Source organism: Pleurodeles waltl, chromosome 2_2, assembly GCF_031143425.1.
Source record: "Pleurodeles waltl isolate 20211129_DDA chromosome 2_2, aPleWal1.hap1.20221129, whole genome shotgun sequence".
Classification (NCBI taxonomy): Eukaryota; Metazoa; Chordata; class Amphibia; order Caudata; family Salamandridae; genus Pleurodeles; species Pleurodeles waltl.
The window spans coordinates 677,704,504-678,857,936 of NC_090439.1; the positions used below are offsets into that span (position 1 = coordinate 677,704,504).

The 1,153,433-nt window shown below is 44.3% G+C and overlaps 1 protein-coding gene and 1 long non-coding RNA gene across 5 annotated transcripts; one reads left to right on the forward strand and one right to left on the reverse strand.

Moving 5' to 3' along the window:
* Nucleotides 1-455: 455 nt before the first annotated feature.
* On the reverse strand, nucleotides 456-199,725 carry LOC138273819 (uncharacterized). Its single transcript, XR_011200296.1, has 4 exons — nucleotides 199,595-199,725; nucleotides 194,521-194,659; nucleotides 131,112-131,268; nucleotides 456-1,549 (listed from the first exon to the last, which is right to left on the reverse strand). It is a non-coding gene; the product is annotated as an uncharacterized lncRNA (long non-coding RNA).
* A 187,251-nt stretch (nucleotides 199,726-386,976) lies between these two features.
* Nucleotides 386,977-939,206, forward strand: CHD7 (chromodomain helicase DNA binding protein 7). 4 transcript variants are annotated; one of them, XM_069220233.1, is made up of 39 exons: nucleotides 386,977-387,434; nucleotides 456,508-458,302; nucleotides 578,918-579,378; nucleotides 701,796-701,931; nucleotides 752,384-752,521; nucleotides 770,435-770,500; nucleotides 790,911-790,963; nucleotides 792,340-792,454; nucleotides 812,154-812,237; nucleotides 822,453-822,590; nucleotides 822,688-822,809; nucleotides 823,087-823,330; nucleotides 845,312-845,488; nucleotides 846,906-847,049; nucleotides 847,386-847,641; nucleotides 885,165-885,375; nucleotides 885,980-886,175; nucleotides 890,704-890,871; nucleotides 891,167-891,346; nucleotides 891,981-892,091; nucleotides 892,227-892,432; nucleotides 893,834-894,033; nucleotides 895,567-895,726; nucleotides 898,097-898,186; nucleotides 898,779-898,882; nucleotides 900,967-901,096; nucleotides 901,191-901,263; nucleotides 901,894-901,951; nucleotides 902,609-902,837; nucleotides 902,961-903,169; nucleotides 903,759-904,439; nucleotides 912,155-912,315; nucleotides 912,534-912,761; nucleotides 916,327-916,770; nucleotides 922,143-922,364; nucleotides 922,574-922,717; nucleotides 923,264-923,404; nucleotides 931,479-931,583; nucleotides 937,409-939,206. In XM_069220233.1, exons 2-39 carry the CDS (start codon nucleotides 456,677-456,679, stop codon nucleotides 938,294-938,296), a joined length of 9,099 nt encoding a protein of 3,032 aa, XP_069076334.1. In that variant the 5' UTR covers nucleotides 386,977-387,434; nucleotides 456,508-456,676; the 3' UTR covers nucleotides 938,297-939,206. The 4 variants fall into 4 exon arrangements, with proteins under 4 accessions (XP_069076334.1, XP_069076335.1, XP_069076336.1 ...); XM_069220234.1 differs by having other exon boundaries at nucleotides 912,158-912,315; XM_069220235.1 differs by lacking the exon at nucleotides 922,574-922,717.
* The last annotated feature ends 214,227 nt before the right edge of the window (nucleotides 939,207-1,153,433 follow it).

The window sequence follows — 1,153,433 nt, forward strand, 5'->3', positions numbered from 1 at the left end:
CACCGAGAGCTTCTGAAACTGAGGATGTGACCTGAGACCAGAGTACCCAGGATGAGATGGACGCAAAAGAGACAAGGAGGAAGATGAAGCAGACCCATTTTCTCAAGTCCAGAAACCACCTTGATCCAGGGGAGGGTTGGGGATTACCAGGTGGGTGTTAGGTTGGTGATGGGCTACCTTATCATTCGATCTTGCATATTTAAAGGAGGTGGCCTCTGAAAGGAGAGAACTGAGGTGGACAGAGCTGTGGAAAAAAGGCATAGAACAAGAAAGGTCACTCAAAAGAAAAGAAAAAAAACTTTAATCCAGCAACAAAATTATAAAAGAGTGAAATAAACCACCCAATCCAAATTTGTTTTCCTTCTTGTTGTTTTTATTATTATAGTTTTGTTATTCCTCCTTTCTCACTTGAACCAGATAACTAACTTTCTGTAACAAGACACTATTTTAAAACATAAACAAAAATGGTACAACAAAAAAGTCGAGAAGAAATTAACAAAAGGCAGAAAAAAGGGAAATGTTTTTTTAAATGATTCCTGCTGATTTTACTCCATCCTGTTTTCTTATTTTGGCAGCAAGAGCTTCAGGAGTCAAATCAGCTGGGAACACCATAAGTGCCTCATTCTTTTTGCTAGACTGACAAAAACGAATTCTGTCATTGTACATTCTCACCAAAGAAAATCTTAATTTCATTATCATGGATCAATACAGTTTCATCAATGTTGAACATTATTTCTCTGATCTCACTGAGTGTGAACCCATAGCCAGCACTCAAGAGTGGCTTTAAAACTTCATTTGCTTTTTCAAAGAGTGCAAAGTTAACCGAAGGCTGACAGTTACATTTCTGCTAAGAACTTATTGTACCTTCATATTTTCAAATGTATGCACGCATGCAGTTCGGGTGAGCATACAAATCCACTGCAAATACATTCACGTCAGTGCTTAGATCAGCTACTTGGGTGAAAACATCATCTTAGAAAAAACTAGCTGCAGATAAAAACATGTTTGCCCTTTGACACTCACATACTCTTATTTTTTGTCAATCCTTTTGGCCCTTGTTCTGGCTAAACCACAGATAACACAATGAAGATCCTCTGCTTTCAGATCAGTTGTTGGAGGTGGACGAGGGGTAGCCATCGATCTAAGTGGATGGACACTGGATTTGGTTGTTGTTGCTTTCTCAGAAGACTCAGATTCTTATTGTGATTCAATGGTTACTGCTATTTTTGGACAATTGTTTTCCAGGTTTTTTCCATTGTGTACAACTTGTAGCACTTGTTGGTACAATGATAAAATATTTGATCCTCTTCAACCCTCAGTTTAAATTCTTTTGTGAACTTCGTCTTCCCATATTTCTGCAGAATCTCAAACTCTTCTGTCCAGATGCAGTTGATGTTAGCTTTTCTTTCGGATTAGTTTGGCATATGACACATTTTTCTTTGTTGAAGGAGTCCTCAGATTTTGTAGTTAGCAATATCCTGTCAGAGGGTTAAGACCCTCTGCTACCACCTGCTTCGCTCATGTTTACGAATTTGAATCAACGGAAAACCTAAAACAAAAACAATGTTAAAATGAGTTACCTATATGATGGCTAAATAAATCCGTTATAGAGCTGCCATTTTGGAAAATTGCAGAGTTATTTTCTGTCTCTATGAGGCTACTTGACCCCCAACACCTATGTTTTGATACTAAAATGAAGTAGATAGGTCTCATGGTTGCTGAAATATTACATCATCACTGCGACACATCTTCCATTTTTAAAAATGTAGCCCAGAAAAAATCTGCCTGGATTAGCAATGTTTACCCAAGCTAAATTACTTCTCTAATGATACAAAAACACAAATAAAAAATTAAAATCCACGGACAACAATTATGTACAGAGTTATATCAATGGGCCAGGACTAACAGGTTTTAGAATCCTATAACCACTGTACTCCTGAAAATTACAAATTCTGTCTTCTTGGGAAAGAACCCTAATAAAGAAAATAAGAATACACCAAGACGCTACCAATTTGGAAGTGAACGTTTCCACCCACGACTCACAACCATATATCATTTGTATCATTTCAAGCGACACAGATTGAAACTAGATTATTAGAACAGCAAATAGGCCTTTACTCCTTTATTGTTTTCAGCCTGTCCGGCCATAACAATTACAAAATTACAGATTAAAACACTGTAATTTAAAATTAGTGATAGGATATACAATATATCAAATAACATCTATGGTTAATCGTAGTTCACTTATATTCAGACAGACATTGCGACACCATGAACAAATGAAGCTATTGCAGAGTATGGCCACTTATACTCATAACCTTCCCTTATCACTCATAAGACTATTAAGCTAGTGGCTCTAATTATCCTAAAGCTTACGTTAGTGGCTCTAATTATCCTAAAGCAAATACTTAATCTACCTAATCTACATGGGCCCAGTCTGCAAGAGTCACTTTGTTGATAGTGAACAGAAGTGACCCCATCTATCACCTAGCTATGGTATGTCTATCCAACTGTTCTAATAATCTGTGATCTCAATAAACTAAAAGTGATAAAAACTATACAAAATTTAAGGCTCTTATTTTCCATGCTTCATAAATATATGCTGAGACAGCCAACACAATATCTTTGTCATCACTGTGCATACACAGGGCTTCAGCTTCCTTACAAATCCTGACACCATACTTTCTAAAAATGTGGACGTAATAACAGACGGTGCAAAGAAATTGTAAAGTGGAATAGTAAAAGAAAGTGTACAAGTGTTTCTCGGCCCCCCAATATGCCATGTGTTAGTCACTGAGGTCACTGGTAACGTCCCCAATGCGAAATTTGAGGTAGAGGGATTGTTTGTCCACCGGGTACATTGTGTCGATAAAAGTAGCCGGTTTGCATTCTGGGTTAAAGGATAGGTAATGTCTTAACAATGGACCAGATGAATTGAAGAGCCTCTGCGTTTTGTGGACCCAATAGGCCCTTATTACTGCAGAAAGGCTGTCTGTCCTAATATTTCCTGGATGTACCTAAAAATCTTCTAGGTCCAGGGCAGCCAATGTCGTTGCAACGTGATTAAACCAAGGAAACTTTTGAAAGTTTTGAAGTCTCATGAGGTCTGTCAGCGCATCTTTATATGGTGTTAGATCCTCCTTGGACCAAACACGGAACCAGTATCTTATTGGTGCCAGAGCTGCGAGGTCTTCGATTTTCACCATTTGTAAGTCTATTCTAATGGCATCCATTGGGGTGCCACAGCCTTGGCGAAGTAGGCGACGAATAAAATGTTTTTCAGTTATTTGTGTGTCTGGGATCTTTTTAAAGCCCCAGATTTCCGCGCCATACAATGCTGCAGCCCTCGCTTTCATTTTATATGCTAATATTGCATGTGTTGCAGAGTGGTTCCCTACGGCTTTGGCAAATCTTGATACAGCTCCAGCTTGTTGTATTAAGGTGACATTGTTTTTATGTGCCTGGGGGTTTCAGTTCATTTTATCGTCTACCCGACAGCCCAGATAATCGTAGGTTGTGGCACGATCCAGAAGCCTGTTCTTAACCTTGAAAGTTGCCTGCAGTTTCCATTTTTGATTAAGAATCATGTACTTTGTTTTGTGTACGTTTATCATCAGATACTTTGAAGCACAGAAGTCCTCTAAGCCCTGTATTAAATGATGCATTGCTACCTCAGTTCAGCTAGTAGCACAGCATCATCTGCAAAGAGCAATATTGGTATATTATAGGTTGCAAGTTTAGAACATCTACATTTAAATTCTTCAGTTTTTGGGCCACCTCTTTTATGTAACAAATAACAGTGAGGCGAGAACACACCCTTGTTTGACCCCTCGTTGGATTGGTATCGCCTCTGTAAACTAATTTTGCGTACTATATCTAACCCTTGTAGAATTTCCAGTATGTAGTAGAATTAACAACCTTAAGATTTTTCTTGGGATGCCCATCTCTGCCAAGAGGTGCCATAGTTCCGGGCGGTCCACACTGTCAAATGCAGTCTGAAGGTTGCAAATACCAAATACAACTGTGTATTCTTTAGAGAGACATATTTGGAACAAATCAAGGTAATTCTAACAAGTTGGTCCACTGTGCTTTGGCCTCTCCTGAACCCTGCTTGATATGATGATAGTAAATCTCCTTCTTCTAGCCAAAGCACTATACGTGATTGCAGCAGATTGCCAAAGATGTTTCCACCGCTGTTGGGAAGAGAAATAGGCCTGAAATTGCGTGGGTTATCTTGTGGACCCTTTTTGTGAATTGGAACTATTATTGATTTTGTCCAAGATGACGGAATTTCCTTGAGACGCTAGACGGCATTATATATTCGGGTTAAAACAGGTAGCAATATTGCTAGATGGCTGCGATAAGTGTCTGAAGATATTCTGTCTGGACCAGCTGCCTTACCTGGTTTTTATGAAAGAATGGCTTTCTTGACTCCCTTTTTGTTAAATTCGAACTCTAGCATGTTGACGCAAGACATAGCATAGGTCAAATGTACAAGCTTAGTCTGAGGGTTATTAATACAAACTGACTGATCGAATAAATACTTTGTGGAAACTTTGGGCCATTGGGCCATTGTCTCATAGTTGTTTGGCAGCTTCATTGTCCGGTTAATGCTGGGTCTGCTTACTGCCAGCCTTTGTTTATGCCCTATTGGGTCCATAATAAATTCTGATGGTAAATTATTGTCTCCTTGATGTTGGCCTGTGGAGCGATCTTTTGAATCCATAAAGGCTTCCATTGATTCTGTGTCATCACCTTGATACAAAGCTGTAAAGTGGTCAACCCATTGCTGTGGGTTGATATTCAGTTTCAAGTTTTTTGTTGGCCCGTCGCATCCCCTCCTGATTATTTCCCAAAATTTTCTCTGGTTTTCGGTCGAGATTGCATCTAAAAATTCTTCCCAGAGCTTATGAGGGAAGTTCTTCTTTTTATATTTTAATAGTTTCTTGTATTGAGACCTATAGGCTAAGAATTGTTGCTCATTTCTCTTGCTCGTGTGTCGATTCTGCAAAGCCTGTGAAAGGGACTTTTAAAATTTTAGGCATTCGCCTTCGAACCACCCTTGATTTGCCAGTGGGATGTTTCTGTCTATCTTAACTCTTTACTTTGACATTAGTTCCTGGAGATCATTGAATTTTTACAGCCAAAAAGGTGCATCGTCACCTGGCAGGTCTAAGATTGTAGTGTACAATACATACCAGGATTGTTGGGCGATTTCTGTAATCAGCTGAAACGGTTTTCAGATGATCTGTACCTGGGTGCATATTCCTAATAGTAATGATCGTGGTCACTTTCAATCCTGGCCTCAACTTTCATGTCCCTGATGTAATGCCAGGCTTCGATGTTAATTGCTATGTAATCAATGGTACTTTGCCTCCTACCAACTTGAAACGTGGAATTCAGGGCTTTGTCTGAGTTAGTTCTTCCATTTTGAGTACACATTCCGCATTCAAAAATTAGCTCTCCCTTTTTTGAGCTTCGGCCTCGCTCTATGGGGGGATTTGGAATATTCCAAGCATTATCTTCTTCAACAGTCAACTCGTTCCCTATTATGGGATGTGGATTGGTGTTAAGGTCACCACATATTAACAGAACATTACTGCAAGCCTGAGATAAGCGCCCTACTCTAGCTCCAAAGGGTCATTCTACCTGGGCTTCTGCTCTTCTACTTAAGATGTACTCTTTTAATGGTTGCACTCCTGGCTTAACTTGAGCCCAGCTGGAGGGAGGAAAGTAAACAATCACTAGTTCGAGTGACCATGTTTGCTATTGATAGAGCATACATGTTGTTACTTAAAATGGTATGGGTTACTGCAAAGTTTTCAAGTAATGATGTTTTAACCCAGATTGTCAGGCCCCCTACTGGCTTGCATTTGCAAAATTTCAAAGCCAGTATATGGTAGGAGCAATAACCATCTAAATCAGTGGTTCCCAACCTGTGATCCGGGGAACCCTGGGGGTCCGCGAAGCCTCATCAGGGGGTCCGTGACAGCTGAGAAAATTAAATCATATTAACAGATTGGGTCCCCAGCTTTCGGAAATGACTCAGTGGGGGGATCCCGGGATTCCAATAATGATTCAGTGGGGGTCCCTGAGTTCCAGTACTGATAAAGTGGGGGTCCCCAGAAGTTAAAAGGTTGGGAACCACTGATCTAAATCAGTGACATTTACAGACCAAGTTTCCTGGAAACAACTGACATCTTGTTGTTTAATGAATTCTGACCAGTCCTTGTCCTCCGTTTTAGATTTTAGACCCGCGATATTCCAACTTAGAATTTTTAATGGCTGTTTTATATTTCCTTTTGTTATCGCAGGGTACATTATTTGCTACCCACTACGCTGTTTTTGTTTAACCAGTAAGATTTGGGCTTGCGTCTCAGCTGTTTGGCGAGCACTCTTTATTTGCATAGTTTCTAACAGGCAAAACCTCATCTTCCTCAAGTCTGGCTGTTGGGGGAGTGGACGGAAAGAGTTGATTGCCCCCTGCAAAACTGAGCCAGGTGGTTCCTTGATCTCATTATTACTCCACAAGTTTTGAAAATGTCTTCTTTTGACGAATATGGGAGGGTACGTTTCATTTTGCGGGGTACATATTGTTATTCCCCATGTCTACAACGTGATGGAATGACTTAGGATCTCATTTACTATCCTTGCAGAGCTCCAAACTGTTTCAGTATATTCTCCATAGATCGACCCTATCCTTTGTATGAATCTAACTGAGAGTAGATCTCTGGTTGATACGTTATGCAGACCCGGCAATGAGTTTACGAGGTGTATGATGTTACTCTTGTTTAGTATGTCGTGGCTCCCTCTCGAAGAGTACTCTGGGCAGAACATGATCGTTGCTTCCTGTTCGTTGCTTCTGCCAGAGTTCATCACTACACTCTCACGCCTTTCTTGAGACTGACTTCTTTAGGGCCAAGGATCGTCTTGAAGTTTGTTTTTGGTGTCAAATGCAGGCCTCAATGAAACCGGCCATGCCCTCTCATCCGCCTGCTGGGGGGATCTTGCCTGGCTGATATGTTCATCGCGCAAGTCCTTGTGATGATGGTTTATTAAGGCAGGAGCCTTGAATGTAAAATCATTTTTGTCGTTGCCCCCCTGAATAATTGTGTTTGCACTTGTCTCTCTATTCACAGGTTCGATGTGCTTTGGTTTTAGTTCCCCCAAGTTAGTTTTATAATTGCGAAATGATGTACACTTGAGGCTGGTGAGCACTTTTTGCTGTTGCAATTCGCTGCCCTTCCACCTTTCACACGCATCATGTACTTGGGCTAACTGGTCTGTTTTAGTGTCGATCTCTTCTTCGAGGGAGATAGCTCTTGAATAGCATAATGTCTAATTTGGCATCTTTGATTCCTGTGTTGTGTTCCCTATTCCGTTAATCGGTTCCTCACTTACCCTGTTAACCACTGTTTCCGTAGACTGGCCAATTTCCATCCCCTTCCTTGTTAAGTTCTCATGGTTGGGTTCTAGGCCTCTCCTATATCCAGTAGGAACATGGTTAATGTGGGAATGCAGGGTGCAACCTTTGTCACACAATAGAACTGGGTTTTTGTTAAAAAAAATCATCATTCTTGTCAGGCGTTGGTCCTGGAGACTCTATCAGTATACAATGCCCCTCGTTCATTTAGCAAGCGACATTTTTCTTTTGGGGTTGTGTTGTGTTTTGGTTGTGCACCTTTAACTGCCCAGTTACAGATTTCTGATCTTTTACAATCTGCCTTGTTTTGTACCACTTAACATTTTTCCCCTTGTTTTTGGCCTTACTCTTTGGTTGCCACATTATTCCCTGGGACTTCCTCCCTGCGACAATAGGAGTATCAGTTACCGCAGTAGGTATTCCACTTGGTTCTTCTGCAATACCATCTGAATATCCTCCAGTTTCCAGACTGTGTGCAGGGTCCGCAAATTGTGGGGATTGACTGGGTCTACTTGGTAATTTTATGAGCTCAGGGCCTGCGATGGGAATGTTTTTAAGGCTATTTGTTGCTGTCCTCAATGATGTGTTGATTACCTTTGGGACTTCCATTAATTTCTCTATCAATGGACCACATAATTGCTTTTCTCCCGATTCGGCCGTAGTCTGTTGTCTTAAATTTTCCCTTACGGCACCTTCTACCAAGACCATTTAGAGATCTATGGCCTTTATAGAGACTGTAAATTGCCTTGTCAGTTCGAGTTGCACATCAAGTATTTTGGACTGGGTCATGAGCGCTACTGCTATTGAATCTAGTGTTACACACATGGTCTTCATTATACTAAGTATTGGTTGGTCCAGTGTGAGATCTTTTTCGTACTCCATTGAGCTTTGAGCCTGGGCCATCAGGAATTGCGTGTCTTGACCTTCAGATTCTCTCCCGCCCTTAGCCTTGTCGCCCCTTCATGTGTTTACATCCAGGAAGTTCAGGTCATCAGATGTTATGCTATCCAATTGGGGGTTGATATTACAAATGGAGTTACCAAAGGAGAAATTGACGTGAGGAGAAATCCTGGCTGGGTGATCCTGGGTACAGTGTGACCAGCCTCTCTTGTCGAGCCAGTACAAAGTTATCCATTCCACTCATAGATGAAGGAGAAGAATGGGTCTGGGTTGGTCTTATAATTTGTGTAATTGGTGAGCGAGTTGACTTGGATCTCTTCCCAACTACATTATGGAATTTTGCCATCTCTAAATGGATACTTTCTGGTTTTGTTTGAGTTGCCTGGACTGTCTGAGGTAAAGTCTCAGATCCATGAGGACCTTGTAGATCTTGTGGCCCTGTGTATTCATGAAGGCGCTCTCGGTCTGCCCCTGGCTCTTCTTTACTTCTCCAGATGTACTCCCCTCAAAGTGTTGTTCACCCTGTAATGGCAGAGAGAGACATTCTCTGTCAGGGAGAAGGCCCTTACTTAGGTAACTGCACTGTGGTTTAAGTGGTGGGGATAAATCTGGCTGCCGCCACCCTGCACTTGCTCCGAGTCGACATGTGGCTTGGATTGCAATGTCTGTTTCTGTTCAGCCGTCACGTTCAAGTAGTTGTAGTAATTAATTAGTAATTAGTTATGGTATTTGCCTAGGGTATCTGTTTATCAGTTAGAGAAGAAGAGGCCCTTGGGCCCTGATTGAGAACTGCCTGATCATGGTTCCTGAGGCTCTTGATTCTCTCCTGTTCCAGTCGTACCCTTGTTCCCCATACTTGTCTCCTTGTTGCACTTATGGAGTCGCCCAGGCTTGCGTCTCTTCCATCTGTATCACTCTTCAGTGCTTTTATGCTCCTAGTGCTGTCTGTTTTCCCCTGCTCTTCTTCGGTGAACAGGGTGTTGCAATTGCCCTGAGGGCCGGTGGTAGGAACATTAAAGGAGCTGGAAGTCAGACCAGTATCCCAGGTCTCACCCTTGTCCATTTTACACTGGCTTCCGGGTATGAGGCCCCTCACATTGGGGTCTATTCGCTCTGCAAAGCCTGGGGTTGTTATCATGTTTCCAGCGTCCACCTCCAGCCCCTCCACCTCCTCAAGACCCCTGGAAACCTGGTCAATTTGCAACTGTCCTGTAACATGTTCCTGTTCTTGTTCGTGTTCTTGTGCTTGCGCCGCCTTGTCTCACCTTGATCTCCCCTAGTTCCATACATCCCAGGAGGTTGAGTTTATTACTTTAGCTGAGTAGCCCTAGGAATGTCTGATGCGGGTCGGCAGTGGGCAGACCAACAAGACACAGCAAGCCGCACCAACCTAACGGCAGCTGCTTCCGCCGTGCCCCGCAATCTGAGGCTCTGAGCCTGCCTGCCAGCAGTCGACCATTGGCTCCGACCAGCTCCAAGTTAAACTCTCAACGATCTCACCAGCAGCCGGTGGTCTCTCAGCGTTCAGTTAACTGGTTGATTATCCGGGGCAACCACGACTTGTCCCGCACCTCCGGTGCGTTCTCCTCTGGGCCTCTAGTCCTTGTGACCCCCAGGCCAGATGTCGGCCCCACGCCAAGGAGGGGTCAACACCAACTGCAGAGGGGGTAGAAGGGGTATGCAGCACTATGAGGGTGAAGGGGGGCAAGGCAGACAAGGCGGGGGCAGAGTAAAGCAGCTTACCCGCTCTCAGCTTTCCTCCTCTGGTGGCGTCATCTGGCTGGCTCACTCACTGGTAGTTGCACAGCCTCCTCCGGTGGTCGGGTCAGGTTGGCTTTGGGTCGTGGGTCGCAGCCGCACTTGGTCGTGCCGAAGCACCAGCACGCCAGGTGCCGGCAGCAGTACAAGCCGGCACCGATGAGGCAGTGCGTTGATGGTGTGGTACCACAGCCTTGCGCCCAGCTTCTTCCTCTCACCCTTCGGCTCCTCCTGCAGCAGAGTTACGTTGCAGCGTCACATCAGTGTCAACAAATAGGAGAAATTAATTGTCGCCACAGATTAGAATGGTGTTTATCTGCAAATGTCTTACAGTTCACCTGAAAAAAACACGGAAATGCACGACGGAGAGAAAGCTGAATACGCCCTTCTTTGCTTCCAGAATTACTTCATGTGATACCATCAGGGTCAACAGTCGTATGACAGCACCACTTTGATGTATTTGGGGATTAAAGTGGAAGTACTGTCACATCCTACAGTGTCATCTGGGGGATGCACTCATGACGTTTCTTCCACTGCCACGGTCATTTTGGCAGTTTGGTGAAATTACATCACTTGATTCACATGTACTAATTCAGAAAGGATTTAAATATATTAATTATTTTAAGATTGTCAGAAATTTAATTTTTCCTTTAGCTAAAAGTTTCTTTTGCCACCCTACATTTCTGAACCATTTTAGAAAAGGAAGTCAAAACAAAACTACATTGTATACCAAAGCATAAGTATTTTAGGAACATTTTATTTCTTCTAGCTAAGAATGCTTTGGTATTAGGTGACTTCATTCTTCATTTAGATGATCTATCAGACCCTATCTTGGTGGACTTTACCAGCTATATGCAGAGCTTGGATTGGCATTTTGGAGATATTGCTCCTTCGCACACGGCTGGCCATATGTTGGATGCCATTTTTACAAGATCAGGATTGATCTCTAGGAATGGCAATAGGGAGGTAGACTGGTCAGACCACCTTTTATTATCTTTTACGCTTTCTCGGTTGCCTCCTATACCTAAACTCCCTCCTAGCATTGCCCAAAAAAGACAGTGGCATAAAATCAATAAGTTTAATTTTCCTCAGGCCCTGAAAGTGGGCTGGGCCCAGGCTAAGCTAGTGGGAGGCTAGTGGGAGGCTCTCACCTTGAGATTTTTGACCAGGGTTTGAAAAGGGCCATTGATGCGCTTGCACCACTAGCCGTGATAACTCCTAAAGTCCGACGTGTTCAGTCGGCACCTTGGTACTCGGAGGAGTTGAAAGATCTGCAAAGAACTTATCGCAGGCAGAAGCGTAAATGGCTACTGAATAAAACCCATTTAGAAAGAGGAAAACTTAGGGAAGCCCGGGGGAAGTATAAAGTGGCCATTAAGCTAGCGAAAACTTAGCATTTTTCTAAAGTAATCAGAGGAGCTTTGAACTCGTCTAGGAACTGTTTAACACAGTTCGTGCCTTGACATCTTCTTCGTCAGTAGTTTCGCCGTTAGAAAATTCCCCTCAATTCTGTCAATCTGTGGCAGATTTTTTAAATAATAAAATTACCAATTTGATTTAGAGGGCAAAGCTTCTTCGTGTTATGTAGAACCAGTGTACGCACTGGACAGCTTTCAATCTCTCTCTGCCAACACAGTCTGTGATCTTCTCATGGCATCAACATCAGGCGCACCTACGGATCTCTGTCCACCTCGCATCTTAAAGTTAGCTCCTCAGCTGGTGGCCGCGGCCTTAGAGCCAGTGTTTGCAGAGATTCTTCAGGAAGGGATTTTCCCGGCAGTTTGGAAGCAGGCCACAGTGATTCATCTCACTAAAAAACCGGGAAAAGATGCTGCGGACCTTACAAATCTTCGCCCGATTTCATCACTGGCGTGTTTGGCCAAAATGTTAGAAAAACATCTAAATTATGAGTTATCTGTTTTCCGTCAAGATAATGGCAAACTGAATCCATCTCAGCATGGCTTTCGTGGTGCTCATAGCACGGAAACAGCACTAATTTCTACTTCTGACATTATTCGTCGTGGAGGCAATCTGGGAGAAGGTACGATTCTGGTTCTGCTAGATTTGTCAGCAGCTTTTGACACTATCTCTCCTACCATTCTGCTCAATCGTCTGTCCCAGGTTGGAGTGAGAGGCAAGGCTTGGCAGCTACTTAGCTCCTTTCTCACGGATAGAACTATCACGGTGGCCTTTGGTGACCACCGGGCTTTCCCTTTCCATCTTCCGTGTGGAGTTCCACAGGGGTCTTCCCTCAGTCCGACACTTTTCAATTTATACATGGCGCCTCTGGCGAACCTGGTACATTCATTTGGCTTCCAGATTATCTCCTATGCAGATGATACGCAGGTGATTGTGCCCGTTTCTCGTAACTGGGAGGAAACAAAGGAGAATTTTCAATGCTGCATGACAGCAATTAACAATTGGATGGCCACTAATTGGCTTAAACTTAACGGGGACAAGACAGTGATTATGTGCTTTGGGTGTAACAACTCTCCTTGGGACACTAGTTGGTGGCCCCCGGCGTGTGGGGGTTGCCCGTCACCTGTGCCCGCCGCAAAAAATGTAGGCATCATTTTTGATGACACACTCTCCTTTAAGTTACAGATTAATCATATAGTCAAGGTCTGTTTTTGGATACTAAAAACACTTAAGAAAATTTTACATCTTTTAGAGGATGATTTAAGGCGGCCGGTGGTGCTGGCGTTAGTCACTTCTAGACTTGACTATTGTAATTCATTGCTCCTTAATGCGAACAAATCTTCTCTAGACAAATTACAGTCAATTCAGAACGCGGCTGCACGCTTAACCTTGAATCTCCCTCAGTCTACATCAGCCAGCAGATGTGTATCATCTCTACACTGGCTTCCGATTAAGAAGAGAATTATCTTTAAAACACTCTGTCTTACTCACAAAGCATTACAGTCGGAGGGTTGTGACTATTTGAAGTCTACTCTGCATCTTTATCAACCGTCGAGATATCTGAGATCTTCTTCCAAATTTATGATCAAGGTGCCTCGTTGCAACAAGGCCAGATGGGGAGACCGGGCCTTTACGGTGGAACCGGCCAGGCTCTGGAATGGCCTGCCCCTCTCGCTCCGTCAAATGTCGATTCATCTTTCTTTTAGGAAAAGCCTTAAAACCTGCCTTTTTGCAAATTAGACTCTTTTGGGGTAGCTTGTGCTCTCTTCCCTGTGTCTCTGGTTTGACTAGTTCTTCGATGCTTTTGCCGGAATGCGCTCTATAAATAAACCAATACAATACAATACAATACAATACAGTTTACCCCTGGAGATAGAATGAAACCCGTGCTCCAGGCTGCCCCAAAAACTACAGTGTTGCAGTTAGCAACAGCATAATTCCTTATACTGCTGTTCTAGGATTCTTTCATGTTACCGATCTGCACAGACCTAAAAATTTATTCTAGCCGATTAGATATGTGAGCATCCCCATTCCCCAAAATGATTTCACTTGCTCCTTTTCACCATAATACCTATTTCAGACAACCTTACTCAAACCCATACATTCTTGGTGCATCCCAGGCACGACTGTCACTTCTTGATAGATCATATACAGCACTGCAGCACCCCAGAGACATCAAGCCTTTATCCTAAACTAGGGTGAGAATCTTTGTACCTCGGTTAAGTTGTACAGCACTCTATTACATAGGTGGTTCAGACACACTTCATACATACATTAATAAAGAATAGGACAATCTGTTGCTTTATTGAAATAACATTGACCCCCTGTTGTGTCTCACTGTATGAATGTGTGGAATCCGTTTGACATTCACCTTTAATATCTCTACTTAAAGTGCCTTCCTCTCTGTTCTCTTGCATCTGCTCAGCTTTATGTCAACTTATTTTTGGATTAAATTAATGGAATCCGATAGTCCAGAAATCTAGTCTGCACTATCATTCAAACAGGTCACAGGCGCAAGACAGACTATCAGGAAGAATGAACGTCATTCAGGTTGTGTGTTCCTTCCTGGCATATAAAACAGACATGGCTGTACTTATCACATTCTAAGCAGTAGCAAATCTGCTCCTACGTAATCATTAATTCTACCTACCTATTTTTCCAAACTCATGAAAACTGCTGAACCTCACTTAATCCAAAATTAAGACTCAATAATGATCTTCATTCGACAGTAGTCCAGTCATGTCAAACTTTCACTGAATAAACAACTGGATTGATTAAAACATCCTCTGTTTAACACAGTTAGCCTTCAAGGAGACAGGTCCATCCTACATAGTGGGCCATCCTGTTTACAATCCAGAATCTACCACTATCAACTGATCTGGTGCGCATTAGGCACATCCCTGGGGTTGTATGGCAAGCTATCAAGTTTTAAACATTGTGCTAAAAATATTGTAGCCCAAGTTTTGACAACAAAATAATTGTGGAGGTTAGTATATTTTGGCAACTATTATTTGCTCTTTTGAACACCACATCTCCTTCCCTTCATGATAAATATATCACCAATGGACATATATTTGGAATTACATTTATTTAATCAAACACCTGAAGCCACCACTGCCTACCTAAATGACATCACCCTTGCTTGGGTTGGTGATGAACTGAGGGAAGCCTTAGTGACTCCCAACAGTAAGGCTGACATTATCAGGGTGATAAAAAGCTTCCATGGGCAGAAAGCCCCCATGTCAGATGGGGTTAGGTGGAATTTTATTAAAATTATAAAGATCTACAGGTTTCCCATCTCTTACAAGTTTACAATGAGGCCCTTGAAATGGGCCAATTATCCAGTCCTCCAGTGAAGCAGTAATCAATGGCTCCTTAAGCCGGTAAGGATGATCCTACGTGTCAGTCACAGTTACTCTATAGGGATAACAGCATTTTGGCTAAAATCCGGGAGGGGATGGGTCCTGGCGTCTGCCAGCACTGTACCGCTGTACAGGACACCAATGCGCCATATTACACATCGTAATACGGCAGGCGGAGTCCTGCTAGCATGGCGGTGCTGGCATTGGAAACGCCTCTCTTCCTCCGTCAGCCAGGCCGATGGGGTTGGATTTCCGCCCGTAAACTAGCAGAAATCCAAAGCACCTCCAAATATGGCGGTCTTCAGACCGCCAACACTGGCAGTCTGTTGGCGGCAGCGGCTTCGGCGGTCTTGCAAAAAGACCACCAAAGTCGTAATGAGGGCCGATTATTTCATTGTTTCACAAGCCTCAAATCTACTTTTTGTACTACACAGGGAGTCCTGATCCGATTCCCAGCCAATGGATATTTTAAGGCTTCTAACACCAACGCTTAATTATATTCACACCTAAATGTGTTGTTTGTAATTTGGCAAAAATGTATAAAATGTTGTAGTTTGGATAGTATACTACTGAAGTTTCATTGGCAGCATATTTTCTAGTTCACTTCCTGATCACTTACTAGCACTCCTCACGAGCAATGCGCTGCTTCAAAGATCTTTATATTGTGGAACATCTTATTATTTACCAGTTATGTAATACATTGTCCATTTTCTAAAGACCATTCCTTGCATATGTAGTTTCATTTCATTAGGCGGAGGAAAAGAACACCTTTTTCAACCTCTTTCCCCATTGTAAATATCCCCTGCAAAGGTTCACCTGACAGAATCACCTGGTGTTTATAAATGTATTGAATTCCCAGATTCTGAGGAATACTGGGATACCCCATTATGATAGTAGTTCATTTGTAAATATATTTTAGAATGTATTGGCTTGGGTAGGTTTGTTACAAGCCTTGTTCTGCTGTTAAATGCGGCCCCCCTGGGCAAAGTGGGAGTAAGTAACACCCTTTCGCAAAGCAACTCAATTAGTATGGGCACTCATTAAGGATGCCCACTCTCTCCCTTCCTTTTTGCCTAAAATGTTTGGCCTGCAAATTCACAGTATATCATTTACTTAGAGTGATATATTTTCCATCCAGGAAGATGTTGCTCTTGCTTTATGCAGCTGACATACTTGTTTTGAATAAAAATCTTAATGACAATGTGACCCCATTGCTGTGAGAGAATATTAGGTTTGGAGGCTACTCCAGGCTCACAATTAACTGGGATAAAACATGACCTTTTTTTCTTACTTTGTGTACTGATAAACGTGTCCTAGAATGTACCTTAAAGTGGTATGCTACATCGGTCAAATAACTAGATATAATGGTTCATCTTGTCATGGATGTGTTCTTTCAGGATAACTGTGGCCTAGTGTTGGACAAATTAAAATCTCAAATTGAGAAATGGATTACGCTGCCATCATCAGGATTGCAGTTATAAAAATGGTACTCTTACCTACATTTCTCTACTTATTTATGAACATTCTAGTCCCCCTGAACTCATAATTTGTTAATAACTTTCAGTCCTTCCTCACTACACTAATATTGAATGGGAAACGTCAACCTCTTTGAGGCCAGATGTCTGTTATTGCACAATTTCCTTTCACTGGAAAAGTTATTTTTTGTATACCAGATTTTGGGCCCCCCACCTGTGGTACAAAGTATCTGCTGTTGACCTGTCTAATGCTGTTTTTAAACATGGATAGCAGACAGACTACTTGCCAAACAATGAAGACCTAGTGTTATGTTTACAATGACTAAACTCCATGATCACCTCAGCACTTGGTGACCTGCCACCGTTTTAGCCCATTTAAGTTAGGCCAGAATGTTTCACGGTACAAGGATCATGTCGACCCAGTACAAAATCGAACATTTGTGGCAGAAGATTTATGAGGACCCAATCAAGTAAGCCTATTTGTGACATCTTAGGAAATATATACCCATTAATTAGGCTGGCAAAAATAACTTCTATGCAGAAAACAATCTTATGCAGAAAGTAAGCACCAAGTATTATTCAAATCTCTTGAATCCCTTGCCTCTCCTGTAGCATCATCTGCTTTAGTTGAGTAGCTGGTCAGCTTTGTCCATAACGACGTTTAGAAAATGTGAGACAAGATATTATTAGCAGCAGTTTAAAAGCCTGTGTCATCAAAATATATGTTTGTGCTCTAGTTCTGTTCTCACATTTGAAAAAAAATAATGTCCTCTTGTTATTTTGAGAAAAGTCTAGAAGCAAAATTGACTGGGTCACTTTCTGATGTAAGTTGCTCTTTCAGATAAGCAAACTTGCAAGCCATCTTCTTTGCAGGTACTGAACAGCTCTTTTAGCTTTGGTTTAATTCTGTCAGACTTACATCTGACTTGTCAAGTCTCCATTAAAAATATTGTAGGCCAGATGATGCAGCCAACATCTGCTCAATACTCTGGTTGCCATGCCGAAAAGGATGTTGGAAAAACTGGTACTATGCTCTTGCAGTAATTTGCAATACACTGTTAGATCCTTTTCAGGCTGGACTTTGTCCAGGATATAGAACTAATGCTGTAGTGACTTTGGTAATGGGTTAAAGGAGAATAGTTCAGTGGTATCAGAGCCATGATATTGTAAAATATGTCAGCAGCCTTTAAAAATGTTGATTGTCATATGATCACTGGTTTCACAGTCTGAGAATAAAATGTACCCTAAAAAGAACTGAGCCCTTGTTGGATAGATTCGGGTACTTCAACTTGGCACCCTCACCTCATCCCAAAGGCCCATCAATTGGGCATGCCACAAGTGTCTTCTCTGTATCCTCTGATGTTCAGCCTGCACATTTTCTTGTGGGTTAGCCTTGTCCTTCTACATTTATGTATATGATACTCTGATTCTGTTGAGCAGGAGGGGAGACGTGACACAAATTGTGGCATGCTCCTATGGGCACTGGACGTTGTTAATTAGTGGAGGAGTACAAACTATCTGAAGATAAATTCGCTGAAGTCAGATTTTCCTAAAGGCTCTGTTTTTTCTTGGGATTCCAGCTTTCATTCTTCACCTTCATACTCGTACCCCACCCCTTTTGGGGTGGTCGGAAGGGTTTGGAACATTCCTGATATAAAGAAGTGCTTGGAACATTCTGGGAGCCTGTTCCCTCACACCAACAAGAGATCGGACTTCCCCCTTGCAGCTGATCCTGTGCCATAAAGCCAGTGTTTAATTAGAGCTGGTGGCACCAGGTGTGGCCCACGGCACCTATTTTTTCTCATCAAACTCAGATTCAGAGCAAGAGAGAGGAAAACTCAACAAGCATTTGCAATGGAATGGGTCTCGCATTTGCTTGAGTTAGAGCTATTAGCATTGTAAATTCCTAACTAGACTTTTCTTGCCACATAAACTGACAATAAAAAGTAAAACAGGTGACAGAAGCGAGCTGATTCAAAGCACCACAGCCGCCATGAGCATGAGAGTTATTAGCTCGTGCGTGAATGTCTAGAAAGGATTGCGGCTGGGATGAAAAGCAAACCGAAACCGAAAACTGCTGTAACAGGAGGAAACATGATGTAGTGCGATGGCCAACAAAAATGTTCACTTAGTTAAAATGCCTGGGGAGGGAACTAAGCACACAAAGGAGGGACATTTCACAAAATGCACCAATAAAAATGCAGCATTTAAGACAAGCACAACAGAGAATGAATAGCAAGAGCGGGCGTGGTTAAAAGCCCACAGAGGGATTACAACAGTATAGAGCGCTTGCATGCTCGACCCTAAAAAGGAGTGGGATTATTGAAAAGAGCAATCAAAGCTTGTGACATAAGAAGAAGCTATTCAACTTTTAAGTTCACCTGTTAGGCCAAAAAGGCCAGTTTTCAGCAGGGGTTCTCACCAGAAGCTCTTTGCAATTCCGCCTCCACCAAAAAGAAAATGACAATTAAATAATAATTTTTATGATGCCTTTTGTTTTAATGTATTTTAAGAATGCCCAAACCCTAATGTTTCTCTTGTTCCTTTGGGATTATTGGGGGTGGGGTTGCTGATATAATATGGTTTGAGTGTCACATACTAATTCAGATAGTGATGAAAAGGAGCACAATCCTATAACTAGACATACTTAGAATTAGTTTGAAAGAAACCGTAAGGTAAACGTTATGACACTCCTGAATAAACTTTAATAGGTCACTATACGAGTTTAATTCCTAAACATTCTCATGTAGCTATACAGAATTGCCACACGTATTTGAGAGTTACATATTTTCCTAGTTTCAAATTCGTGAATAGATGGCAAATTGACCTGAGAATGAGAGGCAGGTTGTATACTGCTGCCCTATCACATTTTCAGTTCGTGGATGGCAGCTTGGTCACAGCTTACACTGTTCAAGCTGTAGGGGTAGGGAACTCACTCACCCAGCGAGATTGTGCTTTGTAGGAAAGAAAAAGAAAAAGTAGTCCAGAAGCTATGTGGAAAACGAGGAGCCTTGTATGTTTTCATTAGTTGGCCGGTGCGCTTGAAGAGGGCTAAACACCCGAAAAGGCATGACATATGCATGCCTTTCACAAATGAAATCAAGTGAATTTTAAAAGGCAAGCCCAAGAACCAACAAAACTGATGGGTGTGCAATGAGCGTGGTTAAAAGCCCACAGAGAGATTACAACAGGGGACAGAGTGCTTGCGTGCTTGACCCTAAAAAGGGGAAAGAAAGAGGAAAAGAAAGACAGAAAATGGGAGAAAGCAGAAATGAAAAGAACCTTCAACAGTGAGATAAAGGGGTAGAGAGTACCTGGTGGTGGATGAAACAGGCCTAAGGTGGAATAGAGACTACACAGCCTTGATATTTGGCACCACTGCCATTGGACAGTAACGGCCACGGGCCTTTGAGCAAACCTTTGCTTTGGTCCCAGCACTTATTACTGTACAAATTAAGCACAGCCAAAATGACACTTTGCCTCAAATATTGTCCCAAATTTAGCACTGCCTCTATCTGTTTTACTACACAGGGACCAAAATATCTCCTTTCTGTCTAACCTCTGCAGCCCGTATCTTACACTCCACAGTATTTTTACTAGCAAGTCCTCCTTTTCCTTCAAGAACTGTCTGCCTGGGGCATGGCTTGGCGGCAGCCAAGATGGCCACACTGTAGGAGAGCTCCGGTCACCACACATAATTAACCCCCATATCCGTACATTATCCGACAACATTGGAACTAAAGAACCTGCCCTATAGCAGAAATGACACCCCAGTAAACTCTACGGGTGCGGGGTCCTGCTTGCTGGCTAGCTGCTTGGCGTGGTGGCTGTGGCAAAGGAGCGGGCCGAGCGGCAGGCCAGAGAGAGAGATGGTTGCTGGCGCCCGTGGTAGAGAAGTGCTGGCGAGCCGCGGACCCGCAGGAGGAAGGCCGGGAGGCAGCAATTGGCGTCGACCCGGAGTGCGTGACAAGTGAGGAGTGGGGGCCTGGGAGTGCATGACTAGGCCCGAGCCATGTCAGCGGAAGCCGGTGAGGGGCTGCTAGGTGTGGGCCGCTGGAAGAAGACTGGGAGGCGGCCGTTGTTGTTGGCCCGGAGCTTGCTGCCCGGTCAGGAGTGGGGGCCTGGGAGCACGTCGCTCGGCTCTCGAGCTGCGTTAGTGGTGGCAGGTGAGGGGAGGGGTACACTTGCAGCCAAAAAAGGGCCCGACGACCGATGAGAGAGGTAAGCCCAGACTTTACACTGCAAGTTCTACGTCAGAGACCGAGTTTTGATGAGGTAAAGAAGGCCCTGAGAGCAAAAGACTTCAAATACATGATGCTCTTCCCAGCCAGACTAAGGGTTGTTATGGAGGGAAAATCTTAGTTCTTCGTTATGCCGGCGGAGGCCTGGGACTTGATCGAAGGCTGGTGCAAGGGCGGTAAGCGTACTCTGAGAAGCGTGACGTCAGCCAGAACATCGGACCAACAATCTAGGGTCGTGAAGGTACAATCCGTACCATACGCATCCGACCTGAACACCGCTGAGGATCAGGAGAACCGTCGAGTTGGACACCGGGAAACAGAGATGATCCGGCATACACTGAGTTACGACAATCGGGGGCCAAAGAGTGACTATACACTGAAGAAAAGGCAGATGGTTTTGAAACATAATTAGTTCGGGGTGGCGGTATGCAATGAAGGAGGATTGCCAGGGGACAGATATCCTACTATGAGTAAAATAGTGATTATTTGGTAGTCAGGTGGAGCCGATGTTTGGATACTAGGGATGGGCAAGGGGTGTAGGGCTCGTGCATCCACTTTCTAAACGCTGACTGGTGACGCCAGCCAGTCCTTTACTAGTTTGATTGTTCTAGGGCGACAGGCGCTCTGTAAGTTGGGGAGGTCGGCAAGTTTGGGTCCACAATGCAGGGTAGCAGGGTTGGGGGTGTGTGATTGTTCTAGGGCGACAGGCGCTCTGTAAGTTGGGGAGTTGGGCAAGTTTGGGTCCACAATGCAGGGTAGCAGGGTTGGGGGGATGTTGGGGTGGGTTGTCCAGGGTCAGTTCCCGTCCTATTAGAGGCCTATGGTATTAGCTCAGCAACAAGACACTTACACGACATGTCACAACAGACTAAAACAGAGGTCAAGATTATGACCTGGAATGTCAATGGCCTTAGCAATAAAATTAAGCGCACTGTAATCTTACAATACATCCGGCAGCATGCACCGGACATTATCCTGCTTCAGGAAACTCATTTGAAAGGGAACAGATATAAGCAATTAGATCGAATGGGCTACTCCCTGATTGCACATGTGGGTTATACAACTAGTTTGAGGAGGGTTGGAATATTGGTCAGCAAAAAGGTGGCATATACTCCGGGAGACACGCGTGCAGACCCCTTAGGTAGGTTCGTACTGCAGGCAGGTACCTGGGAGGGTCAAACGATAAACATCTGCTCACTTTACGTGCCTACCAGGTTGCAAGGGGACACGTTCCGAGAGTTGGGAGGGGAGCTACTAGGCCTGCCCAGAGGCATCCTGATCCTAGGTGGAGATATGAATGATATCATGGATGTGAGGAGGGACAGGCTGTCTGGGCCTAGGGAGGTGGGGGAGTGAGTGTTCATGGAGGCGTTGGGCCTGGTGGACCTCTGGAGGGAGCATAACCCGGAGGAACCAATATACGTACTTTTCCACAGCACACAACAGTTTTTCACGTGTAGACTACATCTTTATACTCTATTCCCAGGTGGGGCAGTTCTGTGGGGCAACTCATCTTGCAAGGGGGGTCTTGGATCACCAGTGACGGTGGTACTCAGGGGTCCGAATACGGGACGGGGGCTGCCTCCAAGGTTTGACCCTTGGGATTTCCTAGATCTGTAATTCAGGGATAAGGTGAGAGAACAGACCATTCTGTACTTCCAAGAAAACAATGGGTCTGTGGCATCACCAGTCACCCTGTGAGAATCGTACAAAGCAGTGATCTGGGGCCAGGTGCAGGCGCTGATAGGCAGAATGAAAAAGAAAGGACAGATCAAAGTAAAGGGTCTGGAAGCAGAGATCAGGGCATTTGAGATGGCAGCTGTGCAGGCCGGTCGGCCACGTCTCAAACAATGTCACCAACTTAGACTTCACCAACAAGAGTTGAGGGATTTGGCAGACGGCAATGCAAGGGCACATGCGCTTGCAATTCAGCAATGGCTCTACAATGTGGGAGATCAGGCCAACAAATTAGTAGGCTGGCTTGAAAGGAGAGACGGGGGAGGAACTGGGTTGCGACAGTCCGAGATGCAGAGGGGCAGGAGTGCAAGACCAGTGGGGACATCGCTGAGGCCTTTGCGGACTATTACAAGCGGCTGTTTGAGTCCAGGGTCGAGTACACCGGGGTGGAATGTGCGGAGCTCCTGAGGGATGTGTCTCTGCGGACCCCCACCACTGAGAACCGCGATGAGCTGGAGAAAGAGCTGGAGGAGGAAGAGGTTGGTCAGGCCCTTCGAGACTTACAATCCGGAAAGGCCGCCATGCCCAATGGTATCCTGGTCGAGCTGTATAAATGTACAGTTAAAGAGGCGGCAAAGTATATGCTGCAAATGTTCAGGACATCAAGGATAGAAGGGATCCTACCATTGGATCAGAGAATAGCCACTATAGTGGTAATCCCAAAGAAAGGGAAAGACCCCAAGGCCTGCGGTTCATACAGGCCCATCTCGTGGTTAAATGTGGAGGTTAAGGTCTTGGCAAAGATCCTAGCCAACAGGCTGCGGAAGGTGATTAAAAAACTGATTCACCCAGATCAAGCAGAGTTTATTCCCCAGCAGGGGACTAGACTCAACCTCATTTGCCTGTACAGGGTCCCGCACATGACCAGTGAAGCAGACCATGAGAATTAGGTAGTGCTGGCGTTGAATGCCAGAATGGCGTTTGACAATATAGAATGGGCATTATTCGCAGCCCTGAACAGGATGGGATTCGGCCCTGGATTTTGCGAATGGGTGCGGCTCCTATACCGGTCCCCCCTGGCAAGAGTGCGGGTGAAACGGATAATATCTCGCCCGTTTGTGCTCAGCAGGGGGACGAGACAGGGATGCCCCTTGTCCACTATGATATTCACACTGGCGCTAGAACAGCTAGTGGCATGGGTACGGCAAGACCCTTTGGTATGTGGGATTATAGGCAAGGGGGGATGGCAGAAGCGATTCTCTTTGTACGCAGACGATATTCTGCTCTATACTGCGAGACCGAGAGTGACGGTGGACAGGCTGCTTCATATCTTCAAAATATTTAGTAGTTACTCGGGATACCAAATTAACTGGGACAAATATTTGGTTTACCCACTCACGGGGGGTGCCCTGGAGCTGCCTACGCAGTGTGTCACCCCAGTGGCAATGGAAGGGTTTTGTTACCTAGGTATTTATGTCACACAAAATGTGCCCAGGTTCGTGGAGGAAAACCTGCCAGTGCAGCAGAGGCGCCTCCAGGCGGATGTCTTGCATTGGAGGGGGCTCCCAGTCTCTCTGATGGGACGTGCTATGCTTTTCAAGATGATGGCCCTACTGTGGCTTCTGTATTGCCTGCAAAATACCCCATATGAAGTGCCACCCGGAATGTTTCAAAATATTAACAGTGAATTGAGGAAGCTGCTGTGGGACAAGGGTAGCTTGTGTACCTCCTTGACTAAACTCCAGAGGGGAGTGTTCAAGGGAGGCCTGGCGGTCCCGGATTTACATAAGTATTATTGGGCAGCACAATTGTGCATAGTCAATGACTGGGTGTTTGTGGCAGGAGAGGACCTGGCATTTTGGGTAGATAAAGAGGCAATGGGACCTCAGGGCTTCAATACGCTCCTATATGGGGGCGAGCGGGTGAGCACCTTGAGTGGGAGCATGAGGTGGGATAGTTGGAATGCTGTAGGCTGCTACAACTTGGCCACGCACTACACAGACACATAGTAGGGGGAGAGCAGCTACCAGAGTCATCGCCCCTGGAAGATAGATTACTGACAGAGCCTTTGACGAGTAAGGCTATCTCCCTGATATACAAGAAGATCATGAACAACTCTGTTTACCCTCTGAAGACTTTGCGGGCCGCATGGGAAAATGATCTAGGCACGCTCGAGGATGAGGACTGGGTGGAGGTGGTACAGAGCCCCAGGAAGGTGGCTATAGGGGCCCGTTTCTGTCTCATACACTTGAGGGTTCTACACAGAGCATATTACTCCAGAACATTATTGCATAAGATGGGTCTCACTGACTCCGACAGATGTTCCAGGGTTCTTACTTCCACACCCTGTGGGGATGTCCAGTGATTCAGGAGTAAAGGAAAAGGGTAATGGGTACGGTATTTGGGCTGCACATAACCCTAGAAGCGAAATGCTTGCTACTGGGCATTACGGGTGATGAGGGGTGGCCCAGACACGTGAAGACTTGGCTACAGTTGGTGGCTGGAGTGGCCAAGTGAAATATTGCACTGGGATGTGGACGAGGGACCCTCCGCGAATTGCAGACTGGGAGAGGGAGAGAGTTAGACTGTTGCTAAAGAGCGGAACAATTGATATACAAAAGAAGGGGAATGGTGAAGAAATATGAAAAATATGGTCAAAATGGGAGGCATATAGAGACACAGTTGAATAGCTAGGAAGGAGGGATTACCTTCTGGGCTCTCAGGGGGAGGGGAGGCAAGAGGGACTGGGCAAGGCACAAGAGATGATTTAAGATCAGTGGTCGTGTAATATTGGTCGATGGCCGGATGCTATTGTGTACCTTGTCTGAGCTACTATGCCTATGTAACTGATATGGGTTCCATTGTATGCTGAGCTTTGTTTACAATAAAAAGAGTATAAAAAAAAAACTGTCTGCCTAAAGCTGCACCATATTAGACCTCAGCATAGAAACCGGAGTTCTGTAGGTTCATATCACAAATTTTTGCTAACAGCTTCAAATATGTCTCCTTTCCTTGTCGTTCTGGAAACCTGGCCTTTTACAGGAACGGCCCCCCATCTCCTCATTAAGTTCTATGATGTGTACAATGAATTAATAATATGCCCAAACCTCTCTTGTCTTTGCCTCTTAAGCCAAGAATTGGTGCTTGTATTTTCTCGAGAGTCCACTGTGCTGTGAAGGACCTGCATCAGCTCTGTCTTCTGCAGCTGCTTGCTCTCCACCTGCTGAGAGCCTGAGTGAGGCACCACGAAGTGCATGCTGCTCTGTTTCACATACTGTAATGCGTGTGGTTCAGTGTCATATGTATTTGGCTTTTCATGATTGCTTACTACCAGTTTGGCACAAACCGGTGTAGTGCTTGAGCAAGCCATCATGTTTAAGATTCTATGTGCACCAGCAGTGAGCCAGTGAACATTGGAATTTGATGCATTTTGTGTTTCTTTTACTTATTTTGGCTTTTTGGGGAGGGAAGGTGTTGGTGGGTTTGGTCAGTCCGTGATTATGATGAGTGGTTATCAGGTCTTTTCTCTAGATCCTAGGGCACTCAGTGATTATAGTATAAGGACCGCTGGTTGCCACTGGTGTCCTACGGTCTTAATATTACGGCACTCTAGTAAAGCACTCCACTGATGCTCATCATTCTCTAGTGGTACCCTGGGTGAGCATTCAAGACTCACTTTAGGATGCAGTGGCAGGTTTGGAACACGGATACCATATGACACAGTAAGCTTACACTATAAAATTAATGTTTATTCAGAACTACCACTTATAAAATGAATAGGTCTTTATTTGCGTATAGGAAATATGGAGCCGTTAGAATAAGACACACAACTAAAAACCCAAAGGTCTTAGCAACCATTTAGGGTGAGATTCAGCCCAGAACGTTATTCTAGTGCTTAGAGCTTTGAACTGTGTGTGTTTGATTTAACAGTAAAAGTGTCACAATACTATGTACTGTGCTGAGACAATCCAAAAAGAACAGATGGTGGACGGAGTGATGAACAATGCAAACATTCACCCCCAGTCACGAAGATCTGGGTTTAATCAATTGTTTTGCCCGCAACACCACTCCAGTTTGGACCTAGCCATAGCAAATCAGTGTTGACCGTGCTTCCCATGGGAACAGTCCAGCACAACAGATAAGCCAGGTCCTCCCTGGACTGGAAACAAGCATCCTGGGACCGGTTTCGGGGTACAACTACCATGATGCCTTGTTATTGTTTCTGGAAAACAATTTAAAAATGTAATATTGGTTATTCTCTCTTTTATTCCATGTATGCACATATGTTACAGTGTTATGCATTTGTCAATCTCCATTTTATGCTATGCATTAAATGTCATCATTTTATTTAATATGTTGTCGCTTTATTGTTATTTCATTGAATTGATGTGATTGGTTTCACAAATCACAGTATGCTGACTTAAAGGTTTTCCTTATTTATGTTGTATGCTGAATATAAGTTGTAATGATATTAAATGCACTTTGCAATGTGTACATGATGACTAATGCTATAAATCCCTACTAAGTTGTAAAGCAGTCTGAATTTTAGTTTGCTAGGCCTTGGAATGGTCTACTTCTCATTTCTCCTCCTTACTGCGTTGGTTTGAATGTGTAGTATATTTTATGTACACTTCCAAATGAATCTGTTTCTATTCAGAACTTCGCTTCGCCTGCTTTTTTTAAAAGTTTGTATGTGTGTAATTTTAACTGTTTGTGTAGTCACCCAAAAGCCACTGTGAAAGGTCTAAACATACTATTAATTATCTCACAGGTTGCTTCATATTTCATTCAAAACTCATATGATGTATAATCCTTTTTACATTTTGGTTTTTATGTAATCCATATTAGGTCCAACACCCTAAGTACATGATCAACCATCTGCCACTGAGGATACCTCCTCTGCAGACCAGGATCAAGCCTTTACAGATGACTCCACTCCTGCAAGCCTGGATGACGAGGAGTTGCCTGGTCCAACTGGTCTGTCTAGGCAGACAGCTCCATTGAGTCTCACTCAGCCCACACCTACAGCTCCTATCCCAGCTGGTACCACACCTTAGCCTATGGATACATCAACTTCCTGTGTCCAAAGGACATCACTCCAATCTTGTGCCCCCTCCTCCCCAGTCCTGGCTGCTGTTGAGCCATCACCACCTCCAGTTCAGCAGGGCCAAGTGGGATGGGGCACACTGGCTCAAAGGCACAGGGTAGCAGGGCTTAGGGTTCATAGGAGGGAATCTGGGGCCAGCAACGTGAGTCCACTAGGTTCACTGACACCCAGGCCACCATTAACCCAGTCTTGGGATCCCTACATCAGTCCCAAGACATGGTGGCCCAGGTCCGTACAGCGCTCTGGGGCATGAAGCAGATGCAGAAGGAGCACAATGAAGTGATGCAGAATGTAAACTCTAATTAGAGCTCCATGACTAGGGTGATGTTTGACATTTACCACCATATGTGCAGGTCTTTCCTATCAACATATACCCCTTTCTGTGGCCCTACAATATCTGGGCCCACTACACTTGCCTCAGTCACAGAAAGGGAGGCCCGCCACAAGGAGAAACACCTGCAACCACCTCAGTCCTACAACGGTGGATCCCATCCCAGGACAGGGCGTTAATCCAGACCATCAGAAGAAGATAGCAAGACCTCCACCACCACCACCAACAACAGAGACGCTGAACCTAATTTCCTCCAGTGTGTGACTGCCATTCACTATGTGGACTATTTTCTGGACAAATTTACATTTTCTATGCTAGTTGTATTTTGTGCCATGGAGTTTGAACAGTTTTGGCTCTACAATAATTCTTTCCTTCATCGTGATTGAGTGGTTGATCTACTTTCTGCCTTTGAAATTTTTGTTATCATCCTGTTTCAGTTTATATCTGTGAAATACATTTAAAACCAACAAAGTCAAAGACTGGTGTTGTATTTCTTATACTAAATTTTAATATTTTTCTTTCCATTATTAATTTTTCAAATGTAAACAATGAAAAATAAAGTTTCTAAAAAAGGAAATTCGTTTAGGTAATCATCCTCATATTTACAAAAAATTAAAAAATACAGCACATCTAAAAGTCATATTTTCATACAATTGTAATGAAGATTTGTTTGTCAAACTTTCAGAACCCAAACACTCTGTGACTTTTTATATTTACAGTTCCAGACCTCGACACCATGGAAGATATAATTCAAAAATCAGATTCAGTAGACAAACTATTCTTGATTCATGTCATCAGCTGGAGCCAGACCTCCTGCCTCAGCATAGGAATCCAACATCAATAATACCAGTAGTCAAAATCATTGCAGTACTACATACTGTGGCCACAGGATCATTCCAGTGCACTGTGACCATATTTGGTGGAATACTGCAAAACGTTCGTCTAAAATGATGAGACACATCAACAGCTTCATACACTTAACACAAAATGAGGATTTTGCTAATTTGAAGGGAGATTAGTGTTCTTTGGGTCAACTTACACATGTTCAGAACAATTTAAGAAACATGTTTTGGCTTGGTGGAAAAATGAGGACACATTTACTAAGAACAATCAAAGATAAACAATGTAAATGAACACAGCAGTTAATGTGTCAAAACTTTGATCAGCAAACATCTTTGCCCTGGAATTTCCTTAACTTTCTATTCCACAAAAATGTACAGCACAGACGTATTTACTGATTATATCAAATGTGTTTTGACATCTGATGTAACTGATAAACTTACAGACATGTGAAGAAGTTGTAAATAACATCTTGAGATACGCCAATTCCTTTCTCATCCTCATTATCATCGTCATTTGGTATTTCAACCTCCTCACCCAGTGTCTCATAATGGTCTCCATCCTCTGAAAGTATGGGATGTTCCATTGCAGGGCATTGTTGTGTAATATGCAGCAGGCCATGATGATCTTGCACACCTTATTGAATGAGTGGAGGAGGGCTCCACCTGCCGTATTCAGACATCTAAATCTGGCCTTTAGGAGCCCAAAAGCCTGCTCCATTGGTGTCTGTGTTTTCCCATAGGCCTCATTGAAGTGGACTTCCCTTGACGTTATATTCCTCAGCAGTGCTAACAACCAGTATCGGTTAGGATAACCTGAGTCTCCTATATTAGTTAAAAGAAATAAAATGAGCTAAAATATATAATCCCATTGTAGATCCATAAACTAGAATTTAGCCAAATAATTATATTGACAGATTGTACTTACCAACAAGCCAGGCCCTGCCAGGTCCAAGTTGTGACATTTGCATGGGTATGCTACTGTTCCATAGTACAAAGGAATCATATGTTGATCCTGGGAAATGTGCATACACGCTTGTGATGTACAAATCAGGTAAGCAGACAACTAGCACATTGATTGAATGGAAGTTCTTCCGACTGTTGTAGACCTGTTCTCTTGTTGTGTGGTGGCAGTAAGGCACTATGGGGGTCATTCCGACCCCGGCGGGCGGCGGGCAACGCCCGCCGGGCGGAGACCGCCAAAAGACCGTACTGCGGTCAAATGACCGCGGCGGTCATTCAGACTTTCCCGCTGGGCGGGCGGGCGACCGCCAAAAGGCCGTCCGCCCGCCCAGCGGGAAAGCCCCAGCAACGATGAAGCCGGCTCCGAATGGAGCCGGCGGAGTTGCTGGTGTGCGACGGGTGCAGTGGCACCCGTCGCGATTTTCAGTGTCTGCTTAGTGCCAGTGGCATGGGCACTGCAGGGGCCCCCAGGGGCCCCACGACACCCGTTCCCGCCAGCCTCTTCCTGGCGGTGTAAACCGCCAGGAACAGGCTGGCGGGAAGGGGGTCGGAATCCCCATGGCGGCGCTGCTTGCAGCGCCGCCGTGGAGGATTCCCTGGGGCAGGGGAAAACCAGCGGGAAACCGCCGGTTTCCCTTTTCTGACCGCGGCTTTACCGCCGCGGTCAGAATTGCCCCAGAAGCACCGCCAGCCTGTTGGCGGTGCTTCCTCCGTCCCCGGCCCTGGCGGTCCATGACCGCCAGGGTCGGAATGACCCCCTATGTGTGCCATCAATTGCTCCAGCTATATGTGGTATGCCACCCAAAGGATAAAAATCTCACTTCACATGTGGCAAAATCTTCATTTTGTGGAAACTGGATGAAGCTGTTGATGTGTCTTATAATTGAAGAAAGAACTTCTTGTAGCACACCACTGAAAGTTGGCACAGTGTACTGGAATAATCCTGTAGCCACAAAATGAAGTACTGCCATGATTTTGACTATTGGTGTCACTCATGTAGAATTCTATTGTGAGGCAGAAATGTTGGCTCTTGATGATGACATAAATCAAGAATAGTATGCCAATTCAATCTGAATGTTTTGATAATATCATATTTTTTCATTGTGGTAAGGTCTGGAAATGGTCTAAAGACTTGAGGCTTTCGTCTTCTACCTCTCGCTGGGTTTATATGTCTGCATTTAGAAAGAAAACAAAATATTACTTTAACTGTGCAAGCATTTCTTTGATATTCAACACAAATCTGATGTCTTTGTAAAATTCAATACGTTTTTGTAACATATCTGTACACAACATTTTTTAGTGATGTTGGAAAATAATATGACTATTTTTGATGTCTGTTAATTTTAAAAAAATGTGTAAATAATACATATTAAATGTATTATTTACACATTTATTTCTCAAAAATCTGCAGCGGAAGTATAAACTAAACCACACAACTATCACATTTAAACACAGTAACACACTCTATAATAATATTTTAATTTAACAAAAATGAGTAACATTTACATTTTGTTTATGTAAACAAACTAGCCACCATTATCAGTGGTGGTGATGCACTTAACATAAAAAAATACACTGTTTCAGAATATAAAACGGTGGCGACCTGATATGCCGTCATGACATTTGCAAACATTTGGCCATTGGTGGAATTTGACTTCGTAGTGGGTGTACACTCCACGACGGACACAGCCAACGTGTGTGATAGTGACATACTCCAACCAATGGATGTGTCCATCTCCACTGACGACCAAGTACAATGTGTACACGTACGCAGCATTTGTAAAAAAAAAAAAAAAACTAACATGCCTCTTAACACTGCAGCCAACACTACCTCTTCCACTTTTGTTGCTATTTGGATACTCTGGCAGCCACAATGCCGGGAAGAGCATGTGACAGGGCCCCTAACTTCTCAACTGAGCACCTGGACTTGTTGGCCACTGAGGTCCTGTACAGCCAGCTGTATGGCTCACCAGAGGAACAGGTACATGTTTGAAATAAAATGCAATTCTCACTATATTGTTTTTTATTGAAACACAGGCAAGAACGTCGTTTTAAGTAACAGAATGAAGTGTAGTGAATGGAGTGAAGTCAACTTAGTACTGGAGGTGTGAACAAAATGATGTTTCTGAATACTTTTGAATGTCAGCAAATTTGAATGAAAATTTACCTTGAAGATGGATGTAACTCTTCATTTCAGTTTACTCACATATAAAAGTGTTGCATTTATGAACTGCATGACCCTTACTCCCAGTGGCCAGTAGACACTGTGCCGTAAGAATCAGTGAAAAATAAAGCCATATGTTGAAATAAAAGAAATGTGAATTGCGGACAAATATTAATGCTATGAACTTGTCTGCAAAAATATTTTCTACCCTTTTAATTTTTCACATTTTCAATATAATGAGTGTCTATTTGTGTCATACATGTAACAGTACCACATATGGCAAAAGATATGTCCTGTGCTGCAAGTACATATGTCACAGGCTCTCAGTCACCCATACAAATATATACCATTCCTGCACGGACATGTTCTTACATCACCAAAGACCGCGCTATCACTGACAGACATGGCAGACCTTTCATAGTGCCCTTAGTCATAGCATATGTTTCTAACCACAGTATCTGGCTCTATGGACATTTGGCATTATGGCAATGCAGCTGGGAGTGGGAGCGTGTAGTAACAATGCACAAGTTGCTTAGCCTTCATTAGCTAACAATTATTTGCTAGCTAATCAGAAGTAGCTCTCCCTACATGAAATGTTTCAAGACCCCTGGCAAAGATGATCTTAGGGGCCTGGATTTGTAAAATAAGGATGTGAAACGTGACAAGAATACTCAACAGGCCACTGCAAATTTCTAGTTACAAGCTAAAACAATTGTTTAGAAAAAAAGCTGTACTAACATTAGAAATGCCTGCGATATATGCATCAAAAATGTGTTATATCAATAGAAAAAAAACAACAGCTGACAAAACTATTTTTTCTTTCTTTTTTCGTAACCATACAGGTCAACGCCAATCAGAAAATGACCATACGGAAGGCCATTGCAAAGAAGGTGCTGACCCTGGGCGTATACAAGCTGTGCAGCATTCACTGCAGAAAGAGGTGGGAGGACCTACGATGCTGGTCAAAGAAGTCATCAGAAGTCCAGCTCGGCCTGTACTCCCATTGTGGGAAGAGTGTGCACTGCACACTGACTCCCCTACTGTCCTGCATACTTGCGGTGGCCTATCCCAAGCTTCATGGACAGTTGAGAGCCCAACAGCAGATCAAGGGGGCAAGTTATTTTTTGAGTATTTATTGTTAGATAACTTGTTTGTTTACAGCAACAAATTATGGCATTAGCATACATGTTGACACACGTCCAACGCACAAGAAGAGTTCTTAAAGATTTTGCACAAGGTGTATGATGATGTGATTTTTCTATTGATTTATACTACCAAAGGACTGTTTTGAGCAGACACATGCCTGCCTAAGAAAACAATGTACCTGCATTTTGTCTGTTATGAGAGACAGTTGTATCAAACAAGAAACAATTCATGATTGTGTCCGTTTTGATGTTCCATCACAGTTGTGGGGAGGTTATATTGGCCCTATTACAGGTGACATAGCATACAATATACGTATGATACCATGGATGTTCCAAACTTCACATTGGTGAATCGGTATAATAAACAAACAATATGAGCATGTAATCCAAAATGACTAGGAACATGAGAACAATGAGAACATTCTTTAGCAAAAACATGTAAAAAATATGTTTTCACTTCAAAATTCAAGTCCGATCATGTTTACAGTTGCAGATTGGCATGAAGCCTTACTCCTTCACAAATGTGCATGTAAGCCCGTCTGTTTTTAGAAACATGAATTTGCTAGGCAAACATTATTAAATGAACCAGACAGAAATGTGTACACAATAGCAACAGAGTAGCACATACCCAAAAACAACATTTTTATGTCCTTTGTTATGTCCAGATGATAAATCAATGTTGAAAAAAGAGTTATTGAAAGGGACTTTGCAGATGGATAGTGTACATGGTACAAAGGTTTCTTGCTGCATATTTATTTTTGTAACATGAGTTCACTATTCAAAATAACTAATCTGTACCATTCAGAGGTGTTAAACAATTCCAGGAGAAATGTGATATTTAGAAGAAATGATCAAAAATGAAATGGGAGCAATGATGGTAAATTACACAACTGTGAACAAATGGGTCCTTAAGATGTTCCCTACATGCGTGGTGTAATAGTAAAGTCTACTTTAGAATGCCTTAAAGCAGGTGAAATATGAAAATTAGGGATTGTTTTGTTAAAAAATGTAATGATTTATTTATTTTTTTACAGATCTACTAGAAATGTCGTATCTATCTTTTCAGTGTTTCCAGGAGCAGATGAAGGGGATACTAGCCACAAAGACGGAGAAGCAGTTGGGCACTGTTTGTCGGGTTGTGAGACCTCCGACACCGATGGACACAGTGGCATGGAGGGTGAACGGACTGGAATGGAGGCCACCAGTTCATCATCTTTGGAGGCCTCCATAAGCGACCAGTCCCTAGTGGTGATGGACCCTACAGGACCTTTACCATCTGCATCCTTGTCCACCTCCCAGATTTCTATCTCCACCCTCCCTCTTGCTCCCCCCTTTAGTTAGACAAACACACCCTCCTTAATAAGGCTGGTGTCTCCTTTGCCTCAGGCACCTCCCCCCACCCTTGTCCCCCAGTTGTGCTCAGTGAAGAAGCTTTTGATCTGCTACACATAATTTCTGTAGGCCAGACAGCGATCGTGAATGGAATCCAGGGCCTTAGTTGCCAAATCCAACAAATGGTTGCATTTGTGGATGCCATTCATAGTTCATTGCCTGGTATGCAGAGATCGCTTGCGAAATTAGCCTCTGCACTGACCGCAGCCCCCTAGCCAGTCCATCCTTGTGCCTCTAATCTGGTCCCTTCCTCAACCCAAATCCTAACTTCCACCCAGTCCCAGGTGCACTCACTTCTTTGCACACATCCACTCCAACAGACACAAGCAGCATACCCACACCCACACATAACCACAAAGAAACACAAACATACACCCCTTGAAGATACATAGACTACTGACACTACACCCACTACACCTACAGGTACCACAACTACCACCATATCTACCACCACACCACAAGAACTACTACCACAACACCCACCACCACAGACACCACCATACAAACAACACCAGCACACTCACAGTCACCACAATGACCAGCACACCCACAATCACCACCACACCCACATGCACCACAATCACAACATCCTCCTGAATAGCACACTTATTCAAACAGGCTCACACAAATGCACACCTACACGTAAAACAATACCCACCAAACACAAACGCACACACTCACCCTGACACCAAACACTTTCCAAGAAACACACACCTAAACATACACCAGACATACATGCACCTGCAAAACATACAGCCACATGCATCACAACCACACCAACTACATCAAAAGCACACTCAACCAGACACACAAAAGAAAACACATAACAACACCCACCAAACGCACACACCCGAACATCAAACACCTTCCAAGAAACACACAGCCAAACATACACCAGACCTACATGCACCTGCAAAACATGCAGACACACACACTTCACCCACTCCAGCTCCCTTTACCTCCCAATCCTAATGCTCTCCCACCCTTCTACCCCTTCTCCTCCACCCAATTTTACTTGTTAGCTGTCCCTGACCCCTGTGAATCCCAAAACCATCCCTCCCAAGAAGGACTCTGGAGGTGCCTGCTCTGTGCCCAGTAGATGCCTCTTCCTGAGGAGGTTGTCCCTTGGCAGTATAATTAGGAGGGAAGTTCTTGGGCAAAAGCCCAAACACTGATGCAGTGCATCCTGTGTTATTGGACATTTATGTTTTATTTATTCTGAGATTTTTTGAAAGACAGATCTCATTTAAAAATAAAATCAATATTTTCACAAAGTTTGTCCTGACGTTATTTTTTAATTAAAAGTAATTGACTGATGACAATGTTATTTATGAAATTGTGACTAAGATGAACTTAATTTTTATACAGTATATGTCAGTGAACAAAATAGGTTTGATTTCTGACATTTTTGTATAGTGCATACATTAGTGATGAACATTTGTAACTGATATGGTAATTTTGGTGCAAGTATTCATCATAATAATGGACCCTTACACCAAAATTAAATATGTTAAAAAAAAATTAACTTGTTAATACTGGTGTGTTTATTTTAAAATGATAAATGTTAATAATAAACACATCTGCATTACACATAAAAATACTTATAGAGTTAAATGAAATTTAATGATGTATAGAAAATGCATGAGACAAGGGAAAATTTGAAATTAATACATATATTAAATGTTTTAAGTTTCTCCTAAACCCATTTGTTGCATTTTGGGGTGCATTTACTACAATTTAGTAGAATGAATATGTATCTGATTTGATAGTTAAGGGAAAATGATTAAACACACCTGTATGGACACATTTTGAATTTGGGATTAATGTGACTTTTTGTGTACGTGTACGTTAGCATGAAGGCAGTTTGGACCAACTTGGTAAATATAAATAATATATACAAATGTGTTTCTTTAAATTTCTTAAACTACTAAATTACATCCATATGCATTTGGACATTACTATGCTATTGCTTGTAAGTATTTATAAAAAAATGCATGAATACAAAGCTAATGTACACAGACAATTCCAAAAGTAACAGGTAAAAAAAAGTCAATTACCTTTGGTACTGGCGATGACAGGGTTGATTTGTGTCGTGGTCAAGTAGCAGGAGCAAAGAAAGGACTTGTATGATCGGGTTCATGGTGGCAAGGGTGAAAAGTAGAAAAAAGGTACATTTTGACATTATGGGGGTCATTCTGACCCCGGCCGGCGGCAGAAGCCGCCGGCCTGGCTGGAACCGCCAGAATACCGCTGCGCGGTCAAAAGACCGCCGCGGGTATTCTGGGTTTCCCGCTGGGCTGGCGGGCGACCGCCAGAAGGCCGCCCGCCAGCCCAGCGGGAAACACCCTTCCATGAGGATGCCGGCTCCGAATGGAGCCGGCGGAGTGGAAGGGGTGCGACGGGTGCAGTTGCACCCATCGCGATTTTCAGTGTCTGCATGGCAGACACTGAAAATCTTCGTGGGGCCCTGTTACGGGGGCCCCTGCAGTGCCCATGCCATTGGCATGGGCACTGCAGGGGCCCCCAGGGGCCCCACGACACCCCATACCGCCAATCTGTTCCTGGCGGCCAAAACCGCCAGGAACAGGATGGCGGTATGGGGGTCGGAATCCCCATGGCGGCGCAGCAAGCTGCGCCGCCATGGAGGATTCCCCAGGGCAGCGGGAAACCAGCGGTACACCGCCGGTTTTCCGTTTCTGACCGCGGCTGTACTGCCGCGGTCAGAATGCCCATGGGAGCACCGCCAGCCTGTTGGCGGTGCTCCCGCGGTCGCTGGCCCTGGCGGATTTTACCGCCAGGGTCAGAATGACCCCCTATATGCCTTCGAATCCACCAACTCAGGTGTGGAGGTTTAGCTGCCACAGTAACACCGGCGAGAAGGCACTTTATGATTGGCCCAGCTGTAAAACTGGCTGTGGTCCTGCCTTCAGGCGATTATGCCTATGGTGCTGTCGATGCAGGTGTAAAATTCTGGCAGTGATGGCGGTTCGCTGACAGACTTTCGTCCATGGGCCTGTCAGCATCTAAATAAAGCAGGCAGACTGTTTAGTCAGTGGACAGATTATCCAATGGAAAAATGACAGCAGGACCAGATCCGCCAAGATGTAGATCAGGCCCTTAAACCTTTTAATCTATATATTCTTTCAAATGTGTGACTGAAACTTCTAAAGATGACAAGAGCAACTGAAACACATATGCATGTAAAATAGCAGAAAATCACTGGATTATTGGCTACATAAGCATGGCTAACACATCAAAGAAATCAATTCAATTTGGCTATTTCGGCCAATTTAGACTGTTACTATTCTGTAGATGTATGTGCCTTCAACCTTTAGCAAGTATGTAGCATAGTTACCACCAGTAAGATGAACATGTGTGTAAAATTTCAAACCACCATAAACCCTCATCTAAATGTCTTGAAAGTGAATTGCTGCACTGGGAATTGTGGTCCACAACTGATGTTCTAGTTGCAATCCCCAGTTCTTGTTGAGACTCTGTGGTGACACTGTACAGTGTCTCATATTTGCAAAATATGAGAGTACCACATCAGTACCACAGCAGTGGCACTATCCTGGGAGTGTTAGATTGCATACTGGTGATGTCCTTGAGGTTAGTGTCATACAGATGGGGCAGTTATTAGCCTGGTATCCTTCAATTATTTGTGAGCAATCCTTCCTGTGCATATGGTTGTTGAAAGAGCTGGAGAGCATGCAGCCATTTTCGCTATGTTTAATTTGTCTTTCTTGCTGTATACTCATACACTATTTCTTGAAAAGTGTGTGTATGTCTGTGTGTGGTGTGTTGTTTATGTGCATGAGATGGTTGTTTATCACTTTTCCAAGCCTTCTACTGTAGGTTTTAGGGCCCTTTTTGGAGCCCCCTAGACATTATTACAGTTTTTGTTTACATTTACATTTTGTGCTATGTGGGGCCTGCTGGTAGCATATAGGCTATGAATTGCATTTGTTATGTATCACATTCACTACCAGTCTGTCTTATTGTTTCTTCTTGCCTCAGTGTACACAAGATGTTGTTTAGAGAAAGTTCAGTTTTTCCTTTATCATGGATGTCCTGATTCCAAACCTCTCAACTAAGGGCCTTATTATCACATTGGCTGTCCTAGGACTGCCGATGCCACGGTGCCGGTTGGAACACCACACTCTAGGTGGTCCGACAGCCACATTACAACCCTGGCGATCAGACCAATAAAGGCACTGCCGTCCCAGCCAGAAACATAGTTCCCGATGGGCTGATGGTGGTCGGAGTTGTGGTAGCTACAACACCGCTGAGTTGAGCGCTGTCGCGCTGATCATGAGTCCAGTTTCTGCCAGCCTTTTCATGGTGGGGACCCTCCCATGAAAAGGCCTGCAGAAACAGTGCAGGGGGCCACAGATTTGCCCCTGCACTGCCCACGACCAGCTTTCCAGACAGTACGCATTCCGTGGGTGCTGGTGTGCTACAGTGTTGGCCTCAGCTCCCTTAAGTGAGCCCAGACCAATACCATGGCACTGTTCCCGCCGGGCTGACTGGCGGGAATGTCGTAATACGATTACCAACCTCTTCAATATTACAATGAAAATAAAGCTTCTAGTTTTATTGACAGATTATACATTTTCTGGAGTCAAACTTTAGACTACAACAAGCAATAATATCCTGTCAGGACCACATTTATGTATTTCTTTAATATTTTTAATTATTAACCTGAACAATTTTTGCTCAGTAAAGGCAACTGGCAGAGATTGATAAACGTTTCACATGTATAACAGCATAATATCAGCAGATGATTTAACTTAGTAAAAGGTAGCATTGCGGAGTTAATAACAGCAGTAGCTCCCGACCATGCTTCTTCCAGCTCCCTCCTTTACCCCCTCCTCTCAGCCCTCTACCCGATAAGCTCCCCAGCCACCCCATATCTTGTTCTATTTTTGGGGACATCCCCTACTTTGGTAAACTACACTCGCCACTCCTCGGCACCAATCCAGATAAGTCTTCCAGTCTTCCACCCGGGGAGAGACTCCCAACCCCTAGGCTCTTGCTGTATTGCATTGGGCCACAACTGCCGCTGTTGTAAGCCAGAGCTGTTGCCAGACCTCTTCTCCAGTTATATTTACAGATTTGCCCCTACACTGCCCACGACCAGCTTTGTAGACAGTGCGCATTCCGTGGGTGCTGGTGTGCTGCGGTATTGGCCTCAGCTCCCTTAAGGGAGTAAAGACCAATACCGTAGAACTGTTCCCGCCGGGCTGCCTGGCGGGAATGTCGTAATACAATGTTTCTGCAGTCAGCCCGGTGGGAACATCATAATACGACGGGGGTGAGGCAGCCGGGTTGACGGCCGCCTTCTTCCCGCAAGTTTGACGGTCGGCTCGTCTGACTGCAAAACTCATAATGAGCCCCTTAGGTTCAAGATGGCACCCACAAAACTGGACAATGAGATGTCTCACACCTCCAGAAAGAGCACCAGCACTGCAATGTCTTGTATCAAAGTCTCTTCGTTTTTTTACCCAGAGGTGTAATGCAGTGTATCTGGTGCACCCTCTTCAGGACAACCATACATTTCAAGCACTCTTAAGATTCAATGTACTATCATCAAAGTCATGGTCCACCAGAGAGAAAACCCTTATTTCTCAGTGATGTGCAATTATGCTGATAGAATTGTCCTAGCGAACAGAACAGGAACAAGACTCTGATAAGCCTGAGGAAGCAGCACAGCAGGAAGTTGTGCTTACTTCATTATTGACATTGGGGGTCATTCTAACTCTGGCGGGCGGCGGAGGCCGCCCGCCAGAGTTCCCCCGACAGAACCCCGCTCCGCGTTCAGAAGACCGCCGCGGTGATTCTGTGTTTCCCGCTGGGCTGGCGGGCGACCGCCAGAAGGCCGCCCGCCAGCCCAGCGGGAAACCCCTTCCCACGAGGAAGCCGGCTCCGAATGGAGCCGGCGGAGTCGGAAGGTGCGACGGGTGCAGTTGCACCCGTCGCGAATTTCAGTGTCTGCTAAGCAGACACTGAAATTCTTTATGGGGCCCTCTTACGGCACAGGACGGCGGTATGGGGTGTCGGAATCCCCATGGCGGCGCAGCAAGCGGCGCCTCCATGGAGGATTCCTGAGGGCAGCGGAAAACCGGCGGGAGACCGCCGGTTTTCCTGTTCTGACCGCGGCCAAACCGCCGCGGTCAGAATGCCCTGCGGGGCACCGCCAGCCTGTTGGCAGTGCTCCTGCGGACCCCGGCGGTCCTTGACTGCCGGGGTCGGAATGACCCCCATTGTCTTGTTTTTTTGAACATTTTCTCCAGAAAAGCGGGCCAACTCTCACTGTTTCTTCAAGCCCTCCTTCAAGTGAAGGCAACAAGGAGTGGACCTCCAAGTGCTGCTAAGTTAGACAACAAAGGAAATCTTGCAGAAAGTATACTTGGCAGTGAGGAAATAGAATTTGTCATTGTTCATGTTGAGAGTGTCTCTGAGGAAGGCCGCATTACTTCTCTTCAGTCTGCTGCACTACCACCACCTGCCTCTATCTTCTTGAGTTCGAAAGTAGTAGCAGCCACTGCCCACCTTTAATCCTAGCCCACCTTATGGCTGGTGGGTCTGGCTCCACAAAGTGTTCTAGGTTTGGCGCCATAAAAAAGGCTGCATCTCTGGTTTGGAATTTTGTCAACACTAGGAAAAAACAGGAACACATTATAGACTGCACAGTTTCCCAGGCTGAAGTGTTTCGGGGATGCTGGGCACACATTCTGGCACTGGGAGCACATTGCCTCATTTGAGAGCCAAACATGCATTCAAATGGCACATCACCAAGGAAGGACTGCTGCCGTACAGTTCCAGAATCTGAACTAGCCAAATGAGATGATGATGGTGGTAGTGATGGTGATGAATTCCCCATCAGGAATCTGTGTCTAACACAAGAAAAAAATAATACTACATTTATACTAAAGCACTTTAACCTCATTCGTCTTAGAAGCCAAATCAGGTAGTCCTGTAAAAAAAACTGAAAATACAAAGCAGCATCAGAGCTTTGTTCAACATGGAAATGTGCCACTGAAAGCACAGACTGGACTGTTTATGCAAGGGCAACCTAGCCAGAATGTCGGTGCTTGACTTCCTGTTTTCTTTCGTAGAAGGGTTCCCGGAATTTGTAGTGACCAGATGTCCAAATTGGAAGGTTCCAAGATGGACCTATTTTACAAATGTCACTATGCCACAGCTACACAGGCGAATGCAGGGGTTGGTTGCTGAAGCAGTGAAGTGGGCGCTGTGCACACTGTCCGTCTCACAACAGGCATGTGAAACAGTGATCAACAAATATACTACCTGTGCATTCAAGAGTGCATAGTACCCAAGGAAGAAAGCACACACAGATACCAACTTATTGGAACAATTCAATGCCTAAGTCTATGGCTGGCTTGAATCCATTGATGTCAGGATTGCATTAACTGCCGCTAGCAAAGGCAGTACCATTGTCCATACAATGTCATATGGTAGGTACTCCTTAGTACTCCATTTTATCCATTTCATCAGTCTGATTGTTCAAGATTTCCTCAAAAAAGGAAAAACAGCCCATGCCATACAAGTCATGTGTCATAGGATTTGCACATAAATTTGCTATTCTTTTGAAGCCCTAAAGCAGTTGAGGGGTGTTTCGTGCCCCAATAAAGACCAAATACTTTCCTTCCTAAAGGAGGTTTTGACCTGTTTGACCTCTTCCTTATATATGCTGCAACATTTCTTTAGTAGTGCAAGTCTTTCAATGATACAACACAAAGGAAGTGCATCTGCCAAAGGCAGACTTAACTGCTACTGGGTCTATTCAGCATCAAAATGCTTTCACCCTTCAAGGTTTTGACACAGGCAGTGAATAGGGAATATTTTACCATGAGTAAAGCCATTCTACTGTAGAACGTGATGCAGATTTAGTTGTGCAAAGTTACACAACCTCTTCAAGATTACAACGAAAATAAAGCTTCTGGTTTTATTGACAGATTACACCTTTATCTAGAGTCAAATATTAGACTAAAATAAGCAATAATATACTGTCAGGACCAATTTATTTTTTTAAAAATCTTTTTATTAATCAACATAAACAATTGTTGCTCAATAAAGACAATTGGCAGAGATTGATTCAATGTTTCACAGGTATAAAAGCATAACAGCAGCAGATGATTTAATTTAGTAAAGGGTAGCATTGTGGAGTTAAAAAGAGCAGTGCAAGTCCCAGGAAGTATCTCCCCACCATGCTTACAGTTCTAGTTCCCTCCTTTTCCCCCCTCCTCTTAGCCCTCTACCCTATAAGCTTCCCAGCCACCCCATATCTTGTTCCATTATTGGGGACATTCCCCACTCTCTCCACCCCTCAGCACCAATCCTGATCAGTCTTCCAGTCTTCCAGTCTTCCACCCAGGGAGAGACCCCCAATCTCTGGGCTCTTGCTATATTGCATTTGGCTACTACTGCTGCTGTTGCGAGCCAGAGCTGTTGCCAGACCTCTTCTCCAGTTATATTTAAGAGGAGCAGCTTAGGGTCCAAGGGGACCTCTTGTTCAAGCACCTGGGACATAACCCTGAGCATTCCCTCCCAAAAGCGTTGTATCTTGGGGCAGGCCCACAATATATGGAAGAATGTTCCCTCCTGCCCACATCGCCGCAAACAGAGTGAAGATTCACCCCTGCCCATCATGTGCATTAGCACCATAGATAGTAGGCTCTGTGCAATATGTGCAATTGGATTAATCTGAAGTTAGATCATATTGCCACCTCCCTAGGGCTCCTCTTCGCCTCTACCCAGTCATCATCTATTACCCCTGTATCATTCTGCCAGGCCATACGTAGGGCGGCCAGCAGATCCAGGGAGTTATTCATCAACTTCTTATATGTCACTGAAATTGCCTCATTTTCAAGCAGAGCCAAAAAAAGGCAGTCTTCCAGTGGGGCTGCTTCCGGTAGCTGATCACCTTCCACAAAATGGCAGTGTATAGTGTGCCCCAGTTGCATATATCTATAACTCTTGGTTACTGTCATTTTGTATTCTTGACAAAGATCATCAAATATCACCAGTGCATGCTCCCTCCAAACATCCCCCAAGTAATCAATTTCCAGAAGGACCCACTTCCTGAATCCTTTCAGAGCACTAATCTTGTGAAGGAGATCACTGTGCCACAAAGAAGTGTGAGCAGTCAGGATAGCTCCCCATCCCAGGTATCTTATTGCCTCTTTCCACGCCCACACCCCAGTGCCTGTGTGTACAGTATATAGCGCAGCTTCATAGCCTCTGCTACCCATTGCATCTCTATCCACTCGGAACACTGGCTCCATTCGGTCAGTGAAGGCCGTCATTAACAGTCACGAGCTGTGACACCCAGTAGAACTGGAGAATATCCAGGCTGGCCATGCCCACCTCATATACCACTCATTGCAATTTACACAATGTTATGCGAGAATTACCTCCACCCCACAGCAAAAACCTGACATCTTGCTCAGTGCATCTAAATATCTCCAGTGAAACCCCGTAGGAAGTGTTCTGGAGTACATATAGTAGCCTTAGTAGTGTCATTATAATATACAGGGCAGCCATTCCCATAAGGGAAAGAGGGAGGGTCCTCCAATGATCTACGTCTCTATGTAGTGTGCTCAAATGTGGGAGAATGTTTACCCTCATAAATTGGTCTGGGTCTCAAGTAAAATAAATATCCAGGTACATAAATCCATCTTGGACTATCAGTGCAGCACAGTCTTGAGACAGCATAGGGGGAGCCCACACCAGCGGAAAGACCAGAGACTTAGCCCAATTCTTTTGGTATGCTGATGTGGAACATCTGCAATATCTGATCAATGGACCAATTCTGATTGGTGACATAGAGCAGGATGTCTTCCACACAAAGTGAAATTTGTTTGTCCCCCGCCACCTGGGTCTGGATGCCCCATATCAAGGGGTCCCGATAGACCCATGCTGCCAGAGGCTTGAGCACCAGAGCGAGCAACATGGGGGACAGTGGACACCCCCTGTGCAGAATGAAAGCCATGGAGATTGTCATATTTACAATTGCTCCTGGTACAGAAGCAGGACCCAGCCACAGAATTGTGGACCAATGCCAAACCTCTCAAGGGTGGCAAAGATATAGGGGCATTCAACACTGCCAAAGGCTATTTTGGCATCCAGTGAAAGGAGTGCTGTCTGTTGCACATCTGGCAAGTGCGTCATGTGTAATACCCCATACAGATGTCCGAAATTGAGGCACATACTTCGGAGCAGCATGAAGCTGGATTGGTCCGGATATATTAGATTAGAAATCACTGTCTGCAAGCTAGTTGCTAAGCCCTTCGCCACATACCTTGGCCTCCATATTTAACAGGGAGGTGGGCCTGTAGGCGCCACACTCCATCAGGGGCATACCTTTCTTCTTTATTATCATTATGGTCACGGCCCTCTGGGCTGCTGGCAGCCTCCCCTCCTTTCTCGCTTCCTGAAACATGGCCAGCATGTTTTTTGCCACTTTATCTATCATACATTTAAAGAGCTCTGCCGGTAGGCCATTAGGTCCCACTGCCTTACCTGAATGGAGGCTCCTTACCACGTGGGCAACTTCTTCCTCTGTCAGACCAGCCTCCAGGGCTTCCCTGTCCTTGTCCGATAATCATGACACCTGAATATCATTCACGAAGTCCACACAATCTACCTCTGCCTCCTCGCTCTCTGTAACGAAGATCCCCTCATAATGGTCTGTGAAGGCCTCCTCAATCTCATAATTGAATACTCACTTTAGTGCATCAGCATCCACTGTCTCCCTGACCCAAGACTGCTCCCGTTCTCGCTTATTGAGCCACGCCTGCAATTTGTTAGCTTTGTCCCCCACATCATAAAGTCTTTGTTGGGTTGCTAATGCTTGAGCCCAAGCCTGATGTTTTGTCAACTCTTGTGGTTCTTGCCGTTTAAGTTGTAGCTGATATTGGAGGTCAGACCCCTCCTCCCCTGTTGTTGAGAGCCTGGTCTCTAATGCGTCAGTGTCTTGTTCAAACTTGTCACACTGTAGTTGGCTTTCCTTCTTTTTCCCCCCATTAAGTCCTGTGCATGTCCCCGAATTTCTGTTTTAAAGGCCTCCCACAAGGCACACGCTGTGTCTACTGAACCCATGTTATCTTGGAAATATTGATCCACCCTCTCTCACTTTCAGTCTCTGAAAGTTTTATCTCGCAGATGCCATGGGTCTAGTCTAGTGGATAACGTGTGCACTTAAGCTGGGCCCAATAATATCAGAAATTACAAATCAGAAATCCTTTGTGGTCTATGGAATGTGCCCCAGAACTCCCCGATGTGGGTCTGCAAGGTGAGTAGGTAGTCTAAGCAAGAATAACTGCTGTGTGCCACTGAATAATACGTATATTTTCTTGCTGCAGGATTGTGTTCCCGCCATACATCCACCAAACCTAGTCCACCCGGAAAGGCCTGTAGCGACTCAGGGTCAACCTGGGGCTTGGCTTGTTATTCCCTATCCACATCAGGGCCCGCTACCGAGCTCAAATATCCTCCAAATGTGAGGAGCTCGGGCGGCATTTCCAATATTAAGTTTCCTATGTCCACCAGAGCCGGTGCCTGCAGCTTCAGCGGTACACACACAGAGCAAACATTCAGTGCGTGGCCCTCCTAAACCACTGATATCCCCACATATCAGCTGTATGCGCCAGCAGGGAATATCAGAACCTGTCATTGGACTTATATTGGCTCCCCTTCAGGTGCGTCTCCTGTAATAGGACCACGTCTGGAGAATGCCTGGGTAGACATTACAAGACTATGGTGCACTTGATTTTGCTACCTAGCCATTGACATTCCATGTCAACACATTTAGAGATTGGACCTTTGCTTTCACCATCGAGTAACAGATATACTTGTTGAAGGACCCATACCAGCACAATGTTTCGCCTCTCCCTTCCCTGCCAGTGGAACCCTCACCATCCCATATAGCAACGAAGCTGTTCAATGTCCTGAGCAAAGATAAACGATTACTGCAGACAAACAAACTGCCAACAATTGTCCCCAACTAACGAACTCCCCCCACTGTGCTACCCTGCAAAAGAGGCTTAGAGATGCCCACCCCACCAACCTGCAGAGTGTTTGTCACCCGGAACAATGCCTAAAGTCTCATGGGTGGACAAGCACGACCTCAACTAGCCTGCTACACAGACTGAAAATAGACAGGTGCTGCAAATCCCCATGTTACCTATTGTCCCTGGATTGCCCCTCACCTAAACCAGACATCTATATCATACATCACCTCCCGCACCCGATGAATATGCCTGTACACTTCTTATCCCTCACTCCTCACAAGGGGGGAACAATTTCAGGTTCGTGTTGTCCAATTAACCATGGCCTGCAGTTGTATGGTGGTCACTGGCATCTCCCAATTCACCATATCACAGAGTTTGGGGGCTATGGCTGTGGTGCTTGTTCCAAGTGCTGACCATGGTCCAGACTGTTCGGAGCATCACCTCCTTTGTCATGTCCTGGATGTCTCTCTGTCTCCTCACACCTTGCCCCGCAACCTAGGGTGTGCCATCCATCTAGCCACTCCCAAGCTTCCTCCGGTGTGTTGTAGTGCTGTGTCTTACCTTCCTCAATCACCCTTGAGCGCGCGGGGAAGAGTTCACACTCAAGGGGTGCTGTTTTTACTTCCTGGAAATTGCGTTGTTGCATCTGCACCTGAAGTGTGAAGCCCAGAAAGAACCGGTTTATAGCGTTCTCAAACTGAAGGTCACCTCAGAACTGGGCTGCCTGCAAGATCTCATCCCTATCTCAAAAGTTGAAGACCCTCGCAATTAGAGTTCTGGGAGGGGCCCCTGGTTGTGGCAGGGGGATCGGTGCCCTATGAACCCGTTTTATTGTAAAAATTTGGAGCGTCTCTTAGGGCAAAGCAGCTTGGTAATAAGGTCTTCTAGAAAAAGTTCATCACGCAGTCCGTCAGCACCTTCCGGCACCCCCACCACTCTAATATTGTTCCTCCTAGCTCTCCCCTCCTGGTCTTCAAGGCGGGCTATTATCTTCTCATTTTCTTTAGTGAGGATTTGCACTTGACTCTCTAATCTTTTGGAAGTGGACTGCAAAAGACCAATGTCCGACTCTGCAACGGTGACCTTTTGCATGACTTTCTTGGGAGGAGGAGCGTGACATCTACCATCACAGCATCTAACTTTAGTTCTAGTGAACCTTTGAGGTCCTAAATGGCCACTTTCATCGCTCCCAAGGATGGCTCAGCTGGGGCATTTTGTTCCTCCCATGGGCCCCTCTTTGCATCCTCTCCTTCCACTGCCTCCTGTGTTGGCTTTGGGACAGCATATCTATCCATTTTGTTTGCTTGTGGAGGTGGATGTCCTTTGGTTCTCACCATGTCTCAGGGACCGGGGGAGGGGCCACCGGGCTCTCAAGCTCACCTGCCACTGCCCTTAATACCTGCCCCCTCCCAGCCCCTACAGTCAGTCAGTAGTTTCAGTCCTCCCAGAGCCCGACTACAGTTTTCAGTTCCATGCTTGGGCCCTGACCCGACTATGGCATTTCTCCCCCTGTGTTGCAGCCTCCAGAGCGCAAGTGCACCTGCAGTGCTCCATATGATCACTTTCTATGCCATTCTCTGGCTGTAGCACTGCAAGTATACTGTGAGGTATGGGTCTTGTCTTCCAGGCCCAATCGCATGCCTAGGAAGTAGAGATCCGTAGGCCCAGCCGGCAGGTAGCACCTGCACTAGGTTTCCAGGAGGGGCAGGGCAAGAGTCAATCCAGGCTGTCCACGAGAGAGTAATAGCTGGGATCCACTCACCACATGAAGCACCTCTGGAGCAGATATTCTCTGTGCCTCAGGCATGTTCTCCCCGGGCTGTTCAATACAGTCTGTCCTCTCACTTGTCAGACCCCCATGGTTGCTGTCAATCTTCCATTAATGGCCCACATTGCACCGCTCGCTGTCGTTGGGCAGTCTCACTGTGGTGCCACTGCTCGCTGCTCAGCCAGGTCCCCCCACAAACTCATGCTGGGGAATCCAGGGCCTGGTACATACAGCTGTACCCCTCCCAGGCCCCGCATATATGGGAAAAGGAGGGGTGCAGCTCAGCCCCGCTTCATACTGGGGGGCTCCGAGAGTCCCCAGAGCAGTTTCCACCCATGTCCGCTGACGCCTGCCCCTCCATTCTCTACTCAGCCGACACTCAGGTAGGGCAGGCAAGGTCAGCGAGAGGCTCTCCTTGCCATCATCAGTCTCGGATTCCTTCAGGCAGCCATCTTCTTAGGCCCAGGCGTGCTTTCCATCAAGTATGCCTCTGCGTGGAGGAGGTGGCATTCCTGCCGGTCACTGGGCTCACTGTTAGGTCCCTGGCCACTCGAACAGTGCAGATTTTACTGGTTCAGGCTCCAGTGTCAGATTTTTAGACTGATGCGTGGGGGTTTGTTTTAGAAGTTACAGAGTTCTTTCAAGGTGCGGCCATCTCGGCTGGCACTTAACCAGGCTCCTCACCTGTACCTCATTTATGCCACTGTTCTAGATCTAGGGTACACACGTGTTTCTTAGTTTTATTCTTCTTTCAGTGCAGGGTCATTCTACGTATAGGACTTGGATCGTCAAGAGAGCATCTACCCATGAAAATGCAATGCTTCAACATGTAAGACAAAGAAAAAATGAAGTGTTCTCCTTACAACCTATGCAGGGCACAGTGGTGGCTCCAGCAGCAACAGTGATGTCACTAAGACAACGGGCATTGGTGTTTCAGCAAATCATCTTTTCAAGCTTCAGACTCTAGTAGATAACACCTCCAACATCAGTAGAAATACTCTGTTTTGCCTTTGCATTTAGATGTTGCATGTTGTATATCAAACTCCCTGTTACAGGAACACCAACAGGAGAAATATCAACTATGGCAATAGAGAAAATTCTGTATGAGTACTTGATTAACCAATGTTTCAAATGGATGATGAATCATTGATGTATTGCCATGGGAATTAAATAGTAGGCACAATGTAGCAGGCTAGCAATACTAAAACTACTGTGCCCTGCTGATGAAATATCCTCTGAATATGTTTTCAGTGCAACTGAAGCAATTGTCACTGTCAGGATTAGTCTGTCTCTTCAGAGTGCAGATAGAGTTTCTATTATCCGAATTAACAAGAATGTCATCCCCGAAGATCTTAATACACAACCAGAAATATTAGAGAAAGAGGTAAGGGATTCTTCTCAACCCATCTTTCAGACGCAGCCTCTGATGAAAATAAAACCTACATTGTGCACTAACACATTGGCTGATGTAAAAAGTAAAACAAAAGGGTAAAACAAAAGAACTTTAACTTAACTGACCTCTTGTTGCAAACATATCACCCTGGTAAACTGAACAAATGGACTAGTGGGCTCTATGTGAAGGCATACAAACAGACACTTAAAGATGCAGTCATTTTGTAAAAAATCTATCTTCAGAGCAACTAGAGACTTCGCCATGAACATCCTATGTAATGGAGGCTGCCCCTTCCCTAGATATCTACATGATATCCTAACCTCAATTGCCATGCATGGCTGTCAATTTTAAGGGCTGAGAGGGCTACACTGCTTCTGTGACTCCTAAAGAAAAAAAAGAGGCTCACCTGTCAGTAATGGAAACGTGATTTTAAATTATGTTTAATTGTAATCGGCCAGAATTGTATGCCAGTGTTTGCTCTGCTTTCCTTGTTCAATCTTCTGAGACCCACATTTAACTTACTTTTCAGCATTTATTCTTCTCATTTAGCAGTAGTTTGGTAAAAAATCCAGATCTCCACCCTGACCAGGTTTAACTTCCAAGGCCCCATCTGTTATCCGCTGCCTACGGTTTAACCGAAGAGAGACATCACCCTCTTATTTCAAGAAGAACATCTGAGTCAAAGGAGGTTACCATTCTGACATCTTCAAATATGACAGAATAGATTTGACCAAGGTAGTAGAAGTGCCAGTTCCCTGTACATACAATGAACAGGTAAAGATAGATGCAGTATGAACCAAGCTTCCGTGACATACATTGAAGATGTGCTGAATGTGAAATAGTTCTGCAGATGCCAGTGCAGGTTATATCCAAAGTAGACCACTGGTGGAGGAGGGTCTATGGGTCAACCATAGGACAATATAACATTTAGTTTACACAGTACGCCAGTCCAATGACCAAGGTTTCTATGGAGCAGTAAGTGTTGCTGTGCATAGGAGATAAGTATGCATGTCTTGTTTACCAATGTCACTAATTTAGGAAACTATTCTGGTATCAAATTGGTCCCTGCAATAATGGATAAAAGAAGTGTAGCATGGTGAATATTGGATGGTGCCTTTTGACTTTTGCCTGTTTTGCTTTATATATAAAAATAGAGATGGTGCTAAGCAGTAGCCAATGATGTTGCATATGTTTATTATCTATTTTCTGACATTTTAGAAATAGTACCTTTCACTGGCTGAATGGTTTCATCCCACAAGTATTATTTGTTTCTTGTTTGTTGCTCAAGGACAGTTAGGTTTATTAAGAAGATTACCCAGCTTCTGAACGTGGACATACATTTTGTAAGAGCAGTTGGATTCTTATGCCAGTAAATAATCACATTGGCCAAACAGAAACATCTTTGAAGCTGTCACTTTTGCTATTTTTAATCTATGACACTTACTCTGCAGTTATGGGTTCTCGAGGTACAGCAGTTTTCCTGTGATATCTGTCTGGGGATGAAAAAAGAGGCTGTACAGACACTGCTGTGACCCCACAGACAAGGGAGACCCAAGACCTTCATAGGTCCCACAGCAGAAATCTAAAGGGCATGCGTTACAACTGCAGCCACATATCCCTGTTTAAGGAGTGCGGAGCAGCCGAAATCATGGAAGTGCGGGGACAGGCCAAGGCAGCAGACATGTTTCGCCTGCGTCAGTCCTCCGCCTGGAATCTGCACTAGTCACAGTCGGAATTTATGAGTGCAGCAGCATAAAAGATGCACTCAGGAATCCGTCATTGCCTTTAAATCTTGATTATACACTAGTACTTACCTTGTTTTATGACAGTCATGCTTCTGCTACTTATTCCACGATGGTTGCATTGCTGCTTCTTCCAACGACCACTGGAGTAGATGATTCTGCTTCTTCAATTGCTGCTCCTGCTTTTGTAGATTACTTGGTGTTAATTCTGTTTGGGGAGTAATCTTCTTCCTTGACGCCATGCAGACAAAAAAGGGTATCAAAAAGGGTTTGCCATCAGCTGACTGTTCTTCTAAATAGGTAAGGTGCATGCATACAAGTATTTCTGAGCATAGATTCACCGTCCTCTGTTAGGACTCCATCAACTTAATGGATGGTGAAATGCAGTTCTGGAAACATTACTCAATAACTTTTCCCAGGGATTTAGTTTTGCGAGACATCGAGTGAATGATGAAATTCTGATCTATATGATCCATATGTAGGTTTCCTCAACCCCTGTTTCTATCAGTGTTTATGTAACTATAGAGCTGTTCTAGTTGTAGGGATATTCAATATCTTCATTACTCAGTATCCTGTATTTGTTTTTTCGTTTTCTTGGGACTTACATTGCACACAGTGAGTTCCAGCCACTACATACAAAATGGAAAAGTGGAAGGTATTTGGTAAGAACTAACACCAGTTTATAAGCTGTGTTTAGTCTTGTTCATGTTTAAGAGGTGAAGGTTGTAAAAAGTTCATTATATTCCACAACGGTTCTAGAACACTGGAGGAACCTGTAGTTCAGAGAATTGATCCAGGCACCTTGAAAGGATCCTTGGATGCCATATTTTGTGTTTTCCCCACCGCCTCTTTCCCCTGAGTGCTGTTATCACCTGAGTTCTATTCATCTCTCAGTTGGCAGCAGGGCTTTAGGTGGCATAGGGAATCAGCTTTGGATATTCATGTCTCGCTCTCACAAGATTGCACAGCCAGCTACTAGACTGGTTATGCTCAGATGTCACAGAATTACAGGCCCAAGTTTAACATTCTTGTCTGAGCGAGATGGAATCCCTGAACCCTTCCTTGGTAGAAGCAATTGCTGTATTAGTATCCCTACAGATTGAAACCGAGGATTTACGAAAGGTAGTACAACAGTCTCAAATCAAAATACATCGGCTTGCACAACAGTTAGACGATTCACAAGGTAGTTCAGGAGGAACAGGTGCCAGACCTACAAATACGACTTGTTGGGAAAGCTCAAACCAAGTTTATTCTGAAACCCCCTACTTTGTTTATTTTGATACGCAGACATTAGACATTGATAGAGGTGCAACAAGTGGGGAAGGAGTTTCTAACCCAATAATTCTGGTTCTTGCACCATCAAGTGTCTCATTAGCCTTCGTGAAAGGTAATATAGTGAATATTCTAAGTTTGCTACCTTTTTAAATCAATGCCAGTTGCATTTCATGTGCAAACCAGCTTACTTTATGAATGGTAGTGGTTTATTGGAGATTCTAAAACAAGGTGAAAGCTTCAACAACAGAAAAACCATAAGTTCATGATGTAGAAGGGGAAAGTTGATCCAAAGGAAATCTTGAAGACATTATCCAGGTTCAGGGTGGGATTGGGGTCCTTGGTTTGGCAAATTCTGCTTTTCTTTTCTCTAAGTCAGAGAGGATGGTGCCACTGACAACCCTCGAAACAAAGTAATGCCCTCTAAGTATAAGGGTTATAATCCATAGACAAACAAGTATCATCATTTTCAGTATATTTCTCCTCCTATTGAGTACTAAGCAAGGTTCTCAGGTTGCAGTCCCACTTGAACCCTGAAATGGATTCCCATCACCCAGGGGAAGGATAGGTACTCACTTAGTGGAACTCTCCTTTGGCCCTATTTCCCTCGTCTTCAAGTCATGAATTTCGTGGTGCATGTGAGTTAATCCAAATCACCACGGGGTGGAGTTTTATCACATATAAGTCTTCTGATGTTTCCAAAATCATCCACGGTAAAGTACTGACACTTATAAGATTGCCAAATATACTGAAATCAGCCATGATAAGATATCAGCACATAAAACAGTGCCAAATATGTCCCAGAGTGACGCCTGCGCAGAGCATAGGGTAAACATATAGCAATTACATACACTAGTTAGAAGGCTATCCCTTGTCTGGCCCCTTGGTACTCACCTGGGAAGCCACAGCTCTCCTGAACTGTGCCGGGGTCATCAAACTCGGTCGGTGGCGACCACCAGGCCTCAGTCCAGGTACCTTCATCAATGTCCTCGCTTGGAGTCTCCCTGCTGCCTCAGTCTTCTCCTCCCCCTTGCTCTGCGTCTCCCTGCTGCCTTGCGTCACCTACTTGTCTGCGCTCCAAGTCTCTCTCCTTCTTCACTTCTCCTCCTCGCTCCATGCCTTTTCCTCACTGTTGTAATACTAGATAGATAGAACGCTAGATAGTTATAGAATTTAGAATGTAGAATTCTGTGTGGGAGATCGAGGTCAGTTGGGAGAGGAGGCTTTGCTGATCGGACGCTGTCGGTGAGCCTTTATTATTGATGCTTCTTGAAATAAAAGAAACACAAAGAACATCTGCAAGTGTGTACATCTTTGATCACAATAATTTGGCGACGAGTGTTGTTTAGGCTCATCGAATATTCTATATTGTGGATCCGGTGGAGGAAAGTTTTGGCAACTGTTACCATGGCGTTTTTATCTTCAAAGTACTCACCGCTTTTCAAAAAGGTACTGTAGCCGTGGGATTCGGGATTTCCTCATTCCTCATAAATTTATCGCCGCTCCAAGCACTCATTAACGAAGTGTACTAGTTTCCTAGCAACGGTTGCTAGTCATGCTGGAGTACTGCTTGTGTATTGTATTGTGCCCAATCTCCAATGAAAACAGATATAACGTGGTGACATAAACAACAGCCATTTTGGATTGGGCAAATTGAGTGAAACAAGGGCAAATTCCTAATAAAAGTACTCATCAACGGCGGCCATTTTGTATGTCGATTTGGATATACATTGCTTTCAATTGACCAAGGAGTATACAGTAGCCATTTTAATTTTGCAGGAGAGTTTCAGATTCTTGAAGAACGTTTTGGACACTGTGGAATACATATATATATATAAAAATATATATATATATATATATTAATAAATATTTAAAGGGATAAATAAACTATGGCTCATAATAATTTTATTAACCAACCTGCGTTGTTTTTAAATAATCCTGGCAAACCTGTAATGAAATGGAGAAATTGTAATAGAGCATTTGAAAATTACTTGGTGGCTATTGATGGAAAAAAAATTGATCCAGAACGGAAAAAAGCATTGATGTTTGGCCTATTAGGCAATACAGGTCAAGAAATCTTTGATAATCTACCGGAGTATGAATCGCCTCTGGACAATTTATTCCATTGAACGAGTATGAGGAAGCAGTTAAACGTATAGAAAAACAATTCACAGAGGAGCCCAATGTAATGGTGGAGAGGCACAGTTTCTTCAAACGGAAGCAAATGGAGAATGAAAGCGTAGAGGAGTACATCGCTTCTTTAAGAGTCTTAGCTTTTTCATGCGAATTTAATGAGATGACAGATACCTATATTCGAGATCAATTTGTATTTCAATGTTATTAAAAAAAAATACAAGAAAGGTTGTTGGCATGCAGAAATCCAACATTACAAGAGGTTGTTGACATAGCCAAAGGAATTGAGAGATCGCTACTGTCCACTAAAGCTTTAACATCTGTAGATGTTTCTAATGCAGATGTATATATGGTACAGGATCAAAAGACTAAAGACACTAAAGACAAAGATAGCAAGTACTACGGAAGCAAAAGTATACAATGTTACAGATGTGGGTCAAAATCACATTTGGGTAATAATCCCAAATGTCCAGCGTTAGGAAAAAAATGTATTAAATGTAAAAAAGTCGGTCATTTTGCTGTTGTATGTAGAAGTACAAAAGAGGGCAATCAAATTAGAATTAACACAGTTGATAATTTTGATGAAGAAATGTGTGCAAGTATTGTCCTAACTGTAGAAGATGATGGTTGTAGGAAAATGATGAACAGATATAAAGCACCACTTGGTTGTGTTAGTATTGGAGGGAAAGAATTGGAGGTCATGGCAGATTCTGGTTCTCCCATTACTATATTAGATAAGGACAAATTTGAGAAAGTTTGGAAAAACATGAAATTAGAAAAGAGTGATGTAAACCCAAAGGCGTTTGGAGAATTTGATATTAACATGGTGGGATATTTTTGTGACACTTTGAAATTTAAAAGTCGCAGCATCGATACTAAGATATATGTTGCTGAAAATGGCAGGAATATTGTTGGTTGGCAAGATTTGGGTAGACTGGGAATAATTTTGAAACCAGGATCAACTAATCCAATCATTCTAGGTGATATACCATGTTCAGATGTCGATAGCATTGAGGATACTGATATGTATTTGACTCTTGAAAAGGTGTTGACTGATAATCAGGATGTTTTTGCGAATCGTATTGGATGGGTGAAGGGATTTGAACACGAAATTAAGTTGAAAGCAACAGCTACACCTGTCATTCATAAAGTGTGTCCTGTTCCACTGTCTGTTAGAAAGGAGTTAAAAGATTTATTAAAGAAATTGTGTGATGAAGGTGTGATTGAACGCACAGATTCTTCTGAGTGGGTGTCGGCTATTGTAGTTACAAAAAAGAAAACTGGTGATATACGGTTATGTGCTGACTTGAGGTCCTTGAACAGGAATATTGTAGTAGATTGTCACCCATTGCCCAGGATACAAGAAATTCTAGCAGCTACTAATGGTTCAAGATATTTTTCGTTGATTGACCTTAAGTCAGCATATCATCAAGTCAAATTGTGTGAATCATCAAAAGATTATACCACTTTTGTAACACCATTTGGAGCGTACAGATATGTACGCTTACCTTTTGGACTTGCATCAGCTGCTAGTGTATTTCAAAAGCTGATGGATTTTCTTTTTCAAGATATGGATGGTATTGAGAAATTTCAGGATGATATTTTGGTGCATGCGAAAACATCTTCTGAACACAATGTCATTTTGAATAAAGTGTTAAGTATTTTAAGAGAAAGAGGGATGACAGTGAGTAGATCGAAATGTAAGTTCTTGTGTACAGAAATAGAGTATTTGGGACACACTTTATCGGCTGATGGTATAAAACCAAAGGAGGATTTACTTAAAGCAATTCGTGAAGTTCCCAGACCTAGGGATAAGGAAACTCTTAAATCTTTTCTTGGGTTAAGTGAGTACTATTCTAGGTTCATTATGGATTATGCTGGCATAGTTGAACCTCTTAGAAAACTGCTAAGAAAGAAAGTAAAATTTGAATGGTCACATGAGCAAGAAACTGCATTTATAAAGGTAACAAATGCCATATTGAAAGCACCAGCTTTGCAACCTTATGATACTAAAGGACGCAACAGAATCACGGTTGATGCTAGTGCAACAGGTATAGGAGCTGTGTTTACTCAGATAGTGTCTGGAAAGGAAGTTACAGTAGCTTTTGTTTCTAGAATGCTTCGGAAATCGGAATGTTTTTACAGTACCATCGAAAGAGAGGCATTGGCTTGTGTTTGGGCCGTGGAGAAATTGAAGACATATCTTTGGGGCAAGGAGTTTGAGTTAGTAACTGATCATAAACCACTGGTATACATGATGGATGGGAGGAGTAATACGAAGGCATCTTCTAGGTTGATCAGATTATTATCTAAGTTACAAGAATATAACTTTGTGATAAAACACATTTCTGGTGGTCTGAATAGACGTGCTGATTGTCTATCCAGGTTACCTTTGGAAGATGATGATCACAGAACATTTTTGGATGATGAATGTATAGTGGCATATATGGATGTTGTAGAACATTGTGATGGTGCGATTTCTGCTGAGGAGTGGTGCAAAGCTTCTGAAAGTGATTCAGTATTACAACAAGTAATGAAATATGTCACTGAAGGGTGGCCTCCTAGCAGAAATGTAGGTAACGTTTTAAAGAATTTTTCACAAGTAGCTGATGAATTGAGTATTGAATGTGGAATTTTAATGAGACATGATTTGTATGTTCCACCACAAGCTTTAAAGAAAAGGTTGATTGAATTGGCCCATAAAGGACATCCTGGTACTAGTCTCACAAAGAAAGCTTTAAGATCATATTATTGGTGGCCTGGGCTGGACAATGATGTTAATATGTATCTAGATAACTGTGTGGAATTTATTAGATCTGACAAACATTGGAAACTGAGCAAAAAGGAGTTACAACCTGTTTTGATACCTGATGCACCATGGGAGAAAATAGCTATAGATATTTCAGGACCATTTACTTTACTTGAATCAGATATGCGTTACTTAATTGTCATCACAGATTATTACTCTAAATGGATTCACTGGGAATTTTTAAGTAATGTTAGTACTGAAACGGTTATTGAATTTTTAAGAAAAATATTTGCAATTGAAGGTTTACCCAGAATTTTGGTATCTGACAATGGTACACAATTAACTTCACAGAAAATGTGTGAGTTTTTGGAATGTCATGGTATTCGACAAGAAAAAAGTCCTCTTTACAATCCTTCATCGAATGGTCAAGTGGAACGCATGACTAGATTTATGAAAGAAGGTATTCAATTAGCATTAGCATCCAAATTAGATGTATATGAATTTTTACGGGAGAAAGTGTATGGGTATAATTGTACTACGAATTCTAAAACTGGATTTTCACCTTTCCTTTTGATGAGAGGCAGTAAGGAGAAAACTTTACTCACTCCTAAATTTGGCAAGGTTGTGAATAATGGTAATATGGTCAAAATTGTGGATGATAATGAACTTCAAGTTAAACAAAAAATTATCGACAAACAAGTAAAAACTAAACATTATTATGATAAAATAAATAGAGTGAGATCTGGAGTATTCAACGTAGGTGATTGGGTTCTTGTAAGAAAACCCTATAAAGTACATAAAGGGGAGTCGGTATACTCTGCTCCAGTGCAAGTTTTGAAAGTATCTAATGGTTCTGTTCTTTTGAAAGATAAGGGTTGGTGGAGTAAAAATGCAGTGATCTTATTAAAACCACATCAAGAGAGCATTTTGAAAAATGTAGGAAACAGAGTTGATGTTCATTTGGAAAATAGGGATTATTATGATTTTGGAGATTTAACTAGTGATGGAATGGAGGGAAAATCCAATTGCAGAATTGATGGAAACAATAGTAGGATTAATAGTAGTATTTGTGACAATGAAATGCATAATTTAGAAATGGCACAGAGAGTTACAGAGAATGAATTAACTGATGTAACTGATGTTAATTTGAGAACTAGAAGGAAAAGACAAGTTCCAAATAAGTTTTCTGAATTTGTAATGTATTAATGTTTATATGATGCAGTAATTTATTATCATTACTTATCTATTATTATTATTTTTTTATTTATTTTTTTTTGTTTAGGAAAAAAAGAGATGTTGTAATACTAGATAGATAGAACGCTAGATAGTTATAGAATTTAGAATGTAGAATTCTGTGTGGGAGATCGAGGTCAGTTGGGAGAGGAGGCTTTGCTGATCGGACGCTGTCGGTGAGCCTTTATTATTGATGCTTCTTGAAATAAAAGAAATACAAAGAACATCTGCAGGTGTGTACATCTTTGATCACAACACTCACCCCGTGTTTCTCCTCTGTTTTGGTCCTCCTCGCTGCCCTCCACTTCACTGCTTCCAATCTGTTCCTTCTCTCTTTTCCTCAGCGTCTCTCTGTTGCCTTTCATCTCCTGGGCCCACATTCCTCCTCTTCGTATTGGCTTCAGTATCTCATCTATTTCTCCTTTTCTCCCCTCCCCTTCCTGTTCATCTACTTTTTGTCTTTCGTGTTTTCACACAGGGCGACCTGAGACTGGAATGTCTGGTCTCTTCTCAATTAAGTGAATAGCAGCGGCCCCAGCTCTTTCACAGTTTTCTTATCTTGGGGAAACTGTGGCTAAATGGTCAATACTACTGGCGGAAAGGGATAGTTAAATATCATATAATTTATGTGGCATTTAAAACTGAGCTGAGGAAATTGATATAGACACCGAACCACTGATTTTGAAACAGGGGAGTAAGGATCTCTCGCTTCTTTGACCACATTTATTAGACTTGTAGCTGGATTGGGATGGCCTAAGGGGAAGAGAGCTTCTCTGTTTTATAGGCTTTTATGACATGATCTGAAGGGTTTACTGGTTTAGGTAGTAGATCCGCCAGATGACTGGAACAACCTTATTGACCTGGTTGTCAGTTTGGATCGCAGACTGGTAAAAAGGAAATCTGATTGTGAACCCAGAATATTCACAGCCCGAGAGAAACAGATTGATAGCAAGGTGGTAGATGGGACATAACTCATGCAGACAGATGTAATCTGTGGTCCTATTTCCAAGGACGAAAGACAAAGGTGTAGAGATAAGAATCTTTGCTTATATTGTGGGAGGTCTCGACATTTCCATATAGATTGCACTAGTAAACCCATGGTGAGGTCTAGGATCGCAACTACATCCCTTAAAAAGGCAGGAAACGCTTAAGCCTGGTGACCGTAGAAACCAAATTATAGGGTAGTTTGGATACAAAATTATTTTCGAATTTAGGCAATACTAGCTGTGAACTCTCCATCAAACATTTCCATGTATCTGTATGCCCAAAATGGGATCAGAGCACTAGTATTACCATAGACTTATTGGTTGATTCTGGAGCAACTGGTTACTTTATGGATTAATCTTTGGCCAAGGAGTTGGGTATCCCCATTGTGCCTAGAAACAAGGTTGAGAACATCTGCACAATAGATGGCAGAGAGATTTTGTTGGGGCCCGTAGTCTTTTTAGACTATTCTATTGACGTTTATAATAACTGATTGTCATCAGGAGTCCATTTGCTGTGATATAAAAGCTGCCCCTCGGTTTTGACCTATTTTGGGAGTAGTTTTTGTTATGCCAACATAATTCATTCATTGACACAGCTTCTGGGACAGTAGCCTTTCCATCTCTCCACTGTCAACAAAATTATTTTCAGAAGACTCATTTAAATCAGGAACATGCATAATGCACTCTTGGAGGGAGCAACTCAAATATTCCTATGAAATACCATAGTTGCATAGCTGTTTTGATAAAAAAGAAAGCAAACATTTTACCCCCCTCACAGACCCTTTGACTGCAGGATTGATCTTCAACCTTGGGCTACGTTACCATACAGTAGGATTTATGCTCTTACAGAGCGGTAAAATCTTCATTTAAGAGAATATGTGTACAGACTCTTGGAAATTAGGTTCATCTGCTCTTTCCCATTTTCTTGTGTCTTCTTGTTTATTTTTTGGCCCTGAAAAAGGGAGAAGACCACTGAACGCGCAACAACTATAGAACCCATAATTGTGTTACTTTTAAAAAACAGGTACTCTCTACCTCTGATTTAATCTCTGTTAAATCAAGTGAAGAAGGCTGCTGCCTTTAGTAAATTAGATCTTAGATTAGCTTACCACTTGGTGCGGGTTCGAGAACGCTATGAACGGAAGACTGTGTTCGGTACCAAGTTTGGTCTCTATGAATATCTGGTAATGCCCTTCAGGCTTTGTAGTTCACCTGCTGTGTTCCTATACTTCATAAATTAGGTATTACATATACTAATTGTTTCTAGTTTCTCAGAAGAACATGTTCAACACGTTGAAAAAATGTTCAGAAAGTTGAGCGAACATCAGTTGTTTTTCAAAATTGTAGAAATGCATTGGTCATGTCAAAGGATTTGTATATCTGGGTTCTGTCATCTCTTCAAAAGGTATTTAAATTGTTTTAAAGAAGGATAAGGCTATAAAGGTTTGGAAGTCTCCCCAGTCTGTGAGGCTTTGCTAACTTCTATCAGTGTTTCATAAATTAATTTCCTGCTTTGGTCTCTCCCATTAAAAGACTTCTGAAAAAGGGGTACATTTCCAGTTGGCTGTGGAAGCAGAAACAGCTTTCCAGGACCTAAAAGAAAGAATTGTTACAGCCCCAATTCTCAGGCTTCCAGATTAGACACAGCCCTTTGTAGTGGAGGTGGATGCATCTCAAACTGCAATGGGGAGTTTTATCACAACACCATCAGGTCACTGGGCAACTGCATCCTGTTGCTTACTACTCATGTAAACCTATTCCTCATGAAGTTAACTATACTGTGGCAAATAGGGTACTTTTGGCTATCAAATTTGTTTCCAAAGATGACGTCATTATTTTTTTGGGGGGCAACATACTTACTAATCATCTCAGTCTACAATTCTTCATCTGCCAGGACCTTGTCTGCATGACAATTAGGATGGACACCGTTTTTTCTGATTATGATTTTGTTATCACTTTTCAACCTGGGAAGAAAACTGGTAAGGCAGACACCCTCTCTGGCATGGTCATGAACCATGTCAGCAATTTAATAATCCCCCACATATAATACAGGCCAACATGGTAGCAGAGATTATAACAACCCCAGACTTTTTTACCTTAGTTCAACAAGAAGACAACACAAAGGAAGGGAAAAAGGTTCTAGAGCAACATGACAGTGTAGAAAGGGATCTGTTACATTACATAAAAGGGGATCTTGCCTACTTTTAGCCTACAAGAACGAGCTCTTGATTGGAGCCATTCAAGCAAGTAAAGCTGGTCATCCAGGAGAAAAGAGAAACCTCAACCTGTTATGGAGACATCTGGTGGCCCACTATGGTAAAGGATTCTTAAAGGTATGTGGCAACCTGTGCCAAATGTGCTAAGGGAAAGGTTGCACACCCTGCTCCTACAGGATTAGTTATGCCTATTCCTGTACCTCCACAACATTGGCATAAGGTGTCATTGGATTTCATTGTTGTACTACCACCCACACCAGAAGGAGTTAATACAGTTCTGCTGGCTGTTGATCACTTGACTAAGGTGGTGCATTTTACTCCTTTGGAAGGTCTCCCTACAGCTAAAAGGTTAGTTGAGGGCCTGGTTCAGTTACATGGGGTGCCTTCTGTGCTTATTTCTGACCATGGTTCACAGTTCATCTCTTATTTTTTGTAGAACCTTGTGTGATCTCATGGGTATTGAAGTGAAGCTTTCATCCAGCCATCACCCACAAACTGAAAAAGTGAACCGGTTTTTTAAACAGTTTGTCAGGTGCCAAACCTTAAAAGACAGTTCCAATCAAAGAAATCCGTTTGGACATCTGTGCATCTAATATAATAATTCCACAAACACATTTCTGGGTTTTCCTCTTTTTTCTGTACCTTTGTTTTTCACCCAAATATGGTGAATAGTGAAAAACAAACTCCCCATATTGTACCTGCTGTATATAATTTCCAAGGACACATTGTTAAAGTATAGAAGGCAGCTTAAGAAAACATACAACAAACAAAACAAATATTTAAGAAGTATGAACACCATAAAAGTATATTCAGTTGGGGATCAGGTGTGCTTATCTGTGAAACATGTATGTCTTAAGGGGCTAAATAAATTTCAGCCTAAATTTGTTGGGCCCTTCAAGATTTGCAAAATAATCAATCCTATACCCCTTAAATTAGAACTCCCTACCACTTTACAAATACACCCAGTTGTTCATGTGTTTTTTATTAAAATTGTGACAGATGGCACATGTTTGAATACTCTACCACCGCATAGGAAGGTTGTGGATAAACCAGAATATGAAGTGAGATCAATTTAGGATCGAAAAGGAATGAGAGAACACATCTTCTACTTTATTAATTCAAAGGGTTTGTTCCAAAGAGTAGACCCTGTCAGCCTCTAGGACATCTGCGTGCACCCCGCTTGGTTAGAACATTTCAAATGCAATATCCAGCCAAACCTAAGCCAGTGTAAAGGGACTTGGGAGAGGTGTAGTGTCACAGCTGCAGTCGTACGGTCCAGTTCAGGGTGTGGGATGCAGCTGAAAATCTGGAAGTTAGGGGAGAGGCTAAGGCAGGGAATGCAATCTAGTCTTTCCACCCTTCCCCTGCATCAGTCCTTCTCCAAGAACCCGCACTAATTGCAGTTGAGATTCACAAGTGTTGCAGCATACAAGCTGAACTCAGGAACCTGTCATTGTCTGTAATTCTTCATTATACACTGATACTTTGTTTCACAATGGTCGTGCTTCTGTTGGTTACTCCACAATGGTCATTGTTAGACCTGTCAGCCTTAGGGTGGTCTTTGCTCAAACCTTTTGCCTTTTTCCCTCCAATTTTTGCTGAAATTAATTTTTGTTTCCATGAGGACTCTGTGCTCTTTACCACTGCTAACCAGTGCTAAAGTGCTTCTGCTCACTTCCCTAAACATGGTTTGGTTGGCCCATACCTAACTGGCATATTTAATTTACTTCTAAGTCCCTTGTAGAGTGGTAAACCATATACCGAGGACCCACAAATAAAATTCTCTGAGTGGGCCTGCAGCACTTATTGTGCCACCCACTTAAGTAGCACCCTAAAACATGCCCAAGGCCTGCCATTGCAGCCTGAGTCCACTTTTAAACTACCATGTTGACTTGGCATTTAAATCCCCCTTGCCAAGCCTTAAATTCCCCTTTAATTACATATAAGTAACCCCTTAGGTAGTCGCTTGGTACATAGGGCAGGGTGCCGTGTAACTAAATGGTTGAACATGTACATTTAAATTTTATATGTCCTAGTGGTGAAAAAAGCCTATTTGTTTTTCACTACTGTGAGGCCTACCCCTCCCATATAATAACATTGGGGATTCCTTATTACAGTTATTAAGCTGTGATTACTAATTAGGAGCAGGTAGATATGTCATGATTTGTACTTATGAAATTGTAATGATAAACCCTCTTTAATAGTAAAGTCAGATTTCTCATTACACTTTTGAATTGGCTACTTTTAGAAAGCTTGCATTTTTTTTTACCTTAGCCCTTTGTGTCTGTAGCCTGTCTTGGGTCACACGACTGGGTGTAGCTGACAGACTTTGTGAATTCATCCCATGCAGCCACACAATAGAGGGATTGGATCTGCCTCAACAGGCCATCTACATGCAGGATCGGGGTGGGGGGCAGAGCTGTGCACAGCCCCACTTACACCTGAATAGCCTGGGTTCTGCCTTCACTCAAAGGGCCAAACAACCCTGTATTGTCACTGCAGCCAGCTTGGGGCCAGGGCAGGGGTGTCAGGAAATTCCATACACTTCAAAGACCCTTTCCAAAAGCTTCTCCTGCCTTCCATAATAAGGGCACCACAGTATAAACATATGACCTTCAGAGCCACTCTTCAGGTCACTACTGCACCTGTGTAAGGACTCTTAGAGGAAGACCTGCTGCTGTAGCCTGCTGTGCACTCTGCCTGACTGTTGCTGTACCTGGAAGGACTGCTTTGCTGCCTGGAGCTGACTTTGCACCCTTAGAGGCCAAGCCTGCTGTTGAGCTCTGCATCTTCACCTGCACCCAGGACTATCAAAAGTGACTCCAAGGACTAGTTTGCTGCCTTCTTGTTCAGAAAATCAGGGACATAAAAGACTCCCACCATCTTGAACCTTACCTGGCCTTAGCCTGAGTGAGCCTTTAATCCCCAAGAGGTGTCCCATCAGTCCTAAATCCATGGCTGTGATGCTAAAGTTGTCCAGATGTCCAAAAACCAAAACTGAGGACTTAACACATTTTGGCCCAAAAGTTCTCTCAGAACAGGAGGAGACCAGGACCATCCTGCTTGCATAACCGCTCAAGGTGCATAACCAGTTAGATTGACTTTACGGCTTCTGCCGATACATTCTTCTGCGCAGCAGCAAATTCTTTTTCAGCAGACCTTCACTAAAAGGGGTATCCAACCTCATGAAACTGTCTTTGGCTACAGTCCTATGCCTAGTCCCGCTGGAGATTTTTGACTTCCATGTTGACGACTAAGTTTGAAAATAGAAACCTTCACTACAGTTTTGACCCAAGGCCATCTGACAATGACGCTCCCTCCTCAGACACCTCCTGCAGGCTTGCCCCTCTGAACACTACTATCTCAGACACGTTTTCTAACAATTTCTTTTAAATCTGAAGGTAAGCGCTGACTGGGCCCAATCGCCTTCTTGTATTAGGACCATGCTCCATTGTAGTCAGCCATAATTTGTGACTTTGAACCAGTCTCATGTGACTAGATGGCTGCAGTTGGTGCCTTGATCTTTTAAGCGCTAGTATTTACTAAAAACATTTAGAAAATTCACAACTCTATTTCTAGTGATTGGAGTTTTGTTGTTTTGGTGTCAAATAATTTATTAAAATGTAATCTATTTGTCTAAATTGGTTTAGGATTTTTCTTGTGCTGTGTTTTCACTTTATTACTGTTTGTGTGCTGCATAATTACTTTACACATTGCTTCTAAGTTAAGTCGGACAGCTTTGTGTGCTGAGCTACCCAGGGTTAAGCACAGGTTAATTTAGTGACTTTTTGTAGTTCACGCTGCAAGGGTTTTGGCTGTTGCTTGACCAGGACTCACATCCCAGTCAAACAATAACCCATTTACTAACAGTCATGCTGCTTCTTCCCACAAATGCTGAAGTGGATATCTCTGCTTCTTCAATTGGTGCTCCTACGTTTATTGAATACTTGCTATTATTTCTGTTTGTGGAGTATTCTTCTTCCTTGGTGCCTCAGTAGATAAAAATAAGTACCAAAAAGTGTTAACCAACAGCTGACTTCTCTTCTAATTTGGTACGGTGCAAGCATATAAAAATGTCTGGACATATACTCAACATCCAGTGTTGAGGCTCCATGAACGTAATAGATGAGGATATGTGCATTTTGCAAAGGAAAAGAAAGACTGTTAGTTGAAGTTATCCCAACTAAAGCATAGTGATTGTGAGTACAAGACTATTGGGCCTGATTACAATCTTGGCGGATAGAATACTCCATCACAAACATGACGGCTATTCTGTTTGCCGTATTATGATCTCCATAGGATATAAAGGGCTCATAATCCGGCAGAGGGGATATCCATCACATTTTTGACAGAATAACCCCATCTGCTAAAATAGTAATCAGGCCCTATTGTTTGTTTGTTCGCTCTAAAGACTTTTTGGTGCTCCTGGGAACATCACTCAATCACTTTTCTTAAGGATTTTGTTTTGTGAGACATTAAAGGAATGATGTAATTCCAGTCTTTATATAGGTTTCCTTAACACCTGTCTTTTTTGGTGTTTAGGTATCTATTGGGTAATATGGGGGTATTGTGGGGATATTCAGTTTCTTCATTTACTCAGTATCCTGTGTTTATTTTAATGTTTTCAGGATTTACACTGCATATGCAGCGTTCTAGTCACTAAATACAAAGTGAAAAGTGGAAGGAATTAGGTAGTAATGTACACTTACCAGTTTATAAGTTATGTTTTGTGTTGTCCATGTTTAAGAGGTGACGGTTCTAAAAAGTTCATTCTTGTAGATGCACAATGATACTAAAACACTGGCTGAATCTGTAGTGCTGAAAATTGATGCAGTCACATTGAAAGGAAACTAAAAAGCCATCTTTTGTGTTTTCTCCACTTCCCCTTTCCCCTGGGTGCTTTTATAGCCCTGGAGTTCTATCCATGTCATAGGTGGTTAAAGGGCTTCAGGTGGTGTAGGAAATCAGCTTCTGGTATTCATGTCTTGCTACCACAAGATTGCACAGCAGCTACTGAACTGGTTGTACCTAGATGTCACAGCATGTGAGCTGTCTTTTTCCAACACAAATCACAGTGTACACCTTCAATGCCCAGGTGAAGCATCCGCCAATGCTGATCACACAGATGAGCACTGGAGGAGGATTGATAAATTGAGGAAATCTTTATTCATCATATCGTTCTTGCTACAGGACCTCAGCCCATACGTATGAAGCATTTGCAAATTGGTAATCATTTGCAAACTGGGTATCAATTGCAAAAAAGCAATTTTCTTATGTTCAAAAGGCATTTGCATCAATTATTTTTTGCGATGCAATGTTTTTGTGATTCTATATTTTTGCGGCTAACATTAGTGAGTCACTTTCAACTATCCTGTTTTAGTGTTTTGCTATATTTATGTTCAAGCCATTTGCGAATTCCGAAAAGTTGCAAAATAACCACTTTACAACTCAGTGGTAACTATGTGAAAACTATTAAAAAAACAGACCCAGAATGCATCTGCAGCTTCAACAATAGAAGCTTTATATGTGATGGCAAGAAAAATGGATATAGTGGCTGGTTTACAGAGGAGTAGGAGGAAACAGAGAGGGTTTTTAGACTCAGAATAACTATTTTCCAACACAAATCCATAAAAAGTAGCCCTGTAATTTGGAGCTCATAGCTGATTTAAAGCCACAGCTTGAGAGTAAAACTCTACAAAGTATTTCACTTCCCACCCATGTGCAAGTTTCATGTTCTTTTCACCTATTAGCCTCAGGTAGCTACCAAGGTGTAATATCTGCAGCTAGTGGGCTTTTACAAAGTGCCCTAGCTAGGTTTTTCTTGCATTTATGGATGCAATGTTAATACAAATAAATACTCAGATTTATTTTCCTCACAATGCACAGGAATTACAAAATACAAAATTAGAGTTTTATAGGATTGCCAATGTTCAACATGGATAATGGCTGTACAGATGTTGCACCTGCCTACCTCCCCACCATCTGATATTGAGTATGTATTTCACAACCCTAAAAATACTCCTTAAACATACCAGCGGTGTTTGATGCAAAAACGTTATTACCAATATTGCATCACATTTTCCATGGAGTACTCATGATTCTTCCATTTTTAGACATAATGGAATTTATACAAGGCTACAAGGAGGAGATTGTGAGCAAAGATATTTATTGGGGAATTTTTGTTTAAGTAATTGTAACTATTTCCAACATATTATCTGAGTATTGTTTATTAATATGCTATTTGTTGTTGTAAGTGACCGTGCTTATGCACTAAGCTCCTGGGTGATGACTCCATATCTGTCCCTTTCTATACGAAGTGAGCGCTCTTACATTGTTGCCATGGAAGAACAAGAGGCATAACTGAACATACCTTTGAACTTCTAATCCATATCCAAGGAAAGAAATCATTCACAGTTATTAATGTTTCAAATGTAAAACGAAAGGTATAGCAATTGTGTTAGGAAAAAAACTGTCAACTTTAATAGAAATGTTTAAGCCTTGCGTTTTCAAAGTTAGATGTTGTAGTTCCTGTTGTAGGTCCTACGTTCCCCCCAATCCCTCTGGGACTCCTGCTTCTGCACAGACACATACTGTCTGTTGTAGAAATACAACACTGACACTGGACTGATCCTCACTTTTGCTTGCTCCTACTTGTGTGCCACTTGCAATTTGTGATGTTTGCAATGTTTCCACAGGATCAGTAACTTGAATGAGGCCTCAAGCTACATTTCCACTGTAGTGCCTCATTTCAACTTGCAACCTCACAGTGCGGCATGACAGTGTGGATGTGACATGTGCAACGCAATTTATTGGCCTACTTAAATGATCAATACATGCAACATAATGATGTTTCCTACGTCTTTGACTCATTTTATGTTAATGGAATTCTAATCATACACTCCCCATTATATCAGCAAACTATCAGATTTTGCATCCATGGAATTCTGAGTTTCAGCAAGAGGATTTGTAGTGTTTTGTACACTAGAGGTAAAGCTTTTCTCCATGGTTACCAATTTCTGATTGACAAGTTTTATTTGTTTTTGTTGCAGGTGATGAACCTTCACTATTTATGCCGTCAGTCCAATAAAGATTTGCACATTTTCTGCACTATTCAAATTACCCAAATGTTGGTTGTATTCAGTGTGAACAACATGGTGAGTGCAAGCTCCAAATCTTCCCCGCAGTTCTCTTGGCATCACTACAGGTTCCTCGGTAACAGTCTGTGTGCCTCTTTTAACACTTTCAAATTACTGTCTACAAAATGTAACTCAAGGACTCATAGTTTCAGCATAAAATGTTGTGTCTTGGCTGTGAAACTCAATTGGATCATCAACAAGCATTTGAGATTCATTATGGCCTTCTGAAACATCTCTTCTTTGAGCAGGGATATCTGTTTGAAAATACATTAAAAATGTGTTGGTTTGTTGGCAAAAATAAATATTTTCACCTAATGCTCATTCGTTTTAACTACATCTCTCATAATGCACTATGAAAGTAAACTTAACTTATATTGTAATCTACTTTACTAAATACCTTAACTGTGTAGAGACACTAGAACCCTGAAAGTTGTCTAAATGTCTTTTTCACAAAGCCCAAAATAAAAGTAAACATATATATGCTTCAGATCCCTTAGTACAGTTACCTTGAGAGGTTCTTGGAATGTCAGATGTATCAATTGAAGATTCAGGCTCCAGAGATGTTTGAACCAGTTCTTCAATTGCAGTTGGTGAGGTAGGCAGTGGGGGGACCTCCTCTGGTTGCTCTGGCCTCACGTAGCTGGATTTCCACTTTCTCTTTTGTCATGGATCCGAGATCACACCATCGCTTTCTTATTTCTTTTAATGGATCTCTGTGTTCTTCCAACAGAATTGATTGTCTCCTGCATTCTTTCCCAAGTTTTTTTTCTTTTGAGATTCAGGCACTGTAAGAGATGTTTTACCAAATTGTTCATAATGGTGCCCAACACACTTCTTGGTTAATACTTCCGGTACTTTTTTGGAAAATTTCAGTTGCACTGGCTTGTGATTTTTATAATTTGGATGGGTTGCTAGCACAAATTCAGGATCATTTCAGTTGGATACTCAGCTCAATCTCCTGCATGAATATTCTGCAGTTTTCAACTGAGCAACACTGGTTGTGAGGCCATCTGTCAGTGCCAAAAAGTGACATTTGCTAATTGCAAGCTGATTCACAAATTGCAAAATGCAAGTACCTAAATAGGGTACAGAATGAATAACGAATCGTAAAAAGAGACATGTATACTTCCGTAGATACCAAATAGCGATTCCCAAATTGTAATTCGCAAGCGACTGCAAATTGGAATTGCTGTATGGATGATTGCATATGTCATATCTTTAATTAATCTCTGTGCCTCCAACTTTCTAAGGTCTGGTGAAACTCTGTGTCTTCCAATAACTGAAACACAATTACTCTTTATGAAATATATCCGAAGAGTATTCACGGTTATTGTGCATTGCTCATTACAGACAACTACCTTCTGTGTTACATGAACATGCTCTGTGATTCAAATTATTTTCAAGGTGACATGTTCGTATACTGCAACACAAAAAATGCACATTAGTATTGTAGGTTTATCTGACAACAAAAAATCACCTACCTATCTTACGACAATACCTTAATACCATACGTGAATCAATAGAAAAGTTTACCAAAGTGTATGCCAAACTGATAATCCCTTACATTAATTTCATTAAAATAACAAGATACAAATGTGTGTTTAATAATCCTCAAGGAATGACTCCTGAAAATAGTATTTAAAAGCAAAGTCTAAATACTTAAATACATATGTTTTCTTAGATTATTTCTCTATATTCATTGAGTAATTTGTTAACATCCAAGAATAACAACAGTCTTCAAAGTTTCAAAATTCTGTCAACAAGGTCCCTACTCTAACAATTGTGTATCTTGTTTGCATACCAAAGATGATCTGGTACATGAGGAACTTATACTCAATGAGTTAAAAATGGTCACCACCATTTGAAGTCTTGTGAGAGCCCTGTGGTTTCATGGGACAGGACGTTTTGCTTGACTAAACTCATCAGTCTTGCATAGCACAACATTTGGGAACTCAAAGTCTCTTTTCAGGCAGTACGCCCACTCTGCACATACTATCTGCCTTTTTTGCCTGTGAAGGTGCGCAATGTCAGGCAGTTCCACGCATGTCTAGCACATGGAGGTAAATGCTTGCCACAGATCATGGCAAAGGGACACCACTGTGGAATGGAACAAGTGATTTCAAATAATGACTAATCAGTAGTGGAAACAGAAAATGATTATTGTTGTATGAGGGTCTTAGTTAAATATCTTTTTTTATGTATTTCATTGATACAGGCACACATTGTCCTGTGGAGGTATATAACTGACAAATATTGTATGTTGAGATTACATCGTAGTTCCTATTTTTCTCACCTAGGTCCTTTTGCAAAGTGATGGACTCCATACTTCTGCTTTATGGTTTGTCATGTTCTCACTAGAAATGGTAAGTTAGAGCATGTACCATTTTGGTGGCAATAGGCTTTTACTCTTATATTAAACTACATTCTCCCTATTTTGTATTTTTGCTTCTGTAACACTCTTCAGCTTGGTTATCCGTAAGCTAATGAGAGAGTTGTGGCCAACTGCAGGATCAGGTGAGAATTAGATGTTTCAATTGCCTTACTTGCCATCTGCCATCCATGACAGATGAGGCCAGCCTTTATTGTTGTCTGACACTCATTCCACTCTCTCAATTATTTTCCTAATCCTCTTTGCCATCAATTGGACCTATCCTAAATCTGCATCCAGATTGTGAGATTTAGGATGCTGTAATCTATGTCCACCATCAACAGATCGCATAGTAGGTGGGCAGATATGGTGTAAGCAAGATAAATCTGTTCAGGAATAGGATAAACTGCAAAATCACTTGGATCATGGACTGCTTCAGGTCAGATGTCCCACGAAGGGACATGAAAATCTTGAGGTTTAGGGTAGGCATTCTGAATTTTTCTTTCTCTATGCTACTCATCAAAAAGAATTAGTTAAAGTTCTAAATGTTTGACTTTATGAATGCTAAAACCTTCCTGTAATACATTTTGCCCACACCTAGGTTATATAACTCATATTGAATACGACTCTTCCTACTATTTGGACCAGCTTTTTTAGATGAAAAATATAAGAAGCTTGATATCAGTTAAGGCCAATGACTTATTCGTGAATCAGAATACTGTCGAAAATATTGGCTGTTGTTTTGAATTTGCCACTGATTTTGTCTTCTTTCATGTAAATGCATAATCATTTTGCTGATTGACTTTGTCAAAAACGACCTAATTTCAGGCTGTTGCTGTGGTAATCTGCATTTGCTTAAAGAGAGAAAAAGGCAAACATTGATGGGTACTGTCCCCACTCACCATTTCCATATTATACCAGGGTGAGAGTTAATGCCTTGGCAGTATAATAACCCTTACTCTTCTCATCTTCCTGAATATAGCCCATTGGGCGGAACACTGAGAACACTGAGAGGACGCCGGCGTGGTTGGATTTCCTATTCCAGTCACACAAAGTGTGTCATTGGGGAGACCCAGGAAGGGAGTTTATTTAAAGAGCAGGGTTAGACAATGGGTATTCTTCTGTTACGGGGTTTGTTGCTTCTACATGGAATTTCCTGAATGCTTAACAGTATCTTGGTGTGGATTGATCCGTGGTCACTTCTGGATGGACCTGCAAGGGATACAGTTTACCCTAGTTGCTAAGCAGTCCCTCTAGAGTGGTTGGGTTGGTATCACTGATGGGGGATTCCATGTAGCATACTTTGAGAGATTCAATGAATAAACATACTTTGCACCATATGGCAGTCTCAATTATAGGACAGAGTAGGGTTCTTTTTAGAGTATGTGTGCTTTCTCAAATACCTCATGCTTAGGTATAGTCAGATTTGTTGCATGTCTTTGAGACGCATGTGTCTCTTCCAACACCTCCGTTTTAAAACAAAGTATAACCAGAATCCTTTCACCCTTTCAAAGGGCGCCAGCAAGAACCTGGTGCAAATCAGTATAGTTGGTGGAAGAAGTGCTATATAAAGGCTAAAATACAATACAATATTATAGCAAACAACTCATTGAGAGCAGCTTACTGGTCCTCCCAGGAAATGCTTTAGGGCCTTCAATGGAATGGCAAAGCCGGAATACAACTACACACCCTCACTGCTTCAGCTCCATTTTATCAAATTAGAATACAGGGCTAGTGATGTCAGAGGAAGGGCCTGAATCTCCTGTGAAAATAGGCCTCCCTCTGACAGAGAGTAAACATACTTTCAGCCAGAGCAAGATATCCCACCTTTGTGTTTAATGAATGCCCAGGTCTGTGCTTGCTTATTCAGTTAATTAATCATCTATATTTCTTCTCTGGCCTTTGGGTATCCCGCTATAGCTTTTGTTCTCTTTATTCCTGCTATGTGACACCTGTATGTAATATTAATTGTGTAAAAATTGCATCCTTAGGTTATTCATAGAATATCTGTTATCAAGATTTACTTCAAACAATACTTTTGTTCTCGAGTGCAAAGTAATGCTGCTTTTTTGCATGATTACTCCCAAATATTTTGAATAATGCTTCTACTTTTCTAAGTTTATAAGTCGCCCTAAGGCAGGCCTGCTGCACCTGAAAGGCAAGGTACATTATATTAAAAAGGTAAACATGTATTCTATTAACTTTGCACGGCCTGACAGTAAAAAGCCTGCATTGTTTTTGCTGTGGAAAGGGTAATAGCCCGATTGTCGAGTTTGGAGTTGCACGCTGACAACTCAGCCGTGCTGACTTCCAAATGAGACTACTAAATAGGGTCCTTAATGATATCAAATGAAGCATTACATTAAACCCGACTTGTTACTCAAGTCAAAAATAATGTAACTTTTATACAAATGGCAACTTTAGAAATTTGCCACATTGTTGCCCCAAATTTCCAGTAGCTATTTCTAGTTACACACAAGCTGTTGTCCTACAGACATCCTTCTGTCCTCCTGGGGAGAGATGAGAATCACTCTCAGGAAGAGGAACCAAGGACCTGCTGATGGAAGAGGTGTGACCTACTCCTGGCAGGATGGCCAGGCTGGGTGTGAGTCCAAAAGGCGAGCTACAAAGGGAAAGCCACTTTTGAAGGACAAATGGTGTTCACACACGAGAGGGGATGCTCTTTTGTTTTAGCAGACAGGATGCCATTGTGGGCAGAGTAAGAGAAGCCATGATAATCCATTTATTCAGAGAGTGGTAGCTGCCAGCTAGCCACACCCCTGGGTTGGACTAGGGAGCTTCCCACACTAAGATAAGGGTTCTGCCATGTTGGAAGAGGACAGAATATTGCATCCTGAGCTAGATAGATGCTGCACTTAACAGGAAGTCATATTCAGGTGGATGGGGGCCTATTTGCCCATTGGCTAGTTAGTTGCCACGTTCCCCTAGATTTGTAATGGACATAAAAGTGGCATCCTAGGCTCCAAGACCTCAGATCAAGTCTGCACTGGAGAGAAGATTGAAGAAGGACTGCCCTGGTATTCCTCGGAACTGGCAAAAAGAGGTTGCACCAAAGGCTGGGCTACACCTGCTTTATCTTGGGCTAGCAAAGAACGGACTATGGCTGTGGTGACCCTCTCTAGAAAAAGTCATCCTTGAGCCCCAGAAAGAGAAGGTGCCTCCAAGAGTCAATTGTCTGACTCCCTGTTACTGCTGCACAGTCATAAAATCTGAGGCGCCTGCTCTGTTGAGAGCCCAACACCAAAAAGCCTGGTTGCTGCTGGACACCAAGGTGCAACCTGGGAGACTGAGTCCCGACCCTCAAAAGTTGCACCCAAGTCTGCTGGACCTAGGAGAGTCACCTGAAAAAACAACAGATGATGGACAGAATGCAGAACAAATCAAACATTCACCCCCAGTCACAGACCTGGGTTTAATCCATCAGTTTTTTTGCTTGCCATGCCATTCCAGTTTAGACCCAGCCATATGCAAATCAGTCTTGACCCTGTTAAATAGTGGTAAAACTATGCTCATTCACTAACTACCTCTTATTTACTGATGAATATATTCCATATTCACATCTCACTGTGCAGTATTGCATTTACAGCAGTGCAACATTTCATCTTGCAATAGAAATATCAACAATTGGACAATTGGCAGAGCATGACTTCTTTGGCGTTTGAAAAAGCCCAGGTTTCATCCTTTTCCTAGAGCTGAACTCTGCAGTCCCTCTGTTGTCCTTCTTGGCTGATGGTTTGAGCGGATCACCCTTCTAGGTGACAATGAGCGGAAATTTGTCATTGTGGTCTAGGTGGCAAGAACAATATCACACAACAATCTCCTTGACTACACGAACTATCTTGTCCTAAATGCTTGCAATCTCTGGCAAGATCTCAGCACAAATGTAATACCACGGAGTGGCAGGATCTACAGAAGATTTCTAGGGGAGATGACTATGCCCCTTGCACCATCTCTGGCTGCACCATTGAGCACATCGACCCCTTATAGTTGAATAGTATACCCTGACGTTTTAAGTGCGTCTGTAAGAGATAAGCCAATAGTAGAATCAGGCACTGACACATGATTAGGAAGTTGTCTAGAGAGTTGATTCTCTGTATCCTGCTTGCATAAAGAAAGACAGCTCAGTCCGATACACCAAGCAATTAATCAAAGGCTGAATGAAAAGCAACATCTTCCCATATTGGATCTCAGTAAATAAGGATTGCAACAAAAGATTGGAGCCATAAAATATGTCTCTTTGAGATACAGTTTTATAAAATGTTTCAATGTATGCAGGGTCAAGACTGGGCTTACACTTCTATATTTTTTTTTACCATAGATGAAGATCATTCTTCCATATTTGCTGCAGCAAAATCTTTTGGAAAAGTCATGTCCTACCAGAGAAATCTCTTTTATCAGGAAACAAGATACCAAATGTTTTGCATACTACACAGGAAGATGCTTGGCCTGTGTTCAAAGAAGCCCCATGACAGATGAATCCATACATTTTCAGCATATCCTTTTGAGAGAAATGTTCATGCAATGAATATAAACGGATATCCAGTATAAACAGAATTTATCTTGATATTTTGAGATATTTCTGGCCTCTAAAACTACCTTTTTATGCCATGGACCGAAAACCCCAGTAAGATTTTATTATCATATCACAGTCTTGATATAGTCCATTGAGGACCAACACATGTTGGCTGTTTTGTTTTTACCAGGCTGTTCACTGCTTTCACCGCTGGCTCTCCAAGAATACAAAATATTCAGCTCTTCTCAACTATAGATGACTATGGACATTCGCCTAATTATTATTATTTTACGACTCTGTCTTTTGTGTCCTCCAAATATTTGTTTTATATTCTCTGAACAGAAAGTCTAGATGGCATATCTAAACAGTCTGCATACCCATTGGTTCGAGGTAACACTTTCCCATCCACTGACAACACATTAGTCTTCTTGCCAACCTTCACTCTGAAAAGAATGCCCAAGATCAATATTTCTAGACAAGAATTCGGATTTAGAAGTACATTGTGTGCCTCTTCTCTGCTTGATTCTCTCATACTGAATAAGACTCAGATGTGTGGTGATTGAAAGACTTAACATCAGCCATGCAAGGATAAAAAAGCAAATATTGGTATGTCCCAGTTTTCCACTAAAATGTACTTATCTTTTGTAGTTCTATGACTTCTAGAGATTCACTTGATTGGAAATTGGGCATTGTTAAGTGTGGTGAAGGCCTAAAAATATTTTAGCAAACGCTCCAGCAAAAGACCTACAAAGGGCCTCCCTTTAAAGATACTACTGTGGTCTTACGATGTCAAATCTGTAACTTTTGGGCCCATGAGCATGGATTGTATGTTTAGCATGCGAATAGCATATTGAACACAACCTCTCATACAATAGCTGTCTCTGGTGTGGAAGGGTTCACTTGAGGGTGTCTATAACATGAACAGGTTGGTCACCATTGTCTAAGACTCTGTTTTAACAGTATTCAATATCTTTACTAAATCTCTCACTCAGGTCCTTGCCCAAGTGTAGGAGAACAGCCACACTCTTTTGGTCAAATTCAGATGCGAGGCAAATTTTATAGTGTTTGTGTCACCCTGCTTTCCTCAACATTTTAGTCCATTTTTTGATGGGTCTCCTTAAATAGTGCCTAAGTGTAGCCACACAGTCAATAGGCACCAATGCCACTTGGATGGCAAAGATCACCAGGATATTAGCTTGGGACTAAGAGGAAATAAAGTTAGAGCTTGATTGGACAGGCTTTACAAAGCTTGAAGTGAAGCATCATCACCCAGGATCAGGTCCTACACTTGAGCCAATAATCTTTAAAGGATAACAGTATCTATACCAGCATCCTCACAAAATAGAATAGAGCATTGTCAGTGCTCACAGAACCAGATCAGTCAAGCTTTGACTATGACCATGGCAGAGGGGTGCAGAGACAACATGAAACGCCTCCTACATCTCATCAAAAATGCACAAAGAATCCAAAGGAATTGCTTGATGCCAAAAAGGGATTTGACAGGCTCCGTTGACTTTTCCAAGATAGCACGCTAAAAGCTTTTGGAAGGCCCCAATTTCAGAGGGTGGGAACCCCACAATTATAACAAGCCTTCTGTCTCGATTAGAGTGAAGAACTCATCAAACCATGTACAGTAGAGAGAGGCACCAGAAAATTTAGCTTTCTTCCCTTTTTTCTTTATTAGTGAAATCTTAAGAAGAAAGAATCCACATAAACTCAAACATTACCGGAGTAAAAGTAGGTGGAGAATCCCATGAACTGCTCCTGTAGATGGATGACATTATAACCACACTGATGGACCTTCAGATCTATGCTAGCACCTGTGGAAAAACTCATGTGCTATGACCCTGTCACCAGGCAGGTCGCTCCCCCCATCTGCCACGCAGCCCCCTGTGGGTTGAACCTCCGTTGCCGCTTTTGCCGCTTGACTACTCGCTCCCTTTTTCTGTACCCCTGCGCTTGGCTTCTGTGCCACTTTGTTTTTTCATTCTGTGCCCCTGTGTTTTGCTTTCTGTACCCCTGTGCTCTGTTGTCCCTCTCCCGCCGTCTTTTCCCGCCGTTTTTTCCCCGGGTTTTTCCCTCGCCGCTGAGCCCCTGCTGCCCCGCCCCCTTCACTCCCATTGGCCGCCTGCTCCAACCTCCCAGCTGCTCCTCCCTCCCTCTACCCTCATATGAAGGCTGCGAAGCGGTGGTAGAGAGCGACCTTTGACCCTGACACCAGGCAGGTCGCTCCCCCCATCTGCCACGCAGCCCCCTTTGGGTAGAACCTCCGTTGCCGCTTTTGCCGCCTGACTACTCGCTCCCTTTTTTCTGTACCCCTGCGCTTGGCTTCTGTGCCACTTTGTTTTTTCATTCTGTGCCCCTGTGTTTTGCTTTCTGTACCCCTATGCTCTGTTGTCCCTCTCCCGCCGTCTTTTCCCGCCGTTTTTTCCCCGGGTTTTTCCCTCGCCGCTGAGCCCTTGCTGCCCCTCCCCCTTCACTCCCATTGGCCGCCTGCTCCCACCTCCCAGCTGCTCCTCCCTCCCTCTGCCCTCATATGGAGGCCGCGAAGCGGGCGTGCAGCGGACGCGCCGCTGGCGCGCCAAAGGTGCGCCTAAGGCAAGCCCGTCTGCGCCTGGACCGCACCCAGCACCAGAACCCCTGGAACCCGCACCCCCCGCAACGCCAGACTGCACTACAATGCAAGCACCCTCCACGCACTCAACACCAGACAAGACCACCCCTGCTACCGGGCCACCCCGAAACGCACCCAGGGGCCTTTCACCTGCCGGAACTGCAGATTCACCAGCATCCAACCCTCCACACCACCAGCCAGAGAACCCAACCACCTCCGCTGCATCCTCCTCAACACCCGCTCCGCTCGCAAGCACGCCATCGAACTTTGGGACCTCCTAGACTCCACCGCCCCCGACGTCGCCTTCCTGACGGAGACCTGGCTGAACGCCACCTCAGCACCAGACATCGCCATAGCCATCCCACAGCGCTACAAGATCTCCCGCAGAGACCGCACCAACAGAGTGGGAGGAGGAATCGCCATCATCCACAAAGACTCCATCAAAATCTCAACGAACACCAATGACACCCTCACCACTGCCGAGCACATGCCCTTCCAGATCCACACCGACCCCAAAACCACCCTCAGAGGAACTCTCATCTACAGACCTCCCGGACCCCGCCCACAGTTCAGGGACACCATCACCGACCTCATCAGCACCCACGCCCTCCATCCTCCTCGGGGACCTGAACTTCCACCTCGAGAACAACAACGACGCCAACTCCACCGCCCTGATCGACAACCTCGCCAAACTTGGACTCAAACAGCCAGTAACGACACCCACTCACGCCGCTGGACACACGCTCGACCCCATCTTCTCCGCAAGCCCCCACGTCTCCTTCAACCACACAACCGAACCACACTGGACCAACCACAGATGCGTCCACTTCACCTTCAGAAAACCCACCACACACCACCGCACCCAACATCTACCACGCCGCTGCTGGGGCAAGGTCACCGAGGACCAACTGACTACCGCCCTCGCCCTGAGACCACCCACCGACCCCACCGACCCAGACACCGCCGCGACCAACCTCACAAAGTGGATCAACGACTGCGCCAACACCCTCGCCCCTCTCAAGACTTCTACAACCAACCACACCAACAAGAAAGCCGCCTGGTTCACCGAGGACCTCCGGATCTCCAAGCACACCTGTCGGAAGCTGGAGAAGAAATGGCTCCACGACCGAACACCAGACAACCACACAGCCCTCAAGAGCGCCACCCGCAGACATCACCAACTCATCAGGACCGCCAAGAAGACCGCCTTCAAGGACCGCCTAGACAACAACGCACCCAACACCAAAGAGCTCTTCAGCATCGTGAAAGAACTCTCCAACCCCAGCTCCATCACCAACAACATCCCGCCATCTCAAGACCTGTGCGACTCCCTGGCCACCTTCTTCCACCGCAAGATCATCGACATCCACAACAGCTTCAACCCCGACCCCCCGCACCCACCACCGAGTCCACCACCCCTGCGACTACCACTCGCACCAGTCGCCTGACCGTCTGGTCCAACATCAGCGACGAAGACACCATCAAAACCATGAACTCCATCCACTCCGGATCCCCATCGGACCCCTGCCCTCACCACGTCTTCAACAAAGCCAGCGCAGCTATCGCGCCCCACCTCCGGAAAACAATCAACTGTTCCTTCGAGACAGCAACCTTCCCTGAAAGCGACACGAGAAAAACCGTTACCCAGGCCCTCATCACCAAAAGGCTCGACTACGAGAATGCCCTCTACTCAGGAACTACAAACAAGCTCCTGAGACGACTCCAACGCATCCAGAACGCCTCGGCTCGACTCATCCTCGATGTCCCCCGCCGCAGCAACATCACACTCCACCTGAGAGGCCTGCACTGGCTCCCCGTCAACAAAAGGATCACCTTCAAGCTCCTGATCCACGCACACAAAGCACTGCACAACACCGTACCCACCTACCTCAACAACCGACTCAGCTTCCACACCCCCATCCGAAGCCTCCGCTCAGCCAACCTCGCACTCGCCACAGTCCCCCGCATCCGAAAAACCACCGGCGGTGGCAGATCCTTCTCCTACCTCGCCGCCAAGACCTGGAACACTCTCCCCACCATCCTACGACAGACCCAGGACCTGCTGGCCTTCAGAAGACTCCTCAAGACCTGGCTCTTCGACCAGTAGCACCCCCCCTCCCCAGCATCTTGAGACCCTCGCGGGTATGTAGCGCGCTTTACAAATGCATTGATTGATTGATTGTGTTATGGGACAGTCTTAGGGTTTAACCTCAACTTCTCAAATTGCCACTTCAGTCTCTACAGCAAAAGTAGATCTGCAGAGCTGATTCCATTGGGCATGAGTCAATATACCATATTTGGGAGTGCTGCTGGTACCTTCTGGCAAGCGGACCTTGCAGATTAAGTATAATTTGCTTATGCATACAGCTGAGTGAGAGATGAAGTTGTGACATGTGGGGGTGGGGGATTCTTGCAGCAGTAAAGATAATCACTCCTTTCAGGTTACTGTACCTCTTCCAGAGAGTTGCATCTGTAGATGTTGCGGGTGGTCCTGCACAAGCTCCAGGCAAAGGTAGACAACTTTGCATGGGTCGGGAAACTTATGTTGCCTTGCCAACAGTTGGATTCTAAAGATCTCCAGAGATGGTGGTCTGGGCCCACCAGATATAGCTTTGTACTACCAATGAGTTGAACTCCACTACATGTATAGTGGAAGTGAAAAGAATAAGAGGAGCACTGATGCTAATTGGACAGAGAGTTGTATGGTCCCATTTGGGGAGGGAGGGATCCCATGATCCAAAAAGAAAAATAGATCATTGGGACTGTACTCTAACCCAATAACTAGGCCCACCTTGACTATGTAGGATGAAATGGGTGTCAAGTGAGGCCTCACGATGTTCCCTCAGCATTTAAACCCATTCTTTGAATCCTAACATCATCCTAGCTGTGACGGATGAGTAGTTCACCAAACAGTGATCCGGAGAAAGGAGAAGAATTGCATAGTTCTTCGATATGGAAGAGATAAAGGTCCTCATTATGACCCTGGCAGTCTAATGACCGCCAGGGTTTCGGTGGCAGGCGGACCGCCGCCAATGCAGCGGTGTGAGCACCATATTATGACTATGGCAGTAGCGCCATGGTCGGGCCCCCAGCACTGCCAGATTTCGACTACATATCACCCTGGCGATGCTGGCAGTCCTAATCTGCTAGGGCAGCGCTGCTCTGGGGATTACGACCCCCTTCTCTGCCAGCAGTTTCATGGCGGTAGCACTGCCATGAAAGGCTGGTGGAGACGCGGTGCAGGGGGCCCAGGGGAGCCCCTGCACTGCCAATGCACTTGGCATGGCCAGTGCAAAGGGCACCCTGGCTAGCCCCATCGCAATGTTCACTGTATGCTTTGCTGGTGCACCCTACGCACTACAGCATTGCTGCCGGCTGTATTACAAGCCGGAGACAATGCTGTAGGCAGCAAACACGGAATGGCCCGGCAGGGAGGCTACCACACTAGCTGCAACCTACCCATCAGAACTTCGTCAGACAGGCTTTTCCGTCCGCCAAAGTCTTAATCAGGGCCAAAGCCTTTTGAAAATGTTAAGAGTAATATTTGTCTTGCCAGAGGGAGAACACTTGCACTTGGTAAACAAAGTAACTGTTCTAGGGAGATCTTACATTGGTAATGGGAATATTACTTACCTTTTGATATAGTCCCTAACAGCAAGCTCATCACATCTGCATGAAGAATACTTGATTGAGTACTGCTGAATATTATTTTAAAAAATCGGAGCTCTCTTTATAGCACTAAGGACATATTTTAACCAAAATTCCAGGTTTGAAAATTCTCACCCTTGATGTGCTAGAGAAATATCTGATACTGTGAAGAAAATCACCTATGTGACCAAGGTTAAAAAGCAACTTTACAGGTGGGATGTATTCACAGTAAAAGATGTGATATTATGACAGCTTACATGGGAGGTCAAGACTCTAAAATGTCATCTGAGTGCCAGGGATACATTACAAGTATGCCTTTGCCAGCTGCCACAGCTGTGCAAAATACAGTGTCATCTTTAAATAAGATGCCTACCATTGACAAATTCAGTGGGCCTAACGTTGGTTTCAGCCTTTAGGCCTAGTTAATGCTTTTTTCGTTTTATCACAGGTTTAGCAAAACATTAAGAAGCCTAGAGGGTCGTCAAAAATATAAATAAATAGACTTGGCTAAAGGCAAAAATGTTTTGGTCTCAGAAAACATACATGGACATAGTAGTCCCTAGAACTGAAATGAACTATTTTGTGTGTGGATGTGCTCCTTTTGAAAAAGCAGAATGCCATCACTCACAGTGAAGCTAGACAGTGGCTCAAGTGGGCTGAACCATTGTCCCATGCTGTATCCCTTAGTGGAGATTAGAAGAATGTGAAGGACACAACAACATGCAAATTGATAAAGAAGGAAGGTTGAAAATCCCTATGCGATATTCGAAACAAGTTTTGTTTTTATCCAATAAGGATATGTCCCATATTATCACCACAACATGAAAACATACATTTGCAAAATTGAATAGAAGCATCAAACTCACACACGTAACCTGTCGGAGTACATAAAACCCGTAAAACCAAGGGGTTCAAAACAGTTTCAACATAAAACTGATAGCAAATTCTGTGGTTATGTGCATATGATCAATGTCTCATTTACACTGAAAGGAGCCACTGAGTTCTAAAATCCTGTTCATAAGATCCTTCTAAGTGTACGTTATGGGGGGCAATATGGGGTCAGCTCTATATTCTATACCGGACCTACAGATTCCCAGCCGCCTATTTGATTCTGGCGCTGCCTGCAGGCTTTCTTTGCACATTATTCAGGAAAATGTATAATCGCCAGTTGCGTTCCTAAAGGACATTAGCACCTCGTCCCGGTTCTGTTTCATCTCCCTGCTGCACATGCTCCCTTGTCTTTACAGTGGAGAACACCTCTCTTTCTAAGTTTGCCCCATACACCATACGTCTAACCCAGTGCTTAAAACCACACTCTCTGGGGATTTGTAGACCTTGTGTTAAGCATCGTTTAGCTAATACCATAGCAAAATCAACGAAAGTCTTCCCCTCCTTCTTCTTTATGGCTCGGGCATTAGTCCTAATAGGCAGACCTTAGGTTTCAACATTGCAGTTCTCTCCTGCATCTGTTCCAGAGCTCCAGTGATTGTCCCTTAGTAATCTTAATTGATTGTCCATGTCCAAAGCATCTGAAAGACATCAGCTCCCTCCTTTCATCATTTAGCCCGATCAGGTGAAATAGAGGTACATTTCGTCTAACGCTTCGGGGTCAAGTATGTTCTACAAAGGAAATTTAATTGCTGCATTTTAGGCATATCCTCAAGTAAGATGCCAAGCAGTGGCAAAGTCAATAAGCCTAACGATGGATGGATTTTGTAAAATGTTATGGTTGGGTAAGCTGGCAGGCCCTCACCAATATAAATAAATAAAAACTGGCTAAATGCAAGCCTTTTTTTTCTGGCCTCAGAAAACATACATTGCCATGGAAGTCCCTAGGACTGACGGGAACTACTTTGTGTGTGGCCTATGGCCACAGGCCTCACCCTGCGGCCAACCCTCAAAAACACACGGCCTCCAGCCACGGTGACGGGGATGGGTGGATATGAGCCTTCCGCTGGGGGTTGGGTGCAGTCATGGCCATAGGCGCAGAGTAGGCCTAGGTATTTTACTGAAAAAATGAAGGTTAAAATGACATTATAGTTAGGTGAAAATGTCAGTTAAAACATTACATTTTAAACTAAAAAAAACATTGAAATGCACCAGTTATAGTTGTCCTCTCCAAGCCCTACTTATGGCCACACATATTACGTCACTCATGACGTTCTATGACATCATTGATAACATCAATTCAACATTTGAAATGACATCATTGGTGACAACACTGTGCCTGGCATAGAGCTGCAATGTGGGCTGTACATCTTTTGTGTGTAAGCAAGTGTGCACTGCTGCTGTCACTTTGATACGTCTTCTAAGTGTGAGTGAAACATATGCTCTTCCTGCCCTGCTGATTGTCCTCTGTTGCGTTAAAAAGGCTGACTTGTGGTTTGCTTTCACCCCCTTGGGAGGGATTTCTTTCCTATCTTCTTCCATATCGCTAACTTCACCAGTACTACAACATGCCCATACTATGGGGTATAGAGCCTTACTAACTACCCATACCAACTACTTCTTAGGGTACAAGCCATTAGAGCATAATGATATTTGATTGTGTGCATATTATCCTATAATATGTTGCTCAGAACAGAGCATTTTCGATCACAGAACCCTTTAGGCGTTTTGTATATAATAAAATATAATAAAAGTAGCAATCCACTAACAGTTTTTATGCTGCAATACGAAGTTGCTCCACCATATTGGTTGCAAACGCACCTTGCCCAGCATGAGGGTACTAAAAGCCTAAACACAGCATTGAGTTATTAAGTGCTCTCATCCAGCAATGTAAGCATCCTCACCTAGCAACATCCTACCATGCAATTCTCACTAGGCAATCATAGTATCCAGGTACAGAAGACTATATAAAGTCTTCTCAGCTAGTGACAGGACAAGGATTATCTGCATGCCTAGAAGCCATGCCATCCAAAGATATTTTTGTTAATAACCAAATTCATGTAGGTTGTAATAAGGTATTCAGAGTGATTTTATATAGTTTGGCAGATCTCAGAATTGAAGTACGATAGAATTTTTCTAGTAATTTATGCAAGATAATGTTTAGTATTTTCATTATTTTTACTCTAATATTATTCACCTTTGCTAGTGACTATTATTGCCATGATTATTGTAATCCACATAGGCTACAACAGGATAGGGTGCAATAAATCTCCATGATCATAAACGTCCATTAAAAGCACAACACGGTAGCTTACTGAAAGGACCAGTGCTTGAAATGGAAAAATTAAAGTGCAGGTACTCTGTGCCAGAGTATCTGCTTGTTTCCGAGAAGTGCCGGTACTCTCCAATTGAAAGTATTACGTTTTTCTTGAGATGTGCCGGTACTCTCCCTCTCAAAATAAAAAAGTGCCGGTACTCGGTACCGCACAGTACCGGCCCATTTAAAGCACTGGAGGACCACGTACAGTTGTCAACATCGGATAGAACTTGATAACATTTTGTATTGATTTGTTCACATATAGTTTCTGCGTGACTTCAGTGTTTCCTTGTTTTGCTTGCATATATCCTTCAAAGATCCACAAAAAGCTAACATGTGATGTGTACATTTACAACAAACCGACTGAAAAATACAAACTTAGCCCAAGCGTTTGTAGAACGTGTGTGATAGTGCAGACACCCTGGCGTAAGCACACACACACAAAGGTATCGCAGAGATGTGTCAGGGAGGCAGACCTTGAGATTAGGACCCACAAAGGGTAGCTGAGCTTGAGGTAGACAGAATTTATCCTTAATTTAAACAGCTGTCATTCTAAACATTGCAATTAAGAACAGTGAGTTTTGTTTTAATGCATATTTCCACATAATTTTTGGTAACAGTTTAAAAAACATAAATATAATTTTTCACTCTCATTCGTGCAGATTATTAGGCTTCCCTCAGAAATGTTACGTAATTTCCCGCAGAAATTTAAATTTAAAAGGTATTTCCATAGATTTTCACGAATTTGGATAGTCTCGGCATAAGACTCACTAGATGATGCTTTCTAGAATTGTGTGCAGTCCCTTTGTATCCCAATCTCAACCCCTGCCTTGCCCCTCAGCTAACAGTCACCTGATGATTATGAAGCCCTTTTGTCCCTACCCCGAAGGCTGCATAAAAAGCAGTTGCACTGTTTTAAGATCTCTGAAAGCAGACTGCTTATTGACACCACTTTGCTTCTACCTTATTTATTATGTTACAGATGAACCCAGTTTACATTGAAAAAATAAGCAGTAGGACCCACCTGCAGAGCTAAGAGCTGCCTTTTCCACACTCTGCCAGGGGTGTGGAAAATGCCTGGAGTCGATAGTGTCACGGTAGCGGCATTGTGAATGTTTGGGATTATAGCATGATAGAGTCTCTTACGTTTTTGACTAATATGTGCTCTTGCTGTTTACTTTAGAAGAGTATGGTTAAGACCTGGGTTACCTCCCCAAGGTTTAAGGAATGTCACCAGCTGCTACTTCTTCGCTGTACTTCTTTGAAAGCAGCGCATGAGCCAACAAGAGCTCTCTGTGGGGAGGTGTAACATTAGAGCAGTGTATACAGGCCTACCTGGCCCTTCTAAATTGTTTCCCTTCAGTTGACCGTGAACGAGATCCTTGTTGACTTTTTTCAGCATCCGCTCAATTACCGAGTACCTTTATTTGATTAGCTGAGAAATGCAGCTAGAAATTACGAAGTGATAATAATTGCAATTATGTTTACACAGAGCCTCTTACTGTTAGAAAATACAAAATAAAATGGGCAATAGTAAGAAAGGTGCAATTCCCTGCTACTGTACACATTTCTGCTTTGCAGCCGGGCACACACAGAAATGTCACTCAGATGTTGAATTTGATCACTCTAATGCTGCAATGTGACTCAGGGACCTGACTAGCAGGCTGTGCTCCGGAGAAGAGCTGACCGGGAAAATGAAAAGTCAATCTATTTAGGCTCATCACTGTAGGTGAGAATGTGAATTCATATACATATATGCCTCAAGAATTGCATATACACTAAGAAAATGCAAGTCTATGTATGTACCTTAGTGTGTACTGATACATTTCATTATTTAATTGATGTATCTTTTTTTGGTACCTGCAGGAAGCCCATTGAGGGCGTATCTTTATTGCACATTTACAAGCATTTTAAGCGAATTTCTAGTCATCCTATGTTGTACACTGCATAGTTTAGCTGAACGCTCCTAGTAAGCCTACCCTCGTTCTGAAGTTGGAATAACAATGCGAAGATTTCAGAAAGTAGACTCAGCTCTTGGCGGGAAACATGTATCATCTCAGGGTCTTCTCACATTATTTCCACGAAAAGAGCCTTGCACCTGCTTATTAGTGCCTATCTGTAGGTTTCTGTTTATCAAGTATTCCTGCATCAATTCAATTTTATTTAGAAAACATAACACCTAAATGTAGGGATTTTAGCATTAGATGTTCTAACTGATTTGAGGTGAAGCTCTGGCCAATTGAAACTGCAATTACCTTGCTTATTTGGAATGCCTGGCACCTATTTTTGTATGAAACACGTTAGAATTGTATGCGTGTCTGTTTTCTTCTACAGTAGTTCTGGCAATGTAGTCTTATATTTAAAAAACATCTTGTGTTGAAGACCAGCAGGTTGAGAAATGTGTCAATGAAGGCTTAAAAAAAAAAAATTTAGGTGAAGGGTGAAATAAAATGAAAAAGTAACATATGACTGAAACACTCTTTTGGAGCCTTTTCAAAGCAATACTTTGTTGCAAAAAATATGTGACGATTTTATTTCGATAGTATGAATACATTTCTTCCTAGCAACAGTTGTTAGCTTCCAGGTAATACAAAAGGATGGACGGAGTGTTGAAACTTTTCAAACACTCACCCCCAGTCACAGATCTGGGTTTAATACATCGTTCTTTTGCTCATAATGCCACCCCAGTTTGGACCCAGCCATATGCAAATCAGTCCTGATCCTGTTCCTCATGGGAACAGTCCAGCCCGAACTGCTAAGTCAGGTCCTCCCTGGACCGGAAACAAGCATTCTAGGACCGGTTTCAGGGTATCACCCTTCATCAGCTAGGCTAGCTTGAATCCAGTGGCAGAGTGAGCAAGGGACCCACATCTGGGCATACCCTTCCCACTTAGGGCAACTTTAGCAATACAAAAGGATGATGGACAGAGTGTTGAAACTTTTCAAACACTCACCCCCGTCACAGATCTGGGTTTAATCCATCGTTCTTTGGCTCACCATGCCACCCCAGTTTGGACCCAGCCATATGCAAATCAGTCTTGATCCTGTTCCTCATGGGAACAGTCCAGCCCGAACTGCCAAGCCAGGTCCTCCCTGGACCAGAAACAAGCATCCTAGGACCGGTTTCAGGGTATCACCCTTCATCAGCTAGGCTAGCTTGAATCCAGTGGCACAGTGAGCAAGTGACCCACGTCTGGGCATACCCTTCCCACTTAGGGCAACTTTAGCAATACAAAAGGATGAAGGACGGAGTGTTGAAACTTTTCAAACACTCACCCACAGTCACAGATCTGGGTTTAATCCATCATTCTTTTGCTCACCATGCCACCCTAGTTTGGACCCAGCCATATGCAAATCAGTCTTGATCCTGTTCCTCAAGGGAACAGTCCAGCCCGAACTGCCAAGCCAGGTCCTCCCTGGACCAGAAACAAGCATCCTAGGACCGGTTTCAAGGTATCACCCTTCATCAGCTAGGCTATCTTGAATCCAGTGGCACAGTGAGCAAGGGACCCACGTCTGGGCCTACCCTTCCCACTTAGGGCAACTTTAGCAATATAAAAGGATGATGGACGGAGTGTTGATGGCTTCCAGGTGCCATCCTAGAATATTTTTTTTCCCCAGTACAGAATCCTGAAAACTGTTCTTATGCTTTCCTAGAGACAGGCAAGTCTTTTATTTAACAAACAATAAGAAAACTCTCTTCCCATAGATCTCTAGAGAGACCATTTCGATTTTTGCTCCGGCCGTCTCTATCTAGTTAGTTATTTTTTTAGATTGTTTTTATTAAAATTTTCAAACACATATAAACACAGTTGCCAGTGTTACATGAGCAACCAAAAGTCACCATCACAGACATTTCAGCCATAGCATATGAGACTGAATGACTCCCTCTGGTCAATTGTGCATTGAATTCCTAATCATCAAACCTTATCTGATGGCCAATACCACAGGCCTCTAATAATAGCACTTTAATTAGGTCTGTTATTAGGAGGATTCATGATTTTTGTAAGAATCTCCCCCAGGTTGCTAAATCCTCTGAGACTTAATCGTCTGTCCGGGTAACCTCCACGTAATGTTCATCTGCAAGTGCCCATTCTAATAAGTACTTTTCTTCCCTTTTACTTCCTGGGCCCTAGACACCACCCAGTGTATGGCAATCTGTCATCTTGCTAATACTTTCCCTAATACCATCATGCAAGTTTCCATTTTTACCCATTTCTGTTGTGGCACTATACCTAATAAGCACAGTGTGATAGGTCCTTCCTGCTCCAGCAAACCTTTTGTGGAAGGGTTTGCACCACCTATCCCCAAAAACGCACAATCGGAGGCAGGACCAGGTCATGAGCACAAATTCTGCAGGAGATATTCCACATCTATTGCATACATTGTACAGTAGATGTGAGCTTTTTAGGTGCCGCATGTGTCACATATGTCCTATGAAGATAATGAATCCCTGTCAGCTTAAATCTTGCATAAGGGGTAGACCTGCTTTAGCCACTCACATGCCTTCTTCCACTCTGCACTAGTTACTATGTTTGGGCAGTCAGCACTCTAGTGATCTCTAGCTCTGTCCGTCTTACCCTCCCTTATCAGTCACCAGGCTACTTGCAGGTATGTTGTTAATCATCTGCAACCTACTAGATCTAACATCTGTTGCATGACCTCATTTTCTTTTGGTTCATCAGCGAATGTACTCCAAAGGCCTTGAGCAGTGTGTGTCAATCTAGCATAATATAGGAACTGTCCGAGTCCCACCCTAAACTGCTCCTGTGCTTGTATATATGATAAAAATCTCCTATTGGTGCAAGAGGTAGTGACAAAGTGCTGATCGCAGCGTAACCCTCAGGGGGCTAGAACCTCTTTAATCGGAACCTCATTCAACAACTAGAAAGGCAGGAGGGCGGAAAGCCTGCCCAAACCTCCCCTTTTGTTGAGCCTTGCCTTTAATCATAGGACCTCTGAACTTGCCTCTAGATAAAAAAATAGAAACAGCCCCAATAGATTTCCCCATCTCCCTGCTTGCAGATTTAATTAATTTGGTGCATAGGCAAGGAAAGGCTCCCAGATCTTAACCCACCTCTCTGATCTGTTTCCACAGTCCAACCTACCCATACTCCTCCCACAGTTAATCCACCCCCTAACTATGGGAGGGGAGTTTATTAACCACTTACAAAAATTTCTCTGCGTGCAAAAAGTAACAGAGCCTTCCGATTCCCCATCTCTGCCATATTGTGAGCATGACTGGCCTGACTTAGACCATCCCTGACACAAAGTTAGCCACCTCTGGTATAATAATGGTCATGAATGAAGTATTGTGATCACGCTGGCCATTATGGTATCCAGCTTTGCCATGGTGGTGTCTCTGATATAATGGTGAACATTATTAACATCCTTGGCATTATGGTGAGCGTCCTTGGCAGGTGATGGTAAACACTGGACTGAATCAGATTCTGTTCATGTGAAGAATTTGTAAATGTGACTATGGGGGTCATTCCGACCCTGGCGGTCCATGACCGCCAGGGCGGAGGGCAGCGGAAGTACCGCCAACAGGCTGGCGGTGCTTCCTGGGCTATTCTGACCGCGGCGGTAAAGCCGCGGTCAGAAAAGGGGAACCAGCGGTTTCCCGCCGGTTTTCCCCTGGCCCAGGGAATCCTCAAGCAGCGCCGCCACGGGGATTCCGACCCCCTTCCCGCCAGCCTGTTTCTGGCGGTCTTCACCGCCAGAATCAGGATGGCGGGAACGGGTGTTGTGGGGCCCCTGGGGGCCCCTGCACTGCCCATGCCAGTGGCATGGACAGTGCAGGGGCCCCCTCACAGGGCCCCATACAGATTTTCACTTAGCAGACAGTGAAAATCGCGACGGGTGCCACTGCACCCGTCGCACCCCTGCAACTCCGCCGGCTCCATTCGGAGCCGGCTTCCTCGTTGCAGGGGCTTTCCCGCTGGGCCGGCGGACGATCTTTTGGCGGTCGCCCGCCGGCCCAGCGGGAAAGTTGGAATGACCGCTGCGGTCTTTTGACCGCGGGGCGGTCATTCGGCGGCAACCGCATGGCAGGCAGCAACCGCCGCCCGCCGTGGTCAGAATGACCGCCTATGTGAGGAAAATGACAAGCTGATGTTTGGAAACAATGTATTTATCAAAAAGGAAAAGCACTATTTTGAAGACAATAATTATGTTTCTTTCAGAAAATAAATTTGGAAAATTGAGTTTGTTTGTCTAAAATTGAAGAAGGGTTTGTTAGAAAGATATGTTTGTTTTTGGAAACTGATATACTGGTTAAGATTAAGATCGAATGCTTGCATTTTCAAAACACATTTAAAGCTGATGGCTGAATGGCAATTTAAGCTGAGCTAGGAAGACCTATTGCTGTGGTTATTAACTCTTTGCCAAATGCCCCATGCTGCTTTGCCTGTTATTTCATTAGTCACATGGAGACATTCTGTATTTATAATGCCTTTCCTGACATTTCTGCTGGAATCCCCACCTGAATTGTTTGGGTATTCACTAATGTGTTGTTAATGGATGCAGTCAATATTGTACAGTGATAACATTTGTTAATAGTTTACAATGCTTTTCCTTGAGCAAAAGTAGCTCTCATTATAGAAAAGGTTGAAATCTCCTGTTCTGTAGGCTGCCGCATGTTCAGCACTCTACAATGGATAGACAGGAAGGCTAACATGTATTCCATAGCCTTTATTGATACAGAAAAGGCTTTTAACTCAGTTTCCTGAGAATATATGTTTCAGGTGGTAGGGAATTATAATTTTGGTCAGTATACTATGAGCTGGATACATGCTGGATATATGCTGTACTATCCCTGGTGTCAAGAGTCAGAACTGGAGTAATAATAAATGATAATGGACCTTAAGCCGTGGGTAAAGACAGGTCTGTTTACTGTCACTGTTGTTGTTTACTACAATCATGTAACCACTTGCAAATGTTATGAGGAATGATTTGGATGACTGGAGTGTTGACATAGGAGACAGGAGACACAAAGCATATAGTATTGTTATATGCATACAATGCTCTAGTGTTTTTGAAAGATGTATATAGGACTGTCCTATACATATTTAAGTTGTTAGATGAGTTTAACATGGTCTGTGGTTTGAAAAATAAGCGGTCAAAATCAAGTGTATTCCCTCTAGGATCACTTTCCAATCCGCAAAACAATTTTTTGTTGTAGCTGGGGCTGGAGTGGCAACCTAGAGTACTGAAATAGGTTTTGCACTTTGGGTCATTATTTCGTTTGGCTCCAGCAACCCACTTGGGGCAAAATGAAAAAATTGCAGGACCACCACAACCAGCATGCACTGCTCACTTGAGAGGCCCACGGGGGCGGACTAGTATTTAAATAGACTAATCAGGTGCCTGTAATTAGACAAGCTGAAACCATGCCGGTCTTTGCAGTAAGAAAGAGATGCCTGGAACACCTCCAGCACTGGCTGCACCTACGAGGGTGAAACACTTTTATATTTTTCTCTGCTGAAGAAAGGATTGACCTTGAAACATGTGTCCAGAGATGATTTTATAACTTAAGGCCTGGAATAATGAAACTGCTTAAAGAATTCACTGTGAGTTGCTGGCTTTGCTTTTTCTTCCCGTTTATATTAACCTGTTGGGAGTGCGCTTTCACATGAGGACAACTTCGTTTTTGATATATATCTATATATACACATATATATGCCTTGATCAATATATCAGATACTCAACAAGATGATGGTTGACTTATTGTTATTGAGGGTGGGGACTTGGCATATAATCAAATTAAACTCCCATAAACTCCCTTACGATAAGGAGTACTAGCTCTATCTGGTGTTACACACCCTGCACTTACCTCAGTGGCTGAATCAGATGGCTATATGAGAATAATTGCTGTTAGCAGGTTGTTACGCAAATTACATGCTGAACCAATTGTTTATGTCTCCACATGGGACGGGTCCGGGAATATTACATATGATCTCCCTGATTTGGAACTAGGTGATAGGCAGGATCATAAAGAATGCCCCTTTTATGACTGACTTTGAAATTTGGGGCTACTCTGCCTTCTCTAAACTAAAGTAGGAGGCTGAATTGCAAGGTTAGATAAGGGGAGATGGGCGGACACTAGAGGGTGTATATGTGAATGACACTTTTCTAACTTTTGGCAATGCCAAAACAAGCATAAGCAAAGCCAGTAGGTATCGCCTATGTGGGATATATTGGCTTTGTTTGAGCGGTGTGAAGCAGATGGAGTGGCATGACGTAATACAGAGTGGCATTGTGTAGCATGGAGTGGAGTGGCATTGTGTGATGAAGAGGAGAGGAGATGTGGAGTGGAGTGACATTATGTGAAGTGGAATGGTAATTTGTGGCATGGAGTAGAGTGGAGTGGCATTGAGTGGAGTGGAGTCGCATTCAGTGCAGTGGATAGACACTGAGTGGAGCGGCGCTGGGTGGAATGGAGCAAAGTGCAGTAGCAATCCGCAAAGTGCTTCAATGTCTTGTTAGGGGTAGTAAGTGCTACATAAATACAATTACAATTGAGTGGACTGGAGTTGAGTGAACTGGCATTGAGTGGCGTGAAGTGAAGTGGAATTGAAAGGAGTGGAATGGTTAGCCTTGCTTGGTGTGGAGTGGCTTTGTATTGAGTGGAGTGGCACTGTGAAGAGTGGAGTGCAAAGGCGTGTGGCGTGGAGTGGCATCGTGTGGAATAGAGTTGTATTGTGTGTCATGGAGTGGATTAAGATTAAGTGGCGCAGACTGGTATTGTGTGGCGTGGAGTGGCATTGTGTGGCATGGAGTGACATTGATGTGGTACAGAGTGGCATTGTAGCAATGAAATGGAGTGGAGTGGCACTTGGTGTAGTGGAGTGGCATTAAGTGGAGTGGCATCCTGTGAAGTGGAGTGAAGTGGAATTGTGTGGCATTGAGTGGCATTGTGTGGTGTAGAGTGGATGGGAACTATGTGGCATCAAGTGGAGTGGAGGACCATTGGGTAGAGGGACACTGAGTGGAATGAAGAGTAATGGAGTGACATGCCACAAAGTGCTTCAATGCCTTGTCACAAGTAGTAAGCTCTACATAAATACAATTACAATTGAGTGGACTGGAGCTGAGTAAACTGGCATTGAGTGGGGTGCAGTGAAGTGTAACTGAATGGAGTGGCATGGAGTATCATTGTTTGGCTTGGAATGGCTTTGTATGGAGTGGAGTGGCACTGTGAAGAGTGGAGTGCACAGGCACTGTCTGGTGTGGAGTGGAGTGCAGTGGTATTTTCTGTCATGGAGTGGATTGAGATTAAATGGAATGGAGTGGCATTGTGTGGTGTAGAGTGGAGTGACACTGTGTGGTGTGGAGTCACCTTGATGTGGCACAGAGTGGCACTGTGTGGTGTGTAGTGGAATGGAGTGGTATTGTGTGGAGTGGGGTGAAGAAGCACTGAAAGGGAGTGGAGTGGCACTGGCTGGAGTGGGGTGGCACTGTGTGAAATGAATGGAGTGGCACTTTGTGGCATCAAGTGGAGTGAAGGGCCACTGATTACAGTGGCATTGGTTGAAGGGGTACTGAGTGGAATGGAGAGGAGTGGCATGCTACAAAGTGCTTCAATGCCTTGTCAGGAGTAATAAATGCTACACAAATACAATTACAATTGAGTTACTGGAGTTGGGTGAACTGGCAGAGTGGAATGAAGTGAAGTCAAATTGAATGGAGTGGAATGAAGTAGCATTATTTGGCGTGGAGTGGCGTTGTATGGAGTGGCGTGGCACTGTGAAGAGTGGAGTGCAAAGGCATTATGTTGCGTGAAGTGGCATTGTGTGGCATGGAAAGCAGTGGCGGCTCACGGGAGGGTAAAGGGGTGGAGCGGTGCACGGCGGGGGGTGATGACAAAATATATATATGTATTTTTTTTTTTTTAAACATGCTGCGCCGCTATGATCCGGTCCTCGGTCCTCGACTGCAGGCACAGGCTACCAGCCTTTCTTGTATCCAGTCCTAATGCAGTTTTCATGTGGCTGGCAGCATGAAAGCAGCGTTAGGATTGGACAGAGTACCGAGCAAGGGCGCTCCTAGGCGCAGTGAGTCTCTGCCTGCTGGCTCCAACCTGGCAATCCAGTGCCAGGTGCGAGAGAACCTAGTGTGCATATGTGTTTTACTGGCCCAAGTCAGCCAGTCGACACACATGCGCAATGAAGGGGAGTGCACACTCCCCCTCCATCTCTGTCATCACCTGTGAGCCCACCCCTTTTACAAGAAAACAATAATAAACATAGTTTATTATCATTTCCTTGTAAAGGTTTTGCAGCTGCTGCTGCTGGTGGGGTGGGGGGGGGGGGGTGACACTCCTCTGCCATAGCCACCCCTGGTGGAAAGGAGTTATATTGTATGTCATGGAGTGGATTGAGATTAAGTGGAGCAGTGTGGTATTGTGTGTTGTGGAATGGAGTGGCACTGTGTGGAGTGGAGTGGCATTGATGTGGCACTGAGTGGCATTGTATGGTGTGGACTGAAGTGGCATTGTGTGGAATGGAGTGGAGTAGCACTTAAAGGGGGTGGAGTGATACTGTGTGGCATTAAGTGGAGTGGCAATGTGTGATATGGAGTGGCATTGTGCAGCCTTCAGTGGCATTGAGTAGAGTGAAGTGGCATTGTGTACGTGAAGTGGACTGGCATTGTGTGGAGTGGAGTGGCATTGCGTGGAGTGGAACAGTATTGAGTGGAGTGATATTGTGTGTAGAAGAGTGGCATTGTGTGAAGTGGAGGATAGTGGCACTGTGTGGAGCACAGTGGAGTGGCATTTAGTGGAGTGACAGTGAGTGGAGTATCATTGTGTGGAGCAGAGTGGTGTTGTGTGGAATGGAGTGGAGGGACATTGTGTGGAGTGCCATTGTGGGTCATGGAGTGGCATGGTGCACAGTGGCACTGTGTGGCATGGAGCGGCATGGCATTGGATAGCATAGAGTGGAGCGGCATTGTGTGGCATGGAGCAGAAGGACATTTGTGTGGAGTGGCACTGGGTGTAGAGTGAAGTGGCATTGTGTGGTGTAGAGTGGCACAGTGTGACTTGGAGAGACACTATGTGGCACGGAGTGGCATAATGTGGAGTGGAGTGTCACTGTGTGTTGTGAAATTGAGTGGAGTAGCATTGTGCGGCATGGATTGGAGTGGCATTGTGTGGTTTGGAGTGGAGTGGCATTGTGTGGAGTGGCATTGTGTGACATGGAGTGGCATTATGTGAAGTGAAGATGTGCGGCATTATGTGGAGTGGAGTGGCATTGTATGGATTGGACTGGCATTGTGTGGCATGGAGTGGAGTGGCATTGTGTAGCATGGTGTGGAAGAAGTGGATTATGTCAGGAGAGTGGAGTGGCATTGTGTTACATGGATTGAAGTATAGTGGCATTGGGTTTCTATGGAACTTGTACAGCAGCGGGTGGAATATCCGCCACGTTTTTGATGGATTATCCCATCTGCCAAGGTTGTAATCATGCCCTATGCATAGTGGAGTGGTGTGGTATGGAGTGGAGAGGCATTGTCTGGAGCAGAGTTGTATTGGATGGTGTAAAGTCGCATTGTGCAGCGTAGACTCGCATGGTGTGGAGTTGACTGACATTGTATGGTGTGGAGTAGTGAGGCATTGCGTGGCTTGGAACAGAGTGGCATTGTGTGGTGTGGCACTGTGTGGCATGGAGTGGAGCAACATTGGCCCTCATTATGACCCTGGCGGACGGTGGTATTTTGGAGAATGGGAACTGCCAACAGGCTGACGGTACTCTTCCCCAAAATATAACATTGGCGGTTTGGCTCAAGCCAAACCGCCAATGTACCACTCCGTCCGCCTGGGTGTTAACAGCCACCGCACTGGAGACTTCTGTCCCCAGCAAGGCGGCCGTCACTGTCCCACCCGCGGAATTATGATCTCGCCTACCGCCATGGTTTTCGTGGCTTCCTTACCATCACGAAAACCATGGCAATAGGCACTATCAGTGACAGGGAATTCCTTCCCTGTCACTGATAGGGGTCTCGTCCATCCCCCTACCCAGAGTCCTCCCCCACCCTTACCCTCCTACTCTAAATCCCCCCACGACAGACACGCACATGCACGCACCATCATACACACGCATACACACCCTCATACCCACATTCACCCACGCATGCATACATCCATTCACACACACATTCACACACACGTACATACATACAAGCACCCACGCATTCACACAACATACACGCACACTGACAACCAACAATTCATGCACACACGCATTCCACACGCCACACACCCGCATGCACGCATGCATGCAGACACATTCACCCACACCCCACAAACACACAACACCCCCACCCCCCCAACCCCTGTCAGAGCGGCCGACTTACCTGATTCCAGGGGGTCCTCCGGCAGAAGACGGGACGGGCGTTGCTGCCAGCAGCAGCGTCGGCCAGCAGAACACTGCCAGGCCGTATCATGTGTCATGATACAGTGTGCGGCGGTCTACTGGTGTGGCGCTGCTGCTGACAGCAGCGCCATCTTACCTCCTTCTGGAGGAATTCCAGCTACGGTCATAATATGGCGGGCGGTAGGTAGCCGTGGCAATGGTGTTTTGGCAGCCGTCGCCACGGCAGTAGGTGGTCAATACCGCTGCTGACATAATGAGGGCCATTGTGTGGCATGGGTTGGAGTGGCATTGTATGATACGGAAAGTTGCCAGTGTTGCCACTGAATTTCTCTTTCGCTGTTCAAAGCCTCATCCTATATAAATGCAATTATAATGCAATATGTTACCAATTATCTCAACCTACAATCTATGTAAACATCTGATGCCTTTGCTCCAAATCAGGAGTTTGTTAGTATGTACAAAACTTCAGCAAGAACTAGTTTGTTTACCATTAAATGTGTTTTAGACCAGGAGTGACTAGTGGGCGAGGGAGCAATGTATATCGCTTCATTGGGGATAAAGTAGATTGAGCCAGGTGGCGGCAGTGTTGTGGAGCTACAAATATTAAAAGCCTTTTCCAAACAGGAGTAGCAGATGTGCACAGTACTCAATCATGATAGCGAACGATAATAACAATCACCTTGTTATAAGAAGAGGCGAACAAAACAGACTATGGGATATTTAAATCATGGAAATTTCTGAGTTGATAATTAGGGAGTTCTATGATGACTCACTCAGATGTTTGGGTGGTAGAGTAGGAGAGAAAGAAGCAAGATGGGGAAGGGGTGGATGTGAAGGATAGAAGCACCCGGGACAAGGGTATGTGAAGGGAAGAAGAAATAGTACCTTAACTGCAGTGGATGGACACTAATTAAGATGAAATAATCTGTGCTTGGTCCACGCACCACAGACAGAACAGCAAGTGACACCTGGCATGCGCTGGCCTATAAGGAGGCAGCAAAGAAGACTGACAATAATGCCAATGAATGGTAAGCAACAGGCTGGCTCCAAGGCCTTCATAGTAAGCAATATTTCTTGCAGCAACAGTGCAGGCGCCGTCACCAGGCGAGATATAACCAGACTCCCTATAGGGCCTTTAAATTCCTATTTTGCACTGATGTGACAATATCAAGACTTCTTGCTAAAAGTGAGTGTCCATAGCCTTCTGCGGACTTTTTTGTTGATCCCAGCATATTTCATAAAAGTCTATGTTAGATAGTGTTTAACACTACTGAGAAGTCTAGTAAAACCGTCACTATTACCTGCAAAGCAGCACAGTCTATCTGTGGCAGTTATTACCACCATCTCTGTATTATTCAACTGTGCACAGAAACTGCTAGCTTCTATCTGATCCTGTAGTTCAATAGAAACTCTATTTTAAACATGTTTGCCAATGTCTGACTGCTGGCTGATGGGCATACCATTGTTGAGTTCACCTGGGTTAACCAATGCTTTTTAACTATGGAGTGCAAACATTCTATTTGAAGGGAACTGGATTGAGCCAGATTTCAGTGAAGTATTTAATAAGACACAAGTGTCTTTGGCAATTGACACTGAGATTTTTACAATGTTTGCAGGGATCCTTTCCTGTGATGAGCCACATGGCTGGCTTGAATACACCAATTGAAGTAAATATAGACCACTATGGAAAATAATAACCTTGAATCAAACAGTAATCTGTTATTTAAGCCAATAAAGACTACTAAAGTGAATATTAACCTTGAACTTGTTGGTTTTACCAAATGCTCCTGAAATGAAGTAAGAAATTACGTGATTGCAGGTCATTTCTAATATGTTTTATGTTTATTCTGCCTCACCCAGAGCTTCATGTGTTCCGCCTGCTTTCCTCCCCAGAACCTTCCGTACGTTCCTTATAGAACGCTGCCCCATGATGTCACAGCATTCAAGCGTATTATTAGGTAAGAAGGAACTGATTGTGTAACAAAATGCAAATACCACAGCTAGTAATTGTACCCAGTACAAGACGAAGAACAAAACAATGTGAAAACCCCATGAAGAGGCTGTCATGAATTGAGCAACAGAGACCATGCACGTACGATTATACTTAAATTTAATGAAGACAGAGAAATGTGACTGGCTGAGTAGAAATACAGCAACTACTGCCGTCCTCTTCCTTTAAACCTCATCTACATTGCACATTCCACATTTCCTTCACAGAACGAGACCTAAAACATCTTCCCTCATATATATCACAACATAATCTACCTTGCACCCTACCTCAAACTAAACCCACAACAAAAGATTTATTGGCTGCAGAGAAACATCATACATAGAAGGAAAATCTATACTCAGATGCCAGAAATGGCAGACATCACTTCAAAGTTGACATCCTTCCACACCAGATCCTAGGTGCAACTTTAACATAGTCATGTAGCTTCACTGATGGTTTCCTTTCCCTTGGTGTTCTTAACACTCTATTATCACATAACTGAGCACCCTCAGAAGAATCAATACCCCCAGAAATGAGACCCTGTCTTAACGTACCGTAAAAAGACCCTAGTCTTTGAAGCAACAATTTCTCTTTATTCCATCAATTGCCATCCTCAAGCATGACAACACAATCTCTGACCTGAACTACTTTTTGAGGGAGAGAAAACTTGGAATGACCTCTTGCTGTAATACGGGGTAGTTGAATCCTGACCCCCAGCTCCTGTTTTAACAGAGATTGAATGTATACCCTTACACCCTTACACCCTGAGACACTTGCATACTTCATTTGTCCCTCCTCACGTTTATGCTTCACTGAGGACAGTTCTTTTTCAGACACACAAATCACCCATCCATGGTTACACCAATTTAGTAGCAGGCACCTGACCTTTCAAAAGACAAAAAGGCAAGAGTCCAGTATTGGGGGGTGGGACATTAGTTGTGTGGCCTGCACAAGTAATGGGTCCACCCTAGACTACCACTGGGAACTAAACACCCCATTGTAACATTTGACTTTCATAAGGTTGTGTTGCAGAGCAGTCCAGGGCTTACTCGAAGGAGGTTGTGTGGGCTAGTAACCCCCATTCACAAGCACACAAGAATAAAACTCAATAAATGAGTGTCCAGTCTGTGCGTTTTCTTTTGATAAAGTAAAAGTACATTTATTACACACACACTACTCAATACTATGCAACCATTTACAAATACCCACAGGTTTTGGATGACATTGCCTAATCATTTTTGCCTCTCTCAAGGGGAGCTACAAACCCACAACCTACATGGCAGAACATTCGCTTGTAGTCTAATGCAATACTTGTTTGACACTTGGGAGTGAGAACACCTTATACTGGCAATAAAGTACATCTACTTTGATCACTGGTGGCTGTCAGACTCATTACTCAAATAAGCATCAACATAGAACATGTCTAAGCAGGCTGGAGTGGTTGGCATTGCTAGGATTACTTTGAGCATGATCTACGCAGTCAAGGTCCATCATAAACCACATTGAATTATTCAACACAAAAATGATGCACAGTTGACAGAGATCCAAAAGGACATCGCTTGGTTGTTAATCAGAATGTGTAATACCATCTTTTATCCCTAGATGGTGTCTTTACATTTTAAAACACATTTAGCATAACATGCTACCATTTTAGCTATATTCCTTAAAGGACTGCAATACTGTAAAAAAACACCTGTAATTACAGCTTTTCACACCTAGAGGATGTTCACAAGTGTAACAATTGTGTTGTTATCACCATTAAAGCCCCAAGGACTGCAACTATGATCTTCACCCCTAGATGGCGCAGTTCCACCACTCCAAAACAAACTTTCCAGCAGGACTAGGCTTCGAAACCTGTTAAAACTCTTGAGGGGTTATCAGATACAAGTCCCCTCAAACTGAGGGTAAGGACATTGGGTACCTCCTTGTGGTGAGGCTGGGCTCCTCCTGTAGCCCCCACCGCAGTTTCTGATCCTTTTGGTGGTGACCCCGCTCTCCTGGGATCACCACCATACCACAAACTAGCAATTTTACTGCAGGAGTGCATTATGGGGCTCTCCTTGTGAAGTGTGCATATTTAATTAGCAGCTTTCCTGCTCAGCCGAGGAGAGCGGCGTCACGTTTGCTTCTATATGCGGCCTACCGCCACGTTCTGCTCTCATCTGGGGGTGTCTTGTCCCACCTGGACACCCCCACACCAGGTATCACCCATTGGGGAGCACCGCAGAAAACCCACCCCTGGCTGCTCCTGCTGGCTACCCATGCGGCCAGCACGCTCCAATGCTGCTGTGGGAGTCAACACTCTGGTGCAGAGCTGGCAGACCGTGAGGAGACAGTCATGCAGCGGAGGTGCTCCGGCATTCCCCTGCTTCTTCTCTTTAGTCTGCCTGCTCCCCATTCTTATGGGCTGTCTGCTCCCCATTCTTATGGGCTGCGTGATGAGGCCCAGGATGCAGTCCAGGGCCTATCACTGCCTCTTTGGGGGCCAGGGATGGGGGTCTGAGGCACCTCTCTGCATCGTCATGGGGGTGCAATAGCATCCCGACTTTGCTTTGGGGCTTTGGCTCTGCCCACACTTTCATAGGGAGTGCAGGATCTTGGGCCCCTTCACCACTGCGGCAGGGGTGCGCAACGCGCCTCCCCCACCTTTTTTCACAAGTGGGATGGTCTCTACAGAGCCCTGTGATGAGGTCTGGGGCCCCTTCTTTGCACCGGTAGGAGTGCAACAGCACTCTTCCGCAATCCTCTTTTTCTTAGGGGCAGCCCCTGGCCCACCCCGGCGGCACAGAGCAGCAGCGTAGCTCCACGCGCTTCGCCACTCACTCCAGAAAGGTCAAAGGTCACAGACCTTCTGGCAGCCATAACTCAGGCCCCTGTGGGTCTTTTCGAACGATCTTGGTGTCATTCCGCTCCTGGTGGCGAGCCATTGACACTAGGAGCTCTTTCTTCAGGCCTCCTGGCCTAGAAGGTTCCCATCTTGATTAAAGGGCCAGTCCCACTGACTCCCTGCACCTGGAAAGAGCCATGGCAGTCAGTCAAACATCTTTATTCGGCATGTACTGCCATAAAAGCACAAATAAGAAATACACAATAAATATGGACCAAAAACTAAAACAACATCTAAAATATAAACAGCCCAAAATTTAGGCCCCATTTACAGAAACAACACCCAATACCATTTCGTTATACAAAGCGCAAATCTAATAAAATTCTGAATCGCACAACATATTTCAACTGAAGCAAGATTCTGTGAGAATTCCATAGCAGCTTGATAATTATTACGACCAGAACCATGCAGGAAAGGAATTAAAAATGCTCTTCTTGGATATTCATATAAAGAGAAAAACAAGGTAGAGCAACTTGGGCTTTGTTTCGTGGAATGATTACAATGACACAGGTGGAGCTCATGTACCCAGCTTCCTTGAATACGAAATGCAAGGTTAAAATGTATCAAATTTAGCCTAAAATATGATAACAATACACAGTGATTTATATTTGTAAACCAAAGCAAATAAGGCTCCATGTAATTTGTTGGTACAATCGGTATATACGACTCCACCTTTTTTATTTTAAAATACTTTGCACTCTCATAGACTTGAAAATTCTGTGTAGTGCTTTTCTACCAGTGTTTTAGCATTGCGTTGCATTCGCCCTGGTTCTGAAAATATTTGGGTGAGTCCGACCTCAACCAAAAGAGATTTCACATAAGTGAACCATGTAATATTCCCCATATTTTGTAAGGCTAGACTATCCAAAATACATTCTGCATCATAATTCCCTTCAGAGTTCAACCAACATTTAACCCAGAATAAAAGAGGGTCGATTTTAATCTGGTCCTCCACAAAGGTTATAGGTCCAACTCCTCATGTGAGATAAAATTAGCAGTGTTTTTGGGATCAGCCAGCAGGCAGCACATAAAACCATTTTTAACTCGCTGCAGGGACTATACATTCTGAAAACCCCAAACACCAGCCCCATATATGGTTGCAGAAATGCATTTTGCTTTAAACAATATGAGCATTTCTGACAGGGGATTATGTTTTAATTTTCTTGCAAAATGAAAAATTGCCTCAGAATTCCTCGTCATCTGCTGGGATTTCATTGTGATGTGGTCTTTCCAGGAAATGTTGGAACTAAAAGTAATATCTAATTAGTTAAAAACTTTTGTTCTTTGCAAAGCAGTTCTCCCCATCATATGCGTCATTGTTTTTATGTTTTTTGGACCACAGGACATAAATGAAGATTTGTCTTGGTTTACCTAATGAAGGAGCTTTATCAAGATAAGGAGGTCAGATTCAAAATCCATGGCCTCTATTATGGTCCATAATTTATCCCTATTTACAAGGTCAAAAGCACTTGATAAATTTATGAAAGCCAAAGAGATAGACCCTTCTTTAGCATGTATATACTAGCTAGATATGAGGTACAAATTTAGGGTTTGTTCAATAGTTCAGGTACCTGGCACCGACCCCTGGCCTAAATCCAAACTGGATCAGTGATAGAAGCTTTTGTTCCTTTGTCCAGGTTTGTAAGCGGCCCAGGCGGTTCAGTGGTAGAGTTCTCATCTGCCATGCGGAAAGCCTAAGTTTGTTTCCCAGCCAATGTGGCTAAATATTTGTCATGAGAACACATATCTTGTCCAAAAACAAAATGTCATCCTGGAAATCCCTGACGTTCCCTAAATAAAGGTCCACAACATGTTGAAAAACCAAAGAGACAAAGGCCAAACCAAACCACAAAACCCTAAATCTGTATGTTCCTTCAGGATTGATACATGATGTTAATTGCCGTGACTCAAGGTACAAAACAATTTCATGATATGCTGATGTCATATGCAAGTTTGTGAAAACTTTGACACCCTTGAGTGAGGAAAGCATTTCCTTAATGTTAGCTAAAGGACGGCTGTCTACCTAAATCCTGTCATTCAGATCTCTCAAATCGATGCACATTCTTAAACACCTACTGGCTTCTCTCACCAACACAATCTGGGATACTCACTCTGAACTCTCAATTGGTTTCATAATACCTTGGACACAAGAGTTTTCAACTCCTTCCTTAGTTCATCCCACAAAGATAGGGGAAAACACCACTGTGCTTTGTGTAGAACCGGAATTGCACCTAACTTCCTGATAATCTGATGAGTGAAACCCTTGAGCTTTCCTAACTTCAGGAAAAGCATACACTCAGAGACAGTGATCAGTGGCACACACCATCATACACTCTTTTCTCAACATAACTTGATTGTGGCAGTTAGGTTCCAAGACAATTCGTAGACTTCTTTGCTTCAGTAACCCTAAAAGACATAACCGACCCTTGGAAACATAATTGGTACCCTGGGCTTTGTTACCTCAGATGCACAAAGTGACATCAAATTCACCCAACACATCTATGGATTTACCACCATAGGCAACATGACGTGCACATGACTTACTCAGAATTTTGTTGCCAATTTTTTCCCATTATCAGAGTCCTATATGGGTGAAAAAGAATCCCAAATCAGCCATCATGGTAACTGGTATCCCTAACACATCAATTTGAAAATAGAGTCTATTAATGATACATGAACCAACATCATTATTTACACATTCCCGTTTAACAGTATCCACCTCCAGCCATAGAAACATACTATTCTCTTCTGAATCAAATTTCAAATCACTGCCCAGTGCCATTTCAACCGAATTAACATTATTTTTGTCATGTTTAGATCTACATACTTTGCCAAAATATCCCATTTTCACATTTGGCGTTAGCTTTGTCAGAAGCCGGACAACTTGAAGCTTTACTCAAATGATTCCTGCTATCACACCTGTAACTTTCAAGATTTTTCTGTTTAACATAATTTTTCTTTCCTTTTTTTTTTGGTATGTCAAGCCGCTGCAAAGCATGTACCTGTATACTTTCATTTGTTGCATATACGCAGTTGTAGATTCTGTGCTACTAGCTGTTTCAATAGCTTTATTCAAAGCCAAGTTCTCTGTGGATAACAACTTCTCTTGAATCTTCTTATTATTTGTTTTCTCCACTACTTGATCTCATATAATTTCTTACTCACATGTTTTATACTCACATAAAGCTGCTAAGAACACACAATAGGCTCACCAGGTAACTGAAGCCTCATATGCATTTTTTGCCTTTCAATTATATTTTTTTTCTTTTTCTTAAAATGCTTACTTAGCGTTTTAATAGCTATAGCATATTCATCAAGAGCATCGCCTTCACCTATCAAATCACTCCATAGAATTAAAAAACATAGTACAATGCCACCACAGCTTTATGTGACTGACCCAGAGCATCGAGAGAATTCAAAAGCCCAATATGAAGGTACACTTGGTGCACTATTCCAGGTTATGGAACAGGTTCTGGACTTCGTATTACCATGAAGATGCCAAGACCTCTGCACACACGCTAGATTGATGTGATGCTAGGGCCAAAATAAAAGTCAAGATACCTGTTTCACATGGAATCAGGCACTCACAGCAGGAGTGCATGTCCGTTCACGTAGCAGGAGACATTCCTGTCCCAACATTCACGAGCAATGAATAATTATTTTCTCATAGCTGGAACCTTCTTAAGGGGATACTGATACTGACTTTCATGAGTATAAGTGAAGGGTGTCACCGGGAATATAGGAGTAATCTTTATCCAGGCATTCTTCTGACTTCTGGAAGGCAATGGAGAGGAAGGCATCTGACACAGCAGGGCTACAAAGACCAACTGAAGAGGCATGAAGGGAGGAGCACTGGATTAACTAATGCCATGAAGAGTAGATGAATCTTTAAAGGAATCACAAAGAACAGCACAAGATGAGCACCTTTCAGCACAAACCGGTATTGAGGGTAAATGATAGATCAGCAACAAAGATTGTTCCCAAGTTAAAGGCTTTATCCACAAGAAGTGGAGGACACATCAATTTCTTTAACAAGATAATGGGAACGGGTAGTGTTGGCCTGAACCTGGAGCAGGGTTTCAGTTTTATCATCGGAGAGGCAGAGCCAATAATTTAAATTCAAATGGTGAACCAGAGAAAGGCAATGAGACAGGTTTTGAACGTTGCCAGGTTCATTATCAAGCCAGAGGTGGAACTACATGTCATTTGCTTATGTGTTGTAACCTATCTTGGAAGAGTCTAGGATGGACTTGGAGACAAGCAGGATGGTGCTCATTTAATGTTCTATGCTCTATAAAGGATTGGGCAGGGTTTAACCTAATGGCACTAGTTTTGAAGACACAACACAAACCATGGAACTTCCGTTCCTCTAATGTGGGCATAAGTTCTCTCAGCTAGCACTAAACGAGGAAGGGTGTTGAAGTCAGCTGAGACATCCAATAGGATAAATGAGGACGGAAGCTCCTGATAGCAGTAGTGGAGTTGTTTTTTGCATGATATTTAGACGAGTGATCTCTGTACTGCGATGTGGTCTGAAACTCACAATGGTGGCCATTTGTCTCCAGGCGGGCTGACAAGTGATGAGTGATGATTGTTGCAGGCATCTTGTTGTATTCTCTATTCCCTTACTTCATACATATTTCTTTTTGTTATATGTTTATATTTAGTAAGTATATACTACAGTAGGGTATAAATGAAGAACTTTATGCTCTTGTGTTCTTGGGGCAGACTGCGTGTGTGTATTTGAGAAATGGAACACCGAGGAGGAGGTCGACAGTAGGAAGTTGATGCCAAAGGATGTGGATGCTTGCCTGGCAAGCTCGCCTCATTGTTTATACTCTTGAAATAAAGAATCCAAATACGTACGAGTTATTTCCACTACAAAGCAACTCAACATATTTGGTGAAAAAAGATTGGGATTTATTCAAGGTGTCTGAATCTCATCTGTATTTCGCTCTTGTCACACATCAGTTCAGCTCGCAGCTTGCGATTGTGAGTTGTGCTCAAAGAGACGTTTTAGTCGGAGAGCTGTCGGAGGTTGGAAGTTCTACTGTTCCTGAGTGGTATTGGAGCAGACGGACACAAGCAGGCCTCTTAGCAACACCCAAGGCACTATACCGTTGACGCAAAGGCCTCCAGGCATCAGGCAAGCACTATTAAGACACATAACGCATGACGCATTACACATCTTTACCACAAAAGGTAGGAGGGAGATGGGTCTGTAGCTGAAAATGTGATCTGGTCCGCAGTGGGTTTCTTTTTAATAGGGGTGGGGGTTGCATTTTGAGGCCCAGAGAAATGACATCAATGGAGAAGGAGAAAAATAGTAAGCTGACGGTGATTGTTTTGCCAGCTGTGAGGCCTAGTTTGATGATTTTGGCACTGCAAATACCCAAAAAAGAGATTTTTTGAAAAAAGGTCAGGATATTGCTTATTTCAGAGACTGGTTCTAGCTCAGAGATCAAGGATGCACAGCAGAGTAAGAGAGCGAGGACAGATTATTTATGCTGATCGTGTCAGTTTGGTTGCTAAAGGAGAACAGGAGGTTGTCACAAAGGTTATTTGAGGAGACTGGTGGGCTAAATGGCAGTCTGGGAGGCACCATTTCCTTATTGATGCTAAACAGTTCTTTGGTTGAATATGATCAATCCTTAATGTGTGATTGAAAGTAATTCTTCTTTGCTCTACCCCATTTGTATCCTCTGGGGTGTTGAGGCAGGTTGTGAGATAAGAAGGTAATTTAGTTTTATGCCAAATGGAGATCGTTCAATGCCAAATGTGTATCATTCAATTAAATTAGGTCTCAGTGTAATAATTACACTGCCATTTCAAATGTATATCTCATCAACCTAGTGATCAAAGTTTGGGTTAGAGATGTCACTTAATAGCCTTCCTCAGGATAATGAAGCTTTTTAAACTCTAAATTTATATGTACTTAAAAGTCAAATGTGCTCCTCTCTGAAGCGTATTTTCAATGTATTTCCGTGAATCCCGTGCTTAATTAATTTGAGTCTTATTCCGTATGTCTGGTCTATGTACCCAAAGTCATGTTACTGGTGATCATTCCTGACTCGGGAAAGCTCTAATTTGCCCTTTTCCTTATAAATCAAACCAAATCATAACAGGAGTAAAGGTCGAATTCCTGTTTTGTATAGTACATTTCCATATCCCATTCAGTAGTTTGGATTTTGATTGCACTTATCTTGTGTACAAGATCTTGATTATCCTTGTCTAGCCAAAAAAACAGAAAATCATTAATACGTGGTTAAACCGCATGTGGTGCCTATTCTGCTAACACTATAATTCTGACTAAGTTATATCATAGCTTTCAGATCTGTGAATCTGTTTAGCTACACCCTGCTTGTTCCTGAAAACACTTTGCTCCTTTTCAAACTCTGCTTTGGTCCTGAACCAGCAAGTTCTTGAAATGCTAAATGTCCTGGATTCTCCCTGTCAGTTGTTTTTTCCTGTGTTAGCTGTGCTTAGATTGCCAGTAGCAAGCCTACCACCTATATTGGAATTATATCACTTTATACATGACTTTAGCTTAAGAGTTTGCTGCATATTTCTGTATCTGTGTTATTTTACTTCTGCCTGTAACATTTCGGAAGCTGTCTGTGACTGAATTTCCTGACTTCTAAACACAATTCCATGGCAGAGCACTGAAGTAGAATCTCCAAACAGGGCAAATTTTGCAAATTTGTAACATTGGTCAAAGGTTAGCGAGTTTGTTGAGCAAAAACAATACTTAAAAGAGAACCTCATACTTTGCAGCTATCCAAGTGAAAGTGATTAGATGAGCCCAAAAAGCAGCACACAACAATCATAGAGAAGTCATACCGGAACTTTGTATTTGGAAAGGTCTGCAAGGCCTCTTTCCATTACTATCTCTATAACCCATCAAATATGTACAAATATTGTCAGACACTGGAGAACTGTGCGCTCTCACCATTTATATTCTCAGTTTTTTGTCCTCTAAAAAGCCTTTCATTACAGAAAGGCTTGGCTTTTACATTTTGGATTACTTCTGTAGCAATTGTCCAAACTGTTGGGTGAGTATCCATTGTGTTTGTGTTATTTATGTGAATGCACATTTGCATCTAAGGAAATCGTGTGCACACAATGTAGCTGCAACATTCAGTAACGTACTGTATCGGGGAGATCTGGATTTGAATTAATGTACCGAAAAATAACATTTTGAGGTGAACATTAAATATCAATGTAGGGCACAACTGTAATTATTTCCAACATGATCTTATTGGGGGTTAAAATATGTAGGGTATGTTTCATAAAACTCAGTGAAAATGGATATTACCATGGAAAACCTGATCACAATTTCCCCATCACACATTGACCTTTCTAAAAAATGTTCAGTCATTTGAAACTAATCACTGAAAAACTGAAGTTCTAGAATCCGTTCAATCACAGCGAAACGCAAAGATATGACGCCAAGCATATGGCACCGCCACAGGATACTGACACCTCAAGCAGCAAGAATATAGCTTTTGAAGTTGGGTGTTGGTATTCCCTGATAATACTACCATTGCTGGAATGCAGCAAGGACGGATGATTCATAAAAGTGCTTGGTGAGAAAATGTGTAAAGGAAATTATATGATGCTAGTTAGATGGCATGTTGACCTTGTACAAGTGAGAAGTGACAACATTGATGCATAGAGGCAGCAAATATATAACAGATGATTTAATGAATTAATATACATATATTTCTGTCTGGAACATTAACAATATGTGTCTCATGTGCTGTCATCATAATAGTGGACTCCGTACAGGGGCTAATAAAGCTGTGATTCACATTAGGGCTAGATCATGAAATAATATATGCTTCCTTAATATGATCTCTGATGTATTCCTTGAACTAACCTTTCCAATATCTCATACAGCAACGGTAATAATATATGTTTCCAACCAAGATGGCAGATGCTATGTATAAAAAGACTTCAGTATTTTCCCGGTCCAAGGTGGTGGCGACCTTCACAAGTGATTTTACACCTTGAATGAGTGCAATCATGAACTGGTTAGTGGTGGCCATTTTTTAACCTTTAGTAAAGTAAAATGCTTACCATGAGGATCCTTGCTTCCCATTCACTGCTTTCCACCTGCTTGCATCTCACTCTGCCTAACGGCAGTTTCTTCTCTGATCATTGATGGGTCAGTGTCCCCCATGTTCTTAACATCAGAGTTTTGAGTATTTTGACTGATTACAGCTTTCGCTCAGAATCTATATGGTCCTTTCCTTAAGGGTGGTATTTTGTTTCTGAGTATTAGAACAATTCTGCTTGAGTTAAACTATAATAATGGGATGTGACATTAATAACCCTTTTCTGCTGAAAGGCTTTGAACCACGATATTGGTTGTGTCTGTACAGCCGTTCTGCAAGGTGAATTCAACATCCTTTTTTGCTATCACGTAGCTTAGGTGGCGTATGCATAGATGTGGCAGGCATATTACACTGACACTATAGAAGGGGTTAAAATCCATACCAGATCTAGATGAGGGTGCTACAAAGAATGTGTGTCCATTCCCAATCCCCTTTCCTGCTATGTCTTCATGTGTCTTATATTGGCCCCTCAGAAATCAAGGTGAGTAAGATAGAGTAGCATCAAAGTCCTGACACACCAAGAGTGAAACTGTGAATCTGACAGATCGGGAAGCCCACACTGGCTCTCTGCTAGGGTGTCATAGGACCTATTGTTAACACCTTAATTAAAATAAAATGATTAGCAACTAACACCCTACAAAAACATACAGCAGAAATTCAAACCTTACATCAGAAACTAACAGATGTTTCTAATTGATTAGATCAGTTACAAGCAGTTAACAATCCAACAACCTGATCCTAGCTGAGCATAACATGGTACTTTGTAAGCTGAGGAATCTCTTTACCAAAGAGTCTCCAGGGCGCTCAAAACCCACTCTTGCAAAAAGGCAAAGGCAGATCTAAAAGCTATAAATGGAGGGGAGGGGAAGCACAGGGCCACTTACCGGGCTAGTCTAAGAAAAGCAAAGGCAGCTTGTGGAGATGGTATCTGCCTGACCTATTGAGTGCTGCTATAGCAAATGATCAAAAGAAATTCTGGTCCCTGGTGCGCATGAATGATGGGAGGCCAGGTAATCCCACAGAAACATCCGTCTTATCCTGAGACTGGGCTGCCCATTTTTGGAGCTTGTACTCCCCTACTACTGTACTTGAGGTTTGCCCTGTATGCTGGAGTTCTCCTAAAGTAAAGAACGAGAACCCCCCACTTCAGTAGTCTTCAGCCTTGAGAAAATGGAGCACGCTGTGGCCTTATTCAAGCCAGGGAAAGCACTGGGCCTTCATAAAATACCTGCAGATGTCTTTAAATCAGATCTTAAGGTATGGGTTAAGTATATCAATGAGGTCTCAAAGGCTATCTCGTTGGAGGGGGCAATCCCTCCATCATGGAAGGGGGTGGAGATCATACCAATTTTCAAAAGGAGTTTAACAGCAAGCACTCCAAATACTGCCCTCTCAGCTTGATAGACAACCTGCAAAACATTTTTTACAAGCAAGCGTTAGAATGATTTTTGGATCGATACAAGGAAAATCATATTCTTTCAGGTCTGCAGGCAGGATTTAGGCATAAGATTAGTGCCTTCGACCAAGCCTTCCAGTTTCTTTAGGGAAAATGGAAGATGTGGACCTGTCTAAAGGTGACCTCTATGTAGTATTTATCAATCTCTGTGCCGCATTTGACCTGATGCCTGGAGGGGAGTTATGGGAGGTGCTCCTGAGGATGGGGATCCCCCTAATCTTTTTCATTTGATGCAGCTGCTTCATTATGGGAATTTTGACAAAGTCAGGTGTGGCACGAATGAGAACTAGCCAAGGCCTTTCCTGTAACTCAGGGTGTGCGCCATGGCTGTGTGCTTGCCCCTACCCTCTTCCTCCTGTACATAAACAACTGTATTGCCTATTTATTGAATTGTGTCAATGATTCATCTAGCCTGGTGGGAGAAAAAACATACCAGCACTCCTCTTTGCGGATGACAGGTTGTTGCTGTCCAAAAATAGGAGGGGCCTACAAAACTTGTTGATAGTTTCAGCCAGTTTTGTATAGACTTTAGCCTTGAAATTAACATGTCCAAGACCAAATATATGATTTACACCAAGAGATCATCAATAATCATCGTCTGGCTTTGTGGTGTCGCCTACCCATGGCACTCTTCGAACTAGGTAGGGCTGAGTGTGCAATAGCGGCGGGCCCTCTGTTCTGCCATTTGTTCAGTGCACCACCTTGTTCAATAGATGACCATGGTCTTCCTTCATTTCCTGCCTCAATGAGGGGACACCTTTGAACACCATCACATATAGGGTTGCTTGGGGTGTAATTTGCAATGTTGGAGGTTTTGGGCATTCTGAGGGACAATTGCAGAATTGCCTGATGGACCACACATTGTCAGCATTCGTGCCTGGGCTGGCCTCCCTCTCACTAGATGGTCTTTGAGAGTCATGGTTCATTTCCCCACTAGTTGGATGGTAGGACCTCCTCAATGCCAATTTAGCAGGCTCCCCAAAAGGATGTGTCCCGCTTCGTGGCAGTACATTTGGGGCACATTCTGCCACAGCAATCTCACTTAGAGGTTGTGACCCTCCTGGAGGTAAAATGATTGAGTGAATGTCCGCCAGTTTGCAGCAGGTCAGTATGCCTCCCCTCCCCAAGAGCCAAATTCCAATTAAACAGAGTTTCTTAAATTTTTTCCAGACGTGTTAATACAGGACTCAGAGCAGCTGAGAGAGATGTGAGAACACCCCTGGTGATCTCTTCAACCATCATAGCATTTTGCTCCTCACCAAGCAGTAAGTTAGACTTGACTGTAGGTTCTCCTGAACTATGCAGATCCCTTGGTAATCCCTGGCATGTTCCTTTAGCCTTTGACCCCACCTCTGCTCTTTTCCCTTTTCCTCCTACGATCTTCGTTTCTTCCCCGTACCTAAGTTTTGAACTGAAGTTTGTGATCCTTCCACCTGGTTGTCCTGGCTTAACAGGGAGATAGTATCTCGAACTTCAGATGATGACATAGCAGCCTGATCCTTAACAGGTGGGCCAATACAGGTCAATATGTCAATGGTTGGCTCTAACGGAACACATATAACCGGTGGTGATGACAGAGATATGCGCTTTTCAGCGAGTTAAATTAATTTACTTATATCACCCCCTGTCTGCTGTAGAAGACGGCCCAGGTTTGTACCTGATGTGGAGGTGGGGGGAACAGGGAGGTTGTTTTGTGATTTCCCATGGCTATGCCACTGACTAATATCCCCCAGTAAATGCCTTGAACCTAGGTGTTAATGGAGCAGTGTAGGCTTCGCTGCTGGACTTGCAGTGTGACTAAGTGATGCAGGTAAGGCAAGTAAAGCAAGATGCGGGTAGTAAGCCACCTGTGTTAGCGTGCCCAAGACCTGGCCCCAATCAGGAACAGCAGCAAACAAGCAACCAAGGGGCTGGTAGTGTCTATTAGACTATTGTCAGTCTGTTAGAGTTTCTGCATGCAGTGGCAGATATGATATGTATTTGTGAGAAATAAAAGCAAAGCAGCATCAAACAACAGCAGACACTTACCTCCTCACCCGATATCATCGATCTTGGTGATGGCCACCACCTCCACCTATGGAAAAGCAATGCAGAGTAGACTGTAGAGATTCCTGTTGAGACACCTGTATAGGACCCGTACAGACTCTCTGCTCAGGATTACTCCGAAGTACTCCAGGTGGCTGTAGTCCCAAAGCATTTGTAGTAGGATGCGCTTCACCACAGCATCACCTCAGCGTCACTGAGGGTTTTCATCTTTGGTGAGGGGTGCCTCCAGGGGAGTTTGAGAGTTAGAAATCTGGCACCAGTTGACCCCCCGCACCTCCCCGTGGCAGTCCTCAGCCTCATCTGGCTGTAGAGAAAACTGCCCGCTGCCCTGTCCCAACACCATAGTTACCCGGCTCCCAGTGTGACTTGAGCACAGTAGCAGTGGCAGCGGAGATCGAGGACTGTAAGCTGCTAGGTGAGGCCTGAAAGTAGGAGCCTGGCATGACTAGCATAGCAGAAGCAAGAGCCCGAACAGTCTCCTACCACAGCGTAGATGTTGGAGCAGTGAACACACTTTCTTACATAACATGGTGTTGGAGCAGAGAGGCTACCGACTACAGCAGCGGATCTATTGTGAGCCTCCATGGACCTTCCAGAGAGCTCCGCATCTGGTCATCCTGGCGTGTGACATGTGGGCAGGCATGAGTATGGCAGCAGGGGAGGAGGAGAAGAACCAGCTGTCACCAAGAGAGCCAGGGCGAGAGGGGTTATTAAGGTGGGACCTGAAACACTGAAAAGAGTCCTGATGTTCGATTATTTGGGCATCAGGCTAGACAATACTGGATCCTAAGACCCGCAGATCACAAAGGCTATCCTTATTGTGAAGCATCGTCCTGGAGCCATATGCAAATTTGCCAAAAAAGCAGATTGGTCCCCTGTACGTCCAGCAATTTAAATTTATGAGGCCCAGGCTAGGGGGGCTGCGCTGTATGGAGTGGAATTATGGAGCCATTGCAACATCAGTGCCTTTTGTACGGTATAAAATAGTTTTATTAGAGGCCTCTTGGGCTTAGGGAATGGCGCGCCACTGCTGCCGCTTCGCTTGGATCGGGGGATCCATGAGATATCAGTAATGACAGCGTTAACACTACTATTTTTCTGGATTCGAAATTTGGAGTACCTATGAATTGCGCCACCTTAGGAAGGGCTTGATGGATGTCATTATGGCTAAAGAGGCAGGGAAAGTGAGATGACTAGCGTCCTTCAAAAATCCTGGTGTGATCTGGGACTAGGGAAATTCTGCAGCGAGCCCCAATCTATTTGTCGAGCAGATGCCCCTAAAGTTAAAACAATGGTCCAGGAGAAAGCTACCAGCAACAGGGTTCACTCAAATTCACAAGGTAGCTTAACAAGTGCTTTCCTCCTTCATAAATCTGTAAGCAAGACTGAGGAATTCCTGGTCTTTACCAGCCCGGCACATGCCCAGTCGCTGTATCTCCAATTTAGGTATGGGATACTTACAGTAGCAGCTTTCGCCAGCAATTGGGGGAAGACAAAATCTTTGCTATAATTGTAGAAATGCACTAGAAAGCAATGAGCATTTATTGTTTTTTTGCCCTCTTTATGCCAAACCTAGACACAAATGGATTGTTCCCCTATGCAGATCCCTCAGTTTATAAATTCAAGGAGAGGTATATAGAATATGCAAAAGCGATACCTCCTCGATTGTAGTTGCAGCTGTTTCCAAATTCCTGTACACAGCTTGATCCATTAGTCTTGAAGCACTAGGCCTTCTACAAAAGCCATGCTTCAGATGATTTTCTGTATGACCGTGTTTTAGGTTACTATACTCGTCTAATGAAATGCTGCACACGTTTTTTATAGATATTTATTGTTGTTTTAAAATGTTTTAAAGCTGTATTACGTTATAAATGTTTTATTGGTGTAAACTTCAACTAATGTTTCGAAATACCAACAAACAAAACTATTACCAGATGAAAACAATCAATCTGTATCATGGTAAGGGATGTCTGCCTCTGCATCACTAGGTACCTTTCAAGTACCTAAAACAAAACCTTTCGTTACACCATTGGTGTTATATCCCCCTCATACACCAACTGCATCTTCTCATCATTTGTCTGGAGATTCTCAAAAACTAGGATAATTTATAACTTAGAATAGTTTTAGCAATTCCCATACAATACTTTGCATTGCTAGTTTCCATTTGAAATCCGGGTCCAAATTTGTGTGTAGCACATGTGTAGTAGTAGGCAGGACTCTTTGTGAGTCTAATTACTGAAGCCAGTGGGACCCCTTTTTGAATGGCCCTGGGTTAGTGCTGGACAAGCTCGAGGGTGAGGGGCCTGACAGAGGAATTGTACTCCCTGTATTGCTGGGGCCAGAGGATGAAGATCCAGACACTGAAGTGAGGAGAATGAAGACAGGGCTGTCTTTAGAAATTAAACAAGGACATTTCTTAGACAGGGACTTCTAGTTACTTTTACATGAGCACTCGGTTGATAGTAGGGGGTGTGGTGTTGGACTGCTGTTTCTGTTGTGCAAGGTGAGGAAGTTTCTAGGTCAGACCTGCTCCATTATTTAGCCTTGATTACTGCTTCAGAGAGGCTGATGACAGCTAGGTGCAGAAATCTCACATTTCCCTGTTTGGAGACAGCCCCAATGCTACCTGCCGTGAGAGACACCACTTATACAAAGGATGTGTCTGGGGAGCAGAGCAGCTCCAAAAGGTCACTTGAAAAAGAACAACCCCAAATGGATTCTGAAGTTTGAAAAAGCATATCCACGTCCCCATCTAGAAAATGTGTATAAAATTATGCCCAATCCACCTGGCTTTGGTCCAGTTCCAAATCATTTATGACTATGGAAAGGAGTGCTCCAGAGAGTGCTTGAAGGACTGCAGTGTGCTTTGTCTGTCCGGCAGCCAGTTTCCCGGTCGCAAGGGGTCATCACCTGAATTCTGCACTTTCTTTTGGAAGTGCTGATTATCTCCCTAGTGGTTAAAGGTCTGCCTGCCTGCTAATAGAGGGAAGGAGTCTGCATAACCCTGCAAGAAGAGAGACTGTCCAGGAGGAAAGGACCACTGTGTTCCTAGTAAGAGGGACACCCCAAGAAAGGTGACTGGCTGAGAGCAAAGCCTGGAGCAAGCCGAGCTGCAGAGGGTCCCCCAGTCTCTCAGAAGACCCTGTGGTGAACCGTAAAAAGCCTGGGTCAAAGCACTGACCTGGTCAGAGCTGCAATTATTGTGGTAAATGTGTTGACCCAGTCTAGGCTGCTACTACTTTGGTAATCATGTCAATCCGATCGGGGCTGCAATTGCCTTTGTGAATGCATCAGTACAGTCAGGGCTGGAATTGCCCAGGTGATTGTATCAACTCAGCTGGGACCTGTACCTGTACTGGGAATGACCAACAGCCCAAGCGCAGTGGCATCCATCTCACGGCTGGACATGGCCACAGCATCTAGACCCACACTTGCGCAGAAGCATAAGAGCTGCAGACTGACGCTGGACTGAATCCAGGGAGCCACATGAGAAGAGATGCTAGCTGCATCCAGCCTCCTTGGCAACTTCTGAGGACTCCTTCCAAGTACCGTGAACCTCTGATTGCAAGGGAAGGCTCAGACACGATATCTGCACTAGTCAAGCAAAGGAGTCTCAGATACACTTCCTACCCACTACACCAACATGGGTAAGAACATGTGAAATGCATGAACTGACTTCACATTTGAATTATGGGGCACTAGAATCTGCTCTTGAGTCTCATTCTTACTTCTTCCATAAATACTGCGGGCACAAACTCATCAAAGGTCACCTGAGTGGGAGACAGCAAGAGGGGGAATATGCAGGTGTAGCACCACAAAGGAGAATTGATCAATGACCTGTATGCTCTATTTAACTGTGTAATATTTATTACAGATTTTTTTATCCTAAAAGGACAGGACCTGGGGTAGACATTGACATTATTGTGTCTGCTGACTGATTGTGAGTTCCTAGCTCATGTCCCCACACTAACTCCCTGAGAAGCCTGTGACCGCTTGCCCTTGCTACCCTGACAGGTACGTGAGAAAAGGGCTGGATTTGGCCCAGTTTGCAGAGCCACTGTAGTACAGATCCCAGGGCACCAGTGACAAACGACCTCAACCACTACTACTGGGGCCTAGTAGCCAGTGTATGCAATCTGCCCCAGCGCATGGGGTCTGACACCTTATATGTCTGTGTGTATGTGAGTAATTGTATGGCTGTATGAAGCTTAGCGTGCATCGCATGTAGGGGGTTTGCAGTGCACAGAGTGTAAGAGGGGGTGCGAAATGGCATGCATACGCCAAGAGCAGAGGATTGCCTTACGGAGGGTAAAGATGCTGGGATGAGCTTTTGAGGGAGCGTTGGGGTTGCAAGGGGAGTGAGGAGGTGCAGGTGGTTGCAGGTGCTTCATACAGCACTCAATTTTGAGGACTGTGATTTATTTGTCATTGCAGGTAGGAATATAATGGCAAATGTTACACAAATAAGGTAGAAACAAAGAACCTGCAAGAGCGACATAAGAGACTGAAAGTCCATAGTTTGGGCAGAAAGAGTTAGGATATAGAATGAACATTAGGCAGGATTTGCATTTGGCAACCCCGCACTCGACTGTGCCAATTGTGTAACAAACTAAGTCGTATAGCCAGCCAGGGCGTAGCTTGGTCAGTAAGAATGGGGGAGTTGGAGGGGAGCTTCAGATTTTCTGACAATCAGGCTGGCATATACTGTTTAAATGCATTATACGACAAGAAGGGTGCATGGGAGGGGTATAAGGGGCAGTGGGAAGAGAGGTGAATGATGATTAGTACGGTACTAAGTGAGGGAAAACAATATTTTGTAAAATTGACAATTTGTTTGACGACTTTAAAAACTGGGAGGGAGAGTGCATGTGCGCGTGTTTTTGTCTGAATTTATGTGAAAATTCCTGGTAAAATCCGGCAGACATTTAAAGCATCTGGGCACAACTATTTATTGGAAAATTAATTTAGTATGGGGTGAAGCACCCCTTAGAAGCTACGCCCCTGCCTGTAGCACTTGGAAGGGAGCTGGGGTGAGGACGTCCAGGAGGTTGCCTTGTGGGATAGCATGATTGCTCATGGGGCTTGGTAAGCAGTAGCCCTGTATGAGGTGATATGATGGAGATGGGCTGATGGGCTGTAGGACGCTCGTGGCCTGCTCTGCGTCTCAGTGAAAGGTATGTAATCAGAATATAAAACGGAGATGGGAACCTGCGCAGTAATATGTCAGTGCACCACGCACTTTTTCTTTGCATTTTAAAGGCAACGGGCAGTATCCTGTACTATGGAATATCATTTCTGAAAAATAATAGCTAACATCCATAAATTGCGGTATTAAGATCCGCTTTGGAAAATGAGTTGGAGCGCTTAGAAACCTATATTTAGAAAGAGATCAATAACAGCAGAAATACAAGTTATGGAGGTAGATTTGCATTTATCAGAATATATTTTCTGCATTGATCCGCTACCTGAGGACCAGCCTTTCTACTTCAGCGTCAATAAATTACAACCTACTGTCATCTTTTCCCTCACACCCCTAGGACTGTGAAGAAAAAAAACTGCTGCTTTAAAAGAAAAGTGCTGACCCTGCAAAGAGCAGACAGTAAATAACGAGAGGTGGCAGAAGCCACCAAATGCTGCTATTAGATTTGTAGGGGAGGGGGCGGGTGAACGGCTGCCTCGCCACACACACTAGACTGCTTGGAACCAGCATTCACTCAAAACGCTGCTATGTCAGAAAACAACGGCCAATGCACACCAAATGAAAAACTGAAAATAAAATTATACTTTAATGAAATTATTATACAGAGTTTCGTTTACTAGGGCATCATTCCCTATACAAAGGGAAAACAAAAAATATATTTTTTTGTTTCCCTAAATAGGAAGAAACGAACTGGGTAATAGTGCAGATTTCACTCCCTGGCTGCTGATTTTGTGCTTTCTGTCAGTAGCGTATTAATGCTGCCAGGCAGGGCTTTAAGTGGGCCGGGATCCTGCGGTGCTGAGCACCGGGAGTTATTAAAAGCAGGTGCTGAGACGGGTCCCTATGAGGCTCTCCATTTTTGCCCTCACCCTCAGGGTGAAAATATACAGCAGTGTCAACCTTCACTGCTTTTGAAGTAACTTCAGAGAGACTCAGTTCTTTCATAGCCTCATCTTTTCAGCACTGAAGCATTTCTAACATTATATATAATAATGAAGCCATTGTTTTTGCTTATATATTTTATGCAACTAACAACCATTGACAAAGCCAATAGTCCTGGCGTGTTGTAGTGTAATGTTACTTGGTGAATTATCTATCGGAATGGAATGACAGAAAGAAGCAGCAAAATACCAGTTGGGTAGCAGACTTGGCACAGATTATTATTTTACGTTTTTAAACCAAGCCCTTAATTACATCAGCCACGCCACTTTGAGAGACCCCCAGTTTCTTCATCCCACTTAAAGCCCTGCCTCCATGGGCCCCAGTGCAAGCAAGGGCAGTGCTGTAAATGGACAGGTACTGCCCGGCACCGAGTACCTGCACTTCTTGCATTTGAAAGTGAGAGTACCTGCACTTCTTAGCACTAAGGCAATACAATTAATGGGAGAGTACCATCCCTTATAAGGCGCAAGCAGGTACTCTAAATCGTGAGTACCTTATATATTTCCACTTAAAGGACTGAACAAGGGAAAAAAACATGACCACCCATTCACCCGTTGAGAACAAAACGAAAGCCACATTTTGGGCGTAGAGGCCTCTCACAGCAATCAGCTCCGTTGTACTGTAGCTGCGACCCTGCCATCTGCTTTTGACAAGATTTGCTGAAGTCGAAAGAAACCTACTTAATAACAAAGTGTTGAATATGAATGTTTCTAGCGCATGTGACTGGATCTCACGCCAAAGGTCTGTATTACAGAAATTTTGCATAAGTGAAACAAGCAGTCATATATATTTGCACGGTTGATGTTTGAGTAATGGGATGGGGAAGAAAATGTATCTGCACCAGTACAAACAGGGCACAAACATATTTCACATTACATTGTTTGTATTTGCATAACAAGAAGGGGAGAAAATATATTTCCTTCCCCTTTGCAAAGGATGTGTTTGCTCCATTTTTTGGGCCAGGCGCCTATCTGATACAAAATCAGTTACCTCTGTTTTTTTAGAAAGTCTCAAGTAATGGGAATCCTTTTTAATGAATGTCATATGTGTTTCACTATCCGTTTCCATCACTTTTGCCCTGGTGCAGTTCTCTTTCGGTAATATAGACTTTAGCAAATTGTGCTCGTCCCATTTCATACTAGGAGACGTGGTAAAAATGGTGCAAATGCATTTGTCGTGTGCAGTGTTTGCGTAATGTAGACGCTGGTGTCTCTTCAAATGGTCCATTTTGAACACCACTGGTTCTGCTCATAAAATAAAGACATTTAGCCCTACTGACAAAAGGACTTTGTTAGTATGCAATAAATCAGTACTTAGTTTCTGCTAAATCGTTGCTATTCGAGTAAAAGCTTATTTTTAACCCCTTTGAGCTGTCCGGATTGCCACTCAGCCAGCACAAAGATGCCATAAAAGCCTAGGCTTTAACAATACTTGTGTCATTTATCCTGCTACATAAACCATCATTGTGTGTCTCTTCCTTGAGAGAGCCAGCCCATGGCTTGTTGTGTGAACGAGGGGCGAGAAATGATCACGTGCATTGATGTCCCTTCATACAGAAGCATATATGGCAACATTTTAGAAGAGAAAATTTGGAAATTTCTAGAAAAATATAGGACGAATCTATTTCCCCCATTGACTTCTATTGGGGCCTGAATTAGGTTACTGTTATAGATGGGATTTGCAAGTCTGCTACTGCAGGATCGGATATTAGATAAACAAATGTATGTATTTTTCTATACCTGTAAAGCGCACGGAGAAAGAGTTATGGCAGGCAGAGAGAGCGTGATACAAGTGCTGTGCACTGGCCTGCAGGAGCAGGTTCCTGGCAGTGCATACTCCGTGTTACACAAGACCAGGCCCTGTCAGCTGAAGCCCGCAGAGGAATCGGGTTTTTATGTGTAGGAATCGGGAGGTGGGAGACTAGCCTTGAAACTGGTAGTCTCCCGCCTGAATCGGGAGGGTTTGCATGTATGCAGATGGGAAAATATCCTGGAGGCTGTAATGGTGTTCATGGACACACTGGCACGTAAAGTTAACAGTCTGTCCACCCCAGTAAAGAAGAAAACTAAAGAGTCTGTCTCTAGTCATTGCCTTCCTCTACTCAGAGCTCCTTGAGTGGAAAAGTGAACCCTTGGAATTCTGGGCTTATGTCCAGTCCTTAGCACAGCTGAATTGTCTAAGTGTCCAAAAAGTTCAAAGTTTACACCAATCTGTACGGCCCTAGTCGCAGTGAAGTGAATTTTCCTTTTGGTTGGTCACAGCTCCATGGTAGTCATTTTGTTTTGGAGATAAACAGAGATCCTTCTCTCAGAATAAATAACAGAATAAGCTGTAGAAGGGAGCCCAGTATTTCTATGAGGGTGTGTGCTCCAGCCAAAATGTCAAGGCTGCTGTCTTAGTCCAAGTGTTGCTTTCCAGACAGGCCACACCTCCAGGCAGGGCACACCATCACCTGTTGGAACTGGTTCCGATTCAATCACCTGAAATAAAAGTTATTTTCTTGGATGATGACTCAATGCCTGAAAATGAACTTTGCTTTATAAAGATCTATAGTGGGGTGCTAGATTCTAAAAGCTTAATGCAGAAGGACATGCAAGGAAATGGGGAAACAGCTAACTCTGGCTATCACTAACGTTGTGAATCACTGTACAACTGCAGGGGCTACATATACATGGGACGACTTCAACATGAGCATACCACCTCAAACCTACATAGTACATGCAAGGAGCTTCAAGCACACACCAAACACATTCGGGTGAATGAGGGAGTCGAGCCATAACATACTACATAGACTTATCAAGGAGAGCCAGTAGGCAGTCTCCCCACTGAGATTCACATAAAATGACGGGCCTTTACCCAGCTACTAGAATCAGCTGCCACCAACCATTAGTAGTGTAATAATAGATTGGTCATCGGTCAGGTAGTTGCACTTTGACAGTCTAACACTTGGTTGGTCAGCAAAATGCCATATATACATAAATCACTGGTCATGAGACTTCATTACAAGAGGTTCTTGTACCACAAAGCATCCAGTGTATCCCAGAATGATAAGATGAGGATTCGTTTGTCAGGTGGGCACTGCTGTAATGGACATTTGGTACTCAAAACCAGAGTTACTTGTGGAAAAGAGAGAAATAAACACAGCATAGAAACAATATATGGCAAACAACTTGGTTTGGAGCATTTTTCTAAACTCTGAAAGAGGACTGACTTTGCAAGGATAGAGGGAGAGAACTCCACGGCAATCTGCATAACAGAACAAGCTATTTCACTAACACACTCCTTGCAGGTTAATGGGATTTGAAGAAGTGCGCAATTTGTTGATCTTAGAAGAAGGGTCATTTATACCACATAAATGTGGCACCAATTAAATTGGGGGATTCCTTGTACATAGCTTTTTGAACAAGGCTGATATCTTTGAATTGCAGTATGTAAAGTACTTCTGGATGCCTGTCGAAGCCTTGCTACTGCATTCTACGCATGCTGACACTCTTGAGAGAGGGTGCTTTTAGATGCTCCTATGTTTATGATGCTCCCAACGTAAATTCTAGATTGCATTATTGCATTGTCTACATTACAACGGAGATGGATGTTCACAAAAGGCAAGATACAGACGAGGATTCTAAGATAGGTCAAGCAGGAGCTGCCTACGGCAGGAATCAAAGGAATGCTTGTAGTCAGGTACAAAACCCAGATTGCATATTGGTTTAGATATAACAGAGTGATCTCCCAAGGGTGCTGGCCAGTCAGTAGAAGCCCAGATAAGAGTAATCAGCCAAAAAAGACCGCTTTTTTAGGGGGCAGTAGGATATGGAAAGATGCCGACATCCATGATTTCACAGCTAGTTTGGCTGAGTGATTTGCTATAGTGTGGGGCATTCCTTTTTCAGTGAGGCTGAGCATGATCTGTGAAACGTCTGTGTGTGTATATAAAAACCCAATCCCAGAGAACGCAGAAGGCTTCCTAAAGGTTGCAGATAAATATTAAATATGAGTGGGGAGTGTATTTTACCAGTGGGGAACCCCCACTTCAGCCCTTGACAGACTGTTCTGTCTGTCACGAGAGAACAAAACGAAACCAATGCCTTTTTCGGGGAACACAGGTTGCACAGCCTTTTCATGTGGAGGGGGTGATTAATGGTGTTGAACGCCACTTACAGACAGGGCCAGCTCTAGGGGGGTATGACCGGTGCAATAGCACCGGGTGTTGACTTCAGGTGTGGGTGCTGTGCTTGCAAGTATATTGTGATTTTAAAAGCACCTGCTGCCAGCGTTCCTAACCTCCAGCTGTTTTCAGGCAACGATAAGAATTCAAGATAACTCCGTGATTAATGTTCTTTCTGTAGAGAGATCTTTCTGTCTAGTGGAAGTTTTGACACGTGGTAAGGTAACGCAGAGAGTTAATAGGCCTGCTGCATAGAAGGTATAACTTAATTTGCTTAATTTGTGCTTGTTGTTTCCGGTGCTGAGCACTGGCACTTATTTGTGAGGGCTGGGGTTTACTCTTCTGCCTCAAGCATTTGCTGCGAGCAAAAGACACATATGAAAAAGATAGAAGAAGGAAAAACTAAAAAGCGTCAGAAAGGGAGAAAGTAGAACGTTGCAGGATGCAGTTACAGCAGCCTCGTGTCTAAGAGAAGGGCTTTGAGCACTGGCACCTCTTTATTTACAAATTAAGCACTGGTATAACCTACAGATCACAAAGTACTTATAATGTAAATAGGCCAGTGGGTTACTGCTTTTGTCAGAGATATTCTTTTATTACCCTACACTGGTATGAGTGATGCTATAAAACTAATGAAATGCATCTGAGAGAGAGTGGTTAGGGAGAGCTCAGTGGCTCAGTTAAAGGGTGGTAGTGAGGGAATCCATGGTGGAGGTGCTCAGTGGAGGGGGTCGGCAACTATCATTGTTGCACCAGACGCCATTGGCGCTAAAGGTGGCCCTGCTTACAGATCAAGTTAGGTCAGGGCCTGACTCCAACATCATCTATGTAACAACACATATCTTCAACAGACTAGTTAAATAACTGTCGTATACTAACAACCAAATATCACAAAGCATCACAAAACATTTCACTTTTACTTCATAACACGGATTTAACAGATCAGCGTTTGAAGCGGGGATGGTTCATGCTTTCAATTACTTTTCAGGCTGGAGGCTCTAACCAAACTCATGTTTGTTCGTGAACAAATCACCCCCAGTACAATGCTTCGAGATTCACAGAAAGCCGATTTTCACTGGTTTGTAAGTCACAGAATTTGGGGCCTGAGGTACAAGTCCATTTTGCTGTCGCAAAGCCAGATTTGCTAAATCATAGGGTTTGCAACTGCAAAATGACTTTTTTAAATTTATTAAACCCATTTTGTCATTTCGTATCATGTTTGCAAAATAGATTTAGAAAGTACATTAACAATTGCTATTTGGAAGGGAAATGTTTAAGGTGTTCTTTCCAATTCGCGATCCATTGTGGTATGTGTCATTGTTTTTCAGTCGCTATTTAGGTGCAAAACATTAAAAAGTTACAGACTTCAGAGTTTTGGTGGTAACACGTTTTGGGCTTCCAGGTCCCTTTCTCTTTGTGAATATGGAACATAGGTTTGTTGGGGAGTGGGCAGTGTTCTAGTGTACCACTGTCAACTCTCAAATTAAAACAAATAAATGACTTTTTTTTAAATGTTGCTCTGTTTCCTTTAAGGAAAACGAACAGAATAAACAAAGGTTACTTTACTAAACTGCAGTCACATACATGGTGGCCTGCTGACCCCAGCAAGCCACGATTGCTGTGATGGTATCCAATTGTAGTGAGTCCTAATTTGTGACTTACCTCAAAAATATTGTTAAGGAAGGTCACATTGAGACTCACTACAATGTGGAATTTTGTGACCTGACCTTTTAGTACATAGGTGGTACGCAAAATTCTTTCCTATTCACTAAAAGTCTGTGCACAATTTGTAACTACTTTTTGTGAATGGAAATTTCGTACAACAGGCCATAGGCTTTTTCCAGCTGCAGATAATGGACTCTCATCTGAGAGCTGACTTTCTGGTTCTCTGCAACGTACCACTGAGGTCTTGACCTCATTAGTCAGGGTCGGTTCAACAACAGGCTGCAGATGTTTTTACAGTTGCAAGTCCGAATGGTGCATAGGCTACCTTGGGGCACAGTAGTAAGCCCTTCACTAATACTCATGGATAACTGTAAATCTTACTAGCTTTTGCACTTTCACAGGAATTCTGAGATTTTCTGCAAAGCCTGCATGATCTAGGAACATATTGGGAGTAATGCAAAAAATTCACAGTATAAATTTTGTCCACGCAAGTTTGAGTATTAACAAAGGATTTAGGGCCAGATGTAGCAAAATTTTGCGAGTCGCAAATGGCCCGATTCGCAATTTGCGACCCTGCAAAATCGGAAATGGGATGCAAAAATCAAATTTTCGACTCGCAAAATGCGATGCGAGCCGTTACCGACTCGCAAAATTTGCGACCCCATTTTGCCAACCGCAAATAGGAAGTCGCAATTTGCGAGTCGCAAACCATATGCAATAGCAACTCGCAAATTGCGACTGGTCGCACAAAGCCCAGTTTGCACTTCCAATTTACCACTAACTCAGAGCAGGTGGTAACCATTAGCAAAGTATAAAAGGAGACCCAGAAGGCATCTGGGTTACTCAATGTGGCGGAGATATACCTGATAGCAGTGAGGAGGAGAGCCAACGCCACACAGCAGAGGAGGAGGAGGAGCCAGAGACAGGATAAGATATACAGAACCAGGCAGACACTCTTCCAGCAAACTGAGGAGGAAATTTATGACAAATATAGACTTAGCAGCACAGCTATACTAGATTTAATAGATTTACTCAAACCACAGCTAGAACGCCAGACTGTGCACGGCTGCGCCATCCCTACGCATGTGCAAGTGCTATGTTCACTGCACCTCTTGGCCTCGGGTAGCTATCAGGGGGTCATTGCTGTGGCAGGTGGGGTATCCCAAAGAGCACTATCACGGTTCTTTAGGGCATTCCTAGACGCCTTACTCACACACATGTCCACATGTCCTGATACATATACCTACCCAGGAATGAGGCAGAAATCAACACCACCAAGTTGGATTTCTACCGGATTGCCAACTTTCCCCATGTCATAGGGTGTGTAGACGGGACACATATACAAATATGCCCTCCTGCAAACTTGCAATATCTGTTCCGCAATAGGAAGTGTACCCACTCACTCAATATTCAGGTGGTATGTGACGCTCATTATATCATCACTGACATGGTTGCCAAATTTCCAGGCAGTACTCATGACTCCTACATTTTTAGGCACAGTGGGATACACCAACGACTGGAACATGGGGAGTTTGGAGATGGATACCTCCTAGGTAGAGCTGAATACACCTTGAAGACATGCACACAGGTCAATGTGCAAACCACCCATGCCTTGCTAACATTGTACGTTTTGTGCCAAACAGGTGACAGTGCATATGCACTACGTCCATGGATACTGACTCCGTACTTAACACCCAGCAATGATTGCGAGAGGCGATACAACAGTGCACATAAGAGGACCAGGAACATGATAGAACGAACCTTCGGACTGCTGAAAGCAAGGTTCAGATGCCTCCACCGAAGTGGAGGTGCCCTCCAGTATACCCCAATAACGGCTTTCAAAATAGTTGTTGCATGCGCTATCCTGCACAACGTTGCCATCCGACGTGGGCTACCTCTCACCCCTGAAGACCCTGATTCTGAGGATGAAGAGCAAGAGCAACCACATCGCCATCATGGGGATAGGAGCATCACAAATCAAGGCAGACTGAGACGGGAACACATTGCAAACCAATACTTTGGAAGGTAAGTGCCAACTTTTACCATACTCACAAATATAACAAAGAGTCCATGTGTTAAGTGGAAAGATTAAGTGATTTAATAAGTGCAAATAACAACACTATATACAATAGAAACAGTTCAGGGGCTTCAATAGTCCACCTGGCATGGGACACATTGACGTCATGTGCCCCAACCCCAAGGACAGTGTTGAGCTCACACCCTACGGCGGGGTCGGCCAGCCTGGCTGGTACTAGGGGGGTCAGCAGTGCTCTGCCTTGTGCTTTCACTACGTAGCACTCTGGTGTCACTGGCAGAGACACTGCTGACAGTGGAGCCCTCCTCACTGTCCTGTGGCGTGTCGCCTGTGCCCCTGGCCACCTGCCGTGCCTCCATGAGGTCCATTGCATGGCTGACACAGCCCAGTCCCCGTGCCACATCACCCGCAAAGTGGCCCATGTCCACCTGGAGGCTGACTGTGCGCCTAGACAGCCCAGTTGTGTTGACAGCCAGCCTAACTATAGAGGAGGCCATCCTATCCAGGCGTTGCAGCAGCTGGCGGTCCCTGCGCCGTGCACTGTCACTCTGCGTTAGCAGTCCTGCCACTAGTTGGCGCATAGACAGTGTCAGGTCACCCGTGTTGTTACCAATCACCTGCAATTCCGAATGTACACACTGTCAGTGTCTACTATCTGTTATCAACTTCCTAATAAACAATTGCCTATGAACTGCCTACTTGACTACATTGCCCATAATGCATCATTCTGGTGTTTGCTACTCTGAACTGGAGCTATCTTGGTTGTGCATGCCCCTGTGTACAAGGTGGGTGGCGGTATGGCATTAATGAGGGTACATGCATGTCACATGGTACTCACCGGTTGATGGTCCTCGCTCAGAGGTGTCCAGATCTCCCATCCTGCTTACAGCCTCAGGCTCTAGGGTCTCTTCTACCCTTTCCTCCAGGGGTGTGGGTGGTGGTACCGTCGATGGTCCCCCTCTAGTGCCTCTCATCTCCCGGAGCCACTCTGCCACCCTCTCCTTGGTCCGGGAGCGCAGGTCATACCACCTTTTCTTCAGTTCTTCCACACTCCGGTGGCTGACCCCCAGGGAGTTTACCTTGTCCTGGATCTCCTGCCAAATTATTTTCTTCTCTGTGCCTGGCACGGTGAGGGCTGCCCTGCCAAACAGCTCGTCATGGTGCTGACAGCACTCATCAGTCAGCACCTCCAACTCCTTTTCAGCAAACTTTAGCTTCCTTTTCATAGGATTGTCAGCCATGGTTGCAGGAGCTCTGTTTATTTGCTGTGCTGAGTTTAAATGGGTGTGGTCCTCCCTCCTCCCAGGTGTATTTGTAAACTTCCTGGCTGTGATGTCATCATCATGTGCCAGGAAGTGTTTTCCTGAGTGTTCTGAGTAGTTTTCCAGAGTGTTCTGCAGCACCTGCTTTCAATTTTCAGCACAGTCGCAATTTGCGAGTTCGTTTTTTGCGCGGTCGCAAAAAGCGACCTCGAAGACAGCGGACTCGCTATCTGCGGTGCGACTCCGTGTGCGAGTTGCAAATTGTCCTCGCACTTTCTACCTGCATTGCAGTTAGCGACTCGCAAATTGCGAGTTGCAAATACTCGCAATTTGCGAGTCGCAATTTTTAACCTACCTACATCTGGCCCTAGTGCGGTCAAAAACACTCTTTTCTGCCATACTAACTGGTTGCTGTGGCAATGGCACATCTTGTGCTTCCTGAAACACACACCTACATAATATCCTCAGCCGCTCAACCTTAGCTGTGGGGCTGGAGGGGTGAATGGAGGAAGGCAGTCCAACCACAGTCAGTTACTCATTGTTCCTTCATGCCTCCTGCAATATCCCATCCTCTGTCTGGGAGGATTAATACTAATTGGGAGATGTGGATATTTACTTAATTTGTGCATTTTTATTTCTTTTTTTTGTCCCATTATGCCTTTCAACACAAAAGCATTACAGACAAAATGACCAACCAGTGACAGACGTAACAGGGAAGACTCTCAGTCAAATAAAGAACGGTCTCACTCAAAAAGTGAGTTCTAAAGCCTAATTTAGGAAAACCATGAAGGTTTATTACACAATTTGAAAAAGCAAAATACAATAATAATATTATAGAATCTCATTTAAATGCATGGAATCACTGCCATGAAGGCTCTTAGTAATGGGAATAATACAGAATACTAGGCAAAATCATTAGCAGGCCAAGGCTCATACGTACATCAAAATCAGTGCAAAGATTTGAGCACCCCTAAATTGAAGGGTTTTATAGCCAAATTTCTGTAGAGGAACATTAGAACTGCAAACTCATCTTCAGGTGAGCAAAGAAATACATTTTTGACAAATCAAATTACAGGGTTTATAAACTGTCACATATCCCTGCCAGCTTAGCACTAACCCACTACCCGAGTACTTATTCAGAGGGGCTGAAATAATATTATCGGATGTATCAGAACAAACTAGTTAATAAACAAAAGTGAATCATTACCAATGCAATACCGCATGCAAGCAGAAGGTCATTCAGAAACAGTATCAAACTAAAGGCCATCCAGTAGGCTTTCTTTGAGTACAGTGTCATTCATAAATAAATCCACATCGTGCTTCATCACATACAGCAGAATGTAAACAGGAATCATAAACATGAAGAAGCATCCATTTTTGACAAGATGGTATTATGCCTAATTAAGGCCTGTTTTACTTAGACCAAGAAAACACACTCTAGCCAGCCTTAGCAAATTTGTTTCAACAGTATTAGTTTCAGGTCTGTATACACATTTAAATTTAAGTGTAGATTAATAATGTACATTTTGAATAAAACACATAAATGCATTGTCACTACCCAGTCATTGGTCACCATCTTAGGACAATATGCAGAAAAGCAGTGCTCCACTGTGATAATTATCAAACCTACTCTATACCGATGGTACACTACCCATAAACTAACTTAAACCACTTTTAATAAAACATAAACTCACAAAACTCTGGGACATTGGTTGCGGCACCTAACATTTCACCAGCCACTTACCTCCAGTTTCAAGACTTCGTTGCTTTGACGCAAAAGCTCTGTTGGCCATTGTTTGTCCCTTCTTTCTACTTCAAAGGACATACGCATGAAAAGTCAGGAGGAAGGGTTTCTATCCTGGCTTTGATGAAGGAGGTCTGCAGCCCGGTTTTGGATACAGCTGTCAGAGTGAAAACAATGATTCACTACTTTGATAAATACAGAATAATTGCAAGTATCAATTTCAGGATCAATCTGTAAAATTCTAGGAAACTCATATATATATATATATATATGTGTGTATATATATTATATATATATATGTATAGGTATATATATATATATATATATATATGCACATATATATATATATATATTGTGGGAACATTGTTATTATGGATACTGATCAATACATTAAGGAAGTTCGGACACAGCTACAAATTCATGGACATTATGAGAGACTCAGTGTGAATCCTATCAATGTTCATCAAAGAAGTTATCATGAAATGCTGAAAGATTGGCTAAATCAGGGGTTGAATGAAAATGATGAATATGCATATTTGAAAGTGGACTTTTCAAGAACTCCTCGCATTTATTTTCTACCAAAGATCCACAAAGAAAAATGTCATCCCCCTGGGCAGTCTATCGTTAATATGATAGGCTCCCTTTTAAAAAATACTTCCAGTTATCTAGATCTATATTTATGCCCTTATGTCACAGAACTCCCATCATAATTAGGTGACATCACAGATTTTCTTTCTAAAATCAATAACATTCCTTGGCAAAGTAGCTACCTTTTAGTGACTATGGATGTCACATCTTTATATACGTCCATTAAGCACCAATTTGGCACAGAAGCTTGCAGATATGTTTTTAAGAGTGTGCTCCACAGAATGTGCACAGCACACTGAGATGTTAATGACCATGTTATCATTTTGTCTGACAGATAACATCTTTTCGTTTAACAATGAGTACTAACTCCAAAAACAAGGCACAGCTCTGGGGGCTTCATTTGCACCCACTTACACCAACCTTTATATAGGGTGGGGGGAAAAGGAGGTAGCATGGTCAGATGAATTTAGTGTATACATGGAGAAAGTGGTGCTATGGGTGAAATTTATTCATGTCTTCTTACTTATATGGGACAGGCAAGAGAGTTTACTAAAAGAATATATCAATAAATTGAACAGAAACAGCTTTAACATACATCTTGTAGCAACTCAAAGTACAGTTCTTGGATGTTCTGCTTGAAGTGAAAAATGAAGAACTAGAAACATGTATTTTCCGTAAACCAACAGCCTGCAATTAGATTCTGCACAGTGTTAGAAATTGGGTCTTTATTTGTCAGTCGGTTTGCACCCTGTCCAAGTAGGGACCCTCACTCTAGTCAGGATAAGGGAGATACCCAGTTCAGATAACCCCTGCCCACCCCCTTGGTAGCTTGGCAGTCAGGCTTATCTCAGAAGCAATGTGTAAAGCATTTGCAAATAACACACAGTAACACAGTGAAAACACTACAAAAGGACACCACACCAGTTTCAGAAAAATAGCCAATATTTATCTATGTAAAACAAGACCAAAACTAGAAAAATCCATCATACAGTGCTAAAAATATGAATTCTGTAAGATTTAACTTAAAATTACAGTTCCTTGAAGTCTATAGCTCCACCTGGAGCTATCATGGCGTCGTGATCAACAAAATCAACTGTTCAGGCCAGCCGCAGCATCGCGGGCCAGCTATGGTGTCAGGAAGACCCGCAAACAGTACCTTTGGATTTGCAGGGCACCGTGATCCTTGCGGTGAGCCCCGGAGAGCAGCATCGCTGGCGTTGCGGTGCCGGTTCCAGAGTCAGTGCGGGGGTCATCGGGCCCTTGAAGTCACACACATTGCGGATCGAACTCTGTGCTGATGAAGTCAGGAGCGCTGGTGTGGATGGCGTTGGGGCTGCGGTGCGAAGCGGGACAATACAACGTGCAGTGCCCACAGGTCACGGTGCAGGCAGCGGCTCAATGATGTGTCAGGTGGCGTGGGTGAGACTAGGGCTGCGGTGTGAAGCGGGGCGGTGCGACATGCGGTGTCACCAGGTCACGGTGCAGGCAGTGGCAGCGGCATTGCTGAAGCGTTGTTGGTAGGCCCAGGCTGGAGGTGCGGGACGGGACAGTGCTTCGTGGCCCCAGACACACACTAGGTGGTTGGAGACTGCATTGTGTGAGGGCAGGCACAGTCCTTTCAAGTGTAAGTGACCCCTCCTCCCTCCACTCTAGCTCAGATGGCTCATCAGGATATGCAGGCTACACCCCAGCTCCCATCGTCTCACTGTAGGGAGGTGAGGTGTAAACAGCCCAATTGTCAAACTAACCCTGACGTGCCATCTCCCTGCTCCCATTCCCGGCGAAGGTCATCGAGAAAATCGTCAACTAACAGCTCACCCGGTACCTCAAAGACAACAACATCCTCGACCCCTCCCAGTCCGGCTTCAGACGAAACCACAGCACCGAGACCGCCCTCCTCGCTGCCACAGACGACATCAGAAGCCATCTCAACAATGGAGAAACATCAGCCCTCATCCTCCTAGACCTGTCGGCCGCCTTCAACACTGTCTGCCACCACACCCTGAAAATCCGCCTCCTCGAAGCAGGGATCCAAGACCAGGCCCTCGAATGGACCACATCCTTCCTCTCCGGCAGAACCCAGAGAGTCCGCCTCCCCCCGTTCCAATCCAAAGCCTCCAACATCATCTGCAGCATACCCTAGGGCTCATCCCTCAGCCTGATGCTGTTCAACATCTACATGGCCCCCCTCGCTCAAGTGGCCCATCAACACAACCTCAACATCATCTCCTACGCCGACGACACCCAACTCATCCTCTCCCTCACCAAGGACCCACACACCGCCTAAACCAACCTCCATGAGGGCTTGAAAGCCGGCGCCGACTGGATGAGAAGCAGCCGGCGGAAACTAAACTCGGACAAAACAGAGGTTCTCATCCTTGGGCCCACCCCCTCCGCTTGGGACGACTCGTGGTGTTCCCCACTGACACCAACCGACCACGCACGAAACCTCGGCTTCTTCCTCGACTCATCCCTCTCCATTTCAAAACAAGTCAACGCCGTCTCCTCTTCCTGCTACAACACCCTCCGCATGCTTCGCAGAATCTACACATGGATCCCAACAAGAAAAACAGTTACTCAGGCCCTCGTCAGCAGCAGGCTCAACTACGGCAACGTACTCTACGCAGGCATCCCGTCCAAACACCTGCAACGCCTCCAATGCATCCAAAACGCCTCCGCCCGACTCATCCTCAACATCCCTCGCCACAGCCACATCACCCCCCCACCTAAGAGACCTTCACTGGCTCCCCGTCGACAAGAGGATCGCCTTCAAGCTCCTCACCCACAAAGCACTTCACAACACCGGACCAACCTACCTGAACAGCAGACTCAGCTTCTACACCCCCAGCCGGCAACTCCGCTCCGCCAACCTCGCCCTGGCCTCCATCCCCCGCATACGGCGCAGCTCCTCCGGCGGCAGATCTTTCTCTTACCTCACCGCCAAAACCTGGAACACCCTCCCGTATGACCTAAGACAGACCCAGGACTTGCACACCTTCAGAAGACACCTCAAGACCTGGCTATTCGAGCAGTAGCATCCCACCCTCCCCCCAGTGCCTTGAAACCCTCACAGGTAAGTAGTGCGCTTTAGAAATAGATTGATTGATTGATTGATTGACGGGGAATCCACAAACAGGCTGAGTCACAGAATGGCTTAAGCAAGAAAATGCCTACTTTCTAAAAGTGTCATTTTCAAACTCACAATCTTAAAACCAACTGCACTAAAAGATGTTTTTTAAAACTGTGAGTTCAGAGACCCCACAATTCATATTTCTATCTGCCCTCAAAAGGAATCTGCGCTTTAAAGTTATTTAAAGGCAGCCCCCATGTTAACCTATGACGGAGATAGGCCTTGCAACAGTGAGAACCAAATTTGGCAGTATTTCACTGTTAGGACATGTAAAACACACAGGTATATGTCCTACCTTTCAAATACACTGCACCCTGCCCATGGGGCTACATAGGGCCTACCTTAGGGGTGCCTTACATGTACCAAAAGGGAAGGTTTGGGCCTGGCAAGTGGGTACACTTGCCAGGTCGAATTGGCAGTTTAAAACTGCACACACAGGCACTGCAGTGGCAGATCCGAGCCATGTTTACAGGGATACTAATGTGGGTGGCAAACCAGTGCTGAAGGCCCACTAGTAGCATTTGATTTACCGCCCTGGGCACTGCTAGTGCACTGTACTACGGACTTACTAGTAAATCAAATATGCCAATCATGGATAAACCAATCATCAATACAATTTACTTAAGGAGCACTTGCACTTTAGCACTGGTAAAGTGTGCAGAAACAATAAACCAGCAAAAACAGAGTCCAGTATACCATAAAAACAGGAGGTCAGAAGGCAAAAATACAGGGGGAGACCTGCCAAAAAGCTGCCAGTCTAACACACAGCAATTGTGGGCATCCTAGGGCTCTAAAATGGAGCATCGCCTATGGTAAATTTTTGCGATCTTGCAGGATTTGCTCAAGTGATTTGGTATTTGAAGAGGAAATATCTGTGATGATAGTGCGATTTTATGAAAGAGGATATCCACAAAAGGTCTTATGAAAGGGTTAAAAGTAAGAAAAGAGAGGATCTGGTCTATAAAAATCACCTCCATAGGGAACAGTAAAGTGTGCAATCTTCTCTGCTTAGATTCTTTCTGGAATTTAACTAACAACATTGTCAACATCAGGGCAGTGCGCGCTCTACGGGCGACTAGAATGCAAAAAGCTAACAATTTCAAGCTAACATAATGTATGCATTGTGCTTATATGATGTTGTTTAACCTTTTGCATTGCAGAGTTTAATCCTGAAGACTTATGTTCAGCATGCATATAAATACTGTTCACATGTAATGTACTGCTGCAAGCTTTCAGACTGTGTCAGGGTGTGGTCCCCTTCCAGGGCCTTCTAGAAGCTTTCCCTGCAGCATGCCTTGGTGTGGTTGGTGGGCTGGGCTCAGACTCTATAAAAGGGAGCCAGCCCAGCTCCACGTGCTCACTATTGAGAGGTCCCGGTGCAGAGCAGCAGCAACTTTGTGAGCTCCTGTTCCGGAGGCCTACTTTGATCTTCCAGGCCTTTGCCCTTCATTTACATTGGTGATCCTTGATCAGGGTGGTAAGACGGAGGTCGGGCTGGGCCCCCGATCCCGTTTTTGAAAGCATCTGAGTTCTTGGGCCTAATTTTCATGTTGAGAGATTTTACCTTGTGTGTGTGTATGAGCTTTGGGTTTTTCTGGCATTTACATGTTAATATTCGAATTGGCAAGATGCGCGATTCGTTCCTCGTGCTTTAACCCTTGATATTCATTGTGCGCTACCATTTCTTGGCAGTTACATGGTGGCATTCGAATCGGCAAGACGCGCAATTCGTTCCTCGTGCTTTAACCCTTGATATTCACTGTGCGCTACCATTTCTTGGCAGTTACATGGTGGCATTCGAATCAGCAAGACGCTCGATTCTTTTCTTGTGTGTAATTCATGTTATTCATTGTACGCAACCATTTCCTGACATTCATATGGTGACATTCGAATCAGCAAGAGGCGCGATTCTTTTCCGGTGCCTAGATTCATGTTATTCCTTGTACGCTACCATTTCTTGTCATTCATAAGGTAGTCTTCGAATCGGCAAGTCGCGCGATTCCTTTTCTTGTGTTTAATTCATGATATTCAGTGTGCGCCACCATTCCTTGGCATTCACATGGTGGGCTTCGAATCGGCAAGACACGCAATTCATTTCTTGTGTCTAATTCATGATATTCATTGTATGTTACCATTTCATGACATTTATTGGCTGACATTCGAATCGGCAGAACGCGTGATTCATTACTTGTGTTGAATTGATGCTATTCAGCGAGCGTTACCATTTCATGGCATTTACTTGGGGGTGCTCGAATCGGCAATACGCGCGATTAATTTCTTGTGTTTAAAATCACGGTGTTCATTATGCGCTACCACTTCATGGCATTTACTTGGTGGCTTTTGAGTCGGCAAGACGCGTGATTTATTTCTCGAGTCTAACTTATGTTATTCATGGTGCACAATCATTCCATGGTATTTACAACCTTTGTGAAAATCTGCAAAGTGTGCAATTCATGTTCCGGCAATTTTAAGAAAACAAAAATGCTAGAGTTCTAGATGTGATGTTGTATGTACATAATAAGTTCCTCAAACACGATTCATATGATGGTTTAGAAATCATTCAGATTATTTCCTGGTCCTCATGCAAAAGATAATACTTGAATTTGAAAGTTGCATTTAACCTTTCTTGATTCCCTCACAGGTATCCAGTCATCTTGAAGCCTAGTTATTTAAGTCTATGCTTAGGTTGTCCATGTTTTCAGAATGACAATGCTTAGAGTCATAGCCTAGTACTGATTAATATAATATAATCTTGATATTGTGTGTTTTAACCTTTTTGCTTCCTACAGGTCTCCTTCCCAGCTGTTCCCTTCCTAATCCCCTTTTCCCCACTTGGACTCTCTTAGACCCTGTGACAATTCTAATCAGAGTATTGGAGCTGTCTTGTGGTGGAAGTGTTGGGAACGTGCACAGACCCCGATGATCTGGTGACTCTGACAAACATAAAGCACTCAGAACTATTCTTACTCAGAAATGGCATGTTTTACAACAAGATGAGCATATTAGTCCAAGGATTGGCCTGCACCCCCAGATTACATTTCGAAAATATAGATCATTGGGGGATATACTAATTAAAAGTTTGTTTATGGAAAAGGACAAAACAAACTGGTTGACGAAAAAAGAGTATAGGCTTTTGGTGATGTGGCCATTTTAAAGCATGTAAGTATGCAGTGAACAAGCAGTTTTTTGAGACATTTGAAGGGAGATTGTGCCTAATTACAGAAAGGATCTCCTGTGAAACTAAATTTGCAGTGTAGTTGTCAGAAGAAGTATGATGGAAGTACCATTCACAAACTTAAAAATCGATTCTTGCAATTTCTTAGAGCCACCAAAAATCAAGATAGATCATACCCAATGGCTAAATACTTTTGGGAACAGAGAGACCATGGGACACAATCGCATTGCGGAACTGCATGTGCATATACAGGGAAGGTAATGGGACTCCGCTGATACTGGATCAGGTTGGGGCGACCAGATAAGAAGTTTTTTATTTGGAAGTCTCCTAATCCATCCAAGATCAGTTCCACTTTGAATATTTTGCTTCCTCTGTCCCTGATTTGATGCTAAATCTGCTCTCTATCTGATCCTCCTCAGTATGTATATCCTCTGTGTCACATTGTAAAATATGAAAGTAAGGGATATTATTCTGTTGCTACTAAATGCGTACTAAAATGTTTAGGTGAGACAGGGTAGATGTCATTGACATAATGAGGCATTTTATGTTATGCACTCATCTATGTGTTGACTTACTTGCACTCTGGAGGTGGTATTTTATAACACGTTGTCTTTGGGTATCATCACCCCCATATCATAACCAATAGCCTAATATTCTATAACCTAACATCATATTTAATGGGAAGTGTGGCAATGACTGAGAGACATAATAGTATCTGTTAGACTGTGGATGTGGATATGGGGATCTACATTGCACAGTATTGGACATTCGAGATATGAGGTGATAGGATATCGGATATGGGCCATCTAGTGATATTGATAATTTGCACAGCATTACAATTTGCACATTGAGATGTATATTGCACAGCATTTGGTACTTTAAATATCATGGAACAAGGTAGGGATATGTGCCATCTAGAAGCACTGACGATTTGCACAGTATTACATTTTGCACAGCATGTGTTATTTTGATATTGGTATTGGACAGGTGCCATTTAGAGATATTGATTATTTACAGAGCATCATATCACTTAAATATCACTGAAATGTCACTTAAATATCCAGTATTGGATACATGCCAGTTAATATTGGTATTGGACAGGTGCTATTTAGAGATGTTGATTATTTGCACTGTAGTATATTTTGCACAGCATGTGTCACTTTAATACCCATTGTAGGACATGTGGCAGCTAAGAGATATTGACAATCTGCATATCAATACAATTTTGCACAGCATATGTCACTTTAACTGTTGCCGATAGGGTACTTGTATACGTTGTACCACACATGCTAGATGGCATGTACTTTAATATCCAGTATAGGATATGTGTCAGCTAAGGGATAGTAACAATTTCTATAGCAATACAATTCTACACAACATATGTCACTTTATTATCTGCCAATAGGGTATCTGCACAAATTGTACAACACATGCCATTTTATTTTAAAAGGGCCATTAGGGTGCCTTCAGTTGTAACATCTATTGATATTATTTATTTATATAAATGAAAATCAGTGAGATGCATTGATTTATTATTATATGAGTGGACAAGCGAGATGGATGTATGCTTTACAACAGAATGTGCAATTTTGTGGAACACTGTTGTACATAGTGATGGCGCTCACATCAGTGTGTAACACCAGTGTGTCACATGTTATTTATTCATTGAGCATGATCACATCATGAGAAGAAAAGGCACTGCTTGAAAAAGGAAAATCAGTTTTAAGAATTAATAAGCAGGATGGTAATCTGCTCTGAATAGATGATATATGTTTATGATAGACTGTGCACTTTATGAAATATTTTTAATTTAGAGATGATACTCATATTAAAGGGCAACCAATGATCTATTTATTTATATATTGAGTTTGACCAGATTGGATGAGAGGAAAAATTAGTTTTTGAGAAATGTAGATCGATTTTATGTAATGTATAGGGTAGTTTCTGGAAAGTAAATACAGGGAGTGCAGAATTATTAGGCAAGTTGTATTTTTGAGGATTAATTTTATTATTGAACAACAACCATGTTCTCAATGAACCCAAAAAACTCATTAATATCAATTAATAGCTGAATATTTTTGGAAGTAGTTTTTAGTTTGTTTTTAGTTTTAGCTATGTTAGGGGGATATCTGTGTGTGCAGGTGACTATTACTGTGCATAATTATTAGGCAACTTAACAAAAAAAAATATATACCCATTTCAATTATTTATTATTACCAGTGAAACCAATATAACATCTCAACATTCACAAATATACATTTCTGACATTCAAAAACAAAACAAAAACAAATCAGTGACCAATATAGCCACCTTTCTTTGCAAGGACACTCAAAAGCCTGCCATCCATGGATTCTGTCAGTGTTTTGATCTGTTCACCATCAACATTGCGTGCAGCAGCAACCAAAGCCTCCCAGACACTGTTCAGAGAGGTGTACTGTTTTCCCTCCTTGTAAATCTCACATTTGATGATGGACCACAGGTTCTCAATGGGGTTCAGATCAGGTGAACAAGGAGGCCATGTCATTATATTTCCTTCTTTTGTACCCTTTCTTGCCAGCCACGCTGTGGAGTACTTGGACGCGTGTGATGGAGCATTGTCCTGCATGAAAATCATGTTTTTCTTGAAGGATGCAGACTTCTTCCTGTACCACTGCTTGAAGAAGGTGTCTTCCAGGAACTGGCAGTAGGACTGGGAGTTGAGCTTGACTCCATCCTCAACCCGAAAAGGCCCCACAAGCTCATCTTTGATGATACCAGCCCAAACCAGTACTCCACCTCCACCTTGCTGGCGTCTGAGTCGGACTGGAGCTCTCTGCCCTTTACCAATCCAGCCACGGGCCCATCCATCTGGCCCATCAAGACTCACTCTCATTTCATCAGTCCATAAAACCTTAGAAAAATCAGTCTTGAGATATTTCTTGGCCCAGTCTTGACGTTTCAGCTTGTGTGTCTTGTTCAGTGGTGGTCGTCTTTCAGCCTTTCTTACCTTGGCCATGTCTCTGAGTATTGCACACCTTGTGCTTTTGGGCACTCCAGTGATGTTGCAGCTCTGAAATATGGCCAAACTGGTGGCAAGTGGCAAGTGGCATCGTGGCAGCTGCACGCTTGACTTTTCTCAGTTCATGGGCAGTTATTTTGCGCCTTGGTTTTTCCACACGCTTCTTGCGACCCTGTTGACTATTTTGAATGAAACGCTTGATTGTTCGATGATCACGCTTCAGAAGCTTTGCAATTTAAAGAGTGCTGCATCCCTCTGCATGATATCTCACTATTTTTGACTTTTCTGAGCCTGTCAAGTCCTTCTTTTGACCCATTTTGCCAAAGGAAAGGAAGTTGCCTAATAATTATGCACACCTGATATAGGGTGTTGATGTCATTAGACCACACCCCTTCTCATTACAGAGATGCACATCACCTAATATGCTTAATTGGTAGTAGGCTTTCGAGCCTATACAGCTTGGAGTAAGACAACATGCATAAAGAGGATGATGTGGTCAAAATACTCATTTGCCTAATAATTCTGCACTCCCTGTACAATGGTACACAGGTTAGGCTATGGGGGCTGTGAAAAGAAATGATGGATAACATGCTTAAATGGTGGTGCATTTCTTGTGGGGGAATATATATATATATATATATATATATATATATAGTTAGAGGAGCGTTACAGTAACTATAACTCACGCCCCCACCATGCACAGTATTCTCATCAATAATTTGATTGCAAATGTTGCAGTGATAATATCAATGATGCCATAGAAGATGTCATGAATGATGTAATATGTGGGGTAATTAGCTGTGCATGACGAGGGTGCAAGTTATAGTTACATTGAGGCACAAGGTATAGTTAGTTACTTGAAATAACTATAACTGCTGAATTTCTATGGTTTTTTGTACCTGTAAATTAAGAACCTAACTATAGCATCCCTCTAACCTTTATTTTTTTCAGTGAATTTGTAAGGTTTTAAAAAAAGAATATATTTCCTAACTATAACATCTATGTAACCTTTGGTGTTTTCAGTAAATTTCTAATTTTTTTTTAATGTTAAGTAATATTAAATTACCTTACGTTCATCCAGTCCTCCCCATGCACGGCCAGCCGCAGGGCCTGCAGCCAACCCCGTGTAGGCATCCAACCCCATGCCACGCACGGCCTTCAGCCATGCACAGCAGGTCTTGGCCTTAGGGTCTGGCCTGTGGCCAAGCCCTGCAGCCAAACTGCCTAGGTATCCAAACCTGTGCTACACATGGCCTACAGTCGAGCATGCCGGGGGTTGGGTGCAGGGCCTATCCTGCGGCCAACTCCACTAGGAATCAAACCCCACACGTCGCAGGGCCTTTGGCCAAACTGACAGGGCTTCTAGTTTATTTTTAACATTTACATACACATAGCCGGTCATGACCGCCAGGGCCGGGGACCGCGGGAGCACCGCCAACAGGCTGGCGGTGCTCCCAAGGGCATTCTGACCGCGGCGGTACAGCCGCGGTCAAAAACGGAAAACCGGCGGTGTACCGCCGGTTTTCCGCTGCCATGGGGATTCCGACCCCCATATCGCCATCCTGTTCCTGGCGGTTTTGGCCGCCAGGAACAGGATGGCGGTATGGGGTGTCGTGGGGCCCTGCAGGGCAATGGCATGGGCACTGCAGGGGCCCCCGTAACAGGGCCCTACCATGATTTTCAGTGTCTGCCATGCAGACACTGAAAATCGCGATGGGTGCAACTGCACCTGCCGCACCCCTTCCACTCCGCCGGCTCCATTCGGAGCCGGCATCCTTGTGGAAGGGTGTTTCCCGCTGGGCTGGCGGGCGGCCTTCTGGCGGTCGCCCGCCAGCCCAGCGGGAAACCCAGAATACCCGCGGCGGTCTTGTGACCGCGCAGCGGTATTCTGGCGGCTCCCGCCGGCCCTGCGGATACCGCGGCCGGCGGGAGTCAGAATGACCCCCATAGTAGTTAAAAGGGAGATCGACGCGGGGAAACTCACTTGTCATACAGTCACTACAGAAGATATTTCACTCTGAAAGAGCAACAATGCATTCAACTACATCAAAGATTTCAGATAATTTTTCAATCTCTGAAAAATAAAAAATTTCCATAAATTCTAGTATTTTCTCACTTTATTTTTACAGTCAAAAGTTCAGTCTGTTTTTATTTTTCGATTGCTACTAATCAATCGATATGAAAAACTCCTTCCTGCTATAGACCCCCAAAGCAAATTTACAATTCTCAGTGAAAACTATTGTTTTTGGCTATGTTAAAAGAATCTGCTGGAAATCGCTGGAAAAGGTACTAATTTAGCCTATTTTTTTAAATTCTCAGACATGCACTCACTCACTTTGATAAACTTATGATTTCATTTTACACCCCACCAATTTTAAACTTCACCAGCCTCCACTGCCACTTAGGCTGATGACTCCATGGTATCTTACTGCATGGTAAGGGGAATAAGTCAATAAGCCTTTTACTGCCACATTGTTCCCGTTGTCAATTACAGAAAGTTCTGATTTATATGTCCAAACACTGTTAGTGACAGGATGAGCTCATATCAGACCTATTCACATCTATTAATAATGCAGATACAACCAGATCCAAATCTTATTTCCTCAAACGACTTACATACATGTCACAAATGCTAAGACTAGGTAGAGACATGCAGCCTTGGAGAACACTGTTTGCCTCTAGAGATGATCCAATTTCCCATGAGTAAACTTTTCTCAAAGTCACTCTACAAAAGCAATATCTGCATCTGGATGTCCATACCGACTGTGCCTTGCTCTGCTTACAATACTAATAAAAAAGTCTATTCAGTAGAACCCTAAATCAATACTTATTCAAACTGAACCAACCACTTCTTAAGTTCCACCCCAATGAACTACACGTTTTCACCTTTCCATCACCAATGCAATGGAGTACCTAGCCCTCCAAATCCTCAGTCTCCCTCACTCATTTAAAGATGGGCTGACATTAGGGGTTTCATCAATAGAGCCCCCAATGGCCATGGTTCCTTTGTGAAGCAGATGAAAAAATGCAGCTTTATCAGATGGAGGCACTGCTGAGATTGACAGGGACAACTGCAGTGAGGTGGGTGGTGAGCGATCCCTGCACCTCACGATGTATCACCCTGAACGGACTAGTTTCCCAGTCAACATCTGTTTTGATCCACCACACATCAACACAGGTCAGTTGCTCTGAACTCTATATAATGAACTAAAGAAGGGGCCATTGGGTGTATGACGTCTTGTGAATTTGTACTAAACGTTTTATGAAAATGATTACAAGTTTTGCAAATACTCAAAGGTCCCTTACTCAATTGTTCCCTGGTTTTAGAGTATTGAAAGTTATTAGTGAAAGTCAAGACCTTATGTCCTAGATTACACTTTCCCACATTCTTTTTCGCACCTAGGTCTCAAAATTTGGAATACTCTTCCGGAAGTTCTAAGGAACTTTAAGTCATTACTGACCTTTCACAGACGTCTCAAGCCCTGGTTATTCTAAATTATTTGACTTGTACACCCTACCTGCAGCCACCTTGCTCTGGAAAACCCTTCTGGGTAGCTGTGTGCACTACAAAACTCATAATAATAATATTATTAATAATAATAGGGTCCCAGGTTTCTCTTCCCTGAAGTAAAATGGGTCCTAAATATAGCAAATTATACAAAGAGTGACTGTCTCCCAAGAAGGGGACACCTGCACATCCTACGTTGACTAAAGTAGGGATGTCTACAAATATCTGGATTTAGCGCTGCCAGGAATGGACCAATAAAAATAAAAGAAAAATATTTTTCTGCTGGCTTACCTAGGAGCGTGCATGGCTATGAAGACATCAGTGAGACCAGCCTTTTTGGGAGGCCTTCAAGAAGTGGGATTTGTATGCTAGGACACACAGACACACCTGAATTTGGAACTCCCTCAGGTATTGTGATGCAGCATAGAGAGCCGCTGCGGGGTAGATTGCTGAGCCGTGTGGCTGCTGTGGAGCCTCCAGCTACAGCATAGGGAAAGAGACCACCGGGAGGGACTACCAGGGCTTGCTGAAAATAGGCTGCAGAGACCACCTGAGCAGTGTTTGATCGTGCCTCATGGCCAGTGTGTTTAGAGGGTCAGCGGTCCAGGGGCTCCACAAAAGAGCAGCCAGTAAGTGCACTAGACACATACAGCCCACGTGGTGCACAAAGACAGCCATCGTTAGGCTGGTGCAGCTTGAGCCCTTGGTGGAGCTATTGCTTTTACTGCCTGTCTTCTCCTGCTTGCAGATTGTTGCCTTATCAGCAGTGGTCCTGCTGATCCAGAGTAAGAGAAGGGTGGACTGCGGTACATGGACCAGAGGAGCAGGGAGGCTACCACACTAGCTTTCAGTTGCCCCCATTATTGCCTAGTGGTGAGTGCCTGGGTGAGTGCTGCGAGGCTGGTACAGGGGGCTAGGATGCCACCACGGTCTGCTGCAATAATGCTCCTGCCACGACAGCACTGTGGTAGCAGAGTTTTGAGGGCTTTGGCTGTGTTTTTTTGGAACTGTGGAGTCCATCGGTCTCGGTGGGTGGGCTGTTGCTGCCGCCAGCCTGTGTGGCCTGATGCAGATGCCTTACCAATTGTGCCTGTTGACAGAGGGCATGCAGGAGCATACGCTGCCCTACTCCCCTCACTTGACTTGGTTACAGCCTTTCTGCTGCCATTAATGTCGGCCCCACTATGTATCTCTAGGGAGGGGTGGAAAGCTACAGACATTTCAGCTTGGAAGAGAAATGTTGGGGAACAATTTGCTATTTATAAATTCAGCTGTCTAGACCCCTAATCTAACCTTTTGTCTGTATTACTTCATTTCTAACGTTTGGCAACTTGTGCCATGTCGCTCAAGGGCTCACATTTGAAGCAGGAAAGAGTAAGTAGGAGCTGGTATCCCCTCACGTCCACGAGACAGGCCATTTATGATTTAAGGCCACCATGGTGGTTTAGTGGAAGGCCTAGAGGACTAGCAGTGTGTAACTAAACAGTTTCCTGCAGCAAAGGAAGGAAAGACTAGTCATCAGATATGTCTGTAAATGCAAGCATAGACCTGGAGGTTTTAGGAACGTATGGATTTAGCAGGATAGTTTGGTTTATATGAAGGATCCTCCACTCCAAGATTATCATCTTCAACATTTTTACAAGGAATAACATTGAATCATTTTTTTAATTCAAGCTTCTTCACAGAAAGTACAGCCTGTGCATTTTTGCAGGTTCAAGAAAATCTAGCTGAAATGGCATCGGGCAACGATATGCAGAGTGAAAACGAAGTAACCTCTCCATCTTTACTAACAGTAGGAGAAATATAGATCCGACAACATAATCCGCTCTATGAGAGTTAACCCTGCAGATGCAGGGGACTTCAAAAGGCATTTTAGAAACGTTTAGTTGTGCTGAATAAAAATCAACAGTCCTATATTTCCTTATTGCTAAATATAAATGTGGGATTTTAAAAAGGGAATATTTGCCTACCGACTCTTATAAGACCAGTAAATGAGCCTCCAGATATCACACAAGTGGAAGAGCAAAGATTTAAAAAAATAGATATCAATATAGCTCAAGAGGTAGCTTCTGAATATTGAAGGGGATACCTCCTACCAGCCTATGTTGGTTAGATGTAGAGTCTATAATGGTGGATATAAAAATTTCGCGTCTAATATTAGATGCTAGTTAGGGAAAAAAGGTATGGAATTACAGCAAGGGAGGCAAAGAAGAGTAAAGAAAAAGAACCTCTTCAGAGATGTGAGGTAAGGGCTATGAAAATAAAGGAGACACATGAACCAAATCCAGAGCATTTTAGGAATGGGATTTATTCAAAAGATGTGCTTCTGTATAAGTGGATGGCAAAATTCTGGGTGCTTCAAAATTATCCAATAAAAAGAATAAGCCACAAAGTACAATTCAAGCAGCCCAGAAGAAAATAAATCAAGGTCAGTAATCCTAGTCGGAACTGGAGAAAGAAACCAAATATTTGAATTATTCAAAGTTGACTCTGTAGATTCAGGAGGACCATCGTCACTACGCCTTGCTGTTTGACATTCTCCATAAATGTAAAAAAAGGAAGGAAACTGCAACCCCTAAATAGAGCAAAGATCCTTTTCCTGTTCAATCAAATCCCTCAATTATCAGACCTTGGGTTTACCGATCTAAAATCTATGGGGTTTCTGATAAATAATGATTGAAGAGAATTAAACACAGTTGATTTTATCTCAGTTTTGACAGCTAATATGATTTGCAAAGCAGAAGGGAACCTGAATTCTTTAGAGATATCAGGGTCATTAAGTTTGGTAACAAAATTACAAAGTGGTCAGCCACCAGGGGCATTGAGTTGTCATGGTGGGTTGGAGGATAATCAAGTGTGTTTTAACCAACAGCAGAACGCTTCTCATAATCATCTTATGAATGTGAGTCTCTGAGTGCCCAGTCATTTTAACATATCTAGAGAGAATTTGAGGATTGTGGTTACCAATGAGAATCATAAAATTGAGGGTTGGTCTAGTTTCCTAAATGTAAGCAGTCATTTCTCCGCGCTTAGCAAAGATGCTGAAACTGTTCCCTGGACATCCATGGCTTTTATGCACAGAATTCTGCATTCCCAAAGAATATACAATTCTGCAGTTGGAATATTCATGCTTACAATCAGTGTGAAAAGTCAAGTAACCTAAAACTTCTCTTAGAAGATCCCCACATTTTCCTTCTGCAGGAAACCTGGCTCTGAGAGATTCCAAATGTAAATGATTTGTGTCAATAGGTATAACAGGTCATGCAAGGGGTGACAGTGAGCGGGGCTCTCTTAACATTGGTCTCCAGCAGAATTATAAGAAGTGCAAGAAGGATAGAAACTATAAACTCATGGGCACACATTTCAGTGGCTAAAATTCAGGTTGAACAAAAGTAAAAGGATATCTTAAACTTACTTAATTTCTATTTGCATAAGGAGACTAAGACTAACTTCTCTCAATTACTGGAAAGTTTGGAAGCAAAGCTGTTATTGATTTCTGCAGGATTAAGTGGGGGTTTGTAATTATAGCAGTTACCTTCAATAACAAAATGTACAATATTAGACTAGATGATTTATTTCATAATATATTGGAAATGTATAATATTCCGGAAATAATTTTTCCACTGGGTCTACAGGAAGTGATTCAAATGTTATTGGTGACTGGAGTAACAGGAGTGGCCTATTAAGTCGGAATGGTCACTGAAACCTTGATAACCTGGCAGGTGCCAATTTTAGGTTTGGCTGTCAGTCTCACCCAATATATTATGTTTTCGTCCCCGCAACAAGTTTGGGTTGTTAAAGGATTATAGGATATTGCACCATGAAGAGTCTTACAGGCTTACAGGGGTTTTAAATATAAAGGGAAGAAGTCTTAATTGAAAAAGTTTTACCTCTAGTTATGGACTTTCCTCATAGACTAAGCAAGTGGCTTCGTTCAAAGCAGCTGCAGGTGCTTACTTAATTTCAAATTATATTCTCACCTGGTGTTAACTTTAGTGCTTCACCTAATCACAAAGATTGGTTTACATCCTAAATGGACTGCATGCTTACATGCCTTCATACATTTTTAATTGAAGAGGGTAATATTAGGTATAATTATAAAAGAAAACAATCCAGAGGCTGGTTTGATGAAGAATGTAAGAAGTGTAAAGAAAGGATATGCCAATTGAAGGGGACTGACATCAAAGTCAAACGGTTGCAAAGACAACATAAGACAAGTGATTAAAAATATGAACGCAAGCTTTTACCATAAAGAATGGAGTAAAATGCTGGCTGGAGGTTATACAGGCCAGAGATCAGAAACTATTTTGGGGGTAGGTGAATAATATTGCTAACACACACTGTGTGTCCCCCATGTATATGAGTACTGAAGAAGATTAAGTGTTACATGTGAACACAATTTAAGGCCCGCCCTCTGCAAATGACCAGAGATATGCTTATATCCCTGATATATAGACTCCTGAGATATTCTCTAAAGACCAGATTAAGAATACGATAGTCACATCTAAATTGAGAAGGGCAGCAGTTAAAGATAACATCCCAGGAATTGTACTAAAAACTAATACTGATTGGTGGGCAGAAAATCCGAAGTATTTGTATCAATGTATATCAGAAATGGGAATCATCCCAGAATCCAGGTGGGGGGTCTGTGCTAAAATCATTATTAATGAAACGAGACAGTATAATACCAGAAACATGTATGCTAATTAGTCTTGTGGATGCATCAGCAAAAATATTTTCCTAAATATTTCTTAAAAGGCTTGAATAGTGGATCCTAGGAAAATAAACTCCTACATATGGAACAAGGTGGGTTCCAGGTCAGACACGCCACAATGGACCATTGTTTTGCCCTATGAGAATTAATTAAAAAATCCAGAGTTATAAATCAAGGACTGTGCAGTTTTTTGTGGACTTTGATACAATGGATAGCAGGATATTATGGGATAAATTGTGTACCTGGAGTACCCAAGAGACGTGTTGTCCCTGATCCAGACACTACATACATCAAGTTGGACCCACGTGGACATGCAACAGTTGGGTAGACTACCTAAAAGATTCAAAAATAAAAATAACCTTTGTCAAGGCTGTTTGTTAGCCCCAATCCTTTTCAGTCTCTATGCAGCAGATCTCCCTTCATGTCTTAATGAAACAAATTCTTCTTCCTAAAAAAAAAAAAGCTATTTATATTTCCTGTTTGATGTATGTGGATGACCTCATTATCTTAGATTATACTCCGAGAGGTCTCCATAAGAGACTGGATATGCTATCAGCATACTGTGGATTAAACCACCTGAGGATTAATTTCAATTGGTATATTCATACTACGACACAGAAGAAGTTATGTTCTATAAGTATTTGAGGCTGCACTTCAATGCCAAATTGAACAGGAACGAACATCTGCAGGATATAAGATCTAGCATCTTATTACATGTGGGGTCCCTGGTGAAGTTTAAAGGTATGTTTGGGGGACTGTCATTCACACCACTTTTAAAGGCCTTTTGCACAAAATACTTTCTCAGGCACTTTAAGGTTCTGAAATATTATGTATAAATAAAGAGGATATTTTAGACTCACTGGAAAATATGTGTATTTTTAAAGAGTTGTAAACCTCCCAAAAGGGTCTATGATTCAGAGTATTACACATGAAGTAAAGATGATCTCTTCGGCATATATGACAAAAATATGTTTTTTAAACATTTAAATAACCTTAATCATTTAGATAGCCCTGAAAGGATAGCACAGGTATGAAGCCCAACGGAGTGAGCTAAAATGGGCTAAGGCTCTCAGCAGAAATGTACATATCCTCAAAGATCATATTTTATCCTCTGAGGTTTTTGGTATTTGGGAGCCCTTCCAACAAAAGCCACTCCGGGAATCTGCATGGGTTTTGATCTACTGGAAAGATAAGGCGTACTTATCTCAAAAACTCTCAATCCAAATGACAATATCTTCATTGGGTAGCTCAGATATATACCCATATCTTTATTATCTACTGAATTCTTTACTTTGTTTAGAAATGCTAAAAATTAGAATAGGCCTTAATCCCTTCAAGGCTATCCCTATTTTGACTGAAAACATTAGGGAAAACAAAGAAAATGCAATATTATGCATGTACTGATGGCTGCCTACTTCTTTTAACTAAGCGCCAAAAACTCTTCAGACCATTAGTTTTAAAATATTGTGCATTGTCTCGTTTTCTTGCAATTGATGTTTTAGTGAGTGTTCAGCTCTTAGATGTAATTGTGAGTTTGGGGCATTTTTTACGGTTGTTGAGAAAAAAGGATTGTCATTAATTTATAAAGGGATTTTATTGTTTTGCTCTTTCTTAAAGTGATGTTTCCTGAAGAAATTGTGGGTTTGAGCTGCATTCTATGTTCTAAGAAAAACCTGGACAAGTCTGAACTAAATCCCACAAGAAGCTAAATGGATATTTCAATGTATGAGATTTACAAATGTGATGTTGATTTGCACTGATTGTACAAATGTACAAATAAACTTACATTTAAATCTGAAATCCAAAAAGTGTGAGCGAAGTGAAAGGGCATATGATGTCATTGTAGCAGGAAGCCAGACAGATTGTGAAGGAGAAACACATGAAGAGGTGATGGCAAGAACAGACAGTAGAAGTAGAAGGAATGCACTCCTTCCAAGCTCTGGCGCCAGAGGAGGAGGAAGAGGAAGATGAGATTTTAGAAGAAGTATTGTGCAAGAGACCTCCCCCATATTTTCTGAAACAGAAGTTACACCAAATTGCAATGGGGAAAAGGTTATCTAGGTGGACGGAGAACTATCAAGCCAGAACTTAGTCCATAAATGGATAAACAAAAGAAGAGCTGGAATGAGATACCGTCTAACATATTAAGCAATATAGACAATGTGGAAGAAATATGCAAGGAATTAGACAAGAGGGATGTGAATGCGGTATTAAAGCAGATGCTAAACCATGCATTGGAATATAAAATCAGGGCAAGTGAAATGATAAACAAGTATGACTCAAAGGGTAAGGAACTCCCTAAGTGGCCAGACACAGGCAACAAAGATATGTCATAAAGCCAGGCAGTGGCATACAACCAAAGGGAGGAGAAGGACCACATAATGAAAATAGGACATTATGCATTCAAATGCAAAGGAGTAGGAGAAAGGTTATGGAATGCAGAACAGGTGAAGACAATGGACCAGAAGGGAGAGGATGTGTTGGTCTCTGGTGATCTTCCTCCTCTGGAGGAGGAGGACTTGGACCATGAGATGCCCTTCTAGGAGGTACCAGAAACAACAGGAAAGCAGAATTTGGGCATATCTCCTGGAGCAGGAGAGATTTGATACTATTTACAAAATAATTCCCAAACATTAAGGAAAGTCTGGAAGACTGGTATCTAGGGCAGATCAGCTCTTGTTCTCTGGTGACTTATGTGGAAGGATTTGGATACAATGCTTTCCATAATGATTCCTTGGGAAGTCTGGATACCTTTAAAGAACTCCATAGGTTGGCCCCAAGAAGAGCCAGAAAGGAACATAGGCTGAGTACTGGGAGGAAGAAACGAGGAAGTTAGTTCTGAAAGTTTTACAGGCATTAGAATATCTGATAACCTGACAAAGGACGGACTAGACTAAGATTGCACAAAATCAGCAATAAACAACTGAGTCAGTACATGACTACTATGAAAAGACACTAAAGAATTTCAAGACTTCTAATGGAATGGATATGAGCCAAGGAGGTGTGACATCTGCAATTATTTGTGAAGGAGCTAAGCCCGAAATGCGCACACATTTAGAAATAGTTGACACCTGTTGGGTAGCAGAAGCACTAGAAAAAATGCTGAACACCAAAACTAAACTGATGATGCAACAAATATATGCACAAAGAGGAAAAGGCATGGGTAGATGTTGAAGAAAGAGAGATATAAACATTAGCTGAATCTCCTATGGCCAACTAGGACACATAAGGAACAATTGTCCAAATTTGGCAAATAATCTTCTAATTGCTTCACATGTGGTCAGAGCGGTCATTACAAGAATGTCTGTCTGAATGTGGGACAAAAACAAAATGCATTTGGAAAGGCAACGAAGGAAAGCAATAGGGTTGGTCTCACCGCATCACAAGCGCAATTCCACTATCCCACACCCACCGCCCAGAATGTGTTTGATCACTATATACGAGGGAAAGAAGGGCCGCAAGGAAATTAATAGGAATGCCCCAGAAAAAGGGTGGAGCTAACTGCACCATTATTGGAGTTAGAACAATAGGGTCCATTTGTTAAGGGGCCCATAAAAGGGAAGGAAATAACATTTCTTGTGGAGACTAGTGCGATGCACTCCTCCATTTGTAACAAACGCACAACTTGCCTCCCTCAGTGAAAACTGTGATCACTGTGTGGATTGCAAAGTTGGTGCTAAGGTTAATGGGAAAAGACTCCAGTTCAACAAGCTTTCTTTGCTTCATAAACATAAAGTTTGTTTATTTTACTATTTCTGTCCTTCTGCAGTCTATATGTCTATAGCCATCAGGGCAATGGTCCACTGGTATGTGCCGACCACATCTCTTCACTCTGCTTCTCATAACCTAGTGGTGGTCCCCCAATTTCAGAAAGCGAGATGAGGAGGTAGATCCTTCTTAGTGGCTACTGGTAAGCTATGGCATACTCTTCCTCGCTACCTTACCAGCCTGAAAAGTCATGTGGCTTTCAGTAAAGCCCTTAAAACTTTGCTCTTCACCTTATAAGCTTCTTAGACTTACTGGGAGCCCCTAGAGTGACAGTCGTTCCCTGTCACCCGGTTTAGCATTGTTTTCAGCACCTTGACACTTTCAGGTAATTGTGCACTTTTTATAAATCTATTTAATTAATTCATTCATTGACTTATCCTCTTTCTTGATCTTCACTTGTCCTCTCTCTTGGTCTTTACTTTGACAATTCTTCTTTGCTGCTCCCTTTAGGTGCTCCCTCCAGGAGGACCAGATATCTCAGACAAAATAAAGAAGTGTCAGGTAAGTATTTATTCCTTTTCTAGTTGTCTTACTATGTGTTTTACTTTTTACTATTTTCTTCATGGTAACTTCTCTAGTTATGTCTTTGTTTTCTTTTCTCACTTTTTCTTCTCTTGCATTTCTTATTCTCTGTAAACTTTCCCTGAAGTCTCAAACACGCTTCCTTGTATCTGCTTCTATGAGCCGTTGATATTCTTATTTAGCAAGCGAAAACAAAAGATTATATGACCCATGTTGCAAATGGCCATTTTTGCAGAGTTATCGCCCAACTTTTTGCCTTCATCCTACTATTTGTTCTGACCTGTTTCTGTTGGCTTTAGGACTCTGGACAATTTACCACTGCTGACCAGTGCTAAAGTGCAAGTGCTCTCTGTCTAAAATGGTATTCGTAGTTGGTTTATCTATGATTGGTCTATTTGATTTACTAGGAAGCTCCTAGAATTGTGCACCATGTGTGCCCAAGGCGTGCAAATCAAATGATACTAGTGGGCCTGCAGCACTGATTGTGCCACTCACAGGAGTAGCCCTGTAAACACATCTCTGACCTGCCACTGCAGTGTGTGTGCAGTTTTAATTGCCAGTTTGACCTGGCAAGTGCACCTACTTCTCAGGCCCAAACATTCCCTTTTACTACATGTAAGTCACCCCTAAGGTAGGCCCAATACAGCCCCAATGGGCAGGATGCAGTGTATTAAAAGGTAGGACATGTACTAGTGCGTTTTACATGTCCTGATAGTGAAATACTGCTAAATTTGTTTTTCACTATTGCAAGGCATATCTCTCCCATAGGTTAACATGGCAATTGCATTGAAATATCTTTTAAGTGTAATTTCCCTGTGGGAGCAGTTTGGGGTCTCTGAACTCGCAATTTAAAAATACATCTGTAGATGAAGTTGTTTTATAAATTGTAAGTTTGAAAATGCCATTTTAGAAATAGGGAATTTTCTTGCTTAACCATTCTGTTCCTCTGCCTGGCTGTGGAATACACCTCTGGGTCTGGATGACCCTAAACTGTCACGCAAAGGGAGCTAAGGTGTTCCCAGCATATCCTGATGGGTCTTCCTGGGATAGAGTGGAAGGAGAAGCTGACACTTGCATCTCAATGAGGTTGTGCCTGTCCTTACACAAAGCAGTCTCCAACCCCCTGGTCTGTGCCCGAGACCAGGGCAGGAAAGGCAGGGTCTTGTGCACTTCAAAGACTTTCCTTTGAAGTTGCTACTTCAAAGGTAGAAATGAGTAAAGGTATTGGGCCTCTGAGACCACAACTTCAAAACACTTCTGCCAGGAAGAAGAGCTGATTGTTGTAGGAGGAGCTGCCATTCTGCCTGTTGCTTTGTTGTGCTGGCATGCTGCTTGCTGCTTCTGTCCTGGGACTGAAAGGACTGGACTTTGCTTTCTACATCCTGCTTTCCAAGGCTCTCCCAGGTCTTGAACTGAGCCTTCCTCCAGTTAGTAGTTTCAGGGACATCAAAGACTTCATCTGCGAGTGCCTGGACTCTTCTGCTGACAGTCCTGACTTGCCAAGTGCCTGTCCCTGGGCCCTTGGAAATGGAAACTGGTGTCCTGAGGAAGAAAATCCACACATCAGATCACTGCGGCTGAAAATTGACGCATCGCCTGGCTTGCGGCAGAAGAATCGACACAGTGTCTGTCTTGTGGTGAGGGATAAACGCAGCACCTGTAGGACTGGTGCAGCAACTGTTCCACCGCGGCTCTATCATCACAGTGTGTCTGGATTTTCCCACATATCGTCCCTGGGCATCATTTTTAGATCAACCCTGCACTGCAGCAAGTACTGGAAACCAACGCATCCCCGCCCACCCATGGATTCACAGGTAAGCAGGACTCTCCTTCTTGTCACCAGCCTTGTCCCCGCCTTGTCACAACCTGCTATGTATCTAATGAGTAAACTAATGTCATATAGTTTGGGACCCATTTCTGGCCAAAATGTGTATCCCTGCATGCAGGATGTGTCTCACTAGATGTGAGACAAGCATTGGATAGATTGGGTTGTAACTATATGATTTCGGCACTGGCATGATTCAGCATCCCACAGGATTATATCAAATGGGCCTCAGTATTATACAGCGATTCAATGGCAAGGGCCAAAGCAGGGTCACATATCTCAAATTCCTATAGAGTAACGCATGAGACAAAGCAGAGCTTCCCTCTATCGCCACTAGTATTTGTGCTGGTGATGAACCCCTGGCACAACACATTCCTCAGAGTTCTGAAGAGTGGGGTATACGATTGGAACGTGAGCTGCACTCCTCTCTATGCATGCGGAAAACATGACAATATAGTATCGGGATCCCCGACTCGGTTCGTTAAATGTTCCTCGACTGCTTGCTAACTTCAGGGCCTTGTGTGGACTTCTCATTAATATTGAGAAATACTGTGCATTCTATTTCAATGCGCATGCTGAAGGCCCGGTGCCCATCTTTGATGGATTGCCAATACCACTTGCCACCCATACCTTCAGATACCTAGGCATCCACATTTACCACAAACAGGATGTACTACAAGGTAACCTTTGCAGACAATAAATACTCTTATGACACAGATAGCTTTTTGTACCACGCTAACGTTGTCGGTCGCTGGCTGCCTTTCTCTAGCCAAAATGGTAATGCTACCTAAACTATTATATCATTTTGTCAATTTACCGGTGACAGTACCGGCGGGTATGTTACAAACACTGAACACTATGCTAGGTGCGCTGGCATGGGTAAGGCCCGCAGACGGGTGAGTCTTAATAAATTGCAGCTCCCATCATCTAGAGAGGGGTTGGGGGCCCCAGAATTTAAATCATATTGTATAGTCGGGCAGTTGCAATGGCTGGCATACAGGCTGGCTGGTCACAACCTGTCTGAAATTGGTTATTTACCGACCCAGATTGAGAAGGGACAATTGCACAAACTGTTATGTCCCGGAACAATAATACCTAAGGATTGTCCCCCTCTTCTACAGGTAGCCTTAGCATATTCGAAACTGGTGCTGACACATACTGTGCATACTACACCATATGTGCCAAACATCCCTCTCTGTGGCCTCCCAATGCCCTCTGGGACACTACTGCCATGGACACAAGAAGGGGTGTCAACTGTGGTCTCCCTGTTTCAAGAACATACATTATTATCAAACACTAACTTTGTGCACCAGAATGACCTTCCTGACTCATTTTTCCTAAATCACGCTAGTATACTCAAATATTTAAGACAGCATTGGGCCTCTGATTGCATTGAACCAGCTACTCATGAATTAATTGAATCAATTCACGTTATGGGGAATGGCAGGCACATGGTGCGATGGCTCTAGCGTGGTATTTGTGCACACTTGGGACCAATGTTAATTGCCTTAAACCATACGTGGTAAACTGACCTAATTTATGAAATATCGGAAAGGGAATAGGAGCACATACTTGAATATCCAAAACAGGTCTCACAAAATTGTAGATTTAAACTAATACAGTTTTTAATCCTCCACAGAGCATATCTGACACCTCTTAAAATTACAAAAATATACCAAATGTTCCCTTTAATTGCCCTCACTGTCAGGGACAGATTTCCTGCACATTTTATGGACCTTTGTCCACTTGGCTGGGTACTAGTCTGATATAGCCAAGATCTTGACGCAAACTACAGGGATAGATGAATGGAACACACCGGCGCCGTGCCTCTTGGGGTTGGCACCCCAGGCCCAAGATTCCAGGGTAATACAGTGGTTCGCCAACCTAGTACTCTTATTGGCAAAGGTCTTGCTTACATGACAGTGGAAAGCGCTGCTGGCCCCGACACTGGTCAGATGGTATAACGAGATTGTCACAAAGGCCCTCATTATACTAATGAGACTACTGGATTTTGAGCGGCAGAATCGCCCACGGTGTGGGAGACTGAGTCTGACCCACTGCAGGTGACACCTGTCGCTCCAATCTGGGTTTTGCTCCGGCCAACTAGCAGTGCCTCATCTCCACCCAAGGGCAGGGATGACTGGGAAGCCGAGCGCATGACATAATTTGTTTCTCAGGGAAGCCGTGGTCACTCAGGTCGCATCCGTTTCTTTCAGTTACCTTAGTCTCATTTATAAAATCACAAACAGAGGCAGTGTATGTTTCAATAATGATTTTAATAAAACAACTGCATCTCAGATAGCAAAGTATGAGCTGCAATAACCAGGACGACACAGCATGAAAGTATTAAAATTGTGAATAGGAGAGTGAAGCATAGAAATAACGCTATCATATTGTCACTACGGTTGATAGACTAACTCCTATCTAGGCTATGATAGAGCACAGCATGTTAAGCTCTAATTCTGCCCTGGGAAGACATCATCCCCCATACCTGAGCAAAGGCCTGCGATCTGCGTTAGCATCTGTAGGAAAGCATTCGGCAATCAGCATACAGTCGTGGTTCTCTGACTGGAATCTCCCTCTAACGTGTAAGGGACAAGGAAGTATTTTGATAACAACACAGCTGATGTTCTGAGAAAATGTCCCTACGTAAGGAAGTGTGTTTTCTAAGAATGTTGGAGACTAAACTTCTACCACGTTCCCCAGCAATGTACCGTGCTGTAGTCTTGGAAGAAGCACAGAGTGAGCAAGAGTGTCTTGTTTGAAAACGAGTGCTGGCCTAGGCAAAAACAGTTAGATAAACAGAAAATACAACAAGACCGTAAAAGTGGCTATTGTAACAATAAAAAAAGCCAAATAAAATATATCTAGGTTAGCGTGCACAGCGGCTTGGCCTAGTGTGTTAAAATAACGTGCATGGAGCTATAGCAAAAATGGCTACACCACACCCTCCCCTTGTCAGTTGAAGGTGGTTCAAAGCCTAATAGCATATAAAATGGCCACTAAAAGCTCAACCTAAGATATGCATGTGAAAATTAACGTCAATTATGACAAGTCGAAGGGACACATGGGTATATAAAAGGGCAATTTAAAACGTAGACATGTGGCATAAAAGACCAAAATTTCAAGAGTCAAAGCTATTTTTGAAGAGTTCCAATCGATTCTGGGACTATAGAGGACAGGAAATCTTCCACTTCGGAAGGTGTTAAAGTTGAAAAGGCATCGCCAGGAAGGATCAAGGAGCAGTCGTGTTCCATAGCCTCAGAATCAGCCAAGGCAGCATTCCGTGGTGTGCCCAGTGATGAGTTAAGAGCCACATCCTCCAGAAAGGGCAACTCGTGAGTAGCTTCTCATAGCAGACGCAACCTCAACACGCATGTCTGGTAATGAGCCCTCAACGAGAACATCAACAGATCAGCATCCAATGAAAGCAAGCTCTGCATAGAAAGATAAACTTCCAGTGCATATTCGAAAGAGCACCAGAGGCACCAAAACACTGGCTGCACACAATGCAAAACCAGTCTGAGTGACAGAGACCAGCCACACTCCAATTGCTCCAGGAGTGTTGCTCCAAAATACTGCATCATGCATTCACAACACAGCTGCGCTGATGGGAGCGCTTTCATTCCTCCTTGTTGCAGCGGGACAGCCATTGCGCATAAAAAATAGCAATAGCAAAATGCCAGCTAATAAAGCCAAAGTTATTGGAAATACCCCGAAAATACTAGGGAAAATTGAGTGGATGGCCGATGGTATTAAAGCGAATATGGAGGAGAACGTATGAATGGAACCAGAACCAACAGCCTTAAAGAAATGTGCAATTCCAGTTGTACTGGACTCATTAAATATCCATCCCACGAGTTCACCAAAGTGTCTCGGAAAGTTTGTACTTAAAAGGGACTGTATTTCTGCTGACGACCTTGCCACCCGAAGTGCATAGGTCTTGCGTGCAGATGTAAGAGCCACATGTTTTTGAAACAATAAAGCCTTGAGTCTGCTCACATTGTCAAAATTCACATTCGAAGTAGCAATGTGAGGCCAAATGTCAGCTACCTCTTTTATCTTAGTGGGGGAGGAAAGTACGTTCCCCCAAGCATGTAACGATCTTAGAATCTTAGAGACTGAAACAGCATAAACTATTCCGGCTCGCATCCCACAACAGTCTTCACCGTTGAGGAGGACATAGCTGACATTTGAAAGCACCTGGAACGTAGGCCTAATCAAGGGGACTGGAACTCCCTTCAGATAACAAGCCAAGTTCGCTGCAGACACGTTACACGCCCCATGCAAGGACAGCTGTTTACAAACCATCGAATGGCTGACTGAAGTCTCACATTCACTACCGCTAAGAAAGACTTCTTTCATGCCACTGAGACATTTGTATGAGAAGGGAAGCTCCCACACCTCATGGATGTAACTATCTCCCAGCCTTTCAGACAGGAGGTGAATTGAAGTGTAGAAACAGGCAGATTAATGACACCGTGTATTAGCCACTCAGCAGATGGTATTTCAGCCACAGTAAAAGGCAACTTTTCAAATTTCTCGATGTTTAGCATGACATAAGTCGCTTCTTTCTTTGCCATTAGTTGTTGTTGTCGCGTTAAATTTAAGGAAGAAAATATTTCCCTCGCGCTGACATGTTGCGAGGGAACGGGACCCGCCTTCAGTGTTTGAAGTGTCCAACACAACTGCATAATGGACCTTAGCTGACTTTGTCCATGGTGTAAAGAAGACATATCTGTTTGTATAATGTCTATAGCAGAAGAGACAATGTTATTTAATGTGTATATCCGGTTGGACAGGGTATTAATCCCATTATCCACAACAGCTAATGCCTTTTTTTGATTTTCCTGGTCTATTTGCCTTAACCGGGCAGCTGCTTCTTGTTGGGAAAGCTTTCAAATTTAATTAAATATTTCATATAAGAAACGCTTTCTGCAGTGTTTTCTGGGGCCTAACAGGAAATCCTGTAAGTCAGTATTATTAGACAGGAGACTGAGGTGTCCTCTAACTGCATCTAGTGAGGAAGTTCTTAACCATTGTTGGCATAATTTCCCTTCACTATATGTTGTAACTATACCAGCATGTTTGGATGATATATAGCGAGTGTCCGGCCTATTAGTTCTTAAACCCCCTGAGGAGTTGATAAAACGTTGGTGACGCCCATTGGTATCTACTGGCCACAATAATCACCCGCCAGGATGTCTCAGTGAAACATTAAATGTACCATTCTGGACCCATTCGTATAGCTGATCTTCAGTTGCATTTGTATATTTTTGCCATTTGTAAAATTTTGCAGGGGCAGGTATACTGGGCGTGTTTAATTCTTTGATTTTTGCTAAGCCTAGACAACTTGTTTATTGTACTGTTTTATTTCAGAATATCATTTGTACAGGTATTGTCGCGTAGGCTCTCATTATTGTAATGAGACTACTGGGTTTTGAGCAGCAAGATTGTCCACGGTGTGGGAGACTGAGTCTGACCCACTGTGGGTGACACCTGTCGCTCCAAATCCGGGTTTTGCTCCGGCTAACTAGCAGTGCCTCATCTCTACCAAAGGCTAGTGATGATTGGGCAGCCGAGCGCATGACATATTAGACTTCTCAGGGAAGTCGTGGTCACTCAGGTTGCATCCGGTTCTCTCATTCACAATTCAGTCTCATATATAAATGACAAACAGAAGCAGTATATGTTTCAATGATTGATTTAATAAAACAACTGCATCTTAGATAGCAAAGTGTGAGCTGCAGTAACCAGGACGACAGAACATGACAGTATTAAAATGGTGACGAGAAGAGTGAAGCATAAGAATAACGCTATCATATTGTCACTATAATCAATGGATTATTTCCTATCTAAGTCATAATTTGAGCACAGCATGTTAAGCTCTAATTCTGCCTTTCAAGGCCTGTAGTCTGCATTAGCATCTGTAATGAAGCATTCAGCAATCAGCATACAGTCGTGGTTCCCTGGCTGGAATCTCCCTCTTAATGTGTAATGGGACTAGGAAGTGTTTTTATAACAACACAGCTAATGTTCTTAGAAAATGTCCCCACGTGAGGATGTGTATTTTCTACATATTTTGGAGACTAAACTTCTACCACGTTCACAGGCAATGTACCAAACTGTAGCCTTGAATGAAGCACAAAGTGCTCAAGAATGTCTTGTTTGAGAACACAGTGCTAGGCTAAGCAAAACAGTTAGATAGATGAAAAATAAAACAAGACCGTAAATTGGTTATTGTAAAAATAACAATGCGAAGCCGAATAAAATATATCTAGGTTAAAGTGCACAGCGGCCTAGTGTGTTAAAATAACGTGCATGGAGCTATAACTAAAATGGCTACACAACAGTATTAGGCATGCTAAGAATAAAGCTTCCTTCCCCCTTATTTGCCAATGTCTAGTTCTCCACACACTTTTTAAGTCAATCGACTTCAGCCAATATTCATAGCCTTCTATAGTCAACCGGGAAACAAAGGATTCTGAATATATAAATTTCATATTCGTCAATAATATGTGTATGTTTTTAGTAGGTGGCAATTTAAAATAATACGACTCAGCATTTTTAACATCATGCCCAGAAAAATATGTAAACTTTTCAGAATAAGTTTTGGAACTCCCTTGTGGTGGAGTCGGACAGTGTTCCCATTGTGTATAATTAAAAACAGTTCTGGGGCTGCTTGCTCTGTGTATGAAATGGTGGCCATAATAATTATAGCAAAACATCTCACCATAATTTTCTTTAGATTGATAAACATCTTCGTTTTCGAATACAGTATAATACTGCAACTTGGTCAACATAGAGTCAACTGTTTTCACATCCTAATCATCAGAAACAATGCCTGGAATTATTGTATAATTACTGGAAAGTTTGAACGGTATTTGAATAACCTCCGTGGGACCGTATATATCAAATGTTACTCTGGCCCAAACAATCCCATCAGGAATTGGTATTGCGGAAACGTTCACAAAAGACAAGTCTCTTCAGACCTTGTGTGATGAAAAATGTGGTTTTAGGACCTCATCCACCAATTCAATTGTCGATTTTTCAGGAAGAAAATGACCATGTATTAACAAAAAGAAAGTGATGACAAAACCAATCCAAAGTAGGAAAGCTAGTAAAGTCAAGGAAAGCCACAGATAGTTCAATGGAAAAATAAAGTATGTTATTTTAAGCCAGTTCATTAGCTTACGTGTATTTGACAGTTCAGGTGTTGAAGAGGCAAATGAGTTTGAGACGTCATCATTGATGTCAGAAAAATATCCAGAAGCAGTTCGTGCAAAAGCTGGAGCTGTGTTAGTTGGTGGAGTTGGTGTTTCTCGTGGGGGCACAGAAGAAATAGCACCATCCGTTTGTGTTGAAGCTGTATCGAATCGATCAACTGTCTCTGTATTATTTGATGTTAGTGGAACCATTGAACGATCATTTTACACCCTCCCCAAGCTCGGAGAGGTGTCAGTGTTGCTGCTTACAACTTGAAGAGGAACTTATTAACCAGTAGTGAGAGTGATTCAGGAACTACTGGCTGTTCCTCTTGGTCTGCTGTGCAGGATCGGCCACATGGTGTAGTTTGACATTGTCAATGGAGACAAAACGATTTTCTTTGGCACCTGCCAACGGCGGTAGAATTACATTTCTGGTGCAGTGTATCCCCAAGACTGGGACTGGTGCTCGATAAGAAGGACCAAATTCCTTTTTCACAGTGACCTTTTCACGTACTAGATCCCCGTCTCTAGGAATCCAGCTGGTAGATGTTACTGGTACATCCTTAATTCCCACGGAGACAGTACTGGCAGAAGAATTGTTGTCATGGAACTGTTGTAATTCCTGTAAGACAGTGACACGCTCATTTATGTCAAAAGGTGTATCTGCTGCCTCCATGCCAGGACCATCAAGATCTGGAACATACATTTGAGTTCCGAATGGGCACTCATATGAAGGACGACCCCCCCAGGGACCATCGAGGCAGATTGTTAAGTGCTCTCTGAACTCCATACAGGTGATTAAGCCAACTACAACACAAATACCTAAGACTCTGGCTGTTAATGATTGCTTTAAATCACTGTTTAATCGCTCCACGACACTATTTCACTTGGGATGAAATGGAGACGAGTACTGAAGTTGGACCCCCAATGAAGAAATGGCGTCCCTGAATGCCCTTGAGGCGAAAGCAGGACCCTGGTCCGAGTGGAAAGCCACAACTGCATATGTACCGATAAAGACTTGCAAATCTTTAATAACAGTCTGAGCGTCAGCCGAGCGTTGATTCCACACCCATAAAAATCTGGAGCAAGAGTCAGCAGCGGCCAAAATATACTTGTATTCACTATCCGGTGTTAGAGGACCGCAATGGTCCAATTACATTGTAAGGGTTTATTTGAAATCAAGAGGGGTGTCTGCGGCGGGCGTTTGGCAGTTGAAACTTTAATTTGTTAGCTGATGTCACAACAAAGGACATACTGCTTGGTCTCTTTATAGAGGCCTGGCCACTAATAGCGGGCTTGTAAAATTGAGATTGTAGCTGCCACACCAGCATGGGCAGATGCCACCCCTTCATGCGCTGATTTTATCAATTGGGGTCTTATATCCCTGTTGGGAATATCTTGCACCCCTACGCCTGGTTTCTTAACTTCAGCATTCAGGAAACCTCCCATTCGGTAGGAATATTTGTCAGGAAATGCTTTTGGATAGGGTGTACCATCAGCCGTAGCTTTCACAGCAGCCCATATGTCTGCGTCTGGTTTTGAACTCAAACGAGTAACTGCAGCAACAGCAGCCATGGCCACAGCTGACTTTGCGGCTTCATCAGCCAGTGTATTCCCAGCAACGTGTATTCCAACACGCTGATGTCCAAGTGTGTTTACAACATGGACATTTGGTAGCGTTTCTTTTAGATCTGCTACTTTCCCCCACAGAAGTCTGTGTTTAATGGTGTTGCTTTAGAATCTCTGAACCCATTCTGGCGCCAGTAATGCAGGTATTCATTGAAGGACTGGACACAATAGTACGAATCACAAACAATCAGCGTTGGCTGTGCAGGATCCGTATGTTCCAGTGCCATCAATAGAGCTTTTAGCTCTGCCAATTGTGCTGTGCAATCCCCTAGGGTTTACGTGAATGTGTGTAGGGGACAAAATGTATTGTCCTCCATATAGCCGCTTACGACTGTGCAAGAAGCAGAATATTGGTGCTTTGTGCCAATTGCAGGTTGTACAGAGCCATCGGTGTACATGACTCTATGATATTGTTTGATAGGTAGTGTGTTTGCTGGAACTGGGTATTCTAGTTCGTACTACAAAAATTCTTGAGTTTGTAATTTTGGGTAAAAAATGTAGTCTACATCAGTGGCTGTCAAAGACGTGGCCCATTGTATACAACGTGGATGTAATGGTTTTGCGTTTGGAATACTGGCTTTTGTGACAGCCTCTAGGGCTGGGATTGGGGAAACAACAATTATGCGTTTGCCCTGGGCTAGAGGTCTTTCGTTAATGACAGCCACCTGTACAGCAGTGAGAATTTTTGAGCGATGTTCTGCTGCTGAGTATAAATGTGATTTGTATGCAATCGGGACTGTATCACCTTCATTAAATGTCACATAGGTGAAACCGATGGCACCAGCAATTACTCTGATGACCAGATGTGTTTTGTTGTCCCTTGTGTGTAGATGTTGTGCTGCAAGCATGTCTGTCTGCAGAGCTCTAAGAATGCATGTATGTCCAATTGTCCATAATTTACTTGAAAAATCAGGACTTATCAAGTCATATAAAAGTTTTATGCGTGAAGCATAATCTGGAATGTAAGTTCTGCCAAAATTTCGAAAACCCAATAGAGAATGGAGTTTTTTTATAGTGTTTGGAGGTTGTAGTTGTGCGCATTTTTCTAAGAATTGTGGGGAATTGTGGGGCTAGGCTTCACTTGATAGCTCATATCCCAGGAACAGGACGCTAAGGAAGGCAATTTTTGTTTTTTAAAAGTTGAATTTGTAGCCAAATTCAGCAAATCCAACAATAGTGCGGGCTACCCGTCTTAAATGTTGTAGTAATTCATCATCCGTAAGAAAAATATCCTTTACATAGGACAATGCTTCAGGGTCAATCTCATGCACAATTGCAGTGACACAGGCTGCAAACAGTCCTGGGCTGTTCTTATACCCCTGAGGTAAACGACAGAATGCTTTCTGTGAGCCTAGTGCACTGAAACTTGTTAAGTCTCTACTCTTAGGCACTAAGGGGGTTATTCTAACTTTGGAGGAGGTGTTACGAGTCCATTATATCCTATGGAACTCGTAATACGGCTGGTGGTATATCCGTCACTTTACCCTCACTTTTGGGACGGATTAACACTCCTCCAAAGTTAGAATAACCCCCTATATTCTTGCAGAAGAAACCATTGGAAATGTCCATTGTTGTTTTGTATTTTTTAGGCACTATATTGTTCATCAGTGCTGTGCTATGTGAGTTTTGTAGAGCATATGTGCGTGTATGACTGTTTAAGTGTCTGTAGTCTAAGACTATTCTGTATGAATGGTCTGGTTTAGCTTCTGGGAATAAAGGATTTTTCATTGGGGATACACAGGGTTCAATTACGCACTGGTACTCTAAATGTGTGAGTATTTCCCTCACAGGTGCTTTAGCATCATGTTTTATTGGATACTGAGGTTGTGGTTGGGGTTGGTTTTTAACAGGAATTACATGGTAGGGGGATTCTTTATCCCATCCTACGTGATTGCGATATAATGCAGGTACCTGTGCCAAAGCCCAATCAATGGCATAAGATACAGCGAGTTCCTCCGGAACAAGGGGCGAGAAAGAAGGTTTTATAACATCTTCTCCATAAGGGCAGGTACGGACAAATTCAGGTGGCCAATCCTGTTTGGCCAACAAAACATCATATATGTCTACTACGCAATCCCAAAAGATTGCGTCTATTATGCGTTCAATGTCTCCTTCTAACTGTAGCGTTACTTTATACACCCTATCAGGCGTGGAGACACGCATGTCTGCAGTTTCCACTTGTAGAAAGTCATCAGTTGCTTTCACCTCCAGATGCTCTAGAAGACTACGGTGAACTATGGTGACATCTGCTGCTCTGTCTAGTAGTGCTAACGCCCACTTCCTGTTCTTCAAGAGGACCCTCTTCCTGAGTGGCATGTTGAACTGCGACTGCTGCTACTTTTTTTCATTTTGAATTGGGGTTTTTGTTGGGCAGGTTTCTCTTCCTTTTTAACAGAAACCTCCGATGAACGTTGTGATTCCTGTCTCGGTTTCACATACTCTGTTCTTCGCTCTGATCGCCCACCTCTCTCATTTCGCTTTTCCGATGAGTCCTAAAAGGAACGAGATTGGCGTGTATCAGTATATTGATATCTATCTGTGGGGTCTCCATACGTGGAGATTCTTCCCTCTCTTTTTTAGGAGTTTGTTGTTTTTCATCCTAGCGTTTCTGATTACCATCAGGAGCTTGCTTCGATAATCTTAGGCAGCTCGCATTCCTGTTTCTGTTGAGGAATGTCACAGAGCCGCATGCGCACTGCTAGTGCGGCCACTTCCCCTTAAGATTACTTAAAATAATTGAGGATACTGTGTCAAAATTGCCCATTAGTTGCATCCCCAAGTCCAGGGCCGGGGCAGCCTCGTATTCATCTTGGATTTGCTTCAACACTTCCGGCAAATTGGCAAGTGTTGGTGTACTGTGGGTGGTTGTATAGAGCGCAGCAAATACCGTGCCCCAGGTATTACAGTTATCCACTGTAGGGACCATCCCAAATGGGAAGCACATCGTTAGAATTCTATGTTTATCCTGAGGTCCGGTATGGGGAAATACTGCTTCCAGCGCATTTATTTCTTGTGCTAACCAAAACGGAATTTCCTCTTGTTTGGCGGGTACTTTACCCATGATCGAATGTACAGTCGCAGGGTTTATGCCTGGCGTCACTGCACGTGGTTGTGCTGGCGCAGCACGTGCTGGGTTTGTATTTAATGTTTGCATCACAGACTGTACTAATCATCTATATGTCGCTGTTAATTCAGTATATAAGCAGCGAACCTCAGCTACTGCTAAAGTCGCTACTGCAGGGTGTGGTGTATAGGTGGCCAATAAAGGCCAGGTAGGACCATCATTACTTAGAGGACCTAACCTTACTGGTAGTATTGTGTGGAGTAGGGTGCCATCAAGCCAATTATTATGTTCTTGATAAGATAATGGTATTTCTAAATATGCATATGCCCTGTATTGTCCAGGTACGTTTGCAAGTGTATAATGATGAAATGTGTTTGTGTTCCCGTCAACTGCTGGAAATGTGACCCAAGAATAGAAAAGTTCTGTTCTGTAAGCTGGATGGGCATCCACCACAAATGTGACTGGACCCCCCTGGGCCGTTAGGCCATTTGCAAATAAATGTGTAGTCAGAGGTTGTCTCATATTGACTGCTATTGCTACCTGGTGCAGATTTGCCATGCTAGATAGAAGATATGTTCAGAGAAGGCACACCAAATAGGGTTTTTCCTTTTAAAGTTCAAGCTTGAACAACCTCCAGACTCAGATAGGATAGCCTACGTAGCTGGGGTGGAAATCCTCAGTACAACGGACGTCTCCGTATACGGTACCTCGGTACCAATATATATAATGAGACAGAGATACTCTGGAGGACCCGAAAAAAAGAGCCTGACCAAATGTTGGCGGCGCCATGTCACGCAGTCTAATGAGACTACTGGATTTTGAGCTGCAGAATCGCCCACGGTGTGGGAGACTGAGTCTGACCCACTGCAGGTGACACCAGTCGCTCCAATCCGGGTTTCCGCCGCCACTGCCGGCATGGCGGGCCAAACCGCCTTGATCGTAATGAGGGCCTTAGTCTTTAGTCTTAATATTTGCGGAGCTTGCAATAGACCAAGCACTTGGGGGCTATAGTGCATCGGTGATGAGGTCATATACCCTCTCTGCATCCAGAGCTGTTTGTAATCATGCACAACACCAAACCCATGGGAATAAGTATAAATTGTCACATTTACAATTTGTGCTCGACAGCGTGCTAATAAAGAGTCTTATATTACTTTTCCACTTGTGCACCCAGCATGTGCAGGCTTTGTCTCTTAAGCATGATGTACAAACATCACATTAGAACAATGTTGCAAAGATTATTCTGTGATGTCTAAATAAGGTTTTGTGCACACTTCTGACACCTGCATACAATCATAATCTTCTAAATCCTCTTGCTGGGAAGATAATGGCAACAAGTAGCAACATTCAAAACTCTGCAACATTTTACAAATATAGTGGGAGTAGCAAGCAAGGTAATTTCATGATGTGTTTACAATGGGCATCTGTTAAATCATGTATTTTATACAGTGTTAACAAAATCTCAACTGAATAGGGTACATACGAAATTCATGGGATGCCACAACACAAAGTATCAGACTGCTCCACAGCCACCACGGCAGCAGCAACAACTCTCAAGTCCCCAGGGGGTTGTCACTACAGGATTGAAGGTAGCTAAAAAAAAGAAGCTGGGCACTGTCAATCTCGATAGCTGTGTGCCAGCGCAGACAAAAAGCACCCAGCCATCCACCCTTTTTAGTACAATACAAGAAGAAATGTTTATTGTAATCTAGCATGCAAAGGGCTGGATAAGAACACAAATCATGTTTGAGCTCCATGAAAGACGTTTGACAATCCTCCGACCAAGGCACTGGACAATTTAAATCCTTGTGAAGGGCTTGAGAGGAAATAGACAGTGACTTGGTATACCCTTGTCGGATTTTCTGCCAGCAAAACACCATATTTTTTTAATAGTATTTTATTGATGCTACTGATGCATACAGGACATAATAAAGCCATATTACCCTCCCTACTCTACCCACCTCCCTCTGTCAAAAAACACAATATTTTTTTAAGTAAAATAAAAATAATATTGATTGGGTTTATGCAATGATATTGTGAAAATGCAGTCCAAAGATCTATGACAGTGAAGAATTTTGCCATGAAAATGATAAAGAACATACTCAAAGTAGGATCTGGGACAATGCGGAGACTGGGTAGACTATGGCCCTAATTCTGAGTCTGACGGGCGGCGGAGGCCGCCCGCCAGACTTCCCCCCTCCGAAATACCGCTCCGCGGTCGAAAGACCGCGGAGGGTATTCCGAGTTTTCCCCTGGGCTGGCGGGCGGTCTTCGCAAGACCGCCCGCCAGCCCAGGGGAAAACTCCCTTCCCACGATGACGCCGGCTCGTAATAGAGCCGGCGGAGTGGGAAGGTGCGACGGGTGCAGTTGCACCCGTCGCGTATTTCAGTGTCTGCTTTGCAGACACTGAAATACTTTTAGGGGCCCTCTTACGGGGGCCCCTGCCGTGCCCATGCCATAGGCATGGGCACGGCAGGGGCCCCCAGGGGCCCCGCGACTCCCCCTCCCGCCATCCGGTTCCCGGCGGGAGAACCGCCAGGAACTGGATGGCGGGAGGGGGAGTCGGAATCCTCCATGGCTGCGGAGCGCGCTCCGCAGCCATGGAGGATTCCTACGAGCGGCGGAAAGTCAGCGGGAGACCGCTGGCTTTCCGCGTCTGACCGCGGCTAAACCGCCGCGGTCAGAATGCTCGTAGGAGCACCGCCAGCCTGTTGGCGGTGCTCCCGTGGTCGGTGGCCCTGGCGGCCACCGACCGCCAGGGTCGGAATGACCCGCTATATCATTAATTGCTTTCAATCTTAGACCATCCTCCAAGATACCCCATCACCCCAGCACAAATCGAGAAAGGGGTTGTTGCATGGGCTTGATTCTACTTTTCTAATAATATCCTGCCTATATAAGTCTTGCATAAGGTGCTAAATTCCTGCCTCAGCTTCTTGTGACAATCTTGTAGAATCTGTGGCAATCTTGCACCCTCTTTCAACCTTATGTGTACCAGCTAGGCACTGTGCGTCTTTCCTGTTTCTCCATCCTTCACTTCCCACAGCTCAGTCAACAATGTGTTGTGCAAATCTTCAGGTATCTCATTTAATTCTGGGGAGGTCACTCTCTGCATCATCATAAAAGTTATCGCCTTAAAATATGCACCAGGATCCTTTGTCTAAAATAAAACACCATCAGGAATACAATATACAACACAATTCATTTTCCAGAACAAATCACTCCCCAACAACTTCACAGATATAACACGCCAAAAATTCATGTTGTTCTGTGGTGGAACCTATCCTTGCTGGGACAGGGTTTTAGATGGGATGAGTGGTGGCAGAATTTGAAATGCCTACTGATTGTACTGATTTTCAAGAGAGGGGTGGGTGGGGTACTCTTGTATGTCTTATAGTAGATATGCTGCTTCAGTATCAATCGAACGGTCCATATGGTACCCATTCACTCTCCTCTAGACAAAGGGCCCTTCCTGATCTACTGCGAGCATAGCAGTCTGCAAGTAGTCACATTTCTCTGGCATCCCTATGGGACATAGCTTCGGCCCTTTTGGCTGCCTGATGTAGCACTGAAATGGAGAAAAGCATTGTTTAACACCAACATTACTTGGGCTGCAGATATCATGGCAGAAAGAGGAGGGGGAACTGTCAGATAAAATGGAGTTGGCACTACAGTCGGGGAACTGGTACGGCAGTTGGGAGAGCTGATGGGGCAGGTTGGTTCTGAGAGACTGCCCCCAGAGCATTGCCCCGTTTGTGTTCCAGGCACTTGTTCCTCCAGAGCCCTGACTTCTTGCACCTGAAACCAGGGTATTTTGGCTTTCTCCATTCCAGCGTGCTCTTCTTCCACTCCTTCCTCAACCACAACGGCTGCTTGCCCCTTCTTTCATTTCCAATCAAGGTATTTACTCCAATACCATTCACATGCCAACATGTCCTCTATCGTTTTAGCTTGCCAATACATAAAACAGTTTGCACCTGAGGGCTAATATCAGGCTGCAGCCCCATCACAAATGTTAATACCAGTGCAGGAATTTCTCTCTGAGCTTCATCTGCTATTACACTGTGCTGCTTAAACACTTGCAATAATCTTTCATAATCAGCACTGCACACTTTCATCTTTATTCCGAGTAGTTTGCATAATTTTTTACCTATGTACTAAGCACCCTGTCCATCAAGTACTGCATCACATCTGTGTACTTCCATTACAAATGATTTGGACTTTGGACCCACACGCTGATGTTCTGCATCTGACTACTTCACTGACCCCTTCCAGGTCTCCCATAAATCTTTCAGACTCATTTCGCGATTTGCAAAATACTCACAAAATCAGCTAAGGAGCGCGATGACCGCAATATTTAGCATTTTGGTTGGAAAAAAAAGGTCTGCCGCCAGACAGTAAAAAAATGGTGACCTCTTATTGCCTGTATGCACAGACGTCACTGTGTGGCACCGTACAGCCATAATCGTTGCTTCATCCTGCCGCATAAGGAATTACAGAAGCGAATGTATGATCCTGTCTGCGGTAACTGCGGGACATCACATGCAGAGCTTGCATTTTCTGACACATGGATGCGGAACTGCGCACGCCTCACAGAACAAAAGGGTCCAGCTACAGCACTGCTCGGTGCACAAAAAATGGTTGTTTGAAATTTAGCAGACAGAGCATATCACTTATTTTTCCATCACATATTTAAAAAAGAAAGAGGTTAATTGCACAAAAATAGTTATTGATGGCTGCATCTCTCAACTGTCTCTCTAACATGGAGGTAATTTTTACACTAGGGTCCATAAATGTAATGAGGGAAAGCAAGGGGGGGGGCCCTCTCTTATTGCACTTGTAAAGTTATTGATGCCATTTAGATATGTGTGACTATGGATAAATCTGAGTGTGGGTGGTGGGAGGTACCCACAGGAATGGTTCACTTCCCCACCTGGGGAAAACAATGCTGTTGAAAGAAAGATAAAAAAAAGAAAGGAGTGTTTCACTGGCAAACTCTGTAAAGTGGCGCTAATGTGTTTGGGTGTGAATAAAACCAATCTGGCCACTTTTAGGCCCCTTTCTCTTGTTTTAGTGACTTATTTATTAAGAACATTTTTCGTTCTTCCTGTTATTTTTCTCTGTCCCGAGGCTGCACTTTGGAAAGGAAAAATGTACGGAAAAGAAGACATTTTCAGCAATGTTTTTTTTCATTTTTGGATACATTTCGCAGGGGAACCATTGAAGGAGAAGAGAGGAAAATGAGGGTAAGAGCCGTTTCTTGAAGTCACGGTTTTCAGCAGGTGAGGAGACGCAAGATAGAGGCAATGAGGAGAAAGAGAGAGAGAGCTGCCAGCGCCCTCAGTGCCCAAACAAAATATGAGTACAATTTCATCAAGGTCCCTCAAAATATTATAACTAGGCTGCTTAAAAAGACTGCATATACAAACGTAATGCCTTAGCAGGGACTTATAACATGCACATTGAAACAAAAGCCTGGCGATGTCAAACATTTTTAGGTCTGATTTTAAAAGTGACGTGTAAGAAGTGGAATTGCTGTCTTTGAGGTTGGCCGAGCTGTTGGTTAAAAGCTTCAGAATGGATTTTTCTTTCTTCACTGTATTCCATAAACAACACTTTCCATTTTTATCTGATTTTAGTGGGTGGTGCTGGTGTAAAATAAATCAGTGACCTTTTGAAAGCTTTTACAGTCTTCATTACAGCTGTTTCTTAAAATCGACCAAGGCATTGAAAATGCTACAAATGAACAGCATAAATCAAAAATCTTAAAAATGTTATTTTAAAAGACACTTTTTTTTTCAGACGGGGACTGTGTTCAGAAAAATACGTATTTCAAATCATTAAAAGGAGATAATACACCTTTTTATTTTCATCCTTTTGTCCATGTGTGTAGCTGCGAAGTGGCAGATGCCACGTGCTTTTTGGACATGTTTGTATTTGACACTCATTTGTGACAGCTTCAGATACTTCTATTTTTTTACATTTGAAATTTGCATTTTGAGGACTTGTGTATCTATTTTTACAGTAATAAGCACAGGCTTAAAAATACCAGTATGCCATATGTTGCTTGCAGAAAAGAATCTCAGCCTGGTTGAAGGTGTCACACTTGACCTGCGTCACAGCAACACAGCCTCCCTATTGTACATCATCACGTGCAACCATTTTAATCAGCCTGTGACGCAAAATTGCACATTGTCCTCTGATGCAAGAAATCTAGTCGTCATGTCATGCACAGCGACCAGTGGCACCTGATGCTGCCGTGCGGCATATATCCCACTGCACCCCTGAGGAACATTTCTCAGTGCCCCCTACAGTAAATGCTCTGCTGAGATGCATCACTAGTGCCCATTGCTTTGCGTGCATGTGTGTTTTTATGTTAGCTGGGATTCATTTAAATGGATTGTGTTGGCCTCTGTGCATGTGTTAAGATCTATCTGTGCATTTGTACCCGTTTGTTGTGTACCTTTTCACACATGTTTCATACATGAGTCAAACCTACTCGCTTTGTCAATGACTGTTTCGCTAAGCAATGATGATTGATGTTCCTCAACCATCTGGTTACTTCTGGAGCTAGCCTAGGGACAAAACTGCTCATGTGGCAATAAAAGCTGTTTCATCATGGCCCTTTTCAACTTTTTGAGGTACGCCATTTATTTAGACCATCATCAAGTCCACTTAGAGTGCTTCATGTGTTCCTTGATACACAGCAGTTGTAGATTCCTGTTGTCGCAGGTATTATCATACAAGTAAGTAATAAAGATCTTTATTCGATTAGTGAAAATAATGTTGGATTTTTTCTCTCTTGCAGGGTCATCGCCAATCTTTTTGCCTCCTTCCTCCTATTATTTCTGACCTGTTGTTGTTGGCATTAGGACTCTGGGCACTTTATCACTGCTAACTAGTGGCAAAGTGCATACGCTCTGCGTAAATTGTCTTGTTAATTGGTTTAATCATGATTTGCATATTTGATTTACTGGTAAGTCCCTAGTGAGGTGCACTAGAGGTACCCAGGGCCTGTAAATCAAATGCTTCTAGTGGGCCTGCAGCACTGGTTGTGCCGCCCACATGAGTAGCCCTGTAAACATGGCTCAGACCTGCCATTTCAGTGTCTGTGTGTGCAGTTTTAGACTGCCAATTAGACTTGGCAAATGTACCCCTTCCCTTTTTATACACGTAAGGCACCCCTAAGGTAGGCCCTAGGTAGCCCCATGGGCAGGGTGCAGTGTATGTAAAAGGTAGACCATGTACTTATGTGTTTTATGTGTCCTGACAGTGAAATACTGCCAAATTCGTTTTTCACTGTTGCAAGGCATATCTCTCTCATATGTTAACATGGGGGCTGCCTTCACAAATCTTCAGTTGCCTCAGAGCCGTTGATCAGTGGAGGACCTGGAGCCATCTCAAACTAAATACCTTCAAAACAGAAATACTCATATGTGGTGACTGGAAAAGTTATGACCCTCTGTGCGTCTGGCCTGACGATCTCGGACTACCTCCTCAATTATCCAAGTAAGTTAAAAACCATGGAATCACCATGGATTCCAAGTTAACTATGAATGCCCAAGTGGACAAATTAGCACGAACAAGCTTCATCACCTTAAAGACTTTACGACGCATCTTCCCCCACCTCGGATTTCCACACAAGGTGCAAGCTACTATCTTGCTTGTACTATCCAAACTGGATTATGCCAATGGCTTCTACCATGGATCATCTCTATCTATTATGAAAAAACTACAACGTATCCAGAACTCCGCAGCCAGGCTACTATTACATGTAAAGCCGCAAGCCCGGGGGCGGAGCTTGCCGAGCCGAAAGACGGCCGCGCAGTTGCAGAGCTTTGCCGGCTACCCAAAGATCCTTCAAAATCCTGTGGGCCACGCCTGATCCCTCGGTCTCCCTGGGGGAGCGGCCGATGCCCAGACTGCAGGGGAGAAGATTCGTCTGTCGGAGGGCTCCGGTGAGACCCTGTTAGGCGCCAGGCCGCGAGGAAATTCTGGGCGTGCGGGCCGGGGCCGGATGACCGGGCCTAGAGATGGCATGACGGCGCTGGCGCCCGCTTGCAGATGCGCGGCGGGATAGTTACTGCGGCGCGTTGTTGTGGGCCCGGCTTCGCACAGAGCAGGAGTGGGGGCGCACCTGGGGACGGCCCTGGTCGGCGCGGTGGAACTGACGAGGTCCCCGAGCGGTGCTGGTGGCACACATCGGCGCTCCTCTTTCGAGTCAACGGCGCAGTGGAGCGGACGAGCGGCGTAAAGGCCTGGAGGTGAGACAGGAGTGGGTGCGCACCTGGGGACGGCCCTGGTCGGCGCGGTGGAACTGACGAGGTCCCCGAGCGGTGCTGGTGGCACACATCGGCGCTCCTCTTTCGAGTCAACGGCGCAGTGGAGCGGACGAGCGGCGTAAAGGCCTGGAGGTGAGACTAAGCGGCAAAGCGGAGAGTAGCTTGGAAACCTATCGCTCTCTCAGCCAGCAGGGCCGGACTGGACTGCCCGGAGCGAGCATGGCTGCAATACGACCAATGGTGACACCATAGAGCTAACCAGCATTATTTAGTGCGCGTACACAAAATTAATGAAGGAGGGCCCCTGGGTGTGCTGATTCCGGCGCGCTAGCTGTTACCGGACAGTGGGCGGGTCGGGTCGACTTTGGAGAACAGCGGGAAGGCACCGGCTGAAGCGCGTCTTGGATGAGCTGATCCAGTACTGGACCTCGGATCGGTGGTGTTGACCCTGTGGAGGGGCCCTCAGCGGTGCGAGATCACGGTGCCTCTAATACCAGAACTTACAGCAAGTAAATTAGCTGGGAACGAGAGGTGGACCGCGTGGAAAGGACACTAATTCTTGTCACCATGGGAAAACATGAAAAAGCTCAGCCTAAACCACATTTTGAGTGACGTAAAACTATGAGTCAGACAGGGGAATGCGCAGAAGCTGAATCGGAGAGGTCCCCAGACGTCCCAGCTCATGAGGAGCAAGACCTACGACACATTCTAACGGCTATGCAACAAAGTCTAACCCAAATAGACGGTAAAATCGACTCTCTATCATATCGTGTGGACAGAATGTCGGAAAGACTAGATAAGCAGACGGAGCGTTTGGACCAGGTGGAGAAGCGTGTATCGGCAGTGGAGGATGGACAAACTGCACTAGCATCCAGACAACGAAAAGTGAACACGGAGCTGGGTACCCTTAAACATAAAATGGACGATCCCGCTTTCGAAGAAACAACCTTCATATTGTGCGATTAGCGGAGTCTACATCGGTCGCAAACATGGAGAACTTTGTCGAGAGCCTGTTGATACAACTGCTGGGGCGGGACACCTTCTCAGCGTTCTTCGTGGTGGAACGAGCACATAGGTCGCTGGCGGTCCAGCCTCCGCCTGGGGCTCCACCTCGCCCGGTGATAGCGAGACTGTTGAACTATAGGGACCGTGATGCTGCATTGAAGCGGGCACGTGAGTTGAAAACATTGCGATATGAGGGTATGACCCTCTCATTGTACCCTGACTTCACATTGCAGGTGCAGGAAGCGAGGAAGCAATTCCTGCTGGGGGAGAAACAGCTAAGAGCACTGCAACTAGATTACAGAATGTTATACCCAGCCAAACTGAGAGTAGATGTAGATGGAAATACAATATTCTTTACTGATCATAAAAAATTGTAACAATTTGTGAACCGTAAGCTAGCAGATAAAAGAAACGCTCCGGGGGACGAGCCGGCGAACGATTAATCAAAGTGCAGATTTTAGTCGTAAAAGTTCTCCTGTAGAAATTTGTTCAGAACACTAACTTTGCGAAAGATGTGTACATTATAGACGTAAATCAGTGTCATGTGGTTATCACCCATAATGAGAAGTCTTGAGGTCTTCTGGGGCTGGAGGTAAACCATCCGTGTTAGGCACACTGGACGCGACATGCCCCGAGATGTAGGGATGGTCCGTCGGAAATATATATTGGTAGCCAATATAACAAAACTATTGTTAAGGCGAAACAACATCCGCCTTCATGTGTGTTCCACTTATAGCGATGTTGGGGTTAGTATTTAGTGGGGCAGTTAGCGGGAGGATTTTGAAAGTTACAAATAGATGGGCAGGTTGGGGTTTGGCCTATTGTGGGAGGGGCGTGAGTGGAAGGGAAGAAGTTGCAGTAACAGTATGGTTGAAATGTTGCATAAGATGAAGCAGACAAAATGCAGACGAGTACTATGCACAATCGGATTTAGAAAATCAACTCCAGAGCGTACAACTACTGACACACAAAAAGGTCACCACAGACTTAGGTTAGTCACCTGGAATGTGAGGGGACTTAATGATACACGCAAAACCCTGGGTGTGGTGGCATATTTACTCCGATATAAGATCCATATTGCTGTATTGCAAGAGACACATTTGGCCCCACATAGTCCTATGCTCACCCCTCGCAGAATGAAGGGGCAGTTCTTGGCTGCAGGTTACACAACTCACTCTAGGGGCGTCTTGTTGTGGGCCTCCTGGACATCTGCCATTGAGTTTGAGAGTGCGGAGATTGACTCCGGAGGGCGATATGTGGTGGCAAAATGTAAGGGCAGGGCTTTAATTTTTATACTAATAGGAATATATGGACTGAATTACGACGACCCCCAGTTTTATAGAGATCTAGCAGCGCGGACAATGAAATGGAGAGACCTTCCACAACTTTGGTGTGGAGACTTTAATTGCACGCTGTCTCCTGCATTAGATAGATCGGGGGTAGGACCAGGGGCCCGGCTGCTGCAGCGCGCGCAATACTAGACATAATGGTAGTCTTGGGTCTGGTGGATATCTGGAGAGATAGGCACCCAGAAAAGGGTGGTTACACTCATTACTCATCAGCACATGACTTATATACACGCATAGATCTCTGGCTGGTCTCCCACAGTTTATCACATAGAGAGACGCCCGAAGCGCTTTGGCCTCGAACTTATTCGGATCATTCACCGGTCCCGATATTGCTGACAGTGGGTCATATTCCACAGCCACCGTTCTCCTGGAGATTCCTACCATACTCGCTGACAGACACCGTGTTTAGGGAGGAACTGGCCAATGCAATAAAGGAATTTTTCCAACTAAACAAAGGATCAGTTGCCCGAGTAGGTACAGTCGGGCAGACATTCAAGGTGTACATAAGAGGGATTACCATGTCCAAACATGCGGGGGTACTCCAATCGATACGAGGGCAACTACAATTACTTGAAGGGGAACTATCCCAGTTAGAACAAGAACACCGTGACACTACAGATACACGTACATTGGGTCATATTTGTGCCAAGGTGCAAGAATTTCAAGAGACAGCCCTATCGGAAGTTCGTCATATGGGGAAGTATGCTGTGGCCCGGGTGTACGGGGAGAGGGACCGACCTGGCAAAGTCTTAGCAAATTTAATCCGCCCCAGTCGTAGCACCAATCTAATTAACAAAACGATAGCAGCAGATGGTAGCATACTCAATGACCCCGAGGATATAGCGGCTAGATTTCGTGAATATTACCAAACACTTTACACTACAAGAGGAAACCCTGAACGTAACGCTATTAAAGAATATCTCACTCACATAGTATTACCGAAATGACAGAGAGGCTCTGGGGGTACCATTTACGCTGGGTGAGATAGCAAAAGCGCTGGGAAGCATGGCTGAAGGTAAAGCCCCAGGCCCTGATGGCCTGACTTTGTATTTCTACAAAGCATACCAAACACTATTACTCCAGCACCTAAAAGAGGTGTTTGAGGAGATGGTTGCGGGTGGTTACATGCCTCCATCGATGCGGGAAGCCATGATAATCACACTGCTTAAGCCAGGGAAACCACAAGAACAATGCTCCTCCTACAGGCCGCTATCATTGTTGAAAGTAGATGTCAAAATATACGCTAAAATCTTAGCGGAACGACTGGTCAAGGTGCTGCCCCTACTAGTAAAACCTGAACAGGCAGGATTTGTCCCCGGCCGTAATCTAACCATGAACCTACGCACATTATTCGGCACTATACAGAACATTAATCCCGATATACAAGCAGTGGCGGTCTTTTTAGAAGTGGAAAAAGCGTTTGACTCAGTGGAGTGGGACTTCTTATGGGCAGCACTGCGACGGTTCGGAGTGGGGGACATTTTTTTACACCTGATAACCACATTGTACAGGAAACCCTGGGCCAGGGTTCGGGTCAACGGTATGGTGACGGAGGCATTGGACATCCCCAGAGGCACTAGACAGGGATGCTCGCTTTCCCCCCTATTGTATGCGTTGGCGGCGGAACCTCTGGCTTGCGCCCTGAGGGAATATCATGGACATCGTGGTCTTAATTTCAAGCATTACAAAGTAGTAATCTCGGCATATGAAGACGATACTTTGCTGTATATCAAAGATCCAAAATGTAATGCTGCACCGATGCTCCAAGAAATAGTGAGATATGGAGCACTGTCCGGCCTTAAAGTCAATTGGGGTAAATCTTTAATGTTTCGCTGACTCCCTCCATGGTACAGACGGAGGTGGGTTTCCCGCTATGATTGGAGATTGGGTCAGTTAGGTATCTTAAGGTGCACACTGATCCCAACACTATTGTGATGGATAATTATGACACAGCGATAACTAAATTGGCAACAGATATTGAGAAATGGATACGACTCCCACTATCGTTGCTTGGTCGGGTAGCGTTGATGAAAATGGTGGTATTGCCGCGCTTTCTCTTCCTGTTCCAGAATATTCTGATGGTGCTGCCTAAGAAATATTTCGCCACATTAAGATCACTCCTAATAAAACTAGCCTGGGCAGGCAAACAGCCCCGAGTGTAATGGCGTGTGCTAACCTTACCATATGAACTCGGCGGACTGGGAACCCCGGATTTGGAGGCCTATAGCGTGGCAGCTCGAGCTGCAGAGTCGCAGACTTGGCTTCACGGACCAGAAAATACCCCATTTCTTAGGATAGAAAGAGAGCTGGCGTCGCCGGCCCCATTGCAGGGAAGACTATACCAGACCCTGAGCAGGCAATATAAAAAATTAGCCTCTCTGGACTCAGTGACAAAGGCATGGCAAGAGATTATGGACAAACAGAAATTGGCTTTGCTATACTCCCCACATGTGCCAATATATTGCTGTACTTGGTTTCCACTTTGGCGCGACAGTAAACTGATATGCGCCCTAAGCGAACTAGGCATTAACACATTAGGGGACTTATTTGAAAACAACAGAATGAAAAGTTGGGAAAAAGTGAGCAATGAAACGGTTGAGACTACTCCCCTGCACCGGTTCCAGTATCACAGGGCACGACATGCACTGGCTCAGTTACTGGGCGATGACATGCAAGAACCCCCCAAGATCACATCACTCTCTGTGATCCTGCAGGGGAGTTGTACGAGACGCTTGGTGTCCCGCCTATATGCATCGATACAGGAATCGAGAGCTCATGAGCTCTCAAAGGCCCATGTGGAGTGGCAAAAAGATCTGGGTGTACTGATCACAGACGCACAATGGCGTTACTGCTGCACTAAAACACGCTCTGTCTCTCTAAATGGCAGACATCGACTCATCCACTTCAAATTCCTCAACAGAATATATTACACCCCACTCCGACTACACAGATATGGTTTGCGTGAAAATTCGAACTGCCCTAGATGTGGAATGGAGCGAGCCGATTTCCTAAATATGGCATGGGCGTGTGAGAATATACAAATCTTTTGGAGAGCAGTATTTAAAGAACTAGAGGCTATAACTGGGGAACCAATAGACGCTGGACCATTCTTAGCACTAGTGGGGTGGGATGACCACTTACCAAAATCTATTTGCAAATTGGTGGCTGTGGGTCTGTTGCTAGCTAAGCGTAGGATCGCCATGCAATGGGACCGTAGACCGATCCCTAAAGTGGATGAATGGCATAGAGATATGACTTATTGTAACAGGCAAACAGACACTTACAGTGAGTTACTCCCTCCTACAAATAAACCAGCAAAATTCTGGAAAATATACAAACAATACCTTATAGGGAAAGAAACAAGAGAACCAGAGGGTGAGATAACTGTTTAATAAACAAAGCATGATCACTGTTATGTGTAAAAGTCAAGACTACCAATTGTTTATAGACATAATTGAAAGACTCTGTACTGATAAAATCTGGAAGGTGAAAATACCCACTAGAAATGACGCAATATGACATTTGAATTGTATGAGTCTGCAAATGCATGATCTTATTGTACTGCTTCACTTGTTTGTATAAAAGCATCAATAAAAGGTAAAAAAAAAAAAAAAACGCAAGCCCACATCTCCCCTGCCTTGAGAGCACTACACTGGTTACCCGTTGTCAGAAGATGCACTTTCAAGCTGCTTTGTATCACCCACAAAGCTATACATGGAACAGGACCGCTGTTTATCAGAAACAAAATAACCAAATACCTCCAACAAAGAAACCTCTGCTCAAGATTGGCACCCCGCCTTAGAACACCACCATATGAGAAAAAGACTATAGGTGGTACATCCTTCTCCGTTCAAGCAGCCAAACTATGGAATTCATTACCCCCAACTATAAGAGCCATAGATAACTTTCTTGTCTTCAGAAAACTACTCAAGAGTTGGCTCTTTCCTTCATAACCACCATATTCAAACAACTATGGACTGCATATGCCTATGTTGATAAATATTTATTCTGATATTGTGTCTATTTCTAGTTATGTATAGTTCTTTAGAAAATATCTATCACTACTATGTCATAACAATAAAATACACACACACTCTTTAAACCTGTTTGACTAAGTATATTTACCCGTGGTTCTAATTATGTATTGTATGTACATATATGTGTGTGCATATGTGTGTGTGTATGTGTGTATGTATATATATATATATATATATATATATATATATATATATATATATATATGTGTGTATATGTAGTTTCTGTGCTTGGCATGTTCGTGGGTCATTGCATGGCTCCTGGGTGGGTTGTTGTACTAGATATCTATGAATCCCTGCTCTCATCTTATCACACTTATCTACCCATCATCATATGTCATGTCTCTATCAAACTATCCTCCATTCCCACTCTGACTCATCCCAACTCCTTCCTACTACTTCCATCCCCTATATAACTCTGCCTAAGCTCTTCCCCCCGCTTCCACATCTAACTCACCAAACCTCACTCTACTACCATGACCTCCCACACAACCTTACTAAATTCTCCCTCATTTATCTCACCCTGCTACTATGATCTCCCTAACCCTTCCACAGACTCTTCCCTCCTCCATCCCCCTTTACTCATCCCAAGCCTTTGGGTTGAGTAAATGAGGGATATACTCCCAATTAACACTTCTGGATTTCTTTCCTCCTCCACCCCTCCATTACTCCAGTCAATCTAACTAACAAACTCTCATATCCGCGGCTCAAATTAACTCATAATAATACTAAAACTGTACTCATATTTCCCGATACTAATCCATCACTAATTCTTGTTGGGTTCCAGAGTAGCGTTCTACTCGCCAAAAAGCGCTTCAACGCCTCATCAGGGGTAGTAAGCGCTATATAAATACTATTACAATACAATACAATCTCCCATCAGAGTAACAGGCTCTACTTACGAGAAGGTGGGTCCAAACTCAACCAGTAACCACAGAAGACTACTACATTCTCCAATCACATTACATGAAGACCAGGGTCGGACTGGGACAGAAAATAGGCCAGGGCACCAAAACAAATGTGGCCCCCATTTGTGCATCAGATAGCTAAAAAAGTGGCACAGCATATAGGGCCGTTTTGAACTTGTATAAGTGTTTTTTTTGTAACATATACATTCAGTTATGTTTGCTACTGTTGTGTAGCCATTTTAGTTATAGCTTCAACACATTATTTTAGCAAACTAGGCCTGCCGCTTTGCACTTTAACCCATATATATATTATACAGCTTTGTTTATTATTTTAACAATAGCCACATTTGCGGTCTTGTTTTATTTTCTTTGTCTAGCTGTTCTTTGCCTAGGCGAAGCACTGCGTTCTTAAACAAGACATTTCTTTCACTCTCTGCTTTTCTCAAGGCTGCAGTAAGATAGGTTGCCGGCAAAAGTGGTAATGCTTTGTCACTAGTGTTCACAGAAACATACACACTCTTATGTAGGGATCCTTTCTTGGAACATCAGCTGTTTTATTATAAAATCACTACTTTGACCCATGAAAGTTAGAGGAAGATTCCAGCCAGATGACCACGACTGTATACCGATTGCTGAGTGCTTCGCTGCAGCTGCTTATGTAGAATCCAGGCCTCTTGCTCAGGTAAGAGGGATGATGTCTTCCAATGGGAACCTGTAGAGCAGAACTAGAGCTTAACATGCTGTGCTCTACAATAGCCTAGGTAGGAATTATTCTAATAATTATAGTCACAATATGGCAATGTTATTTTTATGTTTTACTCTCCTTGTCACAATTTTAATCCTGTCATGCTTCATCGTCCTAGTTATTGCAGTATATGCTTTATTATCTAAGATGCAGTTACTTCAATAAAACCTTATTGATATATATTCTGCCTCTGATTTTCCTTGTATATGTGAGACAATGTAACTGAGAGAAACGGATGCGATCTGAGTGACCACGATTTCCCTTAGGAATCAATTGTGTCATGCGCTCGGCTGCCCAATCATCCCTGCTCTTGGGTGGAGATAAGGCACTGCTAGTTAGCCGGAGAAAAACCCGGATTAGGCCACAGGTGTCACATGTAGTGGGATTAGACCTAGTCCTCCACAGCGCAAGTTATTCTGCCGCCCAAATCCAGTAGTATCATTAGGATAATGAGAGCATATGCGACACTACAAGCAATGTTTGTGCTAATATCAGTCAAATCAACAGTAAATACCTGCCCTCAGCCCATGAAACAGGCCCACAAACCTCCATAAACCAGCCCACACACTATCTTATCAGACCAGTCCCTCAGGGACTGCATGATTGCCCTATAGGCCATTCCGCCCCTAATGGATACTGATATTGTGTCAAACAACTTGATAGTTTAGGAGCACAGACCATTCGTCCTGTACCACTAGTGAGAAAAAAAGTCTAAAGCTTCCTAAAGTCTGTTAAGCACCTTGTAAATGTGTTTGCATATGTAACATTTTTATGTGTTGTGTGTTTTAGTCCATGTCTGTAGTTCACTGGGTGGTAACTGGGTGTTGAATGTTTTTTATGTTCTTTAAGCTTCTTGCATACAGCATACAAGGGTGGACCCATGGCACTTATCCTGTCCCTTGAGCAGATCCTGGGGTGCACGTTTGATACCCTGTTGCAATTTCTGGTGTTTTTCTCTTATTATATTCACTTTTGTGTGACCTCTGCCGAATATCTCACAGAGAACTAAACAAGAATTCTAATACACAAAATAAAACATCAACAATACAGTGAAGATGCAAATTTAAAAAACAAATAAAATCACTTAACTCTCCTTGGAGCCACCAAAGCCTTGTTATACTAGAAGTCAAATAAAGAAGTGGGTTTACTTGTGAATTTTAACAAGTAAGAGGTCAGGTGAGGAAGAAGTGGAAGGGTAATTTAGGGTCATCGCAGGGCAGCTGCAGGAAAACCCTGAGTTTGGCTTTTGCACCTGGTGGGAATATCAAAACGTGGTGTCCCATAGCAGATATACTGGGGCTTGGAACTGCTAGCACCAAGTCAGCACAATGACAAAGAAAACAGGATGACTAGCAAACCTGTGCTATTGTGCGTGACTTAACCCATGGTACAGAATGTTACCACAAAGAAGAATATAGCAAACACACACTCTCAGACACCTTAAATGTGCTTATTTCAAAGTGAAATACACTGTTAAAGGAATGATTCGAACCAAAATAAAGTGCCACAATAATGCCACAAATGTTCCATTTTTGAGCCACAAAATTTCCATTTTTGTGGCACTAAATTTGCAACTCTGTGCCTCAATATCCTGGGGGGGTGGGTCTGTTTGGGCGCTATAATAGAAAACAATGCATCCAAATCTGTCCACAATAATTTTGACAACTTTTGTATCCTTTCTACTTTCATGTAACACCTTTTGGAGCCTTCCTGCAAACTTGGAAAGTTCTTAGCAAATGACCACAAATCATACCTGGTCCAAGGTAGATGAATGAACCGGTAGTCTGTCTTGCCCCAGCACCTCTCTCAATGGGCATGCCATTGTAAATGAATTTCTAGAATGCCATCTGCAGTCTCTGCCACTTGTTTCCTTGGTGGCTCCTTACACCACTCTCTTGTCAAACCTTCTACATTCTCCAACTTTCATATCTTTTCCAGCAATTACTCAAATGGACTGGCCTATTAGTGTTTTGTGCAAATCCACTCCTAGCTGCCAAGCTGTCATAACAAGGTGATAATACGCTATTCACGCTTGACAGCTAGACTGTACTACATCTAAAGAAGATCATCTCCACTTAATACTTCCCATGATAGCCCTATCTTTGTCAAGTTAACATAGTATTCCAATTGTTTATTCTGTTCCCTCTGAAATTTGTCTAGCACCCTTTTTAGTGCTTAAGGTGGTGGTGGCAATTAAATATTCAACTGATCTTCAACAATACCATCCTCCTCTTCCTCTGGTCCCCCAGGTGTTGAGCGCACCATCAAAGAGGGGCATCGACCGGTCTCGTCCATAAAACCCTTACGCCAATACTTTTTCCCTTTCTGCAGAGCTTCTTTTTTCATACCAGCCAACACCTTCCACACCTGCCCCTTTACCTTACTTTCATTGGCTTTATCGGTCCCTCACTGTTCCCATTCACCCAGCGCCTAAACATGTGCTGGTTGAGGTGGCTTCTTCCATTCATTCATAAATCCCCACAAATACTGAAAACATTTAATTTCAATTGACCCATTCTCAGGAAATTGCAATTTTGTGTCCTTCCTAATGAGGTCATGCCGTTCTTATATCCAAAAACAAGTATATGTAACAACCTTTATCACCATTTCACATGCTGCTGTTCCTGGGGGTCTGGAGGCTGTGTCTCATCTAACCTGCCTTTACTGCTATTTCTACCAATGACTTAGGGTGGGTATCCTAACACTCACACACCTGGAGAACTGTTTCTCTTAAAACATTTCCACATTTGCAACCTCAAAGGGAGAAGCCTGGCACAGTTCATCTATTTCATCTGCCTGTGATATTACCTGGGTACTGGTAAGGTTCTCAATCACACCTATCTATAACCTCTAATAAACTTTCACATCCTAAAGGACCAACTCTTTCAGCAGACTCACTCACACATCTGGAGGGGAGCAGGCACTCCTCTGAAGGAAAACACATACCCCTTTCCTTCACCAGTCTGCCCTTTATCATTCACTCGATAGTGATCTGTAAGGGATTAAAACATGGTACGCCTTTAGCCCTTCACAGGTGACCTGACTGCACTCTATCTATTTCCTGATTAACCTTTTACTCTCTGTCGCCCTCCTTACACTGCTAGTCACTCTCAAAGAACTACTAGGATTATGCTTGTGCCACTTAGCAATGCAGCCAAATCAGACTCGGATTAGTACGGGACTACCCTGTTTAGCATGCCTTCTGTGTCTTCTGGGTTTACAGAGACTTGGTTGCCATGGATCTCCCGAATAACCAATAAGTGTAGAAGGCACGCCGACATTTCTGCACCAGAACTGTGAACATCAGAACCGTAAATAAAATTTGTAAGGATTGTTTTTTGGGACTGAAGTTTTATTCAGCTGTATGACATGGAAGATCTGGGAGCTCAAGTAAAACGTCAGACAAAAAACTCCCAGCACAGGTAGGCATTCTGGCAACGTATGTTCGCTCAACGATTTGGTTTTCAGGCATGGCAATCAGATGTGAATTCATTACACGTGTAAAAATGTCTTCCCCCTACATCAGTGGCCTCCAAACTTTTTAATGCCACGCCCCCCAATTGAACAATAAAATCATTGGGCCCCCCACCGAATTTTTCACAATTAATTTAGGAAGATGGCAATGTTTAAATATGTCTAGACCTATTTAAACATTGCAGTTAAGAACCGTTACCTTTTTAAAAATGCAATAACGTGCTTCTGCTTAAAACAAAGGCCTGTTATCTGTATAATGTTGCTTTTGGCCAGAGTCTGGCGCCCCTCCTGTGATCAATTGAGGCCCCCCCTATGGGGGCCTGCCCCCCAGTTTGAAGACCTCTGCCCTACATTGATAACATTTTGTTAAAAATTTGGCTCTTCCCACTGCATCTGCATTCATGAGTGTTACTTGAAACTTTAGAAAGAGAACATCATATCTCACTCACTAGTCTTCCCATGCCATCCAGAACAGAGCTCTGAAAAATACCTATAATTATTAGTCATTGAAGCACATTTGTGCATTAGTGCTGTGGCAATGTGTTCACGTGACACAAGCAAAATTGAATCTCTCTAGTTTTTAAGTATGAATCTAGGTACCCACATATACACTCAACTTGTATAATACTTAGTCAGGAATGAGAAACAACTCTGTCGACTTGTGTTCTTATTTCCATTCATCCTGCAGGGATTTCCACTGTAGTACTTACGGCTGTGTTTATATATTGTGCATTATTGGTTCAACAGTGTATAAGAGCTTTACTAGGGGGCGTGTCCAAGATGGCGGAGCGCTAGGACGTGTCCGTGTGCGCTCCACCGCCTCGATCCTGCAAAGTGCCCTGCGGCCCGTGGGGGGGAAGCCTGGAGGCTCCCCCCGCATTGTGAGGCCCCCTCGGGTGTTTGTCTCGCTCGGCTGGGCTTGAGTGGTGCTGCTCCCGCGAGGAGAGCCGGGCTCGGCCCCGGAATCGGGGCGGGCCGCGGAGCGGCACGGGAGGCGGCCTGGGCCGCGAGACGGGCCTCTTTTCGGCGGTCCTTCAAGGCGTGGCGCCGAGGACTGAGGGTCCCCCTGGGCCCCACAGCAGCTTGATAGCGCTGCGGGACCCGGTGCCTGGATAGCTGGGCACCCTGGGGAGAGAGGAGCTCCCTTGTGCTCGGCCGGCCCGGGAGGAGTAAACGGGGCCTCCTCGCCCTGATGCTCTGGACTGGAGCAGTTTGCAGTGCAAGGCCCAGGAGAAGGTAGGGGCCTAGAAGATTGGCCTCCGGTTATTTTATCCCACCATCTGATCTTTTTATCTGTGTGGTCCTGCAGTCTTTTGGAAGGGTGCTGGAGCGGTCTACTGCCGGGGGTGGCTCGAGCTTCGGCGCAGTCCTGGATGGGGCGGCATACCTTGACAAGACCCGGACCGAATCCCTGGAGGCGCCACAGGATTGAACGGGCGAGGCGTGATCGGGCCGGCACGCCATGGTGACATCAAAATCCAAGCGCTCAGTGAGGGATATGCTGGCAGGGACGCCCCTGACATCTGGGACTGTGGCGAAGGACCTACCTGAGATGAGGGCCCTGGAGAGTCGGGTGGAGACGGACCCAGAGGAGAATTCTCCTGTTACGAAGGGCTTTCTGTCCTCCCTGTTTGAATCGCTCCGGGGAGATATTCAAGAGCTGCGTAGGGACATTTCACAGGAGGTGAAGGAGTTGAGGGAAGAGGTTACTTCCTTGGGTGAACGTGTATCGCTGCTAGAAGACAACGAGATCCCTTGCAGTGAAGAGGTGGCGGGCCTGCAACAGGAGGTAGTCCGCCTTCGTGAGCAGCAGGACCTCCTCCAGATGGCAGTTGAGGTCTTGGAAAATCGCTCGAGGTGACAAAATATTCGTATCAGAGGGGCCCCGGTAGGCGCTGAAAAAGAGGACATTGGGGGCTACGTGGTGGACTTGTTTCGCTCCTTGCTTGGCACGGAAGAGACACGGGAGGTAGTCCTGGACCGGGTACATCGAGTTAGGCGCGCCGGAGGTCCTGGAAACCGCCCCCCTGACATTTTAGCATGTCTCCACAATTTTGTTCTTAAAGAAAAGATTTTACAGCGGGCCCGCAGCCTCCAGACTGTTCTCTTTCGAGGGCATGAACTCCAGCTATTTCATGACCTATGTGTGCGGACTTTGCAGAGGCGGAGGGACTTCAGGCCGATCACGGATCACTTGAGAGCGCACAATGTGTCCTATTCCTGGGGCCATCCTTTCCGCTTGGTCTTCCGTTGGGAGGAGCAGCTCCGGCAGGTGAAATCCATTTTGGAGGCTAGCCGCGTCCTGGGTCTGGAGGACATAGGCCCGGAGGCGAGCGAGGGGGCGGTTCTGCAGGCGGGGGGACCCCCTCATTGGCGGAGAAAAGAGAAGAAAAGGAAGCTGCAGGGCCCAACGGCCTCGGAGCTGCGGTTCGAGAGAGAGGCCGCTTTGAACAATGTGGCCGCCGGAACTTCGGCCTAGAGTGGACACCCGGGGGCGCCCGGGATTGCTTTTGGCCGCATTGATAACAATATGCTGATTGTCGAAGTGGGTCGGGGCGGCGGGACAGCAGACCTGTTCACCTGATCTGGTTGGATATACTGCCCTGTGGAGTCTGCACCTCGCGAGTATGGACGACCGAGGACTTTTGTGTTCTCTGCACCTGTTGTGCTTATTAGTTGTCTGTTGTTGGGTTTCCCTGCGATGCTGGCTTCTTGTGGAGATATCTTCGGGTTTGGGTGCTCTAGATGGCCTAGATATAAATGTGGGTGGTAGTCCTCTGTTGTGTCCCTGCTTCCTTTGCTTGCTCCCCTCTGTATAGGCTATGGTCATTAAATGTTTAAGCTTAAATGTCAGGGGGCTCAATAACCCTACCAAGAGGCTAGCTATCCTTTCAGCTTTAGAGAGATCGGGGAGTCATATATGCCTTTTGCAGGAAACGCACCTTGTCTCTACAGATACATACCGTATGCGCTCTAAGTGGTTCCCCAGGCAGTTCTGGTCCTCGCTACCGTCCAAGCATGCAGGGGTGGCGATACTTCTAGCACGTTCATTTCAGGGGGAAGTGATATCACAATTGTACGAGGTCCCAGGGAGGCTTTTGGCCATGAGGCTTAGACTGGGTTTTTTTTCCTTCACAATCGCTTCCCTTTATGCACCTTGCTCCCAACAAGAAACCTTCCTGAGACAGTCTCTGACTCTGCTGCTTCAGTCCCCTTTTGGTGCTTTACTGCTGGGGGGCGATTTTAACTTGGTGATGGATGGGGACCTGGATCGCTCAGGTCATCGATATGGGCAGACGGGGTCCTTTTCGGACGTAGGGCGGCAGTGGTTGAGTGAGTGTGGTCTGGTGGATGTATGAAGGAATGCGCACCCCTCGTTGTGGGACTACTCCTTTTACTCATCAGCAACCAAAACATACGCTAGGTTGGACCTTTTTCTGGCATCCCAGGAGCTTCTCCCTAGGGTTAGAGACTCGACGATTGAGCCGCGGGCCCTGTTGGATCATGCCCCAGTCACAGTTGAAATCCACATGGACATGGAGAGGGTTGGTACATCGGGATGGTGATTTAGGGACTCGATGCTGCAGAACGCTGCAACGGTAGAGGTGATTCGAAAGGCAATAACAGACTACCTTAGCTTTAATGATGATGGGATAATAAGCATTGCAACACTGTGGGAGGCACTGAAAGCTGTTTTGAGGGGTGAGGTAATGTCCCTTTCTTCTAGGGACAACAACGCAAGGCGTCGACTTAAGGGGGACCTGGAGCAGCGGGTGAGGGTTTTAGAGCGCTCACATAAACACACTGATGCTCCTAGAATATGGAGAGAGCTCGAGAGGGTCCGTAAGCAGCTGAGGAGGCTGGACTGGGACAGGGCAAAGTACGCGGTGGTCCGTCTCAAACATAAGTATTATGTAGGAAGCAACAAATGCGGGAAGTTATTGGCACATAGGTTGAGAGCGCAGCGTGCAGCATCAATGATAAAAATGGTGCGCTCCCCCTCTGGAGCAGTTGCACACACGAATGACCAAATAGCGCAGGCTTTTGCGGAATTCTATCGGAATCTATATAGGGCTGATGAGCCCGCTGCCTCAGCTCCAGAATCCTTCTTAGAGGACATAGCAATCACCCCCTTATCTTTGAGAGAGGCAACCGCGTTAGATTTGCCTATAAGGGCAGAGGAGGTTATATCAGCGATCGCCCGGCTGCAGACTGGGAAGTCGCCTGGCCCCGATGGTTTCTCTGCGCTTTTTTATAAATCTTTCTGCGCAGAACTTGTTCCCATTCTGGTGCAACTCTTTAACTCTTTTCGTCAAACGGGCGCTCTTGCGCCTAGTATGCTAGACGCTACCATTGTGGTTATCCCGAGACCGGGGAAAGACCCGGAGGAATGTGCCTCATATAGGCCGATCTCCCTCCTGAATATTGACGCTAAACTATTCACTGGCATTTTGGCACATCGTCTCAACTATTATATGCCGGGGCTGGTGGACCCCGATCAATCGGGATTTATACTGCATAGACAATGTAGCGATAATGTCAAGCGACTGCTTCACCTCTTGGATAAAACCGAACGTTCTCGTATGGCGGCGCTCTTCCTACTTATCGACGCTGAAAAAGCGTTCGATAGGGTTCATTGGCCATACTTGTTTAAAGTGCTTGAGCGCTTCGGACTGGGATCGGGCTTCATGGCATGGATTCGCTGCATTTATCAAGCGCCTCGGGCGGCAGTTCGAGTTAATGGGACACTCTCTTTGCCGTTCGCCGTCCAAAGAGGGACTAGGCAGGGGTGTCCGCTTTTGCCCCTCCTTTTTTGCGCTCTATATGGAGCCTATGGCGCAGAGGCTCCGGGATAGCCCTCGGATCATGGGCGTGAAGTTTGGGGGAGATGAACATCTCATATCCCTATATGCGGACAACGTCATCCTTACTCTGGCGGAGCCTATGACCTCACTACCGGCACTAATGGGTGTTTTAGAGGAATTTGGACGGGTCTCGGGATTTCGTATGAACATGCTTAAATCGCAGGTGATGGGCAAGTTTATTAGTTTGGAGCATGAACGGGACCTGAAGGCTCGATTCCACTTCACATGGACCTCCTCGGGGCTACCATACTTGGGGATCGAGCTGGGCTCCACAGTCACCCGTACTGCGACGTTGAACTATACGAAACTAGCCCGGGAGGTAAAGCGCGACTGAGAAACATGGGGGAAACTTAAATTGTCCTGGTTGGGCAGAGTCGCGGCAGCGAAGATGACCGTCCTACCGCATATACTCTACTTGTTTCAAACGCTCCCGTTGGAGCCTCCGCCGCGGACGATAGCGACCCTCCAAACAGCGGTTCTAAGATTTATATGAGAGGGGAAGGCGGCGCGGTTATCGCGGCAGGTCTTGTATCGCCCTAAGCGGGAGGGGGGGTTGGCTGTCCCCTGTCTCCTCCGATACTTCCAAGCAGCACAGCTGCGTTTCCTCCTGGAATGGAGTCGACCGACTTCTGAGAAGCATTGGTGTTTTATGGACCAGGCTGTGGCTGGGTCCCATATATGAAAGGAACCCTGGCTTAAGCGCCGGCACAGGGCGCAGGGATTGTACGTGTTGCCGGTCACGGAGGTTTCGGTGAGAGTTTGGGATCGAGTGGCCGACAGGGTGGGTTTGACGACTTTCCAGTCCCCAATGACTCCTCTGGGCGCGAACCCCGCTTTTGGCCCGGGCTTACAGTCTGAAGCATTACGTCGGTGGTACGAGGGGGGCTGCAAAAGGGTGGGATATTTATTGGATGAACAGGGGGTTATCCCCTTTGACCGGTTGAGGGATCTATATGGCCTAACCGAGGCCGACAGGATGATGTACTATCAAATAAGACACTGGGCCTTGCTTCCAGCCAATAGGATATTAATAGATAGACCGTTAACACCGTTTGAAAAATGGATTTTAATGAAAAAGGGCGATAGGCGGGTGGTTTCTGAGCTTTATGTTCTTTTACGGGGAGGCCCGCTCAACCAAGACCAAGGGGCAATTAAGGTGGGAAAAGGAACTAGAGAGGGAGTTATCGGAAGATGAATGGGAGAGTGTCTTTTATAGGGTGCATCACACAGCTTATAATTCAGCAGGTACAGAGACAGCCTACAAGGTGGCCTCCTCCTGGTATTACACCCCAAATAGGATCCATGCTTGGGATCGTGACAAATCTAATCTTTGCTGGAGGGGCTGCAAGGGGGGGGGCTCCCTTGAGCATTTATTATGGCATTGTTCTAAACTACACCTGTATTGGAAGGACATAATAGACACTGTGGACAAAGCCTTTGACACTCAGATCCCTAGATTTCCTGCCTATGTTCTACTGGGCCTTCCCAATCCCCTCACTTTTCCTCTTAGATCATTGAAGGGCCGGCAGATGGCTTTAGCTTTGAATGCAGCAGTACACCTGTTGTTATCCACGTGGGGGACAGAGCGGATCCCGACGACAGTATCGTGGCTGCATAAGCTCTTGTTTATCCTCGTCATGGAAAAGCTTACCCTGACTTCTCAGCAGCGGAGTGGGGACTTTAAAGAACTTTGGCAATCATTTTTATGTATCCTGTCCGGGGTGTTTCCAGAGCTGACATGCCCATCTTATCTGAGGGTTTTGAATTTGAACTGACTGTAGGAGATTGCACCTGCAAGGAGATGTATATATAGGATTAGATTTATATAGTATAAGAGCCTGAGATTGTTTGATCACCGTATTGTTAGCCAGAAGTGAGGAAACGTAGTTGTTTTAAATCTTTAATGTTTTTTTTTTTTTTTTACTGTTTCGCATGAAGTAAGCTGAAATGAGCCTTTTGGCAATATTGAGAAGTATTGTATATGCGATGTTCTATAATTGAAACTAATAAACAGATTTGATCCATAAGAGCTTTACTAAGTTTGCAACTGAGGCTACCAATGCCTAGCAGACATAGTATGCAGTGTAAATACCGGAGGACAATGAAAGGCTTGAGCCCATCAGGGTAGATTTGAATTCTTAGTTCAGAGGTTACCCACAGTTCTCTGCAGCAGAAGCATTACCCCCACTGAGCTGTCTTAGGGCCTCTGTGAAGAAAATAGAGTTGAAAATGTATTTTTTAGTCCGAGCAAGTAGTGTCATATATAGCAGATCAGTGCTCAAGGTGTCCAGGCAAGATCTGAGGATGGTTTATGTGCACTACAGACAAGTTTCAGAGGTCCTCAGAATATGGATTCCAGCTCTACTGATGTGTGCTGCTGTCTAAGATAGCTCAGCCCTAATCTGGCTTTCCAATGAGTTGCCAGAACGCATGCACCCCACGCTCCTGAAATGTGCAACTATCTAAGACTGCCCAAACCTGGTTCTTAAAGGGTCTCCAGGACACAGGTACCCCGAGCTTTCCAGAGGCGTTCTGCTGTCTGAGACCTCCCTCTCTTAGCCTGTGGTGCTCATTTACAAAATGACTCACAACCTCAATCATGCCTGCATTTACTTACTTGTGAATAACTTTGCTTCACACCTGTTGTGGGAGCAGTGCCTTTTGTTGTGTTTACGTCTGGGCCAGGCTTGTTAACTCTTTGGTGTGTATGCTACAATCACCAGGTCCGAAGCTGCCCGTGAGAAGTCTGCGGCGTACTGAAATAAACCAACACATAGATTAATACATGCACACACAAACATACACATGTACATGTTTGCATGCATGTACATAAATATCCACATAAATACATATACCTTCTTTTGGAAGTCGTAGGGACTTGAAGTCTGCTGTTGCTAGCCTATAGTACGAGTTCATCCTAGAAGGGGGGATAAGCCATTGTGTCAGAGGGTTGTTGTCCTTGTGCCAATCAGGGGCATCCAAAATGGATCATACTTCGCTTTTGTAAATAATATTCACAGCCAAGCTTTGAGTGTACATCAGAAAACACTTGCACCAACATTTGCTGAATCTCATGGAAATTTTCAAAGCACCATCTGCAATGCGGCTGATAAACGACGCGCTGCCAGCATTGTGGCTGAAATTGACACTCCATCTTCATCGCGGCTGGGAAATCGAGGTATTGTGGCTGGAGAAACGACGTGCAACACCCATTTGCGGCTGCTAATAACGCAACCCCCAGACAGCACGTTTTTTAACACCGTGCGGCTGCATTTCTCACGCATTGTCCCTGGGTGTCAAAATCATCCCGACCCTGTGTGGATCTGCGGTGCCCCGCCCGGAAATCGAAGCATCGCTCTCTTGCGAGGGAGAAAAACAACACATCGCCGACCCGACCGGAGAAGAAACGACACACGACCTCACTTGTGAGTAATAAATCGACGCATCGCTGACGCTCGCCCATGCGGCTTTATTTTTGACACAAACCAGGTAAAATTAACAATTCCATTGTTTTCTATGGAGTAAGGCTCTTATTCTTTTGAAAATTCATATCTTGACTTGTGTATGCTGGATTTTTGTTGTTTTGGTCTTGTTTGATTTAGATAAATATTACCTATTGTTCTAAACTGGTGTGATGTCCATTTTATAGTGTTTTCACTGTATTACTGTGTGTATTGGTACAAATACTTTACACATTGCCTGCCTGCTCGTGCCAAGCTTCCAAGGGGGTGAGTGGTAATTAACCAGGTGTGTTTCTCCTTTGCCTTGACTAGAGTGAGGGTCCTTGCTTGGACAGAGGGTAACTTGACTGCCAACCAAAGACCCCATTTCTAACAATGTCTATCTCCCAGTAGTGTATCCGTTCACAGCAATAAATCACCCATTACAAACGGTACATGCATGGTATAACTAAAGAAATGTGCCACACACCACTGGCCAATGTAAGAATTTAGTCCAGCATTGCAGGCCCTAACAAACTTCGTACCATGAACACTTCTTGACATCTAATAATGGCAATCAAATATAGTCCCTTAATCGCCCCATAACACAATAACCCCACCTCAAAGAAGCGGGCAAACTTGTGCAGTGGCCCCACCCTCCCCACTCCGGACACGGGCACTTGGAGCAGGAGGAAGCGGGCCACATGGGGGAGTTAGGCAGCACTTCCCCCATCCTTCTTGCAGTTCCTTTGCCTAGACCTTCACAGTGAGCACGACAGCTCTCCCCAGCTTTACTCCTGCCGCCGGCCCCACTCACAGACAGCAGCCATCTTCGCAGGGGTTGCAATGGCATCCCCCAGCTTCTTCTGTTCTTTGTGGGGCCCTGGTATGGGGTCAGGGGCCCCTCATCCACCTTCATGGGGAGTGCGACGGCGCTTTCCATCTTTTCTTCGTGGCTGCGGCGCACCCACTTCTGCACAGGGAGCGTGACGGCACTCCCCAGCTTGTCTTTGGCCGCACAGGGCCCCAGGCTGGGGTCCGGGACCCCTTCACCATTGCAGCGGGGTACGCAACAGCGACCCCCCTTTTTTTCACAAGCAGGACTGTCTCCGCAGGGCCCCGGGATGGGGTCTGGGGCTACTACCTTTCCATCGGGAGGAGTGCGACAGCACTTCCCCACACTCCTATTTTTCTTGGGGTCAGTCCCTGGGCCCTGGCTCAACTCGGGGGCACAGACTGGAGCAGCGGCAGAGCCCCACGTGCTTTGCCGCCTGCTCCAGAAAGGTCAAAGGTCACAGACCTTCTGGCAGCCATAACTCTGGCCCCCGTGGGCCATTTTGGACGATCTTGGTGTCATTTAGCTCCTGGTGGCGAGCCCTTGCCAAAAGAACCCCTTCAGGCCTCCTGGCCTAGAAGGTTCCCAACTTGGTTAGGGAGACAGTCCCACTGACTCCCTGCACCAGCCTTCCTTCTGGGTGCCTTCTTTCCTTCTGGGCAGCACGCTCTCCTTGTGCCAGGGCCCAGTCTGTCCATCAACTGATCATCACAGGGTTTAAGGGGGACAGCTTACCTGGCCCTGGCATGTGCCTCTCTAGGTGTGAAGTCATTCAAGGGCATTTTCTTTGCCCCAGTGGGCAGTCAGGGGATTCATCTTTCTAGTTGTCCATGACGGCCATCTTCAGTCTCAGTGTCCTGCAGGCAAGCACAGCCAAGAGAGCAAGCCCCCTCCTGTGCACGAACTTTTAAGTGGGGATGGAAGATCAATCACAGCTTCCCCACTTGACCAAATTGCATGATCCTATCCAAAGGTTTTATTTAACTATGCCTGCTTTTTCTTCATTTTCGCATGTGAGAGCACCTTGAAATACATGCGTTCAGTATGTGTCCTGTACAAAACCTTCTCTTTTGTTTAATTTAATAGACTTTAATGTTGTTTGAAGTATAATAACAACTTTGGCCACCCAGAAGGTGCACATGACAAATGACTTGCCTCTTGGCTCACTAATGGCACTGTTGTCAGGGCAGTGGGAGACATGAATGTTGCTCAGTTTATGTTTGAAAACTATCACTTTTAATAAATGCCTCTTAATGCAGGGATATAATCTGATGTACTAATGTGAAACTCTTCTTCTTGTTAATGAGATGTAATCTTTTTAATTTTTATTAGAATCATAGTTGTACATGCTTGTTGCACAATATGTAAATAAATGCTTGGCCATTTAAAAGCTTTCTTAAGTGTAATGCTTTGTCATGTAAACAGCAGCCAAGTACTGCTGTTCACAAGGGGGCCATGTGTGAAGGTCAGGAGGGCCACAAGTGGCCCTAGGCCATACTTTTAGTAACCCTGGTTTAAAGTGTGATAGGGAGGTGGATGTGTAACACAGAAGATATCCTGTACAACTCACCTTTAGTGATGCTAATGAAGAAGATTATAAACACCTGCAGTGAAACGGCCCTTCGCCAACAGGGGCCCATTCATCAAGCCTCTACTACAGCCTTTTGACCAGGCATTAACCAGACTGAGTTACTGGCAAGCCCTCCCATGGTCATGAATAAAGGGTATGTTCTATCGCTCACAAGTTTGGTGCCAGTATAGTTTGGAGGAGGTCATTCACACTACAAATCCTGTCTTGCACACTGGATTCAAGTGTAAAATTCGTTTTGAATCTCATAATATTTTACTATGTGGAATGAAAAAAACACACAAACTAAACAACGTAAAGGAACTGTACAAAATGATAACATAGGGATGCTTTACTATAAAAACTGACTTTTCGTCTGTCCTACTAAATTTTACGTTATCCAAAGCAGTGGTTCCCAACCTTTTGACTTCTGTGGACCCCCCACTTTATCATTACTGGAACCCGTGGACCCCCCCAAAGAATCATTATTGGAACCTGGGGACCCCCCTACAGAGTAATTATGGATGCCAGGTACCTTGACCTAAACCTTGTTGATGATTTGAACTAAAAAACAGTACACAAAAATACAGAAACAAGTATTTCATCAAACACATACACAAGTGATAACACTTTTCATGTAATTTGCAAACAAATAAAATAACAGAAATAAATATTTTAAGTTTAATAGGAAGATTGGAGCTTTTGTAGATTTAATTGAAGCCACACATCATCCTTACTATTTTCTGTTTGACGCACCTTCACTGCTCCCACAAAGTAATCCGAGGATACTAATTTAATTTGTAGCCTTCAATTTCAAATTTCATGGCATTTACAGTATGCTTTCAAATTTTCAATTGCATGTTTAGCCACTTTACTTAGATACACTTTTTTAATCTGTTAATATTAGTTAATTTTCTAAGCAGTCACGGACCCCCTGAGGAGGCTTGGCTGACCTCCATGGTACTCCGGACCACAGGATAGGAACCACTGATACATATATTTCTGGGAAATTGAATGCTATAGCTGCATTTCAACAAAAAAATAGCCTTCCTTACAGCTCTGACATATAGGTAGGGCACTGGAATTATGCACCTGTGCAGTCATGTTTGTTGCATAATTACGAATTTGCCCCATTTGTCACATAATCCATCATCTGCAGCATAATCTGCAGATTGTAGCCAAAAAATGATTCTAATTCAAATGGTTCAAAAGTTACTATAAATGCAGCAACATGTGTTGCTGCACTGTGGAAGGCCCTTTGCAAAGGTTGAATGGTTACCTTTCTGTCGCTTACAGCTACATTTGTGTGTTAAATTGGTACTAATGTAATGCAATCCATACCCAGTGATAACAAGCGTAAAAATGGCAAAATAATGAAGTAATGCTATCACTAAATGTGATGTATCATGCTGCATAGTTTGCTTTTCCTTGCAGCATAACTTGGTCCTCCCCTCCTGCATAATTGCACTGGCCCTCTATAGCGAGCGTTTATAAAGAGAGAAGATGTGGCTTAACAGTCAGTGATGCCGAACTTTAAATGGGGATCGAAGTTCGAGTCTCAGCGTTAACGCAACCTCCTGTCGTTCTTGGGACAGCACTTAAACGCCCCCAACCCCCCATCCCTCGCGTATAAAATATAGGAGGGAAATGTGACCTTGCGTAATGCAACTGGTGCTGATGTAAAGCGCTCTAATACCTTAGGGTCGAGCTCGCGATATATAAAACAGCAGAAAAACCGTATGTTGGGTAAATAAAGGGAGGGGGTTGTTTACATTCTCGAACGTCGTCGAGAGAAATCTTGAGTTCTCTACGTCACTCCGATGCTTTCCCCGGTATTCGCTTGTGATACCTGAAGCCAGGGAGCATCGGTAAGAATCTGACGCTGGCCAGCTCTGCTCTGCTCTCCCTGTTCCAGCTCCTTCCGCCTGTCAATGAGTCTCAACGTGTTAACTCCTGCAGCCGTCGTCTTTCCTCCCGGCCTGCGCATTCGCCCTTCCACGAATCCACTCCCAAGGATCCTGGGCCAGCACTAATGACCTCACTACTGAGGCCAAATGAACTAATCTCAAACTGCGGCTGCACGAGCTGCACTCAAGCAAACCCCGAGGCCTAACTGCAGGAAGATACTATTTCATATTTCATTAAAGGGGCTCTTCCAAAGTGTTACATATTTACAAAGAGAAGGGCAATTCATTTTAGGGCTAACAAAAACCAGCAAAGAAGTGTTTCTTAGAACAATATTACTGGAATGTTTACTAAAGAACGTGCAATTTAAACGTTGGTTCACTTCATATGTCACCTTAAAGATGTCATAGTTCCACTCAGCTGTTTTTTTATAATTGACAGCCAGAAGGGTAGAAGCGCGGAGGCTGCGTTAATGCCGTAATTATGAAACACGAATCAATAGGAAGATGTTGCGTCTGCCCCACCATGGAATAAACATTTATAGCTCCTGTCCTGGTTCCAAGACAGCGAATTTACACGACTGTCTCTGTAAAAGCAGCATATTGACGGTAATCTTCATATGTAACCCTCATTAATATTATCTGTATGTGCAGTAGACTTGCAGTAAAATGTATCGGGTGTGATTCACAAACTGCATTTTGTAGTACATAAAGTAGTACTACAGGGCATTACTCAGGTACTACAGAGGGCTATTCACTAAGTTACTAAAGAAACCTTCACCCCAACCGTTTCTGTGTGAATCACTCTGAACACCTGGGAATACATTTGTGTGTTAAATGTATTGTATCTCATCCCTGGAGTAAGTGTAGCACCACGCATGGCCTTTCGCAGGTTTTGCAGCTCACTCCCACAGAAAACTATTATAGGCTTGGACTTAATATAACACCCCATAAGAGACAACATTGAATACATCAAATTATGTTGACTTTTAAATTACATATAGTTAAAATGGTTTTAGTGTTACAGAGTTAAATCAAATTAAAAACTATATATTTTATCATCTTAAAAATGAACAATTAATTTGTTTGTTAAAAAATCAACTAAATTACACTTTTTATAAAAATGTAAACATATCTAAAATTAATACAACTATTAATTAAATGTACTAAATATTATTTAATAATACATTGCTAGTAAGACTGAGTTTTCAAAATTGTTGATAAATAAATAAATAATATGTAAGAATTAAATTAGTATATTTTGAATGTCTAGTAAACATTTAATTTGATGAGTTAATGTCCTGTAACATGTTTATTTTTTAACTCTGGGTTAATAATTATTGTAGCTCAATTCACATTTATATTTTACATTAGTATGTATATATTTTTTAATTTGATAAACTTTAATATTTGTCCCTATACTTTCCCATAGGGTGATTTTGCCCTGTGATGGAGATCTATGTCTATGGGTGGAAAGTTACTCGTAGTAACTTTCCACTCATAGTGGAAAGTTACTCGTAGTAACTTTCCACTCATAAGTCCTGTCTTAGACGTGTCCAAAACCTGAACTGAGGGGTTTGAGACATGTATATGTGTACTTAGGCATAAATCTAAACTCGGAATTGGTGAATACTGAAAAAATGTAGACATAACCCTTAAGTACAATTTGTATTTGAATGAATGCACACATGTAAAATTACTTTTGTGAATAGGGCCCATAGAAATCTTTAAAGTGCATCAGCTTTAATTCAAGCTTATTTGCAATATCAGTAACATCAAAAGACATGCCTTTTACCTAATGCTCAATGTATATGTGAACTTGTCATACTTCTACAGTGGGATGAGGCCAATGAAAGTGCAGTTGGGAAAATAAAACTGAAGGTACTCACTACCCTAGAGAATTTGTTTTCTAATGAAAAATTGTGGTAGTCTCCCTCTAAAGTAAATGCAAGTTCTCAGTATCTTAGAGTGTCTACCCACTTAACGCATTGGGAACAGGTAAATATTTTGGAAAGTCGAAACATAAGAATCTGTTGAGAGTTGATAGCAACACTGCATAATTCTTAAGTAGGGTGGCCACCTTACTCCATGTCATCAGGAGTCAATGTTTCCAGTATGTTAATTTGACAAGCTGATGCATCTGGGTGCTGTAGTTTTGGTTTAGTTTAATTGAAAAAGTTGCTGCTGAAAACTGAAAAGGGGCAACATGGTGTACTGACAACAGGGTCAACCTTTGGTGCACCATCACACTGGGCCTAACAACAATTGACACCTCATAAGAACCAAAGCCCAGCCCTCTGAAGCTCCACTGCTTACAGGCCATTTCTCTCAGTGGTCCAGGAACAATTTTCAGAGTGGCAGTGCTGTCATTAATGTTACATCACTGAAGTCATAAAGATTGTGAAATGTCCAAGGGTCACAGAAAAAAACAGTTGTGGTGAAGTTCAGTGCCCATTCAGCAGGAAAGCAGTAAGGGTGTAGTTTGTAGATGGTGATGCATTTTGGATCGCTGTTGAGATAGCACACTGTCATTTACAGGCAGCACATTTTCTGTTAAAATGGCCACTGAATTTGCATAGACATGCAGTTTTACTGGTAAAACTACATAGCGCACAAATAATGTGTGAAAGTCGGGTGTCAGTGAATATTTATCATTTGCATGAAGTAAAGCTTCTAACTTGTTTTGATCCTCTTAAAATCTTTTGTTTCCCTCTTCAGGATTACAAAAAATGTGCTTCATTTGTGCATTCCTAATTGCTGACATATTTTAAAATATGTGTAGATTTAATTCACAGGTTTTTAAATGTTGCGTATTAGGAAAATAATTGACATCCTTCAGCCCTTCCTTTCACTTCCTGCACCTCAGCAATATTGTCACATAGGTCATTTTTACAAAACCTTCACACTTTACAGTCTGAGAAATAAAAGTAAACAAAAGTTTCCATAAATCAGGGATCTGTCAGAATACATAGCCTGACATTCAACCTTTGCCTTTGAATATACAGGAAATGTGGCATGACAAAAACAAAATCTAAAGGCACCTTTATTGGTCATGGACCTTCTGAACTCCAACATTGTTATTTTTGGGGGTGCTGCAGTACCCCTGAAGCTCTACTTCCAACGCCCATGCTTTCTCCTAGTGCTTGCAGATAGCTTCTTTTCTTTTAATGGGAGCATTACAACACTCATCAGCAATTGGGAAGGTTTGGGTCTACCTTCCAGCACAGTCCAATTGCAGGACATGAGGGCGTGGGAGGAGATCACAACGTGGTCCAGCCTGTCTGATGCACCACGTAGATTAGACTGCCAGTTGTAGGACCCCCTTGCCTGATGTGATAGAGATTGGGTTTGGAGATGGCCCCTTATCACTTTGAGGCCACCATGTTGTGAGATGTTTCGTCCTGACATCAGCTTGATTAATTACCTTTTGCTATCTTTTCCACTCTCTATTGGTCTCATCTTGGATGTCATGCTGTTAAGAAGAATGGCTCTCACTGGTTTTCTTGGTTCTTGCTTTCGTTTTTTTTTTTTCATGGGTAGATTGTCTAACTTTTTGCATGGTTTTGTTCATGTGATGATTGTTGCTTTAAAGTCATGTAGTTGTGTAAAATGTTATTATGTATCTTACACCTATCATATATCTTACACCGTGCCGCTGTTCTTTAAAGGTTCTTGTATGCAGTAGTGACAGTTCTTATGTGAAGCAACCAGTTGGAGTCTTTTTTCTTTTTCATGCTATATAAAATCATATAAATAAATATTCTTGGATTGCTACCATTGAACTAATTGGCTTAAGATATATGATGATAACGATGTGTAGGCCAAAAACCCAGGACTGGAAAATGTGTCAGAATATATTGAGTGATGTGGCCACGTGGAGTAAGGTTGCAACCATACCCTAACTTTAAAGAACCAAACAGCCATTTTTAGCTCTTGTCTCTTATTGGTAATGAGGCAGAGCGATCCAAGGTTGACTCAAGAAAGTGGAGTTGGTTTAGACACCCAGAGCACAGGAAATATATTAGAATTAACGATAAGGCTACCCTTCATGAAGTTCTTAACTTTGTGACACAAAAAGTACATTAATACACAAAAGGTAAGATACTGTACATGAAATAATGATAGATAAGTAAGATCATAACGCTCTAGCTCCTTGGTAGCTGGAGATCTGATACCATATCTATCACTGTGTACACGCCAAGTTCTATATTTTCGGATAACATTGATGTCAATATTAGCCTTTTGGCTTCGCAATCGCCAGCTCCACCTCATGAGCGTGGAACCCAGCTTTAGGGTAAATGGTGACTGGTTTCAATCATGATGAATACACATTTAAGGCTCAGGTCTTCAGATATTGCACCAGTTTTTCCCCAACACCGTACAACCAAATCAGTAGTCAGTTTAACCGTCTCATAAAAGATACTCTTCAAAGGCATAATAGCCTCCAATACTACTCTTCAAGTAGAGTTTTAGGTGCCGGTGTAGGACGAGTTATGATGTTTTGGTGCCCCTGCCACAGATATCCTCTTGACCCAAAGAATTAACCAAATTAACTGTGGACCCCACCCCCACAAAGCACGAAGTTTCCACGGAGATCATTGTCAATTAAAATAGATACTTATTAGGGGGCAGCTTCTGGTGCTGGTGTTGAGGAACAGTGCTACCCAGTAGGTCAGTCATTAGGGGACTAAATATGGTTCTGGTGCTAATTAACCAGAATCCGTGCAGTAGATTATACATTACTTTGAAGGCTCTATGTCTAAGATAACAGCACTCGTGGATGGATTTTGACAGTTCATAGCATGCCAAAATGAGACCCCAGGCAAAGATTTTGACAACCTCTCTTTGCTATGACAAAATAGAAGACAAAGGACTGCTGATTCGAATGTGAACATGAACATAAGCACTTGATGGATTTCAGTGTGGTCAATGGATCAGGATGCATTGTGACCCCCTACAGCTATCTCGCCAACTCTCCAAGCCAAGGGCTAGAGATGATGTGTTCAGCAAGGCTCAAGGAAGCAACTGGAAGGCACACAAAGGCTTTCTTACAGCACAGACAGGTTCAAGAACAAAGCAGGCTCACCAGTTAATTTGGTAAGCGGCAACTCTTTAGGCGGGTTTCTCTCCTCATAGGGCTGTCATAACCATTTTAATCAAAAGGCAGTTCAGACTTGTCCACAGTCTGATAGGAAGACAGCAGCCAGGCAAGACTTTACCTCTGTATCACACTCCTCAATTAGACTGGTGTGCAGCTCTGTCCATGGTTAATTTGAAATCTTGGAATTGGGTACTAGTTGAACTGGCTTGTTGATATAGAAAAAGCTGGTCACTCAACTTGCTTTCTGTATTTGAATTCTTAAGGAGTCCTCCAAACACTGGCGTCATGGACAACACGAGTCTCTCCTGGGCTTGCTGTAATGAGCGCAGATGGATTGTGTATTGGATCCTAGACAGCATGCCTCACAGGACATGTCGAGGAGGTATGAAGAGGGGGTGAATTTGACAGCATTACGGATGGGACGGTGTGGCAACTTCAATGGCTAAAGGCCTGAAACACCCACCCACAGAACAAGGTACTAGGTGTGTGCAGGAAAGGAAAGCAAAATTGCAGTATCCCAGCCAGCAGAGTACTGAGCCGCATCACACAAAGTCCTCCAGAATTTTAGCTCGCAACATAATACATGTGGAGTCAAAATGCACTCCTCCATGTTCTCTTTTAATTGTGCACACCAAACTCACATTCCATGGACATATATGCAAATACACCCTCAATCCATGGTACACTCATTTAGAGGTAAAAGACCTGGGTTAGGAGAGAATGGATGAACCTTGCACAATTGGGAAGTAATATGCATCTGAATTTAAAGGCAACAGGTAAAAAGGCCTGTCCCTTCACTACTGATTATGCTGACACTAATTTAGTGCCACAAAGCCCAGGTAGAGTATTTAGTAGTCACTCGCTCATTGAGGGCCACACTTTGGTGCAGTTTTTGGTGCACAGCTGTGAGTTTTTAGTTTACTAAACATGGAGAACCCTCAGTGTGATTGCATGATTGTTGAACTCACTGATGGGAAAAACTTCAGTAGTGCAACACAGGGCAGGGCCGTACAGGTCTCTAGGGCCGTTCTGAGTTCTCATAGATCTGTAGCATTTGCCTACCCGCCATAGTGAGGAGAATGGTTAAATACTGTGGAGCATGCCAGAATGTGATACAACCAACAATCTGGTTGCCCTACATCAAGTGTGGCTAGTTCATCTTGTCCTTTTATTTCTTTGCATTGGGGTTTGCTACTGTTTTCATTGTCAAACAATGCTAGCCACATTCCTTACCCAAAACAAAAACAACGAAAACATGTTAATGCTGCATCAAAGCCTTCCAACTGCCCCCACTTTGAAAGCTGTGTAAGAGGACAAAGCTTGTGAGGGTGCTGGTTTTGGGGTAAATAAAGGAATGTGAAGTTGATTAATTAAATGCAGTCCTTTGGAACATGAAGCTGTTCTGGCTGGTGTCTGAGACTCTCTTGACTGCAGCTCACGTGCCCCTTTGTGCGGAAGAATCCTAAAGGGCTGTCTATTTTAGCGATGCATAAGTTGCCCCTGCCTGACGACAGGGAGCGAGGTTACAGGCCTTCCCTTGTGGGCCTCATTTTCTCCCATTTTAGTTACAAATTGATCTGTATCTTACTGCGAGCCTCTAGTCATCACTATTGTGTTATGACATGGTTTGTTACAGTTTATATAGCTCAAGATGCAACATGTCTAATAGTACCTTGGCACTATTTGGAGTCTAAAATCTGGTTACAGCTTCTCTGCAAAGGAGAACACCCAATGTCAAAGGAAGACAATTTATAGGATAGGAGAAAGGGTCACTGGGGCACTCTGATTACTCATCCATGCCAAAGACCCTACATTTGCCACTGCCAAGTGTGTATTCCTTCTAGAGCATAGCAGCTGTGCCATGGCAACGTCTTTCAGAGGTGCCAACACCAGCAGTATGAGCTTTGGTTCAGATAAGTTGGTTTAGAAGCCTGCCCCCTGTAGGGATTTAGTACACCCTTACTGAGTAAATGAAGGTCATCCTGCAGACTGTAGGTCTCAGTGATATTGAAAACACAGATGTAAGCATGATTTGTGCTTATCAGGTGTCATGTAATGTTTCATCCTATGCTTAATTTAGTGTGAGAAGACTGAATCACCTTTTAAGGCAAGGGCTGACGCTACCCCTACTGCTCATAGATAAGATCCTTCAAATTTCAACACACCATCTTGAGTCAGCGGGTTGATATTTAAAGGAGTGTCTAAAGATATTGTAGGACAGAGTCATAAAAGAAGGACTTGAAGAGGGAAATCCCTATCTAAGCAACCATTTACTCTTAGTCATTCTCAGCCACCGCCAGACTCATTCGGGACCTCCCTCGCCGAGAACACATCTCCCAACATCTGGGGACCTTCCACTGGCTACCAGTCGAGAAGCAAATCATCTTCAAGCTTCTCACCCACACGTACAAGTCCATACACAATGCAGGACCAGGCTACCTGAACCACCGCGTCTCCTTCCACACCCCCGCCAGATCCCTCCGCTCATCCCAGATAGCCCTGGCCACTGTCCCTCGTATCCGGAAAACCACCGCCAGAGGACGATCCTTCATCTACACAGCAGCAAAGGGCTGGAACAACCTCTCCCTGCACCTCAAACAAAGCCCATCGCTCACCATCTTCAGGAAGAACCTCAAGACGTGGCTCTTCAGATGAGGCCCCTCCCCCCCAGCGCCTTGAGACCTTCACGGGTGAGTAGCCTTAGAAATATTGATTGATTGATTGATTGAGTCAGGGTGATGAGTTTGAAGGGACTGGATCTACTTTGACATGTCCCTTATCTTTTTCTCTAGGAAACTCCAAGGTCCTCTTAGGAAAACAAAGAAGGAGGAGGTTAGGAAAAAGTCGTTGAAAACTTTTGGGTTTTAGAAGCTGAGACAAATAACCCATATCTTTCCCCTGGCTAGTGGGAAGCCTGCCATCTCTAATTGGCAGCAGTTAGTTTAAACCAAAAGGAAATCCACTTCACTTATTTTGTCACTGTTGGAAATGGCCCTTCTTATGAGGTCATCCCCAAACTTTTTGCCTCCCTCCTCCTATTTCTGCTACATTTTTACTATTGTTAGCCTTTGCACTCTATAATTACCTCTGCTAACCAGTGCTAAAGTGCTTGTGCTCTGTCCGTAAAACATGGTTTAATTCATTTAAATCCAATTGGCATATTTAATTTACTTGTATGTCCTTTGTAGAGTGGTATACACTATACCCAGGGCCTGTAAATTGAATGCTACCTGGGGCCTGCAACACTTATTGTGCCACCCACTTAAGTACCACCTTAAAACATGTCCCAGGCCTGTCATTGCAATCTGAATGCAGTCCCTTGCCAAGCCTTAAACTATCCATTTATTATATATAGGTCTCCCCTAAGGTAGGCCCTAGATGGCCCATAGGGCAGGGTGTAGTTAAAAGGTAGGACATGTACTTTTAAGTTTTACATGTGCTAGTAGTGAAAAACTCCCAAATTAGTTTTTCACTACTGTGACGTCTACCCTTCCCATGGGATAACATTGGGGATTCCTTGTTACATTTAATAAGTTGTAATTCCTAAATTAGAGGAGGTAGATATTAGGGATGGGTTGTGAACTCTGCTCAGCTCGCAGAGATTTTCCAACTCTGTAAATTCTGAAAAACTCTGCATAGTGGAGTTTTTTCCTCGCTCGCTAACATTAAGTTTGCGAGCGAGGAAAATCTTACTCCACACCACCCTCCAGCGAGATTTCTCAACAAGGGCAGTCGAGGATGGTCGCTACTGCTCGTGTTAAGAAACCTGCCATTCGCATTAGGGAGCTGCCTCTCGAGTAAAAAATCTACTCGAGCTGCAGAAAAGAGGCAGTGCCCTCTGTGCTGCACGTGGTGTTGTTTGTGCTGATTTTACAGCGCAGAACAAACACCCAGTGCAAAAAATCTGCATGAATGGCGCAACCTAATACACTCCGCAGCTTCACGGAAATCAGCATAGCGCAGCAGAGTTTTTTGGTCACTTCGCAGAGTCCTGGGTAGCGGAACTCTACCCAGGCCTAGTAGAAATGTCATGTTTGGTGCCTATGAACTTGAAATGATAAACCTTTTCAAATGGTAAAAGGCCAATTTATCATTACAAGTTTGAAAATGCCACTTTTAGTAAGTTGGCATTTTCCTGTCCTTAGCTCTCTCTACCTGCAGGCTGACTAAGGTCACATGACTGGGTGTAACTGCCATTTAGAACTTTGTGAATTCCTCCCAGACTGTCAAACAATAGTGAAATTAGCAGAGCTGGAATTGGCCATTAACTGACTTGATTGAGGGGGTAGGGGAAAAGCGAAGCACAGCCTTACTTGCACATGAATAGTCTGTATCCTGTCTCTTCACACTAGGTCTAACTATTCTGTATTGTCAGTGCAGCCAGCTTGGAGTCAGGAAACTCCCAAAATTTCAAAGAACCTGTCCAGAAAGTTCTCCCACCTTCTAGGAGCAGGGCACCAGGCTCTCAGACCCGCTTTTCAGTTCACTACTGGCCCTGCGGAAGGACTCTCAGAGGACTGCATGCTGCTGTAATCTGCTGTGCACTCTACCAGACTGCTGCTGTATCTGGAAGGACTGGTGTGCTGCCTGGAGCCTGCCTTGTACCCTCAGAGGTCAGCCCTGCTTTTGAGCCCTGTATCTACAACTGGAGCCAGGACTGTCAAAAGTGACTTCAAGAGTTAGTGTTCTGGCCTCCTGTTGAGAGCCACAGTGACATAACAGGTTCCTACCATCTTGATCCTGCACCTGGAACCAGCATGTGTGAGTCCTCAACTCCCAAGAGGTCCCCATACACACATGGCCCCTTGGTTGTGGTGCTAAAGGTGACCAAATGTCTGTGGTTGGTGCTTTTATATTTTAGGCACTGTTTTGAAACCTAAACTTTAAAAATTCATAACTCTGGTTGTACTGATTGGATTTTTGTTGTTTTGGCGTCAAATAATTTATTTAAATTTACTCTAAATTGGTTTGGGATTTTTCTAGTGTTGTGCTTTCACTTTATTTTGTGTGCTGCATAAATACTTTACACATTTCCTGTATGTTGCCTATAAGTTAAGCCTGACTGCTTTTTGTGCGAAGCTACCTAGGGTTAGGCACAGGTTAATTTAGTGACTTTCGGTGGTTCACCCTGCAAGGGATTGTGGCGCACACCCCAGTCAACCAGCAACCCTATAACCCAACCCAATTTCTCACAGTCACCCTTTCTACAAGACTGGAAACCTGGTAGACTGGTGATTAAAATCTTCACAAAGCACAATGAAGGAAGATTTGACATTGGTTCTAGAGAACACCCACAATTCACATATGAAGAAGCAGTCAAGTTAGCCTCAACCTATCAGTAAACAGATATAGAAAAGCTTTTCTTCTGGAGCATCTACTAATATGAGAGTATATGTGTCCAGCGGAGCTAGTAGCCAAAAACTGTGAACTCTGGAAGGGTTGGTGGATAATTCATACTTTCAGACTTGGTGCCTGTACATAAGTACACTTGGGAAAGAGGGACCTATAACACCGGTTACTTGAATCCACAGGGATATTACGTCATATTACATCACCCAGGTACAGTTTGATGTACGCAGCCAGACACATATTATGACTGTTGCTTTTTGCATAATTTATCAAAACCAGTTGTCCGTGATATTGATATTCCTTGTTTTCTACCCAAAACCTTCCAAACAATGGTTAAAAAAGCGCCATTCACCCAAGAACCTGAGAGTGTTGGTCAAGTTGGATGTAGGGTAAAGAAAACTCAACACAAAATAGAAAAGAGAGATAGTAAATTAGTTCCAGTCTCGAAGCAAACAACAACACAGAAATAAATTGAGCTCGGATGATGAAATCTTTTTTTCAGGAATCCCAGAAGAAATATTCCACATTCCAATGTGCGTTATTGAGGGGTTGAGAACATGAAGATAACTTGCTGATTCCTGCCTGTCCCTAGTTCCAAAGAGATATGCAATTTCTGTATAGACTGGTTCGTCAAACCAGTCAGAAACAATTCTTGGTGCCTCAAATGTGTGGGTCACCAGTTCTTCACACGGCTCAGTAATCTTACCAGAGATCATCAGGGCCCCGAAAAGACCCAACAAATCATCTTACATGTTTTTTTTTTGGCCAAGATTTTACGCAGAGTCCATTAAATATAGTCAGCATTCCCCTCTTTGTCAAGTGAAGAGTTCTCCAGCTGTATGGAAATTACCCTTACAACCATTACCAGTCATAAAGACTCTGCTCTTGTGGTTAGACATGGACATCACTGACCCATTGAACCCCTCTGGAAGGGGCTAAAACACATATTGGTATTTGTGGATTATGGCAAGGAGTATATGGGGGCTTTCAAAATGTGTAGTATTGCTGATACCTACTTTGCTGATTATTTTTTTCCTTTATTTCCAGGGTCAGATTACCATCTTAAAAAAAAAACATTCTTTGTAATTTTTTCCAAGATGAGCATTTTTAAACTGTCAAGAACAGTCAGTGCTCGGGTTGTAGCATTGCAATTATCACCAGTAGAACCACATTCCAAGCATGCGCCTTAAAGGTTTTCATCACATAATAGATTTACCAGAGGTAAAAATCCATTAGTAATTACAAGTTTTCATTACTAATTAAACTAGATCTGTGAGCTAAAAATCTACAGTCGACTCCAGAATCTCGATGATTACCTGGTCGTCTAATCATCTGTAGTATTTTACACCTGGTTACCCCCTCCACCCCAGTGTCCTCGTCCGAAGATGAATCTACTGTGTTGGTAAGTTTGTCAAGCAGGTGGGCCGAGAGTCTTATCTTGTTGGGCGCTTTATCGTCTGAGCGAGCCCAACGCATGTATTGCTCTTCTGCTGCTCTCCATTCCAGGAGGTCCAGCACCCATTGATCTATCAATGGGTCTCTGGTAACCCATCCACCCAATTGCTATCCTGCATCTTGCTGTGAGTAAAGCCAGCAGCGCAAGCCCTTGAGGGATTTTACGACCTCTGGGCTTCCTCACTACTCCCAGGAGTCCGGCTGAGGCTGTAAAGAGTATCTCCATCCCTGTGGCCTCTTGTGTTAGTGGTATCACCTGTACCCAAAAATTGTGTATCATGGTACATTCCCAGGCTAAGTGTAGGAAGGTGGCATCTGTGGTCCCACAGAGGGGGTACTTAGCCTCTCTAGAGGGATCTATTTTGTTTAGCTTTTGTGGTGTTATGTACGTGCAGTGAAGAAAATTAAAGTGCATCAATTTACATCTACTGTTGCAGGAGATCAAACTGACTTGTTGGGTGGCCCTGTCCCAGTCAGCATTCTCAAACCGAACCCCCAGTTCTCTCTCTCATGCACCCCGCACCAGCACAGGCCACTGTTTCCTGTCCTCCTGAAGTGCCCTATGAAACAATGTAATTTGATGTCTCCCCTCCCCCCATGTCAGCAAGCCTTTAAGGCCCCCCAATGATCGGGAACTTCCGGAAAAGTCACCCAGAATTCCTGTGCCACTCTATCAAGTCAGGCATGATGAAAAAATTGACCAGGGCCCACCTCAAATGCTTCCTGGGCCTCTCAAAAAGGATATAAACCTTGACCCGGGTTATAGATCTCTCAGTAGCTGATATCCCCCTGCCCTCCATGGACATGTCGACATCTATCGCCCTAAAGGCTTCTAAGTCCCACAGTCGTAGTTCCCTAGAGAATGGAGCCATCCCACTGACCTTCCTTACCACCTTTTCCCAGAGCCCGGCCGTGTGCCTAACCAAGTAAGTGAGGGGCTGCTTCAACCATTCTCCCTGCATTAACATTCTGGGCATTGTGTCGCCCCCATACTGAGTACCAAGTAGTCTCTTCTCCCAATTATTAGTATCGGTTAGCTACCATACAGCATGTTGCAAATGGGTTTAATAGTAGTAGAGTTGCATATCTGGTATAGCAAGGCCCCCTTCCTCCAGATCCCTTCTAGGGATATCTAGTGCCACCCTGGCACATTTACATGCCCATATCAGGGACACCATTAGGGTGTAAAACCATCGAAAGAATTGGGCTTTAAGAAGCAATAGGGAGTTTTGAACCAAATATAAGCACTGTGGCGGGAAGACCATCTTTGTTATCACCACTCTACCTATCATGGACAGCGGGAGTTTGTTCCAAAAATCTACAGAGCTTGTGAGTCCCAGCAGCACTCTATTCACATTTCTTACATTATGTTCTGCCTCAGATCACCAGATAATAAAACTCTCCTGTCTCCCAGGTGAGCCCAACTACCAGCAGTTTGGCCTGAAGTCGCGCCGCCAATGCTCCCATTGGAAACAGTACAGATTTGTGTTAATTTATGTAAAGGCCGGAGACCTCCCCAAACATGGGCAGTAGCTGTAGCAGGCATGGAGTCGACTCCGTTGGGGAGCGAGCATACACCATATCGTCATCTGCATATAATGATACTATATGCATGCTTCCCCCCACTGAAATCCCCCAGGGTTCCAAGTCTCTGTGCAGTAGTATGGCAAGGGGCTCAATGGCAAGAGCAAGTAGGAGGGGCGAAAAGGGGCAGCCCTGTCAAGTCCCCCTACCAATCACCCATGGCTCAGAGAGGTCCCCTCCAACTTTCACCCTTATGATGGGTTCCGCATATAGTAACTTTATCCATGCACGGAAATCAGGACCCAATTCTGTTCTTTTTAACACATCTAGGAGGTATTTCCGCTCTACCATATCAAATGTTTTTTCCAGATCTAAGGAGGCCAGTGCCAGTTCTTCCTCACAGCTGACAATTTCATGTATAACATGTGTCAACCTGGCAGATTATGGGTGGTACTATGGGCTGACATAAAGAAGCACTGGTCCACATGCACCAGATCTCGGACCACTGTCTGCAACGTAGTGGCCAGGATTTTGCACAGAATGTTTAGATCTGAATTGAGCATGGTGAGGGGTTGCGAAGAGGAGGAATCCGCTGGGTCCCTTCACGGTTTAAGGCATACCATTCCTTCGGACATAGTCTTAGGTAACCATCCTTTCTCCTGAGCCTCCAGAAAAACCTCCAGTAAACGTTCCTTGAATGGTACAGAGTAGGTCTGGAAAAACTCTATTGGAAAACTATTCACCCCGGAGCCTTGGACCTATAAAGTGCCTTTATAGTGGTTCCCAGGTCATCTACGGTTATGTCCTCCTCCAGGTCCTGCGCCTGTTGTGGTGTTATTCGGGGAAGACCTAGGCCAGCTAGAAACCTTTCCCCCTCCCCTCAGCATCTACAGGGCTAGTGCAGTATACTTTTTTTAAGTGCTCCAGGATGGTAGCTAAGATATTCTGTCACCTAGTCTGAGGTTCACCTTGTGTATGATTTATATGTAGTATGGGTGGTATCTCTGTTTCACGTTTAAGAGCCTAAGCCAGGAGTTTACCCAATTCATCCCCTACTCTATACAAGAGTTGAAGATATTTTTTCAGTCCTGCCTTATCTAAGGCATTCTATGTGTTAATCAGGTCCCTGCTTACTCTCAGCATTTAGGCCCGCACTTCAGCTGATTATGCCTCCCCACTCTTAGGGTCTGTAAGTCTCTTCTCTTGCCCCTTAAGTTCCTCTATCAGTCTCCGTCTCACCCCATAAACTGTGCCCATAAATTCTCGCCTCTTCACCTCCTTGAGGGCCTCCCACTCCACCGCTCTGTTGTCCATGGTACCCCGATTCTCAACTGTGTAATTTTGAAAGGATGTCCCTAGGCTTCCCTGACAGGCAACATCAGTCAGTAGGTCTGTAGGCATCCTCCAGGACCTGTGTCTCCTGGATAGTGCACCCCACTGGAGCGTCATCAATACTGGGGCATGGTCTGATATAAACCTTCCCAGGTGCATTACTCCTACCAATCTAGTGTGGTCTGTGCCCCCCACCAGGAACCTGACCAGACGGCTATAGGTGTTGTGTGTCAGTAAGTGGCATATGTGTTCTTGGTGACCCTGGTGTAGAGTCTGCCAACCATCCTATGGGCCCAGGTTGGTCATTACTGCCTTTAGTGTCCCCAGAATCAGCTGTTTAGTGCCCATCCTGGGAGGATATTGATCTTCCCCTTTCAAAATATGATTTCCCGGCCATCTAGAGTATCCTGTAGTAATAGATAGTGTCCCCCCACTTCTGCCTCGCTGTAACTGTGCTGGAAGGGAACCCCTGGGGCAATCCACACCATAACCCCCCAGCGTAAGATGAGTAAGAGTCTACCCTGACCCCGCCATTTCTTGGCTAGCTTTTGCTTCTCAGAGCCCATAAGGTGCGTTTCTTATATACAGGCTATTTGGATGTTGTGTTGTTGCTGGTATGAGTGGACCCTGTATCTCTTTGTGTAATCTCAGAGACCACTAACATTCCAGGTCATGATTTTGTAGAGGTTGGCTATGTAAGTGGTGTATGCCAGATGGGGAGTCCTCCCCACAGCCATCCTGGTTAATCCTCTGAGACTGCCCCCACTCAACCGGAGTACCAATATGCCCACCACTGCCCGACACTGAGAAAACAAACCAAAGGCGCCTAACAATGGAGTCACATATTAAATGATCAAACAAAACACCTCCCACCCCGGGTGTACAGCAAACAAACCAAACATCATGCTGCAAATCCAATACCGTTCCTGCTGCCAGGACTTGCAGCCTACCACTTCCTACCACTGCTGTGGAACAAAGTCCATCCCCTGACTTTCTCAGCATAGTGCCCCAACCCCTCATAACGTCACGCAATATCACATTTAGTTCCATTACTGGGATCTCTTTTTCAGGCAACAGAGCCAGTCCACAACGGTGGACTCCGCGAGTACTCCACTTCATCCATCTCCTCTTCCGGACCTCCATCCGAGGCCAGTGCCATGATGCCGTAAGCCCGAACGGGGCATAGCTTCTATGTTTCCAGGAGGCACGGTCAGGAACACCGCAGTCTGGGTCTACCAAGCCCATAATTGCCCCTGGACACCTTGCCCCTGGACACCTTGTCCTAAATCTCCAGCTACCTCCAGACGTCCTACGGGCAGTCAAAAAGGTGTGATGCGCCCCAAAACCACACTTAACTGGAAAGGGTACAACAACAAATAGCAGAGGCCCTTTGCACACAACTTAGCCTTGACATCCAAGAATGATTTGCGAGCACCCTGCACTTTCGTGGTATAGTCTGGATATCTTATGATTCTCAAATTGCAATGCGTCAGTTTTCCCTAGCTGTGCACAGAATGCAGTCTCTATCCTTGTAATTCAGCATTTGGGCTATGATGGGCACGGTGCACCCTCTCCACCGCAAACATAGGGGAGAGTCCAGTTGGCTTCAAGATTTCACAGATCCGTGTCTCTACAAATTGCTTGGTAGCCCCCTTCTCCGCTCTCTCTGGGAATCCAATAAGTTGCAAGTTGTTGCGGTGTGATCTGCCCTCCACGTCCTCTAGGGAATCAGAGTGGGAAGACACCTCCACCACCTTCTTATGCAGGTAGGCCACCTCAGATTTTAGTTACCCCCATGGACTCCTTCACCACTCGCACCTTGTCTGACACCTTCTGAAGGTCCGCCTGCAGCATGGTGACCTCAATGGCCACAGTGTAAATCTTGGTTTCCATTGTAGTTCTAGTACCCTGGATCTCTGCAAGCAAGTCCGCCCATGAGGGCTCTTTCTCCACAGCCCCAGGATCTCAGTCTCCCTTACCTGTGGTCTGGCGCGTACGGCGTTGGGTGGACGTTGTCAGGGTCGTGTATTGCTCCCTGGTGTTCCCCTGTTGTGGCCCCCCTTGGTGGCTCTTCCCCCTTTCTCAGCCGAGAAGGGGGCCCAGGAGGAAGAACTCCACTCATGAAGGAATGAGGTAAACTCTACACAGGCATCCCGCCGTGAATCTCGGGAGTGGATCCAGCAGCCCAACTCTTTCTAGTCCCGGGCGACTCCGAAGGCATGGCCCGGCACAGAGGTCTATGCCAGTCCAGCAGTGCCCAGAAGTCCGCACGAGCCTGCACCCCACTGATCCACTCCAGCAACCCACAGTTGAGGCCTAGAACTGTGCCCTCATCCCGTCTTCCAAGCTCTGGGCCATTAAGCGCCGCAATCTGGCCCAGCGTCGTGCAACCCTCACATGAATCAATGTGGCCCATCTGCGCCCTTCCTCTATCTGGGTAATCCATGGTGGACTGGGACTCAGATGCCTCCAACAATGTCTGCAGGGCCCCACCACCACAGGCAAGTCGGGGAGCCAACATGCCACAGGGAAACAGCCAGTTATCTCAGCATCCCATACTGGCAGATGAAAAGTGTGTGCATCCGAAGTGAGGATCTGTGCTCTCTCTTCCAAGTTTACGGAGACCGGGCCACCCCTACTCGGCGCTAGCAGGCCCCCGCAAAATGCGCCTGCTCTCCTCGTCACCTTTGTGGCCCCCACCTCCTCTCTGCCAGGGGACTGCCGGCTCTACTCTGGTTCGTCGGCACAGTTAAAATCCAAGCCCGGACCTGTGCGGCTGGCTGCGGCAATCAGGCCACACCCCAGCAGAGCGCCCATCTCCTCCATACGGATCCAGGGGGGAGAACCTCAATGTTGGTTCACTCAGCGCCGGGTCCCTCCTCACCAGCAGTCAGGGCCACACTCATCCAGCAGCTCTTCCAGGTCAATTGACCCGCCAACAGCCAAGGCACAAGTTGATGGGTCCGGAGAGCAGGCTGCTGCTGCACACCAGGCCCTCTCCGCCTCTGGCCCCTCCCAGCCCTGGGCACTGGTCAAGGACGAAGACAGGCTCAGGGGTCAATAGTGAGTAATGTTAGCCCAAGTATGGGGGCTTTAACTTCAATGGGGCATCGAGATTCCGCAGGGGGCACCAGGAGCCTCCTAGGCGCACATCCTGACAGCCATCTTGCATGGCCACGCCCCCCCAGATTTCCATCTTAGATTGTAACTGATCAGGGCACTAACCTTTAGTAACTAATAATAAAACAACTGTGCCAGCTCCTTCAGATCACGCACATCAGGACCTGTGTATACCATCCGCAGACCAGGCCAAGAAGCCAGTTGAATGGTACAATCAAGCCATTCAAAGCATGTTGCAGAAAACCATGGAAAGAAGCCCCAGACACCACTTAAATAGTCTCAATTGATAGTGTATGTGTTATCCCCACAGGATAGTCTCCACTCCATTAAAGAGATAGTTGTGAACAATTTACAGAGAGCAAAAGCTCAAGAGAAACAATAGAACAAATGAACTTGGAAACATCACCTCACACTGCAGTATAATTTGCTAGATTTACCACCTACCCCTAACAGCAAGCTCCTAGCACAGTGACATGAACAATAAACAGTGATGGAGTCAGTCAGACCAGTTCAATACAACCAATATCTGCGAGCATGTTTCTAGTTCAATGGAATGGACCATATAAAGTGATGGAGTGAGTCAGACGCGTTGGATACAAATTTCACAACCTGACAGAAAAACACTGGTTCAGGTATATCAAATCAGCCTCTTTAATCAAAGAAGACAGATTCCACATTTCTTTTGTTAATTACAAATCCTTCTCATCAAGGTCACAAAGGGATATTATCAGTGCATTCTAAAGGGTCTTGGCAGGTGTAGGTAAACGAATTGCCTAGAAAGGAATACAATTCTGACTGTATTAATGGGATAGGTAGGAAGAACTCTTCTGGTAGAACACAAAATCAAGTGCTCCCCATATATGGCAATACAAGTTAAATTTTATAGGATACCAGAGACCATAAAACAGACAGTGATGCAAGAACTTTTGTCCATGCCGACATCTGACATCATTACACCTTTCAATAGTAGATTTGTACATTGGTACTTTAAAGTCGATAAGATTTTGTTTAAACCTCAGACAGGTGAATAAAGCCTCCACCTTCCACGCATATTCAATACCGAGGGGAGACAAAGAACATGAGATGTGAGATACATCAGTACCAATGATCTCACAAAAGGGTACTGACAGTTCTTTCTGTATATCTGAGGACGGTACTTACAGTCATTCCATATAATGTCTTCTGGCTAGGCAGAAACTGAGGTTTTTAGGGCATGCTTTTGGTTCTGGCATTCATTTCCTTCAAATTATGAAAGTTGACATACCCTCACTTGCCACTAAGGAAGAATTCTTGGCTTTCCTGGTATGTATTGATTATCATTGCCCGTTAAAGCCCTCTTTTTTCCTTACTAGCCTGCTGCTAAAAAACAATTATTAGCCGAAAACTCTTTCCACAGAAGGTGCCCATGCTACCCTCTGGAGGGAGTGCCTGGCCATCAAAGGGATGTTGAGCTTTAGGATACTACTTTACTGTTTATACAGACAATGCCCCTTGACAGTGGTTCGCTGTCCATAAAAATGCAAACCAGAGGGCTCGCCAGTGGTTTCTTGCTCTCCAGCTATTTTATTTTTATTTTTGGTAGCACATAGGGCCGGTCCCCTCTGAATAAAACTACTTTCCTTACCAGAACACCAGCTTCCACTCTCACAAAACGCCAGAGGTCAATGAGGGTTGTGTATCACACTGAGCCTATCACCAAAGAAGGTTGAGAGCACACTGCCTCGTATACCAGCACACAGTTCACCAAGATGTATTGTGGAAAATACAGTACATTATAACATTCACTTTAGTTGAAAGTCTTTAGTGTTCACCATTGTTGGTGTAACCAGTGCTGTGTATCTCTAGACACGTGTTTCAGGATATTTGTACTTCTTCAATAGAGAGTAACAATTTCAATTGCGAGTGCAGGCAGTGCTGCCCGCAGTCTTCTCAGTTTTCTTTACTAGTCCCAGAGCACAGGTGCATCTTAAGAAGCCAGTCACAAAAGGGGAAAGGGAGAACACTGCCTGGCATACCAGCACACAATACACCTATTTGTTTTATGGGAAATGCAGTGCATAATAACACTCACTTTAGTTGAAAGTCTTTAGTATTCACTATTGTTGGTGCAACCAGTGCTGTGTATTTCTAGACATGTGCTTCAGAATATTTGTCCTTATTCAGTAGAGAGCAACAGCTTCAGTTATGGGATGCTGGCAATGCTCCTCGCAAACTACTTATGTTTTGGTACCGTTCTCAGAGAGCAGATGCGTCCCAGAGCGTGTCAGCTTAACAACTCAACTAGCAGCCACTCATTAAGGGGAAGGGAACACACTGCCTGGCATACCAGCAAACAATGCACCCAGATGTATTGTGGGAAATGTAGTGTATGATAGCAGTCACTTTGGTTGAAAGTCTTTGGTATTCACTATTGTTGGTGCAGCCAGTGCTGTACATTTGTATTCAAGTGTTTCAGGATATTTTCCTTCTACAGAAAAGAGTGACAGCTTCAATTTCAGGGTGCTGGCAATGCTGCTCGCAGCCTTCTTAGGCTTCTGGACCACTTCCAGAGAGCAGGTGTATCCCAGAGCTCATCAACTCTATACATCAAGAAGGAGCCAATCATAAAAGGGGAGTAAGGATCATGCTTTCTGGCATTCCAGCACACAGTTTCCCAAATGCATTGTGGTAAGTGCAGTGTATAACACTCACTTTGTTGGAAATATTTAATTTTCTCAATATTTTCTCACAGAATCTCCCCTGGGATAGTGCTAGAATAATAATGCAGCCGGACCATATCCTGGAGATCTGTGATGTTGCAAATGATCATCAAGTAAGAAGCTTTCTTAATAATTTGGTAGAATTACTGACCCAGAGCTTCGGAACATAAACCAATCTATGAAACCCTGTAGACTGTTACCATATCATTGAGAAGGACTATTGACTTAGCCTGGACATTTGGCGATCTGTCAAGGTTTATTACTATCCTAGTGAAGGAGAGAAGTTCTTATGCTTCCGGTGGAGTAAATGTACTTACCAGTGAAACTGGCAGGGGTTTGGTTTTATTGTGACCGTCAGCCTCAAACAGTGTATATATTTCGAACCCCTTTCTAATCCTTTGATGTTTTAATTAGTTTACACTATTTTACTCTTGCTTAAGGCTTTGTAGGTGGTTGTGTGCTCTTGTTCTCATCTTGTGTTTCCTATACCCGTAATCACCGAACTTTAGTTGCAGGTTTCATAACTCTTGTTTCGCACAACCATGTGTGAATTACTGACTCAGTATAGACCCATTTCTTTATATTTTGGGATTTGTAAAGATGTTTATGTCATTATAAATTCATGACTACCAGAATGTAAACTAAAACCTGGACCAACTACTATGTGGTTATGATTGATGTGTATTGCACCTTTGGCTTTGTTAGTAGTATGTAGTCTGCATCACAGTCTTCACGTTCTCAGTGGTACCCTTACTGATGTGTGGTAAGGTCATGTATGAATGTTTTCCCTTATGATCTGCCATTAGTAGATCTAACTTGTGTTCCTAAAAGACAACTCAATGATGTTGCTCCCCACGGTACCTGATGGCGAGTAGCATGTTATTTTGGAACCCAAGGTTCTTGGTTAATCCAGTGGTTTTAAAATTGAATAAAAGGAGTTAGAACACCATTGCTAGTAGAAAGATTGTTGGTTGATGCTGCTGATTTCTAAAGTGTGCTGATATTTTGGGAAAAATTAGCAGATTTTTTTTGTTCTAAGGGCAAGTGGTGTATATAGAGCGAAAGAAGGCTGAAGACAAACAATTTAAATAGAAAAGGGAAAGGTGGATATTCAATAGAGAGAAGCCGAGTTAATTTTTAAACAAGATCTTAAGAAGGAGCCACAGTCTTTCACGCAGGAAGGTGCTTTATATTTATATTGTCTTTGATGATTCAATTAGTGGACTAGCTCTTTTCCCCTCTTTCATACTCTGTTTCTATGTCCTTGAAGTCTTCCAATTTTAGAATTTGTGTGTGTCATCTACGTAAATGGAAGAAGTAAGTTGGAAGCTATCAACTTCAGCAATGGTGTCATGTAAACGTTGCAGATAACAAGAAATCCAAGCAATATTGAGTCCCTCAATACTGATTACTTAGAGTCTGAGAGTTATGGTTTAATGATCAACTAAATTGAAAGCTGCTGAAAGATACCAAAGTAGTAATGCAGAAACACTGTTTGTGTCAACTGTGTTTTTTAGGCTGGTACATATTGTGATTAGAGCCAATTCCATGCCTGTTTCTGAGAGAAATCCTGTTTGGTAGTCTGAAAGTAAATAGGTTTCTTCTATGAACTAAGATATCAGGTAAAATTCTAGTCTTTCCAATAAATGGCCAAGGAAGGGTCCAGGATCCCACATTTAAGGCAGTGTTAGACGGAGGGAGAGGTTGAGCATTGCTGTTGAAAGCCCATTCATTTTTCTTAGGACTTTGGCTTGTGAACAAACATCGACATCATAGTTTCAGAAGGCGGTCCTTATTGGGGATTTAATGGACAAAGCTTGTCAGTCTCCAGTCTCAAAGCAGCATATCCTAAGCTGCAAGTACATTAAGTCTGACACTTATCTACCAGTGTCGCTGGATGCAAACCTCTTCCCATTTCACTCCAGGAATCCTGAAAAACAAAACTCAATAACACTAAGCAGTCCATCTGAATGACTAGTGTTGGGATAGGAGCGTTCCCTGAACACCTTAGAGACATGTGCTCCTGTCCCAAGTGCCCAACTGCATGCAAAACTGGTATCCTGGCTTATATGTTTTAGCCTTGGTGCTACTCCAAACTAGCCTAAGTGCAGAGGCCTAGGTCTGCCAATAAGCATGTAAGGTCCATGACCAGTCCTATGACCCGGAGAGGGCACCAAATTTCCCCTCAAAATGTCAAGGGTGGATCATGTAAAGTGGTGGTGAAGTGTCAGTCTGAGCGTGGTCTACTGAGCCCATTCAAGTGACGTTTAGCTGTGATGGGAACCCACACACTTTGCCCGGCATAGAGAGAGTGTGTGTGTGTTTGTGTCAGTCTCTGTGGTCAGTGGGATCCATTATGAATGTCTCTGGTTTAGCCTTGTGCAAAGTGAATTCTGAAGGCAGCTTACCCAGAAAGTGGAAGTGTATTGTCTGCATCTCGGTGACTTAAGGATAGAGAGCAAGACACTGAAGTTGGAAGGATGGAGACAGGATTCCCTTTAGAAAATTCATGCAGGCCTTGTTAGCAAAGGATTTCTGGTTAGTTCTTCCGGAGCACTAATACTTTGTAGAAGGTAGGAGGGAGGATGGGACCCAGTTTTTATTGTTCAAGGTGAGGACATTTTTAGACTGTGTCAACCATTTTGTCTGTCTCTGATTACTGCTTCAGGAAGGATGATGGCATCCAGGTGTAGAGAGGTAAGACTTCACTGTGTCTGTGTTGTGGATACTCCTGTTTGGAGCCATCCCCATTAATGCCTGCTGTGAGAGACATCACTTTGCAAGGTGGCTGTGTCTAGAGAAGCAGCCTATAAATTATGTTTTAAAGGCAGCTAGTCCAAATTGGTTCTGAAGCATGAAAGTTTACCCACATCCTCTGTCCGGAAAATGTGTATAAAGGTGAGATCAAACCACCTCGCTTTGTTCCAGTCCTAAGTTCTTCCTGACCAACAAATGAAGTGTTCCAAATAGTACTGAAAGGGCTACTGTGTGACCATTGCTGGTGTCAGTCTGACAGCCAGTCTCCCAGAGGTGAGGGGACATCACTTGAATTCAACACTTTCTTCTGGAAGAGCTGAGTGTCAAAACTTTCTTCTGGAAGAGGTGAGTATCAGTCTGAGAGCATAGAAGCTTTCCTAACGAGACAGGGAATGGATGAGCTTGACCATTCATGTGAGAGGACCAGCACCCAGTGGAAGCTGACAGTTGCGAAAGAGCAATTGTGCCGAGTGGGCAATGCTGTGAAGGAGTCTCCTGGTCTCTCTGCACAGTTCTTGGGGAGCTGTGAGACTGTACCAGAACCTGTCTTTCTTTGCTGGCCTGCAGCCTACTGCGGGTCAAGTGGCTGGTGCTGTCCTTGGACTAAGCTGCTGATTTATCTTTTGCTTAACTCTCCTGTCTTGAGACATAGCCCAGTGTTGTTGATTCTCCTAATTACTTTCTTCTCGGGTATACATGCCTTTCTGTGGGCATAATGGGTTTTCTGAGTTTTTGAACAGTACCCAATCCTCTCTTGCTCCCACTACCAAGCAGTACTTGTAGAGCACAGCTTATTACTGGTGGGGTCTCAAGACATTGTTGTGGGCATGCTGATCACTCAAATTATATTGAGCTCCATCCTAAACTGCTTCAGTGATGCAGCCTGTCTGAGGTTGAGTGGGAGAGTATTCCATGTCCGGGCTGCGAGGTAGGAGAAGGATCTGCTTCCGGCAATGCTTTTCCTGATTCTGGGAATGGCAGCGAGAGCAAGATGAGAGGATTGGAGTTGTCTGGCAAGGGGTGTAGTAGGTCAGGTGTTGGTTGAGGTAGTCAGGTCCGATGTTATGTAGTGCCTTGTAGGTGGTGAGTCAGTAGCTTGAAGGTGATGCATTTGTTGATTGGGAGCCAGTGGAGGTCTCTGAGGTGGGCGGAGATGTGGCTGTGGTGGGGGATGTCCAGAATTAATCTGGCTGCTGCATGCTGGATTCTCTGTAGCCTTGCTTGTAGCTTCTTTGTGATGCCAGTGTAGAGTGTGTTGCCGTAGTCCAATTTGCTGCTGACCAGAGCATGGATGATCGTCCTTCTAGTCTCGGTGGGGATCCACTTGAAGATCCTCTGAAGAAGATACAGGGTGTGGAAGCAGGTTGATGAGACCGCGTTGGAGTCCAGGATGATGCCCAGGTTGCATGCGTGGGCGGTGGTGGAATTTCCTAGGTGGTTGACCACCAGGAGGCGTCCCAGGTGGAGGGGGTGGAGCTGAATACGAGGATCTCTGTCTTGTCCGAGTTGAGCCTGAGGCAGATGGCTTCCATCCAAGTGGCGACTGCACTCATACAGTTGTGGAAGTTTTTCTTGGCTGTTGATAAGTTTGTCGGTCAGCGAGAGGATCAGTTGGGTATCATCAGCATAGGAGGCAATGTTTAGTCCATGCTGCCTGACAATTTTGGCGAGCGGGCCATGTAGATATTGAAGAGGGTCAGGCTTAGTGAAGTTCCCTGGAGTTCTCCACAGCAGGTTTCTTTGGGCATCCAAGTGTACGGTCGGAGTATGACACACTGGGGTCTTCTGGACAGGAAAGAACAAATCCATTCAAGTGCTTTGCTTTGCCGTGGATGCCGGCGTTGTGGAGACTGAAGCAAAGGGTAGAGTGGGAGACTGTGTCGAACGCGGCAGAGAGGTCGAGAAGGATGAGGGCAGCTGTGTCACCATGGTTCATTATGGCGCAGATCTAGTCTTTGGCTGCGAGGAGGGCTGCAAGGTTCTCTGGTTGCTCCTGAAACCGGACTGTGAGGGGTCTACAGCTGCACCAACCCTCTATGATCCCGTGTTGGATTTGGAAGAAGACCACATTGTCTTCTCCAGCTATAAGTTGTTGGGCAGTTCAGAGTAGACAGTGTCTGTTTAGTGGTAATTAGAGGGATGGGGAATGATTCAGACCAGTAACCATAGGGACTGGGTGTTAGAAATGGGGTTTCTGGTTGCCCAGGATATGCACCTAAGTCAGGCAGAACCCACCACTCTAGTCAGGGCACGTAAGTTACACACCAAAGATAATGTGTGCTCACCCCCTGGTAGCTTGGTGCAGAGCAGTCAGGCTTATCCCCAGAGGCAATGTGTAAAGCAGTTGCACAACACACTCACACCAGTAACACAATGGCTACACCACAAAAGAGACTCCACACAGGATTATATGAAAATGCATATATTGTATTTAGAAGAATGTGCCCACTTTGGCTAGAATAAGTTATGCACTGCACATTAGGCCTATGAATTGTGTCTAATTGAAAATGGGTTTTGAAAAACATTTTAAGAAGGCTAACATGAATATCATGGATAAGTTAAATAGAAGTGAAGTAAAATGAAACTTACATTGAATGTAGTGTATTTAAAGAAATGTGCCCACTGGGGAATGAATAACATGGTTAACGTAATGTACTTTTAATTATTGATGTATGTTTGGTAGGTAAATTATGTAAAAACCAGAAATGAATTTGAACATCTGGCGTTCGATATTGCGAAGAATCAGCAGTACCTATGTTTTGAGTACAGGCTAAGATGGCCGCCGTTCAGGTACTGGCGGTAATGGTAAACTGTTTGTATTCTGTTTTTGTTTATATTGTTTACACCGAGTTTTCAATAAGAGAGGAAAGTGTATGAACCAATGTTTACCTGTGTTCAAGGAGTCTGGGTCTCCGAAACGCGTTGAGTTTGTGCCATACCATTGCACAATGAAGTGAAGTTTGATATTTGGAAGTGGAGTGGTCTCAGCTGCTTTTTCTGGTGGACACTCAGATACGAGTGAACACTTAACGGAAGCGTTTTTGAGAGGATGTTATATTGTATATGCAACTTGGACTAAAATGACAGAAATCATAAATACTGTGCATCTTATGTAATTACTGACATAGTACTGATTATCCTGACTTTGCAGGTATTCAGAAAGGCATATAACAAATCCTCAGGGCATGAAATGCAACAGTAAAACATGTAAATTATTAAGTGTCACCATAAGAACATGGACCCACAGGGATACTCTTCTAGTTATCCTGTAGAATGCATTGGCTTATGAGAAACACATGAATCATTATATGAATGCCAGTACGGTAATGTTGATTAGAGACACACATGAATGATCATAGAACCATAGGGCATGGCATACCTGCACTCCTCTTATACGTTATACAGGCAAGTCCTGGAAACCTGGTGAATACAATTGTATATAGAAAACAATGTAGGGTGCAGGACCATCACTACGCCTACTACATGGAGTGTGGTAATCCGCTGGGGGACACCATTTAAAGGACAACGATCCGGGACATTTCTAGGCACGGGAGCAGGGGAAAGCAGAGCTCCAAGAATCGGTCCTAGTGAGTGATTGGGTTGTCCTGCACTGAGCAACCCTCAACACGAGCACACAAGGCCTCCTTTGGCCTCTCTCAGCCGTGCACATGGAAAATCAACCCTCCGGCACGGGCGATGCCTCCAACAAGCAGTGGACATTCCTGCTGGGGCAGTTAGTGCTCCAGACCTCAGGAACAGTGCTGTCCTCTCTCGGCCACGCATGGTCCAGGTGGCACTGTGGCACTCTCCTCTCTCGGCCTGACACAGTCCAGATGGCGCTATGGCACTCTCTGCATGGAAAATGAGATGGGGCCGGGGTCTCCTGACACACCTTCAAGCTGAATGGCAGAAATCAACAAGCAGCCGCCACTGTGGTCTTTGTAAGCAAAAGCTCTCAATGCACGCTGTTTGGTACCATAAAGCAGCACCCATCCCACCCTGAGAGGAAATAAAATACCTCACTATGCGCTAGTGAAGTGAGAATATAAAGCGCTCACCATGCGCTAATCTCAAGAAGCCAGAGAGCAGAAAACATCACTCCCCACTCGCTGGGGACACTTGAGGGACACTTGAGGGGCACAAAGGGGCAGGCCAGCACAATGAAGTAAGTGGGCTATATGGCAGTTTTCTCCTGGCAGCCCAGCAGTGCCTAGTGAAACCAAAGTTAGGGAGCAGCAGGGCAACAAGCAGAAAAGCAACCTAGTGAGTCCTGTAGGCTACCCAGCAAATAGCCAGCAGTAGAGCAACAGCAGAAGAGCAGTCCAGGTGAATCCTTTGAGTAGTGCAGCAGTCCTTCTGACAGAGGTTCAGCCCCAGTTCCAAAAGTGCTCTACAACATGGGGTCAGGGCCCCTGCACTTATACTAAAAAATGTCGTTGATGTATGGGGTGACTTCAAAGGAACCCTTTCAAGTGTAACACAAACCCCTTTCAACCCAGCCCTGGCTCCAGACTTCAGTATGGGGTAAATCAGGCCATTGTGTGAGGGTAGGACACAACCTATTGACATGTAAGTTGTGAACGATCTCTTCCTCTCCTAGCCCAGGAAGACTATCATTATGCAGATGAATGAACATGTATCTGTCACAACAAGCCCTTCTTGTGTGGTGGTTGTCTGAAAAGTATGTGTAAAGTGTAACTGTCACTCAGCTCTAGATGTGGATAGGAGTCAGGCTGCAAAGCATATAGAGTTTTAAGCACAGATAACTGCCCAGTTTCTAAGAGTGGCATTTCTAAAATAGCAATGTCAAATCCAACTACACCACTAAACAGGATTTCTCACTACCATTCCAAACATACCAAAAATTGGGGTTAGTTGTGCATGCTCATTCCATGCATTCAATCCAGTTTCTTTGTGGTGCATTGTTGACATAGATGTGATTATTAGAGGGGGCTATGTGAGACACAATTGCTAGCTGGAATTATTAATAGATATTGTTATGGTTTCCAAACAGCTTTAAGGCAGAAAAGTGTGAGAATTTTAGAGCAACTAAAGAAAAAGGGATGAAAGGTCGATTTTTCATGCAGGATTTTAAGGGATTTAACAGGTGGAGAATTTCTGCATGCAATTTGTGGATGTAAACCTGTTGAAAGAAATAGTTTCAAATATACTTCTCACTGTAAAAAGGAAGCACAGTGTGACAAATAAGAGCCTCTTTTTATAACCCACTACACCATCTTCAATACTATAAATTAGTCTTACAGTTTATGCACCATAAACAATATCTATTGTAAAACAATATGTTATGTAAACACCTTAAAAATATAACAAGGCAATTGATACGGACACATTGTGGTAACCATTCGTATATTCAGTGTATGTTTTTCACCCATTCAATGTCTGGTTTGGGAGTTGCTGTCCCCTTCATCCGCCTGAAGAGCACCTCCACAGAACAGATGCCATGTCCAGCAGAATAGATGCATTTGGGGTCACCATCTCCTTCCAATAACAGTAATGGAATGAGTTCCAGAAAAGGGGGATTCGTAATACAAAACAGAAATTTCATTTTAATGACATTATACGTTCAAGTGTTTGTATTTGTTCTATATGCTATAAAGAATAAGAACACGCTTGTATTCAATGTAACCGATACTATAAAACAATCAAAAGTTTTTGAAAGTTTCATGCACTACACGTATATGTGACATTGAATGCATCCTGTTCTAATGATGTGGTTATGGTGTATTTTTTAAGCAAAATCTAAAACTATAGTAAGACAAAATTATATGTTACGTTATTCAGTGCTTTCCTCTGCATATAATACCCCTTTAGAAGATGGCTTAGCAGCTGATTAAGAACAATCATTGTCTGTAGCACAGCTCCTTCGCACTGTAGACTTACTACCTCTTGTGGTGAAATCATGCTAAGGCCCCACTTGACCCTCAGTAGCAACATTTCGAGGTTGTGTATTTTCTAGGGCATTGTGACCTGAACAAGGCTACGGACGATAGTGCCATTATAGTGAGACAGCTCCACCTGAAGAATTGCAGTACAGCTAAATAAAGGAGTAGTGGCATGTGCAAGGCAATTCACAGACCTGCTATGAGAATTTAAGCGTCATAGATACATATGATGCCTAGGCCTCTGCATTATGGATTCCTCTTGAATAAAGCTACAGAGATTGTTTTCATGTCCCCTCATTATTTCTCATTTTTCTCCATTTGATGCATTGTTCTCATCTATTTTTTGAAATTTTAGGTGAATAGATTGCTTTGTGCCAGGTAAGTCTAGAAACATCACTAGTGTCATAAAGAAAAGCCAGACATGCAGACAGAGTAATGCGAGTGTCACACTTGAAAGTCTACCTACTGTCTACCTACTGTACTATCCAGTACAGTTGTGTCAAGAAACATTCCCATAGAATATTAACGAAGTCACATCTCATTGGCCCCATCTCTGACAGTCACAGTGATCTAGTAGTTTGGCCCTGTATAACTTCTGGGAGGACCAATGCTAGTCATTCAAGACTTTGAAGTACAAGATTTTGAGCTAGGATTGCCCAACTACCGTGTCATCACCAGTCCTCCCTTTTCAGTATGATCTGCCAGTGCTGTCATAGAGCATTCTGAAGGCTTGGAGAACAGTTTAGGAGTGATAACTACATGTAAGCCTAAAATAAGTGCATGATAGTGACCCTCCAATTTGAGATATTGCATAATGGGACAGGTCTGTGGCAGCACTGGGTTGGAACCAAGATGGCTTTGTATGCTGTGCAGGAGTTGACAATACTGCCCGCCCAGAACAGGACCTGGACAACACAAATTCAGTCTGCAAAGCCTGAAAAGATTTGGGTGATACATCAATGAATGTGTGTTGCAATGAGTACACTCCGTTTCTCAACCAGTTATTGTAGTCATCACATGGCCATCTAGCTAGACACCCAGTTGTTCCAAACAAGTGTCAATTGGTGCAGTAAGGGATGTATTTTTAGTTGTGTACACTTGTTCAGATGCTAAACATTGGCTCTTTTGATTGTGTTTAGGACACTGGCAACTTTTAGTATCTGAAGATCAGGAAGTGTATTTAGGGCAGTGGAGCAAAGCCCTCTCAGTAGCTACTGATGTCGAAGGGTCTTGTGTGTGTAGTAAGAAATAGGAGATATGTGACAGGTTGTGGGCCAGATAAGATTTTCATGTGACATAGCCAAAGACCTCAAGCTATAATTTGGGCCCATAGCTTTTGCTATAGCAAGCTGAGTTTCATGCCAGAGCATGACCAAATGTCTGAGTCAGTTTGTGGAAAACACAGTTTATGTATCAGGAACGGTGACATCCCAAAAATGTAATTGTACCTAGGTGTCACTGTTATTTCGAATCGTTGTTGTACCCTACCCTACATCAATACATTGATATGAGTCCATCTTGCAAAGTCATTCTTAGTTTCGGTTGTCAGTTGTGTGAGATTGTGTTCCACATTCGCTCTAATCCTTTTTTGAGGCGGATGGTTAGGCATTTGAGATCTCTGGGGACCTACTGCATAGCACAGTTGCCAAGGCTGACATTATTGTGGCACCTGATATCGGTACAGACTCAGACTTTCCCCACCTTATCTTGCTATTTGAAAATTTGGAAAATGATCACATCAAGGACATCACAGTGGGTGTTGAGGATTCAGGTCTAGTGAGTGTAAGTAATATGTCATCTGCATATAGAAATGCCTTGACCTGCTGTGATATCATGTGCACCATGTATGTCACTTGATTGGTATTTCACAGCTAATAATGCTTCCAAAATACGAAGGAACAGAAGGGGTGACCTGGAGAGTTTCACATTCTGTTTTAATTTTCCTAGAACAAAAAGCCATGTCATTAAGGCTGGCAATTATGTAGTCCTACACCCAACATACGGAGCAATTAATTTGTGTCTAAATCCAGCTCTTTCTTAACAGTCTTAAAAACCTATCCTAATTTTACGTACGCCAAGGCGTTCCTGGCATCCATGAGTAGTCCATCCTAACTATGTAATCCCGTCTCTTTCAAAAGGTTTTTGTTAACTGTACAAACTACCAGAATACCTAGCTTGTGTTGCAGAAGAGGGGTCCACTCACATTCCAGTTTGCCCCTGTGCCCGTCACGGGTGCAAGTGGTATAAGGTTGATAGATGGAAATGCCCTTCCTACTGTGACACTGGGTTTCTGTTTCACAGGACATGTTTTTGCACAGCAGTCCCTATCATAGAGTTTATTTTTGGAGACAAGAAAACGTTTTAGACACAAAAGAATACACTACTAATGTTCTCTTACGCCTTCTGAATTAGAACTGTTTATTATTCAATGAATATATGCAAAATGGTAGAAAATATTCATTTATTGACAAAAAGCCAATAGCTACAATGAGAAATATTTACTAAACCGTATGTCAGCAAGACACCTAATATTATGTACCTTATTCTAACTTACTACAAGTTGTTAGAATAATCATATCAACATTCTGCCTAGATAATAAAAATATTTATCAAACGTGCGCTGAAATGTAACATAGCTCTAGGTTTTTGGGCAGCTACAGAGAGTCTCGCGCAGGACTCCAGCACATCATGTTCTTCATGTCTCAGGATCTGTTAGTAATCAATAGGTTATGCAGAGAATGGAACTTGCTGTGGGAAAAGAACCACTTGAATCCTGTGAGACTGTGGCCAACCGGCCTATGGTGTCTGGGGCGCGAGGACTGCTAGCCTGGAATGTCAATATGGTGGGGTTTCCAGGTCATGATTGGCAACAGTGATGTATGAATTGTTCACTTCTCTTGGGAAGGTGCCTTCTCATATTGCGTTGTTCCATCACTGTCGCTATAGATCGTTCACTGAATTACCAGTCTTTCATATTTCTTGTTTTGCTCTTTGGTTTGTTTCCCTCTGTTTATTGACCTGTTGCCTGAACTTTGACTCTCTTCTGGATGCCTGCTTGGCTGCTTGCTGTGTTTTGTCCCTTGCTTCCTCCTTCTTCCTATTTTGCAGGATTGCTTTCAACCTGCAGTTCATCATTTCCGATATCGGCTTCCCCTCACATTAGCTTAGGTTCATTCTTTCCCACCACTCTGAAGCCAGTCAACATAAAAACAACAAAAAAACATTGCATTGCTTCTGACTGTGAACTCTAGTGATTGCTTGTTTGTTTCTTGCATTTGTAGAACACCTTGAAGTTAGCCTATAAGCACACTGCAGTAAGTCCCCTGAACTTTGAAAGTCATATACCAGACAGGACCGTGGTGCTGTGGCTGTCTCCGTTCTTTCTCATGCCCCCTTTCCTCTAGCATTTAGGTCTGCCTACTCCTGTACAGATACTGCTACGCCTTCGGGAGTAAAGCAGATTGACGGCACTCTGCCACTCAACCCCTACAAATCTTGAGAGTTTGCACACCATAATATTTTTTTGCCATACGTTCTGACCCCAATCTGCTGCAGGATATGGCGCATGTCTTTAACGACATTCAGGAGGACTTAAAAAACACTCGTAGAGAACAAGCCTGTTTGCTTAATTGTTTAAATCAAATACCTCGTGCTCCAGGAGACTTAAGTAATCCAGCTCCCAGTACTTCCAGTTCCCGTTCAAGTCCAGGTTGGCTGCAGTAGCCATCAGCACAAGGCCTGTTAATAGGGCACCACTTGAGAAGCTCACAGATGATTCAGGTTTTTCAGTCTTTTCTGCTCAGTGCAGTTTTCATTTTTTAGCGCCACCTTTTTAGCGCCACAGTTTTTCTCTGATATTGATAAGTTTGCATTTATTTTGTCATACTTGTCCAAGGGCTATCTCCTTTGGCTATGCCCATAGTATCAAATAAAAGTCCTTGGCTTCAACGATATATAACCTTTTTAGAACAGGTTAAAGCAGTATTTGATCAGCTACAGATTATGCGAGCAGCACGCTCTGGCTTATTAACATTATGGCAAGGTGGTAAAGAAATTATTGCTTACATTAGGTAATACACACACTTAAAGTCAGACGCGGCATGGATTGATGAGGCTTTGTCTGGTACATTCTACCACGCATTGCAAGAGGAACTTAAAGATGCTCTTTCACTGGTGGCTAATCAACCCATTGCATCTAACGAATTGATCAATGTAGTACTTCAGATATATATGCAGCAAAAAACAGTGTGCAGAAAGACGCAGGAACGTGTGATGATGGATTCCAACTACTCCAACGGACATCTCACAAAGATACACCTTCCGAAGAGCCCATGCAAACTGGGGTTTGCGCAGATCTTTGTCCCAAGATGAAAAGATCAAAAAGGGAAGAACAGTGTATGTACTAACTGCACAAAATGTCCTCAACTGGAGGCAACCGAAAACCCATGATCTTAATTACCAGATCAAGGCTGGGTTATTCATAGTTACAAGGGTCTGCGGAGAATAAAGCCCACTTTTTTTAAAAGTCAGGCTAGCTGCTCATTCTCATCTCCTTGAATGTAAGGCATTTCTAGACTCTGGAAGCTGCGTTATGGACGTTCAAGTTACAGAACAACATGATATTCTTAAAAGATGAGAGGTCAAGGCTGCACTTTTTTGACCTCTGGCTCCATGTACAAATATACTTTAAAGCTGGTATTGGCTACCAAATTAGGACACTGTGAAATAATTAGTTCAGATTTGGCACTCCTAATTGTCCACTTTGTCTTTGGAGCTTCTTGGTTATGCCAATATAACCCAGTAATGGATTGGAAATCTTCTAAAATGCAGTTCACCACAGAAGCTGGCAAGAAACTTTGCTTTGCAACAGATTTGTCCACACACATACATCCCTTATCGGGTTTCTCCATTTTGAATACTGATGAACTGGAGAGTCCTATTCCGTAAGCTTCTGTATAATGCAAGAATGTCTTCAGTGAAAAAATAGCTGATTCCTTCGCTCCACATAGGGAATATGATTGTGCAATATGATTGGTTCCAAATGACAAATTCTCACATGGCCCAGTGTATGAGTTGCCTGTGAAAGAAGACGAACATTAAAAAATATATTGATGAGACTTAAGCTAAAGGCTTTGATAGACAATCCACATCCCCGGCAGGGGCACCCATCTTTACCTGTAAATCATATGGGGACCTGAGAGTGTGTATTATTGAGAACTGAAAACCGGCACGGTAAAGATTCAATACCCTTTGCCATTAATTCCTTTACTTTTAGAGCACGTCCACAATTCCAAAATTTCATCAAGTTACATTTCAGACAAACTTACATTTTAGTCTGAATAAAAGCTGGTGAAAAACCTGTTTTAATACAAGGTCTTGTTACTTTGAATTTTTTATCATGCCTTTTGGCCCATGCAATGTACCAGCCACCTTTCAACACTTGGTGAATGATGAATTTAGACACATTTTGGACACATCTGTCATTATTTATCTTGATGAGTTTTTGATTTTTTTTGCAATACTTCAAAACTTACCAACAATTCAGAACCTATCAACAAGATGTGAAAGAGGTCCTAAGGTGCTTAAGAACTCAGTCCTTATATATAGGTTTGTAAATGCATAATTGAAGTGCAGTCTGTGTCATACCTGTAGTTCATCTTATCTCATCAAGGAACTAGTATGGATCCACAGAATGTGTCCGCAGTAACAGAATGGTCCATACCCCACTAAAAAGGATAAACTCACTAAAAAGGATAAACTGTGATTTTTATTATTTGCCAACTTTCATCAACATTTTGTCAACCCTGTCTCCATGTTGTTGTTACCCACCGTTCAATTCCCGCTGAAGTGTATTCTTTTTCATTGGGGTTCAGCTTAACAAGAAGCCTTTAAACTTTTAAAGACCACATTCTCTTCAGCTCCTATTCTTAGACAAAAGGATCAACAGTTGTGTTTGTTTGTAGAAACGGAAGCATTGTTTTTGCCCTGGAAGCTTTATTTCTCATAGAGATCGTTTGACGAATGCTGTGCATTTAGTAGTTTTCTTCTCATGTCTGCTAACCGCCACTGAGCAGAGCTACACTATATATGACAAGGAACTACTAGTAGTTAAAGAAACCTTTACTCACCGGGCTTCACCATCTGTGTATAGAAGGATCATAAAAAAGAGGGATTTCTTAAATCCTCGATACAAACTAACGTTTGGCGTACAAATTGTATGTTGTTCTTCTCAAGGGTATAGACCAGGAAAAAGGCATGGAAACATTTACCCATTTTCTTGGCAATTGAAAGCTGAAATACTCAAATGAAGGCTTCTTATATTTTGGCTGGGCAGATTGTCAATATATCAGACTTTGAGAGTTTTTGTCCTGTTTAAAATCTGAGCTGTCTTCCTGGGATCAACAACAGCAAATGCAGGAGGAACCTCTTGTTCACGTCACTAAGGAAAGATTGCTATTTCATAAAATTAAACAGTTTGTTCCTTTCTCACAATTGCAGGGTAAAGGGCTCATCTAGTCACAATACACTCCCATTGTGTGGCATCCCAGGGAAACGGAAACTTATGATTTGGTGGTTAAACATTTTTGGTGTTCATGATTAGTAGCGATGTCAGAAAATATGTGAAACAAATTTCTGCTTGTGCCCAGGCGAAATCCTCTTATCAAAAGCCTTCAGGCCCCCTGGTGCCTTTACCCTTTCTCTGAAAAGCTGTGGAAGGAAAGGTTCATGAATTTTATTATTGAGCTTCCTTTGTTAAAGAAAAACACATAGTGCTAATAGTAGTGGATTACTTCACTAAATGTGCTCACTTTAATCCATCGCGTAAACTACCTACTGCCCCATAGTTAAGCATGATTTTTTTGAAGGAGTCAAATGATATGGATTCTCTTAGATAATCACTGAAAGTGAACCCCAGTTCATCTCTAAGTTTTGGAGCACACTAATTCATAATTTGGGTAGAGTGAGAAATTGATTTGTTGATTAGGAGGGCGTGAACCCATCGTAAGCAACTATCACAATTCTTGTTAGGGTGAACCACAAAAGTCAGTAAATTAACCTGTCCTAAACTCTCTGGTAGCATGGCACAAAACAAGTTTGGCAGAACTTAAAGGCTATGTGTAAAGTACTTATGTGGCACACAAACAATAATAAAGTGAAAACACAACACAAGAAAAATCTCACACCAATTTAGAAACATAGAGCAAAATTTAATAACTCATTTGACAGCAAAACAACAAAATTCCAATTAGTAGCCAGGAGGTATGCAATTTCAAAAGCACTTAAAAGCACATAGCTCGAATCTTGGTTATCTGGCTGTGCAAGTCCGGGCAAGAGTTACAAGTTCAGTCCGATGCGATGAAGCACAGTCCCGATACAGGGATTAACTTCCCGAAGAAAAAGTTACATTTTGAAAGTCCGGTTCTAAGACTCTAGTTTGTGGTAAAGGAAGCCGCAAGGAGCAGGGAGGGCTTCGGAGATGGTTGTCTCTGTAGAGCAAAGAGCAGGCCGGGCTTCATGGACGATCGTTGCTGAAGCGCAAAGATCCTGTCGTTCCTCATGGACAATAGTTGTTGGAGATTTCTAGGGGCAGCCCCCACGGGCTGTTGATGCTGTACCGCGAAGTGCAGGTCGCATGTTGGCTGGCATTTTTGGTGTTTGCTGTAATGCAAAGAGCCGTGGTCACTGGAGCTTTGCATTGCAAGAAGGCATGGGTGGCAAGATCTTGGCATAAACAGGCCTGTTCATGGTCGTGATAAGCCCAAAACTTCTGAATTTCTCTTTTTCTTCTAGGAGGAGCTCAACTGAAGCCACATCAAGAGTCCAGGACCTGAGAGGCACCTCTTGGGAATCAGCAGAGGCCACCAGGGTTTAGACAGGTCCAGTTACAGGCACAGGCAGATCTAGTGACTGTAACTGGACCTGCCTCTGGACCCTCTGGAGCTTGTTGTGTCCCTGTAGCACAGAACAGGAGGTCAGGTAGCTGACCCTTGGAGTCACTTCAGCATGGGATGAAGAGTGCAGGTCCAGTCTTCCTTCTCAGAGAGTAGGCAGGCCTCAAGCAGCAGGGTAGTCCTTCTGTAGTATCCACAGGTCCAGGAGCATACTGAAAAGTGGGTCAGAGAGACCTATTTTTATACCTGGTGCCCCCATTGCAGTAGAATATACATCTGAAGCTATGTCACCCACAGAAGTGCCTGGAGTTTTCTGTCCTTCTGCCCAGATTCCAGTCTGTCTGCAGACACAATAGGCTAGGGTGAAGTTCTTTGTGTGTGAGCTGAGGCAGTGTCTTTGAAATGCAAGTAGCAATGTGCACAGCTCCATCCCCCATCCTGAATTGGATGACCCAGGGAACAGGCTGCAGGGACCAAATGGCTACGACAAGAAAATGCCCACTTTCTAAAAGTAGCATTTTCGGAATGAGGACTTAAAATCAGAATTTACCATTGAAGAGGATTTGGAAATCCAATTCACTAGACATCAAACATGAATTTCTACCTGGTCCTAAACAAAAGGTATCTCTTGTTAAATTTAATGAGGTAACCCAGTGTTATCCTGTGGAAGAGGTAGGCCTCACAGTAGTGAAAAACACATTTGTGAATTTTTCACTACTAGGACATGTCAAAATTAGAAGTACGTATCCAACTTTCTAATGACTATGCACCCTGCCCTGTGGGCTGTCTAAGGCCTACCTTAGGGGTGACTTATTATTATAAAAAAGGGGTTTTAGACTCAGCAAGGGGGTTATTTTGACAAGTTGAATTGTCAATTTGAAACTACTCACAGGCTGCAGTGGGAGACCTGAACATGTTCAAAAAGGCTACTTAAGTGGCTGCATGCCCACTAGTAGCATTTACTTTACAGACCCCTGGTAAATAAATTACCGTTTTAATGGGACTTCCGAGTAAATTAAATGTGCTATTTGAGTGTAATCCAAATTTACCATGAATAGAAGAGCGAGCATAAGCACTTTAGCACTGGCTAGCAGTGATAAAGGGCACAGAGTCCTAAAAGGCAACAAAACAGATTCAGGAAACAAGAAGGGTGAAAACAAAAGGTTTGGTGGTGACTCTGTAAAGAGGGCCAAGTCCAACAGGTACCGTCAATTTTAAGTCTACTAATCACCAATGAAAAGATATCTTAGGTGTTAGACCATAAACTAAGAATAATAGCGGGTTTTTGTGGTTACCATTAGCAGATTTGCCTACAATAATTCCCTACATTCATATTTAGGATATTCTCCCCTTTTCTCTTCCTTTGGTTTTTCACCTACAACTTATCCCTGAGATAGCACTGTTTAACTCAGTTCCATCAATTACAGCCCCCCTATCCTCAGTTACATCCATACGTCAGCACTGCATTGAATTTACAGTAATCTAAAGCTGATTACAAGTGGTTTGCTGACCATCATCAGCAAAATTCTCCCAGTTACAAGAAAGAAGATTTGATTTGGTTGTCAGCTAGCATCCTGATATTATCTAGTTTCCATCCCAAATTTGCACCAATTTGCACCAATACTTGTGATTTCTTTTCTGGTGTAAGATTTGTTGGGACAAATTGCAGTGTGTTTAGATCTTCCCAAGATGTAGCAGATACATCTAGTCTGGCACATATCTATGGTTAAACTTACTACATATAAAGCTCTGCCCCCACTTCAGTTGTCAATAATGGATCCTTAGAGGCTGATGTTGAAGCCACAATTGATTCTACTCAAAGGGCATTTGAAATATCTGCCTGCTTCAATGGATTATGGAGCAGCAGAATGCTCTAGGGAACCTGCCACAATTGTTCATGTGCCTAGATTGGTAGCTTCATTTCATTAAAGGTTCCCTATCAACTCAGCACCAAGAGCCAAAGGGGGAGTGCGGTAAGGAGGGGGTTCTGTCAGGAATCAACAGGACATGCACTGACTGTGACTTTCTGTGGGAAGGAGACAAACAGAAGCTACACTAGAATCCCTGTGAGAATGTGGTCAACCATCCTGTGGTGGCTGGGGCGCCAGGGCTGCAGGTCTGGACGGTCAAGCGGTGGTGCCTCCAGGTCACGAGTGGCAACAGTGCTTTATAAACTATTCACTTCTGTTGGGAGAGTGCCTGGGAACGTCTCTTGTTGGTTCTGTTCCCTTGGTTTACTGCCCTTTTCCCTCAACCTAGACTTGCTTCTGGATTACAGTTTGGCTTGGCTTGCTGTGTTTTGTCTCTTGCTTCCCCTTACCTGTTTTTCAAGATTACTGTCAAACTGGAGTTCACCATTTCTGATGCTGGCTTCCTCCACCTTCCACAACCCAGTAACAACAACGAAAACCATCTTTATTATTGCATTGCTTCTGACTGTGAACTGTAGCAATTGTTTGTTTAGCACATTTATATTAAACATTTGATGGTAGCCATAAGAACACTGATATGGGTCCCCTGAGCTTTGAGAGACATATACCAGGTGAGACTGGCACTCAGGCTGTTTTTTTTCACTACTCCCATCCCTCTCCCCTCCAGATTTAGGTTCTGCTATCCGTGCCTATGCACGTACGGGCAGTGCTATCACTTAGGGAGTGGGGCGGATTTACATCAGGTTCTACCACTCAAGCCCTCCAAACCCTGACATGATTCTGTGCTGCATAAGTCCAAAAAGATTTGTCTCCACATAGATTTTTAAGATGTTTATTTAGCTTCATCTCTTAAAATGTTATTATAATTGGCTAAATATAATTTGTTACACGCCAGAATGGCTTACAAGAAAAACATTAAGAACTGTTTATGTTATGTTGGGAAACTTCAAAAGTATTTGAATCAGGCCATGGATTACTTCAAGTATGACAAAAATAATTGTTTTCATTATCAAGCAGAGAACTGCTTGTCAAGGCCGTACACCTACAAACAGTAAATAGAGAGAAAACACATTGATAGAGAGAAATTCTGTTGCATGATACACTTATACATTTTGAAACGTTAATAAACATTTTCATTGCAAAGTAGATGAACACATATCTGAAGAGAGTCACTCTAAAGGATGATTTCTAAAAAGGTAGATCAAGTAGATATGAAAAGTCGACACCTGGGTTCAGTTAAATCTTCTCACTCTCGAATAATATAGATGGTTCTGAATCTGAGCCATCATTTTCCTGTCAAAACATTTTCTATGTACTCGATGGTGTCTTGCAATTCCCTCCACATAACTCAGGAGCATCACGTACTAAGTAAAGTTGCATTACCTTGCTAAAAATTATTTTTCTTCATTCATTCCAGATTTGAATGAAAAATAATGGAGGAAGGTACATTCCAGAGAACAAGCAAACTGTTGTTTTAAATATTGTTACAAAATGTGTTTCTCCAACGTAAGGAAAGTTTAGTAGCTTTTACATTTTTTTCTGTAAAAATTTGCTGGAGGTTCCATTTCTGTTCAGATAGAAGGAATAGAGACTACTTTGCATGGGAGCCCAAATGCACAGATTTGTCAAGGAAATGGCAAATCTCTCATTGGGAATGATTTGCCGTTGGAGAATCCTCTTTCATAATTATATCTAGAGTAGGATTTTCCTTTATTGATACACTCTAAATAGGGCCCTAAGTGCTGGAATCCTGACGTGCTGGAGAGTGAGCAAGGCACTCTAAAATTTCTGTGTGCACCTTAAGTGGGTAGACTTGTGTTTAAATCCTATATTGCATACATCATCAAACGCCAGAGTAGCAATCATTCTGTTTGAAACAACTTATTAATTTCTGAGGTGCTTGAACGTTTAAAAAGACATTAGGGTGGTTGAAAGGTTAAAAAGACACATTATCCCCACATAATGAATGTTAATCATGACAGTTCTTTGACAGGGGAGAGACAACATTTAGATTGCATAACTGTTGTTCCTATGACATTTTCCACATGACTCCCTTCTACCAAAATCACCACCCTTTCTAGCATTACCTACAGTACTGTGGGTGTAACCGTTTTAGTTTGTGGGCTTTCCTATATACCCCCGAGTCCTCAGTCACATCTATGCTGTCCCTGTGCCTTTCAGATATGCATTATATGCTAGTATTTCATGGGTCCAGGTGAAGGGTGATTGCCCCTGACGAAGTATGTGAAAGCCCTGGGTAAATATTTAGTACAGTTGTAATATAGATGCAGGCACTAAGGAAACATCACACCTGACATGCAAAAAGAGGGTTGTTATGTAAGACTCTGGTAGAGTGCCACTAGTGTGAATGACTGGATTATAATCCAGGAACCCAGTGCTATGACATAGCTGCAATTGTTAACAAAAGCTGCTACTCACTGTTGCTACTTCATAAGGAATTTCAGGCTGCTCTGGCTGGGCTCACAAAGAGCATGTCAGCAGCGCTGGAAACCACAGAGCACAGCTTCTGGAGGAGAGGGCACATAGTGTGGTGGGGTGGTTAGCAGGAGGCCATGTATTGATTTTTTTAAAAACAATTTGAACATGAAAGAGAAGCCATATTATATATGGGTCACCTATTACTCCTCTGCCCTTCTGTAGCTTTTGAAAGCATGGGGGCTGATGATGTTGGGGACCATACGTAGCATAACATTATAGATGGTTAAAAAGTGAATTACCTGAATTTTTGTTTCACCCCAGGGATATGTGTGACATCATAGACAACTCGCTCCTGTTGTCTATTTAATGTCACTTAGAACTCCTTGTTGAAAAACATTCCTGTAATTCATCATTACTCATCTACATTCCCATACTGTATGTATTTACTTTGGCCTTTAGCTTATGCAGAGTTCTGAGTGCCCTGCTATGCCCAGCTGTCATTCAGAGGCATAACACAAGGCTCCACATCCCTGTGGTTCAGGAGGAGGGACGGAAGGTGGCGGACTGCTGGTCCCATCACCTGTTTTCCTGCTAATTGCATTTATTCTAAAGAAATAACTTCACACTCTCTTCAATATTTCTAAATGAAAATCGGCCTCAGCGAGGACTCCCTGTACTTCACAGGAGGGCCCTCCAAGGTTTCATTAGGCCCCTGCTACGGCTTTGTTTATGCTAGGGAGCCTGCTTGAAAGTAAATCATATTGCTAGTTGCATGAACGTCTTATTATCTTTCACCCTCCAAATGTGTCTGTTCATTCTACTGATTCTCGCACAGGGGGAAGGGTACCCTTGGTTTATGCATTGTCGATTGTAGATTGTAGGTCACCTTTCTGATGTAAGAAATTAAAGATGCTCATTTGCCCTAGGAGTTACCTCGCATCTCCAATCTGATCAAACCATCTACAACATAGAAAGGAATGGCTCTAATAGAATCTGGGTATCTGCTTGTATAAAATAGACAGAAATTAAAATGAACGGTTCATGAATGAAAACTTACAACAGTTTGAGGAGACAGTTGGGCATCTTCCCAAAATCAGTGTTTCCTGTGACTATGAAAGATCTGTGAATTTTACATGCAATACATGTGTCAACTAGGCATTATGGATACTTTATAACTCGCTCACCTCCTTTGGTACTTCTTCTCTGCACAGCCTGAAACATAATTTCGGATAATGTTGTTGAATCCCCATGTTTAAGGTCAGACAGTCACCTAAAAAAGGTAAGGTTCAACATCATAGAAACACAAACGCATATAGGGTATTCAAACATCACTCAGAAGAAATGATGCATGTTGCGTTTGTGCCAGGAAGATGGAAAAGTTTGTTTGCACATCACCATTTCATCCATGTCCTCATGTCACTCCTCTCTTGAGGTGAGTGCACCTCCCCAAACAGGTACTAAGGGCCCCATTATGAGTGTGGCAGTCTGAGGACCACCACACCCACGTTGACGGTCGGACCACTGCACTCTGGGTGGTCCGACCACCAAATTTCAACCCTGGTGGCCAGACCCACCAAGGGACCACCATCCCCACCAGGAACATGGTTCCCGACGGCATGATGGCAGTCAGAGTTGTACTCTGCCAGGGTGGCGTGGAACTCAGTACCGCCTGGCTGATTACAACTCCCCTCTCTGCTGGCCTTTTCATGGCAGTTTCACTGACATGGAAAGGCTGGTGGTGAGCGTGTGCTGGGGGCAACAGGGGGGCATGGGTAGTGCAGGGGCCCCTTGCCCAGCACCATCGGAATGCGCCCTGTCTGCAAGGCAGACAGTGTGCATCCCAGCCCCTCTGTGCTATGTGATAGCACTTCTCCTTTAAGGGTGCCGAGTGCTATTTCATAGCACTGCTCCTGCTCGTCTGACCGGCGGGAATGCTCTATTGCAATGTTCCCGCCAATCAGAACAGCGGGTACATTGTAATAGGTCGGGGGGATGCCAAAGCCATGCCGGCTGGTGTCCTTCACGTGGCTTTGCCGGTCCCATGGTGGGACTGCCAAAGTCGAAATGAGGTCCTAAGTGTCCTACTTCTCTTTCTATGAAAATGAAGCCTTCCTCCCACAGTTATACATTCAAAAATAAAGAGCCCACCCACCAAGAAAAAAAATCTAGTTTCTCTGTTTTTTGGGGAGGAATTACTGATCCAGGTGGCAGGGGCTATGAATGGTTATGTTAGTTTAAACTTACTTTTATTTTTCACTTTTTTAATAGGTTTTATCAGCCAACAGCAAATGAGGATGATAAGCACTTCTCAGTTCCTTGGGGCTGGAATTGATATGATGACTGGGTCAAATAATGTTTGCCTTCCACTACCAGCACTTCAGATACAGGGCAGGCCTTTAGTTGCTGTTTTGAATTCCAGGAGCGTTGTACAGCAAGAGAGATTCTGGAATTGGTTCTCCTGTTTTGTCTCCTGGCCTTTTTATGAGAGTGGCAGACAAAGAATTGCTGCAGCTAGAGAGGATTTGGGAGTCCACCGCTCACCGAATGTCTAATAGAATATCGGACGACAGACATCAAAACACAGAAATATAGAGTCAAAAATATTGATTACAAAAAGATTCTCTACATATACTTATAATGGTAACTACAAAAATATCAGAAAAAATATTGTTTACACTAATATTGTTAAAAAAATACCAAATATTGTTTTTCGTTATATATTGTTATACATAATATAAAATAGTACATCATAAATATTTTAGCATATAACATTTAAAGAATGTAAATTAAATAATTAAAAATTATATTTAAAAATATATATAAATATAGACTCATATAAAACACATATATAGGGTTTATATGCACACATATATAACACTAATAATAAAAATAGATATTATAATTTATATTAAATTGTTTGACTTATTTTTGTAATTTATGACTCACAAATACATGAATATATAAATATACATCCATTTAAATATGTTTAAATAAAACCTAAAATATTTAAACAACTACAAAATATAAAAATAAATTAGCAAATTAATTAAATATAAAAAACTATAAGATTATAAAATAATAAAAATGGTAAAAAAATTACAAATATCTATATATGAGCAAATAATATAAAATTAAACAAATAATTATATATATGTTTATATATCTATTTATAACTGTGTGTGTGTGTGTATATATATGTATATAAACACATATATATATATATATATATATATATATATATATATATATGTACATAATATATAATATTAAAAATAGATATTTAAGTCATAAGATAATAGATACACTTTTCCCACTCCAGTCTGTTCTGTGAAACAGTAGGGAAAGCACTGGACTTCGGAGGAGTAAAAATTTACTTTTCCCACTCTAGTCTGTGCAACAGTAGAAAAAGCGTTGACTTCAGAGAAGTAACATTCACTAGTACCATTCCAGTCCATGCAAAAGTGGAGAAAGTTTTGGACTTCAGAAGGTTAAATTTACTATTCCGACTCCAGTCGGTGCAACAGTAGGGAAAGTGTGAGTAAAATTTGCCATTCCCACTCCAGTCTGTACAGCAGTAGGGAAAGCATTGGAATTCAGAGGGGTAAAACGTACTATTCCCATTCAAGTCTGTGTAACAGTAAGGAAAGCAATGGACTTACTTCAGAGGGGTAAAATGTACTATTCCCATTCCAGTCTGTGCAACAGTAGAGAAAGTGTTGGACTTTAGATGGGTTAAGTTTACTATTCTCACTCTAGTTTGTGCAACAGTAGGGAAAGCACTGGACTTTGGAGAGGGTTAAATTTACTATTTCCGCCCCTGTCTATGCAACAATAGGAAAAGCGTTGGACTTTGGAGGGGTTAAATGTACTATCCCCACTCCAGACTGTGCAACAGTAGGGAAAGTGTTGGACTACAGAGGCATAATATTTTCTATTCCCACTCCAGTCTGTGCAGCAGTAAAGGACTTCACTTCAACCACATAACATATTTTAATAACTCTATTGGTTGACCAGAAATATAAAAATCATATTAGGAAAATTATATATATAAAAATAAAAAAACAATCAAACAATTTACATGGTTATTACAAATGTAATAATTAATTATGAATTTTAAAATGTTATTACTTTATTATTTTAATGAGTTCCCACCCTATACTCCCATAAACCTAGCAACCCACAATGAAAATATAATTAAAATAAATAAGTAGAAAAGAATTGACATATTTAATAATCAAGTAATTATGAATAATGAATTATTAATTATTACGTAAATACCTTCCCACTTTATGCCTCTACAAACACAACAGACTGCCCCTAATATATAACTTAGAAAATATGATTATTACATCATTTACACAATTAATAATCAATACAATAATAAATAATACAATAATAAATAAGTGTTCATTATTACATATTTAGATTCCCATCCTATACTCCTACAAACCCAAAAACCTGCACTTAAGATATCATTTAAAATATAATTATTACACAATTTTCATAATTAACAATCAACTAAATAATTAATGATACATTAATAATTAATTGTTAATCAATGATGACTTAATTAGCTTCCCACCGCAAATCCCTATAAACCCAGCAACCCACAACTAGTATATAACTAAAAAATATAACTACACAACTCAATTAAATAATTAATAATAAATTCAGAATTGATTGCTAATTTATTATACTTAATGAACTTCCACTGTGTACCCCTACAAACCTCACAACCTGCTAGGACACAATACATTACTATTAGCAATTAAATTAAAAATTATACATCACTTAAAATTACAAACTATGGGCCTGATTACAACCTTGGCGGAGGAAGGGGATTACTCCATCACGAACATGTCAGTTATCTTGTTTGCCATATTATTATAAATTCCATTATAGCCTATGGAACATGTAATATGACAGACAGGATATCTGTCACATTTGTGATGGAGTAATCCCCTCTGCCAATGTTGTAATCAGGCCCTATATTAAAAAATATTGTCAAGAATTATACAAACAATATTTAACAAATAAAATTAATATATCAACTAAAACATAAAGATTATTAAAAAACAATATTTTTACAATTATATTATTGAAAATGATATTAGTAACACAGATATTCCTAAAAACTATATTACTTATCTAAAAAAATGTATGTTCTTGTCAGCAATATTTCTGCATCACAATATCTTTTTCTGATATTTTTGTATCTCGATATTTAAAACTCAGTATTTTGTCCAAATACCAGGCTCACCATCAGGCCACTGTGGTTACCTAGTGTGAGTAGCTTTGAAGTGCTGATATAGGTATTGTAGGTTCTGAGGCCACTTTATTGAAGTAGGAGGGGACACAGATATTGCTGTACATAGAGAAGAATCATGCTCTTGTGTCTCAGCATGTGTCTTTAGAATGAGTCTTCTGAAGAAAAACAGAAGGGAAGTACCTGTTTTTGAGCCTTCTAAACACATTTGGGACTCAGCTATTAAGCAGATTGTGGATTAGGCAGTAGCCAAGACTCTGGCAGGTAAAAGATAAAAAGAGAAGACGCATCCTCACAAAAGGAAGGATTCTTGTTCATCCTATTCCTCCTCTCCAGAAGAAGTAGGTTCTTCTAACGGAGGGAAATATGTACACACTGAGGAGATTAATCAAATTCTTATGCATATGAAAGATAACTTGAGGTTTCTTCCAACAGAGATAAAAAAGGATTAATCTCTTTCCTCAGTTTATGAAATCATTAGGGCCTTCTGCCTTTGCATTTGATGTTTTGAGCTCTGATTCTAAGAGAATGGTGACATCTGGATCATTTATCCTTCCCAAAATTTATGAAACAGATATATGTCTCGCAAGTCTCAGAGGACATGCTACCACACGCAATAAAGGTGGGCTTACATTGGTTACTCTCTCTGAGAAGAAGTCTGTAAATTCAGAGAATTGTGTGTCCACAGGTGTAGTGGACTAGAGGACAGAGACATATTGTGTAAGACCTCGTTCAGGAGGCCACGGAGCAGGCAGGGGTTACTGAGCCACAACCACGGGGTTCAAGGCTTTTTACCACTGCCGTCCCAGGGCCTGTCCTACCATGTTTCTCAAACTTGGCCACATTCAACCATTTCCGCACTTGACTCTCAGTGGTAGCGAGGGCGAGCAGTCACATTCTTCTCAAGAAGGTTAGTGTGGAGGTACTCAAGCTCTGAAATCAAACCCATCCGCCCAGCAGGGCAATAAGATCAGTGTCCAGCCCTGTGCTTCTCTTTCTGTAAAAGCAACTACTTTATTACATAGAAAACATAGAGTTCTACTACACTTATAGTAATGCAAGGATACCAGATTTACAGATGTGATCGGGCATAACAGTGAACATACCACAAACTCGTTTTCAAGGGGTAAAAGGCCGCTTTAATAGAACAGGTCTGGCAAAAACATAACCTTGGCATAAAGCCTACAAAACTACGAAATCCTCACTAATGCATCAATTTCCTCCTATCCCGTCCCCCTCCCTCTAAATAACCCTTCATACTACCCCTTATCCCGTCCCCACCTTGACCTGACCTACCCCTTACCCATCCCTTCTAAAATTACCCTTGCCTGTGAAAACTCCCTGTCCTCTCATCTTTAGATTGATCCCCTTCCCCACCCGAAATGCTTTCATTGACCAAAACCCCCGCAGCCAGACCTGACTATTAGCGGCAAAAATAATAAACACCCCCCATCAATCATCAATTACCCTGAAACCAACAACAGACCTGCCCTTGTAAAGTAATCACTTGACCATGAACCAACCAGAAAAAACCCACAGAGAACTTAGCGAGTTAAAAAACCCTAACCCCCCTAACCCCAATAGGCGAAAACATGACCAAAAGGAAAAAACACCCACGTGCTCGGGAAGGCGGGAGGGCACGAAGACAACACGCCTACTGGGTGTGACAACAGCCAAAGAGGCCGCCCACACCCTTCCCCTGCCTTTTATCCCCGTGCTTACTCCCCGCCCCATCCGGCACCTAGACCAATTGCTAAACTCAGGATGTGGATTGTACCACTGACGCCGGATAAGCCCGGGGGGAGACCGGGCAAGCCCTCTGCTACCGCCAAACCCCCATCGGGCATAACAGTGAACATACCACAAACTTGTTTTCAAGGGGTAAAAGGCAGCTTTAATAGAACAGGTCTGGCAAAAACATAACCTTGGCATAAAGGCTCACAAAACTACGAAATCCTCACTAATACATACATTTCCTCCTATCCCCTCCCCCTCCCTCTAAATAACCCTTCAGTACTACCCCTTATCCCATCCCCACCTTGACCTGACCTACCCATTACCCATCCCTTCTAAAATTACTCTTGCCTGTGAAAACTCCCTGTCCTCTCATCTTTAGATCGATCCCCTTCCCCACCCGAAATGCTTTTATTGACCAAAACCCCCGCCACACAGAAAAACCTGATAGGCGTTTTCCTGCCCCACCCAACCCCTTCTACCTATCCCAGAGTTTCTCCCCCAACAATTCAGCAATAACCAAGCGCAGCTCCAACAAATAATGTTTGTTGCCCAGAAAAGATGAATGAACACCATCCTGCCAGAACAATTCTACCTCCGAGCCAATAATATTGTCATGACTTAAAACTGAAAAACCATGCATTCTACAAAAATTCTTAATTTCCCTATTCACTTTCCTGCGCTGCTTTTCAATACCCTTAAAGGAATTAGCCCCCCTCCAAACCCTCCTAGGTACTAAACTAGTCCAAACAATATGAGTCCCCGACCACATCTCTTTAATCCTTAACAAGTCCATTTTCATCGTCTTCAATAAACCAATACCCGAAAGCGCAACTAAGTCATTCTCCCCTAAATGAAGAATCAATAAATCAGGGCAAACCCCTTGCCGCAACCTCTGAGAAAGGACATACAATAACTCTCCCCACCTCATCCCACTCTTACCCACGCAACTAACTTTAATCTTTGTACCATCCAAACACAATTGGCGACCAAAATGCCTCGTAGCTGCCTGTTTTTCGGCCCAGCGAACAAAGGAATGCCCGACAATCCAAACCGCACAAGCTCCATCCGGGCCCCCAACACAACCTATAAAGAAAAAGATGTTAGATATTGACATAACAGCTTGCCCATCGTCCCAACCGAAAACCCGAAAGCCAACAGCAGAGTACAAGAAGGAAAAGGAAAATGAGGTGAAAGAAAAATAGAAGATAGAATAAAAGAGCCAGCATAAAAGCAATTTAAGGAAAAAACCCAATTAATTAAACAGCCTAACGTAACGATGAAAACACTGTGATCTCCACCTACCCAAATCCTGAATTACCTGATCGCTCTTCCCCAACCTTCTCGCCTCTGTCGCAGCACTGATTCTAAAAGAATGAGTCCCATAACAGCTTGGATCTAACCCTAACCTCCTAAGGGACATTTTCAAAACAGCCAAGACCTGGGATGCTGTTAAATAAGAGCCATCCTGATGCAAAAATACCAACCCTGCCGACTCCGGCAATTTACCTGAAAAAACCCTCCAAAGCCCAACAGGACAATCTCGTAAACCTGTGCATTGTAAAACCACCTCCTGACCCCTACCCAACTGATCCACCTTTGATTTACCCAACCATATAACAATGTCCCCACCTCTTACCTGTACATCCGAACAAGATAAGCCCTCTTTCCCCCTCAACCCTAACAGCTCTGAAACGCGAAATGCCCCATGGAATAGCCAAGCCATACATAACGAGAACAAACAAATTTCCCAATCCGAAAAACAAACCTCCTCCAAAACCTGCAAAATGGCCCGTAAAAGCTGTGATGTAATCGGACGCCTTCCTTCCCATCTTGCGCCCCCTGACCTAGCCCATCCTGCTAAAATCTTTCTACAAATTTCCCCTTCAACTGGATCATACCCCCAAAAATACTTACCATAAAATGAAATCCCTGACAACTTACCCGCAATCGTAACCTCAGACAGACCTTTATCAATGAGGTGCATAATAAAACGAACTACCTCATCCCTTCTTCTAGAAATGACATCATTGCCCCCAACCATTTTTACAGCACCTGCATTTAAGAACTCCAACCAGGCCTGAAAATAACTCTTCCTCGTTGACGGAGCTATAGACTGCTGTACCAGCTCCAACATCCTCAATCTCCTATCTCCCACAACTCCCCCGGTACTGCAGTCTTCTGAAAATCCGCTCCCGGTGCCAGACCACAGAACCTCTGCCACTGAAAACGAGATAGGGCGTCAGCAATATCATTATTAATGCCTGGAATATACTTCGCCTTAAACATGACATTGAACTTCAAACAATGCAACAGGAAAATGCGCAATAACTTCAGCACTCTCTCATCTTTTGCTTTTTGTGAATTAACCAAAGCCACCACAGTTTGGTTATCCACATGAAAAAACACATTCTGGTCGGCCAAATAAGGGCCCCAAACAATCATTGCAACCACCAACGGAAAAAACTCTAGAAACGCAATACTATGATTTGCCTCTTTCCAACCAGCTGGCCAAGCTTCCGCCATCCAATGTCCATCCCAAAACAGCCCGAAACCATTAGCTCCAGACGCATCGGAAAATATCTGCACCTGCCAAAACCAATCCGCATCCTCCACCAACATTGAAACACCATTAAACTCTTGTAAAAAAACAATCCACATTTTCAAATCCTCCCGGACGTGTGCCTTGACCCGAATATGATGATGCGGCAAAAACTCACCCCGCATCGCAAAACCAAGCCTCCTACAGAAAGCTGTTCCCACTCTCACGACTTTACAAGCAAAATTCAAATGGCCAAGTAAAGCCTGAACCTGCAACAATTCCAACTTGGTTTTCCTGACAGCCTACTCCAACATGGAAATTAACTGCTGCACCTTTTCCTGAGGTAACCTCACCTCCATTTTCACCGAGTCAAGCTCAATGCCTAAAAAGCTAAGACATGTCGATGGACCTTCCGTCTTCTCCTTCGCCAGTGGAACACCAAACTCAGACATCAACTTCTCAAACTCAGACAGAGACTTGCCACATGTACCTGACCGTGCCCTTCCAACAAAGAAAAAATCATCTAAATAATGTGTCACCAACCTGGAGCACTTTTGAGACTAAAAACACCACTGCAAAAATGTACTAAACATCTCAAATAATGAACAAGAAACCGAACAACCCATTGGCAGCATCCGATCCACATATATCGCGCCCTCAAACTGAATGCCCAACAGAGAAAAATGCTTTGTATGCACGGGCAGTAGTCGAAAAGCCGACTGAATGTCTGACTTGGCCATTTCCGCACCCTGACCACATCTCCTCACCAATGCAATAGCTTCATCCACGGACGCATAATGCACTGCTGTGTCCTCAACTGCAATGAAATCATTAACCGAACAGCCCGCCGGCCAAGACAGGTGATGGATCAGACGAAATTCGCCAGCCTGCTTCTTAGGTACTACCCCCAGAGGTGAAATCGTCAAATTAGGCAACGGCCACTCCAAAAAGGGGCATACAATTCTACGCCAAATCGAATTCTTTCTTCAATTTAGCCTTGACCACCTCCGGATGAATTCTCGCAGACTTCAAATTGTTAGCCCATCTGCTCACTCTGGGACCTTGATAACAGAAACGAAAACCATCCATGAAACCATAAAGCAAAATCTTCGCTTCTTCAACATGAGGATAAAATTGTAACCAATGTGAAATGACCTCCCATTTAATAGGTGGAGGGCCCTTTTTCAGCAACATGTTGCATCTGACCCCTAACCCTCTCCCCACCTCTTGACTGCTGACCTTGCCAACCCCACTGTATCCCTCCGAAGCACTGATATGCTGGGTGCCTGCCACCGCAATGGGAGCAATCGTGCCTAAATCTGCATGGCTGCCTGTTACACACTCCACTGTTGAATGACCAACAAGACCCATTCCCCTGGAACTGACCTTGCTGTCCAAACCCCACCCCAGAATGGGTGGGACGCCCTTGAAAGTGCTTGTACTGCACAGGCAACCCACTAGCCGTATGCGTAGTAGGAGCATACCTGGCCGTTCGTAACCATTGCATCCAAAGCTCGTTGTCTATTTCACCCCAAACCTTAGATGGATTCATAGCTTTCCGAGCACGAAATTCTTCGTCGTAACGAAACCAACCAAAACCACCATAATCCATTTGTGCCCGACGCACCACATCCATGTACTTAAACAAGGCCACACAAGAATCCGAATGACGCTTGCAGTAAACACTAGCAGAAATCAAAAAGGCTGACGCCCAGTTCTCAATGTTTGTAGGCACCCTAGGCCTCCTTGCTAACTCCCATTCCTCCTCTTTTGACCCCTCTTTCGCCTGCACTTCTCTGTGCAACAATTTAAATACGTCCACAAATTCACCCTTCCAAATCTTCTCCTTTAGACTTTGAGTGAGATGCGCCCCCAAAGGCATCGCCACTCCCATATAAGGCAACTTCTTACCTTTAGATGCAGCCCCTGAGCCTACCACACCTACACTCTTGGAAGAATCCTTTACTTCAATGGCCTCATCCACCTTATGGGTCCCCCCAGAAACTATATCCAAACCCACCTCCAACTTACCTGCGCCAGTTCCAGAATCGGAATCAACTTGAATCGATACATCGACCCCACCCTTTCTTGATAATAACCCCCAGATCCGGTCCCACAATTCGCACCAGAACCAACCCCAACCTGCCTTCCAAAACCAAAATTTGCCAAACCCAACTCCTCACCTCTGGGCAAATTGCCGACAGCCACGTCCCGATGACGATTCCCAGAGCGATCACCCCGGACCACCTCTGGGACTGATTGGGTTGCCCTCTTGGCAACACTCTTCACTGCTGGCATAACTTGTTCCTCCACGTCTTCCTCGCAGTCCAACCATTCTTCCTCTGTGCTCTCAAACCTTGCACTAGCGCCCCGGCTAGTGAAAGGCTGCTCCTCCAAAACCGAGCCCGCACTGTGACCCAGTGATCCAGACAAAACCGATTCCCTCGCTGTCGGGTAAACTGCTCCGGACTTTACCCTCCCTTCACGTCGGTGTCCTAAAGGTGCCCCGACCTTAACCGACACACTCTGACCACCAGCAGGCCGCCCAGCCTCCCGATGCACCTTCACCTCACTCAGCCCGCCCGAAAACCGAGGAGCGTCACACCCAGAATTGCCTTCATCTAGACCTGCTAGCAAAAAATCCATTAAAACTTGAGCCCGACCTATAGAGCCATCTCCACTTGTCTGCCCACAAACCATACCCCTAATAACCAAACCAGATTGATCTACAAACTCCACCTGTTCACCCACCTTGAAAACAGATTGGGACCCAAAGTTCCCATCTCGCACCTCCTGACACACATCACTATCCAAACTATGCATCCCTCGTACACACCTACTCACCTTTCCACTAAGCTGCCCAAAAGACAGCAAATAATTATCACCTTCCACCAATCTGCGTTTGTCTTGTGACTCCGTCTCCTCATCTGAAATAACAATAACATCTTCCCCTACATGTGCACTGCGCGCGGCCATCTTGGCCGACGCGCCTAACTGTCTTTCCTCTAAAGTCCTTGTCAGAGGAAATACTTTCTCCGAGGTCGCCGCCATTTTAAAGGCGCCTCCTAACGTCCCTTCCTCCAAAATGGGCGAATTAAGCTCAGCTCCGCTTTCCCGCGGCGATTGAGCTTGTTTTGAGAAAAGCCTACCTCTCGCTACACCCCGCACATGCGCTTCCACACGTCGCGTCCCCTGTTGCTGCACAACCGCCACTGCACCACGATGGCCCGCCCCTCTCCCTCCCGCGGCCACTCTCCTAGCTAAGGAGACCCCAGAATGTCGCGAACAGCGCCCGGCACCCCGTCCTCGCACTACAATGGGCTCATTCAAACCTGAAGCCTGGGGCAGAACCTCCTGCAATAATTCAGGTGAGCGCGTCACCTTGCGACCTTCCGCACTTTTATTTTTAATTTTTTTAAACTTTTTCTGAGGCGATGAGCACGCGATCACCACGGCCATCACACCTCCTGAGGAGAGTCTTTTTGGCCTCCTCAAACCAACCCAAGCCTCCTCAGGAACTCCCTCCTTGATAAGGTCTTCCCTGCCCTCATCCTGTAAGACCTTAAGCGCCTGCACTACTTTATTTGGCTCCATAGGTAACCTGAATTACCTAACACAATACTATAAATCAAGAAAAACTCCTCCCAACAACCACAAGAAACGCCTACCGCAAAGCCTAAGACACGCCTCAAACACCAAATTTCTAACCTTTGAACACGAAGACAACACGCCTACTGGGTGTGACAACGGCCAAAGAGGCCGCCCACACCCTGCCCCTGCCTTTTATCCCCGTGCTTACTCCCCGCCCCATCCGGCACCTAGACCAATTGCTAAACTCGGGGTGTAGATTGTACCACTGATGCCCGATAAGCCCGGGGGGAGACCGGGCAAGCCCTCTGCTCCCCCCAAGCCCCCAGTCCTTATGATTGCGGAATCCTTTCCCAGCTACCTCAGCTACTCCTTCTCCTATCCCTCGTGCATCCCCCATCTTTCTTTGGGTTCCCCTCCCAGGTCCAGAGTTTCATGTATTGCCTATGGGTGTATTCTATGTTCCTCCTTCCCCCATTTGGTCTTAGCGCTCAGTCTAGGCCTTTTTAGTTTTTCATCCAGTTTGTAGGCACTTTGCCAGGCTGTGTTTGGCCCTTCCATGGAAGTGGGACCTCACTGTTAACAGGGAGCTTCTAGGAGGTGGTAAATGGCAGTCTTCAAGGGAGATGGGCAGCAGCATGCTGCTCAGAGGGTCATGGAAGGAGCAGAGGCTTCTGTCGGAGACCCCTTTTGGTAGGCTTGTGATAGAACTCTGCTCACAAGGCGACTTACTCTAGCACTTCTTCTTGAGCTTGATGACAACACACTTGCAGGTGAATATTCTTCGGCATGGCAGTCACTGGAAGCTATCTTCAGCATGTAGAACTTCAAGGTGATGACCTTGATTCTTCATGAGGCACCCCATGGGCACCGTTAAGATAACTTGGTGTTTAGGACTGGTCCCAAACAAACGGCACACTTTGGCAGTGCCGTGATCACACAGTCCACTTGGAGGGCACATGGGCCACCAGCAGGCACTTATTCCTGCTTCAGTCACGCCTACTACTTGGGCACAGCTCCAGGTGCTGTGGTAGCTTTGTCAGGGATAAATGATGACGATTGCACTACCTGGTCCCGAACAGCCACAATTCCTTTGGTGCAGCTGCTTAGTGAGTTTCTGTTGAATGGAGCCTATGCCAGGGTCAATAGTGGTGGCCCCTTCCATGGTCAGCTCCTTCCTTCCTTTGCTCACAGGCAGGATGTCTTGGCACACAGGTGATGCCAGTAATGTCTTCTATAGATCTGACTCCATGCAATGTTCCCTTGCCTCTGGGGAATTGGTTGTCAGTGCAACACCAACACTTGGCTACTTAGTAATCCCTGCAGAGTACCCCCTCCTTAGTAAAGGAGACTGCAATGAACATCATGGGTTATGGACTCCCATCTTTATACCACTTTTGCAGATGGAGGATGTGTATTCCAGTTCTTTTACCTTGGAAGTAGTTTGAGTCGGTTCCCTTGTCACATGTCCTTGCCAGTCCACCTTCCAGACCTTGCCTTTGTCTGCAGTGATGCACTGCCCAGCAGTCTTGAGATGAAGTGCCCACCACAGACCTACAAAGAGGTGTGAATAGTCTGTACCCAACTATTTACGACCGAACCTTACAGAGAACAGAAAGGGAGGCACCAATCTGTGCCCCTGCTAAGGACTCCTTTGCCTAACAGCAGATACTGCAAGCCTCACCCTGGACCCCTTGCCATCTACTTAACGGCTGCTGCAGTCAGAGTCATTTAAAGTATCAAAAAGGGTCCTAGCACTTCTTTTTTCGAAAATAATCTTTTTTTTTGTCATACTGCATACATAATATCATAATATGCACATTTATTTCAATGTCATCAAGCAAACTAACTTCTCCTTAGCCTTCTAACTGAGACAGCATTTTAAAATTGTCCTGTGCTCATTTACACTTTCGTTCCATACATCAGAGGCTTAAGCATATCCTTGATTCACAGTCAGTGTCATTATGTTACAATTTCAAAATATACAAAGACTTAACATCACCATATACATTTCGGTAGGATTATGATGGAATAAGTATAACAGTGAGAACAAAAAGGAAAGAAAAGAACAACGCATTGACAAAAACTCTGATTTAGGCATAATATCTAAGTAATTTAATCTGCCTCCACCGATGGAGTATTCCTCACTGGTCTACCAGCATTGTATGTCTTTCAATCCCCTTCCCTCCAATGTAAGCTTTAAAGGGTACAGCCATCAACATCTAAAGATGAATCCCCTGAGGAACTTGGGTTGCGTATGCCAGATTCATAGATTACTGGGGAATATTGCCTTGGCCTAGGCCTACGTTCCCTTGACTTTTAAAATAAGTGCAGCAGGACGACCACGGGCCAGATGCACAAAGGGTTTTTTTGAGGTCACAAAAAGCCTGATTCGCAGATTTGGGCCGTTTGTGACTGCAAAATGTTTATTTCAATGCATGAAGTGCGTGTTTAGGGCATCCCTTCCAAATACTGATGTACAATTCTGTATATCAATGCAACAGAATTCTGGTCACAAAGCATTAGTACTTTACCACCAATTCAAAAGTGGTGGTAACACATTTGCAAATGGGAAAAGGTCCCCTTACCCTATGAGAATGTAAAAAATATATTTTTAAAGCAGGCAGTGGCCCTGTGAACCACTGCCTGCTCTTAAAAAAAGAAACATAAACATTTGATTTTCTATTTCTAAATGCATTACATTTTCTTTTAAGAAAAACGGGCTGCATTTATATAAAAAAAAAGATTGCTTTATTAAAAAGCAATCAGAGACATGGTCATCTGCTGACCCCAGCAGGCTACCATCCCTCTGACGGCTGTCATTCCTAATTGGTTGCAAATTGCGACCTATCCCATAATATTCATGAGGTAGGTTGATATGCAACCCACTAAAAATAACTAATTTAAAAAATACATCCATTAGGAATAGCGATTTCCTAGTTGCAATTCGGAGATAATCACAATTACAAATTGCAGTTCATAATAATAGTCCCTTTGGCTCCAAATCCTCTCAAACGTCATAATTATATCCCTTACCATTGCTGTTAGCATTTCCATTTTGTAAATTGCCCATACCTTGGATCACAATACCACTAACAGGGGTGTTGGTGTGGATTTCCAAAACTGAGTAATAGTTACACTCACTACCTGCTATAAGTAGATGTATAAAAAGCTTTACTATCGGAGCAGACAACGGATATTCCAATTCCTCTTCCATATCACCCAATACCAACACCAACATCCTGAGTGCCAGGCCTGTGATGTCTTTGATTTTATCAACTATATACTTCCAAATTATTTGGATCAGATATCAGCTCCACCACATTTGAAGCATTGTATCCATGTCCTTCTGGCAAAATACCATCTCATTAAAATCTTGGGCCAAATGTACAAAGCATTTTTCTAGTCGCAAACGGGCAGATTAACAAAGTATTTGTGAAAACCCTGCAGAATTAGATCAGTAGTGGTAGTGCGTTGTAATAGGCCTGTAGGGTGTTTGATGGATTTATCCAATTCCTTTGCTGCGCCATTTTGACTAACTTCACCAATAATTTGTCTGCCTTATCCTCCTTTTCTTAGTATTTTTGTTTTCCTTTTAGGAATTGACGTGTTGTTTACCCTATTAAAATGTGTTCCAAATCAATCCAGGCTTTTTGTAGGGCTTCATAGACTTTTTTGGATCACAATTAATCATGATTTTTCTTTAATGTGGCAATCTCTGGGACCTATTTCTAAGGAAGAAACTTGTTGTGTAAGTTATGAGCTTTCCCCTTATTACACAGCTTATCAGTAAAGAAGCAGAAAATGTGTACTTGTCTCAGAAATAATACTCAGTTGCTTTTTTAATAGCCTCTCTAATGGTTCCTAAAAACCACCTCCTTCATTTGCCATAATTTTGGCACCTGGGCACAGCGATTAACTCTCTGGAACTGTTGGGACACTGGGAGTGGTCTAAAAGAACTTGCATTTCTGTTTGACTGCTGGAAAACAACCACACATGTGCTCCCTGGGTGAAGAACATATCAATCCTGGAATGTGACTTAGGATCATTAGAAAAGAAGGTGTAGTCTCTGTCCTCATCATGATGTTCTCTCCAAATGTTGACTAAAATCAGGGTATGAAAATCTTTGGCAAGAGGGGTCCGCCCCTTTATAATGTAATGTGTCCAGATATGGTTCTATCAGAATACCCTCTGTTAACAGTGCTATGTTTCCCATAAGTTCCTGAAAATATTCATTCTTGTTAACAGCTAGGGCTTATACGCATACTAATGTTACCTCTACCACCTCCAATAGTCCCTTCAAGATCAGCATTTAGCCTTCATTTTCTTTGTATGTAGATTTGGTGTGAAAACGAACACATTTCTGAAATATTATTACAACACCTTTTGCTTTTTTCTTGCCAGGAGTGTGGTATTGGAGGGGTGGTATGCCAGGCATGTCAGCCTTTGACCATCCTTTTCTATTAGATGACTTTCCTGTAAAAAATACACTGCAATCTATGTATAATTAAAACATTTCAACATAGAATTTAGTTTTAATGGTGTTATCATGGTAAAGGGAGTCATGGAAACATGTCAGTGGCATTACTTGGGAGTCTTACTAATGTTTCCCATTCTATTTTGGGCCAATCTATCTCCTGGTGGAAGTCGTAGGTCATGTATCACCTTGATGGTGCAACATTCCTAGAACATTTTATCACTTTCGAAACAAAGCGCAAAATCCACACATAGAAATTAACCAATAAAATCTGACAAGCATACATGGCAACTATATGAGTGTGTTCATGCACCACTCATTTTGGGGCTCACTCCAAAAAAACACCTCAGGAAGCATCCAGATTCTGTGCACCAGCACTATGATGCCTACTTTGTTAGCTCGTTTTAGCAAAATCCTTATACCCTCCCGAGTTGTGCTCCGCCTGAAGTGCAGAAACATAAGGCGTGCAGAGCAAACGGAAATGCAAACAAACTTGGGTATGTCATCGATTCGTGTGTTGTGGCCCATTTTCTCTTCGAGTGGCTAACATGAGCGTCATTTAGCGGTCCCCGCAATTCGCAGCTGTGACCCCTGGCTTTTCTTTTGTGACCACTGGCACTGTCTCTGAGACCCCTGGGTTCCGCCAGACTCGCCATCGCTTGCCTTGAGCATTCCCTCCAGGGCTGTCATTCTGTGCGAGCACAGGTCATGGAGGGTTCACGCACCCTGGTGATTACAGTGCCATTGGTTCCAGTAAACTGGCTGCCCTGGTGGCAGGACGTCTGGTTGTGCCTCGAAACATTCAGGTGATTTTTTAGAATGTATTACTTTTTTATAAATGAATATTTATCTGAGCGTGATGTTTCCCAGTCGATTCCACACACCACCGAGCAGTGGCGGGCAATTGATAGCCCATCCTGTCTGAAGCTCCCCGGTTTTCCTCGCAGAACACACAGGGCTGCCTTCCGTATTGGGCCTTTCCTGGTGTTTTTCGCAAGAGGCCTGCTCCGACTTAGCTCCTGCCCCCTCAGTCGAAAGTAGGGCCCTGCTTTGCTTTCCATTCAGTCCTGTGCCCCCTTTTATCCCTCTTTTAAACTCCTGTCAGCCTCATGAGAACGTAGACGAAACAGCAATTAAAGTTAAGGGGCGCACAAGTTACCCTGGCAGACGTGAACACAAAGACATCTCAGGTAAAGGGAAGAGTGGGGCTCTGGGTGACCTTAGGTGACAGGGAAAAAAAGGGACATTATAAATCTGCAACTGTGGAACCTCAACTACATAAAACGCCGCTACAAGAGTTTAGCTCACTGTCTTAAGCCATCTTGGTTGGGCAATGGTCCTGCTGAAGAGAACTGATGGTAATACCTTTTTGTCAATTGTTAGCAGACGCTGACACAGAATTATTGTACACCAAGGAAACACTTCTTAACTGGCAAATAAGGATTATGATTCTTGCCATAACGTGAAAATGTATGCCAAGGAAAGATGGTGCCCACACTAGGTTTATTACCACTGGCCCTGACATCAGAGTAGTAATGGCTCTGAAACATGGAATATGGTTTCTCTTTTTTGTCAACACAGAATGTTGGCATGTATGTACCCTGTTGCTGGATGTGGGCTTCACATGTGACTCTTCTGGCTTGCTCGTCCACTCTTTGGTGTGTTCTGAATTGTGGAATGTGCGGCTGTGTATGCTGCCTAAAACATGTACTTACAAGTGTAGTTAATTACCTATTGTAGGATACGTACTGATATCAAAGCATTGTTGACAATGCATAAATTAGCCAATTAAAATTATAACGATTTTGCTAAGACATTCATACTCATTGCGGCAGAAATAAATTACAAAAGTGAAGGCACAGTCCCAATATAATATAACATAATTGGTAACAAGAGCAGACACTATTTGGCTGAACATATAAACACTGCTAACAGATACTGTTGCTGCTCTTTGGAATAACAAAGATGACAATTGTAGATAGAGACTAATTCATTGAAGTTGCAGGAGCATTGTAAGACACGTCTATGGTATTTCTGTAGAAAATGTAGCATTAGTGTAGGCAAATGCAAATGCTGCCTCATTAGATAACAGCATTGTTGACAGGTGCAGCCAAAGGCCATTCATGAGAAGCTTGGATACCACCTGTTTATTAAAAGCACAGGCTTTCAGAAGCATACACGATTGTAAACCCTCAAGGAAGTAAAGCACACAGAGACAAAGGGATGGTGTCTGCTTGTTAGAAATTAGGTTTCTGTTTGGCTAGGGTATGTACCTTGGTCAAGCAGAATTCACCCACTCTAGTCAGGGCAAGTCAGAAACACAACTTAGGTTAACCTGTGCTCACCCTCTGGTAGCTTGGCACCATGCAGGCAGGCTAAACATAGAAGGCAGTGTGTAAAGTACCTTTGCTATTTACCCCCACAGTGACCCCACAAAAATGACTCCACACGGTTGTAGAAAAATACACAGAATTTTTATATTTTGAGTATGTGCAAAAGTAACAGCTTTCTGTTCAGCAATAATCGTTCATGTATGATTGGAGGGAATCAATCTGGCAGTATTCCAAGAAAGTACAGTTGTAAATCAGGTGAAAGCAACAGTCACCTGTTTACTAGTAATCAGGTAACCCTCAGAGAATTGTGATAATAATTAAAAAATAGCAGTGCCCTAGGATGAGCACCGTGGTGAGGTCGCACCGGTACATGGTTGGGTAGTAAATTGTTGGGACGCTTCTGCCTGGGGTAATATGGTAATTCTCTTGGGCACTCTCTCCGCCCTCAAGCGTACAAAGGAGATATGCCCCTGGAGCACAATGTGGCTTCCTCACCACTGCAGGGGAAGAGCCACGGGGTGAGGGCGTAGTTGAAGATGGTGCGGGGCTCGGTAGTAGCTGCGAGCCCCTTGGCTGTCTCCATAAGCAGGTGAGGACTGCAGGGGGAGTGGCGCCAGCGGAGACTTGGAGGCGCTTTGCCTCGGTGTGTTCTGGTAATCTCCGGTCGCGCTCTTGACCTTCGGAGTGGCTCTACTCCAGGAGTGACTTAGATGTAAGCAAAAGGGGAGTGTAAGACTTGGCAAGGGGGTTTGAGTGGCAAGTTGGGGTGGGAGTGTGACTGCACGTGCAGGCACTGCAGTGGCAGGCCTGAGACAGTTTTACAGGGCTACTTAGGTGGGTGGCACAATCAGTGCTGCAGGCCCACTAGTAACATTTAATTTACAGGCCCTAAGGATATGATTTACCACTCTACAAGGGACTTACAGGTAAATTAAATAGGCCAATTGTGAGTATACCAATGTTACCATGTTTGTAGGGGAGAAGCACATGCACTTTAGCACTGATTAGCAGTGGTAAAGTGCTCAGAGTCCTAATTCCAATCAAAAGTTACAGCAACAGAAGGGAAAAGCAAACAGTCTGGGGTAAGACCACCCTAAGAATCCTAGGCGTAACACTGCTACATATATATAAACAGCAGTTGCTGCAGTCTACTTTTAAATCCCATGCCTCAACATTTTCTGCATTTTAGCACATACATGATGCTCAATGTAGAGTTGCTGGTACATAGATTTTGATAGCTACTGATCTGCTGAGGAATATCCATTTGGTTCCAGTCACTGTTCAAAATGTGTTTCTAATGCCAAATGTTTTTGTTTGTGTCTGGTGGTGTTTATTGTTTTCAAGTTGCTGTTTTAATTTAGAAAGCTGAACTTGTCTCATTTTCTGCTAGCCATTAAACATTTGCAACAGGTATTATGTATCACCTCTCTATCCATTGCCATTATTTACTCACCAGTTTTTGTTGTCTCCAAACTTACCATTACAATTTTCCAGTACAATTCCGCCCTTGTGAATTATGGCCATCCAGTGTCCAGCCTGTTCATATTGTCAAACTTTACATGATCATCAAATCTACCCTTCCTTACTGGAGAGCAGGTCTGAAAAGCACTACCTCTGTTGCTAAGTGCTTGTGCTTTGAATGGTTAAGGAAGGAGAAATAAGTAATTGGACACAGGAAGAGCAAGTACAATGCATAGAGGTGAGAAAGGGAGATGAGGAAGGTCACAAAGGGAGGAGGAGTGGGTGAAGGGATCCAGAGAAAGAGGCAGAAAAGATGGCAGAAGAGAAACTGTGTGCACAAAAGAGAAAGAATGATGGTGAAAATGATTAAAAATCATAGGCAATGAGGATAGAAAGTGATGGGAGCAATGGCATAGATACCGGGAGAAAAAAGGAAGAAGTTGAAGATAAAAACAAGAGTGATAGTAAGAAGGAGAGAGAAAAAGAAAGAAAAGTTGAGAGGGGAAGCTATAAAGGTGTTATGGTTAGGGAAAGGAGGCAAGGATTCAGAAAATGGATGAAAGCTCAAACAAGCATTTGCAATGGAATGGGTCTTGCATTTGCTCGCGCTAGAGCTATTAGCGTTGTAAACTCCTAACAGGGCTTTTCTTGCCGCATAAACTAATTATGAAAAGTAAAACAGCTTCACATATGTGAGCCGATGGTTGCGATGAGTGTGAAGGAGACACAGAAAAGGAAACAGAGGTTCACTGACAGTGAAATTTATCAGCAAAAGTGCAATTATCCATGTTACCGACAAAAGTGCAATTTTCCATGTAACCTGCAAAAGTGCAATTCTACATGTAACCTGCAAAAGTGCAATTATCCATGTAACAGGGTCGATGTCATGCAAAGCGCTAGACTTCTGCCCAGCCAGATCACATTGTGCAGGAATTGGAAAGATAAAGTAGTCCAGAAACCAGTTGAAAACACAGAGCCTCATATGTTTTCAGTAGTTTACCAGTGCGCTCGAGGAGGGCTTAACACCGGAAATACGTATGCATGCTTTTCACAAATGGAATCAATTGATTTTTAAAAGGCAAAGCCCATAAACTAATGAAAGTGACAGGCGTGACATGGGCAAGGTAAGATGCCCACAGAGAGATTACAACATGGTCCAGAGCACTTGCGCGCTCGTCCCTAAAAAGGCATGATCGGAAAAGGAGATGAGGACATTGGTATATGATGAAACAGGCACTGTATAATGCACCATATCCCACATTTTGTCAGAAATGTTTTTGGCGAGAACTCTCCTTTTGTTCCCCCTGTAGTTGTTGGGATAGCTCACTGTACTCACTCAGCACAGAATGGTGGCTGTTATGCCATCATTTGCCAGAGCTGCTTTTGGTTCCCAGTCCAGCCTTGACTGGCCTCAGAGGTGGAACATTCAGTGCGAAGAGCACAGGTGTAGCTTCTCCTATTGGACATGGTACCACTCTCCATTTTTGTATGTTTTTTAAAATAAAAATGGACCTTCACTGGCAGCTAGAGTAATAATGTAGGTTGTGCATGTGCTTGTGGGTAAGAGTGTGACCATGAGAGCAAAATCTTGTGTATGTGTGGACATTATTTTGTGTGTGTCAGCATATGTGTGTATGGATGAGACTCACCCACAGATAGTGAGTGAGCATGAGTGTGGGAGTAAAAAAGAGGGTGAGTATGAATGAATCAGAGTAAGAATGGGTGAGAGTGAGTACAAATGAGTGAAAATAAGAGAGTGCAAGAAAGTGAGAATGAATGAGTGCAAATGAGTGAGTGTCAATGAGTTAGAATGAGTGTGAGCGAGTGAATGTAAATGAGGCTGGGAAAGTAATGTTATTCTTGGATTAGCCCAGGGATACTCATGAAATTCTTGGCTTAGATAGGCACCCATGGCAAAATACTAGTGCCAGTGTAGTGAAAGCAATTCTGATCACTACAGACACCTTTGACAAAATACTTGTTCTGGCATGCTAGAATTAAATCTTGGCATAATTGGTCCATGGTGAAATACTAGTAACATACTAGAAGTAATTCTTGGCATATGGAGCACCCTCAGCAAAATCCCGGTGCTGGCATATTTTAGGAATAATATTGACATAAGGGGAAGCTATGCCAAATGCGGGTGATGGCATATTAGGGATAGTATGTGGCATATGGGAGGACAACAGTGGTATATGGAACTGGGCAACCATGATAAATGCTCGTTCTGACATGCTAGAGATAATTTTTAACATATGGGGGCCCCAAATAGGGTCGATTGGCTTGGCACAGTATGAAAAGACATGAATATTTAATAAGAGCCCAGAGTCAATGACTTTTAAGCTAATCTATGTAAACAAAATGTGATTTACAATGCACTATTTGACTCAATATTTAAAAACATTTTCTCAGTTTTGAAACACCTCTGGACACTCCGAAGAGGAGGTCTGGCTCGTTTGCTGCCCTTGTTACAATTCAGAACACTTTTGAAAATCAAGTCAGCACCATATTATAGGTGGTATCTAAAACAGACATTTGTTTGTGTTGTATGTTTCAAATAATGATGCAGTTATGGAATGTCAGTGATGTAAAGTATTGTGTTGTCCTCAGGATTAAGGTTGCATGACATCACCTCCAGGGAAGATTCAGGTTCAAAGGTTATATGTCACTTCCTGTGATGTCATTAAGGTCAAAGGGTGTGTGATGTCACTTCCACTACCTCTGGCATTTTGGTAAATCAACATTCATGGCGGCTAATTGCTTTGGTTTAACTGACGCCATATGGTGTGTAGCTGTTTACGTATGCGCTAAATCAGCCATCTTGTGTCCTTTTCCTTAGCACTTTTCTTAACTGTGTCTGTTTACAGCTTCTTAGTATTGATTATGAGAATAGATTCTGTTTCCTTTATGGTATATGCAACCTGTTTCTTGTTTTTAGAAGAAACCAGTATTCTAAAGAGATAGCCCATCATTAGGGTAGATTATTGTCTCGTAGTCTGTGATTTGTTTAAATTCCCTCAATATTGCCAGTGTACAGGCACAAATATCTTGGAAAATGAGAACGTTATCCCCCTGATAGAGGCCTTTCTTCTGTTTTCTTGACATCAACAACATTTCTTCCTTGAGCTGTAAGAAATGTTTTCTTGTAAGACCATCAAGGACTAGGTTTTTACAAGTTTAGAAGTCGGACTACATTCTATGTGTTCAATCAAGTGTGATTTTCTTTGATTCAGGAACTCTCAGGATCATTCTAAGTAGGTTTTTGGACTTGGGGTTCAAATTCACTATCCAGGATGGTGGGTGATAGGCATCTTATCCAGAGATTGTTCTGGCAAGAGCGATTTTCTCAGTTGCCTACTTATATAATCAAGGTCTGTTGTGTCCTCTCCACCATAGTGACTCTTTAAGAGAACATCTCCTGTTCATGTTCCCTGTCTACATACCGCTTTTCAGTTGATCATTTTCCAGCTTCTGGACAAGATGGTCTAAATTGCCGGTTGATTTATTAATGTTCTGTCTTAAAGCCGACATTTCCTTCTTAAATTCTTGCAGCAAATCACAGAAAGCTGGACTGCGTGGGAGGCACCATTTGTGACTTGTTTGATTGTTGATGGCCTATCTGATTTGTGCGCCAGAAGTACCTCTTTTATTTTGACCCCTTTAGATGCTTTTGTTTTGGCAGTCACTGTGGCATAGGAATAAAATTCATCCTAGTGTGCAGGAATCTTCCTTCCCCAGTTCATCTTTATGGATTCCGAGTTACCATACCTAAGATGCCCAGCAATTTGATTCAGAGCATGAATTTCTGAGGGTGACTCAAGTTTGTTTAGGAAGATTCGATACTTTTTTTCATGTTGCTGCATTAGCCAATAAAGGGCCCCTCCAGGCTTTGCACTACGATTATGAGGGTCCACTTCCAGGGATAGCAACATGAACAAACTGCTCTGAATATGGTATGAGTCTTATTGGGGCTAGTCTGTCTCTAGATGTAATTTATAATATCCCTGCTCTCTCCAGCATGATGTGTAATGGGCATTAACCAGATCATTAGATAGTTGGTGGGGTTCAAGCGATTTAGTTATCATGGCAAAATGTGCAGCCTTGGTTCTTCTTGAGATCTGTATATTCTCACAGATGAGGCTCATCAGTGTGTGTTCGAGTCAACCAGGAACAATGTTCAGCTGGAGTTCGCCGAATGCTCATTTTCAAAATGTGCTCCTATTCGGTAGCAACTGCCTCTTCCCCCTCCGACCCGCAGTCTGGATTTGCTATTCTGCCCACGTGAGCCAGTCTGCCATCTTGGAAATGAGGATTCTCGGGCAGGTCATGGTGGCAACTTTTCCTAGCCATGCTCCATCCCCCAGTGCTCCCCGACCCCCAGAATCCTGTCAATTCTAAAGAAAGCCTGTCTCCTATTTCTTCATTGTAGTGTCTGATGTTCCCCTCTCCCATTTAGGAGATGCCAGATATACACATATTCCTCTTGGCTAAAGAAATCTCCTTTCCATTTTCTACTCTGGAATAAGCTGTGAGCTTTCAAAATGGAACCCGTGGGATGCAAATGTTCAGGATTCCATGTTTATCGTGAGCAGCAGATCTTTAGATGTATGGACCTATACTGTGTAATCTAGTCTCAGTGGTTTCACAAGAGCATTTCACACTTCCTGGTGACCCTTTTTAATTTCTTAGCTGTTTTCCTTATGTTTTAAGATATTGTAAGACAGACGGTTGAATAGATCTATTTTTTATTTTACGATCACTTAGGAAACCTGGCTGGTGAGTAAAGACTCTAATAATTGCACCGCCTGGTGTTTCTTGGCGAATTGTGTAGTAGAGAGGGCTAATTATCTTTCCGTTCTTTCTGTTTTTTAGTATGAGGCTCAGAAAGACTGTAGGATTTTTGGTTTTCGGACCCAGCGCTTTCTTTTTTTCCAAACAATTGAAACGCTACAAGTCGGTGGCATTTTTGATAAGTTTTTAACTTCATATATTGTTTCTTTTAATCACTTTGTGACTTCACTTGGAATGAGGTGTTCTTTGTTTGGTTGTGGTGGTGTTATGTCATTTTTTATCACTGTACCTTGTGTTTTTAGTTGTGGTGCCAATTTGGTCATGGTAACAATTTCATGATTTTGGCACTGTAATTAGTTTGTGTGATGGTAACTAGGATGGTATATAGTGACTGTCATTTTTTGACTTAGGAATTAGATGTTCATTTCTATAACATATTTCCTTGAGTAGTTCTGGGGATAGTAGTGTGTTTTGGTTTGTGGCCAGCAATGTAAGTACTCGTCCATTGGCTATATGCTTTTTCTTAAACAATAATTTTCCATGCTGGTACTGTGCCTTCATTATAATTATTATATTTTTTATATTTTTCAGATGCTTGTTCTTGTGCTCTAATTTTGTTTGTCCTGATGATGACCCAATAAATTGCATGAGTCAAAACGCCATTGACGCAACATTGCCGATTTGGGATAAAACATTGACTGTATGAGGTTCTGTTATTTGTTTTAATTGATTTTGAGGCCCTTTGCCTGTGTTTTTTTTGTTTACACTGTATATTGTCCTTATATCTTTGTTTAGTGTTATATGTGGAGCCATTATTGTTTGTTTGAATATTAGGCTATGAAAAGAATCACTATTTAATAATAATCTTAACTTCTTTGCAGAATCCAGTGTTGGGCACCTTTTCTTAATTTCTTTTTTTTTCGTGTTAATTTATTTTATATATGAAGATTACCTCTTGGAACCATTGTGGTTTCTATATAGTGTGCAATTATACGGCATACTCATTTCCACTAGTTTGTTTGAACTAAAAACTCACGTTACAGGAGGATGTAGAGTGAAAGTGCAAACTGTTTTGTTTCATTTGCAGAACATAATGAAACGTGCTGTAAACCACTGTTGACATGGCTACATACATCAAATCATTTTTCCAGATGGGAGAGACCAAGACTTGGAAATCTGTTGGCTTGTTTGAAAATGCCAGGACCACTCGCCTGATAAAAGTATTTAATAGCATAATTCCTAAAGCAATGCTGGTGATGAATATCTTAGTACTGCAGTTTTCTGTATTGGTGGTTCTATTTTCTTCCAGGGGGGGAACACGACGTGCGAAGTGGAGATGTTGCAAAGAACAGCAGCTGTTAGCAATCCGGACAGTGTGTCGATCCAGTTTTATGGAAGAGTAAACTGCGCTCACTCTATCACAGTCAGGCATGTGGTAAGGGGAGAGGTTTAACAGGGTCACAGGGCAGCACAATGTACTCTGTGCCTTATAGTGGGGTTTTAAAGGATAGAAAGTAGCTTGTTTGCAACTGGAATCATCAATAGAGTTCCACAGTTCTACATCTGAGGTTCTTCAAGTATGTCATAACTACGCCAGGGGCCAATAAACATCAGTTCACTTATTGTGTCGTGCCCAGGTGTGCTCACTGTGCTGAGTCAGATATTTTGTGTAAAACAGATTAACGTAAACAAAAAATAACAAGAAAAATATTGTCTATAGGACAAGGAAAACATCTATCCTTTCTAATCAGAAATTCCTAATTTATCTGATAAATTAGTTAGGATACAGACAGATGGTATAGATATATCAATTGGTAGCATAATCATTCTATTTATAAGGTACATTTGCACTCCTACACTGATGCCAATACGTTCGCAACAGTTTTATGAATAGATCTAGCCACAGGAAGCATGGATGCGGGAGCTATATCTTAAGCCTTACTGCTCACCTCCATGTTATCCCATGTCACCTCCATGTTATCCCATATCCTCCCTTCCTCTGTTATTGTGACCAATCCCTCCCCGACCCCCTTATCCTAGCCCTGTTATTCTCCAATTTCTGTGCCCCATTGGCCGCAGGACGTAGTGGAGCGTATGTGTTACTGGCTGAATAAATAAAACCGATTTGAACCATACATTTTACTGCTAAAAGTTACATTACAGTCCTATACACTAGTTTAGTTTTCATTAGCGGAAATTCACCTGATTGACTTGGCATTTTGGTTTGGCCTATATCTTTTAACCCCTTCCTGCCTCTGGAGGCCGGGAGACGTACGACAACACAGTGGGTTTGTGCGTAGGATAGCTCCTGGTCGCAATGGCACCCACCCACAGGGGAAGAACTGGTGCTCCCCGTGGCCGCCCATCTAAGCCTCACCCACCAGGGATGGCAGCAGAAGCGCTTCTGCTGCCACTCGCCCACCCCCCCCCTTCACGGCATCTGATGACATCAGGGCGCACACTAAGAGGAGAAAGGTGAGTTTTTCTATCCCCCGAAGTTTCATTGGAGCATTCCTGCTGCACGATCGTGCATGGGGCAGCGATCGTGCAGCAGGAATGCCCACTAGACACCAGGGATTTTTGTTTGTGTGCATCTGCGGTTTGGGGAGCGCCCTCTTGGGCAAGGGTCGCTCCCCTTTAAGGGGTGACTATTTTGCCTGTTTCTGCTCCCCTTGGGGGTAGATAGGCCTTATGCTTTTAGGCTTATCTGCCCCCAAGAGGAGCAGAAGCCACTAGACACCACAGATGTTTTATTGAATATGTTGTTGTTGGGAGATCAGACTCTTGGGTAAGGGTCTTTTCCCTTTACGGAGTGACTATTTTGGCTGTTTCTGCCCCCTTGGAGACAGAGCGCCCTTATGCTTTTAGGCCCACTTGCCCCAAATGGGGGCAGAAGCCTCTAGACACCAGGGATGTTTTATTGAATATGTTATTGTTGTTGTGGGGAGCGTTCCCTTTGGCAAGGGTCGCTCCCCTTTAGGCAGTGAATATTTTGGTTATTATTACCCCCTCTTGAGCAAATCATCCTTATGGTTTTAGACCCATCTACCCCCAAGGAGGGCAGAAGCCACAAAACACCATGGATGTTTTATTTAATATTTTGTTGTTGTTGTTTAAGGAGCAGCACCTTCAAAAAGGGTCGCTCTCCTTTAGGGAGTGATTATTTTGGCCATTTCTGCACCCCTTGGGGGCATATCAACTATATGGTTTTATGCCCATCTGCCCCCAAGGGGGCAGAAGGCACTAGACACCTCGGATTTTAATTTTCAACAACATTGTTGTTGTGGGGAGTGGCCCCATAGGCAAGGGTTGCTCCCCTTTTAGAGGTGACTGTTTTGGTCAAATTTTTAGGCCCATCTGCGCCCAGGCTTGGTTGGCGGTGTGTGTGAACTGGCACATTATTTGTGATCGTAATGTTTTATTTCTCCTTTTTATTCTAGTGTAAAGCTTTTGATTCCTTCGTGGATTTGGCACTGGTATATCTGCAGTTTGCGTACTTGTGTTCGGTAAGAAAAACTTTTTTGCACTGTTTACTCCAAATGAGTACCATTTCCATACATGAATGAGCTGTTTGTAAATGGTGTAATAATAGCAGTATATTTAGCTTATGTTTTATTGTGTGTGAAATTCTCCTTGGATTTGTGCATGATGTGTATTGTGTTATCTCACATGTAATTTTATTTAGTTTTTCTTTTTAGAGGGATATTGTTGGTGTTTGCTGTGTCTATTTAGAGTAGGTGTTGGTGAGTCTTGCTGTCTCTGGCAAGTGAGTGGTATCATCTTTGAGTATACAGGTCTTTGTGACAAAACCACACTTGTTCTATTACCTATTTTACACAGTGTTGGTTGTAGTAAGGATTATGGCTAGCTGCAGGACTACTGCTCAACAGGTTGTTGGTATGCTTTTTGATTCCTCCTCTGACCATGATTATGAGACTGACTCTGCATCTGAAGCAGAGGAGTAAGTGCAATATTCTGGCAGTGAATTTTCTGTCTGAGAGGAATCATCTGATGATGAAGCCACTGTCAGTGTGGAGGAAGTGCCTTTTTTAGAGGAGGACACTGATATGCTGATAGTGCAGCAAGAGGCATCTGGATTGCAGTCTGGAGTTGAATGGCTTCCCATTTGAAGAGCTAAGTTCTGGGTTGCCCAAAACATGGTGCAGTTGGTGTTGCCTGCCCTTACTGCTTTCGCAGGGTGTAGAGTGAATACTGAAAACTTTTTACCTATACATTTCTTTCAGTTGTTTATGTACAATGTATTTTTAGATGATATTGTTGAACAGTCTAATTTGTATGCTGAACAGTATTTGAGGGACAACAATGCCAGACGTAAGTCCCACTCTAGAGCTACCCAGTGGACGCCCACAAATCTAGAGTTGAAGAAGTTTTTGGGTTTAACTTTGTTGATGGGCTTGATAAGGAAGCTGTCTCTGTCTTCATATTGGTCTTCTAGGCCCTTGATGCCAACGGCCATATTTCTTGCAATCATGAGTTGTGATTGGTATTTGCTTCTGCTTCAGATACTACATTTTGTTGATAATGCTTCAGCGTTGCCACAAGATCACCTTGATGGTGACCGTCTTTTTAAGATTCAGCCTGTCCTTGATCACTTTGTAGATCGATTTTCAGATACCTATGTTCCAGGAAAATAAATAGCTTGATTGAGTCTTTGGTCCTGTTAAAGGGCAGTTAGGTTTTTATGCAGTACATTCCTAGCAAGAGGGCACATTATTATGGAATTAAGATGCATATGCTGCCTGAGAGTAGCACATGATATGTCCATAATTTCTGGGTGTACAGTGGTAGGGATTTGATTATTGACCACCCTGGATGTCCATCCAGTTAGTGATAAATTTGTGTGGAAACTTGATAGGGGACTTTTTAACAAAGGTCAACATTTATAGGTAGATAACTTCTACACTGGTGTAAGGTTGTTCAGGGAATTGTTCAAAGTGGACACTGTTGCTTGTGGCACAGTCCGCTCTAATCGTAAAGGTTATCCAAGGGAGCTTGTTTGCAAAAAACTTGAGAAGGGATAGTGCAGTGCCTTGCACAAAAAAATTGAGAAGGGATAGTGCAGTGCCTTGCACAGTGATGAACTGCTAGCTGAGAAATTTGCAGACAATGGGATGTCTACATGCTGACTACCATCTATGGTGAACGTACTTCACCTGTGACTGTTTGGGTCAGGTTGCTGAAGTACGCAAACCTGTGTGCATTTTAAACTACAATAAGCAGATGGTGTAGATAGAGCAGATCAGAGGTTGGAACCTTACTCTGTTGTTTGTAAGGCTTATATTTGGTGTAAGACATTGGCTATCCATTTGTTTAATCTTGCAAACTTCAATGCTTTTGCTGCCTTCAAGGATTGTTCTCCAGAGTCAAAGAAGCCATTTTTAAGTTTCAACAGTCTGTGGTAGGCAGCCTTGTTGTAGTGGAACAGATAAGTGTTCCTAGAGCTGGAGTGGTGGAGGATGTGACTAGATTGAAAGAGCACCACTTTGCTGTATACTTTAATCGTACGCCCCCAAAAAAACAATCCCTTTAAGAGATGTAGAGTCTGTATGAGAAGAGGCATGTGGAAGGAGAGTCATATGCTGTACTCCAAGTACCCTTCTAAACCTGGGCTGTGCGTGCCCGCATGTTTTAGATTGTATCACACGCAACGGAGTCTTTGGAAGCAACTGTGAGTGTAAAAGTGAACTGCCTGGTCTATATTGTTTTATATTTTTTGTTCAGTTTCACAGTTGGCATGACTTTGATGTATTTGATTAGAGCTGTGGTGTTTGTAGTTTTGTATTTACTTGCAAATGGTTTTTGTTTCCTTTTTTGAAAAAAAGAAAATCGGATGCCGCTGTGCGTGGACTGGCAGTTGGCTGGCAGTGTGCGTTGGCTTGTGCTTGGCTAGCCATGTGTATGGACTAGCACTTGGCTGGTGGTGTGTGTGAGTTGGTGCTTGGCTGGCGGTATGTCAGTAGTGACTTGCTGCTGGTCGCTACACACTCTGCTAGCCAAACACCAGTTCACACATTCTATCAGCACCCAGCTGGTATGATTGCTGTGTGGGTCATGTGAATGCATGAAAGTGATGGGCCCTTGAATGGTGCTGTCTTTGATGTGAGTGTTGTAATGTGTTTAGCCTGCGGCTGACGGTGTGAATGGTCTTGTCTATTTCACATATGAAAGGTGTGTGAATGGACTGTAAAGTGGTTGGTGCCTTAATACATATTTACAGCTCACAAGCTGTGAGTCATTGGTTGACTTTTTTAACCTTTTAATTATTAACAGTGTATTACATTTTTGTGAAATCTCTTGTTAATAAAAAATGTATATAATGGACCATCACCTCGTGCTATATCCAACTAGTATGTGTGTACTTGAGAAATAGATGGTTGTGTAGTAGTAATTGTCTATTCTGTCTTTCTCTGCAAGGGTGTGCACTGTCTCTGCATTGTCTGTTGTTGTGAGTGTTGTAATGTGATGGGCCCGCTGGTGGTGGTGTGAATGGTCTTGTGTGCGTCACGTATGAAAGGTGTGTGAATGGACTGTAAAGCGGTTGGTGCCTTGACACAGATTTACAGCTCACAAGCGGTGAGTCATTGGTTCAGTTTTTTAACCTTTCAATTTGTAACAGTGTAATTTATTTTTGTGAACTCTCTTGTTTATAACATATTATATATACTGAACCATCACTCACCCTGGTGCCAAATCTAACCAGTATGTGTGTGTAATTCAGTGCTTAATTTGTAAATAAAAAGGTGCCGGTGCCCAAAGTCTACCTCTTAAACACACGGCTGCGCAATTAAATGTGTGAACAGGGAATACTGAGGTAGCTTAATCCTGAAGCCATCTCGGGCCTCTTCAATCCATATAAAGCCACTCGCTGTCCCTTCAGCTCACACCTGTAGCTTTCTGCTTTCTCTCATTGTGATGCTTTTTAGTTTTTTTTTTTTCTCCGTCTTTCCCAAATGTGTATTTTGCTCCCAGCAATTGCTTGAGGCAGAAGACTAAGCGCCGGCCCACAAAAATAAGTGCCGGTGCTCAGCCCCGGAAACAACAAGCACAAATTAAGCACTGGTGTACTTGAGGAATAGATGGTTGTGCAGTAATATTTGTCTTTTCGGTCTTTCTCTGCCATAGTGTATATTGTCTCTAGGGAAAATCTAAAAACTCTAGATATGTTTGTAAACTAGACACCCAGGGGAGTACAGGGTGGTGTGCCTCCTGTGCATCCCAACACGTTTTTGTACCCACAATGCCCAGCAAACCTCAAATTAAATAACAACTTTTCCTTGCATTTCTGTGCCATATTGTTCTAGAAACGGAAATCAACTACACATTTCCTACCACCCAGCATTCCCTTAGGTCTCAAAATAAAAATGATACCTCACTTGTGTGGGTGCCTAAAGCAAAATCAGCTTAAATAAAATAAAACAACAGTCCTTTTGAACCTGCTTTGGTTCCCCCTCAATCTCTACACATTTTTGGCCCTTCCCTGTCACTGGCACTTGGCCCACCCACACAAGTGAAGTATCATTTTTATCAGGAGATAGAGGGGAACGCTGAGTGGTAGGAAATTTGTGGCTCTCCTCAGATTCCAGAACTTTCCATCACAGAAATGTGAGGAAAATGTGTTGTTTTGACAAAGTTTGAGGTTTGCAAGGGATTCTGGGTAACAGAACCTGGCGAGAGCCACACACGTCACTCCATCCTGGATTTTCCTAGGTGTCTAGTTTTCATAAATGTACAGGTTTGCTAAGTTTCCCTAGGTGCTGGCTCAGCTAGGGCCAAAAATCCACAGCAAGGTACATTGCAAAAAAAAGGGCCACTTTTCATTGTAAAATGCGATGTGTCCACATTGTGTTTTCACCTGTTTCCTGTTGTGGGGTCTAGGCCTACCCACACAAGTGAGGTACCATTTTTATCAGGAGACTTGAGGGAGCATAGAATAGTAGAACATTTGTTATTACCAATCAGATATCGCTGCATTTGTGCATTTGAAATGTAAACAAGTACATAGGAAGATGTCATTTTTAAAAATATCCTCCAAATCATTCGCTAGTACAGGTACCCACAAATTCAGAAATGTAGAAATAACCACCACTATAAAACTCTATATCTTGTGTCCATTACAGAAATACATACGTTTTTTCCTTAATACCCATTTTTCACTCTGCCTATTTTGTTTTATGGATTGGTCTATACTTCTTACTCAATGAAAATCCATTGTCTGGTGCAGCTCAGTTATTTGATCTGGGTACCTTAGGTTCTGGGAGAACCTACAAATCCTATACAGGGAGTGCAGAATTATTAGGCAAATGAGTATTTTGACCACATCATCCTCTTTATGCATGTTGTCTTACTCCAAGCTGTATATGCTCGAAAGGCTACTACCAATTAAGCATATTAGGTGATGTGCATCTCTGTAATGAGAAGGGGTGTGGTCTAATGACATCAACACCCTATATCAGGTGTGCATAATTATTAGGCAACTTCCTTTCCTTTGGCAAAATGGGTCAAAAGAAGGACTTGACAGGCTCAGAAAAGTCAAAAATAGTGAGATATCTTGCAGAGGGATGCAGCACTCTTAAAATTGCAAAGCTTCTGAAGCGTGATCATCGAACAATCAAGCGTTTCATTCAAAATAGTCAACAGGGTCGCAAGAAGCGTGTGGAAAAACCAAGGCGCAAAATAACTGCCCATGAACTGAGAAAAGTCAAGCGTGCAGCTGCCACGATGCCACTTGCCACCAGTTTGGCCATATTTCAGAGCTGCAACATCACAGGAGTGCCCAAAAGCACAAGGTGTGCAATACTCAGAGACATGGCCAAGGTAAGAAAGGCTGAAAGACGACCACCACTGAACAAGACACACAAGCTGAAACGTCAAGACTGGGCCAAGAAATATCTCAAGACTGATTTTTCTAAGGTTTTATTGACTGATGAAATGAGAGTGAGTCTTGATGGGCCAGATGGATGGGCCCGTGGCTGGATTGGTAAAGGGCAGAGAGCTCCAGTCCGACTCAGATGCCAGCAAGGTGGAGGTGGAGTACTGGTTTGGGCTGGTATCATCAAAGATGAGCTTGTGGGGCCTTTTCAGGTTGAGGATGGAGTCAAGCTCAACTCCCAGTCCTACTGTCAGTTCCTGGAAGACACCTTCTTCAAGCAGTGGTACAGGAAGAAGTCTGCATCCTTCAAGAAAAACATGGTTTTCATGCAGGACAATGCTCCATCACACGCGTCCAAGTACTCCACAGCGTGGCTGGCAAGAAAGGGTATAAAAGAAGGAAATCTAATGACATGGCCTCCTTGTTCACCTGATCTGAACCCCATTGAGAACCTGTGGTCCATCATCAAATGTGAGATTTACAAGGAGGGAAAACAGTACACCTCTCTGAACAGTGTCTGGGAGGCTGTGGTTGCTGCTGCACGCAATGTTGATGGTGAACAGATCAAAACACTGACAGAATCCATGGATGGCAGGCTTTTGAGTGTCCTTGCAAAGAAAGGTGGCTATATTGGTCACTGATTTGTTTTTGTTTTGTTTTTGAATGTCAGAAATGTATATTTGTGAATGTTGAGATGTTATATTGGTTTCACTGGTAATAATAAATAATTGAAATGGGTATATATTTTTTTTTGTTAAGTTGCCTAATAATTATGCACAGTAATAGTCACCTGCACACACAGATATCCCCCTAACATAGCTAAAACTAAAAACAAACTAAAAACTACTTCCAAAAATATTCAGCTTTGATATTAATGAGTTTTTTGGGTTCATTGAGAACATGGTTGTTGTTCAATAATAAAATTAATCCTCAAAAATACAACTTGCCTAATAATTCTGCACTCCCTGTATACCCCCACAACCAGAGGGTTCTAGCGGACGTAATGGTATTTTGCGTTTGTCAATCTGCCATTGTGACAAAAAATTACACATGAAAATGTTGTCACAATTGCCCATTTATTTCCTACTAATTTTCAATATTTCTTCATTTCAACAGATATTTTTCTTTCGAAAACCAGAGGGATCTGCATATATGACCCCTTGCTGAATTCAGAATGTTGTCTAGTTTTCAGAAATATATAGCTGTTCTGGAACACCCATGGGTTTCAGACTGCTTTCCACCACAAACTAAAAATAAGTTAAAAGTACAAAAATAGGGAAGTTGGGCTACCTCTTAGAAAAGTGCCAAAACTGTGGCACAGAATTAGGTTTTTTGATTCAGCTGTGCATGTCCCTGAAAGCTGGGAAGATGGTGACTTTAGTACAGCAAACCATTTGTGGATTCCATTTTTAGGGAAAAAACAGACTTTTATTTGAAACACTTTACCCCTATTTAAAAAAAACCCTCAAACTTTTGCTATATTTTACTGATTTTCTCAGTCCCCTCCAGGGTAGGTGACAAACCCTGGGTACTTTTAGATTCCCCAGAATGTTGGTAAAAAAGGACGCAAATTTGGGGTGGGTAACTTATCTGGAAACAAATTATGGAGCCCTAAACACAAACCTACCAAAAAAACCTAAGAAGGGCTCAGCACTTGGGGGAAAAGGCCTTAGGAGCAAAGGGGTCAGCTATAAAAAAAAACACTTACAATATGATTTGAAATAAAAGCGCTAGATTTGTAGATCAGCTGAAAGTTGCAGTGATGTACAATTGTTTGCTGTGTTCATGAACTACCTATCAGTTTCATAGGAGTTGAATATCTTTATCCCCCCTAAATGTATTCATTACTATTTCCTAGGTGACAGACAACTCTATCTTTCCTGTTTTACTGAGTTAAAAAATATGAACTATATTTCTGCATCTACCCATATCCTATCCATGTGTGCATGGGTGGTGCACAAACTGATATTCAACTCATTGCAGTTCTGGGTTTGACCAAGCACAGTTCTAAATCAGCGAACCTGCTTCCTTGTTTCGTCTGCACTGGATGACCAAACAGGCCTGATAAACATACTAACGGGGTGACTTCACTTGAGCAGGCTGTCACCGCCCAGCTCATTTTCACTACATCTTCCCAGTAGAGTGTCACTACTGAGCAGTAGATCTTCTGTAAAAATGCAGCCTCTGCGTCAGAACCTCCGGGGTATGTCCCTGAACCAGAGCTGTATATCTTGGGCAATTTGTGAAGAGGTAGAAAGGTTTGGTGTGGAAACTTAAATTGCAGCAAATTCAAGTGTGCATTTCTGGACACCTTAGCCAGATAAGTTGCGGTCTTAGTCCATTCCTCTTCCTCTCATTTTTTACCAGCTTTCATTCCCCATTTTTCCATAATCATGATTAAAGTTTGGTATTTAACGTGTGATAGCAGTTTATGTACTATCAAAACAGCCATGTTAGCTGAATAATAACAGGGCAACCAGAATTCTATCAGTATTGGCTGAGCTGTACCCATCTACCATGTTAATGTGGCATCCCTAGTTAACTAGGATTTAAATTGACCAACGGGTATAATGTAATCTATTCTAACAACTACAAAGGTTTTCAAGAACCCATTACTAAACATATGATTCATCGTTTGAAAGCCGTCGTTTGACCATATTTCCTTATTAACTATTAAGGCCACTTTCACAAATGCATGCAGGCACCATAGAGGCAAGGGCTAGGAGGTATAATGAGACTCCCCCTTCTCCTTTTAAACCTATTGAGATACTTCCAACAGTGTGCAGAAAGCACAGAATTATCCTTTTTTGAGGAGTGTGCGCCATAATGTTCCCCGGTGTACTTCAGCATTTAGATATTCAAATTCTTTTACTGGATCTAGAGCTGACCACTTAGCTATTTGTTGCAATGGAGTGGCTAGGTAATACAGTTCATAGTCTGGTGCTCTCAGCCCTTCATTCTTCAGTGACAGGTACATTTTATCAAGCAGTACTCTGTGCCTACTATCATTTTAAGTCAATCCTGCTGGTAATTTATCCAGTTCAATAAACAAATATCTAGGTAATTTAACTGGCAAATTAATTTAATAATATAGCAGGTTAGGCGGTATGACCATTTTTAATATGCCAATTTTGCCCATAATTTATCCATTTCATTGGATCATTGTTTGCTGTGTCCAAGACTTAGTCTAAAGTTGAATGCATGGGAAGAGACAAGTGTTCTCCCAATTCATTCTTAGGATTGATACTTTGCCATAGTTGTTTCATATAGGCGTAGCCTTGAGAGCAGGGATCTCCATACTAGAGTGGCACAAATACAATAAAATGTCACCTGCACACAGAGATACCACATCCAGTGTCCCAATACAGTTGATTCGCTATTCATCACCTAACATGGCATGCCAGGCTTGCTATTGCTAATCCAAACAGGACCTGTGACAGAGACTATCCCTATATTGTCCATCTCTCTAGGTTTCAGATTTCAGACTAAACAATAACACTCTGATCTGTTGGAGCTAAAGATGTGCATAGATGTAGGTATCTACTTCAGGAACATATCTGAGGACCAAAGTTCATAATTTCCAATACAGGACAAAATTGTCCCTACCTAAGACATCCATTTCTTTCTATATCTAAAGACACTACAGCCTGTATTCAGTCTAGTTCCATGTGACATGCCATCAGGTGGAACAAAATGTCTACGATTGGACATGGAGACATACCTGGGACAAAACCAATTTGATCAGATTGGAGCAACAGCTTTAGTACTTATAATATTCTATTAGCTATTGTTTTACTTAAGGTTTTTTAGTGCAGATTAAGGAAAGAGGGTTGATGGTAAGATCCCCACTCCCATCTGTCCTTCCCAGCCTAAACCAACACCACTATGATTGCTTCAATTGTTGTTTGTGGGTGCATAGCAGCGTGTCTTGTCACATTGTCAAGGCCCAGCAGCTTAGAGCATGCTTGAGAACCGAAAGCATCATAATATTCAGTGGTTATTACTTTCATGGTATGTGACATAGATCTACCTTTGTGTGCACTGCAGACATGCAAGCACAGTAATCCGAACTCATTAGCATTGTCTTCACTCACGGAAAAGAAAGGATGGCAGTGCTCCCAGAATGTCAACACTCGTTGGTGAAAGGATTTGTGTCTCTGGAAGATGCTCTATGCATAAGCACCTTACAACAAGACTAAACTTCTTAGGAATCCAACAAACTCCCATGATGTTTTGAAATAGCAGTGACCGTTTTGAAAATATTGAGTCTAAGATTTCTCGTGGTTCAGATCATCCTCGCTAGGAAATAAAGTTCCTTTATTGTTGCAGCCTGGATTTTGTTGCCAGATTTTATGATGGAGTTTTCTTCTGAAATCATGTTTTCAAGTCGGAGATGAAAAATGAGATGTAGTCTAAGGAATTTAACTGCAATTTAAAAACAGACTTGAATAGTTTAAAATATCGTAGCAGTGATACACTTGTAGGAGTTTAAACTTTGTTTTGTTGCACTTTAATATTAAGGTAAAAAAGGAACTTCAAGGACCCTCATTATCTTAGAATACTTTTGATAATGTCACCATGTGTGTATACTGGCATATGTTCAGAGAAAAAATCACAAATATCACAGTGAATTATATCGTACTATGAATATGTATCTTGCCGTTAAAAAAAATTATATGAAATATATAGTTGAAACAGAGTATATACTCACACAACAGAAAGTAGTATCCTTATCACAAAAGGGCATGAGATTATGATAAAACTTAAGTATCAAATTTATTTAAAATCTGTTTGAGTCTGAGGTATAGTGAATCTGTGGTTTTCTATCATTTGCTACAGCTATGGTAGAGGACTTCATACACGCATCATATAATAAAGATATAAATCTTGTGTTTAGCCCCTACAAGCCAGCAGACATCAGCACTAAGCAGAGTGATGAGTTAGAGTGATGCTATCCAGTGTTTTTCTCTCTTATCACATCCCCCTTCCCCATGTCTACTGCAAACCAGCATACCACTATTGTGTATGGTTGGCTATGGATAACGAGAAGTGTAGAAAAGGACATCATTCGAATTAGATCCAGAAACCAGGTTGGGGCATTCTGACATTCATTGCCTCCCTAATCTGTTGAGCTTTGTTAGATCTGGCATCATTGGATTGGTTTCCCCTGACATTTTGGGCTCTGACCCCCTGTTTTATGACTTCATTTTTGCTGGCTTTTAGGAGCCTGGGCACTTTACCACTGCTGACTAATGCTAAAGTGCAGGTACTCTGTACTCTAAACCATGGTAACATAGGCTTTACCGCAACTGGCATATTTAATTTACATGTTATACCCTAGTAAAGTGCACTACGTGTACCCAGGGCCTGTAATTAAAAGCTGCTAGTGGCCCTGCAGTACTGATTGTGCCACCCACTACAGTATCCCTGTAAACATGTCTTAGGTCTGCCACTGCAGAGCCTGTGTGTGCAGTTCTAAACTGCCATTTTGACTGGGCAAGTGCTCAAATTTGCCAACACCAGATCTTCCTATTTATTACATATATCTTACCCCTAAGGTAGGCCCTAGTGAGCCCCAAGGCAAGGGTGCAGTGTATTGAAAAAGTTGAACTTGTACTTTTAAGTTTAACATGTCCAGGTAGTGAAAACTGTTACATTTGTTTTTCACTTCTGCAAGGCCTGTCTCTCCCGTAGGTTAACATTGGGGTTACCTTGAAGCATCCTTTAAGTGTAACTTTCAATTGGGAGAAAATAGATATATGGATTTTGGTGTCTCTGGACTCACAATTTAAAATCCCAACCTATGGTGAAGTCAGATTTTAAATTGTAAGTCTGAAAATGCCACTTTTAGAAAATTTGCATTTTCTTACTTTAACCATTCTGTGCCTCTGCCTGTCTCTGAATACACACCTGGCGTATATTACACGTGGGCTTTGTGCATTCCCTCTAGACAGTAACACACAAAGGGAGCTTGAGTGTGACATTTACATCCTGATGGCCCATCACCAGGCTGATGGGTCTTCCTGGGCTGGATGGGAGGGAGGAGCCGACACCTACACTGGAATAGGGCTGTGCCTCCCCTCACACAAAGGGTTGTATAACCCCCATAGAGCATCTAGAGCCAGGAAAGGAACTGAAGGAACCTTGTGATCTTCAAAAGCATCTTTTGAAGTCTCCCCCCACTTCAAAGACACATTCTGGTATAAATACTGGACCCCGAACCCCACCAAATCAGTTCACTTTTGGGTCCTGAGGAGACTCTGTCAAGAAGAGGAGCTGTGCTGCAAGGAGGGACTGCCAGTTTGCTACTTGCTTTGCTGTGTTGGCCTGCTGATTGTTGTGCTGCCAGGAGGGACTGCCACTTTGCTACTTGCTTTGCTGTGTTAGCCTGCTCCCTGCTTATTAATGTGCTACCAGGAGGGATTACCACTCTGCAGCTTGCTGTGCTGTGCTGGCCTGCTGCCTGCTAAGTCTGGCAGTGAGGAAAGATTGAAACTGCCATCTGCAACCTTTTTGCTACCCAAGAACTCCAAGGGCTTGTTGGCTTGCCCTCTGTTGTCGAAGTCTCAGGGCCATCAAAAACTTTTGTTTTCACTAGATCAAGCCCTATGCTCTGCAAAGTTCCAGCATTTGCTGTTTGACCTCCAAATGCTACAACTCGCACTCTGCACTGATCATAATTGCCCACTCTGTGTGTGAGCTGAAGCCACAGCGCTGAGGGAAGTCTTCGTGTGCGGACCCAAGCATTGCCATGACAACCAGGTTTGCACTCCGGGATGGAGTGTCTGCTGAAGCTGCTCTCAGGAGAGCACTGCCAGCTGTGAGTGAGATCGCTGCATCGGAACCCCACGTCCCGCTTGGGACACAAGGCTTGTCTGCCTTCGGTCCATCAGCCTGTCCCACTGCCACTAGGCCACCTTTCAGCTTAGGTAGATTACCGTGGGTGCCAGCCTTGACCCAGGAAACCAACACTTTAGTTGCCTTAGCCGTAGCTCAGGTACGGTGAGATTGTGTGGTCCTTGATGTCGTTTGGTGTGTCACGACCAACAGGGAGGTCCTTTTGAAACACCATTTCCCTTACTTGCAATCCCCCACTGGGGCAGTCCCATTTCCTCATCCCCCTGACAGAAACTGATGTATTTGAACTAGAATTACCAGAATAACTTTAAGAGAAGCACATGTGTTCTAAAGCACAACGATTGCATACCTGCTTAAATTATGTATCACTTGAGAAATATTGACTGGATTTTTGTTGTTTTGGTCTTATTTTAACCAGATAAAGATTATTTTCCTGCGCTGGTGTGGAGTCCTTTTGTGGTGTTTTCACTGTGTCATTGTAATAAAGGGCCTCATTATGAGTTTGACAGATGGAAAAGTCCATCCGCCAAACTCCCGACAGGATGGCCACTGCCTTCGTGGCGACCACCCTCCCCGACCTATTAGGAATTTCCTGTTAGGTCGGCCGGCTGAAACCTTGGTTTCTGTCCTCCGGCCTAGTGGGAAACAGGCTACAGCATTGTCTCTGGGTCGTAATTGATCTGGCGGTAATGCTGTAGCCCACAGGGTACATTGCACAGCAGACAGTGAACATTGCGAGAGTGCTAGACAGGGGGACCCCTGCACTGCTCATGCCAAGGGCATGGGCAATGCAGGGGCCCCCCTGTGGCCCCTTGCACCCATTCTCTGCTAGCCTTTTCATGGTGGTCAAACCACCATGAAAAGGCTGGCTGGGAACAAGGTCGTAATCCACAGGGCAGCGCTGCATGCAGCTCTGCCCTGGCGAATTACGATCTCCACCACCGCCACACCATCGGGATCATGGATCCTGGTGGTGCTGGTAGAACCCTGGCAATCTGACCGCCAGGGTTTTTATGTGGCAGTCGACCACCACAGCAGCAGCGGTCCTGACCACCATCGTGAGGCTGGCGGTCCAAGGACTGCCAGCCTTGTAATGAGACCCTAAGTGTTGCACAAATACTTTACACATTGCCTCTTAAGTTACACCTGTTGGCTCTGTGCCAAGCTACCAGAGGGTGAGCACAGGTTAATTTAGGGAGTGTAACTGGCTTACCCTGACTAGGATTGTGGCCCCTACTTAGACAGGGTACATACCTCTGCTAACTAGAGACTCAATTTCTAACTCACTTTAATTGACAATTCCAATTGATCAGCTTGCCCTTCTGAGATTGATTTCAACTCTGATGCGCATAATTAAATTGCTGTGATTAATAAGGTGGAGCCCATGGCTGAAATAATTGATTTCTAGAAGTGTTAATTAGATTTCCTCTATCGCCAACCAATACCGTTGACTCACGTAACTGTGATTATTGTATTGAGAATAGAAAGGTATTGGGATCTGACAGAGTTTGGCACCGATATTCCACATACACAACCAGGATCAATAATGTCTATTTCAAAATGTCTAGAATACAGTTCATGTACTGGAGAATAGACAAGTATTCAAGTACCTTCAAGATTAAGGGCCTGATTTAGATTTCAATGGACGGTTTACCCCGTCACAACTGCAACAGATCTCCCATCCTCTGAAAAATAAATCCCACAGGAAATAATGGGATTTATATTTCAGCAGATAGGATATCCGTCACCCTTGTGACGGAGTGACCTATCCACCGAAATCTAAATCAGGCCCTAAATTCCGTCCATACACCCCAATTGTTCAATTAGTTTTTCATTACTTCAGTTGACGTAATGAAAGATTACTTCTATTGGCACTTGTCAAGTTTGGCAATGGGAGGAATGATTAGTCTAAATTTGCATCGTTAACATAGTTGAAATCCCCACTACCCAACACCACTGCAACTTTCTGAGCAAGGCTAGAAGGGCTCTTTTATGCTGAAAATCTACTGGTCTCACATGAGACACACATATTTTCAGGGCCACTGGAATTATGTGATTGTGCGGTCATTGCATTTTTCCCATAATTATGGTTTTGGCGCATTTGTCATATAATCCATCACTTGCTGCCTAATCTGCAGATTTTAACAAAAAGAAAAAAATGTGTCTAGCTCAAAAGGTACTTAAAAAACACAGCAGCACATGTTGCTGCACAGTGGAACGCCCTTTGCAAAGTTTGACTGGCCCCTTTCTGTTGTTTATTGCAGTTTGTAGGTGTTAGAATGGTACAAGCGAGGTGCAACCTATGCCCAGATGGTGTTAACAAGTATACAAATGTCGAAATAATGACAACTTATTTTCACAAAATGTGGTGCATTATGCCGCATGATTTGCCTTTTCTTGCCACACAATTTGGTCAACAGTGCCACAAGATTTGGCCCTCTCCTGTTGCATAATTCCATTGGCCCTGTTTGTACTTAACAGGGAAAGTGGAGGCCCTCTAACAGTCAATGTCTAGTAATATATCCTCCCACTCTTTCAGTCTCTTCCTCCTTTATCTCCAGTAGTACTTCCAGACTCAATTAGAGGAGAACTCCCTGTTTGAAAGTGAAGTACCTTATAGCAAACAACTGTCTTTTCCTATTTTTTCTATACCTTCTTTCTTTACTCACATTAAGGCAAATCTGTTGTAGAAGTAATATTTGCACTCCCATTCTCTTCAGATGGGCTAGGACCTTATACTTCTTTGTGCCATTCCCTTAATATTCCATGCCATAAATGAGTAATATTTAACATCTCAATACTGTTTTGTGCAAAATCCCTAGTCATTTATACAATACAATTTGAACTCTCCTATGACTATTTAGATAATTACCTGTCTGTTTTCCATTTTAGGATACACAACTATAATCTGTGCTCTAAGCCTTTCACATATCTAAATTAAATCCACTCATCAGGATAAATTAGGTCTCAAAAGAAAAACCCCTCTGTAATCATGCAGTTTCTAACATTAGAGATAATTATTTCCAATGACCATAGGTCTTGGGATAGCTCAACCACTAGGGACTAGGTGATGCCTTCCAACTGTCTTCCTTGGTGATAAAAGATGGGGGTACATAGTAGGACTGCCAAAGATACTTTTACCAATTATCTCAATGAGAAAATATATGAGCGATGCAAAGAAACAATCACCAATGGGGTCGGGCGGTTGGTGGAGGGGGTTGGTCACGGAATATGTTTAGCCAACCCCCAAAAAACTAATTTTCTGCCCCAGTAATCATCCAAGTCAGTTTAACTTGTGTCTTTCGGCAGGATACTGAAGCCACAGAGTCTCAGGATTGACAGTCCACCCCATCTTCTTTCAGGATCTCCTGTTAAAACAGATCTTGGTACAATAAGTTACAATATCATATCAGAGGTCATAGTGTCACCGCTGGGCCCATCTGGAGATGGAGCTCGAGATCATCTCTGTTCTCTTTATTTATCGATCGACTGCTCCATAATTCATTGCCATTTAAAGCCATTGCCATTAAGTGCTTCTATTGCTGATACCAGTAACGGCTCGAGGCGCATGGCAGGGGCTTGAAGCGGGGGTGAAGAAAAATGAATCTTTTTTTTTTTTTAAACTTACCTGAATGCCCCGCCGCCGCCACCATCACAGCGCAGCTCCTCTTTCCATTGCTGCAAGCACAGGCTCCCAGCCTGCCGTGCGGCCAATCTGAACGCTGCTGTCATGCTGCTGGCAGCATGACAGCATCGTTCGGATTGGTCAGAGTGCCCAGCCAGGGCACTCCTAGGCAGACTGAGTCTGCCTGCTCTCTCCAACCCGGTACTGCGTTGCCAGCTTGGACAGAGCTTAGTGCGCATGTACGTTTGGCCGGCCTGAGACAGCGGGCCAAACATACATGGGTATTGTGCTTGTCAGGGCCCGTGGCCACGCCCCTTCTACACTACAAAGACAATAAACATAGTTTATTGTCTTTGTAGTGTAGCAGTTTGGCAACTGCTGCTGCTGGTGAGCCCAAACGGAGGAGCCACCCCTGGCTGATACTACTGTAGTCCTGTATACCATTTTCTGCATGTTACAGGTCTGCCTGTTCTTAGACCTTTTCTTGGTCGAAGCCTAGGGCCACATGTACGTACCTTTTTTCTTGTTGAAAACATGCCATTTGCAACAAGAAAAAAGCATTTTGCGATGTACAGACCCTATTTTGCGATTCGGTAATCTATTTACCAAATCGCAAAAAGAGTTTGCGAGTTGCAATTAGGAAGGGGCATTCCCTTCCTAATTGCGAGTTGCAGTGCGATGTCTGATTGTTTTGTGACCGTCACAGAACAATTGCAGTTAGCACCAATTTCAAATTGGTGCTAACCCATTCGCAAACGGGTTGGGGTCCCTCATTAAACTTGGGATGCATAAAAAAAAATGCTTTATTTCAAAGCAGTCACAGACATGGTGGTCTGCTGTCCTCAGCAGGCCACCATCCCTGTAAGTGCTGCCATTCCCAATAGGGTCGCAAATTGCGACCTACCTCATGAATGTTTATGAGGTAGGCCATTTGCAACCCCATTGGGAATCACAAACAGTGTCATCGACACTGTTGTACATCAGGTTTTGCGACTCGCAAATTGCGAGTCGCTAAGAATCACAATTTGCGGGTCGCAAAACCTGATATTTGTACATGTAACCCTAAGTCTTCATTTGTCACGGTGGTGTCGCTGCAGCAGGTCTGTACTGTTTAACCAGTGTTACTGTCCATTCCATGCTACACACACATTTCTGAAAAAATTGAACTAACCATTCAGCAGAAGAATAACAACATATATTTGGACTTTAGCTATTAAAGCCATTTTTAACTTTGTGGAAAATTTCTCTGTTGAACAGTCAGGGAGGATATGTATATTATCTCATCACACGTATATGGCTCATCTCATTTAGCTATCTGTTGTTACAGTCAGTTCACTAATTTAGCAAGTTGTGTGGTCGTAGCACAGCGTTGTGTGCCTTTTAAGTGAAAATAACCTTTGTTAGAAATGGGATCTTTGGTTGACAGTCAGGTTACCCCCACTCTGGTCAGGGAAAGAGAGAATCACCCTCAGCTAACCCCTGCTTACCCCCTTGGTAGTTTGGCAGAGCAGTAGGCTTAACTTCAGAGTGCTAGGTGTAAAGTATTTGTACCAACACAGACAGTAACTTAATGAAAACACTACCAAATGACACAACACCAGTTTAGAAAAATAGGAAATATTTATCTAAACGAAACAAGACCAAAACAACAAAAATCCGACATCCACAAGTCAAGTTATGAATTTTTAAAGATGAAACTCAAAAATAGTGCTTAGAAACACAAAATGCTTCGATGAGGTGTTAACACGGCGTTGTGACATGGTCGTTCCCAACAAGCCAACACCAGCGGCGCCAGACACAGAGTCGCGTAGACCCCCAAGTACAGTACCTTTGGTGAAGAGTGAAAACAAGTCGATGCGCGAAGTCGGGGATCGCGGCGTCTGTGCGAAACATTGAATCCATGCATTTCGAGCGGCATCGGTCACGACGTGTTGCGGCAACTTCCACGGAGTCGCGGACTTCGGTGGGGCTGCAGCGTTGTCAGGCCTGCAAAGGTCGTCGCGTTTCAGTGAAGATCATGGAGTCGGGTGCAGGCGGCGTCACCGGATTCAGCAGCGGCGCGGTCCGAAGTAGTCCGAAGTCGATTTCCTTGGATTTCCACCAGCTTTCCTTTCAAGGGCCCACGGACTGGATAGAGCACCACTTGTCAGAGCAGGAGTCTCTCCAGAGACTCCAGGTGCTGGCAGATAGAAGTCTTTGCTGTCCCTGAGACTTCAAACAACAGGAGGCAAGCTCTAAATCAAGCCCTTGGAGATTTCTTCACAAGATGGAAGGCACACAATATCTAGTCTTCACCCTCTTACTCTGGCAGAAGCAGCAACTGCAGGATAGCTCCACAAAGCACAGTCACAGGCAGGGCAACACTTCTCAGCTCTTCAGCTCTTCTCCAGGCAGAGGTTCCTCTTGTTTCCAGAAGTGTTCTAAAGTCTGTGGTTTTGGGTACCCTTCTTATACCCAATTTCTCCTTGGAAGTAGGCCTATTTCAAAGTAAAGTCTCTTTTGAGTGTGAAATCCTGCCTTTTCCAGGCCAGGCCCCAGACACTCACCAGGTGGTCGGAGGTAGCATTGTGTGAGGACAGGCATAGCCCTTTCAGGTGTAAGTGACCACTTCTCCCCTCCCTCCTAGCACAGATGGCTCATCAGGAATTGCAGACTACACCTCAGCTCCCTTTGTGTCACTGTCTAATGTGAGGTGAAACCAGCCCAACTGTCAAACTGACCCAGACAGGGAATCCACAAACAGGCAGAGTCACAGAAACGGTATAAGCAAGCAAATGCTCACTTTCTAAAAGTGGCATTTTCAAACACACAATCTCGAAATCAACTTTACTAAAATATTTATTTTTAAATTGTGAGCTCAGAGACCCCAAACTCCACATGTCCATCCGCTCCCAAAGGGAATCTACACTTTAATCAGATTTAAAGGTAGCCCCCATATTAACCTATGAGAGGGACTGGCCTTGCAACAGTGAAAAACGAATTTAGCAATATTTCACTGTAAGGACATATAAAACACATTACTATGGGGGTCATTCTGACCCCGGCGGTCATGAACCGCCGGGGCCAGGGTTGGCGGGAGCACCGCCAACAGGCTGGCAGTGCCCCGCAGGGCATTCTGACCGCGGCGCTTTGGCCGCGGTCAGAAGAGGAAAACCGGCAGTCTCCCGCCGGTTTTCCGCTGCCCATAAGAATCCTCCATGGCGGCGCAGCTTGCTGCGCCGCCATGGGGATTCTGACACCCCATACCGCCATCCTGTTCCTGGCGGCTCTGCTGCCAGGAACAGGATGGCGGTATGGGGTGTCGTGGGGCTCCTGGGGGCCCCTGCAGTGCCCATGCCAATGGCATGGGCACTGCAGGGGCCCCCGTAAGAGGGCCCCACTTTGTATTTCAGTGTCTGCTTTGCAGACACTGAAATACGTGACGGGTGCAACAGCACCCGTCGCACCTTCCCACTCCGCCGGCTCCATTCAGAGCCGGCGTCCTCGTGGGAAGGTTGATTTTCGCTGGGCTGGCAGGCGGCCTTTTGGCGGTCGCCCGCCAGCCCAGTGGAAATCCCAGAATCACCGCAGCGGTCTGACGACCGCGGTGCGGTGTTCTGGTGGGGGTACTTTGGCGGGCGGCCTCCGCCGCCCGCCAAGGTAAGAATCAGGCCCTATATGTCCTACCTTAACCATACACTGCACCCTGCCCTTGGGGCTACTTAGGGCCTACCTTAGGGGTGTCTGACATGTAAGAAAAGGGAAGGTTTAGGCCTGGCAAGTGGGTACACTTGCCAAGTCGAATTTACAGTTAAAACTGCACACACAGACACTGCAATGGCAGGTCTGAGACATGATTACAGAGCTACTTATGTGGGTGGCACCACCAGTGCTGCAGGCCCACTAGTAGCATTTGATTTACAGGCCCTGGCACCTCCAGTGCACTTTACTAGGGACTTACTAGTAAATAAAATATGACAGTCATGGATAAACCAATCAACAATACAATTTACACAGAGAGCATATGCACTTTAGCACTGGTTAGCAGTGGTAAAGTGCTCAGAGTTCAAAATCCAACAGCAACAGGTCAGAAAAAATAGGAGGCAGGAGGCAAAAAGAATGGGAATGACCCTGCATAAGCAAAAAAGTCCAACAACCTTGATGGTCCATATGACGCTACTATTTTGCTCAGCTGCTCTTCCAGATATAGCTCAATGCTCAGACCTACTGTTCGAATACAAATATTGCTTCTCCTCTTCTGCTAACCATGTCAGTATTCTTAGACCTTTCTGTGCAATTGTGGAGATCTCCAGACAAAGGGAGTAGCAAGCTTTTCAATTTAGGCTTCCACATCTCAGACTGTTAATTATGCTCACTCTAAAACATGTGCACAATTGTTCAATATAGTTTCCTTTGATTGCTTTTGATTTGATTGTTACGTCTCAGATCTAATATATTGCATAAGCCTAGCATGTGACAGTAACAAAGTGTACATTTCTTGTACTGAGAGAATGCAACCCTTTATAATCCATCCCTTTACTCAGGGGCAACTTTGAAAAGCATAAACATGCAACGAGGATGCTACACACCAGTCTTACGTGTGCAGTGCCTAGATTTTCAGTTCTGTTCTATGGGCGTAGGACTAATCCTTCTCTGTTGCGTTCAGAGTTTCCTGCCTCTTCGTCTGTCCCTTTTCATTATATATCTAATTATTCCATCAAAGAGCCTGTCAGGCATACTCTTCATACTCTTCAAACATATACATTACCTTTGTAATAGATAGATAGATAGATAGATAGATAGATAGATAGATAGATAGATAGATAGATAGATAGATAGATAGATAGCACTAGGTAAGTCGATAGTGGTGGAAAAGACAGCTTCTCCTCATCGAGTGCAAGCAGCCAGTGAGTGAAGCTGATGCAGACACCTATCCTCTTCATTCCTGAGCTATCGAATGCAGAAACTGTTTGCTTTATTTCTATTTTTTCTACATTTATTATTAGGTGGGGGTGCTATTCACTTGCTCAGAGGGCATATGGTTCTGAAATGTTCATAATGCGTCCACAAAAGGTTTGTGGCTGCCTATGACATATCTTCTGATTCGTGGAGTGCAAATCTTTACTCTGAGAGGATGTTTGAGATGCATGGAATGCCTTCACCACTCTCAAGCAGAGGCGTATGTCAAATGCTCGCACCACATGTCCATGGCATTGGTCACTAAGTAAATGTTCCTTACATGAAATGTTATGGGTATGAGGAATGCAACTCAAAGGTTTAAAGCACACTCCTATCTGAAAAGGTGGAGAGTCCAGATAACCTTTCCACAAGAGATGCTTATCACAAAGACAGAATGAAAGAGGCTCAGAAAGAGCTGGAGGGGTCAATTACTCACATGGCCTAGTTTTGATATTCTAGAGGAGCAATAATATGGATATGCCTGGGTGTCCTCCCTAGCAGACACTGAAGGCAGATAGATACATTTTGGTCGAAGATAGATTAGATGGAGAGAGAGCTCAACATACTTGCTCCGTGCACAAAGCAATCCCCATTTCTCGATAAATGAATGCAGCAGAAATCAGGCGGGGGAGAAGGGGAGATTTCGATTGAGTGTTGGCCACTTGCTTGGATAGGTCGTGTACAACGCTGCCGAAATCCCAAGGCGAGGGCACATAGAATTGGTTGACAGTTGTGGGGTAGGTGTCATTAGTGAACTGTTGTGGAGTGAGATATGGCACTGATTACCAACGCTAATCTACCACCCTCCTGACTGAAGGGAAAGTGACACAGAAACTGCTAACTACTGCTTTTGCTCTGACCTCAGGGGAAAATTGGGTGAGGGAGAAGAGAGAGCGAGAGAAACTCTGGAGTTGTTTCCACTGGTCTGTTCTAATATCGGTGCACTTCCAGTCTCCTCACCACTGGGCTTTCCTATGGCTTCTCACGAGTGCAACTCTGAAATAAAACAGAGAAAACATAGACAAAGATAGATAAAGTAGTGCGACTATTATTCAAACTTGTTTACAAATTACTTGGTAATAATAAATGCGTACTTGATGCTCTAAAAACAGGGCAGTTGACGACCCGGAGAGTTCCAGACACTTTCTACAGACTTGAGAGCACAGCAGTTGACCGACGTGCAGAACGCCAAAAGACTTGGAGGAGCAAACAGGCAAATTGGAAGGCAAGGGGATCGCAAAACAACAGCAAAAGAGGCAGGGATCAGGGAGAGGGCATAGCAACTCGACCAACGTGAAAACGGACGCTAATAGTGAACAAACTTCTCTGCAACGGGAAGCAGCTTGTTACATCCAACTGGCTGTATGTAACCTAACCCAGACGTGCTGACCCTGTTCTCCTCTTAGTCACCCACCTGCCTCTAACCTGACTCCTCCCTCTGTTTCTGCTTATCGAGGCTCATCAGGGCCAGTCTCGCCTTCTCTCCACTACATACGCTCAATTCTAAAGTTCATTTCTCTGCTGTCTGCTGCTGTTTACTTAGCCCTGTCTTTTTTTTACCCGTCTTAGTTTTAGCTTCCTGATATTAGACACATGATGAGCACTGAGCCGTATAGCAGAGAGCATTCCTTCAGTTCTCTCGTTCATAGTCTTCATGTCAGATGATAGAAAAATGAGTTCTGAAACCTGCGGAAGGCCACTAGGCATGGGGAATACGTTAGTAGGCTACAGTCTGACTGCAACCAGTCTGTTGCTGCAAATCACTGTGCTAACCACAAGCTGCTAACTATGTGGCGCTTACAGGCAGGATCATTGGAAGAAGGGCATTTGGAGATATGATTAGGCATGAAATTCAAAACTACTTTACTAAGAATCAGTAGATGACATCAAAGTGGTAAACTTTCAAAGTAGTGATCTGGGGTTACTATCGGGACATCTCACGTGGTAAAGAAGGTATTAGAAGTGGAAATAACTGATCTTGAAATTGATGGGAGAGATCTAGAAAAGAAATCCCCACAACACTACACAAAATGTTATTCCAAGGGAGAGAGAAGTATACCACTCTAATAGAAAGGATAAGATGCCTGAGCTATAGGGAATATCTAACTAGAGGAAATGCTGAAAGAGACAAAACAGGGAGACCTCTAGCATAGCTCATTTAAATCTGACACAAGGGGATCAATGATCATGGCTAGGCATGGGGAGTGAGGGGCATTATCCACTCATAAGAAGTGATAAATAAGGTATTTACAAATATCACTCACATATGTCTAAGAAGGGCACTGATGGTAGAAGGGAAGAACTGTAGATTTACTTAAAACTGGTGAATATTAGAACACTAACCACAGCTCAAAGAGAGGAGCTCAAGGCCTTGATATTGGTTCCAGAAATCAAAAGGGCGGTATTTGAATTAGTGAATGAGAAAACACCAGTTACAGATGGCTTAAGGTCCGAATTCTATTCAAAACACACATGCATCTTATTACCAATGCAAACTGACCTGTTGAGAGTATACCTCGGTACTTGGACATAATTTTGGATTAAAAATATTGGGCTGCAGAAATATCGGAAAATAAATAGTATGATACACAGATATCGTGATGTACAAATATTGTTGACAAGAATCTTTTTTTAGGTAAGTAATATCGTTTTGAATAAAACTGATGTCTTTAATATTGTTCTCAATAATATAGTGGAAAAAATGTCGTATTTTAATTATTTGGATGTATTTCAGTCGATATATTAATTTTATGTGTACTATTGTTTATATAAAGGTTATTTTTTTTAATATAGTTCATAATTTTAGGTGATTTCGAATTTTTTATTTAAGTTTTATAGAAATCTATAGAGTCTGAGCAGGTTATTGGGTTTATAGGGGATAGGGTTGGAAGTAAATTAGGTTAAAATTAATTAACAGTTAATTATTAATTGTTACTATATTATTTAATTGATTTCAATTTGTAATTTATGGAGTACTCATTTATTTTACTTATATTTTAGTTGTAGACTGCTAGGTTTGTAGCAGTCCAGAGTGAGAAGTTATGTAACATTTAATTAATGATGTAATAATATCTTTAAAATAATGATTTAATTATTGTTAACTATGGAAAGTATGGGTGGCCAAGCAAGAAGGCTGGCGGGACGCGCTCTCAGTGAGCTCCCGCTATCCCGGCCTAATCCTGCATTTATTCTAGGGTGCCTGCGGTCACTGGTTCCCTACCCCCCCCCACGGGATGGGAAGGTGCCTGAACCTTGTAGACACCCTCAGTGCCTATTTTGGGGGTTCTTGCCCACTACTCTGGGGCCGAGCGGATCGGATGGAGAGAGCCGGACCGCAAGAGGAGAGAGCGAGCGCGCGGCTGCCCCATCGGGCGTGCTGCGGTCGGGCTGGCATAGCGGGTGGGTTGTCGGCCCCCCGGTGAAGGGATTGCGGACCTGCAGGCGTGATTGAATCACGGTTCTGCGGCGTGGGTGGATCCAATCCCCAAGGTGGTGCAGCCCAGCACTGGAGTGGGCCTGTGCGCTTGAGCGCCTGTGGAGGGCCCTGGCTGGATCCGCCTGTCAGCTCCGGTGGACAGTGAGGAGCGATGGCCTGGTGACAAGCATTGGATCGGCTGCGTGGGGGCAGGCAGTGAAGGAGCAGCTGGAAGCTGCTGGACAGTCTGTGGTGCTGCCTGTACGTTTGGGCTGTGGACATCTGGGCGGTGGCTCAGCTGGGTAATGAAGCATTCGTAGCCCAGTTGTGGGCCTGTCCGGTACGGCAGTTTTGGACTTGCTGCTTGGGTCTCCGGCAGGAGAATGGACATACTGACCCCGGGGCTGCTTGTCTGCGATAAAAGCGCCACTCGGTTGGCGCTGTGCACAGCCTAGCGACAACTCTTGCCATTCTTAGTGGTGTTGCGTCTGTCAGGTAATTCTGCTCCCTATCTGGGTTACTTGTGGTACGGACGCCGCATGGTCCCCTGCCGGCTGCGGTATGGGACGGCACCAACAGTCGGCGGCATTGCAGGGGAATACCACTGAACAATACACCACGCCGGTGCCTCTGCTGCAGCGCAAGACACGATCTGAGGGGCCCGAGGATGCTCAGAGTGCGCCTGGGACCACTGGTGAGCCTTCGCGGGCAGAACTTCTCGCAACTATACAGGGCTCCAGGGTGGCCCTCGAGGGGAAAATAGAGATGGTAGCGGTGGAGGTCAATCTCCTGCAGGCGGATCTCAGGAAGGTCTCTGAGAAGGTCAAGGTAGCGGAGGGTTCCCTAGTGAGCTGCAGACCGAGGTGGGCTCTCTGCGCAAACAGATGGTGCAGGTTAATTCCACGGTCGGAAGGTTGGAAGCCAGATTGGAGGATGCAGAGGGCAAGTCACGTCGGTACATGTTGCTGTACCCAGCACGCTTAAGGGTGATATCTAGGGGGAAATCCCACTTTTTCGATTGACTGCAGGAGGTTTGGAGATGGCTGGAGATGTGGGACAAAGCTGCTCTTGGTAGGCCGGTTCATTGTCTTTCAGGTGCGGCTACCCCGGATTGGAGAATTCTCAGGGAGAGACAGCTGAAGGGCACCACAGACCAGGCAGTGGACATTGTTGCTTCCACCAGAGTTGAGATTCAATAAGATGGGACAATGGCTGTGGGAACTCCTGATCTGTCTGATGTATCGATGGGAACAATGGTTCTCGGTGCAGAGATGTTCCCTGTAGACACTTGACTTGCTTTCTCATTTCGGAAAGCCGATGCCATGTTCCATTGATGGGGGGGCCTGGACTGCCTGTTGGGGGTGCTGCAGTAAGGGGGGCACTATTAAAATTTGAATTTGCATATAAGTTGTACACTGGGCGGACAAGCCGTTTACTGCTTTCTATTAGTAGGTACTCAAATACAAGACTATCATGGTCAGGGTGGGGTGTGGTTACTCCACAGTTTTGATAGGACCTAGTAGCTGGGGAGTTGGGGATTAGGCTGTTGTCCTGGCAGCAAACACAAATATGGATCTACAGTATGGTTTGATGTGTTTGATTTACTATTCATCCGGGGTGGGTAATCGAGAGTTGGGTTGTTTGGTTGGTCAGGTGTGCAAACGTTTGCAGTTTACAATAGCAGTGCATGTGTGTGCAGGAGACGGAATGGGCTCTCACTCTACTTTATCTCTCTGGTAGGGAGGAGAGGGGTAGAGGGCAAGTGGGACGGAAGGTGAAAACTTTGTTGGTATGGGACGGCAGATTAATATACTGACGTGGAACATAAGGGGGCTGTAGAATTACACTACACGGTATAGGGTGCATTCCTTTTTGAAGAATCATAAGGTTCACATTGCCTGCCTCCAGGAAATGCATGTGACTGAGGAGGAAACTCAGAAGTTAGAAAAGAAATGGCAGGGTCAGATGTTGTCCTCGTCCTTCTTCTCTTACGCGAGAGGTGTGACAATATGGATCGCCCATGTGGTCCCCTTCACTCATGAATACAGTGAGGTAGATGTTGAGGGGAGATATGTGCTTGTGCGAGGCACTTTAAATGGGGAGCCCCTCACCATATTGAATAGTAATGCACCTAATGTGGATGATCACTCGTTTTATGGCGGTATCCCTGAGATTATAGGGGATGGGATGGATGCGTCTCTAATATGGGCTGGCGATTATAACTGTATCTTGGATGGCAAAAAGGATCGTCTCCCGCCTAGATTGGGGACCAAACCACTGATGACGAGATCCCTCATGAAGTTAATGCACAATTTAGGGCTATGGGATGCATGGAGGGTACTACATCCAGATAGCAGGGAGTCTACATGTCATTCTAAGAAGCACAACACACATAGTCGGCTGGATCAGTTTCTCTTGGGTGGCCTGAACACCTGACAGATTTTGGGCGTTAGTCATCTGGATATACACCTGTGTTGATGCAGCTGCGGTGGGGACCCGATAATACTGAGCTAACACGTAATTGGAGGATGCCTGTGGGTTTTCTGAATGTTGCTGGTTGTCGTGATAATGTGGCGGTGGCTGTCAAGGACTATTTGGACTTAAAGTGGTCCACTACGGATTCTAGAGGTACGGAATGGGAAGCACTGAAGGCGGTTGTGAGAGGGGTGTGCATTCCTACCGCATGTGGGGTGTGTAAACAAATGGAGCAAGAACTTACTGCGTGGGAGGACAAGTTGGTGGATTTGCAGTGTCAGACAGCACTTACAAGGGAGTCTGAAGGGAACAGCTCCGGCTGTACAAGATGGTGAACAACTGCTGGGACACATTAAGCAAGGTAACACTTCGAGCTTATAGACAGCGCTTGCATAGGGAGGGGGACAAATCAGGCAAATTATTGGCATGGATCCTAAAATGAGAAGTGGAGAATCCCCCAATATTGTATATTAGGAATGCCAAAGATGAGACGATTACCAAGTGCAAGGATATACTTAAGGTATTGTGGAGCATCTGCAGCGAGTATCGCAAGCTGGTGCGGTAAACCTAGATGATGAGTTGGCGGGGTTTCTACAGCTAATGCGGCTTCCATGCTTGGAACCGGAGTGTAGGGAGGTTCTTGAGAATGAAATAACAGTTGAGGAAGTGAGCGAGGCGGTGGAGGCAATGATGAAATCTAGGTCGCCGGGGGTTGACGGGTTCCTGATTGAGCTATATCAAGCGTTTCCCTTACTCCTGCGGGAATAATTGTTGGTGGTGTTTAAAGAGGCGCAACACCGTGGAATCCTACAGGAAACCATGTTCCAAGGCATTGTCTGTTTGATGCTTAAACTTGGGGGGGATCCTGGTGATCCCTCCTCTTACCGCCCGCTTACTATGTTGAATAGTAATGTGAAGATCCTTTGCAAAATATTGGCCCCTAGGCTTCGAGGAGTGATTCGGAGGTTGGTGCATGAAGATCAATGTGGCTTTGTTCCGGGTCGTAGCACGACCTATAACTTACATCGCTTGTCACGTACTGCATGAGACTGTGGGTGGGGAAGATGAACTAGCCCTAGTGTCATTGGACCTGGAGAAGGCCTTCAACACGGTGGAATGGGGCTAACTACTAGCGGTGCGGCAGGGTATGGGGTTTGGCCCACAATTTTAGTTGTGGGTGAAGCTGCTATATACTGCACCCTTCGCAGGTGTTCGAGTGGGGGAAGAGCTCTCAGAAGCGTGGGAGATGGGCAGGGGAACTAGACAGGGCTGTCTGCTTTCTCCGCTTCTCTTTGCCTTGGCTGTGGAGCCATTGGTGATTTGGATTCGAGAATAGCTGGAACCTTGGGGTATCTGGGTGGGGCAAACCACACATATTTTCTCTTTATATACAGATGATGCGCTGGTGTATCTTCGTGAACCCGGTGTTTCTGTGCCTGCGTTGTTGCAAATGTTGGAGGCTTTTGGAGCTGTGTCCGGTCTTCAAGTGAATAGGAAGAAGTCACTCCTGTTCCCATTGGGTTCTCTTGGTGGTGCCCCCCAGGAGGGGCTACCGAGGATGGGGATTCGATGGGAACTTGAAAGCTTTAGATATTTGGGTATTTAGGTAACTCACACTGTGGCAGCCCATGAAAAGCATAATGTGGAACAAGTGGTGTCCGATCTTGAGCGTTCTGTACTGTTTTGGAATAGACTACCTCTCTCAGTAATGGGAAGGGCGGCTGTAACCAAGATGGTATTTTTACAAAGGTGTTTTTATCTGGTTCAGAACTCACTTTTCCCACTGCCTGCTCGACTTTTTAATCTACTGGACAGCTTGCTGATTTTGTTGGTATGGGCTGGGTGGTGTAGCAGGGTGGCATTGTCGATGCTGCAGAGGGAGTTTGAAGAGGGAGGATTGGCAATCCCTAACATTAGCTATTATTACTATGTGGGGCACCTACAGCATGCTGCAAAGTGGATGACTGAATCGAACAACTGGGAGAAGAGGCTGTTTGTATGATTGTTGGGTGGGAAGACGCTGGTGAATCTACTGATGTCGGGCAGCCGGTCTGAGTCAGACGTACCATATCTGGTTAGAACCACTGCCTGGCTATGGGAGCAGGCGGTCAAGAAAGTTCTCAAACATGCCCCGTTTCCTTGAGAAGTAAAGATCTGGGACTTTGCCCCCTGCAGGGATATGGATACCTTAATGTCAATGGAAGGCTGGAGTCTGGGAGGATGTGAAGTGGTGGGAGACTTATACCCCAATGGAGAGTTTATCTCATTCCCGGATGCTCGGGATGCGTTCGGACTGGCCCAGGTCAGTTCTTGCACTATGCCAAAATGGAGAGTGTGGTTAGGGAGATCTGGTGTGGGTTTCCGCTGGCCCCTCAGGCATTATCGGTGTTGAATGGACTATTGAATTGGGGTGAGGAGACTCATCTAATCACTCGGTTTTATAAGGCCCATCGGGAGGATCAACCAGGTCCTAAAAGTGTTGCACACAGGGCATGGGAGCGTGAATTTGGAGACTCTATGGAGGATGTGGATTGGAAAATGGCGTTATCGCTGGTGCGTACGGTGTCCTGTAACAACAGGTTAAAACTATTACACTTCAGCTTTGCGCACAGAACATACATCACACCTGACCGGCTCAATAAGATTGACCCAGCAAGGGGAGCGAGTTGTCCTAGATGTAGCCTGTTGGATGCGTCCTTTCTCCATTTGGCCTGGTCCTGTCAGATGGTGCACCAATACTGGTGGGAGGTAGTTGGTGGAGTAGAGGAGGTAACAGGACTGGGGCTAGAAGTATTGCCTCTGACATGGCTTCTAGGAGTGGTGAGAAGGCCGTGGGGTAGGAATATCCCTTACAAACTCACACAATTAGCCTTGGTGTTGGCCAAATGCAGGGTGGCCATTAGTTGAATGAGCTCCCGGTGCCCTTCCGTCTCTTGCTGAATTCGAGATTTGATGGAATGGGGTGCTGCTGAAGAACAACATATGCGCATGACATGGAGAGGGGAGGGGGCACTTACAGACTTGATTGCATGGGGGACATTACTGGATCGGTTCACTGGTGTGGAAGAGTTAAGTACAGAGGGGAGCACAGATGAGGATGACTGATTAAGTGCTCCTTGTTTTGATTAAAGGAGCGACGACCAATTGTAGTGAGGTTGCATCTACGTGATTCTTAAGAGATGTAAGACGTGGTCTCAGGTAGATCCTTCTTGGGTGGGCAGGTGGAGTGTACTTTCTACTGCAGTGGGTGTTATAAATTCTTATTCCAGACTACGTGCCTACCTCGTCCTATAGGAATGTGATCAAAAAGAACAAAAAAAGAAGATTCTGTAATCTTTTGCACTGATACGAACTGCACTGTTATGTTTTTGATGGTTATGTTTCTTAAACTCAATGAAAACAGAGTTATAAAAAAAAACTGTAAAATATGGAATACTGAATTATCATAGTAATATTTTAGGGGTATAGCGTGGGAGGTTAATAATTGAATTACAAACATTTATTGATCGATAATTATTTTAATAAATAGCAATTATGTAAAATGATTAATGTTGTTAATTGTTTTATTACACATGTACATATTTATGGTAATTAAAAAAAGTTATATTAAAAGTGTCTTTTTTACATTCATGGTGTTATTTATATGTAATGTGTTTGAAGTGAAATGTCACCCCTTTGAAATCCAATGCTTTGGCTACTTTTGCACAGTTGGAGTGGGAATAGTAAATTTGACCTTTCTGAAGTTCAACAATTTTCCCACTGTTGCGCTGATTGGATTAGAAATAGTAAATTTCATCCCTCCAAAATCCATCATTTTCTCTACCGTTGCACAGACTGGAGTGGGAATAGTAAATTTCCCCCCTCTGAAATCCAACGCTTTCCATACGGTAGCATTATGAAAAATACTTATTTTATATTATAATAAATGTAATGCTATTTTTAATTAATTACTACAAATAGGTATAGATCTGTGGTTCCCAATCTGTGGGCTGTGACTCCCCGGGCGCCGTCCAAACTAGCCAGGGTCGCCGCACACAATTTAAGAACCAATGTACTAATCCAATTCAAGTTGAGCAGTTAGTTGGTTGTTTATTTCAGAAGGGTGCTATTTGACTGCTTGTCACTGTCTTTTGAAAGCCACATTTGGGTCATGTATGTGCAGCCTACATGTATTCCTTCATGTGGCATTACAGCTAAGTGTTTTGTACATCTATCGGCAACCGTACAGAAAGAATCAGTTTTTAAAAAGGCCTTTTCTTACAATGAATGATAATCATAAAGCTCCATGGTGGGGCGCAGACCAAGAACTAGCATTCAGTGACACTTTTGATGGAAGTTAAACAGAGCCCGAGAACAGCTTAGACTCTTAGCCTGAGTGTAAGCCTGACATGGATGTAGCCAAAAGTGACATAGATTATGTCCTGTTACATTTTGCTTTAGTATTTTTATTATGATTTACCCCTGCTGAAAAAGTGAAATCACTTCAAGTTGCTCTGAATTTTCCTTGTACAACTGCAAGCTCATTCATATGTACTTTAGTTTACCAGAGATTGTGAATCTGAACAATATAATTGCCTGCTATTTATACGGAAAGCCTGAGACGGCGAACAGAAGACCGCCATTGGCGGTGAACAGAAACCCACCATATAATGATTAAAAAATCAGAAACCGACAAAAATCTGACAGCCACCAGTCACCCCCAGGACCTTGTCGGTGGAAATGCTGGACCTCCCACCCCGCCACCGCCGAGCACACAAACACCCCACCCTCCAAATAATGAAGCACAAATCACAGCGGCGGTCAGTGGAAGGCGAACGACCATTGGCGGTACAGAGCGACACAGGCGGCAAGTGGATCCAACAGCAAGAAATGCATACATTGGCAAGTTTGAAACCCACACAACTCACACACATCCACAACACTATAAAACACTCCAAGACCCACCCCACAATCCTTTGCAACAAAATTAGGCCAGCTAATACAGAGAACTCCAGAAGCAGACACCGAACACCACAATCCACGATACATACACCCAACCACACAAGAGCACCCTCACCTAGATCCACACAAGACACCATTCACAACACTCACCATGGCACCCCCCAAACACCCACGCTTCACAGAAAGGGAGCTAAGGACCATGGTGGACGAGATCCTGAAGGTCGAGCCACAATTATTCGGGGCACTGGTCCAGCACACACCCATCGCCAGGAAAATGAAGCTATGGCAGACAATAGTCAATAATGTTGATGCAGTGGGACACCATCCACGCACCAGGGACGACATCCACAAGAGATGGAACGACCTGCGTGGGAAGGTCAGGTCCATGGCATCCAGGCACTACATTGCAGTCCAGAAGACCGCAATGTATGAAACCTGCACAAAACTGCCCAATCCTTTGCACCCCATCTGATCATGCTAATGTAACAGACATGTCCTTTCCTCCCAACATGCACCACCACCCTGCCACCCTGACCTGACGGACAGGACAGGGAGTGGCAGTGCCCCACAGGGAGACAGAGGCTCCTCCCAGGACACTGGGGATGGAACCCTGGACACAGACAATCACCCTGGCCCCTCACACAGTCCTGGACTGTCACCATCAAGGAGCCCCACCCAGTATACCACTGACACCCCTACCACCCAGCCAACAACATCAGCCCAGGGCAACCGTCCCCACACCTGTGTATCCAGGCCACAGACTGGTGGAACACAAGTACAGAGGCCACAGTCACCCCCTACCAACAGGCAGGAAGACGATGGCCCCAGTACAAGTGGTACCGCCAGACCTGTGCAGGGGACAAGCCCAGTGAGAGGGCATCAGTGGCCCAGGGGGGAGGCCACAGGATGGATTCTGCAGCCCAGGATGTGATCTCTGAGGTCCTGGGAGCATATCACTATACCCAGGACAGATTGGCCCACATAGTATCCACCTTGAAGCAGAGTCAAAGGATGCAGCTAGCACACCACCAAGAGGCCATGCAGCAGTGGAAACTGCACAATGCCACAATGGCCAGCATAGCAGGTGCTCTGCTGCACCTTGTCCCAACACAGCCTGAGGCCCACACAGACCAGGAAGCCCCTACTACAGCCCAGGATACAGACCGGACAACAACAGCATCAGCAGCAACTGCATATGTACCACCCTCTCAGGACACACAGGGGACATCCATCTCAACCTGTACCGGCCAACACCAGTTGCCCAAATGGACCCTCAGGCCCAGATATGGCACAGGAACACCTGCCAAGACCAAGGCCCCCTCAAAGAAGTGACTCTGGCAAGAACTGTCCTCCAAGTGTCCCACTGAATCAACGACCAAACCGTTTGAAAACTACAACAAACTCTTTCAAGCACTGATGGACCTACCACTACTGCCAGAATGCTGCGACCATGTTGCCATATTGTACAACCACCAGTAGCCCACTCCCATCACTGTAATCTGCACAATTTAATACCTGCATTAAATAAAACACCTTTTCACCTGTTACAATGTCCCCTGTCATTAAGTTTAAACAAAGTGAAGTATGGATGCAACTGTATGATAACTCTTTTATTGTTATCTGAGTAGCAGGAAATGCACCACACGCATTGCATGTTGTTGTGCCTACAGATGTGTTGAACTATCATACTATATTGTAATCTGTCCTATGCAGATCTGGTCACAGTGGCAATGAGTATTGACCCAACACCCCCCTAGATGACAAGGCACACTGACAGTATGATACACAGACAGCAATCTCATCCAATTGTCCCATAAAGTTACTGGAAGCAGAGTTGTATCATTTGGCTCTTGGTATTTACATCTTCCCCCTCCTCATCATCACCATCACTCTCATCTCCTCTCTGAGTAAGCTGGTCTGGATATACAGCATCCTCCTCCTCCAAGAGGGGGATAGAATTTCTCACAGCCACGTTGTGCAGCATGCAGCAGGCCACCACTATTCTACACACCTTTTCAGGCCCATAGCCCAGGGAACCGTCAGAGATATGTAGGCAACGAAATCTAGCCTTCAGGAGACCTATTGTGCGCTCTATCACCCTCCTAGTACGTCCATGGGCCTAATTGTAATTCCTCTCTGCATCTGTTCCAGGATTCCTCACTGGTGTCAGGAGCCAAAGCAAGTTGGGATAGCCAGAATCACCTAGAAGAAGGTGCAAAACAGGACTGTCATTGACAACCCTTAGAGGCAGATAGTCTGGCTGCCTGCTATGTGGCAATAAGTGTCAGAAACACCTACCTATGATCCACCCTCTGTCCACTTGTAGTTGTTCCATCTTGTGTGGTACACTACTGTTCCTCAGCACAAAGGAATCATGGACTAAACCAGGGAACATGGCATTCAGATTTGAGATGTAGTGGTCTGCAGTACACACCAACTGAATGTTCATGGAATGAAAGTTCTTCCTGTTTCTGTACACCTGTTCACTGACTTTTGGGGGGGATGATAGCTATGTGGGTGCCATCGATGGCACCTAGCACATGGGGTATGTTGGCAAAGGCATATAAGTCAGACTTGATGGCAGGGAGGTCAGCACTTTGGGGAAACCTCACATAGGACTGTAGGTGTCATACAAATGCATTTAGGAATCTTGACAATATAATGCTAAGCATTGGCTGTGAAAAACCTGCACCCATGCCCACTGTCACTTGAAATGAGCATGTGGCCAGGAAATGGAGTGCAGAGAGCACCTGCACTTCAGTGGGGATGGCATGCTGATTCTGATTTGCCGGTCTCAGTGCTGGATCCAGTAATGTACAAAGTTCATGAATAGTTGCACGACTGAGTCTGTAATTGATAATGATGTGACACTCCACCATGGTCCTCAAATCAACAAGTGGTCTGTACACCGATGGGGCCTTCCTCGCCACAAGGGTCTGTTCCTAGGAGGAGTTGAAAACACTTGTGAGGAACACACATACATCTGCACACATTGTTTTTCATTCAGCACTGCTGGCATGATTGTCGACGACACAAATGCTTAGTGTGTGTGACATTACAGCAACATGACCACAATGATATATCAGGACTGGTCAGGTGAGGTAATGTATATTTTTACATGCCTATGGGTGTTTAGGGGACAATAGGGCCTGCATTGTGCTGATGAGGGTTTTACAACTGCGTAGTTAGGGCCAAAATATCTGCCCCCTGTAATCCAGAAATGTTGTGGTGGAAGTGACCTCATACCGCTAGCGGTTGACGTAATAGCGTAAGGCGGTGTTTACTGCTGTGCGCAAATTCATTGGTTAACATGGTTGTCAATGGGCATTCTTAGCGTATCATGATCACCGCCGGCGGTGACGGTGAACACCGCTACGGTGCGTACACAAACTCATCACCCCAACTTCACTTGACTCCCTGATCTCGTGCATGCAGGTACTTCACTGAGTGTACTGCTGTATCCTGCCTCTGGTCATGGAAATGGCACATGTTGCAGGGGAAAGGGCCCCGGCCTTCGCCAATGAGGAATTGGAGAAGCTCGTGGACGGGGTCCTGCCCCTGTACGCCAAGCTCTACGGTCAGCCAGAGGTACAGGTGAGTAGGAGGATTGGGGTTCATGGTTGTGTGTAATGGTGGTTGTTGCCTGCATTCATGTGTGCACTTGTGGCACTGTATGGTCCAGGGTTCCTGACAAGCTGCGTGTATGTGTGCTGTTAGGCTGTTTTAAATGTCCATCCCATAATAGACGTATAGCCAGCTGTATATGATTGGCCAGTGTCTGACCTCAGTGTTACTTTTCTGTGTGTCCCTTATAGGTAAGTGCCCAACAGAAGAGGGGACTTTGGCATGCCATCGCCAAGGAAGTGCGGACCTTGGGGGTCTACAACCGTGGGAGGACCTGCGGCGTTGGGCGAGGAAGATCTGCGAGGCCCAGCTGGGGAAGTCCTCCCAACGAGGAAGGGGTCCCCGTCGGGCACTGACCCCCTTATGCAACGCATCCTGAAGGTGGCGTACCCGGACCTGGATGGGCGCTTGAAGGCTGCACAGCAGTCACAAGGGGGTGAGTACATATATAATATTTTGGCCCCTTGATGGATGTGTGTGTGTGCATTCATATTTATGCTGTCTAGTGGCAGGGACTATGACTGATGTCCATCTACATAATGGCCCCTTTGGGGAGTAGGGGTGTTTGGGTCAAGTCTGCAGTATGTCAGGTCCTTAAGTTAGTTGGGGAATGGCTGTAGAGCAGGGTTCTGGCCACTAGTCAGGGGCATAGCCATGTGTATAGCGGTAGGTGCTGCCTGGTGGAAGGTTTTCTGGGTGGGTGTATGTGTGAACCACTAATGTACCTCCATTCAGCTATTTGCAAGTGTCTCTCCTGTTTTGTCTCCCCATCCCTGTTCTCTTGTGTTGTCTGTGTACATCATCATTATCTGGCTAGGGTGCTGAGGCACCGGCGACTGGGGAAGCAGCGGCCCATGGATCCTCGGAGGCAGAGTCATCCGACGCCAAAGGGAACAGTGGGTTGAAGGGCAAGGGGAGTACCACGGGGAGGCAACTACCACTGGAGGTAGTGACTCCGATACCTCCTCCGATGGGAGCTCCCTGGCGGTGGCAGACCCTAGTGGGCCCACCCCTACTGTGTCACCTTCGGCCACCCCCATACCATCACCGCCCTCCCAGTTGCTCCCCACCGAGTTGCCCGTGCCCACTCACCCAGAGGGGTGGGTGTCTCCTTCACCCCAGGCACCTCCTCCCCTGCCCCAGTCAGCCCTGGTGCCCTGACGGAAGAGGCTATTGACCTCCTGAGAACCATCTCTGTAGGGCAGACAACCATTATCAATACCATCTAGGGGCTAGCATCAGAGGTGCAGCAGACCAATGCCTATCTGGATGGCATTCACGGTGCTGTGTCTGTCCTACAGAGGTCTTTTCAGGCTCTGGCCTCCTCTTGGACGGCAGCCAGTGTCCCTGGTCATACTGTTCCCCCTCCAACCACCTCTACCCCTTCCAGCACCCCACTCTCTTTACCCGTCCAAAGCACAAATTCTGACACGCAGGCACACACCTCAACACACAAGAAGCACACTTCAAAACACAAGCACCACACCTCCCACCACAAGCATACACACAGCCAACATACACATGCACACACACCAACATACACTTCCCCCAGTGTGTTCACCTCTTCCGCCTCCCTGTCTGTCCCCTGTACATGTACACCCACAGGCACTGCACCCTCATTCAATGTTGCTGACACTGTTCCTGCAGTCACTACAATAACACACGTCCATTCATACACCCCTGATACCACACCTGCACTCATCACAATTACTTTAGTTGACACATGCAGCACACTCACCAGACTTGCAGACACCCAGACAACATCCATTTACACTGGCAGCCTGTCTTGTCCCACTGTGTCCACCCCCCCTCCTCCCAAGACACTCAAACACACCAAAACACACACCCATCACACATCCACCACACCTCAGCATACTGTCCAGTCACCTGCAGCCACGTCACGCACACCTACACCTGTCACCACCACTCCCTCTACCTCCACTCTCACGCCCTCATCCAGGTCCACCCCAATTGCACCTAAGAAACTTTTCCTATCCCGTGTTGACCTATTTCAACCCACTAGCCCACCCCGTCTCATGACTAAATGTGCTCACCTCCTTGCCTTTTCCACTCCTTCCACGTCACAGCCCGCCCCTGTCTGCCCTTCCTATTCCCATGCCCCTTCCCCAGAGAGGAAGAAGCCCCGTGCTGAACCAGGTCCATCTGCCACCCCCGGTCCAAGTCCACTCTCCCACCTTCCAAGGGCAAACCCAAACCCCCTCCACCTTCCGAACTGAAATCTAAGCCCCCCAGTCGTAAATCCCCATCCCCACCACCTCCTGCCCCTGTTCCCTGAGGTGCCTGGATGCCCCATTGTTGCCCCTATGAGGTGGAGTACCGTTGCACTTGTGGGGGTCAAGTTGGGGCCATTGTGGCCCATCGAACTTCTTGCACTATGGTCTGGCCATTGGCCTTCCATGCATTTCTGTGCTCAGTGAGCAGAATAAAGGTTAATGTGTGGTCTGTGTTGTTTGAGGCACACTCTGGAAAACAGAGCAATAGAACATTTGTGTTCGAACCCGATTTGAAGAATCTTTTATTGTGGAAAAATAACCATTTATGCTCTCTTACACCTTATTAATATTATTCTAACCTCCGTGTGTATTTGTTGTTAAAGGGAGATTGCTGTGCTGCAAGGGCTCATAAGACTCGCCTTGTTCAGGGAAACTTCTACTGCCATATCTCTTAGCCTGCTGTATTGTTATTGCCTTGTTGTGACCCACACAAGCTCATCCCTTGTGTATAGTCCAACTGTGGTCTCACAAAAGCCGAGGATTGATCATCTCTACAGGTAATGCACGTCATATGGAAAAGCAAAGATATTGCTTATGCTCTTTATCAGGATAGTTTGGGATTATATGCCAGCATGATTGTTGGAAAATCTGAAGCTCACCCCCCTAGTCTTACTGACCAAGCTACACCACTGCTTTTACTGTTACCAGTATTGCAGGTCTGTAGTATTGTACTTTGGGAAAGCTGCATGTGAGGGCAGAGATTAACATTAATTTGCAGGTAAGCCCCTGCGTTAGGTGTGATCCTTGGCAGGTATGATCCTGGGCAGGTGTGTGAGCAATGACTGCGCGTGTTCAGGAGAGATCTGTGCACCTTTAACTCTTACCAGAAAAGGCATGTTACACCCACTGTGTCCTGCAGCGTGGGCCAGGATTTCAAGGGGAGTAACTTTACTTAGCAACATATGCTTTCATTTTCAGTGATGGCAGGGACAGAGGTTGTGTGTCATAATTTCTGGTGACATTGTCATTATTCTTGGTGACAATTGTTTTCAGCTGGCAAACCTGCCTTTTTTTGACAAAGAATGCTTGCAGGCTTCTGCTCACTCTGCAGTCTCCAGACACCCTTGTTTAACCTGACTTGCCTGGGCATAGAAAAATTAAAGTACCCCCTAAGCCGGGCCTACACTCTCCACAAGCAGAAAAAAAGTAACATAAAAGGGAGCCACAGCCAACGGCCAATAGGTCATGGGAGCCGCAGGTCAAAAATGATTTGAACCACTGTTATAGATATATGTAGATATGAATGTAAAATATATTTAATTTGCATTATATTAAAATTATGTAATAAAATCTTTAACATTTACTACTTTAAACTCTATTTATATTAAAAAGTTAATATTTGTGCCTATTTTTTGACAATTTTTGAGTCAACAATATTTTGTTTCCTATTTTTTTGTACTTACCATTATGAGTATAGGATCACAATATTATAGTACACAATATTTATTTTCCTATATTTTTGACAATTATACTCCTTGCGATATTGTCCCAGTGATGCGCATACCACAAGACACAACCAGAAAAGCATTGATAGTTTCACTCCATAAGGCAGATGTGATACATTAGATAAATCATCTTATCACCCCAAGTGCTAGCTGGCCACCTTCTCCATCTGCTCCCAGCAACTGCCTACTCAGGCGAAAATTAATTCATAGTGGAACAAAGCCCTTAGCCAAATATATGGAGGCTGTTTCAGGTGCTGGAAGCAACTCCAGAAAGTGGCTTCTTACCCATTGTGGTGGCCACAGACATGGAGAAGGCTTTTGATATGTTGCAGTAAAATTATTGTTCTGATTGATACTTCCAACTGCAGACCATTCACTTTAAGAAAATCCTTATGCCTTATTTGGAACAAAAAGACTGTTATACTGAAATAAGTATTTTCTTATCATTCTCTATTTTTGGGACTTTTGATTCCTTAATTGGTAGTTACTAAATCAAAGATAGTATAGTTTTCCTTGGTGGTAGAGAGCGTTCTTGAAAAGAAGTCAACGGAATGCATCTCTTTGGTCACTGGATGAGAGAGGCAAAGACCTTTTTCTGTTTCAATTCCATCTATTCTTTGAATAAGAATCTCTTCTAAGTTCCAAAATGCTAATCTCGTAGGTAACTTCTATTTCCCTGCAAGGTAGACGAATCAAAGACCCCTCTTTCACTCCCACAGTTTTGTTGGTAGGCCTCAATTTCAAGAATCAGTTCCATCAATACTTTAGTTACGGCGAGTAGATTTACCAGAAATTACAGAGCGACTTTCAGTTCTTCCCTAAAACCATTGTAGAATATTGCTGCGGCAGCTTCATCAGTCTCCACTTGCTCACCGATTAAATTGTATCTTGAGTTCCTTGCTTCAATGTCAGCAGATGCACCTGAGTAGACTGCAGCATCTGGTTCCCCTGAAAGGATACTGATGAATTGTTGATGAAAGTTTGAATATTGTCTTGAGCTATCTCCTTTAATTAGGGTCCCAGGCTAATGCATCTTGAGTCAAGTGGGAAAGGCCTTCCTAGACTTACCCTGGTGAAGCTTGTGAATTGTGAAGCTGCATCTTACACTTCCCTCTATTCTGTCTTCTCCATGTTTAGTGTTATGAGCCTCTTCTGCCCTACCCCACCTTGTGACCTGCAGTTCCTCAAATCCCCCACCCATTGGAGTCTGTGCTTGGATGGGAACATTTTTGTGAAAATGAGAGACCAAACGTGAAGCATGAACAACGAACAACTGAAGCTGGTTCCTAGATATTGTGAGAAACCTCATACCGCTTACAGGCAATTAAATTGTGCAAGTGCCCTCAGCACCAGTGTGCGTCTAAGATGGTCTCTACCTTGTGAGTCTAGGATGGTCTCTGTCTCATTTTATGAAGGAGACAATGGAAGACGGGCCAATAGAAGGTGCAACATGCGAGCTTCATGATTCAGCTCTGCTGTCCCAGCCACTCTAGGCCTCTCCACAAGACATATACTTCTGGGACATTATGGACAGACATGCTATACAGGAACTCACCTATGCAATGACAGACATCTGACAACATCAGTTGTGACTCTTTCATTTGCCGTTATAGTTCGTACCCAGCTTATTCTGTACTCTTACCTTTAATGATTTTCTACCTTCCATTTCCTCAGTTCCTGTATGACTTCGGTTGTTGGATTTCCTGTTAACTGTTGTGCTTTCTCCCTTCCCCTTTGTCTCAAAGGCTCCTCCAAGGCTTCCGAAGCTGCAATTATTCTTCCATCCCAGTTTGGTTCCTGAGTGGGACTCTCAATATGTTGGGGATGAATCACATTCTGACTGACTGCCAGCACCGGGTAAGTCCTAAGATTCTGCAGCCTATTTTTGTATCATTGTTTCACCATTGTGTGACTCCGTCTTGTACCTCTGTTCTCTAACCAGTAAGTGAAGACGCACCACCCCTTGCTTCTCTTCAGAGATGCTGTACTTTAATCAATCAAGTCAAGATTTTCAAACCACTGACCTACAGGAATGTGTCTCTCTTTCTCTCTCTCCTCACTCCCTTTTTCCCTAAAGTAGTGTCCTTTTTGACAACCCTTGAAATATTTTCCAAGGGGGTGAGTTGAACCATTGGGAAAGGAGTGATTTACCTCAAACACTATAGGGGTCACTATGACCCCCAGAGCTCGGTGTAATAGTGGCCGTACCGCACTATTATGACATTGGAGGTTTGGCCAAAGCGAAACCGCCAATTTAACACACCGACTGCCACAGCGGTAACAACCGCCGGGCTGAAGACTACAGTCACCAGCCTGGCAGCCGTCACTAGGCTGCCCATGGCATTATGACCCCCCCACCGCCATGGTTTCTGTGGCTTCTGTACCGCCACGAAAACCATGGCAGTAGGCATTATCAGTGACAGAGGATTCCTTCCCTTGCACTAATAGGGGTCTCCCTGCCCCCCTCCCCAGAGTCCTTTCTCCACCTTCCCCCTCCCCCTCCCGATCCCCGACATACACACACCTACACGCACATACATACACACTCATACACACATGCATACTGGTGGTGGCCTACCCCAAATTTGATGGGCATTTGAGGAGAGCACAGCAGGTACGAGGGGGTTTAGTCCTGGGCAGATTCATACCTGTTAAATTGACATGTTGATATGTTAGATGCAGCCATCTCCCACCGAATATTGGAGATGGCCAGTCTGCAATACAAAGATGAGATATGGGTTGTGTAGGCATGGTAGCTGGTGCAAGGTGATGTGCCTTGACTCTTGTGACCAGGGAAGCAGAGTACAGGCCGCTAACAATATACTCTGTTGAGCAGGCACATGGCTGAGTACAGTGGTCAATCATCATATGTTGTTTCGTGTTGTGGTTGTCATTTGTACCCAACAGTCTACTTGTCTTCTGTGTGTCATACCCAACATCAAACAACATGAGGTAATAGATCACTGTACTCAGCCATGTGTCTGGTCAAGGGAGTATATTTGCATCCATACCCAACAGGCCACTTGTTTTCAGTGTGTCAAGAGTGCTGGTGCCACACTACTGTCTCTTCTGTGGCGGTAGCCATCATACATGTGACACAGCAGACATTGTCCTTTGTGTGCCTCCATGTTAGAGTGTGTACCTTGCACTTTTGTAGTAACATTTTCACTACTGTTTCGTACGTGATCTACATGTCTTCATGGGGTGATGTCTTATCGATCATATATGTGTGTATGCCAAAAGCTCTTATTAAATAGTTTCATATGATGGGTATGCAGTTCATGTGCTACCACACACAGAAGTGGGTCAACATTGTTTGTTAGGTCACACATACCCTAACCCATTACTCCATATAATTTATCTTGAACAATTGGAAAAGAAATGAAAGACACGACATGTAGACCTCCAGTACTTAATTGCTCACAGTGTGCATTTCCATGCCATTGATGTTGAATCATTTGGCTAAGTGCTTTGCACATGTCCGTTGTTGAAGGTTCATTACCTGACTGTTGACATGCATCAGGGAGTGACATGCAGAAATGCTGGAATAATATGTGTGTGTGTGTACACTCAGTAATCCAATGGAATCTGTGTTTGGATTCCCATTGAGAAAAATGTTAAAATATTTGGATTTTGGAAATTCCATGAGCCACAACAACATTCTATGGACTATTGCCTTTTAGTAATGCAATATTAGAAGGGTGTTCTAAGCAGGACCAATCAAAACGGGTGATTTCCCTAGGCCTAGCTGATTCATTGTGCTGTGGATATTTGTCGAAAAATCTCCCAGACATTTTGACCAGATTGTCTCCAGTGTACGTTTCCAGGCAAGATGTGTTATCTAGCAAAACAACAGTTGTGCAACTTCCAAAACACTATTTTGACAATGTACATATTGTGAAATTACAATTGGTGACTTTTTACAGTATGGCATGGGTGTTTCCATGTCATCTTCTTTGTGCTTTGTTCTTACTGCAACATGGCTGGATTATTTGCCCATCATTTCATCCTGATGTGGTATTCTGTATATGAATATTTGCTGATTGCAGGACCTTGTGTTGAATCTGTGGGAATGTCCTCAGCATTTCTATTATATTTGATGCCAACAGGTTATTGAGGGGTGCTACAAGAGCCAAACCATTCAAGGTGACAAGGTCTCTTACTTGATTCATGGGTATTGTGATTGGACAACTTCACTCATGTAACTGTAGTTGTTTGTGATACTGATTTTCCTGTGTGCAAATGTTTACAGTTCATGTAACTTGCATGCATGTGGTGTTGCAAATGTAGGAGGCAATTTGAATGACCTTGTGGCTGTCTGCTACTGTACATTATGGCAATGGTTTGTGATTAAAGCTGTGTGATCAAGTGTATCTGGCACATGGACTGACCCTATTTGTCATTTCAGCATCATCACAGGCAAGAAGAGGAGAGAGGGCCAACATCACGAGACATCCGACACGGAGGGACCCTGTGACTCAGTGGTTGAGGGGAGTGGCACATAGGAGACCGGCTCTACATCATCTTCTTTGGAGTTGACCTCCAGTGGACACTTCCTAGTGGTGGCGTACACTCAGGACCTGCACCCCCAGTTCCATCTCCACCTAAGTTCCTTTTAAGGTGTGCACATCTGCGGCCGTGCCTCTGCATTAACTTCTGCGCACTTAATTTTCAGACGTGCACAGGATCCTAAAATACAATAATGCCTGTACGAAAGGCAAAAAAAAAAGGCAGGCACAGTAAGTGCCTTGCATTCTCACCAGTGTCCTGCCTGAAAGGAGTGATGCTCTTTTCCTCCCTACACCATTTCCACGTATGACTTATGAAGGGTGGGAGGAATGGGCATGCAAGGGTTAAAGCATAGTGCTGAATGCAGGAGCAGCTCGAGGCACGTGGTGAGGGCAGGGCGGCGTGGGGGGAAAATTATTAATAAAAAAAAAGTACCTGAATCCGCCGCCACCCTGCACCTCCTCTTTCCTTCGCTGTAGGCACAGGCTCCCAGGCTCACAGGCTCCCAGCCCTGCGACCAATCTGAACACTGCTGTCATGCTGCTGGCAGCATGGCAGCAGTGTTCGGATTGGTCAGAGCGGCCAGCCAGGGTGCTCCCAGGCAGACTGGGAGAGTCTGCCTGCTGTCTCTACCCCAGCACTGCGGTGCCAGGTGTGACAGAGCTTAGTGCGCATGTATGTTTGGCTGGCCTGAAATGACCGGCCAAACATACATGAGCACTGAGGGGGAGTGATGAGCACTCACAGCCTGTGCCCCCCCTTCTACAATATAACGATAATAAACAGGGTTTATTATCGTTGTAGAAGGTTGGCGGCTGCTGCTGCTGGAGGGGGGCACACGTCTCCGCCCTAACGGAGGAGCTGCACCTGGTTGAAAGGAGGGACTGAATGGGACTGATGCAGCTGCTGGCAGGATGCCACTTTCTACCATATAGCACAGCTTAAAATGTATCTGGAGACAAAGAGGTGTGAGAAGGCACCTTTGTTTACAATGTAACTTGTTATAAGGTGTTGCAGCACAGAGGGTGTTTGGCTGAATGGGGGCTTTAGAAATGCATTTTTGTCCTTGAAATGCTAACAAACAATTGCTGGGAGGAGACCGTGAACCCAGAGGGGAGCAAAAACAAGGCATGTTATAAGTCCATGTAGCCGGGTGTCGGAACCCCCGGCTACATGCGATGACAATCCCCAGCCCGGCCAGTGCCCGAGGGTCCCGCTGAGGAGGAAATTACGGAGGCAGGAAACCCGGATATCCGGGTTTCCAAAGAGGAGAAAAGAGAAGAAGGACAACGCGCGCGGCGCGCGAAGGAGGAAGCAGTCGAGGAGGAAGACGCCAGTGGAGGAAGGAAACGCAACGGGAGACGACGGAGACACAGGAGGAGGAGAGGACGCCGGCAAAGGCATTCCAGACGTCAGGGGAACAGAACCCAACAACGAAGAACTCTTGGACCCCAGAGGCGATACTACGGAGGGGCAAGGAGGCTCCAAAAGGCAGAAGCTCTGCCACGTCCCTGGAGGGGTGTGGCTCCAGCAGATACGGTCCTGCCTGAAAAATAGAATAAGTGCTTTAGTGGGAAGGGAGGAGGGTGGAGAGTGCGAGCAGAGGGAGGTAGGGAAGGGATACCTAGGAAAAAAAATGCCTGAAAGGGGGGAGCACTAATCACATAACACGAAGTGAAGGTAACTATATCATTGAGAGAAAGAAGTTTTGATTTCCACCGAGGTGCAAACGGGACGGGACCCTGTCATACTATACCTATTCCTTTTTCTCTTCGGGCTAGAGCCCTACACCAGACCATCACCACTCACACTATCTCTCTCTCTCTCTCTCTCTCTCTCTCTCTCTCTCTCTCTCTCTCTCTCTCTCTCTCTCTCTCTCTCTCTCTCTCTCTCTGTCTCTGTCTCTCTACACCCTCTCCCCTCACTAAAATCATCCAAAACCCACCCAGACTTGCGACTTACCTACCTTTCTTTCCTTTTCCTTTCTTTCCTTTTCCGGTAGACCTGACGACACCACCGCCGGGAGAATAATCACCAACCACCGGGAACCTTGGGAAAGAAGAGAAAGAAGAGGTCACCAACGCATAAGGATAAAAGACAGAGACTGTTACGAAGGCACCTGTATAAAATAAAACCACTTATATTCAATCACCAACCTGAGTTGTCTCATTAATCCCTATCGCTACACCCACTGCCACAGTCCATCATTTGTCCTTTGACAAATATGTCATTTATTGTTGGCCAGGTGCTCAGAGTGTTTTGGCAAAAAAAGAGACAGTGACAGACAATCAGCATTTCCTGTTCAAGATAACTTTATATACCTTTCTCTGAAAACACGAGGTTGCTGAATGAGGGCCAGGTCCATGACTGTGTCCCGCTCCTATTTAGCACCTGAATGCAGTGCTGCATTCATCTGAGCAGGGTTTAAAGTGGACAGGGTCGGTCTGGTTCTCACACCTGTTAGCAATTAAAAACATACATTGAAATGGGTACCTATATTCATGTCCTTAACCTTAATGCCAAAACAACTGATTGATTTTTAAACAACAAATGTAAACAACATTGAAGTAATCCATGTTGTCCATTTATTTTCTGATTATATTTCACGGTTAACACTTTTAGGGAATGCACCATTAAGTAAGCTATTTCCAGGATGCTGTGTTTCTATATATTTTTAGTGTAACTTATTACTTTTCTATAATGCATACTTTGATTTACATCGACTCCAGATCTTTATAACCCAATTGCTTAGTCCTTAAGGGTGAAGGCATTGTCAGTTTCTTTCTCTGAGTGCTTGTCAGTGGGTTAAAAAGGTGTTCAGAACACTTGATCATCCCATCCTTGGCCTCTCTGCGGAGCACACACATCAACGGTCATGCATTCCAATTGTGATTCTGTGCAAAATGTTTGTGAAGAAGGTACGCTGTTGCCCAAATATTGAGAAACTCTTGCACAAATGTGGATCGGTGAAGTCTAACATAATTTGAACAGGGAAAATTCTGCACATTCATAATTCTGCAGCTCAGAATGGGGGAAACATGGGATATTATAGCATTGTCCCAAATATGCGCTGCAAAACTGGGAAGGTAGTTTCTCTCCCAGTAATTATTGCACCATTGATATCTGTATTTTCCAAGTGCTGTATTTCTTATTAAATTGACAGGCAACTCAAAATGTGGCCCTACAAGTTTGGAAATGAACTCCCAAAAAATTTAAATAGTCTGGCATTGTTCACAGAAAGCACACAATTTATTTTCATTGAGAGTGTACTGTGTGTCCAAAGGCTTAGGACTTGGACTATGGATCACCAGGCTCAAGGAGCAGTGTCATGTCTCACATGTCGTCCTGCCAACTCTAGAGCAAGTCTCTTCATTTCCTTACTCATTTGATAAATTGGTAATAATGAGTTAGCACTCCCAGACCACAAAGTTGTATCTTAACCATGGCAGATAACAGTATCACAATTCTTTCCAATTTATTTAGCCAGAGTATTTTCAAGCCACTTGTTTCAATTGACAATATCCTTCATTTTAAGAAGTCCAAAAATGACATCAGCTATTTCTAACAGACTGACAATAATATTTGTTTTTCAGTTTAGATACTTAATTTGCAGTTCTAGCCATTTAAAGGATTTATCAACACAATTTTGACTTCAGAAATTGTTTAATTAAGGGAGACATGACATTTCTGTGACCAGCTGCCAATTTATGAAAATGTATCTCTAATCCTGCTTCCACAAGGTAATTCTTTCCTGTGTTATGTTATGTTAAAAGAATATGCTTAGCACGGAATTGTCAATAGTATGGCCTTAGAGTGCTGTGTTAAAACATTGCCATCATTTTAAAGTGTTAGTCCAAGCCCTCAGCCTTCTTACTTGCTATGTTATTATCTAAGCACTTCACTAAGGGCATGATGCACAAATTCCTTTAATCTATCACCCTAAGAAGGTTACACAGCAAAGCTGCCTAGATTTGATGCACAATGCTCACAATGTAGGCTATATCAAAAAGGCTTTCTTGACTCTACTGTGTTTGTTTGTGTTCAGCATCTTTCGTACTTCCCTGACTTTTAGCAAGCCATAGAGGACAATTTTTCCATTTGGTAACTGAGCTAGTGCTAAGTGTCAAAATAACGTCCTATTTATTGGGTTGGGCGCTCAAAAGCAGCCAGAGAATCAGAAAAGCTGGCAATGTGGAAAGATGTTTTGCTTGTTTTGGTGATGCATAAAGATATTAATGTACAAAAAAATATGCGTTTTGACATTTTTTAGAGAAAGCACCTTACAATTTCACTATTTAAACAAAACATGGAAATGTTTAGTAGGACCACTTCTATCTTGCTGTCAAGCCTACAGCTAGCTTAGTGAAATAAATTTTGCACATGACCAGGGGAATCGTGCACATAGAGGGTCTCTTGCTGCACAGGGACACATTTAGTTAGAGAGAACATTGTTGCTCCCCACCGAGTTTGGCCTGGCCCGCTTCCCCAAGAGGGTAGCCATCTCCTTCGCGCGAGGCACCTCACCCCCTGCCCCTGTTACCCCTGCTGCACTGACTGAGGAGGCTATTGACCTCCTGAGGATCATCTCTGTGGGTCAGACTGCCATTCTAAATGCCATCCAGGTGCAGGGCATCAAGCTGCAACAGATAGTTGTGTACCTGGAAGGCATTCACAGCGCTATGTCTGCCCTACAGAAATCTTGTCAGGCTCTGGCCTCCTTCCTCACTACAGCCTTCCACTCCCATAATCCTCCCCCGCCACCTTCCTCTTCCCCATACCTGTCCAAAACACACTGATACATGCACATGCACACACCTCAACATCCACAAGCAGCACACTTAAATACAAACACCACAAGTTCAGTTCAAATGTATTGTGTAGTTACTAAAAGCCATTACAAAGAGCAGTTTTCTAATTCAAATAAAATAATCAAAGTGATATGTGCTGATAACCAATATTCACAAACAATACATAATAAACACCTGCTGTTGGTAGAATACAGTCAATAGCTAAAACAATTCAAGTACAGCTTGCAGCGAGTAATAGACTATGGCCCTCATTCTGACCCTGGCGGTCGGTGATAAAGGGGCGGCCAACCCGCCAACAGGCCAGCGGTCCAAAATATGCAATTCTGACCCTGGCGGGAACCGCCAACACAGCCCACCGCATTAACACTCCGACCGCCACGGCGGAACAAACAAACAGCGTGGCGGTCACCGCCAACAGCCAGGCGGCAGACAATGTACCGCCCACACTATCACGACCCACCAATCCGCCACCTTTTCCGGGGCGGGAGCACCGCCGATAAAAACACGGCGGAAACAGACTACGAACGGGAAAACGCTCACCTCTACGCACTCCACGCGAGATTCCGGCAGTATGGAACCCGAGTTACAGGTCATCCCCGCACTCCTATACCTACTCCTGTACCAGGAGCAAGCCCGGCGGCACGGAAGACATCGGTGAGTACTGCACCTACGACACAGGGGAGGGAAAAGATTACCGGCACACACCCACCCACCCACACCCACTACAACACACACATCAATGCATTCCCACAGATCACTGTCACAACCCACAAACCCCCCCCTCCGAAATAATGCAAAGACCAAAAGAAGAGATCTTAAACGGGCAGATATATTGAAAAATGGACAGCAGTAATCCTAATAAATAAATAAACTATGTACAAAATATATACATCTACTATATGTAGTCCAACCACTGTCCATGGACCACAGGGGTCCTGAGCAAAGGGGCAAGGCCCAGTCCCACGACAAGAACTCCACGGAGAGAACACTGCAGGGGCATCAGAAAGAAAAAAGGACAGGCACCTCAGGGGGAAGGGAAGGGGGGGCACCTCAGCCACTTGAGTACACGACACCAGATCCACGAGGGGATTCCATGACCACTGGCCCATCCTGGGGAGTGCAAAGCCACAGTCCATACAGTCCATACAGTGGGTGGCCTGCCCACTGGGCCATCCTGGGGAGTGCAAAGCCACAGTCCATACAGTCCATACAGTGGGTGGCCTGCCCACTGGGCCATCCTGGGGAGTGCAAAGCCACAGTCCAAACAGTCCATAACAGACTCCACTGCCCCTGGAGGAGGCATGTTGGCCAGAGGACATCCTGCAGCCCTGCCCGAGACAGATCCTGCCCTGCCACGTCTGCCAAAGGGCCAGCGGTTCTTGCCTTGAAGGGCCCAGTTCAGCGGTTCTTGCCTTGAAGGGCCCAGTTCAGCGGTTCTTGCCTTGAAGGGCCCAGTTCAGCGGTTCTTGGCTTGAAGGGCCCAGTTCAGCGGTTCTTGAGACGGCGGTCCCCAGCGGAGCGGTGCTGGAGACGGCAGGGGCCCAGTTCAGCGGTTCTTGCCTTGAAGGGCCCAGTTCAGCGGTTCTTGCCTTGAAGGGCCCAGTTCAGCGGTTCTTGAGACGGCGGTCCCCAGCGGAGCGGTGCTGGAGACGGCGGGGCCCAGTTCAGCGGTTCTTGCCTTGAAGGGCCCAGTTCAGCGGTTCTTGCCTTGAAGGGCCCAGTTCAGCGGTTCTTGAGACGGCAGTCCCCAGCGGAGCGGTGCTGGAGACGGCGGGGCCCAGTTCAGCGGTTCTTGCCTTGAAGGGCCCAGTTCAGCGGTTCTTGGCTTGAAGGGCCCAGTTCAGCGGTTCTTGAGACGGCGGTCCCCAGCGGAGCGGTGCTGGAGACGGCGGGGCCCAGTTCAGCGGTTCTTGCCTTGAAGGGCCCAGTTCAGCGGTTCTTGAGACGGCGGTCCCCAGCGGAGCGGTGCTGGAGACGGCGGCCATTCTATGGCCAACTGCTCATTGCCTGGTGGTGCCCTCCTGGGCAGCGGGGATGGTGCTCCCTCAATGCCCACCTGGGCTGTGGGTGGTGGGGCCCTCCTGGCCAGCTGGGCTGTGTCCTCCCTGGGCAGCGGCTATGGGGGTGGTGGGCTCTCCCTGGGCAGCTGTGCCGGTTCCTCCCTGGGCAGCGGCTATGGGGGTGGTGGGCTCTCCCTGGGCAGCTGTGACGGTTCCTCCCTGGGCAGCGGCTATGGGGGTTGTGGGCTCCTCCTGGGCAGCTGTGACGGGTCCTCCATGGGCAGCAGGCCTGCCGCCTGACTTCTCCGCCTTGCTGCCCTTGCCCTCCTTAGTCGGGAGTCTGTGGCCCTTTCCTCCCTTTGGAGCTGTGGCTGTTGACGGTGGCTGGCTAGTGTCCTGGGGGGATTTAGAACCCGGGCTCCTGCGGCGGCCCTTCCGCCTTCTGCTCCTCTTCCCAGGGGGTGGGCTGGCTGTCCCCTTGCTGCTGGGCGAAGATCCAGACCTGCGGGCTGGTGGGCTCCAATACCCCTGCACCCTTGTCAAGGGGGCTGCAGGGCTGGTGGTGGCTGAGGTGCTCTTCTTACCCCGACGAGAAGGAGGGGGGGGCTCAGGGTCAGGAAAGAAGGTAGCAGTAGAGAGATAGATTTTCTTGGGACAATGGAGAGTGGTAGGTACAGTGGGTATGGGAGTGGAGGGAGAGGATGTGGTTGTAGGCGAAACAAGTTTGCTGTCTTTGGGTGCAGGTGCAGGAGCGGGAGGCTGTCGTGAGGTGGATGGCTGTTGGGTGGGTGGGTGGCTGCGTTTGTGCGGTGTGGAAGAGGGGGTGACAGACACAGTGGGAGAGGACACAGGGGACGTGTAAATGGCAGTGGGGGTGGTGACTGCACATGTGCGGACTGTACTGGAGGGTGTGCTGGTGATGGAAACACTGGCTGATGGTGAGGTGAATGAAGGTGTGAGTGTAGACGTCACAGGGAGGGAGGAGGGAGACGAGGAGGTGGGGGTCACAGAGGTGGTAGTGACTGTTGGCATGTCTGCATCAGAATGTTGCTTGTGTGAATGTCTGCGTGATCTGTGGTGCTTATGTTTGGATGAGCTGCTCTTGGGTGTTGAGATGTGTGCAGGCTGGTCTGATGGTGTGGGTGGGACAGGCAGAGGAACAGGGGACTGGGAGGAGGGAGTTAGTAGAGGGAGGCAGGAGACAGGGACAATGGCTGCCGTCAGTGCTGAGGCCAGAGCCTGGAACGATCGCTGATGGGCAGCCTGACCCGAATGAATGCCCTCCAGGTACGCATTGCTGCGATGAACCTCCCTCTCCACCCCCTGGATGGCATTCAAAAGGGTAGTCTGCCCAACAATGAGCGTTCGGAGGAGGTCAATGACCTCCTCACTGAGGGCAGCGGGGGTAACAGGGGCAGGGCCTGAGGTGCCTGGGGCGAAGGAGATGCCCGGCTTCCTGGCAGAGCGGGCACGGGGCGAACGCTGAGGGGCTGCTGGGAGGGCGGAGATGGTGCGCTGGGTGGCGGCTGTACCTGTAATGGCGGGGGGCACGGATGTTGCCCCCCCGCAAGGGAGCTCCCTTCCGAGGACGTGTCCGTGTCGCTGCAGGGTCCAGTCGTCCCCGTTGTGGAGCTCCCCTCGCCCTCCGTCTCACTGGTCCAGTCAGACTCTGTGGCATGGCCCTCCTGGGCCATGTGAGATGCAGCTCCCTCCTGCCCCGATGCCACTTCTCCTCCGCCTGATGATGCTGATGCACACAAGCACAGAAAGACAAACAAAAAGGGGGGGGGAGAGAGAAATAAAGAGATTTTGAGTACATGGATCACCGGTACAGTTAGCGGACATGACAGACACAGATGCCCCCTGCACTAAGTTGCGCACTTGGGGTCCGCTACGCATTCCGTGGAACATGCCCTACACGCCTAGAGTTGACAACTGCACCCATGGATGACACGGCCCAGGGATGGCTGTACTGGCACACTACTGAGGGTGGTGGCTGGGGACACAGGGGCTTACGGGGGTGCCCAGCCTACAGATATCGCCCTGGCCTAGGGGGACCCACAGCCCTCCTCCCCCACCCAGACACCTCCACTGCGCGACAACAGAGTAGATTATGCTTGTACTCACCCCCTTGTGTCTGCTGTGCTGCCCTCACGCGCCCATCCAAATCAGGGTAGGCCACCGCCAGGATCCGGAACATCAGGGGGGTCAGTTGACGGCAGGCACCCCGCCTTCGTTGGGAGGCCATCCCCAGCAGAGACTCGGCGGTCTTCTTGGTCCCGCGGCGGATGTCCTCCCACCTCTTGCGGCAGTGGGTGCCCCGTCGATGGTGGACCCCCAGGGTCCGGACTTCCTTGGCGATGGCACGCCAAATCCTGATCTTCTCATGGGCGCGGACCTATGTGACACGTACAGGGAGGGAGAAATACCACGTTCAAGTTTGTCTGCATTTTCGTTGCCAGTGGCCCAACGCCCCCCATCCCCGCCATGCCCCCCGCCAGGCCCAACATGCCCCCCATCCCCGCCAGGCCCCCCGCCATGCCCGCCGCCAGGCCCAACATGCCCCCCATACCCGCCAGGCCCCCCGCCATGCCCGCCGCCAGGCCCAACATGCCCCCCATCCCCGCCAGGCCCCCCGCCATGCCCGCCGCCAGGCCCAACATGCCCCCCATCCCCGCCAGGCCCCCTGCCATGCCCCCCGCCAGGCCCAACATGCCCCCCATCCCCGCCAGGCCCCCCGCCAGGCCCCCAAGCCAGCCAGTGGCCCCAAATCCATATTGAATTAAACTCACTTGTTGGTCTGGAGGACCGTAGAGTAGCGCATACTGGGGGAGGACCCCATCCACAAGTTTCTCCAACTCTTCTCCAGTGAAGGCAGGGGCCCTTTCCCCAGGCGCAGCAGCCATTGTCCCTTCCAGACCGAGGTCACAGCAACACTTGCAGTATAGGTCCTCTCCTGTGAAAGTTCAAGTCGCGAGTGAATAAGTAGATACAAAATGGCGGTCACGCCCGTGGCGGTGCGTACCGCGGCGGTGCGTACCGCGGCGGTGCGTACCGCCACCGCCGGCGCCCTTCGCCATTGGCTCCTGAAACCCATAGGCTTCAATGTTAACCAATGCGGCTTTGCGCCGCGGTCTTCGACCGCCGACCGCCGCGGTGTGCCACGCAAAGCGCATTGACCTCACATCCCATGTCACACTTCACAGGTCAGGCAGCCGCCATTTCGAGGGTCCACATGGCTCAATTTCAACTGCGTCACACAGGCCTAGGCCTTGCATAGCCACTCATACACGCCATTCACTGCATAGAGAATCGTTTACTGTGCAAGCTGTGAGTACGTACCTGTGGGTTGCTTGACTGTGTGCTCCATGTTGTCCTTCCTAGGCACCGTCCGCTGGGTTTGGCGAGGAGACGGATGAATCCTCCCGTGTACAGGCCGCTGGTGGACCTGTCGACAATGGAAGCACGCCACATTATCCTGACCTACCGGCTTGACCGTGCCACTATACATGAACTGTGTGCCCAGCTGGAGCCCGACCTGATGTCCCCCATCCGCCAACCGACAGGGATTCCCCCTGTGGTGCAGGTCCTGTCAGTACTCCATTTCTTGGCAAGTGGGTCATTTCAGACAACAGTGGGAATTGCTTCTGGGATGTCTCAGCCCATGTTTTCGAAGGTGTTATCCAGAGTGTTGTCTGCCCTGATGAAATACATGAGGAGCTACATCCTTTTCCCTGAGGTGGGCGAATTGGCTACAGTGAAGGGTGATTTCTATGCCCTTGGACATATTCCCAACGTCATTGGTGCCATTGATGGGACCCATGTGGCTTTGGTTCCCCCAAGAGACAGGGAGCAGGTGTACAGGAACAGAAAAAGTTACCATTCCATGAACATCCAGGTGGTGTGTTTGGCTGACCAGTACATCTTGCATGTAAATGCCAAATTCCCTGGGTCAGTGCATGACGCCTACATCCTAAGGAATAGCAGCATCCCTTACGTGATGGAACAGCTAGAGAGACACCGTGTATGGCTATTGGGGGACTCTGGGTACCCCAACCTGTCGTGGCTACTGACCCCAGTAAGGAATCCCCGGACCAGGGCAGAGGAACGGTACAATGAGGCCCATGGGCGTACTAGGAGGTTGATCGAACGCACCTTCGGCCTCCTAAAGGCCAGGTTTCGGTGCCTGCATATGACAGGTGGATCCCTAATGTACTCACCTAAGAAGGTGTGTCACATCATCGTGGCCTGCTGCATGCTTCACAACCTGGCTTTGCGCCGCCAGGTGCCTTTCCTGCAGGAGGATGGTCGAGACGGTGGTGTTGTGGCAGCTGTGGAACCTGTGGAGAGTGAAGAGGAGGAAGACGACGGGGATGAAACAGACAACAGGGACAGAATCATTGAACAGTACTTCCAATAGGACACAGGTAAAAATTCAAACATAATTTAGTAAATGTAAACTACTCTCCTGCATCTCTGCTGCCTGTCTATTTGCACCAGTGTATGATGACTGAGTTGTGGCTTTTCCCTCCCTATTTCAGATCTGGGGTCCCCACTACGAGTCCTGTGCTTCGTTTCCCCATGGACTACAGCTTTGTGGCAGCTGTTTGTTGACTTCACTATGTACAAGGACATATTTGCACTGTCATGTCAATTACAATATTTTGAAATCACAGCCAGACTCCAGATAGTTTTGTGCAAAATAGGTGTTTATTTCAGTGCTCAAAATGGGATGGGTGGTTTCAAGTGGGTGGGGGGTATGGTGAAGGAATGTCCATGGCAGAGTCCAGAGTAACAGTCACACAGGTGCATTGTCCATAGGCCTGTGGAGAGATGGAGCATGGGCAGTTCAAGGATGGACAGGGTGACAATGTGGGACAGTGGGATGACATCAGGTGGTATCCTTTGCTGGCGGGGGTCTTGACATCCTACTCTGTCTTCTTGCGAGATCTCAGGGCCCTCTTGCGGGGTGGTTCTTCTCCTGCAGGAGGTGGGGGTCTGGTGGGCTGCTGTTGTGCGGGGGCCTCCTGACCACCAGCGCCGGCGGAGGTGGTTGGCTGTTCTTGGTCCAGGCTAGTGGCAGGGGCCCTTTGTTGTTGTTGAGTGTCCGTCCTGGTGTTGATGAGTTCCTGCAGCAGCCCTACCATGGTAACCAGGGTGGAGGTGAGGGCTCTGATGTCCTCCCTGTACCCCCGATAGTGTTCCTCCTGCAGTACCTGGATCTCCTGGAACCTGGCCAGTACCGTCGCCATCGTCTCCTGGGAGCGGTTGTATGCTCCCATGATGGTGGTGAGGGCCTCGTGGAGAGTGGGTTCCCTGGGCCCGTCCCCCCCCTGTCGCACAGCTGCCCTCCGAGTTGCCCTGTTTCCCTGGGCCTCTGCCCCCTGGCTGGTGTGCCCACTACCACTGCCCCCAGGTCCCTGTTGTTGTTGGGGTGGTGGGTTATCCTGGGTGCCCTGTAGTGGTAGACACACCGCAGATTGACGCGCCCTGGAGACAGAGGCATGGGCCCGCTGGGTGGGAGCTGTGCTGGTGTTCCCAGAGGGGTTTGGGTCTGTAGTGGCCTGTGGCTGTCTGAGGGGAACCGACTGTCCAGAGGTCCCCGATGGTCCGGGCTGGTCATCAGTGTCCAGGTCGACAGAGCTGCTGTCATCGCTGACGGCCTCTTGGGTGGGGGGTGTGGAGAATTCTGGGTCCTCCGTGGCGGTGTGTTGGCGGTCGGGTCCTGCAGGGGTATAGAGGTATGGTTATAGTTTCAATGTGTGCCATATGGGTGTATCTGTGGGTTCCCGTGTCCCCAAGTGCTGGCATTCGTGTGTGGGGGCTTTGGTGAGGGTGGATTGTGGGGGGGATGTGTATATGCATTGGGCATGCTTTGGTGATGGGTGTCCATGCTTAGTGGACGCATGCAGGCCTAGGTTTTGGGATGTGTGGGTTGTGATGGTGAGACATTGGCAGGGAATAGGTGTGCTGGGGGTGGGGGTGAGGATGGTGGTGGGGGTGAGGATGGTGGTGGGGGTGAGGGTGGGGGTGAGGATGGGGGTGGGGGTGAGGGTGGGGTTCGAGGATGGGGGTGAGGGTTGGGGTATGATTTGGCATGCAGGTGGGGGGGGAAGCAGTATTGAAGCTTCAACTTACCAGAATCCATTCCTCCGCCGACTCCTGCGAGGCTGTCAGGATGCAGGATGTTCAAGACTTCCTCCTCCCATGTTGTAAATTGTGGGGGTTGAGGTGGGGGTCCTCCCCCAGTCTTCTGCACGGCGATGTTGTGCCTGGATACCATGGAACGCACCTTCCCCCGTAGGTCGTTCCATTGCTTCCTGATGTCTTCCCGATTTCTGGGGTGCTGTCCCACAGCGTTGACCCTGTCGACAATCCTCTGCCATAGCTCCGTCCTCCGGGCAATGCTGGTGTATTGGACCTGTGTGCCGAAGAGCTGGGGCTCTACCCGAACGATTTCCTCCACCATAACCCTGAGTTCTTCGTCTGAGAAGCGGGGGTGTCTTTGGGGTGCCATGGAGTGGTGTGTATGATGTGTGGGGTGGAGTATGTGTAGTTAAGTGTGTTGAGTGTGGTGGTGTGTGTTGTTTTGTGTGTGGATATTGTGTGGGTGATGGTGTAGTGTGCCTCTGTGTGATGGTGTTCTGTGATCGCTGCTGTGTCTCTCAGTGCTTCTTTTTGGATTTTGGTCGAAGGGGTTTGTGGGTGATGTGGGTGTGTGTTTTATATTGTATTGTGTGTGTGGGAGTGGTGTGTGTATGTGTATCAGGTGTGTGGAATTCAAATCGTCCAATGTGGCTGAGTTTTGTTCGTTTGTGTGTATTCTGACCGCGGCGGGGTGTACCGCCAATGGAAAACCGCGTTTGAAAGACCGCCGCGTGGATTCGTGGGTCGTAATGGCATGGGCGTATTTCTGTTGGCGTGACGGTGGAGGTTTGGTCACCTCCACTTTTCCGCCGACCGCTGGTCTGGCGGGCTGTTGTGGCTGTCGGATTTTCGGAGGTTTGGCTGCTGCGGGTCAGAATGACCGTGGCGGATTACCGCGACCGCGGCAGAATTATGGAGGATTTCTGACCGGCGGTAGGCACCTTTTACCGCCGAGGTCAGAATGACCACCTATATATCCATTAAAATAAGAGTAATAAAGATTGTGTCAGTTACCAGTAAACCAGTTCCTAGTAAAACAACAAATATGTTTGCATTGCCATCGTAGGGGCAGACCGTCCTATTGACGGCTCAGTGTAACAGTCTCCTGTTCAAGCAGACGTGCTTTACAGTTGTTGAATAACTCCTACAAATCAGCTAAAATAATCAGCTAAAATGTTCAAAAGTGCAAGTGGACAGTGCTGAAGAAGATGTTTTAATTAGAAATTATTAATGATTGTTTACGTATGTTTAATAATTACTTATGTAGAAAACTGAATAACATACAAAAATAAATGTGCACGTTTGAAATTGTGACCTTGAAGTATGGCCACCAGTGTTCACAAAATGTACTAAATAATTATTAATACTTATGAAATATTGAAAATGTATTAGATTAATGTAGTAATATGGCATATTAATGGTTATGAAGTATGTTTTATCTTATTAATTGTAGGCCGTAACCCCACGAGTGTCTTGGCCTAGTTTGCCAGGCCTCATGCAGAAGCTGTATTTCTTAGCATTTAGTAAAAAATGTTGACAGAGTGAACTAACTGTGAAATGCTCATTGTGTTAAAATGCTTAGCAGAAGCTTTCCATGAGAACTGACTAACAGGAAACAGTGTCCTTAAAATGTATCAAGACGTGTGTAATGTGTACTAGAGGCTCTTTCCCAGGACGCGAACAATGAAGATACTGACTGGAGAAGAAGATGCAACAAATTCGATACCTGACGAACCGGATGATGAGAACATCGTAAAGCAGACCAATCAATGACGTGTGAAGTGTGAAATAGTAGAACTGATAGATTTTGTATAGAACTCCCACTGGACAGAGTAAAAATATACGATTAATTGACCAATTGGGATATAGGGGATAGTTTGGGTGACTTTGACATAACAACATGACAGAGGAGACCAGATTCAGATTAGATTTATGCAGATTGCGAGACCAGATTTTACCCCGTTATCAGATGCGATATTGACTGAAGAAGAGATTGGAGATTCTGTCATTGGGCTCATACTCTCTGAATGAGAGCCTAATGTTTTGCTGATCGATTGATGACCTGAGGACAAAGACTGATTCTGCTTGCTGACTCAATCCGTGGATAGGTAGAGATGACAATGTGACTGAATTGCAATTTATGCCTTTTCTTTCTAGATACCAACTGCGCTGTCTTAATAGTTTTCCTTAGGTAGATGTTTTCCAAATTTGTGTTCTAAATTGTTTTGCGTGAAGGCCCACATGCTGATGTGAATCTGGGTTAGTTGAGGCTATTCACATGACGACTGACAATTTGCAGGGACAAATGGTTGACAAATTATTTTGCTAAACTCTATTGATCTTGCAGTATTATTGAAATTTAGTTTACTAATGATTTGTGCTGATGCTTTAGAATGCATTGTGATTCAAGCTTTGATCAGATTATGTTTCTTGCGTCTTTTGGTTAACAAATTGTATTAATTGCGTTCAATTTGATTTTGAGATTAATCTACATGACTTTAGCATTGTTAATGTAAGGGAAATAAACTTTCTTAACATTTATTAAAGGTGTGGTTATTCATGGCTGAAAAGTCAAGGTGTGTGCAATTTACTGACTCCATTGATTATGGATTTGACTAATGATTATTGTTTATTGTGTATTGATTAGTGTTTATGTTCTGGAGCTATGGTAAGAACATCCTGAACGAGTCAAAAAGTTAATCGACCTATACGCGTCCCCTTGTAAGTTTACTTATTAAGGTTCAATGCGCTAACAACAGTGTACAGTTACAATAACATATGTTCTGTGAAAGGCTGAGCTGGCTTTGCAATTATCAAATACTATGACAGTGCTTAGTATCAAATGGGAGACCCCCATAGCTTAGATGACATAATTTGTTATTCTGGCCTGGCCTTGAGTGCGACTAGGTATTTCTGCAGCCAACTGATTAAGCAGCTGTCTAAGTATTTTAACAAAATTAGTGCATCTAGCCAGTGCTCAGGGAACCCTGTTCTTAAAGCAGATGGAAGATACGTCCTGACGTACGCACCCCAGTGGCCAGAAAGACTGGTTTAAAAAAGAGTCTCCTTTTGTAGTCAAGGGCTGGGTAACTGTATAGCAAATGTAACCATGATTTGTGCTTATAATTGCATTGCCTGCAGTCTATTTTATCTCTTAAACCTGCCCAGGCTGGATTAAAATCTCTTATTAGGAGCACTAATAATCTCATATAAAGGATCTGCCTTCATGTTTCAGCATTTATAACTTCCACAAAATAGAGTTGAGGTTTCCCCATCAGATAGGAGTGGTTGAAAGGCTGAAATAATACCCAATTATCTCGCATTAGTAGGTCTTGTTCCCAGGAGGGCATTAATTGGTTGTTAATTGCCCTTCTCCAAGCAGAATGTGGGATTGCACCATCGCAGAGGGCTGCTTGTTCTATCTGTAGGATACAGATCGCAGCTCTTAATTGGTTGGACTAGGGATTACCAGGAGATTCGAAAATACATTTTAAAAAACTCTTTAAGGAATTCATTTGGATTGTCCTGATTCTGATGTAGAATTTCAGCAGGGAAGTTTTACATTCTAGTGTTTGGCATACAGCCCCAGTTGTAGCCTTAATTTTGAGCTGCGTGCATATTTTGGTTGTTGAAATTGTTTTTGTTTGCTGTGCTGTGAATTTGTTATAAAGTTGATTCCAGTGCCCCTGGGTATGCGTGATGACCATACTGTACTGCTGAAAGTAAAGTCGCCTTCATTACTCTTAGAATAGGGACCCCCGATGCACTACTCAGCAAGCAATTCAGTTGGCCAATACCTTATGTGATTACAGTAGCTTTATTTTTTAGTTTTCTTATATGTGCCACTGCTGTACCATTTTCACTAAACCACACACCCAGGTAGTTGTAGTTTCTGCTTGTGATAATTATCTTGCTGACCATGTGCCATGTCTCTGTCTTCTTGTACTGGTATCTTCCAAAAATCAAGACGTCTGTTTTGTCCTGATTAACCTGAAATTGATTTGCCTCATTAAATCTGTTCAGGGCCCATTGCATTCCTGATTTTGTGTGGTCCATGAGCACAATATTTTCTGCATATTGCATAATTTGCAGCTTGATGTTTCCTAACTTGGGAAACACAAGAAAGCTGGAGTGCAGTGATTTTTGTAAATCAGCCATGTAAAGGTTAAACAGCAGAGGGGTCAAAATGCAGCCCTGCTTTAGACCATGATTTGTGTAGATAGATTTTACATGTAACCTTGCAGGGGCTGTTTTTTACCGAACCCATGTCTCCGTAGCTATAACAAATACTGCTTTTAAGAGGATAGGGACTATGCTCCATGCCTCTTGTTTCCACCAAAGCGTTGCCTGGTCCACCCTGTCAAAAGCTGCACTATCATCTATGAAGCAGCAGAAGAGAGGCAGCCCACTCTTTTGTAGAACTTGATATCTGAGGAAGGATAATGCTAGAATGTTATCTACTGTTGATGCCCCCACTTGAAATCCTGATTGAAAGAATGGCAAAATGTTCTCTGATTACCCAAGCTTCCAACTGCTCCAGCAGGGTTCGAGCATAAACGTTTGCTTCTACATCCAGTAATGGTATCAGATGGTAATTTGTGGCTATTGTCTGATCTCCCTTTTTAAATATGGGACATAGGATGGACCCTCTCCAGGCGTTTGGGATGGAAGCGGTTCGAAAGGCAAAACTGAAAAGCAGAGTCAACAGACTGGCCCAGCTGGAGTGAGCACATTTAAATAGGCTTGCTGAAAGGCCCTTAGGGCCCGGCGCCCCATCAACTTTCAAACGTCTGAGACCATCCTTAGGCTTACTGTGTTTTCTGTGTCGCAATGATTCGTCCCTGGGCTGTGGTGCCGATCACACATTTTATTGTCTGAAATCCGCAGCCAGGTCTCTACTATCCCAGGCTTGAAATCTGAGATGGAGCGAGGCTTCCAATCTTTTGCCATGTCCTAGTTAGTTGTTGAAAAAGTGGCTGTCTAGTCCACATAAAGCTCTGAGGCGTGGGATACCCATGCTGCTTCAGAGACTCAATTTTTCCAAGTCATGTTGCCATTTTTTTATTTATTGACATAGGCCCTCATTCTGACCCTGGCGGTCTTTGACCGCCAGGGCGGAGGACCGCGGGAGCACCGCCGACAAGCCGGCGGTGCTCCAATGGGGATTCCGACCGCGGCGGTAAAGCCGCGGTCGGACCGGCACCACTGGCGGGGTCCCGCCAGTGTACCGCGGCCCCATTGAATCCTCCGCGGCGGCGCAGCTTGCTGCACCGCCGCGGGGATTCCGACCCCCCCTACCGCCATCCAGATCCCGGCGGTCGGACCGCCGAGATCCGGATGGCGGTAGGGGGGGTCGCGGGGCCCCTGGGGGCCCCTGCAGTGCCCATGCCACTGGCATGGGCATTGCAGGGGCCCCCGTAAGAGGGCCCCTACATGTATTTCACTGTCTGCTGGGCAGACAGTGAAATACGCGACGGGTGCAACTGCACCCGTCGCACAGCTTCCACTCCGCCGGCTCGATTCCGAGCCGGCTTCATCGTGGAAGCCTCTTTCCCGCTGGGCTGGCTGGCGGTCTGAAGGAGACCGCCCGCCAGCCCAGCGGGAAAGTCAGAATTACCGCCGCGGTCTTTCGACCGCGGAACGGTAACCTGACGGCGGGACTTTGGCGGGCGGCCTCCGCCGCCCGCCAAGGTCAGAATGAGGGCCATAGTCCCAAAAGTATGCTTGGTTGGGATTTTTGAACAACTGGAAGACGGTGGCCTATTCTTTTCGATTCTGTTGCTTTTGATGTTCCCAAATCTTTTTTTGTAGGTTATTCTAGTCAGTTTCAATGCTGTAGCTGTTTGTTCTAATGCGCCCTCTGAGCTTTGCAGAAAGCTCTTTTTGCAGAGATGAACTGCTGTTCTCTTAACCTGGCCATCAGATGGATTCTTAGATCTTCCATATATTTTTCCATCCCAGTAGTGTTGGTTCTGATTGAGCTGGATTTAGTGTGGGCTTAAAGATATCTAGTCAAGAACTAACTATTGATGTTCGTTCCGGGCACCACTTTATTTTTCTTACTAAGCTCACTGACTCCTCACCTGATGAGTTGCCGACCTGTTTACTTTTATCCGAAGGGTGTGTGTTAGAAATGGGGTCCCTAATTGACAGTGGTTTGCACCCAGTCCAAGTAGAGACTCTCACTCTAGTCAGGGTAAGGGAGCCACACAGCTAAGATAACCCCAGCTCACCCCCTTGGTAGCTTGGCATGAGAAGCCAGGCTTATCTCAGAGGCAATGTGTAAAGTATTTGCACAAACACACACACACACATGCACAGTAACACAGTGAAAACACTACAAAAGGACTCCACACCAGTTCAGACAAATAGCCAATATTTATCTGAAAAAAATCAAGACCAAAATAACAAAAAATCCAAAATACACAAGCAAAGATATAACTTTTAAAAAGTTGCAAAGAGTCTTAATCCAGAGGATTGAATGGTTGTCTCTTTTTAACACACAGTACCTTGGATGCATCAAAAACAAAGGCGATGCGGGCCGCAGAGGAGGTGAAGTGCCGGAAAACAAAGCAATGCTTTGGTTTCTTACTGCCCAGGAGAGATGATGCGTCGGTTCCTTACTGACAGGGGAGGTAATGCATTGATTCTCTACTTGCAGGGAAGATGATGTGTTGGTTCCTTACTGGCAGGGAAGGTGATGCATTGGTTCCTTACTGACAGGGGAGGTGATGCATCAGTTCTCTTACCACAGGAAAGAGGATGCATTGGTTTCCAGTCACGCAGCCCCGGTTCTTTGCTGCGGTGCAGGGTTGATGCAAAAATTATGCCCAGGGATGATGCCTGGGAAAATCCAGACGCACTGTGATGACAGAGTCACAGTAGAACAGGCACTGCGTCGTTCTTAAAGGCGCTGCGTTGATCCTTCCACTGCAAGGCAGGTGCTGTGTCGATTCCTCAGCTGCAAGGCAGGCGCTGTGTCGATTCTTCTGCCACAAGCCAGGGGATGCATCGATTTTCAGCTGCGGCAATCTGATGCATGGATTTTCTTCCTCAGGACACCAGTTTTCACTTCCAAGGGCTGAGAGACTGGATTTGACACCACTTGGCAAGTCAGCAGAAGAGTCCAGGCTCTGATAGGTGAAGTCTTTGATGTCCCTGAGACTTCTTAACAGGAGGTAAGCTCAATTCAAGCCCTTGGAGAACCTTGGAAAGCAGGAGGTAGAACCCAAAGTCCAGTCCTTTCACTCCCAACACAGAATCAGCAGGCCAGCGCAACAAAGTAACAGACAGAGTGGCAGTTCTTCCTACAGCATCCAGCTCTTCTTCCTGAAAGAATGTTTTCAGTGCAGAAGTGTTCTGAAGTAGTGGTCTCAGTGGCTCAATACCTATTCTCTCTTCTGCCTTTGAAGTAGGCAAACTTCAAAGGAAAGTCTTTGTAGTGCACAAGACCCTGCCTTTCCTGCCCTGGCTCCAGACACACTCCAGGGGGTTGGACACTGCTTTTGTAAGGATAGGTACAGCCCTATTCAGGTGAAAGTGTCAGCTCCTCCCTCCTCTCAAGCCCAGGAAAACACATCAGGGTATGCAGGGCACACCTGAACTCCCTTTATGTGACTGTCTAGAATGAATTCACAAACAGCCCAACTTTCATCCTGACTCAGGCGTGTATTCCACAGCAAGGCAGAGGCACAGGATAGTTAAGCAAGAAAATGCCCACTTTCTAAAAGTGTCTCACTTAAGAATGCTCCTAGAGGAATTGTTTAGATGTAGTTTGTGTACATATGATCCAGTCTTCAGTTAATGTATAAGATAACTCTGTACTATTCAAATGCCCATGTTCTTTGTTTTACATTGGTAAAACAACTTAGGAGGTCAGAAAACGGATTATTCAACATCAATCATGAATAAGGTGTAATGTCGTGACTGCTCCCATTGTTGAACATTACAATCTTATGAAAGTGTCCCAACCCGAACGCTTCTTACCACTGTAATCTGCCAGTCTCTGGGCACCACCAGGTTTCTTGCTTGTTCTGGATTGACCAAGGTAAGGGCGACTCTTTGCAGTAGCCACAGTGCTGCTGATAATAGAACACCAAGCAGGCCTTAACCTACAGAAGGAGTCCCAGAGGAAAAAAAAAAAAACTTTGGAAAAACCTCAGATCAAGGAACTCCTGAAAAAGATATAAAGAAAAAAAAAAGTGAGGCACAAAAAGTCTGGAACGAAAACTGCAGACAGGGAAAAGCAGGTAAAATCCAAAATCACAGGATATAGGAGCTAGAAGCACAACCAGAACGGAAGTGTTTGCAACGCAAGGAACAGAAGACCAACTTTGCTTATATACTGACAAACAGGAAGTGACATGCAGGAAGTAATGAAGACACCATCTTGGACTGGGAAAAGCCACATTAAAGTAAATGGAAAAATAGCCATAGTATAAAAAGTAGTATGCAGGGAAGGAAACACTGACTCCTGGGAAAGAGAAAATGTGGCCAAGAAGAAACAAAAAAGAAAAAGAGAAAAAAGAAGAAAATAAGAAAAACAGTAAAAAACAGGTAAGTAAAACTAGGGGGTTAAAAGGTGGGCATAGCGTGAAACAGAGCCCAAAGGGAAAGTTTCAGGTCGTGCTGTGGCACAAAAAACAGGTTGCAACCCGAAAAGCGTCCCGCTGCAGAAACGCCCATCCGTGGCACGGACCGCTGATCTGACTGCGGGCCGCAAGTGGGATCCCGCCGGTCTTCGCACCATGACAGTAGGTCCCCTCCCCAAAGCCACAGGTTTGTCTGGAAAATGCTGAAAAAATGTGCGGACCAAGTGAGGAGCAGGGACTGAGGAAGCATCCTCCCAAGAACAATCACTAATGGGGTATCCCTTCCAGCGAATCAAGAATTGGAAACGATTCCGAAAAAAGGCAAGAATTGCATATCCCTTGTACTTCGTACTCAGGATGGCCATCAACCAAAAGAGGAGGAGGACAGTGGGCATTTCTCTTGTAGGGATCAGGAATAAAAGGTTTGAGTTGAGATACATGAAAAACAGGATGACCTTCCAAGACAGAGGTAGACGAAATGGAACTGAGACTGGGTTTAATACATGCAATATTCTAAATGGGCCATAGTAACAGTGTTTGAATTTATTGTGGGACAGGCAAAAAGGCAAAAACTTAGAAGAAAGTCAGACCTTGTTCCCAGGCTGGTAAGATGGTGCAGGACTACGCCGAGTATCAGCTACCTTCTTCATGTAACGTTTTGTAGCTAAGAGATTGGTACGTAGCAGGTTCTGAACCTGACAGAGATTTCGAACAACTGAGGTAACTGCAGGAACAGAGGAAACCTTATTAGTGGCGATAGGAAAAGCAGTAGGGTGGAAACCATAAGTACAAAAAAAAGGTGTGAAGTTTGTAGCACTATGGACTGTATTATCATAGGAAAATTCAGCCAATGGTAGATATGAAGACCAATTACTTTGAGTTGCATTATAAAAGCAGCGTAGATATTGTTGTAATCCGTGATTTAGGCTTTCAGTTTGACCATTGGTCTGAGGATGGAACCCGGACAATAGAGCCTCCTCAATATGTAAAAACTTACAAAGTTTTCTCCAAAAACGGGACACATATTGAGGTCCTCGATCGCAAATGATTACTTGAGGGAGGCCATGCAGTCGAAATATATCTCGTAGAAATGTGTGACTCAGTTCCTGAGCGGTGGGTAATTTCATTAGGACAGAAAAATGAGCCATCTTAGTAAAATAGTCAACCGTTACCATGATGACCTGATAACACGCAGAGGATGGCAATGAACATATAAAATCTGTGGTCAACTTATGCCATTGAATGGATGGCACAGACAAGGGCATCAATAAACCTGCTGGCTTAGTCTGAGGTGTCTTAGTTTGAGGCACATATTGGGCAAGATCTTACATATGTTTCAGCATCAGATTTCAACGTGGGCCACTAAAAGGAGCGGAGGAGCAGTTCCTGTGTGTTCCTAATTCTACGATGTCCAGCAATAGGGGAGTCGTGACACATTTGCATGGCTTCAGTTTGCACCTTCATCGTAGGCAGAAATAAGGTGTTTTTATGATAGTAATACTCCTGATGCTTCTGTAAGTGGGAACTTAAAGCGTTCCATTCTTCTATGGGTAAATTTTGATACTCTGCTTTCACACAGTCGAGAAAGGATTGAACGACTCCCACTATTCGACATGGCTCTATGATGTGTGGATAAGTAGTATTTGTGCTCTCCGGATATCGGCGAGATAAAGCATATGCTTCAACATTTTGTGTTACTACAAATTCGTATTGGCTAAAAAAGAAAGCCCTTTTGGCTTGCCGACTATTCCGGCATTGAATTCTGCAGAGGCATTGCAGATTGCGGTGCTCTGTTCTAACTTCAAACGTCCCCTGTGAACCCATTAGAAAATGTCTCCATTCCTTGGAGGCAGCTTTTAATGCTAGTAATTCTCTCTCCAACATGGAATAGTTTTGTTCTGCATCTGACAACACATGGGATAGGTAAAAGACAGGATGTTTGAGGCCATCATCGTCTTGTCTTTGTAGTAACACAGCTCCAATAGCTCTATCTGATGCATCTGTGACCACTATAAATGTCTTTGTAGTGTCAGGGTGATGCAATATCAGAGCTTGTGTAAAGGCACGTTTTAGATTCTGAAAGGCTTTTTCTGCTTCTTATGTCCAAATGAAACCCTTCTTTAGACTTTCTTTTTTGATGGTCTGGGTTATCTGACCTTGTAGTTGGGCAAAGTCCTTTATAAATTGTCTGTAGAAATTGGATAAGGGGTGCGACGGGTGCAGTGGCACCCGTCGCGATTTTCACTGTCTGCACAGCAGACAGTGAAAATCTTTGTGGGGCCCTATTAGGGGGCCCCTGCACTGCCCATGCCAGTGGCATGGGCAGTGCAGGGGCCCCCAGGGGCCCCACGGCACCCATTCCCGCCATCCTGGTTCTGGCGGTGGACACCGCCAGAAACAGGCTGGCGGGAAGGGGGTCGGAATCCCCATGGCGGTGCTGCAAGCAGCGCCGCCATGGCGTGTTCCCTGGGCCAGCGGGAAACCGGCGGGAAACCGCCGGCTCCCCTTTTCCGACTGCGGCGTCAGAATCGCCCAGGAAGCACTGCAAGCCTGTTGGCGGTGCTTCCGCCGCACTCCGCCATGGCGGTCATGGACCGCCAAGGTCAGAATGACCCCCTTAATGTGATGTATTCCACATAAAGGGTTATGTATCTTAACCTCCTTTCATGGTTCTATGCCTGGAATTGTGGATGCCGAATCAATATCTAGCAGTTTTATTAGAGAGGGTATGGCTCCTTTCAGGGTTTCCTATTGTGTCCTTTTGTTTCTTATGCATGGTATGAGGGCTGTGAGTCCCTTTATCTGTACTTTAATTTCTGACATTAAATTGTATTGGTTGTTGTGTTGCTGGCTAATAATGCCCTGAGAATAATTGGTTGTTTCAATCTTTCCTTTCTGTTCTATGGATAAGTTAGGCTTTGGGGCTACCATCAGCAGCGTTGTGAACGTGTATTTAGTGTTGGAGAGCATTTAGATGGGCCATTGATACATTTAAAGATGGCTGCCACAGTTATTGCAGTGGTCATGTGACATGTTGCTACTAGAATGCTCTGCAATAGGGAGACCGATAGCGTGTGTATCTTACTAACATGGACTGAGCAGATGGCATAGGATGGATATTTATGTATTAAGTCACTCAGGTCCACAATAGTAAATTTACCGTAATTACAACTGTCTCTAAACTCTGGGTTTTAGTTAAGCATTTTTACCATTTTGAGATGGGTGCCATAGTCACTGGAATGATCACATGACCTGTCACTTCCTTATTTTAACACGGTGGGAAGACCGACAATGTCCGACTCGCATGGGTTGAGCAGATGCGGATGGAGACAGATGCTAGCAGTCCCATATTTAGAACGTGTGAATACGCTGCAATGAAGACAGCGTTTTTCTAGAGCTTGTGTTTTTATGGCAGTTAAGCAATTTTAATATTTTATTATTTGTGGATTTGTTTACTTTGGCTTGTAGGTTGAAGTCCCCTTGTGTGTTGCCACAGAGTCTATTTTTGCAACCTGTTGCAAGTAGTGGAATGTAGCTATTCTGGTTGGAAGCCTGGCACAGTGTATTATATGGTGCACGTTTTCTATGTTTTTAAGGTACTTTTTGAACTTTCTTCGTCATGTAGGTGGTAGTTTATACTAGTATACTAGTATCTACACCTGTTTGTGGTGTTTTCTTAGGTTCAACAGCCGGTACACATGGTTTGATTTGGCAGACTGCATGTACTATTTTATAATTAATGTTCCTTATGTGTAGGTAGTATTTTACAACACTGAGTCCTGATGAAGGTCTGATGGACCTCTGACTGCCACCACAGACCAAAACATCAACATTACTTTCTCATTTGACAAGCTGAATGTAAAGAGCATGATATTGCTTTACCTGGGACGGAAAATCAGGCAATTATTGTGTAAGGCTATGTAAGGAGGAGGGTTATAACCCTTTCCTGGATCTTCTGTTGGGATTCAATCTTGTGATCTGGGGGGGTTATATACAGTGTTGTTGTTTATGAGATGGGCATTTGTTTTATTGGTTCTACATTTTTTTACTTCCTGAATCCTACTGATTAATATATTTGATTTAACCAGTACAGAGTTGTCTTATTCATTATTTGAAGACTGGATCATATGTACACAAACTATATTTAAACAGTTCCTCAGGATGCATTTTTATTGAGACATTGTCTGAACCCAGTTCCTATGGGAATACTGGGTTGCCCCTAAATGTGTTCATTCATTTTCTAAAAGTGGCATTTTCAAACATACAATTTATAACCCCCAAACTCCAAACCTCTACCTGCTCCGATTTGGAAATTACACTTAAAATATATTTCAAGGAAATCCCTATGTTAACCTATGGGAGAGATAGGTCTTGCAATAGTGAAAACCAAATTGAGCAGTATTTCACTATCAGGTCATGTAAAACACACCAGTGCATGTCCTACCTTTTAAATACATTGCACCCTGCCCATGTGGCTGCCTAGAGCCTTCCTTAGGGGTGACTTACATGTAGTAAAAGGGAAGGGTTGGGACTGACCCGTGGGTACACTTGGCAGGTCGAAATGACAGTTCCAAACGACCCACACAGATACTGCAGTGGCAGGTGTGAGACATGTTTACAGGGTAACTCATGTGGGAGGCACAATCAGTGCTGCAGGCCCACTAGTAGTATTTGATTTACAGGCCACAGGAACTTCTAGTGCACTTTACTAGAGACTTACCAGTAAATCAGATATGCCAATTATGGATGAGCCAATTACCAATCTAATTTAGACACAGAGCACTTGCTCTTTAGCACTAGTCAGCAGTGGTAAAGTGCCCAGAGCCCTAAAGCCAGCAAAAACAAAGTTCAGCACAGGATCAAAGCAAGAGGTCAGAAGCCAAAAAGACAGGGAAACCATACAAAGAGCTGACAGGTCTAAGAGCGTGGGATTAATTTCTATGTGCACTTCAATGGATTATGATTGCTTTCTGTTCTGCCTGTAATATTAAAGTTTTTAAACTGGGCAGCCAGACCCTTGGATAGGCATATATAATCAATGTTCGACAAGCCTTTACAGGTTGAAGGATATACCCGATCCTTCTCTTTCATCTCAGTCTCCATTTGGGCCAAGGTCAGATTGTTAGTGGACAAAAAGTCCTTTATGTTGGTCCTTGCTCACGACTAAGAGGTGCATTCGGGTGATGCTCCCAGCCCTCTGATATTAAAGTCTCCGGCAAATATGACTTCATGACTTGGAAAATTCAGGAGAAGCGATTCAAGGCTATCATGCAAACTACTAGCTGTCTCTGCTATTGTTTTCCTTGGTCCATTGAGAAAGCTATTCTCCAATATCAGACCCTTCTCTTCCTGATTCATTTTTAGGCCCCGAATGAGGATTGCTTGGGCCGCTCTGCAGGTAAGATCCAATGATACGTCCTCTAATTTAATTGCATGCTTAATAAAGATGCACAAGCCCCCAACGGATGCCCAAGAGACTGGTGCAAATTGCTGATACGAAAAACTCATAGCACACATAAACACAAACACCACAAGCACAGAAACACTTAGCAGTCACTCACCCCACTCACAACCACCACCACATCCACAATACCTGAGACCCCACTCCAACACACACAGAAACAACCACCACATCCACCATACCCTCAGGCACCACCCCAACACCCACAATCACAGCCCCAACATCCACCATACCCCAGGTACCACACCGACACCCACACACCACATCGACCATAACTTCAGACACCACCCCCACCCACACATACACATCCACTACTCACACTATACCCATCACATCCACATCATAGCCCACTAAGAGATGAAAATGCCCACACTCACACATGCAACAGACACCAACTGAACACAAACATACTAATAAACACACATACCAGCACCAACAACACTCAAAGCCACACCTGACACAGGCCCTTCCTCAACATCCCAACCACCAAACGCTCCCTTACACCCTCCCCATTTTCCCAAAGAAACGTTTATGTTTGCCCTTGCCCTTACTCCTGTGGAACCTAACCCCCCCAAGGCAAAAAGGACCCCAACCACACCCCAACCCATCCCTTCCACGTCCAAAACCTACCATGTGGCACCTGCCCCTCCGACCCTGCCATACTGCACCCAAACCCAAGAAGAATCTGACCCCACCCAAAGTGAAGCCTCGCCCCTTCCAAGACCAAACCCACTCATCCTAAACCCGACCCCACCCATGGGTGATCATTGAGGTGCCTGGAATGCCAACTAAATACCCCTTCCTGTGGAGGTTTCTGTTTCAGTGATCTGTGAGGCAGGTTGTGGGGTATAGCAGTGTGCTCAGCACACCATTCACCAAGGACTTGCCATTGGCCTATTCTCCATTTTTGAACGCCTGTAAATAAAGTTCATTTGTTTGTGCTGCTTTACATTGGTCCTGCCATTACTTTTCTACCTTTTTGATGTTCATGATTAATATGTGAGGTATGACTACACTTGTGTTTGTTAATTGATTATCCATCTGCTGAGGTTGGTAATATCTAACTTTGGAACCAGTGCTAGAGTCACCCAGGACAAAGGGGAATGTTCTGTGGATGGATATGTGGGATGTGATCCAATTGGGTTGGTATTGCATTGGGTGTCATTTCATATGGTAAGTATTTCTTATCGGCTTGGCCACTGTCAACATCTATTTGGGTTATATTTCTCCCTCTGATGTAGACTGAACATTTGTTTAATGTGTGCAAGCTGGAGTTTTGTTTGTCCACACATGGAGGGTGTTCAGTTGTGCTACCTTCCTTGAATGTATGGACGTGTCCATTGTAATGTTTGTACTTTACACCTACTTTATCTAAATGTGTGACCTACGCTGCACACACACGAGGTTTTGTAGGGTGTGGCGGTGCAGTAACTGTGACCTGGCCAACGGGGCACCATGGATCTGTGCAGGGACATATGCTGTGTACAACTCCGAACTGGCATGCCGGAAATATATTTGGGTCACGGAGCACAGCCCACATACCAGGTCAATGCCGGCCTGTTCAATTGCTGGTGAATTGGATAAAATGGGTAGGTATTTGATTTACCATTGATTGCGTCCACAACAACATTGCTTTTGTGCACCATCAAGCAGCACAAGCATTGGCAGGACATGTAGGATCGGGTCCATGGCGGCACAGTGTGTGAAGCTGCCTACAGGTGAGTTTCGGCTTTATATCCCTTCGTTTCTGCCAGCTCAAATGTGGTGGTTGGCCTGCCACAGTCACATCAGTGAGAAGCAACACTGTGATTGGCACAGCAGTTACACTGGCGTTGCGCCCTCCAATAGACGCATTGACCTATCTCGCCAACTCTGTGGTCTAGTTTTGCTGGCGGTGTGGGTGGGACAGCAGTGGTCTTTCATCAATGTAACCGCATGTATCGTAATACGTGGTGGGACTGCCGCCATGGCAGTCCTCAGACCGTCAAACTCGGAATTAGGCCCTTATTATTTGAGCTATTAATAAATACTCTTATCCAGATGGGCGCAAGGAGAAAAGGTATGTTGCAGCTAAATATGCATACAGTTGTGAAATTCAAATATTTTAATAAATATTAAAGGGAATTAATTAAACTCAAGTGTGTAAAGGAGATACTTTTATCCTTTTCAACAGACATCCCCAAATCAAATTTTTCTTTTTATCCCAACATATATGTTGAAAACCGAAAAACTAAAATGTTACTGTTACTCAATCTATCATTATTGTTTTGAATATATGATCATTTGAAAAAAATCAGAAACATTCTGGGAGGCCAGTGGGTCAATATTAAATCTTAATGTTGGGCTTTGACTGCGGGAAATTGCAGATATATAAAGACATTGGATCTCTTGACTACATTTGCTGGTTACCTTCCAGGAATTGTTTGAATTAAAAATAGTAACCTAGGGAGGAGGAACGTTTTCATAAAATTGATACAGCCAATTCGAGAAAAGTGTAATTCATTCCACTTTCTGCAGTTCTTTTGTGGGCATTTGAATTTCCAAGTTTCGAAAAGCCAGAGTGCTAGAATCATCTGTGTTTGAATAATTGTAGATAAAAATGTTTGTTTTGTTGCCATTCACTTTTTCTTGCCAAAAAGGTAAAAACAAATGTGTGTTTTCCCATGTGCCTTTTTTACCCTTGCAGTAACACTTAAATAAGAAGGTATTGTAACTGGCATGTAAAGGAAGTGTTTGGTGTTAAACGAGCCATATAAAAACTGGATCCCTTGGTTCCCACTAATAACTGCAGCTTATATGTCAGTAAAAAATAAAACGGATACTATCTGGAATTGCTGTTGCTAGTCCCTTGAGAGGTGTTAGTTTAATTATGTATATATACATCACCATTTATGACAACTGTAGCAGTACAAATGTATTGCAAGTTTCAATCCACTGTCAAACTGTTAGAAAGTGTCTAGAAGAGACACACACTCCCCGTGTTAACTTGTTGCTACAGACAATGGGCATTCGCCGTGCTTGTTCGCCCGTTTGTACCACTGAGTTATCACACTTATCATTAACACGTGAAGTGCAGGTCTGTGGAATGTTTCTTACAGTTGGAATATTTTGACAGGTTACATGTACATGCTGATGCTGCACCAGCCCCGCTGTGCTCACTTCGCTGATTATTCATTGTGGATTTGGATCCATCCTAATAAATTTACAGGTACGCCTAAGTTTTTAAGGGAGGGTTTGAAGGTCATGCACCTTCTCAACTTCAACAACAGCACGCAAGTTATCAGAGTACACGTTTACCCAAAGCGGTATATTGGTACAATTGACAAATAATGGATGGATACTTATTGATACTGCTTTCTCCAACCTTGAAAGAATCTGAGTGGACTCACTACGATTTGCTGACACCCAAAAGCCTTCGTACCCCCACCAAAGGAATTATCTCTGTTGCTATATGGAAACCATTAGTGGGCAAGAGCCAAACCCAATTTGTTATTGTCCTCAGGTGCAGTAGTTAGTTGATACCAGAGTTTATTAGGTCTATGTTCACAGCGCAGCTCTTACCAGGTTCTTCTCACATGTTGAACTCCTTGAGTACAACATTCGATTGTGGAGGTGTGTGCTTGGTGTGAAGAGGAGCGCTTGCTGTACCACTATTTGCTCATAAGGTGTTTCCCGTTAACTAACATGGCAGCTGTGTTCCAACATAATGATGTGGTGGAAGTCTATACACAAATGAGGGGCTTTTCCTTACCTAACATGGATGCTGCTTTCAAATGTAATGACACAGCGATGTACACAAGGAGAACCCTAAGATAATGCAGCACCACATCACAAGCGTCAGATGATGTCGCTGGAGCCAGGGTAGAGTTTGCTCAGACGTTTCCTGTGTTCTTTGTACAGCAGGCGGAGTGGCGTGCCCCTGCTCACATTGTGTAAACCGGAGCATGTAAGGCTACAAGAGCAGGGCAGTCCAGACCCGTTGTCACCACCAAAGATCCGGGAGTCCTGTAGAAGAACCTGAATGCCATTTTCTCCTCCTCCTAGCATCATGGAAATTTGCTGCTCCTGTTTATCCACTTCGGGTTTTGACAGCGGGACCTTTAAAGCAGGTCCCACTGTCAAAATTCAGTGATGAAATGCCTTAGCAAGCACAGAGCTGCTGTCAAAGCAGCTCCGTGCATGCTGCAGCTATGGCACTGCGGGGGAAGCCTTTAGGCCCGTAAGGGCTATGTATTAAAAATATATATATTTAAGTGTGGGGACCACATGGGTAGGCCTGGAGGGCTCCCTCGCGGTCCCACATAACCCGTGCCTGATGTCATCAGTGATGTCACTGACCATGTCATGAGTGATATAATGTATGAGGTAATAAGCAGTGCATTACGGGAGCGCCAGTTATAGTTAGCTCAGGTAAGTATAACTGCTGAATTTCTACAGTTTTGTTTGAGTAAATTCAGAACCTAACTATAACATCCATGTAACCTTTGGTTTTATATATACACAGGTATTTAACTTGTTTTTAGTCGATCTTAGCAGACTGAGGGGCTCAAAATGTTCAACTAAGTGTGGTCAATGCAGATATTTCAATTTTCAGATTTGTTGAAATATTTTTAACACAACGTCAACACTCCCTCAAAGTTTCATGATACATGCAACAATGCCAAATGGATGCTTTGGTGTGCTTGACCGCGAGAAGAGAGTCATCAGCAAATAGAAATATCATGTGTTCATCATTCCCAAATCTTATCCTGTGTTTTTCTTCATGTGCCCTAATTTTTGCAGCCAAAGGTTTAACAGACAAAGCAAGTAGGATTTGGGAGAATGGGCAGCTTTGCCTGGTCGACTTCTCCCAGTGAACATTATCCATTGTCTTCTCATTAATTCGAATGGATGCTTTGGGTGATTTATAATTGCCTAAACTCCACCCTCTCAGATGAGATCCCAGGCACACCATCCTCATAGTTGACTTAGAAAGTCCCGGCTAACCCTTAAAAATATGTTCTTTGTGTCTAACGCCACACAGAGGAACAGCCCTACCTTTCCTATCGACTTTTTCTATGTGATAAATAATATGCATTATATTCTTATGGGCTTGTTTGTGCATAAGAAAGCCTGCTTGGTCTGGTTGTATTATGTATGGCATTATCTTTTCCAGTCCTAAGGGAATCACCTTAGCAAAGTGTTTCATCTCCATTTTTAGGCTTTAGCTCTTGTGCCTTGCTTGCAAAGTCTCTTTTTAAAAGGGCCTTAGAGCCTTAGAACCTGCCCATTACTTACCTTTACTTACCATTGGTTGGCTCCCATGTCACTCTCATTTCCTTTCTTCATTTTGGTCAGTGCCTCCTACTGCCTCTTGCCTGAGACATGCCACAAAGGTTTTACCTTGAAGAGTGCATATCCTTTGGGCCAGAATCTTGTCAGAATTATTCCTCTTTTCCTAAAACCGCTGTTTGAGCTCCAGTGATACTATTTTAGTATTGTTTGTACATAGCACATGAGTTGCCTCCTCAGCTTAGTAATCTGCCTCTATCTCTTACTATCCCTCTTTTTGTCCTGGCCTAGTTCACTAGTTCCTTTAGCAACTGGCCCTCTGCCAATGTTCGCTCCCTCTTGGCTCTTGCAGCCACTGCCATACATGTCCCTTGGACCCAGGAAGGTATCCCATGGTATGTTAGCTGTGAAGTTGTCTGCAATAGCTTCTAATATCTCCTTATGTAGAGTATCACTTTGAAGCCAGACTGTAGTATTCGTATACATGGGGTTTGTTCCTGTATGTTTCCCGCTATTCCATTTCACTGTGGTCTGACATTGAAATGTCTATTTGCTGCCCCATAAATACATAATGTACACAAGATTTTATGCACATGGGAGGAAAAGGAATAGTCAAATTCTAGGTGAAGGGCTTGCTACAAAAATGTATTTGAGTTCTTGCCCACGGCTTTCAGGCTCGAGGTAGAGGGGCTTCATCAATCCATCAAACAGTCCCAAATCAGGGTGAAGTCCCCTCCCACCATCACTTTTCTTGTCAGATCTGGACCTATGTCAATGAATAGGTCAGCTAGAAATGTATCCTGCGCTGTATTGGGTAAATTTAGGATCACTAACAATAGCTGCCTACCCTTAGTTTCCATATTTAATAGTACAAATCCCCCTTCTCTATTCCACTTGATTCTCATAATTGTAACATATTTTGTCTTTAATCATAATGGTAACTTCATTTGGTTTTGCTAGAACCGCAATGGGTAGGCTTTGTTTCGCATACAGAATGTGACTGCTCTAATCAAGCATATTTCTTCAACGAATATCAGTTCACATTTACAGTAACTCCAATATGCTGACATTTGTTTGGCAACTTAATTCCTGTCACATTTAATGGTACTAGCCTGGTGCCAGTAGAAAAACTGAAGGGCACTGCTAAAAGAGCATCTAAAAAGATCATATTGAAAGACAACCAAATTAGCCCAGAGTGAAAATGTTCATCTCACCTCACCCTCCCCTCCTCCCCCCGGATCCCCAACAGAACAACACTGTGGTCCAAATACCCAACCTGTTTTGGGGCTTCCTGGGGCACCTATAAGTTAGGGATATAATACCTGACTGTTGCTTGATGGAACCATGACACCCAGAGGAAATAAATCCTATAATTCAATCAATCAATCAAACGGGATTTGTAGAGTGGGGCTAATCACATGCGAAGGTATCAAAGCACCTAAATAAGTGCAATGGGGCTCAGTTGAACAGCCAGGTTTTTAGTCCTTTCCTGAATTCCAGAAGAGAGGATAAAGTCCGTAGGTGAAGGGGGGTTGTTCCAGAATTTTGCTGCAAGGTAGGAGAAAGTGTGTCCTCGACTGTTGGTTTGGGAGATGCGGAGGGCGTGTGCAAGGGAGAGCGAAGCAGAGCACAGGTGTCTAGAGGGTTGGTGGAAAGTCATGCTGTGGTTGGTGTATGTTGGCTGTGAAGGGCCTAGTGGGTGGAAATCAGCATTTCAAATTAACATATCTTATGAAAAGGGAGCCAGTGGAGCTTCTTGAGGCAGGGGTGGTGTGAGTCTGGTTGGGGAGGTCGAATATGAGTCTGAATGCTGTATTCTGTATGGTCTGTATTCTCTTCAGGAGGTGTGTGATGATTCCTATGTAGAGTGTATTGCCAAAGTCCAGTCAGCTGGTGACTAGGGCTTGAGTGACGATTCGGCTGGTGTTGATGGGGAGCAATTTTGAAGATCTTACAAAGCATGCGAAGAGAGAGGAAGCCAGCAGAGGAGATTGCATTGATCTGGTTTTTCTTTTTTTGATAAAGAGATTTTATTAATTTTGGCATAAAACAGTGATGTATACAGTTCAACATGATGCCATGGTCAAACCCTAGGTCCCTGCCACATTTTATTACTAAATATTACTCACAATCAAACGCTTAAAAGCCCGCTACACCCTCCCACTTCCCCCATATCTTATTGTGTTTGTGTAAACAACCTCTGGCCTCATACACAAGTCTCTCTCGCTGCGCACGCCAATCCACTCCCCGTCTCCACTTAGTCAGTGTCGGAGCAACTCTGGCCTTCCAATCTGCCATTATATCTCTTTTGGCCACTAGACAAACCACCCCCAAGAAGGACCGATCTGCTCTTCGTAGCCCTGTGGGAGACCATGACCCCCAGAAGGAGGGGCAGTGGCAACCTCTCTACCTCCTCCTGTAGGACCCCGGAGATCTCTTGCACCACCGTTTCCCAATAGGCCGCTATAGTCGGGTATGCCCATACCATGTGGAAGAAATCAGCTGTGTGACACCTGCAGCGGGGGCATTCCGCTGTGGGACGGAGGCCCGCTTTATGTAATATGGCGGGTGTGAGGTATGCGGCATGTAGGAAATAGGATTGTATTAACCGGAGGCGTGTGGTCATTGTTAGGGAGCGTGGGGCCATTAGTGCTTCTCTCCAGTCCGTTTCCTCCATGGGTCCCACCCAACTTTCCCACCTCTGGCGAAGCTCTCTCAGGGGACCCCCAGCGGCGGTGATTAGGGTGCGATAAATCTGAGAAACCCCTCCCTTGCCCAGGTCTCCCATCAGTGCCTTAGCTTCCATGGGGCTATGCTCGGGTATGGTGTCTCCTGTCTGTAAGTGAACTAGTAGGGCATGGCGTAACTGGAGATATTGATGGAACTGTGTCTTGTTTAAGGAATATTGTTTCTGGAGGTCTTGAAAAGACCGTATGTGTGACCCTCTCCAGATATCCCCAGTGTGGAGATCCCTATGTTGTCCCATTTCTGAAAGCCCTCCAGACCTGCCACTTGTACCAGCTGCCTTCCATGCCATAGCGGGGTTTGTTGGGTTAGACGTCCCCACCACCCCGTCACTTTCTGGGCTGTACGCCAACCCAGAAGCACCACTTTGGTCACATCTGGGGTCTCTCGGGGGATCGGGCTCCCGTATAGTGTGTCAAATATCCGTGGGTAGCCCATTATCTGTAATTCTAGTTGGTATGCGGGGTCTGTCCATCCACCTCCCACCCAGTCATTGATTACAAGTGTGTGCATCGCTAGATAATAGTATTGAATTTTCGACATGCCCAAGCCACCTTCATATACATCCCTCTGACAGGTTTTTAGCGACAATCTTGTGCGGGAGCCGCTCCATATGAATTGGCGTGCTAAAGAGTCCATCTCCCTGAACCATCTCGCAGGGACGGGATGTGGAAAGTTCTGCAGGAGGCATAAGAGCCTGGGGAGGATCATCATCTTGTACAGCGCTATTCTGCGAAGTAGATTCGGGGGGAGGGCCTTCCAGCGCAGGAGGTCGGATTTGATTTTCCTTGTAAGCGGCGTGACATTAAGTTCCCACGCTAATTCGGGCAGAAGTGAGATATGTATCCCAAGGTATTTGAAGCTGTTTTTCCGTACGGGGATGTTCCGTTGCCAATCTACAGTATACAGTCGCTTGAGCGATCTAGGGGAATCAATAAAGATTTGGCTGGGTTCAAGGTCAGTCCTGAGGCTTCTGCGAAAAGTCTCAGGATCTCTAGGACGCGGGGGCCGCTTTTGGATGGGTTGGAGATATACAGGAGCACGTCGTCTGCGTATAAAGCCACCCGGTCTTCCGAGCCAGAGGGCCAGCGCCAGCCCTCGATCAGCGGATCATTTCTCAGTAGTATCGCCAGAGGTTCTATTACTAGTGCAAAGAGCAGGGGGGATAGCGGGCATCCCTGTCGAGTCCCACGGCCAATGGGGATTGGGTCAGAGACTACTCCGTTCACCCGGATTCGGGCAGTCGGGTTAGAGTATAGGAGTTTCACTAAACCTCGGAATTTAGGTCCGAGCCCGTTCTTATATAGGACCTGTTCGAGGTAGGACCAATCTACTGTGTCAAAGGCCTTTTCGAAATCGAGTAAAAGTAGTGCCAAGTGCGTGTGTGATAACGTTTTGTGGTGTGCCAAAGCAAGGTGTAACCGTCTGATGCAGTGCCTTGTGCTACGAGTAGGCATGAAACCACATTGGTCAGGGTGTACCAGTGTGGGCATTACCTCCTTCAGTCTAGAGGCAAGGATCGATGAGAGCACCTTGACTTCAACATTTAGGAGCGAGATAGGCCGGTACGCTGAACAGTGTCGTGATGGGGGTTGGGTTTTGGGGATCACCACAATAGTCGCTTGGTCAATCTCAGCTGGAAAGCGGCCTTGATTCTCCGCTTCATCGTACATGCTAAGCACGTGGGGACCCAGAATGTTGCTGCATTTACTATATAATTCCGCTGGAAAGCCGTCAGGGTCGGGGGTTTTGCCTGATGCCAGGCCAGATATTGCACTGCAGACCTCTACGAGGCCAATGGCCTCCTCCAGTCTGTCTCTCGCCTCTGGGGATATCCCAGGAAGGGTAATATCATTTAGTAGGGGGGACTCTCTCTCAATATCAGGGCGTGGGTGCCTGGCATATAGACGGGTGTAGTAGGAGGCAAAACTATGTGCGATTTCCACTGATGTTTTGACAAGGGTGCCCGAGTCTTCTAAGATCTCAGGTATAATTCTGTTAGCCATGGGGCGGGTGGCCAGCCAATGCAGCAGCTTCCCGTTTTTATCCCCCCATCCATAGATTCGGGCTGCTGAGGCTCTCCACATGTGTTTGGCCGACTCTAGCATTATGTGTTTGATATCTTCTCTTCCCCTGGTCAGTTGCCTCATAGTCGAGGCCGATGCCAAGTTTACGTGTTGGCATTCGAGTCTTAGGGCCTTGCTCTCCAGTTCAGCGATTTGGGAGTTTTGGTCCCGTTCACGGGACCGAAGAATGCTTTTGGCGTGCCCTCTAATAGTGGCTTTGCAGGCAGCCCATAGTATTCCCGGGGACCGAACCGAGCCCTCGTTTAACTCGAAATATTGACCGAGGTGCATCCTGATCTCTTGGGTGTATTCTTTATCTTGTAAGTGCCACGCGTTCAGGCGCCACATAGGCCGTCTGGTAGGATCTGCTCCACCCAGTCGGATTCGTATTGGTGCGTGGTCGGAGACCCCCCGTGGGAGAATCTCCGCCCCTGCGACTTTTAAGAAGTCTAGGGCGGGCATGAACACCATGTCTATTCTGGACTGCGTCTGGTGGGCTGCCGAAGTATGTGTGTATTGGCGCTCTCTGGGGTGCCAGGTGCGCCACACCTCACACAAGCCGAGGCTCTCCGCCCAGTTACTTAGGGCTGAGGCCCGCTTGGATCTATTCATAGTAGTTTCCCCAGAAATGTCCAGCTTTGGGTCAAGAACTGAGTTGAAGTCGCCTCCCAGTAGGGTGGTTCCTTGGGGGTAGTCCTGAGGTCACTTTGTGGAGCGTAAGTAGGAAGGTGTCCAGATTTACCGGGGGCGCATAGGCGCACACTAAGTTTAGCGTTTGCCCCTGAAGAGTCCCTGTGACTACTATGAATCTACCTTGTGAGTCAGACTGCGTGGCTGTGATCACCATGGGTAGAGATCGATGGAGCAGGATAGCCACTCCTCTAGAGCCTCTGGAAAACCCTGCATGGTATACCCTATCGTATCCTCCCCGCGCAAGCATAGGGCATCTGGACCCGAGGAGATGGGTCTCCTGCAGGAGAACTGCTGAGGGGGAGTATCTGCGGAGGGTGTTAAATACTGCTGATCTTTTGATCTTGTCTAATAGGCCGTTTACATTCCAGGAGAGGACCTGGGTTACTGAGGACCAAGCGTGAGGTGTGCCGATGTTGAACCTGTTTGGGTGTGTGGGTGCAAGCCCAGGGATGACCATTTCAAACGTGTCAGCGAAATTTTAAAATTACAAACCAGGCTAACTAACTTGTCGCCTCTTAAACCTAATTCAAACTCCCCCCCCTTAAACTCCCCCCCTCCCCATACTCCCACCCCGGAAGCATCTGTCGCCCATGTACCCAACCAAAACCAGACAGCCAGTAGAGCTGTCATTGGGGTGGAGTGGTGGACCCCTCCTTTCACTCGGATCAGTTGCAGTTAACGGTCACAAATCAAGCATTCAACACAATACTGTAGGAAGTCTCTGGGGCCGTCAATGTTAGTCCCATCAGGAGCCGCTCGAGCAGACCAAGCGCGGCCAGAATCCCCCCACGTCTCGCGCAGGGGCCTCACACATCCTGTCAGCCGAGCACCGGAGATTGACTCAAGCGCCCATCTTCCGCAGAATGGGACGGCGTCCGGGGCCTCGGGAGAGCCTCAGTGCTCGTCTCGGTATGAGGATTAGGGTCCCGGGCCGTTTCATCCTCTGCAGGGGTGTTCAAGTCTTTCTGTCTGCCTCTCTGGGATCTGGTGCGTCTCCGGCTCCTCCGGGGCCCCTCCGATGATGAGGGTTCGACACTTGGGATTCTTCCAGTGGTTTTAGGGGGACCCCTTCGGGCTCCGATGCCCTCCTCCGTCAGCCAGTCCCAAGCCTCTTCAGGTGATTCAAAAAAGTAGGTTTTCCCCGCCATGAGGACTTTGAGGCGTGCGGGGAAAAGGAGCATGTACGAGAGTTGCATTGCCCTAAGTTTTTGTTTAACATGTTCGTATGACCTACGGCGGGTTTGGACTTCTCTGGTGTAGTCCGGGAAAATTAGGATTTTGTGGTTTTCCCATTGCATATCATCTAGCCGCCTCGCTTCCCTGAGGATGTTGTCTCTGTCCTTAAAGTTAAGGAATCGTGCGATCATCGGGTGCTTCGGGCCTCCCGGAGGGGGGCGAGGTGCGAGCGCCCTGTGGGCTCGTTCAATTGCAAACAAGGGCGATAGGGATTGGTCCGGCATCCAAGATTTGATCCACTTCTCCAGGAATTCGGCGGCCTTGTCATCCTCTATGCCCTCTGGGAAACCTATGAAGCGTAGGTCATTGCGTCTTGCCCGGGTTTCCGCATCTTCTGCACGGCGGTGAAGCTCGCTGGTTCGGGATTGTAGTTGGGCCACTGTGGTTTTGAGGTCCGACAGATCGCTTTCGGTTTGAGAAACACGGGTTTCCACCTCCGTAATTCGGGTCACTGCGTTTCTAAGGTCTTGTCTAATGAGGCCCATGTCCACTCGCACCTCTCCAATTTTAGTCTCCACGGCCATCTGCGATGATTGAATAGCTTGGAGAATGGCGCTCACCCCGTCCGGAGCCGGGCCCCCACCATCCGCTTCTCCCCCTCCCCGTTGGCCCGTCGTAGTCGTGAACTGGTCGATTTTTTGTTGGGAGGGCGGAGGTTGTTTGTTCGTTTTATCTTTTCCCATCGTGGCACTTGAGGCGGGGGTCAGGTGTGTCACACCCTCTTTAGTGCGGTTTCAAGACTGAGAAATCAGTGTGTTGTCAAGTGCCCTGGACCGTGGGGGCTCGCTGTGTCTGTCCGTGCAAGGACGGCAGGAGCTCACTGTCCCAGGGGCAGTCTATAGTCTCATTTACTCTTTTCCGGGCCCTGCGTTGGTACCGTTGGCTCCTCTCTGTCAGATCCCTTTCTTGCTCCCTCCTCCGAGGTGGGGGGGACCCGTCCAAGATCTAAACCCAGGCCTCTCCACCTTCAGGACCCTGCACCCCATCCGTAGGCCCCGCACCGTCTCGACTGGGCCCCCAATCCCTCGAGCCGCTCCGATCAAGGCCAACCATGTACGACCTGGGACCCAGGATTTCAAATTGCCCCAAGGTGCTGTCCTCCACTGCTCAGCTCGCAGTCCGCCCCCAGCTTCTGCCGCGAGCCAGCGCGCGCTCCGTCCGTGCGAGGACCAGAGGGAAGCCGGAACTAGGCCAACAGGCCCTCGGGCCTCCTCTTGCTATTGCAGAAATGGGTGGGGGGGTCGCCACCCTTTGTCGTCCCCCTCAACCCCTTCCAGGTCTCCGGATCGCGTCTTTGCCCCCCTGGGGCACCACCCGGTCTTCCAGTCGGGTCTCGATCCTCCGCACGGCTCCAGGCCTTGTTTCTCGCCAGGGGTGACCGCGGGGGAAGGGGCCCCTGCCGCGGCCTCCGCTCGGTACTGCAAGCCGGTCGGGCGGGCGGGGGGGTCTCTCAGCTCCCCGGGTCGCACCCGCGCCCCCGCACGCCGGGACGGCACCGCTCACCTGGTGTCTTCCTCCCCGTTGAGGGGACTCGCCAGCACTTCGGTGGCAGGGATCCACCACCGGGGCGACCCAGGTCTCTACGGGTGTCCCGCTGCCACTTCAATTTGCAGCGCTCGCCTCCGGCGGGGCCATCGAGCCAGTCTCAGCCCCGCCGGGTGCATCCCACAGCGGCTGCCATCTTTACCTCTCTTTCATGGGATCGGCCGGACCGCCGTACGAAGGCGGGACGCAGGCTCTCCGCCAGTTTGCCCCAGCTGACTCCTCGCTGGGCCCCCGGGACGCCGGGGACTCTGAAATAGTGCTTTTTTGCTCCTTTGGACCGCAGTAGTTAAGGGCGGATGACGGAGGGGTCCAGAGCACTCTCAGAGTGCGACCGCCATCTTGACGCCCGAAGCCACGCCTGATCTGGTTTTTCATGGTGAGTTTGCTGTCTAGGCTGATGCCAAGGTTGCGAACGTGGTCTGTCATAGTGGGTGGGAGTTCTAGCTCAAAAGGCCACCAGGAGTGATTCTACGGGGAGGTGTTCTTCCCGAAGATCAACACTTCTGTTTTGTCTGTGTTGAGTTTAAGGCAGTTTATTTTCATTCAGCCGGTGATGCCTGTCATGCACCTGTAGAAGTTGGCCCTTGGGGTGGAGGGGTCTTCTGATAGTGAGAGATGAGCTAGGTGTTATCTGCATAGGATATGATGTTCATTCCATGAGTTCTGATGATGTTGACCAAGTGGGTCATATAGATGTTGAACAGTGTAGGACTGAGGAACGAGCCTTGGGGATGCCGCAGATGAAAGATCACAGGTCCGAGATGACAGGTAGTAGGTGGATTCTCTAGGTTCTACTGGTGAGGAAGGCAGTGATCCCTTTGAGGGTGCCTCCTTGGGTTGCAATGTGGTGAAGCCCTTTGATAAAGGTGTGGTTGGGTATGGTGTTGATTGCCACTGAGAGGTCAAGGAGGATCAGGTCCGCCGTTTCTCCCCAGTCAAGAAGGATTCTGATGTCATCAGTGGCAACGATCAGAGCAGTTTCGGTGCTGTGGTTGGTGCAGAATACAGATTGGGAGGAATCAAGATGATTTTTGTTCTCCAGGTGTTCCGTCAGTTGGTGGTTCATTGTCTTTTTGAGGACTTTGGTGGGTAAGTGGAGCAGATAGATGGGGCAGTAGTTCTTGAGTTTGCTGGGGTTTTTGGCTGGTTGCTTGAGAAGAGGTTTGACTTCTGTGTGTTTCCATTCTTTGCGGAAGGTGGCCGTGGTTATGGATGACTTGAAAATGGTGGTGAGCTCATCACTGATCATCTTGCTCCTGAGGTTGAAAATGTGGTGGGGATAGGTGTCCGTGGGTGCTCCTGAGTGAGCAGAGTTCATGATGGCTGTGGTGTTTTGTATGGTGAGCTGGTCCCTAGCAGTAAGCAGATGGTCGGAGTCTGCATTGGCGTTTGCATCCGGAGCAAAGAAGGTGAGGATGTGGTTTGAAATTTTTGTAGATGGTGGAGATCTTGTCGTGGATGAAGTCGGCCATTGTGTTGCAGAGTTCCTGAGAAGGGGTGATGATGTTTTCAGAGGCTGAGGGGTTGGAAAACTCTCTAATGAGTTTGAATTGTTTTTACTGTGGCTAGAGCAGACTTCGATGCGGTCGGCTATGGCACTCTTCTTCGTCTCTTTCAGTAGTTGGTGGTATTGTTTGAGGTATGACTGAAGGTGGCTTGGCTGTGGGCTCCTTGCTGAGGCGTCATTTCCTTTCTAGTCACTTAAAATTGTGGTTCTTGGTTCTCAGATCTGTGATGTACCAAATGGCCTGCTTGGTGGGTCTCTTGAGTTTGGAAGGCTTGAGAGAGTGCGACTGTCGGTGCAACTGGTGACCCAGGCAGAGAAGTTCTTGACTACCCGTTCTAGGTTGGTTGCAGTGTCAGGATGGGAGGTGTTGAGGGCGTCGGTCCACTAGCTCTCTGATACTTTGTTCCAGCTGCAGTGTCAGGTGTTGGGTGGCTTGGTGAAGGTGCTGGGAGATGCTGTGATGGAGAAGTGGAGGATGGCATGGTCCATACATGTGAATTCAGTCACATGGCAATAATTGACTCTGTCGCTGGCCGTGAAGATGGGGTTGAGCGTGTGCCCTGCATAGCGTGTTTGGTCACTGACTAGTTGGGTGAGGCCATGTTGTTCATGCTTTCGAGAAGGTTGGCGGTGTTGGTACCTTTAAGGTCACTAAGGTGAAAATTGAGGTCTCCAAGGAAGATGTAGTGTTTGAAGTCTATGGCGAGTGGGGTGATGAATTCCGGGATGTAATCACAGAAACTGATGTGTGGTACTGGAGGTCTGTAGGTGAGGGTGCCTCTGATGGTGGTTTTGCTGTCTTTCCGGAGTTGGAAATTGAGGTGTCCCATGACCAGGGTGGTGTTGTCTGTGGGGCTGGTGCAGTGGATGATTTCTTTGTCACTGATGGTGATTCCACCTCAGTGTTTGTTAATACGGCCCCGGTATGCTATCTTGTAGCCAACAGGAGTAGCAGTGGCAATTTTGGGTGCGGATGCAGGGTTCAGCCAGGTTTGGGGAGGAAGATGAGGTTGGGGATGAGGGAGGTGATGGTTTCCCAGATCTCTGTGGCATGCTTGTGGAGTGAAAGTGTTTTTATCAGGATGCAGTGGAGTTGTTCTGAAGCAGTTGTGGTCGGCTTGGTGGTGGTGGTGGTTGTGGATGTAGGAGCTTCGAGGTTGCAGGAGAGTAGACAGTGCCGGCAGGTAAAAGATCCTATTGTGTCTCGAGGTGAAGTACGGCAGCAGTTGTTGTTGTGGGGTCTGGGGTCGGGGGCTCGGATTTCTTGTAGGTGGATCTTTGGGTGGTGGGAGAGCCAGGGTTCCTGGCGCTGGGCACGGTCTAGGCATCAATGAGTTCAAATGGTCTTGCTTTGGTGCGCTGCTGGCGCGACCACACTGCAACCTCCATTAAGTAGGTCCTGGGAGGAGGCAGTGGAAGGCGGTGGGTGGGACTAACGTGAGGTGGTAAGCGGGATGAAAAATGACAGGAAAAACTAACGAGTGGTGGGGGCAGAGCCGGCGGTGAACAGGCAGAGAAAGCAGAGGCAACAACAGTCAACAATAAAGACAACAGTGAATGAGGAGACCAACAGAGGACCAAGCAGTATTACCAGTAACAACAACCAAACAGCAGCAGTAAAATGAAAAGAAAACAAAGGACTACAAGTGGGGAAAAACAGTACAACATAGAAGCAGTACAATTCAACACGAAATAAGCAAGATGCAAATTCATAAATTAACAGAGGAAAGCAAGCGAGGCAGAAGCAGCAGGGGGAGCTGGCACAAAGGACCTGCCGCCTATAATTCCTACATACGTATTACTCCTCTTTTTCCTAGAACCATTCAACTGGAAAATCTCCTATTAAATGTGGTGACAGGACTCAGATGCAAACCAGGTCTCTTTGATATTGATTAGTGTTATGGCTCATGTTCCTTTGCATTGCAATCAGCCAAGGACAAGCCTTATTCTTAAACCAGGAATTTCATTTCTGATATGGGTACTTTTCTAATATGGGTGCACCTATAATTTAGTGTGCCTCTAATCCATTGTGCCCATGGAGCGCTCATTCATCAGTTTGCTTGTTTATCTCTCGATCCCTTTAAATTTCCGTTCTCTGCCTGTTTGTTTCTCCACAGCTTTCCTGTATTCCAGGATGAGTCATTTCTTTCCTCCTCTGGGAGATTCAGCAGGTGCTTTTTTCGTCAGGCATGTCAGCGTGATTTTATATGTTTTCATTCTTTTTAATGCCCCTCTGGAATAGCCAACTATATACTACTCGTGCTTACTCAACTCGGCTATTTATTACATTTCAAAACATTTGCCTTTTCAATAACATTGCATTTGACAGATCCTGTAATAGTGTAACATCACTGTCATTTTAATGAGTAGGTTCCTCTTCCAGTGCTTGTTCCTTTTAGAGGGAACGATGTCACCTTCGACAGCACATCCCTTCAATGCTCCAAGATTGCAGTAGCTCTTCCCCCCACCCTGAGAGTATCCTCATTTCTACCAAAAAGGAAGGATCTTCCTTCAAGTTTTATTAAACAGTTCCTATGAGCATGCAACCATTTCCTTCTTCCTGCCCCGCCAGGTTTTAGATCCTGAAGTTGTGTATCCTCAAGCAATTTTCGTGGTCCTCACATGTTTCAAGAAGTTTATTTTGCACATCTGGTGTTCCAAGGGATGTGGTAATTACTTGATCCATATCTGCTGCGCTTGTAGCTGGCTTCTGCCATTTTTTCAGGTTGGCATTTATGTCCAGCTTTGTCTCAGAAATGTTATGACAGCTCCTCTGCCAGTTTTGCCAGGCCTTCCGACAGGTCTGTATCAAAATTAAATTTAAGGTCAGCTAGGCGTGCTTTTAAGTTTAAGGTCACCAAGTCTTGGTTTTAGACCCTCCTTGGTATGTGTCTGGCCCCGCTTTCCTACCATGCCTACATTTGCCACTGTACTGAACTGTTTATGCTGCATGTATTGTGTGAGTACACTCTGATGAGTCCTACACTGGAACTGTAGCACATACCTCCAAGTCTCCTCAGTTAGCCCCTGCTAAGTGCGCTGTTCCTCGCCACTGCCATGTACTTCTTAATCAACAGTCGATCAACCTGTTTGAGATCAGCATTCCATAGATTCTTCTGTGAGGACTAGTCACTCATAGGAAGTTACTCTTCTTTTCACTTATTGACCACTTGAAGTGTGTGCTCCACTTCTCTTTTACAATTGCCATCTGCAGTGCAGTCCCTTCCTTCATTAACCCTGGAGATGTGCTCTAACCTCTTCTTTTATGTGGGGGTTACCCCACTGCACTAGTCGATGGTAGGCTTGCAGGAGATAGTTCGTGCTTATCTTGGGTCAGACCTCAGTCTCGATTCTTAGTCTCGTACTAGCAGCTGCCCTTGTTGCAAAATTAACCCAACTTTCTTTGAAAAAGCACTGCCAAAGAAGATGTGTTCTTGTCCTTCTCCACCGGCTCTGGTTATATGTGGCTGCTGTGACTCCGATCCCATCCTCAACTTCATTCGATGAGCAGATTGTGACCCATCCCTGCTTTCTCTTCAGTAGTAAGTGCTGCTTCCCTCATTGTTCCACTGTTTTCAATGTGGTTGTATCTTCCCCGTGCGGCTAGAATCTTGTGTCTCCCAGGCCAGCACCAACTATTTATTGTCCATCTTCTCCCTCAGTGTGGCACTTTGTATTTCCCTGCTTCCAACTGACGGGCTGCGACTGCTTTTTCTCTATCACTCCAGGAGCACCCCTTCTCACTGGCACTGCTCGTTCATCCCCGCCACTCACCTCCTCAGGTGCCACACTCTTCCTTTTTCCGGCATCCAGACAGGCAAAGTTTGCACGGTCTACACGCCTCGACCATGCTGACCAGACTCTCTGAGATGCCCCACTACCTTCCCTTGTCCCGCTATTGGCAGGCAGGACCTTTGTGGGCAACGCTGTGTGTCTAGGCTGAATGTGTCTCTAGGGTTGAGTGGGAGTTGTTAATCTGTTGGAGTTTTACCCAGAAATCCCAGATTAATCGGTTTACCCATTTTGTTGAAAGGATCGGGTCGCATATGACTTTTTGTTATTTGAATATTTAATTTTGACACGTTAGTAAACTTCATTGATATTGTAATGGTTTTAATTGAACTTTTAATAAAATGTAAAATCTCAAGCTGAGCTTGTGCCTCCTCCCCCCAATTCATTGTTCGGTTTTGTGCTTTCCTTTGAACGTTTTCCCCCACGTTTATTAATGAATTCCCTTTTTCCTTTCTCTCTTCCGTTCCATAATTGTGTTTTTATTAAGCCCTCGTAAAACTTATTTTTATTTTCTAGATATGTTTTTTTATGGATTCGTCTTTTGCATGCAAAAGCCACAATTGTGAATTAAGGTATTTTAAACCAAATATTCCTGTTTAGATTCAGGCCACTTTTTCAATAATAAGCGTACCTCAGATATTGAACTGGATATGTTTTTCTGTTGCCCGAAGTTCTAGTGCTTAAGTTGATCAAGTTCTTTATATTGTTTATCCACATACCTTAATTTAAACTACCTGGACTTGACTGAGGTCCTTAGATTCACGATTGCTCTTTTTGTGTAGTGGCCAGATAGTTGCTCATTTTGAAGGAAAGACGGAGGCTGCTACGGCTGGATTGCTCTGTTTGACACACACACATGCATTTTTGCTTCAAGAATGGCAATGGTGTCATGGCAAACAGTGACATCAATTGAATATGAGGTCTCTTTTTGGCTCCACCAGTGCCTAATTTGAGCCAGTTGTTTCCAGTGCTCTGCACATGCATTTAATCGTCAGCACCGGCATTTATGAAGTTTGCTACACATGACACACTTTGCCTAGTTTAAAGATACACACCACAAGAGTTGTGTATTGATTCAATACACAATAATAATGACTAATACCTGCAACCCAAGCCTTTTTAGGTCGAGCGCGCTAGCGCTCTGATGTGTTGTAATCTGTCTGTGGGATTTTAACCGCGTCCACCGCCTGCCTATCACTATCACTCGTTCATGGGCTTGTTTATAGCTTTGGGGGCCTGGAATATTCAGAAGTATTACACTTTTAGGAGTGTGATGGGTAGTAGTTGTTTTGGTACTATCATTAGCAGTGCTGCTAGGGGCAATGGGTAGTTCAAGCTGAAGTGGCCTCCTGACGAGGGCCTTGTCACCTACATTTTTACAAATTAAGCACTGGGGTCCACCAAACCCTAATAGGGAGAGACACGTCCTCGCCTACTATTAGGAAATAGAAGTGTAGGTTGGAGATGCCACACAATACTGTAATACATCTCCTGGTGAACAATCCACCAATATGGGATAAACTGGCTCGTCTGGCCCTGGTGTTGCCAGATTTGGAATTGGATTTATATAGCCCCCACCAAAACAAATGGCGCTGTCACCAGCTCTCTACCTCTTCCTTTCAGTTCAACAAACCCTATCCCCTCGAGGGATGCCATGCCGGGCCCCTCTTAGGTTAAGATAGCCAACAATGCAACACAGGCATATGGTTACATCACACCACAAAGGGCCCTGGGAAGTGAAGCAAAAATCACTTGCTGATATGTTACAAGTACAGGACATCCCCACATCATATGAAAGAAGTCATCCTTCCTCTCCAGACAATGGAAGCACTTGGGCTCAGGTAGCTTGTTTGCCTGCCACTGTCTTAGGAGTAATATAAGTTACATTTAAGTATGTGAGCTAGATAAGTGAGAACAGTGAGGAAATAACTATCACCCATGGGTACATGCATGCATCTCTCCGGTCCGCATTATCTAGCGGCTCCAACCACTCCTCCCAGTTGGCTCTTAAATTTGAAAGGAAGTCAAGGGAATTAATAACCAAGGGCCAGATATATGAAAGCATTTTGCATTCGCAAACGGTGTGAATGCCCGTTTGCGAATGCAAAATGCCATTTCAGAATGTATGAAATACATTCTGAACGCAATTTTAAGGAATCGTTAAATTAGCGATTCCTTAAAATTGCGACCCTGTTTAGAGAGTCGCAAATTGCGACTCTCTAAATTAGAAATCGCAAATAAGGATTCCTTATTTGCGATTCCTTAGCACATGTATGAAGCAATTCCTAAAGGCGATTTTGGCATTTAGGAATCACTAATTACCACTAAGTTAAACTTGGTGGTAACCATGTGCAAAATTTAAAAATGCATTTAAAATGCATTTTTAAATTGTACGTGTAAAGCACACTTGCCCTTTTGGCATGTGTGCACCTTACATGTCCCCAAAAAAATGTAGGGGTTCAGCAGAGGGGGCCTCAGTCCCCCAGCACCCTGGGGTTTTTCATTTCCAAAATAGCGATTTCTGGTTCAGAAATCACAATTTTGGAAATGCAAAAAATTTGCAGATATGGGTCAACAGACCCATAGGTGGGAATGGGGCTGGTATCGCAATTTGCGAATCGGTAATAGCATTTGCGATTTTTAAGAAATCGCTATTACCGATTCGCAAATGTGATACATGACACTTTGCGAGTCGGAAATAGCGATTTCTTAAAAATGACCTTGATGATACATCTGGCCCCAAATTCACACCGTAGGAAGGTTTGAACCTTAGCAAACAATTTCCTAAAGCTAGTTTGAGGGATTGGAAGGGGAAAGTTCTGGAGAACATATGACTAGGAGGGATTTAGCCCAGTTAAGAATAAGGTCGGTTGTCTCCCTATAAAATGGCAGCATTTTAATGAGATGAGCCCCGATGAGGGAGAGTTGAAAGAGGGGCAGAAGGGTGTCACCTGTGCTGTGAGCAATCATGTCCTCCATTGTCACTCCGCAAACAAATCCCCAAACCTGAGTATCGCATCTTACCCAACCTGCACTGCCAGGGTCTCCATTCCTCTTGAACTGGGTCTTAAATAACTTGACAACCAAAGCTACAGAAAAACGTGACTGTGTGTCGGTGGCAAATACTTCAAAGATATGATTTTGAGGCACTCAAAAGTAATTCATTTTGGGCTTCATAATTTTCTGACTTTAACAAAAAAAATGTTTCCAGCTTACATGGATCAAATGTGAGTAAATGTATTGCACTAGGGATGCAGTGCCATGTCATGGAGTTTGTGAAAATGTGCAGGTCACTTTCAGCTACTGACTGATGTATGGAGACATTTAAGACGACTGCAATGTTCTTCCCTTGTGGAATGGCTTTATCTCCAGAACGAAACAAAAAAGTTAAATGCCTATATCTATTAAAAAAATGGTGGAAATAATTATCCTTTCTCTGTCACGTTTTTGTCCCTCATGATTTTTTTGTGTTAATATTCAAACAGATTCATGTTCAAATCACAGACATTTTTATCCAAGCAGCAGGTATTCAACTGAGGCACTCAAACTTAGAAGATCCCCAAACATGTTACATCTCTGTATTGTTCCTTGTCATGAATCCTAAAGTAACTTACAAACAGGCATGTGGAAAATAATTGTGAAATGAACGCTATTGCTCTACAAAGATATTTCATAATGGAAAGAGGTGCTTGAAGAGGGAGGGCCTATATTATGAACACCAGTTGAAGCTGAACATTAAGACAAGTCTCAGAACATGAGTTAGATTTGCCAAATAAGTTAAGCACACATATTATTCCAAAAAGTGTGTACTGAAAGGCTTGTTTTCAGCTTAGGGCAACATTGTGTATATTTTACACAATCTAATTTACTCTTTTAGACAGGTAGGGCAGGGATAATGAAGTGGTATTACCGTGGTGCATTTAAGATAACATTATTAATTGTTGGTGAGTAACATTTTGAATAGGATCTGCTCAGCTGCTATTTGGCTAGGTTTGCACTTTACAAATAACATAATCACGCATCGTAGTTTTACTTGTTAAGAAATGTGCATTTTTATATCATTGAAATATTGGTTGTATGCGCGTAGAAATGTTACAGTGGAAAAGTAGCTAGACCACGATGCCACTAAATGTGCTGCAGAGTTTGCCTTCAGCCACACATAATGCTCCATAATTTGTCGTTATTGCCGTATAATTATTTAATTCCATGCTGCCCTTCTCCCACCTTAATGCTGGTGGTAAAAGGATGGAAATCCTACCAGGGGTAACTGAAAGTCGAACTCCCTCTTTTCTAGAATACCATTAAATACAGCAGTATTGCCTTGCTTTATTGTCAATTGCCAGTGCTTAATATGTAAAATAATAAGTGCTGGGGCCCAGGCTCTTGCTCATAAGCCCTCAGCCAGCACTATTGAATGTTGGCCTGCTGTACAACATGGCCGCATAGTTTTGATTCCACCTCATGCCTCTTAAATCCACCACTAGAAACTAACTGCCCCTTTATCTCATTGTCTTTTGGTTTTCAGCTTTTCTCTTCATCCTTCTTTTCCCTTTGTGTATTTTTCACTCTGTTGCTCAGGGGCAAAGTATGATGAGACAAAATAATTACTGGTCCCCAAAAATGAGTGGCAGTGGACCTGCCAACCACAAGCTCAATTTAAGCACTGTCAATCCTGCTACAAGACATTATCAATGTATTTCACAGATTTTGAATGAGAATTTGAGATCAGAGAGAAACAAGATATACTGTGAGAGTCACTTGATTTATTTGGATAAATAATTGCTAAGTTAGCTTTACTCACAGAAGAAATCTAGAAATGAAAGCCAAATTAAAATTGTAGATGCCTTGGGGTTCTTGCTTTTGTTTTTATTGTTTTAGTGAAAGGTAAATTGACAATCATACTGTATTCCTGGAGGGTCCATTCAGTCAGTGGTGAAGAATTTGGTAAGCAAATCTGTAATTAATCAATCCTCTCAGGCTGTTCTGCTATAACAAACCATGAAAGATATTCCACATCCCTCACAAGCCCTAGAATTTCCTCAGAAGGTATCCCGGAACACACATTCCATCCTCCACAGAGCCTCCTTAACCCCAGTCCAACTCAATTGATATTTTCCAGATGCGCACCTGTGATGCTACCATTGACACTCAGCCACCACCATTTGCATCGCATTGCATGCACTGTTCATACTTGGCCCTTTCTATGTACCTGTCTCAGAAACATGAGACTCTATGAGAAATCACGGAACTGCCTCGCATCTATACATGGGAGGCCTGTGCCCTGGGCATTTTCAAGCATAGAAACGCCTCAACGATTGGACAAGCGTCGCCAGTCTTGCCCTCTTACTAGCAAAGCAAACCTTGACTATGCACTGTAGGGTGCTGATAACACCACCAGTTGTGGCATGGCAGGGGGCCATGAATAAATAGGGAAGGGACGAGGGTGACATCCTTTGTTAGGAGGAGACCCGGTGTCTTTGCAAATTCCCCCTCTCTGCTGCCTGGGACATCCTCTTGGAACAGTTCAAGCAATGCACCCAGGCCACTACCTCGACCACATGACCATGACCACGCAAGGGCCCAGCTCACATACTTTGCTGCACCAATGTACACCCAGCCAAACTATGACCTGATTGCCTTACTAACCCTCCGGTATTCTGTATCTCCTTTTCTATGCGGGGACACCCTCATCTCTGTATATGTCAGCCTTGAGTCCAGGCTTCTTTTCCCTGGTACACCCCCGTGCGATTGGCCCCTCCTCTAGGCCTCCCCAAGTTCTCCCCAAATTTAAAGGCAGTGACCGCTCACAGGAGGACAATCCTAACCATGCCTAGCCAAGCCTAGCTTTCTGTGATAAAGTTTAACCCTTGATCTCCTCTTTATAACCCCCTTCTTTTAACCCAGACCATCAACTTGTTAAAAGCTAAAAGAAACAAATCCTAGCTCCAGGGTGTTATGAGTAGGATATGAAGGCAGGAGGGTGATATGAAACTGGGATAAGGAAGGCTAAGATTTGGAGCAATAGCCCCATTACTAAGTAATCTGTGCATTACCTCCTCATCCTTTTCCGTGTACTAGTCCTTACTTTGTGAGGCTATAATTAAGCTAATTATCAAAGAACACCAAACTAAAGCTGAGAGATTGTGAAGTTATTTATTTATACGGGAATTAATGATCTGCAATTGTTAGAATATTGTCACAGGAATTGGCTCACCTCCAGCTTAACACATCCAAACTATAATGATTAGCAAAGGAATAATAATCATTTCACGTAGGAGACTTCCACTCTCTCTGATCAGGGGGCCTTTACCCCTTTAGTTGAACTTTACAAATGATAGCGAAGGTCTCGGCTAAACCACACATCCAATGTAAATGTGTCATTAATCAAAGAAAAGAAAACAGACTTACAGAGTAAATAGGTGCTTACACAGATCACACTTTCACTACCAAAAAAGTGCTAATAAAGTGTACCATTTTGACCACGTTGTCCCTGTTTTCCATTACTTCTAACTCTGGCTGCAACAGAGTCCTTTCACCTTCCTATACATCCTTCTCCTCTTAGTTTACTCCTCTGACTCATCAAGCTGTCAGCCATCTTCACCTCATGGCCTGGAAGTTTAAAGAGTAGGTTTCCAATTACAGCAGGGATGCTCTAGAGAGGTATTTTGAATCTATCCAGAAATCCCAGAAAACATTCTATAATGGCATGCTATATAACACATAGCACTATTTAAAAATGGTATAAAAATTCATAAAAATAAATGACACTCAGATCCCAAAAATATTTAAATCCATTCTTAATTTTTAATTTTCTTAGAAATTGACTTTCAAAAGGTTTAGATTTTTCCACTTTAAAAGGTCAGTGGGCAGCTATCAAGGGTGCTCCGGATATATTTATGGTGTGCTCCAGACCACTCTGTAGACCTTGAATTTCTGTTAGAGGTATTTTGCCTACTGTAATTTAGGACTGACACATGGGTGGTCATTATGACATTGGCAGTGACAGTTAAAGTGGCAGTAATACAGCCAACAGGCTGGCAGTAATTACCTTCAAATTAAGACCATGGCGGTGAGAACTCCCATAGACAGCCAATGTACCACACCATCTGCCATGGCTGTAGCCACCAACAGCCAGGCGGAAGACAAGGTACTGCCCACTATATCATGACACTGCGATCCGCCACGATTTCCAGGGCGGTACCAACGCTATCAAAAGCCTAGCAGAAACACATCACAGAAGACAAAAGACTCGCCATCAGAGACACAGAGAAGAGCAACGCTGCCATGGAACCGGAATAGCAAGTCTTCCCTGTCCTCTTCAGACCATGCTCCACCTGGAACACCAACGCCGATGAAGACGACAACAGTGAGTACAACTGCCTAGCACACAAGGGAGGGAGAAAATGGAGACTGACACACACATGCACAACACACACCATTCACACACGCACCATACACACAACCAGCTACAGGCATAATAATGCAAGGACTATAGTAAGGCAGTACTGAGAAGGTATTGAATGGGAACAGCCACCCAATGAACCAATTGGATAACAAAGAGATATGTACAATTGTCCAGAAAGGGCCAATGCCCAGTCCAAAGTACAAAGGGCCCACATGGCCACAGGGCACAGTCCAACGCCCAACTAGTTTCCTGACAACATCCGCACAGAACTGTGCAGGGGCATCATTTTGGACGTGGGCAGGCACCTCAGGGGGTAGTGGGTGGGGGGCACCTTGGCTGAAGCCACGAACTTGCCCACTGGTTCTGGAGGGGGCTCCATGACCATTATCCTTTGCTGGGGAGTGCAAGGTCACAGTCTCTCAGGTGGGGTACTTGCCCAGTGGTTCTGGAGGGGGCTTCGTACCCATTACTCATTGCTGGGGAGTACAAGGTCACAGTCTCTCAGGTGGGGTACTTGCCCACTGGTTCTGGAGGGGGCTCCATGCCCATTATCCTTTGCTGGGGTGTGCAAGGTCACAGTCTCTCAGGTGGGGTATTTGCCCACTGGTTCTGAAGGGGGCTCCATGACCATTATCCTTTGCTGGGGAGTGCAGGGTCACAGTCTCTAAGGTGGGGTACTTGCCCACTGGTTCTGGAAGGGGCTCCATGCCCATTACTCATTGCTGCGGAGTGCAAGGTCACAGTCTCTCAGGTGGTGTACTTGTCCACTGGTTCTGGAGGTGGCACCTTGGCCTTTACTCATTGCTGGGGAGTGCAAGGTCACAGTCTCTGAGTCGGTGGACTTGCCAACTGGTTCTGGAGGGGGCTCCATGCCCATTATCCTTTACTGGGGAGTGCAAGGTCACAGTCTCTCAGGTGGGGTACCTGCCCACTGGTTCTTGAGGGGGATCCATGCCCATTATCCTTTGCTGGGGAGTCAAGGTCACAGTCTCTCAGGTGGCGTACTTGCCCACTGGTTCTGGAGGGGGCTCCTTGTACAGCAGTCCCTGGAGGGTGGCCTACATGCCCTCTGCTGGAGGTGAGGGCTGTTGTGTCTGAGCAGGGGATGAGGGCACTGTGCCCTCTGGTGGTGGTGGTGTTGGTACCCTGCCAGCCTCTGCAGGAGGTGAGGGCTGCTGTGTCTCAGCAGGGGAAGGGGCTTCCTGGGCAGCCTCTGTTGGAGGCGAGGGCTGCTGTGTCTCAGATGGAGATGAGGGCTTCTTCCCTTTCCTGGCAGGAGTTGAGGGCTTCTACTCTTTCTTGGCAGGAGGTGAGGGCTTCTTCCCCTTCCTGGCTGGTAGAGTGGGATCCATCCCCTTCCTGGCTGGTGGAGTGGGATTCTTCCCCTTCCTGGATGGTGGAGTGGGATCCTTCACTGTCTTGCCTCCACGACTAGGAGGTGCCTCCACTGCCCCCATGGACTGTTTGGTTGAGGGGCTGGGTCGTTGGGACCCTGCTCTTACGGGAAGGAAGGGGAGGGGGAGGGAAGAGGTCAAGTTGGGCAAGGAAAAGCTTCTTAGGGATGGTGGGGTGGGATGATGGAGGAGGAATGAGAGTGGAGGTTGAGGGAGTGGCTGTTGGAGGAGTAAGTCTGCTGGACTTGTGTGCAGGTGCATGGGCAGTGTGCTGGTGTGAGGTGGATGGCTGTTGGGTGTCTGAGTGACTCCGTTTGTGTCCTTTAGGAGGAGGGACAGACAGGGTGGGAGAGGACACAGGGAACGTATGGATGGATGTTGTGGAGGTGTCTGCTAGTGAGGTGTGTGTGCTACTTGGTGTGGTGATGCTGGTGTTGGATGTTGAAGCAGTGCATGCAGGTGTTAGTGTGGACGTGACTGTGAGGGAGGTGGAGGAGGAGAAATGGGAGAGAGTGAAGGCAGTGGATGTGGTTGTGTGTGCAACTGTCTCGTATTTGCGTGAGTGCTTGTAGACTGAAGTGTGGTGCCTGTGTTTGACTGTGCCACTCTTGTGCGATGTCTTGTGTGCATGCTCGTCTGTATGTGTGCATGGGATGGGTTGGGGCTGAGGAGACTGGGACTAGGAAGTGGCAATTGGAGGGGGACGGTAGGAACAGGGACAATGGGTGCCATCACAGAGGAGGCCAAAGCCCGAATCGATCTCTGTTGGGCCGCCAGTCCACCGTGGATGCCCTCCAGGAATGCATAGCATTGCTGCATCTGGGATGCCAGCCCCTGGATGGCATTTACAATGGTTGACTGCCCTACAGAGATGGATCTCAGGAAGTCAATAGCCTCCTCACTCAGGGAAGCAGGGCTGACTGGGGCAGGGACTGAGGTGCCCTGGGCGAAGGAGATGCCCACCCTCCTGGGTGAGCGGGCACGGGCAAATTACTGAGGGGCTACTGCGAGGGCAGTGTTGGTACTGGGGTGGTGGCTGTACCTGCAGCTGTGGTGGTCACAGAGGTGTCCGCCACCACCAGGGAGCTTCCATCGTAGGAGGTATCTGAGTCAGTGTTGTCACATCCTGTCTCTGCCGTGGTGCTCCCCTCGCCCTCTGTCCCACTGGTTCCCTCGGCGACGGTGGACTCTGCCTCCTGGGTCCTGTGTGATGCAGCTCCCTCTGTCACCGGTGCCCCTGCTCCTCTGCCAGATGATGCTAATGCACACATGGACAGGATGACAGAAGGAGAACGGGGGAGGGAGAGAAAGGGAGCACTGGGTCAATTACAGCACCAACACCACAGTTGGCATACACAGTACCATCACACACAGGGATCAGTATTGAGCACTATGCATTGCACTAGCATTCAATTGGCTAGATGCCACAGCAAGATGACGGCCAACCACCGCCAACTGCACCCCTCCTGGGACCCACTAAGCCCTGTCTGACATGGAATGAAACCTAGCTAGGTTACCTGGATTTGCTATACACCCATTACCCTTGATCTGGATCACGCAGCAATGTCTGACCTGTCATTAAGGGGCACCCGCTAACTCACAACCACCACCCGGATCCCATCCCAACTACCAATTATTGTTGTAATTTCCACTGTACTCACCCCCTTGTGGCTGCTGTGATGCCCTCAAGTGCCCATCCAGCTCGGGGTAAGCCACTGCCAGTATGCAGCCTATCAGGGGGGTCAGATTCCCACGGGCACCCCTTCCTCGTAAGGAGGCCATCCCCAGCTGGGCCTCTGCGGTCTTCCGTGCCCAGCGTCTCAGGTCCTCCCACCTTTTATGACAGTGGGTGCTCTGCCTGCTGTAGACCCCCAGGGTCCGCACCTCCTTGGCGATGGCATGCCACAATCCCTTCTTTTGATTTCTGACCTGCAGAGGTGATACAGACGGGAGGACACCATTACACATAAAATCCAGCCTGTCACACATATGGCCCACCAATCCCGTTTCCATCTCTATTGGCACACACATCGCCCGGCGCCCACCATGTACACCATCACCAGACCAGACATTCCCCCACTATGACACTATGCTTGCACACACATCTCCATGCATCCTTCCCACATGCATCATGCCTAAGGTCTGTTCAGCTGTTGGTCTAGAGGCTCATACAGCTGTTCATACTGGGGTAGGACCCCATCCACCAGTCGCTCCAACTCCTCCGAAGTGAAGGCAGGTGCCCTTTCTCCGGTCAGTAGGTTCCAGACACAGGTCACAGAAGCACACGCAATGTAGGTGCTGCCCTGTGGAAAGTCAGGAAACAAGTGAGGATTTGGATAGAAAATGGCGGTCACGTCCGCCACAGTGTCCACCGTCACCTCCGGCGCTGATCCCCATTGGCCATTGTACTCCATAGAGACCCATATTAGCCAATGAGGAATTGCACAGCGGTGCAAAACAGCCTTCTGCCACGACACCCAATGCCGATTGAATTACCTGACTTCCACTTGTCCCAAGAAACAGGACAGGCGGTCGCCATTTCATGGTGGTGGACAACGATCAGAGTATCCATAACTGCGTCATTGCTCTGTCATCCCACTGGTATCCCTCCTCTTGTGCAAGTGCTACCAGTGCTCTATTTCCTGGGAACTGGTTCTTTCCAAGTGATAGTGGGCTTGGCTGCAGGAATGCCACAGCCAATATTCTCAAATGTTCTGGCAAGGGTATGGTCTGCCTTGGTGAAACACATGTGCAGCTACATTGCTTTCCCCCAGGTGGAAGATTTGGCCACTGTGAAGGCAGGATTCCATGCAATGGGGCATATCCCCAATATTATTGGGGCTATTGACTGTACACATATTGCGTTTGTCCCCCCCACTGCCAGAATGAACAGGTGTTCAGGAATCAGAAGAGTTTCCACTCAATGAATGTGTAAATGGTGTGCCTGGTGGACCAGTACATCTCCCACGTCACTGCCAAGTATTCTGAGTCTGTGCATGCCGCCCATGTCCTGAGGAATAACAGCATCCCAAATGTGATGGCCAAACTACAGAGACACAGAGTGTGGCTAATAGGTGAGCCAGAGTCCCCACTCACTGTATGTCAGTGTATGCCTTCAGGTGTTCTCCCCATAGCATTGTGGCGGGCTAATGTTTGTCCCTCCATACTTGCAGGTGACTCTGGCTACCCAAACCTATCATGGCTCCTGACCCCTGTGAGGAATGCCAGGACAGGGGCTGAGATACGTTATAATGAGGCACATGGGCAAACCAGAAGAATAATCTAAAGGACCTTTGGCCTCATGAAGGCCAGGTTCAGGTGCCTCCATCTGACAGGTGGATCCCTGTGCTACTCACCCAGAAAGTCTGCCAGATATTAGTGGCATGCTGCATGTTGCACAACCTGGCCCGCAGACGACATGTGCCTTTTCTGCAGGAGGAGGAGACTAGAGATGCCCCTGTGGCAGCAGTGGACGCTGAGGACAGTGAGGATGAGGAAGCAGAGGATGAGGATGTGGACAACAGGACATCAGTTATATGTCAATACCTCCAATGACACACAGGTGAGACAGTGGAACTGATCATTGCTCTGACTAGTGATTTCATCTGTGTGAGTGTAGCATGATGGCATTCACTTCCTTTGCATCTTAACTTACTGTCACCTATGGCTCGTCATTTTACAGATGTTGGTGATATGACAACAGTGTCCTGATGTGATAACTACAGACAGTTACAGGTCATTAATTGTATGCTATCACAGTGTTCAGATCATTTGCACTAGATGTGACTGTTCCCCTAAATGCATATTCTCAACATATAAAATACTATCAGTCAAGTTGTGTTCAAGGGTGTTTATTGTAGTGCTATAAAATCAAGGGAAAAGTGCAATGGAATGGGTTGATAGTAGAGGAAAGTCCAGGGTATTGCTCCAGTCTGTTTGTAGCACAGGTCCAGTGTCCAAGGGGCCATAGGAAGGGGAGAAAAGGCAGTTCAAAGTGGACAAGATGACAGGGTGAGACACAAGGGGGACAATCAGGAGAATCTCATTTCCTGGCAGTGGTCTTAGTCTTGGCAAGTGTCTCTGGCTTCTGTCTGGGTCTCAGTGAATGTTTATGGGGTGGTTCACCTTCTGCAGGGGGAGGGGTACTGGTGGCTTTTGGGTCGTGTGGCGGGCCTCCTGTCCACTAGCTGCAGCAGAAGTGGAGGACTGGTCAATAGACTGGCTAGTGGTAGGGGCCCGCTGCTATGCAGTTCCCTGGGCCTGTCCTCCCCCTGGCACACAGCAGTCCTCCCAGTGTCCATGTACCACTGTGCCTATGTGCCCCTGAACAGTGTGCCCACTCACCCTAGATCTCTGATTGTCTTGGGGGGTGAGGTGTGGACTGGGGTCCCTGTACAGGTGGGCACACTGCTGATTGACTTGTCCTAGGGACAGAGCTGTGGGGATGGATGCTGGGTGGGTGCTGTGGTGTTGGATACTGATGGGGGAGGCTCTGTGGTGGACTGGGAGTGGGCTGGGGTGACCGACTGTCCAGTGGTCCCTGATGGGCCAGGTTGTTGATCCAGATCCTGAAGTCCAGAGTTACTGTCATCACTGGGGGCATCTTCTGTTGGGGGACTGGATAGTCGTCGCACCTCCTCTCCACTGACATTGGCTGGGGCACCTGCGGGGGTGTAAGTGATGTATTATGCTTCATGCCTGTGACATATTTAACGTCCCTAGCTTCCCCTTTATCGTTGCTCTTCTCCTGCCACCTTTGATTGTGTATGGTGATGTATTGTGGGATTGTTAGTTCCCCTATACTGTGCATGCTTTGGTGATGGGTATCCAAGCTGGGCTCGGAGGGCTGTCCATGCGTTGGTATAGCATACTGTGCTTGGCATTGGGGTTAGTCAGATGTGTAGGTGTAGTGTGTGGGATGGTGTGGAATGATGGGAGTGAGGGTGAAGATATGAGGTGGCATGCAGGTATGGGGCTTAATAAGTAGTAAATATTGACTCACCAGTGTCCAGTCCTCCGGCAACTCCAGTGAGTCCCTCAGGATGCAGTAATGCCAGGACTTGCTCCTCCCATGCTGTGAGCTGTGGGGGAGGAGGTGGGGGCCCACCTCCAGTCCTCTAGATGGTGAGCTGGTGCCTTGCTGCCACAGAACATACCTTCCCCCGTACATTGTTCCACCTCATCCTTGTGTCTTCCCTTGTTCTTGGATGCTGTCCCACGGCGTTCACCCTGTCCACGATTCTCCGCCATAGCTCCATCTTCCTGGCAATGGATATTTGCTGTACCTGTGCTCCAAACAGATGTGGCTCTACCCTGACTATTTGCTCCACCATGACCCACAACTCCTCATCTGTGAAACTGGGGTGCCTTTGTGGGGACATGGGTGTTGTGTGGTGTTTGTAAGTGTGTGGGTATTGGGTACTGTGGTTGGGTGTGCGTAGTGGGGTGTGTGAGTCTAGTTGTCGCAGTGGTCTTGATGTCCGTCTGGTGGCAATAATTTGTATTCATAAAGGTTTCTGGGTGATGTGGGTGTGTGTTTTATAGTGCTGTGGGTGGGTGGGTGTGGGGTGTGTATGAGTGTCAGGTGTGTATATTTGGTATTGGCCAATGTTGTGTAGTTTAGTATTTTGGTGGCCATTCTAAGCGCGCTGGTGTGTACTGCCAATGGTTTACCGCTATTGAATGTCCGCCGTGGTGATTCGTGGGTCATGATGTAGTGGGCGTGGTTTGTTGGCGTAACGGTATGGGTGTTGGTACCAACAGTTTAACATTGACCTTTGGACTGGAGGATTTGTGCATGTGGCAGTATTCTGTTGGATTGGTGTGTGTGTCATAATATGGCGAACGGATATCCGCCACCGCTGCAGTATGTTGCCAGCCGTCACCGTGGCTGTAAGCGTGATTTACTGCCAATGTCTTGATGAGGGCAATAGAATATTAACGTAGCCATTGAGGTTTTATTTGCCTTCATAGAACCCCAAATGGCATAAGTAAGAAATTAGAAGAATTTCAACATTTTGTATTATTTAAATAAATGGATAAGACTTTATGAATCTCCAGATAATACTAAGAACCTTCCCTACATTCAGGATCAAAAAGGGTGAAATTCTCTCTTTAGACCAATGAAACAGATATGAAACAGTCCAGATGAACCCAGGTCCAGGTTGTATCATTACCTTGTCTCGGAATAACATAAATATAGAGGAGAAATTACAAAGGATCCCACTTCACCTAATCTTTGGGACAAAATGATGGCAAGTGCAACCTTTTCTGAAAGGCAATATAAATCAGAGTAGCCATGAGATTAAAAGGAGGTTCATGCAAACCTTCTAGAAGAGTAAGTAAATCCCAAAAAGGGATTAAAGTACAAATTATAAGTGCTTTATTCTGGAAGCTGAGACTTAAAGGAGAATTTCAGTCAGAAATCACCAAAATTCTCTGAAACCACCTAAATGCTGCCCACTAACCTTTTATGGTGGAAAATGTTAAACCTTTTTGTAAGTCCATCCTTAAGAATATCCAGAATTAAGAATGGCTCACATTTTGGGGATATAAATGGCTTTCATTTTTACACCATTTTTTAATTAGCTCAACGTTTTACAGAGCATGCCATTGTAGAACTTTTGGTGGATTTCTGGATAGCTAAAACTACCTCTCTAGAGCATCCTTGCTGTAATTGGAAACCTACCCATTCACAGATCTGGGTTTAAGTCATCAATTCTTTTGCTCGTCATCTCACCCCAGTTTGGACCCAGCTATGTGCATATCAGTCTTGACCCTGTTCCCATAGGAACAGTCCAGCCTGAACTGCCAGGCCAGGTCCTCTGTGGACCAGAAACAAGCATCCTAGGATCGGTTTCAGGGTATCACCCTTCATCAGCCAGGTTAGCTTAAATCCAGTGGCACAGTGAGCCCGGGACCCACGTCTGGGCATGCCCCACGAAATTAGGGTGACAAAAGAAAACAAATACAAATGGTGGATGGAATGCGTAACCAATCAAACATTCACCCCCATTCACAGATTTGGGTTTAATCCATCAATTATTTTGCTCACCATCCCACTTCATTTTGGACCTAGCCATGTGCAAATGGGTCTTGAATCTGTTCTCATAGGGATAGTCCAGCCAGAACTGCCAGGCCAGTTTCTCCCTGGACCGGAAAACAAGCATCCTAGGACTGATTTCAGGGTATCACCCTTCATCAGCCAGGTTAGCTTGAATCTAGTGGCATAGTGAGCCTGGGACCCATGTCTGGGCATACCCGGCGCACTTAGGGCGACAAAAGCATACACAAGTGGTGGACGGAATGCGTAACCAATCAAACATTCACCCCCAGTCACAGATTTGCGTTTAATCCATCAATTATTTTGCTCACCATTCACCCCTAGTTAGGCCCAGCCATGTGCAAATCAGTCTTGACCCTGTTCTCATAGGAACAGTCCAGCCCAAACTGTCAGGCCAGGTCCTCCATGGACAGGAAAACAAGCATCCTTGGACCGACTTCAGGGTATCACCCTTCATCAGCCAGGCTAGCTTAAATCCAGTGCCAAAGTGAGCCTGGGACCCACATCTGGGCATACCTGGTGCACTTTGGGTGACAAAAGCAAACAAACACAAATGGTGGATGGAATGCAGAACCAAACATTCACCTCAGTCACAGATCTGGGTTTCATCTATCAAATCTTTTGCTCACCATGCCACCCTAGTTAGGACCCAGCGATGTGCAAATCACTTTTGACCCTGTTCTCATAGGAACAGTCCAGCCCGAACTGCCAGGCCAGGTCCTCCCCAGAGAGGAAAACAAGCATCCTGGGACCGGCTTCAGGGTATCACCCTTCATCAGCCAGGTTAGCTTGAATCCAGTGCCATAGTGAGCCTGGGACCCACGTCTGGGCATACCTGCTGCACTTAGGGTGACAAAAGCAAACAAACACAAATGGTGGATGGGATGCAGAACCAAACATTCACCCCAGTCACAGATCTGGGTTTCATCTATCAAATCTTTTGCTCACCATGCCACCCTAGTTAGGACCCAGCGATGTGCAAATCACTTTTGACCCTGTTCCCATAGAAACAGTCCAGCCCGAACTGCCAGGCCAGGTCCTCACCGGAGCGGAAAACAAGCATCCTGGGACCGGGTTTAGGGTATCACCCATCATCAGCCAGGATAGCTCGAATCCAGTGGCATAGTGAGCCCGGGACCCATGTCTTAGCATACTTGGCGCGCTTAGGTCGACAGAAGCAAACAAACATCAATGATTGATGGAATGCGGAACCAATCAAACATTCACCCCAGTCACAGATCTAGGTTTAATCCATCCTTCTTTTTCTCACCATGCTACCCCAGTTTGGACCCAGCCATATGCAAATAAGTCTGAACTGCCAAGCCAGGTCCTCCCTGAATGGAAACATGCATCCTGGGACCAGTTTCCATGTATCACCCTTCATCAGCAAGGCGAGCTTGAATCCAGTGGCATAGTGAGCCCTATACCCACATCTGGGCATACCCGGTGTACTTAGGGTGACAAAAGCAAACAAACACAAATGATGGACGGAATGCGGAGCGTGTCAAACCTTCACCCCCAGTCACAGATCTGGGTTTAATCCATTGTTCTTCTGCTCACCATGCCACCCCAGTTTGTGCCAGGCTCACTGTGCCACTGGATTCAAGCTAGCCTGGCTAATGGAAGGTGATACCCTGAAATTGGTCCCATTATACTTTTTTCCGGTCCAGGGACCTGGCCTGGCAGTTCGGGCTGGACTGTGCCCATGGGGAACAGGGTCAAGACTGATTTGCATATGGCTGGGTCCAAACTGGGGTGGCATGGTGAGCCAAATAATTGATGAATTAATCCCAGATCTGTGACTGGGAGTGAATGTTTGATTGGTTCTGCATTCCGTCCATCGTTTGTGTTTGTGTGCATAATGTTACGATGGCTGACAGCTTGATGAGACAGACGAGGAAACTAAAAGAGGAGAAGGAGCTCTAGGTAGATGAAAAGCCAAATCTAGAAGCAATGGAAAACATGTACTACGTGACCAGAAAGAGCCACCCGGATCACAGTTGCCTACTGTTTCGAAATCTTCCTAAGTACCCTGAGGGTGAGGGGAATAGGATGGAAGTAGCACAGGAGACACAGAGGCCTTGACAGGGACAGAGCATCAACTTCTAATGCTTCTTGATACCATTTCTTTGAGCAGAATTGGAACTGAGAGCAGTTTCCTTGGATGCAAACACATCCAGCCAAGGGAGCCTACTGTATGATAAAATTGTATATTAACAATTAAACTTAACTTTGAGAAAAGAGGTAACCTGTTCCTTAAGGTGGCAAAACAAGTTTATATTCTAGATAGAGACAGTGTTGTAATGAGGAGGGGTAAAATGTGGCATAAGAAAGGGAAGCCAGGAAAAAAGCACTCTTACATGTTATATTCATTGAGTAACCTATTTCAGTGAGAAAGAACTCATAAAGTAAGGACCGGTATGAGGAAGATGAACAAGGAGATAATCCTTTTTCCTTCCCCAAGCTAGGATGAAAATAATACTAAAAAACACATCACAAAGGCTTGAAACCAGGTTGTGTCATTGCGATGCAGCAACTGATGTCATTACTAATTGGTGGGTTTGTCAGTAAAGGGTGTATTTTACATCTTTGTTTGTGTTATTTAATAGCAAGGTTGTTTCACAATCTGCTCTAAATATTTTCCCAGTTCTAAGGTTCTATGCCCCTTGAATGCTGACACGGGATTGCCAAACTAGACAGAAGCTCTCACCTTGCTTTGTTTGGTAACCCAGGAACTACCTGGCCGTAGTGTGGCAAACGTCAAACGCCACTGTATGATGGGCAAATGGAATACAGGGGAATGTGTGACTGACTTCAGGAACATATAGGCTTAAGATATTAGTACAATAATTGGGAATAGTCCAGAGATGGGTTACTGAAGAAAGCTGTCACAACCCTTATGCAATTCAGCCACTCACCATCTGCCACACCTCAACTGTATTTACCATACAGTTGTAAGCCATTGATTCATCGTGTAATGTATCAATGAACATGTTAAACATATGTTTGCCTGTACCAATACAGTAGTCACAACTTTAGAAACATGCCGAAACTGTCATTGTTTGCTAGACCAAGTATTTATGCAGAAAAGAAGTACTGTAAAATGGTAATGAAAGTGTTGTCAAAAAGTGTGTTTTTGAGTCTTCATATATGAAATGTACTGACCTGCAATAAGTTTCAACTGTATTTAATGTTTGATTTATGCCGCCTCTGCCAAAGAAACATGCCACAATTATTAAAATGATAGTCTTTTTATATTAAGACACTTTCAATTATTAAATGTTTTCAAGTTCTCCCTTACAACATTCCCTATGATACTTATGGAGGAAGTCCCAAAACAGAAAGATTATTTTATACCTCCAATTTACTTAAAAACTTTTTCTAACCCTTTAATTTAATTTCCTAAACATGCTGTCTAAAAACTGTGTTTAATACATAGAATTTTATTCACATAATTAAAAAGATACTCAATCATTGAAAAGAAATGGTAAATGTTCAGTTTCCCTGTCACATGTATTAGATAGACCTGCCTCTCGGTGCCCAAAATGGTGCGTAAGAATTTAAGACTCTGTAGTGACAGAAAGTTTTGATTGCACCAAGGATACAACGTCAACTGGTGATTAACTCTAGATTTACAGATCCATTTATTCTGTTGAGTTATTTGACCATACTCATTTTAGCATCTATCACTTGTCACGTGATGATATATAATATTCCTTAAACATTAGTTTAAGCCCTGCTCATAAGAAATGAATCTGTGTATACACTTCTAGCATTCATTACATACTTTTCTACATTCCAACCGTTCCAATGTTATATTCATAAGGTATAGCTTTAATTGTACATTAAATATCTGTTTATTCCAGTTCAATATTTGACTTTATATTTTTGCATATCACATTTCTGAATAAACCATTGGGGGTCGTTCTAATACATGGGTACTCACAAACCTTTTCTCGGGGGCCAAAATTGCAGTATGGTTTGCGGCCGAGGGCCGCACTGAAGTGACAGCGGGGGCGCGGCTTAGAGGGGGAACAACCACACCCCAGTAAGACACACAGCGCCATCTGCTCTCACCCTTACCCCAGTAACATACACAGCGCCATCTGCTCTCACCCCTACCCCAGTAACACACACAGCGCCATCTGCTCTCACCCCTACCCCAGTAACACACACACAGCGCACACACACAGCGCAATCTGCTCTCACCCCTACCCCAGTAACACACACCCAGCGCACACACACAGCGCAATCTGCTCTCACCCCTACCCCAGTAACACACACACAGCGCACACACACAGCGCCATCTGCTCTCACCCCTACCCCAGTAACACACACAGCGCCATCTGCTCTCACCCCTACCCCAGTAACACACAGCGCCATCTGCTCTCACCCCTACCCCAGTAACACACACACAGCGCACACACACAGCGCAATCTGCTCTCACCCCTACCCCAGTAACACACACGCAGCGCACACACACAGCGCAATCTGCTCTCGCCCCTACCCCAGTAACACACACACAGCGCACACACACAGCGCCATCTGCTCTCACCCCTACCCCAGTAACACACACAGCGCCATCTGCTCTCACCCCTACCCCAGTAACACACACACACACAGAGCGCACACACACAGCGCAATCTACTCTCACCCCTACCCCAGTAACACACACACTACATTAAAAACAAATAAATAAATAACCAAAGAGCCTTACCTGACTCAAAGCACTGTAAAGATGCCACAAATGTAGAACGGCAGGCAGGCAGGCAGGCGGGCAGCAGATGTGGAGCCGGTGACAGGAAGCAGACGACAAAGCCCCGTAAAAGTTAGCTGCAAGCGCTGACTTTTATGGGGCTTTGGCTTCCAGGATCGTCACGGAAACGCCAAAAATAATGGCCGCCGTACGTAAACATAGAGGAGGGCCGCGGGAGCATGCGCAAAGAAGCCACTGTCGCGCATGCTCCCGCGGCCCTCTTCTATGTTTACATACTGCGGCCATTATCATATGGCGTTTGTTGTACGTTCCCGTGGGCCGCCAAGGTAGGTCCGTGGGGCCGCTGGCGGCCTGCGGGCCGTACTTTGAGTAACGTCGTTCTAATACAATGCCTGTATTTTAAAATGCTCTTATATCTTTCAAAGGCTCTGTTTTCTAGACCCAATTCTAGTTGTAGTATGAATGTTGGACATCCACTTGGTATACCCATTCGCTTTTTGCAGATTGCTCCTTCTATACAGTGGAGATGTAGTTCTTTGTTTTCCTTAGGCATTTTTCCTCCACATACAGGATACTGATACTTTGTATTTGATAACTTCTCTTTGGCATCTATATGGATTTACAAGCAAGTTTATAATCTCATTTGTGTAATGCTCTTGCTGTTGTGAATGTGCACGTGCCTGTATTTACTACATGCTGTTTAAAATTGAGATTCTATGAAAATGTAAGGCCCAAATATGTGAAATTATAGATCGCTAAAAATGACAGATCCAATTTCCATTCAAATTCTAATGTTTAAGTAATTATCTAGACAATATTTGGAGAAAGCATCTAGTGATTTCTACAAGCTTCTTGACGTCATATCTAGGAGTGCGTTATTGTCCGCATACAAAAATACTTTGTGGTCTCCATTTCTGGAGGACAAGATCTTTCTGGTTGACAGTGTACTAGGGCATCGTATATATATATATATATATATATATATATATATATATATATATATATATATATATATATATATAGATAGAAAACAGTAACGAGGCTGCAGTGCACCCTTATGTCAGGTCATATGGAGTCTGCACTATTTTTGTAACTGTACCATTTTTATTCAGTTGAATTGATGTCCACGCTCCAGTATACAGTTATATTAATAACTTTAGTAAGCCCTTCGAAATTCCTCAGGCTTCCATTTTTCTCCATAATCTGCTTCTATCTATATAGTGAACAGGGGTAGTTAGATCAATGCAGCATATAGCCAACCTCCTTTGTGTTTTATATTTTTTCCAACAAGAAGTTGAAGCACTGCGCATCCATCCAATGTGGAATGATTAGGTCTAAATCCTGGTTGGCTAAATGGAAAAGTACCCTTCATTTTCTACCCAATTTTCGAAGTGTTGCAGCAGATGTTTTCTAAATTTTTTGCACAGTATTTCCATTAGGGCAACCATACTATTATGTCCTGTTTTTTTTATCCAATGGTATTTGGAGCCTGCCCTTCCAAGTATCTTGAATTTTTCCTTGCTCAATTACTGTCTCATATAATGGATTGTGTAATGTAGACCAGGATTTGGCCATTTGTTTCATGATATCTCCAGCCAAGCCATCTCACACCTAAAGAGGTGACAGCTTTAACCTTTATATATGTTGCTATATATCCTTCATGGTTAGAGCTTGAATTTCATTTTCTCCATCATGGTTGAAGCGTGAATTTTATTTGACCTGATTTGCGAAATAAAAGTTGTTGCTCTGTCTACATCAAATCTAAGCACTGACAAACGAAATGTGTAGTTTAGCAAATGTTGTTGTATGCAAATATCAAGCCAAGGAATCTTTATGTCTGAGAAAACAAGTTTGTTCAGGAAACAGTTTAGGCCTTATTTAGGGTTTGGCGGATGAGGCACTCCATTACAAAGGTGAAAGCTATCCCGTCTGCCATATTACAAGAGGCAAAGGATATAATGCACTTGTAATACAGCAGACCAGATATCCAACATGTTTGCAACAGAGTATCCCATCTGTCAAACTCTAAATCGGGCACTTAATCTCCAAATCCACAGCTGGGAACTAACATGCACATGTTTTTAAACAGATAGTCTCACTAGAAGATGGGTCAAAGTGCCCTGTTAGTCAACATCCAGAGATTCTTTATATTGAGTCCTCTTTACACCCTCAGAAAAGTGATTTTTTTCCCATACAAACATACATCTGGAATCAGGGCTAGTATTCATAATGCAAGAAAATATTTTTAACAAGTGCTTATGGAAAATCCAAGAGAGCATTTTCAATTGTCATCAAAAACCCTTAAAACGTCAAGGAATGACAAGAGTTGTTTAGTGAATCACTGTGAATCGGACCACATCTACCCACCTCACAGCTAAGGATGAAGACACATGGTGCTTAGAAGGTTGAAAACTCAGGCATTTTTATCAAAAGGGCCAGGTTGTCTTTTGCACTAATGACTGTACCTCTGAAGACTGCATTCCGCAGTTGGTGATCTTGTGCACCGTGGTATGACTTAGAATTTGCACTGTGTTCTGGGGGCATTGTGCTCTCCTGGGTAGGGGAATGGAGAGAAAGTCCTGGTCATAGTGTTTTATACGTCGTATCTCTTCACTTCGGTACATTTTCACTAGGGGTGTAAAAAACATCCCCACAGCCCTCGCAGTGCGAGGGGGCACCCAGTCTTTCTCTACTTGAAGCAATATAGCAATATGTAATACATATAATTTACAAATAATTGAAAAATATATACCAAGAAAAGCACAGCACTGAAAAACGAATATGACCAGTTTTACTGAAATATTTACAACTGCTTCGTGTATGTTTTTTAAACCAAAGTAAAGCCTATGTGTTACATAAAAACATTCTGTGAATTCAGTATTTAAATAACCACATTACATTGCAGGATACTAAAGCAGAGATATCAAACTCTCTCTTGTCAGATGTATCTTGTTTTCTAAACCTGACTGCTGTTATTTTGCTTTTCCCATAATAGACAGGACTACAGGTACAAGAATGCAATGCATTAACTACTCTTAGCTGAAATGGAAAAATATGAGGTCAATGTGTAATGTCTAATTCATAATTTAATGTACACATATGGCGTATGGAAGCCTTTTCCTTCATTGTTTCCCCAAAGGACATTTGTGTTTTCCTATTGGTGGCTTCCATAGCAGGAATGTACAGCAGCATTAGTTATTTTAGTTTCCAAAATAAAATCCTTTCTTTGTGTATAGCAAGGCAGTCAGAGATATGAAGGTAATGTCTAATGGGCTGCGAGAATGGGAACCAAGCACATGATTTTATTGGACAGGTGATGATAGTGGAAGACAGCCGTAAGAAAATTATTGCTGAACGGGGACTCATGCTATTGTGAGAGGTTCAAATGAAGTCAATTTGTATTACTAGGTACATTTCCTGACACAGTTAGTGTAAGCTACCTGCAAAGGGTTCTTGAATGTGCCTTGGAGAAAATTCCTGCTATGTGTGCATAATAACTATCTGCTTGAGTCATAGACAAAGTTTTTCCCAAGGTGTCACTAAGGATGTCACATGAGGCCTGAAAATGTCACGTCTTAGCTGCAGTAAACAATAAAATGTCACATATAAGCTGCCTTTTTAATTGTGTGAATAAAACTCTAATTAAATTTGTGTGAATAATATGATTTATTAAACTCCGAGTTTTTTGGTAGCCCTGTTTGACATAGCTAAATGTAGGCATGACGTCCCCTGAATATGCAACACACTAAGGGGAGCTCCGTAGGGACATGTGATTTATTTTAATCCAAGGAACTGCGTTGAAAAAGTAAAAGTATGTCTTACACCTAATATAAACACCTCAACAAGTAATTTAAATTTGTTACCAGGGCCATTGGAATTGTATAGCATGGAAGAACCGCCATGTCTTGCACTGAATGGGAACACCTCAACAAGTAATTTAAATATGTAACGAGGGCCATTGGAATTATGAAGCATGGATTGACCAAATTATGCTGCAGAGTTGACTAAATTACGTGGCAAGAGAAGGCGAATTATGTGACATAATGTGTCATATTTTGTGATAGTATTACTTCATAATTTGTCATTTGTTAACAAGTTAACACTGCCTGGGCAAAAGGTTGACCTACTAGTTTAACATACAAATACAGTAAAAAGCAACATAACGGTGGCTGGTCAGCCTTTGCATAGGGCCTTCTACTGCACTGCAACACGTCCCTTAGATTTTAGTAACTTACAATCTGTTTGAGTTCAAAACAAATCTTACTTTGCTAAAATATGTAGCTTATGCAACTGATGATGAGTTGTGTAGGACAGTGGTTCCTAACATGTGGTACGGGGCCCCCTGGGTGTATGCGAAGCCTCCTCAGGGGGTCCGCGACTGCATAAAAAAATGTAATAATTTTAACTGATTAAGTCCCCAGCTTTGAGTAAGGACTCAGTGGGGGTCCCTGCATTCCAATAATGATTCAGTGGGGGTCCCCGGGTTCCAGTATTGATAAAGTGGGGGGTCCACAGAAGTAAAAAGGTTGGGAACCAACGATGTAGAAAATGCAAATTAATGTGGAAAACGACAGAGCCTCAGAATTGCAGAATTCCAGTGGCTCTATTACCCAAAACAGCAACTACCCATATAACCCATGCCTGCGTGGGCCATTACATACATCTGCATTATGTTTTCCATGCATTGTATTATGTGTGATGTTTATAATACCACTAGCCGGACTGTCATTGGTGTCCCTAGAAGTGAACTTCAAGGGGAGGTGCACACATTAAGTCACAGATAAACTGGTGCCACACCTGGGCACTCAGAATAAGGCCTCACATGGAAAGGGGAACTGTCAGTCTCATAGAATGGGAGCTCCGCAAATGTATTGTGGGGGGGCATCATCATTCCTCGCAGGGGGCTCGTTATGGTTTTGTTATGCCACTGGTTTCCATGGATGTATGTGTAGGTAATATAAAGTGTCTAGATTGAGTACAGTAAGCCAGGGAAGCACCTTCATGGTAGGAACAGATGGGGATGCATGGATGAAACATGTTACCTATTTATATATGACAGCTGAAGTCTAAACTAGTACAATGGTAAAGAAGGGTCCAACGCTGTGCGCCATTCTAACGTTGATACATTTGTATACATGCTTTAAAAGAATTGAGGAAAGAAAAATAGGGTATGCAAAATAAATGTGCTTCTATATAGTAAAGTCTCCTCTCCTTATATTCGTAGTAAATAAATCGGAGGTGACAGTAGAAATGACAGATCGTTGAATGTAAATGCTAGCGCTCAAGTTCACCATAAGATTGTCTCTTTATTGAGCATCAGAATAGAAATGATCGAAGCGGGGCTTGTGAGTAATAATAGTTATACGTGAATTCAAATAGAAAGTAATTTTCATTCTTTTAACTGTGAGAATTAGCGTTGGCTTTCATTGAAACTATTATTTAAACTAAACCTCCAGTTAAAAATGCGTGGAACTGGACCGCGATTTCAGAGGGTCACCGCCTGAAATCGTTATTCGATTTGAAATGGACGTCAGACTCTTGAAATGTGAATTCGTATGAGGGCTGTAAAAAAAATGGAAAGGCAGGCTGCAGTAAGAATGGTTTTCTGTGCATCAATATAGTAACTCCCCTATATTCGGAGGGACTTTGTGAATAGTTTGGAGGGGAGCAAGGCAGGCTCCCTAATAAGGCATGGACGCCCATTTTGCATAAGGCGCCCCTCTGTGTGTGGTGTCCGATCAGAGGGGTGGTCGTCCTCCTGTTGACGCCCGTCTAGGTATACAGCACTACAAAGGTGGCCGACTACAAATATATGGGAGGAGAGTAATTTACTGTTAGAGCCGCAGCTCCTCCATCTCGCGAAGCCCTAATGACACGCTCTGGGAGCACGCGCGGGGAGGGCTCTGACAACATGGAGAAGGTGCGCACAAGTCAGAGGATGTGAAACGTGCGAGGACAAGACAGGCCGAGCTTGTTGTCTTTCCCCTTCTCCTTCCCCACAGCCCCCTCGACCCCCGCACTGGCGGGGAGAGAGGATGGAGGAAGAAACAGCCTTTAGAGGGAGGAAAAAAACTTGTGCATGAATGAGTGTCCCCCTGCTCCCCTCCCCCAGCCGCCCGGATTCTTGCATAAATTATGCCAGTTGTCCGGGTGACGTCAGGGCGGAGGGAGGAAGGAGAGGCGGGTGGGGTGAGCAGAAGCCGGAGGGGTGAGACGCGCGGGCACGCGTGCCTGGCCTGGGTGTCCTCCACAACGTGTGCGCGCGCGGCCCCCGGGGGAGCCCAGGCGTGCGAGAGCGCGCGCGGCCGCGAGCCAGAGCGCGAGAGTGCTGCGCGAGGGCTCTGCCTCTCTCTGGTGCCGGACGCGCTCGTGCTCGGGAACTATCGGATTAAACTTGGAGCGAGTGAGGTTACACAAAGGGGCCGGGCGGGCAGCAGGCACCGGCACCCGAGCGCGCACACCGGCACCGCAGCGCACAGAGGGGGGGCATTAGCCCGGGGACACGAGGGGCTGGAGCCCCGCGGCGAACAGGAACATGGAGCGCCGCGGAGGCGGCACGGGAGCCGCGACAGCAGGAAGTGAGCGCTCGGGCAGGATCCGTCGCACCGAGCCACACAGACACTGACCGGCGCCTGGTGAGTGCTGGGAGGCCCCACGAGGCTCGGGGAGACGGATGGCAGGTTCGGGGGGATCCAAGGAGACCAGCCCGACAGCGAGAGAGTTGTCAGGGGCGCTAAGGCACACCCCGGGGTCAAGGGGTGTCACAGGGGCACGAGCCGTGGCAGAGCGGACACCTCGCGGGTGGCACCGCCTGGAGCTGCCATTGCTCTCCCCCGTGACCCACTTGAGCCCTCGTGAATAATCCATCGGCCGTGTCTGCGCTCGGGTTACCCTCCTGGAGGGAGGCGGACCCGGGGTGAGGGCTGCCGGTGCACCTACACATCCGGTGTTGCGGGCCCCACGCGCTGCCCTTGTTGTTTTGTTAAATCCTAGAAGCAACCGAAAGTTGTGCTTGAGGGCCGCGGGCTGGGACGGGGACCCCGAGAGCCTGGCTGGGGCTCCCCACGAGGTCTCTGTTGTTGTGGAACAAGTTGAGCAAAGTGTGCGTCCTTGAGGGTGGAGGAGTGGGGGTGCTGCTGGAAGTTTAAAGGGACGAGGAGCCCTGCTAAATATCGGGTGGTTTTCCGTAGGGCTGAGGGTCTCTCTCTACCCGTAGCTTCACAGAACGAGCGGCTGTGCTCCACGACGAGTTTCTTACGAATGGTGGCCCCGTCTTGAGGTGATTGGGGCCCTTCTTCCACCGGGGGGGGGGGGGGGGGGGGTCAACCCACGTTCACCATTCAGGTGATTTCAGGCCATTAGTCACCTCTTCCTTAGTTTAAGTGGGGGAGGGGTTTGCTATCCTATGTGCGTTGATTGATCTGCCCTGTCCATCCGCTGCTCCCCCAGGGCAGGTACTAGCCGAGTGGCAGGAGCTACGGGCAGTAGCGATCGTATGAGAGGGGTAACAAACACCTTGCTAAGCGGATCCTCTTGCTAATCATGTCATGTTGGCCGCTTTCCTTGAACTGCTTCTCGCGAATCTCCCAAAGCAAGTGTTTATAACAATAGACAAAGGCAGAAATAAGCACGCAGCACTTGGCTTCTACCTTTTCCCAGTCGGACGCTTCTAAAAATAAAACAGTATATTTTCCTTCAGGGCTGACTCCACTGCGAGGTGACGGTCGTTATTTATTTAAAGTGGCTACCCAGAAGGAGCACTTTCAGATCGGTAATAGGACGATTTACTTTTTCGTTGGAGAAACCCATATATGTGTGTCGTATAGCTGAATATTGCCTGCCTCTAGACGGGAGGGGGGTCTCCGTTCAGCAGGGTCTCACTATATATCTTACTCACATATCTCCATCTCTCGCTCTGTACATCTGTGTGAAAACGTAAGATATAGCCACACAGGAAGCCAAAGGAAAATTCGCCTTTCTGATGTCTTGCTGTGTCTGAACGAGGGTATGTGTTTATTTCCTTGTACAACAGAAACTCTCAAACCCATAACCTAAAATGGCAGCTCTAATTTGACTGTGGCCCATTCATTGACGGCGATCACACAGGGCCTGGGGCACGCTGCTAGGTTCCGCAGTGAAAAGAAACTTTCAGGCCGTCCGCTGCCTGTATGATTGACGGATTTTCCTGTGTTTTCATTGGTAACAGCCCCTCGTGCTCTGGTAACGTGGCAATGGAAGCCACAGCCGTTCTGACATCTAAGCACGTCCAGGGGTAGATCGGTGTTGACGTACATTACTCTACTTGCGCTGCAGTCCCATCTTTGTTTTTTTTCTCCCTGAATACTGCATTTGTGCTTACAATGGGTAGGTTTATCATTAGTTTCAGTAAAACAATGCAGCTTCTCTACATTTACTCGACCATTGCCATTGGTACTGTTAATTTAAACAAGATATTAAATTGAATAGGAAAAAAATATTTAATTTGTCATGATTTGAAACCTCGTGTACGTGTTCTTGTTGTTTTGATAGTATACGTTAATTGATGGATGCAGGGGCACTGATTTTCAGAAGTAGCTGAAAAAATAATGTCTTTCAGCTGTGACACAGTTTAAATTTGACCAGTCAGGCCTGTATTATGCTTTTGTGTACTGGTGAATTACATTGATATCTGTGAAGCACTCTTTGATTTAAATATCCCCTTTCACCAAACCTAGCAACTTTGTATCTGTTTTCAGAAGATTGTAGATGATGAACACAGTTATATTTTCTTTTGTTGAGTAATGTACTGCACAATAACTAATTTCATATCCGAAATGCTTCACATCTGTTCATGGCACTATACATACAACATACTTTGATCAATATTTTTGCATCTAGTAGTGACATGAAAATGTTTCTCTAAGGTGCTGGAACACATCCTGCCTAGTTTACAAAGGCAACAGGTTTTCAAGGAGTGTATTGATTTCTATGCCTATTCCCAGTGGAATAAGTTTGGCTGCCCGTCTCCATTTATCAGTTAGTAGATGATTCAGAAGTCTTTTCCTTTGCACGTTACAAGAATTGGCATCCAGTTGCATTAATGGGTTTTTATGTTACGTTATGAGGGTAGCTTGAATTTAAGTACTGCTGGAAGCCCTGATGCATGTTTGTTGTTTTGCTTTCATATTGTCGGTGTTTGTTCTTCATTGGTCCAAAAGCATCGAAGGAATAGCCAAGATGATGTGTGCAACGTAGAGCATTGGGCTCTAGTTGTCACAGAGGTTTAAATAGTCTGTAGTTTTGGTAGTTCGCTGTATCTGTCGATACCCTCCATTGTCTAGTAAGTGGAGAACGTTTTCCTTATTGATGGTCGGGTAACTGTAAGTCTTGTCCCTCTAGCTGGGGTTGACGGAAAACACTTTTTGTTAATCGTAAATCTACAAGCTGTAGAAAGGTTCCTTCAGTATGTACCAGTTAATGAATGACCAGTAACGCCCTCTGGACATGTAATATTTTCATAGATGTTCCTACAGAAAAGCCACAAGAGCATGTTCAACTGAAATGTGCATTAGTTCATTTTAGTTTTTTTTTCCCCGCGATAAAAAAAATCCTATTGTAGTTTCCTACACATTATGATTTTTAGGGTTAATTAAACTTGGGCAACCCACTTTATCAAACCTTTCTCTATTGTAGATTTTGAGGCTGCCACGGTTCGGTTGTCGAAGCAAAAACCTACTAAATACCAGCAGAATTAGGACAGAGTGTTATATTTATATGTCATGATACCCTGCCATTGACGCTGGCGATTCTCCCGGGACACAAGTTGCGTTGGTGTGCATCTTGCTCTGTCAAGTTAGCATCTTGGTAATTAGGTCCGCAGATACCTTATGTGAATTGTACTTGAAATGAGTTTGGCAAAACGGGATAAGAATCCCGCCTACAGTGATGATGTGCTTCCTAGAACTCTGGTGGTTACAAAGGTGCATAAGTATTTTTGTATGCCTCTGGGTCTGTATGTTCTTGTACTGTTTGAATTCTCTGCGTTAAACCTTTGCACAGACGCACTGTTTATTCGTTCATATTTCTTATGAACGAGGGTAAGCAGTGGCCAGCAAAAATTGTACTCACTGAGAACTGGTTTCGTAGAGGTTATTAAATAGAAATGAAATGCAAGATTTGAGCACAAGAGACAGGAAGTGTAGTGTGGTGGTGGAATTGAAAGTTGACATTGGTCAGCACTGGCGGGCTCCTAACGACAGTTTAGTCAGCAGTCTTCAGCTGTTTTATAATACTTAATTATGGCATTAATATTGCTTGCTTCATCTGTTTGGGAATAGAAGGGGTGAGATTCAGATTAATCTGAATGGTTTTTGGATAACGAATTCCAGAAACAAACACAGTTTGAATATAAAAATAACCAGAAAGGTGAAACAAATACCGGAGATAAACCAAGCAGTAATCATTCTCCTACACATCGCTCTAAGAAAGCAGGCAATCGGTTTGCAGCTGTTTAGAACCATATCTTCTAGTCTCTAATGAAAAAGTACATCTATATTGTGACGAACATAGTACCTGGACGTTGCCCTCTCTGTTATTCGGATGAATTGCATTATTAAATGAAAAGGCGAAACTCAACCACCAAACACTAATCAACCAATTGCAGCCACAAATGTAGTACTGTACGTAGTGTTGACGTTCGTATAACACATTGTCTGGTAACACTCCTGAGATTCTGCCCTGCATTTTGTGGCTAAATTACATAACAAAAACCAGCTCAGATGATTAACTTTTTTAGTATTTAGGGAAGGGATTAGCCTGGTTAGATGGCAGAACTTAGTAGATACTCTGCAGCTACTATTTCCTAAGCTGTTCATTAATTGCTGGTCTTTCTGGGCCAGGGTTTAAATGTCCTTGTTCACCTTCTTTGGTCATGTTTTCAGTGCTGTTTTTTGTGTGTTGAAACGGGGCCATTTTATTCCTTAAACACGTAAAGATTAGAAGTTTTTTAAAGTTTTGTGTGTGTGTGTGTTTTTTTTAATTTTTTTTAATCAAGTGGCAACATTCAGTGTTTGGGTCCCTTTGAGTAATTAATTGGTATAAACTGTGACACCTGCAGCACTAAATATTTTCCTGTCATGCACCACTGATTTCATTAATTGGAAGTCTTGCTATATACATTTGTACCGTCCAAGATACTTATTTATTTTCCTGTATTTTCATACTGATTTCTCTGCTGCTTTAATGTGTGTTCGGAGGAGCCAAATACTCTTTTTTCTTTTTTTTTTTTTCTTTCTTTTTTTTTCTTTTTTCAGAGGATATCCTTTATAAACAGTTCCAGGGGGAGATGACTTAGAAGGGTGATGTGGCATCGAAGTTATTGGGAAACTGCTATGGAAAAATGAATTGTTTAACAATGACGAGCAAGCCCTGTGCTTAGCTGTTTCAACAAAAGCCTGTTGGCCTATCTGGTTCATATAGTTAGACAATAATAGCTGTATTTGTTGGGCACAATCAAATAATCCAAAATACATTAACAAGGTTCACTCCTTTTTATTGGAAATGTAGGTATTTACTGTATACACAGTATTTTCTCTCTCATTAACTTTATACATAGTCATTACCAAGGACGGCAATTAACAAAATATGGCTAACTCCGTGTCATTCTTTTGTTGTGGAGCCAGCTTGAGAACTTTCAGCCTACACATGTTTCGAATCAGTTTACCATTTTGTTTCAGCCCTGAAGAAGCAGCAAACTGATTTATATTTGGGAATTCTATTCCTGGGGCTGAACTAAACCATTGATTTTAAAAATACCTAAACATCATAACATAGACTCTTACTGGTGCACAGCATTCATTGTCAATAACACACATTTTACAGCCACTTTGCCTAAAAACTATTTTCTACACAGATTAAAATTTAGTTACCGTAACCATACCCTAAGAACATTTTAAGCCCCACAACATAAGTACAGAGACTATTAAACGGTGGTTGACACAGCTCTCGCTGGTGATTACACTGACCTAGTTATCCATGTCTTTCTAATATTAAACAGAAAGGTTTCCTAATGAGCTTTAGTTCATATGCTATCTGTGGACAGTTTCTACTATGTAAATTACAAACTTTTTTCCCACAGTACTCCGAATCAATGAGAAACAACGCATTCCATATAAATACTGAGCTCAAAATTTGGATTTCCAAGTATTTCCACAAAAATGTTATTTCTCGCGTTTACCTCATAGTAAGATGAAGTGAGCATGGATCAAAAACAGATTATAGGTTATGCTCAAGACATGTAAACAAATGTGACCTGAAAACTGATGTATATAAATTTATTAGTATCTTAAAACTGAAAGTTGTTTTGCGACAGAACGTCTAATTAAAGTCAAGTCTACTCCTAACCTTTCCCACATAACCATTCAGGACTTGTGTGAAAAACTACTACTAATAAGTATATCCGAACCTACTACCCCAGATATGGAAAACTTGTTTCAGAAAATGTGAATTGTTGAAGATAGAGAACAGTCAGTCTAAAAATCCAATTTTTGTCTTGGCTTTGCTCAAAGACAATGTCATAGATGTGTTCTTTGACTTAATGTTGTATTAAATTGATTGCATGTCACACACAATACTAGGGACAATAAGCTCACAATAAACCAGAAAAAATCACTTTTTGTTGAAGGATGATGTCAATATATTTATACGTCAGGTTGACAAAGGGGAAATGTGGTTGTATTGAATTTTAGAGATTATGAAGCTCTTAAATGTCTGTAAACACTAACTATAAGAAATGTGAAGGGATCAAGTATAGTACTATTGAATTACAGGCATCCACTCCTTTGAAGAAAATAAATATTAGAATCTGGGATTTCTAGAATTAGAAGAACTACAGTACCTGGATAATAAAAAGTCCAATACACCCATCATCTATTTTCTACCTAAACTGCACAATGGGGCAATAAACCACGTTCCCAGTCCATGATATCTGGCATGAGATTAGTGACAGAAGGTTGATCAGTATTTGGCCCCATTGGTGACTAATCTAGCATTGATCCTGAAAGACACAGTACTTTTACTACAAAAAGTACAAGGCGTTCCTTAGGATAGAGATTTTTTTTTTTAATCAATGGTTTAGTTCAATACCAGGACTAAAATTCCTAAACATAACTTAGTTTACCATTTTGTTTCAGCCCTGAAGAAGCGGCAAACTTTGCTGCGAAACACATGTTGCCTGAAAATGGTCAAGTTAGCTTCCCAAAAAAGTGACACTGAGTTAGCCATATTTTCTTAATTGCTGCCTTTGTTAATGACTAATTATATATATATATATATATATATATATATATTAATAAAATACAGTGTACACAGTATAGACCTACATTTACAATAGAAGCTGTGAACCTTTTTGATGTATTTTGGATTATTTGAATGCACCAAACAAATAGTTATTCCCTGTGTGAAAGATGACCTTCTGGGAAGACGTATCAAACATTTAGTCTGTGCAGTAGTCTTAGCATCACAGTACCACCTACTGTCTGTTTCCCGCTAATGATTGTGCCCATTAACCATTCTTGTATGTGAAAGAAGCTTTTTAAACACAAAAATAGGGCTTTTTCCAATGTATTTTGTTTCCCATTAAAACATGGCTACTTTTTATTGGTAGAATAAAATATGCAATTTCTTTTCTTATTTCTAAAATAGTTAGCACTCCGACTTTCTCGCCCCACAAATCATGCTTATTTTTGTTTTTTATTTTTTTAGTTCTATATGTGAAACAAATGAGTTACAAATTTGGGTTACAACTTGTGTTTGAGAGCAGAGATGTTTTACCTCGGTATGCACAGTATGTCTATTCACTGTGTTCTTAGAACTTAGTTTGGAATCTTTGGCGGTTAATTGGAGGATCCTGAGCAGCTGGCAGTGTTGTTGTTGGTTGGTGTTTCAGTGTTGGCATAACACTGATTTTATTTTGAGTTATTTTGCCTTGTACCTTTTTATGTTACAAGATTGGTGGTTTCTTCTTCTTTCCTTTTGTTTCTTTTCTTTGTACCAGTTACAACTCTTACTGGTGTTGTCGTCTTTTGTGAATTGTGATACAGGATACTAGTGTCACTCTTGGTGATCCGGGCTAGAGGGTATATGTATCCTTTTTTCAGTGATAAAGCGTGAACAGTGAGTTAGGGCCACATGTACAAATATTTGGAATTGCGATTGCCTAATTGCAAAATTCCATGCGAATCGTAATTCCAAATGTTAGAAACTGCATTGAGTTTCTTTTGCGATTCCCGAGGTGGGAGGGGTCGCAAACAGACCCACCCCATTAATATTAATGGGGTAGGTTGCAATTTGCGAACCAAGGGAAATCACAAAAATCGCAGGGATGGTGGTCTGCTGGTGTTCGCAAACCACCATGGTGGTGATCACTTTTAAATAAAGCAGTGCTTTTTATTTTTATTTAATAAATAGACGCAGCCCTTTTTCCTTAAAGGAAAATGGGCTGTGGAAAGAAAAGAGGGGGGGGGGGGGGGAAGAAGAATTTCAGTTTCATTTTTGAAGAATAGGCAGTGGGACCACTGCCTGCTCTTAAAAAAAAAAAAAAAAAAAAAAAAAAAAAAAAAAAAACGTTTTTGCATGCATTCACAACCCTTCCCCTTTGCTACTGGGCTAGCATCGATTTGAAATTGATGCTAACTGCAATTGTTTTGTGACTGCATTCACGGTCTGAAAACAATCGTACATACCATTTTTATTTGGTATTAGGAAGGGATGCCCTTAACACTCCCTACCTCCAAATTGCAAAACCCAGATTGCGATTTAGTAACAAGTTACCGAATTGCAGGTTGGGCTATGTACATCCCAAAAAGCATTTTTCTAGTGGCAAACGGGACAATTCTGCCAATAGGCCCATTTGCGACCAGAAAAAAGCTTTGTACATATAGCTCTTTAGTCCGTTGAGGTGAAATTGGGGCACTGAACTCGACCACTTTTTCCTTTTTGTTTTCTGTCTTCGCCTTCCAACTTGTCTTGGTGCCAAATGTCTTCACAGTTACTCGTTTGCTCTGCCTCAACCATTTTGCCCTACTGGTGGTGAACCATGTATGAAATGGGTAGAATAGAAGTACTACTTTCTTAATTACCTAGTGACGATTGATGAGGATGGGAAAATGTCAGCTGATCAAAAGAAAATTATATATATTTTTATATTCAAAAGGACTAAAAGACTATGAGCATATGTTAAAGATGAGGAGGGGGCACCGTGTATAAGAATGCTATTAGTGATTTCAATAGTTACTTTGCTCCCAATGTGTGTCAGTATTATTAGGTATACATTTTTCCAAAAGAAGTTTAACGGGGCATAATTCTAAAGTATGTAGGAAGAAACAATGATAGAAACCACAATTAAATGTACTGAAGATGGCAGGTTGACTGAGGAGAACAATCCGATACATAATATTACTGATTGCCAAGAGTCTTTTATAATAAACGTAAGTGGGCAAGATTTAAAAGGAAGAAAACACTGTACCGCATGTATTGGAGGAGTCATTGGCATGTATGCCGATTCTGAATCTCCATATACTGTTTTTTTAATGGAGAAGCTTGGCACAACTTGTTAAAAAAGAAGTTGGGTGAAGGGGTAAAATAAACCGAAATCCCTGAAAGTTACTAAGGGGGAGAGAATAGAGTTGCTGGGTATAGAACATTTATTGTTTTAAGGTTCTTGAATCTGAAAACCAAACTGTAGAAGTTATACATCAGTAAGAAAGGCCCCCTCAGTGCTCGTATGCATGACCTGGGAAACTTGCATATGGTGTTGATCCCAAACTTATCCTGATCCAGTTATGATTGTGGATGAGAGTGAATGTACAGGTAACATTATGCTTAATTTCCTAACGTCTTCAGTGGTCAGATTGGTAACTTAATTGATTTTCAACACGTTTTGAAGTGCAATTTCAAAGACTCACAAAGTAAGGAATATTCCTGTTCTCTTGAAGGAGGAAGTTAAGAAAGAACTGGAAACATTAGTCTTCTGAGTGGATATTTTCTGTGTTAGTAGCAAGGTATAGTAATGGTAAGAAGAATTTGCATAGATTTATGCCATTTGAGTAACAACATTGTGGTTGATCAAATTATTTCTTTCAAAAAATTCAGAAATATTAGCTTTCAACATTAGATCTGTCAGTAGCTTACCACCAAATTTCACTGCTTGAAGGAAGCAAACAGTACACCACTTTTATCATCCCTGTAGGATGTTACTAGTATGAGGATTTCATTCCGATTAGCATCACCGGCCACCGTTTTTCTAAGATTGCTATACCAGTTAAGAAAAATGAAAAATGGCAACAGTTTTCAAGATGACATCGTCATTTTTTTAAAGAATAAGGAGTAACATGATATCTCATAGAAGGTATTGAACAAGGAGCTAACAGTTGAATATTCAAAACATAAACTTGCTGTGCAGTCTGTTACTTATTTGGTACATGTGCTGTATAAGTAGGGTATTAAGCCCAAACCTTCCTTGGTGGAAACTATACTCAAAGCCCTTGCACACTTGAATAAAGATGCAATACAGTCTTTTTTAGTTTATCTGGCTATGATGCCAAATATGTAAAAAAAAAAAAAGTTTGCACCTTTTTAATCTAATATTAAACAAATAATAAAGAACAAATCTAAATTTGTTTAGAGTAAGAAATATGGGAACATTTTATGATTGTGACTAGAAAACTAATGCCCCAACTTTGAATAGTTTTGATCCTGGGTTGTTGAGAATTGTAACAGATGCCAGTAATAAGGCTTAGGTGGTGTCCTAAAGCAGAAGATCAGGGATGAGAAGGAAATCACCATAGTGTTTGCCTAATATGCCCTGACCCTGGCTGAGTAGAAGTACTCTGAAATTAAGCAAGAGACTTCAGCTTTTATGTGGGCACTGGGACATTTCAGGCCAATCTTAAGGGGTAAACAACGTGCACTACATCGGACCACAAACTTTTGGTGAAAATTCTAACCACTGAGGGTATGATTAAGGCCTCGACACGAATTGCTAGAATGTCCTTGAGGTTGCAAGAATTAATTGTGTATAATATGTTCTAGGAAGGAAGAATGTGACGCAGACTTTTATTTTTTATCTAGAATGCCTTCAGACATTACAGAAACCATGGAGAATGATTGGGAATACTTTAATATTGCTTTAATACATACTCAGTGTATGCCTGCTATTAATGATAAAAAATGTGAAGAAGACTATATGAAAGATTACATTTTGCGTAAGATTATCCTTCATGTGTTATATAGTTGGCCGAATCTGTGTGCGCTGAGACCCACCATGAAATGTTTGAAGTTGGAAATTGACAGTGAATGGGTTTTGACTGAAATGAGGGTATAAGGTGGTACCCCATATATCTTAAATTAACATGATTGATGTGTCATGAAGGACATTATGGTATTAAGACAAAACAAGATTTTAAGAAATGGTTTTGGTGGCCTGGGGATGCATGTGAATATAGAGTTGTTAGTAAGGATATGTACGGTTTGTGCCAATGGTGATAAATCCTTGGCTACCTTGACCGAATGTGTGTGAACCAATGGCTCCTAAGAAATTGTGGGATACTGCAGTATTCGACATTTTGGGTACAGCAGGATCTCAATCCAAGTAAATCATTGCACTCACAGATGCTTTTTTTCAAAATGGCCTGTGGTCAAAGTAGTTAGTAAAATTGATATTGATACTTTTGTAAACTTCATAAACCGTGTTTGGCAATGAGGGGATAATTGCACGTGTCATAAATGATACTTGGGTAAAGTTTAGCATTATTAGTAGGGATTGAACACAATACCACATCTCTCAATAATCCCAGTTGAAATGACATGATAGAGCAATTTAATTGGAGTTCAAAGTTGCCTTTCATCTTGCTAATAGTGATGAGAATTGGGAACAAGTGCAACAAAAACAGTGTGGACTTAAAGGACTTTGGTCAGTAGTGTCCTAAGTGTTACCCCATATGAAGTTATGCATGGTTGACATGTGAGATCTGCAAGTCATTCTGATTGGTTGGTGGACTTAATAGTAAGGTATCTGTGGACATGGTATGAAAAAGTTTATTAATGCTCCCAACAATATAAGGAGCAGTGCAATTCTTGGAGAGGCTCTGCATCAGTGACTGCCGGTAGGAATGTGAGTAAAATTAAAGAAACAGTCGAAGGGACATTGAGGAAAGTCAGTACTGCTCCTATAAACATTATCTAAACCCTTTGTTATGCTGTTTCAGCTAAGTGATGGAAAGGTGTGCAATCTGAAAACAACAACCTTAAAAGATGACACTAATGTGTATAAGAGGAGCAGTACTAATAGGAAGTATGTGGAGTGGGATGAACTGGAGAAAAGTGAACTGCAGATACATCTAAGGAATGAGGAAGTTATTGAGGAATCGGGTGGGGATGCTAAGATGTGTGATGAACGAACAAGACCCCTTTATAGGGGATAACGTAAATGAGGCAGGTAACAACAAAAGACTGAAGTGTGAACCAATTTAGCTTGCTGATTATATATGTGAATAAGGGAGAGGTGTTTGTTCTGAAATGTTAGTTTGCGCCCAAACTTTTGTTTGTTTTGGGTCCACACCTATCCATTGTTACTTGTATTCTTGTACTGTATGTTGTAATGCTATTACACTGAGTATATTATTGTTTCTAATGTATGCATTTTTGTATTGTTTTTAATTTGTAAAAGAGAGATGTTTTAGTTTTAACTGAGTATGTATAATATGTGTGTTCTTTTTCTATTGTTCGTGGGCCTGCTTGTTGCAGTTACTATTAGGAGTGGTGATCACTTGTTAGCAGATTCTGCATGTGTTTGACATGAATGCAGCTGGTATTTTGTAAGTATATTGCTAGGAGACCTTACAGATAACAGACATGTAAGTGCCTTTGTTCAGTGACAGTACTTTTAATAACTGAACGCCTTTGGTTATACTATGGGACGAAATACAAGAAACATAACTTTTCTCAGAAGTGGGTATTATTACACTTCACAAACATCAACCGTATTTTTTCTTATGATTAGACTAACTAAATGGTATTTTGTTACTTACTGTAACTTCATGAAATATTTTGTATGTCATTTCTTGCTTTTCTATTTCATGTTGGTAGACTTGCAGTGCCTAAGTCTTTACATACAACTTTTTGTTCACAATAGGATGCTTTGGATAACGTTGTTTACTTTTCACAAGCATATACGTTTTCTTTTGTTTCTTTTTGTTTGTGTACTGAGTGACCAACATTTTTTCGGCTATGTGTAGTATGTATGCAGGAGCTCTAGAGGGGGTTTATTTTTTTTAATTTTTTATTTTCCCCATTTTGGGCACCAATTTGTTTTTTCTTTTTTTACCTTTAGTATAACTTGAGTTATTGCTACAGTATACACATAATGCAAACTATATTTTTGATTCTGATTGATCTGGGATTAATCGTCTTAGAATATTGGAACATCGTACATAAAGAGGTTGAGTATATCTATTGTGCTGGAAACAGTTGTTACTACAAAACATTGAGTAATCAGCTGATGATGGTGTCACGTGTTGTCTCGCTCTTTGTTTATACTGGTATCATTTCTGGTTTGCCTATAAGGTTTGATTCCTCTCCAGGTAAGTTTTAAATGGCAGCCAAGATGGGGCTACATTTATATGATCTACCAAAAAAGGATTGCTGATCAAATTTTTCCACAGCACGTATATTCCAGGTCTTACTCCACCACATAATACAGGAGGGGCGATTTGGTGGCTTCAGACCTGTGCTGGTGCCTCTCTGTCTGCCAGTAGTAAGTGCAAAATGAATTTGCCTGTTAGTATATTCTCAATAACAAAACAATTCTCTTCTTCGTCACCCAGTAGTTCTGTCAGCAGTTGCAAAGCCAGAGTAGTTTCCACTATGTGTCTGATGTGAGATTCCTTCCGTCCAATACGTCTAGGCATGTGCACAGAACCACCACATGTAGAAAACCGTTCCTATCCTCGCTATTCTTCCAGCATGCATCATGGCTGACAAATACAGCATGTAATCAAATCTGGGACACATAGCGCCTTGTTAATAATTAATACACATTGAAGACTGCATATTAATGAAGTAGCTGCCCTCTGCCAAATTCGACCGCAGGTCTCTCTCTTCAAATCCACCACCACCCTGCCTAAAATCTGTCACACACTGGAGGGGTGTACTTATATTCAGCCGTAGATGTTACATTGGCTATCAACCGCTGAATCAGCGTTATCCCTTTTTTGTTTGCTCGTTTGTAAACCGTTTCTAGAGGGTTTTTTCTCTGCCCAGGAACTCACCTAGTTTAGGAGTTGTTAGTTGGGCGTTATCTTTCCCTGCTCAAGCCTATGCTAGCTTGTATGTTGTCCCTGGTATTAAGCCCGCATTTGAAAAAGAACTCTCCAGTTAAGGTGGATTGTTTTTGTTCCAACCTCTAAATCATGGGGACAGGAATTCTCTATGAGAAATCGGGGTTATGTACTGTTGGTGGCACTGGCGAGGGAAACGTTGTAGAGCCGTCTTTGTGTGTGTTGCCTAGCAATATAAAGATTCAATCTAAGTGATCCCATCCTTGGTCTTGCCCTATGTGATAACCATAATATGTTTTTTTAAATGAACTGGGGGAGAGATGCTGCTAAAATTTGGTCCATTCTTTTGTTCCCCCAGGTTATGGTTTTAATCCAGTGCAGGGCAAACGCGGGTTGCTTGGATATAAACCCTGATGTTTGGAAATGTCAGCCTATTTCCGAGGTGCTCTGAATTAGTGTGGCCATTTATACTTTTTTATGTTTGGGAGGTGGGGGGACGGCTCCATCCTTCCATCCAAAGGATGTTAATTTCTTCTGCATTGTCTGTGGGTACCACATGAACCCCAAATGGTAGAGTTTGTATAACTGACATGGCAGAAAACTAATCTTTTACACATTATCCTACTGAACCAAGATATTTTTGAGTTTGCCCCGCTAGTAAAGGGCCTTTATATAGAACCTACAACAGTGGAAGGATAGTACTCTGATATGCGCTATATTGTATGGTAAATTAATACCTAAGTTTCCAGTGGGTCCCTATGTCCAAGCGAAGCCATTGTTCTTCAGTGCTTGTGGGCTACTGGTCATTTAACTGCAATCACCATTCCATATAATTTTATTTAATTGTTTTTAAAAAACTATTAAATGCATAGTTCTCTGACCCTTCCACGAGGGTAACCACCACACTGTTATCTCTGGCATGACCATCCTGTACCAATCCAGACTGTTAAGGGGAAATACAATCAAGCCACACTGTATACAAGGGTGTAAATTGTATCGAAATTTTCACATCTGTATTTAAGAGGACAGTGGGACTGTATGAGGAGCAACCTAAAGGTTACTTCAGGTTCCACCATTAAGGTGGATTACTATTTCAACATTGTATCTGTGAATCTTCCACGTCCCTCATTTTTGGTGTGTGGTTCTTGTTTCTTATTAGCTTGAACTTGTAGGCCAACAGTCTTTCCACTTTATCTCCCTTTTCGTGATGATTATTTTATGAATACGTTTCTTGGTGGCAACGTATATCAATTGCTGTCCCAGCTCGCCCCTCACTGTGCTCATCTCTATACATTCTTAGTGAGTTCTCACTTTTATGTATGACTGTTAAACGTTTTAAATCTGTATCAAGTTTCTGCTTTCTTATTCATTCTATATCGTTGTATTGAGATTAACTACTGTTATGACTGCCTTTATTGCATCCTAGGCTGCATCCCAACGCACGTCTCATCATTTTTGTGAACATCATGCTCTATGCCTCCCTAATGTTTTCCTTCACCACTGGGTCCATTAAAGCCAACTTGTTGGCCAGTCATGGATTGTGTAACGGTGTCTTTGGTACAAATGAGTGAACGGTCGGCCATAATGCTGCATGATCTGATACGATTTTAGGTTTTATTTCTGTCAACATGATTTATGGCAGTCTCTTGGAGTTAGAAAGACGTCAGTGTGGGTGTACGACATGTACATTGGAGTAGAATGTATGGTCTTGATTTTCAAGGTGCTGCTGCCTCCATACATCTCCCGGGTCTAGATAAAATAATGTCTTGCATTAGAGAAACTGGAGCCTTTGGGCGTGTGGGTATTATTTGCGATGTTTCTTCTGCTGGCTGAAGGACCCCTTTGAAATCCCCACCTATAACTACACAGCCTTTAGAAAGATGGCTACTATGAGTAGAGGATTAACATAAAATTATTTTGTGTGTGTGTATATGTGTGTGTATATATATATATATATATATGTGTGTGTGTATGTATATAATCACACACGTTTTTGGCAACCTAACATTCCACAGAGACCAATACATCTGCCCTTTTAAGCTGTACATTTCTAGTCCTATTCATATGCTAGCCCCCACCTCCTCAATATTGCCATCGTTTTTACCTTCGTGTAAATTGTGGCATGTAACTGAGACAGGGGCGAATAAGACCACAGTCGTGGCACATTACAAATCAACAGATTGATTCAGGGAGTTAAGGTGTGGACATACAGGGTGATTATTGATATTATATTCATTTACCTATCCTTACCAACTTTTTAACTTCTGGAGCCCACTGAACCAGTCATGATACACCAGTGTTTTTGACTGCCAAAGCTACTGGTTCCATACATGTTTTACTCTGTCACGTTTAATCATACTTGAATGTCTGTTGTTGCATATCTCTGCCTGCTTCGAGAATAGGGTAACTAAACATAAACGCAGCATAACAGATCGTGGTATAAGAATCTCCAATATATAATACAGCAATAACATAGCTGTCAGGAATATCTGGTTCAGAACGTCCTGCAGTGTTTCGAGGGGCTGACTATGGTATAGGGCACTGAGATCCCACTGGCTTCTTTGGAACCAAAGGTGAACAGACCATCCCCCCCCAACAATAAGAGCCATTGTTGAATTAAGAACTTGCCGGAAATGAAGTCGCTGACAGTGTGTGCATTTGAGAAGAAGAATGTAAGCCTGAAAGACTTCTTGTTCATTGGATAGGTACATCAGCATGGGTGCGCTGACTTTAAACTCTGCATTGTGAGCTGAATCCTCTTCCGATGTTGCCAATCTATTATTGTGCAGCTGTCACATTCTTTTTATGCCTTTATGGGCTTTATCTGTTTTTGGGGAGCGTCTGTTTCCTTTGGCATCCCTCCTTCCCATAGAGGTGAGTTCTTGATGTGTGTGGCTTCTCTGCTATCATAGAGGCCCAGGGTATCTCTTGCCTCTGTCACCTTCCGTTCCCACAAGCTTTGTGCCCTTAAATGTGAAGTATAAACAGAATGGGGAAACCCCGCCTCTTGGTGATGCCCCCTCATTTCAGGACGGTAGTAATATCTTTGAAATCCTTTCATTTCCCCCAAAGTAGACTGCTTGATACAAAGGATGGCCTTTTAGTTCTCTCCTGGGCAGCTGCCAGAATAGTTTCTTTATTTTTAAAGTCATGTACCTTAGTTAACACCTCCAATGTTAGATTTCTCTTTTGCTGCAACACGGAAAACACTTTGAACATAATCGAGATGTATGTCCTCTGGGCCTGCCTTTAGGAATAAATGGTTTTTGAGATCCTTGTTGGCCACCTCAGTAGTGATTTCTCTGATGTGAACATTGTTCCTCTTTGAATATACATCACTCTTTTCGTCGGTTGGGTCTCTAGAATATTCAAATTCTATGTGAGTCTTTACTGCTTGTATGGAGTTCCAATGCTGTTTTCCTCCTGATCAAGATTCCATTCTTTGGTGAGATCAGATTCTGACATGGTCCTGTTACTATCCTAATGCAGAGATAATATCTCCTTATGGAATTCTGTTAAGATTACCTGGATATCTCCTTTAGTGGCTGACACGGAAGAGTAGAGTCAGCCCCACCTCAATGAATAATGGTCTTCTCGACTGTGTTTATATCTGATCTTTGGGAGTATAGCATATCCATATTGAGATCTGCTTGACTGTCCTAGTTTTGCTAGCTGCCACCTTTTACAGTATTAATCTGACCTCCATATGACGTGTTCAGCAGGATGAGGTGCTTGAGGTTTGTTTAGTGAGATAAGCTTTGTAGAAACTTCTTGTCCTGACAGCACTGTCCTCCAGGTTCAGCAATTTCTCATGCCTTATCTGTTCCTGATCACCTTACCATGTCGTGGCTGGGCCCTCCCAGTGTGCATCGAAGTGTTAACTTCTGAGTAGTTATTAGTTTCTGAAGGCACGCCTAAGGGGAAATTGAATGCTGGATAATTAAACCAGGTCCCCATTCCCTCTGACAAAATACCCCCAACACACCACACCACTCTGCCATGAGACAGTCAGGTTGATCCTTTTACTTTTCCGAAGAGAGAGTCCCTCTAAATTGTAATCTCAGCATCACTCCATGCTGCCGCTTCAGAAGCACCTGCCCCTGCTATGCTTATGCTTATGGTTGAAGATTGTGAACTCGTGCTGGGGGTATTCTTCAGAGCCCACCCACCTTTAGGTTTCTTACTGAGTCCTTTGTGAACAGTTACTTAGAGATGTGCCTCGTTTATCGATCACACATTCAGAAAGCGTTGTCTGGGCAGTGAAACAGACAGATTAAAATAGATGATCAGATTGGAAGAGAAAAGAATGTGCTATTTCTCTCTTTGACCTTATTGGAAATGTCGGGTTGCAATGATTTGATAGTTATGTGCAACCAAGATTGCTGCAGCCAAACGCAGACATAAAAATGTGTGAAAAAGGCTTTCATTGCTAGAAAGTACATTTAAACACACCTTTTCGTGCTCTAACCTTCAGCCAGTCTATAGCAAAGCAATTTGACTACATAATGCATGTTCTGCAGTTTCCAGTGCAAACTGGAGTTATTGGGGGGGTCCCAGTTTAATTTATAATTTAATTGGCCGGTATGAGGAATGTGTCTCAGATACTGTTGGCGGGTAGATTGCAAACTAGTAATTTGTAATGAAAACTCGAAGAATTGGAATTCAGTCGTCAAGTGCTTTATTCAGAATTCTGAAAGCGGTTTTCACAAGTTGTCATGATGTAATAATTATCTGATGTAGAGTTTGACAATTGTGTGTTTTTGGTAAATCCCGTTTACTCTGCACTATCCTGCATTAAAGCCCAGTTCTCCTGATTGATTCCTGAAAATACAAGTTGATTAGATTTACAAAATGTACATGCAGATTTTCAGGTAAATGGTATGAGCTGAGTAAATCGTATAAATTGAAAACAAATGCATGGTTAGATTCTCTCGCGCTCCTTCCACTGCACCCCTTTTTAGAGGTGGGAGCCTTCCATCTCACCCTTGCAAAGGAGTGACCTGCTTTTGCAGGTTGTTATCCTACACTTAGAGACCCCAGGTACTCCAGTAAGCGTGTCGAATTTTTTTCAGTATAAAGTCTGCTTCACAGCTGTAAAAGGTGAAATGTCAGAATTTTTTTTTGTTTTTGGGTACACCTTAAAACTTTGGTGTACAAAATTGTTTTGTTGCCCTCCCTTTTTAGGTCTCGCCTAGGCAGCGCTTGTTCTGTTTCTTTGAGACGTGATGTATTTAGGCTGACATTTGGCACGCCCCTGTATTTCCAATGGTTCTTTCATGTGTTTCAAAACGTCTTGGTTTTGTGTGGAGAATACTTTACATGTGTCCTGCCTTTTGAGGTGTTGGTCATGCCTACGGGTACTTCGCCTGTTATATGTATTCTTTTGTTCTTGCCGATTAGGATACTTTGGTTGGACATTTTTTCTTCTTGTTTTTGTGAAACCAACTTGTTTAATCTGATGCACTTAATTTGATTGTATTTGCATTTCTGTTAGAAATATGTCCCAAATGGTATTTTCTATATAATGTTATGTTTGTGTTGTATTTTGTTATTGTTTGCCTTGTTGTGCGTTTTTTTTTCTCTTGATCTTTGGATTGAAATGTGCCTAATTATATTTAGCCACTATTAGCGTTTTGCTGTGTTTTGAGTGCTACAAGTGATTTCAAAAAGTGTATTTATTATTTATTTTTATTGAAATGCGTTTAATCGAATACTTTTTTTTTTTGTTTTTGTTTAAATCCGACCGGAATTCCCCTTTTGGTAATACTAATCCCTCTCCAACCCCCCCTCAGTGTGAAGTCCCCTGCTCCCCCCCAATCCCTATGGCAGGGATACTTAGCCGGTGTTATCAACGAGCAATTTAATTAACAGGCGTTACACTGGCTTTAAAAATCAAATTTTATTTGTTATTGCCTCTTCTGTAAATATATGCTGATGAGCGCTTGTAGTCGTTCTTTTGTGAAATGCCCCGGGGAGCAGCCATTGCATTTAATGCCAGTACCAGTACATCGGTTTCCTTTAAAAAAGCGCAGTCTTGTTAACATGAAAGTACGGGTCATGACCTGAAGTTGCCCCCATCTTTGACGTGCATGCACGCACAAACTGCATGACAGGGAGCCCCTTTTTTAGGTTGAGTGTATAAGCGCTTTCCGACCTGTTATCTATCTGTGGGCGTTTAACCACACCCATCACTTTAAATTGTTCTTTGGCTTGCCTTGCTGCGTTGGTTCTGAGTTGCTGCTGAGGAGAGACTGCGCTGGTACACTGATGTGTACATGGTGCAGTGCTGATGCAGAGATGGTGCTGTTAGTCTAATGCGAAAAGTTTGTTTCTGAAAAAAGGTTTTTATTTGGTGTGTATATAACTGTAGATCTTTTATTAATCTCTCCTTATTGAAATTATGACTATCATTCAGGCCAGCTTAACATCCTTATTACACTATGACTGCTTGAACACTCTCGATATGTTTGGGTGATCCTTCTAGTTTATTTCTGTTGTAACTCCTCCATGGCTGTTTTGTGTCTTTTGTTTTTTGGTTGAGCCCGCATATCACTTGTGTGACGCTGTAGTAGTTAGAAAAGGACTCGGAGCCCCGCCCATGTCACGTCAGTGTCTTTCATTGGTTCGTGGGCTTGCCTTTTAAAATGTGCTTGCTTTCATTAGTGGAAGGCATGCATATGTTATGCCTTTTCCGGTGCTTAGTCCTCCTCGAGCGCAGCGACCAAGTACTGAAAACATACGAGGCCCGCTGTTTTCTGTCCAGTTTCTGGACTAATTTTTTTCTTTTTTTGCAGCGTGATCTCGCTTGTTTAGCAGCACGATTGAGCCCCCCCCCCCCTCATTTAATGAGGCATGAAAAGTCTGGTTGGGAGTTTACTACTGCTAATAGCTCTAACTCGAAGAAATGCGAGACCTGTTGCATTGCAAATGCTTGTTGGGAATTGTTAGCCAGCCAGCAACTCTGATGGTGGGGTGGTGAAAGTGGTATCCTAGTGGAATAAGCATGGTAGATTTAAATGAGGATGCTAAATGGCATCATTTTCTTCTTCCCTTTTTTTTTGCTGCAGATAGAGGAAATAAAATGGAAGTGCTTTAGTTATATGCAGGGCCACTGGAATTAGTGGCAGGAAAAGACCAAATTATGATGCACGGTTGACCAATTTATGTGGCAAGAGAATTCCAGTTATGAATTTACAACACCAATAGCTCTAACTCAAGCATTTGCGAGACCTATTGCATTGCAGATGCTTGTTTTTATTCCTTTTCTCTACTTCGCTTGGCTACCTAAGCAGCTGTGAAAATGGGAATTGTAATCTTGTTTTGCCTTACGACTAAATGTGTTGAACAGGAGGCAGATTGAGAACTTTTCTCACGTTATCTGAGGACTTTGTTGCCGAAGGGGAAGGTTTCTACAGACAACAGATTGAGCTAAAGCGAAGAATCATTTCAGGCAGCTCTGTTGATTTGAAGCATACCTTGATTTTTACGTGGGCTCCTGGGCTCCACTTCCTGTTCAACTCTGCCACACAGTATCCTCTTTTTAAGGAAGGAGTTAGATTTGTAACTGATAAAAGTAAATGAGGGGAATAAAAAGTTTTCTAGATATCACATCAAGAATGTTCAATTAAGGACACGAAAGCGAGAATTATGCTTCTCTTTCATTACTAATAAAACCGCAGGCAATCAAAAAGGTTTAAACCACAAAACAAATTTTCCCAAGATCCCCAGTAGTCCATATTCCATCCAGTCATATGTCTGATACATGTATATAGGTCTCTGAAAGCATAGTCATTACCAGGAATGATAATCCACCTTCGCCATCTGAAAACTCCTGAAGTTCTTAACTCAACTCCTTCTTAAAACCTACAAAGGCCCATGTTTTGTGGGAACCTGAAGTCCCATTTTCTGCATTCATAAATCCAATAAATAAAATCAAAACCCATATTTCAATTTTGTTCATATCCGCGTTCCAAAAAAGATATCACACTGAACTAGTAAGCAACAGATACAGGCAAGTCGATCCTCAAAAACACCCATCAAGCTTTCTATAGATTCAGGTTAATGCAGCCACGATTTAGTTTTTAACAGTGGAGTTTTCTCCTAAGTTGGTACAGCAACCAATCATGGTGAAGTGCAGGTGCTATGTTTCATGTATTAGTTTTACAATGCAGCCTTGCGCTGCAGAATGTGACGTGTACGGTTCGAGAACGGAGGATCTCTGCAGTTGCGGAGAGTCTCACTCCCGGTCGGATTGGAACTAAATGTATCTACCTACCTGCATGTTTTCTGAGGATTATTTCACTGGCGACAAGTGGGGATGACCGGTAGGAGAGACGTTTCCTTTGTTGCTGGGATTCGGGCACTTCGACACACGCCGGCTTTCCGACGCTCAGGGAGCTTTTTTATCTGTCCAGTGTTGTGGCGTCCGGCTTGAAGATACAGAGGAGCTCAACCCTGGGAAGTCTGGAAAGAAGGCTTGGAAGCTTATGTTTTGGCTGTGGGTGGTGATATCTTTACAGCATCTAGGAAATTGGCCATGCACGGACATTGTTTAGGAGCCTGGGGAATGCGTATATTAAAGCATTTGCCTGATCCAGACGATGAGGAAGATCAAGACATTGAGTACGAAATTGCGATGGAACAATTGGATGCAAACTTTGGTTAAAAAAAAAAAAAGAAATAATAACGTGGTAGTGGAACGATTTAAAATTCTGGGAAGGTGTCAGTTACCAGGTGATTTGGTAGAAAGTTAAGTTGCCAGTTTAAGAGCTTTGGCATTTTCTTGTGACTATAAAAATGTCCAAGATGAAATGTTAAGATACCAGTTGGTTTTAACAAGACCAGAAGACACAAGAGAAGTTATTGAATACGGAGGAGTTGACTCTACAGAAGGCAATAGACATAATAAAAAGGGTGGAAATAACAAATTATGGTTTAAAAAAACTGTCAACCTCAACTGGAACAGTGAATTCTGTCAATGTAGATAGTTCTAAACTTAAGAAGATGGACCCACCCAGCACTTTAGCGAAATCTGAAGGAAAAAATGATGACTTAGTTTGTTTTAAGTTTGGACTAAGGGGGCACATTGCGAGTCATACATGTTGTCATGCAATTGGTCAAGTTTGCAGAAGATGTAAATCTAAGGGACATTTTGCTAGGGTATGCAAGGGAAGACAGATGGCTGTAAAGAAGGGTAAAGGAGCTATCAGCTCAGTTGGGTGTGACAACGACGATGGGTTTCAACAATTTATATTACAAGTTGTGGCTGTTGGAAGTGTAAGTGCCTGTGGACCCTACTGTGCCATCAATATGGATGGGTTTGAGATGAAGGTGATGACTGATTTAGGGTCAGGGGCACGATGCACGCTGATTGGGAAGGAGAACTTGTCAAAATTTCCAGAGCATATCATCAAACCTCTGGATGTGCGTTTAGTGGCATATGGGAACAAGCCCATAGAACTAGTAGGATACATGGAGGCCAGGTTAGAGTTTCAAGGAGTGGCTGTATCTTCTAAGGCATGGGTACTCGCAAACATTTTCCCAGGGGCCAAAAAGTTTGGTCTGTGACGTACCTGGGGGCCGCATTGACGCCAGGGCGGTGGCGGTCGGGTGGGGTGACTAGGGGGATTGGTGGCAAGGTAGGCGTAGAGGAAGCAAAGGATATACATCTAGTGGGTGAAATAAACAATGGTAAACCAGAAAACCTGGAATTAATCCCGGTTTACCCACTTTTCCAAATTTTGTGATCCTAGGCAATCGTTTAGAGTCACTTTCCCTCCTTTTTCTGCATTATCACATTTAAGATGACCTCGAAATACATGATTCATGGTGTGCGCTGCACAAAACCTGCTTCTATGTTTGATTTAATAAACTATAATATTGTTTATATATGATAGGAACCCAGGTCACCCATAAAGTGCACATACCAAGTGACTGGCCTCTTTAATTTACTACTGGTGGTGTTCTCAGGGTAAGGGAAATAATTAATGTTTCCAAATTTATGTTTGAAAACTATCACTTAAAATTAATACAGCTCAATGCACTGATAAAATAAATTGTACTGAGGCGAAAAGGTTCTGCATGTTAACTAAATACACTTAATACATTTTGAAGATACTGTCTTAGTTTTACACTTATGCTGCAAGATGTCTTTAAAAATGAAGGCGTTTCTAAAGTTAAGGGCAGGAGTCCCTAGTTACTTCCTTTCTTTAACACCAGTTAAGTTTGAAATAAATTATTGTGTGTGTATTTAATATTTTTGTTAGTGCAGAGTCGAGCAAACAGCTGCCCAGTGCTCCAGTTGCTCGAAGGGCCCCATTTAGAGGTCAGAGGGGCCACATGAGGCCCGCGGGCCGTACTTTGAGTATCCCTGTTCTAAGGTGTATTTTGTGGAAGAAGGTACCAGTCTTCTAGGTTGGCCAGAGCAAAAAGACCTTCGTAGTAGACTAGATCCAAATCATCCTGATCAAGTACTGGGTGCGGGTACTAACGTGAGCAATGTGCAGAATGTCAATTTTGTAGAGGAGTTCAAGTGTTCAGGAAGTGGTTAGGAAGACTGAAGGGATTCATGTACAAAATCATTTTGAAGCAAAATGCTGTTCCAAAAGCTCATAAGCCACCTTCCGTTCCAATGGTGTTGAGGGAACGGCTGCGTCAAGAGTTAACAAGGTTATGCGAGCAGGATGTGATTGAAGAGATTGAGGCGTCAGAATGGTTGGCTCCGGTGGTGATTGCAAAGAAGAGTAATGGGGATATACGATTATGTATGGACCTTTGATATTTGAACGCGGCAATCTGGGTGGATAGACATCCTTTGCCAACTATTGGAGAAATGTTGTCTACAGTGAAGGGGCTAGTGTATTTTCCACATTAGATTTGTCATCTGCATACCACTGGATAATGTTGCATCCAGAGTCTTGTGCGCTGACGTCTTTGATCACACCGGAGGAAGCTTTCAGATTTAAGCGCATGCCTTTCGGTCTGGCGTCGGCGTCTGCTGTTTTTCAAAGGGCCATGTATCATTTGTTGAAAGATATTCTACACGTCACGTATTTTCAGGATGACATTTTGACGTTTGGGAGTAATCAAGCTGAGCATGATCGTACGATGACAGTTCTTGGTGTTTTGAGAGAGTGATTTGACTATCAGGCTGGAGAAGTGCAAGATGAGTGTATCTGGTTTAGAATAATTGGGTCATTGGATAAACCAGGAGGTTATTTCCTGAAAATCTAATTTTGTGGCAGCGATTGAAAATGCTCATTCTCCAGTCAACAGGGACCAACTTAGATCGTTTTTGGGTGAAGCGGAGTACTATTCAAAGTTCATTCCAATATTTGTGGATAAAACTAAGCACATGAGAAAGTTTATTATGCTTAAAAGAATGTTTTGTGTGGTGCGATGAGTGTGAATAAGAGTTTGAGATGTTGAAGAAACAAATAGCTTCTGCACCTGCTCTCAAACCTTTTGACACGAGATCGTACCATCATCAACACCGATGCTAGCTCTGTAAGTCTTCGTGCAGTGTTGTTGCAAATCAGAGAAGGTAAAGCGGTAACTATTGCTTCTGCCTCCAGACCTTTGAAAGAAGCAGAGAAAAATTATTCAACTATTGAAAAAGAAGCTCTGGCGTGTTGGTGAGGTGTGAACAACTTTCAGAAGTACATGTGGGGAATGATATTTATAATAACGGATTACTGACCATTGGTTGAAGTGTTTTCAACTAAGGGTGCTGGTAGGGCTACTCCTAGGATTGCTCGATGGGTGGCAAGAATGTTAGAGTAGAATTATGTGGAGTATGTACCAGGAAAGATGAATGTGTTGGCGGATTGTTTGTCTAGACTGCTCGTTAAGAATGAAGTGAAAGAATTTGAAGAACCGGAGGAGTTTATAGCTGCTGTTGAAATTGATGTGGGAAGTTTAACGGAGGGTAGGATTTCTCATGATGAGTGGGTATATGAAGTGCAAAGGGATGTTGTTTTGCAGGAAGTAATGAAATACATTTGAAACGGTTGGCCACCAAAGGGAGGTGCTTCCACTGAAGCTGAATGTTTCCGACAGGTGAATATATAGAATTATTTGTGGAAGGGAGTGTAGTATTGAGAGGAGAACTTTTAGTTGCTCCTGTTTTGCGTGAACATGTGTTGAAGCTTACTCACGAGGGACTTTTGGGAATAAGTGCGACTAAGAGGCGCATTAGATCAGAATACTGGTGGCCTGGCATAGATAGAGATGTGGAACATATCAGGGAATGTGTTTTGTGTGTGTGGAGTGATAAGTCTCAAAAAGTGGTTTAAAAAAAAAAAAAACTCTCCCAGTAGAATCAGATAAGTCAAATGGTCCTTGGAAGAAAATAGCCATTGACATCATGGGTCCGTTTTATGTTATGGGAAAAGTTCCTAAGTATGCTTTGGTAGTGGTGGATTATTTTTCTTGGTGGCCTGTAGTAAGATTTGTCGAGAATGTCAATGCCTCATCTGTGGTAGAATTTTTGATGGATTTGTTTGATTTGGAAGGAGTACCTGAAACAGTCACACCTGACAACAGTGTGCAGTTTGTGTCAAGTGTAATGAGAGATTTTTTGAAGAGTTAGGACATTGAACATACAAGGGCGTCAGTTTATTATCCCCAAAGCAATGGGCTGGTGGAGAGGTGGAACAGAACTTTGAAGGATGGGATGCAATTAGCAGTAAGTAATGGAATAAATTGGCGAAAGGCAGTAAAAGATCTGATTTGGTCGTACCGTACAACCCCGCATAGTGTGACTGGAAAATCTTCCTTTGCGATTATGAGAGTAATGAAGCATAGAGCTTTATTTTCCAAAGGTGTTGAAAGGAATAAGTTAGTAAAAGATCTAGGTGCAAGCTGCAAAGGGGAAATAAAGTTTTTTTGTGCCACTGTGCAGTTGGGGACCTTCCTTGGTCCCACTGGTACGTTTTACAAGGGACTTATCTGTTTGCCAGGGATGTGCCAATTGTGGAACAAAAGTACATTTTTAAGTGAAAGAACAATGGTGCTGGGGCCTGGTTAGCAGGGTCCCAGCACACTTCTCAGTCAAGTCAGCATCAATATCAGACAAAAAGTGGGGGGTAACTGCAACAGGGAGCCATTTTCCTACACCCAGTGTACATCTGTTGGTGGCATATAGTGCTGCAGATTCACATGCACCCTTCCTCCTCCCCGGAAGCCTGTAGTCGTTAAAGTTTAACATTTGTACATATGTGTATGTTTACATTTGCATGGACATCTCTTTGTATTCTTATACTCTATCACTCCTTCCTTCACCCTTATGCTGGAAAACAATCTAACAATGGAGTCGATGCCTAAGCGCACTGTAACCGAGAGGAGGAGTCACTCGATCCTGTGACTCTGAAAATACTTCTTAGAAGAAAAACAGCTTGTAACACTCCAAGCCCAACAATAGATGTTGGAAGAGCTTTGCATAGCATGTGAATCTGCAGCACTACATGCCACGAACAGATGTACACTGGGTAAGTGACATTTTCCATATCGGACCACTAGCCAATTTCCAATTCATCCTCTGCCTATGAGCAAGAATCAGGGCCAGGTTCAGAACACTATCTGTAGCCTTCTCAGGCCGCAGTACTCGTGAAGACACAGGAGGCACACCTGAAGGACTCATTTCTGATCACTGGCCTGATGAACCACCTGTAGGGCCAATGCCTAATATGGGGGCAAGAAGGGGGAAGACTGCACCATATGGAAAAAGCTGGCATTCTCAGTAGCACATCGCAAGCACACTGATGTCGTTCTGAGGATTAAGGTGAGCCTGATTTAAATAATAAAACTGGATAAGCTTAAAGCAAGCACTCAAGATCCCATTCCCAGTGCGCCCGTAGCTCTGCAAGGTATAACTGATTCTCCTGCAGGAAGGGCCTATACAGCAGGGTGACCGCCTTCCTTTCTTCATCGCAGGTCAGATGAAGGCAAAGACATTTGTGCTCTGGTGGTTCCACCGATCCTGAACTCCATCACTCAGGCATCCGACACACTAGCGCGCCGTGAAACAAGGAATGCTCTGCTGGGATGTTGTAAGACTCTCGGAAGGTAAAGAAGTGATGGAATTCACCCCTCCCCCTCACAATAAGATCACCCAGCACCGCAACCTCTGCCGTTGTCTAGTGGTGGAGACCAGACCTGTCCCCTTGTTGCACCCAGTGTTGGGCCACCAGGAGTGGGAGTTTGCATGCATAGGATGGTAAGGTATGTGTCCTCCTAAAGGCCCTGGCCCAAACATAGCATGCTGTAATAATAAGCATGCTCATTTTCGGCACAATAGAGGGTAGGGAAGCTCTTAACAAAATACTGATGAGTAACTTCTTAGTCAGGGAACCACTCTCTCAGGTACCCACAGCGTTGCATAGATGGAACTGCTAGTGAGCCACCCATTGCAACTGCTCTGCTATATAATACAATTTAAGAACAGGGGCTGCTAAACTGCCCTCCACCACCACCGTTGGGTGTAACTTCCGAAGTACACACATTATTAAGACAGAAAGACACTTGAGTTCTCAGAAGAACTTCCGGGGAAGCTCAAGCAGAAGTACAGCAAAGAAAAAACGGAGGCATGGCAGGACAAACATCTTAGATAATGCTACCCTGCCACTAAAGGGAAGCAGCAGCATTGTCCAAAACCCCACTGTTCGCCGTAATCCAGCAAGTGTGCTGCCATAGTTGCAGTTGAACGGTAAATCTGGTGACAATAGATGAAGAACCTCAGGTATCCGACAGTGTGATTTTTCCACCTAATCGCTGGGGCTGCAAGTGGGGGGGGGAGGGACTGTACTCCGCCATCTCCCCCGTTAGTGAATACACACAAGACTTAATCTAGTTAACCTCCAGCCCGAGTGGTGGTGAAACTCCAATGCTTCCGCCCCCTGTAATTCAGTATCCTCCCCCCTAAGAGTAGCATATCATTAGCATATGAAGATAGGAGCGTAGATTCATCAGCAAGGATGCAGCCCACAGTAGTGACTGTCTAAACCAACAGTATGAGAAAACTGCACCATTGCCAGAGCAAATATTAAGGGGGATAGGGGACAACCCTGGCAGCTGCTGTGTTCCACTGCAAAAACTTCCCATATCAGAGAGCCGGTGCAGGTTCTAGCAAGTGGGTGACTGTAAAGGAGCTTTGTCCATCTGACGAAGGTAAGGCCCAAGCCCATGCCAAACACAGTACCATATTAAAAACTTCCACTGGAGCGAGTCATAGGCCTTTCTAATTTCAGCCGAGAGGACCAATGCCCTCTACAGCAGATTCTCACATTGGTACAAAGTGAGGAGCATCTGACTAATATTAGTACCACATGTGGGGATGAAGCCTGTCTGATCAGCATGTACCACAGAGCACAAATGGGGAAGAAATTGGGTGGCCAATATCTTGCTCAGAATTTTCTATTTTTTTTTTAAGCAGAGAGTGGGTGGTAAGAATCAAGGAAGAGCGGGTCATTTTTCTTTGGGAGTGACACAATAGCAGCCTCACGCAGAGACTAAGGAAGCTAACCCCGCCAACGCGTCATTAAAGAGGGTATCAAGTTTGGTGACAGACTGGAGCATATGCTGCACTGAACTCCACAGGTAGACTATTGAGGCCTGGCACCTTCCCCCAGCCATTCCCTCATTGGCACCCTAGACTTTGTTTTTTTTATATCCACCCCCAGCTGATCTGCCACCTCAGGACTAAGAGCAACTGTCAAGCAATTTTCAATATAATCCAACATGTCTGCATCACCACACCTGGGATCTGCTGAGTAAAACTCATTGTAGCGGTGCCAAAACGCCTCCCCAATCTCATTCTGAGTGAAGACTTACCCCCTGCAATCCCCCACCCCCTACCCCCCAAACTGGAGTTCCTGCCAACTCATGCAGGAGTTCATCAACCTCCACATCCTAACTCTGAACCTCTGCGCATTTGGGACCGTACCCCCACTCTATTACAGATACAATAACCCCTAAGCACCTTTTTCATAGCTTCCCGGTCAACTCCCGCCGACTAGGCAGAGCCTGCATTGTCTAGCCAGAAACTTGTGATATGTTCACCCAGTATCACCCAGAAGGACCGAGCCTTTAACATTGCCTGTTCTAATGGCCAGGTTGGGTCCGTTGTTCTAGCGGAGGACCATCGAAAGGTGTACAAGATGGGGCAATGATCAGAGTAAGTCTTCAGCAACTATTCGGTTTCCACTACCCTGCCATAAAACACCTGACAGGAGTATTGTTGGTCAAGCTGGACTTCGAGGCTGTGTAAACCTGACCTGTAGGAGTATACATGAGAGCATAGGTTGCATCTTCTCCAATAATCTCTGAAGTCAAAATGGACCACCCACTAGAGCGCAAAATCCACTAGTTTAGTCTCTCATGCACTGTGCAGGGGGGATGTGATCTATCTAAAATGGCATCTATCACACAATTAAAGCACACCCCACCCCATCCCCAAACCATCCTTCAGTAAGGCAAAATGATCAACAAAAGAGGAGTCAACCAGACAGGAACACCGATTTATCAACATTTGGTGTGCAGATAGTTAATAACACCACATCCCTAACATCCATTCGACTCAATACCAGTACATCGCGATCCTCCGGGTCAACGTCTGTGCTATGTAACTGAAAAGGGACCAGGGTCTGACCCAAATAAGACCACCATGCAAGAGTCAAACGTAGTGGTGATATTTTGGCCGTGCCAGCGCCCCAGTGGGGGTCCAGATTTCAGATTCCACAAGCAATTTGACCCTCCCCTTCCGTTTCAAATAAGTGATGATGTTTTACCGCTTAGTAGGTGAGGAGGGGCCCGGCACATTCCATGTGAGCACCTAAACCTGTGGTTGGTAACCCACCAGTCAGAGGGATAACCACCCCACTAAGGCCCAGAACCACAGATACCATCTTCTGCTCATCACGCCAACAATGAGTTCCACTGCTGACATACCACCTGCAAAAAATAAAAAGATATAAAACAACAAACAATAAAAAAAAAAATAAAAAAAAAAAAAGAAAATCAACCAGACCTCCTCCCCTAGGACTGAGATACACAGCCAACATATCCAAACCCCCAGCACGCAAGGCTCACCAAGGAGCCAAAGACTAACAAGTTCCAAAACAACGGGCAACAAGTTCCAAGACAGAGGAAGGCTACCAGAAAGGGGGCTGCTAGCTAAAGGAGAAGGAAACAGCACTTTGGCAAATCAAAAAACAAAGGAATGCATGCTGCCAGATCCTCCCCCTCTATCTGCATCCCCCACTCCCCAAAGTCGCTCTACTCTTCTGAAACCCCTTCACCCCTGTTCTCCTCACATCTGGATTACACACAGGAGGAATGAACCACCCAAGCAATCCACACACCGACACAGCAGTAATAACAAACCGGAAGAATAACCAGATAATATGAGATAACATTGCCAGTACAAACAGCATTAAACAATGTCATCCAGCATCCCTAGTGTGACTCCCGGCAAGGTATTCTCAAGTCCTGGAATAACTGAGTCACTAGACTCTGAGGCAAAGTTACAGGGAAGGAAGTGATTTTCAGTGATGCAGCAGTCTATACGGCCTCAGTTGCTCTAACGCCACCTGCAAGACCGTAGGTCGGGACATCCTTCTATGCCCAGATTGTTGGCGATGTGGGTGCAGAAGCCGTTTCAACTCCGGCATCTCAGTGTCCGTTGTACCCTCACCATATAGTTCAATCGTATCCCAGGCCGCAGACAGGTAAGAAGAGAAGTGCACTTTGTCTTCAGCTTAAACTTGAAGTCTGGCTGAAAAAAGCTGAGATTAAATCACTCCCCGGTTGCGTATCTCCCTCTTTACTGCTAGAAACGAAAGCCTCCAAATATGGACTTGGAGAGTAAAATCAACGTACAGTGACACGTTTGCATTTTCCACAGCAAACAGACCATGTGCCTGTTGCAGAAAGTGATCACTATAACAAAAATGCAAAAGGCGTGCTACCATCGGATGTGGCGGGCCTCAGGGAGAGGCATCTGGGCTGGCACTCTGTGTGAACGCTTCAATGTGAAGAATTTGGAAAGGCCCTCTGGGGCCTCCACCTCCTGCAACCAGTCCTCAAGATACACCAGCAGTGATTTCCCCTTCAACTCTCTTGGATAGCCAACAATATGGACATCTCTGCACAGTGCTCTCCAGTAAATGGACCCCCTCTGAATGCTTCCGCAAATCTTCACGGATGAGACCCAGTTCCACTGATAGCAAATCAATTTTGGCTTCTATTGATAGCAAATCAATTTTGGCTTCCATTGATAGCAAATCAATTTTGCCTTCCAAGCGCTTGCCAGAAGAGTCCATGGCGGCCGAGAGTGCCTCGAACTTGCTGTCCATAAAAGTCTGATCCTCGGTCCCAGTGCCTGGCTTGATTCTCCCTTCTGGGGTGTGCTGGTGGCTGCAACCTCTCTGGATGTTTTTGTATGCTTCATGATGGTCCCAGCAAAGCAGAAGGGAGACCTAACACCACAATTTATGACCGACTGTGTGGAGGTCCGGGTAGATGTCTTTCAGGAAAGAGCTCAACAACCCTCCGACTGTAGTCAAGCCCAATGTCGCACAGAAGATTGCAGGGTTACACGTCGGAAGTGTAAGCAGATCTCCCAGGTCAGCAGAATACTGCTCCGGACTGGAGATTAGCCATCTCACGAGCAGAGGGCCAGAGGTTCCACCACAAACACAAAGATTATAAATGTCACTGTGGGGCTTCCGAAGGAGGCAGGTGGAGTCTCGTGGCTCTCCCGTGCCAGCAGGATCATGTGCAGCAATCTGGAGTGGCTGGGCGATTGCAGGTGGCAGAGAGCTCAAGCCGTCCGTGTCCTCAGGCCATGGAGGTTGGCTCTGCCACCTAAGATGTCAGAGACTTTCCTTTTGTAGTGCACCTGGCTTGATCCTAAATTATAGGGGCAAGTCGGGAGTACTCCAAGTTTATTTCTGAAATCGGGAGTAATACAGGATTTCCACAAGCTTAAGTCACACTACTAATAGCAAAATCGTTGATAATCAGTATCATAGGTTTTTAGTGTTTGTATGGTATTTATACCACTGTCAGACCTTAAACTCTCTTCTTAGCAGTCAAGTAACTGGCTATCCCGTTCATGTATGTTTTGAATAAATTATAGGGTGTCTCGTGTCGAAAGTTTGGCTTCACGTGTGAGGTTCCGAGAGAGTGTTTAAGTTGTACTGGGGTGAACATGTAGCTGTGCTTAGTCTGTACTAAAAAAGAACAAGCAGTAAGAGGCTTTTATGAATGAACATATGTTCAGAAGTGTAGGGTCCATCTTTGGTAGTAAAAGTGATGTTGGATTTGTAAGAATCTTGTCCCTGTGCCGTTGATTTTGCTGGATGAGCATCCGTAGAGGTTTGAATGAAATACACCATGTCATAGGCAACTAGTGGAGAATTTGCAGGGTGGGGAGATGGGGTTATGGATGCAGTGATGTAAAAGTTGTCTGTTAGCTGCTTTCTGAAGTCAGTGGAATTTGTGCTGTCGGACAACCTGTTTATGTAGTTTAGTTAGGACAGGACCAGTGGGATGGTGGTTTGCGCAGTCTGTGGGGAAAATGTGGCTCAGCGTACCATGATGAAGGAAAGGGGATTTGGTCACCTGATTGAGTGGGGTCAAGAAAGAAAGACATCAGCCAGATGTTGGTTGTTCCAGGGGCATGACATTTGGTTCCTGGTTCCATGTGTAAGGATCTCGTTTTTTTTTTTTTTTTTTTTTTTTTTGCTGAAAGTGGTTGTGAAGCATCCACTAGCACAAGGCAAGGGAGTTGAGTTGTGTGGGGGTTTCACCTTGAAGATCAGGGTAACTGCATAGTTGTATAAGTAATGATGAAGGATTTGTGGTGCTCCAGGAGAGGACCGAGTTAAACAGGATAGGCTTGATGATGGAACCTTGTGGAATGCAAGTGTTTAAGAATAAAATGTCAGATGTGAAAGACAGAATGTGAACAGTTCCGAGGCTGACATACAATCAAGGGTGGTAATGAGTTCCAAGGTCTCAAAATCTCTGTAATAAGGTAAAAGAGTATACTGATACAAATGCAGAAACAAGGTACAGTAGAGATGGGCAATATCTATGTTAATATGTCAATGCGGCCTCAACGTCGTCCTAGTTAAGGATTAAGGTGGATTCTATACCTGTGCCTGAAGCCGTCTAAGGATCCGTTTCCTCAAAGAAGGTGACACTTGAGGGCAGGCTTATCTTTTGATGAGTTTGACCAGGAAGGGTCAATTGAAAATAGATCAGAAGCTGGAAGTATCTGCTGGGTCGAATCCTAATTCCTTCAGGATTTGTTTGGTGTGCGAGTATGTGTCCACAGGAAAACTGCTGAGGTGAAGAGAAGGAATGTTCATGAAGACTCTTGGGACTTGAAAGCTCAAGGGTCTGTTGGCAAGCATGCAGTGCCATTTACTTTCAGTCTAGAAAACAGTCTTTGGTCCGGGTTGGAATTATGCTAAACCATGAATGCATTGGGATGGCGGGGGGGGGGGGCATTTGAGGGAGGGGGTATCTTTACAATGCAGGTATTGGGTAATTGTTAAAGATTTTTGGCTTTGGAGATAAAGTGAGTTGCAATTGTGTCCTAGAACTCTGGCAAGTAAATGATGACAATGGTTGTTTAATAGTTGTTCATGACATACATTGTTGTTTTGATGAGGATTGTCTTCACACAATTGTACATTAAACAAGATTCCCCTCCGGATAAACACAAATGTTACATACTTTCCGGCAGTCAAGGAGGAAATGAGACAAGTGAATCTGGAGGTAGCGGCAAGTTGGTTGCTTGAGAAGATTTTGACCTCCGAAACCTAGGAAATTAAATTTGAATCCTTAGGTAGACTCATCGGAAATGCCTCCTGCTCAGAAAAGGTACTGTGTGCTTGGTCTGGGAGCAAGTCATGATTTTAAAATGGAGGATTTTAATAAGTTTATAAATTCAGTGATTTATTAATCAGTGGATGATGGAATGCACTTTCCGTGTGTCCTACTGAAAAGTGGCAATCTCCCAATAATTTATCTTTAAAGAAGTTTAAGTAATATGAGCATTACTGCCCTGGAGATATCACAACTGTTTTTTTTTTTTTTTTTTAAATGTGTGGGAGACGAAACCATTTGTGTATTCCTTTAAGAATGTGGCTTTTAATAAATATATCCACGAATACGCCAACGTATACATATGCAGAATCTGCTGTACACAGATAGGCCTTTTATGAGAGATTGATACGATAATGGGTCTGTTAATACGATCAGCAGACTTTCAGATTTTAAATCTACCAATTGATGTCTTAATTGTTCTCATGAGTTCTTGTTTTGCTTTTGAAAAAGTGTTTTTTTTTTTTGTTTTTTTTTTAAGCTTTTATGTTGTTGTTTAGCTAATTGTTATTATTAATTGTGAGGTATGTTTTCATTCGCTTATGATATTTGGATGCTGAGCACAAAAGAAGATATATGATTATTTATATAGGTTACATTAAAGTTGTGTATATTTCTCAATCCTTGTGGTAACCATTTTTGATGAGTAAGTGGCTTTGGATGTAGCTTGTATGTGTGGCAAGATCTGAACATTGTAACTTTCATGTTTTTCCTGAAGGGAATGTTGTTGAATTTACTGCTTAGTAGTACCTTGTCCCCTTGGCTTGTGGGGGTCCTTCTTTTTTAGAGGATTGTGACTAACTTGAGCAGATGGTCTTTTGTCACTGTTTACCAGTCATCAGAGGGTGCGAACAAACAGATGTAGAAATGTGTTGTCACCATAGAGTTACCATGAAATTAGCAATCAGTAATTGAAGGTAGAGGTCTAGTTTTGTTCATGGTCTGATGAGGGTGTTGTAGCTAAACATGAATTGAAGGTTGAGCTAGAAACTGCTACAGTGATGGATTCTGGGAGGTGTGTGTGTTGTGTGTGAGAGAGTTCAGGGATCTAGACTACAGCTGTTTGGGTTTGTTGACCCTATTGGAAATGTCCACATAGCGTAGCGGGTGGAACTTCAAACGGATGGGTTATTGGAGGAAAGTCTGTAGCTGAGCATAAACAATAGCGTAGAAGGTGAGCTTTGCGCAGTGTGTATAAAAAATGATCATGGGTAAGAATTGCTTTTAACAAAAAAAAAGATTTTTCCTCTATCCATCTTAATATATTGGTTTCTAATCAAGATTTCCCTGCCTGCTGAGGTGGCTACTATAGATAGCATGATGGTTGCATCTTCAGCTAGTCTGTTTCACTTATGAAGACGTCTAGCCTGGAGTCACTGACAAGCTTGTAGATGTTCAGACAGTTATGAAGATTTTTTTTTTTTTTTTCTTGAGGTTGCAAGACGTAATTTCTAAATGATATTGTGTATGTTCTGTTAGATGGGCAGATGGAGCCACTTTTTTTTAACCTGTGTTGGCCCCAAGTTGCATAGAACTTGAAATGGCAATTCAGCATGAAGGCTAACATTTTATGTAAATTGCATGTTTGGAGCTTTTGCCTCTACAAAATGGTGGCTAGACTGGATTATTTAATGATATAGCAATTTCTAATTTAGTAGCAACTAATAATTGAGCAGTGACTGTCTTGATGATAGATTTAAGAGAGCAAATCTTGTTGAGAGTTTAAATTCCCCAGAACAGTCCTTAGTTTCTGTATTGTGGCAAAACATCTTTAATGTGTAAAAACATGTCTAAATAAATAACTCGGCAACTCAGCAGTTTTAAAACATTATTGTAGTCTTTCTGCAATTCCCCCAGGGGGATAGTTTCAGAACATGCATGCCAATATTCCTAGGCTTGATAATACCATATTAACAGACCTTGTATTCATTCTCTTATTTATACTCCTAAAGATGTCCTCACCACCCTAGTCCATATGTTATTTTTTCAAATTGCCTTGGTTTCCCTATTCAGTACTGCTTCCAAGGCTCACTTGAAATGTAGCTTTAAGGGACATTGGGCCTGATTATGACCTTGGCGGATGGGATACTCCGTCACAAACATGACTGATATCCTGCTCGCTGTTTTACAAGTTACATAGGATATAATGGAACTTGTAAAATGGCGGGCGGGATATGCTAAGTAAAGCAGCTCCCTGCTTGTGGGAGCATTGCTGGCTCCTGCAGGATGTGGGAAGCCAGCTAGGACCTCGGGCGGTCTTGAGGCTTCCCTGCCCTTTTTTGTGTGTTTGTGTGTGTCTCTCACACTATAATGGGATGGAAGAGAGAGAGATTGTCTTTGCAATGGTCTCTCCATGCAATGACTTCAAAGCGTCAAACTAGCAAGATGTTTGGTATGAATGTTATAATAACGTTTGGACTCGGAACAGAGTCACTTCTGGCCTAATGGTCACGGTAGTGTGCTGTCACACAGAAGGCTGAAGGTTCAAATCCTAGTATCACTTGGGAGTGTTTGTTTATTTAGTAGTATTTTGACTGTTAAACCTTCCTAGTGATTGAACATTCATGTTTCTTTCCAGTCACATGCCTGACAGACCTGACATAAAAACTCAAACCCATGGAGAACTTTATGAAACCCGTTTTTCTCCAGTGCCAGTTTTGCCCGGCGGTCTCAACATTTTTTGTCTGTTCACAAACCTTGTGGGACAGAGTGACAGATGTTTTGCTGGCTGTCCCTGAGGATATATATAAAAGATCCAGTCTGGCATGTCCACGACCTCATGAGTAGAGTAGTCTGCACCAGCATGGTGTTCTGGCACTATGCCTGCAGTCACTCCGTGGTCTTCTCTTTAGACGTCCAGCAGTCACTAATGGAAATGCTGTTGGCTGGCTTAATTATTTTGGGATGAAGGGTGTTTCAGCCCTCCAGGAAATTTAAAGAGGGCAAGGCCAAAGCTTGCCCTGAGGGCCTAGCTCAGCCAACTCTGCAGTTCTCCTAACCATGCCCTTTGTGAGTATTTGTCAGGCATATGTACACAGACTTTTCAGGCTCCAGGTCATGAAATCAAAGAGAACAAAGGGCCGTCTAAAGGATCCTTCCTGAAGAAGGAACATTATTGAATTTCTGACGTGCTGGAAAATGGACCACATGGGACACTTTCATCAATGACTGCCCTTCACACTCTTTGATTTTGTGACCAGGGGCCGGAAAACTCACATTATTTAAAAAAAAGTGCTCAAAATATTAATATTCTCCACTTATTGGCACATTGATACTTGAGTGGTATTTGTTGAGCTTGCTTGCTTACATATTTGAGAAGGGATATTTCTTAAAAGCCGTAGGCAGACTTGCTGCCACAGGGCGAAACACGTGTTGGTTATGTGTTCATAAACACTGATCACAAGAAATATACTTTCCAAAAATAGCCAAATCTTATATGGATTATTTTATTGACTTTTTCATGAAGTTTGTCAGAATTACCCTAATGACTTTCATCTTTGGCAAACCTAAACCAAGAAATAATGGAATCAGTCTTGAAATCGGAGTCAATTATACTTGATTTTTAAATGTATTTGTAGATGGTTTATCTCATTTATTGAAACCTACTAGAACTTTACATTATGGTCTTTACCCTCCACTCCTCTCCCCCTCCACCAGTCACCATTGCAAAACCACCTTAGTTTTCCCTTGGTGGTGCATGATCACCCAGTAGAAGGTCAGGGGTCACCTTTCACCTCTTCAGATGGATGAGCATCACATCAGAATAATAGGTGCTCCAGATTTTTGAGTGCTGCTATTCCCTACCCTTTCTGTCCCTTCCACCGGCTGTCACCCTCATCGCAAAACCTTGTGGAGGACTACTTTTCCATACTGCGCAAAGAAGTTCAAGCTCCCTTGGCTAAGGGAACAGTAGAGATGGTAGACTGTCAGCACTTTGAGTTCGCAATGCTCCCCTTTGGCCTTACCTTTGCACCTCCAGGTGTTTATAAAGGTGATGGTGGTGGTTGCAGCACTTTTGTGTAGGTTTGTTAATATAGGTCTTGCCATACCTTGACGACTGGCTACTGAAGACTGGCTCGCCTCAAGCAGTCCTTCTCCACCTCCAGGCCAATCTGTTCACATAGTTTGGTTTCTCCTTCAGTATCCCCAAGTCACAACTGACTCCTTCACAGCAGCTCTCCTTCTTTGGAGACATCCTGGATACTGTGCTTTTTCAAGCTATTCTCTCCACCTCAATGACTCCAAGGATATTCAGGGACTGATGTTTCAACCCCTTGACCTGGGTTTCAGTGAGAGCGGCTCTGAAACTTTTGGGCCTGTTGACATCCTGCTTGTGGACCATGCCAGGTGGCACATGCATGCACTGCAGTGGCATCTGAAGTCTCCGTGGGCAGCCTGTTGGGCTTATGTGTAGGAGACAGCAAAACATCTGCAGTAGTGGCTGCTCAATTGTTTTTTGGATCAGCGGCAGACCTTTCTTCCTATCCCACCCATAACTGACAATTGCAACGGATGCATTGTTGCTGGTTTGGGGAGGTTTTCTCAGAGAAGTGGAGATCAAAGGACTTTCTCCTTCATATTAGCTTGCTGGAGCTTAGAGTAATTCTCGTGGCACTAAAGGGTGGTCCTCTCCAGGATCCAGAAGGAACAGGTGCAGTGTCTCAGACATTACGACTGCCATGTGATATTGCAGCAAACTGGTCTGTGGGGTTGTGGGTAATGTGCCAGGATTTCTGCACCTCTGGTAATGGTGAATGCTCAAAACAGCTCCATGATCACATAACACCCGGGTGAACAAACTTAACTGCTGGTGCTGTGCAGATGTCGAATTGCAGTTACACTCTGAGGTGGCACAGGGCATCTTTCAGCAATTGCCACAATCCTGGCCGGAAACCGCAGTGTCCAGACTTTTGCGCACTGGAGTTTCCAAGGCACTGCTCTCTGGTAGACTCCTGCTGCTGCATTGGGGTTTGGCATTCCTGTACACATATATCCACCCCTCCCTCACCATCTGAGTGCTTATACAGATCAGGAAAGACCCGGCGAGTCCATTTTTTTTGCTGCCCACCATGCAACCTCAGTTTGGACCCAGCTGAATGCAAACCAGCCTCTACCCTGCGGCTAATGGTAACAGTCTAGCATGAACTGTTAAGGTAGGCCCTCCCTGAACCTGTATACAAACAACCTAGGACTGTATTTTTTGCTCTGATAAACACTCATCTGCCAGGTATAGCTTGGGTCCAGTGACCCAGTTAGCACTGGACCCACTTCTGGGGATACCCGTCGAACCTAAACCTCAGGTGCAACAACCACAAGGTGATGGATGAAATGCTAGGACGAAACCTGTCCTGGCTCATTTGTTCTCGTTCAGGGTGGACCTGGCTTGACAATTTGGGCTGGACTGTTACAACTGGAGCAGGGTCAAGACTGATTTCCGTATAGCTGGGTCCAAAAAAGAGGTGGCATGTTTTGCAAAACAATAGACTGGGATGTGGCCCCAAGTAATTACTAGTGGCTGACATGTATTCAAGCATTCCATCTATCAATTTTTTTTTGTACTTCTGGATGTTAATCCTAGCAGGCATTGGTTTACTGAGGTACACAATTTCAGGGCAGTCAACCGAGCCAGTACATCAACCACTACCAGCCAGTAGTTTGACAGTCTGCTGCATGACCAGGTCATACGAAGGAATAATGCTAACCCATCCCCACATTTGGGCATGTTGCTGGACGTGCTGATAAAATTAATTGTAGTCCAGGGGTCTTCATACTGGGGTGCCGGCCCCCTTAGGGTGACCTCAAGTGATCACGGGGGGGTCGGTTGGTGGGTGCCAGGCTCTGGCCAAAAGTAAGATTATGCAGAGAAGTGCTTTTTTTCAAGAAGGAAAGTGTTTGTTGCACTGATGAAAAGATAACAGAACTTAACTGCAGTATTTAAATATGTCTGGACTTATTGAAACATTGTCAACTTAATAGAATAGTTGTGAAAAATTGAGGGGGGCGATTATTACAGAGGGGGGGCATCATTAACAAGTTTGAAAACCACTGGTGTAGTCTCTGTGGTGTAAGATGGATGCGATGCAAAGTGCTAACCAGCCTTTGCAATGCAAAACCCAAAGCCAGCAACATAGACCCCACACACACACACAGCCCTTATGTGACTCCCTTTCCAACCACTTCCTCCACAAAATCCTGGACATCCACAACAGCTTCATACCACACACACACACACACACCACACATACCCCTCACTCACCCAACCCCCACTCAGGACCCCCCCCCCCCACCACACTCTCCACAAGGACCCCCACCACACACAAAGAAACCGAAAAAAACATGAACTCCATCCACTCCGGTTCCCCCTCCGACCCTTGTCCACACCGCATCTACAACAAAGCAAGCCCTGCCATCGCCCCCATACTCAACAACATAATCAACTCCTCTTTCGACCCCGCCACCTACCCAGACCCCTGGAAGCACGTGGATATCACCGCTCTCCTAAAAAAATAAAATAAAAAAATAAAAAAGCCGACCCAGAGATCCTCTCCAACTACCGACCCATCTCCCTCCTCCCTTTCCCCATCAAGGTTGCAGAGAAATTAGTCAACACCCGCCTATCCCACTTCCTCGAAGCAAACAACACTCTTGACCCCTCACAATCTGGGTTCCGCAAGAACCACAGCACAGAAACCGCCCTCATCGCATGCACTGACGATATCAGGACCAAAGGCGAGACCGCCGCACTCATCCTCCTAGACCTCTCAGCAGCCTTTGACACGTCTGCCACCGCACACGCCTCCACAACATAGGAATTCGCCGCAAAGCCTTAGACTGGCTCACCTCCTTCCTCACCGACCGGACCCAGAGAGTCTGCCTTCCGCCCTTCCACTCCAACACTACCAAGATCACCTGTGGAGTCCCCCCCAGGGTCCTCCCTCAGCCCCACACTCTTCAACATCTACATGATCCCCCTAGCCAACATCCTCCCGAGCACACAGAATCACTATCCTCTCCTATGCAGATGACACCAAACTCATCCTCTCCCTCACCCGCAACCCCACCACCGCCAAAACCAACCTACATGCCGCTCTCCTCGACACCGCCAACTGGATGACCACTAACAACCTCAAGCTCCACTCAAACAAAACCGAGATCATCATCTTCTGCCCCAACAAAACCACATGGGACGACTCCTGGTGGCCCACCGCCCTAGGCCCCGCACCCACCCCTGCATCCCACGCATGCAACCTCGGCATCATCCTTGACCCCTCCCTCTCCATGACACAGCAAATCAATGCTCTAACCTCCTCCTGCTTCCACAAACTCTGCACTCTAAAAAAAAAAAAAAAAAAAAAAAAAAAAAAAAAATCCTTCAAATGGATTCCCCCAGAAACCAGAAAGACAGTCACCCACGCACTCATCAGCAGCAGACTGGACTACGATAACTCCTTCTATGCCGACACCACACTCAAACGCAAACTCCAGAGAATCCAGAACACAGCCGCACGCCTCGTCCTTGGTCTTCCCCGCCACGAACGAATCTGACAACACCTCAAATCCCTTCACTGGCTCTCCATAGACCAGAGAATCACATTCAAGATCCTCATCCATGCACACAAATCCATCCACAACACCGGCCCAACCTACCTCAATGAAAGAGTTAACTTCCACACGCAACCTCCGTTCGGCCGACCTCGCCCTAGCCACAGTCCCCTGCATCCAATGCACCACCACAGGAGGCAGGTCTTTCTCCTACCTCGCCCCCAAAACCTGGAACTCCCTCCCCACCGACCTTCGCAAGACCAAAGACCTACTGGTCTTCAGAAAGAACCTCAAGACATGGTTGTTCGATCAGTGACCCTCCCTGCCCCCGCCTCCATGTTCCCCCCCTCCCCCAGCACCTTGAGGCCCTCACAGGTGAGTAGCGCGCTCTACACATTTTTTGATTGATTGAATGCAACGGGTCTCGAGTTTGCTCAAGTTAGAGCTATTCATGTTTCAAACTCCTAACCAGACTTTTCTTGCCACATAAACTTAAAAGTAAGACAGTTTCACATAGGCAAGCCTATGGCCACCATGAAGCGTGATGGAGACACACAAAAGGAAACAGAAGTTTGCTCACAGTGAAATGTAACCAGCAAAAGTGCAGTTAGCCATGTAACCAGCAAAAGTGCAGTTAGCCATGTAACCAGCAAAAGTGCAGTTAGCCATGTAACCAGCAAAAGTGCAGTTAGCCATGTAACAAGATGTTATGCAAAGTGCACGACTACTGTCCAGTGAGATCGCGCTGCCTGTGAAATAAAGAGAAAGTAGTCCAGATACCATACGGAAAACATGGAGCCTCGTATGTTTTCAGTAGTTGTCCGGTGAGCTCGAAGGGATAAACACCGGAAAAGGCATGACACATGCATGCCTTTCTCTAATGAAATGAAGCAAATTCTAAAAGGCAAGCCCACAAACCAACCAAACTGATGGGCGTGGTTAAAAGCACATAGAGAGATTACACCAGGAACAGAGCGCTTTGCGCTCAACCCTAAAAATGAGTTAACTTGGACCTTTCATTACTAACCACAGTTTGGACCAGAACACAGACCTTATTCTACTCAATCAGTCAAGGGCTCCCGAAGGTCAGCCTTTCACAGGCCTCTCTCCCTCAGGCTTTTACTGTTTGTCCTTTTTTGAGGCAGCTTAGAGACAGATCATCATGTCTCTAGTTGACCCTGCCTCTAATAATAACTCTTGCATTTGGGATGTCACTGGCACCCATGGAAAGCCATTCCAGATCTCCCTAGCTGTTTTTGACATTTTAGCGAACTGCAGAAACTGTCCTGATGCCAGCTAAGACCTGTTGAGCCTCCTTAAATGTAAGGAATGCCTACCCAGGGTAAAGATCTCCTGCTACAAACCCCCTTATTGCCATTGCCTCACATTCATAAACCACTGCATCATTAGAAGCGGCTGCAACCACCAAATAATCAACTGTTTTGCAAAAGTCTATCTGCTGAACTATGAACCGCCATCCATCTGGTACATGCATGCCGTGCATTAGGAGAATTGGAAGTTCACCCTTCTCCACTGTGCCGGCCAGCAAATTTCTGGTAGATAGCAATTGACAATTGGGGTGTCCAAATATTCTTCAACTTTTACTCTGAGTTGAAGAATAAGCCATGTGAGAAGTTTCAATCGAGATCAGTGTGCTTATCATGGATGATACAATACACTTGTCTTTAGCACTGTAGAATACGGAAAGTGTCAGTGTTGTGGGTTACTAGAACAAGTGTTACTGAAGATAAGTAACATTTGTGCTGTCCATTCTGGGATGTTGCAGACTGCAAATTTAGTGTACTTCACCAATTGCTGTACTGTTATCACCATCACTTTTCTTAGAACATGTGTAGTATCTTGTACCACAAGGCTTCTGCTCAGGTCAGTTCAACAAAAAGTGGAATAAATTATAAGGACATATGTCCTTCAGATTCCTTTTGGTGCGCTTGAATTGATGCGACTTTGACCTACTCAAAAAAAGTTGTTTCTAGGTGACTCGTGTTAAATTTTGCTTTCCCTTTATGGTGTTGGTGTCCAACTTAACTTGAAGGATAAGATGGGTCCACGCAGCACGGTATGTAGATTCGGTTCATGCCCCACTACTAGGCAAGGAGTGCTTTTTTTTTTTTTGCTTATCAGCCCCCTCCAACACCACCCCCTCAAAATGTTATCATTCTGCAGAAGTGTTCGGGCAACGGAGCTTGATTGACTTGTACAGCTCAAGCATCACCCAGAACAGAATGTCAATTAAATTCATTGTGCCAGCATTTAAACATAATTGACGTTCATTTTACGAGAGTAGTGATGGTTTTGTCATTCTTGTGTGTACGTAAACATGGGATCTTTACTCAGTTGAGAAAAGGACAGATAAGGGGCATGAATACATAGTCACCAATTGCAAAATGGGTGGTGAGGTAACAAGTTGAGGCTTATCCGTCGTGATTTCTTGAGCTTAGCAAGGCCATTTCTTATTTTGATGTAATACAAATTTAAAAGTATTTTTACAAGCACTGCTGGGGCATCACTTTGAACTCGTCCCCATTTCATGTCCAGATACTTTTATTGTGTAGTGTGCAGAGTTTCATGGACATGTCACTTTCTTGGCCATCTTTGCATTGTTTGAGACCATCTTTGTGCTCACTTTCCAAAAAAGTTGTTTGCATTTCTTCTCATCATGCTGGTTGGGAGGCTGTGGCACCTGAAAATATATCAAAGTATACTGTGACAGCCAGAAGTAGCTGAAACTGGTTTTAGAGCAGCCCTGAGACAAGGCTCTATACAAAGATGCTTGCTCTCACCACCTCTAGTGGCCTCATGGTCATGTGTTAACGTTAGAGGAATTCTCTTCTAGCAACCTGAAAGTAGCTGCATACACTAATGACTTTCTGGTTTACTCAGAGGACACAGAATTGTAATCTTTGAAGACCACAAAACAGTAAAATTATATGCTGAGGTGTCTGGATACTCTGGGAGAGGTGTTCCCATTGAAAATGCTATGCTACTCATGGATGTTGGGTTAAATCTGAAATGGCAGAATCAACAAATTAAATATCTTGGAATCTATTTTTGTAGTACTTTTGAGCAGTGATTCTTCAGCTATGGTCCTGGGACCCTCTGGGGTTTGTGAGGTCTACCCCGGGGGACAGAAGCTGCTTAGAAAATTAAACTATATTAACAGAGTAATAAAGTGTATGTACGTAAACAAGCAAATTGTACAATTAAATTGTAAAGCCTTTTGTAAATGTAAAGGAATTGTTAATTGGAGGCTACAAGTTAGGTTAGTATCCTTTGATTTTGTGGGAGCAGTGCAAGTGTGTCAAGCAGAATATAGTATGGATTGTGAGTGGCCTTAGTTTGAGTTTAGAAAAGCTGCAATCTTCCTATATTTTTTTTTTTAATATATGTTGGCAAATTGAATAAGAACTTTAATTTCTGTATTTGTTTAATTGCTTGTTTCTATATTTGTTTTGTCTTTTGTAGTTTAAATCTTATGCTTCTGCTGGGGTCCTAGGTTTTCAGTAGCAAGTCACTGGGGGGTCCCCCGAATCTAATATTGATTCAGTGGGGTTCCTCAGGTTCCAGTAACAACTAGGTGGAGGTCTACAGAAGTCAAAAGGTTAAGAACCACTGATGTAGAGGAATCAAAGCAACATTGGAAAAAAAACTCCGCACCTAAAATTAAGGATATGCTTGAAACATGGGGTGTGTGGACTGGAGGGATGGTAACTGGACAGTAGAATGGAGCCCTGCAGCCCCAGTAAAAATCCTATGAAAGCCTGTGCAGCTGCTGCTCCTAAAGCTACCAGATTGCTGAATGCTTTTCTCCCCTGACCTAGGTGCTCCAATCCTGGTACTCAAAGGCTTGACTGCTGCCCGACCACCAATAGAACCAACCTGTGGCGCCTGCCACAATGTAGAGACTAGGAACAATTTTTTTATGTGGTACAGACTCGCTAGAACCGGGCTGCTCCCCAGGCAAGTGTCCCTTCTGGTACCCTTGTCATAAGCACCGATTGGGATGTGGGGGTTGCCAGCGTGGATGTTTTGATGGTGCTTTTGTGCCGGAGTGAGCCGCCCCCATGATCTGAGAGCTGAAGCCCAGGCCTGTGTGCTGGTAAGTGGACCTGCAATTGTGAGCAAGTTCGGCAGGTGGTGGTGAGATCCCCAACGTGACTCCCTCCTTCCTGGAGGGGAGAAGGGGAGCACATTGATAGGGACTTAGTGTGGAGAAGAACCACACAGCCAGCTTATGGCTGCAGAAGCTTTGAAGGAGGATTGTCTTTCCACAGTAGTTACTACTCCTGGTGACAAAACTTTGGAGCACCAGGGATGGGTGGGTATGGGAGATGGTTGTCAGGGCATGCCCCCTGAATATGAAGTGAGTTCCAGGGACAGTGACTGATCTGGTATGTAGCCTGGCAGAGCCCGATCTCTGTGCCTAATATAGTTTCACCTTGGTGCCACAAACAAGAAACTGATGGAATCCTGTGTGACAAGATTTCTTATTCTAGCGTGCCTCACTGGACATTGATGGGCCTCTGGCTTTGCCCGCTGTATGCCTGGAAAGGTGACTGCGGGGTAGCTGAATGAGGCCTCACTGCCCTTTAAAGATCCAGATTGGGGAAAATTCTGCTTGTGCTGGCCAGTCCTGTGTGGGTGCTCAAAGTGCAAGGGAACAGCTGGGACTCACCCAGTGATGTTTTCGGAGTGTATATTTGGGTCTGCATGTGTTATGATAAAGCACTCATGCCACCACAGGGCAACAACACCATGCAATATACTACTTATCTGATAGAGACTTATAGCTGCAGATTCTTCACCTTTGAATGCTCTCCAGATGTCAGACTGGATCTGGAAGATTTTTGTGAGCATACCACTGCACACCAGGTGGCGTCTATCTGCTCTGTGTCTGCCTCAGTCGTCCGCACCGGAAATGTTGCAGGGGCTACATAGGAGCCACCTGGGTGCACCCACATCATTTCTTTTCTTTCCAGATCAGGCAGTGTTGATCTGAAGAGCGTTATCATTCAGTCAACTTTTGAGTGGCTTTTTTTCAACTTTGAGTCTTTTTGAGAGATTACTGTCCTGGTGTGTCGAGGATGTCTTCTAGGCAGACATGGTTTAAACCCTGTCGATCCTGTCATCGGGTGATGTCTGTGACTGATCCGCACCTTGTGTGTCTTTGGTGTTTGGAGCACAGACTGCCATGAAGTCCTGCGCCGAATGCTGTGCCATGTGTCCAAAGGCTTTGAAGGAGCGGTCCTTAAAGCTGATGGCTGCCCAGCACACGACCTGGCACAAATAGAGGTCTCATTTGAGAGGAAGGTCCCAGAACCAGCCTCAGAATGTGAATTTGTCATCGTGACACTTTTGTGTCCACAGGATGATTTGGGTAAGTCCAGGCATAAGAATTATTCCAAGAAGTCAAAGTGCTCTTCAGCTTCTCATCGTTCGTCGGCCAACTATATAATGATGGAGTGTCGACCCTCTCGGCCTCGTACTGAGGAACATGTGCCTGGGCTGACTTTGTGCCTCCTAGAGTTTCAGGGAGCTGGAGTGACCCCTGCCTAACTCTGAGAATCTTATGAGGCCTTGAGCCTGACCTTGCTGGGGCACTGTCAGGCCTAGTGGGGGTTGAAGGGATCTCCTTTGGGTTCTGAACTGATGGCTCCGGCCCCTGCACAAAGGGGCTCCCAGGGATCCAGTCCTGAATCTGGACCAGTGACAATTGTACAACCTCGACTTCGCCACTACCTAACACCATGGCGCCACTCCCTGGCGCCATCCTCGCCCATGGGTGATGCCATCCCCATTGTAATACCTGACTCTGTCGGCAGGAGCCTTGCCTCCTCATTGGGATCCTGAGCCCAATTCCTATGGGTTTAGCTTGGAGGATGAATGGGAGGGGTTGCTGGACCCTTTAGAATACTAGGGTGAGGCCAGCGAACGGGACACTTCTTCGGATACTGCCATGCTTTCTTCCCCTATGGTGGTGAAGGAGGAGGGTGCTTCTTACGCTGTGGTAGTGAGGACGTCTGCAGAGTTCCAGGACCTTTAACTGCCCTTGGTTGCCGTCAAGACTAATCTCTCGACAGGTGCTGCAACCAGAAGTTTCAGAACCCGTACTGCTGTTAAGTGATGCCCTCACTGACATCTTCCTGGGTACCTGATTCAAACCTAACTTTCTTCCACCTGCCTTGCATTGCGGTCTGTGAACACTGCATGCCTTTTGGGCCATTATTCACAGATGCTGTTGGATACATCTGTGCAACTAGGTCCCAGAGGATGCCCGGGCTGTTAACTCTCAGGCTGTTGCCGATGGGTGCGACCCGGCAAAGTCTACAATTCATTGCGGACTTGACATGATCGACTTGCTAGGTAGAGTGGTTTCTTTGACAGTGGCCCCGAGGAGCCATTCTTCGCTGATGATGATTGGCTTTTTAGGGGATGTTCATGTTTCTTTGATGCACATGCCCTTTGATGGAACCCGTCTCTTCTGAGACCAGGCAGAGTCGGCGCTCAAGTGCTTCAAGGATTCTCAGACCAAGGCCAGGTCCCTGGGCCAAGCAGTGGCCCTTTGTCCCACTCAGTCTGTCTTTCGCCCCCTTCGGGGCTACGGAAGGGGTCTCCACCTGTGCCCATTCCTGGTCGGCCTCCTTGATGTGCACACTGGCCAGCCTCTATATGGCTGAGGGCTTGGGACCTACCAAGTTCGAGGGTTAGGTGGCCAGATGTCTGGTTACTCCTCACCCCCCCCCCCTCCCCCCAAAACACCACCAGGACCGGTTGGCAGCAGGATTCATCTTTCTCCCCACTATGCAAACTGATTTCTGGGGGAAGGGACTCCCTCTTTTAGGTCCTTAGTTTTGACACACGAGTAGTCTGTGTTCTTCATTGCTCTGTGCTTCTGCTCTGGAAAGTTGTGAAAATAAACTGGCGTCAGCACACTTGTATGGCGCCTATGTAGGACCTGCAAAGTCTTTGCCGAGCCGACGTGCAGGGGTACTTCTCATGAATCTTTCGGATCCAGTCTGACACCTGGTGAGTATTCAAAGGCAAGGGATCTGCAGCTAGATATAGTCTCTATCAGGTGAGACGTTACTGAAGTTAAGTAACTTGTCCTACAGGCTCTTAATCAAAGAACAATACAACAAGTTGAGTCACAGAAGATGCCGGGGGCGGGAGGAGGGGGGTTCATCCTTTGAGGAACCCTCTAGGACATGGGTACTCACAAACTTTTTCTCGGGGGGCCAAAATTGCAGTATGGTTTGCGGCCGAGGGCCGCACTGAAGTGACAGCGGGGGGGGGGCTTAGAGGGGAACAACCACCCCGCCCCCTTTATCAAAACATTGTAACACACACAGCGCCATCTGCACACAGCGCCATCTGCGCTCACCCCTACCCCAGTAACACACACTGCGCCATCTGCTCTCACCCCTACCCCAGTAACACACACAGCGCCATCTGCTCTCACCCCTACCCCAGTAACACACACACATCGCGCACACACAGCGCCATCTGCTCTCACCCCTACCCCAGTAACACACACAGCGCCATCTGCACACAGCGCCATCAGCACTCACCCCTACCCCAGTAACACACACATCGCCATCTGCACACAGCGCCATCAGCACTCACCCCTACCCCAGTAACACACACAGCGCCATCTGCACACAGCGCCATCAGCACTCTCCCCTACCCCAGTAACCCACACAGCGCCATCTGCACACAGCGCCATCAGCACTCACCCCTACCCCAGTAACCCACACAGCGCCATCTGCACACAGCACCATCTGCTCTCACCCCTACCCCAGTAACACACACACAGCGCACACACACAGCGCCATCTGCTCTCACCCCTACCCCAGTAACACACAGCGCCATCTGCTCTCACCCCTACCCCAGTAACACACACAGCGCCATCTGCACACAGCGCCATCAGCACTCTCCCCTACCCCAGTAACACACACAGCGCCATCTGCTCTCACCCCTACCCCAGTTTTACTGTAGCATCGTCCTTGCTAAACCTCTGGCATGCAGAGAAGAATCAGCAAGTAGAAACATTTATGATACCTGTCTGCAGTCAAAGCCCTTCTATTTCTTTCAGTAGAGGGGTGGGACAGACATTTCTACACCTTGGAGAAAAGGCTAAGGCCCAGACTTATTAAGCTTTGCATTGAAGTAAGTAAATTGATGCAAAGTGATGCGTTGATGCCTACTTTCAGAGGCAAACGCCAAGCTATGCTAGAAAGGTGGCACTTTCTCGGTGTATAAAAAAATCTTTGCTCTGAATTGCCAAAGCAGTTCACACAGCACAAACACCCATCAATAGGTTTTGATGCAACGCCCAATCTAATAAGAGTTTAAGACTGGGCTCTGTATTTAAAAAAATACACCTCCTTAAAGCAGCTGTTAACAACGTGAAACATTTTTATTTTCAAAGAAAAACTGAATCATTGCATTTGTGCTGAAATGCACAGCACGCATCACACGTTTCGGGTACTTATGAAATGTGTCTAGGCATAGGAAATGGTACAGGAAGGGCATGCTTCTAGTACAAATCGTATGCTAGTCTGTGCCCACTCACCTCTGTACCAGTGGCGTAGCGTGGGTTGTCAGCACCCGGGGCAAGGCAAGTAATTTGCGCCCCCTAAGAGCTGCGAGTGCGGGGCAAGTAATTTGCGCCCCCCAGATGTTGCGCACTGTGCGGCCGGCCCCCCCTGCACCCACCACGCTACACCACTGCTCTGTACCATTGTGTAATGCTGTGTGTTGCTCAAGGCAGCTTAAACAGAGCACCAGAGCAGCGGAGGAAAGAGCAACAGGCCAATCTTAGTCGATGAGGCCTAGAGGTGTGTTTCCCATTGTACAATGCAGCGCACCACCGTAGATTTGGTTAGCGAACTGCGCTACATGACAAATGTGTAAATCTTCCCCCATGTGTTTCATAGATGATGAGAATATGACTGCATTGATCTGATGCCCACTCAAACCATTTTGATCTTTTGCAGCCTCAAGCTCAACTCAATAGTTGTTTTTATAGGTCCCAACAAATTGGTCCGGTTGAAAAGCTTTTATGGGCCAAAGTTCCTCTAGTCACGGCTCGCGGGCCGCCATGGTAGGTCCGTGGGGCCGCTGGCCGTACTTTGAGTAACGTCGCTCTAGGACATAACTGTTTATAGTGAGCCATGGATCTCAAGCAGCTCGGGAGCAGACCAGGAGGATTTTGTAGAGCATGGGGTTGGGGGGTGGGGGGGAATGGGTGGTCCCAAACAGGCACACAAAATACACCTTCAGCAGCACAGGGGCGGCTGGGTGCAGTGTGCATACAAAGCGTCGGGTTTGTGATTTAAATCAATGGAGGAACCCTGGGGGTCACTCTGGCAATGCAGGCAGGGCACAGGGGGCCTTTTCGGGGCAGCCATCGACTGGGCAAAGATAAGGGCCGCTTGCTGGTCACTCCTGCACCGGTAGTTGGTTCCGCTCGGTCCTGGGGGCTGTAAGTGCAGTGCTTCTTTCAGGCGTCTGGTGCTTTGTTACTGGGCAGTCGCTGTCAGGGGGATCCTCTGGATTCTCTCTGCAGGCGTCACCGTGGGGTGCAGGGAGGTCATCTCAGGGTGGACATGCCGTTTGAGTCGCCTGGGGGGTTCTTGCTGCAGTGTTGGTTTCTCTGGCCACGGGCTGGGGGTGTTGAGTACAGCGTGTTGGGGACTCATGCTTCAGGAGTGAGGTGAGTCCCTTTAAAGATGATTTCTTCTTGTTGCTTTGGCAGAGCCGCTGTCCACTGGAGCTTCTTGGTCAATTGGGTTTGCAGGGCAGTCCTCTGAGTCGGCAGAGGTCGCTGGTCCCGCTGGATGCGTCGCTGCTGCAGGTTCTTTGAATGACACGCCGGTAGGGCTGGGGCCAAATCAGTTGTCATCTCCTTCTCTGCAGAGTTTTCAGGTCAGCAGTTCTTCTTGTTAGGTTGTCAGGAATCTGATTTCCTGGGTTCAGGGTTGTTAGAAATGGGGTTTTTGGTTGGCAGTTAGGTTGCCCTCTGTCCAAGCAAGAACCCTCACTCTAGTCAGGGTAAGTCACACACAATCCAAAATCAGCCTGTGCTCACCCTCCGGTAGCTTGGCACGAGCAGTCAGGCTTAACTTAGAAGGCAATGTGTAAAGCATTTGTGCAATAAATCATACAATACCACCATATAGCACCACAAAAATACACCACACAGTGTTTAGAAAAATATATAATATTTATCAGGATAATTGTAGGTCAAAAAGAATAAAGTTGCAATGGAAAATTGTAGAAATATCACAGGGAAGTGATATAAAGTGTCTTAAGTCTTTAGAATGCAATACAGTGTCTTTCAAGCACAAAGTACCTGGTTTCTGGTGGAAAATCTCCTCAGAGGGCCACAGGAGAAGAGATGCGTGGAAAAAGGGGTGTGTGCGTCGATTTCTCCTCAGCACACACAGACTTGCGTCGGTCTTTTCCACGCGGGGAAGTCGGGCGTCGTTTTCCGGCGCGCAGACAGTCTCTTTTTGTGGATCGCGGGGATTACCAGATGTCCCGGGTCTGTGCGTGGATTCTCCTGCTTATTTTCCGGCTGCGCGTCGTTCTGCGGGGCTGCGCGTCGAAGTTTCGATCTCACGGTAGGCGTCGCGTCGATTTCTCCTTGGAAGTCGGGCGGCGTTGTCCTTGCGAGGCCGTGCGTCAAAATTTTAGTCTCACGGCAGGCGTCGCGTCGATTTCTCCTTGGAAGTCGGGCGGCGTTGTCCTTGCGAGGCCGTGCGTCAAAGTTTCGCACTCACGGTAGGCGTCGCGTCGATTTCTCCTTGGAAGTCGGGCGGCTTTGTCCTTGCGAGGTTGTGCGTCGAAGTCTCGATCGTCCCGAGGGCGTCGCGTTGATCAGCGTCGGTGTGCGGCGTTTTTCTCGCCGCGAAACAAGCTGTGCGTCGAAATTTTCGGCGCACGGAGCGTCCACGTGAAAGGAAGAAGTCTTTTTGGTCCTGAGACTTCAAGGAACAGGAGGCAAGCTCTATCCAAGCCCTTGGAGAGCACTTTCACAGCCAGACAAGAGTTCAGCAAGGCAGCAGGGCAACAGCAAGACAGCAGTCCTTTGGAGAAAGCAGACAGGTGAGTCCTTTGAGCAGCCAGGCAGTTCTTCTTGGCAGGATGTAGTTTCTGGTTCAGGTTTCTTCTCCAGCAAGTGTCTGATGAGGTAGGGCAGAGGCCCTGTTTTATACTAAGTTGTGCCTTTGAAGTGGGGGTGATTTCAAAGAGTCTCTAAGAAATGCACCAAGTTCCCTTTCAGCTCAATCCTGTCTGCCAGAGTCCCAGTAGGGGGTGTGGCAGTCCTTTGTGTGAGGGCAGGCCCTCCACCCTCCCAGCCCAGGAAGACCCATTCAAAATGCAGATGTATGCAAGTGAGGCTGAGTACCCTGTGTTTGGGGTGTGTCTGAGTGAATGCACAAGGAGCTGTCAACTAAACCTAGCCAGACGTGGATTGAAGGGCACAACAAGTTTTTAGTGCAAAGAAATGCTCACTTTCTAAAAGTGGCATTTCTAGAATAGTAATATTAAATCCGACTTCACCAGTCAGCAGGATTTTATATTACCATTCTGGCCATACTAAATATGACCTTCCTGCTCCTTTCAGATCAGCAGCTGCCACTTCAACAGTGTATGAGGGCAGCCCCAATGTTAGCCTATGAAGGGAGCAGGCCTCACAGTAGTGTAAAAACGAATTTAGGAGTTTTACACTACCAGGACATATAACTACACAGGTACATGTCCTGCCTTTTACCTACACAGCACCCTGCTCTAGGGGTTACCTAGGGCACACATTAGGGATGACTTATATGTAGAAAAAGGGGAGTTCTAGGCTTGGCAAGTACTTTTAAATGCCAAGTCGAAGTGGCAGTGAAACTGCACACACAGGCCTTGCAATGGCAGGCCTGAGACAAGGTTAAGGGGCTACTGAGGTGGGTGGCACAACCAGTGCTGCAGGCCCACTAGTAGCATTTAATCTACATGCCCTAGGCACATGTAGTGCACTCTAATAGGGACTTACAGGTAAATTAAATAGTCAATCATGGATAAACCAATCAATAGTACAATTTACACAGAGAGCATATGCACTTTAGCACTGGTTAGCAGTGGTAAAGTGCTCAGAGGTCAAAAGCCAACAACAACAGGTCAGAAAAAATAGGAGGAAGGAGGCAAAAAGTTTGGGGATGTCCCTGTCAAAAAGCCAGGTCCAACAAGGGTTGCCCCTAAATACTAGTTTTAGGGGTGTGTTTAGGGCTGGAGGGCAGTAGCCAATGGCTACTGTCCCTGAGGGTGGCTATACCCTCCTTGTGCCTCCTCCCTTTTGGGGAGGGGGTGGCACATCCCTAATCCTACTGGGCAAAGTCCTCCAAAGCAAGATGGACGATTTTCTAATGAAGGGTTCATCTCGGCTCAGGACACCCTTAGGGGCTGTCCTGGCTGGAGGGTGACTCCTCCTTGTTTTTCTCATTATCTCCTCCGGACTTTCTGACAAAAGTGGGGGCTGTGTCTGGGGGGCGGGCATCTCCACTAGCTGGCGTGCCCTGGAGCTTTGTAACACCAGGCTTGAGCCTTTGAGGCTCACCGCCAGGTGTTACAGTTCCTGCAGGGGGAACGGTGAGGCACCTCCACCCAGGACAGGCTTTGTTCCTGGTCACAGAGTGCACAAAGGCACCCCCCCCCCCCAATGTGGCCAGAAACCAGTCTGGAAGTGGCAGGCTGGCTGAGACCAGTCAGCCTAGCACTAGCAGTTGGGCTGGCATGCAGGGGGCATCTCTAAGATGCCCTCTGAGTGGATTTCTCAATAAATCTCACACTGGCATCAGTGTGGTTTTATCGTGCTGAGAAGTTTGATACCGCCTCCTCCTCACTTATTGAGTTCCACTAGAAGCTGAAGACCTGGCTCGTGTTATAAGCACCTTGGCTACCACACATAACCTAACTCATCCACCCAAACAATGTGACTGAGAATGCGACTCAGTTAAAGTTAGTGATCACCCCCATCAAAGCGAGTGATACAGGTGTTGGAATGAGCATTTTATTTTTTACAAAACATTATCAATTGCTGGTCAACTGGCTGAGTTATTTCGTAACTATGAATACCATATAGGTATCTGCTTCAAGTGTGGAAGCTGAAACGGTTGTAACCACCGAAAGGTTCAAGCAAGAGGTACACCCAAATAATTTGGTTAGTAGTTCATCACGCTCATCTGTTATTTTGAGGAATTGGCTCCTGAGGAATTGGCTTCTCCTTTCTGCCTCACTACTGCAAATTTAAGGTTGTGTTCCTGTCTTGAAAAGACTCCCACTGATTCTGACAGTTTGCTGGAAAAGAATGAACTCCTACCGCCACCTTGATGGATGTAAGATGCCATGCTGTTCATTAAATTTTAACTGCGAACGGTACCTATGTGGATTAGACCGCTTCTTCCAGCTATTTTTAGCTGTACAATAGTTTTTCTCTGCAGCTGAAAGTTATCTTGATGTTCTTCGCATCTATCTTTAAACGAAAGAGCATCCCTCAGGTGGGTTTGGTTTTGGCAATAACGTTTAGCTTGTATGGCCACTCTTTACCTCGCTGTCTTGTCACAGAAGACTTTTTTCTAGTAGTGCTTGTTTGGATGTGTAATTCAATTTGCTGAGGTAGTTTGTCACCAAGCAAGGTTTTAGTCTCATTGCACAATATATCCGTACATTTCTGTCCTATTCAGTGAATTTTTAATGTACTTTGAACTCTAGTGTTCGGTCTACCCTGACACAAAGACTGGCTGTTGTGCCTCAAGCTGCTATTAGAAGCTGAACAGCTGCCTGCATGAATCCTTGTTGTGTCAAATATTTTGTTCTATATTTTATGCACAGTGTTACCCTCTTCCAGACCTAAGACCACGACGAATTATTTGCTGACTTGTTTATTTATTAAAAACATTTTAATAGTCTGTGTCCTTCGTGTGCCCTTATATTCATTGTTTTGGATGCATTTTTCCTAAACTATCCGTTTTGTCCAGAGTTCCTGGGATGTTTCTGATGTGGTGCACTGTTTGTATTCATTCCTTGTTTGGCATTGCTTCTAGAAACAAATTCCCATGGAATGGATACCATCAGAAATATGGTTGTGTGCATTATACAGATTACATACAATTCAATTTTCTGCTGCGAAAAAAGAACTCTTGTGAGAAGTGAGGGATACCTTTCTGATTGCATGTACATTATACCCATTTAACCTTTACTCGCGCCCAGTTCCATTTGTGTGGTATCTGCAATCTTTTTTGTGTATTTATGACAGGTCAGGGGTAAACATCATGCCTTTAAGTCTGGTAGAGAACCGCTCACGGCAAGTGTTTATAACTAAGAAGACGTTGCCAATAGCTGATAGGAGGAGGGAGGTTGGGACTAGAGTCCTTGCAAGCTTGCGCCGGCAGACTCTCCCTCCACACTGGTCGTGATGTGATGAAGCCACAACGTCTGTTTTCAATATTTTTGTAATGGTTCCATTAAGGTGTTCGTCTTCATTGGATGTTAAATATGAGGGATTCGTATGCCGTTCCATGTATTTGTAAAAGTTGAAATCAAGAGAAAAAAAACTAATTTGGGCCACCTTTCAAAATGAAATCTGAATTTTATACGGTGTGTTGCGATATGTAACTTGTCATTTGATACCTCGGGTGAAGAAAGACTTATAGGAAGGTAAGACGTGGGTAACCTTGGTATCCTTATCTCTGAATCATTTTCTTTTCTTATCATACATATTTATTATAGCAGTGTCTCTTGCTCCCTCCATAGTAATTAATTCATTGACTACTTCCCACGCCGATAACAAGCTTCACATCTGTGTGTTCTTGGGGATCTCGTGCAGCAGGTGTCTGCTAGGGGATTGAAATGCACACAACAAGCAAACGTATTTTTTATTGTCTTTCATGCTGTATGTGTAGCATGATATTTTTGTGAGCGCGGTATGGCCGTCATAGTGTTGTCTCAACAACGTGCACGTTTAGAAAGAACAAATCTGTTCTTTTCCAGCCACTCTCTCGGCCACAAACCCACGCATGCGCGGTGCATGCTCCCCGATCATTGGACCACGGTCTCCATGTACTTCGCTGCAAATCATTCCATGAGCAAATAGGCCTACTATCTTTTTCTCGCGGTGCCTTGTATGGACGGATTTAACCATCACATTGTAATCGGTGTGTCACATAATGCATGTAGTCTGCAGAGGTTGCTAATGTGTTGTGACCATTCTTGTGCAACAAAACTCGGGCGTTTTTGTGCAGTCTTTGCTCTGTACTTTCTGGCTGACAGAGCCCTTCTTGTGCGGCATGACCCACCAGCACACCATAGTGTGGGGCCATTTCCTGTAATATAGCTTGTGTACTTAAGAAATTGCACAGTGACTGACGCTGACATGAAGTTTAACGTTACAGAATATCCTCAATGTGTTGTAGTTCCATGGATTTTAAACAATGTTCCGTCGGAAAAACTTAGAATTGATCGTTTCGAGCACAGTGCAATTTATGAAACAACAAACAATTCAAGCCCTTGTGTTTTTCCTTAAAAAGTGGTTTTCCTAGAACATCTGACCAAGTATGCATTAGGATCTTTCCTTGGAACATTTTATTTTTATAAAAATCTTTTAATTGAAGCATACTCTGAGAACCTCATTATGGATACTGCTGTCTCCGGCTGAACTGAGTATATCAGATGTGCTTGTTCTGCCCGAGGCACACATGCACTAAGGGCTCCAGCCGCTGAGAGAGGCAGCCATGCATTAACAACTGCTGCTTCACCCACCCCCACTCGTGCTTACTGAGGCGACCTCTGGCCTTTAGTATCCTGTGACACTCTGCCTGTCTTTGTGCTGAGACTTATTCATGATGGATATGTTCTCTGGCTGGCCCCCATCCCCCACCACATATGCTGTTCTTGCAAAGAGAAGAGATAAATTATTTTCAGCTGCAGTCCAAGCCAAAGGGGATGGGGAGGTTGTCGAAATGAATACTGGTAGTGTACGAGGCGTGTTGCAACGGCTCACCCCAATATCCTGCTGAGGGCCGAGCGCAACCTTTGGAAATTGAAAGGACACTACTTTTAGCCTTTCAGATTTCTTTTAAATGCAAAGCAATGTAGGAAATTACCAGATCAGTTAGTTAATCAGTGGCAACAGCAGTGAGTTTACAAAAAGCGTTCATTTAACGGGGGTAATAAATTGTGCCTGGAGCCCACCTATTGAATCCTCTAGATATGAAGTATCAGTTTTGCAGGCTAATGCAATTGCTGGGCAATCTAGCTTGGTCACAATACAATCCCCCACCCCTTCTAATGTCATTGCAATTCTGACATGACTAACTTGAGTATTATTTTAGTGCTGTTAGACGGTTTTTATTACATTCTCTTATTTTGTAGTTTATTATTTTGGTCAGTTATATGTTTCTATTGAGAGATATATATATATATTTATAACTTTTTTTGTAGGATACAACAAGCCGATCACAGCACTTAATGAACGTATACCGACAATTAGCAATGGAGATCAGTGTTACAGTCAAGCAATTAACAAATACATCACTATTATCCTTGCCGTGAGGCCACATATATCTTTCCAGACCTGATATATATACTTCTAATGTCATTACTGTACTTTGTTTCCAATTGAGTAGTATTGTGCCTTCCTATGCCTCCTCATTTCTTATATCACTCAATGATCCATTTGGAGCAGGCTCCTGTGTTGCGGCCGTGATCCCCGCTGGGCGGAAACCAGGTTTCCGCCCGCCGGCCCAGCGGGGATCTCAAAATGACCGGCGGGAGTGCGGCTTCAGCCGCCCACCAAGGTTATAATGAGGGCCTTACTTTTTAAATTCATCTCTTGGTTTATCAATATTGTTTTAGTATCAATTTTGAAATATTGGTTATCTGTCATTTTACAAGAAAACAGGACCGATGAGCTGTGTTTCGTTGACCTAAATTCTGGCTTTAGTATTGTGAATCTGAGGATTGAAAAAGTTTCTTAATCTTGGGTTTTCCTTCTCACCTCCTGGGGATTTGTTCTGTAAATGATAGATTAGTCTATAGGATCATCACTTGCTCATTGGGATAGAGAGGATTTATAAATGAAAATGCTTGTTGGTCCAGATAGGTCATGGTGGGAATTATTTGAATTTTGAAAAGCAAGTTGAATAAAAGGGTGCGTTCCATAAATCCTTCTGAATTTGATGAAGTTGCAAGAACATAGTTGGGCACATTGTATTTCCAAGACTTCCGGTGCATGGTTTGCTTACAAATCAGCACTTGAGGAATGTTTGTGTGATTAGTGTGAGCGGGAGTCTTTAGGTTAAGAAGGATCCTGTTAAATGACACTAGTCATTAAATACATGCAAGGTAGACTCTGTCCCTCCACTATGTGGTAAATATTTTGAAGACCTGGTTAAGTTTTGACATCGTCAGACAATGAAGACAATTGACAGGTAGATAAGGTAAAATGTAAATGAAACAGTCGCTAATCTTAAACAACTATGAATATTAGTGCTGTTGGAGGTCAAGATTCATGGTGGTTCTTTATCAGTCTTTTTTTATTGTTAGATTGCATGTTTTTTAAGGCACTGACCACTCTGTGCAGTGGGTCCTGTGCTCCATGTTTGGAATCATTTCATTGAGACAATAAGTGATGGTTCCAGGAAATCAGTCGTCAGTTTGAGATCAATTGCTGGTGATTTCAGGGAGCCAGCAGTCCCTGATAACAGGCTGATTAGATGGGGAAATGGGTATATTTGGTTCAATTTATTTTGTTTGCAATTCAGTGCTGATAAAGAACGCTAGTTTGTTCTGTAGGTTGTTTTAACAGCAAGCATTTCAATGTTTTGTGGAACTCCAAGTGCATCTCAATAGATGGGATGTGTTTTGGAAGAGTGCTCTTTGGATGGAAGCTTGAGTATGAAAATGTTACTGTTCTAGTCTTCTTGATGTGAAGTTATTTTTCTAGGAGTTCTGAGGATGTAATCTTATGACCGCTAAGGTGGTGCCATGTCATTTTGACTATAGGAATCTTGGGCCTGGTTTGTGAGCTGTCCTTTCTTACGTACATTGACTTATAGAAAATTCTGCAAAAGCCTAAACACCAGTGATAGGACGTTTGGGAAAATGATGCGCTATCTGGATTTTATATTGAACAGTGCTGGCAGGCATTTTGAATGGATTTGGTTGTGCAAATGAGATTGGCTGACCTGTGTGAAATCCTGTTTATTTAGTCTATTGTTGGAGAGCACAGTAGAGATTGTAGCGTTTTGTGTGCTTTTTTTATGAGAAAGCTGTGAATGTGCAGGGACATTGTTACTTTATTCTTTGTCGCATAAGGAGTTTACAGTTAATTAAAACTTAGTTAGGAATCTAAGATCATGTTGGAAGGGTTATCACCTGACATGGTGGGCCCTGAGATGTAGTGTTATATTGCTGAATTATTTATCCTGTTAGCGGTTTCAGATAACTGGCTGACATTCAACAACTCACCTTTCCGAGATGGGACAATCCTGTGTGCTCAATGTTATGATCTGTCAATCATTGGAACAGTAGCATCTCTACATGGGGCCTAGAAATTTTGGACAGTGAGCTAAGTATCCATTGATAATATATTTAAGTTATCTTGAAAAGGTGGCGATAAAATTGATTCTTGTAGCACACCATAGGTGACTGACTGGTTGTGGTTTGAATCCAAATTCTTCCCTGGGAAGTATTCAGGACCTCTCTCAGATCTTAGGTTTGATCTGTTTTGGCCCTTTTTGGGGAGGTCTCTCACACAGTGAAGAATATTGTGATCTGTATCGAGAGCTGTAGAGACATACGAGAAAGAGTAAGGATGTACAATTATATGTTAAGTTCTTGCCTGATAAACATTAGAAGAGATTAATGGATGTGAAAACTGTGCGTCATTTTTCTCATTAAACAACGGAAAGAAAACGCCTCTAATATAAACATTGAGAAGAAAATTAACCAAAGAGAAAACAGCATGGAGTACCATTCGGTAGTCCTTGAACCGTATAACGGTTTCTTCAGCTAGGAGGTCCTTTTTTCTTAATTTCTGCAGACGAAAATCAGACCTTTCTATTTTTATTTTTTTTTCATTTTTTTTTTTCATTTCGGATGGATTACTGTTTGTCCATGTATATTAGTTTGCAGACTCTCTCCATTACTTGTTGGTACATGTGTTAATGTTTCAATGTGTACTTTTTAGAGCTTCAGTGTGCTTAATGAAGAAGTTGGCGTTTTGGCAGTGTTTTTAATGTGGCCTTGTCTACATTGCTTATTACAATAAACTTCTCCAATAGCTGCAGTTCCTTCTCTAGGTTGTCCCGCCCGAGTTCGATAGAGGGGCCCACCTTGGAACAACTGTATACAAATTTAGAATTAAAACGGGCACACCAGAGATTTTGCAAATGCAAACAATACCATTTAGACTGCAGCCTGCGAAGCAGAAACATAACTTGCTGTTTGCAGAGGTGGCTGTTATTAGTTGTGGTTGTTTGTTTTTGATGTTTTCACCATTAGTTTTCTACCACGGATATTAACAGTGAGTAGTTTTTCTTGCTGTTGCTTGATAAAGTAGGAAAATCCTCTCTATTTTTGACTTTTTAGTTTGAGAATGTAGGTATAGAGGTAGAGGATTTTTCAAAGTCTCAATATGGCTTTAGGAAATACATAAGAAGTTCCTTTCTACCACAGCTATACAATTACATTTTAATACATAGTGAGTGTCCAACTTAATGTGAACCAAAACACGAGGTATACTATACAAGTAGGTTCCACAATAGTCTCGTATTGGATGTCTAGGTGCACCATGAATGACATTTGGATGGCCCTTACTCTGGACTCCCTCGGTAGCTGCCCTCACTCATTTGACACACGTTTGAAACAGTCCCTTTTATTTTTTTAAACATTTGATCAGTTTATCATGGACCAGCTGTGGCATTTACTTCGTATGTCTTTTTATGTTTTTAAATTTAGCTGAGTAGTCTATGATGTAATATAGAATTTCCTTTTTTATTGGTGGGATTTGTGTTACATTGTATAATGCTATTCTACTGTTAGCGCGCCTGGTCCTTAGTAAGTAAACTTTAAAGGGGACGCGTATAGGTCGATGAACCTTTTTGATTCGCATGGACTATTCTAGCTGGACTAATGGTGGTCACACTAATAATGAATACGCAATTCAATAACCATTAGTCCTCAAGATGTATGAATCAGAAACAATAACACCCCATGACCCTCCAGTCATGAATAACCACAACTCACTTATGCGTTTAAGTAGTTTTATTCCCTGTTAGTTACAAAACGAATTCATGAAAATTAGTTCCACTTTATTTACATCAACAATCTGTATTCATTCATTAGGAGGCGCCAAAGACCTAGTCTAATGAAAACTTGCATCAGAGTACATTCTAAAGCAGTAGCATAGGTCAATGATTGAATCAGGAATGAATAAGTTGACATGAATAGCAGAGTTCAGCAAATCAGTTTGTCAACCATTTGTCTCTGTATTGTCAATTTCATAAGGTAGGAACCTCACCTAACCCAGATTAGCATCAGCATGTGAGACTTCATGCGAAAACAGTTTAAAACATGAATTAGGTAAACATCTAGCTAAGGAAAAAAAGTATTAGACAGTGCAGTAGGTACCTAGAAAGGAAAGGCACAAAAGTTAAATCAGTCGCATTGTCATATCTACCTATCCTCGGTATGGATCAGCATCAAAGTCAGTCTTCGTCTTCAGGTCACCAATTGATTAGCATTGCATCAGGCTCTCAAGAGCTTGAGCCAAATGTCAGAATCTCAAATTTCTTCGATCTCATAGTCTCTCTTCAGATATCTGCACCTAACATCTCTACTCTCCCCTTCTGTCACGTCATTATATCAAAGTCGCCCAGCCTATGCCCCAATTCCTAATTGGTCAGTTAATCATCAGTTATGACTCTGTCCAATTGCCTATTTACTCCAAATCTATACATTTTAAAATTGTACAGCTCTCAGATTGTTTATTGGTCCACTTTGCGATGTCCTCATCATCCGGCTCGTCGGGTATCGAAAATGTTGCATCTTCTTCTCCAGTCAGTGTCTCTATTGTTCGAGTCCTGATAAAGTAAGTTCTGAACGCTTTACACAGTAGTTGATACATTCTAGTTTCCATCGTCTCCTGTCTGTCGGCTCATGCAGAGGTTTCAGTTAAACAATTTTCATTAAACAATGAGCAGTTCATGGTTAGTCTGAATTGTAAGCATCTTTCATTTTAACATTAATATTCAGCTTCTGCACGGGGCCTGGCAAAACTAGGGCACGACTTTGGCTAAGTTAAGCTCTACAATATAACGCAAAACACAAGTTAGCTCTCAGTATGTCCTACTACTACGTCATTTCTATACATTTTCTATATTTCCTATATGCTATTAATTTTATTAGTACATTCGTGAATCTTGGTGATCGCTCTCCGTGGGCACATTTTCAAACGTGAACATTATTTTTCTACGCTTATCTTTTTCTACATTTTTCATTCTTCAAAATACATAAACATTCTTCAGTAAACTTTTAACTTTTAGTTAATACATTTTGCTCTAACACTATTATTGTTCAGCGTGAATGCTGATGGAATAGCTTTTTATTAGAGTAGGAAAGCGGTGTCTTGCTTATGTCCTTTTTGGATAGTCAAAGCTTTGAGCCAGAAGTGGGATGTTTTTGTATCCAGCAGTGATACCAAAATAGCAAATAATGCTTGTGTATGGCGCGGAGTGAACGAGAACGGTTGAGGAGGAAGTATTCTAGGTGGTGAGACGATTTGCATTAAAGATCCAATTTTGTTGAGAGAAGGATTGTCCAAATTTAGAGATCCTATTCACATTATTGAGGTCTGATGTAATGGTGTGTGTGTGTGGTAAATGACCATGGTGAAACAGGACACCTGCTGCTAGGACGAGGACGGATGAGCAAAGTGACTTTGTGAAGTATGGTGAGAGTAATGAAGTGAAAAAAGGGTTGACAGCAATAAAATTATGAAGAAGTGTGTGAACACTCGCACATGTGAAGGACATGTAGGACCATGGCAAAGGAGTTCTTGAGTCAGTTTTGTGATTAGACAGTATGGTTTTTCATATTTGTTATGTATAATTTTAATGTACTAATCTTTTATTAGTGTTACTATTTCATTATGTGTATATTTTGCTGTATTTTGCAAAGGACAGAGGAGTGGCATCTGCTTAGAATATCTTTTTCACTTAAACTGAAAAGTATTTTTTCAATTAGTTGGTAATGCATTCCATTGTAGAATGGTTTTCTATTATTGTTCAAATTGAGGGCTTGTTGATCATAGTTCATGGGCCCTTTGTAGCAACCAGTTTATTTTCAGTTATAAGAAATCCACATTTATTATTCAGTTTTGGAAGCATAACGTCTTCATTACACCAATACAGTCAGTTTTTCTATGGTGTAAATTGACCAGAAAAGAAAAATCTTATGACACTACAAGTTTGCCATAAACATATCAATAAATCTAAAAGTATTCATTAGGTCTGGGGTTTTACATCACAGGTGTCAGACCGACTTATTGCTAACAATATAGATAACGAGGGTCCACACATTTCAGCCATTGGCTTGCGACTTTGTCAAACGTGCCTTAGCGCAAACCTAAGGAGTGTTCATTTATCACATAATGCTGTTTGGATGTATCCATCAGCGTACACACAAATGCTGGTGTTAAACTGGATGATAATATACTTTACATCTAGAACCCTCTCTGTCCACATCTGCTGGTTTCTTCCATGATCATTGTTCTAAAGTGATAACACTGCAAGCATTAGCTCATTAAATCGAACTTATTGGCTTTGCCAGTGGTGTGTTTTTTTTTTTGGGCTGGCGCTTTAATTGCCAGGTAATGCTTTAGAAAGAGAACATATATGTAGCATTCCATTGGCATGTGGTTGCTTGGTTGCGTCATTCCTTTTTCTTGAATGTTGAGCCAGGTAACATTATATCCATGTGTTAACATACTACTAGTACAGTGGCACCAGAGATCCCCTCTGCACGTTTCTGCTGTTATCTTTAGGCCTTTGTAACCCACTCACTATTGTATGGTTTGTCGTCCAGCTGAATGTTTTGTTGCTTTGCCCTAATAACATTCCTATTTATCATACTGTCAGCCTGTAATTATTGCCCAAGCCCTCACTTACCAGTTTCCTGGTGCTAGAGGTTAATACATTTTTTTTCTCAATTTTTGGCGGTTCATGTGTGCTTTATTTGTCTGGTGCATGATATTATGCCTGCTGTGCACAGCGTGGAGTTGCCTGCAGGGCCTGCCTGTTGCCAATCCCTGCGTACATCCAACCCCAACCCCATGCGTAGCCAGGCACAGCAGGGCCAGGCCTGCAGCCAGACTCTGTGACCCACCACTTGCATGCTGCAACCCCATTCCACAAACCAAAAGCAATGAGGAGGCACTCAACAAAATGGGGGGGGGGGGAAGCATGGAAAAACTGAAAACTAGGGAGAAACAAGGAGAAGGCAGACATAATAAGAGGGTAAAAGCAAGGAGAAAGCAGTGAAAACGAGGGAACAGCAAGGAGAAGTCCACAAAAAAACAGGAGGAAAAAGCAAGGAGAAAGCAGTGAGAATGAGGAGAAGGCAAGGAGATGGCACACAAAACATGGGAGAAAAAGCAAGAAAACAGAAGCAAGAGTGATGCAGCAGGACGGGAAAAGCTTTTTTATTTCTTCTTTTTTTAATTTTTTTTATTTATTCTTTTTGCCCCCTTTTAAAAAACAAAACAAAACAATTTGCTGCAGATTCCACCATGATTTTGTGGCAAAACGTTTGGTGGGGAAACATTTTTGGCCACCTGTGGGGCCCCACCACCAGGCCTAGGGAGTCAGGGTATTCCTACCCTGCCCTCTCTGTTTAATTGTTTAAAACTTTTTTTCTTGGGACTCGTCTGAGTCCCAAGATGGCTGCCAGCACTTCCTGGTGGAAGTGTTGGTAGCCAATAAGATCTGTCGGATTTGCAGAGGATCTGGTCAAAAATGTAGCCATCAGAACGGTCTGGACAGTTGATCCCATTGGTGGAACTTCAGGGGGAAAAAAAAGCGGTTTGATGGATTGTGAGGTCCCACCCCCTCCCCCTTATTTTTTTTCTTTTTCTCCTTTCGGTTTTGACTAAAAAACAGAACATGCCATGGCTTTTATCTGTCTGATGCTCATTATAATACCATATTACTGGAAACTTTAGTGTGCTTATAGCCAGTAAAGAATCTTAAAGGGTTGTGGATGTTCACAGATAATTTTAACAATGTGTGTAGAGTCCCATAATAATTTACAGTACAATAATAAAAAAAACAAATCTCTATAAAAGAGCTCCATGACCATGGAGCCCATCTACATTACCAGCAGTGGATTTTGGGTGAGGTGCAGTCTAATGACTAAGCATGGCACCTAGAATGTAAAGTTTGCATCCTTTTTAGGTAGCATACTGTGATAGGTAGAACGTGTCTTCCCAAATGGAGGCAGTGCTAGTACATAGAACTATGCTTTTTGTCCAGAGTGCTCTATAGTTATTTTATAGCTGTTACGTTCTAGTCCTTCAAAAACATTGTCAATAGATTTTCAGGACTTTTCACATTAATTTCCTCTTGATATGAGTTTTTTGGTTGTTATGGTGGATTATTCTCCAGGTGAGTTTACCGTTCTTTTTCTGCAGTGCTATCATCACCAATACTGTCATTGACTTAGAGGCACTGCCAAAGAAACATAATGCACTAAGTTCTTAGTGTCAGATATTGATGTGCATTTAATGTCTGACAAAATAGAAATATTTTTAGTAGTTCATAGTGTCAAACTGCCCCATGTAGCGTTTTTTCAGCTCACATTCTGACTGACTGGTGGAAATAGATATTGGATTCCTAAAGAGGAGCTGTTCAAACCATTCTTAAAGCCAGATTGCGGTTTACAGCCTATTTACATGAAAAACGTTGTATTTATTTTAACATACCACTTACTACCCTGGTGTTACTCAGCTCTGTTTGGGGGAGAAATGCTCAACTAGACTTATCCCTGGTTGATTTTATGCAATGCAGCCTTACAAAGCCGCACTGCATCAATCCAACCAGGAGAAAGTCTGATTTGAGCTTCTCTCTCCTTTAACATAACCCAGGAAATTAGAAAAAACATGACAAGCTGCCACTTAAAAGTGGCAGCTGTATGTTTGCAGTAAACTTTAAATGTAAAGATAAATTTACCACAGTGTATAATTTAGTAGAATAGTAGGAGTATTTCCTAGTAGTCAGGTTCACTTAGAACAAATATAGAAGACCTTTTTTAGTTTTAATGCACATCAAAGGAAAAGGAGTCCTGCTAGCACAAAGATGTAATATAGACTGAATTGCTGTAATCGTAAAACTTGGTTAAAACGCACAAGGAAGAAACAAATAATGAATGGGAAGGAAAAAATGCATTGGTAAAGGATTAGTCCATCATCCCAACACTAAAGTGCATTTGTTTAAAGGCAGGTATGCACACTTGATTAAGAAAAATGCAGTCACTGTGAGGGCAAGAGGTCCGATAGCTGAAGCGACTGACCCGCCGCTCATGCCGTGTTCTGTGTTGAGCAGAAGCAAAGTGCGAATGACGGGTAAAAAGAACACTGGATGAACAGAGCTGACCCAAAGCTCTTGTGTGTATAAAATAATACATATTTTTTATTACGTGAGATTGGCAGTACTGCCAACCTCTATTTAGGCCCGACCTAGAAAGAAATCTGTTGCTTTATGTAAATTGCCATTATGTTTGCTCGTTCATAAATGGAATGCCCTTTAGCTGCGCGTGTTTACGATTAACGTTTTCTGGATTTTGTCTGCAAATACTGTTCTTGTCCATAAGTGTGCACGAAGTCCGTTTCTCCTTGGCTTTTTTTTGCCCAGGTTAAGGTTTGGGAATTCTCTGCTGAGAGCCAAAGAGGCTATCTCTAGAGCTTGCAGCAGCGAGACTCCTCGGTGTGCAATCACAAATTGAGCCTTTACGTCACTGTTAACCACTGTGCCAGGAGAGGTCGGTGGGGGGAAAGGGCGCGGAAGGATGAATGTGATGACTGAACTTCCTTTGTCAGTAACAAACAACATTCTGGCACGATCTCGTAGGCAGGCGGTCGGATCGGACGGAGCCTGTAGTGGCAGCTGAACAACCGTGCACATAGTTTGAGCTTTTATTTTACAACCCCCCCCCCTTCCAATTGGATCTTACCCACATAAATGGAGCTCTAAAACAGGTTCGTAATACATGATATCTATTTATATGTGCACAATCTATTTTAACTCTTTAATGACAAGCAAACCCTTTATGCAAGCCATTGTTGAACATATCCTGGACTAATCTTGGTTTACTTTCACATACCCTCCGCTTCCTTAAGTGACCTACAGTGCTACCTCGCGTTCTCTGTCTTTTGCAGAGTGAATCTTTTTCTGAATTTACATGCTGTGAAATATTCAGCCACCTAGTGGTTGGGTCCAGTACATGGGTAACGCTCACATTATCTATTTGATTTGCTCTTGGGCGTAAGGTTAGGGGCATGCCTTTGGTATCAATAGCGTTTTGGTGGCTTTAGGTCACCATATGTGCAGCTTTGATACATCTGTCTACTGTGGCAGTGGAAGCTGCTGCCGTACATTGTGCTCTTTTGTTCAATTTCAATCGAGAATGAAATGCTAGGAAGTGAAAAGAATAGATGCCTTTTAATGCAGATGTTTGTGTTTCCTTAAATATTAAGTAACCTGTCATTATAACGCTTTCACCGTGTGCAAAGTCCTCTTCGGGGTATTTGGAGAGAATGGTTTATAGAATATTTGTTCAAAACTGGGACTAATAACAGTATGAAACAATAACTAAATAAAAGCGTTTTTGTGTTTCTTTCTAGGACTTGGAAGCCGAATTTCCCTGACGCTCCGTGGTCCAAAGAATCTAAGCATGGAATGACATGAAGGAAATAATTTAAGGATTAAAGGCTTTTAGGACAAACACCTTAGTGAGGTGTAGCACAGACTTGCTTGCTTTGGTTGTTGATCTCTGAAACCAAGTGGTGAAAGATGGCGGATCAAGGAATGTTGAGTTTGTTTGGGGAGGATGGCAATCTTTTTAGTGAAGGTTTGGAAGGGCTTGGAGAATGTGATTACTCTGAAAATGCAGTTAACCCCATGGGACAGCCGATTACAATAGATCAAGGGTTTGTTTCATTGCAGTCCCCTCTACATCATACTCCTCCACATCAAAATCAAACTAAGTTGTCTCACTTTGATCACTATAACCAATACGAGCAGCAAAAAATCCATCTTATGGATCAGCCGACCAGAATGATGACTAATCCTCCTGGTAACGGAATAGCATCTCCACATTCACAGTACCACAATCCCCCAGCCCCCCATGGTGGTGGTCAAATAGGAGGCTACCAGGGCATGCAAAATGAAAGGCATGCACAGCCATTTGTGGATAGTGGCTCCATGTGGGGACCTAGAGCTGTTCAGGTACCAGATCAGATCAGAGCTCCCTACCAACATCAGCAACAGCAACCTCCAGCACCTTCAGGGCCACCAGGCCAGGGTCATGGTCCGCACATCGGGCAGTTGGGAAATTTCATGACTCGTGATTTTTCAATGCAACAGCATGGTCCATCACAACAGCAAAGGATGAATCAATTTCCACAAGGTCCTGATGGCATGAATCGGGCGAATCCTTTCCTTGGCTCTTCAACATCAGGCCACTTGTCTCATGTGCCCCATCAGAATGCCAACATAGGACCATCTTTACGTCATTCAGTACAACAGTTTCATCATCACCCCCCTTCTCACCATGCAGAACCTGTTCATAGTCCCCGATTTTCCCCTAATCATCAGCAGGGTACTGTTAGGACACAAAATCTTAATTTTAATTCTCGAAGCCAGACAGTACCATCGCCTACTCTTAACTCAGGACAGTATTCACGTTATCCTTATGGTAATCTAAATCAGGGATTGGTTAACAATACAGGGATGAATCCGAATTTAGGCCTTACAAGTAACACTCCGATGAATCAGTCTATTCCTAGATACCCAAATGCTGTCGGATTTCCATCCAACAGTGGTCCTGGACTAATGCACCAGCAGCCCATTCACCCCAGTGGATCACTTAACCAAATGAGTACACAAACTATGCACCCTTCACAGCCTCAGGGAACCTACTCTTCTCCTCCTCCCATGTCACCCTTAAAAGCAATGAGTAATCCAACTGGAACCCCACCTCCACAAGTTCGTCCCGGTAGTGCTGGAATACCCATGGAAGTTGGAACTTATCCAAATATGTCCCATCCGCCACCACAGCACCAGCCCCCAGGTGGAATGGGAATGGGGCAGAGGAATATGGCTCCCAGAAACATGCAACAGAGTCAGCCGTATGTGGGCATGTCTCCAACACAAAGGGAGATGGGAGGGCACATGCGACCAAATGGCTGTCCTGCGGTTAGTCAGGCAGCTCCACAGGCAATACAAGAACGTTTGATGGCTGGACAACATCCAAGTCCACAGCAGTCTTTTCAGCAGCAAATGACAAACTGTCCTTCAATGCAAGCCCATTCAGCAATGCATCATCAGTCTTCACCGCCGCCACATCCCCATCATCAGTCATGGACACAGCTTCACTTGTCGCCTCAGAACACGCCTCAAAAAGTGCCTGTCCATCAGGTGAGTTTAACAAAATGTTTTTGTGTGCCTATATATATATTATGTGTATGTGTTACTAGTTAAGTGATACATTTCCCAACCACAGATTGTTAAAATCATTTGTTCTTACTGAAGCAGTTCATAAAATATTGTGGAAAATTGGGACCATACTTTGAAATCATCTTGCATAATGAATCCAACAAAATCCCTATACTTTGGTATGTTAAACGTACTTGTTACTCATTTGTAAACTGAACACCCTGGCACGTAGCAGAGTGAGTGGTAAGATCTCTGCAGGGATTTACTTGCGTGTGGGCTGTCTGCCAAGTCCGGGTTTAAAACCCTTAGATTTTTTTTGTTTTTTTTGCTTTGTGTGATCACTCAACTTTACCCATTGGGGAGTCTTTTGTCTGATTCAAACTTCAGCATTAACTAGGTGCAAAATAGTAATCTCGACTTGAGTTCACATGTGTAGACTGCATGCAATAAAGTTGTTGCTTTTGAAATTATTTTGCTATGACCCTTTAAAGTGCGTTTTCAATGGTTTATCCTAACTAGATGTCCGCTAGGACTCAACACCATCTTGTTCAAAATAGATGCCTCATAATGTTCGTGCACTATTAATTTTGCTGCAAGTAGTCAAGCAAGTTGTTTATTTCTTGAATTACACTGTTCTCGAAGACTCCAGCATAAGCTCGGTATTTTATATTTTATCCAAGTTTTTTCGGCTTGCATGCAGTTTTACGTTCATTCACAACGGTTCACTGTTTATATAACTAGTTTGTGTTGACACCTCTGGATGAAACTAGGTCAGAGCGGACTGAATTAATATTCATGTAGTGTGCTAGGGCTTAGGTGGTAAGCCTATATGATGATTCTGATGTCCTATTTATGAATAGTTGAAAATACATTTCTTTTGCTCGCACCTTGATGATTCTACACTTTCCATGCTTTCGTAGGAGAAAATGACCTATATAATCCCTCAAATTTGGGAGTGAGCTAAATGGTTTGTTTTGGTTGCTACTGGAGCTGCTGTTCAATTGCTTACTGATTTTGTTGCAGATTTGAAACTTTGCTTATTATTGACTTTGACTTGCTGCATAAGCACTTTATTATCTCTGTATTGTACTTCTAAAATGTTTGTACTCTTCATAAATTTTTAATACCACCCTAGAACTCACTTGTTGAGTACATTTTTAGGGTTGAGCCTGCGTCGCATGCGTATCGCTAGCGAGACGCTTTAGGTATTAGAAAAGGGCTCGGAGCTCCGTCGACGTCACATCAGTGTCTTTCATTGGCACGTTAGCTTGCCTGTTAGAATCTGCTTGCTTTGACTAGTGGAAGGCACGCATACGTCATGCCTTTTCCGGTGGTTAGCCCTTCTCGAGTGCAGCGACCAAGTACAGAAAACATGCGAGGCTCGCTGTTTCCCATCAGGTTTGTGGACTACTTTTTTTCTGTTTTCGCAGCGCGATCTCGCTGGGCAGAAATCGAGCGCTTTTGCATACTATCGACCTTGTTACACGGTTAATTGCACTTTTACCGGTTACGTTCATAGTTGCACTTTTGCAGATAGGTATAGCGATCGCGCTGTTTTTTTCTTTTAACGCAAGAAAAATCCGGTTGGGAGTTTACAACTGGGAATAGCTGTAACTCTGACAAATGCGAGACCCTAGTGCATTGCAAAAGCTTGTTTCTTATTTAACTTATTTTTTTTTATAAGAAAATGTTTTATTAGGTTTTGCAGAAGGAAATAGAACAACAAGGCCTACATGTCCTGTAATAATAAACAATACTGATTTTGTTTAGTTGACATTCAGTATAAATATGACAAATATGCCCTACCACCATCCCCTCACCCGCTGTTAGAGAAGGATGTCCTGATTAGATGGCCCAAAATTTTTGGTCAATCTAATCCCTTTCCCCATGTTGTACTCGCTAACTACTCCATCTAGCAGTGTGTAAATGGGGCAGGTTGGCTCACATTCTATACCTCGGTAGTTAACCCATTGTTTCCAAATCTTTAGGTGTTTGAGGTCAATCCCTTGCTTTGTATACTGCGATTTCCATTCCCATGCAGTGATCCATACTTTTCTTCCACACCATCAGCGAGGGGGTTGCTGTCGCCTTCCATTCCCTTGCTATGTCCCTTTTTAGCAATCATCAGTCCCAGGTAGAGGAGGGATCTCTTATATCTGTCTCTCCACATGTCTTCTGTAATATTCAGTAGGGCTACTTTTGGGGTTGAGCTGGACTTGCCACGACAGAACTCTACCCTGGCATGTAGTCACTCCCGCCTGTAGCTAGTTGGCTCTGGGCAGCTCCAGACTGTACATGAATGAATTACCCCTCACCCCCCAATTCCACATCGTAGGCTGATTGGAGAATGCATCAGCTCCAGAGGGGGAGGCATGTGAGGTGCACCCTATGAATATATTTGAACTGTTTCATCCTAAGTCAGGTCGCTATGGCTACTACCGTTGGTGTGCCTAGAATTTTTGTCCAGTCTTCATCTTCTATGCCTCCCACATCTGCCTCCCTGGCTGCCTGATGGGCACCAAAGTTGTCTGGTTTGATAGAGAAGTGTACGGATTGTTTTTGCCACCTTATGGTCTCCTAGATCGCCCATTATCAGTTTGCCTTCCAGAGGGTTAAAAACTGTGAGTTCTGTCAGTGCGTTTATATGTGGGCTTAGTGTGTGTCTGAGTTGGTGGTATTTGTGGAACTGGCTCTTATGGAGCTCATATTCATCTTGGAGCATCTGTATTGATTTTTAGAACTGTGCCCTGCATTACATCTCCCAAAGTAGAAATCCCTATGCGATACCATCTACGAAAACCTAACAGGGCCCCCACCTACGGGAGTATATCTCCTCACCACAGCAGCATCTGCTCTGTCCGTCTACCCCACCATTTTAGACGGCAAAGGGTAGACCGCTTCACTTACTGTACAGGTATGTCACCATTGGTTCTTGCTCCTGGCCCATTTGTCCAGTACCTATGCTGGATCACCCTGTGTCACACCACCATTCATTTACCATCAGGGGATGGACAGCAGCATAGTAATAATAAACATCTGCTGCCACAGTAGGTTGATTGGAAGCCTTCACTGAGGGCCACCTGGGGGTACCCCCACTCCCATAGGAATGAAGTGAGGATTGAATTTAGGTGGCCAAACTACCTTCTTGGGACACCGCAGTGGAAATGTTGAAGTTGATTTAGAAGTCTGGGTAGTAATACCATTTTAAAGATTGCTGAACGACCAATTAAGGATAGTGGAAGTACTGACCAAACTTTGGTATTATCTTTTAGGTGACTATCTAGTGGTTCCATGTTTGCATGTCAGGCTGTTTTCTTGTCTGGCGACCCATACGCCTCCAGACATCTAAATCCTTCAGTAACAATCTGTTGTTTTCCGCCCACCTCATTCCCCTCTTGATATGCTCCCATAGCCAGTACTGTGTATTTTGTGTATTCATGCAAAGGCTGGATGTGCCTAACTTGTTGTCTTGGAGATGTCTCTTCGGGGACCGTGAGGAAGAAAAGGATATCATCTGCATAGCATAGCTCTCTATGACCGTCCCTCACTCCACTCGAACCCTCTGTACTTTTGTGCCCATCCTTACCAAGGCAGCTAATGGCTGTGTTACCAATGCAAATAGCAGGGGGTCAGAGAGCATCCCTGCCTCTTTCCCCTCCGAATTAGGAATTTATCGGACTGCATCACTGCTACCCTCACTGATGCCATTCAGTTTGTGTAGAACAGTCGAATATGGGAAATGAACCTGGGGCCAAATCAGAGGTGGTGAAGAAGGAGAAACAAGTATTCCCAACTCACTGAGTCGAAAACTTTATTGATGTTGGCCAGTAAGAGTGCCGCTAGGCTTCTCAACCTACCCACCACAGCATAATATACTCTACAACTGTTATGGCGGGTCATCAAGCGGGGCATGAAGCTGGATTGGTCAGGGTGAGCCAGAGCTGGGATGTGTTTTATAAGCCGACTTGTCAGGTCCTTCGCCTGAATCATGACCTCCATGTTTAAGAGGAAAATTGGATGGTATAAGGCTATGTCACCAGGAGGTAAAATTCACAGGGAAACCCATTAGGTTTAATGGGTTTAATGCCTTCCCATTATTCAGTGCTGTTGCTGCTGAGAATATTTAATCTCCTGTTAACTCTTCATCTAAGGAGTCGCCCGCTGTCTTCATAAGTCTGCAGTGGGGGAGCCCATACATGCTCTTCTATTTAACTTTATTTTTAATGTGCTGTTTTTGTAGCGTATCTTGAGGCACACTGTGTCATGAAATTGAGGTTTAACACCATCCTTTATCCACTCACCCCTTGAGTGTGCTGTTGAGGTGTAGGATTTTAAGGTTACATTCTGATATTGGTATTTTACTGTCTGAGTTGGATGCGGTTTACGCTGGCTACATAGCACTGGACTGATCGCCCTTATTCAATTTTCAGATATCTTTAAATTTAAACACAATCTGAAGTTTCAGTTCTATCCGCTCCTAAATTAGTATATATATATTTTTGTTGTTGGTTCAAGAAAGCACTGAAAACGTGTCCTTGATAATTAACTCAAGATTGCACATGGTTTACTGTGACGTCCTGCATTGTGCTCCCTCAATCAAGTTTTCTTGAGCGACATGATGCTGGGCTGCTCCTTTAATTGCTGGGAACCTTCTAATTTTGTCTTGCCTATTCCTTAAGAATGAATTGAAGAAACCTGGTTTATTGTTAAGAGTTTAAAAGCTGCACTTTTTGGGCTTGGGTAAGTCTGCCTTCATGAAAAACATACCAGACACTTCTAGAAACTAGACATCTAGGAGAGTCTAGGATGGTGTGATTCACATGCACAAAACACTATTTTCATACCCACAGTGCCCTGCCGTCTTCAAACTTTGCCTGAAGTCATGCATTTTCCCTATAATTTTGTGACAAACTTCTGGAATCTGCAGTAATTCACCAAATGTCTACCTAGCATTATCCCCTTTATACAGATATAAACTCTTCCCCACTTGTGTGGTTGGGCCTAGTGCCAGCAACAGGAACGGATTCACTTTTGGTCATTAGGAGTCTCCATGCAAGGGCTCCCATTGTCCTTGGTTTGATCTGTTCCTGTTGCAGCACTAGGCCCAACCACACAAGTAGAGCAACGTTTTTAATGACACAGGTGGGGGTAAAGTTGGGTGGTAGGAAATTGTGGATTCCCTGCTATTCTGGAAGTTTCAGTCACAGGAATGTAAGATTTCTAGCAATGTTGGAAGTTTCCAGGGCATTGTGGGTAAATAAAACTTAATGGCATCCACACAAGACATGCCATCCTGGATTCTCCTAGTTGTCTAGTTTTTAAAAATGTACAGACTGGCTAGGGTCCAAAATCTAGAGCTACCCACATCGGAAACAATTTCCTTTTAGAAAATAAGCTGCATCCGTGTTATGTTTTGGGCCATTTCCAGTCATGGGCACTAGGTCTACACTCCGTGAAGGTACCATTTGTATCAGGAGATTTGGGGGGATGGCGGGTGGAAGGAAGTTTGTGGCTCCCTGCAGATTCCAACTTAGCATCACAGAAATATTAGGACTTGTTTTTTTATTTATTTTTTATTTTGAGGTTTACAATGGATTCTGGGTAAAAAAAAAATAGGGTGAGGGCCGTCCAGGTCAGCCTGTCCTGGATACCCCTAGGTATCTAGTTTAAAAAAATGTACAGGTTGACTAAGTTTCCCTAGGTGCCGGCTGAGCTAGGGTCCAAAAAGTAGAGCTACCCTCATCAGAAAAAAGAGGGCTAGTTTGGGGTGGAAAAATGTGCTGTGTCCATGTTGTGTTTTGGGCCGATTCCTGTGTGTCGCTCCCCTCGGGCCATATTGTATTTAGGCCATTTCAGCGTCCCTAGGGGGCAGATCGGCCTATTTTTGTTAGGCCAATCTGTCCCCAAAGGGGGCAGAAACCTCTAGACACCATGGATTCAAGTTAAGTATCATTTTTACCGGGAGACTGAGGGGAACGTTGGGTGGTAGGAAATTTGTCCTGGTGCGGTGATCCCACACAGAAATGTGGGAAAAATTAGATTTTTTTTTTCTTTTTTTTTTAAAGCTAAATTTGAGGTTTGCTGAGGATTCTGGGTAAGAAAACATTGGGGGATCCACGCAAGTCACACCTCCCTTGACTCCCTCGGATGTCTAGTTTTCAGAAATGTCTGGGTTTGGTAGGTTCAGTTTGGTTCATAGTTATTTATGTGCACAGCGTCATCAACAAATTGGCTGGTTTAGTCAACAGAAGGGTTTTTCTAAGTGTGGTAGGTGTAAGGCAAGCAGCAGTAGCAAGAATGTTAAGATGTATAAGACAGCCCTGAGTGAAAACAGAAAGATTAATAAAGCTATCTCTTGTGTGTCAGATTACTGCATTTATGTTTTACAATGTCCCTGTGGGTTGCAATATGTTGATAGCACTATTGGTCCTGTGAAAAAGAGGATTCTAGAACATTATAGAGCCATTAAGAAGTTTGATGCTTCATATCCAGTTGCTAGACATTGGTCAAAAATGCATAATCGTAATCCTAACAGTTTGATATTTTTTGGCATTGATAACATTGAGAGGGGATTGAGAGAGATGACTGAGGATAAGGGAGTCAGAATATATTATACTCCTTGGGACCAAGACATCGGGGGGGGTTTAAACGAGGATGAGGAGCTTCATGTACATGTAGGATTAATGTAATTGATAGTAATGGTGATTTTTCCAGGTGTTTTTCTCCCCATTAGGTGCTCTCTGTCTGAATCGTATATTTAGGTATTCATTGATAATTGTGACATTCTCATGACAGTCTAATCACTAAATGGTTTCATGAACTATTATTCAACTATTCTAGTATGGACATGGGGTAATTGTTGTTGTCCTCAGGGCCACTTGGCCATTTTGAGACTTTGTAATGGAGAATGTACATATATAAGAGATTGTATATATTAATTATTTTCTCCCTCTTTTTTTCTTTTCTTTAATTTTGATTTGAATTCTAGTAATTAAGTAACAGATAATTTTGACTAGAATAGTCAACATGATTTAATTAAATTATAAATGATTTTCAGTTTTATTTTGTTGAACAGTAAACATGTAGTGTATTGTGGAACCAATTTTAGGTTTTCCAGACTGGGAAAGTATTTTTTCTATGTTTATGCATGGGCAGTATAAAATGTCAGGGGAGAATGGGCACAGGTTTTTTAAATTGGGCCACGATGAAGACTCTGCTGTGTTGAAACGTGTTGCTATTTAAGAAATACCTTTTGAACTATTGATAAAATAAAGATTTTTGTTTGAGAAGCTGACACATTGGGTGCGACTTCTTTCTTTTTCTGCTCTTGAATACAGTAGCAGAAATAAATGTTATTATTATTCTTTTTTATTTTTTTTAACCCTCTCTGTCCTCCCCCTTCCATCCTGCCCCACTACCCCTGTTCAGTGGCAGCCTCCAGTGCTACCAAGATCATGTCGGATGTTTGGGCGTAGATAGTTGTGTTTTGTTTCCAATTCAAATCCAGTACAAATGCTGCTCTTGTAGAACTCTTGAGTGACCTTCAATTCCAAAATCATTTTAAAGTAGCCGCTGAAATGCATACTCCTGTTCATTAGCTCCACTGTCTGTAACGTTATTTCCGTGCAGCTATTCTAGCTAGTCCGACTCTTTAGATGAAACTTCTTTACCAACTCTATATTCGTTAACTACATAATATGCAGGTGGACCAAGTGTTGCTACAAAGTCTTTCACCTTTGAAGGGATGGTGAGGGTAAAAGGACCTGTTCCAAAAGGTAGTCTGAGGATTGCTTTTACGCCAGAGTTTTTTGGTACAGACTCGTTTATTTATGACGCTCATTTGTCATTTTAAATTTTTTTATAGATATTTATATATACAATTACAGGTAGGTTACAGTACAACTATGTAAGTAGATTAAAGATAAAAACCTTAGACTTTTAAGAAGAAAGTAAGTTGCTCTTAAAGAGTAGCCCACATTACTGCACCTTAACTGCTGAACTTCGAGACCAGTAACACCTACTGCATGTGCCCCTGTTTATGATGAAAACAGTTATGTGGTGTTCTTTTGTGATTATGGCTGCAAGACAGCTGGAGCACTCCTCCTTCCAAGTACTTTTCCTTGCTAAAGGTTTTGCCATGTTGTTATGGATCATTCGTTTGTGACCACGCTTCCTTACATTAACTGTCTTTGGCTATGTGTGCCTGGAACGCAGTTTGGTTATCAGGAATGGCTTTGCCGTTGAAGCCTTTGTTTTAACCATTGCTGTAATCTTTCCTCTTAACCTTGCATTCATATGTTTATCTGCCCTCTCTATCAAGGACCGCAAACTCTTAATTTTACTGTGCTTGACTAACTTTTTAAGTGAGAAAGATGTCCTCTCAACCCTTTTTCACTCTCATTCTGCATTTTGAAAGTGTTATAAGAAGTGTCCATTTTATTTGGGGGGCATGCAGCAGAAAGTGCCAGGAAGCGTTAGGTCTGTGCTTCTTAAATACAAACATTAATGCGAATGAAAATGTTAATGTGGTGTTGTTTAAGTCGTTAAGGTAGAGGTTAGGTGTGTGAGCAAGGGACGTTTTCTGTGTAACCCAGGAAAAAGATTCTGTGCACAACCACCTTATTTAAAAATAAACAAATAATTGTATGTTCCAGATCAACAGTGCAATCACTGTGGTTAAGAGCCATGGTCCGTAAATTTGGGATTTTCTTGAAGGCGTTTTCTCCAAACTGGTCAAGTACAGAATGCAGCTGTTTTTCTGGGTAAACCTTAATGCATTTTAAAATCTGGAACTGTATGATGGGTTTGCTGCCTGCTTCAGCTGTTCTGTTATTTATCTACGGCTACAATAGTGGTGGTCTGCAAAAGTCGTCCTATTTCAGAGTTGGACGTCCAAGACGGATGGCATTTTGTTACATTTAGCACTACTTGGTTTGTAGGTCATATAAAACATTAAGGGTCTCATTACGAGTTTGGCGGAGGGGATTACTCCATCACAAATGTGACAGATATCCCGTCCGCCATATTACAAGTTCCATTGCATCCTATGGAACTTGTAATACGGCGGTCGGGATATCCTTCACGTTTGTGATTATTACCCTCCGCCAAACTCATAATGAGGCCCTTAGTGTTTATTCATGCTTCTAGATAGAAGCATGACTGTACTAGAAACTCCTGAGAATGCTGGGTAACGGTTGATATTTAGTCTGCGTCTCTGCCCATTTGCATGTCTCGCAATCTGGTTAAAAAAAAAAAAAAAAGTTGCATCACTTTACTGCATTGTGTTCACGCCCAGTCCTCCGATAATATTCTCCACTGAGTTGAATTAGTCGCACCCGGACTGTCTTAATATGGTAGAATCAATGACTCAGGACAGGGAGCAGAAGCATTATTAGCAAATTAACCAGCGCTACATTGCCTTACCCAGTAGACTGCGCGGCCGGTTTCTTTTTCCAGAGTGAAATAAGCACTGTTAATGGTAATTTGGCAGACCTGTGCAAAAAATAATAAAGGCAGATGTCTAAAGAAGTGGCCCACCGTCCCAGGCACATCAGCATTGACACTGAATTCAACTGTCTTACAAGTGGCTGTGCACATGCGATCAGATAAAATCAGTTGCAAGGCAGCTGGTTGGTATAGTGAGTCTTTGTTGTAGTAAAATAGGAGTGACACGTGGACAGATCAGTGGATGAATCGGAACCTGCCAAAAAGCCTCCATTTTCTGGATATGAGTGCTTTTTTTATTAATGGATTTTTTGGTAAATATGAGGTTGATGAGATGGCAAAAGCCTTTTGTAGGCCATACCCTAAGAAGGAATTGTGTGCCAAATCTACTTACAGTTCGAAATACTTAAGTGCAGCTCCTAGGGTTGTAACTGCTGATCACATGGCACCTGCAATTTTGGTGAGTTTGATTTAGCCATTTTGTCCTTCTGAGGTTGATAAATTAGCTCTGTTTATTCTGGAAATAGTAATCGGTATTTTCAGCATTAGGGAACCCTACAAGAATTGCAACAAACACTGTATATAAAAGTATTTTTCTTTTTCAGCACTTACTTGTCATGCATCCACTTCAGTCTAAATTTGTGACATTATGGACTACATACAAGTGAACGGTGCCTAATGTAGTCTTGGAATGTATGCATGGTGGATACTTCCTTGTGCAAGCTGATTGACGTTTGGCTACTTTAAAACCGTGTGGGCATGCCCATCAGTGCAGAGAGAAGAGCTGAGATGCTTTTTGTCCAAGTAGCGTCTTGCTGTGGTTGCCTTTTAAAGTCCTACATATGTGCCTCAGTGACAAACAATGCAAACCTCCAGTTACTGTGCCCATTATGGATTTGGGGGCAGATACCTGCAGCACATGATTGATCTGCAATGATGGCCAGGGCTGGAACTGAAAAGCTAAAATTCAACATCTTACGGTCTCAATTTCTAACCATTGTAATTGCGCAGATATGTGGGTAATCCCCTTACAAAATATATTTTGCATTAATTCTTGCCCTATTTGAGATATTGTTTACATATCCCCTATTAATCATATCCTGTGCGCCACAGTGTCAACTCTATAAAGGAATGTGTTTTCTAGAAACCATTTGATAGGTGTCCGTATGCACGCCAAATACCCAGATTCGTTGCGTAGCTTCTCAAGCACAGTCACTACAGTTACCTTGTTTTTAGTCACTGCCATGCAAAGTGCCGGATGCCAGGCAAAAATTCATTAAATGAAACTGAATAAACTTGTCCTGGATAGTGGCATAAAAAAAAAGAATCAAAATAAAGACTGCAGCAAAGTAAAAAATAAAATTGGGAAGAAAAAAAAACCTGCAATTAAAAATTGGGACTGGATACTCACAATAATATGAAATTGAAACACCCGACCTTACAATTTTATGGTTGACGGACTACTGTCTCTCAGTAAATATTGTAATGAAAGAGGAAAGGCTGTATTCCAAATTAAGGCCCTGGTGAAGTTTAACATTAAAAAATGAAAACAGTTATAGATTTGTCACACTCTACTTTGACCTGACTGGTGCACCAAGAATCATCTGAATAAAGGACATAAAACCGAACCTGCAAGAAGTGTCAATCAAGTTGTTGCCCAAAAGAAGGTGACTATGGAATTGAATCCTAGTTAAAATCCCAATGAAGAACCCATTCCAATCCTGTACTGATGTAGGCTAGGGATATTTTGATCTACAGCTCCACCGAGATACAGGGGATTAAAATTTTTGGGGTAGTGTCTACCCTCTCATCATTCCACTGCCAACTAACATCTAGGTCTATTGTGATACTATCCACTTGGCTGGCAATATGACAGGCTAGCTTTTTGAGGCTTGTCTGACTTTAGCTTCTTATACCAAAGTAATGGATGTACAACTAAATACTTTGTGCAGACATACCTGCAAATAGTTGTACAAACTGGTCTGGGGTTGAAAGGGTGAGGTTGCGTTGGGGTGAAAAGAGCTTTTTGCATCAGTTGATTCTAGATTCATATGATGCGCATAATTCTGCCATCTAGTGGATTATTTCTAATTGCTGAGTTACAAAAACATTTTTTCCCCTGTCAGTGTCTATCGCAAGCTCACAATGCTTTATGTGACCACCATCATATTCATATATATATATATTTTGTTTACTGTTTGGTTCATATGAGCTCTAAGCAAGGTCCTGAAAACTGCTGGAGATTAATGCTAGACACTTGACACGGTTGTCGGGGATATTCTCTAGGGTACTTTGATGTAGTCAGGAGAATCAAAGTTGATGAATCCGCTGGCTCCCTGCAGTTCCTCAGTGCCATGTTGTATTATGTGCACAATCTTTAAGTTCAGCCCAAACTGCCATTCAGCATCCAATGGGTATGTTCTGCCTTCTAAGAGATCACAAGTCTGAAGATTGTGCCTGTTTGCTGTTCAAACAGAATACAGAGGAACAAGGTTTTACTTGCCCATTGGGCAGCTGCCACCATGACAGCTGTCAAAGCTAGAGAGGCAGAAGAGATGGAGAATATTGGTTTCTCTGAGGAGGGTGATGCAGAGATCTAAGCGAATGAGCGAATACCAGTTGGACTCAAGGATGATCCTCGGGAGGTTGAAGTTTACATAGATGAGTAGACCCTAAATCCTACAGTGCCCCAAGGCACAAATGTGTTGGAGTCGTCGGGAAACATAGCATCCAGTCTGCAGCTAAAACTGCCAGTCTTGAGTGACAAAACTGCATACATGCAAACCCTACATGCTGAAAAAACATGCAGTTAAAAGAGTTTGAGATACCTCCATCCTACTTTTTTTCAGAAAAAACTCACTTTGACTTCAGAGAACGCTCCAGCTCAAAAGGTATGATGAGCCAGACACCCTCAAAGTAAAAGTCCCACAGAGACAAAAAGACCTCAGACATCAGTAGAAAGATGACATCACTGGGTATTAAAATAACAAACTTTATAAAAAAGCTTTGTGTTGGGGTTTCAAGAAACCAAGGCAGAAGTTAAAAGTAACAGAGATACAAGTAGCTTACAAGAGGCCCAACAAGACACCAAAAATGGGAAAAGTACACACTTTGAGGTATGATTGTGTAAGGGAAGGGGGGGGGAATTATAGAACTCGCTGCACACACTCAAGAGAAGGCACTATGGTAGGACATGGAGGCATACCCAAGCATGGAAGAGGATGGTATGTATCCTTCCATGCCATCACCTCCAAATGGCATATCCATGTACCATGGGGTAGTCTAGGACAGAAGACTTGTTTGACATCCAGACGGAAGTAGAGAGAGAAGAGACTACTTTTCTCTTATAGTCTTGCCTACATACAGGGAGTGCAGAATTATTAGGCAAGTTGTATTTTTGAGGATTAATTTTATTATTGAACAACAACCATGTTCTCAATGAACCCAAAAAACTCATTAATATCAAAGCTGAATATTTTTGGAAGTAGTTTTTAGTTTGTTTTTAGTTTTAGCTATGTTAGGGGGATATCTGTGTGTGCAGGTGACTATTACTGTGCATAATTATTAGGCAACTTAACAAAAAAAAATATATACCCATTTCAATTATTAATTATTACCAGTGAAACCAATATAACATCTCAACATTCACAAATATACATTTCTGACATTCAAAAACAAAACAAAAACAAATCAGTGACCAATATAGCCACCTTTCTTTGCAAGGACACTCAAAAGCCTGCCATCCATGGATTCTGTCAGTGTTTTGATCTGTTCACCATCAACATTGCGTGCAGCAGCAACCACAGCCTCCCAGACACTGTTCAGAGAGGTGTACTGTTTTCCCTCCTTGTAAATCTCACATTTGATGATGGACCACAGGTTCTCAATGGGGTTCAGATCAGGTGAACAAGGAGGCCATGTCATTAGATTTCCTTCTTTTATACCCTTTCTTGCCAGCCACGCTGTGGAGTACTTGGACGCGTGTGATGGAGCATTGTCCTGCATGAAAATCATGTTTTTCTTGAAGGATGCAGACTTCTTCCTGTACCACTGCTTGAAGAAGGTGTCTTCCAGGAACTGGCAGTACGACTGGGAGTTGAGCTTGACTCCATCCTCAACCCGAAAAGGCCCCACAAGCTCATCTTTGATGATACCAGCCCAAACCAGTACTCCACCTCCACCTTGCTGGCGTCTGAGTCGGACTGGAGCTCTCTGCCCTTTACCAATCCAGCCACGGGCCCATCCATCTGGCCCATCAAGACTCACTCTCATTTCATCAGTCCATAAAACCTTAGAAAAATCAGTCTTGAGATATTTCTTGGCCCAGTCTTGACGTTTCAGCTTGTGTGTCTTGTTCAGTGGTGGTCGTCTTTCAGCCTTCCTTACCTTGGCCATGTCTCTGAGTATTGCACACCTTGTGCTTTTGGGCACTCCAGTGATGTTGCAGCTCTGAAATATGGCCAAACTGGTGGCAAGTGGCATCGTGGCAGCTGCACGCTTGACTTTTCTCAGTTCATGGGCAGTTATTTGGCGCCTTGGTTTTTCCACACACTTCTTGCGACCCTGTTGACTATTTTGAATGAAACGCTTGATTGTTCGATGATCACGCTTCAGAAGCTTTGCAATTTTAAGAGTGCTGCATCCCTCTGCAAGATATCTCACTATTTTTGACTTTTCTGAGCCTGTCAAGTCCTTCTTTTGACCCATTTTGCCAAAGGAAAGGAAGTTGCCTAATAATTATGCACACCTGATATAGGGTGTTGATGTCATTAGACCACACCCCTTCTCATTACAGAGATGCACATCACCTAATATGCTTAATTGGTAGTAGGCTTTCGAGCCTATACAGCTTGGAGTAAGACAACATGCATAAAGAGGATGATGTGGTCAAAATACTCATTTGCCTAATAATTCTGCACTCCCTGTAAAGAATTGATTCTAGCCAGTGCTACCTAGTATCCCTTCTACAGGGAAGAGATTTCTAACAACCCAGTTAAGTCAAATGTAGTAGTATCCAGGACCTAGAAGGAATACAGAACACTTGTTTAAAACCCCAAGTATATCCAGTCACATGGGATGATGTGCTGATACCCCTGTTCCTGGCTGTAGAGACTGTGACTAGCTTCTATGGGCTGCACACTAGAGAAAGACAGCAAGAGACTGGAGGGGGTGGGGAGAAAAATGGAGGAGAGCTTTGGGAAGATCTTGGAGGTCTTTGTTATGGCCACCTGAGGCATACAAAAAAAAGTCAAAGCAGTGATGGAGACGGCAAGACCATATCAAACTCATGCCTTAAATTGGCCCAAGATTTGTCAGTTAGAGGTAGCAGACATCTTGCTATCGGGGAAGACATAAAGCTACGAGTTTCTGGTTTCAAACAAGTGGTCCAAGCTGATACTTCAGACATGCCACTTACGGGCAGTTTAACTTCTAGAAGTTTATTGGACCCTAGGATCTGTGAAGTGAGACAGTGATAAAGCTAAGACCATGGATGCTCTGCAAATGTTCCTTAAAACAGGTGTCATTACTGAGGGAAGAGGGCAAGGTAGACAACTATAGAGCACACTCGAAGCCAGAGAAATTCTTTAAGAACCCAGTTCACCCAAATTTGAACTCCAAAAGTAGAAATGGGAACAAGTTTAGAGAATGCTCCTTTAAAGGAACAGTTCCAGTCATCTAGGTGACTCTTTGATAGCCCCTTGCACACACCATACCTGTAGGAGGTAATGGACGGTACTGGAGTCCATAACAGACAAGTGGGTGCTAAATCGAAAAAGACATGACTATTATGCCAAATGTCTCTAAACACTTCCTACTTAAAATACAAAGGCCCGGAAGGGAATAGAGGTAAGTATTTCAAAGGAGGTCCAAGAACTGTTATTGAAAGATTTAATAGAAATAGTACCCCTATGGCAGGGAATCACAGTGGTATCCTTAATCTGCTTTCTAGCCACAAAACAGGATCTTACTGTGCAGTGGTTTTGAAAGCAAGTTGCATCAAAACCTGAAGGTTTGAGGTAACAACATCTAGGAAGCTACTCCCTTGGCGGAGAATGTGGACATCCTAGCGACTAAAGATTTAAAGGAAGCCTACTCCAACATCACGTTACACCCTTCACACAGGCGGTATCTCAGGCTTTTGATGAAGTAAGTACATTATCAGTTCAAAGTGTTACCTTTCAGCATAAAATCTGCAGAGTCTGTTTACCATAACACTAGCGGTGGTAGTTGCCCTCCTCAGAGGACAAGCAATTTATATGTAGCCACATGTGGTTAACTGGCTGGTAAAGGCGGGCACATTTGTGAAACACCAAACGAACGTTTAGAAAATAGTAACGCTACTGCACCAGCTAGTGTTCTTCATGAATTGGGGGGAAAAAGGCTTCTGGGTGCAGATCTGACCACTGTCAGTGCAATGGCATACACAACCTTGAAAAAGGGTCAGGCCTTGTAGGATTAGACTCTTCTTTACCAGATCATATGTCCTGGTTTGTGATGAGGACAATGATAAAACTGTTTGGCCTCTTGCAGTCATCTGATTCCAAACATGAGGTTACACATGAGACCCATTTAAGTGTAGTTAGTGGGCATCAACATTGGGGACAATGGGAGGTTCTTGTGATTTTAACAGGCAGTGTTAGCAAAGAGATGAACTGGTGGAACAAAACAAATTTGTTGAAAGGCAGACTATTTGCTACAGCTCTACCTCAAGCATCATAATAGACCCATCGCACGTGGGGTGGGGCACACGTGGTCCAGCTCAAGGTAAGAGGACAAGAGTTGACATCTTGGCTGACAGCACTTGTTCTTTCTGAACAAACAGGGTTGGGAAGACTGTCTCTTGCCCACCCTTAAAGCTGGCGCAGCACATAGAACATGCATTTGGTGACAAAGCATGTGCTGTGCTGGGGTAGAAGAAGCCATGGGGACCTACAATTGATGGCGTTTTTTTGCAAAAAATAGCTAAATATGCGTCCATTTGGAACTACTGGAGAAAAAGCTTGATACCATTGGGAATGTATGTATGTAGTCCATTGTTGTAATGTGTTACTGGAATGCCGAGCTGCACTCTGCATTCCAAGATGCTGCGAGCATTCTCTCAGACTGTTGGCTGTGGTAGGAGAGGGAACACTGACAGCGTTGTCTGATTATGGAATAAATAATTGGATAATTCAATCAGCAGGGAGCGTCTTTTATGCTTAACACTGGCGACGAGTTCCGACCATTTGAGCATCAACGCAGTCAGTGTCCGAGAACCTGCGTGTGGACTGGGAAGATTTTGAGGAAGCAAAACTCACGCAGGCAAGTTTGTTTTGGGCGCATTTAAGAGTAAAAATAGCTCTCTAACCTGTGTGACCTGAGGGCATGCAAAATCTGCATTTTAAGTCTGAACCCGGTCCTTCATCGTACAAGGGATTCTGGGAGTGAATGTGCCCAACTCCCCATAGAAACAGATGGCGGCCATTTTGAGAGAAACCAGGCCTAATTCCTTTGGAAATCGCACTGAATGTAGTAATCTGGCAGCCATCTTAGCTGTTTGGGATGGTTTACATTGAGTTCTATGTGGACAACGTTGTTCCAGTGAGATACTGCTGAAAGGAACAGTGACATGGAACAAAAAATTGTTGTGAAACATTTTATTAAATAAACTATTTTCACACCGGATAATATCAGAAAAAGGAAAACATTTTGAACAGTGGAAAAGTCTTGAAGTACTGTTTTGAATTACTGATACAACGAAGGGAAGAGTGCATTTGGGAGCAATATAATAAATTGACAAGAGTGACTATGGAAGGGACTGTCATTCTCCCACCTGTGTTCTTGGCACAACCAGCAACTCCACCGATTGAATGGTAAGAATGGGTGGAGATTTTTGAGAATTATATTGAAGCTCTAGATGGAACAGAGTTCCGTCCGGTGAGGAAGAAAGCATTACTATTGTTTACGTTAGGCAAAGAAGGTCAACACGTATTCAAATATTTGCCTACAGCGTTGATGAGGATGGGCAGCCACTGACTGATGTATATGTAGAGGCTAAAGCACGTTTGGAGAAGCATTTCGTGAAAGACAGGAATATAGTGATGTGTCGGTATAAATTTTATACCCAGCCACAGGGAAGTGAGGAGACTATTGACCAATTCCGTAACAAGACTACGAGCATTGTCGTTAATGTCAATTTGGGAATATGAGGGATGAAATGAAACATGACCAACTGATAGTTCAATGTAAAAATAAGAGGATGCAAGAGACTATGGGCGGCTAAAAATCCTTCGCTACAAGATGCTATAGAGATTGCAAAGGTTGTTGAACAGTCAGAGCAATGTATGAAGGAAATGGAATGAAAAACAACTGATCACAATGTGTCATACGTGGATAAAGACAAGAAAGACAGTTCTGGCACTGATAGGGGATATGTTGTGAGCCAAAAAAAGAATGGTGCTTATAGGAAAGGAAACTATGTTAATTTGAAGATGGAAAAAACGTGCATGAGGTGTGGCAGTAGCTATCATACTTCAGATTCGAAGAATTGTTTTGCCGTGGGCAAAGGGTGTAGAAAGTGTGGACGCATAGGACACTTCGCACACATGTGCAAGTCAAACAACAGATCTAAAGTTGCAACAATTGATGATGGCGAGAAGGAAGAAGTGAATGAGAAAATAATTTTATGTGTGTTGGATGGCCTGGCGGAGGAAGGGAGGTATTACAGACCAAAAGCTATGTTTACTATGAGGAACAAAATAATTCAATTGATGGTAGATTCGGGATCTCTGTATACCATCGTGCCCAAAAACTTGTTTAGGCTGCATTGGCCCGAAGTACGTCTACTTCCCAAGGATATAATCCGGGAGGTTACAAAGGGGAGAAAATAGAAATTATAGGCTATATGTTAGCAAAGATCGAGTTTCAAGACCGATGTATACAAGGAAAGGTATATGTAGCGCAAACTGGACCTCCGATATTGGGGTGGAAACATCAGTATGATCTGCACTTGATAACCAATACCAGGTCACCTAGCCAAGTTATGATAGTGGATGAGATGACGGTAAGGCGGGTACTGGAAGGGCAAGTGCAGCATTTTCAGAGGATATAGGAGAACTAAGGGGTTATGTACACAGAATAAGACTTAAACCTTCTGCGATTCCAGTGCAACATAAAGTGAGGAGAGATCCTATAGCAGCCAGACTGGAAGTTAAGAGGATGCTTCAGAAGATGGAGGATCAAAGTATCATCGAACCAATAGAGACGCCAAGTTGGATCTCTCCAATTGTCATCACCAAGAAATCGGATGGTACCTTCAGATTTTGTGTGGACTTGCGCCCTCTGAACCAAAATATAATAACAGATAATTTTCCGCTCCCTAATATCAATGAGCTCATTTTGATGCTGGGGGGGGGGGGGGGGTTGTATTTCTCCAAACTAGACTTGAAGATCGCATATCATTAAAAAAGGCTCCTTGATGATTCCAAAGAACTTACAGCATTTATAACAACTGAAGGGGTATTCCAGTTTACTAGAATGCCTTTTAGATTAGCCTCTGCTGCTGGAGTATTTCAAAGGATGATGGGACAAATTTTGAAGGGGATCGAGGGCGTTGTGTGTTTTTAAGATGACATTTTTTTTTTTTTTTCAGACACTATGGAATACCATAATATACTACTCAAAAGGGTGTTGGATAGGATAATTGAAGCCAGTCTAACGCTTAAGAAAGAAAAGTGCACATTTTGTGTTGAAGTGGAGTATTTATGGTACACACTGTCTTCGTCTGGAGTGAGGCCGAAACAAGACTTTTTAGAGGCGATAAGGAAGGCACCACATCCTTCAGATAAGGATCAATTGAGATCTTTTCCAGGGCTTATTGAATTCTATTCAACATTTGTGAGAAATTTTGCAGAGAAAACGGAGTATGAAGAGATTGTTAAGGAAAGGATGGAAGTTTGAGTGGATGAATGACCAACAGAAGGCTTTTGAAGATGTTAAGAATGCGATATGTTCTGCAGGGATTTTAGCTCCATTTGATACTAAATGCACACCAATAATAACAGTGGATGCTAGTGCGGTGGGGCTAGGAGCTGTTCTTACACAGAAGCATAGGGATAGTGAGAAAACAGTGACGTTTACTTCACGTTCATTGACGCAAACTGAACGCAACTATGCTGTCATAGAACGGGAAGCACTGGCGGCAGCATGGGCTGTGGAATATTTCAGGATGTATGTGTGGGGTTCACCGATACTAATTCACACAGATCATAAACCACTAGTGAGAGTTTTGGTACTGGGTGGAACTGTGAAGGTGTTGGCAAGATTAGCTAGGTTAGCAGCGTGTTTATAGGAATTCCATTATACAGTTGACTATATACCTGGGTGGAGGAATGTTCAAGCGGATGGGTTGTCAAGGTCACCTTTGCCATGGCGCGAGGTAGACAAGGATATGGTAGAAGCAAGTGAAGGTAAGGATGTGGTCACCAGTATAGAAGGCGTGGAGGAACGGGCTCAGGGGGCAGTGAAGGAAAAAACGTGGTGTGACTGTATGGACAAAGATGCAGTCTTACAACTGGTCATGGAGTTAATGATCAAGGGGGGTAGGAGAGAGAGTACGGTGCCATCTCCAGTTAGGCTGTATTTGAAGGTGATAGATGAGTTGGTGATGTGACAAAGTTATTGTAAGAGGTGTTGAGATAGTGCCACCTGATGATTTAAGATGTGTTATTTCAAATTGCACATGAGGGACTTTTAGGTCAGACTTTAACAACAAAAAAGGCTGAGAGAACATTTTTGGTGGCCTGGTATGAATCAGAATGAGTGGGTGGAAAGATGTGATGAATGCAGGGAAGGGGAGAAAAGATTGAAAGTAGGGGAGCAAGCTGTGATGGGTGCTATAGGTGATCCAGGTAGTCCATGGCACACGGTTTGCTTAGATTTTATAGGACCTATGGATAAAGTGAGCTGTGATTTGAGATATGCTTTAGTGATGATGGATGTTCATAGCAGGTGGTTGGTGGTGAAGTTTATGCGTGATAGTCCTACTCAAATATGATCAGGACACTAGAGGAGATTATCAAAGAGGAGGGATACCCATGTAAAATAATCACTGACTATGGTACTTAGTTGGTGTCTGAGGAAATGACTAGATATCTGGAATATAGTGGTATTTATCATGGGCGCACCTCATTGTATAATCCCCAAGCCAATGGTATGGTGGAAAGGGCTAATCGCATGGTGAAAGGGGTGGTTCAAATGGCTATAGAAAAAAAGGAAATGTAAGGAAAATGGTGTGTGATTTTGGTATGGGCATATCGTATGACTAGTAACGGTTCTACAGGGAATGTACCTTTTGAGGTGATGAGAGGGAGGAAAGCGAACACGAGAATGTGTCCGGCCTGGATGAAGAACGTGATTGGTGGAGATTTATCTAAAGAGCAAAGTGAGAAGGGAAGTAGTGGAGGTGAGAGACACAAAGGGAGTAGGATTGAAATTGGGGACTAGGTGAAAGTGAAACCTGGTAGGATTAGTGGTGGGCTAACTAAATTTCGAGGCCCGTACAAGGGGAAAGAGGTACATGAGTCTTCAATTGTTTTGGAGAATGGAGAAAAGTGGAATATGCGTAGGGTAGCGTTGTACTGGTGAGAGAGAAGGATGGGTGTATGTTTAGAAGAGAGGATGCAAGCAGGTCAAAGTGCAGTGCGTTTGTTGATGGATGATAGAGTTGTTGGGTAGTGAGGAGAAAGAACGAAGTGCATTATCTGGCACTGAAGAACGATCAAATAAAATATGGAGTGTTAGACTGGAGAGTACCACCCAAATATTTGGCGGACTATGTGTGTTGATACAACAAGTATTAATAGTTGTTGTTAATTTTTTTTGGTTAAAAGAAAATTGATTTGTTGATTGTAAGGGGAGAGGATATGTTTCTAATGTGTTAATGGAATGCCGAGCTGCACTCGGCATTCCAAGATGCTGCGAGCGTTCTCTCTGACTGTTGGCTGAGGTCGGAGAGGGAACACGGACAGTGTCATCTGATTACGTAATAAATAATTGGATAATTCAATCAGCGGGGAGCGTCTTTTACGCTTAACATCCATCCAATAGAACGTTTCATACCTTACCATGAAGTAGGTAGCTGATAGGGTGCTAGGAAAAGAATCTCTACCACAGCATGTTGGAGAAGTGATATTTGTGTACCTCATTCACCTAGTGGACTGCGAGGTAACTTGTTACTCTTTGAAGGTATGCTGGTTAGCAATTGCAGCATACATCAGGAGAATACACGTTAAATGGATATTTAGTATCCAGTCATTAAGAGATTCAGGGGAGGGGTTAAGAGATTTTCCCCTTGACATACTTCGTTTGCACTGCAATGGATCCTAAATCTGGTGCTTGCGGGCTTATGAATTCAACCTTTGAGGACGTGCACAAAGCTTTGGTTATGGACTTTACACTGAAGTCAGCATTCCTATTGGCAATCACATCTCAGAGTTTAAATGAGTTATACTAAAGAGTTATAAGGATAAGAATATCATGGGAGCACATTATAAATTACTTCCGAAAGTAGCATCACCGTTCCATACAGGCCACACTGTAACCCTCAGAGCAAATAAACAATTGCACACCTTAAATGTGTAAGGAGAATGGTAATGTATTATATGCAGGGAATTTATAACATCAGAAAAACTCAGTTTTTCATGGGACATTCACAACAGGCACTGGATAACAAACACTCTTGTAAGGTGGATGGTGTAAAACACTGAGGACTGCTGTCTGATGGCTAAAAGAATTTTGGAGGTGAAATCTAGGGCACATTCCATTATAAACAAGCATTTACAATGCAATGGGCCTTGCTTTTGCTCGAGTTAGAGCTATTAGTGTTGTAAACTGGACTTTAGTGCTGTAACCGGACTTTTCTTGTCGCATAAAATGAAAAGATAAACAGTTTCCTGTAAGTGGGCCGCGATGCAAACACACAAAAGCCAACAAGATAGCTTGCAGTGAAACGTATCGGCAAAAGTACAGTTATCCATGTAACTGGATCGATATCATGCGAAGCGAAAGACTACTGCCCAGTGAGATCGTGCTAACTACGAAACAGAGAAGTAGTAATCCAGAAAGCAGAAGGAAGACATGGAGCCTCTTAGGTTTTTAGTAGCTGGCCGGAAGGCTCGGGGAGGGCTAAACACCAGAAAAGGCATGACATATGCATGCCATTCACTAATCAAATCAGGCGAATTTTAAAAGGCAAGCCCACGAACGAACCAAGTGATGGGTGTGGTTACAAGCCTGTAGAGAGATAACAAACACAGCGCATTGCGCGCTTAACCCTAAAAAGGGGGGCACACTAGCATTCATGGCCAGTGTCCTACTACAATACATCTGCAAGACGTACATGTTCTTCACAACACTTATTTACAAGACACAATTGTGCACTTGTTCTTATCGTCTTCCTCTTCAAACCCCCTTCATAGGTGAGGTAACACAGCTATGCAATCTATCAACAGCATGTGAGATCTATAAGAGATTTCAAGCTGCAAAAGAAACCAGCTATTTATCTGTTATGGTTTTGCTGCCTGAAGCTTTGTAGATTCCCATGTGACCCTTCCTCCCTCAATGAAGGACAGTTGTTGAGAAAACACATTAAAGTAAAATAAAAATAAATAAAAATGTTGGTCATGTAAGGGGAACCTTTTGGGCTTATGGTCGACATTGCATTTAGGCTCAATCTATGGAAAAAATGTTTGTGATCACGCACTTTAGAACGCAAACACTATATACTGCAGAATTATTCACAGCATGGGATTGTAGAAGAGTTTTTCAAGCTGCAAAAATAATACAGGTAACTAGTTTATTAACTCATGCCAGCATAATGTTTTTACAGTTAAGAATCAAATAATTTAATTTGCGAATTGTGTGTAGAAGTTGGCTATTAAAGGATTGCTGTCTCCAAAACCCCACACTCCCATCACGGATTACCCCAAAAACAAAAAACACACACATATAGGTATGAAGCATGTGTTTTATGTAGATTGGGTGCCGTGCACCCTTCTGCCATCTATTGTTTGCTTTGAAACACATTTTCCTTTGAAGTCTTTATGTAGATTTGGAGTATGGATGGAATTACTTGTGATCAAGACCTCCAAGTACAGACTCTAACTTAAATTATTTCCCACCCTGTACTTTGGATCTGCTTTGGTGGAGCTCTGTAACAATTCCGTACAATGAAACAAAACCTAAAGTACGTATATTGTCACTTTTATAGTTCAAATGAGCATTAAAAGTCATTTGTCAATGTCTGCATTTCAGGTTATATGAGAAGTGATGCAAAGGAGTGTGTGATGGATAATATAGCAGTTTAATTGTATCCATTGGTTCATCCCACTGTAGGCTTTGCAATGTCTTTACCAAGAGACCGCATTGAATCTAAAGTTTCGGTATGTAAACTTGTGATTCTATATGGTAATTTCTGCAACAATGATAGGCAAAAAAAAAGAGGGCTTCCACTGACCACACATTCAAGAGTAATTTAGTGCTGGTAACACATGGGGTTTAGTCAGTGTGTTCCTAAAACGACTTTCTAACAGTTCTCACATCATTATTTGCAAAATTATCACTTTCATCGATGTTAAGTAGTCAATGACACACGACTTCAAGGAAAGCAAGCGTTTGCAATTGGTCTTGTGTTTGCACGATTTAGAGCTATTAGCATTGTAAATTCCTAACTGGACTTTTCTTGCCACATAAATTAAAAATGAAAAGGAAAACAGTTGACATAAGCGCGCCGATTCAAAGCTCCTCGGCCGCTGTGAGCACAAAGGAGGGACACAAAAATAAAAAGAAGCTTGCAGTCAAATGTATCGCAAAAGTGCAGTTATCCATGTATCTCGGTTGATGGCCAAGACGGTAACAAAACCGCCTAAAGGAGGGACAAACGTAAAACATTTACCAATGAAAACAAAGGATTTTTTAAAGGCAAGCCCACGAACGAGTGATAGTGGTGGGCGTGTGGCAGGCGTGGTTAAAAGCCCACAGATAGATTACAAGATAGATTACAACAGGCCAGAGTGCTTATGCGCTCGACCTAAAAAGTACATGAAGACATAATTTCACATATAAATAACAGATCTTTAGTGGATCTTATTAGTAAAGTACTGATTCATGACCGAACCTAGGTTACATTTCATATAGCCTTTTATGAGGGCAACATATGTTTGTGTAAAATCTGTTGCTTCCACAGTTCAATATAGGTTTTCAAAGTTCATCTAATGTGTTAATGCCCCTCATTAATACAAGTGTGTAGACATGTTTCGACCTCAGGGCAATTCCATGTAATTGTGCAGGACATTATAAGCGAACACATGTCATAAGAGCAGAATAAATACATTATCATTTTAATGTACTCTGAACAGTGTGGGAGGACATCCAATTCACTGCATGGTACTTGACGCTAAACTGGAAGAAGAATAGGGTCCATCCAGTATCATTAACATGAGTAAGTATCTGAGCCAGCTCCTTCAGTGCACCTGATGATATCCTTGCGTCAGCTGTGGACTGCCAACTCACAGTACACAACGGATAGCTTACTCTGAATCTTAGATGAAATCTATGTACACAATCTGGAGAAAACATGTAACTATCAACCTCAAACGGAGGATCGACTCCAGAATCAATGTTTACTTCTTAAGGAAGATTCAACCGGGTATGCCTCTTCAAACAGGATTGGCACTCAGATAAAAATATGCTTCCAAATCATGACTCTCCATAACCTAAAAAAAGGAAAATAAAAAAAAAAAAATGGTCCAGCCCTTCTACCTGCCTGATATTGAGGCTCGAGGAAAGATACAAGTGGTTTCCCCTTCTCCTGTAGTTCCATCATTGAATGATTCAAAACAGAAAATAATTCATAGTGATCCAGAAACCGGCCACATTAGAACTGCTTCGCCTAGACTATCACATATACCATAGGAAGAGAAAGGTTACATCTGAGGAATGATAAATATCACCTTAACACTTTCCTAGACACGAAAAGGTGCTCATACTGATTCTCTAGATAATGAATACTGTACTCACTCAGATGCTACTCATAAATTTAGTGATCAGGATAGTTGAGAGGATGATACATTTCCTTACATATGTTTATACATTAAGGTGAAGAGGAGATAATAGTACCATACTCAATTAAGTTTCCCCATCAGATAAAACTTGTGCTGAGTTAGAGGGTAGATTTGCAGTGCATTGTGTCTATGCAGGTAGAAGAGGGAAGTATATCCATTCTGAAAACACTAAGAACTGCAGCTTACATTTTATACCACCAGAAAAGACCAATGCGAGTATTTGGTAGAAAGCGGATATAAAATCGTCCTGAACACCCTAGTTATATCAAAGAATGTGTTTTCGCAGGCCTTGATGGGAGTTATTTTAGTCTGGAAGAGAGTGTATATTCATTGCATTTGAGAGGGCCTGCCACCTGATACATGCTTAGCCTATTGGTAACCCACTGGCTTTAAGAAGTAGGTATGACCAACATCAGTGGAAAGAAGTGGGAGAGTTCTTGCCACACTTACTTGAAAGCCATGGAAAATTAGTTGTGGAAGTTGTCAGAAGGTATAATTTTTTTCAAATGTTGATAGGTCAAGGCAAGCCTCCTTTTGAGCAGCTTGTTTATCTTCAGGTCTCTTTGGACCTATTGGATTGGGAATGTCCTGTGCGTGATATATGAGCATATTCTATTGCCCAAAGTGCATGACAGCACATGCATGTGGATCTGGTATCCTAGCTTTTGTTTTGACCCTGACCCCCTGCAGCTGCTTAGGCCTACGTAATTTTGAGGAGCACACAAAGTATGCCTTCATTGTGGATAGAGGATTGCAGTCCTTGACCTTGGTTACTGGCAGCATGCACTGTATTGTGAATAAAGTATGATCAGGTCTATCTCTGTCAATAGGTTCAGTCTCCTGAACCCGGTTTACGCTTCAGGTGTAGTGTAGAACTCGGTGCTGACCCCTGTGTGAGTGTATAGTATGCATGTGGGTCATGCGTTATATTGAGGCTCCGTGAGTCGGAGTACTGAAGACAGTTGGATCCAGTTTGAAAGGCCCTTGGCGTAGGATGTCACAAAATGGAGGATGAGCAAAGCGTTCCCTGACTGTGTTGCCTGCATTTCTGAGGAGGGTTTTTGGACAATGAAGTGAGGGGATGCAGCTAGGGCTACCTCTAGAAATTCCATGAAGTCGGTTAGCAAGATTAGCAACACAAAAGGATGATGGACAGAGTGCTGGGCAATGCACACACTCCCGCCCCCCCCCCCCCCCCCCCCCCCAAGTCACAGATATGGGTTTAAACCATTGTTCTTTTGCTCACCGTGCAAAAGTCCAGTTTGGACTCGGCCATATGCAAATCAGTCTTGAGACTGTTCCTCATGGGAACAGTCCAGCCCAATCTGCCAGGCCGGGTCCTCCCTGGACCGGAAACAAGCATCATGGGAACTGTTTCAGGGTATCACCCTTCGTCAGCCGGGCTAGCTTGAATCCAGTGGCACAGTGAGCAAGGGACCCACGTCTGGGCTTTCCCTTCCCACTTAAGGCAACTTTAGCAACACAAAAGGATGATGAACGGTGAGTGCTGAACAATGCAAACACTCACTCCCAGTCACAGATCTGGGTTGAATCCATTGTCTTTTGCTCAGCATGCCACCCCATTTTGGACTCTGCCATATGAATTTTCAGTCTTGACCCTGTTCCTCATGGCAGTTTGGGCTGGATTGTTCCCATGAGGAACAGGATCAAGACTGATTTGCATATGGCTGGGTCCAAACTGAGGTGGCATGGTGAGTAAAAGAACAATGGATTAAACCCAGATCTGTGACTGGGGGTGAGTGTTTGCATTGTTCAGCACTCCGTCCATCATCCTTTTGTGTTGCGTTGGTTAGCAAGAGGCTGTTACTTAATTTCTCATCAGCCCTAACATTTGTAAATGGTAAAGACATGGATAGAAGGCAGGATTGCAGGGGCCAGTTATTCAAGGTGAAGAAGCTTCTTGGCTATTCCAGCCCTTTGTCTGTCCCTGATTACTGTTTTAGAAAGATTCTTAGCAGTCAGACGCATAGAACACAAAGTTCTTTAGATCTATCTGGTGGGTGTTTATGCTTGGAGATAGCCTCAGTTGCTGACTTCTATGAGAATAATCACTGTACATGAGGGCTATGTCTCAGAAGCATCCTGAGAAAGGCATTTGAAAGGAGCACCAACCTAGATCGGTTTTGAAGTTTAACATGGTGGTTGGAAAATGTGTATGAAAAGGGGAGGTGCAAAGACATGTACCATTGCAGTGGCGCTGGGGCCTAAACGTCATCCTTGGAAGAAGGGCAGTACGCAATACATCCAAGTGAAATGGAGACAAGAAATGAAAGAGCGAGGTGGACAGATCTGGAAAAAACAATTTTATTGAAATTTGCCTCTGACCTTCAGGAGCAGCATAGATGGCGGCACCCAGTGACTAATGATGGCCCTGCAAACTAGGAGTTTTAAGAGGTTTTTTTTATGTCGACAGGAGCACAACCGGGGGGAGGCCTATCATCAGATGCATGAAGGAGAATATACACACCTAGGCCTGAAGGTAGCAATGACGGGCAGTGCCTAATAGACTAGCTTGTCTAATATGGAGCTTTGGTGGTATGCCTCAGTTTAGAGTGAATTCAGAGATACTGGTGGGACCCTACCACTGTTAAGATTATAGGGATTTGAGTGGGAGCTGAACTGCCCCAGACCAGCCTTTATCCACTAGTGAAAGTGAACTTCACTCCAACCAGGGATGCGACAAGCGTTAAAATGTCAGTACCCTAAGTGTGGCAGTGGGTATGCAGGTGGTGAATTACCAGTGGGACTTGATGTAGATAGCTGCTCAGTATGAGTAGCAAGAGATCAGCAGTTTGACTTCTGAGCATTTAAACATAAGATGTAAGACATTAAAAATGAATCGCATGATAGCTAGTAAGAAAACAGACCAGTGAGGTGGGCTGAGAGGAGCAAGAGAGACACAGCACACTGTATTTGCAACTGAAGCACTTCAGTGTAGTCAGGGGAGAGGGGATGACCAGGCATCTTAGTAGCTCCTAAATACGAGGTACTAACATAGTTTTACTTAAAAGCAGAAAACTACATGCGTTGTGGTTCCTGCAAATGTGTGCTAAAGCAAAAATAGAATGAAGAATCAAGCCCCACATTCCATGCATATAGAAGGATCATGAGACTGAAAAGTTTATACCCCAAGAAGGACACCTTCATCTGGTGCTGCTAAAGTGATTTCAACAGAGGCCCACAAATAGAGGTTGAGTGAACTATAGTGTATTAAATGCTAAAGGTAGGTACCTTTCTGGAGCAAAAGAGGAATTTTGCTGGGTGGGGCACTGGAAACAAACACGGAGAAGGACAATTAATCACACTTCCCACTGAAGACTGTCAACGCTCACTGTGTAATATTGGTAGTAATTACCACCATCAACTCCATACCATTTAAGAAATCGGCGCCTCAGAACTGGTCTACCTATTTCACTTCCTTCCCTGACCATCTCCTAAATAAGGCATGCCTTGTACCAAGTGCTGCAACAGTAGATGAGAGCACTGAACAATCCTATATGGCCATCATAAAAGATTTAATGTTCAGTCTCTTGTTTAAAAATAGAAATGAGAAATTAAGACTGACTGCTCCTAAAGATGATAGACTTTAAAACCGAACTTGGGGCTTAAATGCGTTCAGACAAGATGTAGATGACGTGGAAATTAACATATTAGAAGTGGAAGCTGAAATTGATCAGCTAGAAATAAACAGCATGAAGCCCAAGCAGAATTAGCAACACTACAGACCCAAGCAGAAACCGCAATCTTCAAATATCAAGACCTGGAAAACTGTTCCAGAAGAGACAACAATCCGATCTGAGGTCTAGAGGAAGAAGCAGAATGGACTAGTCTTGAAGCCTTTGTCACAAGCCTTTTTCCAACCCTGTTGGGGAAATGCCAGCGAGAAATTCAGATTGAGACAGCCCACATATAGAGCCAGAAACAGAGCACACCTTATAAAATGATCACGTTTCAGGAAACACACTTATACAAACTAGACAGATAGTACATTAATCACAATTTATGCCCATTGGTACCCTGGGTTAAAATGGAACAGAATGGAATGCCACTGTTTTTCCTAACGTCTTTGGGCTTTTAGCTTACAGCTTGCAAGATTAATAAGTCTGACCGCTACACCATTGTAATAGGCAGCTACAGCAGTAATGGGTCACATTTGGCAGTGTATATGCCCCAGACAGTGGCCAGGAGCGCTTCCTCATTTCTTTTTTCAATACATTAGGAGACATTGCTGTGGGAGATAAAATTATGACAAAACACTTTAATGCTGATAAAGATAGATCACACAACTCACCTTCAGCACCATTAGCAATTTCCAGAAATAAAAAGGGAACAATTTAAACCTTTGGGCCCCAGCCATTCATGGTGCAAACAGCACCCAAATCAACCAGATTACATGTTCTTTTCAGAAGACTTAAGAATAGACTATAGTTTAGTAAATGTTATTGCTAACCGTTGTGGGTGCCAAAATACATTTGATAACTTTTTCAGATAAAGTCCCTGTAGAAATAGCCCAGCGTTGGGATAGCAAGTAAGGATATTAAAGATGGAAATTTAATTGTGCGTTAAGGGACAGGATGTTGAAAGGGCAACTATAAACTCACATCTTTGAACGTTTTAAATTTCCAGAAGTTACAAATCAAACATGTATTGTAATGCTTTAATGCAGTTGTAGCGGGAAATCTTACAGGAATGTTGGCCACCCTGAGAAGTGTGAAATACAGAGTGCGTCCTCCTAGAATTCTAATTTAATGTGGTTGAAAAAGAACGTAAAACTCCCTCTTGGGCACTCCAAAGAATGATCATGACCTTGAGAGGTGAATTAAATGCCCCGATTTAAGGCAGATGTGGCCATTTTACATCTCAGGCTAATAAAATAGGGTGTCATCTGGCTAGACAACTAAGACAGGAATTAGAAAAAGATATAGGAGACATCAAAGTTCTATATGGATAGGCAGTTATCACAAAAGATGGGAAATTGGAAGCCTTCTGCAATTTCAGTCAAACCCTATATACACACAGGAACCTATGCCAGACTCCAAGCAGGCACTTTGTCAAGTCGCTCGATCTTCTAAGGCTAACATATGATCCATGTGGGCTGGCCTCTCCTATTACTGAGGATGAAGTATAGTTGGCAACTAAATGGCTGACAATTTACAAAACCCAAGCACCAAAAGGCATTGCAGCCAATTTTAAATTGCAGATACAACCATACTAGTTCCTTAAAAACTGCATTGAGGAATAATATAGAAGAGGGGAGTGTAACGCCTACGATGAGGTAAGCACATAATTCCCAAGCCCAGGAAAGGCACAGTGCCGTGGCTCATATTGGCTCACAGCATTGCTTACCCCTAACATAACCCCTATGTGGCATCCCCAACCCCACAGGAATGCTGTCTCAATCCAGGCTACGCCATTGGGAATACCATGTCTCCACCCAAGGAGACCTAATCGAGGAGGCCATGCTGATCCTGCATCTTGAGTCCATGACCCGGTTCCCAATACCAGGGACTCTTTTTCTAATTTAAGCTAACAACATGCAATATTTCTGTCAACTCTGGACGAACACCGGAAACGCACTTGTACAAACACACTATAACATAGGGACGGGTAGACACTTGGTAAGATGGTTATTCAAAGCCCAGGGTACGCACTTACACATATCCCTGGCCACACTTTGAGAGAAGTAAGAATCTGATCTCTCCCACCCACTCCATGACAAAGAATGGAAATTTAAGATGGAATATGCAGCCCATATCCTCCTCAACTCACGTTTCAAGTTTATACAATACACTATACTCCATAGCGCATATTTAACCCCACTAAAATGGCGCACACTCTTCCCTTCGGCGACATCCACGTGTCCGTTCTGCTAGGTGGAAGATGCTGACCACCTTCACATGTTGTGGGCATGCCTCTCCTTGAGACCCTACTAGGAAAGTGTCTGCGAAGCACTAAGAGCAATAACGGAATTGCCACACTGGGACTCAGCTGACAATGCATATTAGGATTATGTCCAAGTCCCAAGGGCTGAGGCATGGTGGCAAGATTTACAGACCTGGCCTTGGTACTAGCAAAGCGCTAATTAACTAGCCAATGAAAATCGGCAAGCCCCCCAGCGGAAATATCATGGAGGGTGGAGATGAGCCGTTGGGGTAAAGCAGAAGGCCCAGCACTGCATGGAGGATAATATAGAGTATGCCAAAAAACGCCCCATTTCCGCAACCTGGGATTTGATGCTAGAACAATTCTGACAATGAGGCTCTGAAGATGAATAGTTCCAAACTCCATATCTCAAGGAGGATGACCCCCCTAATTGGAAAAAGATGACCCGGTCAGTCTTCTAACTCAAGCATATTATCTACTTCCTGAACCCACTTACCAATCTGTGCAATACACATAGCCTGGTGTGCCACGCCTCGACTGTTCCGACTCATTCATTAACTCTAAAGTCAATGTGGGCTGTATAAGGACATGGTGGAAGTTGGGGGGGGGGGGGGGGCAGGGTTTAGGGAGTTGTTTAGTTGTATGAGAACAGAACGTTATTAACTGTAGAAACTGGGTACTTGCATGTGACAACATACAGATTTAGAATGAATCTACAGTCTTGCAATGTAATCCTATATTATTACTATCATAATATTACTGAATAATGTGAATTCTGCTCGAACTGCCTGATATATTGCTCCTCCTTTCATGGCCGATGTCAACATGTATATCGATAAAACCTAATAAAATCTGTTTAAAAAAATAGGCACATAGCATTGCTCAACGTCTGTTTTTAAATGCTATTCTGAAATACTGTCAGCTAGACTGGAAACTTTGCTTTTACTCTTGTAACCTTGGACCAGTCTGGATTGATCAGTGGTAGACAAAACTACTGTAAATAGTGTAGGATAGTCTACCTGATTATTATTATTATTTTAAAGCAAGAAGAATAATATGGCTGCGGTTTTGATGTTTGATGTGGATTGGTCCTTCCTAGTGAAAGCCCTTCAGTTTTTCAGCCCAGCCTTCATTACCATGGTGATGGCTGGATACTATTCTCCAGTTGGGATGACTTTAAAGGATATAGACACCGCACTAAGATTTCTAGGATGTAACATCATCAAATTGCCTTCTAGTAATAGGGATAGTGTTCTTACTAATTAAAGAAGATCAGTAAAATATAGAGCAGGGAACTATCCTAATCGTGCATCATCTATAAGATGTTCTGTAATGAAAAACTGGAAGGCATTTTGTTTCCGGGGACTGGAGACAATTTGATGGTATTAAACTATTTGACCAAATAGTTGCCAAAGCCGCTTTCCATTTGACAACAATAGAAACTAAAAGGCGCTACTTAGCAAGGTACCAGTATGACTGGTTTGATTTTGAATGTTGGCTATGCAAACAAAAAATTACAGAGGCTCTAAACAAGAGGCAGGCTCTAATAAAAGAGGCATTCTCTTGTGGATGGCAAACTCTCCAAAGGGACTAAAAAAAAGAAAAAAAAATATATACTGAAAAAGAAATGCCAACTACCATCTAAAAGTTGGGATGATTGGAAGCGGGAAGGCTGCCGAAAGATACTAAGAATTTTTGGGAAGTTATATAATGGATCTACATTGGGCAGTGAAACTGCCCACAGGTATGAATCTGAAATCATGAATGGCTTGTCCATTTCTAGAACTTGTATTCTTTGAATACAAGCGATCCACGAAATAGGACACACCCTAGGTATTACCAAGTCCAGCTAGCTGCCCAAAACAAATCCTGCACAGTATCGGAGGTGCTATTAGCCATAGCTAATCTTAAATTTCATTTGATATTATTTAGTTCTGTTGTGTGATTAACGTATTTTTCTTTTTCCAAATGGCAAGCCCTGAGCTGGTCATTACGTTATGGTTTCTGTTGGTTGAGTACTGAGTTCCGAGGCCCCCCAGGAGGTGTGCGATTGCTCACACTCACTACCCTGAAAGGTTCAAAAGGGATTGCTTTGCCAAGTTTGCAGAGCCATAGTAGGACAGACCCCAGGACACCGGTGACAAATAATATCAACTATTAGGGTTGAAGCCCTGTAGCCCTCCTCTGGAGTCCTGAAAGGTCTTGCAGGCCTGCAGATGGATGAGATGTCGGGGAAAAAATGAGGGACACCAAAGGAGGCATCCCACTTCAGACACAAGATAGCTGTACCAGCGGTGACATTTTTGTGGCTCCTCAACAGTGAGTTGCCACCGAATCATCCACTGCAAGCACACAAAATAGTCATGCACCACCCTTAGTGGAGCTTCCTTCCTGACTACAAAAGGGAGCAGTAGAGAATGACCGGTAGAACAAAGAGAGGAAGTGTTCCCCGGGGTCATTTCTAAATGTAGGACTTCTCCAGGAGATGTGCAAAGTCTATTATTACAAAATGACCACAGTTAAGGAACTAACCCCTACCGCAGGGTTTTTTTTTTTTTTTTACCAAGATAGATTAAAAGAGTGCCCATTCAACATTCTGATGAATCCATCTCACTCAGTATTTCAGATTTACATTGGCAAATATTATCATTAAACACCTTATTGCAAAAGTCCTTTACAAAAATGTATGTTGACAAAATGTCAGGAGTGTCTGTAGATGTATGTTTATAAAGTAAACCCTCCACCCCCAAAAATATGGATAGTAAGGCAGATTGAGAATTTCTTGTGTGAAACAGTTAATTAAGCTACCGCCAAAGCTTACCTAACCAACATTTTAGACAGCAATTCCTCTTGACCAGATGTCATGAAGTTGTTAGGAATGATACCTGTCTGCATTCCTTTAGTGCCCAGTGCTTGTCTTCATTCTTTGCAGGAATCATTCCACAGTAGTAGTCCCAGGCACTTGAGTTCTGGGATCACCTAGTAATAACATCTGGTGTAACACACAGGATACGGTAGTGGAATAAGAAAAAAATTATGCATGGTAGTCCTTATGCAGAACTACTGCTGCAAATAAGTGACAACCTATACCTCATTGATTCGATGGAGTGCACTTGTTAGTCTTACAAAAACAGGAAAATGGTTGAACAAAAAAATATCAATTTGTGGGGACCCTATTTTTAGATTTTCAGGCATATCTGAACCCCATAATGAACACATCAATGTTAATTAGAACAGAAAATGTCTGCAATATACACTGGTAAAATGGTGATGCACTCCACTCGGCAATTCAAAATAGCACAACTGATTTAACATTATGCTGTCAAACTTCAGATAAATCTGACAGTGGATCACTTACCTTGGACTGGACACATTCTTTGAAATCTACTCTACATCTGCCTTGTCCAGTAACTCCTTCCATCCTATTTTCTGTCTCCTTTCTAACTCATGATCATTAGGTCGAAGCCTAACCGATAGCGCAGCTGTCTGAGTTGCTACAACATATTGATGACATTTGGAAACCTTCACTGTATATTCATTCATCCCATTGCTCACCATTTGGCTTTGTAACTCACATTTATTTGCTGGCATTTTTTTTGTTTCAAACTGTCCAGTTATGAAATTGTTCCTTCTTTTACCCAAAGCTTATTTACTGTATTCTTCCACCAGTAATGGATTTCGGTAAACATGCCTTTTAATCTTGTTCTTATCTTGTCACATTTGCTATGCATTCATAGACGGAGGTCAGGTGTCAGGCTCTGTTTCCCAGGGCGCTTAGTATTTACGTTTTTCTTCCCCGGACTTCAAAGTGAGAAGATTTATGTAACAGTCATGCTGGCTACTGGGGATGTGCTGGACGGAAGGCAGTACAGTTTTTTTTTTTCCTTTCCTAGAACACAATAAAATGTAAATATCTGTAAACGAACGGTGCAGATATTTCAGAATATATCCGAATTAGGACAGTGCAAATGAAGCACATTTTTGGTAATTCTAAAGTGTGGCGGAAGCAAATATTTTAATGCGATCAAAAGAAATCTAAACACTAGGTGGTGACATTTTACACAGTTTTGTTTGTGCACTCTATACTTCCATTGGTAAAACTGCATGTTTGTGCAAATCTAATAGCCGTATTAAATGAAGATTTTATGTCTGTAATGGCATTGCACTACCACACTTGGCACCACACAACTCAGTGCACTATTCTGCACCACTCTATTGTACGCCACTGCACTCTACTCAAATCTCTGCATTTTACTCTACCACTGCACCCAGTGCCAATGCACTCTACACTACTTTACTCCAAACCAGTGCACTCTACCTCACTGCACTACACAACAATCTACTCTGTTAAATTGCACTCTATGCCACTGTACTCTGACAGCCATCTGCACTCTGAGCCATCTGTACTCTTTGCTCCACTCTACTATACACCACTGCACTCTACAACAGTCTGCTCTGTAACACTGCACTCTTCACTTCAGTTTACTCTGCCCCACTCATGCCAGTACATCCTATGCCACTCCACTCTCCATTACTCTGCGCTGTGCTACTGCACTCTAACATGTACCACACCACTCCATTTTGACACTTCGAGCTACACCAATGCGATACTGCATTCTCTGCCACTGAACTCTACTCTGCACCACTCTACTGCACTCAGTCAGTGCACTGTATGCCAGTCCACTTTAAGCCATTCTAATCTCCTCTGCACCACTGCACTCAGACGTTGCACTCTATGCCACTCCGCACCATTCCACTCCATTTTACACCACTGCAGTCTACCCTGCACCACTCTGTTGTGTACCACTTCAGTCTAAGCCAGTCTGCTCTGCACAACTGCACTGTATGTCACTATACTCTATTCTACAGCACTCTACACCACTGTACTCTACAGCAATGCACTCTGACACTTTACACTACCATGCTCTACAGCACTGCAATCTCAGCTACTAAAGTGTACGCTGCTCTAATCTGCACCACTGCACTCCATGCGTATGAACTCTGCGACCTCCTTTTAGTCTGCCTCACTTTCTGGCAATACACTCTACCGCCAAACCACTCTACATCAATATATTCTTCTCCACTAGGCTCTTCCAGTCCACTCTACGCCAGGTGAGCTTAGAGTGATGTAGATTGTAGTGGCTTAGAGTGTTGTGATGAAGAGTGCTTTGGCAAGTGCACTCTACCACGCACCACTACACTCTTCACCACAGCACTTTACGACACTCCAGCCTAGGCCACTCCACTCTACCTTGCATGACTCCACTCTACGCCAGTCCACTCTGTCACTTTATTCTGTAACACTGCACTCTGTTAGTGCACTCTACCCCACTGTGCATTTCCACTACACTTCCGCCATACCACTCTGCGCCTCTACGTAACTCCACTCTGACTCTGCCACTCCACTGTCCTCTATACCTCGCCGCTCTATGCCTCTACGCCGCGCCACTATTCCTCTACCCAATGCCACTCTATTCCTCTATGCTGTGCCACTCTGTTCCTCTACACTGTTCTGTTCCTCTACGCTGCGCCTCCCTATTCCTCTACGCTGCGCCTCTCTATTCCTCTAAATCGCTCTATTGCTCTACGCTGTGTTGCTCTATTCTGCGCTGCTTATGCCTCTACGCTGCTCTGTGCCTCTACACCGCGCCGCTCTATGCCTGTTCGCCGCACCATGCTGCGCCACTCTGCCCTGCACAACTGCACTTCACACCACTGCACTCTACACCAGTCTACTCTGCTACTGTACTCTACCCTGCACCACTCCTCTTCACTGTAAACCACTGCACTCTACACTGTACTCCACTCTGTGCCACTCAACCCAACACCACTGCAATCTACTCACACATTGCCACTGCACTCTACAGCACTCTGTCACTGCACTCTATGCCAATGCAGTCTACATCATTTTACTCAAAACAAATGCGCTCCACACCAGTCTAATCTGCACCGCTGTACTTCATGCCACTTCACTCTAGAGCACTCTGCTCCACTGTACGACTTTACGCTGTGCGCTGTTAAACTCCCCTCTACAACACTGTACTCCACACAACTGTTGCTGCCACTCCATGCCATTTTACTGAACACTATTTACGACATACTACTCCCTGCTCCGCTCCACTCTGTGCCATCCCACACTCCTACAACATCCACTCTGATACTGTACTCTGACAATCTACTCCCCTCTGTCACTCTCCTTTACAACCCTACTACCCTAAATGCAACACCCTCTACGTCCCTCCACTGTGTTCTACTCTGCTCTACAACACTCTGCCACTCCACAACTCTCTACTCCACTGTACGCCACTCAACCATAGTCCACTCTGGTATTCTATTCCCTCCACAACCCTGTACATCACTCCATAACACTCTGCTCTACTCAACATCACTTTATGACACTCTGCTCTATTCTGCTCAACTCTACATCACTCCATAACACTCCACTTCACAAAACTCCACTGTGCTCTACTTTACCTCACTAACTTTTAGCCATGCTGAACAGCAGCCATGCTAGTGTACAACATGGCTAAAATATATTGGCAAAGCCAATAGCACTTACATGGGTGAGACCCATTGGCTTTGCCATGCTTGTTTTTGTCTGTGCTTGCCCTCTGACTTGCTTGTGGTCTCGCTCTCATCCTGACACCTTTTCTCGAGACTCCAGCCCGCTGCCTCTTTTCCCTGCCCCATGGCCTTTGCTCCTGTTAGTCCTTGCCCTCTTCATCCACACCTCGTGCTCCCTCTAACTTTCTACTCTGACTAGTCATTTGGACTCTACCCAATTTTTGGTCTCTCTTCATGGCCCTTCTGCTTTTCGCGTCACCAGTCACCCCACTTGTTCTTCTCTCCCACTCTTACTCTACTCCTGACACGCACAGTCTCTCCCTGTATCACCCTTCCCAACCTGTTTCTTCATGCAATAACACTTATGAGACGTGTGTGTTTGTGTGTGTATACACAAATATATATAATATGCCTTTTCTACCCCTTTTGGCTCTTCATTTGGCATACATCAGTTTTGTAAAGTAGTAATCTTGAGGGAGATTTCCCCATAGCTGCAGTCGTAATTGATGAGATAATGCCTATCAATCTGTAATTCTCTTCGAAACCGCTTCTGACTTCTAAAGTGTAACTCGACACCAAAATCTGTTGGCAGATGTTTTTTGGATGCTAAGCAGTTAGTGGGTGTTGCCCAGGTTCCTCTTGGCAGGTATTGATGAGCGTTACTGTGCAACTTAAGTACTTGTTTGCTGCATGTCTGTTTTGGGGCTAGATTCTAACTTGATGTAATAGGTGGCTTGTGTTTGGAGTATTTGTTTAATAACCCTACTAGTTAGTCAGAATTTAAACTGTGTATTTATGCCTTGGAGTTTGACATTCACATGCACTGTCTTCACTTGGAGGTCTTTAATGGCTTGGGTGAAGGTTTCAGAATGTTAATACCAAAAGGTTTTATATTATTGTTTAATATTTTACCATTTATGAAGAGTAGGTATTGATAGGCTTAGTTTAGATTAGTTTGAGAAAATCAAGACCTTCACTTTTTTGAAGCAGATATAGTTGGTACCAAGGGTTCAATTTGTGTGCAATGTCAGTACTGAAGCTGATCTTTGTGATGACCACGTAACCAGGAAAGGTGGCGCTGTCAGCCGTGGGGTGAAGCTAACAAGACTCATTGCATAGAGAACCAGCTTTGCATCTGATGTTTGTTGCCATTAGTGATGAGCGCAGTCCTAGTTTGTGTAGGGTGGTGCTTGAAGTGGGACATTGACAATGGCTCTTGAATTAAGACATTGAGTTAATACATGTATATTTGCAGTATTTTCCAAGAGACCTTCAGGTAGAGCTAGTTGTTGTCTGTGTTTTTATTTTTTTAAACGTGCTTTATTGTATTTTGTTGAAAAATGCATAATCTATTCTTTAACCCCTTTGCTGCCAGGCCTTTTCTACCTCCTGTGCCGAGCCTTTTTTTGGCTATTTGGGGAAGTTTGCACTTAGGCCCTCATAACTTTTTCTCCACATAAGCTACCCATGCCAAATTTGTGTCCTTTTTTTCCAACATCCTAGAGATTCTAGAGGTACCCAGACGTTGTGGGTTCCCCTGAAGGAGACCAAGAAATTAGCCAAAATACAAGGAAAAAAAAATATATATATTTTTTTTAAATGGGGGGAAAAAAGGGCTGCAGAAGAAGGCTTGTGGTTTTTTTCCCCTGAGCATGGCATCAACAAAGGGTTTGCTGTGCTAAAATCACCATCTTCCCAACTTTCAGGAACAGGCAGACTTGAATCACAAAACCCCAGTTTTCAACACAATTTTGTTATTTTACTGGGACATACCCCCTTTTTTACTATTTGTTGTGCTTTCAGCCTCCTTCCAGTTAGTGACAGAAATGGGTGTGAAACCAATGCTGGATCCCAGAAAGCTAAACAGTTCGGGAAAGGAGACAACATTCTGAATTCAGCAAGGGGTCATTTGTGTAGATCCTACAAGGGTTTCCTACAGAAAATAACAGCTGAAATAAAAAAATATTGAAATTGAGGTGAAAAAAAGAGCCATTTTTCTCCACGTTTTACTCTAACTTTTTCCTACAATGTCAGATTTTCAAAAGCAATATACCGTTACGTCTGCTGGACTCTTATGGTTGCTGGGATATATAGGGCTTGTAGGTTCTTCAAGGACTCTAGATACCCAGAGCCAATAAAGGAGCTGCACCTTGCAACAGGTTTTCATTGTATACTGGGCACACAGCAATTAATTTGGTGACATATAAAATGCGAGAAATAGGTATCAAGAAAACCTTTGTATTTCCAAAATGGGCACAAGATAAGGTGTTGAGAAGCAGTGGTTATTTGCACATCTCCGAATTCCAGGGTGCCCATACTAGCATGTAAATTACAGGCCATTTCTCAAATAGACGTCTTTTTTACACACTGTCTTACATTTGGAAGGAAAAAATGTAGAGAAAGACAAGGGGCAATAACACTTGTTCTGCTATTCTGTGTTCCCCCAAGTCTCCCGATAAAAATGATACCTCATTTGCGTGTGTAGGCCTAATGCTCGCGACAGGAAATGCAACATGGACACATCACATTTTTACATTGAAATCTGATGTAAAAAGATCAGCTGTAGATTTTGGCCTCTAGCCAGCACCTAGGGAAAGCTACCAAACCTGCGCACTTTTGAAAACTAGACACCTAGGGGAATCCAAGATGGGGTGACTTGTGGGGCTCTCACAAGGTTCTGTTACCCAGAATCCTTTGCAAACCTCAAAATTTGGCCCAAAAAAAAAAAAAACTTTCCCCTCACATTTCGGTGACAGAAAGTTCTGGAATCTGAGGAGCCACAAATTTCCTTTCACCCAGCGTTCCCCCAAGTCTCCCGATAAAAATGGTACCTCATTTGTGTAGGTGGGCCAAGTGCTTGTGACAGGGAAGAGCCAAAAACATGTTGAAATTGAGGGGGAACCAAAGTGGGTCCAAAAGGGCAGTTTGGGGAAAAAAAAAACTATTTTAGGCTGACAAGTGCAGCAGAATTTTTAGCAGTATAGATGAGACAATGCTGGGTGGTAGGAATTTTGTGGACTCCTGCCGTTCCGGAAGGTTCCATCACAAAAATGTGTGATTTCCAGCAGTTGGAGGTTTGCAGGGCATTGTGGGTAAGAAAAGGGTGCGGGTGCCTGAAGCACACCACCCTGGAATCACCTAGATGTTTAGTTGTCAGATGTGTCTAGGTCTTGTGGATTTTTCTACATGGCAGCGTCCCAAAGTCCATAAAGTGCAGCCCTCACCATTCCAAGTGGGACGATTTTGAGAGTTAGCCAAGCTCTCATGGCCCAAATGTAAAACGGAAACCCAAAATACTCAAATGTCCTCTTGCTTGCCATGGGATAAGATGTTTTAGTGTGCGGGGGAGAGCTGAAAGACTGTTACCCCCTTCAGTTGGGGTGGGGACATAACCAGGCCCATACTGGTTGGTAGCCACCACCCCACTTTTTCTTTTTTTTGTTGTAATTCCCTGGCATCCAGTAGACTTTCTGCCCATCGGCTCCCCCCCACCCAGTGTGGATCAGGGGTAATTGCCCCATCTGCCTACTGGTGGGCAGAACAACTTTGTCCACATTTATTTGGGGTGGCCATACCGCCACCCTCTTATTTTGAAATACAAATCTTCCCTGGTCTCTGGTGGGCTTTCTGCCCCCCTTGGGGGGCAGATGGGCATTCCAAAAATATGGCCAACAGTAATGTGCCCCCATGGGGAGCGACCCTTGCCCAAGGGGCTGCCTTCCTAAACAAAACACACATAAACACACACCAATCCCTGGTGCCTAAGTGGTTTCTGCCCCCCCCTCCCCGGGGGCAGATCGGCCTAATAGAAATAGGCCGATCTGCCCCCAAGTGGAGGAGAAATGGCCTAAAATAAATTTGCTCCCCCAGGGGAGCGATCCTTGCCTTAGGGGTCGCTCCCCTTGCGTGAAATTCACATTAGAAAGAAAACTCCCTGGCGTCTAGTGGTTTCCGCCCCCTTTTATTTCATAAAAATAGGCGGCAGATGCCCCCAAGGGGGGCAGAAATGGCCTGACTATAATTTGCCCCCTAGGGTCGCTCCTGCCAGGATACTTCAATTCAATTTCCTCAGAAGCAGAAGATAACTCCTCAGTCCCGACCCGAGCTACTCACAACTAATTTTAATCCTTCGTGCGGAGTACCCCGGAGGGGGAAAGGGGAATGGGATTGTAGAGAGACTGCCACAGAGATGATGAACGTCAGTACTCAGTCTGCCTCTTCACGTCTAAGATTGGATGCAGCACCTGCAAGAGTCACAGTCGCAATTACTAGGGACATACAACATCAGTTTTACACTTTCTATTCTTAACACTTAATTCTCTTTAATTCTATTATTTCTTCACTCACCCTGAGTTCTCTGTAGCCTTGCTTCTCTCTATGAATGATAAGATCTTCTTAAAATTGCTTATTACTGATTCTAGAAGAACTTCTCAACCTTTGTTAGAGATTGGTTTTATGTTGCTATATATATAGTTGGTGATAATGCGTTCTCCAAAGATGTTAGTTGGTTTCTACTTTACATTAGAGAGTTCAATTACGTTTATTGCATTGGTAATTATTGTTTGTGAAAGTTTGTTTCTCCTGTCAATACTTGTATTTGTAAATGCTTGTTTATTAAAGTTCGTTTCTCTTTTAAACTCTACTTTGGTTTATTACCGTTGCATTTGTAAATGCTTACCTGTTAACATTCATTTCTCCGTTAAACTCAGCCTTCATTTATAACCTTGGTATTTGTAAATACTTGCTTGTTAAAGTTTGTTTATTCATACATTAAACTCTGTAGCCTTGCCAACCCTCTTGAAAAGGTCTTGAAAAAAAAATGCCCTCCTGGGGAGCGTCGCTCCCCTTATGCCCTGTACACGTTATGCTTCAACCACTGTCAGTGATGCAAGCTGAGCTCATGTCATTTCCTTAGAGCACTCGTGCTAGTAAAGTCTTTAGTGTTAATTGGTCACACATAAGTTTGAACAACTTGTACATATAGATTCAAATCTTTCTTTTGTGGCACCCAATATAATACTTCCAAGCTATTGTAAACAAAAGTTTCAATTATTTTAAGGACGGGTTGAGGATTGTACATAACTTTGTTCATTTATTTTGATCAGCAGCTCAGTTTTTTTTTTTTTGTGTTTTTTTTTTAACAGTGGAAGAATGTGGAACTACAAATCCCATGAGTCCTAGCAAAAGAACAAATGTCCACCAGTTAGGTGACTTCCTCCACATAACATCCACAAGGGATAGACCTTCCTCTTTTTTTGTGCTAAACCAGAGAGTCATAGTCCAGCTGTTGGTAATCTTTCTTTTGTTTAGGGCCTACAAAATGAAAAACCATGCTGAAATTACACACTCTGACGTGAGTGCATTTAACAAACCAAATCTCTTTCAAGCGTAATGCAAATCACAGAAACATAACCTGACCATAACTTCTGTCCAAACAATCTATCATTGTTGGCTTTAACAGTCACAACTGAAAATATGTACTGTATGCACTATGACGATGTGTACTGTAACTGGATGGGAACTCAAAATATGTCTAGCTCCTAAGAGGGATAATGCTTGCTTTCCTGTTGTGAAAATAATTGAAACTTTCCTTTACAATAGTTAGGAGGACAGACCGACTCAACCTCATGCCCTGTCAAGGCTACAGACCAATGGATGATAACTTATCTGGATTACATTACACAGCTCATGGTCTACTGAAACTGATCTGCAAGTGTTGGTCATTAATGTGCCGGACCAAGGAGAAACAGCGCTGACATAGTTCAGAACATACACTTTATCTGCCTCACAGCATCCAGTACACCAACTGGACCATTTGAGCCAAACAACCATGCTGCTTAATTGTGGACTCCGACCAAGCCTTTCTGATGAGTTTTGAAGGCATTCTGGATGACTTCGGATAAATGCCCCTGCGCCTGTTCTGTGATCTCCACACCTTCACCTGGAGAGTTCAGTCTAGTACCAGCTGGTTTGAGTTTCCCCCGGAATCCTTTTGCATATTAAGATTCAGGGAAAGTAAGATTGCCGAATCTGTAGAAGGTTTCAGGAGGTCTGGAGACTAACTCAAGATTGCTGTCTCCAAGATTAACGTTGCTTTTTGTCACGAAGCTTTCAGTCCAAGCTTCCATGAATACATCTGTTACAAGTGCAAGTGGGTTTGGTCTCCAACTTAAGAAGGGGGGGCAGTTGGTGGTTTAGGCCTCCTGTAAAAAGGTCCCCTTGACATGTGCTACACTTGCCCATGATTACTTGAAAAACAGTTGAATCCAGCTTACAAGCACTGAAATCCTTCAGATATGTGAGTTTCCAATCTACTGTAAGGTTGAATTTTCCTGGCAGATACTCGCTGTCAACAATATTCTCCTGTCTAAACAGAAGTGCCAGAAACCCTTGGCTAGTTCTGACAGGTTTCTCAAGCTTGTCCCTCCTATGTGGTTTAGGCATCAGACTGCCGATTTGTTGGCCATCATTCAGAGAGTGAAGCATAACACCCATTCTCTTGTGAGGCACCACACTGCATACAACCATGTGTAACCATGGTAATGTCTGAGTGCCCCGGCCAGAGACGTTTACTACCAACGCCATGACCATATCCAGGGCAGATCCGAAAATAGCCTTATTCCAGAATTCCATGTTATCTAACCACCACAAGATTTCTGTTCAGACTTTTTCAGTCAATAGGATCTATGATGTATATAGGGTAAGCTCTGCCTTAAATGGAATGTATTGCAACATGTCTTCCTTCAACATGGTCTGCCTCAGCTCCTTCTAGATGTGGGTCATTTCCTTCAGAGAAAGTTTGTTTGCTGTTGTAACTCGATGAAGAAACCCTGAAACTTTGACTGTGAGGGGTTTGCACTCTGATTTCTGATAACAAAACCAAGTTCCTGCAATACCGACTGCCATAATGAGGTCACTTCAAAGGCGACCTGTACTCTGATTCATCAGCAAGCTGTTGTTCAGATAGATTATTAGTCTGACAATTGCAGGTATTTTTTTTACATCCTCTGCCGTATCTGTGATCATGGTTAAGGGCCCCAACACTCGCCCTACCAATGGTAGGAAACAGTCGGGCTTCTAAGGCCACTGTACATTTTGGTATAGTCTACCAGGGGCCTTTGCTTTCCAGACAATTAAAAGCGGTCTGGTGAGTGAGGCCTAATGAACATTTTCTTAAAGAAATAGCTGTCGTCTGAATTCTTAACTCTTGCAAACAGACCTCAAGCAAGAACGACTGGAAGATGGTGAGAATAGCCCACCCAGTTCTATACTTAAAGCAGCTGCTACAACCAGCAATGGCTGTTAGGGCAGCCAGAATAACTTCGAAAAGCCACATGGCTACTACAAAGAATTCTTCAATTGGGTCCTGCCTCAGAAATGCAACTTAGCTCAGCTAAATTGGCAGAAGATGACCCAACCACTTTCACGGGTAACAGAAATGTGGTGACAAAATGTATTGAATAAGTGATAAAGGAAAAAACACAAGAAAAAGTGGGAGGAAAAAATGAAATCCCTGGAAATTTCATGGAGAAAAAGCAGCTGGGGGAGTAGCTTGGTCAGTATAATTTTGGAAGGTGGTGGAGGTGCGGGGGTGGGAAGAGGCGAGCTTCAGATTTCAGAACAAGCACACTGGTATATAATGTTAAAATACATTGCATACCAAAGCAGGGCATGAAGTGGGCTTAAGGGGTAGTGAAAAGAGAAGGGAGTGTGGATTGTTAAGGGTACTTACAACACAACATTTCTCAAACTAATAAACTTTTTTTAAAGATATCAAAACATAGATGAGTTTGTCTGTGTGGACAAGTGAAAATCCCAGGTGAAATGCAACAAACATTACATCACAACTGAAAACACTTGTACCCAACTATTAACAATAGAATATACTTTGGGAGGGGGGTGGTGTAACACCCCTAAACACCCAAAATTACACCCCCTGAAAACTGTTCATCTTATTCATGTATAACAAAACAAGAGTGCTGCGAATGAGGGTTAAAAAAGAAATCTCTGAGCGAGAGGGGATAAATATGTTAAATATATGCTTCCTGGAGGATGGAATAATGCTATACAGCAATCAATAACTGCACCACCCAGTGAACATTTTAAAAATATCACCTACATTGCCACTCTACAAGACCCCCACCTAAAAAAAAAAAAGAAAATAAAAACACATTACATGCATTGTCAAAGTACAGGATCCACCTCACAGGAAGAAACATTCATATGGAAATCTAGAGATGTGTTATCATGAAGAAGCATCAAGTTTGTCTGCTACTATTTGAAGTATTTTACAAAACTCTCAGAAGCAATGTCACGGTCACTGTATGGGAGAGCTATACACTGCCAATAGACTGGACCAGTGGTTCTTAACCTGTGGTCTGGAAACCTATCGGGTTCCCTGAAGCCTACTCAGGGGGTCTGCGACTGCTTAGAAAATTAAATAAAATCAACAAACTAATAAGATTATAAATAGAGAAACCAATTGCACAACTCAAAACTTAAAAATGTTCTGTAAATGTGTATGAATTTGAAATTAAAGGCTTAACGTAAAGCTGTTATTCACCGTTTGATTTGTGGGAGAAGTGCAAAGGCATTAAACATAATATATAGTATGGCGGATGAGAGGCCTCAATTCAGTTTAGAAAAGTTCCAACCTTTCTATAAAAAAAATCCGATTATTTGTTTTTGAATTAAATAAGTATTCCATCATTTGTGTGTTTAATGAATGCTTGTTTCTGTATTTTTTGTGCATTGTTTTGTGGTTCTAATCATCAAAAATGCCTACACTGGGGTACTCATCTTCCGGTAGTGACTCAGTAGGGATCTCCGGATCCCAATAATGATTCACCTGGGGGTCCCCGGGTTCTGATAATTAAGGTTTACCGTATTTATCGGCGTATAACACGCACCGGCGTATAACACGAACCTCATTTTAAGAGGAAATTTCAGAAAAAAAACCCATTACATTTTATCGGCGTATAACACGCACACATCATTTGCCCCCTATTTTCAGGGAGAAAAAGTGCGTGTTATACGCCGATAAATACGGTAGTTAAGGTTAATGACTGCCAAAGACATCAAAAGGTTAAGACCCACTTGTTTAGACTCTAGAACGCTTGGTAGCTTGACATCTGTGACTGGACAGCCTGTAAAGAACACTGCGTACGAAAATGTACAGTGCAGCTTTTTGCCAATCCTTTCCATGACATCTCTGGGCATGCTATTTAATTGTTAACTGGGTAACTGTGCCAATCAATAGAAAATAGTTCAGAGGTGAGGATTAGGATATAGAAGTTGAAGGAATTAAAAGTGCATTTTGAAGGCAAGAGAAAAGAGTAGCATGGAGGAAGCAGCAATGCAGATTTCTAAAAACACTGTCCTGCTCCTTGCGTTTTGTAACAACTTTGTAAATTCACTATCCACAATGAATTTTCTGGCCATAGGTCACTTAAGCAGGGGTCTCCTACCCTCCTTTTTATTTTTTTTCATTTTTAGTAAGAGCTACTTATGTGTAGTAAAAGCCATGCAGAACTACTAATATTGGTGTTCCAATAGTGACCACTTTAGTAAGATTACATTAGTGGCTGCTGTATGTAACCTCCCCAGCACTGATCTCATCAGATAATGAGGCACAGTTGTCATTAATGTAAACCAGGCTATGACAATGTGGAATGCCTCTACTTGAGTAACACATAATCGCTACTACTACAGCCCCCCCCCTGGAACTTAGTTTAATGGCACCAGGATTATCATGATTAGGAGGATTGATTGGGTTGCTCGCACTGCCCCCCCCCTCCCCCCCCCCCCCCCACACACACACAAAGAATCGCCCTTGGTATTGTATCGTGATTACATTTGACAGACAGGATGTTGTCCGGACAGTTCTAAATCTTGCCCCTTCTACAGCTTCTACATCCTTCATTCATGCCTTTCCTCTAGGGTTCTTTTATAAGCCAGCCTCTGCTCCTATGGTGTCTCGACTGGGTGATAACCCCAGACATCCCCAGCTGGCTGGTGTAAGTCAACCTGTGGGAAGCGAGCCTGTGTTACCCACTAACCAACAGTAGGTTTGAGGCCCTGGGACTAAATAGCGTGGATTGACTCCCTGTTTTTCAGGTTAATTCAGTATCCACCTGGAGTAACTCTGTGTATTTATGTGATGGATCTACCCAGGTCTTTGCTGCATGATGCCTCTGATATTTCTTAGTTCGGGAGTAGAGGGCTAAGTGATATAGGCACTGAATGTGTGGCTTCTCAAGATGCTGATGGGCTGGTTTCATCTCAGCGCCCAGTGGTAATTTCTGTGCTGGTGGGTGTGGTCTCACAAAAAAAGACATACCCATCCAGGTAGAAAATACTCTCCGTCTCCCAAGTCTCCTGCAGACAAATCAATTTACCTCTCACCCCAGCTATATTCCAAGAGGCCAGGTTATAGACCCTCTCATCAAATCTGCTATCTGATTGCATAGGAGATGCCGTTAAGCGTCAAAGCACAGCCGTAAGCGGGAAGTAGACGCACAAAAGGAAAAAGAAATTCACTCACAGTCAAAGTTAATCGGCAAAAGTGCAATTATCCATGTAAGAGGTTCGATGCCCAAGGCGGTAACAAAACTGCCCTAAGGAGGGACAAATGTAAAGCAGTTACAAACCAAAACAAAGGAGTTTTGAAAGGCAAGCCATTTAACAAGTGACAGTGGTAGGCGTCTTGCTTATGTGAAACTGTTACTTTTCATTTTCAATTTAAGTCCAGTTAGGAATTTACAGCGCTAATAGCTCTAACTCGAGCAACCGCGAGACCCATTGTTTTGGAAATGCTTGCTTTAAATGTTGCATTTTATTGGAATTAAGAAATTCAATGGTTCAAAAAAGGTTCACACATTCGTGTTACCTTTTTCCAATACCTGCAGCTTCATGCGTTTCTCTTGCAGCACATACGTACTTCGAATTATATTGTTTGCCACCCACCTTTTACTTTCTGCTATTTAGCTGATTTAATTTTGCATATTCATGTCATACTCCTTCGGGTGCTGCACCGTTAGTTTCTGTTATTATGTCTCTTCATGTGCACAGATTTTACGGTTTTCCAAGCCCCTTCTTTCAAAAACTTTGCCTTCATGTGTTACTTTGCTTTCATTTGCCATATAAATTCAGAGCCGGAACTTCTGGTCTCTTCTGCTCCAAGCTTATGCTGCCCTCTCGCTTCATTCCCCCACCCCACCACCACATATGTTCTGATTTTTGCTTCATGAACCTCTTTCTTCCGTTCAATGGCGTAACAAAACGTAAAGCTCCCGACCTGCAAAATACTTGTACCGGGCTCCCTGGACCCAATCAGGGGCCTGCCGTTCGTGCACAGTGTACTGTGCGGAGGGCCCCCCCTGGAGCTCTCCTTCCCTACCCCCCTTCCCATAGGGGCTGTGTGTGTGTGTGTGTGTGTGTGTGTGTGTGTGTGTGTGTGTGTGTGTGTGGGGGGAGGGGTTGGGGGGGAATTTTGTTACACCCCTGCTTCACTTTACAGTTTTTTTTTTTTTTTTTTTTCACTCATCCTCGTCTTAACAAACCTGCTTGACATACTTTTTATACGTTTGATTATGTTCTTCCTCATGCCATATTGGGTTCTTTTCACAGCTGAAGCTTTCTTTGTAGGACAATATTACCCGCAACTGCATGTGTCCTCTACACTGCTTATGTTTTTCTTTATTTTTTTAAATATATATCGCATGTGTCCTTTAAGGTCTATTTTTCGTAAATTGTCTCCTTATGTACAAATTCAATCAGCTGCTTTTGAAAAACACTTTTTAATTGTTGTGCATTACAGGAGTCCTGAGACTTGCGGACAATTTATTCTGAACAGACAATGATTTTATACATTTTCCTTTCCAAATTTGAAGAACTTGTCCTTTTGTTATTTGAAATGGACCAGCATTTCATTACATATTATGGAATTACAGCATCTGCTACAGATTACCTATTAATGTACTTGTACGGGATTAAGTAGTTAGGGTAACTCATCTAATACTTGTTACTTTACTAAAGTAACATTACGGGCCCCAGTTCTCCAAGCATTATTCATCCCTGGGTGTTTATTTCCCTCAGTAACCGTGTCGCCCTGCTATGTTCCAGTAAAGGTAAGGAAACGTGAACGACCCTCCCCACCCATCCCCCATCTTACAAAGAAGATGGAGGTGGCCCCCTCCAGACTCGCTCTCAGGCCAAGGTGCTGTGCTGAAGGGGTCCCCTAGAGCTCAGCCCCCCACCCCACACACTGCATTGGTGCTGGGGCCTTCATTACACCACTGTTAAGTTCCCTCACCTACAGATGTATGACCCTCTCTTTATCACAATTTGTTTTACAAGCTAGTGTGATAAATTTGTGAAGGTTGTTGCCTGTTGTGGGGACCAGGACATACTTTTTCATCATCAGACGTTTACTCAGAGCAAGAGACAAAGGCAGAAAAGGGAAATGAAGGAGGACAAGAAGGACAGGAAAACTGTGACATAGAAAAAGCAGGAATAAAAAAGAATTGGGAAAAGTGCGATAAAGAGAGTATGTGTAGGTGGTGGAAGAAAAGGGCTTGTGAGGCGAATCAAGACTTTGTAGCTTTCATGTTTGTCAACCGTGGCGTTTAGCAGTACTTGTCACTGGCTCCTAAGAAAAACCCCCACCCTCTCAACATAGTTTTTTTTTTTTTAACGAATTGAACAGGAGTCCTTGATACCTGTGCTTGCCTGTTACTCTCCTGGTTCCTTTTGTGGCAACCTTCATTTTTAGGTCGGGCAAAGCAGTGTGGAAGCGCTGCTTTTCCGACGTGTTGTTACCTATTTGGGCTTTTAACCACGCCCAACTCATGCCCATCACTATCACTCATTCATGGATATGCCCTTCAAAAACTATTTGTTGTCATTGGTAAATGCTTTACGTTTGTCCCTCTTTGGGGTGGTTTTGTTACGGCCTTGGACATCGACCCTGTTATATGGTTAATTGCACTTCTGCCAATACGTTTGACTGCGAGCGAACATCTTTTTCTTTTTGTGCGTCTCCTTCACTCTCATGGCATGGCGCTTTGAATCGGCTCACCTATATGAAACGGTATAACTTCATTTTTTAATTTAGGTGGCAAGAAAAGTCCGGTTAGTAGGTCACAACACTAATAGCTCTAGCTCGAGCAAATGCAAGACCCATTGCGTTGCAAATGCTTGTTTCATCTGGACTGAAGGTCGCATTTTACAGTGTACCATCACTTAAACATTTGAAACAATCAATTTTATGATAACGTCTCTAACCAAATCACATGTTGTCTGCTGTAGTATTCGTATGCTTTTATTACTTTCACGATATTCTACTTTCATATTTCTATTAATTTTAGATAGCTACATATCATTAAGTTGTGTGCAGAGGCATGACACTTGAGGCTAGAAGTCAAAAAAATGAATTGTGGGTTTGTCCGAAGCAGGCACACTAGACCAATTATTTTGAAACCCTTCAACATAGAAAAACCGCCGACTTGAGTTCAAACGTTCTACACAACTGACTTGTAATCACAGATTGAAATTGGAAACAAAGCGGCACAAATTATCCATGGCACTGGTACACCAGGGAGGTTTTAAAACGCCATTAAAATATTTTCTACACTGACACATTTTCCCATGGGATATTAGTCATCAGTGTTACATAGGTTTGTAGGTTACAATCTTGTAGCATATTGTGGCAGTCTTTGGATGATAAATATAGTGACAACCAACTCTTAAAATACACGGTGTGGTGAATATTATTGCTGGCATGCTATACTTTGTTAAAGCTTCTTTAACACAATTTAATTGTACCAGGTGCTATTCTGGGGTGGTTCCAACAAAACTGTTACCTACCGCTAGGCGCTTTTGAGATAGGAAACTGAACCCAGAGTAAATTCACTGGTCAGGGGCCAATTATTATCGAAGTCGATTATTTTGCTGTGCTTATTGACATAGCAGACAATGTAGGTAAAGGGGCTGCTCACCAAGAGACAGTACGTTCTTAACTGCGTATGCTATAAACAGGTAAAAAGTCCTAGTACAAAGTAGTTGCATTGTGCCGAAATGAACAATATCCATCACTTTAAGCTACAAGCCTGACATCTTTGCTACTACTTTATCTGGTCATTCTGTCCCGTACACTCTCAAGCACTGAGTCGCTATGCTTAATATATTATGTCTTGCCTCGTGCAGAAGACCAGGCTACCCAGTCTGCAGCTACCACGGTTTCATCTACCTCCCACTCTCCTCACATCTACTCCCCTTGCAATACAGAACAATAAATGAAATATCCAACATTCAGGTTGCAGTCAGTTTTTCACACACCCAGCAAGTACTGAAAACAGTTCCTTCACAAATTATCAGTACACTTTATTCAACAACCTGCAACTTTACGTAGTACTCGCCACTAAATTTGCAGTACGTGGCACAAGGTGCAAACCGGCCTAAGCAACTAACCCTAAACAATTCAAGAAACAGAAAACCAAGTGACCAGGCAAGCAAACTACAGCCTATAGGTAGCAGCACACCAAACCATCAATAAGAAAACTACATGCATGGCTTGCTTTATTAAATGTTAATGAAGGGTTGGAAGGTGCAGAGATGCAGAGGGGTAACACTAACTTCTAGGCAATGGTATGAAGCTCTCGGTAGGAACAGAACATTTAAGGATCAGGGGCCCAATGAATCTGGGACACAAGGAACGCCTGCAGAATAAACCAACATGCACACAATGTTTTTGTGGAATAACACACTCTCCAAAAAAGTGCATTCTTAACTGTGACATAGCACCCAGAACATAAGCATCAATAAGGTGTGTGGAACGTGTATGCACAACATAAGATAGCTATAAAGGCAAAGTGCTTCACTGCTTGATCCCAAACAAGTCTGCCTTATACATCACAGGTTTCCTCAATTGGTTATCAAAGCCTAAAAACAAAATGAGAAGTACAAACCTTGTACTATAAATGAAACCGTACTAGTAAGTGACTAATGAAGAGTAAGAATTGTTTAAAAACTAGCTTACTTGTACAATATAAATCTGAGGCGTTCCCATTGTGGAAATGTCATTCTGCATCTATTAACCTGTTTTTTTCATTTATACATTTACTGTAATCTTACACTGAGCACCCAAATAAGCATTTGCTAATTTCATAGTGTAGTTACACAAATCAAGAAAGGCATATGGTGTGTGGATTCAAAATAATCGAACTAGGATTTTCACAATTTAATTCACTAGTCTAGCTCACTGGGCAAGGCAGGTAAATTACACAGAGGTTCAGTAGGGAGAGCTTTTTAGGTTAAAGTCTACCAAACATCATAGCTGTCTGTTTTACTAAAGACATTGTGTGGACATTCTAAAAGCTTCCCTGGGAATGCTTTCACCCCATTGCTTCCATTGGCTTTGTGACCTGCAACTCACATTTGATTGGTTTCTATTTGCTGGCTTTGTTTTAAATTCTCCAGCTTGTATTCGTCCCTCACGTAGAGCAGTCCAAGTTTACTGTATCCTTCCACCAGAGTTCGATTTCTGTAAATAGGCCTTTAAGTCCTGCTCTTATTTTGTCACATGTGCTGTGCATTGAAATAGAAGTTCAAATGTCAGGCTCTGTCTTCCAGGGGTTTGGTGTTTAATCCTTTTACTTTTAAGTCAGAGAAAGAAAGGTAATGTGACAACCAGGCTGGCTGCTGGGGGTGTGCTGGAGGAAAGGTAGGATGTTATTTGTTTCTAGCAAACAACGAAATTTAAAGGCCTGTAAATGTACTGTGCAGATATTTAAGAATACATCACAATTAGGAAACCACAAATTAAGCAAATTATTGGTAATTCTGAAGGTCAATGGAAACAAATATTTTAATACGATCAAAAAAAAAATACATTGGGTCAGTGGTTTCCAACCAGTAGTCCGGGGACCCCTGGGGGATCCGCGACTGCTTAGAAAATTAAATAACATTAACAAATTTGGTCCCCATCTTTAAGTAAAGGGTCAGTGGGGACTTCCCCAGATTCTTATGATTCAGTGGGGGTCCCCAGGTTCCAGTAATGAAAAAGTGGGGTTCCACAGAAGTCAAAAGGTTGGGAACCACTGCATTAGGTGATGACATTTCTACAGATTATCGTGTGTGCGCTGCATACTTTTATGAGTAAAACTGCACATCTGTGCAAATGTAAAGGTCATTTCAATTGAAGATGTGTTGTCCGTAAAAGCACTGCGCTACCATACCAGGCAGACGCCACTGCCCTTACTCTGCACACCTCCAATCTAGGCCTCTACTCTTCCAATTCACTCTACTCTGCACCACTGCACGCTTTGCCACTGCACTCTACACCACTCCAGGTCACTCTAAAAATGGCACTCTATGCCACTGCACCCTACTCTGTACCACTCCAATTTACGCCACTCTAATCTACTCAGCATCACTGTGTCCCATTACACTGCACTCTACCCTGCATCAAATCACACTACTCACTCTACCATTCTACTCCACTTTGCGCCATTCGAACTCTACACTACACCTCTGCACTCTGTGCTGCTCTACTCTAACCACTGCCCTCTACGCTAATACACTCCACACCAGTTTGCTCAAATGCAATGCACTCAACATCACTGCACTCTGCCAATCTACTCTCCACCACTGTCCTCTACCCCACTCCACGCCAATGCACTGTACTATACACCACTCCACGACACTACTCTGCAACACTGCATTCTCTGCACTATTCTGCGCCAATGTACTCTATTTTGCACCACTGCACTCTAAGCCACTGTACTCTACTCTGTACAGTCTACTCTACACCACTCCGATCTACCCTGTGCCATTGCACCCTCCTCCTCAACATTCTACCACACTGCATTCTATGCTTATCTATTCTGCACCACTGTACTCTACACCACTTTAGGCCACTGCACTATATGCCACTATTCTACTTTACACCACTGTGACCTTCGACTCCGCAGTACTGTACTCTCTGCCAATGTACTCTACACCCACTCTGCCTCACTACACCACTCAACTCTGCACCACTGTACTCTAGGACACTCTACAACACTGCACTATGCTACTTAACATGCCACTCAACTACACCCCTATACTACACTCTACTCCAATGCACCTGTAGCCACTCTACGCCACTGCACTTCACCTAATCCACTGTATATGCAGTACTAGTACTCCACTCTACCCTGCACCACTGCACTCTTCACTGTGCTCTACTCCAAATCGCTGCACGCTACACTTTCTTAAAAACCATTGCACTCTACGTCAATCTGTTTTGCACCACTGTACTCTACTCCACTCTGACATTACACTCCACAATACTCAACGCTGTGCCACTTTACTCGACTCTGCAGTGCTCTACACAACTTCCTCTACTCCACGCCACTTTACTCAACGGCATTCTACTCCACTTAACGCCACAACACACTGCCGTTCCACTCTAAAACACAGCTCTACTACATACCGTTGCACTCTACTCTACTATGCCACTCCACGGCTGTGCCGCTCCATGTCACTCAACTCCACTGTACACTATTCAACTCTACTGAATTGTTTGCCACTCCATGACAATCCAGTCTTCTCTACGACTCTACTCAACTCTATGCAACTCTCTCACTCCACATTACTCCTCTCTGCTTTATGCTTCCACACTTTACAACACTATGCCACTTCATGACACTCTACGCCCATTCGGTCTTCAACACTGTTCTGCCTCCACACCAGGCCAATGTACAGCACTTTACAACACGCTGCTCTAGGACACTACACTATGCCATTCTGTGCCACACCACTGCATTCCACTCTCCTTTATGCCACTGACATTTAGGCATGCAGAACAGTAGACTCACTGGTGTACAACATGGCTAAAACGTATTGCCAATAGCTATTTCTTAGGCAAGACCCATTTGCTTTACCAATGCTTGTTTTTTTCCATTAAAATTTAGCGCCGTCTGACGAATATGGCTGCCATTACAGAATTCCAGGACTTAGTTCCCGTGTTCTGAAAAAGTTTTGGAAATTGGGACGCAAGTGGGCAGGGTAGAGTAATCTTGACCACAAGGAAGGTAGAGGCAGAACTAGAGTGATCTTCCCAGGGGCCAAAATTAAATAATATAAATAATTTATGTGGTGCAGGTACCACAGTACTCCTGTGGGACCCAACAAAGCACTCTCATGAAGTACTGCAATACTACCTTGAGCCACTGCTCAAGACTCATTTCCATTATACTGTGGCATAGTACAAGCTTCACTAAGATACCGGCCATGAAGGTATCACACCCATTGTACCGTGGTACCTTAAGAGAAAAAAAAAAAAGCAAGTGTGGATTGGGTGTCCAGTGTTCTGCACATTTTAGCAGACGAGGCAGAGACCTGAGCCCGTGGCCACCCACAGGGGTGGGTGGGGGGGAGAGGGTAGGTTAGGTTTAGTTTCACAGCTTGACTGGCAGACAACTCCCAGTGCACACAGCCGCAGTGGGTGGTTGGGTGCAGGGCCTGACCAAAAACCAACATATATCTGTGCACAGTCAAAGGCCATGACAGTGGGGTTGGACACTTGTGCGGGGTTGGAAGTAGGGCCTGGCTCCAGGTAAAGTTGGCTGAATAGGACCAAAAAAGAACCAAAATTCACAGGAAAAAACAATTAAAATGTCATAGTTTGGTATGGTAATAAGATATTTTCTTATGTTAAACAAAAACAAATTTACTAAACACAAAAAAGGTTAAAGAGACATTATAATAAAGTGTTAACATGTCATGAATAATGTAATATGTGAGATCACAACTTATAGTTAGCTCTGTAAACGCTAATTTGTAAAAAAAAAATTTTTTAAATATTAGTTTTATCGCAGCTCAGCACGTAACAATAAAACCCCTTTAAACATTTTTTTCAGTGAATTTTTGATTTTTTTTTTAATGTATCCTCAGATCTTATGACCATACTCAACCAGAACATTACTTTAACATATGCGTGTGTGTATGTGTGTGTGTATATATATATATATATATATATATATATATATATATATATATGGAACATATTGCTTAATACTTGATTATGCAAGTGAACATTCAGGACTCATTTCACCTCACCAAACATGTTCACCTAGTTGCATCTTAAATAAATAAATAAGACACAAAAGCATCAGGGAAGAAAAGTGTGGTGTAGGACTGGAAATTGACTATATGGCAAAAGAAGAAATCCAAGAATAAGACAGGTAAATAAAGTTAACACTAACTACGTAGATGTGTGTTTAGGTAGGCGCCATGTCCCAATTAAATGCCAAACTCCATTAATAATCCCACTTACGTTAGAGTGAAAATCTGGTAATCCGCACTATACAAAGGTATGTTATTATGAAGCTGGATTTGACTTACTAGGAAACGAATGGAAAATTAAACGACCGCCTACAGAAGAAATTCATTTTGAAAAGCAGTAGTCGATGTTCTGGAGTGGTTATCTGAGAAGGTGTAATGTAGGTAACTGGGTAAATGTCTAAGGCAAGAAAAACACTGCCTTCTGCACTGGCAGGATGATTAACAGAGTAAACTCAAAGATTAGGCTCTAGTACAAGAGATTTGATGCAGTAGAGTAGACCACAGTAATCTGGAAACTGCAATGAAGGAGGGGGGAGGATGCACTGCAGTGGGCCAGCAGCAAGGCAAAGGGAGGAAAAACTGGCATTTTCAAACCAAAGGAAGTATGGTTTACCTAGACCTGGAACTGAGAAAGTGATGGTTAATACAAAAAATATGATAAGAATGTAAGGAATAAAACAAAATAGAGCTGAAACAGCAGGATGAAGAGATGATGAGCATGACAGCAGCAGGTTGGGAATTGGTAATGTCAGGGGTGTTGAATGTAATCAAATATCTACTTGTCCATGGGACAGGTTGCTTCTTAAATCTACTTGTCCTGTAAAGTAATCTACTTATCCCTTTGGTGCCATGTAGTGTGGCGACAAATCATGGCAGCAATCTTGTTATGTAAGAGCTCTGATAATGGCCTCTCGGATTATGCCAGGGCTACAGCTATAGTAGGGCTTGAATACTTGCAATTTCAATCCCTACTATAGAAATGTCCTTATTTTGCTGCCTTTCCGCAGAGCTACATACTGGGTGGCTGGAGGAAGCAGTAACAGGTCTCGCAAAAATCATAATGTTACTAGACGTGCAGGTCGAGTAACTTATCTACTCAACCTAACTGTAATGTACATGACCCATAAATGGGTCTCAAATTGTGTGATGCTAGGCAAATTATTTACAGTGGCTTTTTTCTTAATTCTCACATGATTGCACCTTCAAATATGTGAGCTCAGCATTTCTGCAGTACAAAAAACCTCTTTTATTTGATTAATTAGACTATGGTTTGCTGCATGCATCACAAGAATTTAGCCCACATGCCCATGAGGTCCAGCCCACATAACCTAGGACTTCTTTTAGTTTACTAACAACATTGCCATCAGGGCAGGAGTGTTTCTCAGATGGTTTAAAAGCTCAGTATTAATAAATATGACTGAACCATGAGGTGGTAACATATTGTTATCTACACACTAACTTTCTAAGACATGTCCAAAAACCTCTCCACTAACTTGCAGCTTTACTGATAAAACTGTATAGTGTATTAATCTGTGAAAATTGGGCTTCAGAAAACATATACTTTGCACATCAACATGTGAAGTATTCGGATTTGTTTCCATCCTATTAAAATATTTTTTCATCACACTGAAATATAAAAAAGGGCTTTCACAACTACTGAAATATATTTTGAAATGCTTGCACAGTTGACTTAGTCCTTTAAATGTTGTGGTTAGGAAAAACCTGATATCCTTTTATTTTACATTCTAAGTGGGAGGTCACACAGTTCACCTTCTGAAGTTCTTGAACTCTGCAGTTAGAAGGCAAATGTAATTGTTAAAAAAAACTGATCTTTGACCTCTGTCTGTGAACACAGAGCAAATGTGACATAAGAACCAGATTTAAAGGCATCTTTTATTACACCTCCACTTCTCAACTGAACAGAACAACTGTTCAGTCTCTAGTAACCAGAGTAAGTATTAAAAATAGCTGTACCTGATCAAATAAGTCTCACCAATGGGAGTGGTCGAGTGGATTTTTTCGACCTGTGAGTAAGCAATAGTTCTAGGGCCAAAATGATTTACGTCTGCAAACCTACTGACTTGCATGCTTTAAGGAATTTCACCAGCTCTTCTCTAATATTTTCCCGTACTGAGAGGTTGGAAATTTACTCTGGCAAGGGCAGAAGTAGAAGTTCAGGGTTCGGAACAAAGTGTTTGGATGGAAAGTGAACCTGTAAACTCTCAATAGATTTTCACATGAGCAAATCTACACATGCATATTTGTTCATGCAAAATTACAGTTCACAAATATTTTCTTACGATTTCCTGGTCTACTTCTGTAAATTCTTGTTTCATGAAAGCCACTGATGCAAAGATCTATACCATGGGTGCACTTCCGTGACTTTCTTTAAAGAATTGGGCCCCTAATTAGGTCTGGGATTCCACAAAGAGCATATTGGCACACAAAGTAGTTTTGTTCAGTGCCAGGAACTACTGTGGCATTGTGTGCTTTTTGAGACCCAGAAACTTTTTGGGGTTTTTGCCAATGTTTGTTGCAATGGTGATGGCCTGGAAGCTCCCACCAACAATAAAGTGTTACAAAAGCAATGTCAAAACATGACGCATATTGACAACACCAAAAGACTGACAATGTCTGATTGGCTGGCTTTGCCAGTGCTTGCTTGTTTTCATCTTTCCCATAAGCTTGTTAAAAATGGTTACACTGTTATTTAATTATGGATATTTTGTGGAGATACTAGCATGCATCAACACATTTTATTAAATGATACTCCAAAGACATAGTACCTGAAATTTCACAGTAATTTAACAGAATTTTTTTTCTCCTACTTCCATTGTTTTTTTCTGTACTGGGGCTTCAAAAGATCTACTCACCCACTTGCTATGGCAAGTGAAATTTTATCAGGTCGAGCTATTTTTAGTACCTACTGGTCCCTTCTGGCTAGTGAACCTGAGCTGGAAGGAACAGGTGTTGAAATAGAGATGCCTTTTAATCTTGTTATATCTTGACACATTAGCTGCCTATTCAAGGACAGAGGTCAGATGTCAGTTTGTCTGCTTATTATCCTAAAAATGTGTACTTTTTCTCACTACAGTTAGATGATTTTGTAAAGTGAGCTTTATCACAATCGTGAAACCAAAGGCTATAGGATGTCAGTTTGTTTTTAACAAACATTTGAATTGCTTGTAAAAAGTAAAAATATATCCAGAATTACAAATGCATTTTTTTGTAATTCAGGAGTGCACTGAAAAGGTGTAAATATGAGAACAATTTACTTGATGTCTAAATGACAAATATTTGCAGAAACTCAGTTTCCAAACATGACTTTGTGCAATATATAGTTTTATCAGTAAAACCATGTCACTTGGAAATCTTGTGGCAATTTGAATGTAAGATATGCTGATTAGAAATGACAATACGCTACATGTCATGCTTTAGTTACATATTCATTACAAATGATAGTTTTGAACCATGAGTAGAGAAAACTTCTTGTCCCACCCTGATGACAATACTGTTACTGAACTATGCAGCAGGAGATTTCCAAATTATATGGCAGGGTTGAGTAAATTATGTGGCAAGAAGACAAATTATGCAGCATAATGTAGCACATTTTACAATCCTACTACTTCACTATTTTGTCATTTTTAAAGTTGCTAACAACCTTTGGGCATTGAGTGTGCCAATGTAACACCCAAATATAGCAGTAAGCACCAGAAAGGTGAGAAGTCCAGCTTTGCAAAGGGCCTTCACTGCGCTGTAACACATGTTGTTGCATATTTAGTAACTTTTGAACTGTTTGAACTAAAAACATTTTTTTGTTAAAATCTGCAGTTTATGCGACAAGTGATTATGGGGCAAATCTATAATTATGGGAAAATCGCATAATTCCAGTGGCCCTAACTAAGAGGCCAGTGAGGGGTCATGCGTATCCTATATGCGGATAGATTTGTATTATATATGGAACAGACATTTAGTCTATAGAACAATAGATTTTTGTACAGCAGACATGCTGCATTAACATTTCTGATGGATACAACTGCCTGTGGATTCCTCACCTAATGAATACTCCCATTGCGCCAGCATTCGACGGAAATCTTCTTCCTAGCTTCTGCACGTCGACGAGGACGTCACATTTGCCCACGCGGCGCCGTCTGATGTCATACAGGCAATAAGAGGTCCGTGCCGATGTCAGTTCCCTTTTTTCCATGCCATTCGAAACGGTTATCTTCGAGGGAGCTACTGTTGCTGTTTGGCAGTTAGTGTGTTTTTGGCTGTGTGTTTTTTCTCTCTGAGGTTACTAGGTCTCAGAGGAAATCTGGTTTTCAGCCCTGTCGAGAATGTGGGGGCAAAATGTCGGTTACTGACCCACATTCGGACTGTTTGTGGTGTTTGAGTTCCGACCATGATGTGGCCAGGTGTGATTCATGTTAGCACATGAATCCGAAAGCCCTGAAGGAGCGAGAGGCCAAACTTTTTATGGCGAAGTCGAAGAGAAAGGAGAAGAGGCACCATAGAAAATCCTCCTCGCCGAAGTGTCATCGAGACTCCCGGCGCCGTCGGGAACCACGGCGCCTGTCGAGTAAGGAGAGGTCTCGGTCGAGGTCGCCATCGACTCTGTGTCGGAAGGCTTGGGAGGTCAGTCCCACAGTCACTCCTCATCCATCGATGCCGTTGCCTTCTCCAGCCTCGCCGACTTCGCCCGGGTCTTCGGGCCAGCCGCCTTCGGTATTTGAGGTGCCACAGCCTCAAATGTTCTCACCGACGTTGCAGACGTCGAGGTTGGTGTCGCCTTTGATCCAGGCACCCCAGTATCTGCCTTTTCCGGCCCCTGGAGCCGATAATACTGCATTTTTAAATGCAATGTTTTCCATCTTTCAGCAGATGGCTCCAGGTTGCGCACCGGCTGGGCCTTCGGTCCTTTGGCTTTCAGTTTGGGTACTCCGGCTCCGCTGCAACCAGCACCCTTCATGCCCTTTCTCCCCTTGGGGAACGTGGGCTCGGCGCCGGTGTCGGCTCCGGTGGCTTCAGAGGCTTCGGCTCTGGAGGTTTCGGCTCCATCTGCTTTGGTGTTTCGGCCAGTGACGCCTTCTGCGATTCCGAGGCAGTCTTCTCTTCATCCGACTCCTGGTACGGCGCCGACGCTACCTGTGGCGCCTGTTGACCCGGCGTCAGACGGATCCGGTGATCGGCGTTGTTCTTCGACATCTGCTGACGCCATGTCGACGCAGAGGATTGAGGAGAGGCTGCATTCGAGGAGACGTGCTCTCCGTCTCTTGGAAGAACAAGAGTATCAGCAGGTCCTGGAGGAAGGAGAAATTGAGGACTCTGGCAAGGGTCTTCATGGGCTGGACACAGCTAGTGGCCTTGATACTTCCCCTGAGTGGGACTTGTCATCTCCAGGGGAGTATACTGAAGAGGCGGCCACTTTTCATGCTGTGATAAAGAAGGCAGCTAACTTCCTGGAACTACCTTTGCCGGTAACTGAGGCGAAGCAAAATCTGCTGACTGAGGTTTTACATCTGGCCTCTACATCAGCAGAACCTCTTTTGCCATTTAACGAGGCGCTGCTGGAACCTGTGTTGGAGGTCTGGAAGAAGCCGGTATCTTCCTCGGCTGTCAATAGGTCTGTGGCCAGGAGGTATCGGGCTGCACCAACTGACCCTGGCTTTCTTTCCAGACACCCTACGCCTGAAAGCTTGGTGGTCCAGGCTTCCTGTTCGACAAGATCTGCGCCTGGATCTTTTCCTTCAGTGCCGGCGGACAGGGACTCAAAAAAGATGGATATGCAATCAAAGAAAGTATTCTCGTCATGTAGTATGGCGTTAAAGTCCGCCAATGCTACGTGTATTTTGGGGAGGTACATTTATGCTCTGATGGACGAGATAACATCTACGTATACAGAGGTTCCTCAAGGGCTGTTGAATCTCGTGTCAGACGCTCAAGCTGCTGCAACCTAGGTTATCCAATCTGGGTTGGATACAACTGACTCGGTGGCCAGAGCGATGGGCACGGCTGTGGTTGCGAGAAGACAGGCTTGGCTTCGCAACTCAGGGTTCTCTTCGGATGTGCAATCGACCCTGTTGGACTTCCCTTTTGATGGGGACAAGCTCTTTGGTGCCAAAGCAGATTTGGCTTTGGAGCGGTTTAAGGAGAGCAGGGCCACAGCCAAGTCGTTAGGACTACAAGCCACTTCTTCTGCCTCCTCCAGATTTTTTAGGAGGTTTCGAGGATTTGGTCATGGCTCATCATCCTCCTTTCGGGGGAAATTCCAACAGCCTACCTCTTCTCTCGCCTATAGATCTTTTAGAGGGAGGGGTAGGGTCCGTACCAGGGGAGCCTCTCAGCAGCTCTCTGCCTCTTCCTCTGGAGGGGTGCAGCAGGGGAAGCAGCCTTAGGCTTCCACCAATTCCCACTCACTCCTCCCCTGTAGGGGGAAGGTTACTGTATTTTCTTCACAAGTGGGAGGTTATCACATCAGACGCCTGGGTTACCAGCATTGTGAGAAAAGGCTACACCCTTCCCTTTCGGGAGTTCCCGCCCCGCCCTTCTTATTGTTCAGAAGAACACCTCCTGTTGTTAGAACAGGAGGTTCAAGTCCTCCTTTTAAAGGGCGCGGTGGAGTTGGTTCCAGAGCAGGAAAAGGGTCAAGGTTGTTATTCAAGGTACTTCCTGATTCCCAAGAAGGATGGTCGGTTGAGACCAATCCTGGACCTGAGGATGTTGAATTGGTTCCTCAAACAGGAAAAGTTCAAGATGCTGACCCTAGCTCAGGTGCTTTTGGCGTTGAACAAGGGAGATTGGATGGTGTCTGTCGACTTGCAGGATGCTTATTTTCATATCCCGATACTCAAGTCGCACAGGAAGTATCTCCGGTTTGTGGTAGGGTCGCAGCACTATCAGTTTGCGGTCCTCCCGTTTGGTCTTACTTCAGCACCTCGAGTCTTCACGAAGGTGATGTCGGTGGTTGCGGCAGAATTCAGAAGGAAGGGGGATAGCAGTATTTCCTTACCTGGACGACTGGTTGATCAAAGACAAGTCCCCGGAGCTTGTGTTGCATCATCTGCAGTCGACAACCCAGTTGTTGTTCGACCTGGGCTTTTCGGTGAACGTGCCCAAATCTCACCTAGAGCCCTTTCAACGTCTCCTGTTCATAGGGGCAGTACTGGATACAACATTGAATCGAGCCTTTCCTCCGCCTCAGCGGATTCAAGACATTCAGGCGTTGGTTCCAATGTTTCAAAGTGGAGCGGTCATTCCAGTCCTCAAGGTCCTACGTCTGCTCGGTCTGTTTGCCTCCTGCATACTGTTGGTCACGCATGCTCGCTGGCACATGAGGGCTCTTCAGTGGTGCCTCCGAAGGCAGTGGTCTCAACACAAAGGAGATCTCGAAGGTTCTGTCAAGATCTCCAGAGATGCTGCCACGGATTTGAAGTGGTGGATTGCGGACGACAATCTTTCCCGGGGAAGGCCGTTCATGCAGCCTCCACCAGTGACCACGGTCATAACGGATGCTTCCACTCTAGGGTGGGGAGCTCATTTGGGGGACCTGGAGATCAAAGGGCTTTGGTCTCCAGGGGAACAGATGTTTCATATCAATCTGTTAGAGTTACGGGCTGTACGTCTGGCTCTCAAGGCCTTCCTCCCATCCCTTTGCGGTCCGTCGGTTCAGGTCCTGACTGACAATACTACCGCGATGTGGTATATAAACAAACAGGGAGGAGTGGGGTCGTACCTTCTCTGCAGAGAAGCTCTTCGGCTATGGTCCTGGGCAAAGGACCATCAGATTTGCTTGGTAGCAAATCATCTGGCCGGAGTCTTGAATGTACGTGCGGACAGTCTCAGTCGACATTTCTCGGCCGACCACGAGTGGCGTCTCCATCCAGATCAAGTCCGTCTAATCTTCCAGATGTGGGGGTTTCCTCGGATAGATCTGTTTGCCCCCGGGAGAATTTGCACTGCCCGTTATTCTGCAGCCTCCAGTATCCGGTGCAGGGAGCGTTGGGGGACGCGTTTCAGAGAACCTGGTGCGACCAGTTGCTTTACGCGTTTCCCCCCATACCCTTGATTCCTCGAGTGTTGAGGAAAATCCACCAAGACCGGGCCCAAGTAATCTTAATTGCTCCGGATTGGCCAAGGAGGGTGTGGTATTCCGACCTTCTTCAACTCTCAATGTGCCCTCCGCTCAGTCTCCCTCTCAGGGCAGACCTCCTCTCGCAGTCGCAGGGGCAGGTTTTACACCCCAACCTCCAGAGCCTGCACCTTCATGCCTGGAGATTGAACGGGGCAACCTGAGTTCCTTTTCTCTCCCGCCTGATGTAGTGGATGTTATCTTAGCGGCCAGGCGACACTCCACTAAATCTATCTACACTAATAGGTGGTCTAAATTTGTGGTGTGGTGTGGAGAGAGGCAGATTGATTCCTTACGTGCTCATTTGTCGGATGTTTTATCTTTTGCTTTGTCTTTAGCACAGGGGGGTTGTGCAGTGGCTACTGTTAAGGGTTACTTGTCTGCCTTGATTTGTCTTCCAGACCAGCCTTCATTATTTAAATCTCCTATAGTACTTAGATTCTTGAAGGGCCTTATGAATAAATTTCCTCCAAATCCTTTCGTTATGCCTCAATGGGATTTGTCCTTGGTCCTAACTTTCCTTATGGGGTCCCCTTTTGAGCCTATGCATTCTTGCCCCTTAAGATTGTTAGTTCTTAAAACAGTTTTCCTGGTTGCTATAACATCTGCAAAGAGAGTGAGTGAGTTGCAGGCTCTATCGGTAAAACCCCCTTATACAACTTTTTATGGGGATAAGGTGGTGTTGAGGACCAAGGCTGCTTTCCTTCCGAAGGTTGTTTCACCCTTTCATTTGGCACAGACAATTACTCTGTCCACGTTTTATCCTCCACCTCATCCTTCAAAGGAAGAAGAGAGACTACACCGCTTGGACCCAAAGAGGGCGTTAAGCTTCTACATAGACAGGACGAAGGATTTCAGGCTGGAGGATCAGCTTTTCATCGGATACGTGGGAAAGAGGAGAGGAAAGGCAGTCCACAAGAGAACACTCTCCAGGTGGGTTGTTCTTTGCATTAAAATGTGTTACTCTTTAGCAAAGAAGGATCCTCCTGATGGTATTAGAGCTCATTCCACCAGAGCTAAGTCGGCCACTTCGGCCTTGGCCAGGGGTGTTCCGGTGGTCGACATCTGCAAGGCCGCAACTTGGTCGTCCCTTCACACTTTTGCGAAACATTACTGTTTGGACTCTGAGGTCAGAAGGGACGGCCATTTTGCACGGTCAGTGCTGCAGGATTTCTTGGTTTGACCATTCAGGCACCCACCACCTAGCGCGGTACTGCTTTGGGACTCTATTCATTAGGTGAGGAATCCACAGGTAGTTGTATCCATCAGAACGAGTTACTTACCTTCGGTAACGACTTTTCTGGTGGATACATAAGCTACCTGTGGATTCCTCACGGTCCCACCCGCCTCCTAGTTGCCTGTTTGGTCTAACTAAGTAATTCTTGAGTGTGCTCCTCTTGGCTTTGAGGATTGGTATAGATTATGTATGTATGTGTATATGTATATATGTGTGTATATATATATATATATATTTTTATATATAGTTTATATATTTATTTACTTGTTTTAAAAAAAAAAAAAAAAAATTAAATTAGTAGTCCATCTTTTCACAATGATGTGTTGTTTACAATGTCATTAAATATGGCTATTGTCTTTCATCTCAATGGATTATTGTTCTCAGGCACGTAATAAATGTTGGTACTGACGTCGGCGAGGGCCTCTTATTGCCTGTATGACGTCAGACGGCGTCGCGTGGGCAAATGTGACGTCCTCGTCGACGTGCAGAAGCTAGGAAGAAGATTTCCGTCGAATGCTGGCGCCATGAGAGTATTCATTAGGTGAGGAATCCACAGGTAGCTTATGTATCCACCAGAAAAGTCGTTACCGAAGGTAAGTAACTCGTTCATTTGAAGGTGCTATCATAGTGATAATGAAGAAAATGGTGGTTCAGTGAATTAAAATATTTGCCTAGGATTAAATATTTGAAACCAGTTTATGGATCATGAGCATTACAGTTAGGTCGAGTAGATTATTTAAGTCACTAGACCTGCAGGTCTGGTAACGTTTGAGTTTTCGAGGCCTGTGAACATTTTATTTTGAAAGCAAAGAATCATCAATCTTGCTTAGAAGCTTCTACAAAATCTGTGTTTAATCAGAGAGCATTCTGGGAGCCTTACAGTTAGCCTCAAACTTTTCAAACGTGTGTACACTTTTTTTTTTTTTTAAACTCTGGAACCACCGCCAGTAGTCAGTGTGACGTTGCAACGTTTATTTAGAGCGCTCACCCTAATAATAAAGAGGGGGGCCAGTACTTTTAACAAAGGGCAGAGGAGACAGCCCACTCGCAGGGAAGTATTTATCATTAGTGAAGTAGATGCAATGGTTCAGGAATGTGAGTGGCCCACTGCATCACAATTATGGCAGTCTTATATTACAAAAAGGGTATCAGGGCTTCTATTCCTGGCTGCAGAGAGGGGCACAGTGGGAGATATCTTTTTTTCTGAAGGGAGCAGAGACTCTTTCAAGATTGAAGTGATGGCCAGGGAACGGGTGAAAGGGGCACACAGGGTAGGCCTCTACTCAAGGCCACAGCTATGATAAGTGTAGAAGGAGCTGTTGCATTGGGGCTCTGAAGTTTAAGGGGCTCACACCACCCCCAATTATGGGGAATAGTGTTTGCTGATCGATTTTTGTTTGCATTTACTTTTTTATATGTCTCACAATTGCTGTGGGTTATGAGCTAAAGATTAAGTACATCTGTAATGATCCCACGACTTCTGTCCTTCCTGCTCCTCCAATCCTTGCCATAAAGTTTTGGAGGGGTGCCCCACCTTGGAACATTTAGTATAGGGATGCTCGGAGCAAAAAAAGGTTGAAGACATTTGCCGGAAGCCATCGTAATATAAATGTAATGTTGTCATCCCCCTCCAAACAATTGGGGAAGTCTATCCAACTAATTTGATTTTAAACTCACTGTTATCAACTTATATTGGCTCTTATAAGAACTTTTCATACAGCCTCTGATTATGCCAATATTTCTCTGATCCTCTTTCTATTTTTTTCGAAGTTTCATTTGATGCAGAAAGCACTGTGCCCCTCCTCATACAAGGCTGGCCCCCTCTCATACCTCAGCCTTTCTAATTTACTGTGTCATTTCAGCCTTTCTAATTTACTGGTCAGGTCTACCTATTGGCCTTCGCGTTCATATTCTGTAGCACTTTGAATACCCAATTCTCAGTGTCACTGATTCTTCTTATTGGTCTGAAAACCCTTCACTATGGCATCATTGGGTCATCTGCAAAATATTCTGCTTGCGATTGAAGCAAAAGGAGATATAGGGCCTGATTCTAACTTTGGAGGACGGTGTTAAACCGTCCCAAAAGTGGCGGATATACCACCTACCGTATTACGAGTCCATTATATCCTATGGAACTCGTAATACGGTAGGTGGTATATCCGCCACTTTTGGGACGGTTTAACACCGTCCTCCAAAGTTAGAATCAGGCCCATAATGTTTGTTTGCCCTGTTATTTGACAATGACAGTCCCCCATAATCCTTCATTGGATTGACATTATATAGGACTTTCCTGAGAATTACGATGCTTACAAGTGGTCTTAGAAATGCCTACTCATTTTGCTGTGTCTGCGTGGTAGAGTACGTGTTTTGTATATGATCCGTAGATGATCCTACTATTGGGTAGACCATTTAAGTTCTCCTTTTCTTGTGTTAGCCAGTCAACTTCATTTGCATTTGGAACTTAAAAATGTCTTTTCTTAGAAGAACTGTCCCAACAGGCCATTCGTATCTCATTTATGTAAGGTTAGTAAACTGGAGAAGGGAATTGGTAACCTGCACTTGACAAACTCATCGGCAATGAAATGATTTAAACGCTAACTTCTTCAAAAACATTTGAAATGCTTTACATTACTATTTAATCAGTTATATATCGTTTACCAGACACCCATCGCAGCAAGCTACTGATTTCCAATTTTTGGGCTAAAAATTTAAGCAGAAGTTAGGATCACATATCGGGTAAGGTGCTATTTGCACAGTTCACCAGCCACAAGGTGAATGATCACTCTGATCGGGAGTTGCTGTGCTGCTCTTCACCTCCACAAAGCATACTCGTATCTTGCCAGCTGAACCTCTGCATATATTTGTTTGCTGTAGGACTAACGGAGAGAAATGCTCAGTTAGGGATGTGCACACAGCTTGCCTGGCTATCCTATAGTGTCTCAATTGGCCAGTCCACTGATTGAAAACATGAGCAGGTATATAGTGGTTCATTTCTTACTTAAGTTAGCCAAATTGTGGTTACACCAAATTATACAACGTAAGCTATGAAGTCAGCGTTTTTTTTTGTTTTTTTTTTGGGTGAGCATGATTGTTCGGTGTGTGTGCAAACATTAAAGGAGTGCATGAGTGCTTGCTTGCCAAGGAAGCTCATTAAGCAAATTAACTTGATACTTTGTATGACGTTATTCTCCGACGATATTTACGCAATATGAGGACCATCTGACATGATCTCTTAAGTGTTTTGCTTGACTTAAGAGCACTCTTTGCTCCTACGTCATTTGAACACATTTCTTAGGAAAGCTATTTGGTATCCACTTAAATTTGAGATTTTCACAACCATACAAAATGTTTCAACTGATAATTCACTGCCACGATGCTGACATTGCAACAATTCCTATTGCAATACGAGATTTATAATTAAACATTGATCCGCCCCATTGGATTTCATTAAAGCCCAAAGAGTCCAGTCACTGGAAAAAATTTACCTGGCTTGGGTTGTCTCTCAAAATGTGCTTTGAACTATTTCCTAGTCTGAATTATTTGTCTTGCTTTGATTCACTTGTGTTGGTCTCCATCATGCATTATTTCATTGTGTTGGTGTCACTGCTAATCCTTTTTTGGGGGCCCGTTTGAAGAAACTACTAAAATAAGACCAATGACAACCTATAACCCTTGTGATTGTGGATCTACGAAAATTTAAACTGCTCCAAAAATTAACATTTCAAATTAACTTAGGTTAGCAGCTTTATGAAGCTCTGTTGCACAGAGTACGCCCCAGTACACAATCCTGTTATTGTTATTATTATTATAATTATTATTATTGTTATTTTTATATAGTACAGATTTACTACATGCATAGCACAGTGCTTCACATACGGCAACAGGGCTCATTTAACTTGATAACCCAATAAAGGCAAAACTATGAGGAGTCAATAACGAGGTTCATTAATTATCCTAGTCCCAGAAATACGCACTACAAATACATCCCTAGTCTCTTGTCATTTAACCCCTTCGCTGCCAGGCCTTTTCCCCCTCCTGTGCCAGGCCTTTTTTTGCGTATTTGGGGCAGTTTGCGCTTAGGCCCGCATAACTTTTTGTCCACATAAGCTAACCAAGCCAAATTTGCGTCCTTTTTTTCCAACATCCTAGGGATTCTGGAGGTACCCAGACTTTGTGGGTTCCCCTGAAAGAGGCCAAGAAATTGGCCAAAATACAGGGAAAATTTTGTTTTTTTCAAAATAATTGGAAAAAGTGGCTGCAGAAGAAGGCTTGTGGTTTTTCCCCTGAAAATGACATCAACAAAGGGTTTGCGGTGCTAAACTCAGCAGCTTCCCAGCTTTCAGGAACAGGCAGACTTGAATCAGAAAACCCAATTTTTCAACACAATTTTGGCATTTTTCTGGGACATACCCCATTTTTGCAATTTTTTGTGCTTTCAGCCTCCTTCCAGTCAATGACAGAAATGGGCATGAAACCAATGCTGGATCCCAGAAACCTAAACATTTCTGAAACGTAGACAAAATTCTGAATTCAGCAAGGGGTCATTTGTGTAGATCCTACAAGGGTTTCCTACAGAAAATAATAACTGAAAAAGAAAAATATTGAAATTTAGGTGAAAAAAACATAAATGTTTCTCTACGTTTTACTCTGTAACTTTTCCCTGCAATGTCAGATTATCGAAAGCAATATACCGTTACGTCTGCTGGACTCCTCTGGTTGCGGGGATATATAGGGCTTGTAGGTTCATCAAGAACCCGAGGAACCCAGAGCCAATAAATGAGCTGCACCCTGACGTGCGTTTTCATTCTATACCGGGTATACAGCAATTCATTTGCTGAAATATAAAGAGTAAAAAATTGCTATCAAGAAAACCTTTGTATTTCCAAAAAGGGCACAAGATAAGGTGTTGAGGAGCAGTGGTTATTTGCACATCTCTGAATTCCGGGGTGACCATACTAGCATGTGAATTACAGGGCTTTTCTCAAATAGATGTCTTTTTTACACACTCTCCTATATTTGGAAGGAAAAAATGTAGAGAAAGACAAGGGGCAATAACACTTGTTTTGCTAATCTATGTTCCCCCAAGTCTCCCGATAAAAATGATACCTCACTTGTGTGGGTAGGCCTAGCGCCCGCGACAGGAAACGCCCCAAAGCGCAACGTGGACACATCCAAATTTTTGGAAGACAACAGAGGTGATTTTTGCGAAGTGCCTACCTGTAGATTTTGGCCTCTAGCTCAGCCGGCACCTAGGGAAACCTACCAAAACTGTGCATTTCTGAAAACTAGAGACCTAGGGGAATCCAAGGAGGGGTGACTTGCGGGGCTCGGACCAGGTTCTGTTACCCAGAATCCTTTGCAAACCTCAAAATTTGGCTAAAAAAACACATGTTCCTCACATTTCTGTGGCAGAAAGATCTGGAATCTGAGAGGAGCCAAAAATTTCCTTTTACCCAGCGTTCCCCCAAGTCTCCCGATAAAAATGATACCTCACTTGTGTGGGTAGGCCTAGCGCCCGCGACAGGAAACGCCCCAAAGCGCAACGTGGACACATCCAAATTTTTGGAAGACAACAGAGGTGATTTTTGCGAAGTGCCTACCTGTAGATTTTGGCCTCTAGCTCAGCCGGCACCTAGGGAAACCCACCAAACCTGTGCATTTCTGAAAACTAGAGACCTAGGGGAATCCAAGGAGGGGTGACTTGCGGGGCTCGGACCAGGTTCCGTTACCCAGAATCCTTTGCAAACCTCAAAATTTGGCTAAAAAAACACATGTTCCTCACATTTCTGTGGCAGAAAGTTCTGGAATCTGAGAAGAGCTACAAATTTCCTTCCACCCAGCGTTCCCCCAAGTCTCCCGATAAAAATGATACCTCACTTGCGTGGGTAGGCCTAGCGCCGGCGACAGGAAACGCCCCAACGTGAACACATCCAAATTTTTGGAAGACAACAGCGGTGATTTTTGCGAAGTGCCTACCTGTAGATTTTGGCCTCTAGCTCAGCCGGCACCTAGGGAAACCTACCAAACCTGTGCATTTCTGAAAACTAGAAACCCAGGGGAATCCAAGATGGGGTGAATTGTGGGGCTCTGACCAGGTTCTGTTACCCAGAATCCTTTGCAAACCTCAAAATTTGGCTAAAAAAACATGTTTTCCTCACATTTCAGTGACAAAGTTCTGGAATCTGAGAGGAGCCACAAATTTCCTTCCACCTAGCGTTCCCCCAAGTCTCCCGATAAAAATGATACCTCACTGGTGTGGGTAGGCCTAGCGCCCGCGACAGGAAATGGCCCAAAACACAACGTGGACACATCACATTTTTTTATAGAAAACAGTGCCTACCTGTGGATTTTGGCCTCTAGCTCAGCCGTGCCCAGGGGGGGCAGAAATGGCCTAAAATAAATTTGTCCCCCAACCCCCCTGCCCCCCCGGGAGCGACCCTTGCCTATGGGGTCGCCCCCCCTTGCGTGACATTGGTGCCAAAAAAAAAATCCCGGTGCCTAGTGGTTTCTGGGCAGATTGACCTACAATCGGCCAATCTGCCCCCAAAGGGGGCAGAAATGGTCTAAATACAATTTGCCCCCCAGGGGAGCGACCCTTGCCTAATGGGTCGCTCCCCATCTCTACAAAAACAAACAAACAAACAAAAAAAAACCACAAAAAAACAATTTGCCCTGGCGCCTAGAGGTTTCTGCCCCCAGGGGGGGCAGAAATGGCCTAAAATAAATTTGCCCCCCCAAGCCCCCCGGGGAGCGACCCTTGCCTGCAAGGTCGCTCCCCTTGCGTGACGGCGCAAAAAAAAGATCCCTGGTGCCTAGTGGTTTCTGCCCCCCTTGGGGGCAGATTGACCTACAATCGGCCAATCTGCCTCCAAGGGGGGCAGAAATGGTCTAAATACAATTTGCCCCCCAGGGGAGCGACCCTTGCCTAATGCGTCGCTCCCCATCTCTAAAAAAACAAACAAACAAAAAAAAAACCCCCACAAAAAAAAATTTGACCCGGCGCCTAAAGGTTTCTGCCCCCCATCCCCCCCCCCCCCGGGGGCAGATCGGCCTAATACAAATAGGCCGATCTGCCCCCAGGGGGGCAGAAATGGCCTAAAATAAATTTGCCCCCCCACCCCCGGGGAGCGACCCTTGCCTGCAAGGTCGCTCCCCTTGCGTGACTGCGCAAAAAAAAGATCCCTGGTGCCTAGTGGTTTCTGCCCCCCTTGGGGGCAGATTGACCTACAATCGGCCAATCTGCCCCCAAGGGGGGCAGAAATGGTCTAAATACAATTTGCCCCCCAGGGGAGCGACCCTTGCCTAATGCGTCGCTCCCCATCTCTAAAAAAACAAACAAACAAAAAACCACAAAAAAACTATTTGCCCCGGCGCCTAGAGGTTTCTGCCCCCCCTGTGGGCAGATCGGCCTAATACCAATAGGCCGATCTGCCCCCAGGGGGGGGCAGAAATGGCCTAAAATAAATTTGCCCCTCCCCCCCCCCCCCGGGGAGCGACCCTTGCCTACAAGGTCGCTCCCCTTGCGTGACGGCGCAAAAAAAAAGATCCCTGGTGCCTAGTGGTTTCTGCCTCCCTTGGGGGCAGATTGACCTGCAATCGGCCAATCTGCCCCCAAGGGGGGCAGAAATGGTCTAAATACAATTTGCCCCCCAGGGGAGCGACCCTTGCCTAATGCGTCGCTCCCCATCTCTAAAAAAAAAAAAAAAAAAAAAAAAAAAACACAAAAAAACTATTTGCCCAGGCGCCTAGAGGTTTCTGCCCCCCCCCCCCTGTGGGCAGATCGGCCTAATACCAATAGGCCGATCTGCCCCCTGGGGGGGGCAGAAATGGTCTAAAATTAATTTGCCCCCCTCACCCCCCCCCCCCCCCCCCCAGGGAGCGACCCTTGCCTACAAGGTCGCTCCCCTTGCGTGACGGCGCAAAAAAAAGATCCCTGGTGCCTAGTGGTTTCTGCCCCCCCTTGGGGGCAGATTGACCTAAAATCGGCCGATCTGCCCCCAAAGCGGGCAGAAATGGCCTAAATACAATTTGCCCCTCCAGGGGAGCGACCCTTGCCTAAGGGGCGCTCCCCATCTGTAAAACACAACAACAACAAAAATCCCTGTTGCCTAGTGGTTTCTGCCCCCCGTGGGGGCAGATCGGCCTAATAAAAATAGGCTGATCTGCCCCCATGGGAGGCAGAAATGGCCTAAAATAAATTTGCCCCCCAAGGGAACGACCCTTGCCTAAGGGGTCGCTCCCCTTACGTGAAAAACAAACAAACAAAAAAAAATCTGCCCCCAAAGGGGGCAGAAATGGCCTAAATATAATTTCCCCCTATGGGAGCGACCCTTGCCTAAGGGGTCACATCCCACACCTAAAAAACAAAAGAAAACAAATAAAAAAACAAAAAAAAAAGTATCCCTGGTGTCTAGAGGTTTCTGCCCCCACTGGGAGCAGATCGGCCTAATAATAGGCCGATCTGCCCCCAGGGGGGGCAGAAAAGGCCTTAAAAAAAATGACCCCTTGGGAGCGACCCTTGCCCAAGGGGTCGCTCCCTTCTGTCAATTTCATATATAAAAAAAAAAATCCCTGGTGTCTAGTGGGGTTTCAAAAGCCGGATTGCAAGCAATCCGGCTTTTGAAACCCTCGGAGAGACTTCAAAGGGAAGCATTCAGGACGTAATGGTTACGTCCATGGCGCCACACGGGCGCTGCCATGGACGTAACCATTACGTCCGTGGCGGGGAAGGGGTTAAGTTACCCCTTTGTTATTTCCAACCCCAAATACGTTCCTTTTTGCCACTGTTTTCTGTACATAGCAAGGTTGACTTTTTTTCCCCCAGTCAGAATTTTGTAGTTCGACATGGGTTTAAATTTATAATTATCAGTGCTTTGCAGAGTCATCAGTTTACCAGCACCTCATTTGTCATGCTCTTGAGGCTAATGTACTCAGTCCGCTCAGAATACCGTATCGTTTCTGGTCATTTAAGTCTAGACACTACATTGGACGATTAGTTTAGGACGTCCTAGGTAGGGATGAGGTCTAGGTGTGTCATTCACGAAGAGTGCAAGAGATAAGACGAGATGAAAATGCACTTAACATCATGAAAAACGAATCACTAAGGGCAGGGCACTTTGCAGCCCTGGCATCAACATTAGAGCCATGGAGAATACTACTTGTTTTGCACCAAGACCAACCAGCTCGACCAATTAATACGTTACCACAGCTTTCTGTGTCATATGAAACAACTGTTACCGTAGACCTTGATTTTAATGTTTGAAAAATTTTTTGTAACAGTTTTCATGCTATTATATTCACACTGTGTGTCTATTTGAACGCTGAGCTACATGGTTCAGCAATTGTGTATTGGTGTTCATCATTTCATAACCTTTTGTCAAATTTCCAGCAGTGGTGGGCAATTGGTGGCTCGATTGTCTCCACTGAAATAGGTGTTTAAGTTCAAAATTGTTATATCCTGTGTTGGCTGAACATACTATTACTTATACAAGGATTTGCAACGCAGTGGGTCTCGCATTTTACCGAGTTGGAGCTATGGGTGTTGTAAATTCCTAACTGGACTTTTCCTGCCACATAAATTAAAAATGAAAAGTAAAACCGTTGACGTAAGCGAGCAGATTCAAAGTGTCATGGCTGCCATGAACATGAGCGTGAATCAGTGACACAGAAGGAAAAAATGTGCTCACAAACATATTGGCAGTCATACAGCTATGCATGTAACAGGATCAGTCTGCAAGGCTGTAACAAAACCTCCCCAGTGAGGGATAAACAAAGCGTTTACGAATGATGATAGAGGATTTTTGAAAGGCAAGTCAGCAAACAAGTGAAAGCGATGGGCCTGAGGTGGGCGTGGTTAAAAGCCCACAAAACTTACAACAGGTCAAAGTTCTTGCACGCTAGACTTAAAAAGGGAATAAATAATGGCAGCAGTAGCATAGCTGTACTCATTGAAGGGAACAAAATTTTCCATTGTCGAATTGAGACAAATGCAGCTACTATCAGTAACTGCTCGATGTGCCAGAGTTTACAGACTGACTGATAGTGAGCAGACTGAAGGAAACGGACTGTGAGTTTGAGCCACTCAGACAGTGTTGGTGCTGTCGAAAATAAAAGCGGAATTGTGTACTTGTGTAATCCTGGTTTCCTTATAGAGTAGCTTTCATAGTTGCAAACCGTCAAAATGAATTTCTGCATCCTGAATTTTGTTCTCCAAATTAATGCGTCTACCACAATGCAAACAATATAATCAGGATTGAGAAGCTTTTGTGCCTAACATGTAACCTCTTAAGCTCTGCTCCTGAACATTTTGCACACAATTTAAGGCTTTTGTGAATGAAGGAAGAACTCTGTTTCCATGTTGAGTTGTTAAACTTCACATTAAAAAAAAAAAAAAAAAGCACCTAAAATGTAAGTCTTAGTTTTCACAGAATGACCGCCTGTATTTTTAGGTCAAGTATAGCAGTGTGCAAGTGCTGCTTTTCTGACCTGTTATAATTTATTTGTGGGCTTTACCATGCCCACCTCACGCCTATCACTTTGATTCGTTCCTTGGCTTGCCTTTCAAAAAAACCTTGATTTAATTGGCAAATTCTTTACGTTTGTCCCACCTTAAGGCTGGTTTATTACGCCCTGCAGACTGACCCTGTGGCATGGATAATTGCACACTTACTGATATAGTTTAGCGTGAGTAAACTACTTTTTTTCTAATGTCTTTCCCTTCATGCTCCTTGGCAGCCATGGCGCTCACAGCAAGAACTTGATCAGCGGTATAGGAGTGTTCGTCACATTGTTTCTTTTGACTCCCCTTTGCACTCCATCGCTTAAAAATAAAACACTTAGAATTGGTAAATGTGTTATGAAAAAAAATGAGAAATCCTCAATGCAGCTCTCCATACACAGCAGGAGAGCCGAGACTACAATATTCACTAAATTCAGGAAACTCGCCCAAAAGTGTTTTGCAGAGCATACTTTTATAAAACATTTTAGCCATTACTGACCCTGTTGTGATGGTCCTAGGACAACAGGACTGCCGTTTAAACATTCACAAGACGTGCTCTTTCTGTCTGCATAATCTCTGGCTCCTCCCACTTGGTTAGTGGGGACACCAAAATAATAATCCCTTGTACCATTCAATGTCTTTTTAAATACTCTCATCACTGGAACGTTTGTTTTACAACTGGGAGTAGTTTGTGTTTTAAGGGCCTTATCATTGCAGTAGGCCTGCTAGCCCTAAAAATGTGTAATGCATTACGCCCTCTAGGGGCTAAATATATGGTTACACTGCATTACTTTCGGTTATTTTCTTTTCATTTGGTTATGCCCCCTAGGGGCTAACTACATGGTTAGATGTCAGTTTTTTATTTTTTATTTTTCTTTAACAAATGTTATTTTAATTGCAATTGTCCTCCAGGGGTTGTTCTGAGCATTAGTACTACTATATTATTTGCGGCACAAAAACTCACCCATAATGCTTTCCAGGGCATTACTTTTACAAAACATTTTTGCTCATAACTCAGCCTCTGGTGGGCCCAGGACAATGGGACAACCTTCAGAACGTTCACCACAACATGCTCTTTCTGTCTAGATCATCTCTGAGTCCCCACACTAGGTTAGTGAAGACCCCAAAATAATAACCCTTCACACCATTGAGTGTCTTTTGAAGCTCTCTTTTGTCTGGAAGGTTTGTTTTACAGCTGGGAGTAGATTGTGTTGTAAGGTCCTTGTTTGAAATAATCTTCCATCAGACCTGCTAGCAGGGCCAGTGGAATTATGTGGCAAGAAAAGTCCAGTTATGCATTTACGACGCCAGAAGCTCGGACTCCAGTAAATGCAAGACCAATTGCATTGTAAATCCTTGTTTGCCTTCAAGATTTCTCTGAAGAAGCACCACAAATTAAGCGCTGTTACTTAGCAGTGACCAGCTAAATTCACCCATTGTCTCACCACCCTCACAATCTCAGAAGTGGGAGTTGTAAACGCTGAGGGCTGCACTGCTGCCTCCTTGAACCAGCCGTACAGTTGTGTTGCTGCCTTCATCTTATCTTGATTAGAAAAAGATTCTTCTAGTGTGGTCCCCAATCCACAGTGGTGTCTCAGCTCTAGGCACAGCAGAGAAGGCAGCACTATTAGGTTGCAGAAGATGTAACAAACAAGCAGTTTGTGAAAGATGCAGAACATTCCAAGGTATGGGTGACAGAGCGAGAGGACAATCCTTCTAGATTGACTAAACTAGATTACTTGCCACGCTCTAAAAATTCCAATTATCACTTTCAGTTACCTGTACCATATCTCTGGAAATAATATTGAAGAGCATTGAAAACAGAGCAATGGACATCTTGATGGCAAATATGCTTCCATGTAAATATTACTTAATAAAAATTGGAGCTGTTGGTGAACTCAAGATTGTTTAAAAAAAAAAATAAAAAAAAAAAAAAAAATGTGTTCTGCAAGGCGACCCTTGATACTATATTTTGGACATTATTTCAACAAGTTGCCGTAGTCCACTTATTAGCAACAGTGACTTACAGAGCTGTTTTGTGCAAAGCATGATTCTTCTAGAAAGTCTCAACAGTTTTGAGGAATCTTGAGCCATGCCTTTAGCAGGATCCATAGAAGCAGGCTACAAAGTGTGAGAGGAGATTGATGTGGTTAACCAGAATGAGAACTTGTGTTTTTATAGCTGTTTGACCCAAGTTAGTCGGTACTCATCAGGTGCTAACTGAGATCTGAGAACCCCGAAATCATGCTCACAGGAGTATCCCTTTGATTTTCAGGTGGAGTAAAGGAGGGGGAGTGGTCCTTCGCAGATGGCTAGCCAGACTAGCACATAAGTGCAACCTTAAGGCTGATATATAGTAAAAACTGAGTGAGGAGCCCTGCTGTACACCAAACAGGAATGCTGCCTGTGGGTGGATCTAACAGAAGCATAGAAACCACCTGGGTTTCGATCCTGCAGAAAGGCCAAGACCAGCGTAAGGCATTGTCCCATTCCACTGCCTGAAAGGATGTGATTAAGCATAGGTGAGAGGCAAAATCTCCTGTTATAACTATTGGCTTCTCCCCTCCTTGACCCCATTTTTCTGGCTCTTACTATTGGTGTATCTACCTGAACTCCTTTAAGTATTTTTTAGGAACTTTTCTGTAAACCTGTAGGTCTGTATTATATAACTAGCGCACTGTCACTGCCACTACTCACCTTTAAACATGTGCACCATGCGCAAATGGGGAACAGTGTGCGATGCTGTAATCGATGTAGTGCCCCCTGGCCAGCCTCGAACAAGCGCATGGCCTGGTGGACAGTACATTAGTGAAGGACAGAGGAGCTGCTTGATCCAGCCTCTCCAGCTTTTACTTTGCAAGTGGCACTCACCTGCATTTCAAAGGGGAGCAGAGATACACCGGCAGGTTGGTGCAGTGAGTGACTACACCTGCCTACAGTGAGATGTCTTGGGAAACCAGGGCACCCCCTTCACCACCTCCAGAGTGCTGCCCTCAGGGGCCAACTGACAATGCACCACTCTTCGTGGTGCATTGTCCGAGCACCTACAAAAGCCTCTTTGTACCCATGCCCATATTATGGTGCGGACACAGAGACAAAGTATTTCCCTCAGTTGCAGAGGACTTTGCCCCAATACAAATGCGGACACTTCCTCTTAAAGTAGCACCGGCACTGTGTGCCTCTGTACGTGGGGCACATAAGTGTCAGTGGCTCTTTCTGAAATATTAGTGCCCCAGGGATGCAGAAAATTGATGCACATGCCTGTCGCACCCCTGGGCACTTTATGAAATACAGCCCCTGGTCCCTTCTTTGTTTAAGTATGGACTCTTCTACTTTTCATATACACCACATGTTTCATCTCCCTTATATCTGGAGCTATCTTGTCATATTTGCTGTGACTTCTCTAATGTTGGTTCCTTTAGTTAATCCTATGGTTTTCTACATTGTCTTCTGACTGCCTTCCTCTTTCAAGCAATAATGTCATCTTTCTCTTCATCTCACTCTGAAGGTGTGTGTGTTTTTTTTTTTTTTTCCCTTCCTTTTTTTCTGTAAGGCTATTATTGTTTTTTCCCTTTTGTTTTACATTGCTCCCTTGATGTTCCCTTGCTGTTTCCATCTCACTAATCTTTGGATAATGTGAACTTTTCTTCCTTACCAGTCCACAGGTATTGTAATTACTTCCCCTATTCTCCTGGCTTAATTACTTCTCTTACCTCCAATTTAGACTCCTCTCTATTCTTCAGAATGCGTCGACCCATATTTAATTTTTCTATCACTCCTTTATCATCTCCTTCATGCTACCTTTGTTTTAGCTTCTCTTGCCTCAGTTCACTAGTTTTCATTACCTTTTTGTTTCCTTGCATTTGTCTTTTCATTGGCCCACGGTTAGGCCCATACTCTTTTTCTTTGATTCTGTATGTTTAAATATATAACCTTCATTCCTCCTAGGTCTTGTTACTCCCTTCCTAACTTGTGCTCAACCTTGTTTCTATGCGTGCTCCCAGCTGACCCCAAAACATTATGTAATGCCTTGCCTCTCTGTGTACTCTTCCTCAAGCTATTAATTCTCGCTTTTTAGGGTCGAGCGCGCCTGGCCTGTTGTAATCTCTCTGTGGCTGTTTAACCATACCCACTCTCGCTATTTGTTATTTATTTAGCTTGTTTTAAATGCTTCATTTTTATTGGTGCACTTTGTGAAATGTCCATCCTTTGCGTTTTGAGTTCCCTCCCCAGGCGATTTCACTAAGTGAACAATTTTGTTGGCCATCACACTACATCACTCTTCCTCCTGTTATAGCGTGTGATGGCTCCTCCTCCAGTTTTGGTTTGCCTTTCATTCCAGCTGCTATCCTTTCCAGACATTCACGCAGGGAGCCAATAACACTTGCGCTCATGGCGGCGTTGGCGCTTTGAATCGGCTTGCTTCTGTCAACTGTTCTACTTTTCTTTTTCGATTTATGTGGCAAGAAAAGTCCAGTTAGGAATTTACAATGCTAATGGCTCTAACTCGAGCGAATGTGAGACCCCATTGCATTGGTAGTGCTTGTTTCTAATGTCCCTCCTTTTATCCATTTCCCAGCAATCCTATTCCTACCTAGCCTATACTACCCGTTTCTTTTGTTAAGAATATATTTTACTCTGTGTTTACTGCAGTGTCCAGATTTAAAGAAGGGAAATCAACAACTGTTCATGATCCAGGATCTTTTTCCTACTGTAAAACCTAATCTGGGTTGTGCCTTCCGTCTGCTTCACCTCAAACCCATCTGGAGCTAGCACTCTAGTATCCTGGACAGTTTTTTCACACATACCGGGCTTTAATCATGTTATACAGATAGTGAAGGTATAGATGACTCTGATTTTATTGGCTTATTTGTTCAATGCCTCCTTTTAACCCTTAGTTTGAGGATTTTTTTTTTTTGATAAGCCAGTTTTATTAGTTTTATGTGAAACGGCTTAACAGTCCAATAGGTCACTGGTACAATCAGCACAGGTAAAGTAGTACACCACATAGATCCAAAGCATGATACACTAATGCACACACAGGGACCACCGGACCATTTGTCAGTTTGCACACATCCCCTTACGGAGAAATCAGGCTTCTTGCCCCATCCCAACTCCCCCACACCTTTTGTGTATTAGGCTGGGCACCCTCGTACTTCGCAGACCACCTTCTGCTGTGCACACTAGTCCCTTGAGGACTTTATTATGGTTTTAACTTCGTTCCAATTGTCTAATGATTGTTGTTTATTTTGCAACAGTATAGAGCAAGGCTGTCATTAATATGGCTTTGCACCACGTTCTGTAGTCCATGGATGAGTTTCCAAACTGATCTGAGGTTTTCATTGCAGACTAGAGACCGGGTGACTTTGGCGATGTAGTGCTAGCAGGATACGGAATATGCGCGCACCTCTCCATTTATTTAATTATTATTATTATTATTATTTATTTTTTATCCACTTTGACTTTATACATGTTTGTTGTGAACGAATAGTTGCATGATTCACATGATTATATGAAAAATATACTTATGACATTACACGCTAATTCTCAGATAATTAACTTGAGACTGCACATTTGATCTTTAGGTTAGTGATTTGCGCTTACAACAGACATTTTGAACACCTTCTCTCCATTTCTGAATATTGTACTGGGTCGTGGACCATTATAGGTAAAAACGGTCTGACTAAGCAAATTAGAGTCTCTATTTCTTGCCTTACTTTAACTGCCGTCATTAAAGCTTTAGTAGGTATTTCATGACATTGATATCATACATGTAAAGTGAGTGCCTTTTGAGTAAGTTAAAGTGAATTGCAAGATAGAGACATACGTTTATGGCCATTCATCATGGTGTGATGTGTACTTGCATACACATTAATTACGATTATGTAGCTACACACTCAGTGGGCTTTCATTGATTCGAAATTATGTCGGCAGTTGTACAAAACGTGGTTAGCACTCTACCAAGAAGTTATCTACATTTGCAGTACAACAACTGTACACTGAAAATGTATCTCTATTTTCATTTTAGTCAGTGGCGGTGACAAGCCGTCCAGTAGTTATGAAGAAGTGAAATTGCTTATTTATTAATGCATACATTCTTCACTTTTATTTACCTTAAAGTGCTTTACATTCGTGAAGCAATGTAGAAAAACATATCCATTATAATCCACGAGGTCAGATTTAAACGTATAAATACTGAAGAAAAACTGAGCGATATCTTTACTGAAACAACAATTACCATTTCCTTGATGAGAATGTATTGTGCCTATACCAGAGTCTCTGCTTCTTCCCTGGTGGGAAATCTCGCTCACAGTTGGAGCCATTGCCTTTTCTGTTCATGTTTTTTTGGAGAGTGTACCAAATGGGGATTCAAGTTACAAATGTCGGTGTCTTACTTAGATTATTGTTGTCTGTCACTTATAGTGCATTGTAAGAATTGAGTATATCAATATTCATCTATGCCCTGAAGCTGACATGCTTTATTGGGTTCACGTTAGGTTTTCTTCCCAGGCTAGTTTCCTCATAAGATTTGGTTCCATACCATATTTCTGTAAGCACAGTGCTTCACACCTACTATGGTTGCATTGTTTTCTAATGAAAAATGCCGTTTTTGCTCATTAAGGAGGAGGTGTAAACTGTATGGTAAGAGCAATATCAAGTGTTCTTTCCACAAGTGCCATTTGTGGATGAACTATAAGATTTAATGTGCAACTGGTGGATTGGGATAGATGGCGCAAAGTAGACTTGTGTTCTCAAGCAAAGTGAATGATATAAAATGCAGTGTAAGTAAATCCTACCCACCCTTGGCTTGAACCTGTCTCTTGAGAAACCTCCACCACTGAATTTGTGGTTGGCCCCTAAAACATTTTAAAGCATGTTGTCTGTCATGCTTCATTAGAACCAAGGTTGTAGGCCAGAACATATAATGGTTTTAATGTTATATATGTCAGAACATTTAATGGTTTTAATGTTAATTCTTGATTGGTTCTGGCAGATATTTATTTTAGATGACGGTAAATATTGTAAAATTACAACTTCGATGTCCTCCCAGCCAATCTTATCCATAGTCTTTCAGGTGTCTTCACCCATCCCAGCAGTTAACGCTGCACCCCTTGCTCATAATGCCTCTTGCTTACACTCCATGAATCCTTACCTAGCACTTTAATCCTGTTTTTTTTTTTTTTATATGCATGCATCACCAGTGAGGAGATTTGGAGCAGGTCTTAAACTTTTGTGATTTTTTTTTTTTTTTGCTTGTCTTACCATTTATTTAATTTTTCCTGCATCCTTGTCTTGGCTGACTATCCCTTTTTTATTGGATGGTCGCCTTTTTAGGCCTGAGTTTTGACCGCAAAGCTATCAAGCACACCTTTTGCTTACAATATACATAGTGGGTTTTGGGGTCCGCCATTGCTTTCTTCAGCTAACCTCTTTAAGCCATTGGCTAATGACTTTGTCAATCACATCTTGGTTCAGCCCAAAAGAGAATTCGTCCCTCACCTAATGCTATTGGCTGCGTTGGTGTATCCTTCTGCTCCTCTTGAGTGCTTGCATTAAACTGCAAGTTGGATTACTTGAAATTATATCCTTCATTGTCCACACTGGGTGGCACTTTCCCATGTGTCTCGCTCTGATCCTCGTCTCTGTTCCCTCCTTTTATAAAGAAGCAGTTGAAGACATCTCCTTGCAGAAACTGAGAAATATGCCAGTCCTCCTTTAGCTTACGATACTGTTAGGAAACATATGACTTTTAAAGCTGAAAGATTCAAATCAATACCTTGATGATATATGCCTGCCATTTAAGAGTTCATAGGAATTCATGTGTTGCATAATTAAAGCGATGGAGTAACTGATACAAAACGCTATTTACTTCAGCAGGTCTCAATTTTTCCTGAAGATATTCCTATACATGTAGTTTCAAGTGCTGTGCAAAAATCTGAATGGGGCAATTGAGAAATAACTTGAGGTATGCAGCAAACATTTCTTTTCTCAATTATTGGTACAATATTATTCAAATTAAAATGCATTATTTCTACGTATTCGTGTGCTTTTTGTTTTGAAACCTTTTGTCTGAAACGGTTAGAAAATGACTAACCTCTGAATTGAATGAAAGTTTGGGACATTTAGAAACTATTGCGTTTAGTGTTTTTGATACTACATTAAGGTTACTAGACCATTCATTTCATCTAGTTAGTTTAATTTTACCGTGGCACTTAACGTCGCTCGCCAGGCCATCTCCGGCTGTTGTTTGACCTCCCTGCTCAATAAGACATTTAATTGAAATTTGAGTTTCATCAGATCTTTAGCCAGGAATATTTCAGCATATTTAGAAGGACAGTATTGCTAGGTATGTATGGTCTGCCCCCTCCTTTTTTGGTGTTTTCAAGCTATGCTGTCAGATGCATTAACCTCTTAGCTGCTGGGCCTTTCCCCCCCCAGTGCTGAGCCCTTTTTTGGCTATTTGGGGTAGTTCGCGCTTAGGGCTTCATAACTTTTTGTCCACATAAGCTAACCACGCCAAATTTGCGTCCTTTTTTTCCAACATCCTAGGGATTCTAATGGTACCCAGAGTTGGTGGTTTCCCCTGGAGGAGACCAAGAAAATAGCCAAAATACAGTGAAAATTTTGTTTTTTCCAAAAAAATGGGAAAAAAGGGCTGCCGAAGAAGGCTTGTGGTTTTTTCCCTGAAAATGCCATCAACCAAGGGTTTCTGGTGCTGAAATCACTATCTTCCCACCTTTCAGGAACGGGCAGACTTGAATCAGAAAACCGAATTTTTCAACACAAATTTGGCATTTTACTGGGACATACCCCATTTCTACTATATTTGGTGCTTTCAGCCTCCTTCCAGTTAGTGACAGGAATGGGTGTGAAACCAATGCTGGATCCCGGAATGCTAAACATTTCTGAAAACTAGACAAAATTCTGAATTCAGCAAGGGGTCATTTGTGTAGATCCTACAAGGTTTTCCTACAGAAAATAACAGCTGAAATAAAAAAATATTGAAATTGAGCTGAAAACAACAGCCATTTTTCTTTATGTTTTACTCTGTAACTTTTTCCTGCGATGTCAGATTTCTGAAAGCAATATACCGTTTTGTCTGCTGGACTCTTCTGGTTGCGGGGATATAAAGGGCTTGTAGGTTCATCAAGAACCCTAGGTACCCAGAGCCAATAAATAAGCTGCACCCTGCAGTTGGTTTTCATTCTATACTGGGTATACAGCAATTCATTTGCTGAAATATGAAGAGTGAAAAAGAGGTATCAAGAAAACCTTTGCATTTCCAAAATGGGATCAAGATAAGGTTTTGAGGAGCAGTGGTTATTTGCACATCGCTGAATTCCGAGGTGCCCATACTAGCATGTGAATTGCAGGGCATTTCTCAAATAGACGTCTTTTTTACACACTCTCTTATATTTGGAAGGAAAAAATGTAGAGAAAGATAAGGGGCAATAACACTTGTTTTGCTATTCTGTGTTCCCCCAAGTCTCCCGATAAAAATGATACCTCACTTGTGTGGGTAGGCCTAGTGCCCGCGACAGGAAATGCCCCAAAACACAACATGGACACATCCTATTTTTTTTATAGAAAACACAGCTGTTTTTTCCAAAGTGCCTACCTGTAGATTTTGGCCTCTAGCTCAGCCGGCACATAGGGAAACCTACCAAACCTGTGCATTTCTGAAAACTAGAGACCTAGGGGAATCCAAGGAGGGGTGACTTGCGGGGCTCGGACCAGGTTCTGTTACCCAGAATCCTTTGCAAACCTCAAAAACTGGCTAAAAAAACAAGTTTTCCTCACATTTCGGTGACAGAAAGTTCTGGAATCTGAGAGGAGCCACAAATTTCCTTCCACCCGGCGTTCCCCCAAGTCTCCCGATAAAAATGATACCTCACTTGTGTGGGTAGGCCTAGCGCCCGCGACAGGAAACGCCCCAAAGCGCAACGTGGACACATCAAAATTTTTGGAAGAAAACAGAGGTGTTTTTTGAGAAGTGCCTACCTGTAGATTTTGGCCTCTAGCTCAGCCGGCACCTAGGGAAACCTACCAAACCTGTGCATTTCTGAAAACTAGAGACCTAGGGCAATCCAAGGAGGGGTGACTTGCGGGGCTCGGACCAGGTTCTGTTACCCAGAATCCTTTGCAAACCTCAAAAAGTGGCTAAAAAAACAAGTTTTCCTCAGATTTCGGTGACAGAAAGTTCTGGAATCTGAGAGGAGCCACAAATTTCCTTCCACCCGGCGTTCCCCCAAGTCTCCTGATAAAAATGATACCTCACTTGTGTGGGTAGGCCTAGCGCCCGCGACAGGAAACGCCCCAAAGCGCAACGTGGACACATCAAAATTTTTGGAAGAAAACAGAGGTGTTTTTTGAGAAGTGCCTACCTGTAGATTTTGGCTTCTAGCTCAGCCGGCACCTAGGGAAACCTACCAAACCTGTGCATTTCTGAAAACTAGAGACCTAGGGCAATCCAAGGAGGGGTGACTCGCGGGGCTCGGACCAGGTTCTGTTACCCAGAATCCTTTGCAAACTTCAAAAAGTGGCTAAAAAAACAAGTTTTCCTCAGATTTCGGTGACAGAAAGTTCTGGAATCTGAGAGGAGCCACAAATTTCCTTCCACCCGGCGTTCCCCCAAGTCTCCCGATAAAAATGATACCTCACTTGTGTGGGTAGGCCTAGCGCCCGCGACAGGAAACGCCCCAAAGCGCAACGTGGACACATCAAAATTTTTGGAAGAAAACAGAGGTGTTTTTTGAGAAGTGCCTACCTGTAGATTTTGGCCTGTAGCTCAGCCGGCACCTAGGGAAACCTACCAAACCTGTGCATTTCTGAAAACTAGAGACCTAGGGCAATCCAAGGAGGGGTGACTCGCGGGGCTCGGACCAGGTTCTGTTACCCAGAATCCTTTGCAAACCTCAAAAAGTGGCTAAAAAAACAAGTTTTCCTCAGATTTCGGTGACAGAAAGTTCTGGAATCTGAGAGGAGCCACAAATTTCCTTCCACCCGGCGTTCCCCCAAGTCTCCCGATAAAAATGATACCTCACTTGTGTGGGTAGGCCTAGAGCCCGCGACAGGAAACGCCCCAAAGCGCAACGTGGACACATCAAAATTTTTGGAAGAAAACAGAGGTGTTTTTTGAGAAGTGCCTACCTGTAGATTTTGGCCTCTAGCTCAGCCGGCACCTAGGGAAACCTACCAAACCTGTGCATTTCTGAAAACTAGAGACCTAGGGCAATACAAGGAGGGGTGACTCGCGGGGCTCGGACCAGGTTCTGTTACCCAGAATCCTTTGCAAACCTCAAAAAGTGGCTAAAAAAACAAGTTTTCCTCAGATTTCGGTGACAGAAAGTTCTGGAATCTGAGAGGAGCCACAAATTTCCTTCCACCCGGCGTTCCCCCAAGTCTCCCGATAAAAATGATACCTCACTTGTGTGGGTAGGCCTAGAGCCCGCGACAGGAAACGCCCCAAAGCGCAACGTGGACACATCAAAATTTTTGGAAGAAAACAGAGGTGTTTTTTGAGAAGTGCCTACCTGTAGATTTTGGCCTCTAGCTCAGCCGGCACCTAGGGAAACCTACCAAACCTGTGCATTTCTGAAAACTAGAGACCTAGGGCAATACAAGGAGGGGTGACTCGCGGGGCTCGGACCAGGTTCTGTTACCCACAATCCTTTGCAAACCTCAAAAAGTGGCTAAAAAAACAAGTTTTCCTCACATTTCGGTGACAGAAAGTTCTGGAATCTGAGAGGAGCCACAAATTTCCTTCCACCCGGCGTTCCCCTAAGTCTCCCGATAAAAATGATACCTCACTTGTGTGGGTAGGCCTAGCGCCCGCGACAGGAAATGCCCCAAAACAGAACGTGGACACATCACATTTTTTCATAGAAAACAGTGCCTACCTGTGGATTTTGGCCTCTAGCTCAGCCGGCACCTGGGGAAACCTAGCAAACCAGCACATTTTTGTAAACTAGAAACCCAGGAGAATCCAAGATGAGGTGACTTGTGGGGCTCGGACCAGGTTCTGTTACCCAGAATCCTTTGCAAACCTCAAAATGTGGCTAAAATACCACGTTTTCCACACATTTCGGTGACAGAAAGTTCTGGAATCTGAGGGGAGCCACAAATTTCCTTCCACCCAGCGTTCCCCCAAGTCTCCCGATAAATATGATACCTCACTTGTGTGGTTAGGCCTGGTGCCTGCGACAGGAATAGATCACACAACGGTCAATGTTGGTCCTTACGTGAGGCAGCTGTTGACCCTGGGGTGATCCATTCCTGACACAGGCACTAGGTGTAGGCACTCAAGTGGGGTAGTGTTTTTATCAGGACAGGTGAGGAGTCACTGGGTGGTAGGAATGTTGTGGATCCCAGCATATTCCTGTAGTTTGTGTGACAGAAATGCGAGAAAAATAGAGTTTTTTCTCAACATTTCAGCTTTGCAGGGTATTCTGGGTAAGAAAACTTTGGGGAATCCACACAAGTCACACCTCTGTGGACTCCCCCGAATGTCTAGTTTCCAGAAATGTTTGGGTTTAGTGTGTTTCTCTATATGGCCGCCGAATCCAGGACCAAAAACACAGGTGCCTGCCTTACAAAACCAGTTTGTTTTGCCATAGACAATTTTGATGTCTCCACAATATGATTTGGGTGGTGGAATTTGGGGCTGAACTAAATTGGTGAGCTCCCAAGAGAGCACTCTCTCTCTGCTTGCCGCCGCATTCACCTGCTCTCTGGGTTGGCCTAACCCACTATTACCCAGTTGCACGAACAGCTTGCGAAGGGACAGCAGGACTGTCCTCATCACCTCCCTCATAATGTACTGGAAGAGGAGTTTTCGAATGGTACTCCTCCGACTGAAAAATCACTCCCAGAGTCTGCACCATTGTCCTATCCCTCAGATGCTGTCTCAGTATCTGATGTCTCAGTCTCTGATCCTATGTCAGAGCGGTCCTCTATAACCCGAGTGCAGGCAGCAGTCATCCATCAAGATGCCATCTCTGCTATTGGCTAAACTGTTGCTCTAAAACACTAGCCTACGTAGACAGTCACAAAATCGATGGTGTGTGTGAGATACGTGCAACAGTAGAGGCCACCTTACCTGCGCTTCTTCCCTCAATCAGCATGTACTTTCAAGACACTCAAAAAACACCTTGTCACATACCATTCGTCACAGTCTTTAGCACCTCCTGCGCCCAGTCCAACAATCATTATTGGTGCTCCCACTCCCTCCTCCTCGGATTCCCTCATTACCACCCAGCAAAAGTGCCCTTCATCTCTCCATAGACTTTACTAATGTACTCAGCTATTTACATAAAATACAGATGTGCTCTTTGCAGTAGGCATATAAACCTTCTGCGCTTCTTTATGGCACTAAAACTGCCACTAGACAAGTCGGACCCTTTTCCCCCCAGGGAAACCACACACATATTGACAAAAGTGATGTATATATGACAGCCAACCACCTGAAACTCAACTCAAGCAAAACCGAAATAATCCTCTTTGGCCCTCACCAAAAAAACCTGGGACCCCCCATGGTGGCCCACCACGCTAGGCCCTGCACCCACCCCCGCCAACTACGCACGCAACCTCAGCATCATCCTAGACTCCTCCCTCTCTATGACCCAACAAATCAACGCTCTTACCTCCTCATGCTTCAACAAACTCCGTATACTGAAAAACATTAAAATGGATCCCCACAGAGACCAGAAAAACTGTCACTCACGCACTCATCAGCAGCAGGCTTGATTACAGAAACGCCCTCTACACCGGCACCACTCTAAAACTCAAGTGCAAACTACACGCATCCAGAACTCAGCAGCACGACTCATCCTCGACCTCCACCGACACGAACACATCTCTCCACACCTCAAATCCCTCCACTGGCTCCCCATTGACAAAAGGATCACCTTCAAGATCCTCATCCTCACACACAAATCACTCCACAACACAGGCCCTGCCTACCTCAACGAGAGTCACCTTCCACACCCCCACACGAAACGTCCGTTCAGCTGACCTCTCTCTCGCCTCTGACCCCCGCATCAAACACACCACCACCGGGGGCAGATCCTTCTCCTACATTGCACCCAAAACATGGAACGCACTCACAACCCACATTCGCAAGACCCAAAACCTACTTCTTTTCAGGAAGGGCCTCAAAACCTGGCTTTTTGAACAGTGAACCTCCTAGCCCCTTTCCCTCCCCCCCGTCCCCCCCCCCCCAGCGCCTTGAGACCCTCACAGGTGAGTAGCGCGCTTTATAAATCTCTTTGATACAGATCTACCTATATATATATATATAAATATATATCTACATAGATATATCTATAGATATATCCATGTACCTAGATATATCTATCTACATAGATATATATATATAGATATATACATATATTTTTTTTTAGTTGTTGTATGGTTTCCTTGGGGGCCAAAATGCCCCCCAGGGAAACCCTACAACATCTAAAAAAAAAAATGCCCCCACAGGGGGTCACCCTGCCCACGGGCGACCCCCTGTCATTTCATTTTTTTTTTTTTTTTTGAAAAAAAAATAAAATCCCCTGGGGGGGGGGGGGGGCGCGATCGCCCCCCCCCCCCCCCTCCCCAGGGGGCACCTACCTTTTTATTTTTTTAGGAAAATTATCCGGGGGGGGCGGCCCGTTTTCCGGGGGGGGGCTGCCCCCCAAAAGTGAAATCCCTGGTGTCTAGTGGGGTTTCCTGGCCCCCGATCGCAGCTGTGCTGCGATCGGGGGCCAGGAAACCGTTTCAGAAGGCCTCATAAGAAAGGGGAGACTCTCCCCTTTCTTACGAGGCCTTCTGAAACTGTTTCTGGCCCCCGATCGCAGCACAGCTGCGATCGGGGGCCAGAAACAGTTTCAGAAGGCCTCGTAAGAAAGGGGAGAGTCTCCCCTTTCTTACGAGGCCTTTTCAAAATGTTTCCTGACCCCCCCGATCGCAGCTGTGCTGCGATCGGGGGAGCCAGGAAACCTGAAAGTGTTTCCTGGCCCCCGATCGCAGCACAGCTGCGACCGGGGGCCAGGAAACACTTTCAGGAAGGCCTCGTAAGAAAGGGGAGTGTCTCCCCTTTCTTACGAGGCCTTCCTGAAAGTGTTTCCTGGCCCCCGATCGCAGCTGTGCTGCGATCGGGGGCCAGGAAACACTTTCAGGAAGGCCTCGTAAGAAAGGGGAGACTCTCCCCTTTCTTACGAGGCCTTCCCGAACGTGAAAAAGGCCGTTTTCCCCATGAAAGCAGGAAGCGGCCGCAAGGCTGCTTCCTGCTTTCATGGGGAAAACACCTTTGCAACGTCAGCGCGCCTCGCGGCGCGCTGACGTCACAAAGGGGCGGGTGGGGGGCGGGGGGAGACACGGTAGCTTCCGTGTCTCCCGGGGGGGGGGAAAAAAAATAAAAAATAAATCCTCGGGTGCGACGCACCCGAGGATTTATTAATGCCCTTCCTGGTGTCGGCCACTGGTCGTGACCCGCACCAGGGAGGGTGTGTGGGCGTCGGCCAGTGGCCGACGCCCGCATTTAAGAGGTTAACTCATATAGTTAAGAAAGTGTGTTTATATTCTAAATACATGGTAATTTCATTGAAAAGTGGCACCTGGGCCTCTTGAGTCTGAACTTTGTAAAATGGGGTCATGATACTACTGGTGCGTACAGATGTGAAGCTACTTAACACTGATGTTGGATATAGAGTGATTGGCCCAACTGCCTCTGTGCTGAGTAGAGCTGTGATCCACTTGCCTACATGGATCTCATTAATGTCTTGCTCATGGATGTTTATTACTGCTTAGGGTCCATCAGTCTTTTTGATGCTTCAGTCCTGTATGCATTTGTGCCCGTCTGTGTGTGCATGGGTGCCAGTAAGTCTTCGTGACAGTTTGCGTTTTTGTGTCAGTAGGTGTTCATGTGTTGATCTTTGTGAGTGTATGAGGTAAATTGTGTACAGTTTTGCATGATCTGTGACCAGCTTTCATGCACATATAAAGTATGATGGGAGGAATTCTTACAAATAGTGTAAACCACTTGTAATCACTCTAAGTAGCTTTCGAGCCCATAGTTTTTGGCTCTGTGTCACTGTAGACTGAAGCTAGTGTTAAGCAAATCTGTATTGACGCTGGGCCTCTTGAGAACATTCCATCCCAAACTTCAAGGGAGCTCTTCCCAGAAGGGACTACCAACAACTTCAGACCGGGTTCGGGCCTTGTTAGACCTCATTAGTGAGTTATAGCTTGGATCCTGAGGTGAAGTGAGTAAGGGATTTCACGGATGGCATGCCCTTGACCACTCAGTGTTGCACAGAATGTGATGTCTTTGTCAATGAATACATTTAAATGTCTCTTCGTAACGGTTCAAACTGTAGTCCCAGCATTCACAAGATATGATGCATGGCCTATGAAATGCACTTACTGCATTTTTAGGTCGAACATAGCAATGCATTAGCGCTGCTTTTCTTACCTCTTGTAATCTATTTGTGTGGTTTTACCATGCCCATTTCTTTAATTCATTCCTGGGCTTGCCTTTCAAAAGTCCCTTGATATCATTGGTAAATGCTTTATTTCTGCCCCTCCTTGAGGCTGTTTTGTCACGCCTTGCAGAATGCTCCTGTTACACGGATAACTGCACCATTGCCGATATACTTTAGTGTGGCTAACTACTTTTTTTCTCTTCTCTCCCCTTTGGGCTCCTGGCGTTTTAATGTTTGATACAGTGCGAGCTCGATCGGCGATATTGGCGTGCTTTGCACGAGCACCAGTTATGTTAGATTATTTTCTATGTCTTTACTTCGTGAGCTACGAGAGCAACAAACTTCCCTGACCTGTGTGTGTGTGTATATATTTTATTGGAGACTTAGCCGACTGCGCAATTTATCTTTAGGTATGGTGTGCCTTTCTTGTATTACAGAGAGCCAACGCTGAAACTAGAACCATGATTCCCAGTTCCAAAGTCTGCATGCATGTTATGGCACATCACTCTCCAAAGCAATCGTCTTTTTTTAGGGGGATTTGTCAACATTTCTCTGTCATTACCCTCCCACCCTGCACCCACCCTTAGCCCCTTTCTCCCTTTTGTTTCCCTCAGTACCTCCGTTCAATTAAAACTTGCATTGCAGAGCCTCGCATCCAGAGTCTCTCTCTCCAGGGGTCCCTCCCTGAAGGAGTAATCAGTTAAAATATAAACACATTTCAAATGAGTGCACTTGTCTCGTTACATTAATGGTAATAACATTACTATTGTGAACACTTTGGCACTGCAGCACTTTTGGTTATCTGTGGTTAACATCTCAAATGGGTCAGATTTTCTTCGCAGACCGAGTCTGACTTGAGTTCTGAAAAAATGCTATGCTATTAACATTATATATAGTTTTACAGTTTTATGTAACGCAAACTCCACCAAAGGGTATTGGAGCGGTTTGCATGGGCACTAGGTATTTAGGCACCGGGAGATTGCAATTTGCCCAGAATCACAGGATGCAGAGCTGATGCCGAGATCCCAACCTGGTTCTCTAGTTCTAAAGTAGGCAGCTCTGTCTGTTACTTCACATCCTCTTATCTTCCTGTCTTAGGTGACTGTTTACAGCATTGGTGTTCTATGGGTGAGCGCAGAAGACTGTACCGAATGCATGAGCGCCATCCCTGTTTCCCAGAAGTCTTTGTACGTAAGACATTTGGTGGCACCAATATATGACATTTGGGCATTGTTTGTTGTAGGTTAGTGTTTGGCTGTATATTAGGCGTTCTATCTTAATTTGTTTTGGTGTTGGACAGTGCATAGTTGGGCCTGGTGGGAAGTGCTGCAGCAAGCAGTGGGGTAGCCAGATACAAGGTATATCTGTGCTGTATGTGGGTACTGTGTTCCATCTAAAGTCGCCTGATGACAGTTTGTGTTGTCCATGTCAAGAATGCTTAAGGAAAAACAGGACAGCAGGAGTGTACTGGGAGAGTGTGAAGTCTGAACATCCCCTGCTCCTTCACTCAGCTAAGAAGTTCCCTTGAAAACCCATCTTGCCCTCTCTGTGCCTTCAAAGGTCTATTTTCTCTCTCCCCGTCACTCTTGTGCCTCTGATGCTTCTGTTTCTCAGCACACAAACTTTCACAATGTCACCCCAGAAGATCGCTTCACTTACTTGAAGGTAAGCCCTGATTTTAGGCAGGCTACCTAAAAAGGAAAGAGGAAGAGAGCGCCAGGCCTTGCTTTCGTGTATGGAGTTGTTTGCTTTTGGACGGCTTTACCACAGACAGATGTTGACCTTTCTGCACAAAGCTTTTCTGTTAAGATGCCACCTCCTATGTTCTAGGGCTCTCTTGCTGAGGCCCTGTTCCTTCAGTCGTGTTGGTCATATATAGGTAACATTATGCATTTGGGTAGCAGGGTAGGAGATCTGGGAGTCCAATCTAATTTGTGTTTGACTGGTAAGTCCAAACACAACTCCAGGCAGTCTCAGTAAAAATGATTCAACACTTCATCATTTTCTAGTCAGGGAAGACTTAAGGGTTTTCACGAGTCCAGGCAAAATAGCATTATGCTTCCTGAAGCACGCCCGATATACTAAACGAGCTGTGTTTCTGGTCTTTCAAAGTATTTCTTCACCATTTGGCACCCACATGTCTTAAATTGCTTTATGGAAGCACTGGACCGGTTTGCAAACTAATAGAAGGAGCCATACCAGTTCTGGTGAACTACTTTGCTTTGAAACTTATTCAGGACTGTGTTAAGGGCTAAATAAGCGACTGTGTGGCATGAATCCTGATTAGGGGGGGATGAGTGGGTGGTTCTAAGTTTCTTGGCTTCCACTCATTCAGCTCTCTTACATTTTCAATTTGGAGCTCATCCCGAGGATAGCATCTTCTTGTTAGGTTTAGTGAATATCTCCTGGGATATTAACGTCAAATCTTATAGAGATGTTAAAAAAAAATAAAAAAAAATAAAAGTGTGTTATTTGTTAATTAAGAGTTTGTAATTGGAACAGCAAAGGAGGTATGCTCCCAGCCCTCACAGCATCCACATTGGTAAATTGCTACAAAGCAGGAGCCGCCTTCATACAGGCATGCATCAGCACATTACGGCATGAATTGTGCAGCAGACAGCCATTATTCAACTAAAAAAGGTAATGTAGTAAAAAAAATGAATAAAAATAAAAGCCTGTTCCGATTTTATATTTTTTTGGCAGCCAGGTGATAATAAACGTAGGCATTGCGCTCCGTATATGATTTAGCAGGAAAGTACCAATTTGCTCAAAACTGGTGGCTTTGTTTGTGGACGGCACCACACGTTTAATCTGTGGGCCAATGTGTATACACCCCACCCCGACCCCCACCTCCCTCCATCATCCAAATAAGTTATGGATACGCCACTGGTCGTAATTTCTGATGGATACAACTACCTGTGGATTCCTCACCTAATGAATACCCCCACTGCACCAGCACTCAACGGAAATCTTCTTCCTAGCTTCTGCACGTCGACGAGGACGTCACAGTTGCCCACGCGACGCCGTCTGACGTCATACAGGCAATAAGAGGTCCTCGCCGACGTCAGTACCAACATTTTTTACGTGCCTGAGAATAATAGGCCATTGAGATGACGCAATCTGATCAATCTCACATGTGCTGCTCATTCTTCCATGTGATACTTTCATCCTGCAAATCTGTGTTTATTAAACCCCCTCAGTATGTATGAGGCCTGTAAAAGCATCATCCTGTAAAACACCTTATGCGGCTAAAATTCATCTTCTGTTTTGTTTTAACGATGAGGAAGATTCCAAGCGCACGAGACTGGATAGGATCCAGGGTTTCAGATTTTTGTTTCAGAAAATCGATAAGTAGCCGTACTGTTAAATAAAATTAAAAAAACTGGCGAAATCCAGGCGAGTACAAAACAGTGGCTAAGCAAATGAAATACAACAAACCTCACTGCAAAAAGACTGACAAACGCAATCAAGGGCCCAACGCAGGAGAATAATAATTTTTTTTTTGATAGTGCAGGCCAACAAGGACACAACAACGACAGTGACAAAACAATGTTTTCCTGCAACTGAAGAATACTGACAATGTGCCGCAAGTTTAGGAAGTTGGTGCAAGTCATGTGTGTCAGTGCGAACGTTTGAGTTAGGGCCCGAGTGTACGCGTTGGGGAATCCACGGTTGTACACATTAATAACTTTCCAGTGCTTTACGTGTGCTCATCTCGATGGTTCATATTGGCTGCAAAGCATGTCTATATGCTCGTGTACTTGACGTATGTACACCTGCCAGTGCATTTTAAATCTGTTTTTTTAGGACTTTTCGTGATTGCGATACACGTGTAATGTTGCCAGTTCCTTAGTATGAATGATACTTTTAAGGTTAATGCAAGTGCTTTACTTTCATGCAGGGTCACTGGAATTGCATGGCATGGAGGACCAAGTTATGCGGCAGGGGTGACTAATTTATATGGCAAGAAAAGTCCAGTTATGGATTTCCAATGCCATTAGCGCCAAAGCAAGAAAATGTGAGACCCATTGCATTGCAAATGCTTTCTGATTACTGCTCATTTACAAAACAAGTATATGGGCTATCCTTCAGAACAGAATGAGTATGACTGCTTTCTACGAAACAATCAAGTTGTACTTGATTTAAAGGATGTACACCTCATTTTAACCTAAACGTGTTCGCTTTAAAGCCAGTTAGATTTTAAATGAAAGACATGTTCTTCCTTTTAAATATCCAAAAATCATGTGCTGTCCAAAAACTGATAGGAAGAAAACCCATTTTCTCAGGTCGTGTTAGTAACCACTGACCGCTCCATAAACACTAAGCATTTGCATGCATTGTGAGGTTGCAGAGATCAGCAATGCCTCACATAGTAGCTACCTCGCAAGCATTCTCCAGGCTAGCAGATGAGACCAAAGTGGGGGTAATTGAAGATGTCTTTGCTGCATAGTATTAACCAGAGGTCCTAAGCAGTTCGCTTGATGAATTCCTCTCAGACAAGCAGTTCGGCAACCATTTGCCCCAGAAGATATGGTGCTCCTTTCTCCAAAAATAAACATGAAACATCTCTCCTTCCAGTAATCTTAGCTGAAGCTCTGTCACTAACCTGACACGTCAGCTAGCTGTGCACTAAATCGGTCTTTCCTGCACTGTCTACATTTGTACAGTTCCATTATTGAAAATGTCTGCAACGCTACCCTCATATGTAGGTAGGGTCCATTCTTGATTATTGAGAATGTTTGCCACCTTCAATTGGTCATGGCAGCCAGTTCTTATTCACGGAGGTGACCAATCAGCCCATGTGCACTGTTACATTTCCACATTCAGGTACAAATGTATCATTTGGGCCACAACATTTGATCAGATGCCTTGGCAGGTAGAAGAGCCATAGAGGGTGTGGAGGTAAGGAGTGCTCTGGAAGGGGCACTGCAAGGTAATTTCAAGAGGAGGAATATATTTTTTTTCTCTAGATTTCGCATTAAGAAGTTTTCAATTCTATTAAGGACACGGAGGCAGGATTATGCTTCTTTCTTCCCTTTAATTTTGACAGAAGCCAATCAGAAAGTGTAACCAGAAAAAACTACAAATCCCAACAGCCTCAATAACACATGATGGCCTTAGAGGTGTACCCCTATATAACACTGACACACATTAATCAACTGCTCTTTCTTTGCTCGAACAACACAAAAAGTCTATTTGAGTCCATAATCCACAAACTGAAGAACATCAAACGACCCATAGAGGAGAAACCAAGACGACCAACTTGAAATAGAAGATGGGTGAAATACAATAGCCGTCTGGATCCTCAGAACAATGTGTTGTAGGCACGGCAAAATTACTTGACTTAGGCTCCTGTAAAGAGATGAAAAAACCAAGCCATAAAACTGAACCAAAATAAATCCTATGTGTTTTAATAGGGAGGGAAAAGCACTGAAACACAGTAAACATTTAAATGGAAATGGTAAGCAGTTATAGAATAACAAACCAAACACAATGTTAACAGTGCTGATTATGCTTGTTTAAAGCTGATCCACCACCACCGATGCAATATCCACAATAGGCTTACAATAAAATGATTTGGACGTAGATTCAGAGGACCAATCTGCAGCTCTTAAAATATCTCTTCTAGACAGGAACCGAAGGCAAAAGATTTTGAAGCAATGATCCTCTAGTGCAAGGATACTCAAAGTACGGCCCGCGGGCCTCATGCGGCCCCTCTGACCTTTACATGCGGCCCCTGGGGCAACAGGAGCACTGGGCAGCTGTTTGCTGGACTCCGCACTCACAAATATTAAATACACACACAATAATTTATTTCAAACTTAATTGGTGCTAAAGAAAGGAAGTAACTAGGGATTTCTGCACTTAACTTTAGAAACGCCTTCATTTTTAAAGACATCTTGCAGCATAAGTGTAAAGCTAAGACAGTCTCTTCAATATTAATTAAGTGTATTTAGTTAACATGCAAAACATTTTCACCTTACAGGGAGTGCAGAATTATTAGGCAAATTAGTATTTTGACCACATCATCCTCTTTATGCATGTTGTCTTACTCCAAGCTGTATAGGCTCGAAAGCTTACTACCAATTAAGCATATTAGGTGATGTGCATCTCTGTAATGAGAAGGGGTGTGGTCTAATGATATCAACACCCTATATCAGGTGTGCATAATTATTAGGCAACTTCCTTTCCTTTGGCAAAATGGGTCAAAAGAAGGACTTGACAGGCTCAGAAAAGTCAAAAATAGTGAGATATCTTGCAGAGGGATGCAGCACTCTTAAAATTGCAAAGCTTCTGAAGCGTGATCATCGAACAATCAAGCGTTTCATTCAAAATAGTCAACAGGGTCGCAAGAAGCGTGTGGAAAAACCAAGGCGCAAAATAACTGCCCATGAACTGAGAAAAGTCAAGCGTGCAGCTGCCACGATGCCACTTGCCACCAGTTTGGCCATATTTCAGAGCTGCAACATCACTGGAGTGCCCAAAAGCACAAGGTGTGCAATACTCAGAGACATGGCCAAGGTAAGAAAGGCTGAAAGACGACCACCACTGAACAAGACACACAAGCTGAAACGTCAAGACTGGGCCAAGAAATATCTCAAGACTGATTTTTCTAAGGTTTTATGGACTGATGAAATGAGAGTGAGTCTTGATGGGCCAGATGGATGGGCCCGTGGCTGGATTGGTAAAGGGCAAAGAGCTCCAGTCCGACTCAGACGCCAGCAAGGTTGAGGTGGAGTACTGGTTTGGGCTGGTATCATCAAAGATGAGCTTGTGGGGCCTTTTCGGGTTGAGGATGGAGTCAAGCTCAACTCCCAGTCCTACTGCCAGTTCCTGGAAGACACCTTCTTCAAGCAGTGGTACAGGAAGAAGTCTGCATCCTTCAAGAAAAACATGATTTTCATGCAGGACAATGCTCCATCACACGCGTCCAAGTACTCCACAGCGTGGCTGGCAAGAAAGGGTATAAAAGAAGGAAATTTAATGACCTGGCCTCCTTGTTCATCTGATCTGAACCCCATTGAGAACCTGTGGTCCATCATCAAATGTGAGATTTACAAGGAGGGAAAACAGTACACCTCTCTGAACAGTGTCTGGGAGGCTGTGGTTGCTGCTGCACGCAATGTTGATGGTGAACAGATCAAAACACTGACAGAATCCATGGATGGCAGGCTTTTGAGTGTCCTTGCAAAGAAAGGTGGCTATATTGGTCACTGATTTGTTTTTGTTTTGTTTTTGAATGTCAGAAATGTATATTTGTGAATGTTGAGATGTTATATTGGTTTCACTGGTAATGAAAAATAATTGAAATGGGTATATATTTTGTTTTGTTAAGTTGCCTAATAATTATGCACAGTGATAGTCACCTGCACACACAGATATCCCCCTAACATAGCTAAAACTAAAAACAAACTAAAAACTACTTCCAAAAATATTCAGTTTTGATAATGATTTTTTTGGGTTCATTGAGAACATGGTTGTTGTTCAATAATAAAATTAATCCTCAAAAATACAACTTGCCTAATAATTCTGCACTCCCTGTAGTACAATTTATTTTATCAGTGCATTGAGATGTATTCCTTTTAAAGTGATAGTTTTCAAACATAAATTTGGAAACCTTAATTATTTCCCTTACCCTGAGAACACCAATAGTAAATTAAAGAGGCAAGTCACTTGGTATGTGCACTTTATGTATGATAGGAACCCAGGCCACCCATAAACATTATAGTTATTTAAATCAAAAATAGAAGCAGGTTTTTTGCAGCGCACACCATGAATCATGTATTTCGAGGTCATCTTAAATGTGATAATGCAGAAAAAGGAGGGAAAGTGACATTAAACAATTGCCTAGGTTCACACAATTTGGAAAAGTGGGTAAGCCGGGATTCATTCACAGGTTTTCTGGTTTCCCATTGTTTATTTCAGCCACTAGATGTATATCCTTTGCTTCCCCTACACCTACCTTGCCACCAATCCCCCTAGTCCCCTCACCCGACTGCCACCTCCCTGGCATCAATGCGGCCCACAGGCAAGTCACAAACCAAACTTTTTGGCCCCTGGGAAAATGTTTGCGAGTACCCCTGCTCTAGTGGAATGAGTGCCAAATTTATAAATAGCAATACCTGCTTCACTAAAGAGCCATAGAACCTATCTGGCCAGAGTGGCAGACTACACATGGTGATAAGGCTTAACCAATTAAATTAACCAATTAAATTAACAACTGACTCCCCCCATGTCAGGACTAAATTCTTATGTACGTATCTCATAAGCTCTGAGGCATTGTACTACACAATTTGGGATTGTCCACAAAACTCTGATAAGAAACGGATTTCAAATTACACTTGGTACGACGTGAAATAGAAAAAGTTACCCCCTCAGGGGAAAACCTGCTAAACCCAAGGCTCTAACATCAGAAACCCTTTTACATGAAATTAAACATAACATGGTGAATTTGGCCAATAGCTGCTTCCTGGAAAGGAATCTATTAGCCGTCCAAGACTCTAAAAAGTGTAAAACATTAACATCCCACAGAGTAGAATAACGCAGATGAGGGGTGAAGCCTCCAGTCACTGAAATCCCGAAGGTGATAATGCCAATCTGCAACTTAATTGTTGCTCCCTGGCAGATATTCCGCCACCACCGAGATCTGAGGTTGCAGGCAGAAGTGCCAAATATCCTTGGCAATCTCTGCTAGAATGCAAGATCTGGTGTCCCCCCCCCCCCCCAGTTTGTTGACCTATCTCACTGCCGCGATATTGTCCATTTGAAGAAGTATACAACATTTCGTCTTGGGAAGGGGACAAACTCTTGATTGCAAATGAGCCCGCTAGAAGCTCCAGACAGTTGATATGCAGGTCCAGTTCAGACTTGTATCAACGACCCCTGTGGAAACTGCCTCAATGCTCCCATCCACCCCCCGCCCCACCCCACCCCAAATATCCCCAAAGACTGGCATCGGACTCTGTCACAATCTGTGTGGAGGAACTGAAAATAGCCCTGCCATTCCAAGCCTCCTTGTTGTCCAACCACCAACTCATCTCCTATCGAGCTTCCTCCGATAGAGGACCCTGATCTGCATATCTGAGGCCCTTCTGAAGATGGGAAATCTTCAACCTCTGCAACGCTCTGTAATGGAGAGGTCCTGGAAATATTGCCTGGATGGAGGTAGAGAGTAGGCCAACCATGAGGGCAATGGCCCTCAATGATAGTCTGTTTAGACAGCAGTAACCTCCAATTATCTCTTGATTAAATTAATCTTTTGAGGAGGAAGGATCAACTGAGATTGGATGGAGTCTACCCGAAATACCAGAAAATCCATCCGCTGTGCTGAAATTAATACAGACTTTTGTGCGTTGTTTATGTATCCCGAAGAAGGGAAATGGCCCACTCCAAATGGGAGAGGAGAAGACTGGGGCATTGAGCCATGATAAAAATGTCGTCTAGGTAGATTATTAGATGTACCCCTTGTGAACAGAGGGACTCTACTACCGGCCGCATCACCTCCGTGAAGCATCAAGGAGCTGAAGAAAGGCCAAAAGGAGAAACCTTGTACTCGTAATAGAGGCCTTCCCACAGAAACTGGAGAAAACCCCGGTGGGTAGGAAATATAGGAATGGTTAGATAAGTATCATTTAGATCTAAGCGAACCAGCCAGTCTCCTTCTTGGAGAATGTCCCTCAACAAGTGGATACCCTCCATCTTGAAGTGGCAATACACCAAGTATCCGTTGAACTCTTTGAGGTTCAAAACAAGATGAGAACCAACCTTTTTTTTTTTTTGTCTACTAGAAACATGGAACTGAGAAAAACGACAGGATGCTTTGAAACCCTGACAATAGCGCCTTTTCTCAAAAGCGAAGATATTTCTGTGGAAATGAAACTGCGCTCTTGAAGGGAAAAATGTGGTGCGTGGGGGGACGACAGCTGAGAGGGGACTCGTAAAATTTGAGCATGAAGCCCTGAATGGTCTCCAGGACCCAAGAACGGCAAGTGATCTTGTGCCACGCTTGCAGAAAACCCCCTGTCCTGCCCCCAGAATAACCTCTGAACTCACAATCAGGCTCACCTCACCTCTTGTGTCCTGGGAGTAGGATTGGGTGCCTTTAGATCTCCCTCTGCGGAACCTGGGACAACCGGCTCTCGGGCGGGAGGGGTAGAAGGTTGGGGTGAAGGAGTCATATTCTTGGAAGCCACCTCTTCCTTGGTGATTTTAACCTCGCTGAGGGCCCTGTTGTTTGAAATGGCTGAAAGCACGCCATCTGTAGCGTCCGGCCCCGCAAAAACGTGGGCGAAGCACTCTTTTGATAGACCCTTGGGCCTTGTCCAGATTTGCATAAGATGCTGCAAATTTAGAGAGTTACTTAAAGAAAGGAGAGCCAAAAAGCAAGCCCTGAGCCAGAGGACCTGACTCAGAGGAAGCCAGGTCTGCTAATTTGTGATCCAACTTAATCAATATGGAACAGCAATGTCCAGTGGAAATGGCACAATTAGCTTTCCCCAGAAAGCACAGGGCCCTTGAGCCCAACCCACCAAAACGTCTGGGTCAATGGACTCACCAGATTCCTTTGCGTGAAAGCCCAGTTCCAAAATCTTTGTCAAAGGGGCAGTTACATCCAAAAGCTTGTCCTGGCAACCACACCAGGTCCAATCTATGCCTTTCTTAGGGTCTTCTGAAGACTTTTTCAGATAAGTGACTAAAGTAGGATCCAATTCAGGCTTTTCAGTCACTATAGAGGAGAAATCTGGTTTGGGGTACTCAGAACGGTATCTGGATCAAACCTCCTTTTCAAATCCATGCCTAATGTGGGATTCCACATAGTCTGCCACTTCCGTGGTGGAAGCAACCATAGGGAAGATCGGGGATGCACAGTGTCCTCCGGTTCAAACATAAGGACTTTAAGCGCAGGAATAGGCTCCTCCTGGTAGTGTGATTTCTTTTTGCGCTTACAGGGCGGGGGGGGGGGGAGTTGGTGGGGGCGGGGAAAGGAGGAAGGGAAGGGAGGAATCATCCCCTTGATCAGATGAATGGTCAGACGAGGAAGAATGTAGATCCTCCTTGGACTTAAACTTCTCGGAGGAAGTAGTGTTATAGTCGTGACTGTCTGGCTCCAAAGATCAAACGGTTACCTACGATGGTGGCCTACTGCGCCACATCAAAGTTGTAGTTGGGAGAGTGTTGTCTTAGTATTGCCACTGTGTGTTTATATTTTGTGCGAGATGACAGACTAGGTGCAATAGTTATTGGATGGTAGATGTTATTAATCTTATTTGGGAATCCAAAGATGGCCTATTTTTCGATTATCAGAGGTCACAGTTGTAGCTATCCATCTAAAGATGTACATAAAGTTAATAAATTCGGAAATTTGAAGCTTTGGCTCTGTTACTGGCTAAACTAATGGTGGCACGATGTTGAATCTGTGGACCTCCCCTGTTGATAGCCAGATTGGCATAAGCTATATTGATCTGTAATAAAATGTTCGATGGCATCTGTCGCTGTAGATACGCATGTTCTGCAATAGCTCGCCATCTGGTGTTGGGCCGGAGTGTTACAAGTTGTTTTTCTTCGAAGAAGTCTTTCGAGTCACGGGACCGAGTGACTCCTCCTTTTGTCTCCATTGCGCATGGGCGTCGACTCCATCCTCGATTGTTTTTTTTCCGCCATCGGGTTCGGACGTGTTCCTGTCGCTCCGAGTTTCGGAACGGAAAAAATAGTTAATTTCGGAAGATTTTCGTCGGTATTGTTGCGTTCGGGATCGGCGTACTTAGATTCAACACCGCATCGAAGATCGAAGAGCTCCGGTGCCCTTCGGGGTAGTTTTTCGATCCTCCGTCGGGGCCTGGTCGGCCCGACCGCGTGCTGAGGAACGCCGATGGAACGGACCCCGTTCCGTTTCTGCCCCAAATGCCACAATAAATACCCCTACACAGACCAACACTTGGTCTGCAACCTGTGCCTGTCACCTGAGCACAGCGAAGACACCTGCGAGGCCTGTCGTGCGTTCCGGTCCCGAAAAACACTCCGAGACCGTCGAGCCAGAAGACTTCAAATGGCGTCCGCACCGACAGCCCGACGGGAGTTCGAGGAACAGGAAGAGGAAGGTACCTTCTCGATCCAAGACTCAGACTCCGAAGGATTCGACGATACACAAACCGTGAGTAAGACGTCGAAAACCACACAAAGAAACATTTACAAGGCCCAGGGGACGCCACTGCCACCAGGCCATGGCTCGACCCATAAATTCGGTGACCGACCGTCGGCACCGAAAAAGGCCCAAACAGTGCCGAGATCGTCCGACTTCGGTCGAGACACCGGCACGCAGCCTTCTCGGGACCGAGAAAGTGCTGGAGACAAGCCTCGACACCGAGATGCCGGTGTGGACACGGCTCGACGCCGAGACAGCGGCACCGAAACAGATCGACGCCGAGAGGTTTCGGCCCCGAAAAGGAAAAAAGTCACCTCGGAGCCGAAAAAACACGCAGACAAAGTTTCGATGCCGAAACAAACTGCAAGCGACCCAGCTTCGGGCTCTTATACAGAAGAGCACTCGCTAACCTCCCAAATGCAAAAGCATAGGTTTGAGGAAGAGCTACAAGCAACTGATGTGGACCATACGCAAAACCGTATCTTCATTCAGCAGGGGACAGGAAAAATAAGCACCCTTCCCCCCATTAGGAGAAAGAGAAGGTTGGAGTTCCAGACGGAACAAGCACCACAACCAAAAGTGGTGAAAAGAGTTACACCACCACCCTCTCCTCCGCCCGTGATTAACGTTTCACCAGCACAAACGCCATCACACTCCCCAGCTCACACCACCATGAGCCAGGGTGACCAAGACCAGGACGCATGGGACCTATACGACGCCCCAGTGTCAGATAACAGCCCAGAGGCATACCCTACAAAACCATCTCCACCAGAAGACAGCACCGCGTACTCTCAGGTGGTGGCTAGAGCAGCACAATTTCACAAAGTAAGCCTCCACTCAGAACAGGTCGAGGATGATTTCTTGTTCAACACACTCTCCTCCACCCACAGCTCCTACCAAAGCCTGCCTATGCTCCCTGGTATGCTCCGGCACGCAAAAGACATATTTAAGGACCCGGTCAAAAGTAGGGCAATCACACCAAGGGTGGAAAAAAAGTATAAGCCGCCTCCTACGGACCCGGCTTTCATCACAACACAGCTGCCACCAGACTCTGTTGTTGTAGGAGCAGCTAGGAAAAGGGCCAACTCTCACACATCTGGAGATGCACCACCCCCAGATAAAGAAAGCCGCAAGTTCGATGCAGCTGGTAAGAGAGTCGCAGCACAAGCTGCAAACCAGTGGCGCATCGCGAACTCCCAGGCACTACTTGCGCGCTATGACAGAGCCCACTGGGACGAGATGCAACATCTCATTCAACATCTGCCCAAAGACTTCCAAAATAGGGCAAAACAAGTGGTTGAGGAGGGACAGACCATCTCCAACAACCAGATCCGTTCCTCCATGGACGCTGCAGATACAGCGGCACGGACAATTAATACATCTGTAACTATCAGAAGGCATGCATGGCTCCGAACGTCTGGATTTAAACCAGAGATTCAACAAGCAGTTCTCAATATGCCTTTTAATGAAAAAGAACTGTTCGGTCCAGAAGTGGACACAGCGATTGAGAAACTCAAAAAAGATACAGACACTGCCAAAGCCATGGGCGCACTCTACTCCCCGCAGAGCAGAGGGAATTACAGCACATTCCGTAAAACGCCCTTTCGAGGGGGGTTTCGGGGTCAAAGCACACAAGCCAGCACCTCACAAGCAACACCGTCCACTTACCAGGGACAGTATAGAGGAGGTTTTCGGGGACAATATAGAGGAGGGCAATTCCCTAGAAATAGAGGGAGATTTCAAAGCCCCAAAACCCCTACTACTAAACAATGACTCACATGTCACTCACCCCCTCCACACAACACCAGTGGGGGGAAGAATAGGTCATCATTACAAAGCATGGGAGGAAATCACTACAGACACTTGGGTTCTAGCAATTATCCAACATGGTTATTGCATAGAATTTCTACAATTCCCTCCAAACATACCACCAAAAGCACAAAATTTAACAACACACCATTCCAATCTCCTGGAGATAGAAGTGCAGGCACTATTGCAAAAGAATGCAATCGAATTAGTGCCAAACACACAAATAAACACAGGAGTTTACTCACTGTACTTTCTGATACCAAAGAAGGACAAAACGCTGAGACCAATCCTAGACCTCAGAGTAGTGAACACTTTCATCAAATCAGACCACTTCCACATGGTCACACTACAAGAAGTATTGCCATTGCTAAAACTGCACGACTACATGGCAACTTTAGACCTCAAGGATGCTTATTTCCATATACCAATACACCCATCGCACAGGAAATACCTAAGGTTTGTATTCAAAGGAATACATTACCAATTCAAGGTACTGCCTTTCGGATTAACAACCGCACCAAGAGTCTTTACCAAATGTCTAGCAGTGGTCGCAGCACACATAAGAAGGCAGCAAATACATGTGTTCCCATATCTAGACGACTGGCTAATCAAAGCCCATTCGTTAATAGAGTGCTCAAATCACACAAATCATATCATACAAACCCTCTTCAAACTCGGGTTCACCGTCAATTTCACAAAATCCAAAATTCTGCCACGCAAGGTACAACAATACCTGGGAGCCATAATAGACACATCAAAAGGAGTAGCCACTCCGAGTCCACAAAGAATTCAAAATTTCAACACCATCATACAACGCATGTATCCAACACAAAAGATACAGGCAAAGATGGTATTACAACTCCTAGGCATGATGTCATCATGCATAGCCATTGTCCCAAACGCAAGACTGCACATGAGGCCCTTACAACAATGCCTAGCATCACAGTGGTCTCAAGCACAGGGTCACCTTCTAGATCTGGTGTTAATAGACCGCCAAACTTACCTCTCGCTTCTGTGGTGGAACAACATAAATTTAAACAAGGGGCGGCCTTTCCAAGACCCAGTGCCACAATACGTAATAACAACAGATGCTTCCATGACAGGGTGGGGAGCACACCTCAATCAACACAGCATACAAGGACAATGGAACGTACATCAAACAAAACTGCATATCAATCACCTAGAACTTCTAGCAGTTTTTCAAGCACTAAAAGCTTTCCAACCAATAATAGTTCACAAATACATTCTCGTCAAAACAGACAACATGACAACAATGTATTATCTAAACAAGCAGGGAGGGACGCACTCCACGCAGTTAAGCCTGCTAGCACAAAAAATTTGGCATTGGGCAATTCACAACCAAATTCGCCTAATTGCACAGTTTATACCAGGGATACAAAATCAACTCGCAGACAATCTCTCTCGAGATCACCAACAGGTCCACGAATGGGAAATTCACCCCCAAATACTGAACACTTATTTCAAACTCTGGGGAACACCTCAGATAGACTTGTTTGCGACAAGGGAGAATGCAAAATGCCAAAACTTCGCATCCAGATACCCACACAAACAATCCCAAGGCAATGCCCTATGGATGAACTGGTCAGGGATATTTGCTTACGCTTTTCCTCCTCTCCCTCTCCTTCCTTACCTGGTAAACAAACTCAGTCAAAGCAAACTCAAACTCATATTGATAGCACCAACTTGGGCAAGGCAACCCTGGTACACAACGCTGCTAGACCTATCAGTGGTACCCTGCATCAAATTGCCCAACAGGCCAGATCTGTTGACACAGCACAACCAAAATATCAGACACCCAGATCCAGCATCGCTGAATCTAGCAATCTGGCTCCTGAAATCCTAGAATTCGGGCACTTACAACTTACCCAAGAATGTATGGAAGTCATAAAACAAGCAAGAAGGCCATCCACCAGGCACTGCTATGCAAGTAAATGGAAGAGGTTTGTTTGCTACTGCCATATTAATCAAATACAACCATTACACACAACTCCAGAACATGTAGTGGGTTACTTGCTTCACTTACAAAAATCTAACCTAGCTTTCTCTTCCATTAAGATTCACCTTGCAGCAATATCTGCATACCTGCAGACTACCTATTCAACTTCCCTATATAAAATACCAGTCATTAAAGCATTCATGGAGGGCCTTAGGAGAATTATACCACCAAGAACACTACCTGTTCCTTCATGGAACCTAAATGTTGTCCTAACTAGACTTATGGGTCCACCTTTTGAACCCATGCACTCCTGCGACATACAGTTCCTAACCTGGAAGGTGGCATTTCTCATCGCCATTACTTCCCTGAGAAGAGTAAGCGAGATTCAGGCGTTTACTATACAGGAACCTTTTATACAACTACACAAAAATAAAGTCGTCCTAAGGACCAATCCTAAATTTTTGCCAAAGGTTATTTCACCGTTCCATCTAAATCAAACAGTGGAACTTCCAGTGTTCTTTCCACAGCCAGATACCGTAGCTGAAAGGGCACTACATACATTAGATGTCAAAAGAGCATTAATGTATTACATTGACAGAACAAAGAACATCAGAAAGACTAAACAACTCTTTATTGCATTTCAAAAACCTCATGCAGGAAACCCAATTTCAAAACAAGGTATAGCCAGATGGATAGTTAAATGCATCCAAATCTGCTACCTTAAAGCTAAACGACAGCTGCCCATTACACCAAGGGCACACTCAACCAGAAAGAAAGGTGCTACCATGGCCTTTCTAGGAAACATCCCAATGCAAGAAATATGTAAGGCAGCCACATGGTCTACGCCTCACACATTCACCAAGCACTACTGTGTAGACGTGTTATCCGCACAACAAGCCACAGTAGGTCAAGCTGTATTAAGGACATTATTTCAGACTACTTCCACTCCTACAGGCTGATCCACCGCTTTTGGGGAAATAACTGCTTACTAGTCTATTGCAGAACATGCGTATCTACAGCGACAGATGCCATCGAACTGAAAATGTCACTTACCCAGTGTACATCTGTTCGTGGCATCAGTCGCAGTAGATTCGCATGTGCCCACCCGCCTCCCCGGGAGCCTGTAGCAGTTTGGAAGTTACCTTCAATTATTTATATATGTATCATCTCAACCTTAAATAGGTGCATACTTAGTCACTCCATTGCATGGGCACTATTACTACAATTCAACTCCTACCTCACCCTCTGCGGGGAAAAACAATCGAGGATGGAGTCGACGCCCATGCGCAATGGAGACAAAAGGAGGAGTCACTCGGTCCCGTGACTCGAAAGACTTCTTCGAAGAAAAACAACTTGTAACACTCCGGCCCAACACCAGATGGCGAGCTATTGCAGAACATGCGAATCTACTGCGACTGATGCCACGAACAGATGTACACTGGGTAAGTGACATTTTCATTCAGATAATCATCTATTTCTATACATCCTTACCAGAACTTCTAATTATTCTGTGTTCCCATTGTCAAGCAGTGTTCAGCTTTATCCTTCAATCTGTTCATATTGATTCCTCATGCATTACACAGTTTGAGATGGTTCGGGCACAAGTGCTTTCTCATGTATGAACTTTTCTGCCCATCTCTTCTAAAGACCTCCTTTAACTGTTGTGCGAAAAACTTTTTTCATCCCTCATGGGTCTGCAGTCTATTAGTCTAGTGTTTGTGACACTGTTATGTTTAGATGTGTGCTCCCCTAGGGTTATTTAGCTTCTTCTTTCTAGTTCGGCCCACTCATTAAGCTCAAATTAGCAGAGTAAACACTGATGCGCCTTATGCGAGCCCTGCAGATGAGCTCCATATTGATAACTGTCTTTCATTCTTTCCACAGAGGAGCTTTGGGCTCAAGTTCATAATGCTTACTTTTCAAATTGCAAAGAATTTTGCAATGGCCAAGACTTTTTCTCAAGGGGGTGTTGTTGAAAGGCTCAAAGTGAGTGAAACCGTTGAGAGTGAGGAGCAGCTCCAAAGTTGTATATTTAACTGGGAACATAAGTGACTGAGCGACATACGGAAATCCAGAAACGATAAATGTGGTCAGTCACTAGGATTTAAGCCTAACCCTTTCTGAGTATAGACTTCAACCAAGCCTTGTTTCAAAAGAGATTGTTACACATCTGAAAACAATATTGATTAGATGAGATGACCTGCATTAAATGTTTTTATTTTGAGTATTGGTTTTTCACAGAAATGTGAAGCTCATCTTTAACAATCTACTTTTATTCAAGTTGCAGTGCTATATTAGAGTGCTTCAACTCAGATGAACAATCTAATGTTCCTACTTTTAGGAACTGCGTTGGTTATGGAAAAATATGGTAACTATATTAGTAAAAATTCAATGTAAAAAAAAAAAAAAACTCACACACACTAAACGTGTAATCTTGTACTTATCTGCCTTCCTCATTTTTAGGGTTGAGCGCAAAGTGCTCTGTTCCTGGTGTAATCTCTTTTTGGGCTTTTAACCACGCCCATGTCAAGCCCATCAGTGTGTATAGTAGTTTTCTGCACACAGGAAATTTGAGAATTATTTAAAACCAATATTTTTGTGATGTATTGCTGGTACACAATTGTGTTCAAATAAGACTAGCAACTCATTACAAGCCGTGTTAAACCCTATTAAAATTAAATGTCCTAGTTAGCCCACAACATGAAGTAAATGCTTATTTTATTATTCTCTATTTCACATATATTACATATATACTCCGAAAGAACTGTCTCATGTATAATCTTTAAAAAAAAAAAAATGTTGACACAGCGTTTCGATGTTTTTCAGTAGGTTCACCCCACCTTCTTCAGGACACGTTCATTAATCTACAGATTCTCGCTTTCCCGTAATTCACTGCAGAGATATAAAAATAAATTTTTACAACTTCGTAGTGTTCAACTTTGGGGGTTCAACAATGCCTATATTTTTTCACTTCTAATATCTTTTTCTTGTATTCAACAATTTCTTATTTTATCTAAACGATGTCCGTTTCACATTAGAACATCTCTTTAAAATAATATACTATTTATTTAACCCCTTCGCTGCCAGGCCTTTCTCCCCCTCAGGTGCCAAGCCATTTTTTGGCTGTTGGGGCCGTTCGCGCTTAGGCCCTCATAACTCTTTATCCACATAAGCTACCCACGCCAAATTTGCGTCCTTTTTTCCCCCAACAACCTAGGGATTCCAGACTTTCCCAGAATTTGTGGTTTTTCTTGAAGGAGACCAAGAAATTAGCCAAAATACAGCACTAGGTCTCTTCCCGTCGGACGAGACCAGCTCGTGCAAGGCACCCTGGGGGTTAAAAAAAAAACATAGCTACATATCTTGATAAACTGTATTGTGGACCAGCCTCACAACTTTTTAAAAACACTATAATTACAACATTTATTCATTCTTTGCCAATTATGGTCTCCTGGTGCCATACCTCAATAAGGAATGGCTACATTCTATCACCCCATATTTTAATCTGCAGTTACCCATTGGTGATTATTCATAGTCTGCAAATTATCTTGAGTATTTTTTTTTAATATCTAATATTTTTCGTTTCTTGATCACTCCCTGAGATGTGCTCACCTCTTCGGTCTCCCTTCTATAAAATGAATCCTGTCTCCTTTTTTCACTTTTGTGCCTCCGTATTTCAATTGGATATCTAATGCGCGATCAATCTCGGAGCTTCACTTTACCCCGACTATAGGAAAATAAAAGTCCCCTTTAAAACCCAACATATCGGGTCTTATTATGTATCTAAACTCCCAAACATTGATACCATGCTCACCTGCTTGGTCCCCCTTCCGTGTCATGAGTCCAATCCCGCTTATGTACTATTACGAGACTGGTTTTTATTTTGTATATATTGCGCGGAGTCGTTTAGATATGGACCCCGCGTTTCAACATTTGCGGCTCCGTTTCTTATTTATTATATATTGCGCATGTAGTCAATCACATATGGATCTCACTTCTCCCCGTCTGCAAAAATTAAAATCCCCTTTAAAATAGGACTTTCAAATCATATTTCTAAAATTCCCATAAGCCACTTGCCATGCTCACCTGTTCGAGGGCGTCTCTTGTCTCAAATCTCTCCTCAAACACCATCCACCATATTGATTACTCTATAGACCGCGCAATATCAACTGGCGTCTATTTTCATTACAGCCTACGGTGCCGCCATCTTATAATGGGCTGACCTCACTATATGCCAGTGCAGTGTTTTACACTTTCAACCTACAACTCCGTCCCTTTTTCTTTATGGGAAGAGCTTATGTGTTTGTCTTAACAAAAATTATAGGCCTATGTAAGCATCGCAATACCCCCACTCTTATTACTTTTCCGCCTAAGTCGCCGCCATCTTAGAATGGGCTGGCCTAGCTCTATATGAATACAGTGTTACGCCTATGATACGCATCTATTGTCTTTTCCGCCTCAGATGCCTCCATCTTGGATAGACTTGACCTAGCTGTGCCAGTATGCTGTTTACAGCTTATGCCTGCACCTATAAAACCTTTCTTCCATCGACAAGCCTGTATATAGTTATATCTTCCCCGGATTTTTCAGCACTAATTCCTAATAGTTTCATCATCCTCTTTATTGGATTCCACATAACTACCTTGTGGTCCATTCTCCATTTCTGCTATCTCTCAGTATACTTTAATCAAGTTATACAAAACCTTTCTGAATATAATTCATTCAAAGGTCTGAGAAATACCGGCTTTTAATGGTATTCCCATCAGGATTTTGGCCTCCAGAGGACTAAATTCAAGAAGTGTTATGCACGTGCACATGGGTGTTTGTAGTGGTTGTAGAGCATGTCGTATTAGGAGGTATTTAGGAAACTGTTTGTGAGAGGGCATAAGTGGACTTGAGTACCTGGAATGAGTATAATGGGGTGCCTGACCAAACATTCCCTAGCAGGACAATTCGCAGCGTGGTTCTTTTTCTGCGTATTTGGTATGATCCTATATTGTGCACATATTTTTACCTTTTTGTGTTAAGTAGAAAGCTGATGGAATTTTCTATTTAAGCCACCGGCTATTGAAAGTCGCTGAAGTTATTTTGCTCTGTTTGAGAATTCATACAGCAAGGTAGGTCTTCAGAAAAAGACTGAGCACTTACACTTACTCATTTAAGACTGTGCCTGAACATAGTGCTTTTCTGGCCTGCTAAGTCTCACTGATGCTGCATCTTTTAAGCAAACTACTATACCTTTTATTGAAAGTCTAATAAAATGAGTTGTATGGTACTTATGAAATCTGGATTTGTTGGTCACATGATTAATTAATCTCGGTTTTCTGTGGTGCTTGTATTCGAGTATCAGGGGTTTGGAGAGACAAATTCTATCTGTCTTCTCCTTGCAGGGCTAAATCTTAACATTTCAGTGAGTGGACCAAAGGTCAGGGTATACCTTTTTTGGAGATGACGAAAACATGCATACCTGGATTAGACTCATATTTTAGTAAAATTCCAGAGCCTTAATTTTCTCCACAGTGAACACACCAATAAATTGTGCTATTATCATAGAAAATGTCCCCAAGGCAATCATTTGCGACCATTCCAAATGTAGTAAAAATAAATTCCTGCTCCCACAAAAAATGTCTGTCAATCTATCCCCCAATAGTTGAAAGCCCACATTTTGTAGAAATGTTCAGTGTGTATATGTATGTGTGTGTGTGTGTGTGTGTGTGTGTGTGTGTATATATATATATATATATATATATATATATATATGTGTGTATGTATGTGTGTATATGTATATATATAAATACATATATACACACACACACCATCCATCCATCCTCAGGGTTCAACACAAAACTCCTTCTTTACTGCCTGCATGAGAGCCTCCTCTGGATGCCCAATAATTTTTCTTGAGCTCCACCTTGACAAAAGGAGCATCTTCACGTACGACTATGTTAGCCCCTGTACCTTTCCCACCAATGTGGACCCCTCCACCCCCTTATGCAGTGGCACGTTTTGGCATAGTGATGGACTGCGAATTCTTCAAAGCCTATATCATCAAATCACACTGTAATTTCCATTCTACTCTGGCACCTAGATTGCTCATACTTACCCTCCTATGTTCCTATGTCTTGTTGCCTAATTTGTATGAAAACTACAAAATGTCATATACAGCAGCCATGCTCCGACACTTAGACCCAAGAAAACACATCTTGATTACCCTGTTGACTTTGCACTTGCTTCCAGTTGCCCATAGAGCCAACTTCAAAACCCTGCATTCTCTCACAGATTTTACTATAACAGGGATAATCTTGCACCTGTTGCAATCAGCCACCAGCTGCGTTGCAAGGGAGATTGTAGGAGTGTGCACACTGCAGTCCCACCACAAGGGGAGTGCCGGGGCAAAGCCCTGACGAACAGCAGGCCCATCCGCACCTGGAATGGATTTGGTGAACTTGGCGCTTTTTTTTTTTTTTCTTTATTGGAGCACCTGGGGGAGGGGAAAACCATGGGCAAACAAGTTACCGGGCCAGAGATAACACCACCCCTAAGCCTTTTGGATGCACAAATCTTGATTTCTTCTTGATATGTGAAGTTGGTGTTATCACCGTAAAAATAGACCTTGCAGAGAGTCGCCTCCCTTTGGACTTGGGGGCAGGCCCTAGTAGGCCTTCTAGGAGTCCAGTGGGGCCGCATCCTGGTTCAACTTGGAAAGTTCCATCTGGTAATTGTGTCCAGTTGTTTGCTGTCGCTATTTTGCAGGATATACTTGCGCTTGCTACTTCTCTGGCATGTAACTCTGATGTCATAAACCTTAGCGACAGCGAGCAAAAAAGGAAGCAGAAAACCAAGCAAAGGGCCCGTCCCACAGTTCTGACAAGTCACAGGCGCACTGTCGGACATATTGATCCTGTAGGACATTCTCTGTTGCAGCCTGGTGGAAATCTGAGGCCAACAAAGGGATCTGTGTGCCTCCTACTATTGACTGGGACTGTATTTTGGACAAATTAAAATCTCTGAATGCCTGTTTCTCACCCTTAGTTGATAAGATTTGTTCCTTAAAAGATACATCAATCTGTTGATCTCATCTGGGAATAAACTGCTAGCTCAACAGACCCCTGCTCATTCACTCAGAGTTGCCTTGCCCCAGACCACCAGCGCTGCACGAAGTGATAAACGCTCCTGCCCTACCTAGGGGTACCTTTTAATGTTGGCCAGCTCTCACCCCTACTTGCTCCAGTTGCCCCATGTCCCTCAAAGACTGACACGGGATACAAGGGAGGCTCCCAGGGACAGCAGGATGGTCACAAAGCTATGAATAGGCTGCATATAACTGGGTGCAATTCTCAGGCCCAACCCCCCCACCTCCCCCCATTCCTGTCTGAATTCTCCCCCCCACCCAACTTCAGCCATTTTGCCATTCAGACTGGAGTACCGCCTACAAAATGCCCCAGGGAGGGTTCAACAGTGCAGCTTAAACAGTTTCATTGGCTAACCTGAGTTATGGCCTTAAGAATCTCTGAATATGTCTGACATTTTCTTTGTCAGCAGGGTAAGGTGGGTTGGTCCCCTGCCCAAAAACATTACCTAGGATTGTGTGGTTAACTGTAACATCCTAGGGTGGGCTTGTCACCTAGTTAAGTGTGGTGCCAGGGTTCACTTGATGAGATCCGCTGTTGATAGTGTTCCCCTGGGCTCCTACAAACACTTGCAACCCAGGCAGCAGGTGGGGCTGGGGTCTATGCCAGCCATGGCTGATGCTCTAAATGGGTTTTCTGTTACTACCTCCAATAGATTCCTCCCTCCTTTTTAGCCTGGGCAGTGTAGATTAATGCTCCACCTTACCCACAGATGGCAGCATTAATGCTCCACCTTACCCACAGATGGCAGCAACTCTCTTGACAAAAAGTCAGAGGAGGAGAGGGAGGTGTCTATTCCCTTAGTATGTCCCACCACCACCACTGGGTTGCTCCACACATCTCTTATAGTCTGCCCATTCCAGTGATCTCTCATCCTTTTCAACTCCCCTCTCTGAGATAGTCTCTTGGAATCTTTCTGGAATAGTGTCCAAGCTTTTCTGCACAAGTGTAGCCAGTTCATTGACACATTTGACATCTGTCTGTTCCAGGAAACTTTGTCTCTTTCCCTACAGTTTTGTTCAGGTTTTGTTAACTCCTCTCAGGCTGCAATCTTTTCAGGGAAGGGCAGACCATCTGTGAGGGTTTCAGTCTGGATGAAAATCACTATGCTTTGTGTTGCCAAAGAGTTAGATAGGTACTGTCCAGATGTGCAGTGTTAGTCTGACATACATATCTTATATATGTTTATTGAAGGCCTGGGGACAAGGGAGCAGAGCTGCATGTTATAGAATTGGTTGGTTCACAAACAGCCGTTTTTCCAGCTTATTATTTTAAAATTGTTGCAGGTGATTTTAATTGCAAATTTGAGCCTCTGGGCACTTCCACTGAGGTTCCTAGTGTTGAAGATAAATGACTTTACACTCAGCATTGCTCTCCACGTTTATAAGGGGAGATCCAACTGTGGTAAAGAGAGGGGACCCATGTTTAACCATCCACATTGCTCGAGTCTCTTTAATTACATCCTGTTGAATATTAGCCTCTAGCTAATTATGATCGATGTGTCTCTCTCTCTATCACGATACTGACCACAATGCCCTGGTTTGAACGCTGGGGTCATTTTGCACCACTTTCTTGAATTTTTCTACAGAAGCATTAGATAGAAATTTAGTTCCTAGTAACAATCGTCACAGACCTAAATGGAGCTCTCTGGTTGATTCCACAGGAGTGCTGAAAGATGCTACGAGGTTCATGGAGACCTCCAGGCTCAAAGGGATGTTTGGTGCCCCTACTTCTCCCTGTTTTTTAATGTTATAATGAATGGTGCCCCCATGCCACCTCCTTGGCTAAGATCCACCCCATTTTCAAAAGGTCTCTGATAGTTCACAAAAGTTTTTTAGTCTGATTATTTTGGACAGATGGTGTGAGTGGATAGTTGAAGCTGGTGTGCTGACCATGCTGCAAGCCGGCTTCAGGGATGGTATTGGAACCGTCGACCAGGTAGTCCGCTTTGAACTGCTTTACTGGAGGCATGTTACCCTGGGGGAGTTAGACTTTGATATTCGTGGCCCATCAGTCTGCTTTTGACCTTGTCAAGGTTTGCCTGTGGATTGTGCAGAAATGGGGGTCCTATCATCTCTTGCGTGTTAATAGGTTGCAAACTAATAATTTTGCCCAAGCTAGATGCGGGTCTCAGGGTGAACTGACTTCTCCCATCCTGCTGCGTGCTGCATGGGTGAGTGTTGACCCCAACACTTTCTTCTCTATATTGATGACCTGGTGCTCCAGCTAGAGAAGTGAGAAAAGTATGCCCTGAGTCTTGCTGGGGTGAAGGTTCCATCCCTTCTGTTTGCGGATGATATGCTGCTGATATCAAAATCACCAATGGGGAACAAGAAGTTTCTGTATCAGTTTGGGTCTTTCTGCAAACAGAGGGGCCTGGAGATCAACCTCGCCAAAACCAATTATATTGTATTTAATCCTCGCCCAATGAATCTTCCCAGTCCGACTCTCAATGGTGTACTACTGGGGAGAGTCCATGTGTTTAATTATCTTGGGATGACGCTAACTGACGATTTTGATTGGTCTCCCCATGTTAAGTGTAGGTTCAAACTAGAGCAACTTGCAGGGGCTATAGTGAGGTTGCAACACAGGTGGATCACCAGCTCTCGAAATGTATAATGCCAAGCGCTTTGGGGGGCGACAATGAGGTTAGATCCTTGGAGATAGTAGAAAATCGTTTCATGTGTAACCTTAATAACCTCTTTGTCAGTATCCCACTTGTACCCTTACGGATGGGCTACAGCCTCGGATCTATCGTTGATGTAGTGGGTCTCAAACCTTTATTATACTGGCGGAGAGTGTAGGTGGTTCCTGAGATTTTGCATAATCGAAGGACCCAATGGAATGTCGTGGGCCTCTAAGATCACCTGGCTATGGTTCTTCGAGCCATAACTCCTCCAGATTGGGTATGAGAACCTTTGGTCAGCTCCCATAGAAGCTATTGGGTTGTCGAAAGCTATGCTAAAGTGTCTACTGGTGCTACTTAGATGGTTTAACTTTAAATCCTGCCAAGGCAGGTACCCTTACAGCCTCTTTTCTAGAATATAAAGATAATTATAGCTTGGAAAGCTTCTTTGACGAGATCGAGCCCCTTTTTGCCAAGTCGCTTTATATTAACTTTCGTATGGGGACATTGCCACTTCGCTCTGTGACAGCTAATGGGAGGAGTGACCCCAGTGAATTAAATGTGTCCTGTCCCTTGTGCTGCCAGGTGGAGTAAACTGCTGAACATGTTGTATCCTTCTGTTCAATCTAGCTTGGTTTCAAAAGTAAGTGGACCCTTCCGTATGTCGCATCTTGGGCCTTAGAGATTTTAGATATTAGATACTTTATTAGATATTTTAGATATTCTAAGAAGCGATTCAGGGCAGTTTATTGTATTCGCTGTTTCACGGTTTCTGATGTTCATGTGGAGGCTCAGGCTGAAAAATATAATGTTGAAAGGTTTGTGCCTGTTTACTCACTCCCATTTCTAGCTTCGGACCCCTGAATGTCTTTTTTTATTTTTATTTTTTTTATTAACTATTGTATTTTAGTCCTTGATCTGTAGCTTTTAGATAGTATCTGAATGAATTTTATTTCATGAATTGTTCAACTGGGTGGTATTTTATTGCGTTTATGTACTTTTATATATTTTTAGTTGCTTTTATGGCTGCTGCTGAATAAAGATTTGGTTGGTTGGAAATCATGTTCCATAAAGAAAAGCAAAGAATATATTTGATGCTCATGTTTTTCCTACTGTCTTAGAGAACGTGATCACTCCCCGTTTTTGCTGAGCTCCAGGCAATCCGTCATTAGGAAAGATACTAAAAATATGATAATTTGAGAGCACTTGGGATGCTACGTGACCACACAATCGTACTATATACAATGCAATCACATTACACACAGTCACTTCACTATCAGTTCTACCCCCGCTGTGCTGGTCATCTTTTTACCCCACTCTCCCTTCTCTCAGTTCAAGACTGACGGGTAGTATAAACAAAGCAAGTAGACTATTAAATCCTTGCCACTCACGAGGCCATTGATTGCAGTTATATTGCTTATGTTAAATGCATTTATATATTTAGTGGTTGTGGAATGTAAAAAGACAGTCTTTTTCTCTTTTCAGCATTCACCATCGGATCCCTTTCACGAGAAATCTATACCAGATATGACTCGTCTCGGGTCGACCACTCCTCTGATGAACAGTGAAGATTATCTGCCATCAATGGAGCGGATTCAACCGCAGCAGAAGAAAAAGAAAAAGAAAAACAATCATATTACTGAGGGAGATGCAATGAAAGGTTTTTATGAGGAAGGATTTGATCACCCAGATTTTTTGATGGATTTTCCTCAAGAAGGGAAAAAGAAGAAAAAGAAAAAAGAGCCCAAGGCAAAAAAAGAGCCGAAGGAGCCCAAACCACCTAAAGAGCCGAAGGAGCCCAAGAAGCCAAAAGAACCTAAAGCACCGAAGGTAAAAAAGGAGCCTAAGGAACCCAAGGCTCCTAAAACGCCCAAAGCCCCCAAAGAACCGAAGGAAAAGAAGGCAAAAACTACCACACCAAAACCCAAAACAGCTAAAAAGACAGGGTGAGTGTCTATACCAACAGAATGTGGCATGGCACATGTTTTTTAATGTTGAGTAAATCTGAATTGTCTTTTTACACACACTAAAATATATCACCTCAATACATCCTTTAAAAGATCAGTAGTTGAATTACTCACAGATTCTGTGTTGACGTGCCTCTCTTTTTTTTATGCTTGCCTCACATTGTACCTCCTCGCTCCCTTCTGTCTCCCTATCCTCTTTCCTTTCTCATGCACCTTCTATGATTGTACATTACACACTGTCTTTATTTGCCCTTCTTGGTCTCTTCCCCTTTCTCTTAAAGCTGGCTGTCGCTCTTGCCACTGAAGTGTACAGCTGGAGCAGGGTGGGGGGTTATTAAGGATATAATTGTCAGGTTACAAGAGATGGAATTTAGAAAATCGAATAGCAGTATTTTCATTTTCACTGTGTAGCAGTTGCGAACATAGATTTGTGGTTTCTGTAGGCTGGCACTTACACCTACAGTTACAAGCCCTGAGAGCTTCTTTCATTTTGATAATGTTACACGTCCTCACTTAAACATTTGCCATTCATGTCTCGATTTGGAGAAATTAGCTTGTTGGGATCTGAACCTAAGTTCATGTAGACTGTTGTAGCAATCCAATTAAAAAAAAAACATACATTAAGACTTAGTATGTCTCTGCTTTAGCTTATCTTTGAAGTCCCTGAGAAACTAAGATTTGCCTTCTACAAAGGCCTGTTCTCAAAGTTTAAATCTCCACAGTCTGTTTTCAGCATTTGTTTTTTTACGACATTAGCAACTAGAAAATGGGATTTTTGACCCCCTCAATCCAAAAGAAAAATTCCAAATTCTGGGCCAGAGTATTTGATTGATTTTATGCCGCTAAGGCTTCATGGCCACGTTTAGACAGTGAGGTTTTTATTTTTTTAACATTTGGTTTAACAGGCAAAATATAGGTAATGCGTTTTCCTAGATATTATGCATTTTTTTATTGGCAGATTGTTTTGTGGTCCAAAATGGTTCTTCGGCTCTACTAAGTTGACTTTTCTGTTTTCCAGTTGGTAGCGTTAAATCACTTAAGTTTGATCAAAAAAACTTGGAATTTTGTTTTTCAAAAACATACGCTGTGTGGCGCTTTTGGGTTCCCACAGTGAGATATTGATATTTCAGTAGTTCATTCTCTCTAGCTTCATCATGGGCATTGGCCAGTAGGATTGTTTATTATAGACCTATCGGTAGACATCACTTGACTGCAATGGTTTTGTCAAACTGCACTCGTAGCTATTGAGGAAACTTTGTGCCCATAATCCAGTGAAAAGAAAACCAAGTAATACAACATTGAACGGAGTTTTTCGTATTTGCAGCAAAATATGTCTGACTTCAGACTTTTTCTCAAAATCCTGAAATCAGTTTTTAAGCGCAGACCGTTTTTAGGAAATGTATAGCTTCCAAATGTAACCACACTCTGTCCTAGTAATGAGGTAACCTCATTTTTATTATGAAACCAGAATCTTAAAATTAACTAGAACGGACGACTGCAACTCTTCCCACTTATAAAGCAAGCCTGCAGCATTGAGTTAGGAATATACTCCTAGAAGTTGACACTTATCGGATGAGTAGGCAGTCAAACCTCACTTCATGAAAATAAACCAGGCAGAGTTATTTATTTCACATTTCTTGAGTCTATATTTCGCCTTGATCGTGTTAGCTGGTGGTATCTCACTTTACATCGCTTTTGGTTACTCTACGGGTTATCCGTCTGGGCTGTTAACTTTGACCAATGTGGGTTACATCAAGAAAAGGAAAAGATATGGCATTGCAGTTTGGCTTGTGTTTCAAAAAGATAGTTTTATATAGTTATCATTTTGAAATATATTTTGTCCTAAAGGCAGCGTGAAGCAACTTCTCTCTTTAGCTTTTTCCAAGAATACTTATCTACTACGGAGTAAAGAAATTGTGCTGGTTAACGTTTTATTTCCACTTTGTTTTTCTATTCGAGGCTGTAGTCCTAATAAGCATATGGCAAATCTACTAGTCTGGATTATGTTTCCAGTGTTGACTAAAGCATAAAAAACACTGCAATGAAAAACAAAACAAAGGATTGCTTTCTGTATACTGTGTGTACTAGACATGATGAAGAATTAAATGTGTGATGATTCGCTGTACATTTGAAATGTAAAATAGTCCGTCAAGCATTGCTATTAAAGTAATCCATATATGCACCATATATACAGTAACATGAGGTGAGCGACACATATTCCACTGGGTGAAGTTAAAGGACATTTAAATTATATTTTAATTAATTGGTAACAACAGGCAGGCAAACGGCTGTTTTGTGAAGCTCTACACCTAAGAAAATGGCTGCAACGGCTGGAGTTTCCAAACACTTTAAATAAGTTTTCTCGGGTGCAGCTGGCCAAAATCGCATCCTTGAAACTTGCTATTCCTAATCTAGTCCTTGGTTTTCTGCTGCAGATTTGAAACATTTCATTGTTAAACAACAACAAAAATAGCAAACTGTAGCTCAAAACCATCCCCTATAATAACCTTTTCCTGCTCTAGCTGTTGCTAGTACAGTTTTTTAGTGGTGTGACTGCCCATGTTACTATTGCTACCTTAAATACGTCTAATTTAATTGGCCTATGTAGTTTCAAAATGTGAGGCCATCCTGGGAAATTGGACCATGCAACCTGCATGTCCTGAAGAGACCCTATCAATCAGACGGAGCTGAAACATCGGCAAACCCTCCTTTTTGGTTGACTTGCACAAATAACAAAAAGGGATTTAGTACTAGTCCACCGTACCCTGTTGCAAACAATGTAATCAACCATTGGGAAGTGTAGTGTTTTGTCTTATGTTTGTTGTAAATAGAATCCCTATTGGAGCACTGCGTCATCTGCAGCATGATCGCTCATTTCACACTTTTATTGCATATTGACCTAATGCATTTCGAATTGAAACAAAACTTGTCTGTGTTTTTTGTACATTCATTTTGGTTCCCAATAGGTGATAGACGCATCCAAAAATTAGCTACATTTGAGGTATACACAAGGCTTCCAAGTGTGAATGAGTCCCATGGAACCATTGTTTTAATATAGGTTTACCCTGGTCCTTGTGGGCATACACTACTGTCCTTGTTAATCATACACCTGCAGATTACACACAGACCACAGAAGATGGAACGTGACTTCCTTCTGCCTCACCAGGAACATTTCCCAGAATACATCAGCCATTTACTAAGAATTTTACCCCTAATCAGAACTCAAGTAAATTATATTAGTATGGAAGCTTCCATGGTCAAGCACCCAGTTTTAAGTTTCAATGTTGATTTATAATGGTATTTATAGATCACTTGCCTACTCTTTGCAAGTTCTTACTCGTTGGTTTCTCTTTATTTGTATTTTGCTTCTGATGAAGGCGCCGGAAACTGAGCTGATTCCTCAACTCATTCCCACGCACCAAGTTTCTCTCTCCATCGTCAACCCCACAGCAGTTTGAGGCCTTGAGAGGCTCTGTTGCAAATATTCAATGTGCTTCTGGTTCCCTCTGGCATGCCTTTAGGCTTTACAGAACCACAGACGCCTCTAGTAGTTTTCCACCAGCAGATCCACCCCAATCGCTGCTCGTTCCATAGGCACCTGTTACTGGGCCTGTACTGACTCCAGAACAGTCTTTACCTTAGTCCCATGGTCCTTATGTTGGACCTTAAACTGACGTTGGTTTGAGCTTGACCTATGTTGACCTACATAATTACAAAACGTCAACCAGTTTTCATGCAACTTGGCTGTCCCTCTACAGCTATCAGTAGAGGCACCATCATCTCTTTGGTTATGACTATGCCCCTGTGCCACAGGAGGGGGTACCTAGCTATGTAATATGATGGGTAGGGGGATGGCCTGTTCACCCCACTAATTTCACTGATGGTGCTTTATTCCTTGATTTGCAGTAAGCCAGTGGGCTTGACACCTCTTCTGAGACCAAGCTCACCTGGACTTATCACATGGGCCACAGCAGTGGAAAGTGCGTCATTAGCATTGGTAGCTTAGAAGACAATTAAGGCACTAGAGTTACAGCTACTCTTCTTTGAGATTAAAGCAAATGTTCTAACAGAAAATCTGCTGAACATCTGAGCCCTGAATTCTGTTTAATATTGCCTCCACAAATACTCTGAATTCTTAGTTGAAATCATGTTCTCACCCATCTGTGAATGGGCAAGTGGCCAGGACCAGATTTTCTCACCAAACACCCCCACTCCAGAGAGCCTTACTGTACAGGCCTCGATCACTAAAGTGAATCCTAATTAATTTCCCTTCACTCCTCCGGAGAAAGAATCTAATATGATTGATGCCTTTGGCAAATGTATGTTTACTTGAGCCCAGGGTTGTGAAGTTTAATAAAATATCTTCTAGTCCATGGGACAGTTTGCTTCTTAATTCTACTTATCCTGTGCAAAAATCAACTTGTCCCTTTGGTGTCATCTTGTGCGCTGACACATTATGGCAGCAATCTCATTATGTAAGAGCTCGGACAATAGTCCCTCTGATTAAACCAGGCCTACATCTACAGTAGAGCTGAATACTTGCAAATTCAGTTCCTACTATAGCAATTCCCTTATTTTGCCACATTTGCCACATTTCTGCAGATCTACATACTGGGGCTGGAGTAAGCAATAGTTCCAGGGCTGAAATGCCTTTGAGTCGGCAAACATACTAACTTGTGTGATTTAAGGATTTTCACCAGCTCTTCTCTAATCTTTTCCCATAATGACTGGAGGGGGGGCTGAGGGGCCTTTGTTATGGCACTGTTGGCAATGTGTGCTTTTTGAGAACAAAAACTTTTCTTTTTGCCAGTGTTTGTTACAATGGTGAGGGCATGGCAGCTCCCACAACAATGTGTTGCAAAAGCCATGCCAAAACAAGACACGCATTGACAAAACCAAACAACTCACAAAATAATGTAAGATTGGTTGGCTTTGCCAGTGCTTGTTTATTTTCATGCTTCCCATAATCTTGTTGAACATGATTACACTGTTTTCTACAGTAGCACAGCGCTTTCTTTTCCTACTTGAATATTGTTTCTGAACATTTTATTTTGAAAGCAAAGAATCACCACTCTTGCTTACAAACTTCTGCAAACATTTGCATCCAACCAGAGGGCATTCTGGGAGCATTATATTTAGCCTCATATTCTTAACCCCATGAGTGCGGGTGTCGGCCACTGGCTGATGCCCACACTTACCTCCCTGGTGCGGGTCATGACATGTGGCTGACACCAAGGAGGGGGTTAAAAAAAAACCTTTGGGTGCGTTGCACCCGAGGACATGTATTATTTTTTTCCTTCTCAAAAGAATCCTGGGAGAAGCGGAAGATCTTCTGTGTACCCCACTCCCGCCCCTTTGTGATGTCAGCACCACTGTTTTGTTTTCAATGCTCCAATGGGGGAAAACTGCCCCAAATGGCCTTCCCGACTCCCCTTTCAAACGAGGCCTTCCTGAACAGGTTTCCTGGCCAGGAAACCCTACTAGACACCAGGGAATTCACTTGGGTGAGTCGGCAAACAGGCCAGGGGCTACATTTAAAAAAAAAATAAAAAAAATCGACAGTTCACCTGTGGGCAGGGCGACCTCCTGTGGGGGCAATCATCATTTTTTTTTTTTTTTGTAGTTGTATGGTTTCCCAGGAAACCATACAACAACTAAAAAATATATATATAGATGTGTATGTAGATATAGAGTTTTATAGATAGAGATAATATAGATCACTTTTGTCAATGTATGTGTGGTTTCCCTCAGGGGCTGCGATCAGCCCCCAGGAAAACCAGATCCACATATGTGATATATATGTGTGTGTGTGTGTGTGTGTGTGTGTGTATATATATATATATATATATATATATATCTCTCTTTCTCTCTCTCTATACCACCATTTGTCTTGCAGTTGCAGCTTGCATCTTCAAAGCAATGCACATACTTCAACTGACGCGTTTCAACTGTAGCTTTTAGGCAGCAAATAAAAAAAAGTCAAGAAAGTCTTGTGATTATGTTTCTGCTACAGAAGGATCAGACTTTTGTCAAGTGGCGGTTTTGGTGCCGTAAAGAAGCGCAGAAGGTTCATATGCCTACTGCAAAGAGCAAATCTGTATTTTATGTAAATATCGGAGTACATTAGTAAAGTCAGGCGTTACTTGTGCTATAATACAAATGAAATGTATGTGCGGGGGAGCGGCTATGGAGAGATGAAGGGCACTTTTGCTGGGTAGTAGTGAGGGAATCCGAGAAGTACATGGGAGTGGGAGCACCAATAATGATTGTTGGACTGGGCGCTAGAGGTGCTAAAGACTGACGATTGGTATGTGACAAGGTGTTTTTTGAGTGTCTTGAAAGAATGTACTGATTGAGGGGAAAAAGCAAAGTTAAGGTGACCTCTACTGTTGTACGTAACACACACACACTCCCCCTCCCCCGTCTATGTAGGCTAGTATTTTAGAGCAACAGTTTAGCCAGTAGCAGAGATGGCATCTCGTTGGATGACTGCTGCTCAAGCCCTCACTCGGGTTATAGAGGACAGCTCTAACATAGGATCAGAAACTGAGACAGCATCTGAGGGATAGGACAATGGCACAGACTCCGGGAGTGATTTGTTCAGTCAGGGAAATCCCATTCGATAACTCCTCTTCCAGTAATTGAGGGAGGTGATGAGGACAGTCCTGCGGTCCCTTCGCAAGCACAGCCTGTGCAACAGGACAGTAGTGGGTTAGCCCAACCCAGAGAGCAGGTGCATGCGGCGGCAAGCACAGAGAGAGTGCTCGCTTGGGAGCTCCCCAATTTAGTTCAGCCCCAAATTCCACCGCCCAATCGTATTGTGGAGACATCAAAACTTTGCCTTACAAATCCAGTTTGTTTTGTGATAGAGACACCTGTTTTTTTTGGTCCTGGGCTCGGCGGCCATATAGGGAAACCTTCTAAACCCAGAAATTTCTGGAAACTAGACATCCTGGGGAGTACACAGAGGTGTGACTTGTGTGGATTCCCCAAAGTTTTCTTACCCAGAATACCGTGCAAACCTGAAATGTTGAATGAAAACTTTTTTCTTGCATTTCTGTCACACAAACTACAGGAATATGCTGGGATCCACAAAATTCCAGTGTTTCCCCACCTGTCCTGATAAAAACACTACCCCACTCGAGTGCCTGTACCTAGTGCCTGCTTCAGGAATGGATCACCCCATGGTCAACCGTTGCCCTCATGTAAGGACCAACATTGACCGTTGTGTGATCTATTCCTGTCGCAGGCACTAGGCCTACCCACACAAGTGAAGTACCATTTTTTATCGGGAGACTTGGGGGAATACAGAATAGCAAAACAAGTGGTATTGCCCCTTGTCTTTCTCTACTTTTTTTCCTTCCAAATGTAAGACATTGTGTAAAAAAACAAAACGTCTATTTGAGAAATGCCCTGTAATTCACATGCAAGTATGGGCACCCCGGAATTCAGGGATGTGCAAATTACCACTGCTTCTCAGCACGTTATGTTATGCCCATTTTGGAAATACAAAGGTTTCTTGATACCTATTTTTCACTCTTTATATTTCAGTAAACGAATTGCTGTATACCCAGTATAGAATGAAAACCCATTGCAAGGTGCAGCTCATTTATTGGCTCTGGGTACCTAGGGATCTTGATGAACCTACAAGCCCTATATGTCCCCGCAACCAGAAGAGTCCAGCAGACGTAACGGTATATTAGTTTTAAAAATCTGACATCGCAGGAAAAGGTTTGAGTAAAACGTGGAGAAAAATGGCTGGGTTTTTTTCAGCTCAGTTTCAATGTTGTTATATTTCAGCAGTTTTTTTCTGTAGGAAAACCTTGTAGGATCTACACAATGACCCCTTGGTGAATTCAGAATTTTGTCTATTTTTCAGAAATGTTTAGCTTTCCGGGATGCAGCAGGGGTAGGCCCAGCAGCTAAGAGGTTAAACTTTTCAAACATGTACAGTTTTTTAATATATATATATATTTTTTTGTTTGTTTTACTGGAACCACGGTCAGTAGTGCAGTGTGACCTTAAACTATTTATTTTGAGCCCTCCACCCTAATAATAAAGGCTTTTCATTAATGAACCATAAATACAAGTTCTGACAGCATTAACATATGTACACATATTACCTCCACCTCAGAATGTTTCCTTCTCTGTAATATTGCAACCAAAGGGTTTGTGCTGCGGTTGGTTGGGCCTACTTGTCCCAAGGACAAAATAAACATGAAACCTTGTTGCCCTTGACCCCAAACAATATGTCCCCGGCGTCGGGTGATAGGAATTCCACATCCCTATCAGTCTGGTATTGCAGTGTTTAAAAATAGTCCATTGGGCCAGTGTACCCATGCGCTTTGGTACAGAGCCAGTGAGACCTTGCCATCAGTCCCTGAAGATCTTAAGGCTGTTGTGGACTAGGCGATACATGATGGGAAAAATGCAACCCAGTAAGTTATCTGCACATGCTTGGATACCTGGGCAGGGTGTTTGGAACCAGCACAGTCCTTAGCCGACATGCCTTGATGAGGCCCACTGGGATCTCCTGTGATGTGCAGTCTTCACTAATGAACATGCATTTGATGGGTCCCTTTTCTTCGGTAAGAAAATGGAGTGCTCTTCTCAAGTCTTTAAAGTTAGTAGAGCAACAGTGTATCTCTTGGGTCTGTTGGCACCAGCCAAACTATTCCAACACCAGTTCTGGAAATTAAGGGGCTGCTCCAGAGGGCTGGCTTATAGATGGACAGCCTTCGGAATCACGGATGCAACAGACAACCCAATCCTTTTGGGGCTGTGGATATGGATCAGGTAGACACTGGTGTAGCTCAGCAGGTGCTTTAGTCTTCCAACTTCTCCTCCCTGCTACAAAGATCAACTAACCCCTTTAGTTCGCCCTCAGTGGCGCAGTAGGATGAAGGATCCTGCACTTCCTTTCAGATTGGCAATTCGTCACATCAGACAGAGATAGGTCTTGTAAATTATTCAAAATGTTAAGCTGTACCTTTTCTTTCCTTCCTGTGCAATGATCCTCTCTCACCAGAACTGATTTAAGAAGAGCATCTGTCCATCCTGCAACAGGAGGTGTGCCTGTTTTTTCCCAAAGGTACCATGGAGAGGTTACCGGCCTCGGAGATAAGTGAGGGTTTGTTCTTGCATTTTCCGTGTCCTAGAAAAGGATTTGGACCTCAGACCAATCTTGGACAGTCACCTCCTGAACTTTCCCTCTGAAGGGCAGTTTCAGTATACTCACGTTGGCCCACATTCTGTCTGCTGTGGACACAGGCAACAGGATGGTGTCCTTGAACTTGCTGGATGCATAATTTCTCATACCTGCCCTGTGGTACCACAGACGTACCCTATGATTCAAGGTGGGCAAGGAGCATTTTCAGATTATTATTCTCCCTTTAGGACTCACCAGCGTCACTCGTGTTCACAAAAGTAGTGGCGGTGGTCGCTGCCCTTATTCAGAGATCAAGAGTTTGGAGATCCTGTACTTCAACACCTGGCTGCTTATTGCTGGCTTGTCTCAGTGAGTCGTGACCCATGTTTGGACTTGGACAGATCTTTTGCATCTTTGGGTTTCACCATGAAGGAGCCCACGTCCTACCTTATTCCTTCTCAGAGGCTTCCATATATTGTGGCATTCCTGGGTATGATGAGGGCTTTCCTCTGCTGCAAGGAGTCAGGACATTCAGGCTATGGGCTTGCTGTTTCAGGCTTTCATGTTGAAGTTTCCCTAAGAAAACTTGTTAAGACTACACATGCTGTGCCGGAGTTTGAGGCTGCCAATATAGGGAGAGTAATGAAAGGATTAAAACTGTCACTGAAATTCTGGAACCATCTACCTCTGTCCTTAATGGGGAAGCAGCAGTTAGTTAAAAAAGTAATCATATTGAGATGCCTTTATGTATTCTAGGGGGGCCCTATTTGAGATACCTAGAAGGTACTTCATAGAGCTAGATAAGATGAAAGTTGAATTCCTGTGGGCCACTGGGAGGAAGCGGGTTAGCCTATCTACTCTTAAATGCACATGGAGCTTGGGAGGTCTTGAATTGCCAGATCTGGAGCTCTACTACTTTGCAGCTCAGCAGCAACTCACGGTGTACTGGATGGATGATCTTGATACTTGGAAGTCCAAATTGCTGAGGAGCACCTATGACGGACTCTGTTGCAAGAAATATTATTGATGGACGCAAGGGTTCAAAACTCTGACATAGGTCTGCAGGGCCTGGGAAACAGTGATGCAGTTGGTTTATGTAGGGCCCCATTTGCCCCCGATATGTCTGTTTGGGCACTTCGCCCCTTCTCTCTCATAGCACATTCAATGTCGGTGGACAGGTGGTGAGTCAAAGCTGCAACACCTTGTGGAACCTGTACCACAACGACCTCTTTATTACCCTGTTCGACGCTGTAGGAAGCTGGCTCTCTATATGGTGCACTATAAGAAGTACACCGTGCAGAGAGTCCCGTAGATCTCCAATTGATTTGCAGAGGTAGATAGGCCTAATGCTTTATTTTTGTGGTAGTGTGGGTGAGCAGTTAGGCTTATCCAAGGGTAGTGCTAAGTATTTGTTGTACCCACAGAGGAAATACATGAGACAAACATACTCAAAGAATAAATCAGGGACCGATTTAGAAAATAACACTTGGGTTTGAAACATATATAATCAGGTAAGCACTTTTTTAAGAATAAATACTTTTCAGTTTAAAAAAGCAGCACTTTCTCAGAGTTCTTCAGTGTTAACCTATGGACAAAAACAATGTTAAGCAAACACCGGTTGAACAATGAATTACTAGGCCAATCTCAGGGGGTTAAGGTAAGTACTGGGCACTGATCAGAACCACACCAGCATGCCACTCTGGGCAGCACTAGGGCAAGCAGGTGCAGAGATGCAATAAGGTGTCTGGTGCCCGGTGGTTTCCTATGGGAGTTGGTCTTCCTGAAGACAGGCTGAAGGCTCTGGCTAGGAAGCCAGTTGGGGACAACAAGCAGGTAGGTAGTAGACTTGGGTTGCCCGGGGACGTAGGTGCATCTTTGGTCATTTTCTCCAGGTGCAATGATGTAGGGGTGTCAGGTGTCAGGATTCTTCATCTGGGAACCCAGGCGGTCCTGTGTGTTGAGACTGCAGGTGTCGTCAGGGAGTCCAAAGGTGGTGGGGGCTGGGGGGGTGGTTGGTGGCGAGACCCTGGGTGGACTCTAGCTCAGAGGAGGTGGGGGGACGTTGTCGACAGTAGTGACCCAACTTAGATGGGGTGAGGGGGGACAAGTGCAGTGGTTGCTGGAGGTGTCTGGTTTCCTCACCACAAGGCTTCAGGTTACTTGGAGTCCAAGATGGGTGACACCACACTGGACTTGGACTCTGGACAGCTGGAGAACCTTGCTGGCACCGTTGGTTGGCTTCACCTCGGGTCGTGGATGTTGAATACAGATGTCACTTTGCATCCTCCGGAACAGCAAAAACCCAATACCCAGAGTCCTTTCTTGAGACTTTGTTGCAAAGCAGAGCCGCTGCTTACTGGAGTCTTGAGTCTTTATGGAAGGCAGGCAGTCCTCCTGGGTTTCTTGGAGGCTCTGCTGCAGGGCGAGTTGTCTTTTTGGACAGAGTTCAGCGAGGTCAGCAGGCGGGCCAGAGAGGCTGGTTCAGAGTCAGCTGCCTCTTCTTTTCCTCTGCTGCAGGTGCAACTCTTATTTGTCTCTTGAGTCTTAGGTCGTAGGATCGTAGTACTAGGATTCAGGGGTGCCACCTAAATACTAAATTTAGGGGTGTTACAGGGAGTGCCCGGTGGTAGCCAATGGGCTGTCCACCTTTAGGGTGACTACACCTTTTCTATGATGAAGTGGGCATAACCCTAACCCTAGTGGCCTAATTCCTTCCAAACAAGATGGAGGAATTTAAAAAGTAGTGTCCACTTCAGCTCGTCTGCCTTGAGGGAGGGACTGGCATGAAATGGGCACACCTTCTAATCTGCTTAATTTTCCCAATTGTGCTGCTGCCAAAAGTGGGGTCAGGACAGGCGGGTTGGTCATCTCCACCATTTGGATATACCTAGGCCTTTGAAGCTTCCCACCCTGGAATGTCCATCCTGCTTGGGTGAGGTGATAACCTCCTCGACCAGCGCAGGTTTTTGTGTCTGGCCCTCAAGAGCACCGGCTCCCACCTTGGGGAGGGGAGTGTTTGGGGGTGGGTCAAAGGGTGGGGTTCAGGAGGGGAGGGGTTGAATGGGGGGGGGGGGGAGAGGGGAGTCGGGCGGGGCAGAAATGTATCTATGGTGGGTGAACTGGCCAGTACCAGTCAATCAACCCACTAGTAGCTGGTAGGTTTTCAGGGGGCACCTCTAAGGTGCCCTCTGGGTGCAGTTATAAATAAATCCCTTACTGGCATCAGTAAGGGTTTATTAATCTAAGATGTTTGATGCCAAACATCCCTATATTCAGAGAAGCCAATGTGTAGCTGGGAAACTCATAGTGGCCAGTGTCCAGTACCTGCATTTAAAATGGCTTCCCTGGTCACTTACTATGCAAACGACAGACATAGCAGGAGCATATCTGCTCGTGCATGTATGTCCTCACATTTAATATAATGCACCCTGCCTTAGAGTTGTAAGGCTTGCTAGAGGGGTGACTTACATATATTGCATGCAGTGCTTAAATGACAAGGCACACAGACTGTGCACCATGTTGGGTTTTCCCTTTTGTCTGCTTAAGACACGCAGCCTGCAATGGCAGCTGGCCATGTGCTTGGTGAGGGGTCCCTTACGGTGGCACAATTCGTGCTGCTGCCCTTAGGGACCCTCCTTAGTACCCCCAGGCACTAGGGCTACCATTTACTAGGAACCTACAGTGGGTGCTAAAGGTTTTGGCAATTGAGAAAAACTGTGCAGTTTTGAGGTAAAGAGATCTGGCACTGGGTTCCTGGTTAGTAGGAACCCAGTGCACGTTCAGTCGAAATTACACCAGAGACAAGGCAAAAAGTGGTGGTGGTATCGCGTGACCATGTCAAATTAAGCTCTTTCCTCCAGAAACCATAGAAATATTCCACCTGGGGACACATCAGTTCCTTTAATATTTGTAAATAGTGGTAACCTGTGGAATTTGGCCCACGTTCCCAGAGCCAAACCTCCTCCCACCTCTAGTCCCAGACACCCGGTTTGCTAGGCTTACTTGAGCAGGGGGTCGACAATTTAACCCCTTCGCTGCCAGGCCTTTTCCCCCTCCTGTGCCAGGCCTTTTTTTTGCCTATTTGGGGCAGTTCGCGCTTAGGCCCGCATAACTTTTTGTCCACATAAGCTAACCAAGCCAAATTTGCGTCCTTTTTTTCCAACATCCTAGGGATTCTGGAGGTACCCAGACTTTGTGGGTTCCCCTGAAAGAGGCCAAGAAATTGGCCAAAATACAGGGAAAATTTAGTTTTTTTCAAAAAAATTGGAAAAAGTGGCTGCAGAAGAAGGCTTGTGGTTTTTCCCCTGAAAATGACATCAACAAAGGGTTTGCGGTGCTAAACTCAGCAGCTTCCCAGCTTTCAGGAACAGGCAGACTTGAATCAGAAAACCCAATTTTTCAACACAATTTTGGCATTTTTCTGGGACATACCCCATTTTTGCAATTTTTTGTGCTTTCAGCCTCCTTCCAGTCAATGACCGAAATGGCCATGAAACCAATGCTGGATCCCAGAAACCTAAACATTTCTGAAACGTAGACAAAATTCTGAATTCAGCAAGGGGTCATTTGTGTAGATCCTACAAGGGTTTCCTACAGAAAATAACAACTGAAAAAGAAAAATATTGAAATTTAGGTGAAAAAAACATAAATGTTTCTCTACGTTTTACTCTGTAACTTTTCCCTGCAATGTCAGATTATCGAAAGCAATATACCGTTACGTCTGCTGGACTCCTCTGGTTGCGGGGATATATAGGGCTTGTAGGTTCATCAAGAACCCGAGGAACCCAGAGCCAATAAATGAGCTGCACCCTGACGTGCGTTTTCATTCTATACCGGGTATACAGCAATTCATTTGCTGAAATATAAAGAGTAAAAAATTGCTATCAAGAAAACCTTTGTATTTCCAAAAAGGGCACAAGATAAGGTGTTGAGGAGCAGTGGTTATTTGCACATCTCTGAATTCCGGGGTGACCATACTAGCATGTGAATTACAGGGCTTTTCTCAAATAGATGTCTTTTTTACACACTCTCCTATATTTGGAAGGAAAAAATGTAGAGAAAGACAAGGGGCAATAACACTTGTTTTGCTAATCTATGTTCCCCCTAGTCTCCCGATAAAAATGATACCTCACTTGTGTGGGTAGGCCTAGCGCCCGCGACAGGAAACGCCCCAAAGCGCAACGTGGACACATCCAAATTTTTGGAAGACAACAGAGGTGATTTTTGCGAAGTGCCTACCTGTAGATTTTGGCCTCTAGCTCAGCCGGCACCTAGGGAAACCTACCAAACCTGTGCATTTCTGAAAACTAGAGACCTAGGGGAATCCAAGGAGGGGTGACTTGCGGGGCTCGGACCAGGTTCTGTTACCCAGAATCCTTTGCAAACCTCAAAATTTGGCTAAAAAAACACATGTTCCTCACATTTCTGTGCCCGAAAGTTCTGGAATCTGAGAGGAGCCACAAATTTCCTTCCACCCAGCGTTCCCCCAAGTCTCCCGATAAAAATGATACCTCACTTGTGTGGGTAGGCCTAGTGCCGGCGACAGGAAACACCCCAAAGCGCAACGTGGACACATCCTAAATTTTGGAAAAAAACAGAGGTGTTTTTTGCGAAGTGCCTACCTGTAGATTTTGGCCTCTAGCTCAGCCGGCACCTAGGGAAACCTACCAAACCTGTGCATTTCTGAAAACTAGAGACCTAGGGGAATCCAAGGAGGGGTGACTTGCGGGGCTCGGACCAGGTTCTGTTACCCAGAATCCTTTGCAAACCTCAAAATTTGGCTAAAAAAACACATGTTCCTCACATTTCGGTGACAGAAAGTTCTGGAATCTGAGAGGAGCCACAAATTTCCTTCCACCCAGTGTTCCCCCAAGTCTCCCGATAAAAATGATACCTCACTTGTGTGGGTAGGCCTAGCGCCCGCGACAGGAAATGGCCCAAAACACAACCTGGACACATCACATTTTTTCATAGAAAACAGGGCCTACCTGTGGATTTTGGCCTCTAGCTCAGCCGGCACCTGGGGAAACCTAGCAAACCAGCGCATTTTTGAAAACTAGAAACCCAGGGGAATCCAAGATGGGGTGAATTGTGGGGCTCTGACCAGGTTCTGTTACCCAGAATCCTTTGCCAACCTCAAATTTTGGCTTAAAAAACATGTTTTCCTCACATTTCAGTGACAGAAAGTTCTGGAATCTGAGAGGAGCCACAAATTTCCTTCCACCTAGCGTTCCCCCAAGTCTCCCGATAAAAATGATACCTCACTGGTGTGGGTAGGCCTAGCGCCCGCGACAGGAAATGGCCCAAAACACAACGTGGACACATCACATTTTTTTATAGAAAACAGTGCCTACCTGTGGATTTTGGCCTCTAGCTCAGCCGGGCCCAGGGGGGGCAGAAATGGCCTAAAATAAATTTGTCCCCAACCTCCCTGCCCCCCCCGGGAGCGACCCTTGCCTATGGGGTCGCCCCCCCTTGCGTGACATTGGTGCCAAAAAAAAAATCCCGGTGCCTAGTGGTTTCTGCCCCCCTTGGGGGCAGATTGACCTACAATCGGCCAATCTGCCCCCAAGGGGGGCAGAAATGGTCTAAATACAATTTGCCCCCCAGGGGAGCGACCCTTGCCTAATGAGTCGCTCCCCATCTCTACAAAAACAAACAAACAAACAAAAAAAAACCACAAAAAAAACAATTTGCCCTGGCGCCTAGAGGTTTCTGCCCCCCCCGGGGGCAGATCGGCCTAATACCAATAGGCCGATCTGCCCCCAGGGGGGGCAGAAATGGCCTAAAATAAATTTGCCCCCCCCACCCCCCCCCCCGGGGAGCGACCCTTGCCTGCAAGGTCGCTCCCCTTGCGTGACTGCGCAAAAAAAAGATCCCTGGTGCCTAGTGGTTTCTGCCCCCATTGGGGGCAGATTGACCTACAATCGGCCAATCTGCCCCCAAAGGGGGCAGAAATGGTCTAAATACAATTTGCCCCCCAGGGGAGCGACCCTTGCCTAAGGGGACGCTCCCCATCTGTAAAACACAACAACAACAAAAATCCCTGGTGCCTAGTGGTTTCTGCCCCCGTGGGGGCAGATCGGCCTAATAAAAATAGGCTGATCTGCCCCCATGGGGGGCAGAAATGGCCTAAAATAAATTTGCCCCCCAAGGGAACGACCCTTGCCTAAGGGGTCGCTCCCCTTACATGAAAAACAAACAAACAAAAAAAACTCCCTGGTGTCTAGTGGTTTCTGCCCCCCTTGGGGGCAGATTGGCCTCATAAAAATAAGCCAATCTGCCCCCAAAGGGGGCAGAAATGGCCTAAATATAATTTCCCCCTATGGGAGCGACCCTTGCCTAAGGGGTCACATCCCACACCTAAAAAACAAAAGAAAACAAATAAAAAAAAAAAAAAAAAAAAGTATCCCTGGTGTCTAGAGGTTTCTGCCCCCAGGGGGGGCAGAAAAGGCCTTAAAAAAAAATGACCCCCTGGGAGCGACCCTTGCCCAAGGGGTTGCTCCCTTCTGTCAATTTCATATAAAAAAAAAAAAAATCCCTGGTGTCTAGTGGGGTTTCAAAAGCCGGATTGCAAGCAATCCGGCTTTTGAAACCCTCGGAGAGACTTCAAAGGGAAGGAAATACATTTCCTTCCCTTTGAAGCCCCTCCGGGCCTCCCCCACGTGATCGAAAGAGAAATGCTGAGCATTTCTCTTTCGATCGCGCTGGAAGCTCTGCTTCCAGCGCGATGGGGGAGGTTGTGTGATTGTCAGCGCGCGCTCGCGCGCTGACGTCACAGGGGGGGGGTGGGGGGGGGTCAGGGGTTGAAGGGGAAGGGATTCCCCTGTCAGCCCTGACCTAGGGGGGTGGGGGGGCGGCCCTCGGGAGGAGCGCTAGCGCTTCTCCCGAGGGCAGCATTCAGGACGTAATGGTTACGTCCATGGTGCCACACGGGCGCTGCCATGGACGTAACCATTACGTCCGTGGCGGGGAAGGGGTTAATCTCGCACAGCTATAGGCCATTGAGGGAGGACCTACTATGGGCAGAAATCCTGATACATGGCAAATGGGCTGAACTGTTTGGAGAACCCCTGACTGCCAGGCAAAGGGAAAAAAAACTTAAGGAGGTGAAGACCAGTAAGACCACTTATTCAAAAAGCGAGATTTAAACTATTCCAATTTATTGTAATCCATCAGGTTTACCTCACCCCTGTCTCTCTACATGCAATATAGACTGTGCGTCCCTCTTCATGCTCTCGGTGCGCTGGGTTAGATGCAGACTTTATGCATGTGATGTGGAGTTGCCCCAGATTAGTTATATATTGGGAGACTGCTAAAATCCATGAATGCGACCACTGGTTGGTCCACGCCCAGAGAGGTAGGACACTGTCTGTTAGGCTGGATTCCTGTGAAAGAAATTGAGCAGATTATTACTTTTGCCGGGGCTCATATTGGCCAAATACAGAACTGCCATTAGGTGGATGCCCCTGGTCGCCACGACGACTGAATAATGGCTGAAAGATGTGGATGAATGGGCAAAGGCAGAGGAATGTCACATGCACACAACACGCAGGGACAATAAACTTGCAGATGATTTACAGGTTTGGGTGGGGATGCTCTCTGAACTTTTAAAGCTCCCTCCCTCAGATGCACTAACTCCCTGAACCATATTGTGGTAGTAGGTTGGGGAACAGGCACTGATCAACTGCAAGAGGGACTATTGGATCATTTATTATAAATATTATATAGTATATATGTATTTTTTTCTGCTTTAGTTCTGTATATGGTGCAATGTATGATGTTTGACTACACACAGTTGAGTGGAAACATAATTATGTGATAGTAAGGTAGGATTACAAATGTCTTTGTAACTCAGTACATTAGCATGTACGCTTGTAACAGTATGCCATTATTTAGTTTATTGTACAAATGGCAGTAAACACTGACGCACAAAAAACCCCACTCAAGACTCATTTCAGCTGAAACGGAACTAACTCCTGAACGCCGTCTGCCACTTCTTCTCCTGCCCAGAGTTGTGCTGATGACCAAAAGCTACCATGGCCCAAGTCACTGTGGTGACCACGGTTTAAGTCAGGAGATAGTGGTACCTAGTTTTTATTTTATATTAACATTTTACTGTAAGTTTATAGCAGTATAGAAACAAAACAGTTGCTCTGCATAATATGGAGCCATTAACAGGCTGATCTAATTCCACAGCTTGGTCCCAGGTCTGAGTTGGTATGTTGTTCGCCCAAGCATCCTGGATGTTGTCATGGGCTTTATCTAGCTTTTTAGTCCATGATAGTCTCACAATTTTTACAGCTTTTGATTTATTTATGGGGCCTGGCCCTTGCCTTGTAGATAGTTTCTTCTAGTTGGCCACATCAGTCCATACCTTGTGTTAAAGCCTCCACCTGATGGGTTTTTGGGGTAGGGTCAGTGTCGGGCTGTATCCCTTTTGGCAATTATAGTTCCTAGACTGAACAATCTTCTCTCGTTTTCCCCACCCCCTCCCCCCAGCCTTCCCAAATCATTTAAGATGCCTAGTAGTAAAATCCGTGTGGGCATCAACAGGAATACCCACTACGGTGGAGAGGACATCAATAATGGCAGTCCAATATGCCTGTATCACAGGGCAGTTCCGTACGACATGAAAGAAGTCCCCCATAGGATCTTTACACCTGTGGCAGGCTGGTGAGTCACCATTGGTGACGTGTATGCGTGGTGTAGATACTTGAATTGTATAAAGCAAAGTCTAGTGGATATTGGTGGTGGTCGAGGAGACGTACAGGCATCTCTCCAATTTGCTTCATCCAACCCTCCCACGCAGCCCTCCTGTTTTTCTTTCAGACAGTTCTGCGATATGGGTGAGTGCACCACTAATGACTTGTAGATCTAGGACACCCCTCCCTTGCTTAAGTGACCCATAAGAACCCTGCTTTCTAAGGGGCTATATTGGCAATGCCCTCTGGTGCATCTTGGTAAGTCTATAGGACATGTCAGAGCTGTAAATAATGGTAGAATTGAGACGCCGGCATGAGGAATTCTGCCTGGAGCTTTTGAAAGGATTTAATGTAGCACCCTCCCCAGACATCTCCTATTCTCAACATGCCAATAGAGTCCCAGCCCTTGAACCCCTCTATAGTGGGCACCTGAGCCAGCCACCTGCCCTCTCACAGCAGGGGGGGCTCTTGTAGGTTTACAGTTCCTCCCCATCCACCGTAAAGCATCCCTCCATACTCCAGATACCACTTAAGTCACCCTTGGGAGACTGGAGGGTATAGGGGCCCCATGAAGGATGTTCAGCACATTGTCAAATTGTCAAGTCTTCATATGGCCAGCTCACCCCTATAGTTGGGATCATCCCACCCTGTGTGCAGCCAGTCATGGCTAGTACACCATCTTACGTTGCTCCCCATACATTTCCCAAAAGCTACTATAGGGGGGACTACTGGCCCATATAAACTTAATTCCCATGGCATATATGTTAGTTTTGTAGGGCATAAAGTAGTTTTGGAAAACCATCTTAAACAGTGCGGTTCTACCCATGGTGTTCGGGGGAATATTATTCCACTGTGAGAGTTCCTCCCAGGCTCTCCATGTCAAAGGGCTAAGGTTCAGACTCCATGTCAAACCCGGCTCCCAGGAAATGTGAACCCCAAGGTATTGGAAACTAACCTGACATAACAGGATTTGAGATTGCCAGACCTCATCCTGGTGATCACCCTTTAGAGGGACTAGCAGAGATTTTTTTCTAGTTGACCCGCAGTCCTGAGGCCTTCCAGAACAGTCCCAGGGTGTAAAGTAGTCTGGGCTCTGTCTCAGACTGACAGGACATGAATAACATGACATTGTCTGCATAAAGTGTTATGCCGTCTTTTATTGCTAGCCCCCAGTCAAAACTCAACACCTGAGCATCACACTTGATCCACATCGCTAGTGGTTAAATAGCTTGCACAAATAAAAGCAGGGAGAGGGCATCCCTGTCTGGTGCCCCCCACCACCCCAACAGGTAATGCGTTGGATAACACACCTTTGACTCATACCCAGGGCCGCATAGAGGACCCTGTCATAGGCGCGGTAACCAGGGCCCAAATTCCTGTTTATTCAGCACTTACTCAAGTAAGGACTAGTCAGCCGTATCAAAGGTTGTTTTGAAGTTGATTAAGAGGGCGGCTGTGGGACCTCCCAGGGCTTTTATATGGGACATAGCTACATGCACTCTACGGGTGCAGTTCCTGGTGGCACAAGTGATGAACCCACATTGGTCAGGCTGGTCAAGACACTGCATGACAGTCAACAACCGGTGCACCAGGAGCTTAGCATATAGTTTAACTTCTCTGTTGATAAATGAGATGGTTTGGAAAGAAGCATATCTACTGTAGGCATGTGGGTTTGTGTAAGACTACTATTGTAGCTTGGTCAATATCAGTGGGGAAGTGACCCCTATTGATGGCTGAGGTGTATAATTTGGGCGAGGGTGTGGCAATATCAGGGCAGAGTCTGTAATAGAACTCTACTGGGTACCCTTCTGGTCACGGTGTTTTGCCCCGGTTCAGATCTGCTACTGCCTCCCCTATTTCTTACACCATTACATCCAGATCCAGAGTGAGTCTCTCCTAGGAGGATAGACTGGACAAAGGGGGTCTGCCACCAGAAGGGATGCTGTTTGGCTGTCTGGTTGCATCCTCATAGCATAGAGCCACTCATAGTAACGGGCAAATAAAGCAGTTATCTCCCAGGAGTATTCAACCTCCCCATGATGTGAGATATTACCCTAGTTTCCGATTGATGTCTGGTGATCCAGCACAACAATTTACTTGACTTGTCTCCCCATTCAGATACCTGACACATGGAGGCCATCCCGTACTTCCGGGCTTCGTCCATACAAAGTTGGCATAGGAATGTTCTGTCAAGTTCTTGTTGGCGTTTCTCCATAGAACTTAGTGTTCCGAGGTCTCTGTGTTCTCTAAATATGGTCAATGCTTCAAGCTCAGCAATTCAACTGTTTATCACGGGTGGCTCCCCAAATATAGCAGCGGGCTGTGCCTCTCATAAAAGCCTTAGCTACTTCCCGTAAAGTCCCAACAGTCTACCAAGCCCTCATTCAGCCCGATAAATATAGGACAGTTACCCCAGGTGCCATTTCAAAGTAAATCAGAACTGGTGCTTGGTCTGATATCCAGCGGGGCAGGATCTGGGAACCAGTGCTCTGAAGGAGATTGGCAGCCAGCAAGAACAGATAGTTGATTCATGACAGTGATCCCTGGGCGGCTGAGTATGAGTAAAGCTTAGGTCTTCCGGGTGCCACACCCACCAAGCTTGGCGAAGGCCACGTCCTGACCGGTCCAGTAAACTCCTGCTGAATCTTGGAGCCCCGCCTCCCTGTCCATGCCAGTGTCCTTGACCCATGATGTCATTGAAACCTCCCACCAGTTCTGTTATCTCCTGAGAAAGCGCCACCATCAAGTCCCTCTGGGCTTTTAGCATGGTCTGGTGCATCGTTGGTGAGATATAAATACTTGACATTTTATGGGGTGACCACTATAGTACCCTCTAACAGAATATATCAGCCTAGGGTGTCATGTTTGACCTTGGTGACCACCATTGGCAGGGATTTGTTTAGGATAGCAAACACTCCCCCGCAGTCCCCAGGAACTTCTAGTGTGTCTGGCAAGAAATATCTTGTCATTATATCCCTTGCGGGCAAGGGATTGACAGTTGTGGCCTCTTAAGTGAGTTTCCTATAGTAACACAATCCCCGAAGTATATTGTTGTAAAAACTAAAATACAGCCCCTTTTTTAATACGGTTGAAAAGGCTTTTAACATTGTGTCATGACTGTTATGGGCTGAGCCATAGCGAAGCGAGTGGAGATAACTGGTAACCAATGCGGTATGTTCCCCAATTGGGGGTGTTGCTGGCAGAGGTGCATTTTGTAGGGGCCACTAGCTGGGATCCCATCAAAGGGGACACGGAGTGACTTACCCTTCCAGAGTGGATATAAAGCGTTGCAGAGCAGTACAAAACGAACACAAACACATAACAAACGTCTTACCCCTGCACCTTCCCTGTCCCCCATATTTACTACCCTGAAGAAGCATCCGTCACCCATCCCAAACAAGACATAGAACAAACTGTTCATTGGGGGTAGATGGATCAAAGCGAATCAGGATGTCCCCTGTGTGCCACCCCTGAAAAATGCTTTTATTAATACCATATCAGGTTACTAGAGTGCTGGCATGCTGAAAATCTTTGAGTTGCAAGTATGTGAAATTATTCCGAGTTCAGATTTGTGGATTGGGTCACTATGAGATACACAAGTAGTGTCCTCCAATCAATGCCCTTTTTTGCCCTCAGATTCCAAAGTGACATCCACAACATGTTGTCCTGTTTGTGGCAGTCTTGATCTCTTCCTCTGGCGCCTGCCCTTTTGTCTCTCAGATCCCTGGCCTGGCGTCTGAGTTGTTTAAGGAGCCCCATGGAATGGGTGGATTAGGGTCGAGTGAGCACTGCTCAGTGAGCCATGTCCATGCTTCCTTTGGAAAGTCAAAGAAAATGGTTTTGGATTGATGAGCCACACACAGTTTCGTGGGGGTACAGGAGCATGTAGGGAATGCGCATGGCCCACAGTTTGACTTTAACTTGATCAAAAGACTTTCCCTGCGCCTGTACCATGTGGGTATACTCCAGGAAGATCACAATGCACCCCCGATTGGAATGGTAAGTCTTTTTGAGGCAAGCACCTTTCAGGAAGGCATCAGTCTCTGTAATTTAGAAAGCGTGCTATGAAGGGTCTGGGTGGTGCTCTAGGTGGGATTTCTCAGTGAGGTAGCAGTGTGTCCGCTCAATAACAAAACAGGAGGAGAGACTTGTTGAGTCCACCCATAACCAAATCCACTTTTCGGGGACGTGGCCCTCTGATCCTTCAGGGAACTCAATGAAGTGGAGATTGTTCGGACTGGTCCTGTTTTCAGTATCCTCCGTTCGGTCTTGAAGGTCCTTTGTGTCATGGGTTAATCAGGTTTGTTTGTCTTCCAGGGTGGAGATTCTTTCCTTGGCTTCCGAGACCCTCTCAACCATTTAGCAGACGTCCTGGTGGAGGAAGTTCACATCTGCTCCCACGTTTCCTATCTTCATCTCCAGTGGTGTTTTGGATTCTTGAATGGCTTGTAGGATGATAGGTGTAGTGTCCCCATTCGCTTAGTTGTTAGTTAGGTTGGCACCCTCAGGAGTCCCATTAGCTTGCCCCATTGGAGCTGTGTATTTATACATTTTGGCCTGACCCGTTGGCCTCTTGTCACAGCCTATGGTTCTCTTTAAATGTGGAAGCAGGTCCGTTTTATACTGAAGTGCTAAGGGACAAAGCAGGATTTGGTGGTGGGGCGGCTGTCTCCTTGAGATCTGCAGAGTTCATGCCGGAAGGGAAAGGAATCAATCCACTTGCACCAGATAAGACCAAAAGAGAGGGGAAGATCCCGTGGCAGTACAAGCAGTCAGTCACAATCTGTTCCCCGGGATCACAAAACACCAGTCACCGCAGTCCCATCACAGGTGTGTCGGCTACCCTGGGCACAGTTCACACAGCAGAAGGTTGACCACACCAGTCACTCTACCTTGATATGTGGCAGGGGGTAGGAGGGGATGATTTATGCCAGTGGTGCACCCTGGACTGGGGTTAGCCCCAGGCATCTTGATTCTGTCCTTTTGGTCATAGTAATGGTGAGATAGTCCCAGTTTCCCACTAAGATTGATCACAGGACCGTGGGGTAAGAGTCCAGGGTCCCTCACTGTAGTTTCATACAACAGGCTCCAGAATGCAGACACCCCACCTCTCCCAGAGATTAAAACCAGATTCATAGGGAACCGTGTGTGAGAATGGCACCCTTGGGACAGTGCCATGTGTAAGGTGCATGTACCGAGGCCTAATAGTATGTGGTGTGAGCTGCCAGACCCAGAAGCGAGTCCATTAAGGGGTGCAGTGCAAGCCATGTGCAGTCAATCTCAATCCAGGTGTTGCTCCGGGGAGCTACATTAATGGGTAGTCTAGGTTTGTGCAATGATGCCCTGCAGGGCTGGGACCCAACCCGGACCCGGTCTCTGGTCCATCCCCACCAGCAGTCATCCACACCGTCCGCACGGGCTCTGAAGAGATCCAGGTCCTGATCTGCAGTCCGGTGGTGAAGCGTGATTGGGCCGGGTGCACAAATTGACAATCACTGCCTCGGCCCAGGTCTTGACATCGCCACCTACTGCAACGTTGGCCATGCAAAGCCGCTCAACCTCAGTTCGCCATTACATAGAGGCTGCGCCTCTGGCCATGTCTGTCCCGCTGGCCTACAGAACCCTCAAGGTGCCCCTGAAGCGGGCTCCGATGGCACCGCTGGCGAACGAGGTGATCAGGCAGATGTTTCCACCTCGCAAGGGCATGCCAGCACCCAAGAAAAGGCAGTGAAGGAGTGGCAGTAATGAGTGCTTAAAAAGTTCCTCCCACCATCTTAGAAGTCTGTACCTAGAACTCTTGAGCATGAGTATCTCTTGTATGATCAGGCTGCCACTTTGAAACAACGTCCTGTCTCCGCAGTCCAGGAAGAATCCTCCACCATATTCTACAGAATTTGCACCTTCATGCGTGGAGATTAAGCATTGGAAATCGATTTGCCATCTGAGGTGGTGGTAGTCATCCTCTCAGAATGGTGCCTGTCTATGATATACATTTGTGCCGGGCACTAGGACAAATTTGTGACCTGGTGTGGTTCCAGAGCACAGACCACTTACAGGCAAAGCTGTAAGTTGTCCTTTTATTTGTTTTGGCTTTAACCCAGGAAGGTCTTGCAGTGAGTGCTGTAATAGGTTATTGCCAGCCCTTTTAGTGTTTGCTGTATGAACAGCCCTTCTTCAGATCACATGTTGTGGTGAGATTTCTTAAAGGTTTGACACATTTTCTTCCAAGCAGTTCGTGATGCTGCAGTGGGAGCTTATCTTGGTTTCTACACACCTCCTTTACATGCCCTTCGAGTCGATGTATAGTTGTTTGCTGTGTCTTCTGACCATGAAGACTGTCTTCGTCTTTGTGATGACTTCACCTTGTTGCATGAGTGAGCTGCAGGCACTTTCAATGCATCTGTCCAACCCACCTTCTTCCTCGGACACATTGGTGAATCGGACAGCCTTAGTTAAGGTTGTGCCTCCCTTACATGTTCAACAGTATATTAGTCTTCCAGCGTTCTTTGCTCCATCGTCCTTCACTTCAAAACATGAGGCTCCATCGGTTAGAGCCTAAAGTGGCTTTAACCCTTTTGCTGCCAGGCTTTCTAACACCCCTGCCATTCCCCCATCCCAACCCACCCTGCTGAGCCTTTGATTTTTTTGCTATTTAGGGTAGTTCACGCTTAGGCCTCCATAACCTTTTGTGTACATAAGCTATCTGCACCAAATTTGCATTCTTTGTTTTCCCCAACCTTCTGTGGATTTTAAAGATACCCAAGGTTTGTGGATTCCCTTGGAGGAGAACGAGAAAATAGCCTAAATATTGCTACATTTTTAGGGTTATTTTGGGAAAGAGGAAAATATTCTCTGGATAGAAGTGTTTGCTGTTTTTCATAAACATGGCATCAACAAACTGTTTGATGTGCTAAAGTCACCATCTTCCCAGCTTTCGGGAACATGCATAACTGAATTTAAAAAAAAAAAAAAAAAAAAAAACATTTTATTTTTTTAACACCACAGTTTTGGCATTTTTCAAAGTGGTAGCCCATTTTTTGTGTTCTTTTTTTTTTTTTTTTTTTCCCTTCTTCTAGTTTGTGGTGCAAACCAGTGTGAACCCCACTGGTGATCCAGGCAAGCTATATATTTCTGAAAAGCAGTCAAAATTCTGAATCCAGCAAGGAGTCATATGTGTAGCTCTCTCAAGGTTTTCCCAAAGAAACTAACTTTTGCATTAAAGAAATATTGAAATTGTGTTGAAAAAAAAAAGTAGTCATTTCTGACAATGGTTACATCTGTAACTTTTGTCACAATGGCCGATTTACAAAAGCAATGTACCGTTACGTTCGCTAGTCCCTTTTGGTTGTAGGGAAATACAGGGTTTGTAGGTTCTTTAAAAAACCTGAAGTACCCAGAGCCTACAACTGAGCTGCACTGCACAATGGTTTTTCATTGTGTACTGAGTATAGACCAATTCATTTGTTGAAATATGTAGAGTGAAAATTGATATTGAGGTAACCTATGTGTTTCTGAAATTAGGAGCAGTGGTTATTTGTACATCTCTGAATTGTGGGTCCCCCTACTTCCATATGATCGAGAGGTTTTTTTTTCTCCAAAATGTTACATTTCTTGCACACTGACTCCCATTTGGAAGGCACAATTGCAGCAAAATCCAATTGGTAATAATTATAATCACATCATACTATTCTATGCTCCCACATGTCTTCTGATAAAAATGCTACCTCACTTGTACTGGTAGGCCTAGTGCCCGCAACAGGAAATGGCTCAAAGCGCAACATGAATACATCAGATTTTTCCATGCAAAAGTGACTTGTTTTTTGCAAAGTGGATATCTTTGGATTTTGGGCACTAACTCAGCCAGAACCTAGGGAAACCTAGCAAACCTTACATTTTTGGTAACTTGACACCTTTGGGACTCCAGGATGGGGTGACTTGCACGCCTCTCACCAGGTTGTTATACCCAGAATCCCTGGCAAACATCAAACTTGGACTAAAAACACACATTTTCTACAAATTTCTGTTATGAAAAGCTCTGGAATCTTCAGGGAGCCACGCATTTCCTGCCAGCTACCATTCCTCCACTTGTCCTTAAAAATGGTACCCTACTTGTGTGGCTGGGCCTAGTGCATGTGACAGGCAAGCTTCAAACCAATTTTAGTGGGAATCTCATAGAGCCACTCTCATTGACTCTGCCTTGATTTGTGCCTGTTGGGAGGCACTAGGCCAAGTCTTACAAATGGGGTGGGTAGCTTTTTCATTGGGACAAGTGGGGGAACACTGGGTGGTAGGACGTTTGTGGATCCCTGCTGATTTTGGAAGTTTACGTCAAATGCAAAGTAAATGTGCAATTTTAGGCTCAGTTTAAGATTTCCAGGACACTGTGGGTAAGAAAACGTTATAGTATCCACACAAGGCATACCCCCCTGGACTCATCGGATGTCTAGTTTTCAGAAATCTCTGGGTTTGGTAGGGTTCCGCAGGTGGAAGCTGACCTGTGCCCGAATAGTACAGCCATTCAACTTAGAATCAGGATAATATTGGGACTTGGCCCAACTCTGCTACCCCTATGTATTAGGAAAAAAGCATCTAAAATCAAAGTTTCCAGTAGAGGTCCTTTGGGTGAGGTTAGCCCATTGTCTAGGCTGGCCGCCTCACCCATTTCTCCCAAAACAAATCATCCCTGGTGCTTAGTGAATTATATTGGTTGCATTGACAATGGTGGCTGTGTATGAGTGGTGCGCACTTCCAAAATTTCTGCTACCTTCAATGTACAAAGTTCATGATGAGTGTCTTATTTGAAGAAGGGAGTGCTCAAGTGGTTATACACCCAGCCACATGGTGTGTAAGCTGTCACCTAGGAGAGGTCACAGTCCATGTATGAAATGAAGAAAAACCACGGCACATCGCAGGATCGTAGTGAAATCCATTTATTCCTTTGTGATGTATCAGGAAACAAGTCCCCTGATCCAATGAAAAACACTAGGTAAGTAGTTTGAAAGCCAATACAATTTTCATGGTTGTAAGAAAACAGCCGACACGTGTTTCGGCACCATTGACTTTTTCAAAGCTTTTAAGATATAGAAGTTATAGATGTATTAACAGACTCCAATTCTCAAGGATGTAAGAAAATATACAAATTGTAGTTTGAATGATATGAAAGTCCAGAGACCATGGTAAGTCTGTAACCGATCTGTCGTACTAAACAGTCTGAGTGGCGTCGCATCTGAGTATATTGGTTATTAATACTGTGCTTACTGATTTTAATGGTTATAAGGGGATAACATGACGTGACTTCCATTGATGGGGTGCCAACCTGACAGAGCCAGTAGGAGCTGCCTTATATATGTGTTAGACACCTCTTACAATATGTTACATTGACAAATGATAACTTGGTTATTTATATTAATGTGGTAGACCCTGACCAAGCCAGTAGGCCTGACTTATATAAAATGACACCCCCTTATATTGTGATAATAAATCTAATAGAGATGGGCGGTATTGTGATTATGGGGTGAGCAACATTCAGGGGTGTAACCTGCAGGGGAGTAATGTGATGGTGTCACCCAGGGTATTCTCATCTACCCGAATGTGCATATGTGTAACTTAATGTGTAGTATTTAGTAGCGTGTGTGTGTGTGTGATAAAGGTTTCCTTTTTTTTACTTAAAAAAAATAATAATAATTGGCTGGATAATAATGTGTTGTGTTCTGCTAAATACAGTCCAGTCAGTGAATTGGGATTGCTAGCCCATGCCACCTTCGCTGAGGAGGCATTGTACTACCCTGAGAAAATCAAATGCTACAATAGGGTACTTTGCTCCAAGAAAAGGAGGCCAAAAGTGTGATAGTTTTGCCAATTAGGGAGGCATCTGTATTTAGCTTACACAGTGTAGTTTGAAATCACCGTATCTTTGACAATGTGAGCTTCTATTTGTAATTAGCATTGGAAAACCAGCAGCCTCTTTAATGCAGCCCTCCAACCATCATCATTATTTCTTTAAGCCCTGAAGTCAAGTTAGAAGCAATACCCTCCAATACTATTGGCTTGAGCGAATTAGTCCTGCTAGAAATAAAATACCGAAATTGGGATTTGAGGGCCTCTTTGCCTTTGCCATGTTGTCTAGGCAGGTGTTCATCATGAGCTCTGTCACTGGTATAAAATTCATGTAGAGATCACAAACGATCCTTCTTTCCACATAATATCTTTTTAGCTTAGAATTTTATCGGAAGGTGGAGAATAAATGGAGTTTAGCTAAAGTCAATAGTGCCTGCAAGACAACACCTCAAAAGATAATAAATAGATCAGAGAAAGTAATTAACGTCAACACACACCTCTCTATACCGTTTTTAACCTCACAATATTCCTTATAAGTAAAATTATGAGTTAGCTTTGCAAATGGATGGAATCACTCTTAGAATTGATAAAATGTAATATGCCAGCATCCAAAATGTCCTAACTAAGCTTAGTATGTTACATGATGCATAATTAGTGGCCTGTCAAGGCATATTTTCATTGTATCAAGAAACCCAGGCATCATCTTGTAAGTATGATACATTTTAAGTAAATAATATGTACTAGGAGCAAACATGCAGTTGCTCCGTTACCAAATACATTCTGTACTTATTCCACAAACTTAATGACTGGATCAGTAAATGTCCAATTAACTGAGCAACATATGATGGTGATTGTGAAAGTTAGTTATCCTACTACTTTAACTGGCCATTTATATGCCTTTTGAACTTTTTGTATTGTAGACGGCATCTCCAGGTTTTGTCAGTGTCAACTAACTTCAAATATGTTTTTCCCCCCTTGGAACTGTTAGTTGCTGTCCAAAGCATGACCACGTACCTGTGAATGGACCACTTCCTCAATTTCCAGTCTACACAATTAACCACACACCCACACTTCAATACAGCATTTTACATAAAAGATCTCCGGCAAAGAGCCCCTTTGTTGGGTGCCCGTTCTGGCCCGGCAAGGAGCATGCCTATGATGAAGCATTACACCCTTCTGGGTGTGCGAGGGCTTTTTATCCTGAGGAATCAGACCCTTCCTGGTACCTCAGTCCTTAAACCATGCCTATTCTTCAACCAGGAGACCAATCATTCACCAGTTTCTGGAAGAAGGCAAAGATTCATTTCTGCATTCGACTTAACAGCCACATCCTAGTTTGTTGTTGGTAATTTCATGATTATCTCTGATCAAGAGATCTTTGTCCAACAGCAAACTTGCATGAGTGACAGACATTTTCAGAACATATTTATTCTTAATATATACAGTATTTGGATGTGCCAACTGTAATATCCGATTTATTACCATTGGTGAGTGGTGGTGGTGGCGGCGGTGGGGTGTGTTGGGGTGGTGGGCGTGGTGTGGTGGTGGGGTGTGTTGGAGGTTGGGGGTGTGTTGGGGTGGTGGTGGGGGGTGTTGGGGATCGGGGTGGGGTGTGTTGGGGGGTGGTGGTGGTGGAGGTGATGTGCATAACTTAAGCGAAGCCTTGAGTGTCATGGTGCCCTTGGCCTCCCTTAACAATTTCTTATGCTCTGCGCATCTGCATATACGGTTTATGCTTTGGCATTTTCCTATTGGTATTTTTTTAACAAGTTATTTTCACAAAAGTAGATGCAAGGGGTTAAATCTGCGCTGTTAGGTAAAGTCACATTGACAAGGTCACACAATTACTAACAGAATTGTTTCCATATCCAAAGTAATTGTAACATACGATCTGTGAGGCTGTAAACAATGATGTTCACCTGTGAATTTCACCCTGCTGTTAAACTGGAATTTGACCTTTGCACTTTCGTAACAAATGTGTGAATATAAGTACAGTTGCTATAAATGGAATTATTGGGCCGCATTTATTTTCACTGCCATGAAATAAATATGTATGTCATGCTGAAAATAGAGTCCCATAGGAACTTTGACAAGAAAATAACAAAGGTGCACCCATCACTACAAAAATACCAGAAATTCGGGATTCAGCATACTAAAAAAACCAGTGACTAATGTCCAAGAGAGTTGACCGGAAGGATTAGCGATGCGTGGATTGAACGTGGGTGAAGGACAAGCGAGCATACAATTCCTCATTATCAATAAAATTGGTCAGTTCTTGTTGAACTTGAATTAATTAACTTCAAGTAAGGATCCACTGTGCTGATAAAAATGTAGACAGTGTATAGAGCCCTAAAGAGGTCGAAAAGCAGTAAAGTCTCACAAGAACATTTATGTGAAAAAGAAAAACGGGTTCTTAAAGAAATGCTATTTTATTTGTGTAGGCTGTGAGACTAATTTCCTCTGTATGAAGTCAGTGCTTGATTTACTTTGTAGTTATTAATTCCTTTGAGTGTAATATGTTAGTGTGGTTTATTTGTAAAATATGTTTTTAGTATTTAATGTGGGTCACCAATTCTTTTTGTTGATTTGCCTGCAATTTTACCTTTCGAAATGCTTAGCAAACTCATGTCTAATATAAAAAGAATAAATATTTATCTTTATTATAGATAGATGCAAGCAGTAGAGTGTCAGCCATTACATTTTGTGAAACTGAGGATCTTTGGTTAGTGGTTTTAACAATAAGAGTTGAGTCCCAACCTCAGATATTCTTAAAGGGTGACCGCTTTCTTTTTCTTCATTAGCTGTCGAACACTCCAGGAAAAGTAGCGGGAAACGTGCTGAAACTCAGCAGTACTGATGAATACTTCATTTTTATAATATTCCACAGGCGCCAGACAAAATCCGGATGTTTTCACAGTAGTTTTCTGTACCCTATCCTTGACATTGTGTGGCTCTGCATTGGTATCATTCTGCTTCAGAAGTGATGTAACAGAACAACATATAAGAACCAACCCTGCATGTTGTTCCTTATTTTGTATTCCTTCAAACACTGATCTAGAGCTAAGTTCCCCTTTTCATCGTTTGACAAATTCTTTGAAATTCTGCTTGCTTCCTGTGAAAGGTAAGTGTCTCCATTGAGGATGTGAGATCTTCTCTGGTTTTGAGTCTCTGGACACAACTTCCAAGACGAGCTAAGAATGTGACTTCGTGCTAACAATGGCGCTACAGGTCTGTGAAATTAAGCTATATGTTGCCGAAGACTGGAAGAAGTCATTGACTCCAATAAGTCCTGTTGCCGCAACAGGTCATATTCGCAGTCCGTTGTCCAGTAAGTCAAAGAAGCATAAGATGACTTGATTCAGTCCTATCACTCTTTATCTAAAGAGAAGGCGGACAGAAGTCAAGGTGTCAACCTATCTTGCTTCTAATCGACAGATCAAGGTGTTGTCTCCACAACTTATCCTGTGGAGCCCAGAATTGCTCAGGCTATTGGTGATGTTGTAGTAGGTTGAGGCCTTAAGGGAGGCCATGCTGTATATGTTTACCATTGTTCTGGTTCCCTCTGGATTCCTTTTAGGACGCACAGGGGCCTCTAGCAAAGTTACCTCACACAGATGTGTCCTTTGCACCCATCTGAGCCCCTAGACCCTGTCTTGGGTTGTGCACCGACTCCAATGCTGATTTCCATTTTGGCTGCAAGACCTCTGCCAGTCTCTTATTCGTAGATGCTGGTCCTGCCGGGGCCAGTGTTGAGCCCCTGTCACCTCTGATGTGGAACCCTGAACCAAATCTGCCCGCAACCATGATGTGGTCACGCAAGGACTCCATTCTAGCGTGCCCAGTTCTTGTACGTTCTGCCTCAGGCAAAATGTGTCCTCTATCACGGCGACTAGGATTTTCTTACGCAGCACCCTATGCCTGATTTGGCTTATCTAGGCTTCTGCCAAGAAAGTAAATCTTTATTCATTCCCTGCAGCTCCTCCGGAGAGGCAGTTGAAAAGGATTGAGGCATTTAGAAAGCAAATGTTCTCTTCTGCCAGCGTGAATTTGAGATTAGTTAGTGAGGTCAATGTTTTTTGACTGTTATGCGCATGTCTTTTGGGACATGACCAGTGAGATCTTGCTTGCAGTCTGGAAAGAGTTTTGAGCCTCTTTGGCTCCAACGATTCAGGATGACCAGGATGCAGCCAAGTATATAATTAGATCTGGTGTTAATACTACTAATTTCTTTGAGAGAGTGATCACTAGTGTGATGCTCTGCTGTCGTGTGGATGTGATCCACTGGTTTCTGTTGAGATGTCCAGGAATCCTTTATGGCTAGTCCTGCCTACTTGACAATAAGACTGATTCTGCCCTTGAACGCTTTATAGGAAGCAGAGCCACAGCATGTTTCTTGGGCTTTTTCACCTCTGTTAATCGGTTTCCCTATCCGTTTTGATCCTTGAGGCTACTCCAGAGGGCTGGCGTATAGACAACGTCAGACCCAGCCATCTCTGCAAGAGCTACCCCAGTCCTTTTGTGGCTGGAGCAAAGATCAAATAGACATTGTACAGGTCACCAAGGATAATGTTCTTCTCAGTTCTCCGCCCCTTTTGCATCGCCCTCCAAACCTTTGTAGTTTGTCCTTGGAGGCACAACCATCTTGTGGGAAAGCAGAATCAGACATTTCCTCTCAGGGTGGCAGTCTATTGCACCAATAGATTGATCTTTCAGATCAGACAGCAGAGTCATGCCTTCTTGTTTTTTCCACCTCAACACCACTTCCTCCCAAATGGAAGTGTCACTCAGAAGAGCACCTATCCATTTCGCTTAAAGGGACCATCAATAGGGTGCTGCACTTGGAAGTAGGGATGTGTTGTTACTCCCATGCTGAAGGATGGAGGCTTCTGTCCTGTTTAAGATCTTCCCTCAGACCTGGGTACTCAAGGTAAACCAGGAGCATTTTCAGTTTTCTGTGATCATCTCTGTCCTTACAAGTGCTCCTCTGGTGTTTTACGAAAGCAAAGATGAGGGTCATACCAATGTTCACTTACCTTTGCAGTTGGCTTTTTAAAGGTGGGCTCTCCACAGTCAGTCAAAGATTACATAGACAACTTAACCTTCTGACATAATTGGGGGTTCTTGATCACTGTGCCAAATTACTCAAGACTCCTTCACATAGGCTTCCTTTTATATGACAGAGCTTTTCTGGACACAATGCAGTTCTGGGACTTTCTTCCTTTGTAGTGAATGCAGGACATTCCGGCTATGTCCCTGATGCCTCAGCACTGGCTCTCGACAAGAGCAGCTCAGAGGCTTCTTGGCCTGCTGGCCTATTGCATCCTGCTTATCCACTTAGCCTGCCAGGTGGCATATACAAGTCAGCACCAATTAAACCTGTCAGCATTCAAGTTTTAGAGAAGGTTGCTTAAGATCTGCAGTAGTGGTTGGTCCAGATTGGCAGCAGGCCCCTCTCCCTTCCCCACCCAGAACTGATGGTGGTGATGAAGTCATCCCAGCTGGGTTGGGTAGGTAAAATGAAAGAGGTGGCGATCAGAAGGCTCCTGATTCCAGTGGAAACCCTGCTCTACATAAATCTGTGGGAGCTGCTGGAAATTCATCTGTTTAAGGTCTTCCTGCTGTCCAACAAGGGAAGGCTGGTGCAAGTTTGTTCCTCCTGACTACACCGGTGCCATGCGGGACTGCAACAAACCGGGTGGAGTAGGTTCCTGTGCCAAGAGGCATTGTGCCTCTGGAGTTGACTGGAGCATTAGGGCATCTCTCGTTTGTTAACCACCTGGTGGAATATTTAAATGCCAGGGAGGACAAACTGAGATGGAAGCTTCTTGCAGTCCATGAATGGTGTCTGCATCCTAAGGTGGCGGAGGGCATCTTCCGACAGAGCGGTGAACAGTGGCTTGATCTTTTTGTCGCCATGAGAATGCCTTCAAACCTCTGCCTTTGCTCCCCATGTTCTGAAGATCAGAGATGCCTGGGCATAGGCCAGCCTAGTGGCCTCAGAATGGGTCAGGATAGTGTGGATCCTGGAAATTCTAAGCTCAGCATCCATTCTCTAATCAGGCTACAACTTTGGGAGGATCTTCTCTTGCAGCAGCAGGGCAAATCATTCACCAAACCTGTGCAATCAACACCTCCTTGCATGGAGATTGAGCAGTGACAGTTGTTTGATCTACTCCCTGAGTTTGTGGATGTCACCCTTGCAATCGGGCATCCCTTTACTAAGTCTGTTTATTGGAAGCGCTGACAAATTTATGTCCTGGATGTGGATTTCTTTATACAGACACCTGATGAACCAAACTGTTGCATGTTTTTGTTCTTTGTTTTATCTTTAGCCCATCAAAGACTTTCCCTGGGCACTGTTTAAGGTTATTTGTTGGCCCGTTCCACTTCCTGGCTTTTACCGGGCCAGCAGTCCATGTTTATATCACCTGTGGTATGTTTTTGTAAGGGTGGGAAAAAAAACACATTTTCTCCCAGACTGTTTTTGAAGCCATTGTGGCATCTTATTTTGGCACTAACATTCCTCATGTGTACTCCCTTCAAGGCAATGCACATCTGCTTGTTGCGCCTGACTCTCCAAACCATCTTCCGTATTGCAATCACATCTTGTCACATCCGTGAGCCTCGGGCTCTCGGGGACAGCTGCCCTACACTAACTTTTCCACAGATAAACTGGTGTTGAGGACCAGGTAGCCTTTTTGTTTTTAAGACATGGTGCCCTTTTTCACGTTGTCTAATACATCATCCACCTAACTTTATTTTCCTCGCCATACCCCTTGATAGAGGAGCGTCTCCATCGACTGGACCCCAAAAGAGCCTCAAGCTTTTACATTGATCTCTTCAAAGACACCTGGGTGCATGATCAGCTTTTTGTCTGACTCTCCAGAGCTAAGAAATGTAAAGCAGATGCAGAAACCTTGTTGAGGTGATAGTCCGCTGTATTAAGATTGCTACACACTGGCCAAAAAGCATTCTCCAGAAGGCCTGACAGCAGATTCCAGCAATGTTAAGGCTGCCACCACTGCACTGGCAGATGGAATACCTATGCTGGACATCTGTTAGGCAGCAACATAGGTCTCAGGTTCTCACATTCTCAAAGCACTGTTGCCTTGACAGCCAGTCTGACAGGGAGGACATTTTACCCTTTTTAGTCCTGCAGGACTTCTAGGTATGAGCCCACTCCACAGACTCACCTGGGGAGGTACTGCTTTGTTATATTGTTATTTATTGTAACAGTGAGACATTTGTGGTTACAGATATTCATCAGTGCAGGTTACTTGCCTTCGCTGATTCTTTCTGATGGATATACTATCTAGCCCTAGATTGCTCACTGCCCTCCCACCTCTGTTGGGTGCAGTACTTTTTATTTTCTAAAACGGTCCTAAATAATAGATCAACAACTCCACCTATTTTGTACTCCGAGGATGTGTATGCAAAAAAACTGATGTCTGCTCACCAAGGTGGTGCTTATATGCAGCTCTTCTCCGCCACTTCTGGGATGGAACATGTCCAGGGATGCCACTTAGCTGCACAAAGGAGCACTGCTGTAAAATGTTTCCGGTTACAGCTGGCGCCTCAGAAATATTGTAAAGATGAGGAATCTGTGGTTAGAGCATTCACCAGAAACTTACCCAAGGTACTTTACTTGTTCATGAGGCTTTAAACGCTGAACACAGGCCATCTGTCCTAATCCATCATTTGTTTAGCCTCATCCACTTCCCATTGTTTGGCCCCATCTTATACATAGCCTCTAGAAAAGCTTTTTATTGGAAGCCATAATTGGTCATTTTGTATGACGGAGCATTGCAAGACCAACTGCAAGAATTTAATAGGAGATACACCAGGAAGATCCAGAGAAAACCTGAGTATTGACTATAAAGGAAACACATGTAAGAGATGCTGTATGAGAAAGGTTAGGGGTCGAAAGGGTAGGAAGCAGAACTTGGTAATTGACCAGGGTTCTGCTTTGAGGACATTTGATACAACCTTGTGAAGTGAGAGCCATGGATACTGAACCTCTTTAATCAGGAAAGATACAGGAAGGGAGCAGGTTTGGAGATTGGGCGCTTCTGCATAACATTGGGAACGTGAAGCTGTGAGATGTACACTCTAGCACGTACACATTGCATAAGTATGCCCTCCGAACAGCTGCTGCTGTTGTCCGTGTTGGGTGACTAAACACCTGGAATGAAAACTCCTGGTTAGAACCCCATCACTTCGGACAGACACAAGAAAAAAGGGAATACAATAAATCTGGGTTTCAACGCCGCTACAAATCTTAACATCTGCCACCCACACCCGAATTTTTGCTTTTTACTTCCTTTCACAGGTTGAAAATGACTCAACAGCCTTCTTCCAAACAAACTGAACTGTGCTTGGAATGATTCGCACAGTACAGATCTCCTGAAGTGCTCCTTAAATTCAGGTGATCTGTCACATTTATGGTTGCTAGTGTTAGCGCGTCAGACCTTAAGTATACTTCCAAGGGGACGCGAATAGGTCAATGAACCTTTTGACTCGCAATTAAGAAGTTCTTACCATAGCTCCCGTACAGTAATCAATAATCAATCATTAGTAATCCATAATCAATGGAGTCAGTAAATATCACGCACCATGACCTTCCAGTAATGAAATAACCACACTTTTAGTAAAGGTTTAGAATAATTATTTCCCTATATTAACAATGCTAGGGTCATGTAGATTAATCTAAAAATCAAATGAAACACATACAAAAACAACTGGTTGTCCAAAGCGGCGGAAGAAATGCAATCTAATCAAAGCTTGAACTAAAACACATTCTAAAATTACAGTGCAAATCAATAGCAGAGTCAGCCGCGTTAACGAGATGAAATAAATGTAGTTAAGCAGAGAAATCTATCAAGCATTAGTCTTTTCCATCATAAGTCAGAATCCTCAACTAACATCAAATTAGCATCAGCATGTTGGGCTTCATGCAAAACGATTTAGTAACACAAATTTGGAAAAACATCTATTGGTCATCTCAAAACAGCGCAGTTGGTAAAAAGAAAGAAAAATCAAATATACATGGTAATCACATTTTTTATGTATTCTACCTATCCTCTGTATGGGTCAGTAATCAGAATCCGTCTTCTTCCTCAGGACATCAGTCGAACCGCATGGCATCAGGTCTCAGTCAGGAAAGTATCTCAGGATGTCGGAATGAATCATCTAAACTGTCTCCCTCTCCAAGTCTCTCAAGTCTGGCGTCTTTTTCCTATGTGCTGGTGTTATATCAAAGTCACCTAATTCCCTATTGGTCAATTAATCGTATGTTCACACTTTGTCCAATAATATTTCTATACCAAATCTATGAGTTCTTATATTTCTCCGTTCACATACTGTTGATTGGTTCGCCTTACGATGTTCTCATCATGTGGCTTGTCAGGTAACAATATTTTTGCAGCTTCCACTCTAGTCGGTATCTTCTTTGATCTTGTCCTGGGAAAGTCCATCTCACACACATTACACATAAAATGTTGCAGTAGCAAAAACATCATCTCCTAGCAGTTGGTTCTCACAAAAAACTTCTGTTGAGCACATTTAAACAATACAATAGACATTTCATAGTTTAATTCACTTGGTCAGCTTTTTTATTAAACACTAAGAAATACAGCTTTTACATGAGGCCTGGCAAAATATGCCGACACACTCGCTAAGTTAAGGCCTACAATTTATAAAGCTAAAGCATACTTCATAACCTTTAATATATTACTGCTTTAGTTTAATATATATTCAATATTTTATAAGTATTAATCATTAATTTAGTACACTTCGTAAACATTGGCGGTCATTCTTTGTGGTCACATTTTCAAATGTGTCCATTATTTTTCTATGTTATTTCATTTTCCACATAGACTCATTATTCAAAATACATAAACATTAATTAATAACTTTTATTAAAACACCTGCGCTATCACTAGCGTCTTGACTTTAAACATGAACATCCTCTTTCCTAGGAAACTGAGCCACAAAGGGGCCCCACTTCCTCCACTTTGCCGTGTCAGCCCTCGGTAGAAAAAAAAAATAGCATTCTCTTTGATTATTAATCGCATTAAAAGATGCTGTAGGACCTCGGTTACGAAGAAACGTAAATTAACTTAAGGAAAAGGAATGAAAACTGTTGCATTACTTTTCCACTGGTAGTTTGTATACTGTGTTAGGTCTGTTGATCCTATCTGATGTTGTGTTTAGAACACAAACATTATAATGTTATTGCTTTCATCCGAAATCGCTAGTCGAAAATTGACTGCAGTACGTGCGCTAGTCGCAGGGATGACTGAGCTCTTTGACAGGTTTACCTTTGTTGCGCACAAATTTAGGAGGCATTAAGTTTTTGATGCAAGCTCGCACTGATTTGATAAAAGGAAACCACAAAATGCTGCAGCGCAGGTGTTGAAAATGTTTGAAAGCTGATTGAGGGAAGCAGATGGCTTTAGTCGGTGGCATCCAGCCAAAAGAGCAGGTGGTGGTCATGTGACTGCTGGTTACCAGGGTAATCTGATTGCTCTTGGCTTGCAGATGAAAGGAAAGGGGCCCAGTGTTCAGCTGTAGTATTGTACAATCTGTGGCAGTTAGAGCGGAAATAAATGCTGGAAATGGAGCCTCATAGTAGGGGAGACGTCTGTCCGTGCTGTAGTGTAAACACTGGGACAGCCGGGAGAGTCCCATTTCTTCTCCAATCATCGAATTTTCGTGGTGTTGGTTGTGCTGTCTTTCGATCGTGGCCTTTTGATGTGAACCCTTGTGTAACCAGCGCCTCAGATTTGTTTTAGAAGTCTTATGTAGAATGTGCCCACGTTCGACATGATCAAATGTTACATTTGTCCTAACTTGTGTGACAATGACCGTCCGATGCTTGAATTCATGCCTTATTCCACTATAGTTTTATCAAGTTTGGCTTCATCAGCTAGTCGTATGGCAAAAGGAAACTTCTTAGGAACAGCATACAGATGACTCTAAAGAAGATATTTTCTCCACAGTTTAAAGCGGCTGTACAGAATACAGTTCTTTCTGGCACTAGTAAAATCTGCTTACACTAACATTATCAATTATAAATCTGGTAAAAAGAAAACATTTCACAGGAAAACTTGTTGATAACAGGGTAAAGAATAGTGTACCACAACCAGTTCTACGGAGGTGTTTTGTTCACTACACCTCTGGCAGTACAGTGAGTACAAGTAAGGTCAATGTTTACAATGCCTTCGCTGTTAGTTTTCTTTACCTCTTTCCGTAGATCCAAATGTAGTCTCTCGAACCTTCTCCCTTTTAAGATGGGAGGTTCCCTGAAGGAACTGTGAAAATAGTCAGAATGTAGCAATTTTTAGATTTCGCCTAAACAGAGAATGTGCTTGTGGTCTCTTTGAGACCATGTGTTTTTCAAGCGGGCTTAAAGGCCGTCTACTATTAGTTGACTTCATTGCTGGTGTCATTTGCTTCCTTGTTGTTGGTCAGCTGCTGTAGACTTTCTTCCTCTGTGTTTGTCCTGCTCCTAGAACATGTGTGCATTACTTGTCCTTTCACCATTCTTTTTGTTTAAACACTACTAAAGGGCTTAATTTTCACCTGCATCTGCCCTGTACTTCTTCCCCCTGCTGTCAGTTTTCTTGCCCCACCCACCTGCCCTCTTACTTTTATTAACCCTGTTGCTTAGCACTACCCGCTCTCCCTCACTCCGTCATTGTCCATGTAGCTTTCCCATACGCCCTCACTCTTGTTTTCTGGTTCCCTTTATATCACCCATTTACCTCCTTCTATTGTTATCCAGATTGCTTCTCCCTCCCACCTATCCACCGTCACTCTTTTGTCTGCATTGCCCCTACCCAGCATAGCAAAAAGAAATTGCAATGGTGTTGACACTGTTGGTTGTGCCACACCCCTGTTTTCCCACCATGAAGCCTTCACTTTTCCGCCATATCTTCCTTCCGACACAAAAAAAAAAAGCACTATGACTGCCAGTGTTGGGTGCGCTAGTGGTTTTTTTTTTTTTTTTTTTTTCCTTTAACGTTGTCATGCTACTTCTGCATCATGGTTAAAACCTTGAGAAACCTAGTATCTCGCACAGATGACATTTATTGCTTGTTTTAAATATGATGTGCATAAAAATTATTATTATTATTTTTTTCCCTTAAGAATCGATTTGGGTGCTAAGATCACCCTCTTCACAACTTTAAGGTAAGGGCAAAGTTGTAAAACAAAAATAATTTTTTACCTCCGTCTTTACAGTTTTCTAAGTGGTAGTCGTTTACTGTGGTTTTTACTTAATTGCATCTTGTAGCGGAAACAGGTGTGAAACCCATGGCTGATAGCAGAAAACTATGCTATGAAAAGTAGACAAAATAGTTAATTTTAAAAGGCATTATTTGTATAGATCGCTTAGTTTTCCCAAATAAACTTATTGTTTAAATCAAATACTAATAGAAATAATTAGGAAAACGTAACAATGGGTGTCAGTGTTTTAATCTAATCACTGAATTACAATAATTTACTGTGGTGTCTGTAAGGAAATGCCTCCTTGGCATGGTTGCCCCCTGACTTTTTGCCTTTGCTGATGCTAAGTTTACAATTGAAAGTGTGCTGAGGCCTGCTAACCAGGCCCCAGCACCAGTGTTCTTTCCCTAACCTGTACTTTTGTATCCACAATTGGCAGACCCTGGCATCCAGATAAGTCCCTTGTAACTGGTACTTCTAGTACCAAGGGCCCTGATGCCAAGGAAGGTCTCTAAGGGCTGCAGCATGTCTTATGCCACCCTGGAGACCTCTCACTCAGCACAGACACACTGCTTGCCAGCTTGTGTGTGCTAGTGAGGACAAAACGAGTAAGTCGACATGGCACTCCCCTCAGGGTGCCATGCCAGCCTCTCACTGCCTATGCAGTATAGGTAAGACACCCCTCTAGCAGGCCTTACAGCCCTAAGGCAGGGTGCACTATACCATAGGTGAGGGTACCAGTGCATGAGCATGGTACCCCTACAGTGTCTAAACAAAACCTTAGACATTGTAAGTGCAGGGTAGCCATAAGAGTATATGGTCTGGGAGTGTCAAACACGAACTCCACAGCACCATGATGGCTACACTGAAAACTGGGAAGTTTGGTATCAAACTTCTCAGCACAATAAATGCACACTGATGCCAGTGTACATTTTATTGTAAAATACACCCCAGAGGGCACCTTAGAGGTGCCCCCTGAAACTTAACCGACTATCTGTGTAGGCTGACTAGTTTTAGCAGCCTGCCACAAACCGAGACATGTTGCTGGCCCCATGGGGAGAGTGCCTTTGTCACTCTGAGGCCAGTAACAAAGCCTGCACTGGGTGGAGATGCTAACACCTCCCCCAGGCAGGAATTGTCACACCTGGCGGTGAGCCTCAAAGGCTCACCTCCTTTGTGCCAACCCAGCAGGACACTCCAGCTAGTGGAGTTGCCCGCCCCCTCCGGCCAGGCCCCACTTTTGGCGGCAAGGCCGGAGAAAATAATGAGAAAAACAAGGAGGAGTCACTGGCCAGTCAGGACAGCCCCTAAGGTGTCCTGAGCTGAGGTGACTCTAACTTTTAGAAATCCTCCATCTTGCAGATGGAGGATTCCCCCAATAGGGTTAGGATTGTGACCCCCTCCCCTTGGGAGGAGGCACAAAAAGGGTGTACCCACTCTCAGGGCTAGTAGCCATTGGCTACTAACCCCCCAGACCTAAACACGCCCTTAAATTTAGTATTTAAGGGCTACCCTGAACCCTAGAAAATTAGATTCCTGCAACTACAAGAAGAAGGACTGCCCAGCTGAAAGAAAACCCCTGCAGCGGAAGACCAGAAGACGACAACTGCCTTGGCTCCAGAAACTCACCGGCCTGTCTCCTGCCTTCCAAAGATCCTGCTCCAGCGACGCCTTCCAAAGGGACCAGCGACCTCGACATCCTCTGAGGACTGCCCCTGCTTCGAAAAGACAAGAAACTCCCGAGGACAGCGGACCTGCTCCAAGAAAAGCTGCAACTTTGTTTCCAGCAACTTTAAAGAACCCTGCAAGCTCCCCGCAAGAAGCGTGAGACTTGCAACACTGCACCCGGCGACCCCGACTCGGCTGGTGGAGACCCGACACCTCAGGAGGGACCCCAGGACTACTCTGATACTGTGAGTACCAAAACCTGTCCCCCCCTGAGCCCCCACAGCGCCGCCTGCAGAGGGAAATCCCGAGGCTTCCCCTGACCGCGACTCTTTGAACCTAAAGTCCCGACGCCTGGGAGAGACCCTGCACCCGCAGCCCCCAGGACCTGAAGGACCGGACTTTCACTGGAGAAGTGACCCCCAGGAGTCCCTCTCCCTCGCCCAAGTGGAGGTTTCCCCGAGGAATCCCCCCCCTTGCCTGCCTGCAGCGCTGAAGAGATCCCGAGATCTCTCATAGACTAACATTGCGAACCCGACGCCGGTTTCTACACTGCACCCGGCCGCCCCCGCGCTGCTGAGGGTGAAATTTCTGTGTGGACTTGTGTCCCCCCCGGTGCCCTACAAAACCCCCCTGGTCTGCCCTCCGAAGACGCGGGTACTTACCTGCAAGCAGACCGGAACCGGGGCACCCCCTTCTCTCCATTCTAGCCTATGTGTTTTGGGCACCACTTTGAACTCTGCACCTGACCGGCCCTGAGCTGCTGGTGTGGTGACTTTGGGGTTGCTCTGAACCCCCAACGGTGGGCTACCTTGGACCAAGAACTGAACCCTGTAAGTGTCTTACTTACCTGGTAAAACTAACAAAAACTTACCTCCCCCAGGAACTGTGAAAATTGCACTAAGTGTCCACTTTTAAAACAGCTATTTGTCAATAACTTGAAAAGTATACATGCAATTTTTATGATTTAAAGTTCCTAAAGTACTTACCTGCAATACCTTTCGAATACGATATTACATGTAGAATTTGAACCTGTGGTTCTTAAAATAAACTAAGAAAAGATATTTTTCTATAACAAAACCTATTGGCTGGATTTGTCTCTGAGTGTGTGTACCTCATTTATTGTCTATGTGTATGTACAACAAATGCTTAACACTACTCCTTGGATAAGCCTACTGCTCGACCACACTACCACAAAATAGAGCATTAGTATTATCTCTTTTTGCCACTATCTTACCTCTAAGGGGAACCCTTGGACTCTGTGCATACTATTCCTCACTTTGAAATAGTGCATACAGAGCCAGCCTCCTACATTGGTGGATCAGCGGTGGGGTAGAAGACTTTGCATTTGCTGGACTACTCAGCCAATACCTGATCACACGACAAATTCCAAAATTGTCATTAGAAATTCATTTTTGCAATTTGAAATTTTTCTAAATTCTTAAAAGTCCTGCTAGGGCCTTGTGTGTTAAGTCCCTGTTTAGCATTGTCTTTTTAGAGTTTAAAAAGTTTGTTAAAAGTTTGAATTAGATTCTAGAAACAGTTTTAGATTCTTAAAAAAGTATTCCAACTCTTAGCAGAATAATGTCTGATACAGAGATGCAGGTGGTGGAACTCGACACCACACCTTACCTCCATCTTAAGATGAGGGAGCTAAGGTCTCTCTGTAATATCAAAAAAATAACCATTGGCTCCAGACCTACCAAAATTCAGCTCCAGGAGCTGTTGGCAGAGTTTGAAAAAGCCAACCCCTCTGATGATGACCTCACAGAGGAAGAAATTAGTGACTTGGAGGCCAATGTCCCTCCTCCAGTCCTAAATAGGGAGAACAGGACCCCTCAAGTCCTGTCTCCAACTGTGTTAGTCAGAAATAGTGAGTCCCTCACAGGAGGGTCCCACATTTCTGAAATCACTGAGGATGCTCTCAGTGAAGATGACCTCCTGTTAGCCAGGATGGCCAAAAGATTGGCTTTAGAGAGACAGCTCCTAGCCATAGAAAGGGAAAGACAAGAGATGGGCCTAGGACCCATCAATGGTGGCAGCAATATAAATAGGGTCAGAGATTCTCCTGACATGTTAAAAATCCCCAAAGGGATTGTGACAAAATATGAAGATGGTGATGACATCACCAAATGGTTCACAGCTTTTGAGAGGGCTTGTGTAACCAGAAAAGTGAACAGATCTCACTGGGGTGCTCTCCTTTGGGAAATGTTCACTGGAAAGTGTAGGGATAGACTCCTCACACTCTCTGGAAAAGATGCAGAATCCTATGACCTCATGAAGGGTACCCTGATTGAGGGCTTTGGATTCTCCACTGAGGAGTACAGGATTAGGTTCAGGGGGGCTCAAAAATCCTCGAGCCAGACCTGGGTTGACTTTGTTGACTACTCAGTGAAAACACTAGATGGTTGGATTCAAGGCAGTGGTGTAAGTAATTATGATGGGCTGTACAATTTATTTGTGAAAGAACACCTATTGAGTAATTGTTTCAATGATAAACTGCATCAGCATCTGGTAGACCTAGGACCAATTTCTCCCCAAGAATTGGGAAAGAAGGCGGACCATTGGGTCAAGACAAGGGTGTCCAAGACTTCAACAGGGGGTGACCAAAAGAAAGGGGTCACAAAGACTACCCAGGGGAAGGTTGATGAGACAACCAAAACTAAAAATAGTAAAGAGTCTTCTACAGGCCCCCAAAAACCTGCACAGGAGGGTGGGCCCCGAGCCTCTTCACAAAACAATAGGTTCAAGGGTAAAAACTTTGATCCCAAAAAGGCCTGGTGTCATAGCTGTAAACAGCATGGACACCAAACTGGAGACAAGGCCTGTCCCAGGAAAGGTTCCACTCCAAACTCCCATCCAGGTAACACTGGTATGGCTAGTCTCCAAGTGGGATCAACAGTGTGCCCAGAGCAAATCAGGGTCCACACTGAAGCTACTCTAGTTTCTGAGGGTGGGTTGGATTTAGCCACACTAGCTGTCTGGCCGCCTAACATGCAAAAATACAGACAGCAACTCTTAATTAATGGGACTAGAATAGAGGGCCTGAGGGATACAGGTGCCAGTGTCACCATGGTGACAGAGAAACTGGTTTCCCCTGGCCAATACCTGACTGGAAAAACTTACACAGTCACCAACGCTGACAATCAGAGAAAAGTACATCCCATGGCAATGGTTACTTTAGAATGGGGAGGGGTCAATGGCCTGAAACAGGTGGTGGTCTCCTCAAATATCCCAGTGGACTGTCTGCTTGGAAATGACCTGGAGTCCTCAGCATGGGCTGAGGTAGAACTAAAAACCCATGCAGCAATGCTGGGTATCCCTGAACTGGTGTGTGTGAAAACAAGAGCACAGTGCAAGGCTCAGGGTGAACAAGTAGAGCTGGAGTCTGGAAGAATGGCCCAGCCTACCAAGAGGAAAGGAAAGTCAGTTGGGAAACCAACTGCAACACAGCAAAAGAAAGGGAACCCCTCTTCTCAGGAAGAAGTTCTGCCCTCTGAGGGAACTGAGCCTTTGGAGCTTGAGCCTTATCAGGTTGAGCTCTTAGGCCCAGGGGGACCCTCAAGGGAGGAGCTGTGTAAGGGACAAGAAACCTGTCCCTCTCTTGAAGGCCTTAGGCAGCAAGCTGCTGAAGAGTCCAAAGGCAAGAAAAATGGAACCCATAGGGTCTATTGGGAAGATGGACTCCTGTACACTGAGGCCAGAGACCCCAAACCTGGTGCCACTAGGAGAGTGGTAGTGCCTCAGCTGTTCAGGAAGTTCATCCTAACATTGGCCCATGACATTCCCCTTGCTGGACATTTGGGACAAACCAAGACGTGGGAGAGGTTAGTCAACCACTTCTACTGGCCCAACATGTCCAACATGGTTAAGGAGTTTTGCCTCTCCTGCCCCACCTGTCAAGCCAGTGGTAAAACAGGTGGACATCCAAAGGCCCCCCTCATTCCACTTCCAGTGGTGGGGGTTCCCTTTGAAAGAGTGGGTGTGGACATAGTTGGTCCACTGGAACCTCCCACAGCCTCAGGAAATATGTATATCCTGGTAGTAGTGGATCATGCTACCAGGTATCCTGAAGCTATTCCCCTTAGGTCGACTACTGCCCCTGCAGTAGCCAAGGCCCTCATTGGTATCTTTACCAGAGTGGGTTTCCCTAAGGAGGTGGTGTCTGACAGAGGTACCAACTTCATGTCAGCATACCTAAAGCACATGTGGAATGAGTGTGGGGTGACTTATAAATTCACTACACCATACCATCCACAAACTAATGGCTTAGTTGAGAGATTCAACAAGACATTAAAGGGCATGATCATGGGGCTCCCAGAAAAACTCAAAAGGAGATGGGATGTCCTCTTGCCATGCCTGCTTTTCGCTTACAGAGAGGTGCCACAGAAGGGAGTAGGATTCTCACCCTTTGAACTTCTGTTTGGTCATCCTGTAAGGGGACCACTTGCCCTTGTTAAAGAAGGCTGGGAGAGACCTCTCCATGAGCCTAAACAGGACACAGTGGACTATGTACTTGGCCTTCGCTCTAGAATGGCAGAGTACATGGAAAAGGCAACCAAAAACCTTGAGGCCAGCCAACAGCTCCAGAAGTTTTGGTATGACCAAAAGGCTGCACTGGTTGAGTTCCAACCAGGGCAGAAAGTCTGGGTTCTGGAGCCTGTGGCTCCCAGGGCACTCCAGGACAAATGGAGTGGCCCTTACCCAGTACTAGAAAGGAAGAGTCAGGTCACCTACCTGGTGGACCTGGGCACAAGCAGGAGCCCCAAGAGGGTGATCCATGTGAACCGCCTTAAGCTCTTCCATGACAGGGCTGATGTGAATCTGTTGATGGTAACAGATGAGGATCAGGAGGCAGAGAGTGAACCTCTCCCTGATCTTCTGTCATCAGACCCAAAAGATGGCACAGTAGATGGAGTGATCTACTCAGACACCCTCTCTGGCCAACAGCAAACTGATTGTAGGAGAGCCCTACAACAGTTTCCTGAACTCTTCTCCTTAACCCCTGGTCAGACACACCTGTGTACCCATGATGTGGACACAGGAGACAGCATGCCTGTCAAGAACAAAATCTTTAGACAATCTGACCATGTTAAAGAAAGCATCAAGATGGAAGTCCACAAGATGCTGGAATTGGGAGTAATTGAGCGCTCTGACAGCCCCTGGGCTAGCCCAGTGGTCTTAGTCCCCAAACCTCACACCAAAGATGGAAAGAAAGAGATGAGGTTTTGTGTGGACTACAGAGGGCTCAATTCTGTCACCAAGACAGATGCCCATCCAATTCCAAGAGCTGATGAGCTCATTGATAAATTAGGTGCTGCCAAATTTCTAAGTACCTTTGACTTGACAGCAGGGTACTGGCAAATAAAAATGGCACCTGGAGCAAAAGAAAAGACAGCATTCTCCACACCTGATGGGCATTATCAGTTTACTGTTATGCCCTTTGGTTTAAAGAATGCCCCTGCCACCTTCCAAAGGTTGGTGAATCAAGTCCTTGCTGGCTTGGAGTCCTTTAGCACAGCTTATCTTGATGATATTGCTGTCTTTAGCTCCACCTGGCAGGATCACCTGGTCCACCTGAAGAAGGTTTTGAAGGCTCTGCAATCTGCAGGCCTCTCTATCAAGGCATCCAAATGCCAGATAGGGCAGGGAACTGTGGTTTACTTGGGACACCTTGTAGGTGGAGGCCAAGTTCAGCCACTCCAACCCAAGATCCAGACTATTCTGGACTGGGTAGCTCCAAAAACCCAGACTCAAGTCAGGGCATTCCTTGGCTTGACTGGGTATTACAGGAGGTTTGTGAAGGGATATGGATCCATTGTGACAGCCCTCACTGAACTCACCTCCCAGAAAATGCCCAAGAAAGTGAACTGGACTGTGGAATGCCAACAGGCCTTTGACACCCTGAAACAGGCAATGTGCTCAGCACCAGTTCTCAAAGCTCCAGATTATTCTAAGCAGTTCATTGTGCAGACTGATGCCTCTGAACATGGGATAGGGGCAGTTTTGTCCCAAACAAATGAGGATGGCCTTGACCAGCCTGTTGCTTTCATTAGCAGGAGGTTACTCCCCAGGGAGCAGCGTTGGAGTGCCATCGAGAGGGAGGCCTTTGCTGTGGTTTGGTCCCTGAAGAAGCTGAGACCATACCTCTTTGGGACTCACTTCCTAGTTCAAACTGACCACAGACCTCTCAAATGGCTGATGCAAATGAAAGGTGAAAATCCTAAACTGTTGAGGTGGTCCATCTCCCTACAGGGAATGGACTTTATAGTGGAACACAGACCTGGGACTGCCCATGCCAATGCAGATGGCCTTTCCAGGTTCTTCCACTTAGAAAATGAAGACTCTCTTGGGAAAGGTTAGTCTCATCCTCTTTCGTTTGGGGGGGGGTTGTGTAAGGAAATGCCTCCTTGGCATGGTTGCCCCCTGACTTTTTGCCTTTGCTGATGCTAAGTTTACAATTGAAAGTGTGCTGAGGCCTGCTAACCAGGCCCCAGCACCAGTGTTCTTTCCCTAACCTGTACTTTTGTATCCACAATTGGCAGACCCTGGCATCCAGATAAGTCCCTTGTAACTGGTACTTCTAGTACCAAGGGCCCTGATGCCAAGGAAGGTCTCTAAGGGCTGCAGCATGTCTTATGCCACCCTGGAGACCTCTCACTCAGCACAGACACACTGCTTGCCAGCTTGTGTGTGCTAGTGAGGACAAAACGAGTAAGTCGACATGGCACTCCCCTCAGGGTGCCATGCCAGCCTCTCACTGCCTATGCAGTATAGGTAAGACACCCCTCTAGCAGGCCTTACAGCCCTAAGGCAGGGTGCACTATACCATAGGTGAGGGTACCAGTGCATGAGCATGGTACCCCTACAGTGTCTAAACAAAACCTTAGACATTGTAAGTGCAGGGTAGCCATAAGAGTATATGGTCTGGGAGTGTCAAACACGAACTCCACAGCACCATAATGGCTACACTGAAAACTGGGAAGTTTGGTATCAAACTTCTCAGCACAATAAATGCACACTGATGCCAGTGTACATTTTATTGTAAAATACACCCCAGAGGGCACCTTAGAGGTGCCCCCTGAAACTTAACCGACTATCTGTGTAGGCTGACTAGTTTTAGCAGCCTGCCACAAACCGAGACATGTTGCTGGCCCCATGGGGAGAGTGCCTTTGTCACTCTGAGGCCAGTAACAAAGCCTGCACTGGGTGGAGATGCTAACACCTCCCCCAGGCAGGAATTGTCACACCTGGCGGTGAGCCTCAAAGGCTCACCTCCTTTGTGCCAACCCAGCAGGACACTCCAGCTAGTGGAGTTGCCCGCCCCCTCCGGCCAGGCCCCACTTTTGGCGGCAAGGCCGGAGAAAATAATGAGAAAAACAAGGAGGAGTCACTGGCCAGTCAGGACAGCCCCTAAGGTGTCCTGAGCTGAGGTGACTCTAACTTTTAGAAATCCTCCATCTTGCAGATGGAGGATTCCCCCAATAGGGTTAGGATTGTGACCCCCTCCCCTTGGGAGGAGGCACAAAAAGGGTGTACCCACTCTCAGGGCTAGTAGCCATTGGCTACTAACCCCCCAGACCTAAACACGCCCTTAAATTTAGTATTTAAGGGCTACCCTGAACCCTAGAAAATTAGATTCCTGCAACTACAAGAAGGACTGCCCAGCTGAAAACCCCTGCAGCGGAAGACCAGAAGACGACAACTGCCTTGGCTCCAGAAACTCACCGGCCTGTCTCCTGCCTTCCAAAGATCCTGTTCCAGCGACGCCTTCCAAAGGGACCAGCGACCTCGACATCCTCTGAGGACTGCCCCTGCTTCGAAAAGACAAGAAACTCCCGAGGACAGCGGACCTGCTCCAAGAAAAGCTGCAACTTTGTTTCCAGCAACTTTAAAGAACCCTGCAAGCTCCCCGCAAGAAGCGTGAGACTTGCAACACTGCACCCGGCGACCCCGACTCGGCTGGTGGAGACCCGACACCTCAGGAGGGACCCCAGGACTACTCTGATACTGTGAGTACCAAAACCTGTCCCCCCCTGAGCCCCCACAGCGCCGCCTGCAGAGGGAAATCCCGAGGCTTCCCCTGACCGCGACTCTTTGAACCTAAAGTCCCGACGCCTGGGAGAGACCCTGCACCCGCAGCCCCCAGGACCTGAAGGACCGGACTTTCACTGGAGAAGTGACCCCCAGGAGTCCCTCTCCCTCGCCCAAGTGGAGGTTTCCCCGAGGAATCCCCCCCCTTGCCTGCCTGCAGCGCTGAAGAGATCCCGAGATCTCTCATAGACTAACATTGCGAACCCGACGCCTGTTTCTACACTGCACCCGGCCGCCCCCGCGCTGCTGAGGGTGAAATTTCTGTGTGGACTTGTGTCCCCCCCCGGTGCCCTACAAAACCCCCCTGGTCTGCCCTCCGAAGACGCGGGTACTTACCTGCAAGCAGACCGGAACCGGGGCACCCCCTTCTCTCCATTCTAGCCTATGTGTTTTGGGCACCACTTTGAACTCTGCACCTGACCGGCCCTGAGCTGCTGGTGTGGTGACTTTGGGGTTGCTCTGAACCCCCAACGGTGGGCTACCTTGGACCAAGAACTGAACCCTGTAAGTGTCTTACTTACCTGGTAAAACTAACAAAAACTTACCTCCCCCAGGAACTGTGAAAATTGCACTAAGTGTCCACTTTTAAAACAGCTATTTGTCAATAACTTGAAAAGTATACATGCAATTTTTATGATTTAAAGTTCCTAAAGTACTTACCTGCAATACCTTTCGAATATGATATTACATGTAGAATTTGAACCTGTGGTTCTTAAAATAAACTAAGAAAATATATTTTTCTATAACAAAACCTATTGGCTGGATTTGTCTCTGAGTGTGTGTACCTCATTTATTGTCTATGTGTATGTACAACAAATGCTTAACACTACTCCTTGGATAAGCCTACTGCTCGACCACACTACCACAAAATAGAGCATTAGTATTATCTCTTTTTGCCACTATCTTACCTCTAAGGGGAACCCTTGGACTCTGTGCATACTATTCCTCACTTTGAAATAGTGCATACAGAGCCAACCTCCTACAGTGTCCTTCAAACCTTTCTGGTCACAGGAATATATTGTAGTCGTTTGCAAGGGAGTAGCCAGGAAAATAAAATACCCACCACTTTTTTCCTTTATTTAGTGTCAAAGGGTTCAAAGTGAGAGTTCCCAATTTTTCCATGAAAGCCAGTGAGACTTGTTCGTGCAAGGACATTTGAATGAAAAAAGCTAAATATAGCATTTTTCCAATTCTTTCTTTTCTTGTTCCTTCCTTTCTTTTTGCCACCATCCTATTCCCCCTCTCCTTCATTCGAATCTTCCTTTTTCCATTTGTTAATTCTTTCTCTTCTTTTCATTCATTGCCCTTCCTTCTCTCTCATTTCTCCTTTGCATTAGTTTATACTACTTTCCTGCTAGTCTTATTTCTCTATCCTTACATTTTTCTCGTTTTATTTGTTTCTGCCATGTTTTCTTGCAGCCTTTCTTTCTAAACTTCATTTTATTTCCTTCTTTATTTCTTCCTTTCTTTTATTAATTTCTCTATTTCAGTTCTTCTTTTGTACCTTTTTAGGGTCGAGCCTGCGCTAGCATGCGTGTCACTTGCGAGACGCTGTAGTAGTTAGAAAAGGGCTCAGAGCCCCGTCCACGTCACTTCTGTGTCTTTCATTGGTTCGTGGGCTTGCCTTTTAAAATCTGCTTGCTTACACTAGTGGAAGTCATGCATACGTCATGCTTTTTCTGGTGGTTAGCCCTCCTCGAGCGCAGCGACCAAGTACTGAAAACATACGGAGGCTTGCTGTTTTCGGTCTGGTTTGTGGACTACTTTTTATCTTTTTTTCACAGTGCGATCTCACTTGGCAGAAGTCGAGCGCTTTGCATGACATCGACCCTGTTACATAGTTAATTGCACTTTTGCCGATAGGTTTCACTACGAGTGAACTGCAGCAGTGCGATGGCGCTCTTTTTTTCCATTTAATGAGGCAAGAAAAGTCCGTTTGGGAGTTTACAACTGCTGATAGCTCTAACTCTGAGCAGTGCGAGACCTGTTGCATTGCAAATGCTTGTTTCCATTGCCCTTTATATTTGCTTTAGGTCTTTGTCGTCTTGTATGCATTCTTTTACCCTTTCTTCACAATCCCACTTATTTGTACATAGCTTATCTTTGCCTGTCATTGTTGTCAGCTACTATGGCACCCTTTGGTCTCCATCCAACAGCTTTTTCATTGTAATTGTTGCAGCACTGTGAGCCACAGATCAAATTTAGGAAGAGACATAAAACAATTTATTCTACCCCAGTAACACACCCGCTTAAGCTGATAAAGGGGGTTCTTCACTATCCCTTGGTCGTTTGTTGTCCAAATACATGCTATGTACACCACTGCTTATGACTTTGTGTACAGGTCACTCCTAATGAATGAAATATAGGTATGAAGGACACTATGCATTTTTTAAATGTGCTGAAGATGTTTTGTTTCGTACTAGTGGGGTTTGTTTTGGGAGGGAGTGGGGCGTCTACACCGCCTTTCTACTAACCCGTGTCAGTCAGTATTACTCCTAAAACATACACATTTCCTCTTGCTTAGCATGGAGATGACTGAAGTAGTCTGGCTTTAGGTCCTGCCGGAGGAGGGAGGACTGTTGAAGCATTAGAACAAACAACGCTCTTCCCTCGCAGCGTGACATTTCTGTTGCTCACTCAAAAGGATTTTTTGGCTTTAGTAGGAGTGCGTAAGACGGACGTGCCTTATTGAGAACTGAAGCGATCCAGGACTAAACTAATCGTATTGTAACACTTTTTAAAATAGGAGTAGGCATATTACTATTTGTTCTTAATTGACAGGTGTTTATTTTTTTAAATATTCTGTTATGTTTTATGACTGAGTAGTGTAATTTGTATTTTTGTTAAGTCTTTGTTTTGGAAGTGACAGTTTAAGCGTTAATCTGTGCTGATTGGCTGGTGCTAAACGTAGAATGAAACTTGTCCCTGTTCAATCTCTCAGAAAGGTAGAGGTGCATTGAGTACACGGTCTTTTTGGTCGTTCACCTTTTGGAGGTAATTTGTTTAGGGCACATTATAGTTTACACAGCTATTTTTGTCTCCATTGCGGAAATGGTAATTTTTGCTTCTTTAATTCGTGCTCTCTCTCTTCACCCTGCCATAATTGACGTTGTTCCATTTTTTTCTTCTGAGCTGACCGAATGTGCTTTCTGCATTCACGTCACTAATAGTGGGCCCGTTCATCAACTGTCGATTGACGCATATAAAATTTTTAGAGGACTGCAGTCGGTCTGGTGGTGTTGGAGTTACACCTCGTAGCAGTAAAAAGTCAGAAGGAAACTGGAATTATTTTAATTACGGTGTTCTGCTGCCACTGCATCATCCATTTTCTGCACAGGTTGCAGATGTAAACAAAACGATCCTACATCAAACAGATCAAAAGTCACGTGGTCCTGCTAAGTGACCAACAATATGCAGAGGTTAACGTTTTGCCAACAATTGTTGATTTCTTCATGTAGGGGTTAAACTAAAAAGAATCCCCCACCGTTGCCACTCAGGCACATGTTAATAGTTTTTCCTCCTTTATCATCTGCAATAGTAAATTAATTGTCCTTGTTACAAAACATGCAAGTTCAGAATCCGTAGGCTAGGTAAATAGAGGATTAAGTCGCACTAGTAATGGAAATGGGCCCTAGAGTTTGGTCACTTCTATTTTAAATAGAAACATTTAGGGGTTTTGTTCTGAAGAGAAATTATGGAATACCTATCTCATTACCTTAACGAGTTTAAAGTCTGCTACTGATTGTAAAGAAGCCAGCACATTCACTTTAGCTATATGAAGCTATTCAATACTGTCGAAGTATAGTGAATGAAAACACTATTTCTATTATATATTGCAAATCAACATTAATCTATCAGTTAAATACATTAAGTGTTGGTACCTCCCTACGCATTTTTAGAGTTTGGAGAACAGGTTTCAAGAGTAAATCTTTCTTCAAACTGACAGAAAAATAAAGCAGATGCTAGAGCACCCAACTCGTTGGTGTCTACTGTTTTAGAAACATATACCACTTACTTGACTGTGCTTAGGCATTAAACAGTGTGCGCATTAGCTAGAAGATCATACTAGAGAATGTTAACAAGTTGATAAGTCGAGACAATTCGTAACCGAAGTTGTGCGTTGGGGGAAGGAAAACAGCGTATTTTGTAGTCGTGGAAACAGTAGAATGTGCAACAGGAGATGATGTTAGAAGTATTTTGTGGCAATAGATGAGAATGATTAATCGAGTAAAGTACAATGGAAGAAGATACATTTAATGAATGACTAGCATAACTTTACATCAAAGAAGAAAACATAACAATATTGTTTCTTTTAAAGACAATTACGATTTGTCTTAAAACACTTGACAATTCTGTAACTGATCTCTAACACAAATTCCCCCCTGCCAAAACCTTTGTTTCGTAAATCGCCGCTTGTCATCTTGGAAGCGGCTATTGATCTCGGAACCCTATAATTTTGTAGTTGCTGTGTCCAAAGATCTCGTCAAAACTGTGACAGCCATTCTTTTTTGGATAAACAATTTGACTATTTTTTGGTAGTATAAATAATAAATACAAAGCCATGAATAATAAAACAAGCTTCATTTGCATTGGCTGTCAAATTATCGTGCGCTTTCGTTATTCCGCTCATCCTAATAAGTCATTCAGAACCAGTCTGTAGTAGTCAAGCCATTTGCCCCAGATCTTCGTGTGCTTCCTTGGACAGCCCCTAGGAGCATTTATGGGCTTCTCTAGCTGTGCTTTGCACTAGTCAGTTCCTGTGCATCGCTTGCAAAGACTGGGCGGGATTGCTGATATTCATTTGCTGGGATTGTCATGTTTGGCTATGATGGTAACCATCCAAATCCTGTAGCAGTCCCCTTGGCAGTCCCAGAGTTCACGAATTCAGGGTTGCTCCTGTTTTGTTGAGAGGGCAATGAGGAGACATCAGTACCTGGGCAAGGATGCCCATAGCTCACTGCCAGCAGGAAGCAATTGGCGGGCATTGCCAAACCACATGGTAAAAGTCTGCATAGGGTCAGGGGCAGTAGGGGCATTTGAGGCTCGCCATTCTTTGCGTCCACCAACTCCACGGTAAACCAGCCATGCTTTCTTTGACTTGTTAAATTTCAACTTGAAGTAGCTTAAAATTCCACTCTTAACATAATAAAAAAAAATTGCAGTGCTAAAAGGAACAGGAACATATACTTATTAAATTTATCCTCGATATACAAATAGGAGCCTTTAATACAACCATTTTAATTAAATAATGCTTTTGTACATAGTTAAAACTGCATTATATGGAGGAATAACTGGAACCACAAGGCGTAATGCTTAAAGCTGGGTCTCAAATAAAAACCAGGTTCTCCTTTCCTATTTTCCCTGAAACATTATTTTATTTGAAGTCCAGGAGGCTAGTATGTATGGCAACAGCTAGGTACTCTGCACCACCTATGCAGACTCATGTTCAAAGGGTGTCAAACAGAGCATTGAAACATTTACAAAATTGGACAGGTCCACCTGTTTCAAAATGCCCAAACATCTGACCAACCAAAAGGCTTCTTAGCTAAAAATGTCCCTCATTGAGTGGGCCTCAAAATAGGAATTCTTTTTCACCCTTCTGCTTAGTATGCCACCTAATGTGAAAGGATTGATGGTGGACTGGATCATGGAGGAGACTAAAAGCAGGGGTGCGGAATTCATACAGCCCTACACCCAGGACATATTGTTTAGTGTCAAGGGCAACATTTGGACAAACAGGCCTAACCCCCTACAGCACAAACCCTTTGGCTGTCCGTTTACAGTACCACATTATGGAGCAGGGAAGGGAATTGTCAGCAGTTAAAATAATAATTGTGTCCATATATTAATGCTGTTCAAACGTGTATTTATGGTTCATCGTTGCAAAGCCTTTATTAGGGTTAGTGTTCTAAATGTTGTAAGCTCGGACGGCACTACTTACAGTGGTTCTAGGAAAAAAAAAGTGTACACACGTTTGCAAAATGTAAAAATATGAGGCTACGTATCATGTTCCCAGAAAGCTCTCTGATTGAATGCAAATATTTGCAGAAGCTTGAAAGCAAGACTGATGATTTTTTGCTTTAAAAATAAATAAAAATAAAATGCGACTAGGGAAAACAAACATACTGCTAAACTACTGAGGAATTGTTGGTACCAGGCCCCCCCCCGCCCAAAAAAAATAATACTTATGCTAATTCAATGTTATCAGTTTTAACAAGAGTTAGGAAAACATGGATATAAACAAGCATTGGCAACGCCAATAGGTCCGACATTGGTGGTCAGGCTTTTGGTTTTGTTAGTGTGTCTTTTTTTGACTTGGGTTTTGTGAAACGTCATTGTTGTGGGAGCTGCTGAGCCCTCACCATTGTGACAAATATTAGCAAAAAAGCGCAAACACTGCGCCAGTAGTTCCTGGCTCTAAACAAAACTACTTCGTGTGCTGTTATGCTACTTGTTAAAGAGCAGACTGCGATCCATGTACTGTAATATGGATTTGTAGAGTGCAGAGCTTGTCTCCCGTGAGGTTATCCATGCGCCGAGTAGGAGCAGCAGGTTCTGCAAGTAGTCTCAGTCACAGTGAAACTAGTAGATAAATGGGTACAGAGAAATATAATTTTAATGAAACAAAAGATCTTGGTTAACGCCAGATCTAATTAGGGGCACACTTTTTAAAGAAAGTAACAAAAGTGCACCCATGATATGTCTTTGCATTAGTGCAGATTTGCTTATTTCAAGAATTCACAGAAGTAGACCAGAACATCATACTCCCAGAACATATTTGTGAACTGTATTATAGCAAAAGCAAAAATTCAGGTGTAGATTTGCTCATGCGAAATTTTGTTGAGTATTTAGAAGTTCACTTCCCTTTAACCACTTTTTTCCCAACCCAGGAAGAAGTTTTACTTCTGAGCCTTGTCAGGAGTAAATCGCCAACCTTTCTCAGTATGGGAAATGATTAGGGAAGACCTGATGCAAACCATTCAAACATGCAAGTTTGTAGGTTTGCACGGACTCAAAAGGGCTTTCCTGTGCTTGAACTGTTGCTTACTGCTATCTCCAGCCCCAGTATGTAGATCTGTGGAAAGGTGGTAAAATAAAGAAATTGCTAGTATTCAAGCCCTACTATGTCAGCCCTGGCATAATCGGGGAGGTCCTTATCCAAGTTCTCACGTAATGAGATTACTGCCATAAGTTGTTGCCCCTCTATATGGCACCAAAGGGACAAGTAGATTTATGAAGCAACCTGTCCCCTGGACAAGTAGATATTTTATTAAATTCCCCACCCCTGACATTGCCAATTCCCAACCTGCTGCCTTCATGCTCATCACCTCTTCATCCTGCTGCTTCTTGCTCTATTTGCTTTATTCCTTACATTCTTATAATATTTCTTGTATTAGCCATCACCTTCCCAGTTCCAGGTCTTGGTAAACTATATTTTCTTCTGTTTGAAATTGAATTTTTCCTCCCCTTGCTGCTGGCCCACTACAGTGCATCCTCCCTCCCTTCATTGCAGTTTCCACCTTACTGTGATCTACTTTACTGCATTCAATCTCTTGTAAATTAAATTCCACACCCTTGTAGAAGAAATCAAAATTTGCATCACTACAAGAGACATCTGTCAAATATTCATTTCAAATACTCCTTAACCCATCTTATCTCGCATCTGAGGCTGTGGCCTGAAGCAAGGATAAGAAATTGAATGAGGGAAAGCTGTCTGTTATTTTTAACAAGTATAGTTTTTACAATGAACATTTATAGATATTGGATTTGTAACTCTGTAATTTGCTTAAAAGATATTAAATGTAACAGAATTGTCACTTTAACCATCAACAGTAAGTCCTTAAGGTATTGAGAAATTGGCAACTGCAGCTTGTTTACCCAGATCTTGGATTTGTAACTGTAATTTGCCTAAAACGTATTAAATGTGTCAGGAGATTACCCAGTGAATCAAACTTCCACATGAGCAGATGCCTTTCACCCAACTCCCTCCAAGAGATGCGTGCTCAGACTTAACTGATTATCTGAACCCTGCATCCGCTAGGGGGAAAGGCGAATGGGAATAGAAAAAGAGACTGCCTCCAGATCTAGTTTCAGTCTGTGTTTCCAACTTGAAGATAAAATATTCAGTGTGTGCTTCTGTAACCTGCACCTTTCTTCTTATTGGGATTTCTTTAAAGGAAGAACCTGCAGTCGGTTGATAAGAGCATAGATAAGTACATTCCTACTGCACATTCAACTGTTAAGCTATTCGCATTCTCCCAATTCTATCGTTCTTCTAACCTGGATCTTTTGAGAGACTAGCCTCTCCCTTAGAGAACAATGTTAACTTAATATATTTTTTCTCCTGGAGTCAGGTTTCCAAGGTTTTCTGGAAAACAGTTCAAAGGTTCACAAATATACAATCTACTAATGTCTTTTACAGGAAATGAAAACTCCATCTCAAGGTTGCTTTCTCAATCACAGTCTCTATGAATTAGTCTGAGCACTGAGGTTTGTCTCTTAGAAGAGTTTTTGAATATATATATAGATATATAGATAGATATATATATAGATATAGATATATAGATATATAGTCAAGTTTGGAAATCACACAAAAGGATTCCTTACTGCAGTAGCTTGAAGTTCTGTTAAGCCAAAACTAATTCTTCTCAGAAAGCCGAAAGCCTGTTGTTTGAAGAAGGAAGAAATTCAGCTTCTACAGAAGGAAAAAAGTAGCTGGTGTGCACACTGTAACAAGAAAAATAATTAATTACTCAAAACTGGAAGAATTCTCTATGAAACGAAGCGCCTCAGGAACACTGCTCATTCTCCTCAGGGTGACAGTTGAAGTGCACAGCTCCCAGAGAGAAACAGCTGGAGGGAAGATTCAACACGAGAATACGGTAGAAACACTAGAGCGCTGACCTCACAAAGATTTGCGGCCACTATCCTGAGTGGCAGTTAAACCTGAAGAAGCTGGTTCTAAGAACAGCCTCCGCAAGAGCCACCGGGAGTGAGGACGCTGCTGCAACCAACGTGGGTACAAGGAAAAGGGGAACGTTTTTGCTGAGGAAAGAACTTAACAGCACTGGCAATAGTTTTCTTGACAAAATGTATCTAAACTGTTGCTTTACCCATCAGCAGTAAATCCTTAAGGTATTGTGAAATTGGCAATTGCAGCTTGTTTACATCCTACACCAGTGGTTCCCAACATGTGGTCCTGGAACCGTTGGGTGTCTGCGAAGCCTCTTCAGGGGTTCTGCAACTGTTTAGAAAATTAAATAATTATAACAAATTAGGTCCCCAGCTTATAGCAATTACTCAGTAGGGGTTCCCTTAACGATTTAGTGGGGGTCCCGGGTTCCAGTAAAGTTAAAGTGGGGATCCACAGAAATCAAATGGTTGGGAACCGCTGTCCTGCACAGTCACTTAAATAAGGGAAAGTAGATTAGGCTTATCCACAATCATCTCAAGTACAGTTGGAAGCAACAGTTGTAATGTGTTGAAGACTGCTACAAACTGAATCCAAATAGCCTTACATTCAGGGCCACCCAAAGAAGCATTGCAAATGGAGGTTGAGCAAATGTTTTCAACTGCCACCAGTCTTGAAACGTTATACAGCAGTCCACATCAATTTGGTCTCCTGGTGTAATACAGTGAAAACTGATTTGACACCCAAGAAGCAAAAGTATCCATTTTGAAACATGCATGTTCCTCCTTTGGAGCCTAAAATCGCAGTGACCAGCTTACAGTGGCAGTATTCCTTCTGAAAGGACAGATTCCAGTCTACTGCTATATTTTAGGAACCTGAAAGATAATCTCCTGTTACAGAAACATATAGATCTAAGCAGTAATGCTAGTAATTCTTAAAATGTTTTGGCTAACACATGAGACTGTACCAAATGATAGATGTTAGCACTGAACAGCATCAGGCTGGTTTTGAAGGGCTTTTGATGGTCATGATAATGGCATGTAATGTAAATTGATACAAAACAGACTGTTGTTCAGAACCGTCTTGTTATGAGGAGGTACCTCCCATCCTGTGCAGACCCACAAAATACCTCATCCAGAGTTACTTCCATCCAATCCTAGAACATGTCGTTTTTTTTTTTTTTTTTTTTTTTTTTTACATAAAAATAGCGAGCCACATGTTTTTTGGGGCTATAGCAATTCTCAACTGCTAGCCATTTAGATCTGATCACTGTTTCAGAAAGTGTTTCTGAAGGTGAACCCCTTTTAAGCACATGCGTGTTGCCTATTGTAAGGGCCCTGAATTAATAGTGACAAAAGCCTTAATATGTATGTTAATGCATGCACTGAAAAAAGAGGTTTCCGAAGTAGAAAATTGCTCTCTGAATCAGTCAAATCTTTTCCAGAGTAAACATCAAAGGTGCATTTGAAGTATTCGCCACAAAACACAATATTGAAGAGCTTGGAGAAGATTTTTAACTAACTTTTGTCTATGTAGATCAAAACCCAAATTTTCCAACAGAGTAATTATTAGCAAATGTTCGACTGTCCTCCTTGCAAACTCTCTTGTCTTGAAACAAAGAACCACTGTTTAGAAAAGTTCACGCGACTGAACTCAAAATCAGGCAGTAGACACGTGTGAGCCTAGAATTTGTTGCTTTTCCTCAAAAACTGAGGAAATCACTCATGATCTCACTATATTAGTAGAAACAACTTTGAAATCTAATTATATTAATTATGCTCCCATTTGAAAGGTATCTTTCAAACCGTGAAAGGAAAAGCTTGTAACTTACAAACCTATTTGATTCCACATATGTATTTCTAGTACATATGGTTCTTATAACAAATCTGTTACCATACTGACATCTCTGGCATTTATTGATGTTCCAGGGCCACAAACCTTAACTGATCAAGCTGGAAAAAACTGTGTGCCATGTGGACATCATATTCTGTACCCGAATCTCTACATAGTAACACTAAATTCTGCAGTAAACAAGGTATCCATAGTACCTTGTATACGTTCAGAAAACCGTTCAGCCTTCCCTCCTACTTCTATTAGGTAGGAAACTCGAATCAAGACCAAACTTGCCTGAAGTTGGTTGCTGCATTGAATTTTGATGGCACCCTCTAGTTGATCTACTGCTGCCAAAACTAATTTCTGAATATAGAATTTGTTTGTGATATGCCAGATCTTGTAATAACCCAATACTTGTCCTGGAACATAATGGTGCTCATAAAAGCCCATTTCGGAAGTACGCCCCATCTTTTTGCTCTAACCAAAAATATCAAGCCCAAGCAAGGATTGCAACCTCTCCAGGGCTTTGAAGATGGAAACCTATTTCTTAATCACATTTGCCAAACTATGTTGTTCACCTGGCAAATGATTCTCTGTGATAAATGAGGCTAATACTGGGAAAGTGAATACAAGTGACAGCAGTAAGGGTTGGAATGTAGCTGCTAAGCTAATTTGTGTATTTAAAGTTGAGGATGATATAAATTGTAATAATATCTGTGCTACCCAACTCTTCAAAACGTATATGTAACCTGCTTTTGCTGACCGTGATTGAAGCTGTTGTGATAAAATAGGTACTATTTTGCACACTGGGTGACAGTATGAAAATATAAGTTTTTTCTGGTATTGTGTTGCCACAGTACAATGGATGCGCTTTACGAAAAGTTGTTAACCTTCTGTTTAATTCATTTTAGTTAGAATATTATACATGTTGTGTAATTCGGACTTGCAGTTTCGTTTAGTATTTATTTAAATTAAACAAAAGTTGTAAAATTTACCTTTTGTCATAGTGAGGTGGAATATTAATGGTACGCTATTTATCACTGAAAACCGTTTTCAATTTATCTATGATGCATGTTACCACCAATATCTAGACAAGTTAACCTTTCATTTTGAAATTTAATAAGCAATATTGGTGACTATAAAAAAAAAAAATGTATGTGTTTATAGAGTTGGTAAAAATGACATATATTTTGTTAAGCAAGGCTATGGAGAAAAATGGCTTTGCATGGTATGCTTTGGAGATCACAGAACAGCAGGCGGTCATTTCCAGTGGGAGTACATTGAAGACAGCAGTACATGGCTGAGAAAAGGCAAAGACGAGAGCATGCAGGAGCTGCTTGTTTGGAAAGCGATGAACTGGTTAAGATGGTGTTCGTAGCAGGTTAAAAAGATTGTTGTGAAGAAACTGCAGTTCATTTTATATATCAATCTGTATATTTTATATTAGTAAGTTGCACAGAACGTTTGGTTAATGGTTGGCCTTGGCATTTCATTTTTGGATATGTCCGAGTTTCTCATGTACCTAGATTGTTGATCTCAATTGTAGAATGTTTACACTTGTAGTATTGGGCAAGTGCGAGAGGCGAGGTGTCTTAAAATGAATACATCCATAGTCTGAGTGGATAACGTATGTATGGCGAGAAATCTTTGTTGGCTAATGATGTACCTTTGTTTTAGATTAGACTGTTCATGACTTGTCTGAGGAAGTCCATCACAGACTTGTGGCACCTAAGTCTACCTTAAATCAGAAGTGAACATCGTGGCAAAGTTTAGGGCTGAACTCTAAATTCAAGACGTGGTTGCTATCTTATGATACACAAGCTGTTTCTGGAAATGAAGTATCCACAAATACAGGTCGTGAAATTGTTGCTGACATTATTGTGCTATAAAGTTTCAGTTTACTACTAAGGCTCATTGGCTGGTTAGTGTGGTGTTCCTTGATTCTGACAGTTATTGCTATCCTTGACACAATTGGATCCCCTTTTGAGGTAAAGACACTCTGCCTCGTGTCTTTTCAGAAACGTTCAATGCAGTGATTAAGGTTGAAACTAGGTTTTCATCAGGCTGTTTTGCAAGAACTATATTTAGCATTGGTTGATTTCTTTTGAACCTGAATACATTCAAAGGCAAAATATCCCACTTCCTGCCCTGTGACATTGTCTGAATCAGTATGAGCCATTACTGTCTCACCATTGTTTTCATAGAAATTAGAGATGGAGCCTGAGGGGAAAAACCTGTGGCCGGAGAAACCTGAATATGTACCCAACCTCTGCTTTATTGTAGTTGGCCTCAAATTGTGCCTACATCTTGATCCACTGCAAACTGTTTTCCCATAGTGCTTGAGTTTTTCTAGGATTATTTTGCCTTACACTTTGAAAACCATAGTCTCTGGTTCCCCCTAACCTACATTGATGACCCGGGTGTCTTTTCGGTCATTACATATTGCTCTAGTTCTTAAAATTGGTTTGGGAATTTTATTATGTTGTGTTCTTAACTTCAAATTATTGCTACTGCTTGAATTAAGATGCACTTCTCTGGCGAGTGTCTGCTGCTTGTGCCATAGCTACCTGGGGTTGATCAAAGATTTTCTTTGAACTGTGTTTTGACCTAACCTAAGTGTTTATTGAATTGGTTGAGGCCCCACACTCCTAAGTTAATAACAGTTTCCTGGCACAGCCCTCTAGATGTGTTAAGAGCAATAGTAATGAAGAAAATAAACAAATCATTAACCTAGCACAATTAGTAATAAACACATTACCTGTGCTATTGTTTCTCAGTCTGCTGTCACACCATTATGATTCATCTTACTCTTGAGCCCAGAAGTGGCAATCATGGAACGAAAGAAGGATGGTGTATGATAAGAACAAGATTGTCGAAAATGTATTTATATTTATTTATTTTTAAGAGGCATAGGGTGTTTGAAGTGGAGGTGGAATTGACTTGCATTGCCACTTTGATTGAAATATTTGCAGGTGGGCGGACACCTTAAAGCAGGCTTTTGCTTTCCCCTGATGTCTGTATTGTCTGACTGCTGTTCAAAGCAGCTTTCAGAATCTTGCTATGTGTGGTAAATAGCCTTCAGGATGAGGAAGTTCTTCACAGGACACGTTATCAAGTTTATTCACACTAATAGTAATAATGGATAAGAAGACCTCTGTGCCACCACCTTCATTCAACAAGTAAACAGCGCTAGCCTTAGTCACTTCACCCCAATATGAAAATAATTGCTCGAGGGTGGAAAGGTTTTAAGAATTGTGTATACCGAGAAGGCTGTTCAAATGAGATGTGACACTGCCCATCCTTCATGATAGGGAATGGTTCTTTTGCAGTGGAGCAGTTGCACTCATGATTGTTTTCGTAGGTTTCTTTTTTTCCCAGTTTATGCAGTTTTCTGTCATCTACCATAGTCTGGTTTTAGCAATTTGCCCTTTTGACAATGCCTTGCGCGCACGGAGTCTAAGGGGTTTTATGTGTGAATTAATTGTATCCACTTAATGTATTTTAATCTATTGACATTTGAATAGTCATCCTGATGGGACTGACTGCATTTTTACAGATAATTGGGGGAGAGGTGGGTGGTTAACAAAACAAAAATAAAACCGGTCCATCTCCCCGCACTTCGCTTCTCTTCTGCATCTGATGGTGGTCCCAGGACACCAGCACAGGCTCCCCACGCAATTCTGGTGCAGCTCTCATGCTATACCTAGCATGAGAGCAGAACCAGGATTGGTCCGAGTGGCTTGGTCTGCCACTCAGTGCATTGGAGTCTATGCTGTTTCTCAAACCTGACTGTGCACCACAGCTGGGTTGGAGAAACCTAAGTGCACATATCAGTTTGGCTGGCCTATGATGGCCGGCCAGACTGGCGTGCACTTTTAAGTGCACTCCAGTGACTCCACTCCTCCCACCTCCCATAGCCTAGCCCCGCTCCTCCCTGCACACACTGGCTCAGCCAACACCTGAAAAATAAAACTATGATAAAATATCATTTTATTTTTCAGCTGCTGGCTCTTAGCCAGTGGGGCGACATTCCTTTGCTATTGCGGAGGGGCTGCCCCTGTTTCAGACACCTAATGTCATTACTGGGAAATGGAGCAGTTGGGCGTATTCAAGGTAGCGAAAGAAGCAGACTAATGTAATAATTCGGTGCATGTGAAGGATTTCGAGATGGTCATGCTACACTGTTTACAAAGCCGTCAGCCTCATACCCAGTCTAAAGCACAATTGAACTAGAGGAAGGCTAGAAGTGCGAGTATTATAATCTTGTGCCATCAAATTTGAAAGATTTATAAAAGCCTATAATTTGCTAACATTTTAGGCCATGCACATCAGGGCAAAAATAAATTGCAACAGACAAGTGATGAAAGGGTGATTGCGGAAGGAAAGACTTTAGTCAGTTGGTAAAATGCCTTGTGTAAACTGGCAAATTTTCAGCTAAGTAAAATCTTAACTCCTCGGGTTTCACAGAGAGAAGAGTATCATATCAACCAGAGGGAACCATATGCAGCATTGAATTTTTTTCGTGACTGCAAGATCCAATCCTGTCAAACTTCACCAGTCCTGAGAATGAAACTAGAAAGTGAAAGCTTTATTTGGTATTCTGGTAGCACAGACAAGTTAAGGATTTTTTTTTTTTTGTAAATGGCAAATTACCATACACATCAACATAATTTAGGCAACCGTAAAATAGTTATTGTTTTGGCTAGTTTGAGTTTTAAAATGTGGTCTCTAAATTCCCATACCCGTTGCTAAGCCTTGATCTAGACACATGCATTTCTAAATTGCTAAAGAGATAAATGTGGCTATTGAAGTTGGCTTTGTTTATTTCAAACTCCCGGATTCGTCATACGGAAAACTGATTAGCCTTTCTACAGCACCTTAAAAAGATCATCATTATTGAATAGAGTTTTCCATATTATACAGTGACTATAGCTGGAATTTCCCATTTTAGCTCCCATTGGAAGTTTTGCAGAAAGATATAGCAAAACCTACTAAAGGAATTTGCATCACAGTAGGCGTCAAAGTATAACTTTACTCGGTGTGCATTTTTGGTTTGATGTAAACCAATTTGGTAGTTTGAGATGTTAGTTGCCAAGTAGAATTTAGAGCAAACGATTTTGTACATCTCTGCTGTTGTAACTTATGAGTCTTGACATGAGAATCATGTCAATCCTATTTTAAATTTCTGACAAACTGGGATTGGCTGGATGAGGACTAGTTTTTTCCCCATTGTCTTGAAACTTGCAAGTCAGCTTTGATTCCAGAGTTTCTTACTGTGGGAACATTTATCGCAGCACCATTGAGGGCCAGTCCCAGTGGTGATAGAGACCCCAAGATGGTGGTCAGAGGTACCACACATGCTGAAAATATAAGCCACTACTGAGAAAAATGTATCAAACAGTATTTGGCGCAGACTCATGAGCTTGCGAGTAGCCAAGTAACGTGCTAGATTTAATCACCATTTTGTGTCCATCGCTTATCATTCAAATTTTTTCAGTGTTTAAAAAAAACAACAATCTAATGCAGAAACCTTAAAATGATTGTGTAGCTTGCTTAGAAGTGAAGAGCTTTAAAGGCCCAGTGTCAGGCCCCTCCACCCAACCACAGCTGCTCATGGCTGAGGGTCGAGTGTATTGACGGGTGGGGGCCACAGTTCCTGACCACTGGCAAGGACTTGCATCCACCCTGTGCCGTTATTAGCTCTGCATAGTGGGGTTAGAAATTAAGTACATCATAAACATCTTATCATATTCACACTTGCAGAACTGAGTTATGGTTCTGGCTTAGGCACTTAAATCAATTAATATAGACCAGTTATGGTTAATACAGCACACAACACACAAAACAACTTAAATGTATCTGAATAAAAGTGATGTGGAAGATAAACTTAAAGATGGCAATGTAATGCAGATGGATAGCTTTACTACGTGACCATTTCCATGCCTATGCCTTTACCAGCCACATTTTTTTTACCACGCATGCATCTTTACCACACATGCCTTTACAACAAAAATGTATATATCTACGCACAGATCTGCATACATACTTGTATTTATATGTATTGAATTATCAACCCCAGGCTCAACCACCCCTAAACCCTAATTAAACCTTTACCATCCAAATACCCTTACCCATGGTAAACCCTAAAACATTCTTTCCACCCATATACCCTTACCCATGTAATCCCTAAAACAACTATTGCCATCCGAATATTCCTACTCAGGCTAAACCCTAAAATTACCCTTGGCTCCCAAATGCCATTATGCACCCTAAACCTTAAAAACACCCTTACCACCCACATGCCCTTATCCATCCTAAAATTACCCTTACCACCCAAATACCCTTACCCACCCAAAAACACCCTAGCCACCCAGATACCCTTACTCACCCTAAACCCTACATGCCCTTACCCACCGTAAACCCTTCAAATACCCTTGCCACCGAAATATTCTTACCTACCACACACCGTAAAAACACCCTGAACACCCAAATACCCTCACTCACCTAAATCCCTAATATTACCCTTACCACCCAAATACCCAGGCCCATCTTAAACCCTTAAAACCTCCTTGCCACCAAATTCCCTTACCCATCCAAACCTCTAATATTACCCTTACCACCCAGTACCCCTACCCACTCTAAATCCTAAAAAAAAATCCCTTGCCACCTAAATACCCTTACCCACCCAAACCCTAGAAACCCCATTATCCTTATATACACACACACACACAATTGCAAAATACTTACTTTTTCGTATTAAAGGTATATGCGTGGTAAAGGGACATGCGTAGTAAAGGCATGTGCTTGGTAAATGTATTGCGTGGTAATAATCACATTCTTAGTGTCCTGTAATGCATTAATGCTTTGATTCACACAGCATTTACACTGAGCTGCTAATATTGGAAAGTATCTGGTTTAAGAACAAGATTTGATACTGCGCACTTTATATTTGAATGTACTAATTTTTCTGATGGCAATCACAATTTTTCATGAGACATTTATAAAGTATGTTACTTCAGCAGCTACAATAGTAAATTGGTAGAGTGTATATTATAGACAAGGCCACTTGAATTATGTGGCTAGAGGGGACTGAATTATGCGGCAGGGCTGGATAAATAATCCATCAAGAAAATGCAAATTTTGCCGTATAATGCAGCTCATCCTGTGATTGTATTACCTCATTTTGTCACTTTTACTTATGTTAATACTTTCTGGGCAAACTTCTCACCTCACTATTATTTTGACACGCAAATACATCAAAAAGCAACAGTAAGGCGACCAGTCAACCTATGTGAAGTTCCTTCCACTGCGTGGCAACACATCACTGCATTCTTAGTAGCTTTTTTATCTGTGTGTTAGAATTTGCAGATTATGCAACAGATGATCGATTCTGTGCCAAATGCGGCAGATTCGTAATTATGTGGAAAAAACTGCTGCTGCAAAATTGCGTAATTCCAGTGGCCTTGATAATAACGGTATCAGTTGTATGTTTTGGAGGTTGGTTTCCCAATAAACTGTACCTGTACTGTAAAATAATACCGGACAAGTCCTTTGTTAACGCACCCTGCAGAGTTTCTGTATTTAAACCTGAGGTTGCACGCCTTACTCCGATAAAGACAATACATATGTAACCTAAATCTACGCATCACTGCCCACCATGTCTGATTAGGTGATTCTGGGCTGATGTAGTTGTGGTTCTGGCCTTCAGAGCAGTTCATAGAATTTAACATTCTGCATACTGGGTCTGATACCCAGGCCAAAACCTGCAAAGCACATGTGTACATTTTTGGACCTAGCATTGGTGCTCGCCGAACACAACATAGCCGTCGCATAGAAGGCCAGACAAGCATAGTATGAGGATATGGATGATCGATGTTCAGAAATGGACCAGAGGTGAAATTGCCGCTTTTGCTGTGTGATTTGGAGGAGAGGACGGGAGAGGTAGGGTTGCGCAATTGTAACAGAATGGGATGTTGTATTGATTGCATTGCGGGCCAGAATGGACATGACACCTGCGTAGAGGAGGGGTAATGTTTCTAAGTACATGAATGTTGCACAAGCTTATTCGTTTGTTGCAGTACTGACCATACACATAAGAGTGAGAGGAGAATGTCTCAAGCTGGACCCAGATCGTTCTGCATTACCTTGTCCAGTGCTAGAAAGTTGTAGGATTGCGACAGATCCCTGTTATGACAACTGTGTGGAAAGACCTGGGATCTGGCTGACCCAGGAAAACATGCTGAATTTGTCTTAGTGTCATTTTCTGGCACATTTTTGAGAGCTAGACACGGAGTCGAGGGTGGGGTGACTATGACAAAAACAAATTTTCCTCATCTTTCTGTAATGGGGAGTTCTGGAATTTGTAGAGAGGAACAAATTTCCCACCACCTGTCATTCTGTCTCTCTTGATAAAAACGATACCCCGCTTGTGGGTGTACGCCTAGTGCCCGCAACAGGAAAGGCCCCAAAATACAATGTGGAGACATTAGCATTTCTGGTCCCTAAAATTGCGATTTGGCAATGGGGTAGCAATGTGTTTTTGGCTGGGGATCAACAGCCACCTGGGGAATTGACCAAACCCAGAGATTTCTGAAATCTACACATTCAAGGTGTAGTCCAGGGTGGTATGTCCTGCATGTATCCGATAAAGTTTTCGGACTCGCAGTGCCCTGCAAACCTCAAACTTTGCTTAAAATTGCACATTTTCCTTCTATTTACTGCAGGAATCCACACAATTCCTACCACCTAGCGTTCTATCACCTATCCTGATAAAAATGCCACCTCACTTGTGCAGGATGTGCCTAGAGCACGCCACAGGCAAGCATCCAAAGATGGTCAATGGGAGTCTTGCGGAGTGACTCTTTGACCAGGGTTTGATTTGTGCTTGTCAGACTCCCCTCGGATGTATAACTTTCAGAAATGTCTGGGTTTGACAGCATTCCCTGTGTGGTCACCGAGCCTGGGTTCAAACACAGGAGATACCCCTATTGGCGATTTCTTCACAATGAGTTTTGGGGCCTTTTGTATCATGGATGCTAGGACCAGCCACATAAGTGGGGTAACATGTTTATCTGGGCAAGTGGCGGAAGGCAGTGTGGTAGAAGTTTTGTGGATACCTGAGGGTTCTGGAAGTGTATGTTACAGAAATGCAAGGAAAATATACAGTTTTAATCAAAGTTTGAAATCTGCAGTGCATTGTGTGGAACAAAGTGTCTGGGCTGCCCTAGGTGTTTAGTTTTCAGAAATGCTTGGATTTGGTCGGTTTCCTCAGGCGGCAGCAGACCTAAGCCCAAGGGATGAACCATTCATCAGAAGTAGGCCCTGCGAAGGATACATGCGTCTGTCTGGGTTACTTTGGAACCTATTACTAGATGCAAGGACCATGTGGATCATCGTAATCGTTAAGTATGGCAATGTCGTATGAGTCCAGGCTTATGATGTGCCAATAATATCACTCCCCTATCAACTCTTCGACTAACTGCCCAGTTTTCTCTAGTGTCCTCTCTTGTGTGAGGCTCAAGGGGGGGGTCTATTGTCTGTCTTGGCTTCCACCTTTTTTAAATAACCTTGCCAGTCGGGAAATGAGTAATAAGTGGAGCAAGACTTAAGGGCATGTTAAGCTATAATATATGAACGCAGGTCCCTTAGCAATGTCCCAGTGGGTGGGGACGCTGAGGACTTCCAACACTTGGCTATCCTACGCTTAGCTAACGCTATGGCTAGAACAATACATTTTTTAAGTGGTTTGTGAGCTGTTGTGTGGGTTGTAAGACCCAGAAGACAGTGTGTACTATCTCTTTGAATCGTGACGCCTGTGGTTTCCGAAATAAATCGTCTCATCTCTCCCTAGTATCCCGCTATGTGAGGGCAGTCCCATAGCATATGGATAAAGTTCACAGCTGGTCCATAATGTGTGGCAGAGTAGGGATGTGTCAGGTTGTCATACGTTTTATGCCAATTGGTTTGGAGAAGGCATACAAGTGTGGAATATAATAACAAGCATTTGCAGTGCAATGGGTCTCGCATTTGCTCGAGTTAGAGCTATTAGAGTTGTAAAGTCCTAACCAGAATTTTCTTGCCACATAAATTAAAAATTAAGTAAAAAGGTTGACATAAGCGAGCCAATTCACAGCGCCATGGACGCCATGAGCATCAGCGTGAAAAGACACACAGAAGGAAACAAAAGTTTGTTCACAAAGTTATCAGCAAAAGTGCAATTAGCCATGTAACCTGGAAGCTGGCCAAGGCGGTGGTAAAACCTCCCCAAGGAGGGACAAACGTAAACCTTTTATTAATGTCATCAAAGAATTTTTGATGGGTAAGCCCACGAACGAGTGGTAGTGATGGGCATGAGGTGGGCATGGTTAAAAGCCCAGATACATACCAGCACGTTGGAAAAGCAGCGCTTCGTGCTGCTATGCTTACCTAAAAAGGAACCTTCCGGGATGTCATAGCTGCCCACTAGATCATCAAAAGAGTTAAGGAGTCTGCCCGTAAACAGATCTCCCCAGGAGGTGATGCCTGCCTTCTTCCAAGCTGCTGTGTCCGGTCGTTCCCATAGTCTGTGACGGGTAGTACCCAAATGGGGAGCGCAGGAGCGTATGGAGGGGTCCTTTTGTACTTAAGTAAATATCTTATCAAGCAAAATGTAGCCACCTTCATTAGTGCATTACCACCCCTTTCAGATATTGCTGTCTTTGAACCCAAGAGTCAGCTCAGTATCCATGGGTATGATTGCCCCTGGAGCTGCGTGACTGCATAATAGTATTCATAATTCGGTGCTCCCACCCCCGCGGTCTAGAGGGGCATATAATTTAGTTAAAACCACTTTTCAGTGTCTCTTACCCGAGATCAACGTTGTAAGTAAAGCGCACGTCTTTGAAGATTTTTTTCAGGGAACTATGTTGACAAAGTGGAGAAAAAATATAGGAATCCAGGGAGTATCCTCATCTTAGTTGATAGCTATCCGCCCTATTGGGGAAAGTGGCAGTGACAGCCAAAATTTCAGTGTGGGTCTAGTTTTCAATATAGAATTGCCCAAATTACCCTCTATTAAATCTGAATTTGAGAGATATATCTGCGCCCCTAAACATTTGAAAGTGGTTTAGGTCCAAGGGAGTAGTCCCTCCCTCTTGCCCTCAGTCAAACTTGTCAAGGGAAACAATTCGGATTTATCCCAGTTTACCTTAAGACCTGACACCTGGCCAAATTTTCCCAGGACGTCTGTTGAGGAAGTATGGCTGCCTCTTTAGACATGAATATCACGGCGGCGTCAGAAAACAATGACACTACCTGCCAACAGCCATTTACCCGAACACCCCATTCTGTCGCTTAATTTCGGAGTGCTCATGGAAGGGGTTCCATAGCTAGTGCAAATATTGGTGAAAGCGGACATCCCTGACCTATAACTCTCGCCACGAGGAACAGGTTGGATATAATGCGACCCATTTTCACTCTAGTCTGTGGTTGGTTATAAAGCAGGGCTACCTACTGTAGAAAGTTTGGACCTACACCAAACCTCTCAAAGACAGTGTGCAGGTGTTTCCACCCAAGAGTGTCAAATGCCTTTTCTATATTCAGTGTAGAAACCCATGGTTGGATGGCAGGCTTTTTGCCCAGTCCATCACCTTGAACAGTCTTTGCAAATTAAGAAATGTTTCTCCCTGGGATTTGGGTTTGTGTACAACGGTTTGAGCTATTGGAGTCAGCCCTTTGGCTAACACCTTACCCAATATCTTGTAATTGGAGTTAAGCAATGATAGAGGGTGATAAGATTCTTTCTACAGGGAATCTCTTCATGGTTTCAATAGCAGTCAGAACAGCCTCCCAAAGAGATTGTGGTAGTATGCCCGTGTATATGTTTAATTATATATCTTCAATAAATGGGGGGCAAGGGTAGAACTATAGGTTGCATAAAACTCGTTCGGCCAACCATCTGTCCCTGGAGACTTACCCTGTGCCTTCTGTTTAATTGCATCTGTTATCTCTGACAAAGACAGAGGTGCCTCAGGGTCTGCTTTCTGAGAAGCGTTCAGATGTGGTAAAGTCAAGAAACTGAAGTATGTAGCAGTTAACGTCTCCTGACTGTGCTGCATATAGAGTGGCATAATATGTGAGGAACAGGTCATTTATGTCTTTTTGTGTTTTCAGTATTTGGCCTGCCAGCACCTTGATAGCAGTGAGGGTTTTTTGTTGTGCATCAGATTCAAAGAGACATGCCAATAATTTACCAGCCTTGTCCCCTGCTATATGCTTGCGGGTCAGATACTCCCTATGGGCTAATCTACAGAGCTGTGAAGTGGCATTAGCATGTGCCAGTCGGGTTTCAGCTAATAAGGCTGCTAATGTATGCCCCTGCGTGAGCTGAAGTTCGTATTTGCATATATCCCCTTCCAGCTTGTGTAATTCCTTAGGAACAGCCATCTTGGCACTGTATGTCGTTTTGATTGCATGCCCTCTCAGGACCACTTTAAAAGCCTCCCATTCTATGCCAGGTTGAGTCGCAGTGCCCTCACTTTCCTGAAGTACTCTGTGTTGCTTCAATGTTGTGTGAAAAGTACCATCACTTATTGCTTCTGTGGGGAGGCGCCACGTCGATATAACTGAGCATGTATGACCAAGTGAAGGTGAAGTTGTAGTGGCCATCTCATAGGATACTACCCAAACACTCCGCACCCATGCCTGTATGAGCGCTGCCTAATTAAATAAGCAAGATAGGTTCGGGTATGGAGATTATGATGCCCCGAATAGAAGGAATACTCCCTCTCTAAGGGGTGTAAGCTGCGCCAGGCCTCTGATAATTTTCTTTGTGACACCTAACGATATAAGTGGTGGGTCAATGCAGTGGAATGCGCCCCGAAGATTGCTCGGCGGGAGCAATCCCGACTCAGATCTGGGACGCATTATAATCCTACCCCATGACAGGATGTTACAACATTGAGCGTGGGTTAAGAGAATGCAAGGAAGTAACCTGGATGGTATTTGGTGCGTACATAGATGTGAACGCTACCGGAGAACCATCTAAAACCCCTTCCAACACCACAATCCTTCCTTCTGTATCTACTTTGGGGTGTGTGCGTTCCTTCAAAGTCCCAGGAGCTATCCAAATAAGTGCTCCTCTGGCATATCAAGACTGGGTCTTAGCACTGCCGCCCGCCAGTGCCATTCACCTGTTCAAGGTCTGGGTGAGTCAAGGGCATTTCTCGTATGAGGGCTACTTGTGTATTACGTCTGTGCAGATATTGATGTATGCTATATTGTTTAGCATGGGCAGCCATTCCCTTCACATTCCACGTCAGTATGTTATAGTGGCTTTCCATGATAAGGTTTATACTGAGAGGATAACATGCACCAGTAAGCAAGGTTCCTAATATCTATAATCCCCTGACTCTGACCCAAACACCCATCCCTCCGTCCGCCTACATGACCCCATCACTCTTTTTTATAGTGGAGAGCATCTTAATAGCATTATACTACCATTTAAAAAGCGCTAAACATAATAGCATAACAAACAGTTCCCAACTTCTCATCCCAGGACAACTCACCTGCGTGTGTGTAGCCAATAGCACTATATTGCCACTTCACAATTAAAGTAAATTAACCTTTGTCTTCATACTTGTCTCTGGGGGGGTGGATCCTCATTACATAGTGATATTATCAACTAATTCTGCGGCCTTGTAATGGCCCAAGATCTCTCACCTGAATCTCCGATGCCTCTGAGGTGTCCCCCATGCTGGACAAAGCGATGCCCCCTTCCCCTTGCCTCCCACCCCACATCATATCACCTCATATGAAGTCATGGGGGGTGACTTTAGGACTGCCTCACAACAGTGCATCTGTAAAGGCTAAAGGGGACAACAGAGGCCCCACCTTTTAGCCAGTCTCAACTGATAGTCTCCGTGCCCTGTGTTCCACCGCTGCTACCACCTGTTCCTTCGCGGGGTCGTACCTACGGCGTGTTCTGCAAGATTTTCACTGCTGCTGCTCTGTCGATTATTTTTCTGAACTTTGGGGAGGGACAGTGACACCTCTCCGCTCAAGCAAACTCTAAGACTCTTCAGGCATTGCACATAATGTCAGTTTTTCCATGGCAATATTCTTAAGGTCGTTGGAAATTGAAGTGCGTACTTGAAGTTATGTTCACGTGATCTCTTGACTGAAAAATGATGAGCTTTATCTTTGGACATCAGTATTATAATCCTGATGAATATTGTCTGTGACATTCTCCACTGTCCATGGGCCACATGCCCTGGTAACCTGTAGAATATGGTCTCCATCCCTATATTTAAATAAACATGTTACTGCTGGGCGAGGGGGGGGGCCTGAAGGCAGAGGATGCCCCAGAACTCTGTGTCTGTTCAGTGTAAAAGAAAGTAGATTGTTTGCCTTGTAAGGTCGGTGTTGTGAACCACTCCTCCAAATATAATTCCATGCTTGGGCCCTTAATTTTTTCTGGCAATGCTACGATCTGTACATTGTTGCGGCGACACCTGCCTTCCTGGTCTTCTGCTTATGAAGTTGGTCCATCTCGGTCTGAAGGGTCCTGATTCAGGAGTCTGTCTCTGTGACAATGGGCTCAGGGATGCAACAGTGGATTCCACATTTTCTACCCAGTCTTTGAGCTTTTTATGGTCTTGCCTCATATTGGATATATCAATTTGCAATGCATCTATCTTAGACTCAAGAGTATTTTTGATGTCGAGTACTGCCGCAAGTATTTCATCAGACCTGCTTGAGTCTATGGCCAATGTAGATTTGATCAGATTTTCCGACTGGGGTAATGATTCTCCGCTCAGGGAATTATCTTCAGGGCTCTTAGTCTGGGGTCTGTCCTGTTTATTTCGGGCCATTTTATAGTGTGTGTTTGCTTTCCGATAACTGTAGCATCACTGCTAGTGCGAGGAAGTGATCCGGGTTATACAGGGTGATTTTAAGGCCTTTTGATTGTCGGCAGTTATGCATGCAGTGGTGTAAATATTTGCACTTCATACAGCCAGTATACCACTCCGTATCCGATCACATTTAACATGCAGCCATATTGCGTTGCAGGCACTTGTGTGCAAGTCTCTGCAGCAACAGGGGGTCCGCCGTTCCCCTCTCAGTGCGGCTCCCCTGTTCCTCCGTGGTATGCCCGAAAGTCTCACAAACAAAAGCTGCATGGTGCCAGCTGCGTTACCAAGCTGCTGTGGAGAGCTGGAGTGGGATCACAGGTCGGTCGGGCTCCACACGCAATCCAAGCACACAGCACCCACTCGCACCACTCTGTTTTCTCATACTCAGACATTGCAAGTGAGAGGGGCCTTCTCTATTCCCATTCCGGGGTGCACGCTCCTGCGTGCAAGGGTAGGTGTTCTCCCCTCACTTCTGTGGCAGCGGTGTCAGGTCCCGCCCAGGAGCCAGCAGTTAGTCAGCCAAAACGCTGCAGGCCCACAAGGCTGCCGCCTGAACGCTGTAATGCATGTTCGAGCAACCGCTGAAGGATATATGGGAGTACCTCATTACCCCGTCAGCGGTCAGAAGCGGCTAAGCATGACCCCGGGAAGAACTTCAAGCAGTACAGGATGCTTTAGCTGGCCAAGGGGCTCCTATTGGTGCTTCCTATGCGGCCGCCATCTTGCCACGCCCCTAACACACACTTAATTAACTAAGTCAACTACTGTGCATGGATTTAAAAATATTTCTATAGTTATGAAAGCCCATTTTGTATAGTGCTGTGTGATTAAAAAATATTTTATTAGGATGAAAACAAATCAGAGCACTTCACTTGGTGATGTCCAAATGATAAATGTTTTCTGAAACCCTTTTTTCACAGATTAACACACTACATAATTTAATCAGTAAAGCTGCACGTTAGTGGAAAGGTTGTTGGACATTTCCTGAAAATTTACTTTCAGTAAATGACAGTGCGATACCGAATCATGTTTAAGTAATTTATTTATTTAAAGTGAGTGTTTAAATATAAACTAATAAACACTTCTGCCCTGATGGCAATGCTATTAGTAAACTAAGAGGCAAGTCATGGATCATGTGCATCATGTATGTGGGATAGACTCCTATTATACATGGAGCAATCGTTAAGTCTATTTAATCAAACAAGAGGTTTTTCTGTACAGCAGGAGTGCCAAAATCGCATATTTGAAGATGCACTTATATGTGAATTTGAAGAAAATGGTGACTCTGTAAAAAAAAAAAAAAAAAAAAAAAAAAAAAAAATTGTCTAGGATCACACAATTTGAAAACAGTTTATAGGTCAAGTACATTACACATAGATCGAGTAGTAACATTTTTATGATGTATTAAAACAGAAAATCCCTCGTGTTTATTGGACTTTCTGCCCCTCCTACTGGAGAAGATTGGAGTTAAAAGATCTCCTAACTTCTGTTGGTTGGGGAAGCAGGGTGGGGTTGGGGGCACAAAGACTGAGGTTCTTTGGAGGATGGGCCCTTTCAACGCAAAAAAAACTTGTCCATGGGCTTTCTAACCCTCCCTAAGGGGCATATTGGAAGTACTAATCTCCTGAGGGGAAGTGTGGTGGCCAGAAAGACTTTTGGGGATGCGAGGAGCTTTAGTCCATTGCCAATGGGGCTGCTTCCCCTTCAGATGCACTCCTTGGTAGTCTAGTGGGCCTTCTGGAGAAGATTGTAGGAAAACACCTTTCCTGGAAAACATTTGGGGGTTGTGGGTTATTTGGAGGGGAGGAGGGAGTGCTAGGTCTGATACCCGGGTCAGCCACCCCCACCCATTTATGCACCTAAAAATATCCTTGGTGTCTAGTGGGCTTTCGTACTTCCTGGGTGGTAGGGGTCGATCTGAGGGAACAACCTCCAATCTGCCTCCTGAACCTTTGGTATTGGGGGGAGAGCTCTAGCCTATTGCGAGGGAGCTGTTCCCTGCTCAAAAAATAGTTCCTAGGGTCCACTAGGTGGATCCCTGCCTGGCAGTGCTTAATTTGTGTAAGAAAAAAAAAAGTAAGTGCAGGGATTTAAAGTTTTTCTCTGAAGCCTGTTACCTATGCTGCTGAATGCAGGGCTCGTCTTACATTCAGCAACCATCAGTCACTCCCTGCCCCTTTATCTTACTTATGCAGATTCTTTCTCATGCCACCTTCTCCCTCTGTCCTTTACTCCTTTTCTGCCCTTTCTCATTCTGTCCCAGTCCCAAAATGAGTTCTAGGGACCACCACTTGCAACCACTGGCAAACATTAAGCTATGGAAATGGAAATCCTGATGTGTGGGCCTTGATATTGTCTCTCAGTGCCTCGCTTCAACTTTGTTTTCAAAACTAAGCAGCCATTGATTACAATGTGTGCATGTTTTCATTTCATAACTGCTAAACTTGGCTGGTGAGCATGGGCTGAGTGGGGCACATGCTGAACCAGACCATGCCAGTCTGCCAGGGCTTTGCCTTCTAAAACAGAGACACTCACTGACATTGACTCCCCTCTTCCCCCCCCACCCCCCTTCCTTCCCTACCTTGACAAATTACCTCTTGGCAGTGGGTGGTGACTCCAGAGTCCATTTTCTCTCTACCATTACTCCTGCAGGGCAGCTTGAGAAGGGGTACTGTGGAGCCTTGATAGTGGCCTACCTTGGGAGAAACGCTGCTTACTGCACTCTTACTTGTTCAAAGAGCTTGACAGTGGTGATAGGTTGCAAGGCCAGTGTAGAGTTCCCCAAGTGCTGTCATTTCCAGGTTCGTCCTAGGCCTGCCACTTTCCAGGCCTCCCTCACTTCAGCTCAGCCACGAGCCAGCCCCTACCTATAATTTTCCAGCAGGAGACCAAGGCAGTGTACAGGCGTAGTGAAGAAGGGGTGCAAGAGTATCTCAGAAGACGACTTTTGGATGAATATAGCTGCCCAGCCTCTGGTATTTTTTTTTTTTTTTTAAATATCTGCACCACTGCTGCCAACTTGAAAGAATTTCATAGCAAGAGCCCTGTAAAATAAGTGCTGGGGCTGAGCACCGGAAACCACCGGCATAAATTAAGCACTGTTGGGCATTGCCCTCGTGAAATGATCCTCAAGCAGGGATCCACTATAGGTATCATTGGAAAGAAGAGATTCTCCAGTCTGGACCTGTAAAGACTTTTGGGCCGAGGTGAGGGGTATCCATTCCCCTCCAAATACAGTGTGTGGTGTTCTAGTGGGCATTCTGCTTACCGCCGCAGGCCAGATTGGAGGAACACATCTCCTATCTGTCCCTGACTGGGCACAGACAGAGAGTTGAGGGTTATATGGGTGGGTTGGGCTAGTCCCAGTGCTTAGAAGGGTGGCCCCACCACTTTTGTTTAAAAAAAATAAAAATAAAAAATAAAAAAAAATCCTGTCTGAGTTTCCTGCCTCTACTTAAAAAAAAAAAAAAAAAAAAAAGGCCCTGGTGTCTAGTGGGTGAATTCCTGATTGGAGGTCGCCCTGCTGCAATGATCCTCAAGTAGAGATCCACTAGAGAAAGGTACCATTACAAGGGGGAGATCATCCCCTTTTCAACAATACCTTTCCTGTCTGCATCACGCTCAATGGGACGGGTAAGGAGTGATATTGGTGGTGATCCTCAGCCACGCACGCAAATCCCTCCACAACACCAGCCCAACCTACCTTAACGAAAGAGTGACCTTCCACACTCCCACACGCAACCTCCGCTCCGCCGACCTCTCTCGCCACAGTTCCTCGCATCAAACACACCACCACTGGAGGCAGATCCTTCTCCTATCTGGCCCCCAAAGCCTGGAACTCCCTCCGCAAGAACCAGGACCTCCTACTCTTCAGAAAGAGCCTAAAAAACCTGGCTTTTCGAACAGTGATCTCCCCTCCTCTCATGCACATTAACTCTCTGTGCTACTTTGGGTCAAAACCGAGTGGATAAAGCTCAGAACTGTGTGAACCACTAAAGTTATTTTCCCACTATTATAACCACCTCAAAATTGATGGGCACACAATGACCTCTGCAGCAGGTGTCCTACCCCTGTTAAAATGAAGCCTCTTTGTGACCAATTAAGCAATCTGGAACCGATTTACTTTCACATTTGTCCTTCTTGCCAAGATCTTTGCAGCCAATGTTTTTTCTAAAATAAATGTATCATACCCTTCTCAAACAGCAACCACAGTTCTTTACAGGGTGAAGTCACAAGCAACCCTAAATTAACCTTTGCTCAACCCTCTTGTAGCTTGGCAAAGAGCAGTCAGACTTAACTTGGAGGCAATGTGTAAAGTATTTGTGCAACACTTAAAACAGTAACACAGCAAAAGCACACCACAAAAGGTGCCTACAACAGAAAATAGAGTAGATTTCAATAAATAAATGTGTGGTTCTAGAAGGATCCCAGACTCCTCAGTATGCTGTAGTCTAGGCTATTATAGAAGAGGTCTCAGTTTAACTATATGAGCAACTAGATGATGAACAAAGTCAATGTACTTAGGTAGAAGGCAGGGAGGGCTAAGTGGCAAACCAGCGAGAGACCTAAGAAATACATTTTCTGCTCTGGCTAAATGGTTGGGTTTCTCATGACCCTACAGTTCAGCTCTATTTAGGTGTTAAGGATTTTATTAAAAATAGCACCAATAGTCATAAAGTGCCAACTATGGCTATCTGGTCGCACTGGACCGAGAAAGTTCAGGCCGACCACAATGGAGCACAGGTTGGCTACAGGGACCCAGTTAGGCCCGCTGAACCACGTACCTTTAATCCTAGTTTGCAGAACTTTGTGAAGATGAGCATTGAGAGATGCGGTGCTACCAAGATGCTGCTAGGCTGCAATGGGAGGTACTGTTGCATTGACGTTTAGGATTCAGTCGATGAGGGCTTGTGATGTGAAGACCAGAATCGGAGATGCATCCCACAGTAGGGTCGATGGGTCTGTTTTGAGGAGCTGCTAGGCTGCGATGTGGAGTCTAGTGTCGTCATCGAGGCTGCAGTTGACATGAGATGCGAGGGCCTGCACTGAGGATGCGCTGCACAGCTGCAGTTCCAAAGGACTTTGTGGGCTGCAGCAGCGATGCAGGTCTTTGCAATTTGTCTAGTCCACGCAGCAGCATTGATGTGTTAGTTCTTCTCACGGTTGCACCGCACAGCAGAGGAGCTACAGCGGACCCACAGAAGCTAGCAAAGCACCTGAAGCCCACTTCCAGTGGTCCAGGACTGGGGTGGTGTGGTAGGCTCCCAGGTGGCAACGTCCAGGTCCAATGTTGTTAGAGCATTCTGTCCACTAAGGCTCAATTCAAGAGGCCTGCCAACTACCCCTTGGAGTCACTCTAGGGTTCTGGTTTAAAGAGATACAGGTCCAGTCTTTCTCACTCAGGCATGAGGGCATCAGGCAGTAGGTCAGCAAAGCGGGAGTCCATCAGAATGCAGTTCACCAGAGTGGCAGTATTTTAGCAGCACATCAGTCTTTTCTGGCAGATTATCCACAGGTCCAGAAGTATTCTGAAGAGTTGGTGTATTCATACCCAGTTGTGTCTTTGAATTGGGAGAGGAGCTTCTAGTGGTTTCTTTTTTAAATTCCCAGGCGTCTTGCCTTCCCTACCCTGGCTCTAGACTAACTCCCGAGGGTAGGCAGCCCTTTGTGTGGATGCAGGACACAGCCTATTCTGGTGTTACTGAGGCTGTAGCAGTCTCCCCCCTCCCATCCTCCAAGTGATGGGGAATACACAAAGCTCAACCCTCAGCCACACCAAACATGTGACCAGAGACAGGCTACAGGTGCTAAATAGCTAAGGCAAGAAAATGCCAATTTTCTAAAAGCTGAATTTTCAATTTAAAATCAGACTTCACCATAAATTAGGATTTAAAATTGTGATTCCAGAGGCACCAAACATGGGCTGGTTATCTTGTCCCATTTGGGGATTACACTTACAGAAGTTAAGAAGGCAACTCTAAAGTTATCCTAAGGGTAGAGATAGGCCTTGCAATAGTGAAAAACAAGTGAAATTATTTTTACTACCAGGAGAAAAAAAACTTACATTCTTGTCCTACTTATTAAGTACATTTCACTCTGCCTTCTTGGCTGTCTAGCCACTAGTAGCATTTGACAGGCCCTGGTTACACATAGTACCACTTTACTAGAGATGCATAAGTAATTTAAAGATGCCAGTTGGGGATAAGCCAGTATTCCAAGTACTTTAGGCACTTTACCATTGCTAACCAGTGTTGGAGTCCTAGGGCCAGCAAAAACAAGGTCCGTAAAAGTGGAGGAGGTCTAACATAACCTGACTAATGATACTGCTTTTCAAGCTCCACCCCTTGTGACTCCACTTCTTTTCCTTAGCCACACCTTGACCCCAATTTATAGGTTCCCTGAGTAAATTCTAACTTTGACCTTGTCGTAGGGGGCACGGAGAGGCACCCTGCCAGTCAAACCTCAATTTTAAACGCAATCCCTCATGAGTCATCAATATCCAGAGTAAAGTGCTGTTTCTTCTCAACGGCTTATGGGTTGTTTAATGTTTTTTTTTTTTTTTTTTAAGAAGTTAATTGACATAACTCAGGAATATGCGTAATACTTGAAATAAGTAAATGAACTAATGCAAACAGATGTACCATCTAGAGGGTTAAACTGACCTAATTATATCAGCTGCTCTCACAGATTTATCCTATATTGGGTATTGTGTCTCAAAATATATTTTTGAAAACAAAATACCTGAGGTACAAGCATAGATCACTAATATGCCATTTTAAAGTGAACACCTGTTTGACAAAGAGTTAGATGATGCCATACAGAGGGTAAAAGACTGTGCAGTATTAATAGGAGTGTTGCCACAGTGCACATATTTTCATAATTTCCTTCACAACCTAGATGGTCTGCAGCCTCTCTTTGACCGTCTTTAATACTATCAGCAGAATGGCAGATGGTAATTTAAAAGTTCTTGCAAACTGTTTTCCAGCACATATAGATCCCCATAGAGGAAATACCATATAAGTGAAAGACTGAAAACCAGAAGTGAAAACGTAGAAACAAGATGGCCAAATTACAAGGCCAAATAATTGATATTTTCTTCCGTCACCAGAGCAGTCCACTTGGAGAAAGACTAGGGTTTTGCCACACAGGCAAGAGGCAAGTGGGTGGCTCGAACAATTGCTGTTCAGACTTCATTGCTTCTCTAAAATATGACACAATAATGACAATAATCAAAGGTAGCGCCTTTGCCACTATTAGGCAAAGTTAAATGAATCACTGTGGCCAAATAGATGCCAGCAAGGAAGTCAGATCACTAGATGTATGCTGATGGAGTTTTTGTTCTCCACTTTTCAAGACCCTGTTCCTCTACTTCTGGAAGGTGATTTCATGACCCAATTTCCTTAGCCCATTCACAAGAAATATGTGCTTCACATAGAAATGCATATTTAAGATACTTATTTGTTGCACAAAGTGAAGATTTTTCACAAATGTCTGACAGTAGTAGCAGCTTATTTACATTGATTAGTTTTAGGGTCACCCACCTGTACACACACACTCTGGATTGGCTAATGAAGGGCAGTCCTCTTCTACAATGACAACAAGCAATGAATAAGTTGATGTGTTTTTTCAGTTACCTCTCACGTAAACCATAATGAAGCCTGGTCCAGTTCAAAGCTAACTCTAATCTTAAGAACAAAAGCAGGCTTCAGGAATGTCATAGCATATGCTACAAAGGCGATGATCGTGAATAATTATTTTACCAGAGATCACCCTCTGCCAGCACGTATTATAAGGAAATGATTAGGAATGATGGCAACGCACTTTCAATTGATACCTAATGCCAGGTTGTGTGAAATCTTTCATCAGTCAGTTTTGTGGGAATTGGCAGAGCTAGTGGTCAAATAATTTCATAGAATGTATATGTAAGAGATCTCCCCAGAAACAGATGAGTGGCTCCATTGATTAACATGTATCCATAGGGAATGTTTAGCTTGAATGATAAAAAGGAGTACAAGGTAAATGTACCAGTATTGAATTCCAGTAGCTTATTTTTTTAAATTGAAAAGTCAAATTAGCCTTTACAGCGTCATTTAATAACTGAACAAGGTGTTTTATAAACGCACATGCAAGTGGCAGTCATTTTATGTTGTTTCAGATCTACTTCATAATTATTACAGTTCTGTTCAGTTGATATTATAGAGTATCAAACAGGATTTATAAAAAGCGGCTAATCGTCCGATAGGGTACCCAGGCGCTTGCAGGTCTCAACGGGTCATTAGAACAGTCTGGTCTTGAGGGCCCTATGGAATTCCAGTTAAAAGGTGATGGTCTGCCTCATTGATCATCTGGAAAACAAGGACATCTGCCCACCCTGAACTGTGGCTTCCATGTTCATACATAAAGCACACACACGTATGGAAGTGGACATGGGACTTTGGACTCGGGTTGGAGTGTCTGGTTTGTGGCTTTGAAGCTGTACGGGTCTGCCCCCGCGCTCTGCGCGTTGACAATGACATTAGCGAGATCATGTGCACCCGGTGAACTCGTCCTCTGAATTGCCCCAGTTATGCAGGCACGGTGGACGTGTCTGTTAGGATGCTTTGTGCGGTTGTGGAGTCCCTATGGGTTGTCCCCCGGGCGCTCTTCCTCCGCTTCCTGCCCCCTCCCTGTGTGCCCCCCCCCCCCAAATCTCTCTCTTCCTGCCTTCCTTTCTCCTTCACGATCACCCGGCCTGCCTGTAGGCCGCTTATGAGCAATTCTGTTTTTCTATTTCGGTTATGTTTCTCCATCTTTCCTTGCTTTTCATTCTTTAGTATCAAATGTTCTGTTTAAGTGCAGTAATATAAGGCGTGATGTTATACTGCCAGAATTGTTTGTATTGTAATCAGCCACATATCCGGAGTAATATGTGGACATTTTATAAACTTAATAAACAGATTTAAAAAAAAAAGAGGTGATTGTCTGGAGTTGCATTGAGCGGCTGTTTCTGATGGATACAACTACCTGTGGATTCCTCACCTCATGAATACTCCCATGGCGCCAGCATTCGACGGAAATCTTCTTACTAGTCTCTGCACGTCGACGAGGACGTCACTGTCTCGCACGCGACGCCGTCTGACGTCATACAGGCAATAAGAGGTCCTCGACGACGTGCGGACGTCAGTTCCCTTTTTTCCGTGCATTCGAAATGGTTATCTTCGAGGGAGCAACTGTTACTCTTGCGGTTACAGTGTATATCTTGCTGCGTACTCTTTCTCTGTGGAAATAATGTCGCAGAGAAAGTCTGGATTTAAGCCTTGTCGTGAGTGCGGAGGCAAGATGTCGGTGACGGATCCTCATTCCGATTGCCTTTGGTGTTTGAGCTCCGACCACGACGTCTCGACTTGTGATTCATGTCAGCACATGAATCCGAAGGCCCTTAAAGAACGTGAGGCGAAGCTGTTTATGGCCAAGTCAAAGGAGAAGCATCACAAGAAGTCTTCTCCAAGACATCGGCGTCATCGAGACTCCCGGCGCCGTAGAGAATCTCGGCGTCATTCAAGGGAGGCTCGTTCCAGGTCTCCGGATCGGCGCCGAAAGACATGGGAGGTCAGCCCCACGGTGACGCCGCATCCTTCGACGCCGTTGCCCTCTCCGGCGTCACCAACTTCGCCTGGACAGGCGTCGGTGATTGAGGTATTGGAGCCTCAAGTGTTTTCTCCGGCGCAGACGCCGAGGCCGGCGTCGGGGTCGCCTCTGAGACAGGCACCCCAGTATCCGGCTTTTCCCACCCCTGGAGCCGATAGTTCCGCATTCTTGAATGCGATGTATGCCATCTTCCAACAGATGGCTCCAGGGGGTGCTCCGGCTGGGCCTTTGGCCTTTTCTTTGGGTGATCCTGCGCCTCTTCGGCCGGCACCCTTTATGCCCTTTCTCCCGTTTGGGAACGTGGGCTCGGCGCCAGTGTCGGCGCCGGTGGCCGCTCCGGTGTCTTCGGAGGGATTGGCCCCAGGGATTTCCATCCCGTCGACGTCGAGATTTCGGCCTGTGACTCCGGTGGGTCCATCTGTTTCAGCTGCTCTTCAGTCGGCGCCGAAGTTACCCGTGGCGCCGGATGCGGCGTCGGTGGCTTCGGAAGATCGGCGCCGATCTCCGACTTCGGCGGAGGCATTGTCGACTCCGCGGATTGAGCAACGACTGCATTAAAGGAGGCGTGCTCTCCGGGTACTAGAAGAGCAGGAGTACCAACGAGCCCTAGAGGAAGGAGAGCTAGAGGACTCGGGTGATGGGCTGCGTGGACTGGAGTGGGCCAGTGGGCTGGACACTTCCCCTGAGTGGGACCTTTCGTCCCCGGGGGAATATACTGAGGAAGCTGCTTCCTTTCATACAGTGGTACGGAAGGCAGCTAGTTTTTTGGACCTGCCTTTGCCGGTGGTGGAGGCGAAACAAAACCTTTTGACGGAGGTGTTGCATCCGGCCTCAGCCGCGGCGGAGCCTCTGTTACCTTTTAATGACGCTCTGCTGGATCCGGTTTTAGAGGTGTGGAAGAGGCCGGCATCTTCCCCAGCAGTTCACAGAGCCGTGGCCAGGAGGTATCGGACGGCTCCAACTGATCCTGGTTTCCTATCTAGGCACCCTACGCCGGAGAGCTTGGTAGTGCAGGCCTCCTGTTCGTCCAAGTCAGCGCCTGGTTCTTTCCCGACGGTGCCTGGGGACAGAGACTCAAAAAAGCTAGAGGCGCAGTCGAAGAAGATTTTTTCGTCCTGCAGTCTGGCGTTAAAAGCCACTAATGCGACCTGTATCCTGGGGAGGTATATTCATGCTCTGATGGATGACATCTCCTCTTCGTTTACAGAGCTTCCCCAGGGTCTTTTGGATCTTGTCTCTGATGCCCAGGCTGCTGCGACCCAAATTATCCAGACGGGACTGGATACCACCGACTCGGTAGCCAGAGCAATGGGCACAACTGTGGTGGAAAGGAGACAGGCCTGGCTCCGTAACTCGGGCTTTTCGGCAGATGTACAGTCCACATTGTTGGATCTCCCGTTTGATGGGGACAAACTGTTTGGGGCTAAGGCGGATTCGGCCTTGGAACGTTTTAAGGAGAGCAGGGCCACGGCTAAGTCGTTGGGACTCCAAGCTCCTTCTTCCACGGCCTCTTCCAGATTCTTCAGGAGGTTTCGTGGATTTGGGCGTGGCTCTTCCTCCTCTTCCTTTCGGGGAAGATATCAGCAACCTGCCTCTTCCCATCCCTATAGATCTTTTAGGGGGAGGGGTAGGGTCCGCACCAGGGGAGCCTCTCAGCAGCACTCTGCCTCTTCCTCATCCTCTGGCGGGGTGCAGCAGGGGAAGCAGCCTTAGGCTTCCACCATTTCCCACTCACTCCTCTCCTGTAGGGGGAAGATTACAGCATTTTCTCACCAAATGGGAGACTGTTACGTCGGACACTTGGGTTCTCAGTGTTGTGGGAAAAGGCTACACCCTTCCCTTTCGGGAGTTTCCGCCCCTCATCCCGCCCCGCCCTTCGTATTGTTCACAAGAACACCTCCTGTTGCTAGAACAGGAGGTAGAAGTCCTCCTTTTAAAGGGCGCGGTGGAGTTGGTCCCGGAGCAGGAAAGGGGTCAAGGAGTTTACTTAAGGTATTTCCTGATTCCCAAGAAGGATGGTCGTTTGAGACCAATTCTGGACCTGAGGATCTTGAATTGGTTCCTCAAGCAGGAAAAGTTCAAGATGCTGACCCTAGCACAGGTGCTTTTGGCGTTGAACATGGAAGACTGGATGGTGTCTGTCGACTTGCAGGATGCTTACTTTCATATCCCGATACTCAAGTCACACAGGAAGTATCTCCGGTTTGTGGTGGGATCGCAACACTACCAGTTTGCGGTCCTTCCGTTTGGTCTTACTTCAGCACCTCGAGTCTTCACGAAGGTGATGTCGGTGGTTGCGGCAGAGCTCAGAAGGAAGGGGATAGCAGTATTCCCTTACTTGGACGATTGGTTGATCAAAGCCAAGTCCCCGGAGCTTGTGTTGCGTCATCTGCAGTCAACAACCCAGTTGTTGTTCGACCTGGGCTTTTCGGTGAACGAGCCCAAATCTCACCTAGAGCCCTCTCAGCGCCTCCTGTTCATAGGGGCAGTACTGGATACAACATTGGGTCGGGCCTTTCCTCCGCCTCAGCGGATTCAAGATATTCAGGATTTGGTTCCAATGTTTCGAAATGGAGTGGTAGTTCCAGTCCTCAAGGTCCTTCGTCTGCTCGGTCTTTTTGCCTCCTGCATTCTGTTGGTCACGCATGCTCGCTGGCACATGAGGGCTCTTCAGTGGTGCCTCCGAAGGCAGTGGTCTCAACACAGAGGGGATCTAGAGGGTACTGTCAAGATCTCCAGAGATGCTGCTGTGGATTTGAAGTGGTGGATTGCAAGCAACAATCTTTCACAAGGAAAGCCGTTCCAGCAGTCGCCACCAGTGGCCACAGTCATAACGGATGCTTCCACTCTAGGGTGGGGAGCTCATCTGGGGGATCTGGAGATCAAAGGTCTTTGGTCTCCAGAGGAACAGATTTTTCACATCAATCTGTTAGAGTTACGGGCTGTACGTCTGGCTCTCAAGGCCTTCCTCCCTTCCCTTCGTGGTCAGTCGGTACAGGTCCTAACGGACAATACTACCACGATGTGGTACATAAACAAGCAGGGAGGAGTGGGGTCGTACCTTCTCTGCAGAGAAGCTCTTCGACTATGGTCCTGGGCAAAGGACCATCGGATTTGCTTGATAGCAAACCATCTGGCCGGAGTCTTGAACGTGCGTGCGGACAGTCTCAGTCGCCACTTCTCGGCAGACCACGAGTGGCGTCTCCATCCAGATCAAGTCCGTTTAATCTTCCAGAAGTGGGGGTTTCCTCGGGTAGATCTGTTCGCCACTCGAGAGAACGCGCATTGTCCGTTGTTCTGCAGCCTTCAGTATCCGATGCAGGAAGCGTTGGGGGACGCGTTTCAAATGACCTGGTGCGGCCAGTTGCTTTACGCGTTTCCTCCCATACCCTTGATTCCTCGAGTATTGAGGAAGATTCGCCAAGACCGGGCTCTAGTAATCTTAATAGCTCCGGATTGGCCAAGGAGGGTGTGGTACTCCGACCTTCTCCAACTCTCAACGTGCCCGCCGCTCCGTCTCCCTTTCAGGGCAGACCTCCTCTCACAGGGGCAGGTTCTACACCCCAACCTCCAGAGTCTGCACCTACATGCCTGGAGATTGAACGGGGCAACCTGAGTTCCTTCTCTCTCCCGCCTGAGGTAGTGGATGTTATATTAGCGGCCAGGCGACACTCCACTAAATCTATCTACGCTAATAGGTGGTCTAAATTTGTTGCGTGGTGTGGAGAGAGGCAGATTGATCCTTTACATGCTCATCTATCGGACGTTTTGTCTTTTGCTCTATCTCTGGCGCAAAAAGGTTGTGCAGTGGCTACCATTAAAGGTTATTTATCGGCCTTGTCAGCCTTCATATGTCTTCCAGACCAACCATCTTTATTTAAATCCCCTATTGTTATCAGATTCTTGAAAGGTCTTCTAAATCAATATCCTCCAAAGCCATTCGTTATGCCGCAATGGGATTTGTCCTTAGTCCTGACTTTCCTTATGGGGTCCCCTTTTGAACCTATGCATTCTTGCCCCTTGAGGTATTTGGTTTTAAAAACAGTCTTCCTGATAGCTATAACATCAGCAAGGAGAGTGAGTGAGTTGCAGGCCTTATCAGTAAAACCCCCTTATACAACTTTTTATGGGGATAAGGTGGTGTTGAGGACCAAGGCTGCTTTCCTCCCGAAGGTTGTTTCACCCTTCCATTTGGCTCAGGCAATTACTTTGTCCACGTTCTATCCTCCGCCTCATCCTTCCAAAGAGGAAGAAAGACTGCACCGTCTGGACCCAAAGAGAGCGTTGAGCTTCTTTATCGATAGAACAAAGGATTTCAGGCTGGAGGATCAGCTGTTTATTGGATACGTGGGGAAGAGGAGAGGAAAGGCAGTCCACAAGAGAACACTATCCAGGTGGGTTGTTCTTTGCATTAAAATATGTTACTCTTTGGCAAAGAAGGATCCTCCTGAGGGCATTAGAGCTCATTCCACCAGAGCTAAGTCGGCCACTTCGGCCTTAGCCAGAGGTGTTCCTGTGGTCGACATCTGCAAGGCCGCAACTTGGTCGTCCCTTCACACTTTTGCAAAACATTACTGTTTAGATTCTGAGGTTAGAAGGGACGGCCATTTTGCACGGTCAGTGCTGCAGGATTTCTTGGTTTGACCATTTAGGCACCCACCGCCGGGCGTGGTACTGCTTTGGGACTCTATTCATGAGGTGAGGAATCCACAGGTAGTTGTATCCATCAGAAGAACGAGTTACTTACCTTCGGTAACGACTTTTCTGGTGGATACATTAGCTACCTGTGGATTCCTCACGGTCCCACCCGCCTCCCCGTTGCCTTTATGGTCTTGCCAAGTAATCCTTGAGTGCGCTCCTCTTGGTCTTTGAGGGTGAAATAGATGTATATATATAATATATTTATATATATATAGGTATATGTGTATATATCTTTATGTATATACTTGGTGTGTGTATATATTTTAAAAGAGAGTTTTATATATATATATATATATATATATGTACATAAAAAGATTTACAGTTATTCATACAATGTGGTGTATTTTTACAATATAATGGATGTTGCTTTGTTCTTTCATTGCATTGCCTGGTTGTTCTCATGCACGTAAAAAATGATTGGTACTGACGTCCGCACGTCGTCGAGGACCTCTTATTGCCTGTATGACGTCAGACGGCGTCGCGTGCGAGACAGTGACGTCCTCGTCGACGTGCAGAGACTAGTAAGAAGATTTCCGTCGAATGCTGGCGCCATGGGAGTATTCATGAGGTGAGGAATCCACAGGTAGCTAATGTATCCACCAGAAAAGTCGTTACCGAAGGTAAGTAACTCGTTCTTCTGGGCTTTGCTTTGCTTCAATGGATGTGAGGAGTGTGGATAAGTGATAGGGAGGCGTAACATAGTCTTCTCAACGGTTGAAATCTCAAGCGGTGGTTAATGTAGGCAGATACTTGGTTGTGTAGAGCCTTGTGTGCGTGAGTTAGCAACCTGAATTGGCATCTTTTCTGTACGGGGAGCCAGCGGAGTTTCCTGAGGTGCGGTGTGAGGTAGATAGAGGATGGGCCTGGCTGTGGCATTCTGTATGGTCTGAAGTCTTTGTAGGAGATGTGTGCGGCAATCCCTACGCAGATGGGGTTGCCGTAGGCCCGTCAACTGGTGATGAGTGCCTGTGTTATGTTGTTTCTCGAGTAAGCATCAGAGCTTTTGTGTAGTGCTGTTGGTTAGCTTTTTTGCACACTCATAGTCCTATTACTTGTCACCAGTGTCAGTCACAGGTTTCTGTTTAGGTGCATTGTAAACTACCTCCCATCTGCACGCCTCTGCAAGGTTCCACCTGTACGACATACATTTCTATTCCACAGCTTGTTCTCAATGTGAAACAAATCCAGGTAGTTGCATTACAAATCTATAAAATGTCTCTTCTCGACAAATCTATCAAATGCCTATCCTCATCCATCAAGACTATTGTGTGCTGGTTCAGCTGTCTCCTTTTACTTTTCAGATAAATAGAACCTACATTCTCTTTTTGTGACCTTTTGTTTTCTGTTATTAGGCTTGGAGAATGCTCATTGCTTGCCATTTGTTGGCTCCGTTGTCACTCTAATTTGCTTACTGCTTACTGGCCTGAGGCTTCCTTCTTGTTTATTTGTCCCTCACCTGGAGCATGGACACATTACTTTTTTATAGCACATTTTATTAGGTTACATACAGACATCGACATTAACAAAGTGATCCACTTGTGTAAAAATGCCTTAGATTCTACACTTCGGTATTCCTGCCTCCCCCCCTCGACTCGCCGATGTGCATTAGCAATGGATGCATTACTTATGTCCTTCCACTGCTTTTTTTAAAGGCACTACTTTCTTCTTTGGATTTAATCACTGCTAGAATGTGTGTTTCAGCTGGTTCCTTCGTGCTCTTCTCACCCATCATGTTCTGCCACTGTTCATCTGCATGTTCCCCCCTCTCCCCCATCCTCCCTCCCTTCTCCTGTTGTCCTTGTTGGTTTGCCCACTCCCTCCTTCCTCCAGTTGTCCTTGTTGGCTTGCCCACTCCCTCCCTCTGTTGTCCGTGTTGGCATGAGCCTCCGTTTGTTGCCCATGTTGGCTTACCCTGCCCCCTACTCTCTGCTTCCTTTTTGTGTGTTGCTCTGACCCCTACCTCCTTTTGTTGTCCTTGGTGCCCACTCCCTCTCAAACCGATCTGTGTTGCCTTGCATGTGTGAGACCAGTTTGCTTTGCCAGTACTTATTCTAACTTTGTGCTAGAGCATGTATCCTGTCACCCATGTCCTGATCCAGTACCAAACAATTAATCTTTTGCACAGCATGGTAGCCAAATGTACAGATTTCTCTGTGGTCTTGTTTAGTTTGGTGGTCTGATAAGGCATTGTTTGACTAGCAGATGAGAATTGTTTACCATCCTGCTCTAACATAAGTGTAAGTAATTGGGTTATTAGTTGCGGGGCTGTAATAATTACCATCCCTGTCAGAGTGAACCACTAAAGTCATTAAAACCTTTGCGCAACCTCCTTGTAGGTAAGGCACAGAGCAGACAGGCTTAACTTAGAGAATGTGTAAAATATTTATGCAGTACTAAAACAGTAATTCAGAATGCAAAACAATAAAAATCCCTAAACAAGTTTAGAAAATAGACAAAATGTATTAAACAAAATGACAGAAATCCATTTAGGGGAAATGGAAATGTAAAAAAAAGTTTTAAGTAGAAATTGTGCCAAGAAGCACAAAGTGCCAATGATAGTAAATGGTTGCAATAGAACAAGACCTATGCGCAGTTTGATGACCACGATGGAGCATAGGTTGGAGACTCTACCCAGATTTGTCCTGGTCAGAGATTTTATTTCTTTCATTAGTTCTTTTCAGTCACAATCCACCACAGGAACACACATCTAAAGAACCCAGGATCACAGGGGAGGCAATTCAAGACTCAGGGTGGCAGTCTGGGGCCAACAGGAGTGTTCATTCTAAGCCTATTTGCCATTGACCAGCTGGGCAGTTGAAGGGAAAGGTCTCTTGTCGTTTGTGGTATCCCTGTATCTTTAACAGGAAGTCAGCCTTTTGGCCCTTGGAGTCCTCTTCTTTGTCCTTGTTACAAGAGGGAGAGGTGGTCCAGTCTTCTAGACCCTTTTCTGTTCTCAGAGATACAGGTTCAGTCCTCTTCTGATCTTCTACTGGTTTAGGAATGTTCTGAAGTGAATCCATGGAAATGCCACATTTATGCCTGGATGAGAATGACCCCTGGGGATGCCCTAACCAATTGGGTAAGGTTCTCGGAGATAACCCTACCCACTTTGGTATTAAACTTGGTCTCTAAAGATGTGTTTGGGGAGTGTACTATGGTGATCCTAGTATCTAGTTTTAGGCAGCCCATATATTCCCCCCCAACAAACTCTGGGACAGAAGTCTGGTAGAACAAAACTGAGCATTCAACGACCAGACAGTTGGGTCAACATTCATTGTTTTGGCATTCTGTTTTCATCCTTTGAAGCGCAGCCCAAATGTCATAATAAAAATTAAAAAAAACCTCTGCAGGTTTTGACACTGCAGCCGGGTCAGACATTGATGTCAACAGGTGGACCACTTTGATGGAGGCTAGTCACGCAGGAGGGGAATGGGAGACACACACATGAAGGTTGCAGGTCTGGGTGAAAGCTACACCTGCTTGTGACAGAGTAGGCCTCTTTGAATTTAATCAAGCCCTTAGGTCCTGCCCACACGCCAAAGGCACAACACTAACCCACACTCAAGGCCTTTTGTCCCTGTTCTGAGAGCAAGATCAGCCCTTATTGGTACCTATTGAAATGCTAATAATTGGCTGGCAGAAGCTAAAGAGCAAAATGCAGAATTATCTTCCAGGGACTTCAGGCAGAACAAAGGTAAGAATGTTCTAGACGTTACATTTTCATGATATTAAAAATCCAATTCAATTTTGAAGTGAGTATTTTTTATAACTATTGAGTTTGTTTTTTTCAGCTAGCGTCATTCTTGAGATTCAATATTAGTATCTAATATTGCATCCCAGTGAAGTCCTATTGGACAGCTAACCCTGCCACAGTGAATATATCTTTGAAGTGCTAGTCACTGTAAATGCCCTACCTATGTATATCTCGCACCCTGCCTTTATGGGCACTGATGACTACCTTAGGGGTATTAGTATTCAAAAGAAACTTTTTAGGCCTGCCAACAGAGTTTATTTTTGTGTGTTGAATTGACAGTTTAAAAGCTGCTCTGCCGGCCTACAGTGGTAGGCCTCTGGTTGGATTTGTTGTGTCACTGTTGTACTTTGCACAATGTGCGCTGCCTTCCTCTTATGGCATTTAACTTACAGGCTCTGGGTACACTTTGGGCCATTGACTAGGGACTTAAAAGTGCTAATCAGGTGTATTACTGTTTTATCTTGTTTAAAGGTGGAGAAAAAGCACTTTAGCACTAGTTAGCAAGGGTATAGTGTACAATCTATGGCCAACAAAACAGTCTTGGGGAATACCACACAAAAGATGGTAATTTCCCCCATTAAATATCTACTATTCAGTTATTTCAGTTAACCTTTCTTGTGAAGCAATACCCCTTTGAATTAATTCTACTGATGTAAGGGTCTCCACAAGTTTAACTGGGAAACCTGTATCTATTTCCAAAATTTTAGGAGGATAGATGTCTGAAAAGGCACCGACTTGGCCTCATGGAACAGCAAAACCACTGGTAAAAAGGAAGGCCATGAATCACATGATGAATAGCATGCCATATTCAGCTATGTAACAAACCAGCAGACCTATATTTTTGTACTCCTATATGTTTGTTGGCAGTATTTTAATACATACTTTGAATGTTGAAGTGCTGGCTCAGTGCAGATGTTCATATGACAGTTATGAAGCTAGATCTATAAGAAAACCAAGATGCATTAGTTAGTAAGCTCTTCAGAAATGCTTTCTGGCACACTACAGCCTCAGCACCTTGCCAAGGAATTTTGTAGTTTTAAAACCCATTTACAGCATGTGACTCTGAGTAAGTACTCGAAAATGAAACACACTGAAAAAACCATCCGCCGACCAGCCGAATTGAAGAACTACCTGCCATGTCTCTGCCCCCCCATCCAACAAAAGTCCTCAAGAAAGCTATCAACAACTCACCCTGCACATAGAAGATACCTCTGATCAGCTTCCCGCTACCTCAACACCCCACGGTTCAGCTGAGCCAACCACGGAGGACACTCCTCGCACATGGCAGCCAAGGCTTGGAACAGCCCCCCCCTGCACATCAGGACTGCACCGTCACTCCTGAAATTCATTCAAACATTCAGGTCTTTAATTGTCTTCTGATCATTCCTCCATGCAGCAGCATACAGCTCCAGTGCCCTAAGACCCTCACAGGTGATTTGCTGTGTCCTATAAATGTTTGATTTATTTATTGAAAATGATGAAAATGTTTCATATGAACAAAGTAATGTTTCACTGATGTTGGAGGCTTCCGACCATACTGGCAAGTTTGTTCTTCACTCCTATACATTGTAGAGCAAAAAGCAATCTGAAGGGGGCTTTGGGGTGGACCTTTGTGGACTCTAGTTCATCATGATGTCATTGGACACGTTGATGACCAGCTGGTCCTGCAGTTTTGCAGTTTACGAAGCTGACCTCTAGATGTCAGTGTTGAGGACAACATGAGAACCAATAACTAGCGTAAAGTTATGAAACTGTTTGATCATATATTGCTTTGTGAGCATTTTCTATTTGGAGGAAGGTTAATAGCGCATGTCTTGCCTCTAAGTGCAGCTGATTGTCCCACTTCAATAGCGAGAGATGGAAATTAGTCAGATTTTCTTACCAGCATATACATTCCTGATACAGTATGCATGTGAAATGGGGCCTGCACAGCAACACGATAAAAGTTGATGTATTGTTGGGTTGGTGCTTGTGACATTTGACATACCTCCTTTTAAGCTAACAATTTAGTAGAATGTTATTTAAGTGTTTGTTTGCACGAAGGATTCATGAATGTGCAATGAAAAAATATCCATATGTCCGCGCACACACACACAACTATATATATATATTTGTTTCTTTTTTTTTCTGTAAATTATTTCATATAACAGCACTTGCAGACCACTTTGAATGGAAGTCGATAACTAGGTAAATATATCAGAGAGAGCAGTGGATGTAAAGTACTCAATAGCAGCATAGAAGGGCTACCAACTACTCTTTAAGAAAAAGAGGTGAACAACTTATATATGAACAACATTTTTCAAAGACAGAGGTGACACTCCGTTAGCTTGATTCAGTGTGATTTTTCATCAGGTGAAATGAAGAACCAGTTTAGAGTGAAAGCCTTTTTTTCATATGCCACCTAACTGTGCAAATAAATCAAAATAATACTACCAGAGAATGTGGCACATAATGTACATAATTTCCCTTTTTTCTGCTCTGTGTAGGTAACTAAGATAAACAATGTTTTCCTCCTTTGGCACACAATCCTAGTGGCTCAGTGGCAGATTCAAGTACAAACCTTTCCGCACTTGACTCTCGGGGTAGCGTTCACAAGTTCCATATGCAGTAGTCATCCAACAAACAGGAACTACGGTAGCCAGACCAGAGTCTTTTTTCGTTAAAAAAAAAATACTTCTCAATATTGCATCATTCCTCAGTACTACACAGTTCAATCCGGTGTTTAGTGATCCTGGTCACAACTCTCTTGTGGTACTAGACCTCTCATCCTCTTGCTATATTCTACCCGGATGACCCTAGAAGAAACTGTACCAAAGCAGTTTATATTAGAAATTTGAATAAGGCTTCGCTGCAGGTTTTAGTCCCCCGCAAGTCAAATGTTAAATCAGTTCACTTGTTTCCCGGAGTTTTAACCCCTAATGCAGTAGGTGGTAGGAATTGAAATAGATGTTCATGCTTCGTTAATGCGATCTCTGCAACTTGATCACATTGCAGGAAGAGGCCCGTGATCATGTGCTGTGCAGCAAGCATCTCTTTGTATGTGGCTGCCTGAATTCTTCAGTGTTGATTACTTTTCTCTGCAACATTCTTCAGGCACTGTTTAAGCAGTTGAGGCTTCCCTCTTGCAGACAAGGTCTTGGAGGCAGGTGCAGCCTCCGTCTGGGCCAAAAGGCAGAAATATGGAAACTTTTAGTGGTTCTTGTCAAAGACTGTGGAGAGACACTCTGCAGCATGGATTACTCCAGGCTTTGTTTTCAGACTGTCCATTTCCTCTACAAGCAAGAGTAGCAGGGAGATCCTTTCTAGCACGGGTCGCTCCTGCCTTTTCTCTCAAACCTTTGCTTCCTCTGGGTATCTCTCTGACTTGGAAATCAGTGAACTTCTCCTTCTGGACCGTGTCTCCTCCTCCTGAATGGAGGTCAAGCAGAATCCTTCCATATCTCAGCAGGCAGGCTTCTCAGTACTAGGCAGACCTTCATCACATCCAGCAGAAAGTGCACACTTCAGCTGATGTACACTTGCTAATGGGAAACTGGCTATCAGTCAGGCACCAGCCCTAGTCTCAGACAAGTCCAAGTGGATCCTGAGTCGCAAGACTTCAAAACTGGTTTGGAGCAGCTCTTTCAAGTGACCTTTTCAGGCTGCTCTTCAGACACTGCTTTTGTGTAAACATGATACTTCTCACATCTGGTAGCACTGGGGCTGCCTAAAAGCACCCACAACATGGGCACAGTTAAGTGAAGTTTCTTCAAATTGCTGTCAGCCTCTCTGAAGCAGGAATCTGGGTAGGTAAAAAAGCAAATATCGCCCAAAAAACGTTCTCAACTTCAACTCTACAAACCACAAGAAATGTTTTCCTGTATAACAAGGGGATGTACCTCTGGTGTGCTAGAACTTACAGCCTTTGGAGAAAGCTTGGCTGTTGTCAAAAGTGCATTCTGGAGGATCTGTAATAAAATAATTTGCCTAATTTGATAAAGGCTTCTCAGAGTTCTGAAGAAAAGCACCCTGTTAATCTGCCAGAGTCCTTGTCAGCATTAAGAGCCATTGTACTGTTAGTGCTTATCTAGAGGCAGGGGTGTGGACCTTGAAAAACATCTGTGTTCTTGGGACAGGCTGCGTCATAACTCTACTTGTCCTGTAAAACAAAATCAACCTGTCCCTTTGTTTCCGTGTAGTGCAGTGACAAATTGTGGCCATCTTCTTATACGAGAGCTCTGAAAAAAGCCTTTCTGATTATGCCAGGGCTCATACTATTGAGAGTTTGAATATTAGCAATGTCCTTACTGTGCCACCTTTCAGCAGATCTACATACTGGTGCTGGAGACTAGGGTAAGCAATAGTTCCAGGGTTGGAATGCCCTTATGAATCTGTGGAAGCCTAACTTGCATGTTTGAGGGCTTTTCCTCAGCTCTTCTCTAATCTTTACCCATAGTGAGAAAGGTTGGAAATTTACTCAAAACAAGGGCAGAAGTAAAACTTCAGGTTTGGGGAAAAAATGTTGGAGGGGAAGTTAACTGGTAAACTCTCAACAGATGTTTGAGTGAGCAAATCAATAAATGCATATTTGCTCGTGCTAAAATGCAGTTTACAAATATTTTCAAGGTGTAATATTTCCTGGCCTACTTATATAAATTATTGTAAATTAATGAAAGCTGAAAATATACACTATTACAAGGACATAAACCATGGGTGCCCTTTTGTGATTTTCTTTAAGAATTGTGCCACTAATTGGTTATCCAAGCCCTTTTTTTAATTAAAATTCTATCTCTCTATTTATCGTCTGGATTCACTGTGACAGCATTCGGCTCTTTTATAAGGGGCCCATTGGAACCTAAAGTAGTTTTGTTCAGTGCCAGGATGACTGTGACAATTTGTGAATTTTGAGACCAAAAAATATTTTTGCTTTTGCCAGTGTTTGATGGTGAGGGCCCGGCAGCTCCCACAACAAAGTTTTACAAAATACATGTCCTAACACAACACACATTGACAAAACCAAAAGGCTGACCACCAGTGTCTGACCTATCGGCTTTTCCAGTGCTTGTTTATTTTCATGTTTCTCATAATCTTGTTGAAACTGGTTACACTGATTTTTCCATTATGAATATTTTTTTGGGATATAATAGCATGCATCAACACATTTTACTAGGTGATGCTTGAAAGAAATGATAACTTAATTTTACACTAGTTTAGCAAAGCTTTTTTTTTCTTAGTTGCATGTTTAGTGAGTTACTTTGATAGCTAAGAATCATCAATCTTGCTTTCAAGCTTTTGCAAATATTTGCATTTTGACCAGAGAACATTCTGGGAGTATTACACGTAGCCTCATATTGTTGAACTTTGCAAATGTTTGTTCATGTTTTTATACTGGAACCACAGTTGTGCACTCTAAACATACAACTTTTTCTTAGAAAGCTCACCCTAATAATTAAGGCTGTGCATTAATGAACCATAAATATAAGTTCAAACAGCATTAACTTAAGGTAATATTTATGCCCATAACTGCAGACAATGCCTTACCTGATCCATAATGTAGTACTGCAAACTGGCAGCCAAAGGTTTTGTGCTACAGGGGGTTTGACCTACTTGTCCCAAGGACAAAATAACTGTCCTTGCCTCCAAATGTGTCCTTGGCGTCAGGCTATAGGAATTCCACACCCATGTAGAGATGACCTGGTCAATAAAGTTGCTAAGCAGTCAGGTGGTCCTGATCGAGTCTTGCTTTATAAAATGTGTTTTCTCAATATTTTCTAGGGAGGCACAAAGTAGTGTGACCATGAATTGAGAATTTTTGCTCAAATCTTAATCTGTTTACTAATGCAACATAACTTTGGGAAGTCGGGAGTCCTTATTCTGAGATTAGAGCTATTGTAGTCATTTGAAAGAATTTTTGGTTTAGGACTGGTGGATGGGTCTGTGTGAAGACGGAGTGATATGTGAACAAAAATGACCAAGTGCTTGGAATTTCACTTTGAAGTCAGTCTAGTCATTTTGCTTTATCCCCTTTCGTAGAAATCTCTTTGGTGATGGGTGCCATAATGTTTGACTGGTTCAGCGTTTTAGGAATGATAAAAGAAGAAATATTTCAGTAGGAAAGTGAATTCTGCAGAGGCTTTTAAAGAGTTTTTTTCATCCTTCTACAGTCGTCCTTGTTTTTGATGTTGACTCAGATAATTCGTGAGTAGCCTGTTGGACTAGTTGCTACCTCCAAAGTACATAGTTTTAGTCCAAAGTAGAATGTAGTCAGCAAAAAGTTCATGCTTTCAGGTACATTCCATTCTAATATGTAAACGGTCTTGAAATCTGGTATCGGCATTATTTTCAACCTAAGTTTCTGGGTTATTCATTGTTCATTAAAAGACTTGGGCTTCCTTTATAGGAGAATGTTTAGCAGCGCTCAAAACCACTGACCTGTTTAAATGTGGCTTTGAATATGCTTCTGTAAGGCTCTACAGATGGCTGAAAGTTCATTTATGTATATTAAGTCACGGGTCAATGTTAATATTGCATTTCTTTTAATATAGAGTCCTTTTCAAAAGTTACATTGAAGAACCATCTGATGATTTTAAAGTATCTATAATGATGGAACCATAATTATGAAATGTAGTGATACTTTGTGGTTAAAGATGTAGTCAATCTTAGTTTGGGAATAGTGGGAGTGACACCAGGAAGTAGGTTTCCTGAAGTACTAGTTTCCAATGTGTCAGAGCTTTTATTCTTAAAGTTCTACCGCAGATCTTATGACTGCTAGATAGGGTTTATTTAGCCTGCTTCAAATTTTCTGTACTGGACGGGGCCCATGTAGGAATCAACACACTAATTTCCCCTGCTCCCGTTTATTTGCAGATACTGATTGTCAGTTATATTAATGTTCTTCTAAAACATTGGTTTGCAGCAGTGCATGTATATTACGTAGGTTGAGTTCCTGACCCTTTGTGGAATGTTAGTTTGGTCTGGTGGTTATTGTCTTGATAAACTGATGCTAGAATGTATGCAGAAGGATTAGTATGAAATTTCAGTTCCAACTTTCTGCTTCCCACATTGCAGAACCCACCCACAGTGTGTTAAAATGAGATGACACCTTAATTACCTTTCTTGTAAAAAATGCAGTGTCACACTTATTTCTGGATTTGGGTCAGTGTTTTTTTGCATCCTCTTTAGATAATTGATGCCTTTCAGTTTCCAGGATATGATTGATCCTTTTTGGATTCTTCTCAGCTTTCTCCACCCCCTCCTATTCCTGGACTTGGTGAATTGAAATAAGGTTTGTAGTAACATATCAAAAGTCCACAAGCAGCCTTCTTAGAAACCGGAGAGCATCGCAGCCTTATTAAATAAGTATTATTTAAAAAAAATAAAGGGGTGGGATTGTGCTGCAAGTCTAAACTGTATCCGGTGACCATCAAGGCCATTAAATGTTGGGGTAAGGCTTGCAGATTTTGGTAAGATCTAACATAATTGATTGGTCTGTTTTCACAAAGCCTGGCAGTGTCAGTTTACCCTGTAAAAAAAACAAAGAACAAATGAAATGTGCCAAATACAGTATGGAATGAGACCTACATCATACAACATTGTAAAGCAACCAGGGGTTAAGACCGCAAATTGTGACTGTGCCCGTGATCTGTTAAGCAGAGATCCAACATATACATGTAGTAAGGGTGCAACAGGCTCAAGTTTATCTCAACCGCTGCCTTAAAGTAGCAAGCCTCAAAGTAGAAGGTGATGATCCGTTCTTTCTTCATGTGGGATTGCTATTTTAGGCTCTGGTGCTTCTCATAACAGCTTATTGCTTGTTCACAGCAAGATTATCTGCAGTTGTAGTTTTACCTGGAAGGCGATTTTGTAATGTGCTATATAATAAGATAGGCATATTGAATATTTAGCTGCCTGAGATTAGGCTACTCCCAGGGCATGGACCAAAGCATGAAACAGTTGGAGGCTCTGAAGAGAACTTGATCTTTCTTGCCAAGACTACTAAACCTGCATCTTTATGAATCCAGTTACTGTGCATGGTAATTTCATACCATGGAAGAAGTAAAGCTTGTTGAGTCTAGATGAAAAGCTAGATGGTTGAAGATACCTATGAAGACATACTAATATTGGTGGTTTACCCTTTAATCTGTTTATGTTGCTGCTATGAGATTAAAATGTGATTGGACATTTTCATTTTTTCTTCAGGCTAAAACCTGTGGTTCCCAACTTATTGTCCGGGGAACCCTGGGAGGCAGCAGAGCCTCCTCAAAGGATCCGTGGCTGCTTAGAAAATGAGCTAATATTGACAGATTAATAAAGTGTATATAAATGAAGTGGCTGAATATACAATTACAAATTTAAAAACTACTGTAAATGTCAAGGCATTTGGAATTGGAGGCTAAAAAATTAATTAGTATCCTCAAATTGGTTCATGGGAGCAGTGCGGTTGCATCAAACAGAATATAATATGGACGATGTGTGGCTTCAATTGAATTTAGAAAAGTTTTAACCTTACAATTAAATTTAACATTTTTATATTTTTTTATTTTATTAATTTGCAAATTACATAAAATGTGTTATCCTGATGTGTTTGATGGATTACTTGTTACTGTATTTTTTGTGTATTGTTTTGTGGTTCAAATCATCCACAATGTATAGGCCTGGCATCCTGGATTCCAGTAATGACTCAGTGGGGGGTCCCCAGATTCCAATAATGATTCAGTGGTGGGTTACAGTAATGTTAAAGTGGGGGTCCATAAAAGTCAAAGTGTTGGGAACCACTGCTCTAGACCAAATTATAGGCATTTAATAGAAATGGCAGATGCACATAGTTCTCTCGCATTATGCTCTATCTGCGGATGTGTGACTAGGATATTATAAGGGAGAATGAGGGTGTTCTGTATTTCAAGTGTGACGTTTTAAGGAAGCCTGGGGCTGTATCTATGGGAAAGATGGCACACTGAATGACTTGGTAAATTAAAACACTTTAAAAGCAGATATTATTTCAAGCTGTCTCCAGGCTCCTGCAACAGCTCTTTTCATTCTGGAAAGGATAGCTAAGTGTCCAAAATATGAAAGACTTTGTTGAAATAAATTCTGTAAACTGTGTTTATCAAGCATTACACGTTTTTGAGCCTGCTTATGGGAGGAAGTCACTCCCGTTTGCAGGCTCTATTAAACAATAATATTGGCACTCCGCTTCATCTGACCCACTGCGGGAGCGAGAAACAGGGAAGCAGAGGTGTTAACTTTCTCTGTCACCTGTCTTATAAATGCACCGAGCCACCTTCTGTCCAATTAGCCTGTGGCCCGCCTCACTTCTTTTAGTGTGCAACGTGGACATTGCAGTCCTTGAACCTCAAACCCTCCCACCAACTTACCTGCACTGGTCACTCCTCTGGCTTCCCAGGGCCCCATCCTATGCTGCTCGGTCTTCTGTCATCTCTCAACCTCCATGTCTCTTCCTCTTTCCTTCCTCCCTTTTCTCTCTACCCCTTTCTGTCCTCGACTCCTCTGTTGCCCTCCCACACTGAGTCTAGTGTGCCCTTTTTCCCATTACTCATCTGGACCCTGAGACTCTGCTACTTATCACGACTACCCCAAGACTCTTCTGTCCCCCCACCTCTGCTCCTGTGTGCCCCCAGCAACCTCTGCAGCTCTGTGCACTGCAGGGACCGCGGATTGTCTAGTGCCAGAGAGGTTTCATGTTGCATTCTGTGGTACCACTGAGGCAGTCGACTTTGACCTAGAGGGTAATACCAGCATATAGCTATTAAAAGCCCAAAGATCCTGCACCTTGAGGCTCTGCAGTATGTTACAGTTGGTGAAGCTGGGTTGGGTTTGAGAGGAAGTGATGGATGAGCGACTGTACAGGCAAATGTGGTGGAGTGGCATACCGTCATAGGGCATCCAGACTGTGGAGTTTGTAGCTGTTTTGTGAAATGGAGCCAGAGAGCCTATTTATTGCATGAGCAAGGTCTTAAATTTTTTTTAAAACTTTGTTAAAAGGCAAGTATTGCAGCAGTCCGATAATGAGGTTGATGCATTAGTCTCGTTTTCTGAGAATCAATATTTAAGAGTTTCTTGATTGAGTGGAAAGTGGAGTTGAATGTGTTTTTTTTTCTTTTTTCTTTTCTTTTTAAGACTAAATAGGTGAAATAGGGGACAGACAGCATTTAATGAGACAGGGCATCTAAAATGTATCCGAGGTTCCTGTTTCATGGTAAGGGCTGTATGTTTGGAGCCCAGTCGATTAGTATGGCTGCATTTAACAGCGTAAGGCCATTCATTGGTGAATCGTAGGGATATTGTCATACTGACATGAAGGGAAGGAGAAATAAAGCAAACAATGTATGGATTGCAGCTAAAAAAAAAATCCAAATGAGGAGATATGTTCCCTGTGGTGTTTTATATATCAGAAAGAGTGAGTATGAGCACAAGCAGGGACCTAGGTGTTAACATATGCGTGTAATGTTATAAGCCCTTTATGTATCATTTTGTTAACTACTTTATACCAAATCTGTGGCCATTAAGAAAATAGGACACTGGGGCCCCAAGAAAGATCTTCGTTGCATCTCAGTGCTTTCAAATTATATGGTTAGGTTTTCCAAGTGTTTACATTCAACTCGCAGTAGTAGTCCATGTCAGTTTCACCAACCTACATGAAAGCGTTTGCCGAGATATCTCCGTTTTTGCCAGTGGAGAGTGTCATGCTATAAACCATTGGTAACATTCGTGGTTTTTAATTTCTTTATATTTTTTTTTTGTCATTTATATAAAGGCATTGTAGTGTTATTTCTGTAAATCCAAGTCTATCAGCATACGTTTGAAGTCCTCTGGCCTTGTGCTGTAGGCCTAGCCAAACAATTTCAGCGTTCCCTAAAATGGAAAGAACTTAGTTCATATTTCAATAACTGAGATAATCGGGTAGCGCAGTGTGTGCACAGCCTTTACGAAATCACTGAGTGGCAGCTGTCCAGGGCCTCACCTCTTCAGCTGGCAGAAGCCTTCCATTCTTTAAAAGTGAGGTGGGTAATTTAGCTCCTGTGCCCAGCTAACCTAGAGTAGTGGTTTCAGAATGACGAAGAAGCTGCTTCGGTACCTTCAGCTGAGGTCTTGAAGTCACATCGATTTAGACTTGGGAATAGCCCATCTCCTCAGCGCTATTGCAGGAGGCGCGCTCACCCCTTTAGGTGCAAGCGAGGGGGGGCTGAGGTGGGGTGGCCTTTTCTCCAGCACTGGACCCAAATAACTATGATTCATAGGTTACTATTGTGTTAAAGTACAGCCATACTATGTTCTTTCCATTTTAAAGCCTTTTGCTTTGTGTGTCCTTCTGTTTGCCTTTCTTCTTGCAACCCTACCTGGTGATGAAAATCAAGAGCTGCTTAATGCCGAACGTTGGCAAGTGTCAAACTGGGAAGGCATGGTGCAAGTCAATCTAACTGCAGAGTGCTGCAGAAGTTGTTGAAGAAGCAGCATCTGTTCAGAGTCGACCGCTGCATTTTCAGGAGCCAAAACAGTGGCCTTCCTAAGGTTGTGACCTGCATGTGTAGGTGCTCTCCACAACTAGTCACTGAATTCTTTTTTTTTAAATCTTTTTTTATTAGTTTTATACATTTAGCATAACTCCAGTTTATACCATACAAATTTGATTTGCACTAATAACTGTTAGATACAGAAAGCATTTTCGCAGTTTACACATTCAGATTCCTTGAGGAAGAAATGTTGAAATACGTTCAGTACAATAAAGTGGTAGTGATGAGTACAATTTGCGCTGCTATATTGAAATGACAAAGAACTAAGGGCCAGATGTACGAAAGGATTTTACCCATTCTATGTCTGTGGGAAAAAGCTTTCGTACATATGGCCCTAAGAGTGTACTGGAAAACAGCATCATGTTAGAGGTAGCTTCATAATCTCTATGAACCACTTCCAGAGAATCCAGTGTCAGCACAACTCTGGCACAAACGATGTCCCTTTGCTCAGGAAGCTGTCAATGCATTTTTAGATACAACAATGAAAAGAAAAAGAATTACGTAAAACAAGAGAAACTGACAACAAAACTTAGAGCCCGTTCGCATCCTCTCCCAACTCTGAGGCCCGTGGGCCTCCTAATGTGGGAGTATCTCTGTGACGCCACTCGTGCTCAAGGCACTGTAGAACACTGGACTAATATCAGTCAAGCGGAAGCGCTAGGAGTCCATGAAAGAAAGCATACCAATAACCGATCATGTGGTGGACGCAGCATATAACATGATTAGGCTAGCACTAGCTCGGTGTTGGGTGGCACTGCATCGTCCGCATCTACGTCTTGTTCCGCCCTACACAAGTGAGTCAACATTTTGGCCCAGCTAGTGGATAGGTGATATCCACGCATGCCCACAGCATCCTTGCGTCGCAGTGCAACCCTCTCTGCTTCCGCCCACATCGTAAAGGAGTGCCTCCAAGCCAGTACGGATGGGGGGGGTTTGGTGGCTTTCCACCTTTTAGTAATGAGACGTTTGGCTATCAGAAGTCCTAAGTCCCGAAATCTTGCGGATGCTTTATGCTTTTTGGTTCTTAGAAAGAGACCCAGGAGACGGGAGCCGCAATCTGACAGTGATGGACATGACATGTATTGGGATAGGGATGATGTAACTCCATGCTTAAAGAAGGACAAGACCACAACATATGGAGGAAGTCTGCCCCAATTAAATTGCATGGAGGGCAAGCGGTAGAGACACAATTAAAATATCTGTTAATGCGGGCTGTCGTGAGAAGCTCTGTGAAATGGGTAAAATTGAATAAGGCGGAATCTGGCATTGCGGGTGACACTAGTATGGCTGGATAGTGCCCCCGACCAAGTGGCGTCTGTGAAAGGTCTCGCTAGATCACCCTCCCAAGTGGTTCGCAGAGCAGTGTGGGCATTCATTGTAAGTGCTCTAAGTGCATCAGTGAACCACCGAATCAGGTGCCTACCTTGCCCCATAACTTGTAAGTATTGCACCAGCAGGTGTGTGTGGGGGGGCTCAGAGGTCCTATCTCCCCATCTGCACGATAGCACCTTCAGCAATGAATTGTACAAAAGAAACTGCCCTGAGGGCAGCCCCATCTCTCCCGAGAGCTCACCAATTTGAATCACACCACCCTCGCTATAGAGGTCACCCAGTGTGTGTAGGTCAGCTGCGTGCCAAGGACCCAGTTCAGCGGCCTTTGTGAGACGTGCGGCATACCCAGCAAGACCAATGCTGGTGCATAGGGAATAGTGTCGCTTGTGAGGCGCAGAGACCTACGGTAACAGAGGTGAGCTACGTTTAGCAGTAGCTCCGCAGGCGGCCGCAACGTGATAAGGGGGTGAAAGAGATGCAATATCAGTGTTCATGTCTAGGGCGCAAGTTGGTTGCAGTGTCGGCAAGCTGGAGGCCTGCCAGCCAACGCACCACCCATTGAAGCTGGGAAGCCAGCTAGTTATGTTCCATATTCGGAACCAACAGGCCTCTCAGGGTCAGTGGTAAATAGTGTTTTCAACACCACTCTACAGCGGCCTTTATTCCAGATGAACTCCGGCATTCTAAGTTCCAATTCGCTGAAGAAGCCAGCTGGAACATAGTGGGGCAAATTAGAGAAGTAGTATAGGAGGCGAGGAAGGACCCCCATTTTTAAGAGGGCGATCCTGCCGGCTACTGAGAGTGGTTAAGTTTGCCAGAAGGTCACTTGTGATCGGATGGAAGACATTGCTCTGCCACGATTGCCATCGTGGAGGTCCCTCTCCGTATGAAATATCTGTATGCCCAAATAACTGAACTTCCTGGGTTGCCAGGAGACATCTGTTCCAGAAATTCGCAGCCTCGAGTCTGGCAGTCCAGGATCAGAAGGAAAAAGGCATGATTTTGCCCAATTAACACGCAGACCGGAGAGTGTGGCGAAACGGTGCAGGATGACTGCAATATCGGGAGGGACGTTGCCAACATCACCGAGATACAGAAGAAGATCATCCGTGTATAGAGATATGATATGTAGGCTGTCATCCAATGGGATGCCCCAAGTCTGCCCAGCCCTACGGAACTCCACAGCCAGCGGCTCCATCGCCAGAGAAAACAGCAATGGAGAGAGGGGGCAGCCCTATCTAGTACCTCTGCCCACCTCTATCGGGTCAGATATGAGCGTCCCAACCTTAACCCTAGATCGAGGTCAGGTATACAACAGCTGGATCGTGCGCAGGAAATGCCGATCCCAATTCGGCGCAGCGACTCTTACAGGTAAGACCATTCCAAGGAATCCAAGGCCTTCTCCAGGTCAAGCACTAGACATCCTGCTCGAGGCCAATCCTGTGTTGAGTATTGCATGACTCTGAATAGGCGCTGGATATTGTGCGATGTATCCAGTGCAGGCACAAATCCATTCTGGTCTGAGTGCACCAGTTGCAGAACCGAAGGTGCCCAATGAACTGCCAGGACCTTGTCCAGGATTTTGTAGTCCGTATTGAGCATCGCTAGCGGCCTGTAGGAGACCAGCTAAATTGGGTCTTTGCCCGGCTTAGGGAGCGACACCAGCCGCACCTAGCGCTGTGAAGCCAGTAAGGTCGACTACTTCAGCGCCTGCTCATAAAGACAGAGAAGACTAGGTGCGAGTGTTGCAGAGAAAGACTTGTAAAACTTGGATGGGAGACTGTCCGGGCCAGGTGTTTTGCCTGCTGATAAGGCTTGTATACCTTCACACACCTCAGTGAATGTCAGGGGTGCCTGCAGCTGTGCTCGTTGGTCATCTGACAATCTGGGTAAGGCAAGTGCTGAAAGTCAGCTCCCTCCTCTAGGCCTGCTGTCACCGTAAAACAGTAAAACGACTGATAGTGCTCAGTAAATTCACAGTGAATCTCCTTAGGAGTATGGAGGATGTTCCCGGCTGCTGAACGGATTTCCTTAATAGGACTTCGATCTTGGTCTTGGCGAGTAAGCCAGGCCAGCAATTTGCCTGAAAGGTCGGCCATAGCATGTGTGCGAGCCGAGTGAGCTGCATAGTTTAAACAGCGCAATCTCTCTAATAAGGGGATGTGTTCTGCTCTAGCCCTTGCTAGTTGCTGTGACTTGGGTGTGAGGTGAGACTGTTTACGTTCATATCCCATCAGGGACCTCTCCACTCTGGTTAAGTCACTCTCAAGAGACCTCCGCAAGATCCATTGTGTGCCCGTGCATTGACCTCTGATAAAGACCTTAAATGCCTCCCATTCAATTAATTCAGAGGATGCATGCCCATATTATGTTGAGTATTCGGGGATTGCCTTGTCCAACGAGGCCCTAAAAGCTGCATCCTCCAGCTGCGTCTCCAAATGGGGATGCTGGGGCAGGACGAGTCCCCATCCCAGTTGCAGAAGCTGTGGATTGTGATCTGAGTGAGTACGGCCCAAGTATTCGGACCACTGTACTGCAGAATGTTAATGGTACATACCATCCAACTGGTGTGGTGCAGAAAAGAACAAATAGACCCTAGTAGTGGGATGACGTTGACACCACACATCCACCATTTGCCAGTGTTGAAGCCAGTTGCGCAGCGCCTGTGCAGCTGTAACTGTAGGATCCGTGGCAGGAAGGAACGGTCCAGTGAGGGGTCTAGGACGCAGTTAGTCTCCCCCGAATAACCTGGGGAGGTCGCTCCAGTGAGACAGGAGGTTGGAAAGCATGTGTAAGAATGAGGCCTGATTTGTATTCAGAGCATATATAGACCCCAGCCTCACGGCTCGGCCACCAAGGTGTACGCGCACCAGCACGTAACGCCCCTGCTCATCCACAGTTTGATAGTCAGCTACAAACGGGGTGCCCGGCTTAATCCAAATAAGTGCTCCCTGTCATAAGAGGAGAAGCCTGTTGCATAAAGCTGTCCATGCCAGCGCCACTGCAGTCTAGCCAGCTCAGGTTGCGCAAGGTGAGTCTCCTGCAGGAACGCTATTTGTATTAAATCCCTTTTAAGATATGAATATATACAATATCTCCGTGCTGGTGTGTTTATGCCTCGCACATTCCATGTAAGTAGATTGAAGGGATTCATGGTGGATCAGTAGATGAACAGTGTTCTGGTGACCCAACCCCAGAGACAGGGAACTTCAACAGACTAGTAGCTGGGCCCCAAGGAGGGAGTGGGCAGGGCGAACATAGGCTCCATACAGAAAGTAACAGAAGCAACTGAGGACCAATAACAGGCCCAATAGTAACGTTAGTGAATACCATTAGAGCAGACGGACAACTGGTGTCTGCCCAAACTAAGTAGTACGCCTATGCCGCGCAAACTGTTCTAGAAAAAGGACCCCTCTAGTGGGAATGTGGGGTAGGCAAGGTGCTGGATATGCAGCAATAGCCGGGGCGTAACCCCTAGTCCAGCATGAGCGCGGGGAGTCAACAGCAGTAGAGTGCAGCATGTAGGGCAGGGGACATACGGAGGCGCTACGTCCAAGGCCCGTCAATCATAACAGCAGGGTCAGCAGCATCAAACACATACACGGTCACAGAATTAAGATATGTGGTGTATCAGCGACAGTTATTCGAATAATAGTTAACATTTAACTTTACCACTACCTGCTAAACAGTATATTTTTGGTATGATTGGGTAAAGTCAGTGTAGTTCATCAGCTGTCTAAGGTGTCACCGCTGGGCAGTGGGATGACCCAAGGTCAGAGGATGTCCCGAGGGAGGAACCCTCATCTCCATTAGAATTAGTGGTCTGCTTCTCCATCCGAAGCTACTGAAATGACACTAATGGCTGCCACGGTTTGCAATGCACAGCGGCATTCCTGCATAATTTGTTCCAGGTCGGGAGCGTGTGCACCTCTCCCAAGGCAGCCACATGCCTTTCGCGATTCCTACGTTTACAAGGCTGTAGGTCCCGGGTCACCGACTCGGTTATGTCGGGGTCTCGCCGATTGACCAGCTCCGAAGATTCCAACCAGTCCCATGTCGCCTCTGCTGTGCTGAAGAAGTGCGTTTTATCATCCGCTACTACACACAATTTGGCCGGGAAGAGAAGGGAATATGACAGATTGAGGGAGCGGAGTTTGCGCTTGACTGGCAGGAAGGGTGCATGCTCTCTTTGTAGGGCAATGGTTTAGTCCGGGAATATCATAACCGGGTTATTGTGCACTCGAATTGCAGGTATTGTGCACTCGAATTGCAGGTAGTGTTATCACCGCCCATAATATAATATCCCTGTCTGCATAATGTAAAGCCAGAGAAGGAATGGTTGTGGGCCAGCACCCGGCGGTTGGGCCCTGGTAGGGACTCTGTGGGCTTGTTCAACCAAAGAAAAAGGGTGTCAACAAGCCTTCCGGCATCAGCTCCTGAAGCCAGGACTCAGCGAAGGCAACTGCGTCTGGGCTCTCCGCACCTTCCAGTAGGCCTATTGTTCTAAGATTATTCCATCTGGTGCCACCCTCTGCATCGTCTACACGGCGTTCCAGTGTCCCTATCCAATCCAGCGTGTTTTGCAGTGAAGCCTCCAGCCATTCTGTCTTAGGCGTTAGGTCCTGGAGCTGGTCCTCTAGTGTGCAGGTTCTATCCGCTAGTTTTCAGTGGTCCGCATGTAGGAGGGTGAGATCACTGGCCACCTTGTCAATTTTACCCTCCAACGAGGTTTGAGCTTGCTCCAAAGAGGTGCCTATGGGCTGCACAGCATCCAGTTTACTGCCATCTAGGGATAGTCTCCAATCGCGGCGTTTGCAGCCTGGATCCGGTACCAGAACAGAGGCGACCCGCTCCTCCCATGTTGTCTTTTGGGGTGGGTTCTGGATTGTGACACAGATCACGGGCTTGGGAGCCCGTGTGTTATCGTTCATATAGTAGGGCCGATTGCATGCGCAACGTTACAGTCCAGGTGCTGCAGCACGAGCAGCCTCACTCTCCGCTGTGTCCAGCTGCACACCATTACCAGGGGATAGCTGCAAGAATGACCAGCTATTCCTGCCGGTTAGTTAAAAATGCGCAGGGTGGGGAGGCCGGTCAGACTGAGCAGTGTCCACGTGCTCCAGCCCACTGCTCTGGATTCCACTGCAGATACCGTCCAAGCTGCTAGTCCCCCACCCCCCTCCGCCCGCCCACCACCGCTGGTGGTAAAATGAACCTCTGCAGGCCCTCACCATCCAATGGGCCCAAGGCCCCACCACGCTCTGCCCTCTGCTTTGTTGAAGCCCCCTGGACCCTGTTTCAGCTCCCGGGCGTCCGACTTTAGTAGGCCCCACGCACCCAGCCACTGCAGGGCCTCAGCAGCAACTGACCGAACCCACCAGGTGAACGGGACACCCGCTCACCTCTAGCCAGGCGATCCCGGCTCCTCCACACTCAGTCCAACCCAGCAGCTAGTACCATGTCAGGTGCTCCCACGCTTTTTCCGTCTCCGTCTCCATCTCCTCCAAGCCCGGAGAATTGGCTGCGCAGGACCAGTCTCCTCTGGCCGGGTCACGTGGTGTCGCCGGGGCAGGCCGCAGCTCTCACTCCCTTGCGCAGGCCAGTCACCCCGACGGCAGTCAAGACGTGTCTGCGCACTCCCGAAGCATTCCCCTGGGGGGGGGGGGTCCAGTAGTCAAATGGGTAGTCGAATGGGTGCTGTTGCAGGCTCCGATCGGCTCCTGAAATCTGTATAATTTGTGGATACATGGGGCCTGCCATCTTAGCCTGCAAGCCACCCCCCCCACACAATTAGTCACTTGATGGTAGAGAAATCAAAGTTACACATGTTTGACATTAGTACAGGACGGCTAACAATCAAGCACTTTTTATTTGCAAGCCACTGTGATTCAAGTTTGCATAAATAGCTTAATTTGTGTGCACAACAAGTTTTAGAACACACGACCTGAGTGGATGATGTGGCTGGGTGGTGTGCAGTACTTAAAAAGAAGCTAATTTTACTTTATCCAAAATACACCAGTAGACGCAAAAGAACCACTGAAAAGGCCTCCTTAAATGGAAAGGTTTTTTTCTCAGAAAAGTAAAAAGGTATCTTGAAATTTCCTGAAAATATTGAAAGAATGTTACGGTGATGTGGAAAAAAAAAAAAAAACACAAAGAGCAAATGAAATTTGTAGGCTGTGATATGCAATGAGACTGAACTTCTGGTCTCTGCCAATGAACTGTGAATGACTTCACAAATTGTAACTTTAGAGGGAACAGTATTTAGCCAAACACTGTGTCTAGAAAACACAGGTCAGTTATTGCGTTGCAGCCAGCAGGTCTTGCATATTGCTTGCACTTGGACCTCACTGAGCACGGCCAAAGGCTGTTTTCTTGTGGCTATTTATTTTCTAAGCCTTGTACATAGAGGTTGCTAAACATAGATAAGAACTATCTCGGGTAGGTTTTTAAAGTTTTTTTTTTTTTTTAAATACCCACTGTCCACCACTGAAGTGGGCTCAGTTCTAATAGACATCCTTTAACGCAGCACTAGGCCTGTGCAAACACAGTCCCTGCATCAGAGCTCATTTGTTATGTCCATAGGTTGAACTCTGGGAGTTATGGAGTATGGAGGTCATTGAGTGCCTTTGCAATGTTCAAGATGTCATCGTTAATACTTCATACCCATTGTTATATCATATGAATTGTTTTGTCCTATTGTTATTTGTGATGCTATTTATAATTTGTGTGGTGGTTGAGCAGTCAATTGGAAATAGTTATGGTAACATTACTGGTCAAATTTCAGTATTTTGGTTTAGATTCTGAATCATAACTATGATTATGGATCATACGTATATAGTTATATGATGCATTATAGGTAAATGAACTAGGAGTCAATAATTCATGCAGGGGGTCTCTGGTGACTTAATAAACCATAAGCCTCAAGGCAGAATAATCTGTAAATGTTATCATAACAGTATTTTATCTGTCTGTTGTTGAATACCTATTATGTACAGTACCATTAGTTTGTGGGATTTGGGTCATTCCAACGCTTGTCATTTGATGGCTTTCTTGTCGGTCACATTTGCTCGCTTGCGTTCTTCTTGTTTTTGTCGCTTTCCCGGAAAGCGCTTCTTTACCATCCTTATGATTGGATGGCTTACATGAGGGAACTATTTTTTTATTTGAATATTCCATTGAGTGTTTTTTCTTGCTCCCTACAACCACAATTTGTTGTACCTTTGCATCCCTACCCCGTACATAGTTGCTACATGCCCTTCCCAGCTTACCACTAAAAGCTTAGCAACAGAGAATACTTTTTACTCCGGATTACTCTGGTTTATCTCCTGCCTTTCGCATGTTATATCGAAGCCAGGACCATGGTGCGCACAGACGGCATTTATTGTGCTGGAAGGAGGATCAGGTTTCACCAGTCAGTCTGTGTTTTAGGCAGAAGAGTGACTATAAAAATGTCCCACAACCAGATCCCTAGACTGCTGCACATTACATTTGTTTCAGCTCCAAGTGGTATGGGAAGTAAACGGCGCATTCTTTTTTAATCTGACAGTTTCTCAGACAGCTGTTGTGGTCTCTTGTGTGCCTGTAAATATTCCTAAGTGCTATTTTTAAGCAGGAGCAAATGCAATAGGATTTCTAAATTTTGTCAGTTTTCTGTGTGAAATATGAAAAATAAACCTTGCCATTTGTAACGATTGAAAATATTCAATTTCATGTTCAGTTTAGAGGTAACTCTAAAACATTTGCTTTTCCTCCAGTATTTTCTTTTTTCGACAATGCTCAACAAACAATTATTTGCAAATCCAGTAGCTTTACACTTAAATTCTAAAGGCAAAATCTGTTGGTTTTGCCATTGCTCGTTTATTAATGGTGTATTTCGGTGCAGTTAGTATGAGGATATTATTTTATTTTACAGGATAAAGTTTATTGTAAATAGTAAGCGTACTATCATACTGTGTGGTTGTTTTTAGCATGCTAAAAGAATAATATGTAAACGTTAAAAAGTGATGCTTCATTAGAGATGTTTACCAAGGTAAGAGTTACATTACCCTCTTAGCTGCTGGGCCTTCTCCCCCACCCCCCCCAGTGCTGAGCTCTTTTTTTGGCTATTTGGGGTAGTTCGCGTTCGCGCTTAGGCCTTCATAACTTTTTGTCCACATAAGCTATCCGCGCCAAATTTGCGTCCTTTTTTCCCAACATCCTAGGGATACTAAAGGTACCCAGAGTTTCTGGGTTCCCCTGGAGAAGACCAAAAAATTAGCCAAAATACACCTAAAATTTAGTTTTAAAAAATAAATGGGGAAAAAAGGGATGCCGAAGAAGGCTTGTGTTTTGTTTTCCTGAAATGGCACCAACAAAGGGTTCGCAGTGCTAAAATCACCATCTTCCCAGCTTTCAGGGACAGGCAGAGTTGAATCAGAAAACCACATTTTTCAACACAATTTTGGCATTTTACTGGGACATAGTTCATTTTTACTATGTTTGGTGCTTTCAGCCTCTTTCCAGTTAGTGACAGGAATGGGTGTGAAACCAATACTGGATCCCGGAAAACTAAGCATTTCTGAAAAGTAGACAAATTCAGAATTCATCAAGGGGTCATTTGTGTAGATCCTAAAAGGTTTTCCTACAGAAAATAACAGCTGAAATAAAACAAAATATAGAAATTGAGCTAAAAAAAAAAAAACATTTTTCTCCACTTTTTACTCTTTTTCCTGCAATGTCAGATTTTTTTTAAAGCAATATACCGTTATGTGTGCTGGACTCTTCTGGTTGCAGGGATATATAGGGCTTGTAGGTTCATCAAGATCCCTAGGTACCCAGAGCCAATAAATGAGCTGCACCTTACAATGGGTTTTCATTCTATTCCGGGTACACAGCAATTAATTTGCTGAAATATAAAGAGTGAAAAATAGGTTTCAAGAAAACCTTTGTATTTCCAAAATGACCACAAGATATGGTGTTGAGAAGCAGTGGTTATTTGCACATCTCTGAATTTCCGGGGTGCCCGTACAAGCATGTGCATTACAGGCCATTTCTCAAATAGACGTCTTTTTTTTACACACTGTCTTACATTCGGAAGATAAAAATGTGGAGAAAGACAAGGGGCAAGAACACTTGTTGTGCATTCTGTGTTCCCCCAAGTCTCCTGATAAAAATGGTACCTCACTTGCGTGGGCAGGAAAGGCAATATGGACACATCACATTTTCACACTGAAATCTGACGTTTTTTTTGCAAAGTGCCTAGTTGTAGATTTTGGCTTGTAGCTCAGCCGGCACCTAGGGAAACCTACCAAACCTGTGCATTTTTTAAACTAGACACCTAGGGGAATCCAGGATGGGCTGACTTGTGGGGCTCTCACCAGGTTCTGTTACCCAGAATCCTTTGCAAACCTCAAAATGTGGCCAAAAAAACACTTTTTCCTCAAATTACGGTGAGAAAGTTCTGGAATCTGAGAGGATCCACAAATTTCCTTCCACCCAACGTTCCCCCATGTCTTCCGATAAAAATGGTACCTCACTTGTGTGGGTAGGCCTAGTGCACGCGACAGGAATAGATCACACAACGGTCCTTACATATGAGGCAACTGTTGACCCTGGGGTGATCCATTCCTGACGCAGGCACTAGGTATAGGCACTCAAGTGGGGTAGTGTTTTTACCAGGACAGGTGAGGAATCACTGGGTAGTAGGAATTTTGTGGATCCCAGCATATTCCTGTAGTTTGTGAGACAGAAATGCAAGAAAAATTGAGTTTTTATTAATCATTTCAGCTGTGCAGGGTATTCTGGGTAGGAAAACTTTGGGGAATCCACACAAGTCACACCTCTGTGGACTCCCCCGAATGTCTAGTTTCCAGAAATGTTTGGGTTTAGTATGTTTCCCTATATGGCCACCGAACCCAGGACCAAAAACACAGGTGCCTGCCTTACAAAACCAGTATGTTTTGTGATAGATAATTCTGATATCTCCATAATACGATTTGGGCGGTGGAATTTGGGGCTGAACTAAATTGGGGAGCTCCCAAGAGAGCACTCTCACTCTGTGCTTGCCGCCGCATTTACCTGCTCTCTGGGTTGGGCTAACCCACTATTGCCCCGTTGCACAGACTGTGCTTGCGAAGGGACAGCAGGACTGTCCTCATCACCTCCTTCATAATTTACTGGAAGAGGAGTTATCCAATAGGACTTCTCCGACTGAAAAATCACTCTGAGTCTGCGCCATTATCCTATCCTTCAGATGCTCTCTCAGTATCTGCTGTCTCAGACTCTGATCTTATGTCAGAGCTGCCCTCTATAACCCGAGTGACGGCGTCAGCAGCAGTCATCCTTCAAGATGCCATCTCTATTAGCTAAACTGTTGCTCTAAAACGCTAGCCTACGTAGACAGTCACAAAATTGCTGGTGTGTGATACGTGCAACAGTAGAGGCCACTTTACCTGCGCTTCGTCCCTCAATCAGCACGTTCTTTCAAGACACTCAGAAAACACCTTGTCACATACCATTTGTCACAGTCTTTAGCACCTTCTGCACCCAGTCCAACAATCATTATTGGTGCTCCCACTCCCATGTCGTCCTCCTCTGATTCCCTCATCATCCAGAAAAATTGCCTTTCACCTCTCCATAGCCGCCCCCCATTGTGCACATACATTTAATTTGCATTATAGCGCAGGAAATGGCTAACTTTACTAATGTACTCTGCTATTTACGTAAAATACAGATTTGCTCTTTGCAGTAGCGATATAAACCTTCAGCCCTTCTTTATGGCACTAAAACTGCCACTAGACAAAAGTCTGATCCTTTTGTAGCAGAAACATAATCACAAGACTTACTTGACTTTTTTATTGCTGCCTAAAAGCTACAGTTGAAATGCGTCAGATGAAGTATGTGCTTTGCTTTGAAGACGTAAGCTGCAACTGCAAGACAACTGGTGGCAAATATATATATATATATATATATATATATATATATATATTATACACACACACACATGGGTCTGGTTTTCCTGGGGGCCGATCGCAGCCCCCAGGGAAACCACACATGCATTGACAAAAGTGATATATATATATATATATATCTATAGATCTATCTATAGCTATAGCCATATAGATACATCTATCTACATAGATAAATATATATATATATGTATAGATTGATATATATATATATATTAATCTATATTATTTTTGTAGTTTTATGGTTTCCTTGGCGGCTGCCCCCCCCCCCCGAAACCCCCCCGCCCCCCCCAAAGTGAAATCCCTGGTGTCTTGTGGCGATCGAGGGCCAGGAAATGCGTTCAGGAACATCTCGTATGAAAGGGGAGAGTCTCCCCTTTCATACGAGGCCTTCACGAACGTGGGGAAGGCCGTTTGGGGCTATTTTCCCCATCGAAGCAGGAAGCAGCCGTTGTGGCGTACTGACGTCACAAAGGTGTGGGTGTGGGGTGGGGGGGACACGGAAAAGCTTCAGTGTCTCCCAGGCACTGAAAAGGAAGGAAAAAAAAGTTGCACCGAGTATTTTTGAGCCCCCTCCCTGGTGTCGGCAACTGGTCGTGACCCGCACCAGGGAGGTAGTGCGGGCGTACTTAACGGGTTATTCTGTAAAAGTGAGGTTTAGACCCTGTGCTCTGCAGCATTTAGCTAACATTGGGCGTTAAGTGTTGCGATGTTGTTTACTCTTCAGGGCAACAATTCTGATTGATCCAGAAGTGATGACTCACAACAATGTATTGATGTGTTTTCTATCTAAATGCATAGTCGTGGTTTGAGAATAATCAGCTTGGGAGGATCTCAAAAAGAGAATAAGCTGCCCACTGTATGCAGTCTGTAAATTCACTGAACTTGTATTATTTTACTAATTATGTAAAATAGTCATCTGAATTATATTCCTGTACGCTGTTGAGCACCACTTCTTCATAAGCAACACTTGTGCATTCTCTAAAGGTAGGCTTTTTTAGTGTAGGAAAAAGTAGCACTTCTAGTCTGATCAACTGAGTAAGATCAGAATTTGCTCTTTAATAGCACATTTTATGTCTCACCTACGACAGTGTACACTTTCCAAGCTCTCGCTTGCTAGAGGTATTGTATAAAACAAGAGACTTTCAGCTCGCTCCTTGCTGAACATTTGTTGGCTTCATTCTCATTCTTTTACTCTGCCTTCTAATTGGCCAGTGCATCTGACTTCACTATTTGTTCTTTCGGCTGGAGCATGGACCAAGTACTAATTTCTTCTGCTTGATTACTGTCTTTCTGTTGATTGTGCTGTGATTGAGGTACTTCTTTACTGTTTCTTCTTCCCTGTTATCACTGTTGAACCTTTCACCAGTTTTAGCTATGTTTTTGCTATGCCACACATACTTTAAAGAAGCCCTTTCTCCTTTGAAATTGATGTTTTTATATGACGACAAATGTTATCTGCTTCCAAATGTATTTTCGCAGAGACCTGTCATCTTTTTTTTTTTTTTTCTCTTGCCTGGGTAGATTAACTGATTTGCTCAGGATCACAGGGGTGTTGAGCTGAGACCTAAGCATTGGCAAAGCCAATAGGTCTCACTTTTGAGACTAATGGCTCTGCCATTAACCTTTGTTCATGCTGTACATCATGGGCAGTACTAACTTTGGCAATGATTTGCATTTAATGCTGCATAGTACAGTGGCTAAAATAATAATGAAAACAAGCATTTTCAAAGCAATAGGTCTCACATTTGTTTGTTAGAGCTATTGGCATTGCAAATTGACAACTGGGCTTTTTGCCATATAAATTGGTCAGTTCTGCCTCATCATTTGTTGTTTTCCTGCCACATAATTCCAGTAGCCCTGCATATAACTAAAGCACTTCCATTTACCTTCTTGCTCTATTTGCAGCATACAAAGAAAATATTGCCAATTAGCATCCTAATTTAAATTTGCCACGCTAATTAGAATAGAACAACACTTTCACCGCCCCACTGTCAGAGTTGCTGGATGTCTAACAGAAACGCACGGGGGAAGGCTAGGACTGGAAATATTGAAAAGGATGTGCGAAGAGGCACGCAATGTAAATAAGTCTAACATGATCTAGCTGGCCCACCATTGTTAAATGTCAAGCAAAAGTCCAAGGTATGCGGAAAGAGAGAAACCCTATTTCCCATTCACGTGTTATTGTAAAGGCTGATTATGTTCTTACATTAAGTATGTGTTTTCGTGAACACTGATGAAATTTTTTGATATAATGCAAACTACTTGCATCGGTTTTGAATAGATCGTGCTAATGTGTGCATAATTCTTAGAACATGGATGGAGTGAAACGGGCTCTAATATAGAGGCAGTTCACCATGCCTTAAAGATATTTTGACAAGTTTCTTGAAGTCTCCAAGACACAATCACTAGCATGGCATGGGAAAAGCAAGAAAAGAGTTCTGGGCAATAACACTAAGACCCCATTTGCTAAGCTTATAAATTAAAGTGCTCAATAAAACGGTGTGAAGGAACAATACTAAAAAATTAGTTGGCACTTCAATCGCAGAAACCAATTTGACTGGCCCTTGTCTGCTCGAGTCTGTGATGATCTACTTTAGAATTGTATTCCATGCACATAAATATGGAGCAGTCCATGCAGCCTCTATGAAAATACTTTGACCGTTATGTAATGCTTGTCAGCTAATGAGCACTGCTGTGGCTGTACATGGAAAAAAAAAATTACACCTGAGCATGGATCCATTGTAAATCACAGTTTGCTCATCTAAAATGAGGAGAGGGAGCAGAGACAAGCGAAATGAGGAGCTTAATGAAGAGGGGCCCAAGTGCTACAATATCTGACACTTGTATGTTAGTATTGTGCAATAGCCTCTTTGAAGCTGCCAGATACTTGTTTCATAAACACACTGTTAACATAATAAACACATGGATGGCGTGAAGCAGCAGCCGCAAGAACCGCGGAGGAAGCGGCTGCCATTTTGCATTAATACCAGCAATAATTAAACCGAACGGGCTCAGCATTGAGTGAAATGGATGAGCTATGCTGTGCAGAACAAAAGAAAGGTGTGCCGCCATACTTCAAGATCAAGCGCAGCATTGCGCAAATTCACAAATCAAATTTTTAAAAAGTAAGCTAGCAGCAAAAAGACAAAAACGAAAATAAAACTTTGTGGTTGTTCAGATTTGTACATAACGTAGCTTTAAAGCAAACGCAAAAAAAAAAAACATTATCGTCTCATGGCTCCCGAAGGAAATACAAAGAAAATAATGAGACGTAACTGGTGCACAAGCCAAGCACTCCAATACTGCTGATCGAGTTCACACTTTATCAAACTTTAAAGCACCATGGAGCTCGAAGAGGAGAGACAAAATAAAGTAGTTTGCTCACATTAAAGCATATCAGCAATGGTGTAATTATCCATGTAACAGGGTCAGTCTGCAAGACGTAACCGTTTTAAGTCAGGACAAATGTAAAGCATTTACCAATGACTTCAAGGGATTTTTGCAAGGAAAGCCCAGGAACAATTGAAAGTGATGAGCATGATAGGCGTGGTTAAACCCCACAAATACATTACTACAGGTCGGAAAAGCAGCACTTGCGCGCTGTCATGCTCAATCTAAACAGGACTCTGATGCATCCAGTGCTAATGCACTTAAAAACAAAAAAAAAAAAAAAGAGATAGCAATAGCATGTTAGCCCTAGCAGCTTCCTAGCACTTATTTTTCAAATTAGTTTTGCTCGCATTGCAAAGCATCTACGCCGCTGTACAGCATGGCTATGAAACATTGGCAAAGCCAATAGCTCTCATTGGCAAGACCTATTTGCTTGGCCAGTGCTTGTTATGCACCTGTCAGGTCTGAGATTTGGGGGCTGTCAGTGTATTGTTACCTTTCTGATGCAAAAATGTTAAGAGTCGTCATAAGGAAGAACAGTGGTGCACTGAAAATTATGTGAAAGTGAAGTAACCTTTTCCAATCCACACTTAACCATGTCACACTTAAAATCCATAAAATGTGCTGGGCAGATTAACCCTTAATGTATTGGATTTTTTCATGTTTTTCAGGATTGTGCTATCCAGACCCCACACTGTGCCATATCCATAGCCCACTTTCTAGGCCACTTATTGCTGGGTGATTTTTTTTTTTTTTTTTTTCAATTTAATTTAGAAGCCATTACCTTCAAAATCAGTAACAAATTATCTTGCATTTTAGCAACAAGCCTGATTCGGAAACGAGCGCTTCAAAGAAAAAGATAAACAAGGAAAAACTGGAAGGAGTTGAAAGTGCAGAGTTGGAAAAGACACCACCACCCCATTCTCCCGAGGAAGAAGACGACGCGGTAGTTCAGGTTAATAAATATTATTTTGTTGACTTCTAAATTCTGCTTACGTTTTTGCAACACAACGTGGCTTTTAAACACTTCGTGCAGCTTTACATCTTGGTTCCAGAAATTATTCAGTACATCTACTTAGTTTAACTAAACTGTAATATTGCAGAATTTGATGTTTGAATGAGTGTTATTTTGTGTCTGTTGTAAGGTGACCTGTGGGACAATACATGAAAATAATATTGACTAATGTTGTTGCTACTATTATGCCTGAGCTTAATTATCCAGGACTATTTTAGAGGCATTTCTACTTAAGTTTGCATTTATTAATAATACTGCAGAAATAGGCAAGCTGGAAATGAAGCATCGACATGCACATTTTGGCACATTTCCTTGATTACTTTTAGTCCCTATTGTAAACTAATGATGATTTTGGAGTCAAACGGTTTTCATTGTAGAACGTGTTTTAGAAAGAGAGGCGCACCTTATCACGCCAGTGCACAATGCGATTTTGTTGAACCGTTTTAAATGAAAAGTGGTAGCTGGCTGTATCTATTGGTATGGTGACTCCTCTATTTATTGCATAGGTGTGTGTGTTTTTGCTGTGATTTAATTCGAACATGTTGTCCTTCATTTTACTAAGTGCCTAGACTAGCTGCATAATTTTATTAATCAAGACTAGGCCTTTAAATTGGTGGAAGTTCTACATATGCTGTTTTATGTATTCATTACTTTTTTAATACTTTTGCATAATCTGTGTTTCACGGGGTCAAAACTAAATCCCAAATTGCAACTCCGGTTCTCATATCCTTAATCGTGAATGTGAAAAGGCGTCCATGGGGCTAGTAGTTTCAGCTGACAGTAAATGAGATACGTGCTTCTCGATTTATTTTAGTATAGATTATGGTGTGCCAACTGTGCAGTCACATATTGACTCCTGCGCCTTGGGGGAATATTCATATGTTAACCTGTCTATTCTACTTAAATTCACGCTAGGGGCCATTGCGCCTCTTGAATGCTCGACTAGATGAAAATTGTGGAGTTTGCATTTGGCTTGGGTGTTCACAGGCCCTAAAGCTGAAAGGGCACATATTCACGTTATTGCAGATACATTCATGTAGCAATTTACGCAAAGCAATTCCTTTTTGGTCGGGGAGAATAGCAGCGGTGCCAAAACCCAACTATATGCGCAGCATATGCAATAAACATGTCAGTATTTTTCCCGTCAGTATGCTGGGCCGAGACATTGTTATAAGTGTTTACTTGCCTTTTGCAAATTTAGTAAACATTGTAATTTTTATTCTGTCTGGTACACTCTGTGTCCGGTTTTAGGAATAATATTCACATCGAAATTATACCCTTTAAATCTTAGGAACATTTTGTCCTTTGTCTAGAAAAGCAATCCATACCTGAACCGAAGCTACCCCAGTCAATTATTTTTCGCATTTGCATGGCCAATGAATCCACGGGTTAGCTGCATTCTGCTCTTCTAATTTGCAACGTTGTAGCTGTATATCGAAAATTGGCAATTTATTTTCGGGACAACCTTTGCCAAACCTTTTCTTGTTTGGTTTCCCATCAACATACGATTATAAGGGGATGTTGAACCTCGATGAACAGATATATTTACTTTTTTGCCCATGCTCACATTGATACTAATCCAATAGAGGCATCCTTTGGCACCAGAGCCTGAACATATTTCTTCTAGACGTGGTGTGATGAGCTGTCCTTGTGACCTAACAATAGCTTGCCATGTTAAAATTGTGCATCTTGTCGGTATGTGCGGATTGGTAGTAGTTTAAGTTGGTGTTATGTGATTTATTTTTATTTTGTTCGATGGGTACAGGTAAGGGTATTTCTGGAGTGAGCGTTTTTTCTGTGTGTTTTTTAATTTTTTTTATTTGCTTGTGTATTTGTGATCCTGGTTGTCCAACTAGAGCTCTGCTTTTCTGGAAGTAGCTAACCTAAGTGCACGGATTTGTATATTCATAATTGATCGTATGCAGATGGGTTTCCTGGAAGGACGGATTTTGTGTGTTTAATCTCAGTGTTGACCGGACGCTTTGCAGTTAGAGTACCTAAATTGCACCCTATAATCATTGAACATGTCAACCCAATATTGTCTCATTTAAACGAAATATGAATTTTTGAAAGTCTAGTCACAATAGTTACCCAGTTTGCCCCATATCAGGGGTGTGAAATTTAATAAAATAACTACTTGTCCAAGGGAGAGGCTCCTTCATAAATCTACTTGTCCTTTCGGTGCCATGTAGTGCAGCAACAAATTATGGCAGCAATCTCATTATTTAAAAGATCTGATATTAGCCTCTCAGATCATGCCAGGGCTAATGCTATAATAGGGCTTGAATACTAGCAGTTTCCTTAGTTTGCCACAGTCGCTTATGCTTTCATTATTCTAATGATAGTACTGGATTTGAACGGCAGAATCGCCTGCGGTGTGGGAGACTGAGTCTTAACCCACTACAGGTGACACCTGTCACCCCAATCCAAGTTTTTTGCTCCAGCTAACCAGCAGTGCCTCATCTCCATCCAAGAGCAAGGACGATTAGGCAGCCGAGCACATGACACAATTTACTCCTGAGGGAAATCGTGTTCACTCAGATCTCATCCGTTTCTCTGTTTCATTAGTCTCACATATACAAGGACAGGCAGAAGCAGTATATGTTTCAATAAGGTTTTAATGAAGCAACTGCATCTTAGATAATGTATGTACTGCAATTACAAGGACGATAAAGCTTGACAGGTTTAAAATTGTGACAAGGAGAGTAAAGCATAGAAATAATGCTACCATATTGTCACTGGAGTCAATGGACTAATTCCTACCTAGGCTCTATTAGAGCACAGCATGTTAAGCTCTAGTTCTTCCCTTCAGGTTCCCCTGGGATGACATCATCCCCCATACCTGAGCAAAGGCCTGAAATTTGCATAAGCAGCTGTAGCAAAGCGTTCAGCATACAGCCGTGGCTATCTGGCTGGAATCTCCATCTAACAAGTATGGGACAAGGAAGTGTGTTTATAATAAAACAGCTGATGTTCTGAGAAAATGTCCCTACGTAAGGATGTGTATGTTTATATGAATACCAGAGACAAAGTGTTACCACATTTACCGGCAACCTATCTTACTGCAGCCTTGAGAGAAGCACAGAGTGAAAAAAATGTCTTGTTTAAGAACACAATACTGACCTAGGCAAAGAACAGCTAGATAGAGAGAAATAAAACAAGACCGCAAATGTGGCTATTGTTAAAATAATAAACTAAGCTGAATAAAATATATCTTGGGTAAAGTGCCTAGCTGCAGGCCTGGTCTTGCTAAAATAACGTGTATAGAGCTATAACTAAAATTGCTACACAACACCCTCCCCTTGCTGGTTTAAAGGTGGTTCAAAGCCTAATTATGTATAAAAACTACTATATATCTTAGGTAGATATTTATAAAAATGTCAATAATGACAAGTTAAAAAAATCACTTGAGGAAATATAAAATGACAATTTAAAAATGTTAACTTGTGGCGTAAAGGCTGAATTTCAAGAGTCAGTCATTTTGGAAGTTGCCAATCGAATACGGGACAATTTACAGCAGGAAATCTTCAACTTCGGCAGGTGATAAAGTATGAAACTCTTCGCCAAGAAGAACCAAGGAGCATTTGTGTTCCATAGCCCGCGTGTCAGCCAAGGAAGCAGCATTCCGTGGTGTGCCCAATAATGAGTTCAGAGCTGCATTCTCCATGAAGGGCAACTCATAAGCAGCTTCCCGTAGCAAACGCACCCTCAGCGTGCATGTCTGGTAATGAGCCTACAGCGAGAACATCAACAGATCAGCGTCCAGTGAAAGCAAGTGCTGCGTAGAAAGACAAACTTTAAGTGCATGTTCAAATGAGCACCAGAGGCACCGAAACACAGGCTGCACACAATGCAAAACCTGTCTGAATGACAAAGACCAGTCACACTCCAATTGCACCAGGAGTGTTGCTCCGAAGTACTGCATCATGTGTTCACGACACAGCTGCGCTGGTGGGAGCGCTTTCAGTCCTTTTTGTGGGTGGACAGCCATTGTGCAGAAAAAGTAGCAATAGCAAAATGCCACCTATTATAGCCAAAGTAATTGTAAATCCCCGGAACATGCTGGAGAATATTGAATGGATGGCTGATGTTATTAAACTGAATATAGAGGAAAAGGTGTGAACAAAACCAGAACCAACAGCCTTAAAGAAAATTGTGATTCCAGTAGTACTGAACGCATTAAATATTCATCTTACGAGCTCACTAAAGTGTCTTGGAAAGTTAGTACTTAAAAGGGACTATATCTCTGCTGATGACCTTGCCACCTGAAGTGCGCAGGTCTCGCATGTAGATGTGAGCGCCACAAGTCTTTGGAACAATAAAGCCTTGAGTCTGCTCAGCTTGTCAAAATTCACATTGGAAGTAGCAGTATGGGGCCAAATCCCAGCTACTTCTCTTTGTCTTGTGGGAGGAAAAAGTGCGTTCCCTCGGCATGTAACAATCTTAGAGACTGAAACCACAAACTATTCCGGCTCGCATCCCACAACAGTTTTCACTATTGAGGACAACATAGCTGCCATTTGAATGCACCTGGAACGCAGGTCTAATCAAAGGGACTGGAACTCCCTTCAGATAACAAGCCAAGTTCACTTCCTGTGCAAGGTCAGCTGTTTATAAACCATCGAATGGCTGACAGAAGTCTCACATTCACTACCGCTAAGAAAGCCCTCCTTCATGCCACAGACATTTTTATGAGAAGGGCAGCTCCCACACCTCATGGATGTAACTATCTCCCAGCCTTTCATATCTGCCTATTGGAATGTGTTTTAAACAAGGCGTGAATTGAAGTGTCGAAATAGGCAGATTAATGACCCCGTGTATTAACCATTCAGCAGATGGTATTTCAGCCACAGTGAAAGGCAATTTTTTTAACTTTTCGATGTTTAACATGACATAAGTCACTTCTTTCTTAGCCATTAGTAGTTGTTACGTTAAATTGAATGTAGAAAATATGTCCCTTGCGCTAATGTGTAGCCAAAAAACGCGACCTGCTTTCAGTGATTGAAGTGTCCAAGCCAACTGCATAATGGACCTTAGTTGACTCTGACTATGGTGTAAAGAAGAATTATGTCTTTGTGTTACGTCTATTGCAGAAGAGACAATGTTGTTTAAGGTATATATCTGGTCGGACAGGGTGTTAATAGCATTATCTACAACAGCTAATGCCTTTTGTAAAATTTCCTGGTCTATTTGCCTTAACCGGGCAGCAGCTTCTTGTTGGGGAAAGCTTCCAAATTTCATTATATACTGCATATAAGAAGCCCTTTCTGCCTTGTTTTCTGGGGCCTAGCAAGAAGTCCTGTAAGTCAGTGTTATCAGACAGGAGACTGAGGTGTTCTCTAACAGCATCTAGTGAGGAACTTTTCACCCATTGCTGGCATAGCTTCCCTACACTGTATGTTACTATACCCGCTTGTTCGGATGACACACAGAGAGAGCCTGGCCTACTAGACCTAAAATCCCCCATAGAGTTTACAAAACGGTTGACACCCATTGGTATCTATTGGCCACAATATCCACCCGCCAGGGTGTGACAGTGAAGCATGAAACATGCAATTCTGGACCCTTTCATCGAGCGGATCTTATGTTACATTTACATATTTTTGCCATTTGTGAAATTGTGCAGGGGCAGGAATACTGGGTGCATTCAATTCCTTAATCTTTGCTAAGCCTAAACAACTAGTTTTTTGCACAGTTTCATTTAAAAATATCATTTGACAGGTATCAGGCATGCTGTAAATAAAGCTTCCTTCCCCCTTATTTGCCAATTTCTAGTTCCTCACACACAAGTCAATTGACTTCAACCAGTATTCATAGCCTTCTACAGCCAACCGGCAAAACAAAGGAATTCAAATAAATGTATTTATCGGTCAATAATATGTGTACATTTTCCATTGATGGCAATTTAAAATATGACTCAGCATTTTTAACATTGTGTCCAGAGAAATATGCAAACTTTTCAGAATGTTTTAGAACTCCCTTGTGGTGGAGTTCGACAATGTTCCCATCATGTGTAATTAAAAATAGTCTTTGGGTTACTTGCTCTGTGAATGAAATGGTGTCCATAATAATTATAGCAAAACATATCACCATAATTCTCTTTAGATTGATAAACATCTTCATTTTCAAATACAGTATAATACTGCAATTCAGTCATCATGGAATCAACTGTTTTCACATCCCAGTCATCCGAAACAACTACGGGTATTACTACATCGTTCGTTGAAAGTTTAAACACATATGGTATTTGAATAACCTCTGTCGGGCCGTATATATCAAATGTTATTTATCCCAAACAATCCCGTCAGGAATTGGCATAGCGGAAATGTTCACAAAAGACAAGACTCTGCGGACCTTGTGAGAAGAAAAATGGGGGTTTAGGACCTCATCGCCAGTTCAACTGTTGATCTTTCAGGAAGAAAATGACCAGAAAAAATGTTATGACAGAACCAATCCAAAGGAGGAAAGCTAATACAGTCAAGGAAAGCCATAGATAGTTCCATGGGAAAATACAGTAATTTGTTTTAGGCTAGTTTATCAGCTTACATGTTTTTGACAGTTCTGATGTATAAGAGGCAGATGAGTCTGAAAAGATGTCGTTGCCATCTGCGAAGTATCCAGAAGCAGTTTGTGCAAAAGCTGGAGCCGTATTTGTAGGAGGAGAACCGGTAGGGGTGTCCTGCGGTGGTTCAGAATAAATGACGCCATCAGTCTGTGTTGAAGTTGTGTCAAATCGATCGGTACTTTCAATATTATTTGTTGAAACAGATGTTAGCGGAACTAATGCAAGATCATTTTCCACCCTCCCCAAGCTCTGAGATGTGTCAGCATTGCTGCTTAAAACTTGTAGAGGGACTTCTTGACCAGTAGTGAGAGGGATTCGGGAACTACTGGCTGTTCCTCTTGGTCTGCTGTGCAGGATCGGCCACATGGTGTAACTTGACATTGTTGATAGATACAAAGCCAACGGTGGTAGAATGACAGTTCTGGTACCGTGTATTCCCAAGACTGGGACCGGTGCACAATAAGGACGAAACTCCTTTTTCACAGCAACCTTTTCATGTACTAAAACAAGGAGGTGTTATTGGTTCTTCCTTAATTCCTGTAGAGGCAGCACCGGCAGAAGCGTTGTCACAGAACTGTTGTAATTCCTGCAAGACAGTGACACGTTTATATAAGTCAAAATGTGTTTCTGCCGCCTCCACGCTAGGGCCATCAAGATCTGGAACATACATTTGAGTTCTGAACAGGCAATCGTATGAAGTATGACCCCCCCAGGCACCTTCTAGGCAGATTATGTGCTCTCTCGACTCCATACAGGTGATTAAGCCAACTACAACCCTTACCTAAGACTCAGGCTGTTAAGGACTGCTTTAAATCACGGTTTCGTCGCTCCACGACCCTATTTCCCTCGGGATGAAATGGAGAAGAGTAATGGAGTTGGGCCCCTTACGAAGCCATGGCGTCCCTGAATGCCCTTGAGTCGAAAGCAGGGCCCTGGTCCGAGTGGAATGCTGCAACTGCATATGTACCGATAAAGACGTGCAAACCTTTTATAACAGTCTGAGCATCCGCTGAGCGATGTGAGCACAACCATAGGAATCTGGAGCAGGAGTCAACAGCGACTAAAAAGTATTTGTATGCACTATCCGGTGTTAGGGGACCACGGTGGTCCAAGTACACACACATCAATGGTTTGTTAGAAATTAGGAGGGGTGTCTGCGTTGGGCGTTTGGCAGTGGAACACTTAATTATTTGGCAGATGTCACAACAAAGGACATACTGTTTGGCCCGTTTGTAAAGACCTGGCCACCAATAACATGCTTGCAATAATGATATTGTAGCTGCCACACAAGCATGGGCGGATGCTACCCCTCATGCGCTGCTTTAATAACTCTGATCTTATGTCTCTTAACTCGAACTCCCTACGCCTGGTATCTTTACTTCGGCATCTAGGCAGCCTCCCATTCGGTAGGAATATTTAGCAGGAAATGCTTCTGGATAGGGCGTGCCTTCAGCCGTGGCTTTCACGGCAGCCCATGTCATTGTCCTTTTTCTCTCCTGAGCAGGTTACTGCAGCAACAGCAGCTGTAGCTACTGCTGATTTTGCAGCTTCATCAGCCAGTGTATTTCCAGCAACGTGTATTCCAGCACGCTGGTGTCCATGTGTATGTACAACATGGACGTTTGATAGCGTTTCCTTCTGATCTGCCACTTTCCCCCACAGAAGTCTGTGTTTGATGGTGTTGCCTTTAAAATCTCTGAACCCATTCTGGCGCCAGTAATGCAGGTATTCATTGAAGGACTGGACACAGTAGTACAAATCACAAATATCCAGTGTTTACTGTGCAGGATCCGTATGTTCCAGTGTCATCACCAGAGCCTTTAGCTCTGCTAATTGTGTTGTGCAATCCCCTAGGGCTTGTGTGAATGTGTGTTGGGGACACAATTTATTGTCCTCCATATAGCCGCTTATGACTGCGCAAGCAAGTATTGATGTTTTATGCCTATTGCAGGTTGCGCTGAGCCATCTGTATACATGGCTCTTTGATATTGATCAATAGGCTGTGTATTGCCTGGGACTGGGTATTCTAGTTCGCATTGCAAAACATCTTGAGTTTGTAATTTTGGGTAAAAAATGTAGTCTACATCAGTGGCTGTCAGACGTTGGCCATTGAATCCAACGTGGATGTAATGCTTTAGCGTTTGGAACGCTGGCTTTGGTAGCAGCCTCAAGGGCTGGGATTGGTGAGACGACAATAATGCGTTTGCCTTGGGCGAGAGGTCTTTCCTTAATGACGGCCATCTAAACAGCAGTGAGAATTTTCTTAGTGGGAGCAATGCGTTGTTCTGCTGCTGAATACAAATGTGATTTGTATGCAATCGGGACTGTCTCACCCTCATTGAAAGTTATATAGGGGAAACTAATGGCACCAGCAATTACTCTGATGACCAGATGTGTTTTGTTGTCCCTTGTGTGTAGGTGTTGTGCTGCAAGCATGTCTGTTTGCAAAGCTCTGAGAATGCGTGTGTGTTAGACTGTCCAACATTTACTTAAAGTCAGGACTTATTAAATCGTATAAAGGTTTTATGCATGATGCATAACCGGGAGTGTAAATTATGCCAAAATTTAGAAAACCCAATAGGGATTGAAGTTATTTAATTGTATTTGGAGGCTGTAACTGCACATTTTTCCAAGAATTGTGGCGCTAGGCTCTTTCCTTCACTCAATAGCTCATATCCCAGAAACAGGACGCAGGAAGGCTATTTTTGTTTTCTTAAAATGTAATTTGTAGCTAAATTCGGTAAATCCCACAACAATGTGGCTACCCGTCTTAAATGTTGCAGTAATTCATCATCCGTGAGATAGAAATCATCTACATAGGACAATTCTTCAGGGTCTATGTCGTGTAAGATTGAAGTCACACGAGCTGCAAACAGCCCTGGACTGTTCTTGTACCCCTGTGGTAAACAACTGAATTTTTTCTGGGAGCCTTGTCTCTACTCTCAGGGGCTATATTCTGGCAGAAGAAACCATTGGAAATGTCCAGTGTTGTCTTGTATTTTTTGCGCAGTATGTTGTTCATGAGTGCTGTGGTATGTGAGTTTTGAATAGCATCTGTGCGTGTATGACTGTTTAAATGTCTCTAGTCTAAGATTCTGTATGAATGGTCCGGTTTTGCTACTGGGAATAAGGGATTATTCATTGGTGAGACACAGGGTTCGATTATGCCCTGGTACTCCAGTTGTGTGAGGATTTCCTTCACGGGTGCTTTAGCATCATGTTTTATTCAATATTGGGGTTGGGGTTGATTTTTAATAGGGATTACATGATGGGGGAAACTTTATCCCATCCTACGTGGTTGCGATACAACACGGGTGCCTGCGCCAATGCCCAATCAATGGCGTAGGATTCTGCGAGCTCCTCCGGAACAAGGGACAAGAAAGAAGGTTTGATAACATCTTCCCCATATGGGCAAGTAGAGAAGAATTCAGGTAGCCAATCCCTTTCAGCCAGTAGTGTATCATATGTTTACAATGTGGTCCCAAAAGATTGCGTCGATTGTGCGCTCAGTGTCTCCTCACTGTAGCGTTACTTTGTACGCCCTATCAGGCGTGGAGACACGCATGTCCGCAGTTTCTACTTGTAGGAAGTCATCAGTTGCTTTTACCTCCAGATGCTGTAGAAGATTCAGACAAACTATTGTGACCTCTGCCACACTGTCTAATAGCGATAGTGCCCACTTATTGTTATTCAAGAGAGCCCTCTTCTTGAGTGGCATGTTGAACTGCAACTGCTGCCACCTTTTTCTTTTTGAATTGAGGTTTTTGTTGGGGGAAGTTTCTCTTCTTCTTTAACAAACTTCTGTTGAGCGTTGTGATTCCTGTCTCGGTTTCACGTGCTTAGTTCTTCGCTCTGACTGCCCACCTCTCTCACGGTTTCCGATGAGTCCTGAAAGGAACGAGATTGGCGTGTATCAGTATATTGATATGTCAGGCATTTTTATATTATCTCTATTTCTGAGATTATATCTATTCTGTGGGGTATCCTTATGCGAAGATTCTCCCCTTTCTTTTTTAGGAGTTTGTTGCTTTTTATTCCAGCATTTCTTAGTACCCTAAGGAGCTTGCTCTGTAGAATCTTTATTAGGTTTACCTTGAAATTGTGGTTTTGTTGGTCTGGCCCCCAGACTATCTCGACTAGCACTAGAGTAGGTCTCCGCGATAATCTTTGGCAGCTCACGTTCTTGGTCCTGTGGAGGAACATCCCGGAGCCGCATGCAGACCACTTCCCCTTTAAGGTTACTTAATATAATTGAGGATTCTGTGGCAAAATTGCCCATTAATTGCACCCACAGTCTTCATCTTGAAGTTTTCAACACTTCCGGTAAACTGGTAAGTGTCGGTGTACCATGTGCCGTAGTATAGTGAGTGGCAAATACCGTGCCCCAAGTATTACAATTATCTACAGTGAGAACCATCCCAAATGGCAAGCACATAGTTAGTATTCTATGTTTATCCTAAGGTCCCGTATGGGGAAATACTGCTTCCAGCGCTTTTTTTTTTTTTTGAGCTAACCAAAATGGAATTTCTTCTAGTTTGGCAGATACCTTACCCATGTTCGAATATACAGTCGCAGGATTAAAATCTGGTGTTACTTCATGTGGTTGCGCTGGGGCATCACGTGCTGGGTTTGTTTAATGTTTGCATTACAAACTGTACTAATCGTCTGTAAATTGCCGTCAGCTCAGCGTATAAGCGACGGACCTCAGCTACCGTTAGGTTCCCTGCAGCAGGGTGAGGTGTATAAGTGGCCAATAAAGGCCAGTTAGGACCATCATTACTTAGAGGACCTAACATGTAAAAATGTGTGGGGTAGGGCGCCATCAAGCCAATTATTATGTTCTTGACAAGTTAGAGGTATTTCTAAAAATGCATATGCTTTGTATTGTGCAGATACGTTTGCAGGTGTATAGTGATGAAACGTATTTGTGTTCCCATCAACTGCTGGAAACGTGTCCCAAGAATAAAAAAAGTTCTGTTCTGTTGGCTGGGTGAGCGTCAACAACAAATGTGACTGGACCCCCCTGGGCCGTTAGGCCATGTGCCACTAAAAGTGCATTAAGGGGTGGTTGCATATTGACTGCAATTGCTAGCTGTTGTGGATTTGCCATAATGAATGGTAAATGTTGTTCAGAGATAAGCTTGAACAACCTACAGCGTTAGTTAGGTACTCCCTACTTAGCTAAGGAGGAAATCTTCAATCCCACTAACTTCTACGTATATAGTACTGAGGTATCTTTGTATGTAGTGAGACAGATACTCAGGAGGACCCGAAAATTAGAGCCTGGCCAAACGTTGGCGGCACTGTCGCATGCACACTCTTTATTTTAATGAGACCACTGGATTTGAGCGGCAGAATCGCCTGCGGTGTGGGAGACTGAGTCTAACCCACTACAGGTGACACCTGTCAGCTGAATCCAGGTTTTTTGCTCTGGCTAACTAGCAGTGCCACATCTCTACTCAAGAGCAGACATGATTGGGCAGCCAAGCAAATGACACAATTGACTCCTCGGGGAAATCGTGGTCACTCAGATCTCATCTGTTTCTCTTAGGTACATTAGTCTCACATATACCAGGACAGGCAGTATATGTTTCAATAAGGTTTTCATGAAGCAACTGCTGCATCTTAAATAATAAAGCATGTACTGCAAAAACCAGGACGATAAAGCTTGATATGATTAAAATTGTGACAAGGAGAGTAAAGCATAGAAATAATGCTACCATATTGTCACTAGAGTCAATGGACTAATGCCTTCCTAGGCTGTATTAGAGCACAGCATATTAAGCTCTAGTTCTGCCCTTCAGGTTCCCCTGGGATGACATCATCCCCCATACCTGAGCAAAGGCCTGAAGTCTGCATAAGCAGCTGTAGCGAAGAGTTCAGCAATCAGCATACAGTTGTGGCTATCTGGTTGGACTCTCCCTCGAATGTGAATGGGACAGGGAAGTGTTATAATAATAAAACAGCTGATGTTCTGAAAAAATGTCCCTATGCAAGTATGTGTATGTTTCTATGAATACCAGAGACAAAGCGTTACCACGTTTACTGGCAACCTATCTTACTGCAGCCTTGAGAGAAGCACAGAGTGAACAAAATGTCTTGTTTAAGAACACAGTGCTGGCCTAGGCAAAGAACAACTAGATAGAAATAAAACAAGACCGCAAATGTGGCTATTGTTAAAATAATAAACAAAGGTGAATAAAATATATCTAGGGTAAAGTGCACAGCTGCAGGCCTGGTCTTGCCAAAATAACGTTCATGGAGCTATAACTAAAATGGCTACACAACACCACCTTTCTGCAGATCTTCATATTGGTGCTGGAGGTAGCAGTAAGCAAAAGAGTTGGATTGACCTTTTGAGACTGCAAACCTACTAACCTGCATGTTTTAAGGGTTTTCATACTGCGAACGTTTGGAAGTTTACGCCTGACAAGGGCAAAAGGATAACTTCTTCCAGGGTTGGGTAAAAAGTGGTTAGAGGGAACTAACTTGTAAATGCTCAACAGATTTTTGTATGAGCAAATTTACACATGCATATTTACTCGTGCTAATATATAGTTCACAAATACTCTATAGGAGTACAATTTCCTGGTTTACTGTAAATTATTGTGAATTAATCAAATACGGAAACGTACACTGATGCAAAGACATATCATTGGTGCACTTTTGTGACTTTCTTTAACATTGGGCCTCTAAGTCTGGCATTAACCAAGATCATTTGTTTTTATTAAAAGTATCTCACTGTGAGTGGAACCAACCTGCTCTTTGCCAAGTAGCATATTGGCACACAAAGTAGTTTTGTTCAGTGCCAGGAACTACTGTGGCAATGTTTGTTTTGCGCCAATGTTCCTCACAGGGGTGAGGGCCTGGCATCTCCCACAACCATAAAGTTTTACAAAAGCCTTGTCAAAACCAGACCTGCATTGACAAAGTCCGAGGCAGGGCCACTAGTATTATGAGGTAGGACAGAGTCAATTATGTGGCAGGGTTGAATAAAATGTACAGCAAGAAAAGTCAAATTATGCTTAATAATGCAGCACATTTTGCAATAGTATTACTTCATTATGTTGGTGTTTTTAAACTAAGTAACTCTCTCTGGGCATTGGTTGCACCCCATTAGTACCAGTTTAATGCCCAAATATGGTAATAAGCAATAGAAAGGTGACCAATTCAGCTTTGCAAAGGGCCTTCCACTGAGTGGCCGCATGTGTCTTTGCATTTTTAGTAACTTATGAACCATTTGCGCAACTTTTTTTTTTGTTATACTCAAGATTGTGGCAGATAATGGATTATGACAATGGCAGCAAATCTAGGATTATGTGAAAATCTCTGCGACTGCACAATCTCATAATTCCAGTGGCCCTAGCCATAAGACTGACCAACAATGGCAGACCTATTGCCTTTGCCAATGCTTTATTTTTCATGTTATCCTTAATTTTGTTGAAGATGGTTACTGATTTTCCATTATGAATATTTTTTGGAATTACTGGTTCAGATTTTACTAAAAGATTCTGCACAGTGGTGCCTAAAAGTTCAGAGTAATTTTGCAAAACCATTTTTTTTCCTGGTTGCATTTTCTGTGAACATTTTATTTTGAAAGCAAAGAATCCTCAATCTTGCTTTCAAGCTTCTGAAAATATTTGCATTTAATCAGAGCGCATTCTGGGAGCATTATAAATAACTGCATATTAAACATTTCAAATGTATGTGTACAGTTTTTAATTTTTTTTTTACTGGAACCTCTTAGTTGTGCAGTCTGAGCTTACATTTATTTACAGTGCTCACCCTAATAATCGAAAGGCTTTGCATTAATGAAGCATAAATACATGTTTGAACAGCATTAACATATGCACACAAATAGTACCTCAACTGCAGACAAATCCCATTCCTTGCTCCATAATGTAAACTGGCAGCTAAAGGGTTTTTGCTGCAGGGGGTTTGGTCTACTTGTCCTAATGACAAAATGGACTTGAAAACTTGTTGACCTTGACACCAAACAATATGTCCTGGGCATTGGGCTATAGGAATTCCACATCCCTGCCCATATGTTAACCCTTTGTTAGACATTGTATTGCTATTACCATTGTCCGCTTTGTTAAGCAGACATTTAAGTGTCCTAAATGTTAGTTTGCATGTTATGAACAGGTTATTTTAATCTTCATGTAGCATAAAATCTTAGTGCTTCTCCTTGGTGTCTTGGGGAAAAGCATCTAGTAACTAGTTTCGAGAATCTGGAAAACATGAGTGGCTGTAGTTCCGCTGATCAAATGTATGCATTCCTTCCTCAGTGCTTACTAGATATTCCTTCAGCTGTTGCATCTGGCCGTTTAAAAAAACCAAAAAAAACAGTTGCATCTTATGCTTCTTTGTTTCTACAAATGTAGTTATGTCATATATTGAACATATCATCATCTTTAGAACCTTGATGTCCGTATACCGCTTAGCTGTTCGAATTTGTTTTCAATATTTACCGTTGTATAATATTGCCAAGCATGCTGATGGTATTAGTCGATATGGGTTATGACACCTTAGATTTTAGAAAGGCTTATGAAATTTTCATCCTACCGCTGCAAACAATGGTCCATATTTATTGAGTGAAAGTCCTAGTTGTGATTTCAAATTTTTAAGGTAAAAACATCCAGAATTATTGTGAAATTTACAGCACTGCACACCTGCAGTCAATCAAGTTTTCACAAAAACGCCTGCCATCATCTTAAGTGTTCAGATATATTTTACTTACATGTGCAAAATAACCTGATTCTTGTTGCTATTTCGTAGACAAATACCTACTTTAAACATACCCTCCCTAATAGCTACGCTGAAGTGCAGCTGTAAATCAAAAGCTACTTAAAAGCATGGTTTCTGACGGATACTTCTGACATTAGATGTCTCCTCTGAAAAAAAGTTCCCACAGACTCCAGACTGGATGTGGAAAACTCAAAAGCAATGCCTCCTATGTGTCAGCAGGTTATGCTGTGTAACTCCACGTTAACACCATTGTGCTATGTTAGTTATGTTGGTGCCGCATACAAGTGCCACCCATTCATGCTGATGTCCATTTCTTTCTTTCCATGCCCTCAGATGTGGATCTCTAGCTCTGTTTCTTTCTTCTCTGTGTGAAGGGAATTTACTTTAAAAAAAAAAAAAAAAGTGTGCAAGGGCTGAAACTATCTAAAAGAGCAAGATTCAATCATTTAAGGACTGTTGCAAACAGTTGTTTGTGGTAGATCGCCACAAGGTGTGCCTCTGATATTGAGGTTCTTCACAGAACTCCAAGACCTACAATGATCGCATCCAGATTAACTTCGAGCTTTGCCTTCCGCTTACAAATGGATCAAAGTGGTGAAACAGCTGAAGGCTCCATATGGGTCCTACTTCAAATCGAAGGCGAGTAACTGCTCCTGTAGTCGTTCCTGAGACAGATCTTCTTCACAATTGTAGTCTTCGGGAAAGTTGAAGAACACAAGAAGATGTCCAAATGGATCTCTGCCCCTTCCTGACACTATTGATCGCAAAGGATAGTGTGAGGGCCTCAACGTGCCTCCAGGACTCGCTCTCATTGGATCGAGGAGCTGATTCCATCTCTGGTTCTGATGCACCCAGAGTTCCTGGGTCCATCAGTGATGTTGCAGCAAATAGGCCTTTTGTGAAGCCATGCTGCATGTCCTTGGCAAGCTTTTGGCTCCCTATAGCATGCCTTTCCACCCAAGGATCCACAGGGTCTCCCACTTAGATGACCTCTGGCGGGTTCACCGTCTGGGCCTCTTGAGCCCAGTATCAGATTCTGTGCCTCATTGGGGCTGGTGCAGAAATCTCCCAGTGCCAGAGGAAGACTTGCAACCAGTTGTGGTGTCACTCAGCGCCGCTATTGTCTTGACCACAGCGACATCCAGATCTTGACGTGCTACAGCCTCTGCATAACCCATCTGACTCATGCAATTCTCCTCCCGCACACAGACATTACAGTTTTTTGGCTGTGGTACAGAGATGACAATGATGGGAATGGGGAATTATTTGCCCCATCCTATGATCATGATAACTGGTATATGGAACAGCTTGATGCCAGAGGGTTGGACACCTTACCTGATACTGGGCTGATCCTAATCCCCACCCTGCTCCCTAGGGTCAAGAACTAAAAAAAAAAAAAAGCACTAAATTTGCCACACTAATATGGAAATGTTCTGAGATCCTCGACTTTGATCTCTCCACTATGAGGTTAAAACCAATGTTCTAACAGAGGTCATACAGCCTGTCCAGGCACCGATCGAACTCCTGTCGCCCTTTAGTACAGCCCTCACTGACATTCTCCTGTGCTCTTTGGGTAAACCATGCACTGGCTCTTCAGTCAACTCTTCATCACCATGGACCTGCTCCAAGAGACCAGATTTCCTCACACAGCTCTCAACACCTAAAATTCTGGCAGTCCAGGCTTCCACCGCTCAAGGCAATCTAACACCTTTCCTGCCCTGCCCCCTATTTGATAGCGATTACTAGCTGCAGATTGCTTATCTTTGAATTCTCCCCAGGCGTCAGACTGGATCGATCGGTACCCGCGCCCCCCAGTAGGAGGAGTCGATCGTGCCCACGTCTGTTGTCCGCATCGTCCACACCAAAAATGACATTGCGGATCCTGTATAGGCACCATCCAGACCCTCCAAAGTCAGTTCTCTTCTTTCTGTGCCACAGCTGATTCAGACAGAGCTACCCCCTCAGTCAATTTTTGACTGGCCTTTCTCGACTTGTCTGAAAGTTTTCTCCTAGTGTGTTGGAAGATGTCTCCGAGGAAGATAGGATTCAACCCTGCAGATCCTGTCATCGGGCGATGTCCATGATGGATCTTCACCTCTTGTCTCTGGTGTCTTGAGTGCAACAACGACTGAAGTCCTTCTCTGAGTGCCAGGCCTTGCATCTGAAGGCATTGATGTAGCGGTCCCTAAAGTTGATGGTGGCCTGGCACACCACTCAGTGCAAATAGAGGTCTTGGTTGAGAGAAAGGTCCCAAGACCGGTTGCGGAGTCCGAAGTCGTCGCCCCATTCCAAGTTCTCTGGCGATCTGGTAAATTGAGGTATAAGAAAAAAAATCCAAGAAGTTGAATCACTCTTCAACTTCTCATCTGTCACCGATGAGACAAGGGAGCCTTGACGCTCGAGTCCTTTTTCTGTGGAACCTGTGCCTGTCCTGACTCCATGTCTCCCCTAGTTTCTGGCACTGGAGCGACCCCTGCCCAACTTCAGGAACTTTAAGGCCAAGCGTTTCATTTTTGGGCAGCTGGACCCTGCTGGAGCACCTTCGGGCCCTGTGTGGTGGGAGGGGGCCCTTCAGTTTCCACACAGGCCGCTCCAGCACTGAGGGACTCCCAGGGATCCAGTCCTGGATCAGGAGCTTCACCGGTCGTACCACCTCGAACTTCCCTCAACACCAGTCCTGATGCAGCTGATCTGGCGCCGTCTGCACCCACAGGTGGTGCCGTCCCCATGGTAATTCCTGACTCGTACACAGAGCTGGATGAGCATCGTACAGCGCTGGCAGGAGCCTTGCCTCCTCGTTGAGATCCAGGGCCCTATTCCTATGGACCCTTTAGGAAACAAAGCTGCATGAAGAAATGGATTCCATGAAGATGTGGGTGAGGCCAGTGGACTGGACACGTCAACAGATATGGCATGCTTTCTTCTCCTACTGTGGCTACGGAGGAAGGAGCTTCTTACACTGTGGTGGTGAGGACAGCTGAGGTCCTGGACCTTCAGCTGCCCTTGGTGGCTGTCAAGACTAATCTCTTTACAGAGGTGCTGCAGCTGGGAGCTTCCACCTCACAACCCATGCTCCTGTTCAGTGATGCCCTCACTCGCGTCCTACTGTCTACCTGGTCCAAACCTAGCACAGGAGCTCCTGTGAACAGGACAATTACCCGCTGCCATCACCCCACAAACCTCTACCTCCCATGGTGCCTTCTCTTCAACTTCCCCGGATAGGGAATCCAAAAGGTTAGACTCGCTTGGGAAGATGTTTTCTTCCGCCAGCCTTGCGATCCATGGACAAGGCATGCCTTTTGGACTGTTGTTCCCACACACTGAGATATGGTTGCACAAGTGCTGCCACATGTCTCGGTGGAGGCCTGGGCTGAACTATCAGGCTATTGCAGATGGGAGGGATGCAGCAAAGTTCACAATTAGTTGCAGACTTGACACGACCAGCTCACTAGATCTAGTGGTTTCTTTGACAGTGGCCATGAGGTGCCACACCGGGCTGAGGATGTTTGGTTTTTCGGGGAATGTGCTTCAAGGATTCAATGGCTATGACCAGGTCCTTAGGCCTTGCGGCAGCCCTTCATCACCTCTCTGTCTGTCTTTTGCCCCATTCGTGGCTACGGAAGCCTCTGTGCCGGGCGTGCCGGCTGCCCGGCCTCTGTGCCGGGCGTGCCGGCTGCCCGGCCTCTGTGCCGGGCGTGCCGGCTGCCCGGCCTCTGTGCCGGGCGTGCCGGCTGCCCGGCCTCTGTGCCGGGCGTGCCGGCTGCCCGGCCTCTGTGTGGCTGAGGGTGTGGGATCACTGACCTCATGGGTCAGATGACCAGAGGTCTGGTGAGTCCACTGCCCCCCCTCCATCTCCCCCAGCCTCTAAACCTTCCCAGTCTGCCTCCCTCCAAAGGCCAGTTCCCGCAGGATTAGTCATCACCTGCCTCACTGGCAATCCATCACTTCAGACAGATGGGTTTTGCAGGCAGTCTGAAGGGGCTACTCCCTCCCCTTTGAAACTGCCCCTTCACCCATGCCACCATTTTACGATCGGGTGACGGAGGGTCATTGATCCCTTCTCTGCGAGGAAGTTATGGTTCTTTTGGCCAGGGGAGCCATGGAAAGGGTTCCAATGCCAGAAGTAAGCTGTGATTGCTAATACTGCTACTTGTTGGTTCCCAAAAAGGACAAGGGTCTTTGCCCTATTCTAGACCTAGAAGCCCTCATTTCTTTCTCAAAAACCAGAAGTTCAAAATGCTCACTCTAGCTCAGGACTTGTCTGCCCTGGACTCAGGAGTCTGGATGATAGTGTTGGACTTGCAGGGCGCTTACGTTCATATCCCTGTCCTACCTGCCCATAGATGTTACTTTGGTTCATAGTAGGCCACAAGCCGTTAGTTCATCGTACTGCCCTTTGGCCTTAGCAATGCCCCTCGGCTTTTTGTCAAGGTGATTACAGCTCATCTGCGGAAATCAGGGCTTTAATTGCTTCCCCCTATGTCAGTGACTAACTGTTAAAGGCAAATTCGCCCCAGGCTGTCTTCTCCCACCTTCAGACTACTGCGGACATCCTGTATTCACTGGGCTTCACTACAAACATGCTGAAGCACACCTGGCTCCCTTTCATCGGAGTAGTTCTGGACACAGTACAGTTTCGGGCTTAGCCTCCCAAACAGCGAGTCCAGGATAATCAGGTTTTGATACTGATGAATCAGCATCTGACCTAGATGTTGGTGAGAATGAGTCTTCTGGTAAATCATGCCAGATGGCATATGTGGGCTCTTCATTGGGACCTGAAGTTCCAGTGGGCGCAACATCAGGGTAATCTCTTACATAGTCCAGATCTCAAAAGGAACTGCAAGAGGCCTGCAGTAGTCACTGATAAGCCACGATTGGGTTACATGCAGACTCCTCTTCTTTCCTCAACCACATCTAACAGTGGTAACAGATGTGTCACTCCTGGGATGGGGCGGCAATCTGGAAGAGGTGGAGATCAGAGGACTCTTGTCTCCGGTGGAAACTGGACTCCACATCAACCTGCTGGAGCTGAGAGTGATCCGATTGGCATTGAAAGCATTTCTTCCGTATGTCAAGGGTAAGATAGTGCAGGTGTTCACAGGTAACACCACTGCCATGTTGTACTGCAACAAGCAGGATGAGGTGGGGTTGTGGACACTGTCAAGAGGCCCCGCGTCTGTGGACATGGCTGGAACAGCAGGGCATAACCTGGTGGTTCAACACCTGGCAGGTCTCTAAACGCCAGGGTGGACGAACTCAGCTGACAATGAGTAGCGGATCACGAGTGGTGTCTCCATTCATAAGTGGTGCAAGGACTATTTCAGCAGAGGGGACAGCCTTGGTTAAATCTGTTTGCCTCCAAAGAGAATGCGCAATGTCAACAGTTGTGTGTGTTGGAGTTTCCAAGGTGACTATCGCTCTGAGACTTTTCGTCTCTAGTGGAGTTCAGGCCTCCTGTATGCCTTTCCACCCATACCATTTCAGCCCAGAATTCTCAAGAACAGCAATCACCAGGCCCAAGTTATCATTCTGGCTCTGGACTGAGCATGGGTAGTCTGGTATCCCAGGCTTCTGAAAATGAGCATCGATACTCCGATCGGGAGGATCATCTGTCGCAGCAGCAGGAGAGGGTTCTCCACCCGAAACTGTCAAAACTCCACTTCTTTGCCTGGAGATTTAGCAGCAACAGTTGATGGCTTTTGACCTTCTGCCCAAAGTCTGTAAGGTTATCTTGGCAGCCATGTGTTACTCCACTAAAAGAGTATGCGCCTTCCAGTGCCAATTTTGTCAAATATTGTACAGAAAAGTCTTTTGACACTTTTACTGCCTTTGCCTCGGATTCTTTTCTTACTTCTTACCTTTGCCCAGCATGGCTCTGCTTTGGGCACTCTGAAGGGTTACCTTCCTGCTCTGTCCACCTTCCTGTGGCTGCCTGACCAGCCGTCTTTATTTAAGTCCCCTATTGTAAATACGTTTCTGAAAGGGCTTATGCATATGTTTTCTTCTACGCCCTTTGTCAGGCCTCAGTGGGATCTTAATTTGGTTCTCACATACTTTGTGTGCTCCTTTCAAGCAACTGCACAGATGTCCTCTCTGGCTGCTTACCAGCAAGACAGCCTTTCTTGTAGCAATAACATCTGCTTGGAGGGTGAGTGAGCTACAGACTTTATCATCCATGCCTCTCTATTTTACTGTGAACCATGACAGTGGTGCTTCGCACCTGGACCTCTTTCCTCTCAAATAGTGGACCCATTCCATTTAGGAGAATGTCACCCTTCCCACCTTTTAGGCTCCTCCACATCCCTCTAAAGAAGAGTAGTGACTCCACTGTCTGGACCCAGAAAGTGTTGACCACACAAAAGAGTTATGGTGGACAACCAACTCTTTGTGGGCTGTGTAGGAGCTAAAAAACAGGTCAGGCAGTACAGAAACATACCATTTCGCACTGGGTCATTCTCTGCATCAAGAACTGCTACTCCCTGACTTAAAGCATCCTCTTGAGGGCTTAAGGGCCCTTTCCACCAGAGGAAAAGCCACGACCACGGAGTTAGCTTGTGGAGTTCCAGTTCTGGACATCTGCCAGGCAGCAATGTGGGCATCTCTGTACACGTTAACCAAATGCTACTGCCTGGACAGTCAGGTCCGTAGGGATGGACATTTCACCCGTTGGGTCCTGCAGGACTTTCTAGTTTAGAAAATTTGTCTGCAGCCTCCTGCCACGAGGATATGGCTTGGCTGTCTATTCAAAGGTAAGCAATCTGCAGCTAGAAGTCTCTAGCAGATGAACAAGTTACTTACCTTCAGGAACACATTATCTGATATCTAGCTGAAGATTCCTTACATCCACCCATGCCTCCCCGCTCTGCAGACCGATTTCTAGGGTATGGGTACATCCCTTTCAGGGCCCTAGTTTGGACACACATTCGTCAGTTCACTTCATGGCTTTACGCTCCTGGCATGGAAAGTTTTGAAAAGTAACTGACATCAGTGCGCCTGGGTGGCACCTATATAGGTGACTGCGACGTCACTTCTGGCACCAACCACTCTGTACGGAACCAAACAAAGCCACGCAATGTCGTGCAGGGGTACTGCTCATGGCAAAGCTTCCAGATCCAGTTTGATACCTGGGAAATTCAAAAGTAAGAAATCTGCATAGTATCGATCACATAATGTGTTACCAAAGGTAAGTAACTTGTTCTACAAAATGAGTGGACACATTTGGAAAGCATATGTTATCCTCAGCCAGCCAAAGCAAACTCTTTATTGGGCTGCTACACAAATGCACTGTGGAATATGACTGAGATTCAGCCCGAGGTCTCTGAAGACTTAGGGCATTCTTTTGTTCTAACTATTCAGCATCGTAGCGATGCAGCCATACTTGACTTCCATTTGGGCCTCTACATGACAGACTGTACAAATAGGTCTATGGGAACAAGTATGGTGCTTCAACGCCAAACTTTAATGAGGACCACTGACTTCTCAGGAGACGTCCATGTGTCTTTGATGTACGTGCCCTCCGACAACTCTGGCCTTTTTGGTGAGAAGGCAGATTCATCCTTGGAGCATTTTAAGGAGAGCTGGGCCATGGCATGCTCCTTGGGATTTTCAGCTCCAATTACACAATTCCTTTCAACATTTGTCTTTTTTTGGGGGGGGGGGGGGGGGGGGGGTAGGTCAATGGCTTGGCATATTGGCAAGGTCAGTCCCCTCCGTCTGCACTACATGCTTTCCAGCCCTTTCAGTGTCTGGGCTGTGGGCCAAATGGGGAATGTCTAGGCTACTTTGATGGACATTTCCTTTGACGACACCGTCTCTTTGGAGATGAGGCAGTCTCTGCTCTTGATCGCTCCAAGGATTCTTGGGCTACTGCCAGGTCCTTGCTCCTCACGATGACCCAAAGAACAGACCTGGGCAAAGTTCATCCCAATCTTCTGCCCCCTGGGCCACATCTTTGAAGTGTGTCCTTACCAGTGTTAAGCTAGCCATTAGGAGGCAGAAACAGTCACTTCCTGCATGGGTGACAATAAACCACATCCAGCAAATGGGAACTGCAGATTGTTAAACAGTGCTACGTCCTGCCATCTCTTTTCATTCCACACCTAATCGCTACTCGAGGCAACTTTTTGGATGAGCACATGTCTGTTTTATGCCAGAAGTGCTGTCTTTTTTTTTTTTCTTTCAAATACGCCATTGTGAGGGTACCAGGCTTAAAATAGGGATTATGTATTATTCCTGCTACTTCCCTGTACTGAAGGAGGACAAGGGCCTTTCTGTGCAAGGATAGATACAAAACAAAGTGCTCCCACTGGCCCACATGCTCTCTGCCATGGATCCTGAAAAGTGGGTTGTGACTGCAAACCTGCAGGATGCTTATTTTAACATCCCTGTTCTGCAGGCCCATAGACGCTGTCTGTGGTTCACGGTGAGCAATGAGCACTTCCAGTTTGCCCTTTGGCCTCACTAGTGCCCCTCTGGTGTTAACAAATTTGATGGTGGACGTTGCTGCCCATCGCTTGAGGTCAGGGTTATCACATTTCTCCTACTTCCACAACTAGCTGTTGAAGGTGGGCTTGCCTCAGTTAATCACCGACCACCTCTTGACGATGGCGAACCTCTTTACACCTTTGGGGCTGTCAACCAACTAGCCAGGGTTACTCCTGCTCATTTGCGGTGGCTTCCCTTCATCAGAACCATCCTGGATATGGTAAGCTTTCCAGTCTTTCCTCCGGACTAATTAGTCTAGGACATTCATTCTATGAATTTGATGTCTCCGCTTCTGTCTTAGGTCTCAGTGAGACTGCTCTGAAGCTTTTGGTCCTTCTAGCCTCTTGCATCCTGATTGCCAGCCATGCCAGGTGACACCCGCATTATTTACTTTTGGTCCTGAAGTCTCAATGGACACAGTACCAAGGAAACCTGTCAGATCAGCTTCCATCCAGGTGTTGAAGGAACCAGCAAAAGGCTTGCAATGGCACAGTTCAATTGCGATTAGTATAGTGACAGCCTCCGCTTTGTGCCCCACATATAGCTAACTGATGCATCACTACTGGATTTGGCAGGTCATTTGGGAGAGGTGGAGATTGGAATAATCTGGTCTTGACTGGAGACCCACCACTACTTTGATTGTTTGGAGGTATGGGTGATTTGCTTGATATTAGTGGCCCTTCTTCCCTCCATCAAGGGTTCTCATGGACATCACTGTCATGTGGTACTGCAGCAAGCCAAGAGGCTCTCTGCTAATCGGGGTTCTCGATCAAGGTTCACCACCTGGTGGGATATTTAAACTCCAGCTTGAACAAACTCAGCTGCCACTGCCGGATCACAATTAGCAATTACACCCGAGGTGGCACAGACTGTGGCGGGCGCTCTGGCTTGCTCTCTTTGCCACTGCTTGGAACGGGCAATGGCATCACCTTTGCGCGCTGGAGTTCCCACGCCTTCTGTTTCTTAGACACATTCAGAATAGAGTAGAGCACAGGTCTACTCTATGCCTTCCTGCCCAGAGTTTTAAAGAAGATCAAGAATGATCTGGCCCAAGCAATTCTGTTGCCTCTGGATTGGTTTTGGAGAGTGTGGTACCGGGAGTTTATGGCTTCCAGAATCCATCCTCTGATCAGGCTGCCACTTTGAAAGGCTCTCCTGTCGCAAGAGCAGGGCCCAACGTCTATCTTGCCTGGCCCCAACCCTCCCCAGTCCGTCTTGCTTGGTCTCCACCCTCCCCAGTCCGTCTTGCTTGGTCTCCGCCCTCCCACCCTCCCCAGTCCGTCTTGCTTGGTCTCCGCCCTCCCACCCTCCCCAGTCCGTCTTGCTTGGCCTCCGCCCTCCCACCCTCCCCAGTCCGTCTTGCTTGGCCTCCGCCCTCCCACCCTCCCCAGTCCGTCTTGCTTGGCCTCCGCCCTCCCACCCTCCCCAGTCCGTCTTGCTTGGCCTCCGCCCTCCCACCCTCCCCAGTCCGTCTTGCTTGGCCTCCGCCCTCCCACCCTCCCCAGTCCGTCTTGCTTGGCCTCCGCCCTCCCACCCTCCCCAGTCCGTCTTGCTTGGCCTCTGCCCTCCCCAGTCCGTCTTGCTTGGCCTCTGCCCTCCCACCCTCTCCAGTCTGTCTTCCTTGGCCTCCGCCCTCCCACCCTCCCCAGCCCGTCTTGCTTGGCCTCCGCCCCCGTCTTGCTTGGCCTCCGCCCTCCCACCCTCCCCAGCCCGTCTTGCTTGGCCTCCGCCCTCCCACCCTCCCCAGTCCGTCTTGCTTGGCCTCTGCCCTCCCACCCTCCCCAGTCCGTCTTGCTTGGCCTCCGCCCTCCCACCCTCCCCAGTCCGTCTTGCTTGGCCTCTGCCCTCCCACCCTCTCCAGTCTGTCTTCCTTGGCCTCCGCCCTCCCCACCCTCCCCAGCCCGTCTTGCTTGGCCTCCGCCCTCCCATCCTCCCCAGCCCGTCTTGCTTGGCCTCCGCCCTCCCACCCTCCCCAGCCCGTCTTGCTTGGCCTCCGCCCTCCCACCCTCCCCAGCCCGTCTTGCTTGGCCTCCGCCCTCCCACCCTCCCCAGTCCGTCTTGCTTGGCCTCTGCCCTCCCACCCTCCCCAGTCCGTCTTCCTTGGCCTCCGCCCTCCCACCCTCCCCAGCCCGTCTTGCTTGGCCTCCGCCCCCGTCTTGCTTTGCCTCCGCCCTCCCCAGCCCGTCTTGCTTGGCCTCCGCCCTCCCACCCTCCCCAGTCCGTCTTGGTTGGCCTCTGCCCTCCCACCCTCCCCAGTCCGTCTTGCTTGGCCTCCGCCCTCCCCAGTCCGTCTTGCTTGGCCTCCGCCCTCCCCAGTCCGTCTTGCTTGGCCTCCGCCCTCCCCAGTCCGTCTTGCTTGGCCTCCGCCCTTCCCAGTCCGTCTTGCTTGGCCTCCGCCCTCCCCAGTCCGTCTTGCTTGGCCTCCGCCCTCCCCAGTCCGTCTTGCTTGGCCTCCGCCCTCCCCAGTCCGTCTTGCTTGGCCTCCGCCCTCCCCAGTCCCTCTTGCTTGGCCTCCGCCCTCCCCAGTCCCTCTTGCTTGGCCTCCGCCCTCCCCAGTCCCTCTTGCTTGGCCTCCGCCCTCCCCAGTCCCTCTTGCTTGGCCTCCGCCCTCCCCAGTCCCTCTTGCTTGGCCTCCGCCCTCCCCAGTCCCTCTTGCTTGGCCTCCGCCCTCCCCAGTCCCTCTTGCTTGGCCTCCGCCCTCCCCAGTCCCTCTTGCTTGGCCTCCGCCCTCCCCAGTCCCTCTTGCTTGGCCTCCGCCCTCCCCAGTCCCTCTTGCTTGGCCTCCGCCCTCCCCAGTCCCTCTTGCTTGGCCTCCGCCCTCCCCAGTCCCTCTTGCTTGGCCTCCGCCCTCCCCAGTCCCTCTTGCTTGGCCTCCGCCCTCCCCAGTCCCTCTTGCTTGGCCTCCGCCCTCCCCAGTCCCTCTTGCTTGGCCTCCGCCCTCCCCAGTCCCTCTTGCTTGGCCTCCGCCCTCCCCAGTCCCTCTTGCTTGGCCTCCGCCCTCCCCAGTCCCTCTTGCTTGGCCTCCGCCCTCCCCAGTCCCTCTTGCTTGGCCTCCGCCCTCCCCAGTCCCTCTTGCTTGGCCTCCGCCCTCCCCAGTCCCTCTTGCTTGGCCTCCGCCCTCCCCAGTCCCTCTTGCTTGGCCTCCGCCCTCCCCAGTCCCTCTTGCTTGGCCTCCGACCGCCCCAGTCCCTCTTGCTTGGCCTCCGACCGCCCCAGTCCCTCTTGCTTGGCCTCCGCCCTCCCCAGTCCCTCTTGCTTGGCCTCCGCCCTCCCCAGTCCCTCTTGCTTGGCCTCCGACCTCCCGCCCGCCCCAGTCCCTCTTGCTTGGCCTCCGACCTCCCGCCCGCCCCAGTCCCTCTTGCTTGGCCTCCGACCTCCCGCCCGCCCCAGTCCCTCTTGCTTGGCCTCCGACCTCCCGCCCGCCCCAGTCCCTCTTGCTTGGCCTCCGACCTCCCGCCCGCCCCAGTCCCTCTTGCTTGGCCTCCGACCTCCCGCCCGCCCCAGTCCCTCTTGCTTGGCCTCCGACCTCCCGCCCGCCCCAGTCCCTCTTGCTTGGCCTCCGACCTCCCGCCCGCCCCAGTCCCTCTTGCTTGGCCTCCGACCTCCCGCCCGCCCCAGTCCCTCTTGCTTGGCCTCCGACCTCCCGCCCGCCCCAGTCCCTCTTGCTTGGCCTCCGACCTCCCGCCCGCCCCAGTCCCTCTTGCTTGGCCTCCGACCTCCCGCCCGCCCCAGTCCCTCTTGCTTGGCCTCCGACCTCCCGCCCCAGTCCCTCTTGCTTGGCCTCCGACCTCCCGCCCGCCCCAGTCCCTCTTGCTTGGCCTCCGACCTCCCGCCCGCCCCAGTCCCTCTTGCTTGGCCTCCGACCTCCCGCCCGCCCCAGTCCCTCTTGCTTGGCCTCCGACCTCCCGCCCGCCCCAGTCCCTCTTGCTTGGCCTCCGACCTCCCGCCCGCCCCAGTCCCTCTTGCTTGGCCTCCGACCTCCCGCCCGCCCCAGTCCCTCTTGCTTGGCCTCCGACCTCCCGCCCGCCCCAGTCTGTCTTGCTTGGTCTTGGGTGCAGTACCTAGAGTGACCAAATCATGGAAAGAATACAACATTTTCTAGCTTTGCATCAAGAATTTTAGATTCTATTAAGGACACTGAGGCGAGGATTATGCTTCTTAATCTTTACTAGTCATAAACAGCCAATGAAAAAAAAAACAGTAAACACTAAAAACATAGAGGCTTTGAACCACGTCTCTATCCTAACCCATTAATGGTAGTCCAGTAAAGCCTACAAAATAGACAGGCACCATCTTGACCTCCTCTTCGTTTTAAAGGCAGTCCAAAAAAAAATTATTCTCTAAAAAGTTCAAACCAAACTAATCTGGGTTCCAGTTCCATTGTCAACAGATTCAGAAGACTTTTCCGTCTGACCAAAATCCAATCTTTCCATCGCAAAGCATCATAGTACTGCAGTTCACGTTTGTTTAGTATCTGAACCTAAAATAAAAGAAAATATGAATCGGAGTCTGCCTCAACAGACTAAAACAAGGGAGGGCGCAATACAATAACATTTTAATGAAGATAACACTCAATATTTGATAACTCCAGCCTCGTCCCGGGTGGTATAATCCTTGCCTCCGTGTTCTTAATAGAATTTAAAATTCTTGACGCAAATCTAGAAAACTTTGTATTATATGTCCAGACCGGAGGCTCCGATTATGCAGATTCAAAGCTGATCCACAACTAAAGAAGAAACATGCACAGTAGGTTTATAATAAAACATTTTAAATGGAATCATTTGAGCCATCAGCTGCACGAAGAATATCTTCCAACCCAAAGAGAAAGCTTTTGAAGCCAGAGCTCATCTAGTAGAGTGAGCACTATATATAGAAATATCAATACCTGCCTCTGACATAACCCAACGAATCCAGCGGGCTAAAGTAGCAGCTGACAAAGGTCAAAAAGGTTTTTGAATCTCAATCAGAAGAGGACCCAAAGGGTCAGTCCTATGTACGTTCTTTGGACACCTTTAAAAATTTGACCGCACAAAGCTTATTGTGTGGAAAAGACGGATAATTCAAAGATGTATACATACATTTAGTCTGTCTGGAGATGAGATAAGAAACTCCTGTAGGAGAAAACAACCAACCCGCTAGATCTAGCGCTCTCACATCCGAGACTCTGCAACATGAAATTAGGCATAATACCATGGTCAGGTTTGCCGATAATTGTTTCAAAGATAAGGAATAATTGTCCAGCCAGGAACTCAAAAAGGATAAAACCACATTCACGTCCCACAATTGTGTATAGTGTGGTTTAGGACGATTGGACATCCTGATGCCTTTAAGCAATTTACATACCAATGGATGTTGACCAATCAGTTTACCATCAATCCATGCATGTCCTGCCGATATGGCTGACCTGAAAATATTTCCTGACCTTTAACATAGACCAGATTCAGCACACCCGGACAAAAAATTTAGAACATCTTTGAGTTCAGATCCCACAGGATACACTCTGCCCCCGCCAGCCCCCCAAAAGGCACCAGCCCACCTATTTCCGCCATGACAAAGAATATCTCTTGCGGGTGGATGGAGCCCAAGCTTGTTGTCCACTGGGTCCTGAAGGAGCGAGGGAAAGACTGGCAGAAGGAAAGGAAGAGCAACGGACAACTCTAGAAGAGATGGAAACCAAAGTTGACTCCTCCACACAGGAGTGATGAGAATCAATGATGCCGACTGGCATCTCGTGTGAGCCGCCACCCCCTAGGTCAAGGCAAAAGGAGGAAAAGCGTAAATCATCTGACCTGTCCAGTTCTGCAGGAAAGCATCCGTTGCCAGGGCTAATCTTGGAAGTTGAAAGTTGAGGTGAGAGGCAAACAGATCTATGTGACCACAAGGTCATGATCTTCTGAAAGATCTCTGGATTAAGTTTCCAATCGCTGGAATCCCCTCAGAAAACAGGTGCTCCAGTCTGCAATCAGATTCTCTTTCCCTAGAAGGAACTCTGCCACCACCATTATCCTGTGAGACAGGCAGAAATGCCAAAAATCCCTGGCAATGTTCACCAGAAGGCGAGATCTGCTCCCTCTCAACCAGTTGATATACCAGACTTCGGATAAATTGTCCATCCTCAAGAGGATGCAAACGGTTGCTCCTGGCAGGAGATAGAGACCTGATGGCGAAGGAACCTGCTAGAAGTTCCAGGCTATTTATGTGGAAATCTAACTCCTCTGATGACCACTGACCTCCTGTCAAAGGGTCTGCATCTCGCTCCCAATCCCCAACGACTGGCATCTGATTCTGTCACTACCCCCGGAGAGGCGCCGAAGATGGCTCTGCCATTCAAGGCCTTCATATGAGTAAGCCACCAGTGGATTACTTCTTGAGCCTCAACTGATAACGGCATCAGATGATCGTGCGAAAAGCCTTGTTGCAGATATAGAATCTTTAGTCTCTGAGGGGCCCTGTAGTGCAAGGGACTCGGAAAGATCGCTTAAATCGAGGAAGCGAGTCACCCCACAATCCTGGCTGGGGACCTAAAAGAAACCATCTGTTTCAACAAGGTCACTCAACTCTCTTGATCGACTTCATTTTTTGTGAAGGGAGCAGAAGCTGAGCTGTGACAGAATCCACTTGAAACTCCAGATGTTGAGAAGGGGTCAATAAAGATTTTTTGAGATTGAGCACAAACCCCAAGTTTTGCAACAAGGAGGTTGTCCACGAAAGAAGAGTTAGCAGAAGTCTGATCATGAGCTAGGAAAATAATATCGTCTTGATAAACGATCAAGCGAGTTCCCCTATCGCGAAGGTGTTCTACCACAGGTTTTAGAAGTTTGGTTTATACCCAAGGGGCTGATGACAGTCCAAACGGGAGCGTCAAATACTTGTACCATTTGTCCCTCCAACAGAACTGAAGAAACTTCCTCTGGGAGGGAGAAAGTGGCACGGTCAAATAAGCGTTCCTGAGGTCTAAACGTACCATCCAATCCTTCTCCATCAGTAAATCTCTAAAAAGATGGAAGGCATCCCTCTTGAAATGGCAGTAAACCACAAAAGGATTGATATCCCTGAGATTGAGGACCAATCTCTGACCGCATCGCTTCTTTTGTACTAGGAAATCATTGCTGCAGAAACCTCTTCGATGGTGAAAAGTAATGGCAATGGCCTGCTTTATTAAAAGTTCTTGAATTTCAGAATCAATAAAAGACTTATCTAGTTGGGGGAAAATAGGAGAAGAGGAGGGAGACTTGGTTGAAACGGAATAGCATTTAGCTCTATGCAATAGCCTTGAACTATATTTAACACTCGGACATCTGAGGACATTTTTACCCAATTGTGAACAAAATGTTTTATTCTGCCCCCAGGGGAAGAGAATGGAGATAGAACAGGAAGTTTGTTACCTGTTCTGGTGTAGTCAATGGCTTTATAACCTCAGCTGGAGCCACGGCCACGTGCACCTCTTGATCTGGAAAGATAGAAGCCTGCCTGCTTGATTTGGGTCTTGGGTAAAACCTCTGCGTCTGATGACTGTTCCTCTCTAAGGGCCTTGTTGATAACCCTGGCCGGTTGCTCGTCCTCAAACGACCAGCCTGCCCAAAAAGGGAATTGAACATCCACATAAGGGAAGTTTGCGATTTATCCAACGAGGTGAAAGTATTCACGAACTTCGCAATGTCTTTTACAAAGCGATCGCCCAAAAATTGCCCTTCGGCAAGAGGGCCTGCTTCAGCGGACACTATATCCACAAGCTGTGAGTACGTATGCAACAATACAGATTTACGACGTTCAGAAGCTAGGCACAGTTTGCGTTCCCCAAGAAACAAATGGCTCTTTGAGTCCATCTAGCTGACACGTCTGGATGAATAGCGGCCCCGGATTCTTTAGCCTGGAAAGCTAATTCCAAAATCTTTGCCAGAGGACCTGACACATCCAGAAGCTTATCCTGACATGCTTTCGGTGCTCTACCAATGCCTTTATTTGGGTCTTTATTATACTTCTTCAGAAAGGTCACTATAGTGGCGTAGATTTCAGGAGTGACAGCAGTTTTATGTGGATGATCAGGATGAGGGCATTCAGATTTCAATCTGGATCTTACTTCCTTTTCAAAGCCCTTTTTGAGATAGGCCTGCATATATTCAGAAACTGCTGGGGCACACTCAGAGGGTCTGGGGTGCACAGTATTAGAAGGTTCAAAAGTGAAAGAGGAAGGGTGGGAAGGAGATGAAGAGCGTTTGCAATTTTTGACACGTTTACTCTTTGAAGGATGAGGACAATTCGGAATCAGAATCTGAGGGAAGAGGAGGAGAAAGAGAACTAGATGGGTTGGGAGCAGCAGCAGCTGCGTAAGTGTGTTCAGGAACAGAAGAGAGGGACAATATGGCCAAAGTACTGGGATGGGGCCATGGTTGGTCAGGAAGGTGGAGGGGGAGGGGGAGGAGGGGATGAGATTTCTCCAGGAACAGGTGCAAGAACCATTGGACGGGACAGTTCATCTAGGCCCTGCTCATATTCCTCATAATCAGACATGATAGTGGCATTATACCACAAGGAAAAAACACAAACGAATCAATGGACTGTGAACCTGAATATGAAGGTCAGGAGGGAAAGGGTTAAATTCACAGACCCCCCCTCAAATTATTACAGCTCCAGCCTTCTTTAGGCTTTGGATGTCAAACACATGTAGAACATAAGTTCCAAAAATTATACGATCTGAAACTATCAAAATGCTCAACAAATAAAAAATCATTGCCCCAAAGAATTTCAGAATCTTAATCCGGACAATTGGCAGATTGTAATCTTGAAACCCCCATTGTTGCAGCCTGGGGTGAAGCGTTGATGCGTCAACAGACTGAGAGCGACCGAATGAACGCGGCCCGATGCCCCTACCAGAAACAGCACGCATAGCCAATTGAGCTACGTTGCCTGGCCTAATGCCACTAGTGGCGGGCAGGGACAGGACGGGCCTCACCAGGGCCGCGAAAGGCACCGGGAAACGAGGCAGACGAGAGGAGAGACAGGGTAAAGAAACAGAAATAGAAAACTGAAAATAAAAACAAAAAGGCAGCACTGAAGGTGCAACACGCACGTGAAAGTGCGCCCTAAGATGACGGAAAGGTTGCAACAAGGTGGAGCGATCTGCAGAACAAAGAACCTAAAACGTAAATATATCAATATATAAGTACTAATAGCAATTTCTAACTTGTGTAAAACAAAATGGAGAGGCACTTATCTTGATTGCAGAGCAGCAAAGAAAGAGGAAGTCAAGATGGTGCCTGTCTATTTTTAGGCTTTATTGGACTACCATTGGTGGGTTAGGATAGAGGCGTGATTCAACGCCTCTGTGTTTTTTGTGTGTTTGCTGTTTTTACTGTTTTTTCAGTGGCTGCTGTTTGAGTAGTAAAGACTAAGAAGCATAATCGAAGCCTCCGGTCCTGACATAGAATTCAGTACTAATAGGTGAACTCCTGAAGTTTGTGGTCCTCCTACTACTGCTTAATGAATATTTTAAAAAGGAGGGATGTTGCAGGGAAGGTCAAACAATATTAGCTTTTAGGTTTGACATTCCTGTCTTACCCCCACACTATTTAACAGCCCATGGACAGTGTCTGATGGTACTACAAAAATATAATAGTATAATGTTTGCATACACTGTATGGGTGCTCCAATTCTGAGTTTTCTTCAGTTACCAATCTCTCTGCCTGATTAATCCATACAGAATCCATGGCAGTCTTTTCTTCTCCTCCTACACCTTTAATATTTTCTGCAACAAATTCCATCCTCGCCCACCCCAGATATTTAAAGAGTATGAATAACTAGACCCCGATTGTTGTATGAGTAGCAGTATGATGTAATGTGTCATGAAGTATGTTCATCAAGAAGTGGCCTATTGGCCCCAAAGACTGCACATAGTATTGGTTTGAAACTGGAGAAGTAAAATAGACAGGAAGCAAAAATTTGAGTAAAAGAATTTCTGGTTGTCATGGGTAGATCTCACTTAGCTTCAAACAGTTGTAAAAATCCTCTGGGCAGCAGACGTTGGAAAGATCAGTATTGAGACTGCTCCGGACAAGCTAGGCATTGTTGCAGGGTTATTTTATGTAAGTCTTATACTGCAAGTTCAGAGAAGTCAAGAAATTCCATAGAATATACTTTTGAATCTTTATTACACACAAATCTACAGCACAGAAAGTAACAATAATGGGCACATAGAAGTCTAGTTTTTTGGGTTTGTATCCAAATCCCTCTCGTCTTTCCTTTGCCCAGCAGGAAAGATTGCAGCCAGTGACAGAATTGTTGGACAAGGTGTTTGTTATTCCGTCTCTGTCCTCCATCCTCCAGTGTCGCCTATTTTCCCCCGAGCAGCTAAAACCTGTTGCAGTGGTTAAGAATGTGTGAACTGACTTCCTCTCATTCTAAAGTTGTTCATGGGGAGTACAGTATGCAAAAATATACACTTAAATGAGGTTAAACTAATATAATGCGTCATTTGCACACTCCTTAAGTACAATTAGGTTCACTATAGACCAATAAATGCCATTACCAAGTATTAGTTTAGTCATATTCATTTGCATACTTGTAACTTCTGTGTAATCATATATGTTATGTTAGTCTGTTTTTTAATCGATTTTACCCTGAAAAAGCTGATATTCCATGAAACACGTATTGGCAACTGCAATAGATTGCAACTTCAGCTACGTCTTGTGGAAAGATACAGTTTGGCAATTATAATCAATTAATGTATAATATGTATAATATGTACATGCTATAAACATAGGTGCAATTATGATGTACATGTTATGATTATTGGTGCATTTCACTTCTGAAAATGTTATTTGTGAAACAATTCTCATGATCAGATAGATAGTGATTTGTCTTGTCTTTTTGATACGATGAATTTGCATAATTGAATAATATAATAATTCTTTTTCAATGATTTAATATTTGTGGTGTATTTTATTTGTGTGTAAATGTTTCTAGTATTGAGTTTTTTCTCCCCACAATTCTCTGAAATATTTAGTCACAGAGACATAATGACTTCTGTGTGTGAGAGCCCATGGCCACGTCTGTTATCCCATACTTACATTGAATACATGTATGCATGTGGTATTTGTATGACATGAGCCTGGGCATAAGGCTGTTTGCATTGTGTGGTGTCAAAAGCAGTGATACATATTCAACAAATGTTTATGAATATAAGTGGGTTGTGGAAGCACAAGTGGACTTATACTGCATCATGATGTAGTGTTCCTTAGAAGGCCTATTGTGTTTTTTAGTGTAGAAAAAACATCTTTGCCTTCTGACAAGTGTGTCTGGCTGCAGGTGTGATGAGAGCCACCCAAAATGGAGAACTTGTCATCCACATGAATGGGAGGTGCTAGTCATGAAGTCTTTGTATATGATGCAGATATTTTTGAAGAAGGTGTGAGCTGTCAGTGGGTAACAGTGGAGTTTCATCAGTATATGGGGGTGTTATGCTGCTTCTCTCCCTTCATCCCCTTCTCATCTGAATCCAGACTAAGCAGTGTTGCCTTGGTTTTCTGCTCCCAGGAAAGACATCCATAATCTCTTGACGTATTGCAGGAATTGGCTCGATCAAATGTAATCCATGTGTCATTTGGATATAATTCTCTCACCTTTTTGCATCCCCTTCTCTCTATTGTGCCTTTGCCATATCTCCTTCGATTTTCAAGATCTGGAAGTACTTTCTACCTTTTTCACTACCCCATGTCTTTAGTCACATCTTGTGTGATGTACGGGTGGTTATGAGGCACCCAATTATGTATCAATATTTCACCCATCGCTCGTCTTTCATGTGTACGCTAGAGTACACTTTTGCCATACAGGTTCATCCAATACATACCGGGGTGAATGCTGTAGTTTAGCAGCCATGTAGTATAATTCGAGGTGTAGTAGCCCCAGTCCTCCCCCTTTAAAAAAAAAAAAAAAAAAAAGTCTCCAGCCTCTCTGCTGCACCTGTTGACGCAAATGAGTGATATCAATAGATGGTCCAGGTCTTTGAAAAGTTCTGCAGGGAGAGTGTCTGGTAAGCTTAGCAGGGCACACAGGCATCTTTTTAGGATGAAAATGTTGGCCAGTGCCATCCAGCCCATTCATTGTTTTAATCCTTGAAGGACTTTCCCTATATTGTGCCTGTTTCTCCCTTCTGCTTTGGGTGTCACCAGTATCCCCATATTGTCAAACCTAGTTGTCTTCCTTTCTATCCTAAATCCCTCTAGTGTCTCTTGTCTAATTTGGCTAGTTGCCTTGAGGGGAGCAGCTTTGACTTGTTCCCACTGACTCTAGACCCGACATTGTTATAAAGTAATCTACTAAGAGCACTGGCACTGATCGATCTTGGTCTTTAACCTATGTCAATTTGTCATCCACATACATTGAAATGCTGTGATAATCATCTGTGTTTCACAGTTTACACCCAAGAGGCTGCACTGAGATGCAAACATCTGCAGTATAGTGGATGAGCCTTTGTTTTTTTCTCTTTCTGTCAATCTTTTGATGTAACCTGCCTTGTATGTTCTCACTCTTGGAACAGTATACAACAGTATTATCCATTTTAAGTATAGAGCTCCAGAGCCCATCTTTTTCAGTACCATAAACAGATATGTCCAGCAGATGGTATGGAATTTTTGGCCCAAATTGCCAGAATGTAGTGCTTATCTGCTGTTTTTAGACTGTCACATGTGTGAGAAGTTTTAACTTCAAGAGCTTGTTTTGGTGTGGTAAGAATCCACATCAATCCGGGTGAACCAGTGTTTCCATGACTGAGTAATCTGTCTGTCTATGTTTTTGTTCGTGTTTTGACTTCAGTTGCCTCTGATCGAAGTGTATCAAGAGGAGTATAATAACCGACTACTGTGCATTCCATGAGCTTGCTTATCATTTGTATTGGAAAGTCATGGAAGACGTTTTTGATTATGTCTGGTGGACTTCTAGCATCTTTCTAGGCTTCAGTCACTCTGCTTAACCTGACGCCGCTCAGCAAGGCTGCTGTATCTTTTTCGTCTGTGGTCTGCAATTGTTTATTTATTGTTCCCAGATCCATTTGTAGGACTTAGTTTAGGTTGTAGCACTTGGTTTATCCCCATTTAAGTGAGTGTTTACCATTTCCCTGTTCCATCCTCTTGGGACAAGTATCATGGTCCGAGGATAATCCCTGTTGAGCAGCCACACTAGTAGCTTCCCCTTTTTAGGTCTAGCATACGACCTCTTGTAAACCTTAAAGTATATTTCTTCTGTGGGCTTCCAGCTATTTCATTTGTTAGTTTCAGTGTCATTTAAAAATCCTTACTTGCTAGTGGTCGGTCATGCCTCTTTGTCCCTCCTGTGTGGGAGCAGGGGCCAGCTACTGTATATTTACACTTTGTCCTGTTTATTTAGTCTATAGGGGGCTTTCCTTTTACTTTGTTTCCTGCTCCTGTCCAGGGAAGCTTCCCTTTTCATTTGCAGAGTGTTCTTGCTCTGAACTTATCTGTAAACAAGGCTATAAATCAGGCTGTCATCTTAGTCACATTTGGTCTTTGTGGGCTCTCTGCACCCTCTCTCAGCTGCCAGGCTCCCACCCTTCCTTGGCTTGGATTTTCTTTACAGAGTGTGCCTGCCTGATGTCCTGGAGGATCGTTTGTTTACTTAATTACATGTTCCTTCCTCGCTTCATAAAGGAGTACTAGCAAGTCCTGAAAATGGTAAAATCTCCTTCTTACAAAGCTACCAAGCTTTGAGGTGCAAGTGTTTCATGAAGGGCATTGGTGTGAAAAGTGACATCTACACACAAAACTCTAATCGCCTGGTCAAATCACCAGTAGTTTCCTAGTTGCCTTGGTATTCCTCACATAAGTGCCTCATTTTCAAAGACCAGCTTTACGTATCTAAAAATAGTTTTTTTTTTTTTTTTGCAGTGTCTCCTAAGGACACATTGAAAATGTGGCCTGCATTTAATGGCTGTGTACAGTAATTGTATTTATATAGCGCTTACTACCCCTGACAAGACGTTGAAGTGTTAGTTGGCGAGTAGCACACTACTCTGGAACCCAAAATGATTAGTAGTGCATCAGTATAGGGAAATAGTAGTATGGTATTGGTACTGGTATTGGTATTGGTATTAGTATAAGTTGATTTGAGCAGAAGCATATGTGAGTTTGTTAGTAGATTTGAATAGAATAATGGAGGGATGGAGGAGGTCAGAAACAGTGTTAATTGGGAGTTCATAGTAATAGGATGGGACTTAGGATGAGTAAAGGAGAGATGGAGGAGTGAAGAGTCTTTAGAAAGGGGTTAGGAAGATCATAGTAGTAGAAGGGGGTTTGGATGAGTCAAAGGTGAGATAAGTGAGAGAGAATATGGTTGGGTTGTTTAGGAGATTATAGCAGTAAACTGATATTCGGGGGTAATCCTGGAGCGGTAGGGAAGGGCTTAGGCAGGGTTATTTTGGAGATCGAGGTAGTAAAATGGGTTGGGGATGAGTCTGAGAGTGGGGATGGAGGATAGATTGATAGAGATAAAGGGTGATGGGGAGACTTTCGTACAGTAGGGCTAAAGTAATGAAGAAATAGATATTTAAATACATAATAAGGGAATATATGTGTAACCGTAGTTGAAAGTCTTATTTAGATTTTCTATGTTCCAGATGTATGAGAAGACGACAGGATGGTACATTCTGCATTGTAGTGTGCTGTTTGAGGTCACAGTTATTTGCCCTCAGTTGCCATGTTTTAAACATGGATACTCAAAGTACAGACCGCGGGCCTCATGTGGCCCCTCTGACCTTTACATGTGGCCCCTAAGGCAACAGGAGCACTGGGCAGCTGTTTGCTCGACCGCACGAACAATAAAAATATTTAATAGACACACAATTTATTTCAAACTTAATTGGTGTTAAAGAAAGGAAGCAATTAGGGACTCCTGCACTTAACCTTCATTTTTAAAGACATCTCACAGCATATGTGCAGCAAACTAAGACAGTCTCTTTAAAATTAAAAAAGTGTATTTAGTTATCAGTGCATTGAGATGTATTCATTTAAAAGTGATAGTTTTCAAACATAAATTTGGAAACATTAATTCTTCCCCTTACCCTGAGAACACCACCAATAGTAAATTAAAGAGGCAAGTCACTTGGTATGTGCACTTTATGGGTGGCCTTGGTTCCTATCATAATGCATGATTTGCTCATTTAGTTTCTGTTGCTGCTTTGCATTTTGGGACTTGTAGTTTTATTTTTATAACGTGACACAAGCTGCAAAATCAAAGAAGAAACCTAACTAGATGAACTGCATATGTTTGAGTCTGTGAAACGTGAGCTGTGTGTGTGCATGCATTTATAAAACTAACCTCGATGAGAGCTTACAGTTGATTATGATGTACAATGGTCAATACTTTATAACTAGTATTTTAGTTCAAGACTGAGGATCATTAATATCATGTGAGATGGCTCTCCTCAAGCATGTGGAAAATCATGGGTGTTATTCCAGTAGGCCTGCTAGCCCTTTATTTATATGCACGGCCACAGGAATTATGTGACAGAAAGGACCATAATATACGACAGGGTTGACCAATTAATATGGCAAAAAAATTCCAGTTATGCATTTACAATGCCAATAGCTCCAACTCAAGTAAATGTGAGACCTATTGCATTGCAAATGTTTGTTTATCTTATGTTTGTAGTTTGTATTAGTAAATCTCTTCAGTGCTCCTCAGGTTTGCTCTATTTTACATCTTCCCTCTTTGGATACTTCCGATTCTGTGTCACAAATTGATGGTATGCCCCAATTGCTTTCAAAATACTGTTGTACACCATTTTTGTGCTATTTGCCAAAAGGGTACCCTTGCTCATTCCTTATGCTCTACAAGCACCACAAGCGGTGAAGTATGATCAGAATGCACCATGTGTGATATTCTGTCTTGTGGATGTTGCATGCTCCACTCCTCTACCAGTCCCACCCACCCTGTTCATCAGTATTAAGACTTTTGGGGATTAAACCTTTCCTTGGCTGGATGTCTGTCTGTCCTGATACACTGTTGTTTTTATTCGTACCCATATGAAGGGGACAATGTGGTATCCCTTTTTTTAATAGATCCCCTCAAAGAATTGTTAGTTGTCTGTTTGGTGCATATTTATCATGCTTATTTCCATCCCTTGAGTATCGTTCTCTGTCTGCCACTGTGCTGTATGCATGGAAAAGGATTCCCTTGTGCCACCATATAATTATCCACCAAGTATACGCTGAATATGCAGCTGTGTAAATTTGCCACCTCCATCGTTTGCACCGTTTTCCCATTTCTGTTGTGGTCAGGTGTGTCTCCACTACAAGAAAGCAAATTCTTGCCTTCTGTTCTCAGGTATGAGTGCACTCTTCCAGTTTGCTCACTGTCATTCCTGTTATTAATATTGGTTTAAATGCCCATTTTAATTCCCGTCTGAGATAGTGCTCCACATAGTGGTACGAGTCGGGCCTCATATCTTGTGTTTTTATAATGACCCTCAATCTTAGCTTTTTTTGTCCCGTATCTAGTATAAGCTTCCTAATTAACATTTTGCCTCCTGTGGGCAGGAGTCTTAACCTGAGGCTGCCTCCACAAAAATCATGCTTTCCAGCCTGACCCTATGATGAATGCAGATTTGGTGCCATATTATCCTGCAGTCCTCTCAGTACCTTTGATTTAGACCACTCTTTTCCACCCACCAGTACTGCTTATAGCAGATATCATTGTAAAGCAGTACTTGTCCTTTTCTTCCCTACCGTGCGATTAAACTGTGAATGCTTGTACGATAATTTATCAAAGCAGTTTATGTAACCTCTTTTATCTCATATTTGTCTCAGTTGACATCTCTGGCCTGATGTCCACTTGATGTGGGGCATTGTTGTCTTCTGATGTGTTCAGTCTTTTTTTTTCATGTTTTCTTATTCCTATGCAGTGCCGTTGATAGTTGCTCATCTTCTGCAGTCTTATGATCTTCTTTTTACTCTGCCTCCTCTCTATACACAGTTCTTTGTTCCTTCTTAGGTAGATCTCATTGTGGCCCTGGGTTCTTCATTCACACCTAGTTTAACTACCTCCTCATTGTCTGTTCTGTCAGTCTTTTTATGTGGAGATAATTCGATTCTTTTTTTTCTGTCTGTTCACTGTAATGAAGTAAGATTTTTCCTTTGGGGAGCACTTTTCATTTGGCTGGGTACGTTCATTGGTTTCAGCTTCAGTTTTACTGCCTAAAAGGATTTCTGAAGATTTCAAACGTTTTGAGTGTAGTCGGGGAAGATTAGAATTGTTTGATTCTCTTATTTCTGCGCACACTTTTTATGACATTGCAAAATGGTATCCTTGCCATTATAGTTTAGGAAGTTTGCTAATTTAGCCCTTGACCATATGTTTGATGGGGGCTGCTGTGCCGGTGCCCTGTATGCTCTTTCAGTACAAATGAATGCCAGGAAGTGGTTTTGTTTTGTAGTATCAACTTTTCAGGGATTGCTTTGTAGATGGGCCATCTGCCCTTTGCTGGATTCTGAGGAATCTCGAATGGTTTCGCTTTCAATACTTGACAAATTCTACTTTATTTTCCAGGTGGTATACTGCTTCTGAGAGCCTTCTTTTGTTCTGCCTTTCTCCTACACCCTCTTTCAGGTACCCCACCGTTTTCTGCGTTCTTTGCTATGATGATCTATTTTTCTCAGATCTGCTCTCTAAATATTGACATCTATGACAGTGGTGCAGCTTTACCACTACCTGTGATGCAATCTTTGAATCTTCTTTGTACCGTGGCTTTTCTTTCTGATGCATTACCTTGTTGGCACTTGTGATTGGGGCATATTTGCCATTTTTGCTTTGAGTTTTTATTGCTTTCTTGTCCCATTTTTAGGTTGACCATAGCACGCAAGCACTGCTTTTCTGATGTATTAGACTTTTGCCCACGACACACCCATCGCTTTCACTCGTTTGTGGGCTTCCATTTCAAAAATCCATCGTTATTATTGGTAAATGCTTTACATTTGTCCCTCCTTGGGGCAGTTTTGTTACCACCTTGGTCATCGACTCTGTTACATGGATAACTGCTGTTTGCCAATACGTTTGATTGCGAGCTAATCTTTTTTTCCTTGTGTCTCTCCTTTGCGCTCATGCCCAAGGCGGCCATGGCACTTTGAATCGGCTTGCTTACCTCAACTAATGTTTTACTTTTCATTTCCAATTTATCTGACAAGAAAAATTAATTTAGGAATTTACAACGCTAATAGCTGTAACTTGAGCAAACGCAAGACACATTGCATTGAAAATTCTTGTTTTTCAGTTTACTGCACTTCTCTCTTGCTACCTTTTAGGTAACGCTTGTTGATTTCTTTTTTTATACAGTTAGTGCAGTTTTTTGAAACCCAGTACTTTTCAGTCATGTTTTTGGGAATGTGTTCCTCTGGTTATCTCCAAACCTTTTCATCAGTTACCATTGCAGTCTTTCAAGTTCTATTTTGTAACTTCTCCTTTGGCTTTTAGTTTTCCCCCAGTTTGAATTAGTTGCCTTGTAGGTTATGAGCCCAGTTAACCCACCCAATAAAATCAGTCTGTCTCTCACCAATCCAGGCTTGTAGTTGACCACCTCATTGGGGATTCCTTATATGCCCAGTGGTTTCCCTGTCAAAGGCACCAGCAAGCCCACCTTCTTTATCTCTTGTTTGTAGCCAGGAAAATCCAACTAGCCAGACCATACACCATCCAGCCTCGCTCACCACAAAGTTCAGTGCAGCGTTTGCTCGATGTCGTCATGGTGAGATTGGCTTCCATGTATTTACTTTTCCATATCCGGGCTGTACCTGTTTCTCGCTTTGCCTTTAGTGAGGGCATCAGTTCTCCCCGAGAGTCTTTCCCTAATAACCGGCAGGCTGCTTCACATTTCTTACTTCACTGCCTTAATTGTAGGCTTGCTTCTTCTGTCTGAGAAATGGGGCTTTTGACCGTGCTGAGTTGTACTCTCCTGTTCTTTTATTGCTTTCTAACACTGTGCCAGGCACGCTCCTGCAGAGCCACCTCACCCATTCCTTCTCCTGCCTTGACCCCTCTCTATTTGTGCTTCCACTGGCAGTTTCTCTTTCGGTGCTGTTTTTAGTCCGCCACATTTTGCCACTGCAAACATCTGGGTGTCAACACTGGAGTGAGCATCTTCCATTTTCTGCAGCATTCCAGTGCACCGTGAGCCAGCACCGTTACACTTTAGGGTGGCACAAGTGTTATCACCTCTTCTTTTTTAATCTTATGTCACGTTACAGCATTCATCTTATGGGTGGACTTTTTTTTCCACCTGCTACCTGTGTAAGTTATCTGTAAGTGGTCTCTTTGTATGGGCTGCTTTTCAGTTGCCTTGAAGTATATTCATATCAGCTCACTGATCGTGGTCGCCGGAGAAGGACTCTCCTGCCTCCTTACAGGCTAGCTCCTTCACATTTATGACATTTCAAGTGTCTTTAGTATGCATTGTCAGTTTTTGGTTTATTTTAATGTGTTCAGCCTAGATATTTCGAGAGTCCGAGGGCCTCTAGGAGATCTCCCTCAGGACAGTTACACTGTTGGCCATGTTCCTAAGCCGTGCCCCTCAAACATTTTGTCTATAGCAAGGGTACGTTTCTGAGCAGCACCCTAATTTGTACTGTTCTATTATGCACACTTTGTAATTTTAATAGCTGGGTTTCATCAACATAGCTTACTTCAGCGAATATAAATGTGGACTGATGGCATACCATACAAATGTATCTACAAACATTTTAATATCTGGTTAATAATGGACATACTTGTTTTGATACATAGTACACAATTTTAAAAAAATGTGGTTCTGCTTATGCTGCACCAAAACAATGGTGTTTGCAAAAATGCTAAATCATGGATTACAACCACCTGCAGAAGAAAGGATTCCTACTGTGCTCAACTCTGAATGTATTTTATATTCGGAGCTCTGGAAAGGAACAAAATTCAGTGTTGCTACTATGCTGTTTCTTTGGGGTTTTTTGGTGCTTAAAAAACTTTATTTCCCCAGCTTTATCAGTTTTGTATCTTGGGCTTTAGGTACGCAGCTAAATGCTCCCAAACGTGGGACTGATCCACTGAGTCGCAGTTTAACACCCCTTTTGGTGCCAGAAATTGCTTTAGCTTTCAGCAATCTATATTTCTGCTAATGTATTTTTTGCTTGTGCAGGTAAAGGTTTTTAGAATGAACCTTCAGAAAATGCATATTGTGCTACTTTGTTTCTTAGATTTGGGAGCGACCGTAAAAGTATAGTGTTAGACACTTTCAATTGTGTATTACTGTCTCCTGTAGTCTCAAGGTGGGAAGGTTCATAATTAAAGAGAAAGCCCTATAATCCCATACATAGAGTTCTGTGGTCTGGTAGAACTGCAACCCTCTAACATCTGTGTTTTTTAGGGTCGAGCCTGCTGGCACGCCTCGCTTGCAAAACACTGATGTATGTACAAATATACCAACAAACTATTTGTTGGCTTCGGTGTCCTCCTTCTTTGCAGCCATCTTTATTGGCCATTGCTGGTCAAACGTAATTTCCTAACCTTTCTCTGGAGCAGGGACAAAGCACTGATTGATTAAAGTTAATCAGTGCACGTTCCCTGCTCCCGACGTGAATCAGGTACTATTTCTTTCTCCCTTCACTCTTCCGGTCTGCGGCTCCATTGGTAGTGCTTACTTTTTCTAGTTTTATTTCTTCAGCCTCTTTTGTTCCTTGACTCACCTCATCCCTCCCATGCCCTCCTGCATTCGGTTGTTTTCCATGTTCTCTTGACTCATGCACCCTGCAATCTTCCTGCACCTTCTGCACTAGGTTGCTCTCTTCTCTCATGTGCTTAGAACCCCCCCCATGCTCCCTTGCCTCCTTGCTTCCTTCTATAAACTGCAGTCCATTTGCCCAGAAAAACTCCCTCCACATGTGCTTCCCTAGTCATGACAAACCCCAGCCCCTCTGTGCTACCGGTCGTTCTCACAGGTCTAGTGGCTTGTATTTGGTGGTGTGCCTTACACTCGATATCTCTCAGGCGTACTGGGGCACATCTGTAGGCAGGGGAGGTGCGATGTGGGTTAATATGTTGGACATGTTCCTCACCCAGTCACGAGTGTACTCTGAGTGCATGAGAAGAGCCAGTACGTTGCTTAAAGATGCTGTTCAGTGCTGCAGCAGGAATTCGGTGTAAGACAACCCTTCTTTGTAATGTGTTGTGTTTTGATTTTTTAGATAGTGCTTGTTATCCCTAGATCCCAATGTACTCTGCTTCCAACTTTCTCCCTGCCCTTCCCATCTCTACACATAGCTGCGCAGTGCTCCTTTCCCTGCCTCCTATCCATGCCTGTGCAGGGCCCTTCCTGAGCCCCTCTGTGCAGATTCATCAATTAATTTCAAGCACATTTCCTCTTATCATGCCCCTTACTCTGCTTATCCCTCCATGCACTCTTTTCCCCTTCCTTCTCAGCAGACTGCGCTGTTTTTTACCTTGTATTGCATACAAAGCAGTTTTCTGTTGCTTCTCAGCACTAATTTACCATACAGAGCAACCACAGTAGCAATGAAGTTGTGCCAGGCTGGTTAGTTTGGGTTATCATGAGAAATTTGTGTATGACATGGTTACAATGATCAGGACTGTGTCTTTCCGTTACTATGCAGTTGTTGTTGCCTTGGCATTATTCAGTAGGGGTTTATGGGAATTAAGTTGGACAAATCGTTCCACAGGCTGTGGCCACCACTGAGAATCTTTGGTCACCCCTTATTTCGGGGTGACCAGGCAACGCTCTTGCTGACCCTCGGTTGCATGGTAGAGGTGTAGTGTGCATTTTGTTTCTCTTGCAGATCTTCGTCAGCAGTACCTTTGAATTTGTACGCAAAAGAAGTGTAGAGTTTTGAGTTCTGCTGGTCTATATTTTTTAGGCCAATAATTTGCAGGACACTAACTGAGCCTGCCCTCTCCTTGCTAAAAGCACTCCTTCCTTTCTCACATGCTGCACCAAGCCTTTCCCATGTCCTTTTACTGTATTTGGCCCTTCCCTGCCGCCTCCTTCAGAGTCTACATCCTTTTTTGCACACAGTCTGTCCCACCAGTGCTCTACTGCCCATTTCCTGCTTACACTGGCTGCCTCCCTTTGTTAGGAGGGAAGGGCTGTTATTTGATTAACAGAAAATTACCTGTGCAGAACTTTTCTGAAAAAGAAAAGGATAAACCTGCAGACTGTTGACTTTGTGTGTAAAACTCAACATGGAAAAGTACACGCTTGTGAATGTTGCACATCTGATTATTGACCCTGTGGAGTGGAGATCCTGCTCTGTCCATTGGGCTCTGGTCCGCTCTAGTATCTCTTCAACAGTGACACAAGATTTCAAAACTTCCAACTCGCATTAGCCTCTGACGTCTGTCACCTTTCCCGCTGTTTTTCCAACACCACAATACCTCTCTGCCTCTCTCCTTGCTGACCAGCCACCTCAGGGTCTCCTCCTACAGTGCTCTGTTGCTGTGTGTAGGGAGATATTAGCCTTTTGGGAAGGTTGTTACAACCATAGACCTTCCTCATTTACACCACTTTGTCCGTTCCTTTAGCCCCCATGGACCTTCTCTTCCACGTCTCCTGTATACTCACACCCACTTTTTTCAAAATACATCCACCCCACTCCACCTTGCCTAATCCACTCCACCCATACCAGTCCACCTCATCTTAATCCACTCCACCTCATCTTAATCCACTCCACCCCATCTTAATCCACTCTACTCCACCCCCACTCTGATCCAGTCCACCCCCACTCTGATCCAGTCCACCCCCACTCTGATCCAGTCCACCCCCACTCTGATCCAGTCCACCCCCACTCTGATCCAGTCCACCCCCACTCTGATCCAGTCCACCCCCACTCTGATCCAGTCCACCCCCACTCTGATCCAGTCCACCCCCACTCTGATCCAGTCCACCCCCACTCTGATCCAGTCCACCCCCACTCTGATCCAGTCCACCCCCACTCTGATCCAGTCCACCCCCACTCTGATCCAGTCCACCCCCACTCTGATCCAGTCCACCCCCACTCTGATCCAGTCCACCCCCACTCTGATCCAGTCCACCCCCACTCTGATCCAGTCCACCCCCACTCTGATCCAGTCCACCCCCACTCTGATCCAGTCCACCCCCACTCTGATCCAGTCCACCCCCACTCTGATCCAGTCCACCCCCACTCTATGGCACTATATCACTGCAATCTACAATACTCTCCATCACTGATCTACTGCCCTCTAGTCTGCTCTACAACACTCTACTCCCCCTACTCCATGACACTGACACTATACTTCCCCAGCTCCACTCTACTCCACTGACACTTCTTCCCCTACTCCTCTCTACGCCACTAACTTTTAGCCATGCTCAACTGCAGTCACACTGGTGTACAACATGGCTAAAACACATTGCCAAGCCAATAGCTCTTGCATAAGCAAGACGTATTGGCTTCGCCAATTAACAACTAAAGGATCTTTGCAGATGCTATATACACTGCTCACAACTTTGTTTTGTTCAGATTTAGCACTTTATCATTTTGTTAAATGTGTGTGAAATAATTATCTTAATTTTCATGGTAGCCGCACATGTTCAGTTTAACAGGTATCTCCTGTTCTAATTTAGATGCGTAACAGTGCTGCAGACATATTTTACATCAATTGTTTAAACTCACTAGGTCCTTTTCATTAATCTGTAGAAATTTGAAGCGCTCTACTTTGTCACTTACAAGGCCAGTGCATGTAGCCGCCTGCCAGTAAAAAAATCTACATTCGATTGTTTACCCTTTACATCTTACCATGTAGTAGAAGTAATATCTACTTCCATTTTACAGACCATTGTCATGCTTACATCTGTTCTGCTACTACTGTTGCACAAACATATATATTTGACCACTTGTTGCCATGCTTGCTTGTAGTTCTCTCGTCACACCCCATAATGCAGTATGCATCACATGGCAGGTGAAAAATTCCACGAGTAAGACAAAATGGGTGTTGGGGAATATAAAGGGGAAAAGCTAAGGCTTTTTTTATTGAATGTGTGTGTGTATGTATATATATATAAACTGTTTTTATATTAAACAATATTCTCGTATGCCAAGCAAGGATTGCAATGGGCATGTTTTTAATAGCACATTCCTGGGATGCTCTGGTACAGTTCTTGCAGGGTTGGGATGCTATGATACAGGACTTGGAGGGACATTCTGGCATAGATAGGAATGGAGACATTGACGTAGGTCAGTGGAAGACATTCTGCTGCAGAGACCTGGGCAGTGTACGTGGCAGGTAGGGAGGTAGCCTTAATTCATCAAATTGAAGAGCCCAAGGTAAAACTAAGACGTTTGTAAACTAGGATAAAATTATTATATCAGACAGGCACAACAGAGTAAGCCTTCTTTGCTAACTGTATCAACTTGTGTGGAACCTGGCTTGCTTCCTGTAGATTTAATTAATTGCATGCCCTTGATCAATCCTAAAAGCCATTGATTGAGCCCAACCATTTAGTGCAGTAAATTGTGCTTTGTTTTGTTGTCCTCTATGCAAGATTTAATAGTGTAATCTTAAACCAAAGCCATTTGAACCAGTCACTAGTACAGGGGGGTGGAATTCAATAAAATATCTACTTGTCCATAGGACATGTTCCTTCATAAACCTACTTGTCCATTAAAAACACACAAAAAAATCTACTTGTTTCTTCGGTGTCATTCAGAGCTGCAACAAATTATGGCAGCAATCATTGTATAAGAGCTCTGATTATAGACTCTCTGATTATGCCAGGGATGATACAATACTAGGCCTTGAATATTAGCAATTTCCTCATTTTTCCACCTTTTGGCATAACTACATACTGGGACTGGAGGTATCATAAGCAAAAGTTCCAGGGTTGGAATGACATTTTGTCTGTGCAAACCAACTAATTTGCATGTTTATGGGTTTTTACCAGCTCTTCTCTAATCTTTTCCTATACTCTGAAAGGTTGGAAATTTTATTCCTGACAAAGGCAGAAGCAAAACTTCTTCAAGGGGTAGGGAAACAAGTGGTTGGAGGGACAGTGGATTTGTAAACACAACGTATTTTCACATGAACAAACCTACACGTACATTTACTAAAATTCAGTTCACAAATATTTTCTAGGAGTATGATTTCCTGGTCTACTTCAGTAAGTTCTTGTGAATTCATTAAATATGTAAATCTGCACTAATGTAAAGACATTCCATATGTGCACTTTTGTGACTTTATTTTATCATTTGGGCCCCTAATTATGTCTTATGTTAACCAAGACCTTTTGTTTTTATTAAAATTCTATCTCTCTCTATCCATCTATTGGCTGGCTCCACTGTAAGTGACAGCAATCTGCTCTTTCACAAGGAGCATAGTTTGGCATAGTCATTTTGTTCAGCACCAGAAACTACTGTGGCAGTGTGTGCTTTAGGAGATCAAAAATATTTTTACTTTTTGCCAGTGTTTGGTACAATGTTGAGGGCCTGGCAGCTCCCACAACAATAACGTTTTACAAAAGCCATGTCATAATAAGATCTGTGTCAACAAAACCAATACACTGACCACCAATGTAAGAGCTATTGGCTTTTCCAGTGCTTGTTTATTGTCATGTTTGACATAAACTTGTTGAAACTAGTTTCACTGATTTTCCATTATAAATATTTTTGGAAGTACTAGCAAAATATTTTACTGAATGATTCTTCAAAGAAAGGGGTACCTTTTTGTGAACATTTTGTTGAAAGCAAAGAAATCATCACAATTGCTTTCAAGCATCTGCGAATATTTGCATCAAATCAGAGCATTCCTGGAGCATTGTATGTAGTCTCATAGTGTTCAACTTTGCAAATGTGTGTACACATTTTGTTTTCCACTAGAACCACTCTCAGTAGTACAGTCAGAGCTTACAACATGTATTTACAGTGCTCACCCTAATAATAAATGCTTTGCATTAATGAACCATAAATACAAGCTTGAACAGTATAAACATGGACACAAATATTACCTCAACTCCGGACAATTCCCTTCCCTGCTTCATAATGTGCTATTGTAAACTAGCAGCCATAGGATTTGTGGAGCAGGGGTTTGGGCCTACCTGTCCCAGGCACAAAATAAACATAAACTGGTTTTCCTTGACCCCAAACAATGTCCTGGGCTTCAGGCTATGGGAATTCCACACCCCTGTAAGTGGCAAAACTCCCAAGACTTTAATTACTGAGAACCTTTACAATAAGGATGAGCTGCTGTTTGACCATCACGCATATACTTGTTTAGTGCATTTTATTTAGAAGCTTGTAATTGGAACCGTGGGTGCTAAACTGAGATGCAGTTTGACTTGGACGACCTTTCCCGTTCAGTAGCATGGGTCTCCTTTTTGCTCGAGGGATTTGTTTTGAGTACTGCATGAAATATCCAAGCTAAACACCCTGTTGGCGCATTTTTGTCTTTGCTCAGGAATACTGTGCCACACTCTGATTAAATGTCATTGTATAAACGTACCAGGCTATCAGTGTGCATCACAAATGCAGTAAAAATACATTAGGATTTTAGCTCTTCCTCAATTTTGTACGTACAATTCATATCAATGATTTATACTTTCAGAAGAGACGCTCCAGCCGGCAAGTTAAAAGAAAGCGGTACACAGAAGACCTGGAGTTCAAGATTTCTGACGATGACGCAGATGATGTGGATGCTGCAGGGAGATACTCTCCTTCGAACACCTCTCAGTCGGAGCAGCAGGTTTGTTATCCGTAAAAACTAAGTTTAACTTGAATGGTTTCATCAAACCGACAAGATATGCAATAACAGTTTGCAGAATTTCAATGTTCCAAATAATATTTGGGGTTTGCTTTAGCTTATTTAATTACAGGTTACTTATTCCATACAAAATCCATGCTATCAATATTTTTACTAAAAAAAATAGATGATAAAATACAGTTCCTTGTCAACTTTTTTGTAACGTTTTTTTTTCAAGTTTCTACAAAATCAAAGGAACACACAGTGGAGCAGTAAGTCAAAAGCAGATTGACAACAGTACACAATAAAGTTTGGTGTAGAAGTGAATTTAGTGTCCCGGTGATACATAACCACAGGTTAGGTTGAGGCACAGTGTGTTGGGGACCTGGTGAACCCTGTGCAACACAAGTCAACTGTCATGGTTAGGGAGGAAAGTGGGCTGGTTATGGATGGTACATCTGGAGACCCAGGCACATCTCAAATAGCATTTGTCCAGTCGAGGAATACACGTAGTGGACCCCAAATGTCTTTGGACCTGGAGGAGACAGGTTGCAGCACTGCATAGTCTTCTGTCCTTTTGTTGCACATTGCCATGTGTAACCAATTGGCTATTGTGGGTGTCCCATCTCCTCACCATGCATTGCTATACATCGCTTAGCTAGGAGTAACGCTATTGCTGTGAATCGCCCAGCCATCACAGAGTTTAACCAGGCATGTACCAGCAATGCAGCCAAAGCATCGGGGGGGGTGTTACTCTTTGGCCAGTCACGAAAGATGTAAAAAATTGTTCTCCCCAGAACTAGTGTATCAGAGTGTAGAACCCTACTATGTGTTCCATGGCTGCTGCTTCATTGTTTCATCTTAGGCTGCGGTCCGTGTTCTGTGGACCTTTTCTGTGCTGGTTGATTGGTTTGTGGTAGGCCCTACACAAAAATTTGTAATGAAGCAGCATGTGTCTGTGGTTCATAGATACCTGACTGTTGAAAGGAGTATTCCAGTGTTTTTCTGTGATAGCTACTCCCAGGTCAGTTCCTTTTGGGGGACAAAATTAGTGGTCTCAAGGGTGGGAGATCCTGCACGTTTCCTGGGTATTTGGGTACTTTCTCGCTTATTATACGTCTGAGTCTTGTAAGTAAATATATCTAGTGCGATGTTGTTCCTGTCTGTCGGGGCTCTAGAAAGTGCCCTTTGTGAAAGGGACACCATGTTTCTTTTAAATGTGCTCTCTCCAGGGAGTTCATGACCCTCTTTCCTTCATCAATGCGAATGTCGGCTTGTTGAGTATGTGTAAGGCAGAGTAGTATAAGAAGCTAGCGCTAAGGTTTTTCCCTATACAATTCTATGCCCAGCAGGTTATGGCCATTGGCTTCACGCTGTCTCAGGGGTGTTGGAGGCCGGCCAGCAACAAGGCTTGCGGCAGGGTTGGTGCTGCCTATTCCCATTTGGGGATCAGGAAGGGGATGCGCCACAGCAGCTGTCACAACACTGTGCCACCAGGTAATAGATTTCAAATTCTGATGGATACAACTACCTGTGGATTCCTCACCTAATGAATACTCCCATGGCGCCAGCATTCAACGGAAATCTTCTTACTAGTCTCTGCACGTCGACGAGGACGTCACTCTAGCCCACGCGACGCCGTCTGACGTCATACAGGCAATAAGAGGTCCTCGACGACGTGCGGACGTCAGTTCCCTTTTTTCCGTGCATTCGAAACGGTTATCTTCGAGGGAGCAACTGTTACTTTTTTGGTTACAGTGTATTTTTGCTGCGTAGTCTTTCGCTGTGGTAATAATGTCGCAGAGAAAGTCTGGATTTAAGCCTTGTCGTGAGTGTGGAGGCAAGATGTCGGTGACGGATCCTCATTCCGATTGCCTTTGGTGTCTGAGCTCCGACCACGACGTCTCGACTTGTGATTCATGCCAGCACATGAATCCAAAGGCCCTCAAGGAACGTGAGGCGAAGCTGTTTATGGCTAAATCGAAGGAGAAGCATCACAAGAAGTCTTCTTCTCCAAGACATCGGCGTCATCGAGACTCCCGGCGCCGTAGAGATTCTCGGCGTCATTCGAAGGAGACTCGTTCCAGGTCTTCGGATCGGCGCCGAAGGACATGGGAGATCAGTCCCACGGTTACGCCGCATCCTTCGACGCCGTTGCCCTCTCCGGCGTCTCCAACTTCACCTGGACAGGCGTTGGTGATTGAGGTATTGGAGCCTCAGGTGTTTTCTCCGGCGCAGACGCCGAGGCCGGCGTCGGGGTCGCCTCCGAGACAGGCACCTCAGTATCCGGCTTTTCCCACCCCTGGAGCCGATAGTTCCGCATTCTTGAATGCGATGTATGCCATCTTCCAACAGATGGCTCCAGGGGGTGCTCCGGCTGGGCCTTTGGCCTTTTCTTTGGGTGATCCTGCGCCTCTTCGGCCGGCACCCTTTATGCCCTTTCTCCCTTTTGGGAACGTGGGCTCGGCGCCAGTGTCGGCGCCGGTGGCCGCTCCGGTGGCTTCAGAAGGATTGGCCCCGGGGATTTCCATCCCGTCGACGTCGAAATCGGGATTTCGGCCTGTGACTCCGGTGGGTCCATCTGCTTCAGTTACCTGTGGCGCCAGACGCGGCGTCGGTGGCTTCTGAAGATCGGCGCCGATCTTCGACTTCGGCGGAGGCATTGTCGACTCCGCGTATTGAACAGCGACTTCATTCCAGGAGACGTGCTCTCCGTGTATTAGAAGAGCAGGAGTACCAACGAGCCCTGGAGGAAGGAGAGCTAGAGGACTCGGGTGATGGGCTGCGTGGACTGGAGTCGGCCAGTGGGCTGGACACTTCCCCTGAGTGGGATCTTTCGTCCCCGGGGGAATATACTGAGGAGGCTGCTTCCTTTCATGCAGTGGTACGGAAGGCAGCTAGTTTTTTGGATCTGCCTTTGCCGGTGGAGGAGGCTAAACAAAACCTTTTAACAGAGGTGCTACATCCGGCCTCAGCGGCGGCGGAGCCTCTGTTGCCATTTAATGACGCTCTGCTGGATCCGGTGATAGAGGTGTGGAAGAGGCCGGCATCTTCCCCAGCAGTTCACAGAGCCGTGGCCAGGAGGTATCGGGCGGCTCCGACTGACCCTGGGTTTCTATCTAGGCACCCTACGCCGGAGAGCTTGGTGGTGCAGGCCTCCTGTTCATCCAAGTCAGCGCCTGGTTCTTTCCCGACTGTGCCTGGGGACAGAGATTCAAAGAAGCTAGAGGCGCAGTCGAAGAAGATTTTTTCGTCCTGCAGTCTGGCGTTAAAAGCTACCAATGCAACCTGTATCCTGGGGAGGTATATTCATGCTCTGATGGATGACATTTCCTCATCGTTTACAGAGCTTCCCCAGGGTCTTTTGGATCTTGTCTCAAATGCCCAGGCTGCTGCGACCCAGATTATCCAGACGGGACTGGATACCACCGACTCGGTAGCCAGAGCAATGGGTACAACTGTGGTGGCAAGGAGACAGGCCTGGCTCCGTAACTCGGGCTTTTCTGCAGATGTACAGTCCACATTGTTGGATCTCCCGTTTGATGGGGACAAACTGTTTGGAGCCAAGGCTGATTCGGCCTTGGAACGTTTTAAGGAAAGCAGGGCCACGGCTAAGTCGTTAGGGCTCCAAGCTCCTTCTTCCACGGCCTCTTCCAGATTTTTTAGGAGGTTTCGTGGATTTGGGCGTGGCTCTTCCTCCTCTTCCTTTCGGGGAAGATATCAGCAACCTGCCTCTTCCCATCCCTATAGATCTTTCAGGGGGAGAGGTAGGGTCCGCACCAGAGGAGCCTCTCAGCAGCACTCTGCCTCTTCCTCTGGCGGGGTGCAGCAGGGAAAGCAGCCTTAGGCTTCCACCATTTCCCACTCACTCCTCTCCTGTAGGGGGAAGATTACAGCATTTTCTCACCAAATGGAAGACTGTTACAACGGACACTTGGGTTCTCAGTATTGTGGGAAAAGGCTACACCCTTCCCTTTCGGGAATTCCCGCCCCTCATCCCGCCCCGCCCTTCTTATTGTTCAGAAGAACACCTCCTGTTGCTAGAACAGGAGGTACAAGCCCTCCTTTCCAAGGGCGCGGTGGAGTTGGTCCCAGAGCAGGAAAGGGGTCGAGGATGTTACTCAAGGTATTTCCTGATTCCCAAGAAGGATGGTCGTTTGAGACCAATCCTGGACCTGAGGATCTTGAATTGGTTCCTCAAGCAGGAAAAATTCAAGATGCTGACCCTAGCACAGGTGCTTTTGGCGTTGAACAAGGAAGACTGGATGGTGTCTGTCGACTTGCAGGATGCTTACTTTCATATCCCGATACTCAAGTCACACAGGAAGTATCTCCGGTTTGTGGTGGGATCGCAACACTATCAGTTTGCGGTCCTTCCGTTTGGTCTTACTTCAGCACCTCGAGTCTTCACGAAGGTGATGTCGGTGGTTGCGGCAGAACTCAGAAGGAAGGGGATAGCAGTATTCCCTTACTTGGACGACTGGTTGATCAAAGCCAAGTCCCCGGAGCTTGTGTCGCATCATCTGCAGTCAACAATCCAGTTGTTGTTCGACCTGGGTTTTTCGGTGAACGAGCCCAAATCTCACCTAGAGCCCTCTCAGCGCCTCCTGTTCATAGGGGCAGTACTGGATACAACATTGGGTCGGGCCTTTCCTCCGCCTCAGCGGATTCAAGATATTCAGGATTTGGTTCCAATGTTTCAAAATGGAGCGGTAGTTCCAGTTCTCAAGGTCCTTCGTCTGCTCGGTCTTTTTGCCTCCTGCATTCTGTTGGTCACGCATGCTCGCTGGCACATGAGGGCTCTTCAGTGGTGCCTCTGAAGGCAGTGGTCTCAACACAAAGGGGATCTAGAGGGTACTGTCAAGATCTCCAGAGATGCTGCTGTGGATTTGAGATGGTGGATTGCAAGCAACAATCTTTCGCAAGGAAAGCCGTTCCAGCAGTCGCCACCAGTGGCCACAGTCATAACGGATGCTTCCACCCTAGGGTGGGGAGCTCATCTGGGGGACCTGGAGATCAAAGGTCTTTGGTCTCCAGAGGAACAGATGTTTCACATCAATCTGTTAGAGTTACGGGCTGTACGTCTGGCTCTCAAGGCCTTCCTCCCTTCCCTTCGTGGTCAGTCGGTACAGGTCCTAACGGACAATACTACCACGATGTGGTACATAAACAAGCAGGGAGGAGTGGGGTCGTACCTTCTCTGCAGAGAAGCTCTTCGACTATGGTCCTGGGCAAAGGACCATCAGATTTGCTTGATAGCAAACCATCTGGCCGGAGTCTTGAACGTGCGTGCGGACAGTCTCAGTCGCCATTTCTCGGCAGACCACGAGTGGCGTCTCCATCCAGATCAAGTCCGTTTAATCTTCCAGAGGTGGGGGTTTCCTCGGGTAGATCTGTTTGCCACTCGAGAGAACGCGCATTGTCCGTTGTTCTGCAGCCTCCAGTATCCGATGCAGGGAGCGTTGGGGGGACGCGTTTCAAATAACCTGGTGCGGCCAGTTGCTTTACGCGTTTCCTCCCATACCCTTGATTCCTCGAGTATTGAGGAAGATTCGCCAGGACCGGGCTCTAGTCATCCTAATAGCTCCGGATTGGCCAAGGAGGGTATGGTACTCCGACCTTCTCCAACTCTCAATGTGCCCTCCGCTCCGTCTCCCTTTCAGGGCAGACCTCCTCTCGCAGTCGCAGGGGCAGGTTCTACACCCCAACCTCCAGAGTCTGCACCTACATGCCTGGAGATTGAACGGGGCAACCTGAGTTCCTTCTCTCTCCCGCCTGAGGTAGTGGATGTTATATTAGCGGCCAGGCGACACTCCACTAAATCTATCTACGCTAATAGATGGTCTAAATTTGTTGCGTGGTGTGGAGAGAGGCAGATTGATCCTTTGCATTCTCATCTATCGGACGTTTTGTCTTTTGCTCGGTCTCTAGCGCAGAAAGGTTGTGCAGTGGCTACCATTAAGGGTTATTTATCGGCCTTGTCAGCCTTCATATGTCTTCCAGACCAACCATCTTTATTTAAATCCCCTATTGTTATCAGATTCTTGAAAGGTCTTCTAAATAAATATCCTCCAAAGCCATTCGTTATGCCGCAATGGGATTTGTCCTTGGTCCTGACTTTCCTTATGGGGTCCCCTTTTGAACCTATGCATTCTTGCCCCTTAAGGTATTTGGTTTTAAAGACAGTCTTCCTGATAGCTATAACATCAGCAAGGAGAGTGAGTGAGTTGCAGGCCTTATCAGTAAAGCCCCCTTATACAACTTTTTATGGGGATAAGGTGGTGTTCAGGACCAAGGCTGCTTTCCTCCCGAAGGTTGTTTCACCCTTCCATTTGGCTCAGGCAATTACTTTGTCCACGTTCTATCCTCCGCCTCATCCTTCCAAAGAGGAAGAAAGACTGCACCGTCTGGACCCAAAGAGAGCGTTGAGCTTCTTTATTGATAGAACAAAGGATTTCAGGCTGGAGGATCAGCTGTTTATTGGATACGTGGGCAAGAGGAGAGGAAAGGCAGTCCACAAGAGAACACTATCCAGGTGGGTTGTTCTTTGCATTAAAATCTGTTACTCTTTGGCAAAGAAGGATCCTCCTGAGGGCATTAGAGCTCATTCCACCAGAGCTAAGTCGGCCACTTCGGCCTTGGCCAGAGGTGTTCCTGTGGTCGACATCTGCAAGGCCGCAACTTGGTCGTCCCTTCACACTTTTGCGAAACATTACTGTTTGGACTCTGAGGTCAGAAGGGACGGCCATTTTGCACGGTCAGTGCTGCAGGATTTCTTGGTTTGACCATTTAGGCACCCGCCACCGGGCGTGGTACTGCTTTGGGACTCTATTCATTAGGTGAGGAATCCACAGGTAGTTGTATCCATCAGAAGAACGAGTTACTTACCTTCGGTAACGACTTTTCTGGTGGATACATTAGCTACCTGTGGATTCCTCACGGTCCCACCCGCCTCCCCGTTGCCTTTCTGGTCTTACCAAGTAATCCTTGAGTACGCTCCTCTTGGTCTTTGAGGGTGCAATAGATGTTGTATATATTATATTTATATATATGTATATATCTTTGTGTATATACTTGATGTGTATATATTTTTAAAAAAAGAGAGAGTTATATATATATATATATATATATATATAAAAGGTTTACAGTTATTCATGCAATGTTGTGTATTTTTACAATGTAATGGGATGTTGCCTTGCTCTTTCATTGCATTGCCTGGTTGTTCTCATGCACGTAAAAAATGATTGGTACTGACGTCCGCACGTCGTCGAGGACCTCTTATTGCCTGTATGACGTCAGACGGCGTCGCGTGGGCTAGAGTGACGTCCTCGTCGACGTGCAGAGACTAGTAAGAAGATTTCCGTCGAATGCTGGCGCCATGGGAGTATTCATTAGGTGAGGAATCCACAGGTAGCTAATGTATCCACCAGAAAAGTCGTTACCGAAGGTAAGTAACTCGTTCATCTGGCACCTCAGAGCCACCCCTCACATAGGGTAATGTCATTGTATTGAAACTTATTTTCTGTTTGTTTGCCCAGATCCACCTGATTCAATAATCTTAGTTTACGGAGAAAGGCCTTGTTTTGCAGAGTGGGAATAGTAGTAAAAAAAAAAAAGTGTACAAGCTTGGTAAGCCAATCACTTTGATGGCTATGCATTTCGTAAGCGATAGTGGCAATTTGCACCACAATTTCACCTGATTTCCCTGCTTGCCTATTGCTGGGCCTTAGTTCAGTTGGAGGACCATACTGGGGCTCCTGTGCAGGCTCACTCACAAATATTTGTGTCATCAGTCCATCATAGAGGAGACTTCAGTGATAGGCAGAGTCAGGCGGGGGAACATCTCTGCCTTGTCCGAGTTGATATTCAACCCCGATATCCCACCAAATTTGATTATTTTCCAACTCAGTGACCGCATATTGACCTTGTGGTCTTGGACGAATAAGAGAACGTTGCCTGTGTACTTGGAGTGTTTAAGGCATCCCTTAGTAAATCGAAGGCCGCTATGCATGGGGATATTTCGGAGGTGGCTTGCCTCTCGGTGGATAGTGGGGTTTGTGGTGTAAAGCGCAAGTATGAACAGTTTGGGGGGGGGGGGGGGCAGTGTTTGGGGTGTCAAGAGCCAGTATGAACAATAAGGGGCAGGGGTTGGGTGTCAACTGCCAGTATGAACAATAGGAGTCAGGGGGGGATAGCAAGCAACCCTGCCTTGTATTAATGTGGATGGAAAATGGCACTGTTGCTAAGCATGTACTTGCTCCCAAGGGGTGAAGTTTAACAGGATTATCTTTCGCATGAACGGAGCTGGGATGCTGAATCTCTTTTTGCCATACGGAAAGGCCATACCAGTGAATCAGTAGACTTCTTGGCGTAAAAGTAAGGTGGTGGGCCACTTCCATGTCTGACTGCACCAGGTCCATGACCAGAGACATAGTATAAGTTCAAGGTGGTTGACCAAAGCCCGCCTGTATAGGGACGACAAACTCTTCCATTAAAAGCGAGTCAGTTGGTCAGAACCTTAGCCAGGAATTTATCTAGGTATAAGGAGGGATAGTGGATGGTACAAAGGAGGGTCCTTTCCCAGTTTTAGAAGGGCCGTCATTATGGTGTCCCACATCGTAGTTTGGAGGGTTTCCTTCTTCATAGACCTTCAGTAGGTGGGGTACCAAAAGGTGCTTGTATACTTGGTAAAACTCGGATGGGAAACCATCTGATCTGGAGACTTTCACACCTTCAAGTCTCTCCACCGCTGCCATGATTCAATCTTCCTGTATCTGCTCAGTGAGAAAACATCTATGGTTGTTTTCAAGCCAGACCAGGGCTACTTCCTCGAGATAGTCTTCAATCACATTGTGGCTGTCTCATAATTGGGAGCAGTATACTGTAGTGTCTTATAGTACTAGACCAGTGTTCTCACGCGTCATGGTGACCTGCCTTGCCATGTTGGCCAGCTGCATAGTATTGGTTTGCCTTCTCTTGAGCCTCAGCAACCAGGCCCGTGTCCGACCCAGCCTTTCACCCTCACCATACTGATGTGCTTGGGCATTTTTGCCTAAGTATAGTATCTCCCTGCCAGCCAGTCCTCTGTATTTCTTCAGAAGTTCATTTTGTTTCAGGTGTGTATCTAGAGTGATCATGGATGCCCTAGATTCAAGTGCTCCCGTCTCCCTTTCAGTGGAGCCCGGTTGAGCCTTTGTCATTAAGTATGCCCACCAGTCTTGATCGCACAATGCCCCTGATGTAAGCCTTAAATGTATCCCGCAGAATGGCATGGTCCTGCACTGTGCTCTCATTTAACTCCGAGTATTCAACAGTCGCAGAGCATATGTCGTCCTGAAAGATGTGATCGTGCATCCTTCAGTGTGGAATCTCCTCATCAAGTCCTTCTTTGGCTGTGGGACTGCACATTCGAGAAGCACTATGGAGTGGTCGAATAGGGCTCTGGGCATATAGTCTATATTTTGTACCCAGGAGTTGATATCCATGATAACAGCTAATAGTCTATCCTAGAGGATGTCATTAGAGTGCGAATAGGTGAAGACCCGTTTAAATGCTTGGTTTTCAACCCAAACGTCTTAGGGGGTCACACATCTCCCTCACCTCCCGGAGCACATCTATGGATGCGGTTCTGTGGGCTTCCAGCAGTCAGCTACGACTACGTATCTTTTGGGGGTTGTTTACACCCTGGGCATTCCTGGACAGGAGTTTCAACTACATTGTGTGGGACAATGTTTTCGTGCTGTCTGTGTGACCAGTCGCACATGTTGGTGTGTGAATTTTGTATGAGTGATGCATTCATGACCTGATCAAAATAGTTGCTTATGTGGTCCTAAATCCAACCCCCCAGGTGTACACTTCCCCCCCACTTTCGGTGCCAGACAACCAATCCAGATCCGAAAGAAACCAAATTAGACATACCACGGTGCTACACACTATAGGGCGCAGCTGAACCGCACAACATAACACATGCCCCAGAGTTGCACTGTCATGCTGTGCATTTAGCATAAAGCCACTAAAATGAATCAGCAGGCATGTACCTGAGGCAGTGGGCAGGACATTGCTCCCACCCGGTCCCGAAAACATGGGCTTCCATGTAAATGCCCTGCACTCCTTTTTGATACCCACACAGAGGGTTGTGCAGGCTAGTCAGGAACAATCTACCCACATTGTTGTAGCAACGTACTGTAGGACAACGCAGGTGGCCTTCCAGTATTGTTCATTTCATGTCGTCCATGGCTGGTGGGCCGGATTAGTCGCTTCTCCAGTGCACATTTGAGTTGTCTTTTGGGCAAGTGGGTCTTAAGGAGCTTGGTGCAGACCCTGGATTTAAAATGTGTATCTTGCCGTCTAGGTCCAGCTTTAGACCTGCTGGGTAGAGCATGGTATACATGAGACCTTTAGAGCTCTAAGTGGTCTAATGCATCAAACTTACTTCTGACCTCCTGCACTGCTGTTGTAAAGTCAGGGCATGTGGCGGTATTGGAGCCCTGATGGAAAAGTCACTGTGCAGCCTCTGTCACAGAAGTTTAGCAACCTTGCAATCAGCAGGTGTGGTGATGCTCAGGTTGTGCTCTGTGGGCCCACAAGCGATATACACACACACTCCAGCGGGAACAGTTCTAATAAAGTTGTGGAATCCTGGAATGAGCACCTTTTCTGGTCACCCCATGTTTGTGGATTTTGGAACTCCTGTGATGCAAATGTTATGCCTGGAACACACCTCCAGGTGTTCATTTTGGTGGTGATCAGTGCTAAAGCGGTCTCTATTTTCAATTCTTTTGCAGTTGTGGCACCTGTGTCATCCTCCAGGTCTGATAAGTCTCTTCCAGCCCCTTCTAGCCTTTCATTCTGGCAGTCAAGAAGTTCTGATATCCTGTCCAGTCTAGAGGTAACAATCAATATCCTGACCTCTAGCAGGATGTTTGTTTCGGAGGCCACATTGTGGTTGTGCCACTACCAGTCGCCTGTTGGCTGAGGACTGCCTACTTTTAGAAAACAATCTTGTGCTTTTTGGAGTCATTCTTCTCCATATTTCCCTGGGTCACAGCCCCCAGCCATTTCAGAGGGAGATGGGTAAATGGAAGAGCAGTGGAGTCTAGAGGGCAATTCAATGGAGTCCTGGCTGGCAGTTTACTTAAGGCTGCCTCTGCATTGAGCAGCAAATTCATGCAGCCTCCCAACTATTGGGCCTCAAGTGCCTGATTGGAACACGCTAGGAAGCTTGGTGCTGCAACCTCTGAAGCTGGCACAGGCCACTCGCAATGGCGCAGTCTTACGAACTGCACCTTCCACTCTGTGGCCTCTTGCTGTGTAAAGGCCTAGGGGCAGTCCAGAGGACATGGTGTTGCTGCAGTGGCCAGAACTTCCCCTCTGGTTCCTCTGTCATGGCAGAGAAGTGTGGGTGGGCCCAGACTTTCCAGCTGCCCCTGTCATAGCCTGGCCTCTAGGGCTCTCCAGCATACACAGGAGGGCCTACCTGCCTCTGGCTTGCGCCCAGGCTGATAAGCGAGCTGCGCCCAGTCTGAATCTCCACAATATATTCATCAGGACATGCACAGTCCTTTCACTGCCAAACTGGTGCAAAATGTGGGCTTAGCTTGGATTCGGGCCCATGAGTGGGTTTAGAATTTGAAGTTTGGCTTCATGAAGCCATTTTAGCTGTGGGCAAGCCACTTCTCTGTTGTAGGCAAGTTCAGGAAGTGCCCAGTCAGGTGACAGTAATGTGTCTTAGACATGATGGCTAAATGTTGTGCTTCATACCTTATGTTTGCCTCTCTTATATACCAGGTGTTGCTACCTGATTAATGACAGTTTATTGACTTTGGCAGAAAAATGTGCAGGTAGTTTGGTCGTGTTGTGAAGTGCTCTAATGCCCTTTGGCCGGGTCCGTGGAATGGTTGATCTTCCTGCGTTGAATTTGGGCTTGCTGGGATTTGAACTTGCAACCAGCAGTTTTGCAGAGTAAATCTTTTCTGGATTCACAGGCCGTGCGTTATACCACCATCTAGTGGTTGGGTCTGGAATTCTTCTGTATTTTGTAGTGGTTCTTTTCTTTTTTTGTTTGTTGGTGGGTGTCGACGGTACCGCCATTTAGTGTCCCCTGTGACATTGTCATGCTTCCTCCAGAAGCTCCCACCTTTGGTCTCTGTTTTCAGATTCTTTTTTTCTGCCTTTGGGTCTGGAAGCCTACCGAAGGATCTCCAGCACATTTAAGAAGATTGTGTCAAAAAGGTGAAAACTTAACTGAAAAGGTAACCTGATTTCCCTACAACACCGACGCAGGAACTGGAGAGGACGTTAAAAGAGGAAAGTTTTCAACAAGTTGATACAAACTTAGGAGAATGCCTGCTTAGGGGGCTCACTGAAGGGCCTAGATGGAGAAAACTCCATTCAAGTTTTGTAAGAACTGACACCACTTGTTTGCTCAGAAGGATACGCATCCAGTCTGCAACCTCTTCCTTCCTGTCGACTGCAAGATCAAGGACTTCAAACTAAGCTCAGCATTTGCACTTAAAACACTGATGGCAAGGGAGGGACCGAAGAGCTCACTCCAACATGTAAAGCCAGCAGGCGAAGCCATCTTTGAGGGACTTGGGTCTCTCTAGTGAAGAGAAGACAAAGTCACTGAGTAAGCAGGAGAAGAGACCTTCGGAGTCCAAGAAAACGGACTAGTGGACAGCAAGGGGAGCCGCTTTGTCAAAACATCTGCCACCAGCAGGTACTCTTAGAGAGGGCTCCCACAGATCCCTCGAGGGGAAATCAAGTGGAGGAAAGACTCCCAAAAAACCCAAGCCATCGAAGGACGTATGGGATAAAGACGCCTCAACGTTGAAAAGGGACAGGTCAAAACATGACCACCGAAGCTAGTCTGACGTAGTTTTGTGGAAAGATCCTCCGGAAAAGCAAGAGGAAGCAATCCAGTTTTGCCCACGAAGAAGGTATCGCTGATATGGAAAAGAAGCGAAAGACTGGAGGACGAAATCGCTCAACACCTCCAGAAAAAGGAGTTTGAACACAGTCTCGGTGGCTTTTGGATCCCACAAAAGGCTTTGGCACACAAGGAAATTGGAGACAAGGGTGTTGAGGAATTGGAACCTGCACTGACTCCAGCGCCTCAAGAAGAGGAGGAGGAAGCCTTCATTGAGGAAGAGGAGGACCAACTTATGGAAAGCTTCCAAAGCTCAGAAACCGAATGCACAGACCAATGGAAGGACTCCCCAGAGGAAAGATTGGACACTTACCCTTCAAGGCTTTCTCCCCCTTATGACATGGGTATGTTCTTTCAAGCCATCAAACAGGCGGTTGATAAATGTGGTGTCCACTTGGAAGAAGAAAAGCCGCAATCTTGCTTTCTTTTGGAGACTTTAATCCCAGCACATGCAAGAAATCAATTTCTACCGATGCGCCCTAGTGTTCTGTACCAGAGAAGGGAAGCATTTCAGGAGCCTGCCACTTGCAGAGGAAGTCACCCCAAGAGCTAAGAAACAAAATATAAGAACTTGACGAAGGATCCAGCTTATATTAAAGGGCCAGTAACAGCAGAGACTATCATTCTCAACAGCAACAAAGAGAGCTAATGTACCAACAATACCAACAACAATTGCCTTCCACTCCCATAAAGGAGAGCAGGAAGATGGAGCTCTTGGGAGGAAAGTGGAATGCAGCCTTGCTAACCAGTGGCGCATTGCCAACTCAAATGCGCTCTTAAAATGACATGCACACCAGCATTGGGAGGTAATGGGAGAGCTAATGAAGCACCTTCCAGAACAGGAAGAGGGCTGTACACCTGGTAGATAATTGAAAAAGCATTGCCAACTCTGACTGAAGTCGGTCTTGGATGCAGCGGATACATCCAGCCATCAAATGATGATATATAGTAACCCTCAGAAAGGCATGCATAGCTAACAATCTCAGGATTCAAACCAGATGTGCAGACCAACATCCTCAGGTGCCCATTCAATGGAGAACGTATTGGCAGATCAGTGAATTACAAGCTAAACTAATTAAAGAAAGATTAAAAGACCGCAAAATCGATGGTCACCCTGCAGTTTTGAGGAGGAATGCGTACAGGGGCAACACCATCACACAGACCTGTCGGAAGGGGAAATTTCCTGATGGGGAACACAAATGCAAGTTTTCAGGGAACAAGCCAGTCAACGGGATCCCAGCATGGATAGCAGAGCAGGCATCCATTTCATGGGAGAGGCAGAGGAAGGGACAGCCCCACAGGGGAGGATCAACCCCCACTCACAAGTGACTCCACACTAATAAGCCTCTCAGGGGTACCATCAAGCCCTGCACAGGTACTATCACCGAGAGGCAAAAAGCATAAGCACCCCATCAAACATTATTCATACCTACATGCAACACCAATAGGGGGTGGATTAAGAATTTTTCTTCAGGGGTGGAGGAACATGGCTTCAGACAAGTGGATTCTAAATGTAATACTATACAGATATTGCATAGAATTCGTAAACATTTAATCAGTAAAGATACCAAGGAGATAAATACACACCAAGGAGGAAACAGCACAGCGCCTCGAAGTGGAATAATTACTTTTTAAAAACGCCAGAGAAAGGGTACCAAGACAGGAAATCAACAAGGCGAACTATTTAACATACTTTTTTTATTCACTTTGTCCAGTTTTAGACTTAAGGTTCATAAACAAGTTAATAAAAACTTTTTTTTAAAAATCAAGGTGACGACACTGCAAGATATATACTATATACTATAGGGATTCATGGCAAGTATAGACTTAAAAGATGTTTACTTGCACGTTCCCATCAGTGAATGCCATAAAGGATTTCTATGCATTGAGGTGAACAAGCTTCACTATCAGTTCAAAGTACTGGCTTTGGGAATAGAATCTACTTCAAGGGTGTTCACAAAGTGCTTGGCAGCAGTGCATCTCAGAAGAAAGGGTATTCATGTATACCCTTACCTAAACGATTGGCTGGTGAGAGCAGATTCTTAAACGAAAAATGCAAAGATCACGTAAAAAAGGTAATAAAAACACTAATCACTTTGGAATTCTCGATAAACATAGAGAAATCATCCCCACAGCCAGAACAGTAAAAGATTGTAGTGGGAGCAAGATACATTCCTTTCAAGGAAAAGTATTTCCAAATGAGAAGAGAACTCAGTCACTGATGGCAAAGACTCACCAGTACCAGAAGGGACAAGCTCTGACAATGAGGACAGTGGGGAAGATGACCTCATTAATTCCCCTAATATCATATGTGAGACTACATGAGACCATTAGAGGAATGGCTTCAAACTCAATGGTCACAAGTGACGGGGAGTTGGGAAGATCTAGTGGTTGTCACGCGAAGAGTAGAAACGGAGATAAAATGGTGTAACAGAGCAAAAATAATGCAGGAAAGGACATTTCAACAACCAACTCCTTCAGTAACTGTAACAGATGCCTTGCATATGGGATGGGGAGCCCACATGAACTCATTCAAGGTCGGAGGACTTCTGAAGGAGGGGGAGGCTGAAAACAGTGTTCCTAGCCTTAAAATATTTTTAGAAGCAGTTATCAGGGCAATCTTTGCTAATACTAACAGACAACACTACAACAATATTTCACATCAACAAGCAAGGGGAAACACAATCCCCACATATATCTAGCTCAGGAACTGTGGAATTGGGCCATTCAAAGGAAAATATTATTAACCGCAATACATCTGCAGGGGAAGGACATTTCGGAGGCAGACAAACACTGCAGACAAGTGTCCTACTCACACAAATGGGAGTTCAATCACATAGTGCTCAAAATAATCTTGTAGAAATGGGGGGACGCCAAAAATCGACCTATTTGCAACCCAAGAGAATGCAAAATGGCAAAGCTTCGCATCAAGACCTCACCACCAGTCTCTGGGAAATGCACTGGCGATAAATTGGTCCGGGACCTTTGAGTACTCTTATCCTCCAATACCACTCTTGCACAGGGTGATAACCAAATGCAAGAGGAGCAGAATGATGCTGATATTCAATGCACCTCAATGGGCAAGGCAAACCTATTTTCCAGAACTAATCCATTTGGCAAGGGGACGTTTTCAAAGGGTACCAAATCAACAATATCTGTTTTCCATGGGCAGGGGAATAGTCCTACACCTGGAACCAGAAGGCCTGAGCTTAGCAACCTGGCTCCTGAAAGCACAGATTTCGACACCTAAAGTATCTGAAAAGATTATGACAGTAATTGGAGAAGCAAGACGACCAACAACGCAAAGATGTTGTTTTTTAAAATGTAAGCAATATTCCTTATGGTGTCTTAAAAGGGGCTTGCTAAGAACGAACACTAAGGAATCAACAGTATTAAGATACTTCAAACACCTAATGGATTGTAAGTTAACTTAGTTCTCTATGGGTTCATCTAGCGGCAATAATAGCTTACTCAAGGGGTACCTTAGGAAGATGTTTCTTCACTGCACCAGTAATAAAACACTTCTTAGAAGGGGCAAAAAGAATAGCACCCCCAAGTAAGGTACCTGCACCCAATCGGAAACTTAACCTGGTGTTAGCACAGTTGATGAACCCAGGATTTGAACTATTACACAGCATTTCAAATAAGATGCACACCTTACAGACTACTTTTTTGGTGACTATAACGTCACTTCGGAGAGGGAGCGAAATACAAGCTCTTGCAATACAAGAGCCATATGTGCAAATTTATAAAGACAGAATTGTTAGGAGGTCAGATCCACAGTTTCTGCAAAAGGTAGTTTCACTGTTCCATATGAATCAAACTATACAAATGCCAAGTTTTTTCCAAAACCCGAAGGATCAAGCAGAGAGAGCTTTGCATACTTTGGCCGGTAGAAGAGCGATAATGTACTATATAGAGAGAACAAAAGCATGTAGGAAAGCAGAGCAACTATTCATCTCATTTGCAGAAAACAGAACGGGAAAGCCAGTTACTAAGGGTACAGTGGCCAGATGGATTTCGGAGACAATACATATATGCCACACAATGGAAGGAGAAATATTGGCTACAAAACCTAAGGCACACTCCATAAGGAAGAAAGGAGCAACCCTCGCCTTTCCTGCAAACACACCATTACAAGAGATTTGTATGGCAGCTATGTGGGCGTCCACGCACACCTTTACAAAGCTTTACTGCATCGACGTCCAAATGAGCAAGGAAGCTCAGGTGGGTCAGAAGGTATTAAAACATTTATTCTCAAATTTAAGTCCATCTTCAACCCATCCTCCACTAGAAGACCAGACTGCTACGAAATCTATGCACAGCATGTGAATCCAGGAAAGGTTCATGCTGCAAAACAGTTTCTTACCTAAAGGTGTAGCTTTGCAGCTTGAAGAATTTTCTGGATTCTCCAGCGACCCACCCACCTCCACCTGGTAGATGGAAGAGAACACAAAAAAGGGACAGGAAAAAAAAAGAATCTGAAATGGGAGGAAGCAGGACAACATCACCAAATGGAGGTACCTTCAGTGCCCGCCACCAAACAAAAAAAAGGACTACAAAATACAGGAGAATTGGACCACTAGATGGTGGAATAATGCATAGCATGTGAATCCAGAAAATTCTTCAAGCTGCAAAACTACCTACAGGTAAGAAATTGTGATGTCAATAACTAGCATTTATCCCTCTGAACCATTTTAATGTGTTTTGGCTTATGGTTCAGGATAATGTGCGTTTGTATATGCGACTCCTGCCCAAAAACCTCAGTATAGCCACAAATGTTAGAGCAAAGAGGCATATTTTTTATATCTGAATTTCACCCTATCACTTGATCTTAATTTAAACATGATGATCTTTCTTTAACAAATAAATCTTTTTGCAGCTGTCAAGTGAAATGCTAAATTATATTGATATTTTAGGTACAATATGAATAGACAAAGTATAATTTCGTAATATTAATTTTGTCACTGGGAATATTAATGTTTTAGGAATCTATGGATACCGAAGGGCCTGTTGTTGAGAAAATCATGAGTTGTCGTTTGGTCAAAAAGCAGGTAATTGTGTTTTTTCCTTTTGAAAGCTAAATACAGTTTAATTGTCTAAAGTAGTAATTTTAGGAAAGCTCTATTTGATGTAGCCAAAGTGTTCTGCTAAATCTTAGTAACACTGGAGTAATGCAGACATGATATAACATATTGCTGAGTGTCAATATAAAATTATAAATCGGTCGAGGCAAAGGATGAAAAGGCATAAGAAGGTGTTTAGTGGAGTAGGGGGGTATCAAGTAATAAGAAAATGGGGGGGGGGGAAGCTAAGTGGTGGGATAGTAAGTCATCATGTACATAAAGGTGCATACTTATTTCAAAGAATAACAAAACCAGCAAGTTAGCCCATTGTTGTGGGTTTTTTTTTTAAAGTTTTTTTTATAGCAAATGCTAGAATGGAGGGATAAGTATGCCAAGCATTCTGAGGAGCAAAACCGAGCCCTGAGCATGTCCCTCATTTTAACATATACTGGGCTTCATAAATCAAAATTGTGTTTACATTTGTTGACCCGTTTCAATCACTCTATACAAAAGGGAGTAGTCCAGATTGAAAGTAGAGGAGGGATGCCTTGAGGAGTGACAAGTTCCCATTGCTTTTATAGACAATAAATTAGATGTTTTAAGAGATGAAAGATGCCTCGTCTTTTTGGTAAGTGTAATAATACATAAAGCTGCATCATAGAATAGCAGAAGCACTTTCGAGTCATGGTTTTGAATTCAGCCTAATCCTGCTAATCAATAAATGTATCACACTGGAAAAAGTAAACATGTGACAAAACATACTAAGGTGCTGCTGGTCTTCCTTTCATCTTTGACTATTTGTTGCAATGCATCTTGCATTTTCCAGTGGAAATACGGGTCGAATATATTGTGGATGGGCTGTCCCAGGGGAGCATTGTATCTGCAGTTGATTGTGCTCGTGCCCCTAGAGGCATTCGGCGACTAAATTTGTGTTAAATGTGATACTAGTGCACGAACATTTTTGCAGTATGTTACCCAATGAAGTTGAGAACAACTTCTGTACCTGGTATGGTATTTAATTATTCTTATTTTGTTTTCTAAAACAGTGTGCATTGTATAGAAATTCGTCCAAACGATTTACTAGGTTTTTCACCACCAAAAAAAACATTTCCATTATAGTTCGACTGGCAGAGGATGTGGCGCTATGGCCAGAGCTGCCGAATCTGTAATTAGGTTCGAGTCTGAGTCGGCTCAACTTCCTGTGATTCTGGGCAAACCACTTAATCTCAGCCTGCCAAAAAAAAAAAAAAAAAAACAAGTTAAACTTGTGTAATGTGACTGGTGCTCGTTCAAAGTGCTCCAGTACCTTCAGGTCGAATTCACGCTATATAAAACTTTTAAAAAAGGTGAACTAACACATGATTAAGGTTGTAGTTCTAAAGAACACATTGACTCAAAGAAGAGCGTCTTGGCACTGCTAGTAGCTTAGCAGTGGAGCCTAGCTCTAAAACCCATGTTCTCATTGTGCACACCCCTTTAGATAGCCCGCATTCATTATTAATAATATTTCTACAGTGTCTTGATAAGTTTCTGGTGTCTTCCTCTGTGGCTCATTTTCCTCTCAAATTCCCTTTGGCCTTCTGCAGACCATATAAAAAGGTTTTTGCTTACCATTTATACACTTTATAAACGTATAATTCTCAACTCGGATCCGCCCCTCCCCCAAAATATTTTGGAATTCGTTTGCTTTAAGTAACTGTTGTGAATGTAACTGTGAACTGCTCCTTTAAAATGTCCTAATGTAGAATTTCAGATCTGGGGTAGTTCTACTGCAGTAGCAAATTATGGGGGGACGGTCAGTATACTTATAGGAGCTGGGATAATAACGTCCTTATTAGTGTCATGTCGAAGGTGATGGGGTGCTGCTTCATTCACCATTCTTTGAGATAAACAGTAGCCTAACTTTTCCTGTTTGCCTGCACTCCTTCAGCCTGGCTGCTGTTGAAAGATCAGGTTAGCATCGGGGAGTTGCCTGATGAGTACAGGCCAATCACTGTGTGATATTTGTGATTCGAATTTGTTTTTAAATGAGAAGGTAGTTACTCATCCATATGAGTGGCAGCGTCGTTCCACAAGGTGAAAGACCTGCCAGTCAAATTGTATTTCACGGAGTCGCCAGGGAAATAAAGGGACAGAAGTTTGACACCTTCTCATGTCCCAAGAAAGCGTTTAGTAATGTTTCTCGCAGAGAACTACACTTGTACACAAGTTGTACACAAGAATTGATGCCAGGGTGGTAAGCTTGTATTTTCTAGACAAATACTTGTTTTCTATAGCAGTTTATTTTATGAAAATGGTTTTTTGATGCTCTGCTTGGTAGGTGAAGATCTTACACCTAATCCACCAACCTTCCAAGTCTTATCCAGCGTCCCGGGACGTTCTTGTAGCATTTTTCATACGTTGTGTCAGTTTAATTCTGATGTCCTTGATTTTATTTTCGTTATAGTACCTTCTATTCATACACAATGAACTTGAGACACGTGTTTTGTGACAAATTACTGGCATGTTGCCCCTTCTCAATTTTCTTATGCTTATTTTAGAATTTTCTAAACCAAAAAAAAATGATAACTCTGAACAAGGGATTCTCTGTTTGGAAATAAGGGTCCTGGGCCAGGGTCAAACAGCCAGCATACAAAAATTACATCACCCTAGGCTACCCTAAACCATGTGTTGGTGATCATTTCAGGTCTACATTAGTAAGAAATATATAGCAAAATTAGAGTAAGTTGGATAATAACAACTTTTTATTATGATTTCAATAGCTACTAATTATTTATTCAATCGGTGCAAATATGACCTACATGAATCCAGTCTAATCCTTTTAAATATACATTCAATATCCATATTTTCACATTCTTACTATTCTAAAGATGCACATAAACATGTAATGTAAAAAACAAAGCACTCCATATATCATCTAACTGCCCTCCATATGTACACTCAAATCATATTTATACCCTCATCACCACATACTTTAAAAACCTTTATCATATGTCCATACACAATCTACTTCAAACTCTGACTTGTTTGACCCTGGCCCAGGGCCGAAAAAAAATGATAATTTATTGTGCATGTTAGTCTACTCGCCTTTTCGTACTGATGTTTCAATTGTTTTGATTGTCAATGCATTGTAAATTCGATGGCATAATACTATCCTAATGCAAAGTTAGAATTGTGCTGACCCTAAAAGCACATGATTAGTCACTTAGACTGTTTTATGTGTAACATTTTAGCAATTAGTTATAGAAAACTAATATTTTTCTGTCATAGTAGTTGTGAGCTTCTTAATGGAAAATGTGTAAATTTTACATTTCGTGATTTACCAGCCTCGTTAGTCCAAACACGCTGGTGAGCTAAGTTATCCACTTAATCAACGTTTAAACCTTGCTGAAATGTATAAGATTAGCTTTTCTTAACCCTTGCACGTGTTGCTAATGTCTTGGTCAATCTATGCATGGTAGATAGTAGCTTGACTCTTGGAATAAGACTTAAATGTAAGGCATTTTAATATATTTCTATTTTATAGGATGCCCCTTAACTCTGTGTGCCCAGAGAATAGAATACTGCCCAAGTCTTCTACTCAAGGATAGGGAGGGAGAGCTTGTTTAGGACGTATCTAACTCAAGCAGTCTAGTTTGTAACAAGAATGATCATGCCACTGATAATGGTCCATCTGCTCCCCCACCCTAATCCCAGGGGGAGCCTTAGTTTGCTGGTTATAAATCTTCCTCTGGCTTTGTGTCCTTATGTAGTAGTACTAACCGGAGTACCACATCTGAGAGAAGGCCAGAGTGAATCATATGACGCCCTTTGTAATAAAATTCTGGGGTGATTAGTGTGGTTTAGAGGTTTCCCCCTTGCACAATCTAACAACTTGCTGTATGTAAGAAGAGCGTCATGGATTGGCCCAGGGAGGGTGGACCAGAGAAGGTGACTGCCATCATTAATTTTAGATCTCCTTCTTTGGCCCAACATCTTCTATTTGGCAGCACTAATTGGCTATCAGTAGGGACCTCTATAGGTACCTTTTCCTCTAGACTACCTTAATCGCTCCTATGCTGGCCAGAATACTAATTCTTATTGTCACACACAAAGGTAGCACATAGAGCCTGTGCGTATCATGTGTTCCGCCCCAACCAGGGGAGGTATAATGACCACTTTTTAATACCAACATATAATCGTTCTGATAGTCAGGCATTGGTTGATTGACTGTGAGATGAAGGGCAGTGCAAACGTCTAGGCTCCAAGGATGTGGGGATCGAAGCGAGTGGCTGTGCTTTTTCCAGTGTTGAGTGGATCCAGTAGGACCTCTGCTCCCTATATTGTTAAGCGGGGAGATGGTGGCAACATTGCAAGAGTGAGAGTGGGACCCCTATGGGTGAGCCAGCAAATGTGAACAGTGTCATAGTAGAGGGAATGAATACCTCACAACATATTTCACAGGGGCCTTAAGCCACCTTGTATTTAGTGTGGGTTTTAACATAAGCCAAGATGGAACAACAATTAAGGGGGGCTTAAATGTTAATGACACTACAACTTACAATGTAGGTACTGTGAGGATCTCACCCCCATGAAAAATCAATTGATCGGTGCAGTGGGTAGGGCTAGTGGTGTATTTTTGGAATGCTGGACTAAGCTTATTTAATCGAATGTTGCAGGCCTGGCTTCCGAACAAGTCTGCCCAGAGTGGTGTGAGTTCATTGACAAGTTTGTCCTTGGTTTATTTCAAGAAACATGGTCCTACAACCTGTCCATTTAGCAGGCTATGTTAACTTCTCAAAGTAAGCCGTAACACCAGGGAGGGGAAGGCCCTCGGGGGTCTTAACACTTGGATAAGAACAACAGTGTAGATGAGTTAAGAGAGGTACAGATGGAGGATTCTCCAGACATTGTGTTTTTTGTTTAATAGATCCCCAGGGCAAAATATATTATTTTTACAATGTTTATTGCAAGTCTATGTGTAGTAAGGAGCCAGTGGTTCTTGAACATCTAAATGTACACTTAGCCTCACTGCCTACTAAAGCTAGGAAAACAGTGGGGGGAGATTTTAACTGCTATTTTCAACCGTTACATTTAGAGTTTGTCTTTAATGACAGATGAGGACGTCCTATGGCGAGTCTCAGCCCTTTAGGTTTCCCTCCCCCCCTCAACCCTCCTCCCAAAATAATGAAATGGACACCTACCGCAGTTCAGATTGATGCACTTATTTTAAATCAAGGCCTTCAAGCCTGTAACAGCAGAACCAGGTCTGATAAGGCGGGATTATATACTTTTAAACACATTATTGTCACTAGCCTCATTGATTGTTTTGCTGGACATTGTTATGGCTCTACAGTCATACGACAGGATAGTGATTTTACAGTGCTCTGGCACTTAAGTTTAGCTCAAGTATTGAAGGCCATTTAGAAGTTTGAGTGACCAGCTAGACATTGAATTAAATGGAGCATTATGGCAAACTCACTCGAGACTATTAGCCCGATCTGTGGTTTGGTGTTTGATAGTATGGAGGGGATGGTGTCTTCCATGGCAGGGGATCTTGATGGACAGTTGAGGCAAATTACAGAGATCCATAACGCTATGTTTGAAAAAATTAGAATCCTTTTCTGGGTTGAGGCTGGGCAAAAGGTTAAAAGTAAGTGTACAACGACCTAGTATAACAAACCTTGTAGCAAAGCCAAGACCAGACTGGTTGCAGTATAAAATTTAAAGATAGAGCATTAATACAAGCTGGTTCTTTACATAGCCAAAAACGACTGGCAGAGTTAAAGGTGGGAGAGCCTGTTAGTAGCCACCAAGCAGAAAGACCATCATGCCTTTTGGAATTTGGTATCTTTTGGAGGCAGGAAAAGGCTTCGCTCAATTATAACTAATATTCCAGCCAGTGGTCGGGTAGCCCATTTTTCAAATGTACATGTGCAACAGAAAGTATTGACTGTTGCTACTAGTGATACGGACAGACAGAGGTCTGGGACAATCATTGATTACAAGGGAGGTTGGAGCATGTATAGAGGACATCCAGATTGACATCTTTGTTCCTGGGCCAGACTTTTCTGGTTATGAAATGTCAGCCAAGGAGATTATTTTTAGCCAGTAAGGGCATTGTCTCTAATAAAGCGCTGGGGACTTATTTAAGAATTAAATTGATAATTGGAGTTACATTTTTTCAAACCTGTTTACTGCCCTACTGAAAGGGGCACCACTGCCCCCGACATGGGCTGGGACAGAAATCATTCCTGTTCATAAAAAGGGTTCCCATGAAAAAACAGACAAATCTAGATCTATTAGTCTTCTTGAAAGCTCAGAAAAGCTTTTTTACAGAGTTATACTTGGTAGACTGCAGAAATGGCTGGTGGAAAAGGCCACTCTGTCCGCGTTGTAGGTGGACTTTCGGGAAGCCACAAGTACACGATTGATCAGGTTTTCCGGCTCCAGATGTTGTATTGAAAAGTGGTCACCCTGGGGGACAGTTGCCTGTATGTTTGTGGACCACCATTCCACTTTCAATTTAGTACCCAGGTGTAGGAAGTTGGCTCTGTATGTGCTATTTCAAAGTAAGGAATAGCATGCACAGAGTCCAAGGGTTCCCCTTAGAGGTAAAATAGTGGTAAAAAGAGATAATACTAATGCTCTATTTTGTGGTAGTGTGGTCGAGCAGTAGGCTTATCCAAGGAGTAGTGTTAAGCATTTGTTGTACATACACATAGACAATAAATGAGGTACACACACTCAGAGACAAATCCAGCCAATAGGTTTTGTTATAGAAAAATATATTTTCTTAGTTTATTTTAAGAACCACAGGTTCAAATTTAACATGTAATATCTTGTTTGAAAGGTATTGCAGGTAAGTACATTAGGAACTTTGAATCATTTCAATTGCATGTATACTTTTCAAGTTATTCACAAATAGCTACTTTAAAAGTGGACACTTAGTGCAATTTTCACAGTTCCTGGGGGAGGTAAGTTTTTGTTAGTTTTACCAGGTAAGTAAGACACTTACAGGGTTCAGTTCTTGGTCCAAGGTAGCCCACCGTTGGGGGTTCAGAGCAACCCCAAAGTTATCACACCAGCAGCTCAGGGCCGGTCAGGTGCAGAGTTCAAAGTGGTGCCCAAAACGCATAGGCTAGAATGGAGAGAAGGGGGTGCCCCGGTTCCGGTCTGCTTGCAGGTAAGTACCCGCGTCTTCGGAGGGCAGACCAGGGGGGTTTTGTAGGGCACCGGGGGGGACACAAGCCCACACAGAAATTTCACCCTCAGCAGCGCGGGGGCGGCCGGGTGCAGTGTAGAAACAAGCGTCGGGTTCGCAATGTTAGTCAATGAGAGATCAAGGGATCTCTTTAGCGCTGCAGGCAGGCAAGGGGGGCTTCCTCGGGGAAACCTCCACTTGGACAAGGGAGAGGGACTTCTGGGGGTCACTTCTGCAGTGAAAGTCCGGTCCTTCAGGTCCTGGGGGCTGCGGGTGCAGGGTCTTTTCCAGGCGTCGGGACTTAGGTTTCAGAGAGTCGCGGTCAGGGGTAGCCTCGGGATTCCCTCTGCAGGCGGCGCTGTGGGGGCACAGGGGGGACAGGTTTTGGTACTCACAGTCGTAGAGTAGTCCGGGGGTCCTCCCTGAGGTGTTGGTTCTCCACCAGCCGAGTCGGGGTCGCCGGGTGCAGTGTTGCAAGTCTCACGCTTCTTGCGGGGAGATTGCAGGGTTCTTTAAAGCTGCTCCTTTGGATAAAGTTGCAGTCTTTTTGGAGCAGGTCCGCTGTCCTCGGGAGTTTCTTGTCGTCGTCGAAGCAGGGCAGTCCTCAGAGGATTCAGAGGTCGCTGGTCCCTTTGGAAGGCGTCGCTGGAGCAGAGTTCCTTGGAAGGCAGGAGACAGGCCGGTGAGTTTCTGGAGCCAAGGCAGTTGTTGTCTTCTGGTCTTCCTCTGCAGGGGTTTCAGCTAGGCAGTCCTTCTTGTTGTTGTTGCAGGAATCTAATTTTCTAGGGTTCAGGGTAGCCCTTAAATACTAAATTTAAGGGCGTGTTTAGGTCTGGGGGGTTAGTAGCCAATGGCTACTAGCCCTGAGGGTGGGTACACCCTCTTTGTGCCTCCTCCCAAGGGGAGGGGGTCACAATCCTAACCCTATTGGGGGAATCCTCCATCTGCAAGATGGAGGATTTCTAAAAGTTAGAGTCACCTCAGCTCAGGACACCTTAGGGGCTGTCCTGACTGGCCAGTGACTCCTCCTTGTTGCTTTCTTTGTTCCCTCCAGCCTTGCTGCCAAAAGTGGGGGCCGTGGCCGGAGGGGGCGGGCAACTCCACTAAGCTGGAGTGCCCTGCTGGGCTGTGACAAAGGGGTGAGCCTTTGAGGCTCACCGCCAGGTGTCACAGCTCCTGCCTGGGGGAGGTGTTAGCATCTCCACCCAGTGCAGGCTTTGTTACTGGCCTCAGAGTGACAAAGGCACTCTCCCCATGGGGCCAGCAACATGTCTCTAGTGTGGCAGGCTGCTGGAACTAGTCAGCCTACACAGACAGTCGGTTAAGTTTCAGGGGGCACCTCTAAGGTGCCCTCTGGGGTGTATTTTGCAATAAAATGTACACTGGCATCAGTGTGCATTTATTGTGCTGAGAAGTTTGATACCAAACTTCCCAGTTTTCAGTGTAGCCATTATGGTGCTGTGGAGTTCGTGTTTGACAGACTCCCAGACCATATACTCTTATGGCTACCCTGCACTTACAATGTCTAAGGTTTTGTTTAGACACTGTAGGGGTACCATGCTCATGCACTGGTACCCTCACCTATGGTATAGTGCACCCTGCCTTAGGGCTGTAAGGCCTGCTAGAGGGGTGTCTTACCTATACTGCATAGGCAGTGAGAGGCTGGCATGGCACCCTGAGGGGAGTGCCATGTCGACTTACTCGTTTTGTCCTCACTAGCACACACAAGCTGGCAAGCAGTGTGTCTGTGCTGAGTGAGAGGTCTCCAGGGTGGCATAAGACATGCTGCAGCCCTTAGAGACCTTCCTTGGCATCAGGGCCCTTGGTACTAGAAGTACCAGTTACAAGGGACTTATCTGGATGCCAGGGTCTGCCAATTGTGGATACAAAAGTACAGGTTAGGGAAAGAACACTGGTGCTGGGGCCTGGTTAGCAGGCCTCAGCACACTTTCAATTGTAAACATAGCATCAGCAAAGGCAAAAAGTCAGGGGGCAACCATGCCAAGGAGGCATTTCCTTACACAACCCCCCCCCCCCCCCCCCCAAACGAAAGAGGATGAGACTAACCTTTCCCAAGGGAGTCTTCATTTTCTAAGTGGAAGAACCTGGAAAGGCCATCTGCATTGGCATGGGCAGTCCCAGGTCTGTGTTCCACTATAAAGTCCATTCCCTGTAGGGAGATGGACCACCTCAACAGTTTAGGATTTTCACCTTTCATTTGCATCAGCCATTTGAGAGGTCTGTGGTCAGTTTGAACTAGGAAGTGAGTCCCAAAGAGGTATGGTCTCAGCTTCTTCAGGGACCAAACCACAGCAAAGGCCTCCCTCTCAATGGCACTCCAACGCTGCTCCCTGGGGAGTAACCTCCTGCTAATGAAAGCAACAGGCTGGTCAAGGCCATCATCATTTGTTTGGGACAAAACTGCCCCTATCCCATGTTCAGAGGCATCTGTCTGCACAATGAACTGCTTAGAATAATCTGGAGCTTTTAGAACTGGTGCTGAGCACATTGCTTGTTTCAGGGTGTCAAAGGCCTGTTGGCATTCCACAGTCCAGTTCACTTTCTTGGGCATTTTCTTGGAGGTGAGTTCAGTGAGGGCTGTCACAATGGATCCATATCCCTTCACAAACCTCCTGTAATACCCAGTCAAGCCAAGGAATGCCCTGACTTGAGTCTGGGTTTTTGGAGCTACCCAGTCCAGAATAGTCTGGATCTTGGGTTGGAGTGGCTGAACTTGGCCTCCACCTACAAGGTGTCCCAAGTAAACCACAGTTCCCTGCCCTATCTGGCATTTGGATGCCTTGATAGAGAGGCCTGCAGATTGCAGAGCCTTCAAAACCTTCTTCAGGTGGACCAGGTGATCCTGCCAGGTGGAGCTAAAGACAGCAATATCATCAAGATAAGCTGTGCTAAAGGACTCCAAGCCAGCAAGGACTTGATTCACCAACCTTTGGAAGGTGGCAGGGGCATTCTTTAAACCAAAGGGCATAACAGTAAACTGATAATGCCCATCAGGTGTGGAGAATGCTGTTTTCTCTTTTGCTCCAGGTGCCATTTTTATTTGCCAGTACCCTGCTGTCAAGTCAAAGGTACTTAAGAATTTGGCAGCACCTAATTTATCTATGAGCTCATCAGCTCTAGGAATTGGATGAGCATCTGTCTTGGTGACAGAATTGAGCCCTCTGTAGTCCACACAAAACCTCATCTCTTTCTTTCCATCTTTGGTGTGAGGTTTGGGGACTAAGACCACTGGGCTAGCCCAGGGGCTGTCAAGAGCGCTCAATTACTCCCAATTCCAGCATCTTGTGGACTTCCACCTTGATGCTTTCCTTAACATGGTCAGACTGTCTAAAGATTTTGTTTTTGACAGGCATGCTGTCTCCTGTGTCCACATCATGGGTACACAGGTGTGTCTGACCAGGGGTTAAGGAGAAGAGTTCAGGAAACTGTTGTAGGACTCTCCTACAATCAGCTTGCTGTTGGCCAGAGAGGGTGTCTGAGTAGATCACTCCATCTACTGAGCCATCTTTTGGGTCTGATGACAGAAGATCAGGGAGAGGTTCACTCTCTGCCTCCTGATCCTCATCTGTTACCATCAACAGATTCACATCAGCCCTGTCATGGAAGAGCTTAAGGCGGTTCACATGGATCACCCTCTTGGGGCTCCTGCTTGTGCCCAGGTCCACCAGGTAGGTGACCTGACTCTTCCTTTCTAGCACTGGGTAAGGGCCACTCCATTTGTCCTGGAGTGCCCTGGGAGCCACAGGCTCCAGAACCCAGACTTTCTGCCCTGGTTGGAACTCAACCAGTGCAGCCTTTTGGTCATACCAAAACTTCTGGAGCTGTTGGCTGGCCTCAAGGTTTTTGGTTGCCTTTTCCATGTACTCTGCCATTCTAGAGCGAAGGCCAAGTACATAGTCCACTATGTCTTGTTTAGGCTCATGAAGAGGTCTCTCCCAGCCTTCTTTAACAAGAGCAAGTGGTCCCCTTACAGGGTGACCAAACAGAAGTTCAAAGGGTGAGAATCCTACTCCCTTCTGTGGCACCTCTGTAAGCAAAAAGCAGACATGGCAAGAGGACATCCCATCTCCTTTTGAGTTTTTCTGGGAGCCCCATGATCATGCCTTTTAATGTCTTGTTGAATCTCTCAACTAAGCCATTAGTTTGTGGATGGTATGGTGTAGTGAATTTGTAAGTCACTCCACACTCATTCCACATGTGTTTTAGGTATGCTGACATGAAGTTGGTACCTCTGTCAGACACCACCTCCTTAGGGAAACCCACTCTGGTAAAGATACCAATGAGGGCCTTGGCTACTGCAGGGGCAGTAGTCGACCTAAGGGGAATAGCTTCAGGATACCTAGTAGCATGATCCACTACTACTAGGATATACATATTTCCTGAGGCTGTGGGAGGTTCCAGTGGACCAACTATGTCCACACCCACTCTTTCAAAGGGGACCCCCACCACTGGAAGTGGAATGAGGGGGGCCTTTGGGTGCCCACCTGTCTTACCACTGGATTGACAGGTGGGGCAGGAGAGGCAAAACTCCTTAACCTTCTGGGACATATTGGGCCAGTAGAAGTGGTTGACTAACCTCTCCCACGTCTTGGTTTGTCCCAAATGCCCAGCAAGGGGAATATCATGGGCCAAGGTCAGAATAAACTCTCTGAACGACTGAGGCACTACCACTCTCCTAGTGGCACCAGGTTTGGGGTCTCTGGCCTCAGTGTACAGGAGTCCATCTTCCCAATAGACCCTATGTGTTCCATTTTTCTTGCCCTTGGACTCTTCAGCAGCTTGCTGCCTAAGGCCTTCAAGAGAGGGACAGGTTTCTTGTCCCTTACACAGCTCCTCCCTTGAGGGTCCCCCTGGGCCTAAGAGCTCAACCTGATAAGGTTCAAGCTCCAAAGGCTCAGTTCCCTCAGAGGTCAGAACTTCTTCCTGAGAAGAGAGGTTCTCTTTTTCTGACTGTGTTGCAGTTGGTTTCCCAACTGACTTTCCTTTTCTCTTGGTAGGCTGGGCCATTTTTCCAGACTCCAGCTCTACTTTTTCACCCTGTGCCTTGCATTGTGCTCTTGTTTTTACACACACCAGTTCAGGGATACCCAGCATGGCTGCATGGGTTTTTAGTTCTACCTCAGCCCATGCTGAGGACTCCAGGTCATTTCCAAGCAGACAGTCTACTGGGATGTTTGAGGAGACCACCACCTGTTTCAGGCCATTGACCCCTCCCCATTCTAAAGTTACCATTGCCATGGGATGTGCTTTAGTTTGATTGTCAGCATTGGTGACTGTATAAGTTTTTCCAGTCAGGTATTGGCCAGGGGAAACCAGTTTCTCTGTCACCATGGTGACACTGGCACCTGTATCCCTCAGGCCCTCTACACTTGTCCCATTAATAAAGAGCTGCTGCCTGTATTTTTGCATGTTAGGGGGCCAGGCAGCTAGTGTGGCTAAATCCACCCCACCCTCAGAGACTAGAGTAGCTTCAGTGTGGACCCTGATTTGCTCTGGGCACACTGTTGATCCCACTTGGAGACTAGCCATTCCAGTGTTACCTGGATTGGTGTTTGGAGTGGAACCTTTCTTGGGACAGGCCTCGTCTCCAGTTTGGTGTCCAGACTGACTACAGTTTCGACACCAGGCCTTTTTGGGATCAAAGTTTTTACCCTTGTACCCAGGATTGTTTTGTGAAGAGGCTCTGGGCCCACCCTCCTGTGCAGGTTTTTGGGGGCCTTTAGAAGACTCTTGACTATTTTTATTTTTGGCTGTCTCACCACCTTTCCCCTGGGGAGGTTTTGTGACCCCTTTCTTTTGGTCACCCCCTGTGGAAGTTTTGGACACCCTAGTCTTGACCCAATGGTCCGCCTTCTTTCCCAATTCTTGGGGAGAAATTGGTCCTAGGTCTACCAGATGCTGATGCAGTTTATCTTTGAAACAATTACTTAACAGGTGTTCTTTCACAAATAAATTGTACAGCCCATCATAATTACTTACACCACTGCCTTGAATCCAACCATCTAGTGTTTTTACTGAGTAGTCTACAAAGTCAACCTAGGTCTGGCTCGAGGATTTTTGAGCCCCCCTGAATCTAATCCTATACTCCTCAGTGGAGAATCCAAAGCCCTCAATCAGGGTACCCTTCATGAGGTCATAAGATTCTGCATCTTGTCCAGAGAGTGTGAGGAGTCTATCCCTACACTTTCCTGTGAACATTTCCCAAAGGAGAGCACCCCAGTGAGATTTGTTCACTTTTCTGGTTACACAAGCCCTCTCAAAAGCTGTGAACCATTTGGTGATGTCATCACCATCTTCATTTTTAGTTACAATCCCTTTAGGGATTTTCAACATGTCAGGAGAATCTCTGACCCTATTTATGTTGCTGCCACCATTGATGGGTCCTAGGCCCATCTCTTGTCTTTCCCTCTCTATGGCTAGGATCTGTCTTTCCAAAGCCAATCTTTTGGCCATCCTGGCTAACTGGATGTCCTCTTCACTGGAGTTATCCTCAGTGATTTCAGAGGTGTTGGTCTCTCCTGTGAGGGAACCAGCATCTCTGACTATTATTTTTGGAGTCAGGGTTTGAGAGACCCTGTTCTCCCTAGATAGGACTGGTAGGGAGGAATTTTCCTCCAAGTCACTATCCTCTTCCTCTGAGTTGCCACCCTCAGAGGGGTTGGCCTTTTCAAACTCTGCCAAAAGCTCCTGGAGCTGTATTTTGGTAGGTTTGGGGCCCATTGTTATTTTCTTTATTTTACAGAGTGACCTTAGCTCCCTCATCTTAAGATGGAGGTAAGGTGTGGTGTCGAGTTCCACCACAGTCACATCTGTGCTAGACATTTTGCTTCTAAAAGTTGGAATACTTTTTAAGAATCTACAACTGGTTCTAGAATCTAATTCAAACTTTTACAAACTTTTAAACTCTAAAAGAAATGCTAAACAGGATCTAACACAAGGCCCTAGCAGGTCTTTTAAGAATTTAGAAAACTTTTCAAATTGCAAAAATCAATTTCTAATGACAATTTTGGAATTTGTCGTGTGATCAGGTATTGGCTGAGTAGTCCAGCAAATGCAAAGTCTTGTACCCCACCGCTGATCCACCAATGTAGGAAGTTGGCTCTGTATGTGCTATTTCAAAGTAAGGAATAGCATGCACAGAGTCCAAGGGTTCCCCTTAGAGGTAAAATAGTGGTAAAAAGAGATAATACTAATGCTCTATTTTGTGGTAGTGTGGTCGAGCAGTAGGCTTATCCAAGGAGTAGTGTTAAGCATTTGTTGTACATACACATAGACAATAAATGAGGTACACACACTCGGAGACAAATCCAGCCAATAGGTTTTGTTATAGAAAAATATCTTTTCTTAGTTTATTTTAAGAACCACAGGTTCAAATTTAACATGTAATATTTTGTTTGAAAGGTATTGCAGGTAAGTACATTAGGAACTTTGAATCATTTCAATTGCATGTATACTTTTCAAGTTATTCACAAATAGCTACTTTAAAAGTGGACACAGTGCAATTTTCACAGTTCCTGGGGAGGTAAGTTTTTGTTAGTTTTACCAGGTAAGTAAGACACTTACAGGGTTCAGTTCTTGGTCCAAGGTAGCCCACCGTTGGGGGTTCAGAGCAACCCCAAAGTTATCACACCAGCAGCTCAGGGCCGGTCAGGTGCAGAGTTCAAAGTGGTGCCCAAAACGCATAGGCTAGAATGGAGAGAAGGGGGTGCCCCGGTTCCGGTCTGCTTGCAGGTAAGTACCCGCGTCTTCGGAGGGCAGACCAGGGGGGTTTTGTAGGGCACCGGGGGGGACACAAGCCCACACAGAAATTTCACCCTCAGCAGCGCGGGGGTGGCCGGGTGCAGTGTAGAAACAAGCGTCGGGTTCGCAATGTTAGTCAATGAGAGATCAAGGGATCTCTTTAGCGCTGCAGGCAGGCAAGGGGGACTTCCTCGGGGAAACCTCCACTTGGACAAGGGAGAGGGACTCCTGGGGGTCACTTCTGCAGTGAAAGTCCGGTCCTTCAGGTCCTGGGGGCTGCGGGTGCAGGGTCTTTTCCAGGCGTCGGGACTTAGGTTTCAGAGAGTCGCGGTCAGGGGTAGCCTCGGGATTCCCTCTGCAGGCGGCGCTGTGGGGGCTCAGGGGGGACAGGTTTTGGTACTCAGTCGTAGAGTAGTCCGGGGGTCCTCCCTGAGGTGTTGGTTCTCCACCAGCCGAGTCGGGGTCGCCGGGTGCAGTGTTGCAAGTCTCACGCTTCTTGCGGGGAGATTGCAGGGTTCTTTAAAGCTGCTCCTTTGGATAAAGTTGCAGTCTTTTTGGAGCAGGTCCGCTGTCCTCGGGAGTTTCTTGTCGTCGTCGAAGCAGGGCAGTCCTCAGAGGATTCAGAGGTCGCTGGTCCCTTTGGAAGGCGTCGCTGGAGCAGAGTTCCTTGGAAGGCAGGAGACAGGCCGGTGAGTTTCTGGAGCCAAGGCAGTTGTTGTCTTCTGGTCTTCCTCTGCAGGGGTTTCAGCTAGGCAGTCCTTCTTCTTGTTGTTGCAGGAATCTAATTTTCTAGGGTTCAGGGTAGCCCTTAAATACTAAATTTAAGGGCGTGTTTAGGTCTGGGGGGTTAGTAGCCAATGGCTACTAGCCCTGAGGGTGGGTACACCCTCTTTGTGCCTCCTCCCAAGGGGAGGGGGTCACAATCCTAACCCTATTGGGGGAATCCTCCATCTGCAAGATGGAGGATTTCTAAAAGTCAGAGTCACCTCAGCTCAGGACACCTTAGGGGCTGTCCTGACTGGCCAGTGACTCCTCCTTGTTGCTTTCTTTGTTCCCTCCAGCCTTGCCGCCAAAAGTGGGGGCCGTGGCCGGAGGGGGCGGGCAACTCCACTAAGCTGGAGTGCCCTGCTGGGCTGTGACAAAGGGGTGAGCCTTTGAGGCTCACCGCCAGGTGTCACAGCTCCTGCCTGGGGGAGGTGTTAGCATCTCCACCCAGTGCAGGCTTTGTTACTGGCCTCAGAGTGACAAAGGCACTCTCCCCATGGGGCCAGCAACATGTCTCTAGTGTGGCAGGCTGCTGGAACTAGTCAGCCTACACAGACAGTCGGTTAAGTTTCAGGGGGCACCTCTAAGGTGCCCTCTGGGGTGTATTTTGCAATAAAATGTACACTGGCATCAGTGTGCATTTATTGTGCTGAGAAGTTTGATACCAAACTTCCCAGTTTTCAGTGTAGCCATTATGGTGCTGTGGAGTTCGTGTTTGACAGACTCCCAGACCATATACTCTTATGGCTACCCTGCACTTACAATGTCTAAGGTTTTGTTTAGGCACTGTAGGGGTACCATGCTCATGCACTGGTACCCTCACCTATGGTATAGTGCACCCTGCCTTAGGGCTGTAAGGCCTGCTAGAGGGGTGTCTTACCTATACTGCATAGGCAGTGAGAGGCTGGCATGGCACCCTGAGGGGAGTGCCATGTCGACTTACTCGTTTTGTCCTCACTAGCACACACAAGCTGGCAAGCAGTGTGTCTGTGCTGAGTGAGAGGTCTCCAGGGTGGCATAAGACATGCTGCAGCCCTTAGAGACCTTCCTTGGCATCAGGGCCCTTGGTACTAGAAGTACCAGTTAAAAGGGACTTATCTGGATGCCAGGGTCTGCCAATTGTGGATACAAAAGTACAGGTTAGGGAAAGAACACTGGTGCTGGGGCCTGGTTAGCAGGCCTCAGCACACTTTCAATTGTAAACATAGCATCAGCAAAGGCAAAAAGTCAGGGGGCAACCATGCCAAGGAGGCATTTCCTTACACCAGGTCTACCCTATGGCTGGTTCTGTGAGAAATGGTGGTACCTAGCTATCTACGAGATATTATTGTGAGGCTGAATAATACATTTGTGCAGGTCAGGTTTGGACAGGCCGGTGAATGGACAGGCTTGTTTTCTGTAAGTAGAGGGGCTATGCAGGGGTGAGTACTCGCCACCACGTTATTTTCACTTTTTTTTAATGGTCTCACTAACTTTTTAGAATAGTGATAATGACGCTAAAAAGTTGTGAACCTGAGGATCCCGCCCCTCATGTTCTCCAACGTCACCCTTCTTCTCTCTGTCCCCTATGGGCTTCCAAAAGCTCCTAGACTGCTTTGAAAAATTCAGCATAGAGCGAGCCTAGAAATCAACGTAGGTAAACCACGTTTGGTACTGAACCAGGGACACTTGTCTAGGGCTAACCTGACACTAGCAGGGATTCCTCTTGAGAGAGCGCATACCTTCCCCTATCTGGGTATTACTCTAACTGAACATTTAGGGCGGCAGAACCATATTGTTCAACATAGGTTAAAACTAGAGCAAGTGGTAGGAGGCATAATCAAGATGACACAAACTCCCCCTATCGACTTGTACAGCCGCTCCTGCAGGTGTGCCATCATCAAGCCCTGGGAACGGCCACGTATGGAGCAGAGCTGTGGCAGCATCTAGACGCATCTGCCCTAGATTTAGTGGAGAATGGATGTATGCCTTTATTGGTTAATGTCCCTATTAGTACTCCCTTACTGTCACCAGACTGGTACTTGGAGTGAGAGCTCTTTCGGGCAGGGCAATGTCCAATCCTTTACTGGAGGAGGATCTTGGCTACCCCCAGAACACCATTTATATTGTGAAGGTCTTCAAGAAATTCTTAGCCTTGTGGGTTCCCGAAACATACCCTGGATCAAGTGTGTGAAAGCCACTCTGGAGGAGATTGGGTTGGCAACTTTGTGCAGTACTTCGAGAGAGGCTGTCGTTAAAGAAGTCCAATATAAAACAAGCATTTGCAATGCAATAGGGTCTCGCGTTTGCTTGAGTTAGAGCTATTGGCATTGTAAATTAATAACTTGACTTTTCTTGCCACATAAATTGGTCAACCCTACCTCATACTTAAGTCTTTTCCTGCCATATGATTCCAGTTGCCCTGAATATAACTAAAGCACTTCCATTGACCTTTTTCCTCTATCTGCAGCAAAAAATGAAAATGTTGCCATTTAGCATCCTAATTTAAAACTTCTATGCTAATTTCAATAGAATACCACTTTCACTACCCCACCATAAGGCTTGCTGGCTGGCTAACAAAATACTGTCTCAAATATTGTAGTATGTTGATACTATTGTAATTCTTAGAACAGCCTCTAGAGGACACCACAATGAAAATAGCATTTATAAGAAACATGGTCATGTAACTATATAGTTAGCCCCCAGATGGCATAATCACACAAAAACAAAATTACATTAAACAATGCAGTGTGACCATACATTCAGACCCTAGAGAGAATAGTGCATTACACATTTTCAGGGTTAACAGGCCTTTAGCGATATTACAAACAAGGCCCTTAAAACACAAGCAATTCTAAATTGTAAAACAAATGTTCCAGCAATGAGAGAACTTAAAAAGACACTGAATGGTGGAAGGAGTTAATATTTTGGGGCTTCCCCTAATCTAGTGTCTGGATCCATAGATGACAGTGTGTCGCGCTGAACGTTTTGTAGGTGGTCCCATTGTCCTAGGACCACCAGAGGCTGAGATACAGGCAAAAATGTATTGTGAAAGGAATGCTACGCAAATCATTATGGGGCGAGTTTCCCAAGTGAAACGACTATTGTAGTATGGGCTCTCCTGCTATGCCGGTAGAGCCCTTTCACTTTGAGGATTTGTTTTTCATAAATTATTTACCAATTTCAAGTGTTTTAAGGGGAGAGCCACAAGTAATGACTCTGATTAGGTAACTGTGAACAGTGTGACCAGCGCTCCAATACCGCAGATAGAGTTCACTGTGGTTCCTGTTCGCGCATTGAGCGCCCTGGCTGCCATGCAGCAATAAGGGGAGAGACAAAAGAAAAAATAGTTTGCCCATGTGACAGGGGGCAGTCTGCAATAATAATCCACGTAACGGGGGCAGTCTGAAAGGCACAACAAAAAACTGCCTCAAGGCCGGACAAACATTAAGAATTTACCAAAGACATGAAGTGATTTTTGAAAGGCAAGCCCAAAAATGAATGAAAGCGATGGGCAGGGTAAAAAGCCCTCCATACGTACAACAGGGCAAAGCAATTGCACATTCGACCTAAACAGCCTAATGGCAGTATAGAAACTCTTATACATTCTCCGGCAAGCAGAGTTGCATTGATTGATGCTTTTCTCTCAGCCAAGGATTTCTACCTTGGAGAAGATTTCTTGGATGAGATACAGCCCCCTTTATCTAGGCGCTTATTTCTACTATTCCGCTACTGAGCTATAAGGTCAGGAGGTGGTGTTGGATATTCTCTTCCCGCTTTGTCGTAGCTGGGGTATCTAAGTGTACAAAGTTGCATTTAGGATTTTGAAAACCGATTTGAGCAAGCCATTGATTTATGCGCTCACTCGATTTAAAATAAATAAATAATTTGATGGCCATGTGGAGAGATGGGGCTAAGATATGTGCCTCCCATGAGAATAATGCCAATGCTGCTGTCCCGGTACGTGACATATGAGTGCCTTTTGCATATTTATGTACAACTTTTTTTTTTTTTTTTTTTATTTTTTTTTTATAGCTGTTTCAGGACTTGATTATCCTCTTATCTATTTCTATTACTGGCCTAATGTAATTTTAGCCCAGTAGTTTTTGCTGTGTAATAGACTAATTTTTAAAGGCTTTTTTAATCCGTGTGTTTATAGCTCGTGTTTTAATGTATTTATACAGTGTGTTTTGTGTGATTTCTTGTCTTCCTGTGCTTTTTATGGCTTATGAGCCGAAATAAAGGTTTTGAACCCGTATTCCTTCCATGACTGTGGATTTAGTTTTACATGTTCGTTTTTTTTTTTTTTTTACATTTTCTTTAACTATAAACATGTATAAATTCCATTTAAACTACCATTTCAAACACAGTAAAAACCCTCAATGTTAAATTGTCATGAGGCAGCCAAAAATAATACGTATGGCATTCTGGAGTGCGCTTACTAATTTGCTGCTGCCTGAGAAATTGGTGTACTTGGCGTCTACTTTAAAGCCGTGGGTCTGGTAAAAAGCCAGACTTGAGGTCGGGTTGTTATGAATGAAGCTGCACGTGGTTAAGGAGGGGTTAACATGATTCATGTCTTTTTGAGATATGGTAATCATAGCAAAATGGTGCAGGGAAGGCTGTTTTCTGTCTTCCAGTGTATTATATTAGCCCACCTTGCAAAAATAATGTGAAAACTTCAAACCTTTTAATGTGTTTTTATTGCAGATGGAGGCCGGAGAAGAGGAAGTAGAGGAGTTTTATGTAAAATACAAAAACTTGTAAGTAGTTTGGTAGTAAATTGCCACTTGCTCTTTCCGTTGTTTATCCTACCGCGAATCGCACATTCAATCAAATTGTAGGACAACACTTCACCCATCAGAAGCTTGTGTTTTTTTTATTTTTATTTTTTATTGTACATAACGATGAAATGTCGATAAAACATAACTTTCTAGGCGCTAAAGTATGTCAATACTTTTCTGAGATTTTAAGTTTACACCTCTCAATTAGAACTTAGATTAACTTTAAGTTTTGCCTTTTTCGCTTTTTGTGTCACACACTGAGTTCTTGTATGCATGCAAATGTGAACTACTTTTTGTTCACCCCTCACCCGCTCATTTACCGATCTTTTTTTGCCAATAAATCTGCATACATTTGTGAAGTGCACATCATTTATTATTTGTAATTGGTGGCGACACTTTAGAAAATATTTGTTTTGCTCTGCTTTTACAGTTTTAATAAACGAGGAAGGTAGAGCATGGATATTCTGTACTGTCTGTAAAATGACGAGAAAATACTTGCACCAAGATTTCTGCAATTTCTCTGTGTTTTGTGTATATGTGTAGCTGGACTATGTTGTAAATTAAATACACACTCTGGTGGGTGCACTTGGTACAAAAGGAAAAACTTTGCAGTGTTAAACGACTTGAAAAATCCTAAACTGCTTCAATAGAATTAGAAAATGTTTACCTGTACCAAGCAGGTAAGGTTTGTAACTCCCCTTCGTTTGATTACTTTTACCTTGACCTTTTCTTAAAATCTCAGCAGAAACATAATTTGTTACTCATTCTTATTAGTTCTCTTCTGATCTTTAGTAATGGGTGGCAGTGGATTCCAGTGACAAGTGCAGCAGTTGCCATTTTATCTTTACACTGTATTAACTCAATCATGTTTCCTTGTTGTCCTTATAGCACGCTCCTTTATAAACCATATGTCTTAAATGTGCAAGCAGGGCATAAGGTGCTGTATGTTAAATATTGTTCATTGATGCAGTCGTCTGATGGTCTCCTCAATTCATCTACATTTGCCCATGATGTTGACCTCCTGCTTCATGTGATGAGTTTGTAAATGAATGCATGACCTCCATTCTAGGATAAATATGGAGCTAGCTTCCTATAACTAGATTGACCCGAAACCTGTTGTAGTTGCTAATGTGTCCCTAGATGTAAGGTTACTTACAATTTGTCCATAACTTACACTATAGCAAATATACACTTGCTTGAATGTTTCTGTATATGTGTTTAATGTTAACTGCTTATGGTGCCCTAACAAGAGACTCATAAGCGGATGTCATTGTGGAGGCAAAGTCAGCACACAGGGCCAAAGCATTGTTTTGTTTGTTTCTTATGTATATGTGCTTTTTTCATTCCATGTTAAGCTCCTATCTTCATTGTCAATGGGCAACTGTGGAAGAGCTGGAAAAGGACAAACGAATTCATCAAAAGATCAAACGATTCAAGGCAAAACAGGGTCAGAACAAGTTCCTCTCAGAGGTATCTACTATTTCAAAACTGGTTTACTAATGATTTCGTGTTAATAAGCCATGTGATCTTTATGAAACATGAAAAAATATTGGCAGTATCCTAAGCTTTCATGCTTAAAATATTCTCCTGTAAAATTATACAGCTGTTCTTGTTAAAAAGCACATGTATTTTCTTAGCATATAAAACTTCACAAAATGTATGTTTGTTGAAACATATTCCCCCTCTTTCACTGTCCTGCAAGATGTTTTGTTTTGTTCTTCCTTCATTCACGTGTCCCTTTCGTTTTTGCGAGATCTACATTCTCCCGCAGGAGAAATGTATCCAGCTGTAAGTGAACTTTGGACGTATAAAATGCCATTTAATTCGTGCTACAGTGGTTAAACCATTAGGAATATAAAATTATGAGGAAGATATTAAGCATGAAATGAAGACCCCTATACAAGACTGATGGTGGCACATGTTGTTTGTATTTGTACTGGTAACATCAATTGTACAGTCAGTTTGGAGGAGAAGTTTGCATTTTGGCGACTCGAAATTGCTCACCTCACTCTGACCTAATTTTCCCGTAGTAATCCTCATCTCTTAGCACATAAGGGCTGGAATGGTTCATATTCTTACTAGGCTTCTCTACAAATAGCTTCATTGTGGCAAAGCCTCGTCGCTCTGTTCCTCAGCCTACCCCCAATTTGTGCCTTGCCCTTCCTTTGTATTGGTTAGTAAAAAAATTTTAATTTAACGTTATGTAATCACCCCTATTAGTTGACCATGCAACTATTTTTACCAGTTGGTTAGCAAAAGTATTGCACCCTGACCTTTGTTTTACACTTGCATGAGAGTAAGTAGTGAATAGTGACCCTTAGCTGATCATTTAATAATGTATTTTCTGCTATTGGCATTTGTCCTTTTTATTTTTTGTTGTGCATTAAGTGACAACAATAATTTGAATATTGCTACTTCTCTGGGTCCCTTTGCAAAGGGGTAAAGGAACACCGCATCAACATTCCAGCGCCTGAGAGTACAGACCCTAAAGTGGAATAATGTTGACTATTCCTTATTTGTGGTCTTTTTCACACTGGCATTTTACCAGCTTTGAGTAGGTGAGCTTCAGTATACCATCTTTACTTTTAAGTCCAGTTGGGCCCGTTAACAGATGGTACCAGTTTCATGGGGTTCACAATGAGAGGGTGTCTGTTTTTCTGTTTACTCGCTTGCAAAAAGCTTTCCTTAGTTTCTCTCAAGGTGCCCCCTCTGCTCTTTGTCAGCCTGTTGTAGAAACATTGTAGGTTATGTTGTCAAGTAAAGCAAGCTCAATATCCATGATCATGACATCTAGTTCAATTCTAGCCTGTGTCTGAATGGGTTATTAAATTCCATTCTAACTATTCTCCGTTCCTTGCTTGCTTTGCAGGGCGTCCCATAATATTTACAGGTTCATCTGTCTTGTCAAATTTGTCCGACATGAATTTCTCCCTGTCACATTATCAACCCAGATTACTTTTGGTCGAGATTGGTACATTTCACTTTCCATTCTAGCTGCCTAGTCAGATTTCCTGTGTCGGTGTCCTTTTCAGGTGTCTGCAGCATTTTTGTGGATATGGTTCCCATCGCTTTCCCATATAAACGGTAATCATTCCAGAATAATCAGTTTAGTTGTTCTGTTTGTAGTGTACTTAGTCTTGCCTCTTTAGAACATAGTGTTCTCCTATCATGTGACATTTTCAATACATTTATAAACAGTCTATTTTCATATAGGACCTGTGTGTGTTTGCTTGACCTTTTTAAAGAAGGCTTTCGAGGTTTGGCTTGTTTAATGACTTACGTATGCTTACTTTCTACTTCAACATTTTTCTACATCTGTTGACCCTTCTTGAAGTCCTGATATCTTGTGGCTGCATTTTATATTTTGGGATACTTATTTCAAAAAAAAATTTCCTCCTTCTGGGTAAGTCCTCTTACTCACATTAAGAAAGTGAAAAGTAATTTCTGTTACTTTGTGCTTCCAGGATGTTTATCAAGGGAATGCTTCCTGCTGGCTTACTTAAATAAAATAAAATATTTTTGAGCACAGAAGGATAGCTCCGTGTCCGCTGGTCATGCAGTTCGTGCAATAGCAGCATTACATAGTTTTCAGCGCTACAGGTTATGAAGACAGCTAAGCAACCATGAAGTTCTTTGGAAAGGCACTCACAGCTCCCCTCGCGACATCCAGTGGCATCATCAATCAAGAGATTTGACTTGAATCACTCGAAACTGAACAGCCAGTTACAAAAATGGAAAGCAACAGTAGATCCCAACTGTCCACTCATTTCACAAACCTGGACACATTACCATTTTTTAAGACTGTAATTGAGGAAACTGTCTACATCCACTTGCATTATCCAGCCAACAGAAGTCACATCCTACCTGACCACCAGTCCGGTTCCAGGTCACAGTCAACCACTTGAAAGACGAATATCCAACTCAAGTATCATTAGCTCTATTGCCCTCAGTGTACACCCTTGGTGTACTTAGAGAATCCTTTAGTTGAGCATGGCTGATAGTGTCAATCTCCTTTGCTAGCACCAAAAAATGACTGAGGTCATGCCTTTACGACAGGTAAAACTGAGCCTCAAACATTTACCTAGTAAAAACAAATTCCTTCTTTTTGGGCACAATAACTGACTAGCTTAAATGGTTATCTTCTTTGCAGCTGGGCAGATTTGTGAGTCGGCTTACTGTTTAACCATTACTTGAATTCACCCTTGATAACAGCCTTTCCCACGAAGACACATATTGCCAACAAAGATAGTATTATCTCAGCTTTCCCTTTTGTTGAAATTAGAGCCCTGCTTCTTTGATGGACATGTCAGAACCCCTGAATCCCTCCAACATGGATCAATCGGGATTTGTAGAGCGCGGCTCATCACCTACTCACCACATGAAGGTTTCCAGGCACTAGAATCCTGCTGAGATCAGTCAAAGAACTGGGTCCTGAGTCCCTTACTGAATTCTGTGAAACAGGATGCAGTTCAGTGATAGAGGGGAAAGGTCATTCCAGGGCTTTGCGGCTAGGTAGGAGAAGGAGCGTCCTCTGCAGAGGCTTCAACGGATGTGAGGAGTGTGAGCAAGGGTGAGGGAGGCGGAGCACAGGTGTCTGGAGGATTGGTGGTAGTTCAGGTGATGATTGATGTATGCAGGTCATTGGTTTTGGGAGGCCTTGTAGGAGTGTATCAGCATCTTGAATTGGCATCATTTATGGATGGGGAGCCGGTGGAGGTTCCGGAGGTAAGGCGTGATGGTCCATTTAGGGAGGGTAAGGATGAGTCTGGCAGATGATTCTGTATTGTCTGGAGTCTTTTCACGAGTTGAGTGGTGATTTCTGCTTAGAGGGTGTTGCTGTGGTCGAACCGGCTGGTGACTAGGGCTTGGGTAACGGTTTTCTCGTTGTTGATGGGGAGCCATCTGAAGATGGATAGCACCACTGTCTGCACTGGAGCCTCCAAAAACTGCTGTATATGCAGCTGCCAAATGTATTGAAAGGATGAACATTTTGACCACCATAAAAGATGATGGCCAGAGTGCTGAAAATGTTCAGCCCCCTCCCCCCAAGTCTCAGATCCATTGTTCTTTTGCTCACTGTGCCACCCTAGTTTGGACCCAGCCATATGCAAATCAGTCTTGACCCTGCTCCCCCTGGAAACAGTCCAGCCCGAACTGCCACACCATGTCCTCCCTGGACCGGAAACAAGCATCATGGGACCGATTTCAGGGTATCACCCCCTCATCAGCCAGGCTAGCTTCAATTCAGTGGCACAGTGAGCAAGTGACCCACATCTGGGTATACCCTAGCCCCTTAGGAAGACTTTAGCAACACAAAAGGATGATAGTGCTGACACTTTTCAAACCCTTAGCCCCTGATTTACATATGGCCGGGGTGTAGTGGCGAGCAAAAACATGATGGATTAAACCCAGATTTGTGACTGGAGTGATGGAAAGGGTTCAGCACTCCGTCCATCATTTAATTTTGTGATGTTGCTATGAACATTTTGACCCACTATAATGACCTACACTGGCTGCCTCTCCCCATCTTTATATTCATCATCTGCTGATTCGCTTAACAAAGCAAACCAAATAAGTGACCATCATACAAATGCGCTTGGACAGCCAGCATTACAAGAAGGTGTTTGTGACCAAGGGAGGCTACTGATCCTGGGTTATAAAAAGAAGGCAGGAATTGCAAACAATGAATGGCAGTAGCAATCAAGTACTTTTGCAAGACGTGGTTCTTCAGGTGTTTGCTGAATGGAAGGGAATTGGTTTCCTGGCAGAGATTTAGTAGTAAAGACTTCCTGATGGTGCTTTGTTAATGTATTGCACCCTATGTAGGTCTAACGATTTTATGAAAATATTTATAATATTGCTTTTTTCTTTCTGGTACTAGCCGTAAATTATGGATTGTGGAAAAACAAGATATACTAATACCAAACAAACTTTCTTCCATCCAAAAGAAATTAATCAGCATGATATGACCTTAGATGGAGCAGCTGTTTTGAATAAATGTCTGTAGTCTGACAAGCATCTTCATTTCACACTTAATCTATCAGACTCCAGCAACAGAAAGAGCTGGGTAATTTGGGTATTGTGAGTATCTAGAACCTGAGTGTCATTATTCACCCTGCAAATCTGAACTCTAGTCGACATTCGAATCTTCCATTCTGCACAAGACTGACTTTTTTGTTTTGGTTTCAGTATAGTGCATATTTGGTCCCAAGGGGAGACCAAGCAATTTTTAGGAACAGGTAAAACAAGTATTTAACATAGCACATTACAAATGTGAATATATATGTTCAATGGCATGTGTAGCTGCAGATACACATGCTATGCATTGCTCGGAGTGTTACAAGTTGTTTTTCTTAGAATAAGTCTTTTCGGGGTCACGGGATCGAGTGACTCCTCCTCTCGGTCATACTGCGCATGGGCATCAACGTTTTCTTTCCACTGTCTGGTTCAGACGTGTTTCCTCTCGCTCAGAGATTTCGATTCAGAAACCTTAGATAACTTTCTTTGACCGTTGGTATTGTTTTGATCCTGTTTCCACCCATAGTCAAACCGATAGTACCATCGAAAACCAAATTTTGCCCTTCGGGGTGCGTACGCCCAACTCAGGCCTAACACTTCGAAGCCTGATGGATCAAACTCCATTTCGATTTTGTCCAGGATGCCACGTAAAATTTCCATACCAAGACCAACACCTTGTATGTAATCTCTCTCTCGATCACCCAGAAGAGGATTGTGATCGTTTCGATCCAAGAAGACCCTGCGTGACTGGATAGCCTGGAGACTGGAAATTGCATCGAAGAATACCAAGTTTAACACCACCATGGAGGAAGAACAGGCGCAGACGGCAGTTTCCATCCGAGACACTAACTCCGATGAAGACTCGGAGGAAGATAGACTTGTCACTGCCTGTCAGCACGTGAGTACGACTGCCCCTACGCCCACTCCAAAAAAGTCCTCGAAGGCTTTGGTTGCACCACTGCCAGAGAGCCATGGTTCAACCCGCAAGAAACTACTCGTCGACCGACCTTCAGGTTCGGCGCCGAAAAAGTCCACACCTCCTTCGATACTGGAGTCGAGCAAGTGAACCAAAAGCTCAACTCCCGAGCCGACATTTTGACTCTTCAGAGTCGAAGCCTCGACGTCCTGCCTCTAAGCCGAAACAGCCGGCTGCATTTTTGTGCCCGAAAAAACTCCTCTTCGGAGCTGAAAAAGTCTTCTTATTCAGAAGAACAAGGACTTTCAAGCCATCTTAAGCAGAGCTCTAACTCATGACGAACAGTCCTCCAAATCATTGAAGCCATCTAAATATGTTTCTGAGGACACAGAGATTCAATCCATTCTGGAAATCATGGATGAGAGACTAGCAGAATAATTACTGCACCTACTCTACAGACTAAGAGAAAGTTGGCTTTTCAGGAACATTTAGATACTGCTCCACCAGCAGCAAAGATTTTCAAACGGAAGGGGAAGCCATTACCTATGCATACTTCTCCCCCTCATTCACCACAACTTTCTTTTTAGCCACCACCCACTAGCCTACCACCTTTGCCTTCACCAACACATTCACAAACATATTCTCATGGTGATATGGTTGATCCTTGGGATCTGTATGATCCAGATCCTATACCTGCTAATGACTCGGACATATATCCTTCCAAACCTTCCCCACCAGAAGACACTACTGCATACACGCAGGTTATTTCTCGGGCAGCAGCGTACCATGGGGTACTTATGCACAGTGAGCCTTTTGAAGAGGATTTCCTTTTTAATACCGTATCCTCCACGCACTCACGATACCAGTGCCTCCCAATGCTACCTGGCATGATAAAACATGCGGGTGAGATATTCAGTGAGCCGGTTAAAGCTAGGGTTTTAACACCCCGCATTGACAAAAAATATAAGCCTGCACCTACAGACTCTGCATACATTACCCACCAAGTACCTCCAGACTCTGTGGTTGTGAGTGCTTCTAGAAAAAGGGCCAATAGTCAGTCGTCCGGGGATGCCTCTCCCCTGACAGAGAGTAGGAAATTCGATGCTGCTGGCAAGAGGGTAGCTACACAAGCAGCTAATCAGTGGCGAATTTCGAACTCACAGGCCTTGTTATCAAGGTATGATAGAGCCCACTGGCACGAGATGCAGGAGCTGTTACAACACCTGCCAAAAAATAACCAAAAAAAAGAGCTCAATGAATTGAGGAGGGTCAGGCCATAAGTAATAACTAAATACGGTCTGCCCTGGATTCTGCAGATACAGCAGCTAGAAGCGTGAATACTGCGGTCACCATACGCAGACACACATGGCTATGTTCCTCTGGATTTCAGCCAGAAATAAAGCAGGCAGTATTAAATATGCCTTTTGATTTAAAAAAAAAAAAAAAACCACCTGTTTCGGCCTGAGGTTGACACCACAATAGAAAAACTCAGGAAGGACTCAGACACTGCTAAAGCAATGGGAGCCTTGTATACAACACATTACAGAGGCTCCTTTCATAGGCAGCAATTTAGGAGGATCCAAGCCACAATCTACAGAGGCTTCTACCTTCCATTCTAAACAAGGGCAACAACAGCAGTACCAAAGAGGGGGATTTAGAGGCTCTTATAGAGGCCAATACTTTAGAGCCAGAGGCAAATTCCAGGCCTCAAAACAAGTCACTACCCCATCAAAACAGTGACTTAAGCATGCACAACCCCACACATCTCCTGTGGGAGGCACACTGCAGCAATTCCACTCCCAATGGCAAAATATCACCACAGACCAATGGGTACTTTCAAATATCTGCAATGGTTATTGCCTAGAATTGATTTCTACTCCTCCAAACATTCCTCCACATTATCACAGGTTATCCCAAGAACACAATGTTCTATTACAAGTAGAAGTACAATCGTTACTTCTAAAAGAGGCAAAAGAATTGGTCCCAAAATCTCAACAAGGAACAGCGGTATACTCCCTGTACTGCCTCATTCCCAAAAAGGATGGCACTGTCAGACCCATTCTAGATCTCAGACCACTAAATCTATATATCCTGTCAAAACACTTTCACATGGTAATTCTGCAGGACGTCATTCCACTACTACAAAAACAAGATTACATGACTGCATTAGACCTCAAAGATGTGTATTTCCATATACCCATCCATCCAGCTCACAGAAAATACCTAAGATTTGTGATAGCAGGAAAACATTACCAATTCAAAGGTCTGCCATTCGGCATAACAGCTCCATGAGTATTCACAAAATGTCTAGCAGTAGTAGCAGCTTACCTAGGAAGACCACACATAAATGTCCTTCCTTATCTAGACGATTGGCTAATAAAATCAAGCAGTTGTATACAATGTCAACAACACACTCAATACACAATAGAGACCCTACATACACTAGGGTTCACTCTCAACTACCAAAAATCCCATCTTCAGCCAGCACAGGTACAACCTTACCTAGGTGCTATTCTCAATATGCAAAAAGCCTTAGCCTATCCAAATACACAAAGGATATAAGCTTTCCAAAATCTCATACCACAAATGCAGCCAAATCAACAATACACTGTAAGATTTATCATGAAACTATTGGGAATGATGGCATCCTGCGTAGCAATAGAACTGCATGCAAGACTAAACATGAGAACACTACAACAGTGCCTCTCACAACAATGGTCTCAAACACAGGGTCAATTGGAAGATCTAGTGTTGTTAGACCGCCAAACGCACAGGTCCCTTCAATGGTGGAATCTCAGCAATTTAATGAAGGGGCGGTCATTTCAAGACCCTGTGGCTCAGACCACAATAACAGATGCATCAATGATAGGTTGGGGAGCTCATCTCAACAACCTTACCATTCAAGGTGAATGGGATTCGAAACAGCTAAATTATCACATCAACCATTTAGAATTATTAGCTGTGTTCCTTGCCCTGAAAGCGTTTCAACCACTTTTCAAACAAGACTGTCTTGATAAAAACAGACAAAATGACGACCATGCATTACCTAAAGAAACAAGGCGGGACACATTCATCTCAACTGTCCCTTCTAGCCCAAACAATAAAGAAATGGGCAATTCACAATCACATTCATCTACTAGCAGAATACATCCCAGGAATACACAATCAGCTAGCGGATATCCTAAGCAGAACACACCAACAGATGCACAAATGGGAAATTCACTCTTAGGTACTTCATCAGTACACCAGAAAGTGGGGGACACCAGAAATAGACCTATTCACACAAGCAAAAACTCAAAATGCCAAAACTTCGCATCCAGACACCCCCACTCTCTGTCCAAGGGCAATGCTCTATGGATCACCTGGTCAGGGATATTTGCTTACACTTTTCCCCCTCTCCCACAACTTCCATTTCTGGTTGACAAACTAAGTCAGACCTCTCTCAAAATTATACTCATAGCACCAATGTGGGCACAACAACATTGTTATACAACACTCCTATTCCTGTCAGTAGTACCTCACTACAAACTTCCAAACAGACTCGATTTGTTAACACAAAACAAAGGACAAATCAGACATCCACAATCCAGTGCTCTCAGCTTAGCGATTTGGCTCCTGAAGTCATAGAATTTTGATACTTACAACTTCCATTAGCAGTTCTCAGACAAGCATGCAAGCCTACAACTAGGCAATGCTATGCTAACTAATGGAAAAATTTATTTATTACTGTCAATCTAAAAATACTGACCCACTTACAGCACCAATACAATATATTGTATGCTACCTGCTTCATTTACAGAAGTCAAATTTAGCTTTCTCAAATAACTGCCATATCAGCATATTTGCAAACTATACAACATACCTCACTCTTTATACCTCACTCAACATACCTCAGTTATTAAAGCCTTCATGGAAGGACTAAAACATATTATTCCACCTAGAACACCACCAGTTCCTGCTTGAAATCTAAATATTGTCCTCACAAGACTAATGGACCCACCTTTTGAACCCATGCATTCCTGTGAGATTCAGTTTTTAACCTGGAAAGTTGCTTTCCTAGCAGAGATTACTTCATTAAGAAGAGTTAGTGAAATACAAGCATTCACCCTTGAGGAACCTTTTTTCCAAGTACACAAACAGTCGTACCTAGAACTAATCCAAAACTTCTGACAAAGGTTGAGTCCCCTTTTCACATAAACCAAACGGTGGAATTGCCAGTCTTCTTCCCACAGCCAGTTTCAACCGCAGAAAGAGCCCTTCACACTCTTGACCCTAAAAGAGCTCTAATGTACTATGTGGATAGAACAAAAGAATTTAGGAAAACTAAACAACTTTTCGTTACCTTTCAACAACCACATAGAGGTAATCCTATCTCTAAACAAGGGTTAGCTAGGTGGATTGTTAAATGTATTCAAACATGTTACATTAAGGCAAAAAGACAACTGTTAGTCACACCTAAAGCACATTCCACTAGGAAACAAAGTGCATCTATGGCATTTTTAGGAAACATACCAATGGCAGATATATGCAAAGCTGCCACATGGTCGAACCCACATATATTTACTAAGCATTACTGTGTAGATGTATTTTCAAAGCAGTAGGCCAATGTCGGTCAAGCTGTCTTAAAAACATTATTTCAAACAACTCCAACTCCTACAGGCTAGCCACCTCAATTTATGGTGAGAACTGCATTGTAGTCAATGCATTGCATGTGTGTCTGCAGCTACACATGCCATCGAACGGAAAATGTCACTTACCCAATGCACATCTGTTCATGGCATGTAATGCTGCAGATTCACATGCACCCTCCCATCTCCCCGGAAGCCTGTAATCGTTACAGTTTTCTTATTTGTACATATGTATATACATTTACATTTGCATGGATATCTATTTTTACTTACTATTTTTTGTAGAACATTTGTATTCTTACACTCTACCACTCCTTCCTACACCCTTTTACGGGAAAACAATCTAACAATGGAGTCTATGCCCATGTGCACCATGACCGATAGGAGTCGTCACTCAATCCTGTGACTCCGAAAGGACTTCTTAGAAGAAAAACAACTTGTAACACTCCGAGCTCAACACTAGATGGCGGAAGCAATGCATAGCATGTGAATCTGCAGCACTACATGCCACGAACTGATATACACTGGGTAAGTGACATTTTCCATATATTGCATAAATATGACTTGTTAGTAAAGAGAGAGTTAAAGAAATACAACGTATACTCAATGATATGATGGGTTTAGCCATGTGGACTGTAATTCGTATAAAATGCAAAGGGTAGAACCGCATGGTTGCTCAACGATGTATATGGGTTTATTTATAGATCACAGCAAATATATTGGGGTACTAAGTTTCACATGGGGACTAATTGATACATAAGACACAGGTGTATTTGGCTAAATGGGCAGTTATGTGCCCCATCAGACGTTGGATCTGTTCAGAGGCAAAGCAATAAACTGAATTTGCTTATAAGCTGTCTCGTTTGAAATTGTTTTTAAGTGAATATTCCTTGACTAGTATAACTGTATATAGCACGTTTCTGTGAAATGATGACCTGAACTTCAATCAAACACAACCGATATTCAAAGTAGTCCGTATCTGGCTGCTGTTGAGCTGGCTTGTATGTTGTTGTTTTTTTTTTAACTTTACCCGGCGTTTGTAATCAAAAAGTATACCAGACACATTCTACCTTCATTCCTGTGTGTGGACTTACTAAGGAAGACGAGGTTTAAACATTAGTCCAGAGTAGGAGATCCTGCCCCCGCATAGGAAATGGGATATTGATGTATTTATTAAATAGATCTTAAGAAGGTGGTGCTTGTGGGACATTGTTGTGATATTTAGTAAGGAAACTATATTTTTTCACTCTGCATGTGAAAGTGGTCAGCTATCAACTTGAATGCTATCAAATGCACTTAATGGATTTGTTTTCTCATGGCAGCCGCATTCGCTGGCGTTGCAAAGTCCAACTCTATATTGGTAGCAGTACTTTGTGGTTCCACTGCAATCCAGTGATGTGGTGATTCCCATATGAGGCACCACTTGTGCCAGAGATGTCAGTTGCATAGATGAGCCAATTGTGATCCATCTTGCGCACCTTTGACTCCTACACATCTTCTCCTTCGATCCTTTAGCTGTCCCACCACCCTGGATTCCTATTTGTAGTATATTAAAATGGTCACCCTTCTGCTTTCTTTCCAGAGGACTAAAAGTATTAATGTGGATATTTTGAACACCTAAGATGGTACTCTTGTATTGTTTGTTTAGCATGGCAGGGAAGCTCATCTGATTTCCTGGATACTCCTTTTACAGTCATTTCAGGCATTGTCCCTTGTTTGTTCTACATGGCATAGTGAAAGCACAGGAGGCAGGGGCCACCAGCTGCCAGATCACTGAAATCTCCTCTTTCAAGGGTAGCTGTAGGGTCAATCTGTGTACCTGCACATTTATTTATGGTCTGAGTGCATACTTTTTTTATTTTAGGGCCTGTTTGTTGGAGCCTTCTCCAGCTCATTCTAAGGGACGCCTTTCCCCCCATCTTCTCACTAGATCCCACTAGTCTTTCATCTACTGCCTCCCTCACTTATGGCTAGTGGTGTCTTATATCCACCACTTGCCTCAGAGCAAAGAAGACATAGGTGTGGTCCTTCTTCCGACTCTGAGCCTCTGCACACCCTACCCTGAGGATTATTCCTGGTTATGTTTATCCATCACTCAAGGGCCATCCTACCCCGGCCAGTCTGTTAGCATGAGAGCTTCCCCTCTTGTTTCCTGGTTCATCTGTGATCCTACTCCAGCTGTGTTGGACAGATCCTCTAGGGGTACAGGTCAACAGTCTCCAGCTAGTGATGTAGTCTTCAAAACACACACCACCTCCCAAACAGCCCCCACCCATCTCACTTGTGTCTCAATGTCCATTATAGGTTCTTTGCCCGAGTCATAGAACTGCGTGCATCTCAGGCCCTCTGGTTTACCTCCACAGTAAATATCCAGTTGTTAGTAGTTGACCACAGGCACAGATGTGCGGTTGTCCTTTCACTCATAAAAGGCTATGCTTGGGTTCCCAACTAGTATTTTTTTTTTAGTTTTTTTTTTTAATGCATGGTGGGGAGCACAACTCGTCCTGCATAGTTCGTACAATGCCCTTACCATACTGCACTCAAATTGAGCTACATCCACTGACCTTCCTTTTTAAGCCCCTTACAACGGCTCCATTTCACAGCTTTCATGTCAACAGTATGCTTTAACATTTATCCAGTTCTTCGCGTGGCCTGGTCTGGGCTGCTCGTAAGACGGTAGTGTTGGACAGGCTAGGCCCTTCTTTCGACAGTGGTCAGAGAGCTTCAGATTAAGTTTCTGCTTCCATCTTGCGCCAGGCTTCATGTCAGCTATTCTTTTTAGAGTATCCAGCCCCCTAAAGACCTGCTCTTAGTGCCCTTAACTGTCTTGAAGTCAAACATGTACGAATCTGGGTGAGTAATTTTATCTACCATCTGTGTTTCTTGGAACCTCTCAATTTCATTTGAGCGTAGAGTTTCAAGAAGCTGGCCTCATCCAGCTCCTTATTTAACTCTGGAATGTTCCAAGTCATACAATTTAATTCAGTTATAGGAATAGTTGCCAAGCTAAGGGCAAACGTTATTAAAGCTGGACAAATGAGTGGCTTAAACAAATCAGCCCTCCAACCGTAAAGTAAATTAAAACATTAAACCTTGGTATCAAGCAGCTCAATACTTTCCATAGATATTCAGTTTTCAGAAAAAATATTTGGCATAGTAGGTTGTGAGCAATCTTTGTGTACTTTAGCAATGTTTTGCTATTAAATATTTTACATTAATGACCGCTAGGGTTTGCAAATCAAGGCAGTCAAATGACAAGTGGTCAGGCACGGAAGAATAATAGACCTCAAATCCTGAGCTGGTTTTCGATATCACTAGTACTGTATTGGCACGTAGGTCTTTCTGCTATTTTGTAGCACAATGAACATTATTTTTTTCATGTACGATATCTAAATTTGTTGTAACAATGCTGTCTGCCATTTCTATTGCAAACCCTGCTCTTCTAGCTATCAGGACCTCAACCATATATTGTTTTAAACTAGAATTGGCCGAACTCTACATAACTTTAAGAATAACTCTTGTGGGGTGGAGGGGGTGCATAATGTCCTCTTTGTTTTCTATGGGATCCTGCTCTCGCGCTTTACATTTTCCTCTGATTATGTTGCTTTTAAGGAGGATATTCTTAATTCGTATTCCTTCTGAATCACTTGATCAGAAGTGAAGTGCAGAATTTTGATTGGAATCCATTTACTTCCTGCAGGACAAAAAAACTCCAAATTGAGGCAAAACGTGATTGGGTACCAACACTGTTGTACTTTATATAGAGAGAGAGAGAGAATACTTGTTTTTTATTAACGTTTAGGTCTCTCTTCAGTTACATCCAAGTAGTACAGTATTTAATATGCTCATTTGCATCATAATTACCCCACCTTAAATTTATGAGATTTACTGGATGCATGGTTGCTTACCATCCTCTTTAAATCCATATATATATATATATATATATATATATATATATATATATAATCCTTAAATGTACAGGAACCCCAGACAGTTTATCAGCGGCCATAATTGTATCATCAGCAGAATCTGAAATTGGTAGGTTTTCGTAAATCAGTGGCTTATAAACGCAAGCCGCTTATTTTATTTTTAGACTGATTGGAGTCCGCAGTACTCACAATGATGCAGAAGTAATGTGCACACATTTCTTAAAGCAAGCTCAAAGTAAATTCCAGTAATCTGGTATAAACTTAACAAGCTTCACAACCAAAATAAATAAAATGTGTTGTAAGTATATTTGAGAATAGCGATGTTTTAATTGGAGAGTGAAAACTAAAATGGACCTTTTTCCTGTCCTTCATACTTCACCTAATGTTGTTTGGCATCATACTCTTCACAGGCACCAATGTTTTCTAGTCATCAATGTCTTCCTTACTCCCTTCATCCAATGAACTGATAACAAATTTAGTTTGAATTCAGTCCCCAACACTTACAACCACTTGATATCGATTGGGGCACATTATTCTATCTGCTTTACAGCTGTGCTTTCACACAATGATCTCAAACGTGCTGACACAGGTGTAATCGAGCAGGAGTGTTAGGTGTGTCAGACTGATGTAACAATCTATTTTTTTATGTAAAGTTTCAATATTTTCAAACTTAATGTTTGATTTCGGGTGAGCATATACACCATTACATAAATTATGATTTGCATGTACTCTGCAAACATCTTGCATCAAGCTTTCTTCATGAACAGACATCCTTTGCATTTGTTTACGCAGACATGTACAATAGTCCGACTTTAGTGAAATGAAAGACGCACATGGTTCAGACAGCCATGTTTGGGGCATAAACAACAATCTCAGTTCGCTTCCATTCTTGGATTGCCACAGTGTTGTTCCCAGTTTGGAAACCAGTCTAACATTTGGTTTAAGATATTGGCCAACTGCGTAAGCTTGAAGCTGTGCTGTGACTGCAGTTGCAGGGCATGGTTTGAAAGGTTACATCTGAAGCTAAAAATGACAGCTGATGTATTGAGCAAGTCTTTTGTCAACATATGGAAGTTACAGTTGCAAGCATTGGATGCTGCCGGACTGTTTTTTGTAACAAATTGTTAACATTATTGACATTTTGGAAACTTAAATGGGGCAAGTTCATTGAGCAGAGTTGGAGGACAGGAGTGACAATTGGATACCGTGCATCAGCAGAAATACAAGCTGCACAAATGTAAATTTACTAAGTTGCTGAGATCTGACAGGTGGGTGAGAATCAGTGTCCACTTTAGGAAGGGGCTAGTTATGGGACAGAGTGCCGGCTTCCAAGCCCCTGTTGTTACAATAAGTCCCCACATTACCACTGAAATTCCATTAATCCTCTGATACATGATAATGGGGGTGGGGGAGCAGGGGAGCCAATGGATTTAAGGAAAGGGGTGGGCAGTCGAGTTGTTTTGCAAGAAACAATTCTTTTTAGTACATATTTTTGTACCTGTAAAACATTATTTTCATACGTGCAAAATTGCAACCAATCCTTTACAAGTGGAAGGTCTTCCAAATCATTTCTACACAGCAGACTTTGAGATTTACATCTGCCAACCACGTGTTCCTTTAAAGAGGTATAACAGTCATTGGCTTTAGTGAGTGAGTGGAATGGATGGTAGGATCAATATGTCCTGGATAAATTATTTCAGAAGTCATTTATTTCAGGGGCCAGTCTCGGATGTTACAAATAAGTCATGATTAGGCAGTATTAAGTGACAACGAAAATAAACAGAATGATCACTCCAGGGAAGTGAGCGCAACTACTTAAGCACGGGGCCAGGGGTTAACAAGCATTGGCAAAGCCACTAGGTTTCACTTATGCAAGAGCTATTTGCTTTGCCAATGTCTTTTAGCCATGTTGAAGAGCTGCGTGGCTGCTGTGCGGAATGGCTAAAAGTTGCCGTAACGCAGTCAGTTCTGACAGCATCAGTATTTTTTTTATTTTATTTTTTTTAATGCCATGTAGGGAGGGATGGGTAACATGGACAGTGGACTGGAAGAGGCAACGGAGACAACAACAGCGAGGGAACATGCATATGGACAACAAAGAAGCGACACTGATAGCTGATGGGAAGAAAGAATCAGCACAGACAATGGGAGAGTGGTTGGTGGGAAAGAAGAAGCAATAAGGACAATCAGTACTTTCCATTCTCCACATAAAAAAAAAGGAAATGAAACTAGCAGGCGCTGGCTGAGCAGTTGGGAGCCAGCAAACAAGAGTGACAATGAACTCAAGAGAATAGTAAGCAGTGGGCGGGCTCGAAGCCCCTTGCAATACACTAAATCTCTTGTAGGCATCAGCACATGCGCACTGTCTTAGCCGAGACCTAAAAAATGACATACCAAATACATACAGTGATCATTCACCAAGTGTTTGGAATAAATATTTGTTAAGTTATAACTAAATATTATCTTTGTCTAACACTGCCATTTCACTACAATATGGTTGTTTTCTTTTGTCAGGCTTCCCCACTTTCAGTGAGGTGTCACCATAGTTCTTGTACTGCTTAGAATCCTGTGATCTATTTCCTCGCTGCTGCTTCACTTGGCGGTGGGGTACAGTATGATCCCTGAATGTGTGTAAGCCCCGACGTTTTGTGTCTTTTTAAAGAACACTCATGAAATATTCTAGTACTTTCCACACTCATGAAATATTCCAGTGCTATCCTAGTGTGCCAATGCAGTCCTGACCCTCCCCATGAGAGTTGCAGGTTCTCACACGTAGTCAATATTAATGTTTTTTTTTTTTTTTACAAAATGGTGGCACAATTGTGTAATTTGCTCCAGTCACGGTGACGTTGCAGAGTTGTTCAACATTTTTTAAACTTTCACTGATTTGGGTTTCAGACAGATATCTGCCCTAAATATATATTTATGTAAAAAAGTAACATTGTTCTCAAACCTCAGCTTGTCCACTTAAATGCACACTTTGCTATTTGGTGGAAATGTTTTATTTTGGGGAAAAAACAAGTTATGTTTCTTTAACAGCTGCATACACATGTACTACTGCCACATGACGACTTCTCCTTGCATGCCCCTATAACGTTATCTCATGCCGTGGATGCACACATACTGCTAATAATGGATTTTGTTGCCTTGAAAAACAAACTGTGCGTGGTTGGTTGACCAAAGGTGGACTTCTGGCCAGATAAACCGCTATGGAGTGTTTTGTGCTGTAAGTTTGTCTGCACCCATGCAATGCTGAGATTTAGACCCTCAGACTAATGGAAGAAAAAGAGGAGAGGTAGCTCCGTGCCCTAATGAGCAACTACTCCCTGATCTTAATTTAATCTTTTGTTTTATAATTGAAGAGTGTTTGACAACATTAGGGAAAGAATTAGTAGTGAACTACATTAATTGAATTTCGGGATCAAGGTGCCTCAGGGCTAGATTTCTTTTTTCTTTTTTTTTTTTTTTTTCTTTTTTAAAGCAAGATTTCCAACAACATATTACCTGTGATTTCCAGTTTTTTTTTTTTTTTTAACCCATTCTTGATTCTAGTGCTATTGAAAAATTACTTGACTTCGAAGGAGTGTTAATTAAACTGGTGAGATGGGATATCCCCTTAGTTTATTTCGTCACCTACAAAGGGTTCAATGCAGACTTTCTCAAATTTCCATTTAAGTTTTCCGTCAGACAAAAGGTCTAAAAACCTACACATTAAATGTTTTAATTGAACCATTGGCTGCTGGGATATTAAAAAGAACATTGTAGACATTGCCAATTCTCTGATTCTGCTCACTCACTTCTCACTTCTCTTTTCTTCTTTGGATAGATTGAATGGGAAAACTGATCAGCAGCTACAAGACCTCTTTTGTTAATTCTGGGGATGGAGCAAGACTTGTAGCTAAGGGTGCATCTACTTAATGTTTCACACCCTTTATTTGGGTAGGGGAAAAAAAGATTTAAAGGCAAGGTATATAACACTGACATTAATTATCCTGCTTGCTTCTTGCAGCTAATCCTGTGGGCATTTAGATTTCTCACTACTAAGGTAGTATGGGAAAATCAGGGTTTCCTCAAGCAAAAGTGAAAATTACATATGAAAAAACACACTCAACCCAAAATGTTTACTTTGTTTCTTGAGGCCTGTATGCTGGGAAAAGGTGGGTTTCTGCCTTGCGGTTTTCTACTTAAGTCAAATCGGGACGGACTGGGAAACTAAAGCAGCCTTGGCAAATTTTGTTAGACCAGCCTATATAGGGTGCATAGCAAGCAAGCCTGACCACTAAAATAGGGATGGGGGTGGGTGGTGCTACCCTCAACGACATTTTAGGAAAAAATGTCAAACGGTGCATTCTGCAACACATTTTAATTATATATTTAATTGTAGCAGTTTTTAAATTGTAGTAAATGATCATGTTAAAGCGCACCAGCATGCAGCAATCTTTATTGGGACTCTTCAATGATTTCCTCATTATCATCCTCTAACAGTGCCACTCATCTCTCCATAGCCCCTCTCTCACATGTATTTCATTTGTTTTATAGTGCCTCTTACCAGCATAGTTTGTTAGAGCACTGTACATCACACACACACACACATAGAAAGTGAATTATACATATGCAAATCAGTATTTAAAACATGTTACATATGACAAAGGGGGACGACAAGGTGCAGGATTCACCTGTCATCAATACTGGTAGACATTTTTCAAGAGTGCTTGGTCTACGGAAGCATAAACCTAGGATTCAAAACGTAACCGTGATTAGGATTGATTTTAATACGATTTTATTTCTACCCAAACAAATCCTTTTAGCAACAGATAATCAAAGACTGGGGAAAAGCATAACTTTCTAACCTGTACCATGCAGTTTGCGTGCAGCTGTTTGCTGGCAGTTCATAGCTCACTGTGCTTGATTATAATTGTAACTTTTCAACTGCATTGTAAAAAAGGAGCTTTCTGACAAAAGCAGTATCCCACAGAGCTATGCACATAAAATACTGTTCTGTGATCTGCACCGTACACGTTTTTTGCAGCAGGCGTATTAACCCTCTGCGCTACCTTAAATGAGTCAAAACTGCCACTCGTCAAAACCACGATCTCTCTCCAGCAGGTACATCCATCCCCAGGGTTATCTTGTACTTTTATTGTTGCCTGGAAACTGTTGAATATATAAGGAACTGTTGCACTGCTACAAATCTGCCCCTCGCTCCAATAACAAAAGAGACCTCCCACACTTCCTGCCTCCCGAGGAAACGCCTGATGCCGGTACTGCCAGTCCAACTTGAGTAAATGAAAATCTGGGAGAGCAGTTACACATAAACCTCATTTCATCAGTTCAAGAAATAGCTTTTGAAGATGCTAAATGCATGACATACCATAAGACCTTTCAGTTGCTCATTCATGAATTGTAATTTCACACTTGATTTAAAATATTCCTAGCCACTCTCTGCTGTAAAAGCTTTCACACAGTAATTAAACGGGATAGTTGAACTAGTCTGGGAGTATTGTGTTTTTCACGAGGATTGATCCTGCTGGATTACAGCATTTTGATTAAAGTAGCTGTTTAGAGAATGGAATCTGTCTTAGTGACCCAAATGTGAATTATTAGTGATAGTCACAAACGCATTTTTTTCTGTGAGAGGGATATACAGATGCAAACATAACAAAAATGTTTCTCTCCAGATTGAAGATGATCTTTTTAATCCTGATTACGTGGAAGTTGATAGGATACTGGACGCAAATCTTAGCACTGATGAAAACAATGAGGTAAGGAATTCAAGGTTAACTTTCAAAATTGCTAATCTTATTGATAATTTATCTGTTTGTCTATGCGTTCTCTGAACACTCTGTTCTGAATTGTTATTGTCTTGTAGAAAAACGTTTAGTCTTGTTCATTTACGTTACATGATTTCCTCTTATCATAGGAATGTTAGTTGATGTCTTCTAGACAGTGTAATTCACTTTGAAAGACCTCATAATGCATTTTCATTTATGCAGCCAACTGATCGACATCATGTTGATACAGGTTTGTTCTGGATAATCCTGATGGGAGGGATTCCAGACGTGTATTGTGGAAAAGGGTCTTCAAACCTTCCAAAAAGCAAGGTGTTTGTAAGATTGGTAGTGGTTGTACCTGGAATCGAATCTTGCCCTTGTTGGTGAGCCTTCCAAAAATGTCTTGTTTATTCCTGTTAAAGAACTCCGAAATACATTGTTTGAGATCTAGGGGATATGCTTCTTCTAAGTCCGCATTGTCATTGCGTTTTAGAAAACTAGTGATTGTATTTGTGTGTCCTTTTAGTCATAAGTAATATGCACTATAGGTGTGATCAAATATCTGCTCATTGAAGTTTTAAACAGTGAGCAAAATTGGTGTCATTTAAAGTTGAGGGACATGGGCAATAGGATGAAATGTACACATAACAGCCTTCCGGTGCTCAGTACATTGAGTATCTTTGAATTGTGTATTAGTAACTACCAGGAATGGGCTTATTAATGTTGGGCACCCACAGAAACTCGCAGAATATTTGTTCAAACTCTTAACACCTATGGCACATGCAGTAGGCAGTCCCAAGAAAAGCGCATGTTAAGTTCAAGCAGTAGCAACACATTTAAAGTAAAGAACACAATACAAGAGAGTTCCCCAAACATTTTTTTAAAAAGAAAATTTTAATGAGCATAACACACCAAGATCGTTAATCTAAAGTAGGCAATACTAGAGACATACATTTTTAAATTTGTAGAGCAAAAAATGGCAACAAAAAAGATTACTGTTCACAATTGACCAGGACCTGAATACAATTCCACGTCCACTGCGAAGGAAGGGAGTTTTCAGTGCACAAAGCTGGTTGTTCCTGTCAGTTTCTACCTCTGGCTTAGTCTCTGAAATGGAGGTCATCCTCGAAGTCTGTGATGTCATTGTGTCCGTTAGAAGCCCGCTGGTTTTTAGTCCAAAACGTCTGAGCTTGACAGGCCTGATTTTGTAGCAACAGTGATCAATTTGCAGGTCTAATATCTTTGCAAACTCGACCCAGACAAAGGTTTTACCTTTGTACTTAACGTTGTTTTGGAAGTTCAAGCCCTGCATAAGGGCAAGGCTAGACCTTAGCCAAGCAGGGCTCCGTGCAGCTGTGTGTCTTCACCTCGATGCCCTGCTGAACCTCTTTTCAGTGTGGTAGAAAGCTCTGAGAGGGACAAACTTTGTTTCCTCACCACCTTAGGTGTGACTTCCCTGAGCAACCCTTAGCAAATTCTCCCGGTCCGCCTGCCCCAACGTTTTACAAATGCTGGAAAAGCTCCTATTGGTAAGCCCTGCAAGCCCCTAGCTTTTAAAGGCTGCCTTCTAGGCACCACTTAACTGCAGGCTCCATGCCTTTGTGATAAGCTGGATCCTCTGTGTTTCATGCGTTCTACTGCTTTTTGTGTCCCCCCTCAAGGCGGTAAACAGGATGCCAACCGGTTCACCATTAGAGAACAGTTCCAGTCCCTGGATGCTAATAAGAGTTCAGGAATCCTTAAGTGACTCGTCTTCTTTTTAGCAAAGTAGTGTCTGCCCAGGATCAAGTATGTTCTGAGGAGCAGTGGGTGAAGTTACAGATTTATCCTGTGCATTAGCCTGTGATTGAACACTGAATCTTGATTATTTTCTTGAATTCCCCCACCTCCTTTTGCAGCTTTTTCTCTTTGCCTTACTATAAAATTATAGGATCCCATATTTTTAAGATGGCAGAACCCACCAGGTAGAAATTCCTGTTTTTGCCTTGATTGATGCACTCAGGGCAGCACTTTCTTCAATGCAAAATTACCACTTTATTTTTAGCCTTTCTTTAAATATCTTTTTTAACTTTTATCCAAACTATTCCAGGGCTAGATTTAGAATAGAATAGGAGTCTCCTGCACTACTTTGGGAACATTGCACTTTACCCAGATTTCCTAGGACAGGAGTTTGAATAGTAAATTTGGCCTTCCAATGTCCGCTATACCTGCTGCTTAGCAGGAGACTCCCCTCAATTCAAGAAGCAGAAAAGTGCCAACAGGCATGTCTGGCTTTGCCTCCTTAGCCACTCACCTATTTAGTTAAGCTCTCATCTCATCTGACTAGGTCAGAACTAGTTCTCTTCCCTACTGCGGCTTGAGCACTTAACACCCATTTGCTCTTCTGGGGTCATAATGTGTATTCCAGCTTTAGAGGTTTGAGTGGGAAAACTGGTTTTAAGGTAGTTCTGGCCCAGGCAGCTTAAAAGGCATTTCTTTAATGTTGTGTTATCAAAAATCTAACTTCTCCAGTAAAAACCTTTTTCTCGCCTTTCTTCAAGCAGAGATGGGGGACTAGCCTAGCAGAGCCTAAACAGTAAACATCTTATTTTACTGAGGGCTCACTAACCCCAGTTTCTAGTGCACCTTTTTTTTGTTTACCACTCTGCCCTGTGGGCTTACAAGCCACACATTAGGGGTAATCTTATTAATATGTACAAAAGTGATTTTGCTATTTGGCACAGACATTTCCCCTGTGATATGTCTTTGCAGTGCATTTAAACTCCCATCCCAGTATGAGCAGTGGTGCTCCGGGCAGACACATTTTATCAAATATGTGTGGTATAAAGACAGAGTACAGCCCACATGACATTTAACTGCCACAGGTGCATTTTCTGCACCATCTGCTATAGTTTGACAGGATAGCTCAGTAGACCTATTGGGTAGAACCAATTTTATCACTATCTTTTTAGGGCCTAAGTGCGCACTGATTAGCAGGGTCAGAGTCCCAATAACACAAAAATATGGCTTCGAAAAAGGCAAACATTTGGAATGACCTTGCAGAAAAGACCAATTTGCTACAGTAATTCCTGGTGCTGATCCACTGAAAGCAGTTGAAAGTCAGTATGAAGTAAAGTATTATAAAAGTTAGTAAGTATCCGACAAAAAGTGGAGGGTCATAGTGAACATACAGCTTACTCAGTGTTTTAGTTTTTATAGAACTATTAAAACAGAGGTGTGTGATGCATGATCAGCTCTTCTTTGGATTTTTAAGTGCTTTAGTATACGCTCAAAAGGTGGGGATCTGCTTTTCGAAGCATGTCAGAAGAATAGGTTACTTACCTCGAAATAACACTATTTCAGTTGAATTATCTAACTACATAATCTTTGCTGCTCTTCAGTCTCCCTGTTCTGTGCAGGGGGGACTTTTTAACATCCAGAAAGGTTCCAAATTAGAGATCAAGCCTATATCACCTGTAGTTTTATGCTGTGCATATGACGGTGCATAACTGGAAAGGAATGGGACGAGAAATTGAGGGCGCGTAATGCAGCCATATATTTTGAAATAACTAAACTGGAATATTTATTAAAGAATCGGTTACCACAGATACTTCAACCATATGGATAAACTTTACTATTTGTTTGAATGAGGCATAAACCAGGACTTTGATTAAATGTTTTACAATAATGTTGATTGCACTATAATTTTGGACTCAAATGTATTGCTGTTAAAGTACTCTGGATAAAGTCTGCTGCCTGGGGATATTTAAAAAGTGAGGACTCTATGGTTATAACGCATAAACAGCATTACATACTTGTTTCGAAGGTTTATGTAGAGCACTGTTTATCCAGATGATAAGACTGATTGCTTGCACAGTCACCAGCTTGCAGAGTTTAAGTAATTAAAAACTATTGAGCACATTCTACATATACCATCAAGCTAGCTTTGTTTAGGTTTAAAAATGACAGACTACACCACTCTAGAGTACAGTTTAATGACACATCGTCTATGCAAGCAACATCTGGATCTTCCACGTTATAGATAATCAGCTGACCCAGAGTAGGGTGGCATGGCTGACATTGCTTTGTAGGGAACACATTGTCTCTATAAAAGTAAACATTTATGCCTTTCGATTGCTCAGACTCCGCCTCAATTCTTGAGCATTTTGTCATATTAGTCAACCCTTTCACATAAAATCTGTTTCCATTGGTGTTTAGCAATTATGGTCTATTTTAGTCTTGCTAATTAGTGTTCTGTGATCTACAGCAGTGGTTCCCCACCTGTGGTCCTGGGACCCTCGGGGGTCCGTCAAGCCTCCTTAGAGGGTCCGCGACTGCTTAGAACATTAAATTGTATTAACAGATTAGGTCCCCAGCTTTCAGTAATGAGTGTGGGGGTCCCTGCATTACAGTGATGATTCTGTGAGGGTGCCCGGGTTCCAGTGATAAAGTGGGGTCCACAGAAGTCAAAAGGTTGGGAAACACTGATCTAGAGGAGGTTCTGATATCTACAGAAGGTTGATCTTTATCCTCTAAAGCTGCAGTTTCATGGGATGTCCTCGTGCAGTGTTTTCTTTTCTAGGATTCAGAAAACAATTAGTCACTGGTTGAAACCTTTTCCAGTATTACCACATGTCATACGCTCTGGAGTACTGGTATTGCATACCAAGGAAGTCTGCTGGCACAAGTGTTAAGTATTAAGCTATTATAACATAAAACAGCAAGCAAATTAGCATGGCTGCTTTTGATTCACCAAGCCTATCACAACACAGGACTGGCTTTGCTTCTATGCATGGTGGACACATTGAACTTTTTGGGTTCAAGAACCGAACCTCTGAAACTGGTCCCTTTTAACACTAACAAATATAAAAAATTGTAACATTTTCAAAAGTGTATGTTAAGCCTATCTGAGTCTTCTAGTCAGTTGTCTTAGTTGTTCGCTGTTCTTTTCTTTTCTTGTTAATTCGTAGCAACAAGATTTAGTGGATGTGCCCGAAGTATATAACAATGATCAGTTTGTTCCCCCTTTTAGCACTTTACTATTATTTTAGGAGTCTTATTAAACTTATATATTTCAGGAAATAAACTACTTGACTGGAGGTAGCTGGTTCTATCACATATCCTTGCTTTGCTAAAAAACAAGGGTTTGAAGGCATTGGTCCCATGTCAGCGAGGGAGAACACGTGTTTAGAATGTCCTTCAGCATTCCAATATTTGAAACTGATTGGTTGTCCAGTGTAAGTCATTTAATGGTCATTGTATGTCTGGTAACTGCAGCGAGCAGTATAAAGTGCTTCTGGCATTCAGGTGCTAGGATACAACAGCCTATTTAGTAACGTTCTACCAGTTTTGGGTTGACTGAGGCAGTTCTTGTCTTAACATTGCCCATGGAGGGGAGCAATGCATCCACCTTTTACCGTATTTAGCATTTACACATCCCTGCTTTCTGTCAAAGGGTGGCTCCAGAGTGCAGAGAGGACGACTCTTTAAAGGGCGCAACTGCTTTTCGTCTTGGAGAATCTGGGACACAAGGAGCCTGAAAGGCCAAGTAGCATGCATCAAATAGATTAGTAAAATTGTTCTTCAAGATTGTTTTTCTGTCTAAAACAGTGCAAGCTATTGATTCATCTTTCTGTAAAAGCATAAGCAGCAGAGCTCCTGATGCTTTTCTTACTCCCTTTGTTGCTACTGAACACCACTGTGTCCCAGGTGCGTGCCTCCCCCTCTAGCTTACTCATGTGTAAAACAAATGTTGGGCTGACCTCCGCAGATCTGAGCTGCACAACTTTGCTTCATATCCTACAACGGCCCTCTTTTGGAAATTTACTCTGCTCCCTAGACTGTTCTGTTGCCAAAAGCAGGATGATTGTGTTACACAGTAACACAGACCTAGTGCTATGGAAGTGACAAGTTTGAGGCATTCAAATAGGTGCTTCCGACTTTCATTGTCTTGCTAACATCACCAGAAACCACGGACTCAACAGTGCCTCCTATGCCGACGATACCCAACTGATCCTCTTCCTCACCCACAAGCCTACAACCGCAAAAAACAACTTTCACAACGGAATGAGGGCAGTAGCCGCCTGGATGAAGGACAGCTGCCTGAAACTCAACTCTGACAAGAGCGAGGTCATCATTCAAGGTGTCAAACCCTCTGCCTGAGATGTCTCCTGATGGCCCCCAGAACTTCCCCTTCTCCCTCCCATTGACCACACATGCGACCTCTGCATCATCCTCAACTCCTCGTTCTCAATAAATCACCAAGTCAACGCCATCTCATCCTCATGTGTCTACACACTGTGCCTGCTACGAAAGATCTTCAAATGGATCCCGATCAAATCCAAGAGAACAGTCACCCAGGTGCTCGTCACCAGCAAATTAGACTACGGCAACACAGAATCCAGAAAGCCTCGGCCAAACTTATCCGGGGTATCCCCTGCCACATTGTCAGTCACCTGAGACCTTCACTGGCTCTGAATCAACAAAATCACTTTCAAGCTCCTCATGCGTGCATACAAGGCTCTCCACAACATCAGACCAGCATACCTCAATCGCCGCCTGACATTCCACATGTCCACTAAACACCTCTGATCCGCCCAACTGGCCCTCACCACACCCACAACGATACACAAGAACTCAGCTGGAGGAAGATCCTTCTCTTACCTCACGGTAAAGACCTGGGACACGCTTCCGCTACACCCCAGGCAATCACCCTCACTACCTCAATTCAAGAAGAACCTTAAGACCGGGCTCTTTGACTTAATGCCTACTACCCCCAGCGCCTTGAGACCGTCACTGGTGATTAGCCGCGCTCTACACATATGCTGATTGGTTGATCTGTGATGCAAATGCCAATGGTGGTAGTGCTGAGAAGCTAAAAACAGTGATCTAGAAACTACAGCGCCTTCTTATCCGAGGCATTTGGCGGAGGTGGCCTCCCGAACTGGTTGCAGCTTTCCAGGAGAAATTTCCAGGAATGGACAGAACTCTCAATGTAGGCATTATCGGTTGATTTGTCCTCTATGTGCCTTATTACAGCACCTATGTTTCTGCATGACTTGGAGGTCATTAGATAAAGAAAGATGCTGAATGGCAAGTATAAGTTAAACAATTGTTTTGCAGCATGATTCCTTTTCTGGATTTGCAGCTGTGCATTATTCGGTCATCTAGTGGTTTGGCCCAGAATGGTTTTCCTTTCTCCCCCCCCCCTTTCCCTCTTAAGCATTGTTGACCACCATTTAGTGCTGGTCTGTCCCTTGTGTGATGTCAGGCAGTGCCCCGGGAGTTCATGTGAGTGGTAGCCATCTTCAAAATCTTTTTTCCACCTTTGGATCCAGAAGCAAAAGGAGGAGCTCCGAAGTTTGTTGGAACAATATCGGAGCATGACTGCTAAGTGAAAAAATGTGATGTATCCATGTTGCGTTTTGGACCATTCCTGTTGGTGGCACTAGGCCTACCCGCACAAGTGAGGTACCATTTTTATCAGAAGACATGTGGGAGCATAGCATAGTAGGATATCTTATTACCAAATGGGTTTCTCTGCATTTGTGCCTTCCAAATGTAAGGCAGTGTGTAAGAAAGAAGACATTTTGAAAAATATCCTGTAAATCATACGCTCGTACGGGTATCCACAAAGTCAGACATATACAAATAACCACTCGTCTAATCTCCATATATTGTGCCAATTTCAGAAATACATAGGTTACTTTGATAACTATTTTTCACTCTACATATTTCAACATTTGAATGTCTATACTCGTTAGGGGGGCAGCATTTAAGGGGTATCCTTAAATTAACTTTGATCAAAGTTATACTGTAACCCAGAGAGATGTCCTATGGAGTAGGCAGCTTTGCTATACAGGGAGTGCAGAATTATTAGGCAAATGAGTATTTTGACCACATCATCCTCTTTATGCATGTTGTCTTACTCCAAGCTGTATAGGCTCGAAAGCCTACTACCAATTAAGCATATTAGGTGATGTGCATCTCTGTGATGAGAAGGGGTGTGGTCTAATGACATCAACACCCTATATCAGGTGTGCATAATTATTAGGCAACTTCCTTTCCTTTGGCAAAATGGGTCAAAAGAAGGACTTGACAGGCTCAGAAAAGTCAAAAATAGTGAGATATCTTGCAGAGGGATGCAGCACTCTTAAAATTGCAAAGCTTCTGAAGCGTGATCATCGAACAATCAAGCGTTTCATTCAAAATAGTCAACAGGGTCGCAAGAAGCGTGTGGAAAAACCAAGGCGCAAAATAACTGCCCATGAACTGAGAAAAGTCAAGCGTGCAGCTGCCACGATGCCACTTGCCACCAGTTTGGCCATATTTCAGAGCTGCAACATCACTGGAGTGCCCAAAAGCACAAGGTGTGCAATACTCAGAGACATGGCCAAGGTAAGAAAGGCTGAAAGACGACCACCACTGAACAAGACACACAAGCTGAAACGTCAAGACTGGGCCAAGAAATATCTCAAGACTGATTTTTCTAAGGTTTTATGGACTGATGAAATGAGAGTGAGTCTTGATGGGCCAGATGGATGGGCCCGTGGCTGGATTGGTAAAGGGCAGAGAGCTCCAGTCCGACTCAGACGCCAGCAAGGTGGAGGTGGAGTACTGGTTTGGGCTGGTATCATCAAAGATGAGCTTGTGGGGCCTTTTCGGGTTGAGGATGGAGTCAAGCTCAACTCCCAGTCCTACTGCCAGTTCCTGGAAGACACCTTCTTCAAGCAGTGGTACAGGAAGAAGTCTGCATCCTTCAAGAAAAACATGATTTTCATGCAGGACAATGCTCCATCACACGCGTCCAAGTACTCCACAGCGTGGCTGGCAAGAAAGGGTATAAAAGAAGGAAATCTAATGACATAGCCTCCTTGTTCACCTGATCTGAACCCCATTGAGAACCTGTGGTCCATCATCAAATGTGAGATTTACAAGGAGGGAAAACAGTACACCTCTCTGAACAGTGTCTGGGAGGCTGTGGTTGCTGCTGCACGCAATGTTGATGGTGAACAGATCAAAACACTGACAGAATCCATGGATGGCAGGCTTTTGAGTGTCCTTGCAAAGAAATGTGGCTATATTGGTCACTGATTTGTTTTTGTTTTGTTTTTGAATGTCAGAAATGTATATTTGTGAATGTTGAGATGTTATATTGGTTTCACTGGTAATAATAAATAATTGAAATGGGTATATATTTTTTTTTGTTAAGTTGCCTAATAATTATGCACAGTAATAGTCACCTGCACACACAGATATCCCCCTAACATAGCTAAAACTAAAAATAAACTAAAAACTACTTCCAAAAATATTCAGCTTTGATATTAATGAGTTTTTTGGGTTCATTGAGAACATGGTTGTTGTTCAATAATAAAATTAATCCTCAAAAATACAACTTGCCTAATAATTCTGCACTCCCTGTAGTGGAAATAGCTTTTTGGGCTGTTTCACTCTAAGGACATATTTAACATTCAATTCCTACATGTCCTATTTTTTAAATACCTAGCACCCTGCCTTATGAGCAATAAAGCATTTAAAGGGGTGACAAACATGTTTAAGAGCAAGGTTTTGACCTGTCAAAAGGGGTTATTGTAACAGACCAAATTCATGGTTTAAAACTGTAATAGGCTACAAAAGGTACGCCTGGGTGGCACAGAGGATGCTGCTTTCCACTAGTGACATTTCACTTACAGGTCCTAAGTACATGTTTTACCACTTACTAGGGACTTGTAGGTAAGTTAAATATGCTGATTTGTGGTATGCCACACTCCCCATGTTGAGGGGTGCACGTTGTCACTTGTCAGGTGTGAAGTGCACAGAGTTCTACAGACAGCAAAAGGCAAAAACAAAAAACAAAAAAAAAAAACTGGTGACTGCCGAAAAAGGGTAGATGTGCTACAATGGATACTAGGGAAAGTTTTACATAGGAAGAAATACACTTAATTGGGAGTCTGTATGCGATGAGATCTTGAATTAAGAAGTTACTAACTGTTGATAGGAAAGGAATGACTATGAAATACAAAAATACACTAACTTTTTCTTTACTTTGGTAAATGATAAACTCATTCAAGTAAAATGTTTTAAAGTGCTTGGTTATTGTAAGCGATATGTTCACCTTTTTTCTTGAATTGATTCAGCAAGTAACAGCTGTTTTTATTGTTCTAAAAATGAGTGCCTGTTGTAGTATAGTGTAATATGTTTTTTTTCTGTTTTAAATGTAAAAAACAGCCCGTTATGCACTATTTGGTGAAGTGGTGCTCGCTTCCGTATGAAGATTGTACATGGGAAGTGAAGGAGGATATAGACCAAGTTAAAATTGACGAATATGAGGCCCTGAAGGCTCGGCAGCCTTCAACAGAGCGTGTGGTAAGAACTGGCAAGCTACATTGCAGTTTTATTTGAAAACAGCGCGGTAATGTGGCCTTTCGGAAACCACTAATGGGATTTACTGTATTTGAAACAGGAGCGACCTCCTGCTGATGAGTGGAAGAAATCGGAGAGTTCCAGAGAGTATAAAAACGATAACAATCTCAGGGAATACCAGTTGGAGGGAGTTAACTGGCTTTTATTCAATTGGTATAACATGTAAGTTTGTTTTTTAGTCTTACTTCGGCAGCTTGTATTTTTGCAGTCACGTAATAGTTTTGTAGGAGTTCAGCTTTGCAATACTTAAAAAAATATATATATAACCCGTAACTCTATAAAACCTCAACCATTTTTAGATTGTATATGGTTTATCGTACAACTTGCGAGCCTCTGTACAAGCTTTTCGTTTTTGTGATTTGTTTTTCTGCAGTGTAAGTAGATAGTATATGTTCTACATTAATGATTTTAATAATTTATGCTGTCTTTTTTATTTCAGGCGAAACTGCATTTTAGCAGACGAAATGGGTTTAGGGAAGACTATCCAGTCCATTACATTTCTCTATGAGATATATTTGAAGGGAATTCAAGGCCCATTTTTAGTCATTGCCCCTTTGTCCACAATTCCCAACTGGGAGCGGGAGTTTCGCACTTGGACGGAGTTGAATGTGGTTGTGTATCACGGAAGTCAAGCCAGCCGACGAACTATTCAGTTGTATGAAATGTACTTCAAAGATGCACAGGTATGCATTACAAATTAATTTAATTCAGTACTACTGCGGCATACAGAAGGACAGAGGCGTCTGATTAGTTTGAAAGACGCATCCCTCGCAGAATGTGTGACGTTTCATATTACTACAAATGCTTGCTAGTATACAGACTTTTCTGCATTGAATTATTTATACAGTTGGTCACTTGCACGAGTTAATGTGCAGAGCATACTGAACTGCCCTTATATATAGAAAACTGATAATCCTGCAAAGACTTTTTCCTTTTTTTTTTTTTTTTTTTTTTTAATACCGAGACTCAGTTTTTCAGTTGTGCAATGTAAACTGTAAATTTCAGGAATTGTCGGATGTAGAGAAATAGACACCTTACAGAGGGACACTGGGTCCATCCGTTGGGACGGTCATCTAGAAGACTTCAATTTTTTTTTTAACTTTAAGTTCATGTATTAGAGCTTTTTGCGACATGAATTAATTTTGTGCTTAACATCTAGAATTTAGATACCTCATCTTAAAATGCTGTACATATATAGCTAGCTATTCAATGATCATTAGATGACTCATCTCACAACTAGAGAATTACATTTTACTAATATCTTCTTAGCTCTGGTGCTTAGTACCCTAGATTCTTTGAATTATTTAACTTATCAAGAGGAACACGTGCTTTCGAAGTTGAACTCCAAATGTGGTTAAGTATACCTATACCTTGCTTTGGAACTTTTTATTTTGCTTCACTGCCTTATCTTTTTTAGTTTTTTTTTTTTTAGTCTCGCCTATCAGGCTATGCATAGGGTCTGGATATGAAAACCATTGTGAACAGCCCTTTCATTGCTTACCGTTGGTCGGTATGATTGTCACTTATTTGCCTGCTTCTTATTGAGTGACTTGCCCGGACCCCAGAGACATCGCAGCCTGATTTTGGAGCCACAAAACAAGAACTTGGCAGTCAAAATAGCAAAATTTGTGGTATTTTTGCAACAGGCACAAAAGTTGTCAGAAAAATAGTGTTCCAGCCAGCAAACCAGTACCACACCGCAAGTGTGAGCTAGGGGACGAGATGTCTCGCGCCAGAGAAGCGTGCATAATGTAGTTTCAAATGTGCGCTCTCTAGCACGTTCCAGATATGCTGCTATCCAGCCTGACATACATGCTGCTGGACGGAGCTGTAAATGTGCCCACCCTGTCCCCTTCTCCCATCTTAATGTAAGTTGGAAGGAGGGTGGCAGATGCTACTGAAAAAGTCCCTTGCAGCAGCAGGTGTTTCACGCTGCTTAGCGATGCTCGGCGTAGGAGAGAGTAGAAAGGTGATTAGGGGGAGATGAAGTTGAGGAAAGGAGGAGGACTGCTAGGGACAGGTCAGTGGAGGGAGGACACGAAGACACATGAAGGGAATCTTATATTGGCATTGCAGACCAGGGATAGAGAATAAAACACAGCTAAACTTTTTTTTTTTATTTAGGATTTTTCATGGGGCTTTTGTTAAAATCGCAGAGTTTTTACAAAGGTCCCAAATCCACAATGCTTTCTTTCCCCAACATGCAAAATCTTGGAGGGTCTGCTTGCCGCCTTCTTACGAATGTCCCTTCCCTGGATTATAGCTTATTAATGTTCCTTTTGATTGACTGGCTCGTATGTTTCCACTGCTCACATTTGAATAACACTTTTTTTTTTTCTTTTTCATTCAGCTCTTCATGAGAATGCGTGTTTCTAGCTCTGTTCTTCACATGTGCCTTATGCCATCTCACTTATTTGCCAGGCCAACCCCCAAAAACACGTGTTGATCTCCACCCCTTTCAGCTTCTCTGTAATACCACAGCAGCAGGGATGTTTTTGTCTAGGGTATAGCTGAAGGAAAGATTTTAAGGGTTGGTTTAGTTTTATCTCCTGTATTCCGCACATTGCATGAAAGCACAGGCTTTGACACTCTAAGACTTTTTTTTAGAGCACCGGGAAAAAGGCCTTTGCTTCACTCTCAGCTGGTGTCTGAGGATGGTGTACTCGGAGAGACACTTCTCCTAGAGGTATATTTTACAGCTTTTTGTTTTAATAAAGTGAAACTAGTTGCCCTCAGTATGCGGTCTGGCACAATATTGTTCAATTTAATATATCAGTTTATAAATCCACATATATCATGTAGGAAGTTGGCTCTGTATGCACTATTTCAAAGTAAGGAATAGTATGCACAGAGTCCAAGGGTTCCCCTTAGAGGTAAGATAGTGGCAAAAAGAGATAATACTAATGCTCTATTTTGTGGTAGTGTGGTCGAGCAGTAGGCTTATCAAAGGAGTAGTGTTAAGCATTTGTTGTACATACACACAGGCAATAAATGAGTGACACACACTCAGAGACAATTCCAGGCCAATAGGTTTTGTTATAGAAAAATATATTTTCTTAGTTTATTTTAAGAACCACAGGTTCAAATTCTACATGTAATATCTCATTTGAAAGGTATTGCAGGTAAGTACTTTAGGAACTTTGAATAATCACAATAGCATATATACTTTTTACATAAAACACATATAGCTATTTCAAAAGTGGACACTTAGTGCAATTTTCAACAGTTCCTGGGGGAGGTAAAGTAATGTTAGTTTTTGCAGGTAAGTAAACCACCTACGGGGTTCAGTTTGGGGTCCACCGTTCAGAGCAACCCCAAAGTTACCACACCAGCAGCTCAGGGCCGGTCAGGTGCAGAGTTCAAAGTGGTGCCCAAAACACATAGGCTTCAATGGAGAAGGGGGTGCCCCGGTTCCAGTCTGCCAGCAGGTAAGTACCCGTGTCTTCGGAGGGCAGACCAGGGGGGTTTTGTAGGGCACCAGGGGGGACACAAGTCCACACAGAAAGTACACCCTCAGCAGCGCAGGGGTGGCCGGGTGCAGTGTGCAAACAAGCGTCGGGTTTCCAATAGGTTTCAATGAGAGACCAAGGGGTCTCTTCAGCGGTGCAGGCAGGCAAGGGGGGGGGGGCTCCTCGGGGTAGCCACCACCTGGGCAAGGGAAAGGGCCTCCTGGGGGTCACTCCTGCACTGGAGTTCCGATCCTTCAGGTCCTGGGGGCTGCGGGTGCAGGGTCTTTTCCAGGCGTCGGGAATTCAGAGTCAGGCAGTCGCGGTCAGGGGGAGCCTCGGGATTCCCTCTGCAGGCGTCGCTGTGGGGGCTCAGGGGGGACAACTTTGGTTACTCACAGTCTCGGAGTCGCCGGAGGGTCCTCCCTGAGGTGTTGTTTCTCCACCAGTCGAGTCGGGGTCGCCGGGTGCAGTGTTGCAAGTCTCACGCTTCTTGCGGGGATTGCAGGGGTCTTTAAATCTGCTCCTCTGGATACAAAGTTGCAGTCTTTGTTGAACAGGGCCGCTGTTCTCGGGAGTTTCTTGGTCTTTTGGAAGCAGGGCAGTCCTCTGAGGATTCAGAGGTCGCTGGTCCCGGGGAAAGCGTCGCTGGAGCAGTTTTCTTCTGAAGGAGGGAGACAGGCCGGTAGGGCTGGGGCCAAAGCAGTTGGTGTCTTCTTCTTCTCTGCAGGGTTTTTCAGCTCAGCAGTCCTCTTCTTCTTTAAGTTGCAGGAATCTAAATTCTTAGGTTCAGGGGAGCCCTTAAATACTAAATTTAAGGGCGTGTTTAGGTCTGGGGGTGGGTACACACTCTTTGTGCCTCCTCCCAAGGGGAGGGGGGTCACATTCCTATCCCTATTGGGGGAATCCTCCATCTGCAAGATGGGGGATTTCTAAAAGTTAGTCACTTCAGCTCAGGACACCTTAGGGGCTGTCTGTCTACCTTTTCTATTAAAAGTAACTAGACTGCTACCCTGAGGTAGCTTGCCTGGCACATTCTTGCCACCATTTCCCACCCAATGTGACCACTATGCCATTCATGTAAGTGTGCTCCCTAATTCATGTACAGAAAGGTTAGTTAAAATTAATGTTGACTGCTTATAGCAGATCATGTAGTTGATTGTTTGCACTTGTTCCTACTCATGATATATAGATTGATTGCCTTCCATGCATGCATACATGTTTTTGTTTCAGATCTCCATATGTTTCTTGATTAAAGTGCAACTGCCAGTTGTGAGACAAATATTTGTGGATGGTCATTATCATTGGCTTCAATCCTCATGTTTGTTTTTGCATTCCAGTAAAGTAATTGTTTGTCACATGAACATTAACATGCAGATATCTGTTTATCCTTGTGAGGTGACCATAAAGTATTAATTTTATTCAGTGATTGTGCATGTGTGACCGTGAGTTAGTTTGGGATACACATGAGGGTGCTTCTGTATGTCATACGTTTGCCACCTGTGTTCCGAACTCAGTCTTTTGCAGTATTTTTACCACAATTCTGGATATGTGTACATGCAGTTCTGCATCCAGATTACGGCCCATGGATTTTTTTTCTATTTGTTGTAATAATCTGCACTCCTCCTTTGTAATTTATGATCTGCCAGACTTCTAGTTGCAGATTCCTTACCTTTGAATTTCCCCTAGACATCAGTCTGGATCCAGAAGACTTATGTGAGCAAGTCCCATGTGTGCCGTTAGGTGGTATCGATCAGGTCAGCGTCCTTCGTCTGCGTCGTCCACACCAGAAATTACGTTGCGGTTCCTATATAGGTGCCACTCCGGCCCGCTGACATCAGTTCTTTTCTTTCTGCACCAGCAAGTGCTGATCCGAAAAAGCTAACACTCAGTCACTTTTTGACCAGCTTTTTTCAACTTTTTGTTGAGTTTTTTTTCAAGTGTTCTACTCCTGGTGCATCGAGGATGTCATCCAGAAAGACCAGCTTCCAACCCTCGGATCCGGTCACCGGCTGATGTCTGTGATGAATCCACACTTTGTGCCTGGAGTGTTGGGCTATGGGTCCAAAGGCTTTGAGGGAGCAGTCCTTAAAGCTGAAGACTGCCTGATGCTCGTCTCTGCGCAGTCGTGATCTCGGTCAAGAGGAAGGTCCTGGGACCGGTTGCAGAGTCCTTCATCGTCCCACTCCAAGTTCTCGGAGTGATCGGGTAAGTCGAGATACAAGAAGTCCAAGTAGTGGAAATATTCCTTGACTTCTCTGGTCGGCCGATGAGATGAGGGAGTGTCAATGATCTAGGCCTTGCTTTGCAGAGACTGTGCCTGGCTGACTCCGCGTCACCCCAAGTTTTGGAGAGCCAAAGCAACTCCTGGCCAACTCAGAGTTTTACGAGGCCATGTGCCTCATTTTTGGGCAGCCTGACACCGCAGGAGCATCTTTGGGCCCCATGGAGTTGTAAGGATTCTGCACCAGCAGCTTTAGCTCTGAAGGGCATCCTTGGATCCAGTCCTGGATCCAGTCCTGGATCCAGACCACTGTCAGTCGTACCACCCTGACCTTCCAGGATGCCGGTGCCAACGCTCCCACCACTATCCCCTCCCACTGGCAGCACCATCCCCAATGTGATCTCCAACATGGAGCGGGATATCGCAGACGCAGCAGGGGCCTTTCCTCCTAGACCGGCTCCTGAGCCTTTTTACTATGGGTTAGGCCTCAGGGATAAATGGGAGGAGTCTGTTACTTGAGCATACCAGCCCCATGAAACTATAGACTGACATGAAGACTTGGGTGAGGCCAGTGCATTGGATGCATCTTCAGATACTGGCATACTTTCTTCTCCTACCGTGGCTACAGAGGATAGCACATCTTATTCTATGGTAGCAAGAGGATAGGCTGAGGTCCTGGAACTTCATCTGCATTCAGTGGCCATCCAGACTAATTTCTTGACAGTGGCACTACAAACCTGGAGGTTCCACTTCAGAACCCCTGCTCCTACCTGATAAGACCCTCAGCAACGTCCTACTGATTACCTAGTCCAAACGCAGCACAGGGGCACCTGTGAAAAGGACGATTGTCCGCATCCATCACCCCGCACTGGGGGACCCAAGTTTCTTGAAGCAGCAACCCACCCCTGAGAGCTTGGTGGTCCAAGCCTCTACCTCTCAGGATGAGTTCCCTTCTGCTCCCCCGGATAGGGAATTCAAAAGGTTGGGCTCACTTGGGAAGATGTTTTCGTACACCAGCCTTGCATTGCGATCCTTGAATACTGCGTGCCTTTTGGGCCATTATTCCCAAATGCTGTGGGACTCTGGAGTGCATGTGCTGCCACAGGTCCTAGAGGAGGCCTGGGCTGCACACTATCAGGCTGTTGACGATGATAGAGACACAGCAAAGTTCGCAATGCGTTGCAGACTTGACACAACCAGCTTGCTGGGCAGAGTGGTTTCATCAACAGTGGTCACGCCTTGCTGAGGACGTGTGGCTTCCTTGATGGACATGCCCTTTGCTGGCACTCGTCTCTTTGGAGACGAGACAGACTTGGCGCTTGAGCGCTTCAAGAATTCTTGGGCTACATGCATGTTTTATGGCCTTGTGGTGGCCCCCGTCTCACTCAGTCTGCCTTTCACCCCTTTTGTGGCGACAGATGAGGCCTCCAATTATGGACAGCCACTGTGGGTGCATGCTGCCTGACCTCTACGTGTCCAAGGGTCCATCAACCTCATCGATCAGGTGGCCAGCGGTCTGGAGAATCTGCCACCCCCACCTCTGTAGCAGCTTCTAAGCCTTCCTAGTCTGACCCTCCCCCCACCATGGGCCAGTTGGCGGCAGGATTTGCCATCACTTGTTCTGCTGGCAATCCATCACAAAAGAGGTGGGTTTTGCAGTTAGTCCAACAGGGCTACCTTTTCCTCTTCGAAACTACCCCTCTGTCCATGCGACCATCCTACGATTGGAAGAGGGAGGATCACTTGTATCTTCTTGGACAGGAAGTTATGGCTCTCTTTGCCAAGGGAGCCATAGAGAGGGTTCATGCGCCATAGGTAGGTTGTTGGTGCTATTTCTGCTACTTTCTGGCCCACAGACGTACCTTGTGGTTCACGATAGGCCAGGAACACTTTCAGTTCACCAAGCTCTTCTTTGGCCTTACCAGCACCCATCAGGTGTTTACCAAGGTGATGGCAGTGGTTGCGACTCATCTGCGGAGATCAGGGGTGTCAGTGTTCCTCCTATATCTACGACTGACTACTGAAGGCAGACTTGCCCCAGGCTGTCGTCTCACATCTTCAGACTATGGCGTATCTCCTTTATTCGCTGGGATTCATTATAAATGTGCCTAAGTCACTTCTGACTCCCTTTCAGATGCTCCCTTTCATTAGAGCTGTTCTGGACACAGTGCAGTTAAGGGCTTCTCCTTCCGGGCAGTAAGTCCATGATATTTAGGCTATGATTACAATGTTTCAGCCTCTATCCTGGATTTCGTTGAGAATGACTGAGGCTGTTGGGCTGCATGGCCACCTGCATCCTGCTGGTGACACATGCAAGATGGCATATGTGGGCTCTGCAGTGGGACCTGAATTTTGAGGGAGCAGCATCAGGGAAATCTCTCTGACAAGGTCCAGATCTCAGAGGGGACTGTGAAAGATCTGCAGTGGTGGTTAATAAATCGCAGTTGAGGCAGATTCCTCTTCTTTCCTCAACCACATATGACAGTAGGAACAGGTGTGTCACTCCATGGATGGGGCAGCCATCTGGGAGAGGTGGATGTCAACGGCATCTGGTCTCTGGCAGAATCTGGACTCCACATCAACCTGTTGGACCTCCGTGCAATCCAGCTAGCATTGAAAGCATTTCTTCACTCTATGAAGGGAAAGATGTTGCAGGTGTTCGTAGAGAACACCACTGCCATGTTGTACTGCAACCGGTATGGTGGGGTTGTTTTTGTCCGGAGGCTCTGCACCTCCGGACATGGCTGGAACAGCAGGGCATATTTGTGATGGTTCAACATCAGGTGGCATCACTGAACACCAGAGCAGACTAACTCAGCTGAAAATTCCTAGATGACGTCTTCATCCGGAGGTGGCACATGGTCTCTTCTAGCTGTGGGGAGAGCCTTGGTTAGTTGATCTGTTCACCATTGCACAGAAAATGCAATGTCAGCAGTTTTGTGCATTGGCGCTTCCAAGGCAGCAATTGCTCGGAGATGCTTTCCGTCTCCAGTGGATCTCGGGCCTCGTGTACGTCTTTACGTCCATACCACTTCTGCCCAAAGAACACGAGAAGATGAAGAATGACGGGTCCCCAATAATCCTTGGGTCTCCAGACTTGACATGGAGAGTCTGGTGTCACGAGCTGCTGAGCATGTCCATCGAGTCTCTGATCAGAGTGCTTATTCAGGGAGATCTTCTGTCACAGCAGCATGGGAGGGTTCTGCACCGGAACCTGTCCAAGGTCCGCTTTCTTGTGTGGAGATTGAACAGTGACAGTTGACAGCTTTTGACAATCCTCCCGAAGTCTGTAACGTAATCTGGGCAGTCAGGTGGCCCTTCACCAAAACAGTATAGGCCTGTCAGAAGATAGTCATGGCATGGTGCACAGACCCACTTTCTGCCCCTCTCTGAGGTTCTGTTGTTTATCCTTTCCTTGGTCCAGAAGGGCTCTGCTATGGGCACTCTTAAAGGTTGTCTGCTAGTTCTACTTTTTTGAGGTTGCCTGATCAACCTTCTTTGTTTTAGTCTCCTATTGTACATAGGTTCCTCAGATGTATTAGACACGTCTTTTTTCCATCCCCATTCATTTTACCCAAGTAGGATATGAATTTGGTTCTGACATTTCTGATTTGTGCTCCTTTTGAGCCTGTCCACAAGTGTCCTCTTAGGCTTCTCACTTTGAAAACAGTCTTCCTTGTGGCCATTACATATACCTGCAGGGTGAGTGAGCTGCAGGCATCGTCATCCAAAGCACCCTACCTTTCTGTCTATCCTGACAGTGGTTCTTCGCAGTAGGACCTCTTTTCTGCCAAAAGAGATTATGCCCTTTCATGTAGGCCGATCCTTCTGCCTACTTTTTATGCACCCCCACATCCTTCTACGAAAGAGGATAGACTGCACCAACTAAACCCAAAAAGAGCATTGGGCGTTCTAACTTTATCATACAAAAGTGTTCTGGGTGGATGACCAACTCATTGTAGGGTATGTGGGTGCAAAGAAAGGTCGGTCAGTGCATAACGGGCCATCTCCAGATGAGTCGTACTCGTACCCCGATTGTTTGTGTGCTCATTCTTCCAAAGCTAAATCTGCGACAGCTGAGTTAGCTTGCGGAGTTCCAGCCCATGATGTCTGTCATGCAGCAATGTGGGCATCTCTGAAAACGTTTACCAAGCACTACTGCCTGGAAAGTCAGATCTGTAGGGATGGGCACTTAGCCTGTTCGGTCCTGCATGACTTTCTAGTATGAGCTCGTCACAGACCCACATCTGGGAACATTATTTCTTTGGTATCTATTCAAATGTAAGGAATCTGCAGCTTCGTGTTTCTCCATAAGATGAAAACGTTACTTACCTTCGGTAACGCCTTATCTGGTAGAGACAACATCTAGTTGCAGATTCCTTACGACCCACCCATCCTCCCCGCTCTGCAAACTGGTTTCTAGGGGCAGGGACTCCCCTTACAAGGCCTTAGTTTTGATACACCAGTAGTCAGTTTCTTTATGGCTCTGCGCTTCTGGCTTGGAAAGTTGTGGAAAACTGACATCAGCGCATCGGGCTGGTCCCTGTATAGGAACCGTGATGTCGTATCCACTGCGTCCAGGGGTACTGCTCGCAAACATCTTCCAGATTCAGTCTGACACCTGGGGGAAATTCAGAGGTGAGGAGTTTGCAACTGGATCTTGTCTCTACCAGATAAGGTGTTACCGAAGCTACGTAACTTATCAGTTGCCACCTCTTGTGAATTTACTGATGTTTTATTCCATGATATTTTAAATCCAGTGTGTTACCATAGTGTTTTTCCCTACAAATGTTGGATATGATGTAACTGAAGTATGTTTTTTATTGCTCATAAGTGTTTTAAGATTCTTAGTTTCTCTTCATTGGGAGTACTGCCTATGTAGCTCTTTATTTTCTTGTGCATAAATTACAAACTTACTCATAACAAATGTATTCCATGATTCTCTTTTCTTTGTCATGTATATTTTATGCTGTTCTATAAAGACCTGGCCTATGGCCATTAGATCCATAAGGTTTCCAGAAGCAGTGTCTCCAGTTTGGATTTGGTCACTCTTCAATTTGGAAATTTCCATGGCATGGTCTTCTAAATCCTAGTTCCATCCTCGGGAAACATTAGATAATGGTCAATGATTCTTGAACTTCCAAGATCATGTGTACCAGGCATAGGTCCAAGGCACAGGTTTTGTAATGAGTTTATAATTAACTGTCCTTGCCCTGTAGGCAGCAAAACTGTCCCATAAATGTGGCTTAGTCTGTCATATAACTCCTCCATTTCAGAGCCATCATACAATTTAAGAAACACCAAAATTGCCTGTCAGCAGTAAAACAAGGTCTTAAACCACCAACAGAAAATTTGCAGATAATCCTATAAGGTGTAATTCAAGGATCCCGTCTAAGTGGCAGAACACCTAAATTATTAATAGGGTAGTGACCAGATTTGATCATTTTGGCACAACTCATTTCCAGGATTTGGTAACAAAAAAAATAAATCCTAGCTCGCCTGATTATTTTTGCAACTGTGCATGACATAATCGCATTAGCATGGGCTCTACATACGTATACCCATAACTTTTGTGTAGTATCTTCAGTGTGTCCCCATACATCTTTCTTAGATTGTTAATCTGACTCTGAAGATTTGGACATACCATCTTGGCTTTCAGTGCATCAAATAAATTTCCACCTAGTACAATTGGTGAGGGGAATTGTGCAACTTTTCTATAAGTTTCTTTAAGGGGCCTGTGATCATCCGATCGGGAGACTAAATTGTAAGCCGTGAACAAATCTCCAGAATGCTTGCAAATATAAAGCAAATACACCGGCCAAACTAATCTTTATTGTTCAAACCTGTTTATTCTGATCATTAGTTCCGAAATACCCGAGACTCCTGTGTGTTGTTAAATGGCACATCTCATGAAACTGAAAATATCTTGATAGCAGGCGAACGGTTGATTGTTGTGAAATGTACTACTTGCAAGAGAATCGGATTCTATTTTATTTACTCTTACAAAGTAATAAACGAGTTTCTTCACACATGAATCTTGGCTAATCAGCATAAGCACTGAAATATCCCATCCACCTAAGGGATCGCAGAGAACGTATTGCGAAATGTATATGTTGTACTTGTTTTATTAAAAAGGGATTTTTAAATGTACATTTATGACTGTCTAGTGCAGGTTATTTTGGCCAGTTTTCAATGCTCTTGACAAAAAAATCTAACTTTAAAATCAACAATTGTCAGTTCTTAGTGTCAAGAAACCTCTTGCTTCCTTATAAAAAAAAAAAAAAGTGAGAGAAAAGAAGAGCAATGTAGCTAAGTAGGATGCAGCCTGCAAAAGCTGGTACTGTTCCTCTAGGAAGAACAGCCCAACAGTATTCCATTGTGCCCTGCCCACCACTATCCCTCTGTGTCCTGTGCAGGTAAGTCAGTTATTTTTTCCAGCTCCTGATGACCCCATACAGGAGCATTGGGTTTATTTATTTTTTATTTGCTTGCATAAACGTTTCTAACTCTTTCTAAAATCACCTTATTTGGCATCTTTAGAGACTGAAAATAGATTTTTTCTATTTTCTGCCAGAAAAATATTAATTTTACAAGAGGATGTAGGCTTTGTTCAAAGCTCCCTTCCTGCAGTAGAAAAAATGTACAGGCAGACCTTCACAGCATCTGTATGCCTGCTAAATTCCCTTTTTCTCAATCTCCTTCCTACTGAAAAATAAAGTCCAGAATGGCTGTTAAGGACAATACGAAGATCCTGCTGTATAACCTTCAGGAAGACCTGCAAATGCTTCAGTAATCTGCCTTTGGTAAATCTTATGGGCATGGAGAAGGATCTTTCTGTACCATAGCTTTGCTAGGTCACCTCAAGAGAAAGGACTTCGTGTGTAATACACAAATGCTCCATTCAAGGTCTAGGGCATAGAGAACAGACAGAGCTGCGACTAGCTCACCATCCAAACCAAGGGCATCAAGACTTTTCAACATCAAAGCAATTTTCAATAGCAGAAGTTATGACTTTAACTAGATCTTTGTGCCTTTTAACAGAGCGAGTGAGTAAACTGAAAACAAAAGTCCCTGATGGACTTTATGGTGTACTCTCCGTCACACTGTCTTTTGTCCGTAGCGAGGCTACAATCCAACAGCATTGCTGCTGCTTAACGATTCATGAGCACCTACCTCTCCTGTTCTTGTGGCTGCAGATTAGTGCCTCCTCCAACTCCTCATAGAGCCACCTATCCTCTGGCTACCAATCCTTTAGCTTTACTTTCACCACCTTTACAGAGTTTGCCATAGAAAGTCTACAGCTCTTAGACCAACCAGATGTGCTGTAGGAGGTTCAGACTCCACTTTCACCATTCTAGATACAGAAGAATTTTGCAATCCCGCACTTCTTAATCAGCATTCTATTCTCACTTGTCATGGTCTTTGAAAACAGAATACACTCCTGCCCCCTCTCCAAAAAACCTCACCTTCATGTGTCACGGGTGAATGATATTACCACATTCACGGTTGTCGCTGATGGAATAATATTACCACGTTTAATGATTTCACGGTGAGAGGTGATACCAAACTAAACACTCCAATTTCGACCATTCAGACAACCGACTGGTGTGGACTGCTCCTTGGTGTACTTGAGATGTGCTTTATTGCTGAGGCTGAAAGAAACTGTCCTTTTATTTGTGTAGGTGTATTCTTTTCCTCCCTCAATCTCCCTTTTTTCCCTTCTTAGTTGATGGTTTCTCCCCCAATTTTTCCTCATCGAATGCTCCTGTTGATCCTTTCAGCCCTGGGAACCTTCTCCCCTCCAGTGAGGCCCTTGTGCCTATTTATGAATGGATTATGGGGCCCTCAATAATAATACACCCTCTTCCCCTCCTTTTGTGGTTTCATCTACAGACCGCTTTATTGGTTGGTCAGTAGAACTATTTTGGAAAATACCAACACTAACCGTGGGCTTTCAGTCATCCAATTTCTTGTCATTGTTTGACTTTCTTGCATTCTTATTTCTTTTTATTCATTGTCTGTCTTTCTTCCGCACGTTTTTCCTACCATGGAACATAGTTTATTTACTGTCCTTTTAATGGGATGACTTGTCTTCTTTCGCTACTCACATTCAAGGAGATGTTTTTTTTTTTTATTTTTTTTTTTTTAAGTCTGGTGTAAGCCAAGATTGACTCTATAAAATTCGACTAATCCTTCTAAAAGTATGTGCATAATACGGGTACAAGGGCTTTCAGCCAACCCTCTTCATTAATTGCTATGTTATTGTCGTTCACCCATTTCTTTCACCCACTACAGCATGAAGGGTGCATCACCCCACTTCAACTCATTGGATAACATCACTGAGTGATATTCTGCCCTTTCATAAAGAGCATAGCCATACACAAAGTAGTTCTATTAAGTGCTAGGAACTAGCATGTCAATATGTGCTTTGTTTGAGTCAATACAACATTATTGCTTTCAGCCAATGGTATGTTTTAAATCGCGAAATAAAGCTCAGTAGCTTCCGCATCAGTGAAGTTGTGCAAAAACCATGCCTGAACTAGCATTAAGAATGCCAAAAAGCTGGCAGCCAGCACCAGACTTATTGGCTTTGCCAGTGCTTGTTTCTTTCGGTACTGGAACCCCATGGGAGCAAATGTGTTTTTTCTAAACTCTCTTGCTTGTATGATGTTTCCCCTTCACACCACTGCCGTGTGCCCTGTGTTGTCCCCATTTCTTACCCCGCACCTCCCAGACTTTTTGCTTTTTTGTGTATATTTATTTAAAACACATCCCCCCAGCCCATTTCCCCACCAATGACGCCTTCACTCTTCCACATTGCATCATTTTTTTTTCTCAGTTTGCCTCTGTTATTGGGTATTTATGAAAGGTAAATAAAACACAAACAGCAGTTGCAGCTCAGAAGCATGCGGCAAGGTTGCTGTGCAAATGCTCGTTATAGTTTGATAAGACGATTGGTACTGCAAGAAAAAGAAAGGGGAAAAGGAATTACAGCAGCAACCTAGTCCCCTAGCCACCCCCCTTCCCCGTTGTCCCTCCCGAAGCTCTCCAGTCCAGATGTTACCAGCCGCAAATTGCAGGGTAGATATATTGTCAGAAAGGGTAGCAGATTGTCTGCCCCCTAAGTCCCAGTATCCTCTTATGTATGTGTAACTTCTGCTTGGGTGAGCCGTAGGACTCCGATTTCTCAAGCACTTAAGTGGCCAAAATCTCAAGTTAGTATAACTATTATAGAGGCCTAATGTCGTTCATATGCTTTGTCCTTGTTTTCTAGCATCATGGAGAGCTATTCCATTGCTAATGTATCCCACATTTTAAGGAGCCTTTCCCCTTGTGAAGGAACTATAGGTGAGCCCCAATGTAACAAGATTGTTTGAGCGGCCACTATCAGTTACATGACTTGTTTACCCCACAATGATCTGCAAGACTGACTTCCCTTTTATGGCAGATTCAATAGGACCCCTCCGAGATCCCTTGGCATGAGGTTTTTGAAGTCCCCAGTCTGTCTTTGAAAAGGGTCTATCCCCGTAAGTGTGGAACTTAATGCAGTGCCATAACAGATATACTAAAGTACCTGATGTCCCACAGCCTCTCCAGCACAGCCCTTTGTTTTATGTTCTTTAGATGTAAAAAGAAAAAAAAGGTATTGAAATTCCTCCCAGTTAAAACATTCATGTGGATTTAGCCACGCCCTCATTTCATGGATTTTATTATGTCATCATCATGTTAACAGAACTTTTTCTGGTGGATAGTACTAACCGTATATTCCTCACCTTGTGAATCTCCCTAGGAGCCATCCTCTTCTGTAGTAGCTATTGTTGTCGGCGGTGGGACCATCTGCTTTCCTTAAGACTTCATGCTGCTTCAGGGCATGAGATGGAACCACACAAGTGCCTCCGCTGCATGGTGACATTGAGTCCTCTGTTTTTTCTGTGCCCTTTCACCCTGATCTGAATCACCACTCGTACCAATTTTGTTTCTTTGCCGAAGGCCTTTTGAACTCTTCTTCCTTCTTGGCAGTCTACAGAAAAATTATCCTAAGTCCCAGAAGTCAGCCCGCCCCATGTCCGGCACGGAGCTATGTCCATCCCTGTGCTATAGAACGTACCACTTGGTCCTCCATTTGCATCACTGCATCCGGCTTTGGCCAAGAACTGTGACCCTTCTTGGGCTAGGGTTCCGCCAATGTCATACTATAAAGATGGAACCAGTAGAAGGGGAAAGACTGTTCCAGTTACTATAACTTCTTGGCAATAATATACAAACTAATAGAAATATTTTGGGGTCTGGCACGGAAGCAGTGCACGATTTTCAACTTGGATGATGAGGGGTAGGAGGCGTATAAATTACTACCTCATATGGAAGCTGCCTTACATATTTATTTTTGGAACCTTTGGCCTGTATCCCTGTCAAGAGTCCGACCTTGATTCACCTTTGGAATCTCCAACCACAGAAAGTGCATCTTCTGTAGCTAGGAGGGCGGCAGGAGTGCTAGAACTGACCGTCCCCACAGTGGAGACTAAGGCAGATATTTTTACTGACATTCTGATATTTTGCGATCTCGACCCTTCAACTTAACATGGCTTTCGTTGACCGATTATGATCAGCCTAGGCACAATAATCGTGTGCAACATTTGTGAATTTACATGTTGTTATGCACCATATACTAGCGTCAGGTTACCCCAAGATGACACAGCAGCCCACTTCAGAGAGCCTTGTAGTATAGCCCTTCATTTGCGAGGTGAATCCTAACTCCTTAACTACATCACGTCAGCACAAGGAATCCAAGAGAACTGATGCATGAAAGTGTTTTTTTTTTCTTCTTCTTCTAAAGCAGTCTGACACTACGTTCTTCTAATGCCGCTTGAATGTTTGGCTACTACAATCACTTCTGGGACATGGCATGTTAGGGTACTCCTGCATTGACTGAGGAGCTAGGTAATGCCTTTCACAAATTATTTTGCCCTTGAACCGCTGCTTGGGCACCACTTAGTCTTTCACAACCCACTTGTCACTTGATCACTTGAGACCTTGCAAGTCCTTCAAGTTGTCCAACTTGGTTATGTCCATTCCTCGCATATTCCCCCATGCTCATCTAGTTGTTGCTAGATAATGGGGGTATCCTTTCCAAGAAAGTTTTGCTGTTTTTCTCTAAGCAGGCTATTAAGATTGTACTCGGGGCAGATTCTGGAATGGGCTGTTACTCATGTTACTTAGTAGTCCCCAAGCAGGAGAGAGGACTTGGGTGGATCTTAGATCTCCACTTTCTGTTCTGAAGTTGTCCCTCAATAAGATGTTGAAGATGACTGTAGCGCAAAAGCAGATTTTACTTGGATCACTAGTATTGTATTGTGTACCTGGACCTGCAGGACCATACTTTCATGTGCCAGCCCTGCAGTCTCACAGAAACTATCTGCTTTGTGGTGGCACCAGTTCACCCACCTGCCTTTGTGCCTTCCATTGGCCCCTGAAGTCTTTACAAAGGTCATATGAGTCATTGGTGCCCATCATTGTAAGTCAGAGATACATGTATTTCAGTTCTTTAATGAGTAACTGATGAACTGGAGGGGCTCAAGCTGGAAACTAGAGGCCTGTGGTCTCCAGTGGAGCAGTGCAGTACATACATTTGCTGGAGTTGCATGCTATCCATCTTGCTCTGGAAGTTTAAAGTAATGTCTGGACATGTATATTGGGAAATATTGAACTTTAGGCTGCTTTCAAAAGAAGTGGTAATCTCATGATCACAGCAATGTGAGTAAATATACAAGGTAAGCAATACACACATTGAAGAGGAGATTTTGCAGATACCAGAGGGTATGTCTTCTGATGTTCACCCTTAAAGTTTGCCTCACAGTATTACAAAAACAAATGTGCAGTATATTTTTCCCGAAGGTCTTGAGTTCATAGAAGCTGCTGTTCTTAGGGAAAACGTGTCCATGGCTACATTGGGAGGAATGCAGGCTATCTACACAACTCATGGGAAAGTCAAGCTAAAAGATACTTTGTAGTATATTTTTCTGTATTGTACACAGTTTACCTAGAACAACACAAGCTTTCATTGATTAGGCCACTCCTCTATATCACCACATAGATTTAAATAAGGGCCACAGTAAGAACAGATGTCTTAGCTCTTATTTTTGTGACATCCTGTCGGAACTGGATTGTCCCTTGCCTGGTATACCGGGGTGTTCTCCTATCCTTATTGCTCAGCAGCATTTTAAACTGGTGTCTTGACTTTAATTGTGCCTCAGTCATGCTAATTGTAATATGTATCTAGAGTCCTAGTCCCATCCCTAACAAATCGAAGTCCAGTACATGTCATGTGCCCTGAAGTGGTGGAGGCATAGCAGGTTTCATACATGTATGATCAGGCCATGTTCTCTGTGCCAGACAGTGTTCTACTGAACCCTCTCATGTGAAGTACTGCAGTTATGTGAAAACCCATAGTCTGACACTGACACATCCAAGTATGTGTACAGTGAGGATAAGGCATTTGTATGGTGGGAGAAGTGTGTATGAGTGAGTGAGAGAGTAAGTACTGAGGCCAGTTGCATCAAATTGGGTCCCTTTATGGATTAGCATGGCAGAAGATGGGGCAAGAGGTGAGAACTTCCCCAGATAGTGAAATGTATTGCCTGCATTCCTGTGGCTGGGGGGGGAGGAGATCCATACACTGAAGTGAGGGTGGTGGTAACTGAGCTACCTATAGAAACTCCATGAAAACTTTGTTAGCAAGGGACTGCTGATTAGTTCTTCCTACTATCTCCAATCGGCGGATGGTAGAGTTGGGGGTGTTATTGTAGTTTCTTTTGTTCAAGGTGAAGCAGTTCCTAGCTCAGTTCAGTTCTGCCCTTTGGTCTGTCTCAGATTGCTGCTTCAGGGAAGTAAACAACAGCGATGTGCAGAGATCTTGCACTTGATTGTGCCCACTGCTTTGAACCAGCCCCAGTGCTAACTACTGTGAAAAGCATTACTGTGCATACAGGCTGTGCCTTGGAGAGCAGCCTGAGAAGGAACCTTGAAAGAGCTGCACCAATTCTGCCGCATGAGGCAATGGATGCACACTGTAGTGTCATTTGCAGTGCTATTGCCTCACCGGTCTTTCAAGTATGGCCTTATTAAGCCAATTATATTAGTTAAAACATCTTGCCATGTATTGGTCTTGGATCCTATGCATGAAATATAAATCAAGGAGAGAAGAGACACAAAGGTTTGTCCGCTCAATAAAAACGATAACTTTGCATAAATTAACATGACCTAACATAGCTGAGCAAGGTGTATTGTATTAGGTAACATAACACACAAACATAAAATGTTATATTCCCTACCATCATAACATGACGGCATAAACCTTGACAAAAGCGAAATATAGCACAGCATTATCAGGGTAACGTAGCTCACCGCTGCAAACAATGGTGGGCACTATGCCCGTGCACAGGGGGCATTCTTAATTTCCTCTGGTCTGTGTACAGGTAACAATGGACGTGATCTATATATTTTTCATACCCCTTGTGGAGCCTGGAGTTCTTTGGGATTGTAAAGTATCCTCTCTAGCACTTTGCTTCCTGAGAGATCATTGGAGAGTTCACATATTCAGAGAATTAATCGGTACTCTTTGGGTGCAGGACTGAAAGGATGATGAACCAACTAGATATAAACGGAAAAAACAGACGCCATGTGTGGCTGGTAGGTAAAAATATAGAGTGAACTTAAAGCAACATGAGCATAGCTGTTGCAAAGCTGTGTGTCTATACACGAATGGACATACCATTACTTAGCATTTTTATCTGAAGATTGTAGTATGAATAATGTTTGTGCGCTCCAATGAATGAATCACTGATCTGTCAGATCTGACATAGTAAGTTTAAAATCTTCCAATAATTTAAGCCATCTAGTGGTGGTCTTGGCAAACATGCTGTATTAAATTCCAAAATAGTAGAAATTTGATCCATATAGTTTGTGATGATACAACCAAGATGCGTGTATTGTGTTGGTCGATCACACAGTGTCTCTTTGATCACTTTAGTCCAGTGGTTCCCAACCTGTGGTCCGGGGACCAAGGGGGTCCGCGAAGCCTCCTCAGGCGGTCTGTGACTGCTTGGAAAATTAAATAATAACAGATTAGGTCTTCAGCTTTCCGTAATGACTGAGTTGGGGGTCCCCGAATTCCAGTAATGATTCAGTGGGGGCCCCCAGGTTCCGTTAAAGATAAAGTGGGGGTCAACAGAAGTCAAAAGGTTGGGAACCATTGCTTTAGTCAATATCAGTCGGTTGAGTCTGATTTCTGGAAAAGCCATGTTTTTTTAGCTTTTCTGGTTTCAAGATGGTGGTTTGTCGATATTGTTCCAGGTAATATGCTCCATAGTCAAGAATGATCTTCCATTGATTGTTCTGGGATGGTGTGTAATGGTGCAGCTCCATCTATCTGAGATGTTGCTTTGGGTGCAGTATGTGAATTCCCACTGTCATTTTTTCATATGTTAATGTCCACCTTTAATGAATAACGAAGATTATTTTAAGCTCATTTTAGGTAAATGCCAGTTGACATCTTAGTGATCTATTTGGTTTTTCTAACCCGCAATTGCAATGACTGCTCGCTTTTAGCAAATTTCAGAACCCTTGCACTTCTTTCATAGGCTGCAGCTCCTTGGGTCTGTTCTGGATGTCTGTCTGTTTAGAATGTGACTACTTGCTTTCTTACAGATGCTTTATGTCCCAAGTATGCAGTTAATCACTGGTTATTCAAGAAAGTGTTGATGCCATGTTGTATCGGTACAGCTTTACAACTGTGTGGTCAGTGGTGTTTTGGAGCCTTTGAGCCAGACTTTTGTGATTTTTCGGTCTGGATTACTAGACAGCTTACAGTGGACTTGTCTGTCCATTGCTTACCATTGTTTCGCCTTGTTGTCATTTTCATTTGCTTGCCTCTTTCATTGGTCTGTATGGGCTTTCCTTCCTCATTTTGTGTATGTCCCTCCCCCTAGCATGGATGCAGTACCCTATCCATACACTGCTCGCTTTTTCAGGCGCTGCTTTTTTCTTTCTGCATGCGTTTTACAGCTGTCTCCCTACTGTGCTTGTCTTCCCCTCGTAGCACTGCTGTCACCTGTGTGGTTCTCACTGCGCCCCTCATTTGCACACCCTTGTGAGCTCCCCTCACACACTTTGCTTTCTTGTCTCTGTGCTTCTCCCCCTCCCAGATCCATGTTATCTCGCCCCCGTTTGCTTTTGTCCCCCTGTACTCCATGTCTCTCTTTCTAACCCATTTGTTTATCCCCCAAACTCCGCGCCTTCAGTTTTTCTTCCCCCAATTCGCACCCTGTGATGCTTCCGGTCCCCCAGCCGCAACAGTTCCCATGTTACTTCCGCACAGCCTGCTTTGCCCTGTGTTGCTTACCCCAACCTACTTTAAAAAAAAAAAAAAAAAAGCAAACGTGTTTCCTTTATATGTGCCGAGTTGGTTCAACAAATCAAGAAATGGTGGGAGGTGTCATTTTTAGGCTCTTACATGCACGGCAAGCGCACTTACAAAGTGATGCATTAGCCTTTTTTCTTATGTAACTATGCTGCACAGCATCCGAGATGGCGTATACAAGGCTGGAATATACCGGCAAAGCCAGTACGTCCCATTGGCTCCTTCTTGGTTCCTGCCTCTGATTTTGGGAAGTAGGTACTTCACCTCAGTCGTATGCAACTGAAAGCCAGCTGTCTTTTATATCTTGCTATTGATTTTCCATGTTTTGTGTGGCCTGTTCCTGGCCATCAGTGCATATATTGAAATGGTCTTTAAAACTACTTTTCGCAGTTATAAAACCGCTGTATACTATGAGATTTTTACCTACGTTAGGGATGTGTTCCCCGCCTTCAAAGGATTTGCATTCTTCCTTTCTTTTTGCAGAATTTAAAAAGTTGGTTCCTGAAAAGTGCATTTTGCCAACAAATCTCATTAATCTTAAAGGCTGAGCTTTTTCAGGCTGCTTAGGAGACCCAGCAAGATTTACAGTTTAAGCGTGAACTTCTCCAGTTTAGGTATTAAATCTTAAAATGGAAGGTCACTTGTTGGTGCTGTATGATATTGTTAGCTTGTATTAGCTGAAATACACCTTGTAAAACTGAGTTGCTGCCACGGGGGTAAAGAACCAGTTTTGTCAGGTCCACCTGTGGAATGTCTTGTGTATAATTACATTTTCTGGCTGTTGGGAACCGCACAGCAGATTTCTGTGCCTCCAAACCCAGTGGTTCTCCCTAAAAACAGAAATAATGATAGATTTTTGACGGATTTCGGCACTTATTGTGCCGCTTCCCGCATAGTCAATGCACCAGCATGCAGGGGTAGCAGAAATAACTTCATACTTTAAGCACCTGTGGCATCTCTGGTTTCACCTCTTGTCCTCACCCAGAGACCTCCAGCACCCTCCTAGTTACTGCTGAGAAAGATATGAAAACTACACAGAGCAAAGAGAGCTCATAGAGCCCTCTTCACATGCTATCGATGCACCTCCCTGACCCCGGACATTAGAAACGGGTCCCCAGGCTCAAGCCAGCGGTAGCAGCTGCTAGTCCTGAGTACGCTAAAATGGCACCAGTGACCACTAAATCGGAGTATGCTTTGGACAGTTTTCAATTTTGCCTCCTGAGCTTGTTTTCCTATTTCTTGGCATGGGCGCGCTGAAGATGTCTTACAATTGAATGACTGTACGTTTTGAAGATTTTCTATTCGTAAGTTGTATGCCAAGCCACTGTTCGATGGAACCGGGATGTTTTTGTTTGACCTCTTTAAACTGGGATGTTTGACTTAGCCACGTGGGAACGCTGATTCTAGATGGTGTGTTTCCAATGAAAAATATGCTGTGATACTTAGTTACTTTCGTTCATGTATACTCTCTAAAGAAAAAAACAGTCATTGTCCAGTCAAAAACACCTTAGATCTGTTGCTACCTTCACGAGAGACTGAACCATCATGGGATAATAATGTCCAGCATTGTTACTTTTAGGGCCGTGTAATTAAGGGGGCATACAAATTTCATGCCATCATTACCACATTTGAAATGATTTTGACGGATTGCCCTGAACTACGCAACATTCCATGGCGCTGTGTAATTATTGATGAAGCCCACAGATTGAAGAACCGAAACTGCAAATTGCTGGAAGGCCTGAAGATGATGGACCTGGTCAGTGCCTTTATATTTTTTTCACTCTGTCTCAACCAATCAAAAGTGGCACTTTAAATTATGTTTAAATCTATATTTAGAATAAAAACTGGTATTGTTATGAAAGATAAAATTACAGCTCGTTCTTGGTGCTAGAGGTGTACTTTTTCCCCCTTTTGCTTTCAGAAAGGGAAGTGTTGCTGGGATTGGGCTTCCAATGGCAACAATGGCAACAAGAGATTGCTCTTACTATAACTTGCGGGTATTGTTTCTTAACCTCCATTCGTGTCATTAAGTAATAATGCATTGTATGGCCGTCATTTGCCGTCGGTGTGGTTACTCTGTTGATCCCCGGCTCTGCTGAGTCAGCTTCCGGTGTGTGATTGACAGACACACTGCTTCTGCCTCGCCTGAATCAGCGGCAGCGGCTATAAGAAAAGCAGGAAGCAAGAGTGCGCTGCTGAGGTATTGAACTTGTGGAAAAGATACATTTACTTAAACTGATACTCATTGCTGGGATCAGGACGGCTTCAGAGCTGGCGGCGCCCGGTGAGATAAACCTCTCCAGGAATTCCCTCATTACCACTCTCCAACAGTGCACCTCATATCTTCATAGCCTCTTTCTAACATACACTTAAGTTTTTATAGCACTACTCCTAGTTCACTCACATTCAGTACTGTGATCTTCATGGTAGACGTTCTTTGCAGCAGGCACATTAACCCTCTTGGCTACTTTCTGATAATCCAAAACTACCACTAGATACAATTTCGATCTCTGACCAGTAGGAATATTAATCACCAGGGCAATCTTGACATTTTTATTGTTGCCTGAAAACTGCAGGACGCACAAGTAAGTTCGCCTGCTTTTAAACCAAAAGCTTTTTTTAAGCACACCACCCTATCCCCAAAAGTCAGCGATCGGTGAGGCTGCACCGGTCGCACTGCCCTATTGCCGGCCCTGGCTGGGATTTTAGAGGCACCCTGTTTAAACGGCTTGTGGCTGTTAAAAAGGAATACCGCAAAACCTTTGGGTAAATTGAGCAAAACTGTGTATCGAAACAATACACGGGAGCCACGGACAGCTGACTTTGACGTCGTAAGAAAAATGTTGCAAGCCCAGGAAAAGTCTAAAGTAAACGCTTTAATATCCGAATTAAAGAACCTGTGTAAGAAAATTAAAACTATATATGTATGACATACAAATAATCATAACTATGTCATGTTTTCCCTATGCGCTACCTGTGAATTGCATTGCTTGATGCCACGTGGAAGGCAAAATTGGTTTTGCATTTTGTGCATGACCGTTTACTGTATTTCAGGTGCTAATATAAAAAAAAATGCCTTTATTGCCGAGAGAAATTATTCTGAATCTGACAATCAAGTAAAAAGACCTATGACTTCAGTCACAATCTTTCCTTAATATGTTCTTGTTTCAAAGGAGCACAAGGTACTGCTGACGGGCACGCCTTTGCAAAATACTGTGGAGGAACTTTTCAGCTTGCTCAATTTCTTAGAACCAGAGCGTTTTCCATCGGAATCCAACTTCATGGTCGAATTTGGCGATCTTAAGACTGAAGAACAGGTACCTTGTGAAGTAAATTATATGTTAAATTGTTCCTGCTAATTCATTCATGAAGAAAGGATAACCTTGCATTTGTATTTCTAAGGCAGATGATGTCATTTATTGCATCATACATTGTTTTGTAAAAGAGCTGTATTTTTCCCAGTAGCTTTTCCAGTACTTGACAAGTAGAACACCTTGATGATAATCTGCAGATATAGTTTCAGGTGTACTTGCATTCGGTGAATCGTATGGTGTTGATCCGGTGTGGGAAACTTACTTTATGGAACCTGGATTAGTAAGCGTTTTTTTTCTTTGTGCTCTGTTTCTGCTTAGTAATTGTATTCTGACTCCTAGGTACAAAAACTTCAAGCCATTCTGAAGCCAATGATGCTGAGACGACTCAAGGAAGATGTGGAAAAAAACCTGGCCCCTAAAGAAGAAACAATCATTGAAGTAGAATTGACCAACATCCAAAAGAAATACTATCGTGCTATCCTTGAGAAGAATTTTACCTTTCTTTCAAAGGGTGGTGGTCAAGCTAATGTACCTAATCTTTTGAACACTATGATGGAACTCCGCAAATGTTGCAACCACCCATACCTTATAAATGGTAAGGTTTAGTTTACCTTCATGCATGAATTAAGTGCCGTATTGCTTTTCTCTTTTGGTAGTAGTTAATATTCTTGTTGTTCGTAAAAATAAAATGTGTCCTGGAAAACAAACTTAAAGGATCAACTTATTTTCTAATTGAACGTATGAATTGGAATATTTAAATGATAACCCTTCAACCCCACAAATCATACTTTTCTGGACTTGCTGGGATTTCTAAAGGATCCAGAACACCGCTGGTGAACAGAGGAGGGCAAGACATCTTTAATTGCATTTGCCCTGTTACAGAATACTCCTGGGGAAGAGAGTTCCATTTAATGTGCTCTTATTTGCCACTCCGCTGCTTTAACATTTCAAAATGTACATTAAACAAGTCTGAAAACCCTCATCTCTGGGCCTTAGATCAGCGGGAAAGGAATATTTGAAAGTGCTTCATTATTGAGTTTATGGGCGTCCTTGAATATTAGTTTTAGCCACCAAATTGGAAAGCACTCTCCAGTTCTGTTGTTTTTGCCTCTCACTGTGCTGCTGTCCTAATCCTTGATAGCCTGTTGTCACGCGTTTTCACCTCTTCTCTGTTCCTGTTGCTAGATACCATCCTTTTACCTCTTTTTTTCTCCCGTCTCACTCAGCATCCTACCTTAGTTCTTCTTTATCATCAGTGAACCCAAAGCTTTCCATTTTCCTTCTCACTTAACCTTCTTCCTCTTACCTCACTTTGTGTCTTACTTCTTCTCTGTTAGTGCTCAAAGTTCTACTACTGTCTTCCTGCTGTTCTCCCGGTCACCCCTTCCTGCCGCACAAACTCCCCCGCCTGATTCTGAATCTCCCCTTCCCTTTTATGTAACGTGTCTTTTCACATTGACAACTCTTTCAAAGCTAGCATTCTCTATCAGCTCTTACTGCTTTTTATTATTTATCTATTAAATGGCTCTGCCTTTCACTTCTTTTATTGCAGCCTAAACTCTCCCTCTCTTACAGGCTGTTAACCTTCCCTTCTGTTCCTGCAGCTGTTCCCTCTCTTTACTATTCCTGCTTTAGTTTCCTTACTCCCGGTCTCCCTGCATTTTCTCACCCTCTACTTATAGCATACTTCCACCTCTCTGCTTGAACATTTCTTTCTCTTCCCCTACAGGTTTTCACCCCTCATCTTTCTACCCAGAACTGTTTCCCTCGGATCCTTTAATTCTTTCACACCTGGTAATTCTATTTCTGCTCCTTACCCTTTTCTCCGTGCTGCTCCCCATGCAACATTTCCAACCCATCACCTCGGCTCCTTCATTTCCTCTCCCTTTTCCTCCTAGAGGCTCCAGGCTCCTTCACTCACCTCCCATCTACAATTCTCGGCTTTACTTCTGATCCTGCCCCCCTTGCTTCATCCTACCTGCAGCCTTATTTTCCCTTTCCCAACCGCAGCACACATTTTGAACAATTTTTCCAATGGTGTGCAGTGTTGTAGCGGACCTGACTCTCGATGGTTAGGGCCACGGAAGGGAACTAAAGGTATCTTTTGGGCACAGGCCACGCTGCTTAGCTCTTCATGAGCACAGATTGGTTCTGTCGTTTGCATTTTAGAATTTATACATTATAATTTTAATTTGAGAATTATTAGCAATCCATAAACGCACTGTGCGCCCTATTGATTAATTCCACTCACAGTGATAGCGTAGTGTACCTGGGCCTTGCTGTGGCGTAGTTTCTTACTGTTACACATTTAAGGCTACATGATTGAGATTCCAGAGGTATGCAAAGATACCCAAATACACCTTGGTTTATTCCGATTAATTCCCCATGTTGTTGAACAAAATGTTTTGTTCCATTTCTTGATAAATACCTTATATTTGACTCCTCACTGTTTTTGCTACTTTTGCGTTCATTTAAAATTGCTTTTGATCCGTCTTCTCCTTACCAGCTCAGCGTACTATTTTTGAAAAATATTTGGTTGTCTTTCGGATCCTGGCACTTTGGTAAATAGCATGAATAATTTTGATTCACCTATTTGATGTAGTTGCAGCACTGTCATTCTCTTTGCTCGATTCTGAGACATTTATTTCGAACTCCAAATATGTAGAACTATTTGGACTGCAGACCTTGTGTCGTCTTTCGAATGTATTCTTATGCTCTACTGCCATGCCAAGCTCTCAAACCTTTCGTAGAGTCTACTAGTTTTCTTTCCATACTGGTTGCAGCATTTCATCGAGAAACTTCAGACAGGCTGTCATACGCTGGCTTATTTTCCCTTTTTTCAATTCCCCTTATTTCATCAGACCGAATACTATGTCTGGCTTTCTGTATGTACCTGCCTTTCAAACATCCGTTAGCTAGTTGTGGAATGTATGTCCATTCTTGATGTAGCCCGGAACTGTTGCACAGTTTGATCCATGCTTTATTTTTTTTTTTTTTAACTTGCTTTTGTTCATTTGCTCTGCCCCACTCTCTGCCCCCTCCCTTACCAAGCGAGCACACCTGGGTAGATTTCCCAGGTTTTTCACAAGTTCTTCCTCATTCTTACTCGCTTAGACGAGGTTGTGTTGCTTGTTGTGCCTGAATAAGGTGGGTGTTTTGTGAGGGTGGCATTGGAACCTATTGCTGGCTGAGGATGTTGGAGAATCCTTTGCGGATGAGGGCACTTATTATCCTGTTGCGTACTTGGTAGTTTAGTAATCCATTGCTGGGCCGGGAGGCTTGGTAAGCAAGGCCCCAGTGTGGAAGCCATTGGTGAATAGCTAACTGTTGCTAGGCTACACAATTCTTATGGACTGTTCTATTACAAAACAGTATACCATATGGCAAAATTATATAAACGTAATGTGATATATCCTAAATGATACTTTTGGGAGGGAGGCCAAACAAACCACACTTTTTGTTAAAGATCTTTCTTGAGCCTATTCCACCACAAGCTTAATTGTTTTCTGCTTGACATGCTCTTTCTAATAGTTGTGAAGGGAGATGCAGCTGCAGTACTCCTGTAGTCTTAGCTGCCGTCCCTTTCTTTCAATGCTTTTTTCACTCTAAACCTGTCCCCGACTTGGTTGTGTAGCCCTGCCTCATCACAGCCAGCCTTTTGAACTTTAAAGCTTAATCTTAATATCATTATAGTGAGCTCTCAGGTTTTGGGGGCTGTGGAACAGTGTTCTCCTGTTGCAACTTTTCCACATCTGACATTAGCTTTTGCATGGATGATCCCCAGCTGATTTAGACTTTGCAGTCTCAGTTATGGGATCGCCCTTCATTTTTTAAATATTTAAATCTTTACCTGTGTGTGGGATCCTGTAACACTTTTCAGTACATAACAGTTCTGGAAATTATTCCTAAGGAACGCATGCCTAAGGCATGCAGCATGCCTGTCTCCTTAATATGTCTAGATTTTAAAATAGACACCATAAAATACATTTGATGGAAAACGCCCTAAAAAGGATATAAAGACTAAGATTGGTGCTCATTGGCATCATCTTCAACATAAAAGTTCTTTGACCCTACTTCTTTCATGAATTCAAATGTTCCACAGTACCTGAGAGCATACTAATGTCAGGCAGATAATGTGTTCAGTCTGAGGCAAGGATCCCCGATGACAGCTGGGTTTAAACCTACTTTTCCTGTCACTTATTTTAAATCACCTCTTGATGTCTTAGAAGTATTTTTTCAAGGTCAGCTTTCTAGGAAGTTTTCCCTTTTACCAGGGAGAGGTTGTTTTCAGTAGTCCTTCAGCTGCTGTGACCGCTGCATTTACATGCCCATACTGTGCAGTAGGGCTACTAAATTTGGAAAGGAAAGATGCACAGTTTGCATGATCATCTTCCTAGATTCTCACACCATGATGATGCCGAATAAGCTGTGCCTTAGAAAAGCCTTAACTCTTGGTCCTACCCTATCATAAGGGCAGAGGGAGGATTCTTCCACCTCATCACTTTGTGAAAGTCACTGACAGGCTCCGATGGGTGGGTGTACTGCCATTTAATGGAGTTTGTTTGACCAATGACTTTGTGTTTCACCACTGCGCATATTAGTTGCTCAATGTTCACCAGTAGCACATGGTATGTTTTGTTCAGTTTAGCCGCCTATGGGCTTTGACATTGCATTAGTCATTACATTCTGTATTCTGCCTATTGGCTTTGACATGCTGTATCCAGTCTAGCCGCCTATTGGCTTTGACATTGCATTCCTATTGACTTTGACATGATGTATTCAGTTTAGCTGCCTATTGACTTTGACATGCTATTAGATATTCTGCCTATTGGCTTTGACATGATATCATATATTACATTTTGTATTCAGCTCCGCTGCCTATTGGCTTTGACATGATATCATATATTACATTTTGTATTCAGCTTAACTGCCTATTGGCTTTGACATGATCTTATACATTGCATTTTGTATTCAGCTCAGCTGCCTATTGGCTTTGACATGATATTATACATTGCATTTTATATTCAGCTCAGCTGCCTATGGGCTTTGACATGATATTATACATTGCATTTTATATTCAGCTCAGCTGCCTATTGGCTTTGACATGACACTAGACATTGCATTTGATATTTAGGTTAGCTGCCCATTGCCTTTAACGTGGAGTTAGACATTGCAGTTGAGAATCCAAGCTGTATTTTTCCAAGCTGTGTTTTTGCACAAGATGAACCAAGATGTTTTGTTCTCACAGTAGACTAGACATGATAAGAGAGAGTACATGGGTGTTGTTCTCTCTGCTTGAGCTTGGGAACAGGAGTAGTCTTGGAGACCTGGCCAGTCTCCAAAAGGCTTGCTCAGTTTCCCAGGTCTGAGAGGAGGGGGCACACCTTTGTAACGAATGTAACAGGCTGCAGAGAGTCAGATTCGAATCTGCCGGACCTCGTGCTGGAGCTTGGCGCAGGCTGCCAGCAATCCCGTGTGGGTAGATGAATCTCTCTTTCTCGCGGCTGACAGGGGTCATCAGCTTGCAGACCTTAGAAAGATGAAGCTGTAGATAGTTCCCACACGGTGAAGTATTTGTTTTGCTTTGCATTCAATATCTTATAAATATAACCTGCTGTGTATATTGCAAACTGATATATTTTGTTTGATTAACGCGGACTTGAAAGCTACTAATTCGTCATTCATAAATATTGTGGTTGGGGAAGAATTAACAACAATCAAAGTCTTCTTTGACCTCAGAAGTGCATTTCTGTTGTGTTATGTTAGTGCTTAGAAACTAGATAAGAGGAAAGCACTACAGTGGGTCTCAGAGAGATGTCACTGTCAAGCATTACCAGTGGAGAAATGAAACATTGAGGAATTCGATTTTGAGTTGTTGGATGTGGTAGCTCCTTACACTCAACCAAAGCAAAAGATCGATTCTGATGGATACAACTACCTGTGGATTCCTCACCTCATGAATACTCCCATGGCGCCAGCATTCGACCGAAGCAAAGACTTAAAAACTGAGAAGAGTTTCCAGTAGAAAAACCCACTCCTTGTTAGAGAGGCTTTGCTTACAAGCTGCTTCAGTGACCGTATTCTTCATATTTTGAGGTATGGAAGCCCAGTATGACTATCACTCACACCCCCAGGTTCTATGTAAGAAGTCTTCTTTGGGATTCTGCTCCTGAAGCACTGTATGGAAGAGACCTTAATGATTTTCCAAAGGCGTTATGGCATAAAATAAGGCCTATGCATGTTCCTAAATTGAGTTAGGCAGAGCCTTGCACAGATTGCTAGGTTCTTATTAGCCTTTTCTGCCGCTCTGGTCATTGTCCTCTATGGGGCCCAAGATTTACCTCCAGTAATCTATCCAGGATGTTACCCCAGTGATGATTTCTTCCTCCCAGATGGCCAATTGTCAGTTTTGCTTCTAATGCGCCATATTCAGGGAGATATTCTAGTTCTTTCCCATAGAAGATGCTCAAATGCAAATGACAGTTGAAAGTGTCTGAGAAACTGGGACTTGTGCATGTTCAATTCTATGTGGTTACCATCCCACACATCTCCCACCCTAGATATTAGTTGTGTGCCATTGTATGAATACACTTGTATTCGCCACAAGCCATTTCAAGCTTTCTTAAAGGTGTGAGGGGGAGAAGGGAGAGTCTTCCCTCACGTAGAGACACCTTCTCCCCCTTAGTTGTTTAGTATTGTTGCCACAAAACGTGTGGGCCCCTGTCTGATCCTGTAGACAAATCTGCATCCTTTCTTGGAAGCTGCAATATTACCCAGAGGGTGAATATTTTGGGTTGTATGACACTAAGCATTATCTATTATTGTATCCACTCTCTTTGCAAAAAAACAAACAAAAAAAAAAAACAACGTTTTAGTATTATACCATGGTCTCCCTAAATACGACTTCCACAGCAGTATGAGATAGCCTGTTAGAAAGTAGCTGCATTGCTGCTTGTTAACAGAAGGCTATTGGACCCCTATAAGAAAAACCTAAGGGTTGGCTCACAAGTGGCAAATCAGCTACTGCAGTTCATGAGAAACTCCCCAATCTAAACAGTTGCAGAGCAGCCACCAGGAGACCAGGTCCACACCTTTTTACAAAATGTTGTTGCATTTTCTCACCTTTAATGCCCATTGTGATCGGTCAGTTTTCTTTGCACTTACTGATTTTATCTATGTTCCTGGTTGTTCTTGAGTAGGTGAATGAGCTTGATTTATTTCTAATATTTGTAAATATTAAAGATCATCCTAAGACCAGGAAGGAGACATCATGAATTTATTTCTTCATCACAGGATCTTTTTTTATTATTTGTGAACACTGAATGGCCACTCTAAATGCCTTCACTGCCTCCATCCCGGCCACAATTCGAAAAAGTGAGACGCATGCCAGTTTCTCTTCAAAAACTCTTAATGACAGAGAGAGAAGATTGGCCTTGGCCATTTTAGTTGTTAAAGTACGAAAACCATGTTCTTTGGGCAATGTAAAGGCACTGTGGGTCAAATCGAGAAGTCAGTCAGCAAGACTCTTGTAAATAGGCATTAAGACCCTCTGACCCTGCTTTTAAAGGTAAGAAAACTGGTCAGCCGCTGCCTCTTCTGAGGACATTGGCAGTCCAAGGAAATGTACTGAAAAATGAAAGGCTAAGGCTGAGTCACGTGAGAAATCCCTGACTAAAAAAACTGAAGCTTAACCCATGGACAGGCCTTTGGTGCATCATTCTTTTAGGTGACCACCAGCTGTGCCTTCAGGGGCTTCCCCACCCTCTTCTGTAGGACAAAGATCTCTCCATCAGTCAGAAGCTCCTCATACACCGCGATCACTAGAAAGTGGTTTCAACTGGCATGTCCCACAGAATCAATAGACTCAATACTCAAGGACATACTCTTGCAAGGTCTTCCCCACACAGACAGCATCTCCAAAACCAATTCCGTGAAACAAGACGCCTCTAGTCCGCTTGGCAGAAGTTTGCTCTCCTAGGCCCCCAGAAAAATCCAGGCTACATAGGGAACCTACTCCTCGGTGCAGAACTATGTCACAGACAAGGAGTATATCTTGTTGCAGTGCCAGAGCAAGACCCTCTACTCCTGCCCAAAAATCTGAGTTCACAATCATGCCACCACGTAGATGGATCCCCTTACATTATCTTCTTTCACAAGATCATCAAAGAGGGATTACTCACCAACACTGACACCCCACCAGTGAGAGTATCCCCAGAAGACGACCTAAATATGTCAATTGAGGTGTTAGGGTTGTGTGACACAAACATGCATGCCTAAACAACTTATGCCCGAACAATGCGGTCGGAACCATAGCTACATATTTACCATGTGTTCCTTTACAACGAATTTCATTGTAAAATCATATGTGGTGAAGAAATATGCATCGTAAATTCTCCCACCCTGGGCCCTAAACCTAAAAAATAAATTACCCCAGCCCCCTGCCCTTAAAAATACCCTGTCCTAAACCCCCCCACTACACCCTCCTCCCTGAGCTCTAAACCTCAAAAACTATCTGGCCCCTCTGTCCCTTAAAACTACCCCACCCTGAGGCCTAAATCCACAAAACTACCCCGACCCAGCCCCACTGCCCTTAAATCTACCCCAGCCCCATGAGACCTAAATTTCCAAAACTAGCCGAGCCCTAAAACTGCCCACATATCCCTAAAAACAATCTCCCCTCCCCAAACTACCCCACTCCCTAGAGACTAAATCCACAAAACTACCCCAAACCTCCCACTCCTTCTACCCTGACCTCCCCCGAGCCCTAATTTCCAAAAACTACCATTCCTGCCATGAGCCTAAACTCCCACACACACACACCCCTAAAAACAACCTCCCCACCTCAAACTACCCTACCACTCTGAGACCTAAATCCACAAAACTTCACCAGTCCCCCTGCACTTCAATCTACCCTGACCCCTAAATTCCAGAATCTTCCCTCCCCAAACTACTCCGACCCCGCCATAAATCAAAATGACCCCACACCTAAAAACAACCCCACTTACCTCTCCTGGTCCTTCTTTCTGCTCCTTCCTGCTTGCCCACCAATCTACACAGCTAGACTGCTGCCTGAACCATGCATATGCATTCTGCCTTAACCCCACATATGCGTTCTACCTTAACCCCACATATGCGTGGTTAAGGCAAGCGTTGTTCAGTTTTCGGACAAACAGCACGCGTGGTTTAGCCCGCTTAGTTTAGACTGTTTCCCATTGGTAAGCTACCAAACTGAAAATTAATATCTCAGTGCCCGCTACAGCCTCATTGGTCATTTTCGAGACATTACATCATAGGACTTCCTCAAGATCATTGCTACCTTTGGTCCCAGGTCATCTTGAAACTGTGATGGACATTTTGATTACTCCAGCCTCCCTTCGAGTGGCTCCAGCGAGAATTCTAAAGAAATCAGAGGCTCCAGATCAAGAACCTTTAATTTTAAAAACCGACCTTCCACCACATTCGGTCATTATAGCAGCTGCCAAGAAGACACACTCCATTGCAGCTTCATTTGCCTAGCTGGAAAAGGAAAATAAACAAATGGATTCCTTGGGCAGAAAAATGTGTGGCACATCGGACTCGTTTTTGAAGGAGTCTAGTGCGACAGCATTACTGGGGTGACACAGTAGGTCCCTCTGGGACTCATGGGCCAGATTTGCAGAAGAGCTTCCCAGAGAAGAGAGAGGACTTGCTGCAGGAAGGATGTTTGGTGGCTATTCAAATAATTAGAGTGGTGGCAGATGGTTCTGACCTGACGGTGCACAGATATTCACGTGGTATATGTGCCAGACGTTCATCATGGCTTCGTCTTACAGGTCTTAAGTCAGATGGGCAGCAGCACATCCTAAACCTCCCTTTTACTGGCAATTCATTTTTTGTGTCACACAGGGATGATGAAATGGCTAAGATGAAAACCAAGTTAGACACACTTAAGGCTGGCAGACTAGAGAAAAGTAAAGAAGTCAGCAGAGGTCACAGGCTTTATGACAAACGAACATACCATCAGAGGGTTCAAACCCCTCACTGGTTTTCCCATCACCAACATCATCAACAAGCCAGATCTTAGTACAAGCCCCGCAGATCTTCGCGTAGACATGGAGCTAATAGTCAGCCACCAGCTTTCTCCAAGACATCAGTCAAAAAATGAGTTGTCACTTCCCCTCTTGCCATTACCCACTCCGGTGGGGGAAGGTATCACCAACCAACAAGTGGCTCACCATCAACAACTGGGTCTTAAATAATGTAGAGAATGGGTGCTCACTTTGCTTCAAGTCCCCTCCTATAGGTGTTCCACAGTCAAATGCCTCTTATTACCTGCAGAAGCAAAGTCTCCACTTTACTCTGCCAAGAGGCCATTGAAGGAGGCTCTGTTCTCTCAGAGAGGAGTAGGGGTATACTCACAGTACTTTCTTTTAAATAAAAAAGTCCCAAAGGCAGAATTAAGGCCCATTCCGGGCTTAAGTCTGCTAAACAAATACGCAAGGAGAAGTTCAGGATGCTTGCGTTCCACCAGATATACCCCCAGCTCCATCAGGGACACTAGATGTGTTACATCAATCCACAGATGCTTATTTCCACATCCCAATAGCCAGGAAACATCGGAAGTTCCTAGCGATGGTTCAAACACTACCAATACAAGGTGCTACTCATCGGCCTGACCTCAGCTCCCCGCACATTCTCCAAGTGCATGGCAGTAGTAGTAGCAGCAGCCTTATGAAGGAGAGAGATTTTAGTCTACCTATATATGGACCACTGGCTCGTGAAACTCTCCTCCCCAACTCAAACAAGACAACACTACTGCATCTCTCAAGACCCTCAAGTATCTAGGTCTCCAGATCAATGTGGGGAAATCAGTTCAGACTCTATACCAGAGGTTGCACTGTCTAGGCGTGACCCTGGACACAAACCTTGCAAAATTGTATCCTTCAGAGGAGAAACTATCCTCAGTGGCCCTGAAATGTTCCAACCTCCTCCACATCCATCTGCCAGACATGCAGAGTCCCTACTGGGGTCGGTGGGCTAGTATATTTTCATTGTCCCCAATGCCGATTACACATGAGACCAGTGCAAGAGAATCTGGAGGATCAGTGGAATCCATTCAAAGACCACTGGGGCGACAAGCTGACCCTGTCATCAGCTGCAAAACATTCACTGCAATGTTGTTCTCACTGCCAGAATCTCCTAGTAGGTGTCCCTTTCCACCAGGACATTCCGGCACAAACACTTGTAACAGATGCATCCCTCTGGGGATGGGGGGCTCACATGGGTCCCCTCCAGACACAAGGCATGTAGTCAGACAAGGAGCAACAATACCACATAAGTAAGGTGGAACTGCGGGCCAGCCATTTAGCTCTCAAACCAATCTATCCATTCATTCAAACCAGCTCTCTCCTTGTCCAATGGACAACATGACCACAATGCAGGGGGCCACTCTATCTCGCCTCCTGTCTCAGGAAGCACAGGCAATTTGGAACTGATTACTAGCCAGGAAGTTGTCAATCAGAGATTCACCGTCCAGGAGTCCAGAACACACAAGCGGACTCTCTCAGCCGAAACTTCGTCGAAACACAACTGGATTCTTTATGATGATGTCTGAGATATATTCGCATCCAGGTTCTATCGACCAAGAACCAAAGGGGATACCCTTTTGATAGACTGGTCTGGGACATTCCTGTATGCTTTTCTGGACACTTTTCCTTCCATTCCTTTGATCCCAACAGTCTTCATCAAACTGTACAGAACCAGAATGATACTGATAGCCCCAAAATGGCCCCAGCAATGGTGGTATCTGGATCTCCTCCACCTATCAGAAAGACCACACAGGAGGCTGCTGTGCAGACCAGATATTCTCTGCAAGTTTGGAGGAAAGATTCTCCACCCCAACCTTTCCTCGCTGAGCTTTACAGCATGGCTCCTGAATTGCTGCAGTATGGACACTTAGGCCTTTGTCAGGCAAGCATGTACATTATTAAGAAGTCTAAAAGACCGTTAACCAGACGTTCTTACAGTTTTAAATGGAAAAGGTTTTCCATGTGGTGTTAAGAATCAATTGCACCCAACTCTGGGGTAGGAGGAAGTAATCTTACCCTATTCCCCCATTTAGCAATATATGGTATGCAGTTCTCTCCCATTAGGGTGCATCTGGCAGCGATTACTGCTTACAGGAAATCACCTAATCATGTCATTCTTCCAGACGCCTGTAGTTAATGATTTCTTAGAGGCACTGAAAAAAGTGTTCCCACCTCTGCATTCCCCTCTGCACATTAGTAGTTAAATGTGATACTTCTGAAACTCATGTGTCCACCTTTCAAACCTATTCTTAAGGCATCCCTACAGCACCTTACCTGGAACTCTGCTTATCATGTTGCCATTACTTAGGAATGCAGAGTCAGCAAAATGCAGAGTCTCTGTACCAAAGAACCTTACACTGTATTCCATGCTTTTAGGGTAGTGGTGAGAACTCGCCTGAGTTTTTTTCCTAAGGTGGTGTCTGATTTCCACATTAATCAGACAATTTCATTACCCAAATTCTTTCCTAATCCAGCCACACCAGCGGAAAGAGCATTACATTCTCTAGATCTTAAGAAGGTGCTGAATTTTTACTTGGACAAGACTGGAGCCATTAGACAGTCTGACCATCTGTTTGTAAACTATGGCCCTGTGAAAACCTGCATAGCCTCCTCTAAACTAACCATTTCTAGATTAATAGTTTCCTGTATTTTTGTTCACCTACCAATAAGCCAACAAATAGTTAACTGCCAAGCCCAAAGTCCACTCAACAAGGGGAAAGGTGACAATAGCAACACTACAGAAGAATGTTCCCATCTCCAAAATCTGCAAAGCTGCTACTTGGAGATCGGTGCATACTTTCACAAGTGATTACTGTCTGAATCAGACACCAAAACAGACAAGCAAATAGGGCAGCCCCCTTAAGAAACCTATTTTGATGATGGTAGTTGCTCTTGCTTGCTCTTGCTTCATCCGCAGGGGGTGTGGGATGGGCTTGCTACTCTATTCAGTGCTTATGACTATTGATGAGAATCTCCTGGAAGAGAAGGACGTTGCTTACATGTAATCCTAGTTCTCTTCCAGGGGAATCCTCATGAAAGTCATAAGCAACTCGCCCACCTACGCAGAAGGAACTTGCATGCAGCAGTTTATACATGGCTGTGTATTGCTCTTCACATCACCATAAACTACTGAACTGTCACCTCTGAGGCATGATTGGATACAGTATGTCCTGGGGGTCTTAATGACAAGGTGCTCTCTTGTTCTGCTTTTAATGCAGCCTATTAGCTAACAATGCCTTTGTATCTCTGTACAGTTTTCTCTTCAGTAAAGACTGTTTTGCAATGTATGCTCTCTTTTTTTTCTGATTTACAAAAATGCTTGAGTCTGGTAAGAGGTTTATCAGAGGAAAACTCAATGTGAATTGGGCATTTTTTAGCCTTTAATGTAGGCTGCATAAGTATATGTAAATATAACTATTAAGGTACTGTGTAAATTTTTTATGCTATACATATATATATATTATAATATATTTAATATGTGCTCCCGGGTCGTTACACGTGGGTCGAAATATTCAGTGCTCAAGACTTTGCTCAGGATTCCCCTGTAAAAGAACTCGGATTGCAGGTAAATTACTTATCCTTACTGCCTAAAAGATCATTTCAAAATGTTTCTTCAGGCCTGAAATGGATGTAGAGCGGGATCACCGTAACATTGAAGAGATGGAAGCTTCTTTCGGTGAAGAGTGTAACCATAACCCTGATCAAGTGGCTGTAAAGCAATTTGGTTTAAGATATGCAGATTCAGACAACGAACACAAGATGCACACTCTGGCTCAAAGTTCTCCAACGATATTGAGCTGTCCTGAGTAAAGTCACAGTTGGGAACAATCCGTGCCACAGATGATGCAGATTCCTTTGAGTATGTTCAGTGACTTACAAGAGATTCACTGGCTACTGGTCAAGAAGCGAATCACCTTCAAGCTACTCACCCACAAGCTACTCACCCACACGTACAAATCCATACACAACGCGGGACCAGCCTTCCTGAACCACCGTATCTCCTTCCACACCACTGCCAGATCCCTCCGCTCCGCCCAGATGGCCATGGCCACCATCCCTCACATCCACAAAACCACCACCGGAGGACTATCCTTCAACTACATTGCAGCAAAGAGCTGGAACAACCTCCTCCAGCACCTAGGACAAAGCCCATCGCTCACCATCGTAAGGAAGAACCGCAAGACGGGCTCTTCGGATGAGGCCCCTCCCGTCCCCCCTCAGCGCCTTGAGACGCTCACAGGTGAGTAGTCGCGCTTTACAAAAACTGATTGATTGAGAGGCAAAATACATCTACCACCGTCTTCAAGTCCAGGATATAAGGGATTGTCTACACCACAGCCTCCAAATCTAGTCTCCGTGGTTCCTTCGACAATTGAGCTGGGACTTCAACACATCCCAAAAAACAGATGCTCAGAGAAACCGGAACCAGTTAAGAAATTAACATCACCCCTTAGATTATCCTCGGAAACTGATGGAGATGTATCTTCCTCAGATGATGAACGTCTAGGACCATCCGGTCCCTTGGATGAACCAAATTATAGACTGAGGACAATCTCCACGTTATCACAGATTGGGTGATGAAGATAAATAACTAAGGTCATCAAGATAACCCAACAACTCTGACAAGAGACTCTAGGAAGGACACAGTGGAACTCAATGAGAAAGAGTTAACATTTTGGCTGCCAGTGCACTAAAAATTGCTAATGTTTCTGCTATTATGGAATGTTTGACAGACAGTGATGGGATGACATAGCTCCTGGAGCTTTCCTGGAGGGTGACGAGGCCAAAGCAAAGGTGATGAATAAGCATGTGGAACATGTTTCAGCTTCTCCAATAGATGCAGCTATGGAGGCATCAACCTATACTTTCCTTCAAATAGGTAATGCCACCATGGTGAGGCTGTATGGATGGGTAAAGAACACGTCCTTAAAACCTGAGGACGGGTCCAGGGTAATGGACATGGCTTTCGATGGTACAAACATCTTTAGAAAAAATTATTGATGATATCCTACAGTCTTAAAGGAGACACAAACATCTAGGTCATTAGTTGCCTTTCAAAACAGGCAACAATTAATACATTAAAAAGACGGGGGCACAGGTCCTAAAGTCAAGGCTCCTTTTTCCCTCCCTTACAGGTGCATGGAGCAGATTGTCAACAATGACAGGAAAGACAACACTGGCCACAGAATAGCAGCAACATTAACAACAAGGGACAAAGAAGAGGGGAACAAGCCATCTAAATATGACTCTAAGGGAGGCCAAGCCTGATTTCCCACGTGATGTATGCTCCTTAACTCAGTTGCCGGGAGGGGGCAGGATATAATTGTTCAAAGAAAATTGCCAATATATTGCTTCAGACGGATAGGTATTAGACATAATTTGTCAAGGTCATACCCTAAAGTTTGTGGGGAAACTGCCAGCTGTTGTGTACCATAGCAAGAAAAACACAAACTCTTCCATAATGGCTATGGAAGTTGCCAAATTTATAAAGAAAGGAGCAATAGAGGAAGTACCAACAGGAGAAAGATCACCATGAATTTTACTCCAGATTCTTTCGAATTTTGAAAAAAAAAAATCAGGAGATTGACGACATATCATAGACTTGAGGAATATCAATGAGTACTTCAAGGCTCAAGGTTTCCATATGGTAACTCTGCAAGAGATTTTGTCCTCCTTAAAAGAACATTTTGTAGAATCCATAGATCTGGAGGATACTTATTTCAACATCACTATACATTCAAAAAAAGCAAAAGATCCGTTTGGTTCATGGTGTCAGGTTGCCACTTCCAATTGAGAGCCTTACCATTCAGCCTGAAATATGCACCACAGGTTTTCACCAAATGCCTGGTACCGCTGGCAGCCTTTTTAAGGTAAAGGTGAGTTGTGGTATATCCTTAACTTGACGACTGGCTCATATGAGCAAGCATCTACGCCTAGGCAATGAATACTGCCGACCTCCAAAGGTAACTCTGTTGAACCTGAGGCTAGCTATCAATAATAAAGAATCTCAGTTTTCACCGAACAATATTATGTTTCTCAGAGCCAGGATCTCCACGGACATGGGTCTAATGTACCCATCACACGAAAGAAATTAATAACATTCAGTGTTTTTACAAGCAGAGAAAACCACCAGAGTGAGGATGCTGAAAGCAATTATAGGGACTGTGTGCTCATAGAGTCTCCTGATTCCTCATTGTCGACTACATTTGAGGATTGTTCAAGTACAGTTGAACATCCAGAGGCAGCAAATATCAGGAACCTGGTACGATCTTGTATATTTGACTTCTCAGATCAGTCACTAAAATGGTGGTCAATAAGCAACACTATTTTCAAGGGTCAGCCACTGAACCAGAGAAAACCCCAAATATTTTTAACAGATGCATCTCTCTCACGATGGGACACTCATCTTCAGAACATGGAAATGAAAGGAATATTGACAGATGAAGAATGCAACATGCACGTAAATGTCCTGAAGTTTAGGGCATTAAGGATGACTTTGAAAGCTTTCTTTCTGCTGGGTTAGAGTATACACGTGAGAATTCGAACTGACCGCATCACATCAGTATTTAACATCTTGATGCAAGGAGGAACCAGATCACTCGTGCTTTCCAAGAAGCCCAAAAACTGGGGGGTTGTGCCATTCGCTCAAATGTAGACATTTCGGCAGAGCATGTCCCAACAATATTGCAGATCATTTAAGCAGGAATTACTCCAATATCCATGAGTGGCAGCTAGACAACAACCAATTGCATCTCATATTTTGCAGATGGAACACTCTGCATTAGGACATGTGACACAAAAGAAAAATAAATGCACCAACTTTGTCAGCAGATAGCCATACTGAGGGTCCAGCGGAAATGCTTTTGCAGTGGATTGGACCGGAAACTTCATCTATGCCTTCCCACCAATACTGCTGATATCAAGAATCATTTGCAAGTTAGAAATGGAACACTGCGCAACCATTTTGATAGCTCCAGCAGGGCCTGGTCTGCATCAGTACACAGAACTGTGGGTCATGTCGGCGAAAGCATGGATCCAGATCGTCAGACCCATGCCTACTGTCAAGGTGACGGAAACATCTTACACCACAATCCTGTCTCTAAAATTGACAGCGTGAATCATCAGGACAAATAATTCTATTTCAGCTTTCATTAAACTGTAGGGAGTTGGGAATGCTGCATGCAAGAGCACCTTTGACAGTTTAAACGTACAATGTCAAGTGGAAATGTTTTGTTAAATGGGCTAGAAAGCAAACGCCTAGACAATTACAGATGTTTCCTTACAAATTTTTGCCATACATATTAAGTCTAAGGATGGTTTGTCTTTTGTCTCAAAGCACCTTCTGCTGCAATTTCTCAATTATTGAAAGCCGAAAAAAAGTTATTTTTCCAGAGAATAAGTAGACAATTTATGAAAGGGACTTTTCTAGTCTACCACATGGAGAACTATGCATGCTTTCACTAAGCATTGTTGCATCGACGTAGATGTCAACAAGGGTGCAGCAGTGGGGAAGGGCTGTGCTCCGGAACCTTTTCAAATATGGTAAGCCTCATGCCTGCCATCCACTATTTTATTGTAAACCGCAATGATAATCTTAATTCAAGCTTGTGAATCTATTAAAATCCAATGCTGACGAAATAAGTTAGGTACGTTTAATTCCTGTTCTCCAGCATTGGTATCCTTCATAGATGCACATTTAACACACCCTCCTTCCCATGTCATGAGGTTTCAATATTTGCTATCTTATGTTCTTGTAACGAGCTAGAAAAATCTGATCGTTGGAAGCTTTGATCCCGATACCATCTGAGGGTCTCTGATCGGCTGTTGTTTGAAACCTTTGTAATGAAATTAAGTCTACTCAGGTGTATGGGAAATTCCAATATTCTTGAGTGTAAGGCCTATTCTGCTATTTTAACACTTTTAAAAGGGGTACTCAGGCTGTCAACTGGAATAATTCAAGCCTGTGAAACTGTGAAACATGCCAATGCTGTAAAGCTAGAGTTCCAGGTAAGTAACTTTTTTCTTTAGGATCAAATGAGTGCTAAGGCCTCGTTCAAGTGCAAGAACAAGGCATTTATTGAAGATAGGTCCTCGTATGAAAGAAGAGCTAGCCGAAAACACATCCCTATCCTTGAATTAGAGCTAACCAAATGGATAAAGTAAGTACCATGTCTAATTTTACCGCTAATCCAAAACTTCTGCATACCAATCAAACTGACAGATGTTTTTTCCAGGGCAGAAATGGCACTGCATGTAATCATTAATGCGCTTAACCCTGGCAAAAGTGTTTAGTTTAGATATCATTTTCCTTTTAAGAAGAGTTGATCTCTGCTCATTGTCTCTTCTAACTGTTCAACTGTTTGCATCTTCAGTGCAAGACTACATAGGAGATCTCTGGAGGAGGGCAGTGAGGTTGACACCTACTTTATTCTGATGGATACGACTACCTGTGGATTCCTCACCTTATGAATTCTCCAAATGTGCCAGCATTCAGCGGAAATTTTCTTCCTAGCACCCCATGTCGACGAGGACGTCACAATTGCACGGCTCTGCACGTGACTCTATCTGGCGTCATTGTGGCAATAAGAAGTCCTCACCGGCGTGCTGACGTCAGTTCCCTTTTTTCTGCGCCTTCGATGCTAGCGTTTTTTTTCCTACCTCCTGAACAGTTACTGTTTTTGTTGAGTGTTACAATGTCTCAGCTGATAAATTGGGATTTAAGCCTTGTTAGGAGTGCGGGGGTCTGTATGTGGGTGACTGATCTTCATGAGAATTGTTTGTGGTGCCTGAGCTCGGACCATGACGTGGAGGGATGCGTGTCCTGCCAGTGGATGAACCCGAAGGCCTTGAAGGGGAGAGAGGCTAAGCTCTTCTTGGCGAAAGCTAAGAAAGAGAAAAAGGGTCATCGAAGATCAAAGGCGAGGGATTCTTCTTCACATAAGTCCTGGTGGTAGCATAAGTAGCGTCGCCGGCACGAATCTCTAAGCCATTCTTCCAGGGATCGGTCTCGGTCCCCTCTGAGCCGGCGGCGTGGGAGATCAGTCCTACAGTGACTCCGCAGCCTCAGAGTCCACAGCATTCTCTGGCGTCGACTTTGATAGATCTGTGATGGTGGGCTGTGGATGGCAACCTTTCCCAAGGAAGGCTGTTTTGTCTACCACCTCCGGGGGCCACGGTCATAACGGATGCTTCCACTCTAGGGTGGGGAGGTCATCTGGGGGACCTGGAGATCAAAGATCATTGGTCTCCAGTGGAACAGATGTTTCACATCAGTCTGTTAGAATTACTGGAAATACGTCTGGCTCTCAAGGCCTTCCTCCCGTCCCTTCGTGGTCAGTCAGTTCAGGTCTTGACAGACAACACTACTGTGATGTACATCAACAAGCAGGGAGGAGTAGGGTCGTACCTTCTCAGCAGAGAGGCTGTGGTCCTGGGCACAGGACCATCAGATTTGCATAGTAGCAAACCATCTGGCCGGAGTTCTCAACGTACGTGTGGACGGTCTCAGTTGGCATTTCTCGGCCGATCAGGAGTGGTCTCTCCATGCAGATCTGGTTCTTCACATCTTCCGGATGTGGGGATTTCCAGATAGACCTGTTTGCCACTCAGGAGAACGCACACTGCCCGTCGTTCTGCAGCCTCCAGTATCTGGTGCAGGGGGCGTTGGACGCATTTCAGATGTCTTGGTGCGACCAGTTGCTTTACGAGTTTCCTCCCATACCTTTGATTCCTCGAGTTCTGAGGAAGGTTCGCCAAGATCGGGCTCAAGTCATTTAATAGCCCCAGACTGGCCAAGAAGGGTGTGGTACAGACCTTCTCCAACTCTCACTTTGCCTACCGATCTGTCTCCCTTACAGGGTAGACTTCCTCTCGCAGTAGCGGGTTCTACACCCCCACCTCCTGAGCCTGCACCCACATCCCTGGAGATTGAACAAGGCAATCTGAGTTCCTTTTCTCTCCTTCCGGAAGTGGTGGATGTTATCTTATCGGCCAGGCGACACTCCACCAAGACTGTCTATGCCAACAGATGGGCAAAATTTGTTACTTGGTGTGGAGAGAGGCAAATTGATCCCTTAAAGGCCCATTTGTCTGATATTTTGCCTTTTCCTTGGCACAGAAAGGTCGTGCAGTTGCGACTGTGAAGTGTTATTTGTCAGCGCTGTCTGCCTTTCTTTGCCTTCCTTGTTTAGGTCCCCTGTAGTTATTAGGTTCCTTAAAGGCTTGAAACAAGTTTTCTCCCACTTCGTTTGTCATGCCTCAGTGGGATTTCAATTTGGTTCTGACTTTTTTGATGGGTTCACTGTTTGAGCCTATGTATTCTTGCCCGTTGAGGCTTTTAGCTTTAAAAGCAGTTTTTCTAATGGCTGTCACGTCAGCTAGACGTGTGAGTGAGCTTTAGGCTCTTAGTGTGAAACATCCTTTTGCAACCTCTCATGCTATCAGGGTGGTGCTGAGAACCAGGGCGGCTTTCCTTCCTAAAGAGGTCTCTCCCTTTCATATGGATCAGTGTCCTTTTACCCTCCTCCCCATCCATCAAAGGAGGAGGAAAGACTTCATCGCTTGGATCCAAGAAGGGCTCTGAGTTTCTACATCGAGAAGACAAGAGACTTTAGAGTTGATGATCAACTTTTCGTTGGATATGTGGGCAAGATGAAGGGCAGAGCCGTCCAGAAGATAACTCTTTTCAGGTAGATCATTCTTTGCATAAAGATTTATTCGCTAGCAAAGAAGGTTCCTCCTGAAGGTATTAGGGCCCATTCCACCAGTGCTAAGCCCGCCACTTCGGCCTTGGCGAGAAGTGTCCCAGTTGTTGATATTTGTAAGGCCGCAACTTCGGCTTTCCTCCACACTTTTGCAAAGCATTATTGCTTGGACTAGGAAGTTAGGAGGGACGTCCATTTTGCACATTCTGTTTTGCAGTATTTCTTGGTTTACCAGCCAGGCACCCACCTCAGAGTGCGGGACTGCTTTGGGATTCTATTCATAAGGTGAGGAATCCACAGGTAATTGTATCCTTCAGAAGAACAACTTACTTACCTTTGGTAACTTTTTTTTCTGGTGGATACAGTAGCTACCTGTGGATTCCTCACAGTCCCACCCACCTCCTCATTCGTTGCCTGTCTGGTCATGCCAAGACTTCTTTTATTATACATGTATATATGTTTTTGGTGTTTCTATATAAACAAATATTGTGGTTTATATTTGTATTTGGATTGGTATATATTGTTCTTGTGAGGTTGGTATTCACCTGTTCGCCTCAAAGGCACGTAAAAAATTTTGAAACTGACGTCAGCACGCTGGCGAGGACTTCTTATTGCCACAATGACTTCAGACGGAGTTGCATGCGGAGCCGTGCAATTGTGACGTCCTCGTCAACGTGGGGTGCTAGGAAAAACGTTTGTCGAATGCTGGCACATTGAGAGAATTCATAAGGTGAGGAATCCACAGGTAGATACTGTATCCACCAGAAAAATTTACCGAAGGTAAGTAACTTGTTCTTCTTTCCCATTGTAGATCAATAATGAAAAAATTATGAAGGTTGTTAGATTCCAATGACAACACCCTCTCAGAGAGTAGTGACAGACCCCTCTCTATTCAGGTGGAAAGTACACTTTGGAGAGTTGTATACAAAGTGTTCTCAGGTACAGATGAGGGGGAAGGCAAGTATACTTTACCTACTTTTCAGGCACAGTTACAAATAGTGACTTACCGTTGAATGACTGCCCTAAAACAATTTCCTCATTCTGTCTCACAGGCAGGTATGGGGTACTCTAGGAAACTATATCTGGGCAGCAGCTGTTTTATTTGGCAAAAATAAGCCTTCTTTATTAATGTATTCATTATTTCTGCACTCCTTGCTGTCCGTCTCAGCCTGCCTTGTTTCAATGGTGGTGGTGAAAAGCTTAAGGCATTTGCATAGGAAATTGCGAAAACCAAATACTTGGAAGAGCTGCCACTGGCAGCAGAATTTCCCCCTTATGATTAACGTCAGTTGATACTCCTCAGGCTCTGAGTCTTTCATGTCGGACCTCCCCCTTTTCAGAATCTGGCTTAGGTAGCAAGCACAACTTCCAAACCAGAGCAGTGTATTGAATAAATAAACCTAAAGCCAAGGGACCAGAGATGGGGCAGTATTTCAGTAGGTGTCTGTGGGAGTACAGTGAGCATGTGCCACCACCCTCCCCTTTCTGTGCTCCTAGGGCACTTTGGTATTACAGAAGGGGCCGCAGATGCTTGTGCAGCCCCTCGTGTAATACAGATAGCGCAGACGTACATGTAGCGCCAGCACTATCTCAAGAGGGCATTCCCTCCTTTCCATGGGTTTACGACCCACTGCAAATAAGGGAATCTCTTTGCCTCTCTGCCCACACCATATAATGGCTGCAGGTGCAAAGGCAAAGATGCTGTCAGGAGGTGCTCTGAAAGTTTGCCAGAAAAAGGTGGCGCAGTGTCAGTGCACCTTCTGATGGCAATCCTCTGGAGGGAGAAAAGGGGTCCCATGGACTCTCCAGACATCACCTTGCAGACTGGTGCAGTCACTCTACACTAGCCTGCAATGGGATTTCTGATCCCTCAATGTGTAGGAGGAATGGTGTTTGCGCAGTAAAAAATTTACTAGTTTTGAAGCAGCTGCTCTATCTCACCTGAATGTGGTGCCACCAGGGCAGCATGAGCTCCCGGCTGCCCTGAAAGCATCACGTTCTCTGTAGTAGGGCACACTTTTCCTGTTTGCACACGGCACACCTATTTAACAGTGCACCATGGCACAAATGAGGAAAGTGCTCCCTATGTGTAATAAAGGCCATGCAAATTGAGCTATGGGCAATAACAAAGCATGCATGCGTGCATGTCTGGTTTGCCTTTGGGTAGCCCATGTCATCTTCAACTGCAGTGTGAAGACTGGTGGCACAGTTCTTCTCCAAGAATACATTTCCTATTATGAAGTGGCAGTATTAATGTAATAAAATTGAAACCTGAATGAAAATGGCTGGGTTTCATAATCACTGGAGTTCTGACAAGCCATTGTCGTTAAAGATTTTTTTTGGCATACAGCTCCTCAGTTTAAATAGCTTTAGACTTCACCAAATCAAAAGCTGAGCTTATCTTAAATAATAAACATTTTCTAATGTCCTTTTATTTCTGGCATACAAAATAACAAGTTTGTTTTTTGCCAGTGTGATCCCTCCGAATTGGCGATATATATCCCCTCCTGATGTTAAACGGCCTTGCTATTGCCACATGAATAATATATATATATATGTTCGATGGCATGTGTAGCTGCAGATACACATGCTTTGCACATCCCGCCATCTAGTGTTGGGCTCGGAGTGTTACAAGTTGTTTTTCTTCGAAGAAGTCTTTTTCGAGTCACGAGATCGAGGGACTCCTCCCCTTTCGGCTCCATTGCGCATGGGCGTCGACTCCATCTTAGATTGTTTTTTTTCCGCCATCGGGTTCGGACGTGTTCCTTTTCGCTCCGTGTTTCGGTTCGGAAAGATAGTTAGAATCTCGGAAAATTCGACGGTATTGTTTGCGTTCGGTATTGGGTTAGTTACAACAGATCAACACTGACTTTTGAAGAGCTCCGGTGGCCCTTCGGGTTTTTTTTTGATCCCCCGTCGGGGCCTGGTCGGCCCGACCACGTGTCTCTTCAAGGCTGATGGAACGGACCCCATTCCGCTTCTGCCCCAAATGCCACAACAAGTATCCGTATACAGATCAGCACCTGGTCTGTAACTTGTGTTTGTCTCCAGAACACAAAGAAGATACTTGTGAAGCCTGTCGAGCGTTTCGGTCGAGGAAGACACTAAGAGACCGAAGAGCAAGAAGACTGCAAATGGCGTCTGCGCCGACAGGACAAACACGCTTGGAGGAGGAAGAAGAAACCTTTTCCATCCAGGACTCGGACTCAGAAGAGCTCGATCCCGAAGAGACGCCTAAAACCGTGAGTAAGACGTCGACACACAAAACTCACGAGAAGACCACAAAAGCCCAGGGGACGCCACCGCCAGCAGGCCATGGCTTAACCCGAAAAATAGGTGACCGACCATCGGCACCGAAAAAGGGCACGCATGTGTCGAAGTCATCCGACTCCGATATACCGGCACACAGCAAACTCGAGCCCGAGACAGCGGGTCCGAGCAAGTTCGGCACTGAGAGAGCGGTACCGAAACAAGTCGGCACCGAGAGAGCGGGATTGCGAAAATAAAGTTGGTGTCGTCGGAGCCGAAAAAGGCTAGCGAAAAGGTTTCTATTCCGAAACATCCAGCCTCGGAACCGAAATCAGGTTCCTACACAGAGGAACAGGGACTGTCCTCCCAAATGCAAGGACATAAGTTCGGACAAGAACTACAGTCAATGGAGCCAGACTACACCCAGAGAAGGCTCCACATCCAAAAGGACACAGGGAAGATAAGTACTCTTCCCCCAATTAGGATGAAAAGAAGACTTGCCTTTCAAGAAAAGGACAAACAGCCACAGGCAAAGGTGGCAAAACAAACAACATGGCCACCATCCCCACCACCATCAACGCACACATCACCGGTAGCCACTCCACCACTTATGCAATCCCCAACTCATACTGGAATGAGTCAGGATGATCCCGACGCATGGGATCTTTATGATGCGCCAGTGTCAGATAACAGCCCAGACTTGTTACCCAGCGAGGCCGTCGCCACCTGAGGACAGTACAGCTTATACACAGGTGGTGTCAAGAGCAGCTGCATTTCATAACGTTACCTTGCACGCAGAACCTATTGAGGATGAATTTTTGTTTAATGCACTATCCTCCACTCATAGCCAATATCAAAGCTTACCTATGCTATCTGGAATGCTAAAACACTCCAAACAGGTGTTTCAGGAGCCTGTGAAGGGCAGGGCCATAACTCCAAGAGAAGAAAAAAAAGTACAAGCCACCGCCAACAGACCCTGTATATATCACGCAGCAATTAACACCAGACTCTGTGGTAGTAGGGGCAGCTCGCAAGAGAGCAAACTCTCACACCTCAGGAGACGCACCACCTCCAGACAAGGAGAGTCGCAAGTTCGACGCTGCGGGGAAAAGGGTTGCAGCACAAGCTGCCAACCAATGGCGTATTGCCAACTCACAGGCACTGCTGGCAAGATATGATAGGGCTCATTGGGACGAAATGCAACATTTCATTGAACACTTACCCAAGGAGTTCCAGAAGAGGGCACAACAAGTGGTGGAAGAAGGACAAAGTATCTCAAATAATCAGATACGGTCAGCAATGGATGCAGCAGATACAGCTGCTAGGACAGTAAATACAGCAGTAACCATAAGGAGATACGCATGGTTGCGTAAGTCAGGATTCAAGCCGGAAATACAACAAGCCGTGCTTAATATGCCTTTTAACGGACAGCAGTTGTTTGGGCCGGAGGTGGACACTGCTATCGAAAAACTTAAAAAAGACACTGATACGACCAAAGCCATGGGCGCACTCTCCTCCCCACAGAGCAGAGGCACATTTCGCAAAACTCGGTTTAAAGGAGGGTTTCGAGGACAAACTACAGAACCCACAACCTCACAAACAAGGCCCACTTATCAGAGCCAATATCAGCGGGGAAGTTTTCGGGGACAATATAGAGGGGGACAATTCCAAAAGAGTAGAGGAAAGTTCCAAAGTCCCAAAACTCCTCAAAACAAGCAGTGACTTCCAAGTCACAAATCCCTAACACCTGTGGGGGGGAAGATTAACCAAGTTTTACAAACATTGGGAGGAAATAACTACAGACACTTGGGTCCTAGCAATTATACAGCATGGTTATTGCATAGAATTTCACAAATTCCCTCCAAACGTCCCACCGAAAACACACAATATGTCAAAACAACACATGGATCTTCTAGGACTAGAGGTCCAAGCGTTGCTACAAAAAGGAGCAATAGAATTAGTACCAATTCAACAGAAAAGAACAGGAGTTTACTCTCTGTACTTTCTCGTAACCAAAAAGGACAAGACTCTAAGACCCATATTAGATCTCAGAACATTAAATACCTACATCAAATCAGATCACTTTCACATGGTGACATTACAGGACGTAATCCCACTGCTCAAACAACAAGACTACATGACAACACTAGACCTAAAGGATGCATACTTCCATATACCGATACATCCTTCACACAGAAAGTACTTAAGGTTTGTATTCCAAGGGGTACATTACCAATTCAAAGTGTTGCCATTCGGGATAACAACTGCGCCAAGAGTTTTTACAAAATGCCTGGCAGTAGTAGCTGCTCATATCAGAAGGCAGCAAATATGTGTTCCCGTACCTAGACGATTCGTTAATCAAAACCAACACGCAAGAACGGGGTTCACAACACACAAAGTATGTCATAGAAACCCTCCACAAACTAGGTTTCTCACTCAACTACACAGTCACACCTTCAGCCGTGTCAAACACAGCAATACTTAGGGGCGACAATCAACACAACAAAAGGGATTGACACTCCAAGTCCGCAAAGGGTACAGGCATTTCACAATGTAGTACAGACCATGTATCCAAAACAAAAGATACAAGTCAAGATGGTGATGAAACTACTAGGCATGATGTCCTCATGCATAGCCATTGTCCCAAACGCAAGATTGCACATGTGGCCCTTACAACAGTGCCTAGCATCACAATGGTCACTGGCACAGGGTCAACTTCTAGATCTAGTGTTGATAGACCGCCAAACATACACCTCGCTTCAATGGTGGAACAATATAAATTTAAACCAAGGGCGGCCTTTCCAAGACCCAGTGCCTCAATACGTAATAACGACAGATGCCTCCATGATAGGGTGGGGAGCACACCTCAACCAACACAGCATCCAAGGACAATGGGACACTCAGTAGAGACAGTTTCACATACATCACTTGGAACTACTGGCAGTGTTTCTAGCGTTGAAAGCATTTCAACCTATAATAAGACACAAACACATTCTTGTCAAAACAGACAACATGACAACCATGTATTATCTGAACAAACAAGGAGGAACACCCTCAACACAGTTGTGTCTCCTGGCACAAAGAATATGGCATTGGGCGATTCACAACCGCATTCGCCTAATAGCACAGTATTCCAGGGATTCAGAATCAGTTAGCAGACAATCTCTCTCGGGATCACCAGCAGATCCACGAATGGGAGATTCACCCACAAATACTAAACACCTACTTCCAAAGATGGGGAACACCACAAATAGACCTATTTGCAACAAAAGAAAACGCAAAATGCCAAAACTTCGCATCCAGATACCCACAGGATCAGTCTCAGGGCAATGCGTTATGGATGAGTTGGTCAGGGATATTTGCGTACGCTTTTCCCCCTCTCCCACTCCTTCCATATCTGGTAAACAAATTGAGTCAAAACAAACTCAAACTCATACTAATAGCACCAACTTGGGCAAGACAACCCTGGTATACAACACTACTAGACCTCTCAGTAGTGCCTCATGTCAAACTACCAAACAGACCAGATCTGTTAACCCAACACAAACAGATCAGACACCCAAATCCAGCATCGCTGAATCTAGCAATTTGGCTCCTGAAGTCTTAGAATTCGGACATCTGGACCTCACACAAGAATGTATGGAGGTCATAAAAGAAGCTAGGAAACCAACCACAAGACATTGCTATGCAAATAAGTGGAAAAGATTTGTTTATTACTGCCATAATAAACAAATACAACCCTTACACGCATCTGCTAAAGACATCGTCAGCTACCTACTGCACTTACAAAAGTCAAAGCTAGCTTTTTCATCTATTAAAATTCATCTCACCGCTATTTCAGCTTATCTGCAAATTACGCATTCAACATCATTATTTAGGATCCCAGTCATAAAGGCTTTTATGGAGGGTCTGAAAAGAATTATCCCACCAAGGACGCCACCAGTTCCTTCGTGGAACCTTAACATTGTCTTAACACGGCTCATGGGTCCACCGTTTGAACCCATGCACTCATGTGAGATACAATACTTAACATGGAAAGTAGCATTTCTAATTGCCATCACATCTCTAAGAAGAGTAAGTGAGATACAAGCATTTACCATACAAGAACCCTTTATTCAAATACACAAGCATAAAGTAGTTTTACGAACAAATCCTAAGTTCTTACCAAAAGTCAAATCACCGTTCCACTTGAATCAAACAGTGGAACTACCAGTGTTCTTTCCAGAGCCGGATTCTGTAGCTGAAAGAGCTCTACATACATTAGACATCAAAAGAGCGGTAATGTACTACATTGACAGAACAAAACAAATTCGAAAAACCAAACAATTGTTTGTTGCTTTCCAAAAACCTCAGACAGGAAACCCAATATCCAAACAAGGCATTGCTAGATGGATAGTTAAATGCATTCAAACCTGTTATCTCAAAGCAAAAAGAGAACTGCCTATAACACCAAAGGCACACTTAACTAGAAAGAAAGGTGCTACCATGGCCTTTCTAGGAAACATTCCAATGACTGAAATATGTAAGGCAGCCACATGGTCTACGCCTCATACGTTTACCAAACACTACTGCGTGGACGTGTTAATCACACAACAAGCCACAGTAGGACAAGCAGTACTACGAACTTTGTTCCAAACAACTTCAACTCCTACAGTCTGAACCACCGCTTTTGGGGAGATAACTGCTTACTAGTCTGCAAAGCATGTGTATCTGCAGCTACACATGCCATTGAACGGAAAATGTCACTTACCCAGTGTACATCTGTTCGTGGCATGAGACGCTGCAGATTCACATGCGCCCGCCTCCCCGGGAGTCTGTAGCCGTTTGAAGTTGATCTTGAACATTTGTAAATTTGTAAATATATCACTTTAAACCAATTATGTACATACATACTTACTCCATTGCATGGGCACTATTACCATAATACACAACTCCTACCTCACCCTCTGCGGGGAAAACAATCTAAGATCGAGTCGATGCCCATGCGCAATGGAGCCGAAAGGGGAGGAGTCCCTCGATCTCGTGACTCGAAAAAGACTTCTTCGAAGAAAAACAACTTGTAACACTCCGAGCCCAACACTAGATGGCGGGATGTGCAAAGCATGTGAATCTGCAGCGTCCCATGCCACGAACAGATGTACACTGGGTAAGTGACATTTTCCATATATATATATATGTTCGGTGGCATGTGTAGCTGCAGATACACATGCTGTGCACAGTCCGCCGTCTGGTGTTGGGCTCGGAGTGTTACAAGTTGTTTTTCTTCGAAGAAGTCTTTTCGAGTCACGAGACCGAGGGACTCCTCCCACTTCGGTTCCATTGCGCATGGGCGTCGACTCCATCTTAGATTGTTTTTTTTCCGCCATCGGGTTCGGACGTGTTCCTTTTCGCTCTGTGTTCGGGTCGGAAAGTTAGTCAGAATCTCGGAAAAATTCGTCGGTATTGTTTCGTTCGGTATCGGGTTAGTTAGAACAAATCGACACCGAATCTTGAAGAGCTCCGGTGGCCCTTCGGGGTAATTTCGATCCCCCGTCTGGGCCTGGTCGGCCCGACCGCGTGCGACTTCAAGACTGATGGAACGGACCCCGTTCCGATTCTGTCCTAAATGCCATAATAAATATCCCTATACGGATCAACATTTGGTCTGTAACTTGTGCCTGTCCCCCGAGCACAAGGAGGATACGTGCGAAGCCTGTCGCGCGTTTCGGTCGAGGAAAACGCTCAGAGACCGAAGAGCCAGGAGATTGCAGATGGCGTCCACGCCGACAGGACAACAACGGTTCGAGGAGGAGGAAGAAGAAACTTTCTCCATCCACGAGTCGGATTCCGAAGAACTCAACGCCGAAGAAACGTCAACCGTGAGTAAGACGTCAAAACAAAAGGCTCACGAAAAGACTGACAAAGCCCAGGGGACGCCACCGCCAACAGGCCATGGCTTAACCCGAAAAGTAGGTGACCGTCCATCGGCACCGAAAAAGGGCGGGCTGGTGCCGAAGTCATCCGGCTCCGGTCGAGATACAGGCACGCAGCACTCTCGGGCCCGAGAGGGTGCCGCAGAAAACATTCGGCACCGAGACAGCGGCACCGAGATTGGTCGCACCAAGAGGGCACGACGCACAAAAGAAAAAAGATTTTGTCGGAGCCGAAAAAATCAGTAGAAAAGGTTTCGGTGCCGAAACATCCGGCATCCGAACCGAGAATCAGTTCCTACTCAGAGGAACAAGGACTGTCCTCTCAAATGAAAAAACACAGATTTGAAGAGGAATTACTAACAATAGAGCCAGATCACACGCAAAAGCGGCTCTTTATTCAAAAAGATACTGGGAGGATCAGCACTCTTCCCCCAATCAAAATCAAAAGGAAACTTGCCTTCCAACAAGGAGACAAGCAACCACAAGCAAAGGTGATGAAGAAAGTAACTCCACCACCTTCTCCACCACCATCAACTCCTGCATCACCGGCGCAAACTCCACCATTAACACACTCCTCAGCTCATACCACAATGAGCCAGGATGATCCAGATGCGTGGGACCTCTACGACGCCCCAGTATCAGACAATAGCCCAGAGTCGTACCCAACTAAACCGTCACCACCTGAGGACAGTACATCATATGCACAGGTGGTCGCTAGGGCAGCTGAATTCCATAATGTATCACTACATTCGGAGCCTATTGAGGATGACTTCCTCTTTAACACCTTGTCCTCCACCCATAGCCATTATCAAAGCCTTCCCATGCTCCCAGGAATGCTAAGGCACTCGAAACAAATATTTCAGGAGCCAGTTAAAGGCAGAGCTATAACTCCAAGGGTGGAGAAAAAATATAAGGCACCACCCACAGACCCTATATTTATTACAACACAACTGACACCGGACTCAGTAGTTGTGGGGGCAGCTCGTAAGAGAGCCAACTCGCATACATCAGGCGACGCACCACCTCCGGACAAGGAGAGCCGCAAATTTGATGCAGCGGGAAAAAGGGTTGCAGCACAAGCAGCAAATCAGTGGCGTATCGCCAACTTGCAAGCACTCTTGGCGAGATACGACAGGGCTCATTGGGATGAAATGCAACATCTCATCGAACACCTACCCAAAGAGCTCCAAAAAAGAGCGCAACAGGCGGTGGAAGAGGGACAAAGTATCTCGAACAATCTGATACGGCCTTCCATGGATGCAGCGGATACAGCTGCACGGACAAACACTGCAGTCACAATAAGGAGGCACGCATGGCTGCGTACATCTGGGTTCAAACCTGAAATACAACAGGCTGTGCTCAATATGCCGTTTAATGAACAGCAATTGTTTGGGCCGGAGGTGGACACTGCCATTGAAAAACTAAAAAAGGACACCGATACAGCCAAAGCCATGGGCGCACTGTACTCCCCGCAGAGCAGAGGCACATTTCGGAAAACACCTTTTAGGGGAGGGTTTCGAGGTCAACCCACAGAAACCAACACCTTACAAACAAGACCACCTACCTACCATGGACAATATCAAAGGGGACGTTTTCGGGGACAATACAAAGGAGGCCAATTCCCAAGAAATCGGGGAAAATTTCAAGGTCCCAAAACCCCTCAAAATAAACAGTGACTCACAAGTCACACAACCCCTTCACACAACACCAGTGGGGGGAAGACTAAGCCAGTTCTACAAATCTTGGGAGGAAATAACAGACACTTGGGTCTTAGCAATTATCCAGCATGGTTATTGCATAGAATTTCTCCAATTCCCTCCAAACGTCCCACCGAAAACACACAATATGTCAAAACAGCATATAGATCTTCTAGGACTAGAAGTTCAAGCATTACTGCAAAAGGACGCAATAGAATTAGTACCAAGTCTACAGAAAAACTCAGGAGTTTACTCACTGTACTTTCTAATACCAAAAAAGGACAAAACTCTGAGACCAATACTAGATCTCAGAACACTAAATACCTACATCAAATCAGACCACTTTCACATGGTCACATTACAAGACGTAATCCCGCTGCTCAAACAGCAAGACTACATGACAACATTAGACCTAAAAGATGCGTATTTCCATATACCGATACATCTGTCACACAGGAAATACCCAAGGTTCGTATTCAAAGGAATACATTACCAATTCAAAGTGTTGCCATTCGGAATAACAACCGCGCCAAGAGTCTTTACAAAATGCCTAGCAGTAGTAGCTGCACATATCAGAAGGCAGCAAATACACGTGTTCCCTTACTTAGACGACTGGTTAATCAAAACCAACACGCTAACAAAGTGTTCATATCACACAAAGTATGTCATACAGACCCTTCACAAGCTAGGTTTCTCCATCAACTATGCAAAGTCACACCTTTTGCCGTGCCAAACACAGCAATACTTAGGAGCGACAATCAACACAACAGAAGGGATAGCCACTCCAAGTCCACAAAGGGTTCAAACATTTCACAAGGTAATACAGGCCATGTATCCAACACAAAAGATACAAGCAAAAATGGTATTAAAACTCCTAGGCATGATGTCTTCATGCATAGCCATTGTCCCAAAAGCAAGGTTACACATGCGGCCCTTACAACAGTGCCTAGCATCACAATGGTCACATGCACAGGGTCAACTTCTAGATCTGGTGTTGATAGACCGCCAAACATACATCTCGCTTCTATGGTGGAACAGTACAAATTTAAACAAAGGGCGGCCTTTCCAAGACCCAGTGCCACAATACGTCATAACAACCGATGCTTCCATGACGGGGTGGGGAGCACACCTCAATCAACACAGCATCCAAGGACAATGGGACATACATCAAAGGCAGTTTCACATAAATCACGTAGAACTGTTAGCAGTATTTCTAGCGCTAAAAGCATTTCAGCCCATGATAACCCACAAATACATTCTTGTCAAAACAGACAACATGACAACAATGTATTATTTAAACAAACAAGGGGGGACACACTCAACACAGTTGTGTCTCCTAACACAAAAAATATGGCATTGGGCGATTCACAACCACATTCGCCTAATAGCACAATTTATTCCAGGGATCCAAAACCAGCTAGCAGACAATCTCTCTCGAGATCACCAACAAATCCACGAATGGGAAATTCACCCCCAAATACTGAACACTTAACTTTCAAATTTGGGGAACACCCCAAATAGACCTATTTGCAACAAAAGAAAACTCAAAATGCCAAAACTTCGCATCCAGGTACCCACACCAGCGATCCCAAGGCAATGCTCTATGGATGAACTGGTCAGGGATATTTGCGTACGCTTTTCCCCCTCTCCCTCTCCTTCTATATCTAGTAGACAGATTGAGTCAAAACAAACTCAAACTCATACTAATAGCACCAACGTGGGCAAGACAACCTTGGTACACAACACTACTAGACCTGTCAGTAGTACCTCATGTCAAGCTACCCAACAGACCAGATCTGTTAACACAACACAAGCAACAGATCAGGCATCCAAACCCAGCATCGCTGAATCTAGCAATCTGGCTCCTGAAATCCTAGAATTCGGACACTTAGACCTCACACAGGAATGTATGGAGGTCATAAAACAAGCAAGAAGACCTTCCACTAGACACTGCTATGCAAATAAATGGAAAAGATTTGTTTGTTACTGCCATAACAATCAAATTCAACCATTACACGCATCTCCAAAAGATGTAGTAGGATATTTACTACATTTGCAAAAATCTAATCTAGCTTTTTCTTCCATAAAGATACATCTCACCGCAATATCTGCTTACCTGCAAATTACTCACTCAACTTCACTATTCAGAATACCAGTCATTAAAGCGTTTATGGAAGGCCTAAAGAGAATTATACCACCAAGGACACCACCTGTTCCTTCATGGAACCTCAACATTGTCTTAACAAGACTCATGGGTCCACCTTTCGAGCCCATGCATTCTTGTGAAATGCAATACTTAACGTGGAAAGTTGCATTTCTCATTGCCATCACATCTCTAAGAAGAGTGAGTGAGATTCAGGCATTTACCATACAAGAACCATTTATTCAAATACATAAAAATAAAATAGTTCTAAGAACAAATCCAAAATTCTTACCAAAGGTTGTCTCACCGTTCCACTTAAATCAAACAGTAGAATTACCAGTGTTCTTCCCACAGCCAGATTCCGTAGCTGAAAGAGCACTACATACATTAGACATCAAAAGAGCACTAATGTACTACATTGACAGAACAAAACTAATTAGAAAGACAAAACAACTATTTATTGCCTTTCAAAAACCTCATACAGGAAATCCTATTTCAAAACAAGGCATTGCTAGATGGATAGTTAGGTGCATTCAAACCTGCTATCTTAAAGCAAAGAGAGAGCTGCCTATTACACCAAAGGCACACTCAACCAGAAAGAAAGGTGCTACTATGGCCTTTTAGGAAATATTCCAATGAACGAAATATGTAAGGCAGCAACATGGTCTACGCCTCATACATTTACTAAGCACTACTGTGTAGATGTGTTATCTGCACAACAAGCCACAGTAGGTCAAGCTGTACTAAGAACTTTATTTCAAACTACTTCAACTCCTACAGGCTGAACCACCGCTTTTGGGGAGATAACTGCTTACTAGTCTATGCACAGCATGTGTATCTGCAGCTACACATGCCACCGAACGGAAAATGTCACTTACCCAGTGTACATCTGTTCGTGGCATTAGTCGCTGCAGATTCACATGCGCCCACCCACCTCCCCGGGAGCCTGTAGCTGTTTAGAAGTAGATCTTCAACATGTGTACATTTGTAAATATATTACTTTAACCTTTATTTTGTACATACATATTCATTCCATTGCATGGGCACTATTACTAGCATACACGACTCCTACCTCACCCTCTGCGGGGAAAACAATCTAAGATGGAGTCGACGCCCATGCGCAATGGAACCGAAGTGGGAGGAGTCCCTCGGTCTCGTGACTCGAAAAGACTTCTTCGAAGAAAAACAACTTGTAACACTCCGAGCCCAACACCAGACGGCGGACTGTGCACAGCATGTGAATCTGCAGCGACTAATGCCACGAACAGATGTACACTGGGTAAGTGACATTTTCCATATATATATATATATATATACACAAACACACATAGGTTGCGTTAAAAAATATTGAGACGTAGATATGTTCCATAATGTATGGTAGTGAACTCTATGCCCGAAATTTCTTGTTGCAATGTATTCGTCAGGAAAAGTACCTATAGTTATTGTAGTTTAACTATATTTGAATTATACGTTGGTTCTAGATTACGTAGAATGAGGTATTTGGCAGCAGAATGCTGTTTTGAAGACAAATTATTGCATTTATACATGTTAAGTAAAAATGTACGATAAAGAAATCCATTTAAAGAACAATTAAACTCCTCCTGTAGAAGCGTACAAAACATTTGTTCATCGGTGCTTGGGAAATGCTCTGGGTAAAAAAAAATAAAAAATCTTTGAAGTTCCTCCCAAGCTGCACACAGTGTCTGGAACTTATGTTGTCCTAGATTTGTTTAATAAAAACATGATTAGTTTAGGAGATTAGTATCACAAATAGGTTCTGCTGAGGGCAGTTCACCAGGCTGGAAAACCATTGTGGCCAGCTGGATGCTGAGAAATATGGACAATACACCAACAGTGTACTATTTGGAGAAGTATTGAGGACAGCGAGATTTAGGATTTCTCAGGGAGGATAGCAACATGTTGTTATGAGTCATTGTGAGAAACCTTTCTCTGATAATCCCACTGCAGGGAATTCTGAACAAGCTAGAATATTCCCTGACCAGAGTCATCCGACGAAGTCACAAATGGCTTATCTGTGGTTGCATTTTAGAACCAGTCTTCCACATCTCGAAAAGATTGTTGCAGTAATCAAACACAGAATATGAATACTGTGTGCCTGACCACAACCTGGTGTCCAAAACCCGGGGGGAGAGGGGTGCCAGAAAGGGGAGGTGCTGTGCTGTGGATGAACTAGTTTATAATAAAAAAATTAAAAAAAAGCTGTGTTTTTTTACTGATACCATTGATTCAAAATGTGATCATCAAACTGAAGCAAGCCAGGAGAAGAACGATCATTGCTACCTCAGTGACAAGAGGGTTGCACATGCCACCTTCTCCATCAGTTAGAACCACACTGGAGTTTGTCATGCTTTTTGGGTCCGTTATCTGGGGTGCAAGGTAGGATCATGCACAACAGTTTGCAGTCTCCAAGCTTGACTCCTGGCTCCTAAATTCCACTATTATGGATGTCAGACTATGTGGCCATAGTAAAAGTAGACAAAAAACCTTTAGTGCAAACACATGATCTTCTCAAAGACAAGATTGTCTTTGAGACTTTACTAATTGGAGCCCCCCCTCCCACCACCTACCTCAGTCCATCCAAAGTTATACATGTGCATGAGAAGGAGGGTGGTGATAAGGATGTATTTGTTTATTTGTCCATGCCAAATCCAAGGGCAAAAACTTGAGTGGCACCTCATTTCACAAAAGTACTTGTAGGAGGTAAAAAAAAATATTTGGAAGAAGGCCAATGTAACCATGTCCCCAATGCATGTTATTTGCCTTTCGTTTCTAGGTTGTCCCTCTTAATTGCAAGGTGCCACCTGAGGTAAAAAAGAGTGCTTATCACAGTAGTATTCATGAACTTTGATCAGGGCACTAGATGATGATCTCAGCTTCCTGATACAGAAAGGCCAGTTGTAGTTGGCCTGAAGTTGGAGACTAAGTTGCAGCCAGGTTTATATATATGTTTATATACCTATCAAAGGCTGTAGGCTTGAGGGGCCTTGAGATTTTTCTGCTGTCATATATTTAGTCATATAAAATGTGGTACAATGCAGACCTAAATTAAACTAAAATAATAGTTAGTGTCCCCAGTGTGAAAGGGAAATGCAAGCCACCTTAGATATGATAAAACTGAATGAAAAAACTGTTGTTCCATCTCAACTGCACGTTGTTAGTATCCAAACATCTGGCGCCATCTTTATAGGAATGACTGTTCTGTTTCTGTCCTTTTTGCTAGAGTAGTGGTTCCCTGGGGGTCCACGAAGCCTCCTCAAAGTGTCCACAACTGCTTAGAAAATGAAATAATATTAACAGGTTAGGTCCCCTTCTTTCAGTAATGACTCAGTTGGGGAGTCCCGGATTCCAATAATGTGGGGGTCCCCAGAAGTCAAAAGGTTGGGAACCACTGTGCTAGAGCATTCGTCCACGCCTTAATCTCCCATCCCCACATAGTAACAATATTCTGTGCCCTAGGTTTCTGAGAAATTAAATGGGGCAAAGTTCATCACACAAATTTTAAAATAAGTTATTGCTGTTATGAGGAATACTACTAGTATTTTGCTTCTTTTACCTGCAAAGCAGAATCAAAAATATAAAACGGACCACAGAAAGAGGAAACGATAGCCCGATTAGCAGCTGTAAGGATAGGCAGGAGCTTTTCCCAAAATAGTTTGGTTTAATTTACGTGTGTATAAGTTACTTGGATGTTGAACTTCATAATTTTTTATAAATCTTATAAATATTTGTATAGTAGGTTCTGCTGTTGTTGCTCCTCAAATATCATTTCAACTCCGCCCATCAACTCCGTCTGTTAGCCAGAGTATGTCACCTTTAACGTAGTGCTGTGCATTTTTCTGAAACTCTGCCCACCAAACCAAGGAAGTTGGGGAAAGCGGCTTCTTTTGTCGTGTCACCAATCTCCATGCTCCTCTACACCAGGTGTGAAGGAACTATAGATAAGTCCTTCAGAATGTTTTGTCTGGTGTGAGAAACGCTGCCCTAGATAATTCAGTGACTTGAGATAGGAGGGCTAGAGTGTTGCTACTAATTGTAAGACTCCGCATGCAATTCTACAGCGCTTTGAAAATCGTTAACCATAGGAAAAATATGTGGTAATCGGTAATTAAAGGCAAATGCTCTTTTAATAAAGTTATTCGTAATTAAATATTGTGATTGGAGATTGCAGATAAGTTGTGTGGCTATTTTGTGCTATCACAAGGAACCATTAAAGAATAGAAACGATATTCAAAATGTCCCAAGGTTAATGCACATTCCCAGGCTTTTTCTTTTTTTTTAATGTAAAACATCTTACAGTATTCATTTCAAGCGCTCCAATCTTTCCAGGTGCTGAAGAGAAAATTTTGGAAGAATTTCGAGAAGCACACGGCGTAGACACTCCAGATTTTCCGCTCCAGGCAATGATCCAGGGTGCTGGCAAGCTCGTACTGATTGACAAGCTGCTGCCAAAGCTGAAGGCTGGTGGCCACAGGGTGCTCATCTTCTCCCAGATGGTGCGCTGCCTGGACATACTGGAAGACTACCTCATTCAAAGAAGGTATGCTCAACAATATACACCCAAATAGCTACATTTTGCTTTATCATTTTGTTCTGCCTGTCACATGTTTTTGCATGTTCGGATGACTGATGTGTGCCTTTAAAATGTGGTTTAATGAAGCACATATATTGATATTTAAAAATCCAAATAATTCGGAATCGTGGGCAAACCTTACTCTGCAACGTCCTTGAATAGCGATAAATTGCGTTGATGAATGCAACGATTCCGTTTTAACTTCAATGGAAGATTGTATTTATCAGGGCACTGGTACATGGCCTGTAAAACAGTACAAAGCGCTCATGCTGTAATCTAATATCTAACTGTGGGCTTGTCCATGCCCTTAGCTCTGCATAGTTTGTGTACATTTGTATACAGATAGTGTACGCAATGGACCATGCTGTCGTTTACTATAAAAACGGAAGTGTAGAAATGTATTGTTACTACATTGCTTCAACTTTGGATGGAATCATTGGTCGATCCGAATGTGATTTCCTAATGGTCTGTAATGTTTGACAAATCAAAAGGGAGGTTTTTGTGCGTAAATTGTTTTTGCTAATTACAACATATCTTCAGAATTGTTCATACCTTTGTTAATTTGTTGCAGATACCCTTACGAACGAATTGATGGGAGAGTAAGGGGTAATCTTCGCCAGGCAGCTATTGACAGGTTTTCAAAGCCAGATTCGGATAGATTTGTCTTTCTGCTGTGTACAAGAGCAGGGGGCTTGGGCATTAATCTGACTGCTGCTGATACCTGCATCATTTTTGATTCAGATTGGAACCCTCAAAACGATCTACAGGTAAATAATTAGGTCCTTTACTAGCCTTACATGTCCTTACCTCGCCATTAAGTTCCAGGTTAATATAAGGTGGTCTTTGCAGGTGCTTGCTTAGAAAGTACTTAGCAGTGGATATGGTGTCGTGAGTCAGAAAAACTGTAAGAGAAAGTAACTGGAAATGTTAAATCACCCATGGACTATTTCTTTTGTGGTGATGCGTTATTTCAGACTGTATAGCCGTATAAGCATAGGTAAAATTCATATAGCAAGGTAACCCTTAATTACTGCCTTCCAAATACACTTAACGTTTTACATTCTTTTTTTTAAATTTTCTGGATTATTTTAGGGTCTTCAATGTAGTAACAAAAAAGTTATCCTGTTTTTTTCTATAATATCCATACAGTAATTCCTCCACACTGATACTGGCTTACTACCATAACAATTTACAGCATCAAACCATACACCCCCAACTTCATTTAGAGGATATAGAGGTAAATTATGGGATTGGAAACTAAGGATGTAAAAACTGTTGTTGCTTTAGATGCACAAATAGTTTGAGCATCTGTTGAAGGATTGTACCTCATAGCTCACAGTTTTTGATTGTTGTAACTGAACATCTTGGCTGATTTGTACCTTATGTAGCATAGATCTACCTTACTCAGTATATCCTCCATGCAGTGCTGCTCATTGAGAAGAGCACAGTCCAACTTCTCAGGTGTGTAGGGGAGAGGCTGGCACCAAAAAGGAAAGAACTGTGGTGGGAGATACGGTCAGAAAGCAGCAGGAGTGAGGAGACTGGGTGGGAGAAGGAAAGTCAGTCATACTTTATTTACCCTAACATATCAAACAGCACCATGGCTAATTTCTTCATTGTATTTAGAGATAATATTGTTATGTTTAGTGCCTCTTAAGTGGAATTGTACTTAACATTAGCCGTTTTGTTGCATTTTTGATCTGTAGGGGGGGGTATAGGAGTGGGTGGAGATTATGCATTGTGACCTACGAGGGCAGATTTTGTGAGCGATCTGTACTCTCGAACAGGCTGTACGGACTGCAGAAAGTGGATATCAGAGAGATGCCTCTGGAGACGAGTGTCACACCCACACTGGCCTCAGTACTAAATACATATTGATGAGGCTCGGAAGATCTGGCAGGCATCTCACAACTGGTTCTGAGCATGGCAACAAAACAGGCAAACTTGTTTCATTGCTTTAGACAACGTACTGCTACCCCTAACCACATGACACGTAGTGAGGAGGAATCCGGAGTCACTTATACATCCCCGAGGGAATGGCAAATGTGTTTGCTGCCTATTATGCCGCACTCCATGCAAATTCCCAGACCTGTTGGCCGAAGTCTCCACACCTACATTTTATCCATTCAGCTACCACAACTGGCCACTACTTAATGCCATACTGTGTCAATGTAGATGAGATTATTGAGGCTGTATCTCAGCTGGCCACAGGAAAAGCCCTGGCCCCAACAGACTCCCCATGGAGTTCTGCTGCTGCCAGTCTGACATACTAAAGCAGCCACTGCTGGATCTTCAAAATGAGGCTTAAGATACTGGCTGCACTACCAGAGCTCCTAGAGGAGTCACACACAGTCACCATCCCAAAAGGGGGGGGCGTCCTACTCATCTTTGTTTGCCCTACATAACTCTCGCTAATTCATTGTGAAGTCCAAATACTAGCAAAATATATTGTGCTGTGACTTCTTTCGGTCATCATATATTTGAACATTGAAGATCAAGGTGGCTTTATGACCTGTAGACCAACGAAACACAATATCGGCAGGTTGCACAATTCACTTGTAGTTGCTAGCCATCTTCTGAGACCCACAGCTGTTCTGGTGTAAGACTTTGAGAAGGCCTGTGATTGTTTCGTTGACTTGCATGTTCCTCTTGTTATAGCGTATCTCCTTTGGCCCACAATGCTTGGCAATACTTGCCGTATATATGATAAATGGTAGACCTCGTTTAAAACTGAGGGTCACTTCATTCCTTCTTGAAAGGAGGATCCAACAGAGGTGCCCCTTGTTAGTCCTATTGTTTGCACTTGCAAATGAGACATTGGCACAGATTCTCCAAATTCACCCTTGTAGCCTGGGTTTTCCGTGATCCGATGCATATGGGGAACTGGTATCCTTCTACGCCGATGATCTCTTCATCTCAGGAACTCTTATATCTACAGTCAAGTTGTTCTGGAGGTCCTTGACACCTTTCAGACTCCATTTGGGACTCCAGGTATACTCTGTTTTAATTTCATTCATATGAGGTGGTGGACCTCGGTATTTTGCATTTGCCAAAAGCTGTAAGTCGACCTATGATGGGGTGCTGACAGTGGTTGACATAAGTTTGTGCTACCAGGCTTTCATTTATTGGTTATCGACAGCTGGATTTATGACACGGAGGATGACCCGGAATATAAACTCCAACTCAGGATCATGGTTAGCCATTTTCCGCTTCACTAGTGTCTGTAGTGGCAGACTGCCATTGCATGCTGCACCCATGACTTCGGCGGTATTGACAATCTGGAAGTCCACACTTAGACATTCAATGGGGAAGGTAGGTTAATGGGTGAAGTTCCTCTGTAGAGTGGCACCCTACTGCAGAGGTGGCAGCACTGGAGGGTTTCGCGGTTGTGTCTTACTGGCTGTTACCTCCTTGAGAAATGTATTAGGGGGCACAGGGGTCAAGACATTTGAAGAGATGCGGGATGATTTTGCGTTAGAACGCTCCCAGTTCTTTAAATATTTGCAGCTCTGACATCCTCCAGCCATACTTGGCTGAGCACTGTGACTTGCCTGACTGCTATTCCCTTGGAGCTAAGTTGACTGTCGATCCTCTGCCTGGTCGGAGCCAAATATCCTATATATTCAAGGCTCTGGTAGTTCATACTCCTAACTCGTTACCAGCTTTAAGGGAGAAATGAGAGAATGATATTCAGCATCTGGATGATACTGGATGGGCGATGGCTTTGATGGGGCTCTGGGAAGCTGTAATCACCACAAGGTTTTGCTTGATTCACTTTAGTACCTTCGCTGCATCCAACTCCTCTGCGACTCTTGCGTATTAACAGGGCAGTAAACCAGACTTGCGTCTAATGCACTGTGGCTTACTTCTTAGACATTATGTGGGATTACACAGTCCTCCGCCACTATTGGGATGCTATAGAATCCACATTAAGTACGGTGGCTGTCCGCCAGTCTGTCCCAAACTGCCCCTTCTTAATGCGTTTGAGGACGGAGGGTTTATGCATGCGACAAGTAGTACTGTAAAACCACTAACCGTAAAAACGAAACCCAGTTAAACCCCAAAAAGTTTCTATAACTTTAATACTTCCAACTGTGAAGTTACACTATTCAATGAGTACTTTATTATTAGAAACAAATCGTATCTATATGATATAAAATCAGACTGTTATTAATAATCGACTTGTTCATTTGAATTAAAAGCCTAGCAAACTGTTTTTTATCTGGGGTTCATTTGGTCACTAAATCGCATTAACAGGTCTTAATTCGCCTGCAGTTTACATTTTATTTCTAATGCTGTCACACTTACTTGTATTTTTTGGTTGCAGCCCCCTCTTTCATCCATTTACCGTCCTATTAGCATGGCAGACTGCCAGCCCCTGTTGGCCACCCCACCCCACCCCACGTCCCAATGTAGATAGGTCACACATTAAACATCAGCCACTTCACATACTGATGTGCAAAGGGAAAATTTCACTCTGTAATTAGGGAAAATTACACCTGTCCCTCTTCAAAATGTGTCCAATGTATGAAATGTAATGAACGATTTAGTCAGTGGTGTCACTGGGAATGTTGTACATGTCTATGGAGATGTCGGCAGTGCATTTGGGGCGAGTCAAAGTTGTGTTTCTCAGGTATCTGACTTTCCCTACTTTTTGATAATGTAATCACTTCGTTTAGCTTGATTTTATGTAAACAGTTTTTCAAACGAGTGACTGCATTTTTGTTTACAGGCGTGCTTGGCTGTGTATCTAAATTTGTGCCATGCCAGTGAAAACGTATTTCAAACAAACATGTTACTTGGAGCAAGTGTAGGAAAGAATATTCTTTCAGATTTTTATTACCACTATGCAAAGATCAAATCACATATTACTGCCGTAAAAAGGAGATAATTCTGTATAATCATGCACTTGTTTTCTCAATTCACATTATGGTTCTCACCAATGAGTTGTGCTTTGGTTCCGCTTAAATAGCTCAGTTTATAGCTAATCCACTTGAAATGACAGCACAGTATGTATGAAGATCATAGTGGTATGCAAATGTTTACTATTTTTGACAGTGGAAGAGGGCAAATGGCCATTTGTGGCTTCACCTCTCTTGAGACAGCCCCCTCTAGACCCTCAACAGTGGTATTTAAATAACATTAATTTTCCGCACATTTACGTATAGACCGTCAACAGTGGTCGTTACTGCATGTGCTTCTATGCCTGTAGGTCCCTAAAAACACACAGTAATGTGACTTAAGTTTAGAATGGCTCTAACGTGTGTATGTACTTTGTATTTTGTTTTACTACAGGCTCAGGCCCGATGCCACAGAATAGGACAGAGCAAGTCTGTGAAAATCTACAGGTTGATAACCAGGAATTCATATGAAAGGGAAATGTTTGACAAAGCTAGCCTCAAGCTTGGTCTTGACAAAGCTGTCCTACAGTCCATGAGCGGAAGAGAGAATGCTGCAAATGGGGTAAGGAAAGCTTAAAATTGATGGGTGTGTTGTGGAGATTGATTTGAGTTAAACAATAGCAGTAGTTTCCTCAGACTAGACTACTGTGAATTGTTATATGAAATTGAATTTTATCAGAAGAATGAAAAATACCTTAAAGACAACAGCATTGGATTTGAGTTTACGATCCACTTGTGCCCAGTCAGTGATGTTCCTCTGTATGATGTTTCTCAGTATCTTTAACCATCATAGGTTATGGACAGTTTGGTTTCATCAGTACCTTTTATTTGCACCTTTCCTGGTCTTTATTTTCCAGGTGCAGCAGCTTTCCAAGAAAGAGATAGAGGATCTTCTTCGAAAAGGGGCCTATGGAGCCCTCATGGATGAAGAAGATGAAGGCTCCAAGTTCTGTGAAGAGGACATTGATCAGATTCTCCTGAGGAGAACTCATACGATCACCATAGAGTCAGAGGGGAAAGGATCCACTTTTGCAAAGGTGAACTTTAGTCACATTTAACAATACTTGAACCTTATTTATATAAAATAAAATTTGTGATATCAATGTAGTGTTCATCTGATGTAAGCAAGCTACCATTTCTACATCTTAAGTTAGGTTCTACCTAGTATAACCAAAGCATTGTATGTCTCACTGTTGGCTTTCTGAAGGGCTCTGACTTGCAGTAAGATTTAAACGTTTGTATAGCAATCATGTTTTTCTGAATTGGCTCAATTTTCAAGCCAAACACTGCTAACATTTGCTGACAACCAGCACCAATTTTATACATTCATCTAGAGTTTCTCATTAAAGTGTTGTGAATGTTATGATATTGCAACTGGTAAAAATGTTCATAATATAAAATGAAGTGAATAAAAAAAAAATCTTCTTTTTACTTTATAAATGTCATGAATGCGCCACACTGGGCCACTGATATTCAAGGGTTTAGTCTTTCTCCTTGACAGTCTTCTGCAGTCATGCGTTGGTTAGTTTTTGCAAATTGTGTATGCTGTTTAACGTTTCCAGACTATATTTTGATTTGAAATTAGGCACTCAGAGTGAATAGAGTGTAGTTGAGAACTGTGTTTTTAGAAGTGACCCCTAAGTACGTGTGCTTCAATTCCATACGCTCCAGGCTAGCTTTGTTTCATCCGGAAACAGAACTGACATTTCGCTGGATGATCCCAATTTCTGGCAGAAGTGGGCTAAGAAGGCAGAGTTGGACATGGATGCCATCCGTGGACGGGTGAGAGGCATATTCAAGTTGACAACCTGTTTGGATTGATGTGTATATAATGTAAAATCTGGAGTGTCTTTATAGTGAAGTGCATGTTAGAGTTTACAGTTTTAAATCTTGTTTTCTGTTTCTGTTCATTGCTAGAATACACTGGTTATAGATACACCACGTATAAGGAAGCAAACTAGACTCTTTAGCGCAGTGAAAGAAGATGAGTTAATGGAATTTTCAGATCTGGAAAGCGAGTCTGAGGAAAAGCCAAGTGCTAGGCCTCGTAGGCCTCAGGAAAAGTTACATGGCTATGCACGGAGTGAGTGCTTCAGAGTCGAAAAGAACCTGCTGGTGTATGGGTAAGATACTTTCACCTATAGAGCTTGATTTTGTGGCCAGTTTATTTCACGGAGTTATAAATGTGTGGTTGTTAATATTGCGCTTCCATACAGGGTTCGCAGCATGTGGTAAGTGTAACAGCACAAGGATTTGGGGCCTGATTTAGAGGTTGGCAGGCGGGTTACTCTGTCACAAACGTGATGCCGTATTGCGATTCGCATAGGCTATAATGGATCGTAATACAACGGAAGGGATATCCGTCACATTTATGACGGAGTAACCCCCTCTGCCAAACTCTTAATCAGACCCTTAGTCTTTAGAAGTGGCTTGAGGATTTTTAAGATGAAGTAAACTGAGATGCATATGGTGTATCTTCTTTAGCGTGCGTTTGTGGCTGCTGCAGTGTCATGTCCCAGGGTGGAATGCCAAAGCTCTAGACTGAAACTGACAACTTACGTTAATGGAATAATAGTTATGTGCAAAGGGGCCTGTGCAATGCATTCATGTTCACAACACCTATCCTAAGAGAAACTGGATATACATACTTGGGTTGTTTGAGTAGAGTGCCAAACATTCTGTGAAAGTTTATGTACTCTAGTACGATCTTACAGTTTTAATTTAGGAAATGTAAAGTGACCACCTGGAAATAGATAGTAAAAGACGAATGGGTAGGACATGTTTATCTTTGCCACCTATGTGGTATAGTTCTGCAGGTAAGAAGTAGAACGTGAAGGTGGTGCATGCATAACGTTTTGAACTGATACGCTGCTCTAGTCAAACCACTGGCACACACCTGAGGAAAATGTAAATGAGTGTGCCGCAGTCCTCCTAAGGCACTGGTTCTTGGGTGTCCGATGTTGACCAACTGCATCTTGGCTTACAGGCCTAGACATTAGTGTTAATTTAAAAGATACAAATCTAGTTGCACATATTGAACATACACTTCCAAGTGTTCTGTTTTTGCTGATTTCTGCTGATAATTGACAGTAGCCCATCTGTTTTATTGTTCTTTCTACAAATTGAGAAAAACAGAAAATTTATCTTTTTAAAGACTCTCGGTGCTGTAAGTCTTGGCCGTCAGACCAGTAGCTGAGAGGACTGACATGCAGGAAGGTCGAGGAAAAAAAACCAAAGGGTTGAGGGTTTCTAAGGAAGCTTTTAACACCTGCATATGAGCACATTTTTGTATTACAATGCTAATGTATTGAATGTGAGATGCAGATTTGCGGCTTCATATACTGCTAAAACCCACCAGACATTAAAGTACATGTATACCTTTTTTAGTAAAATAAACGAGGAAATACTCCAATTGCGATTTCATTTTTTCACAAAATGTGGATAGACAGAGATGGAAATACCTAAAAGTTGAGTACATTCAAACGCAAGCCCCACATTTGATGAATATTATCTTTCTGATTTAGTTGGGGCCGGTGGACAGACATCCTCTCACATGGTCGTTTTAAGCGCCAGCTAATGGAACAAGATGTGGAAACAATCTGCAGAACGATCCTTGTTTACTGCCTGAACCATTACAGAGGGGATGAAAACATCAAAAGCTTCATCTGGGACCTTATCACTCCAACAGAAGATGGTCAGATGCGAGCATTGGTTAACCATTCAGGTAAGGCGGGTACCATTATGTATATGTAATGAATGTAACAGGCTCGGAGACAGCAGAGCACGGGACAAGAGTCCATTATCGTCTTAAAATTGTGATTACTTGTTCCAGAATAAGTTATTCTTAACTGTACTAAAGATAATGGTGGGTTAGGCCTACGAAGCTATGTATAATTATACTACATTTATTATACGGCCAGGTTTATGTATGGTTTTCTCTCTAAGAAAACTACAGGTATTCCTATGTGGCTCACTATTGAAGAACATTGCTTACCCACATCCACTGTCTGCTATTTTGACTACATCTAATTTTAAAAAAGCATGATAAAAAAATCTTCTGTTACAAAAGCTATGGAAGGAGCTCTTTTGAATTATGTTTTAGATCATACTGGTATCATATATTCTAAGAGCCCTTCATTGGGGTCGTATTTAACAATCAAATTAACCCACAGTGTCAAATATTGTACCTCTTGGATTATTAGGATTTTTTTAGCTGACATATTGCAAGCTAATACCTTTCTATCCTTTTGCTGATCTTCAGAAAAACTATAGGTTATCTATGGCCAGATATAGTAAATGTGCAGCGCAACTTTATGTAGCTGTATGCTTACTTTATTTCCAAAAGCTTTACCTGCCACAAAGATTCCTGAAGTTGAATTGTGCTTAAACATATTTACCAGATCTAGTCATGTGCTTCTCAAGTCTACAAGAAATTAACTTTTAAAGTTTTTTTTATTTGTTAGTTTGCAGTCAATTAAAAGTTATTAAAACGTGGAATCACATCTTACTCCTTCTCAAACAATGGCAGCAGATGTGGTTATGTAATATATCTGGTTGGTAACCTGTCCACTACCAATCAAATGTGTTTATTATTTACATTTTTTATGAACCTCTGTTAAACTTTTTAAGGCCAAGTTAGCTCATGATTCTCTATAGTGGCATTGTAATACCAGTAATGCATAATTCAAACACATGTTTTGATCTATTGTTTTTAAATTTTGATCTGAAGTATGGCTTACCATTTTTCGGGTTTTTGGTATCTACTCTGATATTTAATATTCTATTATATGTAAATATTTTGCTATTTCTTCATCTCAAGCCAGTACAAAACTGTATTTCTTAATTTCTTCAGCATCTAAATACATAACTTCCAACTGAAGAGATGCTATATGACATGTACTCATAAGTGGTGAGCCTGGATACATTTTGCAAGTCAAGGTGACAAATTGTCCTCTCTGTTCCCACTACTCTAAAGTTAATCATGAAACATTTTGGAAACCACTTGATTATGTTTCTCAACCTAGTTAAACATTTATGATGTATCTATTATGGACAAGTTGTATATTCTTTCTTTCTGAAATGCTTTCAGTAGTTCAATTATTTTCTTTATTTTCATTTGCTTAGATATCTATATTAATATGGCCAGTGTTCTTTATATTGATACTACAGTATTTACACTTACTAGTGTCCCATTTCAGTAGTCAGTACTTTTTGTATGCTTATTTTATTGCTCATATGAAAATGATTTCGTTTTCAGGTCTCTCTGCACCAGTGCCCCGAGGGAGGAAAGGAAAGAAAGTAAAATCTCAGAGCTTCCAGCCGGTGCTGCAGCATCCAGATTGGTTGCCAAGCTGTAACCCTGATACTTTGTTTCAGGAGGACAGCTACAAGAAGCACCTCAAACATCACTGCAATAAGTAGGTCCAGCAGGGAATTTTAAAATTAAGTTATAGAATGAATGCTTAAAAACTTTTTCAAGGCATAAATCTTCATGTACTTAAGGCACACATCTGGAGACTACATTTAATGTTAGGATGAATCATAAACTTCCTTAGTCACTGTTAGTTTTCTAAATGCCTATGTACATCTTGCCCCCACCCCTTCACCTGTGCTTTGTCTATGCGCTTGGTGCTGTTTTTTCTTCCCTTCTGCCCTTCTCCTCTTCCCCATCGCTCCTGTGCTCTGTCCTCTACCTTGCTACAGTGTTAAAGCTTTATCTCTTGCATCCACTACCATAACCAAAGTTTGTTATTTCACTGTTCACTGCTTACTTATTAACTCTGATACCTCTGCTACCACCATTTTTATCTATGTAACAAAGACCGCCATCTGCACTGTTCCATTGTAAAACAAGCATTTGCAATGCAATGGGTCTTGGGTTTGCTCGAGTTAGAGCTATTAGCGTTGTAAATTCCTAACTGGACTTTTCTTGCCACGTAAACAAAAAACGTAAAGTAAAACAGGTGACATAAGCGAGCCGATTCAAAGCGCCACGGCCGCTGTGAGTGCGAAGAAGAGACAGAAAATGTGTGCTTGCAGTCAAACATATCAGCAGACATGCAATTATCCATGTAGCAGGGTCGATGGCCAAGGCGGTAACACAACTCCCCCAAGGAGAGACAAACATAAAACATTTACCAGTGATAAAAGATTTTTGAAAGGCGAGCCCACGAAAGAGTGTAAGTGATTGGTGTGGTTAAAAGCCCACATAAATTCCAACATGTCGGAAAAGCAGCGCTTGCGCGCTCCTATGCTCAACCTAATGAGCTGACAACTGTATGTTGAGTGGTGCCATTACTAAAAGTAAAGAAATATACAGTTGAGTCCTCAGAAGCCGGTGTGCTGGAATCAAGAGAGACATGAAAAACAATAAATCATTTGTTGTACAATCCTCACTTTTGATAGGTTGTTCTTGATAGGTTGTTATTGATAGGTTTGATTTAAACAACCAAATAACTGGCAGAAGCCAGTTATGAATTGACTGGTTTGGTTTTTAATAGACAAATGTATTCAGTACGTAAAAATAACATACCGTTCTCGTTCCTCAATCCCATACTATGGTCATCTCAAATTTTACTGTATAATTCCATGAAGACCATTTACAATAAGTTCTGTAATGTTACCACCACGAATACTGTTCATCATATCGTCTTTGGGAATTGAAATGTTCAGCCTTCCAGCAACACTTCAACAGGCACCTAACCTTGCTCTTGACTCCTTTACAAATCCTGTGCACATAGTTCACCTTTGTTGCTTAGTATGGGTGAAGCCCATGTCTTAGAGTGTACCTGCACTGATTGCAATCCTAGTTTTTTTTTTTTTTTTTTTTTTTTTCAAGTGTTCTTTCTTGGGTAATGTGGTTTGAAACAGTGACTTGATGTGAAGTTGTTATAATACCAATATTAACGTTCCTACTGCGTTGAGGGTCACATAGCGAGCTACAAGCAATGCGTGTCGGGTCCATGGTACTCCATAGCTGTGTGCCAGGAGTGTTTGGGGGGGGGGGGTAACCAGGTTTGATTCTGTAGTAGTGCTCTTCCTGTGAACTTACTGTTGGCTGTTGTAAAATAAAATCCGTTTATTTTTACATCTAGTATCGATTCTTGTCCTTAGCTTTTTACCTATGATTAGTGAAAGTGTAAGAAACATTACTGTGCAAAGCATAAACCCACGTTACTTTTGAATTTCATTTGTTTCCAGGGCTGGTTGGTAAAACGGATTTCTATCATGAGTGTAACGTTAGTGGTATTTATAGAAGAACGAATTCTGTAATCTGAAAACCCCGACAATCCATATTGAGAGTTTATGGGTAGATAGTAAAAACAGATTTTATAACTCGTGTATTCCTAAAACTTCTGATGAGCCGTCCAAAAATGGTATTGAGGCCGCAGCTGAGGAAATTTTATGAGATAATGAAGCAGAACAGTTACTGAAAGCCATCTGCTCGGTTGTTTACAAACTTGCTTCAATACTTCAGAGGCAGTGGCGTAGTACGTGTCTGAACTTCACAAGCTGCACTAGGTAAAACTAAATGAAATGCTGCTGGGGTGGGCTAGACTCTTCCTCTGTGCAGTGTGAGTGGTTGCCAGGCAGGCCTGTTGGAAGCCAGCAGAAAGCACCACACAGAGGTGATTATGTGCCACCATCTGTCACGCTTCAAGCCTACCATACAGCATGGCTAATCAGCCTTGGCAGGATGATGGATGAACAGCAGCAGCTGCCAGAAGCCACTGTTGGCAAACAGTCCTGAAGTTAAGAACTTAACCCCCTTCTCTCTTCCTCTCCAGGGTCCTGCTGCGTGTCCGCATGCTCTACTATCTGCGACAAGAAGTTATAGGGGACCAAGCGGATAACATTTTAGAGGGTGCCGATGCAAGGTTAGTGCAATCTTTGGTTTCTGCTGAGACTGCGGGTGAACTTTTAATTTCCAGACAGTTGATTTCTTTTTATTTATGTATTCTCCGTGTTTTTTCATATCAGGGTGGGTGTAGACGTGAGAAAATGGTGCGTCTGAATTTCTGATGGCCTGTTAACGCTGCGTTTATGGGGAAAATGGCAGCTTTTTGCAATATAGAAACGTGGCAAGTCGTAATATTTTAAATCATGATCTTCTTTGACTCCCCAGAGGAAATTATCTTAGTTTTTTGTTGTGCTCCACCGTTCAGAGTGATAAATGTGCATAGTAAGGCAGCGGACTTGCCGCCTTTCATGTCACAGCCGTAAAAGGAGGCTCAATGTGGGTGCTTCACTTGCAAGAGATGGCATGTGCGGGCAGTTCTCGTTTTTCAAAAATGTATATCCCACATCATTTTGCCATTTGGCTTTTTCCATAAGTCTGAGCTGGCTCAGTACCGTTGGCTGAAAAGGTAACACCCACGATATAGGGCGCTGTGACAGCAATGACCGGTCTATAGTTTTGAGCTACAGTTCATCGGTGCGTGCATATAAAACTACATTTTGTTTTAACAGTGAAACAGATGTGTGGATACCGGAACCGTTCCACGCCGAAGTCCCTGCCGACTGGTGGGATAAGGAAGCTGACAAATCCCTTTTAATTGGTGTGTTTAAACATGGTAGGTGATGTCTTAATTCGATGTTGAACGCTGCCATTTTACTGCATGTGTTTGGAGCTGTATTCCTGCCTCCTACGTGATGACAGGAGTAGAGTGATGCTCCAGCTCCTGGCTTCTGCTCTGCTGCTTAAAAACCTGCCATAAACTGACTATCAGATGCTGTTTTTACATGTTTGCAGAACATTTAAGAAGAAAACATTCAATTCTTGGCTGTAAAAAGGCCCTAACCATATTGTCTTAATATTAGCCAAGAAGTACTGTAGATCTTCATAAACTTTGCTTCAGTGCTGCTTCCCTTACTAAGTCTCTGCCAACCAGTGTCAGAGTGGATGATGGGTTTAACCTCTGCTATTAATCTGTACAAGTGCCTCCTGGGCTTTGTTCCAAGCAATATTTCACAAATGTCAGCACGAAGAACTCCCGACTCCCTTGAGTGGGATGCAGCCTTGTTAACTTTGAAAGGCCGGGGATGCAGAGCTGGCATGATATATGCAGTGCGCGATTCCTGATTATAATCCCAATTCTCAGGGGCTCGCCGAGGTATTCTCAGCAGCCCAGCCTGACTAAAGGGGAGAATGATGGCTTATAAAGCCTTTCATGATTACAGTTTGGCTTGAGGCTCTACAGTGGTTAGGAGCCTTGTGCTGTACTACAAGTCCTAATTGAATTGAGCTGTTCTGCCTACGTACGGCAGCCACGTGTATGCGTGATCAGATGAGGCAAGTCTGCTCTAAAAATCCTGGCCCTGCCGTGCACGCCCTGGTTCTGCCTGTTTCCATCTAGTCAATCCGAGCATTAGAAAGGGAGCAGTTTCCAACCCACTGAGATAGCAGGGTCATTTCACTGACACGCTTCATCTGAAACCTACTGAGACACGTCGGATGGCCCCACCTCTAGCCCATGAATGCGAGGGGTCGGCACGTACAACGCAGGCGCGAGCGTGGCACAGGAAGGCGGGGCCAGGCGTGGCCTGCCACTCAAAGGTCAGAGAGGGTGCCCTGTGGCCTTAATAAACAACACACAAATGACAAGGTTGGGCCATCAGAGCGTTTTTAATGTAAAACTAAGTAATTCTTCTTGATGCTGATGGTATGGTGTGAAAAGATTTTTTTTTTTTTCATGAAATGCCTTTTATGTGCTTAATCAGGATTTCTTGCCCTCCTTTTTCCAGCCTGGTGTCTCGCCATCACCAAGTACGAGTATTTCCCTTCTTTACCTTAACGGAATCTCAGTTTTAAAAAACAAAAGCGTCCATGTGTAATGTGACCGCTGCTCACTCGTAAAGCGCTCCAGTACTTTTGGGTCGAGTTCTCGCCACTTAAAACTGCAAAAGAAAATAGATATAATTTGACCTCTACGTTATGATAAATATGCGGCAGTATTTCTGAAAATACAGGCTACAGGCTGGTGTCACTAGATGCAATTGTAACGGCCTTGAATATGAGCTAAGTACTCTATAGGCCTCCATACAATTTAAACCATATTAAACCAACACTCCCCACTTTGCATTGTCTGACCTGTCGACTATCATGTGATGTGAAGCGCCGCATCAATGCAAATATAGAACAACGCAAAAGAATGTCTGTTTGGGTAGTATCTTTAGAACAGCAGTTTGCGTCTGTACATTGTGCAGTTTTGGTGTTAAAAAGTTTGGACCACAATCTCTGTATGTCAGTCTGTATTTGTTTAATATTTGAGCTGTGTAAGATACTGTGTAGTTTAGTCGTGTCAAGATATGTGGGTTTGTTTTAACTTGTTTGAAATCTATCAATATCTCAGAAGAAGTTGGCATTTGAATAACTGTAATGTTGCCTAAATATCAGGCAAAAACCCGTTATCCAGTAAGCAAAGTGAAATGAAGTGTTTTGGGTCCGCAACCCCATATTTTTATCCATCTTGCTCAAGTTTTTCAGTTGGTTTTGTTAATTTGCTATTTGAAAGAGTATAGTTTGCCGGTAGAGCCCTGAAAATGCCTGTATATCCTCTCGTTAAGCCCTTCATGTTTGAGTGGCTGGGATTTTTGTAGGCCGGTATTTGTGTTAATATAACCAAAAGTAAACCATGTACATAACATATATTTACAGGTTATGAAAAGTACAACTCTATAAGGGCAGACCCTGCGCTCTGCTTTCTGGAAAGAGTTGGGATGCCAGATGCAAAAGCTATTGCTGCTGAACAGAGAGGTGGAGATATGCTGACGGATGGTGGTGATGGGTAAAACACATTACTATTACCTAGCACATATTTGACTTAATGAATTCAGTGTGTAATCTGCTTCTCGTTTCATCCAATCGATTTTTTTTTGTAGGGGGGAATTTGATCGCGAGGATGAAGATCCAGAATATAAACCTAACAGGACTCCATTTAAGGACGATATTGATGTAAGGATCTTTCCCTGTCATAGTTAAAAAAAAAAAAAAAAAAAAAAAAAAAAAATTACCACCAGTGAAGAGATTTATATGAATGGTAGGCTTGCTGAAGATTTTAGGACTAGGTTAGAAGTGGGTTTGTTAAATTACCTGTGCACTCTTCCTAGGTCATCCTGTATTCCCTCCCCCCCCCCCCAAACCCCTCCCTCTTTGTCTGAAGGCTATAATTGGACCTCGAGACCGAAATTATCAGGCTGTTGTGCTATTTACTTCACCGTGCGCCCATGCAGAAAACTAAAGTGTTGAGGCTTGTCATGGGGCATCTGAAGGTGTGCAATTTCAAAATGAAATGAGGCCTAGTATGTGCATTGAGTTGAACATCACTGTTGTAGGGGAGTGCTGGCAGACTTGGCGATTGTTTCATAACAGCGTTTCTCCTAGACTGTTTGAGAAATCTGTATTTCTTTGCTTTAATGGGAGGTTTGATTGCGTTATTTTGTAGAATTGTCCACCCTTATGTGCCTGCTGTCATCTCTCAACCGTGTTATTTATTCTGTTTAATATAATGATTGGTGACCTCGTATTAATCAGTTGAAAAAGTGAATGGAGGAAAAAAAGCTAATTGCTTACTTTCTTTAAAAGGAATTTGCAAACTCTCCCACGGACGAAAAGGAAGAAGTCATGGAACTTGACCTTACAGGTATGATGTGCTGAATTTCAGATTAGTGACCCAAAACTGAAAATCTGTCTCACATGCCATATCAGTAGGACCTAATTGAAAACTGACTACTCTCCATGGTTCTTGATACTTTCCAAAGGGGTTTTGTTTCGTCTAGGAACTAATCTTAATTCATGCTTACTTTACCACCTGATCGTATCCAAAGAATGGTTTAAATGTTGGTTTAGATAGTCACATCAAACGGCTGTCCTACAAAAAATACTGATTGACTGTTGAGACGTGCCTCACTTACGTTACTGTTCTAAGTGTAAATAGTGCTTTAGATTTACTTTGTGCTGTATCTAAATTATTTCTGCAAATACCCTATTTAGTGAACCTCTACTGGTGGCATACAGTGGGGATACTAACTCTACCTTGGATCAGAGACCTACTGCCCAATTGTATGCTTCTTGAGATTAGTTTCATATAAGTTCTTTATGATGATAGCAGTGATTGTAAAACATTTTTCGGCTGCACATCAATATGAAAGTGAGAATCCCAGTCTTGAGGTTCTATTTTCTGTGTATTCCATACTTGCAGTTGTTTTTTATTTCTAAATCTTGATTTACTGGACAGCAATACTCAGTGAGAGGGACATTAGATTAAAAAAAAAAACTTTTCATCATCCAACCTGTATAGGCAAACAGATTGAAAGTAGCACAGAGTTGGGCAAGCTCTACTGGCCTAACACTTCAGCCCTGACTACTCGTCTTCGCCGCCTCATTACCGCCTATCAGCGTACCTATAAACGACAACAAATGAGGAAAGAAGCACAACTGAAAACTGACCGACGAAGACGGCGGCCTCGCGAAGAAGTGAGAGCATTAGAAGCAGAAAGAGAAGCCATCATAACTGAAAAACGGCAGAAGTGAGTGGTATATCTCTTAAATGCTTGTTGAAAAGAAATAAGTACCTTCTTGTAAATTGGTATTCAGACATACAAAGTATTCAATGTCGGATTAGATTGAACGGGTCTCCCTTTGTTCTTTAGATGGACGAGGAGAGAAGAAGCCGATTTCTATCGTGTTGTGTCCACTTTTGGGATTGTCATTGACCCTGTTAAGCAACAAATTGATTGGTCTCAATTCAGAGCTTTTGCCAGACTTGACAAGAAGTCGGATGAGAGTTTGGAGAAGTACTTTAATTGTTTTACGGCAATGTGCAGACGAGTGTGCCGCATGGCGACTAAGTCTGATGAAGGTAAGCCGTTAGACCTTTTCAGATTGTGAGGTCCCCTTTAGAAAAGTACACGGAATACCTGCAGGTTAACATGAAGCTGTCTAGACTAACTTTATTCAAGAAATTCTCTTTTTTTTTTTTTTTTTTTTACTACACATAACAGCGTTTTTTGAGATGTATCACGTGTAAATACCACATTGAATTCTTCAAAACGTGTCACTAGCTTGACACTCTGCTATGTGCGAAAACAAACCAGAAAGCTGTTTATATTGAAATGTGGTGTGCTTTGCAAAATGCTTTATCTTGCCAGCTATCTGTTGGAGATTATTGTATTGACTTAGTGATTTGCTTTTACCTTGTTGGGCTTGTCTGAGACAACTTTAATTAGCTTTGTTGTTTCACTTTTTAGCAATTTTCTCATCGGTTCTCACATCCATGCCATTGAGCTCATTCTTTTATGCTCTTCCATTGGAGTTATGCAAGTGTACTTTAATGACAGTTGGTGTTATTTGTACCCCTTCCTCCCAACTATAAGTTATCAAGTGGAGTATGTTTTGAGCACCATCCGTAGTCTTATGTTGATTATTTACACACATTTCTTCTGTCCTAGAACTTTGCGACCTCTCTACCACCGTTGAACCTATCACTGAAGAACGTGCATCCAGAACTTTGTACCGCATAGAACTATTACGGAAAATCCGTGAGCAGGTTCTTACTCACCCTCAACTAAGTGAGAGATTGAAGCTTTGCCAGCCAAGCTTGGATTTGCCTGAATGGTGGGAGTGTGGAAAACATGACAGAGACTTGCTTGTTGGGGCTGCCAAGCATGGTGTCAGTAGGACTGACTATCATATTCTCAATGACCCTGATCTCGCCTTTTTAGATTCTCATAAGACCTTTGCTCAAAACAGAGGAACTGCACAGCCTATTGTCTCATTGCTGAATACCCCATCAGCTGTCTCCTGTGAGACCCCCCCTGTTGTGCCATCTACTCCTATTAAGGATGAGTTGACCACAGAGCATGATGAATTTAAAGTTGATGTAATTGAAAAATCTGACGTCAAGCAGGATCTTGAGGTTAAAGAGGAAAGGATGGTGGCTGCTAGCGGTGACTCTGAAAAAGTAATTAAACAGGATAGTGAAATGGAGTCCACTCCTGTGCAAGGTGAAATGAAAGTTTTGGCAGGTGGTCCAGAATTTGATCCCAAATCTATTTCTGAGAAAGGTTCTGATGAAGATGATGAGGAAAAACTTGATGATGATAAGTCTGAAGAGTCATCCCAACATGAAGGTATTAAACATTTTGCTTTTCCCTATGGCCTACTTTTTCAGTCAGAAGTATTTTTGACTGAGATCCGTAACAACGTAACCATTACTTGATAATGAGAACACTAATGCTGTTAATTTGGTCGCGTGTGCTGTTCGAGGTTTGATTGGTCATTTAAAAAAAAAAAAAACGACGTTCAGCGGTTGACAATGTACGACTGTACAACAATGTACACTTTGTAGTGTGGCTGGTCAACCATTTCTAAATATGATTAAAAGGAATTCGGAAGAGGTGGCGAATGAGGCTTCTGTGAGCTTAAGTGAGTTTCAGTGTTAAAAAAGCATCATTGCACAGTGGTCTTAAACTACTAGAGATGAAGTTCTTGATACAGCAATTGGAATGCACCAGTGATGGGGTTTAGAATGAGGGAAGAGCAGAAATAAAATGGTACACCGGGAGCTCCTTTTAGATTAGTTCAGGGTAGCAGAATGCTGTGCTCCAGTGGGTAAATACACAACACTTGAAATTGAGGATATTTTTTGATCATCTGTGAAGTTAAACACCAATGTGAGGAGCCCAAACTTGGCAGTCGTGGTGGAATATAACTATGCCACCTGGCCTTGGCGACTAGAGGTCGGCTGGTAATGTGGGAAACTTAGTGAAAAGCATGTTGCAGTAGTCTAACTTGCTCACAGCAAGTTGATTAGTGCTTTCTTGTCCTGCAGTGGAAATTAAGGTTAATTCTGTTTAATACTAAATAGATGGAGACTAGTAGCAGTGCCTGTAGTGAAGATGAATGATTCTAGTCACACATGGTCACATTTTAGAGTCTAGTAATACTCCAGTGTATTTGGCAGCAGGGTAGGCAGACCTAATCTTCAGGTGTACAGGTTTACAGTTAGAAAAAGCAGGAAAGTGTTTTTGGAGACCCGAGTAGAAGGTATTAATATACTCCAGTGAGTGATAGCTGTGAAAAATGTGGTGATTGAAAGTGCAGTTGTGGGGGGTGATTGATGGCAAGCATAGGTCAATTTGTTTGCTCTCTGCTTCGAGGTGATTTGAGAATTCAAAATGCAATAGGGCACTAAGAGTGGTGGAGGAAAAAAAAACAAAAAACTGCAGTTTGAGCCTGGGAAACCACCATTGGGATTGGTGTGGTTGATGCTTTAGCTCCAAGAAACCGTACCTCTGATATAAGCAGAACAGTTTGAAGGCTGTATTAGCAATGCATCGATGCTAAGGAGAATTGTGTGAACCATAGTGCCAGATGCAACGACAGATCAGAGCGAACAAGAATACATGAGTGATGATTATTAGTACTGATGATAAAATTAAAAACATGGATGAGGGCACAAAAGCCACAACGAGGGTCTCACTATAGAGCAGTCTCACCTCTCAATCTCTTGTCTTTTGGGGGTGCTTTGGGGAGGGTATAGAGGTAAGTCCTGAAGTTCTTTCTGTTTTAATTGTAGCACAGTCGGTAGTCATTAAAACTCTGCTGAGGCTATGTTATGTTAGTTTTTTTAAAGTCCTCTTATACCCCCTAAAAGAATCGGTGGCACTGCAAAGGAAGCAAAATAGGAAAGGAAAATCAGATAGTTGACTGTTCAGAGTTTGAAAGTAGCACTTGTTTATTTAAAAAAAAAAGGCTAGGTTATATTGGCTTTTAGTAATTTGAAGTTCTGATGGGTACTTCAAGCTGCAGATTCCTTATCTTTTGTAGAATCCCACCCAGGCATCAGACTGGATCAGGAACTTTTGAGAACAACTGCACCCACGCGCCAACAGGTGGCATCATTGACCTCACAGTGACCTTGCGCCGTCCAAAGAGTTGATGTCTAGTATAGAAGTGTAGCCTTTGCATGCTTATGTCAATTACTTTCTTTCCATACCCGTCAATGCAGATCGGTAGCTCTACTCACAGCTTTTTGTTGGTATTTTACCAACTCCAAAAATTCTGACTTCCAGGCAGTGTTAAGGAAAAGACCTTCCTTAAAGACCACAGGCTTCGAAATCTGCCATAACTGCAGGAAGTAGATGCCAGTCATTGATCCACATAACGTTTGAATGTGGTGTCTAGAAACCACTCCCAAGTCTCACAGTAAATTCTTCCTGGTGCACATAAACACCATCAGAGAGTAGGAGGCAAAACTGTAATCTCTGCACGTAAAAAAGGGCAGGTTGGGCTCCACTCAGCCGACCCCCCTCCAAGTTCTAGGGCTGCACCTGCACCTTTCTTGCTCAGTCTTCATGTTGGAGTAAGTGTCAATACATATTTTGCCACAATACAAGACATCAGAGGGACTTGCGCTATCCTGTTCCTGCACCTGGGCGAAGGCGTGCCGTTGCCACTCAAAGAATTCAACTCTTTCATATTTCAATGTCCAACTCTGAAACTATCCCTAAGTGCCCAGAGTTCCCTGAGCCCTTGTCAGCCCTACTTCAGATGGAGGCCAAGGCCTTCATAGAGGCCATGCTTCATCTTCTTAGAACAATGTTGGCTCCCTCTGGTATGCCTTTGAACCCACAGAAGTCCCCCAGTTAGACATCTGCCTCCGGGGTCCCAACCTTGCTTCACCTGACCCCATTGGGCCTCTGCCTGGATCCTTACTTGCACCAGTCCATACTTCCACTCGTGTCCCAGAGGGATTGTCTGTTCTGACTGCCTCTTCTCCAGTGATGATTACCCTGGATCGAACTCAGACACCAGTCTCTGATCCGGAGCTGATGTCAGCCAGCTCCAGACCAACTTTGGATGAACCTCATCCTCTTCCATGACACAGTAAAATTGTAAGCTACCCAGATCCAATTCAGACACTGTTCAAGGGCTTCAAGGTGCTCCCTGTGATGAGGATGGGTAGGACGACAATTTGCTCTCCCCTCGTTATGCAGATGCTGACCTCTACTTAGACTTAACAATGCTAGAGTCTTGGGTGCCTCTGGTGAGACAAAATTGGACTACCCAATAGGTATGGTAGTTGTCTGTAGGGCAGCAGACATTTTGGATTTCCAGGTGTCTCCCTTAGAGACTAAGTTAAATATGTTAACAGAAACCCTGCAGCATGGGCTTGTCACTTCTGTGTTTGACTTTTCCTATAAGTTTTGTGTTGGCCATGTACCATACACCTGCTCATGGGACCTAGCACCTGACTTAAGAGCTTTGTGTTTCCCTCAGCAAGGTAAATGTTATTGCAGTCTCTGCTGTGCTTCTGGGCAGAGTCAAAGTGCATTCATGCATTAGTTCAGAAGTCTTTATCTTCCAGCTAGGTATTAAGGTCCCTGAATAGTACATGCCTTCTGGGACAGCACGTGCATCCCTTGGAGGACAGGGCTAGTGAGGTCTTACCAGCTATCCCTGATGAATCGCCACCATCTGCACCTCAGTGTGTGACCATTCAGCAGCACCAGTTGAGCTTTTTAAGTCAGCCAGCTGAACTAGTGGATATTATTCTTGCAGCTAGCTGCCCCGCTACCAAGTCTGTTTATTTTGGTTGTTGGCCTGGTGCAAGGTTAATCAAACCAACTATCTCCAGCAAAACTGGCTGATGTTTTGACATTTGTTTGTTCTGTGACCCAGCAATGTTTTGAGGTGGACATTGTTAAAGGTGACTTGTTGGCTCTTCTCACCCTTTCATGTTGCGTGGTCACCTGCCCAACCTTCATTTTAGTTCTAGATATATAAGTGGCTCACATATATATTTCCCTCAGCACTGTTTATGCCTCAAGGTGATCTTAACGTAGTCTTTGATTTCTTGATGTACATTATATTCAAGCCTGTGCACAGTTGGTTGCTAAGATTGCTGCCCATCAGAACAGTTAGTTCTGCGAGCTCTTTCAGCTGCAGGTGTTATCAGTGCAACTTCCACCTACCACCATCTTTATAACAAATTGGTCCTGCAAACTTCTCCCGCTTTCCTTTCAAAGATGGTGTTGCCCTTCCACTTTGGATAATCTATCATTCTCCCTGCCTTCTTTGTCCCACCTCACCTTTCTAAGAAGGTGAGATTTCACAGATTGCATCCCAGAACAGCTTTTAGGTTCTGGATCAAACACTTGAAGAAGTACTGGGTAGATGATCAGGTGAATCTGATAGAGACTTCTAGCTGCAGATTCCTTACCTTAGAACTTCCAGGCGTCAGCTTGGAATCTGGAACTGTTTTTGCTCAGCAATACCCCTGCGCTTCATCAGGTGGCTCAATTCGAATTCAGGTGGTGTCATTGGAGCCGTCTGACCTCATAGTCTCCTATAAAGGCACCACCCAGGCGTGTGTACATCAGTTCTTTTCCTTCCGCGCTGGGTAAGCACAGATCCGGCTTAGAGCTACCCCTCTGTCTTTAACAGGCCTTTTTAAAACTTTTTGTCGAAGTTTTTTTGTCTGTGTGAGGATGTCAGTAAGGAAGACAGGATTTAAGCCAATTGGTGCCTGCCATCATGCCATGTCGGTGACAGATCCCCATCTAGTATGCCTTTGGTGTCACGAGCGCGACCACAACTTGAAGTTGTGCTCGGACTGCCGGGCCAGGGCTCTGAAGGCTATGAGGGAGCGGTCCCTGAAGCTCCTTGCGGCCAAGCAGACAACATCTGCAGGCGTGACTCCAAGGAAGTCCCGGTCAGGGAACCTCTGCACGAGCTCCAAGTCATCTTTGTCCCACTCGAGGTCCTACGGGCACTCGAGGAAGAGGAACAAGAAGTCCAAAAGGACTTTGACTTCACGTTGGCCGATGAGGCGAGTCAGGAACGCAGACGTTCCAGGCATGGTTCTGTGGAATCATTGCCAGGGCCGACTTCGAGCCCCTCCCTCTTTTGTCACGCAAGCCTCCGTATTTCACAATGTTTCCTCCCTTAGGTGGTGACCCCATTTCACCTGGGTCAGACTTTCACCCTGCCCACCTTCTTTGCTCCAGCACATTCCTCTAAGGAAGAGGAGTGATTCCTCCAGCTGGACCCAAAAAGAGCGTTGTCAGTCTACCTTAACCCTACAGAAGAGTTCTGGGTGGTTGACCAACTCTTTGTGGGGTACATTGGATCGAAGAAGGGTTGGGCAGTGCAGAAACAAAATATTTTGTGCTGGGTTGTTCTCTGCATATAGATCTGCTATGCTGTGGCTAAGAAGCAGCCTCCTGAGGGCCCATTTCACCAAGGGCAAGGCTGCTACCACAGTGTTTGCACGAGGTGTACCAGTCCTGGACATGTAGGACAGCAACATGGGCATTTCTGCCCATGTTTGCCAAACACTTCTGCCTGGACAATCAGGCCTGGGGAGATGGGAATTTTGCCCGTTCGGTTCTGCAGGACTTTTTAGTCTAAAGTGAATCTGTCCACAGCCCCCCACCAGGGGGTAATGGCTTGGGTATCTATTCTAAGGTAAGGAATCTGCAGCTAGAAGTTTCTATCAGAGGCACAAGTTACCTTCGGTAACACATTATCTGGTATAGACACCATCTAGATGCAGATTCTTTACATCCACCTATGCCTCCCTGTGGACTCACTTACTAGGGTTGAGGGTTGTCCCTTTCAGGGTCCTAGTTTTGACACAGACAAGCGAAGTCAGTTTCTTCTATGGCTCTGCGTTTCTACCGTGGAAGTTGTGGAAAAGTAATTGACGTACGTGCGCCTGGATGGTGCCTTTATAGGCTACTGTGATGTCATAGATGGCTCCAACGAAGATGACTGCGCATTGCCAATTTGAACAGAGCCCCCCGATGGCACGCAGGGATATTGCTCAGCAAAAAAGTTCCAGATTCCAAGATGACGCCTGGAAATTCTAAGTTAAGGAATTTGCAGCTAGATAGAATCTCTACCAGATAATGCGTTACCTAAGGTAAGTAACTTGTTCCTATCGGCTTTGCCAGTGATAAGATAAGAAGAGGGAGGCTGTTCAGAAATAGAACTTATCCTGGGGGATCATCCTGTATGTTAAAACATGCAACACTCTCCCTAAAAAGGGGCCCTTTCAAAGGCCAACAAGCTCATTCGACCATATCCACCACTGAGGCTCCGACAAAGTGTTCTCTTGTTGTACATCTGACAGGCTACAACATAGGCATCTATTCACACCTCTACCAGGCGTTGCTGTTTGAACACTCAAGTCTGCAGAAAGGGCAGTTGTTCTCACTCGGTTGTGATGAATTTGCTGTTACAGGTCCACTTCTCAAACCCTCTTCCTTTTAAGAGGCAAAGCTTTGGTATTCATTTTAGAGGTAAGGAATCTGCTGCTCGACAGCCATTGGAAAAACACATTATTTATCTTTGATCCTTTGTGGTGGATAATCTTACTGCAAGTTCCTCACCCTCGTCTAGTCTCCCCATTCCTTAGACTGAACATTTAGAGTTCTAAAGAGGGCCCAAACCAGATTTCACAGACAGTAGCACTGAAATCTGTCATGGTCAATCAGCATCTGACAACACAGAAGAGTTCCAACGGAAACTGACTTCTCAGTGTCATCGCTTCCAGGGATGCCACAAGCTCTCTACATAGCCAATGATGCCACGTATTGGCACACTGGAGCATTTGCTTTGAAGAAATCTGGATCGAAGGTGGTGCCTGGGGGAATTCAGAAGGTGAGAAATCTGCAGTTAAATTATCCACCAAAAAGAGTATAACCAGTGGTAGGTATCTTGCTTTTTTCTCCCTTTGGTGGAAGATTAACAGGTAGTGAGATCAAGAGGTAAGGCAGGCTAAATTCAGAAAGCTCCCATCCTTTTAAATTATTTATCGGTGAAGGCTAGTTACTCCCAATGAGTAGTACTAATAAGTGTGACGTTAATTGATCCAGAATGTATCCGCTTTCAGCGCTTTGTAAAAACGGCCCAAATTGTGCTTCTCCCAGTGCTCCACAACCTGGTCTCCCGCACTCGGTGAGAAAGCTCTAAACCGATCTTTCTTGAAGTTACGTTTGTAGATTTTTGGTTACAGTTTGCTTGGCTAGTGGGCATCATCTTACTCTGAATTCCGTTTTTTTGTCGGCCATGTTTAGAAACTTGACTTGATGCCTAGGACCTACCAAAATCAAATAGACCCATGTCCCTATAAACGCTCCATGAACTCTAACGTGTAGATAACTTCAACTACCGTTTGGAACCTGTGCAAACAGGAAATTATATTTTCATATGACTTGAAACACTTTTTAATGGGGAAATTAATTTTTAATGTCTAATTGTTACTTTTTTGACTCGTGAAAGAGGTTCCTTTTGATCACCTACGAGGTATGTATGGAGCCGAGAAACAAGCTATTATCGAAGTTTGGCGTTTTTGCGCAATCATGAAGTTTATACTAGTGAGTTTTGTCAGTTTTTTTCAGTTTTATTTGGTTATTTAAAGTCTGAGGTGATGGCATTTGACATTACTGGAGGCAATTATAACGACATAATTATCTTGAAAGTATAAACTGCTTAATGTCAAAGGTTGCTGCTTTGTACAATGTAGTTAATGTCTCCTATTATCAACCGGGGTGACTACTGAAAGTTATGAACAATACGACACATTAATTTTTGTTTTCATATTTGGTCATGTTAATGTATTAAGGCAAATGTAAGTACAAGATAAAAACATTTTCTAGCGTCAAACGAGGCAAATTTCCCCGTTTTAATCTTTGGTTCTCAAGCGATAAATGGGTATCATTGTTTTGAAGCTAATCTAGCAGAAACGCACTTGGGCAATTGTGTCTGCTCGATTTGAAGTTTTCACTTTCCTTCATCCTTGACTGTTAGTAGCTAAGGTATGTTTGTCGTCACTCAGCAGGAGCTCCTTCTCAAGCTAAACATTTCGATGAAGAAAGTAATGCTTCTGTGAGCACTGCCCGGGATGAAACTCGAGATGGATTTTACATGGAAGATGGAGAACATTCGATGACTCAGATGCTTCATGACCGAAGTTTCGCGTTTTCTTTCTGGCCCAAGGTTGGACAGAACACTATTCTTATTTTTCAGTATGGTTTGAAAATGATCTTGTTGAGTGACAGAGCTTTTTAAGGTCGCAAAACGGATGCGATCTGTGATAATGTTGTGTAAGAAAGGGAAATCAGAAATTCTGATGAGTTGTTCTATGCTAATTAAATCATGTATTGATAACCCTGGTGAAGTTCTTTTACTATGCTTGCTCACTTTACTTTCTGCAGGATCGAGTTATAATCAATCGATTAGATAATATCTGTGAAACTGTGTTGAAGGGAAAGTGGCCGGTAAAGATACGTCAGATGTTCGATTTCCAGGGACTGATCCCTGGATACACACCATCTGCAGTGGAGAGTCCCCTACAGAAAAGGAGTTTTGCAGAACTCTCCATGGTTGGCCAAAGCAGCTTCAGTGGCAGTGAAGATATTGTTGCTTCTCCTCAATTATCCAAGGCAGGTTATGCTTTTATATATAGTTTTCCTATATGTTAAATGCTTTTATAATAATTTAACCTCTCCCTTCCATTACCCCCAGAGTGCTCACACCCAGTAAGTCTTGTGGCGACTAATTAGATATGATTGATTGGCTTTTGTACTGCTCTGAATACTCCCACTTATTAAGGAAATCACAGAACAAGGTTTGGAACTTGAATTATGTCCTGGTGTCAAACCAGCCATAGATTAACTACAGGCTTTGAGTATAATGTTAGTTTCCTTTTCTGTGACGTTACTGGAAAATCGTAGGGAAAATGTACATTTTCAATCATGGGATATTTACTAAGTGATAACTTGTACACTGAATTGTGCTCTCTGCAAGAAGGATCTCAGTGAATGTTTTACAAGAAAATGTTTAATTAAAACCATATTTAACCGTAGATTTTCGTTAATTTTTTGAGAAAATGGTTAGACTCGAATCAGTTTTTCAGCTATTTCTTTAAAAAAAAAAGTAAAGAAAGCTGGTTTATAAGGTAACGCACAGACGTTCATAGAAGCATAGGCTGCTATGGCTGGCCCGAGCTTACCCTTCTATTACAGAAGGCACAGCTGCAGTAATTGACTGGCAGTTAGGTTTCCAACTTTTCAGTCATGATACAGGAACACTGTCCTCTTAACTATTCTTACTATTTTATTAACTCTGTTCAGACTTATTTCTAAAACCTAATACCAGAGAAGCCGTGAGGTGTTGAGCTTTCTTTTGGACCCTTTTCAGAGGCGATTCAGAAAACGTCATTGGTTGTATCGTTTAAGGCATTCCTGGTCTGTCTAAGCAGTTGATTATAAAACTACCTCAGCCAAATGAGTGTCCACCTTCATAGACATTAAGACCATTCACATCAAGAAGATTGACTTAGGAAAGTTCACTAATGCGCAATGTCAAATGATTTGCTCTTGAGGAAAGCCTTTCAAAGCAAATCACATCAAAATGATCTCCTAATACCTAAAGTTTGTAAAGAAAAATTACTTCACTTGGTAACAATTACTCTCAAGCTTCGGAACTTTCATAGATTTACAAACTTGCATTATTCTCTGACGTTGGGCTGGTAAGCCAAGAATATCTTTGAAAGTTATCTATGCTGTACAACTTTAGTTACAAGTAAGAAACCCCAGTGCATGCACATTAAAAAAAAAAAAAAAAAAGCTGTGCACGAAATACGTTTATGTAATATTACAGCTCACCCATGACTGGTGTTATACCCTTATTTGTTTAACGTCTGCCCTCTCAACCATGACCATGCATAGATTGAGGTGGAAGCATATTTACAATCATGAGCTTAGACCTTTTGTACCTGTAATCCTCTAGTTAAATTGCATATCTGTTCGCCTCTAGAAGAAGTGTCTGCCCCCTCCCTAGTTGCTGGGTGGACTTGGCTTTGTCATGTCTGTGACATGTATAAAGAATGATTCTTACACGTGTGTGTGTATATGTTACTGGACTGGACCATTTGATTGTCTCCTTTGTGCTGGGTTGGCAGTGTATTTCTCAGATTTTCCAGTCTACAACTGCCTGTCATTTTAAATGAAACTGGTACACCACCTGTAGTGGCATAACTAGACAGCCCAGTTCTTTGTCTTAGCTCATGTTTCTTCTTCTAGATAGAAATCCATCTCTTCCATTTTCTGTTTTGTGCCCCTCACTCACAGCAATGGTCTCCAAAAGGGGCCAATTCACATCCTCACATGATCCAGTCCAAACTGTCCTCTATGAAACCTGGGGTATGAAGCCCACAGATAAACCGCATGGCAACAAGGGAAAAAAAGTCCACTAGTAATGAAAGGAGCCTGTAGACTTTTGAAAATTAAAGCCTGATTGGTTCTGGGTGTTTAATAGGAGGATAAGTACTGGCCCTTTAAGACATTATTTGGATTAATTAGTCGATCAGGTTTCAAGGAGGCCTGTGCACCAAAGAGACAAGTACAGGATGTGGCAACATTTCCCTTACCTAGACAATTGTCAACTCGTGAGACTGCTTGCTGTGGCTGCTCCTGCCACTATAAAAATTCTACTGTGACTGATATATTGGTATATTCTGAGATAGAAGCCTCTGCAGCAAAAAATGCAGGTTAAGATATAAAATAAGAATCGTCCCACTCTTGTCTGTTTTGAACTTTAACCCAATGGACAGATTAGGTTCTTAAATTGTCCTGAAGATAGTATTCCTGTTGTCTGAGAGGTGAGCCTTTAGCAGAGCCATTTTAAGGTTCTAGATTTGAGCTGTTGTTTATTTTAGAGATGCATCCATTTTTTGACCAACATCCTTGGCATCTGGAGGCGGTTTGACCAAAGTTGCGCCCGAGTACACATATCCCATCACATAAACTCCTATCTTTAGGGACTAGTCTAGGGGCACTTCCAAACATTACAGTGCCAACCAAAAGTATTCAGTAGTTTAACTTTGGCCGAAGATGCTAATAAAATGTTTGGAGTTTGGTCACTGCCCGAAAGTTGTAGGATAGTCAGATTTTAAGTGAACTGTTATGAAGATTTGTTTGTTTTGCAAAAATAAAGGACCAACTGTAATTGAGATATTTTAGTGTTAACTACTATGGTAGAATCCTTTGGGTTTCTAAAATCTCCTTGAATGGGCTTTGACTGCTCGTCCACACTACCCAGGACAGTTCAATGTCTAAACGGGAGTAACTTTGTTCTCCTATAGTGAGTACACCAGTGCTATGGCCTTGAGACACAATTGGCAAATGGCATCCCTCTTAAGAATTAACATCTGACTTTCCCCAGGGCATTGGTATTAGGTCTTTTTTGTTGCTCTTAGCAACTCTCTCTATATATATATATATATATATATATAGATATATAGATATATAGATATATAGATATATAGATATATAGATAGATAGATATATATATAGATAGATATATATATATATAGATATATTTAGATATAGTATAGATATAAGTATAGATATGTAGGTATAGAGCTATAGATATATCTGATAGGTATCTATATTTATTTATAAATGTATATTTATGTATATGTATGTAGATAAATGTGTGTGTGTGTGGAGATATATAAATAAAATATATGTGCAATATTGCTATGATCTTTGTAATCCCCCTGACTATTGTGAAAATGTGCTTTAAATGCTGCTTTACATGAAAACAAATGTTATTTCCTCTGGTAAACAGTTGTGTTCAGACAGTTTAACTGTCTGGCTCAAACGTTTACACAAATTGGCTCATTCTTAATGTTTTTTAAAGAGTAAAAATATTGCATGAAATGTCCTGAGTGTTCTCATCCTGTCATCAATGCACTTTCGAAGGCATGCAGATCTGTAAAATATGCCTTCGGTGGAGCTTTGAAAATCAGTTAAGATTTTTTTATTAATGTTTCAAAAGAAGTCGTTTTTTTTGTTCTGTTAGTTGACACAATAGCTAGGTCAAGTGCTCTGGGGAAGTGTCTTGACAAACTAGTCACATAGTTTTACGGGCTATTCATACATCAAAAGAAAGGAAGGTGATTACATTGAGAAACATTTGGTAACAGATTGTCTTTATTGTTAGGATAATGCGCTGAATTTACAACTTCCAAGGCAACGCAGGAGAAGACGACGAAAGATTGAGATTGAGGCAGAAAGAGCTGCAAAACGGAGGAATCTGATGGAAATGGTGGCCCAGTTGCGAGAGTCCCAGGTGGTAGCTGAAAATGGACCAGAGAAACATTTAGATTTATCCAAGGATCCACGAGAGGCAACAAGTTCTACCTCAAATTTTGCATCTGTTACCCCCAAGTACATCTTGCCTACTGTTTCATCGTCTGTCTCTGATGCCTTTAAAACTCAAATGGAGCTTTTACAAGCAGGTCTTGCTTCACGTACGCCTTCAAGGCATCTGCTCAATGGTTCTTTTATCGATTGTGAACCTCCCATGAAGAGAAGGCGAGGAAGAAGAAAAAACGTTGAAGGCCTTGATTTGCTGTTTATGAGCAACAAGAGGACATTGTCTCTGGTAAGGACAGCAACGCTCCATTCCTTATACCCTATGCAGTTAGAGGCTATCTTTATACATTGTTTGAGATGTCAGTAAAGAATCCTCAATAGGATATTTTAAATTAAATCAGTTGTGTAGATTAATTTGATGTAAATTTATCCCAGAGGATATCCAGATATAGATGCCTCTTGTAGCGAAAGAATGTTTTCTAATAAAATGGGCCTCTTAAGTGCAGCAACTTGACATTTCACTAACCGTATATTAATCTGTGCTTCTTAGTCATTTTTTGCCAGTAGTTAGTCTGTTTTCACAGGTCACATCGTAATCTACTTATTTAGTGTGCCTTTAGACGTGCAATATAATCTTCTTTTTTTTTTTTTTTTTTTTTTACAGTAATGTGCTTTCATTTATCATTTGTTAACCAATTTTGAATTTTCATCTGGCAAGGTTGAACTCCTTACTCAAAAGTAATTGAATTGTGTATCTCTTTTTATCATTATAACAGGTGCACCGTTTTCCCATTTACGCTATGGTATTTAGCAGTTGATGGTCCTCAAGAGTCCATCATACGATCTTCATTAATATTTATATACTTAGAATAGCACTACTTTTGTTCAAAATTCGGAACTATCTTTTTAAAATTCAAGTTCTTTTTTTCAAAATGAAATACCTTTAAAATTGAGACATTTAAGCCTGATGCTGAAAAGGAATTAACATTTTTTTCTGTTATGCAAAGGAAACCTTTAGAATAATATGGAGTAGGCTGTCATCTTGTTGAGACTAACTTAATAAAGTCATGGTACTATCCTGGTACAGTGTCATTTAGGTCAGTCACTTTAGATGTAATGGCCTGAGAAGGGTTTTTATCCTAACTCATCTTTCTTCTGGTTTATTGTGTACTGGATTGATCTGTTTAACAAATCAGACAAGAGTGCACTCAGTTGAGAAATAGTATTACCTATAAGTAGTTTTTCTTTCTCCGTTATGGAAAGACCACCTGGTACAAGCTTTCTCACACAGTTTCTTCCAGAAAGCAACTCCAGAATTGTAGTTTAATCCCACATGCTCTTGCTTCTGGGTGGTGGATAATGCCCTGCTCTATGGTTTTTGAGACTCCATACTGACACTCTCGCCGCAAAACAACATATTGGTGCCTAAACCGATTTGGTTACATCACCCTAATCCAGATGGAACTTCATTGGCTCTCTCTGCCAGTCCGTACCACTTTTAAAACTGTGTGCATCATTTACAAAGCAGTCCCTATGAGCACTCCCACTTACCTTGCAGACAAGCTTACCATCTGGGGTGGTTCTCTTTATATCTGTGACCAAGATACCATCAGACTGAAGACTAAGGGTAAAAAAAATCTAAACCAAACACTGCAGGTCTTTTCCACTTATGTATTCAGAATCTGGACAATATTCCTGTATCGATCAGTACTGCCTAAACTCTGCTCCAGTGTAGACTTGCCTCTTTAAAGAACATTATACATTGACAGAGGAAAACCCAGCTTCCTCTCAGATTACTCAGTAATTTTAGGCTTGACTTTGACCACATGCAGCACTGGCGCTGCCTTTTGGCTAGCTTCACACTATAGAAATACCATAAGCATTGAACAACCACTCTGAAGCCTTATTTGTTCTTCCTAAACCACATTTAATACAGTGGAACACACCACTCTTCTGAAGGGATTCAGAACCTGATTTAGATATTGGCAGACGGGTAACTCCGTCAAAGCGGCAACAGATATCCCTTCCACCAAAATATAAATTTCATAGAATATAATGGGATTTAGATTTCAGCTGATGAAGATATCTGTCACCGTTGTGACGGAGTAACCCGTCCGCCAGTATTCAAATCAGGCCCTCAGTCCCCAGATGTACATTTCTAGACAGTCATCAAATGACTGTAGGCATTTCATGCAAATGGGCACTGTTGCTCTTGGTAAGAGGTCACATTACCTTTTTTGTTCTCTAATGCCCATTCCCTGTAGGGAAACTACAGCTGTCCCCTTGACTTGTGAAAACCTCCGTGAGGAATCTATCAATCTTGGCGTTCATGTGGCAGTGCAATAACTTTTAAACTCTGATCTAATTCTTGAAGCCCCATAGAGAATGTCCAGAAAACTATGAGGTCTATTAGAATGCTGCAGCCCTAATTCCCCAAAGAGGTAAAAGGACATTTATCGAAATACCTAGTTTTGGAGGTTGTGTAAGACTCACGTTAGTGTCCCAGTGCCCATACATTGGCATGGGGTACTGTGGACAGATGTTTATGCACTGATAATCCTTAAAACTCCTTATCTGACTTTTGGTTTTCTTATGGTGCATTTCAAAGGGGGTAGCAGAGTTCTCAAGTAAAATTGATTTTAAATGTTTGACACTATGGATCCACTGTATAATCAGATGTTTGTAGTATCCATTAAGTCACTGTTTTCTTTTTGTGTTAGTAGTTTTATTAAGCACAGCATGGGTAAGGGCCATACGCTTTGAAAATGGCTGTTTTCGTGATTAAGTGGTTTGTTTGGGTATCACAAGTGCCTGAGTTGGGTTTATATTTATTAAAAGTGCTGATAGGGTTATGGAATTCTTTACCAATTCTCAAAATCTCCTTGGTTGGGCATTTGGCAGCATTACAGATGTATTGTTAGTCGCAGGACTGCTTTTCTTTTTTGATGGACTTTCTCTAGTCTTTTTTTTTTGTTTGTTTTTTTGTATTAGTATCTTGATATGCTATGTTTGATTTAGACACAGCCAACACGTGTTTTGTCTTTGCTAGAATTCCTCAAAGGTTCTACATCTTAAGAATACCTCAGCCGAATGTTCAGACCAAGCTATGATACAATTATTTATAAGACCTCTATATAATTGATGCTTATATTCTGCAAGACCAATAGAGTATAGAATAACACGTTTCCAATATATAAAGTCTCAAAATGACCAAAAGTGTAAAAATTCTAATATCCCATAGTCAAGGATGCTGTCGCAGATGTCACGACCCGTGCCTGGGTGTAGCTGAGAAGAAGAATGGAGTAAACGACTACTAGTCATGTTATTGAAATGTGTGGTGTACATCTTTGAATCAGTGTACCATTCAATTTTCCCTTTTGCCTGCTAACATAAGTGATTTATGCTTGTAATTAATACTCTATGGTATAGACTATCCATTTTTATGAGAAATATTTTACAATAAGTGTTTACAGATTTAAGTACTACAAATTTCTCTGAAATTGTTTAGACATCTTGAATTATATCATGTGAAATATGGATCTTGGTCCGGGGACAAGCGTTGAGCGAGCATGTTTTTAAAGGTGCGCGAGTCCTGTAGTTCTTCCACTTACGCAGCCAACCAATAGCAACATCATAAAGAAAAGTCATTACCACACATTAAACAAAAACATGGGAGGCATTAACAGAAGCGACATCCTGAGAACTATTCCTCCCTCTCTCTCTACTCCCTCCTAAACCTACAAAAAGGTATTGCCCAAGGGGTATAATGACCTTGTCATAGACTTCCCTCCTTGAGAATTTACTCTGCAGCTCCGTATATATGGGGTAAACAGTAGGGCTAGGACCCACCTGGGCCATCCTGGCTTGTCACACAATGTCTTACATTACAGTGCATATACATTTCAGCTAGGCGTGGAGGCGAGTGAGAGCAGGCATCTTCCGGACACATGACATATCCTGGCCCCCAGGCAGTGCCCCTGCTGTTGGTATTCCAGTACTATACAGGAGCTCCTCAGCTAGGTGTCAGCCATTTTCTGCTCCTGCCCACACCCTCCCCCACCCAAAACTGTATTTAAGGCCCGGGCTAACTGCTGTACACCTTTTGTGCCATGGAAAACAACTTTGTACAAAGAGTTTCCATCTGAGTGGGAATGGGGAAAAGTCTTTGGGGATATGATGTTCCTTTGGTGTGATTAGAGAAATGCCTTTGTACCTTTTTCCCCAAACCACCTGCAACGCATGGTTTCCTTTCTTCATTTGACTGTTATGGAATTTCACAAAATCCCTTAAATTCATCTTGATACTAATAGATAATAATTTGATTTGTAGAGCTCCCACTCCTCTCATGGGATAGTATCTGATGTTTAAGGTTCCAGAACCTTTAGTCCAGGAGAAAGGCTCAGGGTGGCTGGTGGCAGAGGAGTCTAAACAGCATAATTGTGGAGAGGTTTATAGCTTTTTCAAGAGACGTGTGTTACATTGTCTTAATATTCATGGAAGATTGTTTTGAGTGACATAGCATTGCCTCACTGGCGAAGAGAGCTGATGTTGACCATCAAGAATCTCTCCTCACTGGGGCTGAGCGTGAAGGGTTTCAGGAGAAGGAACTGGAAGAATGAAAAAGCTGGTCCCGAGTTAGGGGTTAGTTGACTCGAGAAAGATGTTGGAACATGCAGGCTTTCAGTATCAGTCTGGTTAAGACTGAGGCATTATTGCATCATCTAGTGGTTGGATAGCAATCATGTGAGTTTTGGTTTCAGGCATGAGGAAGGGAAACATGACTGTAAGGTGATATGAAAAGCTAAAACAGCAACGGTTGAGACGAGCAGTATGAAACTATGATTAGTGAGGATTGTGGAACACCATTAGAGCGCCATGCTGGCTATGCCATGTAATGCAAAAATGAATAGGCTGGAGTGATTGACTGTCAAAGCTCAGACAGAGCAAGTTAGAAATCTGTAGCTACCAGCTGGTTCTAATGAGAATTGTTAAGATTCCTGCTGCCGCAGTGTGCTGGATTGGACTATGTAATTCATGTTGAGAGAGTGAAGTAGTTCATGCAAGCAACATGTAAACGTCAATCATTTCAGAATTTTCAAGAAAGGAGAGTTCAGAAACGTGAATGGTAGATGGAAGGTAGAGTTGTGGGGAGCTGGTGATGTTTGTGCTCTGTTTCTTTTTGATTTGTAATGCCACAGCAGATCTCTAGCATTATGGGCGTACACACCAGTGTGAACAGAAATGCTTATATGTTTAATGATAGAGGTCGTTCTCGGTGTTAAGGCAGAGGCATAATAATTTGAGAAACCGTTCAGAGGTGAGGTTTGCAGACTGGATTAATGCTGAGTGGAGGGGCCTGTTCAGAAGATTAGAAGGTGGAACTGATGAGTGTTCAGAGAATATGGTCTTAAATTGTCGTCTATGTAGTGTATTGTAATTTGATTTTCAGCTCCCTATTAAAGCAAATTTCTGCTCTTTTTCCCAAAGCTGACGACCTTGATCAGAGGGGTATCTGGTTATTTACTGTGTTCACGCGTGCAACGTTTTGTCTTGAAGCACATGGTTGTATTATAAACTGCAATGTGCAGATTCCACTAGACACACTTATCGAAAGTTATTCGATTGTATAGCTCAGTCTCACAGCAACTTGCTATTTCACAGGAGGATGCAGAAGTGACCAAAGCATATGAAGAGGATGTTGAGACACCACCACCAAGAAACATTCCATCTCCCGCACAGCTGGACCCAGACGCCCACATACCAGTCATTAATTTAGAGGATGGAAGTAAACTGTTGGGTGAAGATGCACCACAGAACAAGGACTTGGTTGAGTGGCTTAAATTGCATCCTACTTACACTGTCGATATGCCGAGTTACGTACCAGTAAGTAAATCATTTTCTGGTCGTTTTGTTGACTTGTTGCATGCAGTAAAGTATCACTCGGGTAAAATATGCTTTAAAAAAACTTGCATTTGTGTTTACTGTGTGGTACAGAATAGCGCTGTACTCTTTAAAATAAGTGTGTATTTTTATTATTGCAGTGCCATCTAAACTTACTTTTTCCATTGTTTGTGCTTCTACTTCCTCTCCAGTGCCAGCAGGGGTCAATCACAGCATCACTGCTGTCCCCCGATTGGAGAGCAAGTGGGACCTTGCAGAGGAATCTGAGGCTAAGCCCTTCGATACCCTTCAATTACCAGTTATCCATCCCACCTTGGGGACAATTCTGCACTTTAGTAATGAGCTTAAACTTCCGTTTTTAAAGAGTATAGCGCTGATTAGTAGTGCTTCATCTTGCATGATAACAATACATGCTTTTATATTTCCTGCCGCTTCCTCTTAACCTTGTGCATGACCTGCTTAATTTAATTTCGTTTAGTTCTCAATACCTGATAATCTTGTTTACGATCTATTTAGGACCCAGGTTTCATCATGCTACATTAGCGCATGTCTAAAACACACACCTTAACCTCTGCAAGTGTCAAACCTTATAACCCGTAGTTACAAACAAAGAAATTAGCATGACGATTTTTGACTGAATTGTTCACGTATTTTTAGCAGTTGCGTCATAATAATCCTCCTTAATTGTCTGTTCTGTCCACTGAGTGTACCTGTATCAACTCATACGCCTGTGAAAAGCACAGTATATTAAATGATCCTTGAAATGTAGTTTTAAGGAAATTGCTTTTCCCAGTAGATTCCATGAAACGGCTGCAATTATAATTCAGACTGTATGATTAAAGACTCGCAAACTGAAATGTAACCGTGTTTTCTTTTTATAGAAGAATGCAGATGGACTATATTCCCCATTTCAGAAGCCTAAGCAAAAACGTCATCGATGTCGAAATCCTAATAAACTGGATATAAACACCTTGACCGGAGAGGAGAGGGTGCCTGTTGTAAATAAACGAAATGGAAAGAAGGTACTTTATTTTTTGAACTCCTACGGGTCATGATTCATAATCATATTAAATAAGAAAAGTCTGTTTGGTCACTTTTGGTACACCATTCTTGTTTCGTCTCAAACCATTCCTGCCTCAAACATTGTCCAAGAAAGCACACCTGGCATTTGTTGAATGAGGCTTCTCTGTTATGAACTATAGTCCTGTGTTTTTATTTGTACAAGATACTCTCACACGTCATAGTTAATGCATATAGCGAATTATTGTCCTTCAGTAACTGTTGTTTTAACCTACTGACTCCTCTACTGTTTTACATAGTCATTGTTAATGTGTAAGAGACAATGTCTAATAATACACCATTAAACCTTGCCTTTTTTTTTGTACTACAGTACACATGTCAGTTTTTTCTTTACGTCAGTCCTCGTAAGTTGTTCTTTAAGTCCTCTTCACACTAATATGTCTGATTTTTAATGTCCGTTTTACAGACACACTGGCACAGGTATATGTATATATATATATCAAAAGCAAAACGGTCCTTATTGTGGCACGCTTTCTCAGCTGGTGCACACGGAAGGGACGGACCTTCCCTTGTTTTAAACTCCAAACAAAACATTTGTAAATCCGTAGCAATCCAACGTGTTTCAACCAACAGGTCTTGTTCACAGTGTGAACAAGACCTGTTGGTTGAAACGCGTTGGTGGTGGATTTGGTGTTGTATGACATAATTAATAAAAGGATCAACTCTCCTGGAGTGCTACGGATTTACAATTGTTTTGTTTGGGGATAGAGCTAGGCTATGTCACCCCATCATTTCTCGACGAGGTGACTGGTGATGTTGTCATGTCGTGGAACATCCAGGATGAGTCTCACTGAGGCATTTTGGATGTGTTTCTTCAGGTCTTTCTGGATACTGCTGCCGTAGAGGGCATTGCTATAGTAGGGTCTGCTGGTAACCAGGGCATGGGTTACGGTTCTGCTGCAGTCCTTTGGGATCCATTTGTAGATCTTCTGGAGAAGTCGGAGTGTGTGAAAACAGGATGATGTGACTGAATTCACTTGGCGGGTCATGGTGAGTGATGAATGTAGGATGAAACAGAAGTTGCGTGCGTGGTTTGTTGGGGACAGGGGGTGCAGAGGGTGGCTGGCCAACAGGAGTCATCCCAGGCTGATTTAGAGGGTCCCAGGTTGAGGATCTTGGTCTTGTCAGAGTTGAGCTTGTGGAAGCTGTCCCTTATCCAGGCAGCAACTGCTTCCATCCCATCCTGGAAATTCTTCTTGGCAGTTGTGTTTTCGGTCAGTGAGATGAGGTGGGTGTCGTCGGCATTGGAGACGATGTTCAGCCCATGGTTCCTGTCGGTGGATATGAGCGGGCCATGTAGATGTTGAAGAGTATGGGGCTCAGGTAGGAGCCCTGTGGAACTCCGCAGCTGATCTCTGTAGGATCTGACAGGTAAGGCGGGAGTCTGACTGTGTTCTGTTGGACAGTAGGAGCATATCCATTGTAGGGCCTTTCTGCGGATGCCAGCTGCATGGAGTCTGGAGTGGAGGGTGTGGTGTGAAATCATGTTGAAGGCGGCTGATAGGTCCAGTAGGATTAGGGCTGCGGTCGAGGAGCAAGCGGATGTCATCTGTGGTGGCGAGGAGGGCGGTTACCTTGCTGTGGTTGCTCCTGAAACCTGACCGGGAGATGTCCAGGATGTTGTCCTCAATGTGTTTATGGAGCTGTGTGTTGGTAGCCTTGGCTGGGAAAGGCAACAGAGATGGGGCATTAGTTCTTGCGGTCGAGGGGCCAGCTGTGTGTTTCTTCAGGAGCAGGCAGATCTTGGCGAGCATCCAGTCCTCTGAGAAGGTGCTCTATCTATGGAACAGTTGAGGGTGTGGCAGAGCTCGCGTGCGATTGAGGTGTTGGCTTTGTTGAAAATGTGGTGAGGACAAGGGTCCATAGGGGTTCCGGAGTGAATGATGCTCATGATGGAGCAGGTCTCGTCCATGGTGAGGGTGGTCCAGCGGTGCAGGATCTGTGATTGTTCAGAGGGTTGGGGCTGGGGGGTTGTTGGAGGCCTCAGAGGGTCTTGGGGTCCAAAACTGTTGTATATGTCATTGATTTTTCGGTGGAAGAATTTGGCTAGTCTATTGCAGAGGTTTTGAGATGGAGAGATGTTTGCAGTTTCCGATTGGGTTTGGCAAACTCTTTGACCACGGCGAAGAGCTCTTTGGTGTTGTGTGTGGTAGCGCTGATACTGTCCTGCATGGTGGCTTTCCTGGTGGCTCTAATGAGGTGATGGTGGGATTTGATGGCAGCTTTGGAGGCCTCGAAGTCTTCCGGGAACTTGCTGTTTCTCCCTCTTTTCTCTAGCCGTCTGCTGGTGCGCCTGGAGTGCGGGGGAGAACCAGTTGGCCTTGTGGTAGTGTTTAGCTGAGGTGTTTTGGAGAGGTGCTAGTGTTTTGACTCATTTGGAGATCCATTGGTGAAAGTTTCGCGCTGAGATGTTAGCGTCTGTGGTGAGGGGCCGGGGATACTTGCTGAGAGTGTTGGAGAGCTGTTCCTTGGTGTTCAGGTTCCATTTTCTGCTTGGGGCTTGGAGAGTGTGGAGGTGGATGGTCGGTGTGATGGTGAAATGAATGCAGTAGTGGTCAGTCCAGTGAAGCGTGTTGACAGTGATGTTGCTGGTGGTGGAAAAGATGGCATTGCACATGTCCAGCGATGTATGTTGGTGTGGTAACCAGTTGCTTTAGTCCTACTGTGGTGAAGTTCTCGAGCAGGGAAGTGGTCTTGATGTCGTTGCAATGGTCGATGTAATAGTTGAGTTCACTGAGGAGAAAGTTAGTGGCGGCGAGTGTGTGGGGAGAAATTAAGTTGATGGAGTTGCTGAAGGCTTGGCAGAGGCTGCTTGGCCTGTAGATAAGGGTTCCGCTGAAGGTAGACTAGAGAGTGGCATGGATCCGGAAATGGAGGCGCTCCATGAGGGGGGAGTGTTCTGCTGCATTGGTTGTCAGGCAGAGGGTGGATTTGTGTTTTATGGTCAGTCTGCCACCTGGGGTAGAAGGCTGATCTTTGCGGAGCAGTTTGTAGTTGCTGGGGATGGTGATGTCCTGTGCTGCCGGTAGGTGTGTCCATGTTTCTGTGAGAAAGGCGATGTCTGTACAGGTGGAGTCTAGTAGGTCCAAGAGTTCTATAGCGTATTTGTGGAGGGAGCAAATGTTGGGGATGATGCAGCTGAGGCGCTCTAGGTTGGTGTTTGATGGCTCAGTGGCAGGAGGTTCAAGTGCTTGGTGTAGGGTGAGGGTGCGGTGACAGTAGAGGCAGGAGAACGGTCCATGGGTGTCTCTGGGTGATGCGAAATGGCAGGCGGTGGAATGTCCTGTGTTCAGCTCGTGGAACAGTCTGCTGGCATTCTTCTCTCCTCCATGCCTGGCCAGGGAGTAGTGGCTGCTCTTTATTTTTTATTTAATGTGGAAGTGGATCTGAGCTGTACCGAAAGAAACAGGGGATACTGTATGGTTGACCAGCAGCTATTTCTTGGCTCTGCATGGCACAAGTAGGGTAAACTTGTCCATAAGATGATTATATCCTGCTAGTTTTTTTCTCTGCCTGAAGTTGTGCTATGATGTGGCCAAGGAGGAGTCGCCTGAGGGCATTAAAGTGCATTTTACTAGGGAAACAGCTGCAACCTCCACATTGCCCTTGGGGTGTTCCAGTTCTAGGCATCTGATGGGCTATGATACAGGATTTGGTCCACACCTCTCCCAGGCTATAGTGCCTAGACTCCAAAGTGCATAGTTTCACTCGTTCCATGTTATAAGATAATTAGGTGTGACCCTCTCTGAAACCAACCACCAATTGTTATTTCTTGAGCATCAATTTACTAGTGAGGAATCTGGAAATCTAGAAATGTATCAGAACAGCAAGTTAGGTTAACGATCTTTGTGATGGATACTTTACCCACAGAATGCTGAATGCCTGCCTATCTCCCTGGTCTGAGGAATGGTATTGCAAATAATAAGGTGCCAATTTTCTTTTAGTTTAAAGTACTTTTATGTCAGGGAGTAAGTTAGTCTTATCTCTGACGGTAGGAATTAACATTGACCTTATGATGGTGCCATACTTAGTTCAGTTTAATCATATCCATGAACTTCAATTCATCAAAAGGCCAGGGGTAGCAGAAGTGACATCGCACGCTGTTTGACCTTTACATTCGCCCACACATACATGCTTAAAAATATTCACACATACACATGCCCTCTTGCATGTTTTTACTTACCTCAACTGCTAGGGATGGTCATATTCCACCTAATTGTACTCCAGTTTTAATATACTAAAAGTGAATAATATGTTCTTCACTATTAGTGTAATAACAATTGACGAAGGAGATTGCTCCCCCAACCGATGTCCATTCGGACGAGCTGTTGCTGTGTTTCTGGCACTGATTTTGCCACCTCTGAGGCTAGGGGTCGCAAATGCAGCAGAGCATACCAGGGGGTCGCAGCTGCGACCTCTGGTGACCCCTAATGACGTCCATTATCAAATTCCAGAGAACAAATCGGAGTCTCGTGCCACCACTTAGAGACAGGGGAGTATTGCATTGGTTCCGGGTCCAGTCTGGCACCTGGGGACATTATAAAGGTGAGGAATCTCTAGTTAGAATATCAACCAGAAGAGTGTTACTGAAGGTAACTAACTTGTTTATTCAGTAACATTAAGTCCTTTATTTAAATTAAAATGTTCAATATCTTGTACAGCAATTAGTAAATATATGGTAGCATTAATTGTAATTTTAAAGTTTTAAATCGAGATTTGTAAAATGACTTTATTCCTGTTTGTTGCCATTCTTTTTTTTTTTTTTTTTAACACTGTCGTCATACCTTGCTGAAATTGAAATGTACAGTTTAAATAATGGTAGTGACGGAAATCAAGCTGGAATCCCACCAAAAGATCTTGAATATGCCTTTTTCAGGGAATACACTTTTCATTGGCATTAGCATCGATGTCTCCTACAAAATATAAGGAATTTCCCTGACACCTTTTCCACTTCCTCCCCACAGTTTTAGGAATTATCACCAAATACTGGAAAAGTGACTTCAATACGACACAATGAGTGCTACTTCAGAGTAGTGGCCACAATCTCCACTCATTACTCCCACTTATTTCACACTCTAAATCAAGCAAATCCAACTCAAATAACTGCTTCGAGAAGATAGCCAGTTAAAATAACAGACATGCATAAAAACAACAGTTTTTATTAGAGGTGCTTCTTAGGAAGAAAACTGGGATCAAAGAAAGCATTTGTACCTATCTTGGTTCTAAGCAGTGGATAAAGATAGAAACATCAAGAATGTTTTCACAATATTGTCAAGATGTGTATTTCCGCCTCCAAGTCACGAAAAGCACACAAAGCACCTATGTTTCAATATGCAAAAGAAACACTTCCAGTTACAAGTCCTACCATTTACCCTAACGTCTACACCAATGCTCTTCTCTGACTACATAATTATGGTATTACCAACTGAACCAGAAGGTAAATTTGTCCACCCACATTTAAACTGATGCGTTGTAGCCACTTCAAAGAAAAAATAAATGCAAGATTTCCAGGTGGTGGCCATAGTGTAAACTGTTTTACCCAAAGGTAATGTTAATTCATGTTTGTCAAATCCCAACCAGTTCCTTTGCTGCACATGAGAACATAGCAGAAATGTTTAGAGGTCTACTGTCAGTACTCTGGTGCTTGGGAAGACAGATTACTGTTGATGACAAAGTTCCAATTGCTCCCAATGTGGGCAAAGGCCAAACATATAATTAAATCACTCTATCCCTCCCTGCCAAATTTCATCTAGAAGTATATCTGAGATTTTTCGGAATGCCTCTGGTAATTGAGTCTTAATTATGTAGGCTAAAGTCTCCAATAAATATTGACTATTAACAACAATGGGATTGACAAAAAGGGACTCTGTATCAAGATAGATGTGGATTGGAGACTGCCTTTTTCCTTGATTCCCAGGTACGCGCATGCCTTACTACTCTCTCCATTTTTTCTTCTTGAATGTCTGGTTCCCAAGGATTACACTTCAGACACCTGAACTTGTCTTCTAATACAAAATCAGTAACTTTAGTTGGGGAAAATGCTATCCAATTGCTGGTTCCTAAAGACTACTATGTCAGTGGAGGCCATTGCCATGGACCTTATAAGATCATCACTGGTGCTGGTTGCCTAAAAGGCCCAAAAGTTTGACGAGCGAACATCATGTTGTTTTGGCCCTGCTATGCAAACGTTTTTGTTTTTTAAGAAACAAAACCATTTGTTCCCGGTCCCTGATGTGCTTGGGAGTCTTCTCAAATACAAAGAATACAGCTTTTGCCAAAGCAATTCGATCTTTAGGTGCCTACATACAAACCAGAGGCCAATTCCAAAATCTAGCCCTAACCGCTACAGATGAAACTTTTCCATCTCGGTCAGCACAGGTAGCATTTTCAGGGAAGTCTGCAGTCATTTCGCCTTGCAAATTGACCAAGAATGGGGCTCCACAGTCATCAGTACTCAACAGCAGATCCAGGCCTGCTTTTTTCCTTCCTATTGTACCCCCTGCATCTAGGTAGGGGATAATAAAATGATACTTTATCATAGGCTAACACAGTATTTAACAAATAGATTGTTAGTAGCTTGTAATGCAAGCACGCTCTGGTATTCATTAAAAGAAAAAAAGAAAAATCATCTTCCATCCTTAAGGATCAAAGTCCAACTTTAATCTCTTGCTTCTTCTCTAGGGGATTGCATGTGAAACTAGACAGCCCATAGGTTGGGTAGTGGTATAGAGAAATCAGTGTAATTATAAATGCTGTCCTGGTACTACATCCTAGGGCTATTATTGAACATGTGTTGTATCTAGCACTTTAATTTATGTTTTTGGGAGGGTAAGTCTTAACATTACTTAACTATAAATCTGGAAGTCATTCCGTTTTTGAAAGTTTGGAAAAATATTTGGAGGGAAAAAGATACAGAAGATCTTTCATTTCTAAAATCTAAGACCAAAAAGGAAGATGTGAAAAACTGTATTCTGTCTTACCAGCTGTTCTGTCAAGACTGAGTACCAACTTTCTGCAGTTGGAGTCATCTACTAACCAGCATTATCCAGTATGTGGAAAAACCTCAAGAACCATCCTATTTAGCAGTACCAGTGTTGAAACAATTTTTCAAAGGTCTGCTGACACAGCAATTAAGATACCATCTCAAAACTGGCAACCAAGTGTTGGATTATTGAAATGAATAGACAAGCCTTGTGAACTACACACTCCCAAGTCCATTTGTGAAAGATAAACTTCATAGTAACCATAACAAATAAACCACAGACCTTTTCCATCCAGCAGCCATTGGTGTAATATTTGTAAAGTGAAATGTATAACTCCTACGCAGGGTACCCCCAGGACTTATTTAAACTGCACACCTTCTCTAGTACTAAATCCAGTTATGTGGCTAACTGAGCTTATGATGGATATGTTTGCCTGCGGTTCCTAACTTTTTGAATATCCCCAATGCTCCGGCGGTCCATGGAAACTTTTCTTGACTGCTCTTCTATGTTGATGAGGATGTCACAATTACCATGGTTCCGCACGTGGCTCTGCATGATGTCAGTGGAGCCATAAAAGGCCCTTGTAGGTGTGCTGACGTCAGTTTCCCTTTTTCTGCATTTTCAAAGCTTAACGGTTTTTCTGATAGGCTCCCCATTGAGTTATGGCTGTCACTTTCCTAAAAATCATCTCAAATAACCTCTATTTTGAAGTTAGGCTCATTCGGCTCTTGAAAACCAAACAGATGGGTGGGTGGATTGGAAAGGAATTCATAGCCACTGTTACCCTTTGGTTTTGCTAATGATGGAAAAAATCCTAAATTCACTGTGGGGAATATTTACAAAAGCATATCTATGTGTGATAGCAATCAGCGATGGAGAATGACCGATATTTATCTCTTATAGCTATACAACACCTTTCTCATCTTTTCTATATTGATGCCATCGCTGATTGTTATATTGTCGGCTTTTATGTCTGTTATTGCTTATTTTTTTCACGTGATTTTGATTTTTATGTATTTTTGTTTTCAACTAGATGGGTGGTGCAATGGCTCCTCCAATGAAAGACCTCCCCAGGTGGCTTGAAGAAAATCCTGAATTTGCAGTAGCTCCTGACTGGACTGACATAGTTAAGCAGTCGGTAAGCTGAAGTTAATAATTTAGAGATTGATTTTGAAGCATGCCAATGCTTTACGAAAATGAAAAAAACATTTGTCTGGAATACTACTTAGTTCTTGTCAGTACATTGCGACAAGGAGAGAAACATATTTTCGTGTCCCAGTTCACATCTTCCCTGACTCATAAGTGTCCTGATTTTCAGAATTAAAACACTTCAAAATATTTACATTAATTTATAATTCCAAATATTAATTTTTGTTTGGCTGCAACTTGTCATAGGTCAGTTTATCAGACAAAGACAAATAGATTTGGTTGAAGATGGACTAAGCTGCATAAAGGACATGGTTGATTTGCACCCACCACCCAAATGTCAGAGCGAAATCACTCTTCTTAGTAGCAAATGATGATGAGCAATGGATGAGAACTACATTTTTTGATGCTTGTAAAATATTTGTGTTGAGATTTTCGAATGATAATTGGTTATGCAAATCGACAAATGGGATACCACACTAGAAATCCGCAAGTTTACTGTTGACAACTAGTTTTTTCTTTACTTGCATTCGTGGCTTGCTCCTTACATTACAATCTGGCACGTGTTATTGTAACATTCTTATTCCTGCTAGTTTTCTAGTTTGAAACATTCCTTATGTATTTGATTTACCTTTAGCGTTGTGGGTACAATCCAGTCACTAGGTTGTCTGTTGAGGATATTTGTTTGAAATGGGAAGGATTAAGTATAAATGTTAGTGCAGCGGTATGCATGTCTTGATGAATTCTGAACAAATGGGTGAATATTGAGGGATGTGTTAAAGACGGTTTCGTCAGAGGCATCCTCTTATAGAGCCTCCAAAACTAAACTTGTTGATGTGCACACGCCTGAAGGCAGCCAGTGAAGGGCTGTGTGACCTGCAGACAGCTACACATTCTCTTGAATGTAACTGAAATTCACATATCACTCAAACTTTCCAACTAGTCAGTCAGCAGGGACGAAAATGGTCAGCACACCACCATTTTCTACATTCACTACCAAGGGAGGAGGTGATGCTTATTTTCACTACAAGGACTGGTTTTGGACATGAGCACGCTGACATTGGATTATTTCCCATGGGTTCCTAACTGGTGTAAAACCTGCTAATCTGTACTGTATGGATTTAATCTGGACTCCTGGGTCAGTTAGCAAAAATTGCTAAGACTTGACCCCTAGAATAATTGCGTGATTGAGGTATGACGCTTCTTGGGTCAGCTAGTCCTTCTGACTTTTTGCAACACCATCTTAGTCCACCTCCTGGGATGCAAATTACAGACATCGTCTTGTATTATGCCTCACGATAGTGTGGGTGAGAAAGCTTGGGCCATAGATCTGCTTTGCTTTTATTTAATAGTCTAACAGTGGCGCTTGTGGACCTCAAGGTGTTATCGTCTAGACAAGTGTGAGAATGGTGCAAATCCAATGGAGACAAGGGCGTCATGGCTAATTTTTCCTCGCTTGAAGACTTGTCCCCTAGCCCTAGAATAAATGAATGCCAGTCCTGAACCTCTTCCATCATCAGTGTATATCAAAAAAGAAGTGTTTTTATTAATGTTATGAAACGAATGATAACGCACGCAGAGTTCCGTCAAACTGCCATCATTTTCGAGATTACAACACTTATCAGTAAAAGTCCATTTTGGAGCCATCACAAGGTGCAAGGAATCCCCCGGGAAATCATACACTTGGAACACTACTAATGGATGTGCCAGGGGAAAATGTTTGTTTACTTAAGTAAACTTCAGTGCACGGTTTTAATGTACCACGCCGCCAAGTGCACTTTTTTCAGTATATTTGTTCAGTGTCCATATTGTGTTCACAAAAGCATTTTACTTTAATGCATTCGGTTATTCAAACAGGGCTGACATTGGCCTACATGCAGTTCCTCATAAAACCCATCACAGGAGGTTTTGGGCCACATAAGCAACTTCTGTGTCAAATGAGAACATGAGATTCTTCATTTATGTAGCACCATGCCAGCTCTTTCAGATGAACGCAGATAAGGAGATTAGAATCTTGTGTTTCTGTTTTAAGTACCAGAAGGGGCCTGCGCAGTGCTTTGGGGTAAGAGTTGTCAATTTTACCTGCGTACACCTGAATAGCATACTTTCTCTCCTCCACACCCCGTTGTACCTCATTGTACGTGGCACCACTAAAATATTCTGCTTAGTACTCTAAAGCCATAATGTATTCCGATAAGCAATCAAAGAGGTAGATAAAGTATTTAAATATCATACAGGTAAATTCTGACCTGATTATTTCTTTAACAACCAGGGTATTTCCTGACGTGAGGCACATGGACTTTTTTAGACTATTACGTTGTGGTCTTTAAACGCCATGTTCAAATTATTTTCTGTATAAGATATGCCCCTCCTAACATCTCCTTTCCAAAGCATGTCACTTTTTAAGTCTCGGCTAGACCGCGCATGCGCTGCCTCGAAGAAACATGTTGGATAAGCTTTGTGAGTGTCAGCCTGCCCACAGGCTTCCCATTTGCTGTCTCCATTGTCACACTCATATTCTTTATCCCCATTTGTCCATGGCATGCGTTTGTCATGCCTCTTCTGTGTTTAGTCCTCCCTGAGAGCATGGACCAATTACTGTCCCGCCACTGCTTCCATTTTAGGATCAGTTTCAGGAACTACATTTTCTTTTCTAAAGAGTACTCAACATGAGCATTTGTGTTTTCACTTGCAGCTTCAGGTTCCTCTGTAAACAGGCCTGTAAATCTTGTTCTTCTCATCACATTTGATGGCCATTCAAAGACCAAGGTTAAATGTCAGACACTGTTTTCTGAGGGTGCCTTTTAACTATTTTGTACATGATTGGCGTATGTCAGGTCTGGCATCAATATGATATACTTGTAACTCTGAGTGCCCGTGATTAACTTTCTAAACATGTGGCTAACCCATACTTATATCTCTTCTATTTAAAGACTTAATTTGAGCGCATGTTTACATACAAAATCAAGCAGTGCAAAGCCTTTGTTTAAGCCCATGTTGCAAAATAATTTCACATGCATTCATAATTCAATGTAATGTTGCATATTTAAATACTTTCAGCATACTGCTACTGCGTTTATCTTTATTCATTTTATTTGCAGTGCAACATTACTTTGAACCCTGAGTGCATCTGATTGAATTGTAAAACATAGGCTTACACAAAGGCTTTTATTCACATGATTTTATTTACCTAAACAAACTCTTTCCATTGCAGTGATGGAAGCGCGATTTAAGTTAGTTTTGGGCCCCAATCACAATTAAAAATGTTTCATCAACAAATCTGTGTACAAATAAACAATGCTTTGCCAGTGCAACATTACTTATAATTTTGCTTTACTTTCAAGATACTCACTTAAAAGGCTTTACATGGGTTTCATGTTAGACATGCACTCGCATAAAAAAAGCCTCTGTGAAATAGAAGTGCAAGTCTATATTGACCTCCTCTTTGAGGTTATATTTTATCATGCCTGTGCGCTTGATCATCAGTTGTTATATCCATCAAATTAAAGGCTGACCATCGCATGGAAACAACAGCTACTATGTTATATTTAGCAACATACATTTCCTTTATATACCTTTCATTAATTTCTTTCACATGATGGTGCAAGAAATATATAGTGGAAAAAAACATACTCTGTAAGAACAAACGCATTGTTCCATGCATGCAGGGAGACCACAATTGCTTACACTGTGCCATCTAATGTAAATAGCATTATTATTCCATGATGCAATTTGTAAGAGAACGGCTATGAAGATGTCGCTTCTCTGTCGGAGTGTCAGCTGTGCTGCTTTAAGTGCTCCTTCCACCATATGGGCGAGGGCACATTACATGCTCCGCTGGTGATGCTACACGGAGGTCAGGTCTCACCTGGCACAGATTGCACATGGTTGCTCTGATGCGTCATTACCACTTACAGCGCCTATAGACATTAACATTGACAACGCCTATAGCTCTGGGATTGCCAAGACCTATTGACTTTGCCAGTACTTATTGATTAAAGAGTTTACAGACGGTGGTCAGTCAAACATGTAAGTAAATGAACATGCATTTATGAAGTGCATAGCAATGTTTATAAGGTATCCTGCTGCTAAAAAATACACTATGGCTTATGAGGCAAGAAGAAGCCGGAAAAACCTTTAAGCTTGGCAGATGGGCCGCCATCTCTTAAGACCTTCCCCGAATTCCTCTTGAGTGCTGCTGTAAGAATGGGAGAAAATGTTTTCTCCCTAGTTAGCTCCTCCAGTGCTGTGAGCAGATTTGTATTGGCTGTTCTCGTGAACCACAAATTCCTTAAGTGTTTATTTTTGCATTATCGTGCTTATGCTTGGACACAGTGCAAGACGAGCAAGAGGAGGACGAAGTTGTGGATAATGAGAGGCAGAGCAGCAAGAGAAAACTTTGCAATGCAGTTAATAGACAATTGCTCCATTGAGTTCACATTAGATAATGTGACGTGAGCTGTTGTTTGAGAATAGTTTCACTAATATCCACTTTACTACATCCCCAAAATGTAAGGTGACTTGCAGTATCCTTTTCATTTTTTATTCTTTGCATATGCTTCCTTCTTAGGGAACCCTCTTACTATCCCCCCCCCACCAAAGCGTACACAACATTTGATACCAGAGAACTTGTGTTGGAGCTACCTAGTGGACCAGAGCGAGCTGAGAAGATGCTTGTTTACAAGCTGGGATAAGGCTCTCCTATCATTTCCATAAGTCAGGCTGCTTCTCACTTAAACAACGTTTATACACATGCATGGTTTCCTTTTAGGAGCCACATATAATAATGTATTTGGAGCAGAAATTAACTGTAAACATCCCCCTCAGGAGTACTCTCGATTGCCTTTGCCATAAAGGTGAGTGAACCTGCTAGACTTTGAATCTGTGACTGTCAGTTGTACACACATCTCGGCAGCGCGGGTTAAAACAGGAAGAGCCTGATTCAGAGTTTGACGAACAGGTTACTCTGTCACTAGCGTGGCAGATGTCCCATTCGCCTTAGAAGTGTCATAGGAAATAATGGACTTGTAATAAGACGGACGTGATGTCCGCCGCGTTTGTGACAGAGTAGGCCTGCTGCCAAACTCTGATTCCGTCCCTAGAGCAAATTCTACATTTTGCTGTCAGTATTGATGACTGATGATGATCATGAAGTTGATGCTGGGGGAAACGCCTGCAGCTCCTGCTGCATAGAAATCACTGTGCGGTTCCATTTAGAGTGCCTTGTCACGTCTGCATAACTAGAATTATCTGTTGGTTGCTTGGTGTAAGGGCTATGTGCCGTGGCTTCTATGTTTTCTTTAGCTACTGAAGTAATACAGCTTCCCTATTCCTTTGGAAGAGTTTCTCCTCCATTTTTCAATCATTGTCTTCTAAAGCACTGGAAATCGAGTGAAAATTGAGACAATTGTGCCTACTTCATTAGTAGGTTGGCATTTACTATGTAGGCTTGCTTTTGTTACCGCTACAAATACCATAGCACCAGTGGAACCTCCCACTGCGCGGCCTGTATGCTGAGTGAGGGGAACATCCATGAAGGCACATCTGTTTAATGTAGGTTAGTGGTAGCAGATAGGCCTGCTGTAAGCATCCTTATAACTGACGCTGGTTTTTGGAGAGTCCATTAGTAATGGACATGATTAGAGCACGTTCAAGTAATGTAGAATGCTTAGCAAAGTACTTAATTCCTTTCGACGTTTGAACAAATGTTGTTTGTCACAGTTTCACGGTTCCTAAAAATGAAACAATAGTACCTTTCAATAGTATTGACCCATTCCAAAGATTGTGTCACATGTGTTTACTTTTCATTTTTCACAGGGCTTTGTTCCCGAGTCCATGTTTGACCGTCTTCTAACAGGCCCTGTTATAAGGGAGGAAGGGTCAAGTCGAAGAGGAAGAAGGCCAAAAAGTGAAATTGCCAAAGCAGCTGCAGCCGCTGCCGCTGTAGCCTCGACGTCTGGAATCAATCCACTGTTGATGAACAGCCTATTTGCTGGCATGGACCTTGCAAGCCTTCAGAATCTACAGAATCTGCAGTCTCTCCAGCTTGCAGGACTCATGGGATTTCCTACAGGACTTGCTGCTGGAGGTGATGCTAAAAATCCGACAGCTATGTTGCCTTTAATGCTGCCAGGTATGGCGGGTTTGCCAGGCATGTTTGGACTAAGCGGATTGTTGAATAGTTCACTCACAGTTGCTGCAGGAAACACCACTACAGCTTCGAGTCGAGGAGAAACGGGGGACGGCACTTCAAAATGCGGGGATAAGACAAGTGAGAATGAAGATGAAAAAGATTCAGAAATAAGCACAGATACTGCTACTGACTCTGCCAGTGCTGCTACTGCCACAACTGGATTACCCACAAACGCACTCGCCTTCAATCCTTTCCTTCTGTCCACCATGGCCCCAGGCTTGTTTTACCCATCTATGTTTCTACCTCCAGGGCTGGGGGGATTGACATTGCCTGGTTTCTCGGCACTTGCAGGACTTCATAATTCAGTGAGTGCCCACGAGGGGAATAAGGCTGCGGACAAAGTTGAGGAGACCTCATTTAAAGAGGAGGAGCACATGGAGGGCAGCGATGCTGAGGAGAGCCTTGATAAAACTGCAGATTCATCCGTTTTGGAAGATGAACTAGCACAGGGTGAAGATTTAGACTCGCTTGATGGAGGGGATGAAATAGACAGCAACGAAAATGGTGAATAACCAGTACCAGTTACAGTTAAAGTGTTTTAAACTTTTGACAAGTGGTAGTCCTACTGTTTACACTCACAGTAAATGTCCATACCTAGTTTTATAAGCTGTTCTGTAACATAGTGTAGCAAAAAAAAATCCCAAGTCATGTTATACAGATGTGTCAAAAGGTATCTCGGTCATTAAGTATTGTGCAGTGCATTATTTATTATCCCTAGGAGAGATGAAATTTGAGAGCTGATCATGTCTTTTTTACGGAAATTTACTTAATGCGCTGCTTTTTTTTGGTACCATTGGTATTGTAATAAAAGCAGCAGTTTGTAATCAAGTGGTGCAAATAGAAGGAAGTGCTGCTGAAAGGAAGTATGAAGTTATATATTTAATTTTTTTTTTTTCTTTTGCTGTGAAGGTCAGAATGAATTTTACAATATACATATCATATGTACACATCTGTTTTGACTGTATATGGGAGTTCACACACACAACACACTTTCTGACAATCTACATGATAGTGTGAATGTCTCGATCCTGAGACGCAGCAATAATAAGGCAGCTGTTGAATGTGAAGTGTACCTTTTGGAAATCAACCCACTGAGAAGGTTATTACAGGATAAAACTACAGATTAATCGTCTCATGATCTTGTAATGCACTGGTATAGACAAAATAATCAGGTACCTTTTTTTTTTTTTTTTTAAATAAAAGGACTTTGTTACTTTAGCAACAAAGCTAAACAGCATTACCTCAACTCTAAACTAGCCTTGAAGTTTACAGACATGACTTTGTAAATGTATTGTTTTTCTTTGTTGTGATGTCTGTCTTTTTCTTTTTGAAACTGCTATCATGTAAGATATGATGTAAATTGCTGCCAACTGTAGTAATGATGCTTTTAATAAAAGTGACCCATGATATGCAGTGATGTAATTGGCGAATGTAGCAGTGTCTAGAGGAACCAAATCACGCCTGGTGTTCAGATTGTTTTTTACTATAGAAGAACGTACAGTATTGAAGTCTAGTGTGTGTATATTTAGATATACATATACATTTATCATACTGTTTTTAGACTCCTAAAAGACTAGCTGCCACTTTATGCACTGGGTCCCAAAGGACCATCGAGCACGGCGGGAGGTAAAACATTGAAATTCATCCTTGTTATGCCAGTCTAAATCACTGCAGAGCAAGAAAGGCATCAGTCGATTTTTCTTCTAAAAGACCTTAGCCAATAAACGATTAGAAGTAAAGGCTATATTTGAGAGCGTTTGGTATACTAGATGAGCAAAAAAGCAAACATAACATTAGGTTTAATTTTAGTACTATCCATGTCAGTTATGAATGGGTAATTTAAAACAAATAAGAAGGCAGTGGTGTCAGCAAAGTGCTCTAGCCCTGTCCTGTATATCGGAGTTTCTGATATACTGGAGTTTCTGATGCCAGGAACAACTTTGCCAAACAGCTTGCGCATGATTTGAACACCTAACCCAGTCTTTTAAACCAAAGGGTCTTGTACAGCGCTACTGGTTTTTACCCTTTATGGCATCTGATAGTCGAGATTATGTATGCAGGAGCACGGTTTTTACTGTGTTGGATCATCTGGTTAGAAAAAAATGCTGCTGCAAAGTTCTAAAAGGCATGTGCGAGAGTTTAAACAGTGTGCCGATTTTACTGTTGTTCGATTATTTGTTTACCTTGAGAATATGAACTGTTATTTATATATAAATATATATTTTTATGTTCACTGACTGGCATAAGCCATTTATTTGGCCTCATCAAAATTGAACATTTCAAAACTTCATTGGGGGAAAAAAAGACATAAAACCTAGAAGAAAATGAAAAAAATAGTGAATGGACTATATGCCTCACTTTGGAGAAAAAAAAATCCGAAGTATTTCAGTTTCCAGACATAGAACATACTTCATCAAGGATGTCACGGAGTCCTGATAACCTTCTTGTGTTTATATATTTCAACTTTGCATCTTTCGAGTGGTCTTCAACTTTTCGTCTCAAATACTTTCATCCTTCAGGAATGCTGAAAGACAACTATTTTCCAAATTCTTATTGTAGCAGTTCGACCTAAATTGTAAAATAAAGAATTGATGCAAACACAAAATGGAGATAGGCAGGCTCCACACTGGATCGGAACACAGCTCGTTATGGAACCAAGTCCTAATTTTAGCATAGTCCTGTTCCTTTTAACCCCAAGACTGTTGATGAATTTTTCAGCATCTCTTAAAGTGGAACTCTACTTTTGGAGCAGTGCATAACTGACAGTGGGGTAGTTGCCACCACCAAATGCATAAGAACTGTATTGCATCAGATTGTAACATACTAATGTTTTTGAATTTTACAGAATAACTATTTTCCCATTGTCTGTTCTCCGCCTTTTGAATATTTTTATAAAGTTTTTTTTGTTTTTTTTGTTCAACTTTGCAAAATGCAATACAGATTTAAAAGGTAGGGCGGTTTTACTGTATGTAGATTTTGAGAAAACTCTTTATTTTGGTACAGATATATTATTTTCCCATCCTTTCTTGACCATGACTTTCCCCTTTGTTTAAGTAGTGTGCCTGACCGCTACCAAAGTTAAATACAAATACAGTTACGTTTAATAAAGAGTGTTGTTTTAAAACATGTGATAATTTGAATTAACCATTCATGGTTTCCTTGCATGCAGTTTGTGTGGAACAGCTGACGACTTCTCATGGAACAAGTTATCTGTCATTCACTCTAGGATGTGCACTGAAGGCAGCATGAAAATAGCCACTGCTGAAGAAAGTTGGTACAAAACACGGTTTTGAAGAGTTAAGTGGCTTGTCAGCAGCTACAGAACAATATGTCCCAATTATGGAAAATCCCCCACAAAGTATCAGCTTAGTATGTTAATATCTTATAGAGACTTCTAGTTGCAGATTCCTTACCTTCAAATTTTTCCCCAGGCGTCAGACTGGATCTGGAGATTTCTTCTTAGAGCAATACCCTTGCGCGTCAGTAGGTGACATTGTTCGACTTTGCGGGCGTCGTAGTCACTGTGATGACATCAGGAGTAGTACATAGACGCCACCTCAGCACAATGCCGTAAGTTCTTTTTGCGCCACACGCTGACCTGGAAAGAGCTACCCTGGTCTCTTTTTGACAAATTTCGACCCTTTTGTCAAGTTTGTTGGTGAGTTTTTTTTTTTTTGTTTTTTTTTGGGTGCGTCGATGTCCCCGAAGACCGGTTTCAAACTGTGCGAGGACTATCACTGCATGATGTCTGTGATGGATCAGCATTGGGTCTGTTTGTGGTGCCTGGAGTGGGACCACAACCCGTGCCGGGCCATGCACCCGAAGGCCTTGAGAGAGCGGTCCCTCAAGCTTATGGGGGGCCGGCGCTAGACTCCGCGTAGGTCCCAGTCTCGCTTGAGGGGAAGGTCTCGAGGCTGCTCGCAGAGCCACCACCATTCTAACCCCACAGTCTTCGAGACAAGGTAAGAAGAAGAAGAAGTCGAAGAGATCCCGTCAATCTTCAACTTCACCCCGTCGCTTGACTGATGTGACACGGGAGGAGCGTCTATGCTAGAGGCCTCCATCTTTGGAGACTGCTTCTGGGTCCGCTTCACACTTCCCCAAGTTTCCGAGAGACGGAGCGACCCCTAACCAACTGAAAGAGTTTTATGAGGCCATGCACCTCATTTTTGGGCATGCCAACCCCGATACGGAGCCTTTGGGCCCAATGGGTTCCGTCGGGGGCCTTCGGGTTATGCAGCTTCAGCTTCGGCCACCGAGGTCCCCTCTGGGTTCGCTCTCCGATCTGCACTGGCGCCGGTCATACCATTGAGACCTTCCCCAGTGCCGGTTTGATTGTCGACGCTCCAGACGTCAGTGGTGCCCACCATTGACGTCGACCCAATCCTCATCCCCAACAAGTCAGAACGGCGGCATCCGATGCTCACTCTGTCTTCGATGGAGCCTATTTACCCCAGGTCGGATTATGACCCTTTTTCTTAAGGGCACGAATTTGGGGATGGTTTGGAGGGGTCCCTGGACCGTTATGAATACCAGGATGATCCTAATTTGGACTGGGCTCAGGAGTTGGGTGAGGCCAGTGGCCTGGATACTTCTCCAGATGCTGGCATGCGGTCTCCTCCTACTGTGGCTATTGCGGAGAGTGCAACTTATTCTGTGGTGGTCAGTAGGGCGGCTGAGGTCCTTTACATTGAGCTGCCTACGGTTCCAGTAGGGTCAAATCTCCTGATTGAGGTGCTTCAGCCAGGGGCTTCCACATCTGAGCCCCTTCTGCCATTAAGTGAAGCCCTCCCAGATGTCCTATTGGGTACTTGGTCCAGACCCAACACAGGGGCTCCTGTGAACAGGACTATCGCATGCTGCCATCGGCCAAACCCTGAACGACCCTAAATTCCTGTCCCAACACACCACGCCTAAGAGCCTTGTCATCCAGGCATCCTCTTCCTCGGGCACATTCCCTTCCGCACCCCCGGATAGGGAATCAAAAAGGCTGGAACAATTTGGGAAGATGATATTTTCTTCCTCCTGTCTCATGCTGCAGTCTGAACACTGCATGCCTTTTGGGCCGCTATACCCACTCTCTGTGGGATACGGTTACACAGATTCTGCCACAGGTACCGGGGGAGGCCCGTGCTATTGTCTCCCAAACTGTCACCAATGGGAGAGATGTGGCAAAGTTCACGATCAGATGTGAGCTGAACCAACCATCTCTAGGTACATAGGTTGCGACAATGGTGTCCTTGAGGCACCACACCTGGTTGCGTACATCTGGTTTTTGGGGGGATGTCCAACAGACTCTTGTGGACATGCCCTTTGATGGCTCCCGTCTCTTTGGACAGAAGGTGGACTCTGCTTTGGAGAGGTCCAAGGACTCCTGGGCTACGACTCGATCACTTGGCCTTTCTACTGCCCCTCGCCCCAAACAAGTCTGCTTTTCGCCCCTTTCATGGCCAGGGAAGGGGCTCCCTGTTGCATCCTCATCCCAGCCACCGTGCCACCCATGCTGTTCAGCCGCTGCGTGGCCGGGAATGCGGAATCCTGCGTGGGACAGGGAACCAGAGGTCTGCCAAATCCACCGCTGCCTCCGTTGCAGCCTCCAAATGTTCCTAGTCCGTCACCTCACTCCGATCCAGTTGGCGGCAGGATTTGACATCACCTTCCCCAGTGGGAATCCCTCACTACGGACAGGTGGGTTTTGGAGATTATTCCAAGGGACTACCCCCTCCCCTTCGAATCTGCCCCACCAGCCATGCCTCCATCAGTCAGCCATATTCCGGACGATAATTTGGCACTTCTCCGCCAGGAAGTTGCGGCTCTCTTGGCCAAGGGAGCCATAGAGAAGGTCCCTGCACCAGAAGTAGGTCGTGGTTGTTATTCCCGCAACTTTCTGGTGCCTAAAAAGGACAAGGGCTTACATCCTATCCTAGACCTTCGGACCTCAATTACTTCCTCAAGAAAGAGAAATTCAGAATTGTCACTCTGGCTTAGGTCCTGTCTGCCTTGGAGACTGGATGGTAGCATTGGACTTGCAGGACGCTTATTTCCACATTCCCATCCTGCCTGCCAACAGACACTACGTACGATTTGTGGTAGGTCACAAGATCTTTCAATTTACCATGCTCCCCTTCGGCCTTCCCAGCGCCCCTCAGGTGTTCACAAAAGTGATGGTGTGGTTGCACATCTGCACAGGTTAGAGGTTTCAGTCTTCCCCTACCTAGACAACTGGCTGTTGAAGGTGGACTCGCCCCAGAAAGTCATCTCCCACCTTCAGACTACAGCGAACCTCCTGCACACACTGGGGTTCACTGTGAACTTGCCCAAGGCACATCTGGCTCCCTCTCAGACGCTCCCTTTCATCGGAGCTGTTCTGGACACAGTGCAGTTTCGGGCTTATCCTTCCGAAAAGCGTGTCCAAGATATTCACTCTATGATGCCGATCTTTCAGCCTCTGTCTTGGGTTTTGGTGAGACTAACTCTGAGGCTGCCGGGTCTTCCGACCTCCTGCTAGTGACACATGCCAGATGGCATATGCAGGCTCTGCAGTGGGACTTGAAGTTCCAGTGGGCGCAGTATCAGGGAAATCTCACACGGTCCATATCTCAGAGGGGACTGCGAACGATCTGCAGTGGTGGCTTTTGAATCCGCATTGGGTCCACCGCAGATCCCTCTCCCTTCCAGATCTATCCATAGTGACTGATGTCACTTCTGGGATGGGGCAGCCACATGGTAGAGGAAGATCACAGGCCTCTGGTCTCCAGCGAAGTCTGGGCTCCATATCAATCTTCTGGAGACCTGGGCTATCAGGCTTGCGTTCAAAGCATTTCTTCCCTCTCTGAAAGGGAAAGTAGTGCAAGTGTTCACGGACAACACTACTGCCATGTGGTACTGCAACAAACGGGGCATAGTAGGGTCCTGGACCCTTTGTCAGGAGGCACTACGCCTCTGGACATGGTTGGAACACCAGGACATTACCCTGGTGGGTCAACATCTGGCAGGCTCTCTGAACACCAGAGCAGACTAACTCATCCATCGATGCATAGCTGATCACAAATGGCGTCTCTATCCGGAGGTGGCACAAGGTCTCATTCAGAAGTAGGGAGAGCCTTGGTTAGAACGGTTCACCTCCGCAGAGAAAACAAAATGTCAGCTGTTTTGCGCATTGGAGTTTCCAAGGCGGCACTCGCTCGAAGACTCTTCATCTCGAGTGGAACTCCAGCCTCCTTTACACCTTTCTGGCTAGACCACTTCTGCCCAGAGTTCTCAAGAAAGATCAGGAACTAATGGGCCCAAATTATCTTGGTGGCTCCACACTGGGCACGGAGAGTATGGTATCCCGAGCTATTGAGCATGGCCATGGATCCTCCACTCAGAATGCCTCTTTGGTAGGATCTTCTGTCACAGCAGCAGGAGACTGTTCTCCACTAGAACCTGTCCAATTTCCGCCTTCATGCGTGGAGTTGGAGCGGCTGCTGTAGACAGCTTTTAACCTTTCACTGGAAGTCTGTGACGTTATCTTGGCAGCCAGGCATCCCTCCACCAAAACGGTATACGCCTGTCGTTGCATACATTTGTGGCATGGTGTACCAACAAATCTGTTGATTTCCCCCTCTCTGCTCCTCTTTCTGAGATGCTTTTGTTCATCCTTTCTTTAGCCCAGCAGGGCTCTGCTTTGGGCACCCTTAAAGGGTATTTATCGGTTATTTTGGCCTTTCTTAGGTTACCTAATCAGCCCTCACTCTTTAAGTCTCCTATTGTCAATCAATTCCGTAAAGGTCTCACCCATTTATTTCCTCCCACTCCATTTATCATGCCTCAGTGGGACTTCAAAATTGTCCTTACTTTTCTAATATGCACTCCATTCGAGCCGATGCACAATTGCCCTTTACAGCTCCTCACTTTCAAGACTGTTTTCCGTGTTGCCATCACGTCTGCTCGCAGAGTGAGTGATCTTCAGGCTCTTTCTTCAAAGCCATACTTGTCTGTGCACCCTGACAAAGTGGTGTTGCACACTAAGGCCTCCTTCCTTCCCAGGGTTGTCGCACCTTTTCATGTAGGCCAGCCCATCACCTTACCTACTTTTTATGCGCCCCCACGTCCTTCTCATGAGGAGGAGAGACTCCACTGTCTGGACCCAAGAAGAGCGTTGGCGTTCTATCTAAATCGTACTAATGATTTCCGGGTGGACGATCAACTCTTTCTTGTATATGTGGGTGCGAAAAAAGGGAAGGTGGTGCAAAAACGTACTATCTCTCGATGGGTACGTCTTTGCATCAAGATGTGCTACACTTTGGCCAAGAAGCAACCCCCCCGAGGGCTTGCACACACATTCCACCAGAGAAACTGCTGCTTCCACTACTTTAGCACGTGGAGTTCCTTTCCTGGATATCTGCCAGGCAACTACAAGGGCATCCCTGCACACATTTGCTAAATATTACTGCCTGGACAGTCCGGTCCGTCGGGACGGCTATTTTGGTTGTTCGGTCCTGCAGGACTTTCTAGTATGATCTTGGTTCGCAGCCCACCTCCAAGGATGGCATTGCTTGGGTATCTATTCTAAGGTAAGGAATCTGCAACTAGAAGTCTCTATCAGATGTACAAGGGTCTTCCCTTCGGTAACAATATATCTGGTAGAGACATATTCTAGTTGCAGATTCCTTACCGGCCCACCCACCCGCCCTGCTTGCAATCTGATTTCTAGCAACAGGGATTCACTATTCAGGACCTTAGCTCTGGCACACCAATCTCAGTGTTCTTTGCAGCTCTGTGCTTTGGCATGGAAAGTTGTTAAAAGAAATTGGCATCACTGCGCTGAGGCGACGTCTATGTACCACTTCCAATGTCATCACGGCGACTATGACGCCCCATGGAGTCGCCCGATGCCACATACGGACGCGCAAGGGTATTGCTCAAAGAAAAAAATCTCTGGATCCATTTTGACACCTGGGGAAAAATTCTAAGGTAAAGAATCTGCATGTAGAATGTCTCTACCAGAAATGTCATTACCAGATGTAAGTAACTTGTACTTTACTTTTAGTGCATGGTGATAAATTGCAAAAAGGTGTTTTTCCGACTCCTCTTTTGTCCCCGAAAATGCTCACTAAATGTTTTTTTCAATACATACTATTTTCTTGATTTTTATTCTTTATTTTTTTTTTATTACTATTATATTTGTAGACTGTTTCTCATGTTTTATATTTGGGAGTATCAAATGGAATCAACTTAATGACTGAACATACATTTGGTTACCATCTACGTTTTGAACATTTTAATGAACTCTCAATAGTGTGAGATAATTTTTGTCAAACTATCTTAATTGAATTTTAACAGGGCATGTTGTCATACTGAAATTCTTTGACATTAGGATGACCTAGGATGACATTAGGATTCCAATAATAGCGACAGCTATCAATATGTACAGTTGCTTCTAGCAGAATACCGCTGTAGCTTAACAAAATAGAACAGCTTGACCTCTGGTTACAGTGCCATGATAATCATCTTTGATACAGTACCCAACTTCTACTCCCCTCCCCACAACCAGAAACTTTGTCTAATGGTAGTAGCTTTTTAGAGGACATAGTGAGTGGACACCCGGAGAGTAAACAGGGAGTGTCTATGGATGGTTTCGGTGATCCAGAAACATGGCTAATGAGTCTTTAACTGTGATTGCATTTGGAATAGGTGGAGCTCCCTTGTGCGAGTGAGGCAAGCCATGAGTGAAAGACCTTCTGATAAAAACTTCACTAGGGGGCCCGTTCGGTACTCAAAATTCTTTTAGTTATCTAATAAGCCATTGGCCATTCTTTCCTTAGTCAGGCATTGCCAGAGTCTAGCATACCACTGGGATAGAGATAGAGCTGTGGGCTTTTTCCAATTTTATTGCAGGGCAGTCTTTAGCAGCTCCGAGACACAATTACAGAATGGGACGATCGCTTAGTTTGGTGCATAAGGGTCTCATTGAGTACGCCCAATAGGTAAAGCCTAGTGTAGCTGGGATTGGGCAACCCAATATAGATTTGATCTTTGCCAACATTTTGGACCAGAAGGGTCAAGTAAGAGGGAAGTCCCCCTAGGTAAGTTTAAAATCCCCAAGCAGCCCCAGCCCATAGCATAAATCTGAAGCAGGGGGTAAATTGGTTTGGCGTGGTAGAGTTTCTGATCGTATAATAGTTTGTAGTGGGCCTCCCTCATTCCTAGTAAATGGTTAAATCTAGCTATGTCTTCCAGGAGCTTCTACAATTGTTCATCTGGAATGTGGTTATCCAGTATTGTGGTCCAAAATTTGACATGGTGTGGTTGGGTAGCAGGTAAGGTATGTAATAAATGGGCATACAGAAAGTAGATGGTACCTTTAGCCCCCATTACCTGTCAAACAAATTTTTCAGTTTGGGACAGTTCCCTTGTGACGGCTTATCACACATCTAGGTGAAGGACCCAGTGTTTCAGTTGTGCATAGTGATACCTCCGTGAGGTTGCCAAGCCAAAGTCTTGTTGGCAGTTTTCGAAAATAAGGCTCTATCATTCATGAAAAAGACTGGAAATAGTAAGACATAACCCCCCCTCCACCTGTCAAAGGGGACCGGTGTGAGCGCCAGAGGGAAGGCAGGGTTAAAGTGGGATAGGACTGTATGGTGAGGGGAAGGTCACCCACCCAGTCGGTCGATTCATGATGCCCCATACCGGGTGTCTCTTGTGGGAGTGCTAAGGTGTTAGGGAGTCTGGTCCGCATTCAGTTTCTATAGACCATCCCATATCTATCACCCTACCACTGCTCTGTCCATATGAAGCCAGTGCTTGTCCCCTGGTCGTATGTCATATGTTTGAGGCATAGCAAGGTAAACTCCGCTCTTTTAGTATAGATGGCATTCAATTTCCACCTGAGGGCTGTGACCTTGATTTGCTGTGCAAGAGTAGGGTTACCTTTATGAGCCTGTTTCGCCCCTTGAAGCTCCACTTCAATAGCCAGTCTGTCTTGTCTTTTTTTTTTTTTTTTTGGTTAGCATGGCTAATAAGGAAACATATTTCTCTCGTAGGGGATTTCCATGTATAGTCATAAGCACTGAATAGTTCCGCGCGCCTGCGGGGACCCCGGAGCACTGTTGTGTAGTATATTCTTAAGTGCAATCATCAGCTCCTTGACAAAAAAGGTCTGTGAAAAACACTTAAGAATAACAATGTGCAGCCTATGTGAACAGCTACACAGGCCAAATTGTTAGAAGAAAAAACAGTTGTAGTGTAAATTTCACGTTTAAACCTCTATTTATTCTATAAATACATAAATAAATACATTCTCATATTTTATTTACACCTCATGAGAATAAAACAATGTAGGGCAGTGTAGCCCATAGGCTGCCATTATACAGAATTAAAATAGAGCTGTGCCTTTAAGAAAAGTAAAGTCTTCCTGTTTCCCATCATGCACAGCAAAAGGCAGTTGCCTCAGTTCTTTTTTCCGGCTCCTGCTGACAGGACCCTGAAGCATTGAGCTCTACCTCACAAAAGCTTTTGTGACAGAAATTCATTGAAATATCTTCTGAATTTCATTTTCACTCGACGTTTTTACCTTTGAGTGATCATTTTCTACTGATTTCTGTTAAATTCTGACAGAATTTGAGGTTTTTTCTAGTTAGAAATGCCTTCACTTTTTGATAAATGTCCTTCTTGTGGAAGAAAGAAGGCTAAAACAGATCCACATAGGGTCTGTATAATTTGTCTTCCATCCAGCCACAAACCGGAGTCGTGTGACATTTGTAAAACCTTCTCTAGAAGAACCCTTCGTGATAGAGAGAAGATCCGACTTCAGGCGAGAGAGGACAGGAGAAAAAGTGGCCATTCCACTACAGAGCGAGGAGAAGGTCAGACTTCTACCAGGGCTCAACCTGTTTCCTCCATGACTCCTTCCAGACCTGCTGAAAAACGACATAGATCTCCGACGACGTCGAGAGCGTCGACGTCGAAGCAGGGAACGGCGCCAACATGTTCGCCGGCGAGGAGTGCTTCGCCGGCGAGAAAAAGACATTGTTCGCCGTCGACAGCTATTTCGCCGTCGAGGCGGTGAAGACACCCGACGTCGAGAGGATCTGGGTCGCCGTCGACACGGCAAACACAGTCCACGCCAAGGAGATCCGAGTCGGGCTCGCCGTCGACACGGCGAGGGAGATCGCCGTCGAGAGAGAGTGTTCGCTGTCGGAGGCGTTCACCGTCACTGCACCGACGTCGAGGTTCGTCGTCGAGAGGTTCTCAGCGGCGAGACGAGTCGACGTCTAGAGGCACTCGGCGTCACCGCAGTTCGACGTCGAGGAGTGCTTCGACGTCGAGAAGACCATCTAAGAGGCCTAGAAGGGTTTATACAACCTCGGAATCCTCGGCCTCGCTTATCCTACTTCCAGCATCACCACAGCTCTCGCAAAGGCAGTCGCCGTTACCACAGACGCCGGTAACACCTACGGCTCCTCTTCCGGCGCCTCCTCCAGAACCTGTTCCGAGGACCCCAACGCGATCTGCAGGGCGTTCTGGTTATTCCTCGAGGCGTACATCTACCTCTAGGCACCGTCGTCAGGAATCACATCATGGACATTCTTCATCGTCCACACGAGACTACTCTCCAACCTTATCGGACTCACCGTCCCCAAGAGTGTCTCCCATAGATGATGTCAACACATTTCAGGAGGTCTTAGTGAGAGGGGCAACCAAGCTGAATATCCCGCTAGCAGCTCCGGCCCCATCGACATCAGTGATCTTTGAGACCTTGCATCAAAGGACATCTTCACGACCTTTACTTCCACTGGTTCCGGGTCTTATTGAGCCAGCAATGGACATTTTTCTCACGCCGGCTACAACAAAGTCTGCTCCTTCCAGACTCATTAAAAAGTACCGTCCACCAGAGCAAGATCCTCTATTCTTGAGGTCGGACCCAGTACCAGACTCGGTAGTTATAGTGGCAGCGAAGAAATCGCATTCGACGTCACCGTCTTCCTCTGCTCCCCCAGACAAAGAGAGCAGAAAGGTCGATGCTGCAGGAAGAAAAGTATGCTCGACGGCATCTATCACCATGAAAGCAGCCAGTGCCACTGCTTTATTAGGGAGATATGATCGATCCCTCTGGGACTCTATACTGCAGTTCGCGGAGCATCTCCCTAGGGACAAAAGGGAAGATTTCCTAGAGGTCGTGAGCGAGGGAGCTATGGTTTCTAACCAGATTATAAGTGCTGCGGCGGATTCTTCAACACTATCCGCACATAACTATGCTCATGGTATAGCGCTCAGGAGACATGCATGGCTGCGGCTTACATCGCTTAAACCCGAAGCACAGCCGAGGATACAGAACCTGCCTTTCTCAGGCTCCACTTTGTTCGGCTCTCATGCCGATGATGAGATGGCCAGAATGAAGTCGGAGCTGGATACCCTGAAAGCGGTAGGCATGGAGCGACCTAAAGAACAGCGAAAAGGATTCCGCCCATATCAAAGACGACTGTTCACCCACAGGTATCAGGCTCCACATTGGTCATCTTCACGCCCTCAGCAACAGCAGCAGCATCAGAGGGGCTTCTCCAGAAGGTCGACAAGGGGTCGTTCAACACCTCAGACCCAGACACCTCGACAAGCTCCCACGTCTAAGCCCTGAATCTTTGCTTCCCCCTCCTCCGTTATCCACTCCGGTAGGGGGAAGTATCTCAAATCATCTGGACGAGTGGCTACGCATCACAACAGACGCCTGGGTATTGAATATTGTGAGACATGGTTACGCTCTCAGATTCACCAGTTCTCCACCATCTGTTCCACCCAAAACAGTCAACCACCATCTCGAAGCTCTGCAGTTAGAGGTCAATATCCTATTGCAAAAAAGAGCCATAGAACCCGTTCCCATCAGCCAACAAGGGAAGGGGATTTATTCGAGATATTTCCTTGTACCGAAAAAAGACAAACAAGAGTTTCGTCCCATCTTAGATCTGAGGACAGCAAACAAATGGATTCGCAAAGAAAAATTCAGGATGTTAGCCTTACACCAAATTTACCCACATCTACGTCAGGGCGACTGGCTATGTGCGATAGATCTTTGCGACGCTTACTTTCATATCCCAGTAACCAAGAAACATCGAAAATTCCTAAGGTTCACCGTCGGAAAACGCCATTACCAATTTGCAGTTCTACCGTTCGGCCTAAAATCAGCGCCAAGAACTTTTTCCAAATGCATGGCGGTAGTAGCCGCCCACTTGAGGAAACAGCGAATATTCGTCTACCCCTATCTAGACGATTGGCTCATAAAGGCCTCCAGCTATCTCGAGGCACAGCAGCATTTCGAATGGACTCTACAACTGCTACAAAAACTTGGTCTTCAAGTCAATCTTCTGAAATCTACAGCAACACCTGTTCAGAGGTTGCATTACTTAGGGGCCATTGTAGATACCAGGCTAGGAAAGGTGTTTCCTTCGGAGGAACGACGGTTATCGATTCTCCAAAAGTGCAAACAACTGCAGGAAAGACCTCAAGCCACTGCAAGAATAATAGCTTCTCTACTGGGCTCGATGGCGTCTTGTATCCATCTGGTTCCCAATGCTCGCCTCCATATGAGACCATTGCAGGAAAATCTAGAGGATCAGTGGTGTCAACTCAGGGACGATTGGGAGAACAAAGTCCTGCTTTCTCCTCACACCCTACAATCCCTCAAGTGGTGGTGTTTACCCAGCAATCTCTTGGTGGGGATTCCGTTCCAACAACGACCTCCATCTCAAACCATCGTAACAGATGCGTCACTGCTCGGATGGGGGGCGCACATGGAACATCTTCGAGTCCAAGGCGAGTGGTCACAGAGAGAGAGTCTCTATCACATCAACCTGCTGGAACTTCGCGCAGTCCACCTTGCGCTCAAAGCCTTCCTTCCCTCTCTGAGAACGGAAACTCTCCTTCTTCAGACAGACAACGTGGCCACTATGTACTACGTGAACAAACAAGGAGGCACCAGGTCCAGAATTTTATCCAGAGAGGCTCAGACAATCTGGCATTGGCTTCTAGCCAGGAACCTGTCGCTAGTGGCAACTCACCTGCCCGGCATCCAGAATGTTCAAGCGGATGCCCTCAGTCGGGTAATGAACGAGAACCACGAATGGGTACTACACGACGACGTCGTTCATTCCATTTTCGCACTCTGGGGTACCCCCTCTACAGACCTATTCGCAACCCCAGAAAACAAAAAATGCCAAAACTTCGCCTCCAGATATTACCATCCAGGGACACTGGGGAATGCCCTGTGGATAAGCTGGTCAGGAGCATTTCTTTACGCCTTTCCACCGCTTCCCCTGATTCCGGCGGTCCTCCAGAAGCTGTCCAATGCTCAGACCAAAATGATCCTAATTGCTCCGGAGTGGCCACGCCAGTGGTGGTTCCCAGACCTTCTTCACCGGTCACTCAAACCACACATCAGGCTACCATATCGTCCGGACCTTCTCACGAAGTTCAGAGGGCAGATATCTCATCCCAACCCCTCATCGTTGAGTTTGGCAGCATGGCTCCTGAGCTAGTGCAATATGGACACTTGAACCTACCTCAGGACTGTATGGAAATTCTGAAGGAAGCAAAACGCCCTTCCACACGATCAGCCTATGCAAGCAAGTGGAAGAGATTCTGCATTTGGTGTTTACACAACAACATTGACCCGGTTTCCTGTGGAGAACAATCTATCTTGCCATACTTGTTAAGTTTGGCAAAATCGGGCTTACAACTGTCGTCAATAAAAGTTCACTTGGCGGCGATAACAGCATACAGAAAGAGTCCTTCACAAACTTCCTTTTTTCGGATTCCGATTATTAAGGATTTCCTAGAAGGTTTAAAGAAGGTTTTTCCTCCCATTAGAAAGCCTTCTCCTCCATGGGAACTGAACGTTGTCTTATCACGTCTGATGCTGCCGCCATTCGAGCCAATACACAAGGCATCGCTGCAGCATCTCACATGGAAAGCTGCTTTTCTGGTGGCAATCACTTCAGCGCGTAGGGTCAGCGAAATCCAGGCCCTTTGCGCTCAGGAACCCTACACGGTTTTTCATTCTGCAAAAGTGGTAATGAGAACTCATCCAAAATTTCTACCTAAGGTAGTCTCCGACTTCCATGTGAACCAAACAATTTCATTACCGACTTTCTTTCAGAATCCAGCTACTCCTGCTGAGAGAACTCTGCACTCTCTGGATGTAAAGAGAGTATTGAAATTTTACTTGGACAGGACAAAAAGCTTACGAAAATCACAACAGCTTTTTATTAACTATGGCCCAATCAGAACAGGTTTGGGCACATCTAAACAATCTTTATCCAGGTGGATTGTTTCATGTATAATGTTATGTTATCAGTTAGCAAACAAATCCCTTGGTGGTAGGCCAAAAGCCCACTCTACCAGAGGGAAAGCAGCTACTGTAGCCTTGATGAGAAATGTCCCTTTGGCAGAAATATGCAAGGCTGCCACTTGGAGGTCGGTCCATACCTTTACTAAGCATTACTGCCTTGATACAGACGCTAGGGCAGATGCTCAGGTTGGACAGGCTTTGCTCAAGAATTTGTTTGCATGATTCATGTTTTTTCTCAGTATTCTTATATCTACTCCACCGCGGTTATGGGGATGGGCTTGCTACTCTATTCAGTGCTTATGACTATACATGGAAATCCCCTACGAGAGAAGGAATGGTTTCTTACCTGTAACTCCAGTTCTCTCGTAGGGGTATTTCCATGATAGTCATAAGCAACCCTCCCTCCTCCCCGGTGGAGTTGACATAGAACATGAATATTATGGAGGTTGGTACTCCAACAAATGTTTTGTTTTTTCTTCATGTCAGGTTAATAGCCTCCAAAAAAGAACTGAGGCAACTGCCTTTTGCTGTGCATGATGGGAAACAGGAAGACTTTACTTTTCTTAAAGGCACAGCTCTATTTTCATTCTGTATAATGGCAGCCTATGGGCTACACTGCCCTACATTGTTTTATTCTCATGAGAGGTGTAAATAAAATATGAGAATGTATTTATTTATGTATTTATAGAATAAATAGAGGTTTAAACGTGAAATTTACACTACAACTGTTTTTTCTTCTAACAATTTGGCCTGTGTAGCTGTTCACATAGGCTGCACATTGTTATTCTTAAGTGTTTTTCACAGACCTTTTTTGTCAAGGAGCTGATGATTGCACTTAAGAATATACTACACAACAGTGCTCCGGGGTCCCCGCAGGCGCGCGGAACTATTCAGTGCTTATGACTATCATGGAAATACCCCTACGAGAGAACTGGAGTTACAGGTAAGAAACCATTCCTTCCTTCTAATAACCGGTTTGAATGCGTCCCATGTATTTGGTAAATTGGTATCTTGAGGGTCATTCAACCGTAAAAACTCTATACGGGTGGTGTCTATCTCCTCTTGAATGAGATGATCTCTGGTAAGGGAGCAGCAGAAGAACCATCCACGACGTTTGGGTGTGGGAGGTGCCCAGTCTAATGTAAGCTGCATGGAGGCATGATCTGAAATTGCAATTTAGTGGAAAGTGGAGCTCAACATGGAGTGTTCTAGGGCTTAGCTTATATATGCATAATCCAGTCGTAAATATGAGCTTGTGGGAATGGGAGAAACTCGTGATCTCAAGCAGTAGAGTGTGCTCTTCTCCAAGCATCTGTTACGCCTATTGATTGATTTAAGTATTTGGTAAAGTTGCCTGTGGTCGATCGGTGTGGATGGGTGCTATCTTAATTGATCCCAGATGAGGTTTAAGTATCTCATAAGAATAATCTCACCTTCCCCAAACCCTCCCATGAGGGCGAGGAAGGAGTACAAGAAGTTGCTTGTGTCGAGTTGGGGGCGTACATAGAAGCACCCATACACAATCTGTCCAATAGCTCCCCCTTGACCAATATTATCCTCCCTCCTTGTCTGCCTTACTGTCTTAAGGATTAAGTTTAAGGGATGAATGAATAAGGAGAGCGACTCAATTATATATTTGTGGGATCCGAAGATCAATAGATCAGTGGGTCCGATTTGTGGCGTGACCTGTGGACCTCATTGCGGTTAAAGTGTTTCCTGTATGACAACTATATTGTTTTTAGGTCTATCAAGGAGCTATTTCCACAGTTTGTGGTATTTAGCCGAGAAGTTGAGTTCCTTGACATTCCATGTTAATGTAGTCAACATCATGTTACTATGTAGTTAATGCATGCATTCCAAGGTCTCAATCGCCAAACTGTCATCTGTACTAGCTGCCCTCCAGAATCCTTCCCCATCCCACCCAAGTCCCTCCTCGCTCATCAACTTCAGGACACTCCCTGGGTGGAAAAATAGTGGGCAATAAAACAATAACATTTGGGAACTGTTAATGTGGTGAGATGAGTGGCATATCTATATTTGTTTGAATCATAAACCATTTATTCTATGAGGGGTAATAAAAATGGTAACTAAGAGAAACAATAGAGAATGTTTCATTGTTGTGGAAACCATTGTCTTTAGCCCATATTCGACTTGAGGCCCACAGATGTGTCACCAGAATTCCCTTTTGGTTTGTGTGGTGCTGGTAGCTCTACACCGAGCAAGTTTGCTGCGTCCTCCAGGCCTGTGAAGTGTTGTCTTATTCTGGTATTCGAAGGCCAGGCCTAAGGTATACCTCCATCTGAATTTAATGCGCTCCTGGCGTAGTTTGTCAGTCACTGGCCAAAATTGTAGTCTGCGGGCCAGTGTACCTGGGGCTACGTCTTGGAATACAGAACATGTCGACCTCTGGAAGGTCACCTCCTCCACTTCTTGTTGCCTGAAAAATCGCCTCCTTCACTTTGTAAGAGTGCAGCTTTGTCAGCACATCCCTGGGACACCTCCCCTCTCTCTGCTTCTTCTAGTAGTTCTGATAATGAGCCCACTACAAAAGCTTTCAAGCCAGGGTCCTCCAGCGAGTCCTGTAGGTTCCGCTAGCAAATACTATTGCGTTGTGAGCGATTTTCCAGATCTTCACATTTTAACATTGTGGATTGAAGGTGTCTCACGGCTGTCGAAGGAGCTCACTAATGTAGATACCTGTTCAAGAGTTTGCCATTTAGCTTCAAGGTCAAGCAGTTGAGTTCCAACCGAGTCTACATCTTGCTGTAGTGTTGTAAGTTAGAAATTGATATACAACCATAGTGTTTCTAGGGAGATGGAAAGGTCCGTCTTGAGTTCCTCACGTAATTCTTTTTTAAAGTATTGGAGAGGAGAGTAAATCTTCCTTTGTTAAGGCTATTTCTTCGTCTGCGTTCGCAGTGCAGGTCTAGTGCCTCTAAGAGGCGTGTAGGAAAATTGGGGTTGTACTTGGTGGGGGAAGGGGGGTGGGGGGGGACAAGTCCAGTTTTCTTTGGGACCCACCTGGTTTAGGAGGGGGGGTTGAAGATGTGCAGACGGAGATTCCAAGATTCACCAGCGGCGTTAATTAGTTCCCCGGGTTGGTCCTTGGAAGCAGTATAGGTGAGGACTGAGCCAAAAGGCTCCCCATAAGGGTCTGATTGTAAAGCGCTCTGAGTGTGGAGGATTGACCTTTAGAGGTGTTGTATAAGTGAGCCTGATCTCCACTAGCCTCTACCCTGGTTTAGCAGTGTTGGTTCAGTGAGATAAGGGTGCCATGCAATGTTAGTTCAAAGGGGAGTAGTGGCCATTGGCGGCAGAAATGCTACCTCTAGTCGTTGCATGGGGATATTAGTTGCATGAGGCTCTCCCCTTAGCATCCCAAGGCTGCCCCTAAACGAAAGTCACCCCCAACAAGTCCCACTGTTGAGCGGGTCTCCATGTTGAGCATTGGGGTGAAAAACTTTAAAGCAGGGTGTGTTCTTCTATGGGTGAGTGCTGTGCAGCCTGTTTGCAACAAAATGATCAAAAAGGGCTTCAAGCACTGTATCGCGCCTCTGTCCTCAACACTCCTGGTTGCCCACAGCAATCCTCCATAGGCAGTGTTCTGTTCCCCAAGGGTGTCCCAGCACAGGGGTGGTGACATGAGCCTTTTTTCTGTTCAGCTGCCACATGGCATGTCTGCTATTTTCAAGTCAGGTAGAGGAGCTGGTCTTGGTGCATTGGGACCAGTGCACAGACAGGTGTTGCTGGTGGCCGCAATGCCTGGCCTGTCTTCACCAAGCCACAGCTGCAGAGCCCCTTCGGGTCACGTCTGAGCAGCCATGATGGTTGGCCATTCCTGCCTAGTATGTGAGATTTTGATTGGGAAGCTCCTTGCTGAACACTAAATGCTGCTGGTGTGCAGCATGATGGAGCCAAGTTATAACTTATACTTTCACAAAAAAAGTTCTGTGTAAATTAGGTGGCTATCCGCAGCACTGAATCAATTGGTCATGTCCTTTCACGTTTGTGCACTTTGACTAAAATATTTCTAAGGCCACTTGGATTTAATACTTTTTTCTTTTTTAAGTTGTATTCGAAGTTGGGATTTTCCAGATGAAGCCTTATGTTGTGCGTTAAGCCGTTGGGGATAGTCAGAGCCATAGCTCTCCCCACTTGATGGGAGGCATGATATTTCTTGTATTTTGTTCAGTTGATGGTGTTTTCATTTTGATTGCTGGGCATGCTAATTTTTTCTCGAACATTGTGATAATTGGGGGACAGTCTTTGGTCATCTGAGAGCTTGGGTAACTTTTCCTACCTTTATAGCATCCTTCAGGACAAGTATGATTCTAGAATGCTTTTTTTCAACAATTTTGGAATGTTGGTCCTTGGCCAGTTTAGGGGGCATCTGCCCTCCTGTCAAAAAATTCCACACTACAGTATGTCACATTATTTCCTTAAGACTCCTAAATTACGCACGGGTGATCTTGTGTAAATGTGGTGAACATATACTTGCCTTACCGTTTTTGCATGTAAAACTTTGTTCTGCTTCTTGACATATTTCTATGCTTTAGAATAAACCGCAAACCAGAATTGCCAATAAGGATGAAGGTCATAAGCGGTATTTTGCTTTTTAATAGAGTATGTATGAAGCTTAACATGCGCTCATATCTGATTCATGACCATCCTTAAAAGAAGGTACATTTGAGGTCCGTGTGACATTACAAAGTTTAGCCACATTAATATTACACATCAATCATGTAGGTTGGGGCCATCTAACAGATGCTGTTTCCTTTGCATATTATTTCTGATCAATACTTTTAACTGCAGAATCCTCACTTTGTGAATACTCCCATGCGGCAGACTAGATCCAGAGAAGTTTATCGGTACATTTCCTTGTATGTCAGCAGGTGGTGTCATGCTGTTCTGCGTCGTCTAACTCCTGCCTTGAAAGCAACGTTGGTGCCCCTACATAGCCACCACCTCTGCTCTCTTAACATCAATTCCTTTCATTCCATGCCTTCCAACGTAGATCTAAAGCCCACTGCCTTGATTTCTGGTAGACCTTAAAGATTACATTTTTTTTTTTTAATTTTCCAGTGTTCAAGGGATATGTCTCTCCTAAAACCAGATTTAACCTTGCAAAGATTGCCACAAACAATTGTCTTCGACAGCCCTCACATGATCTGTTGTGCAACGTATGTGCTTGGATGAATTTGAAGGCCATCTAGGACCAGCAAGCCAAGCAATAAGTGGAGGAACATCATCAAAAGTCCCAGACCTGTTCAAAGTCGATGTTGCAGACTCATTCTTTACATTGGTCCCAAGAATGCTCTTCTTCCAGATCAAAGTCATTAGGTAAGTAAAAGAATACGAATAAGAAGTCAAAGCACAACTCCCCTCGTCCGACCACTCCTGTCATGAGTAGTTGCACACACCCCCAGCAAATCTCGCAAGTCTCTATCTCAGACATCGGAACTGATCCCTGCTCCGATCTCTATCTTTCCTGGGGACTCTCCTGTCGATCAAGACCTAAAGAGAGGTCATGCTGCAAATTTTGATAACCCATTGGATCCCTCTTCAGTGCCTTCAGGCCCTATGTATCTTCAGAGACCTCCAGTAGGATTACTGCTGGTAGATCTGTCCCAGGTGCCAGTTGTTATCCTTGATCCCATTTGTGGTGGCCTGCTGATATCAGCCCACAGATAGCTTTACAACTGCTGCCTGGGTCCAGAGAGCATCACTGCCTGCAGCGACACTACTGATGCCTGAGGGGCCAATAGTCCTTTCAAACTCTGAAGAGAATCCACAGTGGCATCTATCAAAGTCACAACTCCTCCACCCTCAACCTATTTTGATTTGGAAACTCTTCCAAAATAGGTCCCCAACAAAAATTACATCCCTACCAATACAGTGACAAAAGCCTTTTTAGGATCAACAGGGGGCGATTGGTATTGACACATGGCCAGATATTGGTCTCCATTCTCCAACTCCTGGCTTCTCTAAGGAAGAGTCTGTCTCCTTTACAGTATTCATAAGGAGAGCAGCAGGGGTTTTAAGCCCACAGCTACTTTTTTAATTGGAGATCAAGACGCCAGTCCTATCCAAGCTCGTGCAGCCATGGCATACCTCACAGGAACTCCTGCCTTTAAATGAAACCCTAACACACTGCTGAGCACTTGGACAAAGACAAGATTTTGCTCAGCAGGCAAATAGCAAGGAAGTGTAGGTCTGCCCCAGGTGACCCAACGTTTTTACTACAGCATCCACCATCGAAGAGCGTGGTAGTCCCAGTCTCCACCAGCCAACTCACCCCTAATGCATTTCTGACCACACCACCAGAGTTGGGGTGGTGGTGTTTGCCAGATAAAAGTGCTCTTCAGCTAGCTTCGCCCTTAGGTCTTTTAACTCCAATTGCCTCCTAGGGTGCTAGTTGCATGCTTTGTGGGACATGGTAGCTGAAAACATGCCTGTGGTCCAAGACAACCTTTGAACCAACCTATACAGATTATGCAGGGTGGTCAGGATGCAGCAAAATGTCATATATTGTGGCCTAGATACTGCAGACTGCTTGGGTAGGGCAATCGGTACCAGTGTAGTGCTTTTGCAGTATGCTTGGATTCTCTGTACTTAAGATTTCCATTGATGCCCAGCAAACCCTAATGGATATTCCATTCAATGACATCCATCGCTTCTGAAACTAGACAGAATCCACCCTGGAGCATTTTGAGAGCAAAACCCGCTTCATCGCACTAGTATCGCCTATGCAGCATTTCCCCTAACAATTTGGTCAGTTTAGTCTTTGGAAGAGCGTTTCTTTAGAGGCCACAACAAACTTTTCTTCAGCAACAGCAAAACCTCCCAGGCTTTTCAAGGCAGAAGTCACATTTTGCCATCAGTCTGGGCTCCTAGGGGCATAAAACTACTTGTCCCCTGCCCGTCCCTCCACAGTTGAAGCAAACCAACTTTAAGTTGCCTTCAACAGTGCACATTCATCAAGTAGGAGGTCAGACCACCCATTACCTCCACAACTATCACATCAGACATATGGTTACTCCAAACTGATAAAAATGGATACACCCAGCCCCTTCCTTTCCACCCCTCTGAGCATTCCTCTTGCAGCACCACAACTTTCTGACGACTCCTCTCCTATTCTGCAAAGTGAGGTTTAGGTTCTCTTGGGCAGGGGAGCCATAGAGTGGATGCCAGCATCAGAAGTCAGGAGAGGTTGTTACTATTGTTAGTTTCCGGTACTGGACAAGGGTGGGCAAGTTCAAAATGCTCACCCTGAGCCAGTTCTGCCTTCTCTAGATGCAGGAGACTGGATGGTGGCAGTGGATCTGCAGGTCTCTTATTTCCATCACCCCATCCTACAGTCCCACAGCCACTACATGCAGTTTCAGGTAGGCCACAAGCACTTTCAGTTCACTGTGCTCTCATTCAGCCTTACTGTTATGCCTCAGTTTTCACAGAAGTGATAGTGGTGTTCACTGCCCATCTTTGGAGGGTGGGAATAATACCCTTCTCATACCTTGACAACTTGGTGCTGAAGATGGGCTTGCCTCAGACTGTTGTGGACCAACTTTAGACAATGGCCAACCTGTTGACATCGCTGGGATTTTCCATCACTGTGCCAGTTATACCAAACTCCTTCACAGAAACTTTTCTTTATTAGAGCCACCCCAGACGCAGTGCTATTTTGAGTCCTTTCTTCACCACCGAGTCCAGAATCTTTCAAGCTATGATCCTGATGTTTTAACCCTTGACCTAGGTATCAGTGAGAGCATCTTTAACACTTCTTGGCCTCGGGGGACATGTAGGTTCTGAATTCTCAGTGAGCTCCACGCCAAGAGAATATTTCGAACTTCATTGAGGTGTCATAGGAGACGGCAAATTATCTGCAGTGGTGGCTGCTGCACTGTAAATGGACTGGTGGTGGACTCTCCCTACCCAACGGCCATGATGGATGTATCATTGCTGGGTTAGGGAGGTCACCTGGGAGAGATGAAGGACTCTGGTCTGTGGCAGAAGCCCACCTCTACACCAACCTTAAAGTTGCGGCTGGGTTTCTGGGCACTCAGCCTTCCTCCCATCCAGGGGGTAAAAGAGTGCAGATGCTTTCATCTAACACCACCGCCATGTGATGCTGCTGCAATCAAGGCAGAGTGGGATCATAGGTCATGTACCAGGATGTGCTGCCTAGCAGATTACAAATGGCAGCAGTATTTGAAGGTGATACAGTGCATCTTCCAACACTGAGGAGCTTTGTGGCTCTATCTTTTTGCCACTGCAAGAACGTGCCGTGTCCAAGCTTTTGTGCATTGGCGTTCCGAAGGCAGTTGTCGCTCGGAGATACCTTTCTCGCTCTGAAATGCCTTTTGCTTAGATTAGAGCTTGGGACTCTTGAATACATTCCTGCCTTTACCTCTCCTACCCAAGGTTCTACAGTAGTTCAGGATCGATCGAACCCTGGTCATCTTAGTGACTCTGGATTGGGTGAGGAGAGTGTGGTACCCAAAACATCTGTTCTTGAGCATTTGTCCTCTGAACCTGCTGCCCCTTCAGGAGGACCTTCTGTTAAAGCAACGGGGCAGGGTCCTGCACCTGAGTCTGCACAACTTACAGATGCATGATTGAAGATTGAATGTTATTTTTATCTCCCTTCTGAAGTAGTGAGTGTCATTTCTACTAGCACGATCTAAGGGGTATACTGAAATAAGTTGTTTGGTGTTCTTCCTGACCCCTCACTCCTTACACTCAAATCCTTTACACAACTTTGACATTGCTCCACATGGCTAGGTGCAAACCATTTTTATTGGCATTTATATCAAATATTCAAAAGATGACCATACAACAACATTCAAACATCCAACCTGAGACTGAAAGTTCCTTCCTCCCCCATGAATTGTAGAGCCCACCCCACAGCTTTCACCCCACTGTTGCCTGAGGCAAATGTAGTTTTGTGACTGAATATCAAGTTCAAGATCCCACAGAATAGTGGTCCATCTTTCCCCTCTGATATTTTTAGTTATTAGCTCTCCAGCTTGGAGCCGTCCAAAATGTTGAGTACTCCCACTGTCTCTTAGGGCAGTGCAGTTCCCTGTATTCTTTTTGTACCATATGATTATGAGGAGGAGGAGGAGCTGGACACTTTGCTGCTCCCTCATTACATTGATGGCGGGTTATGTAATTATATTTAGGCTTCCAAAATGCTAGTAGCCTGGAGACTAAATTGATCACTATTTAGAACTCCCTACTGAGGACAGCAACTCTTTAGCAGTATGTAGGGCAATAGAGGTGTTGGAGCTGTACTGTAACATCGACTCGTAGGCCCAGTTTGCCCTCCTCTCCCCCTTGGGCTTGTCTGTCACTCTTGCCTTTGTATAATTGGTTTTTAGTTTTTCTCCTGTGAATGAGTGGGTCCAACCTGTTCCCCCCCCCCCCCCCTTCCTTTGTGTGGTTTTGTTTAGTTGCATTACAAGGTAATTTCCCCCCTAGGCTAACAATTATGCTCGCACTTTTGGACTCTACTGGCAATCTGGTAATCACTCACTTTGGGGTGGCATACCATACTTGTCCTTTTAGCATTCCCTTTTGCGTTTTTAGACTTCCCCTGATGAGTGGTCTGTATCTCTCTATAGTACTTATTCAGCTTTTAGCTGGTACTGATAATAATACTAGCTGATAATGGGGTGACCCCCAAAAGTTTGGAATTCTTGTTTTTATGGGGCCTTTTGGGGGTTCTTTACAGTACTATGAATGTGCTCAGCTTAACAGTGTATCTAGTGCCCTGACGGGACTACATTTCTCAGCATCTATGCTGCATTGTAGGCCATTTGGGAGTGCTTATGGATGACGGTGGATGCGCTTATTTCCTGGCCGTATGCCCCTGGACTCGCACAGCTACTGTTGTTGCCTTAAGGTTCCCCAATTCTTGCTCCATTGTGAGCTTTATACAGATGTTGCCAAATGTGCTAAATCTTTTCTAGATATATGAGCGCTGACTTGAACAGCTTTTGTTGCGGTCTTCTTTCCCTGCTTTGTTGGTCTCTGACCTTCCTATGGCTCCTTCATGTTGTAAGGCCATACCTGTCTGGTTGGACTTGGATATTGGCCAGGCTTATTTTTTGGCAGATCAATCCTGAGTAAGTAGTACTACACTGACTCTTGTAACTTGTTTGTTTTCTTTGTTAAACAATTGAACATATTTGGAGTCTGATGCATATTGTTTTATTTTAGGATTAAACACACCGTGGCTTGTCCTTTGTTTGGGCACCTGCATTTTTTGTGGTCAGTTAGCCCATTCTCAGGTACTTGTTACTTTTAGGACCACTGGATTGAGGATTTGTGAGACATGAGACTCCCCTGGTCTATGATACTGACCTTTTGCTTTGTATCACTGTAGGACAATTCCTTGTTTTTTCCGCTACTTCTTTAATGTTTCTTTCATCCATAATGGAACTCCTTAGGTAAGCCCACACTTGATGATGGGGCCTTCCAACCTTTTTTCCCTTATACACACGCACTGGTTGGTATATTTTGTAGTTTTCACATTCTTTTCTGTCTTTTTCTTACTGTCTAAGTTGCTTTCTACCAATTGTCCTTGCAACACTGTCCCGATGATGGGCCTGGTCAGGTGTACAGCTGGACTGAACGTCAACTCTTGTATAATACAGATGATCTAAATTGGTTGAAGTCTCAACTGCACATTTCCAATTGATTATCTGTTTTCAATTGACTGTTGGACATTATTTGGTTTCAGTCTGTCTTTGCAGCGTGTCATTTTATGATATGTAGTATTTTGTTTTGTTTGCACTAGAATTTCTTGATTGTTTGGATTATTGTTTGTTTTGTTTTGCTTTCTATCATTGTATGATTTTGCACAGTTGTAAAAACAACAAGGTGATGGATGGAACGCTTAAATTATTCTGTGGATGAAATGCTTGAAATCATCTCAGCCAATGGCAATTGCTTAGGCCGCGTCCCAATCCATTGTTTCTTTGCCCACCATGCCACCCCAGTCTGGACCCAGCCATATGCAAATCGGTCATGACCCTGTTCTCCCTGGGAACAGTATAGTCCAAATTGCCAGGTCCTCCCTGCACCAGAAACAAGCATCCTGGAACTGCTTTCGGGGTATCACTCCTCATCAACCAGGCTAGCTTGAATCCAGTGGCACAGTGAGCCCTGGACCCACGTCTGGACATACCCGGCACATTTAAGATGGCAAATGCAAAAACAAGGTGATGGATGGATTGCCTGTATTAATCTCAGCCACTGGTAATTGCTTGGGCCAAATCCCAATATATCATTTTGATTTTGTACAGTTATCGTCTGTTTAAACATATGTTTCTTTGAAATTTGCCATTGTGTGTGAAGATAACTTTATTCTTTGTACTGTATATATTATTGGGCTTACTATGGGTTGTTTTCCTGGTCTTTATTATTTTTCTTTCTTGAGTGAACCTTAGTTTTTTTTTTTTTATAGTTGTAGTACACAGGGCAACAGAGTTGTTTGAACTGCAGTTGCCAGTGGTGAAAACTAAGGTGAGTCTTACTTAAAGTTTCCAACCAAGTCCTTCAACTTCAGAGCCTTTGCTGCCTTTCAGTGAGATCCTAACAGACACTGACTGCAATATGGTGGAAGCCTTACTCAGTGCTGCTGGTAAGTTGCCCTATCCTTAAGCTCTGCAAATGTCCTGCTCCAGAAGTGACAAGTAGAACTGCATCTAAGAGTCTCCCATGTGCGCTAACATCAGTTCCTTTCTTTTTCCTGTGCCTTCAGATCCAGAGCTACTCTTTAGACTTTTCAAGACTTTTTCACAAGATTATTTCTAGTGTTCAAGGGAAAATGCAACCTCCTAAGTCAACATGGTTCAAACTATGCAGAAAGTGTCACAAATAGATGTCTGTGACAGGCGCTCACAAAGAATGCCTAAGGTGGTTGGAGTAGGAACACAGTTCTTGGGCCCGCAACAACTGCACTCTGATGAACCCGCAGATCATACGGGACTGCAAGGTTTCAACCTCCTGTACTCTCTGAGCAGGATCCTCCCTGACCTGGATGGAGGCCCTCCCTGATCACACAGAGCGCAGCCAACCGGCAACCCTTCAGATTCTGATACCTTGCTTTTACCACGAGGTAGGGTTTACACTTCACATAACCCTTATGAGAGATTCTGTCAATGACAGTTTTAATAAAGGGGTAATTGTGCTCCTCAATATGAAAAGAAAAATTAATATGAGGAACTGCAAGATGCTAGTGGCCTGGATGCTTCTCCAGATACTGGCCTTGTTTCTCCTCCCTTCTCAGCCACCAAAGGAGGTGCCTCCTTCGTTGCTCTTATTCGTAGGGCTGTAGAAGTACTGGACTTAAAACTACTTACAATGGAGGTGAAGACTAAAGATCTTAGTGGTACTCCAGTCTGGGCAAGCACCTACATAACCTTTATTACTATTTAATGAATCCTTCACAAATACCCCTTTGGGGGAAACCATGTTCAGGACCACTCGTCAATAGACAGGTCCTGCGGTGCCATCAACCAGCACCAGTTGACCCTGATTTTCTTACACAACACCCCACGCCAGAGAGCTTGGTGGTGTAGGTGTCCACCATGAAGGTAAAACTACCCCACCTGATCTTGAGTCTAAATGGATAGAGACATTTGGTGAACACATCTCTTTCTCCATGAAGCCCTGGTCTGTGATCAGTAAAAGCCACAAGTCTTTTTTATTTTATTTGTTTATTAGATTTTCATGACTGCATACAAACATTAAAGTGCAACATTGAGGTAATCACAGTTTAAAACATTTTCTGTATCCTATTGTCCACCAATTCACTTTAATGAAACCGAAGTAGACATTCCTTTCCTACCAGCTGTCTTCTAGGCTGGTATTTTCATGCCCTATGGTACAAGGTAGCCCAAGTTTTACCGGCTGCTCCAGGTGACCTCAGGGCTTCCTTGATCCAATCAATATAGGATGGCTGTGATGCAACAGATTTGTGATCCATTGGCTTAGACACAACGGACTGCTTAGGTTGGACAATTGGAATGAGTGTGGTGCTTCAAAACCATGCACAACTGGATGAGGGCTCTGGGCTTCCCCAGGGATCTTCAACAATCCCTAATGGACATGCCAAGCTATTTGATGGTTATCTCCTTTTTTGGCAAGAAAGCCAACTCTGTCTAGGATAGTTTGAAAGAAAGTAGGGTCATAGCATATTCCTTCAACCTGTCTACCTCACCCAGACAGTTCCATCAACAAATATATTCCCTTTTTGTCTACGGTAGGCAGTTCCAATATCGCCATCATCAGACCCCTGCTGCTAGCCCAACCGGTCTCCCAGTCCTTTTGTGGTGAGGGTTGGGGGTTGCGGCTTGCAAAGGCAAAACTCGGGGCATCAGGGAGAACTGGTATCTAGTCCCATCCCACCCCTCCAACTGCAAAACCGGTTTAGTTTGTCCTTCGCAGCACAAAGCCATTCTGTCAGTGGCACAATACTTTCCTCTAAGGGTGGTAAGAGGTAAGCCATTGTATCAGATAAGTGCCTCCTCCAAATTGTTCAAGAGGCTACGCCTTTCCAATCTTTTCTACACCGCCACACATTCCATAGCCATCAGGATGGCTGATGGAGGGCCACATGCCCATTTTGCAGCATGAAGTGCCTGTCCTTGTGACCAAAGGGGCCATCAAGAGGGTTTAGACCTTGGAAGTAGAGTCTGGGTCTTACTTCTGCTACTTCCTTGTGCTGAAGACAGAGTGATGCTTTTCCACTTTCCAAGATCTTCCCCCTCTCACTGCCTTAGTGTGGAAGGACAAATTAAAATGCTCACTGTAGCTCCGTTCCTGTCTGCCCTAGACCGATTAGGCTGGATGGTGGCATTGAACCTGCAGGATGTTTAATTTATTCCAGTCTTACATGCCCATAGGCAATACCTGTGGTCCACAATAGGCCAGTATCAGTTTGTGGTGCTCCCTTATGGCCTCATCAGGGTCTCTTGGAGTTAACAAAAGTGATGGCGTTGTGCTCTCACCACTGCTGGAGGTGAGGTGGATAGACTTCTTGTACCTCTACCACTGGTCCTTGAAAGTAGGCTTGCTCCTGGCAGTCATAGACCACTTCAGGAGGACAGAAATGACATTGAGGTTCCCTATCAATATGCTGAAACTGCACTTGAGACTATCATAGACACGTCATCAGAGTTATTGTGGATACTGTAGGTTCTGTGTGTTTCCACCAGAGTGAAGAGTCCCAGACATAAGGACTGTGATCCCGATGTTTCAGCCTCTAGCCTGGATCTTGGTACAGATGACTCTGAGACTGCTGGGATAGCTGACCTCTTGCATCCTGCCAGATGGTATATGTGGGCTCTGCATTGAGGTTCCAGTGGCCATAGCAGCAGGGAAAACTGTCAGATTGTATCTAGATTTGAGAGGTACAGCAGACGATTTGCAGTGGTGGCTGCTGAACCTTGATTGGGTCAGTGGCAGGCCCCTCTACCTACCCCACCCAGATTTGACAGTAGTGACAGGTTCACCACTTCTGAGTTGAGGAGATTGGAAGCCAGTGATCTCCAGAGGAAGCTTTACTCCTCCTCAGTTTGTTGCCATTAAAGGTCTTCCTGCCCAACCATCAGAGAAATGCTGGTGCAAGTGCTCACTGGCAACACTACCACCATGTGGTACTAACAAACAGGATAGGCGGGGCTGTAAATTCTGTCACAAAGCTGTATGCCTCTAGAAGTGGCTGGACCTTCGGGGATTTCTTTGAAGGTGAACCACTTGTCGGTGTCTCTAAACGCCAGGGCAGACACTCAGCTCATTCATACCTAGCTGACCACAGAGGGCAGTTACACCTGCACAGGGCACCTTCCATCAATAAAGAGAACCCTGGTTCAATCTTTTTGCAACCCCCGAGAAAGTACAATGTCATCACTTTTGTGTGTTAGAATTCCCAAGGAGGCTTTCTCTCTGAGGCGCATTCTGCCTATAGTTGAGCTTGGGACTCCTGTGTTCCTTTCTACCTGTCCTGCTGAGAAATCTAAAGATCAGGAACAACAGGGCCCAAGTCATTCAAGTTGCACCAGATTGGGCTAGGAGATTGTGATACCTGGAACTCCTGGGCCAGGTATCTGTCCCATGCTTAAGCTTCTGCTTCAGAAGAATCTTCTGTCTCAGTGCAGGGCAGGGTGCTCCACCCAGGCTTGCACAATCTACATCTCCATGCTTGGAGAGTGAATCATTGCAGTTGACCATCCCCCTGAAATCATTGATGTCATGTTTCGACAGGGTCCCACTGCTAAATCTGTGTACACCAGTTGTTGGGACGAATTTGTGGTTTGGTGTGGCACCTGTTGGATTAACCTATTGCAAGCCAAACAGTCTGAAGTTTTGCGGTTTGGTTTGTTCTTTGATTTGTTCCTAGCCCAGCAAGGCCTTGCCACTGTTTAGAGGCTATTTTGGCATTGTGGTTGCTGATCACCCTTAAATGTTTAAACCGCCCTTTGTGATGAAAGTTTTGAAAGGTTTACAACATTATCCCCAAAGCCACTTGAGATGCCACAGTAGAATTTAGGTTTGATTCTTACTTTTTTAATATGTACTCCTTTAGGCCAATGGACAGTTGTCTATCTCCTGACTCTCAAAACGGGCTTCCTGATTGCCATGACATCAGTTTGGTATGTGAGTGAGCTTCAGGCTCATTCTGTCTAACCACCCTGCACCACATTCTTACCAGTTGAGCTGTTGCCGAGGACCCGAGCTTCTTTTTGTCAAAGTGGTGACATTGTTTCACAGAATGGTTCTCAACATCCCATCGTTCTTTGCTCCATCTCATCTGTCGAAAGAGGGACTCCATCATTTGGGCCCCTAGCGAGAATTCAGTTTTTACGTTCATTGCACCAAGAAATATTGGGTGGACAATCTGCCCATTTTGGGATTATCTGAGGCAAAGAAAGGAAAGCCAGTGCAGAACTGGACCATCTCTTGGTGGATTGTGCTCTGCACCAGGATCTGCTACTCATTGGCCAAAAGGCAGCATCCGGAAGGCATTTAGACTCATTTCAACATAGCTAAAGTTACTGCCACTACGTTGACACGTGGAGTGCCTTTTCTAGATATTTGTTTGGCGGCTTTGTGGGATTCTGTGTACACATTCACAAAACACTGCTGCCACTACAGTCTGGTCCGTCAAGACAGGCATTTTGTCTGCTTGGTCCTGCAGGACATGTTGGTATGAGTCCATTCACAGACCCACCTGGGAGGTTCTGCTTGGGTATCTGCTCACAAGGTGAGGAATTTGCCTTTCAATGTATCTATAAGAACAAGTTATTTACTTTAGGTAATGCTCTTTCACCAAACCTCCCACCTCCTGCTCTGTGACTGTGACTCTTTTCCATCTAAAGAAGTCCTAGTATCGAGATCTGCACACTGGTCATGCCAGTTGCTGATGGGCTCAGCCTGAGAGTTCGGCCAGCCTAAAAAAGAAAAAAGCAATTGGTATCAATGTTCATGGGTGGCGCTTGTAAATGACTCAGTTTGTCACTTCCAGAGTGGAATGATGTCAATGCAATGCTGCACAACGCCACCTACAAATGCCCACGGGTACTGCTTTGAGGTTTCTGGATCCAGTCTGACACCTGGGAAATATTCACAAAGTGGAGAATTATGCAGTTAGATCGAATTTTCACTAGAAAGGGCATTACCAAAGGTAAGTAAGTTGTTTCTGAACATATACACTCACACCCTTTGGGATATGAGTGTTTGCGCTCACCCTCCCTGAACAATTTCAGAACTCCTGTGCTCATACAATCAGCAACAAACCAGAGGCAGGCCTGGAATTCCATGGATGTTCTAGCTCGAGCTTTGGCCACTGGAGTAGTGATTCATCATCATCACACCTTGATGTGTAGCACATTTGTCTTCTCCATTGATATGCAAGTATCCCTCATGGATAGGCCACTTTATAGATTCAGCATTAGATATATTTATAGATAACCACACCATGGCCTGATCCTTGGGCTTGCCCTTTCTGGCCTGCCAGTTCCTTCAGCAGTACCAGAAGTTCAGAAGTTACCCCCCCCCCCCCCCCCACCCCTCTGAGCCTAGCTTACTGCCAGAGGCAGTAATATCCATCCAGGCAGCTGGCCGTCCAGTCCAACAGTTTTGTGGGCCCAGGGGGTGTGATGTCCGCAGAGTTCAGGGCCACCATTAACAGGGTCAGCTCTCATCTTAATCTCCCATTTTGCTGCAGTCATCTCGGCCAGTGGTTTGCAGAATTTGCTTTCACCTGCTCAACGGACATTCGGTTACCATGGACCAAGGGTCCTGCAGGTCGACAGTTTACTCTCTTCTATTCGTGCCAACCCCTCCTAAAATTCCTCCTGTTCTTTCACTGACTGTGACAGAACATGCCTCCATCCCTGTCAAAGAGGTGGGGAAAGGGACATTAGAGAGAGTCAGCAGGTGCTACACTACTCCCATTACTTCTTGGTGCCCAAAACTGATGCTGGGCTCGGACCGATTTAGGACTTTTTAGCCATAGGCACCATTGAAAGTTAGTGTTGTTCAATTTTTTTATTTCATTTATATTTCCCAGGGGACATAAGACTATTTCTTCATTATATAATTGCTTTTCTACGTAATAATTTGATCTATGAATATATACACCATTGAATAAATAAAATATGATTTTTTGATATTAGACATATTTATATGTATTTGTAATTTGGTGGCTTGAGACATTCCCTCGTTATGAGTTGGGGATTTTGTTCCTAGGAACCCAGTATATATGGTGGGCATTTCCGTGGTTTTGTGGTGAAGCTTTGTTAGAGGACTAAATTACTAATATTCCTGGATGGTTGATAGGATCTTGCTTTCACAGGCAGATGGCCCTGCTAGCCATTTCTTGCATCGCCGTGAATCTATATGTGCATGTGAATGTCATGTCATCTATGTGCCTAAATGTGTATTATCTTTCCGATAATGGAAGCAATAACCTTGAAAAAGGTTCTTTTAATTTTCACAGGGGTAGGCTAGATTGCCCTATAGCATAACAAAGGCCTAGTTACGAATGTTTTTGAGTTTGCATCTCAAAATGGTTCTGGTCTCTTTTATATTGACATTGGATGTTAGTTTTCCTATTACACTGTATGTCTTTGCATCAACAGAGTATGATGTCACTAGTATCCGAAGTTTCCAGTCTTGGAAATGCCAAAACTAATTACTCCAGTATTGGAACATTCATAGATTCACATGCTTGAATCATTCCCCGTCGTCGAGATGGGAGCCCTCGGTACCTTTAATTAAGTAGTATTAATATAGGGTTAAACCTAAAGGCCCTTAGGCCTCTCAGTTTAGCACTCCTATCAGTCAATTTAAGAAAATGGGACCAAACTTCAGGGCCCACCAATCAGGTGACACCACCCTCTAGAACCTTCCTACGAGAAGCTCCAGTTCCTCAGATTTTCTACTGCACGTCGTGCTAGGGAGTCTCCTCAGAGCTCTGCTCTTCTCATCTTTTGGAATAACTTTAAGGTTATACTCTTCAAAACTAATTTTTACTGATTGCTGATAAGACCTACACCATGTCTGACAAGGAAAAGAAGGGTTTGTTCAGATACTGCAAGACCTGTGAGAAAATGAGATTACACTCTGAAGACCCTCATCGGAACTGCATATATTGCCCTTACGGAGACCACTCTGCAAAAGACTGCAAGGTATGTTGCACCTTCTCTTCTAAAACCCTACAGGATAGTGAGGGCAGATTATTGATATGGCTGCAAAAACTTAAATCTAGAGACAACCCAGTGTCTGATTCCGACAGTGATGATTCTTCCACATCCTCCAGAAAATCATCTAAAAGATCTAGATCTCCTCACTCAAGGTCTTCCTCAGAGCAGCCAAGAAAGGCCTACAAAACGACCACCTCAGGGTCTTACAGAGGCTGCAGCCCTCCTTCATCACCTCCCAAATTCACCAGAAAAGGGGAAAAGGGGCATGTCAGCAATTCTGAACGGTCTAAAGAAATCGTCATCTCTGCCTCCTCCTAAGTCAGCTGAAACATTTAAAAGGCCTTCCTCAGCTCCTACAGTTGACAGACCACTTGCCAAAACCACACCTTTGATCTTCATAGACCATGGCAGCGGTGAGGTCCATTCCACCGTTGACGACGGTTCCTGGATTAATACCGTCCACAGTATCTCCGATGACTACGTCAGCGACGAGCCATCCACCATCGACTAGGACAATGTCCGTGACTGCATCGTCAACTAAGACCTACACGTCGTCATCGTCTATGATGGTAACCACGGTCTCCTCATTGCCGTCTTCATTGACGACCCCGTCGGTGGTAGCTTCCATCACGATACCATTGACTGTTAAGATTTCAATGCAGACAACATCCACAACCACTCCTGTCATGCCGTCGATGAGGGTGTCTTCAGCTCCATCGACGAGGGAAAAATTGTGCAGAAGCCAGGAAACAACAAGAATTACTCCAGAGCATACTTCTCCTAGTAAGATAACCCCTCTAATTCCAGTACATCTCTTAGAGGGTGATGAAGGGTCCCTTTGGAACAGCACATAGCCCCTCACTTTTGAACGTGAAGTACCAGGACGACGACAAGGAGTACAGCAATGCTTATGACCCACAGTACTACACAGGTGACCAAGCATATCAGGAGGATTTGTATATGCCCAGCTCTTTAATATCTGACCTCAGAGCAATGTTAGCCGACTACAGTATGCGCTTTCCTGCTACAGGACAGGTGCAACCTCATCCTCCTTCATCGTCTGTGTCTCGGGTAGCCACCCGTGTCAGAGGCCAACCACTGACAAATGTGGCCACAACGGATATGACCCGACCTCATGAGACTGACATATCGGAATTAGAACAAGAGGAAGGTGAGCTTCTTGACAACCAGTCAGAGTGGGATGACTATACTATCCCAGCTCCTCCTTCGCCTTCAACTTCAAAAGTAGACTCACCTCCAGAGGCCATCGGAGGATTCAACAATCTTATGGAAAGCACTGCTAAGTGTTTTGCACTCCCAATGCCACCCAAACAAACTGATTGCTTTCTATATGACTTTAAGGAACCATTTCAGAAGTCAGTACGCACCATGCCACTAATCAGTTACATATGGGAGGAGGATTTAAAGGTGATGCAAAACCCAGCCACAGTCACAGCAGCACTTCCACACCTGAATAAAAAGTACAAATCACTTGAAGTTGCCCCAGCATGCTTGACTGGTCACCCTCACCCAGATTCAGTGGTAACACAAGCAGCCCAGAGAAGATCTAAAAATCCCTTTGCACCAATTTCTGCACCTCACGACAGAGGGTAGACGATTAGACAATATTGGTAAAAGATTTTCCTCATTGTCTAGTCTCCCTATCCAAGCCGCTAACTTCCTGGCAATATTAGCCAGATATGATAAGTAATTATGGGCTGACCGCTCCATATCTTGATCAGTTGCCAGAGGATATTAGGTCGGGTACCAGAAAGACATTACACGAGGGAGAACGCACATCGGCGGAAATAATAGATTGTGCAATAGACATAGCCACTACTGCATTTTGTCAGCTTGCAGGGGCTTCTGTCCTCAGATGTCAAGGTTGGCTGAAGGCCACATCGTTCCGTCCTGAAGAGCAGAATAGAATACTAGATCTTCCTTTTGATGATCAAACACTGTTGGGCAAACATGTTGATGAGGCATTGCAGTCGATTAAATCTGATACTGAGACGGCAAAATCTTTAAGAACACTCAATTTCGTAAGCCTTCCTTTTGAGCCACAAGAGGGCGTGGAATATAGGGGAGGCTACCACCAATTCAGATACCTGTCATTTGCTTCCTCTTCCCAGCAATTTCGACAGCAATACACCCAAAGACAACCTCTGATTGCGATGTACAGTGGGTCTACCACCAGAGGACGCTCAGCTCGTCTAACTAAAGACTGGGCTTGCAGAGTATGATGTGTCCGGGGCTTCAGCTACCCCCCAAATCTAGGCAGAAAGTTCAAATTTTGTCTCCAGCAATGGCAAACCTTAACATCGGACAAGTAGATCTTACAGCTGGTAGTGTGGACATGCACTAAAGTTTGTCCAAATGTCTCCTCCCAATCCTCCTTGCAAACCTTCCCCAAAGTATCTACAACTCGAGAGAGATCAACAAAATGCTCCTCAAAGGCGCAATAGAAAGGGTGCCTCTGTCACAGCGAGGAAAAGGATTCTACTCCAGATTCTTACTCATTCGCAAAAGGAGGAAAGACTGGAGACTGCGCCTCGATCTCAGAGAATTAATCACCTATATGCATATTTCCACACCCCAATTCACCCAGCCCACAGACAGTACCTACGATTCATGGTAGCCAGAAGCCATTTTCAATTTTGAGTCCTTCCATTCAGTCTAAAATCAGCTCCCATGATATTCACGAAGTGCCTGGCTCCTATTTCAGCCTTTCTCAGGAAAAGAAAACATCAAGTGTTCCCATACTTAGACAACTGGCTGATAAAAGCAGACACCTTATGTGCAGCACGCAGGTCAACCAGAGAGTGCATTGCCTTACTCAACAGCTTAGGCCTGACTATAAATTGGGAGAAATCCAAACCATAGCCATCACGCACAATAAGTTTTCTAGGGGCAAACCTGGACACTCAATCCAGCATGGCCTGCCCCACTTTAGAAAGACAACAAAAACTGCTATCTCTGGCAAAGTCAATACAAAGAAAAGAATACGTTTCAGTACGCCTTTACAAATCCTTATTGGGAATGAGGTCTTCATGCATACCTCTACTTCCTCGCTGCAGACTCAAAATACGTTCCCTGCAAGCACAGCTCAATCTGTAATGGCGCCAGGTCTCAGGAAGCTTAGAAGACTGCATCCAAATCACTCCGGCTATCACCAAGGCTCTGATGTGGTGGTCTCAGGAACATCATCTTTCCAACGGCCTATCTTTTCTTCATCGCCCAGCCCTGTGGATAATCACCACAGATGCCTCTCTGGAGGGTTGGGGAATGGTTTTACAGGACCTGCAGATAAGTGGCAAATGGCCAGCAGCGTTACAAACAATGCACACCAATCTGCTAGAGCTGAAAGCAGTCTGCCTAGTCTTGCAGGCTTTCCTCCCGAAGATAGCAGATTCAGAAGAAATAATAGGAACATACAGTACCACAACAATGCATTACATCAACAAGCAGGGAGGTACGAGATCTCCTCCTCTCTCCAAGGAAGCGCAGGACATTTGGTACTGAGCTGTACAGCATGGCATACTCCTAACAGCAGTTCACCTTCCAAGCATCCAGAACAAGGTAATGGACTCGCTCAGCAGACTAAAATCAGTCTGTCTTGAATGGGAACTAGACCAGTCCATGGTCAACCACATATTTTCCCAGTGCGGATCACCCAACCTCAACCTGGACCTCTGCGCCAGCCGGTCAAACACCAAATGCCAATACTACGCAAGCTGGCATCACCAGACGGGATCATGGGGGAATGTGTTTTCCATAGCATGGACAGGAATCTTTGCCTACGCTTTTCTGTCCATTTCTTTGATCCCGAGAGCCCTAACAAAAATAAAGAGAGAACCATGCACGCTAATATTAATAGCCCCATACGGGCCTCGCCAGCATTGGTTAACGGTGCTTCTTCTCCTGTCAGTGAATCCTTGCATCCCACTGAGAATCTCTCTGAATCTGCTATTAATGAACAGACAAGTCTTACATCCGAATCCTCAATCAATGCAGTTATCAGCATGGCTCCTGAGCACCTTGAGTTCACACACCTAAATATTCCACAGGAGTGCAGAGATGTACTGTCCAAAGCCAGAGCAATTAGCACCAACAAGACTTATTCATGGAAGTGGGAAGAGATTTTGTTTGTCGTGCCAACAACAACAAATTCATCCTCTTTCCTCATCACTGGAACAAATATTGCCTTATTTGATACATTTATTGCACTCAGATCTTGCCCATTCCTCCATAAATGTTCACCTGGAGGCGATTGCATCTTATAGACGGTCAGACTCTTCACCTCCGTTATGGTCCTCTAGATTGATTATACAATTTCTAAAAGGGCTTTTTAGAGTTTTTCCACCCTTCAGACTTCCTCCTCCCTCCTGTAACTTAAATATTGTTCTTGCGCAACTCATGAAGCAGCCATTTGAACCAATTCATACAGCTTCTGCAAAATTCCTTTCCTGGAAAGTGGCTCTCCTTGTTGCTCTAACATCAGCCAGGCGTGTCAGTGAGATACAAGCACTATCCATACAAGATCAGTTTTTACAGATTAAACAAGATAGAATAATCTTACATAGGAACCCATGTTTCATTCCAAAAGTCCCCTCGGACTTTTATTTAAATAAGCCCTTAGTTTGCAGGACATTCTTTCCAAATCCTTCAACTCCAGCGGCGAAGGCATTACTCTCTTTAGACGTTAAAAGATGCATTAAATTGTATCAGGACAGGACCAAAGCATTTCGCAAAAGCCAACTATTTGTGGCTTTCAGCACACCCAGACGGGGTCAGCCGCTCTCTAAACAGAGCATCGCTAGATGGATTTTGTCAGCAGTCTGATATTGCCATCAGGCAGCGGGCAAGCTACTGCAAATCTCTGTCAGTGCACATTCAACGCAGGCATTTTCCTCATCAGCAGCACTGTTTGCAGGTGTACCGCTCCAAGACATTTGTAGGGCAGCAACTTTGAGGAGCTGTCATACTTTTACCAGACATTACTGCTTGGAAGCATTATCTCAAGGAGAGGTAGCAGTGGGCAAAGCTGTCCCCAGGAATCTTTTCCAGTGGTGAGCTATATTTTTCATCCCACTATCCTAATTTGAGGTATGCACATTGCTTAAAAAAATAAAAGAAAGAAAAAAAGGGGATTTCAAATACATGGTAAATTTTCATTAAAGTTTAGCCTATATTGTTTAGAATTTAATATTTTGTTTGTTTATTTAAACATACGATTGATAAATATATTGAACAGACAGATGTGTGATACAATGTGCACCAATACTGCTTACTACTCTGATTCAAGCATGTGAATCTATGAAAGTTCCAATACTGAAATAAGAAAATTAGTTACATACCTGTAACTTTACTTCTCGAGTATTGGAATCATTTATAGATTCACATGCGACCCGTCCGCCTCCCTGGAGAAGCTCACCCTCGCCTCACTTTTCTCTTTTATATCCTATATGGAATTGTGCTTAGAAAATCTGAGGAACTGGAGCTTCTCTCAGGAAGGTTCTAGAGGGTGGTGTCGCCTGATTGGTGGGCCCTGAAGTTTGGTCCTTTTTTTTTCTTAAAATGACTGATCGAGTGTTAAACTGAGAGGCCTAAGGGCCTTTAGGTTTAAGCCTATGTTAATACTACTTAATTAAAGGTACAGAGGGCGACGGGGAATGATTCAACCATGTGAATCTATGAAAGATTCCAATACTGGAGAACTAACTTTACAGGTAAGTAACTAGTTTTCTTCCCCGCCATCACCCTCTTTGTTTTCATGCATCATGAGAAATTACATATTGCAGAACCGACCAGCATAATTACTGTGGCCTCCTGTACTAAACTATAAGATGATTATTTACCAGCACAGATTAGTGTTTTTTTTTTTTTTTAACAATATGGATTCTCTTACTTTTTGCAATTTATATTAAGGTTAGACTGCTGCCATGTCTGCATTGGAACGCTTTGTGCGTTCTGAGCCTCAGTTTTGCGTGCATTGCTACTGGAAAACGGCCTTCTATGAAGAGTCACCCCAAACTTTTAGCCTTCCTCCTCTTCTTTTTCTGCCCTCATTTCTGCTGACTTTAGGACTCTGGGCACTTTGCCACTGTTAACCAGTGCTAAAGTGCATGTACTCGCTCCCTAAAATATGGTAACATGCTCATTCAAAATTGGCATATTTAATTTACTTGACATGGCTGGGTGGAAAGGGGAACATGGACATTTCAAACCACTCTTTGAAGTTTCCGCCACTTCAGAGGTACTTTGTGTGTGTGTGTACATATATATACATATATGTTCGATGGCATGTGTAGGTGCAGATACACATGCTGTGCACAGGCCCTGCCATCTACCGTTGGGCTCTGAGTGTTACAAGTTGTTTTTCTTCGAAGAAGTCTTTTCGAGTCACAGGACCGAGTGACTCCTCCTTTTCGGCTCCATTGCGCATGGGCATCGACTCCATCTTAGATTGTTTTCTTTCCGCAATCTGGTTCGGACGTGTTTCTTTTCACTCCGGTTGTTCAAGTCGGAAAAGTACTACAAACTCTCTAAATTCATTCAACACTTCGGTACTGGCGGATACAGATCTCTACTTGCCCTTCGGGGCACCCGTGCCCAACTCGGGCCTGGTCGGCCCGACCAAAAGTCTTGTCGAAGCCTCATGGACTGGACCCCGTTTAGATTCTGCCCTCAGTGCCACGCCAAGTTCCCTTACACAGACCAACATCTAGTCTGTAACCTATGTCTATCTCCAGACCACGAGAGAATACTTGCAAGTCCTGCGGATCCTTCCGCTCTAAAAAGACTCTGAGACCGAAGAGCATGAAGGTTAGAAATGGCGTCGAGAAGCACGGAACGCCTCGATGCAGAAGAGGAGGAGATGATCCACACCGCAGTCTCCGTTCGGTGGTCCGACTCCGAGCACGAGTGCGACAACGACAGACCAATAATAGCGGGCCAGCACATGAGTACGCTTGCCCCGACCCAGCCCAAACACAAGGCCTCGGGGACGCCACTGCCAGAAGGCCATGACTCCACCCATAAGAAAACTACTGGTGACCAAGCAACATCTTCGGCACCGTGAAAAGCCACACCACCGAAGCCTTTGGACTCTAGCCGAAGCATAGGCTCCGAAATCCTCAAGCACCGACCCATCGAGTCGAAGCCTTGAAAATCCCTCTCGGAGCAGAGGCCAACAACTACTCCAGGCCTTTCGATCCCGAGGAAACCGGCTTCGGAGCCGAAAAGACACACATATACAGAGGAGCATGGACTTTCCAAGCAATTGAAAGAAAGCCATAGATTTACAGAAGAACTTACGCAAATGGAGGAATTTGATGAAAAACAGGCCAGAATCCAAATTCATAAAGACACTGGCAAAATCCTCACTGCACCTCCTCTAAAAACAAAGAGGAAGCTGGCCTTTCAAGGACATTTGGACACTGACCAGCCACCGGCTAAAGTGCCAAAACCGAGACAAAATCTCTGCCTCCTCATTTCTCACCTCACCAGTCTCCTCAACTAACTGTCTCTCCACCTATTACCCCCACTGCACAGTCTCCAGTACACTATGCACAGTCACTCCAGGATAAGACTGACCCATGGGACGTTTATGATGATCCCATTTCTGACAATAGTCCAGAGTGCTATCCGTCAAAGCCATCACCCCTAGTGGATAGCACCTCATACTCGCAGGTTCTAGCTAGGGCAGCGTCATATCATAACGTAGCCATTGCACACAGAACCTCTTGAGGATGATTTTTTATTTAATACGCTGTCCTCAACTCATGCCACCTACCAGAGTCTACCCATGCTTCCTGGCATGTTAAAACATGCACATCAAATCTTTCAGGAACCAGTTAAAGCAAATGCAATCACTCCTAAGGTAGAAAAGAAATATAAGCCGCCTCCTTCAGACCCAGCTTTTATTACCCAACAACCACTCCCAGATTTCGTAGTGGTCAGCGCAGCAAGGAAGAGGGCTAACTTCCAGTCATCTGGGGATGCACCGCCACCAGATAAAGAAAGTAAAACATTTGATACTGCTGGTACGAGGGTAGCATCACAAGCAGCTAATCAATGGCGTATAGCCAATTCCCAAGCGCTAATGGCCAGATACGACAGGGCACACTAGGACGAGATGAAAGACATTATCCAGCATCTCCCCAAAGATCAACAGAAAAGAGCCCAGCGAATAGTAGAGGAGGGACAGGCAACTACCAATAATCCGATCATGTCATCGTTAGATTCCGCAGACACAGCCGCAAGAACTATTAATACAGCTGTCACCATTAGACGACATGCATCGCTTAGGTCGTCAGGCTTTAAACCTGAAATCGAGCAGGCTGTTCTTAACATGCCTTTTAACAAACACCAACTGTTTGGCGCACACAGGTTGATACAGCCATTGAGAAAATGAAAAAAGACGCTGACACTGCCAAAGCTATGGGGGCGCTGTACTCAACTCAATACAGAGGCTCATTTCAAAAGCCTCAATATAGGGGAGGCTTTAGACCCCAAACATCTGAGCCATCTACCTCACAATCCAAACCCTCTTACCAGACACAATACCAGAGAGGGGGGTTTCGGGGAACCTACAGAGGACAATTTCCCAGAACTAGAGGAAAATATCAGCCCTCAAAGCAAACCACACACACCAAACAGTGACTTAATCCACATCTTCCCTCACCACACTTCCCCTGTGGGAGGAAGACTGCAAGATTTCCACACACACTGGTTACCCATCACAACAGACAATTGGGTCTTATCCATTATCCAACATGGTTACTGCATAGAGTTCGCACAAACTCCTCCAGATATACCTCCAAAACCACACAAACTTTCCTCCCGAAAACATATCAATGTTGCAAACAGAGGTGCAGTCACTATTACTCAAACAAGCCATAGAGCTTGTACCACATCATCAAAGAGGAACAGGGGTTTACTCCCTATATTTCCTCATTCCCAAAAAAGACGGAACATTGAGACCAATACTAGATCTCAGAACACTCAATCTTTACATCCTATCAAAACACTTCCACATGGTAACACTACAGGATGCAGTCCCATTGTTACAACAACCAAGATTTTATGGCAACACTGGATCCTAAAGATGTGTATTTTCACATACTCATCCATCCAGCGCACAGAAAATATCTCAGATTTTTAATACAAGGAAAACATTACTAGTTCAAAGTGTTACCTTTTGGGATAACGGCAGCTCCCAGGGTATTTACAAAATGCCTTGCCGTAGTCACAGCCTACATAAGAAGACAACATATCCATATCTCAACGACTGGCTAATAAAAGCCAGCACTCAAACACAGTGCCAATACCATACACGTTATGTAATAAACACCCTACACATACTAGGGTTCTCAATAAACTACCAAAACTTTCACTTACAACCAGCGCAAGTTCAACAGTGTTTAGGAGCCACATTAAACACCCAAACAGCACTTGCAAGCCCAAGTCCACAAAGGGTACAATCATTCCACAACCTATTACTACAAATCCAGCCAAACCAACAGTATACAGTCATATTTGTCATGAAACTGTTGGGCATGATGGCATCATGCATCGCCATTGTCCCAAATACAAGACTAAACATGTGGCCCTTACAACAGTGCCTTGCAAGACAATGGTCACAGGCACATGGTCAACTTCAAGATCTATTGTTGATAGACCGCAAAACACACATCTTGCTTCAGTGGTGGAATTCCACAAATTTAAACAAAGGGCGGCCTTTCAGGACCCTGTGCCTCACGCCATTCTTACAACAAATGCATCAATGATTGGATGGGGAGCACACCTCAACAATCACAACATTCGGGAACAATGGGACAGCAAACACAAACAACTTCACATAAATCACTTAGAATTGCTAGTTGTATTCTTAGCACTAAAAGCCTTTCAACCTCTTCCCGTTCACAAACACATTCTCATGAAAACAGACAATATGACGACAATGTACTACCTGAACAAACAGGGAGGAACCCACTCATCACAACGTTGTCTTCTAGCACAAAAAAATTGGCATTGGGCAATTCACAACAACATTCACCCTGTAGCACAGTACATTCCACGGATTCACAATCAATTAGCAGACTGTCTCAGCCGGGATCATCAGCAAACACACGAGTGGGAAATTCACCCCCCAAGTACTGCACAAGTACTTTCGCCACTGGGGAACACCAGACATAGATCTATTCGCCACCAGCCAGAACGCAAAATGCCAAAACTTCGCATCCAGGTTCCCACACCCTCTATCCAAGGGCAATGCTCTATGGATCAACTGGTCAGGGATATTTGCCTACGCTCTTCCCCCTCTCCCGCTCATTCCATTTCTGGTCAACAAACTGCGTCAAAACAAACTCAAACTCATACTTATAGCGCCAACGTGGGCACGTCAACCATGGTACACAACATTGTTAGACCTGTCACTAGTACCACACATCAAACAGGCCGGATCTGTTGACACAAAACAAACAACTGATCAGGCACCCCAATCCAGCAATACTCAATCTGGCAATCTGGCTCCTGAAGTCTTAGAGTTTGGATATCTACATCTCCCACCAGAATGTATGGAAGTAATTAGCGCCTTGGGTGCGGGCGTTGGCCACTGGCCGACGCCCACACTACCTCCCTGGTGTGGGTCAAGACCAGTGGCCGACACCAGGGAGGGGGTTAATAATTTTTTTTTTAATTTTTTTTTTTTTATCCCCGGGAGACACAGAAGCTTTTCTGTGTCTCCCACGGCCCCCCCCCCCACCCGTCCCTTTGTGACGTCAGCGCGCCACAAGGCGCGCTGACGTCACCTTGTTGATTTCCCCATTGGAGCAGGAAGCGGGCGCAAGGCCGCTTCCTGTTCCGATGGGGAAAACGGTCCCCAACGGCCTTCCCCACGTTCAGGAAGGCCTCGTAAGAAAGGGGAGACTCTCCCCTTTCTTACGAGGCCTTCCTGAAAGTGTTTCCTGGCCAGGAAACACCACTAGACACCAGGGATTTCAATTGGGGGGGTCAGCCCCCTCAGAAAATGGGCCGATCCCCCCTCCCCTGGGCATATTTTTTTTTTAAAAAGGTAGGTGTCCCCTAGGGGGTGGGGGGTGGGGGTGCGATCACTCTCGATCGCGCCCCTCCAGGGGCAAGATTTTATTAAAAAAACAAGAAAAAGAAAACAAATGGACAGGGGGTCGTCCGTGGGCAGACCACCCCATTTTGGCCCCCAAGGAAACCATACGACTACTAAAAAAAATATAGATATATATATATTTATATATATATATATATATATATATATATAGAGAGAGAGAGAGAGAGAGAGAGAGAGAGAGAGAGAGAGAGAGAGAGAGAGAGAGAGAGAGAGAGATATGTAGATATATCGATATATCTACATGGATATGTAGATAGATATATCTATATAGAGATAGATATATATATATAGAGAGAGAGAGAGAGATCACTTTTGTCAATACATGTGTGGTTTCCCTGGGGGCTGCGATCGGCCCCCAGGAAAACCAGACCCACATATAAATGTGATCTCTCTCTCTCTCTCTATATATATATATATATATATATATATATATATATATATATATATATATATATATTTGCCACCAGTTGTCTTGCAGTTGCAGCGTGCGTCTTCAAAGCAATGCACATACTTCAACTGACGCATTTCAACTGTAGCTTTTAGGCAGCAATAAAAAAGTAAAATAAGTATTGTGATTATGTTTCTGCTACAAAAGGATCAGACTTTTGTCTAATAGCAGTTTTAGTGCCATAAAGAAGCGCAGAAGGTTTATATGCCTACTGCAAAGAGCAAATTTGTATTTTATGTCAATAGCTGAGTACATTAGTAAAGTCAGCCATTACTTGCGCTATGATACAAATGAAATGTATGTGCTGGGTGGGGGGGCAGCTATGGAGAGATGAAGGGCACTTTTGCCGGTTGGTAATGAGGGAATCCGAAGAGGAGGGAGTGGGAGCACCAATAAGGATTGTTGGACTGGCCGCAGGAGGTGCTAAAGACTGTGACAAATGGTATGTGACCAGGTGTTTTTTGAGTTTCTTGAAAGAACGTGCTGATTGAGGGAAGAAGCACAGGTGAGGTGGCCTCTACTATTGCACGTATCTCACACACACACACCATCGATTTTGTGACTGTCTACGTAGGCTACTGTTTTAGAGCAACAGTTTAACCAAGAGCAGAGATGGCATCTTGATGGATGACTGCTGCCGTCACTCGGGTTATAGAGGACAGCTCTGACATAGGATCAGAGTCTGAGACATCAGATACTGAGACAGCATCTGAGGGATAGGACAATGGCGCAGACTCTGGGAGTGATTTTTCAGTCGGCGGAGTCCCATTCGATAACTCCTCTTCCAGTAAATTATGAGGGAGGTGATGAGGACAGTCCTGCTGTCCCTTCACAAGCACAGTCTGTGCAACGGGGTAATAGTGGGTTATCCCAACCCAGAGAGCAGGTGAATGCGGCGGCAAGCAGAGAGAGAGAGTGCTCTCCTGGGAGCTCCCCAATTAAGTTCAGCCCCAAATTCCACCGCCCAAATCGTATTGTGGAGACATCAAAATTATCTATCACAAAACAAACTGGTTTTGTAAGGCAGGCACCTGTGTTTTTGGTCCTGGGTTCGGCAGCCATATAAAGAAACATACTAAACCCAAACAATTCTGTAATCTAGACATCCGGGGGAGTCCACAGAGGTGTGACTTGTGTGGATTCCCCAAAGTTTTCTTAACTAGAATATCCTGCAAAGCTGAAATGTTGAATAAAAACTCTATTTTCTTGCATTTCTGTCACACAAACTACAGGAATATGCTGGGATCCACAAAATTCCTACCACCCAGTGATTCCTCACCTGTCCTGATAAAAACACTACCCCACTTGAGTGCCTATACCTAGTGCCTGCATCAGGAATGGATCACCCCAGGGTCAACAGCTGCCTCATGTAAGGACCAACATTGACCGTTGTGTGATCTATTCCTGTTGCGGGCACCAGGCCTACCCACAAAGTGAGGTACCATTTTTATCGGGAGACTTGGGGAAACGCTGGGTGGAAGGAAATTTGTGGCTCCTCTCAGATTCCAGAACTTTCTGTCACCGAAATGAGAGGAAAAATAGTTTTTTTTTGCCAAATTCTGAGGTTTGCAAAGGATTCTGGGTAACAGAACCTGGTCAGAGCCCCACAAGTCACCCCATCTTGGATTCCCCTAGGTGTCTAGTTTTCAAAAATGCGCTGGTTTGCTAGGTTTCCCCAGGTGCCGGCTGAGCTAGAGGCCAAAATCCACAGGTAGGCACTTTGTAAAAAAACACCTCTGTTTTCTGTGAAAAAATGTGATGTGTCCACGTTGTGTTTTGGGCCTTTCCTTTCGTGGGCGCTAGGCCTACCCACACAAGTGAGGTACCATTTTTACCGGGAGACTTGGGGGAACGCTGGGTGGAAGGAAATTTGTGTCTCCTCTCAGATTCCAGAACTTTCTGTCACCGAAATGAGAGAAAAAAGTGTTTTTTGGGCCAAATTTTGAGGTTTGCAAAGGATTCTGGGTAACAGAACCTGGTCAGGGCCCCACAAGTCACCCCATCTTGGATTCCCCTAGGTGTCTAGTTTTCAAAAATGCGCTGGTTTGCTAGGTTTCCCCAGGTGCCGGCTGAGCTAGAGACCAAAATCCACAGGTAGGCACTTTGTAAAAAAAAACAACAAAAAAAACACCTCTGTTTTCTGTGAAAAAATGTGATGTGTCCACGTTGTGTTTTGGGCCATTTCCTTTTGTGGGCGCTAGGCCTACCCACGCAAGTGAGGTACCATTTTTATCGGGAGACTTGGGGGAACACAGAATAGCAAAACAAGTGTTATTGCCCCTTGTATTTCTCTACATTTCTTCCTTCCAAATGTAAGACAGTGTGTAAAAAAGACGTCTATTTGAGAAATGGCCTGTAATTCACATGCTAGTATGGGCACCCCGGAATTCAGAGATGTGCAAATAATCACTGCTTCTCAACACCTTATCTTATGCCCATTTTGGAAATACAAAGGTTTTCTTGATACCTATTTTTCACTCTTTATATTTCAGCAAATGAATTGCTGTAAACCCGGTATAGAATGAAAACCCATTGCAAGGTGCACCTCATTTATTGGCTCTGGGTACCTAGGGATCTTGATGAACCTACAAGACCTATATATCCTCGCAACCAGAAGAGTCCAGCAGATGTAATGGTATATTGCTTTAAAAAAAATCTGACATTGAGTAAAACGTGGAGAAAAATGGCTGTTTTTTTCAGCTCACTTTCAATATTTATTTATTTCAGCTGTTATTTTCTGTAGGAAAACCTTGTAGGATCTACACAAATGACCCCTTGCTGAATTCAGAATTTTCTCTACTTTTCAGAAATGTTTAGATTTCCGGGATCCAGCATTGGTTTCACACCCTTTCCTGTCACTAACTGGAAGGAGGCAGAAAGCACCAAAAAAAGTAAAAATGGTGTATGTCCCAGTAAAATGCCAAAATTGTGTTGAAAAATGTTGTTTTCTGATTCAAGTCTGCCCATTCCTGAAAGGTGGGAAGATGGTGATTTTAGCACCAGAAACCCTTTGTTGATGCCATTTTCAGGGAAAAAAACACAAGCCTTCTTCGGCAGCCCTTTTTCTTTTTTTAAACAAAATGTTCACTGTATTGTGGCTAATTTCTTGGTCTCCTCCAGGGGAAACCACAAACTCTGGGTACCATTAAAATCCCTAGGATGTTGGAAAATAAGGATGCAAATTTGGCGTGGATAGCTTATGTGGACAAAAAGTTATGAAGGCCAAAGAGCGAACTACCCCAAATAGCCAAAAATGGGCTCAGCCCTGGAGGGGGGCGAAGGCCCAGCAGCTAAGAGGTTAAACAAGCAAAAAAAAAAAACACTACCAGGCAGTGCTATGCAAACAAGTGGAAAAGGTTTGTCTTTTACTGCCAATCCAAACACATAACACCTCTTTCCGCATCCATACAAGACATTGTAGGTTACTTACTTCATCTACAAAAAGCAAATGTAGCTTTTTCATCCATTAAAATACATCTCACAGCTATTTCAGCCTATTTACAAAATATACAAAACAAATCTCTATTTAGAGTCCCTGTCATCAAAGCCTTCATGGAAGGGCTAAAACGTATCATACCTCCAAGAACACCACCAGTGCCTTCATGGAATCTCAATATTGTACTCGCACGGCTCATGGGTCCACCGGTTGAACCAATGCACTCGTGTCAGATTCAATATCTAACGTGGAAAGTAGCATTCCTCGTTGCAATCACTTCATTGTGAAGAGTTAGTGAAATACAAGCATTCACTATTGAACAACCCTTTATACAAGTACACAAACATAAAGTTTTACTTCGCACAAACCCAAAATTCCTACCTAAAGTCATCTCACCGTTTCATATAAATCAAACTGTGGAACTTCCAGTCTTCTGCCCACAGCTAGACTCAGTAGCAGAAAGAGCGCTCCATACATTAGACATTAAAAGAGCTTTAATGTATTACATTGACAGAACAAAATCATTTAGAAAAACTAAACAGTTATTTGTCGCATTCCAAAAACCTCATACTGGTAATCCCATCTCAAACAAGGCATAGCCAGATGGATAGTAAAGTGCATCCAAACCTGTTACCTAAAAGCTAAAAGACCGCTGTTAGTAACACCAAAAGCACACTCCACCAGGAAGAAAGGAGCAACAATGGCATTTCTAGGAAATATACCAATGACCGAAATCTGTAAAGCAGCCACTTGGTCAACACCCCATACATTTACCAAGCATTACTGTGTAGATGTGTTAGCAACACAACAAGCCACAGTAGGACAGGCTGTACTAAGAACACTATTTCAAACAACTTCAACTCCTACAGGCTGACCACCGGTTATGGGAGGAAAACTGCTTTGTAGTCTATGCATAGCATGTGTATCTGCAGCTACACATGCCATCAAACGGAAAATGTCACTTACTCAGTGTACATCTGTTCGTGGCAGGTTCCGCTGCAGATTCACATGCACCCTCCCTCCTCCCCGGGAGCCTGTAGCCGTTTAAGTTCCATTTAAATTTGTACATATGTATATATATATATATCTATCTCTATTCCATTGCATGGACATCTCCTTCTTTACACTCTATCACTCCTACCTTACCCTCTGCGGGAAAGCAATCTAAGATGGAGTCGATGCCCATATGCAATGGAGCCGAAAAGGAGGAGTCACTCTGTCCCGTGACTCAAAAAGACTTCTTCGAAGAAAAACAACTTTTAACACTCCGAGCCCAACACTAGATGGCAGGATGTGTGCATAGCATGTGAATCTGCAGCGGAACATGCCACGAACAGATGTACACTGGGTAAGTGACATTTTCAATATATGTGGGTGTGTGTAAATGTGTAGATAGATATATAAATAGAGTCTGTGACCTCCCCAAATCAGAGAGTTCTGGACCTACAACTGGACTGTCGGAGGGGTTGGAGGGACTGCTGTGCTTCCCGAAGGACTCATATGGACTGATTTGCTAGAAGAACTGTTGTCCTGCTTGTTGCCCTGCTGGCCCCTGCCTTTGCTGGAAGGACTCTGCCTTCCACCATAAGTGGTCTCTAAGGGCTTTGACTGAGCTTGCCTCCTGTTCTGGTGTCTCAGTGCCATAAAAGACTTCATCAAAGAGAGGAAAATCCAGTGTATCATAAAAGTGACACAATGCCTGCAACATTTGATGCGACGACTTACGGATTGTCCCAGTGCCTTTCTCGCAGCTGAAGAATCGCTGCATCACCTGCTGGATCGACGCAGTGCCTGTTGCCTCTTCACAACGCATTCTGGATTTTCCACGCATCTTCCATGGGCATCAAAATATCCCTGCATCGCAGTGAGAAATCAAGGCTGAGCTCCTGGAAACCGATGCATCACCTTCACCGCACCGGAAAAACTGAAGCATTGCTTTACTTTCCGATGCATTTCCTCCTCTGCGTCTGTGTTGTTTTTGATGCATCCCAGGTACTGTGTGTTAAAAGGATACGACCACTGATTCTTCAGGATTGAGACTCTGATAAACTTTTAAAAAGTGATCTTGACTTGTGCATATTGGATTTTTGTTATATTCATATTTTATTCAGATATATATCTATTTTCTTAAACTGGTGTGGAATACTTTTTGTTGCGGTTTCACTGGTTTACTGTATGAGTTATTGCACAAATACTTTACACATTTCCTTCTAAGTTAAGCCTGCCTGCTCTATGCCAAGCTCCTGGAGGGTGAGCACAGGATAATTTAGGTTGTGTTGTGACTTACCCTGACTAGGATTGTGGTCCCTACTTGGACGGGGAGCATACCTCTGCCAACTTGAGACATAGTTTCTAACAGACACCATCAAGAGGGAGCATGTTGCTGCATCCTCCTCTTGGATATTGACTAATGCGTTCATGAGGGAGCAGATGCAACAGCACATTCTCCCTCTTTGGTGCGATAGGGAACTCGGCATGGATTTTCAGCTGAATTTTTATTTTATTTTTTTAGTTCAATTTCACGTCTTATCATTAAGTGCTGAATCCTAAATCTTCCAGTGTAGGAGCACTAGCACCACAGTGTTTATTTCCTGGTACCACTAGGGGTAAGTCTTGGTGTCACTTAATCAGGATTTGTAGAGCATGGCTAATCACCCGACAGGGTATCCAGGCACCTGTAGGTCCCTGAGAAAGCAGTGAAAACAAGGGAAAAGCAAATAGAAGGCAAAAAAAACATGGGAAAAAAGCAAGGAGAAAGCAGTTAGAATGAGGGAAAAGCAAGGATAGAGCATATAAAAACAGCGGGGGGGGAAGCATGATGTTTTGCTCAGGGGTGGCACTTATGTAAAACTCCCAAGATGGTACAGTTGTCAGTCATAGGAGTGTGGCTGAAAAAATTCTCCAGAACAGTTTTCACTGTTGCAGTGTCTTACTGCCTTGCATCGTGTGGTGTTGTAGCCTGCCACAGCTGAATGGTATCACAACAGTAACACTTTCCATGATCACATCATCTCGTAGAGGCATCATTCTGGTTTCAAAAAAGTAGTTGAATTTGTACCCGCTTTGCCACATATATCTCATTTGAAAACCACTGCAGCAACTTTCCTTACAGACCTTAGCTGAACCCCAAACTCACTGGCACCATGAACACTGAAAATATGCCTGAAGTCTCTCAAGAATTTACAGCAAAGGGGGATCCCAGCAGTAAGGCTGTTAGTTGCATCCATGAACAAGGTATTGAGAGAGACCAAGTGGCATATTTTCTGGCCAATTTATTTCCTCTCCTTCTGCACCTTGAAAGCTCATCTCTATTGGAGTTTCAGTGAGCCCATAGATCAGAATACGGAACTTCCTCCAAATCATATTCTTCAAGTCTTATTATTGCACTTTTTCTGTGACTTCAAGCTCAACGGATTATCCTGACTTCCAAAAGGGGTGTCCCTTTCACAGCTGTCACCAAAGCCACTTATCTGCTGACTACAACAAATGTCTGGGACTCAGACCAAGAGTCAAGGAATGGGCTGATATGTCATATTCATGATGATCACATTTGGGGGATATCAAAAGAATATCCCAACATGATGCACTGTGATCCTTACCTGATAGAAACTATAGCTGCAGATTCCTTTGTTGTGTAGGTTCTCATTATGGTAATGAGGCTACTGGATTTGGGAGACAGGATCACATGGATTTTGGGTATTAAGTATGTTTCCACACCACATGACAGCCTGTCATCCTAATCCGGGTTCTCCAGGTAGCTAGCAGCGCCTCATCTCTGGCCGAGATGATTGTGGCAACCGGGCGCGTGAGAAGAAAGACTCCTCAGGCAAATCGTGGTCGATCAGATCCCATCCCTTTCTCTCAGTTACCGAAAGTCTCATAGGCAAAGACAACAGAGGTAGAATATAGTTCAATAAGGATTTATTGAAGTAACTGTATCTTATCTAAAAAGGTATGTATTGCGATTACTAGGATGATAAAACACAATAAAAGCAAGCAGGTGACTAACAGAATAAAACACAAGAACAGTCCTACCATACTGTAGCTAGGAGGATATATATATATATATTTTTTTTTCTCCTGTCTATACTATATTGGAGCACAGCATAATAAACCTAATCTGCCCTTTGGGTTTCCCCACTGGGGGGTACATCATCCCTCATACCAGGAGGAAGAAGCCTGTAGTCTAGAAAGACACTGTCCCCATATTGATCAGGAGTCCGGCTGTCTAAGCAAGTAGCTGCAGCGTAGCAATCAGCATGTAGTCGTGGTCATCTAGCTGGAATCTCCCTCTAACGTGTCTAGGACAAAGGGGTGTTTTTTTTTTATAATAAAACAGCTGACATTCTAAGAAATAGTCCCCATGTATTATAGTGTGTTTTCTGTCAATTTTGGAGACACAGCATACCACATTTGTCGGCAACCCTATCTGACTGTAACCTTTGGAAAAAGCACAAAGTGAAATAAATGTCCCACTCAGAATGTGATGCTTTCTTACGCGAAAGTACAATGAGATAAAGAATATAAAACTGCACCGCATATGTGGCTATTGCTAGAAAAATAAAGCAATGCTGAATAAAATGTAACGGGTTTAAAATGCACAGTGGCAGGACTAGTTAGCTTAAAACAACGTCTAAAACATGGCTAAAATAGCTCTACTACACCTTACCTTTGAATTCTCTACAGGTGTCAGACTGTATCCTGAAAATTTTCATGAACAGTACCCCTGCGCGCCAGTAGGTGGCATTGATCGGCTCCACGTCCATTGTCCGCGTTCTCTGTGCCAGAAATTATGTCACAGTACCTATATAAATGTCACATAGGTGGGCCCTTCGTCAGAGCTTTTCTTTCCGTGCCACCCAGTGCTGATCCAAGCGAAGAACTTCTGCATTCCAGGCCCAGTTCCGCAGAGCCTGTGCCTGGTCCACTTCGCACCTGCCCAGCTTTCTGGGAGCCAGAGCAACCCCTGCCCAACTGAGGGAGTTCTATGAGACCATGAACCTCATTTTTGGGCAGTCCAACCCTGTTGGCACACCTTCAGGCCTCACAGGGGTGGAAGGGGGGCCCCATCTAGTTTTGCACTGGCTGCTTTGGCCTTGGCTCCGAGGGGCCCCTGAGGATCCAGTCCTGGATCGGTCCAACACCAGTCGTACCATCTCGAAATTCCCCGGCGCTGGTCCCAATGCCAACGCTTCTGGCACTGCCATTCTCATTGTCATTCCCTACTCCGACACAGAGCCGGATGGGTGTTGCCTGACTTAAATGTGGGCAGGAATCTTGCCTTCTAGATTAAAGCCTCGGCCCTATTCCTTTGAGCTAGGCCTAGGGTCACTGGACACTTTAGAATACCAGCCCTAGGAGGAAGAAATGGACTGGAGTGAGGATTTTGGTGAAGACAGTGGACTGGACACCTCTCCAGCTACTGGTATGCTTTCTTCCTCTACAGTGGCTATGGAGGAAGGAGCTTCTTACGCAATGATAGTGAAAAGGGCAGTTGAGTTCCTAGACCTTCAGCTACCCTCGGTGGCAGTCAAGACTAATCGCTTGCCAGAGGTGTGGCAACCAGGAGATTCCATATCAAAACCTTTGCTTCTGTTCAATGATGCCCTCACGGACATCCTTTTGGGTACCTGGCCCAAACTCAGAACAGGGGCTCCTGTAAATAGGATGATTGCCCGCCGTGATAACACTGTACACCTGGGGACTCACCCTCTCTCACGCAAAACCCTACCCCTGAAAGCTTGGTTTTTTAAGCCTCAACTTCCCACTGTGCTTTCCCTACCGCTCCCCCCGATAGGGAATCCAAGAGGCTGGACTCCTTTGGGAAGGAGATGTTTTCTTCCACCAGCCTGGCATTGTGGTCCATGAATACTGCATGCCTTTTGGGCCATTATTCCCACACTCAGTGGGACACGGTTGTGCAAGTGCTGCCACAGGTTCTGGAGGAGGCAAGGACCGTACTGTCTCAGGCTATTGTCGATGGGAGACATGCAGCAAAGTTCACAATTTGTTACAGACTTGACAAGACCGACTCGCTAGGCAGAGTGGTTTCCATGACTGTGGCCGTGAGGCACCACACCTTTCTGAGGACGTCTCAGGGGTTATCCAAGCTTCCTTTATGTACATGCCCTTCAATGATACCCATTTCTTCGGAGGTCAGGCAGATTCAGTGCTCAAGTGCGTCAAGTATTCTCAGGCTATGGCCAAGTCCTTGGGCCTGCAGCGCCCCTCTGCTTCCCCCAATCTGACTTTTGCTCCTGTCATGGCTATGGAAGAGGCTTTCGACCATCCTGCCCAGCCACCGTGGTGCACATGCTTCCCAGCGTCTGCGTGGATGAGGGTGTAGTAACCACTGACCTCTTGGGTACTGTGGTCACGAGTCTGCTCAGTCCTCTGCCCTCCCCCCACAACTGCAGCATCCTCTAAGCCTTCTTAGTCTGGCCCTTTAGCACCACTGGCACCCAGTTGGCCATGGGAAGCCATCACCTGCCCCACTGGTAGTCCAGAACTTCAGACAGGTGGGTTTTGCACCTTCCAAAGGGGCTACTCCTTCCATTTTGCTACTGCCCCCTCCCTCCATGCCACCTTCTCATGAGGATCATTTGTCCCTTCTACGCGAGGAAGTCATGGGTCTCCTGGCCAAGGGAGCCATAGAAAGGATTCCTGTGACAGAAATAGGCTTTGGTTGTTATTCCTGCTACTTTCCGGTTCCCAAAACAACAAAGGCCTTTGCCCTGTTTTAGACCTACGAGCCCTCAATCTCTTCCTCAAGAAGGTGAAATTCAAAATACTCATGTTGGCTCTGGTCTTGTCTGCCTGGGACCCATGATACTGGATGGTTGCATTGGACTTGATGGATTCCTAGTTCCACATTCCTGTCATGCCTGCCCACAGGCGTTACCTGCAGGTTACTATAGGCCATGAGCTCACCAAGGTGATGGCAGTGGTTGCAGCTCATCTTTGGTGATGAGGGACACCAGTCTTCCCCTATCTTAGTGACTGGCTGATGAAGGGAAGCTCGCCCCAGGCAGTCTTCTCCCACCTCCAGACTATAGCAGACTTTCAGCATTCACTGTGGTGCAGTATCAATGTGTCAAAGTCACATCTGACTCCCTCTCAGACCCTACCTTTGATTGGAGCTGTTCTGGACATGCAGATTTTCAAGCATATTCTCCTGAATGGTGAGTCCAGGATATTCAGGCTACGATACCGATGTTTCAGCCTCTATCCTGGATTTTGGTGAAACTGAATCTGAGGCTGCTGGGCCTCATGGCCTCCTGCATCCTGCTAGTAACACATGCCCATTGGCATATGTAGGATCTGCAGTGAGACCTGAAGTACCAGTGGGCGCACCATCAGGGTAATCTCTCTGACACGGTCCAGATCTTGGAGGGAACTGTGAAAGACCTATAGTGGTGGCTAATAAACCACGATTGGGTCGGAGGCATACCCCTCTCCCTTCCTCAGCCAGATCTCATAGTAATGACAGATTTTTCACTTCTAGGATGGGGTGGCAGTCTGGGAGATGTGGAGATCAGAGGACTCTGGTCTCCTTTGTAATCTGGACTCCACATCAACCTGCTGGAGCGCTGTCTAGCATTGAAAGCCTTTTTACCCTTTATCAAAGGAAGGCTGGTGCAAGTGTTTGCCGATTCCATGCCTGCTCAGAGTTCTCAAGAAGATCAGGAACGACCAGGCCCAAGTAATTCTTGTAGTTGAGGACTGAACACGGAGAGTTTGGTATACTGAGCTACTGAGCATGGCCATCAATACTCCGATCAGAATGCCCCTTTAGGAGGAATTTCTGTGTCAGTAGCAGGGGAGGTTTCTTCACCTGAACCTATCCACTCTTGACCTTCTTGGGTGGAGATTGAGCGGCAGCAGTTAACAGCTTTTGACCTTCCTCCCGAAGTCTGTAATGTCATCTTGGTGAGCGTCCCTTCACCAAAACGGTATACTCCTGGCGTTGGAAGTAATTTGTGGCATGGTGCACAGAAAAGTCTGATCTCCTTTCTGCTCCTCTTTTTGAGGTTCTTCTTTTCATTCTTTCCCTTGCCCAGTAGGTCTCTGCTTTGGGCACTCTTAAGCGCTATTTGTCTGACATTTTTGTCTTCTTGCGGTTGCCTGATCAACCCTCTTTGTGTTAGTCCCGTTGTTGAAGCCTCCTTCAGATTAGGAACAAAGACCAAGGACCAGCCAGTGTTACAGTATAAAGAAACACAACTAATTTACTTACATGGAGACTGTCGGCTTGAGAGGCCACGTCTAAGCAGTCCAAATTAAGGAAGTCATGCATGATCTTTTATTTCTGGAAAACACAAGGCGTGTTCATGCATCTCATTAATTCTCAACTCTAGCATGTGATCATTTCTCAAACATTGCAGAAGGGATTACTGTTAGTCCTTTTGAATAACAGAGACTACAAATACATAGGACAGTACATTTCTTCATACATATTGCTTCAGCTACGTGCAATGATATTTCATGAAGGCTGTCTTGATAGCTAGCCTTGCATCATAATGCGTTCTGAGCAAACAGAAAAGAACAGAAAACAAAGTTAATCTAGGTCATGAGTTGTTCAACACACAGGCCTTGTTATAATTATCACATGGCTTAGCAGGCCCAAAATGGGGTCAAGGTAAAATGCAAGTACACATTCCGCCCTCTGATACTAAATGACAACCTACATTTCCCTCTGTAGCAGTGTTGTCTCTGGAGTGATTTTTTTCTCTGGGGCATCTTCTTTAAGGTGGTGCTTGTGATATACAGAAGTTGTGTTACAGCCTCTGACTAGCACTACCCTTATGCAGGTGGGACACACCTTTATTAGCACACACATTGTTATGAGAGCCACTGTTACTATTACCAGCGCCTCTATCAACCATGACCGCCAATTGCTGAACTAAGCTCCTAATATTTCCCAAATTCCACCATGGTCTGTTGATACAAACACTTCCTTTGCTTCCCTTTCGACTTTCCTTATATTTCCTATTGCCTTATTCATGTTAACACTATTATCTGGTATGAATACGCAGCAATCCTCATGGATCACATGACAAACCCCACCATCCTTTGCTAGAATGAGGTCTAACACCATTCTGTTCTGAATTACAACAGATCTCAGATCAATGAGTTCCTCAGTGATATTTCCTAGAGCTGTCGCTGTGGAGTCCACCGATGTCTCCACCAGTCTGGCCAGTATGTGTATTTTATATTCTGAATGCATAATCCCAAGTGGTGGCACCATCACTCCCATAATTGCGATGGCCTGATCTATCCAAGAAGGGGTCTCTTTTTGTGCTTTTTCCAGTGTGCCAGATCTGTTATCTGAGACAGACCTGTCACATGCGTTATGCATGGCACCACTAATGCTGGATAACAGCTACCTCGCCATCCAGCCAATAATCTGAAGTATGCGTAATTACCACATACAAAGAAACAACCCGGGCCCTGACAGGCCCACAGACAACTTTTTGGGGTCAGCTCTTATTTCATCTAAGTTGGTATAACTGAGGCAATCGCTGGTGCCCACATCAATGCCCACATCTATGTTAATATTAGTATCAGTGATACCCTCTGTGCAGTGGCCATCAGAACTTTTAAGGGATTTCATCATAGGGCACAGGTACTTTTTATTCTCTTCAGGAAATTACTCTCTCAACGCTACCCTTTCTGTACTTGCTGCTTTCTTCTGTCCACCAATTCTTAGGAATGGGATGCTCATACTTTCTGCAATCCTCTCACCCGGGCACCTGCCCCTCCTCTTGTACCATTTTGATATCCTTGCCCAATTGCCTAGGTCCCTGAAGTTGGGCCAGAATCAGCTGATCTTCTGAGAGGTCAGTCCTCTACATGCTGTATCATTTTGAGGCTCCTCCCTTCTGTAGGTTCCTTGCTCTTCTTAACAGGGAACTGCTGCTGTATATTATTCACTATATCATATACTCTCATGCTGCTCTTAACAGGTGCCTTGAGCTGCTGCTGTATAAGACTGTTCACCACATTACCTCCCAAATACTTGGTAAGTTGAATGACTGTGTAGTTCATTGCGCTTTGGAAGTGCACGGGGAAGTGGATGCATACATAAATCTGATATATTTGCTGCCTCTACAGACAGCTTAACCATTTGTACCAACTTGTTGTCAACGTACATTTCCCTATTCTCACTCCATGGCACCTGTCCCTTATTTCCCTCGCCTCCTAATATCCCTGTCTCCCTCACCCCTGATGCATTGCTGTACAATCCTTCACTCTTATTAATATAACTGTGCTCATCCAGAAATGGTACGTAAATTTCCTCTGCAAACAGTATCAATATAATTGTCAATATTATTCCTGGAATGGGGGTGCAGATGGCAGTCAGCACTGCAGGCCATTTCCTCTCCTTTTTCTTTTCCGTAGGCATTGTCCCTGCCGCTGGTAGGACGATGTAAGAGACCAGAAGATGTTCCTTTATCAGTACAATAGTCAATCGTTCCCAGTGTCTTCAAATCAGTAGATGGTGGTATAGTCTATTATTTCTCCATCTGTGGTACTCTAGAATGTGGCATCAGAGGTTATCTAGCACATAATGCCCATTCAGGTATATCTATAGACAAATCCAGACATGACCCTCTTGCACCCCATGACCTTTGCGAGGGCGCAGCACAAGCAGTCCTGTCAGTGTTCCCTTGTCTTGTTCGTGGATCCCGGTTGTATCCCGGCGGTGGTGCAGAACCCTTATTGGCGCCACAGGTGGTTGTTGCAGATCCGTTGGTCCCACCGCCTTTTTGGTGTGGGAGCTGTGGGTCCAGCGGTGGGTTAGCCCCCTCACACGTGACTGCTGTAGTTGTTGTCAGAAGGACCTGGTATGGTCCCTTCCACCAGGGCTGTAGACAATGTCGTCTGATGTAGGCTTTGACCCACACTCAGTCACCAGGCCGCATTCCGTGTTCTCTTTTCTTCTGGTAAGGCCTGTAGCACCTGGCGGGGGAAGATAACATAGGGTCTCTGGTATTTTCTTGCAGTACTGTAACAAAAGACCATCTGTTACTGCTAGTTGTGCCACAGACATATGGCCAGGAATATGCATGGGGTGGCCAAACAGTATCTTATGGGGGCTCAACTTTGTCACTCTGTGAGGGATGCTTCTCATGGTGAGCAATATCAATAGCAGTGCATCAATCCAGGAGAGTTCAGTGGATGCACAGATCTTTTCTGTCTTGTTCTTAAGTACCCCGTCCTCTCAATGGCTCCTGCTGCGGGTGGGTGGTATGCACAGTGCAATTTCTAGGTGACCCCTAGCCCTTGGCAGAGACACTGTATTACCAGAGAAATGAACGCTGGTCCGTTGTCAGAGCTAAGGAGGGCTGGGACCACAAACCGTGGGATATGTTCCTTCAAGAGGCACTTGGCAACTGTCTGTGCATCACAGTTCTTAGTGGGATAGGTTTCAGTCCATTTGCTGAACATGCACAAAATGACCAAAACATATCTGAACCTGAGCGTGGGGGGCATTTTGTTAAAGTCCATTTGTAGGCTCTTGAAGGGTCCATGTGACGGTGGAAAATGGCCTGGTGCAGTGGTGTACCCTTGCCTGTGTTATACTAAGCACAAATGGTACATTGCTTACACAAATGTTCTGCATACTGACGAAATTTCGAGCTAAACCAACATTGGGAAAACAGACAGATCATTCCATCTCGCCCCACATGCGAGTCGTGGAAAAGGCAGGCCATGGAGGGGAGCAACATTGATGGAAGGCATATTTTACTGTTTGGAGCTACCAAAACCCCCTCCCTGTTTTGTGTACAACCTCCCCTCTTCCACTCCTATAACTCCTGTTTCCCAACCTGTTGTTGAACACATTTAGGATCAAAATATGTGCATTCTTCTTTGCCAGTGGGGCGGATATCACCCGCACCATTTCATACTCGCACCCACTTAAGGCTATTATCCTAGCTTCCCTATCAATGAACGCATTACCTGTAGAAACGTAGTCTTTGGCAGAGTATGAGCTGCACACTTTACAAGGGCAATCCTTTTTGGTAAAAGCAATGCTTGCAACAGTTCAGCAATCAATGATGTGTGCTGTATGTGCTGGCCAACTGAGGTAAGGAATCCCCTAATAGTCCACAACTGGGCAAAGTCATGCATTACTCCAAAAGCTTATTGACTGACTGTGTAGGTATTTGCTGACCTTCCTTCCACCAGCTTGCAAGCCCTCGTTAGTGCCACTAATTCAGATACCTGGGCACTTTTTACTGTTGCTAGCCTTCCTCTTTCCAGCAATCTTTTTGCTGTACCCACAGCATAAGCAGCCTGCAGTGTCCCATTTTTGTCCCTAATGCATGACCCATCGGCAAACAAGTCCCCCTCTGCATCTGGGAGTGGGGTGTCTCTGATATCTGATCTTACTTTGGTGTGTCAGAATGCAGTCATGGAAGGAATTGTCTGTGGAGGGGGCATCATGATCACGTTCTGTCGGCAGGAGACAGGAGGGATTCAGCGTACTGCATATTATAATAATGATATGTGGTACTAATAATGTCAGCTCATATCGGGAGAGGCGAGCATTTGTAAGGTGGTGTTTTTTTTGTGGTAGTCAATAATGTGCCCACAGCATGTGGAACATGCAAAAACAGTGTGTGTACCAGCACAACGTTTTCTGATTGCTCTACCGCCAGGGCAGCAAAAGGCACTGCCCTCAGAAATAGTGGGAGTGCTGCGGCTCAGGGTCTAGGGTGGCGGAACAGTAGGCCACTGGGTGGTAAAGGGAGACATCTTTCTGAGCCAGTGCTCCCAAAGAGCAGCCTCCTTTCTCATGGCAGAATAAGTGAAAGTCCTCAGTATAATCTGGGAGCCCTAATGCTGTTGCTGCACACAGCTCTCTTTTCAGTGTTTGGAAACCTTCCTCCTAGTCTGGGGACCAGGGGACTTTGTCCGGCCTTTCCTTGTGGGTGATGTTCGGGGGGGGGGGGGGAAGGCTATTAGGGAAAAATTAGTATCCAGTGTCTGCAGTAGCCTGTTACTCCCAGAAAGGCCCTCACCTCCCTCTGCGTGTGTGGTCTGGGATATTGCTATCCGGTCTGGTAGTATTTTCCATGTCCCCTGAGAGAGTTCATGACCTAAGTACTGCACTTTTTGTTGGCAGAATTGCAATTTCTTTGGGGGTACTTTATGGCTCTTCCTCGCTAAGTGACATAGGAGCGGTATAATGTCCTCGATACAGGCCATCCTAGACGGCGATGCCAGCAGCAGGTCATCAATATACTGTACTAAGGTGGAACCTCATAGAGCATTAGAAAATATGGAAGGGGAATCACAAAAGCCCTGAGGCATTCTTTGCCATGTTAACCTCCTACCATGGAATTAGAATGAGAAGAGATACTGGAAATTCCTATGGAGGGGCACGTAGAAGAATGCATTGCTAAGGTCGAGGACCGAGAAGAGGGTAGCTGTAATTGGGATGCTGGACAAGATGGTGGCTGTATTTGAGACTATTGGGAATGACGGGACCACCACCTTGATCAGTTCATAGAGGTCCTGTGTAAATCTGTACTCTGGGACCCCATCGGGTCTCTTAGCTGCCTTCTTCACTGGGAAGATAGGTGTGTTACAGGGGCTGTCCCGTATCTCCCTTAGTATCCCTTGCTTCAGTAGATCCTTTAATCAGTGAGGCTCTGCCCTACTCTCCCTCTTTTGAGATCTTGTATTGTTGCACTTGTGGTAGTGGTGCCCCGGACATAATATTAACCGTACAGGGAGGTAATCTAGTACCCGCCCAACATCATTTTCTCCTTGTGCCCAGACCTCGCTAGGGACAGAGTCCTGCAGTTCTGGTGGAATGCCTTGTGCTTTCCTTTGGGGGCCGTGTCTCATGAATGCCTGTAACATTATTCCATTTGTCTTGCTTTCTAGGAATACCCCTTCAGGTGAGCAGCTGATGGTGCACTGCAACTTGCATAGGAGATCCCATCCCATCAAATTAACAGGGCAGTATTGTCAGAAGACAAATTGGTGGTCTACAGAAATGGGGCCAACCATGAACTTCAGAGGCTTTAAGTATTCATCAACTGGTTGTCCTGTCATGCCCAGGGCTGTTATTTGTGTTCCTGACTGGTGCATCCGGTATGTTTGATGCCTTTAGCATTGACCTTGTTGCACCTGTGTCCACCAGAAAGGGTACCGTCTTACTCAACACAGTCCCATACACATATGGGCCTTCTTGGTCCACTGATATTACTGGGCCCATAAAGTATGTTTCTGGGGGTTGGGAACCATTGTCCTCCCTAGTCCAGTGTCCGCCACCGCTCTGTGGTGGCGGCGGAACCGGGGGGGACCTGTTATCTATCCTGACGGGGCTGTGTAGTATTAGTAAAGGCATCAAATACATTAGCAGTGTAGGGTGGGGGTGGTGTATTCTGTTGTTGCCTCTGCTGGCTCCTACCTCTAGGTCCCCTATATAGGAGGGGGCAGTCTGCTTTCCAGTGTCCTTGTTGGTTGCAGTGCAAGCATGTTGTGCCTGGAGGGGGTTGAGAGGATGCCCTTTCATTTTGTCCCCGTCCCCATCCTCTATCCCAACCTCTGTTCTGTCCACCGCTATAAATCTTCGCCTGCGCCATCATCAACTTAACGTTTTCTCTTTTTTTGCCTTTTCTTCCTCTGCCTGCTGCAGGTGTGTTTGGTAGTCTGTGCAATATCTGGCTGCAACCAGTACCTTGTCTATGGGCTCCTGCTGCCAACATAAAAAAGATGTTTATAGATGCTTCTGGATAGGCTGCTGAAGGCCATATAGAAATGTGGTAACAAACGCTGGCATCGTGTTGGTACACTTGTAAAAGACAGTCTTAATAGCTATTCCCATTTTAATTTTTCTCCTGCTTTGAATGTATTATTTTTTTACCAGTCTATCTTATCTTCTGGCACTTTCCCTTTTATGTAATCCATAAAAAAAATTCTTGCTTTCTCTACCCCTTCTCCAGGTACTCCCCCTTTGCCCCTCAGTGGCTCATCTGTTGGCCAGTTAATCACTTTCTTGCAGTCCTCCCACAAGTCCCTTGGCACTATTATCTTGAACAAAGTGTCCAGATCTCTCCACAGCAACCCTGCCATCCCTACTATTCTATTCAATTCTGTGTACCACTTGTGTGGTTCCTCCCTCAATTTTGCAAAGTCTTTAGTGAATGACAATAAGTCGGAGTGAGTCTAAGATATGTGAGCATAGGATGGTATGGTGGAGTCATCATCCCCTGATGATAACTTTGGTATCTCTCTCAGGGGCATGGTCAGTGCTACATTTATCAGTACCGGGTAGGTGCCGGTACCGATTTTATTAATAACCTGTCCTGTTGTGTTGCTCTCCATTAATTATTTTTGTAACTGCTGTATGGCATACTGCAATTTTTCTGTTAACTTAGCATAGTCCCAAGAATGCAGTTCACCATCTGTGAAGCTGAGCTGGGATGTGTCCCAGGCATATGTTTGTGGTAGAGGGGCTGCACTCTTGATATGCTGCGTGTAGCTGTGATGTACATCAGATCCTTGGGTCATTAATTCAGAACGTGCTAATGTTAGTATTTCCTCTCTATGTGGTCTATTAAACTATTAAAAGTCCCTGTAATATTTGCCAGCATTGCCCTTTTGTTAACCAGGTCTGTCAGTAGGGTGCGACACTTAGCACAGTCTGCCCTGAGGATAATTTTCTTTTGTGTCGCAGGAGAACTGCGAGGCATGGTGTGGGGGCTGTCTTTTTGGACTCAGGGTGTGATATGCTGTCTCTTCTACCCCCTGTTACGGTGGTAGTGCCCTGTAAGAAGTCTACCAATGTATCTATATTGTGTTGTGTGTGATGTACGTAAATGCATATTTCCCAGGACAGTTGTCGCTTTCCCTCAACCCCCATAGCGTGATCCCCAGAGTCATCTTAGAACCTTTGTGTCCAGTTTGTGTTGACCAAGAGGGGCATTTTGCCTCCCTTCTCCTCACTTTCTTTCTGTAACTGTGCACTAATTTTTCAGAATTCCCCAGCAGCATGAGCTATTTCCTCTTTTATATCTTTCAGCAACAGAGCATCTGCTACAGTGTTGAGCTCTGTTCTTTGTGCTTCCTCCTTTACCAGGCACTGTGCCAAACCAGGGGCAGCTGCCTTCTCAGCTGGAGACAGCTGAGGAGGTTACATCCCTGTCGCCGAGTGCTCCGGAGTGTCTTTCTTGATGGGGGCAACTGTTATTTATTTTTCCTATTCTCATTGGTATGTCATCTATCAGTTGGTCTTCTCCCTCATCCCCTTCCGCACCTTGTTCCTGTGATTGTGCACCTACCACAGGAAGAGACAGAAATGTTCCCACCTCTTTTAATATGTGTTCTCTCCAAACCTCAATTTTTCCTTTTTCTTTTTTCTCTGTCCAGCATCCTTTTTTGAGTTCCAAAAAATTCTTTATGCACCTTCTGCTTCACATCACTAGTCGCACGCAAATCACTCAACACCACATCCAGAATGCTTCCCATACAAGAGGCCTAATCTTCTTCCCTTTAAGGATCACAATCTGTTGTAAGTAAGACAACTTTGTCACGTCACAGGTGCCAGTCTGCGGGAATTGCATATCTGTTTTTTTGGCCGTCAACTTGTGCCACTTGTCAAGGTAGACTAGCACACCTGAGGCCCTGTCTAGTTGTGACCTGGTGCACTGGCGAATCTCTGGGCAGTGGCTGCTGACTGGTATCAAGAACCCTTTGGCTAAGCGTGTTACCCATGGTGGAGGAAATAACTTTCCCTAGTTGCGCTACGCAAACAATTCAGCTGTACTTAGCGTGGAGAAACAAAAGGGTGTTGATAGGCTGTTCTTATCACTCATACCCTGTGAAACATGGGGGTGCACGCAGTGGATACTACAAGCAGTCAGGCACTCATCTGCCAACAGCATATATTGTTAGTGAAAGCGTGGAGAGCATTTTCAATCTGCTGACATTTCACTTGGTACCAGTTCACAAAGGTGCTGTTTTACCAGCAGTCTTACGCAGCCAGGAAGGGAGATGACAGAAAAGTAGGGAAAGAAGGTAAAAATTTCCATACCCTTTGTGTTCCTGTCCAGTGGCGGGGTGTGGCTATATGGAATTGAAGCCCACCAAATCCACGGCTGGCACCACACAGGTGAGGCAACAGGTGGTGAACCCTTCACGCACTTGCATTCATACAGGTACAATACAAAAAGCGGGTAACTCTCCATGAACTATGCTAGTGCATCCTACCCTTTGCACTGGGTGTTCCTATTATCCCTTTGGGTTAAATAGGAGCCATAGTATAAGCAAAGTGATAAAGCAGGTGGTACATATAATGGCAATATGAAAAAATTTATCAACTGCTGATGGCTTGTCGCCGGGAGGCATTGGCAGTCTGTGTGTGTCAAAATAATAGTAATAAAAGTAAAACTCTGTCCTGCTAAGGATAGCAGCCTGGTACTGTCAGTTTCCTTATAATGTCAATATACACCGAAAGTCAACAATAGGGCCCTTACCAGAAACATACAAGCATCCAATCCACAGGCATGCAGTCTCAACAGACCTCCATCGTCATACCAAAATCCAATATTTCAGACACTCCACTGTTACACACAATCCACCGGTGGCATTTAATGAAACTTGAAATGTATATACAACAAACAATGGTCAAAGGATTCTGAAATCAAAATTTTCCTCATGCCACCCCACCCCTTGTTTCCAGAGCCCAGGCAAGTCTCCGGGAACAAACCAGAGCCCCCGCCAACCCCCCACCTTGGGGCAAAGGCGCCTGAAGGACAGGGTCAGAAACAACCCGGTATGAGGTGGTGGCGGGCAAAACAGCAGAGCACCACCTGCCTCCTTAACTGGGGCAAACTCCTAACACCCCTTCTGGCCAGACATCTCTCCCCAGGCCCTCTGCCTGAAGACACTATTGTCACAGCCGTCCGGCTGAGACCCTGGACACCCCAACCGGTTGTCCACAAAGACTTTTGTCCCAACCCCACTGGCTGAGGACAGTACAGGCACAGCCCCCCGGCTGTGACCAGAGGCAACCCACTGGTTGATCACACCCAAACCACAGCCCTGCCAGCTGTAAATATCACCCAAAGAGTGCAGTGTGCTCACGAAATAAACATAGAGAAACACAGCTGATAACCCAGGAACAAAGGTGATAGTAAACAATATGTGAAGAGGGAGAGCAGCAAATTAGCACAGAATCCCAGAATTTGACATGGATGGCCACCAATGCAAAATCAGGAGCAGCCACTGAAGCGGGGGTGGTGCGATGACATGCCACCAAAGATAGAGGAGAAAGGAAATCAGAACGAAGACACCGCCCAGGAGGAGGGAGATAGTGAAAATCAGAACAAAAACAGATTCTGTGTAACCAATTTCACCCCTTAATACTCCGCTCCTCATTTGATCTAGAAACAGCCACAATATAAAAGCAGAACTAGAGGCAAACAGAAATTGACAGATACTCACCACAGCACTGGCTCCCTTTCCAGGGATGACCAAACTGAGAATGGAGGGGAAAGCCACAGGAGCCGCGCCACCCCCCCCCCCCCCACCCCAAATATCTGGGAGCCAGGCAGGGGAGACCATCAATCCAAGCAACACCGCATTCTTTACCAAGATGTTGAGGCCTCCTTCAGATCAGGAACAAAGACTAAAGACCAGCCGGGTGGCTAGGAGGTCTGCTGGAGATGACCCAAGCTGGGCCTACTAGGTCAGAGGCGGCAGAGTGCTGAGCGCTGACCTGGCGGTGCTGCCCGGTCGCTGGGCAGGCGCTGGTGCTGTAGATGTGTGGAGGAGGCAGCTGTGAGGCGGGCACTGGCTGAGGGTGCGCTGCTCCCGGCTGTGCAAGTGCAGAATGTGGCACTCCCCCGGGCAACCCGAGTCTCTGTTGCTGGAGAGCCTATCTGGGACACGGTGGAGGCCGGGGGACTAGTGTTCATCGGAGAGGTGCGGTCTCCCGAGGTAGGGAACACCGCAGTGCTGAGCTGGCAGTAAGCGGTGGTGGGGAGAGTGGCCTCCTGAGGGGGAAGCCCCATGTAAATCCACACTGGGAGTGCCACCTCTGCCGTGCGGATCGCTGCTTGACATAAGGTGCCTCCTTGGCCACCATGAGGGACAGTGCTTGAGCAGAGAAGCCGGAGAGGCAAACCAGGATTAAGCTTGGATCGTTTGTGCCCCCAAAGTAAAAAAGAAAAACATGGACAGGCCCAGCGATAAAGTGGGATTCACCAAACACTACGGTGCTGAGGAGTGCCAACTAGCCGTGAAATAGGGCACATCCACAGCGACCCAAGAGACCAATACTACTTCAGACAACCAGCTAGGAACCCGGTACGAGCTTCTCTACAAACTATATTTGAGTGAGAGAGATCAGCACAACATAAATGTGATGGCTGATAGACGTTTGAAGGACAAAGTGAAATTTGTGCAAGCCAAAGGTAGGATGCATCTCAGCAATCTGCCTTGCCGCTGGAGTGTGCCTGTTACTGACTCCCTGATTTGTGAACTATCTAGACAGTACTGGTACAGACAGTCCAGGAGGGTAACGTTAATACAACTGTTGATTAGAACATCCTCTGTGGTTCCTTGCGCTCATTCACTGCAGTGGTGGCAGCTCAAAATATTCAGAAAACAGACAAGCATCAATCATGCCTTATTTTTGAAGCACAGGAATCTGCCCACCCATCCCAGCACGCCGCCTCTCACTCAGAACAGGATGGGCCTGCCCAGCCTCCCCATCCTTGGAGGCTATGCTGCTGGCAATGCAGCAAAGTTTGCAATCCATCGAAAGTAAAATTGACACTCTTAATAGAAGAATGGACACAAAGGCAACAAAGCTTGACAAACATGTGGCACGGCTCACCACAGAGGATGATGTGCAGGCGTTCAAAAACTAGTACCTGAATATAGAGATGGTACTCAACGTAATAAGGGCAAAAAATTAAGACTTGAAAGCACGGTCCACGCGTAACAATATACGAGTTGTAGGAATTCCTGAGCCAACCAACACAGGCAGACTTGAGAACTACGTGGAAGATATGTTACGGGCACGTTCTCAGCATCTATCCTTGATTTTAATTGTGGAGAGAGCACACAGATCTCTGGCGTCAAGGCCTCCCCCGGGGACCCCACTGCAGTCAATTATAGCAAAACTTCTAAACTATTGTGATCAGGGTATCCTACTCCAACTTGCCAGAGAGAAGTGAACCCTGCAATACCAATGAAATGAAGTTGCTTTTTTACCCAGATTTCACTGTGGCGGTGCAGGTGGACCAGCAGGAGTTCTCCTAGGTGAACAAACATTTGTGTGGGGCCATTATTAACTATGCCAACTAACTAACTCTACCCAGCCCGCCTCCACGTTGACCATGACAGAAAGCAAAGAATGTTCACCTCGCCTAAAGCTGCAATGAACTTTGTGCGCTCTATAGACCGGGAGAGACGGGGCTTGCTTCCAGAGACAACACAACACAACTTACAGACGATGAATAAGATAGGTAAAGCGGGGACGTCCCAGCAGCAGTACTAGACACCAATGTAAACCCCTGCTGTATAACTCTCCATTTAGGCATAACTGCAATGCGCGCTACTGGCTATACATGGTAATCACATGAGTGACTATATAACACCACAGATACCTCTCACGGGGGAGACAGTGGACAGAGACTCTGTGTTCTGGATACACTCAGGTACCTGCACTTGTGAGAGTGACTCTCTATTGGGGGCCACTACTGGTGTAACTGTAGCCGGGAGGGGTCTCAGCGGTCTCGCCCATGCAATTATTGACAGACTATATGTCATTGCAAAGTGTTAATCCCTGCCACCCTCCATACATCAAGGGGCTCATGGCTTCTAGCGGCTCACTGAGGGTGTGACCCACCAGATGCAGAAAATTGAAAACTTACTGTTTAGTATGTTCCTTTCTCTGAGTTCTAGGTTTGGGTTATGTTATGGGCAAGGGAACAGCTTTAGCATAATTGAGATGCTGAAGTGGGAGGGGAACAGGAGTTGGGATTACAGTCTGACAGCAACACAAACATCCATTACCACACATGTGACATCAGGAGTGGCTCATATGCCACAGGTGCAGAATACAGGGCAAGACAAGACTAAGGCCCTCATTATGGTGCCAGGGTGGCTTTCCACGGAAGCACCGCCAACAGGCTGGCGGTGCGTCATGTGGTATTCCGACCGCGGCTGTAAAGCCGCGGTCGCCCAGCCGGGTCCGGCAGTTTCCCGCCGGATTAGCCCTGGCTGGGAGAATCCTCCATGGTGGGGCGGCAAGCAGCGCCGGCATTGGGGTTCCGACCCCCTTCCCGCCAGCCTGTTTCTGGCGGTTTTCACCGCCAGAAACAGGATTGCGGGAACGGGTGTCGTGGGGCCCCTGGGGGGCCCTGCACTGCCCATGCCACTGGCATGGGCAGTGCAGGGGCCCCCTAACAGGGCCCCAGCATGATTTCCACTGTCTGCATAGCAGACAGTGAAAATCGCGACGGGTGCAACTGCACCCGTCGCACCCCTGCAACACCGCCGGCTCCATTCGGAGCCGGCTTCTGTGTTGCAGGGCCTTTCCCGCTGGGCCGGCGGGCGCTCCCTTGGCGGGCGCCCGCCGGCCCAGCGGGAAAGTCTGAATGGCCCCTGCGGTCTTTTGACCGCGGAGCGGTCATTTGGCGGCGTAAGTTTGGCCGGCGGTGACTGCCGCCCGCCAAGCTTAGAATGACCCCCTAAAAGAGCCTATCATGACCTGCACAATGGTGAGTATTAAACTACTAAATCTCAATGACACCAAAAAAATCTGTCAGATCTCGTTACCTAGATAGACATTATATCTGGGTAGCAGTGCTGCAGGAGACACATTTAGGCCCTCATTCCAACCCTGGCGGTCATAGACCGCCAGGGTGGCTGTCCACGGAAGCACCGCCAACAGGCTGACGGTGCTTCATGTGGTATTCTGACCGCGGCTGTAAAGCCGCGGTCGCCCAGCCGGGTCCGGCAGTTTCCCGCCGGATTAGCCCCGGCTGGGAGAATCCTCCATGGCGGCGCTGCAAGCAGCACCGCCATGGGGATTCCGACCCCCTTCCCGCCAGCCTGTTTCTGGCGGTTTTCACCGCCAGAAACAGGATGGCGGGAACGGGAGTCGTGGGGCCCCTGGGGGCCCCTGCACTGCCCATGCCACTGGCATGGGCAGTGCAGGGGCTCCCTAACAGGGCCCCAGCATGATTTTCACTGTCTGCATAGCAGACAGTGAAAATCGCGACGGGTGCAACTGCACCCGTCGCACCCCTGCAACACCGCCGGCTCCATTCGGAGCCGGCTTCTGTGTTGCAGGGCCTTTCCCGCTGGGCCGGCGGGCGCTCCCTTGGCGGGCGCCCGCCAGCCCAGCGAGAAAGTCTGAATGGCCCCCACGGTCTTTTGACCGCGGAGCGGTCATTTGGCGGCGTAAGTTTGGCGGGCGGCGACCGCCGCCCGCCAAACTTAGAATGACCCCCTTAGTCCCCTAACAAGTCGACGATTGGCGGAAAATGGGCTACCACTGATTAACCACTTCCTATTCCTCATACTCTAGAGGGGGGCTCTTGCTGGCCGAGAAAGGGACTCCCTTTACACTAACCCATTCTGAAACAGATGATGAGGGTAAATATATTATTGCCCAAGGTGTACTAGCTAGTACAGCTGTCACAATGATTAATACCTACGGCCCTAACAAAGATGCTCCTGAGTTTTATACCTGTATGTGCGGCATCTTGCACACCCTGCAACCCTCGGTGATGGTGTGGGGCGGGGATCTTAATGTTTATCTAAACGCATTACTGGACAGGTCTGCTAATTCGGACTGGCAGGGGAAAAATGCTCCTCAGGTGCTGCAGGATGGTATGACTGAGTATGGACTCCTGGATGTCTGGCAACTTTGCCAACCCACAGACAGTTAAGGAAGCTTTTACTCTTCAGTCCACAATTCATGTTCTAGGTTGGATTACTGGTTGGCAATGAGTGAGGTATGCACATGGGTGACGGAAATTAAACACGTACCATCAATCTTGTCGGACCATTCGCCAGTGCTATTGAAACTAGCGATCCCAGCACATGTACTGCTGCAGTTTCAGTGGTGCCTACAACTCACGGAATTGCTAGACCCTGCGCTTAGAGAAGGGCTTCATAAGGCAATAACACAATACTTTGACAAAAGCACTGGGTCAGTAGACGGTGAGGGAACTTTATGGGAAGCATTCAAAGTAACTATATGTGGGGCATCTATTGGTCTTCAAGCTGGGGGGGTCTTGAAATCCATAAGATCTCACTTAAGCACAATTGAGGGCAAACCGCAATGCATAAAGCGAAAATATGAAGCACAGCCTAGATCTGCCACAGTCGCAGCCATTAGGGAGCAGATTACTGAGTATAATGATACAGCTACACAAGAGATACAACAACTCTCAAGGCGATGGGCAGCAAGAGCATATGGGGAGGGAGGCCGGCCGAGTCATACGTTAGTGCAAAAAATGAAAGAGCTGTGGGCCTCACATCAGATTGTATCACAGCACGAGAAGAGAAAAAGGCTCATGACACCCCAACTATTCTTAGATGCTTTCTGGAATTTTATAAAGTGCTCGCGAGTCCTCTGCTGAAGCGGAGATAGCAGAACACCTTGGGAATATAGCTTAGCTTGGCTCTCCCTAGGACACCCAGGACAGATAGAATTTCTAAAGCAACCTATCACCATAGAGGACATAAAGGAGAAGATAACAAAACTGCCTAATGGGAAAGCCACAGGCCTGAATGGCCTCGGAAGTGAATTTTACAAACAGTATAAGAATATATTGACCTCACATCTGCTTGCGATGTATACGGAGGCATATGACAAGCATATATTGCCCGCTCCCTTACCTGAGGCTTTAATAATTGCATTGTTGAAGGCTGAGAAACCGGCAGATAGGTGTGAATCTTATCGCTCTGTCACTAATTAACACAGATTCTAAGATATTAGCTAAGATAATAGCAATGCGACTGCAGCCCCAGCTTGACAGACTAATCCTTACGGACCAAGCGGGCTTAACCGGCGAGGTCTACAGCACACAATTTGCGAACGCTTTTCGCAGTCCTTCACCAGTTAGATCCTTCAATGCAATTGGCAGCATTCTTACTAGATGCTGCAAAAGCATTTGATTCAATACAATGGTCATATATGTTCACAGTGTTACACCGCATGGGCATGTCACAGACATTTTTACGTTGGATTGTTGCCTTAAATGGGGTCACATTGATCCAATTTACAATATACAGGGGGACTCATCAGGGATGCCCTCTATCATCATTATTGTTTTCACTAGAGCCTCTGGCATGTTCAATAAGACAAAAGCTTAAGGAAGCTGCATTGTGCTTCTGTTGGCGGTCTCTGATCATATCTCTCTACGCTGATGACATGGTGTTGTATGTTAGGAACCCTGAATAGCAATTATCCCCCTTAATCAGGGAATAAGTAAGATGTGAATGGTACACCAGCCTCCGTATTAATTGGACCAAATCCAGTTTTATACCACTTACGTCTGCCCCGAGGCCTTGCATGCTGGAATATCCCCTAGAATGGAAGGAATAGCCGGTTAAATATTTGGGCCTCTGAATACACCACAACCCAGATTCCAATATACGCCAAAACTATGGCATGGCCCTCACTAACCTAGAATCCCAGGTCACTAGATGGTTGAGACTACCTCTGTCTCTGGCAGACAGGAATGGACTAATAAAAATGAATATACTGCCAAAATTCCTGTATCTGTTCATCAACATTCCCATTGTACTAACTAAAGCCTTCTTTGTCACGGTTAAATGTCACCTGGTGACACTGAGGTGGGCAGGCAAGCAGCAACATGCCAGCTAGCATACACTAACACAACCATACAAACACGGCAATTTTGGTGCCCCCTGACTTCTATTTGTATTTCTTATGTGCACAGGCGCAATTTGCACATTACTGATATTTCCTGCCTAAATACTTGCCTCATATAGCGATAGAAGAAGAGAATATGTACCCCCTACCACTCGCTGCTCTCTTGTCTCTTGAACGTAGAGATATACTGCACCAAGAAATTAACACGATACAAACCATGGTGGGAGCATGGCACACACTTAACAAGTGAGCAAACAAGACTCCAATGGATGCACCTGTGATGCTGCTATTACACCATCAACCTTTTACTGTCAGTCAGGAACCTATGGTGCTTTCTATCTTAGTGGCAGCAAATCTTCACACTATAAGAGTTTTGTAACCGAATGTCATGTTTATCACTGCAGAAGATGCATTTCAACACCTGCCCCCCATGCCGCTATCACTCTTCATATATCATAGGCTCAGGGTGGCTGTTAGAGCTCTATATCCACAGTTCCCTGAGGAACTGCCTGCTCTGGGCACCCTGCAGACATTGCTTATAAGTGGTGAGTGTAAGAATCGTATTACTAAGCAATATAATATGTCCCAAGCGGAAAACCCACACCATTCTCCCCTGGCACTGGACAAGTGCAGTGCATTACTGGGGATCCCACTCACGTTGGAAGAGTGGGTATACTGTTGAGCGCAGACTGAGCAGCTTACACCCGTCTGCAATTTAAGAATAATACATTTAAAATATTTGCACCAGGTATACTACACCCCCCAGATACATAGATGCGGGCTAAGGGAGGACTCAAAGTGTGCTAGTCGTGGAGATGTTGAAACTGTCTCTCTGTATTTGGCCTTGGCATGTGGTCGAGTTCAAGAATTTTGGGCACAGGTGACCCAAGCCTTAACGGATATTATGAAAATGATATTGGAGGAGGTGGCATGCACCCCCACAAATGTGTCTGCTGGGGTTGGTGCAGCCACTACAGCTTGCCAGTCGTAGACTAACTGCAATCGCTCTGCTATTGGCGAAGAGGAGGGTGGCTATCCACTGGGGAAGGAAACAAGCTCCTGTTTTTGAACACTGGCTAAAAGACTTGACCTATTCTAAAGAGCAACTAGAACTATATGCGCAAGAACTTCTGCCAACATCTAGGCCTCAAAAAATATGGGGTCCACTAGTGTCATACTTGCTTACCAAGGCTTGAAAGGTGACATTGTCCTGTATGTTATGCATTGCTTACATGATGAATCGCTGTCTTTGTTGTACTCTGTTTTTGATTATTGCACTTAATACAGGAGGGAGAAAAGGTAAGGAATCTGCTGCTAGAGGTCTCTATCAGTTGGACAAGTTACTTACCTTTGGTAAAGCCTTATCTGATAGAGACTATATCTAGCTAAAGAGTCCTTACCAACCCTCCTATCCACCCCGCTCTGTGAACAGATTTCTAAGCACATGGATGATCCTCTCAGGGCCCTAATTTGAACATTCCAGTGGTCAGTGTTTTTCATGACTCTGTGCTTCTAGTGTGGAAAGTTGTGAAAAGAACTGACGTCCATGTGCCTGAGTGGCACATAGATAATGGGACAACATTTCCGGCATGGATGACGAGGAGATGATCGACTCCTCCTACCAGCATGTAGGGGTGCTGCTCAGAAAAAAACTTTCTGGACACAGTCTGATGCCTGGGGAAAATTCAAAGGTAATGAATCTGCAGCTAGATATAGTCTATACCAGATAAGGCATTACTGGAGGTTAGTAACTTGTTTTGTAGGTGCAGTGCCATCTACAGATATGGAGAAGTCAACTGTGCCATTGTCTCCACCTAAGGATACAACTGAGGATGATGAGGGTTTGTGCAGTGGAAGCCTAAAATGAATAAAAACACAAATCAATATGATTCAAAGTGTAGCTTTAACATTCAAGAGGTGATGCAAGGCGCAGAGTACCAGGAAGGACTTGCTTAAAATACAGAAGTTAACTTGAGGTTTTATGGATTACAAGACATTTTGCACAAATGATACACAGTCAATGAGAGTCAGTTGCTTGGTGAAACAATAGTAGTTTTCTAATAATTTATCAAGATAAAACCTTTGGCTATACATGGTCATTGCTTTATGAAATTGGCAAATGAAGCATAACAACATTTTGACACAATCTCATGACATTATCTTATTTACAGCAAAACTACAGACCGTTCAAGTTAACTTACAACCCAACATGCCTGTGCGCCTTCTGTATACTTCCTTCTATTGAGTATCACAAAAAGGATTCCACTTTCCCATCCACTGACAATCAATGTCATTTATTCAAGCTCAATTGACATCATTTTTCTTGTTCCCTGCTCAGTGGGAGAGACTGATCCATGCTACCAGGGCCAGGACATTTTAGTTGGGATGCATCATGGCACAACTGTTATATGCAAAGACTTACAAAGATACCAAGTCCCATCCAAACTGCCTCCAATATCCATGTTCCCCGTCCATCCAACCATAAAGCCCAAATCCTGCTGTCCTGTACATTTCATGCTTTCTTACTTATATGCTAGATCTTATGTACAGCCTGCCTGATGTTGCCACTGTTGTTCGGTAAGTAGGTACAAGACTCCTGGCTCACTGCCTGCCCCACTCCACCTTCTTTGGCCAGGAAAATATCTAATGCCATCCTGTTTTGTATAACTGCCACCCTCATTGCTGTCATTTCATCTGTAATGTTTGCAAAGGCAGCTGTTGATTGATTTATTCTATGAATATTATGAGGCATCCCCAGTGGTGGTATTATCCCCAGGCCTTTACATTAGCATGTTACTAATCCAGTTGGCCATTCTCCTGTGTCTCATCATCAATTGCTTGTTTTAGGTTTCACTTCAGGCAAATGTGAAATATGGAATGTCCTGGGCATAACAGAGAACAGTTAACAACTCCCATACCAAAGAACATATTTTTTCAGCAATGTACGATACTGATTTCTGTTATATTTCAGTCCCACCTCATCCCATTTCTGCATTGGTCTAGCAGCAAGGGTCATGACGTCTGATATTTCATAGTCATTCAAAGTTGCTTCACTGCCCTTAACCTCTGAACTCCTTTAACACAATGAGCAGTACTGTAGCTATTATTGCTGGCAAAAGAGTGCAAACGACTGCCACTGTCGAGGGTTACTGCCTGGTATTTCTTTCTGAGGCCTCAGCGATCATGCACTGCAAAGGTCACCAGCTCTTGCACATACTCTTTGTTTGCAATTTTATCTGATCATTGGTTGCAAACAAGTAGGCCTTTGAGACTTTGTTATAGCTTGTTTTGTGGTCAAAGGAACTGGGAGCTCTTCCATGAAACTTAATCTGTTGTTGCTGTTCCGGTTGAATAATACACCTGCCGATAAAGACAATGCAGTACTCTGTTAGTTGTTTGCAGTACTGTGATTGCAGATCATCAGTGATGGTAAGAGAGACTTAAATTAGTAATTGAATCAGGGTACGTCTTATTGCCATCAACGTGAAGGCATGTGCATGAACTCAAGACAGTTCATCAGAGGCACAGTCAGTTTGTTTTTTTAGCACTTCCCTTTTCATCTCATTTCCACTGCACCCAATACAGGTGGGTAATAGGCACAGTGCCCCTAGATCTCTGCAGGTACCTTGAATTACCTGGGAAACAAATGTATAATTTTTGTCTTCAATTTAATCAATTATTTACAGAAGCATTTGATAACCACTTATTCATCTGAGCTCATTTGCACAGTCGCTCATTTGGTATAAGTCAGGGCCATGGAAAAAAGGGGTCCTTAATGCCAACAGAGTCGTTGTTGAACATAATTTCACATGTTATCCTACGTCTGTTTGCACACATCCACCTTGGGAGCCATAGTGTACCTCATATGGTGCAACCTATTGCTAAATATTCTGCAGTATAGCTGTAATCACTACCTATGTTATTTAGGCTGAGGCTGTGAGACACTAACAAACCTGAAACTCACAATCTGGAAATGTTATTTCCCTAACTACAAATCACTTGCTTAATAATTAAATGCATCACACATCCGTACATAGTGCCAGATTTATCATACTTTCATGCAGCACAATTGAGTAAGGCACCTTGCTGGGCTTCGTGAAAAGGAGTGGTAAGAATGGCCCATATTTAACATTACCTGGCGTATTCCTATCTTTGTTCTGGCAAACAATGTGCTACCTCGCACAATTGCAGACACCCTTGTGCTGTGGTGAAAGGGTGCTGGGATTCTCTGAAGCATTTTCCTCTTTGGAAGTGTGCTGCAAAATGTAAGGGAGACACAAAACCTTGATACATTTGGGCCATAGTTTGTAGACAATCTATTGGTGTGCATTTCACTAGGGTAGTTTTAGATGATAACCAAGCCTGTCAAAAGTCACATAGTAGCTGTTCATGCAATATTATGTGCACATCAGGTAATATCTTAGAATGATGAAATACATTCCAGTGCAATAAGTTATTTTCAATAATGGCCATTGATGCAGCTTCATTCCAGGTGGTATGTCCTTTTAAAAATATAGAGAGGATAAGAAAGCAAAACAACAGTTTGGAAACTGTACATTATTCAAGTACGCAATTCTTTGTTGTTTTGAACTAGACTTGTAGTACACCGTAAACCTGTAAAACTTAGGGGCCATATTTATACTTTTTGACGCAAAACTGCGCTACCGCAGTTTTGCGTCAAAAAATGTAATGCGGGCTAACGCCATTTCTTAGCGCCACCCGTGTGTCAAATTTACACTTTGATGCACGGTGGCGCTAAGCATAGGTTAGAGTCATTTTTTATACGCTAACCATTGCGCCGCGTCGTAAACCAAAACAACGTTAACGCAGGGAAAATTACTCTCAACCGGTTTGCGATGTCGCAAACCGGATATGCGTAATTTTTCACTGCAATAGCCTCAAAAAGTGGCACAAACGCAGCAAACAGTGCTAAGGAGCCCCAAAATGGATCTCAGAAGCTAGGAGAGACCCCAGGGAGACCTCAATCTACCAGGAACCAGCCAGGAGGACACAGAGAAGACCCAGGGGAGAGACAAGAAGAAAAGGAAGTGTCGTTTCAGCGCAGAGGAGCATGAAATACTGATCAGAGAGGTGACGGAGCACCAGCATCAACTTTTCATTGCATCTAAAATGCCAATTGGGAGGAGAGAGGCAATTTGGCAACACATTGTTGACAAGATAAACAGTGTGGCAGAGGTCTGGAGAACTGTCACGCAGTGCAAGAAATGTTGGCATGACTGCAAGTGCAGGACAAAGGAAAAAATGGCAAGGAACAGGAAGGCAGCACTGCAGACTGGAGGTGGGAGTCCAGCACCGCAGGAAGCCCTTGACGAGATGGAGGAGATGGTTGCTGCCGTCATCCTGGAGGAGATCATCACAGAAATCGCATGACAGCGCAGACTACCAGGAAACAACACATATGCAGGGTAAGTTGCATGGGGGACAAAAATGCCTAAATGTTAATTTCAAGCAGGGGGAGGTACATACCTACTACACAATGCATGTCAGCCATTGAAATCAGGCAGTGGAAATGGTAAAGGGGCACAGCACAGGTGCATGGGCTGTGCAGGGCCATCCAGGGGCACAGGACAACACCACACCAACAGTCTTTGCATGGGGATACACTGCCATGCCAAGGCTGCTGAAAATGCTGTAGAAGACCAGGAGGGCAGGGTAGAACGTAAAACTGGGCTGCTGTCACAGGACAGCTGGTATTGTCAGAATGTGAACTAGGGGACAATGCCCAGTCCCAGGCCATTGCCTCAAGCGGCATTTTCCATTGACAACATAAGACACTACTACCTGTGCTGTGTGTGCTGGTCAATTAGGAAATGGCAGTTAGGTGCCCATGGAACAAACACACTAAAAAATGAGGGTTCAGGATGAGAATGTGATCAATCCCCTTCAATTCCTAACCAAGTGTAACTCCTGTCAAATGCTCATGTCTATAGGCACAAAATATCAGATATTGTTACTTACAATATGAAGTACACAGCAATAATGTCATACCCATGCTGCCAATTCCAGGGCCTACCCCGAGCCTGTGTTACAATAGCTGCAATGCCACCTTGCAACATCTCAACTGTCATACTGCTAAGATAACAGCATTGAGGGGGAGGACAGCTAGTGAAACACACCCGCACAGTCATAAGAGGAAATAGAACTCTTCCAGGACCATCAGTGCAATGCAATGTAGCACACATTCGCAAACATCAATATGACACACTACCAATGCTGACACCTGTATCGTGCCATGCCAAATGTAATACATGGTATGTGCTAGGTCTCAGCAACGTATAGGTGTATTTGAAATATCATAGACTGGGTCAGTCCCATATTATGTGTGGTGCAAGTGGTATCAGAACACCAACTGTCATTGCAAGGCCTCACCATGCTAATGATAGTAGAGGGAGGGTTGAGTACGAAAGAAGGTGGCAAGACACAATTTGGACAGAACCTACACCTAGAGGATGTGACGCAGACAATTACCCAAACTGCCCACACTAACTGTGACATGCAGGTGGGGCATAGGCCTGTGAGAATGCTAATATTAATGACAGGAACAATGAACAGGAACCCAGATTACAATGTTCACTAATAGGAAGTCAGTCACATTACAACTGCCACAACACAGACACACTAATTGTACAATATCTCATTGCAGAGGAGAATGGCTCTCCTGTGGATATGCCTGTCCTGGACTACCCTGATGACATGGATGACGAGCTGACAACCATTAGCCAAGAAACCCTCCAAGATGTCTTGGGAACCCTCCAGACCCCACCTTCAGTCGCAAGGAGGAGCACAGATGTAGCAGCCATCACAGAGGACCCACCCACCACCCCAATAGTACGACCTGCTAGCTCAGACACAGCTGAGGACTCTGATGACACTGGGACCACCTTTGAGAGGACAGCTGTGGTAGTACAGCGGGAGCTGGCCAAGGAGGTGTGGATGCAAAATTTGGCAGCCAGCCTTGAGGGGATGCGCATGTGCATGATGACATCTGCAGAACAGTCAGCAGCCATGCAAGTCCAACAATCACTACTGCAAGGACTACAACAGTGTGTGAGAGACTTCACCACTGCAGTGTGGGAGTTGCCACAACTCCTTGCCTCCTAAACATTTCACTGTATGCATGACTACAATCATGACCTCCTCAGGGCTGACCTGGCTGCCTACCACAGCGATGTTGCTGCTATACTCAATAACCAGCAGCTCCTACTTGCTGCAGTTATCCCCTTATTAGTTCCACAGTTGGCAGCTACCGGGAATTCATAGTCCACTTCTCCAAACACTGAAGTGTGTGTTGCCCCCTCAAACCCACCACCACCAAGGGCAGAGGAGACTACACACACATCAGAAGATGAAGATGTGGAACAGATCACCTTCACCCACAGAAGTACCCCGTAGCACCAGTCCATGCCACCTGGGCAGTGATTTTCCTATGTCCTGTGCTTGACAACATGCCAGTCTTGCTACATTTGGTAACATGCACTGTTATCCAGTATTGAATCTTTCATAAATTCACATGCCTGAATCATCCCCGTCGTCGAAGTGGGAGTCCCACGGTACATAAAATAGCAATAATTAACAAATAAAACTTTTTTGCCTTAGGCTATAATGGAAACAGTAATTGCTCATATAGCCTATCCATGTCCTTTTGTGAAAAGGACCCAAACCTGCCTGCTGACCAATCAGGCACCAGCACCCTCTAGAACACTCTCCAGAGAAACTCCTTCCCTCAGATTTTCTACCGCACGTCGTGTGAAGGGAGTCTCCCTGAGCTCTGCTCAGTTTTCTACTTCTTCAGAAGCTTTTTTCTCTCAAAGAATTTAAAATATGTCGGATTCTTCTAGAAAAGGCCTTTTCCGCCCTTGCAAGACCTGTAGAAAGAAAGGCTCCATGTGGATGATCCACATAAAGAATGCTTGTATTGTCTCTACCCACAACATCAGATGAAAGACTACAAGATATGTCGTACTTTCTCCACAAGAACCCTCCGAGACCGTGAGGGTAGACTCCTGACATGGTTACAGGCTAAATCCTGTACTTCAGGTGAGGAGAGTGGGTCAGAGAGGCCACACAAAAGGTCCAAATCTGAGGACCTGGGCCAGACAGAAAAATCCAGAAAGAGGCAGAAATTACACCATGGAAAGGGCTTACAGACTTCAATTTCCTCTGAGCCATCCTCTCCTCTTCAAAAGGAGTCCTACCGTCTTTCTCCTTCCTCAGAGCCTTCTACCTCTAGAAAGGTGACTATTAAAATCAAATTGACGACGACACCACCGTCGACGACCGTGACGACGACGGTACTTACAGCTACCTTCTCCACTGCATTGTCGACGAGACCATCGTCAGCGACGACTACTTTGACATCAACTGTAAGGGGTCCTATCCCCTCAATCAAACCTCCGTATACGAGGACTCCAGAACGGAGTGCGTCTTCGCATCGTCGCTTATAACACCGTCGACAACAGCCCTGTCAACTATAATATCAACGACGACAGCGTCATCGGCTGTCTCACCGTCGACGAGGACACCGTTGAAGAAGCTGTCGTCGACTAAACCACCGTCGACGAGACCACTGTCGACGAGACCATTGTAGATGGAAAAATAATCACTGGCCACATTACCGTCCACAGCATCTTCAACTCTGACACCATCTACGACTACACTGCTGCCTGTCAGGCAGATAGAAGCTACTCCTACCTCTTCCAGGTCTCCGGATCTCCGAGCCATGGTCAGGATCACATCTCTGCCCAGATCAGACATTTATCCCATGGACACGTCTCCAAGCAAAGTGTCAACTTTAGTACCCAGTCATCTTCTTGACTGGGAGGAATCTGATGAGGGTCCATTCGGAGATGCACACAGCCCATCACAGCTCCACGTTAAATATCAAGAGGAAGATGACGATGATGAGTATGACCAATACCAACCATACTACTCACATCAAGAACACTATTACCAACCAAGAGAGCCTCAGCCAAGAGCCTCTATACAGATGCCTTCCCCCTTAATCCAGGATTTACAATCTATGCTACAGGATTATAGGAGAAGGTTCCCAGTAGCAGCACCGCCAGTTTCTCCTGCTACACCAACCAATGTCCATCCTCCTCCAGCTACTCCAAGAATGACACCCCACTCTGTGTTAGCTGCACCCCCTAGAGATGAAGGTTCCACTTCAAGGGAAGAAGAGGAAGAAGGAGAGATTTCTACCCCGCAACATCCTACTGAGGAATGGGATGACTACTTGCCCCCCACTCCTTCTCCACCACCTCCTCGCCCTTCTGATTCTCCACCTGAGGATATAGGTGGTTTCCACAATCTTATGGACAGAGCTGCTGCACGCTTCCACCTTCCAACATCTGTCTCCCAGTCGGAATGTTTCCTGCATGATTTTAAGGAGTAGTCAAGGAAGTCTGTACGGTCCATTCCGATTATCGATTTTATATGGAGCGAGGGTACAAAGATTATGCGCAACCCGGCAACAGTCCCACCAGTCCCGCAAAAACTGGACAAGAAATACAAAGCAACCCAAGATTCTCCGGCATGTCTTACTGGCCACCCGGAGCCTGACTCGGTTATTTCACAAGCTGCTCAAAGGCGTTCTAAGAACCCATTGACGCCTATCTCTACTCCTCCAGACAGAGAAGGAAGGAGATTGGATAATGTGGGCAAAAGATTCTCCTCTATGTCAGCAATCACTGTCAGAGCAGCAAATCCATTGGCAATCCTGGGTCGTTATGACCGGCAAATGTGGTCTGATATGCAACCTTTCTTGGACCTCATCCTTGAAAGCAAGAAGACAGAGGCACGGAAGATCCTCCAAGAGGGTGAGCGTATGTCGGAAGAAATAATCAACTGCGCTCTTGATATAGCTTCTACTGGTTTTCGCCAGCTAGCTGGTGCCGCTGTCTTACACCGCCAAGGTTGGCTCAAAGCCATATCTTTCAGGCCGGAAGTGCAGTCCCGTATCCTCGATATGCCCTACGATGGCGAATCTCTCTTTGGCAAGCACGTAGATGACGCGCTCCAAGCCATCAAGACCGACACAGACATTGCCCAGTCCCTAGGTACCCTGCAGTACTGGAAACAGCCCTTTCGGGGTGCTAGAGGAAGAGGTTTTATCTCATTTCGAGGTTCCTTTCACAGGCAGTACCAACAACCCCAATATAGGCCTTCCTACCAACAACAGTACAGGCAATCATCTACGGCTTCCTACGCCAGACAGGGAGGAAAGAGAAGACAGGGTTCACAAAGCAGAGATCAACCCAGAAAGCAATGATCTTCTCCAAGCACCGGCTATGCTTCCCCAATGTTCACACCATCAACAAATAGGAGCAAACATTTCCAACTACATCCAGGAGTGGAAGAAAATAACATCAGACAAATGGGTGCTGGATATAGTGACAAGAGGTCATACCCTGGAATTCATACAAAAACCACTGCATCATCCACCAAGAACAAGCAGACCTCTCCATCTTCGTCTACTTCAACGGGAGGTATTCATTATGCTTGCCAAGGGAGCTATAGAGACAGTTCCAGTTCAGCAACGAGGTCTCGGATTCTACTCCTGTTTCTTCCTAATAAAGAAGAAGTCAGGGGAATGGCGTCCAATACTAGATCTCAGGAAACTCAACAAGTTCATTTGGAAGCAATATTTTCGGATGATCACACTGTCAGATATCCTGCTCCTCCTCAATCCTGGAGATTTTATGACAACTTTGGATCTACAGGATGCCTATTTCCACATACCAATACATCAGAAACATCGCAAATATCTCCGCTTTACTGTAGCTGGTGCCCATTATCAGTTCAAAGTCCTATCATTCGGGCTGAGATCAGCTCCAAGAATCTTCACAAAATGCCTTGCCCCAGTCGCAGGTTTCCTCCACAGCAAGGGTTTCCAAGTGTTTCCATACCTGGACAACTGGCTCATAAAAGCTCCGTCTACGCTACTAACCTCCAAAGCGACAAACGCTTGCTTAAAATTATTCCACAGTTTGGGGCTAACAGTGAATCTACAGAAGTCGGTCACACTTCCCTCATGCAGAAGAGTTTTCCTGGGTGCAGAATTAGACACTATCCAGAACAAAGCATATCTCACTCCAGCAAGGCAGCAGAAGGTAACCCACTTAGCCGTCAGAATCTCCACAAAAGAGTTTGTTTCAGTACGAATGTTCAAGTCGCTTCTAGGCATGATTTCCTCGGCCATCGTCCTAGTTCGACTAGCAATACTGAGAATGAGACCGTTACAAGAAGAACTACAACTCCAATGGAGCCAGTCGAAAGGGTCCTTTGACGACTTAATAACTATCACACCAAAAATTTGGCAGGCGTTGAAGTGGTGGTCTCAGACCAACCACCTTTCCCAAGGTCTTACGTTTCTAGCACCAATAACAGACTTTGTCATCACCACCGACGCTTCCTTTGAAGGCTGGGGAGGCCATTTGCAAGACATGCGCATTCAGGGCAGATGGTCCAATCTCCAGAAAGGAATACACATAAACCTGCTAGAACTGAAGGCGATCCATCTCACGCTCAAAGCTTTTCTTCCACGCATCGCAGGCTCCTCAGTGTTGGTCAGGACGGACAACACAACAAGTATGTTTTACATCAACAAGCAGGGAGGAACAAGATCCCTCTCCCTCTCAAGGGAAGCTCAGTCTCTTTGGGACTGGCTCACACTACACAATGTTCGCCTCAGGGTGGAGCACCTGCCAGGGGTCAACAACGCCTTAGCGGACTCTCTCAGCAGGACGGACGACAACTGCCAGGAGTGGGAACTCAACCAGAACATACTCGACGGCATCTTCCAACGATGGGGTCAGCCGATCCTAGACTTGTTTGCCACCAACCTGAACGCCAAATGCCAGTTCTACGCCAGTCGATACCCACTCCCGGGGTCGTGGGGAAATGCTCTTTTGATGAGATGGTCCGGGATCTTTGCCTACGCTTTTCCCCCCCATCCCTCTGATTCCCAGGCTCCTCAGGAAAATGAAGTCCGAATGCTGCAGGATCATTCTCATAGCCCCCAGATGGCCCAGACAGTACTGGTACACGGAGCTCCTACTCCGGTCCGTGGCCAATCCAGTCCGCCTTCCTTGCAACCACAACCTTCTCACGAAGAATCAGGGTCTCGTCCTTCATCCCGACCCAGCTTTGCTGCAATTGCATGCTTGGCTCCTGAGTACAGAGAGTTTCACGATATGAACATCGATCAGGAATGTAGACTGATATTATCTAGGGCACGAGCAGAGAGCACAAATAAGACGTACAAACTCAAATGGAAGAGATTTTTTGTTTGGTGCTCTCAGAACAACTTCCACCCGTTAGAAATTAACCCTGAACAAATTCTTTCTTACCTTCTCTCACTCTCCAAGGCTGGTCTTTGCCATGCATCAGTCAAGATTCACCTAGCAGCTATAGCCTCCTATAGGCGATCGGCTGAGATGCCCTCAATTGGCTCATCCAGAATCATTAAGCAGTTTATGAAAGGACTTTTCCGCACTTTCCCTCCGGTGCGGTTACTTCCGCCAGAGTGGCACCTTAATATAGTCCTGTCTCAGCTCATGAAAGCTCCTTTCTAACCCATTCACAGGGCGGAACTCAAGTATATCACATGGAAAGTGGCAACCCTGCTTGCTCTCACTTCTACCAGGAGAGTCAGTGATATACAGACGTTCACTACTAAAGAACCCTTTTTGTTTTTTTCTGATGACTTTGTTATGCTCAGAACCAACCCCAAATACATTACCAAGGTGCCATCTTCATTCCATTTCAATGAGCCCGTGATACTATGAACCTTTTTTCCAAACCCAACTACAATCGCAGAAAAAACTCTACACTCTTTGGACATCAAACAATGCCTCAAATTTTATCTTCAAAGTACCAAACAAATCATAAAATCAGATCAACTCTTGGTATCTTATTCTATTGGGCGACAGGGAGCAGGAGTCACCAAGGCCACTATAGCCCGGTGGATTTCCTCGACAATCCAATTCTGTCACACCAAGGCAGGAAGACTGTTGACTAGGCACCCTAGAGCCCACTCCACGAGAGCAGTCTCCACATCGGCTGCTTTGTTTCAGGGTATTGCCCTGGATAAGATATGTCCAGCTGCGACATGGAAAACTACGCACTCCTTTACGCAGCACTATTGTTTGGAGTCATCACAGAGAACCGACTCTCTAGTAGGACAAGCTGTTCTACGCCATCTCTTTCATTAAGGTGAGACCTTTCCTTGGTTATATAGAAATGGTTTGATATGCAAATAACCATAATTTCCATCATATATACTCTGATATGCTTCTATATAAGTATATATTTAGTTTATATGGATTTATATATATATATATGTATATATATATATATGTGTATTTATAACACAAATGTTCAGTATATGTGTACATGTGCTTACAAGTATCTATATTTCTCTAAAGTTCATAATGCAAGTTTTATGAGCTAACTATTTTATATTGGGTATAAAGGATTTTCATGCTCGCACCCTCCATCCACTGCGGTATAATGTTTATCAACAGTACTGCTGACGATTCAGATTCAAGCATGTGAATTTATGAAAGATCCAATACTGGATAAGAAAACAAGTTACTTACCTGTAACTATAGTTATCCAGTATTGGTATCTTTCATAAATTCACATGCTACCCACCCTCCTCCCCTTTGACGCTCGCATTTCCTCTCAGGTTATAATCTTTCACTCTCGTGCTGGAAAATCTGAGGGAAGGAGCTTCTCTGGTTCTCTGGAGAGTGTTCTAGAGGGTGCTGGTGCCTGATTGGTCAGCAGGCAGGTTTGGGTCCTTTTCACAAAAGGACATGGATAGGATATATGAGCAATTACTGTTTCCATTATAGCCTATGGCAAAAAAGTTTTATTTGTTAATTATTGCTATTTTATGTACCGTGGGACTCCCACTTCGACGACGGGGATGATTCAAGAATGTGAATTTATGAAAGATACCAATACTGGATAACTGTAGTTACAGGTAAGTAACTTGTTTTCTTCTCCAACACACTGCTTATAGTTACCACTATGGACTGCAATAATCTCTCACTATATAATTGGCAATTCATGTTCCTCTGCACTGAATGACATTCCATTGCAGCATGTCCAATGACATGTCCCTCAACATTGCACTTGTGTTGCATCACAATAGAATGCGTCACACTAATGGACTTACAATCCCGGACAATGTCAATATTACACTACAGCACTTTAAAATAAACAGCACTTACACAACCACTTTGTCTCTGTGTAATGTGACACACCCACTGTGCAGGAGTTTTGTGATGCATGTAACATGTCAATGGCCACAGAATGTCAATACAATAGTGTAGAAAGAATGTGGTCTGATATCTATGCACAAGGGTATGGATTTTACAATCATCTGTGCTGCTTGTGGCTCATTTCTGAAGTTAAAGCATCACAAACAGTATAACGCTGTGTAAAAATTATATATGTCAGGGCCAAGGTATCTACAAGATGAAACTCAATGCTGCCCACATCCCCTACAAGACAATCATTATGAATGTGACAAATTACTTTAAACTTAAATCCCACAACCACACCATACAGCAGGAATGGATGTGTAAGAGTGATTGTACAATAACGTCACCTGGGAGTACAATGAAAAAAATCATAGGTGTGATTTATGTATACTGAACTTCATAAGATTATGACACCACTCAGCGTATCAGAGTTCACATGAACATCAGGCTGCAAGCAGACATCCCACAGTGCCCAGGATTCCAACACAGGACCCAAATGATGACAGCTTTAAAATCACACCTACCTCTCCAATACATGGGTACCATAGTCACCTTGAGTGGTGGGTTCAATGGATGGCAGATGCATAGACATGCAGCTTTGTTGTAGCTGCCAGTGTGACAGCTCATTTGGAAATGGGAATAAACATTTCAAGAATAGGATGTGGATGCAGGATGGAACACACAGGCAAACTCAAATTTGCCACTGTACACTCATGCAAAGGCCCAGACCATGACACATACCGTAAAGGAGTACCTAAAACCTTATTACATATGTATGATAGAAAACTTCAACTATGTCAAACACCTATCCTAACGTATCCTAACTATACATTACCCAAAACCGGCCCTAACTACCCTATGCTAAATTTACTTACCACATGTAACTAAACACTCTAAACATCAACCCCCTAACCCCCTTAGATGACGGGACACGTGTAGGACAACATACACTAACCTAAATACATACTAACTAATCTTAAACAAATATATATATTTTTGTATTTTTTCTTTTTTAATTTTTAAAAATTATTTTTGGGGAATACACATAAACCCCAACATCAACAAACCAACATGTAATAATATAACTCCCCCAACCCACTTATCCTATCTAAACTAACAGCCTACTCTAACCTATCACTAAACCCTCTAAACCCACTAAAAAACAGTACGAGGAAAGAGGAGGGAGGAGACGGAATTTGGGGTGAGACAAACTGTACTCCGAGGTTTGCCCTCCTCAGAGTTTGTTTGATGGATCTCAATCTCCTGCTGTTGCGGGCCACATCTTGCTGGAGACTGTCCATGCGCCTAATCATCCTTTGCATGTCCTGTTGTAGGTGGCGCAATGAGGCCATGTCCATACCACCTGCTGTGGTGGTTTGTGTTGCAATGGATGTAGCAGGTGCTGGAGCCGTGGTTGGGGTGGTGGTATAGATGGTGCTGCAGCAGTGCCTTGTGCTGCTGATGTTGAGGGTCCAGCTGGAGTGGCTGAGATTCCAGTGTCCACTGTGCCTGCAGTCAGTGTGGTGGTGGCACCTGTTGTGGCCAATGCTGGCCCCCCTTGGCTAAAAGCCCTCCATGCTCCTGTGGCTCTCTCTTGACGATAACGCCTTCCCATCATGCGATACCCAGCCTCTACATCGAGGATGTGCCTGTACTGCACTGCCCGCCTCTGAAACTCAAAAATTTCCTGGGCATTCATGTAGGCAGCTGTAAAAAAGAGACAGGCAAACATTAGTGTCATTATTGTGTGATACATGTACAGATGACAATCTAACACTTCCTCACAAATAGCACATGCAGTCTAAATCACAGCACAGATGATAGAATGTCCCTGAGGAATGACATGCCAACACAGCCTACCCATCAACTATCTAACAGCACAGCAATGCACAACAAGGTGTGTACCAAATTAACTGATCTGTGTATATATGTAGTGCTATTGGTCGCATTACAAATGCTGCAAGTACTCAACATGTGCCAGGCCAACTAATCCCTATCATCTGGATCAACTTCAGGGCATACAAGACCTGTGATTTGTATATGGAACTAGCAGAATGGTATACAGTTGCTAATCATAAGGGGTCAGTGTAGTTTGGCACACATGAATGCTGGAATTACATTTCTGTCATCTACACTGTGACCATCACACCTAGCTACATATATGTTCTCCTCCTAACCCTGTGCCTCAGGGGGGATGGGCATGCAAAACATTTTTTCAAACGTCAAGGACAACCACGAAGCTTTGTCCAGCTGTACCTGGATTCAGTCAGTGTAACACAGGTAAGGAGGCCTGCCAACTATGAGTGAGTCAACCATTGGTCAATCACATCTACATTCATGTTTCCATTTGTGGACAACCATCAACATCAGATCTCACTGACACATTTCCTAAATCAACCACATTGATGCAAGCACACATCTGGCCTAGACCTGCATGCACGCCTAAAACATACCACTTAAGTGCCACGTAAATGGAGTACAACATGTGGGGCTAGATGCTGGGGACAGTCACCCATACAGTCCTACATGTTCATTACATTACAGGGATGCACAAGTTTGTGTGTAAAACTGATGCATCACTGTTTTGTGTGAATTAGGGTATGACTTGTTGACTAAATGATGACACTGGCCACCTCTAAATCAATTGTGGACATACATGTGGCTACGAATCACCTTGTTCACCTGCACATGCCTATTGCGCAGCACTAGACTCCCAATATATGACTCTCTGCTAGTGAATGTCTAACTCTTCCATGGAACACTATGTCAACCTCCGGTCAAGTCACATATCAGATCCCGTGCCAGCTCATCATATCGTGCAATGAGTCCAACACACAGGAGTCAATCACACAACAGCTGAAAACACAACACAGGACAAACATTTTCACACTTACTGGATACGTCTGGGTCCTCAAATCGAGCCACTTCACCAATGGTTTAGGAGGCTGGTTCACCTGTAAAACATGGAAGGGAGATATATGCTCAATGTCTGATCACTGTACAAACGTGGGAACAACAAATCACAGTGCGTGGCATTTTATATGATAGAGCTGCACATCAGGCATGTAGACACTCCAACAGACATACCATGCAAACGTGCATTGACACTGTCACTCCAGTGAGTGATAGACACACATATGCACACATGCACTGGCCCTAACAATCATGTGGTGCCAAACCTGACTACACACTTTTGTGGTTAATACATTCCAGATGGTACTCCATTTATCATTTGTTATTGGGTGACTAATAAAATGCCACATTCCTGGTGCACTGCAATACCAGTGACTCCGGTATTGTGGCTTCTGCATCGAGGGACAATGAGTAACTGTGTGATGGACATGTGGGTTGACTTGCTTTCAGGAATTATTGTGCTTTCAGTGGTCCATAATAGGTGTGCCAGTGTTGTATGTAGGTTACATATGCCCAATTGGCAGTGTCCCCTAAGCCGTATATGCCCCCTATGACAACATGATGGCAGAGATCCTGTGTGTGAAATTATGACAATGTAGCGCTAAACATGGATTGGCAACTTTTCTGTTCCAAAACTGCAAAATAATGAATGTTGACAGTGTCTTAGTTGATCATCGTTGACAGAATGCATGGGCACAGGTGTAGTCATTGCACATGAAAGTTGTCACTCAGGGCCATGTGTACCGATATCAGGTATTGTGACTCACACATTGCAAGATTCAGCAACTAGCAATTAGCAAGTTGGATGATCAGAGGTAGTACACCCGAAATGACACTGTTCGCAAATGAAAAATGGGGTAGCAAATGTCTTACTTCTTACAATCAAGATGAGGTAGGTCTCTATTTGAAAGCCCCTTGGGAATGGCTGCACTCACAGGAGTGCTGACCTACTGAGATCAGCAGACCACCATGTCTGTGACTGCCTTCATATTGAGATATTTACATTTGTAGAAATGCTGCAATATTTCAGCAGGGGTGTACAGAGAGTAATTTAACAACCTATTTCTTCACTACAATAGTATTATGGAAGCAGTCAGTGGTCCCTTGCACAACTTCATGCTCAGAAATAGTTTGTGACCATGCATTCACAAAGAGGAGGGATCCCATGCTGACCCTTTCACTTTTGAAAATGGGTTGGCACCGATGTGACACAGATGGTAACTGCAATAGCTCAGTCCCGGCAATTGTGCCCAAGCAAAAAATGTCGTAGGGGCCTGTTACTCAAGGATAGGATTTCAACACCTAATCCTAAATGCCACTAGAAGACCATGTTTTGTGATAGTGAAATCTGGTAGCATACTGGCCTATTTGGGTTTGGCTATGTGAATGATTATTTGTCCTGAAGTAAACACAAGGATACAGTGAACTTAGGCCCGATGTAAATTTTCTTTAGTGCCACATCTGCTTCATTTTTTGACACAACAGCTGCGCAAATTTTAAAAAAATATTTTTATGTTGCAAGTTTGCATTACTTTTGCGTCCAGAAATGACGCAAACGCAGCGCGAACAAAGTAGAAATATGGGCCTAAGAAAATAGTGAAGGTTATGAAGAGCTTGGTAGGTATGGCCCTGAATACTGTTCGGACACGGTTAAACAAAAGTGTGGACTGCATTGTTACCCTGTATTACCATGTGTAATACATCACATTCCTGGTACACTTACAGTTTGTTCAACTTGCATTCCACATGCCCACAAACATTGCATGCAGCATTTCACAACATCTGCTACTGTCACTCCAGAGCATTGTACTGTACACATTTGTCAATTTGGTACTCACCAACAGGGTAACCAATCACCACACCCAGGTGGGCCAGCAGGTCCTGCCCTCGGGCCACCAGGTCAACCCAGCGATGCTTCAGCTGGTGCTCATTACGTGCTGTGTTGAAAATCCTCCTCAGGTGGAACGGCACCTTTGCCCACTGCAGCCATCTTGCCTCCGTGTGATACCCCTGTATCACACGGCCCCCCAGCCTCCAACTTCATGGGGAGGAAGTGGCACACCAGCCACACAAATGCCCCAAGTTCCTCCTCACATATGCTCCCCAGCCGTGCCCTTCCCGACATCATACAAAACACTATTTATTAAAGTAAATAGGGAAAAACAGGGAAAGGAGGTAGAAAAGGGAAACTTATCTAACCCAATTAAAGCCCCAAACTACCCCAACTAATCCTACCCACAAACAGACTCCCAACAGTACAAATACAAATGTAACTACAATTAAAGATACAAAAACACAGGTACAAAATACACTTACTAAACACCAAAAGACAAAATATAGACCACACAGGAGACAAAATCACAAAATCCACAGAGAAACAATCCAACACACAGCCACACAGTCTAGAAAAATCACAGACTGCAAAGTGAAAGTGAAAGTACACCCACTGTACCATTTCTGTCAACAGGAAATCCTATTACATCACTTCCTGTCTCATTTGTGGGCGTTTTTTGTCTTGCGTGTAACTTTTTGAGGCTTACGTAGTTTGCATCAATTTTTTTTTACACATATGCGTCAAAATCCCACGCATTCATGGATCAATACATTTTCAATGGATATCCGCATGCCTGGGGTGTGCTGGTGGAATTAATGCTAGGGACCCATTGATGTATATTGTGCGTTTGCATAATTTTTTGACGCGTTTGCATCAATATTTCTGACTCAAACTGTGTTTGCGTCATTTTTCCAATTTTAACATGCATGCAGCCTATAATTAGACAAAGATAGGATGGTATAACCTGCAGTGTGTGTTCTAGTGTTTGGCCACATGTGGCAGACCATGCTACTGCGGCCTACAATACTCATATCGTTGTGTAGGATTAGCTCTCTTAACTGATGCAACAGCAGCGCAAATTTTGGAAATTAAAATGGAAATTTTAAGTTTGCGCAGGTGTTGCATCATTAGAGGACAGCAAGGCTACGCTACAAAAATAAGAATCATGGCCTGTGTGTTTTGTGTGTGAATTGACTGTTAAAACTATTTGTGTGCCTCTGTTGGAACGGCATGCAATACATTTGGCGTAATGTTCATGTATGAATGTGTTACAAATGGGTATCACCATCAGATGCCAATCAATGAGGTACAACAGTCATGATATGTGTTTGTAATATCTGTTGCCTCTTTTGCTGTGTGTAGTTGCTTGACTTTGGGAACAATACATTTCTGATGACAAATAATACGCAGGAAAGATCGAGGATGGCTGATGAGGGCTATGTCAGATACGTTACCCCTCACATGTCATGAAATGTTGGCTACCACTTCATGGTCACTTGTGTGTATACTACCCATGAGTCAGGCATTTGAACATGTTAGGTAGTACAATGTTTGTGACACCCAGCCTCAAATCCAATCATAACATTGTTATGTACACCACAATTTGAATAATGTAAATGACCTATGTTCCTCCTGTGGGGTGGTGGACTAGCAGCCCAGGCTGCATGTGTTCACATATTTCCAGTGGTTAATTGCACAAACGTGTCCAGTTCAAGTGTGTGGCCATGTGTACCCTGTGTCAGTATTGGCCTCAAGGTGTAACCGTTACGTGCAGGTCTAGTCAGGAGTCTGTGGAGCCAACCCTTGAATTAGAAGAGTATCCTTCAAAGCAGATTTGACCAAAAGCCAAAGATCAGCTAACGGCATACAAGAGGATAGGGCAGCTATAGTACAGCAGAAATTACAGGACAGTGACGACAGAGCAATCTTGTTGTGCTCAAATATGTTATGGATCAGTAATAGACAAACAGGCAGGTTTCATCACTACATTTGTACACAGGGTAGGGCTCTGAACTCCCCACAGCAACAGGAAACATCAGTGCCTCTGTGCAGATTAATCTCACAGCTAGTCACCACGCAAGCCCCATCGAAAGGTGGCGGCAGAAGTGAATCTGTGTCCGGACCGTCAGGGCACAAACATGTATTGTCCTTACATACACATTAGCAGCCCTTGTTTGTTCGGCTGGAGGCGAAGTACCAAATCCAGGAATACAGCCATAGCACACTGTCACTGTTTGGCAGTAATGAATACATGCAAAAGTAGACAAAGGATGGGGGCTGGATTCACCCCCTGGAAAACATGTCCCGGTACAAAAAAACTAAAAAAACTAATTAAACTATTCTATACAGTTGAGAATGGATCATAGACTTACCAGACACAATACCCCAAGAGGAAGCGGAGGGCATGGAAACCAATGATGAGGCAAATGTAGGCACAGGGAACGTCTCTGGTTAAAGCAAAGACTGGAACCAGTCTGGCTAACAGGAAGCAGGCTCTGTCAGGAACAAACATGAACAAGGCAGAAAAACAGGGAGCAGAGTCTGACTGGAACAAGCAGGAACAACACTGTGGAAACAAAGAGCAGTTTCAGGTGTACTCAGCACTGTAACACAATCCAACAAGGGCTCTGAAACACAAATTAATTGTACTCCAATGCACAACAAGGCAGCTTCTAAGCAGTTCCAGGCAGCAGCAAGGGCAGGGCAGAGTCAAGTGGCTGGGCTGCAGGTGAGCTCACAGGTGTGTGCAGCTTTAGTCTCTCACAAGTCCTGGAGTAGACAATCCAGTATAAGGGGCCAACCGGACATTTCCCATGGGAAGCAATGGACAGCAGATTACAGGTCTTACCGACTACCAGGCAGTGCATTATGGGACCTGAAGTCCATGCAGGCTGATGAAGTAGAACTATGGCATGCCATACTGAAAAGGGAAGCACACAGGAGTCAGAATGGGAGTCTAGGTGAGTGTAGATGATGTTTCCCAGGGTACAGATAGTCAATTTACAGTGCCCCCTAGAGAAGGGTGGGCAGGGACTTAAAACATGGCAGTGGCAGGACTTATTACCTCGGATGGACTGTGAGGGCATGTCTTGTGAGCATTGCTTGTCATACCTGGGGCACTCGTGCTATCCATTTTCAGGTTTGATGCACTTCTTGTCACACATCCTCCTGGAAGAGATAGCTGATGTCACACTTACTGATGTCAAGGGTCTGGTCATACATTCCTGTTACCAATGCTATTTCACATCCACTGCCTCATGTATGATGCACTTTTTTACCTTATGATTGATGGTGTCATAGTTGGGAAAATGGATGTGTCTCATAGCTGTGGTCCTATGAATTTGCCCTTCAAATTGCACCAAGCACATGCGGGAAGCCATTTATTTGGTAAAACCCGTGTTTGGTCTCCTGTTGCTTCTGATGTGTGTTGGGGAAGCTAATGTGGCAGAGTGTGAGGGAGATGATGGCGTCAAGAACCTTGGGAAGGAAGGTGGAAAATGAGGGCTGTGAGACCCCAGCAACCAGAGCACCGGTAGTTTAAAATGAGCCACTTGGCGGCAATATGTGCAGGACAGCTAGCAGCTTGGTCTCCGGTGGAATAATGTGGGGTGTCTGCAGGCTGTCTGTTAACTGTAGCTCAGTTTGGCGCAGCAGCTGCACAATGGCTTGCCTGTTGAGTCTGTACCTCTGGATGACATCATGTTCCCTGAGGCCCAAGAGGGTTGTCCTGAATAGCCTCTCCTGCCTTCTCCGTTGCCTTTTGGGACCACGTTGGTGTGGTGGTAGCTGCTGCTGTTGGTCCTGTGCTCTGCGTCGCCTGGCATGCTGCATGAGTAGCACCTACATGTCGTCCTTCTTGAGCAATGATGTTGCTTGTGTGTTTTCCTTAAGTAGTGGTGTATTTGCCCCATTTTAACGCCTGCCCTGACCCAGGCGTTAAACTTTGACGCGAATGGAGCTTTGTGTCATTTTCTGGGTCCTCTTCCCAGCCGTGCATCATTTTTGCCTGGTTGGATAAATATGGCGCATGGGTGTTTGAGTCATTTTTTGGACGGGAACGCCTACCTTGTATCTCATTGACGCAAGGCGGTTTCACACATCCAGAAAATGCTGCAAACTCTGAAATTTTGACGCTAGACGGGTCTAGCGTCAAAATATAAATATGGTGTTAAATTTGCGCCGGATTAGCATAAAAAAAATGAAGCTAATCTGGCACAAAGGGATTATAAATTTGGGCCTTAGTGAGGTTGAGAAAGAAGTGAGACATATGCAACAAAGGCATTATAAACATAGAAATAGTTACCAGACCCTCCTCTAATCTTGTTTGCAACCTAGGATGCGCATTCTGAAACAACTTTGGAAATCCACATAAAATCTGTGTAACTATTTGTTACTATTTCCTTAACTAAAAACATGACATGGACAATGTCTATAATAATGTGTGTGCCCGTAGTTATTGTCTAAGCAGTTGCTTTATCACAGAATAGTTCCTTTAACAAAGTAATTAAAAAAAAGGGGCAATTATATAGTCTTGGTCATCGTGTACACCAGAACCATGTTAAAAGGCAATCAGCATCATTAAGAAGTTAGTAAAATGGTCTAGTGCCAACGTATGAGCATGTATAATCAATTTAATTCCGTAACTTGGAAAAGAGTTAATAAATTGACCAGAAATCCTAAATACCGCCTACCTTAATCTCAACCTCTTATAAAAGCAAGCCTATTGGTTTTAAGAAACAATGCTGTGGAACCTCAAATAGCACCTTGGGCCAGATGTAGGTAGGAAAAGTTTTGTGAGTCGGAGATTGCGAGTCAATGCGAATCGCAATTTCCGACCCGCAAAATGGGATTCAAGAAAAAAAAGCGACATTAAATTGCTACTCGCAAATGATGTCGCACCGCATATTGCGAGTCCGCTGTTAGCGAGGTCACTTTTTGCGACCTCGCTAAAAGCAAACTCGCAATTTGCGAGTCGGGTGTCGCGATTTGCGACTGGCCCGCAAATTGCATGCAGGTGCAGCAAAAGAGTTGGAAAAACACTTCCTGGCTCTTGCTGATGACATCAGAACCAGGAAGTCATCAAATACACCTGGGAGGAGGGAGGACCACACCCTTTTCAAACTGCTGTGCAACTACCTGGAGAGAGGAGCTGCTGCTACCATGGAAGACACAGGCAGTGCAGGAAGGAAAAGGAAACTAAAGTTCTCAGAAAAAGAACTTGAGGTGCTGACAGAAGAATGCTGCCAGCACCATGACCAGCTTTTTAGCAAGGCAGCCCTGAGTGTCCCAGACACTGAGAAGAGGAGGATCTGGCTGCAAATCCAGGAGAGGATCAATGCCATTGGGGTGAGCCACCGAACCCTTGATGAAATCTAAAAAAGGTGGTAGGACCTGCGCTCCAGGACAAAGGAGAGGGTGGCAGAGCGCCTCAGGGAAATGAGGGGACAGGAGGAGGCCCATCCACCATCCCACCACCCACAGCCATGGAGGAATTGGTGGAGCAGACACTGGAGCCTGAGGCTGTGTCAGGAATGGGAGCATTGGACGCATCAGCGCAAGGGACATCCAAAAGTGAGTACCATGAAATATGCATGTACACCTACAAATGCTATATCCACACTCTCCCAGTACACAGCAGCATGCACAACCAGACTAGCTCCATTCCAGACTAGCAACCACCAGAATGGTGCATTATGGGCAATGTAGTACAGTAGTCAGCATATAGGCAAATGTTTATTATGAGGCATACAACAGATGTTAGAGACTGACAGTGTGTTCCCTATGTCCCACAGGTCTCCCACAAGACACCCCCACCAGCCACTCCATCCAGAGTGAAGACAGCAGGCCACAGGCAGTGCAGGAGGCTGCAGCAGCCATTCCAGGGCCCAGCACGACACCACCACAGTCCCCTCCAGAAGAAGTACAGGACATGGAGGAAGGAAACACGACACCTGTCCTCAGCCATACAGTGAGACATCCAGAGCTAGCAGCACAACCGCGTCGCAGATGCAGAGTCCAAGTCCAGGCTGTGCCCCAGGAGGATATAGGGGAGGCATCAATGTCTGCAGTCGAGGCATCCCTCCTTTCCGGTCAGCGCCTGCAAACAAGGCAATTACGGATAATATTAGGTGCAATGCAGAGACTGGAAAATAATATGACACGTGGCCTGGCTGATGTGACCACACAGTTCACAAGACTAAATGACAATGTTAGCGAACTTACACAGTCAATCCGCCAACTGGTGACGGAACTGCTGGCTGAGAGACACAGCGCAAGGCGCCGGGAGCGCCACCTAGTTACCAGATTTGACCGCGTGGCAGCGTCCATTGGCCGTCTTGCAATGAACACTACAGGCCTGTCAAGACGGACCGTGAGTATGCAGGTAGAACTTGGCCACTTTGCAAGGGATGTGACACGGGGACTGGGCCGCATTAGCCACGCAGTGGACATGTTGGAGGCCAGGCAGGTGGCAAGGGGCACGGGTGAGACCCCTCAGGACAGTGAGGAGAGGTCCACTATCAGCAGTGTATCTGGCGCTGACACACGTGTACTGAGGAGTGGAAGTGCACGTCAGGGGTCAGCTGACCCACCTGGGACGAGCCATGCTGGGCGAACCAGGAGGAGGATGTAGGCAAGAGCACTGCAGGACTCATGAGGCACATGCAGTTAATGTGTCCTCATTAAGGGTGGACATGTGCAGCCCCTTACGGACAGTTATGTTCTTTCGTCATTAGGTTCACTAATTAAAATGTTTTATTTGTTCCACTACACAACTGGGCTCTTTGTGTGTGACATTAGTGAGTGTGGTGCCAGTTGCCACGTACCTTCCAAAGTATTGGGTTGCAATGTGGTCCCGTCCCTGTCTGCCTTGATTTGCAATGCTTCTATCTCCAGGCTGCCGATGTGGTAGCTCTTGCTCCTCATCCTCTGAATCTGGGTCTGCATGGGTGAGATGTAGCCCACGTCTGGTGGCAATGTTGTGTAGTATTGCGCATGTGCCAACTATCTTGAATGCTGTTATTGGGGCATACTGGAGCGCACCTCCACTTCTGAATCACATCGGAATCTTGCCTTTAACAGTCCAAAGGTCCTCTCTATGACATTTCTGGTCCGCCGATGTGCACGGTTATATCGCCTCTCATTCTCATTGCTAGGTGTTAGGTACGGGGTAAGTATCCATGGTCTTAGCGCATTTGCACTGTCACCTGTTTGGCAAAAATAAGCAATGTTAGCAGGGCATGGATGGTTTCTACTGTGACCTGTGTGTATGGCTTCAGGGTGTATTCAGCTATACCTAATAGATAGCCGTCTCCAAACTCCCCACGTTCTAGGCGTTGGTGTATCCCACTGTGCCTGAAAATGTAAGAGTCATGTGTACTCCCTGGAAATTTGGCTACAATGTCAGTGATGACATTATGGGCGTCACATACCACCTGGATGTTCAGTGAGTGGGTACATTTCCTATTGCGGAACAGATATTCCAGATTTGCAGGGGGGCAAATATGTATATGTGTCCCGTCCACACACCCTATTACATGAGGGAAGTTGGCAATTCTGTAGAAGTCCAACTTGGTGCTGTTGATTTCTGCATCATTCCTGGGTAGGTATATGTATCTGGACATGTGTGTGAGTATGGCATCTAGGAAACATCTGAGGAACCGCAAGAGTGCACTTTGGGATACCCCACCTGCCACTGCAATCAACCCCTGATAGCTACCCGAGGCCAAGAGGTGCAGGGAGCATAGCACATGCACATGTGTGGGAATGGCGCTGCCGCGCACAGTCTGGCGTTGAAGCTGCGGATTGAGTAGATCAATTAATTCTAATATTGCTGCACTGCTGAGTCTGCATTTATCATAAATCTCCTCCTCAGTTTGTTGGAAAAGTGTCTGCCTGGTTCTGTATATTCTCTCCTGTCTCTGGCTCCTCCTCCTCCTCTTCTGCTGGGCGGCGTGGACTCTCCTCCTCCTTGCTATCACATACATTTCAGCCATTTTGAGTAACCCAGAGGCCTTCTGGGTCTCCTTTTATACTTTGGTTCTGGTTACCACCTGCTCTGACTTAGTGGTAATTTGGGTGTGCAAAATGGGCTTTTTGAGACTCGTCGCAATTTGCGAGTGGCTTTTTCATATGGTATGCGACTCGCAATTTGCGACTCGCAAAATCAGGTCGCAAATTTTGCGAGTCGGTAATGGCTCGCATCGCAATTTGCACTACGGAAATGGGATTTTTGCATCCCATTTCCGATTTTGCGGTGTCGCAAATTGCGATTCGGGCCATTTGCGACTAGCAAAACTTTGCTACATCTGGCCCTTAATGTGGTACACATCTGTTTGACCTGTAGGAAGCAAAGGGAAAATGTTTTCTGGTACCTTATGATGAACTAATCAAGCACACGGTCATTAAAGGTATATTTTCTATCATAATTATAGAGGCCTTCGGTTTCATACATCATTAGTGAAACTTCAGCACTTTAAAACAGCCATTAAATAAATGGTAACTCCTGAGACTAGTGGGAAAAAAATCTGACACGTGCCCATTGCCAATATGGTTGGAATGCATGGATTACACCTTCTGAATGTCCTTCTGAATCTCTCTTGCTTAGAGAGATTATTTCACCACTCTACCACCCTCACTTTGAATGTCTCTGTTCACTCTCGTTTACTTCCTTCTTGCTCATGCTAACCGTGCCCAAAAACTGAATGGTGGGAGCAGGGCTGGGGCGTGGAGGCTACAGTGCGCAGTGCCTCTGCTTGCAGTCATGATGTTAGGAAACTCAGATGTCCTCATAGACGGGGCAGTGGGTCTGAGCTACAGGTCTTGGCTGTATTCCCAGAGTCTGTGGTCTGTGTGTGGTTAGCCTCTTGCGTACTGTGAGCACAGAGAGCAGAAGGGGTTACTGAGAGCTTATTCTTGTCATCCTCACTACTGTGTCTATTACAAGGTGGACAAACCTTCCACGGAGGAGGGGTATCACAACCCTGCGTGAATTATTTCTTCGGCTGCGGTACCACACTTGCAAGGAGGTAGGGAAAAGAATTCACAACTTTTCAATAATGTTTTGTAAATGAACCATGTGCCGAGAATCACAACTAGGATACAGCGCTCCATTATCCCTACAACGTTTCAAGGCTCAGCAGGAAAAAAGAAACGAAATAGTGCAAGTATCAAAAGCAGCTGAAAAATTGGTCATATGCAAATAAACACATCTGAATAATTCAACTTTCGAAGTTTTAAATTAGTGCAAAACGCATAATGCATGCCTTAAACGCCTCATTGTCCTTGAGATGAAAACAGCAATTTTTTTTTATCAAGAGGTCATACAAGAAAATCACTTTAGGTTCGTTTGCACCTTTTTTCATCTTTGAAATCTGGTGTTAGTATGTATTTTTTTTATTTGTAATCAAAGTACTTGGCCGTTAAGGTCCTGAATGGCTTTACTGAGCATCCATATTTCAGCTACAGCTTGTTGAAGGTGAGATAATAAGTTAGGTGAGTGCTCCCATGCATGTAACTGCCCTGCAGTAAATTGAAACACCCAGAAGCCAGGGGCGGTTCCTCCGTTATGGCAGAAGAGCGTCACCACTCAGCCAGCAGCAGGAGCTGAAAACCCTTTGAAAATAAAACAATAATAAACTATGTTTATTACGGTTTTACTTTTAAAGGGGGCGGGTCCTTGGGGTTGACGAGCATGAGGGGAGTGCGCATGTATGTGTGGCCGGCTGTCTTGGGCCCGCAAAACACACATGTGCACAAAGGCTCTCTCCAACTTGGCACTGTGTTGCTGAATTGGAAAGAGCCAGCCTAGGCTTCCAGACTGCGTTGGAGCATGTATATTTTATTTTTATTTTAAGCCCCCAGGCCCCACACCCCCGCCCGCCACTTTTCAAATTTGCCAGCAACGAGTGCCAGAAGCCCAGTTATACTTATCTGGGCATGTTCTGGACACCAAAGTGACCTTCTAGCAACATGCCAGATACTCTTTGTAGAGTTTTTGTCCATCCAATCACTCGCGATAAGCAGCATTTCAGCTAGCTGGTCTCGCGAGCACACAGGAGGCCATTGTGAAATTGTGCCTTGAGGATCCAATTATTTGTCCAACAGTTCTGCACATTCCTTTGTAGATTTACTGGTAAGTGTCTGTATAGAAAGAGGTTCTTTTTAATCTTGTTTTCATTCTGTTTATGATGGAGCACCTCTTTCAACTATTGAAAAAAATAGAGAAGGGTTTACACCCCTCCCGCACTTGAGCAGCCATATCTAAAATAACACAACTAATTGCCTAGACGGTCACAGTGGGTAGGAGGTAAAGACCATCTTATTTCTGCAGCCAGATGAGACCATGGGCCAGATGTAGCAAAGGGTTTTACCCATTCTGTGTCTATGGGACAATGTGTTCGTACATATGGCCCCATGTCTCACATGGGAGTGAACCTCCACACTTTCTTTGAACATTGGTCAATTGTATTGTAGAGAGCTTGATGAGCATTTGTTAATCCACATGTAGCAGCCTATAATGTGCTGTATAATCTATCTTTATTCATTATAATCTGGACTTCACAGTCTGCAGGCTCTTTACGTACTAACTGAGAGAACACATCTGCTGGATTTCATTTTGGTATCTTAGCACAGAGTGGTTGGCGGTCTATTTAAATGGTCAAGGGAAATGCCCAACCCCATAAAAACACCTCTAACTGTCTCAGAGGCTGTGCACATAAGCTAGGAGACGAGAACAGACTGGTGTAGCAATTTCCTGTTTTTGTCACATTTCTGTACAATTTTGAAATCCTCTATTCATCATATGAACAGTGCGCAATGCTTCAAGGAATGTGGTTTGTAGAACCATGCCTTTTATTATCAGTAATCGTGTACAGACCCCTAGCAACTAAATCATAGTCAAGATTCATCCAGTCACTTCTCTATTATGTCATATCCCTTGTTCCGACATTAATTTGAAGTAGTCCAGTCATGACAATTGAAAGGCACCTTGCAACAGGAACAGTTGTTAATCCGTTACTTCACCATCACCACATATCCAATTTGATAATTGATTGATGTGCAGGCGAACCTATGAGAGACGCTGGTCTGCTCCTCATCTAAGCGTCCTGCAGCTTTGAGAGTCTATGTCAATCGAGCAGCAACTTACTCGCCCCACAGTCGCTTACAATGGAATCAGACTACAGGAAGCACAGACCCCGGGGCTTGTCCTCGTGGCTTACAAGCAACAATCAAGACAGAGAATAAAAGGGGAAATATGCGAAATAAACATACCAGAGATGCACACAGGACAGGAGATTGAACAGTTAGTAACCAAAAACACTACCACAGGATACAGCCAATGAGCTTGGCTTCCAGTCCACAGCAAGCACACATGCACTTCTGACAGGTCTGAAATACAGGAAAATAAATGCTGCAAGTGTGTGGTCTCAAATGGACCCACAGCCTTGGCACCGAAAGGAGGCAGGTGCTGCAGGTGCTTGGTCTCAAAGGGGATCCGCAGCCTTGCCACCAGAAGAAGTGGGAACGGAAACTGGCAGACAAGATAGTGAAGAACAAGTGAGAAAGAAACGGTTAAAGTTAGGTACACATCCCGCCCTTGCGTTCAACTGTGGTAATTTGTCATCAGTTGGTGCTGCTGCTAAACATGCCTTTAGAAACTGAGTCCATTCATAGGTATATTTGAGAATAGTGAACCTCCTTTCACACAGGTAACCTACTTTCTGTCCTGTATTAGTGCTTAATCTCAAGCGAGCACCACCTCCACAACTTCAATGAATGCACAAAAAACAATCTATCACAAAATCAGTAACTGTATAAGTGAGTACTCCACTGTGCATTGCCTTTATGTAAAGCTGTATTTCTTTGTTGACAAATCTAATGTTGTAAAATCCTGCAATGCCAAAAACGTAGATGTGTCCAAATTAAACCATATTTACACCGCAGTACCCTTGACACAAAGTCCTTGCATTATGCTTGCAATACACATGTATCTACACCTAGGTGCCGTGCGAGTCCTGGTCAGTGCGCTGTGTGCGGAGCGCCTCTTTCTACTTCATAAAAGGATACTCTTCCTTCAAAGCATGTTACTGTACTACACCCCCTTCTGTGACCACATAACATACATACAACTGGAAGCCCTTCTACCTGCTAAAGTCTACACCCCATCTTGTTACCACATACAATTATGTACAACACAATGCTCTATTATGTACAACACAATGCTCTACTTTGTGGAACATGTCAGCACTTCCCTCATGTGGTGACAAAACCTATATATACTGGGCAATTTATGGAAGGCGCATATAGACAGTAACTACTATGTGGCCACGACACCTATGTACACTGGACATCCTATTTCAGGAGCATGTAAACAGTCCGCATGATTACTTAAATGCTGCAAAGACGCAAACATGGCTATAGGTACACAGGGCAAAACAGTGTAAGAACGGGGCCCTCATCTAACAGGCACAGTGAGAATCAAACTGCAAATAAAAACAGAGGAAAAAAGTGAAAATGTGAAAATGTGAGCCGTGAGAAACTAACCCGTGGTAAGGTGGAGGAGACGCAGGCAGAGACCTCTGAAAGTCAGAAAAAAATTGTTTAGGGTGGTGCCTGGGATTTCTGCCAGACTATCTACGTTCACCAATGTGAAGGCACCTTTTTTCTACAGCAAGCCCCCCAAGATTGCACAAATCAGACCCCACATCTCCACCAGAAATGTGGAAACCTAATTTTTAAAGGCATGCAGCAGTAAGTTTCAAAGTGTCGCTTTATCTTTCGACAGTGAGAGGATCTATGTACCAGAGTGGACTTGCTCAAAATGCATAACTTAACAAGGGGTGTTATAGATTATAATACATATGGTACGAATGATACACAGCCAACGAGAGCTTGTTGCTCGGCTAAACAATAATGGTGTTACAATCATTTATCCAATAGTTAATCAGAATAAAACCTTTGGCTATACATGGGCTTTGATGTATGAAATCAGAAAATCATTATAGCAACATTTTGACACATACTCTTGTGACATTATCTTTTCTCAAGGGCTTGCGGTTACAGCGAAAATACAGACTGTTCAAGTTTACTGAGAGGCCAAGAGGCCTGTGCACCTTCTGCATGCTTGCTCCTATTGAGTCTGGGAAAAAGAACAATGATTCTCACGGGCTCTGATCCCAAACGTTTGGAGCAAAGTGTGCTCCTCAGTCTTACATTTTAAATTCAACCCAGGCAAGTACAAAACCAAGCAAAGGAAAAATTATATAGCAATTCATTTATTCATTGCATATTACTTTCTACTACAAGCAGTTCACCATGGTTGGCGCCCAAAGCTTTTTGCCACTATATTCATTTAAAACTTTAAAAATTCATATCTTAAGTTTCCCCTATTGAATTTTTCTCATTTTGTTCTTTAAATTAGTCTATCTTTTATGTTTTTGGGTGGAGTTTTATTGTGTTGTGTTTTTGACTTTAAAAAAAAATCGTTTGTCCTCCTAAATGCTTTACACATTTCCTTAAGCTAAACCTGTTTGCTCTGTGTCATAGCTATCAGGTGTTGAGCTCAGTTTAAAATTATTGAAACTCTCCCTGGACCTAAGAAAATTAGTGACCTTACTTTTGGAGGTGGATTACCATCCACTCCAACTGTTAATCCACTTTCCCACATTGGTGGCAGTGGAGAGAACATGTGTTTAGCAGTACCACTCACCTATTAAGGTGGAAATTAAAAAAATCCCTAAATTGAACTAAAAACACAAAACATTTTTGTATTTTTATTGGCATCAGATCTCTGATTGGGTCATAATTGTTTTTTTAAAATTATTTTTGATTCTACATTTTGCACCTTTAAACATCTAAGGGAACATTGAGTTGGAGCTGGCTACCATGAAAACTCTCAGAGTGGTGGAGATGAGGGCCCTATGCAGAGAAAAAAATTGAGGTTGCTTCAGAATGCCAGGAAGGCACAAACTTTGAAAAGGCTCTCAGGCATGGGAGGAATTCCGCCAAGCACAGATCCCCACCGAGGAGGTGAAGAAAAGATGGAAGGCCAGGAGACGACTTGCTCCAAGATGGATTTTCTGGTGTACCATCCAGGGTAGTTAGTGAAACAGGCTTTGCTAGCATAAGCCCTTTTGAACTGGCTACGCACCAGATGGAGCTCAGTGACAAGAAGTCTGCAAGGGAGCTGCACACCAAATTGGCAGCCATAGCATTGGAGGAGACGAAATTGACACTGGAAGTAAAGAGAATGGTCTTTGGAGGACAGGTAGGCCAGCTCAGGACTCTTGAGGTCTGAAGAAGATGTTGGTAGCAATGGTGAATTGTTTACAAGGAGGCCACATGCCCCTCCCCTTGCTTGCTCCAGGGTTTTGTGCCTAGCTTTGTGGTGGTAGACGGCATTGATAAATGGTTTGCCTCCTATGAAAAGAGCATTGGGAATGTGTAGGGTAGGTGAACAGCACAGGGGAGCCTTACTGTGGCAGTTAGTACCAACACTGGGGAGTGATACCCTCCTGATCCTAGAAGAGGGGATAGTGGGCTCCAACACTCACATGAAGGATATCCTTGTGCAGAGGTTTGCTCTCACACCTGAGTATACCAGAAGAAATTCAGAGGCACACACAACAATTCTGAGTTGACTTTGTTGATGTCTCGGTATAATCTAATCATGAAGGAACACATTTACGTAATTGTCATTCAGAGTTACAGCAGCATCTAGTAGATTCCAAGATGACTGACCCCAGGCCTCAGCTTGGTAATGCAGCTGATGTGTGAAAGCCCATGGGTGGTGATCCCAAGAAGGAGGTCTCCACTCACCACACCCCCATGGCAAAGAAGGGAACAAAGTGGATAAAAAGGAGTTCTCACAGGGCCTCAAAAGCTTCCTCATGAGTCCTGTGCCTTTTTCAAACCCAAGTGAGAAGGGTACAAGTGGAAGACACCTTTTTAACCTCATGAAGGCTGGGATATGCCTGGACTGTTATAGGCCAGAACACAAAAAGAGACTGTTTCAGGAAGCTCAACGCAGATTGCAAATGTAGGAACTGGGGTGGAAGTTTGCCCAGGGGAAACCACGAGTTGGAATGAAGCAACCTTTTTCTCCATGGGTGGGGTGGAAGTTGAAGCCCTGACAGCCTTACCTCCCAGCATAGTGAGGTCCAGCCAATGGCTAATCATCAAAAAGACCCCAGTAGAGGCTCTGAGGGGTACATGAGCCAGCATAATCACAGTGGTGGACCAGCTAGTGCCCCCAGAGCAGATTATTCTAGATGTTCTCTATGGGGTAGGCAACATTGACAATGAGGTGAAATTTTATCTCACAGCAATGGTCACATTTGAGTGGAGAGGGGTTACTGGCTCTAAGAAGGTAGCTGAAAACCCTATCTTTGCTGTGGAGTATTTGTTGGGAAACAACCTAGAAACCTTTCCTTAGGCAGAAGTGCAAAGGTGGACCCATGCTGAAATGTTGGGTTTGCCCTAGTGACTGTGTGTGGCCACAAGAACCTACACAGCCAGTCTGGGAACTCAAAGGACCTGGAATCTGGAACATTGGCCCTCAAAACATTCCACAGCCTACAGCGAATTTGAATCCCAGGGGGAGGATCTGGAGCATAAAGGGGAATAAGAGCCTACCCAAAGAAACAGCAAGAGCAATGAGTTGCATAAGGCAGGGGGTAGAACTAAAAGGAATGGAGGAATTGTACCAGGTGCAGAAAGAGTGCTTGGCCATTAAAGGTCATTGGTGCCAGGTAGAAGTTGAACAGCAGGGGAATACGAATGGAACCCACAAGTTCTACTGACGAGAGGATGTTCTGTACAGTAAGGCTAGGGACCCAAAATCTGGAGCAACAAAAAATGGTGGTCCCCAACAATTCAGGACATTTCTCAGAAACATAGCCTATGATATCCCCTTGGCTGGCATTTGGGACTGGCCAAAACCTGGGACAGGTTGGTCAACAGCTTTTACTGGCCCCCAATGTCTGAAAAGGTGAAAGAGTTCTGTTGCTCCTGCACCACTTGTCAGTGGCAAGTCGGAGGGCAACTCAAGACGCACCTGATGCCACTACCTGTGGTGGGGACACCTTTTGAGGAGGTGGGAATTTAGATTATCAGGCCCCTAGATCCTAAAATGACTTCAGGAAACATGTTAATCTTGGTGGTAGTGGACTCTGACACTAGGTACCCTGAAGCCATACGATTACAGGGTTGTCTGAGAAACTCCATAGGAAGTGGGATATCCTACTCCCATGCCTTTTATTTGCATACCGTCTCAAAATGGTCTCAAGGAACCCAAATAGATCATTGTTGACTGTGCTGGGCCTGAGTTTTCACCTGGCTGAGAATATAAAAAGGGCTGAGAAAACCTTAGAGGCCAGCTAGGAGCTGATATGGCACTGGTATGACAAAAAAAGCAAACTTGTGGAATGCCAGCCATATCAAAAAGTGTGACATGTGGGCCCTACAGAACTAATCGACTGGGTTCCATACTGTACAGGAGAAGATGGGTGAATCTCCTACCTGCTGGACATTAATACACCCAGACACCATGTCAAAAATCTGGAACCTCACTTTGACTGGGCAGACATTATCATGCTAATGGTCACAGATGGAGGAGAGTGAAGCTCTCCCAGACTTCTTGTCTTGCAACCCCAAGGATGGTTTAGTGGAGGGAATAGTGCTCTCTCCTATGCTGACAGAGCAGCCCCAGAGAGACTGTCACCAGCTACTGGGGTAGTTCGCAGGACTGTTCTCACAGACACCTGGACTGACTCAGAAGTATGTACATGACATAGATGGCATCTTGCCTGTCAAAAAACAAACACTACAGGTTGTCAGATTAAATAAGGGTCAGCATTCGGGTGGAAGCTTCCAAAATGTTGTCCCTTGGGATGACTGAGCCTTCTAGTAGTTCCTGGTCCAACTGAGTGGTGCTGGTGCCAAATCAAACCTGAAAGGGAGGGCCCCAGAATTCAGGTTTTGCACAGACTACAGAGGACTGTATACCATCACCAAGACTGACTCATACCCCATTCGCAGAGCTGAAGAGCTCATGAACTAGTTGGGAGCTGCCAAATATCTCAGCACATTTGATCTGACTTCCAGATACTGGCATATTGCCTTGACTGAGGGAGCAAATGAGAAATTAGCATTCAAAAATCCTGAGGGACAATTTCAATTTAAAGTAATACCCTTTGGATTGAAGAATGTCCCTGTTACTTTCCAGAGGCTGGTGAACAGGATCTGTCTGATTTGGAGATATTTGGTGCAGCATATCTTATTGATATTGCCATTGTTAGCTCCACCGAGCAGAAACACCTGACCCACTTTAAGGAAGTGCTTCAGGCCCTGCAACAGTCAGGACTGACAATCAAGGCCAGTAAGAACCAGATAGCACAGGGGTCTATAAAGTTGGTAGGAGATATTTGCAGCCTATCCAGCCCAATAGCCAGACAATCATGTCTTGTGAACCAAAACATCAATACAATTGCAGGCGAAAAGCCAGGAGCAAGTGGCTGTTTGCTTGCAGCCTTCCTTATCAGCATGCTCTCGCTGCCCAGGCGTCCATACACCATCAGCAGGAGACACAAGAGGCCAAATCTTCAGTGCAGAGAGTGTAGTGAGGAGGGGGGTTTATTGCAGATTATTGCAGTTACAGTAGCAGTGGCAGCAGAGGCAGCAGGGTCAGAGCAACCGTAGAGGGCCTGTTGTTCCACTACAGTTGATTTGAGCCCCAGGCTCACAGAAGCAGCCTGACCAGGATCAGGTGCAGCTTGCAGCCTGGGTGTGCCAAGTCAGCACTCTCCTTGCCGTCCTTTTTCCCCTCTCCTGCACCCCTTGCCTTCCCGGTTGTTTTTTTTTACCTCAAATGTCAGCCGCCACTTGACAGCTGAGAATGTATTGGTGATCACGTGCAACATCTGTAACAAGTGTTACGAGCAGTGCAGCTTGGAGGTGGCAGCATGGAGGAGGCTGCTGCTCAAGGAAGGAGGTGCAGAGGACACAAAGGAGTAGGGCAGGGAGAGCCACCCCCTGCCTGGCAACACAGCTGCGCAACTGTTTGTTTGTTCCACCGAACTGCGCACCAACTGGAGCACCAGCCAAGGAGTTGCTCAGCAGGCAAAGGTAGCGGTAGCAGTGGGTGAGAGGCCACAGTCATGTTGTTCTGCAGTGTCTGCGGGGAGTTTACTGGGCCAGAGGGGCCCATAGAAGCCACGGAGGCTCATGGAAGTGGCCGGGGGCGTGTGCCTCGACCTCCTGGGGCATTTTCGCCTCTTTCCTTGCATCCCCCTTGTTGCCTCCCACCATGCTTTGTGCTCCTCAGTTTTTGACCCTTTGCAGTGGTGCCCTCCCCCTGTGGAGGCAAGGTGAGTTGGGTTGGGGTGCTACAGGGGCCTTTTGTGATGTGCACGAAGGGATTCCAATCTGTTGGAGGACTTTACACTGCCAGATATAGGGGTTCTTAATAATAAAATTCGGCTGAGGAAGGCATGTTTGAAATCGTCTGTTGTTCCTGGGGGAGGGGGAGGCGAGTCAAACCAGGCTTTGCAGTTTTTGCCTAGTCGTCCTTCTTTGTTTAGTAGTACACCTTGTTTGAGGGCCTCATCATTGAATTTAATGAATTCAATGAACTCAATAAATTGTGAATCATTTGTGTTATCAGGGGAATAAGGGTTTGTGTAGCCGTTTAATCTTGAAGGGGAACGGGGAGGCGAGGGGAAATGCTTTGTATCGAGAAAGTTCTATCTTCTATTTTATCTTTAGTAGAAAGATCGGTCTCTTATTCCGATCATGTCTTGGAGGTGTTGTCTCCAATTCTTTTGGGGGTTCAGCACCTTACCTCCTCTGGCTTATCTCAATTGCAGGGACAAAAGTTAAAAGAGGTGAACTCACATGCCAGCCAATTTAATTTGGTGGTTAATGGTGGGTCAAAATAAATCAGTATCCAGATAGATAAGTCTTGTTGGTCTTGAATCCCTCTGCCTATAGGGTAATACATGGAAAAACTGGGGCTAAACAAAAGGAGCATAATGTGTATTCATTAAAATATCTATTTCAGGGGTGTAATCAGGATTAGCAAGGGGCCCATTTAATGGAGAATCCTCTTCCTGTTTTCCCGATTTTCTATAAAGGATTAACATATTCTGGTAGTGCTCTCTCTCATCTTCGATCTTCTGTTCTATCTAAAGTGCCCTCCAATCGGGACCTCCCAGGGAGTAGGGGCCACCTCAGGGGTTGTCAGGGCAAAACCCCTTAAGGGGAAAAAGGAAAAAAAATGGTATTATGAACTGTAGGTCATGAAACACTAAGGTTCGCAAGTGTCCTGGTGGAATCTGTATCTCCCGATCAGCCAACTGGAAGGAAATGATGAATAATGTTCCTTTACATCCGGGTCTGATGTCTGATTGTTCAGAAATTTCAATCTGATGCCCATCTTCTAATACATCAAGGGTGCTAGGATCCAATATTTCTCATCAGGAAAACGGGCCAGTTCTTACTAACAAGATACTCATGTTACCTGTGTGGGCATTAAAGAGGCCTGTCAAAAGGGTGGATGAGCCTTGACTTTTTAAGGGCTAAAGTAGGGCATAGGGACTCCCAAATAGTGTGGCGGAATTCAGAGATTCTACCATTAGTCTCCCCTTGTGGGGAAATGCTTATTCAGCAGTAGTTAAGGTCTGCTAAACCACTTAATGTGGAGGCTCAACTATTTTCCCCACTGCCACAATCCTCTGATTTTGAGTGCCAGACAAAGCCTGATAATTATACAGGGGGTCCAGAAAGTTGTTGTATTCCTAATGTATTGGATTTTGTTTCTTTGTTTGATTGTGAATTGAAACGTGGGGGGGGGTCAGTCAATTTGAAGGACATTACCATATCAGCAGGTAGAGACATTGTGAGGAGACTGATAAGTGTTGTAGAAAACGAGGGTCCATGTGCTTGGGAACCGGTGAAGGGAGATAAGCATCCAACTGGAGTTGGGTAGCTGGCATACTGAATTAGGCTAGAACACTGTAAAACTTCTGGTGTTGCTCAGGCAACCCTCTGGGTAAATTAGTTTCCTGGAACGTGGCAGGCCTAGATTAATCTAATTAGAAATTGAACTTTGTAACACCTTAAGCTGTTAATTATTTGCTTGCAAGAATCTTGAGACTTCTGATTTCAAACGTGATAATTATTTTGTTCATTCTTGTGTAGCAAAACCTTCTGTTAAAGGCCACACCAGTGGAGGAATCACCATTTTACTTTGCAATGTTATCAATTGGAATCCAAAGGTATTTGTTCCTTCCTCAAATCTTTGCCTTTGCTTAAAGCTAGCTTTGTTAAGAAGGATGGATGGTTGTCATCACTTTTGCTGGTAAATGTGTAAATCCCCCCTGGTAGATCTCAGGATACCCTAGTCAACTCCATGCTTACTTTTCTTAGTAGCATTATAGTCTCCTGGAGGACTGCCATTTGGTTATTATTCTCAGAAACGTTAATGCACACAAAATGTGCTTGTATTCCCTTTGGTAATATTGAAATGGATGAGGTGTGGTGTATTCCTGAGGTTGCTTTACCTGAGAAATCAAATAGGCAGCGTGGATGTTTTTTGGAAAGTTTGAGATTGTATGAATTTACCTTCTTAAACTGCAGATTTCCAGAAGACTCTCCTGCTTATTATACTTTTCATTCCCCTCGTGGTCAATCTTTAATTGACTATATGGGAGTGTCCCATCAAATGTTCAGATCTTGTTCACAATTGGAGATTTTGGGGACTGATTTAAGTGACCATAGTATTCTTTCAATGTCCATCAACTTAGAGCTTAACTCTCTTGATTCCTGGAAGTACAGGAAAGATAATGTAGTCTTTAATACATCTAATGGGCATACTTTTTGGTCACATAATAATATAAAGAATTTGGGCCATAGCAAGCCTGGGCCCTTCTGATCTGTCCTTATACAACCCTATTTCTTGGTTTGAAAAGCAGTTCACATTTTTTCAAACTTTCAGGAGTAAAGATAGAGGTAAAAGATCCAGTTCACCTATTAGGATCTCTTGGGCCATAAAGAAGGGGAATCATGAAATAAACTCCCTGTTTAGAAAGCAATTTAGATTTTTTTGATCATGAGGCAGAGGGAAATTAATCACCTTAAGCGTAAAAGAACAAGATTGAAGGTGGTAGAAAGAAGAAAGGAGGAGGACAGGAAGTGGGTTAATTTGAAGGAAGCCACCACTTAATTTAATTCTTGTAAATATTGGGGTTTAATAGCCCAATACTGAGACCCTAGAGTTTCAGCTGAGGCTATCCCGATATCAGACGAATGGACATGGTATATTTCTCAATTATATGCCTGTAACTTAAGTAGCATTGGACAGTTTGTACCTAGTGTTGAAGTAGATTCAATGGAATTATATGGCCCGCCGTACTGTAAAGAGATTGAGGGATTTATTAAGGGTGCTATAACTTCTGGTGCTATGGGCCCTGATGAACTTCTGATAGCACTTATTAAACAGGAGCCTTCCTTATTGGCTATTTTTTTATGTCCACTCTTCCAGTATTGGTATCTGTGTGGTGATATTCCATCTTCTGAGAAGGGAAGTATTATTGTACCCTTATATACAAAAAAAAACGAAGAACTCTCCTACCAGTTATAGACCAATTGCCCTCCTAGATGCAAAAGGCAAATAATTTGCCAAAAGCATATTACTTAATCTTCAGGAATGGGTGTTTGGCAATCACCTTATAGCTGTTCAGAAGGCAGGGTTTCGTGAGAACTGTGGTAGTCTTGACAATAGTCCTTCAAATACTAATTGAGAAGTATCCTTTGGCTAGGAGTATGCCCATCTACTCCACTTTCATTGATTTCTCCACAGCATTCAACAGGGATGTGCTGTGGAGAAAATTGGCAGCACTAAGGATTCCTGCTCATCTTTTGAGGCTAATACAAAATTGCCTTGTACTCCACTACTTGGACTCACGTCTTGATGGGAGGGAACCAAAGTGTGTCCAGTAAAGTGGTGATGCATGTTGGTTTAAAGCAGGGGCCCCTGCTTGTTTCTCTTCTTTTTTCACTGTATACCCATGATTTGCCTCGTAGAATTGGTCAGATAAAGGGAGAATCCACCTAAATTAGGCTTAATGAATGTTGGTTCTTTTCTCTATGTAGATGATATTATTTTGTTGGATTTAACCCCAAAGGCGTCTTTGTGCACTTAAGAAATATGCGGAGGAGCACTTTTTTAAAATATCTAAGAGTAAAGTTATGATTTTTAGAACAAAGGGTTGTAGAATAAGGCCAACATGTAATTGGTTTCTGGGCAATGTTAAGTTGGGAGTGGTGCAGTTCTATTCTTACCTTGGTAGAATCTTTGCAAGTAACTGCCTAAACAAGGATCACATAAATCATTGCAAAAGTAAGGTACTGTCCCAGGCCTTCACTATTCACAAATTGTATAAGTGTTGTGGCCAAAGGCACTTTCGACATGTCCTTTCAATTTATAAGACAAAAATACTGCCTACACTGAATTATGCCCCTGAAGCGATGGATACGTTGCATTGGTCCTTTTTTGAGCAAGTAGAGGGACACATATGGTGCCAAATTTGTAATTTGAATTCTTTGGCTTCTCCATTTGCTCTTCAGCTTGCATTTGGGTTACCTTCCACAAATGTGCATGGTACAGCAGCTGTCCTGAGGTGTGGGGACCCCCTATGGGCCTGATTACAACTTTGGAGGAGGTGTTAATCTGTCCCAAATGTGACAGATATACCACCAGCCGTATTGCGAGTTCCATAGGATATAATGGACTCGTAATACGGCTGGTGGTAAATCCGTCACTTTACCGTCACTTTTGGGACGTATTAACACCTCCTCCAAAGTTGTAATCAGGCCCATAGGGGGTCATTACAACATTGGCGGTAAAAGGCGCTTACCCCTGCGCAGAAGACCGCCAATACACCGCCGCGGAATCCCGCCACAGCTATTATGACACACATCTCGGAATCCGCCGAAATTCAGACACCAACACAACTCCGCCACTTCAAAGGTCAGTGTTAAACTGGCAAAAACAAAACCTCCACCTCCACGCCAACAGAAACACGCCCATGCTATTACGACCCACGAATCCACGTGGCGGTCTTTCAACCGCGGTATTCCATTGGCGGTACACACCGCCGCGCTCAAAATACACACACATCTCCAAAACACCGCCACATTGGACAATTCCAAATACACACACCTGATACACATACAAACACCACTCCCACACACCCAATACAATATAAAACAGACACCCACATCACTCACAAACCCCTATGACCAGAAATTTAGACGAAGGCCAGAGAGACAGCACAGCAAAGACAACCCCACCATACAGAGGCACACAACACCATCACCCACACAACATCCACGCACAAAACACCACACACCACTACACATCACCACACACATCAACACTCACACCGCCCCACACATCACACACACCACCCCATGGCACGCCAAAGACACCCCCGCTTTTCCGAGGAGGAGCTCAGGGTCATGGTGGAGGAAATTGTCCAGGTAGAGCCACAGCTATTTGGCTCACAGGTGCAGCACACATCCATAGCCAGGAAGATGGAGCTATGGCGAAGAATAGTGGACAGGGTCAACGCTGTGGGACAGCACCCAAGAAATCGGGAGGACATCAGCAAGAGGTGGAACGACCTACTGGGGAAGGTGCGTTCAACGGTCTCCAGGCACAACATCGCCGTTCAGCGGACTGGCGGCGGACCCCTACCTCCTCCCCCAAAACTAACCACATGGGAGGAGCAAGTCTTGACCATCATGCATCCAGAGGGCCTCGGAGGAGTCGGTGGAGGAATGGACACTGGTAAGTTAAATCTTAAATATCAGATCCCCCACCCTACCTGCATGCTATCACACACCCCCACCCTCACACCCTCCCCTATCACCCCAACTCCTCACTAATGTACTAATAACACAAACTACACATCCCAACACCAAGCCCTGCATGACACAACTAAGCATGGACACCCATCACAAAAAGCATGGCCACTGCACATACCCATAACAACCCCCTAACCATCATCACACAAGCCCCCACACAGGAATGCTTGCACTGGGGTACACGCACACCCACCCATTGCACACCATCACACACACACATGCAATAATCATGCTCTTATGCCCCTGCAGGACCACGAAGGACCGTCTCCACACCGGAGGGTCCAGACAACTCCACTCCACCCACAGAAGAGGCCCACAGTGACGATAGCAGCTCTGCCCTACTGGAGCCTGATGACCAGCCCGGACCATCGTGGGCCTCGGGACAGTCGGTTCCCCTTGCACAGGCACAGCCCAACACTGACCTTCCACCCTCTGGTAACACCAGCACAGCACCCACCCAGCCCGGACCATCGTGGGCCTCGGGACAGTCGGTTCCCCTTGCACAGGCACAGCCCAACACTGACCTTCCACCCTCTGGTAACACCAGCACAGCACCCACCCACCCACCCAAACCTCCGTACCCAGGACAGGTCAATCAGTGGTGTGTCCACCACTACAGGGAACCCAGGATAACCCACCACCCCAACAACAACAGGGACCTGGGGGCAGTGGTAGTGGGCACACGGTCCAGGGGACGGAGGCACAGGAACACAGAGGAACTGGGAGGGCTGCTGTGCGACAGGGGGCAGACAGGCCAAGGGAACCCACCCTCCACGAGGCCCTCTCCTCCATCATGGGAGCATACCACCACTCCCAGGAGACGATGGCGACGGTCCTGGTCAAGTTTCAGGAGACCCAGCGCCTGCAGGAGGACCAGTATTTGAGGTTCAGGGAGGAGCTCAGGACCATCTGCTCCACCTTGTGCACCATCGTAGGGGTGCTGAAGGACATACAGCAGACCATGAGGGACACCGTGGCACTCCAAGGGGCCCCTGACACTAGCCAGGACGATGAACTGCCCACCACTTCCGCCGGCGCTAGTGGACAGGACGCCCTGCCACAGGACCCCCACACCAGCACCCCACCCCCTGCAGATGGACAACCACCCCGCAAGCGGTCCCTGAGAGCCAGGAACAGGACAGAGCAAGATGGCAAGACCCCCGCCAGGAAATGAGACCACCCTGATTGTCCCCCCACTGTCCCACTTTGTTACCCTGTCCATACTTAAACTGCCCCAGCTCCACTTCCTATGCCCATATGGGCAGTGCACCTGTGAGACTAATAGACTGGACTCTGCCATGGACATTCCTCCGCCATCACCCATCACCATTTTACAACCCCCCTCCATTTTTGAGCACTTCAATAAACACCCTTGAAACACAAAACAATCCGGAGTCAGTCTATGATTTGGTAAAATGTAATATCTATGACAGTGTCAAAATGCGTTGTTAGATGTAAAGGCAACATACCAATGTCACACATCACAAGTCCTTGAAGGATGCAAGCAGATGACACACGTTGGTAACCACACCTGTGAAACCGTAATGGATAGAAACAACTCAGTTACCAAATAATCCCATGAAATTACACACAGGATAGAGGAGGATGTGTGACAGTGAATGTAATGGTAAAAATGAAAATGTTCTCACCTGTGTGTCACTGGAAATATTGCTGTATGACTGACTCCCTGTTGTCGTTGTCTTCTTCCTCAGCTTCCTCCTCATCACTGTCCACAGGCTCCACAGCTGCCACAACACCGTCATCTGGACCATCCTCCTGCAGAAAAGGCACCTGGCGTCGCAAAGCAAGATTGTGAAGCATCAAGCAGGCGATGATGATCTGGCACATTTTCTTCGGGGAGTAGAATAGGGAACCACCTGGCATATGGAGGCACCTGAACCTGGCCTTCAGGAGGCCGAAGGTGCGTTCGATCACCCTCCTAGTCCGCCCATGGGCCTCATTGTAGTGTTCCTCTGCCCTGGTCCTGGGATTCTTCAATGGGGTCAATAGCCAGGACAGGTTGGGGTAACCAGAGTCCCCTAATAGCCACATACGGTGCCTCTGGATTTGACCCCTCATATCAGGGATGCTGCTATTCCGCAGGATGTAGGCGTCATGCACTGAGCCAGGGAACATAGCATTAACCTGGGAGATGTACTGGTCTGCCAAAAATACCATCTGTACATTCATGGAATGATAACTCTTCCTGTTCCTGTACACCTGTTCACTCCTGTGGGGGAGGACCAGAGCTACATGGGTCCCATCAATGGCACCTATGATGTTGGGGATATGTCCAAGGGCATAGAAGTCACCTTTCACTGTAGCCAAATCTTCCACCTCAGGGAAAATGATGTATCTCCTTACGTGTTTCAGCAGGGCAGACAACACTCTGGACAATACGTTGGAAAACATAGGCTGGGACATCCCTGATGCCATGGCCACTGTTGTCTGAAATGACCCACTTGCAAGGAAATGGAGCACTGACAGCACCTGCACGTCAGGGGGGATGCCAGTGGGATGGCGGATTGGTGACATCAGGTCTGGCTCCAACTGGGTACATAGTTCCTGGATTGTGGCACGGTCAAACCTGTAGGTGACGAGTAAATGTCGCTCCTCCATTGTCAACAGGTCCACCAGCGATCGGCACACCAGAGGATTCCGCCATCTTCTCAAATGTCCCAGCTGACGGCGCCTAGGAAGGACAACAGCGACGATCAAGTCAATTTTTTTCAAGGTATGTAACCACAGTTACACAGAAGACGACACCAAACACAAAACCCTTCCTGTATGTGTGTTGAGTGTAGGCCTTGCTATGTATGACGCAGGAGTAAATGAAGCCATGTGGGCCCCTGAAATGGCAGCTGCCTGACCTCTAAACTGGGACAATGGGATTGTGGGGTAACTGCGTTGGCGTTGCACACCGTCGCGGTAGGCGGTCGTAGACCGCGGCGCAATGCTGCATTGGTTAACATAGGACCCTATGGGTCCCAGGAGCCAATGAACAGGTGCGCCGGCGGTGATGATACGCACCACGCGGACGTCACCGCCACGGACGTGACCGCCATTTTCTATCTCTTCAATCACTAGATACCTGATCTTCGACAGGAGAGGACCTACACTGCAAGTGCTGCTGTGACCTCGGTCTGGAAGAGACAATGGCTGCTGCGTCTGGGGAAAGGGCCCCTGCCTTCACTGCTCAGGAGTTGGAGAAACTGGTAGACGAGGTCCTCCCCCAGTACACGCTACTCTACGGTCCTCCAGACCAACAGGTGAGTACACAGGGAGCAAATTGTATGGGCTATGCCTGTGTGGAGATTGCTTGTTGTAAGAAGGAAGGGGGCACAGTTCTGCGTGCATGAATGACTGTGAATGCATGTGCCACATGGCAAGGGTAGGGATGTGGGCCACTCACTTTGACGGTGCAGTTGCTAATGACTTCTCTTCTCCCCCTGTACATGTCATGTAGGTCAGCGCCCACCAGAAGAAGGATATTTGGCGTGCCATCGCCAAGGATGTCCGGACCCTGGGGGTCCACCAGAGACGGGGCACCCACTGCCGTAAAAGATGGGAGGACATTCGCCGCTGGAGCAAGAAGACGGCAGAGGCTCAGCTGGGGATGGCCTCCCAACGTGGGAGGGGTGCCCGTCGCACCATGACCCCCCTGATGTTCCGGATCCTGACGGTGGCCTACCCGGAGTTGGATGGGCGCTTCAGGGCATCACAGCAGACACAAGGGGGTGAGTACACTCTCAATCTGCGGACTTCGCGCGCAGTGGAGGGTCTGGGTGGGGGAGGAGGCCTGTGGGTGTACCTAGGCCAGGCAGAAAAACGTAGACTAGGCCCCTCCGTAATGCAGGCCATGTGGCACTCCACCCCACCGCAGTAGAGTGCCAAGTACGGGTACACATGCCCCTGTGGCATCCATGTGTGCAGATGTCCACCATAGCCATGTAGGCCAGATCCCAGAAATTGCATCTGCAGAGGCCAGGAGCACGGCGTAGTGCAGGGGGCTGCTGTGTCTGTATTGTCCGCTAACGGTAGCGGTATGCCATGCACTCAACCTGTCTATCTTCTGTCTTCCCCCCACCCCCCTTTTTGTGGTCTCCCTGTTCTTTTGTGCATCAGGATCATCAGGCGGAGGTACAGTGGCACTGGAGCACGAGGGAGCTGCATCCCACATGGCCATGGAGGGCCACACCACAGACTCAGAATGCACCAGTGGGACGGGGGGCGAGGGGAGCTTCATGTCGGCCACCGGATCACCAAGCAGCGACACAGTCTCGTCTGCCAATGTGAGCTCCCTTGTGGTGGTGGCACCATCTGTGCAGCCGCCATCTGTACAGCCGCCACCTCCCCTACCAGCACCGCCCTCCCAGCAGCCCCTCAGCGTTCGCCCCGTGCCCGCTCACCCAGGAGGGTGGGCATCACCTTCGCCCCAGGCACCTCAGGCCCTGCCCCAGTCACCCCTGCTGCCCTCAGTGAGGAGGCCATTGACCTCCTCAGGTCACTCACTGTTGGGCAGTCTACCATTGTGAATGCCATCCAGGGTGTAGAAAGGGAGTTGCAACACGGAAATGCATTCCTGGAGGGCATTCATTCTGGTCAGGCTGTCCTTCAGCGAACCCTGCAATCTCTGGCCTCAGCACTGATGGCAGCCATTATCCCTGTGTCTAGCCTCCCCCCTCCAACCTCCTCCACCCAGACACAATCCCCTGTACCCCAGCCCATCCCAAGCACACCTACAGACCAGCATGCACACAAGTCAGCACACAAGGGAAGCTCAGTCAAACATAGGCACAACACAACCCACAGGCACACACACAAGCATCACCCACATGCAGACACAGCAACATCCACTGCCTCCACTGTGTCCCCCTCCTCCTCTTCTCCCTCCTCCCTCCCAGTGTTGTCTACACTCTCACCTGCATGCCCTACATCTACAGGCACCAAGAGTCACACCAGAACACCCAGCACCACACCCCGCTCACCTGCACTCACCACCCCCACTCCCATTTACACGTCCCCTGTGTCCTCTCCCAGTGTGTCTGTGACGCCCCCTCCCAAAGTACACAAACGCGGGCACCCACACACCCAACATCCATCCACCTCACGACAGCCTCCAGTACCTGCACCTGCACCCAAAACACCTAAAGTGACACCTCCTACAACCACCTCCTCTTCCTCCACTCCCAGGCCCCCTCAAACTACCCATCCCAGTGTTCGTCAGAAACTGTTCCTCTGTAAAGTTGACCTTTATGCCCCCCCCCCTCCAATTCATCAGTCCCGTCGTAGCGCCTCAGCCAAAAAGCCTCCAATACCAGTGGTGCCTGTTCAAGGTGTGTGGAGTGCACCGGCCACTAGGGCAGGCAGTATGACCCGGAGCCAAGGCACTGGCAGCCCACCCCCTGTAAAGGCTCTGAAATTGGAAAGTGGCCGACGGGACCCTGTGAAGACTCCTGGAGGCAAAACAACTCACAGGGGCCCCAGGGGGATTGCAGAGTCAGCTGTGACTCCTCCAAAGGTGGGGAAGGGCCAGAGGAAGTCTGCACAGCCTGTTGTGAGCATCACGGCGGAGAAGGGCGGCATCCTTCCCGGCGGTCGGGACGCCACCGCCAGCACCGTCGTCACTGGTCCGGAGACCACCGCCAGAGTCATTGCCCAGGAGGGCCCAAGTATCGTCACTGGTCAGGAGACCACCGCCAGAGTCATTGCCCAGGAGGGTCCAAGTATCGTCACTGGTCATGAGACCACCACCAGAGTCATTGCCCAGGAGGGCCCAAGTATCGTCACTGGTCAGGAGACCAGCGCCACCGCCAGAGTAATTGCCCAGGAGGGCCCAAATATCGTCACTGGTCAGGAGACCACCGCCATAGTCATTGCCCAGGAGGGCCCAAGTATCGTCACTGGTCAGGAGACCACCGCCAGAGTCCTCCTTCCTCGTGGGATGTGTTCAGGTGAGCGTTTTCCCATTGCAGTAACTGTTTCCGCCGTGTTTTTATCCACTGTGAATCCGCCCCGGAAAAGGTGGCAGATTGGTAGGTTGTGATACTCTGGGCGGTACATTGTCTTCCGCCTGTCTGTTGGAGGTGACTGCCGCGCTGCTTGTCTGTACCGCTGTGGCGGATGGTGTGTTAAAGTGGCTGTCTTTGTTGGCGGTTTCCGCCAGGGTCATAATTCCCTTTTTTTGTCTGCCGGCCTGTTTGCGGTATTACCGCAGCTTTAACACCGTCCGCCACGGTTGTAATGACCCCCATAGTGTCTTGTAAATTGGATAGTTTAGAGCATTGAACATTATTGCCTCAGTTGAATGTTTTGTACATTTGCACCATTAGCCTTTTGCACTTTATAATAGAGTATTGTATTTAGTATTGATATTGCAAATTTGTACCTAGCAAGGTTTTGTACATATTCTGTAATGGAGTTTTGTACTAGAGTTGTTACTCACACAGATTTAGGCCGGTGCTCTAATTATTCTGCTTACGGATGTTTGTGTCTCAAATTTGAGTAGATGAAATAACTTATTTAATTGGGGTAGTTATATGTATTTCTCTTTTTTAACTATTTTCTTTTTTGTGAATGCTTTTATGCTGTTGTATTGATGATAAAGATGAATTACAGTATTCTTTATGTGGAGCTCTGTTGAGTCCCAAATATAATAAATAAAATGTAATTGAATTGAATTGAATTGAGAGCCTCTCAATACCTGGACTCGTAGTTTTACCGGGTCTGACAGGTTATTACAGAAGATTCATCAAGGGATATGGCGCCATTGTACTGCCCCCAACAGAGCTGACTTGTAGGAAGCAGCTTAAAAAGGTCATAAAGACTGAGGAGTGTCAGAAGATCTTTGACACCCTGAAGGAGGTGATGTGTAAAGCACCTATGCTCAAGGCACCTCATTTCAGTAAGCACTTTGTCATCCAACAGATGGATCAGAGCATTGTACTGGGGCAGTGTTATCACTGCTAAATCAATGAGGGGCTGGATCAACCAAGGCACCTCATTTCAATAAGTAGTTTGTCGTCCAAACAGATGCATCACAGCATGGTATTGGGGCTGTGTTATGACAGTTAAATCAATGAGAGTCTGATCAGCCAGTTGCCTTTATCACAAGAAGACTACATTCCAGAGACCAGCGCTGCAGTACCATAGAGAGGGGAGCCTTTGCTATAGACTAGTTACTGAAGAAGCTTAGACACTGCCTGTGTTGGTATTCGCTTCCAGGACCAAACTGACCACAGGCCTCATGCACATGAGAGGAGAGAGCTCCGAACTATTCAGGTGGTCTATTTCCTCACAGGATATGGACTTTATAGTGGAACACAGACCTCAAACTGACCACTCCAATGCAGATGGCCTTTCAAGGTTCTTCTTCTTAAAGGGTAACTGCCAAGGCAATCTTTCAGTTGTGCCTCAGTTTCCATCTGGAGGGTGTCTGTGAGGAAATCAGGTGTATTATATGGTGTGGTTGTGTGACCTCGGCATGTAATACACTTACCAACCCCTTTAGGACCAGTAGGTTTGTATGTGAAGCCTTTAGCTCAGCTCTGGTTAGCTGTGGCTCTGAGCAGTCAGGTTTACACAAAGGAACACATGTTAGGGATTTAAACAACACCAAAACATATTAAGAGAAAATACAGAAGACACTCAAGAAATTTGACACCATTTTATAAAAATAGATGGTCTTTTTATGCATCTTTGTACACCAAAAGGAAAAAGATCTACCAAAGGGTTCCAGGGATACATAATTTATAAGGGGCAGTAAATATGTACTTTTTCAGTTAACCACAAACAACAATGGGTAAATACAATGAATTTGACCCAGAATCTTTTTCAAGGAAAACTTAGACAACTTTCAATGTGGTTACTTTCTGTTACTTTAGTCAACCAACTCTGGCAGGAAGCCAGTCAACTGGACCGGCAAGGGCCTCAAAAACAGTTACATCAACAAGAGAGGACGTCTTCAGTCAATTCCAGGCACTTTTATCCCTTTGCTGTGGGTTCTCAATGATGCTCTGGATGCAATGTGGTAGACTGGGGTCTTTCTATGGCTACTCCTCAGTCAACGGATGGGTTGAGGCGGGCCTGGCCATAGCAGTCAATATCCCTCAGAATCCTCTCTGTCCTGGTAGAACTCCAGTGACTACTGGGCTATGAGTACCCCAGTATTGTGGTTACAGGCAAATCATTTCCTGGGTGATAACTCATATTTTCGGCGCTGAGCTGCACTTTGATTACTCTCTTGGGTCTGGAAGATTCGGGTGCAACTTTGAGCATCAGGTCCAGGACTCTGGTGCTTCACAGCGGTGTGTAACAGTGATGCAAAGATCTGGGCTACCAACTTGCCCCAGCAGGCTTCTTCAGCTGTTGTTGCCCTGCTTCGACAGGAGATCAGCCAACTGACACTTGGTGTCTCTTGCTTTGGCTGGGGTCTGGAAATGACTCCTCCACGAGCAGGACACAACAGGTACAGTACCTTCTCCTTTGCTTGCTGCAAGTTTCAGCAGGTATTGTCCATGTTATTGTAGCCTGTCTTCGCCAGGTCCTTGATGCAGCAGGGTGGTCCTTCTTTGTTCCTCTTCTCCAGTCCAAAGAGATCTGAATTCTGGGTGCCAGGGGTGCCCTTCTATGTTCAGAAAATGCCCTTGGGTGGATGTAGTTCTTGGTCAATGGGTACAGGGTTCCCTTCCCCCTAATAACCACTTCCTGCAAAATGTGGACTCTGGCTATCCCAGGATGCACCAGGCTGCCTACTTCTAACAAGGCAGAATGCCTCTCTTGGAGTACAGATCTCCCTCACACAATCCATCAGTGTGACTAAAAGGAAGGCTACACCTCCCCTGGAAAAACGGTTTGGCAACAAGTTTCCCCTCTCCTGTCCGAGTGGCAGCCTATCTACCTAAACAATTGGGCAGCCCTCTCCATGTGTTCCTCAATTGCTCTTCGAAGGCGGATTCTGATTTGAAGCTTGCCTTTTGGGCCAACACCTGTCTCCCTTATAGGCTGCTATTGTCTTCTTTCTTGGGAGTCATTTGCTTATCTCCCCAGAAGGGCAGAAAGCTGTCTGGTGGACAAACCCCAAGTGCAACCATTAAGGGCACAGGACACTGAAGACAACAAAGTGGCAACTTTGTAATAGCTGCACACTACAACAAGTTACATTAATTATGACTTGCACATTAAGTTGGTCTTAATGTAACAAGCTGTTTCATTCCTTGGAGTATCAACTTCGGTTGCACCTTTCACAAGTTTGCACAGCTGAGGGGTCAGCATGTAACCCTGACCTCGCCAATGGGATGACCAAGGCCCATATTTATACTTTTTGACGCAAAACTGCGCTAACGCAGTTTAGCGCCAAAAAAATTAGCGCCGGCTAACGCCATTCTGAAGCGCCATGCGGGCGCTGTATTTATTGAATGGCGTTAGCCGACCGGCGCTGCCTGGTGTGCGTGAAAAAAAACCACGTACACCAGGCAGCGCCGGCGTAGGGAAAAATGGCGTTTGGGCGTCCAAAAATGGGGCAAGTCAGGCTGAGGCAAAAAAACGTCTTAACCCGATTTGCGCCATTTTTTTTTGGCGCCCAGACGCCATTAACATGACTCCTGTCTCAGCAAAGACAGGAGTCATGCCCCCTTGCCCAATGGCCATGCCCAGGGGACTTCTGTCCCCTGGGCATGGTCATTGGGCATAGTGGCATGTAGGGGGGCACAAATCAGGCCCCCCTATGCCAAAAAAATAATAATAATACTTACCACAACTTACCTTTTCTTCCCTGGGGTGGGTCCCTCCATCCTTGGGTGTCCTCCTGGGGTGGGCAAGGGTGGCACGGGGTGTCCCTGGGGGCTTGGGAGGGCACCTCTGGGCTCATTCTGAGCCCACAGGTCCCTTAACGCCTGCCCTGACCCAGGCGCTAAAATCCGGCGCAAATGCGGGTTTTTTAGTCCCGCCCACTCCCGGGCGTCATTTTTGCCCGGGAGTATAAATCCGACGCAATAGCATCGGAGTCATTTTTTAAGACGGGAACGCCTACCTTGCATATCATTAACGCAAGGAAGGTGTTCACGCAAAAAAATGACGCTAACTCCATGAACTTTGGCGCTAGACGCGTCTAACGCCAAAGTATAAATATGGAGTTAGTTTTGCATCGGATTTGCGTCGAAAAAAACGACGCAAATTCGGCGCAAACGGAGTATAAATATGCCCCCAAGTCTTTCCACAGTAAAAACAACAGTTTGGCTTTTTAACAAGCAGAATACACGTTCTACTTTTAAAGTATATTACACCCTGCCATAGGGCTTGTTAAACCTGCCAAAGAGGTGACTTACACACATTAAAAAGAGAGGCTTGGGCTTTGCCATTGGCTTAAATGGCAAAGTCGGGCTAGCAGTGACATACTGCTTTTCCAGTCTGCAGTGGCAGACTGGGAGACATGTTTTACCTTTGTCACATGCAGGGTGGCACAACCAGTGCTGCAATCCCTGGGGTGACTCTGTACATTATAGGCCATTGGTACTATATACTAGGGACCTATAGGTCAGTTAGCATATGCCAACTGCGTATAGGCCAATTTGACAGACAAATTTCAAGGTCTGGGCACTGAGTTCTGCTTAGCAGGTCTCAGTGAATTCTTTAAGCTGAAAACCAGCAGCATCAGTTTGAAAACTTGGGGGGTGACAATACAAAAAGAGCCATTTCCTTACATGGCCCCCTTTAGATGAAAGGTGTGAAACAACTAACTCTTATCCAGTAGTTCTCAGCTAAGTGGAAGAACCTGGAAAAGCCATCTGCAATGGGATGGTAAGTCCCAAATCAGTGTTTCAAAGTAAAGTTCATATCTGGTAGGGAAATGGACCACCTCAACAATTAGTTCTGTCCTCTCATCTGCATCAGGCATCTGTGAGGCCTGTAGTCAGTTTGAACTCTGAAGTGAATACCAAACACCTAGGGTCTCAGGATATTCAGGGAACAAACCATAGCAAAGTCTTCACACTTAATGACACTCCAGCGCTGCTCTCTGGGAAGGAGTCGACTACTGATGAAGGCAAGTGGCTGATCCTAGCCCAAATCATCCACTTGTGATAACCCTGCCCCAGTCCCATATTCAGAGGCCTCTGTCTGAAAAATGAATTTCTCACTGAAGTCAGGTGCCTTCAGGACAGCTGCTAAGTGTAGGAGGCTGGCTCTCTATGTAGTGTGCAAACCTAGGCATACTAGGCAGGGGATCCAGGCAACCATGCGTTGGTTTACAGGGGTAAAAATTAGACTACCCAATCATCTAACTTTTAAGGTAGCTTGGTTGAACAGTTCAGCCAATCTTGGAGAAGTGCAAAGCATTTGTTGTACTCACAACATCAATCTTGCAACACACACACTCAAAGGATTAACTTGAGACCAATTTATAAAACTACTTCAAAGTTTTAGGTAATTTTTAAGACCAAGATTATCAAAATTGGTTAACTACTTTATGAGATATGAATTTTTGAGGTTTAATAAAAATAGTCTTTTTGTGCGTAATTACGCACCATAGGACTCAATTGAAGGTCACCTTTAAACATACATACAAACTTGTACAGTTGTTTTACCAAGTTCTTCTTTTGCAGGTTGGTCGAGGTAATTGGTAGGCACACTGTGCCAGCTGGAGAAGTTCAGGTGGCTCCAGGTTCCAGTGGCAGAAGGTCTCTGGAGTTGGTGCAGGGCCACTGCGGGGGACCATTTGGAAAAGCACTGCACAGGTAAGTTTAAAGATGGTTTCTTGGGGTCCCCCTGGAGTGTTGAGGTTGCAAGGGGTGGGGGACCCTTAGGGCATAGCAGGTGCGGGGCACAGGCCGGCCAGGTGCAGAGTGAATTGGTGAGCTAGGAGCGGTGCGCAAGGATGCCCTCAGAAGCTGGAAGTAAGTTGGATTAAGGGTTGTTTGCAGGACAACCTGGGCAATCTGGTGGGAGGCCCACGGTGTTCCTGAAGTTCCTTGACTAGGGCTTCCTCCTGGTCCTTTTTCAGCCCCAGATCAGCTGGTTCTATGGGTGTTCAATGTTAGCTGACCAATACCCAGGGTATTGGCACGTTTGACCACTGAAGGGCACAGTGCCACCAAACCTGGCACACTAGCAGGGTTTCTCCATACGGTCATCGGTGTGTTGTTTGGTACAGAAGCAGCATTCAGTTCAGGAGTTAGCAGCTGGTCAGTGAAGTGACCCCCAATGGCCTGCTGGTTTCTTGCAGTTGTAGAGTGGTACCTCCACTCTTGAGGGAGTTCTATGGCAATTTTCAAAGCCTGGAGGTTTTCTGGGGTTCTATAGAGTTTTTCCAGTTGTCCAGCAGCTCCTCAGCGGCAATTGTCAGTTCCTGGGTGCAGCAGGCAGGGTTTGGCGCCTTTTCTTTGTCGCAGCAGGTTCACAGTTCTGATGCCTTAGACCTTCTTGGTACTGGTCCTCTTTTGTTCGTTGAATCTGATTTCCTGGTCTAGGGGTGCGTTTTAGCGGGAACCTGCTAGTGGCCAATGGGTAATCTACCTTAGGGTGGCTACATCCACTAAGTGACCACTTCCAGTGGGGGGGAGGCACTTCCCTACATCTGGTTGGCTATTTGTCCACTATCCAAGATGGGGGGAAGTGAATTGAAGTGCCCACCTCGCAGGCAACACCTTAGGGTTGGTGCATGCCAGGTGGGTCACTTTCCCTACCTCTTGTGTATTTTCCTGCCAAAAGTGGTGGTTTGCACAGGGGGGGACCATCTGCTGCTAGTAGCAGGCCTGTGGGTCGAGTTTCAAAGGCGGTAAACCCTTTGAAGCTCGCCACCAGGGCAGCTCATATTCCTGAGGGGGGGTGTTAGAATCTCCACCCAGAAAGGACATTGTTCTACAATCCAGAGAGACAGATCTCTCCCACAAGGTTGTAGATTGGATGACTGCCAGTGGCAGGCTGGATAGGACCAGTGAGCACCCATGCCAGGGTAGTTAGCTTTTGCAGGGGGCACCTCTAAGATGTCCCCTGGGTACATTTAGGGATAAATCCAATACTGGTACCAGTTTGGATTTACCATTCTGAGTTGTTTGATACCAAACAACCCAGGGTTCAGAGTGGCCATCATGTAGCTGGGAAACTCATATTGACCAGTGTCCAGCACATCTATTAGAATGGGTGCACTGTTCACTTGCCATGTCCCAGGTGTGGCAAGGACACAGTGGGGACATATAGCTCATGCAGCTGTGCCCTTCTATATAATATGGTGTACCCTGCCTTATGCCCGGAAGGCCTCCCAGATGGGTTTCTTACCCATAGTCTATGCAGTGTATAGTGGACAGGGCACACAGGCAGTGTGCCATATTGAGTTTGTGCTTTTAGGTTTGCCCCAGAGTACCCAGCCTACAATGGTAGGACTGGGTGGGTCTGGGTGTATGGCCCTAGAGGGTGGCTCAATTAGTGCGGCTGCCCTCGTGGACCTACCCTTTGTACCCCATGCCCTAGGTACTGAAGTACCTTTTACTAGGGACTTATAGTGGTAGCTAAAGCTGTATCCAATTGTGCCAATGCATCACAACAGTTTGAGGGAAAGAGCTATGGCCCAGGAACCTGGTTAGCAGGGGCCCCGGACACTACAATTTCTAGGCTACATCATGCCTTAGGCAAAAGGTGGGGGCTGACCATGTAAAAAAGAGGCTGTTCCTCACGCTAAACGCAGAGCTTTCTTGAGGGTGTCAAGAGCCTTTTGACACTTCTCAGTACAGATAACCTTTCTAGGTTGTTTTCTGGAGGTAAGTTCAGTTAGCTGTGCCACTATGGTACCATAGCCCCTCACAAATCTCCTGTAATACCCAGTCAGACCAAGAAAGTCTCTGACCTGGGTCTGCTTCTTGGGAGATTCCCAGGGCAGAATTGTCTGGATCTTGGGCTGAAGAGGTTGTGCATGGTCTCCACCTATTTGGTGGTCTAGGTACACAATAGAGTCTTGCTCTATCTGGCATTTGCTTGCCTTGTTAGTCAGACCTGCCTGCCTTCTGTAAGGTGGTAGCTGCATTTTTCAAACCAAAGGGTATCACATTGAATTGAAAATGGTCTTCGGGTGTAGAAAAAACAGATCTCTTCTTAGCTCCTGAGGTGAAGAATAGTTGCCAAAAACCTGAGGTCAAATCAAAGGTACTCAGATATTTAGTTGCCACCAACCTATCAATGCTCATCAGCTCTTATTACGGGGTGGAGACCAGACTTGGTGACTGCATTGAGGCCCCTGTAGTCCATACAGAACCTCATTTCCGGTTTCCTTCCTTTGGGATTGGCTTAGGCACCATTACTACTGGGCTGGCTCACAGACTACTAGAGGGATCTATCACCCCCAACTCCAACATCTTGGCAACCTCTGACTTAATACTGGCCTTGACCTGGTCAGACAATATGTATGTTTTGCTCACAATGAGCAAGCTGTCAGTGTCCACATCAGAAAACATCCCTGCAAACTGCCTCAACAATTGATAGCAGTGCCTTTGATGTTGGTCTGTCAATGTGGAAAAGAGAACTACTCCTTCTGCAGCTCCATCTTGGGCACTGGGCGATAACAAGTCTGGGAGAGGCTCACTCTCCTCTTCCTCTCCCCCATCTGTCACCATCAGCATGATGATGTCTACTTTGTCATGGTGTAGCTTGAGCCTGTTCACATGGATGATCTTATGAGGATTCATATGGGTACCTATGATTACCAAGTAGGTGATGCCACCCTTCTTCTCTAGGATATCCACTTACCTTGCATTTCTTTGGGTGCCACATGCTCTTAGATCCACACCAACCTTCCTGAAGCCAGATTCACAAAGGTAAACTTGGACCAAATGTCTAAGTTTAGAACAAAAGTCTACGTTTAGACCTAAAGTCTTTGTGAATCGGGCCCCTGGCTGGTATTCCACCATAGAGGACTTTTGGTCATGCCAGTGCTTCACAAGCTCCTGTCTGGCCACCAAGTGTATGTTTTCCTTCATGTACTCAACAATCCTAGAGCACAGGCCAAGCATATAGACCTCTATGTTCTTCTTGGGCTCTATGAGGGGTCTTTCCCAACCCTGTCTGACCAAGCTAAGTGGGACCCTTATAGGGTATCCAAAGAGCACCTCCCAGGGACTAAAACCAACTCCTTTTGGGGAGCCTTCCTGGAGGCTAACAACAGACATGGGAGAAAAATATTCCCTCTTCTCTTGAGTTTTTTAGGCAAACCCATGATCATGCCTTTTATGGTTTTGTTGAATCTTGAATCGTTCAACAAAACCATTTCCTTAGGGGTGGTAAGTGGTAGTGAACTTATATGTTACACCACAGTCGTTCCCACAAATCCCTCAGATAGGCAGATATACAATTTGTGTCTCTACCTGAGATCACCTACTTAGGGAACCCAACACTGGTGAAGATTCAAAGGAATACTCTAGCTACTGCAGGGGTAGTGGTTGTTCTAAGGGCAATGGCTTCAGGATAGCTGGTGGCATAGTCAACTACCACCACGATAAGCCTATTTCCTGAAGCTGTTGTGGAGTCTAGAGGACCAACAATGTCTATCCCTACCCTCTCAAAGGGATCCCCCCAACAGCTAGTGGTATCAGGGGAGCCTTTGGCTTGCCCCCTGCCTTGACACTGTGCTATGACTTTGGCAGATGCCACAGGAGCCACAAAACTCTGTGACTTTCTCAGACTTCTAGGGCCAGTAAAAGTGATTGACCAGGCTCTCCCTTGTCTTGGTCTTCCACAGCTGTCCAGCTAAGGGTATATCATAGGCCAGGATAAGGAGGAGAAACTCCCTGTATTGCTGAGGGACCACCAATCTGCTGGTTGCCCCAGGCTTGCTGCACAGGAGTCCCTCCTTCCAATATAGCTTACGGATACTACTGGTATCACTTGTTCCTGACTGAAAGCTAACTGTGTCAAGTATTCCAGAGTAGGGCATGCCCACTGTCTATTGCTCAGACCCTCCCAAAGGAACGCTTTGATCCTTAGAGGTCTTCCAGATCTGGCAAGTCACCGGGGGCAGCTTTTTCTTTCGGGCACCCGACCCTCCCTCTGTGGGTTGGGCTCCTTAGGGGCTTGTAACCAGCCTTCCTGCCCCTCCTCTTGGCTTTAGGGAATTGGTCCATTGTTTCAGGCTCCAGGATCCCTTGAGCCTTCTGTGCTCTTGTGGGTCATATTTTCCACCTCTGCCCAAGCAGACGTTTCCAGATCATTGCCCAGCAGGCACACTACTGGGATGGCAGGGGATACAGCTTTCCTTGGATCGGTAACTCCTGCCCACTCAAAGAACTTTACCTCCAACCCACTGATTTTTGGCTACCATCTATATTTCTTCATGCTAGGAGGCTAGTGGGCCAAAGGTTCAATGCCTTCTCCACCCATGGACACTTTGGCGGCCTCTGTGTAACCTTTGGGATCTCTAGGGGAACTTTCCCAACCTATCCGTACACTAGGCAGCCCTTTGGACTGATCACCAGTGGATGCCTTATTGGTGCACCCTGAATGTCTTCCTTTGAATCCGGGCTTTTTACAGTCAAAACACTCTCCAACCTTAGAGAGGTGAAACATCTTTCCCTGATACCCCCTCTCCTTGGAATGGGATGTGGCTCTCCCCCTTTGGCATCTTTTGGAGACTCTTTGCGGCTATCCTTCTTTTTATCTTTATGCCCATCTTTCCCCTGAAGGTGGACCAGATCTCCTTCCTTTTGGTGACCACCCAGGGACTTCTTGGGGACCCTGGTACATATCCACTTCTCAGCTGTCTTACTCAGAACCTTGGGGCTAGACAGCTTAGAGTGCAACTTCTCTGAAAGACAATTTGTTAAAATGTGCTCATTGACAATCAGATTGTAGAGCCCTTCAAATGTGTTAGTGTTGCCCCTAATCCAGCCATCTAGTGCCTTAATTGAAGTATCAACAAAGTCAACCCATGTCTGTGCTGCCCCCTTCTGTGATGTCCTCGGCTTCGGCTTATACTCTTCAGGAATTAGTCCAAAGGTTCTATCAGTGCTGCTTTCAGATGTGCATAGGACTCTGCTATCTCATCCTTTAGTGTGAGTGATCTGTCCCTACAAACTACTGACACTACCTCCCAGAGTAATGTCCCCAAGTATTGTGTACCCACCTTCCTTATTTTGAGAGCTCTCGCATATGAGATCAGACACTTGTCTATATCAGACCTCTGGACATAACTATGGACCTTTGGGCAGCTTGACTTCATGAGCTCCCTAGTCAGCACCTCTAGTTGCTTTTCTGCTCCCACCACCTTCTCTTGGCTCTAGGCGCAGCTTGGCCCTGCTCTTCAGGGACAATGTTCTTTCAGTCAAGGCTATGGCTTTCTCTTCTAGGCCAGTGCTGTTATGCTCTCCTGAAAGAACCTATTACTGGTGATGGAGCCAGCCTGGCAGCTAGTTCTTGAGGCAAATCCTGGCCTGGTGTAGGAGGCCAGACTTCCATGTGCCCGTCTTACTAGGCCCATGGCACTGTGACCATCCTCCTCCAGGTTATCTTCTTCTCGACTGCCTGGGGGTAATATCTTTTCCAGGTGTGGAGGAACTCTCTGGGCCTCCTTTCAAGCTTTGAGGGTCTTGATCAACTCATTTCCTGGCTTTGGCTCCCATGCTGAGTTTCCTGTTCCTACAGAGGGCCCTCAACTCATTCCTTTTAGGATTGGACAGGTTGACCATGTCAAGCTCCGTGCTAGGCTCCTTGAACTTTTTCAAACTTTGCGAAAAACTTTTCTCAACTTTTTGAACTTTTAGAAACATTGCCACAATTTCCTCAAACTTTTCCTAACACCTTCAAACATTTTAGCAATCCTTTGAAAACAGTCTGTTGGAGTCAAACTTAACTCAGCAAATGCATGGAAGGCCCAATAACTTTTTTCTAGGTGTTCACTTTGGCAGATTCTCAGTGGTCACAAACGTTAACAAATGTATGATAATGCTAAACACAAAGGGGGTCATTCTGACCCTGGCGGCAGGCCAACGACCGCGGATGCACCGCCAACAGGCTGGCGGTGCATCCATGGGCATTCTGACCGCGGCGGTACCGCCGCGGTCAGAAACGGAAAACCGGCGGTGTCCCGCCGGTTTCCCGCTGCCCTGGGGAATCCTCCATGGGGATTCCGACCCCCTTACCGCCAGCCTGGCTCTGGCGGTTTTGACCGCCAGAACATGGCTGGCGGTAACGGGTGTCGCGGGGCCCCTGGGGGCCCCTGCAGTGCCCATGCCACTGGCATGGGCACTGCAGGGGCCCCCTAACAGGGCCCCACCAAGATTTTCAGTGTCTGCCAAGCAGACACTGAAAATCGTGACGGGTGCAACTGCACCCGTCGCACCCCTTCCACTCCGCCGGCTCCATTCGGAGCCGGCATCCTCATGGAAAGGGGTTTCCCGCTGGGCTGGCGGGCGGCCTTCTGGCGGTCGCCCGCCAGCCCAGCGGGAAACTCAGAATTACCGCGGCGGTCTTCTGACCGCGCAGCAGTATTCTGACGGCGGAACATTGGCGGGCGGCCTCCGCCGCCCGCCAAAGTCAGAATGACCCCCAAAGTCTGCATCCCACTGCCAGGCATCAATGTGAGAGAAGTGGGTGTATTATAATGTGGTGGGGTTGTGTGGCTTCATAGTGTAATACAGTTACCAACCTCCTTAGGACCAGTAGGTTTTCTTTGTGAAACCTTTAGCTCAGCCCTGGGTAGCTGTGGCACTGAGCAACCAGGCTTATGCAAAGAAACAAGGGTTAGACATATAACTAGCACCAACACAATTGAAGAAGAAATACACCAGTGACTCAGGAAATCCAAAACTAATTTATAAATAGAGACTGTAGTTGTATGTATTTTTAGACACCAAAACAAAAAAGATCCAGCAGAAGGTTCAGGAGATACAGATTTTAAAAGGCACAGTACATATGCATTGTTTTCACTCAACTGCTAACAAACATTGCCAGACGCAACGAATTTGTACTTAGAAACCTTTTCAAAGAAAAATTTATTAAGTATCAATGCGGTTACTTCCAGTTACTTCAGGCAACCAACTCTGGCAGGGAGCCAATAAAAGGGGTCCGGCAAGGTCCTCAGAAACAGTTACCTCAGTGGGAGAAGCAGTCATTTCCAGGCACTTTTATCCTTTTTCTACAGGTTCCTATGGGAGTAGGAGTAGTCCTGGTTCAAGGGAAGCAGGATGCTGACAATGCTCAAGGATGCTGTGGATGTGATGCATCCAACAGGAATCTTTCTATGGCTACTCCTTGGTCCACAGACAGGTTAAGGAGGTCCTGGTCACAGGGGTTGATCTCTCTGGAAGTCCTTTAGAAAGTGGTAGAAGTCTATTTACCACTGGGCTACTAGTCACCTGGTATGGCTGTTAAAGTCGAATCCTTTCTTGTGTGAAAACTCATCTTCTGGGTGATCAAGCTGCACTCCGGAGCCTCTTACCAGGTCCAGCAGACTCAGGTGCATGTTTTTCATCTGGTTCAGGTCTCTAGTGCTGCCCAGCAGCAAGAGGCAGCGATGCCATGCTCTGGACTACCAACTTGCCCCACCAGGCTTCTTCAGTTCCTCTGACCATGGGCTGCAAACAGGAGGTTAGCCAACTGACCCTAGGAGTCTCTTGCTCTGGCTGGGCTCAGGAAACAACTTCTCCTCAAGCAGGACACAGCAGGCATAGTCCCTTTGCCTTTGCTAGCCACCTGGTTCAGCAGGTTAAGCAAGTGCAGTTCACGTCTGGCGCAGCTTCTCTTTGCTGGGTCCTTGATGCAGCAGGGCAGTCCTTCTTTGGTCCTCTTCTCCAGTCCACCGAGATCTGAATTCTAGGTGCCAGGGGTGCCCTTTTTGTATGCTCAGAAAAAGCCTTCAGGGTGGATGCCGTTGGTGGCAAATGGGTTTCCAGGCCCCGCTCTCCTGATGACCACTTACTGTGAAGTGTGGCATCTGGCTAGCCCGTAATGCATCATTCTGCCCACTTCCAACATGGCAGAAACCCTCTCTTGGTGTACAGAGCTCCCTTGCCCACCCCAGTGATGAGCTGCCAAGGGGGGATGCACGCCTATGGAAAAATGTTTGGCAACTTGTTTCCCCTCTCCTTTCCAAGTGTCAGATTGTTTACCTAAACAACAGGGCAACGCCTCTCCCAAATGTTCCCCAGTTGTTCTTCAAAGGCAGCTTCTCATTTGAAGTTAACCTTTTGGGCCGGTACCTTTATGGCTTCCTGCTAGGGAGCGGTAACACCTCTTTTCCACACAGGCTTCTATTGTCTCCTTTTCTGGGAGTCATTTGCATGTCTACCCAGGAGGGAAGAAAGCTATCTTGAGGACAAATCTCATTTGCAATCTTTAAGGGAACATGAGACTGAAGGCAACAATGTAAACTTTGTAAAAGTTGCACACTACAACAAACTACATTAATTTCAACTTGAGCATCAAGTCACACTTAGGGGGTCATTCTGACCCCGGCGGGCGGCGGGAGCCGCCCGCCTGGAGGGAGCCACCATATGGCCGCTCCGCGGTCGAAAGACCGCGGAGGCCATTCTGGCTTTCCCGCTGGGCTGGCGGGTGACCGCCAGAAGGCCGCCCGCCAGCCCAGCGGGAAACCCCTCCCCATGAGGAAGCCGGCTCCGAATGGAGCCGGCGGAGTGGGAAGGTGCGACGGGTGCAGTTGCACCCGTCGCAAATTTCAGTGTCTGCTGGGCAGACACTGAAATTCTTTGTGGGGCCCTCTTACGGGGGCCCCACGACACCCCATACCGCCATCCTGTTCCTGGCGGGCGACCCGCCAGGAACAGGATGGCGGTATGGGGTGTCGGAATCCCCATGGCGGCGCAGCAAGCTGCGCCGCCATGGAGGATTCCTCAGGGCATCGGAAAACCGGCGGGAGACCGCCGGTTTTCCTGTTCTGACCGCGGCCAAACCGCCGCTGTCAGAATGCCCTGCGGGACACCGCCAGCCTGTTGGCGGTGCTCCCGCATCCCCGGCCCCGGCAGTCCTTGACCGCCGGGGTCGGAATGACCCCCTTAATGTAATGGGATGTTTGATACCATGAAGTATCTACTTTGGTCGCACCATTCAGGAGTTAGCACAGCTGAGGGGTCAACATGTAACCTTGTACTCGCCAATGGGACGGCCAAGCCTTTCCACAGTAAAAGCAACAGTTTGGCATTTTTACTGACAGAACATGTAAAATAAATGTTCTGCTTTTAAAATATGTTGCACTCTGTCTCATGGCTTGTTAAACCTACCATAGGGGTGGCTTACACTTCTCAAAAAGGGAGGATTGGGCTTCACCATTTTTTTAAATGGCACAGTCAGACTAGCAATCAATTCAATCAATCAATCAATAATTTATAAAGCGCGCTATGTACCCGTTAGGGTTTCGAGGCGCTAGGGGGGGGGGGTGCTGCTATCGTTCGAAGAGCCATGTCTTGAGGAGTCTCCTGAAGGTGAGGAGGTCCTGGGTCTGGCGTAGTGATGTTGGGAGTGCGTTCCAGGTCTTGGCGGCGAGGTAGGAGAAGGATCTGCCGCCAGAGGTCTTGCGCTGGATTCGGGGGACGATGGCGAGGGCAAGGTTGGCAGAGCGTAGTTGACGTGAGGGAACGTAGAAGTTGAGTCAGGTGTTCAGGTAGGTGGGTCCGGTGTCGTGTAGAGCCTTGTGTGCGTGGGTGAGGAGTTTAAAGGTGATTCTCTTGTCCACGGGGAGCCAGTGGAGGTCCCTCAGGTGAGGGGAGATGTGACATCGGCGGGGTATGTTGAGGATCAGGCGGGCGGATGCGTTCTGGATGCGTTGGAGTCGTTTGATGTCTTTTGTTGGGATGCCTGTGTAGAGTGCGTTGCTGTAGTCGAGTCTGCTACTGACGAGGGCTTGGGTTACCGTCTTTCTGGTTCCTGTTGGAATCCACTTGAAGATCCTGCGGAGCATACGGAGGGTGTTAAAACAGGAGGATGAGACTGCGTTGACCTGTTTGGACATGGTGAGGGCGGAGTCGAGGATGAATCCGAGATTTCGTGCGTGGTTGGCTGGGGTGGGTGGAGGGCCCAGGGCGGTGGGCCACCACGAGTCGTTCCAGGCCGAGGGGTTGCGCCCGAGGATGAGGACTCCCGTCTTGTCGGAGTTAATTTTTAGGCGGCTGTTGCTCATCCATTCGGCAATGGATTTCAGTCCCTCATGAAGGTTGGCTTTGGTGGTGTGAGGATCTTTGGTCAGGGAGAGGACGAGCTGGGTGTCGTCGGTGTAGGAGAGGATGCTGAGGTTGTGCTGGCGGGCCAGTTGTGCGAGGGGGGCCATGTAGACGTTGAATAGCGTTGGGCTTAGTGAGGAGCCTTGGGGGACGCCGCAGATGAGGTTGGTGGCTTTGGAGTGGAAAGGTGAGAGTCGGACCCTCTGGGTTCTCCCGGAGAGAAAGGAGGAGATCCAGTTGAGGGCTTTGTCTTGGATGCCGGCTTCGTGTAGATGGGTTAGTAGGGTGCGGTGGCAGACTGTATCGAAGGCGGCTGATAGGTCTAAGAGGATCAGGGCTGAGGTTTCGCCGTTGTCCATTTGTAGTCTGATGTCATCTGTGGTGGCGAGGAGTGCAGTCTCTGTGCTGTGGTTTCGTCTGAACCCGGATTGGGAGGGATAGGAGGGGTCTAGGATGGAGTTGTCTTCAAGGTAGTGGGCGAGCTGTGTGTTGACGATCTTCTTGATGACTTTCGCTGGGAAAGGGAGGAGGGAGATTGGTCGGACGTTTTTGAGATCGTTGAGGTCAGCCTTAGGTTTCTTGAGGAGAGGTTGGATTTCTGCGTGCTTCCATCTGTCCGGGAAGGTAGCGGTGTTGAAGGAAAGGTTGATGATCTTGCGGAGTATGGGGGCGATGGCGACGTCGGCTATGTTGAAAACGTGATGTGGGCAGGGGTCAGAGGGAGATCCTGAGTGGATGGAGTTCATGGTTTTTAGGGTTTTGGCGTCGTCTACTTGGGTCCAGGTGGTGATGTGGTCGGCGTGGGAGGAGTTGTTGGGGGTGGGGTCTGGCGGAGGTGAGGTGTTGAAGCTGTCGTGGATTGCTGCGATTTTCTGGTAGAAGAAGGTGGAGAGATCGTCGCAGAGTTTTTGGGATGGAGGGATGTCGTTGACGTTGGCGTTGGGGTTGGAGAGTTCCTTCACGATGCTGAAGAGTTCCTTGCAGTCGTGAGCGTTGTTGTTAAGGCGTTCTGTGAAGTGGGAGCGCTTGGCTTGGCTTGGTTACTAGCAGTAACACACTGCTCTTCCAGTCAGCAGTGGCAGACTGGAAGATAAGTCTTACCTTTCCACACCCAGGATGGAACAACCAGTGCTGCAATCCCCTGGGGTTACCCTCTAACTTACAGACCTTGGGTACCATATTGTAGGGTCTTATAAGTAGGTTAGCATATACCATTTGGGTATAAGCCAATTTGACAGACATGTTTCAAGGTCAGGGTACTGGCACAGAGGTCTGGAGGGCTCAGTGCATGCTCAGAGTTGAAAAGCCAACAGCATCAGTCCAAGAAATTTGGGTGACCATACAAAAAGAGGCATTTCCTTACAGGGAGTTATAGGAAAAATGCCTCCTTTTGCATGGTCACTACCATCTTTTCTGGCTGGTGCTGCTGTTTTTTTATTCTTTGCACTCTGTTAATGAGCCCCTGTGCATATGTTCTCACCTCTAAAACATGTTGAAATTGGCTAAACTCCTTATTAGCCCATTTAACTTGCCTGTAAGTCCCTACTATATAATATAAAGGTATACCTGGGGCCTGCATGTTAACAACAGTAATACACTGCTGGATCCAATGTGCTTTTCACTATGGTGACAGTGTAAGCATAAACAATAAGTGATGGACGGAATGCTGAACATTGTCAAACACTCACCCCCAGTCACAGATCTGGGTTTAATCCATCGTTCTTTTGCTCACCATGCCACCCCAGTTTGGACCCAGCCATCTGCAAATCAGTCTTGACCCTGTTCCTCATGGGAACAGTCCAGCCCGAACTGCCAAGCCAGGTCCTCACTGGACCGGAAACAAGCATCCTGGGACCGGTTTCGGGGTTTCACCCCTCATCAGCCAGGCTAGCTTGAATCCAGTGGCATGGGAAGCACGGGACCCACGTCTGGGCATACCCTTCCCACTTAGGGCAACAAAGCAAAAACAACAAGTGATGGACGGAATGCTGAATATTGTCAAACACTCACCCCCAGTCACAGATCTGGGTTTAATCCATCGTTCTTTTGCTCACCATGCCACCCCAGTTTGGACCCAGTCATATGCAAATCAGTCTTGACCCTGTTCCTCATGGGAAAAGTCCAGCCCGAACTGCTAGGCCAGGTCTTCCCTGGACTGGAAACAAGCATCCTGGGACCGGTTTCGGGGTTTCACCCCTCATCAGCCAGGCTAGATTGAATCCAGCGGCATGGGAAGCACGGGACCCACGTCTGGGCATACCCTTCCCACGTAGGGCGACAAAGCAAAAACAAGTGATGGACGGAATGCTGAACATTGTCAAACATTCACCCCCAGTCACAGATCTGGGTTTAATCCATCGTTCTTTTGCTCACCATGCCACCCCAGTTTGGACCCAGCCATATGCAAATCAGTCTTGACCCTGTTCCTCATGGGAACAGTCCAGCCTGAACTGCCAAGCCAGGTCCCCCCTGGACCGGAAACAAGCATCCTGGGACCGGTTTCGGGGTTTCACCCCTCATCAGCCAGGCTAGCTTGAATCCAGTGGCATGGGAAGCACGGGACCCACGTCTGGGCATACCCTTATTACATTTAATAATGCTATCTATGTTTAGGAAACAACTAGAAAGTTAATTCTTGGATGTAATATTTATTAAAAGCATAATTCACTGGTGAAGTTGGATTTTTAGTAAATATTAAGCTAGAAACTTACCTGCTCTTTGCCGCAAGCCCCAGGATGCTATTTTACATTAGCCCCCTCTGAGTGCTTAAGCCCTGAATGAGGTATGGAAACTGCTCCCAGAGCAGGAGATAAAGGCCTGGGTTTGTGAAGGTATTTCTGTTCTTCTGGCAGGATGGCCATTTGGATGGTCCCTAGGAACTTGATTATCTTCAAGGAGGCCTACCCTGTCACAGGCAAACATTAGCCAATACTGGATCAGGCCCTTCCTTTGTTCTGCCAGTTAGGCAGGCTTCTGTCAAAGTGAGGAGGAGGCTGCCTCTAGAACTGATTGGAAGTGAGCACAGAGGAAATGTTGCTCATTTCTTTGGCCATGCCTCGGGGTGGGCACACAGGCTCTGCACAAGGGGAGAATGGGTTCACCATCTTGTAGTTAGGCAGAGAGGGGTGCTGTGGGATTGCTTGCAGTAGGTCTCACAGTAACTGTCACAAAAGTGAGTAGGGGGACCCTTCGAAGCCTTTTTCCTGTTGGTTACAGAAGGGCCAACCTCCACCCACAGGCTACTGCCACCCATAACTGTGGTACCATTTTCAATCGTCTTCAGGACAATCTGGACCTGTGGAAGAACACAAGAAGGATTGCACTTGCTGTTTGAGACCTGTGAGGAAACCTGAAAGGCTGAGCCAGCTCCCACCTGCACCCAGGACAAAGAAGTGGACTCCAAGGTTCAGTTGGCTGACCTTCTGTTAAGCTGCAGGGACAGAACAAGCTACAAGAAGTCCTTTTCCTAAAGATCCCAGCTGACTAGTGCAGACTGGATCTGCCCTGGATCTTGCTTGTGGCTTTTGCAGAAGTGAGTCTTGACCCCCAACAGCATGAAAACCATTACAGCTGGATGTCGTGGAGATGATATATGGCCTTGTAGAGCCATGTTCAGCTATAGCTTGCAGTCCTGTCCCACTGGAGGAACCCAAGCTGCAAACTAGCATTGGAAAACCAATAGGTCTTGCTTATGCAAGGGCTGTTGCCTTATGTTATACACCAGCATGGCTAAAGGTTAGTGGCATATAGGAGAGTGCCATGGATTGGTGTAGAGTGGAGTAGAGTGCCGTAGAGTGGAGTAGAGTGTTGTAGAGTAGAGTACCATAGAGTGGAGCGTTGTGGAGTGGTGTATAGTGGAGAGGAGTGTTGTAGAGTGGAGTGTCTCGAAGTGTTGTGAAGTAGAGTGGAGTGTCACGCAGAAGAATGGAGTGTAGAGTAGAATGGAGTAGATTGGTGTGTAGTAGAGTACAATGGTGTGAAGTACAGTAGTGTAGTTTGGAGTGCAGTGGACTAGATAGGCACAAAGTGGAGTGGCATAGAGGGGAATAGAGTGGAGGGGCCTGTAGTGGAGTAGAGTGTCTTGGAGTGGCAAAAGGTGGCATACATTGGGGTGGTATTGAGTGGAGTGGTGTAGAGTAGTGGAGTAAAGTGCAGTAGTGTGTCATAGAGTAAAGGGATATAGAGTAGAACTGAGTGCCATAGACTGAAATAAAGTTGCATGGAGTGGTGTAGAGGAAGTAGAGTAGAGTGAAGTGGCACAGAGTGAAGTAATAGTGAAGTAAAGTGCTGTAGAGTGGAGGTGCATAGAGTTGAGTGTTATAGAGTGGAGTATCATAGAGTGGAGTATCATAGAGTGGAGTGTCATAGAGTAGGGTGTCATGGAGTAGGGTAGAGTGAAGGGTTATTGACTTGAAGGTAATAGAGTCATGGAGTGGAGTAGAGTGGCATGGAGTACAGTAGGGTAGAGTACTGTAAAGTGTTGTGGAGTGTCATAGAGTGGAGTAGAATGGTGTAGAGTAGCGTATGGTGGAATAGAGTGGTGTAGAGTGTTGAACAGAGGAGTACAGTGGACTGGAATGGCATGGAATGGAGTGCCATAGAATGGAATGTCATAGAGTGGAGGCGCCTAGAGTGGAGTGGCATACAGTGTTGTAGAGTGTCATGGCATAGAGTGCCATAAAGTGAAGTAAAGTGTCATGGAGTGGAGTAAAAATGTTGTACAGTTGAGTAAACTGTTGTAGAGTGGAGCAGCACTGAGTAGAGTAAAGTGGCATACAGTAGTGTAGTGTGTTGTGGAGTGTTGTAGAATGAAGTGGAGTGGGGTAGAGTGAAGTGGCATAGAATGTCGTAGAGTGAAGGGACGTAGAGTGGAGTAGAGTAGCATAGAGTGGAGTAGAATGTCTTAGAGTGGAATATCGTAGAGTGCAGTGAAGTTTTATAAAGTGGAGCAGGATAGAGTGAAGTGTTGCGGAGTGAGGTAGAGTGGTGTGGCATACAGTGGAATGGTGTACAGTGGAGTAAAGTGTTGTAGAGAGGAGTGAAGTGTCATGGAGTGGCACAGAGTTGAGTAGAGGGAAGTGAAATAGAATGGAGTAGAGTCTCATACAGTAGAGCGCTGTGTTTAGGGTGAAGTGGCATAGAATGGAGCAGTGCTGTAGAGTGGAGTTGTGTAGAGTGGAATAGAGTGGCCTTGAATTAAGTGGCACAGAGTTGAGTGGCATAGAGTGGTGTAGAGTGTTGTAGAATGGAGTGTTGTAGAGTGGAGTAAAGAGGTATAGAGCAGAGTGGTGCACAGTGGAGTAGTGTAGATTGAAGTGTTGTAGACTGGAGTGGTGGGATGTGGAGTAGAGTGGAGTAAAAAAAATGGCATAGAGTGGAGGTGAGTGTTGTGCAGTGGCATAGAGTGGAGTAGAGAGGAGTGGTGTAGAGTGTACTTGTGGAACAGAGTGGAGTAGCGTGTCGTAGAGTGGACCAGAGTGAAGTGGTATATGTTGTGGAGTGGCATAGAGGGAGTTGCATGAGTGTAGTAGCACAGAGTGGGATGGAGGGCTATGAAGTGGATTAGACTGGAGTCACATGCAGTGGAGTGACATAGAGGGGAGTAGTGTTCTAGAGTGGAGTGGTGTAGAGTATCATCAAGTGGAGTGTTGTATAGTGAAGGGTCAAAGAGTGGAGCAGAGTAGAGTACAGTAGAGTGGCATGGAGTAAAGTAGGGTGAAGTGCATTAGAGTAGGGTAGAGTAGAGTCACATAGAGATGAGTGGCGTAGAGTGGAGTAGATTGACATGAAGTAGAGTAGGGTGACGTAGAGTGGCATAGAGTGGAATGGCATAGAGTGGAGTAAAGTGTTATAGAGTGGAGTACAGTGATGTGGACTGTTGTAGAGTGGGGTGGGATAGAGTGACTGTTGTGGAGTGGTGTGGAGTGGAGGGCATAGAGTGCAGTAGAGTGGAGGGGTATAGAGTAGAGGGACATAGAGGATGCAAAGAGTGGAGGGGTGTAGAGTGTCACAGTGTCGTGGCATAGAGTGTTGTGGAGTGGACAGAGTGGAATGTCATAGAGCATTGTAAAGTGGAGTGTCATAGAGGAGAGTGTTGTAGAGTGGAGTGTCGTAGAATGGAGTAAGGGACAGTAAAGTGCCATGGAGTAGCATAGAGTTGAGTGGCGCAGAGTAAAGTGGTGTAGAGTTGGGTAAAATGTCAGAGTGGAGGAAAGTGTCATAGGTTGAAGTAGGGTAGTGAGGCATAGAGTGAAGTGCCATAGATTGGAATGTTTGTGGAGTGGTGTAGAGTAGAGTGGATTGGCATAGAGTGGAGTATAGGTGGATCAGCGTAGAGTGCCATAGAATGGAGGGCATAGAATGGAGTGGAGTAAAGTGTTGTAGAGTGGAGGGGAGTACAGTGTTGTAGAGTGGAGTTTTGTGACACAGAGTAGAGTGGTGTAGAGTGTCATAGAGTGGAGTGGGATAGAGTAAGTGTCCTGGAGTGGCATAGTTTGGAGTGGCATAGAGTGGTATAGAGTGTCATAGAGTGTGGTAGAGTGGAGTGTCATACAGTGGAGTGACGTTGAGTGGAGTAGAGTTGTGGAGTTGCGCACAGTGAAGTGGCATAAAGTGAAGCAGAGTGGCCTAGAGTTAAGTGGCATAGAGTGGTGCACAGTCTTGTAGAGGGGAGTAGCGTAGAAAGGCATTGAGTGGCGTAGAGTGGAGTAGAGTGGAGTAGAGTGTTGTGGAGTGGACTGGAGCAGAGTGGAGTTGCATAGAGTGGAGAAAAGTGGTGTGCAGTGGTGGAGGGAGTTATGTAGTGTGGAGGTGGGTGAGTGGAGGGTATACAGTGAAGTGAAGTAGAGTGGAGTAGTCTAGAGAGGAGAAGAGTGGAGTGGCATGGAGTACAGTGTCATAAAGTGGAGTGTTGTAGAGTGGAGTAGCATAGAGTGGAGTAGAGTGCTGTGGGGTCGAGAAAACAGTCAGAGTGGCACAGAATGGAGTGGCATAAAGGGGAGTGGTGTGTCGTAAAGTTGGGCTGTAGAGTGGGGTGTTGTAGAGTGGAGTAGAGTGGACGAGAGTGAAGTGGGTTAGGGTGGTGTAGAGTAGAGTGGCTTGGCATAGAGTGAAGTGGAGTTGGAGAGCTGTAGAGTATAGTGAAGTACACTAGAGTGGAGTGGTGTGGTGTGGAGAGGTGTAGAATGGCAGAGAATGGAGGGACTTGGAGAAAAGTGGAGTAGAGTGTTGTGGAGGGCTATTAGGTGTCATAGAGTGGGGTGGCATGAAGTGATGTAGAGTGGAGTAGGGTTTCATGGAGGGGTTTTGCTGTCCCAGACCTTTAAAAATATTTACAAGCTGTACTATCCCACTATGTGGTGTACTGGTTTGATCCACAATGCAGTGTGCCTCATCTTTTAATAGACAGGGACTACTTAGATGCAGGTGAAATGAGCACCATTGTTACAGTCAAGATGTCTAAAGTTATTCAACTCACACACACAGTCTGCTGCACAAGCTGTTCAATATGGACCATGACTAAGGCAGTAGGATTAACACACCTATGCTCCCTTGCTCTTAAGGTTCTGTGTAACCCAGCTCTCACTCTAATATTAGAAATGGGACTAACATATAACATGTATAACATGAATAACATGTAGGTCAGTAGTTTGTGGGCGGTAAGTTCCTCTCACTAGAACAAATTTGAGGAAATAGGGAAATTATTAAATTGGACATATTTGCCTACTTTAGAGTTAGGCATACTGTTGTGGTTTAATGCCCCTAATTTCCAGATGAACCAGTTGAGTTTCCCTCAGTCACACATATGATTGGAGCTCTGAATTAACAAGGATAGGTCTGTCCCTTGTATAGGACATGTATGGACAGTACGATGATCATGGACAAGAAAGCCTCGCAGAAATGGGAACAAGACTTGGGAGAGGAAATTGATGTTGGAATTTGGAAAAGCTGTTGTAGTTAAGCTCAGTTTGAATCCATAAATTATAAGCATAAACTGCTACATTTTGAGTTCCTGCATAGATTATACTGCTCTTCCGGCTTCCTAAACCGGTGTGCACCCTTTACCACACATCCTTAACCACAAATGGCCTTTTCCATGCGGGTAAATACCACAGCAGATAGTGCCAGGTATAGGTTTTTACCTTTATCACACTTCCTTTACCACATTGAAGTTTTTTCTAAGCAGGTAAGTTTTTTTTTTTTAATTAACATATTTTTTACATTCATTTAAAATAAAAATGGAGGGTAAAGATGCAGGTAGAGGTAAAGGGTAATAAGGGTGATTTTAGGGGTCAGGGGTTGGTAGCGGTATAGGAAGGTAAGGGTAATTTTAGTGTATAAGGGTCAGTAGTGGTAAAGGGAGGTAAGGGTAATTGTAGAGTTTAAGGATGGGTACAGGTAAAAGGGAATAAGGATAATTTTAGCATTTAGGGGTTGGTAGAGATAAATGGCGGTATGTGTTATTTAAGGGTTTAGGAGTAGGTAGTGGTAAAGGAATATAATCATCATTTTTTATTTTAGAGGCTTGCAAAAGTAACGGTGGCAAGGGTAATTTTAGGGTTTAAGGGTGGGAAGAAGTAAAGGGAGGCATAGGTAATTTTAGGGTTTAGGGGTGGGCAGAGGTAAAGGAAGGTATGGGTAATGCTATAGCTAAGGTAAAGGGAGGTTAGGGTAAGGGTGCTTTGGGTCGCATTTACATGGTTTGACACATTGCTGCATTGTGGCATTGATGCATCAAAAATAGTTGTGCCATGTAAAAACAGGTTACAGTGCCATGGATGTGTCGTATTAACAATACAAGGCACAATGGCGCAAGGACCCAAGGATGCGTCAGAAATTCTGACGCATCAGTGGGGACTCTGCCGCAAAGCATCAGCCTCAAAAGGGGCAGATTGCCGAAGTTGCCCTCACAACGCAACGCAACCTCAGCAATGCTTCAAAAATCAGAGGCGATGCGTCAATTCTGATTTACGCAAGCAGCCTAATATGCTGGATTATATGTTGTTTTCATAAATAATGACAGCTTTATTCCATATTAAGATTCAGAGTCTTCCAATAGTGGAAATATAACATGCTTAGTGCCAATGTTTCATTCTCTCTGAGCCACCGTGGCGCTGCCGCCATTAGTCGTTCCGAGTCATTGTACAATTATTCGCACTTTAACTTTTATTTCATAACCAGCAATACTCTATTTCCTTCCCAAGAAAACTTCCTAGTCAATACCTTTGGCATGAACATTGCTCCCTCCAAAAAAGTGAAACATGGATCCCCTGTACCCTAATGGGCCGTTTCGAAATGAAGGTTTCATTCACAGAAAATATGCTCACCATTTTCCCAGAGAGGCTGTCCTTAAACGCTGTTGCAGAGTCTTCTCGAAGCATTACTGAAGTCAATACCATGCCAGGTCATAGAAAGCTTAAAATGCTAATGCTCACGATGGAGATTCATATCCCCATTCCAGTCCTGCAACACTATCAGCTCTTAAAATGTCCTCCATACCGAGCGCCACAGCCATCTGCCAAAGTGGGGCACTCACATTGCTGGTGCAAGCATTTGTGGTACGACTGCCATCCCCAAAATATATAAATTACCAACAGATCAGCTTACCCATTATCACTGACGCGTTTCGACAACAGCACTAAGGGTGTTATATTTCCACTATTGGGAGCCTCTGATTCTTTATATGGAATAATCTGTCATTATTTGTGCTTATCTATGAAAACAACATATAACCCAGCATTGGTGATTTATGAACAACTACAATTCCCATAATGCTGCTTGTTGGTTACAGAGTATAAATGAACAATCTGAAGTAACATAAAAACGCTCAATTCACCTTGAGAAAGACTGTTGTTGAAAAGCGTCGGTGATGATGAGCAAGCTGATCTTTGGTGCAATGTTGTGTTCCTATAAATGAATATGGAAATCAAAGCCTCTGGGAGTGCAGCATCATCTGTTGGATATATATATATATATATATATATATTTATAATTACATTTTAGGTTTTGCCTGCACAGCACTTGCGCTGTGCTTGCTTGAAATGAAAAAAAATCTTAAAAGGTGCTTAAGATTTCCATTACTTATCTTTATTTACTATTGGTTGGCTTCCACTTCACGCTTGTTTGCTTGCTTCCGGCTTCCTCTTAAGGCTTCATGTGTGTCCCTGCTGTGGAGCCTGAACCAAGTGCAGCTTCTTGTTTGTGCACCTGCTGAAGTACTTTATTCTTGGGTTGAGCCTGCGAGTGCATGCACAAGTGCATGCGTCTTGCTTACAAGACTCTGCTGTGTACAGTAAAAGGCTTGGAGCCCACCTATTGCTTACCGCTTGTTGGCTTGTAATCCACCCCACTCCAGTCTGCCCCATGCCAATCCAAGACAATCTGTCCCACTCCAATACGCCCCACTCCAATCCAAAACAATCCACCCCACTCCAATCCAATCAACCTCACCCCAATCCCATCCGCCCCACTCCATCCCAAATCACCCCACTCCAATCCAGTCCATCCCACACCAATCCACTCCATCTAATCCACCCCTTTACAATCCACCCTAATACAATCTGCCCTCCTCCAATCGAAAAGAAATGCCCCATTCCAATCCAAAACAACCTGCGCCGCTCCAGCCCATTTCATTCTGCCTGACTTTAATCCAAAACAACTTGCCACACTCCACTCTGCTGTACTCCAATCACAAACAACCCATCCCAATTCAAAACAATCTGCCCCACTCCAGTCCACCTCACCACAATCAAAATCCATCTCTCTTCATCCAAATTCACCCCCTTCTAATCCACCACAATCCATCCCCCATGAATCCAATCCACCTCACTTCAATCAAATCCCCCCCACCCACCCAACCCCAATCCACTCGTCCAATCCACCCCACCCCACTCCAGTCCAATCCACCCCACTCCAGTCCAATTCACCTCACTCCAGTCCGACCTATCGCACTCCAGTCCGATCCACCTCACTCCAATCCAACCCACCGCACTCCAATCCAACCCAACACACCCTACTCCAATCAAACCCACCCTTCTCCATTCCAACCCAATCCACCCACTCCAATCCTCCACACTCTAATGAAGTCAACTGCTACCCAATCCACCTCACTCCAATCCACCCACACCACCCCAATCCACCCACTCCAAATCAATCCGCTTTAATCTACGTCACTTTAGTCCAATCCACTCCACATTAATCTACCCTACTCCAGTCAAATCCATCCCACTCCAAACTACCTTAATTTACCCCACTCCAATCCACCCCACTCCATTTAATCCACTCCACACAATCCAATCCAGTCCAATGTAATCCAATTTACTACAATCCAATCCACCCTACTCAGTCCAATCCACCACGATCTACTCCACTCCAATCCCCCATTTCAACCTACCCCACCCCAATTAATCCACCCCACCCCACCCCACCCCTACCCAATCCACTCCAATCCAGTCCACCCCACCCACCCTAATCCACTTGACTCAATCCAGTCCACCTACTTAATCCAATCAACCCCACTCAATCCAATCCAATGTATTCCAATCCAATCCATTTTACTCCAATCCACTCCACTTACTGTCACTCAACCCCAATCTGATCCTCCCCAATCCACCCCACTCCAGTCCACCCCACCACGCCAATCCAGTTTACCCCATGCCAATCCAATCCACCTCACCTCAATACAATCCACCCCACCCCACTCCACCCCACCCCACATCAATCCACCCCCTCCAGTCTGCCCCACCCCAATCCACCTGACCCCACTACAATCCACACCACTCCTATCCACTGCACTCTATTCCAATCCACCCCACTTTACCCTAATCCAGTCTGCCCCACCCCATGTCAGTCCACATCATTCCAGTCTATCCATCTAGCCTACCTCACTCCAATCCACCCCAATCCAATCCACCCCACTCCAATCCACCCCACTCCAATCCACCCCACCCCACTTCAATCCATCCCACTGCACCCCATCACAACCCAATCCATACACCCTACTCCAATACACCTTGCTCCAATCCACCCCCATCCAATCCACCCCAATCCAAACCATCCCACTGCAGTCCACCACACCACAACCCAATCCAATCCACCCTATCCCATTTCAGCCCACCTCACTCTAATCCACCCCATCCCAATACAGTCCACCCCTCTCCAGTCAAATCCATCCAGCCCACCCCACTCCAATCCACCCTACTCCAATCTACCCCTTTCCAATCAAATCCACTCCACCCCACTCCATTTAATCCACTGTACCACAATCCAATTCACTCTACTCCAATCAAATCCACCCCACTACCACAATCCACTCCAACCCATTCCACCCTATTTCACCCCATTCCCCCCATTACATGGCACTCTCTGACACTGAACCACTGAACTCTACTCCCCTCCACTCAACTCTACACCGCTTCCTCTACTCTAAGACACTCCAACAAATCCACTCTATGATACTATTCTCACCCACCTCACTCTGAAACTCCATGCCACTAACTTTCAGCCATGCTGGACAGCAATGACACTGGTGTGCACACGGCAAAACACATTGTCAAAGCCAATAGCTATTGTATACACAAGAACTATTAGCTTTGCAGATGCTTGTGTTATGTTTTGTAGTGTATCACTCCGTCAGAGTGCATTGTTTTGCAGGCTGTCTCTATCCACCCACCTTCCCGGCCCACATTTGTTACTGCTTGCCCTGTCCGTCACCCACCTCCCTCCCGCCCTGTCCCCCTTACTTAGATTATTCTTTTGTGCTGTCCCCTCCCCTTGTCTCAGCACAGGAGCCACTCTGAAGCCCTTGTGTTTTGTTTTGCCTCAAGTTCCACACACACCCTCCTGTCACAGGCCAATGTTTTAGACTCCTGCCCCTCCGCTACAACACCCTTTGCAGAGATTGTTTTCTGCTTTCTGTTTGTGGACTTTGGCAATTTCCTCCAGGTTGCTAGACCTGACTGGTATCTCGTAATGCTGACACCGGATGCCTGCACTTCCAGGCTTTCCCTCTGTCCTCTTCCAAGAAGATGATTTTTTTTTAAGTGGACCATCTCCTCGGTAAACCCAAACAGCGTCACGTGTACCCGACATTGAGAACCAGCAGTTGTTATGGCGCAGGGGTGCCGTGCCGTGCCTGATGCACTGTCGGGGTATCAGCTGAAGAGCATGAACATGAGTGTATCAATGCTTAATTTGTGCTTGTTGTTTCCGGTGCTGAGCTCCGGCACTTATTTTTGAGGGCCGGGGCTTTTTCTTCTGCCTCAAGCATTTGCTGCGAGCAAAAGACCCATATGGGAAAGACGGAGGAAGGGAACAACGAAAACGCGTCACAAAGGGAGAAATTGGAAAGCTGCAAGAGTGAGCTGAAGGGGCAGGGAGTGGCTTTATATGGATTGAAGTGGCTCGATATGTCTTCAGGATTAAGCCCTCTCAGTATTCCCTGTTCACACAATTAATTGCAGCAGCCGCGTGTTTGAGGGGAGGGCTTTGGGCACCGGCACCTTTGTATTTACAAATTAAGCACTAGAGTGTACGGCAATTTCGCTGCTTACTGGGCAAGACCCGGAGCAGGAAGACGGAAGTTTACCTGTCTGCTTTTAGCACTGGCAGTCTATAGCAAACTGTGAATGACTCATAAAACCACGGAGTCGTTCTTTTGCCTGACGTGTAATCTTCTTCCTTGCCGCCACATCTGCTCCACCTGGACAGACCATCACTCCTCCCTTGGCACCCGCAACTGATAATTGTCAGCGTATTTTTCTGCTTTGAGCTTCAAGTTATTAGCACGCCTGCCTCCATATATGTACCTTATCTAACTTCGCACATGCAGCTTTTACTTCCTAGCTGGCCATGACTTAAAGTAGTAATCGCATTGCCTTTTTACACGAGGATTATTGTTGGACGCCTTGTTCTCTGAGCCTCCTCTCAAAGCCTTTAATCTCTCCTCGATGTTGTCTGTCTTCATGTAGTGTTGGATTTATACTCTTTCTATTCTAGCTCAGTTCGTGTTAAAATCACTTAACTGTCATTTATTGTCTACTGAGTTTGTTTTCTATGTTTAGGGTTACAGCCGTACCCCACATCCGCCGAGACTGAGGCCTATCCGGGGAGCCACCTGATTACGTCACGGGATGGTTGATGTGGCATTGCCGAGCTTCCAATCGCCGGGTCCCAGCTGATCCTCCAGTTAGTTACTTAGCACAACAGCGAACGTGGTTTAAAGTAAAAAAAAGTGCTATGACAGGCCAGCCTTGACTGCGTCGAAACTCTTTTTTATTTTTTATTTTAAGCCATGTTGCACAGCAGCTCATGCTGTAAATGTAAAAAGCATATTGACAAAGCCAATAGATCTCGAGTAGGCGAAATTGGCTTTTATAGTACTTTTTTGTTTTTTGGCGCCATTTGACAAATCTGCACGAAATGCTCCAAAAAAGTGCTCTTGTTTGCTTAGTTTCTTCAGGGAAAGTTTCGGGTTATGTGAAGCAGGGCCTGAGAAGAAGAGGAGGTCCCAAAATGCAAAATCCCAGTGCATTTTCCATAGACTTTTTTGAAAAGGGCTACAACAAAAACGGCTGAATAGAATTATGCCAAATTTGGCAGGATGTGGGATCTTGGTCCATAAAGCGTTCTTTTTGAGATTTGGTGTAATGCTGTTCAGTGGTTGTTGAGAAATTAAAGTTAAAAAATGTTTGTATATCTGGATAGTTGGGTTAGCGAGAGTCTCGCAAGAGTCCCACAGATGTGCAAATTCAAAAGTGGCACCATCGTACTAGTTGAGGGGGCAGTTTTTTCCAATGGTAGTAATGCTCCCTTGGGTGCGAGGGGCTCCTGTGAGTCCAGTGGGAGTTTGTGCTCTCATTGGCTGTCCGAAATATGAAAAGAAATGTTGCAGCCTCCATTTCAGGACAGGGGAACTTGGGCACGGGTCCTAAAAATTAAAAAGTATAAGGGCGCAGGGTAGAGGTACCATGGACCATGTGGGTGGGCCCAAATGTGAAATTTTTTATTTTTATTTTTTATTTTTTGCAATCCTGCGAATGCCCTGCAGGTGCCAGTGAGGCCCCCTGGACTTCAGCGGTAATCCCGCGAGTGCTTCTCTCATGGGACATCTGCGGGAGAAAAAACATATATTAATAAAAACATTGCGCGGTGGGGGTAGACCACACTGTATGTCCAAATCCAATCCATGCGCAGCGTGGGGTTGGCTTTACGTATAGTAACAAAATATCACTTTACGTTTAAAAAAACCTAGAAATTCACTGATAAAAAAGGTTAAAGTAATGGTATAGTTAGTAGTTGTAATTATATCTTACTTTACATTAAAAAAAAAAAAAAACTTAGAAATTCACTACAAGACCAAAGGTGAAAGGGATGTTATAGGTAGGTGAAAATGTCAGTTCAAACATACCATTTTCAACTAAGAAAATCACTGAAATTCACCAGTTATAGTTATCTCAAGTAACTATAACTCTTGCAGTAAAGTGACTAAAACTAACGCCCTCACCATGCACTGCTAATTACTTCCCATATTATATCACTCATGACATGTTCTATGACATCACTGACGACATCACTGCAATGTCTGAAATGGCATAATTGATGACAACACTGCACATGGCAGGGGCATTGTGCATGTAGGGGGCTGATTTAATAAGTGAAGACATAACCAGTGTGTGGCGATCCTAGGTCAAAACACAGGCCAAACCTTTTGCACATACCCATGTTTTAAAATATTGATTAGTTATTTTTGTGGCCTCTAATAAAGTCTTAGTTACTCTAATAAATGTTTGTGTAATTTAAAGTAGGACATTTTCAACATGCATGTTTGGCTTAACTAAATTCATCAATATTTCTTTACTTGTAGACATATAATTGAATGAATCTCCTATACATTTCAATTATACTTTCATCTAATTGCTTGAAATGTAAATGATTAATCGTAATATGAAAAAATTGCTCCCTATTTAAACGACAAACTATCAAGAACCACATGTGTGGTAGGGGAAAGGACGTTATTACAACATTTCACTAGTTGGGAAAATGAAAAACTATAGGGATCCCAGCTTTCATTCTGCAACAGTCCTGATCATTTAAAATTAAATAACTGCCTTTGGAAAGAAAATATGAGTGGGTAAAACTGCGGTAATTGGACTTCCTTTTCAAAAACAGACCAAATTTGGAATAGACGCATGAATTGTAACATGTTTGCACACAAGCGAGTGGCCAACAGAGGAGTCACACTCCTTTCCAGGAAGGAACACCTCCTGACCTAGCCGTTCACAATGAAAGTCAAAGGGGAGTGACCATACCTTGTGAATGAAGCTCCTGTCTAGGACTTCGTATCTACCCACGGGGAAATGCTTCATGCAAGAAATAAACTGGAATGTTAAAATAGGAAGGGATATAACTCTATGTATTAGCCAAACTGGAAAAGGTGTTTCTGCAGTGGTAAGGGGTAGCTTGTCTAACTTCTTGATATGTAACATTATGTATGTGGCATCTTTTTGAGCCATGAGTCATTGTTTACGGGTCAGATTAAATGGCAGAAATAGGTGACTCGAATTAAGGTATTGACAAGGTACATTACCATTTTTAAGAACTAGTAATGTCCAGCTAAATTGCATTATAGACCTAAGCTGACTTTGCCCATGGTACAATACAAACATATCATTTTGCAGAATATCAATAACAGATGGCACAACGTTATTCAAATTGTAAGTTCGAGAAGACAATGTGTTAATGCTATTATCAATAACAGCAAGTACCTTATCCAAATTATTTAGATCAATTTGTCTTAAATGTGCAGCTGCTTTTATTTGCAACAATTTCCAAATTTCATTATAGGTTGCATAAATAAATCTTTTTGAATGTAGAGACCTAGGATACAACAAGTAATCAGAGTGGTCCATCACCTCTGATAAGACAGAAATATGTTGCTTTACTGCAGAGAGTGTGGAATTTTCTAACCATTGTTAACATAACTTCCCCACTGAATATGTGGTGACTACGTCTGAGTGTTGAGATGGAACAAGGGTCTAGCCTACTTACAGTGAACCCCTGTGAAGAATTAAAAAAACTAGCATGACAACCATTTGTGTCCTGCGGGCACAATAACCACTCGTTTGAACTTGAAAGTGAAGAGTTAAATGTACTGTTTTGGATCATTTCATTGAGCTGTTCTTCAGTGTAATCAAATATATTCTGCCAATTTTTTAAAAGGGCAATAGAGGGAATATTAGAGCCATTCATGTCCTTAATCTTTGCGACTCCCAGACTTGTAGTCTGTTGAACTGATCATTCAGAAAAATCATTCGTTTAGGGATTAAACAGGCTCTAAACAAAGTTTATGTTCCCTGAATCTGCCAAGGTTTGGTTCCCCAAATAGATTTCATATCTATGGTTTCTTTTCAAAATTCATACCCTTGTACAGCTAATGTGTTAACAAAGGAGTATGTATATATGAGTTTGGTTTGTGTCAACATGTCTTTCATTGCTGTTGTGGGCACTAATTTAAATGTCAGGTCAGTTATATTGTAACTGGAAAAACATGTACATTTTGCTGTGTATTTTTGATAAATGCCCTGTGGGGGAGTTGGACAATGTTCCCACTGTGTATAATTGAGCATTGTATGCTTAATATTAGCTCAATGTAAATAGTGATGTCCATAATGGTGGTAACAGAACATGTCTCCATAACTGGCTGAATTTAAATAATGATCCTCATCTTCAAAGGTAGTATAGTATTCTAACTCAGACAACATTGCATAAACAGTATCAATATCTCAATCATCAGAATGTAACCCAAGTACAATGAGTCACCCATGCCTATTTTGAATACATATGGAATCTGCAGAATCTTGGTGGGGCCGAAGACATAGAAGGCAACTTTATCCCAAACAATTCCATCTGTTACCGGCACAGCTGAAATGATCACACAGCACAAGTCTCTTGTCAGTCTATGGGAAGGAGAATTAGGCGTCAGCAACCCCTCAACCAGTTTTGTGACTGAACGTTCTGGGAGATAGTGGCCTTTGATTAACAAGAAAAAGACAGACACAAATCCAATGCAAAGAAAAAGAAAATAATCAAAGCTAAGACAATCCAAATGTATATCCAAGGTGGATCCAAATAAGTATGTTTTAGCCATGAAAAGAAAACACAAACGTTCGTAGATGGAGTCTCTGAGGCAGTGGAAGAGACAAAACAGTGTGATGAAAAGTCATCCTTACCAACAAATAACCACAAAAACTAGTCTGTTGAAAATTAGGAGCCACTGATGGTATTAGAGAATTGGTAGAGTCATAGGGGGTGGATCTGTAGAAACCAAATTATCAACATAAGACGTTGTAGGAAGTACAGTACTCATGACTGTATTGTGGCTGGTATTTGCAGAGGAAATTGCAAGTAATTAATGAGATTCCGGGACCTGTCCCAGCTGGGAAGAAACAGCTTTGGTGGTGCCCACATGCTGTGGAAGAATTTCCTATATGGTAGCAAGAGGAGTTAGGGAACTACTAAGGACTCCTTGTGGCCTACTATTCAGTATCGGCCACAAGATGTAATTTGACACATTGAATGGAGACAAAGCAATTGTCTTTGGAACCAACAAGCTGTGGCAGAATTACAGTTCTTGTACCTTGTATGCCCAGGACTGGCACAGGAGTACGGTATGTAGGGCTGAACTCCTTCTTCATCGCAACCGTCTCTCTGGCAAGGTCCCCAGTGTGTGGGATCCAGCTGGAAGGCCCTGGTTTCTCCTTTATTCCAGCAGAGACAGACATCTTCAACTGGTCACTTGTGTGCGAGTCACAGAAGTGTTGCAAACCCTGTAAGACAGCACAATGATGATTTACGTCAAAGGGCATGGCAGCCGCCACATTGTCTGGAAAATCAAGGTCTGGAACATACATTTCTATGACAAAGAGGACCTGGTATGAAGTCTGCCCCCCCCCAGAGGTCATTTTGGGAGATTATTAAGTGTGCATTGGACCCCATAGAGGTGGTGGATCCAACTACGTCTCCTGAGCCTAAAACCCTAGCTGTCAAGGAATGTTTTAACTCACAGTAGATTATTTCCACAACAGAGTTGTCCTCAGGCCTGTATGGTAAAGAATAATGCACCTTTACCACTAACGAAGCAAAAGCAGGGCCCTGTCCAAGTGGAAAATATTGCACGCATATGTCCTGACAAAGACTTGCAGATCTCTAATGACAGTTCGAGCGTCAGCTGACTGTTGTTACCACACTCAGAGGAATCCAGAGCAAGACTCAACTGCAAGAAGGTTCCATTTAAGCTCACCATCTGAATTAAGAGGACCAACATGGTCCAAATAAATGCAGCCAAAAGGTTTGTTAGAAATGAACAGGTGTGTCTCTCGTAGGCGTCCTACTGTGCAGCACTTAACCTGTTGACAAATGTCACAAAAAAGGATGTATTTCTTGGCCTGTGTGTATAAGCCATGTCACCAATAACGCTGCTTTAGCAGCAAAACTGTATCCGCCACACCAACATAAGCAGAAGCAACAGCTTCATGCACAGCTTTTAGTAAAACTAGCCTGCAACTAAATTGTAAACCAGCCGATCACCAACTCCAGGGAGTGTAACACAGGCTATATTATGTTCACTTAAATGGTCTATAAATTTAGCTGGAAAGCCTTTAAGTGAGGGAGTGCCATTGCTTATAGGATTTATGGCTGCCGGTATATGTTTGTCAATGTGTGTTTGTGAACGTGTAATAGCAGCTACAGTAGCTGTCACAACTGCCGATTTGGCAGCTAAATCTCCCAAAGAAATCCCTACAGCATGTGTTCCCACACATTGATGACCCAATGTATGTACAACATAAGTCTGTGTCAACCTGTCTTTGAGGTCCTCCACCTTCACCCAAAGCCTCTTGTGATAGTGTTATCTTTAGAGTCTTTAAACCATTCTGTCGCCAATAATGCAAATTATCATTAAAGGACTGAACACAATAATACAAATCACACATTATAAGTGTGGGGAAGTCAGGATCTGTACTTTTTAGTGCCAAAATCAGAGCATTCAATTCAAATAACTCTACAGTACAGTCCCCCAGGGATTGTGTGTGAGTTTTCTGGGGTTGCAATTTACCATTCAACATAACACCATGAACGGAAGCGTACGCCACTGAATACTGAATACTGGTGCTTAGTCCCTATAGCAGGTTAAGCTGGAACATCAGTGTGTACTTTAAATTTATATTGTTCTAGAGGCAAAATATCAGTGGGCTTGGGTTAAACATGCTCATACTGCAAAAAGTCTTGTGTGTATGCAAAGATGGGTCGAAGACAAAGAGGCAGATTACCAGTTTGGTGGTCCCAACGTGGGACAGCCAAACTCGCAGGGAGGACACCACCGCCATGGCAGTGGCATCTCTCCCACCGCATTACAAGATTTTCACCGGTCTGACCTGACTGACCAGCGGAAACCTTGAAATAGAGCGTTCCCCTGGTCAGACTAGCAGGAACAGTGCTACGAGATGGCATTCAGCTCCCTTAAAGAAGCTGAGTGATATCCTGTAGCACAGAGGGGACTAACCGGAACCCTCGGAATGTGCACTGTCAGCCAAGCAGAGAGTGTGCATTCCAATGGTGATGGTCAGTGGGGGTCCTGCACTGCCCATACCCTGGACATCGGCAGTGGGGGCCCTGCACTGCTGATGCCCTGGGCACCCTGGGCATGGGCAGTGCAGGGGCACCCCTGTGGCCCCCTGCACATGTTATCTGGCAGCCTTTTCATGGTGGGGAAAACTTCTTGAAAACGCTGGCGAAAATAAGGTTATAATCAACCAGGCGGTGCTTAGTTCAGTGCTGCCCTGGCTGATCACAACCAAGACCGCTGTTGGCGTGTAATGCCGTGAAGATTTTCTCTCTGCCTCGGTTTCAAAACCCACACATGCGCAAGTGAGATACCATCACTGTTCTAACATACAGAGGTCGACTAGATATTTGGACTTGGCGAATAGTGTAGTAATCCGAATCATTCAATCACAAATCAATTACATTATACGACAAACAATTCTAGACACCATAAATAATTCAACACTAAATCAACCTATAAACTGATTAAAGTTTCAAAGCCTTATTACAATCTCAAAATCAATGTCCCATATACGGTGCGCAAAACTAAGTTATAAACACACATGAAAAGCATAGGCTGACCGAAACGTCTGAAAAGATTTAACCTACTAAACATCAATAATGTTATACATTCCAGAAGAACACTATAGATTAGCAACAACACAATATGCACATTATTATTAGAGTTCAAAGCAGATGATGATGACATCAGTAAATCATCAAAATACAGTTACAACAGATTTCAGGTTTAAGGGCTGGGCCATACCTATCACTAACACAAATTTAGACTTGCATGTGGGAAACGGGCTAACACATGGGGGCAAAATAAAAAGAAAAAAATAATAATAATTTGGAAAAAACATCTAACTAGGACAACTCACTATAACAAATATGCTGGTGTAATTAGCTAGCTGAAAAGGAAACAAGAAACCACATTTAATTATACCTCTCCTCATGGGACAGCAGACAGCAATGTTTCCTCAGGCAGGACAGTCACTTCCTTCCGGCGTCATTTGACATCAGCATCAGGACAGTGCAGAACAAGGTACGCACATAGCACAGATCAGCAGTTCAGAATTAGTTGATCATATTAATACTGAACTGCATAACATGATAGGGTCAACAAGACTAAGATGAGAAACTCATCTGGGGACTTAAAGAAAACAGAGTGTGACAGCAGACTCGAGCAGTGTTCTGAACAGCTTTGAGGCAGGAGAAGAACTAACTCAAATAAAGTCATGCACTTTTTTTTAAAATAACCACAATCCTTTCGATTGGTCCTTGAGGTGGGTGCACTCCAAACATCAGATTCAGTGCCTAATGACTGTGGATGGCACCATGGATTTGAAACTGTTCCAAATCTTCTCAGCAAAAAAGCATTGTCATTTGAATGATTACACACAGTTCTGACAAAATATTACATCCGCTAGTTATTTGTTCCCTGAGAGTTTTCTCTCACTACACTAATTCTGTTTCACATAAGAATCATGAGTTTCCTGTCTTGTTCGACAGCTAGAACAAATAGTGCAACATTGTTAATTCTAAAACATGTTTCTTGTCTTCAATACAGTAGGACATTCAACATCACATTAACAGCCTAGGAAAGAATTCAAGTCAGAGAGTACAGAATAAACAAGTGATTTTCCATTACTGCTGCAAAATGGCCTAGTCCAGCTAAGAAAGCTAATAAATTTGTTGAAAACATTATTTACAACATGTTAGAACTGATTTAAATGTACATTTATTTTCTGGACACGGGTAACTCACAATATTAAAATTAATTTAATACAATATAAGTAAGATTAATTCATATTAATTTAATATTTCCAATTCTAAAATCTACATTTTAAGAACACTCTTGACGTTCACTCATTTAGCACTTAATTTAAAATAAATGCAAAACTCTCATGTTAAAAAGTAGTGCTTAATACGAATGGTGGCCGCATGGTCCATCATTATTCAAATGTGCACATTTTACAACTCATGTTTTTTCTCTGTTAGGCTTTCAAATATAGGTTAATTACTCACCATATGCTAACTTCTATGCCACTAAGATATTTATAAAATATGATCTCTCTCAGTCCTTCCTCTGATGGCAATCTATGCAGTCACAAAAGAACCTTTCTCATTTACAATGAGACAAAATCAAAACCTTGTAGTTTGATAATGCATAGACCTAGGTTTGCTATAATTATCAATTATTTTCATCTTCTGATATTACCTGTTTCTCATATTCTCCATTTCCATTTCTTCCCTCCTCTGTTTATTCTTTACTCTTTGTCTTTTCCAGAAGTTGTAAGCCTTGTAAAATCCAAGTGCACAAATTATGCACACTGTCACAATCAATAAAGGTTTCCTGATCATTTTCACAAAACCATTTCCCAAGTTTCCAAACCAAGATCCTACTTTCGAGAATCCTTCACCTATTGGCTCCCAAACATTCGTCTCCTTTATGTCATTTAAGTCATTTTTCAGGCTCATCAAATTAGATAAGTGTCTCCTTATCTCCCTGCTGTTATCAGAAATGTAAGTGCAGCAACGCTCTGACTTTAAAACTCGGAACACTCCACATTCCTCTGCTAAAAGAATGTCTAACGCAAGTCGATTCTAAAGAATCATAGATCTTGCCGCAACCATTTCTGTATCCATTAGGAGCATTGCGCCTGAAAAATCACTTGACAGCTTATCTACAGTTGTTGATAACTTCCTTATTTTTATGTCATTTAAGATCACACCCACTGATGGAATAAAAGCTCCAAAAATATCTCCAGTAAACTTTGAACTACTTGCTCCTTTTTTAAATGTCATTTTAGGTCTCTCAATCCCTGCTGGATTGCAAATGTTGTCCACTTGATAAATTTTCGAAACAACGACTCCCAAATAGCATGTACCATACCAGCCTTCCAGCAACTTGTAATAAGCATTCTTACCACAGATGTAATAAACACCAGGTACAGCAGGGTCTTGTTCATTTAGCATGAAATCCCATACACTCATAAACAAAAATACATGTCTGCATTCACTCGTTCCTACAAATTTAATATCAGCTTTTGATTGCAGCCTATACATACAATGCTTCCCTACATGTTGCCAATCTAAAGCTAAGAGTTCTTGTGCATTTGATGTGTTGTGAACTGTTTTTGTCTTGCTAACTATACCCTTATCTATCTTTTCTTTCATTGCTTTTCTTCTATTATCTACTTGGTTAATTAATTAGTTTTCTACATGTGTAAGAAGACATGTTAGATTATTCCGGTGTGCATATGCTGTGCCAAAAGTCGGAGTAGGCTCAAAAAATCCTCCTACTTTATCTATGTTAAAAGCCTTTGCAATGCTGCTTAAATGCAGATTAATGGGAACAGAAGAGAAAACTAAATCATATAGAAGTACTGAATGTACTCTTGATTGTACAAATGTGTTAATAGTAGATTGCAACTAATACCATGAGTTAGTGGCAAACTGTGATAAGTGATCCGTTCTTGTACAGACAAAGGAATTTGTGTTCACACATAACAATCACACACATTCACCGTGTCCACATACTCATACAGCAAACTATAATAAACATAGGAAGATAAAACTCCCTTTGTATCATCTAAATGAAGCAATCCCTCATCTTTATAAAATGTATCCTGCTTCGATGTTGTCATTCTCAGCACTGACGTTGCTGTACTTTGCATCTCTCCTTTCATTGAAACATTCATTCCCACAAACAATAAAATGCACGCAATCATACATACTATAATAAACCAGTGCACACATATTCACATCTACTGTGTTTGCCCTCTCCTGGGTTCATGGCTGCTTTAGAATCATAGGAGAAAAAAACATATGAGCAAAAGCGAACAAAAATCAAAAACAAAGCGGCCTTACAAAATCTTCGCACTTTTAACATCAGTTCTCGATCTTCAAGAAAATTCTTCAGTGTTCAACTAAAAGCTCTCAAAATAGTTCAAATGTTCGTTTTCAATAGAACACAATCTGATGATCGCTTATGGTCACTTCCAGAGTGTAATTTTTTTGTTGATCAATTGGCAAGGTTATTTCAAAATTCAGTTCAAATGCAATTTAAAGTTCCAGAATGTTCAACTGAATACTCACAGTTAAAACAAAAGGCCATAAACTCGCTCTCCCATTTACTTGTGACAGGGTAGATCCATTCAGGTGAACAGTATCTGCGACTTGGCACTTTTTTCCTTTTCATTCTCCTTACAGTACCATCTTCATCTTTACTCTGATTTGGCTCTTTGACTGCTTCTGTTATTGATGGGAGTTTATCACTGACCACTTCATGTGCAGCTGCACATTTATCTCCTTTCACAGTTCTCTTTTCGTGTGCAACTGCTTTCACAATGCTTGCTGTACTGGCAGGAATCAGTTGACTTTGACTTTGTCCTCCTGCACTTCAGTGTGCATACAGGCTCCTTGAACCTTCACTACTTTGCACAATTTCTTCTTCACCCACTGGTTCCATCCTCACAGCTTGGTCAAGCTGATTTCCTTCTTCTTCTGCATTCGCTCTTGCAGGATCAGACTTTGGGGGTCATTACAACCCTGGCGGACGGTGTTAAAGGTGCGGTAATACCGCAAACAGGCCAGCGGACAAAAAAAGGGAATTATGACCGTGGCGGAAACCGCCAACAAAGACAGCCACTTTAACACTTCGCCCGCCATGGCGGTACAGACAAGCAGCGTGGCGGTCACCGCCAACAGACAGGCGGAAGACAATGTACAGCCCACAGTATCACAACCCGCCAATCAGCCACCTTTTCCGGGGCGGATTCACCGTGGATAAAAACACGGCGGAAACAGCTTTTGCAATGGGAAAACGCTCACCTTAACACATCCCACAAGGAAGGAGGACACCATGGAGCCGGAATTACAAATCCTACCTGCCCTTGTATTCCTACTCATCTACGAACACCAGCGTCTGCGGCGGCGAAGACAACGGTGAGTACTGCACCTACGACATAAGGGAGGGGGGAGGCAAAAGTCAGGGGGACACACACGAAACACCCCCACCCTCGCACATTACAACACACACACCAAGGCATCTCCAAACATCACAGTAACAACCCACAACCCCCCCGGAAGAATGCAAACACAAAAGGAAATCAGTCCAAACATTGTAATGTATCAAAATACATGTGTCAAATATATACAGATATATATAAACTAATTCAAAAGTATATGCATTACGAGAAGTAGTGCAGATATGCACATCTCAATGTCCGTGTACCACTGGTCCAAAAATGCATGGGCAAGGCCCACACAAGATACCTGTCCACAAACGGAGAGAACACTGCCAGGGCATCAGAGAGAAATACAACAGGCACCTCAGGAGGAAGGGAAGGGGGGGCACCTCAGCCGGATTACAGCACCACGCCAAATCCACGACGGGGCTCCATGCCCATTGATGTATCCTGGGGAGTGCAAAGCCTCAGTCTCTCAAGTCTCCACAGTGGGTGGGTGGGTTGCCCACTGTACCATCCTGGGGAGTGCAAAGCCACAGTCTCTCAAGTCTCACAAGTGGGTGGGTTGCCCACTGTTACATCCTGGGGAGTGCAAAGCCACAGTCTCTCAAGTCTCTACAGTGGGTGGGTTGCCCACTGTTACATCCTGTGGAGTGCAAAGCCACAGTCTCTCAAGTCTCTACAGTGGGTGGGTTGCCCACTGCCATATCCTGGGGAGTGCAAAGCCACAGTCTCTCAAGTCTCTACAGTGGGTGGGTTGCCCACTGCCATATCCTGGGGAGTGCAAAGCCACAGTCTCTCAAGTCTCTACAGTGGGTGGGTTGCCCACTGTGCAATCCTGGGGAGTGCAAAGCCACAGTCTCTCAAGTGGATAACAGTCTCCACTGGTTCTGGAGGGGGACTGGTGCCCAAAGTGCTTCAACCTGTGCAGGACAGACAGAGTGGATGCCTTTCTCCACTGGTTCTGGAGGGGGACTGGTGCCCAGAGTGCTTCATCCTGTGCAGGACAGACAGAGTGGATGCCTTTCTCCACTGGTTCTGGAGGGGGACTGGTGCCCAGAGTGCTTCATCCTGTGCAGGACAGACAGAGTGGATGCCTTTCTCCACTGGTTCTGGAGGGGGACTGGTGCCCAGAGTGCATCACTCTCCCCGTGACGGTCCCAGTTGCGTCACTGCCCCTGCCGCTCATGGGCTAGCGGTGCTCGCCATGGCGGTCTTTGCCCTGTTCAGCGGTGCTTTGCCATGGCGGTCTCTGACCTGTTCAGCGGTGCTTTGCCCTGTTCAGCGGTCTTCACCATGGCAGTGATTCCCTTGTTCAGCGGTGCTTTGCCATGGCGGTCTCTGACCTGTTCAGCGGTGCTTTGCCCTGTTCAGCAGTCTTCACCATGGCGGTGATTCCCTTGTTCAGCGGTGCTTTGCCATGGCGGTCTCTGACCTGTGCATTGGTATGTGGCATGACGTCCCTCATTGCCCAGCGGGGCTGTGACAGCCGGGGCCCTCCTGGGCACTGACTCCTGCGGTGGTCTCCTGACCAGTGACGATACTTGTGCCCTCCTGGGCAATGACTCCGGCGGTGGTCTCCTGACCAGTGACGATACTTGTGCCCTCCTGGGCAATGACTCCGGCGGTGGTCTCCTGACCAGTGATGATACTTGTGCCCTCCTGGGCACTGACTCCGGCGGTGGCGGTGGTCTCCTGACCAGTGACGATACTTGTGCCCTCCTGGGCACTGACTCTGGCGGTGGTCTCCTGACCAGTGACGATACTTGGGCCCTCCTGGGCAATGACTCTGGCGGTGGCATCCTGACCAGTGACGATACTTGGGCCCTCCTGGGCAATGACTCTGGCGGTGGTCTCCTGACCAGTGACGATACTTGGGCCCTCCTGGGCAATGACTCCGGCGGTGGCGGTGGTCTCCTGACCAGTGACGATACTTGTGCCCTCCTGGGCACTGACTCTGTCGGTGGTCTCCTGACCAGTGACGATACTTGGGCCCCCTGGGCAATGACTCTGGCGGTGGTCTCCTGACCAGTGACAATACTTGGGCCCTCTTGGGCAATGACTCTGGCGGTGGTCGCCTGACCAGTGATGATACTTGTGCCCTCCTGGGCAATGACTCTGGCGGTGGTCTCCTGACCAGTGACAATACTTGGGCCCTCCTTGGCAATGACTCCGGCGGTGGTCTCCTGACCAGTGACGACGGTGCTGGCAGTGGCGTCCCGCCCGCCGGGAAGGATGCCGCCCTTCTCCGCCGTGCTGCTCACACCAGGCTGTGCAGACTTCTTCTGGCCCTTTCCGACCTTTGGAGGAGTCACAGCTGACTCTGCAATCCCCCTGGGACCCTTGTGAGTAGTTTTTCCTCCAGGAGTCTTCACCCGGTCCCGTCGGCCACTTTCCAACTTTAGATGCTTTACAGGGGGTGGACTGGCAGTGCCTTGGCTCCGTGTCACACTGCCTGCCCTAGTGGCTGGTGCACTCCACACACCTTGAACACGCACCACTGGTACTGGAGTCTTTTTGGCTGAGGCGCTACGACAGGACTGATGACTTGGAGGGGTGGGGGGGCAAAGAGGTCAACGTTGCTGAGGGACAGTTTCTGACGAACACTGGGATGGGTAGCTGGAGGGGGTCTGGGAGTGGAGGAAGAGGAGGTGGTTGTAGGAGGTGTCACTTTAGGTGTTTTGGGTGCAGGTGCAGGTACTGGAGGCTGTCGTGAGGTGGATGGATGTTGGGTGTGTGGGTGCCCGCGTTTGTGTACTTTGGGAGGGGGCGTCACAGACACACTGGGAGAGGACACAGGGGACGTGTAAATGGGAGTGGGGGTGGTGAGTGCAGGTGAGCGGGGTGTGGTGCTGGGTGTTCTGGTGCGAGTCCTAGTGCCTGTAGATGTAGTGCATGCAGGTGAGAGTGTAGACGATACTGGGAGGGAGGAGGGAGACCACGAGGAGGGGGACACAGTGGAGGCAGTGGATGTTGGTGTGTCTGCATGTGGGTGATGCTTGTGTGTGTGCCTGTGGGTTGTGTGGTGCCTATGTTTGCCTGAGCTACTTTTGGGTGTTGAGGTGTATGCATGCTTGTCTGATGGTGTGCTTGGGACAGGCTGGGGTACAGGGGATTGGGCCTGGGTGGAGGAAGTTGGAAGGGGGAGGCTAGAGACAGGGACAATGGCTGCCATCAGTGCTGAGGCCAGAGATTGCAGGGTTCGATGATGGGCAGCCTGACCAGAATGAATGCCCTCCAGGAATGCATTAGTGTGTTGCAACTGCCTTTCTACACCCTGGATGCCATTCACAATGGTAGACTGCCCAACAGTGAGTGACCTGAGTAGGTCAATGGCCTCCTCACTGAGGGCAGCAGGGGTGACTGGGGCAGGGCCTGAGGTGCCTGGGGCAAAGGTGATGCCCACCCTCCTGGGTGAGCGGGCACGGGGCGAACGCTGAGGGGCTGCTGGGAGGGCGGTGCTGGTAGGGGAGGTGGCGGCTGTACCTGTAGAAGTGGGGGGCACAGATGGTGCCGCCACCACAAGGGAGCTCCCATCGGCGGACGAGTCCGTGTCGCTGGTTGGTGATCCGGTGACCGACGTGTAGCTCCCCTCGCCCTCCGTCCCACTGGTGCATTCTGAGTCCGTGGTGTTGCCCTCCATTGCTATGTGGGATGCAGCTCCCTCGTGCCCCGGTGCCACTGTACCTCCACCTGATGATGCTGATGCACAAAAGAACAGGGAGAGCAGAAAAAGGGGGAGGGGATGACAGAAGAAAGACAGGTTGAGTGCATGGCTTACCGCTACCGTTGGCGGACAATACAGACACAGCAGCCCCCTGCACTACGCCGTGCTCTTGGCCTCTACTGATGCAATTGCTGGGATCTGGCCTACATGGCTATGGTGGACATCTGCACACATGGATGCCACAGGGGCACCTATACCTGTACTTGGACCACTACTGAGGTGGGGTGGGGTGCCACATGCCCTGCATTACGGAGGGGCCTACCCTACATATTTCTGCCTGGCCTGGGTACACCCACAGCCATCCTCCCCCACCAGACCCCTCAACTGCGCACCAAATCCCCAGAATGACAGTGTACTCACCCCCTTGTGTCTGCTGTGATGCCCTCAAGCGCCCATCCAACTCCGGGTAGGCCACCGCCAGGATCCGGAACATCAGGGGGGTCATGGGGCGACGGGCACCCCTCCCACGTTGGGAGGCCATCCCCAGCTGGGCCTCCGCCATCTTCTTGCTCCAGCGGCGAATGTCCTCCCATCTTTTCCGGCAGTGGGTGCCCCGTCTCTGGTGGACCCCCAGGGCGCTGACCTACATGACATGCACAAGGGAAGAAGAGAAGTCATTAGCAACTGCACCGCCCATATGAGTGGCCCCCATCCCTACTCTTGCCATGTGGCATATGCATTCACAGTCCTTCATGTTCACTGCACTCTGCCCCTTTCCCTCTTACAACCAGCCCTCTCCACCCAGGCATAGCCCATACAACGTGCTCCAAGTGTACTTACCTGTTGGTCTGGAGGACCGTAGAGTAGCGTGTACTGGGGGAGGACCCCGTCGACTAGCTTCTCCAACTCCTGAGCAGTGAAGGCAGGGGCCTTTTCCCAAGACGCAGCAGCCATTGTCTCTTCCAGACCGAGGTCACAGCAGCACTTGCAGTGTAGGTCCTCTCCTGTCGAAGATCAGGTATCGAGTGACTGAACAGATAGAAAATGGTGGTGACGTCCGCGGCGGTGCGTATCATCACCGCCGGTGCACTTCGTCATTGGCTCCTGGGACCCATAGGGTCCAATGTTAACCAATGCAGCATTGCGCCGCGGTCTACGACCGCCTACCGCGACGGGGTACAACGCCAGCGCAGTGACCTCACATTCCATTGTCCCAGTTTAGAGGTCAGGCAGCCGCCATTTCAGGGGCCCACATGGCTTCATTTACTACTGCGTCACACATAGCTAGGCCTACACTCAACACACATACAAGAAGTGTTTTGTGTTGTGTTCTGTGTATCTGTGGGTACATACCTGGGAATTTGTTGACTCTGTGGTCGCTGTTGTCCTTCCTAGGCACCGTCAGCTGGGACATTTGAGAAGATGGTGGAATCCTCCGGTGTACTGACCACTGGTGGACCTGTTGACAATGGAGGAGTGACATTTAATCGTCACCTACAGGTTTGACCATGCCACTATCCAGGAACTATGTACCCAGTTGGAGCCAGACCTGATGTCACCAATCCGCCATCCCACTGGAATCCCCCCTGACGTGCAGGTGCTGTCAGTGCTCCATTTCCTTGCTAGTGGGTCTTTTCAGACAACAGTGGCCATGGCATCAGGGATGTCCCAGCCTATGTTTTCCAACTTGTTGTCCAGAGTGTTGGCTGCCCTGCTGAAACACGTAAGGAGATACATCGTTTTCCCTGAGGTGGAGGATTTGGCTACAGTGAAAGGAGACTTCTATGCCCTGGGACATATCCCTAACATCATAGGTGCCATTGATGGGACCCATGTAGCTCTGGTTTCCCCCCCCCCACAGGAGTGAACAGGTGTACAGGAACAGGAAGAGTTATCATTCGATGAATGTACAGATGGTATGTTTGGCAGACCAGTACATCTCGCAGGTAAATGCTATGTTCCCTGGCTCAGTGCATGACGCCTACATCCTGCGGAATAGCAGCATCCATTATATGATGGGTCAACTCCAGAGGCACCGGGTGTGGCTATTAGGGGACTCTGGTTACCCCAACCTGTCATGGCTATTGACCCCAGTGAGGAATCCCAGGACCAAGGCAGAGGAACGCTACAATGAGGCCCATGGGCGGACTAGGAGGGTGATCGAACGCACCTTCGGCCTCCTGAAGGCCAGGTTCAGGTGCCTGCATATGACAGGTGGTTCCCTATTCTACTCACCGAAGAAGGTGTGCCAGATCATCATCGCCTGCTCGATGCTTCACAATCTTGCTTTGCGACGCCAGGTGCCTTTTCTGCCGGAGGATGGTCCAGATGGCGGTGTTGTGGCAGCTGTGGAGCCTGTGGAGCCTGTGGACAGTGATGAGGAGGAAGCTGAGGAAGAAGACATCGACAACAGGGAGTCAGTCATACAGCAATATTTCCAGTGACACACAGGTGAGAACATATTCATTTTTACCATTCAATTAACTTTCACACGTCTACCTCTATCCTGTATGTCATTTAATAGCAGTATTTGGTCACTGAGTTGTACCTTTCTATTACGGTTTCACAGGTGTGGTTACCAACGTGTGTCATCTGCTTGCATCCGTCAAGGACTTGTGATGTGTGACATAGGTATGTTGTCTTTACAATTGGAAACGCATTATGACACGGTCATTGATAATACATATTTTCCAAATCACAGACCGACTCCAGATTTTTTTGTGGTTCAAGGGTGTTTATTGAAGTGCTCAAAAATGGAGTGGGGTTGTAATATGGTGATGGGGGACGGTGGAGGAATGTCCATGGCAGAGTCCAGTCCATTGGTCACACAGGTGCATTGCCCATATGGGCATAGGAAGTGGAGATGGGGCAGTTTAAGTATGGACAGGGTAACAAAGTGGGACAGTGGGAGGACAATCAGGGTGGTCTCATTTCCTGGCGGGGGTCTTGCCATCTTGCTCTGTCCTGTTCCTGGATCTCAGGGACCGCTTGCGTGGTGGTTGTCCATCTGCAGGGGGTGGGGTGCTGGTGTGGTGGTCCTGTGGCGGGGCGTCCTGTCCACTAGCGCCGGCGGAGGTGGTGGGCAGTTCATCGTCCATGCTAGTGTCAGGGGCCCCTTGGAGTGCCACGGTGTCCCTCATGGTGTTCTGTATGTCCTTCAGCACCCGTACAATGGTGCCCAGGGTGGAGCTGATGGTCCTGAGTTCCTCCCTGAACACCAAATACTGTTCCTCCTGCAGGCGCTGGGTCTCCTGAAACTTGGCCAGGACCATAGGCATCGTCTCCTGGGAGTGGTGGTATGCCCCCATGATGGAGAAGAGGGCCTCGTGGAGAGTGGGTTCCCTTGGCCTGTCCGCCCCCTGTCGCACAGCAGCCCTCCCAGTTCCCCTGTGTTCCCATGCCTCCGTCCCCTGGACCGTGTGCCCACTACTACTGCCCCCAGGTCCCTGATTTTCTTGGGGTGGTGGGTTCTCCTGGGTTCCCTGTAGTGGTGGACACACCGCTGATTGACGTGTCCTGGGTACGGAGGTATGGGCCCGCTGGGTGGGTGCTGTGCTGGTGTTACCAGAGGGTGGAAGGTCAGTGTTGGGCTGTGCCTGTGCAAGGGGAACCGAATGTCCCGCGGCCCACGATGGTCCGGGCTGGTCATCAGGATCCAGTAGGGCAGAGCTGCTATCGTCACTGTGGGCCTCTTCTGTGGGTGGAGTGGAGTTGTCTGGATCCTCCGGTGTGGTGACGTTCCTTAGTGGTCCTGCAGGGACATAAGATCATGATTATTGCATGTGTGTGTGTATAATGGTGTGCAATGGGTGGGTGGGTGGGTACCCCAGTGCAAGCATTCCTGTGTGGGGGTTTGTGTGATGATGGTTAGGGGGTTGTTCTGGGTATGTGCAGTGAGCATGCTTTGGTGAGGGGTGACCATGCTTAGTTGTGTCATGCAGGGCTTGGTGTTGAGATGGGTGGTTTGTGTTATTGATACATTAGTGAGGAGTTGTAGTGATAGGGGAGTGGGTGAGGGTGGGGGTGTGTGATAGCATGCAGGTAGGGTGGGGGATATGATAGTAAGATTTGACTTACCAGTGTCCATTCCTCCACCGACTCCTCAGAGGCCCTCTGGATGCATGATTGTCAAGACTTGCTCCTCCCATGTTGTTAGTTGTGGGGGAGGAGGTGGGGGGGGGTCCGCCGCCAGTCCGCTGAACCGCAATGTTGTGCCTGGAGACCTTCCCCCGTAGGATGGGGGATTTTTGACGCAAAATCAGCGCAAACCCTGCCCCATATTTATACTTTGACGTCCGACCCCGCGGGCGTCAAAATTCCACCATGTGCGTCATTTTTTGGAAGGGGGAACCAGCCTTGCGTTAATTATATGCAAGGTAGGCGTTCCCTTCCAAAAAATGACTTTAAGGCCTGTGCCCCTTATTTATACTCTGACGTCATTTTGACGCACAGGAGGGGGCAGGCCATAAAAAATGGCGCACAGCCTTATGGGTGCCGTTTTTTAACACCTGGGTCAGGGCAGGCGTTAAGGGACCTGTGGGCTCGGAAGGAGCCCAGAGGTGCCCTCCCCTGCCCCCAGGGACACCCCCTGCCACACTTGCCCACCCCAGGAGGACACCCAAGGATGGAGGGACCCATCCCAGGGAAGGAAAGGTAAGTTCGGGTAAGTATTTTTTTCCAATTTGTTTTGTGGCATAGGGGGGCCTGATTTGGGTCCCCCTACATGCCACTATGCCCAATGACCATGCCCAGGGGACATAAGTCCCCTGGGCATGGCCATTGGGCAAGGGGGCATGACTCCTGTCTTTGCTAAGACAGGAGTCATGTCAATGGAGGTTGGGCGTCAAAAAAAATGGCGCAAATCCGGTTTGAGGCCTGAATTTTGCCTCAGACCTGACTTGCACCGTTTTTTGACGCACAACCCCCATTTTCCCATACTGGGGTGCGTAAAAATAAAAGACTCACACCAGTCCACAGCGCCGGCTAACGTCATTCCATTAATAAGGCGCCCGCATGGCACGTTGGAATGGCGTTAGCCGGTGGTAAAATTGTTGACGCACAACTGCGTTGGCGCAGTTGTGCGTCAAAAAGTATAAAGATGGGCCTTGATTTGTATCACCATTGCCTTTTCCCTCAACCTTTTCAGCTTCAATTAAATTTTATCACTACAGTATTTAGCTTAATGCTATACTTCATTAACCGGCTTTCCTTGCCAACAAATCAAATGATTCTGAATCATATTGCTAATTTCAGGTTACAATCCTTGAACAAATCTAAACACAAAATACAGCATGTCTTTCGGTTCAATAATCTCTGTGCCAATGTATTGCTTGAATGCTTGTAACAATTTCTCATAATAGGCATGAACAGACTCCTTTGTTTCCTGGGATGTCCTGTCAATGCTTTGCCAATCAATTTCTTTAGGGGAAACCCTAGTTTTCAGAAACTCAATCACCTTGTAATAAGTTTTCATCACTTCTTCAGACGGCGCACTTGTTACTGCATCCCTTGGCGGTTCGCGAGTTGGCCAATCAACACTCCTTTTACAGTGAACCCACAAATCTGCTGGAACCAGAATCTCAAATAAAGTGTTCAGATCTTCTCACAAACACTTTGCAAGCTTGACAAACCTCTCTGTTTGCTGGTACCATTCCACTGGTTTCTCCCTCAACTTTGGGTAATCATTTGTAAATGACAGTATGTCACTTCTGCTCCAAGGGACATGAACACAATTCCCTTCAGGAATTTCTCTCATTGGCATCATTTTTACAGCTCCCAAGGCCTGCTCCACATCATTTGAAGATATAGTTTTATTTTTCTGATCTCTTTTGTTTGCCCATCTTCCCTCCCACTTATCGAAGGCTCCCCATGTTTGAATACTCTGAATCAACTCCTTGATGTGAATTTTCATTCCAGGTGATATCATGTTAGTAATGTCTCTCAAATCAAATTCTATTTGGTAACTCTTCTTCAACTGTTTGGATTTATTCATCTTGATTTTCATATTTCTCAGCCAAATTAGTCAATTTTTCATAAACCTGTTCTGCTCGAAGAGTAACATCCTTGCACATGAAGAGCAATTCATTTTCACTGTACAAATCTAATCTATCCAATTCAAGTGTTCCCTCAATCATCTCATTTAATTCCAGTCAATTGTTGTACTGATAACCCTTGTAAACTAATGTTATTACCTCTATATTGGGGCATAAACTGTGGTACACTACATGGGGCTCCAACAGCCTGCTCTGACATGTCCCCTGTGCTCCATGGGATCACAGATGATCCCATGGAGCACAGGGGACATGTCACATCAATCAGTGGACCTACTGTATCATATGTCTGGTTCGAGCGAAAATAATTCATAGGGGTCAAGGCTGGCACAGTAGTGCTCAGTCTCTCCATTTCTACATTAGTTTGGAAAAGGTGAATTAATTGATGATACTGGATTTAAAGTCTGGGGACCACTCTCATTATTGCCCTGGGCATACAACGGGACTACTGGACCTATGATTACAGGAACTGTTAATGCTTCTGGTCCTGACAAATTCCTCTGACTTTGGGGGAACATTAATCCTTTACTTTGGCCAGTTAATACTGTGCCAAAAGCTTGATTTGACTGATTCGGGGCAACATTCTGTGGTGTCATTACTGGGGATTACATAGGCATGGTCTGTCTCTGGTTCACAAATTGTGCAGATGACTGTACAATAGGTTTGGACTCAAACTGGGTCACTCCTGCATTCTGAATCGGCTGTGGCATAAATGAAATGAGACATTCTGAACTGTATTAACATTTGGAACTGTCAGAAAAACCAATGACACTTGTGCAACATTTGCAGCAGATACATTTGGAATTAGCTGATCCTGGCTTTGTGCAACTGGAGCTGTGACAGCACTTGGGACTACTTTCTGGCTTACTGATGCAACTGCTTTATATGGTGGGGGACGATTCTGCAACAACTAAGTTAGGAATTCATCATCTGAATCACCTCAACATCTGCTACCCTTTTATTTTCACCCACTTCCTCTGATTTATTTTCGGCTTTAGGTTCAACGCTTCCATCACCTTCCTGTTTAATTGCTGGGAACATCTTCACTGCATGCAATTTATCTGCTCTCCACATTTGCTGCTCTGCATCCCATCTAGCTTCCGCTAATATCTTTTCTGTTTTCCTCATTTTCCTTTCAAATTTCTGAGCCTCTTTTTGTCTCCCAACTAAGTCCTCAGTAGCAAGTGCTTCAAAAGTGCAGGACTAGGAAGGGGTTTTATTCATACAACACCCTCCTCAAATTATCCAACATTCTCAAATTAAAAGATCCGTAAGAAGGAAAAGCTAAAGTACCTTCCTTCATTACACCAAAAACAACTCACAACGTTGGCAAATTCTGACTCTCCTCCTCACAAGACAAAACCATAACTCTGCTACCAAAACTGTTAGCACGTAGTGCCAGGAAGATTTTCTGCCCGCCTCGGTTTAAAAAACCATGCACGCACAGGTGAGACACCATCACTATTCTCACCTATGGAGGTCGACTAGATCTTTGGACATGGCAAAAAGTGTAGTAGTCAGAATCATTTAATCACAAATCAATGACATTATACTATGAACAATTCTAAACAACATAAACAATTTAACACTAAATCAAACTCCAAACTGATTAAAGTTTCAAAGCTTTATTACAATCTCAAAATCAATGTCACGTATATGGTGCACACAACTAAGCTGTAAACATACATGAAAACCATAGGCTGACTAGAATGTCTGAAAAGATTTAACTTACTAAACATCAATACTGTTAAACACTCCAGAATAATAATATAGATTAGCAACAGCACATTATTGTTAGAGTTCAAAGAAGATGATGGTGACATCAGTAAATCATCAAAATACAGTTTCCACAATCAATTTCAGGTTTCAGGGCTGGGGCATCCCTATCACTAACACAAATTTAGACTTGCATGGGTAGGAACGGGCTAACACATGCAGGCAAAAGCAAAATAAAAGAAAGACAACAATAACTTGGGAAAAAACATCTAACTAGGACAACTCACTATAAAGATTATTTGGTGTAGTTAGCTGACTAAAAAGGAAGCAAGAAACCACATTTAATTACCCCTCTCCTCATGAGACAACAATGTTTCATCAGGCAGGACTGTCACTTTCTTCCAGCGTCAGTTGACATCAGCATCAGGCCAGTGCAGAACACGGGCTGCACATAGGACAGATCAGCAGTTCAGAATTAGTTGGCCATATTATCACTGAACTGCATAACAGAATAGGGTCATCAAGACTAAGATGAGAAACTCATCTGGGGACTTAAGGAAAACAGAGTGTGACAGCAGACAGGGTTCTGAGCAGCTTTGATGCAGGAGAAGAACTAACTCAAACTTTATAATTCTCCACCATTGAATTTGCAACTATGATTTCACATAGTTCCGACAAAATATTTAATTCTCTAGTTATTTGTTACTTGAGAGTTTTCTCTCACAAAACTGATCCTGTTTCACATAAGAATCATGAGCTTCTTGTCTCGTTCAACAGCTAGAACAAATAATGCAACATTGTTAATCCTAAAACATGTTTCTTGCCTTCAATACAATAGGATATTCAACATCACATTAACACCCTAGGTAAGAACTCAGGTCAGAGGGGACAGAAGGAACAAGTGATTTTCCATTACTGCTGCAAAATGAATCTTTCAGGCATAGTCCAGATAAGAAAGCCTTAATACACATGAATACATTTAATACATCACTAAACCTATTACGCACCTTACAATTCGGATCAAATATACAAAGCAAAATAATTCATTGCAAACATTATTTACATGTTAGAACTGATTTAAATGTGCATTCACTTTTCTGCACACAGGTAACTCACGTTATTAAAATTAATTTAATTCAATATAAGTATGATTAATTACGACGCATCTTCCCCCACCTCAGATTTCCACACAAGGTGCAAGCTACTATCTCGCTTGTACTATCCTAACTGGATTATGCCAATGGCCTCTACAATGGATCATCTCCATCTGTTATGAAAAAACTACAACGTATCCAGAATTCCGCAGCCAGGCTACTATTACATGTAAAGCCGCAGGCCCACATCTCCCCTGCCTTGAGAGCACTACCCTGGTTACCCGTTGCCATAAGATGCACTTTCAAGCTGCTTTGTATCATCCACAAAGCTATACATGGAACAGGACCGCTTTTTATCAGAAACAAAATAACCAAATACATCCAACAAAGAAACCTCCGCTCAAGATTGGCACCCCGCCTTAGAACACCACCATACAAGAAAAAGACTATAGGTGGTACATCCTTCTCCGTTCAAGCAGCCAAACTATGGAATTCATTACCCCCAACTATAAGAGCCACAGATAACTTTCTTGTCTTCAGAAAACTACTCAAGAGTTGGCTCTTTCCTTCATAACCACCATATTCAAACAACTATGGACTGCATATGCCTATGTTGATAAATATTTTTTTCTGATTATGTGTATATTTCTAGGTATGTATAGTTTATTTAGAAAATATGTATTGCTACTATGTCATAACAATAAAATACACACAAACTCTTTAAACCTGTTTGACTAAGTATATTGTACCCATGGTTCTAATTACGTATTGTATGTGCATATGTGTGTGTATTCATGTGTGTGTGTGTATATATATATATATATATATATATATATATATATATATGTGTATATGTTGTTTCTGTGCTTGGCATGTTCGTGGGTCACTGTATGGCTCCTGGGTGGGTTGTTATACTAGATTTCTATGAATTCCTGCTCTCATCTTATCACACTTATCTACCCATCATCATATGTCATGTCTCTATCAAGCTATCCTCCATTCTCACTCTGACTCATCCCAAATCCTTTTTACTACTTTCATCTCCTAAATAACTCTGCCTAAGCTCTTCCCTCCGCTTCCACATCCAACTCACTAAACCTCACTCTACTACCGTGACCTCCCACACAACCCTACTAAATTCTCCCGCATTTATCTCATCCTGCTACTATGCTCTCCCTAACCCTTCCACATACTCTTCCCTCCTCCATCCCCTTTTACTCATCCCAAGCCATTGGGTTGAGTAAATTAAGGATATACTCCCAATTAACACTTCTGGATTTCTTTCCTCCTCCACCCCTCCATTACTCCAGTCAATCTAACTACCAAACTCTCATATCCGCGGCTCAAATTAACTCATAATAATACTAAAACTGTACTCATTATTTCCCGATACTAATCCATCACTAATTCTTGTTGGGTTCCAGAGTAGCGTGCTACTCACCGAAAGCGCTTCGACGCCTCGTCAGGGGTAGTAAGCGCTATATAAAAACGATTACAATACAAAACAATACAATATTCATTTATTATTTCCAATTCTAATAACTACATTTTATAAAGAACACTCTAAATATTAACTAATTTTAGCACTTCATTTATTATTAATGCAAAACTGGGGGGGGGGTGGCCAGCAACCAATGCAGTACGACGTGTTTCACTGGGCTCCCGCCCGACGACCCCACATCCCTAGAAATCCTGGACAAACGGAGGCCCCAATAGCATCAGGCTCACCGATATTACCCCTCTAATTAATATGGGCCCCTGCTGAGAACCCTTAGAACGATACGGGTGGAAGAAGAGAGCTGTTTGTCTCCCCCGTTACTGGAGGCCTCGGGCAGCTGCAAGGGGCCACAACAAAATGGCAGCACCCAGTTCACAGAGATTAGAGGAATCATATTGAAGCTGTGGGGTAGAGGAAGTCCCGCAGGTTGGAGAGAGGAACCCTAGTGATCCCAGCGACCCTGGTTACCTGCCAGCTAGACTGTCCAGTGGCTGAGAAGATGGAGGAAAGATGCACAGCCCGCAGAGGCCGATTGAAGAACCTCGCTCCTGCAGAACAGCAGCAGAAACGGAGGGCAGAGGTGAGGAAACTGGGTCAGGAATCAGGCATCGCTGACAAAGATGAGAGGGAACTCGAGATTGCTCTCACAGCAATCGCATTGGAGGCAGTAGAAGAACCTCAGCCACCAGACACATAGTAGATTTAAGATTGCGCCCTCACGGCAGACGGTGAGAAAACACGTTGGGGGAACTAGCAGCACTAGAGTGACTTAGAGGAAGTGTCGGAGGCTGGCTCTGCAATCCCCAAGAATAGAACATCGCAGAGTCTGTGGACCAGCGCTCAGGAAGACAGAGATGAGGTGCAGAGAAGTGAAGCAAAACTAGCGCAAGAACACCCAATTGAGAGGAGTGCATAACCTGGCGCGGCGTTGTGTGCGTTCTCTTGGGAGCAGCATGATGATTTGAAGGGAACAAGGAGGGAGAAGGGCCCGCCCAGTTGTGTGAGAATGAGAACGGCACTCGGCCCCACCAGAAAATTGCCACATGGAGTGCCTTGGAGCCCCCAGTTAGGTGGGGTTAGAGTGAGCTGCTAGCCTGTATCCTGCACAGTGGAGAAAGTACCCCGGCAAAGCAGGCAAACTCAGAGCCTGCCATAGGAGCAGAAGTGACCGATTGGAGGAGAGCCTGGGAAGCTGCCTGTCCCTAATTGCAGATATGGGGAAAATAACGAGGAAAAAAGACGAAGCAGCAGAGGGCGGTGAGATACCCTCAACAATAATGAAGAATACAACAAAAGAGCCCCAGCAGGACCCCAAGCCATCACAACCACGAGAGAGGCACTAGTCTAGATCGGTTGAGGAAATTCGGGCAGTGATTAAAATCATGGCCTGAAATAAGATGCTGGGTACTGATGGGATCCATATTGAGTTTTATGACACATATAGAGAAACCCTAGCTCCTAAATTGACCAACATGCTTAACATGGCTAAGACCATTGGACTATTGCCACAGTCTACCAGGGATGCCCTTATTGTTACCTTGTGAAAACCAGGCAAAGAACCCCATTGGAAACGCGCTTATAGGCTGCTCTCAAGGTTAAATACGTATTATAAAATATTAAGCAGAATCTTGGCGACACGTCTGTTGCCTCATATGCCTCTACTGATCCATACAGATCAATCAGGATTCATACCAGGGAGAAGCAGAGCTCATAACATACGACGTCTCTGCACAATACTGAAAGCCACTACCTTAGATTGACAGACAGTTGCAGTTCTAGCGGTAGATATAGAGAAGGCCTTCAACAGCATGGAATGGCCCTTCTATTGATGGCTTTGGGTCTAGCAGAGGTATTTATTTCCTGGACTGTTTACTTTACACAGACCCAACAACTACAGTCCGGACAGGATGACAGATATCTGAGGCTTACAGAGTGGAGAGAGGCGCTAGAAAAGGGTGCCCCCTTTTGCCCCTGTTATTTGCCCTGGCCACGGAACCAATGGCATGCTGGGACCGAGGAGGGTCGATGTACCAGGGATTGGAAGCAGATAGCAGAGAGCAATATGTTGCACTATATGCAGATGATATGCTCCTTTTCTTCCGGAATGCCCAGATGGATCTGCCAGGAGCACGAAATATGCTGGAGAGATATGGATTATTATCAGGACTCCAGGTTAACTGGAGCAAGTCATGTCTTTTCCCAGTACAGGCAGATGGAATACCCCCAGATGAGCTAGGACCTTTGATCTGGCAATCTTGATCCCTTACATATCTAGGAGTCCATATATACCATTACACAGTTGATTTGCTGGATAGAAATCTGGAAGAGCCATCAGAGGCCTGCAGACGGGTGCATCATTCTGGTCCACGCTACCGATCTCCGTAGCAGGGTAAATGGCTCTTCTAAAAATGGTGGTGCTCCCTATATTGTTATACTATTTTATGACATTGCCCCTCTGGATTCTGAGGGCATACTTTAGGGAAATTGATAACAGAGGGAGGTCTGGCAGTCCCAGAGTTTGAGGCTTATTATTTAGCAGCCCAGCTGCAATGGCTCACACAATGAGTAGCGGGAAGGAGAACACTGGGAAGATCACTCCCCATCTTGGTTCCTAACCTGGCGACTTTGTGCAGGGCAATTCTACGGCTCCCAGATACGGGTAGTAGAGACAAACCTGAATTCCAAATTACACAACGGTGCTAGGCAAGACACCTCTGAAAGATACACATGAAGATCCCATATTCTCCAGACATCCCGATAGGGTTTTTAGAGGAGCTACCTCACACAGGGTCCTAGAGAGGATTGACGGCATGATAGGAGGCAGGGGTGACTGAGATGAGAGCACTCTATGACAATGGGTCGTTCCTCCTGTTCGAGGTATTTATGGCCCAGTATGATTCGCCAAGATGTCACTTTCTTTTACATAGAGCAGTTACGGAAGCTATTAAACAACATTGGGGGGGCTCAAATAGAGGAACCAGGCTAGTTGACTAGTTGTCAATATCTAGTAATGGCTTCAGGAATGGTCAAGGCGGTGACCTGCATGTATGGGAGATTGCAAGGGGAAGTAATGGGACCTCTGGGAAGCAGACCTTGGTAAGCCAATCGGGGACAAGGATTGGTATAACATCCAGTACAACACACCAAAGGCCACAAGGAATGTTCGGTTTAAGTTAATTAACTTCTACATATTACATAGAGCATACCTTACACCAGAGAAAATAATAGGATGTTTCACATCAATACAGCTAAATGCGCTCGTTGTAATGACATAAGCGACACATTATTTCACATGCTCCGGGAATGCCCTGGGATGATGGGCTTCTGGAGGGGAATCACAGAAATAGCCTCAAATGCTATAGAAAAAGAGGTCCCACGTTCAGCGGACCGATGCTTGCTGAGCTGGTTCCCCCACACACCTAAGAATAAGGTCACCAGCCGTGCAATGTGACGCTGGAAGCCAATCGCGGAGAAGGCAGCTAAGTCCCTATTCTCAGGTGCTAGATATTGCTTGAAAAAAAACTTTGGAAATATTCATGTTTGTTTTGTGTTTTCTACGGACAATATTATTAATAAGAGCAGTACTGTGTCTGTTTGTATTTCAACTGTGCGTGTATGACTATGCATGTGTTTATAGTCTAAGACAATTCTATATGAATGATCTGTTCCAAGATAGGAAAATGTGGATTGTTCATTTGGGAGAAACAGGGTTCAGTCAGTCCCTGGTACTCTAACTGAGTTCCACCGGGTGCTTTTGCATCTCGTTTAATAGATTATTGTGGTTGCACTTGCGGGCTCTTCAAAGCTAAACACTATGGGACCTAATTTATAACATTAGCTTGATATAATGAAAAGCTACTGTGTTATTTTTATAGGAGCCTGAGAATGATTGCTGGGCAGACAGTAAACAACACCTGACACTTGTTGTGCCCACTGAGCAGTCGAAGAATATACAGACAGAGTCCCAGGAAAGTGGCTGCACAACAAGTGACACTACAGTGTGTTTCAAAACAACAACAGGAAAGAAAAATGTGCAATGTATGACAGTGCAGAGTAGAAACATCATAATTACTAGAGTGCTAAGAAATTAGGCTTAACTATAGTGGGCCCATAAAGGCATGCAAATCCACATTGTGTGGTGCTGTTCAGAAAGTTCAAGAAAACCAATGCTCAATAGTTTCTACTGATGGCTTGTGATCCTATTTTGACTTTAGTTAATTATATATTTTAATTGTCACTGACATTTGGAGTTTATCTTACACATAGTGCACATTTTATCTTAGAAAATAAATGCTTTGACCATTAAAATGTTAGTCATGAATAAATACAAGTTTTTTCTACATTATTACTTTATTTACCTAAAAATTATGATTAATAAAATACTATCCCTGACTAATACTAACTATAATATATCTAACTTATCTTAAAAAAGTACTGTAATTATTAATTAATAAAAATGTATGCTATAAAATTCCTATGAACAGTATAAAAGTCCCAGCTACCCCATTCTAATATTTGATATAAAAGGTAAACTGCACTAAATTATACACATGCTAAAACACTAATCTAAACATTAACTAATACATATACTACTACACACGTGCTATAGTATTAATCCTCTCCTTTTTATCATAATCTTATATTGTTATCTCTTAACTAATTTTTCCTACTCTAAAAATATCCACAACTGTCCTGTTCTAATACCACCTATAGAAGATCAGTATTATCAAAACCTAGCCATGACAATATTTATATTTGGCTGGACCATAGACATTAAAACATAAATTAAATGTGTGGGCTGTTGTGTTTAAGGCCTCTTGAAACCAGTGGCATAAGTAAAATGATGGGGGTCCTATTGGAAAATGGCCCTCTTTGAAGGGTCACCTCAAACTTTTTGCCTTCCCCCTCCCCTTTTTCTGACCTCGTTTTTGTTGGCTTTAGGACTCTGTGCACTTTACCACTGCTAACCAGTGCTCAAGTGCTTATTCTCTCTCCTCAAAATGTGCTAACACTGCCTTGTCCACAATTGACATATTTACTTTACTTACTTACCCTAGTAAAGTGCACTATATATGCACAGGGCCTGTAAATTAAATGCTACTAGTGGGCCTGCAGCACTGCTTGTGCCACCCACACAAATGGCCCTTTAAGCATGTCTCAGTCCTGCCACTGCAGGGTCCGTGTGTGCAGGTTCACTGCCATTTCAACTTAGCACTTGCAACCCTTTGCCAAGCCTAAACTACCCTTTTATTACACATAAGGCACCCTGTAGATAGGCCCTAGATAGCCCATGGGCAGAGTGCTGTGTAGGTAAAAGGTAGGACATGCACTTTTAAGTTTTTCACAAAGTTGTTTTACACTACTGTTAGGCCTACCCCTCTCATAGGTTAACACTAGGAAATCCTTATTACACTTTTAAGCTGTAATTCCTGATTGAGAATGAGTACTTATCTCATGTCTTATATCATTGGAATGGTAATGATACATCATTTTTTACTGGTAAAGTTGGATTTAACATTGCTATTTTAGAAATACCACTTTTAGAAGTTGCACATTTCTCTGCTCTTACAGCTCTGTGTGCCTGCAGCCTACACTTTGTGCATTCCCTCTAGATACCCACAAACACAGGAAGATTAGGAGTTACTGAACACTCATCTGCATTCTTCTGGCTCTTCCTTGCCAGGAATGGAGAGAGCAGCTGACACTTACACCTGAATAGGCAGTCCCTGTCCCCACACAAAGGGCTGATGACCCCCTACTGATAGTCTGGAGCCAGGACAAGGAAGAAAGGACCCTTCTTTGAAGTCAACCTCACTTCAAAGGCACAACTGGATATAATACTGGATCTCCGACACCACCAAATCAGACACTTCTGGACCTACAACTGGACTTTGTCAGCAGAACTGCTGTGTTGCATTAAGGACTGTTACTCTGCTAGACTGCTGACTGGGAAGGATTGCTTTTTTGCTGTGCTGCCCTGCTGCCTGCTGCTCTCTGACACTGCTGACGGAGCGCTGGACTCTGCCTTGCAACCCAAAGTGATCTCCAAAAGCTTGTTGGCTTGCCTCCTGTTGCTAGATACTCAAGGATATCAAAGTCCCTATACCTACTCCTGTGGGCCTGGTTGCACCAGTAAAATCAATGCATTTCCAGCCTCGGAGAAGCGGCAACAAACGCATCAACCATGTTGCAGGAATAAACTCATCGCACTTGGGGCCCAAGCAGCAGCAGCTCAGAAACCGACACATCGATCTCCACTTCCCCTGCCTGCTGGAAGCGGCACCTGGTGCCTCACATCGATGCACCCCTGAAACTATTGCATCTCTACCATCGCTGAAGGATGATCAACAAATCTGTTCAACAGAGTGGAGAAACCTGGCGCATCGGCTTTGAAATCAACATATTGAGGCTTCAACACTCGTCTTCAGAAACCAAAGCATCAGCATCAACACATGGGAAAAATCAATGCATCCCTGTGGGAGTGACATTGACGCATCTACTGATGCATTGACCCTGCATCTTATGTTTGCAACCAGGATCAAGGTACTCTGTTCCCCAGGCCTACGAGGCTCCTGTACCCGGCCCACTCTCCGTTGTGGTCAGCTTGAACTGTTGACTGCTCAGTCCAGGACGACCTCAAGTAACACCTAAAGTGCAATATTCTTCTAAGGGCTATTTTTACAGTTATTCTTCTAAAGTTCATATCTCAGCTTCTACTCATTGTCCTTTTGGTCTTGATTTATTTATAAAATTATGATCCATCTTTTTTAATCATCTGGCAGTAGATTACATTCTCATGAACCGAGCCTTCCTGATTGCATTATTTTTCTTTTGTTGTTTGTTCATTTGATCGAGACACTAAAATATTGAGTCAAATATATTTTTCACTAGAAGCACTAATGTAAATAGTTTACAATGCCAAAAACTTTGGAAATACTCTGCACTGCATTATAATGGCCTTTGAAAGTTAACCTCAATATATAAATTGTGAAAATGGCGCACAATCTTTAAGAACTTGAGCACTGGTGGACTCACGCTTACCAGGCCTTCAAGGTACAGAAATGCATTATACGCCCAGATTTTGCCACCCAAACCAAAACTGAGTCATTATTGCTACATTGTGACACAGTAGTTCCTTTGTAACTTATTTTTACTGAAGTATTTAAGAATTATCACCTAAAATTATTTTTGTATTTGTATTAGTTTTAGTACATGACTAAAATTAATGTGGACATTACTGTTAACGTCTCAGTATGCATACATTGCAGCGAGTTGGTGTAGAAATAAATCATCCAATATTTAGATATTTATCTGTGTCTACTACAGTTAAGCATAGTTGCTGTGTACATTAAGAAATCTAGCTGACTACAAACACACACTTGGCCTAGATGCAATTGAAAAAACTATGGAAAAACAAATAACATACTCTATGGGCCATATGTACGAACACATTTTGCCATTGACACAGAATGGGTAAAACCCTTTCATACATCTGGCCCTAGGTTAAATGGTCCATATGCTTCTGTTTCATAAATTTCATGTGTGTATTTGTGTTGCACAAAACAACATAAATTAAAATTATATTTTTTGCTAAAAATAATATAAAGCTTCATATTTATATATAACTGCTATGAACATATAAAATGATTGCCTATGCCACTATGGGCCTGATCTGTACTTTTTTAGTGCCGCATTTGTGTCATTTTTTTACGCAAAAGCGGCGCAAACATACAAAATTCTATTATATTTTGTATGTTTGCGCCACTTTTGCATCAAAAAATGACGCAAATGAGCGCTAAAAAGTATAAATCAGCCCTTATGTTTCTTGTGTGCATGGGTAAGCACATGCTGTAAATTAAAAACAAATCTCCCTGCAATGCATAGTGATAATTTATCTAACAACAATATATGTTATTGTGTTTTGTCTACCTACGCCTTGACACTTGGATAAGGCATTCACCAAGACATACAACATTGCATACTCTTTATGTTAATACTGTGTCCAAAAAATAAAAATGATAAAAAATACTTGTTATCTTTCATATCCAACATTATGAAATGGTTTGCTTTACTAATAAATCTTTGTATATTTTGTTTCTCTGATAAGTGCCTTTGTTACTTTAACATGAATAAAACTAATGTGCATAGTTTTATTCATGAAACACGTGCTTTATTTGGAAAACTTTGATATATTTTATATTGCACCACTATTTAACAAAGAATTAGTTATGGTACTTGATGTACATAGCTTCCAGGAGTGCCATATTTGCTTAGATTGTTTATAACTGTTACCAATTTATGAGCATGTACATATACTGATCTTCTGTCTTTGATTGTGGACTTGTTAGCTCTCAATTTGAACACAATTCGCTATCTTTGTAATGCTAGAGGGCTTCAAACCGGGCAAATAGTTAATTACCATAAGTGTGGAGGTTGAAGAATAGTGTACTGCTAATAGTGAACATTATTGTGAAAATTCATGTGGTCTTATACCACAGGAGTGTTGGCAACCCCCACATAATTTTGTTTCTGCTGATGTGTGCATAACTCCCACTACAACAACATAACGCTGTTATTTAGTGCTGTTGAGCATGAGTGTGCTGGGATGTATGTGTTTCTGCTCGTGGCACAGTACTTGTAGGTCTGGTTATTCAATATTAGAAACACTGGACCTTTCTTGAGGCATGGGAGGTGGGTTAGCCGTCTCATAAAGAGTAACACATTAACTGCATTCTTAAAAGCAAGGTAGGACACTCAGTTTAGGAAGGGAAAGACAGGGTCATCTTATAAATTAAAGAGGGCTACTTCAATACTGAAAGGTCAGTGGGTCAAGGTCACATTTTTATTAGGTGAATTTGTTTTTCCACCTCTGGTAAAGACTGCTGATCCTTAACATTGTAAACCGCAGAGCTTGTTCCTATGAAGAATATGGTTTGTTAATTATCTTTTTGTAGCATATTGATGTGTAATGATCTAATCACTCCATTGGCCTGTGTTGGGTGTCTAGTAAGGAGATAATTGCTCTTCATTCCACAAAGTACATTCTAAAGAAACACCAGCACAGAGGAGGAGTGTACATTTTAAATGATGATTGACCATCAGACCACAAAAGTAAGTGTGAGACAGGTAATATGCTTTGTTTTGTTTGAATCTTTTGCAAACAAATTGCTGCCTTATCACTCCTAGGTTTATGAAATACAAACTGAGAGACTGTAGCTGTACATCAGCTTTGCAAATATGGTAACTTCACGGTGTTGTCAGCGGGGCACACCAAGCTATATCACACTCACTGAAGTGTAATAGAAACAACACACTTCATTGTATTGTCAGAACATGACCAGCTGTCTGGAGCACCAGCATCTGGCAGCCTACCTAGGCTAGAGGACACTGTGAGCATGAGGCTTAATGTATGATGGGATAGCAGTGCTGAACCTGCTAGATTAATCCCTACAAAAGGATGGCAGTGCAATGCAATACAAGGATACTGTGCCAGATGTATCAAAAAAGCCCTTTCTCTATCGGTAATAGCAAATTTTAAGAAATCGCTATTTCTGATTCGCAAAATGCTATGTATCATATTTGCGATTCGGTAATAGCGATTTCTTAAAAATCGCAAATGCTATTACCGAATCGCAAATAGCGATTCAGCCCCCATTCGCACCTATGGGCCCATATTTGTGATTTTTTTGCATTTCCCAAATAGCGAATTCCTAACTGGAATTCGCAATTTTGGAAATGCAAAACCCCAGGGTGCTGGGGGCATAAGGCCCCCTCTGCTGCATCCCAATTTTTTTTTTGTACATGTAAGGCGTACACATGCCAATAGGGAATGTGTGCGTTACATGTCAATTTTAAAAATGCATTTTTAATGCATTTTTTTAATTTGCACATGGTTACCACCAAGTTATACTTGGTGGTAATTGCGATTCCTTAATGCCAAATTCCCATTAAGGAATTGCTTGATACATGTGGTTTAGAAATCGCAAATAAGGATTCCTTATTTGCGATTTCTTATTTAGAGAATCGCAATTTGCGATTCTCTATAGGGCTCGCAAATTTAAGGAATCGCTATTTTAGCGATTCCTTAAATTTGCGTTGCAAACGCCTTTCATAAATACTGAAAGGTATTTTTGCATTCGCAAACGGGCATTCGCATCGTTTGCGAATGCAAAAAGGCTTGATACATCTGGCTCACCATGTTTTATTTACTTACATATGGCATGTGAACAATGTAATGTGAAAAATAAAACAAATCAAGTGATTCGATAACCAAAATCCATAAATGTCTACATGTTGTGGTTTAAGAGAACAAGTACTATATTAATCACAAACATATGTTTACACGAAAATAATAAAACCTTACATGACATGACGCTGTCCAAACAAATGTAAGCATTACCAATCACAATTAACTGGGGGTGTAATATGAGTGTTGTATACTTATTGAAAAGAGTTAACAACTATCACACAGACATATTAATTTAAGGACAATTTGTCTTTGTTGAAGGAACGTGTGTATACATATTAGTTGTGACACGCATAGTAAAGAAACAATGCATAATTTGAACTACATAACACAGGTACAATGTGTTTTAATGAAGCACGTAATCACTAAACAAGGACCAAGGTAATAGAATGATTTGCATGCTGAGGCCCAAAGTCTACTTGCTCCAAAAAGAAGGAAAATACACACACTCTCACTATTGAACATATACCTTTTGAGATGTCCTCATTGACTTCATAAGAGCAGGTCGCATGATGATTACAAAGATATGAATATAAACGTTAATACAAACAGTGTGGGAATACATCTCAGCCTGGAAAAAACACAATGATAACTTAATACAATTGAAAAAATTGGAAAGCTATGATTTACTTATTAACTAAAGAATACAAAAGAGTGTTGGCTGGAATGCTTGAATTATTCTCAGCCACTGGTCTTGGGTTGCTCTTGTTCCAGTTCAGGCAGGACCTGGGTTGGCAGTTTGGGCTGGACTGTTCTCACTGGAGCAGGGTCAAGATTGATTTGCATATGGCTGGGTCTAATCTGAGGTGACGTGGTGGACAAAGGAATAATGGGTTGGGACATTACAACGAGTGATTGCATGTGGTTCGACTTATAGCAAGCATCCTCCGATCACCTTTTGTGTGTTTGATGTACCACCCCAAGTGGCTAAGGCTGTGCCCAGACGTGGGTCTCTTGCTCACTGTGCCACTGGGCCCACGCTACACCTGAATGCAGAACCAGTCTAGGGTTGCTTGTGTTCTGGTTCAGAGAGGGCCTGGCTTCGCAGTGGGCTGGTCTTGTTCATATTGAAGCAGGGTGAAAACTGATTTGCATATGGCTGGATCTAGTCTGAGACGGCAAAGTGGGCAAATAAATGATGGGTTGGAATGCCACCCTGAGCAATGCCAGGGGTGAGACTTATTGCAAGTATTCTCTTGTGTGTGCTTGATGACTATTTAACAAAGCACACATATATTGTTAGTTGTCAACAAAACATTGACAAACATATCCTTGAAATAATATGAGCATCACAGAAAACAAAGTGAACTAAAGTAGTTTTAAATGTAAACAAATGAAAATTCAACCTAATGGGGACAGTCAAAACCTCCAAGCCACTGCAGATACAAAAACCATAATGAAAATGTTGTTTTCATCTGTGCAAACAAATACAAACTTTTACATAAACAAATGCCATCTTTAACTACATCACAGGTAAGTTATGGTTGTACAGTAGGATCATTGCATCATCATAATAATCACATATGCAACATGCACACTTACATAACCATCCTAAACAATAACAGTGCATCTCCCCCTAACCTTGCACTCAGATCGTAACAGACCACTTCAGTCCTCGTCTGTAACAGTGATTCCTCATGATCCATAGAAGAGGATGATCCAGTACCCTCCAGTTCCATAAATGGGCCAGGAGTCCTACCCACTCCCCAAGGTCTACCTCCAACCTATCGTCAGGCCTGCACCCTTTCAAATGAACTTCCTCAGCTACTGCCCACTCTGCTACATCTGTCACCCACCGTTCCACACTTGACCGCTGCTGACGCATCCATGTAATTGCCACCCATTGCTTGGCCAGTAGTGAAATCAGGATAAGGACTTAAAGGCCATTTTCTGACCTCTCTGTCTACAGATGCCATCGACAGTAGAGTCCATTTCCACAGGATTCCACACCACAGCCCTTATTCGGGGCAACACTTTCAAGCATTAGTAATTCACCTTAAGGCAATCCCTGGTTAGGTGCAAACGAGAGGCCACTGGTACCCAGCATCTGTGGCAGGAAGTTGACTTAAAGGGGGTTCATTTTATGTAGTAGGATGGGCGTGACATATGTGCGGTGCAGAAAGTGAAAATGTATGAGATCATATCATGCATTTCTCAACACAGTAGTCATCCAGACACCCAGTCTCTTCCACTGTACATCCCTGAGCCGCATCCCCAGTTCTTTTCCCAGGCATCCCGCACGGGGAGCGGAATTCATCTACAATCAGTTGTCATGGCCTTGTACAAGTGGGAGACCAAGTGGTGCCCTCCACCCAACTCCAAGAGGCCTCTAAGAGTAAGTGAAGTAGCCGGGGGCACTGGAAATGTTGCCTTTATGTCCTGTACCACGACTGCAATACTAGCATGCTGAAAGAATTGTCGCTGCCTTATATAGAAGCTTTCCTGCACCACCTCAAAAGCGATAAATTCTTCATTTGGGAACAAGTACCCACAACACCTTGCATCCTCCCATCCTCCAGGGCAACAGGTCCATAGATATCCTCAGTGTTCTAAAAGCTGGAAGGTCCCAAACAATTAATTCCTAGCGAAGGGGGCCTTGCCTAACTGCCCACTCTCAAAAGGAAGCAGTATGTCTGACAGCATAAAGTACGGAGGATGAATCTCGACCCCTGACATCAGGAGTTGAGGGAGGGAAGTTTGCCCTCCCATATCCCCTGGGAGGGAGTTCTCCCATGTGCCCTTCTCCACTAACCAGTGCGCTGCCTGATGGATCTGGGAGGGGAGGTAATATTGCTCTATGCTGGGTACTGCTACTCCCCCCTCTTCCAGTGGTTGAAACATATGGGTCCTGGCTACCCTGCTCCACCCCCCCAGCCCAAATCAGCAAAGTTAGGAGGGAATTCAACCTTCTGAACACTGCGTGGGGTAGAATGTCGAATTAGTGCAGGATAATGTATAGCAATCGGGATAAGAACACCATCTTTGCGAAAGCGACATAACCCATAAGAGAGAGCACAAGGGAGTTCAAGAACTGCACTGATGAGTGCTTAGTGACCCTTTGTACATTATGTTGCATATGCTTCTGCAGCGTATGGGCCACCATCAATCCCAGGTACCTGAATATATCTGTCAGAGGAGCACAGGTGGCAAAGTGTCCAGGTCATGAGAGGCAAGAGATCCTAGGGGAAACATGAGAGACTTCCTATAACTGAGTAATTGAGTTCCCCAAACGAGGTCAAAAATGACAATAGGATGGGAAGAGAACTCCGAGGAGTAGAGAGATAAAAGAGAATATCGTCAGTGTAAAGGGACACCAAGTGAGTGATGTCCCCTACCTTAATCCCCCATTCAGCCATATTCTGATGTATGTGGATGGCAAGAGGCTCCAACACAATCGCAAAAATAAGGAGGGTTGACAGTGGACAGCCCTGGTGAAGGCCCCTGCCCACCTCCAATGCTTCAGAACATAGCCTGCCCACTTGCACTTTGGCTGTGGCTCTTGTATGCAGGAGGCGTACCTGAGAGAGAAAGTGTGCGCCAAACTCCATCTCCTTCAAGACCTGCATAACTTGGTCCCATTAAACCATGTCAAAGTCTTTAAGTATGTCAATGGAGATCACTGCTAATTCCTCCTCTCTACCTTCCACCTAATGCAAGTCTTGCATTGGGAGCCGCAGATTCATGGAAATACTATGACCAGGTATAAAACCGCATTGGTCATCATAGATTAAGAGAGAAATAACCCCTCTGAATTGAAGGGCAAACACATTATAGAGCACTTTAGAGTCTGTATTAATCATTGTGATTGGTCTATAGGCAGAGGGATCTGACGGATCCGAGCCGGGCTTCGGCAGCATAGAGATGCAGCCCTCCCTCATACACAGCGGGAGCACCCCAGACCACCGGTCTCTATGTATACCTCCAGCAAGCATTGGGTAAGAACTGGGGCAAAGGTATAATAAAACTCAGCTGGAAAACCATCACCCCGCTCTTCTCCTCTAGGAAATCAACCTAAGGCTCTATGGATTCCCTCCAGAGTGAGGATAGCATCCAAATCCCAGATAGCAATCTCTTTCAGCTGCAGAAGCAGCAAGGAGGCCAAAAAGGTATTGATGTGCACATGTACAGATGGTGTTGTGTCTTCAGACACCTGCTCCAGATGAGTCTTAAAGGCATCTACTATACCGTCCTGTATATGAACCTCACGGTCCTGAGGGGAATGAAGGTGAAGAATGGCAGGGCAGGGAAACTCCTGCTGAAGAATCCAGGCAAGGAAGTGCCCACATCTGTCTCCCTCCTTATGGAGAAGTTGGCAAGTGAATACTTCTCAAGCCTATCCTGCACCTCTGAGACCAATTGTCGAGCTCTCCATTCCTCCCACTGCCCATCCTCACCGGATGGAGCTGGACACTGAATGAGGGCCAGATTGCCCTCCCTCTGCAGAAGCTTGGTTTGCAGAGTTCATCCATCTCCACAAGAGAGGCATATACAACGTCCACAGATCACTGCTTTCATAGCCTCCCATTTGGTCGACTGCAACTGGGTCGTAGACCAATTCAACTCAAATCTTTCAGTGCACCGGATAAAGCATCCCTGCCCTTGGGCTCTTGCAGGACCTCCAGAGATAACCTCTAAGTCAATAGTGAACACCAAATCCCCCCATTCGATTTCACAATAAACAGGGTCATGGTCAAACAAGTAGCGAGAGAGATGTGATACTGTGAGGATGCTGGGGCCCAGTGTGGGGGTTAACAGGATATGGGTGAGCCTGTTATGAGTACTGTGTGTAAGTGAATAGCAAGTATATTATTTCGTCAAGGGGACGAGGGCTGTCCAGATATCGTAGAGTCCCAAGTGTTCAGCGACTTCCAGGAGCACAGCGGTCATTTTGGGGTTAGTATGCTTTGGAGGTGGGTGCCTATCTAGGGCACCATCTGTCACACAATTGCAGTCCCTTGCCCACAGGATCCATGATTTGTAAGCCGAGAAATAATGTCTTGCACCTTAGGGTCGAAGGTTTCATCGCTTATTTTGGGCCCAGATGTATTAACCAAGCCAATCTCTTCTCAGCCTAGAATAGTCTGCCATGGATCAATAGAAAATGTCCCTCCACATCTGCCTCCATATAGGAAAGAGTGAAGGGAACCCCTGGTGCAATCCAAATAAGTAGCCACAGGAAAACATTGAGTAATTAGCATAATATGCCTGGTCCCTCCATTTTTTAGCTAATTTAGCAGCCTCTTCATCTGAATGATGAGTCTCCTGTAGGTAAGCAATATCCATGTTACGTCTCTTAAGAAAGAAGAGCACTCTATACTATTTTTTATAAGAACCTAGGGCCAGATGTAGCAAACGTTTTGCGACTCTCAAACGGCAAAATTTGCCGTTTGCGAGTCGCAAAACGCATATCCCAATGCAGAAATGCATTTTGCGAGTCGTTACCGACTCGCAAAATGCATTTCAGACTCGCAAATAGGAAGGGGTGTTCCCTTCCTATTTGCGAGTCGCATTGGGATGCAATACCATTTGCGACCGCATATGCGGTCGCAAATGGCATCGCAGTTACCATCCACTTCAAGTGGATGGTAACCCAATCGCAAATTCGAAGGGGTCCCCATGGGACCCCTTCCAGTTTGTGACTGGAGCCCAACATTTTTTTTCAGGGCAGGGAGTGGTCCAAGGGACCACTCCCTGCCCTGAAAAAAAACGAAACTAAAGGTTTCCCTTAGGGAAAACGGGCTATACTTAAAAAAAAAAAACTGCTTTATTTAAAAGCAGGTCGCTAACATGGAGGTCTGCTGACGTCAGCAGGCCTCCATGTTAGCGAGTGCCTATACTCGCAATGGGGCCGCAATTTGCGACCCACCTCATGAATATTCATGAGGTGGGTCATTGCGACCCCATTGCGAGTTGCAGTCGGTGTCTGAGACACCGTACTGCATAGCAATTTGCGACTTGCAAATTGCTTTTTTCCTACATCTGGCCCTTAGACCCCGTTCATGCCAGGTGAGGAGCTTAAAAGATCCTGGTCTACTCATTATAGCTTAGCACAGGCAGGACAGCCCTCACCCTCCCACAAGACATGATTGCAATATAACCAAAGAAAAACAGAGCAAACCCCCAAAACCAACAAGTTGCCCCACCCCAGACAAGTAAGAACAAACCAAAAGTGCATACAAGTCCATAGAGAACTCCAACCTCTCAAAACCAAACACACCCAAGAAACACCCTCCCCGCTGTAGCACAAAAGGCACACCCCTAATGCACACCAAATATATACCAAATATAAAGCGTTATTCCAAACATAACATGGTTGCCCATGATGTGCAATCACATATACTCAGCACCCAAGCCCTCCCAGGATATGAGCTGGTCTTTGAAAGAGGATCAACAGCTACAAGGGTGGATCAATGTTCGCACCCTGGGTTCATCAAAGACTCCAATATAGGTCTACTTCCCATTAACCCTCTAGCAGGAGCCACCACTCTCACATTGATAAAACCATCACATTTGAAAGCAGGACCTTTCCACAATCAGGAAGAAAAGAGAAGAAGAAATTTCTCGCTTAGACTCCTCAAGATAAGATTGTGTAATGGACAATGAGTTGAGATTGGGCATTCAGGGGGTCATTCTGACCCTGACGGGCGGCGGAGGCCGCCCGCCAGAGTTCCCCCCTCCGAAATACCGCTCCGCGGTCGAAAGACCGCGGAGGGTATTCTAAGTTTTTCCCTGGGCTGGCGGGCGATCGCCAAAAGACCGCCCGCCAGCCCAGGGAAAATCTCCCTTCCCACGAGGATGCCGGCTCGTAATCGAGCCGGCGGAGTGGGAAGGTGCGACGGGTGCTGTTGCACCCGTCGCGTATTTCACTGTCTGCCAAGCAGACAGTGAAATACTTGTAGGGGCCCTCTTACGGGGGCCCCTGCAGTGCCCATGCCAATGGCATGGGCACTGCAGGGGGCCCCCAGGGGCCCCGCGACCCCCCCTACCGCCATCCGGTTCCCGGCGGTCCAATGGCAGTAGGGGGGGTCGGAATCCCCTCGGCGGCGCAGCTAGCTGCGCCGCCTTGGAGGATTCAAAAGGGCGGCGGTACACTGGCGGGAGACCGCCAGTGTTGCCGGTCCGACCGCGGCTTTACCGCCGCGGTCAGAATGCCCTGCGGGGCACCGCCGGCCTGTCAGAAAGACCCCCTCAGTGTCCAATTGTCCAGGTTAGCCCCACCAGTGTCTATGGTACTTGCTGGGTTGCCGGCTCAGCAGTGTCTATTGTGCTATTGTCCTGGACCACAATATGGCCCATGGCTCCCACTGATGACCTAGTGCCACCACCGAAGCGGGGACGGTCACGCCTTCTTTGCCCGCCCAGGCAAGGAAGGGGACTGACTGACTCAATCAAGGTGCACCCAGGACACACATCTGCCATGTCCACCCACGACCAGATGTCCTCCAGCTGTTTGAAGAAGTGAGACCTCCCCAAAGCGATAACACGAAGTTTGGCTTGATAGAGTGGCATGTACCGCCGATGCAAGGTGCAGAATTTCCATTTCACCTCCAGGAAAGACTTGTGTTACTCCGGCACCTTCGGAGTATTATCTGGATAAATTGCAATATTATAGTTTTAGAACTGCGGTATGAGTGCATCTCTACCTCCTCTCAGGATCACGCCGATGTGCATATACTTCAATATCTTAGAGGAACAGGCACCAGAATACTGTGCGCCCTTTCAATAACTGAGACGTCAGCCAAGCCTTTGAAGCACAATGTGTGCCTCACCCAATGGTTCATGAAGCGCTCCATTGGACTGGCCCTCTAATCTCTTGGGGAAGCCTAGCAGGCACACGTTATTCCTTTGAAAATGTCCCACTGCTTCCTTGACTGTTGGAGACAGCCTGCATCTGACAGACCTGTTGTTTAAGTTGCCGTACCTAAGACCGCAAAATAGTGATGTTGGTTTCTGCATTCTCAAACTTATCCGTAAACCTGGGCAAGTCCGGTCTCAGCAGATAGATACTCCTGCTAGTTGACCCTCAGGGGCTGCCCTCAAGCCCTAAATTGCCTCCAGGAGAGTGGCATGTAAGGGCTCCTCCAGACACTCTGTAGAGGGGTCCGGAGTGGTTGTGTGATCTTGACTAGTGTGTCTGTGTGGCCTATCAAGCTGTAGAATATTGGGTGATAGTATTCCCCTTCAGTTGTCTTTGAGGCCTATCCTTTCCCACAGTGTAATAAAAAGAAGGGGCATGTGCAGGTGCCGCACCCAAAGTTGGCTCAAGAGAAAAAGTCCCTCTGGGAACCTCTCTGTCTTGGGACAAGCGCTATACTGTGCCATTGTCATTGTGTACACCCAGGATTAGGATAGAAGTAGGTGAAAGTGTCCCAATACTTTTCAAAATAAGCTCTAGTGTCCCCTAAGGGCTGCCTCACCATTGTGGCCCCACCTCAGCCTCCGGGCTAGGGCATAAGACAGTACCAGGCAACTGGCAACTCAGGGGGAAACCGCTGGGTGTAGCATGTCAGGTATTGGGGCCCGATGGCAGCTGTAGTTTGGGACCCCGGCTTCAGGGACCTCAGCAAACTGTTAAAATACTCAGGGATTCCCTGGAAGTGGTGGGTGTCCATTCTCTGCCCACACCTTCTAACTGAACTGGAGCCCCTTTTCCTAAGGGGCACCCCCACACATGTCGCCCGGGGGATGACCTACCAAGTCAGATGCTCCACAGTTTGCTGCTGATGTCTGCGCTTCCTTTTCACATCTAGAATTGTGTTCCTCCTCACACGAGGGAACTCCACTCCATAATAGCGCCAGCCGTCCTCTTCCTCACCTCCTCTTCCGGTTCACCAGGCTACCTAATTTCAGGCCCAGATTGGAGTGAGGTGAGCGTTCCCGCTCTAAACCTAACAACTGGAGCAGAGGTCGCCCCAGCAGCAGATGGCCCAGGCACCCCCAGGATCCAGTGCTGTGTGGGAACTAGCCCTGTAAGCCAACCAGAGGACCAGACCCTCTTGGCTCTGGTAAATCTGAGGATGCATCAAAATCCATGGGTGTTGTGTGGGAACACCCACCGCAATGTGCATGGGACGTCTTCCTTGCGCCGAGTAAGGCAATGTAGCCATTTGCACTGCCATGCCTTACTCCATATTTATGAGGCTATTCAAAGCCATATGTAAAATTGGGCATTCAGGGCAGGGGAACACAGTTGTATGCCATGCAGGGGTATATCAATTGTAACGGACTACCTACTACCGCCATTACTATTTAGACTAGGTTTTCTATCAACAAACTCAAAACCTAATTTCCAGACAAGGCAGAAGATTTCCAGTATTAGGGCCATTCTTGACACAGCTGTCATAGAGGCATTCAGGCTAAGATCCATATTTTTAGGGTGGAAGCTTCTGTTCCAGCCTTAATGGATGGTCCTGAAGTTGCATGGGCTCTTAGCACTGTGCATCCTGCTCATGCAGCTTCCTCTTCTGCATATGCAGGCCCTTCAGTGGAATCTGTGGCTGCAGCTAGCCCAGCAGTGGGGATTCCTTTTGGATAGACTCGCTGTTCCATGTTTCCACATCTGAAGCTATTTCTGAGTGGAGATTGACTGCAACCAGGTGAGGGCTTTGATCTACCATCTGAGGTGGTTAATGCCATTTTGGTGGCTTGCTGCTATGCCATCAAATCAATCCGATTGGGCCGTTGAATAATTTTGTTACCTGATGCAAGGAGAGCCATACTGCCCCTCTATGACTCTCTAATAGCTAGATTTGTTTTACATGATTTTGATCCTGCTATCTTTGCTATGGCTCTTTCAGCTTTCCTTATCATGGCTTGCAGAGTCTGCTCTTCCTTAGTTTATGCCTCATTTCCCATTGTCCATCGGTCTCTGCTCATCCCTCGGTCTCCGCATAAACCAATCTCCAGTTAGGGCATTGTTGTCCCTTCTCCACCTGTCGTCCACCTCATTTCCTGTGTTGTTCCTTCTGTCACCTTTAAAGAATGGCTCTTTCCCTGGCTTTACAATTCAATGCAAACTTGCAAAGGTCATAAGAATGACTTCTTGGTTCGATTTAACAAACTAGTTCCATTGGGCCAAGCAGAGGTTTCATGGCACAAACCTTTAATCTTGCGAGAAGGACAACAACATTTCAGGTCCCATGAAACCAGGCAGCCATCTTGGGTGCAGTTCTATTTAAACTGCACTAAAGGCCTTGTCCCTTTGCTCTTCGTGATGAGAGGAAGATTCTGTTATGGATCCCCTGTTGGCAATCCACTTCCTCAGAATGCTCACTCCTTCCAAATGTTTCATTCCTGGGGCTCCCTTTGTGGCGACTTTGCTCCATTGATGGATTCGGTACAGAGACATCTGCTTTGACAATTTATTGGCCCTACGGAAAGAATTGAATAGAACAAGGTTACTGCAATAAAGTAACAGAAGCAGGTCTCAAAAACTGTTCAAATTCTCAGAGACACTTAGGCCCACATTTATGGGCTTTTCGCACATGGAGTGTAACTAGTCATCTTGCTGTGCTGCCCTGGGAAAGGGAAAGAGCAGGAATGTGCCATATTTAAGCAATGCAGCACATTCCTGTCCTTTCCTACTGCGCTGGTGCCATTTTGGCAGCCTACCACGAAAGCAGGGACCCTTACACCATGGTGCAAGGGTGTCTGTGTTGTAGGCAGGATTGTTTTTGTGCAAGGAGACCCTTCCTGCACAAAAACAATCCTGGGAGGAGTTTTCCTCTTTCTATGTGTGCTGCAGAATGCAGCACACATAGAAAGAGGAAATAATTAGGGGAAATAAAGATAGTTCTAATTGTTGCGCCTTCCCTGGGAGGCGAAAGGTTTTGACACATACCCAGGTTTATAAGGCCTTGTAAATCTGGGGATGCATCAAAATCCATGCGTATTGCATGGGAACATCCTCTGCAACACCCATGGAACGCCTCCCTTGCACAGAGTAAGGCAATGCAGCAATTTGCACTGCCTTGCCTTACTCCATATCTATACGGCCATTCAAAGCCATGCAAAGTGGCTTTGCATGACCTCGTAAATATGAGTTCAAGGTTTGCACCACTGTTGTGTCACAAAAAGTGACGCAACAGCAGCACAAGGGGCTCATACATATGCCACTTAATTTCCAGCAAGCAATTGTGATCACCTTTTGGGAATATCATATTTATCTCTTCAAGTGAACTGTCTTCTGAAGACCTGACCCTCTATCTATGATACAGTATGTGCACTTACAAAAATATAAAAAGCAAGGACAAAAACCTTTGAAGAAGGGCTCTGAAACATTACCATTATAATAATACAGAAACAAGTTGTAATGCAACAACTACCATGTTCAAGCCATTCTTCAAATGGACAACTGGGATTCCGTAGGTACAGATTTTGTGAACAAGTATCTATGTAAATTGTGAGTCACCTTTGAGACAGAGTTGTATGTAATAATTTCTGTGTTTTTTGTTTTACATTTATTCAGTTGTTTGAGGAAGGTAGCCTCAAGTGAAGAACAATAGAACATTATAAAAAGAGAGGTCAGAAGTCAAACTGAGACCAGGAAAACTACCAGAGGACCATCAGCAACTACATTTCTCCTAATGTAATGTATAATGCTAATGTACTTTCTGCCAGTGTCTCACCAGGGTTTATCACATTTGTTTAGAAGGCTTCCTGTCGTCTGCATAGCTGTCCTTCAAGAAACATGTTAGTGGCCTTGACATTTCTTCAGTTGCCTAGTCAGCCCCCTTTATTTAAATCATCACTGTGACGTGTTCTTTCAGAGGGCTTTCACATCTGTTTCCCCTGCTGCCTTCATTATCCCGCAGGGGGACCACAGTTTCGTTCTAAAGTTCTTGATGTGTATGTACTCCTGCGTATCAACTTCAAACCTGTAATCTGTGACTCTTAACTCTGAAGATCATGTTCCCCATTGCCATCTCTTCAGCACATCATGTCAGCGAGCTGCAGGCCTAGTCAGTTCAGCCTCCATACTCTATCTTTTTTAAGAAAAACAGGTGCTTACGATGAGTGCATCCTTTCTTCGGAAATTGGTTCCATCTTTTCAAATGGTAGAATCTATTTTACTTCCTGTGTTCTTTTCTTTGCCACAGCTATCTAAGGAAGAGAGGCTGTACTCGTTGGAGCCAAACAGTGCCAGTGGTCTCCACATTGTTAGGACTGAGTACCAGTCGGATGATCAGCTGTTTGTTGGGTTTGCGGTGCAAAGAAAGGAAAGGTGGTACAGAAATAGGCCTTGTCCTGATGGACTGTCCTGTGCATCAAACTGTGTTATGCCCCGTTGAGGTGTCCGCATTTAGAAGTATCAGGGTCTGATGCCCAGGACATATTGTTTGGAGTCAAAAACAACAAGTGTTCATGTCTATTTTGTTGACTGAACAAGTAAGTCCAGACTCGTGCACCACAAACCGTTTGGCTGCCAGTTTATAGTACCACTCTGAAGTATAAACAGCATGAATCTATGAAGGAGGACCGTTTGCAGCTAACAGAAGATTGTTTTCGTCTATACGTTAAAGCTGTTCAAACTTGTATATAGGGTTGATCAATGCAAACTGTTTACTAATATGGAGAGCATTTTAAGGTAACGCAAACAGCTGTAGCTTAAACTGCATTACTGACAGTTTCCATTATAAAAAGTGTACAAATGTTCGCAAAATGTAACCGCTTGAGGCGAATTGCAATGCTCCATGAATGCTCCCTGATATAACAATTCATGCACATTCCTGAAAGCAAGCTTGATGATAGTTTACTTTTAAATCAAATATATCCAAAAAAAAAAAAAACTTGAAAAAAGCTTTGCTGAACTATTTGTTAACTTAAAATACTAATACTTTCAAACGTCATTTAGTAACACCTGTTTGACGCATGCTAATATTTATAAGTTACAACAGTAAAGTGCACCCCTAGGTATATGTCCTTGCACTAGTGCAGATTTATGACTTAAGGGAGTTCACAGGATTATACAGAAGTAAGTCTGGAAATTGTACTCCTAGCGCACTTTAAAACTTCCACTTTTACATAAGTAAATATACAAGCATATATTTGCTCAGGTGAAAACTTGCTGAATAATTACAACTTCACGTTGCATACATTCCCATTTTTCCCAACCCTGGAAAAGGTTTTACTCCTTCCTTGTTAGGAATAAACTTGCCAACGTTTTCGTGTGTGGGTAGAGATTGGAGAGTGTCTGGTGAATACAATTAAACATGGAAGTGTGCAGGTGTGCAAGACTCCCATCGCATTCCATCCTAGGAACAACCGTTTCCTGCCTAGTTTTTAGTCCACCCCTGTATGCATCTGGAAAGGTAGCCTTGAAGTGTCCAAACCTTGACACAATACGAGTCCAGAGATAGCCAGAAAGGTAGTTCTCAGAGCCCTGGTACTGCCACAATTTTACACCTCACCGAATGGCACGAAAAGGGACAAGTGGCTGTTTAACAGGAGAAGAAAAAATATTCTGTCTTTGAACATGTAGATTCTTATAAAATTCCCCCGCCCTGAAGAATCAATCAGAAGAATCGGGTACTTACATTCCGTAATGCTTTCTGGCAGATACTCTGTCTGGCTGCAGAATCCCTGCTGGCTGCCCACCTACCTTTTCTGTGAAGGGGGCTGTGAGTGTTCAGAATGTTCCAAGTTAACCGTCACACTTTGCCAGTGGGCGACCCACTCTGTTAGTTGTGCTCTGCACTCTTGGGCACAGATTATTAAACTGACAGAGAGCAGGGTTAGAGTGTTTATGCAGTTTCATGTCTGGAGGTGAGACTGAGATGCAAAGGAGGCTGATGGAGTTACCTATTGGTGTGCAGGAACTATTGCAAATGTTTCTGAATAAAGTGTGGCACCTGGGGAAATTCACAACGTCTGTAGTAAGTGAGAGTCGAAATAGTGTTACCTAAAGTAAGTCGTGTATTCAGTGTCTCAATTGTATACCTCTCGAGACAGATTTGGTATGTCACTTGCAGTAGGTGATCAGAATACTGTCCAACACATACATTTTTTAAAGAACAGCATAACATGTATACATCTGGTTAGGGTGGCCCCACCCCCGCCAGTCCTTCCGTGCCGCCAGTGTTCCAACTAAGACAGTATGGGGGTCATTCTGACCCCGGCGGTCTAAGACCGCCGGGGCCAGGGTCGGCGGGAGCACCGCCGACAGGCCGGCGGTGCCCTGCAGGGTATTCTGACCGCGGCGGTTCAGCCGCGGTCAGAAGAGGCAAACCGGCGGTCTCCCGCCGGTTTACCGCTGCCCTTAGAATCCCCCATGGCGGCGCAGCTTGCTGCGCCGCCATGGGGGATTCTGACACCCCCTACCGCCATCCTGTTCCTGGCGGTTCGCCCGCCAGGAACAGGATGGCGGTAGGGGGTGCCGCGGGGCCCCTGGGGGCCCCTGCCGTGCCCATGCCAATGGCATGGGCACGGCAGGGGCCCCCGTAAGAGGGCCCCGCAAAGTATTTCAGTGTCTGCTAAGCAGACACTGAAATACGCGACGGGTGCAAACTGCACCCGTCGCACCCCTGCAACTACGCCGGCTCAATTCTGAGCCGGCGTCCTCGTTGCAGGGGCATTTCCTCTGGGCCGGCGGGCGCTCTTTTGGAGAGCGCCCGCCGGCCCAGAGGAAATGTCTAAATGGCCGCTGCGGTCTTTTGACCGCGGTGCGGTCATTCAGCGGCGGTACCTTGGCGGACGGCCTCCGCCGTCCGCCAGGGTCAAAATCAGGCCCTATATGTAATAAAGTAAATAATCATTATCCGACACCTCAACCACAAAACAGTCCCTCCTTTCTTCAGTGGTTTCTGCTATTTCTCATTTTTGTTTTCTCCCCCAACATTCCATGCCCAAATTATAGTGCCCTTCTATCATCAGTGAAGCAATTCTAGGAAACTAGCTTTCCGGGTAGAACATTTTCTTGCTTTTTACTAATGGAGGGTCGTATACCTACATGTGAATGTTTACTACAAGGTTTTCACAAAGTGCCAAAGTGCTAAAGTTAATGCGCCACTTAAGGGCGGAACACTGATGTAGTGAGCAAAAAGAAAAATTAAAGAGTTCATGGTCCTGGCACAATGACTGACAATGCCTTTGGGAACATGACCAATTAAGCACCTTGAGGGGACTGGCTGTGTGTTTTTGAGAATATTCTGGCTCAGCTGAGAGACATCTGTATGTAGTGTTGACTGAAAGGAAACGAAACAGGACTGTCCCACACTATGGAGCTTTGTCCCAGCGCCCTGAAGGAAAATAGTTCTTGTGGTTGTAAAATGTTTACTGGCTATCCCTTGAATGGAAATTTACTTTTTACTCTGTAATCGAGCAATGGCAATGCCAATAGCCCTGGCTTATAAATGAAAGTGCCTCTTCAATCATTGATGGGTTTACACACTCAATAATCATAATATATGCACTCTGTAACTCATGCTTGCATTCATGCACCCATTCATTTACCCACTAACTCATTCTTACATTCAACAGCTTATACAAATGCAATACAACACATACCCAAACTCATCAACATATGCAAGATAAAACAAAAGTAGAAAAACAAGACATGCTGTAATCTAAAGATGGTGGATATGTCGCTGAATTACAAAATAAAGTTAAACAAAGCAGCTATGTGGCAAACTTGCAATGTTACTGTACACAGTGTATTGTTGTTTTAAAGTTCCAATATGAGTAAAATGTTTACAGCCAACATGTCCGCTATCTAGGCCTCTCTCTCCCCTGGTGAGGGATTCCCATGTAAGCCCCAAAGATCATTGTGGCAGACAGTTCTCCTGCCTGTCGTGGGCCCCGGGCAGTGCAGTCCATGGTGTATGTCCCACTTCAGGATAGCCTCAGGTGCCTTCAAGGCCTAAAATGGGTTGCAGGGTCAGGCAGTGCGGCCGCTGAAAGTGTCACTCAAAGAGGGGAGTGCCAACCCTGTTCCGGGTTTCACACGACCTGTTTGTGTCTCTTGCCTCGAGCCCCGTGTAAGTAGTCACCCAGCCTGGAGTAGGCCCTGGAGGGTGCTGGCCTCAGTCTGTGTCACTTGGCCAGTCCGCTCCCAATTGCAAGGGAAGTCAGACCGCAGGAGATCCCAGCAGCTAACCGGATAGGTGCAGGTAGGTAGCAGCACAGCCCGATGTGCATAGATGGAGCGTGCGGCATAGGGTAATGAAGGATTTCAAAGCAAGGAGATAGAGTTCCCTGTGGGCATGTCCAGGCCGTCATCTTGGCTGGCCACACCCACCATGACGATTAAAAGTTAAAAATAACTTTGTTTTATGTTTCAGAATTGCATCAATTCAACCCTGACTTAAATGTGGTAGCGGTGTTCCTTGACTCTATCAAGGCATCTGTTTAATTGGAATGGGCTTATATATTTCCACACAGAAGAGGCTTGTGCTGCCTTATAATTTCACCAAATTGGTCAAACTGTTCTACCATGACCCATCAGCTGAGATCCAATTAAATGGCCTCCTATCATCGCCACTTCAAATTAGAAGGGGTACACAACAGGGGTATCCACTATCTCCCATACTATATGCCATCACTCTAGAGCCCTTAGCATGCATCATTAGACAGTTTGCATGCTGCCAAAGGCTTTATATTTTACCTTTGGGAATCTGATTGTCTCTCTCTCTACGCGAATTATATTTTGCTATATCTCCATGAACCATCTTAATATCTATGACCTGTGATTAGAGAATTCACTCACTTTAGGGCTCTCTGGCATCGCAATAAACTGGAACAACTACACAGTGTTCCTCCTTACCCCAAGCACTCCTGAGACTGCCTTGGAGTTCTCCCTTCCTTGGTGCTCGACATCGGTTAAAAACCTTGGAGTTTGGATTAGTAGGGACAAGGATAATGTGGCCTCGGAGAATTACGGGATGGCATTGAGAAAGATAGAAACCTGATAAGTAAACCAAAAGCCTACTCCTATCACTGGTAGGGAGACTCACCTTGATTAAAATGGTGATTTTACCAAGACTGCTGTCACTATTTTATAATGTGCCCATTGTGGTAACCTTTTTTAAAATGCTTAGAACACTAATGGCCATCCTAGCCTCGGATGGTGGGCAGCCCAGGATTCGGCGGGAGGTGCTGACCTGACATCAGCATGGTGACATGCACAGTGAGCCAGGGCTGGGATCTGTAGGCACCTGGCACTCCACATTTTATATTCTCCATAACAGTCCATAACCCATCACCCATAGAAGGTTTGTTTTTGTGCAGAAAGAGCACCTTCCTGCACAAAAACAATCCTGGGAGGCTTTTTCCTCTTTTTACATGTGCTGCAGAATGCTCACACATAAAACAGGAGAAATAAAGATATTTCTCCTTGTTATGCCTCCCCTGGTTTGGTGTAAGGTTTTTGGCACATCCCCAGGTTTGCAAGCTCTGGTACCACTGGAGCAGAGGTCTCCCCAGCAGCAGATGTCCCAGGCACCCCCAGGATCCAGTGCTGTGTGGGAACTAGCCCTGTAAGCCAACCAGAGGACCAGACCCTCTTGGCTCTGGTAAATCTGAGGATGCATCAAAATTCATGGGTGTTGTGTGGGAACACCCACCGCAATGTGCATGGGACGTCTTCCTTGCGCCGAGTAAGGCAATGTAGCGATTTGCACTGCCATGCCTTACTCCATATTTATGAGGCTATTCAAAGCCATATGTAAAATTGGGCATTCAGGGCAGGGGAACACATTTGTATGCCATGCAGGGGTATATCAATTGTAACGGACTACCTACTACCGCCATTACTATTTAGACTAGGTTTTCTATCAACAAACTCAAAACCTAATTTCCAGACAAGGCAGAAGATTTCCAGTATTAGGGCCATTCTTGACACAGCTGTCATAGAGGCATTCAGGCTAAGATCCATATTTTTAGGGTGAAAGCATCTGTTCCAGCCTTAATGGATGGTCCTGAAGTTGCATGGGCTCTTAGTACTGTGCATCCTGCTCATGCAGCTTCCTCTTCTGCATATGCAGGCCCTTCAGTGGAATCTGTGGCTGCAGCTAGCCCAGCAGTGGGGATTCCTTTTGGATAGACTCGCTGTTCCATGTTTCCACATCTGCAGCTATTTCTGAGTGGAGATTGACTGCAACCAGGTGAGGGCTTTGATCTACCATCTGAGGTGGTTAATGCCATTTTGGTGGCTTGCTGCTATGCCATCAAATCAATCCGATTGGGCCGTTGAATAATTTTGTTACCTGATGCAAGGAGAGCCATACTGCCCCTCTATGACTCTCTAATAGCTAGATTTTTTTTTTACATGATTTTGATCCTGCTATCTTTGCTATGGCTCTTTCAGCTTTCCTTATCATGGCTCGCAGAGTCTGCTCTTCCTTAGTTCATGCCTCATTTCCCATTGTCCATCGGTCTCTGCCCATCCCTCGGTCTCCGCATAAACCAATCTCCAGTTAGGGCATTGTTGTCCCTTCTCTACCTGTCGTGCACCTCATTTCCTGTGTTGTTCCTTCTGTCACCTTTAAAGAATGGCTCTTTCCCTGGCTTTACAATTCAATGCAAACTTGCAAAGGTCATAAGAATGACTTCTTGGTTCGATTTAACAAACTAGTTCCATTGGGCCAAGCAGAGGTTTCATGGCACAAACCTTTAATCTTGTGAGAAGGACAACAAAATTTCAGATCCCATGAAACCAGGCAGCCATCTTGGGTGCAGTTCTATTTAAACTGCACTAAAGGCCTTGTCCCTTTGCTCTTCGTGATGAGAGGAAGCTTCTGTTATGGATCCCTTGTTGGCAATCCACTTCCTCAGAATGCTCACACCTTCCAAATGTTTCATTCCTGGGGCTCCCTTTGTGGCGAATTTGCTCCATTGATGGATTCGGTACAGAGACATCTGCTTTGACAATTTATTGGCCCTACGGAAAGAATTGAATAGAACAAGGTTACTGCAATAAAGTAACAGAAGCAGGCCTCAAAAACTGTTCAAATTCTCAGAGACACTTAGGCCCACATTTATGGGCTTTTCGCACATGGTAGTGTAACTAGTCATCTTGCTGTGCTGCCCTGGGAAAGGGAAAGAGCAGGAATGTGCCATATTTAAGCAATGCAGCACATTCCTGTCCTTTCCTACTGCGCTGGTGCCATTTTGGCAGCCTACCACGAAAGCAGGGACCCTTGCACCATGGTGCAAGGGTGTCTGTGTTGTAGGCAGGATTGTTTTTGTGCAAGGAGACCCTTCCTGCACAAAAACAATCCTGGGAGGAGTTTTCCTCTTTCTATGTGTGCTGCAGAATGCAGCACACATAGAAAGAGGAAATAATTAGGGGAAATAAAGATAGTTCTAATTGTTGCGCCTTCCCTGGGAGGCGAAAGGTTTTGACACATACCCAGGTTTATAAGGCCTTGTAAATCTGGGGATGCATCAAAATCCATGGGTATTGCATGGGAACATCCTCTGCAACACCCATGGAACGCCTCCCTTGCACAGAGTAAGGCAATATAGCAATTTGCACTGCCTTGCCTTACTCCATATCTATACGGCCATTCAAAGCCATGCAAAGTGGCTTTGCATGACCTGGTAAATATGAATTCAAGGTTTGCACCACTGTTGTGTCACAAAAAGTGACGCAACAGCAGCACAAGGGGCTCATACATATGCCACTTAATTTCCAGCAAGCAATTGTGATCACCTTTTGGGAATATCATATTTATCTCTTCAAGTGAACTGTCTTCTGAAGACCTGACCCTCTATCTATGATATGTGCACTTACAAAAACATAAAAAGCAAGGACAAAAACCTTTGAAGAAGGGCTCTGAAACATTACCATTATAATAATACAGAAACAAGTTGTAATGCAACAACTACCATGTTCAAGTCATTCTTCAAATGGACAACTGGGATTCCGTAGGTACGGATTTTGTGAACAAGTATCTATGTAAATTGTGAGTCACCTTTGAGACAGAGTTGTATGTAATAATTTATGTGTTTTTTGTTTTACATTTATTCAGTTGTTTGAGTAAGGTAGCCTCAAGTGAAGAACAATAGAACATTATAAAAAGAGAGGTCAGAAGTCAAACTGAGACCAGGAAAACTACCAGAGGACCATCAGCAACTACATTTCTCCTAATGTAATGTATAATGCTAATGTACTTTCTGCCAGTGTCTCACCAGGGTTTATCACATTTGTTTAGAAGGCTTCCTGTCGTCTGCATAGCTGCCCTTCAAGAAACATGTTAGTGGCCTTGACATTTCTTCAGTTGCCTAGTCAGCCCTCTTTATTTAAATCATCACTGTGACGTGTTCTTTCAGAGGGCTTTCACATCTGTTTCCCCTGCTGCCTTCATTATCCCGCAGGGGGACCACAGTTTCGTTCTAAAGTTCTTGATGTGTATGTACCCCTGCGTACCAACTTCAAACCTGTAATCTGTGACTCTTAACTCTGAAGATCATGTTCCTCATTGCCGTCTCTTCAGCACATCATGTCAGCGAGCTGCAGGCCTAGTCAGTTCAGCCTCCATACTCTACCTTTTTTAAGAAAAACAGGTGCTTACGATGAGTGCATCCTTTCTTCGGAAATTGGTTCCATCTTTTCAAATGGTAGAATCTATCTTACTTCCTGTGTTCTTTTCTTTGCCACAGCTATCTAAGGAAGAGAGGCTGTACTCGTTGGAGCCAAACAGTGCCAGTGGTCTCCACATTGTTAGGACTGAGTACCAGTCGGATGATCAGCTGTTTGTTGGGTTTGCGGTGCAAAGAAAGGAAAGGTGGTACAGAAATAGGCCTTGTCCTGATGGACTGTCCTGTGCATCAAACTGTGTTATGCCCCGTTGAGGTGTCCGCATTTAGAAGTATCAGGGTCTGATGCCCAGGACATATTGTTTGGAGTCAACAACAACAAGTGTTCATGTCTATTTTGTTGACTGAACAAGTAAGTCCAGACTCGTGCACCACAAACCGTTTGGCTGCCAGTTTATAGTACCACACTGAAGTATAAACAGCATGAATCTATGAAGGAGGACCGTTTGCAGCTAACAGAAGATTGTTTTCGTCTATACGTTAAAGCTGTTCAAACTTGTATATAGGGTTGATCAATGCAAACTGTTTACTAATATGGAGAGCATTTTAAGGTAACGCAAACAGCTGTAGCTTAAACTGCATTACTGACAGTTTCCATTATAAAAAGTGTACAAATGTTCGCAAAATGTAACCGCTTGAGGCGAATTGCAATGCTCCATGAATGCTCCCTGATATAACAATTCATGCACATTCCTGAAAGCAAGCTTGATGATAGTTTACTTTTAAATCAAATATATCCACACAAAAAAACTTGAAAAAAGCTTTGCTGAACTATTTGTTAACTTAAAATACTAATACTTTGAAACGTCATTTAGTAACACCTGTTTGACGCATGCTAATATTTATAAGTTACAACAGTAAAGTGCACCCCTAGGTATATGTCCTTGCACTAGTGCAGATTTATGACTTAAGGGAGTTCACAGGATTATACAGAAGTAAGTCTGGAAATTGTACTCCTAGCGCACTTTAAAACTTCCACTTTTACATAAGTAAATATACAAGCATATATTTGCTCAGGTGAAAACTTGCTGAATAATTACAACCTCACGTTGCATACATCCCCATTTTTCCCAACCCTGGAAAAGGTTTTACTCCTTCCTTGTTAGGAATAAACTTGCCAACGTTTTCGTTTGTGGGTAGAGATTGGGGAGTGTCTGGTGAATACAATTAAACATGGAAGTGTGCAGGTGTGCAAGACTCCCATCGCATTCCATCCTAGGAACAACCGTTTCCTGCCTAGTTTTTAGTCCACCCCTGTATGCATCTGGAAAGGTAGCCTTGAAGTGTCCAAACCTTGACACAATACGAGTCCAGAGATAGTCAGAAAGGCAGTTCTCAGAGCCCTGGTACTGCCACAATTTTACACCTCACCGAATGGCACGAAAAGGGACAAGTTTAACAGGAGAAGAAAAAATATTCTGTCTTTGAACATGTAGATTCTTATAAAATTCCCCCGCCCTGAAGAATCAATCAGAAGAATCGGGTACTTACATTCCGTAATGCTTTCTGGCAGATACTCTGTCTGGCTGCAGAATCCCTGCTGGCTGCCCACCTACCTTTTCTGTGAAGGGGACTGTGAGTGTTCAGAATGTTCCAAGTTAACCGACCCACTCTGTTAGTTGTGCTCTGCACTCTTGGGCACAGATTATTAAACTGACAGAGAGCAGGGTTAGAGTGTTTATGCAGTTTCATGTCTGGAGGTGAGACTGAGATGCAAAGGAGGCTGATGGACTTACCTATTGGTGTGCAAATGTTTCTGAATAAAGTGTGGCACCTGGGGAAATTCACAACGTCTGTAGTTAGAGAGAATCGAAATAGTGTTACCTAAAGTAAGTCGTGTACTCAGTGTCTCAATTGTATACCTCTCGAGACAGATTTGGTATGTCACTTGCAGTAGGTGATCAGAATACTGTCCAACACATACATTAAAGAACAGCACAACATGTATACATCTGGTTAGGGTGGCCCCACCCCCTCCAGTCCTTCCGTGCCGCCAGTGTTCCAACTAAGACAGTATATGTAATAAAGTAAATAATCATTATCCGACACCTCAACCACAAAACCGACCCTCCTTTCTTCAGTGGTTTCTGCTATTTCTCATTTTTGTTTTCTCCCCCAACATTCCATGCCCAAATTATAGTGCCCTTCTATCATCAGTGAAGCAATTCTAGGAAACTAGCTTTCCGGGTAGAAACTTTTCTTGCTTTTTACTAATGTGGGGTCGTATACCTACATGTGAATGTTTACTACAAGGTTTTCACAAAGTGCCAAAGTTAATGCGCCACTTAAGGGCGGAACACTGATGTAGTGAGCAAAAAGAAAAATTAAAGAGTTCATGGTCCTGGCACAATGACTGACAATGCCTTTGGGAACATGACCAATTAAGCACCTTGAGGGGACTGGCTGTGTGTTTTTGAGAATATTCTGGCTCAGCTGAGAGACATCTGTATGTAGTGTTGACTGAAAGGAAACGAAACAGGACTGTCCTACACTATGGAGCTTTGTCCCAGCGCCCTGAAGGAAAATAGTTCTTGTGGTTGTAAAATGTTTACTGGCTATCCATTGAATGGAAATTTACTTTTTACTCTGTAATCGAGCATTGGCAATGCCAATAGCCCTGGCTTATAAATGAAAGTGCCTCTTCAATCATTGATGGGTTTACACACTCAATAATCATAATATATGCACTCTGTAACTCATGCTTGCATTCATGCACCCATTCATTTACCCACTAACTCATTCTTACATTCAACAGCTTATACAAATGCAATACAACACATACCCAAACTCATCAACATATGCAAGATAAATCAAAAGTAGAAAAACAAGACATGCTGTAATCTAAAGATGGTGGATATGTCGCTGAATTACAAAATAAAGTTAAACAAAGCAGCTATGTGGCAAACTTGCAATGTTACTGTACACAGTGTATTGTTGTTTTAAAGTTCCAATATGAGTAAAATGTTTACAGCCAACATGTTGGCCATTTTGAAATGGTAACACAATGGTACACTATTGCAAATACCATTCCAGTTTCTTCACCTGGTTTAGAGGCAGTGGCCATGTGGGATGAGGCATACTATAAGTGAAATAAGCCGCAAGGAAGCATCCTGTTAACACTGTCTGAGGAACTGTAGTATGCCCTAAGAATTAAAATAAGAACAGGGGAAGGGAAGAAATGAAAGGGGACCTATAAAAGGAGAACATTGAAAACGAAAGGTCTTGCCTAGCAGCCCTGGCACTGAAGCACACCCGATCTCTGGTGGATTTTGACGTGATCAATCAGACAAATGCCCTCACTCACAGGTCAATAGAAGCGGGCTTACCTATTATCCCATTCCGCATCCTGCCATGCAAACCAATGGCAGAAGAGGGCTACCCCAAAGGCCCAGTATGTATCCCTATGTATAAATATGTGTATGTATGTATTTTGTACAGACAACTAAGCCTCTCAGTCTTTCTGAAGAGATTCTGGAAGGAATGATAGCTTTGACAATCTCCTACTCCTAAGGTTTGTCAAAGGGGGCGAACTGCACCAAACTCCTTGACTAAAAGGTTAATATGTGAGAGTTCATGTATCAAGATACAAGTCTGCAGGCTTTAACATAGAGAAATACATCATGAAAGGTCTATTGACTTTCATATATGCATTTCATAATGAATAAATCAGGCCTACTGCTTTTGTGGTAGCATTTCATAATAAACAAATCAGTCTATTGGCATCTGGGGTAACTTTTCCCAATAAACCAATCAGGCCTATAGTGTTTTTCATTGGCTTGTCATCATAACAAGTAAACATGTATTGAGCATAAGCTTTCCCACACAGCATTCAATCGGTGTACAGTAATTATGGTAAAAATATTTTTTTAATTATATTTGTATAAATAATATAAACTCCCTCCTAAGAGTGACTTATTAGGATTATCATAGTGTGCATGTTCTATCCCACAGTTTATTTTAGAGGGTGACCAACACCAAAACCCTTGCCTAGCATGGCAACCTGTGATATTCCATACCATAAAAAACTGTCTTCTGAGTTTAGCACACTACAATAACAATCTACCCTTAAAAGCCTATTGCCCTCGGTTCCTGCTTTTCACAATATGTAAATCAGGCCTATGGCTGTGTTATAACCTCATATTAAACCAATCAAAACTATGAAATGAGACATAATGTTTGCCATGATCCAATAAGGCAAATAGCATTTACCATTGATTTGACACCACGCCCAACATAGGCCTATTAAACTTCGATAAAATAGCTAACATTGTGCATTCTGTTATAAAATTGCAAGCATGTAAACAATTACAGTTGCTAAAACAGTATAAACCCCTCACAAATGGGCCTAACAATGATTATCAAAGTAAATATAATCTACTTTCCAAAATCCTTGTCTACTTCGGTAATCCCAAGGCCTATTGGCTTTAGCAAATGTTTTTTCTGAATGAATAAGCGAGGCTCACTCCTTTTTTCATAACTTTTCATAATAAATATATCAGACCTAAGGCATCTCATATAACTGTCTCAGTAGAACAATCAGAAGTACAGTCTTTATTACTATCTTGTTACCGTATGCAACTCAGTTTGATTTATTGAGTGTATGCTTTCTCATAAAACAACCATCAGGCATACAGTCATAAAATTCCAAAGGTATACCAAATTACAGTGGGGAAAGCAAAATACTATCTCAACTGAAAAGGCCTTACAAGGATTATCACAGTGCAAATCTCCATCTCCATGGTTTGTTTTTTTCCCACCACAAAAACCCTACCCTATTACGCTAAACTGTGACATACTATATAACAATATACCTCTCTGCAAACTTTAATGAAGAGTAGTTACAATCCACCCCTTAAGCTTATTGAATTTAACATATGTGTATTGCAGGAAATATGTCAGAACTACAGGCTTTATCATAGCTTTTCATAACAAAACAAATCAGGCCTTTAGCTTTGATCATTGGCTTTCTCCCATTAGGCAGGGCAACGGGAATTATGAGATTCTGTGGCTGAAGTGTTTTATGTCTAACACTGCTACTTTTGCTACATGAACCCTCATCTGCTGCATAGTTTAACAAAAATAGTTTCTAGCTGAAATAGATCAAAAATTACTAAAAACTTGGTAACTTGTTCCCGTTCCTTGGAAGGCCCTTCACAAAGATTTTCTGGTCTTCTTTCAGTTGGTTATTGCTACATTTGG

What these genes read in the sequence shown, in the direction of transcription:
- CHD7 (XM_069220233.1), top strand. Translation starts at nt 456,677, where the DNA reads ATGGCGGATCAAGGAATGTTGAGTTTGTTTGGGGAGGATGGCAATCTT. An exon ending in CTCAAACATCACTGCAATAA is followed by an intron (nt 895,727 to 898,096) that starts GTAGGTCCAGCA and finishes CTTCCTCTCCAG; the next exon opens with GGTCCTGCTGCGTGTCCGCA. An exon ending in CATGGAACTTGACCTTACAG is followed by an intron (nt 901,952 to 902,608) that starts GTATGATGTGCT and finishes CAACCTGTATAG; the next exon opens with GCAAACAGATTGAAAGTAGC.